Source organism: Saccopteryx bilineata, chromosome 2 (assembly GCF_036850765.1).
Source record: "Saccopteryx bilineata isolate mSacBil1 chromosome 2, mSacBil1_pri_phased_curated, whole genome shotgun sequence".
Classification (NCBI taxonomy): Eukaryota; Metazoa; Chordata; class Mammalia; order Chiroptera; family Emballonuridae; genus Saccopteryx; species Saccopteryx bilineata.
This window is the reverse complement of record NC_089491.1, coordinates 165,161,234-166,256,483: the sequence shown is the minus strand read 5'-3', so window position 1 is coordinate 166,256,483 and position 1,095,250 is coordinate 165,161,234. Positions and strand designations below refer to the sequence as shown.

General features: G+C 39.5%; 5 protein-coding genes, 1 long non-coding RNA gene, 2 other non-coding genes and 3 pseudogenes across 11 annotated transcripts; 7 read left to right on the top strand and 4 right to left on the bottom strand.

Annotated features, from left to right (window-relative positions):
* Positions 1 to 20,113: 20,113 nt before the first annotated feature.
* On the bottom strand, positions 20,114 to 20,189 carry TRNAS-GCU (transfer RNA serine (anticodon GCU)). Its single transcript has one exon. It is a non-coding gene; the product is annotated as a tRNA-Ser (tRNA).
* A 1,950-nt stretch (positions 20,190 to 22,139) lies between these two features.
* On the top strand, positions 22,140 to 77,525 carry GMPS (guanine monophosphate synthase). The gene is made up of 16 exons (XM_066258330.1): positions 22,140 to 22,568; positions 42,221 to 42,402; positions 48,394 to 48,508; positions 54,863 to 54,960; positions 56,169 to 56,272; positions 56,901 to 57,094; positions 57,312 to 57,477; positions 59,907 to 60,058; positions 61,246 to 61,419; positions 62,902 to 63,007; positions 65,224 to 65,339; positions 68,085 to 68,210; positions 70,806 to 70,921; positions 72,378 to 72,508; positions 73,650 to 73,822; positions 74,878 to 77,525. Exons 1-16 carry the CDS (start codon positions 22,542 to 22,544, stop codon positions 74,977 to 74,979), a joined length of 2,082 nt encoding a protein of 693 aa, XP_066114427.1. The 5' UTR covers positions 22,140 to 22,541; the 3' UTR covers positions 74,980 to 77,525.
* Positions 77,526 to 98,617: 21,092 nt separating this feature from the next.
* Positions 98,618 to 99,855, top strand: LOC136323029 (DNA excision repair protein ERCC-8 pseudogene; annotated as a pseudogene).
* Positions 99,856 to 108,162: 8,307 nt separating this feature from the next.
* LOC136322369 (uncharacterized) lies at positions 108,163 to 108,666 on the bottom strand. Its single transcript, XM_066254410.1, has one exon. The coding sequence runs from the start codon at positions 108,664 to 108,666 to the stop codon at positions 108,163 to 108,165; it is 504 nt and encodes a 167-aa protein (XP_066110507.1).
* A 198,837-nt stretch (positions 108,667 to 307,503) lies between these two features.
* Positions 307,504 to 797,513, top strand: KCNAB1 (potassium voltage-gated channel subfamily A regulatory beta subunit 1). 4 transcript variants are annotated; one of them, XM_066258332.1, is made up of 14 exons: positions 307,504 to 307,745; positions 636,408 to 636,451; positions 675,329 to 675,366; positions 687,817 to 687,896; positions 690,201 to 690,245; positions 694,405 to 694,449; positions 696,232 to 696,275; positions 715,186 to 715,272; positions 766,903 to 766,988; positions 769,758 to 769,878; positions 770,924 to 771,018; positions 776,376 to 776,496; positions 790,778 to 790,866; positions 795,790 to 797,513. In XM_066258332.1, exons 1-14 carry the CDS (start codon positions 307,504 to 307,506, stop codon positions 795,877 to 795,879), a joined length of 1,227 nt encoding a protein of 408 aa, XP_066114429.1. In that variant the 3' UTR covers positions 795,880 to 797,513. The 4 variants fall into 4 exon arrangements, 3 of the variants coding, with proteins under 3 accessions (XP_066114429.1, XP_066114428.1, XP_066114430.1); XR_010729157.1 differs by lacking the exons at positions 307,504 to 307,745; positions 795,790 to 797,513 and adding exons at positions 470,787 to 471,746; positions 793,170 to 795,432 and having other exon boundaries at positions 790,778 to 792,702; XM_066258333.1 differs by lacking the exon at positions 307,504 to 307,745 and adding an exon at positions 470,791 to 471,746 and having other exon boundaries at positions 795,790 to 797,510.
* TRNAD-AUC (transfer RNA aspartic acid (anticodon AUC)) lies at positions 556,610 to 556,685 on the top strand. Its single transcript has one exon. It is a non-coding gene; the product is annotated as a tRNA-Asp (tRNA).
* A 2,608-nt stretch (positions 797,514 to 800,121) lies between the features above and the next one.
* SSR3 (signal sequence receptor subunit 3) lies at positions 800,122 to 814,535 on the bottom strand. The gene is made up of 5 exons (XM_066258334.1): positions 814,326 to 814,535; positions 813,036 to 813,162; positions 809,479 to 809,577; positions 804,041 to 804,172; positions 800,122 to 802,740 (listed from the first exon to the last, which is right to left on the bottom strand). Exons 1-5 carry the CDS (start codon positions 814,456 to 814,458, stop codon positions 802,674 to 802,676), a joined length of 558 nt encoding a protein of 185 aa, XP_066114431.1. The 5' UTR covers positions 814,459 to 814,535; the 3' UTR covers positions 800,122 to 802,673.
* A 79,414-nt stretch (positions 814,536 to 893,949) lies between these two features.
* Positions 893,950 to 894,502, top strand: LOC136323028 (high mobility group protein B1 pseudogene; annotated as a pseudogene).
* A 30,392-nt stretch (positions 894,503 to 924,894) lies between these two features.
* TIPARP (TCDD inducible poly(ADP-ribose) polymerase) lies at positions 924,895 to 963,646 on the top strand. The gene is made up of 6 exons (XM_066258328.1): positions 924,895 to 925,102; positions 927,854 to 928,812; positions 946,569 to 946,737; positions 949,132 to 949,292; positions 960,707 to 960,985; positions 961,673 to 963,646. Exons 2-6 carry the CDS (start codon positions 927,896 to 927,898, stop codon positions 962,118 to 962,120), a joined length of 1,974 nt encoding a protein of 657 aa, XP_066114425.1. The 5' UTR covers positions 924,895 to 925,102; positions 927,854 to 927,895; the 3' UTR covers positions 962,121 to 963,646.
* LOC136323751 (large ribosomal subunit protein eL34-like) lies at positions 948,086 to 948,446 on the top strand (annotated as a pseudogene).
* A 115,170-nt stretch (positions 963,647 to 1,078,816) lies between the features above and the next one.
* LOC136323027 (uncharacterized) lies at positions 1,078,817 to 1,091,029 on the bottom strand. Its single transcript, XR_010728900.1, has 2 exons — positions 1,090,894 to 1,091,029; positions 1,078,817 to 1,079,021 (listed from the first exon to the last, which is right to left on the bottom strand). It is a non-coding gene; the product is annotated as an uncharacterized lncRNA (long non-coding RNA).
* Between the last annotated feature and the right edge of the window lie 4,221 nt (positions 1,091,030 to 1,095,250).

Here is a 1,095,250-nt window from a genome sequence, read left to right as displayed (position 1 = left end):
ACAGTTTAAATTTGGTTTTATTGTGTTCTTCTTGGAGCTTTTATTTGTGGCTCTATTTTTTTTTTGTTCTTTGTATCTGATTGGAGAACCCCCTTTAGTAATTCCTGGAGTGGGGGTTTTCTGATGATAAATTCCCTCATCTTTTCTGTATCTGTGAATGTTTTTATTTCTCCTTCATATTTGAAGGATAGCTTTGATGGGTATAGTATTCGTGGCTGAAAGTTCCTCTCTTTCAGGACTTTAAATATTGGGGTCCACTCTCTTCTAGCTTGTAGAGTTTCTGCTGAGAAATCTGATGATAATCTAATGGGCCTTCCTTTATATGTTGTATTCTTCTTTTCCCTGGCTGCCTTGAGAATTTTTTCTTTGCTGTTGGTTTGTGTCAATTTCATTATGATATGCCTTGGAGTAGGTTTGTTGGGGTTAAGAAAACTCGGAGTTCTGTTTGCTTCTTAAATTTGAGGCTTTAGTTCTTTCCACAGGCTTGGAAAGTTCTCATCTATTATTTGTTTGAGTATGTTCTCCATTCCATTTTCTCTCTCTTCTCCCTCTGATATACCTATTATTCTTATGTTATTCTTTTTGATGGAGTCAGATAATTCTTGTAGGGCTATCTCATTTTTTTAAATTTTTGAGTCTCTTTCTTCTTCTCTCTGTTGTGCCTCAAGTTGCTTGTCTTCTATTTCAGTAATCCTCTCTTCTATCTGACCTGTTCTATTAGCTAAGCTTGTTACTTCATTTTTCAGCTCGTGAATTGAGTTTTTCATCTCTGTTTGATTTGTTTTTATAGTTTCAATTTCTTTGGATATATATTCTTTGTGTTCATTGAGTTGTTTTCTGAGCTCCCTAAATTGCCTTTCTGTGTTTTCTTGTATATCTCGGAGGATTTTTAGGATTTCTATCTTGAATTCTCTGTCATTTAGCTCCAAGGTTTCCAATATATTAAATTTTTTCTCCATAGATTTTTCCTCATCTAGCTGTGTTACCTCTCTTTCTTTTGTATCCATGATATTCGATTTTCTCTTCTTTAATGGCATCTGAGGGTGGTTTTGTTGATAGAATTAATGAGATTTAATAAAGAATAAAAAGTTAAAAAAATAAAAAATCGAAAAGAGTTGTTTATTTTAAAAAAAATTAATAATGAAATAAAGAAAAATAAATTAAAATAAAAATTTTTTAAAAAAGGAAATTATTCCTCCCCTCCTTTTTCCCTCTCCTCTCCCCTTTTTCTTGAGAAAATCTTGTGGTGAACTGTGAATTATAACAAACAATGCCTGTGATGGAGGGCCTGAATTGGGGAAAAGTAATAAAGCGGCAAAAAAAGGGGGGGTATGGACCCACAAAAAGCAAATAAGGAAAAAATTTGGGTCAAGAATAAAATGATTTGCTTTTAGGTGTTGGTTGTCTAAGAGTTATGATGAGAGGAATAAGAGGAAAACAGAAAAATGGAGGGACAAATTTAAAAAATACTATTGTATTTAGTGGAACAAGAACTAGATAAAATGGAGAGCCAGGGATGGGAGCACTGCTAGTGAGTTAAAAAGGTGAAGTAAAAACCCCCAAAATGCCACAAACATAAGTTTGAGTCCCAAATAAGATAATTTGTTTGTTATTGAGGTTTGAATGAGAGGAGATGTAAAGGAGAAAGGAAGAAACTAATATAGAGGGAGAAAAGAAAGTGAGAGAGAGAAAAAAAGAGGGAATCACTACAAGAAGAAAAAAGAAAGGAGAGAGAGAGAGAGAGTTAAGGGTTTTGGAGTGCAACCCTCATAGAGAGAAAGGAGGAGGAGAAAAAAGATAAAGGGAGATGTAACACTTATGGATAGTGTAGTTCAAGGAGAGGAGAGAGTAAGACCAGCAGAGAGTTAATCGGCCAAATTGGAGGAGGAAAAAAAGTATCAAAAACGAAGATAAGAGAAACAAACGAACAAATATAATAAAATGGGATAGGTTATAAAGTCTGCAGATTATTCTTGATTTTGAGAGGTTATCTTCTTGCTTTTTCTTTTCTCTCCCTCTTCCTGGTTGGTGCCTCTGTACCCCAGGTTCTGCCCCTTTGGCACGCTCAGGTAGAGGTTTGCAGTTGATAAGTCTCTATGGCAATGTCATGTATTGTGCTTTAGTCTCGTTGGCAGTCGAGGCTCATTAGCATTTATAGGCTCCGACAGTGAGAGAGTCCGTGTTCCTGGAGCCTTTCTCCTAGTCTTTCCTTCCTCAATTAGTAGCCTGATAATCCAGCTATGGGGTTGCTGCTGCCTCTGCCTGGATAGTAAGAGGCTCAAAGAGCTGGCAACTCCCCACTCTATTCCCACTCAGCACAGGGCTCTGGGTAAGGCTCAGTCAGTCAGAGCTGCTAGCATAATCAGGCGGGCTTTCCACCCACTCAAAGACCTCTGGCTCTGCCACTCTGTCCGGTAACACAGGCAGGCGCCCACTTCCGGGGCACTTGGAGGAAACTCTCATTCACTATCTGCATGCGCAGACCAGGATATCCGGCCAGCAGTCTCATGCTCTGAGTGAAACCCCCAACCGCATGGAAAAGTTGCAGCGTTGGAATTCGCTCTCACTCCATCCCCGTGCGCGGCTTTTGCAAGGCGCTGGGGCGGCCCAAGATTCCGCTTTTGCCCACACAAAGGCCCCTGACTCTGCCCCTCTGTGCGATAACACGGGCGCGCACTGCCGAGGCACTCGGAGGAATCGCTCACTTCCTATCTGCGCGTGCAAACCAGGATATGAGGCCGGCCGCGTTTCCCTCTGAGTGAAACCCTCACCAGCACGGAAAATTTCCACTGTTGGAATTAGTTCTCGCTCCCTCCCGTGCGCGGCTTTCCCAAGGTGCTGGGGCTGCCCAGAGACTCTGCCCTCGGCCCACAGAAAGGCCTCTGACCCTGCCTCTCTGTGGGGTAACACAGACACCCACTTCCGGGGCTTAGGAAGAAATCTCTCTCCCACTAACTGCGCACCAACCAGGAGAACGGGTAAAATGGCTGCTCCGCTTGTCTTTCTTTGTTTGGGTTTGGCGCGAGTGTTAGCTTGTATTGCCCAGCTTGCCACAGGATCAGTTTTTCCTCGGCTAGGATCTCCGTGCCACAGCCTGGTTCGGCCGTTTGTGCCGCGGCCTGGATCTATTCACCCCCTTTGCCCACCTCAGTTTCTATATTCACAGTTACCAGAGAAAGCCGCCCTGTTTAGGTTAGTGAGGAAGGCAGAGCATTTCTTACTCCCTATTTCCTTCAGGGTTTGGTTATATATTTAGCCAATTTTTCACTCGACCATACCTTTGGGTGTATTGCGAAGCATCTGGAGGCTCCAAGTATAGGTTTTTCTGTTTCTGGTTGAAGATCTTGTTGAGTTTTGGGGGAGATTTATCGGTATCGCTTCCTACTCCGCCATTACTCTGACATCATCTAAGATCGATGAACCTTTAACTAGACTCACCAAGAAAAAAAAAAGAGAGGACTCAAATAAATAAAATTAGAAATAAGAGTGGAGAAATAACAACTGACACAACAGAAATACAAAATATTGTAAGAAAATACTATGAAGAACTGTATGCAAAATACCTTGACAACCTAGATAAAATGGAGAAATTCCTTGAAATATACAATCTTCCAAAAATCAATCTGGAAGAATCAGAAAACCTAAACAAACCGATTATACCAAATAAGATCAAAACAGTTATCAAAAAAAACTCCCAACAAAGAAAAATCCGGGACCTGATGGCTTCACAACTGAATTCTACCAAATATTCAAAGAAGAACTAACTCCTATCCTCCTCAAGCTATTTCAAAAAATTCAAGAGGAAGAAAGACTTCCAAGCTCCTTTTATGAGGCGAGCATAATTCTGATTCCAAAACCAGGCAAAGACAACACAAAGAAAGAAAATTATAGACCAATATCCATGATGAATTTAGATGCTAAAGTTCTCAACAAAATATTAGCAAACTGGATCCAACAATATATGGAAAAAATTATACACCATGATCAAGTGGGATTTATTTTGGAGAGGCAAGGCTGGTACAATATTCGCAAATTAATCAATGTTATTCATCACATAAATAAAAGGAAGGAGGAAAACCACATGATAATTTCAATAGATGCAGAAAAAGCATTTGATAAAATCCAGCACCCATTCATGATCAAAACTCTCAGGAAAATGCGAATACAGGGAACATACCTCAACATGACAAAAGCCATCTATGACAAACCCACAGCCAACATCATACTCAATGGGCAAAAATTAAAAGCTATTCCCTTAAGATCAGGAACAAGGCAGGGGTGCCCCCTTTCACCACTCTTATTCAACATAGTTCTGGAAGTTCTAGCCACAGCAATCAGACAAGAAGAAGAAATAAAAGGCAGTCAAGTTGGAAAAGAAGAAGTAAAACTATCATTATTTGCAGATGATATAATATTGTATATAGAAAATCCCAAAGTCTAAGTCAAAAAAAACTACTGGACCTGATAAATTAATTCAGCAACGTGGCAGGATATAAAATTAATACTCAGAAATCAGAGTCATTTTTATACGCCAACAATGAATAGTCAGAAAGAGTAATTAAGGAACCAATCCCTTTCATTTTTACAACCAAAAAAATAAAGTATCTAGGAGTACATTTAACCAAGGAGACTAAAGACTTGTACTCAGAAAATTATAGAACATTGATAAAAGAAATCAAGGAAGATACAAACAAGTGGGAGCATATACCATGCTCATGGTTAGAAAGAATAAACATCATTAAAATGTCTATATTACCCAAAGCAATCTATGAATTCAATTCAATATCAATGACATACTTCAAAGATATAGATCACATATTCCAAAAATTTATATGGAACCAAAAAAGAACATGAATAGCCTCAGCAATCTTAAAAAAGAAGAATAATGTGGGAGGTATCACACTTGCTGATATCAAGTTATACTACAAGTCCATTGTACTCAAAACAGCCTGGTACTGGCATAGGACAGGCCTATAGATCAATGGGACAGAACAGAGAATCCAGAAATAAACGCACAGCTCTATAGACAACTGATATTTGGCAAAGGAGGTAAGAGCATGCAATGGAGTAAAGACAGCCTCTTTAATAAATGGTGTTGGGAAAATTGGACAGCTACCTGCAAAAAAATGAAATTAGACCACCAACTTACACCATTCACAAAAATAAACTCAAAATGGGTAAAAGTCTTAAATGTAAGCCATGAAACCATAAGCATCTTAGAAGAAAACATAGGCAGTAAGCTCTCCGAGCTCTCTCGCAGCGGTATATTTGCCGATTTATCTCCACAGGGAAGTGAAATAAAAGACAGGATAAACAAATGGGACTTTATCAAACTAAAAAGCTTTTTTTTTTAGGTCAAACTAATAAGCTTTTGCACAGCTAAAGACAATAAGTACAGAATAAAAAGACAAACTACACAGTGGGAGAACATATTTGACAATACATCTGGTAAGTGGTTAATAACCAAAATTTATAAAGAACTTGTAAAACTCAACACCAGGAAGACAATCCAATCAAAAATTGGGAAAAAGAAATGAATAGACACTTCTCCAAAGAGGACATACAGAAGGCCAATAGGCATATGAAAAAATGCTCAACATCACTAATCATTAGAGAAATGCAAATTAAAACCACAATGAGATATCACCTCACACCAGTCTGAATGGCGCTCATCAACAAAATAACACAGAATAAGTGCTGGCGAGGATGTGGAGAAAAGGGAACCCTCCTGCATTGCTGGTGTGAATGCAGACTGGTGCAGCCTCTGTGGAAAACAGTATGGAAATTCCTCAAAAAATTGAAAATTCAACTGCCTTTTGACCCAGATATCCTACTTTTAGGAATATACTGCAAGAACACCATAGAATTGCTCCAAAGGAGCACCCCCATGTTTGTGGCAGCAATATTCACAATAGCGAAGATCTGGAAACAATCCAAGTGTCCGTCAGAGGACGAGTGGATTAAAAGCTTTGGCACATATATACTATGGAATACTACTCAGCCATACAAAATGATAACATTGGATCATTTACAATAACATGGATGGACCTTGATAACATTATATGGAGTGAAATAAGTAAATCAGAAAAAACTAAGAACTATATGAATCCATACATAAATGGGACATAAAAATGAGACTCAGAGACATGGACAAGAAGGTGATGGTAACGGAGGAGGGGGGGAGGGGGGGAGGAAGGAGAGAGAGAGGGTGGGAGGAGGGGAGGGGCACAAAGTAAACCAGATAGAAGATGAGGGAAGACAATTTGACTTTGGGTGAGGGGTATGCAGTATAATCAAATGTCAAAATAATCTGGAGAAGTTTTCTCTCAACATATGTACCCTGATTTATCGATGTCACTGCATTAAATTTAAAAATAATAAAAAAATTATTGTCTACCCAAAATATATTTAAGGAAAGGAAAAAAAATGGGGGAAAAAAGAGATCAAATCCCTTTTGGTCAAATCCTCTTCTTTAGGAGCTGACTTTTGACTGACAGGAGCTTGAAGGCAAAGGTTTGAGTTAGGAAATTCTGATGTAGAATATGGTGTGATCTTAGTTTAACTAAGGTGTAGGTAGCAATGTAATGTGATGCCAAATATTACACATGATAATTCAACTAGTCATACATAGTGTATACTGCACATCTAAACTCTCTAAGTGTTTAGAGGACCCATAAAAAATTGAAATTGTTTTCCCTGAACCTGATGACTATTTTAACACATAGCTTCCAAATTCTTTATCACTCTTCTTGCTTGGAGAGGTGTGGGCAGTGTCCCTTCCCTTGAATCTAACTCTATGACTGACCAATAGAATACAGCTGAGGTGATGCTGGACTAATATACCGGTGCAGATCTTAAAAAACTAGCCACCTGTCTGTTGAGAAAGTCACTCTTGGTACTGAGTTCCATGTATTAAAGGAAAGGAACTAAGGCCTGTGACTCTTAACATGGTCTGACCTCCTAGTCAGCAGCACCAGCCACATGTGCACTAGCTTGTAAGTGCATTTCCCAGCCCCATACTGAACTACCCTTGCTGATACCACATGGAGCAGAGATAAGTTTTCACCATTAGTGAGCCATGACCAAATTGCTGTTTCCTCCTCCGAAGACCTCATGGTAGTCTTCTTCCATGTGGGATATACTGAGACATTTCTTTACAAATCTGGGAATACTCCCCCACCAGGCACTTAGTGCATTTCAGTAAGTTTGGAATTACTGCCACTACCACTATGAAAACAAGACTGATACTGTGGGAATTTCAACCAGTACCTTCATGAGCAGCTGTTCTTTTTGCATACTTAGTGCCCCTTACTCACGTCTGTTAATATCATTCTCCCTTTCCTTTGGTAAACTATTCTTCCCTAATTGATGTGCTCTGATGAAGCCGGTGAAAATGCCAAACAAAAAACTCTTCTGGAGGTAGACATGATCCCTTCCTGCTTTCAATTGTCCCACCCTATACATTGCCCATCTTCCATGTCTATGACTGAATAAGGGTGAACACAAGATCCTGGCCTATGAGAGTCTGTTAAATGGATTTGCTAAAATTTACCAACTAATTTATTACTGATGGTACTGATGACCATTCTCTCTAGTTTGAAGGTTTTCCCAACATATCCCCGACACACACAAACACACCCACACACACACACAGTTTAGAAGTAAATTTTTGTATAAATATGTATATTTTATATGATATTGCCAAGTAGCTTTCCAAAAAGTTTTGTACCAATTTACACTGTTTATTTGCATCATCAACCCTTTGTATTCTAAACTTGTCAGTTTACACTAATATGACAAGTATAAAACTATATTATTTTAATTTGTATTTTTATGATAAAAGCACATGTTCATGTTTATGATATATATTATATTAGTTATTTAATATCAACAATTCAAGTTTTATTCCTTTGCCAGTATCATGTTTTTCCATTTGTAAGCTTGTGGAATTTTCCTTTATTCTTGGTGTTTAAAATTTTCACCAGGATGTGTGAAGGGATGTGTATGTATGTTTTTCTGTTAATCTTACAAATCTTTCTTGAATTTAGGGAAATTTTCTTCTATATTTAATTTTTTCTTTTTTCCCCCTTCATTAATTCTTCTTGTAAATTGGTTTTTTTTTTAGCATGAGAGAGAGAGACCCAGAAAGACAGACAGACAGGAAGAGAGAGAGATGAGAAGCATCAACTCATAGTTGTGGCACTTTAATTGTTCATTCATTGCTTTCTCATATATGCCTTGACCAGGGGGCTCCACTGAGCCAGTGATTTCTTGCTTAAGTCAGAGACGTTGAGATCAAGTCAACTACCACAGGATCATCGCTATGATCCCATGCTCAAGCTGGTGACCCTGTGTTCAAGCTGGTGAGCCCACACTCAAGCCAGATGAGCTTGCACTCATGTTGGTGACCTTGGGGTTTCGAACCTGGGTCCTCAGCATCCCAGGCAGATACTCTATCCATTGTGCCACCTCCTAGTCAGATACTCCTGCAAATTCTAATAAACTTTTAGTTTGTTTACAGGATTTGTCTATTAAATTTTCTCTCCTAACTTTCCTTTTTAAAAAGACTTTTTAAATTCATTTTAGATATGGGAGAGAGAGAGAAAGAGAGAGAGAGAGAGAAAGGGAGGAGGAGCAGGAAGCATCAACTCCCACATGTGCCTTGATAGGGCAATCCCAGGGTTTCGAACAGGTGACCTCAGCATTCCAGGTCAATACTTTATCCACTGAGTCACCACAAGTCAGGCTCTCCTAACTTTCCTTTTTGTTTTTGATCTATGCTATTGGAAACTTCCAAACCAGGTCCTTCATAAAAAAATGGAATTGTATAGTTAAAATCTGTGCATTTCTCCAGGGGTTAGGGAGAGGGAAGGATGAGCCTAGAAGATGATTAAGGGAGAGAAACTACTCTGTATGATGCTATAATGACCGTAATGGCAATTACACTGGACATGCCATTTTATATCAGCAACAATAGTCAACCCTAATGTAGACTACAAACTTTGGGTAATGATGTGTCAATGTAGGTTCATCAATTGTCATAAATGTACCACTATGTGGGGGATGCTGATAGAGAGGCTATGTATGAGTGGAGATGGAAGGTTGTTAATATCAGAAATTTCTGTACTTTCTACTCAATTATTCTTGTGAACCTAAAACTTCTTTTTTTTTTTTAAATATATAAATTTTATCTCATTAAAAAAGAACTGTAAAAAACTATTTGAATTGATGCAAATGGTTTTCTGGTGTGTTCTGGTGAAGGTTTGATACATTAAGAATGGCAGATTATTACCTGACCTGTGGTTGCGCAGCAGATAGGGCACCGACCTGGAACGCTGAGGAATGCTTAGGAACACTGAGGAACCATGAAGAACAGTGAGAAACCCTGAGGTCGCCAGTTCAAAACCCTGGGTTTGCCTGGTCAAGGCACATATGGGAGTTGATGCTTCCTGATCCTCCCCCCCTTCTCTCTCTCTCTCTCTTTCTCCTCTCTCAAATGAATAAATAAAGTCTTTAAAAAATTTTTTTTGCTGATATTGGGTGTTCATTATACCATTCTATTTATTTGAAAGTTTTAAAAAATTATTGATATTAGAGGAAAGGAGGAGAAAGTGAAAGAGAGACATTGATTTGTTGTTTCACTTATTTATGCATTCACTGGATGATTTTCATAGATGCCCTGACTAGGAATTGAACCTACAACCTTGTTGTATTGGGATGATGCTCTAACCAACTTAGCTACCCAGCCAGGGCCATCCTGTTTCTCTTGTACATGTTCAAAATTCTCTGTAATGAAAAGAAGAAAATCAAAGCAAACAAAAAAAAAATAATTGGTTAACAATCATTTCTAGTTCTGCTATTCAGTCTGTTTAGGAAAACAAAAACAAAAACAAATGTGAGAGATAGAGAATTTTACTAGAAAGATATTGATGGCCTCCCAGAATCAGTGGAAGGCTGGGAGACCTGTCTCTTAGCAAAATCACAGAAACCAGTGCACCTCAGGCCTGACAGCAGGAGTTACAGCTATGATTTGCAGGAAAACTTTCCCCAAGGTGCTCCACTGCCAGGCCTATGATCTTTGAATGGCAAGATTTTCCCTGGGCTCTATTATAAAAATTACTACCACTGTCTAGTGGCCCTTTCCTAAACATATGTGTGGTTGCAGATTTATTGAATGGTTTTTCAGTTCACTATTATCTGAATTATATCTTTTAATATCCCTCAGAATTTATCATTTTTTAGTATAATTTACATAATACAATAAATTTTAGTGTACATTTCTGTGAGTTTTTGACCAATAAAGACCATTTTGACAATAGGTGTATAACTACCACGACAATAAAGATATGGAACAGTTTCATCATTCCAAAAATTTCCCTTGTCCTCATTTGAAGTCAGCCTCTCCACCTATCTCCCAGACCCTGGCAACCACTGATCTGTTTTTCTCTCCCTCTAGTTTTGTCTTTTCCAAATTGTCATATAAATGAAATCATACACTATGTAGCCTTTTGAGTCTGGCTTTTTTCAGTGAGCATAATACATTGATATTTATCTCTGTTGCCATCTGTATTGTTAATTCTCCCACCCCACACTGCTTTTTTTTTTTTTTTTTTTTTTTTTTGGCCTAGTAGGATTTTATTATATGGATGTACCAACATGTTTTTTTTCCATTCATCAGTGGAAGGGCATTTCAATTGTTTTCAGCTTTTTGCTATTATGAAAAAGTCACTATAAACACGTGTCTACAGGTTTTTGTGTAAACATATAAGTTTTCATTAGTCTTGGGCAATAACCTAGGATAGGACTGCTGAATCGTACAGAATGCGCATACTTAACTTTGTAAGAAATGGCCAAACTGCCAAACATTTTCTAAAGTGGTTGTGCCATTTTGAACTCCTACCAGGCAACATTTGTCTCTGCTTATGACATCCTACCTGATTTTCCTATATTGCCATACTTTTGAATTTAAAAGCTTTTCTTCTGTCATTTTATGGGATTTCAGAAGTTTGAGAAAATGACACCAAGTATTTTAAGTACCAGATCATGTCTATTTGTACTATTAATTATTTGTATTATTTTATTTGTCAATTTATTTCCCCTTACTTAATTGGGGTATTGATATTTTTTGTTCTTAATTTATTATAATATTCTTCATATATTCCAGAGACTAACATACTTCTTTTGTTGTGAAAATATTAATTGAGGCCCTGGTGAGGTAGCTTAGTCGGTTAGAGTGACGTCCCAATATGACAAGGCTGTGGATATGATTTCCAGTCAGGGCCCATACAATAATCAACCAATGAATGCATAAATAAGTGGAACAACAAACTGATGTTTAGCTCTCTCTCTCTTTCTCTCTCTAAAATCAATAAATTAAAAGAAATTATTTAAATGTTACTTGAATATCCTGCAGCTGTTATATTGATATATAACAAAATATACATATCATATATAATGATAATATTCTATTCAGCCAGAAAAGGGGAAGGAAATCCTGTCATATGCTACAGTTTAGGTGAACCATGAACACATTATGCTAAGTGAAATAAACCAGTCACACAAAGACAAATACTATATGTTTTCACTTTTGTATCTAAAGTAGTCACAATAATAGAAACAAAAAATGAAATGGTGGTAACCATAGGCTGAGAGGAGAGGGAATGGGGAGCTGTTTTTCAATGGGTATAATTTCATTGTTACAAAAGGAAAAGTTATGAAAATATGTTGCACAACAATGTGAACGTACTTAGCACTATTAAACTGTACACTTCAAAATAGTTAGGATGGTAAATTTTATGTTACATGTTCTTACCACAAATATATATATATTTCCAGTGAATCTGTGGCATGAATTTTGTTAAGAATAACCAACTCAAAAAGTTTTCAAAATCATATCACTGCAAACAGATGGAAGAAACAGTGGTAATGGGGCCATTACTCTGCTTTAAAATGTTCCCAGTGATATTTCTGACTTTAAAGATTGTTTGCTAAAGTACATTTTGAATGTTTAATAAACAATAAAAAGGCTAGAAACAGTTGGCCTGGCTTGAATCTCAGTTCTGTGGTTTGGTGGCTGTATAACCTTATGTCAAAAAAGGGCCACAAAGGGATAATAACAATACCCATTCCACAGGCCTATTGTGAGGATTAAGTGAGTTAATATATGCAAAGAATTTAGAATGTGCCTTTACACATAAAGTGCTATATAAGGTTTATTTGGACTACCACCACCCCTAGCACCACCACTACTATTATTTTTAAAGGGTTTTTGGTCACCAGTTTTAGAAACTTTTCAAAGGAAAGATACCAAAAGATGTAATCCTCTTTTTCTTAGAGATGGAAAGGGACAGGATTTGGCTACATAAGTGCTCACCGGGAAGATTTCAGTTCAGCTCTAAGGAAAGGTGACCGAAATTTGAGAACATAGTTGGGACAGAGGGCATAGAAGGGTAATCGATAAAAATATAATAATGATAATAACATTCACTGGTTTTCTGCTTTAATAAAACATGATATTCAAAAATATTAATATATCATCTAAGGAATTTGGGTGGTTATTTTTATTACACAATATATTGTTTTATGAAAGGGTTAATTGTAAGTTTTTTTTAAACCATGAGCTTTAGGGTACACTTTTTCTTTTTTAATTTTGAAGTAATTTCAAACTTAGAAAAGTTGCAGTAAGAGTACAAAGAGTTCCATATACCCTTTGCTTTGAGAGAGCATTCATGTTTTGTCAGTTGTTGCAATTATATCCTTAATAACCCGAAGGTTTCAATCCAGGAGCATGGATTTCACTCAGTTGTCATGTGTCTTTATTCTCCTTCAATCTAGAAGTTCCTCAGTGTTAGAATCCATCAGAGTCCGAAAAGACCAGGTAACAGGCTTTACTGAAAGGAAGAAAGGAATCCTGCCGGGCTGACTCATAAGGGAGAGTCGCACGCCAGGCACAGCCTGGGACCAGGCTTTAAGGGTTTTGGGGAGGGGGTTAGAAAGGGTCGTGGGGCATTTAGCCCATTGGCTGCTGGACCAAGGATGGTCTTTTATGGAAGTTTGCCAGGACTTCTCGGCTTGTGACGTCAGACATTCCTTTGTGGTTGGTCATCTGCTGCAAGCCCTGAAACAAGATTTATTAGCAGAAGAAATGAAACCTAAGACTCAGCCCTCTCTTGATTTTCGTTTCTAAAGATTACTGTGGCTGATGGTATTTTCCAAGTATTACACCACATTTCCAGTTCCACATACTCTTCAAGAATCCTTTCCTTGAATCTAGATGGGCCTGTGATTCAATGAATAGAACGCAGAGAAATAAACGTGTGGCTTCCAGGGCTGGATTAGAAAGGCCATATGACTTCTACCTTACTTGCTTATGCTTTCTGTCTGTCTCTCTCTGTCTTTCCCTTGTATACAGTCCTGAGCTGACATACAGGAATCCTGTAGCCCTGAAGCTGTGATGATGAAGAGACCAAGACCACACAGAGGCAGAGATGCCAGATGGGCCACAGCTATTGCAATCCTTAGCTTTTTGAGTCTCCCAGTTCAGGTGTCAGAGAAGTGAGTAGGAAAGGCTCAGGTGATTCTTGCTCCCAGCCTTTGAGCCATTGTAGCTGAAGCCTAGTGGAACCAGGCTCTGGGCTGTAGTGCATCTGCATTAGGTCAGAGAAGAGCTGCTTTGGCTGAACCTTGTCCAAAATGCTGTAAAGTAAAAAGTGCTATTTTAAGCCACTAAGTTTTAGCGTATTTGCTACAAAGCAGTAGATAACTGGAACAATTACAAATCCATTATTTTGTGGAATGTGCCTAAAGTTTATTTACAATTAGATTATACATTTTAGGCAAGACACCACTGAAGTAACACTGTGCTCTACTCAATGTATTCATCAGATGACACATGATGTTGATTTGTTCCACTACTGTTGATGTTAACTTTGATCACTAGAATAAGGAGGTATCTTCAGGTTTCTCCACTGTGAAGTTGCTCTTTTTTTCTTGCATAATTTATAACTTTTGTTGGGAGAGACTTTGAGACAATGTAAATAAAACCTGTTCATATCCATTTTCATTCACATATTTTATATCCATTCTCTTTGTCTGAATTTATTATTTCTGTAATGATTGCAAAAATGATTTTTTTTAGTAAGAGACAGAAAGACAGAGACAGAGACAGAGAGGAAGGGTGAGATATGAGAAGCATAAACTTGTAGTTGCGGAACTTTAGTTGTTCATTCATTGCTTTCTCATATATGCCTTGACTGGTGGACTCCAGCCAAGCCAGTGGTGACCCCTTGCTCAAGCCAGAAACCTTGAGCTCAAGCTAGTGACCTTGGGCTTCAAGCCAGCAACCTTTGTGCTCAAGCCAGTGACCATAGAATCATGTCTACGATCCCACACTCAAACCACTCAAGCCAGCAACCTCGCGCTCAAGCTGGTAAGCTTGTGCTCAAGCCAGATGAGTCAATGCTCAAGCCAGCAACCTCAGGGTTTTGAACCTAGGTCCTCAGCATCCCTGTTCAACATTCTATCCACTGTGCCACCACTCGGTCAGGCAAAAAATGATTAATTTTTTAATTCAATTATTCCTTTGACCTTTATTAGTTGACAGTTGGCCCAGTAGATAGAGTGTCGGCCTGGTGTATGGATTTTCCAGGTTTAATTCCTGATCAGGGCACACAAGAGAAGCTACTGTCTGCTTGTCTCCCCTTTCCCCTTCCCTTCTTTCCTGCTTCCCCTCCCATAGTCAGTGGCATGACTGGTTTGAGCACTGGCCCTGGGTGCTGAGGATGGCTTGGTTGGTTTGAGCACAGCAGCCTCAGGTACTAAAAATAGCTCGATTGATTCAAGTATCAGCCCAAGATGGAGTTGCTGGGTGGATTCTGGTCCGGGGCACATGTGGTAGTCTATCTCACTATCTCCTCTCCTATAAGTTAGAAAAAAAGAAAAGGAAAAAAGAAAAAAGGGTTTCTATCCATTTAATCATTAATTTATTTATGCAGTCATATAATGATAGATTTCTAACTTAATCAACAGATATAACCATTATATCATTGTTATTTATTTTGATATCCTGTCCCATATTTAGCCAGTAAAAGTCCTCTCAGACTGACTCCTGTGTCCCTCTGACATGGCCCCATTATTTTCTGAGCACTTCCTTACTTTCTGGCACAAAAACATGTTCCTGGTCACCTTGTCCTTGCCTTGGTCTTGAAATGAGCCATTTCTCCACAAAGCCCTGGTTCCTCTTGCTGGAGAATTTAGACACTATTTAGAACTAAGTGAAAATGATATATAAGAATTTCTGGGATATCACTAAAACAATACTTATGGGGAAATTCACAGAGGTAAATATCTATAGTAGAAAAAAATGTCTCGAATCAATGATCTCAGATTCCAACTTAAACTAGAAAAAGAAGCAAATTAAACACTAAGCAAGCAGAAGAAAAAAAAAAGATCAAAGTTGAAATTAATGTAATAAAGAGCAGAAAAACAATAGAGAAAATGAAACTAAGAGCATTTTTTTGTGTGTGACAGAGACAGAGAGAGACAGAGAGAGGGACAGATATGGACAGACAGGAACGGAGATGAGAAGCATCAATTCTTTGTTTTGGCACCTTAGTTGTTCATTGATTGCTTTATCATATGTACCTTGACCAGGGGGCTACAGCAGAGTGAGTGACCCCTTGCTCAAGCCAGCAATCTTGGGCTCAAGCTGGTGAGCCTTGCTCAAACCAGATGAGCCCGTGCTCAAGCCTGAGACCTTGGGGTTTCAAACCTGGATCCTCCACATCCCAATCCGACGCTCTATCCACTGTGCAACTGCCTGGTCAGGCTAACAGCATTTTTTAGGAGGATCCATAAAACTGGTAATCTTATAGGCTGATGAGAAAAAATAGAGAAAACAGAAATTACCAATATTAGAAATGAGAAGGTTGATATCACTGCCGATCCTATATATTAAAAGAATAATAAGATATTATAAATAATATTATGAATAACATTATGCCTATAATTTGACAACTTAGATGAAACTGACAAATTCCTTGAAAAACTCAAATTGCCTACGTTCACTCAAAAAATAATAGAAAAGACAACCTAAAGAGTCATATTTAAAAAGAGCCCTATGTCTATTTTTACAAATAAAATTTGCATCAGATGATGTATTTATAGAATGGTACACCTGAAACCTACATAATGTTATTAACCAATGTCACCCCAATAAATTCAATTTAAAAAAATAAAATAAATATAGCTCTAAAAAATAAAATTTTTAGTTCAAAAGCTTATTACAAAGAAAACGTCAGGCTCAGATGCTTTGTTGGTGAATTCTACCCAAAAGTTAAGAAATAAATAAAACCAATTCTATACCAACTCCTTAAGAAATAATTCTGCACAAAATCTCCACTTTATTCTTTGAGGCCAGCATTACCCTGATACTAAAACCAGTCAGAGACATTACAATAAAACTACAAACTGATATTCATCATGAACAGAGATGCAAAAATTTAGAATAAAAATGTTAGCAAATCCAATTGAATATATAAAAAGAAAAACATGTCATAATTACTTTATTTTTTATTTACCAATTTTAGAGAGAGAAGAAGGGAGACAGAGAGAGAGATATAGGAACATCGTTGGGGATTGAACCAGCAACCTCTGCACTTCAGGACAAATCTCTAACTAATCAAGCTATCTAGCCAGGGCTACCTCATGATTACTTTAAATTTATCCCAAGAATGCAGGGTTGGTTTAACATTTCAAAATCGATTAATGTGATTTACCACATTAATAAACTGAAAAAAGCAACACTATATAGTCATTGCAATAGACACAGAAAAGCATTCAACAATATCCATTCATGATAAAAATTCTCAGCAAAATAGGAATATAAGTGTGGGTCAGCTGCATTAGGCTTGCTCTCTAGTTTACTGGCTGTAAGCCCTTTGCTTGATTGGGATATGTGTGGCTATGCCACGTGTGTGTGGCCTATATAAGGCTGTGGGTACTTGTGCTCAGGGGATTGTGGATGGCAGATTGCCTGCCCAGCACTGTGAAGGGCCATTTTTGCTGTTCGTTTGCCTGAGAAGAGGTTTTCCCCTGCCTGTGTGCTTGTCTGCCATTGTGAGACTTTATTAGATGGAATGGCCCAATGCTTTTCAGCTCCACAATTTCTCTACTATCTGCCCAAATCCAATGTGGATCTGCCTAGCCTTGGCCACCAGCATTACATCTGGTATAGTGGACAAGATTTGGAACAGATTGGTATGGAGCCACCGACACCCCTGAAGGGTGGAATAGAGGAGTGGCTGTTCCCAGTGGCTCTCTTGTTGGGGACTGTGAGCTGGATGTTTTTTATAATCCTGCGAGAAGAAACCAAGAGCTCTGTGTGTGAGGCTGTGTGAGGTTGAAAGCTCCAGAATGAGCTGCAGACTGAGTGGCAATAATGTCATAAACTGGAGTGAGTGCTGGAGAAGGAGGCTGACCAGGTTCGAAAGCTGCAGTGTGAGATGCAGGCTGAGTGCCAATGGTGCCTGGAACTGGAACGGTCTCTGGAGAAGGAATGGCAGTTTCCCGAGTTGCAGTTTGCCCTGGAAGCAGAACGTTGGGACTGGCAGCTGTTGGAGAGACAAATGCAGGTTTGAGAGCTTGAGTTTCAGCTTCAGGCCAAGAGCTGGCACCCACAGGAGCCAAAACAGGCGTGGAATATGGAGCTGAATTCCTGCCAGTGGATTGGCTCTGAGTCAGCAGGAGCAGGCGTTTCTAACTCCTCTTCTGAAGGGGAGGCTCAGGCTGCAACTCCTCTTCTGCAGGCTCAGAGCCCAGCTGGTGGTCACCCAAAGGGTAAAATCCCAGCAGCAAAGAGTCCCTCAGGGGCAGGCACAACCCCCTCCCCAGGTAGTGGAGCACTCTATGGTCCGACCCTACACCCAGGCAGAACTGATGAAGTTGGGGGTGCAATTCAGGCAGGAGCCCACTGAGCCCCTAGCAGCCTGCTTGCTGCAGTTGTAGGACATAGAGGTGGAAAGCATCATGGTCTCTGGAACAGAGATGGACTGTAAGGCTGTGAGGGCTGCTGCCTGTTGTAACCCTCCAACAAGCAAGAGAAATGGGCCTGTGAAAGTTACCCAAACACAGATGTGGGTAGATTTGATTGCAGCCAGGGCAGATAAGAAGAAATTAGATTGTAAGCCTAATAAAGTCTTGTTGGAGCTTTGGTGGCAGCTTGAATAAGAACAGAGGTTCTGCTGAAGTAAGGGAAGCAGGTGGCCCCAGCATCTGCCAGGAAAATGGCTGGTGTTCAGGTTGCAGGATCCCCAAGACCAGTTGTTCCAGTTTGACTAGGGGGAAGGTCGAGGGACCTATCCAACAAAGACAGGAAGGGGGCTGAAGAGCCTATTTGTGAAATTCACAAATCTACTTCTAATGTGCAGAGCTTGGTAATTTGCACAGACAGCTGGGCTGTCTATCATGGACTGATCATTAAGTGGTATAATGGACTCTTGGACTGAAATCAGAGGGATGTACTGACTCCCTTGATGGATGGACACATTGCTTGTGAACAGTACTATGAGAGACCCTGATAGGGTGGGGGGGCCCACGGCACCTCTGGAGGCCCTCTTGCACCGGGAAGCTGATATCATCCAGTTGCAGAGATGCACCAAGGACACTTTACGGTTTCTATGGACACATCCCTGGACTATACAGGCCTTCCCACCAGAGGCAGATTTAACAGCAGGCATACCTGGCGTGTGCCCTGGGCTCCAACTTCTGAAAGGTCCTGCAAAACCCCAACTTTACATTTTTTTCTAATGTAAGGGGCCCAATATTTTCTTCTGCGCCCGGGGCCTCAACTGACCTTAATCCACCTCTGCCTCCCACCTACCATCGAGTAGGGAGTTAGATGTGGGACTATTCCCTGGGCAAAGTGCTCAGGGAAACATTGTGAAGGGCACCTTTGTAATTATTGTGTAACTTTTGCTATTGCTGTAGTGTCTGTTTCCTGTCATGTGGAATGTGAGGCAGCTGTGTTAGGTTTGCTCTCTGGTTTACCAGCTGCAAGCACTTTGATTGGTGCCTGAGCCTGTGGCTGTGCTATGTGTGTATGGCCCATGTAAGGCTATGGGTGCTTGCGCTTGGGGGATTGCGGATGGCGGATTGCCTGCCCGCCACTGTAAGGGGCCATTTTTGCTGTTCATTTGCCTGAGAAGAGGTTTTCCCCTGCCTGTGTGCTTGTCTGCCATTGTGAGACTTTATTAAACAGAAAGGCCCAACACTTTCCGGCTCCGCAGTATCTCTAGTCTGCCCAAATTCAACATGGATCTGCCTGGCTTAGCCACTGGCTTCACAATAAGGAAACTTCCCCAGTTTATCATGAACAGCATCTATGGAAAACCTACAGCTGATGGGTGAAAGACTGAATATTTCTTTCTAATATCACAATGCCAATGAGATTGAGCACAGAAATTTGGGAACTTCTGTTTCAGATTTGATGACTTTGGGGCCCAGTATCCCCACTAAACAATTAACTGGGGAGTGCAGAGTTAATATGGATCTAGAGCTCAGAAGAGAGCTGTCAAAACACGGAGCCTATTAGGGGTATTTTTTTAAAGATTTTATTTATTGATTTTAGAGAAAGGAGGGAGAGAGAAAGGCGGGGCAGAGGTTGGGGGCAGACAGGAAGCATCAACTCATAGTTGCTTCTAACATGTGCCTTGACCAGGCAAGCCCAGAACCCCGAACTAGCAACCTCAGCATTTCAGGCCAATGCCCATCCACTGTGCCACCACAGGTCAGGCTTAGGGGTATTTTTTTTAAATCTTTTTAAAAAAATGAAAAAAATTTTTTTTTTATTTTTCCAAGTTGGAAACGGGGAGGCAGACTCTCGCATGCATCCCACCAGGATCCACCCGGCACGCCCACCAGGGGGCGATGCTCTGCCCATCTTGGGGCGTCTCTCTCTCACAATCAGAGCCATTCTAGTGCCTGAGGCAGAGGCCACAGAGCCATCCTCAGCGCCCGGGCAAACTTTGCTCCAATGGGAGGCTGTGGGAGGGGAAGAGAGAGACAGAGAGGAAGGAGAGGGGGAGGGGTGGAGAAGCAGATGGGCGCTTCTCCTGTGTGCCCTGCCTGGGAATCGAACCCGGGACTCCTGCACAGCAGGCTGACGCTCTACCACTGAGCCACCTGGCCAGGGCCCGGCTTAGGGGTATTTTAAAGCAAGTCTGTATCTTTAAACAAGTGCCCCAGAGCAACACAGGTGAAGAGAAAGATGATAAAAGGGTTAGGAATGGAAATCCTAAAACAAAACAAACAAAGCCTCCTTCTGTAGGAAAGAAAAGGTAACCAAGAACAATTCTAGAGGTAAAAAGGTAGTTCTATGGTGTATTGTAAGGAAAATTCAATCTCAAGAAAGAGGGAGGGGTCAACAGTCAAAAGTTGCAGAAGAATATATGATATAAAGATTGTGGTACAATGCTGATATTCATAGCCATATACATAAGTGACCACTAGAATGTTGAAACTAGGCCTTATCTAACACAGATGGTATTTAGCTGATTCTTAATGCTGACTGGCACATCACATTTCTTTCCATTCTGGGTGAATGTTGATGCAAGTTGAGGCTCTTCTATTGGTACCTACACTGTTTTCTTGATTGTTCATGCAGACCTACTGTAATGTTGCTGGTCAAGGATAGGCAGGTTCATATTGGATTTGGGCAGATGGTAGAGGAACTATGGAGCCAGAAAGCATCCAGCCGTTACCTGTTTATTGGAGGCTCGAAGAGAGGAGATGTGAGAGCAAATAAGCAAAGGAAAATTGCACCTCACCCTGGAGAGTGATCTGATAGAATCACCTGGAGGGAAAGCAGCCCTAGCTTTTCAAACACACACACACACACACACACACACACACACACACACACACACACTTGGTTTTCTGCCACATGCTGATGCACTAATCATGCAAAGTACTTGCAGCTGGGAAATCAGCGAGCAAGCCTAACAGCTATTTTCTCCACACTTACCAAGAGAATTCAGTATCTGTGACTTTAGAAAGTTCAAGCATCCAATTCTCAGCTAAAAAGTGGGTTAAGTGAAATGCTTTTGTTGAGCCAGAGGCCCATTAGAGCCTTAGGCCTTTTGGGCCTGTAAATATTGTACTATTAAAGATTTGAGATCAGAGACCCATTACCCTATACTGAGAGTGGAGAGGTACATTATCTCACTGAGCCTCAATTTCCTCATTAGTTAAAAAGTGGATCAGAACCTCAATCCTATTGCACTAATTTCATGGGGCTCGGTAGGATAAAATGAGTTTTTGGAAGTCAGGGTTGGCTCACTTTGGCTCTTTAATACCCACATTAGAACCTGACACAGCCTGAGCTCAGCAAATTTGGCTCTCTGCAACTGAGTATTTGTTCAAAAGCTTTGCTAGCTGGAAGCTGTTCCAAGTGTTTTTATTCCCCAGCCCCAAGTTAGTCCCTCAGGTGACCAAATTCAAAGCAATACCTCGTCTTATCAGGTGCCAAAAAGTAGATGAAAGGTCTGCAACCCATCCTTCAGCAAACAATCCAAATAAAATCATTGTGCAAAATTAGCTTCAAGGCTAGGCCTCTGGCCCAGCTTCCCACCTGATTGCCTCTCTCAATTCTCTTCCTTTTGGTAGTTCTGCACCCGTTGGGGAACCTTTGAGGGACCTAAGTGATCAGAGCTCACTCCGATATGTCTTGAGACCTCACTACCACTCTTCAAAGCAGTCTTGGCCTTCTCCAGGTTCCCCAAACCTGAGATGAGGCCGCGCACTGGCTAACAGTTCCCCTCGGGGCCCAGCTCTCTAAAGGCTCCAACTCTGCTGAGTCAGCCTTTTCTCCCCTCGATCCGGGGCTGCAAGTAGGCGAGAGGACAGCACCTTGGCCGCGGCTTAGGTTTTCCTCGGGGGCGGGCCTTACCGGTGGGGATGGGGCGGGGCGCCACGGACCCCGCCCCCTAGAGCCGGCCGCCGCCCTGCGCGGGAGCGGGGGAGCCTTCCGGGCGCCGCGGGCCCCTCCTCCCAGGGGCAGCCCGGACGTTGGCAGGGACGCGGCCAGTTACTTTCCTAGGGGCGGGGCCTGGAGAAGGCGGGGCTTGGAGGGCGGTGAGGACACTCGTCGCGGTCCCGCCTCCCGTGGGCGGGCAGGGTTTCCTTTCCCCGGAGCTGCCTCAGCCTCCGCGGCAGGGCGGACCCGGAGGGAGGGCCTTAGCACTGAAGTCCCGCCTCCTGAAACGGACTGGCTGAGCCGCGGCAGCGAGCGGGGATTGCCGAGGCTGCCCCGGGACCTGACGGGCTCTGGCTCCTCCCAGCAGCCGGTCTGCGGAAGCAGGAAGCGCGCTGCGTGTGCGCCGCTGGGCTCCTCTCCCCGGCGCTGCGGCCCGCGCTCCGCCGCTGCTGCTGGATCCGGCCCTCCGCTGGCGGCCGGCTTATCTCAGCTCCGGCCCGCTCCCAACCAGGCCTGTTCTCAGTCGCGGCCCGCGGCGTCGGCCCGGCCAGCCCTCTCCCGCCTCGGCCTGATGGCTCTGTGCAATGGAGACTCCAAGGTCAGTTTCTGGGGTCCCTGCCTCACCGCCTCCGGACGAAGGCCAGGTTCTGGGGCCCTTCCCCGCCCCCTCCCCCGAATCCGCACAGACTGGGGCCCGGGCAGCGGCGCATGGGGGCACCGGCCGGGGCCTGCGGCGTGTCTGCTCCCCGAGGGCGGCAGGTGCTTTGTTGATTCTGTCCTCGTGCGGGGTTCTTGCGCCCGCCGAGCGTAGGACGACGGGGAAGGCGGCAGTTCCTGCGGCTCCGCCGCCGGTCGTTGCCTCTCCCGCGGGGCTGTGGGAAGCCGAGCCCGCGCCGCGCACACGGCCCGAAGGTGGGGGCAGGGATGTGGGCGGGTGTGTGGGAGGGGGCTTCGTCTGGAGGCTGGGTTTCCGCCGAAGGCAGGGCATGATCCGGGCCTCGCGTGGGGAGATGGAGTTGGGCTATGCCGCTGCCCTCGGCGGGGCCCGCCTCGTCTGCCCACGCCAGCTTCGAGGTCGCCAGCCTCGAGGTCCCGCGCGGCCAGGCGGGGCCTCGGCGGGGCCTCGGCGAGGCCGCGTGACTGCAGCGCCCCCCCCCCCCCCCCCCCCGACCCCGGGTCAGGACCGGTAGCCCAAGGGCTGTTCCCTCTGTTTCCCTCCCCCATTCTCGGAAGGAAGGAGCGTTTCCAACCCCGCCCTCACCAGCTCTTTATTTCTTACGTTTGTTTGCGACTCCCGGCGGGGGGTGGGAGGCCATCTCCGGTGCGCTGGTGACTGCTGCCACGTCGAAGAGTGGGGAAGTCGGGAGTCCCGGGATGCTGGGAAGTTGCTAACCCGATGTGCCGAGCGGGAGAGCTTGTTTGGGCCTCTGCGGGGCTTCACCCACCTCTAGCTCACTTTTTCTTTAGACCTTTCATCTCGCTGCTGAATTAAGCACCTTTGCTTTCATTTCCGTAGTACAATTTAAGTTGGCCCGGAATTCTTTAAGACCCTCACTTAAGTCAGTTTCATCAGCGGGAAATGGCGCTGTTTTGAATTGCGATTTGTTTGAGCAAGAGGTACCTCCTATACACTGCTTAGGGTCTGACTTTAAGAACTTCATTAAACTTCTTTAAATTCTAAACGTCAGATGGTGTTGTAAGTCAGGTAGTCCCGTCTTATTTAGGCAGTATTCTGTTACAAAGGTGGTGCCTAAATGTCACATTTTAGTGGGTCCTCTTCATGAATGCTTGCATAGTATATAGTAAACATTCAGATAGTGTTTGTTGAATATGTGAATGACGATTGTAAGGTAGCTGATACTTACTCTTAAACCCAGGAAACTGATTCTCAAACTCGTTGGAATTTTTTGTCAGGATTAAATAGGTGAATTAAGATGCTGAAACCTTTAGTTTCTGACCACAGAATGTAAACCTAATGGTACAGCTCTTTCTGTACACAAGTTAACAGAACATTTATCTCTTAATGATTGATTGCTATATTGATTGGTTCAGAGAGTGAATAAGAGAAACATCGGTTTGTTGCCCCCTTATTTGTGCATTCATTTTATGTTCTCTGACCTGGATGGACCCAGCAACTTTGACGTTTTGGGAAGATGCTCTAACCAACTGAGCTACCAGGTCATGACCTCTTCTCTTTATTTTGAACTTACAATGTAAACATTCAGCTTTGTCCTGGAAGAAGAAATAACTATTATTAGAAGGACTCAAACCTGATTTTGCCAAGTGTGTGGTGATTCAAGAAGAATATTTTCACAAAATGAAGTAGCAGAAGAAAGTTTAAGATAAGAGATCCACCTGGAAATTTTCCATAGCTTACCACTGAACCACCTTTTCCTCTGGAGGGAAATACAAATACTAGACCTAAGCTTAATTTTGTACATCTATTGTGCCTCAGACAGTTGTGTGAAAATCCTAGTTCATAAAGTGAGGAAAGAACTGATTTTGATTCCTATTCTGGTACATTTCAGTTTTTATCAGAAGTTTCTAGAGTGAGTTTTGTTTTTATTTTAAACAATACAAATCTGGCCTGACCAGGCAATGGCACAGTGGATAGAGCATGGGACTGGGATGCAGAGGACCCAGGTTTGAGCTCTGAGGTCGCCAACTTGAGCATAGGGTCACTGGCTTGAGCGTGGGCTGTAGGCATAACCCCATGATCGTTGGCTTGGGCCCAAAGGTTGCTGTCTTGAATCCCAAGATCACTGGCTTGAGCCCAAGGTCGCTGGCTTGAGCCCAGGTCACTCAGTCTCTTATAGTCTCCCCCCATCAAGGCACATGTGAGAAAGCAATCAATGAACAACTAAGGTACTTCAAAGAATTGATGCTTCTCATCTCTCTTCCTGTCTGTGCCTATCTGTCCCCTGTCTGTCTCTCTCTCAAAAAAAAAAAAAAAAAAAAAGAGATTTGAGAGAGACTTAATCTGTAAAAGCATTTGGGCTGTTTTCATTAATTTTATCCATCTAGCATCATTTTAGAGCCAGAAAGACCTTTATGTGTTCCAGCTTCCTATACTGAAAAAACATAGCTTTAGTTAGAACCTAGTTTTTTCTTTTCTTCAGGGCTACTTTGGTTAACCATCCAAGGCAAATGTTTTTGTTTCCTTAGTTATGGAGCTGATACAATGTCATTTAGTTAAAATCTTAATATAAACAAGAGCATGGGCAGATATTCTTTCACAATATTTTTGGGCTGTTGGTCAAGTTTCCCATGTTGTGGCCTTATCCAAGCTTCAGACTTGCTTGGTTGGAGGAGTGGCACTTGCCTCACCTTCACTGAAATATTAAGTGGGGTATATCATAGTTGGATTAAAGTTGTTTTATAGATACTTATTGATGTTAGAAATTTAAATTTGGCATTTTTAAGGATAAGTTTTTGTATTGAATGGAATGAGGTTTCTAGCTGGTATGCGCTGAGAGTTAACTCTTTTTTATAATCCTATAGTATAGCGGTAGAGCGTCGGCCTAGCGTGCGGAGGACCCGGGTTCGATTCCCGGCCAGGGCACATAGGAGAAGCGCCCATTTGCTTCTCCACCCCTCCGCCGCGCTTTCCTCTCTGTCTCTCTCTTCCCCTCCCGCAGCCAAGGCTCCATTGGAGCAAAGATGGCCCGGGCGCTGGGCATGGCTCTGTGGCCTCTGCCTCAGGCGCTAGAGTGGCTCTGGTCGCAATATGGCGACGCCCAGGATGGGCAGAGCATCGCCCCCTGGGGGGCAGAGCACCGCCCCTGGTGGGCGTGCCGGGTGGATCCCGGTCGGGCGCATGCGGGAGTCTGACTGTCTCTCCCTGTTTCCAGCTTCAGAAAAATGAAAAAAAAAAAAAAAAAAAAAAATAATCCTATAGTATATTTTTTTCAAAGGTCAAAGATAGTTCTGTTTTTGCTTCAAATTTTGTTCTATATTAAGATTTCATCTAGAATGGAAGAGTTATTACAGACAAATGGAATGTTTCTTATTATCTCTTCTTAGATTTGAGAGGTTTTGAAATTTCTGTAGGAACTTCTGATGATCTAGCTTTCAGTGTGGGCCAACTTGTTGCTTAAGGAAAATAATGGTCTTTTAAGAATTTTAAGAAAAATATAGACTTGTCCTATGATTGTTGAAAGTGTTTGGTATGATTTTTTAAGGCCATTTAATGAATTATATTACAAAGATCCTCTTTGATATAGTGAATAATTATTTGCTATCCACAGTAATTAAAAATTTGCTTCATTATGCTACTTAAACTATTTTCATGACTCATACTAACCTAAACTCGGTTTAGATGCTCAAAGTTAATTAAATCCTCAAGGTTAATACATAATTCTGAAGCACTTGGTGAATCAATGAAAAAGTAATTGTTTCATTGACTTTTAACCTTTGTGTAGTATATATAGTTCTGGATTGTGTTGAATATTCTTTTCTCTATGCTTATTGTGGAATAGAGATGTTTCTGTATTTGCTCAAGAATCACAGTGGTTCAAAAAATAGTTTTACTTTAATAATAATGTGATATTAGTTGTTTTGCTTTGTTGGTGGACCTTTGCCATGGCTTTGGGTTCATGGTTTTGAGGACCCAGAAGATGCTTTATATAGTTATGTCTGCATACTCCCTAATATTATAAGGTATACTTATTATAGTAAGATGAACATATATTCTCTTAATCTAGAGTATTTAATTTGTAAAAGAAGGTGCTAAAATAACTTAAATTTCTAATTGCTGTAAAATAAAGTTTCCAAACAAAATAAATTGTGGATTTACACAATACAGTAAATAAATAAAAGCAAAACTCTCAAAGCATGAGTGCTCAGATTACTCTTTGTTCAGAAACACATGGTGTCTCTTTTCTGCATATACTTTCCTAATACTTTATTCACATTTCCCATTGACTCATATGATGGCAGGCAGCCTTACATGCTCAGGAATGGCTGTAACTCTAATGGCAGGTACACCAAATGACTGGCGGGGGTAGCAACTTCAAACATTTCTCCTGTTAGCATCCAGGATTGGATAGAGGTAGTACCCCTAGTTGCCAGTGTGCAAGTGATACTTGGTTTTATCAGGAAAGAGTGATATGTTATCAAGGGTTGGCTTCAGATTGAACCAGAAGTTAAAGTGAGAACTCTGTTTACTGTACCTGCATTCCAGAGTACTAGACAAAGGATGGCAGAAGGTAGAAATATAGAGTGAAACTATAACAAATCTATCTTACTTTGATGCTGTTATTAATAATAATATGTTAAAAAGTAAAAGCACATGAGATGTTCAGCTGGGTAAGATCTGGGAATAGCAGTTGTAAGTTAGGACAGCACTGGGAAAACTGTGCCCCATTGCCACTCCAACTACAGAGTACAAGTCCTGATTTTGGGTCTGGATTTCTCTATTAACATGTATTTACAATTTGGCTAAAATTCAAGCCTAATGTGTATACACTAGTATAATTGTTTTTCTGAGTTAATGACTGTGCTAAGAGAGTTATCCTAAAATTCACATTACTTGTTTTCTAAAAGTTGAGAGCCAGCAATGTTGAAACTAACTGAAAGGAAAAATAATTTGCTCTAAACTGCCATAAAATTTGCAGAGGATATTTCCAAACCTTTAAAGTTGCCTGGGTGTTTAAACTTTTAAAGCTGCCTGGGCGTTTAAAATTTTGTCAGTTACTCCCGTTTGTCATTTGTAGTGGGGAGAACAGAACCCTTCCTATCTCTTTGATTATAGCCATCATAGTGTGTATGAAGTAGTATCTGATTGTGGTTTATATTTGTGTTTCTCTAATTACTGATGTTGAACATCTTTTCATGTGCTGTTGGCCATTTGTATGCTTTCTTTTGAGAAATATCCTCAGATCTTTCTGCCCATTGTGAAGATGGGTTATTTGTCTTTTTACTGAGTCTTAAAGTTCTTTATTCTAGTAACAAGTCTCTTACGTCAAGTAAGATTTGCAGATATATTCTGCCATTCTGTGGGTTTTTTCACTTTCTTAATGGTGATCTCTGATGCATAAATGCTTTAAATTTTGATGCAGTTCATCTGTTTTTTCTTTTGCCATTTGTGTTTTTGGCATTATATCTAAAACATTGTCTAATTCAAGATTATGAAGATTTGTGTAATTGCCTATATTTTCTTCTAAAAGTTTTATACTTTTAGCTCTTACATTTAGATCTTTAATCTGTTTTGAGCTATGTTTTGTATGTGTTATATGGTAAGGTACCACTATTATTCTTTTGTTTGTGGCTATCTAGTTGTCCCAGTACCAGTTTTTGGAAAAGACTATTATTTGTTTCTTTGTTGGAAATCAAATGGAAATCAATTCCTGGTCAGGGCACACAGGAGAAGCAACCATCTGCTTCTTCCCTCCCCATCTCTCTCTCTCTTTCTCTTTCTCTCTCTCTCTCTCCCTCCTCCTCCCACAGCCATGGCTCGAATGGTTTGAGCAGAGTTGGCCCTGGCCACTGAGAGTGGCTCCATGGCCTTGCCTGAGGTGCTAAAAATAGCTCAGTTGCCAAGCAATGGAGCAGTGGCCCCAGACCAGCAGAGCATTGCCTGGTAGGGGCCTCCCCATTTCTCACTTAATAAAAAATATAATAAATGAATAAACTTTATATCAGTGGAATTATACAATGATTCTGCCTTTGTCAAAGCATAATCTTTTTGAGATTTAGCTATGTGTTATATCAATAGTTCATTCCTTGTTATTTTTGCATAGTGTATCTCATTATATGGATATATTAGATTTTATCCTTTCACATACTGTTGATGGCCATTTGGATTATTTCTAGTTTTTTGGATATAGGTGTTCTTTTCTTTTGGATGAATATCTAGGAGTAGAATTGCTGGGTCAAAGGATAGTTCCTGCAAGAGATAAACCTTGGTTTATTACAACAAACTTGAAAAATGTTTTTATTAGAATATTTTATAATTTATAGTAACGCTTAAGAATATTTTAAAAGCACCTGTTCAGCTGTATTTTAAGGGAACTAATATGTGGTTTGTGGTCAAACAGGTAATTTTAGATTGGCTTTATAAATATAAAAACATGTACCAGTAGAAATGAAACACTTTATTTGATAGTAGCAATCTGAATTTTAAAATCAAAAGTAATGTGACAATAAAACTGATGAAAATAAATAGAATTGGAAGTGCTCTGGGTTAAACAAGGTAAGATTTTTTTTATTGTTTTTAATGCAACCTTGTATTGGTGCAGTACTTTCATATAAAACTATTTTTAGGTATTTGATAAGAACACTTCTATCAATTGTCTATGAGGTTTAGTATCCTGTCTGGTATGGTGTATCTTGGGCTCACCAGGCCTAGCTGTTTCGGGGGTCTCCAAACTTTTTACACAGGGGGCCAGTTCACTGTCCCTCAGACCATTGGAGGACTGCCAAATACAGTGGTCCTCTCACTGACCACCAATGAAAGAGGTGCCCCTTCCAGAAGTGCAGTAGGGGCTGGATAAATGGCCTCAGGGGGCCGCAGTTTGGGGACGCCTGGAGACTTTAGAGGTAATTACTGGTACCTCTAGTTTTTCTTCCCAGATGTCTTTCTTTATTAGTCACCTTTCAAAAAAAGGTAAGTATGCATTTATATTTTAATCTCCAAAACTAAGGAGTCACTGTAATCTCCCTCTTAAAGAGAAGGTAACAGCTTAGCATAACAGCCATTTTGTACAATTTTATCGTACATTCTTATATATACAGTGTGTCCGTAAAGTCATGGTGCACTTTTGACTGGTCACAGGAAAGCAACAAAAGACGATAGAAATGTGAAATTTGCACCAAATAAAAGGAAAACCCTCCCAGTTTCTGTAGGATGAAGTGGCAGCATGTGCGAATGTGCAGATGATGACGTAACACTCGTGTACACAGCGGAGCAGCCCACGGTCATGCCAGTCGAGATGTAGACGGTACAGAGGAAAGTTCAGTGTGTTCTGTGGCTCGCTAAATTAGAATCCGTGACCAAAGTGCAACGTGAATATTGGCACATTTATAACGAAGCGCCTCCACAAAGGAATAACATTACTCGGAATAAGCAGTTGAAGGAAGCCGGCAGTTTGGTGGAGAAATCCTGTTCTGGTAGGCCATCAGTCAGTGACGAGTCTGTAGAGGCTATATGAGATAGCTACCTAAGGAGCCCTAAAAAATCTGTGCGTGAGCTCACATTGAACTGCACTGAATAGGTATGAAACTGGGAGAGTTTTCCTTTTATTTGGTGCAGATTTCACATTTCTGTCGTCTTTTGTTGCTTTCCTGTGACTGGTCAAAAGTGCACCATGACTTTACGGACACACTGTCTTTATGTAATCTATGGTCAAGGAAAGAAGAATTATAACATTTTATTAATTCAGAGCCTGCCGTGGATACAGTATTTAAAAATTTTCACTTTAGATGGTATAAGAAGCATTTTGAGAAAGACATGTGATGCTAATTCCTTGCTCATGAGTTTATGGGTCAGTTCAGCATCCACAGCATTCCATTACTCTTATCTTTCTCTTGGGACCAATAGGCTCGTGATGATGGAAGAAGCACAGGAGACAAATGAAAACATTCAGTGGCACGCTGTCACATCTGCCTTCATTACATTTGCCAAAGCAAATCTCATGGTGGAGCCAATATCAGGAGTGCAGAAATATATTCTATCTGTAATAGGACAAACTATAAAATCACATGACTAAAGACAGGAAATAGGAATTTAGGGCCAATCATGTAGTGGGTTACATATGGAAAATTAAAAACATGTAAAGGTAAAGCAAAGAGTACAATGTCTGAGTCATCAGCTCATCAGTTATAAACACGTGGTCTAGTTTTTTTTCATATATTTACTTAGTACCTCACAGTCCTCATCTCTATTTTTGTATGTTGAGATTGATCAGTTGATTCAGATATCGCCAACTTATCCATTATCAAGGCACCAGCCTTTCATCTAGTGCCATGGCCAGCAAACTGCGGCTCGCGAGCCACATGCAGCTCTTTGGCCCCTTGAGTGTGGCTCTTCCACAAAATAGCACGAGCGGGCACTACCTCGATAAGGAATGTACCTACCTATATAGTTTAAGTTTAAAAAATTTGACTCTCAAAAGAAATTTCAATCGTTATAGTGTTGATATTTGGCTCTGTTGACTAATGAGTTTTCAGACCACTGATCTAGTGATTTTAATAGCATCTACTAGAGTGCTTCTCACAGGTCTGCAGTAAAAAACTATTTAAAAATTTTGTAATTGACAAATGCTATCTTTGTAAAATAAAATAAATTATCAGATAAGTGAAATTTAAAAAATCAAAGACAAAACATAAAAGTCCTAAATCTTTATTGTAGATTCAACAGAAATAAAATTACTTGTAATACAAGTTTATGAATATACTCACAAAAATTAGGGAATATTTTATAGCTTCATATTCATTTTCAAATATGTATCCCTTAATTTTTATAAGCAGTAAAATGTATGCACCTTTTTTTACTATGAACTGGTAATGAACAGTTTGCAGAACCAGCATTGGTCCTTTTGTGGACCACTGCAGTTGAGGTTCGTTACTTTACTAGGGATTGCAAAATGGTGATATTCTAATTCTAGTCTTTTCTGAAATTTGTTTATAAAGATTTTTTTCTTGTTAACTGCATGATTACTTGTGGTAGAGTTCCTACTAGAAAGACAGTGCATGCTTGATTCCTTCCTATTAGTTTCACTAATTTTATTCATAGTTTTTCAGCTATTAACATTATTAGTTCATTATTTTCAACAAAGTGTAGTTGCTATAGCAATAGGAAGGGCTACATGTAGAAAGGTGACTATGAAGTAGTAGCATCTTGAAAAATGGACCATGTTCTAAATATCTGTGAGATTGTAGCATTCTACACTTAAACTTTACAGTACTTTTAAAGAAAAAAGTATGTAGTGCTTGCTTCAACAGCATATGTATTAAAATTGGAATGATACAGAGAAGGTTAACGTGACCTTGGCACAATGTTCCATAATTAAAAAAGAAAGAAAAGAAGGCCATATGGGTTTCTTCTAAGCTAAAATTACTTCTTAAAAGTATTTTAGAATAGTGATTATATGAGAGGCAAAATTTTGTTTGTTTACAAACTCACTAGTGTATTTAGGAAGAGGTTGCTCTTTGATTATATTCCATCTCTGCATGAAAGATGTCATCTTTTTTTTTTTTTTTTTTTCATTTTTCTGAAGCTGGAAACAGGGAGAGACAGTCAGACAGACCCCCGCATGCGCCCGACCGGGATCCACCCGGCACGCCCACCAGGGGGCGATGCTCTGCCCATCCTGGGCATCGCCATGTTGCGACCAGAGCCACTCTAGCGCCTGGGGCAGAGGCCACAGAGCCATCCCCAGCGCCCGGGCCATCTTTGCTCCAATGGATCCTCGGCTGCGGGAGGGGGAGAGAGAGACAGAGAGGAAAGCGCGGCGGAGGGGTGGAGAAGCAAATGGGCGCTTCTCCTGTGTGCCCTGGCCGGGAATCGAACCCGGGTCCTCCTCACGCTAGGCTGACGCTCTACCGCTGAGCCAACCGGCCAGGGCGAAAGATGTCATCTGTAATATACTGATAATATGGAGGGTTGAATGAAGAGAGGCTGTGAAATTTGGGGATAAATCTGTATCATGTCTATTATTTTGTTCGCTGCTTTGCCAAAAGCCTTTGGTCCTTTTTCATTTTAACAAGCCACACGTGTATACATTTGAAGTCACCTTCAAAAGAAATATTTTTTGTTAAAATAATGGATCTCAGTTAAAATAGGAATACAGAGTCAGTTGAGAAAATTAAAGGGCAATATAAGAAAAAAACCTGTGAGGCAGGGGTCAGGAACCTTTTTGGCTGAGAGAGCCTTGAACGCCACATATTTTAAAAAGTAATTCCCTGAAAGCCATATAACGATCCGTATATGTTACACATTATCCAGTAAAAATTTGATGTTGTCCCAGAGGACAGCTGTGATTGGCTCCAGCTACCTGCAACCATGAACATGAGCAGTAGGAAATGAATGGATTGTAATACATGAGAACGTTTTATATTTTTAACGTTATTATTTTTTTAATTAAAGATTTGTCTGTGAGTCAGATGGCAGCCATCAAAAGAGCCACATTTGGCTCGTGAGCCATAGGTTCCCGACCCCTGCTGTGAGGTAATTGAACAGAGGTGATCAGGCCTAATGTAGTTCAGAACTTTTCCTTCCAGTGTTTTAATAGTATGACAACAGTTGTTACTAAGTGTTGTCTCTTTGTGTTTGTGTATACTGGCAGCTTTTAGAGATAAGTAAGTTGATTTGGGCAGATTGATAGTGATTTAGATTTAAAAAGAAAAGATTTCTTCTTTTTCCAAGTGAGAGGAAGGGAGATAGACTCCTGCATGTGCCCCAACCAGGATCCAATTAGTAACCCCAGTCTGGGGCAGATGCTTTGCTTATCTGGGGCCATGCTTGCAACTGAGCTATTTTTAGTGCCTGAGGCAGAGGCTCCAAAAGCTGTCCTCAGCGCCCAACCAATGCTTGGGAACTAATGGAGCCATGGCTGCAGGAGGGGAAGAGAGAGGTTGGTGGTGGTGGAGAAGCAGATGGCTGCTTCTCCTGTGTGCCCTAATTGGAACTGAATCTGGGACATCTACACTCTGGGCTGATGCTTTACCACTGAGCCAACTGTCCAGGGCCTGATAATGATTTAGATTTATCTTGAAATAACCTTGTTATTCAGTTGGCTAATGCTCACCATTGAATGGAAAAACTACTATAGTAAAACTTCTAAGGATTTAAAAATTATGAGGTAAGGAGTAGTATACTTAGATTTTAATCAACAGTGCCAAATTTTCTTAGTTATTTAATTTAGAACCAGCTCCATAAGCTTAGTTTGTCAACCAAATCATTGCCATAACTTTCTGGCAAGACCTTTTTAAGAATAATCGAAATCTCGGGGTAAGCTAAGTGTTGACTTATAAAGATTTAATTTTGGTATTAGAAATTGAGACACTGGACTGAATTTTTCCCCCCTCAAGTTAGAAGGGAAAAATAAGGCAGTTGTGTTTTTATTTTCTTACCCAGTGTTCATATGTAGAAATTAAATCCATTAGAATTGTATTCAGTTTATCTGATTAGGGTTTGCACATGGGGGTTTGGCTGTATTTAAGTGGGAGTTAGAAGTAGTATTCAAGTCTAAGCAAAACTGCTTTTTAAGTCATTAATTGAGTAAATTTAGACTGTTTCATTATTCTTTGTATTGGTACCCACTTGAACTTTGAAAGGGTAGAAAAGGATTTCAAATGACTTTGAAGAATCAAGAGATATAATTGGTTACTCAAAAGAAAATCAGGCCTGACCTGTGGTGGCGCAGTGGATAAAGCGTCGACCTGGAAATGCTGAGGTTGCCAGTTCGAAACCCTGGGCTTGCCTGGTCAAGGCACATATGGGAGTTGATGCTTCCAGCTCCTCCCCCACTTCTCTCTCTCTGTCTCTCCTCTCTCTCTCTGTCTGTTTCCCCCTCTCCTCTCTAAAATGAATTTAAAAAAATTAAAAAAAAAGAAAAAAAAAGAAAAAAGAAAATCAAGTTCTAATCAGAAGCACAGATTGGTTCAGGAAAGGAGAACAAATCCTTGAGTTAGAAACAATATGGAGATGATAGTGCATTGGTTCCATTTAACATACAGAAACAAAGTAGGCGTGATGGATACCTAACTAGCTTGAAATCTCATTTGGGAAGGAATTTTCTCAGTGTAAGAACTCAACAAACTAAGAGCAGTAAAAGGCTGACAACACTATATGTCTCTGTGGACTTGTATTTCCCAAACCTATAGAACACTAAAAAAAATAATAATAAACCAGTGATTTATTGAAGGAATTCCAGTAGAAACCTATAGGCTGCATGTTCAGATGGAAGGAGATACAGAAAAGTAAACTCAGATGAATTTAGTAATTAAAATTTTTGTTTATAATGTTAATATCCACAACTGTGTTGAAGTTATAAGACAAATGAAAAACCAGTGATCATAATTTAGGCAACATGTTGATGATTGGGAAACATTGCTTATCCAACTAAATGTATATCCTATATTGTGTATTACTGCATTGAGAATGTCTCATGACTTTTAGATTTTTCTTAGGTACAGCACCATTTCTTACAGGCGTAAAGTGAACAACTGCATAATGTCACCTATATTTAGTAATTGCACCTAGAATTACATACATATATATATATATATAGTAAGAGACTTATTTAGACAGACTTTTTAGTATCACATACACCACTTATTCACAGATAGATAAAGGATATCTATCTATGATATATATGAAATAAATTAGTTGTGATATTTCTAAACTTTTTTTATGGTTGATCTGACTCTTCAAAATTACTTTTTGACTTGAATTGTCCAGGTTCTATTTTTCTATACATCTTTTTATGCCACCAAGAAATTTGATGATTCAGCATTTCTTGAGAGTGCCCAGTTACTTCTGGGATTTTTTTCCCAGGCTGTTGACAACACATTCTGCAAGTTGAGAAACTAACACTTCCTTGATTTTTCTAGATGTCAGTGGAAGTGTTTCAGGTAATAACCAGAACTCAGTCCTTATTCAGATGGTTTTTAAATGTTTTCCTGACTGAAATAAATGTCAAGAGGTTTCGTTTTTCTAGTCCTCCTACTACGAATGACAAGCCACTACATCCAGGGAGCTTACTTAAGTGTTCATAGAACACATAGAGGAATGACATAGGTGATTAGTTACATAAAGTTCCACCATGTCTGTTCTAAATAACTTTCAGCCAAATTCACCTGTTTCTTTCTGTGAACTAGGGGCTCATCGTTATTCAAAGGAACATTTCCTGAGAGATTCTGGAAATCTCTTTTCCTTAAGGGATTTTATGTCAAATTGTACATAATTGACCATGGCTATGACAGTTGTGTTGTTGGGACTACTGGAAAATTTAAGATAACAGTGTGATTTAAGAGATGTCTGTTGTTCAGATGACATGTTTGAGATCGATTCATCCATGTTGGGATTTTTATGCCAGAGAGGACTGCATACCACTCTCGCACCATGAAGATTAAAGAGCAGTTGGGCAGAGCAGTAGGCCAGGGCCTCATAGGGCTTAGAAAGTATTTGGACTTAATTGAATTTTATTAAAATGGGAAGTAGCTATAGGCTGTTAAGCAAGGGACTGAATTGAATTAGATTTTTTTTTTTTAAGCACACAGGCATGTTAACCAAGCAATCAAGTCAGTATCACTAGTAGTGGAACAAAATAACATTTTCCCTTGCCATTGTATCTCATCAGAAAGAAGCATGATAACATCAATATAAAATTGTTGCCAAAAACATTTCTCTGGAATCTAATCATGAGACAACATACAAATCCTGGTTGTGGGACATTCTACAAAAAGCCAAACTTTGAAACAATTTTAATGTCCTTAAAGACTCCAAAAAAAATGAGGGGTAAATAGTTCTAGATTAAAAGAAAGTGACATGACAGTATGTGTGCAAAGTGTGTGGTTCTTGATATAATCCTGGAATTTTGTAAAAAAGACATAAAGGACGTTATTTGTAAAGTAACATTTTGGGAAATGATTGTAGATGCTACCAGTATTAAATTTCTTGGGTGTGGTAATGGTATCGTAGATATGTGTGAGAATGTCCCTGTTTGTAGGAGGTGCATGCTAAAAAGTTTTGGGCAATGAAATATTTAAGTTTACTTTCCAGTAGTTCAGGCGTTGGGGGAGGAAGTACACACACGCGCGCACACACACACACAGATAGAAAAAAAATATGACAAAATGTACCATACTTTGAAATTTTATGTAGGTTTAAAAATTTTCAAAATAAGAAAGTGGAGGGTAAACCAAGCATATGGGTATAAGTCATAACTCTTTGATTTAACCTGTACTTGCAGGCTCAAACGTCATTCAGTATTGTATGTGAGATGTTCTCTTATGAAAAACCTTTCATAACGTTGACATTTCTAAAGAATCTGAGGTTTCAGATAATTCTGTGAAGAAAATGTTTACTTTTTATCCAAAATATTCGAGGACTCTTTTTCTTTAAAGACCAATAATTTTGTTTTGGGATTAGTTATTGTGGGTTAGTTATTGTGGGTTCATAGTCTAATTTTGATTCATATTCTTTCATGCTTGTATATCTTTTATTTTTTTTTAAGATTTTTATTTATTGATTATACAGAGAAGAGGGGAGTGTGATAAATGAGAAGTGTCAACTCATAGTTGCTTCATTCCAGTTCATTGATTAGTTGTTTTATGTGCCTTGACTGGGCAAGCCCAAGGTTTTGAACCGGTGACCTCAGCATTCCAGGTCCACACTTCATCTACTGTGCCATCACAGGCCAGGCATGCCTTACATATCTTTTAGCTCTTTTAGTTTTTTTTGTCTGTCTGTATGTCTGTCTTGCTCTCTTCTAGAGCTGTTACTCTATTCCTTATTCTCTTTTTTACTTTTAGTAACTTTGTGTGGGATTTAACTTCTATATATTTTGTTTCTTTTTTATGTGAACTTAATATTCCTGAATTTTTAGAAGGAATCTTGGTTCAAATAACTTTTATAACTTTATAGAGCTCCTCTGTTAACATAATGTGACAGCCTGTGTTCTGAGGATTCCTGGCTCTGATGCCTCTCCTTCCACTTTAGTCTGACCCTTCTGTTTTCCTTCTCCCTGGTCCTGCCAATTTTGATTCTGCTCCCAGCAGTTTCTCCTCAGTGTGAGTTCTGTCGTGGAAGGAAGCCCTGGACTGTTAGTTTTGAAGGTTCATGGTATTGCATCTCTTGGCATCTGTGCACCATTGGAATAGGCATACCCCATCTTAGTGTGGCAGCTATTCTGTGTTGGCTCCTTTCTAGCTAGTTCCCATTGGCAGTTTTGGAATTTTCCTGTTCTCCAGTTTTTACTGGGGCCAGGTTGCTTCCAACACAGATGCTGCAATACCAGGGTTTGTGACTGTGGTAGTTTGTTACCATCAGGTTGAACTTTGAGGTTCTTGGGAATAACTTGTCATTTAATTTAGTTAGATGGTAATTGTTTTAGATTTTTGGTTTTGCAGTCTGGTTGTTCAGTGGTAGGTAGGGATTCAAGAATATCCAAAAATGATGCTATCTTTATCTTTTCAGAAGCTGCCAGATTCTTTTGCCTTATTCTTAAATAGGGTGCTGAATATGATTTTGTTTTTTCCTTAATAGTGATGTTTTGATATCTTAAAAAGATATATATATATATATTTACAGAGACAGAGAGAGGGATAGACAGGGACAGACAGACAGGAACGGAGAGAGATGAGAAGCATCAATCATTAGTTTTTCGTTGCACATTGCAACACCTTAGTTGTTCATTGATTGCTTTCTCATATGTGCCTTGACCACGGGCCTTCAGCAGACCAAGTAACTCCTTGCTTGATCCAGCAACCTTGGGCTCAAGCTGGTGAGCTTTTGCTCAAACCAGATGAGCCCGCATTCAAGCTGGCGACCTTGGGGTCTCGAACCTGGGGTCTTCCGCATCCCAGTCCGACGCTTTATCCACTGCACCACCGCCTGGTCAGGCTTAAAAAGATATTTTTATGAACATCATTTATTTTATTGGGATGAGCTCAGTTGAGATGGATGCAACCTTCAGCCTTTAGGCTTTTGTCTTTCTTTTAATAAATTTTTATAAATAAATGTAATAGATTTTCCTATTGTGAGGTTGAATTTCATGTCTTTACTGTTGATGTGAATAACAGTTTCTTTTCTCAATAGGTTGCTTTTTCTAACCTGTTGAGGATTTGGAAATCTAAATATCAAACTTTACAACTCTGTGAAATAGAAGTGAAGAGTCAAGGTTTTGAGAGAAACGAGCTTTTACTTTTATTACTGGTGTCCTTTTTGCTTTTTTCCGAGTTGTTAAAGGTGTGTGCTGAATAGGCTAGTTGGTAGCTGAGATAGAAAGAAGTGAGACAAGAATTCAGTGTTTCCTCAGTGACCTCTGGTTAAAGGTGATTAAACATTTTTAAAAATGCTAAGAAAACAGTATAAAGTTTCTTTTTAAAATATACTTAAAGTAAAAATTAGTTGATTTAAAGAAATACAGACAGATCTCTGCACAATAGTAAAATGACCATAATAATGATCACAGAAGCTGAAACTGCAAAATAATATTAATCATCAGTGGGAAACTTACAGTAGTTATGTGACCTTTAAAAATTCTTGTTAAAACATTAACTCTACAATTAATTATAAGAACATAGTGAAATAAAATAATAAAACTACTCTTTAGAATAGTGTAACTGAAAACATAGAAAAATTGAAAATTGTTTTCTTTGTAAAAAAAATTATTAAGAGTAAACAGTGCTTCCCTTCACATCTTTTCTACATCTTAATGGCTTTCAACGTTATGCTTTGCACTTTGAATATCATGAAATATCTCAAAAGAGTTACTTTAGTTGGAAGTATTTTCCTGTAGTCACTTTTTCTGGGATATCCTTTTCACCTCAGTGACTTTCCTCATTGATGTTGATGTTTGCTTTCACCAAGTTCTTCTGGCTGCACTTTCTACAGATGCTCAAATTGCAGCAACCTCAACATTGCTATGGCCATCGCTCCATTTACATTAGATTCGGATTTCACTTCCAGCATATCACTTTTCTTCGTTGCACTGTCATCTTTTTTTTTTTTAAGACTGTTCATTTTAGAGAGAGAGAGAGGGAGGAACAGGAAGCATCAACTCCCATAAGTGCCTTGACCAGGGAAGTCCAGGGTTTCAAATCAGCCACCTTAGCATTCCAGGTTGACTCTATTCACTGTGTCACCACAGGTCAGACACTTTAGTCTTTGTTGGTAAATTTCCTCTTTGGATTATCTGTATGTGTAAAATTTCATATGGATTTATCACTGGGTGTCAAGGAGGTAACAGCTTGTACTCTTGTCTTTTTGTAGTACAGTGACCAGTCATCAATAGATTTTGAGAGAAGGGATGTGATTAATCACTGATCATGATGTTCATCTGTTTATGTTATGATTTGTGGACAGAAGAACTGGCATTAAACTTTGTACTTTATATGATCTTAGTTAATATGTGAAATTTGAGCCATGTTTTGAGGGTCTAGTCTTAGATAACTAAACCTTGGTATAAACCATAGGGACTTAAATTTGTATAAATCAGAATCATGCAAAGTGAGAATTCTGCCTGTAATGTAAAAAACAAAAACAGATTGAGCTTGGATTTGGTAAAAATTGTGAAGGTGATAAAGGGACTGAATGACAGTGGTCTTTCAAAAATATTTTTTTTTCAAAAAAGATTAAAAGGAAGTAATTTTAGATATATTCCTTAAAGGGTATTGTTTATGTGTGTGCATGTGTGCACACATGTGTGTACATTAATTAAGAATAAGGACAAAGGTCTGAAAGAAGAAAGTTTTAGCATTTCTTGCACTAATATATTCTGTAAACTGCTTCTTTCTGTGACCTGATTTTGTACACTGTTCAATATTGCTGTGATTAACACCTTCATATTTGTGATTTGAGTAATTCAGCCTGTGGTTGGCCCTTTTGCAAATCCTCCTGTGTAGATAGTTGTGATTGTTGCTATTTTTCATTTCTGTAGCAGAAGGGTTAGGGTGTTGTGAGGTCTGCATTAGTTTTTTCACATGAATGGAAAGAGAGTGATAGAAAGGGTTGCACAAGTACCTAAAAGACTGACTTAAGCATGCACATTTTAAAAGCTTTTTCATATGTAAAATATTCAAAACATCTTGGAGAGGAGACTGAAATGAAACAGTGTACCTATGGCCCATCTTGAATGATTTCCCTACAAAAGCAGTCGTGTTTTATCCATGCCCACTTACACTTGGCATTATTTTGAAGCCCATTCCAAGTAAATATTTCAGCACACATACTTAACTTGACATGTTGCCAGGTCACTTTCCAGAAAAGTGTCAGTGTGCTACACAGAGATAAGATTTAAAAAACTTTAAAAAATTTTAGTGTTATGGGTTAGATGCGTTATATATTGTTTTCCTCAGGTAATGTAAAGGATCCTAATAGTGTGAATTTGGGCGTGCTTATACTCTGGCAGCAAACTTTACAGTTTCTCATCACTATATTCATCGTAGGAAAGCTGTGAGTACTAGAGAGGATGGCCATATAATTTATTGTCCAATTGGGATGCTTTTTTTTATTTTTTGTATTTTTCTGAAGTTGGAAACGGGGAGGCAGTCCGACAGATTCCCACATGCGCCTGATCAGGATCCACCCAGCATGCCCACCAGGGGGCGATGCTCTGCCCATCTGGGGCATTGCTCCATTGCTACCAGAGCCATTCTAGAGCCTGAGGCAGAGGCCATGGAGCCATCCCCAATGCCCGGGCCAACTTTGCTCCAACGGAGCCTTGGCTGCGGGAGGGGAAGAGAGAGACAGAGAGGAAGGAGAGGAGGAGGGGTGGAGAAGCAGATGGGTGCTTCTCCTGTGTGCCCTAGCCGGAAATTGAACCCGGGACTTCTGCACGCCAGGCCGATGCTCTACCACTGAGCCAACCAGCCAGGGCCAAGGGATGCTTTTTTTTTTTTTTAATTGTATTTATTTATTTTTTACAGAAACAGAGTGAGTCAAAGAGGGATAGACAGGGACAGACAGACAGGAACGGATAGAGATGAGAAGCATCAATCATTAGTTTTTCATTGTGTGTTACAACACCTTAGTTGTTCATTGATTGCTTTCTCATATGTGCCTTGACTGCGGGCCTTCAGACTGAGCTCAGCTGGAGCCAGCAACCTTGGGTTCAAGTTGGGCTTTTGCTCAAACCAGATGAGCTCAAGCTGGCGACCTCGGGGTCTCGAACCTGGGTCCTCTGCATCCCAGTCCAGCGCTCTTATCTACTACGCCACCGCCTGGTCACGCTGCTTTTGAGTTTTGAAAGATACATTATTAATAATAATGCCAGTATAACAGATATAAATCAGGACTTTATTTTGGCATAGCTGGCTTGTATGCTTACTATATTATTAGATAATACATATAAGATGCATTATACATAAAGTGACTATATCATGTTGTCAATAAATGGTAGCTTTTATTAAAGTGTTTTTGTATTCTGGTATATGGATATGCATAAAAATTTTCACTTTAAAATTGAAGTGTTTTGAATTGGTAACTTAGTCTTAAGTTAACAGTTTTTGTTTTTGTGTTTTTTGAGTTCTTTTTAGAAATAGCTATAATTTTCATAATTAAGACATTTGTATTAATATTTGCAGCTGGAGAATGCTGGAGGAGACATTAAAGATGGCTGTCCCCACTATGAAGGAGCTGTGGTCATTCTGGATGCTGGTGCTCAGTATGGGAAAGTCATAGACCGAAGAGTGAGGGAACTGTTCGTGCAGTCTGAAATCTTCCCCTTGGAAACACCAGCATTTGCTATAAGAGAACAAGGATTCTGGTAGACTTTTCACGTTTGTTTTTCTGAGGCGATTGAGCTTACGTTGTAGGATATTTCATTATTAATTAGCTTGGGCACTGCATATGTGTGTGTGTGTGTGTGTTACCAGTACACACACACACACACATACATACACATATATATACATATACATACACACACAGTGGTACCTTGAGATACGAGTTTAATTCGTTCTGTAACCAAGCTTGTAAGTCAAATTACAAATTTCTCTCATTTAAAATAACTGAAATAGATTTAATCCGTTCCAGCCCTGTGAAACATCCCCAAACTATCCTAAATTATGAAAAAAGACATGTTTTTAATTAAGAAACACACATGTATACTTTACCAATGCATAACAAAATGTATGAAATAAAAGAAAAAAGTGTTATTTAGTACTGTAATGTATTCTTACCTTGGAGACAGATGAGTGCGGCTAAGGAAGGTGAATGGTGGAGGAGGGAGGGAGGAAGGGATGCAGGCACTGTGGACATGGAAACTAAAACTACACTTTCTTAACACTAAATGTAAACTAAAACTGCATTTTCTTTGAACAAAACTAAAACTGCACTTAAAATGAAACCACGAAAACCTAATTGTAAAAAATGCACTTTCTTAACTTTAAACTTAACCTAAGCTTAACATTATGTATTTTTCATTTAATCATCACCTGTTTTTGCCTTTTTGTCTGCACTTTTGGCACTTTCACTTGCAGGATTTTTGAATAAAAATCTATCCAAAGAGGTTTGCTTTTGCCTGCCTTTTAAAATGTTATGGAAATGTGACAAACAGTGTCATTAAAAAGTGCTGAAGCACGACCAGTTGAAACTTTTTCTGGGTGTTTCTTTTCAGTGAAACTTGAAAGCTTCTCTCACATTGCCAGCATGTCTATAATTCCACTTGAAGAAATCACTTCCTCTGACTCTACCTCCTCCTCACTACTAATCTCTTGCAGAAGCTCCGTATGTTGCATCATCTATAGCTCCTTCAACTCCTCAGTTGAGAGTTCCTCCTCATGTTCCTTGACGAGCTCGTTTATGTCACCTTCATCTACCTCCAGCCCCATTGATTTTCCAAGGGACACAATCTCCTCCAATGCTTCTACCTTGGTCTCGGTCTCTGGTTTGAATCTTTTGAAGTTCCTGTCTGCAACAACATCAGGCCGTAACTATTCCCATGCCGAGTTCAAGGTTGTTCTTGTAATCTCTTGCCATACCAAATCAATAATGTGTAAACATATCACGATGTTGTAGTGATCTTTCCAAAACTCTCGAAGGGTCATGTTTGTATTCTCAGTCACCTCAAAGCAGCGGTGGAACAAGTGCTTTGTGTAAAGCTTTTTAAAGTTGGAAATGACCTGCTGATCCATAGTTTGCAAGATTGAAGTCATGTTGGGTGGGAGGTAGAGGACTCACGAATTTGAACTAATCGAGAATGTCATCTTCAAGAACAGGTGGGTGGGCTGGACCATTTTCAAGGATTAGTAATGATTTCATCGGGAGATTATTTTCTTGAAGATACTTCTTCACTGCAGGACCAAAGATGAGATTTACCCATTCAATAAAAACTGCCATGTAACCCATGCCGTAGCATTGGCATGCCACATAACCTGCAGTTTTTCTTTAAGAATCTTGTGAGTCTTAAAGGCTCAAGGATTTCTGGAATGATACACTAGCAGTGGCTTTACTTTATAGTCACCGCTAGCATTTGCATACAATGCAAGGGTCAGAGGACCCTTCATGGGTTTATGGCCTGGCAGCTTCTTCTCCTCTGTGGTGATAAAAGTCCTCCAGGGCATTTTTTTCCAAATCAATTCTGTTTTCTCACAGTTGAACACTTGTTGGGGGATGTAGCTTTCCTTTGTGATAAGCGCATCAAAGTGTGCGATGTACTCCTCAGCTGCCTTAACATCAGCACTCGCAGCTTCACCATGCCTCACCAGCACTTGCAGCTTCACCATGCCTCAACACCCAGTGGATGCCAGATCTGTTCTTGAAATTTTCAAACCAGCTGTGACTTGCCTTAACCATATCTTCTGCTGCCTCTTTTGAGGTTGATGGTTCTTTGTTCTTCAAGTCACAGTAAATAATATGTGCCTTTTCACATATTACAGTCTCTGTCACTGTATCTCCTGCCAGCTCTTTCTCTTTCACTTACACCAGCAGAAGCTTCTCCATTTCTTCATGGATACTTGTCTCTAATTGGGACAGAATTGTAGTTCCTTTCGCTGGATTTGCACTTTTGATGGCATCCTTTTGTTTAAGGATGGTTCAAATTGTAGATGTATTGCGGTTGTACAGCCTTGTCAGTTCAATCACTCGTACACCATGCTCATGTTTTTCTATTATTTCTTGCTTTACTTCTATCGACATCATTCTCTTCTTCTTCTCACCACTGTCCTTTACACTCACTTTCTTCGGCCCCATGATAGCACACAAAAAAAGTAAAAAATGCAAAAATGATGTAAGAACGAGTACAGCGCATGAGATTTGACTTGATTAACTGCGGGTAACACGTGAGAAAGAGTGGGATGCTGATGTTGTGCTGCCGATACCGGACCCATGCGCCAACACGCCAACTAGCGGCAGCTTCCGGAATCATGACTCGTATCTTGGAATTTTGCTCAGATCTCAAACAAAAATATGGACAAAGTCGTAATTCGTATCTTAAGAAATTTGTATGTTATTCTGCTCGGATCTCAAGGTACCACTGTATATGTTTTTTTAATGAATATAAGATATGGAATGGATTTATAAGAAATTTTCCATGGCTCTGATTCTTTAAGAAAAAGAAAAAAATTGAAGTTTGAAGTGAAAAAAGATTACCTTAATTTTAATTCCTTAGTTACAAGGACTTATATTTGAATATTTTATGTTTTGTAGGATTTCTGGGTCCAACTTAAATATGGCAGTTGTGGTCATTCATTCATTCATTCGTCCCAGAACATTTGATCAAAGGATTTATACAGTGGCTAGAATACTTAAATGAGAATAATTCTATGCATAGAACTTTATTTTCTATACCAAGAAACTAATTTCTAAAATGATAAAAGGGCTAATTCCATAGCTGGTACTCTTAGAATTAGTTCAAACAACAGCGAACTTCTGTATAGTTTCTTCCTTCTACAGCTCTTTATGACTTTTCTCGTGAAACTAATGTTCTTTGTTATCCACAAGTAAGCAACTGCAGCTTATATCTTTAATTGGCTTTTACATGTTAGTACTATATTTCTTCCAAAATATAGTGTATAATTTTTCTTAAAATGTCACCATTTTTCTCAGGGCAAAAAAATAACTTTTAAAGGTATAGGGGTGATAAGTGGTGATGGACAAGTACTTAACTTGAGGTGGTGAACACACAATGCAGTGTACAGAGATGTATTATAGAATTGGGCACCTGAAATCTGTATGATTATGTTAACGAGTGTCACCCCCAAAAAATTAAAAAAAAAAATATATATCATAAAATAATAGCAGGATAGAAATAGATAATTCAGAATAAGTGATTAGTGCCTGACCAGGTGGTGGCGCAGTACATACAACGTCATACTGGGATGCAGAAGACCCAGGTTTGAAACCACAAGGCCACTGGATTGAGTGTATGGACTCATCCAGCTTGAATGCGGGCTTATCAGCTTGAGCGTGGGATCATAGACATGACCCTGTTGTCGCTGGCTTGAGCAAAGGGTCACTCGCTCTGCTGTGACTCCTTTCTTAGATGTGCCCCCCTCAATCAAGGCACATGAGAAAGCAATCAGTGAAAATTAAAATGCCAAAACAAAGAACTGATGCTTCTCATCTCCATTCCTTCTGTCTATCCCTATGTGTCCCTCTCTTTGTGTCACACAAAAGAAAACAAGTGATTAGATTTTCTCAAGACTGACTTACTGAGATGAGAGTTTTCATAATTGGTTTAAGTACTGCTTGAGATTTTATCCTTGACTAAGACAATTGCCTTTTCAAATATGAAGACTCTTAGAGCCTTGAGTTGTTATCAGATTAATGAGGGATTCTGAGCAGTCCCCGTGATGGCTATTCTATATGAAACTAAATGTATTGAAATTACAGAAGTTGTGACTATTAAATAATGTTTTATAGAATTGTAGCTTCTGCATTTTTAGGGAGATAGGATACCTATCTACCCTTAGGGCTAACTCTGCTCCCCTGTAAAATTGTTATCTTAAAGATGTTATGAGCAGGTTGTCTTCATTTTCTTTTTGAAAAAGATAGGGTAACGATTTATAACGTAGTTCATGTTACAAGTGCAGAGGTCAAAGAATGGGGTTTTTGAGCTCACTTAAATTATTGTTATATAAATTTTTTAAATGCCTGGGGTGTAGGGGGAAGATGAAGAGAGTTAAGGGGGTCAAATTTATGGTGACAGAGACTAGACTTTGGGTGGTGAGCACACAGTGTAATGTGCAGATGATATACTATAAGATTATACACTTGAAATTTATATAATGTTACTAACCACTGTTACTCCAATAAACTTAATAAATAGAAATATAAATTCTCTAATTTGCTGAGTAATTTTTATGAATTTGACTTGTTAGTTTTATGTTTTTATATGGCAGCCAGTCATTAATTATAAAGTTAATTGTAATCTAGATTTGTTTATAAATAGATTTTAGTTAGATCTCAGAATGCATTTTCCCTTAGAAATATAGATAAATCAGGATTCTTGAAACTCAAACTTGAGTCTGAGAATACCTTAAATTGAGTAAAGTGTGCCTATACTATATAAGTGGGCATGTGTGATAAACTAGACAGTACATGGAGTGTGACAGTGCAGGTCTCCATGGTTCTAGTTATTTGTAGCCATGTGAGAGTGAAGGCCTTGTTTTGTGTGTGTGTGTGTGTGTGTGTGTGCGCGCGCGCACAAGAGAAAGAGTGAGGGACAGATAGGGACAGACAGGCAAGGAGAGAGATGAGAAACATCAGTTCTTTATTATGGCACCTTAGGTGTTTATTGACTGCTCTCTCATATGTGCTTGACTGGGGGACTACAGCAGAGTGAGTGACCTCTTGCTCAAGCCAGTGACCCCACACTCAAGGCGGCAACCTCGGGGTTTTAAACCTGGGTCCTCTGCAGCCCAATCTGATGCTCTATCCGCTGCGCCACTGCCTGTTCAGGCTCCCTTCTTTTTTAAAAAATAAAATCCAGAAAACAGAATTTTTATGTTAAAATTTATAATAGTATTAAAATGTTCTAATTTTTTTTGAGTGAATACTAAGGGCCAAATTTGATGTATCAGTGATCTGGGGAGAAACAGGCCTAAATTTGTAGCTTCTGTTATACTAATAGTTTGTTTCTCAAGTTAACCCGTGGAAAGCTCTGTGAATTATAGCGTAGCCAAGTTACAATACTGACTTCGGTTCTGGGAGCAGGGCATATGTGGCAAAAGTGGTGTTAGCTCCCTTTCCTGGGTCTCCAGTAAAATGGTTGGAAGTGTTGGACAAGTTTTAAACAGGCTAAGTTAGGTAGTTCTTCACATTCTGCCATCCTTCATTGTAGAATATTAGGCTCTCGGTCATCCAGGGCCTTATAATAGCTTTAGTCATCCTTTTGTGACCTGCTTTACTCCTTGTCTCCCAGAAGGACCTATATTTTTCCTTCATCTCCTTTTGGAATTCTCATTTACTTCCTCCATTGATGAGAAAAACAAAACAAATTTATGCCACCTTCATAGATAGAAACATTGGTATTTATATATTTGGAAGGTTTTGCCTTTTAACAAGTGAATGTTGAATTGAAGTTACTACACATTGCAATAGAGTAAATAAAATTTAGCTGGCGGGATAGCTTGGTTGGTTAGAGCATTGTCCTGAAGCACAGAGGTTCCCAGTTTGGTCCCATGTCAGGGCACATACCGGAACAGATTGATGTTCCTATCTCTCACTCTCTTCCTTCTTCTCTTTAAAATTAATAAAATAAATATTAAAAAAAATAGCAGTTAGAGATTCTTCACTCTCTTCTTTAAATCCATAGTGCTATTATCATCTCTGGAGGACCTAATTCTGTGTATGCAGAAGATGCTCCCTGGTTTGATCCAGCAATATTCACCATTGGCAAGCCTGTTCTTGGAATTTGCTATGGCATGCAGGTACAGTACATCTGAATTTGCTTTAATAGTTGACTTAATTTTATTCTGTTTGAGACTCTTATTAGTATTTTCTGTCCTTAGATTATTTAGGATATTTAGTTGTATGACATAATTTGTGTATATGACAACTGTTTATGAATTGTTTATGCATGGCAGAACTGACCTGAATGGGAATCTATTTTCAGAAAGGTAACTATATTGCTGCATACAACAAAATACTATCCATTACAAATAAAAACAACTTAGACATTCCAATTTACAGAAAAGTAGCAGAAATAGTACACACAGTTCCTGTATACTTTTTTTTTTGTGGCAGAGATAGAGAAAATCAGAGAGAGGGACAGATAGGGACAGACAGACAGGAAGGGAGAGAGATGAGAAACATCAGTTCTTCATTGCAGTTCCTTAGTTGTTCATTGATTGCTTTCTCATATGTGCCTTGACCGTAGGCCTTCAGCAGATTGAGTGACCCCTTGCTCGAGCCAGCGACCTTGGGTCCAAGCTGGTGAGCCTTGCTCAAACCAGTTAGCCCTCGCTCAAGCTAGTGACCTTGGGGTCTTGAACCTGGGTCCTCCACATCCCAGTCCAACACTCTATCCACTTCGCCACAGCCTGGTCAGGCCCAGTTCCTGTATACTTTTGCACAGTTCCCCAAATGTTGACATTTTTAATCATTTCAGAGTAAATTGTAGACATGGTGTCCTTTACTTGGTGTCCTTTACTTGTATTTCCTAAGTACCAAGACTCTCTTCTACATAACCACAGTACAACTATAAAAATCAGAAGTTAACGCTGATCCAGTGTTAGCATCTATTCCAGACCTCATTCACATTGCACTGTTTTTCTCATTAATGTCCCTCATAAGTCCTGGATCCAGTCCAGGACTCTTGCATTTAAGTTGTAATTACTTTTTAGACTCCTTTAGTTTGGACCCCTTCCTTAGTCTTTCCTTCTTTCATGATCTAGTCCTAGACAGTGATTTTTTTAAGTTACCATACTTTTCAGAATATCCCTCAACTTTGGTTTGTTTGATGTTTCTTCATTGTTAATTTAGGCCATATATTTTTGGCAGGATTAACGCAAAGGTGATGTTATAGTCTTCCTAGAGCATATCGTTAGGAGGAGATAGACAATACTGATTTGTGCCATGACACGTGATGTAGATTTTGATTATTGTAGTTATGATGGTCTCTGGCAGGTGTCTCCACTATAATATTAGTAATTGTTTGTACCTTGGAGCTTACAAAAGCAGGACTAAATAGGAACTAATTGAGATCCCAAGATAAACCATTCTCCTAATGAGTTAAATGTTTAGAAATCTATTTTGGCTCTTTTAGAACCATTTTTTCTCTCTATTTTTAAGTAGTATAGGCTTACCAGACAAGTAGAATGTGATTATTTAATAACGTGATAGAAAAATAATACTTTTCCGGTAACATGCTAAATTCTCACTTATCAAGGAATGATTTATTCAGAAAGATTACTAAGTTGGTGGAAATATAAATAAATACATTTAAGAAAAGTTATCCCTATGATTATAAGCAAAATGATTTTTTATTTGAGAAAAATTTTAACACTATAGTTTATTTAACCAGATTATCTGAAAATTGAATTAGCTGGGAAAGTATTCCCTGAATAATACAATGTTATTAACTGACATTAGAATATTTTGCCTTTTCTAGTGTCAGAAGCAATATACCTCTTTTTAACTCGTTTCTGCCATGATAAGAATAGCAGAATAAATATAGTTTCTGTGGATTCACTTGTTTATGAATTATTTTGACCACCTTTCAGCTTAGAAAGGGAGAATAGGATCAGAATACAAGTGGAATTAATCTAATTATGAGAACCTAATGGAGCAAAATGGAATTGGTATTAATTAAAATACCAGCCTTTTAACTTCCTCATGATGTTCTGGTCCTCCTTAATTGATTATTGAGAGTTATCTGTTAATTTTTAGTTTCTTGTATATATGGCTTAATAAAGACATTGTGTTCTTTCTCCCAGTGACTGAGTTGTTTTAAGTCTTTGGGTTGAACATAATTTAAGTTTTAGTAAGTGGGCAAAACAGACATTTTTTTAAAAAAAGGCTGGTTGAAAATATTGTGTTTTAATGTGAATATTGCACAGAGGGAAGCTGTTTAAAAGGTAGAAAGTGAACAGACCAATATATTTTCTTCTGACTCTAGAGTGAAGAAAAGAAGTATAAATAAATGTTCACATAAGAATGTGAGTATTTTGTCTGACCAGGCAGTGGGACAGTGGCTAGAGCATCGGACTGGAACACAGAAGACAGAAGACCCAGGTTCAAAACCCAAGGTCACCACTTTGAGCACGAACGTGGGCTCATCTGGTTTGATCAAGTCTCACCAGCTTGAGCCCAAGGTCACTGGCTTGAGCAAGGGGTTACTTGGTCTGCTGTGGCACCCTCCCCCCCCCCCCCCCCCCCAGTGAAGGCACATATGAGAAAGAAATCAATGAGAAGAAACTATGGCAGTGGTTCTCAAAGTTTGCGCCAGGGTGCACGTGTGCGCCCTAGAAGATTTCTAGGTGTGCCCTATGGTATTTCAGAGAAATATGTGCCTTTTGGGGATCAGAAAACCAACAGGGTTTTTGGAGTTTAGATTTTTGGGGAACAGAGGTGTGGGGAATTGGCTGTAAGCTGACAGTCTGTCCAACCCCCCACCTCACTTGCCTGATGAGGTTGCAAATGGCTGTTAAGCTGTAGTGCTGGATTGTTTACACTACCCCCCATGTTCCCTGGAAAGACTGGAGGCAAGTTTCTTCTATCCTTTGTTTGGTGTAAAGTTAAGATGATATGTATGGTGGGTGTTTTCTGTACTCAACACAAGAGTAAAAAGAGAGGAATTTTTCAATGTATTGACGAGGAAATGAGAGTTTGCCTTTCAAATATATGCCCAAAGATTGAAGAAATCGCTAGGACACATCAGGCTCATGTTTCTCATGAACACAAGAATGAAAAAACTTAACATATTTGGACTGGGACCTGCCGAATTTACTAAGTCTTACTAAGAATGTAAGATTTATAAAAAGATAATATATAAAAAGATAACTTTTATTTATTTATTTATTTATTTATTTATTTATTTATTTATTTTTTTTTTTTTCACTTTTCTGAAGCTGGAAACGGAGAGACAGTCAGACAGACTCCCGCATGCGCCCGACCGGGATCCACCCGGCACGCCCACCAGGGGCGACGCTCTGCCCACCAGGGGCGATGCTCTGTCTGCCCATCCTGGGTGTCGCCATGTTGCGACCAGAGCCACTCTAGCGCCTGAGGCAGAGGCCACAGAGCCATCCCCAGCGCCCGGGCCATCTTTGCTCCAATGGAGCCTTGGCTGCGGGAGGGGAAGAGAGAGACAGAGAGGAAAGCGCGGCGGAGTGGTGGAGAAGCAAATGGGCGCTTCTCCTGTGTGCCCTGGCCGGGAATCGAACCCGGGTCCTCCGCACGCTAGGCCGACGCTCTACCGCTGAGCCAACCGGCCAGGGCAACTTTTATATATTTAAAAAGATAACTTTATAAAAAGATAACTTTTTTGTCGTTTTTTTTATTTTTAATTTCTCTTTTTTACGAATTCTAAAAAGCATAACAAAAAATGTAACATAAAAGTGTTTTTTAATGTCAGAATACATTTAATTTTGTCATATTTATTTCATTTACTTACCATAAAAGCACACTTGAACGAACTTTATAAATTTTTTTTTAATATTTGACTTAATTATTATAACATATTTCTCAGAAATTTGTATATAGTGCGCCTACAATTATTTGTAGGATTTTAAATGTGCCCGACTTCAAAAGTTTTAGAACCACTGAACTAAGGTGTCGCAACAAAGAATTGATGCTGCTTATCTCTCTCCCTTCCAGTCTATCCCTGTCTGTCCCTCTTTCTGTCACCAAAATAAAAAAGTTAATATTTTTCTATTTTTGATGCAAGAGTAGGATATTAAGTATCACTGGTCTGAAACACAGCTTTACCAGACTTTATATCTTGCTAATTGTTATGGCTATTCACTTTGATGTAGAGGAAATACTGATCATTAAAATTGTGTAGCCTGACCTGGTGGTAGCACAGTGGATGGAGCCAGGTTCGAATCCCCGAAGTTGCCAGCTTCAGCGCGGGCTCATCTGGTTTGAGCAAAGCTCACCAGCTTGAGCCCAAGGTTGCTGGATTGAGCAAAGGGTCTTCAGTCTGCTGTAGCCCCCTGGTCGGGGCACGTATGAGAGATCAATCAGTGGACAGCTAGGGTGCCACAAAAAAGAATTGATGCTTCTCATCTCTGTCCCTGTCTGTTCCTCTCTTTCTCTCTCTGTCCCTGTCACAAAACAAAACAAAAATGTGTAAAGTAAACAGTTTACAACAATAGATACTTCTATAGGCAAACAAGCATTGCATAGTACAAGGCTTGTTTTTCTCTGTTAATGTTCTCTGAAAAGCCAAATGGTAATTATGAATTTGACTTGGATAACAACTTTTTAGATTTTTTCACGTAATATTTTAACAAATACACATATTTTAGAAGAGCCTGCATCGCGATTGCATTGAACATTGAAATTGGCTGACTTATTTTTAAAGTATACTTTTGCCCTAGGATATAATTTAATGATTACTTGTAGTTGCAGTACTTTAGTTATTTGGTGATTGTTTCTCATATGTGCCTTGACCGGGTTGGCACAGGGTGGGGGGCAGGGGTCCTAGCTGAGTGAGCCACCTTGGGCTCAAGCCAGCAACCATGGGATCATGTTGAATGTCCCACGCTCAAGCCTGTGACCTTGGGGTTTTGAACCTGGGACCTCAGCCAGATCAATCAGTGCTTTATTTACTGTGCCATCATCGATCAGGTCCTGTTTTTTGTTTTATGTTCTGCAGGCTAAGAATGGTTTTTATGTTTTTAAATGGTTGGAAATTTTTTTTAAGCAAATTATATTTTATGACATGAAAAATGAAATTCAAATTTCAGTGTCTATAAATAAAGTTTTATTTGAACACAGCGACATTTCTTACTTTCAGTATTGTCTATAGATGCTTTTGTGCTACAATGGCAAGAGTTTGAATAATTGCTTCAGAGACAGGACCTGCAAAGGCTATAAAATACTCTCTGGCCATTTATAGGAAAAATTTACCAGTCCTTGCTATAAATGCTAAAGAGCCATTGAAGAATTCAGTCATGGACTAACATGATTTATATGTCAGTAGCTAATTTATATTTATATTTTAGTAACTAATATTGCTACAGCTGTGTCTCACAGATATCACAGGTTTAGTTCCAGGCCACCACAATAAATGAGTCATAATCTTTTGCTGCCTTCAATTTCTTAAAAAAGGGGGGAGGGGCAACATCTGTGAGCAATAAAGTGAGTGTAGTAAAAACGAGGTATGTCTGTATTGGGTTAAACAAGGTTTGGCAAATTTTTTTCTTGATAGGCTTAACCCAAACCTTTACTGTAGGAAGGTTATTGTGATGTCTAAGAGGAGAATGTAGAGCAGGGGTTGTCAACCTTTTTATACCTACCGCCCACTTTTGTATTTCTGTTAGTAGTAAAATTTTCTAACCGCCCACTGGTTCCACAGTAATGGTGATTTATAAAGTAGGGAAGTAACTTTATTTTATAAAATTTATAAAGCAGAGTTACAGCAAGTTAAAGCATATAATAATAATTATTTACCAAGTACTTTATGTCAGATTCTTGCTAAGTTTGGCAGAATAAGTCTCTGTAAAACAACTTACTATAGTTAAATCTATCTTTCTATTTATACTTTGGTTTCTCCACTACCACCCACCATGAAAGCTGGAACACCCACTAGTGGGCCGTAGGGACCAGGTTGACTATCACTGATGTAGAGGGTAGCATTTTGGTGATGGTTTTGAAGAATAGGTTTTAGACTATTCCTCTGGGGCTACAGATTAAACAGCTTGGAAGAATTTATCCCTGTCTAGTTTTAATGCCATGCCTCTTCTTGTTGTTTAGTCTTCTCTAAGCTCAGATTACCTTTTAAAATGCTTTTAAATTGAATTCAGATTAAAGCGTTAAATCTATTTTTAACATGAATTAATTAAAGTACAGTAAATGAGAAACCTGCCAGTGCTTAATTGAAATTAACCTCAGGTCAGATTTTTAGTGTAGTTTTGTTTTATGTCTCTTAAATAACTGTATAATTATATATATCAATAATAATGCCAAGTTATCTACATTTATCAAACTTCCTTTATTTTTTTGGGCACAAACACTAGATCCTGAAAATGAGGACTCTAAGTTATTAAATTAGCATAATAAAATGGGTAATTTTCTTTTGATTTATGTTTATATTAATTTATTTTCTCTTTGAATAGATGATGAATAAAGTGTTTGGAGGTACTGTGCACAAAAAAAGTATTAGAGAAGATGGAGTCTTCAGTATTAGTGTGGATAACTCATGCTCACTATTCAGGTATTAGATTTTTTAGATGAATAAGAATGATAGTAGATTGAAGTTGGTATTGTTACACTTTAGAGTTGGACACAATCAAGGCCACAGTGGTGGCTAATAATAGTATTTGTCCTCTAGTTGTGTGTCAAGATGGCCAAGGAGGTAGTGATGCCAACTCAGAATAAGGAAAGCACTTAACTGCATAATTTAAAAGCACCTCTGCGGTCTTGAACACCTATTTGGAGTGACATTTTGTGACGCTAACTAACATTTGTAGTTCTTTCTTTTTACTCCTTGGTGCGGAGTGTGATTCTAAACATGGAAGCTAGATGTTGCGAATGGATACTGTTTTAAACTGTCCTTCATCTGGCATTTTTTTGCTGGATACTTCTTTAGCAAGCCCCCCATTTGTTGGGTTCATTACTTCATATGTGCTTTGTCTCTCCTTTATGAACATGAACATAACTGTACCTGCTACACTATTTTTTTAATACAGTGAATATATTAATTGATTTTATTGCTACATAATAATATGTTAGGTATATAGCTTTGATCTATTTAAAATTGATGAATGAACTGTTCACTAGCTTCCTAGAATTATTTATCTTCTGCCTTTAAAAAAAAAGTCACTGCGTTTTCATTCAGTTTTATAAAAGACCAGAAAACTTAAGTTTTAGTCACTTTCTTTTTTGGGTTTTTTCCATGTTTGGGGTAAAACCCATTTTGATGGACTATTTGGTTACTTATTTGCTTCTTTTTTGACCTATATTTGATATTCTTTTATTGGCTTTATTTATAATGGATAGAATAAATTTAAATTCCAGCAGTGCTGCGCTATTACATATTTATTTCTATTTTCTTGATCTATACATATGGCAAACCAGTACTTCTAACACAAAAAAACAAACTTCAAGATGAATAAGTTCTGGGGAGCGAAGGTACAGCATTGTGACTACAGGTAACAACACTGTATTGTATGCTTGAAGAGAGTAGATTTTAAATGTTCTCACCATACACGAAAAATGGTTACTATGTGAAGTGATGGATGTGGTAACTAACCTTACTGTGGTTAACATTTCACTATATATAATTACATTGTACACCCTAAACTTACACAGTGTTATTTGTCAATGATATTTCAATAAAGCTGGAAAAAATCAAAGCAAAAGAACCCATAAATTATGTCTTTAAGATATTTATACATTGTGTTTTACTTTTTGTATGTTTAGGGGCCTTCAGAAGGAAGAAATTGTTTTGCTTACCCATGGAGATAGTGTAGACAAAGTAGCTGATGGATTCAAGGTTGTGGCACGTTCTGGGAACATTGTGGCAGGTGAAATTCTAAAACTTTTGTAGATTTTATTTTTCAAAATTTGTCTAAAGTGAGGTTATTGTGAAATCTCTGTAGAACTTATTTTACTGTCACTAACTGCTACATAAGGAGGAAGACTTTTATAAAGATTATGATACTAGAATTTTTATGTTGATTAGTTTTTTTTCCTATTGCTAAAAATCTAAGTAATTCATATCAATTTTTATGTTTATAGAGGAAAAAATTATGAGGAATTACTGTGGGTGCTAGTTGAGTCTTATTTTTTTTTTTTGAAGAGATAGTAAAACAGACTCCCATATGCACCCTGATCGGAATCCACCTGGCAGCTCCTGTCTGGGGGCTGATGCTTGAATCAATCAAGTTATTTTTTGCACCTAAGGCTAATGCTTGGACCCTCTGAGCTATCATCAGTGCCCGGGGCCGATGCTTGAACCAATAGAGCCACTGGCTATGGGAGGAGAAGAGAGAGAAGGGGAGAGAGAGAAGCGGATGGTCACTTCTATGTGCCCTGACCGGAGATTGAATTTGAGACCTCCACATGCTGGGCCAAGCTAACCGACCAGGGCCTAGTTGAGTCTTTTCAATATGAAAAAGTTTTAATTTGTGATTTATTTTTTCCTGTGTAAAGGTATAGCAAATGAATCTAAAAAATTATATGGAGCACAGTTCCACCCTGAAGTTGGCCTTACAGAAAATGGGAAAGTAATACTGAAGAACTTCCTCTATGATATTGCCGGGTGCAGTGGGACCTTCACTGTGCAGAACAGAGAACTTGAGTGCATTCGAGAGATCAAAGAGAGAGTAGGCACATCAAAAGTTTTGGTAAGCAAATTTATGTCACTAATCCTAGAACTCAGAGCTGGCTTCCTTGGCATCTAGCCCTTCAGTGATGACTGAGGATCCTGTGCTCTGTGAGCTTTTGCAGTTACCATACATTCCTTTGATACAGTGTTTTTAGGTAATATTTGAAGCTGATAGTTTTTATTTTCTTTTTGCTTATAGTACTGAATTTGATTTTTCTCTTGATTTCGCCCTCTAGGTTTTGCTCAGTGGTGGAGTAGACTCAACAGTTTGTACAGCTTTGCTGAATCGTGCTTTGAACCAAGATCAAGTCATTGCTGTGCACATTGATAATGGCTTTATGAGAAAAAGGGAAAGCCAGTCTGTAGAAGAGGCCCTCAAAAAACTTGGAATTCAGGTCAAAGGTATTAATGAATTCCAGAAAAGTTAATTTGCATATCAAGACTTGTTTATTCAAATCTAACCCTATGGTTTTAAGTAAGCACATTGCCTTAACCAAGTACGGTTTTCCCAATCTCATGATTGGAAATATTTGTTATTTTTATATTATAATTATTTCTGGTTCAGGAGGGGTCCCAGGATAAACTTAGAAACTGAATTATTCCTAAGGTTCTATATGGATGAGTAGGTTACCATTCTCCAGCTCTCCTTGTACTCTTCTACTCATTCTCTTTCTTTTGTTGTCTTTTCCCACCCATACTATTTGTGCATGAGAATACCCAAGCCGACCTACAACAGGTATAAATATACACATTATTTTACAAACAAAGGCTTTTAGGGAGAAGAGGACTGAAAAATCTAAAGTCACTTTTTTTTAGACCACTGATAACTTCTTAGGTCATAACTGCATTTACATTTGTGGAAATCTTTTTTTTAAAACAAAGTATAATCAGTAGTTAGAGTAAAATTGAGTCAATAGTTTAATGATACAAAACATATATATTACTGAATTAATTAAAATTGATGCCAAGAGGTTGAATATAAATAAAATGAAGACATAGTTAAATATGAAACGAAGACAAATCTATTTCTCCTTTTGAAGTTTCGCTATAATGACATGGACATGAAACAAGTGTAATGCCACAGGACAAGAATAGAGGGGTGGGGCTAGGACTAATGGTTTCACCAAAATGCTGGAAAGGAGAAAGCAGATGGATAAAGTAGATTATCGCTAAAGCTAATGAAGTTCAAGTTTCTCAAGCCCTCCCAAACCAAACCTTTCCAAACTCCTGGGAGGGACTTTAGTATTCACACAGTCATATATTTCTATGAAATTTGCAAGTGAGATATTTTAATAATTTGTAGTTAATTAAGTTGACTTTGTTTTCTCACTCTAACTTACTCTCTATTGGGTGGTATTTGAATGGCCATGGGCATTTTGGGATTAGATTTGGGGCGGTGAACGCAAAGCTTACAGATGATGTGTTGTAGAATTGTGCACCTGAAACCTGTATAATTTTGTTACCAGTGCCCCCCGATAACTTCAATTAAAAAAAGTTTAAAAGGTGAGTTAAGTGTACATTTCATTTGGGTCTAGTAGCACAGGCATGCCTGAGAGAGGCTGAGCTCCATTCCAGACCATGTAGCAAAGTGAGGTACATATTCTGCTGGTGGAGGGTCTTGTTTTCAATTTGTAGAAATGTAACATCTGTGAGCTGCAGTGAAGCAGAGTGCAGTGAAACGAGGTATGCCTGTATACATGTGACATGTAGGTGTTTCTATGTATAGTTAAGTTCATCTTAGCCATCCTAGCATTAACCTGCGGTGTTTTAAATACTTGATTTGTTATTCTTTTCCTTGAAAGGGGCCTCCAAACTGTAAAAATTTTTAGCCCCACAAAAACCTGCATCTGTCCTAATAACTGACAGTAGAATGTAGGACTCTGAAACATTGGGTGGGGGTAAGAGAAGGAAGCCAGTAAAATGCAAGGTTTCTGGGAGGCACAGGAATTGGAAGTCTTGGCTTTCTTGTGGGATATTGTTCTGGGGTTGAGCCAAAAGGAAATTGGTTGGAAATCTGGGAAGCAGATTCTTTTCCATAACACAGGAACAAATTGCTGCTATCCCTCTCCATCAGAAGATGAGATTTATTCTCCAAAGAGGCTAAACAGGAGAGGCTTTGGACTTGGACATATCAATACCAGGCATAATTGAAGGGGGATTATACATGAAAACAGTAGGATTAAGTAGAAATTTATATACTGAATGGTGACTCCCTCCGCCACCACTTCCTTGTTCTACTATTGATAGGCAGGAAATTGGAGGTGTCTTCTCTGGAATAATTGAGGAGCTTAAGAGAAAAGACCCACAAATTCTCTGGCAGTTCCCCAATGAAATAGCCAACTGCCTCGTCATCTTACAGTGAAGCCCACCAGTTGTTTAGCCTTATTACCAAATGGAGAGCTCAGTCAGTATTTGAATACTAAACATATGATGTCATGAACATAGTTTTTCAAGAGACAAGTTAATTTGTAGTTCTCAGAAGTTGAGAACTTCCTGTGTATGAACCATTCTTTTAACTCCTGTAGGACCATGTATTTTGCTGTCACTTTTGCTTGTTGCAATTGTGGAACACTGAATAGAAGAAAACCAACCAGCATAATTTAAGATATCATGAACCTAGATCATTAAATGTCATAGGACTCACTAAAGAATAAAATTTAAAGAGTGCCTGTGTAGACTTTATTATTAATCATGGTTTATTGGTAGTCCTGGTTATATGCAGACAAATTATTGGGAGACTAAAGGATCTATGTTTTTTTTCTATAGTTTGATTTGTTAGTATAATTTTTAAAACCTTTTTGATTAAAACATGTTTCTGCTCTCTTTCCCAGTGATAAATGCTGCTCATTCTTTCTACAATGGAACAACAACTCTACCAATATCAGATGAAGACAGAACTCCACGAAAAAGAATTAGTAAAACATTAAATATGACTACAAGTCCTGAGGAGAAAAGAAAAATCATTGGGGATACTTTTGTTAAGGTACCTTTTTTAATATTCACAACGTGTAGTATTTTTTATATGAATTTAAGTGTTTGTTTTTCCTTGTCATATCAAATAACCAGGTTTGCTGATTAATTTTGATTTTTTGTTTAGCTAAGAGTTTTGCTGTATTATATAGACTAGTAAAACTTTTATATTTAAAAAATGTGTATACTTAGGTTGTGCTATTGTTTTAACTAAGAATAGATATTTTCAGTTGATTCTAGACTTTCTGTATTTCAGTTGTTAGTGTTTAGCTTTTGGAGGAAAAGTCTACACATGTTTTTGAATCATATTAAAGCATGTTCTTTTTTATTTTTTTGTGACTCAGAGACAGAGAGAAGGACAGATAGGGACAGACAGACAGGAAGGGAGAGAGATGAGAAGCATCCATTCTTTGTTGCAGCTGCCTAGTTGTTCAGTGATTGCTTTCTCATATGTGCCTTGACCGGGGGGCTTCAGCAGACTGAGTGACCCCTTGCTCAAGCCAGCGACCTTGGGTTCAAGCTGGTGAGCTGTGCTTAAATCAGATGAGCCCGCACTCAAGCTGGCAACCTAGGGGTTTTGAACTTGGGTCCTCTGTGTCTCAGTCCGACGCTCTATCCATTGCACCACTTCCTGGTCAGGCTAAAGCATGTTTTTTAAAGAACATATATTCTTTTGTTTGTTTTTGTATTTTTCTGAAGTGAGAAGCAGGGAGGTTTAGAGACAGACTCCTGCATGCGCCCAACCTTGATCCACCGGGCATGCCCACTGGGGGCAATGCTCTGCCCATCTGTGGCTCTTGCTCCGCTGCAATCTGTGCCATGTTAGTGCCTGAGGTGGAGGCCATGGAACCATCCTTAGCTTCCGGGCCAGCTTTGCTCCAATGGAGGCTTGGCTGCAGGAGGGGAAGAGAGAGACAGAGAGAAAGGAGAGGGGGGAGGGGTGGAGAAGCAGATGGGCGCTTCTCCTGTGTGCCCTGGTCAGGAATCAAACCCGGGACTTCCACAGTCCAGGCTGACGGTGTACTGCTGAGCCAAACTAACCCAGGGACAACATGTTTTTAAAGGGATTTATTTTGGGAGTTGGTGGATTTTATCTAGTCAGTATTGCACAGGACTATAAAAAATTTAGCTGAAAATATAATATTTTGCTGTCAAAAAGATTCACCTTTTAAAAGGCTGTTTTACTCCTGTTGGTTATAGATTGCCAATGAAGTTATTGGAGAAATGAACCTAAAACCTGAGGAGGTTTTCCTTGCACAAGGTACTTTACGGCCTGATCTAATTGAAAGTGCATCTCTTGTTGCAAGTGACAAAGCTGAACTCATCAAAACCCATCACAATGACACAGAGCTTATCAGAAAGTTGAGAGAAGAGGTAAAAACTTATGTGAATTTTCCTATAAAGCCTCTTTCCTCCCTTAACCATTTAAGTGTATAGTTTGATAGTGTGAGTTGTATTTGCATTGTTGTGAAACGGGTTTCCATAGCTTTCTTCTTGTAAAACTGAAACTCTATACCACTAAACAACAGCCACCTTTTTCTCCTAATTCTTTTGTGTGTATATACATATTTTGTTTATTCATTTACCTGTTAGTAGACATTTGATTGCTTCCACCTTTGGCTATTGTGAATTGTTCTTTGAATGTGGATTTGCAAATATTTCTTGCAGACCCAGCTTTCAATTCTTTTGGATATATACCAAAAAGTGGGATTTTTGAAGCTTCCTTAAATTTTTTATATTATTTCCATATTATATTCCCATCAACAATGCCAAGTTTCTAATTTTTACACACTTTGACAACACTTGTTATTTTTTGTTGTTTTAGTAGTAGCTATCATAATGTCTGTGAATGATCTATCTGTCACTATTTTGGGCATCTTAGTGAATGTATAGTGGTATCTCATTATGGTTTTGATTTGCATTTCCTCAGTCACTAATGATGTTAAGTATCTTTCCATGTGCTAGTTGGCTGTTTCTGTATCTTCTTGGGGAAATATCAGTTCAGATCTTTTGCTTTTGTTTAAATTGGTTTATCTTTTATTGAATTGTAAGTGTTCTTTTTATGTTCTAATTATATATCCTTTGTAAGATATGTGATCTGCTTTCTGTGGGTGGTCTTTTCATTCTCTTGATGGTATCATTTGGAGACTTTTATGAAACACTAGTATATTTTCAACTTACCTTGTATTCTAATGAGAACTATATTAGTTGGTGGGTAGGTTTGCCTTGATTTATTTGTATTTAAAAGGTTTATGTTTAAAAATGTGTCTCAGATTAAGATAAACTCACTAACATGTTTCTCTAATGCCTATAAAAACACAGGAAAAAATGAAGTTTCAAAAAGTGATTTTTAAATCTAAGTTAAAAGACAACAGTGAAAGCCAGTAATATGTTACTCTTTGTTTTCTATGTCATTTTGGTTACTAGTTGTTTTTTTTTTGTATTTTTCTGAAGCTGGAAATGGGGAGAGACAGACAGACTCCCGCATGCGCCCGACCGGGATCCACCCGGCACGCCCACCAGGGGCGAAGCTCTGCCCACCAGGGGGCGATGCTCTGCCCCTCCGGGGCGTCGCTCTGCCGCGACCAGAGCCACTCTAGCGCCTGGGGCCAAGGCCAAGGAGCCATCCCCAGTGCCCGGGCCATCTTTGCTCCAATGGAGCCTTGGCTGCGGGAGGGGAACAGAGAGACAGAGAGAAAGGAGGGGGTGGGGGTGGAGAAGCAAATGGGCGCTTCTCCTATGTGCCCTGGCCAGGAATCGAACCCGGGTCCCCCGCACACCAGGCCAACGCTCTACCGCTGAGCCAACCGGCCAGGGCCTTGGTTACTAATTTGTATTTGCCTTTTTCCCCTGTAGGGAAAAGTGATAGAACCTCTGAAGGATTTTCATAAAGATGAAGTAAGAATTTTAGGCAGACAACTTGGACTTCCAGAAGAGTTAGTTTCCAGGCATCCATTTCCAGGTAAATTTAAATATTGAATTCTGTTTGATTTGTTCTTAGACCTTTATGATGAAGAAAAACCAATTGAAACAATGTTGAAATAATTTGATATCATGAAATATATGTAACGAGAGAAAGAAAAGGGTGAGTAGGGATTAAACCTTCTTTTCAGTATCTAGTGTATATACTTTATTTTGTTAAATACAGGGGGTCCTCGGGTTACAATATAGTTTTCGTTCCTATGACAGTGACGTAACCCAAATTTTGGTGTAAATTGAAACACAGCCTAGCCTAAGTCACTTACCTATCCAAACACAGTTGTAAAATTGTAACCTGGAACATAAAAACACAACTAAGCCACAGAAAAAGGAAAAGAACATAAATATACTGTACTGTAGTAACAGAAGAAATGACAAAAAATGAGTAAAACAAAGGACAACTGTAATGGCATAAACTGAAACACTCATGTCTCAAATTTTTAAGTTTTTATGGGAGAGATCATTGTAAATTCAAAGCGTTGTATGTTGAGACTGTTGTAATGTACTTCTTTTTTCCACTATATTTATGTTTAAATATTATACCATCCCTGTAAGTCTGGCATGCAGTGTTGCCTTCAGATGAGAAAACTAAGGCATAGAGATATTTTAATAACATTGCCGCACAATTCTTGGTGTCAGAGCTGGGATTTGTATGTTTTTTCTATAATACCATGATGGAAGACAGGGTTAAAACTTGGTTCTCTGAAATCCTTATACCATGGCTCACTTTTTTTTTTTTTTTTTTACAGAGACAGAGTCAGAGAGAGGGATAGATAGGTCCAGACAGACAGGAACGGAGAGAGATGAGAACCATCAATCATCAGTTTTTCGTTGCGACACCTTAGTTATTCATTGATTGCTTTCTCATATATGCCTTGACTGTGGGCCTTCAGCAGACTGAGTAACCCCTTTCTTGAGCCAGCGACCTTGGGTCCAAGCTGGTGAGCTTTGTTCAAACCAGATGAGCCTGTGCTCAAGCTGGCGACCTTGGGGTCTTGATCCTGGGTCCTTCACATTCCAGTCCGACGCTCTTATCCACTGCGCCACCGCCTGGTCAGGCATGGCTCACTTTTTGTATAAGTACCGTGGCGCCAACCGATTGCACCACTGGAGCTCCCGGCTCACTTTTTGAATGGCTGAACCACTTCTTTGCACCGGTTGTGTGTAACTGATTCATGAACAAATAAAAAATAGCTTAAATAGTCATTTACTGTCATATGGAAAAATAATTAGAGGTGATTACTTGTTTAAAGTTAAAACCAAGAATCTTAACCTGTTTTTATTATGAATTCTTGAGTTTGAGCATGTCTTCTTTCTTAATTTCTAACTCTCATCATTTGGTGATGAATTGAGAGAATAGTCTAATTAAATTAAAAAACAGTAATAGTTCGGCCCTGGCCAGTTGGCTCAGCGGTAGAGCATCAGCCTGGTGTGTAGGGGACCCGGGTTCGATTCCCGGCCAGGGCACATGGGAGAAGCGCCCATTTGCTTCTCCACTCCCCACCCTCCTCCTTCCTCTCTGTCTCTCTCTTCCCCTCCCGCAGCCAAGGCTCCATTGGAGCAAGGATGGCCCGGGCGCTGGGGATGGCTCTGTGGCCTCTGCCCCAGGTGCTAAAGTGGCTCTGGTCGCCCAGGATGGGCAGAGCATCGCCCCCTGGTGGGCAGAGCTTCGCCCCTGGTGGGCGTGCCGGGTGGATCCTGGTCGGGCGCATGTGGGAGTCTGTCTGACTGTCTCTCCTCGTTTCCAGCTTCAGAAAGAATTTAAAAAACAAAACAAAACAAAAACAAAAACAAAAAAACTAATAGTTCAACTGTATTTTAGTAAAATCTAGAATATACAAAAGTGACATATGGAGAAAAATATGGAACCTTTTATTCAAACATGTCAAATGAAACAATACTAGAAATAGAAAGTTTAATTCAAATTATATTTTGAAACTGAAAAAATAGTAATAGTTCACATTTCTTGAGTTCTGGTGTGTGCTAGGCATTCTGCTAAATATTTTGCACACATTGTTTTATTTGACCCTCACGATACAATGTACTTGCAGTGGTGATATGCCAATTATATCTCAGTGAAATTGGGAAAAAACAAAGTGGCACATAGGTTTTAATTTTTGGAAGGATTTTATATTTTGGAATAGTGACATTTTTATATAAAATTTTCATATTAAATACCACTGTTACTCTTCTATTTAGGTCCTGGCCTGGCAATCAGAGTAATATGTGCTGAAGAACCTTATATTTGTAAGGACTTTCCTGAAACCAACAATATTTTGAAAATAGTAGCTGATTTCTCTGCAAGTGTTAAAAAGGTAATAATTTATATTAAATTTATATATTGTGGGAACTCTAAACAGACAGCTAACCAGTACAAGGAATTAAATGTATTGTTATTGTACTGCAGAATTTACAGTGACTATTAGAATTTAATTATTTGTATATTCATAGTAATTTAATCTTTGAGATGACTATGAAGAAAATATTCTACAGAGACACCTAAATACAGACTTTCATTTCTAGTCATACAGCAGATTGGATATTCTGAATCCTTAAAAATGTTAGCTATGAAAAGGTGTATTAAAATATTATATGTGTTGCAAGAAAGCTAGGAGAATTATTTTAGCTTCAAATTGAGGAGGAATAGAAAAGTCTTTAATCCTTCTGTAAATTTGGTGCCTAAATTTATAATCTGTGTGGTTTGAAAAACTGCCAGAATTCAATTCTAATTTAAAGTGAACCTTGTTTGGTGGTGCTTCCAGGTGTAGGGCAAGAAGCAGTGTAAATAAATGGACTCTTTGGAGTATCTTCAATTGGGATTCAAAGAATTCCCATACATACAGTTCCAACAAATAAGAGCTTACAGTAAAAAATTACAAAGTATAGAAGAAGCAAGGTATCATGAATGAGAGGTAGTAGAAACTAGCAAAACCCCTCAAATACTTCAAATACTAGAATTAGCAGATAGATAATGTAAAGTACATAAAATTGAAAGAAGCAATTTATAATAAGGTATATGCTAAGAGGCTATCAAAAATGGATAGTTTTTAAAAAATTAAGTTCTAGAAATGAAAATAACAAATTAAAAACAGCTAAAGAAAGACATTAAATTGTGTAGAAATTAGAATAAAGCATCAAAGGGAAAATAGGGGTGGAAGAAATTAAGGTAGGATAAAGCCTGACCAGGCAGTGGCGCAGTGGATAGAGTGTCGGACTGGGATTCGGAGGACCCAGGTTCGTAACCCTGAGGTCACTGGCTTGAGCACGGGCTCATCAGCTTGAGCGTGGCGTCACTGGCTTGAGTCTGGGATCATAGCCATGACCCCATGTTCACTAACTTGAGCCCAAAGGTTGCTGGCTTGAGCCCAAGGTCTCTGGCTTGAGCAAGGGGTCACTCGCTCTGCTGTAACCCTTCCATAAAGGTACATATGAGAAAGCAATCGGTGAACAACTAAGGAGCTGCAACCAAGAATTGATGCTTCTCATCTCTCTTCCTTCCTGTCTGTCTGTCTCTGTCTCTCTCCATCTCTGTCAAAAAAAAAAAAAAAAAGATAAGATGGAAAGGTCAACCTTAACATATTTTCAGAAGGAGATAATAGACACATGTATTTGAATGCCTCCATTCTGGTTAAAGACCATGTCTCAGGATTCAGCAAAACATAATCTATCTCTGTCAGAATAAAGGAAAGGAGTTTGACACTGTGTTTGCATACCTAGCAAAACTGCACACTGCCAAAGACAAAGCAGCCGCAAAGAAAAGATTAATTTACCTAACAAAGGGAAGACCGTTATACAGAAAACAATGGTAAAAGCAAGGAGAAGTCAAGGTCCTAAGAGAAAATAATTGTTCACAATAGTGGACAGATATATTATCTTCTAATATCAGATAAACAGAAATTACCACCAACAGTCTATTGCTTAAGGAACTCAATAAAGGAGGTGGTTTTTAATCCTGGTTATGTATTGGAATCTGGGGAAGCTTTTGAAGTATACTGTGATTGGTCCCCTTCTTCCTAGTGTCCTACTTACCCTGGGATGGAACCTGATCATACTGTGAAATTTGAGTGTGCAGTTAGGCTTGAGAACCACTGTTTAAAAGACTGATTGTAGAAGTGAAAGGATCCCTGGAGAAAGATCTGAGCTATGAGGGAAAAAATGGTCAACACAGAAAATGGTAAATGGGTAAAATTCAAGCGAACATGGAATATAAAATGAAAATAATGATCTATAATTTTTGGTGTTTATTTAAAAACTGTTATAATGATATATAGCTAAAGTTGCATGTGAACCACAAGGGGATTGATTGGAATTAAAGCATTTAAAGATGTTCGCATTGTTTGCCAGGAGGTCAGAGAGATTTATTTTCTTTAGTCAGATATGAACACTAACATTTAACGGGAACTATTAAAAGAATAAAAATAGAGGGTTTAACTTTAAAACTAGGAAAGGGGTAATAAATGATCTGGGAGAAATCTCAGTTCAGAATGTACGAAAGAAAAAAGAAACAGAAAGAGTGGGACAAATAGAAACCACTGAATAAAACGGTAGAATGAAATCTGGTCATATTGTTAACCCACAATTAATTAAAAAGAATAGCATCTATAGGTAAGACATAGATTGTAAAACTAGATTGAAAAGTAAAATCTAACTATATAGTCTCCTTACCTGTGGATAGAAGGGGTGAGAGTAAAAGAATGGAAAAACATATACCAGACAAATAAACCAAAAAAGAAGAGGGAGGATTAATTTCAGACAAAATTGACTGTATGGCAAAACATTTTATTAGAGATTAGGAGATTTATGAGGCATGTCAAGAGGATTTAAACCTAGATGTATATAAATTTAATATGTATTTCTTACCTTGATACTTAATATCTCATTCCAGTAGCCCTCAGGAATGAAATTCTAATATACTGCACGGCACACACAAGTCAAAGAGAAATACCCAAAATATATATTGCTATAAAGCAGTAACTGTAGATATGTAAGATAGTAATAGATACAAAATAATGAGTACCTTATTTCTGGAAACCGTTAAGAAATATCTCTGGTTTTCTCAGCCACATACACTATTACAAAGAGTCAAAGCCTGCACAACAGAAGAGGACCAGGAGAAGCTGATGCAAATCACAAGTCTGCATTCGCTGAATGCCTTCCTGCTGCCCGTTAAAACTGTAGGAGTGCAGGTAAGTTGTGTGAATTCACTGACCTGTGACATAATCTTTCTGCAGATACCTTTTCCACTAATAATGAAATAGGATGGCTTAGGAAAATGAAATATGAAAAAATATATAACAAATACAGAAATATAAAAAGGGAGTGTTTTATATAATGTTTATGGAATGAACAAGGTTATAGGATTTGGTAGTTTTGGAACATCTGTCACCTCTAACTAAAAGTAAAAATTCAAAGAAAGCCTGACCAGGCAGTGGCACAGTGGATAGAGCGTTGGACTGGGATGTGGAGGACCCAGGTTCGAGACCTCGAGCTCACCAGCTTGAGCCCACGGTCTCTGGCTAGAGCAAGGGGTTATCGGTCTGCTGTAGCTCCCCCGGTAAAGGTACATATGAGAAATCAATCAATGAACAACTAAGAAACTGCAACGAAGAATTGATGTTTCTCATCTCTCTCCCTTCCTGTCTGTCTGTCTCTATCTGTCCCTCTCTCTGACTCTCTCTGTCTCTCCCACAAGAAAAAAAAAATCAAAGAAAGATTTGCTATAGGGTTAGTGTACTTTCTTCTGCCTTGAAGGAAAGTCACCAGGAGGTCATGTTGTCATTTATCCTTCTTGGTCTAACTGCAGGAAGGCGGCCTCCAGGTGAACATCCTACATCTTTTAGGTCTTGTTCTCAGCCAGGGTACTTCTTAAACCAGTATTCTCTATATCTGTCACATCTTTTAGCTGTGATGATGTCCAGATAACATCTTTTCTATTTATTGTTCTGTCTTTCCAATGGTAGAAGCATGTGAGGATAATAGTTTTTACTTTTAAAATGCTATTCATGAAATGCTATTTATAATTAGATTATATTAAGTTCAGAGTCTGTAATAAAATGAAAACTAGAAAAGGTGTTCAGTAATTTAGCTTGAAATGGTATGAGTGTCAGCTATTGGGTTAATGACTTCATAGAGATAGAATTATATGTTGGAAGACATGAACCGTTTTAGAAATTATTCACCTAAAGCTGTAAACATACTCTTTCCTGAATTTGTTGGATGAGTAACTTTTTAAAAATGAAGCGTATTCAGGCTCTACTACTTTTCCCATCAAAATTAGTTTCTTTTGTTATTAGATATTTAGCTTCATTTTAATCTCTTAGGCCTTTGGGGAGCCTTGAAGGCCAGTAAAAATTTTATTCATGATTAGTATATTTTATTCATGATTAGTATAGCAGTGAACTTTATTTTCTAAATACCAAAGTAAACCATACTGGTAAAAAAATAGGCAATACATTAAAAGTAATTTTTTCTATTCTTGCTCTTTAGTTGTGTAGTATGTGTTCTTCCAAATTTATTTAAAATATAAAGGGAATTATAGACACACGTAGTTTGTCAACTTTTTTTTTAATTAAACACCATGAATTTATTATCTTTTCATGCCCTTAAAAGTAGCTTATTCTTAACTGCTGCCTATGTTTCATATACAGTTATGCCATATTTTAATCATTCCACTACCTGTAAACCATTTTTAGTATTTCACCGTTATAGGCATTTCAGCTAGTAATGTTTTATTTCTTTAAGCAGTTACTCATGTGCTTCTGTAAGATAATTTCCTGGATTAAAAGTATGTACATTTAAAATTTTGATAGTCATTGTCAAATTAGCATTCATATAGTCTGAATTCTTGTTTTCTTAGGTAGTTAGATGATTCTTTTAAAATTGCTTTTTAGTTTAATTTGATTTTATTTTAAAAACAAATTACTAGATGAAACAGGACAAAGAAAAAGAAAATCATTATTACCAGTTATATTCACTTGTTTTTAAATGAACTTTTTCAGCTTATTTTAAAAGAAATTGATAAGTGAATGTTTATGAAATTATTTTTTATCTCTGACTTAAGAACCCTTTATTCACCTAATCAGCATGGGCAGATGGTGTCTGCCAAATTTAGTGTGCTGGCTGGCAGAGTGTGCTAGCTGTCTGCCATTGGTCAGTTGCTTGGAATGAAATTCCAGTGGGCCTCTGGCATGTTGAATATATTCTTGAAATAGACACTATGTCTGAATTGATTTAGATAGAATTTTTTTCTTTTTATTTTAAAGAGAGGCAGGGAGACAGAGAGAGACAGGAATATTGAGCTGTTCCTCTTATGTTCCCTGGCCAGGAAATCAAATTGGCAACCTCCATGCTCTAGGATGATGCTCCAGCCAACCAACCTATCTGGCCAGGGATTAATTTTCGTTGATTTTTAAAGAGACAGACAGAGGAAGGGAGAGAGAGGGAGGGGAAAGGGAAGCATGTGTTGTTCCACTCAGTCGTGCATTTTTTGGTTGCGTTCCATGTGTGCCCTGACTGGGGATTGAACCCGCAATCTTGTTGTTTCAGGATGACATTCTTAACCACCTGAGCTAACCGGCCGGGCCTGATTTAGGTAGAACTCAATAGATTTTTAATTTAGAATTCACTTACATTATTAGGGAAGTATCTATATGTACTTTCATAAACAAGTTTTTGTTCAAAAAAATTTACTATTAATGGTATCACTATGCATGAAATGGTTTCAGTCCATATTTTGACTTCTATAAAATCATTAAAATTTTTTATTGTGCTTTTACTTTCAGGGTGATTGTCGTTCCTACAGTTATGTGTGTGGAATCTCCAGTAAAGATGAACCTGACTGGGAATCTCTTATATTCCTGGCGAGGCTTATACCTCGCATGTGTCACAACATTAACAGGTGTGTTCTACAGTGGGAACCAGGGGGAGGGGGGAGGTGTAATGGAAGGATATCCTTTTTTTTTAAAGCTTTTTCACTATTGAAAGACCAATAGGCTCAAATGTACATGTAAGTATACACTTAGGTCACAACTGAGCAGATATTTAATTAGATCTTGTGTTTTGTTCCTTCAACACAGTATAATCATCTGCTTACTTAAAAAAATTATTTTGTTTAAAGGAAAAAAATGAAAGGATTTTTATTTTAGTATAAAATATTTTAAAGGCAGTTCTAAAACTTGTCTTTCAAACTAGCAACTTAACCTATCGATTTTATAATAACAGGTCCTATTCAAAGGAGAACATTGACCTGGGACACTGAATACCTAGGTTCAAAACCCCAAAGTTGCTGGCTTGAGTGTGTGCTCATCCTGCTTGAGCTTGGGATTATAGACATGATTCCATGGTCACTGACTTGAGCCCAAGGTTGCTGGCTTGAGCAAGGGGTCACTGACTAGGCTGGAACCCCCTGGTCAAAGCACATATGAGAAAGCAATCAATGAATAACTAAAGTGATGCAATTACAAGTTGATTTTCATCTCCTTTCCTGTCTGTCCCTGTCTTTCTCCCACTAAAACAAACAAACAACAACAACAACAAAAAATCAAAAGAGCCTGACCTGTGGTGGTGCAGTGGATAAAGCGTCAACCTGGAAACGCTGAGGTTGCCGGTTCAAAACCCTGGGCTTGCCTGGTCAAGGCACATATGGGAGTTGATGCTTCCTGTTCCTCCCCCCTTCCCTCTCTCTCTTTCTCTCTCTCCCCTCTCTATAATGAATAAATAAAATCTTAAAAAAAAAAAAAATCAAGAGAAATTACTTTCTCAGAATGCTGGAGGCTAGAAGTATGAAATCAAGGTATCACCAAGGCCATGCTCCCTGTGAAGGTTCTAGGGAGGGTCCTTTCTTGCTTCTTCTCAGTTTCTGGTGTTTGCTGGCAGTCCTTGGCATGTGACAGTATAACTAATCTCTGTCTCCATCCTCATGTGGCCTTCTTCTGTCTCTGTGTGTTTGTGTTCCCAAATGCCTGTCTTTTTAGAAAGACACCCAGTCATTGGATTAGCGGCCACCCTTATCTTAAGTTGATTACATCTGCAGAGACCCTATTTCAACCACAGATTCCAGATGAATATGAAGTTTTGGGGACCCTCTTAAACCTAAGACGTTATATGAAAAGAGGATTGTGATAATCACATATATCTTTGCACATTTTTGAGATATTAATATTCCAGAGAATATACTTTGAGGATGGTACATAGAACATAGACCTATTTATAATTTTATATCCTAATTTACCCATTTGGGGATTAGAAGTGGGTAGGAGAGGGGCGTAGAGGTAAATGGAAAAAATGTTATTTTATGTGCCCTGCTTCTCATACTAAATTCTAATTTTCTATAATTTTTTCCTTTCCCTTTCTAGAGTTGTCTATATATTTGGCCCACCAGTTAAAGAGCCTCCTACAGATGTTACTCCCACTTTCTTGACAACAGGGGTGCTCAGTACTTTACGCCAAGCTGATTTTGAGGCTCAGAATATTCTCAGGGAGTCTGGTAAGTTATTTATTTAGTTTATCACTGTGTGCTCTAACTAGAATTTGGAAGTTTGGTGTGGTGGTGATGTCTGATAGAGAATGTAACTTAATTTTTAGGTGCTTTCATTTTTATTATTTATTTCTATGGCTATCGTATTTCCCCATGTATAAGACATACCTTAATTTTGGGGCCCAAAATATGAAAAAAAAAAAATTACGTAAAACGATTGACCTCAGGTTTTATTCATCATAAAATTCATACAACTAACTACTCATCTGCGTGAAAAATGGGAAATGCAAGTAAAAACCTCCACAACCACTGTATAAGATACATCCAGTTTTTAGACCCCATATTTTTCAGAAAAGGGTGCGTCTTATACAAGGGGAAATATGGTATTTTTGTGATAATGCCTTCATATAAAATATATTCACCTTTGGTCATTTGCAGACATGTGCTGAGTGGCAGGGAATTTGAGTTGTTCAATTTGCATGTTCCCAGCTGAGGTTGAACAAGGCAGTACTCTGACTTCTGGTTTCAGCTCTTACACATACAAACAAGTGTCCTTTTTGTAGTCTCTTTAGTACCATATTTTTTGCCTTTTTTGCTTTTTGTTGGTGATTTCACTATTTAAAGTATCCCTCAAGCATAATTCTGAGGTGCTGCCAAGTTTTCTAAGTACAGGAAGGCTGTTTTGTGCCTTTCAGAGAAAATAGGTAGATTAGATAAGGTTTGCTCATGCATGAATTATAGTGCTGTTGGATGTGAATTAATGAATCTACAGTATATATTAAATAAAGTATTTTTAAACAGAAACACACATAAAACAAGGTTATGTACTGATTGGCTGATGAAAATGTGACCAGAGGCTTGCAAGAACCTAAGGAACTATTTCCTGTTGGGGCAGTGGGCAGTGTTTGCTATATAGACCAGAACACCATGAAGAGCAAGAATAGACTTTTTCAAATTATGTTTCCTGTATTTGGGATTAGTTAGTTAAAATGCTGTGAGAGTACCTGAAAACAACACACAGTGATTGTCCTTACTGTGGTATGTGCATGTATATGATTTTAGGGGTTGTCTGGAAGGATTTTATTGAACTGGGTCAGAGTGCTAGTTCGTGGACGGTGATTGACTCTGCACATTGCCTTCCTTTCTCCAGGATATGCTGGAAAAATCAGCCAGATGCCGGTGATTTTGACACCATTACATTTTGATCGGGACCCCCTTCAGAAGCAGCCTTCATGCCAGAGATCTGTGGTTATTCGAACCTTTATTACTAGTGATTTCATGACTGGTATACCAGCAACACCTGGCAATGAGATCCCTGTAGAGGTAATTTACATATTTTCTTCTAATGTTTATTTTGAATACCTCATACATTTTATAGTATGGTGAATGGAATAGACTGACAATGTTGATATTTCTGGGGTTGGTTTTCTATTCATAGGACAGGCTCATTTTATCTCCACATAATTGATTGTGTAGGACACTGGAGTAGTTACTAAGGCCTTACATTTATTATATCCCTCTAGATGTTTGATCACTATGTGGAGAGTAACCAACCAACTCTAATCTGTAATTTTATTTAATTTGGCCGCCCAGCCTCTATAAATAATATTCTCCAAGTAAATAAGAAAACCCTAGGAGTGAAGAGAAGTTTATTAGAAATAAGGATGATAATTGATAGCATTATGACCAGAAACCCATGAATTGCTTATGTTCTGCCTATTAGCAATTTCGTTTTTGATCACCATCTTCCTCTTCTATTATCTTTCCACCGTAGCATTCCAAAGGAGCTGTTTATTTGCTTAGTAGCAGATGAAAATCACAGTGTGCCTTTGTTGGTTAGACTGCTGCTCTAGTACTCTGATGCAAATCTCGGGTTACAGCTGTATTGCTGGGTTGGGAAATGTGCTTACAGTCTGTTTTCCCTTGGGCTCAGACTTACTAAGGTTTTGTGCAGTCAGTGACCAGGCCTTCTCTTGTACACTTGGCAGTGGTTTCTATAGTACATTATGTACCCACCACTTCCAGAGTTGTATGTTTCAGTCACAGGTAATTTATGAAGAATTGCTTAAATAAATAAAATCATATGTTTAGATGCCATAGTAATGCCAAATTGCTATAAATGTTTCTAAACACTTGCTGTGAACCTGTAACAAACACAACGTACAGGCCAGCACCTGTTTGTGAACCATACTTTGAGTTGAAATCACTTAAATCTATTGAGGGAAATAGGTTCACTACATAACATTAGCTACAGACCATCCCATATACATAGAGAACAACAGTAAAAATAGGTCATGATTTCAACTTCCACACTCTCTAGGTCTTTTGCACATGCTGTAGATTCTTGCTCTTCTATTTTAATCTTTGTTTTATAACAGGTGGTGTTAAAGATGGTCACTGAGATTAAGAAGATTCCTGGTATTTCTCGAATTATGTATGACTTAACATCAAAGCCCCCAGGAACTACAGAGTGGGAGTAATAAACTTGTTCTGTAAAGTTCTGTGTGCAGTTTAAATTGAATAGAAACCATTTCCGGTATTGATATGCAGTACTGTGAAGAGGACCAAAGCGGCTACAACCCATCTGAATTCTTCACAGCAAAAATCTGTGGGCCTTTAAGGGCTGAGTTGGGGATAAGTAAAAGGGTGGAAGAGTTTGTACGGGTATAATCAAAGCATTGCCTACACTCAGATTGACACTGCATTTGCCTTTGCCTCACTTGTTCTTTATGTATAAACTCAGTGTTGTCTGATGTCTCTGTCAGTGGAGGTGTATGTATGAAGGTGGGTACATTTGGGGGTAGTGTTGGGCTTCTGTTCCATTGCTGGTTTCTCAGAGCTGTTAGAAAACACCCATTATTCTCCAGTGTGACTTAGTATGTATACTTGTTGGAGAATCTGAGTCTCCATGTAAGTAGCTTATTTTTCTGTAGATTGGAGGAATTGATGAATATGTCAGATAAAGGTATAGCTGAGCTAGTCCAGCCACTTTGCAGTATGCTGATGTTGTAAAATGTAAGCTACCTTAAGATACAAATCACCAGTAATTTGTTGAAGAACTTTAGAAGTTTATGATGTCACAGCCGTGAGAGGAAGAAACTATCAGTCTCAGTTTAAAATGTTTTCAGGTCATGTTTTTTACAGATATCATCTTGCTCACAGTCAACCTTTTCATTAGTAAGGAGCTTTATCTTCCCTGCCTTATATGGCCCACTCCAGCAGCCTTTTAAGAAGTTTCTGTTTTCTCCCTAGAAGAGACTATATGTTGTGGCATAAAATTTGAGTGCTTTGATCTCATTTGGTCAGAGGTGAAGCTCTGAGACCACAAAAACCATCTTGCATGCTGGCAGCTTAAAAATGCATGCCTGAAGCTTACATCATTTAGTAAAGAATTGTAAAATGAACTCTTAGATGTAATTTGTACAGAGGTTTATTACCCGCTTCCCAGAAGACTGTGACTAGTTTTGGCCCATGCAAGCTGTTGCCAAATTCTGTAATCCTACCAGCTGTAAGAGAAAATTCAGGAACTGGTTGGACGTTGCCATTGCTAGCAGTTTCTACCAGATCCTTTATAACATTTATGTAAGCATCTAAACACAGTTTTAGATGTAAGTTCTACAACTGTTTCTCATTCAGTATTTTAGCTGATGTTACTATTTCAGAATGTTACGTTTTTCCTTGTTCATTTTTTGTTGGGGTATGATTGACATATAACATATTCGCTTTCACTGTCCATACTTTTCTTATGCCATTTCCATCTCAGGTTGCTGCCTCTTACTTTCACAATTCTGTATTAGTCAGGCACAAAATTTTGTATGGAATTTAGTGTTAGATAACAATAAAATTATGCGTGGCAGATGTCTTCATTCTGGCTGTCCCAGAGGACAAGAAAATTGTTGCTGGGCCATGAGGGGAAGAGTGAGTCCTGTCTATCGTAAACAGATATCTTTACCTGAGACCAAGGAAGTCACATGACTTCGACCAAACTCGAAAGGTTTATTTTCTTTCCTAACGATGAGTTATTCATAATGGCCTTTTGAAAAGAGGATATGTTAGTGATCTGGCCTTAACAGAATTGGAATCTTGTTGTTTTATAGCTAGAATAGATAACTTAAAAAAAGGTTTACAGACCCTGGCCAGTTGGCTCAGTGGTAGAGCATTGGCCTGGCGTGCGGGGGACCTGGGTTCGGTTTCCGGCCAGGCCACATAGGAGAGGCGCCCATTTGCTTCTCCATCCCCCCCCCCCCCCAATTCCTCTCTGTCTCTCTCTTCCCCTCCCGCAGCCAAGGCTCCATTGGAGCAAAGATGGCCCGGGCGCTGGGGATGGCTCCTTGGCCTCTGCCCCAGGTGCTAGAGTGGCTCTGGTCACGGCAGAGCGACGCCCCGGAGGGGCAGACCCTGGTGGGCGTGCCGGGTGGATCCCGGTCGGGCGCATGCGGGAGTCTGTCTGACTGTCTCTCCCCGTTTCCAGCTTCAGAAAAATACAAAAAAAAAAAAAAAAAAAGTTTACAAACATTTATGTTTAGGTGAAAAACTTTTTCTTCTAGCAAAAGTCTCTTGTTTTGAAGCAAATACTAGGAATCTAGAAAGAATATATAGTAATAGTGTTTTTCCCCCCTAATGTATGTTCTGTGGGGACATTGCTTCACTGAGATGATCCATGTAAAAGTGTTAGGTCATGTAAGTTTGGGAAGTGCTGCCCACTTGTCCTTCCATCTTGGATATCTTGGAGATTTGTGGTATGATATTTAAAGTTCTGAGAAATTTAGAAGTTAAAAATAATTAATTTTTTTTGCCTGACCTGTGGTGGCGCAGTGGATAAAGTGTCGACCTGGAAATGCTGAGGTCGCCGGTTTGAAACCCTGGGCTTGCCTGGTCAAGGCACATATGGGAGTTGATGCTTCTAGCTCCTCCCCCCTTCTCTCTCTCTCTCTCTCTCCTCTCTTTCTGTCTCTCCCTCTCCTCTCTAAAATGAATAAATAAAAAATAAAAATAAATAAATAAAAAGATTAAAAAAAAAAAGAAATGATGGAAATAGCAAAAAATCACCAAAAAAAAAAAAATTAATTTTTTTCAACCTAATGTTTTTCCCATATTTGTTTACTAACCCCCTTCTTACATAGTCCTACTTAATACTGGAAAGATGGTTTCTCCAAAACACACCTTGACATGATAAAGGGAAAAAATGAAAATTTCTGAAATTCAGAAATTCTTTAATACCAGGTCCTTGGGTTATGACACAATTATATTAGCTTTCACTGTCCATGCTTTTCTATTTTCCTATGACAGTGATATAACTCAAATTTTGGTGTAAGTTGAAATACCGTAGCCTAAGTAAGTCACCTATCCTAACACAGTTGTAGAATCACAGTCTAGAACAGAGAAACACATTAAGCTACAGAAAAAGGAAAAGGACAAACATACTGTATGTTACACTGTACTGTAATAACAAAAAAAGGACAAAATGAATGTAAAAAAAAAGTCTTTACCTTTATTCCTGTGGTTGGCTTGCACACTGGAAGGGGCATTGCAAGGTGAGAGAGAGTGAACTATTAGGAGAAGGAAGCTGGAGAGGCAGGAGAACCTGCAGAAGGTGCTGGAGATACTGGGTCAGGTGAATCAGCATTGTCTAAAGCAGTGGTCCCCAACCTTTTTTGGGCCACGAACCAGTTTAATGTCAGAAAATATTTTCACAGACCGGCCTTTAGGGTGGGACGGATAAATGTATCACGTGACCGAGACAAGCATCAAGAGTGAGTCTAGACTGATGTAACAGAGGGAATCTGGTCATTTTTTAAAAATAAAACTTCGTTCAGACAAATTAAATAAAATGGAAATAATGTAAGTTATTTTTTCTCTGCGGACCAGTACCAAATGGCCCACAGACTGCTACTGGTCTGCTGCCCGGTTGGGGCACCACTGGTCTAAGGTACATGCAGGAGATGCTGGAGATGATTTTACCAGCACTACAGGTGTTTTATCTCAAGAAGCAGCTGATGTAGATAGTACAGGATCTGTTGTAGAATAGTTTGCCCATGTAGTCTGTAAATACATTGCTAATGGCGTAAGCAGAGATCTCAATTTTGTTTTTATGAGAGAGCATTGTAAATTCGAAATGCATGTTGAGATTGTTGTATCCCGAGGATCCCCATACTTAGAACTCTCTTCCTTTGCAAAACATTTTTTGTGTCATACAGTATTTTGCTCTACTTTTTACAGTATTTCATTCAAGTATCTGAGAAACGTTAAGATTATAATCTCATTTTATGCTTAAAGAAAGAAGCTTAGTTTAATGGTTACCTAATGAGTTTTGGAATTAAATGTTCTTGGTAGATCATGACTATATTCCCATTATTCACCACCTACCTGGGCCATCTCTCTATTTAAATGTATTTTGTTTTTTTATACCTGTTAGAGGGAGGGCAGCGGAACAGTGAACGCTTCCTTTTTTCCTAAGATTGGCAAACACAAAAGAATTTTTAAGGACTAAATACCTAGTCCCACCTTAATGGTCCCACCTATGATTGTTGGCTGTGTTAGAAATAATATAGCTTGACAGTTTCTGAGAAGAAGTCTTCAAGTATATTTGGGATATAGGTTTATACTGTTTTCCCTTTTTTTTTTTTTGGCTGCCTTCATCCTGAAACAGCTGCATGTGTTTCATCCTAGCCAAACAAGGATCATAAAAGTTTGTTTACTTGCTGTGTTAGGGCTTATCTCCTGATAGCCTGTTTTACCAAAATACTTGAGTCAAATCTCTAGAGAATGAAGGCATTCAGATTAGATAGGTCAGACTGTCTATCTTTAGTGCTTTTGCCCTGCCATTAAAAAACTGCATGAACTTGTTTCTGTTTCTTTATCTGTCAGATGAGGCAGTTGGATAAATTTACAACATCAAATCCATCCCTAAATTCTTATTTGAAAAATTATTGCAGGAGACAAAATGGAGAAATGGAATAATTATTTTTTATTTTAATTTTTTAGTTTATTTAACATCACATATGATCCAGTCAGAAGTAACCATCAAAATACATTGTAAAATCAGATATTAATCACAATCTCCTCCTCCCCTCCCCCCTCTGCTTTTTAAAGCTATGGTATAGATAAGGTTTGAACACTTGAGAATCTTCTGTTGTGGCCATGACACTTAGAAAGTACCCATCAACATGTACTCATTGGCAATCTTTGTTTTTTGGGAAAGTTGACAATATGCATTTGCTTTGAGACTAGAGTTTCTGATGAGCAGTATGGACAGCTAATTGGCAGAAGTGGAGCTAGAGTCTGGACTTCTGGTTCTCTACCTGGTCGTGCTGTACTGCCCCTAAAGGTAAGGCTTAAGAAGTTGTCAGTGTGTAATGAACCATTAGGGATAAATGTACTTCCAAAGTATTAATCATCTCCTACTGACAATTTGTAATTAGTTTCTGGAGATGGTACTGTCTTCCAGAAATTCCTCAGACTTATATGCCCAATGTTAGAACCCTGTTTCTTTGTACCTTTCCACACTATACTGTTATCTACATCCTGCTCCTTTCTTGCCCTCTCAGCCAGTTCTCTTGGGGATGTGATGGAGGCCACACCTCAGTGAATGAATACTCCTTTTATCTGCCAAATTAAGACTAATGGAGTAAACACAAGTTGGATGTCTCCACACCTGGGAAGTGTTCCTTTTGTCCCTACTGAAGCAACTTAGCCACACAGGTGATACATAGGGAGCCCAGGGTGTCTCCCCCCCCCCCCCCCACCGCTGTAGGGCTTTGGTAATAGTAATGTTGCCATTCTTGCCTCTTATGTTCTTCAACATATAATGATGAGATTTGGACTCCCCCCAAAGAGTGCCACAATGCCAGCTCACAGTCCTGATCATACACATATTGAAGAGGCCCAAATATTGTATCTAACTCTGACCTTTTTGTCAGTGGTCCTCACTTTACTACCTGAGGAGTTAAGTCTGTGTAATGCCTATACCCCACAATCAAATGAAATTTGAATTTTGGTGTGGCTCAAGCATTGAATTTTGAATCTGCTGGAATAAATTGTTAATAAGGAACATATTTGACAGACCTAGTTATGATTTAAAATCATAGATAAAACTATAGGTGAGAAGAGAAGGCCACAGATACTGCCTTGTCAAAGATCTCATAGTTAAATTAGTTTAGAACTAGGAACCAGACTGGAAACTGATTTCTACCGATACTATGTTGTATGTAGCTCAGATAAAGGTAATATTGGGTAATACTTAGGGCAGCTGACATAAATGCTGAGGTCTTTGCAACAGCTACACTGGTTTCTCTTTTAATGTATTCCTTTTGCTTTTTCATTGGAGGAGAAATCTACCCCTATGCTGTAGCCACCTCTCCAAATCTGAGTAGCCAGATTGTGGAACTGATCCAGAGCTATTAGTGTACCCACCCAGAAATCTTTCTGTATCTGTATCTGGATAATCTAGAGAGCAAGAGGTTACCTGCCTGTAAGCTAAGTTCCCTGCCTGAGAATCTTGAGCAGTTCCATCTTATCTACCCAGTAGGGTGTTTAATCACTGGTGATTCCTGTGGCAGTTATCAACCTTGTTAAGGGTCCTTTGATTAGCAAAATCATGAAACTGTGGGGGAAGTTTGGCTGTTCCTTGGGTATACTAAAAGTAGTTGGAGTGGACTATATGCTTTTTAAAGAATACAGATGTTTAAGGTAAGTAATTTGCAGTCTTTGAATCTACTATGATCTTAAAATACTAAGTGAATGTAACCTTTGAACAGACATTTCATAAAGAAATATCTTTAATTGGAGAAAGTAGTTGTAGGACCAGTGGTTGTGGCTATCATCATCGTGGCCATGCACATGCAGGTTCTCATTAGATTCGGGCAGACGGTAAAGAAACAGTGGAGCCAAAAAATGGTGGGCCATTCCTTTATTCAAGTGTTGCACCAGCCAATGAGCAACACTCAGAGAAAAAAACACTAACCTTTCACTCAGGCTCCCAAAGCCACTGACACATTCTTTGGTTTTACAACCAGGAGAATCTTCACCAGTTTCTCCTGGAATCAAAGGCCACACGAGTCCCAAAGTTCCTCACCTCTGGTTCCCCATCTGCATATCTCTCTCTCTCTCTCTCTCTCTCCCCCTCCCCCCCCCCCACATGACTTCAGCACTCTGCATCCCCTCTGTTCTCACTTTGCAAACATGGCTTCTTTCTCTGCCTCTTCTCCTTCTCTGCTCTTTTCAAAACTTTCTGGCACTGAAACCTCTCCTTCAGCAAACATTAGAAAAACAAAGGCCCTTCCCAAGCAGGAAGGTAATTTGCAATTTCACAGACCACATATACCTGGTGCTGCCCAGCCCCCAATGCAAACTATAAGCGAGCAAACATGAAAATCACATTTTACAAATTTGACCAACATTCTACCCCTTTTGCTCGCTTTGCAATCCACACTATAGGCATTCCTGTGCAAAGGAATGAGGCACATTATACAAACAAGTTACAGTAACAGTACAAGTCATATAACTTCAACAGTAATAAAGGTGTCCTTCACAATGTCTCCTTGAGCATTTTGCCCAAAGTGCAAAATATCCTTGGTGCTTTTCTCCAACTGAATGAAAAGCTTCCACTGCAGGAGGGCCTCCAGCAGACCTATTCCCCCACCCTCAATCAGTGTCATCCAAAAGTTGCATGTCCAACAAGGGAGCTGGTTTCCCCTCGGTCGTAGTCCAAGAGTCAGTCCATGCACACGAAGCCTCAGGCCTCCCCCCTCATCCCTGCCATCCTGGCAGCTCTGAAAACACTGTCCCAATGAGGAGCACATGGTAATAGTGGCCAACATTTCCACCTTTGCTCCAGAGCCATTCACCCCTATGTCCCACAATTGCAGCAAATCTGCCAGGGGCTTAGTAGGTACTCTGTTGCAGGGCTTCTACCTTCTGGAGTCTGCAGATGGCAGTTTCAGCCCAAGTCTCATTTTCAGAAGAGAAGCTATAAAGGCCTGCTCCCACCAACTCAGAGCCACTCTGTCCTCACGGCTTCATCTTAGGCTCCTTTGGCTGCCGGCTCTTGTGAAGCTGAACCTACAGTTCAGCTTCAGTTGGGCCATTCCTTTATTCAAGTCTCACACCTGCCGAGGAGCAACACACAGGGAAAACACTTCCCTTTCACTCAGGCCTCCCAAAGTCACTGACACATCCTCTGGTTCCACAACCAGGAGAATCTCCAGTTTCTCCTAGAATCAAAGGCACCACCAGTCTCGGCGGAGCTCGCAAAACCCCTCACCTTTGCTTCCCCATCTGCATACCTGCACACACTGGTTTCCTCAGCACTCTGCATTTCAATCTTTGCTCTCTGCAAGCATGGCTTTCTCTGCCTCCTCTTTGCTCTTTTCAAAACTTTCTGGTGCGAAAACCTCTCCTCCAGCAAACATTAGCAAAACAATGGCCTTTCTCAAGCAGTAAGGTAATTTACAATTTCACAGACCACATATACCTGGTGCTGCCCAACCCCCAATGCAAACTATAAGCAAGCATACGTAAAAATCACATTTCACCCACCTATTTGATCAACATAATTGTTCATGGTATATTGAAACATCTTGTATATTGTGATAATGTCATAAAATTGCTTTGCTAACAATGTGAAATGACTAATGCCTTTTGTCTTCCATATACTTCATAAAGGAGGAAACAACTTTTATAATCCGTCATTAAGCTTTGGTGTTCATGAGAAAGAAGCAATAGCAGAAAGAACACTCAGGATATGGAAAATAAGAAGTTGCACATACTATCAGAGCTTTATGGATAATAGACGTAATCTCTTACATATGTGAGGGTGGCAGCATTTTTCCCAGAGTGTTAACGGAGCAGAGTGGACATAAAATACTGGGTAGCTTTTAATTTAAATAATTAGCTTAAAAGGTATGTACTTGTCAAAATTAAAGTTGTACACACTTATTTGACTTGTATATTTATATTTGATCACATTTGGTTTTGGTTTCTTACAACAAATTACCTTTATTAATTTGATGCAAAGGTTGGATCCTTTTTATTGTTTGGAACTATGTTACCAGAGTTGATCTAACCCATAAAAGTAAGTGTTTATATTAGTGAGTTACCAATATGAAGATTAGAAGAAATAACTGTTTAAAACTGAATTTAATAACTTTCAGTAGCTGCATTGCTCTGGTATGTTTCCTTTCACATCAGTGATATGGTCTGCCTTCTGCTATACACGCAGACTGTTGACTTCAACTGTATTTTGAAAAGTCTACTGTTAAACATGGCTCAAAAACAAGACTGCATTTATACATATCTTGAACTCTCAAAAATTCATCATTCTCTTTTAAGAAAAGTATTGCTATGATCAAAAGCTATATTTCATACCATAGCTAAGTAGGGTTTTTTTTGGTAGATATTAGTGGATTATTCTAATGAGTTATATACATAATATACTAGAAAAGCAGCTAGGAATTTCACTTTAACCTTACACAAGTACAATGTTGAGTTGTAATTAAAATACTTTTTTCATGTATCTGAATGCTATTCCATATGTAGTTTTATCGTACAGTTCTTTTAGACAATATGTAACCTGCCAACATATTTTAAAAAAAATACCATAGAAAAAACTATATTTTAAAAATTTTCTTCTGACCTGTGGTGGTACAGTGAATAAAGCATTGACCTGGGATGCTGAGGTTGCCCAGTCAAGGCACGTATGGGAGTTGATGCTTCCTGCTCCTCTCTCTCTCTCTCTCTCTCTCTCTCTCCCCTCTAAAAATGAATAAAATCTAAAAGAAAATCCACTTAATGTGGCTACATTAAATAGTGAAGAACAGATAGCCTTTGTTGAGATGCCTTTGATATTTGCTCTAAATAAGAAAAAAGTTTCAGTGGGCTAAAGGTACTTAGCTAAGTGCAAGAAATTACCATCTGATTTTTCTGTGAAGCAACTTTTACAGTGTGGGTAGTAAGGATGCAATGAGATAATGAACTATTTACAGTGTATTTTTTTAGAAAGAAAAATGCTACAAATTATATATATACTATGACCATTGTGTGTTCAATCTTAAAATTTTTCAAGCTAGCATCCCATCCATGTTTCTAATACTTAAATTCAAAAATTAGTAGTTTTCTTTGATGATTGAATAAATGATGTAGCACATAGTGTGAATTTCCAGAAATTGGTAATAAGTACCCAGAAATATTAAAATAGATGTGGAATATTTTTCTTAAATTATTCAATGTTTTGGCTGCTGTTCTAGCTTATTTCTTGTGAGATTTTTCCTTAAGAATGGGAAACATTTTTGAAACTATTTTTTCTTTTCTGATCAGGCTATTAAAGTACCTGGCATAAATTTATTACAGAGGCTACCAAACTTTCTCCTTTCATAGTTTTGTAATATTTTATAATCACCATTGGCCAAAATAAGTATCTTAATGGCTCTATTTATTAAATGACAGTAATATTCAAACAAAAGGTATTTATGTCCTAACAATGTAGTAGCTGTTTGAAAAAATATTACATAGATTGAGAGAAAAAATATATCATATTCTTAAATAACTAGAATTACTAATGGGACATATGCATGTGTTGAGCATTATACAACTTATCTATGAGATAGATTGAGCACTGCCATTCTTATTGTTCAATGCTGATTTTTGCACAGTACTTTTTATTACTGAAAATCCAGCTTTGCAAAGATACGACATCACTGAAAGGAATGTAGCATGATCCGTTGTTACAACTGACCCATTACAAGCTAATAAGCTCTCTTTGTACCTGTGTCAGTTTGCTGCAGTGGTTTGCCTTAGGAACAGTCTGAGAGCAATGTTGTATGAGTGTTTTGACTTTCCTTCCAGGTTTAGTTGTCTTAACTTCGAAGGATATGTCTAAAATACATGTGCGTCCTTAATAATGAGTTATCTTTCTTGGCTTTGACATTTAAGAGTTGGACTGTTTTGCAAAAATACAGATATTTGAACATCTCAATGTATCTTCCTAGGAGTGGAGAAACAGTTATACAACATATTACATAATATATACTATTGAATGTACCTAGATCCAAGTTTGATATTTGTTTTCATTCACTTTAGAGTTTGCTTTGTCAAATAACTGTTGTTTGTACAGAGGCTTAAAACTATTCTTTGTAAAACAGGGGGAAACTGTCACATCACACACACTTTAAAAAAATCTGTTAAGGAGACAGTGATGGCCATCCCTTGAATGTGCTTTTTGAATTTAGAAGTATAGGCCCTGGCCGGTTGGCTCAGCGGTAGAGCGTCAGCCTGGCGTGTGGGGGACCCAGGTTCAATTCCCGGCCAGGGCACATAGGAGAAGCACCCATTTGCTTCTCCACTCCCCCCCCCCCCCGCCTTCCTCTCTGTCTCTCTCTTCCCCTCCCGCAGCCGAGGCTCCATTGGAGCAAAGATGGCCCGGGTGCTGGGGATGGCTCCTTGGCCTCTGCCCCAGGCGCTAGAGTGGCTCTGGTCGCTGCAGAGCGATGCCCCGGAGGGGCAGAGCATTGCCCCCTGGTGGGTAGAGCGTCGCCCGTGCCGGGTGGATCCTGGTCAAGCGCATGCGGGAGTCTGTCTGACTATCTCTCCTCGTTTCCAGCTTCAGAAAAATACAAAAAAAAAAAAATATATATATATATATTTCGTTAAGGCAGAAAGGGAATCAGCACTGCTCACATTAGTTTGGGAATAAATTGAATTTAAAGCTTATTAAAGGAGCATAGCTATCTTGAATATAGTTTCACCTTTGTGTGACTTCTTTATCCTGTATTTCAGGAGAGAATCAGTGTAGGAAATGTAAAAATTTTCTCTCTGAGAAATAGGAATAAGGATCTATTTTGAAATCAGAGTATTGATGCCATAGAGTATGATTCTTAGTTTAGTTGTTAGGTGTAATTTTGGGAATGTATATTAGAAATAATATTGGTTTCTAATTCTGATAAAACATCCTAAAATCCAGTAAACTTGATTTTTTTCTGTCTCCGTGTTGCTGTGTTACTTTGGGCAAGGCACCATCTGGGCAACAGTGAACTTAAGTGTACTGTAAGACTGATATTGCCTGTGTGGTCATGAAAGAGTATGAAAAATGATTATGTTTTGTATGAGACTATGCTGTATTAGTAAACTGCTAGTGTATTAAAGCATGGTCTGGTATTTAAAACATGGTAATGCAGATAAAGCATGATGTGGGATTAATAATCCCATTGTGCTCAGTCAGCTGGGACAGTTCAGGTAAGTTTACACTCTGCCAGCTCCCCAGATTTTGTGGGTGGGGTGGGGTCACTTGCAATCATGCTACAAGGGCAATATGTGCACCTCATGAAGTTTGTGCCACATTATCTTTAACAGAGGGGACAGAACTCTGCCTCCTATCTCCTAATCTCCAATGTTGTTTGTACTTGAAAAAGTGTCTAGTTTCTTTTGTCTTCATCCTAGTAGTGTGTGCATTAATGAAACATTTGTCCTCTTGTATTTGGAGGAAGAAGTTTGCCACAATAATAGATGTGATAAGTCAGCATGTGAGTACTTACAGAAGTCATCAGGCAGTACTTCCCACAAACCGTTGGAAGGTGAGGGTGAGCAGTGCAAGCACATGTGATGTTCAAGTGCTTTATGCCACCCTTGGGTTGGAGAGGAGTCTTGGTAGGCAGTAGAGGTGGAGAAGTGTGGAATATTCCAGGATGGTGGAGGCCAGAAGGGGCCACAAGTGAGTAAACTAACTACCCTGGGTTGTTTGGGAAGGTAACTGGAGAGTTGGTGCAAAATTGTGGAAGGCTGTGATACAGCCAGGGGACTGCACTGTGTCCAGTTGGGAGTGAGTACTGAGTAAGGTGAATGAGCTGGAGAAGCTTTGCTCTGTGGATCCCTGCTACCCTGTAAAAGTGGCAGCAGCCCTTTTTCATAGCTGTAAACAAAGTTCCTGTGACAGCCACATCAACTTTTCCATACCTTTCAAATGGTTTAAGCGACATGCCTTTAGTAGGGCTTTTAAGACCTACAACAGGTCGGGAACCTTTTAAGCTGAGAGAGCCATGAACACCACATATTTTAAAATGTAATTCCGTGAGAGCCATACAATATGTTTAACACTAAATACAAGTAAATCTGTGCATTTTATGTAAGACCAACACTTTTAAAGTACAATAAGTCTCTGAATTCTTTTTAATAACATTGTTATGCTGTTGCTAACCAATGATGAATAAAGTACTTCTTACCATTAATGCGACTTCTGGTGCATGGTTTTGCTGATGGCTTTGTAGTCTAGTTGATACTTGGTGAAGTTAAGCTTCATGCAGGCGTTGAGACTTCTATCCGTTAAATGCGATCGTCGGTTGGTCTTAACATTCTTTAGATGTGAGAAAGACTGTTCTCATGCATATGTAGAGCCAAACATTGTCAGTACAGCAATACTTACACATTGTAGTGTGTGGTATGTGACAGGAAGTGCGTTCTAAGTTTTGACAATCAGCAAGTCCACGGGTTGAAGTTTTTTCATTTCTCCCCACTTGTGTTTGCTCTCCAACTCTACTTGCTATCGTGCAAGTCTTTCCAAATCTTCCTTCAGTGACTTGAACTTATTCACCCACATGTCTGAGGACTTCAGATCAGCAGCTTGTAGCTCAAAAGCTCTGACAGAGACACCAGGGATGTAACTCAGGTTGGCGCTGTCCACTGCACACTCATGTGGATGGGTGATGAACTTAAAAAGAACAAGTGTGCTCACGAAATTCTCCAAAGCACGCTTTGAATGACTGCAGGAGATTAGATGTGAAGCCCGCTAGCTGCTGGAGATCAAGATGTTGAGCAGGGTCACATGCTGTGCATGCATCTTTAAACTCTCCCAGTTATTCAAAGTAGTAAACGACCTGTTTCAATGTCGGTGATGAAGAGTTCCAGCTTATTTTCAAATGCAAACACTGCTTGTTGAAGGGATAAGACTGTATTTCCAATGCCTTGCATTTTCACATTGAGCTGGTTCAGTTGTTCAGTCATGTCCACGAGATAGTAGAACTTCAGGAGCCACTCAGTGTTAGCTAACTCAGGATGCTCGATGTTTTTCATTTCAAGAAAAGTCCAGATTTTGCTCAGACAAGCCACAAAATGACTAAGCACCTTCCCTCTTGACAACCAACGCACACTGCTCTGCAAAAGCAGACCAGGATAATTATTCCCAACTTCATCCAGCAGTGTTTTAAACTGGCGATCCTTTAAAGCTTGGGCAACAATAAAGTTGACCATGCGAATGACCAGTGACATCACCTCACCAAGCTGCTCACCACACATCTGAGCACAAAGCGCCTCCTGATGTAGGATGCAGTGAAAACTTAGGGTGGGTCTCTTTTCATGTTCACAAACAAGCGTTACAAATCCTGTTTTCCCCCACCATGCATGGAGCACCATCAGTACACACCGAAATAAGTTTATCCATAGGTAGATTTTTTTCTTTAGCAAACTCAGTGAAAGACTTGAATAAATCCTCCCCTCTTGTTGTCTCTTTCATAGGTAAAACAGCAAGACTTTTCTCACGTAGTGTGTCATCGACAGCATACCTTGCAATCATGCTGAACTGGGATAGATGGATTATGTTTGTTGACTCATCCAAAGTGAGAGAAAAGAATGGTGCTGCATTTATGTCCTTCACTTGTGTTGCCTCAATTTGATTTGCCATCATGATGGTATGATCGGGAACAGTTCTTGCCGACAGAGGCATGTCTTTTATTTGTGTGATTATCTTGTCTTTATCCAAAAAGTCTTCAAAAAGTTCATTGGCAACATCAAGCATGAATGTTTTGGCATACTCCCCATCTGTGAATGGCTTTCCATTTCTCACAATTGCTAAAGCACCAGCAAAGCTAGCAGAATTCCAGTCACCTTGTTGGGTCCAAAGACGGAGTTGCTGCTGACTAGCTTGCACTCTGCACAGTAGCTCTTGACATTCTTTCTTCCTGTCCCCCGCTGGATATATCGATGCAAATGTAGTATGGCATGTGTTGAAGTGCCGCTTTATATTTGACTGTTTCATCGATGTATTTTTATCACTGCATATTAGACAGACTGCAGAACCTGCTTTCTCCACAAAGGCAAATTCCTCTGTCCATTACTGCTGAAAAGTACGATACTCATCTTCTTTTCTTTCAGCCATCTTCTTTATCGAAAGGGTTTCTGCAATTAGCTAGCTGACTACTTGATTAAAAGGAGGGAAGTTTACTTACTGACTTCACAATGACTTGTGTACGTTACGCATTATCCAATAAAAATTTGGTGTTGTCCTGGAGGATACCTGTGATTGGCTCCAGCCACCTGCAACCAAGAACATGAGTGGTAGGAAATGAATGGATTGTAATATGTGAGAATGTTTTATATTTTTAACGTTTTTTTTATTATTAAAGATTTGTCTGCGAGCCAGATGCAACCATCAAAAGAGCCACATCTGGCTCGTGAACCATAGGTTCCTGACCCCTGTTCTACAACCTAACTTGGGCCTGTCAGTTTGGCCTAACTTTGCCTCCTGCAGTCAGATTGATCCTGTTGTGGGTCCTCATGCCTTTGGCTGTCTCACTTCTGTTTTCCCTAGTGTTCCCCTGCCTGGAGTGCCAGCCCTCATGCCTCACTCTGCACACATTATGTCAGCTGTCAGTCCATCCTCACGTCTGTAGAATGAAGAATTGCTTTCCAACCTCCCATTGCCTGCTGAGGAATTTCATGCCTATTTGTTTTGTTTATTTCTTATTTCTATTTTACTTGTTTATTTTCTTCAACCAAACTAAACTTTTTGAAGGCAAGGTCAATGATTTATTTTTGTCTTTGACCTCTTAAAGCCAGGTTCATAAAATGTAAAAATGGAATGCCTTTTTTAAAAGACCCGCAGGAAGAGGACAAGGCTTACTTCAAAGGAAAAATGTCCAATAGTAGGACTGCATGTATCAGACACCTAAGTGAGGAAGCTCAGCTTAGGCAGGGAGCTAATCGGCACCCTTGCCTCCACATGGAGTCACCAAATGGGAAACCACTGCCATTTTCCTATGTGCAACTTCAGCCCTTTGTGTGATAGCACTTAGTGCAATGTTGTATATTAAAAAGTTACTATTTTTTAAAACTGGGCATACGGTTCTTAGGCAAATTCTGTTTTAATTGTAAATTAAAATATGAATGATTAGAGAATAGCATGCAATTTTTGGGTATGTGTGTATACTCTTAGTGAGGTTGGGTGGTAAAGGTCCTCCCTGTCGGGGGCAGGGAATCACAGAATTCGAAGTAGTGGGGCAGTGGTCCTGGCTTTGGATGACCCCAGCGATTCCTGTGGTGCCTATGGTCAGAATGTCCAGCTGGCAGTTCAGGTTTCTTTTAGAAACTGTTTCAGTAGTTCTTTGGACATCTTGTAAATACTCTTTTTTCACAAAAATAGAGTTTTAGGAATAAAAGATTATTAAATCTCAATGAGGATTTCAGGTTGCTTTTCAGCTTTTGCTGAAGCAGGGAAACACTAGTTCATCATTCAGACAAGTGAAGAAGAATCATGTCTATCTTAGCTTTATTTTGAGTGCTAATGTCCTGTTGCGTGGCCTAGCAAATGTGAGGTGGCTGTAGGCTCCATTTATTTTGGAGTTGAACAATAGAAGAGCTAGAGAGATTTACTATCCATTGTAACTATTATAAATATTCTGCATTTACTCAGGGCAAGGTATATGTAACTTGACATTATCTTCCAAGAAAATGTGAGTTCCTTTATGGCAGTAGTATTGATGGACCACCTATTCTGTGCCTGGCCCTGTGCTGGAGACTCCAGAGAACAGGCTCCAAGCCTGGAGGAGACGGCCATGTTTGCTTCCTCTGGCTCCCTCACTGTTCTCTACCCTCCACCTGCACATCTGATTTGTTTGAAGTGACTACTCCTTCTATGACGTCTCTTCAGTCTGCTTCCCTCCATCCCCAGCTTGGGCCGCAGTCCAGGCCCTCAGTTGTCTGTTCTTGTCTTACTGCAGTGGCAACAGACAGGTTTTCTCAGCCCCTGGTTTCTTTCCAGGCTAGTATCTCCATTTCAAAATACACATCATGGACCCATAGAAAGTTGTGGTCACCTTATTCATCTGCTCAGAACACAGCAATAACCTCCTATGTCCCTGGAATAATGCCCAGGCTGCTTTACCTGGCATATCATTAATTTTCCAGCTTCATCTTCTAAGACTACATTCTAGCCACTTAAAATTTTAGGCATCTTTCTGTCCCTGTACGTGTGTCCAGACTGAGCCCTGTTTACCCAGGCTGGTGTGACCACCAAATAATATGAAGCCATATCATACTGGTCGGCCTCCCTCAGCCTTCAGGTCAGAGCATTTGCTCTCTTTTCCATTCCTATGCACACATGTATACCTGTCTTACTCCATTTATTTTATTTTGCCTGGCTGTGAAATTGTTTGCTTGCCAGCTCCCATTTTCAGTTGTAAACTTTGTGAGGGGAGAGAATGGGTCTTGATTTTGTGTTCCTTCAACATGTGTAGAAATACCTTTTTTTTTTTTTTTTGCCTGGCCAGGTGGTGGTGCAGTGGATAGAGCATTGGACTGGGACGCAGAGGACCCAGGTTTGAAACTGCAAGGTTGCCGGCTTGCGTGTGGGGTTGCTGGCCTGAGTGTGGGATCATAGACATCGCTGGCTTGAGCCCAAGGCTGCTGGATTGAGCAAGGGGTCACTCACTCTGCTGTAGCCCCCCGGTCAAGGCATATATGAGAGAGCAATCAGTGAACAACTAAGGTGCTGCAACAAAGAATTGATGCTTCACATCTCTCTCCCTTCCTGTCTGTCTGTCCCTCTCTCTATCTGTCTCTGTCACACACACAAAAATACTTGGTTTTTAATGAGTGCTCATCAATTACTTGATCAGTGTTGCATTCTACACTTTCTTTGTTTCTTGTGTGTGTGTGTGTGTGTGTGTGTGTGTGTGTGAGACAGAGACAGAGAGAGAGAGAGAGGGATAGACAGGAATGGAGAGAGATGAGAAGCATCAATCATCAGTTTTTCGTTGCCACACCTTATCTGTTCACTGATTGCTTTCTTATATGTGCCTTGACAGGGGGGGCTACAGCGGACCAAGTGACCCCTGCTCAAGCCAAACACCTTGAGTTTAAGCTGGTGATCTTTGTTCAAACCAGATGAGCCCATGTTCAAACTGGTGACCTCGAGGTTTCAAACCTGGGTCCTCTGAGTACCAGTCTGATGCTCTATCCATTGCGCCACTGCCTGGTCAGGCTATGCTTTATATGTTTTCAATTGCTTGCCTTTTGCCAGCAAACTTAGTTTTCATAAATTACCGGTGGACTGGGCCCTTATCATCCAAACTTACAGGAAGAGCTGGATAAGGAAGGTCAGAGGTAGTTTGTATGTGATGAATGAGTCATGGCAGAGAGAAGTCATGTGGGAGAGAGGATTAGATTTCTTGAGGCTGTTTCTCCAGCTTCATCAGTTACCAGCTGTTTAATCTTGGACAAGTTAAGCTTCCTGAAATTTTTTCCTCACAGTGAGATGGAAATATACCTATCTACTAGGATTGTTGTCAGGACCAAATAAGTTAGATACTTTATTTTGGATGTAGCTTGTGCAATGTCTTCAATGTGATCTCTAGGCACATGGCAGTTTTTCAGCAAATGGTAGTCATGTGCACACATGGTGTGCTCTGCCCACAGCCTCTGCTGCCTCAGTAGACTTGTTTTGTTCTGTGTGACCATACACATTCCTGTAATCTTGCAGTCCTAGCTACAACCGACAGGGCCACCTGTTCATAAACTGGCTGGTGACTGGAGACATGATTGCCTGGCATGAAGGGCCCCTCCTAGTAGAGTTGACTATAATTTCTTTCTCTGGGAGTTTAAATGGGGATACTGAAAGATTGCATTATGTAGGGGTATGGGGATTTAAGGGAAATTAAGAGTGGGGTCCTGAGATGCTGCGTTTGTCCCATGCAAGGTGAGTTGGGCAAGCAGGGAAGGTGGGCAGAGAGAATGGAAGAGATGATCAGAGAGGAGCTGGGATATGCGGGGTTGGAGAAGAAGAGGAAGACGTAGATAGATGGCAGACCCAGTTCTTACTAGTGATGTAGGTTTTTCAGAAGGTATGGATGGCCCTTTGTGTCTTTCCACAGAAGATGGAAGAGGTGGCATCCTGTGGTATGTGGGCTTTGTTTCTCTCACCTGCTCTCCTGGGGCTGTCCCACCAGTCAGGCTGCTCACACAGAGTGGAGTTGAGGCCCATGTACTTCTCCAGATAGCAGTTACCGAGCCACTGTCTGCAAGGTGATCTCTAGGCCCATTTGCCCCTACAACTCAGTCCTTTCCACACTGGAGAGTCATGACAGGAGTGGACTTTGTTCTACCTGGAAGGCTCAATTGTCACTTGGGGCACCAGAGTACAGGGCTGGTAGATCTTGGTCATAACTCCTGTGATGGATAGGAGCTTGGCATCAGGACCCAAAAAAACCAGAAAGGGGTCCACAGATTATACAATTTATAGTTGAAATTAAATGATCAAAATGATGCTGCAAGTGTTGAAAATTTAAGTAGCAAAGGGAAAAAACATTGTTTTTTAGTTTAGTTTTTAGTTTCACTCCAGTGAAACTGGAGTAATAACACCCATCCATCCTGTTCTAATAATTCAGAAACAATAAGAGTCCTCTGCACAACAAGGGTCAAACACTCGCCAAATCTCTGCTCCCTCTCTCCTCTCCACAGCCAGATCGAAGCCCAAAGCTCTTTTCCAGCTTCGTTTCTGATTCCACCAGGAAAAGAGTTCCTATTTTAATTGGTTCCTTTTCCTTTTTATTCTTTAGCCCTTGAAGTCAGTCTTATATGAAACACACTTGCAACCAAACGTCTGAAAAAAAAATGATATAAAGTCAATTTTTCTTTGTTTTAAACAGTTATCACATCCCGCTTCTGGAGACTTAGTTTCTAGGACAAACAAAAATAAGGCATATGAATTGGTGGGTACAGGCTGTTGGAGCTCAGACGGTGTGACTTGGTCTAATTATAATTTAAGTTCAAAATGCTTTTTTTATTTTTTTTATTTTTCTGAAGCTGGAAATGGGGAGAGACAGTCAGACTCCCGCATGCGCCCGACAGGGATCCACCCGGCACGCCCACCAGGGGCGACGCTCTGCCCACCAGGGGGCAGATGCTCTGCCCCTCCGGGGGGTCGCTTTGCGTGACCAGAGCCACTCTAGCGCCTGGGGCAGAGGCCAAGGAGCCATCCCCAGCGCCTGGGCCATCTTTGCTCCAATGGAGCCTTGGCTGCGGGAGGGGAAGAGAGAGACAGAGAGGAAGGAGGGGGTGGGGGGTGGAGAAGCAAATGGGCGCCTCTATGTGCCCTGGCCGGGAATCGAACCCGGGTCCCCCGCACGCCAGGCCGATACTCTACCGCTGAGCCAACTGGCCAGGGCCTCAAAATGCTTTTAATACCTACCCATTCCTCAGCCATGCAAGCCTAATTGTTTATATCTTCTCCCTGTGTTTTTACCATCTGATGTTAGCTATTAAAGTGCTCCTTGTCATCTTCATTATTGAAATGGAAAGAAAAGGGAAAGGCAGGAAACAAAAACTATGTAGTTAATTTTATTTCTTGATGACTTTGGCCTACAAATAAGTTTAGTGGGGAAGAAAACACTATTAGTCTCAAGGTTATTTGAGTCTTATTTCTAGTTTATTCAGATTTCTAGAAGATGAGAACTGGTAAGGACCGGGGAAGGAGTTGTATTTCATCCCAAAGGGTAACTGACGCTCCAGCGGTGGGAAGATTGCACATCTGTTTACAGGTGAAGCTGCTCAGAGATCTCTGGTCCTGTGAGCACTTCTCCCTACCCCAGGCTGTTTCAGCCTCAGATCCTCATGGTCAAAGGTAGATGCCATCCCCTGTTTCTACTAGCGCACCAGAGAGTGAGTGCCTCTTCCCATTAGCCTTGTCTATGTCTTAGGTCACTGAAGTATCATTTGAGAACTCATCAAGTTTAGTTTAAAACTAAGAAACCTATCCTGCTTCCTTCTCCTAAGAACCAGGACTATAGTCCTTTTAGCAGTGAGAGAACCACCACCTGCAAGATCTATCTTTTCCCCTTTTGAGCTACTTGAATTGGATGGTACGAACTGACTTTTTCAATCTAGAGGTCTTTTTGGAAAGCAGAATTTAAATATTTGGAGAAAAGTTCTTTAATGTTTCAAAAGCTAATTCATATAATAATTTATTCAAAACACATTTGAATGCCCACTCCATGCTTAAGTCATCTCATGAAATCTGAACAAAATCATAATATGGTTCTCAGATACTTTGATTCTGCTTTTTAATTTTTATCTAGATAGAGCTATGAAAAAGCTAATGTTTCTTTTTTAATCTCATGCAGCATTTTTGATGAAGACCTTGAGATCTCAGGCCTGGATGAGACAGAGATAATCTTTCAACATGAGGGCTGGGGTGAAGACCCTAACATGGTTTAGGACTACCCAACCCTCAGATGTCCATGAATCCCAGTCTCAGTTTGGGGAAGTGATCCCAGACTGAAGCAGTGCCCATGCAGGACAGGCTTGGACCTGATAAGTAGGGCCACAAGGGAGGCAGGAAGTTCAGTGGTTAAAACATGGAGTTGGTGTCAGACCTGAGCGCGTCACCATGTGCGGCATTGATCATAGCCCAGGAACTAGCACTGAGGCATTACTACGAACTAAAGCCATTTTACTCATATTTCACTGGTTTGTCCCTAAAAACCTTTTTCTGTCCCAGTTCCTATCTAAAATACCACCATTTGTTGTCGTGTCTCCTTAGCTTTCTCATGTCTTTGAGTGCCTGAGACTGTTTGACCACCTTGATGATATTGAGGTGTACTGGTCAGGTATTTTGTTGGGTATGCCTTAGTGTGTTTTATTCTTTATAAGAATGGCTTTAGCATGATAGAATTTACATACCATATAATTACCCACTTAGAGTGTACAACTCAGTGGTTTTGAGTATATTCACAAAGTTGTGCAACCATTTCCACAGTAAATTTTAGCACATTTTTATCTCCCCAAAGAAACGTCATCCCCAATAATAGTCACCCAACACCCCTGCCCTAGGCAACCACTAATCCTTCTATCTGTGTGGATTTGCCTATTCTGGATAATTCATATAAATGGAATTACACTATATAGTCTTTGACGGCATAATGTTTTCAAGATTCACTGATGTAGTATATATAAGGCTGTATAATATTTCTTTAATTAGAATATGTCTGATGTTTTTCTTCTACTTAGAATGGAATTACAGGTTTTTATGAGGAAGCTCACAGAGTTGAAGTGCCTGAGGATAACACATCAAGGAATACATGCTGTCTAGATGACTTTACCATTCATGATATTAACTTTGGGTGCCTAGCCAAGGTAGTGTTTAACAGGATTCTCCACTGCAAGGTTTACTTTCTCCTCAGTTGGAGTGAAGTGTGGGGAGTGGATGTTAGGAGTGTTTACATAAATTATTGGGAGTTCTGTATAATGGATTTGGTCCTTTTCTCCCATTTAATCATTTAATTATATCTGTATATTTATTTTATACTTTGGATATTTCATAGATACTTATTTTATACTTTGGGGCTATGTTATTTATTTTGTTGCCTAAAGTTTTCCAGCTTTGGCTATTGGGAGCTCTTTTAGGTGGGCTCCTGTGTTGTGTGTATTTGATATATGCCCATCTTTTTTTTTTTAAAGCTTTTTTTTTCTCTAGCTCATCTTCTGTATTTCCTGACCCAGCCCTAGAATCATCCATTTCTCCAAGGAGTCTGTTTCTTTCTTTCTTTCTTTCTTTCTTTCTTTCTTTCTTTCTTTCTTTCTTTCTTTCTTTCTTTCTTTCTTTCTTTCTTTCTTCTTTCTTTCTTTCTCTCCTTCTCTCTTTCTTTTTCTTTTTCTCTCTTTTTTTTTTTTTTTGAGAATGGTATTAGATATCAAGATCTGGGTACTGGGTATGCATGTTGCTACTGGGGTGCCAGTTCACTCTTTCTAGGCCCTCTTAGTAGACAAAGCTAGGAAATATATGTACATTAGCTCATGTATATAGATGTCTGTAATTATTTTGGTGTTTACCTGTATCTAATGCTAAATATGACTTTAAGATCATTTTTAACAATTTTTAAAAATTTATTTGTTTTAGAGAGTGAGAGGAAGGAAGAGAGAGAAACACTGATTTATTGTTTCATTTATTTTTGCATTCATCGGTTGATTCCAGTGTGTACCCTGACCGGGGATCAGACCTGCAACTTTGGCATATTGGGATGATACTCTAACTGATTGAGCTACCCGGCCAGGGCATGAGATCACTTTAAGAAATACATTGTGAGCTGGGCAAACAGTGTTTAAACACTATGACTTCTTAGTGGAGGATTGAACAGTTTGTTCCATCAATAGAAACAGTGCCAAAAATCCCCTATCTGAGAGAATTATCTATCCCGCAGTTAGTTAATCACAGATGCATTCTCGCCCTCTGCATCAGAAGACAACTCCCATCACACTGCGGGACTTCCATTCTCAGGGTCACTGGTTATCCATTCCTGCTAGATGTAAGTCCTCAGAGGCTGGTAACCTGAGGATAATAGCATATTGATTAAATGAATTAAAGCACATCCATATTAAAGCACATCCATATGGTCCATATTATCCTCAGGTCTGGTAACCTGAGGATAATAGCATATTGATTAAATGAATTAAAGCACATCCATTAAAATTGATGATACAGAAAACTAATAAAATATTTTTTGTATACAAAAACAACTAAATGAACCGATTTCTACAAATGTCTGCATATGGAAAAATTGTAGAGATATTCACTAAAATATTGGTGTGTTGACCTAGGATTGGAGAGAATTCTAAATCCCTTCCTTTTCATCTGACTTTTCTAAGTTCTCCACAATTAACACATGCTACTTTCATAGTAAGAAAAAAAATCTTCCTTAAAGTAGATATTTCTCTGAGGGGAAGGCTTACCAATATGGTAAGTAGAACATAATTTGCTTAACCATTAGCTGAAAAGAAACTAGGAGCTGGGCTTTTAAATGAAATGAATGGGCCTCTGGGCTCAGTCATGGCAGCGCCCGGGGGTCTCTCCCGGGTAGAGGTGTCGGGATGCTAGGGTTTTTGTCCACGTGACAAGCCGGATTGGACGACCCTCTTTGCCTACGAAGAGCGGAGTCTACTCGAAGGGTTTTGGGACTGGAGTTAAATAAAGACAGAGATGTTGAAAGAATCCATGAAAATGGAGTTAATACCCTGGACATTGAACCTATTGAAGGGAGATACATGTTATCAGGTGGGTTCAGATGGTGTGATTGTACTTGATGATCTTGAGAACTCCAGCAGACAACCTTATTACACATGTGAAGCAGTGTGTTCTGTTGACAGATATCATCCTGATGTTCACAAATATAGTGTGGAGACTGTACAGTGGTATCCTCATGACACTGGCATGTTCACATCAAGCTCATTTGATAAAACTGAAAGTATGGGATACAAATACATTACAAACTGCAGATGTGTTTTATTTTGAAGAAACAGTTTATAGTCATCATATGTCTCCAGGAGCCACCAAGCACTGTTTGGTAGCAGTTGGTACTAGAGGGCCCAAAGTACAACTTTGTGACTTAAAGTCTGGATCCTGTTGCCACATTCTACAGGGTCACAGACAAGAAATATTGGCAGTTTCCTGGTCACCACGTTATGAATACATCTTGGCAACTGCAAGTGCTGACAGTAGAGTAAAATTATGGGATGTACGGAAAGCATCAGGATGTTTGATTACTCTTGATCTGCATAATGGGGAAAAGTCACAAGCTGTTGAATCAGCAAACACTGCTCATAATGGGAAAGTTAATGGCTTATGTTTTACAAGTGATGGGCTTCACCTCCTCACTATTGGTACAGATAATCGAATGAGGCTCTGGAATAGTTCCAATGGCGAAAACACACTAGTCAATTATGGGAAAGTTTGTAATAACAGTAGAAAAGGATTGAAATTCACTGTCTCCTGTGGCTGTAGTTCGGAGTTTGTTTTTGTACCATATGGTAGCACCATTTCTGTTTATACAATTTACTCAGGAGAGCAGATAACTATGCTTAAGGGACATTATAAAAGTGTTGACTGCTGTGTCTTTCAGTCTAATTTTCAGGAACTTTATAGTGGTAGCAGAGACTACAATATTCTTGCTTGGGTACCATCCTTATATGAACCAATTCCTGATAATGATGAGGCTACAACCAAATCACAGTTAAATCCAGCATTTGAAGATGCCTGGAGCAGCAGTGATGACGAAGGATGAATGAATATCAATCCTAAGTACTTTTGTATCTCTACTGATAAAATTTTTTAAATGGGACTTTTTTTTAACTATTCAGTGACAGCTAATTTATCCCTGAATGTGGGTGATTCTTCTCTCTCCATCCCAATGGTTTAAAATGAGATTAATATTTGCCTGAAATCCTAAGGCAGACTTTTTATATAGTTTGTTTAATCAAAACATGTCTCTTGATATTATAGCCCCTGTTGCTATAGTAGGAGGAGACAAGTCATGGCACCACCATGCGGGACCGTGAACAGACTATGTAAACTCTAAGACACTGTCTCTGAGGATGCGCAAGTGGAGGTTAACAGCACTGACTTTCTCCTATTGGCTGTGCCATCAGGCTGCTCATTTTACTTTCAAGGACGATTTTATTGTGGATGATCGTATCAAAAATAATAGTTGAAAAGTTAGAATCAAAAATGTTTTATTCCTTCTTATTCATGTATTCAGTTTTTGTAATGATTTCATTTAGTTGACCATTGTCTAGTTTTGTGTTAAATATTTTGGATTCAGTTCTATCTAAAAAGTGTATCACAGGATTTTTTTTAACTTGGGAAAAAATCCCATGTTTCCTTTATTTTAATGAGTCAGATGGCAGCTTATACTCATACTTGAAATTCCTTTATCTGAATTTTTTTAAGATGTGACCAAGTCCTACTTCATTCATCAATGTAGAAAACTCCCTATTCTGGCTTAATCATAAATGTGGTCATAAAATTTCCATTTTACTGTTTACTCTTTTTGTGTCATAACCCATAAGTTATTATCATGAAGCTGATCTTATATATCCTTTCTTCAGCAGGAGTCTAGTAAAAGAGGTTTTCGTGAGCTTGAATACCAAGTATACAGTTATTGAATTTTAAATGTATAGCTTTAAGCCTCAAATCAGACCTTCCTGGCCAACTTTTTTTTACATACATTTACTTAATAGTTGATTTTCTTAAGCCCTTAATATTTTATTATTACCCCCCAACCCCACGCCATGTTGGTAAGGATGCTTAAGACTTTTGAGAATGCTATAGAAATTGGAAATTATTTTTTTAATTTTAAGGAAAAAGAAGTCCTCCTCTAAACGGCAAATAAGTGTATTGTTTCTTCTCTCTTTTGCATAAATTAACCTATTTATTATATGCAAGCAGTGTTTCAGATTGTGTAGCTCCTAAAGGACTTTCAATTCCTTCAGTCTTCTGGCGGCAGACTTAACCGTGATGGCCAGAGTGGTGGTGTAGGGCCAGGTACCACCAGCTACTGTGTCCATGCAGGAACCACAGCATCAGAACCTTACAGCTCCTCTCTTCATCCTGGTTCTGCCACAGAAGGAGCAAGGGCATTTGGCATGCTGGCTGAGTTCAGTTTTCTTCCCATTTTCCTGAGGGAAGCACCGTAACTGGTCCCGTATTTATGGGCGATTCCAACCTTCTTGTTATGTTTAGTTCAGAATCCAAGAATGATACTACTTCTTTCTAGTTACATAAATACAGTCAGTCCTTCATATTTGTAGATTTCACATCAGCTGATTCAACCAACTGTGGATCAAAAATATTCCCCCCAAAAAACTTACATTGTTGCTAATACGTATTATGTAATTCTGCCTATGATAATCGCATCTATACTGAGCACATACAGAAGTTTGTTTTCTTGTCATTATTCCCTAAATAATTCACTATAAAAACTATTTACCTAGCAAAAAAAATAAAATAAAATGAATGCATTAAAAGTGGTTTTCAGAGCATGGAGGAAGATAGGAAAGGACAAATGTTTATAAACACAAAACTATTTGTACTTGGCAAAGGAACATAAATTTCCTGAAAACCCAAGAAAAGTGATAAAGTTACCGAAAAGCAGTCACCTAACAGGAAACTTCCAGTCTTGTGGTTTAGCCTAATGCCCTTGTTGTACTGGGTCTTTGAAACTAAGAATGCCTAGGGAACCTGGCATCTTGTGTGCATGGCTCCATGCTGTTTAACTTGTTCAAATGTAAATCCACATCTAGAAGCCTCACAACTAGGGGCCTGGATTAGAGAGAGGACCCCTGTGAATCATCTGCCTGTGGGAGACTTAGCAGGTCACTCCATAGAAGGTAAAGATACACATAACATAGAGGCATAATTGTGGGGCTTGTATATAATGACATACTTTAATATCCATTGTTTTATCTTTGGCTTTTATTTTTTGTTTCTTGAATTTTAATATTGAATTTCTGTCACTAATTAACATGTGGTTAATAGTTATCCTAACCAGGGAAGTTTATTTAGAAAAACACAAACTGGTTTATGGTTGATTCAAATCAACTTAAGTCCGGACAGACTCCTTTTATATTCCAAATATTAAATTTTGTTGTCAGATAAGAGATAAAGGGAGGAAGCTTTCACAATTTTTCAGAATTATTTAAAATTTCCCAAGTTTCTTCTTCAGTTAGATTTTATATTTATGGTAAGATTAAAAAATTAAAAAAAATTTTTTTTCTTCTTTTCCAAGTGAGAAGAGGGGAGATCAAGAGACAGACTCCACATGGCACCCCAACTGGGATCCATCTGGCAACCCCCATCTGGGGCTAATGCTCTGCCCATTTGGGACCATTCTTGCAACTGAGCTATTTTTAGTGCCTGAGCCATCCTCAGCACCAGGCTGATGTGCTCGAACTGATCGAACTATGGCTGTGGGAGAGGAAGAGGAAAGAGAGGGGAGAATTCAAGTGGAGTCGAGAAGCAGATGGTCACTTCTCCTGTGTGCTCTGACTGGGAATCGAACCCAGGATATCCACAATGTAGGCCGACGCTCTACCACTGAGCCAACCAAAAAGAAAAAGAAAAACATCAACCTGCTGTTTCACCCATCCATGCATTCATTGGTTGACTCTTATAGGTGCCCTACCTGGGACTGAACCCACAACCTTGGCATTTTGGGATGACCAACTGAGCTACCCAGCCAGGGCTATGATGAGATTTTAAATCAAGATTCAAGCTCATTCGCCCTGGTTGGTGCAGTGGTAGAGCATTGCCTTGGCATGTGGATGTCCTGGGTTCAATTGCCTGTTAGGGCACACAGGAAAAGCGCCCATCTGCTTCTCCACCCCTCCTTCTCTTATCTCTCTCTCTCTCTCTTTTCCCCTCCTGCAGCCAAGGCTGAATTAGAGCGAGTTGGCCTGGGCACTGAGGATGGCTCCATGGCCTCCACCTCAGGTGCTAAAATGCCTCTGGTTGCAATGGAGCCAGGGCCCCAGATGGACAGAGCATTGCCTTCTAGTGGGCTTGCCAGGTGGATCCCAGTTGGGAACATGTGGGAGTCTGTCTCTGCTTCTCTACCTCTCACTAAAAAAAAAAAAAAAAATTTATCTCATTCATTGGGAAAGATGGTTTGATGCTGTCCTGAGTAGCTGCTTAGCTGCTTCAGTTTTATTCATCCAGCAAACATTGAAGATTACCCTACCAAGCGCAGTTCTGGAAGATGATTATGAGATGTGGTACCAGCTCTCAAACACCTCACAGTCCCTTTTCGGAGGACTTTGTCCTTGAAAAGTTGGTTTTCAAGACACACTCCTGTCTTCAGTTCCCAGGTTGCAGCATTTCTCTGTCTACTGGGTTCCAGCCGACCCCAACTCTGTATTTCTCACATGGCTGGGGCAACCTCTAATGAGTTCCCTGGCAGTGGTCCTAATCCCAGCTCCTTTGGAGTTTATTTAGTCTCTTCTGGATTGGTGTTAGATAGGCAATCATTTTTTGTTTCACTGTAAACTTTCCTTTTGTTGTTCTCTGTGTTAGGATAAAAGATTACCACATTATTTTTTATCTCTAGGGAACTCACATATTCTTAAAGAGGTGCTCCAGGGTCCATAGGATAAAGTTCAAGAAAACAATTATGGGATCCTAGGATCTACAGTGATTTCCAAAGTGGGAATTTGGAGGTCACTCAGTCAATCACCAGCTCTACTTAGCCCCACCTTTGAGACCTATTTGCTGTCCACCTCATTTTTTTTTCCCACCCTGTGTGTGAAATTCTACCAACAGCTATGTAAAGTGAGTGGATTCTTTGAAAGGGCACACTTTGTTATTCAAAGCTGTTCTTCTTTATGCTATCTAACTTTGTAATTGGAAAAACAAAGTTTTATAGCATTAAATGAGAAAAGCAAAAATGCAAATTTGTATTTCCTGCGTCATCATGTCTGGATAAAAACGTAGATGCCAGTGGACCGATCCGGAAAGGAATACAGGACTGAGCTGTGCTATATGTGAGGGAGATGGGTTTGTGAGTGATTGTATTGTACAAGTTTTTTGTTTTCTTTTTATGATTGTAATTTTTCATTAATTTATGCAAAACATATATAATACATCAGATCATAAAGTGAAATAAGAGGGAGAAGGAACTGAAACAGAAGGAGGAGATTAGGAGAACTGTTAGATAAGGTCTTATAACCGCAGCAGCTCCAGACCTGAGACCTGGGGCCAGAGCCTGCTGTGGGAAGCAGGAAGCACAGGAGGCCTGTCACAGAGGAAGAGAATTTGATCTTCAGGAAAGCGAGAAGGAAAAAGTAGCCCCTGGAAGGTGGGGACCAACTGCACTCACCACTCTGCTGTGTTCTCCTGTTGAATGTAAACAGTTTCACAAAACATCGATGTCTGACATGGTCATTCTGTGTCTGTGATGGAGGAGGACTAAAACAGGACCATTCTGTCATCATGTCTGAGCACAGACAGAAACAAGAACACTGTACAAAATATGAAAGTACCCAACATCCTCTCACCTGGCTCACACAAGTGACCATTGCTTCTCTGCCAATCACAGCATTAGCCCACCTCTGTTCCTTCTGCCTGTGAGATAAAAACTCTTCAGAAGCCTGAAAGAGGCAGCAAGTAGGATTCTGTGTTTGTTTTTGTTATTGTTAATGCAAACTATTTCTTTTTCAGCTTTTTTCTCTGTTGTATTTGCAGTCCCCACTATTGTTTCTGTGTTCCTTTTTCTTTCCCTCCCCTACTTCCCGCTCCTGTCTGCCCCCCTTCCTTTTCCCCTGTCTGCTTGCAGTGACTCGTTTTTGTTCATGTTGGAGAGTTTCTTTGAGTTATTTGGTGACCTGAGTTAATAACAGTTGGCCTTCAGACAGTTAGCATCTTTATTGGTTTGCTAGGGCTGCTATAACAAAGTACCACAAACTGGGGGCTTAAATATGGAAATTTATTGTTTAATAGTTCTGGAGGCTAGAAGTTCAAATTCAAGAGGTCAGCACGGTAGGTTCAGAGTGCTGTGAGGGAGAATTTGTACAGAAATAAAATTACTAAATGGGCAGGATTAGGAACAGGTTAAGGATAGATAAATTGTATTAACAAAATGGGCAGAGAAAATACAAAGCAGTGAAAGCAAAAAATAAAAAGTTCTGTCTGTTATTCTGACAAGAACCAGAGTGCACAACATCAAAAGTCAGGTCAAGCCCTGGCTGGATAACTCTGTTGAGCTCAAGCTCAGGGTTGCTGGTTTGATCCCCGGTCAGGGCACATACAGGAGCAGATCGATGTTCCTGTCTCTCTATCTTTTCCTTCTTTCTGCTCACTAAAATCAATAACAAAAAAATTAAGAATAAAAAAAAATAAAATGTTAAAAAAAACCACAACAACAGTCAGGTCAAAGTATTAAGGAGATATTTGTGTGACTCAGTGGTCACACCCTGATAGCTCACAGGGTGAGTCTGGGTTTATTTGGGCAACACTATGTTTTAAAAATCAGGTGTTATGTAGAAAGAATCAAGATTTTTGGCTTCTCTTAAAAAATGGAAAGATCTATCAATTTTGACAACATTTCAGGGTGGCAAAGCTGGCTACAGCTGCATTGCTATTGTTTGCTTGGGAAATAGCATGAATACCAGCCTTTCACATGGACTCTAGATGGGTTAAGGAGCTTGACATGAAAAATAAAACTAAAGTTTATGGGAGAAAATGCAGGAGAATATTTTTGGTATGCTGTCTGAGGACAGATTCCTTTAAGACTCCAAATAGTTTATACTCTATGTTAAATATTTATTTTTATCAAAATAAAAAAGTTTTACTCAACAATGTCATCATAGAAAAGCAATCAACAAGCCTGACCAAGCGGTGGTGCAGTGGATAGAGCGTCGAACTGGGACGCGGAGAACCCAGGTTCAAAACCCCGAGGTAGCCAGTTTGAGTGCGGGCTTGTCTGGTTTGAGCAAGGCTAACCAGCTTGAACCCAAGGTCGCTAGCTTGAGCAAGGGGTCACTCGGTCTGCTGTAGCCCCCCCCCCCCCCCCCCGCCCCGTCCAGGCACATATGAGAAAGCAATCACTGAGAAACTAAGGTGCTGCAACAAAGAATTGATGCTTCTCATCTCTCTCCCTTCTAGTCTGTGTGTTCCTCTCTGTCTCTCTCAGTCTCTGTCACAAAAAAAAGCAAAGCAATCAACAGGAAAAAGCCTTTTTCAATGTATGAAACCAACAAGGAATTACTGTCTAGAATATCAAGGAATACTAGAACATAATTTAAAAAACATATATTTTAGCGATGGGGGGCACAGACAGGGACAGACAGGACGGGAGAGAGATAAGCATCAACTGGTAGTTGTTCATTGATTGCGTTCTCATGTGCCTTGACTAAGGGGCTTCAGCTGAGCCAGTGACCCCTTGTTCAAGCCAGCAACCTTGCGTGCAAGATGGTGAACACTCACTCAAGCTGGATTAACATGCTCAAGCTGGCTACCTCTGGGTTTCAAACCTGGGTCCTCTGCATCCCAGGTTGATGCTCTATCCGCTGCACCACTGCCTGGTCAGGCCTAAACATAATTTTAACGTTTAGCAAGAAAAGTCAGAAACATAGTGTATTGGTAAATAATAGAAAGGGAAATTTGTATAATTATGAAATACCTTAAGTGAATATAATCAGAAAATGCAATTTAAAATAAAATGACTTCATTTTTCCATAATCCAGTTGGAAAAAATTAGGAAGTCAGATAACATCAAATAGTGACCAAAGATGTAGGGACAAGAGAATCCCCGTATGTTGCTGGTGGAGGTATGAACAGCTCTTCCAGGGAGCTGTGTTGGCTACACAGAGAGAAATGGGTATGTCTAAACTATGCCTAGAAATCTCATGTCTGTCGTTATGTCAACATCCTCATCTGGCCTGATTTAGGCAACTCCACTGCCCAGCAATAGTCTAGTTGTTATGGTATTCTGTTACCTGAGCCCTTCCTATTTTGCTGTTTTCAATGTGTTCATTAATCTCCACTCTGTAAAGTCCTCCTATGTATAAAACTACCAGCTGCCCTCCTCCAACACTGCCTAAGCAGTGTTTTTCTACCAAGCAGAGGGAAAATTCCTGCAGATTAAACTATTTTAGCACTGCTGGATCTGGAGTGGCAGGTGGTGGCTGAATTTTGCAAGGCCCCTTTGACCTCTTCCTTCATTTTTTGGCCTGTTTGTACATTAATCCTCTCTGCGGCCCTGGCTAAGTGGGTGAAGCACCCTCCCAGGAACTGAGTGAATGATAAGCCAAAATCTAAGTCCCTTTTTGACCTTTGCCATATTTAAGTTTTACTGCAACTGTGATATTTAAAAAGGACACACATGTGGGATGGGGGTGGAGGGAAGGCTTGCCAGTCCTTTCAGCAAAGGGCCTCTCAGCAGGCTGGATTTATTGGATTTAGTTTTTCTTCACCATTTGGATTTCTAAATATTTTTTACTAGTTCAGTCTTTAAAGATGAGAAAATCAGATGATTTGTACTAAAACACTGCAGTCTTAGTCCCTGGGGTCCAAGAACAACTGCTGAATTCTTCCAGCTTGGCTTCGTGGCAACATCTGCTCAAGTTCTCTGTGCTCAGCTGCTCACACAAAGGAACATCACACAGTGCTGGGGTTTTGTGGTTAAAAAGTAAACTAATCAGTGAGTGTATCTTATACCTCAGTTTTTTAAAATAAGTTATGCCCCATGTTAATGTTTCTAGTTTAGGAGTAACAGAAATGATTTTATAATGCTTAACAGAGCAAAATTTGTTGCTTAGTTTTGAGTCATTCATTCATTCATTCATTCATTCATTCATTCATTCATTCATTCATTGCTTTCTAAACACATGTGTCAGATACGTGGCTCTAACTCTTACCAGGTAATTGTTGGGTTATCCTTGTTGATGATGAGATCATGTGTTGTGTTTTTTGAACTTCTCTCCATTTGCTACATAGTTTTGAAATTTTTAAATAGGGAGTTGATGTTCTTGAAAATGGAAGGCAAGGGTATTAATGCCTTCTGAATTTTCACTCAGCAGTGATCTGGACTGTTAGGTGTTAGTAAATATCATCTGATTTTCACACTGTACGGGAGGAGTGAGGCATTTTATAGTGTGGTGTGATATGGTGTGTGGTGTGGTGCGGTACGGTGAGATGTGGTGTGGTGCGGTGAGGTGAGGTGAGGTGCGGTGAGGTAAGGTGCGGTGAGGTGAGGTGCGGTGAGGTGAGGTGCGTTGCGGTGAGGTGTGGTGCGGTGCGGTGAGGTGCGGTGCGGTGAGGTGTGGTGCGTTGAGGTGCGGTGAGGTGAAGTGCGGTGTGGTGAGGTGAGGTGAGGTGCGTTGCGGTGAGGTGTGGTGCGGTGAGGTGAGGTGCGGTGAGGTGAGGTGAGGTGCTGTGAAGTGAGGAGAGGTGAGGTGCGGTGAGGTGAGGTGTGTGGTATGGTATTGTATGGTGTGGTGTGGTATGTATGGTATGGTATATCATAGCATATTACAGTGTATTCACTACAGTGTGGTATAGGGCATACCTCAGATTCACATGATAGCTCAAGCATCAACTTTGCTATGTCTAGTCTTGTGATCTTGGGTAAATGTCTTAAATTTCTTTCCATGCCTTAGTTTACTTAAAATTATAAGAATATTTGTATTCGGAATAACTAAAAAAACTAGATGAGGTACTGTAGGTGCTCAGTACATGGTAGATGCTCATTAAATGTCAGTCTTGGCTGGTTTGCTCAGTGGATAGAGCATCAGCCCAGCATGTGGATCTCCCAGGTTCAATCCCTGGTCAGGATACACATGAGAAGCAACCATCTGCTTCTCTCCTCCTCCCTCTTTCCCTTCTCTATCTCTTTCTTCCCTATTGTAGCCAGTGTCTCGATTGGTTTGAGCATTGGCCCCGGACACTGAGGATAGCTTGATTGACTTTGAGCATCAGCCCCAGACAGAGGTTGCTGGGTGGATCTGGTCAGGACACATGTGGGAGTTGTTTGTCTCTTCCCTCTTCTCACTTAAAAAAAAAAAAAAAAAAAAAGCTCAGACTGTCCTATGGCCTAAGAAGAACATAAAGAGGGTAGAAGGCCCAGGACTAGTTCTCAGGAACTAAGAGTCTAGTTAGGAAGATGAGACATAGCGTCTGTGTCAAATCACCACAAAACATGCCTCTGAGAAGAAACCTAACTAGCATGAATTAACTTACACCTTCTTGCATCAATTCTGGAAATGGAAAATGTAGCTTTCTGAAAAAGTACATTTATACTTTGATGTCCAGAAGTCTTTATATAAACCAACAACCCTTCTTGGGGAAGTGAAATGCTTGAGTTTTAAATTAAGCTCAAACACACACACATGCACGAACACATGCACATGAATTTGATAGTGACTTTGGGTTTCATCAGGACATTCAGCTGAAAGTTGTGCAAATGTTTGATCCATGTGGTGACAGCTCATAGAACATGTTATTTCTTATGTCTGCAAATAACTATCTAAATAGGAATTTGTTTGAAGAGATTCTATTTAACATATATATACTAAAAAGCAATTTCTCTTGCTATATTTTATATTAAAATAATGGAAAACCTTACATTTACATGTCTTTATGCTTTTTGAGGTACAGGCCATGGTAGGAGAACTTGACTGTGTCACTTGATAGTGCTAGGTCAATGTGGGTAAATACTAAGCCATTGATCTCTAGCAGGAACCTCTTCTGAAGAGGTTATTTAAAATCTTCACCGATCTTATGCCAGCAGGTTCAGTGGAAAAAGCAAGAGCTTTGAAGCTAATGAGATTTAGGTTCTAATCCATATGCTGTAGAATGAGGTATTCAAAGTTGCTGGAATGGAAATGGTGACAAAGAGACCTGGGATCAAGCATTGATGCTTTTCTTATGTTAACTGCTATTAAAACATCTCTGATGATCGAAATTGTCCCTAATGGTGAGCATTGTAAGATAGGCCAGTTGGGAGCTCCCCAAAGGACACTTACTAGAAGGTAAACCCCAGCCCCATGCCAGTGCTTCAGTTATTTTGGGGAAGGAGATGGTGCTGGACACAGCCTGTGTCTGAAGTTAGAACTTTAAGGCTTGTTCTTTAGTGGTGAGCTTAACACCACTTTGGCGGCAGTCTTAATGACCAACTAGGGTGTCTGCTGACTGCATCTCACAAAGTTGCTGGTGTCACACATAGAGGCAATGTAGCTGCAGGTCCTTTGATCACCTTTTAAGGTGGTCATGCTATTTTAAAGCCTGGACGTGGCACTTGTGAACTTCAGCTCCATTAATGAAGATGGGGGTAGGATATGGTAGGTGTAGGGTAGGGAATGAGGTGACTCCAGGTGTGGTGACAGTTAAAGAAAAGGACTGATGGAGTGTTTAAAGGAGTCATGGATTGGGAACTCCTAATCACTCCTCCCCTCAGAGAAGTGATTAAGATATAAATCAATAGCAGAGTTGAGACTTGAAGAGGTCTTGTTCTGCCTCCAGTTCTGGTCATCGCTCCAGTCTGACCATCCCTAATGTGATGCTGTATGTATGCATGGACCTAGGGAAATTAGCTCATTTGGCTAGACTTTCCTTTGATGCAGGATTGCCCACTGCTCGGGTGGCAGTAGGCACTATTCCTGCACCCCTGCTCAGCTCATTCAGAGTATCTCTCCAGAGCTCCTGCACCCCTAGTGTATTTTTTGAGGGGATATATATAAACTTCTGGTTCTTTTCTCACCCCCGTGTTGGAGTATTCTCAGAACTGGAGAAGTTAGAGCTCTACATGGCGTTATTCACAACTCCCTGAATGAATGTGCACAAGTCTCAACTTCAGTGGGCGTTAGGGACAAAAATACTTATTTTACTTGCTTTATATGTTTGATGCTAGATTAAAGTGAGAAGAATACAAAGTATATAGAGAAAAGCATTTTTAAGGTTTCCTAGAGTAGCAGAATGAAATTTAATGTGTCCTTGAAGTAAATAAGATATTTCCTGTTAAAGTCCACCAACAAAAGACCATCAGGAAAACACTTACCCTGGCCGGTGCTCAGTTGGTTAGAGTGTTGTCCCCATACTCCAAAGTTGTTGGTTCGATCCCCAGTCAAGGCACATACACGGATCAACCAATGAATGAATAAATAAGTACAACAACAAATCAATGTCTCTCTTCTCTCTCTCTCTCTCAAATTAGTAAATAAAAAATATTTTAAAAATAAAAAGAAATTAGGTTTATTTTTCTTGATGTAACAAGACCACAAGCACTCCACAGGAAACAAGGAACAGGGAGAAGTTTCTTGCAGGATCTAGGTGTATGCTGGGTGATTCAGGGGATGTCTGAGGTTGTGGAGGCTGATTGTAACTCAGACATTTCAGGAAGCAGCAGCGATTTTGTGATTGTGTATCTGAACAGTTTATTAGTGAGGAGGGCCGGTGTGGGATGGGCATGCTTCTTATTAAGGTAAAGGAGCAGCAGTCTCTCTTGTCAAACAGAAGAGGAGGATGTTTCACCACTTTTGTGGTTGCAGAGTGCCTTATCTCTGTCTTATTCCATATATGGTCACGGAATGGCCTTGTTTAGATCTTGTTTCTATTCTGTGAGTGTGGTTTATATTCAACTGAGAACAACACTGCCAAGATGCTAGCAGGGCTGCTGTCTCACCTGATTTTATGTGTATTTCCTTACTCCTTTCCTGGAAGGTAAAGAAGGAAGTCATATTTTAGAAGAGTGCCAAGGCTGGACACCAGGACAGGGTATAACTGAGTTTTGGAGGTTGTATATAAAATGCAAATTAAGTTACAGAACCAAAATAGAGAACATCAACTACCACAAGAACCTCAGGAAGGGAGCATCAGGGAGGGCGAGTGAATGGGGCAGAGTGCAGCTTCTCCGTCAGACCGGTGTCTGCACACATGCCTGTAAGGAGACCACTACCAGTGCAGAATTCGTTTCCTGACTTTAAATCAGGCCACCAGACTCCTCCCAACACCAAGGCAAAGTTTTCCTTTTCCCTCCCTGTTGCCTTCCTGTGGTTCCTTTTCTATATAGTCAGGATCTATACACAATCTTTATTTTAATCTTTATTTTAGCTAGATAAAAATGGGGGAGGTAAATTAGTAACACTGATTACTTCTGGGAAGTGATACCTAAGGGTTTAGGGAGAAGTCATCACTGCTTTATACACATGTATTCTTAACACTTTATGGATTAATGATTTTTAATTAAACTATTTTTTTAAATGAGACAATATAAGAAATGGCAGGGTGGTGAAATGTGTGATTTGCCACTGGAGATGCTCTCTGAAGGGTGATTTTAGAATTAATGTTTCCTTTTTTTAGAAGGGAAATTCAACATTTCCTTTTGTTTTTTGGTAAAGGGCTAGTATAGATGTCTTGGATCTATTTAAATATAATAGTGATAAAAAGCTAAAAATCATGATTCTCATACAAATATAAAATGAAAATTTTTAATGATTTTATTTGATTCATTAATTAATGGGGAACCAGTTAGAGAATTCAAAGAGCAGACACCCATATAGACAACCAGGAATGTTGAAATGAGTTTGCTCAATAAATATAAAACTAGCTTCCTGGAGAAAAGGATATCAGTTTGCACTGACAAAACTCATTTGCCATCTGTGGATGAAAATCATTGCATTGCTGTCAGTTACCTACACTTACAGAGCTGTAGAAAAGTTCAAAGACTATGAAAGGCAGACATAACTCAGAAGGATGCCTTGGACAAGACACTCAGTAATCTTATTGGACCATTTCAAAGATTTTCACATTTTTTTTCCTGCCAGCTTAGAATAACATTTCTTAAAATTCACTGTTTCTGCCTGAGACCTGTGTTTGTACTTATGTGTTTCTAAAAGAGAAAAGGGAGAAAATTTGTCATAACTTTATTTCGATGTTTATATTCTGGGTGACAAATGACCAAACCAAACTGACCATAAAAAAATTCACTGATTTTAAGAATGATAATACTGATGGTGTAATATCAGTGAATTGTTTTAAATTAACTTTCATTTTGTATTTTATCTTTTAGGATGGGACAGAAAGCAAAGTATCTATTATAATAAACCGTATAACACATTTTAAAAACACTCAACTCTTTTTAATGAGGATGTCTTCCTTTATTTCATTGGGCATATTTTTCCGAGAAAAGTTGATATACCACTCACTAAAATAAATTAATATTCCTATTTTACTTGTTTCATTAACCAGAAGAATTTTTTCCTCTAGATACAAAGATCGTCCACATCTGTTTGCTCAGGTTTTTAAGTTATACACACACACACACACACACACACACACACACACTTTCTCTCTTTCTCCCTCTCTCCCCCCCCAATGGAAGAAAGCTAACAATTTTTAATCTATAATTGCAATTAGGGGGGTAAGCTGTGGGAAGGGAAGTAGAACCATTGAGGAGGGGTGAATGGGAAGTAAGTCATAAAACATTGCTTGTATCGACTGATTTCTTTGAATAAAAACTGGTTTTATTTCTCTCACCTGCTTTTCCTGCCCCTACCTTGTCATTTCTTTGCTATATTTTAATTGATTGATTTTAGAGAGAGAGAGGAAGGGAGAGGCAAACAGAGAGAGAGAGAGAGAAAGAGAGAGACACATTCATTGTTGTTCCACTTAGCTGTGCACCCATTGGTCGCTTCTCATATGTGCCCTGGCTGGGGATTGAACCTGCAACCTTGGCATTTTGGGATAACACTAAATGGCTGAGCTAACTGGCCAGGGCCTCTTTGCTATTTTTCATGTCAGTGCAAGGTATACATATTGGGTGCTCTAGTGTTTGCATCTATGATGAAAATTAATGGAGTTTTATTTGGAAAAAAGAGTTAAACATTTGGGAAAGGGATGAGGAAGAGAAGAAAGGTAGAAGAAATTTCATAATTTTTGAATAGAGTTATCATTAGCCAATCTTCTTCACCAAAACAAGCCAAATAAATTTATTACCAAACACAGCTGGGGAAAGGAGCCTCAGAATTTGTCCTGATTATGGAAATGACACATTGGAAGTAGTATTGGTCAGATTCTCCTCTGTATGTATTTGCTGCAGTGGGACAACATCCACATACCCTGGTAGTGGAGGTGCTATGACTCAGGAGGGCAGTAAAGTTTTTATCAAGTCCTCTCTTTTGCTTTGAAAAATTTCCCTTCAAATTTCAGGAAACATATGTTTACTGGGCAGAATATTGTTTATAATTCCTCCAGGGTAGACTCAGCAAAACCCAAAAAGTAAACAGTGACAATTCTGAAGACAGATATCCTTCAGTGGAGTAGCTGAGTCTGGCTGTAAATGCTATAAAGTCTTGTTTATTGGGGCTTAATTCCCTTAAGAATTCCATTCTTAATTCCATAGGTCTTGGTCTAAGGTTTGCTCTGCCATCCTTTCTTCATAGACCGTGGGAATTAATACTATAAATATAAATAAGATAATGATAATGTCTGGGTTGGTAGTAGTGATTTACATTTATAAGAGCAACTGTATTCTAGACAGCTTAGAAATATTATTTAGATAGCTAGATAAATTAAACACATTTATTATCTAGACTGCCAAGTTTTGAGAGGAAAAAATGTTCATTCTGTAGAAGTCAATGAAATTGCAAATCTGGCTTATTTTGATGATCTCTCTCAACCATAATTTGAGTGAATGAACTAATAAACAAAGGAATATTATAGTCCAATTTGAGCTATTATATGTATCTCACAAAATCAAATAAAATTTCTTTAATACCCCAAATCTCTCCATAATGGTAGTTTCTTTTTTTTTTTTTAATTTTTATTTATTTATTTTTAATTTTTCTGAAGCTGGAAACAGGGATAGACAGACAGACTCCCGCATGCGCCCGACCGGGATCCACCCGGCACGCCCACCAGGGGCGACGCTCTGCCCACCAGGGGGCGACGCTCTGCCCATCCTGGGCGTCACCATGTTGGGGCCAGAGCCACTCTAGCGCCTGGGGCAGAGGCCACAGAGCCATCCCCAGCGCCCGGGCCATCTTTGCTCCAATGGAGCCTTGGCTGCGGGAGGGGAAGAGAGAGACAGAGAGGGAAAGCGCGGCGGAGGGGTGGAGAAGCAAATGGGCGCTTCTCCTGTGTGCCCTGGCCGGGAATCGAACCCGGGTCCTCCACACGCTAGGCCGACGCTCTACCGCTGAGCCAACCGGCCAGGGCCATAATGGTAGTTTCTATGCAGTTATTGGTTCAAGGCAGTTGTGTGATAACATTTTGTTATTCAACAAGCTTTGATTGAGAGCATGATTTTGACCCAAGTAAATTTTTTTAGATTTTATTTTTATTCATTTTAGAGAGGGAAGAGAGAAAAAGAGAGAGAGAAGAGGGAGGAGCAGGAAGCATCAACTTCCATGTGTGCCTTGACTAGGCAGGCCCAGGGTTTTGAACTGGCAACCTCAGCATTCCAGATTGACACTTTATCCACTTGTGTCACCACAAGTCAGGGTAGCCAAGTAGATTTATTAGCTTGTTTAACTGAACTGCATTTGAACAACTAGATGAATCATAGCCAGTTTTAAAGTGCTTCTGATTCAATCAGAAGTAACTGACAATTAATTAAGCCACAGTAATCAGATATATTACTGAACACTTGACTGTTGTATACAGGAAACTATGTACAGACAATAGCATTTATTGACATATAAAAATATATATATTATTTTACAAAAATAATATATATATTTTTGTATTTTTCCAAAGTTGGAAACAGGGGAGGCAGTCAGACAGACTCCCGCATGTGCCTGACCAGGATCCACCCAGCATGCCCACCAGGAGCCAATGCTCTGCCCATCCGGGGCGTTGCTCTGTTGGAACAAGAGCCATTCTAGTGCCTGCGGCAGAGGCCATGGAGCCATCCTCAGTGCCCGGGCCAACTTTGTTCCAGTGGAGCCTTGGCTGTAGGAGGGGAAGAGAGAGACAGAGAGGAAGGAGAGGGGGAGGGGTGGAGAAGCAGATGGGCGCTTCTCCTGTGTGCCCTGGCTGGGAATAGAACCTGGGACTCCTGCACGCCAGGCCAATGCTCTACCACTGGGCCAACTGGCCAGGGCTAAAAATATATTTTTCAATGTTACTAAAACATATAATGTTAACTAGATCATTTAAGATATGCAAATACCTTTCTCGTTATATCTTCTGGTTGTGTTTAATATGTATGTGTGTGACAGACCCATTTTAACCTAAGATTTTGTCAGGTTGATTTGAGCTATACCCTTTTCAGAAAGCCATGACCCACTTCATAAGGTCTTAGTAAATTTTATGCAATGTAACATTTCTATCGAGGGTTAGTTAGGTATCTCAGCAATGACATTCTGCAAGGGAATCTGAAACACTGAAGGTGGAATTTTATGGATGTTGTAGGAAAATAAAACAATGTGTATCTTTTGTTTGTTTAGTGATCCTTCTCCACATATGAAATTCAATAACCTGAATAAATGACTACTTTAGTAGCTAGGGGACAAAGAAACACTATTTTTAATGTTAGCAAGGCACTTTATTTTGTGCCAATGTTTATATTGAGTGCTATACATGCTTTTTCACAGTTATGTTTAATCCTCAGAACAAGCATAGTATTGTCTCCATTTTTTACATGTGAGGAAACTGAAGTGTAGAATAGTTAAGTGACTTGCCCACGGTCATACAGTTAATAAGTGGTAGAGCCAGGCTTCCAAATCCTGGAGATACATCATCACAATCCCCACTTTGTAAAGAAACTGTATCTTTAACATAATTTCTAATGTACTTGACTTTTGGTAATTAAAAATTATTTTTTTTCTGTAGTCCTTCTTCCATTAGGGCTAGATCATGACATTTTTCATGCCAAGGAAAGGGAAAGATAACCACTGGTAGGAAAGGAACTCATAGGATTGGTAAGAAGGAAGTTATGACATAGGAGAATTGCTTCCAGAAGGGAAAGTAAGTACAAAGTCCTGGTGCTAGAGGAAGAAGGGGGCTGAGGAAGAGGAGGGCCAGATAAGAGTTTCTGGCTCTCCCAGTCCTCAGGGTTGAACATCTCAATAGGTTTGGGGCTGTCAGAGAGCATCTAGACTAGCTGACTAAGCTGTTTAGGGAAGCCCTAGGTTTTTTATGGCACCTGTTGAACATGGCGCCATTGCATGGGCTCAGTTCAGAAGTGATGTTAGGGAGATGTGTTTCATGGAGGGCCTAAATTGGTGCCTGTTTTTTGTGGTCTGTACCATGGCACACTGGAGTCAAAGTACTTGCTGACTGTGTGCAAGTGGAGAGGAATGTGGATATGGAGAGGACAGATAGACTAGAAGATCTGGAGTCATGAAAAGGAGGTCACAGAGTGAAGGGCCTTAAGAATGGAAGTATGACTAGAGGCCCACAACCTTGTTGATGGGTACTAACATGATAGTCCCAGAATGAGCAAAAGAAATGAGTCCAGCAAGGACCCAGGAGACGGCATAGGGCCAGAGGCTCTTCCCCACCTTGTCATGAACTTTTTCTTCAACTAAGAAGAAAAGAAAATTGGTTAAGATGACTTCTTAAGAGGAAAGAAACCCCTATAATGAAGAGTCAAAAACTGAAATACAGTAGTTACTTACCTAAAGAGAACATTTAAAATGGAAAGAGATGCTATTACTTTTATTCAGCAGAATTAAGTGTTCCTCCCTAACCTCATCCTAACCCTACCTCATTGGCCATTAGGAGAAGTGCAGCCACAGAAAGCTGGAGTGAGATGAGAATATTTATGTAAAATAGTTACATTTAGTACACATTTGGGTCACTGTAAATTCTGATTTTGCCCTATCATATTGCTATATGACATAAATATTGGAAGTGCTTCTGGTAAGTTGAACAGTAACCTACTTCCCTTAAAATACAAAATGAGCCCTTAGGTACTAGAAATTCTCAAACCTTAAACAGCTATCAGTCAGTAATTTCTGGCCACATCTGCCTCCTCACTGGAAATCCCCAGTAGATGGGGTAGAGTTACTGGTAATGCTGGGATATTTGTACACCCATGGGTAGGTCATTGACTAGAAAGTTCTTCAGCATCACTAAGGACCTTTGTAACCTTGAGAATATTGCTCACCTTTTCTGAGCTCCAGCTTCTTTATGTAGAAAGTGGAAATTAATGTAAAATAGTATTTGCTGCATATTGTTTTTGTAAAGGTGGGTGAACAATGAGACAAACATACTGTGGAATGTGACAACTGCTATTGTTAATGCTATTATTACTGTTGTTACTGTGGTTATCAATTGATGTATTTTGAGCTAACAGCTGGGAGACCGGATGTGCATAAATAACCTAAGCACATGCAAAGCTGTGCTAAAAAGCACAGCCTCCTGTGATGATGACATCATATTATCATTCTTCTAAAAATCTAAGCTGTATTTTATTGTATATTGCCTCATTTTCTAAGTATTTTACTTAGTTTTGATGATTTTCACCATCTAAATGTTCATTGCTAGACAGGCATTGTGTCTTGTGCATAAATACCTATTTATGTAAGAAAGCTATAAAATGTGAACTAGAAATTAAAAGTTCTCATTTTTAACCAATTTACAAGATGGAAAAGTTATTGAAAACAATGTTGAATGCATAATACAAAAAAGCTCAATGCATATAAATTAGAAATTAAAAAATCAAATCCAATCAAGCTCTTAAAAAGTTCAAATTTTTGTTTCTTTCATTGCTTAAGCTTATTTTGTTGTCTTTTCTCCCTTATTATTACAGCTTTAGACTCATTGCAGATTAAAAGAGAAGATTACCATGTAGAATACCCATACCCTATGCACTTTAATAACTTGATAGATAGCCTTCCTTCCAGATCACTTTCTTTTTTTAAAAAATTTTTTATTTATGATTTTAATTTGTGTTTACATAAATTCAAGTGTCTCACTGAATATATCTCCCCCTGCCCCTTTATTCCCCCTCACCTCCCCCATACTCCTTCAACCCAGTACCTTCTCCCCCTTCATCCAGGATTTGCTGTCCTGTTCTCTATAATGCTGTGTTATGTATATATAATTTCATTAATCTCTTTCCGTTCTCTGGGTCCCTTTGATCCCACCTCTGCCTCTGTTCCATTGCTCAGTTCACATTGTTCATTGGATTCCTCAAATGAGTGAGGTCATATGGTATTTTTATTTCTCTGCCTGGCTTATTTCACTTAACATAATAGTTTCGAGGTCCATCCATGTTGTTGCAAAAGGTAAGATTTACTTCTTCCTCACGGCTGCATAGTATTCCATTGTGTATATGTACCACTGCTTTATAATCCACTTGTCCACTGAAGGACACTTGGGCTGTTTCCAGATCTTGGCTACTGTAAACAATGCTGCAATAAACATGGGGTGCATTTAGTCTTTTGAATCAGTGATTTGGTATTCTTAGGATATATTCCTAAAAGTGGGAGAGCTGGGTCAAAAGTCAGTTCCATTTTTAATTTTTTGAGGAATCTCCATACTGTTCTCCACAGTGGCTGCACCAGTCCGCATTCCCACCAGCAGTGAAGGAGGGTTCCCTTTTCTCCACACCCTCTCCAGCACTTATGTGTTTTGTTAATGAGCACCATTCTGACTGGTGTGAGGTGGTATCTCGTTGTTGTTTTTTGCATTTCTCTAATGATTAGTGGTGTTGAACATTTTTTCATATGCCTATTGGACATCCATATGTCCTCTTTGGAGAAGTGTCTATTCATTTCTTTTGCTGATTTTTTTTATTGGATTGTTTATCTTACTCATATTGAGTTTTACAAAATTTTTATAAATTTTGGTTATTAACCCCTTATCAGACATGTTGGCGAATATATTCTCCCATTGTGTGGGTTATCCTTTTATTTTGTTAATGGTGTCTTTTGTTGTGCAAAAACTTTTTAGTTTTATATAGTCTGCTTTGTTCATCCTGTCCTTTATTTCACTTGCCTATGGAGATAAATCAGCAAAAATATTGCTATGAGAGATATGGGAGAGTTTACTCTCTATGTTTTCTTCCAAGATGTTTATGATTTTTATGACTTACATTTAAGTCTTTTATCCATTTTGAGTTTACTTTTGTGAATGGTGTAAGTTGGTGATCCAGTTTCATTTTTTTTGCAAGTACCTGTCCAATTTTCCCGACACCATTTGTTAAAGAGACTGTTCCTACTCCACTGTATGCTCTTACCTTCTTTGTCAAATATCAATTGTCCATATAGGTGTGGGTTTATTTCTGGGTTCTCTGTTCTGTTCCATTGATCTGTATACCTGTTCTTATGCCAGTACCAAGCTGTTTTGAGTACAAAGGCCTTGTAGTATAACTTGATGTCAGGAAGTGTGATACCTTCCACTTTATTCTTCTTTCTCAGGATTGCTGAAGATATTCGTGTTCTTTTTTGGTTCCATATAAATTTTTGGAATATTTGTTCTATATTTATGAAATATGTCATTGGTATTTTAAAAGAAACTACATTGAATTTATAGATTGCTTTGCATAATATAGGCATTTTAATGATGTTTATTCTTCCTATCCATGAACACTGTATACGCTTCCACTTGTTTGTATCTTCTTGATTTCCTTTAGCAAGTTTTACAATTTTCCGAGTACAAGTCCTTAACCTCTTTGGTTAAATTTACTCCTAGGTACTTTATTTTTTTGTTGTTGCAATAGTGAAGGGGATTGTTTTCTTATTTCTCTTTCAGAGGTTCATTGTTGGTGTATAAAAATGCCTGTGATTTCTGAATATTGATTTTGTATCCTGCCACCTTGCTGAAATCATTTATCAGGTCCAGTAGTTTTTTGACTGAGACTTTAGGGTTTTCAATGTACAGTATCATATCATCAAGTAATGATAGTTTTACTTCTTCTTTTCCAATTTGGATGCCTTTTATTTCTTTTTCTTGTCTGATTGCTGTGGCTAGGACTTCCAGAACTATGCTGAATAAGAGTGGTGAAAGGGGACACCCCTGCCTTGTTCCTGACCTTAAGGGGATTTCTTTTAATTTTTGCCTATTGATTATGATGTTGGCTGTGGTTTTGTCATAGATGGTCTTTATTATGTTCAGGTATGATCCCTGTATTCCCACTTTGCTGAGAGTTTTGACTATAAATGGGTGCTGCATTTTATAAAATGCTTTTTCTGCATCTATTGATATTATCATGTGATTTTTATCCTTTCTTTTGTTTATGTGCTGAATCACATAGATTGATTTGAGGATATTGTACCAGCCTTGTCTTCCTAGAATAAATACCAACTAATCATGATGTATGATTTTTTTCATGTATTGCTGAATCTGGTTTCTAATATTTTGTTGAGAATTTTAGCATCTAAGTTCATCAGGGATATTACTCTATAGTTTTGTTTTTTTTTTTGAAGTGTCTTTGCCTGGTTTTAGAATCAGCATTATGCTTACCTCATAAAAGGAGTTTGGAAGTCTTCCCTCCTCTTAAATTTTTTGAAATAACTTGAGCAGGATAGGAGTTAGTTCTTCTTTGAATGTTTAGTAAAATACCCGTGTGAAGCCCTCTGGCCCAGGACTTTTGTTTGCTGGGAGATTTTTGATAACTGTTTCAATCTTATTTGAAGAAATCGGTTTGTTTAGGTTTTCTTATTTTTCTGCATTGATTTTTGAAAGATTATATGTTTCAAGGTATTTGTCCATTTCACCCAGGTTGTCTAATTTTATGGCATACAGTTCTTTATAGTATTATCTTACAATCCTTTGTATTTCTGCTGTGTCAGTTGTTACTTTTCCTCTCTCATTTTGAATTTTATTTATTTGAGTCCTCTCTTTTTTTCTTGGTAAGTCTGGTTAAAGGTTTATCAATTTTGTTTACCTTTTCAAAGAACCAGCTCTTGATTTCATTGACCCTCTGTATTGTTTTTTTAGCCTCTATGTCATTTATTTCCTCTCTGATCTTTATTATTTCCTTCCTTCTACTTCTTCTAGGTTTTATTTGCTGTTCTTTTTCTAGTTCTTTTAGATGCAGGGTTAAGTTGTTTATTTAAGCTTTTTATAGCTTCTTAAGATATGCTTCTAGTGCTATGAACTTCCCTCTCAGGACTGCTTTTGCTGTGTCTCATAAATTTTGAGTTGTTATATGTTCATTTTCATTTGTTTCAAGAAAATTTTTGATGTCTTCCTTGATCTCATTGTTAAGCTATTTGTTATTTAATAACATGCTATTTAGTTTCCAAGTGTTTGAGTGTTTTTCAGTTTTTCTATTGTAGTTAATTTCTAGTTTCATGCCATTGTGATCAGAGAAGATGCGTGATATGATTTCAATCATCATAAACTTGTTGAGAGTTGTTTTGTGTCCTAACATGTGGTCTATCCTAGAGAGTGTACCATGAGCACTTGAAGGAATGTATATTCTGCTGCTTTAGGGTGAAAGGTTGTGAAGATATCTATTAAATCCAGTTAATCTAGTGTGTCCTTTAAGTCTGCAGTTTCTTTGTTAATTTTCTTTCTTGAGGATCTATCCAGTGATGTTATTGGGGTATTGAAATCCCCTACTGTTATAGTGTTGCTGTTGATCTTGTCCTTTATGCCCATCAAAATCTGCTTTATGTATTTAGGTGCTCTTATATTAGGTGCATAGATATTTATAATGATTATATCTTCCTGTTGGATTGTTCCATTTGTCATTATATAGTGACTTTCTTTATCCCTTACTAAAGCCTTTGTTTTAAAATTATTTTGTCTGATGTAAGTATTGCTTCCCCAGCTTTTTTTTCATTCCCATTTGCATGAAATACTTTTCCATCCCTTTACTTTCTGCCTATGTGTATCTTTTGTTTTGAGGTGGGTCTCTTGTAGACAGCATATATACGGGTTCTGTTTTCTTATCCACACAGCTACCCTATGTCTTTTGATTGGATCATTTAATCCATTTACATTTAAGGTTATTATTGATATATAGTTGTTTATTGCCATTTTATTCTTTAAATATACATTCCTCTTTTACTAGGTTCCCCCCCTTTGTTATGTTTATAGCAAGCCCCTTAACATTTTTTCTAGCATGGTTTGGTTGTAATGAATTACTTGAGGTTTTTTTTTGTCTGGGAAGTTTTTTATTTCTCTTTCAATTTTAAATGATAGCCTTGGTGGATAGAGAAGTCTTGGTTATAGGCTCTTGTTTTGCGTTACTTTGAATATTTCTTGCCATTTCTTTCTGGACTCTAATGTTTCTGTTGAGAAGTCTTATGTCATTCTTATGGGGGCTCCTCTGTAGGTGATAGGCTGCTTTTCTCTTACAGAGTTTAGTATATTTTCTCTATCTCTTAATTTTTGTATTTTAATTATGATGTGTCTTGGTGTTGGCCTTTTTGGTTTCATTCTTAATGGCACTCTCTGTGCTTCTTGAACTTGTATGACTTTTTTCTTCATCAATTTAGGGAAGTTTTTATTTATGATTTCTTCAATCAGATTCTCTATCCCTTGTTCATTCTATTCTCCTTCAGGAACCCCTATGATGCAGATGTTATTTCTCTTCATGTTGTCACAGAGCTCTCTTAAAGTTTTCTTAGACTTTATGAGCCTTTTTTTTTGTTGTTGCTCTGCTTCCATGCTTTCATTTATTTGTCCTCTAACTTGCTGATTTGATCCTCATCTTCATCCATCCTGCTTTTAATTCCTTTCAATGTGGTCTTCATTCCTGATAATGTATTTGTCATTTGTGACTGATTCTTTTTCATTATTTCTATGTTCTTTTTTATACTTTGTTTAGGTGCTGGTTATGTCCATCCATTGTTGCTCTAAGATCTTTGAACATCCTGACAATCATTATTTTAAACTCTGCATCTGGTAATTTGGTCATTTCTGACTCATTCAAGTCCTTTTCTGAGGATTTCTTTTGATTCATTTGGGTTACATTTCTCTGCCTTCCCATTTTGCCTGTGTATAAGAAGGGTGTGGCCACAGGAGTCTCATGGGTGTGGCCTTTGTGTTCCCTAGGTGTGGTCTGTCTGCAGGCCCACCACCTCCTCTGTCACTGCCTCAGGTGTTTGGGTATGGGCGTTGCGAGTGCCAGCCCGCTGTGGCGTTCACTGTAGTTTTTGCCTCGCCTTCACGTTTTGGACTGTGTTTGCGTGCCCGAGCTGCAAGCCCTGGCTGGCCCTGCCTTTGCCCTGCCCCTGCGGGCGGGACTGCAAACAGAATTGCTCTCCCTTTCCTGGCTCACAGATGCTTTCATGTGCCCCTTCCACAGCCACATCCACCCTCAGCCTTCGTCCTTGCTGAGCAGGACTGCACTTGTGCTGGGCCTCAGTTGTGGCTGGCCCTGGTTTCAGCCCCTGTGGGCAGGACTGTGCTTGTGCCTGGGCTGCTGCTGTGGCCAGTCCCTGGCTTCTGCCCCCACTAATGGGGCTATGCTTTCACATCCTGCCACCTCCAGCCCTCTGGCTAGCACTTAGCAGTGTGGGGTGGCTATGCAGCTCAGACCTTAGCACTCAATATTGTATTTCTGAACGCTCCCTGCTTCTTAGTGACTGTGCTCTGAGTGCAGCAGGAGAGCTTCTGTTTGGCTGGAAACCTGCTTCCCTTTGCTGGTATTGCTGGTTCCAGGAAATATATTCACTTTAGATTTGGGTAGTGACTCAGCCCTCGGGTTAGGGTTGCTGTCCCTCAAAGTGTTTCTCCATGTGCCTCCTAGATTATATTCTCTTCCTGCTACTCCAGTCCTCTCCTCTCTCCCCATCCCCTGGAGCCCTGGGTGAGTGTTTGTGATAGAGGTTTTCTGCGCTGCCCCTTTTAGAAGAATCCTGGGTCTGAGAAATCTGTCTCTTTCTCACATACAGTATCCTGGCTTGTTTCACAGCTATATACTGTTTGTATGCCTCTTCTGGGCTCTGGGGATGCAGGCTGGGGCTTTGGTCCTGGGGTGCAGGACCCTCTCCTCTTCACAAAACTCACTTCCCACTGTGCATGTCCCTCCAGACTGCTGTTTGCTCCCTGGAGCTGGGCAGCCCTCTCTGCATTTTTGCTTTTCCTACCAGTCTCTGTGGCTTCTTCAGTGATCCTTGGTTAAAGAGTTCTCTTATTTAGTCCAAAGATGGTTTTTTCAGATGATTGTTCTTAAAATTAAGTTGTAATCCACTTTGGTTCTGGGAGGTGCAAGTAGGTATGTCCGCCTACTCCATTGCCATCTTGCCGCCCTCCAGATCACTTTTAATACATTTTAAAAAATGATCAAACCACAGCTATTTTTAAAAAAATCATCAGAAGTTATATAACCATCTGTGGACGTTTAGGTTGTTTTCAACTAGTCTCTTTTGTTAGATATTAGGATATTTTCCAACTCATTACTATTGCATTACCTATTGCTTCCATAACATATTACTCATATTTAGTAGCTTAAAACAGTGCAACTTTGTTCTCTTGCAGTTCTGGGGATCAGAAATCTGAAATCAGTTTATTGGGCTAAAATCAAGATGTCTGCAGGGCTGGTTCCCCTGGAGGCTCTGAGGGTAAAATCTATTTTTTTGCAGTCTCCAGTATCTAGAGGCTGCCAGCACTCCAGTCTCTGCTGCTGTCACACTGCCTTCTCTGACATAGTATCTCCTCCATAGTAACTCCTCCTTTTGCCATATAACAAATTTCTGGGTTCTGGGGATTAAGACGTGTACATCTCCAGAGGGCCATTATTCAGCTGATAACAGCCAGTATTAACAATATGAGCAGGTAGGATAGTCTGGTAAAAACACCAAAAAAAAATCCTGAAAATGTTATGAAAAGTTATAAAAAATGTTTAAAGATGTATAAACAGTTGTAAAACTGCCAAAATTTCTAATACTGCCTAAAATAGGGACCAGTGGTGTCACTTTAACCAAGGCATTTCAACCAATTTGAAGTCTTGACCAACTACTTTTTTGTCAAGTAAACTAAAGTACCATGTAAATACAAAGACAGGTAAGTAAGGTGGACTATGGGGGTCAGAATTTGAGTCTCAGAGAAAGTGGACACTAAGCTAAGATATGAAGGAAAAGAAGTGAACCTAGTGATAGAGCATAATGGAGAAAGCTCCTGCCACAGGGAGTGTGGTATGGATGTGAGAAAAGATCTCAAGATAAGAGAGACTGTCATATGTTTAAGGAATGAATGAAGGTTTATACTGCTAGTCACATACTTTGAGTTGGCAGTGGGAGGGAAGTGCTACAAAAAAAGAAAGCTGGTTAATTAATGAAAAGATGTATCAAGATGGACATTTTCCAGCCTGTTGTGCATACATTTTATTTTAAGGCAGAGACAGAGCCCTTGAATATATGAACTTAATATTGTTACTAGAGCAACATTCCCCAAGTTGATTTGTAGATTTAACACAATCCCTGTCAGAGTTGCTGCTGGTCCCCTCCCCCCACCAGAAATTGATGAGCTGATCCTAAAGTTTATATGGAAATGAAAAAACACAGAAATTTTAAAACATTCTTAAAAAAGAAAAACTAAGTTGGAGGACTTAATTTCCTCATTTCAAAAATTCCTACAAACCTACAATAATAAAGATAGAACAGGGTGACATAAGCATAAACCTGTAGACCAAGGGAATAAAAGCCTTTACATTTACCATTTATGGTCAATTGATTTTTGACAAGGGTCTTATGATAATGTAAAGAGAAATTATAGTTTTTTCAATAAATGTGCAATAATAGTTGGTTATTTATAATTAAAAAATAATAACATGAATGTAGACCAGGGGTCCCCAAACTTTTTACACAGGGGGCCAGTTCACTGTCCCTCAGACCGTTGGAGGGCCGGACTATAAAAAAAACTATGAACAAATCCCTATGCACACTGCACATGTCTTATTTTAAAGTAAAAAAACAAAACGGGAACAAATACAATATTTAAAATAAAGAACAAGTAAATTTAAATCAAGAAACTGACCAATATTTCAATGGGAACTATGGGCCTGCTTTTGACTAATGAGATGGTCAATGTGCTCCTTTCATTGACCACCAATGAAAGAGGTGCCCCTTCCGGAAGTGCAGCGGGGGCCGGATAAATGGCCTCAGGGGGCTGCATGTGGCCTGCGGGCCGTAGTTTGGGGACCCCTGATGTAGACCTTACCTTATATTATATACAAAAATCAACCCAAAATGGATCATAAATATACATGTAAGAGTTAAAATTTGAAAATATCTAGAAGAAAACATATAGCTTTCTTTGAATCATTAGTTATTAGCAACATGCAAATTAAGACTACAGTGAAATACCACTTTCCACCACTGGAATATCTATGTTACAAAAGGACTGATGATAACAACCAGTGGCAAGAATGTGGCGGGATTGGAACTATCATACCTTGCTAATGGGAATGGTAAATGGTGCAACCATTTTAGAAAAGAGTTTGGCACTTTCTCAAAATGCTAAGCATATAGTTACTTTAAGACTTAGCAATTCTACTTTTAGGTATCTTCCCAGACAATAAAAACAACTTGTATAAGAATACTGGTAGTAGCACTACTCATACTGAAGATTAGAAATAAGCCAAATGTCCATCACGTGATGAATGGATAAATAAATGTGGTATGTCTGTACAATGGAATATTATTTGGCAATAAAAAGGAATAAAGTACTGATACATACTAAAACTTGGATGAATCTTGAAAAGATTATACTAACTGAAGGAAGGCAGTAAAAATGATCACATATTGTATGATTCCATTTATAAATGTTTAAAGTAGGGAAATGTTTAGCAGCAGAAAAGTAGATTAGTGGTTGTCCAGGGCTAGGGGTGGTGGTGGGAAGAATAGTAGTGGCTGCCAGTGAGTATGGGTTTCTTTTTTGGGTGATGAAATGTCCTAAAAATAGTTTATGGTGATGGTTACACAACTCTGTAAGTATACTGAAAACCCATTGAGCTGTACTTTTAAGTGGGTACATTTTATGTTATATAAATTCTGTCTTAAAAATATTTTTAAAATGAGGTCGAATACATACTACAACATGGATAAACCTCCAAACATTATGCTATCTGAAAGAAGCCAGGCACAAAAGGCCACAGATGGTTTGATTATATTTAAATGAAATGTTCAGAATAGGCAAATTTACAGAGATAGAAACTAGATTAGTAGTTTACTAGGGCTTGAGGTGTGGGAAGAATAGGAAATGAGGTTTCCTTTTGGGATGGTGGAAATGTTTTAAAATCAGATTGTGATAAAACTTATTGAATTGGCCCTGGCCGGTTGGCTCAGCGGTAGAGCATCGGCCTAGTGTGCGGAGGACCCAGGTTCAATTCCCGGCCAGGGCACACAGGAGAAGCGCCCATTTGCTTCTCCACCCCTTCGCTGTGCCTTCCTCTCTGTCTCTCTCTTCCCCTCCTGCAGCCAAGGCTCCATTGGAGCAAAGATGGCCTCTACCTCAGGCGCTAGAGTGGCTCTGGTTGCAACATGGTGATGCCCAGGATAGGCAAAGCATCGCCCCCTGGTGGGCAGAGCGTCGCCCCATGGTGGGTGTGCTGGGTGGATCCTGGTCGGGTGCATGCGGGAGTCTGTCTGAGTGTCTCTCCCTGTTTCCAGCTTCAGGAAAAAAAAAAAACCTTATTGAATTGTGCACTCTAAACAGGTGAATTTTATGGTATATAAATTATATCTCAATAGAGTTGTAAAAATGTTTTTTTAAAATTGCCTTGAAATTGGCATGTTTAATTTTTATCAGTGTTGGAATGGAAGGGACAAGATTGCAACAGGTGCACAGGTCAAATTTTTCAGATGAGAGTTAGAGCTGGCTGGTTTTTCCTAAATTTTATTTTATTAAAAATAAATGTCCATTATCTAAATTATATGTTAATAACATTTCCCAGCTCTAGTCACTTGCTTCTCATTCTCATCATTTGTGTTACAGCCACAGCACACATAGCTATGTAACATGTGATACATGTATGGAGAAAAGATGCTTTAGGTTTCATGAGATTAGCATTTGCTACTTAGCAGGTCAGCTGATTGAGAGGCAGGGGATTGGTCAGCCTGACAGATTGTTTCCCTGAAAGTAGATGTAGCAAAAGTGATAGTGACCTGTGGCTTCCTCAGGTCAGCAAGGCAGCTGTGTAAAATGTTTTATGCTTGCAGTGTCCCAGGGTCTCTCTCCTTGGTTATTGTTGAGGGCTTTCTCTCTTTAGATACACAGGGGCCTCTTCCATAACAAGTGGGAAGTACTGATATATTAAAAAGAAAAACTTAGTTTCTTACATATCCCTTGGCCTCTCAGCAAGAAGTTGCACTTCATATAACAATACCCTCATGAAAATCGATTTAATTTTAGTCTTCATTCTTATGATGAAGATACAGGCAAGCCATAATGTCATGTTACAAAATTCAATGCACGTAGTAAAATTTTAATAGTTGGAGACATATTTTAAAACCATATAAAGTAAAAACCAATTTAAACACATAACTGGGTGTTATATTTGTTTCTCAACTGTTTGGAGGACAGCACTTGCTTAGAATATAAGAAAATGAAGTAGATTAGTGTGTCCATTAATCTAATGGTGTGATACAAGTATTACCTAGGATTCTAAATGATTATAAAGCTGAGAGAATGATGTACAGTAGGGGTCCCCAAACTACAGCCGGCGGGCCGCGTGCGGCCCCCTGAAGCCATTTATCTGGCCCCCGCTGCACTTCTGGAAGGGGCACCTCTTTCATTGGTGGATGCATCCTGTGCTCCTGGAGTACTGTATGCGGTGGCACCGCAAAGCGCGATGTCGCTCACGTACAGTACTACTTCCTGTGACGCGGAAGGCATGTGTCACTGCTCTGGAAGCACGTCATATCACTTGTTACGACTAGCAGTGACAAATATGGAACCGGACATTGACCATCTCATTAGCCAAAAGCAGGCCCATAGTTCCCATTGAAATACTGGTCAGTTTGTTGATTTAAATTTACTTGTTCTTTCTTTTAAATATTATATTTGTCCCCGTATTATTTTTTTACTTTAAAATAAGATATGTGCAGTATGCATAGGGATTTGTTCATAGTTTTTTTTTTTACAGAGACAGAGAGAGAGTCAGAGAGAGAGTCAGAGAGAGGGATAGACAGGAACAGACAGACAGGAACAGAGAGATGAGAAGCATCAATCATTAGTTTTTCGTTGCACATTGCGACACCTTAGTTGTTCATTGATTGCTTTCTCATATGTGCCTTGACCGTGGGCCTTCAGCAGATTGAGTAACCCCTTGCTTGAGTCAGTGACCTTGGGTCCAAGCTGGTGAGCTTTTGCTCAAACCAGATGAGCCCATGCTCAAGCTGGCAACCTCAGGGTCTCGAACCTAGGTCCTCGGCATCCCAGTCCGTTGCTCTATCCACTGTGCCACTGCCTGGTCAGGCCATAGTTTTTTTTATAGTCCGGCCCTCCAATGGTCTGAGGGACAGTGAACTGGCCCTCTGTGTAAAAAGTTTGGGGACCCCTGATATAGAGGAATATAAAGGCCAAGGAATATCTGACAAGCTCTGCCTGAGCAAGAGACTGTAGTTCAGCTGCAAACTTGCTGTCATTGCTGTAAAGTTTGGGTTCTCTGGAGTTATGCAGAAGTGTCCATCTGCAGTTGATAGGGAGTTTGAGCTTTTCTTGTAGACCATGTAACAGCCCTCAAATATTCTTCTAGCCTTTGTTAATAGGATAGTTCTCATACTCATTAGGAGCTCAGGTATTTTTTTTTCTTAAAAGCAGAGACAAATCTGGACAGAATGTGTTATTGTCCTTGGGAGGGAGCCAGACTTTCACCAGGGTCCTGGAAGAACAGCAAGGATCACACTATCTTGGGGGATGGTGTTGAAAACATACAGCTCACAGTTGCAGATCTAGGAGCCTGGGGACCAACACATGAGATTAAATACCAGTGGTAATCTGCATCGCCATTCATCTGGTGTCTTTTGGCCAGACGGTGGTTCTTTAAGTCAGAGACCTGTGAAAATGGTAATTAGGTTTAAAATATTATTGAAGAGACAATCTCACTTTAACAACAGGACAAAATGCTTTCTCCAACTATTATTAAGCTACCATTGAACTTGACCCTTAAAAACTTTATCCAGAACCCATGCTTTAACTGACCCTTTTGGATTCATAGACATCAAAAGAGGCCATTAAGACTAAACTCCCCTGTTCTAGAATAAGGACCTGGTGGTCCAAAGAAATGGAGACAGGGCCAGACAGCAAAGAAACTGGATTTTGGGGTCTACCCTTCTGAATATGTTCTGTGTTTTTTCTACCACAAGGTATCAGAAAGGGCTGACTTTGTAATCTTCACATTAGAACATACTAGCCTTGAGGACTTACATATTTACATTTGAATAGTAAAGAAAATTAGTCATATGTGGTGTTATGAGAACAAGGTGAGATGTTGAGCATTCATAACTGTCAATCTAATAAGACCCCTCTGTATAAAGCCATGAAGTTGTTTTTCTTATTCTCTGCCTCTCTTTGATGAATTCTACTCCATTTGGAGGACAGAATCACTGTGGACCCAGTAAAATACCCTGTCATCCCGGGAATTACAAACATGCTGGAAACCAGAGACTGCCGCACAGGTCAGAAGCCTTATCAGCACTGAATTTAGACCCTGACCTGGAGGAAGAAAAATGTATGTGAAAACAATTCATAAAATGTAAAATGCTGAAAGACAAGATGACAACGGAGTAGGCGGACGTTTTAACTCCCACATCCCAGAACCAAAGTGATTACAACTTAATTTTGAGAACAGTCATCTTGAAAGACCAACTTTGAACTAAACTAAGAGGATTCTACAGCCAAGGACCACCAAAGAACCCACACTGAGACTGGTAAGAAAAGTGGAGATGCGGAAAGGGCTGCCCTGCTCCCAGGAGGAAGTGGCGGCCTGGAGGGACTCTCACGGTAGGGAGGAGTGCCTGGCAAGTTGTGGGTTGTGGAACCCAGCCTAGAGTCCTAGAGCCTGCAAAAGGTGAACAGACTGTATTTGGCTGAGAAAGGAGCCTAGATACTGTTTGAGAAAAGAAGACAGAACTCTTGGGCCCAGGTTCCGTATTAAAGGGACCATATGGAGAGGCTTGCTCACAGCCACCTACCTGGGGCTCTGGGAGTGGGGAGCACTGGGAGGACTGGAGTTGCCAGGGGAGAGTGTGATCACCGAGGCACAGGGGGAGATACTTTGAGGGATGGACACCCTAACCCCAGGACTGAATCATGCCCCAAATCAAAAGTGACCATTTCTTTTTTCAGAGCAGCAAAACCAGCAAAAAGAAATTACCCCACCCACTGGAGAGGCTCTCCTGCTCCAGTCAGAACAAAGAAGTGCTTAGAGGCAGGCAGCACATTAAGGACACAGGTAGTGAGTGCTAGGGTCTGAGCTAAACCTCCCTCCCACACTGCTGAATGCTTGCCAGGGGCAGGTGGGCCGGTGGTGTCAGAGGCCCGGACGACAGCAGAAGCGGTCTGAATGGGCATGCACGAACTGCAAGCGAAGGCAGAAGCTGCGTTGGGCTGCTGCGGAGGTCCGAGCTTGCACACAATCCAGCTTGTGGCATGAATCGAACCTTGGCAGCAGTGGGGCTGGGGTAACATTGGGGGCAGTCTGAGCGATGCACGTGGGCCCATGAGGGCAGTGGAAGCTGCAGCAGCCATGGAGGCGAGACAGCCAAATATCCGAGACAGCAACAATAGTGGCAGAGAAGGGGGTGGGGGGCAGACCACACATTGGGTGCACAGAGGCCACACCTACTGGACTCCTGAGACCACACCCTTCTGAGTGCTGAAAGAGAAGAAAAAAATAAATAAAAATTCTGGAGGCCCTGGCCGGTTGGCTCAGTGGTAGAGCATCGGCCTGGTGTGCGGGGGATGCGGGTTCGATTCCCGGCCAGGGCACATAGGAGAAGTGCCCATTTGCTTCTCCACCCCCCCTTTCCTCTCTCTCTATTCCCCTCCTGCAGCCAAGGCTCCATTGGAGCAAAGATGGCCCGGGCGCTGGGGATGGCTCCTTGGCCTCTGCCCCAGGCGCTAGAGTGGCTCTGGTCATGGCAGAGCAATGCCCCAGAGGGGCAGAGCATCGCCTCCTGGTGGGCAGAGCGTCGCCCCTGGTGGGCGTGCCAGGTGGATCCCAGTTGGGCGCATGCGGGAGTCTGTCTGACTGTCTCTCCCCATTTCCAGCTTCAGAAAAATACAAAAAAAAAAAAATTCTGGGCCCTGGCCGGTTGGCTCAGTGGTAGAGCATTGGCCTGGCGTGAGGGGGACCCGGGTTCGATTCCCGGCCAGGGCACATAGGAGAAGCGCCCATCTGCTTCTCCACTACCTCCCCCTCCTTCCTCTCTGTCTCTCTCTTCCCCTCCTGCAGCCAAGGCTCCATTGGAGCAAAAGATGGCCCGGGCACTGGGGATGGCTCCTTGGCCTCTGCCCCAGGCGCTAGAGTGGCTCTGGTCGCGGCAAAGCGATGCCCCTGGAGGGGCAGAGCATCGCCCCCTGGTGGGCAGAGCGTCGCCCCTGGTGGGCATGCTGGGTGGATCCCGGTCAGGCGCATGTGGGATTCTGTCTGACTGTCTCTCCCCGTTTCCAGCTTCAGAAAAATACAAAAAAAAAATTAAAAAAAAAATTCTGGATAGAAAGACATCTGAGGCTAAGGGGCAAGCCACATCCAATACCGTACCTAATCACTGAATTACAGTACTGAGCCCAACAAGTAGCGAGCAATAAGAGGCAGCAGAAAGTGGATCTCAGTGGAACTTGAACTTTTAAAGGAACTTCCCCAGGCCAAGATGAGATGAAAACTAGCCAAGGAGTGCAGCTGATATTTACAACAGCACCTGGGCCCAGCAGAGGCAGTCACAAAATCTGGATTACTTGTAGCTCCAAAATGGTTGATAAGAGCCAGTCATAGGCAGTGACCCCCACAGATTTGCACCAGGCACCGGCCAGGGAGGTCCAGAGCAGGCACATCCAGAGGCCAGATACGAGAGCATCAGTTCAGGACCTAACAACCCTTGTTAGAGTGGTAGCTTAAGGAAAGGCTCCTCACACCTGAACCAGCTAAGACATAGAAAATGCCAACACAAATAGCAAAAGGAATAGTGATAGCAGATAAGTATTTTACAGCATATTACAAAGAACAGCTGATGCCAACCCAAGAAGACCTAGAAACAACACAACTGAAAATTGGAGGCAGACAATACCAATGCTATACTCAGCTAGCTATACAAACAACACACCCAAAGAACAACACACACACACATAGACAAAATGAAAAGACAAATAAATGCAATCCAAATGAATCAACAATAGAAATCTCCAGAAAAAGAACTGAGTGAGATGGAAATAACCAAATTACTGGATGCAGAGATTAAAATAATGATTGTTAGGATGATCAAAGATCTAGAGCAACAATGGATGGACATAATGAACACCTAAATAAAGAGATAACAAGCATCAAAAAGGACAATGAAATCATAAAAAAAGAACCACACAGAAATGACAAACACAATATCAGAAATAAAGACTGCACTAGAAGAAATTAAATGCAGGCTGTATAAAGCACAGGATCGAATCAATGACTTAGAGGACAAGATAAGCAAAGGCATGGAAGGAGAAAAGCAAAAAGAATAAAGGATCAAAAAATCTGAATAAGCTCTAAGAGAGCTCTGTGACAACATAAAGAGAAACAATATTTGCATAATAGGGGTTCCTGATGGAAAAGAGAAAGAACAAGGTTTAGAGAACCTGATTGAAGAAATTATAGCTGAAATTTTCTCTAAATTGATGCAGAAAATAGTCACACAGGTTCAAGAATCAGAGAGAACCCCATTAAAAAAGAACCTAGAGACCCACACCAAGACACCTTATAATCAAAATACCAAAGCCAAGAGATAAAGAAAAAATACTAAAAGTTGCAAAAAAAAACACCCCAGTCAATTACCGACAAAGGGAGCCCCATATAATGATTTTTCAGCAGAAACATTTGAAGCCAGAAGGAAATGTCAAAAAATATTCAAAGTAATGCAGAACAAGAACCTACAACCAAAACTTCTTTATTCAGCAAGGCTATCATGTAAGATTGAAGGAAAAATTAAAAGCTTCTCAGACAAAAAAACAAACAAACAAAAAACAGCAACTCAAGGAATCCATCACGAGCAAACCAATGCTGCAAGAAATGTTAAGGGAGCTGCTGTGGACAGAAAAATGGGGGAAAAATTTTGTAAAAAGAAATGTAGATTTAAAGGAAAAAATGGCAATAAAAAACTACATATCAATAATAACCTTAAATGTAAATGGATTAAATGCTCCAATCAAAAGATACAGAGTAGCTGAATGAACAAGAAAACAGGACCCATATGTATGCTGTCTACAAGAAACCCACGTTAAAAGACAAAGACTATAGTAAGGGATAAAAAAGGTCACTACATAATGATAAAGGGAACTATCCAACAGAAAGAGAAAACCATTATAAATATCTATGTACCTAATATAGAAGCACCTAAATATATCAAGCAGACTTTGATTGACATAAAGGCCAAGATCAACAGCAATACTATAATAGTAGGGGATTTCAATAACCCAATAATATCACTGGATAGATCCTGATCCTCAAGAAAGAAAATTAGCAAAGAAACAGTAGACTTAGGGACACACTAGATCAATTAGATTTAATAGATATCTTCAGAACCTTTCACCATAAAGCAGCAGAACATACATTCTTTTCAAGAGCACATGGTACGTTCTGTAGGAAAGACCACATATTAGGGCATAAAATGAGTCTCAACAAATTTAAGAAGATTGAAATCATATCAAGCACTTTCTCTAACCACAATGGCATGAAACTACAAATCAACTACAATAGAAAAACTAAAAAACACTCAAACACTTGGAAACTAAAGAGCATGTTATTAAATAACAAATGGGTCAACAATGAGATCAAGAAAAAATTAATTTTTCTTGAAACAAATGAAAATGAGCATAAAACAGCTCAAAATTTATGGAACACAGCAAAAGCAGTCCTGAGAGGGAAGTTCCTAGCATTATAAGCATATCTTAAGAAGATAGAAATAGCTCAAATAAACAACATAACCCTGCACCTAAAAGAATTAGAAAAAGAATAGCAAGTAAAGACTAGAGGAAGTAGAAGGAAGAAAGTAATAAAAATCAGAGTGGAAATAAATGACATAGAGACTAAAAAAACAACAACAAAAAAACACCAGAGAATCAATGAAACCAAGACAAGAGCTGGTTCTTTGAAAAGGTAAACAAGATTGATGGACCCATAGCTACACTCAAAAAAAAAAAAAAAAAAAAAGAGGGAAGACTGAAATAAAATTAGAAATGAGAGTGGAGAAGTAACAACTGACACAGCACAAATACAAAGGATTGTAAGAAAATACTATAAAGAATTGTATGCCAAAAAATTAGACAAAGTAGGTGAAATAAACAAATTTCTTGAAAAATATAATATTTCAAAAATCAACCTAGAAGAATTGGAAAACTAAATAGACCATTTAAAACAAATGAGATTGGCCTGACCAGGTGTTGGCGCAGTGGATAGAGTGTCAGACTGGAATGCAGAGGACCCAAGTTCAAGATTTTGAGGTCACCAGCCTGAGCACGGGCTCATCTGGCTTGAGCAAAAGTTCACCAGCTTGGACCCAAGGTCTCTGGCTTGAACAACGAGTTATTTGGTCTGCTGAAGGCCTGTGGCTAAGGCACTTATGAGAAAGCAATCAATGAACAACTAAGGTGTTGCAATGAGAAACTGATGATTTACGCTTCTCATCTCTCTCCATTCTTGTCTGTCTGTCCCTGTCTATTCCTCTCTCTGATTCTCTCAGTCCCTGTAAAACAAAACAAAATAAAACAAAACAAAAAACAAATGAGAGCGAAGCAGCTATCAAAAAACTCCCAACAAACAAAAGCCCTGGGCCAGATGGTTTCACAGATGCATTCTACCAAACATTCAAAGAAGAACTAACTCTTATCCTTCTCAAGCTATTTCAAAAAATTCAAAAGCAGGAAAACTTCCAAGCTCCTTTTATGAGGTTAGCATAATTTTGATTCCAAAACAAGGCAAAGACAGCGCAAAGAAAGAAAACTATAGGCCAATATCCCTTATGAATTTAGATGCCAAAATTCTCAACAAAATATTAGCAAACTGGATAAAGCAGTACATAAAAAAATTATACACCATGATCAATTGGGATTTATTCTGGGGAGGCAAGGCTGGTACAACATCCACAAAGCAATCAATGTGATTCATAATATAAACAAAAGGAAGGAGAAAAACCACATAATAATATCAATAGATGCAGAAAAAGCATTTGATAAAGTCCAGCACCCATTTATAGTTAAAACTCTCAGCAAAGTAGGAATACAGAAAACATACCTAAACATGAGAGAAATCATCTATGCCAACATCATACTCAATGGGCAATAATTAAAAGCAATCCCCTTAAGATTAGGAACAAGGTAGGGGTGCCCTCTTTCACCACTCTTATTTAACATAGTTCTGGAAGTCCAAGCCACAGCACTTAGACAAGAAAAAGAAATAAAAGGCATCCAAATTGGAAAAGAAGAAGTAGAACTATCATTATTTGCTGATGATATGATGCTGTACATAAAAAATCCTAAAGTCACAGTAAAAAAACTACTAAACCTGATAAATGAATTCAGCAATGTGACAGGATATAAAATTAATACTCAGAAATCAGAGGCATTTTTATACATCAACAATGATTAGTCTGAAAGAAAAAGTAAGAAAAAAGTCCTCTTCACTATTGCAACAACAACAAAAAAATCTAGAAGTAAATTTAACCAAGGAGGTTAAAGACTTATACTCGAAAAATTATAAAACATTGATACAAGAAATCAAATTAGATACAAACAAGTGGAAACATATCGTGTTCATGTTTAGGAAGAATAAACATCATTAAAATGTTCATATTACCAAAAGCGATTTATAAATTCAATGCAATTTCTATGAAAATAACAATGGCATACTTCAAAAATATAGAACAAGTATTTCAGAAATTTATATGGAACCAAAAAAGAACACAAATAGCCTCAGCAATCTTGAAAAAAAAAAAAAAGAATAAAGTGGGTGGTATCACAGTTTTTGATATCAAATTATATTACAATGCCATTGTACTCAAAACAGGTTGATACTGGCATAAGAACAGGCATATAAATCAATGTAACATAACAGAGAACCCAGAAATAAACCCACACCATTATGGACAATTGATATTTGACAACGGAGGTAGGAGCATACAATGGAGTAAAGACAGTGTCTTTATCAAATGGTGTTGGGAAAATTGGACAGCTAGCTGCAAAAAAATGAGACTAGACCACCAACTTACACCATTCACAAAAATAAACTCAAAATGGATAAAATACTTAAATATAAGTAGTGAAACCATAAGCATCCTAGAGGAAAACAGGCAATCATCTCTCTGACATTATTTGCAACAATATATTTGCTGAATTATCTCCACGGGGAAGGGAAATAAAGGACAGGATAAACAAATGGGACTATATCAAAATGCAAAGCTTTTGCACAGCTAAAGACAATATGAATAAAATAAAAAGGGAAACCACACAATGGAGAACCTATTTGATAATACGTCTGATATGGGATTAATAACCAAAATTTATAAAGAACTTGTAAAACTCAACATCAGGAAGATAAAAATTCCAATAAAAAATGGACAAAAGAAATGAATAGACACTTCTCCAAAGAGGACATAGAGATGGCCAATAGGCTGATGAAAAATGTTCAACTCACTTATCATTACAGAAGTGCAAATTAAAACCACAATAGATATCACCTCACATGTCAGAATGGCACTTATTAACAAAACAACATATAATAAGAGCTGGCAAGGATGTGGAGAAAACAGAATCCTCCTGCACTGCTGGTGGGAATGCAGACTGGTGCAGCCACTGTGGAAAAAGGATGGAGATTCTCAAAAAATTAAAAATGGAACTGCCTTTTGACCCAGCCATCTCACTTTTAGAATATTTCCCAAGAACACCACATGAATGATTCAAAAGGAGAACTGCACCTCCATGTTTATGGCAGCATTGTTTACAATAGTCAAGATCTGGAAACAGCCCAAGTGTCCATCAGTGAACAAGTGGATTAAAAAGCTCTGGCACTTATACACAACAGAATATTATGGGGCCATGAAAAAGAAGAAAATCTAACTTATTGTGACAACATGAATGGACCCAAAAACTATTATGTTAAGTAAAATAAGCCAGGTAGAGATAGAAAAATACCATATGACTTCACTTGTTTGAGGAATCCAAGGAACACTGTGAACTGAGGAACAGAATAGAGACAGAAGTGGGATGAAAGGGTCCAGAGGGAAAGGAGATGATAGGATGGGATGAGAGCAGAAAAGCAAAACCAGGACCTGAACATGGCAGCAGAGCAGGCAGATGCACAGACTCCCAGCTCACACCACTGAACTGGATTAGAAACTAATTTATGAACAATCAGTGTGAAAAAACAAATCTGGACTATAAGAACAGCTTTCAAAAATCAAGGAGCAAAGAAGAAGCCACAACAAACCTGGTAGGGAGTGCCTGAATCTCCCCTGCTTACAGGAACAGGGGGGGGGGGGTGAAGCTGGGCTCTCACTCCAAGGAAAAGAGCAGTAACTACTGCTCACAGCCACTTTCCTGGTGACCAGGGAACAAGGTGTGTTGAAAGGGCCTGCTTGTCTTCCAAAAAAGAAAGGAGAGAGAGAGAGAGACAGATGGTTAGGGGGAGAGGAATATAGATGATGACATGAAAAGTTGACTCATTCAGTGCTGGAGTTGGCCATAACTGGGACAGGGGCTGATCCTTCCACAAAGCAAAATACAAAAGTACTTCCAGGTCACAGAGATACAGACATCTCTCCAGCTCCAATCAGTGCAACAAAACACAGCTGAAAACAAGAAGTGGGGAGGAGGGGCAGTAACTCAGGTCTCCATGGAGATCTGAGGTACAACTCCCCCTACTGAAGCTGAGAAAGCAACCCGCCCCCAGAGAGATTAACTGGCAGAGAGAACTTCAGAACCTCAGGTCACACCCACCGCATTCCTGGATACAGTTTCAAATAAGCCCCCTGTTGATATCAGCAAACAAGGCAATCACCTATTAAGAAAACAAACAAATCAAGACTTCAAAGTGGCCCAAATCCTAAAGTGGATTACAAATAATAGCTGATGCCAACCCAAAAAGATCTAGAAACAACACAAGTAAAAACTGGAGGCAGACCACACCAAGCCTAGACTCAACTAGCTCTACAAAGAAAACACCAAAACACCCAGAAACAATGTGAAGATGAGGAAGTGCAATCCAAATGAAACCACAAGAGAAACCTTCAGGATATGAACTGAGTGATACGGAAATAATCAAGCTTCCAAATGCAGAGTTTAAAATTAATAATTGTAAGGATGCTTAGGGATCTTAGAACAACAATGGATGGTCATCACAAACACCTAAATAAATAGCAAGTATAAAAAAGGATATTGAAATATTAAAAAAGAATCAGTTGGAGATGACAAATACAATATCAGAAATGAAGACCACAATGAAAGGAATTAAAAACAGAATGGATAGAGCTGAGGATCGAATCAGCGAGTTGGAAGACAACTGGAATGAAGGAATAAAGCAGAGAAGAAAAAAGAAAAGGTATTCAAAAAGTCTGAGGAAACTCTTAGAGAGCTCTGTGACAACATAAAGAGAAATAACATCCGCATCATAGGGGTTTCTGAAGAAGAAGAGAAAGAACAAGGGACAGAGGCTTTGTTCAATCATATCATAGCTGAAAACTCCCTAAATTAATGCAGGAGAAACTCTCACAAATTCAAGAAGCACAGAAAACTCCACTAAAAAGAAACCCAAAGAAACCTACACCAAGACACATCAAAATTAAAATACCAAAGCTAAGTAATAAAGAGAAAATATTAAAAGCTGCAAGAGAAAAAAGGGCTATAACCTACAAAGGAGCCTCCATAAGGATGACATCAGACTTCTCAACAGAAACACTTGAAGCCAGAAGGGAATGGCAAGAAATATTCAAAGTAATGCAGAACAAGAACCTACAACCAAGACTACTTTATCCAGCAAGGCTATCATTTAAAATTGAAGGAGAAACAAAAAGTTTCCCAGACAAAAAACAACAACAACAACAAAAAAACACAAAAACCTCAAGAAATTCATTACAACCAAACCAATGCTGCAGGAAATGTTAAGGGGCTTGTTGTAAACAGATCAAAGTGGGAAAAGAATATAACAAAAGGGGAATACAGCTTTAAGGAATAAAATGGCAATAAACAACTACATATCAATAATAACCTTAAATGTAAATGGATTAAATGATCCAATCAAAAGACATAGGGTAGCTGCATGGATAAGAAAACAGGACCCGTACATATGCTGTCTACAAGAGACACACATTAAAACAAAAGATGCACATAGTTTGAAGGTAAAAGGATGGAAAAAAACATTTCAAGCAAATGGAAATAATAAAAAAAGCTGGGATAGCAATACTTATATCAGAAAAAAATGGACTTAAAACAAAGAATATAGTAAGGGATAAAGAAGGCCACTACATAATGATAAAGGGAGCAATCCAACAGGAAGATGTAACTATTATAAATATCTACACACCTAATATAGGAGCACCTAAATATATAAAGCAGACTTTGATGGATATAAAGAGCAAGATCAACAGCAACATTATAATATTAGGGGATTTTAATACCCCACTAACATCACTAGATAGATCCTCAGAAAAGAAAATTAACAAAGAAATAGCAGACTTAAAGGACACATGAGATCAACTCAACTTATAGAAATCTACAGAACCTTTCACTCTAAAGCAGCAGAATATACATTGTTTTCAAGTGATCATGGTACATTCTCTAGGATGGACCACATGTTAGGGCACAAACGTGGTCTCAACAAATTTAAGAAGATTGAAATAAAATCAAGCACTTTCTCTGATCACAATGGTATGAAACTAGAAATCAACCACAACAGAAAAGCTCAAAAAATCTCAAACACATGGAAACTAAATAATAGGTTGTTAAATAATGAATGGATTAAGAACGAGATCAAAGAAAAAATAAAAAAATTCCTAGAAACGAATGATAATGAGCATACAACCACTCAAAATTTATGGGACACAGCAAAAGCAGTCCTGAGAGGGAAGTTCATAGCACTACAGGCACAGTTTAAAAAGCTAGAAAAAGCTGAAATAAACAACTTAACCCTGCATCTAAAAGAACTAGAAAAAGAACAGCAAGTAAAGCCTTATGTAGTATAAGGAAGAAAATAATAATAAATAATAAAGATCAGAGCAGAAATAAATGACATAGAGACTAAAGAAACAATACAGAGGTTCAATGAAACTAGGAGCTGGTTTTTTGAAAAGGTAAACAAGATTGATGAACCTTTAACTAGATTCACCAAGAAAAAGAGACAGAGGACTCAAATAAATAAAATTAGAAATGAGAGGGGAAATATAACAACTGACACAACAGAAATACAAAATATTGTAAGAAAATACTATGAAGAACTCTGTCAAAAAACTAGACAACTTAGATCAAATGGAGAAATTCCTTGAAACATACAATCTTCCAAAAATCAATCTGGAAGAATCAGAAAACCTAAACAGACCGATTACACCAAATGAGACAAAAACAGTTATCAAAAACCTCCCAACAAAGGAAAGTCTTCGGCGAGATGGCTTCACAAGTGAATTCTACCAAATATTCAAAGAAGAACTAACTCCTATCCTTCTCAAGCTATTTCAAAAACTTCAAGAGAAAGAAAGACTTCCAAGCTCCTTTTATGAGGCGAGCATAATTCTGATTCCAAAACCAGGCAAAGACAACACAAAGAAAGAAAATGATAGGCCAATATCCCTGATGAATATAGATGCTAAAATCCTCAACAAAATATTAGCAAACCAAATCCAACAATATATGGAAAAAATCATACACCATGATCAAGTGGGATTCATTCTGGGGTGGCAAGGCTGGTACAATATTCACAAATCAATCAATGTGATTCATCACATAAACAAAAGGAAGGAGAAACACCACATGATAATTTCAACAGATGCAGAAAAAGCATTTGATATAATCCAGCACCCATTCGTGATCAAAACTTTCAGCAAAGTGGGAATACAGGGGACATACCTTAACATGATAAAAGCCATCTATGAGAAACCCACAGCCAACATCATACTCAATGGGCAAAAATTAAAAGCAATCCCGTTAAGATCAGGAACAAGGCAGGGGTGCCCCTTTCACCACTCTTATTCAACATAGTTCTGGAAGTCCTAATCAAAGCAATCAGACAAGAAGAGGAGATAAAAGGCATTCAAGTTGGAAAAGAAGAAGTAAAGCTATCATTATTTGCAGATGATATGATATTGTATATAGAAAATCCTAAAGTCTCAGTAAAAAAACTACTGGACCCGATAAATGAATTCAGCAACATGGCAGGATATAAAATTAATACTCAGAAAGCAGAGGCATTTTTATACACCAACAATGAACATTCAGAAAGAGAAATTAAGGAAACAATCCCCTTCACTATTATAACCAAAAAATAACGTACCTAGGAGTACATTTAACCAAGGAGACTAAAGACTTTTACTAGGAAAATTATAAAGCATTGATAATAGAAATCAAGGAAGATACAAACAAGTAGAAGCATATACCATGGTCATGGTTAGGAAGAATAAACATCATTAAAATGTCTATATTACCCAAAGTAATTTATAAATTCAATGCAATACCAATTAAAATACCAATGACATACTTTAAAGATATAGTGTAGATCACATATTCCAAAAATTTATACGGAACCAAAAGAGAACATGAATAGCCTCAGCAATCTTAAAAAAGAAGAATAAAGGGGGAGGTATTATCACACTTCCTGATATCAAGCTATACTACAAGGCCATTGTACTCAAAACAGCTTGGTACTGGCATAAGAGCAGGCTCATAGATCAATGGAATAGAATGGAGAACTCAGAAATAAACCCACAGATCTTTGGACAACTGATGTTTGACAAAGGAGGTAAGGGCATACAATGGAGTAAAGACAGCCACTTCAACAAATGGTGTTGGAAAAATTGGACAGCAACCTGCAAAAAAATGAAACTAGACCACCAACTTACATCATTCACAAAAATAAACTCAAAATGGATAAAAGACTTAAATGTAAGGCACGAAACCATAAGCATCTTAGAAGAAAATGGGCAGTAAGCTCTCCGACATCTCTCGCAGCGATATATTTGCTGATTTATCTCCACGGGCAAGGAAAATAAAAGACAGGATAAACAAATGGGACTATATAAAAATAAAAAGCTTTTGCACAGCCAAAGACAATAAGAACAGAATAAAAAGATAAACTACACAATGGGAGAACATATTTGACAGTATGTCTGATAAGGGGTTAATAACCAAAATTTATAAAGAACTTGTAAATATCAACACAGAAAGACAAACAATCCAATCAAAAAATGGGCAAAAGAAATGAGTAGACACTTCTCCAAAGAGGATATACAGATGGCCAATAGGCTCATGAAAAAATGCTCAACATCACTAATCATTAGAGAAATGCAAATTAAAACTGCCATGAGATATCACCTTACACTGGTCAGAATGGTGCTCATCAACAAAACAACACAGAATAAGCGGTGGCAAGGATGTGGAGAAAAGGGAACCCTTCTACACTACTGGTGCGAATGCAGACTGGTGGAGCCTCTGTGGAAAACAGTATGGAGATTCCTCAAAAAATTGAAAATCGAACTGCCTTTTGACCCAGCCATCCCACTTTTAGGAATATACCTCCAAAACACCATAGAACTGTTCCAGAAGGAAAAATGCACCCCCATGTTTATAGCAGCATTGTTCACAATAGTGAAGATCTGGAAACAGCCCAAGTGTCTGTCAGAGGACGAGTGGATTTAAAATGCTTTGGTAATATATACTATGGAATACTACTCAGCCATAAGAAATGATGACATTGGATCATTTACAATAATATGGATTGACATTGACAACATTATACGGAGTGAAATAAGTAAGTCAGAAAAAACTAAGAATTATATGAACCCATGCATAGATGTGACATAAAAATGAGACTCAGAGACATTGACAAGAATTTGATGGTAACAGGGAGTGGGGTGGAGGTGTGGGGAGTGGGCGAAGAAGGAGAGGGAGGCGGTGGGGGGAGGGTAGGGGCACAAAGAAAACCAGATGGAAGGTGATGGAGGATGATTTGACTTTGTGTGAGGGGTATGCAGCATGATCAAAAGTCAAAATAATCTGGGGATATTTTCTCAGAATATAGGTACCCTGATTTATCAATGTCACTGCATTAAAATTAATAAAAATAAGATTAAAAAATTAAAAATGTTAAATACAAAAAAAAAAGCAAAACCAGGTGGAAGGCGTTGGAGGAAGATGGCAAGGGGGATGTGGTAGGGAGTACAGGGGAGGGTGGGAGGTGTTCTGGAGGACACTAGAATCTATGTACACCCAATAAGTTAAAATAAAATAAAGTTAAAAAAGAAAAAAATGTAAAATGCTGTAGAAATGTAGTTTTTGTTATTATTAATGTAACTTCTCCTAATTTAATAATTTTTTTAATGGTCCATAGCTCAGCTTTTGCCAAGAGGATTAAGAGAATTCAGCTTTGGGGTAAACATATCTTTGTGCAATAGTAGCCCTTGGCAATGAGAGAGGTAATTGCTTAGAACCAGCTGCCTTCTGGTGAGAAAAGGAGAGCAAACAGGAGTGAGAAATAGTTCCAAACTGTTTCAAAAAAGGGCATAGACCAGGATTAGTCAACCTTTTTATACCTGCAACCCACTTTTGTATCTCTGTTAGTAGTAAAATTTTCTAACTGCCCACTGGTTCTACAGTAATGGTGATTTATAAAGTAGGGAAGTAACTTTATAAAATTTATAAAGCAGAGTTACAGCAAGTTAAAGCATATAATAATAATAATTACTTACCAAGTACTTTATGTCGGATTTTCGCTAAGTTTGGCAGAATAAACCTTTATAAAACAACAAAGTATAGTTAAATCTATCTTTAAAAAAATTTATTTTTTATTTTTTAAATAATTTTATTTTTTTAATGTGGCATCATCAATAAAGCAGGATACATATATTCAAAGATAACAAGTCCAGGTTATCTTGTCGTTCACTTATGTTGCATACCCATCATCCAAAGTCAGATTGTCCTCTGTCACCTTCTATCTAGTTTTCTTTCCCTGCCCCTCCCCCTCTCCCTCTCCCTCTCCCTCTACCCCCTCCCCCATAACCACACTCTTATCAATGTCTCTTAGTTTCACTTTTATGTCCCACAGACGTATGGAATAATGCAGTTCCTGTTTTTTTCTGATTTACTTATTTCACTTCGTATAATGTTATCAAGATCCCACCATTTTGCTGTAAATGATCCGATGTCATCATTTTTTATGGCTGAGTAGTATTCCATAGTGTATATGTGCCACATCTTCTTTATCCAGTTATCTATTGACGGGCTTTTTGGTTGTTTCCATGTGTTGGCCACTGTGAACAATGCTGCAATGAACATGGGGCTGCATGTGTCTTTACGTATCAATGTTTCTGAGTTTTGGGGTTATATACCCAGTAGAGGGATTGCTGGGTCATAAGGTAGTTCTATGTTCAGTTTTTTTTTTCTCTTTTTTTATTTTTATTTTTTTTGAAGCTGGAAATGGGAGAGACAGACAGACTCCCACATGCGCCCGACCGGGATCCACCCAGCACGCCCACCAGGGGTGATGCTCTGCCCACCAGGGGGCGATGCTCTGCCCTTCCAGGGCGTCGCTCTGCTGCGACCAGAGCCACTCTAGTGCCTGGGGCAGAGGCCAAGGAACCATCCCCAGCGCCCGGGCCATCTTTGCTCCAATGGAGCCTCGGCTGCGGGAGGGGAAGAGAGAGACAGAGAGGAAGGAGGGGGGCGGGGTGGAGAAGCAAATGGGCGCCTCTCCTGTGTGCCCTGGCCGGGAATCGAACCCGGGTCCCCCGCACGCCAGGCCAACGCTCTACGGCTGAGCCAACCGGCCAGGGCCTCTATGTTCAGTTTTTTGAGGAACCACCATACTTTCTTCCATAATGGTTGTACTACTTTACATTCCCACCAACAGTGGATGACGGTTCCTTTTTCTCCACAGCCTCTGCAACATTTGCTATTACTTCTCTTGTTAATAATAGCTAATCTAACAGGTGTGAGGTGGTATCTCATTGCAGTTTTGATTTGCATTTCTCTAATAGCTAAAGAAGATGAGCATCTTTTCATATATCTGTTGGCCATTTGTATTTCTTCCTGGGAGAAGTGTCTGTTCATGTCCTCTTCCCATTTTTTTATTGGATTGTTTGTTTGTTTGTTGTTGAGTTTTATGAGTTCTTTGTATATTTTGGATATTAGGCCCTTATCTGAGCTATTGTTTGAAAATATCATTTCCCATTTAGTTGGCTTTCTGTATATTTTGTTATCAGTTTCTCTTGCTGAGCAAAAACTTCTTAGTCTGATGTAGTCCCATTCATTAATTTTTGCCTTCACTTCTCTTGCTTATGGAGTCAAATTCATAAAATGCTCTTTAAAACCCAGGTCCATGAGTTGAGTACCTATGTCTTCTTCTATGTACTTTATTGTTTCAGGTCTTATGTTTAGATCTTTGATCCATTTTGACTTAATTTTAGTACAGGGGGACAAACTGTAGTCCAGTTTCATTCTTTTGCATGTGGCTTTCCAGTTTTCCCAGCACCATTTATTGAAGAGGCTTTCTTTTCTCCATTGTATGTTCTTGGCCCCTTTATCAAAAATTATTTGACTATATATATGTGGTTTATTTTTCTGGGTTTTCTATTCTGTTCCATTGGTCTGAGTGTCTATTTTTCTGCCAATACCATGCTGTTTTGATTGTTGCGGCCCTATATAATATAGTTTGAAGTCAGGTATTGTAATGCCCCCAGCTTCATTCTTTTTCTTTAGGATTGCTTTGGCTATTTGGGGTTTTTTATAGTTTCATATAAATCTGATGATTTTTTGCTCCATTTCTTTAAAAAATGTCATTGGAATTTTGATGGGAATTGCATTAAATTTGTATATTGCTTTGGGTAATATGGCCATCTTGATTATATTTATTCTTCCTAACCAAGAACAAGGTATATTCTTCCATCTCATTATATCTTTTTCAATTTCCCTTAACAATGGTTTATAGTTTTCATTATATAAGTCCTTTACATTCTTTGTTATGTTTATTCCTAGGTATTTTATTTTTTTTGTTGCAATCGTGAAGTGGATTATTCTTTTGAGTTCATTCTCAAATGTTTCATTGTTGGCATATAGAAAGGCTATTGACTTCTGTATGTTAATTTTGTATCCTGCGACCTTACTGTATTGGCTTATTGTTTCTAGTAGTCTTTTTGTGGATTCTCTGGGGTTTTTGATGTATAGGATCATATCATCTGCAAAAAGTGGTACCTTTACTTCTTCTTTTCTGATATGGATGCCTTTTATTTCTTTGTCTTGTCTGATTGCTCTGGCTAGAACCTCTAGTACCACATTAAATAAGAGTGGAGAGAGTGGACAACCCTGTCTTGTTCCTGTAAATCTATCTTTTTATTAATACTTTGGTTGCTTCATTACTGCCCACCATGATAGCTGTAATGCCCACTAGTGGGCAGTAGGGACCAGGTTGACTACCACTAGCATAGACTAAACCAAGAGTCCCCAAACTACGGCCCGCGGGCTGAATGCGGCCCCCTGAGGCCATTTATTCGGCCCCCGCCGCACTTCTGGAAGGGGCACCTTTTTCATTGGTGTTCAGTGAGTACTGTATGTGGCGATGCTGCAAAGCACAGTATTGCTCACGTACAGTACTACTTCTGGTGATGCGGGATGCACGCATCATGTCTCTGGAAGCACGTCATATCACTTGTTACAGCTAGTAGTGACAAATATGGAACTGGACATTGATCATCTCATTAGCCAAAAGCAGGCCCATAGTTCCCATAGAAATACTGGTCAATTTGTTGATTTAAATTTACTTGTTCTTTATTTTAAATATTGTATTTGCCCCATTTTGTTTTGTTTTTTACTTTAAAATAAGATATGTGCAGTGTGCATAGGGATTTGTTCATAGTTTTTTTTTATAGTCTGGCCCTCCAGTGGTCTGAGGGACAGTGAACTGGCCCCCTATGTAAAAAGTTTGGGGACCCCTAGACTAAACCTTAACAACTCAAGAGAGTGAATTCAGGCTGCTGGTTTGTGTGGTCTGTCACTCAGAGTGCCATTTTGTTTTGACAAAGCCAGACTCTGAAGCATGTCTGAGAAGAGATTCTCTTGGGAACCTGTCTTTTTCTTTAAGTCTTTTCAATATCCTTGTGAAAGTCTTACAGTGGAAACTGAGGGCCATCCACATATTATTTTTAAAAATATTTATTTATTTATTTATTGTGAGAGACAAAGAGAGAAGAACAGACAGAGAGAGACAGGAAGGGAGAGAGATGAGAAGCATTAAATGATAGTTGTGTCACTTTAGTTGTTCATTGATTGGTTTTTATACATGCCTTGATGGTTGAGTGGGGTGATCCAGCTGAGTCAATGACCCCTTGCTCAAGCCAGTGACCTATAGCTTCAAGCCAGTGACCCATTGCTCAAGCCAGCAACCATGGGGACATATCTTTAATCCCAGGCTCAAGCTGGTAATCCTGTGCTCAAGCCGGATAAACCCACACTCAAACCAGCAAATTTAGAGCTTGAACTGATGTCCTCAGCATCCCAGATAAATATTCCGGCCAGGCCCATCTACATTTTGGAAAACAGATTAGTCAGACATTTGACAGCCTGAGATGTCACTCAGTTAGGAGCCAAGGGTGTGTCACCTGCTAGCTCACTTGTGAAAGTTTAGTTGACTGTCAGGAGACTGAAGCCTCCAGTTTTGCCAGGGAAGTAGTAATGGGAGCCTATGAAGGGAAAGACCCTGCACAAATATGAATGGTAGTTAACTTCAGAGCAGGGGTTACTTGGAGACAACCATAACAGGAGACTGGCCTGGGGTTACTTGAATGCAAGTATGCAGGATTCTTGGAGGAATGCCTTCAAGAACTAGATGTCCTTTATGATTGATAAGCTCTGAGACTCTGACTTTTCTCGTGTCCTTGATGATGAAGAAAACAGTAGACATGCAGGATTAAGGATGATGCAGATGGGAAAAAAGGCTTTTGTAGCATTCTAGTTTTATCTGCTGAACTATGGCTCTTGGGACTCAATAAATATGCAGTAGTGCAGTTTCTCGGGGCTGACTTCACCTTATGAGTTTAGCCCTCTGCTACACTACTTTCATCTGATGTGTCTGATTCCTTGTGAGTCTGAACCATAAAGAAATCGTAACAAGCCTCTCTTGGGTTTCCCCAAGGTCAGGTAGGGATTACACTTAACCAACAATTGTGTACTGAAAGTCCTTCAGTGGGGATGAGGTGGAAAGATGGTGGGGACCAGGTGACTGATAATGCTGATGATATTAGGGTGGGAAATGTGTAGGGGCTCTGTGGTGGGTGGTGTTGGGGTTGAATGTGTGTGGGTGGAGGAGTTGTAAAAAACAAAGGGGGATTTCTTTTTGTAGTAATATTTTTTGTTTATAAAAGAAATAAAAGAATATTGTACAACATGTGGAAAAATATAGAAATATATAAAGAAAAAATTAAAATTACCTGCAATCTATACTACCAATAAGTAATTAGAAATACTTCATGAGTGTCAATCTGGACTGGAACTGAACATGGAAACATGACAACAGTTGGTTTGTTAAAATAGTGGGAAAGGGGATTTCTGTCTCCTATTTCTTCTTTTGAGTTCAGTTTGTAGTGGTTTCTTCATGTGTGTTTAATGGAAATATATGGATGATGGGCTACAAATTTTATAAATTTAGAACACAATTGTATATGCCGTGTTGTTATCTTCACTTTAATCATGCTGTGAGCTTTCCCCTTGTAAGTAAATAATTTTTAAAATATCTATTTAAATGGCTTCTTTATATTCTATCATGTGAATAAATCATAACTGATTCTAGAAATTCTCTATTGTGTACCTTTAATTAGTTTTATTTTTTTACTATTATAAGTAAAAGTGTTCTCAATATCCACACACATCATGTTTATGTGGAACTCTATTGTGTCCTTGAGATAAATACTATAAAGTAAAATCACATGTTCAAAGGGATTTTCATGCTCCTGATACATTCTATGGGATTGTGTCCTGAAAATAGTCCACAGGGAGATGTTTGAGAAGGGGGAAAGCAGGAGCCAGGGAGATTGGGATTCCGGGCATCTGGAGCAGGAAACCAGGAGCTGTCTCTGAGAGGGGTCTGACAGAAACAGCAGGGGAGGGGTTCTAAGGAAAGAACTCAGAAATACTGAGGGATTTGAGCCTGAACTAGTGATAAAGTTAGCAAAGTGAGCTGAGACCAATGCTTTTACTTGAAAAGGTGGTTAAAGAAAATGATATTTATAAAAAATAGTTCCTTGAATGCTTATGGGTTTTGTGAAATTTTTCTAGGGTAAACCTATTAGCATCCCAGTTACTGAGGAGGACCTGACACACAGAAATTAAGTGATGTTCCTGCCGTCACACTAATACAAGTAGCAGAACACAGATTCAAAATGACTTCTTAAAGTCTAAATCCCTTGTGGTTTTTCTCTTGACTTTTTTTATACCCATAAAGAAAGAGCTTGGTTTGATGTCGCCTTTTCTATACTTTCTGATAAAGCAGAATGCCCTTCCTCACCTTGGGGGCAAGAGCAGCTCCCACAAGAGTGGCTGAAATGAGGATGCATGAGGCTGACATACAGTAAACAAGAAATAGACAATTTCTGCTAAAAAATGACTCTATTTTAAACTCAAAACCCACTATATTTTATTATCTATTATTGCTAAGCACAAAAGAAATTTTTAGGAGGCTCTTTTCAAAAGGACTAAGCTCCTGATCCAGATCTACAAATTGCAGGTGTGTGTGAGCTCTGTGACTGTCAAAGGCATGACAATTATGTGTCAAGTAGTGGCAAGCAGAGTCTACCAGGATGTGGCACATACTCACTGAACACTCTTTCAAGGTGGATGGGTGGATTAAAAAGTTGTGGTACATATGATATATACGATGGAATACTATGAGGCCATGAAAAAGAAATATTACCTTTTGTGACAACATGGATGGACCTGGAAACTATTATGTTGAGTGAAATAAGCCAGGCAGAGAAAGAAAAATGGCATATGACCTCACTCATTTGAGGAATCCAAGGAACAGTGAGAACTGAGGACTGGAATTGAGACAGGGAAATGATCAAAGGGACCAGAGGAAAAGAGGACAAAGGGAAAGGGGATGATAGAATGAGATAAACCTGAAGGGAAGGAGGGAGGGTGCTATTGGGAAGGGGGCAAGGGAGATGTTGAGGGGAATATGGGGGGTTGCATTTGGGGTGACCCTAGAATCTATGTAAACACAATTAATTAAATAAAAAAGAAAAAAAAGCTTTAAATACTGTATGTCTCCTAAACTCTTATTTTTATTAAATTATTTATTTATATTATTAATTTTAATGGGGTGGCATTGATAAATTAGGGTACATATGTTCAGAGAAAACATCTTCAGGTTATTTTGACATTTGATTATGTTGCATACCCATCACCTGAAGTCAAATTGTCTTCCATCACCTTCTATCTGGTTTCTTTTGTGCCCCTCCCCTCCCCCACCTCCTCCTTTGCCTTCCCCCCCATAACCACCACACTCTTGTCCATGTCTCTGAGTCTCATTTTTATGTCCCATCCATGTATGGAATCAAAAAGTTCTTAGTTTTTTCTGATTTACTTATTTAACTCAGTATAATGTTATCAAGGTCCATTCATGTTGTTGTAAATGATTCGAAGTCATTTCTTATGGCTGAGTAGTATTCCATAGTATATATGTACCAAAGCTTTTTAATCCATTTGAACACTGACAGACACTTGGGCTGTTTCCAGATCTTTGCTATTGTGAATAATGCTGCCATAAACATGGGGGTGCATTTCTCCTTTTGGAAGAGTGCTATAGTGTTCTTGGGGTATTTTCCTAAAAGTGGGATAGCTGGGTCAAAAGGCAGTTTGATTTTTAATTTTTTGAGAAATCTCCATACTGTTTTCCACAGTGGCTGCACCAGTCTTCATTCCCACCAGCAGTGTAGGAGGGTTCCCTTTTCTCCACATCCTCGCCAGCACTTATTCTGTGTTGTTTTGTTGATGAGCACCATTCTGACTGGTGTGAGGTGATATCTCATTGTGGTTTTAATTTGCATTTCTCTAATAATTAGTGATGTTGAGCATTTTTTCATATGCTGATTGGCCATTTATATGTTCTCTTTGGAAAAGTGTCTATTCATTTTTTTGCCCATTTTTTTGATTGGATATTTTATCTTTCTGGTGTTGAGTTTTACAAGTTCTTTATAAATTTTGGTTATTAACCCCTTATCAGACATATTGAAAAATATGTTCCCCCATTGTGTAGTTTGTCTTTTTATTCTGTTATTATTGTCTTTAGCAGTACAAAAAAGCTTTTTAGTTTGCTATAGTACAATTTGTTTATCCTGTCTTTTATTTCACTCCTGTAATGATAAATCGGCAAATATATTGCTGCGAGAAATGTTGGAGAGCTTACTGCCTATGTTTTCTTCTAAGATGCTTATGGTTTCATGGCTTACATTTAAGTCTTTTATCCATTTTGAGTATATTTTTGTGAATGGTGTAAGTTGGTGGTCTAGTTTCATTTTTTTGTAGGTAGATGTCCAAGTTTTCCAACACCATTTTTTAAGGAGGCTGTCTTTACTCCATTGTATGCTCTTACCTTCTTTGTCAAATATCAGTTGTCCATAATGGTGTGGGTTTATTTCTGGGTCTCTGTTCTGTTCCATTGATCTATATGCCTGTTCTTATGCTGTTTTGAATACAATGGCCTTGTAGTATAACTTGATATCAGAAAGTGTGATACCTCCTGCTTTATTCTTCCTTTTCAAGGTTGCTGAGGCTATCTGTGTTCTTTTTTGGTTCTATATAAATTTTTGAAATATGTGTTCTATGTCTTTGAAGTATGCCATTGGTATTTTAATTGTTATTACATTGAATTTATAAATTGCTTTGGGTAATATAGACATTTTAATGATGTTTTTTCTTCCTAACCATAAGCACGGTATATGCTTCCACTTGTTCGTATGTTTCTTGATTTCTTTTATCAATGTTTTATAATATTCCTAGAACAATTCTTTAATCTCCTTGGTTAAATTTACTCCAGGTACTTTATTTTTTTGGTTGCAATAGTGAAGGGGATTGTTTCCTTAATTTCTCTTTCTGACAGTTCATTGTTGGTGTATGAAAATGCTTCTGATTTCTGAGTATTAATTTTATATCCTGACACCTTGCTGAATTCATTTATCAGGTCCAGTAGTTTTTTGACTGAGACTTTAGGGTTTTCTATATACAATATCATATTATCTGCAAATAATGATAGTTTTACTTTTTTTACTTTCCAATTTGGATGCCTTTTATTTCTTCTTTTTGTCTAATTGCTGTGGCTAGGACTTTCAGAACTATGTTGAATAAGAGTGGTGAAAGGGGGCACCCCTGTTTTGTTCCTGATCTTAAGGGGATTGCTTTTAATTTTTGCCCATTGAGTATGATGTTGGCTGTGGGTTTGTCATAGATCGCTTTTAACGTGTTGGGGTATGTTCTCTGTATTTCCACTTTGTTGAGAGTTTTGATCATGAATGGGTGCTGTATTTTATCAAATGCTTTTTCTGCATCTATTGAAATTATCATGTGGCTTTTCTCCTTCCTTTTGTTTATTTGATGAATCACATTGATCGGTTTGTAAATATTGTAACATCCTTGCCTCCCCAGAATAAATCCCATTTGATCATGGTGTATGATTTTTTTTATATATTGCTGGATTTAGTTTGCTAATATTTTGTTGAGGATTTTAGCATCTATATTCATCAGGGATATTGGCCTATAATTTTCCTTCTTTGTGATGTCTTTGCCTTGTTTTGGAATCAGAATTATGCTTGCCTCATAAAAAGAGTTTGGAAGTCTTTCTTCCTCTTGAATTTTTTGAAATAGCTTGAGAAAAATAGGAGTTAGTTCTTCTTTGAATATTTAGTAGAATTCACTTGTGAAGCCATCAGGCCCAGGGCTTTTCTTTGTTGGGAGTTTTTGATAATGGTTTCGATCTCATTTGTTGTAGTTGGTCTGTTTAGGTTTTCTTATTCTTCCAGATTGATTTTTAGAAGATTGTATATTTCAAGAAATTTGTTCATTTCATCTAGGTTTTCTAGTTTTTTTGGCATATAGTTCTTCATAGTATTTTATTACAATATTTTGTATTTCTGTTGTGTCAGTTGTTATTTCTCCACTCTCATTTCTAATTTTATTTATTTGAGTCAGTTTTTTTCTTTGTGAGTCTAGTTAAAGGTTCATCAATCTTGCTTACCTTTTCAAAGGACCACTCCTGGTTTTACTGATCCTCGGTATTGTACTTCAGCTTCTATGTCATTTATTTTCACTCTGATCTTTATTATTTCCTTTTTTCTACTACCCCTTGCTATTCTTTTACTTGCTATTTGCTATTACTTGCTATTCTTTTTTTAGTTCTTTTAGATGCAGCATTAAGTTGTTTATTTGAGCTTTTTCTAGCTTCTTAAGGTATACTTGTAATGCTATGAACTTCCCTCTTGGGACTTCTTTTGCTGTGTTTCATAAATTTTGAGTAGATATATGCTCATTATCATTCATTACTAGGATTTTTTTTATTTCTTCTTTAATCTCATTGTTAAACCACTCATTATTTAATAACATGCTATTTAGTTTCCAAATGTTTGAGTATTTTTCAGTTTCTCTGTTTTCGTTGATTTTTAGTTTCATGCCATTGTGATCAGGGAAGATGCTTGATATGATTTCAATCTTCTTAAATAGTTGAGACTGCTTTTGTGCCCTATTATGTGGTCTATCCTAGAGAAAGTACCATGAGAACTTGAAAAGAATGTATATTCTACTGCTTTAGGGTGAAAGGTTGTGAAGATATCTATTAAATCAAGTTGATCTAGTGTGTTTTTTAAGTCTGCTGTTTCTTTGTTAATTTTCTTTCTTGAGTATCTATCTAGTGAGGTTAGTAGGGTATTGAAAACCCCTACTATTATAGTATTGCTGTGGATCTCACCCTTTATATCCATCAAAGTCTGCTTTATATATTTAGGTGCTCCTATATTAGGTGCGTAGATATTTATAATGGTTATATCTTCATGTTAGATTGCTGCCTTTATCATTATGTAGTGTCCTTCTTTATCTCTTACTATATCCTTTGTTTTAATGTCTATTTTTTCTGATATAAGTATTGTTACCCCAGCTTTTTATTCATTTCCATTTGCATGAAATATTTTTTCCATCCTTTTACCTTCAGTCTATGGGCATGTTTTGTTTTGAGGTGTGTCTTCTGTAGACAGCATATGTACAGGTCCTGTTTTCTTATCCATGCAGCTACCCTATGTCTTTTGATTGGATATTTTAATCCATCTACATTTAAGTTTATTATTGATGTGTAGTTGTTTATTGCCACTTTATTCTTTAAAGCTGTATTCCTCTTTTGCTATATTCTTTTTCCCCTTTGATCTGTTTACAACAGGCCCCTTAGCATTTTTTGCAGTATTGGTTTGGTTTTAGTGAATTTCTTAAGTTTTTTTTTGTCTGGGAATCTTTTTATTTCTCCTTCAATTTTAAACAATAGCCTTGCTGGATAGAGTAGTCTTGGTTGTAGGTTCTTGTTCTGCATCACTTTGAATATTTCTTGCTATTTCCTTCTGGCCTCAAGTCTTTCTGTTGAGAAGTTTGATGTCATCTTTATGGGGGCTCTTTTGTAGGTGATACTCTTTTTTTCTCTAGCAGCTTTTAATATTTTCTCTTTATCACTTAGCTTTGGTATTTTAATTATGATGTGTCTTGGTGTAGATTTTTTTTGGTTTCTCTTTAATGTCCTGGTGTAGCAGAAATTACAGCCGATGAAAGATAGATATCCAGACAACTTAATAAAGGAAGAGGAATTTATTAGCAGCCGGTGGAATACGTGGGACTAGTAACACCAAAGCACGAGCTCCCGAAGTTAGATCTTTTACATCTTATATACTTTTACAGCTTTAGCTTTCTTGTGACAAGTGTCTGATTTCTTTTACTTCTTTGTTTATAGACCTATGTGACTTTTGTGTCTCTAGGGAGGGGGTAAGAATGATGTGGATTGTCTATCTTTGACTGTTTACTTATCTTATTTTCCTTGCTGGTGCTGCAAGTTTATTTCAGGGAGCTGATAAAGGGCTTCAAAGCTGAGGTGTGTCACTTTCAAACTTTCTCAGCCCTTCTAGTCCTTCCTCCCTCTCTGGTAGACAGAAACAAGGATAGAATGGAGGAGAGAAAGAAGGAAAGTAATGGTGGTGGTGGTGGTGGTATGTGTGTATATATGAGAGAGAGAGAGGTGGGTGAGAGAGGGAGAGGGAAAGATAAGTTAGATCTGAGAAAGCTTGGGTGGGTTTGACTCACACATCTTGTCTCAGGAGAACATGGATGAAAGGGCAGATGAACTCCTTTTCAGAGAATGCTGCGACCCCACTCATGGAAAGTGATGCACTGAATGCTAATTATCTTCATAATTAGTTCCTCTAGCCTGACCAGATGGTGGCACAGTGAATAGAGCATTGGCTTGGGATATTGAGGACCCAGGTTTGAAACCTGGAAGTCACCTACTTGAGTGCCAACTCACCAGCTTGAGCATTGGAGTACTGGCTTGAGCATGGGATCATAGATATGACCCCATGGTTGCTAGCTTGAGCTCAAAGGTTTCTGGCTTGAGCCCAAGGCAGCTGGCTTGAGGCCAAGGTCGCTGGCTTGAGCAAGGGGTCACTGAATCGGCTATAGCCCCCCCATCAAGGCACATATGAGAAAGCAATGAATGAACAACTAAGATGCTGCAATGAAGAATTGTTGCTTCTTATCTATCTCCATTTTTTTCTATCCTTCTCTCACTCTCACTAAAATATATATATATATATATATATATATATATATATATATATATATATATATATATGTGTGTGTGTGTGTTTCCTCTACAGTTCCCACCCACTGAGTAGGGAGGAGTGGAAGTTCGTTTATCTGTGGAAGGAGGTGACAACAAAGGTAGAACAGTTAAGTTCTCTCCCTCACCAATAAAAGTGTTTGGAGATTGTGTAATCTGTAATTGTGCTATTGATTTCTAATAGCTGCATAAATATTTTTATTTTAAGTGGGCTATGCTTCTACCTGCTCAATTCTTAGTGACAAATACCAGTTTCTGTCTTTTCTTCACACAGTATCCACTGTTAAGTTTAGTCAGAGGTCATGGTTAAGCTTATCCAACACTTTATTGGGGTCTGGGTGGCTACTATTTTAGCTGATGATGATTACAGAAATACAAGGTCAATTATTTTAAGGATAAAATTAACAGTGCCAACCTCTGTATTGCATTCTCTGAAACCATCCCCAAAGTCTATTCCAATAAGAAAATGCAAAAAGCTATTGATGCTATAAAAAAATACATTATCAGTCATTGTACTTCATGCACCTGATAATGAACTCAGTCCTTCTGTGCTGGAATGGTTTACCAGAACATATCTGACAGAAAGACCATGAATAGCAAGTGAAGCCTGGATGACCTCAGCTCTCACTGCAAAGCCTGAACATTTCTCACATTTTGGTGGAAGCATTAAATTTGCAATAGCAAGAGCTGACATACCAGGATTAAAAGAATTTTCTTGTGATGTTCCTCCTGGTAAGGATACAAATGATGTTCTGACCACTGAATTCTGTTTTTTTTTTTCTTTTGAGTCCCAGTTTTTTTAATTAAATTTTTTCTAAGTATAGAATCTTAAGTATAATATGTAGATTTTAAACTTTACAAAACAGAACAAAAAACTCCTTTGCACTAGGCCAGGACAGAAGGTCAGCAGGTCCACCCCCGCACCTCCTCATTGTGGTCTCTGTGGGTCGGGGGCCAGTCTGTGCAGGACAATGCTGAGGGCCACCTCTTCTTTCTTCCAGAGCTGTCCCTTGTTTCCCATCCCCATCCCCAGCCCCCAGGCCCTAACCCCAAGCCACTCCTGAACACACATGGAATCAGATTTCCAGTGTTTTGTTCTTTCAAATACCAGTTATTTCATAAAAATGTTATTTGTTTTATATATTTTTTTACACCAGTGTAAGAGAAAGGTGGAAGGAAAGGGAGGAAGACAGTATATTTTATGCCATAAATGTGTGGTGGTGAGGTACAGGGTGGCTGGGCAAACAAAACACAGGGTATTTATGGAAACATCAGGTTCTGATAGCAAAACATGGTGGGAAGCATGCTATCTCCATCTCAAAACATCTTAGAGATGGAGAAGGATGGTCAGTGGCTTTATTCTCAGGGTATGATGGTGCTGTGCAGCTCTGTGATGCTGGTTGTGTGACCTTTTGGGGAGGGAAAAGACAATTCAAGGAAGCAGAAAAAGTTTTCTAAGAAAGGAATCTAGCAGGGCATGGCATGTCAGGTTAGTGTGAAGCAGAGATTTTTAACTTGGCTGCTTTCTATTCAAAGCCTGCACTAGGTTATTCTTAAGAGCTACTTGTTTTGATCTTGTTACTGGAACAAACCAGGATTCATCTTGTCTGATGCCTTTTTTTTTGCCAATTCATGAAAGACAGTAACAGAGTAAGTATAATATCATCTTTAATTCAAATTGCAGCAACTTGAGAAGTCAGGGGACTTCTGTCCAAAAGAACTGCTTAACACTCTCCTGGTACTGGTGGTTTTTATAGGGTTCAGGGGCTGTTAGTGATGGTGTCAGGGGGAAAAAAGTCCATGTAGTCAGTCATGTAACAATGTACAGGAGGTGAGAGTTCAACTGCAGGAACATCTCCTCTGCAAATTTTTCTGATGTAACACAAGCCTAATCAGCACAGTCCTATCTGGTGTCCTTGGTAAATCCTCAAGACATCTGGATCAGGTGTCTCCCAAGAACAGCTGGGACCTGGCACCTCTGGGACAATCTGCTTCTGGGAATTGTCTGTGAAAAGACTCCCTGTTTTCTTAGGATACAATGTAAAGATTTAAGATTGGTGAATTAAGTTTCTAATTAATTTATAGGCCTTAACTTTACACAGTAAATCCTGTGGCTAGCCTTTTACAAACAACTATTATGATTCAAACTCCCTGAATTGTCAAGTTCCTCACCATTGTAAGCTTTCCTGGACATTTCTGCAAAGGTAAACTTTTTTTTTTTTTGTATTTTTCTGAAGTTGGAAATGGGGAGGCAGTCAGACAGACTCCCGCATGTGCCTGGCCGGGATCCACCCAGCATGCCCACCAGGGGGTGATGCTCTGCCCATCTGGGGCATTGCTCTGCTGCAACCAGAGCCATTCTAGTGCCTGAGGCAGAGGCCATGGAGCCATCCTCAGTGCTCGGGCCAACTTTTTGCTGCAATGGAGCCTTGGCTGCGGGAGGGGAAGAGAGTGACAGAGAGGAAGGAGAGGGGGAAGGGTGGAGAAGCAGATGGGCGCTTCTTCTGTGTGCCCTAGCCAGAAATCAAACCCGGGACTCCTGCACGCCAGGCTGACACTCTACCACTGAGCCAACCGGCCAGAGCCTGCAAAGGTAAACTTCTGCCTGCATTTCAAAGGGAATGCCAGGGAACCATTGAAAGAGAGAATAACAAGCAGGTTAACTATTTCTTAGTGCTTACATATCTCCTATTTATTATAGTTAAAAAGCTACTATTACTAAAGCCCAATTTCTAACTTTTGTGCTCCCATATCAATTTGTCTGCAAAAGTGCACAAACATCAGCCCACTGGCAATGTCTGTTGTTTTCCCAAAGTAGACCTCATTCAGACCACTTCTGGTTTTGTTTTCTGTGTCCTCTACCAAGCGCCCATGTTGACTATGTGTTGTGAGCAGTTGCTCCTAGTTTCATCTTTCTCCATCTGTCTGATGAGGCAGCCTTTGAGGTTCTAATTATTTAATTGCAATTGATGCAATATTATATTAGTTTCAAGTACACAACATAATGGTTAGACATTCATAAGCTATTACAATTTTATTTTTTCTCTTTCTATAGCAATAGAAGAGTTTTCTTTAAATTTTTTTAAAATTACAGTTGACATTCAATATTATTTTAAATTAGTTTTGAGTGTTACAGCATAGTGGTTAAAAAATCATATCCTTTATAAAGTGGGCCCCTCCCAATATTTCAAGTGCCTACCTGGTACCATACATAGTTATTATAGTATTATTGACTATATTTCTTATGTTGTACTTTACATCCCCATTTCTATTTTATAACTACTAGTTTGTATTTTTTAATCCCTTCACCTTTTTCATCCCTCTCACAATGCCCCCTCCTTTTTGGCAATCATCAACCTGTTCTTTGTATCTATAAGTATATTTTGTTTGTGCCTTTATTTTGCAACAGGAGATCTTTGATATGTAGTACTGAGAAGTAGTTGGTGGGCTAGAGATGGGGGTCCTCTGGGTACACAATGTAAAGACAATACCCAGAGAAGTGTTGAGGGAAGTTAAGAAGAAACCCCATTGCTAACCAGAAATTAAGAAGAAACCAGACAGCTGAACTTTTTACCCTTAATGAAATATTAGTTGTAGGGGAGTAGGACTATGTGCTTTTGATATTTTAGTTTAGTGTTTATTACAGGGTGACCTGAGGGTTGTAGTAAAATGATAGGGTGGTGGAAAAGTGTTAGCAATTTAATCTTTTACCTGAATCTCAGAATAAAGGAACCAGGAGGAGTGAAAGATAGCTGAAAGTGGGTGTTAGTACCCCCCAGTGTTTTCATTTTGCTGCATACAAACTTTTTTGGAGGAAGTCTTTTTTCATCTTATTTTTTATCTACCTGTATTCCCTCTTCTTGTGTGGCTCTTTTGCCCTGAGGATTGAGATCTCCAGTCTTTAAAATTATGCTGGGAAAATATCTACAAATAAGTGACAAGGAAGTAAAATTCTGAGCTTCTATGCTGGGCCAGACACCTAGCAGGTGTTTTTTTTTTTTAAACTCTTTTAATTTTTTTATTTTCTCTTTACTTTCCATGGGTAACTAAATATATATAAACTTATACACACTCACAAAAGCATATGCCTACATACAGACTAGTTCTTCCTTTTCTTTTCTCACTTTTATGCAGCACTTGTATTCCTTATGACAGTATATAAAAATAAAACCTTTTAAATGTTTGCCACTCTAGTGGCATTTTATTTCTTTGGCCTACACCTGCTCTCTAATACAGTAGCCCCTAGTTACATGTAGCTTTTAAAATTTGAATCAAGATTTTTCTCTTAAGCAAAATGGATATATCTTTGGGCTTCTGGTTTAGTGCAAAAAGAAACTGGCCTGGACCTGAGACTTAAAGGAAATTTAAGTCATAGTCTGGAGGACTAATAATATACAGTGGTACCTTGAGATATGAACAGACCAACATACAAACTTTTAAGATACAAACTGCAACTTGGTCTGTATTTTTGTTCGAGATCTGAGCAAAATTCCAGGATATGAGTTGTGATTTGGGAAGCTGCCACTAGTTGGCACATTGGCGCACAGGTCCAGCATCAGCAGTTTGATATACGAGTTGACTGACTTACAAGCTTGGTTACAGAACCAATTAAATTTGTATCTCAAGGTATCACTGTATAGTACTTCCTGAAGATGGCAGCAGAGTAGGCAGACACACAGACTGCCGCCTTTCATGACCCAACTGGATTACAAATTAATTTAAGAACATTATCATGAAAAACCAACTTTGGACTAAAAGAACAGTACTCAAAAACCAAGGAGCACAGAAGAATCCACACTGATATTGGTATAGAGTGTGGAGGCACAGTCAGGGCTCCCCTACTGAGGGTTCAGAAGGGCTGTTATTGAAATAAGAGAGACCCTGAGAGGTGGGGTCCTCAGTCCCAGGACCAGAGCCACAGCCTAGAAAACCAGGGACTAGATGAGACAGTCTGACAGCATTGAGTGGGGAGAAGAGCAAGATATATGTCTGTGGAAAGTGGCTGGTGAAAGAAAGTGCAGCCTTGAAGGGCCTGTGCAGAAAATATTGCTCACAGCAATGTGCCTGGGGCTCCTGGGGTGAGGAGAGCTGACAGGACTGGTCGTGCATGAGGAGAGTGGGGAGATCGAGGCACAGGGATGCTGAACTCAGCTGAACTGAGTCATTCTCCAGTGCTGAGGTGGCTATAGCTGGGAGAGGGATCGCTCCCTCCACCCTGCACAAGTTTAGTGTGGAACCAGTTGACCCACCTCCAGAAAGCTCTCCAGCTCAAATCAGAACAAAAGGTTGTTGAGAAAGAAGGAAGTAAAGGGGAGCAGCAGTGACTCAGGTTTTCAGGAAAACCTGAGCTACACCTCCCCCTTCATATTGAGAACCTGACCCACCCTTGGAGAGGCACTGGGCAGAACACAACTTCAGATTCTCAGAGGCCACACCTACTGCATTCCTGGATATAATTTCAACTGCCCCCCCCAATCCACAAACAAACAAACCCTTGGGTTTTTTGTTTGTTTGTTTGTTTGTGGATTGGGGGGGCACTTCCCCCCTCCTAAACAGTGAAGCCCCCTGCTGGGATCAGCAAATACAGAAGCTCCCTGATGGAATCAGCAAACAAATGGCAGGGAAATTAAGACTTTTAAGCGGCTCTACTAGTGAGGGAGAACTAAAACCCAAGGAACCAGCAGAGGCTGAGAAATAAAGTCCTGGAGAAGAAGCTGCATTCCATAAACCAACCTTAGACCCACAACTCTAACAAGCTTGCAAACCACACACAGGAAGAATGGGAAGACAGAGGAATGTAAACCATATAAATCAATAAGAAAGATCCCCAGAAAAAGAACTGAATGAGAGAGAAGTAATCAAAATACTGACACAGAGTTTAAAATAATGATTGTTAGGATACTTAAGGATTTAAAAGCTACAATGGATGGTCTTAATGAGCACCTAAATAAAGAAATAGCAAGCATCAAAAAGGACACTGAAATCATGAAAAAGATTGAAATTGTATCCAGGAATGCAGTAGGTGTGGCCTCTGAGAATCTGAAGCTGTGTTCTGCCCAGTGCCTCTCCAAGGGTGGGTCAGGTTCTCAATATGAAGGGGGAGGTGTAGCTCAGGTTTTCCTGAAGACCTAAGTCACTGCTGCTCCCCTTTACTTCAGTCAGAAATAGCAATTACAATATCAGAAATGAAGACTACACTAGAAGGAATCAACAGCAGACTGGATGAAGCAGAGAAACGAATCAGCAAATTAGAGGACAGGATAAATAAAAACACAGAAACAGAGCAGCAAAAAGAAAATAGGCTCAAAAAGTCTGAGAAAACTGTAAGAGAACTCTGTGACAATATGAATAGAAATAATATCCTCATCATAGGGGTTTCTGAAGGAGAAGAGAAAAAACAAGGGATAGAGTACCTGCTTGAAGAAATCATAGCTGAAAACTTTCCTAAATTGATAGAAGAAAAAGTCACACAAGTTCAAGAAGCACAGAGTCCGATATAAAGAAACCCAATGAAGCCTAAATCAAGACACATCATAATTAAAATACCAAAGTTAAGAGATAAAGAAAAAATACTAAAAGCAGCAAGAGAAAGGAAGTCAATTACCTATAAAGGAGCCCCCATAAGGATGTTATCCGACTTTTCAACAGAAACAGTGAGGCCAGAAGGGAATGGCAAGAAATATTTAAAGTAATGCAGAACAAGAGCATACAATCAAGACTTCTTTATCCAGTAAGATTATCATTTAAAATTGAAGGAGAAGTTAAAAGCTTTCCAGACAAAATAAAAAAACAAAAAATCAAAAAAACCCACCAAAAATAAAACTCAAGGAATTCATTACAACCAAACCAGTATTGCAAGAAATGTTAAAGGGCTTGCTGTAGAGAGAGCAAAGGAAAAAAGAAATAGAGAAAAATAGGATTATAGATCTAAAGAATAAAGGGGCAATAAACAACTACATATCAATAATAACCTTAAATGTAAATGCATTAAATGCTCCAATCAAAAGATATAGAGTAGCTGCATGGATAAGAGAATAGGACCTGTATATATGCTGTTTACAAGAGACCCACCACAGAACAAAAGATAAACATAGACTGAGAGTAAAGAGATGGAAAAAAATATTTCATGCAAACAGAAAGGAAAAAAAAACCTGACATAGCAATACTAATATCTGACAAAATATTAGTATTGTTTTAAAGGCTAATAGTAAACAAAGGTTATATAATAAGAGATAAAGGTCACTACATAATGATAAAAGGAGCATTACAACAGGAAGATATAACTATTATAAATATATATGTGCCTAATATAGGAGCACCTAAATATATAAAACAGATTTTGATTGACAAAAAGGGTGAAATCAACAGCAATACTATATCCCACTAACATCAATGGATAGAACCTCCAGATAAAAATTAACAAAGAAATAGCAGCCTTAAATGACACACTAGGTAAACTGGATTTAATACATATATTTAGAACCTTTCACCCCAAAGGAGTAGAATATATATTCTTTTCAAGTGTTAATGGTATATTCTCTAGAATAGACCACATGTTAGGACACAAAACAAGTCTTAATACACTTAAGAAGATTGAAATCATAACAAGCACCTTTACTGACCACAACTAGAAATCATTTACAATAGAAAAACTGGAAAATATTCAAACAGTTGGAGACTAAATAGCATGCTATTAAATAATGAATGGGTTAACAATGATGTCAAGGAAGAAATAAAAAAAATTCCTGAAACAATGAAAATAAACATATTTACACAACAACTCAAAATTTATGGAACACAGCAAAAGCAGTTCTGATAGGGAAGTTCATAGCATTACATTATTCTTAAGAAGCAAGAAAAAGCTCAAATAAACAACTTAACCCTGCATCTAAAAGAACTAGAAAAAGAATAGCAAGTAAAGCCCAGAAGAAGTAAAAGGAAGGAAAATATAAAGATCAGAATGGAAATAAATGACATAGAGCAAAAACAAAACAAAAACAAAAAAACAACAATACAGAAGATCAATGAAACCAAGAACTGGTTTTTTGAAAGGGTAAACAAAATTGATGAACCTTTAACCAGACTCACAAAGAAAAAAGAGAGAGAGCTCTAATATATAAAATTAGAAATGAGGGAGGAGAAGTAACAACTGACACAGCAAAAACTCAAAGGATTGTAAGAAAATACTATGAAGAACTGTATGCTCAAAATGGGACAACCTCGATGAAATGGATAAATTCCTTGAAAAATATAATCATTCAAAATTATTATGGAAGAATCAGAAAACCTAAACAGACTGATTACACCAAAAAAGATTGAAACAATTATCAAAAAACTCCCAACAAACAAAAGTCCTGGGCCTGATGGCTTCACAGGCAAATTTTACCAAATATTCAAAGAAGAACTAACTCTTATCCTTCTCAAGTTATTTCAAAAAATTCAAGAGGAGAAAAAACTTCCAAACATTTTTTATGAAGCAAAAATAATTATTATTCCAAAACCAGGTAAAGACGCTACAAAGAAAGAAAATTATATACCAATATCCCTGATAAACTTAGATGCTAAAATTCTCAACAAAATATTAACAACCCAGATCCAGCAATACATTAAAAAAATTATACATCATGATCAAATGGGATTTATTCTGAGGAGGCAAGGCTGGTACAATATTCACAAGTCAATCAACATGATTCATCACATAAATAAAAGGAAGAATAAAAACCACATGATAATATCAAGAGATGAAGAAAAAGCATTTGATAAAATCCAGCACCTATTTATGGTCAAAACTCTCAGCAAAGTGGAAATACAGAGATCATACCTCAACATGATAAAGGCCATCTATGACAAACTCACAACCAACATCATACTCAATGGGCAAAAATTAAAAGCAATTCTCTTAAAATCAGAAACAAGGTAGGGTTGCCTTTTTTTTTTTTTTTTTGTATTTTTTCGAAGCTGGAAATGGTGAGGCAGTCAGACAGACTCCCGCATGTGCCTGACTGAGATGCACCCGGCATGCCCACCAGGGGGCGATGCTTTGCCCATCTTGGGGCGTTGCTCTGCCACAATCAGAACCATTCTAAGTGCCTGAGGCAGAGGCCACAGAGCCATCCTCATCGCCCGGGCAAACTTTGCAAAAATGGAGCCTTGGCTGCAGGAAAGGAAGAGAGAGACAGAGAGGAAGGAGAGGGGGAGGGGTAGAGAAACAGATCGGCGCTTCTCCTGTGTGCCCTGGCTGGGAATCGAACCTGGGACTCCTACACACCAGGCCGACGCTCTAGCACTGAGCCAACCGGCCAGGGCCGGCAGGGTTGCCTTTTTTCACCACTTTTATTCAACATAGTTTTGGAAGTCATAGCCACAGCAATCAGACAAGAAGAAAAAAAATCCATTTAGAAAAAAAGAAGTAAAACTTTCATTATTTGCTGTTGACTTTATACTGTACATAGAAAACCCTAAAGTCTCAGTCAAAGAACTTCTGGAACTCATAAACGAATTCAGCAATGTGGCAGGATATAAAATCAATATTCAGAAATCATTGGCATTTATATACACTAACAATGAACTGTCCAAAAGAGAAATTAAGAAAACAATCCCCTTCACTATTACAATAAAAAAAATAAAATACCTAGGATTAAATTTAACCAAGGAGATTAAAGACCTGTTCTCGGAAAACTATAAAACATTGATAAAAGAAATCAAGAAAGATACAAATAAGTGGAAGCACATACCATGTTCATGGATAGGAAGAATAAATATCATTAAAATATCTATACTACCCAAAATAATATATAAATTTAATGCACTTATTAAATTACCAATGTCATACTTCAAAGATATAGAACACATATTCCAAAAATTTATATAGAACCAAAAAAGATCATGAATAGCCTCAGCAATCTTGAAAAAGAAAAATAAAGTGGGGGTATCACACTTCCTGATATCAAGTTATACTACAAGGCCATTGTATTAAACAGCTTGGTACTGGCAGAAGAACAGGCATATAGATCAATGGAACAGAACAGAGAACCCAGAAATAAACCCACACCTTTATGGGCAACTGATATTCAACAAAGGAGGTAAGAGCATACAATGGAGTAAAGACAGTCTCTTTAACAAATGGTGTTGGGAAAATTAAACAGCTACCTGCAAAAAAATGAAACTAGACCACCAACTTACACCATTCCCAAAAGTAAACTTAAAATGGATAAAAGACTTGAATGTAAGTTGTGAAAACATAATCATCTTGGAAGAAAACATAGGCAGTAAGCTCTCTGACATCTCTCGCAGCAATATAGTTGCTGATTTAACTCTGTGGGCAAGTGAAATAAAGAATAAGATGAACAGAAGGGACTATATCAAACTAAAAACTTTTTTCTCAGCAAAAGACAACATGAACAAAATAAAAGACAACCCACACAATGAGAGAATATATTCATCAAACATCCTATAATGGGTTAATAACCAAAATCTACAAAGAACTTGTAAAACTCAACACCAGGAAAGTAAACAATCCAATAAAAAATTGGGCAAAAATACTGAATGGACATTTCTCGAAAGAAGACATACAGATGGCCAATGGACAGTTGAAGAAATGTTCAACATCACTAATCATTAGAGAAATGCAAATTAAAACCACAATGAGATACCACTTCACACCAGTCAGAATGGCGCTCATCAACAAAACAACACATAATAAGTGCTGGCGAGGATGTGGAGAAAGGGAACCCTCCTGCACTGCTGGTGGGAATGCAGACTGGTGCAGCCACTGTGGAAAACAGTATGGAGATTCCTCAAAAATTAAAAATAGAACTGCCTTTTGACCCAGCTATCCCAGTTTTAGGAATATATCCTAAGAATAATGAATCACCGATTCTAAAGAAGTAATGCACCCCTATGTTTATGGTAGCATTGTTTACAATAGCCAAGATCTAAAAACAGCCCAGGTGTCCCTCAGTGGATGAGTGGATTAAAAAGCTGTGGTATATATACACAATGGAATACTACATGGCTATGAAAAAGAAGGAAATCTTACCCTTTGCGGCAACATAGATGGACCTGAAGTCTATTATGCTAAGCAAAATAAACCAAGCAGAGAAAGAAAAATATCATATGACTTCACTCATATGAGGAATCCAATGAACAATGAGAACTGAGGAACAAAACAGAGACAGAGAAGGGGTCAAAGAGTCCAGAGGGAAAGGGAAATAGAGGAGGGGATCAAAGAAAGGAAAGACATTAGTGAAAGTATTATATATACACATAACACAGAGATAGAGGGCAGGATAGTAAATTATGGAGGAAAGGGGGAAAGGCAGTGGGGGGAGGGGGCAAAAGGGATATCAAGGAGAACAAGAGGGGCAAGGGAAGGAGATATATTTGGGGGTACACTTGTAACTGTAAACACAACACATTAAAACCAATAAAAAGTCTATAAAAAGCTATCACCAACTGCAAAAAACAATTTGAATTAAGTAAAATGAAATTTAAAATGTAGTTGCTTAGTCCCGTTAGCTGCATTTCAACAGCCATGCGTGACTAAGAACTACCATAGTGGGTAGCACAGATATATCAAACTTCTACACTGCAGAAAGGCAGAGCTGCTCTAGGCCTGGACTAGAAACCATCTCTTGTGACCCAGGGCTCTCTGTTGAATGGAACCTGAGACTTCACTTTAGTATTCTTAGTTCTATGTATTCGGTAGATGCTTAATATACTGTTTTACATAAAAATATATATAGAGATGTTACTGTTTGTATAGACAAAATTTATAAAATGCTCCTATTAAAAATTAATGGAAAAATAATAAAGTGTAGTAATTTTAATTTTTAATATTGCTTCATTAGAGCATAATAATTAACATTTAAAAAAATTGATTTTAGAGAGAGAGAGAGAAAGGGGAGAGAGAGACAGAAACATCAATCTGTTCCTGTGTGTGCCCTGCAAAGGGATCAAACCAGTAACCTCTGTGCTTTGGGATGATGTGTAAACCAAATGAGCTATCCAGCCAGGGCTTGAACATAGTAATTTTAGTTTTCTCATCTTCTTTATTAAAATTGAGGTTATATTTATATAATAAAATTGCTTCAAGTATAGTTGAATACAAATTTACTAAGCATCTCTATGAGTTCAACTCTATATTAAGTGTTGCAGGAAGACACTGTGCTCATAGCACTTATAATTTAATTAATTTATTGTGCAAATATGTACTGTATTGAATATAATATTATACATTTTTGACATTATTCTAGGAACTAGGGTTACAAAATTTTAGGCTTAGCTGGACAAGCCTTGGTTTATAAGGGGATCTTTAGAATAATGGAATTTATTCTCAATAAATCTTGGTGTATAAAGCTTTATTTCTTCTCTTCTTGGTCCTTTCTATTCCTCCCTCCCTCCCAGCTTCCCTTCCTCCCTTGCTCCTTTCCTCTTTCTGCCATAGACAAAAATTTCCTTATTTATAAGTCCTATGCCTCACACTAAATCTTTTCATTTTGTATTTGTGCTCAAACAATTCTCAGCCTCTAGCTGAACTGGGAGAAATTCAAATACAAGGAAGAGAAAATAGAAATGTACATGACATTTTAAAAATTCTTATCAAAGCATAGAGTTAGAGAAGGTTATACTGTACATACAAAAATACTTTTTTTAGTTCAGGTTTATTGAGGTCTAATTTATAGAGTAAAACTTACCCTCCCCTTTTTTTTAGTGAAAGAGAGAGAGAGAGAGAGAGAGAGAGACAGGGACAGACACACAGGAAGAAAGAGAGATGAGAAGCATCAATTCTTCATTGCGGTATCTTAGTTGTTCATTGATTGCTTTCTCATTTCATTGTGCCATGACTGGGGGGAGGTGTCTCCAGCTGATCTAGTGACCCTCGCTCAAGTCAGTGACCATGGGTTCATGTCTACAATCTCATGCTAAAGCTGGCAACCCTGCACTCAACCTGGTAAACCCATGCTCAAGCCCATGACCTTGGGGTTTCAAACCTGCGTTCTCAGCATTCCAGGCCAACACTCTATACCAGGGGTCCCCAAACTTTTTACACAGGGGGCCAGTTCTCTGTCCCTCAGACTGTTGGAGGGCCGGACTATAAAAAAAAACTATGAACAAATCCCTATGAACACTGCACATATCTTATTTTAAAGTAAAAAAACAAAATGGAAACAAATACAATATTTAAAATAAAGAACAAGTAAATTTAAATCAACAAACTGACCAGTATTTCAGTGGAAACTAAAAATAAGACAGCCCTCATCTTTTGGGGGTAAGATTAATATAAGACAGGGTCTTATAATAGGGGAAACATGGTGTGTAGTAATGTGAGGGGAGACTTTTGGGCAAAGGGAGGTTATAGGAGCCATTATGTTGTTGTACATTTGGGGGAGTATGGGGGCCATTGTACTGTGCAGTAATGGTTATAGTGCTTTGCCTTTCTTCCTACTTCTGCTGCTACTTCACACTGCTTCCGGTGATGTGGGGCACCGTAGCCACAGACCGGATGTGTGTCATATGATGCGCTTCCGGAGCCGTGACGTGTGCATCCTGTGTCACTGGAAGTAGTACTGTATGTAAGTGATGCCACGCTTTGTGGCACAGCCACATACAGTACTCCAGGAGCACAAGGTGCAGATGCATCCTATGCTCCTCTCACTGACCACCAATGAAAGAGGTGCCCCTTCCGGAAGTATGGTGGGGGCCAGATAAATGGCCTCAGGGGGCCGCATGCAGCCTGCGGACTGTAGTTTGGGGACCCCTGCTCTATACACTGCGACTGGTCAGGCTAAAGCTTACCCTTTTTAGATAGAGAGTTGACGAGCTTTGTCAAAGGCATATAAAACCTTGTAACCAAGACTACACCAATATATAACATTTTCATCACCCCAAACTCCTCCCTCATGTACCTTTGTGGTCAATTTCTTCCCTCAACTTTCAGCCTTTGGCAGTCATTGTTGTGAATGAGGGGTTTGCCTTTTCTAGAATGTGATATAAATTAAAGTATGTAAAATTTTGAATTAGGCTTCTTTTACTTAGCATAATGCTTTCAAGATTCATCCATGCTGTGTGTCAGTAGTTCAACCTTTTATACTAAGTAGTATTTCAATGTATAAATGTACAATACTTTGTCCTTTTACCACTGATCATTTAGCTTGTTTCTAGTTTTTTTGTGACTATGAACAAAGAAAGCTACTATAAACATTCACATATAGTTCCTTCTGTGGACATTTATTTTCATTTCTCCTGAGTAAATATCTAGAATTGGGACTGTTGGATAGTATAGTTGTGTGGTTAAGTGTAAAGGAGATACTAAAATGTTTTCTAAAGTAGCTGTAGCATTTTTCATTACCACCAGCAATGCATTCGAGTTCTAATTACTCATAGCTACAGTAGCAGTTGATATTGTCAAGGTTTTTTATCTTTATTTCTTTTTCCCTTTTCCTCTCCTCCTTCCCCTTCCCACTCTTCTGTTTTCTTCACCTTCCTTCTCCTCTTCCTCCTCCTCCTTTTTGTTTTTAATCTTAGCCTTTGTAGTAGGTGTATAGTGAGATCTCATTGTGATTCTAATTTGTATTTCTCTAAAGTTTCATGATGTTTAGTATCTTTTTGTGTACTTAGATGCCATTGTAGCTCTTTGGGGAAGCTTCTGTTTAAATCACTTTGCTGACTTTAACAATATTAGGTTGTTTGTTTCTTATTATTAAATTGGATGAGCTTTATATATATTTTGGATATGAGTCTTAAATCACATATGTGTTTTGTGAATATTTTCTTCCAGTTTGTGGTTTGTCTCTTCATTTACTTAGTAGTGTCTTTCAAAGAGCAATAGTTTTAATTTTGACAAAGTCAGCTTACTGGTTGTTTTCTTACACAGCTGAAGTTTTCTGTGTAATATTTAAGAAATATTTGCCTAATTCAAGGTTGCAAATAATTCTCTTCTGTTTTCTTCTAGAAACTTTCTGGTTTTAGGTTTTATATTTAAGTATATGATTCATTTTGTATATGGTATATGCTAAAGTTTATATTTTGCATATCAAAAACCAATTGTTCCAGCATCCTTTATTGAAAAGATTATTCTCCCTCAATTGTGTTACCTTGCTATCTTTGTAAAAGAGCAACTGACCATACATATGTAAGTCTATTTCTGGACTCTTTATTGTGTTGTGTTCATCTGTATGCTTTCCCTTGTGCCAATACTACACTCTCTTGCTTACTATAACTCTACAGGATGTCTTGAAATCAGGTAGTGTGCTTCTCCAACTTGTTTCTCTAAAATTACTGTGGCTATTCTAAGTAAATAGAAGAAGATAGGTACTAAACTCATGGACCTGGGTTTACTGTGGCTATTCTAAGTACATAGAAGAAGACATAGGTACTAAACTCATGATCCATTTTGAGTTAATTTTAGTACAGGGGGACAAAATGTAGTCCAGTTTCATTCTTTTGCATGTGGCTTTCCAGTTTTCCCAGCACCATTTATTGAAGAGGCTTTCTTTTCTCCATTGTGTGTTCTTGGCCCCTTTATCAAAAATTATTTGACTATATAAATGTGGTTTTATTTCTGGACTTTCTATTCTGTTCCATTGGTCTGAGTGTCTATTTTTCTGCCAGTAACGAAAGATGTCTTGAAATCAGGTAATGTGCTTCTCCAACTTGTTTCTCTAAAATTACTGTGGCTATTCTAAGTCCTTTGCTTTTATATATAAATATAAATAGCCAGCTAATTTCTATAAAAAACAAGTTGGAATTTTCTTTTTTTTTTAATTATAATTTTATTTTTTTAATGGGGCGACATCAATAAATCAGGATACATATATTCAAAGATCAACAAGTCCAGGTTATCTTGTTGTTCAATTATGTTGCATACCCATGACCCAAAGTCAGATTGTCCTCTGTCACTTTCCATCTAGTTTTCTTTGTGCCCCTCCCCCTCCCCCTTTCCCTCTCCCTTTCCCCCCTCCCCCCCATAACCACCACACTCTTATCAATGTCTCTTAGTTTCACTTTTATGTCCCACCTACGTATGGAATAATGCAGTTCCTGGTTTTTTCTGATTTACTTATTTCGCTTCGTATCATGTTATCAAAATCCCACCATTTTGCTGTAAATGATCCGATGTCATCATTTCTTATAACTGAGTAGTATTCCATAGTGTATATGTTCCACATCTTCTTTATCCAGTCGTCTATTGACGGACTTTTTGGTTGTTTCCATGTCCTGGCCACTGTGAACAATGCTGCAATAAACATGGGGCTGCATGTGTCTTTACGTAACAATGTTTCTGAGTTTTTGGGATATATACCTAGTAGAGGGATTGCTGGGTCATAAGGTAGTTCTATTTTCAGTTTTTTGAGGAACCACCATACTTTCTTCCATAATGGTTGTACTACTTTACATTCCCACCAGCAGTGGATGACGGTTCCTTTTTCTCCACAGCCTCTCCAACATTTGCTATTACCTGTCTTGCTGATAATAGCTAATCTAACAGGTGTGAGGTGGTATCTCATTGCAGTTTTGATTTGCATTTCTCTAATAGCTAAAGAAGATGAGCATCTTTTCATATATCTGTTGGCCATTTGTATTTCTTCCTGGGAGAAGTGTCTGTTCATGTACTCTTCCCATTTTTTTTATTGGATTGTTTGTTTGTTTGTTGTTGAGTTTTATGAGTTCTTTGTATATTTTGGATGTTAGGCCCTTATCTGAGCTGTTGTTTGAAAATATCATTTCCCATTTAGTTGGCTTTCTGTATATTTTGTTATCAGTTTCTCTCGCTGAGCAAAAACTTCTTAGTCTGATGTAGTCCCATTCATTAATTTTTGCCTTCACTTCTCTTGCCTATGGAGTCAAATTCATAAAATGCTCTTTAAAACCCAGGTCCATGAGTTGAGTACCTATGTCTTCTTCTATGTACTTAATTGTTTCAGGTCTTATGTTTAGATCTTTGATCCGTTTTGAGTTAATTTTAGTACAGGGAGACAAACTGTAGTCCAGTTTCATTCTTTTGCATGTGGCTTTCCAGTTTTCCCAGCACCATTTATTGAAGAGGCTTTCTTTTCTCCATTGTGTGTTGTTGGCCCCTTTATCAAAAATTATTTGACTATATATATGTGGTTTTATTTCTGGAATTTCTATTTTGTTCCATTGGTCTGAGTGTCTATTTTTCTGCCAATACCATGCTGTTTTGATTGTCATGGCCCTATAATATAGTTTGAAGTCAGGTATTGTAATGCCCCCAGCTTCATTCTTTTTCTTTAGGATTGCTTTGGCTATTCGGGGTTTTTTATAGTTCCATATAAATCTGATGATTTTTTGCTCTATTTCTTTAAAAAAATGTCATTGGAAGTTTGATGGGAATTGCATTAAATTTGTATATTGCTTTGGGTAATATAGCCATCTTGATTATATTTATTCTTCCTAACCAAGAACAAGGAATATTCTTCCATCTCATTATATCTTTTTCGATTTCCCTTAACAATGGTTTATAGTTTTCATTATATAAGTCATTTACATTCTTTGTTATGTTTATTTCTAAGTATTTTATTTTTTTTTGTTGCAATCGTGAAGGGGATTATTCTTTTGAGTTTGTTCTCAATTGTTTCATTGTTGTCATATAGAAAGGCTATTGACTTCTGTATGTTAATTTTGTATTCTGCGACCTTACTGTATTGGCTTATTGTTTCTAGTAGTCTCTTTGTGCATTCTTTGGGGTTTTTCATGTATAGGATCATATCATCTGCAAAAAGTGGTACCTTTACTTCTTCTTTTCTGATATGGATGCCTTTTATTTCTTTGTCTTGTCTGATTGCTCTGGCTAGAACCTCTAGTACCACATTAAATAAGAGTGGAGAGAGTGGACAATCCTGTCTTGTTCCTGATTTAAGGGGGAAAGCCTTCAGTTTAGTGCCATTTAATATGATGTTAGCTGATGGTTTATCATATATGGCCTTTGTCATGTTGAGATATTTTCCTTCTATACCCATTTTGTTGAGAGTCTTAAACATAAAATTGTGTTGTATTTTATTGAAAGCCTTTTCTGTGTCTATTGATAAGATCATGTGGTTTTTGTTCTTTGTTTTGTTGATATGGTGTATTACGTTAACCATTTTACGTATGTTGAACCATCCTTGAGATTCTGGGATGAATCCCACTTGATCGTGATGTATTATTTTTTCGATATGTTGTTGTATTCGATTTGATAGTATTTTGTTTAGTATTTTAGCATCTGTATTCATTAGAGATATTGGTCTGTAGTTTTCTTTTTTTGTGCCATCCTTGCCTGGTTTTGGTATGAGGGTTATGTTGGCCTCATAAAATGTGTTTGGAAGTATTGCTTCTTCTTCAATTTTTTGGAAGACTTTGAGTAGAACAGGAACCAAGTCTTCTTTGAAGGTTTGATAAAATTCGCTGGTATAGCCGTCAGGGCCTGGACTTTTATTTTTGGGGAGGTTTTTAATGGTTTTTTCTATTTCTTCTCTACTAATAGGTCTGTTTAGGCTTTCTGCTTCTTCTTGACTCAGTCTAGGAAGGTTGTATTGTACTAGGAATTTATCCATTTCTTCTAGATTGTTGAATTTAGTGGCATAAAGTTTTTCATAGTATTCTACAATAATTCTTTTATATCTACGGTGTCCATGGTGATTTCTCTCTTTCATTTTGGATTTTGTTTATATGAGTTCTTTCTCTTTTTTCCTTGGTGAGTCTTGCCAATTTGTCAATTTTGTTGATCTTTTCAAAGAACTAGCTCCTTGTTCTATTAATTTTTTCTATAGTTTTTCTGTTCTCTAATTCATTTATTTCTGCTTTGATTTTTATTATCTCCTTTCTTCGGCTGGTTTTGGGTTGTCTTTGTTCTTCTTTTTCTAGTTCCTTAAGGTGTGAAGTTAAGTGGTTCACTTGGGCTTTCTCTTGTTTGTTCATATATGTCTGAAGTGATATGAACTTCCCTCTTATCACTGCTTTTGCTGCATCCCATAGATTCTGATATGTCGTATTGTCATTTTCATTAGTCTGTATATATCTTTTGATCTCTGCACTTCTTTCTTCTTTGACCCATTCATTTTTTAAAAGTATGTTGTTTAGTTTCCACATTTTTGTGGGATTTTTTCCCTCTTTTTTGCAGTTGAATTCTAGTTTCAAGGCTTTATGATCAGAAAATATGCTTGGTACAACTTCCATTTTTCGGAATTTGCTGATGTTGTTTTTGTGACCCAACATATGGTCAATTCTTGAGAATGATCCATGTGCACTGAAGAAAAATGTATACTCAGTCACTTTGGGATGAAATGTCCTGTAGATGTCTATCATATCCAGGTGCTCTAGTGTTTTGTTTAAGGCCACTATGTCTTTGTTGATTCTCTGTTTGGATGACCGATCTAGAGCCGTCAGCGGTGTATTGAGGTCTCCAAGTATGATTGTATTTTTGTCAGTTTTTGTTTTAAGGTCAATAAGTAGCTGTCTTATATATTTTGGTGCTCCTTGGTCTGGTGCATATATATTAAGAATTGTTATGTCTTCTTGATTCAGTGTCCCCTTAGCCATTATGAAATGGCCATTTTTGTCTCTGAGTACCTTTCCTGTCTTGTAGTCAGCATTATCAGATATGAGTATTGCTACACCTGCTTTTTTTTTTGATGTTATTTGCTTGGAGTATTGTTTTCCAGCCTTTCACTTTGAATTTGTTTTTATCCTTGTTACTTAGATGAGTTTCCTGTAGGCAGCATACAGTTGGATTTTCTTTTTTAATCAATTCTGCTACTCTGTGTCTTTTTATTGGTGAGTTTAATCTGTTTACATTTAGTGTAAGTATTGACACTTGTGAGTTCCCTATTGCCATTTTATAGATTGCTTTCTGTTAGTTTTGTGTCTTGTTTGATCCTTCTCTTTCGTTTTTCTATCTTTTGTTTTTATTTGGTTGTATTCCATACATCTTTCCTCTGTTGCTATCTTTTTTATCTCATGTGCTTCTGTGGTGATTTTTTCAATAGTGGTTACCTTTAAGTAATGAAAAGCGTTCCTACCCTGTTCATTGTAGCAAACTATTTTGTGAGTACTTTTGCACTCCATCGTCCTTTGCTACTGTTAATCTCCATCTTCTCCCCCCTTTTCTTTTTGTTGTTGTCACAGTTTAAATTTGGTTTTATTGTGTTCTTCTTGGAGCTTTTACTTGTGGCTCTGTTTTTGTTGTTGTTCTTTGTATCTGACTGGAGAACCCCCTTTAGTAATTCCTGGAGTGGGGGTTTTCTGATGATAAATTTCCTCATCTTTTCTGTATCTGTGAATGGTTTTATTTCTCCTTCATATTTGAAGGATAGCTTTGATGGGTATAGTATTTGTGGCTGAAAGTTCCTCTCTTTCAGGACTTTAATTATTGGGGTCCACTGTCTTCTAGCTTGTATAGTTTCTGCTGAGAAATCTGATGATAATATAATGGGCCTTCCTTTATATGTTGTATTCTTTTTTTCCCTGGCTGCCTTGAGAATTTTTTCTTTGCTGTTGGTTTGTGCCAATTTCATCATGATGTTCCTTGGAGTAGGTTTGTTGGGGTTAAGAAAACTCGGAGTTCTATTTGCTTCTTGAACTTGAGGCTTTAGTTCTTTCCACAGGCTTGGGAAGTTCTCATCTATTATTTGTTTGAGTATGTTCTCCATTCCATTTTCTCTCTCTTCTCCCTCTGATATACCTATTATTCCTATGTTATTGTTTTTGATGAAGTCAGATAATTCTTGTAGGGCTATCTCATTTTTTTTTTAATTTTTGAGTCTCTTCTTCTTTCTGTTGTGCCTCAAGTTGCTTGTCTTCTATTTCACTAATCCTCTCTTCTATCTGACCTGTTCTATTTGCTAAGCTTGTTTATTTTTCAGCTCGTGAATTGAGTTTTTCATCTCTGTTTGATTTGTTTTTATAGTTTTTATTTCCTTGGACATATATTCTTTGTGTTCATTAAGTTGTTTTCTGAGCTTCCTAAATTGCTTTTCTGTGTTTTCTTGTATATCTCTGAGTATTTTTAGGATTTGTATCTTGAATTCTCTGTCATTTAGCTCCAAGTTTTCCAATATATTAAATTTTTTCTCCATAGATTTTTCCTCATCTAGCTGTGTTACCTCTCTTTCTTTTGTATCCATGATATTCGATTTTCTCTTTCTTAATGGCATCTGAGGATGGTTTTGTTGATAGTATTAATGAGATTTAATAAGGAATAAAAAGTTAAAAAATAAAAAATCGAAAAGAGATGGGTTTTTAAAAAAAATAATAATGAAATAAAGAAAAATAAAATAAAAGAAAAATTAAAAGAAAGGAAATTATTCTCCCCTCCTTTTTTCCTCTCCTCTCCTCTCCCCTCTTTCTTGAGAAAATCTTGTGGTGAACTGTGAATTATAACAAACAATGCCTGTAATGGAGGGCCTGAATTTGGGAAAAGTAATAAAAGGGCAAAAAATAAAAAAATAAAAAATAAAAAAGGAGGGGGTATGGACCCACAAAAAGCAAATAAGGAAAAATTTTGCGTCAAGAATAAAATGATTTGCTTTTAGGTGTTGGTTGACTAAGAGTTATGATGAGAGGAATAAGAGGGAAACAGAAAAATGGGGGGAAAAATTAAAAAATTACTATTGTATTTAGTGGAACAAGAACTAGATAAAATGGAGAGTCAGGGATGGGAGCATTGTTAGTGAGTTAAAAAGGTGAAGTAAAAACCCCCCAAAATGCCACAAACATAAGTTTGATTCCCAGATAAGATAATTTGTTTGTTATTGAGGTTTGAATGAGAGGAGATGTAAAGGAGAAGGGAAGAAACTAATAAAGAGGGAGAAAAAAAAGAGAGTGAGAGAAAAAAAGAGGGAACCACTAAAAGAAGAAAAAGGAAAAAAGAGGAGAGAGAGAAAGAGAGAGAGTTAAGGGTTTTGGAGTGCAACCCTCATAGAGAGAAAGGAAGAGGAAAGAAAAGATAATGGGAGATGTAACACTTATGGGTAGTGTAGTTCAAGGAGAGGAGAGAGCAAGACCGGCAGAGAGTTAATCGGCCAAATTGGAAGAGGAAAAGAAAATATCAAGAATGAAGATAAGAGAAACAAACGAACAAATATAATAAAATGGGATAGGTTATAGAGTCTGCAGATTATTCTTGATTTTGAGAGGTTATCTTCTTGCTTTTTCTTTTCTCTCCCTCTTCCTGGTCGGTGACTCTGTACCCCAGGTTCTGCCCCTTTGGCACGCTCAGGTAGAGGTTTGTAGTTGATAAGTCTCTATGGCGATGTCATGTATTGTGCTTCAGTCTCGTTGGCAGTTGAGGCTCATTAGCGTTTATAGGCTCCGACAGTGAGAGAGTTCGTGTTCCTGGAGCCTCTCTCCTAGTCTTTCCTTCCTCAATTAGTAGCCTGATAATCCAGCTATGGGGTTGCTGCTGCCTTTGCCTGGATAGTAAGAGGCTCAAAGAGCTGGCAACTCCCCACTCTATTTCCACTGAGCACAGGGCTCTGGGTAAGGCTCAGTCAGTCAGAGCTGCTAGCATAATCAGGCGGGCTTTCCGCCCACTCAAAGACCTCTGGCTCTGCCGCTCTGTTTGGTAATACAGGTGGGCCCCCACTTCCGGGGCGCTTGGAGGAAACTCTCGTTCACTATCTGCACATGCAGACCAGGATATCTGGCCAGCAGTCTCACGCTCTGAGTGAAACCCCCAGCCGCATGGAAAAGTTCTAACGTTGGAATTAGCTCTCGCTCCGTCCCCGTGCGCGGCTTTTGCAAGGCGCTGGGGTGGCCCGAGATTCCGCTTTTACCCACACAAAGGCCCCTGACTCTGCCTTTCTGTGCGATAACACAGGCACGCACTGCCGAGGCACTCGGAGGAATCTCTTGCTATCTGCGCGCGCAAACCAGGATATCAGACCGGCCGCGTTTCCCTCTGAGTGAAATCCCCACCAGCATGGAAAAGTTCCACCATTGGAATTAGTTCTCGCTCCCTTCCATTCGTGGCTTTCCCAAGGCACTGGGGCTGCCCAGAGATTCCACTTTCAGCCCACACAAAGGCCTCTGACTCTGCCTCTCTGTGGGGTAACATGGGCACCCACTCCCGGGGCTTTGGAAGAAATCTCTCGCCCACTATCTGCGCGCGCCGACCAGGATATCGGGTAAAATGGCTGCCCCGCTTGTCTTTCTTTGTCTGGGTTTGGCGCGAGTGTTAGCTTGTATTGTCCGGGTTGCCACAGGAACAGTTTTTCCTTGGCTTGGATCTCCGTGCCACAGCCTGGTTCAGCCGTTTGTTCCGCAGCCTGGATCTATTCACCCCCTTTGCCCGCCTCAGTTTCTATATTCACACATCCCTGAGAAAGCCGCCCTGTTTAGGTTAGTGAGGAAGGCGGAGCATTTCTTACTCCCTAATTCCTTCGGGGTTTGGTTATATATTTAGCCAATTTTTCGCTTGACCATACCTTCGGGTGTATTGCGAAACATCTGGAGGCTCCAAGGATAGGTTTTTCTGTTTCTGGTTGAAGATCTTGTTGAGTTTTGGGGGAGATTTATCGGTATTGCTTCCTACCCCGCCATTACTCTGACGTCATCCTTCTTGTATTTCTTTTGAGAGTTGCCCTCATATATCCTTTGTAATTTTACCCTAATTTCTCTTACGTGATTTGCATATATTTTCAAAGTATTCTAGTTATTAGTCTTGTGTATGTTGCAACTGTTTTTCCCCAGGTTGTTGCTCATCTTAATTCAATATGGTAGGCTTTGTTATGTAGAAGTTTTAAATGTTATGGAGTCAAATGTGTCAAGATATTTTCTTTTATGTTTTCTGAGTTTGTAGCTTGCTTAAAGAGAGCTTTTCTACTCCATAGTAATAGCAATGTTATCTTATAATTTATTTTTACACTTTGTTGTTTTACTTTCAACATTTAACTCTTTTACTCCATCTGTAATTTCTTTCTGTGTGGTGTGTGAGTGATGTCGCTTTATAGTTGTGTAAATGGTTAACTAGTTATTTCAACACCCATTTAATTTAATAGCTTACATTTTCTCTACTCCTTTGAAATGCTATATTTAATCTTTTACTAACTGTTTATGTATCGATGAGTGTCTTTCTGGATTCTGATTTTTCTTGCCTTGTCCTATTTTTCTAAATTTCTGATAGTACCATATGATTTTAATTTCTAGAAACTTTCAAATGTTTACTATCATGTAGGGGGATTTCTACTGTGGCAGGTCCTGTGCAGAGACTCACTCAGCACCCATTTTAAGTCCTGTCCCAAGTGGGAGGGCTAACGGCAGCACTGCACAGATGCTCCTGCACTTCCAGTTCTGTTTGAAATTTAGTATTTAGAAGGTAGAATTTTGGAGGCTGTGCTTTGCCATCTGTTCTGGTGAGCAGAGAGGAGGGCACATTTGGTTTTCTTACACCAATTGCAGCAGAGTTGCCATTGTCTGGCCCTTGCCTTGGTAAAGATTGTGACAAATATGGGGCAGTTCATTGGTCAGTAATTTCCTGACTCTATGAGGAACAGATGCTCTACTGGTGGCCTAATTCTGTATTGAGTCTTTGGGAAGTGTTCCTGGAAACTCAGCTTACATTCTGTTTTCTTCACTTTTCTGATGACTCTAGTACAGTATTTGATATCTAGAACGATTCTCCTGGTGCTAATCAGATGGGGTTTGTTCCTGAAAATGAGCACTGACACAATACAGCTGCCATTGTATTTACAGTGGTCCCTCATCTATTGTGGGGGTTAGGTTCCAGAACCCCTTGCAATAGGCAAAAATCTATGAAGTAGTAACCTTATATTTATTTTATTATTTATATATATATTAAGGCTTTATTAACCCTCCTCAAACTCTTATAAACCTTTATCACATTGTTATTAACTTTTACCACACTCTTATAAACACTTCCTATGCTCTTGAACACTTTCTACACTCAAACCTATGTAATTTTAACAACATAAAAAGTTCTATATGGGTCGTCACCAGTGAATATACTACAACTTGAATGATGAAAATGAGGATGATTTAATATTCTTTTAATATGTTTTAATTAATATTTTATATTGTTTTAAATTTTTTAGGCTAGAAATGCTTATTTTGCTGCAAAAATAATAAAAATAATAAATATATAAAAATACCTATATATTGCAAAATCCAGTGATATAGCAAAAAATCTGTGATTCAAAATTAGATATATACAATTTAAAAATCTGTGATACAGTGAGACTGCAAAAAGTGAACTGTGATATGGCAAGGGATGATTGTATTCTTTATTGGTTGGGAGATAGTGGTGGAAGGAAGACTTAATTATTATGTGCTGTTTTGTCCTTTCTGTCTCCTGTACCAGTGTATGCATTACCTATTTTAATGATGGTGACAATGATGGTGGTGGTGGTGGTGATAATAAAATCCAAGTTCACAAAGCATTTGTGAGTGATGCAAATTTTATTGTAGATTTTTTAGGGAGATGGATTAAACCAGTGTTTGCATACTTCTTGATAAACTTAAGAAAAATCCTTTATAGAGACTTTATTTCTCCTCCCAAAGTTCTTCTCAGCCATGATTTTCTACATTTTCCAATTCTTTCCCTACAGTTCTCTCTTACCTTTTGAATCCTTCGCTTTTTTCTCATTTTATAAATTTACTGTAATATTAAAATATTCAGAATAAACCAACTCAGAGATAGATGTTTTCTTGAAAAAATAAAGAAAATCACACAGGTGCACTGTCTTGAGTAGTTGGTGTTTTGCAATAAAAGGTTTAGAATTCTATGCAGTATTGGAAGGTGTTCTTCCCGTATTTGCATAGAAAGGCTGAGGCCCACACATCTTGTCTTCAGATGAAAGGAAGCCAAGTGATGATGTATCCATGTCAGTTATTAAGACACTGGTTTTAAGATCCAAACCTACCCTTTGCTTTGCAACGTTTTGCAAACTGATGGATGGCAAACCGCCTTTCTGCTTTTCTGGCTGGCTCTCTGTTAGACTCCGTCAATGGGGGGTGCTAGAGGGAGCCTGAAGATTGGAGGAGGAAAAAAGACCTGCTTCCTGCTTGCCTTTTGATTTTGAGTGCCATCCCAGCAATGTGTCTCAACAGGCAGTTCATTCCCTTAGCAACAGTTGAATACAGTTTGCAGTTTTTTTTTCTTTTTCTTTTTTTGCAGTTTTTCTAACACATGTAAAGCCAGCCTCATTGTGTGTCCCCTTAGGACCTCTAGCACCTGGTGGCTGATGCCCCCAGGGTATTGTCCATCCAATTCACTAATGTATCTCCAGAATCTGGAACAATATTTGACTATAGAAGATGCCTAATAAATATTTTATGTATTAATAAATGAATACATTCGAACAGACATGGTGGATTTCAAATGTCAAAAGGAGTTCTTGTCTCATTCCTCCCTAACCCAGATACTATCTCAGAAGCTTTGTATTAATCTTACCAGAGTACACATTAATTGTTCCATTTTTAGATGAAGGAATTGAGACTCAAAGACCTTTAGTAGATTAAATAACCAACTTCACTATCCTTATACACAATAAAGTGGGGTTCAAGCTGTTTTTATCTGAGTCCTAAACCTGCACTTTTTTCCCTCTGCCTACAATCATTGTGATATTTTAAGGCCCATTGGGGAGTCATTGATACAATATAAACATTCTGATGTTACATATGTACACACTAAGAGTGTGTAACTGAGGAGCAAGCATTTATTAGAAATATTAGTATTATAATTTTCATATCTCTAAGGAAAACATGGAAATTGGTATTAAAAGGTGCTTTATAAGCTTGTGAGAGTGATCAGCAGCATACATTCTGAGGAGTCAGGAGACATAGATTATATTTCTGGCTCTGAGGCTAATTAGCTCAATGACCTTGGGTGTGTCCTAGGACCTCCCATGTGTCATTTTTCTCATCTGCAAGATGAGGGAGTCAGTCTCTGGAACTTCTGATGCACATACCATTTAGTCTTATAATTTGGCAATTCTATATATGATACAAAAATGAACTAGCTTATCCTAAGCAGACAATAGGAACCATCCAAATATAATTCAGATAATAAAGGAAAGCATATACCCACTATTCTTCCATTAAAATGTTTGTATTGACACACATAAAAATTCATTGTTACAATTTATGATTTATACTCTAAAAAGAATTTGCAAAAACATTAATGTAATATTTTTCTTTCAATTCCTTTGTTAAAATTTTATTTATTTATTTATTTTAGAGAGAGGGAGAGACAGAGAGGAAGTGGAGGAGCTTCTCATCTGTGCCTTGATCTATAGAGTTTGGGATTTCAAACCAGTGACCTCAGCATTCCAGATGGACACTCCATTCACTGTGCACCAAAAAAGGTAGGCTTTTTTTTCTTTTAAAGCTAGCTTGAAGCTACAATGCTTTTTTAAGATCTGTTTTGTTTAGAAACTGTTTATTCTTCTGATTAAAAATTAAATAGAGGATTCTGTTTTCTGTTATGAGATAATGGAAGATTTTATTGAGAGTTTTATCCAATTAGGTGAATAAAGTAAGGCTTCCTATTTATTTGTCCTTGAATTATTTCTAAAAGAAGGCACTAAAATATTTTGATTAAATCCTCTCCTCTTTGTGGCTTTGTAATTCAGTTATTATTTGGGGGCTGCATCAGAAAGATTTTTAATAAATGACTCAAACAATTAAATAGAATAATTGCATCATAAATTAAATTGAATCAACTCTCTGTCCATTAGTTGAGTATCTGGAGGACCTCTGGCATTCCCACAGGGTTAGGGTCTGGGAAACCTGTGACCACTGTAGTATACAGGTAATAACAATGCTGTCTCCTTTTTGACAAGGTGCTACCCTTTTCTCTTACTTCCAAGAGAGACAATAAAAGAAGGAAGGACAAAATGTCAGTAGAAAGAACCCTGGACTGGGCCTTGGCTGTCATGAGTTCTAGTTTTACCTTGGCCAGGGCTTTGCTGTTACTTTGGGCCAGTGAACCTTTTTCTTTGGGCTTTACCTGTTAAAGGAAGATTGGAACAAAATATCCTGGGAACTCTTTCTGGGTTTATTAGTCTGTGACTTTAAAGTTGAATTTTTGGGTCTATTATTGGTCCAGAGGAGACTGGTTCAACAGAGGGCCATTTGAATAAAGACTGTTGGACATTGAAAGACCAAGGGCTCCCATGGGGGAGTCCTCCCAGTGGCCATGTTCAGATCCCCTGGCAGACAGGCACCTCGCTCAGAGTTGCCTTTTGTTAGTGTTGTGTTCCAGATAGACAAGGATGACTGGGGGCGTTCTAAGGAGGCCTAACTAGGCGTTTCCAGAGGAGTCGGGAATGGCAGTTATCTCGCACAAGCTGTTAGACTAACCGGTTTTGTGCATGTTGTCCTGGGAGTAGCCCAACAAGAACCAGTCCTCCCAGGAGAAGTACTATTTGTTTGAGCAGTTATATTTAATAACCCAAGGTCTCCTGGGACAGAGACTGATACAAGAAAATATTATTTATTTTTCCTTCACAATCCAAAGTGTCACATTCTTCTAGGTCAAAGCTGTATCTTTATTTTTCACCTGATTTTCATGCAGATAATTTGTTTGCTCCATGAATTCTACCTATTAAGGAGAGAGAGAGAGAAAAGAGGACTATAGAAAAAATGTTCGTAGGTTATATGTTTTTAATTTACATCTTCATTTGGGTGTTGATACAAGAAAAGTAAGTGACTAATGGTCCTCTTAATGTGTTTGTTGTATTATACTTAGTCATGTGGAGGAGTCCCGGGCCTAGGGGGACCATCAGAGACAATCTAGTCTGTGGTAGGGTGGTAAACTGGCTCTGTGAAAACAAAGATGCAGATTTGTAGCTTTTCTGATTTCTGTGGTATACATACTCTCACTGTGGTTGATTTCAGAGTATCAACATGACATCACTGAATGTGGAGTCAGGAAGAGATACACATATTGGCTCTTGTGATCTGGTTAAGAGCCCATCTTAGCACATCCATGGACATTCTCAATGCATAGATGTGCTGAGGCATGCAGGGGCAACTTGGGGCATTATTGGAGGGTAGCTAAACAACTGATAAGGTTTAAGGAGTGGGAAGCTTCTCAGGAGAGGACTGCAGGAAAGTAAATGACTTAAATGCAATTGAAGTGAAAGCTGAAAAATGAAGCAAGCAAGACTTCCAGGGCTCAAATCTGTTAGACACTGTCTTAGGCTACTAGGCAGATGAATGGAGCCAGACTGTCCAGAAACAGATGTCAGTACACATAATACATGAATATGTAGACACCATATGATAAAAGTGGTGTTCCAATAAGTAGAAAAAGGGGTATATACATTAATTACATATCACATATATTTATAAGATATATCTACTTTTTCCTTCTTACTTGTCTATCCTGAATAACGTTCCATTTGCACTCAAGAAAAATGTATAAACTGCTGCTTTTGGGTAAAATGTCCTAAAAATATGAATTAAATCTATCTGATCTAATATATCATTTAAGGTCACTATTTATGCATTGATTTTTTTTTTTTTTTTGGTCTGGATGATCTATCCATTGATATCAATGAGTTGTTTTCAAAATGATCGTATATTGCTTTTATAATTGAAAATAGAAGATTCTTAGGGTAAGGGCAGGCAATTGCAGTTTACTTTAGTAATCTTTGAGAAAGCTTCTATAAAATGTCATTTTCTATTAACATCCCAGCCATCAGGCTCTTTGTTTGGTCCCTTGTTAGTAAAAGAAGCTTTATGACCTTTAAACATAAAATAATATAAACTATAAACAACAGTATTTAAAATTACATGGATGAGAGGATTCTGAAAAATGTTAAAAACAGATACTTTTTAGAAGACAGATGTCTTTGACATTTCAAAAAAGGTTGAAATGATTATTAAGCTATCAAGTGACATCGGCTGTTTGTCATATTGAGCAGCATTTGTATTGTGCTTTGCCCTTTACAATGCACACATACAGTCATTGTTTCACTTTTTATTTATTTTTTATTAGTACTTATAACACTCCAGGTCAGGAATAATTATGATTATTTCCAATTTACCACCAGAAAACCAACTTTTGTCTCCTAGATGGTAGAAAAATGATTCAAATCTAGATCTTTTCTGGAGAGATTCCAGGCTCACACCACTCTCCACACAGTTTCTCTATAGTTTTTACATAATTTAGAAGAATCCTGATAACAAAACAGAAATGTGAAATAAATTTTTGTGACAAGACTTTTTAGACTGGAAGCTGTTTTAATTTTTGAGAATGTGATGGCATTTGGAAGTGGGATCCCTGATAAAGCTGAGATAGTGACTCATGATTTTTTTACCCATATATATTGTTTACTAATTTTAGTCTTTCTTCTTCCTGAGAGTTTCTCTACCAGATAGGAGATAGGTGGCAGAAACATTATGATATCTAGGACTGCATTGTACAACTCCAGGAAGCACTATTCATATTCATATCATAGCCTATGTGAACGGCACCTTCTGGAATTGTGCTGTGCCCAGCCTGTGCCACTATACTGAGCTCTGATGACACTGGATGGATCCTGCCTTTTATTACCAATGTTCAGGTAATGTTAGTCCTGAGGATGGTGGTCAGCATAGGATCTAAATCTTTACATCCTAATTTTTTCCCACCTACTATGTCCAAAGCTCCCTGAGTCCCAGGTGATATATGTAGCATAGAGGATGCTACAATAAAATAAATGTTTTGTTATTTGATAAGCTACAGTTCCTTTACTCTAGCTCAGTGGTTCTTAACCCTGGGCACATTGGCAGCATTTGGAGATATTTTTGGTTGTGACAACTGGCTATCTAGTTCTACTAGTATCTAGAGGGTACAGTCCAGGGATATATATCCCATATAGTGCTCTGAAAACCAAGAATTGCCAGACTCAAAGAGTCAATGTGGCAGACCTCTAAATGTACTATGGTCTTGATCAGTTGAGATAATTTATTTGTCAACCTTGAGCATTTTCTTGGCTTGTTCTTGGCTCCATTCAAACCTCTAATAAAAGAAGGCTACAGGCTCTTTTTTTCTAAATCTATATTCTCTGGCTTCCTCTTGGGAATTTTCTATTTTCTTTGTGTAACAGAGGAACAAAAGTCTTTTTTGAGTAATGTTTTCCTGAACAATTTACCCAATGCCCCTTTTCCCTATAAATTTTGGTGCAGCAAGTAGTATGAAATATTTCTTAGGCAGGGAAGAAGTATGATTTTGGAATCCCCTAGAGTACAAGAAGTCATGAACCTTGAGTGTCCCCTGAGAGTTCTCATTGCCTCCACCTTTAAGTGGAGAAGAAAGAATTCACACTTCTTAGGGAATGATGGATCTAGTAAAACAGGCCATTGCTAGATCTTCAAATTCTCTCATTTTATCTTAAAAACATATGTGAATTTTTAATTCTACTCTGTAATAGTCATAATTTTTACAAGATTATTAGATACTTGTCTCATTGTGTTTCTCCAAGTTTTCAAATGAAATTGGAGCCACATGGACATGAATATATTTAACCTGTGGCTCTGCTTATATGACCAAATAGTTTTTCTCTGTTGTCCCTCTTCAGGGGGCATGGCAGGTAACTACCCTCTTTCTGTATTTAGGAAAGAATACCTTTTGGTTGGACCAATGTTAGTAATGTTGAACTGGTTTCCAAGATGTCGATGGAGTAGGCAGATGTTCCAACTTCCATCTCCCAACACCAAATTGGATTACAACTTAATTTAAGAACAATCATCTTGAAAAACCAACTTTGGACTAAATGAAGAAGACCAAGGATCACAGAAGAAGCCACACCGAGACTGGTAGGAAGGGCAGAGATGTGGAAAGTGCTGCCCTGCTCCCAGGAGTGAGGGGCAGCAGAGGGTCCGGAGGGATTCTCACTGTGCGGATGTTTCCCTAAGAGGTGTGGGTGCTCAGCCCCAGGCCCAGAGCCCCATCCTAGAGCCACAGAGCTTAAAAGAGGCACCCAGACAGAACTTGGCAGTGAAAATAGCCATGTTTCTGTCTGCAAGAAAGAGGCAGCTTTCTGAGACGCAGACTCTGTCTTAAAGGGCCTGTGCAGAAAATCTCATTCACAGCCAATTTTATGGGTCTCTGGGGAAGGGAGAACTGAGAGGACTGGAGTTCCATGAGGAAAGTGTAAAGTTGGAGGCCAAGGGAAAGACACTGTCAGGGACAGTCACTGGAACCCCTGTGTTGAGTCATTTTCTAATACTAGAATTGACATCTTTCTTGGGTGGAGCAATCCCCTCTGAGAGGCATCAACCTGGAGAAAAAGCAACTGCTCCACCTTTGGGAGTCTCTCCTGCTCCAGTCGGGGTGAAGCATCATTCTGAGAGGCCAGGAAGCAGGGGGCGCATCAGTGACTCAGTTTTCTGGCGCCGAGGCATGCTCCTGAGTCTAAGACTGGTGCTTCTACCTCACAGGAGACTCAGTTGAAACTGTGGGTGGGCAGGCCACACCTCTAGGTATCAGAAGCCACACCCACTGGACTCCTGGAGCCACACCCTACTGAGGCCTGTGAGAAAACTCTGGACACACACCTGGGGCCAAGGGGTGGAGCCACACCCACCACCTTTTGTAATCTCTGAATTGCTTCAGACTCTAGACTCTAGCAGGGGTTTATTTAGTGGCTAAGATCAACAAGTAGCCAGTAGACAGAGGCTGCAGAAGGACAGACTCAGGGAACCTTGGCCTTTTAAGTGAACTTTCCCCCAGGTCCAGTGTGGATAAAAGCCAGCCTAGGTATGCAGCTGATATTTCCATGTGCACCTGGGCTCAGGGGAGGAAGCCACAAACTCTATATTTCTTGTAGCTCCAAGAAGGTTGCTGAGGGCCAGTCATGGGCAGTGTCTCCCACTGGTCTGTATTGGGTTTCTGCCAGGGAGGCCCAGGGCTGCAACATCCAGTGACCAGCTGTGGAGAGCATCAGGTCAGGACCTAATAACCCTTGCTAGAGTGGTATCCTAAGGAAGGGCCCCACATACCTGGTCCAGCTGAAGTGAGTTTTGCTATCTGTGATCAGCACCAGCACAGCAGCTCTGTGCATTAGATAGGGTAGAGCTTCACAGTCAGCTGGCGTGGGTGCTGGATATCCTACCATGCTGGGATAGACTTCAAAAGGGGAAGGGAGAGAGGTTTGGAGCATGGACATTCAAAGCGTGGGTCCCTGTAAGCCTATTGTTGGATCTGGTTGAGGGGCTTAGCCACTCTCTGGGGGGGCACAGTCAGCCCCAGGAGAGGACTCTCAGTATTTCTCCCTGAGACCAAGGTCTCATTGGCTGTAAGAACTTCTGCAGAGGAAACTGTTGGCCCCACTCAATCTGAACCTGCTGGTCACATTGTTGGGAGAAATAAAATTTGAGTATCCAGCAGTAGCAGAGGGATTAGACTCTGGAGTAGGGACCACAATCCCTGTACTGAGCTACATCCCAAGAGACCCCTGAAGTAGGGGGTCTGACTAATGTATTCCCAACCTCAGCTGCCTTAACCCAAAAAGCTTGAAAACTGTAGAGAAATTGGTTAGGTGAAGCCAGTCTGGGCCCACACTACAGTCTTTCTACAGAAGACTCTGGGAAGAACTGCAAGAGGAGGTGGAGCAGCTAAAAAGTGGAAGAAAATCTTACAGAGATTGGGACTTTTACAGAGCTGCTGTCAACTCTAAGCAGGAGGAAGCTGATCCTTATACACAGGTTGGCCCCTCCCACACTACTCAGGCAGAGAAAATGCTGACACAAACAGCAAAAAGAGCAGTAGCTGCAGACAAGTAGCCCACAGCAGGTTACAAAAAATGGCTGACGCCAAACCTAAGAAGATTTAGAACCAACACAACTGGTAGCTGGTGGCAGACAGCACCAACCCTAGACTCAGCTAGTTACACAAGCAGCATGCCCAAAGGAGGAGTCTATACACAGACAAAATGGGTAGACAAAGAAATGCAACACAAATGAATCAAAATGAAAAATCCCCAGAAATAGAAGTAACCAAACTACCAGATGCAAACTTTAAAATAATTTTTAGGATGCTCAAGGATCTTAGAACAACAATGGATGAACATAATGAGCAACTAAATAAAGAGATAGCAAGCATCAAAAAGGACATTGAAATCATAACAAAGAACCAGTCAGAAATGACAAATACAATATCAGAAATGAAGACTGCACTAGAATAAATCAACAACAGTCTGGATGAAGCAGACAATTGAATCAGCGATTTAGAAGACAAGCTAAAAATAAGCATAGATGTAGAATAGCAAAATAAAAAAAGGCTAAAAAAACTGAGGAAACTGTAAGAGAGCTCTGTGACGCATGAAGAGAAACAACATCGGCATCATAGGGGTTGCTGAAAGAGAAGAGAACAACAAAGGATAGACAACTTGTTTGAAGAAATCATAGCTAAAATTTCCCTGAATTGATGAAGAAAAAAGTCACACAACTTCAAGAAGCATAAAGAGTACCATTAAAGAGGAACCCATGAAGGCCTACACCAAGACACATCATAATTAAAATGCCAAAGTTAAGAGACAAAGAAAGAATACTAAAAGCTGCAAGAGAAAAGCAGTTAATTACCTATAGGGAAGCCCCCAAAAAGATGACATGCAACTTCTCAACAGAAACACTTGAGGCCAGAAAGGATTGGCAAGAAATATTCAAAGTGATACAAAACAAGACCTTCAACCAAGACTACTTTATCCAGCAAGGCTATCATTTAAAATTGATGGAGAAATAAAAAATTTCCTAAACAAAAAAAGACTTAGGGAATTCATTACAACAAAATCAGTGCTTCAAGGAATGTTAAGGGGCCTGCTATAAAAAGAGCAAAGGAAAAAAGAAATCTTGAAAAAGAGGAATGTAGATTTAAAGAATAAAATGGTAATAAATAAGTACATGTCAGTAATAATATGAAATGTATATCAATTAAATGCTCGAATCAAAAGACATAGGGTAGCTGTATGGATAAGAAAACAGGACTCATATGTATGCTGTCTACAAAAGTCCAACCTCAGAAAATAACATACACATAGACTGAAAGTGAAAGGAAGAAAAATGTTTTTAATGCAAATAGAAATGAAAAAAAATAGCTGGGGTAGCAATACTTATATCTGACAAAATAAACTTTAAAACAAAGGCTATAGTAAAAATAAAGAAGGTCACTACATAATGATAAAGGGAGCAATCTAACAGGAAGATATAACCATTGTAAATATTTATGCACCTAATATAGAAGGACTTAAATATATAAAGCAGATTTTGATGGACATAAATGGTGAGGTCAACAGCAATACCATAATAGTAGAGGATTTTCATATCCCACTAACATCAATGGGTAAATCTTCCAGACAGAAAATTAACAAAGAAACAGCAGCCTTAAATGACACACTAGATCAACTGGATTTAATTGATATCTTCAGAATCTTTCACCCCATAACAGCAGGATATATATTCTTTTGAAGTGCTAATGGTACATTCTCTAGGATATAGACCACATGTTAGGAGACAAAACAAATCTCAGTAAGTTTAAGAAGATTGAAATCATATCAGTGTCTTCTCTAATCACAATGGCATGAATCTAGAAATCAACTACAATAGAAAAACTGAAAAGTGTTCAAACACTTGGAGGCTAAATAGCATGTTATTAAATAAATAGGTTAAAAACAAGATCAAGGAAGAAATAAAATTTTTTTGAAAGAAATGAAAATGAACATACAACAACTCAAAATTTATGGGACAGAGCAAAAGCAGTCCTGAGAGGAAAGTTTATATCCACAGGCATACCTTAAGAAGCAAGAAAAAGCTTAAATAAACAACTTAACCCTGCACCTAAAAGAACTAAAAAAAGAACAACAAATAAATACCAGAGGAAGTATATAACAAAGGCAATAATAAAGATCAGAGTGGAAATAAATGACATAGAGGCTAAAAAAAAAATACAAAAGATTAATAAAACTAAGAGCTGGTTCTTTGAAATGGTAAACAAGATTGATGAACCTTTAACTAGACTCATTACAAAAAAAAGAGAGAGAACTCAAATAAAGAAAATTAGAAATGAAAGTAGTGAAGTAATAGTTGACACCACAGAAATATAATGGATTGTAAGAAAATACTATGAAGATCTATATGCTAAAAAATTGGACAACTTGGGTGAAATAGATAAATTTCTAGAAACCTACAATCTTTCAAAACTCAATCTGGAAAAATCAGAAAACCTAAACAGATCAATTATAACAAACGAAATTGAAACAGTTATCAAAAATCTTCCAGCAACCAGAAGTCCTGGATTGGATGGCTTTACAGGCAAATTTTACCAAACATTCAAAGAAGAACTAACTCCTACCTTTCTCAAGCTATTTCAAAAAATTCAAGAGGAGGGAAGACTTCCAAGGTGCTTTTATGAGGAAAACATTATTCTCACTTCAAAACCAGGTAAAGACACTACAAAGAAAGAAAACTACAGGCCATTGTCACTGATGTACTCAGATGCTAAAATTTCCAACAAAATATTAGCAAACCAAATCCAGCAATACATTTATTATTTTTTTTATAAATAAATTTTTATTAATTTTAATAGGGTGACATCAATAAATCAGGATACATATATTCAAAGAAAACATATCCAGGTTATCTTGTCATTCAATTCTGTTGCATACCCATCACCCAAAGTCAGATTGTCCTCCATCACCTTCTATCTAGTTTTCTTTGTGCCCCTCCCTTTCCCCTCCCCCTCTCCCCCCTTCCCTCCCCCCACTTCCCGTAACCACCACTCTCTTGTTCATGTCTCTTAGTCTCATTTTTATGTCCCACCAATGTATGGAATCCTACAGTTCTTGTTTTTTTCTGATTTACTTATTTCACTCCGTATAATGTTATCAAGATCCCACCATTTTGTTGTAAGTGATCCGATGTCATCATTTCTTATGGCTGAGTAGTATATCATGGTGTATATGTGCCACATCTTCTTTATCCAGTCTTCTATTTTTTTTTTACAGTGATTAAAGCCTTTAAGCAAACTCTTGGCCAATACAGCAAGAATCCATAAAAGAGTAGTGTCCTTAACATGTTCTCCAGCAATACATTAAAAAAAATCATACATCATAATGAAATGGGATTCTGGAGAGGCAAGGCTGGCACAATATTTGCAAATCAATCAATGTGATTCATCACATAAGCAAAAGGAAGGATAAAAATCACATGATTATATCAATAGATGCAGAAAAAGCATTTGATAAAATCCAGCTCCCATTTATGATCAAAACTCTCAGCAAAGTGGGAAACAAGGAACATATCTCAACATAATAAAGGCCATCTATGACAAACCAACAGCTAACATCATACTCAATGGGCAAAAATTAAAAGCAATTCCCTTAAAATCAGAAACAAGGCAGGGTTGCCCCCTTTTACCACTCTTATTCAACATAGTTCTGGAAGTCCTAGCCACAGCAATCAGACAAGAAGAAAAAATAAAAGCCATCCTAATTGGAAAAAAAGGAGTAAAATGATCATTATTTGCTGATGACATGATACTGTACATAGGAAACCCTAAAGTCTCAGTAAAAAAAAACTACTAAACCTGATAAATGAATTCAACAAGTTGGCAGAATATAAAATCAATATTCATAAATCAGTGGCATTTTTATACACCAACAATAAACTTAGAAAGAGAAATTAAGAAAACAATTCCCTTCACTATTGCAACAAAAAAATAAAGTACCTAAGAGTAAATTTAATGAAGAAGGTAAAGAAAATTACTCAGAAAATTATAAAACATTGATAAAAAAAATCAAGAAAGATACAAACAAGTAGAACTATATATACCATGTTCATAAATAGAAAGAAACAAATCATTACTCAAAGCAATCTATAAATTCAATGCAATTCCTATTAAAAGACCAATGAATATAGAACAAATATTTCAAAAATTTATATGGAACCTAAAAAGAACATGAATAGCCTCAGCAATCTTGAAAATGAAGAACAAAGTGGGAGGTATCACACTTTCTGATATCAAGTCATACTATAAGGTCATTGGAATCAAAATGGCATGGTACTGGCATAAGAACAGACATACAGATCAAGGGAACAGAACAGAGAACTCAGAAATAAGCTCACACCTATATAGACGATTGATATTTGACAAAGGAGGTAAGAGCATACAATGGAGTAAAGATAGTCTCTTTAATAAATCGTGTTGGGAAAATTGGACTGGTACATGCAAAAAAAAATGAAACTAGACCACCAACTTACACCATTCACAAAAATAAACTCAAAATGGATAAAAGATGTAAATGCAAGTTGCAAAACCATAAACATTTTGGAAGAAAATATAGGCAGCAAACTCACCAATATTTCTTGTAGAATTTTTTTGCGGATTTATCTCCACGGGCAAGTGAAATAAAGGAGAAATAAACAAATAGCACTAGATCAAACTAAAAAGCTTTTGTAGCCTGACCTCTGGTGGCTCAGTGGATAAAACATTGACCCGGAATGCTGAGGTTGCTGGTTCAAATTCCCGGGCTTGCCTGGTCAAGGCACATACAGGAAGCAACTACTACAAGTTGATGCTTCCTGTCTTCTTTCTTTCTCTCTTTCTCTCTCTCCCCCCTCTTTAAAAATTAATAAATAAAAAATAATTAAAAAAATAAAAATAAAAAGCTTTTGTAGAGCAAAAGACACCATTAACAAAATAAAAAGACAACCCACACAATGAGAGAATATATTCACCAATATGTCCGATAAGGGGTTAATTACCAAAATTTAAAAGAACTTCTATAACTCAACACCAAGAAGGAAAACAATCCAATTAAAAAATGGGCAAAAAACCTGAACAGACACTTCTCCAATAGGCATATGAAAAAATGTTCAACATCACTAATCATCAGAGAAATGCAAATTTAAACCACAATGAGATACCACCTCACACTTGTCAGAGTGGCGCTCATTAACAAAACAACACACAATAAGTGCTGACAAGGATGTGGAGAAAAGGGAACCCTCCTGCACTGCTGGTGGGAATGCAGACTGGTGCAGCCACTGTGGAAAACTTTATGGAGATTCCTCAAAAAATTAAAAACCACCTTTTGACCTAGTTATCACACTATTAGAAATATATTGTAAGAATACTAAATCACTGGTTCAAAAGAAGATATGCATCCCCATGTTTATTGTAGCATTGTTTACAATAGCTGAGATCTAGAAACAGCCCAAGTGTCCATCAGCGGACAAGTGGATTAAAAAGCAGTGGTACATATACACAATGGAATACTACACAGCAGTTAATAAGTAGGAAATCTTGCCTTTTGCAATGGCATGGATCACCTGGAGACTATTATGCTAAATGAAATAAGCCAGGCAGAGAAAGACAAATATCATATGATCTCACTTATATGTGGACTCCAAGGAACAAAGTGAACTGAGGACTGAAATAGAGATAGGTACAGGATCACAGGAACCAGAGAGACAGCTGTCAGAGGAAAGGGGGACAAGGGGATGGTATCAGTGAAGGTGAAGGAATTAGTAAAATTATATATACATAACACAGAGATACAGATAATAGGATAGCAAATTTCAGAGGGAAAGGGATGGGAGTTTGGGGGAGGGGGGCAAAAGTGGTATAAATAGGGACATGAGGGAGGGGAGTGAAGGTGTTATATTCAGTGGGGCACCTGAATCCATGTTAACACAATAAATTAAAATTAATAATAATAAATGTTGAATTGTGCTGTGGTCTCCAGCTGTATCTGAACCAAAAGGGATGGTTCATCACAACATCCAAACTCTTAGGAGAAAGGTGTTGAGTACAGTAGTGGATCTGCTATGAATAACAAAGGAGTTCTGAATATCCCTCAAAAGGGGAGGGATAAAGTTTAGATGGTTGCAATCTTGGGACTTGAGTTATAACAATATGGCAAATTAAGTAGAATGGCTTAAGCATTATTAGATCTGGTAAAATCTATTGGGATGCTGATCAGATGGTCTTGAATTTATATAGTAGGACAAGCAATGTGGCCTGTGCTAGATGTTACCAGCTAATGAAACCTAAAGATTTTTAGGGGGGTGAGTGAAAGAAATGTTTAACTCATGTTCTTTTCTTCAACTAATTCCCAACCCTCTTCATTCAGATTCCTCTGACTAGGGTACAGAATGAGAAATAGCTAACTTGTTTACCAATCCTCTAGCCTTCTTGGTCCAGTCATCTGGGTTTTTTTTTCCGACCATTTCTCAAACTCCCTTACCTAGTTAATGATATCCTCCTCTTTCCCCAATTGAAAACGAATAAGATTGGAGCAAGATCCAGCAGCCTTGGGCCTGCATTTGGGATTGTTGGGCAGATAAAATATATTATGCTCACTTTGTTAAAAATAGTGCTACCCACTGTGAGGCTGTTGCCCAGGTGATATTAATGTGTGTTGAGAATCCTTGTAGCCTGGGGCTTGGTTCCTGGGATGATTAGCATGAGAGAACAGAGGGAGCAGAGCAGAGAGCAGAAGGAGGCCACAAGGTGTAGGCCAGGAGAAGCAGCCAAGATGGCAGAGTGCTGAGTGAGATGCCAGTTTGTGCAGAGTTTGTATCTGGGATAAGGAAGGAGATGGGGAACTGAGGAGAATAAGGCTGGTGAGCTAAACACCTTTGATTCTAGAAAACTTGGATAAGTCAGTGGCTTTGTGAGCACTGAATGTGAGTGGGTTTTGGAGCCCAGTGTGTGTTTTTACTTGCCCACCAGGTGCAAGCTAGAATGAAAGAAAATGGACTATCAGTTTTTGGCTCCATTGTTTCTTTACCGACTGTCCGAATCCAATGCGAACCCGCAAGGGCCGGGCTGCGGCTGCTGTGTTGGTGGCACTGGCCCTGGCTTCTGGCTTTACATTTGGCGTAGTCTGTGGCAGGATTCGATACAGATTGGCAAGGAGCCTTTGAGTGGTGGAGTAGAGGACTGGCTAGTGTTAGGGTTCCCCATGGCTGTCCTTTTGGGGATTGTAGGCTGGCTGACTTTTACAGCCATGCACGAGGAAACTGAGAGCTCTGTGGAAGAGGCTGCCTGGGACCTGCAAACTGAGCAGTGGGAAGAGCTGGAACAAATGATCCTGACCCTGGAAATGGAGCAGCTGCTGGAGGAGGATTCACAGGTTCTTGAGTTGCAGATTGCCCTGGATGTGGTGGAGAGCCAGCAGCGGTGGGAGGCCGGGGCTGAGGCTGAGGCTGAGGCTGAGGCTGAGGCCAGGTCTGGAGCTGCAAGGTCTGCGGAGCAGAAGGCTGCGGCAGCCCGGGGCTCGAGACTGGCAACGGGAGCTGGTGTTTTCAGTTCCTCTTTGGAGGATAAGGAGAATCGAGCTGGAGTTGTAATCCGCAGTCTCCAGAAGGTGAAAGCACAGCTGGAAGGAGCACCTACTATGGCCCTGGTAGTTCTGCAATTTTGGGACATAGGGTTGGACACTGTCATGCTCTCTGGAGCAGGGATGAAAATGCTGACTGCCATTGCCATATGCTCCTCTTTGGGACAGTGTAAGACCTGCCAGGATGGCAGGGATGAGGGGGGTGGCTGATGCCCCATGTGCGTGGACTGATTTCCTGGACTACGACCGGAGTGGGCATTGGCTCCTTTGTTGGATGGACTTATGGATTACGGATTTTGGACAATGTGAAATACCTCGAGGGGGGGTGGGGGGGTGGCTTTGCTGGAAGCACTCCCCTGCCCTGGGAAGCTTTTCCCATGGTTAGAAAGAAGGCCGAGGACATTTTGCACTTTGGGCTAAGTGCTGAGAGACTGGTGAAATGTACCCTTGAAATTGTTGAAACTGTATGATTTTTGCTGTTGTAATTTGTGTAATGTTCTAATTTCCTTGCACAGGAATGCCGGTGATGTAGATTGTGGGTAGTAAAGTGAGCATAGGGGTGGATTGTTGGGAAGATAAAATATATTATGCTCACTTTGTTAAAAATAGTGCTGCCCACGTGAGGCCATCGCCCAGGTGATATATATTTTTATAATTTTATTTTTATTTTTTATTTTTTATAAATAAATTTTTATTTTAATGGGGTGACATCAATAAATCAGGGTACATACACTCAAAGAAAACATTTCCAGGTTATCTTGTCATTTAGTTCTGTTGCATACCCATTACCCGAAGAGAGATCATCTTCCACCACTCTCCATCCAGTTCTCTCTGTACTCCTACCCCTCCCCCTCTCCCTCCTTCCCTCCCCCCACCCCCCGTAACCACCACACTCCTGTCCATGCCTCTTAGTCTCACTTTTATGTCCCACCAATGTATGGAATCCTGCAGTTCCTGTTTTTACTGATTCGCTTATTTCACCCCGCACAATGCTACCAAGACTCCACCATTCCTCTGTAAGTGATCCGATGTCATCATTTCTCCTGGCTGAATAGTATACCGTGGTGTATATATGCCCCATCTTCTTCATCCAGTCCTCTATTTTTTTTTACAGTGATTAAAAGCCTTTAAGCAAACTCTTGGCCAATACAGCAAGAATCCATAAAAGAGTAGTGTCCTTAACATGTTCACTAAGTCCAAGTTGACCCCATCACCATGCCAAATCCCTGAAAAATGCAACCCAACCACAGTTCAGTCTGTTAGGAGCTGTCACAGGGAGCAGGAATCCAGGAAAGTTCCCCACAGGAAAAGTCCGCATGGCACTGGAATTGTTGTCACCATCCTATACTTTGCAGCTCATGTCCAAGTCCCAATGACCGCTGCTTCTAGCTGGTAATGATTCAAGTAGACAGGGAAAAGCCATTTGCAGCATGCGTGGATATGGAGCTTCTGTTCTCCTCTGCCTGGAGAGTTGAGACCAGGTTGCTTTTCCCTGGAGCTCTGTGACTGTGGCATGGTAAAGAGAACCTTGGGATACACTAAGCTGGGTGGCAAACGTAAATTCATAATACAAGTTGGCAAAAGGAGGAAAGAGAGCTCTAAATTAGGAGTAGGTCCCAGCCTGAAATATGAGTGGGGCATTGAGGTAGGAGGGATAAAGGGAACACTATATATTAAGCAAAGCAGCAGAAAATAGGACTATCAATACCCACAACAGAGATCTTTGAGGGTAGAATAAAAAACCTGACTATTCAGGCAAAACATAGTTAAGTGGCCCTTGTGCAAATGAGATCAGTTTACCTGCTTCTTGGAAGAAATACCCTAGGCTTGTCCACAGTGTCGTAGATGGGGCTGACGGCCCTGGGCACCTTCAGCCTTCAGTGGCAAACCCCAGCTTTCTGGGCAAGGTTAGGTCATAGGTGGCTGGAGCAGGGCTGGAAGAGACTGAACCCTCCCTTAGAGGAGTGAGGGGGAAGCCCATCTTCCAGTGTCCCTGTTTCCTCACAGCAGATGCGTGTAAGCCTGGCAGGCTTGAGCTCAATGACCTTCCTTTCCACTATTGAAGCAGGATCCAGATGGCATCCTATGAGACCCCTTTGGGGCGTTGGAGCCTTTAAGGATGTATCTTAAAAGCTGGTAGTTCCCCTGATCTCTATTGGGCTTTTTCTGCCTCTAGGTATCTTAAAAGCCCTTCTCAGAAGATCTCGCTGAGGGGTTTGAGGATCCTCATCCGCCTATATACATGTTTTCCATATATCTGGAACTATTTGGAAAAAGGCAAAAACAGTGTTATTATCTAGATCTAATAAAGAAGGTAGTAGTTTGCAGGCGAAAAAGTTTTGGTGTCTCCTGTTCATCAGCATTCAAAAGAAATGTAAATTTTTTTTTTTAAGTAAAAAGCATGATATGGTAGACCCGTCGGAGTCATTGTCCTGGTGTGCAGGATTCCCGGGTTCGATTCCTGGCCAGAGCATACAGGAAAAGCGCCCATCTACCTCTCCACCCCTCCCCCTCTTCTTCCTCTTCATCTCTCTCTTCCCGCCCGCAGCCAAGTCTCCACTGGAGCAAAGCCACCCCGGGCATTAAGGATGGCTCCATGGCCTCAGCCCCAGTTGCTAGAATGGCTCCGGTTGTAACAGAGCAACACCCCAAATGGGCAGAGCATTCCCCCCTGGTAGGCATGCCAGGTGGATCCCAGTCAGGTGCATGCTGGAGTCCGTCTGACTGCCTCCCCATCTCCATCCTCAGAAAAATATAAAAAACAAATAAATAAAATAAAAAATACTAACAATAAAAAAAGGGGGGGCATTCCCTTGTGCTAAAGCTCCAGAGAGCATGGAGTGAACTTGAGTATGTCCTATGAAACATGGAGCTCTATGTTGACATATAAGTCTTTGAAGAAGGAGGAACTGCTGAAATAGTTTATCAGCATTTGTCCATAAGACAGCAGTCTTTATAGTGGGAACACCATACATAAATATTTGCTGTCTGTCTATAGATTAAGGGGGGAATATGGCAAATGCTGAAAAGCCATGATCTTTGTGCCCCTCCCCTCCCCCAACCCCCTCCCTCACCTCCCCCCACCCTGTAATTTCAACACTGTTGTTCATGTCTCTGAGTCTCATCTTTATGTCCCACCTATGTATGGAATCATATAGTTCTTAGTTTTTTCTGATTTACTTCTTTCACTCAATATAATGTTATCAAGGCCCATCCATGTTGTTGTAAAAGATCCTATGTCATCATTTCTTATGGCTGAGTAGTATTCCATAGTATATATATACCAAAGCTTTTTAATCCACTCGTCCTCTGATGGACACTTGGGCTGTTTCCAAATCTTTGCTATTGTGAACAATGCTGCCATAAACATGGGGGTGCATTTCTTCTTTTCAAACAGTGCTATGGTGTTCTTGGGGTATATTCCTAACAGTGGTATAGCTGGGTCAAAAGGCAGTTCGATTTTTAATTTCTTGAGGAATCTCCATACTGTTTTCCACAGTGGCTGCACCAGTCTGCATTCCCACCAGCAGTGCAGGAGGGTTCCCTTTTCTCCACATCCTCGCCAGCACTTATTCTGTGTTGTTTTATTGATGAGCGCCATTCTGACTGGTGTGAGGTGATATCTCATTGTGGTTTTAATTTGCATTTCTCTAATCATTAGTGATGTTGAACATTTTTTCATATGCCTGTTGGCCATCTGAGTGTCCTCTTTGGAGAAGTGTCTATTCATTTCTTTTGCCCATTTTTGGATTGGATTGTTTGTCTTCCTGGTATTAAGTTTTACAAGTTCTTTATAAATTTTGGTTATTAACCCCGTATCAGACGCTATGTCAAATATATTCTCCCATTGTGTAGTTTGTCTTTTTATTCTGTTTTTATTGTCTTTAGCTGTGCAGAAGCTTTTTAGTTTGATAAAGTCCCATTTGTTTATTCTGTCTTTTATTTCACTTGCCTGTGGAGACAAATCAGCAAATATATTGCTGCGACAGATGTCAGAGAGCTTACTGCCTATGTTTTCTTCTAAGATGCTTATGGTTTCACGGCTTACATTCAAGTCTTTTATCCATTTTGAGTTTATTTTTCTGAGTGGTGTAAGTTGGTGGTCTAGTTTCATTTTTTTGCAGGTAGCTGTCCAGTTTTCCCAACACCATTTGTTGAAGAGGCTGTCTTTACTCCATTGTATTGTCTTACCTCCTTTATCAAATATCAGTTGTCCATAGAGCTGTGGGTTTATTTCTGGGTTCTCAGTTCTGTTCCATTGATCTATGTGCCTGTTCTTATGCCAGTACCATGCTGTTTTGAGTACAATGGCCTTATAATATAACGATATCTGGAAATGTGATATCTCCTGCTTTTTTCTTCCTTTTCAAGATTGCTGAGGCTATTCGTGTTCTTTTTTGGTTCCATATAAATTTTTGGAATATGTGTTCTATGTCTTTGAAGTAAGTCATTGGTATTTTAATCGGTATTGCATTCAATTTATAAATTGCTTTGGGTAATATAGACATTTTTTTTTCATTTTTCTGAAGCTGGAAACAGGGAGAAACAGTCAGACAGACTCCCGCATGCGCCCGACCGGGATCCACCCGGCACGCCCACCAGGGGCGACGCTCTGCCCACCAGGGGGCAATGCTCTGCCCATCCTGGGCGTCACCATGTTGTGACCAGAGCCACTCCAGCACCTGAGGCAGAGGCCACAGAGCCATCCCCAGCGCCCGTGTCATCTTTGCTCCAATGGAGCCTTGGCTGCGGGAGGGGAAGAGAGAGACAGAGAGGAAAGCACGGCAGAGGGGTGGAGAAGCAAATGGGTGCCTCCCCCATGTGCCCTGGCCGGGAATCGAACCCGGGTCCTCCGCATGCTAGGCCGACGCTCTACCGCTGAGCCAACTGGCCAGGGCGACATTTTAATGATGTTTATTCTTCCTAACCATGAGTACGGTATATGCCTCCACTTATTCGTATCTTCCCTGATTTCTTTTATCAATGTTTTATAATTTTCCGAGTACAAGTCTTTAATCTCCTTGGTTAGATTTATTCCTAGGTACTTTATTTTTTTGGTTGCAATGGTAAAGGGGATTGATTCCTTGATTTCTCTTTCTGACAGTTCATTATTAGTGTATAAAAATGCCTCTGATTTCTGAGTATTGATTTTATATCCTGCCACCTTGCCAGATTCATTTATCAGGTCTAGTAGTTTTTTGACTGAGACTTTAGGGTTTTCTATATACAATATCATGTCATCTGCAAATAATGATAGTTTTACTTCTTCTTTTCCAATTTGGATGCCTTTTATTTCTTTTTCTTGTCTGATTGCTGTAGCTAGGACTTCCAGAACTATGTTGAATAAGAGTGGTGTAAGGGGGCACCCCTGCCTTTTTCCTGATCTTCAGGGGATTGCTTTTAATTTTTGCCCATTGAGTATGATGTTGGCTGTGGGTTTGTCATAGATGGCCTTTATCATGTTGAGGTATGTTCCCTGTATTCCCACTCTGCTGAGAGTTTTGATCATGAATGGGTACTGGACTTATCAAATGCTTTTTCTGCATCTATTGAAATTATCATGTGGTTTTTCTCCTTTCTTTTGTTTATGTGATGAATCACATTGTTTGGCTTGCGAATATTGTACCAGCCCTGCCTCCCAAGAATAAATCCTACTTGATCATGGTGTATGATTTTTTCCATATATTGCTGGATCCGGTTTGCTAATATTTTGTTGAGGATTTTTGCATCTAAGTTCATCAGGGATATTGGCCTGTAATTTCCTTTTTTTGTGTTGTCTTTGCCTGGTTTTGGAATCAGAATTATGCTTGCCTCATGAAAGGAGTTTGGAAGTCTTCCTTCCTCTTGAATTTTTTGAAATAGCTTGAGAAGCATAGGAGTTAGTTCTTCTTTGAATATTTGGTAGAATTCACTTGTGAAGCCATCAGGCCCAGGACTTTTCTTTTTTGGGAGTTTTTTGATAGCTGTTTCAATCTCATTTGCTGTAATTGGTCTGTTTAGGTTTTCTGATTCTTCCAGATTGATTTTTGGAAGATTATATGATTCAAGGAATTTGTCCATTTCATCTAGGTTTTCTAGTTTTTTGGCATACAGTTATTCATAGTATTTTCTTACAATATTTTGTATTTCTGTTGTGTCAGTTGTTATTTCTCCATTCTCGTTTCTAATTTTATTTGAGTCCTCTCTCTTTTTATCTTGGTGAGTCTCATTAAAGGTTCATCGATCTTGTTTACCTTGTCAAAGAAACAGCTCCTGGTTTCATTGATCCTCTGTATTGTTTCTTTAGCCTCTATGTCATTTATTTCTGCTCTGATCTTTATTATTTCCTTCCTTCTACTAGCTCTGAGCTTTACTTGCTGTTCTTTTTCTAGGTCTTTTAGATGCAGGGTTAAGTTGTTTATTTGAGCTTTTTCTAGCTTCTTGAGGTATGCCTGTAATGCTATAAACTTCCCTCTCAAGACTGCTTTTGCTGTGTCCCATAAATTTTGAGTTGATGTACGCTCATTATCATTCGTTTCTAGGAATTTTTTAATTTCTTCTTTGATCTCAATGTTAACCCATTCATTGTTTAATAACGTGCTATTTAGTTTCCAAGTGTTTGAATGTTTTTCAATTTTTCTATTGTGGTTGATTTCTAGTTTAATGCCATTGTGATCAGAGAAAGTGCTTGATATGATTTCAAACTTCTTAAATTTGTTGAGCCCGCTTTTGTGCCCTATCATGTGGTCTATTCTAGAGAATGTATCATGAGCGCTTGAAAAGAATGTATATTCTGCTGTTTTAGGGTGAAAGGTTCTGAAGATATCTATTAAATCGAGTTGATCTAATATGTCCTTTAAGTCTGCTGTTTCTTTGTTAATTTTCTTTCTTGAGGATCTATCTAATGATGTTAATGGGGTATTGAAATCCCCTACTATTATAGTATTGCTGTTGATCTCACCCTTTTAGTCCATCAAAGTCTGCTTTATATATTTAGGTGCTCCTATATTAGGTGCGTAGATATTTATAATGGTTATATCTTCCTTTTGGATTGCTCCCTTTATCATTATGTAGTGACCTTCTTTATCTCTCAGTATGTTCTTTGTTTTAAAGTCCATTTTGTCTGATATAAGTATCACTACCCCACCTTTTTTTTCATTTCCATTTGCGTGAAATATTTTTTTTCATCCTTTTATCTTCAGTCTATGTACATCTTTTGATTTAAGATGTGTCTCTTGTAGACAGCATATGTATGGGTCCTGTTTTCTTATCCACGCAGTTACTCTATGTCTCTTGATCGGATCATTTAATCCATTAACATTTAAGGTTATTACTGATATGTAATTGTTTATTGCCATTTTTTTCTTTAAAACTGTTTTTCTCTTTTGCTATATTCTTTTTTTCCTTTGATCTGTTTACAGCAGGTCCCTTATTATTTCTTGCAGCCTTAGTTTGGTTGCAGTAAAATCCTTGAGTTTTTTTTTGTCTGTAAAGCTTTTTATTTCTTCTTCAATTTTAAATGATAGCCTTGCTGGATAAAGTAGTCTTGGTTGTAGGTTTTTTTTCTGCATTACTTTGAATATTTCTTGCCATTTTTTTCTGGCCTCAAGTGTTTCTGTTGAGAAGTCAGAAGTCATCCTTATGGGGGCTCCTTTGTAGGTGATAGTCTTTTTTTCTCTAGCAGCTTTTAATATTTTCGCTTTATCATTTAGCTTTGGTAATTTAATTATGATGTGTCTTGGTGTTTGTTTCTTTGGGTTTCTCCTTAATAGAGTTCTCTGTGCTTCCTGTACATGTGAAATATTTTCCTGCCTTAATTGGGGGAAGTTTTCTGCTATAATATGTTTGAACAAAGTCTCTATCCCTTGTTCTTTCTCTTCTTCTTCAGGAACCCCTATGATGTGGATGTTATTTCTCTTCATGTTGTCACAGAGCTCTCTTAGAGTTTCCTCAGACTTTTTGAGTCTCTTTTCTTTTTTTCTGCTCTGCTTCTGTGCCTTTATTTATTGTGTCCTCTAACTCACTGATTCGATTCTCTGCTTCATCCATCCTGCTTTTAATTCCTTCCATTGTATTCTTTATTTCAGATATTGTACTTGTCATTTCTGACTGATTCTTTTTTATTATTTCAATGTCCTTTTTTATATTTGTTATCTCTTTATTTAGGTTTTTGTAATGGCCATCTATGGTTGTTCTAATATCTTTGAGCATCCTAACAATCGTTATTTTAAACTCTGCAACTGGTAATTTGGTTATATCTGATTCACTTAGGTCCTTTTCTGGGGATTTCTCTTGGTTTATTTGTGTTGTATTTCTCTGCCTCTGCATTTTCTCTTCACGGGAGTGGCTGTGATCACGTGCTCAGGTGCACAAGGGTTGGTGGCCTTGGCCTTTGCCCCGCCCCCATGTTTGACGTTATGCTCAGTCCTGAGGGCACTGTCGAGCACCTTTGCTCAGCTGCGGGTCTCTGCCTGTTTCCGAGCTTTTGCCCTGCACTTGCAGGAGGATCCCACTCAAGGAGCAGCTGCTAGCCTTGGCTCTACCCCCGGGCAGGGCTGCGTGCCCAAGCTCAGCTCCGTTGCAGAACTTTGCCTTTTCTGGGCTTTTGGCTCCACCCCCACGGGAGGAGCCGGCTATCAAGTCAGACCGCAAGCGTGGGTTGCACGGGTGGGCAGGGCTGTTTTCCTCTGCCCTTGCTCTGGGGCTGGTTTCCACCCTTTCCGGTCTTCCCGCCCTTCTCCTGAGGGTGGATTACAGGCTTCCGGCAGCTGAGTTTGACCACTTTTGCATGCCCCCTTCTCCCCAGCCAGGCAAGATTGAGCTCATACCTCGGCCCAGTGGTGGCCAGCTGGCTTCCGCCCCTGCCAGCAGAACCGTGCTTTTGTCTCCCACTGCCGCCCTCTCTCCGGTGCGCCCTCAGCTGCGTGTGTGGGGGCGTTGCAGCTCGGACCCTAAGACTCACTACTGTAGACCCAAAAGCTCCCTCCTTCTATTCCACTCTGCTCTGAATGCCACGGGGGAGCTTGTTTGGCTGCTCTCCTGCTTCCCTTTGCTGGTATTGCTGTTTCCGGGGGATATATTCACTTCAGCTTTGGGGAGTGACTCGTCCCAGGGGTTAGGGTGGCTATCTCCCAAAATGTTTCTCCCTATGCCTCCTAGATTACACTCTCTTCCTGTTACTGTGGTCCTCTCCTCTCTCCCCCCGTCCCCAGGAGCCCCAGGTGATTGTTTTTGAGTGAGATGTTCTGCGCGGTCCCTTTAAGAAGGATCCTGGGTCTGCGAAATCAGACTCTCTCACAAACAGTATCCTGACTTGTTTCCAGCTAAATACTGTCCTTACGCCTCTTCTGGGCTCTGGGGCTGCAGGCTGGGGCTTTGTTCCTGGGGCTCAGGACCCTTTCCCCTCTTTAAACTCACTTCCCGCCATGCGAGTCTCTCTCCCTGCTGCCGTTCGCTCCGAGGAGCTGGGCAGCCCTCTCCGCGTTTCCGCGTTTCCCGGTTTCCGCTTTTCCTACCAGTCTCGGTGTGGCTTCTTCAGTGTTCCTTGGTTGAAGAGTCCTTTAGTTTAGTCCAAAGTTGGTTTTTCCAGATGATAGTTCATAAAATTAGTTTGTAATCCACTTTGGTTCTGGGAGGTAGATGCTGGTATGTCTGCCTACTCTAGCGCCATCCAGGTGATATTAATGTGTGTTGAGAATCCTTGTAGCCTGGGGCTTGGTTCCTGGGATGATTAGCATGAGAGAACAGAGGGAGCAGAGCAGAGAGCAGAAGGATGCCACATGGTGTAGTCCAGGAGAAGCAGCCAAGATGGCAGAGTGCTGAGTGAGATGCCAGTTTGTGCAGAGTTTGTATCTGGGATAAGGAAGGAGATGGGGAACTGAGGAGAATAAGGCTGGTGAGCTAAACACCTTTGATTCTAGGAAACTCGGATAAGTCAGTGGCTTTGTGAGCACTGAATGTGAGTGGGTTTTGGAGCCCAGTGTGTGTTTTTACTTGCCCGCCGGGTGCAAGCTAGAATTAAAGAAAATGGACTATCAGTTTTTGGCTCCATTGTTTCTTTACCGACTGTCCGAATCCAATGCAAACCCGCAAGGGCCGGGCTGCGGCTGCTGTGTTGGTGGCACTGGCCCTGGCTTCTGGCTTTACAGGGATAAAAACAGAATTTTCCCTTTCCCCACGTGCTTGCTGGCTGGTTTTCATTAGTGGCAGCACACCCTTTCACAGAAGTTATTTAAGTTGCCTTGCCGAAGTGTTTTGTCTCCATGAGTCTTGCTTAATTCCATCTCTAATAAGGGTGTCCATGAAGGGTAGGAATCTACATACAAATGTGACTAAATTAACCTTTATCTGTCACTAGTCTCTCCTTACATATTTACCTTCCCCCAGTTTGCTGCCCCTAAAAACCAAAACTACTTTTCCTTTGTCTTATGACTTTTCAAATGTATTGTTGGTCATAAGAATGCTCCATAAGCCCAAGTTCTAACCATCTCTCTAACTACTGGGACAGAAGTGAGATAGAAGCCAGAATAGTTCTCTCTCTTTCTCTTTCTTTTTCTCTCATTCCCTGCTTTAGACAGACAGTATCCCCAGACACACACACGCACACACAATCACTAACCATGCGAGGTGATGGATGTACTGATTAGGTTAATTGAGGTACTCATTTAACAATTTATTCACATATCAAAATATCACCTTAAATGTATACAACTTTTATTTGTCACTTATACTTCAATAAAGCTAGAATAAAATAAAAAAACCCCATAAAAATGCTGAGCATAGAAGAACAAGGTTTTTCCAGTACACTGGAGTTTGTGTCAGGGTGCACCTCACCCACAGGCCTGTGCCCCCTCATTGTGGTTATTTCAGCTAAGAAGTAACTTCCAAAAACAAGTTGCTACCCAATCTCATGAACCACAAACTGCAATCTGCCCAGCACTGAAACTTTCTAGGACTGGGGTTCCCAAATTACTTCCCCCAGGCCACATGCAGTCCCCTGAGGCCATTTATCTGGCACCCTCCACACTTCTGGAAGGGGCACCTCTTTCATTGGTGGTCTTTGAGAAGAGTATAGTTCCCATTGAAATACTGGTCAGTTTGTTGATTTAAATTTACTTGTTCTTTATTTTAAATATTGTATTTGTTCCCGTTTTGTTTTTTTACTTTAAAATAAGATATGCACAGTGTGCATAGGGATTTGTTCATAGTTTCTTTTATAGTCCAGCCCTCCAACGGACTGAGGGATGGTGAACTGGCCCCCTGTGTAAAAAGTTTGGGGACCCCTGTTTTAGGATGTAAAATGACTGTTAAGACACTTTTCTCATCATTGGGGAGTAATGCTTCTTTGGTCTTTTCTTGGACATCTCAGTTGGAGACCAAAATTTTGATGACATAGGTTGGTTAGACCCACAACTGTCATTTAAGAAAACGTCTCTATTAGAATCCAGATGACTAGATATTTTTTACCAAAACATCTATTTGGTTTATGTAAAAATGGTTGCATGGTATTCACAATGAAAGCTTAAAATTCTGTATGGGCCAGCAGGCTTCTTTTTTCCTTGTAAAAGTTAGAGAGGAAATGAATTCAGACTTATGTTAAATTTTAAACCAGTTCTGTCCTTATTATAGTCCTGGGTGGTATGTGAACCATTTGCTCACTGGGTTCAATGTAAAATGGCTTTCCAGCAGACACCGAGCAATCACTTCTCTGTAAACCTTCCCATAGTTCTAACAAATGGACAGGCTTTTCTATTCAAACAGCTATCTCTCTTCTAAATACTCAGGATACAGAGAAATCTTTCATCCTTTAATCAATAATATGTCCTTTGATGTTATAATAATGTTTCATTGTACCAGGTGTCAAACCTGGCATAGAGATCATATCTCTAGGAAGTCACATCAGCATTTAATTCAGTTCTTTTTTGCTAAAATTCAGTGTGTAGTGAAGAAAAAAAACCTTATCTGAAATTATAAATGACTGAATACATGAAAAGGGGTAAAGTCAGCCAAGCTCTTTGGAAAAGACCAACAGATAAAATAGTCAAGGATTGTATTAAAATATCAATAAAAAGATTAAACAACTATTATGCTTCTTGTTTTCTTTGTTCTTTTTCAAGTGCTGTGATCCTTTAATGTCTTTTCAGCTTTTGGTGCTCAAGCTTGAAAGAATAGTTTGTTCTGATTTCTTTTGTGTGTGTGTATGTGTGTGTGTGTGTGTGTGTGTGTGTGTGTGTGTAACAGAGTCAGAGAGAGTGACAGAGACAGACAGGAAGGGAGGGAGATGAGAACCATCAATTTTTCTTTGTGGCATCTTAGTTGTTCATTGATTGCTTGTTTATTGATTGCTTTCTCATATGTGCCTTGACCGGGGAAAGGGGTTGGGGGCTACAGCAGACCTAGTGAACCTTGCTCAAGCCAGCAACCTTGGGCTCAAGCTGGTGAGCCGTGCTTAAACCAGATGAGCCTGTGCTCAATCTGGCGACCTTAGGGTTCTGAACCTGGGTTCTCCGCATCGCAGCCTGATGTTCTATCCACTGCACCACCGTCTGGTCAGGCTGTTCTGATTTTCTTGGTAGGCTTTTCTTTAGAGACTTAATTTAGTCTTTCTCTAAAATCACCATATTCCCCCATGTATAAGACACCCTTTTATGAAAAATTTGGGGTCTAAAAGCTGGGTACGTCTTATACAGTGGTTGTAGATTTTTTTATCTTGCATTTCTTGCTTTTTCACACTTGTTTTTCTGCTCATTGTTACAGATTTTCTTACTTGCATTTCCTGTGTTTTTGCACTTGTTGTCTTTTTACTCGTTGTTTTGTACTTGTTACCACTGTATTTTGCCATGTTCTGTCCAGAAACGGCTCAGAAAAGATTTTCCCAAAGTGCTGAATTCAAGTTAAAAGTGATTCAGTTTGCAAAAGTGAATGGAAATCGAGCTGCTGAACGTAAATTTGGTCCTCCTCCAACTGAGAAATCAATCCGAGACTGGCTATGGAAAGCAGAAACCCTACTGAAAATGCCACAGCAGAAGAAGGCCATGAAATGCAAGTCAGCAAAATGGCCTGATTTAGAGAAGAATTGAAGATATGGATTGAAGAGTAAAGAGCATTTGGAATTCCTGTTTCCACAGAGATGGTTCAGCATGAGGCAAGAAGAATTGCTGATGTAAAAGAAGTTACTGATTTCAAAGGAGGACACAATTGGTGCTTCAGGTTAATGAAACAGAATGGGCTAAGCATGAGTACACACACCAGACTTACCCAAAAGATACCTGAAAGCTATGAGCAGAAGGTCCTTGAATTTAATTGTTTTGTCATTCAATGTCGGAAGACACATCAGTTTGAGTTGAGACAGAATGCAAATATGGACTTAGTCCCCCTTCAATTCGATGTCCCAAGTAACAGAACTGTTGATAAGAAGGGGTGAAAACTGTAACTGTGAAGACAAGTGGACAAGAAAAGAGCCATTATACAGTTATTCTATCTTATTGTGCTGATAGAACCAACCTGCCTCCTATGCTGATTTTCAAATGCAAACCAATGTTAAAAGAAGACATTCCTCGAGGAGTGATTGTCCACATTCATGACAAGGGTTGGATGGATCAGGATGGGATAAAGATCTGGTTTCAGAAAGTTTGAAGAAGGCGACCAGGTAGGCTCTTATGTAAACCTACCCTATTGGTGCTTGATTAGTTCAAGGCACACATAACAAAAAACAAAAAAAAGATTGCTGCAGAGCAAAAAACAAAATTTACTGTCATACCTGGAGGCTTGACATCCCAGCTCCAACCACTTGATGTCAGCTTTAACAAATCCTTCAAAGCTGCCATGAAAAATGAATGGAACCAATGAATGAAGTCTTCTGGGGACAATTTGACATCAGCAGGAAGAGAGAAGAAACCAAGTATAGGAGAAGTTTGTACCTGGGTGAAAAATCCTGGGATAATATCAAGATTGAGATTGTTGTCAAGTCATTTAAGAAGTGTGACATTTCAAATGCCATAGATGGAACTGAGGACGAGGCAGTGATTCGTCATCAGACACAGATGAGGACAGGCTAGTGATTGGGAGTTTTGATAGTGATAAGTTCTATGAATTTTATGATGAATAAAATTTGAGTTCAATAACTTTATTTAATACATTATTTTTCAAATTTTGAGCCCCATAGAGTTCCCTGGTGGCCTAGTAGTTAAGATTCAGTGCTCTTTCAAATTTTGAGTCTCAAAATTAAAGTGTGTCTTATACATGGGGAAATATGGTAACCTCCTGTTAATTTGGCCTCCAAAATCTAATACTGGGCTAGGAAATAGGAAGCTTGTAAGAACTGTATACACTTCACAGATGGATGCTTTGTTTTAAAAGTCTTCCCTCTGAAAAGGATTCATAGCTAGCTTCCAAGAGTAACAGTTGCCCAGGTGATAGAGTACAGTGGAGACCAGTTTATAACCACTTTCTCCTGCATTTCCAAATTTGCCTTTCTCTTTCTCTAGACCTGGCCAAGCCATTGCTGTCTTTTCATCTGTAAAGCCAGTAGCCAGGGCCACCATCACAGCAGCCCGGCCCATGCAGGTTCACATTGGATTCGGACAGTTGGTAAAGAAACAAAGGAGCCAAAAACTGGTGGGCCATCATCTTTAATCCTAGCTTGCACTCGATGGGCAAGTAAAAACACACACTGGGCTCCAAAACCCACTCACAAAGCTACTGACTTATCCAAGTTTCCTAGAATCAAGGGTTTCTAGCTGACCAGACTTACTCACCTCTGTTTCCCATCTCCTTCCTTCTCCTTGCACAAACTCTGCACAAACTGGCTTCTCACTCAACACTCCACCATCTTGGCTGCTTCTCCATGGCCTCTTTCTGCTCCCCTGTCTGCTCTCTCCTCTAATGTTAATCTCAGGAACCAAGAGAGCAAGCTCCTATTCTGCCCCTATTTTATAGTGTAGAAATAAAAACCTTTAATCCAATATACAAAATAGGGAAGTCTCTAATACAAAGTCACATATCTGAGTCATGATGGGATTGTACCACCCCACATCAAAAAGAGTGGGAAAGGCTTAGTCCTAAAACCAAGCTCCAGGCTACAAGGATTCTGCCTGCCCACAGCCCACCCCCAACACACATTAATATCACCTGGGCGACAGCTTCCATGTGGGCAGCACCATCTTTAACAAAGTGAGCATAATATATTTTATCTGCCCAATACCATCCAATTTAATTAGCCCTCAATCCCACTTTCTGTGTTATTTTTCTAAATAACAATTGGGTTCAAGTTACTTTTCAGAACAAAAAGGATTCAATTTTTTATACTGCTTGTGGAATAAAGAGTGGACTTCTCAACCTGGCATTGTAGAATCTTTGTGGTTTTGTTCCAGCCCACCTTTGGACTTCTAATACACTATATTTACTTTGTGCTCCAAGAAAAATTTAAGAGGTTTCTTAATTACATCTGGTGCTAAATCATGACAATTTCTACCATTATTTTCCTTTAATTAAAAAATTATCTAGTGCCTGACCAGGCGGTGGTGCAGTGGATAGAGTGTCAGACTGGGATGCCGAGAACCCAGGTTTGAGACCCCAAGGTTGCCAGCTTGAGCACGGGCTCATCTGGTTTGAGCAAACCTCACCAGCTTGGACCCAAGGTCGCTGGCTTAAGCAAGGGGTTACTCGGTCTGCTGAAGGCCCGTGGTCAAGGCACATATGAGAAAGCAATCAATGAACAACTAAGATGTTGCAATGCACAACAAAAAACTAATGATTGATGCTTCTCATCTCTCCGTTCCTGTCTGTCTGTCCCTGTCTATCCCTCTCTCTGACTCTCTCTCTCTGTCTCTATAAAAAAAAAAAAAGAGAAAAGAAAAAAAAGATCTAGTAACACATGTTGATTTTAGAAAACATAGAAAACAGATTGTTGGTCAAATAAGTTTGTAAAATATAATTTTTATGTTTGCTTGCTTATAGATTGCATTGGGGGCTGGGCAGCACCAGGTATATGTGGTCTGTGAAATTGTAAATTACCTTCCTGCTTGGGAAGGGCCATTGTTTTGCTAATGTTTGCTGGAGGAGGTTTTCATGCCAGAAAGTTTTTCAAAGGAAGAAAAGGAGAAGAGGCAGAGAAAGAAGCCATGTTTGCAGTGTGAGAGCAGAGAATGGAGGGTGCTAAGGAAGAAGCCATGTTGGCAGAGAGGGAAGGTGTGCAGATGGGGAACCAGAGGTGAGGGGTTATGGGAGCCCTACTGAGATTGGTGAGGCCTTTGATTCTAGGGGAAACCATAGAAGATGTTCCTGATTGTGGAACCAGATAATGTGTCAGGGCTTTATGAGCTCTGAATGAAGAGGAAAGCATTTTCCCTGTGTGTTTGCTCTTCGGCAGGTGCGAGACTTTAATAAAGGAATGGCCCACCATTTTTTGGCTCCACCGTTTCTTTCCCATCTACTCTAATATAATGGGAACCTTCATGAGAATGGCCATGATAGCAGCAGCCCCTGGCCTTACACAGATGAACAAAATGAGAAATATAAATACCTATAGCAAACTCTCAGAGATAATTACTGCCAACATTTGGTTATATTTTCTTTCAGACTTGTTTCCATGCATATTTATACATACATAAATATATAAAAGCAATTTTATCATGTATACTATTGATAGGGTTGCAGACAGGGCCATGACCCCCTCCTCTCTTATGTGGGTGAAGGGACATTGACAAACTAGATGTTCCAGATCACCTTCTCCCAGGTATCTTGACTGACTCACCGGGGTGTGGAAGGTCCCCTAGCTTATTTATGGTTAATCCTCTTCTCACTCATATAGACTACCAACTCCCACCCTCGAATCCCCTCTTTAACCCTACCTGTTAGAGAACTGGTTGCTGACTTCCTCCTTAGGAGTCATCCTGGCAGATGACCCTCTAATAAACTTTTCTTTACCTGAACTCAGGTGTCCTCTTTCAGCCAACCTTACAACTATAATGTAATTGTTTCAATAAACATAATTTCATAGTTATACTTTCATGCTTTAGCTATCAAATATATGAATTTTTAATTGAATGATCTCCTATATGATCACTTAGGTTGTTTTCAACTCTTTTACCCTACAATTTAAAATAATTTTCTACAAACTTTCTTGTAGTAAACATTTTGTCAAAATTCTTAGTTAATGGGCATATACCCCCAAAACTCAGAAACATTGATACGTAAAGACACATGCAGCCCCATGTTCACTGCAGCATTGTTCACAGTGGCCAGGACATGGAAACAACCAAAAAGCCCATCAATAGATGACTGGATAAAGAAGATGTGGCACATATACACTATGGAATACTACTCAGCCATAAGAAATGATGACATCAGATCATTTACAGCAAAATGGTGGGATCTTGATAACATTATACGAAGTGAAATAAGTAAATCAGAAAAAACCAGGAACTGCATTATTCCATACGTAGGTGGGACATAAAAGTGAAACTAAGAGACATTTATAAGAGTGTGGTGGTTACGGGGGGAGGGGGGAGAGAGAGAGGGAAAGGGGGGGAGGGGCACAAAAAAACTAGATAGAAGGTGACAGAGGACAATCTGACTTTGGGTGATGGATATGCAACATAATTGAACGACAAGATAACCTGGACTTGTTATCTTTGAATATATGTATCCTGATTTATTGATGTCACCCCATTAAAAAATAAAATTATTTAAAAATAATTCTTAGTTAATTCATATAAGTGAAGTTGTTTCTTAAACATCTATCATGTTTTCTTATCATTCCTATTTTCTAAACCTTAATAATTTTTATATATCTTTTTAGGATCCAATTTCACTTCCATTTTTATTAAAGTTGTTTTTTTTGTTATTGGTCTCAGAGAGAAAAAAACACTGATTTGTTGTTCCATTTATCTGTGTATTCATTGGTTGACTCCTGCATGTGATCTGATCAGGAATGGAACCTGCAATCTTGGCGTATGGGGATGATGCTTCAACCAGCTGAGCTACCCGGCCAGGGTTCTTATGAAAGTTTGAAGATTAAACTCAAAACTATTAATCTAATAAAAAGTCTGATCAAATCTTTTAATGTAAAACATCTTCAAAACCTGTAAGAATTTTTAATGAGTTTATTTGAGCCAAACTGTGGACTGAGGAGCCACTGAGCCACTTCATCTGCAGGTGTTGTAAGGTGCCAAAACTACAGAATTAATATTAATATTTTAAGAGGCTTGGAGAACATTTTATTAATTTGGGTTAAGGTGTGCAGAGAAATTGTGAGAATAGTCTCTGTACTGTGTGATTGGCATAACCAGGATGGCCCTTAGCATTGTATTGTAAATGCAAAAGGGAAGAAAACATGGATCCCCAGACATTCCACCACACCTGTGAGGAAAGGGGTGAATGGCTAGGCAGGTGCAGAAAGAGAAAAGCCAAAATAAACCTTTTCTTATAACTATGAGCCATTTGCGGGATTTTGTTCCCATGGAAACTACCTCTCCTATGTAAATGTATGTAGTTAACACGTGTGACTCTGGACAGAGAGATAGCAGATGAACACTAGATAATATGGGAATGCCTTTTAATATGTAAAGAGACATCTTCCTACCATTGTGTTGACTTTTAAATTTTGTTTTCTCCAAAATAATGTATGGCTTGCAAATTGAACGTGTTCCTATCATGTTAAAGGACATATGACTATAACCAATAGTGGTAAGGGGCTCCTAATTACAATTTTTGCTTCTGTACTTCCCACTTACAAAACTATAAAAACTAAGGAGAACAAAGGGCCAGCGACACTCCCTCAGACCACTGTCAGAGTTTGCTGCCGCTTGGCCAAGCTAGACAATAAAGCTTTGGTGTGTAATTGATGGACTTTGTTCATGTCTTCAATGTTTCGGGTCCCTCCAGATTAGGCTTAACATGGACAATTGCTGGGAAGAAAGTTTCAATGAATTGAGAAAATGCTCTGGAAAATGGCAGTTTCACCACTTATTTTATACTTTAGAACCTGTAAGGGGGTTATGTGAAATTGATTGGTAATAGATTAAGGAGACGGGAGAAGGCAAAGTGGAGAAATCTCTGGGACTGGGTAAAAATTAAAAGTGTATATGCTGAAACTTCTTTACACAGGCAGAAACAAAATAGTTAACAGTTAGTGGTTCACATAATAGTAACAATGAGGGGTCTGTTGGCTTCTGCTCTGGGGGGATGTCTGACTTGATGGAAAAAGGAAGATGACCCTCACATTCCAAAGGCATGTTGTCAGGTGCATTATTGTAGATGCAAAAGACAGCAGACAGGCTTGAGTAAAAGCAAGCATTGACCTTTGTAGTTCTTCTCTAGGACATGACTACCCACCATGAACTACTTTTAGTTAAAAGGTTTGATTTAGACCATCCTGTGTTTATCTTAGTTCCCTGAGTTCACAAAGCCATTGTGTAGGCTTTCCCCGAGCTTGTCAGATTCAGTTTGTGACCACATCTTAATTTGTTAAAAACTTTTTTCATTCACAAATCTAAGAACAAGCTAGAGGAGACTTTCTGGCTCTTACACTTCATAGTGCTTATTAACACCAGCCAGAATTACATGAGCTGTTAACATAACAACACTTGCTCTCAAATTGTTTATGTTCATTTGGCCCTTCATTCTGTCATCTCTGATCTAATGGGCAGAGTCACTTCTTGCAATGCTGTTGAACCAGTTGTTTTGTTATTGTGATATAAACTGTAAGTTTAAGTTTGCCTGGCTAGCTGCTAGAGGCTGTGTTTTCAGGAGCACTGGATTTATTGTTCAGGTAATTAACCACTAAATGGTTGTTTATTTTATTCTTTGTTGATCAATTGAAAAAAAAAACATTTACTGAGCCTCTTTGGTGCAAATGGCTCTGTACTAGACTCTGTGGCCCTGTGATGAATAGGACAGTTTCTCTGGGAACTCAAGTTGTAGTAGGGACAGCCAGTATATAAATACCTAGATTTATTCACAGTGACATGTGCAGCAATAGTAGCATGTGCAACATAGAGGAGATAGTAATTCTTTCTGGAGGGGTCAGGAATGACTTCCTAGAACAGGTGACAGCTGAGATGAATTTTGGAGGATAAATAGGGGTTCCACAAATGATTGTGCAGAGGTAAGGTGTAGAACCAGTAGCTGTGACCATAGCTGCCAGGCACATGCAGGTTTCCATTAAATTAGAACAGATGGTAAAGAAACAGTGGAGCCAAAAAATGGTGGGCCATTACTTTATTCAAGTCTCTCACCAGCCAGTGAGCAAACACATGGGGAAAAAACACTTTCCTTTCATTCAGGGCTCCAAAAGCCACTGACACATTCTCTCGTTTCACAACCAGGAGAATCTTTTCCAGTTTCTCCTAGAATCAAAGGCTCCACCAGTCTCAGCAGAGCTCACAAAAGCCCCTCACCTCTTTCCTTTTCCCCATCTCCTTCTTTCCTTTTAAAAGTTTTCTGGTGCGAAAACCTCTCCTGCAGCACACATTAGTATAATAATGGTCATTCCCAAGAAGGAAGGTAATTTGCAATTTCCCAGATCATATATACATGGCGCTGCCCAGTGCCATTTTTAACAATAAAAGTGAGCAAACTCAAAAAACACAAATTTTACAAACTTATTTGCCCAACAGAAAGGTAGGGAAGAAAAAAATCAGCAGTATTGTTAAACACAAAAGAGCCTAAAACAATATTGTGTACTTAAAAAAACCTATGCATGGTGGTATTACTAAAAAATGTGTTATGGGGAGAGGAAAGTGTGCAGATGAGGCTTGAGAGGAAGACAATGGCCAGATAATGCATGACCTTATGCTATCGTGTGCTTGGACATGACTCTGAAGACACTAGTGACTTAATGAGATTGCTGTATTAGAAAAATGTATCAGATAGCAACATGGTACCTGGATTTCAGGTGGGAGGAACTAGAAAGAGCAAGATCAGTTAAGAGACAATTATAATTACATACAAAAGAAATGAAGAATAATGATGGTAGAAAAGGATAGCTGCCCAGGTTCTAGACCAGTGCAGGGGCCTAAGGGATTGTAAGGCTGGGTGCCGTGACCATGCAGATTTGCATTGAATTCAGCCAGAGGATGGTGGGCCATTCCATTTATTGGAGTCTCACAATGGCAGATGACCAAGCAGGTAGGGAAAACTGCTTCTCTCTGTCTCTCAGGACTCATAAACAAAACAAGCCACTGCAAAAACCTCTTCTCCAGCAAACAATGGCCCCTCCCAAGCAGGCAGGCAATCTGCAATTTACAATCTGCCACCCTGAGGGCAAGGACCTGCAGCCTTACATAGATTATACACATGAGGTGCTGCCCATGCTCATGCACCAACCAGGCAAAGTGCAAATGAGCAAACCAAATACACTTGTTTGCTCAACATTCTACTCCTTTATGGTTGTTCACAGTCTACATGACAGGTATTTTCCTGATGGTCCCTATGTGAGGAGTGAGGTACATTACATAAACAAACAGACTACAGTAACAGCACAAATTATACATTTACAATAATTACAAAGGAGCCCTTCACAGTGTCTCCCTGAGCACTTTGCCCAAGGTGCTAACTGGAGGCTCATCTCTAGCCCCTTCCCCACGATAAGTGGGAGGCCTGTGTAGTCCAGGGCTGTGTTCATGGAAACCATAAAATGTCCTTGGGCATTTCTGCCACTGCATGAGAGCAGCTTCCCTGTGCAGGAGGGCATCCACTGGAACTGGGTGCCCCCCATCAGGGTCTCTCAATAGGTCCAAAAGCAGCAAGTCCATCCAAAAAAGGAAGCCACTGCTCCCCTCTGGTTGCAGTCCAAAGTCCATGACACCACCACTCAACGATCAGTCCACAACAGACAGCCCAGCTGTCTGTGAAAATCATCAAGGTAAAGGTCCATTTCAGGCAACTAGGCATATAGCTTGTTATTGTGACATTCAAATAAAGGCCATAAAATATATTAATGGGTTTTGGAAGTAACCTTGAAGGAACTAGTCTAGTAAAAACAACCCATCCCCCGGGCAGCTGTGTCTTTGAGATAAGACAGTCATTAGGCCTCCAGGATGGCTGATGCAACCACATCCTGGAAGATAGAAAAACATGTTTTTTTGAGTCTAAATTTGGGATTTTCCACTGTGTAATCTGTTTGAACCCCTAGTTGTTAAGGCACGTGACTATAATTTTATTTGAAAGAGCCAATTGCTAAATGCTAAATTTGCTTCTGTATGGACCGCTTGCTTGCTACGCTATAAAAACCCCTAGACTGTAGGCGCTCAGTGTGACTCTGGTGACTGCCACCTGAGCTCACCCCTGCGCAGGTCTGCATTTTCTTGGCCATAAAGCTTTGTTTGAACTCTCCAAACGTCTCCAGCGTTTGTTTTACCCGGCGAGCGTAACATTATTAATAGACCTCGGTGACTTTCCATAAGTGCTCTGTCCATTGCCACAAGCCCCATCCAAACCCCTCAGCAAGCCTGCAGGGCCTGGTGGGGTCAAATACACTCAAGGCCTGTGCCACTTGGATAGTTCTCTTATCTGTTGCTGCTGCCACTGCAAAAAACAAAAACAAAACCTATTATCTTCCAATGCCAACACCTGCTGCACATTAGAAGGTGATCAATGGATTGTCAATTTCACATGGGGCCTCAGGCCTCCACACACATCCCTGTTATGCAGGTGTAGGGCCAGGGGCCACTGCCATCGTGGCCATGCAGGTTCTTACTGTTTTGTTAATTATATTGATTTTAATTTATTATGTTTACATAGACTTAAGTATCCCACCGAATATATTTCTCCCCCACACCCCCATGTTCCCCTCGACACCCCCTTACCCCCTCCCCCCAATGCCCTCCTCCTTCCCTCCAGGATTTGCTGTCCTGCTCTCTATAATGCTGTGTTATGTATATATAATTTCATTAATCTCTTTCCCTCCTCTGATCCCATCTTTACTTCTACTTTTCCTCTGACCGCTTTCCCTCTGGTCCCTTTGATCCCACCTCTGCCTCTGTTCCATTCCTCAGTTCACATTGTTCATTGGATTCCTCAAATAAGTGAGGTCATATGATATTTTTCTTTCTCTGCCTGCCTTATTTCACTTAACATAATAGTTTCCAGGTCCATCCATGTTGTTGCAAAAAGTAAGATTTCCTTCTTTTTCACAGCCATGTAGTATTCCATTGAGTATATGTACCACTGCTTTTTAATCCACTCGTCCACTGATGGACACTTGAGCTGTTTTCAGATCCTGCCTATTGTGAACAATGCTGCAATAAACATGGGGGTGCATTTCTTTTTTTGGATCAGTAATTTGGTATTCATTGGATATATTCCTAAAAGTGGGATAGCTGGGTCAAAAGGAAGTTTCATTTTTAATTTTTTGAGGATCTCCATACTGTTTTCAACAGTGGCTGCACCAGTCTGCATTCCCACCAGCAGTGCAGGAGGGTTCCCTTTTCTCCACACCCTCACCAGCACTTATTATGTGTTGTTTTGTTAATGAGCGCCATTCTGACAGGTGTGAGGAGATATTTTATTGTGGTTTTAATTTACATTTCTATAATGATTAGTAATATTAAACATTTTTTTTTATATGTCTATTGGCCATCTGTTTGTCTTCTTCGAAGAAGTGTCTATTTATTTCTTTTGGCCATTTTTTGATTGGATTGTTTACTATCCCAGTGTTGAGTTTTACAAGTTCTTTATAAATTTTGGTTTAACCCATTATCAAATCTATTGTCAAATATGTTCTCCCATGTGTGGTTTGTATTTTTATTTTGTTCATATTGTCTTTAGCTGGGAAAAATATTTTTAGTTTGATATAGTCCCATTTGTTCATCCTGTCCTTTATTTCACTTGCCCACGGAGGTAAATCAGCAAATATATTGCTGTGAGAGATGTCGGAGAGCTTACTGCCTATGTTTCTTCCAAGATGATTATGGTTTCACAACTTACAGTTAAGTCTTTTATCCATTTTGAGTTTACTTTTGTGAATGGTGTAAGTTGGTGGTCTAGTTTCATTTTTTTGCAGGTAGCTGTCCAATTTTCCCAGCACATTTGTTAAAGAGACTATCTTTACTCCATTGTATGCTCTTACCTTCTTTGTTTAATATCAGTTGCCCATAAAGGTGTGAGTTTATTTCTGGGTTCTCTGTTTTGTTCCATTGATATATATGCCTGTTCTTATGTCAGTACCAAGCTGTTTGGGTACAATGGCCTTGTAGTATAACTTGATATCTGAAAGTGTGATACCTCCCACTTTATTCTTCTTTTTCAAGATTGCTGAGGCTATTTGTGTTTTTTTTTGTTTTTTGTTTTTTGTTCCATATACAATTTTGGAATATTTGTTTTATATCTTTGAAGTATGCCATTTGTATTTTAATAGGAATTGCATTAAATTTATAAATTGCTTTGGGTAATATAGACATTTAATTTTTTAAAAAGATTTTATTTATTCATTTTAGAGAGAGGAGACAGAGAGAAAGAGAGAGGAACAGACAGAGAGAGAAGGGAGGGAGGAGCAGAAAGCATCAACTCCCATATGTGCCTTGAGCAGGGAAGCCCAGGGTTTCGAACCAGTGACCTCTGTATTCCAGGTCAACGCTTTTACCCACTGTGCCACTGCAGGCCAGGCTAATATAGACATTTAATAATGTTTATTCTTTCTATCCATGAACACGGTATATCCTTGTACTTGTTTCTATGTTTCTTGATTTTTTTTATCAATGTTTTATTATTTTCCAAGTACAAGTCTTTAATCTCCTTGGTTAAATTTACTCATAGGTACTTTATTTTTTTGTTGTTGTAATTGTGAAGGGGATTGTTTCTATAATTTCTCTTTCAGACAGTTCATTGTTAGTGTATTAAAATGCCTTTGATTTCTGAGTATGAATTTTATATCTTGCCACCATGCTGAATTTATTTATCAGGTTCAGTAGGTTTTTGACTGAGATTTTAGGGTTCTATGTACAGTATCATATCATCAGCAAATAATGATAGTTTTACTTCTTCTTTTCCAATTTGGATGCCTTTTATTTCCTCTTCTTGTCTGATTGCTATGGCTAGGACTTCCCGAACTATGTCTTATAAAAGTGGTGAAAGGAGGCACCCCTGCCTTGTTCCTGATCTTCAGGGGATTGCTTTTAGTTTTTGCCCATTGAGTATAATGTTGGCTGGGGGTTTGTCATAGATGGTCTTTATTATGTTGAGGTATGTTTCCTGCATTCCCACTTTGCTGAGAGTTTTGATCATAAGTGGGTGCTGAATTTTATCAAATGCTTTTTATGTATCTCTTGATATTATCATGTGGTTTTTCTCTTTTCTTTTGTTTATGTAATGAATTACATTGATTGATTTGCAAATATTATACCAGCCTTGCCTCATGGAAGAAATCCCACTTGATCATGATATATGATTTTTTTTTTTTTATGTATTGCTGGATCCGGGTTGCTAATATTTTGTTGAGAATTTTAGCATCTAAATTCACCAGGGATATTGGCCTATAATTTTCTTTCTTTGTAGTGTTTTTGTCTGGTTTTGGAATGAGGATTATGCTCACCTCATAAAAAGAGCTTGGAAGGCTTCTCTTCTCTTGAATGTTTTGAAATAGCTTGAGAAGAATAGGAGTTAATTCTTGAAATATTTGTTAGAATTTGCCTGTGAAGTCATCTGGCCCATGGCTTTTGTTTGTGGGGAGATTTTTGATAACTGTTTCAATCTCATTTGCTGTAATTGGTCAGTTTTAGGTTTTCTGCTTCTTCCAGATTGATTTTTTTTTTAATAAATTTTTATTAATGGTAATGGGATGACATTAATAAATCAGGGTACATATATTCAAAGAAAACATGACTAGGTTATTTTGTCATCAAATTATGTTGCAAACCCCTCGCCCAAAGTCAGATTGTCCTCCGTCACCCTCTATCTAGTTCTCTGTGCCCCTCCCCCTCCCCCTAACTCTCTCCCTCCCTCCCTCCCATGTCCTCCCTCCCCACCCACCCTTGGTAACCACCACACTCATGTCCATGTCTCTTAGTCTCATTTTTATGTTCCACCAATGTATGAAATCATGTAGTTCTTGTTTTTTTCTGATTTGCTTATTTCACTCCTTATAATGTTATCAAGATCCCACCATTTTGCTGTAAATGATCTGATGTCATCATTTCTTATGGCTGAGTAGTATTCCATAGTGTATATGTGCCACATCTTCTTTATCCAGTCTTCTATTGAAGGGCTTTTTGGTTGTTTCCATGTCTTGGCCACTGTGAACAGTGCTGCAATGAACATGGGGTTACATGTGTCTTCACGTATCAATGTTTCTGAGGTTTTGGGGTATATACCCAGTAGAGGGATTGCTGGGTCATAAGGTAGTTCTATTTGCAGTTTTTTGAGGAACCACCATACTTTCCTCCATAATGGTTGTACTACTTTACAGTCCCACCAACAGTGAATGAGGGTTCCTTTTTCTCCACAGCCTCTCCAACATTTGCTATTACCCGTCTTGTTGATAATAGCTAATCTAACAGGAGTGAGGTGGTATCTCATTGTACTTTTGATTTGCATTTCTCTAATAACTAATGAAGCTGAGCATCTTTTCATATATCTGTTGGCCATTTGTATCTCTTCCTGGGAGAAGTGTCTGTTCATGTCCTCTTCCCATTTTTTTATTGGATTGTTTGTTTGTTTGTTGTTGAGTTTTATGAGTTCTTTGTAAATTTTGGATATTAGGCCCTTATCTGAGCTGTCGTTTGAAAATATCAGTTCCCATATAGTTGGCTGTCTGTTTATTTTGATATCAGTTTCTCTTGCTGAGCAAAAACTTTTAATTCTGATGTAGTCCCATTCATTTATCTTTGCCTTCACTTCTCTTGCCATTGGAGTCAAGTTCATAAAATGTTCTTTAAAACCCAGGTCCATGATTTTAGTACCTATGTCTTCTTCTATGTACTTTATTGTTTCAGGTCTTATATTTAGGTCTTTGATCCATTTTGAATTAATTTTAGTACACGGGGACAGGCTGTAGTCGAGTTTCATTCTTTTGCATGTGGCTTTCCAGTTTTCCCAACACCATTTGTTGAAGAGGCTTTCTTTTCTCCATTGTGTGTTGTTGGCCCCTTTATCAAAGATTATTTGACCATATATATGTGGTTTTATTTCTGGGCTTTCTATTCTGTTCCATTGGTCTGAGTGTCTATTTTTCTGCCAATACCATGCTGTTTTGATTATCGTGGCCCTATAATATAGTTTAAAGTCAGGTATTGTAATGCCCCCAGCTTCATTCTTTTTCCTTAGGATTGTTTTGGCTATTCGGGGTTTTTTATAGTTCCATATAAATCTGATGATTTTTTGTTCCATTTCTTTAAAAAATCTCATAGGGATTTTGATGGGAATTGCATTAAATTTGTATATTGCTTTGGGTAATATGGCCATTTTGATTATATTTATTCTTCCTATCCAAGAACAAGGAATATTTTTCCATCTCATTGTATCTTTTTCGATTTCCCTTAACAATGCTTTGTAATTTTCATTATATAGGTCCTTTACATTCTTTGTTATGTTTATTCCTAGGTATTTTATTTTTTTTGTTGCAATCGTGAAGGGGATTATTTTTTTGAGTTCGTTTTCTAATATTTCATTGTTGGCATATAGAAAGGCTATGGACTTTTGTATGTTAATTTTGTATCCTGCGACCTTACTGTATTGGTTTATTGTTTCTAATAATCTTTTTGTGGAGTCCTTCGGGTTTTCGATGTATAGGATCATATCATCAGCAAAAAGTGATAGCTTTACTTCTTCTTTTCCGATATGGATGCCTTTTATTTCTTTGTCTTGTCTGATTGCTCTGGCCAGAACTTCTAGCACCACGTTGAATAAGAGTGGAGAGAGTGGACAACCCTGTCTTGTTCCTGATTTAAGGTAGAAAGTCCTCAGTTTTATGCCGTTTAATAGAATGTTGGCTGATGGTTTATCATATATGGCCTTTATCATGTTGAGATATTTTCCTTCTATACCCATTTTGTTGAGAGTCTTAAACATAAAATTGTGTTGTATTTTATCAAAAGCCTTTTCTGCATCTATTGATAAGATCATGTGGTTTTTGTTCTTTGTTTTGTTGATATGGTGTATTACGTTAACCGTTTTACGTATGTTGAACCATCCTTGAGATTCTGGGATGAATCCCACTTGATCATGATGTATTATTTTTTTAATATGTTGTTGTATTCGGTTTGCCAGTATTTTGTTTAGTATTTAGCATCTGTATTCATTAGAGATATTGGTCTGTAGTTTTCTTTCTTTGTGCCATCCTTGCCAGGTTTTGGTATGAGGGTTATGTTGGCCTCATAAAATGTGTTTGGAAGTATTGCTTCTTCTTCAATTTTTTGGAAGACTTTGAGTAGAAGAGGAACCAAGTCTTCTTTGAATGTTTGATAGAATTCACTAGTATAACCGTCTCGGCCAGGAGTTTTATTTTTGGGGAGATTTTTAATAGTTTTTTCTATTTCCTCCCTGCTGATTGGTCTGTTTAGGCTTTCTGCTTCTTCATGACTCAGTCTAGGAAGGTTGTATTGTTTTAGGAATTTATCCATTTCTTCTAGATTGTTGTATTTGGTGGCATATAATTTTTCATAGTATTCTACAATAATTCTTTGTATTTCTATGATGTCTGTGGTGATCTCTCCTCTTTCATTTTGGATTTTATTTATTTGAGTCCTGTGCCTTTATTCCTTGGTGAGTCTTGCCAAGGGTTTGTCAATTTTGTTGATCTTTTCAAAGAACCAGCTCCTTGTTTTATTGATTTTTTCTATAGTTTTTCTGTTCTCTATTTCATTTATTTCTGCTCTGATTTTTATTATCTCCTTTCTTCGGCTGGTTTTGGGTTGTCTTTGTTCTTCTTTTTCTAGTTCCTTAAGGTGTGAAGTTAAGTGGTTTACTTCGGCTCTCTCTTGTTTGTTCATATAGGCCTGAAGTGATATGAACTTTCCTCTTATTACTGCTTTTGCTGCATCCCAGAGATTCTGATATGTCGTATTTTCATTTTCATTTGTCTGTATATATCTTTTGATTTCTGCGCTTATTTCTTCTTTGACCCATTCATTTTTTAGAAGTATGTTGTTTAGTTTCCACATTTTTGTGGGTTTTTCCCCCTCTTTTTTACAGTTGAATTCTAGTTTCAAGGCTTTATGATCAGAAAATATGCTTGGTACAATTTCAATTTTTCTAAATTTGCTGATATTGTCTTTGTGGCCCAACATATGGTCAATTCTTGAGAATGTTCCATGTACACTAGAGAAAAATGTATACTCTGTCGCTTTGGGATGAAGTGTCCTGTAGATGTCTATCATATCCAGGTGTTTTAGTATTTCGTTTAAGGCCACTATATCTTTATTGATTCTCTGTTTGGATGACCGATCTAGAGCCGTCAGCGTTGTATTGAGGTCTCCAAGTATGATTGCATTTTTGTTAGTTTTTGTTTTAAGGTCAATAAGTAGCTGCCTTATATATTTTGGTGCTCCTTGGTTTGGTGCATATATATTAAGGATTGTTATGTCTTCTTGATTCAACTTCCCCTTAATCATTATGAAATGACCATTTTTGTCTCTGAGTACTTTTTCTGTCTTGTAGTCAGCATTATTAGATATGAGTATTGCTACGCCTGCTTTTTTTTGGGTGTTGTTTGCTTGGAGTATTGTTTTCCAGCCTTTCACTTAGAAGTTGTTTTTATCCTTGTTGCTTAGATGTGTTTCTTGTAGGCAGCATATAGTTGGATTTTCTTTTTTAATCCATTCTGCTACTCTGTGTCTTTTTATTGGTAAGTTTAATCCATTTAGTGTAATTATTGACACTTGTGGGTTCCCTACTGCCATTTTATAAATTGCTTTCTGTTAGTTTTGTATCTAGTTTGATACAAAAGAGAAGACTCTTTTGTTTTTCTATCATTTGTTTTTGTTTGTTTGTGTTCCATACTTCTTTCCTCTGTTGCTACCTTTTTTAAGTCAAGTGTTTTTGTGGTGGTTTTTTTAAGGGTGGTTACCATTAAGTAATGAAAAGGGTACCTACCATATTCATTGTAGTACCCTATCTTATAAGTATTTCTGCACTTCATCATCCTTTGCTACTGTTAATCTCCATCCTCTCCCCCCTTTTTTTCCTTTGTTGTCACAGTTTAAGTTTGGTTTTATTGTGTTCTTGGTGGAGCTGTTACTTGTGGTGTTGTTTTCTTTTGTTCTTTGAATCTGGTTGGAAACCCCCCTTAGTATTTCCTGGAGTGGGGGCTTTCTGTTGATAAATTCTCTCATCTTTTCTGTATTTGTGAATGTTTTTATATCTCCTTCATACTTGAAGGATAGCTTTGATGGGTATAGTATTCTTGGCTGAAAGTTCCTCTCTTTCAGGGCTTTAAATATTGGGGTCCACTCTCTTCTAGCTTGTATAGTTTCTGCTGAGAAATCTGATGATAATCTAATAGGCCTTCCTTTGTATGTTGTACTCTTCTTTTCCCTGGCTGCCTTGAGAATTTTTTCTTTGTCATTGGTTTGTTTCATCTTTATCATGATGTGCCTTGGAGTGGGTTTGTTGGGGTTAAGAAAACTTGGTGTTCTGTTTGCTTCTTGAATTTGAGGCTTTAGTTCCTTCCACAGGCTTGGGAAGTTCTTGTCTATTATTTGTTTGAGTATATTCTCCATTCCATTTTCTTTCTCTTCTCCCTCTGATATACCTATTATTCTTATGTTATTCTTTCTGATGGAGTCAGACAATTCCTGTAGGGCTTTCTCATTTTTTATTATTTTTGAGTCTCTTTCTTCTTCTCTCTGTTGTGCCTCAAGTTGTTTGTCTTCTATTTCACTAATCCTATCTTCAATCTGGGCTGTTCTGTTAGCTAAGCTTGTTACCTCGTTTTTCAGCTCGTGAATTGAGTTTTTCATTTCTGTTTGATTTGTTTTTATAGTTTCAATTTCCTTGGTAATATATTCTTTGTGTTCATTGAGTTGTTTTCTGATCTCCCTATATTGCCTTTCTGTGTTTTCTTGTATATCTCTGAGTATTTTTAAGATTTCTATTTTAAATTCTCTGTCATTTAACTCCAAGGCTTCCAATATGTTAAGTCTTTTCTCCATAGATTTTTCCACATCTATTTGTGTTACCTCTCTTTCTTTTGTATCCATAATATTCGATTTCCTCTTTCTTATCGGCATCTGAGGGTGGTCTTATTGATAGCATTAATTAGAATTAATAAAGAGTAAAAAGAAAAAAAAAAAGGGTAAAACACCCCACAAAATAAAAAGTAATAATTTATTATTTCCCCTTTTTTTCTCTCTTCTCTTTCCCTCCTCTCCCCTCCTCAGGGAAATATCATGCCTATAATGGAGGGCCTGATTTGGGGTGAAGAGTTCAAGGGGCAAAAAAAAGGGAGTAGGGACCTACTAAATGCAAAAAAAAAAAAAAAAAGGAAGAAAATCTTAGACAAGCATAAGATGATTTGCTTGTAAGTGATGGTCAACTAAGAGATATAATGAGAGGGATAAGAGGGAATCAGAGAAAAGGACCAAAAAAGAATAATAAAGAAGAAAAAATAAAAATAATAAGTAAAAATCTGTTGTATTAAGTGGAGCGAAGACTAAATACAATGGAGACCTTGGGTTGGGAGAACCCAAAATGCCACAAAAATAAACAAACAAGAGAAAAAAAATAAAAACAAAAGCAAAAAAGAGAAATAAAGCCAAAAAAAAGCCTTGAGTCCCAAATTAACTAATTTGTTTGTGATTGAGGATTATATGGGAGGAAAGTAAAATGAGAAAAGAAAAAACAAATAGAAAGGAAAAAATAAGAAAAAGAGAAAAACGAAAAAAGAAATAAAATAGGAGGAGAAAAAACCAAAATAAAGCAAGACAAAAAAAAAACAAAAAAAAAAACAAAAGAGGAGAGAGTGAGAGTTAAGTGTTTTGGAGTATAACCTTAAAGGAGGGTGAGGATGAAGAAGAAAAATAAAATGCAACACTCATGGGTCGTGTAGTTCAAGAAAGGGGAAGCATAAGATGGGCAGAGAACAGAAGGACCGAGGTGGAGGAAATAAAGGCAAAAAGATAGAAGAAACAAACAACAACAACAACAACAAAAAAAAATTAGTGGATCAAGTTGTAAAGTCTGTGGGTTTTTCTTGATTTTGAGAGGTTAACTTCTTCCTTTTTCTTTTCTCTCCCTCTTCCTAGTCGGTGACTCTGTACCCCAGGCTCTGCCCCTGTGTCACTCTTAGGTAGGGATTTGCAGTTGATGGGATTCTATGGCAATGTCATATAATTGGCTTTAGTCTTGCTGGACATAAAGGCTTGTTGGCGTTTGCAGGGTCCAACGATGAGAGAGTTTGCTTTCCTAGATTCTCTCTCCTAGTCCCCCCTTTCTGAATTAGCAGCCTGGTGATCCAGCTATAAGGCTGCAACTGCTTCTGCCTGGGGAGTAAGAGGCTCAAAGAGCTGGGAAATCCCCACTCTATCCCCACTCAGTGCAAGGCTTTGGGAAAGGCTCTGAGAGTCAGGGCCTCCAGTGTAATCAGGCGGGGGGTGGGAGTCAATTGTTGTCAAGGTGACTGTTCAGCACCTATCATTTAGTTGGACCTCTCAACCCAGGCTTTCCACACTTTGTAGCCTGTTTTTGCAGGGAAGAAGAGGCACTAGTCTCTGCTTACGACTAGTGTAGTATAGACCTTATTATCTGCCAAGTCCTTCTTGTTAGCGTTTATCCCTGAATATGGAGGCTCTATCAATCAGAAGTTGCCCCCGCCCCTTTAGCGAGAGGCACTAAAAAATATCACGCCTCTTGTCTTGGATCGCTGAACTGAGAGAGATCTTATCAATTAGAACCGAGGGTGCGCAGATTTTATGGGTTAAGCTAATTTCAGTGATTGGGTCGCAGCTGTGCTTCCGAAGGTATTTTAGGCTGCCTGCGCGCGCCCCTCCCCCAACGCTTGATTGTTAGCTTGAATGGCTGGGTGAGGTGCCCCGCCCACGGAGAGAATCTCCCAAGCCTCTCCCACTCACCCCGCCGCTGGCGGCTGGACCGCACCAGGCGCAGGATAATGGAGCCCCCTGGGTGTGCAGGCCAGCAGGGCGCCCTGGGCGCGTGGAATGCCCAAGGCACGCACGCGAATGGGGTGCTCCGGGCACCGGTGGCCGGCGACCCCCACTCGCAGTGTGCGGGCCGCTGGGAACGTCAGCGGTGCTCAACCGAACCGGGCGCGCGCACGGCGGCTCGTGGCGGTTGCTCGCGGTGGCGGTTCGCGGCGGCCGCTCATGGCGGCGGCTCGCAGCGGCAGCTCGCATCGGCCACTCGCGGCGGCTCGCGGTTCCCAAGTATATGGGCTGACTCTCCGCAGGCGCACTCCCTCGCGGCTTGAAGGAGCGTCGCTGCTGCGGTAGCTTCCTCCACACCCTCGTCTCTCAGATTCAAGTGATAACAGTCCTTTTGCTTTCAGTTTGTGTGGAACTCTGGAATGCTCCGAGGATAAATTTTTCTGTTTCTAGTTGATAAATTTGTTGTGATTTAGGGGAGAGCTGTCGGACGTGCTTCTCACGGCGCCATTTCCGTGACGTCACTCTCCCAGATTGATTTTTTTTTTTTTATTTTATAATTTTATTTTTTTAATGGGGTGACATCAATAAATCAGGATACATATATTCAAAGATAACAAGTCCAGGTTATCTTGTCTTTCAATTATGTTGCATACCCACCACCCAAAGTCAGATTGTCCTCTGTCACCTTCTATCTTGTTTTCTTTGTGCCCCTCCCACCCCCTATCCCTCTCCCATTCCCCCCTCCCCCCCGTAACCACCACACTCTTATCAATGTCTCTTAGTTTCACTATTATGTCCCACCTACGTATGGAATAATACAGTTCCTGTTTTTTTCTGATTTACTTATTTCGCTTCGTATCATGTTATCAAGATCCCACCATTTTGCTGTAAATGTTCCAATGTCATCATTTCTTATGGCTGAGTAGTATTCCATAGTGTATATGTGCCACATCTTCTTTATCCAGTCATCTATTGATGGGCTTTTTGGTTGTTTCCATGTCCTGGCCACTGTGAACAATGCTGCAATAAACATGGGGCTGCATGTGTCTTTACTTACCAGTGTTTCTGAGTTTTTGGGGTATATACCCAGAAGAGGGATTGCTGGGTCATAAGGTAGTTCTATTTGCAGTTTTTTGAGGAACCACCATACTTTCTTCCATAATGGTTGTACTACTTTACATTCCCACCAACAGTGTATGAGGGTTCCTTTTTCTCCACAGCCTCTCCAACATTTGCTATTACCTGTCTTGCTAATAACAGCTAATCTAACAGGTGTGAGGTGGTATCTCATTGCCGTTTTGATTTGCATTTCTCTAATAGCTAAAGAAGATGAGCATCTTTTCATATATCTGTTGGCCATTTGTATTTCTTCCTGGGAGAAGTGTCTGTTCATATCCTCTTCCCATTTTTTTATTGGATTGTTTGTTTGTTGTTGAGTTTTATGAGTTCTTTGTATATTTTGAATATTAGGCCCTTATCTGAGCTGTTGTTTGAAAATATCATTTCCCATTTAGTTGGCTTTCTGTTTATTTTGTTATCAGTTTCCCTTGCTGAGCAAAAACTTCTTAGTCTGATATAGTCCCATTCATTAATTTTTGCCTTCACTTCTCTTGCCTATGGAGTCAAATTCATAAAATGCTCTTTAAAACCCAGGTCCATGAGTTGAGTACCTATGTCTTCTTCTATGTACTTAATTGTTTCAGGTCTTATGTTTAGATCTTTGATCCATTTTGAGTTAATTTTTGTACAGGGGGAGAGACTGTAGTCCAGTTTCATTCTTTTGCATGTGGCTTTCCAGTTTTCCCAGCACCATTTATTGAAGAGGCTTTCTTTTCTCCATTGTGTGTTGTTGGCCCCTTTATCAAAAATTATTTGACTATATATATGTGGTTTTATTTCTGGACTTTCTATTCTGTTCCATTGGTCTGAGTGTCTATTTTTCTGCCAATATCATGCTGTTTTGATTGTCGTGGCCCTATAATAGAGTTTGAAGTCAGGTATTGTTATGCCCCCAGCTTCATTCTTTTTCTTTAGGATTGCTTTGGCTATTCGGGGTTTTTTATAGTTCCATATTAATTTGATGATTTTTTGCTCTATTTCTTTAAAAAATGTCATTGGAATTTTGATGGGAATTGCATTAAATTTGTATATTGCTTTGGGTAATATAGCCATCTTGATTATATTTATTCTTCCTAGCCAAGAACAAGGTATATTCTTCCATCTCATTATATTTTTGAAAGATTATATGTTGTAATGAATTTGTCCATTTTGTGCAAGTTGTCTACTTTTTAGGCATACAGTTCTATAGTATTTTCTTACAATCATTTGTATTTCTGCTGTGTCAGTTGTTACTTCTCCACTCTCATTTCTAATTTTATTTATTTAAGTCACCTCTCTTTTTTTCTTGGTGAGTCTGGTTAAAGGTTTATTGTCGGGAGCCGATCCACAACTGCTGGCTGACAAGGTCACAGCAGAAAAAGATCAAAAACTGCTGATTGACAAAGTCACAGCAGAGAAGACCAATGGCTGCAGGTTGACAAAGTCACCCAAAGGAGAGACACAATGATACTTCCCCCTTTGACTTTTGGAATTAATCTGGCCTTATATCCCTTCTTTTCTGGGTGTGTGCTATTATTTATGGCACAGGGATAATAGTACCGTGCATTTCCCTGTGGATTCATAGTGATTTCTTTGGAAATGAGACAGAGGGTGTGAGTTCCACAGAAAAGCCTGTAAGCCCCTAGAGCTGGGCTCATAGACATAAGAGGCTGGCTATGATATCCCTCGGAAAGGGTTAAGGCTGTAGGGGAATTCCTTCTTAATCATATTAGAAAGAATTGATTGTGACTTGTGAATGGGTAGGAGGCAGTGGCTTTGCACAGAGCACCTTTCGGCCTTCACTTAATTCAACATTTTTCCTCCCTAGCCTTTTCATGTGATAGAGTAGAGAAACATTCCTTTCTTCTTGCTTATTTGATCTGCAGATAGTGGTACACTCTGAGAAGAATAGAGTTAGAACTTAACTAGTGTTTAAATATAATAAATAAGTAATATTTGACTAGACAATAGTATCTTAGGTAAGGTATAGTAGAATGGTCCATTGTGTGGCCTAGGATGAGAGTGCAGTCGGCAAAAGAATGTTTTACTAAGTGAATTGTCTTTTGACTAAAGGCAATTGCTAGGCTTTCTCAATGAGATGTTCTCATAAGATTTATATACTTTCCAAAATTCTTTGATAATGAGAGAAATGTAGGGAAATCCACAGAAGTAATAACAGTTAATGTCTTCGGAAATTATGTTGCTACTAGGCTATCTTGCAAGTGCACTATGTATATCTTTGGATGAAAGCTACTCTTAATGTTATGTCAATTTCCTTATAAGCAAGCCTTTTAGAATCTTGTGAGAAAAAGTAGGACACTGCATAAACTCAAGGCCATTTACCTGAGCAAGCGGTGGTCCATTGTTAGTCCTTAATGATTTTATCTGCTAATCTCTCTCTGCGCCTTGACTCACAACAGCAGTAAAGTTAGTTAACTATTAGTACTAATAATACCTTAAAAGCTTTTACCAATGTTGTTATTGCTATTCAAGTTATTTTGTACTTTGAATGATTTGCTACCTGGTTTGTGATTTATAGATATAAATTAACTGTTATCTGAAAACATGTAAACATAGTGAAACAAAAGCAATGATTAATACCATGTAATTGTAACTCAGTGTGTGTGTATAAAAAGGAACCTATACTAGCATTTGGCAGAGATGCCTGGCAGTAAATGCTAAGTAGAGAATAAAGAGAGAGAAAAGAATTCGGCTCTCTCACTCGATTTCGCCGACGCCCTCCTGTGGGACCCCTGGATCCCCCCCGGGGCTGGACCCCGGCAGTTTATCAATCTTGTTTACCTTTTCAAAGAATCAGCTCTTGGTTTCATTAATCTTCTGTATTGTTTTTTTAGCCTTTATATTATTTATTTTCATTCTGATCTTTATTATTTCCTTCTTTCTACTTCTTCTGGGCTTTACTTGCTGTTCTTTTTCTAGTTCTTTTAGATGCAGGGTTAAATTGTTTATTTCAGCTTTTTCTAGCTTCTTCAGGTATGCCTGTAATGCTGTGAACTTCCCTCTCATGACTGCTTTTGCTGTGTTTCATAAATTTTGAGTTGTTGTATGTTTATTTTTATTTCTTTCAAGGAAGTTTTTTATTTCTTCTTTGATTTCATTGTTAACTTATTCATTATGTAATAACATGCTATTTAGTTTTCAAGTGTTTGAATTTTTTAAATTTTTTTCTATTGTAGTTGATGTCTAGTTTCATGCCATTGTGGTCAGAGAAGATGCTTGATGTGATTTCTTAAATTTATTGAGACTTGTTTTGTGTCCTAACATGTGGTCTATTCTAGAGAATGTACCATGAGCAGTTGAAAAGAAAGTATATTCTGCTTCTTTAGGGTGAAAGGTTCTGAAGCTATCCGTTAAATCCAATTGATCTGGTGTGTCCTTTTAGGCTGCTGTTTCATTGTTGATTTTTTTCCTGAGGATGTATCCATTGATATTAGTGGGGTATTAAATTTCTCTACTATTATAGAGTTGCTGTTAATCTTGCCCTTTATGTCCATCAACAATCTATTAATACTTTATATGTTTAGGTGCTCCTATATTAGGTACATAGATATTTATAATAGTTATGTCTTCCTGTTGGATAGATCCCTTTATCATTATGTAGTGACCTTCTTTATGCCTTACTATAGTCCTTGTTTTAAAGTCATTTTGTCAGATATAAGTATTGCTACCCCAGCTTTTTTTCATTTGCATTTGCATAAAATATTTTTTTCCATCCCTTCAGTTTCAGTCTATGTGTATCTTTTGTTTTGAGGTAGGTCTCTTGTAGACAGCATATATATGGGTCCTGTTTTCTCATCCATGGAGCTACCTTGTGTCTTTTGATTGGAGTTTTTAATCCACTTACATTTAAGGTTATTATTGATATGTAGTTGTTTATTGCTATTTTATTCTTTAAATCTACATTCTTCTTTTACTAGATTTCCCCCCCTTTGTTCTGTTTACACCAGGCCCCTTAGCATTTCTTGCAGCATTGTCTTGGTAGTAATGAATTCTTTGAGTTTCTTTTTGGTCTGGGAAGCTTTTTATTTTCTTTTTCAATTTTAAACAATAGCCTTGCTGGATAAAGAAGTCTTGGTTGTAGGCTCTTGTTTTACATTACCTTGAATATTTTTTTTTTCAGAGACAGAGAGAGAGAGAGAGAGAGGGATAGATAGGGACAGACAGACAGGAATGGGAAGAGATGAGAAGCATCAATCATCAGTTTTTTGTTGTGGCATTTAGTTGTTCATTAATTGCTTTCTCATATGTGCCTTGACCGTGGGGCTACAGCAGACTTAGTAACCTCTTGCTCAAGCCAGTGACCTTGGGTCTAAGCTGGTGAGCTTTGATCAAACCTGATGAGCCCATGCTCGACCTCAGGGTCTCGAACCTGGGTCCTCCGCATCCCAGTCTAATGCTCTATCCACTGCGCTACTGCCTGGTCAGGCTACTTTGATTATTGTTTGCAGTTCCATTCTGGCCTCAAGTGTTTCTGTTGAAAAAGTCAAATGTGATCCTTATGTAGGAGATTGACTGCTTTTTTTCTTGCAGCTTTTAGTATTCTTTTTTTTTCTCTTAGCTTTGGTATTTTAATTATGATGTGTCTTGGTTTAGGCCTCTTTGGGTTCCTCTTTAATGGTATTCTCCATTCTTCTTGAACTTGTGTGACTTTTTCCTTCATCAATTTAGGGAAGTTTTTATCTATGATTTCTTCACACAGGTTCTCTATCTCTTGTTCTTTCTCTTCTCTTTCAGGAACCCCTATGAAGCAGGTGTTATTTCTCTTTATGTTGTCACAGAGCTCTCTTAGAGTTTCCTTAGTCTTTTTGATTCTCTCTCTCTTTTTTTTTTGCTGCTCTGTTTCTGTGTTTTCATTTATCTTGTCTTCTAAGTTGCTGATTTGATCCTCTGCTTAATACAGCCTGCTGTTGATTCCTTCTAGTGTAGTCTTTGTTTCTGATATTTTAATTGTCATTTCTGATTTTTTTATTTCAATGTCCTTTTTGATGCTTGCTATTTCTGTATTTAGATGCTCATTATGTCCATCAATTGTAGCTCTAAGATCTTTAAGCATCCTAACAATCATTATTTTCAACTCTGCATCCAGTAATTTGGTTACTTCCATCTCATTCAGTTCTTTTTCTGGGATTTCTCTTGTTGATTCATTTGTATTGCTTGTCTCTGTCTTCCAATATTTTCTGTGTGCTGATTGCAAGCTTGCTGGGTTAGGGCAGCTGAGTTTGGTAAAGGGAAAGCGTCTCCTCTTCCAGGTCTTAATCCTTCATCTTCTGCTGGTTGTTCAGATTTTAATTCTCCCTAACAAGGTGAGCCACATAAAAACTTAATTTCCTTGCTGTATGTTGAGCTAAGCAGGAAACTTTTATAATTAATATGGGGGTAGTGGGTGTATCTTGCTTCTTGGTTCCAGTTGAACCTCTATCCAGGCCTTTTTTTGTTTATGTATGATAAGTCCACAGGAATGTGGTGGATGTAACATCTGAGAACCAGGAGGTGTGGTATGTCCAGCTACTTTCTGGGGGGTAGGATGTGTTCTTATCAGAAGAGAGAGGTGTAGCTCAGGTGTCCCTGGAAACCTGAGTTACTGCTCCTCCCCTTTACTTCTTCCTTTCCAATGACCTTTTACACTGATTGGAGCTGGAGAGATTTTTGGAGGTGGGTCATTGGCCTTATGCTAAGCTCATGCTGGACAAAGGGAGGACCCCTCTCCTGCATATGGCCATGTCAGTATTAGAGAATGACTCAGCACAGGTATTCTCCTCATCATGGTTTGTGTCCCTGTGCCTTGATTCCCCCACTTTCCTCATGCAAGACCAGTCCTCTCAGCTCTTCTCACTCCCAGAGCCACAGGTAAGTGGCTCTGAGTGAGATTTTTGTGCTGGCCCTTTAAGGCTGCATCTACTTCTATGCAAGCTATTTCCTGTAGACAGAAATCTTGCCCTTTTCCCTGCTCAATGCTGTCAGGTTGTCTCTTCTAGTTTCTGGGTTTCTAGGCTGGGGCTTTGGTCCTGGGGCTGAGGACCCCTGCCTCTCAGAGTTTTTCGCACCAGAATGAGAGTTCTTCTGGACCCTCAGCCACCCCTAGCTCCTGGGAGTGGGGAAGCCCCCACTGCTACCCCACACTTCCTACCAGTCTTGGTGTGGTTTCTTCTGTGCTCCTTTTTTCAGTTTAAAGTTGGTATTTCAAGATGATTGTTTTTAAATTACTTTGTAATTCAGTTTGGTCCTGGGAGATGGCAGTTTGTATGTCTGCCTACTCCACTGCCATCTTGGAATCTGCAGGTTCTCATTGAATTCAGACAGATGGTAAAGAAACAGTGGAGCAACAAAGTGGTGGGCCATTTTATTTATTAAAGTCTCACACCAGCTGATGAGCAAATACACAAGGCATTCAGGGCTTGCAAAGCCCTGACACATTCTCCAGTTCCACAACTCAGAGAATCTTCTCTGGTTCCTTCTAGAATCCAAGGCCCCTACCAGTCTCAGTGGGGCTTGAAAAATCCCTCAGCTCTGGTTCTCCACCTGCACACCTTTCTCCTCTCTGCAATACTGCCTTCTTCTTCAGCACTCTGCATTCTCTCTGCTCTCCCTGCATAACTACCTGAGCCCACAAAGACCTCCTCCTCCAGCAAACATTAGCAAAACAATGATCCCTCCCAAGCAGGAAGGTAATTTGCAATTTCATAGACCACATATACCTGGCATTGCCCAGTGTCATTTTTTAACAATAAAAGTGAGCAAACTCAAAATATACAAATTTTCAAACTCATTTATCTAATAGCAGGTGTCTTGGCCTTCACCCTATTCAAATAAGAACAATAAGTTTTGGGGAGGATTTTCCTTTCCCATAGCTATCTCCAACAAGTAATCTTGCAACCATGCAACCTGAACATCAGCCATTTTCTTGGCAGCTGCCTGGGCCTCCCACTGTCCCCAGTTTTTCAGTGACTGGAATTTCTGTTATAACTCAAGCTGCTGCCAAAGCTCCAAAAGAACTTTATTAGACTTGTCATCTAATTTCTCCCTATCTGTACCAGCTTCAATAAAATCTACCCACATCTGTGTTCGGGTAACCTTTATAAGCCCATTTCCCTTGTTAGTCGGTGGTAGTGGTTGGGGGGAGCTGCAGCATGAGCAGCAGCCCTCACTGCTTTATGACTCCAAGCTGCCTCTAGCTCCCACAAATCTGCTACCATCTGTGCAACTGTATTGATGGGTTGCCCACAGAGGGGCCCAAGATAGCCACTAGAGACCCATAAAGGGAAAATTGGGCACTACAAAGAATAAGATCCCTTATCCCTGATGTAAACACTTCCTTATGTGGCCCAACAGGACCTTGGGTTGAAAGCAGCATTCTTCATACGTAGTTCCTGAAGGACCTTTACTAGCTCACTATAGCAATGCCACCTACTCACAGCTCCTGGCAAGTCTCCAGCATTCTACCAAACTGTATGAATGGCGGCCATCACCCATTCTAATAGGGTATGGTTTCCTGGTTTGTCATGGCAGTTCTGAAGATGCTGCCTCAAGGAATGTGCAGTAATGATGGCCAATTTCTCCATTTCTGTTCTGAAGAGCATGATGCCATTCACCCTTATGTCCCACAATCACAGTAACCAGGCTGCTAGAGGCTCAGTGGGTTTCTGCCTGAATTGTGCCCCCAACTCCATTAGCTCTGCCTGGGTATAAGGTCAAACCACAGAGTGCTCCACTACCTGTGCAGGGAGCTGTGATTGCCTCTGAGGGACTCTTTTTTTCTGGATTTTTACCTTCTGGGTGACCACTGGCTGGGCTCTGAGTCTGCGAATGACAGCTTCTGCCCAAACCTCCTTATCCTCAGAGAAGAAGGAGTTGAAAACTGCTGCTCCCACTGACTCAGAGACACTCTGCTGGCCTGAATGCAGCTTTTTTCCCCCACACCTGTTTCAGCTCCTGTAGCAGCTGGCTCTCAGCTAGTAGCTGAAACTCAAACTCTTGAACTTGCAGTTTTTCCAACAGCTGTCAATGGCAGTATGCCAATTCCAGGAGAAAAACTGAAACTTGTGAACTTGTAATTCTTTCCCCAGGACTGTTCCAGTTCCAGGCACCATTGGTGTTCAGCCTGCAGCTAATGAACCTGGTCAGCCTCCTTCTCCAGTGCTTGCTTCAGTTCAAGCCATTGTTGCTCCTTGGTCTGCAGCTCATCCTGGAGCTTTCAGCCTCGGGCAGCTTCTTGCACAGAACTCCTGGTTTACTCTCACAAGGCTATAAAAAAATTCCAGCCCATGGCCCCCAAAAGGACAGCCAAGGGGTACCATATTCTAGAGAACAGCAACCATTCCTCTATCCCACTCTTCAAGGGTGTTTGGTGGCTCCATACAAATCTGATTTGAATCCTGCTGACTATGCCAGATGTAAGGCAGGTGGTTGTGGCCATGCAGGTTTATGATGGACTCAGGCAGATGGTAGAGAAACTGTGGAGTTGGAAGATGGTGGGCCATTCTGTTTATTAGAGTCTTGTAATGGCAGATGAGCAAACAGGCAGGGAAAACCACTTCTCTCTCTCTCTCAGGACTCAAAAGTAAAACAACCCAGGCAAAAGCCCCTTCTCCCACAAACATTAGCAAACAATTGCCCCTCCCAAGCAGGCAAGCAATCCACAATTTACAATCTGCCACCCTGAGGGTAAGGACCTGCACCTTCCATAGATTATACACATGAGGTGCTGACCCATGCTCATGCGTCAACCAGGCAAAATGCAAGTGAGCAAGCCTAACACACTTTTAATATACTTATTTGCCCAAATAAGGCAAAATGGGTGCAACACTGAGACAGAACTTTAAGAAACAGGTCAGTGTTGAGTGACTCAGGAGTATTCAGTGGAGAAACCAAATTTGAGACCCAGTCATGCTAAAAGAGGGCTTAGCAGGACAAGATTTAGCAGGGGGGAAGACCATATGAGATACAACAGGTTGGGTCTGGAAACACCTAGACTATAAAACTGATGGATTTTCTAAGTAGAACACACAAACAACATCAACAGGGGATAATCATAAAATGACCAGAAAATAAAAATTTCCTCCAACCAGAAAATCTATAAAATACCAGAAAAGAGACACTCTTGAGGAAAACATTTGAATTGATTTTTCAGTAATTTTGATTTTGATTTGAAAATCTCACTTAAAATAAAATATTCAAAATCATGGGCATCTCTAATAGACACTCAACATTTCTGTTTTACTGGCTCTGTTTCATCACTGACAAGAGAGAACTTCAGTATACTTACCCCTATCTTTTACTGAGTTTAAAGTGGCAAAAATATGTCACAGATGCTGAAACCACCCCTCTAAGTGCTAACATTTGCCAATATTCCTATATTTTTCTATAGGCAACATTCACTTTTTTTATTTGGGCAATGTTCTAGTTATAAAATACTGTGTAAACAAACCTTTTAAAAACTTAGTGTCTTGGGGGAATCCTAGCTGGCCACAGAGTAGGTGGACGCTCCAACATCCACTTCCCAGAACCAAGGTGGATTACAACTTAAATCTGAGAATACTCATTGTGAAAGACAAACTTGGGACTAAACTAAGAGGATTCTACAACCAAGGATCACCAGACAACCCATACTGAATCTGGTAGGAAGGGAGGAGAGTGGAAAAGGCTGCCCTGCTCCCGAGAGCAAGCGGTGGCTGGGAGAAACTTTCGTGACAGGGAGGGCTATCCAGCAAGTTGTAGGTCCTTATCCCAAAAACAGGAATCCCAGCCTAGAGCCCTAGAGCCTGGAAGGGGCTTACAGACTATATTTTGTTGAGAAAAAAGCCTAGACACAATATGAGAGAAGGAGGCAGGACTCTCAGACCCAGGCTTCATATCGAAAGAACTGCATGAAGAGCCTCGCTCACAGCCACTTTCCTGGAGCTCCAGGAGGACACCCTAACCCAGGGGCCCCCAAACTACTGACCGCGGGCCACATGCGGCCCCCTGAGGCCATTTATATGGCCCCCCCACACTTCCGGAAGGGGCACCTCTTTCATTGGTGGTCAGTGAGATGCAAAGCGCAGCGTCGCTCACATACAGTACTACTTCAGGTGATGTGGGACGCATGTGTCACAGCTCAGAAAGCACATCATATCATTTGTTACGCCTAGCAGTGACAAATATGGAACTGGGCATTCACCATCTCATTAGCCAAAAGCAGGCCCACAGTTCCCATTGAAATACTGGTCAGTTTGTTGATTTAAATTTACTTGTTCTTTATTTTAAATATTGCATTTGTTCCAGTTTTGTTTTTTTACTTTAAAATACGATATGTGCAGTGTGCATAGCGATTTGTTCATAGTTTTTTTTTATATATATATTCTGGCTCTCCAATGGTCTGATGGACAGTGAACTGGCCCCCTGTGTAAAAAGTTTGGGGACCCCTGCCCTAACCCTGGGATGAGTCACTCCCCAAATTTAAAGTGAATATTTTTCCTGAGAACAGCATCAACAGCAAAGAAAATAAAATGCCCTGTCCATCAGAGGCTCCCCTACCCTAGCTAGAACAAAGGTGCTTAGTGCCAGGCACCATGTTAGGGACACAAATAGGGAGTGCAGAAGTCTAAGCTACACCACCCACCACACTGCTGAATGCTCTCCCAGGGCAGGCAGGCCAGAGGCAGTGGGGCGTGGCTGCAGAAGTTTGAGTGAGAATGTGCAAGTCTGCCCGCAGAACTGGGAACTGCTGCTGCCACTGCAGGAAGTCCAGGATCACATATAGTCCAGCTCACTAAGTAGGCATGCCCTTGGTTGGGGCGGAGGCCCAAGCATTGGAGGAGGGGGTACACACGGGTGCACATGAGCCTGCCAGCAGGGCTGCTGCAGCAGGAATTTGGGCTGGTGCACAAACCTGCCCAGGGTGGGGCGTGCCCTTGGTGGTGATTCGAGCCAGTGCGTAGAGCCCCTTCATGGCAGTTACCAAAGTCTGAGTTGATGCACAGACCTCTGGAGACAAAGCAGCCCTGAAAGTGGTCTGAGTGTGTGTGCACAACCCCACCCATGGAGGTTAGGGTAGAGGCAGATGTCCAAGCCTGTGAGCATGGGTGCCCACAGTGCACACTGGCTCCGGGGGCAGCAGAGGCTGGGATGGCCACAAAAGCACTCCAAACAGCCATGTGGGCATGCAGGAGCCCAACCAGGGCAGCAGTGGTCACAGAGGCAGGCTGATGCCAGCAGCGCCTGAACCCAAAAGCCCCGGGCAGCAGCGGTCGTGGTGTCCTGGTAGACAGACCATACAAAGGGAGCACAGGGGCCACACCCACTGGACCACTGAGACTATACCCTACTGAGTGCTACAGTACCTAATCACTGAATTACAGTACTGAGCCCAACAAGTAGCCAGCAATAAGAGGCAACAGAAAGCAGATTTTAGGGGAACTTAAACTTTTAAAGGAACTTCTCCCAGGCCAAGAGTAGATAAAAGCAAGCCTAGGAGTGCAGCTGATATTTACAAAGGCACCTGGAATCAGCAAAGGCAGCCACAATATCTGGATAACCTGTAGCTCCCAAAAGATGGATAAGAACCAATCAAACGCAGTGACCCCAAATGATCTGCCCACGCCACAGCCAGGGAGGTCCAGGGCAACACAGACAAAATAGGAAGACAGAGAAGTGCAATCCAAATGAATCAACAAGAGAAACCCCCAGAAAATGAACTGAGACAGAAATAAGCAAATTACCAGAGGCAGAGTTTAAAATAATGATTATTAGAATGCTGAAAGATCTTAGAACAACAGTGGATTGACACAGTGAGCACATAAATAAAGAGATAACAAGCATCAAAAAGGACATTAAAATAATAAAGAAGAACCAGTCACAAATGACAAACACAATATCAGAAATGAAGACCACACTAGAAGGAATTACAAACAGGCTGAATGAAGCAGATAATTGAATCAGCAATTTAGAAGACAAGATAAACAAAAACATAAAAATGGAGCAGCAATAAGAAAAGAGGCTCAAAAAAATCTGAGAAAACTCTAAGAGAGCTCTGTGACAACCTAAAAAGAAACAACATCCTCATCATAGAAGTTCCTCAAGACAAAGAGAAAGAACAAGGGATAAAGACCTTGTTCAAGCAAATCATAGCTGAAAACTTCCCTAAGTTGATTCACAAAAAAAGTCATACAAGTTCAAGAAATAAAGAGAATTCCATTAAAGAGAAACCCAAAGAAATCTACACCAAGACACATCATAATTAAAATACCAGAGCTAAGAGATAAAGAGAAAATATTAAAAGCTGCTAGAGAAAAAAAGGCTATCACTTACAAAGAAGCCCTCATAAGGATGACATCTGACTTCTCAACAGAAACACTTGAAGCCAGAAGGGAATGGCAAGAAATATTCAAAGTAATGCAGAACAAGAGCCTACACCCAAGACTACTTTATCCAGCAAGGCTATCATTTAAAATTAAAGGAGAAATAAAAAGCTTCCCAGACAAATAAAAGAGGAATATAGCTATAAAGAATAAAATGGCAATGAATAACTACATATCAATAATAACCTTAAATGTAAATGGATTAAATGATAAAATAAAAAAATATAGGGTAGCTGCATGGATAAGAAAACAGGACCCGAACAAATGCTGTTTACAAGAGACACAGCTCAAAACAAAAGAGAAACATAAACTAAAAGTAAAAGGATGGAAAAAAATATTTCATGCAAATGGAAATGAGAAAAAAGCTGGTGTAGCAATACTTATATCAGAAAAAAATAGACTTTAAAACTAAGATAAGAGATAAAGAAGGTCACTACATAATGATAAAGGGAGCAATCCAACATGAAGATATAACCATTATAGATATCTACACATCTAATATAGAAGCACCAAAATATATAAAGCAGACTTTGATGGATATAAATGGTGAGATCAACAGCAATGCTATAATAGTGGGGGATTTCAATACCTCACTAGCATCACTAGATAGATCCTCAAGAAAGAAAATTAACAAAGAAACAGCAGACTTAAAAGACACACTAGATCAACTGAATTTAATAGATATCTTTAGAATCTTTCACCCTAAAGCAGCAGAATATACATTCTTTTCAAGTGCTCATGGTACATTCTCTAGAATAGACCACATGTTAGGGCACAAAAGCAGTATTAACAAATTTAAGAAGATTGAAATAATATCAAGCATTTTCTCTCATCACAATGGCATAAAACTAGAAATCAACCACAACAGAAAAACTGAAAAATACTCAAACACATGAAAACTAAATAGCATGTTATTAAATAATGAATGGGTTAACCATAAGATCAAAATATATATAAAAAGATTTTTAGAAATGAATAATAATGAGCATACAACTACTCAACATTTATGGGACACAGCAAAAGCAGTACTGAGAGGGAAGTTCATGGCACTACAGGCATACCTTAAGAAGCTAGAAAAAACTCAAATAAGCAACTTAACCCTGCCTCTAAAAGAGCTAGAAAAAAAACAGCAAGTAAAGTCCAGAGGTAGTAAAAGGAAGAAAATAATAAAGATCAGAGTGGAAATAAATGACATAGAGGCTAAAGAAACAATACAGAGGATCAATGAAATCAAGAGCTGGTTCTTTGAAAAGTTAAACAAGATTGATAAACCTTTAACCAGACTCACCAATAAAAAAAGAGAGAGGACTCATAAATAAAATTAGAAATGAGAGTGGAGAAATAACAACTGACATAATGGAAATACAAAATATGGTAAGAATATACTATAAAGAATTATATGCTGCCTGACCTGTGGTGGCGCAGTGGATAAAGCATTGACCTGGAACACTGAGGTCACCGGTTCAAAACCCTGGGCTTGCCCAGTCAAGGCATATGTGAAAGTTGATGCTTCCTGCTCTTCCCACCTTTCTCTCTCTCTCTCTCTCTCTCTCTCTCTCTCTCTCTCTCATTCTAACTCTCTCTCTCTCTCTCTCTCTCATTCTAACTCTCTCTAAAAAAATGAATAAATAAATAAAAATAAATTATATGCCAAAAAATTAAACAACCTAGGTAAAATGAACACATTCCTTGAAACATATAATCTTTCAAAAATCAGTCTGAAAGAATCATAAAATCTAAACAGACTGATTACAACAAATGAGATAAAAACAGTTATCAAAAAACCCCCAACAAACAAAAGCCCTGGGCCAGATGGCTTCACTGGTGAATTCTACCAAATATTCAAAGAAGAACTAACTTCTATCCTCAAACTATTTCAAAAACTCAAGAGGAAGAAAAACTTCCAAGCTTCTTTTATGAGGAGAGCATAATTCTGATTCCAAAACTAGGCAAAGACAACACAAAGAATAAAAATTATAGGCCAATATTCCTGATGGATTTATATGTTAAAATACTCTACAAAATATTAGCAAACCAAATCCAGCAATACATGAAAAAAATCATACATCATGATTAAGTGGAATTTATTCTGGGTAGGCAAGGATGGTACAATATTAATAAATCATTCAATGTGATTCTTCACATAAACAAAAAATAGGAGAAAAACCACCACAATTTCAATAGATGCAGACAAAGCATTTTATAAAATCCAGCACCCATTTATGATCAAAAGTCTCTGCAACATAAGAATACAGGGAACATACCTCAACATGTTGAGGCCATCTATGACAAACCCACAGCCAACATAATTAATGGACAAAATTTAAAAGCAATCCCCTTAAGATAAGGAACAATGCAGGGTTCCCCCTTTCACCACTCTTATTCAACATAGTCCTGGAAGTCCTAGCCACAGCAATCAGAGAAGAAGAAGAAATAAAAGGCATCCAAATTGGAAAAGAAGAAGTAAAACTATCATTATTTGCAGATGATATGATACTGTATATAGAAAACCCTAAAGTCTCAGTCAAAAAACTACTGGATGATAAATGAATTCAGCAAAGTGGCAGGGTATAAAATCAATACTCAGAAATCAGAGGCATTTTTATGCACCGACAATGAACTGTCAGTAAGGGAAATTAAGGAAACAATCCCCTTTACTATTGCAACAACAAAAAATAAAGTACCTAGGAGTAAATTAACCAAGCAGGTTAAAGACTTGTACTTGGAAAATTATAAAACATTGGTAAAAGAAATCAAGGACTGACCTGTGGTGGCGCAGTGGATAAAGCGTCGACCTGGAAATGCTGAGGTCGCCAGTTCAAAACCCTGGGCTTGCCTGGTCAAGGCACATATGGGAGTTGATGCTTCCAGCTCCTCCCCCCCTTCTCTTTCTCTGTCTCTCTCCTCTCTAAATAAAAAAAAAAAAAAAAAAAAAAAAAAAGAAATCAAGGAATATACAAACAAGTGGAAGCATATACCATGTTCATGATTAGGAAGAATAAACATCATTAAAATGTCTATATTACCCAAAATAATTTATAAATTCAATGCAATACCAATTAAAATACCAATGACATATTTTAAAGATATAGAAGACATTTTCCAAAAATTTATATGGAACTAAAAAAAAAAAATCCAAAAAAGAATGAATAGCCTCAGCAATCTTGAAAAAGAAGAATAAAGTAGGAGGTATTACACTTTCTGATATCAAGTTATACTACAAGGTCATTGTACACAAAATAGCCTGGTACTGGCATAAGAACAGGCATATAGATCAATGGAACAGAACAGAGAACCCAGAAATAAACCGACACCTTTATGGATAATTGGTATTTGACAAAGGAGGTAAGAGCATACAATGGAGTAAAAACAGTCTCTTTAAAGAATGGTGTTAGGTAAATTAGACAGCTAGCTGCAAAAACATAAAACTAGACCACCAACTTACACCATTCACAATAATAAACTCAAAATAAATAAAAGACTTAAATGTAAGTCGTGAAACCATAAGCATCTTAGAAGAAAACATAGGCAGTAAGCTCACCGACATCTTTTGCAGCAATATATTTGCTGATTTATCTTCACGGGCAAGTGAAATAAAAGACAGGATAAATGAATGGGACTATAGCAAACTAAAAAGCTTATGTACAGCTAAAGACAATATGAATAGAATAAAAAGACAAACCACACAATGGGAGAACATATTTGATAATACATCTGATAAGGGGTTAATAATCAAAATTTATAAAGAACTTATAAAACTCAACACCAGAAAGATAAGAAATCCAATAAAAAAATGGGCTAAAGAAATGCATAGACACTTCTTCAAAGAGGACATACAGATAGATGGCCAATAGGCTGATGAAAAAATGTTCAACATCACTAATCATTAGAGAAATGCAAATTGAAACCACAATGAGATACCACCTCACACCTGTCAGAATTGTGCTCATTAACAAAACAACACATAACAAGTGCTGGCGAGGATGTGGAAAAAAGGGAACCCTCCTGCACTGCTGATGGGAATGCAGACTGGTGCAGCCACTGTGGGAAACAGTATAGAGATTCCTCAAAAAACTGAAAATGAAACTGCCTTTTGACCCAGCCATCCCACTTTTAAGAATATATCCCAAGAACACCATATCACTGACTCAAAAAAAGAAATACACCCCCATGTTTGTGGCAGCATTGTTCACAATAGCGAAGATCTAGAAACAGCCCATGTGTCCCTCAGTGGACAAGTGAATTAAAAAGCAGTGATACATGTATACAATGGAACACTATAGGGCCATGAAAAAGAAGGAAATCTTACCTTTTGCAACAACATGTATGGACCTGGACACTATCATGCTAAGTGAAAAAGCCAGGCAGAGAAAGGAAAATTATCATATGACCTCACTCATTTGAGGAATCCAAGGAACATTGTGAGCTGAGGAATGGAATTAAACCTGAAATGAAGGGGGGAGGGAGCTGTTGGGAGGGCAGAAAAGGAGATGTTGAGGGGAATACAGGGGAGGGTGGGATGCATTTGGGGAGACTCTAGAGTCTATGTAAACACAATAAATAAATAATAAATAAATAAATAAATAAAAATCCACCTAGACATTTATAGAAGGCAAAAAGTTACCTTATTAACAATTCTGAGCATTGGAAGAATTCAAAGAAATATCTTGAATGAATATGACTCTGAAATGCACTATGGTCAAAAGCATACCAGTTTGCATTTCAAATACTATATAATACAATTTAAAATTAACACTGTAATAAGAGATATCGATAATTTCTAAGAATGATTTATATGAGAAAGTATTCTACACTTATAACCATCTCTGTCATCTTCACTGTATGCCAAACAAGGAAACAACACATTTGTAAATTATAGTTTGAACAATTCTGTAGCAAACACTGCTACTATCAGCATGAATTTTTTCCTTTTCCCTTTCAGTAAGGAACCCTCCAAGTTTACTTTAGGCATATGACTATGTAGTTATTAACCATTTCTAGCTTCTTTTGCATATAAGTATGTCATTGACTTAAGCCCATCTTATAGGATGTGCTAGAGAGATGTGTGTAAATTCTGATGATAGTTACACTGAATTTCCTCCATAACATTTCCTGGGGCATGAAAGATAGATGAAGCAATGGGTCCTCTTCACCCATGCAGATAAGAAGACTACTCAGAGGAATGACACCACACAGGAATGCAACCACATTATGGTGACCTAGGCCCTTTAAAGACATTGCTGAGGACCCTAACAGCCTGCATTGCTCAACAACTAACTGCATGTGCAAGAGAATAAGCAATCTGTAAATTGCCATTCAAACAGTTTGGCTGATATTTCATTAATAAAATATTAACTATGAAAAAAAAAACTTAGTGTCTTAAAATAACAACAATATTTTGCTTCAGAATCTGTAACTTAGCCAGAGCTTGGCTTGTCTCCAATCCATTTGATGTCAGCTCTGGCAGTTTACAGACCAAAGCCATGGAATTATCTAAATGCTTCCTACTTTCATGTCTGGTGGCTGACACTGGGGAGACTCAAACAGATGGGGTCTGGAAGCATGGCGTTTCACGGCCATCTCTCACAATTTCTATATGATCTCTCCAATAAGGTGGCTTCAGGGTAGCCAGACTTCTTAGCCAGCCAATATTCACAGGCGGGGAATTAGACTGCACCTACTGTGGGAAGAATGTCAAATAATTAGTTTCAAAATCACCACAGTCTTCAAGAGGGTTGTTTTTGTAGGAGGGGAGAGGAGACCTACCATTGTAGCCATAATTTGGCTGTAGAGCATTTATTTTAGAGAGTCTCACTGTAGACTTACCTCCTATCACATCCTATTTGGGTTACACCTAATCCAATCTTCCCAAATTCCAGTCTCTATAACTTCCAATGTTCCCAAAGCAACATGGTACAGTGAGAAGAGCAGGCAGGGTGTTAGAATCAGAAAGCCTTGTTTAGTAATCTCCTGGTCTCAGGTGTGTTGTTGACTTGCTGTGACTGCCTTGTGACTCAGGCTTCCCATAGTGAGTGGGAGTACTTAGTTTTGCACAAATAGAATGCTTTTCTTTTAGTTAAAAGCAACCATATTATATTTGTGTGGAGCAATTAACAAAGTTCACTGAGCTTTTCTTATGTGAAAAATATGGTGGGCTCTGTGAAAACTACATAGGCTGGCCCTGAGGCAGTAGAGGCTGGTTCAAACAAACAACGTGGGGGGCAGTCTGCGCAGACAGAAGCCAACAGCATTACTGTCCTTAGACCTGGGCCAGTGGGGCTTCCTGTGCCACCCTACCGCTTAGAGACTCAAGGGCTCCTGTGCTTTGAAATATCTTTCTCAAAAATGTTTCAGTGCCTCTGAAGTGCTTAGTTACAGTGAGGACCTGTAGTGCCCTCTGAACAGGGTGCTCTGGGGCCTAAACGTGGTCTGGCATAGGTCCTGGTCTCTCTTTTCCCTTTCAGGGTGCTCTCTGACTCTCCATACTCTCACTCCTGGTGAGTGAGGTCAACCAGATGTCTAGCAGCTTTAGGACTCAGGACTATGGGGTTATTTCAGGGCTCTGTGGCAGGTCTCTGGCTTAGAAGGGCATCAAGGTAAGCATATGGTCTCTATTGGCTAGTATGGTATTTCTCTTGTAAGATGACAGGAGATTGGGCCACCAGAATAGTGTTGACATGCTGATTCTGAGGCCTGAGAATCTGAATTTCTAACAGGTTTTCAGGTGATGTTGATGCTTCTGGCCAGAGAACCACAGAGCTAGTGTGAAACTGTATGCCTTAGGAGCGAAATGTGTTACATTCTTTTTAACCCACTGAGAATTGTTAAAATGTTTCGCTCAAAAGCAATGCAGGTCTAAATTTCTTCATCTAACTAAATACTAGATATACACAATGGTACAGATTCAGGCATCACTTTATAAAGTGCTCCTCTGTGAACGCCCTGCCTGACTGACCCGTGCATTCTTGATGACTGTTCCATCAGTGCGGTGCGTTTTCACCTGTGTGGCTCACGTGACTGTGATATGCAATAGGCCATGTATACTTGGCCCGAAGACCAGAAAGGTTGATCTGCAGTTCTGGGAACGCTTAATTCTTACTGTGCCTGAATGTTACAGGGGTGGGTATGAGTACATCTACCTTTATATATTTCCCAAAATTTTTGGTAAAAATGGGATTTCAAAAAATAAAGTCTAATCAATATTTGCTGGAGAAAGTAGCTCTTCAAAAGAAAATTGTAGCTCTGGCCGGTTGGCTCAGTGGTAGAGCGTCGGCCTGGTGTGTAGGAGTCCCGGTTTCGATTCCCGGCCAGGGCACACAGGAGAGGTGCCCATCTGCTTCTCTACTCCTCCCCCTCTCCTTCCTCTCTGTCTCTCTCTTCCCCTCCTGCCGCTAAGGCTCCATTGGAGCAAAGTTGCCCCGGGCGCTGAGGATAGCTCTGTGGCCTCTGCCTTAGTTGCTAGATAGGCTCTGGTTGCAACAGAGCGACACCCCAGATGGGAAGAGCATCGCCCCCTGGTGGGCGTGCCGGGTAGATCCTGGTCGGGCGCATGTGGGAGTCTGTCTGATTGCCTCCCCGTTTCCAACTTCAGAAAAATACAAAAAAAAAAAAAATTGTAATGGATGTCTGAGGGGCACCATTGCTTTGGGAGTCTGGGTTATAAAGAGGGGCTAAGTTTCTGGCCAAGGATTCCTTAGCAACAGAGACTGAAGTCACCCAAAGGTCAAATGATCCCTTAAGGGATTTAAGACTTTCCAAAAACATCTTTAATCCCTATGATTAAAAACAGCAGATCCTCAACAGTCAACATCCATGAAATAATGTGAGTGCTAGCTCTGCAGCAAGATGTGGGTTCTGCAGAATGTGTAGGCCACCAGGGCTCACGGTGCAGTCCCCACACAGAAGCCACTTGCCCCAGAGAGTTCTGAACAGGTGTCAAGTAGGTGCCACAGAAACCAGAGGAAGGAGGGTGTGTGAAAAAGTGGAATGGAGTGAGGATGCCCATACATGATCTGATTGACCTTCAGGAGGGATTCTTCTTCTTCTTTTAAAAGAGGGGCACCTAGGGTTCAGTGACTTGCCCCAAAGACTGCAGCTAGTCCAGCACAGTCAGGATTTAGATCATCTACACACATGGTATATGAAGAAAGGGATCTTTAGAGCAGGTGATCTAGGCCAAATCACCACTTACCCATCTTAATCTCTCTCTTAATTCGCTCTTACAGAAAACAGGGCTGTTTACATGAATTTAGCTTGCTGTGAGGAAGAGGGACAGGGAACAAAGTGCCTGACAGGGTCCTGGACTCATAGTAGATGGAGAAAGGTTGCTTGTTTCCTTTCTTCCCTTCTCTTCTCTCCCCTTCCAAGGGGCCAAAGGCCATGCTCCACCCTGATTCACCCAGAGGCACAAAACAGAGGTTTTCTGTCAAGCAAGTTGCTGAACCTTTCAAACCTCAGTTTCCTCATTTATAAAATAGAGATAATAGTGCTATCTACTTTATAGAGCAAAAGCATTTAAGTGAGGAAATGTATGTTAAATACTTAGCATAACATGACAGTGCTCAATTATAGGTGTTTATGTCAACTACAGATAATAATAATAGAAATGGAAACATTCAAGTGTCCAGGGTTGTTGGAGTCAGAGAATGAGAGCACTGTGCCTCTTTGATATGTTTCCTGTCCCTGGCACACTCTTTGAGGCTGAGCTGAAGAAGGCGGAGGACCAAGAGAAGGACCTGGAAGCCCCAGGAAGAATTGGGGCTGTTTGAGTCACCATATTTTATTTACTCTGCATGCTATGCAGTGCTCTCCAAGGACATGGCAGGATATTCTTTCAAATAAAACAAAATTTTGCACAGTCCTCTGAAGAAGGATTTTTTTTCTCTCTGTTGCTAGATTAGCTTCCAAAGGGCTTCTTGCCAGAAAGAAGAGAATAAAATGCTTTATTTTTGACTTTTTTGACAACAGCCTCCAGTTTAATAATTAGACATTCCAGGAATAACTGCTTTAGGAGAAATCAGTTACATTTTATTTTAACAGTGAAGGAGTCTATTCTTTTTGTTCCTTTTTATTCTATCATAATGATGGAAGAAGCTATTTATAAACTTGTAGCTTTTGTAACACATTTTACTATTTAAGCCCATGATTTATATGCTAAGATTTTCCATGAAGGTCACAGTGAGAGATAATTTATGGTTGAGATCATGGGAAAAGTCAATTTCCTATATATTCCACCAGTATCTACTTCAGAAATTTTCTAATTAGAGCTATAATACAACTCCTTTTAGATTTTCATTGTATCTTTGTAATAGGAAGTGTGCACTGTGGAGTTTAAGGAAGACTGGGAGGCTTTTGGGTGTGATAAGGTGCCAAGGAACTGTAAAACTTAGCATTAGCAATGTCATTTAAAGAGGAAAAGTCAGGCCTCTTACCCCCTCCTTTCTGTGGAGAAAGGAAAGAGAAGAGTGAAGGAGCTTCCTGGCTTGCAAGGGCAACTGGGTCAGCTAAGTCATAATTTAATTACAGAGCAAGGAAGATGGAACTTATCTGAGAATCCCTTCTTTTTCTTAAAAGTCTTTAGAAAAGAATGTTTATGTACCTGTAAAGCCAGTCTCCAGGGCCACCATCACAGCAGCCTGGCCCATGCAGGTTCGCATTGGATTCGGACAGTCGATAAAGAAATAATGGAGACAAAAACTGATGGGCCATCATCTTTAATTCTAGCTTGCACCCAGCGGGCAAGTAAAAACACACACTGGGCTCCAAAACCCACTCACATTCAGTGCTCACAAAGCTACTGACTTATCCGAGTTTCTTAGAATCAAAGGTTTCTAGCTCACCAGACTTATTCATCTGTTCCCCATCTCCTTCCTTCTCCTTGCACAAACTCTGCACAAACTGGCTTCTCACTCAACACTCCGCCATCTTGGCTGCTTCTCCTGGCCTCCTCCATGTGGCCTTTCTCTGCTCTCCTCTCTGCTCTCTCCTCTAATGTTAATCTCAGGAACCAAGAGAGGAAGCTCCCATTCTGCCCCCATTTTATAGTGTAGATTCAAAACCTTTAATCCAATATACAAAATAGGAAAGTCTCTAATACAGTCACTTATCTGAGGCATGAAGGGATTGTACCACCCCACATCAAAAAGGGTGGGAAAGGCTTAATCCCAAAACCAAACCCCAGGCTACAAGAATTCTGCCTGCCCACAGCCCGCCCCCAACACACTTTAATATCACCTGGGCGACAGTTTCCATGTGGGCAGTGTCATCTTTAACAAAGTGAGCATAATATATTTTATCTGACCAACAGTACCTTAATTAAGAATTCCTACACTCTTACTCACCCTCCCATCCTAAAGTCATGAGAGTGACTTATACCTCTAGAGAAAGGGATCACAAGCCCCTCCTTACCCACTCCAACCAGTGTTTGATTTTGTATAAAAGTAGGCTCAGAACTGTATTAGGCTCTAAATGATTTGAGACTGTGCCCCATGTAGGTAGCCGGCTAATTATCATAATAAACTCCTCAAAATTTCTTCTGTAACCTGCCTTGGTGTCTTTATGTAACCCGCGGATTATAATACTTTACAACAGGGGCAGAGTCTAAGGCATGGGCTCCAGCCCAGCCATTTGCTTACTTGTCTCGTGCAAGTGATTGAAAATTCATCATCCTCAATGTCCTCATATAGAAAATTGTGGTGACAGACCCACGTGGCAGGATGATTTGGAGGATGAGGTAATATAAGTTGTTGGTCAAATAAGTTTGTAAAAATGATGTATATGTTTGCTCACTTTGGGTTTGGGAGACAGGCTGTAAGCAGGCAGTGTCCTTATAGCCTAAGGCTTAGTTTTAAGACTAAGCTTTTCCCTCCCTTCTAATACTAAGGTCTTCTCAAAACTAAGCTTTTCCCCACACCCTTGACTGTTGCATGATAGGAGGTGGTGCACTCTTATGAGGAATCCCATTTATGCCTCAGATAAGTGGCTTTGTATCAGAGACTTCCTTATTTGTATATTGGCTTAAAGTCTTTAATTTTCTACACTATAAAATGAGACAGATGGGGCGAGGGGCTTTCTCTCCTGGTTCTTGCTATCAGCACTGCAGAGGCCTCCCTTATCCCTTGCCCTCTATGATAAAAGCAGGTTTTCATGGCCTGCATGTGAAGGGCCACGATGGCGGCCCCTGGCTATATAAACTAAAGCCCACAGAGTGTTGCATGTGGTCAGGACTCAATACATTTCAGTAACTGTGAAATCCTTTGTCTGGCATCCTCCACTGCTTTATAATTAGACAATCATGGGCAAGTCTCTCAGGCCAGCCTGGTTTCAGTTTACTCAGTAACATTAAAGGACTTGGCTGATTTAAAGGAGGAGAAACCAGAAGAATGCAGAGGAGAGGGGGACTTGCAATATCTAGGGCCTTAAGCTCTAGCCTGTGACCTCAGTGTTCTTGACTGAGGGAATAAGGACAGATAGAAAAGTTTGAAAAATAGCAAACCATGGGTGTGGACCTTGTTTGTTATCAGTTCCTTGAAATGAATTCACAGCTCCAGCAAGAAGAATGAGTGATAAGATTATCAAGGACAGACCCTCCAGCTTCTTCTCCCCTTCCCCTCCCTAAGACATGACAAAGAAGTCATAGAAATCAGGCACTTATCCTGTGAAAGCTAAAGCTGTAAAGGTATATAAGATGTAAAAAATCTAACTTTGGGGAGCATGTGTTTTTGTTGCCTCTGCTGGGGTCACACTGCTCCACCAGCTAACTAAATCCTACTGCCTTCATCAAGTTGTCTGGACATTTTTGTCCTCTTTTGATTCCTGCAATAGGCTAATCACACAACAGTGTTGCTTCGGGTCCAAAAAGTCTAGAGTTCTGTGATTCTTTATGTTGTTATTCAATCCCAAGCTGCTCTGACTGTACTGAATCAGATCCAAGGTGGTAGGTGAGATGACTCTAAGTGGCTGAGTGGCCTATATGGCCTCTGGGGCAAAGACACTTGAGCAAGGCCTGTGGACAGCAGAAGAGAAGAGGGGAGGTGGAAACCTCAGGTGAGCCTCTGAGTGACTCATCATCTGAAAGTTTCTGGGAATACGAAGAATCTAGGGTGTTTAGTCCAACAGCTGCTTGGAGTTCTGAAAGATCAACCAATTCCATGGCTAAGCAAGGCAGTTCTGGCATGTCCAGATTATTGTATTTCAATCTTTTTTTCAAAAGCAACAGAAACCCCATAAAAACCAACTGAAATCCAGTAAAAACCAGCTAAAGGGATTTTATTGTCTTGTGAAAGCAAGAAGTCTCAGGGCCAGATCCATACGTGGCTGGGTGAGAGGCTCAAATGATGCTGTCAGGTCTTTTCCTCCTAACATTTCAAACCTTGTTTTTTGTTTGTTTGTTTATTTGTTTTTTTACAGAGACAGAGAGAGAGTCAGAGAGAGGGATATACAGAAACTGACAGACAGGAACGGAGAGATGAGAAGCATCAATCATTAGTTTTTCATTGCGCATTGCGACACCTTAGTTGTCCATTGATTGCTTTCTCATATGTGCCTTGGCCATGGGGCTAGCTACAGCAGACTGAGTAACCCCTTGCTCCAGGAGGCGACCTTGGGTTCAAGCTGGTGAGTTTTTGCTCAAACCAGATGAGCCCTCACTCAAGCTGGTGACCTCAGGTCTCGAACCTGGGTCCTCAGCATCCCAGTCCGAAGCTCTATCCACTGCGCCACCTCCTGGTCTTTTTAAATGTTGGCCTTTTAGTTTTCTCTACCTGAGAGCCAAGTTGGAGCTTGGCAGATGCAGGCTTACTACCTTTGGCATATAATACAATAAGAATAGACCCCATCTTTCCCCATGTCCATGTATCAAATCCTGTGCCTGGGCTCTGAGAGAATCTTGTTAGTTATGACTCATTTCTTGGATGAACACAGGGTAGAATGTAGATGGTGTGGTGTGGTGCTCACAATACAATAGACCTCAGTGATGTGCCATCAGTATGACCAGGGGCCAGATGGGCCTTTCGATTTATAGTTCAGTGATATCTACATATGTTACAGTAATATAATGTTATAGTAATTAAATATATAGAAATATTGAAAAATATAGGAAATATATAGAAATAAGTTAAGATATAATATTAAAAGCCATTAAGGCAAGTGAATAAAGCTATGCCCTTTGCATAAGAGATAATCTAGTGTGTAGAGATATGATAGGCAGAACCATGCCCTCTGAGCAGGGCCCAGTTAGTGTATTTGTGAAATTATATATAGATAAAAAGAGCTCCCTGTGAGGAACTTCCTAAAAGTGGCTTGATGTGACAATTTCACAGATTAACATAAAAAATAGCTTCCTGTGAGGAACTCCTCAAAAGTGGCTTGATCTAATAATCCCATAGATAAATACCTGTTAGAAGGCATATACCAGAAAAGGAATTTAAGCCGAGGGGCCCCAGCTGCAGTCAGTTGTCCAGACTCCAACATTGAACATGGACTGTCTCCACATCACTCTGACCAAAGACAGCCGAGAGGAGCACGCCAACGGGGCCTCCTTAAACTGTACCCAGGCACGCCATAGGATCTGTGAGTAATAAACTGCCTGTGTGATTCTTGCAAATAATTTGTGTGTCAGTTGTGTCTTTCCTCTAGTGGTGATTGATCTCAGTACCAATAAGTAGAATCTTCATAGCTGCCTCAACAGTAGTCTTGAAGAGGCTGCCAGCCCTGCTAATATGCAGAAGTGTCCCACTGTGCACAGACATTGAATTGGAGACGCCTGATCAACGTAGAGTTCGGGCTCTACTGGGACAATATAGAACAGAGGAATTGCTGTTTACCAACAAAAAAAAAACATGTGCCAGGAAAAAAACAAACAAACAGAACCCAAAGAAATACCCATGACAGGAAGACCAGTGAGAAGAGTTAAATTCCTATGTTGGTCTCAATCTTTGTCCAACCAAAGATGTGCTGACCTTTTAAAGACAGGAAGATAAAGTGTAACCGTGGACCTTGCCTCCAAAAACTTCATCTTCTTTCTTTTTCATCAACAGCTTCCTTTTCCAATTTTTGTCCACAGATCTGACACATCATTATTTTTCATGGATGCTTTTCCAGTCTCTATTTCCTTACCCCCATTTTGCTTCCAACCACCTGCATGCAAAACCCCAACTCTGGGTCAACCAAACCATCCCATTTTTCCATGCATATATGTGAACTTCTGAGAACCCCGGGAGGTGATCACAGGCTTACACTGTGAGAGCCACTGTAAGTTCATGGCCTTTAACATCTAGCAAGCTTGATTCCTAGGCAGCGCTTTGATCCATCCTCCATAGTGGCCATTTTAAATGTTTTCTACTTGCTGGTTATTTGCTGTTTCTCTTGTGGGTGGATTCTCCACCTATGCCTTTTCTGTCCCGTGATAGTCTGATCTCTGCTGCAGACAACATCATCTAGATCCTTGCGCTCTGGCTTTGCACTGGGTTTGGTCAAGGGAGGCACCAATAAAGAATCAGAGGACAGAGAAGTTCTCTATTTTTCTGCTCTTTCTCTGCCTCACTGTGGGCCTGGCAACGGCTGAGTTCCTCTGACTAATGTCTCTGTTGGACAATTCTCCTTTCATGGCTCCAGCTTTCAAAGGCTCCCTTCCCTCTTCTTGCCCACAGTTGCTTGTTCCTGGGTGTTTTCACATTTCCGATTTTCCCCTTAACCCAGCTCAGACCTATTTGACTTACCTTTTCATTAATTCCCTTAGTTAAACTCTTTTGAGTGTACTATCTGTTTCCTGCTGGAAGTGACTGAACACATTCATTCTGCTCACATACATGGCCTCTCCAATGACTCCTTCATCCCCAGGAGTGAAGTGATATCTTCATTCTTATATCACATAGAGGACAGAGGCCACTGAAGGAGGAAACCCTGAACTTCCTTCCATTAAGCGTAAACCCTCTTGCATCTGCATCCATCCTCCTCCCATGACTTCTCCTGTTATATTACCAGATTTCTCATTAACATTATAATGAAATGACATTGTTCCAGGATCTGCTGTACTGGGTAGTCACAGTATAAATCAGCTTTTAGACTTAGAACAAAGTTGGGCTAATGCTTCAGTATGCATTTATTACACTTAAATAAGGCATGGGTGGATGCTTTGACATTTTATAAATACACTCAGTAACTCCATGCTGCTTTCCATAGTGGCTGCACCAGCAGTGCATGGGGGTTCTCATTTCTCTACATTCTTGCCATGAAACTGCCTTATAATTTAGCAATTCCACTTCTGGAAATATATCTAAAGAAACCTGAAACATTAATTTGAAAGAATATATGCACCCCTATGTTCATTGAAGCATTTACAATAGCCAAGATTTAGAAGCAGCCCAAGTGCCCATCAGTAGATGAGTGGATAAAAAAGCTGTGGTACATTTACACAATGGGATACTACTTGGGGGGAGGAGGGAGAGGGAGAGGGAAAGGGGGAGGGGGAGGGGCACAAAGAAAACTAGATAGAAGGTAACAGAGGACAATCTGACTTTGGGTGATGGGTATGCAACATAATTGAATGACAAGATAACCTGGACATGTTATCTTTGAATATATGTATCCTGATTTATTGATGTCGCCCCATTAATAAAATAAAATTATATAAAAATTGTTATAATATTTATCATTTGGAGAAAAATGTAATAAAAATCAAACTAAATGTAAAAATAAATAAATAAATAAATAAATAAATACTCTTTATTGTACCACCTTAAAAAAAAAAAGAAAATATTACCTTTGTGACAGCATAGATAGACCTGGAGATTATTATGCTGCCAGGGTCCAGCCCCGGGGGGAATCCAGGGGTCCCACAGGAAGAGATGGCGTTGGCGCAAATCGAGTGAGAGAGCCGAATTCTTTTCTTTCTATTTCTCTTTATTCTCTAGTTAGCATTTACTGCCAGGCATCTCTCTCAATTGCTGGTCCAGCTTTCCTTTTATGCACACACACTAAGTTACAATCACATGGTATTCAGAATACATTGATTTTATTTTATTTTATTTTATTTTTTTTTAATAAATTTTTATTAATGGTAATGGGATGACATTAATAAATCAGGGTACATATATTCAAAGAAAAGAAAACATGTCTAGGTTATTTTGTCATCAAATTATGTTGCAAACCCCTCGCCCAAAGTCAGATTGGTCACCCTCTATCTAGTTCTCTGTGCCCCTCCCCCTCCCCCTAACTCTCTCCCTCCCTCCCTCCCATGTCCTCCCTCCCCCCCCACCCTTGGTAACCACCACACTCTTGTCCATGTCTCTTAGTCTCATTTTTATGTTCCACCAATGTATGGAATCATGTAGTTCTTGTTTTTTTCTGATTTACTTATTTCACTCCTTATAATGTTATCAAGATCCCACCATTTTGCTGTAAATGATCTGATGTCATCATTTCTTATGGCTGAGTAGTATTCCATAGTGTATATGTGCCACATCTTCTTTATCCAGTCTTCTATTGAAGGGCTTTTTGGTTGTTTCCATGTCTTGGCCACTGTGAACAGTGCTGCAATGAACATGGGGCTACATGTGTCTTCACGTATCAATGTTTCTGAGGTTTTGGGGTATATACCCAGTAGAGGGATTGCTGGGTCATAAGGTAGTTCTATTTGCAGTTTTTTGAGGAACCACCATACTTTCCTCCATAATGGTTGTACTACTTTACAGTCCCACCAACAGTGAATGAGGGTTCCTTTTTCTCCACAGCCTCTCCAACATTTGCTATTACCCGTCTTGTTGATAATAGCTAATCTAACAGGAGTGAGGTGGTATCTCATTGTACTTTTGATTTGCATTTCTCTAATAACTAATGAAGCTGAGCATCTTTTCATATATCTGTTGGCCATTTGTATCTCTTCCTGGGAGAAGTGTCTGTTCATGTCCTCTTCCCATTTTTTTATTGGATTGTTTGTTTGTTTGTTGTTGAGTTTTATGAGTTCTTTGTAAATTTTGGATATTAGGCCCTTATCTGAGCTGTCGTTTGAAAATATCAGTTCCCATATAGTTGGCTGTCTGTTTATTTTGATATCAGTTTCTCTTGCTGAGCAAAAACTTTTAATTCTGATGTAGTCCCATTCATTTATCTTTGCCTTCACTTCTCTTGCCATTGGAGTCAAGTTCATAAAATGTTCTTTAAAACCCAGGTCCATGATTTTAGTACCTATGTCTTCTTCTATGTACTTCATTGTTTCAGGTCTTATATTTAGGTCTTTGATCCATTTTGAATTAATTTTAGTACACGGGGACAGGCTGTAGTCGAGTTTCATTCTTTTGCATGTGGCTTTCCAGTTTTCCCAACACCATTTGTTGAAGAGGCTTTCTTTTCTCCATTGTGTGTTGTTGGCCCCTTTATCAAAGATTATTTGACCATATATATGTGGTTTTATTTCTGGGCTTTCTATTCTGTTCCATTGGTCTGAGTGTCTATTTTTCTGCCAATACCATGCTGTTTTGATTATCGTGGCCCTATAATATAGTTTAAAGTCAGGTATTGTAATGCCCCCAGCTTCATTCTTTTTCCTTAGGATTGTTTTGGCTATTCGGGGTTTTTTATAGTTCCATATAAATCTGATGATTTTTTGTTCCATTTCTTTAAAAAATCTCATAGGGATTTTGATGGGAATTGCATTAAATTTGTATATTGCTTTGGGTAATATGGCCATTTTGATTATATTTATTCTTCCTATCCAAGAACAAGGAATATTTTTCCATCTCATTGTATCTTTTTCGATTTCCCTTAACAATGCTTTGTAATTTTCATTATATAGGTCCTTTACATTCTTTGTTATGTTTATTCCTAGGTATTTTATTTTTTTTGTTGCAATCGTGAAGGGGATTATTTTTTTGAGTTCGTTTTCTAATATTTCATTGTTGGCATATAGAAAGGCTATGGACTTTTGTATGTTAATTTTGTATCCTGCGACCTTACTGTATTGGTTTATTGTTTCTAATAATCTTTTTGTGGAGTCCTTCGGGTTTTCGATGTATAGGATCATATCATCAGCAAAAAGTGATAGCTTTACTTCTTCTTTTCCGATATGGATGCCTTTTATTTCTTTGTCTTGTCTGATTGCTCTGGCCAGAACTTCTAGCACCACGTTGAATAAGAGTGGAGAGAGTGGACAACCCTGTCTTGTTCCTGATTTAAGGTAGAAAGTCCTCAGTTTTATGCCGTTTAATAGAATGTTGGCTGATGGTTTATCATATATGGCCTTTATCATGTTGAGATATTTTCCTTCTATACCCATTTTGTTGAGAGTCTTAAACATAAAATTGTGTTGTATTTTATCAAAAGCCTTTTCTGCATCTATTGATAAGATCATGTGGTTTTTGTTCTTTGTTTTGTTGATATGGTGTATTACGTTAACCGTTTTACGTATGTTGAACCATCCTTGAGATTCTGGGATGAATCCCACTTGATCATGATGTATTATTTTTTTAATATGTTGTTGTATTCGGTTTGCCAGTATTTTGTTTAGTATTTTAGCATCTGTATTCATTAGAGATATTGGTCTGTAGTTTTCTTTCTTTGTGCCATCCTTGCCAGGTTTTGGTATGAGGGTTATGTTGGCCTCATAAAATGTGTTTGGAAGTATTGCTTCTTCTTCAATTTTTTGGAAGACTTTGAGTAGAAGAGGAACCAAGTCTTCTTTGAATGTTTGATAGAATTCACTAGTATAACCGTCTGGGCCAGGAGTTTTATTTTTGGGGAGATTTTTAATAGTTTTTTCTATTTCCTCCCTGCTGATTGGTCTGTTTAGGCTTTCTGCTTCTTCATGACTCAGTCTAGGAAGGTTGTATTGTTCTAGGAATTTATCCATTTCTTCTAGATTGTTGTATTTGGTGGCATATAATTTTTCATAGTATTCTACAATAATTCTTTGTATATCTATGATGTCTGTGGTGATCTCTCCTCTTTCATTTTGGATTTTATTTATTTGAGTCCTGTGTCTTTTTTCCTTGGTGAGTCTTGCCAAGGGTTTGTCGATTTTGTTGATCTTTTCAAAGAACCAGCTCCTTGTTTTATTGATTTTTTCTATAGTTTTTCTGTTCTCTATTTCATTTATTTCTGCTCTGATTTTTATTATCTCCTTTCTTCGGCTGGTTTTGGGTTGTCTTTGTTCTTCTTTTTCTAGTTCCTTAAGGTGTGAAGTTAAGTGGTTTACTTCGGCTCTCTCTTGTTTGTTCATATAGGCCTGAAGTGATATGAACTTTCCTCTTATTACTGCTTTTGCTGCATCCCAGAGATTCTGATATGTCGTATTTTCATTTTCATTTGTCTGTATATATCTTTTGATCTCTGCGCTTATTTTTTCTTTGACCCATTCATTTTTTAGAAGTATGTTGTTTAGTTTCCACATTTTTGTGGGTTTTTCCCCCTCTTTTTTGCAGTTGAATTCTAGTTTCAAGGCTTTATGATCAGAAAATATGCTTGGTACAATTTCAATTTTTCTAAATTTGCTGATATTGTCTTTGTGGCCCAACATATGGTCAATTCTTGAGAATGTTCCATGTACACTAGAGAAAAATGTATACTCTGTCGCTTTGGGATGAAGTGTCCTGTAGATGTCTATCATATCCAGGTGTTCTAGTATTTCGTTTAAGGCCACTATATCTTTATTGATTCTCTGTTTGGATGACCGATCTAGAGCCGTCAGCGTTGTATTGAGGTCTCCAAGTATGATTGTATTTTTGTTAGTTTTTGTTTTAAGGTCAATAAGTAGCTGTCTTATATATTTTGGTGCTCCTTGGTTTGGTGCATATATATTAAGGATTGTTATGTCTTCTTGATTCAACTTCCCCTTAATCATTATGAAATGACCATTTTTGTCTCTGAGTACTTTTTCTGTCTTGTAGTCAGCATTATTAGATATGAGTATTGCTACGCCTGCTTTTTTTTGGGTGTTTTTTGCTTGGAGTATTGTTTTCCAGCCTTTCACTTTGAATTTGTTTTTATCCTTGTTGCTTAGATGTGTTTCTTGTAGGCAGCATATAGTTGGATTTTCTTTTTTAATCCATTCTGCTACTCTGTGTCTTTTTATTGGTAAGTTTAATCCATTTACATTTAGTGTAATTATTGACACTTGTGGGTTCCCTACTGCCATTTTATAAATTGCTTTCTGTTAGTTTTGTATCTAGTTTGATTCTTCTCTTTTGTTTTTCTATCATTTGTTTTTGTTTGTTTGTGTTCCATACTTCTTTCCTCTGTTGCTACCTTTTTTAAGTCAAGTGTTTTTGTGGTGGTTTTTTTAAGGGTGGTTACCATTAAGTAATGAAAAGGGTACCTACCATATTCATTGTAGTACCCTATCTTATAAGTATTTCTGCACTTCATCATCCTTTGCTACTGTTAATCTCCATCCTCTCCCCCCTTTTTTTCCTTTGTTGTCACAGTTTAAGTTTGGTTTTATTGTGTTCTTGGTGGAGCTGTTACTTGTGGTGTTGTTTTCTTTTGTTCTTTGAATCTGGTTGGAAACCGCCTTTAGTATTTCCTGGAGTGGGGGCTTTCTGTTGATAAATTCTCTCATCTTTTCTGTATTTGTGAATGTTTTTATATCTCCTTCATACTTGAAGGATAGCTTTGATGGGTATAGTATTCTTGGCTGAAAGTTCCTCTCTTTCAGGGCTTTAAATATTGGGGTCCACTCTCTTCTAGCTTGTAGAGTAGAATACATTGATTAATCATTGTTTTTGTTTCACTATGGTTACATTTTCTAGGTAACAGTTAATTCATTTCTATAAACTATAAATCAGGTGGTAAGTCATTCAAAGTACAATTATACAATAACTTGAACAGCAATAACAATATTGATACAAACTTCCAAAAGGTCAGTACTGATTAATAACTCTACCTTGTCTAGGATTCTATTGTCTAGTCAAATTTTATTTGTTTACTATATTCATACACTAATTAAGTTCTAACTTTACTTTTCTCAGAGTGTTCCACCACCTGCAGGTCAGGTATGCAAGAAGAATGGAAAGTTTCTTTACTCTACCACATGAAAAGGCTAGGGAGGAAAAGTGATGAATTAAGTGAAGGCTGAAAGGTGCTCTGTGTATAGTTACTGTTTCCTACCTATTCATAAGTCACAATCTATTCTTTCTAACATGATTAATAAGAAGAAATTCTCCTACAAACTTAACCCTTTACGAGGGATATCATAGCTAGACTCTTATGTCTATGAGCTCAGTTCAAGGGGCTTATAGGCTTTTCTGTGGAACTCATACCCTCTTTCTCATTTCCAAAGAAATTACTATGAATCTATAGGAAAAGCATGGTACTATTATCCCTGTGCTATAAATGATAGCACACACCCAGAGAAGGGGGGGATATAAGGCCAGATTAATTCAAAAAGGTCAAAGGGGGAAGTATTGTTGTGCCTTTCCTTTGCAGTGACTTTGTCAACCCGCAGCCATTGGCAGCCATTGGTCTTCACTGCGGTGACTTTGTCAACCAGCAGCCATTGGTCTTCTCTGCTGTGACTTTGTCAATCAGCAGTTTTTGATCTTCTTCTGCTGTGACCTTGTCAGCCAGCAGTTGTGGGTCTTCTCCTGCTGTGACCTTGTCATCCAGCAGTTGTAGATCGGCTCCCGACATTATGCTAAGTGAAATAAGCCAGTCAGAGAAAGATAAGTACCATATAATTTTACTTATATGTGAAATCTAATAAAAAAAACCCAAACAAAATGGAAACAGACTCATAGATACAGAGAACAAAGTGACAGCTGTCAGAAGGAACAGGAGTGGGAAACTGGGTGAAAAGGTAAAAGGATTAAGCAAAATAACCCCAAACCCTCATAGACAGAGACAACAGTAAGGGGAGGTAGAACAAGGTAAAGGGAAGATAAATGGTGCTGGAAGGAGACTTGACTTGGGATGGTGAACACATGATATGTTCACCAGATAATGTATTACAGAATTGTCACCTGAAACTTATATAATTTTATTAACCAATGTCACCCCAATAAATTTAATAAAAAACACACTCAGGGTATTAAAGTGAAATTAATATAGCAACAAATGACATTATGTGGCCCTGGCTGGTTGGCTCAGCGGTAAAGCATCAACCCAGTGTGTGGATTTCCCAGGTTCAATTCCCAGTCAGGGCACAGAGGAGAAGCGCCCATCTGCTTCTCCACCCCTCCCCCTCTCCTTCCTCTCTATTTCTCCCCCCTCCTCCCCGCAGTCAAGGCTTGATTGGTACAAGTTGGCCTTGGGCACTGAGAATGGCTCCATGGCCTCTGCCTCAGACACTAAGAGCTTGGTTGCTGGGCAATGAAACAATGTCCCAGATGGGCAGAGCATCACCTCCTAGTGGGCTTGCTGAGTGGATCCCGGTCAGGGTGCATTTGAGAGTCTGTCCTGCCTCCCCTCCTCTCACTGAATAAAATAAATAAATAAATAAATAAAAGACAAGATATTATCATAATATTGTCTATAGTTGTACTGAGGACTTTCTATGTCCCAAGTACTTTACATTAAATATCTGCAATCCTCATAGAAACACTGTCATCTGTATTTTCTTCTTGGGCTAGTGTGTACACTGGAGCCCAGCTTGGTTAAACAATTCTCCAGGTTCTACAGCTCCTATGTGCAGAGCTAGGATCCACCCACTTACCTGGGTGCCAGCCTGTCAAACCACTTCTGCTTCAACAGGTTTAGGTGATTTCTCAAGCTCTTTTCTTATTATACACTGCTTCCTTAAGTTCACGTCTTGTTTTACTTTGGCCATTTACTTTCTCATTTATAATATTTGTGGATTTTATTAATGAAGCTTCTTCTGGCTTGGGCAATGTGATCATCATATTGGAAAATACAAATAAGAGACATCTTTAAAATATCTACATTATAGTTGAGTTTAGTCTTACACAAAATGGCAGTCCTGAGGATCAGGGCCGAGTGGAAATGGAGTTGCTGTTTCTACCAGGCAGCAGGGCAGTGGGTCTGTGAAGGGTCAGATTATTGCATTAGCAATAAGGCCATTATTTGCTTTTATAATATGGGTTGAAGAAATCTTTCAGATCACACCAAAGCACACAATAGGAGCCTCGATGTATGATTATTATTGTGAATGATTTAATTGGAGTCAGCCCCTAGGATGTGAACCAAGACGATGGGACCTGACAGGAACATGACTAACATCATCAGAGCAGTGACACTCCAATATGGGAGGAGTGACTTAGATACTGGAGCCCCAGAATAGTTTTTTATTAAAAAAAATTGTTTTTATATTAAATAGTTTACATAAAATGCCCTCCATGAGTGGTCTTTCAAGTTCTAAAGAAGTTTGAGTTAATTATAGCAATAAAAAGTGATAGTTGGGACAAACTTATTGTGGTCTTACTGGAAATATTAACCCAAATATTTCTTATGGATTACAAAATGTCATTGATCCTGGTTGCCTGACCATTATCATAACTCATCTACCTTAAAAAAAAAATAATGACCTCCCACTTTGCAAACTCTCTACTTTTTTCAAGAACTTGGGCAGCTTCCTCTTTTCAATTTCCTTTTTTGGAACCATGCTCAGTACTTCTCCATTCAAAAGGCTACTAAAGGCTCGTATAGGATATTATTTTTTTCTTAATATTTCCTTAAAGCAGTGATTGCAGGAATGGCGTGGTCTTCAGCACACATTTCATTGATGGCTTCAGTGGGTTTTCTTTGTTTGCCAAGCACTTAAATCTTTTTAGAGAGATTTGCTCCATGCATTATAAATAGCAATGCTCTAATCTAAAATCTTTCAAGAGAAACTTCATTTTCTTTCAATAATGTTCTAAAAGAAATGTGTAACACATTAAGTAGCAGAAATGTTCTAAGAATACGGTGTACTCACTATACAGTGTAAAGTATTTAAGGGTTAATACTAATTATCAATAGTAATTCATGTTTAACAAATTAACAGAAAAGGAGGAAGTAACCTCGCAAGAACAGATCAAGACAAAAATCCAAGGCTTTAGTGGAGCAAATAACCAGTGTTCTTTTTATTAACGTCATGAAGTAAGAACGACAAGAATCAACCCTTTAAGAAATATTCAGTGCACAGAGATTGTTTCTGGATAGAATTCAGATTATTGATGCTGAAAATGATTGTTCTCCATGTCTCTGGATGGTGGTCCTTGGACTGGGGATTGGGAAAGGGTATGGACTGTGAAACAGTGTATGGCTTTGAGTCTCTCAAAGCGGATCAAGTTACACAACCTCTTACACCTGCATTTCCTCATCTAAAATGGAGAATGAGATGAGAGTACATGTGAGAATGATTAAAATCTCTACCTGTGTGAGTACTAGTTATTATGATAACTATTGTTGTTATTCTGATCTTTAGGAAAAGACTCTTGTTTAAACTTTGCCCCACAGAGACTTGGAGGGTCATATCTTTAGGCTCCTCTCTCTGAGCTCTGCCCTCAGAGCCCTGCTTGTCTGCTGATGTGTGTGTTTCACTTACCTGGGAATGGCTTGATAGGTTCTACCAAATCCTGCCGAGTTCAGAGGAGGCAGGGGGCATTAGACTAAGAAAAGTATCAATAGTCTTAGGATGAGGGTTAAAACAATTTTAAATTTTACACAATCATGGCTGTCAGGAATACAAAAACATCACTCATCCTCAATGTGTAGCTCATGAAATGTTCATTTTCATTTAGAACAGAACAAAAATTCTGCCAGTTCAAGATAAATAGCTATTTTTAAACATAAAGTCAGTTAGTTCCAGATTATGTCCTTGCTTCCTTTCTCCTTGGGGTGATCTAGGGGTGATGCCTAAGGTACTAGGCATCTTACATAGAGTCTTGACCATGCAAAGTGTGTCTGGTGTGGGTCCATCCTTGGTCCTCATTGGTGCAGTTGAAGGCTGCCTGTTGCCCTGGAATGAGACTTCTTTGTTTCACAATACTGTCCATATCAGGGCACTTTTCAATTCCTTGGTTTCAACCCCAGCTTGCATGACAGCAGGCTTCTCTCAGTTATTTCTCTATGGCTTTTGATGGGAGGGACCACTGCTATAGAAACAATTTGGAAGCTGTTCTATATCATGATGAGGGAATGTGTAGGAATATTATACCTTCTGGTTTGGGGGTCATTGCCAGTTTTCACCTGTTGTTTCTATATAATTATTAATAGCATGCACTTCACTCTCAAAAGAGTCCCAGTCTCACAATACATTTTATAACCACCCTGAGGCCCACTCAAGTCCACATGGCAAATGCCTCCCTCAGCCATTGCTTCCCTCCCAGTCCTGCCTCTTGAAAAAGGGTAGATGGGGACCAGGAGCATCTCAACCATAATCAAGTCACTTTAACCTCTCTCATGTTGCCTCAAGTTCCTTTTTGGCTTGAGGAATGGGAGAGGAAGAAAATAATAGTCATGTTATCAACTGTCCTTCTCCACTTCATGACTTTATGCTCTAAGCTTTCTCTCTTACTATTTAAACAGGAGAAGTTTCTAGAAATAAAGAAACACAAGACATTTCTTTTTCATGGCCTTGGTCCTGTTATTGGCAGTCAAGAACCTATGTTGTGGTTGAAGGGAGAGCCAGTGGGTAGGATGCTAAAGGTGTGTATTAAAGATGAGGCCTCAACAAGGGCTGCAAAGAAAAGGGACTAAGGACAGGTGAAAGAGGGCAGTACATACACTAAGGGAAGCAAAATAATTCAAGACAGCAGTCAAGAATTTGTTAGAAAGCCTGTGTAAATAATGTACAGTGGTACCCTGACATACAAACAGACCAAAATATGAATTTTTTTTTTTAAGATACGAGCTGTGATTCAGTCCATATTTTTGTTCAAGATCCAAGCGAAATTCCAAGATACAAGTTATGATTGGGGAAGCTGCTGCTAGTTGGCGCATTGGTGCACGGGTCCAGTATCCACAGTTTGATATACGGGTTGACTGACTTACGAGCTCAGTTACAGAATGAATTAAATTTGTATCTCAAGGTACCACTGTACCTTAAATAGTTCAGACAACAGACATTGAAAGAGCAGTGACCCCTGCAGGCTCTAAGGAGTTAGAGGAGGCCTTAGGACAGCCTGGAATTTCAGTGAGGAAATCGAGACATGGGTAGTAGAAAGTACCATCAACAGAGAGAGAGAGAGAGAGAGAGGAAAGGAGTGATGAAAGGTGGTGGTGTGAAAAAGCAGAAGCTTCAGCCGAACAGTGTAAAGCAATTTAGCTGAAACACATACTTTGTGCAGAGAAGCAGCTGGATAGAAATGGAGAAAGTTGACTGGAGACAGATATTGATTGGCTTTTAAAATCAATTTGATGAGTTTCAACATTGTGCTCAGGTATAAGGGAAATGCTGAATTATTTTGAGCAAAAGAGATATAATTGGCGCACATTTCTCTTTCTTCTCTCTTTATTTTTTTGTTTGTTAAGAGGAATTTATCTGTCAGGTATGTTGACTGTATAAAACCTTGGAATGATTAGAGAGAGAAAGACCAGATAAGGACTGAAATCCTTAAAACCAGCTGTTCTAACTATGATCATCGAGGTTAGGGAAAATATGCTTGCTGTGAATGAAAAGATAAGAAATATCAGAGTAATAAAAATACAGAAAATAACCAGTTGAAAATTTTAGAGATGAATAATAGAAAGATCAGTAAATTATCCAATCTGAAGAAGAGAGAAATTAGAATGAAAAAAGTGAACAAAGCCTCAAAGACACAAAGAACAATATCAAAATATCTGATATACGTGTTATTGGCATCTCAGAGAAGAGGGGAGAGTCTAAAAAATAATGGCCCACACTTTCCCAAATCTGATGAAAGATATTAATTTATAGACTCCAGAAGCTCAGCAAACACTCAGTAGTATAAATATTATACAAAGAAAATCTGGGCACATCATAGTAAAACTGATCAGAACCAAAGATAAAGAGAAAATGTTGAAAGCATCTAGCAACATCTAACAGATTGCATGCAAGGGAAAATGACTTGACTGATCACTAACTTCTCATCAGAAAATATGGAGGCCAGAAAACAATGAAAAAACATCTTGAAAAAAGAAACCCAGAGAAAATGCCCTTAAAGAATGAAGGGGAAATAAAGGTACTTTCAGGTAAAAGAGAATTAGTTGCTAGTAGATCTACATAAATATTCAGGGAAGTTCTTCATACTGAAACGTGGATCCTTGGGAAGAAATCAAGAGCATCAGCAAGGGTGAATATGTGAGTAAAGACAAAAGCAACCCTCTGGTTATATCCACTCCACCTAGCAGACTTGATCTTTCCACATCTTCCTAGTCTCAGCAAGTGGCTCAGGTCAGAATCCTTTTGGTCATTCTTAGCATTTTCATTCTTTTATACTGCTTTCCTGGTCCCAATCCACCAGGAAATTCTGTCCTTTTCACCTTCAAAATATTCAAAATAAGTGTACAAAGTTTGATTACTTTTTTTTTTGTGACAGAGACAGAGAGAGACAGACAGAGAGAGATGGATAGGGACAGACAGACAGGAAAGGAGAAAGATGAGAAGCATCAATTCTTCATTACAGCACCTTAGTTGTTCATTGATTGCTTTCTCATATGTGCCTTGACCTTGGGGCTACAGCAGATCGAGTGACCCCTTGCTCGAGCCAGCGACCTTGGGCTCAAGCTGGTGAGCCTTGCTCAAACTAGATGAGCCCACGCTTAAGCTGGCGACCTCAGGGTCTCGAAACTGAGTCCTCCACATCCCAGTCCAATGCTCTGTCCACTGCGCCACCACCTGGTCAGGCTTGACTACCTTTTTTTTTTTAAACTCTATTGGTCCTGCCCTGGTCTAAGCCACCATCATCTCTCCTAGATTATTGCAGTAACCTTCAGAATGCCCTCCCTTCTGCATCCTTGACCCTTACAGATTGTTCTAGCACAGCAGCCAGAGTGACCTTTATAATACATAAACTTGATCATATCACTCTTCTGTCATCACCTTCTAAAAGCTCTTTTATCTCAGTGTTGTCAGTAGATAAATTATTAATGTCATTTTTAATAACATATCATTGTTATTATATATCTGAGTAGACAGTTAAAGAATTGAAACATTTTACTATAATAATAAAAAAATTCCTTTTCTATGAACTTATCTGTAAGAACAAGGCTTTTCAGAGCATGCGTCTTTAAAAAATGAAAAAACACAAGGGAATATAATTGATGCAAAATCTTGTCTTAGTTTACCAATAAATTATATCATTCTATGGATACATGATATAATTCAGGACAAATAAATTCCAGCTTTATCCATGTCATTAAGAGAGACATTTTCAATAATATTTTATGTTTAAAATGTTAAGCAATAATTTTTCAAAATGTAGAAAATCTAAGTTTGTGATCAATTATGTCCAATAATAATTGTCATGATAACTCAATTCCTGAGACATTTCATAACTCTTAGAATCTTATGGGTATAGAAAAAAATTTAACAATTTTATTTATATTTTTGTTGCAGAGAATTATTTGATAGGAACATTTGTAAAATATTTTAAAGCATATAGATATTTTATATAAGAATAAAATTCTGGGTGTTAAATGAACTGGGAAAACAAGTTCATGTAGAAAAAGGAAGAATGTAAAATTTCCATCTGCTAGAGAGTGTGTTCATAAATATTTTAAATGGTTGATGATAGATATCAAATAGCTATGGGATTTAGATTCCATTGGATACATTTAAGATAGTGATGTAACAACTTTATTTTAAAAACAACAATACTTAAATGTGCTGGACCTGGCATCCTTTGTGATTTTTTACAATGTATAGTATAAATGTTCTCTACCTTAAAATGTTTAAGTTGACAGTTTACCAAATTTTGAAAAAGAATACCTAATTCTAGTGCTGCAATAGTATCTAACCTGGAGAATAAGTATTAATACTTATTAAATGTTAATATAGGTTAGACACTGTTCTAAGTATTTCTCACACCTTCTGTTAAATATTTATAACAAGGTATGAGTAATGTTCTGGTTACTATTGCTACAAAACAAATAAGCCCCAAACTTACTAGTGTTAATAGAGCAACTATTTTATTTAGCTCCAAATTTTGTAGAGTTAGAAATTTGGGAAAGGTTGAGGCTGCTGTCCTAACTTGGGATGTCTCATGCAGTTACAGTCAGACATTGGCTGGGACTTCTGTCATCTGAAGGACAGACAGTGCCCAGATGCTCAAACTGGCTTCCTCCCTAAGTTGGCAGTTGTCTGGGAACCCAGCTGGGGCTACTGATCAGACAAGTACATGTGCCTCAACTACGACAGCCTCAGGGTAGTCGGATCCTGATATAGCAGTGTCTTTTCCAGAATGAACATCCCAAGAGCAGTGGGTGAAAGGCGCATGGCCTTCCTAACAGCTTCCCTTCTACCATGGTTTACTAATAAAAACAGTCAGAAGCACACCCAGCTTCAGGGGAAGGAAAACAAGCCTCACCTGTCAATGAAAGGAGTGTCACAGAATTTGAGAGTTATGTTTTTAAAACTGACACAAGTAGATAATTATATTTATTTTTATAGATGAGGAAACTAAAGCATACTAGGGTTAAGTAATTTGCCAAATATCACAAAACAGGTAAGTGATGGAGTAAGGATTCAAGCCAAACAGTCTGACTCCAGGACAAAGCTTTTAAACACAACACTGCCTCCTGAGAAAAGTAGCCTAAGGAATGTGTCATGGCCCCTGGCTGAATGAACATAGATGCCCCTCCCCAGTTCTAGTGACACATCCCCAACAATATCAAACTGGGAGACTGTTTACAGAGTCTATACTTTGGGGGCCTATTGCTATGAATACCATGTTGTCAGAGTTCTTTAATGACTAAAGGTATGGTGAGCAGAAAGGAGGGTTGGAGAGGCTGCAGCCGCTGGTGCTAAAACTTCCTAAGACCCCACAGCCTGAGGTGGGACAGACCAGGTGCTTGGTGGCAGCTGCCTCCTTGCCCTTTTTTTTTTTTTTTTTCCCCATTTTTCTGAAGCTGGAAACAGGGAGAGACAGTCAGACAGACTCCCGCATGCGCCCGACCGGGATCCACCCGGCACGCCCACCAGGGGCGACGCTCTGCCCACCAGGGGGCGATGCTCTGCCCATCCTGGGCGTCGCCATGTTGCGACCAGAGCCACTCTAGCGCCTGGGGCAGAGGCCACAGAGCCATCCCCAGCGCCCGGGCCATCTTTGCTCCAATGGAGCCTTGGCTGCGGGAGGGGACGAGAGAGACAGAGAGGAAAGCGCGGCGGAGGGGTGGAGAAGCAAATGGGCGCTTCTCCTGTGTGCCCTGGCCGGAAATCGAACCCGGGTCCTCCGCACGCTAGGCCGACGCTCTACCGCTGAGCCAACCGGCCAGGGCTCCTCCTTGCCCTTTAATAAATGTTTCAGGTTGCACAGTGCTTGGTGGTTATAATTCTAATCCTAGACTACCCTGAATACTAGTATGAAACAGCTTTTACCTAAATATGGATGAGTCGACATGGTTTCATTCGCTGTCCTCTTATTTTTGGCTTTGGTTGATTAGCAGCTGTAGAATTCTCCAAAGTCATTTGCATATTTTCCAGAAGAGCTACCTCTTTAAGAAGAGCCTCTTTTTCCTCTTTTCTCTCCTGCCATTCTCAGAGTCTATAAGACCTTACTATACCTCTATAATTTTAATGTATAGTCTTACATGGACAAAGAAATTCACAAACCTTCCCAAGTTCCTTATATGCAGCTAACACAGAGGCAGTCGATTCCAAAGGAACTGAGGAGGTTGATTAGTGGCATGCTGGGGCTTAGAGGGTCACCAAACAACTTTGTGGTAGATACTTATGCGGGCGCTCACATAAATGTCACATGTGCTAAGACACAGGTCAGATTGATGGGCATGTGTGGGTCAGTCCCATACATCTTCACTGAACTTCCTTTCCATCTGCAGAGCTGGTTTTCCTGTGCAGCGGCACACCTGCTCATTTGTGCCCACGCATACTTCCTGTCATCCGACTATGTTTTTCATTTCAACTTCAGCCTCATCCAGTGGTGAGATTCAAATAATTTAACAGCCAGTTCTCTGGCCTAATGACTGTTTTAAATATTAAAAACAATATACTGAAAGGTAGTTTATTATTTCATTCATTTAATACTTAAAGAACAATATAAGATGTAGACAAAACAGATTATAAGAAAAAGTTTTAAAATATTAATGAAAAACATTATATAATACCTGACAAAAAACAATAAAACTGTTATTTAAGATATTTCCAATGACAGCTTGTTACCCCCTGGTTGTTTGGCATTTTTCTCTTTATGTTTTATATTTGTTTACTGAAGTAACAAATGTGAGGGAATTAAAATGTAGTATTTCATCAAAGGTATAATGAGCTTTATGAAATGAACAAATAAATGTTACAAGCATAGTTCTATCAAATTTTTTTCAACCAAAAGACAGAATGAGCATCACTGCAGGTGCTGAGAATACGCTGCTGCACAGATGAATGTTAAAAAAAGAATAAAGAATGTAAATTTGTGATTTCCACATTGGGCAGCTGTCTAATGTGGAACTTTAGAGAGAACCCTAATTACAAGTGCCATTTTAACAACCAGTTCACTAAACTCAACAAAACATTAGGTGTCAGTTCCACCAAACTAGTGTGGACTGGCTAACTCCCACCACTTTCCTCATCCCCTCAATTATAAGATGATTCTCATGCTTCCATCCACGAGAAGTATCAAAAGGGTCAATTACTGAATCAGAATGAATGTTTGACATATGTGGTTCACAGACATTGCAAAAGTTCCCTCTCCCAATGCATTATAAAATCAATTAAAGATATTATTTTAAGGCTGACACAAAAGCACTATCCTCCCCTTGCATTGATATTGTTAAACTTATTTTAGGAAATTCATATTAAAACTTTTAAAACTCTAAAGGGACTTTAATAAAGGATGGTTAATGAGCCTCTAGATGTCCTACTTTTATGACTCCAACGTGATGATCAAATATAATTTACCAAACCCTAAGGTTCAGAGTTATTATTAAATGAAGCAAAGGTCTATACTTTGTAGAAGAAAAGCACAGCAAAACTTTGATATTATAAAGTTGTTAGAGATTGTTTGTAAAATTTCCACGTTCCATGATATCACTGTCCTCAGCTCTTCCTCAGGAAAATGAGAGATACCCTTTCATCCTCAGGCACGGCAGGCTCAGTTACAGCTCTGTGTCCAGATAAGGTTAAGGGATGGTGGAGGACAGGGAAGACAGGGAGACAGAAGAAGGAAAATCAATTCAAATTACTTAGATGACAGTAATTTAGCGTATTCCCTGAAAGACGGACAGGACCCTCCAGGATGCTGTCAGCCCGGATCTTAGAAGAAAACAACAGCAGTAAGATAAGGAAACAGTCTGGGCCCCCTGGAGGGGGCAAAGACAAATCTCCCAAGAAAGCCTCTGAAAATGGCAAAGACAGCAGCTCCAGCCCCTCGGGGCCAACCCAGCTCAGGGCGCGGCAACTGGCGCTGGCGCGGGAAGTGGAGATGAACTGGTATCTAAAACTCTGCAACCTGTCCAGCGAGGGCACCACCGCCCACACCACTGGCATGCCTCACAGGTAAGCCTCCTCCTGTGGTCTTAGGACAGCGGTTTTCAACCTGTGGGTCGCGACCCCTGCGGGGGTCGAACGACCAAAACACAGGGGTCGCCTAAAGCCATCGGAAATACATATTTTATTTAAAAATGTATTGTATAATATTTGAAAGTTAACCAGTGTCACCTTAATAAATACAATAAAATAGGGAAAAAAAACCCCAAAATGAGAGAGGAAGGGCAGAAGGAAGGAAGGAAGGAAGGAAAAAGGAAAGGGAAGGGAAGGGAAGGGAAGGGAAGGGAAGGGAAGGGAAGGGAAGGAAAGGAAAGAGGGAGGAAGGGAGGGAGGGAGGGAGGGAAGGAGGGAGGAGGAAGGAAGGCTCTCTAGAGTGGATCCTTTGGTTTCTTTCCCTGCTGCTGGAGATCTTAGGGGCTCTAATTGCCTTACAGATGATTGACACTTTAGAATGCATAACCAAAAAAAAAAAAGGCAGGAACTCGGTGAAATGGCAAATAATGGTCCCTGGATTGTTATTTAGGAAAGACCCCTTGTAAAAGGCGAAAGATTTATGCGATCTGAAGAGAAACCAGAGTATAGGAAAGACCCCTTGTAAGGAGGCAGTAGACATTCAAGAGCTGACAGGAAAAAGGAGTATAGTATTAAGATTTGTCTTAAGTAAAAATCAGTTCAAAGATTGCAGGAAAATGCCCCCTTCAAGAACAACATAAAAGGCTTTGTTGTCTTTCTGCACTACCTTTACCTTGAAAACGTGGTGATGAGGGAGGGAAACACATTTTGTTTGTTTGAAAGATGTACCAAATACCTAGTGTGAGCTTGTTGAATGGGGGCTTAGGCCTGGCAATGGGGGTGCAGAATAGAATGTACTGACTACCAATAAAAGGGTCTGAGCTCTCTAACAGAATCAACATCAGGAGAAAAAGGCATTTAAAAATGCAATGTAAGACAATTCTCCATAGATTTTCCTCTCTGCACCCCTCCCAGCCTCAGCTTCAAATAATGCAGAGGAAGAACAATTTCACAAATTTCTGTTATAAGGCAAAATGTACTGTGTAAAAGTGTCTGCTTTCCTGAAATTTAAGAATGCTTATTCCCTGTAACTGCTATAAAAATCTCTTAGGAATTAAAAATTACTTTGCAAGTAAAATTATTGTTAATATAAAGCCTAAAATAACTTGTTTCATTAAATTCTAATAAAAATTTATCAGAAATGAAAAATAGTTTCCATGGCTAAAGTATGGAAAACTTATTCTGTAGGGTCTGTGTCATAGTACAGAAATCCTGGGTATAGTCTATTTATAAAAGTATCTCAGTATGCCCTGAGCTGCCCTGTCTTTATATTTCTAATTCCAAAAGGACACTATGGGACAACTTATATAGTGATTGAATTAAGTGATGCCTATAGACTAAAAATTTGTTGGACTTCAAAATGTCTGAACTTCTGTTTTTCTCTTTCCAAGGTGAAAATAAAATAGATCGTTCCAAATCTCAGTCACAATTTTAAAATCAACATTTAAAAGGTAGAATGAGATTAAGTTTCCAGAAATGGTCTGTGAAATATATTTACTGTTTCTGGCCAGAGAGGTTTACCTGAAGCTCCTGTGAGCAGTTGTTTAATGTGCATGGAGGAAGGACTGAAGAAGAACTGTCTCAGTCAAAAAGAGTTTGAACAAACTGTCAGTGTTGGGAGTGCAACTCATACTGGTAAACCTTATAGCTATTACTAAGAAGTTCCTAGATAAAGAATTAAGTGGTAATGGAAAGCCTTAATAATAGTTTGCTTCCATAACACACTTTAGTACTCTAAGCCAGAACTTTTCTGGGAGGAGTCTGACTCAGGACCATATAATTCTTGCTCTATTATCTGACATTGGAATAACATTTATCTTGTCAGAGGGGAATAGTAATTAAGGCATCCAGGTCTAGCCAGCAACTTTTGGAAAAAAACAAATGCTACTTTTTTCTGCTTTACTCAAGCAATAACTTGTATCCAGAATGAATGGTTCCCATTGTAATCAATGGGGTAATGTTATTACTTAGTTCTTTGCAATAGTCTGGTGTATCTCTTGTTTAATGAATGTGCTAAAGAACAATAAAAGTCATTTCTATCTTACATTATCTTTTTGTGTATGACAGAAACAGAAAGAGAGAGACAGAGAGGGACAGATAGGGACAGACAGACAGGAAGGGAGAGAAATGAGAAGCATCAATCTTCATTGTGGCATCTTAGTTGTTCATTGATTGCTTTCTCATATGTGCCTTGACTGGGAGGCTCCAGCAGAGCCAGTGACCCCTTGCTGAAGCCAGTGACCTTGGCTCAAGCCAGTGACCTTGGGCTTCAAGACAGTGACCTTTGGGCTGAAGCCAGAGACCATGGAGTCATGCCTATGATCTCATGCTCAAGCCAACGACCCCACGCTCAAGCTGGTGAACCCATACTCAAGCTGCTGACCTCGTGGCCTCAAACTGGGTTCTCTGTATTCCAGTTCGACACTATCCCCTGAGCCACCATATGATCAGGCTTACATTATTTAAAAAAAATTTTTTTTATTTAAGTAAGAGGAGGGGAGATAGAGAGACAGACTCCCGCATGCACCCCTAATGGGATCTATCCGGCTACCCTCATCTGGGGCCCAAGCTCCCAACTAGTAATTTTTAATGCCTGAGGTGGTGACTCCATGGAGCCATCCTCAGCACCCAGGGCCAACATGCTTGAATCAATCGAGCCATGGCTGTAGGAGAGGAAGAGAGAGTGACAGATAGAGAGAGAAAAAGAGAGGGGTGGAGAACCAGATGGTCGCTTATCCTGTGTGCCCTGACCAGGAATCAAACCCAGGATTTCCACATGCTGAGTTGATGCTCTACCACTGAGCAAATGGGCCAGGGTCTATCTTACATTATCAAACATTGAAAATGTTTCATCCCCTTTTATTTTACAGCATGATTGTTTTCAGGAAGAGCCTAGTGTGTGCAATTGTAACTGAGTTCATTTACAAATTAGCTTCATTGCAGAGGTCTATGTGTACATATCTCAGAAAAAAAGAAAATTTTTCTCATTGCCAGCTCCCTTTTTTTTTTTTTTGCACACAATATTGGAATTACCTACCTTAGTTGAATCCTTGTATTTACTAGAGCAATGGCAATGATGGATGGTGCTATTCCTTCAAATGACAATTTAAGCAATCGGCCAAGCAATTCCCCAGACCACCTGCTTTCTTCTGGTCATAGATGTTGCCTGTGAAGAAGCTACAGAAAGACTTTCTGAACTGCCATTTGTCCTTTCTTCCAACCACAGGCCCAAGAGTGATATCTCTATTAGAGAACTGTACGTAAAAGAAAAATATGATTAATATAAAATATGAACAAATATCCATCTGTGAAACCTTACTTTCAGGATAGAATATAAAACAGATTGAACAGTCCTTGAAACATTGCATATTTGCTATTTGCAAGAATTCTATGGGTCACTGCTTTATGGCTATCAATAGGGCATTGCTAGAGGGCTTTAACTTCAATTTCCTTTCTGAGAAGATAGAATAAAAATATCTTACATCAGGTTAATTCCAGTTTGTGAAGGATTTGAAGATTGTCTTATGCTTAGATTCAGTCATACCTTGTATTTGAAACAAAGGTTATTATTAACTGATTCGAAGATGGTATTAGAGATAGAGGGGTCCAGCAGTCTTGGTCTATTTAAGAAATAAAATTACAGAAAGCAGGGAAGACAACGCACATTGGTCTTGTGATGAATGTTTCTGGGGCTGTATCTACATAAGACTACATATGAAAAAATTTAATTTGCTTCATCCTGATTGGTCTTTTCACAGAGTTGTCTGATGACTCTGTGAGGCTGATGTATTACAAAACCACACGTTCCTCTGCAGTGCAGGAGGGCAGTGCGGGCACCAGAGTTCTAGAATTGGAGGCAAAGGGTTGGCTTTTACTTCCTGTGTAACTGTGGATATGATTTTTTTTTAAAAATTTGCTGTTTTTAAATAACTTTTTCAAGGTTACAAAAGTAGAATCTAAATTTGGTAGAAAAATTTAAAAATAAACATATAAAGAAGTAAAGGCAACCACTGCTGATATTTTGGTGTGCTTCTCCCCAGCCTTTTGAAACTGGAATTATGCTAGATATTCTGTTTCCTTCCCTTTTTCAATAAATATTACATGTGTATTTTATTATTTTTAAAACCCCTTAACAAGTTTAAGAACTATGTCATAACTATATTATTACTTAGCTGGTTTTATTTTTTTTACTATTTATCATCATTATAAATAATATTACAATAAACACCTTTCTATTAGATTTTTAAAAAGTCATATTTCTGGTTATTTTCTTAGGCTTTATTTCTAGAAGGGGAATAAAAATGTGAATATTATGTATATAATTACATATTCATATATGCAGTCATATTTATTATTAATACAGTTGCTGTCTGGAAATATTTTCTCAGTGTACCTTCCCACTGGCAATATTTGAGAGTAGGTATCTCATTGCTTTCTCTATGTCATATAGTGTTAAGTAGAATCTGTAGCATTGAATTTTATAGATAAACAAATTGTTGGGTAAGGTAATTAACTTTTCTGAGTTTCAATTTCTTCGACTGCAAAAGAAGACTAAGAGCATTACAAAGGACCATTGTAAAAATTGAATTAAATTATTTTCAAACTCTCTGAAATAGGGCTTGAGATGTGACCTTGGATTGTGCATGGTGTATTTAAGTGTTATGAACGTAATGAAGGACAGGGTGACTCTTAAAATATCTGGGGAAACTGTACACTTCACCTAGCACCTGACAGCTGAGGATCCTGTTGTGCTCTATTGATATTTATGGGAGACCTGTGTGTTCTCACAGAGGCTTTTTAGGGATTCATACTATCACCATCCTCTTAGGGGAAAGTGACTTGGGATAGAATACAAAGAGCTTTTAAACACTCTCAGTGTCAACATTACAAACCAGAGCTGACTGAACCTATTAATTTGAAATGAATGGATACCTTTAGTAGGACAAATCAACACACGAATAAACATTTAGCTACAGTATTTGAACAGTGATTTCTACCATTTTAATAAACTTTCTTCATAACTGAAAAGTAGTTACACTGAGCCACATTTCTAGTATTTCCTCTTTGCTATTAAAACTTCCTGACTTCCTAGAAATTATTATTATTATTATTTTTTTTTTGTATTTTTCTGAAGCTGGAAACCGGGAGGCAGTCAGACAGACTCCCGCATGCGCCCGACTGGGATCCACCCGGCACGCCCACCAGGGGGTGATGCTCTGTCCATCCGGAGCGACGCTCTGTTGCGACCAGAGCCATTCCAGCGCCTGGGGCAGAGGCCACGGAGCCATCCTCAGTGCCCGGGCCATCTTTTGCTCCAGTGGAGCCTCAGCTGCGGGAGGGGAAGAGAGAGACAGAGAGGAAGGAGAGGGGGAGGGTTGGAGAAGCAGATGGGCGCCTCTCCTGTGTGCCCTGGCCGGGAATCGAACCCGGGACTTCCGCACGCCAGGCCGATGCTCTATCACTGAGCCAACCAGCCAGGGATCCTGGAAATTCTTTATTCCAGAGATCAGATGTGGTTTTGTGTGTGGACAGGCAGCTCTCCAAGGCGAGTTCTGGTGCACTCAGTTCCTGCCAGCAGGGCAGCAGGTAAGCCAAGAGCTCAGCAACCTGATGGAGTTTCTGCAGGAAGACCTGGTGCTGGGAATCAACCTCAGGTCAGCGCAAGAACATTCAACAACCAATGAGTGAGCAGCCTCTTACTCAGCGCCCTGTCATTGACACAAAGATGAATTAGTTCAGAATCCTGCCCTCAAATTAGGTACAGCCTAGGGGAGATAAAACATATACTTATACAAGAAAAGCCATAAAAAAGACATAATAAAGCTGGCAGGAAGGAGTGAGTGCTCCCAGCTGCAGTGGTTGGACTTGGAACATGGGTAGGACTAGACCAAGAGGAGATGGAGGCTGCAGGAGGCAATTTATGTGCAGGGAAGAGTGTGAGCAGAGACGCAGAGTTTGAAAGTATAAAATGCAAATGAGAGCTGCTTCTGTTCATGAGGCCCCTGCAAGCACTCTGGGAAGGTTCTTGCAGGCTGGAGCTGGAGTGTGATCAAGAGCATGGGAGGAGGGAGACCACTCAGAGACTTGAGTGGCAGGCAGAGTCCAGTCATGGAGGACAGGCAGCCATGTGGGCTTTCTCAGGAAGAGGCAATGGAGGGCAAAAAGAGGATGATAGTTGAAGCCTGAAGCAGGGTCGGGGGAATTTTGTAAGAGAAAGCTGATTTGTAGATGTTTTGCAGCAAAAGAGAGGAGTCCAGGGGAGAAAGAAAGTGTATAATACAAATAATGAAGAAAAGTTCTCCAGAAAGAAAAGAAAGGAGTCAAGGGCACCAAATGTGAGTTTTAGATTTGGCAGAGAAAAGTGTTGGTGGAGTCTGATGACGAAGGACACACCTCTGGAGTCCTGTGGTCTGCAGGCTGCATGCCAACAGCACCACATACTAGCTAGATGCTCTGGGCAGGCCCCTTACTTGACAGAGGCAGTTGGCTTAGGGGTTAGGGCCACAGATCATAAAGCCAGGCTTCTGGTTTCAAGCCCTGTCCCTGCCACTAACCAGTGTGAGACTTAGTTTTTTCTGCTACTAAAGGTGGATAATGAGAGTATCAATGCTGTAGAATTATTATGGGAATCAAATGACTTAAGTAAATAAAGCACATAGAACAAGGTCTGGCACATAGTGTGTCATTATATAAAAGTCCTAAACAGAATTCTGAGACATGGTCCTTGCCCCTTATTATTGTTACAAAACTATTACTGGATATACCAAAATTAGGGATGCCTTCCTTTTCTGAAGTCTACTGACTCTAGTCTTATTCTGTAAATGAGTGTAAGAATACCCAGTTCAGAAGGCTACTGTGATGATTCCATGATGATGTGAGTGATTTAAAACATCTGGTATAGATCGGACATGCTATCAGTCTTGATCCTCATCCTCTTCCCTACTGACATAGAACATAGTGGACAGCACCAGTAAAATGGTATCAAGAACAGAGTATAGAGTGATGGAAATGAGTTATAGAATAATTCTAAATTTCTCAGCTAATATTTTTTTCTTAGAAATACTATTGTTAGGATTTTTGCTTATTAAAGAGAAAGATGATGCATACTTCTTAGAGCAGGCATGATTTCTTTCTTTTTTAAAAAAATATTTTTATTTATTGAAAGGATAGAGAAAGAAAGGCAAGGAGGAGAAACAGGAAGCATCAACTTGTAGTAGTGGTTTCTTGTATGTGCCTTGACCAGGCAGGCCCAGGGTTTTGAACTGGTGACCTAGGTTTTGAACTGGTGACAGCATTCCAGGTTGTTGCTTTATCTACTGTGCCACCACAGGTCAGGCATGCTCTCTTTAAGGCTATAACTCTTGGAATATTTATTTGAGAGATCACATATATCTTTCTAGAGATGCTAGAATATGAGAATATTTTTGTGATTTTAGACATTCTAGAAAGATTGCTTCTTAGATCATTGTTCTTTTGTTTTGAATGTTAGTGCAAATCCTAGACTATTGAATGACTAGGTAAGGAATGAGAGGGTGAACATCAATCAAACTGGAATTAAGTAGTTCCTAGAATCCCAGCAGCATCCTCTGGGAAGAGGTGGAGTTGCTCTGGTCTGTAATGGTGATGATGTCTTTTGATTTAAGAACCATGAGGCAGTTGCCCTGTGCAGCCATACCCCCAGGGTGGCAAGTTGGAAGTCGATATCCCTGGATAGGCACACCTATTCCCACAGTAGTAGTCATACACACAGGGACTTGCTTCAGTCTGCATCCCCATGGCTGCTTTTTGGGTTCCTTTGGGAAAACTGGGACAGTTTCTCAACTTAATATTTCTGTTAGTTGGGCCATGTTTGTGTCTGTCCAGTTCCTTCTGAAGGACTATGGATACCATGTGTCTGTGTCTGGGTTCTCTGACTTGCCGACACGGTTCTTTCTGGACTGATGTCAGTGAATTACATAGAACATAGCAGCTCTGGTTCTTCTTTTCCTGAGGTCCTCTGCCTGCCCAGGGCCAGGCAGGAAATGGCAGGAGCACTGGTTGAGGGGCTTAGAGCCATGATTCTAATTTTATTTTTCTCTGTGACTATAGTAAAGGTTTTTGGAGTTCTCCAGGACTCAGTGCTTTGTCAGTATAATAAGAAGACTAGACAAGATGATCTCTTGGGCTCTTTCCAGTTCCGAGCCTGCGTGGTACAATAATATCATGATTGGACAGAGCGTGACCTCCTGCTCATTACCTGTAAGAGATTATGTAGTTGTGTTATCCCTGCAAGATAAAGAAAACGAGTTGATGCATTGTTTTGAAGTTGTAGGATAGTAGAAAAGTCTCTTTGATTTTTAGAGTGTATTATCTTAGAAATTGGTTGACTGTTGACAGATATGTTTGATTTTTAAAAAGAGTTTCCATTAATAGAAGGAGATAGTTACACAAACACCTTTAATTTGTAATGGCCCTGTTTATGAAATGTTTTATGTCATGGGCCTCCTGCAACATAAAGCATGTGTTCACATCCTCTACTTTCCTGTGGGAGAACATACTTCCTGAAGGGGTCTGCCTCTCACCCAGGCCCAGGCCCCAGGGGTCCTGGTCCTTCATCCGGGTTTCTTTACACACTTTTGCTTTATCCCACACTATGGCACATTGGTTGTACCTGAGATGATATTGGAAGGGCATATAGACATTGAATCTCTCAATGGTTTTATGTTTATTTTAATGAGTATAAGGAAGAAATTTATGACTTACACCTCAAACCTATAAATTCATGGCTAATATGGTAGAGGACAAGGCTAAGTTTTAAAGTAAGTGATTCAACTTAATGGAAAATATTTACTAATAGAGGTGGAGCCATATCTGACAAAAATCCCAAAAGCGGGACAGCAAGCAGTTTCTTTCATCTTCTTCCTTCACTTTTATCAAGCACCCGTAAAGTACCATATGCCATCTGCTCAGGGCTTTTTATGTTCATTCTGTTTAATCTATGCAACAGCCCCTGAGACTTCTTACATCCCACATCTTTCAGGAGTATGGCTCTGCTTGTTTGCTTTCTGTCTACTGCTGATGAACGTTTTCTTATTGGCCCTGGTCTGCCTCTCTGTGAATAGATTTAGAATAGGCCAGGTTACTTCCATGAGCCATGGCTATACTACTCCCTGTCCACGGTCAGCCTTTGTAGTTAAGTCTCTATAAAGTGAATGCTCTGCTTCTCCTAGGCTTGGGAGACATCATATTGTAATTTTAAAATTTAACTTCAGTTATACAGCTTAGTTTTATTTTATACATCTTTGAGGTATTTTATACAGCTTAGGTTATTAATTTTTTACATTTACCCTTTAGCTGTTTGTGTATTTCTGGTGTTAGCTATTGAGAGACATTGTATATCTTGCCTTCTTTGTGTTTGGAGCAACCTAGACTGGGGGCAGATTAACATAAATTCTGATCTCAAGCCAATCTACACCTGCATACTTCTGCTATGCACTATACACCATTCTCTACCTATGTGAACTTGGACCTCAGTTTCCTTCTTTGTAGAAAGGGAACAACGATTTTACACATTCATAAAGTTGGGCGGATTAAATAAGATATGTATGAAAGTTTTCAACACATATCTGAGTGCATAGAAAGGTCTTTTTGGCAAATGCTATATTATCATTCCCCTTTAAAGTGCCATCAGCCTTTGTCTGTTATGCTACCTCCATACTCTTCCTTTCACTGGATTCCTTCCATGAGCTCCCTATACCTGGGGCATTTCCCAGACCTAAGAAAGTGGTCTTGACATGCTGCTGCTCCCTTCTTGCTTTACTTAGAACCAGTTCTTTTAAGATTTTCATTTATGCCTCATTTAAAATTCTTTCTGATGAACAAGGAACAAATGTCTCTCTGACACGTCCTCTTTTCATATGGAGAAGATTCATTCATTGTCTCTGGAACACAGAGACCTCGCTTTAAAGTCTGGCCTCGTTGTTGGCTAACTGTATGAATTTAGCAAATCATGTCCCACTTTCGAGCTTTAATTTCTGCATCTATACAGTGGAAATAAAAACATCTGCATTATCTATCTTTTAGGATTTTAAAGATTAGATCCAATAGTGTACGTAAAAATTCACAGTATGCTATAAACCACAATCTATATGTTTGCTGTTATATTATTTTTATTACATTCTGCCCTTAGACATTGGCTCAAATTCAGTCTAGAAAGCACATGAGAGCATGTTGGCCCTTCTGCTTTTCTGGTAGACATGGGGTCCATCAGCCATACTCCTTTCCCAGATCCTGGGCAGGGTTTCTGGGATGCCCTCCAGACACCACAACATCTGCCTTCTTTCTTAATATCAGCAACTCTTTATTGAATACTTGAATACTTATATACACAACACTTTTCTTATATTATTCAATTTTATACTTTCCAATAATCCATGAGAAGGCTATTTCTATTATTTCCACTTTATGGAGGAAATGAAAGCTTAGAAAAGATTGTTCCCATGGTCAGGCTCAGTTAAGTGATAGAAATAATACTTAGCCTAGATGGCTGGGCTGCAGATGTCACCCCTTACCACACAGAATATTTCCTTCCCTAGTTTGTGCTGATTGTAGATTGGTACTGAGATGCAAAGTTAGTGATTTTAACTTTCACTTTCCATCACAGTGTAAGGTTGCTTAATGTGGGCTGTGGGAGTCCCAGCTCTCAGTCCCCATTTGAGGTCCTTGAATTTTACCCTGCACCTGTCTAGCAAAGGACAGCTCAGATGGGGAGAAAGTCCCTCAGATGGAGAGCAAAGGGCTGTGTAGTAGAGTGGGTTGTGAAGTTCAATATTTCTTCAGGCTTTGCTCCTCTGGTAGTTGTTTCCATCAAAAGAGATATGTAAAAACAGAGCTCCCGAAGGCCCCCTATAAGAAGGATTTAATTCCATTTCAGATTGTAGATGTAAGTCAGAGTTCTTAGGCCCTCTCTCTCAGATGGACTCTGAGAAGATATAAAGTTTCCACAGCAAGAGCTGCCCTGGCCTTTCTGAGTTTAGCTTGTAGTTGTCACTAAATAGCATGTGCTAATGTCTTGCCAGAGGTTTGCGGCTGTATTATGAGCTTTTGCTCAATGTGGAAGGAGGAAACAGCGTAGTTCTGAGGGGCACTTGCTCACATTTCTTTGGAGCTGACAGTTGAGGCAATCTTCATTCCCCAACAACTTCCCTAATAATGTGAAATGCCACCAGTTGTCAGTTCCCCAGTTTGGGGGAAACATCTCCTTTTTAGGGCAAAAGAAATGGAGGGGGGGGGTTGTGGGCATTTTTATACATATATAACCTAATTACAAACAGAAACTTGCCAAATATTTATTCCATCACTAGGAAGTTAAGCTGGGCTCCAGACCAGATCTCTGGTTCTGCTTCCCAACCCAGGAAGGGCTCCTGAGTGCTTATCGTGGGTTAGCTTCAGGCAAGTAACCTGACAATTTAAAGTCCATTGATTGTGTTAAGGGTAATCCTAACTGCTAAATCCTGAAACCTCAGTACCTTCACATTATTTTCTATTCATGTGTTATAAAGTAAGTTACTTTAATCTGCAGATTACATAGAGACACCAAGGCAGGATACAGAAGAAATTCTAGGAGGAGATTTATTAATAAGCCAGCTACATATGACTTACTCGGGATATAGCTAACCCAAATCGTGCAGCCTTGATTATAGTCCTGAGGTTGGTTATATAGACATGATCATATCCTGGTTGGGGGGAAAAAGGAGGAGGAGCATGACACAATAGTCATTTACTGATAAGCTTACAACATTTATCTATAGGATCTATTAAAAGGAAAAACATTCCTATACATTAACTACAAGATAACACAGTAGTGATAAATGTTTTACATACCCAACACAGTAGTAGTAAATGTCATTTTACATATCAAAGACATTCCCAAATCTTCCAGGGTTTACATTTATTCTTGTTGCCACAACAGTGAAAAGTTTTACTTTAAGATAAGGAAATTACCTTTGTTAAAAGTGTTGGGGCAAGCTTTAGTTTATAAGTTTTATACATATAAAGAATTTAAAAAGGGATGATTATTAAAAAGCATATAAAATGTTACAGAATGCAGGTTTTTCAAGCAAGGGGAGTTGCCTTGTGATCCCTTAGGTATATGTCACTCTCAGGACTCCAGGAGGGGAGGAAGAGTTAGAATCAGTGTAGGAATTTTTAATTAAGATATGTAAACATTGTTTCCTAAAGGATCTTATTGAAGGAGAAGAGGAAACTTTCAGATAACTTTTATCTTCTTTGCTGTCTAGCAAGTTGCCTTAGTTCTTCCAGAGAACTATAGTTAAACTATGATTAGTTACAAACTTTTGCTCCTTTAATCTATTTCTCTGGGGGTTTTTTCTTTTCAGAAAGGAGGAGTAAGGAAGAGGGCCTGACTCTTCCTTTTAAAATACTAATGTTAACAATTTTTGCAATTCTTGGGCACCTTATCACACATATAAGTCCATACAAGGGGTAAGAAGTTCCACTCAAGGAGAAGGTGGGACCCAGGCTGATAAAAGTTCTGTCATATTCAACTTTTGTTCTAAGGTAGATGGTGGCTGAGTACTGATACTGATCCAGCAAATAGGGCAAGAGACAGTGGAGGATGGTGTGGAGGGTTCTTTATGGACCAGGCCTATAAATGGCACCTGTTGGCAGAAGTGACATTGGCTGGAATTCAGTCACATGATGTTGGTCAAATAAGTTTGTAAATATGATATATATGTTTGCTCGCTTGTGACTTATATTGGGTGTGGGGGACAGGCTATAAGCAGGCCAGGTCGTTGTAGCCTAAGGTTTGGTTTTAGGACTAAGCTTTTCCCCACACCCTTGACTGATTGTATGATCTGGGTGGTGCACTCTCATGAGGAATCCAATTATGCCTTGGATAAGTGACTTTGTATCAGAGACTTCCTTGTTTGTATATTGGATTAAGGGATTTTGGTTTTCTACACTCTAAAGTGGGACAGACCAGGAGCTGGCTCACTCAGTTCCTGCTATTACGATTGCAGGGGCTTCCCTGATCCCTTGCCCTTCATGGGAAAAGCTGGTTTTCTGCTTTTCCCTTGTCTTCTTTTGTGGTTTGCCTGTCTTGGTGAGACACCAATAAATAGGATGGCCCCCCATCCTCTGACTCCGCCATTTCTTTATCGTCTGCCTGAATCCAATGGGAACCTGCATGTGAATGGCCATGATGGCGGCTCCTGGCCTTACACATGACCACACAGAACTGCAAGGGAGACTGGTAATTGTAGGCCAAACGTGAGCCTAGGATGAGAGAAATGGGCATGGTCAGCCTCTGATCAGTTTCTGCCACAGAGTCGTGGTCACAGGGCAATAAAGATGCTGCTGATGGATGGCAACTATTTGCTAGAACAGGGGAGAAGCTAAAACACACCTTTGCCTTCAATGTTACTCTCCTTGTTTAAAGCCTGCTCCACTAATCTGGCCTAAGCCTCATGGTGGGTCAATCTCTTTTGGCTTCTATAGTTGGAACTAATTCCTGTTCCACTGAGAAAGCTGATGGCCCTTCAGAAACCTATAGATGGTGATCTGATATCAGCCTGGCAGGGACTTGGAACACAGCCTTGCTTATGTCAGTCCATGAGTGCTCAGCTCTTATTATGAATGGCTCAGAGTTTTTTTGTATCTCCTAAGAATCATTAGGGGTGGATGAGCCAGGAGCCTCCCTGCAGCTCACATTTTTTTTTTTTTCATTTTTTCTGAAGCTGGAAACAGGGAGAGACAGTCAGACAGACTCCCGCATGCGCCCGACTGGGATCCACCCGGCACGCCCACCAGGGGCGACGCTCTGCCCACCAGGGGGCGATGCTCTGCCCATCCTGGGCGTCGCCATGTTGCGACCAGAGCCACTCTAGCGCCTGGGGCAGAGGCCACAGAGCCATCCCCAGCGCCCGGGCCATCTTTGCTCCAATGGAGCCTCGGCTGCGGGAGGGGAAGAGAGAGACAGAGAGGAAAGCGCGGCGGAGGGGTGGAGAAGCAAATGGGCGCTTCTCCTGTGTGCCCTGGCCGGGAATCGAACCCGGGTCCTCCGCACGCTAGGCCGATGCTCTACCGCTGAGCCACCGGCCAGGGCGCAGCTCACATTTTATTCCATCTCCACTGGGTTGTGAGCGGAGTTGCTGCGGAACCCCAGGTCACCTCTCAGGCTCTGGAGTCACAGATACAGGCTGACAGCCCCTAAGACAGGGTCAGGCACATGGAATAAAAGGTCAGAGGGTACTTGTTGAGAGCCCAGAGAGCTCACTGTTTCAGTCTGCTATTCCAGAAATGGCCAGGTGTTTTTCAGAGGAGCTTTGCTGATATTATGTTTATTCAAATGTTTCTCTAGAATGTACCTATAGGGTTCTTGAAGATGGATAAGCCTCTGTTCCCAGCAGCAGGATACAGCATGGTTTTGAATGTAACATTATTAAATAAAACTGTGTATCAGTTATGATGTCCTGGCATTCCTTCCACAGCTTACTGCCCTCAAAGAAAATACATGTACATTTTTGTGTAAAATGGTGAAGAATTTGAGGAAAAATTGGTTAAGAAAATATGAGTTTGCCTCAAGAGACCTTTTTTTTTTAATTACAATTTCTCCCATTTGAAATACTTCACTTATAAAAAATGAAAGCCCAAAGTGCATTTCATAGCTTAATCTTCATATTGAATTTGATTAGAGCAATGAATATCAAGTATAAAATAAGCTGTCCGAAGGGCTGTTGAATTATCTCACTGGCTCTGGGTAAGCAGGTGAGAACATAAACAATTCCACAAGTAGGGTATGAGAAGGACCAGCTCTTTCTGTCCATAATCAGAATGATGTGACTATCCAAACACCAGTTGCTTGTTGAACAAAATATTAAATGCCTAAATTAGTTTACAGTATTTTATCTTCTAAATGGTCATTTATCTCAAAACAATAGCAAAGAAGTATTAAATTGAAGTGTGATTTTAAAAGGAGTTTCAGTTAAATGAATTTTCAATAAAATCAATATTCAGAATTCAAGGACACTCTTTCATTATCATGTGTATAATGTAAAAAAAAAAAAAAAAGTTTAAGTTGAACTAGAAAATGAAGTAGAAATTCATTCAATAGATTTGATCATCTGTTATGTTCCAGTTCTGGAAATATGGAGATACATAAGACAGGCTTCTTGCCATGAATAATCTTTGGAGTTTTTTTTTCAGGGAAGACAAAAAAGTATGAATAAAATGCTATGAAAATAGAAAAGACAGGGAGAGACAAGGAAGAGATATGTCAGGAAAAAATACACACAAAACTCACCATTTCAACTGGAGTTCTTACAAGGATGTGAAGAGATTGTGGGAATGTGAACCTACAGGGAGCAGGCAGAGGTGGGGGTGGGCTGGGTGGTAGGCAGGGCAGAAATGTGTGGTCTGCAGCTTAACAATCAGGTTGACCCCTTTTCTTTTAAGGCCAGGAATCCACTAAACTGCAAAGTTCTTAGGAATGGGAAAAAGATTGTGATATGAGCAAATACTATATCTAACTGCAGAACATATTTACATTTGGGCCTTGTTCATCTGACATTGTCAGAGTGTGAAAACTTTCACTCAACTGATTTTTCCTTGAAGCTTTCTATTTTAAGTGTCAAGGCTTTATTTTAACTGTTCAAACCCAAAGAAAATGTCAATTGTTGCGCTATGTTAAAATATCCTCAGGGACTATTAAGACATATAGAACAATTTGCCCTGAAATTTAAGAGGTCTTATTTTGCTATTTTATTCTGAAAGCTTGGTTTCTGTTATTTTTCTCTCCCTCCATTACTTTTTCTTTAGACTCACCTTGCTGTAAATTGTTCTTGCTGCTGTCAGTAGGTCTGCCTCTAATAGAATTTTCCATCTAACCCAGCTGAAGAATGGGAAACAGTGTAAGGTATTTTTCCCTGCCGAGAAAGAAGGAACTGGGCTCGGAGCCACAAAGTGTGGAAGAACAAAAGCTTTATTGAATACAGCACATCCCGCCCAACAAGGTACCCTGGCCCCAAAGAAAGAAAGATGGAGGAGATGGAGGCTAGGGAAGCTGCAAGGATTAAACCGCATGGGAGATATTTAAAGGGGTCCCTCTAGGGAAATCGAGCTAATATGACGTGGTGAAATCTCACTGGCTGGCAGACGGTCGCTTTTTTCCAAATGATTCCTGTGCAGCCTCTTTTGGCATGCTTGGTTGTGGGCGGTCCTAGCCAAAATTCACGGGCCTGGCTTCCCCACGTGACCATCCCCCATTATCTAGCGACCTTACAAACAGGAACATCGCACAGCTTGAATTATGAGCAAGAAAGAGTAAATGGTTTATGAATTGAAGTCCTTTCCCAGAAGGCCTGAAACATGGGTCTTGTGATATCTTATTCAAAATTTGTGACCTCTAAAAAATTCAGTTGTTATTTCATTTAAACTAACATTTGAATCTATTTGAGAAAATGCCAGATGCTAAAGTTGCTTCACATTGAAGTTTATCTTGGAATCATCTCTAGAGATGTTAGAAAAACAAACCATGCAGAACATAATTTCTTAAAATGTCGATGGGAAGCTTGTACTCCAGACTTTATAATTTTCCCAGCTGGAAAAGACATTTTATCACGAAGTAAGCAAAGTGAATTTGTCTTCCACGGCAGAAACATGCATTTTCAATAGTATTGTCTTGGAAAATCAGCAAGTGGTTAAACATATATAATTATTATACAGGGAAATGACATTTCAAGAGGCAGTGTTGTATGTTTGGGTTTTTAAAATATATAAACTGACTAAGTTTATCTAACTCTGTGGATGTGGTATTTTTTTATTCATTGTTCTGAGGAAGCAATTAAACACTCAGTAAGTACTCACATCAGTCAGTAGTATACTGTTGGGCAAGGGTTTAAACCCCTTCCTGTCAATCTGACCTCTAAGCCCATGCTCCTGGAAATTTGCACTTTATTTCAGCCCTTACAATAACTGATTCTTAAATTTTGTTAATCATTAGTATTTTTATTTAAAAAATTTATATTGCTTTTTTAAAAACAAATGTATTGGGGTGACATTAGTTAATAAATTTATGTAGGTTTCAAGTATACAATTCTTTTTTTTTTTTTAAGTGAGAGAAGGGGAGATAGACAGACTCCTGCATGTGCCCTGACTGGGATCTACCTGGCAACCCCTGTCTGGGGACGATGCTCAAGTATGACCTATTTTTAGTGCCTTAGACTGATGCCCTCAGACCAACTGAGCTATCCTCAGCACCTGGGACCATGCTTGAACCAAATGAGCCACTGGCTATAGGAAGGGAAAAGGGAGAGAAGGAGGAAAGGGGGGTAGAGAGAAGCAGATGGTCACTTTGCTTATGTACCCTGACTGGGAATCATACCGGAAACATCCATAAGCCGGGCCAACACTCTTATCTACTGAGCCACTGGCCAGGGCATCAACTGTACAATTCTCTGATACATCATTTGTATATTGTAGCAATAACTGACTCAGTGTTGCCAATTTACCTGGATGTTTACTTTCTTATTTGTAAAACAAGAGAATTGACCAGTTGAGTTCTCAGACTTGTTGCAGCTCTAGTTAGAATCCTAGCTTTTTTAGATTCATCGTAAGTGCCTAGAAGATGATAAGATTGGTTCAGATGGGAAGAGCCCAGTAAGATCTCTCAGCTGTGCTTTGAATCACAACACTGAAACTGGACATTTTTTGGCCTGGTTTTTGTAGCTGAGATTTACTTTTCCTGATACCACTCTGTGTCCCAGACCCCCAGCTTTGTCTCTGGCATGTTCCAAATGCCCAAAGAATAATGTGTAGAAGATGGATGAGCTCCGTGGCAGAGCACGAGGAACAATCACTTGGAGGTGTGGGATTCTTTGCAACTTTCAAATCTGCTTTCTGAGTAGACATTTAAGAAGTGATGGAGGGACTTCTTGTCACATGAAGAACAAATAAACTTTATCCAGATAATCCTTTACTTCTCTTTGGAAAGGATAAAGTGATATTTAAAGCCATTCTATCCATTTTGTAGTCATGTGGCTCATAGTATTGACATGCCCTGAAAGTGATTGCATGCTAAGCCTGTCCAGATCTGCCGCATACAGCTAGCTATGCCAGCCAGGCATTGCAGCACTAGGGGGCACCATCCACATGGACTACAATGTCATGACAATCCTTAGAGTTGTGTCATGCAGGAGATATTATAACAATAACCACAACTTGTTGGGCTGTTTGTTCTGTGCCAGGTACATCCAATAAATACCATATTGCCTTTATTCTTTACAACAATCCAATGAGGTAATATGCTGAGGTATATTTTCCAGAGGAAGAAATTGGGATTCAGAAAGGACCCCCTGTCAATTCACTAGTGTGCTGTAGATGTAGAATTCAAACCCAACTCTTCCTGATTGCACAGCCCATGCTGTTTCCACCATACTCCGATCCAGTCCATAAACATTCATCTTAGGCCAGTGCTGACTGGGATAAGATTTCATTTCTCTGGGATAAATACCCAAGAGTACAACTGCTGTGTCATAGGGTGTTTGATATGTTTAGATTTAGAAGAAACTGCCATACTTGGTTGGGGATTGGCAGTACCTTCCTATATTGCCACTAGCAATTTATGGGTGATCCAGTTTCTCTGAATCCTTGCTAGCATTTGGTGTTAATGTCATGTTTAGTTTACCTATTCTGATAGGTGTGTAGTGATTTGATTTACATTTCTCTAATGGCTAATGATGTGACCATCTTTTCATGTGCTATGTGACATCTGTATCTCCTCTTCAGTGAAATGTTTGTTCGTATCTTTTATCCATTGGACAATTGGATTGTTTATGCTTTTTATTGTGTTATGAGACTTTATATGTTCTAGTTATAAGTTTTTTGTGGATATGTGGCTTTCAAATATTTTCTCTCGGTCTCTAATTTGTTGTTTCATCCTCTTTACAAGGTCTTTCACAGAGCAAAAGTTTCTAACGTTTATGAGATCTAATTTATTAATTTTTTTCTCCTATAGTATGTATTTTTTTAAATTAATTTTACTAGGGTGACATCAATAAATCAGGGTACATATGTTCAAAGAAAACATGTCCAGGTTATCTTGTCAATCAATTATGTTGCATACCCATCACCCAAAGTCAGATTGTCCTCCATCACCTTCTATCTAGTTTTCTTTGTGCCCCTTCCACTCCCCTCCCCATCTCCCTCCTTCCCTCCCCCCCAACCACCACACTCTTATCAATGTCTCTTAGTCTCATTTTTATGTTCCACCTACGTATGGAATAATGCAGTTCTTGGTTTTTTCTAATTTACTTATTTCACTTCGTATAATGTTATCAAGATCCCACCATTTTGTTGTAAATGATCCGATGTCATCATTTCTTTTTTTTTATTTATATATATATTTTATTTTATTTTATTTATTCATTTTAGAGAGGAGAGAGAGAGGAGAGACAGGGGGGAGGAGCTGGAAGCATCAACTCCCATATGTGCCTTGACCAGGCAAGCCCAGGGTTTTGAACCGGCAACCTCAGCATTTCCAGGTTGGCGCTTTATCCACCGCGCCACCACAGGTCAGACAATGTCATCATTTCTTATGGCTGAGTTGTATTCCATAGTGTATATATGCCACATCTTCTTTATCCAGTTTTCTATTGAAGGGCTTTTTGGTTGTTTCTATGTCTTGGTCACTGTGAACAATGCTGCAATGAACGTGGGGCTACATATGTCTTTACGTATCAGTTTCTGAGTTTTTGGGATATATACCCAGTAGAGGGATTGCTGGGTCATAAGGTAGTTCTATTTTCAGTTTTTTGAGGAACCACCATACTTTCTTCCATAATGGTTGCACTACTTTACATTCCCACCAACAGTGAGTGAGGGTTTCTTTTTCTCCACAGCTTCTCCAACATTTGCTATTACCTGTCTTGTTGATAATAGCTAATCGAACAGGTGTGAGGTGGTATCTCATTGCAGTTTTGATTTGCATTTCTCTAATAACTAATGAAGATGAGCATCTTTTCATATATCTGTTGGCCATTTGTATTTCTTCCTGAGAGAAGTGTCTGTTCATGTCCTCTTCCCATTTTTTATTGGATTGTTTGTTTGTTGTTGAGTTTTATGAGTTCTTTGTATATTTTGGATATTAGGCCCTTATCTGAGCTGTTGTTTGAAAATATCATTTCCCATTTAGTTGGCTGTCTGTTTATTTTGTTGTCAGTTTCTCTTGCTGAGCAAAAACTTCTTAGTCTGATGTAGTCCCATTCATTAATTTTTGCCTTCACTTCTCTTGCCTTTGGAGTCAAATTCATAAAATGCTCTTTAAACCAAGGTCCATGAGTTTAGAACCTATGTCTCCTTCTATGTACTTTATTGTTTCAGGTCTTATATTTAGGTCTTTGATCCATTTTGAATTAATTTTAGTACAGGGGGACAAACTGTAGTCCAGTTTCATTCTTTTGCATGTGGCTTTTTAGTTTTCCCAGCACCATTTGTTGAAGAGGCTTTCTTTTCTCCATTGTGTGTTGTTGGCCCGTTTATCAAAAATTATTTGACCATATATATGTGGTTTTATATCTGGACTTTCTATTTTGTTCCATTGGTCTGAGTGTCTATTTTTCTTTCAGTACCATGCTGTTTTGATTGTCGTGTCTCTATAATATAGTTTGAAGTCAGATATTGTAATGCCCCCAGCTTCATTCTTTTTCTTTAGGATTGCTTTGGCTATTTGGGAATTTTTATAGTTCCATATAAATGTGATGATTTTTTGTTCCATTTCTTTAAAAAATGTCATTAGAATTTTGATAGGAATTGCATTAAATTTGTATATTGCTTTGGATAATATGGCCATCTTGATTATATTTATTCTTCCTATCCAAGAGCAAGGAATATTCTTCCATCTCATTGTATCTTTTTTGATTTCCCTTAACAATGGTTTGTAGTTTTCATTATATAAGTCCTTTACATTCTTTGTTATGTTTATTTCTAGGTATTTCATTTTTTTTGTTGCAATCGTGAAGGGGATTATTTTTTTTTAGTTTGTTATCAAATGTTTCATTGTTGGCATATAGAAAGGTTATAGACTTTTGTATGTTAATTTTGTATCCTGTGACTTTACTGTATTGGCTTATTGTTTCTAGTAGTCTTTTTGTAGATTCTTTGGGATTTTGATGTATAGGATCATATCATCTGCAAAAAGTGATACCTTTACTTATTCTTTTCTGATATGGATGCTTCTTATTTCTTTGTCTTGTCTGATTGCTCTGGCTAGAACCTCTAACATCACATTAAATAAGAGTGGAGAGAGTGGACAACCCTGTCTTGTTCCTGATTTAAGGGGGAAAGCCTTCAGTTTTGTGCCGTTTAATATGATGTTAGCTGATGGTTTATCATATATGGCCTTTATCATGTTGAGATATTTTCCTTCTATACCCATTTTGTTGAGAGTCTTGAACATAAATTGTGTTGTATTTTATCGAATGCCTTTTCTGCATCTATTGATAAGATCATATGGTTTTTGTTCTTTGTTTTGTTGATATGGTGTATTACGTTAACTGTTTTATGTATGTTGAACCATCCTTGAGATTCTGGGATGAATCCCACTTGATCATGATGTACTATTTTTTTAATATGTTGTTGTATTCGATTTGCTAGTATTTTGTTTAGTATTTTAGCATCTGTACTCATTAGAGATATTGGTCTGTAGTTTTCTTTTTTTATGCTGTCCTTGCCCAGTTTCAGTATGAGGGTTATGTTGGCCTCATAAAATGTGTTTGGAAGTATTGCTTCTTCTACAATTTTTTGGAAGACTTTGAGTAGAATAGGAACCAAGTTTTCTTTGAATGTTTGATAGAATTCCCTAGTATTACCGTCTGGGCCTGGACTTTTATTTTGGGGGAAGTTTTTAATATTTTTTTCTATTTCTTCCTTACTAATTGGTCTGTTTAGGCTTTCCGCTTCTTCTTGACTCAGCCTAGGAAAGTTGTATTGTTCTAGGAATTTATCCATTTCTTCTAGGTTGTTGAATTTAGTGGCATAAAGTTTTTCATAGTATTCTACAATAATTCTTTGTATATCTATGATGTCCGTGGTGATTTCTCCTCTTTCATTTTGGATTTTGTTTATATGAGTTCTTTTTATTTTTTTCTTGGTGAATCTTGCCAAGGGTTTGTCAATTTTGTTGATCTTTTCAAAGAACCAGCTCCTTGTTCTATTAATTTTTTCTATAATTTTTCTGTTCTCTATTTCATTTATTTCTGCTCTGATTTTTATTATCTCCTTTCTTCGGCTGGTTTTGGGTTGTCTTTGTTCTTCTTTTTCCAGTTCCTTAAAGTGTGAAGTTAAGTGGTTCACTTGGGCTGTCTCTTGTTTGTTCATATATGCCTGAAGTGATATGAACTTCCCTCTTATCACTGCTTTTGCTGCATCCCATAGATTCTGATATGTTGTATTGTCATTTTCATTTGTCTGTATATATCTTTTGATCTCTGTGCTTATTTCTTCTTTGACCCATTCATTTTTTAAAAGTATGTTGTTTAGTTTCTACATTTTTGTGTGTTTTTTCCTCTTTTTTGCAGTTGAATTCTAGTTTCAAGACTTTATGATCAGAAAATATGCTTGGTACAACTTCAATTTTTCTGAATTTGCTGATGTTGTTTTTGTGGCCCAACATATGGTCAATTCTTGAGAATGATCCATGTACACTGGAGAAAAATGTATACTCAGTCACTTTGGGATGAAATGTCCTGTAGATGTCTATCATATCCTGGTGCTCTAGTGTTTTGTTTAAGGCCAATATATCTTTATTGGTTCTCTGTTTGGATGACCTATCTAGAGCCGTCAGCGGTGTATTGAGGTCTCCAAGTATGATTGTATTTTTGTCAGTTTTTGTTTTAAGGTCAATAAGTAGCTGTCTTATATATTTTGGTGCTCCTTGGTTTGGTGCATATATATTAAGAATTGTTATGTCTTCTTGATTCAGTGTCCCCTTAGCCATTATGAAATGACCATTTTTGTCTCTGAGTACTTTTCCTGTCTTGTAGTCAGTATTATCAGATACAAGTATTGCTACTCCTGCTTTTTTTTTTGGATGTTATTTGCTTTGAGTATTGTTTTCCAGCCTTTCACTTTGAATTTGTTTTTATCCTTGTTGCTTAGATGAGTTTCTTGTAGGCAACATACAGTTGGATTTTCTTTTTTAATCTATTCTGCTACTCTGTGCCTTTTTATTGGTGAGTTTAATCCGTTTACATTTAGTGTAATTATTGACACTTGTGAGTTTTCTATTGCCATTTTATAGATTGCTTTCTGTTAGTTTTGTGTCTTGTTTGATTCTTCTCTTTCATTTTTCTATCTTTTGTTTTTGTTTGTTTGTATTTCATACATCTTTCCTCTTTTGCTATCTTTTTTTTAATAAATAAATTTTTATTAATTTTAATGGGGTGACATCAATAAATCAGGGTACATATATTCAAAGAAAACATGTCCAGGTTATCTTGTCAATCAATTATGTTGCATACCCACCACCCAAAGTCAGATTGTCCTTCATCACCTTCTATCTAGTTTTCTTTGTGCCCCTTCCCTTCCCCCTCCCCCTCTCCCTCCTTCTTTCCCCCTGCCTCCCATAACCACCACTCTCTTGTCCATATCTCTTAGTCTCGTTTTTATGTCCCACCAATGTATGGAATCCTGCAGTTCTTGTATTTTTTTTCTGATTTCCTTATTTCACTCTGTATAATGTTATCAAGATCCCACCATTTTGTTGTAAGTGATCGGATGTCATCATTTCTTATGGCTGAATAGTATACCATGGTATATATGTGCCACATCTTTTTTATCCAGTCTTCTATTTTTTTATAGTGATTAAATCCTTTAAGGAAACTCTTGACCAATACAGCAAGAATCCATAAAAGAGTAGTGTCCTTAACATGTTCACCAAGTCCAAGTTGGCCCCAACACCATGCCAAATCCCTGAAAAATGCAACCGAACCCTAGTTCAGTCTGTTAGGAGCTGTCACAAGGAGAAGGAGTCCAGAAAAGTCCACCTCCAGAAAAAGTCTGCATGGCACTGGAATTGTTGTCACAATTCTATACTTTGCAGCTCATGTCCAAGTCTCAATGATCACTGCTTCTAGCTGGTAATAATTCAGGTAGACTGGAAAAGCCATCTGCAGCATGTGTGGAGATGGAGCTTCTGTTCTCCTATGCCTGGAGAGATAAGACCAGGTTGCTTTTCCCTGGAGCTCTGCGACTGTGGCTTGGTAAAGAGAACCTTGGGATACACCAAGCTGGGTGGCAAAGGTAGATTCATAATAGAAGTTTGTAAAAGGAGGAAAGAGAGCTCTAAATTAGGAGTAGGTCCCAGCCTGAAATATGAGTGCAGCATTGAGGTAGGAGGAGTAATGGAAACACTATATATTAAACAAAGCAGCAGAAAATAGGACTATCAACACCCACAACAGAGGTCTTCAAGGGAAGAATAAAAAACCTGAGTATTCAGGCAAGACACAGTTAAGTGGCCCTTGTGAAAATGAGATCAGTTTATCTGCTTCTTGGAAGAAATACCCTAGGCTCGTCCACAGTGTCATAGATGGGGCTGACAGCCCTGGACCCCTTTAGCCTTCAATGGCAAGCCCCAGCATTCTGGGTAACGTTAGGTCATAGGTGGCTGGAGCAGGGCTGGAAGAGACTGAACCCTCCCTTAGAGGAGTGAGGGGGAAGCCTACTCTTGCTATCTTTTTAAAATCATGTGCTTCTGTGGTGGTTTTTTCAATGGTGGTTACCATTAAGTAATGAAAAGGGTTCCTACCCTGTTCATTATAGTGCACTATCTTGTGAGTTCTTTTGCACTCCATTGTCCTTTGCTACTGTTAATCTCCGTCCTCTTCCCTTTTTTTTTGTTATTGTTGTCACAGTTTAAATTTGGTTTTATTGTGTTCTTGGTGGAGATTTTACTTGTAGTTTTGTTTTGTTTTGTTCTTATCTGGTTGGAAAACCCCCGTTGGTAATTCCTGGAGTGGGAGTTTTCTGATGATAAATTCCCTCATCTTTTCTGTATCTGTGAATGTTTTTATTTCTCCTTCTTGTTTGAAGGATAGCTTTGATGGGTATAGTATTCATGACTGAAAGTTCCTCTCTTTCAGGACTTTAAATATTGGGGTCCACTCTCTTCTAGCTTGTAGACTTTTTGTTGAGAAAGCTGATGATAATCTAATGGGCCTTCCTTTATATGTTGTATTCTTCTTTTCCCTGGCTGCCTTGAGAATTTTTTCTTTGTCCTTGGTGTGTGCCAATTTTATTATGATGTGCTTTGGAGTTGGTTTGTTGGGGTTAAGAAAACTCGGAGTTCTGTTTGCTTCTTGAATTCGAGGCTTTAGTTCTTTCCACAGGCTTGGGAAGTTCTCATCTATTATTTGTTTGAATATGTTCTCCATTCCATTTTCTCTCTCTTCTCCTTCTGATATACCTATTATTCTCATGTTACTCTTTTTGATGGAGTCAGACAATTCCTGTAGGGCTTTCTCATTTTTTTAAATTTGTGAGTCTCTCTCCTCTTCTCTCTGTTGTGCCTCAAGTTGCCTGTCTTCTATGTCACTAATCCTCTCTTCTATCTGGCCTGTTCTATTAGCTAAGCTTGTTACCTAGTTTTTCAGTTCATTAGTTGAGTTTTTCATCTCTGTTTGATTTGTTTTCATAATTTCAATTTCCTTGGTAATATATTCTTTGTGTTCATTGAATTGTTTTCTGAGCTCCCTAAATTGCCTTTCTGTGTTTTCTTGTATATCTCTGAGTATTTTTAGGATTTCTATTTTAAATTCTCTGTCATTTAACTCCAAGGTTTCCAATATATTATATTTTTTCTTTATAGATTTTTCCTCATCTATCTGTGCTACCTCTCTGTTTTTTGTATCCATGATATTTGATTTCCTTTTCCTTAATGGCATCTGAGGGTGGTTTTGTTGATAGTATTAATGAGAATTAATAAAGAATAAAAAGGTAAAAAATAAAAATAAAAAAGAATAAAAAAAATTATCCCCCCCCCCTTTTTTCCTCTCCTCTCCTCTCCCTTTCTTCTTGAGAAAATCTTGTGGTGAACTGTGAATTATATTGTGCTAAACAGAACAAAAACTACCTATAATGGAGGGCCTGAGTTGGGGAAAAATGATAAAGGGGCAAAAAAGGGGGTATGGACCCACAAAATGCAAAAAAGGGAAAAATTTGGGTCAAGAATAAAATGATTTGCTTTTAGGTGATGGTTGACTAAGAGATATGATGAGAGGAATAAGAGGGAAACCGAAAAAAGGGGAACAAAATTAAAAAATTACTATTATATTTAGTGGAGCAAGAACTAGATAAAATGGAGAGCTGGTGTTTGGAGCACTGCTAGTGAGTTAAAAAAAAGCAAAGTAAAAAACCCCCGAAGTGCCACAAAGAAAAATTTGAGTTCCAGATAAAATAATTTGTTCATGATTGAGGATTGAATGAGAGGAAAAGTAAAGGAGAAAAGAAGAAACTAATATAGAGGGAGAAAAAAAAGAAATAGGAAAATACAAAAAGAAAAAAAAAAGAATAAAAGGAGAGAGAGAGAGAGAGTTAAGGGTTTTGGAGTACAACCTTCATAGAGAGAGAGGAAGAAGAAAGAAAAGATAATGGGAGATGTAACACTTATGGGTAGTGTAGTTCAAGGAGAGGAGAGAGTAAGACTGGCAGAGAATTAAACGACCAAATTGGAAGAGGAAGAAAATAATCAAGACAAGAAGATAAGAGAAACAAATGAACAAATATAATAAAATGGGATAGGTTATAAAGTCTGTGGATTATTCTTGATTTTGAGAGGTTATTTTCTTGCCTTTTCTTTTCTCTCCCTCTTTCTGTACCTTGGTTTCTGCCCCTATGGCACACTTAGGTAGAGGTTTGCAGTTGATAAGTCTCTATGGCGATGTCATATATTGGGCTTCAGCCTCATTGGCAGTCGAGGCTCATTAGCATTTGCAGGCTCTGCCAATGAGAGTCCGTATTCCCGGAGCCTCTCTCCTAGTCTTTCCTTCCTGAATTAGTAGCCTGATGATCCAGCTATGGGGTTGCTGCTGCCTCTGCCTGGAGAGTAAGAGGCTCAAAGAGCTGGCAACTCCCCACTCTATTCCCACTCAGCACAGGGCTCTGGGTAAGGCTCAATCAGTCAGAGCCACTAGTATAATCAGGCGGGACTTCGGCCCACACAAAGACCTCTGACTCTGCTCCTCTGTCCGGGAACACGGGCACCCAATCCCAGGGGAACCGCCTACTATCTGCGCTCGCTGACCAGGAGATCAGGTCGGCAGCCTCTCACTCCGAGTGAGGCGCCCCTCTTGCATGGAAAATTATGAGCGTAGGAAATTTCACTCCCACTCACTCCCGACACGCTGCTTTTCGGGGCACAGGGGCAACCTCAAGACTCCGGTTTTGGCCCACACAAAGGCCTCTGACTCTGCCCTCTGTCCGGTAACACAGGCACCCACTCCCGGGGTTCTAGGAGGAAGCCCTCGCCCACTATCTGCACGTGCCGACCAGGAGATCAGGGCCGATGGCTGTCCCAACTGCCTTTCTTTGTCTGGATTTGGCACGAGAGTTAGCTTGTTTTGACTGGGTTGCCACAAGCACAGTTTTTCCTCAGCTTGGATGTCCATGCCACAGACTGGTTTGGATGTTTGTGCCGCAGTCTGTTTCTATTCACACACTATGCCTGCCTTAGTTCCTATACTCTCAGTTCCCAGTGAAAGCAGTCCTTATTTAAGTTAGTGAGGAAGGCGGAGTGTTTCTTCTTCCTTATTTCCTTAAGGGTTGATTATATATTTAGTCAATTTTTTGCTCTATCATACCTTCGTGTTTAGTGTGGAACTTCTGGAGGCTTCAAGGATAGATTTTTCTGTCTCTGGTTGAAGATCTTGTTGAATTTTTGGGGAGATTTATTGGTATCACTCCTTATGGCGCCATTTCTCTGACGTCACTCTATAGTCCAGCGGTGCTCAACCTGTGGTTCGCGACCCTAGCGGGGGTCAAACGACCAAAACACAGGGGTCGCCTAAAGCCATCGGAAGTACATATTTTATTTCGCGTCCCACAGGTTGAGAACCACTGCTATAGTCTGTATTTTTTGTGAAAAGTCTAAGAGCTGTTCATTTAGCCCCAGGTCCTAAGATTCTCTCTTAAGTTTTTACCTACAAGTTTTATCATTTTACATTTTGCACTGAAGTCTGTGATTTTATTTGAGTTCATTTTAGTATAAATATGAGGTGTAAGTAAAGGGTTCATTTATTGTTGTTTGTTTTGCTTGTTGATGTCTAATAGCTCCAGCACCACTTGCTGAAAAGCTTTTCCTTCTGTTGAATTGCTCTCGCACTTTTGTCAGAATCAGCTGGGCATATTGGTGGGGCCCTTTGTTTCTCACAACCCCCTTGTTGATATGTCCTGTTTGACAGCAGCATCTGAACAAGAAAAAGGTTGATGGACCTGTTGCTCAAATGAACCACGCCACTGGTATAAATGATTTGATTATGAAATATTTGATAATTTAGAGAGGTCTCACTACATACTCATAAATCATTCTCAAGGCCTTACGGTCCTCATGAGAATAGAACATTTGGCTCATATCCTACCAAAATATTCCCTTTACCTAAATAGGCATGTGAAAGAATGCCCACAATTTTTTTCCCAAGGCCAATACTTATTTGCTTAAGTTTGACTTTGTGAACTTTATGGAATGAGAATAGTGATTGGCCTTTATCTGGCTTCTTTCTGTGCAGGCTTCAGCAGAGTTGTGTAGCAAGCAGCTCTGCCAGGAACTCAGGAGCCTGTTTGCATGCAAAACCATAAGGGACATCTAAGGAAAACAATCTGGTCCCTTTTAGGGGCACACCAAAGCCAGATAACTCAAGTTAATCACAGCAAGATATAGCCAGTCTTAGAGCTGAGTACCGTGAAAATAGCATTGCTTCCCCGGGTTTTGAAACATGCATTTGTATAAACCTGCCTGTGCGGATATCCCCAGCCCCAAGCTGGGTTTGCTCAAAGCCAGTGAATCTGCTCTCAAATGTAGCCGGCACATAGCAGTGATCAAGCCTCCACCACAGGCAGCTGGCTGGCCTCTTAGGCCCCGTGGAGCATCTGAACCGAAATACCTGGAGAAGTTTTTATGTGTCCATGGAATTTTGTTGCAAGAAACCACCACGGCAGAGATGGGCATGACTTACAGGTACTTGCTGGTTGTAATGTCATCCAACTAGGGCACTGCACTGAGGTCCAAGGTTGTTGTTATTAAAGATATCAGGATTGAAATAGCAAAACAAACACATATAGAAAAAGGAGCCCTCTTCTTGGGCTGCCTTATTTTGTACTTCCTCTCTGCTGAAAAGGTTACCTGAGAGATAGTCAAGTTTACCTGCGAAGCTCTGACCACGTGCTGCCAGTGGAATTATCTTTGACTTTGGCTAGGCAGGTGATTTAGTGGGTCAACATGAAGAATGGGGAGTCTGTTCTTTTTAAGGGAAATTATCAGTTAAGAGGATGATTATTTTAGCTGTCTGGGCTTTAGCATTGTTATTTCCTTCTAAGCCTGAATCATGTGGACTGTGCATTATAATGGCTACTAAAGTAGTTCATGAAACTGAGCTAGTTCTGGAAATGACAGGACTTTTTATCAGTGTAAATTATCAAGATAAATTACTGGTTATTCTCTAAACTTCCAATCTCATTTATTCTGTGAAAGATTAACAAAATGGAGATTTACCCCCCTGGTCTAAGATTGGATGTGTAATCTTTATAAATTGTTCTGAGATAGGAAGCATCCTTTTTTAGAGCAATTATTAGTCAAACCTCAATAAATGGGCTTGTGGTTAGCGAAATAACCCAGCAAAAATGCTTCCCTGACAAATACATAGAGTTTTGAACATCTGGAAAGCTGAGCCAAAGCAGTTTGGTGTAGAATACTTCAAAAAATAATAGCGTTTATAAAGATCAGTTGTTTTTAGCTCAAGTCAAAACTTCAACTTCACAGAATCAGATTGATTTTGCATGGAGAAGATGGCCTTAATGATTCTGATTTTCTAGACTCCACAGGTCAAGTTTAATGTAGTAGCTAGTACTCTAGTTTACCAGCCAACTTGATTAATAAAACAATTTGCAATGAGATTGCTTCTCTCTGTAGAACAAAATATTTCACACAGACCTTTTGTGTAATGAAGGGCTGGCTCATGCAGAAGAGGAATGAAGTTTTTCTAGGTTTATAGGATATATGAACATAGGACAGCCCACCCCATCATGTTTCAGAAAGAGAGCCTGAGAAGAATCTAATCCCCTTTTCCAGAAAAAACCTTTGGCCTGGTCCTGGTACCCCCGGGGCGGGGGAGGGGGGAGATGCGGCTGTCCCTCCCCCACCTTTCCTGCATCTGTGTCTTACAAGGAGCTGACTCTTCGCTCTGCCGCTCCACTCCTCTCCCCCCACCACTTTATTCTCCATGCTTTCTTTGACCCTCAGTGGCGGCAGTGGTGGATAGACCAAGTGAGGATGAACTGTGTCATTTTTAAAAAAGTAATCTGTCTTTGCATCTTTGTCCTTAGATGAGTGGTATTACCATGGAGTCTTGTATTAACATTCAGAGGGCTAGCCTCTTTCTCTCAAAAGTCCTGGTTTGAATATCAGTTACACATCTTTTATGTGTGCCAATGTTCAGATGAAGATGTGTTCTGGGTTGGTGTGTTTCAAACAGTTGTGAAGCAGAAGAATACTTTCTTCAAACAGGTAAAAGCAAAGGTGTCCCATTTGAAGTTAGGGGCCTGGAGCCCACCTGCTGGAGGGGAGCAGTCATTCCCCAGCCAGGTTTCTGAGATACCATACTTTCCATGGTTTGTGAGAACAGGTCTGAGGTGACTCTTCACAATGCCTTAGAGAGCAAATTTCTATGACCTTGAGGATACCAGGGCCTGCTCAGAGAAACAAACTCTCAGGCTAGCGTACATGTCACTAGATCACTAGTAAAAAATGGGACTTAGGAGACTGCTGTTGTCCAATGAGAATTTGAGGAAAGAAAAGTGTAGTTAAATTGATCGTGGGCCCTAGGAATAACCATGGATTTGAACTATGTTGGACTTGCGGTGCTCTACCACCTCTTCCTAATGCCTTCCTCCGTTCCTTGCACCACCCTCAATTTGAAACATTTTTCTTTTCCTCATATCTCCATAGTACTTTGTCTTTTCTTCTTTCAAGGCACTTTTTAATCAACATCATGTAAAACATCATTCTATAAGCAATAGGGAACATTGTTAGAGAAGAGAATCTGAATACTTTCGGTTTCTCCCAAAAATAGCTTTTGACTTTGACTTCTTGTAAACATCGTTGGGGTTAGGAGGGAAGGTAACTGTCACATTCTAACTTCTTTATCTTGATCTCCACCTTCCCTCCAGACTACTGATTTTATTCAAAGACCAGGTTTAACCTGTGTGTCTATCTTCTTCTTTGGAAGGGAATTATTTCATATGTTGGGAAAAGAGAATGGGTTTTGTCATTAACCAGACCAGAGTTCAAATCCCAGCTCTTCTATTTTATGAACTGTGTGGCATTGGGCCAGCCACAACATCTAAGGATCTAATACATAGTAGGTGCTCACTAAATGTAAGTTCCCTTCCTGCTTATTCTGTAGGGGGCAGGGGATAGACTCTGCCTATAGATGAGACAGAGAAATAGATATGATAGAGTATTCTCAGAAGGAAGAGAAAGAATAAAAAAATTCTCAGCAAGTCACAATCTGTGTAGGTTTTCATGTTGAGCTTTAGAATTCTGCGAGGTCTGGAAGAGCAGGGTAAGCTGCTTTCTCTTCCTAATTTGGTTAGAAGCCTTTGCAGCCTTCAGCCCAATACCAGCTGCTCAGGCCCCTTGATCATCTGTGAGAGAGTATTATGCTGTGTTTCCATGGAGATTTGGTTATATTTCTGACTAAGGGTGACCAGGGGAAAAAACCCCCAGTAAATATGCAAACACATGTGTCAACTGAAAAGAAACTGGAAGAAATTGTTTGAATGTGGCGTGAAAAGTGCCAGGTTGTTATGTGGATTCTTCTGTTGGCTTAGAATTTTCAACAAAAATAGTTTTTATGGACTCATTTTATTAGTGTCTATGAAATAGTCACCCATGAGGGTCTGTCAGTTATTTCTATGTGGCTGAAAGTTAATTGTCTTTATTATATAATATTGAACTCTGAGCCAGACAGTATGCCTGAGCTTGGGTCAAAGTTAAAGTTCACTGAGAGGTAATTTTATAGACAAAGCATAAAAAATAGCTAGACTGAGCAAGGATGCAGCAAACACTGAGCTGTGAAGCAATTTTATAAAACTAACACTAGTCAAGAGGAACTTACACATGTAAAATGAAGGTCTAATGGAAGGGTGAGCAAACTTTTCCTGTGAAAGGCCAGATAGTAAATAGTTTAGGCTCACTGGTCACATCACCTATGTCATAATGCCTGCACTCTGCTGGTTGCATGGTGAGAACAGCCATTGATAATAAGCAAATAAATGGGCGTAACTGCATCCCAATAAACTTTATTTACAGACACTGGAATTTGAATTCCATATAATTTTCTCATATCACAATTCTTCTTTTTTGTTTTTCCTTATCCCAAACCGTTAAAAAGAAAAAAAGAAAAAGTCAGTCTTAGCTAGTGGACTAAAAGCAAGTGGCAGGTTGGATTTGGCCAGCAGGCTAAAGTTTGCTCACCCCTGTTGTTTATTTTTACATACCTCCTGTGTCCAGAGTTATTTAAGGGGTTCAAATGCATGTAACTGAGAAAAATAAAAATAGATATAGAAGAAGAAAAAAATGTGGCCAGGAACAATTAAGAGCAGGAAGGGCAGACGGCCTGGGTAAGGGAGCATGCCACATGACAGCCATACACTTAGACCTGAATTTGGCTCTGTGCTTTCCTGCAGTACCAGTTGTGAAAAGGGAAATGGAGTTTTGACAACAGTCACAGAGTCCTTGAGGTGGAGACGAGCCAGATGTGCTCAGTAATGGCACACCTCTTTCTGATATGGAGATCAAAGAAAAATTTCTCTCCCAGCTCTTCTTCTTAATATAATTGATAACATTCTCAAAAATATCCCTATGGTAAATACAACAGGGAGGTTCTTTCCTATGGAGTCCCTAATATTAATAAGTGGCATTGCATCAAATACCAATTCATTCAAAGCAAGTTGGTGGGTGGTAGAAGAAATACTCGTTTAATAGAAACCACATCCATCAGTTTGAGATTGTTATTCTTAAAAAATTCTCCAATAATAATGACACAGATATTGCTATCTATTATAGTGAAGGGTTTGTTCATATTCATGGAATTAAACAATTGTTTCTCAAAAAAGCAAAACAAAACAAATCTGTTATGCTATTTGCCAACCAAAGATAAAGATTTTTATAGCCTTAAGCGAGGTGGGGAAGGGACAATGAAAGCAGAAAAAGAGAGGCTGGGGGAAGAAGTCTCGAAATTGTTATATGGGACAGACCTCGGAGATAATCTGCTTCCAATTTCCAGTTTAACAACTGAGGAAAATTGAGGTTCAGAGATGTTGGGTGATTAGCCTGAAAGTAAAAAGCAGGGAACCCTGTCCTTTGGATCCCAGCCCAATGCTTGCTGTAGTCTTTCCATATATATTCTTAGCCCCCTAGCCCTTCCACCAACATGCAAACGCTCTCTCTCTCTCTCTCTCTCTCTCTCTCTCTCTCTCTCCCTCCTTCCTCCTGGAGATACTGTCACATTGTCACATTCACCATCCTGCTCTGTTCTTCTTTGCTCTGCCTTAGAAGCTGCTTCAGTCCATGGTGGTGCACAGTGACCTTCCAGTTCTGCCCCAAACATCCAGTCTTACTCATCATTACTTTCCCTATCGCATCCCCCTTGCCTAGGAAAATCCAATCCAGAGTCTTCCCTTCTTTCTTACACCATGATCTGTCTTTGCTTCATATAGAATTTGGATTATTAGTTGTGCACGCACACACATGTGTGTCTGTTATTCTCAAAATTATGCTGTTGACATCTTGAGGATAAAGACTAGAGCCCTGGCCAGATAGCTCAGTTGTTTAGAGCATTGTCCCGAAGCACAGAGGTTGCTGGTTTGATCGCTGGTCAGGGCACATACAGGAACAGGTTGATGGTCCTGTCTTTCTCTCCCTCTTTCTAAAATCAATACAATAAGCATTAAAAAAGAAAAAGACTAGAGCTTATAATATTTTGTAATCTTCCTATGCTTTACACTTAAAAAGTGCTCAATGCATGGGTATTGCTTGATTGGGATACATCCATTCAGAAATTGGGTAACAGAAAGAGAGACACCAAAGAGCAAATAGGAACCTTCTTCTTCTCCTTTAATAGTGTGCTAGCCCATATTTTCTCCTATATCATAGGCATGATGTTTTACTCAAGCTTATTGGACCTTAGTTTCTTCATTTGTAAAATAGGCCTAATTCAACTGACCTTACACTGGCGTTGTAAGAATTAAGTGAAGTCACATGTGAAAGTAATTAGCTTGCTCCCCACCAGAGTGGGAGCCTAACAACCTGAGTTACCTTTCTCCAAACTTCATCATAACCAATTCTAGAAGTCCATCATTCAGTCCTCTTTCAGAGGTTGAAAGAAAATGTGTATAATGATGTAGAGCAGTGTTTCCCAACCTTTTTTGTGCCATGCCCCACCTTAACCTTTCTAAAATTTTTATGTCCCCCCTTATGTAACATACATAATTTTTAACATTAAAAAATTGATTTGTTCACTTAATAAACATAAATGATAGGTTCTAGGAAGAAATCACTATGAAATTGTTAACAAAACACAGTAAGTAAAATTTCAAAACATATAATGAAAAACAGAAATTTAAATTCCAAATAATTTTAATACAGATTTTTCTATATTAATTTATTATTTTAATTTAGTGTGATCCTTGTGCTTGATGCTTGCTGCACAGAGATTTTATATTAGGTTCCAATTTGGTTAGCTTTAGTCTCAAGTCTCCACGTTGTGTTATATCCAGCCAATTTCTTTTTTTTACCAGTAAATCATTTACAGCACTAAATCCACATTCAGCTAAAAATGAAGATGGAAACAGTAGCAATAGTTTTCTTGCACATTTGGTTGAATTTGGGTATTTGATTTCTGTTTCCTCACAAAGCCATGCCATTGCTCCTTTGATATTAAATAAAGCTTTAACTGACTCATCATTTTGCAATTCTGCGAGTTCTTCTTGATACTGCATATTTGATATATCAGACAAATCCACTAACATTGGCTGCATCATCCATGTTGGGAAATCAATTTGTTTTAAATCAGAAAATCTTTCTTTTAAATCAGCCGATAGAATATTCAAATGATTGACAATAACAAGTAAAGCGGTATCAGTTACTTCACATTTTTGGAGCCAATGAAACTGTTTAAAGTTTTTGTTGTTAATATGTTTCTGACATAACTCAATATTGGTAATGAAACCAAATATCTTTGCTTTTGCATCGACAAGAGTTTTATTTGTTCCTTGAAGTTGCTTATTTAATATATTTAGTTTTTCAAAGATATCGGCAAAATAACTCACAAATGCTTTACCATCTATTGTTAACAGATACTTCATTTCAGGTTTGTTGCTTCAAAAATCACTAAGAGTATCAAACAGTTCCATAAATCTTTTCAAACAGTTTCCTTTAGATAGCCATCTTACTTCAGTATGAAGTAAAAGTGTCACATGGTCTTCATTTTGTTCTTCACAAAATAGCTTGAAAAGACGCTCGCATTTGGCACTAGCTTTAATAGCATTAACACACTTTATTACTGTACGTAATACTTCATTCAGAACAGGCGAGATGTTTTTAGCTACCAAGTTTTCCCTATGAATAACACAATGCACAAGAATCATTTCTGGATTTGCATCTTTCATCAATTTTAAGCAGCCATTTTTCTTGCCTATCCTATTGGGAGCACCATCTGCAGAACAAGATGTTATATTTTTCATTGGTATATCATTGACATCTAAGTAGTTTTTTAGCTTATTATATATATCTTTGGAGGTAGTGGTGCTTTCTAATCTTTTACAGAACAACATTTCTTCAGCAAAATGTCCTTTATCAATATATCTTACGTAAGTTATCAATACTGCCTCACTGTCTCTCAAAGTTGATTCATCAATTTGCAAGGAGAATTCTCTTGTTTTCAGCTTTTCAATAAGTTGTTTTTCAATATCCTCACTCATTTCGTCTATTCTTCTGCTAACAGTATTGTCACTGAGTGGCGTAGCTTTTACATCTTTGTCATCTTTTTCAAGAGCCGTTTTAAGAAATGCTGATATTGACGGTTTTATTAAATTCTCTCCTATAGTGTGATTTTCTCCAGTTTTAGTGATGAATAAAGAAATTTGACAACTAGCCTCAAGAACACGATTATTAGTTGAAGTATGAGCAGTAAATAGAGACTTTAATGTTGTTCTTTTTTCAAAATTTTTCTTTAAAGTTTTAAAGTAACTCAAATCTGAATTAATATGAGCACTATGTTTCGCCTTCAACTGTGCCTCAAGACGACCTCGTTTCATTGATTTGTTAGTCAAGCATTGCTGGCATAAAAGACAAAAAGGAATCCGCTCATCGTGAACAGCGGGTATGAACCCAAATTTTAAATATTCCTCTGAATATTGACGAGTTTTTTTCTTGCTTGCACCACTCATTTTACTATGGGCTATGAGAAATAAAAATAAGATCAATTAAAAACTAATATTAAAATATGTGTTAAAATATATTCAATGTGACATAGAGTAAACGTATACTAAAAATTCATATTTATTGATATTTAAAAGTATATAACACATTTACTACACTACCACCGCAAATCAAAAGGTATCTATATTTTTTCCACTTGAAAAAATTTTCTGGAAAGTTATGCTTCTAAAATTAAAATTATCATGCATGCACTATTATAGCCCCAATAATATTTATAAAATATTATTGCTTTCTAGCCCCAATGCAAGAAGTACTTAATAAAGAGTTTAATATTGATAAAAATAAAATCAAGTACTTACCAATTATATCTATACAATATATATATGTATATTTATTAAATCAACGAGCTTTTACAACAGTTTTGACTGACACTTATTTCAAATTAACACCAACTGAATGATGTGAAACACTACAGAAGTTGCGATGGGCCAATTAGGTGAGAATAACTGTGTTGTTTAGCGAGTTTTTAAAACGTCCGGGTTCCCCGTGGCAGACGGCACGCTCCGTGGTGAACCCAGGACAAAGTTTACTTGACGACGCCAATCACCCAGTTGATATTTTGGTCTCGTCAAATGAAACTATACTTGCTTGACCAGGTGGTGGCGCAGTGGATAGAGTGTCAGACTGGGATGCGGAAGACCCAGGTTCGAGACCCTGAGGGCGCCAGCTTGAGTGAGGGCTCATCTAGTTGAGTCCAACATTGCTGGCTCAAGCAAGGGGTTACTTGGTCTGCTGAAGGCCCGCGGTCAAGGCACATAAAAAACAAACAAACAAAAAAAAAACGAAGTTATACTTAATAATTATTTACCGCAATTATTTAAGAATTGCATTTTTTGTTAAATTTGGCACCGATATCTAGCATTGCATTTAAATGGCCCAGGGCGAAAGAGTTAAAGTCGTGTCGAGTCCATTTTCAAATTGCCCCCCTTAACTATCGAATTGCCCCCCTGTGGGGCGTGGGCCCCACGTTGGGAAACACCGATGTAGAGTGAGGGGCAGAAAATAAACACCTACAAATTGAATCTTTCATAATTCTGAGGATATCAACGTTTTCCCCTCACTTGATTTTATACATTTTTTGCTTTTCCTAGTGGAATATATCCATAAGACCTATTGAGAAGGAGGTTTTCTCCCTTTTTACCTTCTACGTGGCCTTTTTTTAAAATTAAAATGGCCTCATGGAGCATTGGAATAAATTATTCTCCAAATGATGTAATATGAGGGTAAAATAATCTTTTATCAATCTGTGTGTTTCCAGTGGCTAGCTTTGTGTCTAGAACATAAATATCTGAGATAGAATGAAAAGAAAGGACTAAGACTCCCACTTGTATCTTACAGTACCTTTCCCATCAGCTTGCTACAGTGTCTGTGAATCTCTGACTAGAGGCAGAAGTTTCTCCTCTTAAAATGAAATCTAAGTTAATCGGTGGCAGACACTGAAGGCAACACGATGCTGGCCAGGCATGACCTGAAAACAGAGAAGGTGGGAGAAGGTTCTAGACTAAATCATGGAGGAAAGCTTGGGTGTCAAGCTGACTGCAGAGACACAGGAGGGAAGGACTAAAGAAGGGATCAGGAAAGCCAGAGAGAACCCTCCTGCACATACCAGCTTTTCTCAGAGGTGCCCACCCAAAGCGCCCTAAAGCATTCACTACCTGATAGAATTTTCACTGGTCTCTTAAGTGAGGATTTTTAAGATAAGCAGAAACCATTTTTCATGCTGAAAACCATTCATTGGGTTTTGTCATAGTGAGACTACAGTGACAGAGCTAAAGGATTTGAAGACCAGTTTCCTCCCTCCTTCTTTCTCTGATTCTCTACTTCCTTTTCTATAAGAGAAAAATAACAAGCCCTTCCTGCTTTCATAATTTCCATCATACAGTGTGGAAGTTGAAACTTATTTTTGTTTGCAAATTAAAACTTGCGGTCATCCTCGAATGATCCCCTTCCCATAGCCCCACCCCCAAGTCTTTTTTTGGATGCATTTTTATGACCTACTTTTATCATGGACTCTTGACACACTCAGACCTGCTTGAGAAGTTGTTATGACCATGACCGTGAAAATCAAAGCCTAGAAAAAAATGCTACCTATGCAGGGGGTTGTATTTCCTACATTTTTTTTTAAAAAGAAAAGCCTACATGATTTATTTTAGACTGGTCTAGTTTTGGTCAGTCGCGGGGCCTGTGCTAGTTTGCTTTGAGCCCTCTGGCTGTGGTTTTCCTGGCATTAACATTCCTGGTGGAACACGGGGGACACCCAGATGGTTCAGGCTCAAAACTTATGTGATTACTTGAAACCTGAATAGGCTGCTGTTAAAGGGCCTAGAAGGCTCTGTGAAAGAGGCCTAGTCAGACCAGTGCAGAATGTTTCTCTCCTATGGACTGGAAGAGAAGCTCTAAAATACATAAATACATTTTTAAAATGTCAATTTAGATAGAAAATGCTCTAGAATGTGAGAGTGAGAGATGAGTGCCACTTGGATTTGAAATATTATTTCCATTCTGTTTTGACATTTCCACTTGTGGTTCTGCAAGGGAGAGTTTGCTTCATGTGTATGGCATAATGAAAGTGGCAACAGTTTAGGGTTCGAACACTGCTCTGGGTTACACGAACCCTCATTTTCTCGTGTAGAAATTGTTGACAGGAGTTTCACAGGAAAACACAGGCATTGGAGACTTGTTTTTTTCTGACTAAGGAGCAGCTATATATAAGTCAAACATGTGTTTTACTCCAGAAAAAACAAAAACAAAAAACTCTTCCTGAATTTTCCTGCAGTGCCTGTGAGTGCCACTAGAATGTGCTATTTCATAAAGAAAATGGAATGCTTTAGTACTGTACTCTGCACTGCAGGGAGCAGAAAGAAATCTTTATCCTAGGCATTTCTAGAGAACTTGAATGTGAATGCATATATTTACCTTGAATGTGAAAGTTTAGAAGTATCTCTTTGATACCACTTGGAAAATTTTCTATAGTGAGAAAGAAAAAAAAGCTATGGCCAGCATACTCTCGGGATTCTGAGAAGCCCTAATCCTATAGCAGGCATGTTGTTACAATCTAATCTATTTAGATATTTGATTGAGCCAATTTTCTTTGTCCATGAGAAGAGAGGATTCTGAACCACACTGCAGACTGGGGGTGGCTGGTGGAGAAAAGAAAGGCAGATGTCTCCCCCACTTGACTTTCCTTCAGAGAATGTTCTGTCAATATCTTTTACTCCATATCAGGTGCAGACACTGTTTTGTTCAGTTAAAGTGGAGCCTATTTAGTCAGAAGCGGATTTAATGGTGGGCGCACTGGGAGCACTCCCTGGGCCCTGACTTCTGAAGGGCCCCGCAAAACCCCAACTTTAAACTTTTTTCTAATGACACCAAATTTGGTTTCATATGAGCATTTTTAACATTAATAGTACATAATACTTTTTATTTATTTAAAAATATGCTTAACATGTATTTTTATTTTCCTTGTCTCTCTCTCTCTCTCTTTTAAGGGGTCCAATATTTTCTTCTGCACCAGGGGCCTCAACCGACCTTAATCTGCCTCCGGATTTAGTGAATCTGGAAGGTGTGTGTTGTCAAGATGGCCTTGGAGAAGGCCGACTCAGAACCCAGGAATGTTCTTAGAACTATGACCCTGCAGGTCTGGCTCAGAGCTGAATTAGGAGGTGGGCAAATGATGCTGCACTCCCTTCCCTGTATCCAGGGCTCCTTTGTCCTTATTATGGGGCATCTCTGCACACCTAGTGCTTTAGCCTCTCATCCAGTGATCCCTTTGCCAGCCCTTACCAGTTAGCAACTAATGCTCCCTAAGATTTCAATTGTATATCTTGTGATGTGAGAGTAAGTTATATATGTAATGATCCTTTACCCATTACTACCTCTGAACTAATGGAAAGCCCCCAGTACAATTACCAATGTCAGTTAAATTTAGGTAGTATAGTTTCATCTGATCTACCGCCTATTCCAATTTTGTCAGCCAACACAATAATGACCTTTATAGATTTTTTTTTACTTTATTAATATTGAATGTAGTTTAGAATCACATATTGTTTTCTTTTTTTATCATGTCTTTTTAGTTTTCTGCAATATATATTTTTTAATTTTTCCACTGTTTTGAGAGAGAGAGAGAAGCATCAATTTTTTGTTCCACTTTTCCATTTAGTTGTATACTCATCGATTGCTTCTCATCTGTGCCCTGCCTGGGGATGGAACCCACGATCTTGGTGAACCGGGACAAGGCTTTTTCCACTGAGCCAGCTGGCCAGGCCCCTTCAGTTTTGAACAGTTCAAGCCAGAATTAATATTAGCGCTGGGAGGTCAACGGGAAAGAGGGCTATGACTATGCAATGTCGTCTTTCAGTTGTGAGGTGGCGCTGTAGTGCCGCACAATTGCCATGCTTGTCCTGAGGTCCCCTGATTCCTGCTACCACTTTTGTGTCCGAGGCTGCTGTACCCAGCAAAGGCCACCACATTTCATCCTGAATTCTAGGTCCAGAGCTGAGGTGGATCTTAGAGACTTGCTGACCTAACTGACCTGCATAAATTCAGCCAACTGTGTCCAGCTGTCTCCACGGAGTCATGTGCACTGGTGGCGGAACAGGAGTGGGGCGTCGACAGGCAGGGTGGGAGGCCGAGCTCAGACTTTCCAGCACAAAGTCAGGTACCCATGGAGCTGGGCTGGGAACCACCTCAATAGGCTGGAGCAGCAGTGAAAGGGAGTGAGGCCTGTTACAAACTGGATCCAGCACAGAAAGGGGTTGATTCTGGCAGTAGGTTCTGACGAGCCGCTGTGGGCAAGGTGGGAGTAGCCGAGATACCCCAGCGATCAGGTAAACACAGGTACTGAGTGGGTTAGATGCAATATTTTTAGGCAAGAGAATTTTGATCCAAATGCCTTTAGTCTATTTTTTTCTTCCATGCTTTTTCTTTTTTTTTTTTTATAATAAATTTTTATTAATGGTAATGGGATGACATTAATAAATCAGGGTACATATATTCAAAGAAAACATGTCTAGGTTATTTTGTCATTAAATTATGTTGCAAACCCCTCGCCCAAAGTCAGATTGTCTTCCGCCACCCTCTATCTAGTTCTCTGTGCCCCTCCCCCTCCCCCTAACTCTCTCCCTCCCTCCCTCCCATGTCCTCCCTCCCCCCACCCTTGGTAACCACCACACTCTTGTCCATGTCTCTTAGTCTCATTTTTATGTTCCACCAATGGTGTTGGGAAAACTGGAAAGCCACATGCAAAAGAATGAAACTCGACTACAGCCTGTCCCCGTGTACTAAAATTAATTCAAAATGGATCAAAGACCTAAATATAAGACCTGAAACAATAAAGTACATAGAAGAAGACATAGGTACTAAAATCATGGACCTGGGTTTTAAAGAACATTTTATGAATTTGACTCCACAGGCAAGAGAAGTGAAGGCAAAGATAAATGAATGGGACTACATCAGAATTAAAAGTTTTTGCTCAGCAAGAGAAACTGATATAAAAATAAACAGACAGCCATGCTTTTTCTTTTAATTTGTTAGGGCAGAATGACATAGAAGCTCTGGGATTATGGAGAGTGGGCATACAATGGGCAGCTCATTAAGTATCCAAGTCCTTGCTTTTGCATTTGAAGGGTTTGTAACAGGTCACTGCTTCACCCTCCTTTTGCAATCTTACAACCTGTGGAACTCAGCACACGAGGACAAAACATGCATTTAGAAGCTAGTTATGGCTTTAAAAAGGAACTGATTGCACCTGACCAGGCAGTGGCGCATAGAGCGTCGGACTGGGATGCAGAGGACCCAGGTTCGAGACCCCGAGGTTGCCAGCTTGAGCACAGGCTCACCTGGTTTGAGCAGAAAGCTCAACCAGCTTGGACCCAAGGTCACTGGCTTGAGCAAGGGGTCAGTCACTCTGTCTGCTGTAGCCCCATGGTCAAGGCACTTATGAGAAAGCAATCAATGAACAACTAAGGAGTCGCAACGAAAAACTGATGATTGATGCTTCTCATCTCTCTCCGTTCCTGTCTATCCCTCTCTCTGACTCTGTCTCTGGGGGGGGGGGGGAAGAAACTGATTGCTTCCTGAGATGGCCAGTGTGTAAGATGGCACCTCTATGAGTAATTTCTCAAAAGATTAATAGTTATTGTAATGTCCTTGTAAGATTCATCCAATTAGCACTCTCTCCTTTACCCCTATGTTTCCTCATAGTACTCTTGTTCATTCCTGCATGGTCTGTCTCTCCCCCGGCCGTACACTTCAGAAGGGCAGGGATTTTATCTGTATGGTTAATTGCTGCATCCCCAGAGCCTGGTGTCAAGTGTAGAACTCAACAAATATTTGCCGAATAAATGAATTATTAAGCAAGAGTATGACAAATAAACCTTCAATGTTCACTGGCTAACAATCTGATGTATTATCAGACACAGGCAAGGTTCTGCCAGGCTCTCTGTCTACTTCCTAACGTTCTCTGTTTACGTAAAGCATCCAAAGTGTCTTCATTGTGACAGGGGTGCTTGGAGACAGCACTGTTCCCACTGGAGATAGGTCTTTCAATCTTGGATTTTAAGATTCTTTGTAGGTGCTATCATATTTGTCATAATATCATATGCTCACTTTATTTTATTCCATTTTATTTTTGTTTCTCCTCAGATATTCATCGTTTTACTTTTCATTCATACATTTACTCACTCTAATTACAGAGTCTGCACTGTACTTTCCTCCAGAAAGTTTCCTGTGATGTCACTGGCTAATTCTATCCATCGTGGGGGCCCTGAGTTATAATGAGGAGGACGAGACACTTGGGGATTTCACTCTTTGCTTATTCCTCACTTTTCTTCAGATGTGGTGCTTAAATTCTCACATCTACCCAGTCATTTTCTATGTCCATTTCATTATAAGAGGGAATCATCTCATTATATTACCTGGTGTCATCTCACAAAAATGAGGGACAAGTCTGGAGAGTCAGCCCTCTTGTTGGGATTCTTGGATGACCCATCATTCTAAATACACTAGAATATTTTCTCTTTACTCAGTAATTGTGGATGATTGTGAGGTCTGATTGGACCTTCTTGTTCTTGGTATGGATCAGACTTTTCCAGGAGTAACCTGGCTGATAGCAAAGGAACTCTTTGGCTGGTGATTAGCAATTGCAGGTTGGTACCTTGGTGGTGTCGTTAGGTCGCTGTGGGGCTTCTCACTTGCATCTGTCCCCATGCTACCTCCTGGGCAAGACACTGACTTGTTCAACTTAGTGTTATTGGGTCTGGGCATGGCCAATAGTAGGTTCATACTTTTCTACTCAGTGGGTTTAATTGCCTGAAGGAGCCTAAGGTAGACTCAATGACAGTGGGCAGTCTATAACTATTTGCTTTTTGTTTCTTTCTCACAACCATTTTCTTTCTAAGGACCTTCCATTTCTGACTCCATGTTCACCAATTCTTGGTTCCTTGATGTCCAATGTGGGTTCAATATTTTCCCTGTTATATCTCATGCCCCCTTTAAACTGTTTGATAATCTAAAACACATTGTCCTAGAAAATGGACAATCAGGTTCATGTGGCCAAATTTACTAATCCTTATTTGAAAATTTATTGGTGGCATTCTTTTTATGAAGTTATTTGTATAACCACTAATCATTCTGCGTTGTTTTTGGTAAATATTTTTGTTGTTGTTGAACTACTTAGCTTATTTCCTCCCTGACAAAAGCAAATTTTATCTTCATTCAAGAGCTATTAAAGTGTTTACCAGGCATTTGGGACACAGCAGTGAGCAAAATAGACTAAGTTGAGATTTCACTCTAGTTGGAGTAAGGTAAATAATACATTAAATAAGTAATGATTTCAAACAAATAAGTTCTCTATATAAAAATAAAGTATGGAAGGGGGATGAGTATATGTGTCAGGGGACAGTTGCAATTTTAAGTGGTATAGCCAGTAAATATCTCACCAAGATGGCAGTTAAATAAATATATGAAGGAAGTAAAAGGGACAATAAAATGCATTTTGAGGTGTGAAGAAAGTACTTCACACAGAAGGTACAGCATGTGTATAGATCTAGAGTGAGAATATATAAGGGAGAAACATGTCAGAAGCCAATGTGACAAGAGGAAGTGATGAGTAGTAGAGTAGCAAGAAATAATATCATGAAGGTAAAGGAGAGTCCTGGAAGTTTAGAAGGTTTCCAAGACCTCCTTCAGGTTCAGTGATTTATTAGAAGGATTCACAGAAATCAACAAAGCCATTGTACTCACAGTTAAGGTTTATTACAAAAAGAAATACAGATTAAAATCAGCATCAGGGAGAGGTGCCTAGGGTAGATTCCAAGAGAACCAAGCACATTACCTTTGGTTGTCCTCTCCCAGTGAAGTCACGTGGAAAACACTTTTATATCAGCAATGATGTGTGACAATATGCACAGAGAGTTGCCAATCAGGAAAGCTTATCAGATATTTGGTGTCCATATTTTTCATTAGAATTTGGCCACATAGACACACTGACCTTGGTTGACCTTGGACTCCAGCTAGTGTGGAGGTTGATCTGATTTTGTGTGGCCCAAGTCTCCAGGTAGACATAAACAGTCCTGTTGGGCATAGTGTTCCAAGTTTACCTCCCAGGAACTGGGGATAAAGGATGAGACCTTTCTTTGGTTAATGTTAATACTTTGCTGAAAAAAGCCCAAAGGATTTATTCAGGTCTTTGAAGCACATTTAAAAGATGTGGGCATCTAGTCTGAATGAGATGGAAGACTTTGGAGAACATTGAGCAGGTGACATGATTTTATTTTATTGTTTTAACATGATTTTTAAAAAACAAGATCATCATGGAATGAACAACAGTATTATTCCAACAGTTAAGTTGGAAAATAGACTGAGAAAAGGTTGAAGTAGGGTAACTGATTACAATACTTTCGTCCAATTACAACCTATATGACTTTTCTGTAATTTTTCTTACATTAATCAATTCTACCTACTCAAATGTGTATGTATGTCATTATTTGAAGAGTATAATTATTGCAACACGCTCTGCCACCTTCTCCTTTTACAGGGACACTACTTGAATCCACACACCTTCCTTTATGGGCCAGCTTGAGACTTTGTTGTCATCTTCCTGTCTCTTTCTGCTAAGCACTTAGGATAATGTTCCACAGGAAAATATGGCTTATTTCATTAGTCACTGTGGCTTGACCATGAACCACTTTGAATATGAATATTGACAAATGCATCTTCAATGTTTAGTTGGCTGATTTAAGTTCTGTATACTTCGAATGACTTGAGTTTGACTGTTGAGGTTATTTTGCTTTGTGAAGAGAGGCTAAATCCAGGTTTTACTTATAGGGTACATAGATTTGGCACCCTGACCTAAACCAAGGTCATCCTCAATAGAAAAGTAATTGGAGAGTCTGGGATAGCCTTAAATGGACACTCCCCCAGACCAAATTCCTTGATCCTCCTGGTTGACTACCAGGATTGTGAGCCAACCAGCCTGCCTCCCCTCCCTCCCTCCCTCCCTCCCTCCCTCCCTCCCTCCCTCCTTCCCTTTCTCTTTCTTTTTCCTCTTTCTCTTTCTTCTTTCTTTCTTTCTTTCTTTCTTTCTTTCTTTCTTTCTTTCTTTCTTTCTTCTTTCTTTTTTCTTTCTTTCTTTCTTTATTTCTTTATTTCTTTCTTTCTTTCTTTCTCTTTTTCTCTCTTTCTTTCTTTTCTTTCTTTTTTGGGTGAGAGGAGGGGAAAGAGTGAGGCAGACTCTTACATGCACTCTGACCAGGATCCACCTGGCAACACCAACTGGGGCCAATACTTGAGTACCAAGCTATTTTTATTTTTAGTGCCTAAGGCTGATGCTCAGACCAACTGAGCTATCCTCAGTACCCAGGGCCAACACTTGAACCAATTGAGCCACTGGCTGTGGGAGCAGATAATTTTCAATATTGAGAAAAAAATAATAGAAAGTTACATTTATGGTTCAGGTAAGAGGTAACAATAGCTTGAACCTGAATGGAAATGGTGAGAAGTAATCTGATTCTGGGTTAATTTTAAGAATAAAGAGCATTTGAAAATAAATTAAGTATACTGTGTGATGAAAGAAATAACCAAAGATGACTCCAAGTGTCTGGCCTGGGCAGTTGGGACAGTCCAGTTGCCCATAAATGAGACAAGTCAGACTGCAGGGGAGCACATCAGGTAAGAGGAAGAGGAAGAGCTTAGTGTTTGAAGCTGTCAACTAGATAAGAGTCTGGAGTTCATGTGAGAGGTCTAGGCTGGAGATTTTTAAAAAATTAAGTTTATTGGGGTGAAATTGGTTAATAACATTATATAAGTTTCAAGTGCACAATTCTATAAAACATTGTGTGCTCATCATCCAAAGTCTGTTCTCCTGTTACCAACATAAATTTGACCCCTTTTACCCTTTTTGTCCTTCCCCTGCTAAACATTCTTCTGTTGTCTGTGTCCATGAGTTTGTTTGTTGGTTGCTTTCTGTTTTATATTTTACATATGAGTGAAGTCATATGATTCTTGTCCTTTCCTATCTGACTTATTTCACTTAGCATTATACTCTTAAGGTGCTTCCACATTGACACTAATGGAAGTATTTCGTCGTTTCTTATGGCTGAGTAGTATTGGGTTGGAAGTTTATATTCAATATGTAAAGATACATTTTAGAGTCACTCTCAGAAGAGTGTAAAACTGTGAGACTAACAAGTGTAGACTTAAAAAAAATGCCCAAATTATACTCCATTCTATCCCATGTTAAAAGTGAGAGAGATGAGGAAGAATCAATACTCAGAAGGTAGGAGAAAAATGAGAGTATGGTGTCAGGAGCCAAGTGAAGGAGACAGGAGAGATTAACTATGTTAAACACTGCTGATAGGTCAAGGAAGGGGAGGACTGAGAGGAGACCATTGGATTTAGGAACATAAACGTCACTGTTAACTTTAGAAAGAGTATATATATATATATATATATGTATATGTATATATATATAGTTTACTTTATACATAGAGATACACTTGACAGAAGAAAACAAAAACCCATGTATATTTGTAGAAACTTTTTAAAGCTAATTTTGAACTCCTAGTTAACAGAACTACTACCATCCATTGAGTAGTCTCTCTGAATTTCCTTGTACTTATGAACATAGAGAAAAATATAAAAAATCATAATTGAAAACTTAAATTGTCCCAACCTCTGACCAGAAAATAGAAGGATTTTCCAATAATAACGATGTTTTATAAAGTCGTATTATTAAAAACAATACTCATGGAGTTATCTATGTTATCTCCTGAAAGAGTCTCTCTGCTTCCTGAATGAGGGCAGAAGGACACTGTGCCCTCCCCTCCCATCTGTTTTTCTGACTTTGGAACTCCATTGGTTTTGACATCTGGAGATTTCCCTTTCTAGATCTTAAAGTTGCATTTAGATTTATTGTTGTATTTTATGCAACAATTCCATTTGTGTGGAATGTGTATGGGTGTGTGTGTGTGGGGGGGGATGTTCTTTATCAATTAAATCTTTCACATTGTCCTAAAGTTCATTTTTAAAATCAAGAAAAATAAATATAATACTTATCAGAATGGGCTCAATTAATCAAAAGGAAAAACAAAAAGCACAGTAAAAAGAAGAGAAGAAAAACAACCAAATAATAGTAGTTGTTATTTAGGTGGTAGAAACAGGGCTTACATTTTCCCCACTTCCTTGATTTCTAATTTCCAAATATGTGTGTATTAATATTATAAAAGGAAGCAAAACTTTGATTCAAATTAGATGTTAAAGAGTTTAAGATACATGCTTTTGAAGTTCTTTTTGAGGTACCACACATCTAAAACTAGTAGTGGGATTGATCAGTCTGATCTGTAGTGAGGTTTATGATAAAGACTATTGTTCTGAATTTAACCTGGGGGAAATTTGGGGTCATTATTTTGATAAGAAATTGAAATGAATTTTACCAAAATATTTCTATTCTATAACCTTGAATAACATAGACCATCTATGCTATTCATAGATATACCATATTCCCCCATGTATAAGACGCACACTTTTCCGAAAAATTTGGGGTCTAAAAACTGGGTATGTCTTATACAGTGGTTGTGACATTTCAAATGCCATAGATGGAACTGAGGACGAGGTCATATATGATAAGACACTGATTTGTCATCAGACACAGATGAGGACAAGCTAATGGATGGAAGTTTTGACAGTGATGAGGAATTGTATGAATTTTATGATAAATAAAACTTGAGTTCAATAACTTTATGTAATATATATATATGTATATTTCAAATTTGGGCCCCCAAATTAAGGTGCACCTTATACACAGGATCATTTTATACATGGGGAAATATGGTAATATAAATATATATATTTCATATGACAAAAAAATGCAAACTAGTCAGTAATAAAGGAAACTTACTGAAGCAGTAAGTACAAGGTCCAGGTGTAGAGAAACTTCAGTAAAGATAGATTTAAGGTACAAACACTGTGGACAGGACCTAGTTTCTCTCTTTCTGCATCTGTGACTTTTTATTGCTAATGGCTCCATATGGTGGTCTGTGGCAGCTTCAAGTTCCTGTTTCTTTGTAATGACTGATCAAAGCTCTCATTCACTTTTAGAAGAAAGAAAAAAAAAGAAGGAAGGAAGGAAGGGAGGGTGGGAGGGAGAAAGGAAGGAAAGAAAGAAGGAAAGAAGGAAGGAAGAGAAAGAAAGAGAAAGAAAAGAAAGAAAGAAACAAAGAAAGAAAGAAACAAAGAAACAAGAAAGAGCGAACTATCTTCTCCCAGAATTTCCATCTTCTTATTGATTCCTTGGTTTTGTCTGGGTATCTTGTTCACTTCTGGGTCACTGCCCAGATTGGCATGATGGGAGAAGGTGCCTTCTATAGCTCAACCCCTCCTGCACTACTGGGCTGAGAATGGAGAGGCAAAATACTTTTGGTACAAGAAGAGGGGAATGGATTATGGTGAGGCCATCTACATATGTCAACCACATTTTTTAATGTTCACATCTGGAGGGGACAAATGTATCATAAGCTGATGTGGCAATAAACTCATAGTAATAAGATTTCAGTTGGTCAATCATCTGGAAATTAGAAATGAGGCTACTCCATCATTCACCAGCTGTGTGCTATCTCTATTCCCCTGCTTTGGACCTGGTTCTTAATTCTCTTCTTGCTCTAGAATTCTCTTTTTATGTGTAGAGAGATATTTTCCTTTTTTTGTCTACATCCTCAGTAGCTTATACTATTTAATCACATGACTAAAATAAGCAGAAATCTCATTTAATTAAAGGTAAGAAGGGAGACATTGGCTTTAAATGCAATTTAATTCAGCATGGAAAGTAATGCATTTTTAATAAGGAACACATTTAAAACTCATAAAGTGGTTTATATATGAGGTGTTTACCTCCCCCCCATTACTTCAATAAACACAGTTAAGTTCCATCAACTATTTGGTAAGTGCAATTATATAAATGCCAGGTTTCATTTTGCATCTGATTATAGTAGTTCTCCCTCCACACACAGTCTGTATACAGAGAGTAAGTGCGTAGAATTTTAGAATCTGTGAAGATAATGTGGATAATATCTCTGTCCTATCTCCCAGTAATTTTACAAATACATTTTCTGAGGCTTGAAGAGATTAAACAATCTGCTAACAGTCATATAGATGGCTTGCTAAATTCTACTTAAGAATTTAAGGCTTTTGATCTACCAGTTTACTCTTTACACAATAGAATTGTTCAAATCAGCAAATACTGACTGACCACCTGGACAGTTTGCCAATCACTGAACTCATAAGAAGGAAGCACATGGTTCTTGGCTTTAAGCAACTCCAAGAGCAGGTCAATTGGTAAGAGAGCCATGTCAATCAGATAATTAGAGTCTGGTTAAATACATGTAATATTGCTGTTTTATTTTATTTTTTATTTTTTTATTTTTTTAAATAAATTTTTATTAATGGTAATGGGATGACATTAATAAATCAGGGTACATATATTCAAAGAAAACATGTCTAGGTTATTTTGTCATCAAATTATGTTGCAAACCCTTCGCCCAAAGTCAGATTGTCCTCCATCACCCTCCATCTAGTTCTCTGTGCCCCTCCCCCTCCCCCTAACTCTCTCCCTCCCTCCCTCCCATGTCCTCCCTCCCCCCCCACCCTTGGTAACCACCACACTCTTGTCCATGTCTCTTAGTCTCATTTTTAATATTGCTGTTTTAAACACAGTTATAATGTAGCAGAGTAAGTAATGAATGCTCACTTGAATCAGGGATGACTTTGAAGAATTGTCAATTCATGCACAGGGTTTTGAAGAATGAATAAGAGTTTTACAATTGGTCCAAGACTGGGAGAGCATTGGTGTAGAGGGAATAGAATGTTTACAGGCCCAGGGGTGCCATTTTCTTGGCAGATGCCGGGGCCACCTGCTTCTTCCACTTTTCAGCAGCCGGAACTTCTGTTCTGACTCAAGCTGCTACCAAAGCTCCAACAAGACTTTATTAGGCTTGTCATCTAATTTCTCTCTATCTGACCTGGTCGCAATCAAATCTAACCACATCTGTGTTTGAGTAACTTTCACAGGCCTATGTCTTTTGTTAGTTGGGGTGGGGGGCAGCACAGGCAGCAGCCCTCATGGTCTTACAGTCCATCTATGTCCTAGAGAGCGTGATGCCATCCACCTCTATGTCCTGCAAGCTGCACCAAGCAGGCGGACAGGGGCTCAGTGGCTTTCTGCCTGAATTTCACCCCCAACTCCATCAGCTCTGCCCAGGTGTAGGGCCAGACCACAGAGTACTCTACTACCTGGGGAGGAGGCTCTGGCTGCCCCTGAGGGACTCTTGGATGCTGGGTCTTTACCTTCTTGGCGACCACTGGCCAGGCTCTGAGTCTGCGGATGACAGTTGCAGCCTGAGCCTCCCCCTCAGAAGAGTTGGAAACACCCGCCCCTGCCGACTCAGAGCCACTGCCGGCATGAATGCAGCTCCATCTTCTGCACCTGCTTCAGCTCCTGTGGCTGCAGGCTCTGCTGTAAGCTGACTCCCAGGCTCCTGAACCTGCAGGTGTTTCTCCAACAGCCATCGCTGCCAACGTTCAGCTTCCAGGGCAAACTGCAACTCGCGAACCCATAACTCTTTGTTCAGAGACCACTCCAGTTCCAGGCGCGTTTGCTCTCAGCCTGCACCTCACACTGCAACTTTTGACCTGGTTGACCTCTCTCTCTAGTGCTTGCTCCAGTTCATGGCATCGCTGGCACTCAGTATGCAGCTCATCCAGAAGCTTTTGACCTTGCTTAATTTCTCACACAGAGCTCTTAGTTTCTTCTTGCAGGATTGCAAAAAACACCAAGCCCATGGTCCCCACCAGGAGAGCCACTGGGAACAGCCACTCCTCTATTCCACCCCTCAAGGGTGTCAGCGGCTCCATACCAATGTGCTCGGATCCCTGTCCACTATGCCAGATGTAATGCCAGTGGTTGAGGCCAGGCAGGTCCACATTGGATTTGGGCAGATGGTAGAGAAACTGCAGAGCTAGAAAGCATTAGGGCCATTCCGTTTAATAAAGTCTCACAATGGAGGACAAGCACACAGGCATGGGGAAACTGCCTCTCAGGCAAACAAACTTCAAAGTGGTGGACAGGCAATCCACCATCCACAATCCCTAATCTCTCATATCTCTTGAGTGCAAGCACCCATAGCCTTATATAGGCTATGCACACGTGTCTCTGCCACGTGCTCACATACTAATTAAGCAAAGTGCTTGCAGCTGGTAAACCCACGAGCAAGCCTAACACAGCTGCCCCACAAGAGGCCCAGATGGAAATAAGTAAAAAAAAATATTGGTAAGGTATTTCTACGTTTATCTGTAAAAATAACTGTGTGCTTTGACTGCCTATATTAAAAAAAAATCACATAGTTTTCTTAGATCTGACATGATTTAGATATTGAAAGCATTCTAAGAATTTGTAAAATCTCAGGGACACACATTGAGAACACTGTGCTGGTGCTACCTGACTTTCAGTGTGGGCCACATAAGAGAAGCCATTAAAAAGCTCGAACTGTAGTGCTTTCATTACTTGAAATCATAAAGTGGCTTTTAAAACATTGCTTGAAGCCAAATTGAAAAAGTACATGCTTGGCATGTATTTATAGTGGATGTTTTAAAGCAAGAAAGACAGAGCAAATAGTAGCAATAGTATTATACCTGTTTATTTTTGTGCACTAGATCAATTTGCTATTTCTTCCAATTTTAAGTCTAACAATTATGCAGCCAATCAACTAATACTTTTGACCACCTACTACTTGCAAAATATTATACTAGATGTTAATTGGGCTCTAACAAGTCTCAAAAAAAAACAAAACCCAAAAAACACACCCCGTCTTCTTTGAATGTTTGATAGAATTCACTAGTATAACCGTCTGGGCCAGGAGTTTTATTTTTGGGGAGATTTTTAATAGTTTTTTCTATTTCCTCCCTGCTGATTGGTCTGTTTAGGCTTTCTGCTTCTTCATGACTCAGTCTAGGAAGGTTGTATTGTTCTAGGAATTTATCCATTTCTTCTAGATTGTTGTATTTGGTGGCATATAATTTTTCATAGTATTCTACAATAATTCTTTGTATTTCTATGATGTCTGTGGTGATCTCTCCTCTTTCATTTTGGATTTTATTTATTTGAGTCCTGTGTCTTTTTTCCTTGGTGAGTCTTGCCAAGGGTTTGTCAATTTTGTTGATCTTTTCAAAGAACCAGCTCCTTGTTTTATTGATTTTTTCTATAGTTTTTCTGTTCTCTATTTCATTTATTTCTGCTCTGATTTTTATTATCTCCTTTCTTCGGCTGGTTTTGGGTTGTCTTTGTTCTTCTTTTTCTAGTTCCTTAAGGTGTGAAGTTAAGTGGTTTACTTCGGCTCTCTCTTGTTTGTTCATATAGGCCTGAAGTGATATGAACTTTCCTCTTATTACTGCTTTTGCTGCATCCCAGAGATTCTGATATGTCGTATTTTCATTTTCATTTGTCTGTATATATCTTTTGATCTCTGCGCTTATTTCTTCTTTGACCCATTCATTTTTTAGAAGTATGTTGTTTAGTTTCCACATTTTTGTGGGTTTTTCCCCCTCTTTTTTGCAGTTGAATTCTAGTTTCAAGGCTTTATGATCAGAAAATATGCTTGGTACAATTTCAATTTTTCTAAATTTGCTGATATTGTCTTTGTGGCCCAACATATGGTCAATTCTTGAGAATGTTCCATGTACACTAGAGAAAAATGTATACTCTGTCGCTTTGGGATGAAGTGTCCTGTAGATGTCTATCATATCCAGATGTTCTAGTATTTCGTTTAAGGCCACTATATCTTTATTGATTCTCTGTTTGGATGACCGATCTAGAGCCGTCAGCGTTGTATTGAGGTCTCCAAGTATGATTGTATTTTTGTTAGTTTTTGTTTTAAGGTCAATAAGTAGCTGTCTTATATATTTTGGTGCTCCTTGGTTTGGTGCATATATATTAAGGATTGTTATGTCTTCTTGATTCAACTTCCCCTTAATCATTATGAAATGACCATTTTTGTCTCTGAGTACTTTTTCTGTCTTGTAGTCAGCATTATTAGATAGGAGTATTGCTACGCCTGCTTTTTTTTGGGTGTTGTTTGCTTGGAGTATTGTTTTCCAGCCTTTCACTTTGAATTTGTTTTTATCCTTGTTGCTTAGATGTGTTTCTTGTAGGCAGCATATAGTTGGATTTTCTTTTTTAATCCATTCTGCTACTCTGTGTCTTTTTATTGGTAAGTTTAATCCATTTACATTTAGTGTAATTATTGACACTTGTGGGTTCCCTACTGCCATTTTATAAATTGCTTTCTGTTAGTTTTGTATCTAGTTTGATTCTTCTCTTTTGTTTTTCTATCATTTGTTTTTGTTTGTTTGTGTTCCATACTTCTTTCCTCTGTTGCTACCTTTTTTAAGTCAAGTGTTTTTGTGGTGGTTTTTTTAAGGGTGGTTACCATTAAGTAATGAAAAGGGTACCTACCATATTCATTGTAGTACCCTATCTTATAAGTATTTCTGCACTTCATCATCCTTTGCTACTGTTAATCTCCATCCTCTCCCCCCCTTTTTTTCCTTTGTTGTCACAGTTTAAGTTTGGTTTTATTGTGTTCTTGGTGGAGCTGTTACTTGTGGTGTTGTTTTCTTTTGTTCTTTGAATCTGGTTGGAAAACCCCCCTTAGTATTTCCTGGAGTGGGGGCTTTCTGTTGATAAATTCTCTCATCTTTTCTGTATTTGTGAATGTTTTTATATCTCCTTCATACTTGAAGGATAGCTTTGATGGGTATAGTATTCTTGGCTGAAAGTTCCTCTCTTTCAGGGCTTTAAATATTGGGGTCCACTCTCTTCTAGCTTGTAGAGTTTCTGCTGAGAAATCTGATGATAATCTAATAGGCCTTCCTTTATATGTTGTACTCTTCTTTTCCCTGGCTGCCTTGAGAATTTTTTCTTTGTCATTGGTTTGTGTCATCTTTATTATGATGTGCCTTGGAGTGGGTTTGTTGGGGTTAAGAAAACTTGGTGTTCTGTTTGCTTCTTGAATTTGAGGCTTTAGTTCCTTCCACAGGCTTGGGAAGTTCTCGTCTATTATTTGTTTGAGTATATTCTCCATTCCATTTTCTTTCTCTTCTCCCTCTGATATACCTATTATTCTTATGTTATTCTTTCTGATGGAGTCAGACAATTCCTGTAGGGCTTTCTCGTTTTTTATTATTTTTGAGTCTCTTTCTTCTTCTCTCTGTTGTGCCTCAAGTTGTTTGTCTTCTATTTCACTAATCCTATCTTCAATCTGGGCTGTTCTGTTAGCTAAGCTTGTTACCTCGTTTTTCAGCTCGTGAATTGAGTTTTTCATTTCTGTTTGATTTGTTTTTATAGTTTCAATTTCCTTGGTAATATATTCTTTGTGTTCATTGAGTTGTTTTCTGATCTCCCTATATTGCCTTTCTGTGTTTTCTTGTATATCTCTGAGTATTTTTAAGATTTCTATTTTAAATTCTCTGTCATTTAGCTCCAAGGCTTCCAATATGTTAAGTCTTTTCTCCATAGATTTTTCCACATCTATTTGTGTTACTTCTCTTTCTTTTGTATCCATAATATTCGATTTCCTCTTTCTTATCGGCATCTGAGGGTGGTCTTATTGATAGCACGCAGGCGCACTCCTTCGCGGCTTGAATGAACGTCGCTGCGGTAGCTTCCTCCACACCCTCGTCTCTCAGATTCAAGTGAAAACAGTCCTTTTGCTTTCAGTTTGTGTGGAACTCCGGAATGCTCCGAGGATAAATTTTTCTGTTTCTAGTTGATAAATTTGTTGTGATTTAGGGGAGAGCTGTCGGACGCGCTTCTCACGGCGCCATTTCCATGACGTCACCCACCATTTCCATGACGTCACCCTCCCTTCTTACCTTTAATTAAAATGAGGTTATTCCATCATTCACCAGCTGTGTGCTATCTCCATTCCCCTGCTTTGGACCTGGTTCTTAGTTCTCCTCTTGCTCTAAAATTCTCTTTTTATGTGTACAGAGATATTTTTCTTTTTTTGTCTACATCCTCAGTAGCTTATACTATTTAATCACATGACTAAAATAAGCAGAAATCTCATGTAGCATTGGTTTGGTTGTAATAAATTTTTTGAGTTGTTCATTGACTGATTTTTCATATGTGCCTTGACCGTGGGCCTTCAGCAGACCGAGTAATCCCTTACTCGAGCCAGTGACCTTGGGTTCAAGCTGGTGAGCTTTTTGCTCAAGTCAGATGAGCCCGTGCTCAAACTGGAGATTTTGGGGTCTCGAACCTGGGTCTTCCGCATCCCAGTCTGACGCTCTATCCACTGCGCCACTGCCTGGTCAGGCGAGATAGGAAAATATTTTAAAAGTATATCATAGAGTCTTTAATATACAGTAATTCTATGAAACACTTTTATGCTATATTACATGAAGCAATTTTACATGATGTATTATTATGCTAAATTGTTCAACTTATTTATAAACTTTTAAATTTCTATATTCATATTTATATTTATATTTGTGTCTCATAGTACCCCAAGACATAAGTCCTTAAAGCAACATTTTGTAGGAATAATACTTCCCTACTGAGGCTCACTCAGAGTCAGAACCTCCAGTGCACCAGACAAGTGACAAATAAAGTTTATTCAGCACCAACATCTTCACCTATGGGAGCTGTGCTCAGAACATTAGGGACATTAGGAATATGGCAAAAGAATTAGTTGAACATGCTCAAATCTACTCTGTATAATAGAAACCACATGCAGTGATTTTAAGCCCAATTATATACAACAAACAATGATATGTCCGCCCTTTAAGAAGGAACTGGCAAAACCCCTAAATCACGGATGACTAAGAAAATAGTTTCTGTTCTTGTTCTGTTTGGATTTCTGTTCTTGAGCTGTTCTTGCCACACTGAGTATTTGAATATTTCTAATTGGCCTTTTCTTTCAGTCTCTGCACAAAGTTGGTGTAAAGCACAGGAACCTGATCAATCACATTGTCAAAGAGGCCTCTCTTCCCTCTACTGGTGAAGGCTGCTCATGCTGAGAATGGCTACTTTCCGGGTTCCCAGGGTCTTGTTCCTCTCAGATCTGAGCACATTGTGTTTGCTGATCAGCTAACTCTCTTCTCCAAACTTGAGTGAAGAAAGGAGTTCCACTCTTGGAGGGTGAATTGGACAAAATGTGGCAGCCAGGATACTTTGAGTCATGGTTCAAAGGTTATGGTGGGTTATCTGCTCTGAGTTTTGAGTTTTGGTACAACCTAATTACATTTTCTTTGCCTTTCTGTAACTTACACTAGGAAAAAATTTGTAGTTGTTGAAATATGTTGCTTAGGGCCATTTCTATCAAATCTGAGCATCAGATCATGGTCAGAAACTTAACACACACACACATACTCACTTAAATTACTTTCCACTTACATCATTTGGCCTATGGCACCCCTTTCAAGCACACTATTATAAGAGTAAGAATAGTTTATATTGGTTTCTCTCCCTTATGAATGTCATTGAATAGTAGCTTTCCTGAAGAATCCCAATCCATATGAGCACATTTTAAACAGAAATGTCTCCCCAGTGGCCCTTTGGCTATGGAGAAATTAGCACAGACTGTAAAGCAGAGTGCTTGGAAGAATTTCCTTGAGGGGAATGCGAGAGCAAGAGGGAAAGAGATTTATAACTTTCATTTAGTGGTAATATTTATTTTCTGCAATTTTATATCATTAGGCCCATTAAAGGACAAGAATGTAAAATATGCCCACACGGAAGGCTGTTTTTAATGTTTGCTTAACATTTTCTGCTTTGAATAAACCAACCAAAGGGAAGACTCCAATCAATGAAGATCTGCTCTAGTGCTCTGAATTTTTATTTCAAGGGCTTTCCACCCCCCCTCCCACCTCATCTTTCCAGGAAGCATAAACACCACAGAGTCTGCCATCCTTAAATACATAACTGATTGTCTTCTCTGACTGTTCATTTCTGAAAATTCCTTTTGAAATCAGTGGTAAAAATCCCCAGTCTATTGGTGGGTTCCATTTTATAAGCCTCCCTCACAAACCACAGCCTGCTCAGGAATCTTAGAATTTATTCAGTCTGACCCTAGTCACTGGAGCTTTCTGGGAATAGAATGTATTTGAGAATATGAGTCTATGCCAAGCTCTTTACATCTTATCACAAACACTTCCCAAATGCATTTCAGCACAACCTAGAGATAGTAGACTGGATTTTGCATTCCTTGGCAATATGCCTGGTACACATAATTTTAAAAAATATATACAAGATTCAAATAAATTTTGAGAAAAAATCCTTGAACTTCAAATAAGGTGAGCATTTGATGCTTAGTGGATTCACACATCAACCTGGCAATTTTCTTGGTATCTTTGATCATCAGAAACTGTTATTAAAGCAGACAGCGAGGGCCTAATTCCCTTTGCTGGAGTGTGACAGGCAGGGAAACAGTGGACTTTCACAGCAGAATTTGTAAGCGTTGCCCTATTTTATAATTCAAACGATATTTTAAAAAGGGAATTAAAAATGGTGACATGGTTGGACACTTGTATCTAGCCTGTAGTCTATGACAAGTTGTACTAAGGGAAGATAGGGGCCTTTCTAAGTAAATTGAGTCAGTCATTGTGAAGCCGTAGGAAGACAAGACAAAGAGATAAGAACCTCAGGCCAAAGCACTGAGGTTGGGTACTGAGAGACCTAAGGGCCCTATCAGAGGCTGGGAATGCTCTCTGAGCCTGGATTTTACCAGCCATGGAAAAGGCAGAGGGCACTGAATGACTTTTAAGAGAGTGGTTCCAACCTGTCTTTGCAGCCCGACATGACTTCACCAATGTTGCTGTTGTTGGGCAGAAACTGGTTTGGGTATTTTGTGAGGTTCGTCAAAATCACCTATCAAGTGCTGTCCACAAAGACTTCTTCTCTAAACGAAAAAAATGCCTGGAAGAAGCTCTGACCATCAGAGGCCTTAGCCCCTGCTGTCAACTTCTAGGAGCAGTCAGGACCTGCTTATAGGGCCTGCCACAAAATCGGTTTGTTCAGTAGTAATGGACTCAGCACTTTTCTTACAACACATCTACTATGTCTTAAGAAATGCATCCCTGGCCCTGGCCGGTTGGCTCAGCAGTAGAGCGTCGGCCTAGCGTGCAGAGGACCCGGGTTCGATTCCCGGCCAGGGCACACAGGAGAAGCGCCCATTTGCTTCTCCACCCCTCCGCCGCGCTTTCCTCTCTGTCTCTCTCTTCCCCTCCCGCAGCCAAGGCTCCATTGGAGCAAAGATGGCCCGGGCGCTGGGGATGGCTCTGTGGCCTCTGCCTCAGGTGCTAGAGTGGCTCTGGTCGCAACATGGCGACGCCCAGGATGGGCAGAGCATCGCCCCCTGGTGGGCAGAGCGTCGCCCCTGGTGGGCGTGCCGGGTGGATCCCGGTCGGGCACATGCGGGAGTCTGTCTGACTGTCTCTCCCTGTTTCCAGCTTCAGAAAAATGAAAAAAAAAAAAAAAGAAATGCATCCCTGGCTTCACAATAGGGCAAACAGCACTGTTATCAAGATGGCTGATGACTTGGCCACATTGTTTCTACAGTGAAAGAATTATAGGGGTCCATAGTCAGCAATGAGGAGAAGAGGAGAAAGAAAGGAAAAAAATTATCCTCTGGAAGTGGGACTCTTCCAAGTTTCAACCACTTAATTAACCAAAGTGGGCGATGAGCTGTTTGGGTAATAAGAACACGTATTATCCAGCAGTTGGGTAGAAAGGAAGTGGCACTGTCTATCTAGGCTTAGTTTCCGTTCTACCATCACTGTTTCTGTGACTGTTAGTCAAATTTCTTAACCTCTCTAGGGACCTCAGCTTCTCCATCTTTAGGTGAGAGCATTAACTCTAAAGTCTCCTCCAGCATTAACACTGGATGTAACCAAAAAACATGCAACTAGTTATAAGTGATGGTTGATTTTATGTGTCATCTTCACAGAGCCAAGGCATGCCCAGATATTCGGTTAAACATTATTTCTGGGTTGTTTCTCTCTTGTGTCCAGAAGAGTTTAACATTTGAATTGGTAAACTGAGAAAGCAAACTGCCCCCCCCCCAAAGTGAGTGGACAACACCCAAACAATAGAGGCAGAGGAGGGGAGAACTTGTCATCTGCTTGATTATTTGCAATGGGATATCCGTCTCTGTCCTTGGGCTAGGACTTACATCATTAGCCTCAGCATTTAGGTCCTCAGGCCTTCAGACTTGAACTAGAACTAAACCCCCAGCTCTCCTGGGTCCCCAGCTTTCAAATGATAGATTGTAGAACTTCTCAGCCTCCATAATCACACAAACTAATTCCTTATAATAAATCTGTCTCTCTGTCTCTCTCCATATCTGTTTTGTTAGTTTTGTTTTTCTGGAGAACCCTAACAACACGTTGTCCATTTGGGGACAAATATATTTCTCAAGTCTAGGCTCCTTGTCTCCAATTTCACTGAAAATAATTTTAGGAACTAAATACCTGGTGTCTATTGTCTTTACTTCCCTTCAAGTAATAAGTCATGGTTCAAAGGTTATGGTGGGTTATCTGCTCCAAGTTCCATTTGACCATATGCTGAACTACACAGTGAGACCTTGACTACACGATGAAATAATCAGGGTGTTAGGGATGAGCCCATCCCATTTCTTATGAAACAAGCCACTCTCGCTGGGAGAAGTTTATTTTCTTATAGATCCTGCTGACTAGTTACCCTTCTGACAGCTGTTCACATGGCTAAAGAGCTTTTCCTGCTGAATTGTCATCAAGGAACTAACTGCAAAAAAGACCTTCTCTTTATAAGCCCTACATATAGCATGCTGTCGACCATGTAGCAGGCGTCCCAAACTATGGCCCATGGGCCACATGCGGCCCCCTGAGGCCATTTATCTGGCCCCCCACCGCACTTCCGGAAGGGGCACCTCTTTCATTGGTGGTCAGTGAGAGGAGCACTATATATGGCAGTTCTCCAACAGTCTGAGGGACAGTGAACTGGCCCCCTGTGTAAAAAGTTTGGGACTCCTGAATTGTAAAGTGTCTAAATCCTACCTAGAAACAAACTACTAAAAACAAACTGCCAAATCCTTCTTTAGGTCTGTTCCTTAAAAGTGGCCAGCTGCCCCTAAATGTCAGGTGCAGGTGAGGTCCAGAAGGGCTGGAAGAGCTGGTATTTAGAAATATGGCTGCTTCTACCGGCTCTCTGAGTCTCACAGTAGCCCAGTGAGCACAGAAGGCATGGAGCCACTGATGCAAGGCTGTAAAGAGGCTGTGGGAAGCCCTGTGGTTTGGGCTTCCAATGTGGGGGCATCTGTCAGAGAGCTCTCATTTCTAGAAGATGGGCCAGCTTCTAGCTAACTCTACCAGATGTCAGTTGTCCAAGTTCTCTTCAAATCTGTGAGTGGAATCTTTCAGGGCAACATGATGCTACCTTGGCATTCATGGAATTTATTATTATTATTATTTAATTACCTATATATATTTGGCCCTGGCAAGGTAGCTCAGTTGGAGCATTGTCCCAAGAGGCCAAGGTTGTGGGTTTGAACCCCAGTCAGGGCACATACAAGAATCAACCAATGAATCCATAAATAAGTGAAACAACAAATTGATGTTTTTTTTTTCTATCTCTAAAATCAATTAAAAAAAAAGAACAAGATAATTACCTATTTACTTGTTTGATGGAGGATGCCACAAGGCTTAGACTGGTCTCAGCCAAATGATTGGTGTGCTCATGAGGCTTCTGATTTGTTGCAGTAGGTTTGAATTTATACCCTTGAGGACTGTTGTTAAAAGAAAACAGGGATGCTTTGGGGTTTTGAGGTCCACCTGTCTCGTATTTTCCTTTGGCTGTGGAGCTGTCCCCACTTCTGGGTGTTTGGGGTGCCTATGGTCCTGCTGTCTCCTCCCCACTCCTTGAGTCTGCGAGCAGCTCCTCCACACTCTCTTGAGGCAAGATGATTACTTTTCCTCCATCTTGTGTGATAATGACTGCATTGTTTCTCTGAGGGCTATTGTACTTGAACAAGGCAAAATTCATTAATACTCAAGTGATTTCAGGCAAAACTTGAGGGATTGCTATAGAGAGAGGTTGTACTGCGTTCTTCAAATGACATGATGTAAGGGTTCTGACTTCCAGTCACACATGGCTGGTCCTGCCTCAGACCCAGACATTTTGTAGGATTGCCTGGGAAATAGTGAATGCAAATTTGAACTTATGACTCTTTATTTTTATTTGGAGGGGAAGTGATGGGTCTTTTTGAGAATTATATTAAGAGTTATGGATCCCTTTTGCAGTTAAATATCTGTATCCACACATACTCACATTTAGTTACCATTCTAAGGGGGCGCCAGACTTCCTGGAGCTCATTTTGGGATTTCAGCGTTAGAGAAAACCTGGTGTTTGGAGTAAAGATACCTGGATTTTCAGTCCCACTGTGATCTTAGGCGAAGTTTGTTCATTCCTGCAGACTCCATCAAAACATTGATCCAATTCGTGGTTTTCAATGTGTGACAGTACTGCAGGCGTATTTTACCCCTCGTACCCATCCAGAATATATCTAATCTGGAGAACAGGCAAATGTTGTTTGGAAAAATATCCTCAGGAGAGCTGATATGTCTCCAATGGGGTTGAGAACCCTGAGGCAAGGGACCTCTAAGATGACCTCTGCTCCCGTGTTCCACCACTCAGGTTTTGTTCCAGAAATTCTACCCCACGAAGTCGAGAGGCCTCTCTGCCAAGAACTAGTGGGGAAAGAAGAGGATGTATCTCATGACAGAGAAGGCTGGAAGTCTGGCTTTCCAGTTCTCACAGCTATGTTCCATTGTTTAATGCAGGAAAGTGGTAGGAAGGGAGTAGAACACTTCCAGAATTCTCTTTTCCTTCAGAGCCTGGTGAATTGGAAGAGGATTTATTTATTCAATCTTGAAAGGATATAGGATCTAATTTATCTTATTTTTTGAAAACCTATATTCTTGGTATATTATAGTATACAGAATGAATGTTTTTTTTTGACTAAATACATTTTTTCTCATTAGTTAATTTTTAACCAATAATGTGATGAACTTCTATTGTTCCATTCTGGTTGAGGAACACCAGTATTGCCTAATGTTCTATTTTACTAAAGTCATTAAATAGATATTAACTAATTAAAATTCAAGAAATATTTATTAAGCTTTTTATTATGTACTTGACACAGTAGAATTTTCAAAATTTTGGATATTTAAGAGTTCATAGTCTTATGCTAATAACAAAAAATATGTAAATATTTAGCACCGAAAAACATTACAGTCCCTTTATGCTTTTCCCCCCATTCCAGAAAGAGGGATATAAACCTTTATAAAATTAAAGACAGGTCTTGGCTTGTTGGCTCAGTGAATAGAATGTCAGCCTGGTGTATGGACATTCTTGGTCAGGGCACACAGGAGAAGCAATCATCTGCTTTCTCCTCCTCCCTCTCCCCCTTCTCTCTCTCTTCTCCTGCAGCCAGTGGCTTGATTGGTTCAAGCATTGACCTTGGGCACTGAGGATAGCTTGGTTGATTAAAGCATTAGCCCCAGACAGAGGTTGCTGGGTGGATCCCGGTTGGGGTGTATGTAGGAGTCTGTCTCACTATCTCACTTAAAATAAATAAATAAAAAATAAAATAAAATACAGATTTTAATATTTATTATTTCCTGGTTTGGAACTCCCTGAGGTTTTTTTTTTTTCTGTTTGACTGCTCTTGTGGCTTCTCGTTGAAGGGCCTAGCCTCACACATGTGCTTCAGGTTGGCAAAGCAGACCATTGCGTACTCATTCAGAAGGTATGTGTCATATTGTTTGAGCCAGTTTCACTGAGAGCTTTATTTCTCTGTCTACTATTGTATGAAATAATTCGGTAATGTAGAGTTCTGGATGCTTAAAGAGACCAGTATTCATGGCCCCTAAAGGCATCAATAGAATAGATAAAATTGATGAGATTACATATTGCTTTGTTAATGCTCCAGCTCAAAATTGGTTTTATTTAAGAGATTAAATTGCTTCAAATACTGAAACTCTCTATTAGAAACTTCACAGTTGACCATGTATAATAAAAGACTACTTTTCCCTCATCATTAAAGTTCTAGTTTTGATGTAAATCCTTCTGGAACAAGTAATAATAATAAAAATACTACTTCCTTACTTACTCTGCATTATACACTTTAGTATTATATTACTAGACATATTTTGAACATTTACTGATTTAGATACCTAATCAAACTTATTAGCTTGAAACTATTATTATAATCATCTTTTTACAGCTTTTAACAAATTCTCAAATTTAGGCTTAGAGCAATTAAATAACTTATCAGAGGTTACTGAGCTGATAAATGGTAGAAAGCTGGGATTCCAATGTAGAATCTTTAATCTTATTTCTAATTCAACCCTCACAGAAAACCTATAAAGTACTTATGGACATTTTGATTTTTCAGATAAGGAGACAGAGCTGGAGAGGTGACTACTGTTATAATGGTCGTAGAGCTAGTCAATGGCAGAACCAGGTGTGGAAACAGATTAGTCTGACACATAAACCAGTGCTTGTTTCATCGTGCTACACTGATGAGCCCTCAGCCTGAAACAGGCTACAGAGTGTAAAAAGGGAGGCACTTAACTACTTAAGCTTTCAAAACAACAGGTGTATATTTTGGTTTGCCTAGTAACTTTCTTTCCTTGGATTTTCAATGTCAGAGGACAATGCTTGGTACCTGGAGAGTGTCTAAAAGTGTACGGCATTTTGTTATTTCTTATAATGACTCATTTTATTCCTTTCTGTTTTTTTTAAAGCAGTAATACCTAAATGCACTATTCTGCAATAGAATTCTTTTTTTTTCTCTATAAGCCAGTATGTACTCCTTAAATACTTCCCATCTGCAAGGCTCTGAGTTTGGCACAATGACAACTCTGGAGATGAATAAAACATAGTCTATTGTGGGGACAGGTAGAATCCCAGACACCACACAGGAGAACAAATAAGCAAATAAACAATAACAAAGTGTCATATGGATCCCAAGGAGACAGAAGAAAAAATGTCACATGGAGAAGCTGAAGACAGAGATGAACCTTAAAGGATGGTGTATTAATTTGATAGGGCAGCTACAATGAAGTGCAACAACAACAACAAAATAACAACAGAAATTCACTTTTTCACAGTTCTGGAGGCTAGAAGTCCAAGATCATGGTGTTGGCAAATTTGGTTTCTTCTAAGGCCTCTCTCCTTGACTTGCAATAGTTGTTTTCTTGCTATGTCCTTACATGGTCTTTTTTCTTGTCTGTGTCATAGTCTTCCTTTCTTATAAGAACATTAGTAATATTGTGTTAAGTCCCACCCATTCGACCTCTTTTTACCTTAATTACCTCTTTAAATTCCCCATCTCCAAATACAGTCACATTCTGAGATACAGGGTGTTAGGAATTCAAGGTACAAAATTTGTGAGGACATAATAGTTCATCCTATAATAAACAGGTAGGTAAACTATCAGAAGAAGGAGAGGCAGAGAGACAAAGTTTAGAAGGGAAAATATATGAAATATGTTTGTTAAAGTAATTTAGTAATCCAGCTTGATGGAAAATATTTAAGAAAATCCTGAAAGCCAAGGTGGAGAGTTGGTATTTACTTTGTTGGGTGGTGGGGTGTCATTAAAAGTCTATAGCAGGAAGACAAGAAGCCGACGGGGTAGGCAGACATACCAACTTCCACCTCCCAGAACCAAAGTGGATTACAAACTAATTATAAGAACCATCATCTGGAAAAACCAACTTTGGACTAAACTAAGAAGACTCTTCAACCAAGGAACACTGAAGAAGGTACACTGAGACTGGTAGGAAAAGTGGAAACGTGGAGAGGGCTGCCCAGCCCCCTGGAGTGAATGGCAGCTGGGAGAGACTCACATGGCGGGATGTGAGTTTAGCAGAGAGGGAGAGTCCTGAGTCCCAGGAACAAAGCCCCAGCCTACAGCCCCAGAGCCTAGAAGAGGCGTATGGACAGTATTTAACTAGAAACAAGACAGGATACTGTTTGTGAGAAAGATACTGATTTCTCAGACCCAGGATCATTCTTAAAGGGACCACACAGAAAATCTCTCTCACAACCAGTCACCTGGGGCTCCAGGGGACAGGGAGAGAGGAGAGAACCAGAGTAGCAGGAAGAGAGTATAATCTAGGAGGCACAGGGAGAAACATCTTGAGAGACAGCCACCCTAACCTCTGGGACGAGTCACTCCCCAAATCTCAAGTAAATATTTCCCCAGGAAACAGCAATACCAGCAAAGGGAAGCAGGATACCAGCCAAACATGCTCTCCCATGGCACTCAGAGTAGAGTCACTTAGAAGGAGGGAGCTTTCAGGACTACAGTAGTGAGTATTAGGGTCTGAGCTGCAGTGCCCCCACCTATACAGCTGAGGGCTCTTCCAAGGGCGAGTGGCGGCGGGACACAGAAGCGCCATTCTGTCGGCAAGGGCAGAAACCGGCTGGCCACCACTGAGGCCCAGGTGTGAGCTCAGTCTTGCCTGGCTGGGGAGGAGGGGATGTACAAAAGTGGTCAAGCCCAGCTGTGGGCTGCCTGAAATCCAGCCTGCAGGGGAAGGGCAAGAGCCCTGGAAGGGGCGAAGACCCACCCTGAGCAAGGGCACAGGAGCACAGCCTTGCCCCACCCACGAAACTGAGGCTTGTGACCTGACTTGGGAGCAGGCTCCTCCTGCAAGGGTGGGACAAAAGCCCGGAATCAGGCAGAGACCCACAACTGAACAAAAGTGCTCACCCCTGCCGTCAGGGCTGAGCATAACACCACTCGCGGGGGCGGGGCAAAGGCCAAGGCCACCGAGGCTTGTACACCTAAGCATGAGATCACAGCTGCTCCCATGAAGAAGTGGAAACCACAGCAACAGCCCCAGTGGGCAGGCACTGGTAAAGCCCTAGGCAGCAACAGCAGGAGGGGTGGTGGGCCTGCAGACAGACCACACCTAGGAAACACAGAGGCCACACCCAGTGGACTCCAGTGGCCAAAACCCTCTTTTACACAGACAAAATGAGACGGCAGAAAAATGCAACAAAAATGAATCAAGAGAAATCCCAGAAAAGGACCTGAATGAGTCAGATATAACCAAATAACCAGATGCAGAGTTTAAAATAACAATTGTGAGGATGCGCAAAGATATAAGAACAACAATAGATGGTCATTACAAACAGCTAAATAAAGAGATAACAAATATAAAAAAGGACATTGAAATAATAAAAAAGAATCAGTCAGAAATGACAAATACAATATCAGAAATGAAGAGCACAATGGAAAGAATTAAAAGCAAGATGGATGAAGCTGAGAATTGAATCAGCGAGTTAGAGGACAAGATAAATAAAGACATGGAAGCAGAGCAGAAAAAAGAAAAGAGACTCAAAAAGTCTGAGAAAACTCTAAGAGAGCTCTGTGACAACATGAAGAGAAATAACATCCGCATCATAGGGGTTCCTGAAGAAGAAGAGAAAGAACAAAGGATAGAGACTTTGTTCAAACATATCATAGCTGAAAACTTCCCTCAATTAAGGCAGGAAAACATCTCACAATGCAAGAAGCACAGAGAACTCCATTAAAGAGAAACCCAAAGAAATCTACACCAAGACATATTATAATTAAAATACCAAAGCTAAGTGATAAAGAAAAGAATATTAAAAGTTGCTAGACAAAAAAGACTATCACCTACAAAGGATCCCCCATAAGGATGACTTCCAATTTCTCAACAGAAACACTTGAGGCCAGAAGGGACTGGCAAAAAATATTCAAAGTAATGCAGAACAAGAGCCAACAACCAAGACTACTTTATCCAGCAAGGCTATTGTTTTAAATTGAAGGAGAAATAAAAAGCTTTCCAGACAAAAAAAACTCAAGGAATTTTCTACAACCAAACCAATTCTGCAAGAAGTGCTAAGGGGTTTGTTGTAAACAGATCAAAGGAGAAAAAGAATATAGCAAAAGAGGAATACAGTTTTAAAGAATAAAATGGCAATAAACAATTACATATCAATAATAACCTTAAATGTAAATGGATTAAATGATCTGATCAAAAGACATAGGGTAGCTGCATGGATAAGAAAACAAGACCCGAACACATGCTATCTACAAGAGACACACCTTAAAACAAAAGATGCACATAGACAGAAGATAAAAGGATGGAAAAAAATATTTCATGCAAATGGGAATGAAAAAAAAGCTGGGGTAGCAATACTTATATCAGACAAAATGGACTTTAGAACAAAAACTATAGTAAGAAGTAAAGAAGGTCACTACATAATGATAAAGGGAGCAATCCAACAGGAAGATATAACCGTTATAAATATCTACGCACCTAATATAGGAGAACCTAAATATATAAAGCACTCTTTGATGGATTTAAAGGGAGAGATCAACAGCAATACTAAAATAGTAGAGGATTTCAATACCCCACTAACATCATTAGATAGATCCTAAAGAAAGAAAATTAACAAAGAAACAGCAGACTTAAAGAACATACTAGCTCAACTCGATTTAATAGATATCTTCAGAATCTTTCACCCTAAAGCAGCAGAATATACATTCTTTTCAAGTGCTCATGGTACATTCTCTAGGATAGACCACATGTTAGGGCACAAAAGTGGTCTCAACAAGTTTAAAAAGATTGAAATCATATCGAGCACTTTCTCTGATCACAATGGCATGAAACTAGAAATCAACCACAACAGAAAAACTGAAAAATACTCAAACACTTGGAAACTAAATAGTATGTTATTAAATAACAAATGGGTTAACAATGAGATCAAAGAGGAAATTAAAAAATTCCTAGAAATGAACGATAATGAGTATACATCAACTCAAAATTTATGGGACACAGCAAAAGCATTCCTGAGAAGAAAGTTCATAGCATTACAGGCATACCTCAAAAGGTAGAAAAAGCTCAAATAAACAACTTGACCCTGCATCTAAAAGAACTAGAAAAAGAACAGCAAGCAAAGCCCAGAGCTAGTAGAAGGAAGGAAATAATAAAGATCAGAACAGAAATAAATGACATAGAGGCTAAAGAAATAATACAGAGGATCAATGAAACCAGGAGCTGGTTCTTTGAAAGGGTAAACAAGATTGATGAACCTTTAACCAGACTCACCAAGAAAAAAAAAAGAGAGAGGACTCAAATAAATAAAACTAGAAATGAGAGTGGAGAAATAACAACTGACACAACAGAAATACAAAATATTGTAAGAAAATACTATGAAGAATTTTATGCCAAAAAACTAGACAACCTCAGTGAAATGGGCTAATTCCTTAAAACATATAATCTCCCAAAAATTAATCTGGAAGAATCAGAAAACCTAAACAGACCAATTACAACAAATGAGACTGAAACAGTTATCAAATTCTCCCCCCCCCCCCAAAAGTCCTGGGCCTGATGGCTTCACAAATGAATTATACCAAATATTCAAAGAAAAAATATCTCCTTTCCTTCTCAAGCCATTTCAAAAAATTTAAGAGAAAGGAAGACTTCCAAGCTCCCTTTATGAGGAGCTTGGAAGTATAACTCTGATTCCAAAACCAGGCAAAGACAACACAAAGAAAGAAAATTATAGGCCAATATCTCTGATGAATTTAGATATTAAAATCCTCTACAAAATATTAGCAAACCAGATCCAGCAATATATGAAATAAATCATACACCATGATCAAGTGGGGTTTATTTTTGGGAGGCAAGGCTGGTACAATATTCACAAATTAATCAATGTGATTCATCATATAAACAAAAGGAAGGACAAAAACTACATGATAATTTCAATAGATGAAGAAAAAGCATTTGATCAAAACTCTCAGCAAAGTGGGAATACAGGGAACATACCTCAACATGATAAAGGTCATCTATGACAGACCCACAGCCAACATCATACTCAATGGGTAAAAATTAAAAGCAATCCCCTTAAGATCAGGAACAAGCCAGAGGTGCCCCCTTTCACCACTATTATTTAACATAGTACTGGAAGTCCTAGCCACAGCAATCAAACAATAAAAAGAAATAAAAGGCATCCAAATTGGAAAAGAATAAAGCTATCGTTATTTACAGATGATATGATATTGTATGTAGAGAACCCTAAAGTCTCAGCCAAAATACTACTAGTCCTGATAAATGAATTCAGCAAGGTGGCAAGATATAAAATTAATACTCAGAAATCAGAGGCATTTTTCTACCAGGGGGGAATACTCTGCCCATCTGGGGTGTTGCTCTGTTACAACCAGAGCCATTCTGGTGACTGGGGCGGAGGCCATGGGGCCATCCTTAGTGCCCGGGGTGGCTTTGCTCCAGTGGAGCCTTGGCTGCAGGAGGGGAGGTGAGAGGCAGAGAGGAGGGAGAGGGGGAGGGGTGGAGAGGTAGATGGGCGCTTCTCCTATGTGCACTGGCCAGGAATCGAACCTGGGAATCCTGCACACCAGGCCAATGACTCCTACGGGTCTACCATATCATGCTTTTTACTTAAAAAAAAAAAAATTACATTTCTTTTGAAGGCTGATGAACAAAAGACACCAAATCTTTCTCACCTGCAAACTACTACCTTCTTTATTAGATCCAGCTACTAACACTCTTTTGTCTTTTTCCAAATAGCACCAGATATATGGAAAAGATTTATATAGGCGGATGGGGATCCTCAAACCCCTCAGCGAGATCTTCTGAGCATGGCTTTTAAGATACCTAGAGGCAGAATAAACCCAATAGAGATCAGGGGAACTACCAGCTTTTAGGATACACCCTTAAAGGCTCCAATGCCCCAAAGGGGTCTCATAGGATGCCATCTGGGTCCTGCTTCAATAGTGGAAAGGAAGGTCATTGAGCTAAGTAAAGCCTGCCAGGCTTACATGCCTCTGCTGTGAGGAAACAGGGACACTGGAAGGTAGGCTTCCCCCTCACTTCTCTAAGGGAGGATTCAGTCTCTTCCAGCCCTGCTCCAGCCACCTATGACCTAACCTTGCCCAGAAAGCTGGGGTTTGTCACTGAAGGCTGAAGGTGCTCAGGGCCATTGGCCCCATCTATGACACTGTGGACGAGCCTAGGCTATTTCTTCCAAGAAGCAGGTAAACTGATCTCATTTGCTCAAGGGCCACTTAACTATGTGTTTTTTTTTTAAATAATTTTATTTTTTTTAATGGGGCAACATCAATAAATCAGGATACATATATTCAAAGATAACAAGTTCAGGTTATCTTGTCGTTCAATTATGATGCATACCCACCACCCAAAGTCAGATTGTCCTCTGTCACCTTCTATCTAGTTTTCTTTGTGCCCCTCCCCCTCCCCCTTTCCCTCCCCCTTTCCCCCCTCTCCCCCGTAACCAGCAAACTCTTATCAATGTCTCTTAGTTTCACTTTTATGTCCCACCTACATATGGAATAATGCAGTTCCTGGTTTTTTCTGATTTACTTATTTCGCTTCATATCATGTTATCAAGATCCCACCATTTTGCTGTAAATGATCCGATGTCATCATTTCTTATAGTATATATGTGCCACATCTTCTTTATCCAGTCATCTATTGATGGGCTTTTTGGTTATTTCCATGTCCTGGCCACTGTGAACAATGCTGCAATAAACATGGGACTGCATGTGTCTTTACGTATCAATGTTTCTGAGTTTTGGGGGTATATACCCAGTAGAGGGATTGCTGGGTCATAAGGTAGTTCTATTTTCAGTTTTTTGAGGAACCACCATACTTTCTTCCATAATGGTTGTACTACTTTACATTTCCACCAACAGTGTATGCGGGTTCCCTTTTCTCCACAGCCTCTCCAACATTTGCTATTATCTGTCTTGTTAATAATAGCTAATCGAACAGGTGCGAGATGGTATCTCATTGCAGTTTTGATTTGCATTTCTCTAATAGCTAAAGAAGATGAGCATCTTTTCATATATCTGTTGGCCATTTGTATTTCTTCCTGGGAGAAGTGTTTATTCATATCCTCTTCCCATTTTGATATTGGATTGTTTGTTTGTTTGTTGTTGAGTTTTATGAGTTCTTTGTATATTTTGGATATTAGGCCCTTATCTGAGCTGTTGTTTGAAAATATCATTTCCCATTTAGTTGGCTGTCTGTTTATTTTGTTATCAGTTTCTCTTGCTGAGCAAAAACTTCTTAGTCTGATGTAGTCCCATTCATTAATTTTTGCCTTCACTTCTCTTGCCATTGAGTCAAATTCTTAAAATGCTCCTTAAAACCCAAGTCCATGAGTTGAGTACCTATGTCTTCTCTATGTACTTTATTGTTTCAGGTCTTATGTTTAGATCTTTGATCCATTTTGAATTAATTTTAGTACAGGGAGACAAACTGTAGTCCAGTTTCATTCTTTTGCATGTGGCTTTCCAGTTTTCCCAGCACCATTTATTGAAGAGGCTTTCTTTTCTCCATTGTGTGTTGTTGGCCCTTTTATCAAAAACTATTTGACTATATATATGTGGTTTTATTTCTGGACTTTCTATCCTGTTCTATTGGTCTGAGTGTCTATTTTTCTGCCAATACCATGCTGTTTTGATTATTGTGGCCCTATAATAGAGTTTGAAGTCAGGTATTGTAATGCCCCCAGCTTTATTCTTTTTCTTTGGGATTGCTTTGGCTATTCAGGGTCTTTTATAGTTCATATAAATCTGATGATTTTTTACTCTATTTCTTTCAAAAATGTCATTGGAATTTTGATGGGAATTGCATTACATTTGTATGTTGCTTTGGGTAATATAGCCATCTTGATTATATTTATTCTTCCTAACCAAGAACAAGGTATATTCTTCCATCTCATTATATCTTTTTCGATTTCCCTTAACAATGGTTTATAGTTTTCATTATATAAGTTCTTCACATTCTTTGTTATGTTTATTCCTAAGTATTTTATTTTTTTTGTTGCAATTGTGAAGGGGATTATTCTTTTGAGTTCATTCTCAATTCTTTTATTGTGGGCATATAGAAAGGCTATTGACTTCTGTATGTTAATTTTGTATCCTGCGACCTTACTGTATTGGCTTATTGTTTCTAGTAGTCTCTTTGTACATTCTTTGGGGTTTTCGATGTATAGGATCATATCATCTGCAAAAAGTGATACCTTTACTTCTTCTTTTCCGATATGGTTGCCTTTTATTTCTTTGTCTTGTCTGATTGCTCTGGCTAGAACCTCTAGTACCACATTAAATAAGAGTGGAGAGAGTGGACAACCCTGTCCTGTTCCTGATTTAAGGGGGAAAGCCTTCAGTTTAGTGCCATTTAATGTGATGTTAGCTGATGGTTTATCATATATGGCCTTTGTCATGTTGAGATATTTTCCTTCTATACCCATTTTGTTGAGAGTCTTAAACATAAAATTGTGTTGTATTTTATCAAAAGCCTTTTCTGCGTCTATTGATAAGATCATGTGGTTTTTGTTCTTTGTTTTGTTGATATGGTGTATTACGTTAACCATTTTAAGTATGTTGAACCATCCTTGAGATTCTGGGATGAATCCCACTTGATCATGATGTATTATTTTTTTAATATGTTGTTGTATTCTATTTGCTAGTATTTTGTTTAGTATTTTAGCATCTGTATTCATTAGAGATATTGGTCTGTAGTTTTCTTTTTTTGTGCCATCCTTGCCTGGTTTTGGTATGAGGGTTATGTTGGCCTCATAAAATGTGTTTGGAAGTATTGCTTCTTCTTCAATTTTTTGGACGACTTTGAGTAGAATAGGAACCAAGTCTTCTTTGAATGTTTGATAAAATTCGCTGGTATAGCCGTCAGGGCCTGGACTTTTATTTTTGGGGAGGTTTTTAATAGTTTTTCTATTTCTTCTCTATTAATAGGTCTGTTTAGGCTTTCTGCTTCTTCTTGACTCAGTCTAGGAAGGTTGTATTTTTCTAGGAATTTATCCATGTTTTCTAGGTTGTTGAATTTAGTGGCATAAAGTTTTTCATAGTATTCTACAATAATTCTTTGTACATCTATGGTGTCCTTGGTGATTTCTCCTCTTTCATTTTGGATTTTGTTTATATGAGTTCTTTCTCTTTTTTCCTTGGTAAGTCTTGCCAAGGGTTTGTCAATTTTGTTGATCTTTTCAAAGAACCAGCTCCTTGTTCTATTAATTTTTTCTATAGTTTTTCTGTTCTCTATTTCACTTATTTCTGCTCTGATTTTTATTATCTCCTTCCTTTGGCTGGTTTTGGGTTGTCTTTGTTCTTCTTTTTCTAGTTCCTTAATGTGTAAAGTTAAGTGGTTCACTTGGGCTCTCTCTTGTTTGTTCATATATGCCTGAAGTGATATGAACTTTCCTCTTATCACTGCTTTTTCTGCATCCCATAGATTCTGATATGTCATATTGTCATTTTCATTAGTCTGTATATATCTTTTGATCTCTGCACTTCATTCTTCTTTGACCCATTCATTTTCTTAAAAGTATGTTGTTTAGTTTCCACATTTTTGTTAGATTTTTTCCTTTTTTTTGCAGTTGAATTCTAGTTTCAATACTTTATGATCAGAAAATATGCTTGGTACAACTTCGATTTTTCTGAATATGCTGATGTTGCTTTTGTGGCCCAACATATGGTCAATTCTTGAGAATGATCCATGTACACTGGTGAAAAAATGTATACTCAGTCACTTTGGGATGAAATGTCCTGTAGATATCTATCATATCCAGGTGCTCTAGTGTTTTGTTGAAGGCCACTATGTCTTTTTTTATTCTCTGTTTGGATGACCGATCTAGAGCCGTCAGCGGTGTATTGAGGTCTCCAAGTATGATTGTATTTTTGTCAGTTTTTGTTTTAAGATCAATAAGTAGCTGTCTTATATATTTTGGTGTTCCTTGGTTTGGTGCATATATATTAATTGTTATGTCTTCTTGATTCAGTGTCCCCTTAGCCATTATGAAATGGCCATTTTTTTCTCTGAGTACTTTCGATGTCTTGTAGTCAGCATTGTCAGATATGAGTATTGTTACGCCTCCTTTTTTTTGGATGTTATGTGCTTGGAGTATTGTTTTCCAGACTTTCACTTTGAATTTGTTTTTATCATTGTTACTTAGATGAGTTTCTTGTAGGCAGCATACAGTTGGATTTTCTTTTTTAATCCATTCTGCTACTCTGTGCCTTTTTATTGGTGAGTTTAATCCGTTTACATTTAGTGTAATTATTGACACTTGTGAGTTCCCTATTGCCATTTTATATCTTGTTTTCTGTTAGCTTTGTGTCTTGTTTGATCCTTCTCTTTTGTTTTTCTATCTTTTGTTTTTATTTGGTGGTATTCCATACATCTTTCCTCTGTTGCTATCTTTTTTTATCTCATGTGCTTCTGTGGTGGTTTTTTCAATGGTGGTTACCTTTAAGTAATGAAAAGGGTTCCTACCCTGTTCATTGTTGCGAACTATTTTGTGAGTACTTTTGCACTCCATCGTCATTTGCTACTGTTAATCTCCGTCTTCTCCCCCCCTTTCTTTTTGTTGTTGTCACAGTTTAAATTTGGTTTTATTGTGTTCTTCTTTGAGCTTTTACTTGTGGCTTTGTTTTTTTTTTGTTCTTTGTATCTGATTGGAGAACCCCCTTTAGTAATTCCTGGAGTGGGGGTTTTCTGATGATAAATTTCCTCATCTTTTCTGTATCTGTGAATGTTTTTATTTCTCCTTCATATTTGAAGGATAGCTTTGATGGGTATAGTATTCATGGCTGAAAGTTCCTCTCTTTCAGGACTTTAAATATTGGGGTCCACTCTCTTCTAGCTTGTAGAGTTTCTGCTGAGAAATCTGATGATAATCTAATGGGCCTTCCTTTATATATTGTATTCTTTTCTCTGGCTGCCTTGAGAATTTTTTCTTTGCTGTTGGTTTGTGCCAATTTTATTATGATATGCTTTGGAGTAGGTTTGTTGGGGTTAAGAAAACTCGGTGTTCTGTTTGCTTCTTGAACTTGAGGCTTTAGTTCTTTCCACAGGCTTGGGAAGTTCTCATCTATTATTTGTTTGAGTATGTTCCCCATTCCATTTTCTCTCTCTTCTCCCTCTTATACCTATTATTCTTATGTTATTCTTTTTGATGCACTCTGATAATTCTTGTAGGGATATCTCATTTTTTTAAATTTTTGAGTCTCTTTCTTCTTCTCTCTGTTGTGCCTCAAGTTGCTTGTCTTCTATTTCACTAATCCTCTCTTTTATCTGACCTGTTCTATTAGCTAAGCTTGTTACTTTGTTTTTCAACTCGTGAATTGAGTTTTTCATCTCTGTTTGATTTGTTTTTATAGTTTTAATTTCCTTGGGAAAATATTCTTTGTGTTCATTGAGTTGTTTTCTGAGCTCCCTAAATTGCCTTTTTGTGTTTTCTTGTATATCTTGGAGGATTTTTAGACTTTCTATCTTAAATTCTCTGTTATTTCACTCCAAGGTTTCCAATATATTAAATTTTTTCTCCATAGATTTTTCCTCATCTAGCTGTGTTATCTCTCTTTCTTTTGTATCCATGATATTCGATATTCTCTTCCCTAATGGCATCTGAGGGTGGTTTTGTTGATAGTATTAATGAGATTTAATAAAGAATAAAAAGTTAAAAAAATAATAAGTGGAAAGAGTTGTTTTTTTTTAAAAAGTGAAATAAAGAATAATAAAATAAAAGAAAAATATAAAAATAGGAAAATTTTCCCCCCTCCTTTTTTCCTCTCCTCTTTTCTCCCCTCTTTCTTGAGAAAATCTTGTGGTGAACTGTCAATTTTAACAAACAATGCCTGTAATGGAGGGCCTGAATTGGGGAAAAGTAATAAAGGGGCAAAAAAAAAAAAAGAAAGAAAAGAGAAGGGGGTATGGACCCACAAATAGCAAATAAGGAAAAAATTTGGGTCAAGAATAAAATGATTTGCTTTTAGGTGTTGGTTGACTAAGAGTTATGATGAGAGGAATAAGAGGGAAACAGGAAAATGGGGGGACAAATTAAAAAATTACTATTGTATTTAGTGGAACAAGAACTAGATAAAATGGAGAGCCAGGGATGGGAGCACTGCTAGTGAGTTAATAAGGTGAAGTAAAAAACCCCCAAATTGCCACAAATATAAGTTTGAGTCCCAGATAAGATAATTTGTTCGTTATTGAGGTTTGAATGAGAGGAGATGTAAAGGAGAAAGGAAGAAACTAATGTGGAGGGAGAAAAGAAAGAGAGATAGAGAAAAAAAGAGGGAACCACTAAAAAGGAAGAAACAGAAAGAAAGAAAGAAAAAAAGGAGAGAGAGAGAGAGAGAGAGTTAAGGGTTTTGGAGTGCAACCTTTATAGAGAGAAAGGAAGAGGAAAGAAAAGATAATGGGATATGTAACACTTATGAGTAGTGTAGTTCAAGGAGAGGAGAGAGTAAGACCGGCAGAGAGTTAATCGGCCAAATTGGAGCAGGAAAAAAAAATCAAGAATGAAGATAAGAGAAACAAACGAACAAATATAATAAAATGGGATAGTTATAAAGTCTGCAGATTATTCTTGATTTTGAGAGGTTATCTTCTTGCTTTTTCTTTTCTCTCCCTCTTCCTGGTCGGTGACTCTGTACCCCAGGTTTTGCCCCTTTGGCATGCTCAGGTAGAGGTTTACAGTTTATAAGTCTCTATGGCGATGTCATATATTGTGCTTTAGTCTCGTTGGCAGTCAAGGCTCATTAGCATTTATAGGCTCTGACAGTGATAGAGTTTGTGTTCCTGGAGCCTTTCTCCTAGTCTTTCCTTCCTCAATTAGTAGCCTGATAATCCAGCTATGGGGTTGATGCTGCCTCTGCCTGGATAATAAGAGGCTCAAAGAGCTGGCAACTCCCCACTCTATTTCCACTGAGCACAGGGCTCTGGGTAAGGCTCAGTCAGTCAGAGCTGCTAGCATAATCAGGTGGGGCTTCCACCCACTCAAAGACCTCTGGCTCTGCCCCTCTGTCCGTTAACACTGGCGGGCACCCACTCCCAGGGCGCTTGGAGGAAACTCTCGCTCACTATCTGTGCACGCAGACCAGGATATCAGGCCGGCAGTCTCACGCTCTGAGTGAAACCCCGAACCGCATGGAAAAGTTCCAGCATTGGTATTGGCTCTCGCTCCGTCCCCGTGCGCGGCTTTTGCAAGGCGCTGGGGCAGCCCGAGATTTCGCTTTGGCCCACACAAAGGCCCCTGACTCTGCCTCTCTGTGGGACAACACGGGTGCCCACTCCCGGGGCTTTGGAAGGAATCTCTTGCCCACTATCTGCGCGTGCTGACCAGGGGATCGGGAAAAATGGCTGCCCTGCTTGTCTTTCTTTGTCTGGGTTTGGCACGAGTATTATCTTGTATTGCCCGGGTTGCCACAGGAACAGCTTTTCCTCGGCTTGGATCTCCGTGCCACAGCCTGGTTTGGCCGTTTGTGCTGCGGCCTGGATCTATTCACCCCCTTTGCCTGCCTCAGTTTCTATATTCACAGTTCTCAGAGAAAGCCGCCCTGTTTAGGTTAGTGAGGAAGGCAGAGCATTTCTTACTGCCTATTTCCTTCGGGGTTTGGTTATATATTTAGCCAATTTTTCACTCGACCATACCTTCGGGTGTATTGCGAAACATCTGGAGGCTCCAAGGATAGGTTTTTCTGTTTCTGGTTGAAGATCTTGTTGAATTTTGGGGGATATTTATCGGTATCGCTTCTTAACCCGCCATTACTCTGATGTCATCTCCACTTATAACTATGTTTTGTCTGAATAGTCAGGTTTTTTATTCTTCCCTCAAAGACCTCTGTTGTGGGTGTTGATAGTCCTATTTTCTGCTGCTTTGCTTAATATATAGTGTTTCCTTTACTCCTCCTACCTCAATGTCCCACTCATATTTCAGGCTGGGACCTACTCCTAATTTAGAGCTCTCTTTCCCCCTTTTGCCAACTTGTATTATGAATTTACCTCTGCCACCCAGCTTACTGTATCCCAAGGTTCTCTTTACCATGCCACAGTCGCAGAGCTCCAGGGAAAAGAAACCTGGTCTCAACTCTCCAGGCAGAGGAGAACGGAAGCTCCATATCCACGCATGCTGCAAAAGGCTTTTCCAGTCTACCTGAATCATTACCAGCTAGAAGCAGCGGTCATTGGGACTTGGACATGAGCTGCAAAGTATAGAATGGTGACAGCAATTCCAGTGCCAGGCGGACTTTTCTTCTGTGGATTTTTCCTGGACTCCTGCTCTCTGTGACAGCTCCTAACAGACTGAACTGTGGTTGGGTTGCATTTTTCTGGGATTTGGCATGGTGATGGGGCCAACTTGGACTTGGTGAACATGTTAAGGACACTACTCTTTTATGGATTCTTGCTATATTGGCCAAAAGTTTGCTTAAAGGTTTTAAATCACTGTAAAAAAATAGAGGACTGGATAAAGAAGATGGGGCACATATACACCATGGTATACTATTCAGCTAGAAGAAATGATGACATCGGATCGCTTACAGCAGAATGGTGGAATCTTGATAACATTATGCGGAGTGAAATAGGTGAATCAGAAAAAGACAACAACTGCAGGATTCCATACATTGGTGGGACATGGAAGCGAGACTAAGAGACATGGACAGGAGTGTGGTGGTTACGGGGCGTTGGGGGGAGGGAAGGAGGGAGAGGAGGAAGGGGAAGGGGAGGGGTACAGAGAAAACTGGATAGAGGATGACAGAGGGCGATCTCTCTTTGGGGGATGGGTATGCAACAGAACTAAATGAAAAGATAACCTGGAGATGTTTTCTTTAAATATGTGTACCCTGATTTGTTGATGTCACCCCATTAAAATAAAAATTTATTTATAAAAAAAAGTCACCAAAAAAAAAAAAAAAGAAATCAGAGGCATTTTTATACACTAACTGTATAAAATGAACTGTCAGAAAGAGAAATTAAGGAAGCAATCCCTTTACCATTGAAACCAAAAAAATAAAGTATCTAGGAATAAATTTAACCAGGGAGATTAAAGATTTGTACTTGGAAAATTATAAAACATTGATAAAAGAAATCAGGGATGATACAAACAAGTGGAAGCATATACTGTACTCATGGTTAGGAAGAATAAACATAATTAAAATGTCTATATTACCCAAAGCAATTTATAAATTCAATGCAATACCGATTAAAATACCAATGACTTACTTCAAAGCTATAGAACACATATTCCAAAAATTTATATGGAACCAAAAGTGAACACGAATAGCCTCAGCAATCTTGAAAAGGAAGAATAAAGTGGGAGGTCACATTTCGGGATATCAAGTTATACTACAAAGCCATTTTACTCAAAACAGCCTGGTACTGGCATAAGAACAGGCATATAGATCAATGGAACAGAACTGAGAACCCAGAAATAAACTCATACTTTTATTGACAACTGATATTTGACAAGGAGGTAAGAGCATACATTGGAGTAAAGACAGCCTGTTCAACAAATGGTTTTGGGAAAATTGGACAGCTACCTTCAAAAAATGAAACTAGACCACCAACTTACACCATTCACAAATTAAACTCAAAATGGATAAAAGACTTAAATGTAAGCCGTAAAACCATAAGCATCTTAGAGGAACGCATAGGCAGTAAGCTCTCTGACATCTCTCACAGCAATATATTTGCCAATTTATCTCCACGGGCAAGTGAAATAAAAGACAGGATAAACAAATGGGACTATCTCAAACTAAAAAGCTTCGGCACAGCTAAAGACAATAAGAACAGAATAAAAAGACAAAGTACAAAGTACACAATGGAAGAGTATATTTGACATTGAGTCTGATATGGGGTTAATAACCAAAATTTATAAAGAACTTATAAAACTCAATACCAGGAAGACAAACAATCCAATCAAAAAATGAGAAAAAGAAATGAGTAGACACTTCTCCAAAGAGGACATACAGATGGCCCATAGGCATATGAAAAAATGCTCAACATCTCTAATCATTAGAGAAATGCAAATTAAAACCACAATGAGATATTACCTCACACCAGTCAGAATGGCGCTCATCAACAAAACAACACAGAATAAGTACAGGAGAGGGTGTGGAAAGGGAACCCACCTGCACTGCTGGTGGAAATGCAGACTGGTGCAGCCACTGTGCAGAACAGTTTGGAGATTCCTCCGGAAATTAAAAATTGAACTGCCTTTTGACCCAGCTATACCACTTTTAGGAATATACCCCAAGAACACCATAGCACTATTTGAAAAGAAAAAATGCACCCTCATGTTTATGGCAGGCTTGTTTGCAATAGCGAAGATCTGGAAACAGCCCAAGTGTCCATCAGTGGACGAGTGGATTAAAAAGCTTTGGTACATATATACTATGAAATACTACTCAGCCAAAAGTAATGATGACATCGGATCATTTACAACAACATGGGTGGACCTTGATACCATTATACTGAGCAAAATAATAAATCAGAAAAAACTAAGAACTATATGATTCCATACATAGGTAGGACATAATAATGAGACTCAGAGACATGGACAAGAGTGTGGGGGTTACAGGGTGGGGGGGAGAGGGAGGGGGTTGGGGAGGGGAGGGGCACAAAGAAAACCAGTTAGTAGATGACAGAAGACAATTAGACTTTGGGTGATGGGAATGCAGCATAATCAAATGTCAAAATAACCTAGAGATGTTTTCTCTGAACATTCATACCCTGATTTATTAGTGTCACTCCATTAAAATAAAAAGAAAGTTTATAGCAATGAAGTGATTTGATAAACTCTACATGAGGACTATCCAAAAAGCAGTAATGTGTTGGGTTGGCTTAGGTCAAGGAAGCCTTCTAGGAAGTCCAGTCAGGAAGAGACAAGGGTATGAATGAGAGAATGAGCCAAGGTGGTAGGTTCACAAACAGTTTCATCAGAAAATACCAGAGGTTTAATTTACTGCACTTGGCTGTGGCAGAAGAAATAGAAGGAGGAGTCAACAATGGTTCTAAGGCTTGATCAGTCAGAAAATGGTCTTGTCATTAACTAGAAGAGGGAAGAGTGGGTAGAGGAAATCGTATTTGAAAGTTAGGATGTTGAACTAAATTTAGGATGTTTAATAGACAAGAATTTGAAAAGATGGGTCTAGAATTTGGGAGACAAATTGGAGTATATGAAAGCTTTTATTAGGAAAGTTATTGGAGAGTTATACATTAAATTGTTAGTAATGGTTGTATCAGGGGTGGGATAAGTTAATTTGTATTTGTTCTTTTTACTTTTTTAGAATTATTCAAAATGTTTGCCCTAAGCAACATTATTAACTTCATAATCATATTATTGTGAGGTAGGCTTTCCACATTCCTTAAGGTCCATACAAGATAGACTCCCTCATTCACTGTAAGTCCAATACTCTCCACAAGGTTTCTAAGAATTTAAGAGCCTCTCAGTAAATGAGCTTAGTTGTGGATCATCTAAAATCCCACGACCACTGCCCTGTTGTGTACCTCATTGTTTCAGATGTTAAACTAGTGTTTTCTTTATTTTGAGGGTTTATAAAAACAGGCTCACACAAGTCCTTTGTTGGGAGCAGTATTTATTGAATATCAGAAAATTGAGGGTTTTACATTTTAGATGTGCAAATAACTTACTATTCATGCAGGTATATCCTCTTTTTAAGGAGTCATCCCACCATTTCTGCCATCTCGGCCTTAGTTCAGACCACTCATCTCTTTTTTTTTTTTTTTTTGAAGCTGGAAACAGGGAGAGACCGTCAGACAGACTCCCGCATGCGCCCGACCGGGATCCACCCGGCACGCCCACCAGGGGCGATGCTCTGCCCACCAGGGGGCGATGCTCTGCCCATCCTGGGCGTCGCCATGTTGCGACCAGAGACACTCTAGCGCCTGAGGCAGAGGCCACAGAGCCATCCCCAGCGCCCGGGCCATCTTTTGCTCCAATGGAGCCTTGGCTGCGGGAGGGGAAGAGAGAGACAGAGAGGAAAGCGCGGCGGAGGGGTGGAGAAGCAAATGGGCACTTCTCCTGTGTGCCCTGGCCGGGAATCGAACCCGGGTCCTCCGCACGCTAGGCCGACACTCTACCGCTGAGCCAACCGGCCAGGGCCAGACCACTCATCTCTTAATTCTTCTCTTGGGAACACCTGTCTTCCACCCTCATCTCCAAAGTCCTCCCATTTTCTTAAGAAAACCAGTTTAGTCCTCCTTATATTCTGTACCCTGTTTCTAGGTTTTGCACTCAGTCTTGTCCTTTTCCACCCAAGTGGCCCAGTAAGGTCTCTTCCCAAGATAGTCTCATTATTATTATTTTTTCAGAGACAGAGAGAGAGGGATAGATAAGGACAGACAGACAGAAACAGCAATGAGAAGCATCAATCATCAGTTTTTCATTATGACACCTTAATTGTTCATTGATTGCTTTCTCATATGTGCCTTGACCGTAGGCCTTCAGCGGACCGAGTGACCCCTTGTTCGAGCCAGTGACCTTGGGTCCAAGCTGGTGAGCTTCGCTCAAACCAGATGAGCCCAAGCTCAAGCTGGCAACCTTGGGGTCTTGAACCTGGGTCCTCCGCATCTCAGTCTGATGCTCTATCCACTGTGCTTACTGCCTGGTCAGGCAAGACAGTCTCATTCTTAAGAATAATTTTAGTTTTAGGCTTTTATCTGATTTTTTAAAATTCTGCAATAATTGATTTAAATAATACTTTTAAAAACTAGTTTGAGCAGGTGGTGGCACAGTGTATAGAGTATTGGACTGGGACACAGAGGACCCAGGTTTGAAACCCTGAGGTTACCAGCTTGAGCACGGGCTCATCTGGCTTGAACATAGACTCATCAGCTTGAGCGTGGGGTCGCTGGCTTGAGCCCAAGGTTGCTGACTTGAAGCCCAAGGTCTCTGGCTTGAGCAAGGTGTCAGTCACTCTGCTGTAACCCCCGGTCAAGGCACATATGAGAAAGCAATCAATGAACTACTAAGGAGACTAAGTAGCTGCAATGAAGAATTGGTGCCTCTCATCTCTCTCCCTTCCTGCCTGTCTGTCCCTATCTGTCCCTTTCTCTGTTTCTGTCACACAAAAAAACAACAGAAAAAAATAACAAAATAAACAAAAGCCAAAAAAACCCCTAAACACTGGGAATCATGAATGAGATGAGACCATCTGAGAATTGTGCATGAAGCTAGAAAAAATGAGGCCTGGAGGAGTGTCTGCAGCAAGGGGGTGGAGTGCAGTGGGGGGAATTAGAGAGCCAAGGTGAGGTAGGAGAGGGTGGCACCTAATTAGGGAGATGAGAGATTTAAGAAGGGGTGGGAGTTAAATCTCAAGGGACAGAGTTCCAGAAGATGAAAATGGCCCTATCACTGGGGCCATAGGATACAGGAAGGTGATGCCTTTAAGGCCCAGGCCCAGAAGCCCTGTTGGAACTGCCACACCCATTGACTGCTGCCTTTTGGAACAGGGACACTCCAGAACTCCCAAATTAAAAACAGTGGTAGTGTATTTGTGTGTAATTACTGGCAGAAAACACCTTAGCATTGGTACTTGGCCGAGTTTGGGCTCAGCAGTTCCAGGGGCCTCACTTAATAGCCAATTCGGCTTTGTGTTCTTCCCAGGTCCCTGCTGTTTGCACATTACAGCCTTGGATGCCAGCTTCCCCCACCTCATTCCTGTTCGCCCGTGGCAAGGATCTATAGTTAGAGAACCCAGATGCCTGCCTCTGACATCTCCTAACTGTGACTTCAGGCAATCATTTCATCTCCCAGACTCAGTTTCCTTATCTGTTAAGTGGTAATGAACATAGTTAAACAAGCCACCTGGACCTTTCAGGGTTTTTATGAGGTTGAAATGAAAAAAAGAGAAAAGGAGATGACGTCAGAGTAATGGCGGGGTAGGAAGCGATACCGATAAATCTCCCCCAAAACTCAACAAGATCTTCAACCAGAAACAGAAAAACCTATACTTGGAGCTTCCAGATGCTTCGCAATACACCCAAAGGTATGATTGAGTGAAAAATTGGCTAAATATATAACCAAACCCCGAAGGAAAAAGGGAGTAAGAAATGCTCCGCCTTCCTCACTAACCTAAACAGGGCGGCTTTCTCTGGTAACTGTGAATATAGAAACTGAGGCAGGCAAAGGGGGTGAATAGATCCAGGCCGCCGCGGCACAAACGGCCGAACCAGGCTGTGGCACACAGATCCAAGCCGAGGAAAATCTGATCCTGTGGCAACCCGGGCAATACAAGCTAACACTCGCGCCAAACCCAAACAAAGAAAGACAAGCGGAGCGGCCATTTTACCCGGTCTCCTGGTCGGTGCGCAGTTAGTGGGCGAGAATTTCTTCCTAGGCCCCGAGAGTGGGTGCCCGTGTTGCCCCACGGAGAGGCAGGGTCAGAGGCTTTTCTGTGGGCCGAGGACAGAGTCTCTGGGCAGCACCAGCGCCCTGGGAAAGCCACGCACGGGAGGGAGTGAGAACTACTTCCAACGGTGGAGATTTTCCGTGCTGGTGAGGGTTTCACTCAGAGGGAACCGCGGCCGGCCTCATATCCTGGTGTGCGTGCGCAGATAAGGAGTGAGCGATTCCTCCAAGTGCCTCCGCAGTGCGCGCCCGTGTTATCGCAGAGAGGGGCAGAGTCAGGGGCCTTTGTGTGGGCCAAAGCGGAATCTCGAGCCGCCCCAGCGCCTTGCAAAAGCCGCGCACGGGGACGGAGCGAGACTCAATTCCAACGCTGCAACTTTTCCCTGCGGTTGGGGGTTTCACTCAGAGCGTGAGACTGCTGGCCGGATATCCTGGTCGCAGACAGTGAGTGAGAGTTTTCTCCAAGCGCCCCCCAGAAGTGGGCGCCCGCTTGTGTTACCGGACAGAGTGGCAGAGCCAGTGGTCTTTGAGTGGGCGGAAAGCCCGCCTGATTATGCTAGCAGCTCTGACTGACTGAGCCTTACCCAGAGCCCTGTGCTGAGTGGAAATAGAGTGGGGAGTTGCCAGCTCTTTGAGCCTCTTACTATCCAGGCAGAGGCAGCAGCAACCCCATAGCTGGATTATCAGGCTACTAATTGAGGAAGGAAAGACTAGGAGAAAGGCTCCAGGAACACGGACTCTCTCACTGTCGGAGCCTATAAATGCTAATGAGCCTCGACTCCCACGAGACTAAAGCACAATACATGACATTGCCATAGAGACTTATCAACTGCAAGCCTCTACCTGAGCGTGCCAAAGGGGCAGAACCCGGGGTACAGAGTCACCGACCAGGAAGAGGGAGAGAAAAGAAAAAGCAAGAAGATAACCTCTCAAAATCAAGAATAATCTGCAGACTTTATAACCTATCACATTTTATTATATTTGTTCGTTTGTTTCTCTTATCTTCATTCTTGATACTTTTTTTTCTTCCTCCAATTTGGCCGATTAACTCTCTACTGGTCTTACTCTCTCCTCTCCTTGAACTACACTACCCATAAGTGTTACATCTCCCATTATCTTTTCTCTTCTCTTCCTTTCTCTCTATGAGGGTTGCACTCCAAAACCCTTAACTCTATCTCTCTCTCCTTTCTTTTTTCTTCTTTTAGTGGTTCCCTCTTTTTTTTCTCTCTCTCTCTTTCTTTTCTCCCTCTATATTAGTTTCTTCCTTTCTCCTTTACATCTCCTCTCATTCAAACCTCAATAACAAACAAATTATCTTATCTGGGACTCAAACCTATGTTTGTGGCATTTTGGGGGGTTTTTACTTCACCTTTTTAACTCACTAGCAGTGCTCCCATCCCTGGCTCTCCATATTATCTAGTTCTTGTTCCACTAAATACAATAGTAAGTTTTTAATTTGTCCCCCCATTTTTCCGTTTTCCTCTTATTCCTCTCATCATAACTCTTAGACAACCAACACCTAAAAGCAAATCATTTTATTCTTGACCCAAATTTTTTCCTTATTTGCTTTTTGTGGGTCCATACGCTCTTTTTTTTTTCTTTTTTTCTTTTTTTCTTTTTTGCCCCTTTATTACTTTTCCCCAATTCAGGCCCTCCATCACAGGCATTGTTTGTTATAACTCACAGTCCACCACAAGATTTTCTCAAGAAAGAGGGGAGAGGAGAGGAGAGGAAAAAAGGAGGGGGGGAATAATTTCCTTTTTTTAAAAATTTTTATTTTATTTTATTTTTCTTTATTTCATTATTAATTTTTTTTAAAAAAACAACTCTTTTCGATTTTTTATTTATTTTTTATTTTTTTAACTTTTTATACTTTATTAAATCTCATTAATACTATCAACAAAACCACCCTCAGATGCCATTAAGGAAGAGAAAATCGAATATCATGGATACAAAAGAAAGAGAGGTAACACAGCTAGATGAGGAAAAATCTATGGAGAAAAAATTTAATATATTGGAAACCTTGGAGCTAAATGACAGAGAATTCAAGATAGAAATCCTAAAAATCCTCCGAGATATACAAGAAAACACAGAAAGGCAATATAGGGAGCTCAGAAAACAACTCAATGAACACAAAGAATATATGTCCAAGGAAATTGAAACTATAAAAACAAATCAAACAGAGATGAAAAACTCAATTAACGAGCTGAAAAATGAAGTAACAAGCTTAGCTAATAGAACAGGTCAGATAGAAGAGAGGATTAGTGAAATAGAAGACAAGCAACTTGAGGCACAACAGAGAGAAGAAGAAAGAGACTCAAAAATTAAAAAAAATGAGATAGCCCTACAAGAATTATCTGACTCCATCAAAAAGAATAACATAAGAATAATAGGTATATCAGAGGGAGAAGAGAGAGAAAATGGAATGGAGAACATACTCAAACAAATAATAGATGAGAACTTCCCAAGCCTGTGGAAAGAACTAAAGCCTCAAGTTCAAGAAGCAAACAGAACTCCAAGTTTTCTTAACCCCAACAAACCTACTCCAAGGCATATCATAATGAAATTGACACAAACCAACAGCAAAGAAAAAATTCTCAAGGCAGCCAGGGAAAAGAAGAATACAACATATAAAGGAAGGCCCATTAGATTATCATCAGATTTCTCAGCAGAAACTATACAAGCTAGAAGAGAGTGGACCCCAATATTTAAAGTCCTGAAAGAGAGGAACTTTCAGCCACGAATACTATACCCATCAAAGCTATCCTTCAAATACGAAGGAGAAATAAAAACATTCACAGATACAGAAAAGATGAGGGAATTTATCATGAGAAAACCCCCACTCCAGGAATTACTAAAGGGGGTTCTCCAATCAGATACAAAGAACAAAAAAAAACAGAGCCACAAGTAAAAGCTCCAAGAAGAACACAATAAAACCAAATTTAAACTGTGACAACAACAAAAAGAAAGAGGGGGAGAAGACGGAGATTAACAGTAGTAAAGGACGATGGAGTGCAAAAGTACTCACAAAATAGTTCGCTACAATGAACAGGGTAGGGACCCTTTTCATTACTCAAAGGTAACCACCATTGAAAAAACCACCACAGAAGCACATGAGATAAAAAAGATAGCAACAGAGGAAAGATGTATGGAATACAACCAAATAAAAACAAAAGATAGAAAAACGAAAGAGAAGGATCAAACAAGACACGAAACTAACAGAAAGCAAGATATAAAATGGCAATAGGGAACTCACAAGTATCACTAATTACACTAAATGTAAATGGATTAAACTCACCAATAAAGGCACAGAGTAGCAGAATGGATTAAAAAAGAAAATCCAACTGTATGCTGCCTACAGGAAACTCATCTAAGTAACAAGGATAAAAACAAATTCAAAGTGAAAGGCTGGAAAACAATACTCCAAGCAAATAACATCCAAAAAAAAGCAGGTGTAGCAATACTCATATCGGATAATGCTGACTACAAGACAGGAAAAGTACTCAGAGACAAAAATGGCCATTTCATAATGGCTAAGGGGACACTGAATCAAGAAGACATAACAATTCTTAATATATATGCACCAAACCAAGGAGCACCAAAATATATAAGACAGCTACTTATTGATCTTAAAACAAAAACTGACAAAAATACAATCATACTTGGAGACCTCAATACACCGCTGACGGCTCTAGATCGGTCATCCAAACAGAGAATCAACAAAGACATAGTGGCCTTAAACAAAACACTAGAGCACCTGGATATGATAGACATCTACAGGACATTTCATCCCAAAGTGACTGAGTATACATTTTTCTCCAGTGTACATGGATCATTCTCAAGAATTGACCATATGTTGGGCCACAAAAACAACATCAGCAAATTCAGAAAAATTGAAGTTGTACCAAGCATATTTTCTGATCATAAAGCCTTGAAACTAGAATTCAACTGCAAAAAAGAGGAAAAAAATCCCACAAAAATGTGGAAACTAAACAACATACTTTTAAAAAATGAATGGGTCAAAGAAGAAATAAGTGCAGAGATCAAAAGATATATACAGACTAATGAAAATGACAATACGACATATCAGAATCTATGGGATGCAGCAAAAGCAGTGGTAAGAGGGAAGTTCATATCGCTTCAGGCATATATGAACAAACAAGAGAGAGCCCAAGTGAACCACTTAACTTCCCACCTTAAGGAACTAGAAAAAGAAGAACAAAGACAACCCAAAACCAGCCGAAGAAAGGAAATAATAAAAATCAGAGCAGAAATAAATGAATTAGAGAACAGAAAAACTATAGAAAAAATTAATAGAACAAGGAGCTGGTTCTTTGAAAAGATCAACAAAATTGACAAACCCTTGGCAAGACTTACCAAGGAAAAAAGAGAAAGAACTCATATAAACAAAATCCAAAATGAAAGAGGAGAAATCACCACGGACACTGTAGATATACAAAGAATTATTGTAGAATACTATGAAAAACTTTATGCCACTAAATTCAACAACCTAGAAGAAATGGATAAATTCCTAGAACAATACAACCTTCCTAGACTGAGTCAAGAAGAAGCAGAAAGTCTAAACAGACCTATCAGTAGAGAAGAAATAGAAAAAACCATTAAAAACCTCCCCAAAAATAAAAGTCCAGGCCCTGACGGCTATACCAGCGAATTTTATCAAACATTCAAAGAAGACTTGGTTCCTATTCTACTCAAAGTCTTCCAAAAAATTGAAGAAGAAGCAATACTTCCAAACACATTTTATGAGGCCAACATAACCCTCATACCAAAACCAGGCAAGGATGGCACAAAAAAAGAAAACTACAGACCAATATCTCTAATGAATACAGATGCTAAAATACTAAACAAAATACTAGCAAATCGAATACAACAACATATTAAAAAAATAATACATCATGATCAAGTGGGATTCATTCCAGAATCTCAAGGATGGTTCAACATACGTAAAACGGTTAATGTAATACACCATATCAACAAAACAAAGAACAAAAACCACATGATCTTATCAATAGATGCAGAAAAGGCTTTCGATAAAATACAACACAATTTTATGTTTAGGACTCTCAACAAAATGGGTATAGAAGGAAAATATCTCAACATGATAAAGGCCATATATGATAAACCATCAGCTAACATCATATTAAATGGCACTAAACTGAAGGCTTTCCCCCTTAAATCAGGAACAAGACAGGGTTGTCCACTCTCTCCACTCTTATTTAATGTGGTACTAGAGGTTCTCGCCACAGCAATCAGACAAGACAAAGAAATAAAAGGCATCCATATCGGAAAAGAAGAAGTAAAGGTATCACTTTTTGCAGATGATATGATCCTATACATCGAAAACCCCAAAGAATCCACAAAAAGACTACTAGAAACAATAAGCCAATACAGTAAGGTCGCAAGATACAAAATTAACATACAGAAGTCAATAGCCTTTCTATATGCCAACAATGAAACAACTGAGAAGGAACTCAAAAGAATAATCCCCTTCACGATTGCAACAAAAAAAATAAAATACTTAGGAATAAACATAACAAAGAATGTAAAGGACTTATATAATGAAAACTATAAACCATTGTTAAGGGAAATCGAAAAAGATATAATGAAATGGAAGAATATACCTTGTTCTTGGCTAGGAAGAATAAATATAATCAAGATGGCTATATTACCCAAAGCAATATACAAATTTAATGCAATTCCCATCAAACTTCCAATGACGTTTTTTAAAGAAATAGAGCAAAAAATCATCAGATTTATATGGAACTATAAAAAACCCCGAATAGCCAAAGCAATCCTAAAGAAAAAGAATGAAGCTGGGGGCATAACAATACCTGACTTCAAACTCTATTATAGGGCCACGACAATCAAAACAGCATGGTATTGGCAGAAAAATAGACACTCAGACCAATGGAACAGAATAGAAAGTCCAGAAATAAAACCACATATATATAGTCAAATAATTTTTGATAAAGGGGCCAACAACACACAATGGAGAAATGAAAGCCTCTTCAATAAATGGTGCTGGGAAAACTGGAAAGCCACATGCAAAAGAATGAAACTGGACTACAGTTTGTCCCCCTGTACTAAAATTAACTCAAAATGGATCAAAGATCTAAACATAAGACCTGAAACAATTAAGTACATAGAAGAAGACATAGGTACTCAACTCATGGACCTGGGTTTTAAAGAGCATTTTATGAATTTGACTCCAATGGCAAGAGAAGTGAAGGCAAAAATTAATGAATGGGACTACATCAGACTAAGAAGTTTTTGCTCAGCAAGAGAAACTGATAACAAAATAAACAGAAAGCCAACTAAATGGGAAATGATATTTTCAAACAACAGCTCAGATAAGGGCCTAATATCCAAAATATACAAAGAACTCATAAAACTCAACAACAAACAAACAAACAATCCAATAAAAAAATGGGAAGAGGATATGAATAGACACTTCTCCCAGGAAGAAATACAAATGGCCAACAGATATATGAAAAGATGCTCATCTTCTTTAGCTATTAGAGAAATGCAAATCAAAACGGCAATGAGATACCACCTCACACCTGTTCGATTAGCTGTTATTAGCAAGTCAGGTAATAGCAAATGTTGGAGAGGCTGTGGACAAAAAGGAACCCTCATCCACTGTTGGTGGGAATGTAAAGTAGTACAACCATTATGGAAGAAAGTATAGTGGTTCCTCAACAAACTGCAAATAGAACTACCTTATGACCCAGCAATCCCTCTACTGGGTATATATCCCCAAAACTCAGAAACATTGATACGTAAAGACACATGCAGCCCCATGTTTATTGCAGCATTGTTCACAGTGGCCAGGACATGGAAACAACCAAAAAGCCCATCAATAGATGACTGGATAAAGAAGATGTGGCACATATACACTATGGAATACTACTCAGCCATAAGAAATGATGACATCGGAACATTTACAGCAAAATGGTGGGATCTTGATAACATGATACGAAGAGAAATAAGTAAATCAGAAAAAACCAGGAACTGTATTATTCCATATGTAGGTGGGACATAATACTGAAACTAAGAGACATTGACAAGAGTGTGGTGGTTACGGGGGGGGAGGGGGGAATGGGAGAGGGATAGGGGGTGGGGAGGGGCACAAAGAAAACAAGATAGAAGGTGACAGGACAATCTGATTTGGGTGGTGGGTATGCAACATAATTGAACGACAAGATAACCTCGACTTGTTATCTTTGAATATATGTATTCTGATTTATTGATGTCACCCCATTAAAAAAATAAAATTATAAAAAAAAAAAAAAAAAAAAAGATAGGTGTAAATGCTCTTTAAAATGCTATTGATCCAGACTTCCTTGATTGGACACCATTTCTACCCCCTTACTAAATAGGTGACTTTGAGCAAGTTAGTTAACTTTTGCACCCCTCAGTTTCCCTGTTAGTAAAATGGGGATAATAATTACACCTAGCTTTTGGGATTGGTACCCTATGGCAAAGGTACCAGTGCTAAGGTGCTTTAAAAAAGGTAATATGTGCATATGTGGGACACAAAATTGAGACTCATGGACGTGGATAAGAGTGCAGTGGTTACCAGGGGGAGGGGAAGGGAGGAAACGGAGCAGTGGGCAGAGGGGAGGGGCATGAAGAAAACCAAATAAAAGGTGACAGAGGATGATTTGACTTTGGGTGAAGGGTATACAACACAATCAAATGTCAAAATGATCTGGAGATGTTTTTTTGCAACTATGTACTTTAATTGATCAATGTCACCCAGTTAAAATTAATTGTCTAAATAAAATTTTTAAAAAAGGTAGTATGTGTAACGAACGTAGAACAAATCATGGCACTTAGTCTTCTGTATGTGTTAGCTATCACACAGGTGGCAATGAGTTTATTTATAAATAACATGTCTTGTCCCCAAAAGAATTAAAGTCATTAGAAGATTTATACAGAACAGAGAGATGACTTAGGAGTAGGTGAGACTATAGTTCCCTATGCTTCTTCCATCCAGAAAGGATTTGATATTCTGCCCAGCTCTGTTCTAGTCCTGAGTGTGGTCCATGAGGAAGTGGAAGAGACCCTCTAGCATTGCAGGCTGTCCAGAGGCCAGAGGGAAGCAGCCAGTGGAGCAGAGATGGGAGATGCTGGCAGGAGACAATGACTGATAGAGTGAGTACCTGGGGCAGGCAGGAGGGCTTGGGTTCAGAGCACAGGTCTCTGAGAACAAAGTTGGCTGGATTTTTTAAACAGTCTTCATCCATCAAGTGAAATAAAGCTGTCTCTCTTTGCAGACTAGTGTGACCAAAAAAATCTCTCAGGGCAGCTCCTCTGTGCCATCATCTAAAGGTAGGAAGGTCAGACTAAAGCAAAAATGCAAAGTCTGTCAAAATATCTGTGTTCTACCAGCCCATGCATCCCCTCACCTTTCTCAGGCCATCTTTGCTCATATCATTGGCCCTCTTGTCCCTGTGCTTATGCCAGACACGCCAGCCTCCAGATGCAATCCATACTGAGGGAGGCTGGCCAAGTGCCAGGAGCTCTCATGCACATTATTCAGTATTCATGGTGTCTCATATAGCTGTTCTCCTAATAAGAGACAAAAACTCAGGGAGTGTGAGGGTCACACAGACAGACTGTGACAGGGATGAAACGGAATCCCAGAATTTCTGATGATAGGTCTGAAAGTCTTCTTACTGCCACTCCCTGATGAGTCCCCACTGATTACCTTCAGGGACCTTCATTGACACTTGACCCACTCTGATGCACTGTTTCCATGACTCATGTGTCTTTTTCAGTCCTTAGGGCTGAGTGACTTCTGATATCCCAGAGCTTCAAGATGCTCCCCTTCACAGTCACCTTTCCCACCTGCATTACTAGCCATGCCCCGCCGCCTCCACAACCATGCTCCCACCCCATCTCTGATGAGCAACAATGTCCTGGGTGCCCCTTTTTTCCCAAACCAGCCAAGCACACATCTCTGCAACCTCTCAGCTAACCTTCCCTATCTTCCTCGCTTGTGGTTCTGACCTTGAAAATCCTAAATTTTAAATTCCCAGCCTTGGAAATATCTAAATAGTCTCTTCTGTGCATCTGCATATGTGCATCAGGTGAGTATCATGGGGGAAAAATCATGTTATCTTGAAAATCTGCAGGCCTTACGTTTCCACTACCTGGTCAACTTCTCCTTGACCCTGCCATTTTGATTTCACTTGCCATCTCAGCATTTTAGTCCACTTTTCAAGCTTCCTTTTTGTGCCCAACTCCCTGACTTTTAATGGATGATCTTGCAATTTTTTTTTTTAAAGATTTTAGTTATTGATTTTACCGAAAGAGGAGAGAGAGAGGTGGGAGACTGAGAAGTATCAACACATAGCTGCTTCACTTTATTTGCTCATTGATTGTTTGTCGTCTGTGCCTTGACCAGACAAGCCTAGGGCTTCGAATCAACGACCTCAGCATTCCAGGTCAAGGCTTTATCCACTGCATCGCCACAGCCAGGTTGATCTTGCCTTTTTTTCTCTACAAAAAAATTGGAGACTATCCTTCAGTATCCGTCTTAAAATTTAGCCTTTTCAAGCTACCACATTATCTATATCAATTCCTGCCCAAACTCTAGACTCTTTCCTCCCCCCACCCCTTGGTATCAGCAAGGTTCTGCTGTCTCTGTGAACATCCCTCTCCCAGGCTGCAGTGTGGACATAACCCTCCAGTGCCTGGTGCTGTCTTCTGTCTCCTTTCTTCTGTATTTCCTTCCTCTGTCTCTGACCTCTGAGAATACAAACCTGCTCAAAATCAAAATGAAAACGCCCTCCTCTGCACTGTAGTCATTCTAACTCTGCTCTTTCTCTTCCTATATGTCCTGCCCCCTTTCAGCTTCTCATTTCCTTCTGGCCTCTCCCCACCTTGCACCCTAACTTCCAACCTTCATCACTCTAGGGTCACTGCCCTCGACAAGGTAATGTGTGCTCTCCCTAAGAGCCAAAATAGAAGTTTTGGGCCTTGTTTCTCTTGGCCTTTGAACTCTCTGTCCCTTTCCTACACCTCTCCTGACTTTTATGATATTGCTTTCCTGACTCATCTCAGTATCTTTGACTCCATCTGTGTAAAATTTAGAAAAGTCCTTCATAATCTGCTCATAATTTTTAAATAGTTTGTGCTATATTCTGTCAGACTTCTCCTTATGCTTCTATTAACTTAAACTTTTAAGTTTGCATTCATGGGATAATATACTTCACACTGTTCTGAAACATTTAAAAAAATGTTTCATAATATATGTTTGAAAATGTAAAAACAAACTTTAATGATGTCTTAGTTGTAATGATCATTTTGCATTTTTCTTTCCTACTATACCCCGAGGCCCTGAAAAACAAGCTGTTTTCCTGCAGGCACATTTAATTATTTTCCAAGCAATTTGGGAGAATACCAGACAGACAGATGTGACCACCTCTCTCCAGGAAACTGCCTGCCCACTGAGGGGGGATGAGCACTCAGGAACATAAGGAGCTGGCCAAACTCTGGCAGGGGTAGGCCTCTGCCAGCTGTGCCCGGGCTGTTCAAACAAGCTCTTCAGCTCTGGAACTCACCTCTCCCAGAATGGGTTCCTCTAATCCCAGACCCCAGGATACATTTTGCTTGCTCTCCCAAAATGCTGGTGGTACCTTCATCCATTGCTGAACAGTCTTGTTTCTTTCTCTGACATAATCTAAGCCTCAGTAACTTCCTAGAAACTGTGACCTTAACATTGCTTGAGTAGGAGTGAAATTGTTAAAGCTCAGCTGAGGGGATCACTGGCAAAAACTCAGGCGCTATCACATTCCTGTGTAGTCCAGTTGGCCTGTTCCATGATGAGAGCCTCCTGCCTAAATTCAGCAGACATCACAGAGACATGAGCTTTCCTTCAGCCCAGAGAGAGAATGCGTGAGTAGGTGGTGATCCACTGGCACTGCCAGAGGAAACGCAGCTGGTGGGTCAGGGGATGCACGCTCCCATATATGAGACAGAACACTGTTGTCTGGCGAGTTATAGCTGTGCCACCTCACTAAGCCCTGTGAATTCTCTAGAGGGTGTTGGGTGATGGGCAAGCTGGGGCTGGTAACTCATGTATTTGGAAATTGTGAAAGTTTTCTTCTTCTAATCTTTTGCATCCCTCTGTCTCCATCTTTTTACCATTTATATATCTAGTACACTCATAAAATGAAGGTGTGCCTAAATAGATATGAGCATGAAATTCAGGGAAAGAACAGCCCATTGTTTCTAGTAGTTGTTAGTTAAAAGTTCACCCTGGTACATGTTTTAAACTTTTTAGAGACAGTCCAGGAAACAACTGTCTTCAAAATGCACAGACAATCTAGGACCCTTTGTGGACCCAGTGGACACATGCTGAGATCACTTTGCTGGGATAATAATGCTTTACTGAAGGAGCCTTTTCATAGACATAGGGTTTGACCAAATATTAAACCAAAAGAAATTATTGAAACAATTAATTTTAAAATGTTATGTATTTCAGGAAAATATGTACAAATATATAAAGAAGCTCAACTACAATTGATATATGAGTTGTGTTGACTCATTAATAAAAAGCTTAGTCCTTGGGACCCCATGAAGTTCACCTTCCTTGCATCTCTGTTGCCGGTATTTTTAGGCCACTTCCTCTAGAATCTGTGAGTCTCTCCTCATCCTGCCTCTTCCCCCACCCCATCTACCCCCGGTTTAGTTACAAATTACTTCCTTTTTTTTAATTCAGAAAGAGAAGAAGAGGCAAAGACAGACTCCCACATGTGCTCTGACTGGGATTGACCCAGCAAGCTCACTAGGAGCAATGATCTGCCCAGCTGGGGCATTGCTTTGTTGCTCAGCAACTGAGCTCTGCTTAGGGCCTGAGGTGGAGGCCATGGAGCCATCCTCAGCTCCTGGAGACAACTTGCTCCATGTGAGCCATGGCTGCAAGAGGGGAGGAGAAAGAAAGAGAGAAAAGCAAGAGGGGGTGGGGTGGAGAAAAAAATGGGCACCTCTCCTGTGTGCCATCGTTGGGAATTAAACCCAGGACATCCACATGCTGGGCCAATGCTCTACCACTGAGCCAACCAGCCAGAGCCTACAAACTACTTCCAATTCCATCCTTTCCCTTTCTTCCACAAGGACCTATAAATTGTGATTTTTCTTCTCATTCTGTGTTAAAAATTAAAAGCTTAGCTTTACATATCACATTATTCTTTATTTACAGATGTTATACATTCTTCATGACAGCACAAAAACATACACTTCAAAAAGTAGATAAAGGAATCAACTTAGGCCATTTCTAAATATACTCACTCATTCATAAAGCACAAACATAAAGAATGAATGCCTGTTATTTGTTAAACAATTAGCTGCCTGCCAGCCAGTTGTGAGACAGAGTGCAAACTGCTCACCTCCCCTGAGACCCTTCCTCATCTGCAAAACGCGCAACAACACTGGCCCTGCTGACATCACAGGGCTGGGTGAGCTCAGGATGAGATGCCCAGGACATAGGAAAGCACTGTGAAAAACTTTTCTGATGATGTCTATAGCTATAGTTCATTTATCCACTCCCCTTTCTCAACTATCAGTTTGTTTTTTAAATCAATGAGTGTGTTTCTCTTTTGTTTATTCATTTATCTTTTTTTTTAATTCAACAATAAGTAAGGTTATATGGTATTTGTCTTTCTCTGACTGACTTAGTTGACTTAGCATAATACCCTCTAGGCCCATTTATGCTATCACAAATCATCTTTTTTTATTGCTGAATAATATTCTATGGCAATATTCCATTACATTTCTATATACCACATCGTCTTTATTCATTTATTGATGGACATTTAGGTTGCTTCCATGTCTTGGCTATTGCTAGTAATGTTGCAATGAACTTAGGTGCACATATATCTTTTTGAATTAGTGTTTTTATTTTTTTCAAATAAATACCCAGAAGTGGAATTCCTGAATCCTACAGCAGCTCTGTTTGTAATATTTTGATGAATCTCTATACCGTTTCCCACAGCAGCTGCACTAATTTACAATCCTACCAGCAGTGCTCGAGGGTAGAATTTTCTCTAAATACCAGTTATAAGAAGTTTGTTGTTACACTATTCAAGTCTATCATTGTTTTTTTTTCTCATTAAACTTTGTCTTATGAGTCTCACTTATTAATATAGCCAGTTCTGCTTTCTTTAGATTAGTAATATAATAGTATATCTTTCTTTAGTTTTGAGTTATTTCTGCCTTTAAGTCAATCTCTTATAGATAATATACATTGCTTTTTATCCAATTTGACAATCTCTGCACTTCTTATTGGATTATTTAGACCATTTGCATTTAATGTGATTGTTAATATAGCTTAATTTAAATTTATTATTACTGTATTTGTTTTCTATTTCTCTCATCTGTTCTATGTTTCTTTTTACTTCTTTTTGGATTGAGCATTTTTATTATTCAATTTTTTTATCCTTTTTTGGTTTATTAGCTATGACTATTATTTTAGTGGTTGTTTTAGGGTTCTAAGTATATATCTTTAATTTATTACAGTCAACCTTCAATTGATAATATACTACTTTACATATAGTACAAATCCTTCTCAGCATTGGCACCATTGTTCTCATATACTTTACTTATATTATAGAACATAATACATCACTTTTATTTTTATTTTAACTAGTCAGTTATCTTTTAAGAAGGCTTAAATACTAAGAAAAATATTCATATTAACCTAAAAACTATGAATGTAGTAATTTCTGATGCCTTTCATTCCTTGGTGTGGAACTAGGTTTCCTCTGTGGACAGACTTTCTTTGCTGCTGTGGTGGCTGAAGGGGCTGGAATTGGGTATTTTTCTTCCTCTGGGTCAGTTATGCTTTAATATTATAAACCCCTAAGTAGGTTAGTTTCTGGTAAAACAGTTCCTTTTGAGGGAGGATCTTGTTGAACAGAGTGCTCAAGCATATTTGAAAATGGTTACGTTTCCCTCCCCAGACAGAAGCACGGAGGAGATTTTTTCTCTGAGCTTCATTAGAAGAATTTTGTAGGGCTTCTGGAGGCAACACTAACAAAAGGATGGATGCCCTTATCAGAGTGGCCTCCTCCTCCAAGATTTTAATTCTCAGATTTGTCCACATGGGGCCTCCAGCATTTCATTGATTATAATTTAAGTTTTCCTACTCCAGCACTGGTACCCGTGGTGGTTTCTGCTTCTGGGATTACAGTCAAGTGAGGTGTGATTCTCTATATTCACCTGTCTGAGTTTGGTGGAGCAGTTTGCCCTGGGCCTTCAGTTCTCTAAGAAGAGTGGTGGTTTTTCAGTGGTTCAGTATTTTACTTTTTGTTGGGACAAAGTGATGGTTTCCAAACTCTTTACATGCCTGACCAGAAACTGAAACTCTTAGTTTTTTTTGTTTTATTTTTTACTTTATTCATATTAGTCCTCATGGCATTAAATCACCTGTAAATTATTATAGTTTTGGCTCCTGCTTTCTCATATGTTTTTTCTGGACATATTACCTCAGCTAGAACTTTTAATTTTTTTTTATTTATTCATTTTAGAGAGGAGCGAGAGAGACAGAGGGAGAGAGAGAGAGGAGAGACAGGGAGAGAGAAGGGGGGAGGAGCTGGAAGCATCAACTCCCATATGTGCCTTGACCAGGCAAGCCCAGGGTTTCAAACCGGCGACCTCAGCATTTCCAAGTCGACGCTTTATCCACTGCGCCACCACAGGTCAGGCTCAGCTAGAACTTTTAGAATAAAAATAAATAACAATGTTAATAATGGCTATCTTTATATCTTATTTTTTATTTTCATGGAGATGTGTTTAGTATTTAAGTCCCTTTTATCGTCAACAAAGTTTTTGAAAAATTAGAAATAAATGTTGAATGCTGAAAAAACTTTCTGAAGTATTAATGTTTTATTTATTTTATTTATTTATATTATGAATTATAATAATAGATTTTTAAAATTTAAACCTTTTTATTGAGTTTACTAAAGTAAACTCTCTTTGGTCATAGTATAATGGTCTTTTACTTGCTACTGATGTCAATTTGCAAAAATTATTTGTAATTTGTATCTCTGTATTCATAAGTGAGATAATTTAAATTTTCTGCATTATTTTTAGCATATTTTGGTATTACTGCTATGATAACTTCACTAAAATTGATTATCTTTTCACTCTAGAATAGAGGTTGGCAAACTACGGCTCACAGGCCAAGTCTGACCCACCACTTGTTTTTGTCGATCAGGTTTTATTGGGAGACATTCATGACCATTCACGAATGCGCTGTCTATGGCTCCTTCCTTACTGCAGTGGCACAGTTGAGTAGTCACAATGGGGATGGTGTGGCCTACAAAGTTGAAAATATTTACTTTCTGGCATTTCGTAGATAAAGGATGCCGATCCCTGGTCTAGAATAAATTAAATAGTACACTAGAAATATTATCTACATTTCTTAGTGATTTAGAGGAGTTCATTCCTAAAATCAGAGCATGGGCTATGATGTAAAATAGCATGAAGTTTAAAACCCATATTACAAATGGCGTGTTTGCTGTTAGGTTGGTAGTATACTTAACCTTCCAATGAACTATTTCTTTAGTGATAAGATGTGGACAATAATAATGATACTACTTGCTTAAAATAAGTCTACTAATGCATGTTCAGAGTACTTGGCAGAATGCTAAGAAGTCATAAATTTTCAATAAATACAGCTTTATTCTTGGGATAGTTTCTTGACACTGTATTGCCTTCAAATCATGGTTTGTTTTCCACAGTGCTCAACAGGCTGGTTGTGGCCAGTGATGTATTATTAAATTCAGCAATTTTATTTTTTATCTGAAAGTATGTTTTTCTAATTCAGAATCTTTCTTTTTATTAAATTAAGTGTATTTTAAGGTCTTACTGAAATTATAAATGAAAGATTTCTCAAGTTTACACTCTGTCTTTTAAGTATGTCTCTTTAATAGGAAAACATGTGCTTTGATTCTTCAGCTCCTCTTCTTTTGAATTTCTCTAATTCCTCTTATGTTCAATAATTGTTTTTTTATTTAGGATTTCAAAGGAGATCTTTTTATTTCACTCATGGCTGATATTGCAAATAGGTCCAAACTGAGCTTATTTAGGTCTTTCTCTAATATGTCAGGTCAGACTAAATGAGGAAAAGAAGAATTTGGACCAGACAGTAAGATGGCAGTGGGACAGCCACTGTTGCTGAGTTCAGACACACTTCCCATCGTCTGAGACTCATAAAAATCTTCCACTTTTCATTGAGTAGAAATAATTGGACAAGTAGGTTAATAACCTTAAAATAAAGGCCAGTTGATTTTTTAGGTTTTTAAATTGTGTATTTAGATATAAGAGAAAATATTTCAATGAAAAAGCCAACTGGGGGGAAAAAGATGGCAGCGGAGTAGGCGGATGCACAGACGCCCAGCTCTCACCAACAAACTGGAATACAAATCAATTTAGGAAAAATCAGCATGAAAAACCAACTCTGAACTGCAAGAACAGCTCTCAAAAACCAAGGAGCAAAGAAGAAACCACAAGAATCCTGGTAGGGAGTGCCTGAACCTCCTCTGCTTACCTGAACGGAGGGGGGTGGGTGAGGCTGAGAGCCCAGAGAGGATCTCAGAGGGAAAAGAGCAGAAACTACTGCTCACAGCCACTTGCCTGGTGACCAAAGAGCGAGGTGTGTTGAAAAGACCAGCTTATCTCCCAAGTGGAAAGGACAGGGAGAGGGACAGACTGTGAGGGGCTAAGGAATGCAAGAAACAAACTAAAGAAGCTGACTCATCTGTGCTGGAGGCGGCCATAGCTGGGGGAGGGACTGAACCTTTCACAAACAGAGCTGAAGTGCTTCCGGATCAGAGATCTCTGGACATCTCTCCAGCTCCAATCAGCGCAACAAGACACAGCTGAAAACAAGAAGTGGAGAGGAGGGGCAGTAACTCAGGTCTCCATGGAGATCTGAGATACACCTCCCCCTACTGAAGCTGAGAAAACACGATGCCCCCAGTGAGATTAGCTGGCTAAAGAGGCCTTCAGAGTCTCAGGTTACACCCATCGCATTCCTGGATACAGTTTCAAGGAAGCCCCCTGCTGAGACCAGTAAACAAGACTATCACCTGTTAAGAAAACAAACAAATCAAGACTTCAAAGCTGCCCAAATACAAAAGTGGATTACAAATAACAGCTGATACCAACCCAAGAGGACCTAGAAATAACACAACTGAAAACTGGAGGCAGACAACACCAAGCCTAGACTCAACCAACTCTACAAATAAAACACCCAATAAAGAGGATGTGAAGACAAAGGAGTGCAATCCAAATGAAACCACAAGAGACACCTTTGAGAGATGAACTGAGTGATATGGAAATAATCAAACTTCCAGATGCGGAGTTCAAAATAATGATTGTAAGGATGCTTAGGGATCTTAGAACAACAATGGATGGTCAGTATGAAAACCTAAATAAAGAAATAGCAAGTATAAAAAAAATCAGTTGGAGATGACAAATACAATATCAGAAATAAAGACCACAATGGAAGGAATTAAAAACAGGATAGATAGAGCAGAGGATCGAATCAGCGAGTTAGAGGACAACTGGAATGAAGGAATGAAAGCAGAGAAGAAAAGAGAAAAGAGACTCAAAAAGTCAGAGGAAACTCTTAGAGAACTCTGTGACAACATGAAGAGAAATAACATCCGCATCATAGGGGTTCCTGAAGAAGAAGAAAAAGAACAAGGGATAGAGACTTTGTTCAATCATATCATAGCTGAAAACTTCCCTAAATTAATGCAAGAGAAACTCTCACAAATCCAAGAAGCACAGAGGACTCCATTAAAGAGAAACTCAAAGAAACCTACACCAAGACACGTCATAATTAAAATACCAAAGCTAAGCAATAAAGAGAAAATATTAAAAGCTGCAAGAGAAAAAAAAGTTATCACCTACAAAGGAGCCCCCATAAGGATGACATCTGACTTCTCAACAGAAACACTTGAGGCCAGAAGGGAATGGCAAGAAATATTCAAAGTAATGCAGAACAAGAACCTACAACCAAGACTACTTTATCCAGCAAGGCTATCATTTAAAATCGAAGGAGAAATAAAAAGCTTCCCAGACAAAAAACAACTCAAGGAATTCATTACAACCAAACCAATGCTGCAGGAAATGTTAAGGGGCCTGTTGTAAAAAGATCAAAGTGGGAAAAGAATATAGCAAAAAAAGGAATGCACCTTTAAAGAAGAAAATGGCAATAAACAACTACTTATCAATAATAACCTTAAATGTAAATGGATTAAATGATCCAATCAAAAGACATAGGGTAGCTGCGTGGATAAGAAAACAGGACCCATACATATGTTGTCTACAAGAGACACACCTTAGAACAAAAGACAAACATAGATTGAAGGTAAAAGGATGGAAAAAAACATTTCATGCAAACAGAAATGAAAAAAAGCTGGGGTAGCAATACTTATATCAGACAAATTGGACTTTAAAACAAAGGATATAGTAAGAGGTAAAAAAAGCCACTACATAATGATAAAGGGAGTAATCCAACAGGAAGATATAACTATTATAAATATCTATGCACCTAATATAGGAGCACCTAAATATATAAAGCAGACTTTGATGGATTTAAAGGGCGAGATCAACAGCAATACTATAATAGTAGGGGATTTCAATACCCCACTAACATCACTAGATAGATCCTCAAGAAAGAAAATTAACAAAGAAACAGCAGACTTATTGGAAACACTAGATCAACTCGATTTAATAGATATCTTCAGAACCTTTCACCCGAAAGCAGCAGAATATACATTCTTTTCAAGTGCTCATGGTACATTCTCTAGGATAGACCACATGTTACAAAAGTGCTCTCAACAAATTTAAGAAGACTGAAATCTTATCAAGCACTTTCTCCAATCACAACAGCATGAAACTAGAAATGAATCACAACAGAAAAGCTCAAAAATTCTCAAACACATGGAAACTAAATAGCAGGTTGTTAAATAATGAACGGATTAAGAATGAGATCAAAGAAGAAATAAAAAAATTCCTAGAAACGAATGACAATGAACATACAACAACTCAAAATTTATGGGACACAGCGAAAGCAGTGCTGAGAGGGAAGTTCATAGCACTACAGGCACACTTTCAGAAGCTAGAAAAAGCTCAAATAAACAACTTAACCCTGCATCTAAAAGAATTAGAAAAAGAACAGCAAGTAAAGCCCAAATGTAGTAGAAGGAAGGAAATAATAAAGATCAGAGCAGAAATAAATGACATAGAGGCTAAAGAAACAATACAGAAGATCAATGAAACTAGGAGCTGGTTCTTTGAAAAGGTAAACAAGATTGATGAACCTTTAACTAGACTCACCAAGAAAAAGAGAGAGAGGATTCAAATAAATAAAATTAGAATGAGAGAGGAGAAATAACAACTGACACAACAGAAATACAAAATATTGTAAGAAAATACTATGAAGAACTGTATGCCAAAAAACTAGACAACCTAGATGAAATGGACAAATTCCTTGAAACAGACAATCTTCCAAAAATCAATCTGGAAGAATCAGAAAACCTAAACAGACCGATTACAACAAAGGAGATCGAAACAGTTATCAAAAAACTCCCAAAAAAGAAAAGTCCAGGGCACGATGGCTACACAACAGAATTCTACCAAATATTCAAAGAAAAACTAACTCCTATTCTTCTCAAACTATTTCAAAAAATTCAAGAGGAAGGAAGATTTCCAAGCTCCTTTTATGAGGCGATCATAATTCTGATTCCAAAACCAGGCAAAGACAACACAAAGAAAGAAAATTATAGGCCAATATCTCTGATGAATATAGATGCTAAAATCTTCAACAAAATATTAGCAAACCGGATCCAACAATATATGGAAAAAATCATACTCCATGATCAAGTGGGATTTATTCTGGGGAGGCAAGGATGGTACAATATTTGTAAATCAATCAATGTGATTCATCACATAAACAAAAAGAAGTAGAAAAACCATATGATAATTTCAATAGATGCAGAAAAAGCATTTAATAAAATCCAGCACCCATTCATGATCAAAACTATCAGCAAAGTGGGAATACAGGGAACATACCTCAACATGATAAAAGCCATCTATGAGAAACCCACAGCCAACATCATACTCAATGGGCAAAAATTAAAAGCAATCCCCTTAAGATCAGGAACAAGGCAGGGGTGCCCCCTTTCACCACTCTTATTTAACATGGTCCTGGAAGTCCTAGCCACAGCAATCAGACAAGAAGAAGAAATAAAAGGCATTCAAGTTGGAAAAGAAGAAGTAAAACTATCATTATTTGCAGATGATATGATATTGTATATAGAAAACCCTAAAGTCTCAGTCAAAAAGCTACTGGACCTGATAAATGAATTCAGCAAAGTGGCAGGATATAAAATCAATACTCAGAAATTAGAGGCATTTTTATACACCAACAATGAACAGTCAGAAAGAGAAGTTAAGGAAACAATCCCCTTCACAATTACAACCAAAAAAATAAAGTACCTAGGAATAAACTTAACCAAGGAGACTAAAGACTTGTACTCGGAAAATTACAAAGCATTGATAAAAGAAATCAGGGAAGATTCAAACAAGTGGAAGCATATACTGTGCTCATGGTTAGGAAGAACAAACATCATTAAAATGTCTATATTACCCAAAGCAATCTATAAATTCAATGCAATACCAATTAAAATACCAATGACATACTTCAAAGATATAGAACACATATTCCAAAAATTTATATGGAACCAAAGAGAACATGAATAGCCTCAGCAATTTTAAAAAAGAAGAATAAAGTGGGAGGTATCACACTTCCTGATATCAAGTTATACTACAAGGCCATTGTACTCAAAACAGCCTGGTACTGGCATAGGAACAGGCTATATATAGATCAATGGAACAGAATAGAGAACCCAGAAATAAACCCACAGTTCTATGGACAACTGATATTTGATAAAGGAGGCAAGGAAATACAATGGAGTAAAGACAACCTCTTTAACAAATGGTGTTGGGAAAATTGGACAGCTACCTGCAAAAAAATGAAACTAGATCACCAGCTTACACCACTCACAAAAATAAACTCAAAATGGATAAAAGAGTTAAATGTAGGCCATGAAACCATAAGCATCTTAGAAGAAAACATAGGCAGTAAGCTCTCTGACATCTCTCGGAGCAATATATTTGCTGATTTATCTCCATGGGGAAGTGAAATAAAAGACAGGATAAACAAATGGGACTATATCAAACTAAAAAGTTTTTGCACAGCTAAAGACAACAAGAACAGAATAAAAAGACAAACTACACAATGGGAGAACATATTTGACAATACGTCTGATAAGGGGTTAATGTCCAAAATTTATAAAGAACTCGTAAATCTCAACACCAGGAAGACAAACAACCCAATCCAAAAATGGGCAAAAGAGATGAATAGACACTTCTCCAAAGAAGACATACAGATGGCCAACAGGCATATGAAAAAATGCTCAACATCACTAATCATTAGAGAAATGCAAATTAAAATCACAATGAGATATCACCTCACACCAGTCAGAATGGTGCTCATCAACAAAACAACACAGAATAAGTGCTGGCCAGGATGTGGAGAAAAGGGAACCCTTCTGTACTGCTGGTGGGAATGCAGACTGGTGCAGCCTTTGTGGAAAACAGTATGGAGATTCCTCAAAAAACTTAAAATCGAACTACCTTTTGACCCATCTATCCCACTTTTAGGAATATACCCCAAGGACACCATAGAAAGGCTCGAAAAGGAAAAATGCACCCCCATGTTTGTGGCAGCATTGTTCACAATAGCGAAGATCTGGAAACAGCCCAAGTGTCCGTCAGAGGACGAGTGGATTAAAAAGCTTTAGTACATATATACTACGGAATACTACTCAGCCATAAGAAATGATGACATCGGATCATTTACAATAACATGGATGGACCTTGATAACATTATACTGAGTGAAATAAGTAAATCAGAAAAAAAACTAAGAAGTGTATGAATCCATACATAGAAGGGACATAAAAATGAGACTCAGAGACATGAACCAGAATGTGATGGCAACAGGGGTGGGGGGTGGGAGGAGGGGGGATGGGGTGAAGAAGGAGAGAGGGGTTGGGGAGGGGAGGGGCACAAAGAAAACCAGATAGAAGGTGACAGAAGACAATTTAACTTTGGGGGAGGGGTATACAGCACAATCAAATGTCAAAATAATCTAGAGATGTTTTCTCTCAACATATGTACCCTGATTTATCAATGTCACTGCATTAAATTTAATAAATAAATTAAAAAAAAGAAAAAGCCAACTGTATAAACAAAAATTAATATCTCTTATATGCTCAGGCAATTGATGATTCCATGTTTAAATAATTGTTGTATATCACTTGAAAAGATAAAAGACTTCTTATTCTTCTTTTTGCCAACTATTGGGTAGAAAACAAAGTCTTAGAACATTTTCAAGGAGAAGGCAAAATTCCAAAGATGATTTCTTGAGCTTTATTGATTTTATATATGTATTCATCATTCAGTTACTGAGATAATATTTTAAAAAGCACAGTTAAAAGTCAATCTTGGTATGAATTTTTGGTTATTTTCATTTTATCCAGGGTATTGTGTGGATTGAATTTTGCCTGAAATCATTTCGTTTTTTCACTTTGCTTTGCATGTGTATATTAAACCACTGGAAGCTTCAACTGTAATGGAAGTCGATGGTGTTAATAAGTGTAAAAATGAGTTTACATGAAACATATGAGAGTGAGTAATAAAAACATCTGGAATGGGATAAAACATTCCTGTCAATAGCCAAGTAAACTTAAGGGCACCCTTACCTCCTCTCCTCCTTATACATTTGCTGTTAAGGCCAGTTGATCATCCAGTCTAATTGAGCTAATGCCTAAATTTTCCCCAATTTCTCTCCTTCCTCCCTAAAGACACTACCTTTTGCCTCTGAATTCAATGGTCCCTGAACAACTCTCTTAACTTTTAGACTTGGCTCTCTCCTATAAGCTGCAACTCCTACATAGTCTCTTATATATTGTTTTTGTAAAATACGAATCTATCATTCCTCTGACTAAATGCTTTAATGCGGGCCCTGGCCAGTTGGCTCAGTGGTAGAGCGTCGGCCTGGCGTGCAGAAGTCCCGGGTTCGATTCCTGGCCAGGGCACACAGGAGAAGCGCACATCTGCTTCTCCACCCCTCCCCTTCTCCTTCCTCTCTGTCTCTCTCTTCCCCTCCCGCAGCCAGGCTCCACTGGAGCAAAGATGGCCCGGGAGCTGGGGATGGCTCCTTGGCCTCTGCCCCAGGCGCTAGAGTGGCTCTGGTCGCAACAGAGCGACGCCCTGGAGGGGCAGAGCATCGCCCCCCTGGTGGGCGTGCCGGGTGGATCCCGGTCGGGCGCATGCAGGAGTCTGTCTGACTGTCTCTCCTCGTTTCCAGCTTCAGAAATATACAAAAAAAAAATGCTTTAATGCTTTTAGGATAGGTCTCAGAAACCTTATCATTGCATAATGTGGTTACAAACATATTTACAGTCTAGAACTGTCCCCAGGCCCTGTGACCCAGCCACACTGGATGCTCCATTGCTCCTGGCACATATCATACTTATTCATGCCTCTGTGCATTTGCACATGTTGTTTTATTTAGAGGACCACATCCCTGTTCACTGTATTAACACATGCCATCTCATCCTGTTCCTCTTTTAAGAATCAGGTGAAATACCATCAGGCCCATTTGGGGTTTGTTACTCCCTTTTTTGCTTTTTATTATCTTCTAGAACATTTTTGCATGTGTCTTTGTTTTGTGATGGTTACTTCTCTGGCATTCAATCCCTATTTTCTTCACCAATAGCCCTCACATTGTCCCTTGGGGATCTGTCCCTCCTCCACTGTCAGGATGTTGGGATTGGACTGGCTCCATACTTAGCCAAAAAGGCGGGTTGTCATTGACTTCAGTTAATCAGAGTATTCATTTTCCTAGCTTCAGTGATTGATTCCGGGTGATTTAAGCCTATCCGTTGAGAGTGAACCCAGAACTTTACTGTGGTTGTGACACACAGATATTGCTTCTCTTCTGGGTTTGGTGGTGTAAAAGTACATGTTTGGATCCCTATAACTGTCCCCTTACCATAAAGAGAAGCTTCCTGAGGATCTAAACAAACACAATGAGAAGGATGAGCTGAGAGAAAGACCCTGGAAACATCAGTGGACCCCAAACCAGATCGATGCTGAAGCTCACCCTATTTTCTGAACTACACTTTGTTTGTGAGTCAAAACCAAACAGAAAGTATCTACTTACCGACCTACCTACCTGCCTTTTTATTATTATTATTATTATTATTATTATTAAACTAACACAGTTAAGGTTCATTTACATTTATCTATGCATCACAATGTATTCAGGGTTTTGGGGGGATAGTAGTTGCTCAATAAATGTTTGTGAAAAGATGGGAAGGGAGGAGAATTGTAGTTCTATCTAATTATTTTCTGCTTGGTCATGTTAACAGCAAAGCTTCACTCTGATATTCTCAGCTTTCAACACTTTGTATTTTTTTTCTTGGCCAAAGGATGAAAAACATGTGTTAACAAAGAGCTCACATAAGGAAAAGCCTTAGGAATTTCTAAATTACATTGATTTTTCAAGGAACATATTAAAAGAAGTTTGGAGGAAATGACATTGTCCCTAAAAGGGGTTGGAAATTAAGAAATTCAAGCAGTAAATTTATAGATGTTTTTGTTGAAAGAAAATATTAAATTTAAATTTTTTAGAACTTCTATTTTGTACCATTTATCTTCTGCTTGCTTCATTGGGCTCACTCTTTCTACTCTTTCACCCAGCTCTCTCAAGTCCCAGGAAGCAGACTTGCTAGACTTATTGGGAGCCTCTGCTGTCTGGATTGGCCAATGGGAGGCCCCAGCAGTAAGGAGGGAGGTGAGGTTTGGGTCCTTTCTCTTTGGGGACCATCTTAGGCTGATTGCATCACTTGACCAGAGGTATTAAGTCCTTAACAATAAACTCATGACAGCCTTCTCTACATGACTTTCTCCAACCAGATTCTGGCAACTGCTCCCTTCTCTCTGCTGCTGCTCACCTTGGGTTACTGCAGTGTCCTGATGATTCTTCTACACCTATGCAAATCAACCTGGTTTGAATTGCCTAATTTGACTGTACCATCTGAGTTCTGTTAAGACCCCAAGTAATATTCATTTCAGAATTAAAAAAAAACTAAGCATAACAATACAAATCTAATGCATTTTGACACTGCCACATGAAATACTATCTTTTAAAGCTAGTGGAAGAATAGAGCTCATTAGCAGAGCCCATGTGAAAATGGCTAAAAAACAAATCAGGGAAGAGAAATGCTTAGAAGGCTTTCTTAGTTTTAGTCAAGCAAGCTTTCCCATCACATCACGCCAGGGATGCCAATCGCACAATGATTTTGGCTAGCTTTAAGAATGTTTATAACCAGAATCATTTCTGCTTTGAAAGAAAAGAATGAAAGCAAATCGAGCAATTTTGGGGAAGGGGTAAAGTGAGATGAAAACTGGTACCAAAAGAGCCACTAAGAGGAGAAATCTCCAAACTTGTTAGCTTCTTTTGGCCTTAAAACTTGCTCCTTTAGTATCAAGTTTATAAAATTACATAGACCAAGAGCTGTATATTGAAGTAAGGAGAGATAGTTGGCTTTGCCTTGCAGGCTCGATTTAGGTTAGTATATAGTGGCCTCTGAGATTTTTATAAAATTCCAGTTGGCAAAATTCCCAGTATCCTTAGACCTGACATCCTAGATCCTTTTCTAGGTCTTTGACAGGTCTGGATTGTTCCCTTCTGTACCCCAAGTTTGGGAAGTGGTTGATCATCATGATTTCCCATTCTTTAGGGTTGCCTCTGGTCCCACTTGATCTTTTTAACAGTTCTGTTCTTTAAGGGTGCTCCAAGCTCATCTCTTGATGCTTCTTTTTTTGACATTCTCTCTTTTTCTCACAACTTACTTCCCAATCCTGTGAACAGGGCTGCACCTCTATCTCTGAAGTGCAGCTGTAACCTTGTGGAGTTAAAAATAACAATGTCTTGAGAGACTAGAGTTGGGTGGGTGTGGGTGTGCAGAGCAGAAAACATGTTCATTAAGAGCTTTTAGATTTTCGAATGACCCTTCTGAGTCATTAACATGCTTGATTAAGAAAATCTCTGACAACTCAGAGAGAGAGATAGTCCTATGTTGTACTTGGAGTATGTTATGAGTGTTTATGTACAGAAGGAGGAGAAAAATACTTACTCAGAAAAAAATGTTAATTCTGGGTAAGTAAGCTGTCTTAGGAGCCTGTGTCTTGACCAACTGTTCTTTTGTCACAATGAACATTAATTAGCCATCACTCATACTATTTAAGGGCTGCTATGCACATAAGGCAAGCCAAAGGTTCTATAGTGAAACCTCACTATTTACATTAATTGGAAGTGACAACGAATGAAACTGGCCAAGAAATATGAGCTATGGTATTCAGGTATGTAGTTTTCAGGAATATATAGTCACAAAAATGCATGATAAGCAGGTATTCTTCCAGCCCTGCCTTCATGGATAAGCGTGCACTCTTATTCATGTAGTCAGTGCTAAAAGAGGAATAGATTCTATAATTTTTGAACTTCATTTTAAGAAAGTCTAGTGGAGAAGTTAATTTTTATACAATTATATTTGAAGGTGATGTGTTATAATTAAAGCGTGTATGGTATTAATGAGACATAGAGAAGACATATTTTAGCTTGGTAGAAAGAGAGAGGCAAGAGCTAGAGATAACTTCTGGAAGGAATGTGGAAGTTGAATTGGAGTTGAATTAGAATAGGCATTTTGTGCAGAGCATATGCAAAGGTAATGTCGCAGGGAAATAGACTGCAGTTATGTTAATGGATGTCTTGTTTAGGATTTTTTCAGAGTGATGGAGAATGCTCTCATTTGAGAAGCAAATATTGTGGGGTTATTGTGTATGCCAATGTTTACACTAGTTAATAAACCAACATCCATAGTATAATAGCTTGCCAAATCTTAGTAAAAGAGCAGACCCTTTGAGAATAGAAAATATTGTGCAAATATTTCCTAAAATATCAATGACAGATGTTATTGTTTTGATATTTTAGACAAAAATATGAACTGCATGCATTTTAGTTCAAGCTGACACAGATGCTTTTTGGAATGTGGATACACAGTTAAAAATAACAACATTCCATACCAGGTCACATATGCAAAGAGAACACAAAAGCTCTGGAAAAATTCATCACAGCACAAAGGCATAAGCAAGCATGTTGAATGGGGAACTAATGAACATGCTCATTATTGGTATGTCAGCAAGCCTGCTGAATTCACTTCCAAGAGTTTTTTCTCTTGTCAAGGTTAAATACATCCAGCATCTTGATCATGCCATTCATTTCATGGTAAACCTTATTTAAGAATGACAGAAAAAAACATAAGTTGTACTTTCAAGCAGGTGATGGAAATAAAAATGACCTAATTTCACACCAGTGGACCCTCTATTCCACATTCTAGGAAATGCCTTAAAAAGATCTTAACAAAGTTACCTTGTTACTTCTTTAAGACTACTAAAATCATCAGGAGACAATGCTGATTTCCCCTTTCCCTGCAGGGCATCAACAATGGTCTGAACTCATCACAAATGCTCACTAAGCAACTGTCAAGTCCTATTGGATTATTGACTTTGAAGGCAATGGCATGCTGAGTCCTGTTGGTGAGCTGAGCTTGGCTGTTCAGGTGTGCAGCTCGCTGACCAGCAATGTCTCTGCTTTCCTTCCCTTTGTTTTGGAATGTGGTCCTTCTCTATAAAGTCAGTTATCCCTGACTTTTATACATTTTATTTTGTACATTTCATTTTGTCTGGAGCTTTGGATCCAAACAATTCAAGCTAAATGTGAATGTTCACAGATTTAATGTTTAGTTTTTTGTACTGTCCTGGATTATAATCCTTCTCCTTTCTCTCCTATGCAGTGAGCAGGGTTGCATTTGTAGTACAGAAAATTTGGACAACTCCTATCACCTCCCTGCTTTCTGGAGGTCAGAAGCTAGAGAATTTGGAGGATCTTTTTCCCCCCCTCAACCTACACTAGAAAAACAAGAGAAAAAAAGGAAATAAAAATAAGAGGCTATAATGTTCAATATTTACTAAACAATCACATCATTTATCCATCCATTCATCTGGCAGTTACTGATCACATTATGTACCAGGCACCATCCTAAGGGCAGTCCAAGGACCATCCCAAGACTACAGGAGTAAGTGGCAGTGCTGAGACCAAAAGCCATGTCTTCTGACTCCAGACCCTGTATTTTTTTCCACTCCCTACAATGCCCAAGTGAGTAGGCTGTGGACTGGCCCTGGGCAGGTGCCTGCTTTTCTTTTGGCTATATGCTGTCCTTCTGGGACACTCCTTTCCATTTTCAAGTTCCTTTTATTTTTTTTTACCTGTTTAGACAAACCGTGGGGTGGAGAATGAGTGGGTAGGTGTCTCAAATATCATTTCCTATAAGGTTTGGTCCAGGAAGCAGCATGAAACAAATGCAAAGCTGAGATGCAAAGATTTTTTAAAAATAAAAGAAAAATTCCCTGGTGATGAGAATGAAATCTGAGCTTTCAGACTGTATTTGATGTCAAACAAGGGGAGAGCTGAGACGGCCTAGTGTGAGTATGGAAGGTGGTGCATGGTGTGCTGAAGACAATCATGTAGACCAGTGGTCCCCAACCCCCGGGCCATGGACCAGTAGCGGTCCGTGGGCCATTTGGTACCGGTCCGCAGAGAAAGAATAAATAACTTACATTATTTCCGTTTTATTTATATTTAAGTCTGAACAATATTTTATTTTTAAAAAATGACCAGATTCCGTCTAAGACTCACTCTTGACGCTTGTCTCAGTCACGTGATACATTTATCTGTCCCACCCTAAAGGCCGGTCTGTGAAAATATTTTCTGACATTAAACTGGTCCGTGGCTCAAAAAAGGTTGGGGACCACTGGTGTAGATTACTCAGGGATAAAAATAAAATTACAGTGACTAAACTGTGCTTTTTAACACCTTATTCTGGGGCTACAAATCAAAAGAGAGAACAGGAAGAGTCACAAAATGAATTTCTCATTGGAAATTGTCTTGATGGTTTGCCTACTGCTTGGTTCTTTCCAGAAAAAGATACTTTATGTGAATCTGCAATGATTAATATTTGTAATATGTAAACATGCACTATTTTTAGACATAGGGTCAATGTAGTGGGTTGGATTTCTGGGTAATCAGTGAACGATTCTTCTGGATCTTGTTAGAAGGTGCAGATAGACGCCTTTCAGTACTAATGTAGTTGACTCAATTCTGAAATCACTCCCTCAGCTTCATTATTCCAGGACCTATGCTAACGCACACATACAGGGTGATCACTATAGCACTATTGTGGGAAAGGCATTCCAAGGGCAGTTTCTCTTTGCTGTCATGTTATTCCCCCATGATGATCACAGTAGGTGATGCAGTAATGGAAAAAATAAGTTGGTTTGCTTACCTAGGCCAAGAAAGTTGCTTACCTCGATGCTTCTCATTATTCTATGTAATTACTCAAAGGAAATGAATGATTCCAAAAAACTCAGGGATACATTGTGGCTGTGTGACAATCCCAGATGGTGTCCAAGCATGTGGCAGGCTGCCCAGTAGAGTAGCAGTGGAGATGTATCAGGCTCAGCAAGAGATGTTCACAGGAAGCTTCTGGGGGTGGGGGCTGGATTCAGAGGAGAAACTGGGCTGTCAGATCCAGACGGGGAAGGCAGTTAAGCCAGAAATGGTGCAGATGAATGTAGCTACACAGGAAGCTTTGTCCTCCGTATTCCCAGGTTCCAGCAATGCTAGTGGGGCTTTTTCTTAAGAGTGAAGAAACAACTTGTAAAAGAACTTCATGACTCCCAACCATGTTATTTTCAAGAAGAATGAAGTATATTTTTGGTTCCGAGTCATGGTGGTGATTTATCCCACCAATGTGAACATAAGTGAGGGAATAGTGTAGAGCAGTGATTTTCAACCTTTTTTGAGCCGCAGCACATTTTTTACATTTACAAAATCTTGGGGTACACCACCTACCAAAATGACACAAAATGATACTCTAACACAGTACATATTATACATATAGTTAATAATATAGTTTCTAAATATATTTATTCTCAGTATGAAACCTGGGCCTGTTTCAATGAACACAAAAGGGATATCCTGGCAGGAATGGTAGAAAGACACACACGAAGCTCTTCCTCAACAGTTCTCAGTCTCTCTGTTTTTAGTTTTTATTGCAGTCAAGCTTGAGAAGCTCAGCTCACATAGATATGTGGTTGAAAACAGGAGCAATGTCAAAATAGCTTTGTTGGCCAGAATGGGGAACTCCTTGGCAACAGATAACCAAAAATTGTCCAAAGGAAGATCAGCAAACTTTAGCTTTAAACCATGATCTTGTTTCAGTTCAATGAGTTCCTCTTGCTCCTTTAAAGTCATGTCCTTTCCAGCAATGGATACTGAGCTGTATGGGTCCCTAACCCAGTCAAGGCATTCTGTGAAGGCTGAAGAGAAATAAAATGACAATATCTTCTCAAGAGATTTCAAATGTCTGCCAATCACCTCGCACATTGCAGCAGTGTTGCCATCATGCTGTTTCTCAGTGAGCAGGAACATCTCAAGGTTGCCACGCTGCACATGTTGCCAAAGCTGCACCATTAAATGGAATCCATTCATTTTATTAGTGCTTGCAAGCAGGTTTTCATTTCGGCCTTGCATCCATGTGTTCAGTTCATTCAGATAATGAAATATATCAGCCAGGTATGCCAGCTTTGCACACCACTCACTACTTGCAAGCAACTTTGAGTAATAGGACCTCTCGTTTGTCAGAAATACTTTAAGTTTCTCTCGCAACTCATACACATGGGCCAGCACTTTGCCGTGCGACAGCCACTGGACCTCTGTGTGGAGCAATAAGATTTTATGTTCCGCTCCCATTTCTTTACACAAAGACGCAAATAAGCGACATCTCAAAGGTCGCGTCTCCACAAAGTTCACTATGCTCACAACATCATTCAATACAGGAGCTAGATCTGCTGGAAAGGTCTTTGCAACAAGGGCCTCACAGTGCAAAAAACAGTGCGTAACAATAACATCTGGCTTGCTTTCTTTGACCCTACTTACAAAGCCTTTGATGGCTCCATCAGTGCAGACACCTGTGCAGTTTTCCCGTGTAAGCCCGCTTTTATCAAGATATTCCGACATGACCCGAAATATTTCCTCTCCTGTTGATTTTTCTGGCAGTGCCTTGCAAAAATAGGAAGTTTTCTCTAATGGCTTCTCCATCCACAAAACGCACATTGGCCAAGAGCTGACAATGTCCACTAATATCCGTCGACTCATCAAGTTGCAAGGCAAATTTCTTACTGATGCGCACCTTTTCCAAAACAACAGTTTCAATGTCCGCAGACATGCCATCAATACGTCTGGCAATTGTGTTATCTGAGAGAGGCACTTTAGCTATCTCTTTGGCCACAGTAGGGCCAAGCATCTCATTTATAATGGCTTTACAAGCTGGCAGTATTAATATTTCTGCCACAGTGTGGGACTTTTTTGATTTAGCTACGAGTTCAGCAACAAGGTAGCTAGCTTTCAGGGCTCTCTCATTTACCTTTGTGGTTTTTCTCAAAAAAGTTGCCTGTTTCTCATTGTTTGTATGTAAGCATACAAAATAGTCCATTGGCTTGTTTTGAATGGAAGGGTGTTTTGTTTGGAGATGGAGTTTAAGCCTGCTTGGCACCATGGTGCTATTAAGCTTCTGACCACACACCAAGCACAGCAGAGTCGGTGCTGTCTCATCCCCAGTGAAAGTAAATCCAAATGAAAGATAGCTTTTGCTGAATTGCCTCAAGCTCACCATCTTGTTTTTTTTCTTTTGTCGATCACTCATAATAGGGCCTTCATCTGGGTCAGAATTTTGTCCAGGGCTCTGTTTGGCATTTGCATTCTCCCTTCTCAAAAACTTTTCCATCACTGTCACTTGCTCATCTTGCTGAGATCCCCAACTGTCACAAGAGTAAAATATGCCTGGCAGAGATCCTTTAAATAAATTACATTTATTAAAAAAAAGTTAAATAAAAAAGGATAACCCCATCATATATACAGTCCCATGCAACATCCCTCATATATACAGTCCCATATAACATCCCTCATATATACAGTCCCATGTAACATCCCCTTATAAATACAGTTCCACGTAACATCCCCCATATACAGTCCCTCGTAACATCCCCTCATATACAGTTCCATGTGACCTCATATATACAGTCCCATGTAACCTCATATATACAGTCCCATGTATCCCCTCATATATACAGTCCCACTAATAGATACTGGAGCTTTCATTAAGGTTGTGGGTTCAAATCAATTTGGCAAATACTCTCTCTATATAGAGACTGGGCAAAATCAATTTTAGAAAATGTTGAGTACTTGTGTAACATCATAAGTCCTCAGAGCATCTCTACTGTCAGATTGAGAAGTTTGCTTTCTAGGTAAGGATTCTGATAAATACTAGAGTTCTCCCTGAGGTTGTGGGTTCAAATCCCATGGTCAGCTGGGTGCAGGGGTCTTGGTTCTGTCTGTTTTGATGGTGTATATAGAGATTTGAGCTCTTTAAGAAGATGACCCTTCAGGAGGCCATATACAATATAGATAACATTGTGATGCATTGTATATCACCCTCTGCGGGGGCCTCTTTTAAAAAGAAAAAGGTCAAATATCTATATACACCATCAGGATAGACATAACCAGCTGAGACTGAGGCTTCATCTAGTGGTGGCAACATTTACCTCCAGTCCTGACCAGGATTAGAAATCGGGACCATAGGGAGGTGTAGCAGCTTCAACTATTCGCCGCGGCCACACAATGACAAGTGCACGACAGCTCGAGCGGGGACCTTCCTGGGTGTGGATGAGAGGCAGCCTACTATTGGTTCATCACTAGTGGTCGGGATAAATCCTAGAAGGTGATTGGTCAGTGAGCGTTCCCTGTGCCTCCACTCTTCCTGTCGCTGATAGCTGGAGGGATTGTGAGGAGAATGTTTATGTTCGGATGGAGGCAGCTGGTGGTGGGCTGGATAAATAGCCTCTGCAGGCCATATCTGGCACACAGGCCATAGTTTGGGGACCCATGTTTAATTTCCCCATGGCACACCTGACCATGTCTCATGGCACACTAGTTGAAAAACACTGGTGTAGAGGACAGGACAGAAGCCGCTGCAGTGCTGTGGAAGAGGCAATACATTCTTCACCTGCACCACTTGTGTGAGAAGAGAAAAACTGTCTTTTTCCCAGGGGCAATTTAATTTTATTGACCTCTCTGGAAGGCTTGAAAAATGAAAGATGGTGTGGTAGAATTTTTTATGAATAAAAATAAAATTCTGTTTCTCCTTCAATCATTCAGCAATTAATAGCTAATCATGAAGCCCCTACTATGCTCAGGCATGAGGCCAAGCTTTAGAGAGAGCTAAGTGCAGCAGAAATAGACTACTACTGTCTGAGGTTTGGCTGGGGTTAAGGTGATGCAATGGGAGACAGAATAAAACAAATGATTGTAAATTTACATCCACCACCAGGTGGCAAAAGGTGATACTCCTTACTCGTAGAGTTTATTGCAAAGCAGTTTGAGCTAATCAGGAAGGACCTGGCAATGATTGGGCTGAGATCTGAAGGGTGAGCACAGATGACAGTGACACTCCAGGCTGGTGGAACAATGCAGGTTCAGCTCTGGGATGAAGTTTGGGGATGGCAAATCTCTGAAAGTGTGGGTCACATGGAGAGAGCAGAGGGATGGTGATGAGAGGGGCCCCACAGTGGTGCACAAGGGCTAGACCACAGGACTTTGCAGATAGTGCAGAGTTGTGAGCAGCAGGGAAGCTATGGAAGGTTTTTAAGAAGTGCAGTGTGATGTTTCAAAATTAAAACCACTCTGACTGCCATTTGGAGGATGGATTTAGTGGGACAAATGACAAAGCAGGGACATTAGGGCCAGATTTCACTTAGTGACTAAAACCAGTGGGATTCTGTGATGGTCTCAGTTTGGGGTAAGGGAGAGAGTGCTTTCTTCCTGAAGTCCTGTGCTTGTATTCTCTTAGTGCTCAAATACAACAGCTCAGTGTTGTATTAGCCTATTTTGCTTTCATAAGCCTCATAGAAATGAGGCTTGGAAGATTGTCAAGGCTATTACATCTCCACATCTCTGCACAGCCTCTGGGGGAAATAAGAGATATTTTACTTTTCTCCTTGCAGGCCAGGGCTCATTGGGGGCAATTCTAGCCACCTGTGTCTTTTGCCTTTGTTGACATATAAGCAGCATCTCTTATCTATTTCCACTCAAGATAAAAAAAATGCAAGCCTAATTAATAAAAATTCTGAAACTCCCCATCATTGTACGCACTGTTGGAAGATGGAGAGATTTTTCTCAACTCAGGATAAGGCATTCATCTAACCACTTCCAGGCCCAACCACAGGCTAAAGAGGCTCCGGGAACCACCCTGCCTTAGTGGTGAGTGGCAGCAGAATGCAATGATTTAACAAGAACTCACAGCTACATTGAAGCCAAACTCTAATTTCTCAAAAGCTCAGATCCAGTTGTATCATCCTAGTGAATGTGAGAAATAAAGGCTTAAACATTTATTCTTGTTCCCTGGGAAGAGTGGGATTGGTATGTTTGTATGAATCAGGCTGCTAACCACCATTAGCAGGAGCTCAAAACTCCAGTCTTTTGGGTGTAAAGGCTCCTTTAAAAATGTCTATTTCTCTGGTGTTACTCTTTCTTTAAATTATCACTGTCAATTTATTGTTTAAGAGGCAATCATAATTATTGTAAGAGTAATACAATCATCCTCGCTCTCATTTCTGAGTGTTTACTTTATGACAGGCATTACCCTAAGCATGTTTCCTATATTACTGGATTTTTTTTCTTAAGTGAGAGGTGGGGAGATAGAGTGACAGACTCACACATGTGCTCTGACCAGGATCCACCCAGCAAGCCTCCTCCAGTGTGATGCTCAGTATCTGATTTAATCTTTATAATAATTCTGAGATGTAGGGGCTATTAGCCTGTCTTTGAGATAAGAAAAGGGAGGTTATAGAAATTAGGTAACTTGGGAATCAGGGGACCCAAGATGGTGATTGAGTAAGTGGATAATACACTTATCTCCTCCTAGGAAAAGTTAGAAAACTTGAAGATTGTAGCTCAGATATTAAATGGCGATGTAAGGGTTAAACAAAACCCATGACCTTACCCTTGACACTGACCAAGGCACAAACCATGGAAAGGCAGGTTGTGGTCCACAATCCACACTCAGTCAGTCACATCTATAATAATTACCACCTACTCTGTGCCAGGCACCGTGCCCAATATAAAAACACAAAATGGATAAATTGAATTACTTCTTGATAATGCTTAAAGTCTTTTAGGACATTAAACCTAGGTGTCCACATAACACAAGACACGTTATATTAAGTGCTGAAGTAGAGGTCAGGTGTAAGTTATGGGAGCACTGAGGTGACAGGTAAATTCTGAGGGGGTGTAGGAGGTGAGGGGTATGGTAGCTAGAAAAAAATTAGGAGATGTACTGTCTTTCCAGTTGCATATTTAAAGACCAGCAAACATCTGACAGGTAGTGGAGTCTTTTGGGAAAGTTCATCTACCCATATGTTGGGAAAGCACATCACTGTCCACTTACCTGTGAACTGGACCAGAGCAATAGGAGGCTCCTTATTCTCTCCCCAGTTCCTAGAATGTTGGTTTTGCCCAGTGCTCTTACACTAGGAGCTGTTTCAAGGATGTAGCCTCAAGAGAATAGTATATTGTTTAGACCATCTGGACTACATACTTGACTGAAGCCAGTTAAGTCCTTAAACTTTTATAATTCTACTCACGTTGCAGCTGCCAAAGACAAGCCTTATATGCAAATTTCTTTGCTTATTAAAACTGCCACCTACCAGTATGCCTCTTTTTCTGGTCTCTCCTGGCCCTCTGTGTTCGGGGACCAGTTTACTAACTGAGAGAGACAGAAAAAGCATTTCACATAAATGCAGCTGCTTGACCAAAGGCCCTGGGGTGAGAGAGTACATGACATGCTTGTGCTTAAGGACCAGCTGCAGCACAAACTACCGGGATCCCTGGGCCTGCCTGGGCAGGGCATGTCCTCAAGCCAATACAGGCTTTAAAGTGCATTCCTGCATTCCTGGCTTTGACTGAGATCACAGGCGCTGTGCACCTAAGTGGGCAGGTACAGGCCTCTGTGTGCTCTGCTGAAGTCGTGGGGGCTAGGCATGCACATGGCTTGCTGCAGGTGACCAGACAGTGCACAAAGGAGAAGCCTGTGGAGATTAGACATGCGAAGCACTGAGATGTACTAGACATGCCCGGGGCCCTTAGAAAGGTGCTTGATCTGCAATTGACTCCCAGCCTGCTGCACACTGAGACATGCTAGACCTGTCTTCTGGCCCTTAGAAAGGCATTAGATCTGCAATCAGCTCCCAGCCTAGCCTAGTCTCGCTGGCACCTCTGGTTGGCACAACCTTCCCGGAACTGTGCTTTGAGCAGTTCTGGAGGAAGGACATGGCTGCTCTTAGAGCCTCTTGCTCTACAAGCAGTGCCTGGGGCACCTTCACAGCTAAGTCCCCAGGCTGCTAGCTCAGGTGGGAAAGACATGGGGAGAGGCACCTGGAAAACTGAGACTCTCATTGTCAGACCCTCCAAGCCCTAACAAGCCCCACTTACCAATGGGTCTGAGGCCTAGCCTACACCATTGCCACAGCGACACAACAGCAAACCTCTGCCCAAGAGCCCCACAAGGGCAAAACATGTAGTAAAGTGCCACTTGATGAAAAAAAGAAGAAGATACCTCTCAAAACCAGAAAAAAAATTACATTTTTATAACTTTTTTTATTTTTATTTTTCTTCCATTTTGGTCATTTTCTTTTCTTTTTATTCTTTCCTTTTCCTTTTGAACTTTATTATCTATAGTTGTTAGATTTTTCATTCTTGTTTTTTATGAAGGTTTCATTTCAAAAACCTTTACTTTTCTTTTTCTTCTTTTTCTCTCATTCAATAGGCATTTATCAACAAACTATTATATTTTGGATTCATATTTTTATTTGTGGCACTTTGCATGTTTTTTACTTCTTTTCTCTCTTTTTCATCTTTTCTCAGTTCCTACTCCTTGTTCTCTGTAGTTTTTGTTCCACTTATCATTATAAAATTTTCATTTTTTCACTGTATCTTTTCAATTTTTATTTTTTAATTATCTCTTATTAGTGTTATTAACAATACTACTCCAAATGTCATCAAGGAAAAAAAATCAAATATCATGGGTACAAAAAACAGAGATGTAGCTCAGATAGATGATGAAAGAGCTCTAAAAAACATTTCAATTGCTTGTAAACCTTGAAGTTAAATGACAGAGAATTAAAAATTGAAGTCCTAAAAATACTTGGGAAATACAAGAAGGCATGGAAAGGCAATTTACAGAGCTCAAAAAACAATTTAATGAACAAAAGGAATACTTCACCAAGGAAATTGAAACTATAAAAAGGAACCAAACAGAGATGAAAAACTCAATACATGACCTGAAATATGAGATAAGAAGCTTAGCTAATAGAACAGGAGAGAGTTAGTGACATAGAAGAAAGGCAACTAGAGATACTACAGAGAGAAGAGGGGAGACATTCAAGAATTAAAAAGAAAATGAGAAAGCCCTACAGGAATTATCTGACTCTATCAGAAAGAACAACATAAGTATAATAGGTATATCAGAAGGAGAAGGAGAGAAAATGGAATGGAGAACATATTCAAACAAATAATCAGTGAAAACTTCCCAAGCCTGTGGTAAGAATTTTTTTTATTTTTTATAAATTTTTATTAATGTTAATGGGATGACATCAATAATTCAGGGTACATATATTCAAAGAAAACATGTCTAGGTTATCTTGTCATTAAATTATGTTGCATACCCCTCGCCCAGAGTAAGATTGTCCTCCGTCACCCTCTGTCTAGTTTTCTCTGTGCCCCTCCCCCTCCCCCTAACTCTCTCCCTCCCTCCCTCCTGTGTCCTCACTCCTCCCACCCCTGGTAACCACCACACTCTTGTCCATGTCTCTTATTCTCGTTTTTATGTTCCACCAATGTATGGAATCATGTAGTTCTTGTTTTTTTCTGATTTACTTATTTCACTCCGTATAATGTTATCAAGATCCCACCATTTTGCTGTAAATGATCTGATGTCATCATTTCTTATGGCTGAGTAGTATTCCATAGTGTATATGTGCCACATCTTCTTTATCCAGTCTTCTATTGAAGGGCTTTTTGGTTGTTTCCATGTCTTGGCCACTGTGAACAGTGCTGCAATGAACATGGGGCTACATGTGTCTTTACGTATCAATGATTCTGAGGTTTTGGGGTATATACCCAGTAGAGGGATTGCTGGGTCATAAGGTAGTTCTATTTGCAGTTTTTTGAGGAACCACCATACTTTCCTCTATAATGGTTGTACTACTTTACATTCCCACCAACAGTGTATGAGGGTTCCTTTTTCTGACTGTGGTAAAAATTAAAACCTTGAATCTAAGAAGCAAACAGAACATCAAGTTACCTTAACCTACAGAGACCTACTCCAAGGCACATTGTACTGAAATTATCACAAACCAATGACAAAAAAAGAATCCTCAAGGCAGCCAGGGAAAAGAAAATTACAACATATAAAGGAAGGTCCATTAGACTATCATCAGATTTATCACCAGAAACTCTATAAGCCAGAAGAGAGTGGACCCCAATATTTAAAGTACTAAAAGAGTGGAACTTCAGCCAAGAATACTGCATCCATCAAAGTTATCCTTCAAATACAAAGGAGAAATAAAAACATTCACAGATATAGAAAAAATGAGGGAATATATCACCAGAAAAACCCCATTCCAGGAAATACTAAGAAGGTTATCCAACTAAATACAAAGAACAAAACAAAATAAAACAAAACAAAATCATAAGTAAAAGCTCCAACAAGATCTAATAAAAACAAGATTAATCTGTGACAACAAAAACAAAAAAGAGGAGAGGACAAATATTAACAGTAGCAAAGGAGGATGGAGCGCAGAAGCACTCATGAGATAATGTACTACAATGAACATGATATATATCCTTTTTATTACCTAATGGTAACCAATCCTGAAAAAACACTGCAGAAATATATGGCTTAAAAAAAGATGAAACAGAGGAAAGAAGTATGGAATAAAACCAAACAAAAACAAATGAGAGAAAAACAAAAGAGAATAACCAAAAAAGATACAGAGCTATCAGAAAGCAATATATATAAGGGCAATAGGAAACCCTCCAGTGTCAATAATTACACTAAATGTAAATGGATTGAACTCACCAATCAAAAGACACAGAGTAGCAGAGTGGATCAAAAAAAGAAAATCCAAGTATATTCTGCCTTCAAGAAACACATCTAAGATACAAGGATACAAATTCAAAGTGAAAGGTTGCAAAATGATTCTCCAAGCAAATAATATCCAAAGAAAAGCAGGTGTAGCCAAACTGATATCTAACAATGCTGACTAAAAGACAGCAAAAGTAATCAGAGACAAAGATGGTCATTTCATAAGGACAAAGAAGACATTGAATGAAGAAGACATAACAACTTTTTTTTTTAATTTTATTTTTTTAATGGGGTGACATCAATAAATCAGGATACATATATTCAAAGATAACAAGTCCAGGTTATCTTGTCATTCAATTATGTTGCATACCCATCACCCAAAGTCAGATTGTCCTCTGTCATCTTCTATCTAGTTTTCTTTGTGACCCTCCCCCTCCCCCTTTCCCTCTCCCTCTCCTCCCTCCCCCCCGTAACCACCACACTCTTATCAATGTCTCTTAGTCTCACTTTTATGTCCCACCTACGTATGGAATAATGCAGTTCCTGGTTTTTTCTGATTTACTTAATTCACTTCGTATAATGTTATCAAGATCCCACCGTTTTGCTGTAAATGATCCGATGTCATCAATGTCATCATTTCTTATGGCTGAGTAGTATTCCATAGTGTATATGTGCCACATCTTCTTTATCCAGTCATATATTGATGAGCTTTTTGGTTGTTTCCATGTCCTGGCCACTGTGAACAATGCTGCAATGAACATGGGGCTGCATGTGTCTTTACGTATCAATGTTTCTGAGTTTTTGGGGTATATACCCAGTAGAGGGATTACTGGGTCATAAGGTAGTTCTATTTTCGGTTTTTTGAGGAACCACCATACTTTCTTCCATAATGGTTGTACTACTTTACTGTCCCACCAACAGTGTATGAGGGCTCCTTTTTCTCCACAGCCTCTCCAACATTTGCTATTACCTCTCTTGTTAATAATAGCTAATCTAACAGGTGTGAGGTGGTATTTCATTGCAGCTTTGATTTGCATTCCTCTAATAACTAATAAAGATGAGCATCTTTTCATATATCTGTTGGCCATTTGTATTTCTTCCTAGGAGAAGTGTCTGTTCATGTCCTCTTCCCATTTTTTTATTGGATTGTTTGTTTGTTTGTTGTTGAATTTTATGAGTTCTTTGTATATTTTGGATATTAGGCCCTGATCTGAGCTGTTGTTTGAAAATATCATTTCCCATTTAGTTGGCTGTCTGTTTATTTTGTTATCAGTTTCTCTTGCTGAGCAAAAACTTCTTAGTCTGATGTAGTGCCATTCATTAATTTTTGCCTTCACTTCTCTTGCCTTTAGAGTCAAATTCATAAAATGCTCTTTAAAACCCAGGTCCATGAGTTTAGTACCTATGTCTTCTTCTATGTACTTTATTGTTTCAGGTCTTATGTTTAGATCTTTGATCCATTTTGAGTTAATTTTAGTACAGGGGGACAAACTGTAGTCCAGTTTCATTCTTTTGCATGTGGCTTTCCAGTTTTCCCAGCACCATTTATTGAAGAGGCTTTCTTTTCTTCATTGTGTGTTGTTGGCCCCTTTATCAAAAATTATTTGACTATATATATGTGCTTTATTTTTCTGGGTTTTCTATTCTGTTCCATTGGTCTGAGTGTCTATTTTGTTGCCAATACCATGTTGTTTTGATTGTCGTGGCCCTATAATATAGTTTGAAGTCAGGTATTGTAATGCCCCCAGCTTCATTCTTTTTCTTTAGGATTGCTTTGGCTATTCAAGGTTTTTTATAGTTCCATATAAATCTGATGATTTTTTGCTCCATTTCTTTAAAAAATGTCATTGGAATTTTGATGGGAATTGCATTAAATTTGTATATTGCTTTGGGTAATATGGCCATCTTGATTATATTTATTCTTCCTAACCAAGAACAAGGAATATTCTTCCATCTCATTATAACTTTTTCGATTTTCCTTAAATGGAATAATGCAGTTTATAGTTTTCATTATATAAGTCCTTTACATTCTTTGTTATGTTTATTCCTAGGTATTTTATTTTATTTTTTGTTGCAATCGTGAAGGGGATTATTCTTTTGAGTTCATTCTCAAATGTTTTATTGTTGGCATATAGAAAGGCTATTGACTTCTGTATGTTAATTTTGTATCCTGCGACCTTACTGTATTGGCTTATTGTTTCTAGTAGTCTTTTTGTGGATTCTTTGGGGTTTTTCATGTATAGGATCATATCATCTGCAGAAAGTGACACCTTTACTTCTTCTTTTCTGATCTGGATGCGTTTTATTTCTTTGTCTTGTCTGATTGCTCTGGCTAGAACCTCTAGTACCACATTAAATAAGAGTGGAGAGAGTGGACAACCCTGTATTTTTTCCTGATTTAAGGGGAAAAGCCTTCAGTTTAGTGCCATTTAATAAGATGTTAGCTGATGGTTTATCATATATGGCCTTTATCATGTTGAGATATTTTCCTTCTATACCCATTTTGTTGAGAGTCTTAAACATAAAATTGTGTTGTATTTTCTCAAAAGCCTTTTCTGCATCTATTGATAAGATCATGTGGTTTTTGTTCTTTGTTTTGTTGATATGGTGTATTACGTTAACAGTTTTACGTATGTTGAACCATCCTTGAGATTCTGGGATGAATCCCACTTGATCATCATGTATTATTTTTTAAATATGTTGTTGTATTCGATTTGCTAGTATTTTGTTTAGTATTTTAGCATCTGTATTCATTAGAGATATTAGTCTGTAGGGTTTTTTTGTGTGTGTGCCATCCTTGCCTGGTTTTGGTATGAGGGTTATGTTGGCCTCATAAAATGTGTTTGGAAGTATTGCTTCTTCTTCAATTTTTTGGAAGACTTTCAGTAGAATAAGAACCAAGTCTTCTTTGAATGTTTGATAAAATCCACTGGTATAGCTGTCAGGGCTTGGACTTTTATTTTTGGGGAGGTTTTTAATGTTTTTTTCTATTTCTTCTCTACTAATAGGTCTGTTTAGACTTTCTGCTTCTTCTTGACTCAGTCTAGGAAGGTTGTATTTTTCTAGGAATTTATACATTTCTTCTAGGTTGTTGAATTTAGTGGCATAAAGTTTTTCATAGTATTCTACAATAATTCTTTGTACATCTATGGTGTCCTTGGTGATTTCTCCTCTTTCATTTTTGATTTTGTTTATATGAGTTCTTTCTCTTTTTTCCTTGGTAAGTCTTGCCAAGGGTTTGTCAATTTTGTTGATCTTTTCAAAGAACCAGATCGTTGTTCTTTTAATTTTTTCTATAGTTTTTCTGTTTTCTATTTCATTTATTTCTGCTCTGATTTTTATTATCTCCTTTCTTCAGCTGGTTTTGGGTTGTCTTCTTTTTTTTCTAGTTCGTTAAGGTGTGAAGTTAAGTGGCTCACTTGGGCTCTCTCTTGTTTGTTCATATATGCCTGAAGTGATATGAACTTCCCTCTTATCACTGCTTTTGCTGCATCCCATAGATTCTGATATGTCGTATTGTCATTTTCATTTGTCTTTATATATCTTTTGATCTCTGCACTTCTTTCTTCTTAGACCAATTCAATTTTAAAAGTATGTTGTTTAGTTTCCACATTTTTGTGGGATTTTTTTCCTCCTCTTTGCAGTTGAATTCTAGTTTCAAGACTTTATGATCAGAAAATATGCTTGGTACAACTTCGATTTTTCTGAATTTACTGATGTTGTTTTTGTGGCCCAACATATGGTCAATTCTTGAGAATGATCCATGTACACTGGAGAAAAATGTATACTCAGTCAGTTTGGGATGAAATGTCCTGTAGATGTCTATCATATCCAGGCGCTCTAGTGTTTTGTTTAAGGCCACTATGTCTTTGTTGATTCTCTGTTTGGATGACCAATCTAGAGCTGTCAGCGGTGTATTGAGGTCTCCAAGTATGATTGTATTTTTGTCAGTTTTTGTTTTAAGGTCAATAAGTAGCTGTCTTATATATTTTGGTGTTCCTTGGTTTGGTGCATATATATTAAGAATTGTTATGTCTTCTTGATTCAGTGTCCCCGTAGCCATTATGAAATGGACATTTTTGTCTCTAAGTACTTTTGCTGTCTTGTAGTCAGCATTATCAGATACAAGAATTGCTATGCCTGCTTTTTTTTTGGATGTTATTTGCTTGGAGTATTGTTTTCCAACCTTTTACTTTGAATTTGTTTTTAACCTTGTTACTAGATGAGTTTCTTGTAGGCAGCATACAGTTGGATTTTCTTTTTTAATCCATTCTGCTACTCTGTGCCTTTTTATTGGTGAGTTTAATCCATTTACATTTAGTGTAATTATTGACACTTGTGAGTTCCTTACTGCCATTTTATATCTTGCTTTCTGTTACTTTTGTGTCTTGTTTGATCATTCTCTTTTTGTTTTTCTATCTTTTGTTTTTATTTGGTGGTATTCCATACATCTTTCCTCTGTTGCTATCTTTTTTCAATAATGTGCTTCTGTGGTGGTTTTTTCAATGGTGGTTACCTTTAAGTAATGAATAGGATTCCTACCCTGTTCATTGTAGTGCACTATTTTGTGAGTACTTTTGCACTCCATCATCCTTTGCTACTGTTAATCTCCATCCTCCCTACCCCCCTTTCTTTTTGTTGTTGTCACAGTTTAAATTTGGTTTTATTGTGTTCTTCTTGGAGCTTTTACTTGTGGCTTTGTTTTTTTTTTTTTTTTTTGTTCTTTGTATCTGATTGGAGAACCCCCTTTAGTAATTCCTGGAGTGGGGTTTTTCTGATGATAAATTCCCTCATCTTTTCTGTATCTGTGAATGTTTTTATTTCTCCTTCATATTTGAAGGATAGCTTTGATGGGTATAGTATTCATAGCTAAAAGTTTCTCTTTTTCAGGACTTTAATATTTGGGTCCACTCTCTTCTAGGTTGTAGAGTTTCTGTTAAGTAATCGGATGATAATCTAATGGGCCTTCCTTTATATATTGTATTCTTCTTTTCCCTGGCCGCCTTGAGAATTTTTTCTTTGCTGTAGGTTTGTGCCAATTTCATTATGATGTGTCTTGGAGTAGGTTTGTTGGGGTAAAAAAACTCAGAGTTCTGTTTGCTTCTTGAATTTGAGGCTTTAGTTCTTTTCACAGGCTTGGGAAGTTCTCATCTATTATTTGTTTGAGTATGTTCTCCATTCCATTTTCTCTCTCTTCTCCCTCTGATATACCTATTATCCTTATGTTGTTCTTTTTGATGGAGTCAGATAAGTCAGATAATTCCTGTAGGGCTATCTCATTTTTTTTTTAATTTTTGAGTCTCTTTCTTCTTCTCTCTGTTGTGCCTCAAGTTGCTTGTCTTCTATTTCACTAATCCTACCTTCTCTCTGGCCTGTTCTATTAGCTAAGCTTGTTACCTTGTTTTTCAGTTCCTGCATTGAGTTTTTCATCTCTGTTTGATTTGTTTTTATAATTTCAATTTCCTTAAAAATATATTCTTTGTGTTCATTGAGTTGTTTTCCAAGTTCCCTAAGTTGCCTTTCTGTGTTTTCTTGTATATCTCTGAGTATTTTTAGGATTTCTATTTTAAATTCTCTGTCATTTAACTCCAAGGTTTCCAATATATTAAATTTTTTCTCCATAGATTTTTTCTTATCTATCTGTGTTACCTCTCTTTCTTTTGTTTCCATGATATTCAATTTTCTCTTCCTTAATGGCATATGAGGGTGGTTTTTTTCATAGTATTAATGAGATTTAATAAAGAATAAAAAGTTAAAAAAATAAAAATAAAAAATAGAAAAGAGTTGCTTTTTTTTAAAAAAATTAATAATTAAATAAAATAAAATAAAATAAAAATTTAAAAAAAGGATATTATTCCCCCCTCTTTTTTTCCTCTTCTCTCCTCTCCCCTCTTTCTTGAGAAAATCTTGTGGTGATCTTTGAATTATATTTTACTAAATAGAACAAACAGTGCCTGTAATGGAGGGCCTGAATTGGGGAGAAGTAATAAAGGGGCAAATACAAAAAACAAACAAACAAACAAAAAAGAAAAAAACAAAAAAAAGGGGGGTATGGATCCACAAAAAGAAAAAAAAAAAAATTTGGTCAAGAGTAAAATTATTTGCTTTTTAGGTGTTGGTTGACTAATAGTTATGATGAGAGGAATAAGAGGGAAACAGGAAAATGGGGGGACAAATTAAAAAGTTACTATTGTATTTAGTGGAACAGGAACTAGATAAAATGGAGAGCCAGGGATGGGAGCACTGTTAGTGAGTTAAAAAGGTGAAGTAAAAACCCCCAAAATGCCACAAATATAAGTTTGAGTCCCAGATAAGATAATTTGTTCATTATTGAGGTTTGAATGAGAGGAGATGTAAAGGAGAAAGGAAGTAACTAATATAGAGGGAGAAAAGAAAGAGAGAAAAAAAGAGGGAACTCCTAAAAGAAGAAAAAAGAAAAAAGAGGAGAGAGAGTTATGGGTTTTGGAGTGCAACCCTCATAGAGAGAAAGGAAGAGGAAAGAAAGATAATGGGAGATGTAACACTTATGGGTAGTGTAGTTCGAGGAGAGGAGAGAGTAAGACTGGCAGGGAGTTAAATGACCAAATTGGAGGAGGAAAAAAAAAATCAAGAATGAAGATAAGAGAAAGAAACAAACAAATATAATAAAATGGGATAGGTTATATAAAGTCTGTGGATTATTCTTGATTTTGAGAGGTTATCTTCTTTCTTTTTCTTTTCTCTCCCTCTTCCTGGTCGGTGACTCTGTAACCCAGGTTCTGCCCCTTTGGCACATTCAGGTAGAGGTTTGCAGTTTATAAGTCTCTATGGCGATGTCATGTATTGTGCTTCAGTCTTGTTGGCAGTTGAGGCTCATTAGCATTTATAGGCTCCAACAGTGAGAGAGTCCGTGTTCCTGGAGCCTCTTTCCTAGTCTTTCCTTCCTCAGTTAGTAGCCGTATAATCCAGCTATGGGGTTGCTGCTGCCTCTGCCTGGATAATAAGAGGCTCAAAGAGCTGGCAACTCCCTACTCTATTCCCACTCAGCACAGGGCTCTGGGTAAAGCTCAGTCAGTCAGAGCTGCTAGCATAATCAGGCGGGGCTTCCACCCACTCAAAGACCTCTGGCTCTGCCACTCTGTCTAGTAACATGGGCGGGCGCCCACTCCTGGGGTGCTTGGAGGAAACTCTGGCTTACTATCTGCATGCACAGACCAGGATATCAGGCTGGCAGTCTTACACTCTGAGAGAAACCTCCTCCCGCACGGAAAAGTAACATCGTTGGAATTGGCTCTCGCTCCCTCCCCATGCGTGGCTTTTTTAGGGTGCAGGGGCGGCCTGGAGATTCCACTTTTGGCCCACAGAAAGGCCCCTGATTCTGCCCCTCTGTGGGATAACACCTGGGCTCACTGCTGAGGCAGTCAGAGGAATCTCTCGCTCACTCTCTGTGCGCGCAGACCAGGATATAAGGTTGGCCATCTCACCCTCTGAGTGAAACCCCCACCCACATGGAAAAGTTCCAGCATTGTAATTGGCTCTCGGTCCCTCTCCGTGCGTGGCTTTTTCAGGGCGCTGGGGCAGCCCGAGATTCCGTTTTTTGGCCCACACAAAGGCCTCTGACTCTGCCCCTCTGTGTGATAACACGGGCACCCACTTCTGAGGTGCTGGGAGGAATCTCTTGCCCACTCTCCGTGTGCACTGACCAGGATATCAGGCCGGCCGCCTCACCCTCTGAGTGAAACCCCCACCCGCACGAAAAAGTTCCAGTGTTGGAATTGGCTTTCGCTACCTCCCCATGTGCAGCTTTTTCAGGGCACTGGGCAGCCCGGAGATTCTGCACACAAAGGCCCCTGACTCTGCCTCTCTGTGGGGTAACACGAGCACCCACTGCTGAGGCACTCGGAGGAATCTCTTGCCCACTATGTGTGCATGCTGACCCGGAGATGGGGAAAATGGCTGCCCCACTTGTCTTTCTTTGTCTGGGTTTGGCGCGAGTGGTAGCTTGTATTGACTGAGTTGCCACAGGAACAGTTTTTCCTCGGCTTTTCATCTCTGTGCCACAGCCTGGTTTGGCCGTTTGTGCCACGGCCTGGATCTATTCATCCCCTTTGCCTGCCTTAGTTTCTATATTCTCAGTTCCCAGTGAAAGCAGCCCTGTTTAGTTAGGTTATTGAGGAAGGTGGAGCATTTCTTACTCCCTACTTCCTTCAGGGTTTGATTATATACTTAGCCAATTTTTCACTCGACCATACCTTCAGGTGTATTGCAAAACATCTGGAGGCTCCAAGGATAGGTTTTTCTGTTTCTGGTTGAAGATCTTTTTGAGTTTTGGGGGAGATTTATCGGTATCGCTTCCTACCGCGCCATTACTCTGACCTACAATCAGTCAATAATTCTTAATATATATGCACTAAACCAAGAAACACCAAAGTATATAAGACATCTACTAACTTATTTAAAAACAAAAACCAACAAAAATACAATCACACTTGGAGACCTCAATACACCGCTGATGGCTCTAGATCATTCATCCTAACAGAAAATCAATAAAGAAATATTGGCCTTAAATAAAATACTAGAACAATTGGATATATAGACATCTACAGGACATGTCATACCAAAATGCCAGAGTATACATTTTTCTCCAGTGTACAAGGAACATTCTCAAGAATTGACCATATGTTGGACCACAAAAATAACATCAACAAATTCAGAAAGATTGAAATTATACCAAGCATATTCTCTGACCACAGAGCTTTGAAACTAGAATTTAACTACAAAAAGAAGTAAATAAACTCACAAAAATGTGGAAATTAAACAACATACTTCTAAAAAATGAGTGGGTCTAAGAGGAAATAAAAGCAGAGATCAAAAGATATATGCAGACAAACAAAAATGATAATACAACATATCAGAATCCCTGGGAAGCAGCAAAAGCAGTAATAAGAAGGAAGTTCATATCACTTGTTTATATGAACAAACAAGAAGAGCCCAAGTAAACAACTAAACATCACATCTTAAGAAACTAGAAAAAGAAAAACAAAGGCAACCCAAAACCAGCAGAGAAATAAAATAATAAAAACCAGAGCAGAAATAAATGAAACAGAGAACAGAAAAACTATAGAAAAATCAATAAAACAAGAAGCTGGTTCTTTGAAAAGATCAACAAAATTAATTAACCCTTGGCAAGACTCACTAAGGAAAAAACAGAAAGGACTCATATAAACAAAATCCAAAATGAAAGAGGAGAAATCACCACAGATATCACAGATATAGAAAGGATTATTGTAGAATACTATAAAAAACTATATGCCACCAAATTTAACAATCTAGAAGAAATAGATAAATTTCTAGAACAATACAATCTTCCTAGACTGAGTCATGAAGAGGTAGATAGCCTAAACAGACCTATAAGTAGAGAGGAAATAGAAACAACTATCAAAAACCTCGCAAAAAATTAAAGTCCAGGGCCAGATGGCTACACTAGTGACTTCTATCAAACATTCAAAGAAGACTTGGTTCCTATGCTACTGAAAGTCTTCCAAAAAATTGAAGAAGCAATACTTTCAAATACATTTTATGAGGCCAACATAAACCTTATTCCAAAACCTGGCAAGGACAACACAAAAATAGAAAACTAAAGACCAATATCTCTAATAAATACAGATGATTAAATCCTAAACAAAATACTAGCAAATTAAATACAACAACACATTAAAAAATAATTCACATGATCAAGTGCGATTCATCCCAGAATCACAAGGATGATTCAACATACGTAAAACAGTTGACGTAATATACCATATCAGCAAAACAAAGAACAAAAACCATATAATCTTACTAATAGATGCAAAAAAGACATTTGATGAAATACATCATTTTATATTTAAAACACTCAACAAAATGGGTATAGAAGAACAATATCTCAACATAATAAATACCATGTATGACAAACTATCAGCTAACATCATATTAAATGGCATAAAACTAAAAACTTTTTCTCTAAAATCAGGAACAAGAGGAGGTTGCTCACTCTTTCCATTCTGATTCAATGTAATGTTGGAAGTTCTGGCCAGAGCAATCAGACGAGAAAGAAATAAAAGGCATTCATATTGGGGAAGAAGAAGTAAAGGTTTCACTTTTTGCAGATGATATGATCCTCTACATAGAAAACCCCAAAGACTACACAAAAAGGTTACTAGAAACAATAAACCAATACAGTAAGGTCACAGGATACAAAATTAATATATAGAAGTCTATTGCCTTCATATATGCCAACAATGAAACCTCAGAAAATGAACTCAAAAAAATAATTCTTTTTACTATTGCAACAAAAAAAAATAAAATACTTAGGAATAAAAAAAACCCCAAAGAATGTAAAGGACCTATATAATGAAAACTACAAAACATTGTTAAGGGAAATTAAAAAAGATACAATGAAATGAAAAAATATTCCCTGTTCTTGGAAAGGAAGAATAAATATAGTTAAAATGACCACATTATCCAAAGCAATATACAAATTTAATGCAATTCCCATCAAAATTCCAATGTCATTTTTTAAAAAAATGGAACAAAAAATCAGCAGGTTTATATGGAAGTATAAAAAACCCCGAATAGCCAAAGTAATCTTTTTTTAAAAATAATTTTATTTTTTTAATGGGGTGACATCAATAAATCAGGATACATATATTCAAAGATAACATGTCCAGGTTATCTTGTCGTTCAATTATGTTGCATACCCATCGCCCAAAGTCAGATTGTCCTTTGTCACCTTCTATCTAGTTTTCTTTGTGCCCCTCCCCCTCCCCCTTTCCCTCTCCTTCTCCTCCCTCCCCCCGTAGCCACCACACTCTTATCAATGTCTCTTAGTCTCACTTTTATGTCCCACCTTCGTATTAGCCAAAGTAATCTTAAGGAAAAAGAATGAAGCTGGGGACAGCCCTAGAAGCTTGGCTCAGCAGTAGAGCATCGCCCTGGCGTGTGGAAGTCCTGGGTTCAATTCCCGGCCAGGGCATACAGGAGAAGTGCCCATTTGCTTCTCCACCCTTCCTTCTCTCCTTTCTATCTCTCTCTTCCCATCTTGCAGCCAAGGCTCCATTGGAGCAAAGTAGACCCGGGCATTGAGGATGGCTCCATGGCCTCTTCCTCAGGCACTAGAATGGCTCTGATTGCAGCAGAGCAATGACCCAGAGGGGCCGAGCATCATCCCCTAGTTAGCATGCTGGGTGGACCCCGGTCGGGTGCATGCAGGAGTCTGTCTGTCTCCTCACCCCCTCAGCTTCTCACTTCGGAAAAATGCAAAAAAAAAAAAGTTACAAAATAATAATAATAAAAAAGAACGGAGCTGGGAGCATTACTATACCTGACTTCAAATTATATTATAGAGCCACGATAATCAAAGCAGCATGATTTTGGCAGAAAAATAGACACTCAGACCAATGGAACAGAATGGAAAGCCCAGAAATAAAACCACATATCAAGTCATCTTTGATAAAGGAGCCAAAAATACACAATGGAGAAAAGAAAGCCTCTTCAATAAATGGTGCTGGGAAAACTGGAGAGCCAGATGTTTTCTTTGAATCTATGTACTCTAATTGATCAATGTCACCCTGTTAAAATGTGCAAAAGAATAAAACTGGACTACAGTTTGTCTCCTTATACCAAAATTATTTCAAAATGAATCAAAGACCTAAATATAAGATCTGAAACAATAAATTACATAGAAGAAAACATAGATATTAAACTCATGGTCCTTGGCCATAAAGAACATTTTATGAATTTGACTCCAAAGGCAAGGGAAGTGAAGGTAAAGATAAATGAATGGGACTACATCAGTCTAAGAAGTTTTTGCTCAGCAAAAGAAACTGACAACAATACAACCAACTAAATGGGAGATGATATTTTCAAACAACAGCTCAGCTAAGGGTCTAATATCCAAAATATACAAAGAACTCACAAAACTCAACAACAAACAAGCAAACAATCCAATAAAAAATAGAAAGAGGACATGAACAGACACTTCTCCTAGGAAGAAATACTAATGGCCAATAGATATATGAAAAGATGCTCATCTTCACTAGCTATTAGAGAAATGCAAATCAAAACTACAATGAGATACCACCTCACACCTGTTAGATTATCTATTATCAACAAGACAGGTAATAGCAAGTGTTGGAGAGGATGTGGAGAAAAAGGAACCCTCATCCACTGTTGGTGGGAATGTAAAGTAGTACAATCATTATGGAAGAAAGTATGGTGGCTCCTCAAAAAATTATGAATAGAACTACCATATGACCCAGCAATCCCTCTACTGGGTATATATCCCCAAAACTGAAAAACACTAGTACATAAAGAAACATGCAGCCCCATGTTCATTGTAGCATTTTCATGGTGTCTAAGACATGGAAAGAACCAAAAAGCCCTTCAATAGATAAAGAAGTTGTAGTACATATATACTATGGAATACTACTCAGCCATAAGAAATGATGACAGAGGATCATTTATGACAACATGGATGGACCTTAATAACATTATACTGAGTGAAATAAGTAAATCGGAAAAAACTAAGAACTGTACGATTCCATACATAGGTGGGACACAAAATTGAGACTCATGAACATGAACAAGAGTGTGGTAGTTACCAGGGGGAGGGGAAGAGAGGAAAGGGAGCAGTGGGGGGAGGGGCATAAAGAAAACCAAATAAAAGGTGACAGAGGACAGTTTGACTTTGGGTGATGGGTATACAACATAATCAAATGTCAAAATGATCTGGAGATGTTTTCTTTGAATCTATGTACTCTAATTGATCAATGTCACCCTGTTAAAATTAATTGTTTAAATAAAATTAAAAAAAAAAGAAAAAAACGAGTTCAATAACTTTATGTAATACATGTTTTTTTTTTTAAATTTCTGGCCCCAAAATTACTAAGTTGCATCTTATAAGAGCATCTTGAACATGGGAAAATACGATATATAAAAATGGTGACAGGCCCTGGCTGGTTGGCTCAGTGGTAGAGTGTCGGCCTGGCATGCAGGGGACCCGGGTTCGACTCCTGGCCAGGGCACATAGGAGAAGCGCCCATTTGCTTCTCCATCTCCTTCCTCTCTGTCTCTCTCTTCCCCTCCCGCAGCCAAGGCTCCATTGGAGCAAAGATGGCCCAGGAGCTGGGGATGGCTCCTTGGCCTCTGCCCCAGGCGCTAGAGTGGCTCTGGTTGCGGCAGAGCGACGCCCCGGAGGGCCAGAGCATCGCCCCCTGGTGGGCAGAGCATCGCCCCTGGTGGGCGTGCCAGGTGGATCCCAGTCGGGCGCATGCGGGAGTCTATCTGACTGTCTCTCCCCGTTTCCAGCTTCAGAAAAATACAAAAAAAAAAAAAATGGTGACATTTGTCCATTTTGACCTACAAAAGTAATAATTTCATATGATTCAACTTAATACATGTTGAAATTTTTGCTTCTGATTCTGGTAAATCCTTTGAATATAGGGTTATTCATGTGGTGTATCCTGTCCTTTGGAGGTCCTTAGACATACTGTTGGAGTCTAGTGATTATTTTCAGGATCTTAGTTTAGCCAATAAGACAGTGAAATAAATTTTTATTTATTTTAAGCTAGAACTTCATTATCTTAGGATGGTAATACTGGCTACTTGATGGAGATCACAGTCTCTGATTGGTTGTTGATGCAGTCATAGAAAGTTTTGGTATCTGTGGGGAAGAGGGTGGATAGGGAATCAAGATTAAAGGCAGTTCTTGATGGTAGGAATTACTGGCTGACACACACTGCTGCTGAGAGCCAGCACAAATGGACATGCCATGTTTCTAAGCAATGTTGGGTGTCCTGGGGCTTGTGCTTGCTTTTCTTCACCTACCAAATGTTTTCTGAGTGCCTGAATGTTTCCTGAATACTTCTGAGTACTGGGCATATGGTTGGATTTAAACCAGGTTTTTTTGTGAATCTGGTTTTTGGTTTTGGGTGTAAAATGAGAATGAATAACTGATTATGTTATTGCTCAGAAAGATTATCTTGTGCTCTCCCTGTTCATGTATATGGCAGAATAGTCTCTCTAAGTGGAGAAGGGGAGGCATATGTGAGAGAGAAACATTTGATGTTGTCTACTTAGTACTAGACACTGGGCTTTCACCTCATTGTCTCCTTTTCACCTTCCTCACCTTTGGGAAAATTAGGTGTTACCTCCTCTTAACAGATGAAGAAACAAACTCTCAGATAAATTGAGCAAATTATTGGGGGTCACCCGATGGGGGGTGGTGGAGCAGGGGTTTTAAGCCCAGCTCTGTTTGTCTTCAAAGCCTGAGCTCTTTCCATCAGCATCCCTTATACAAAGCCATTTTAAGTTTTGTGTGACAAACCTGGAGGGCCAAATGCTTTGTCTAGGGCAGGGGTAGTCAACCTTTTTATACCTACCGCCCACTTTTGTATCTCTGTTAGTAGTAAAATTTTCTAACGGCCCACCAGTTCCATAGTAATGGTGATTTATAAAGTAGGGAAGTAACTTTACTTTATAAAATTTATAAAGCAGAGTTACAGTAAGTTAAAGCATATAATAATAATTACTTATCACTTTATGTAGAATTTTCGCTAAGTTTGGCAGAATAAATCTTTATAAAACAACTTAGTATAGTAAAATCTATCTTTTTATTTATACTTTGGTTGCTCTGCTACCACCCACCATGAAAGCTGGAATGCCCACTAGTGGGTGGTAGGCACCAGGTTGACTACCACTGGTCTAGGGGCTTATTTTCTGTTCATTCAAAATGGAGCCAGAGTTGTACAATGATTACCATTTGTTGACAATGACCATGCAAGTTCTAGAGATAGAATTAGAATTAGAGCATCAGGCCAGGTGGTTGATATCTGCCAAAGGCATGAAAACAGCATTTCAAACCTAAGGTAATGATGTAGCAGCATCCCTGCAAGTTCAGCAGATTCTACAAGGATTTCCATGTTAGATCCAACAGATTCCACAAAGATTTCTTTGTCAAATCTGACAGATTCCACAGGAATTTCAGTGTTAGATTCAACAGATTCTACAATGATTTCTATGTTAAATCCAACAGATTCCACAATGATTTCAATGTTAAGTCAAATAGATTCCACAAGGATTGCTGTTAAGAGAAAAGGGCAAACATATCATTTAGAGTTAGCAAGTGTAACAAGAATTGAGTACCAATTTTGATAATTTTTTTTTTGTATTTTTCTGAAGTGAGAAGTGGGGAGACAGAGAGACAGACTCCCGCATGCACCTGACAGTGATCCACCCGGCATGCCCACCAGGGGGCGATGCTCTGCCCATCTGAGGTGTTGCTCCATTGCAACTGGAGCCATTCTAGCACCTGAGGCAGAGGCCATGGAGCCATCCTCAGTGCCTGGGCCAACTTAGCTCTAATGGCTGCAGGAGGGGGAAAGAGAGATAGAGAGAAAGGAGAGGGGGAATGGCGGAAAAGCAAATGGGTACTTCTTCTGTGGGCCCTAACAGGGAATCAAACCTGGGACTTCCACATGCTGGGCCGATGCTCTACCACTGAGCCAACCAGCCAGGGCTTACAATTTCGATGAATTTGTAAAAGTTGCAACCCAGAGTTTGTGCTATTAATTTGGGTGATATGATTATCATTAGTTTGGCTTCTCTATTCCAAATATATTAATTAAAACAACAGCAACAATGACAACAGAGCTTAAATGGCTTAAAGCTTCATATCACATTATGTCTGGAGATACACAACAGGAAACTGTAGTAAAATATGCAAAGAATTTTATTTTTTTAGTTTAAAAAATGACTTTCTGCTCATTTGAGTAAAACTGCCCCACAAACCAAAACAAAACAAAATAAACAAAAAAAACCCCACAAACTTGTTCTGATGAGTCCATCCATCCTGAAAAGGTTTTTGTTCTTTTTAAAAATCACTTGAATTATCAGGTGGTCACTTTGTAAATTATGTAATTGTCTAACCACTACACTGCAAACCTGAAACTAAGATAAAACGCCAACCCTTCCTTTAGTTGGGTGCCAGGGATGTATAAAATATAGAGCTGATTTTCTTATTTAAAAAATGCATGAGTCCCAGAGCTGCTTTGGTGTTTATTGTAGATATAAAAAAGGAAACTCATCATTTATTATGCCTGCTCCTTCCATGGTATGACAAATCCTTGCTATTCTGAGACACAGTTGTCATAATGTCCCATATGATAGCATTTGTTAGAGAGGGTGTGCCATTGATTGCCTGGAGCAGAGACTCCAGGGCTGTTAGGTGGAAGGCATTGTCTCCAAAAGCTTGTGAACAACTTTCCCTGTTTTGGGGTTGATTCTCTCATCCCTGAATCAGAAAACACCCTGCAGCCAAGCGCTGACTGCTGGTGTTCTTCCTCTTTTGTGTTAGTGATAAGCATCATTAATAGTCCTGTCAGCCTTGATTAATTCTGTGCACAATGATCAAGAGGGTATTTTGACTTTGGTGCAAATGAAACCATGGTGGACTATGTGACACAGACATCGGGATAAACATTTATTAAAAGAGAAAAAAAATAGAGCCTAGAGCTGGCAGGCATTGCATAAAAATAAAAGCGCATAAAGAATGAGTACCAATTAGAGATAAAAACAGCTACATGGATGACCAAAAATTTGGGGTTATTTTGGTCTGTAATTTTTAATGGTTTACAAAATCTGAGTACTGCTTGGTGACAATGTTGTTTAAAAATTATCCATTCAATCTTTGTGTGAACAAGTTCCGACAGTTAATCCACTGACCAGTAGCTTCTGCCAAAAGAAAAAAGTCTTTTTTTTTACAACATGAACTTCCTTTTATTTATGCTGAAATGACTGGCCATATATAAGAATATAACTAATTTTAAGAAAGATGGCAAAGGGTATTGGTTTCAAAGGTATTTAATAGGTCCTTAGAAGTTTGACATATAGGGGGAGAAAAAGTGCTTGAAATATATCCATATCAAGCATGCAGTAACATGTGACAATTCTGAGGAACTGGAAAAGACTTTCTGATTTTGGTAAGAAATGTCTTTTCTCATGATACTCTTGGCCTAGAATATGTAGATATATCCATATCGCTTAGCACATAATTTTGTTTGCTTCAACAATAGGTGATATAGGTAAGATGTACATTATCATCCAGTTTTAGGAAAAGAGAAAAATGGGACCCAGGGAAGTTAGGAGATTTGCTCTTGGTTATGCAGTTAATATACAGAAATACTTGAACACAGCCCTGGTCACTCTGACAACAAATGATTCTTCTTTCTATGTATGAGAGCAGGGCCTCCATTAGCAGGCATGTGGTCAGTTCTCACCCAAACCCTTTAAGGCCACCATCCCCTTTTAAAGCTTTTTCTGCAAGTTAAGGAAGGACCTCCTTGAATAGAGTCTTTCTGCTCAGACATTGCTTTCTCTACGCAGTTCTTTCTATCATGCCATTGGTTCAAGGTTGGAAAGAGACAGCGAGGCACCAACTGCACATTTAGCAGTGGCATCCTAGCGACACGGAAGAGGAGCAGCTAACTGGAAGGAGGACACAATTTTAAACTTACCCTCTTGTGTCATAAATTGAAACCAAACATCAGAAATGTCCTCTCTCTTAAGGTTTTGCACAGTAATTTCTTGTACCAAATTGGTTTGATTCTGCTCCTCTATTTATTCACCTTTTTTCATCTCTTACGTCTTTGAGCACCCACCCATTGGCAGACACTGTGCTGATGAGAAGGCAGACATTGTACAGGCATTAGGGCACGGGGTGGGAATAACGAAGGCAGTGTTTATAGGGAGGTAGTAGGCAGTGAACACCTTGGACCTTGTGAATCACAGGAAGCCGTGCATCTCTTGTCCCCAGTCCCACTATGAGCTTGATCACAACATTTCATGGTTTTCATGCATTTCTGGTCTCCAGTCTTGATGATATTCCCCTTACACATTTCTGAGAACCCCTAAAATGTGTCTCGTGTATGGTCATAAAACAAGTCTAGTCTACAGTCAGCATCTGCTGTCTCTCAGCTTTTCTCTCTAGCCTGTCTCTTCTGGGTCTGTCCTATCTGACTGGAAACCAGCACTGATGTGCTGAGTCAAAAGTCTGGAAGCAGAGAGCAGCTCTCTTTTCTTCATGTTGGCCCCTGTCAGAGGGCCTCCAATGACTTATAAGATCTTTAGTGAAATAGGTCCTTCAGGTTTGGTTCCAGGCTTTTCTTCCCTCACATCTAGGTGGGAATCAATGTGGGATAGGCCAGAAAAGAACCTCAGTGACTTCATTAATGCAACCAGCATAATTGTGCCCTCAGACCTGTCTTCCAGTTCTGATCATCACCCTATCGACTTCCACCTGGATAAATTGTATACAGTGTGTCCGTAAAGTCATGGTGCACTTTTGACCGGTCACAGGAAAGCAACAAAAGATGATAGAAATGTGAAATCTGCACCAAATAAAAGGAAAACCCTTCCAGTTTCTGTAGGGTGATGTGGCAGCATGTGCGCATGTGCAGATGATGACATAATACCATGTATACAGTGGAGCAGTCCACGGCCATGCCAGTCGAGATGTGGACGGTACAGAGCAAAGTTCAGTGTGTTCTGTGGCTCGCTAAATTTGAATCCGTGACCAAAGTGCAACGTGAATATCTGCACGTTTATAACGAAGTGCCACCACATAGGAATAACATTACTCGGTGGGATAAGCAGTTGAAGGAAACCAGCAGTTTGGTGGAGAAACCCCGTTCTGGTAGGCCATCAGTCAGTGACGAGTCTGTAGAGGCTATACGGGACAGCTACCTAAGGAGCCCTAAAAAATCTGTGCATGAGCGCACATTGAACTGCACTGAATAGGTATGAAACTGGGAGAGTTTTCCTTTTATTTGATGCAGATTTCACATTTCTATTGTCTTTTGTTGCTTTCCTGTGACCGGTCAAAAGTGCACCATAACTTTACGGACACACTGTATATTTTTATTTATTTATTTGTTTATTTATTTATTTTTCTTTATTTCCAAGTGAGAGAAGGGGAAAATAGATAGACTCTGCATGTGCTCCAATGGGGATCCACACAGCAAACCACCATCTGGGTCCATGCTCACAACTAAGGTATTTTTAGCACCTGAGGCAGAAGCTCCATGGAGCCATCCTCAGCAGCCGGGGCTGATGCACTTGAAACAACCGAGTCATGGTTGCAGGAGGAGAAAAGAGAGAAAGAAGGGGGAGGGTTGATGAAGCAGATGGTTGCTTCTCCTGTGTGCCCTGACTGGGAATTGAACCTGGGACATCCACACACTGGGCCGATGCTCTACCACTGAACCAAATGGCCAGGGCAGTTGTATGTATAGTTGTCACTCACCATATCACAGTTCACTTTTTGCAGTCTCACTATATTGTGGATTTTTAAATTGTATGTATCTAATTTTGTATTGTGAATTTTTTGCTATATTGTGGGATTTTGCGGTATATAGGTATTTTTGTATATTTATTATTTTAATTAGTTTTGTGGTAAAATAAGCAAAATTAATGTGGGAAAGATTAATAACAGTTTGGGAAAGGTTTATAAGAGTGTAGGGAGGGTTTATAAAGCCTTTATTTATATATATTTATATATATAGTTAATAAAATAAATATAAGGTTGCTACTTTCTGGATTTTTGCCTGTCACAGGGGGGGGGGGGTGGTTCTGGAACTTAACCCCTGTGATAGAGGAGGGGCCACTTTATTCTTTATTCAACATCAAATATGCCTCCAATTGTCAAAATATTCATTCCTATCAGGTGTGCTCTCAATTTCACATTGCTGAAGAGTGATGTCTTGAGTTCCTCTGACCTGGTCCATCCAGGGCCAGCCTCCTGTTTCTTGTGGGACTGGAGATCTAAATATCAGATCACACTTATTTACTTGTGCTATCATATAAAAAATAAAAACAGGACAAAAGGCAAGAAAGAAAATGATTTCTAGCCAGTAGTCTAGTTATAAATACTAGGTTACAGCATGTTAAAATCTGTCAGTGGTATTATTTAGATGTTAATAGTAAACAAAGTTTATTTGCAACTGTGAGATTATACAGATAATTTACATTCTAGCCCCTCTTGTTCAAACTCTTACCCCTGTTAAGTGCAAATGTAAATTTGAATAACACGATGATGAACAGATACAAATGAAGCTTAAAATAGATAAAACCATTCCTAATTCTGGTGTTAATTTACATTTCAACAAAGAAAAACTGAATATTTACTAGTGTTTTTGGATCTCAAAGTCCAGGAAAGCTAGACCTTAAGACTGGATCTTACTCACCTCTATACTAATGCTTTTGTGCCAGGAGGTCAATGGTTTCTTGTTTCTTATCCTACAAAAATAAACACAACTTTTCAACAGTACCTGCACCCATCCTAGAACTCAGGCTTGGTTTAGAAGGCAAAGACATGGCCAAGAAATTCTACAATCAAGGAAAAACCAAAACCCACCTGGAAAGAAGACATAGAATTACTTTTTCTGTCTTTGTGAGTTCCCCAAGAGGCAGAAATGCAAAGCTGATATTTCATTTTGAAGTGAGACTACTATGGTTTTCCAAAGTGTATAGGGATTTTCATCTGGAACTGAGATTTAGAAAAATAAAATCTAAAAATTATCAGTTTTATAAACCATTTGGAGAGAATGAAAGACAAGTAGTAACAGACAAATACTGTAATACCTTATTCACTGTTCAAAAAAGAAAATCACATTATAAAAGTATTTAATTTTCAGAAAAACATAAACACTATAGAGAAAATATCTTCTTTCTTCTTTTTTCTGGCTTACTTTCTGTCTGACTTCCCTTCCTTGAGCTCAGATGCCTCATGGACTGGTAAACCTGTGGAAGGTCCTCTTTTTGAGCTTTGCAGAGTCTGAAATCTCAAGGTTCAACTCTTTTTTTTTAATTTTTTTAAAATTCATTTTAGAGAAGAGAGAGAAAGGGAGAGAGAGAGACAGAGAGGGAGAGAGAGAGGAGAGAGAGAGACAGAGAGAGAAGGTGGGGAGGAGCTGGAAGCATCAACTCCCATATGTGCCTTGACCAGGCAAGCCCAGGGTTTTGAACCGGCGACCTCAGCATTTCCAGGTCGACGTTTTATCCACTGCGCCACCACAGGTCAGGCCAAGGTTCAACTCTTAACAGTCATTTAAACAATAATAGTTATGTAGTAAAATCTGGCAGGTACTGTTTTAGTCACCATTTTGGGCAGAGACAGAAGTGAACAAAACAGTTTTTTGCCTTTGTGGAGCTTATGTGGGTACAAAGAATACAGAAAATAATAATAATAATAATAATAATAATAATAATAATAATAATAATTTAAACATGTACCATATTTGATAGTGGTAAGTGCTGAAGAGGAACATAAAATCAAGGAGGAGGATATGGAAGACGAGGGGGTTGCAGTGGTAACGGCAGTGTCAGGAGGTCTCACTGAGAAGTTATTACCTGAATTGAGACCTGAGGAGATGGGCAGTGAGCCACACAGAGATCTGGGCAGTGGAAACAGCAGAGATAGCCCTGAGCAGGAATGGGACTGGTGAAATGAAGGGCTAGCAAAGAGGCTGGAGAGGCCGGAAAGAGAAGGCAGGTAGGGATAAATATTAAGGAGTGGTAGAGGTGAAATTGTGTAAGGCCTGTAGGTCATTGTAAGGACTGTTGCTTTCTCTCAGAGTGAGATGGGAAGGCACATGTAGAGGAGTGTCTTAGGACCCTGGGTTAAAAGTCAAATGAGGACTGGTAAGAGCAAAAGCAAGGAGAGTTCAAATGCAGGGAGAGTTATTGGGAAACTTTTGCTATTATCCAGATAACGAATGAGGTGGTTTGGGCAGCAACAGCACAGTGGACATAGTAAGGAGTGGCCAGACTTTAGATCTCCTTTGAAGAGAGAGTTTGAAGGGTTTGCTGATTGAATGAGTGTGAGGAGTGAGCCAGAGAGAGGCCTCAAGGACTCAAGAGGCCAATGTCAAAACCCACAACTGCTTTCCCTTGTTAAGCTGGAGCAGAATTTAAACAAGGCCAGACCCACTCCAGCCCCGGTGGTAGCTTTCTGTCCAAATCCTGGTCCTCGGTTCATTGGTTGCAAACTGGATTCACCTTCATCAGAGGGTCTAGCTCAAGGTCATTCCTGGCCACCTCACATTTGAGCATCCCCTCTCTTGCCTTAGACGGCACCTGTTGGCCACGGACTGGAGCATCCACTTGGTTTGGTGATTGCACCACTAGATGTTAATTTCTAGTTTTTAATTTCTTTATGTGAACATAACCATGCCAACAAAATGAGTAAGAACAACAACCTTATATTCATTCCAACATGCTTGTTTTTCAGTAACTGAGCCCACACTCTGGCAAAGTACTTCACTCTCAACCACTAGCCTTGGATGCAAGAGTTGAAGGCATGCCTTAAAAAATCCCATTTGCTGGTAGGAAGTGCAGCTGTTCAGTTCATCAACACCACCATTCCATCTGCCCTGATTCACCGTTGCCTCCTCATATTTTGCATCTTGCCTTCTCCTGTGCTCAGATCCTCAGCTTACACTTTGCCTCCTGCCTATTGTCCTATGTCAACATGGTGCTCTAACTTTGGCTCATGTGGTTCTCCTTTTTGACAGGTCTGCCTAAAGCCTCTGGAAAGCAATGACACCATGACAGATGCCTACCATGGCACACGTATACGCACACACACAAAGATATTAATGTAGTCACTTACTTCTCTACTTTTGAGTGAAAGCTTCCTGAAAAATATGGATCACCATCAACTTGGTGGCATCTACTATATAAGAAACCAAAAATATAATAATTTTTTTCTCAAATTGATCAACCAAAGGAGAGCAGTATTCACATAGTATTTAAAAGCCTGAAGACCTGACCAGGAAGTGAGACAGTGGGTAAAACGTTGGCCTTGGGATGCTGAGGACCCAGGTTTGAAACTTTGAGATTGCCAACTTGAGCATAGGCTTACCAGCTTGAGCTGGTTGTTGGCTTGAGTGTGGGATCATAAACATGACCCCATGGTCACTGGCTTGAAGCCCAAGGTTCCTGGCTTGAGCAAGGGATCACTGGCTTGTCTGGAACACCCCTGTCAAGGTCCATATGAGAAAGCAATTAATGAACAACTAAAGTGCCGCAACTACAGGTTGATGCTTCTCATTTCTCCCCATGTCTGTCTCCCCCAAATAAATACAAACAAATAAATAAATAAATGAAAGCTTCGAGATTCGTAAATGCTGGGAGGAGGAGCTGAAAGTCCAATGTGGCTGTTTCTGAACAGAGGGAGCCCAGAGAATGAAGAGATTGGTCTTTTGATTTTATATTTTGATATCTAAGCCCTTGAATATCATTTGCCTTTTTAACAGTACTCTTATTTTAATTGAATTACTACTAGCATGTACTCTTTTTATGTAATTTAATTAAAAGAAAAGGAAAGAGAAGAAGAGAAAGAAAGTAATGAAGAAAGAAAACAAGAAAAAAAGAGAGAGGAAAGAGAAAGTTTAAAAGGAGAAAAATAAACTAGCTCTCTCAGACATGTCAAAATATTTTATGGTTAAAACTGTCTTTCCTCAGCTGTACTGTGACTCCTTAACATCGAGTCTTGTGATAAATCCAAAGCTAGGCAAATTTATTTTAGAGAACCATGAAGTCATAAGACAGTCTATTGTAGGAAATATGTTTAGATAATGAAATATGTATGCTGTTACTCACTTAAGTTACAAATGGCCTCATTAGTGTGTGTGTTTCTCATTCTCTTTCTCCCCCTCCCCCAACACATTTTTTTTCTGCAGCCATTGTCCTGTAAAAAGTACCTCTGGCTCATGAAGCTTTGTTTTCTCCCCATCATTTCAAAGGCATTCTTATCCCCTTCTAAACAAACAGCCAACATGAGGAGTCAGATGTAAGTCATTGGTTTGGAGTGCAAAGGACACAAAGGTGAACAAGACCCAGTCTTTGCTTTTATGAAACCTACATCCTATGGAGGAGACTGATAAATGAACAAAATTTAAAAAGGTACATACTTACTAATTATGATAAATGCCCATGAAAGTAATGTGAGTAAGAACAAGTTCACAAGAACTCTTAGACAAGGTGCTGAGCCAGGTCTCTCTGAGGATTGCAAATGCCTGTGGAGAACATTCCAGAAGAGGGGTGGTGGTCAGGGAAGGAAATCTAAGGTAGGAGGAGAGAAAAGCAACTTGGGGAGCAAAGGGAAGAGGGCAAGTTAACGAATTTTACAATTTTACTAAAGACTGACTTTACTAGCTGCCTGCTAAGAAGCTCCTGGTAACAACAGCAACAAAATGGATTTTTTAATAGTGACTCAAAAGTGCAAACTGCTACTTTTTTTTATTATAATTTTATTTTTTTAATGGGGTGACATCAATAAATCAGGATACATATATTCAAAGATAACATGTCCAGGTTATCTTGTCGTTCAATTATGTTGCATACCCATCACCCAAAGTCAGATTGTCCTCTGTCACCTTCTATTAGTTTTCTTTGTACCCCTCTCCCTCCCCCTTTCCCTTTCCCTCTCCCCCCTCCCCCCGTAACCACCACACTCTTATCAATGTCTCTTAGTCTCACTTTTATGTCCCACCTACGTATGGCATAATGCAGTTCCTGGTTTTTTCTGATTTACTTATTTCACTTCGTATAATGTTATCAAGATCCCACCATTTTGCTGTAAATGATCCGATGTCATCATTTCTTACGGCTGAGTAGTATTCCATAGTGTATATGTGCCACATCTTCTTTATCCAGTCATCTATTGATGGGCTTTTTGGTTGTTTCCATGTCCTGGCCACTGTGAACAATGCTGCAATGAACATGGGGCTGCATGTATCTTTGCGTATCAATGTTTCTGAGTTTTGGGGTATATACTCAGTAGAGGGATTGCTGGGTCATAAGGTAGTTCTATGTTCAGTTTTTTGAGGAACCACCATACTTTCTTCCATAATGGTTGTACTACTTTACATTCCCACCAACAAAACTGCTACTTTTAAATTCATTCTTTTATCTTTTACATTAAGCTTGAAAGAAAAGGCAAGAAAAAAAAAGCATTTTCCCAACAGGAACAAAATACCCAGGACAGGAAAAGAATGGCTTCATATTTGTGTATAAATATAGTATGTGCTTCTTATGCAATGCAGTGTATACCTTTAACTTCTAGAGAGAACCGAATATTAGATAAAATCCTCCAAGTTTATTATAGTTCTCACAACCAATCTTTGATTAAAATACCTACTTCTCAATTATCTTATCTCTGAAATAGGACTAATGGCCTGCTCTCTCTTTTTTGTACTCCAAAGTGTTAAAACTTAAGGAACCTTTAATTAATATTCTACCTGCATTAAGTAAAGGTCTTATGTGACACGAAAGCAAAGTATTATTGTAGACATTTTTCACAGTAACTTCATTGTCGACTAGCTAGTTTATAGCTTGAACATTCATGCATAATTTTATATCTCAACCTATTATTCATTTTTCATATTATTTCATTTGTCGCAAGCAAGGATATGCCAGTGAGCCAAATCAATGACACAAGTAACAATGCCATTTGGAAAAATTACCCACATGTTTTGAGTGTCAACCACTGGAAATTGATGAGTTACCACAAAAGTTTAGTCTAAACAATTAATCTGAAAGAGGCAACGTGTAACTAAAAATGAGGTTATTCTGCTGAAAAGTCTAAAGTAACCATAGAATCATTGGCATTAGAATGTATCCAGTGAGAGGCACTCTGGGGAGCTGTGAGGAACATGCTACTCATGCTGTCTACCTGGAGGGTGAGGAGCTGCAGTGTTTACATGTGAGCTCCTATCAGAAATCTGTTAAAGGCTGCTCTCCAGGATTGCTAATTCCTCCACACCTGCAGCCTGCTGTGTGCAAAAGCTGCCACTTAGAGGCTGGCCAAGAACCCCAATTATTAGTGCATTATGGTTATGCTTTTATATTTTTTGTTTTTCCTGAAATTAATAATTACCTTTTAAAATTTGCTTAATTTTCATTTTTCTTCCTTTTAAAAAAATTTTTTATTTATTGATTTTAGAGAGAAGTTGGAGAGGGCGAGAGGGAAAGAAAGAGAGAAACAAGGGAAGGAAAGAGAGAGAGAGAGAGAGAGAGAGAGAGAGAAAGATATCAATTTGTTTTTGCACTTATTTATGCATTTGTTGATTGGTTCCTGTATGTGTGCTGCCCAGGGATCAAACCTGCAACCTTGATGTATCGGGATAATACTATAACCAGCTGAGCTACCTGGCCAGGATCTGCTTAGTTTTCTTGATACCTATTGCGAATTCTTCCCATGCCTTCCAACAGTTTCTCAACATACTATTTTACAAAATTAATCACAGTAGGTCATCTGTCAGTTCCAATTTTATCCTTGGAGACATTCTATTCTCTCAGGGTCTTACACACAGAGGATGACTTTGTGGCACTGCCTGTTCTTTCTTCCTGGAAGCCTTTTGAACTGGATTTCCTTGCTTCCTGGTTCACCTATGTTTCTCTCTGTCGGTTTACTTCTTGGTGGAGAACTCTGTTCAGATTAGAAATCCGATTGGTAGAGAACAGTCAGATTAGAAGAGAGCATGTGTCTCCTGAGTCACGCGGCTCCCATGGGCTGCTTGCCCCCTTGCCTCTTCATTGCTGCTCTTCAGCATCTCCCTTCCAATCTCCAGGGAGAGTCTCTTCCATACACTGATGTTACATCTCCTCTACTTGTTTTGGTATTTTCTGTTTTCCTTTTTCTTGGATTACTCCTTCAAGTTAATGAACTAACTTTTCCAGTGTCTTAGAAAAGGAGCCTGAGAATGGGTGGGGGGCAGGAGATGTTAATGTTTAAAACCTTATATCATATATCTTTATTTTCCCCTTGGTTGATGGATTGTCTAGATAAAGAGTTGTATATTGGAAGAAATTTACCTTCAAAATTGTGAAGACATTTTTGTCTAGTCTTTTACCTTCCAATGTGGCCATAAAATATGAAACACTTCTGTTATATAAATCCTTATATTTGGCCTGTTGTTTATGTTAATTTTAAAGCTCTGGATGCTTACAGAATCTCTTCTATGAATGGCTCCAATATTCTGAAACTCTGATGAAGTCACTTGGCAAGGACTGATTTATATCCTGTGTACTCCATAGGCTGGGTCCTTTCAATTGTGAAACTCATGTTCTTAGTTCTGGGAAATGCTTTTAAATTATTTTGTTATTGTTCCCCCCTACATTTTCTATTCTCTTTCTGGTGCTCTTGTTGTTCTGATGATGAGCTTTCTGCTCTGGTTCTCTCATTGTTTTATGTTTTTTTCTCCTTCTTTCCAACTCTTTCTTTTTTAATCTCTTCTAAAGAACTTCCCCAAATTTCACCCCCTCAATTATTTAATTATTTTTCTTTTCTAATAACATGTTTATTTTTTTAATTAAAAATTTAAATTTATTATGTTAACATGGATTCAAGTGTCCCACTTAATATAACGCCTTACCCCCAACCACGTGCTCCCCATTACACACCCTTTACTACTACCCCCTTCCCTCTGGGATTTGCTGTCCTGTTATCTATATCTCTATTATGTATATATAATTTTACTAATCCCTTCATCTCCTCTGATCCTGTCCCCTCCACCCTCTTCTCTCTGACAGCTGTCCCTCTGCTCCCTTTGACCTTGCCTGTGCCTCTATTTCATTCCTCAATTCACCGTGTTCATTAGATTCCACTTATATGTGGAGATTATATGATATTTATCTTTCTCTGCCTGGTTTATTTCACATAGCATAATAATCTCCAGGTCTGTCCATGCCATTGCAAAAGGTAATATTTCTTTCTTTTTCACAGCAACATAGTAATTCGTTGTGTATATATACTACAGCTTTTTTGTCCACTCCTCCACTGCCAAACACTTGGGCTGTTTGCAGATCTTGGTTATTGTAAACAATGTTGCAATAAACATGGGAATGCATATCTTCTTTTGAATCGGTTTTTCAGATTCTTAAGATATATTCCTAAAAGTGGGATAGCTGGGTCAAAAGGCAGTTCCATTTTTAATTTCTTGAGGAAACCCGCATACAGTTCTCCACAGTGGCTGCAAAAGTTTGCATTCCCACCAGCAGTGCAGGAGGGTTCCTTTTTCTTCACACCCTCGCCAGCACTTGTGTGTTGTTTTGTTAATGTGCGCCATTCTGACTGGTGTGAGGTGGTAACTCATTGTGGTTTTAATTTGCATTTTTCTTATGATAAGTGATGTTGAACATTTTTTCATATGCCTATTGGCCATCTGTATGTTCTCTTTGGAGAAGTGTCTATTCAGGTCCTTTGCCCATTTTTTACTTGGATTATTTACTTTCCTGCTGTTGAGTTTTAGAAGTTCTTTATAAATTTTGGCTATTAACCCCTTATCAGATGTATCGGCAAATATTCTCAACCACTGTGTAAGTTGTCTTTTTATTTTGTTCATGGTATCTTTTGCTGTGCAAAAGTTTTTTAGTTTGATATAGTCATATTTATTTTGTCCTTTATTTCACTTGCCTGTGGAGATATATTAGCAAAAATACTGCTACGAGAGATATTGGAGAGTTTACTGGGTATGTTTTCTTCCAAGATGTTTACGGTTTCATGACTTCATTTAAGTCTTTTATCCATTTTGAGTTTATTTTTGTGAATGGTGTAAGTTGGTGGTCTAGTTTCATTTTTTTGCAGGTAGATGTCCAATTTTCCCAACACCATTTGTTAAAGAGGCTGTCTTTAATCCATTGTGTGCTCTTACCTCCTTTGTCAATTATCAGTTGTCCATAGAGCTGTGGGTTTATTTCTGGGTTCTCCATTCTGTTCCATTGATCTATATGCCTGTTCTTATGCCAGTACCAGGCTGTTTTGAATATAATGGCCTTGTAGTATAACTTGATATCAGGAAGTGTGATACCTCCCACTTTATTCTTCTTTTTCAAGATTGCTGAAGCTATTTGTGTTCTTTTTTGGTTCCATACACATTTTTGGAATATTTGTTCTAGATCTGTGAAGTATGCCATCAGTATTTTAATAGGAATTGCATTGAATCTATAGATTGCTTTGGGTAATATAGACATTTTAATGATATTTATTCTTCCTATCCATGAACACGGAATATGCTTCAACTTGTTTGTATCTTCCTTGATTTCCTTTATCAATGTTTTATAATTTTTTGAATACAATTATTTAACCTCATTGGTTAAATTTATTCCTAGGTACTTTTTTTTTTTTTGCAATAGTGAAGGGAATTGTTTTCTTATCTCTCTTTCAGACAGTTCATTGTTGGTGTATAAACATGCCACTGATTTCTGAATATTGATTTTATATCCTGCCACCTTGCTGAATTCATTTATCAGGTCCAGTAGCTTTTTGACTGAGACTTTAGGGTTTTCTATATACAATATCATATCATCAGCAAATAATGATAGTTTTACTTCTTTTCCAATTTGCCTTTTATTTCTTCTTCTTGTCTGATTGCTGTGGCTAGGACTTCCAGAACTATATTGAATAAGAGTGGTGAAAGGGGGCACCCCTGCCTTGTTCCTGATCTTAAGGGCTTTTAATTTTTGCCAATTGGGTATGATGTAGGCTGTGGGTTTATCATAGAAGGCATGCTGAGGTATATTCCTTGTATTTCCACTTTGCTGAGAGTTTTTTTTATCATAAATGGGTGCTGGATTTTATCAAATGCTTTATCTACATCTCTTGATAATATCATATGGTTTTTATTCTTTCTTTTGTTTATGTGTTGCATGATATTGATTGATTTGTAGATATTGTACCAGCCTTACCTCCCTAGAATAAATCCCACCTGATCATGATGTATGATTTTTTCATGTATTGCTGAATCCAGTTTGCTAATATTTTGTTGAGAATTTTAGCATCTAAATTCATCAGAGATATTGGTATATAGTTTTCTTTCTTTGTATTGTCTTTGCCTGGATTTGGAATCAGAATAATGCTTGCCTCATAAAAGGAGTTTGGAAATCTTTCCTCCTCTCGAATTTCTTGAAATAGCTTGAGAAGGATTGGAGTTAGTTCTTTGTATATTTGGTAAAATTCGCCGGTGAAGCCATCTGGCTCAGCACTTTTGTTTGTTGGAAGTTTTTTTTATAACTGTTTCAATCTCATTTGATGAAATCGGTCTGTTTAGGTTTTCTGATTCTTCTATATTAATTTTTGAAAGATTATATGTTTCAAGGTATTTGTCCATTTCACCTAATTGTCTAATTTTATGGCATACAGTTCTTCACAGTATTTTCTTATAATCCTTTGTATTTCTGCTGTGTTAATTGTTACTTCTTCTCTCTCATTACTAATTTTGTTTATTTTAGTCTTCTCTCTTTTTTTCTTGGTGAGTCTGGTAAAAGGTTCATCAATCTTGTATACCTTTTCAGAGAACCAGCTCTTTGTTTCATTGATCCTCTGTATTGTTTTTTTAGACTCTATGTCACTTATTTCTGCTCTGATCTTTATTATTTCCTTCTTTCTACTTCCCCTGGGTTTTACTTGCTGTTCTTTTTCTAGTTCTTTTAGATGCAAGATTAAATTGTTTATCTGAGCTTTTTCTAGCTTCTTAAGATATGCCTGTAGTGCTATGAACTTCCCTCTCAGGACAGCTTTTGCTGTGTCCCATAAATATTGAGTTGTTGTATGTTTATTTTCATTTGTTTCAAGAAAATTTTTGATTTCTTCCTTGATCTCATTGTTAGCCCATTCGTTATTTAATAACATTCTGTTTAGTTTCCAAGCGTTTGAGTGTTTTTCAGTTTTTCTATTGTAGTTGATTTCTAGTTTCATGCCATTGTGATCTGAGAAGATGCTTGATATGATTTCAATCTTCTTAAATTTGTTGAGACTCATTTTGTGTCTTAGCATATGGTCTATCTTAGAGAATGTATTATGAACACTTGAAAAGAATGTATATTCTGCTGCTTTAGGGTGAAAGGTTCTGAAGACATCTATTAAATCCAGTTGATCTAATGTGTCCTTTAAGTCTGCTGTTTCTTTGTTTATTTTCTTTCTTGAGGATCTATTCAGTTATGTTACTGGGGTATTAAAATCCCCTACTATTATAGTATTGCTGTTGATCTTGCCCTTTATGTCCATCAAAATCTGCTTTATGTATTTAGGTGCTCCTATATTAGGTGCATAGATATTTATAATGGTTATATCTTCCTGTTGGATTGTTCCCTTTATCATTATGTAGTGACCTTTTATATTCCTTACTGTAGCCTTTGTTTTAAAGTCTATTTTGTCTGATATAAGTACTGTTACTCCAGCTTTTTTAAATTTCCATTTGCATGGAATAGTTTTTACCATCCCTTTACTTTCAGTCTACTTATATCTTTTGTTTTGAAGTGTGTCTTCTGTAGACAGCATTTGTTCTGGTCTTTTCTTATCCACGCAGCTACCCTATGTCTTTTGATTGGAGCATTTATACCATTTACATTTAGGGTTATTATTGATATGTAGTTGTTTATTGCCATTTTATTCTTTAAATCTACATTCCTTTTGTACTAGACTTTTTTCTCTCTTTTGTTCTGTTTACAACATGCCGCTTAATGTTTCATGTAGCATTGGTTTGGTTGTAATAAATTCCTTGAGTTTTTTTGGTTTGGGAAGCTTTTTATTTCTCCTTCAATTTTATTTTTTTAATTTTTAAATTTTTTATTTATTTTATTTATTTTTTTACAGGGACAGAGAGAGAGTCAGAGAGAAGGTTTGGGAGAGGCACATGACAATCCGTACAGGCCCTGGGAGCCACTCTGGTCACTGTCTGGGACCCCATGTCTCTTGATTTATATTTTTCTGTTCTGATTGGTTTCCTGGTGCTCTGTTCTCTGCTCTCTTTTTGTTGGCACAACAGCTGACTATTGGTTTCAGTCTGTGTGGATCTGGGCTTTCTCTTCAGCACCCGCATGCAACTCCTGTCTTGTTTTGACTCCTTGACATCATGCAGCCTTTTGACCTACTCAAAGCTGAGTCTTGTTCTACCTTCAAACCCAGTGTCATTCCTTAAGCTCAAGCCTCCAACTTGGACAAGTGTACACAAGGGAACCATTTCCAGCTCTAAAAGAGAGTCAGCTAAAATAAATCTTATTCAACCTTTTTTCTTATGGATGTATTTGAATAAACTATTTTTAATGAAATTTGATGCATTTTTAAGTGTCTTTTTTGATAATATTTGTGTGTGTTTGTATGTTGGTTATTTCTGTCTCCCAACTATAAGTGATTAAATTTACATTCTATGTCTAGGCAACAACTAGTCTACTTTCTGTCTTTATAGATTTTTCTACTGTGGGCACTTCATACAAATGGAATCATATACCAAGTGGTCTTTTTAATGAGCTTCTTTCATTTAGCATGTTTTCAAGGTTTATTCATGTTGGAGCATATATAAGTTCTTTTTTATGGCTGAATAAGTTTTATTATATGGAGATACCACATTTACTTAGGTATTCATCAGTTGATGGACAATTGGGTTTTTCTACTTTTTTATTATTGTGGATAATGCTACTATAAACAATCCTGTACAAGTTTTTGTATGGACATATGTTTTAGTCTTCTTGGGTCTATACCCTTATCAGACATATAATTTGCAATTTTTCCCCATTAACAGTTGTTTTTTCACTCTTTTGATATAGTGTCTTTTGATGTATAAAAATTTTTAATTTTGATGAAGCTCAAGTTATTATTTTTTTTGTTACTTATGCTTTTGGTGTCATATCCAAGGAGCCATCACTAGATCCAAGGTCAAAGAAATTTGAACCTATGTTTTCCTCTAAAAGTTTTATAGTTTTAGCTCTTACATTTAAGTCTTTGATCCATTTTGAGTTAATGTTTGTACATGCTTTGAGATATGGGTCCTAATTCATTCTCTTGCATGTAGATGCAAGAGAACCAGATGTCTGAGGACCATTTATTGAAAAGATTATTGTGCCCTCATAAGATTTTTTAGCAACATTGTCAAAATAAAATGACAGTAGGTATAAAAAATACATGCTGTAAAACAATAAAGCAACAGTGGGTTGGGTGGTGGCAACCCCCCTAACTTGCAGTTGTGATTTGCCATATCTGAGTTAAGGTGGTGAAATGTTCTGCTCCATTCTGGCATTTCTTAGAAGAGAAAGGAAGGAAGGAAGAAAGGAAGGAAGGAAAAAAGGAAGGAAGGAAGGAAGGAAGGAAGGAAGGAAGGAAGGAAGGAAGGGAGGGAGGGAGGGAGGGAGGGAGGAAGGAAGGGAGGGAGAAAGGAAGGGAAAAAACCAAAATTCTATGAGTATAGCAATTGTATTGAATATTTGGGCATATATTCTAATACTGGAAGAAATATGAAAATATATTTGTCCCTGGTTAGAATGGTTGTCAGTGTTCCCAATAGTTGGTGGCTTTTGCCCATTTGGCCACATCTTTGTTCCTGGGATAAGTGTTCTCTCCCATGAATGGGTGGTCTTAGAGGATAATGTAGTAAAAGAGATTCCCACCCACTCAGTAGGTCATTTTATATAGATAGAAAATATCTATTCACACATTTTAAAATATAAATGTATAGTCAGATTGCAAGAAAGAGCACCAAATCTCCATAGGTGTGCTCCTTGAGATGAGATATTCTGTGAAATTGAAATTTACACTGCTAACTATATTTTGAACCTGTCTTCAAAGACATAAAATTGACATGATCTAATTATATTGTGGGTAAAACCCTGCTGAGTATCTGTCAAAATCCTTGTTAGTCCAAGACAGCTTGTATTTTTCATGCAGCTCCTAAAATTAAGCTGTGATTTCTGGTCTTAACTGCTCCAAGCACCCGAGCCCTAGCTCACTCTGGTGATCGCTTCAGCTTCTTGATTGCTGGTGGGTTGCACTTTTTTCCTGGACTGTGATGATCCCCAGGAAATGAGGAGGACCTGGCTCCCCTGACGGAGGTCATCTTTGAGCCATACGGTCAAGGAACCTGGCTTTGGGACATTGCTTCAGCATCCTCTATGTGGATGTGTCCAGGCACAGAACAATACACGTGTGGATCTGTCCCTTGGCAAAATGCTTAAAGATGTTTATACTAGAACTAAATCACTGGACAGAAAGTGGTGTCTTGTCTTTTACCACTTATCAGTCTGTTCCCTCCTTGTTTTCCTGGTGGCTGGAAAATAGAGCAGTACTAGATATGGTTGATAAGCCAACAAACACTTCTATTCTTTTGTTGTTTTAAATTCTTCCCAAATCTATAGAAGAAAGACACGGCTAATGGATTGTCTTTGACAGCACTCTATTTCAAGCAGCTGATATGCTTTAGTGAAAGACAAGGCTGCATGATATACAATATATTTTCTCTTCCTTCAAAAAATGGAGTTACTGATCCTGTTTTCGATTTAACTGTTCTCCACAATGGGCTCATAAGTTAGAAATGCTTCTTGACTCATTGAAAATAAATAGGGGGAGTGACGTCACGGAAATGGCGCCGTGAGAAGCGCGTCCGACAGCTCTCCCCTAAATCACAACAAATTTATCAACTAGAAACAGAAAAATTTATCCTCGGAGCATTCCGGAGTTCCACACAAACTGAAAGCAAAAGGACTGTTATCACTTGAATCTGAGAGACGAGGGTGTGGAGGAAGCTACTGCAGCGACGCTCATTCAAGCCGCGAGGGAGTGCGCCTGCGGTGAGTCAGCCCATATACTTGGGAACCGCGAGCCGCCGCGAGCCCCCGCGAGCCGCCGCGCCGCGAACCGCCACCGCGAGCGGCGGCCATGAGCCGCCGCTGCAAGCCGCCGCGAGCAGCCGAGCACGCGCCCGGTCCGGTTGAGCACCGCTGACGTTCCCAGCAGCCCGCACACTGTGAGTGGGGGTTGCCGGCCACTGGTGCCCGGAGCGCCCCATTCGCGCGCATGCCTTGGGCATTCCACGCGCCCAGGGCGCCCTGCTGGCCCGCACACCCAGGGGGCTCCATTATCCTGCGCCTGGTGCGGTCCAGCCGCCAGCGGCAGGGCGAGCGGGAGAGGCTTGGGAGATTCTCTCCGTGGGCGGGGCACCTCACCCAGCCATTCAAGCTAACAATCAAGCGTTGGGGGAGGGGCACGCGCAGGCAGCCTAAAATACCTTCGGAAGCACAGCTGCGACCCAATCACTGAAATTAGCTTAACCCATAAAATCTGCGCACCCTCGGTTCTAATTGATAAGATCTCTCTCAGTTCAGCGATCCAAGACAAGAGGCGTGATATTTTTTAAGTGCCTCTCGCTAAAGGGGCGGGGGCAACTTCTGATTGATAGAGCCTCCATATTCAGGGATAAACGCTAACAAGAAGGACTTGGCAGATAATAAGGTCTATACTACACTAGTCGTAAGCAGAGACTAGTGCCTCTTCTTCCCTGCAAAAACAGGCTACAAAGTGTGGAAAGCCTGGGTTGAGAGGTCCAACTAAATGATAGGCGCTGAACAGTCACCTTGACAACAATTGACTCCCACCCCCGCCTGATTACACTGGAGGCCCTGACTGTCAGAGCCTTTCCCAAAGCCTTGCACTGAGTGGGGATAGAGTGGGGATTTCCCAGCTCTTTGAGCCTCTTACTCCCCAGGCAGAAGCAGTTGCAGCCTTATAGCTGGATCACCAGGCTGCTAATTCAGAAAGGGGGGACTAGGAGAGAGAATCCAGGAAAGCAAACTCTCTCATCGTTGGACCCTGCAAACGCCAACAAGCCTTTACTTCCAGCAAGACTAAAGCCAATTATATGACATTGCCATAGAATCCCATCAACTGCAAATCCCTACCTAAGAGTGACACAGGGGCAGAGCCTGGGGTACAGAGTCACCGACCAGGAAGAGGGAGAGAAAAGAAAAAGGAAGAAGTTAACCTCTCAAAATCAAGAAAAACCCACAGACTTTACAACTTGATCCACTAATTTTTTGTTGTTGTTGTTGTTGTTTGTTTCTTCTATCTTTTTGCCTTTATTTCCTCCACCTCGGTCCTTCTGTTCTCTGCCCATCTTATGCTTCCCCTTTCTTGAACTACACTACCCATGAGTGTTGCATTTTATTTTTCTTCTTCATCCTCACCCTCCTTTAAGGTTATACTCCAAAACACTTAACTCTCACTCTCTCCTCTTTTGTTTTTTTTTGTTTTTGTTTTTTTTTTTTGTCTTGCTTTATTTTGGTTTTTTCTCCTCCTATTTTATTTCTTCCTTCGTTTTTCTCTTTTTCTTATTTTTTCCTTTCTATTCGTTTTTTCTTTTCTCATTTTACTTTCCTCCCATATAATCCTCAATCACGAACAAATTAGTTAATTTGGGACTCAAGGCTTTTTTTTGGCTTTATTTCTCTTTTTTGCTTTTGTTTTTATTTTATTTTTCTCTTGTTTGTTTATTTTTGTGGCATTTTGGGTCCTCCCAACCAAAGGTCTCCATTGTATTTAGTCTTCGCTCCACTTAATACAACAGATTTTTACTTATTATTTTTATTTTTTCTTCTTTATTATTCTTTTTTGGTCCTTTTTTCTGATTCCCTCTTATCCCTCTCATTATATCTCTTAGTTGACCATCACTTACAAGCAAATCATCTTATGCTTGTCTAAGATTTTCTTCCTTTTTTTTTTGCATTTAGTAGGTCCCTACTCCCTTTTTTTTGCCCCTTGAACTCTTCACCCCAAATCAGGCCCTCCATTATAGGCATGATATTTCCCTGAGGAGGGGAGAGGAGGGAAAGAGAAGAGAGAAAAAAAGGGGGAAATAATAAATTATTACTGTTTTTTTTTTTGTGGGGTGTTTTACCCTTTTTTTTTTTCTTTTTACTCTTTATTAATTCTAATTAGTGCTATCAATAAGACCACCCTCAGATGCCAATAAGAAAGAGGAAATCGAATATTATGGATACAAAAGAAAGAGAGGTAACACAAATAGATGTGGAAAAATCTATGGAGAAAAGACTTAACATATTGGAAGCCTTGGAGCTAAATGACAGGGAATTTAAAATAGAAATCTTAAAAATACTCAGAGATATACAAGAAAACACAGAAAGGCAATATAGGGAGATCAGAAAACAACTCAATGAACACAAAGAATATATTACCAAGGAAATTGAAACTATAAAAACAAATCAAACAGAAATGAAAAACTCAATTCACGAGCTGAAAAACGAGGTAACAAGCTTAGCTAACAGAACAGCCCAGATTGAAGATAGGATTAGTGAAATAGAAGACAAACAACTTGAGGCACAACAGAGAGAAGAAGAAAGAGACTCAAAAATAATAAAAAACGAGAAAGCCCTACAGGAATTGTCTGACTCCATCAGAAAGAATAACATAAGAATAATAGGTATATCAGAGGGAGAAGAGAAAGAAAATGGAATGGAGAATATACTCAAACAAATAATAGACGAGAACTTCCCAAGCCTGTGGAAGGAACTAAAGCCTCAAATTCAAGAAGCAAACAGAACACCAAGTTTTCTTAACCCCAACAAACCCACTCCAAGGCACATCATAATAAAGATGACACAAACCAATGACAAAAAAAAAATTCTCAAGGCAGCCAGGGAAAAGAAGAGTACAACATATAAAGGAAGGCCTATTAGATTATCATCAGATTTCTCAGCAGAAACTCTACAAGCTAGAAGAGAGTGGACCCCAATATTTAAAGCCCTGAAAGAGAGGAACTTTCAGCCAAGAATACTATACCCATCAAAGCTATCCTTCAAGTATGAAGGAGATATAAAAACATTCACAAATACAGAAAAGATGAGAGAATTTATCAACAGAAAGCCCCCACTCCAGGAAATACTAAGGGGGGTTTTCCAACCAGATTCAAAGAACAAAAGAAAACAACACCACAAGTAACAGCTCCACCAAGAACACAATAAAACCAAACTTAAACTGTGACAACAAAGGAAAAAAAGGGGGGAGAGGATGGAGATTAACAGTAGCAAAGGATGATGAAGTGCAGAAATACTTATAAGATAGGGTACTACAATGAATATGGTAGGTACCCTTTTCATTACTTAATGGTAACCACCCTTAAAAAAACCACCACAAAAACACTTGACTTAAAAAAGGTAGCAACAGAGGAAAGAAGTATGGAACACAAACAAACAAAAACAAATGATAGAAAAACAAAAGAGAAGAATCAAACTAGATACAAAACTAACAGAAAGCAATTTATAAAATGGCAGTAGGGAACCCACAAGTGTCAATAATTACACTAAATGTAAATGGATTAAACTTACCAATAAAAAGACACAGAGTAGCAGAATGGATTAAAAAAGAAAATCCAACTATATGCTGCCTACAAGAAACACATCTAAGCAACAAGGATAAAAACAAATTCAAAGTGAAAGGCTGGAAAACAATACTCCAAGCAAACAACACCCAAAAAAAAGCAGGCGTAGCAATACTCATATCTAATAATGCTGACTACAAGACAGAAAAAGTACTCAGAGACAAAAATGGTCATTTCATAATGATTAAGGGGAAGTTGAATCAAGAAGACATAACAATCCTTAATATATATGCACCAAACCAAGGAGCACCAAAATATATGACAGCTACTTATTGACCTTAAAACAAAAACTAACAAAAATACAATCATACTTGGAGACCTCAATACAATGCTGACGGCTCTAGATCGGTCATCCAAACAGAGAATCAATAAAGATATAGTGGCCTTAAACGAAATACTAGAACATCTGGATATGATAGACATCTACAGGACACTTCATTCCAAAGCGACAGAGTATACATTTTTCTCTAGTGTACATGGAACATTCTCAAGAATTGACCATATGTTGGGCCACAAAGACAATATCAGCAAATTTAGAAAAATTGAAATTGTACCAAGCATATTTTCTGATCATAAAGCCTTGAAACTAGAATTCAACTGCAAAAAAGAGGGGGAAAAACCCACAAAAATGTGGAAACTAAACAACATACTTCTAAAAAATGAATGGGTCAAAGAAGAAATAAGCGCAGAGATCAAAAGATATATACAGACAAATGAAAATGAAAATACGACATATCAGAATCTCTGGGATGCAGCAAAAGCAGTAATAAGAGGAAAGTTCATATCACTTCAGGCCTATATGAACAAACAAGAGAGAGCCGAAGTAAACCACTTAACTTCACACCTTAAGGAACTAGAAAAAGAAGAACAAAGACAACCCAAAACCAGCCGAAGAAAGGAGATAATAAAAATCAGAGCAGAAATAAATGAAATAGAGAACAGAAAAACTATAGAAAAAATCAATAAAACAAGGAGCTGGTTCTTTGAAAAGATCAACAAAATTGACAAACCCTTGGCAAGACTCACCAAGGAAAAAAGACACAGGACTCAAATAAATAAAATCCAAAATGAAAGAGGAGAGATCACCACAGACATCATAGATATACAAAGAATTATTGTAGAATACTATGAAAAATTATATGCCACCAAATACAACAATCTAGAAGAAATGGATAAATTCCTAGAACAATACAACCTTCCTAGACTGAGTCATGAAGAAGCAGAAAGCCTAAACAGACCAATCAGCAGGGAGGAAATAGAAAAAACTATTAACAACCTCCCCAAAAATAAAAGTCCAGGCCCAGATGGTTATACTAGTGAATTCTATCAAACATTCAAAGAAGACTTGGTTCCTATTCTACTCAAAGTCTTCCAAAAAATTGAAGAAGAAGCAATACTTCCAAACACATTTTATGAGGCCAACATAACCCTCATACCAAAACCTGGCAAGGATGGCACAAAGAAAGAAAACTACAGACCAATATCTCTAATGAATACAGATGCTAAAATACTAAACAAAATACTGGCAAACCGAATACAACAACATATTAAAAAAATAATACATCATGATCAAGTGGGATTCATCCCAGAATCTCAAGGATGGTTCAACATACGCAAAACGGTTAACGTAATACACCATATCAACAAAACAAAGAACAAAAACCACATGATCTTATCAATAGATGCAGAAAAGGCTTTTGATAAAATACAACACAATTTTATGTTTAAGACTCTCAACAAAATGGGTATAGAAGGAAAATATCTCAACATGATAAAGGCCATATATGATAAACCATCAGCCAACATCCTATTAAACGGCATAAAACTGAGGACTTTCTACCTTAAATCAGGAACAAGACAGGGTTGTCCACTCTCTCCACTCTTATTCAACGTGGTGCTAGAAGTTCTGGACAGAGCAATCAGACAAGACAAAGAAATAAAAGGCATCCATATCGGAAAAGAAGAAGTAAAGCTATCACTTTTTGCTGATGATATGATCCTATACATCGAAAACCCAAAGGACTCCACAAAAAGATTATTAGAAACAATAAACCAATACAGTAAGGTCGCAGGATACAAAATTAACATACAAAAGTCCATAGCCTTTCTATATGCCAACAATGAAATATTAGAAAACGAACTCAAAAAAATAATCCCCTTCACGATTGCAACAAAAAAAATAAAATACCTAGGAATAAACATAACAAAGAACGTAAAGGACCTATATAATGAAAATTACAAAGCATTGTTAAGGGAAATCGAAAAAGATACAATGAGATGGAAAAATATTCCTTGTTCTTGGATAGGAAGAATAAATATAATCAAAATGGCCATATTACCCAAAGCAATATACAAATTTAATGCAATTCCCATCAAAATCCCTATGAGATTTCTTAAAGAAATGGAACAAAAAATCATCAGATTTATATGGAACTATAAAAAACCCCGAATAGCCAAAACAATCCTAAGGAAAAAGAATGAAGCTGGGGGCATTACAATACCTGACTTTAAACTATATTATAGGGCCACGATAATCAAAACAGCATGGTATTGGCAAAAAAATAGACACTCAGACCAATGGAACAGAATAGAAAGCCCAGAAATAAAACCACATATATATGGTCAAATAATCTTTGATAAAGGGGCCAACAACACACAATGGAGAAAAGAAAGCCTCTTCAACAAATGGTGTTGGGAAAACTGGAAAGCCACATGCAAAAGAATGAAACTCGACTACAGCCTGTCCCCGTGTACTAAAATTAATTCAAAATGGATCAAAGACCTAAATATAAGATCTGAAACAATAAAGTACATAGAAGAAGACATAGGTACTAAAATCATGGACCTGGGTTTTAAAGAACATTTTATGAACTTGACTCCAATGGCAAGAGAAGTGAAGGCAAAGATAAATGAATGGGACTACATCAGAATTAAAAGTTTTTGCTCAGCAAGAGAAACTGATATCAAAATAAACAGACAGCCAACTATATGGGAACTGATATTTTCAAACGACAGCTCAGATAAGGGCCTAATATCCAAAATTTACAAAGAACTCATAAAACTCAACAACAAACAAACAAACAATCCAATAAAAAAATGGGAAGAGGACATGAACAGACACTTCTCCCAGGAAGAGATACAAATGGCCAACAGATATATGAAAAGATGCTCAGCTTCATTAGTTATTAGAGAAATGCAAATCAAAAGTACAATGAGATACCACCTCACTCCTGTTAGATTAGCTATTATCAACAAGACGGGTAATAGCAAATGTTGGAGAGGCTGTGGAGAAAAAGGAACCCTCATTCACTGTTGGTGGGACTGTAAAGTAGTACAACCATTATGGAGGAAAGTATGGTGGTTCCTCAAAAAACTGCAAATAGAACTACCTTATGACCCAGCAATCCCTCTACTTGGTATATACCCCAAAACCTCATAAACATTGATACGTGAAGACACATGTAGCCCCATGTTCATTGCAGCACTGTTCACAGTGGCCAAGACATGGAAACAACCAAAAAGCCCTTCAATAGAAGACTGGATAAAGAAGATGTGGCACATATACACTATGGAATACTACTCAGCCATAAGAAATGATGACATCAGATCATTTACAGCAAAATGGTGGGATCTTGATAACATTATACGGAGTGAAATAAGTAAATCAGAAAAAAAACAAGAACTACATGATTCCATACATTGGTGGAACATAAAAATGAGACTAAGAGACATGGACAAGAGTGTGGTGGTTACCAAGGGTGGGGGGGGGGGAGGGAGGACATGGGAGGGAGGGAGGGAGAGAGTTAGGGGGAGGGGGAGGGGCACAGAGAACTAGATAGAGGGTGACGGAGGACAATCTGACTTTGGGCGAGGGGTTTGCAACATAATTTGATGACAAAATAACCTAGACATGTTTTCTTTGAATATATGTACCCTGATTTATTAATGTCATCCCATTACCATTAATAAAAATTTATTAAAAAAAAAAAAAAAGATAATAAATAGGGAAAAAAATACCCAGGGTCCTGTTGATAAGATGGCTGTGGACAACTGAGTGACACTTCCCATCCCAATCCCTAGTATTCAGGAAAGGCTCAAGTCTTAGTGCAAGAGTGTGAATAGGGACTTATGGTAGGAGAAAATAAACGGTTCTCTACACACATTGTTCTATAAGCTTTTATGTCCTGTTTACTGGATTACCTGAACTAGAAAACTCACCTATCAGTCACTTCACTCTGCATTTTCTCAAATGACCATAGGCGCTTCTTCCTAACACCCTAAAGCCAATGAAAAACAAAACTGTGCAGGAGGCAGCTAAGGAAAGTCCAAATTAACAGATTATTGAATGGTTCATGTTTTCACAGAGCACTGATTTGGCCCTGCTCAGAGGACAGTTGTAATTAAATACTTGGGCTATTGCACATACACAGGGGACACATACAAGGCAGGTTGTTGCCCCAGAAGGAGGCAGTTCAAAATCACCAGCTGATTTCTTCATTTTTTATCATGTTGTTCCAGGGCATTGTTTGTGAATGGGATGCATAGCCAGTGCTCCTTGCTGGTTACATCGGTAACTGTGCCTTCCATGGGGTCTTCTGGGTGCCATCTGTGCTGATAGGCCATTGACCATGTCCCATATCAGACCTGCCTCAATGCTCACCCTGGATTTATTGGGAGCAGCAGAGTTGAATGCTATTAATCAAGTGAGCAAAAAGCCGGGATCAACACAGACCAAAACAGATCACTTCTTTGTGAAGAGGTTTAGGTTTTAGTGGCTTCCAACCCAGAAGACTCTGGTGGTTGCCATTAAACAGCCACACGCCCAACCTCTGTCTCTCTAAGGGAATCCTGATTTTCTTCCCTTTTCTCCGAGCAGCCATGTTTGTAAGGGATGTTTAGCTTCTTCCCTGACCTATGGGTGAACCTTGATTTGTCTAAGCAACATTCTCAGCGTGTGGGCCCACCACATCAAGCAAGAAACTTGTTAGAAATACAAATTCTTAGGCCTCACTCCAGAGGTTCTGAATCAGAGATTTTGGGAAAGAGTTCCAATGATCCATTTTAATAAGCTTTCTAGGTGGTTCTGATGTCACTCAAGTTTGAGAACGACTGATCTAAGCCGACCATGGAGGCTCATGCCTTGGCCCTGTGACAGTTTAGGTGTGGGCATGTGATGAAGTCCCAGTCAAAGAGATATGAGGGCAAACTGAGGCTTTTTTATTTTAATTTTTCTGTTGATATAAGAAAGAGAAAAAGGAGAAGGGAGAGAAGGAGAAGCATCAACTTGTTTCACTTAGTTGTTCCATTTTGTTGTACACTCTTGAACTGTTTCTTGTACATGCCCTAAGTGGGAGTGAGCCTGTGGCCTCTAGTATGCTGAATGGGGTGGACACTTTATCCACTGAGTCACCAGGCTGGAACTAAGTCTTCTTAAGAAGAAACAAAGGGCAGATACATTCCCCCTTTTCTCTGCCTCTGGACACTGATATGCAGACAGTGAACTGTGGATTTTTATATAGTAAGAGGTGTTTATAAAGAGGTTTGACAAATAACTTTCATTTCTTTAAGAAACATAAAATGTTATAAATAAAAAGGAAGGAGGTGTTAAATGTAATTTGTGTGAAGAATCTATTTGGAATATTCTGCCCGTGGAACCTTACTCTGCTGCTTGCTCTCAGCAGGACCATGCCTCAGTCAGCCCAGAAGTGGACACACAGATGTCACCTCAAGGTCAGGCACTGGCCACGGAGATGGGGGCTGTTCACATAGATCCCTTGCTAAATCCTCTGTCTCCCGAGGGGAGCTTTTTCCCAGGATGGCAGAGGACGGCTGTTTGGATGACTGAGGCAAAGACTGGCTCATCTTGTCTTTGCAGCTGCTCTGTGGCCACTGTTCAAACAGAGAGAAGTGTTTGCAGAGCTCAGCCTCTTCTCCTCAAGGACTGTTTGCAGTTCTTCCCAAGCTTACATGATGTCTAGGTGTGAGCTCTGCACAAGGCCATCCCAATAGTTCATATTTAGTTACAAAGGCTCACTGCTGAAAATATGACTTTTGTTTGGCTCTATGTTTTTAACTGAGCCCTAAAGTGAATGAAGTATTCGTCACTAAGAGCTAGCCTGGGACTTTCATTTCTTTTCCATCTCAGTTAGACAGTGAACTTTGCAATGATAGATCTGATTTTGCACAACCTCCTTGCCATCCTCCAGTCTTCTTTAACATCAAAATCTAAAAGTATTTCCTGATTTGGCCTATGAAAGAAGCAGAATGCTTTTTTTTCTTTTTCTTTTTAATACCAATCACCCTGATAAAAAGGAAACTGCAGTTAGTTACAATGGCAGAATGTTGTGATTAATTCAGGCTCTCTCTTCCCCCCTCCCTCCAGAACTGACTGTGTGGGTGACACATGGGCCCCCTCTCTGTACTCAAGCTGATTTATGGAACATTCAGCAGATTAGTTGGAGGGCCTTTTAGCAACATAGTCTATCTGTCCCAGCATGACTATTTATAGGCTATTTTGTTCCAAGCCACTTTCATTCTAAGCTCCTTCATCCGGTTGGTATTGAACTATTTCCATCATCCACTATAGTGCTGTGAGCCAGCTCTTATTTACAGTGTGAAACCATTAATATCATTTGGTTGAAGTGATTTAATGTGGGACATTAGGGATGACTGCACTAGAGATTTTACTGTCACAAAAACAATTTGGGCACAGACATGAGGCAGTAATACAGAGCTGCTACAGGCCATGATGTTCAAAATAAAATCGTGAAAAATATATGTGACATACATCCCAACAAGCCACCCATCAGAGTCTCTATAGTCTTCTGAAAAAAGTTAACTAAGCTGATCTTTAAGATTCCTTTTTTTTTTTTAATTAAGTGGGAGGCAGGGAGGCAGAGACAGACTCCTGCTAGCACCCTGACTGGGATCCACTAGGCAAGCCCTCTATGGGGCAATGCTCTGCCCTTTGTTGTTCAGAAACCAAGCTATTTTAGCACCTGAGGCGAGGCCATAGAGCCATCCTCAGTGCCTGGGGTCAACTTGCTTGAGCCATTCAAATCATGGCTGTGGGAGGGGTAGAGAGAAAGAAAGAGAGAGAAGGGGGAGGGGGAGTGGTGGAGAAGCATATGGTCGCTTCTTCTGTGTGTCCTGACTGGGAATCAAACCTGGGATTTCCACAAACCAGGCTGATGCCCTACTGCTGAGCCAACTGGCCAGGGCCAGCTGATATTTAAGATTCTTCATAATACAACTCAACACCTTTTTCCTGCTTCATCTCCTTTTTTTTTTCTTTCCAGAAACAGAGAGAGAGTTAGAGAGAGAAGGATAGATAGGGACAGACAGACGGGAATGGAGAAAAATGAGAAGCAACAATCATCAGTTTTTCATTGCAACACCTTAGATGTTCATTGATTGCTTTCTCATATGTGCCTTGACCGTGGGCCTTCAGCAGACCCAGTAACTCCTTGCTCAAGCCAGCGACCTTGGGTCCAAGCTGGTGAGCTTTGCTCAAACCAGATAAGCCTGTGCTCAAGCTGGTGACCTCAGGGTCTCAAACCTGGGTCCTTCGCATCTCAGTCTGACGCTCTATCCACTGTGCCACCACCTGGTCAGGCTGCTTCATCTCCTTCTAACATCCACCTTCACTGCCTCATCTAACTATACCATGTTCCCTCCTCTGGTCTATTTGCCAAACACTTCATGAATCCATGTCTTCTGTTCACACTTGACTCTAACTTGAGGTGTTCTTGTTTTTTCTGTTTAACAATGGGCTCCTATGCCCTCAAGCAATATCCTGTTTATGTTTCAAAGCCCAGAGCCAACACCACCTCCTCCATAAAGCTTTCTCTAATTTTCATACAGTCAAAATGAATCTCTGCTTGGTACTCCCAATGCCCCAACATTATTGAAGTTGCTGCTGCTGCTGTTTCTTCTTTGGTAACTTATTATTTATTCATTTATTTTATTTTAAAATTGCAGTTGACTTTCAAAATTACTTTAGTTCCAGGTATACAGCATAGTGGTTAGATGTTTATACAACTTACAAAGTGATACCCCATTAAGTCTAGTATGTACCTGCCCCCATACATAGTTAATGACAATATAATTTACTGTGCTCTTTATGCCGTCTTTTACATCCCCCTGACTATTCTGTAGCTGCCAATTTGTACTTCTTAATCCCTTCACCTTTTTCACCCAGACACCCAAACTCCTTCCCATCTGGCAATCATCAGTTTGTTCTCTGTATCTATGAGTTTGTTTTAGTTTTGTTTGTTCATTTATTTTGTTTTTTAGATTCCACATATAAATGAAATTATATGGCATTTGTTTTTCTCTGTCTGACTTAGCTTCTTTAGTGTGTATTTCATTCTGTCTTGTATTGTAGGTAGTTATTTTTATGTCTGTCTCTCTTATTAGATTTTAAGCTGCTTATGGAAAAAGGGGTCTTGTTTATCTTGGATGTTCCCACCATTCCCAGTACCTACAACAGTGCCCAGCATGTGGTAGAAGTTTAATAAATATCTGTTTAATAAATGGAAGAGTAATGTGATTTCTCTTGAATATTAGATTCTCTCTAGGAAAAGGTAGGAAAAACTAGCTTTGGTTGGACTGCTGAGTCTGAATAATTTCAGTGAAACTGTTTGCCTTAGGTTTTAGTAGATTAATTTTAAATTTTAAAAATGAAAAGGCATCATGTTTTCAACTCTAATTATATTCCTGTATTTATCTTAAATGCAAGTCAATGCTTCCAGAAACTTATCTTTCTTCTCTATGTATTTTACTTCCTACATTTCAAACACAATATTTCTTTACATTTTGATTAAAATTAGGTATTTTACTGGAAGAATGAAAGTATTTTATTCAACTATCTCTTAGAAAATGTGAAAGATGGTGTGGACCAGGATTGTGGCTAGTGCCACTTTAAATGGGTCACTCCAGACTGTCTGTAAAGGTCACTGTGCATTGGATAAAGGCAGAAGTTTCTCATTTCATGATATCCTCAGGCAGGGCAAACTTACTTCACCAATACGAGTGGATGTTTGCTCCCTGATTGAGCTTCATCTTCTATTCTAAATGTCCCCTAAACAGCATTGGGTCAGCCTACTATAGCAAAGACTTATCAGTGGGCTGATGTATTAAGCCTACTTGAAAGAAAATGTAGCTTAGGTGCTTGCCACCCAATGCATGTTGAATAGTTTTCATTCACCTGTCCAGATATATGCCCTACCCATTTCTATTCTGCTTTATACCCCCATGTGGCTGCTGCATGTTCCTGTGGCCTTTGGCTTTCAGTTGGGTTCAACCAACTGGCAGCAGATGGGGGGATAGTTGGGGTATTTATTTCTTAAACTCCTTCTCCATGGGCTGGCCATATCCCTCCATCAAGGATCACGGTTTTTTTTCAAGTGGTCCTCTTCACTAAGCCCTTCTACCTTCAAATTGTCCCTTTAGGCCTAAGGCTAGTAATAGATCCAGCTATTACTAGGCCTGAGGCACAGTGGCCCCAAAGACATTCTCTTATCAGTAGTCTCCATATTACTTTGTCCTAGGATGGCCCATGAGTATACCATCTTTTTCCTGCTAGGCCAGCCTGAACTACCCTATCATATCAGACAAGCCGCACATGCCCACAAGAGTTTGAGAGTAGTAGTCTGTCCTTCTTGAAATATAGCATGCTCTTATCAAAAGAAGGAGGAGAGACACCAGACACCTCAAAAGAACAAAGCCATTGTAGTTTCTTACCACCTGAAAGAGCCCATTGAATATAGCTACCATCTAGAGAAGTAAACTCTCTCTTTTCTCTATCATGTACTGACATTAGCTCCTGTGGCCACAATTTGCGGACTTCCAGTGACAACAAACTTACCAGATTTCCAGGTGGGCAGCCTGATGTGTGTATGGAACAGCCCACATTGTCAGCAGGTCTTGTGGCCAGTGCCACCTTGCTCCTGTTTCTATCCTATGTAGCCACACTCCCAAATGTCCTCCCTCTACCACATGACTGCCTTTTGAATTTCAGAAGATATTTAATGATTACAGGAAAATTAAAATCAAGTAATCATTTGCTGAAAGAAACATATATTTTTATTTACCTGCATATAATATTAAATAACTCATTTCTAATCAATGAAAAAATAAAGTCCCAAGCCAAAATATTGTGTCCAAATATCCTCTCTTCTTTCCCTCCACATGAAAGCTTTCATCATGAAGAACCATATTCAATAAACAATGTGCAGTGCTGTTGAGTGAATAAGTGCTGAACCTAAATAATGATGTTAGTTATGGAATGGCTACCCTCCCCCCCCTCCAGATATGAAACACAACAGTAGTTTGTACAGCACATCCTATCTGGCTAGCAGGGAAATGAAATGACTGCTTCCAATGGATTTTGTTTAGTGAAACCTCACTTTAAAATGTACTTGAAGAATTATAAATGGGTGAATTGATCTGTAAATGAACCTAGAAACATCAGGGGTATAAGCCAAAGATAGCTCTTGGGATCTAGTGACTTGGTGTGCTCCTTGCAGAAGCAAATTCTTTCAAAGCCTGGGGAGGGCCTTCCAAGTGGTTGTACCATTTGACATTCTCACCAACAATGTATGAGGATTCTAGTTTATTCAGTGTTATGTCTTTTAGTATTAAACCCAAACAGCCTGACCAGGTGGTGGCGCAGTGGATACATCATCAGACTGGGAGGCAAAGGACCCAGGTTCAAAACCCTGAGGTCTCCGGCTTGAGCTGGGCTCACCAGTTTGAGTGCAAGGTCGCTGGCTTGAGCATGGGATCATAGACATGACTCCATGGTCACTGGCTTGAAGTCCAAGATTTCTCGCTTGAGCAAGGGGTCACACGCTCTGCTGTTGCCCCCCCCCCCCCAAGGCATGTATGAGAAGGCAATCAATGAACAGCTAAGGAGATTAAGGAGTCTCAATGATGAATTGATGCTTCTCATCTCTCTCTCTTCTAGTCTGTCTGTCCTTATCTGTCCCTCTCTCTGACTCTCTGTCTCTGTCAAAAAAAAAAAAAAAAAATTAAACCCAAACACTTTTTATTCCCCATAAATGATTATGGGGAATGAAAAATGCTTTTGTGCAATCTTTTCAGAATGATTCTTCCATTTTAGTGGACCAAAGGGTCCACTTTAACCTTTGACCATTCTGCTGAATTGATCCCTGATAACTGTCTTAAATTGTCCAGTTTCCAAGCTTTCTTTTTAATGAGAAATGTTCTGTTCTTTTAAGTTTAATGTCATTCCCTGGTCCTAAACTTCATCATAAGTGTTATGACTCGGATCCTCTGTTCTCATAATTTGAATTTTGAGCTGCTCTAGTATTGGACCACATGATGCTATTACAACTCAATCCCAACAAATACCTCTGATGACATATTCAATAGTTCAAGCTTTTACCTGCCCCCCAATATCTATTAAAGAACTTACAGCTACTCTTGATAAAAAAAAAAAAGGCAAAATAAAAACAGAGCAACCATTTCTTGGAGTTTAATTATTGCCTTGCTGGTTCCTCCCATTGCTTGCATGCCTCATAGCTTCCATTCTACTTGTGTCATTGCTTCTTCTACCTCCCAAGTAGCACATGTGCCATTATCTCACCACCCCTGGGCCAGGGCTCCTTTAAGAAAGGCCATCTGATTTAGTGGGTGATTGCATTCTCACCATGAGTGTGGTGACTGATGATCCTTTCATGTGTAATTTCTGTACCTCAGCCAGTACTGTTGTCTTTTGGCAAAGAACGTCTGGGTGGGCATGGCAGGCCCACCTTCCCTTATTTGACCTATGAAAATTCTTCTTGTTCTCCCCCCCCCCTTTTTTATGCTAGCAAAGGAACTATTCTCAGATGAGAGCTGCTAAAACCTGTGGTCTGGATTAGTTTACATCTTCATATAGTCTTGGGCTGTTTCATTTTATCTTCAGTTTTATTCTCTTGTCATGCTGGAAAGCAAGTCCAGCCCATTGTCTTTTGCTTTCCCCATCTTCCCTGTAACCCATACTTTCTTCAAACTGACTATACCTTTTGGTAGTTCCCAAAAGGTATGTTTATATCCTAATCCCTTATACTGTGAATGTGACCTTATTCAACAAAAGCATCTTTGCAGATGTAATGAAGTTAAAGATCTTGAGGTGAGATCATCCTGGATTACCCAGGCGGGTTTTAAATACAGTGACAAGTGTCTTTATACGTGACATGGAGAAAAAGAACATTTGAAGGTGGAGCCAGAGGCTGGGGTGATGCAGTCACTTCTCTCATTTAATCACTGTGAAACAGGAGTACTGGTAGCCACCAGACAGGGAAGGAGGCAAGGACTTGTAGCCTTTGGAAGGAGCACAGCCCTACTGATAACATGATTTCAGACTTCTGCCCTCCAAAATTGTGAGACAATAAATTTCTGTTTAAGTTTGTGATAATGTGTGACAACAGCCCTAGGAAACCGATACACTGACCTTTCCCCAAACCAACCACCACCTCTCCCCGAAGTTCAGTCTGCAGATTATGTTCAAGTTTTGTGTCTCTTCAAATCTTTTTCTACATTTGATTTTAGCTAAAATTCTTTTCTTTCTCCAGCTCTGTCCTCATTCCTATTTCTTTACTGATATTTTCTAACATCTACACAGAAATACTGTATTGCATACTCCCTTTTTCTCTCTTTTAACCACCGTGAAATGCTAAAAAAAACAAATAGGAGGTAGGGTGAAGGTGAATGAACACTACTGGGACAAGCTACTATTATTAGAGATGGCTCAGAAATTTCAACACAGTGATTAGATTTCTATACAGCAGATTCTCACTCAGTTCTGGCATGTCCAAAAGTTTGGCATTAATTTATCTACTCAGTCAACAGAAATTAACAAAGCACCTCTCTGTACAGCCATGTGATACAATGAGACACGTCTTTGTGTCCTAAGGAACTCAGCGAGCATTAATTTGGTTAACTGTATACTTATATAAGTTCTCTCCTGTTAGTAGAGGCCAGTTTTAAAGAGGGTCAATCAAGCTTAGATTGATAGAGATCATAGCCATTATTACCAAAAATTCCTTTAATATTCTATGTTTAATTGTTGCTGTCCTTAGTGGGTCAGACCACTTTTGGCTTGCCTCCCCAGCAGGAATCCATAGTAGATCTACAGAGAAACATAAACTGTGATATAATTTGTAAAATTCTTCATATCAGTCAGCAAAGCTTAATGGTCACATCCTGGATAATATACTTGTGGATATTTGTTGAAAAGTCAGCTGAGCTGGTTCAGTGACATTTATCTCACAGTACTAGGTTCTGTGAAATAAAAAGAAAAAAGTCACACACAGACTGTTTCAAGCACCATTTCTAGTTTTCTGGGTATCATATTTTTTTTTGTTTCATAATACAAAAATAATATGTACTCGCAGCAGAAAATCATATACTATCAAAATAAAGGAAATAAAAATTACCCAGAGTTCTTTGACTCACAGGTAACTACGGCTAATATTTGGGAATACCAAATATACCCAATGTATTTGCATATATACTTTTGTTTTTATGCAGAAATAGATAATTTTGCTTCTGTCAAAATAGGCTCATACTATACATATTATTTCGTGAGCAGTTTTTTTCAGCTCACAGTGCAATATAGACATTTTCCCATCATCTTTCTATTATAAATGACTGTAAGGACTACCAATCTTCCATCAGCAGGTTTTACCTGATGGTTGGCTGATTCTGGTGGTCTCCTACTGGTTTGCCTGCATTGAGTCTCTTATACCTCCAGGTACTGGCTTCCAAATGGATCTTCCAAAGATGCTGTTTACATTCCTCACTCCAGACCCAGACTTTCATTCTAGGCTGCCTGCAACAGAGTCCAGTCGGTTCATGTACATTTGTTTTGCATAATTTCTTACCTAAACTCTTTTTAAAATAAGGTTCCATATAAAGTGTTTTGCTCATTATTTCACAATAGATCTCTCAGCCTCCCTGTCTTTGCTAAACCTGCTTCCTCTATTGCTATATCCTCCCTCCCCTATTCTCTTTCCTTACCTGAGTTCTTTTCTGTCTCATGCTTATATATTTTCTGATACCAACATATTTTCTCTCACTGGCTCAATCCTCAGTGAGCTTTCCTTCTTTCTCTAGAGTGTCTATCAGCTACACCACTTGCTCTGACATTTAGAATATGCAACTAGCGATTAGTGAAGGTAGATCTGCACACTCCTCATCCAGGAAGGAAGTGCTATAAAAAAGGGCTAAGTTGGCCTGACCTGTGGTGGCGCAGTGGATAAAGTGTCGACCTGGAATGCTGAGGTTGCCTGTTCAAAATCCTAGGCTTGCCTGGTCAAGGCACATATGGGAGTTGATGCTTCCTGCTCCTCCTCCTGTTCTCTCTATTACTTTTCTCTCTCTCTCCAATACAAATGGATAAATAAAATTTAAAAAAATAAATAAATAAAAGTTTGGATGTTGTTCATGTTTGGATCTTTAATTTTAAAAAAAAGGGCTAAGTTTTTCACCTCTTTGCTTCATCAGGGTATAGAACTTGTCAATTCAACAATGAAAAATGCATATTGATGTGGTTATCAGTGCATGGTGATGATAAATAATTGACTTAAGGATAGAAAATGCACAGAAATAAAAAGATAAGTAAACAAGTGTAAAATGATAGCATAAAGCAACTGACGTATACCTTGAAAATTGTTCAACTACCTAAAACAACAACAGCAACATCAGTAACAACAACTATTGAATTAAGCATGGAAAATGAAAACTGAGAAAACCAAGAAGATAAGGACAAAAATGCTAATCATTGAAAGACTGAATCAATGAATGCATGACACTTTTTCTGTCTGGCTTTAGTGAATCTTGCATCTTCTTAGATAAATTTGTGATAAGTTTATAATAGAAAAATAACTTTAAAATTATTTTATTTTATTTCACTTAAAAGAGCAATACATGTGCATTATAAAAACTCTAGACAACACCATCTTTGATAGAGCATAAAATGAGAGCTTGATCCTACATCCCTCAAATGAGTTTTGCTTTAAAGATGACAAAAACCTGAGGGGTTTCCTACATAAACATTCTATGATGTGCCAAAGGGAAGAATTTAAATGAGAAATTTCATAGGATCTGTTCTCTTTATAACACCTTTACTTTGAAAATGAATAGAATAAAGAAATAAGAGAATGCATTGTTTAGAAAAATATATTTAATAGTATGAGGTAGAATGATATGTCCAGTAATGATGCTTCTCACCCAAAGAAGACCAATAAATTTGAACTGAAACACGTAAATTTTAACCACCCAATCAGGTGGTTAAAATTATTTTTCTCCACCCAATCAGGTAAGGATGACTTTGTGTGGAAAGCACTTCCAAAGTCTGATTCAAGTCTGACAATGAATATTTCTGAAACTGAACTTGCAGACTACGTAGTTGAGATCCCATTTTATTTAGGTGCTTAACAAAAGCTGATTATTCTGTCTTCTTTTCATCTGGCATAAAATAATGGATGTAGAAGCCTTTCACACAATGGCTGGTACATAGTAGGTGCTCAAAAAATCTTCCACAGTATTTTAGTTGGCATGAAATAAGAGTTTATAATATGCTATCTTAGAAATCATCATAGTTTAACAATTTTTTAAAGCTCATCTTTCTCCTTTGCTGAAATTGTGATGTAATTCCTAGTTGTTGTTTGGCTCGGTGGCATCACGGTGTGGTTGTCAATGCTTGTGAGTATGCATCACAACTTTGAGAGTGGATGTCAACTGCTTGGAAAAAAAAATTGCAGGGGCAATAGTTTAGCCTTTAAAATTGTTTTCATTTTTATTTTTTTATGCTGCATTACCAACGCAAAGAATGACGGTGTGGACAGATGCGAACTAAGATGATTCTTAGTAAAACATCCAGAGCATCAACTTCTGAGTGTGAACATATTTTGGAAGTACTTTAGGCTATTTATTCCCCTGATGTTTTCCTCTTATGTATGTACAAGAGTAAAAAATTTGGGCTGAAAAGTCAGCCTAAGTCTAAAAAAACTCAATAACTTTAAAATAAAACATTAAAGGGAGAGAAAAGAATTGTGTCATAATTAATTTGCCACAGTTTTTATTTTGGTGATATACAAAATACTGATGAGTCTTCTAGTATCTTAAAATGAATGAAATATGGCAATTCTAATGATCTTTGCAAACAAATTTCTATGAGATAAGCTTTTTAGGAAAATCTTTTGTCTGAAGACATGAAAAATATTTTTTACTAGCTTTTTCTATTATATGGCATTGGCAGAATTTCTTTTTTTTCTTTTTTTTGTGACAGAGACAAAGACAGAGAGAGGGACAATAGGGACAGACAGACAGGAAGGGAAAGAGATGAGAAGCATAAATTCTTTGTTGCGGCACCTTAGTTGTTTATTGATTGCTTTCCCATATGTGCCTTGATCTGGGGGCTACAGCAGACCGATGACCCCTTGCTCAAGCTAATGACCTTGGGCTTAAGCTGATGAGCCTTGCTCAAACCAGATGAGACTGTGCTCAAGCCAGTGACCTCGGAGTTTTGAACCTGGGTCCTCTGCATATTAGTCTGACACTCTATCCACTGTGGCTCCACCTGGTCAGGTAGCAGTGGCAGAAATTATACTAATGTTTAATAATTTAGTATTAAACATAAAATAATTTAATAATAAAAATAATATATTTTTTGTAAACATTTATAAAAAATAAACAGATGATGAGAAAAAGATGGCAGCAGAGTAGGCGGATGCACAGACGCCCAGCTCTCACCACCAAACTGGAATACAAATCAATTTAGGAAAAATCAGCATGAGAAACCAACTCTGAACTGCAAGAACGGCTCTCAAAAACCAAGGAGCAAAGAAGAAACCACAGGAGTCCTGGTAGGGAGCCCCTGAACCTCCTCTGCTTGCTGGAACGGAGAAGGTGGGGTGGGGCTGAGAGCCCAGAGAGGATCTCAGAGGGAGGGGAGCAGAAACTACTGCTCATAGCCACTTGCCTGGCGACCAGGGAGTGAGGTGCATTGAAAGGACCAGTTTATCTCCCAGGTGGAGAGGACAGGAAGAGGGACAGACTGTGAGGGGAATGCAAGAGACGAGCTAAAAGGGCTGACTCATCCATGCTGGAGGTGGCCATAGCTGGGGGAGGGACTGAACCTTTCACAAAACAGAGCTGAAGTGCTTCCGGATCAGAGATCTCCGGACACCTCTCCAGCTCCAATCAGCGCAACAAGACACAGCTGAAAACAAGAAGTGGAGAGGAGGAGCAGTAACTCAGGTCTCCATGGAGATCTGAGATACACCTCCCCCTACTAAAGCTGAGAAAACACCCTGCCCCCAGTGAGATTAGCAGCTAGAGAGGCCTTCAGAGTCTCAGGTTACACCTATCGCATTCCTGGATACAGTTTCAAGGAAGCCCCCTGCTGAGATCAGCAAACAAGACTATCACCTGTTAAGAAAACAAACAAATCAAGACTTCAAAGATGTCCAAATCCGAAAGTGGATTACAGATAACAGCTGATACCAACCCAAGAAGACCTAGAAATAACACAACTGAAAACTGGAGGCAGACAACACCAAGCCTAGACTCAACCAACTCTATAAATAAAACACCCAAAAAAGAGGATGAGAAGACAAAGGAGTGCAATCCAAATGAAACCACAAGAGACACCTTTGAGAGATGAACTGAGTGATATGGAAATAATCAAACTTCCAGATGCGGAGTTCAAAATAATGATTGTAAGGATGCTTAAGGATCTTAGAACAACAATGGAGGGTCAGTATGTAAACCTAAATAAAGAAATAGCAAGTATAAAAAAAATCAGTTGGAGATGACAAATACAATATCAGAAATAAAGACCACAACGGAAAGAATTAAAAACAGGATAGATAGAGCAGAGGATCGAATCAGTGAGTTAGAGGACAACTGGAATGAAGGCATGAAAGCAGAGAAGAAAAGAGAAAAGAGACTCAAAAATTCAGAGGAAACTCTCAGAGAGCTCTGTGACAACATGAAGAGAAATAACATCTGCATCATAGGGGTTCCTGAAGAAGAAGAAAAAGAACAAGGGATAGAGACTTTGTTCAATCATATCATAGCTGAAAACTTCCCTAAATTAATGTAAGAGAAACTCTCACAAATCCAAGAAGCACAGAGGACTCCATTAAAAAGAAACCCAAAGAAACCTACCATCATAATTAAAATACCAAAGCTAAGCGATAAAGAGAAAATATTAAAAGCTGCAAGAGAAAAAAAAGTTATCACCTACAAAGGAGCCCCCATAAGGATGACATCTGACTTCTCAACAGAAACACTTGAGGCCAGAAGGGAATGGCAAGAAATATTCAAAGTAATGCAGAACAAGAACCTACAACCAAGACTACTTTATCCAGCAAGGCTATCATTTAAAATCGAAGGAGAAATAAAAAGCTTCCCAGACAAAAAACAACTCAAGGAATTCATTACAACCAAACCAATGCTGCAGGAAATGTTAAGGGGCCTGTTGTAAACAGATCAAAGTGGGAAAAGAATACAGCAAAAAAAGGAATACACCTTTAAAGAAGAAAATGGCAATAAACAACTACATATCAATAATAACCTTAAATGTAAATGGATCAAATGATCCAATAAAAAGACATAGGGTAGCTGCGTGGATAAAAAAACAGGACCCATACATATGTTGTCTATAAGAGACACACCTTAGAACAAAAGACACACATAGATTGAAGGTAAAAGGATGGAAAAAAACGTTTCATGCAAACGGAAATGAAAAAAAAGCTGGGGTAGCAATACTTATATCAGACAAATTGGACTTTAAAACAAAGGATATAGTAAGAGATAAAGAAGGCCACTACATAATGATAAAGGGAGTAATCCAACAGGAAGATATAAATATTATAAATATCTATGCACCTAATATAGGAGCACCTAAATATATAAAGCAGACTTTGATGGATTTAAAGGGCGAGATGAACAGCAAAACTATAATAGTAGGGGATTTCAATACACCACTAACATCACTAGATAGCTCCTCAAGAAAGAAAATTAACAAAGAAACAGCAGACTTATTGGACACACTAGATCAACTCGATTTAATAGATATCTTCAGAACCTTTCACCCGAAAGCAGCAGAATATACATTCTTTTCAAGTGCTCATGGTACATTCTCTAGGATAGACCACATGTTAGGGCACAAAAGTGCTCTCAACAAATTTAAGAAGACTGAAATTGTATCAAGCACTTTCTCCGATCACAACGGCATGAAACTAGAAATGAATCACAACAGAAAAGCTCAAAAATTCTCAAACACATGGAAACTAAATAGCAGGTTGTTAAATAATGAATGGATTAAGAATGAGATCAAAGAAGAAATAAAAAAATTCCTAGAAACGAATGACAACGAGCATACAACAACTCAAAATTTATGGGACACAGCGAAAGCAGTGCTGAGAGGGAAGTTCATAGCACTACAGGCACACTTTCAGAAGCTAGAAAAAGCTCAAATAAACAACTTAACCCTGCATCTAAAAGAATTAGAAAAAGAACAGCAAGTAAAGCCCAAATGTAGTAGAAGGAAGGAAATAATAAAGATCAGAGCAGAAATAAATGACATAGAGGCTAAAGAAACAATACAGAAGATCAATGAAACTAGGAGCTGGTTCTTTGAAAAGGTAAACAAGATTGATGAACCTTTAACTAGACTCACCAAGAAAAAGAGAGAGAGGATTCAAATAAATAAAATTAGAATGAGAGAGGAGAAATAACAACTGACACAACAGAAATACAAAATATTGTAAGAAAATACTATGAAGAACTGTATGAGAAAAAACTAGACAACCTAGATGAAATGGACAAATTCCTTGAAACAGACAATCTTCCAAAAATCAATCTGGAAGAATCAGAAAACCTAAACAGACCGATTACAACAAAGGAGATCGAAACAGTTATCAAAAAACTCCCAAAAAAGAAAAGTCCAGGGCACGATGGCTACACAACAGAATTCTACCAAATATTCAAAGAAAAACTAACTCCTATTCTTCTCAAACTATTTCAAAAAATTCAAGAGGAAGGAAGATTTCCAAGCTCCTTTTATGAGGCAATCATAATTCTGATTCCAAAACCAGGCAAAGACAACACAAAGAAAGAAAATTATAGGCCAATATCTCTGATGAATATAGATGCTAAAATCTTCAACAAAATATTAGCAAACCGGATCCAACAATATATGGAAAAAATCATACTCCATGATCAAGTGGGATTTATTCTGGGGAGGCAAGGATGGTACAATATTTGTAAATCAATCAATGTGATTCATCACATAAACAAAAAGAAGTAGAAAAACCATATGATAATTTCAATAGATGCAGAAAAAGCATTTGATAAAATCCAGCATCCATTCATGATCAAAACTCTCAGCAAAGTGGGAATACAGGGAACATACCTCAACATGATAAAAGCCATCTATGAGAAACCCACAGCCAACATCATACTCAATGGGCAAAAATTAAAAGCAATCCCCTTAAGATCAGGAACAAGGCAGGGGTGCCCCACTGCACCACTCTTATTTAACATAGTCCTGGAAGTCCTAGCCACAGCTATCAGACAAGAAGAAGAAATAAAAGGAATTCAAGTTGAAAAAGAAGAAGTAAAACTATCATTATTTGCAGATGATATGATATTGTATATAGAAAACCCTAAAGTCTCAGTCAAAAAGCTACTGGACCTGATAAATGAATTCAGCAAAGTGGCAGGATATAAAATCATTACTCAGAAATCAGAGGCATTTTTATACACCAACAATGAACAGTCAGAAAGAGAAATTAAGGAAACAATCCCCTTCACAATTACAACCAAAAAAATAAAGTACCTAGGAATAAACTTAACCAAGGAGACTAAAGACTTGTACTTGGAAAATTACAAAGCATTGATAAAAGAAATCAAGGAAGATACAAACAAGTGGAAGCATATACCGTGCTCATGGTTAGGAAGAATAAACATCATTAAAATGTCTATATTACCCAAAGCAATCTATAAATTCAATGCAATACCAATTAAAATACCAATGACATACTTCAAAGGTATCACACTTCCTGATATCAAGTTATACTACAAGGCTATTGTACTCAAAACAGCCTGGTACTGGCATAAGAACAGGCATATAGATCAATGGAACAGAACAGAGAACCCAGAAATAAACCCACAGTTCTATGGGCAACTGATATTTGACAAAGGAGGCAAGGAAATACAATGGAGTAAAGACAGCCTCTTCAGCAAATGGTGTTGGGAAAATTGGACAGCTACCTGCAAAAAAATGAAACTAGATCACCAGCTTACACCACTCACAAAAATAAACTCAAAATGGATAAAAGAGTTAAATGTAGGCCATGAAACCATAAGCATCTTAGAAGAAAACATAGGCAGTAAACTCTCTGACATCTCTCAGAGCAATATATTTGCTGATTTATCTCCATGGGGAAGTGAAATAAAAGACAGGATAAACAAATGGGACTATATCAAACTAAAAAGCTTTTGCACAGCTAAAGACAACAAGAACAGAATAAAAAGACAAACTACACAATGGGAGAACATATTTGACAATACGTCTGATAAGGGGTTAATAACCAAAATTTATAAAGAACTCGTAAATCTCAACACCAGGAAGACAAACAATCCAATCCAAAAATGGGCAAAAGAGATGAATAGACACTTCTCCAAAGAGGACATACAGATGGCCAACAGGCATATGAAAAAATGTTCAACATCACTAATCATTAGAGAAATGCAAATTAAAACCACAATGAGGTATCACCTCACACCAGTCACAATGGCGCTCATCAACAAAACAACACAGAATAAGTGCTGGCCAGGATGTGGAGAAAAGGGAACCCTCCTGCACTACTGGTGGGAATGCAGACTGGTGCAGCCTCTGTGGAAAACAGTATGGAGTTTCCTCAAAAAACTGAAAATCGAACTGCCTTTTGATCCATCTATCCCACTTTTAGGAATATACCCCAAGGACACCATAGAATGGCTCAAAAAGGAGAAATGCACCCCCATGTTTGTGGCAGCATTGTTCACAATAGCTAAGATCTGGAAACAACCCAAGTGTCTGTCAGAGGACGAGTGGATTAAAAAGCTTTGGTACATATATACTATGGAATACTACTCAGCCATAAGAAATGATGACATCGGATCATTTACAATAACATGGATGGACCTTGATAACATTATACGGAGTGAAATAAGTAAATCAGAAAAAAAACTAAGAACTATATGAATCCATACATAGAAGGGACATAAAAATGAGACTCAGAGACATGAACAAGAATGTGATGGCAACAGGGGTGGTGGGTGGGGGGAGGGGGGATGGGGTGAAGAAGGAGAGAGGGGTTGGGGGAGGGGAGGGGCACAAAGAAAACCAGATAGAAGGTGACAGAAGACAATTTAACTTTGGGGGAGGGGTATACAGCACAATCAAATGTCAAAATAATCTAGAGATGTTTTCTCTCAACATATGTACCCTGATTTATCAGTGTCACTGCATTAAATTTAATAAAAAAAAAAAAAGGAAAAAAAAATAAACAGATGACACATCCCCATTTTCTCCTGGCTTTATGAGCAGGTTTCAGACAAGATTATGAGAAATGATCTGCCATGAATAGGCCTAAACAAAATAATCTGAAATGTGAGTTTCCTATTTCTGCACACTCACCTCCTGTAGCACTATGGCACCTTTCCCTGATTGCATAAAGTGATGTATACCTGTTGGAGATCTTGCTGATACATCTGTTTTTGTCAAAAGTTTTAAATTAAGGAAATATTTATCAATGTCTGTGGGTATACTTTCAGTGTTAATTGAAAAGCTTAACTATCCTTTAATTACATTTTAGTTTTGGACATGCAGCCAGTGCTGTGGTAATACTTATATTAGCTTGTTCTCAGAGTGTCCTGGTATGAATTCTCTGGTGAAAGTTTTCTTCTAGGGAAGCTGAAGAGTAGACACCTGGAAGTTTCTTTTACTCAGCAGAGCCTTGAGTATTTCTAATTTGGCCTCTCAATTTTACTTTTTCTGTTACTCCAAAACATGCTTATGCAAATTCTAGCCCATGCTAATTTTCATGGCTGGTTCAATTTGTCAGAGGATAATAAATTGTTCTCCAAACCTACATGCCTGACAAATTGCAAACTCCCACTCTAACAATTTCTCTTCTAATCACAGATAATAGGCACATAAAGTAGCTTGCCATCTGTACACTTGCATGTCTAAAATTCTTCAGATATTAGCAGATTCCTTTCTGTTTTGAATGAATCTGTGTTTTTCTGGCTGTATAACTGAATGTTTCCTGGCCTTGGCTAACTGTGGCTTCCAGTGAAATATAAACCATACGTTATGTTCTAAGTAGATTCAGCAAAAAGATTTTACTTTATTTGTAAGAAATGGAATTAACCAAAAAATTTCCAGGTAATAGGAAAAAATTTTTTTTCTTGAGCAATGGGAATAAAGTATTATGAAGTATTTAAAAGGTTGACAAAAAGCTACCAAGAATGGTTAATTGTTTTGAAACTTTTAGACTTTTAATATTTAATTTTTTCCCTGATTCATAATAAGAATATGACTTTTCTTAAATTATATTTGTAAATGACACTATTTAAAGCCCTTCTTGCAGCAAAGAGCAGCATGCAGTGTTGGAAGGCAGGCTACGCCCACCCCCCAGGTAAATTCCAGACTTGCAGCTTCCTGACTGTGTCACCTTGGGCATCTTATTTACATGTTCCCTCACCTGTAGGATAGAGTTGATAATATAGCACCTCCTCATGGGTTTTAGAAAGAGTAAATGAGTGAATACATGTAAAGTATTAACTTCTTAAGAGTTCTTAGGCTATAGAAAATGCTGTGTGTTACTGTTATTAGTAATTGTTGATGTCTCCTGGAGAGCTTGTTTGAGAGATTAAAGAGTTCTTAATAGCTCTGCTTTTAATAAATTGAGATGGATACTTAGCTGTTATTAAGTGCCTTCTATGGGCCAAGTGCTGTTTCATGCAATTCCCACAATTATTCAGAGAGGTATGTTTTTGCAGCATTTTTTCCTTGGAGGGTGCTGGGGTACAGGGAAGTTGAGAATACTGCTCAGTGGCTCATGGAAAGAAATGAGAGAGTAGAGTTGGGGTTCACACCCAGCACCTAAGGATCCCACACTCCAGAGTCCTTTCACATTACTGTGAAGACTTTATGATGAAAATAAGAAGATCAGGTGCAAGTTAAGTAGCCTGTGTTCTGCTCCTTACCAACTCTGTCACCGTGACCCAATGACCCTTTTGACATTATTTCCAAAGAATTCCAAATATCAGGTAATGAATAGAGAGCAGCACAGACCAAGGTATAATTGCAGAGTGGTTTCATGTAATCGTGCACCTCTACATCTCTTGGAAAAAGCACTTCATGGAATCTGTAGAACAAGAGAGGATCTTGGGAAAAGTATGTATCACCCTCATATTTCAAGTGAGAGAAAAGAGATAGAGAGCTTAATCACCTGAGGTTACAGGCAAGGTGACATAGTTAAGTTTGGAACCCAGGCCTTGCCTGCTATTGCAGGCCTCTCTCCACTGTCTCACTGACACTTTTGAGTTCTCTGATTCTGATGTCCATTATAAATTAAGCCCTTAAAAGAACAAATTGGCAGAATAAGGAGATTATTAAGAACAAGACAAAGTACCTTAAAAAACACCATTTTTGTATCAATCATCACCATGTAGAAGTTTTATGAGTTTTGGAAAGGAATACATGAGTTGTAATTGGAGCGGGTCTTTAGAGCACATTTGTGGCCCTGGCCAGTTGGCTCAGTGGTACATTTGTAATATTGGTTTAATAGATAAAATAACAAGAAAATAACGTTCATTAAGGTCTAATAATGATGTTTAGGGGCATCTTCTTTAGAGAGCTCTAATAGTTTCACTTGCCCCAAAATAGAGGAATTAAAATAAAAACAAACAATATATTTGTATTAATGTGTTAGGCTACTATAACAAAATACCACAGATTGGGTGGTTGAAATAACAGAAATGGTCTTTTTTTACAATTCTGGAGGTTAGAAGTCCAAGATAAAGGTGTCAACAGTGTTGACTACTTCTGAGGCATCTCTCCTTGGCTGGCAGATAGCCATCTTCTTCCTGTGTTTTCTTCCCTCTGTGCAAGTCTTTGTCCTAGTCTCTTCTTGTAAGAACACCAGTAATGTAGGATTAGGGAACACCCTAATGACCTCATTTTACCTCAGTTACTTTAAAGACCCCACTTTCAATACAGTCACATTCTGAGATATTTACAGGGGGTTAAGACTTCAATATATGAATTGGGGGAGGGCATAGCAATATCTATATCTCTTTCTATCTATGTATCTGAGTCTATGTCTATGTTTATGTCTATGTCTGTATCATCATTTGTGGGTCTTGCTTGACCCTGAAATAATAATAGTGAGCACTCCTTCAAATACTATTGTGTGACAGTGAAAGTATAAATATTCCAAATTTAATTTCCCCAGCTTAATTAGTATGCAGCCTGTTAGCACAAACCTATTAGAAATGGGCATACCTACAGTCAACTATTATCTAATTTCCGTCCCCTGAAACCTGATGCTCCGTGAATGCTGGGAAGGGTGAGCACCATTGGGGTAAGTCACCAAGCTGCTGACTGGCCATCAGAAAGCCCATGTGGTGTCAGGGTTGAAAGATGTACTGTGGGTTGCAAGAAAGAGGCTTGCACTGTGAACATCCTCTGGACTCAGATACTTGGTCCCCTTTGAGGCGCATACTAAAGGCTGGGACACTTGTCAGTTCACAAGAGGTGTGGACATAAGTGTGGGGCGACTATTTAGGTCTTTGAAGAGAGCCGGCTGTGTGAAGCTAGAACATGCAGAATTTTCTATTCTTTTTTTAGGCATCACATTTATTCAAGAATTTGGCATACTTCCATACTTTTCCCTCCCTCCCCCTTTCCTTCCTTTCTTTCCTCATCTCCCTTTCTCAATGATTTATAGAGTGAGGGCCTGCTGTGCACAGAGCACTCTCCTGGTCCTGTGGGGGCTAGAATGACTCAGCGGGCTCTGCTGTGCCTGGTTGGTTCTGATAACCCATTCCTCGTTCTGCTTTTGGTTATGTTTTCAGGCCTTGGCTCTGCTAGTTCTTGGCAAACCTGAAAGCCACTTTGTTGAACTGCATCCAGATCTTCTGAACCCTTGACACTCCCCTCCTCCCTGTAGGATTGACCCCACTCTCGACTCAGCCATTAGTCACTTCCCACACCTCCTCCCCCTCAGCTGCTGGCTCCTGACCCCTTCCCCTTGTGATAATCAGTGCACGTGTCTTGCTTCCCAGGCTGCTTTACTTTTCTGTTTTTATTTTTCCCCCTGAGCTGTTCCTTCTGATTTCCTCCCACTTCTTCCTCTTCTCGCTTTGATTCTTTTCCTGATTGTAAAGCCAGTAGCCACGGCCACCATCACAGCTCCCTGGCCCATGCAGGTTCGCATTAGATTCAGACAGACGGTAATGAAACAACAGAGCCAAGAACTGGTGGGCCATTAGCTTTAATTCTAGCTCACACCTGGCAGGCAAGTAAAAACACACACTTGGCTCCAAAACCCACTAATTCAGTGCTCACAAAGCTACTGGCTTATCCAAGTTTCCTAGAATCAAAGGAAACTTGATTTCTACCTCACCAGCCTTATTCACCTCTGTTCCCATCTCCTCCTCTCTACACAAACTCTGCACAAACTGGCTTCTCCTTCAGCACTCTGCCATCTTGGCTGCTTCTCTGGCCTCTTCCACGTGGCCTTTCTCTGCTCTCCTTTCTCTGCTCTCTCCTCTCATGCTAATCTCAGGAACTGAAAGAGAGCAAGCTCCCAGTCTGCCCCACTTTATAGTGTAGAAACCAAAACCTTTAATCCAATGTACAAACAAGGAAGTCTCTGATACAGAGTCACTCATCTGAGGATTTCTCATGAGAATGCACCACCCCACATCAAAAAGGGTGGGAAAGGCTTAGTCCTAAAACCAAGCCCCAGGCTACAAGGATCTTGCCTGCCCACAGCCCGCCCCCAGCACACATTAATATAATCATGCTCATCCCAAGCAAGAAGGGCAACCAATACCTTCACCTGGGCGACGGGCTTCCACATGGGCAGCACCATCTTTAACAAAGTGAGCATAATATATTTTATCTTCCCAACACTGATTTACATTGATCATTTCCAATGTGCCAGTTTAGTGTGAAAAAATAAAGGTTCTAATGATCTGTTTCCTCTTTACCCACTGTCATTTATTCCATGGAACAAAGATACACTTAAACAACTTCCCTGGAGCTGAGGGTAAAAATAAGTCATCCTAGGCTCATTTGTCCCTTTCTACAGCCCTTACGCCATCCTAAGTTTTTCCTAACCACTGAACATTAGGCAGTATATTTATTTTTTAAAGTAGAAAGTGGGAAGAGCAGGGAGTATAAAGAATGAGTTTCCACAATGTGATTTAAACCTTATCTGCAGGTTATAAAATGCTAAAATTTATATCTGGAATAGAATTCAAAACAGATGCACATTCTACTTGAAAATATAACTTCTACAACTTGACTTGGCTGGGAAATACTGGTTAGACCTGCTATTTTATTTGTTTATCATATAAACACAGCAAAATGCATTTTCCCCACACATACCAAACCCTGGAGTGACAGCCTCCCTCCTTTCCTGCTAATCAAATCCATGCTCCAGGCCAAGTCCCACCCTCTGTGATGGCTGCCTGGGCATCCACAAGCTCCTTGAGGTCCAGACTCTAAGTCATTTTTGTACCCCAATAACAGCCAAGTCAGGTACTATAGAGTCTCATTAATAAATAAATGAGGAACTACCTATGGTGGCACAGTGGATAAAGCATCGACCTGGAAATGCTGAGGTCGCCGGTTCGAAACCCTGGGCTTGCCTGGTCAAGGCACATATGGGAGTTGATGCTTCCAGCTCCTCCCCCTCTTCTCTCTCTCTGTCTTTCCTCTTTCTCTCTCTGTCTCTCCCTCTCCTCTCTAAAAAAATGAATAAAAATAAATAAATGAGGAACTCTCTCCAGCTTCCTGTAATCGCTCCCCCTGCTAAAAACTCCAGTGTATTTAGTGTCTGTACAACTCATTCAAAGATAATGTGCTTCTGACATTCTTAATTAGCTCCTTTAAGACTGAATGCTTTGTCCTTTCCATGGGATTGTTTGTTCTTTAGGTGAAAAAGAGTATTTCATTTTTTCTCCATATTTCTTTCTATTGTCTAGTGCAGAGATAGTGCTCACAAATATTGTTGATTTGAACCTTGTTCCTTTATGCTTGACAGCAGTGTCTGTTGGGAACCATGTTTAGAAAACTGATTTTACAGAACCCACAATTGTATTGTAAATACATCTATACAAGGAGTTATTATTATTATTGGTCAGTTGATGCTTAGTTTGATTCAACCACATTTATCGAGCAGTTTCTCTGCACCTGATACTCAGCTAGGCAATGTTCCTGCCTCTCATCTTGTTGCTCACTGTCTCCTGGTTTGGGGACAGTGTCTGTTCTCACCAGCTGGACATTGTTGACCAGCAGGCACTGTACACACTTCCAGACACCTGGCCTGGGCCTTTCTGGGTAGTGATGTGAACTTCTGCTCACCTAGTGCAGGCTCTTCTGGGTGGTGCGAGCTTGCTGCCTCCTCCCCCATCCTTGGCCCTCTTTGGGCGTCAGAATAGATTTTGTAGCAAGTTAGATGACTTGTCTCCAAAAAATCTGCACTGGTTTTTCAGGACATTTTAAATTTACCTGCCTATGAAATAATGTGCAAGGGGGAAATGAACCCTGGTAAGTTTCAACTGTTGTGCTGCAGCAGGATCTATCTGGTTTGAATCTGGGCAGAGTCCCCCTTATGAGCAGCCCTCCAGATTCTGTTACAGTAATAGTCTGTGAAAGTGATCCTGGTCCTGCCTTGCACACAAAGGCAGGGAGCTCTTTAAGGGAACTGCCTGCTCCTCGGTACAGCTGCAGAGCAGCGCTCCTATGGGCTCAGCCGCCCAAGCTTTTGCTTGAAAATGAATGCGGAGGTCTTGCGGAGCCCCCACCACATCCTGGAGTACGGCAGGGAGGGAGCTGGCAGCCTGAGTAGATGAAGACCAGCGATCTCCCGAGAGAGGCTCTGATTAGCTGTTTCTCCGATGTTCAGCGTGCCAGTTGAGCACTCTGCCTGTGGTCCAGGGCTGGCGCGTCTTGCGGTAAGCCTGCATGGATTTGACCCATCGCTCAGAGGCGAGTCCGCATTCAGACACCGCGGATGGGCTTCCAGCCGGGCTGTGTGCAGTCCGCACGAATGCTGAGTCCTAAGCGTCTGCAAAAGCCTCCAGACTCCATGGATTTGGCTCTTTAATCAGCCGAGATTACTACCCGGCAAGACTGGCGAGCTTGATCCGCGCTCCAGCTGCTGTGACAACTTCGGGGCTGGCTGTTGACTTCTGTCGTGCCCGGGGCTCCGTCAGTCCTGCACTGCAGCCGCTCCTGCCGCTCTCCCGGCTCTGAAGTCGGCCTCGAGGGCTCCTTAGTCGGCATCCCCAGAAAGGGGCGGAGGGTGGCAAGGAGGGGTTAAAAGACGAACGAAAACCCTCCCGACTACTGACCCTCTCGTGACTGTCTGTGTTCTGGGGTTCTGAGAGGGACCGTGCGCTGCCGGGGGAAGCAATGCAAGTCTCCATAGCCTGCACAGAGCACAATTTGAAGAGTCGGAATGGTGAAGACCGACTTCTGAGCAAGCAGAGCTCCACCGCCCCCAATGTGGTGAACGCAGCCAGGGCCAAATTCCGCACGGTTGCTATCATCGCGCGTAGCCTGGGCACGTTCACTCCGCAGCACCACATTTCTCTCAAAGAGTCCACCGCAAAACAGACTGGCATGAAATATAGGTATGGATGTAATTCTGCCCGGGGTTTCCGTGGTCTGTACAGGTGCAGTGGAGACACAGTTCATCAGGTTTAAAAAGTGACTTACTCATTGGTGGGTTGTACAATTTCGACTTCTCAGGTGTCTCTGAACTAGCCCGGTAGGAGGGTGGAAACCCAAGGTGGTTGTGTTGTGTTGTGTGTATAGATTTTTTTTTTTAAATGCAGCCTGTTTTCTATATTCTAAAGTGTTAGGAACACCTTAGGAGCTGTATGCATTCTGATCTGCAGAGAATAACACAACTGCTGTAAACTGGTATTGAGATCAGGGTAATTTTCCAACAGCATATGGTTGTCCTATTTTTTTGGTACAGACTGTAGTTTCTGGGATTATACTATTAAGAATAGCTTCCCATCTATTACTGCATTCTTATTTTTCTTTTGAAAGACCCAGACAACAAATGCTGGGCAAGCTTTTGAGGAACTTTTATTGCAGAAGAGACACTCTAGAACGGCACATTAGATTGAACACCGACGTATTTAATTCTAAATTATTGCTTGAAATAAAGTGTAGAAGTTGTGAAGAATGGAGAAAATGTCAGTTGTTGTAATACTACTAGTTTGCTCATAAAATCTTTAGGTCACCTTTCTTCTGTTGTTTCCCATAGTTGAAAATCTTCATGGTAATGTTGATGCTCCTTAAATAGGAAATGACTTAAGTTTGATGAGTAGAAAATTGCATTATTTAATTATGTGACTTCTACCTCCTCATTATATCTGCTTTATACTAAGCTTTTCTGACTTTATTTCTTCCAAACTAGCATGGATTTAATCTCTGAAAGCGTTTGCAGGTGCAGAGGAGAAACGCTAATGATCCCTCTTTCAAAGGCTTTGGTCAACACTGCTTTGCAGATGTGATTTTGTCAATGACTTACATTGAACTGTCCAGCCTCTTTCTTAGGGACCAGGTTTTAGGATGGGAGAAACTTCAATTCATACCTAAGATTGTTTCCCCTGTGAGATTGTTGAAAATAAGCATTTAAATCAATTTTTACAAAACTTGTCCTCAAAAAAGTTTCTTTGCAGAGTTATAGGAAAGCTTCTTATTGCAAAAAACTTCGAGCCCTGTTGTTTTTCTGTATTTTTGAGGCATTAAGAAAGCAAGCTGTAAGGGGAGGGTTGCCCCAACCTCAGTATAATGCCAGCAGCCTGACTCCAGGCAGCTCCATGTCAGCAATGTGAGCACCTCTGTTCCCCTGGTATTTCCATGATGGAGAGTAGGGCCCCACAGTGAGTCTGCTGAGACTGCAGTCTTGCATGCATTGGTATTGTCTATTGCTGCTTCCATGGCTCACACCCAACCCCTGCCCCGTGGACACAGCACTGCTCTGCATCCAATTCAGCTGCAGAGATGAAGATCTCTCTCTCTCTCTCTCTCTCTCTCTCTCACACACACACACACACACACACACACACACAGCCCCTAGAAACGGGACACTGAGGGTTAAGGCAGATCAGAGAGGTGGTGTGAATTGTGGCCTCCAGCATTTTAACAACACCATGAGCTTTCCTTTTGTAAACCAGAAGAAATAAAAAGTAATCCCTTTTATTTCTTGTGGCAAAGTTTCCCAGTTGCTTGGGGGTCCTTGTATTGGAAGAGTTTGGTCTTATGAGGGCTTTCAGAGGCAGAGGGTTTCCATTAAGGGTTTTCTAATAATACTTATAGCTCAGTTCAGATGAAATAATAATAAGTAAGACTCACACGGGCATCTTTTTTTTATTACTGGCAATTAAGGGCTGATCTTTTCCAACAAAAAGTTAGCTACCTGTGGTCTTCAGTATACTTTGAATTTAATATACTATTTGTTGTTTATTGTGACTGGACAAGATACCTGGTCTCCACTCTCTCTCTTATTCTGAACCTTTCTATCTATGACAGGTGGTTTTGTGTGTGAGTGAGTGTGAATTAACCCCTCTTTCTTTTTCAGATTTTACTCAGAGTGAATTTTGGGAAAGAAATTATGAGATTATGCCAAATGTACACTAAGATTTTCTTAGTGCTGAAGAGACAGAGGTGGGAGGAAAGAGACTAACAATATGCTTTATCAAAAATTATAGGAGTAGTTTTATTAGCCAAGCTATCCTTTTCTTTGACATTGATGTCACTAAAAGATAATGTGCATGTGTGGACTATTGATTAATGATAACAAATAGCAAAAAAATAATAATGCCATAGAGTTAGGAAGGTAATTGGCTTGGGTAAGAGATCAAGAGATTTTCTGAAGGAACTAGAATGGAAAGTCAGTGGCTAGTTGTGTTTATAATGATATTCTCATCCTGAAAAATGATTTCCATAAACAAAGCTTAATCTGGGATCCATAAAACCTATAGAAGATTAAAGTTATTATCTTTGTGTGTTTTTTGGAGGAGAAGGTTCATAGCTTTCATCAAAATATGAAAAGTGTCTACACTCAAAAATTGTCAAAAAGCAGTGTTATGGAATGAAAAGGTAGTCGCTTAGTACACAAATAGTTCTAAGCACCTATTCTGTACCGGGAGCCTATTGGAACTAAGTACACAAAGGTCTAGAGACCAGGCAAGGTTTTGGGCTTGAGTTCAGATGGGGAAACAGACCATGAATGAGAAAACAAATGGATAATAATCTATTGTGAGACATTCTTATGAAGGCTATATTTTGGGTAGTGATAGTCATGCCTGGGGCAGTTTATTCATTTTGCTTTAATTTCAGGATTATAGTTACACTTTGGGGCATGGGTAATTGTGTCTGTTTCTGCCACCTGTTTTTGCCACCCCAGGAACTTCTTTTAGGTTCCAGCCTGCTGTAAGGTGCTACCTGGCCATTGAGTACTAATTTATGATCCTGATAACTGAGTAGAATGCCATCTACTCATATAATGCCTTATGATTTGTAAAGCCCAACTCACTTCATAGTCTGTGATTACCATTCATTAATCAAGAACTCATGAACTTGGGATTTTAGAATACACACTTTTTGAAACATCTGAATTCTGTGAAAAAAAAATGCTCAAAGCCACTATTAGACCCACACTACCATTGTGCAAGAATCTTGTGAAAAATTAGTTATTGTTTTAAGGTTAAGGATGGGGTAAAAATCCACTAGAACAGTTGATACTCTTAAACAACACTGTCAGCTCAAAGAACAAGATTCCCCATGACATTTTTCTTGGGGATGATCTTGTATGTAAATAACAAATATTGCATTACTTACAGTGTTTACATTTGTGCTTTGTTAATGCATCAGAGTTTCTTTATTTTAATTTTGTGTGTTTTTAATCTCATATTTCAAAACTCTGTGTTAGAGTTTGATGTACAATCTGCAACCATACATGGTAGATGTAGACACATACATGAACCTTTCATCCTAAGAAGCCAAGTCACTCAGAACAGAAGTTAAGCCAGATTGGTTTGGTTGTTGCTGTTGTTTTTGTATTATAACTTTTTAGAATGATTCAGCTACTAGTACTGGACATGGTCTCAGAACTTTTGTCATTCAGAGTTGAGCATATTTATACTGATAAGCTACCTCCAGTTCTATAATTGTCACTTTATCTCTAGGGCAATTTAAATATTGATGAACCCAATTTCATTGAGAAAAATTTTATCTTCAACATATACATTCATGTCAATATAGCCTTGTACTGTATAGTTACATAAAACATGCTTTGAAATTCTTTAAGATAATTCTTTACCAGAAGAAATATTGCCTGAGCAATAATCTAAATTCCACTAAAAACTTCTATTTTTCCAATTTTTTAGGTTAACATATTACCACTTTTTGTCATCATTTAAAATTTTTTAAAGTAATTATAGATTTGCAGGAGTACACACACACACAGGCACACACACATGCATACACAATGAATTTCCATGTATCTTTAATCCAGTTTTTCCTATTGGTCACCTCCTGCATACCTATAGTACAATATTAAAACTAGTAAGTTGACATTGGTACAGTCCACAGAATTTATTCAGATTTTACCAGTTACACATATATTCATGTGTGTGTCTGTTTATATGTCTATGCAATTTTATCACATGTAGAAGTTTGTGTAACTACCACCATCATGAAGAAGCAACATTGGTCCTTCATACTACCTTCATAGCCACATCCACATACTTCTCCCCAATCCTAATGCCTTGGCAATCACTAATCTGTGACTCATCTCTATAATTTTGTTGTTTCAAAAACATTATATAGATGGTGCCTGACCAGGTGGCGGCGCAGTGGATAGAGCGTCGGACTGGGATGCGGAAGGCCCAGGTTCGAGACCCCGAGGTCGCCAGCTTGAGCGTGGGCTCATCTGGTTTGAGCAAAAATTCATCAGCGTGGACCCAAGGTCACTGGCTCAAGCAAGGGGTTGCTCGGTCTGCTGAAGGCCCGCGGTCAGGGCACGTATGAGAAAGCAATCAATGAACAACTAAGGTGTCGCAGTGCGCAACGAAAAACTAATGATTGATGCTTCTCATCTCTCCATTCCTGTCTGTCTGTCCCTGTCTATCCCTCTCTCTGACTCTCTCTCGGTCTCTGTAAAAAAAATAAAAATAAAAAAATAACAAAAACATTATATAGATGGAATCATACAGTTTTTAATATTTTGGGATTGGCTTTTTTGCCCCACTTAGTATAACTCCCTTGAGACCAATCCAAATTGTTGTGTGTATGAATAATTCATTTTTTTATTGCTAAATAGCATTCTATGGAATGGATGTTTTAGTGTTTTTTAACCATTCATCCACTGAGAGATAATCTGGTTGTTGTCATCATTATTTTTAGGATGCATTAGATGCTGTCAGATGATAACATAATTGCCAAATTTTTTCAATGCCATTCAGTAGCTCAAACTGCCTAACATGACACCTGAGGTCCTTCATGGTCTGACTTCTTCATGCTTTCTAGTTGCTATTTTTTGTTTTAATCTTACCTCCAACTTCATGCTTTATCAGAAGTACCTACCTGAGAAAGGACTGCTCATGATACTGTAGACTTTCTTGCTTTTTTAGAAAAAGTCTCTGTATCAGTTTTCATGGTGGGCCTTCTGCCCTTGGGTTCTCCCACTCCTTTGATAATTCAGGCAAACTCTTATGCATCCTCCAAGATCCAACTCTAACATAATCTCTATAAAACTTTCCTTGGCTCCCTCCCATCTAGCATTAAATATTTGCTCTCTAATGCCTTCACTGTATCTGGGTCTTACTTCTGTTACAGAAATGATTGGTTGCATAGTGCTGCTATTATACATTTGCATCGGTGTCTTCCCCATTAGATCATGAGCAGCATGAGATCTGGATTTTATTCATCTCTGTAACTCATAGTCTAACCTGGCACCTAGCACATAATAGCTACTTAATAAATACTTGGAAAATGACCACATGACCACACATGCAGGACACTCTGTTAAGTGCTGGAAATACAGAGAGTGAGAGTCCTTTCCTGAGTATTTACAGTTTAGTCTTGACTAGTTTTCTACAGAAAAGGCTGCAAAGTGATACAAAGAATAAGTCTACTGTAGTTTAAGGAGACCTCATTCACCAGGGGCTATAGGGTAGGAGTCAGGGAGAGGTTTCATGAGAAAGGTGAGTAGTGGAGCTTAGTATTGAGAAAGGAGAAATACCAAGACAAGCAGAGAGGAGGAGGACACAGACTTCAGTCGGGGAAACAGCATGTCCCAAAGACTGTGCATGGAGTGGTAAGAAATAATGGAATAGGGCAGAGGGCTTGCGTAGGGACGTGGTGAGAGAGCACACTGGAGAGGTAGAAAGAGTCAGACTTTGGTACCTTGGAGGTCAGAATAAACAATATAAGGTAAATGTCAGCAGTGGTGGGACCATTAATGGAGTCCTGCTACAAAATTCTGTTAAGAAAGTCTTCAGTTGTTCCAAAAAGAAAAATCTAAGAGTTTTGAGTTTAAAATGAGAGAATTTATGCTGGACTTCAAAGCAATCTCTATTTTCATACGTGGAATCAAGACTCCATAGAGAAGAGGCAGAGCAGATGCCTTTCCAAGGCCACTCCTTTCCCAGCCTCTTTAGTAAAGCACATGCCTCATCCATTGTTCCTTACTTCCCACGAATGGTGGGCAGATTTTGAATCAAAGCAATTGAAGTGAGATCAGTCTTGTCAGCTGATTACATAAATGGAACCGTGTGTGTGTGTGTGTGTGTGTGTGTGTGTGTGTGTGTGTGTCTGAGAGAGAGAGAAGGGGGGGGGAGAGAGAGAGAGAGAGAGAGAGAGAGAGAGCAAGCCTCCACAGAGGGAAAAGTGGGAGGAAATAGATGGGCTGAAGGTGGAGAAAGGGGAAGAGCCAGCTCTGTAGCTGTGTTTCACATAGAAATATTTTATTTTAGTCCAGAGGCAAGAGCAGCTTGGTTATTTAAAATGCCAAATTTTTTTGGAGGGGGTGGTAAAGAATATAATTGTCATTCTCACTGACTTCTATCATGGGTGTAGGCTTTCCTCTCTTCCTCAAAGCAAAATGCTGAGAATGGGGAGGAACCTTTCTGAAAATCAGTTGCTAATTCAATCTCATAGAGTTTATTCCACCTCTGCAAAGCACCAATCAGAAGACTGGCATCTATGAGATGGTGAGAAAATGGTAGGAGGGAGGGAGCCTCCTGGAAGTTATGAGGCAAGGGTAGTTCCAGTTCTCTGGCTGTGTGTGTGTGTGTGTGTGTGTGTGTATGTGTACATGTACAAATGAAGGAATCCATCTGAAGTGTTTTCTCATCTTCTAGTTGAAATCTTTAATTGGGTTGTTTCAGATGGAGTCCTAAATCCCGCATCCACTCAACAATCCCCGTTAGAACTGTGCATGTTTTATAGGTCTCCTCTTTAAAATTTCTCTGCAAACATTTCAACTTGTGGTAATTGAGAAATGTTCTGAGAGAAGGAGAAAAAAATAACGTTAGACCCCAAAGGCAAACCAGATTAATCAATGTGACTGATTTTTCAAATTCTTCTCATCAAATTTATTGTCTATTATTATATTAATTCATGACAAGTATGAGGTTTGAATTCAGTGAATCTGATGAAAACATAGGACTCTTGGTTTCTTTGAGTATTATTCAAAAATCCTCTTAGGAGAGAAAAGCCCTTTGTGAGAAGAATTGAATTCACAAGCATTGATTCGTACTTTTCTTACGAGAATCTCAAAGTCATTATGATAGTTATTAGACATTTCAAAATGGTTCAATGTTGCAAATTTATATTGTATGCTTAAAAAATCACTGTCATCAGTTTTCTGTTCTTTTCAGAATTAAAAGAACAGTAATAGAGACTGAGTAATTTAAAACAAAAGTCTTTAAAATTTCTATTTAAGTATTTAGAATAATTAATCCTCTGTGATCACCAGTAATGAATGAGTTAGCAGTGGATGTTAGTAGTGAGAAAACTGTAGATACAATCTAGTTCAATCACTTTTTTTTATATAAAGAATGGCCAGGGACTTGGTCAGAATTACTCAGGGAACTGATCAGAAGGTCAAAGGTCAAGGTGTCTGGACAGCACCAGCAGAATTCCTTGTACCCCTTTAGTTTCTACACTGCAGCTTCTTGGTCATGCCCCATTTTTCAACACAGGAAAGAAGCACAGTGCATTCAATGCTTCTAGAAGGGACAATTCCCTTCTATACAAATGCACAGTTTGCAGTTTAAGCTTTTCTCTCTAGAGAAAGCAAAGCCATTCTGTACACTGAGAGCGCCAGACCAGACTCCTTTTTCCTGGGGAGCTGTGAGGACCCCAAAGGGTCCCACGATAGTGCTCTACTTGCACATGTTCTGAAGCTGGCCTTAAGTTAATTTCCAGATGAGAGTGTGCTGAGCATCACCATTTGTAATGAACTAGTCTGTCAGAAAGAGATCTACAAAACCACAGGCACAGATGACCGGACAGTGCAGTATGTCGGCCCTGGATGGGAAATGCTTATTTGGGCATTCCATGCTGAGCATACTTTACTCTCCTTTACGCTTTAAGAGATCCCTCTGAAATCTTGTTCCTGTGACTTGGGATTAAAATATGTTTAAAAATCTTCATTGCACATTGGTTCATTTATTCAGATTGGAAACCAAAACAGAAGCCCAGCAGTGGTTTGTTTGTTTGTTTATTATTTTGCCCTTGGACTCCACAGCAAGGGAGGACTCTGAGAGCACTTGCACGGGCTATCTGGTCTGGCCCTTATGAGAAATCTGCCTTGTTTTTCCAATTTGCACTGTGCAGCAATTACTTGTAAAGGAGCCTGAAGAAATACCATGTAACCTCTTTCATAGCAATCATGAAAAAAAAGGTTTTTGGCTCTTTTTTCTAATAATTAGAATTATTCATTAAGCTCTGAAATCCTCAGAGAAGGCAATAGATGAAGGTTTTTAGAATTCTCATCTATTGTCTGGACCTTAAAAGTCAGGTCAGTTTGGAAAGTAAAAATGGAAGACTGAGGAGCAAGAAAGCACAGGCACAGCAGTGAAGCAAGGGAGGCAGTCGGTGGCATGCGGAGGGTCCCAAGCCCCTGGGACACCAGGGAGGAACTCCTTCCCATTCTGGTTCTGGCATCTGCTCCCCTGGCCTGACTAGTCCATTGTTGAACCATCCAGAGTGAAAAAACAAAAACACATTTCACTGGGACAAAGTCCTTTGTGCAATCGACTCAACTTGTTTCAAGCTGTATTGAAAGCATTTTGATCCTTGAAATAGAAAATGAGCTGGCTATAATTTCCTGCCTCGCCAGGCTTCTGGTACTTGAAAACCATTACAGTAATATGCCTCAGCCTCTTAACTTCCAGGATGGTTCTCATCTTCTCCTCCCAGATTTCATTTTTTAATTCCCAGCTGTAATTATGACTCCCATTTAAACCCTTTAGAGGATGACTACATCTCCTTGAAGTCCTCCGGAGCTGGATATAATTCCAAGAAAAGTAAAGACTTTTCAACACTGAATGGCAAGATTGCCTTATAACAGAAACATGCTCTGTCCCCTTGTTTGCATTTCATGGTCATGCTTATTGTGTTAGAAGAAAATAATTATTTTTTAATATTTTGAGCCAATCTTTGAAAAAATAACCAAGAAATATTTTTTTAAAAATTCTAACCTATTTATTAGACTCATGGATATAGTAACTCCTATAAGATTACCAGTTCTAAAGGTTATAATGGTCTCAGCTGCAGTCTCTTGGGCTAAAGAATCATGAAAAGGTCAAATTTCATATGTAGGTTTCCGTGGTAGTGGAGTTCCACATAAAAACTAACAATGTATAATGCAATTAATTTGACTTTTGATATATTCTTATAAAGAAAAATTTTTTTTAAATCTAACATGTTTAAATACGAAGGCAACTGTATGTGACTAGTGTTATTAACAAGAAAAATTTTCTGTGTTGGTGATGACCATCTTCCAGGAAAGAGCCCTGGGTGGACTCAGCTACAGGGAATTCCCAGCACAGTATTCTTCACCATGAGTTTGTATCTACTGGAAGGCCCATTTGGTTTAAAAGAACTGTTAAGTATGAAAAGCAAGCTTTTTCTTGTAGAACATATGCTAACAAAGTACCCTCCTCCCATTTCTTTGAAATGAGTTTTTACTTTAAACTTGGATTTTCTGTCACTGGGTTTTGCTGTTAGTATCTTTGGCCTGAGACCAGAGCCACGAGCTTGTTATAAAAATTAATTGCGTAAATAACATGGCTTTAAGGAATGCTACTTCTTTCTCAGCTCAAGAACCAGCAACAGAGTCCTGAGTCTGAGGCATTTGATGTAAATAAATCTTTCAACTCTCTCTTACTCCATTTCTACCTCTATATGCACACGTATTACCAAGTCGTTACATTCACTGAAAAGTCTGAAAATGCTCAGAAGAAACCTTAGTCTGATTCCAGAAGGTTTTCATCTTAATGAAAAACATATAAATTTAGTTTTCATAAGAGAAAAATAAATGAACTGTAAAGGGGCTCAAATAGAAGGTGGGTGTTGGCAAATTCCTGGTCTAACTTCCCACTTCATAATTAATGGCTTATCTTTTATTTCCAAGGAAGAAGGTTAAGGTTTCAGTTCTCAAATATTATTTCTCCAAAAGCAATCTTTTGGATATCAGGAAGCTTGGGTCTCATAGTCCATAAAAGCCAGAATCATTCCTTAACCAGAGAAACAAGCACATCCTTGCCCAAGGACCTTAGACTCCACCAGATATCTCCTGTGGGTTTCAGCAGGACCTTCTGTGGTCCTGTTTCAAAACAAGATGTGATTCAAAAGGGGCTACAGCATGAATCCTTAGTTTCCTCTTGCTGCTGCAACAAACAACCACAAAATTAGTATCTTAAGACCACAAATGTATTACCTTGCAGTTACAGAAGTCTGAAGTCAGAAATCAAGGTGTCGCTGGGGCTCTTCCTTTCTGAGGCCTGCAGCGTAGAAATTCATTTTCTTCCCTTTTCCTGCTTCTAGAGGCCACATGCACTTCATAGCTCTCGGCTCCTTCTTCCATATTCAAAGTATGTTTCTTCAACTTCTGGTTTTGTCTTCATCTCTTTTTCTCATGTTGGTCCCCTTGTCATCCTCTTATAAGAACTGCTGTGATAAAACTGGGCCCACCTCGGCAATCTGGGATAATCTCACCATCTTGCAGTCTTTAACTTAATCACAGCTACAAAGTCCCACTTTCTGTGTAAGGTAATAATATTCACAAGTTTCACAAATTAGGACATAAACATCTTTTTGGGGACATTATACAGCCTACGACACAGATTATGCAAACAGGAGACACATGGAAAGAGAGAGTTCAAGGAGCCCTAAAGTATCAAACATGAAATCCTTATCACTTTCTCTAGCATGTAAGACTAATGCAGGTGAGACACAAGACAGCTAAAGGAGTAATGAGGTCAATGAAGAGGCAGAGTACTCAGAATCTCAGTGTGTGAGGCTACCACATAGGTTTTGAATCAGAGTAAGTTTCTTTTTACACTGTTTAGCTCCAGTGTGAAAGTTTAAACAGTTTTAGCTTGGCATTGGCAATGACCACAGCAGAGCCACCTATTGCCTGAATCTGTTCTGCTCCTTAGACCCCTCCATGCAGCACCTACTAAAAATATCCCTTTTTCTTTTCCTGGTGTTTTATGTTCTTTGTCTGTTCGTTTGTTTTTTTACTTTTAAGACCAAAGGTCTAATTAGAAAATATGGAGGTGGACATTAATAGAAAATTGATAGATAACCATAAAGAGCAACTGTAATTAAAATTACTGTGACTTAACAAGTTATACCTACCTCCAAATTTCATAACTATAAGCAGTGAGATATAGACTCACCCTCCTTCCCAGCACCTGGGGTGGTGGGAGCTGCAGCTGCCACGCACTTGATCCTGATGGGCCCTGTGCGCATCACCTACCAGAATTTTACCCTTCCATAAAATTCCTGCTGTCCCTGCCTCATAGCAGTTGTCATGGCAGTATTGTGGGGGAATAGAGAAGGTATTTCTTGCAAGGATGTAAAATTATTTTTTCTGAACCCTTTATTAAATATTATTCTCTTGAAGCCCTTAGGTTGGCCAGTCATTTTATTTTAATCACAAAAGGCTTTTATTCTTTTCTTTTTTTTTTATTCAGTAAGAAGAGGGGAGGCAAAGAGACTCTCGCATATGCCTGACTGGGATCCACCTGGCAAACCCACTAGGGGGCGATGCTCTGCCTGTTTGGGGAGTTGCTTCGTTGCTCAGCAACCAAGCTCTTAGTGCCTAAGGCAGAGGCCATAGAGCCATCCTTAGCCCCTGGGGCCAACTTGCTCCAATTGGGCCATGGCTGCAAGAGGGGAAGAAAGAGAGAGAGAGAGAGAGAGAGAGAGAGAGAGAGGCAAGAGGGGCAGGAGCAGAGAAGCAACGGGGTGCTTCTCCTGTGTGCTATGACTGGGAATTGAACATGGCACATCCACACACTGGGCTGACACTCTACCGCTGAGCCAATGGGCCAGGGCCAAAAGGTTTTTATTCTTAGTCATAGAATGTGTGCGTATTCTGACACAAATGTTAAAATGTTTTAAATCTGATGCAGTTTCTCCTGTGGAGCTCTGTCTCACTTACCAACAGAGGAAGCTGGTTGTTGCTCAGTTTTTCTATCTCCTTACGAAGACCCACAGCTCTTTACCACTGCTTAGAATGTTGGGCTTTGCAGTCTTGATGCCAAATCATTTAAATTTATACCATCTCTTGGCATGCAAGCAATAAGTACCAGATTGCATCAAATTCAGGGCAAAATATTAATGACTGCAGATCAAAGTACGTTAGAAAAGAAACTTGCTGAGAGCTCAGTAATCAAGGAAGTCAAGAGTTAAGGCTCAGCCTTGGTCTGTAATTCATTCTCTTGTGGTCAGATAATGTTTCCTGGAGGCTGTGAGGAATGCTGTGTTAAAGTGAAGGAATCAAGGGAATGATGCCTTTGGGAACGTGCTGGCCATGGACTGCACTACCACCCTCAACTCTAGAGCTGGGGTGCAATGCTTGGGCAGGAATACAATGGTTGGGGAGTAAGTCTAAAGTAGAAAGGGAAGGTGTTGCTGTGGAATCCCTCACAGGGATGGTCAGTTCCATGTGCATTTTCAACTCTGTCATCATCTTTGTGTTTAGAGCCGACAGGGACACAAGGACCCTCTAGTAGTATATTGAGGGTGAAAGGGGAAGAGCCAGACCTACCCTTGCTGTCCACAAAATTATTACCAACTGGGTCTGTATTCTAACTCAGAGAAGATGTTCTCCCTAGGCTTAATGCAAATTCAGCAATGAAAACATTGGTTAATGTTGACAGCAGAACAGAAAAATAAGAATTGAAAACTGTAGGTTTATTCTACTAATGACCTCTGCATGATTACAGGTCACTGAAGGATACTCATTTAATGAAGCAACTGAAATGTATTTCTTTTTTTTTTTAATAATTTTATTTTTTTAATGGGGCGACATCAATAAATCAGGATACATATATTCAAAGATAACAAGTCCAGGTTATCTTGTCGTTCAATTATGTTGCATACCCATCACCCAAAGTCAGATTGTCCTCTGTCATCTTCTATCTAATTTTCTTTGTGCCCTTCCCCCTCCCCCTTTCCCTCTCCCTTTCCCCTCTCCCCCCCCTAACCACCACACTCTTATCAATGTCTCTTAGTTTCACTTTTATGTCCTACCCAGGTATTGAATAATGCAGTTCCTGGTTTTTTCTGATTTACTTATGAAATGTATTTCAATTTTATTTTTTAGCAGGAAGACAATACTATCACATGACAATTGTCTTGATTAAAGTATTTGACCTTGCTTTAATAATGAATTGTGTTAGAAATAGAAAGATTTGTAAAATGTTAGTTTATAATTGCTCTTATCTGTTATTCCTGCTATGGAGATTAGCCTGGTCTGTACTTATTCTGAGATGGAAACACCTTAGAGACAGTGTTTGACAAGACATCTGTCAAAATGTGTAAATAACATACTTTGCCACTAAAAATCTTCTTTGTGTTGACTGCTTATGTAAGCTTTTAAACCAAGGGATTAAAAGTGCTTAATTGATATTATTTTTATCCTTGAGAAAAATTCTGAAAGGGATAGCAGGTAGTGTTATGCCCATTTTCAGTTACAGCAAATGAGACACAAAACAGAATGTACTGACATCCAAATATTAAACTTTTTGCAATCCAAAATATTAAACTTTTTGTTTCAGCTTCTAGCTTAGTTTTTCTTATGGTGACCAGCATATATTTATGCCAAGAGTGAATGAAGTTGAAAAGAAATCTAACATTGGCAAATGACATTTCTGGACAAGGTTCTGTTTTCCCTTGTTGGAATCAGGCAATGGAATGGTCCAGCTATTCTGTGTTCCTCGTGGTTACTCAGCCCAGAAACCAGGGCAGAGGCAAGACTACAACAGCATAATGGGACCAGAGCTGATCCCAGAATCCATAAGCTGCTGTAAAGTTCAGGAACTGTTATGTTTATCTTTGACAGTTCAGACTATTAGAAATCTGCTTCAAGGCGGAGAGTAAGTGCACCTTCAGGTGTTAATGGGTAAATTTATATATAGATGAAAGAAGTAAGAAGTATACTGAAGGTGATTTTTTGGGCAAGTATTCATCATACATATTTGGTCCAGCAAAGTGTGTGTGTGTGTGTGTGTGTGTGTGTGTGTATACACACGCTGTGTTTAAGGTACAAATAGAGAACACAGAGTTGTAATGGTAAATGGCTCTGTGGGAGCAGGTCTAGTAGCTACGGACACTGTAGCATTCATTTACCTGGCTTTGTCTTCATTAGCAAATGCCTTCTCTGTGCCCCTATGTCTATAAAATGGACCTTGTAATCCTTCATGGGGCTGTTTGGAAGATTGCATGAGATAATATATGTAAAATACTAATTGTTATCCATTATAATAGTTATTAACATCAATCACAAGGAGCAGAAATAATGAAGCTCTGTGAGCATATGGTATGGTCATTGTAATAGGTCTTTTTTTAACTTTATTTTTTTGCTTTAGAATATTAATATTTGAATCATCCCGTCACAGTGTCTGGCATGTTGTAAACATTCAGTATACGTTTTTGGATGGATGAATGGATGCAAGAAGGCCCAGTGTTCATAAATTTCAAAGGCTACCATAAAAATTTACTGCCATGGAATTCTCTTGGCTTCCCGAGCAGGCTTCATTCTCACCAGACTTGTCTTGTTCACATTCATGAGGGTCTTCTTTCCTCTGAAGGGAGGAAACCTGTCTGCTTTTGACCTTGGCTGCTAAAGAGCTGGCATGCTGTCTCCCATGCAGAGGTGGATTTAATGGTGGGTGCACCAGGCACACGCCCTGAGCCCCAACTTCTGAAGGGCCCACAAAACCCCAACGTTACACTTTTTTCTAACAACACCAAATTTGGTTTCATGTGTGCAATTTTAACATGAATAGTACATAATATTTTTTATTTATTTAAAAATATGGTTAACATGTGTTTTTATTTTCCCTGTCTCTCTCTCTTTTTTTAAGAGACCCTATATTTTCTTCTGCACCTGGGGCCTCAACTGACCTTAATCCACCTCTGCTCTCATGGTTTTTGTTATATCACCTCACACCCAGCTTTGTACCAAAAAAGAATGTAGAGTGGTTCCCAAAATCATATAGATTATGACAAGAAAACGGAAAACCATGATGACAGGGTGAAGACAGGGAATAGATGCTTATAACATTTGTCTCGTTCAGACTCTGAAGCATGCACATGTCCTTGAGAACCCAGGCTGTCCACGCACTGTGCTCAGGGTTTTTCAGGGTGGGGGATTGTTCAAGAACTCGAATCTTTGCTTTTGTTGGTGCTCTGCTAAGAATGAGGATCTGCATGAGATGATGATTTCTGAAAATTGTCATTTGCTCCTTTACCAAAAAGGGGACCATGGAAGCAAGGTGTTTTATACAACTATATTCCTGAATTATATACTATATATAGTAAACAGATTAGTCATAAAAAGAAAATACCTGTATGTGAATGATACTTAGGGGGAAAATTTTTATACTGATAAATAATGACAGGTTCATAGTGGTTAATTTAAAAAATGATATAACAATTCTAACACTCCTTCAGTGACTTGGATTTTGAACAAAACGTGATATTCAGACAAAGCTGGTTGAGTATTCTTCTTATGGTCCCTCCAGTCACTCTGGACTTTTCTCAGTGGCTGCAGAAGACTGAGGGTCTGAATTTCCCAAAGGCACAAGCAGCAGGGCCTGTTGAGACCCCTCAAGTCCAGGTTCATTCCTTCCAGCCCACACTGAGTTACAACATTTTCCTCTGAGATTCATGAGCAGAGATCTGCTGTGTTTGAAATGATGGCTGGTGTGTTGAAACCATTTAAAGATATGTATTACATGATGGTTTCTGACTGAATCTCTCCACTTTTTAAAAATAATTTTTATTCAAACAGTTAGCCTTTGCTTTCTTATTTGCAGAAAATGTGGTTTTTGTTTCCAAAATTCTAAAGCCATTGAAGAGGGTCAGGTTTGAGAGAAAAGGCAATTCCCAGATTTAGCTGAGATTCTGCTGGGTAGGCCCTGTGAGACCTGCTCTGTGAGCATCTGAAGACATAAGCGGATCTCAGAGGAAATGGCCCTGTGGATTGGAGAGGCTGGGTCTCCAGCCAGGGGTGTCCAAACCCTCCCAGATCTATGAAGTACCCTAAGTGGCTTCAGAGAGCTGAGGACCATGTGTTCTACCCATCTTGGGTAACAGTGGCCCAGTGACTGGTGATAGGAGGGAATTCTTCATACCTCAGGAGCGTAAGACTCTGAGATATTGGCCCAATGCTAACAGCCTGGAAGGGCGAAGAGGGAGCCAGTATTGTCTGAGAATTAAGTTTCCTGTCAGCTTGGCAGGAGGGGGTCCCTGAGTTGAAATTAAGTTAATTTTGTAGAAAACTTGATCATGTTTTATTTTTTGTACACCTGAGTCTGTGGCCTGAGATTCTTACCTGCTTCAACTGCATTTTGGAAGGTGGATTAGGAGGGCAGGAAGGACAGTGCAGGCATCATTTCAAGATGGGAAACCAGCTAAGAAAGGAAGAGGGATGAGGGAGAGAAATAATGCTTTATTCTGCAGACACACATCTCCAGGCTTAGCCATGCATAGGCTGTAGGGGTTCACTGCAAGACCAACAGAAATTATTTTTATGGAAATAGGAAACTTTTTTATTTGAAATACTTTTTCATCATTTTTTATTCTGCTTTTACAAAACTAGAAATTATTATTTGAAATATTTTTCCATTGTTTTTATTCTGCCTGTACAAAAATAGAAATTATTGATTTGATTAAAAAGTTCTTTTTACTGGGATGCTTATTTCTCAAAAGGGCAATTAAATGGACCCCCATTTAGAACAAGAGAGAACATGATTAAAATTGAAGCTGAGTTCGGTAGCACAGAGCCGAGTACAAAGAGCACATTAAGCACGGTGAGCTGCCCCGGCCAGGCTCTTGCCCTCTGAGGGAGGGTCACCAAGAGCATGGAGGTGTTTCAATCAGGCAGAGCCACACCATCTCACGGAGGCCATGGACTGACCACATTACAGCGAAAATACTGCGCACTGTTCTAACCACAGTAGAGCAGGAGTTACAGGATAGAGATGTCTCATTATTAAACTATTGGCCCTAAAGCTTTTTTTATACTTAATTGTGATTATTCAGAATAAAGTGGGGATTGTACAGAATAAATACTCCTTGTAGAGTATCTTGTTTATACAGTGTATGGATTCTTAATTATTAAGGCTGATATAATTTTGAATAAATGGCTTTACTCAACAAACACTACCTGAGCTCCCATTCTGTGCCCAGCTCTGTTCTGGGTGTTGAGAATAAGGGAATGAACAAAAGAGAGTCTTTGCCTTTAAAAGCTTATATTTTAAATCAGGGAGAAAGAGAAACAAATATTTAGCATATCGGGAGGTGAGACCTGGTTATGAAGCGGAGTCTTGAAGGGCGTTATTTAAGAGGGTAGATGGGGATGTTTCTTGGTAACTTGATTACAAACTAGACTAAGGTGAGGAAGGGAGAGCCTTTGAATATCTGGGGGAAGATCAGTTCAGACAGGTAAAAATAGCAAGTGCAAAGGCCCTGAGAGCACTTGCTGCATCTGAGAACAGTTAAGAGTCTAATCGGGTTGGAATCATCCAGGGAGGGAGAGGGTCCAGTCAGGAGGCAGGCTCGTGGGCCATTGTGCGGACTTTGGATTTACTTCTGAGTGAGATGGAACCGATGCAGGATTTTGAGCTGAGAAGTAACAAGATCTGATATAGGCTTATAGCTCGGGTGTCTCAGTGGTAAATGGACTGTAGAGGTACAAGTGCAAATCAAGAGGCCAGTTGGAAGGATGCTATAGTCATCTTTATGAAAATGAAGGCAGCCTGAACTGAGGAGATAGGGATGGGAGTGATGAGAAACGGTCAGGTCTCAGGTAGACCAGTCCATGATGATAATGATGAGGTCCTCTTATGTATGCAACTTCTAATCTGGGGCTGTTCACAGCAGCACTTAGTCTTGAGCTTCAATTCAGCTCTGTCACATATACTATCTTTGATGTTGAGCTAACTTTTCACCAGCAAAATGTGGAGTATGACAGTATCTGTCTTACAGGTTGTTAAAAGGATTAAATAAAGGAATTAGCACAGCACTGATATTATCATTTCAATGTTCTAATTCTGTTGTGTTGATGCTAGAAACCATTTTACAATCAACATCAAGAATTATTGTGGTCATGTTTCTTTGTTCTGAACAGTTGTTATTAAATGGATGGTACATTTTCAATTGCTGGAATGTTAGAATTTAGGAAATACAGGAAAAAAACTGGAACACACATATTTCCTGAGGATTTATTAGCATTAGCTTTCATATTTTTACTGTTATTTTTCCCTTTTAGTTAGGGATTTATTATTTATTTTTCTCTCCTTCCAAAAAGAAGAACAAAAAAGTCCACCTCCCCTCTGTCAGACATCAAAATTGGAAAACGAACATTTCTTCAGGACTGCTAGCAATATCCTCTCTCTTTGCCTCATCTGATTATTTTTCCCAGCACAATACCCAAGTTGCAAACAATAAATCATTTTTTAAAATAAAATGCAGGTACTCAATCATATGGATGTTTTATTTCCCTGATACTAGGAACCTGGACTTTTTCTCTATTGCTTTGAGTATTTGATGAACAAAATCTATCTTTTTTTTTTTTTTTTTAATAAATTTTTATTAATGGTAATGGGATGACATTAATAAATCAGGGTACATATAGTCAAAGAAAACATGTCTAGGTTATTTTGTCATCAAATTATGTTGCAAACCCCTCGCCCAAAGTCAGATTGTCCTCCGTCACCCTCTATCTAGTTCTCTGTGCCCCTCCCCCTCCCCCTAACTCTCTCCCTCCCTCCCTCCCATGTCCTCCCTCCCCCCCCACCCTTGGTAACCACCACACTCTTGTCCATGTCTCTTAGTCTCATTTTTATGTTCCACCAATGTATGGAATCATGTATTTCTTGTTTTTTTCTGATTTGCTTATTTCACTCCTTATAATGTTATCAAGATCCCACCATTTTGCTGTAAATGATCTGATGTCATCATTTCTTATGGCTGAGTAGTATTCCATAGTGTATATGTGCCACATCTTCTTTATCCAGTCTTCTATTGAAGGGCTTTTTGGTTGTTTCCATGTCTTGGCCACTGTGAACAGTGCTGCAGTGAACATGGGGCTACATGTGTCTTCACGTATCAATGCAAAATCTATCTTGAGTATCAAGTAGACACAGCCTTATAAACATGCAACAAGGTTACAGTCTTCTTTACCATGGAGGTCTCAACCCTCTCTAGTTCTGCGTGGCAGTGGACAGCTACAGTAGATTGCCGCAGCACAGACTCTTGGGTCTATAGCTCCTGTTGTCCCTCCACTTAAATAAACAAATCTTTATTTGGTCCTTATGTACTATGTGCATAGCATCTTTGTAGGGTCTGTACATAAAGCAAAAGAAATACAGAATTCTACTTATTCTTTAAAGAGTGTCTCAGCCTTTACCGTTTTGGGGAGGCAAGATTCACCTCCTTAAATGGCTTGAGAACAATATGAGTAATATAAAACAGACTTCTCAGTAAAATTATAACAATATATCAATTTGAATGTTGTAAACTGTGGACCCCAACTCACCCCATCCTTGTAGTCAGAGAAAGAAGAGATATCAGACCTGTGATCACAAAAAGAGGAACAAGGAGAAGGCTGGCAACCCTCAATCTTTCTGCCACCTTTGTGACTGACCTGCTTATCAAGTGTCACAAGCTGGTGAGTTCAGGGGCAGAAGACTGGGGCTTCATCACTTTAGGATCTAGACAGGAAACTAGGTGCCTAGTGAATGTGTCCCCATTGTTCAGGGAATGAGACTAGTCCTGTACAGATAGCTGCCAAGTACAGTGGCCAACCACTCCCACAGGACTTACCAAGAGGTAGGATTTCAGCAGAACCAGCCCTGACACCATCTCAACCACCCACTCCTCCAAATTCCTACAGAGAGACTACCTGGGACGAGAGCAAGAGGTCTCCTTGTGCAGGAGTGCAACGCTCTTCCTCCTTTCACTAATCACCTACAGGGAAATGTATTTTTCCTCCCACCCCAAAACCAAGAGGAAGATTTCAGAAGAATCACTCATAACTTTTCATAAGCACCCATCATCCTCAAAATCAGAGTTAGTGATGGATGCCATCCTGGTAGTTATCAAGGCACTGGCAACTGCCAGGGTATGGAGGAAGGGTCAGGAGGGGAGATAGCTGGTGTGACACAAGGCCAGGGCATGAGGAAGTTTAAAGAGAAGTCATCCCAGCAGGGCTTGTGAGAGGAGACTGAGGCCAAAGAAATGAGACTATAAGATACAGATTTCTGGGTGGTGGAGGGGAGTACACATCAATGGAGTTGATTAGAAACCCTCAGCTGAGGGTTGATAGGGTTATCTCATAAAGGCCCTTACCTTCTGAGTTCCAAACAACAAGGCAGGGCAGCAGATAGGCCCCAGAATAGAGACCCGAACTTGTCACAAGCAGAGCAACAAGGACACCCCCCCTTCTCTGTTTCCCAACACCAGAAGAAGCATGCAAGGAGGAGAAGGGGAGGTGTCTGAAGAGTGAAAAGACCCACCCTCCTCTGCTGTGGTGCGTGAGTGCATCTTGAGGAGGGTAGGGTTAAGGATGGGAAGAAAGATGTGAATTAAATAGAATGTTGACATTTTGAAAGGAGCAGGGCTGAGTCCTACAAAGTGTTTTAAGAAAAGTGAAAGATGTGGAATTGAGCCAGCATGCCTTAATGAAAGCCATTACACAGTGAAAAGGGAGTAGGGAGTATGGTGGGGCAAGGAGTTCAGTTGAAAGCAGTTAGTGAGAAAAAGAAAACTGACTGATGTTTATAATCCAATGATGTAAGGCAACAGTATGTGTTGTGAGAAGGTTGGGAAGGGGAGGTCAGTTTTGACTAGAGGGTTATCAGGAAGCCTTCAGGGAGGTGAGACTTGAGGCATCCTGTTTAAGGATAGGGTGAGTGGAGCAGGGAGAACAGCTGAACCACATGGGGCAGTGAGGGGCCCAGCTTGGATGGAGTTTAGGCACAAGGAGTGTGGTAAGGCTGCACACGTCCAACTGGCCTGAATCAGAGATACCCAGAGGAGGAAATGGGGCTTGGCCAGAAATATGGCAACCGTATCTTTCAGCGCTGAGCGATGTGGCAGGAGGGGTGCCCTGTGAAGATGACTGGTCTGTGAAGGAGAAGAGGAAAGATGCTCCTTAAGAAGCTAGTCCAATCTTTGTGTGGGGCAAAGGGAATGACAAGCACGCTGTGACTTGTTACACCCACACCTTCACTTAGCTCCATTGGTTGACTATAAATAATGCTGCATGCACTTGAGTCCCTTCCTTTTAAGTATTTAAAGGGCTCCCTGGGTAGAGATCTGGAGACTTGAAACTCTGCAGCCTGATTATAGTTATCCATTTAGAAGCCAAAACTCCCTGTCCTCACACATGCAACAATCAGCTTTGGAGCCCCACCCCCATCACACATTTTGTTTATGCTGCATACTTTCTCCTGTTAGCTATAATTTCAGATTGCTTTATGTTTCTCCCACCACTTGGCAGTGCATTAGGAGTGATAGAGACTGGATGCTATTAGAATGGTCAGAGCTTAGTGACAATGCACAATCGCAGTATTAAGGTGGTTTCTGTGACAGCTGGTGGTATGGTGTCTTCATCGAATAAAGCAGATGGCAAGTGTTGTGACTCCATTTACATAGAACGTCACCTCTGGTAGGAGATGTAGATAGTCAACTTAAAACAGAAAATAGGACTACATCTTTACTTTGAAGACAAGTTTCTGGAGGTTTTAAATAGAATAAAAAGTGAACTATTGGGATTATCAGAAAGGAGACTTTTAATATGCTTTATAAAAATCAAATTTCCAAAGTATGGACGTAAAAAAACTGTGGAAATGTCAACTATCTTGTAATAATGAGCATAGTTCTATAGGTATTTGAATGGCCCAAATTCTACTATGAAGAAATAGGATTATTATTGCTAGCTGCAAAGGTGCAGGTTGACTGCTCATTTGACCATGTCCCCATGGTTAGTGGAAGTTTCTCTCAGGAAGGGAGTGTCAGCCACTGCCTTTTCTGTCAGAAATGGCCACAAGCCTGGCTCTAGCCAGAATGATTCCTGAAGCCTTCGCTCACTTTGTGAACATTACTTCCCTGACCCCTGTGTCTCTTTAACCCCTCATCCCACCCAGTATCTCCAACTGTATCTTTTTTTGCTTTGTGTTTCTCTCTCTTTGGAAATATTGATATGTTTGCACTTCTCCAGCATCAGTAGCAAACAACATTAGCTCAGACCTGTACATTCAGAAGAAACGCAGTAGGAGAACTTTACTTAATTCTGATGAATGGTAGACATAGAATGACAAGGGTATGTGTCTTAATTCACTGACACATTGCTGGGTTCAACATTAAGATAGACTAGAAAAAAATGAGTGTTTGGTAGTCACTTCCTCTGTCCTCTATTTTATATGGCTCCAAAGATATCCACAATTCCTTATTTCTGGAGCCTGTGAATGTTACCTTACATGGAAGAAAAGACTGCAGACGTGATTAGGTTTAAGGATTTGGAGATGGGGAGGTCATCTTGGATTATCTGAGTAGGTCACACCAGCTACTTCCCTCCTGACCCTTCCTCCATACCCTGGCAGTTGCCAGTGCCTTGATAACTACCAGGATACCATCCATTGCTATTCCTGGTTTTGAGGATGGTGGGTGGTTATAGAAAGTTTATGAGTGATTCTTCTGGAGTCTCCCTCTTGGTTTGGGGTGGGAGGAAAAATACCCCATTTCCCTGTAGGCGGTTAGTGAAAGGAGGAAGACCATTGCACTGCTGCACAAGGAGAGCTTGCAAATGGGCAGCAGAGAGATTTGTCCACAGAAGAGTCAGGCAGAATGAAGAGATAACAGAAGCAATGAGAGATTTGAAGATGTTACACACACGGCTGGCTTTAGAGATGGAGGACGAGTTCGAAAGCCAAGGGATGAAAAAGCTATAGAAACTCAAAACGGTGAGGAAATGGCTTCTCTCCTAGGCTTCCAGAAGAAACGAGCCCTGTCTGCATATTGACTTATTTTATTTATTTATTTATTTATTTATTTATTTATTTATTTATAAAATTCTTTTCTTCTTTTCCAAGTCAGGGGAGGGAAGATAGAGAGACAGACTCCCACATGCATCCTGACCAGAATTCACCCCGTGTCCCCTGTCTGGAGCCAATGCTTGCAACTGAGCTATTTTTAGTGCCTGAGGCAGAGGCTCCATGGAGCCATCCTCAGTTTCCCAGCCAGTGCACTCAAACCAATTGAGCCATGGCTGCAGGAGGGTAAGAGAAGGGCTGGTGAGAGGGGGAGGGGTGGAAAAGCAGATGGTCACCTTTTCTCATGTGCCCTGACTGGAAACCAAACCCAGGACATTTACATGCTGGGCTGATGCTCTACCACTGAGCCAACCAGCCAGGGCCTGCATCTTGACTTTAGCTCAGTGAAACTGATTTGGGACAACCAGCCTCCATAACTTTAAGAGAATAAGTTTGTGTTGCATTAAGGCACTACATTTATAATAACTTGTTACAGCAGCAACATATAGGAATTCATAGGAAATGAATACAGCTACCTATTAAACTAAAACCAGGAAAACGGAAGGGAGATGTTCAATGTATGTGTGATCAAAGTGTGAAGTGACTTTTTTGTTTTCCAATTACAGTTTAAGTTCAATATTGTTTTGTGTTCATTTCAAGTGTACAGTATAGTGGTTAGACAATAATCTATACTGCTCACAAAAATTAGGGGATATTTTATAGCTTCATATTCATTTTGAAATATCCTCTAATTTTTATGAGTAGTATAATTTACAAAGTGATCCCTCCAGCCAGCACCATACATAGTTATTGCAATATTATTAACTACATTCTTTATGCTGACTTTACATCCCATGACTATTCTGTAAATTTTCATGTGTACTTGTTAATCTCTTCACCTTTTCACCCACCCTCCCAGAACCCTCCCATCTGGGTACCATCATATCAGTCTGTGTTCTGTGTCTATGTCTATTCAGTTTTGTTTGTTTGTTTGTTATTTAGATTTCACATATTAGTAAAATCATACGGTAGTTGTTTTTCTCTGACTTACTTCACTTAGCATAATACCTTCTAGGTTCATTCATGCTGTGGCAAATAGTAAAATTTCATTCACTTTTATAGTTGAGTAATATTCCGTTGTATATATGTGCCACCATTTTTTATCCACTCATCTATTGATTGGCACTTGGATTGTTTCCATAGCTGGGCCATGGGGGTACATATATTCTTTTGAATTAGTATTTTGGGTTTCTTCAGACATATACCCAGAAGTGGGACCACTGGGTCATAAGGAAGTTCCATTTTTAATTTTTTTAAGAAACTCCATACTGTTTTCCACAGTGGCTGCACCAGTCTGCATTTCCACCAGCAGTGCAGGAGGGTTCCCTTTTCTCTACATTTTCTCCAGCCCTTGGTTGTTGATTTATTGATGATGGCCATTCTGACAGGTGTGCAGTGATACCTCATTGTTGTTTTCATTTGCATTTCTCTGACATTTTATGACATTGAGCATCTTTCATAGGTCTACTGATCATCTGTATGTCCTCTTTGGAGAAGTATTTATTCAGTTCCTCTACTCATTTTTTAAATTGGATTCTTTGTATTTTTGGTATTGAGTTATATGACTTCTTTATCAATTTGGGGTATTAATTCATTATAGGTTGTATCACTGGTAAATATCTTCTATTCAATAGGTTGTCTTTTTGTTTTGTTGATGATTTCCTTTGCTGGGAAAAAACTTTTTAGTTTGATATAGTCCAATTTTTTTTCTTCTGTTTCCCTTTCTGAGGAGATATATCAGAAAAATATTGGAGTGCCACTCTTTTTGAGCATTGCTCACTTGGAGGGGTAATGATTTAAGCTCCATTCCCCTTCTCCATGTAGCCTTCCTTTTCAATTTGAATAGAAGAAGTCTTTCTTACCTCTGCATGTGTAAGTCACATGCTACTTACTTTCAGTCAGGAATAATTACTTGTTATCTAGTGGGTAAATGTCTTATTTGTCAACCTGATAGTAAACCTCTGGAGGGCAGGAACCCCATCTTCTACTTTTACTTTGTTGATTCATTCAACAAAGCACCTGCTATTTATTAGGGACTGTTCAGGGTACTGGAGGGGCAGAGTAGGAGATGGGAATAAAGAAGCAAAAATGTAAGTAAATTTATAGCATATGTTAAGTGCTGTGTCAAAAATGTACAATGGGGAGTTAGCATTCATTGGATTCTTATTATGTATGGGCACATTGCTAAGTGCTTATGTTTATTCTCTTTAAGACTCTCAGCATCCCTGTGAAGCTGGTGTTGTTATAATCATTTTACAGGTGAGCACACTGAGGCTTAGAAAGGAAATCAGTCCAAGGCCACACAACTTGCCTGACCCTGAAGCCCAGTCTCAAATGATCTGCCAAGCTACATAGCAATGTTAGGTGGATCTTCAAGGATGAGCAGTCCCTGTTGTCCTGAGCCAGAATCTTACATATCAAAGATACTAAATGCCAGATGCTTATTGTCGAAATAGAGCTGGTCATTTATTGGGAGCATGTGACAAGTACATATCAATAGATAGCACTAGCTCAAGGTGCAAAGAATTTGTTGTCTTCATCTTTCCATGCCAGCATTTTATTGAGTCTCTAAAAAGTTCTCAGGAATCTTAGGAGCAAGAGGCAAAAAGCTGGTACATACTTTGTTACAGCAAAATTGAGCCATCAAATAATTAAATGATATTCCCAATTTCAGAGAATAAGCCAGCAAAGGTGAGGCTTATCTCAGTGGTGCTGGATGAATGCACATTATTACCTCTGAATGCTGTGGCTGGCCAGCCTTGTCATTGGGGAGGAGCAGGTCACCATTGACATATCTGTAAGCAGAGTGAGCTGGTGACAGGAGCACACTCAGGGGTTCTGGCTTTGCTTTTACCAGAATATGCAACATCAGCCAAATTACTGAGGTTCTCTGGGAGTCTACCTGGCCACCACTTCTATACCAGGGAGCACCTTGCTTACTGAGGTGTCTTGGAATTCCTCACAACCTGAGGCTTTATGGACTCAAGCATTGATTCCCATTCCAAACCAGTGTCCTAGAATATTGTCAAATATCTGCCTACCTCCCAGCTGATATAAAAGAATCCATCTTTTCATTATTTCTTACTTATTGTATTTTTATCTCAATCATAATATGTATTTTGTATCTCAAGTATAGCATAAATGAACATAAATGAAGAAAAAGGTTTCTTTTATTTATGTGGGATAAAGTCATTTTGTAAAATATATCTTCATGTCTATATTATCCTAGTCTCTAAAAGTATAAGTATGTCTTGTTACACAATGCATTATCGATAATGAACAAAATTTTCTTACCTGTTAAAATGGTTGACTATAAATATGGGATCCTAATAGTTAAAATATATACACGTTTGAACTGTAGTTAAGTAGTACCTTAACAAAGGGTTTGTATCATGGGAGAACCCTAAAGAATATTTTAACCTAAAGAATAAACAAGACATGCTATTCTAACATATATGCATGTACACACACATATAAGTATATTAGAAAGATCAGCATCCTAATACTGTTACAATTGTATAACTCAAGGCAAATAATTTATATTTACATAGCTCTCGCATCCTCTTAAGGATCTTTGACACCTATTCTGTCACTTTCATTCTTACAAGAATCTTGAGCAATAAGTGGAGTAAGTACATTTCTCTCGTTTCACCTGATGAAACCAAAGCACAGGGAAGCCAAGAGGCTTCAGAAAACAACATGGCCCAGCTCAGCAGTGATGGTGCAAAACCAGCTCCTCTTCTTGGGCTGGAAATGCAGATCCTCTTCTTGATGTCTTTGCAAGAAACCAATGCCATGCATTCTGTTACAGACCATATATTGTATTGGGTGAGAGCTTGGGCTGAGATCTCAGTTCAAATCTTGACCCTAGTATTTACTAGCTGTGCTATCTTGGACAAGTCACATGACATATCAGAGCCTCACTTTGTTTTTCAATCTATAAATGGGAAAAGATAGTACTATACTATTCAGAATCTGTGCCCAGGGCACAGGTCAGGGTAAAGAAAGATGGAGAGTGGACCTGAAGGGGCAAACAAAGGATAACTTGCCATAACAAATTCTCAGCAAATGTTACTTGTTAAAATTATTTTTATTATTATTCCTATTAATATTTATTTTTTCACCTTCAGGGAGATATTTTTAGAAAGTTGGTTGAAAAGAATCTACTTTGATTCTAGAATAATTATGCTTCTAGGAGATGGGATAGGTATGTCAGACATTCAAAATATAATTCTAGACATATCTATAGGACTAATTTATAAGACTAGAAAGAAACATCACGTGTACATGTTAACATTGTGTCTGGTGACAGTGTAATTAAGATCATGTCTGAGTTTCTATGTGTCTTGCTATTTTCAAGCTTTTATAATTTGGTTATAAAATTTTGCTCTTGCATAAATTTGGCTTACTATAGCTCATCCTTTAGATGAAAATTTTAACAGAGAAAACTTACCTTTTAATTGTCTTTTATTTGAGTAATGGAATAAATGTGTGTGCACCATGGGCGTAGTTAAGTGTATATCTATCCACTAATATGTGTAGTAATAGTTTTGGTGTTCTGTGTTACTTCTTCTCTTATCTTATTAACCCTGCTACTTAATAAGAAAATGACTCAAAAATATGACTCATCTCCAATCCCACCTAAGGAAGAAAGAAGAAAGAGCAAAAAGACAAGAAAAGAATCGTTATGGGACAATGCCAATGATTTTTTCATATCTAACAACTCATGTATTTTCCACAAAGCCCATTCCCATTGGAGTGGGAACACACAGCCGCACTCCATTCCCAGGTGTCTTGGATTCACTGCGAAGGAGAACAATGATGCAATCAGCAAACAGAGGACTTTCTAGAATCTTGTTGAAGTGATAGGCTAATTTCCATCCCACTGCTGAACTAAAATTTTAGACAGGTCATTAAATATTTAGAGTACCTAAAGTATATGCACCCCTGGTTATTTCCAAGGTGAGTCTGCATCATCAGAATGAAAAGCATGCAGGAGAGCAGCAGAGGGAGGAGGGGAACAGGGAGGGAGTGAAGAAGGCCTGTGGAGACCTGTTCTGTGTGGGGTCATGCTTCCCTCTTCCTGGAGGAGTTGGGCCAAGTGAGAGACAGTGGGGCTCAGAGGGACAGAGGGCAGAGGCCATTTCCCTTTCTTTTTTCTTTTCTTTTCCTTTCCTTTCCTTTCCTTTCCTTTCCTTTCCTTTCCTTTCCTTTCCTTTCCTTTCCTTTCCTTTCCTTCCCTTTCCTTTCCTTTTTCTTTCTCCCTCCCCCTTCCTTCCTTTGCATTCAGCCACAGCTCAGCTTATGCAATTTGTAACAGTATTAAGCTGTAGATTTTCTGTAAGAATTGAAAATACTCAGTTTCATTTTATGTTGCATATACTTTTAGAATCATGACTGCTGGGAATGAAGGACTCTCCAGTAGGTCCCTTAAGCATAGCAAACATAGATGCCTCTACAAGCCAGGAAGGTAAAGCAAGCACTGGCTGGGCCTTCTTCCAGCCTGCAGGGGTGGGACCCAATGCCCAGTCAAAGGGTATAGCAACTCCTCAGCTTCTCAGGAATCATGCTGTGTAGAAATATGGGCCCAAGTACTGCCTGATGTTCCACATTTTCAAGAGAAGCTGGAAATCCTCTAAAACATCAACTCCAGAAGGGCATGAACTTTTTGTGTTTTATGTATGTGTAACTGTAAACACTGTGCTTAGGAGTGTATACAGCACACAATAGGCACTCACTGAATATCTGTGGAATAAACACATGTAGGAAAGTAAACAAGCAAGCAGCAAGCTGTATTTTTATGTGAATTATTTTGAATTTTAATGTTGACAAATAGATGTTTATATTGTCATGGTTTAATTAAAAGGGAGGAAACCCACCCGTATGTGGACTGAACAAAACTTATCTCAGGGCTAGGTACAATTTATCATGGGTACTTCTTTGCCTCCTGGGGTCTAATCTAAAGTCCCTGTGCTACAGGCAAGGAAACTGAGGCCCGGAAACATTAATGCCTTGTTCGACGGTCACACAGGTGATTTGTATCTGAGACAGTAAACCAGTAAAACAAACTTCACCTTCTAATTGCCCATCTAAAGCTTTCTCCTCCTTTATTCCTTGCTAGGCCTTCAAAAACAAATACACTGCTCACAAAATTTAGGGGATCAGGGAATGTGCAGATACTCCAGTACTTTCAGCCTTTTGTACAGTGCATTTTCACCAATGAAATAAAGTTGGTTTTGTGTCTCATTTGCATAATTGAACAACTTTCTTTGACTTATCATTTGCTTTTCTGATGTTCTTGTTTAATAAAGAAAACCAAATGCTTCTTTTTATTACTTCATATTCATTTTGAAATATTCCCTAATTTTTGTGAGCAGTATAGAAAAACAACAGCAACAACAAAATATCAAGAAATAAAGTTATGTTTCTTTACAAGAAGTCAAAAGATAGCAAGAGCTTTGAAATGAAAAGATAAATTGCAAGGGGGCAATGAAGTGATTTAGAAAGACACAGGAGGAAACCCTCCAGTGATTCTTCCATGGGCTGCCTGGCCATGTGAAATGCTCTCCTGTCCTACATTTTGTCCATCAGAACCTAAAGTCTAGGTTAAGCTGAAAGGGCAAACAGCCTCCAAATCTCAGTGATTTCAAGCACAGGGTTTAATTCTCCCTCACACTGCATTTCTCTATGTGTCAGCTAGGGGTACTTATTCTGAGACTCAAGCCAACAAGCTGCCTCCTACAGGGCATGGCTCTGTATGACACACTAGTCAAGAGAATGTGTCAAGTGACACAGTGGCACATGGAGCTTCTGCTCAGAAGTGAGGAATGTCACCCCTGCTCACATGTTATTGGCCTTGTTAAGTCACATGGTCACACCTAACTTAGAAGAGCAACAAGTACAATCCTGCCACATGTTTGCAATGCAGGGGCCAGAACCGCTGGTGGACAGTTGCACGACTTGGTAGAGCAAGCTCAGGAGTCCAAGAAAAAGACGTGCCCTTGAGAAGCAATGACTTAGGTCTACATGTTTATTTCTTAGACTTAGGCTAGAAAAGGAAAACTATGTATTCTATTTGTCAACATTGTTTATTGAATATTCTCTCTGGTGCCTTCTCTTTTTTCAAATTGCTCCAAATAGCCTGGTCATGGCATGCTTAACCAGATGGAAGGAAACAGAAAGCTTAGACATACAGCTTAATTGTTAGTGCCATGTGAATATTCTGGATTTCTAAATAAAGTATCATTCTGCTTTGATGAAGTCTATTTTTAATGTTGATCATAAAGCCTCTCCCTAACTCCATGGTGTCCTTGAACATACACATGACCAGCATGCTCACTCTGGGCAAGGGCCAAGCTGGGTCTGCTCTCCAGAGAATGAAAAGTGTATTTAGGGACCCTCTATGTCCTTTCTCTGTAACTTGAGGGATCTCCAGGCCATCAGACAGTGGTGTGCACAGACGGCCAGGGATCCACTCTGCGTAAATTGCAGGCTTAGCTGCTATGCCCCAGCTGCACTGAAAAGAAGAGCTGTGGTTTGTTGACAACTGAAGACAAATAGAAAGACAGAGGAGGAAGCTCTCAGTGATCCCTGCATGGCCATCCTGGCTATGTGAAGTGCTGTCCTGTCCCACATTTCCTGTTCTGAGCGAAGCTGACTGTTTGCTCTCCTTGGCTCACACTGGAAGCTTTTTGAGAGCAGAAAACTTTCCTCAATAAAAAAAAAAAAATTAAAAGTTTTTTTTATCATTTTTTAATATTAAACATGTTTTAACAGCCTTATTATGAACTTGATTTCACATACATTAGAATGATTATACTTAAGATTAACATTAAAAAGTTTAAATATCATATTATATATAGGCACTATCTGAAATTCCAGGAGGTATTCTCAAAATCTAACACAAGATTTATAAGTGAATGAATGAATGGTGCAAGTGACTAGTTGGTATGTGCTTAATTGCCTTGAAAGAGGTCAGGAACTATAATTTTCTTCCCCCAAATATGTTTTACTTAAGGATTCCTTTCTTGAGACTGAGAAAATGGTGAGGGTCCACTGAGGATTCTGGGTGTTATCACTTGTGTACAATCCACAATCTTCTGCCATTATCCACTGAGAACATCTGGGAGATCATGAAGAAGATCCAGAAGGTAGAAAGCCACCCAGTGGGACTATGAGTGGTGTGAACAGCCCAGCCAGAAGGCAGGGTTGAGAGGGGAGACCCAGGAAGTAGCTGGAGCATTTCTGACTTGTCCCTCTGTCCTTCTTGCTCAGGGGCTGCTCTATAAGGACACTTCCATGAGGTTTGTTCAAGGCTTCTGGGAAGTCTGGAGGAAGTTCCTCCCTGACTACCTCATGTCCTTATCTGCCTTCTGCCACAGACACCCTCAAACTGGAGGAAAGCAGAATAGGTACGCACAGTGATTGGCTAGGAAAGAAGTGGGTGTAGGGGCTTGGGGAAGGAACTGTTCCCAGCTCCCTTCCCTTCAACACACCTCTCTCCTTCCTTCCTTTCAAGTTAGATCAAATTTTTATTAGAGAATCTTGTTCTACACTAGGCATGGTTTGGTTCAGATTGCTGAATTCCTCTCTCAAGAATGGCGGGTATTCACAGGACACAGGTGGAAATGCTGTAGTGTGTGAGCAGTTCACACCCAGAGGAACAATTGTCAGAGCAAACAGAGCCCTTCCTTTGTGCAGCGTGCATTGTATAGGATGGTTATATCCTCATACATGCCTCTGAGGAAAATACTCTATTAGCCCCATTTTACAGATGAGCAAACTGAGACACAGGGAAATTAGATTGGTCAAGGCCAAAAGCCAGTGCATGGTTGTATTTGAACACATTCTGGCTTGAGCACTCTTAGCCACTACAATACAGTTCCTTCTCTGTACACATTCCTCCCCTACTTCCTTCTATTTTCTTTCACAACTGTAAATTTCAGAACAAAGATGTATGTAGGCTGTTCTGAGAACCCACACACCTTTTACACTGTTCATAACACTATTTTTATAGCAGAATGCACTCCGAGTTTCAAACAGCCAGCTTGCAAATAAACTTTTGAGCCTCACTCTATTTAAAAGCTGGATATTTTTTGGATGTTATTTTAAATTTCAGGTAGTAAAAACAACATTTTAAAAATAAAAATTTGTAAAGAAACCAGAAATTCTGGTTCCCAAAAGTCAAAGTCCTCTGACATATACTAGAATTAAAAAATAGTGGAGACATAGCTTATATGTCAGTTATGTTCCAAAGTCATTGTGTAAGGAGAAAACCGGGTGTAGACGAAATGAGGAAAATCCTTTTGAAAGGCTCCCTGTGGGAGGCCAATGTACCAGCTCCCAGTCTACTCTTTCCTCCAGTGATATTGAACACAGGTGTGTTTAGGACATGAACTTTAGGATCGCTTCATCACAGTAAGGTGCACACTTGCTGTCGGCCACAAAGGGACTGGGTCCACCAAGGAAGTGGCAAAATCTCTCACCTGGCCATCCCAGAATAGTCCTTAGATGAAAGAAATCACCAACAGAATGGCTTCAATGATTTCTTCTCTCACTTTTCTGACCCAGTAGTGCCTTTTGTTGAATTGGAGTATGTTGAATGAATGTTTGATGTGACTGAACTCAAAATATGTCTACAATAAGGCAAAACCCTAAAAAACTCAGGACCTCAGAATGATCTTAAAAGATGCACACAAGCATTCTCATTCTTATTTCTTCACCCGCCTCTATAGAGTACTTTAGTATTTAACAGAACCACAAATGGTTTCAAAGTTCCCCTGGTCTCACTTACTGAGCCTGCTTTCTCAGCTCACGTCTGGCCTTGGGTTTTATTTATTATTTTTAAAGTTGACATATCCGAGGAGACATTATACTATAAAACTTTATACTATATGCCTGGATTATACGATATCAGCTCTTCTTTTATTAAAGATGATACCACTGATGTGCCCAGAGGGAGTCCACATTTTATTGATTTTTTCCAATAGGTTGAATCTGATCAAGCAGCCATACCTTTTCATGGGCCTCGGTTTGGTCCCTGAATCAACAGGTCCCTCGACCCTCTGGTGAATTTACCCTTCATTGTTTGACTCCTACGTCCTCAATTTGTCATGTTTTGGTACTCATGTAGGAAATGCACCCTCCACCTGCCACCCCCCTCCACATTGCTGTGTGCATATTAGTGACTGGTTTACAAGAAGATTCTTTAGGTAAAATATTTGCTATAAAGAACCAATGACTGGAGTAGCTTGTAAGTGCTTTTCAAAGCAGCATAAAACTGAATGGCTTCTATCCCATTGGTACTGGGGTGCGGAGTGGGGAAATGACACTTGGACTCATTAATCTCCTTTAAGCAGTGGACACAGATTTTTATTTGTTTACATCAATACAGTAGACCTTCAAGTCACTTTAGCCTGTAAAATATGTAATAATCATTTGTGTACTTGGTTCATCTTCCATCTGTCTGTATACCCCCAAGCCCCCCCACACTTTCTAAATCTATACTTCAGCCATTAAAAGTAGCCTTGGAGGAATGTTTTTAAAACAGATCCCTTGATCTTGTGTGAGATCTGTGTCATTCTGAAGAAAGGATTTGAGATGTTGTGTGCTTGAAGGTTAAGTTACCATGGTAATGGCTTATTGTGAAATATTGGGAGAAGTACATTAGGAACTTTGCATGTGGCAACTCCATATTAGGTTCCTGTTATTATAGCCTGGGAAGAACTTGACTTTTTTGGTCCCAAGCAATCTTTCCATACTTTTATAATAATCCAAATTTGTATTTCTAGTCCAAGGCTGCCTTTCCCCTACCTCATGCTGCTTTTAAAACCAAAAAGAGAATCATTAGGGAATTTGTATCAGGTATTACAGAGAAGCAAAGTTCTTGTGATTTTTACAGCATTTTGAATATGTGAATATGTAGAGTGCTTTTTTCTTAACTTCTTTTACTCTGCATTATTACCAGTTCTAAACAATTGGCAAGAACTAGAACAATTTATTTTGAAATTTTTTACATTTCATTTCCTTTTGACAACTCATATGTTATATAAAATAAATAAATAAAGAATTGCATCTGTTTTTGGGGCCTGCTCAGAAATGTGAGTTAGAATTCATCAAAATTAGAAACCATAATCTAGATGCTGCTATGTCAGCATTTTTTTGGACTGAATGGATAGACAAGTATTTTCATTTAAATAATTCAAGTTCATCCTGTCCTTGGCAACTGTTTGGCTCTCTCAAGTTTTTGGTAAGTCAAGCTGTATTTTCTAAAGTGTATTGCAATGCACTCTAATTGGGAAACAGGATGGATAAGAACAAAGTGATTTCATGAAGACCTTATTCTGTAATATCCATTTCTCTCCAGAAATATGTTGCCTATATGTTTCCCATGAATCAGTGACATTTAGTGGTTATGGGTGCACAGGTTTTTCAGTGATGCCTCATTTATTCATGAACTTATTCATTGACTAGATAACATGGAGAACCTATCAATACATTGTGTCGAGGATGATGACTTGATGATACATACTGACCTGGCTGAGAAAGTTCTCAAGTTCAGAGCTGGTTCCAAGTGAGCACCAGTGGTTAACAGTCACTCGTGTCCTGGGCATTGCTGGCTTTGGTGCTTTTCCTCAGACTCTCAGAGTCATAGCCATTTTGCAAGAGCTCTTCATCTCAATATAATTTATTCAACTGGCATTTCTTGGGCCAGAATCTCTACCATGCTCAAGGGATAGAAAGACATTAGTAATCCCTGCCTTACAAGGATTAGTACAGACCCTTCTGGAATCCTGCCCTTGAGAGTATGAGCTCAGGGGAGCTTGTTTTCTTATTGACCACTGCAATCATACTTAGCATTTCTTTAAACTCTTTTTTTACTTTTTTTTTTTTTTTGCATTTTTCTGAAGCTGGAAACAGGGAGAGACAGTCAGACAGACTCCCGCATGTGCTGACCGGGATCCACCCGGCACGCCCACCAGGGGCGACGCTCTGACCACCAGAGGGCGATGCTCTGCCCATCCTGGGCATTGCCATGTTGCGACCAGAGCCACTCTAGCGCTTGGGGCAGAGGCCAAGGAGCCATCCCCAGCACCCGGGCCATCTTTGCTCCAATGGAGCCTTGGCTGCGGGAGGGGAAGAGAGAGACAGAGAGGAAGGCGCGGCGGAGGGGTGGAGAAGCAAATGGGCGCTTCTCCTATGTGCCCTGGCCGGGAATCGAACCCGGGTCCTCCGCACGCTTCTTTAAACTCTTATATCTCTTCATTTCTTCTTCCCTTTCTTCCTCTAAGCAGGTGTCTAAGAAGGTGCAATTCTCAAAATCATGGTGCTGAACTTCATTTGCTGGATGTGCCCAGAGGAAAAGAGACAACAGCTTTCATTTATTGAGATTGCGTTATGTGCTAGGTGTGATGTGAAGCACTTTACATGTATTGTCTTATATCATCCTCACAATAACCATATAAGGCAGACATTACTATTATTCCTGTCTTACAAATGAGGAAACTGAGGCTCAGAATAGCTGCTTTGTCATCTCTTAGGTAGTTAGAAACTTGAGATCTAAATCCAGTTTTGTCTAACTCTAGTGCTCAAACTCTTAAACATTGTGTCCAGCCATAATTTTCCTGTAGCAAGTTATGGGTCTAGTTCTAGTTAGTGTTCATTCTCATTGATAAACTATGAAATTCATGCCTCTATTTTTATTGTTATACTTTATTGAAAAGCATATCTTGTACAAGTCTCTTTCAAAATAAATGTAAATCATAGATCTAGGAAAAAGTAGATATTTTATTTTCAGAAAGATTTAGGAATTAAAGAAAATAACTTATCTTGCTTTCCTCTGAATACTTGTTCCACATTTAAAAAACAAATTTTATATATTAAGAAATGCAAAGTTTGTTTTTAAAAATGTGATATTTCTGCATTAAAGAATTTATGGTTTTAACATAATATAGAAGTCTAAAATATTAGTTATGTGTCATGTGGCTCATTTAAGTTTTTCTCTGTAATATATTTGGTTTTTTGTAGTTTGACTAAAATGTGCCTACAATGGTTTTTTCTTTATTTGTCAAGCTTTGGTTTGCTCACCTGCTTGAATCTGTAAATTAAGGTTTTCACCAAATTAAAATTATAATACTAATAACTAAAGCTGGTAAGGATTGAGCAGAGCCAGATTTTATTAATAACTTTGGCCTAATCAGGTATTTTAAATTATTTAATTTTATTTTGGCATTTTAAAGTTGCATTTAAAAATGTATTTTGGTTTATCGATTGCCTTTTTAGCTATACCACTTTGCATTATTTTTAAAGTAGTTTCTCTAAGGATTAAAATACTGTATAAATTCTTAATTCTTTTTTTAAAAAATTTATTGTGTTTATATAGATTCTAGTGTCGCCCTGAATGCATTTCCCCTCCCCAACATTCCCCTCACCTCTCCCTTGCCCCCCTCCCAACATCTCCCTCCCACCTTCCCTTCAGATTATCCCATCCTATCATCCCCTTTCCTTCTGTCCTCTTTTCCTCTGGTCCCTCTGATCCCGCCTCTGTCTCAATTCTGTTCCTCAGTTCCAATTTTTTCTTGGATTCCTCAAATGAGTGAGGTCATATGATATTTTTCTTTTTCTGCCTGGCTTATTTCACTTAACATAATAGTTTCCAGGTCCATCCATGTTGTCACAAAAGGTAATATTTTCTTCTTTTTCATGGCCCTATAGTATTCCATTGTATATAGTACAATAGCTTTTTAGTCCACTCGGCCACTGATGGACACTTGGGCTGTTTCCAAATCTTTGCTATTGTGAATAATGCTGCCATAAACATGGGGGTGCATTTCTTTTTTCTTTCTTTTTGAGTCAGTGATATGGTGTTCTTGGGATATATTCCTAAAAGTGGGATGGCTGGGTCAAAAGGCAGTTTCATTTTTAATATTTTGAGGAAACTCCATACTATTTTCCACAGTGGCTGCAGCAGTCTGCAATCCCACCAGCAGTGCAGGAGGGTTCCCCTTTCTCCACACCCTCACCAGCACTTATTCTGTGTTGTTTTGTTGATGAGCGCCATTCTGACTGGTGTGAGGTGATATCTCATTGTGGTGTTAATTTGCATTTTTCTAATGATTAGTGATGTTGAACATTTTTTCATCTGTCTATTGGCCATCTGTATGTCCTCTTTGGAGAACTGTCTATTCATTTCTTTTGCCCATTTTTTGATTGGATTGTTTATTTTCCTGGTGTTAAGTTTTACAAGTTATAAATTTTGGTTATTAACCCCTTATCAGATGTATTGTCAAATATGTTCTCCCATTGTGTAGTTTGTTTTTTTATTCTGTTCATATTGTCTTTAGCTGTGCAAAAGCTTTTTAGTTTGATATAGTCCCATTTGTTTAGCCTGTTTTTTATTTCACTTGCTCTTGGAGATAAATCAGCAAATATAAATATATTGCTGCAAGAGATGTCAGTGAGCTTATTGCCTATGTTTTCTTCTAAGATGCTTATGATTTCATGACATACATTTAAGTCTTTTATCCATTTTGAGTTTATTTTTGTGAATGGTGTAAGTTGACGGTCTAGTTTCACTTTTTTGCAGGTAGCTGTTCAATTTTCCCAACACCATTTGTTAAAGTTACTGTCTTTACTCCATTGTATGCTCTTACCTCCTTTGTCAAATGCCAATTGTCCATATAGGTGTGGGTTTATTTCTTGGTTCTCTGTTCTGTTCCATTGATCTGTATGTGTGTTGTTATGATAGTACCAGGCTGTTTTGAGTACAATGACCTTGTAGTATAACTTGATATCAGGAAGTGTGATACCTCCCACTTTATTCTTCTTTTTTAAGATTGCTGAGGCTATTTGAGTTATTTTTGGTTCCATATAAATTTTTGGAATATGTGTTCTATAGCTTTGAAGTAAGCCATTGGTACTTTAATTGGTATTGCATTGAATTTATAGATTGCTTTGGGTAATATAAACATTTTAATAATGTTTATTCTTCCTATCCATGAACACAGTATATGCTTCCACTTGTTTGTATCTTTCTTGATTTCTTATATCAATGTTTTATCATTTTCTGAGTACAAGTCTTTAATCCTCTTGGTTAAATTTACTCCTAGCTACTTTATTTTTATGGTTGCAATAGTGAAGGGGATTGTTTTCTTAATTTCTTTTTCTGACTGTTCATTGTTGGTGTATAAAAATGCCTCTGATTTCTGTGTATTAATTTTATATCCTGCAATCTTGCTAAATTTATTTATCAGGTCCGGTAGTTTTTAGACTGAGACTTTAGGGTTTTCTATCTACAGTATCATGTCATCTGCAAATAATGATAGTTTTACTTCTTCTTTTTCAATTTGGATGCCTTTTATCTCTTCTTCTTGTCTGATTGCTGTGGCTAGGACTTCCAGTACTATGTTAAATAATGGTTGTGAAAGGGGGCACCCCTACGTTGTTCCTAATCTCAAGGAGACTGCTTATAACTTTTGCCCATTGAGTATGATGTTGGCTGTGGGTTTGTCATAGATGGCCTTTATTATGTTGAGGTATGATCCCTTTATTCCCCCTCTGCTGAGAGCTTTGATCATAAATTGGTGCTGGATTTTATCAAATGCTTTTTCTCCAACTATTGAAATTATCATGTGGTTTTTCCCCTTCCTTTTATTTATGTGATGAATCACATTGATTGATTTATGAATATTGTACCAGCCTTGCCTTCCCTGAATAAATCCCACTTGATCATGATGTATGATTTTTTTGATGTATTGCTGCATTCGGTTTGCTAATATTTTGTTGAGGATTTTAACATCTAAATTAATCAGGGATATTAGCCTAAAATTTTCTTTCTTTGTGTTGTCTTTGCCTGGTTTTGATCAGAACTATGCTCGCCTCATAAAAGAATCTTGGAAATCTTCCTTCCTCTTGAATTTTTTGAAACAGCTTGAGAAGGATAGGAGTTAGTTCTTCTTTGAATATTTGGTAGAATTCACCTGTGAAGCCATCTGGATCAGGACTTTTGTTTGATGGGAGTTTATTGATAACAGTTTTGAAATCATTTGTTGTAATTGGTCTGTTTAGATTTTCTGATTCTTCCAGATTGATTTTTGAAAAATTATATTTTTCAAGGAATTTGTCCATTTCACCTAGGTTGTCTAATTTTTTTGGCATAGAGTTCTTCATAGTATTTTATTATAATATTTTGTATTGATGTTATGTCAGTTGTTATTTCTCCACTCTCATTTCTAATTTTATTTATTTGAGTCCTCTCTCTCTTTTTCTTGGTGAGTCTGGTTAAAGGTTTATCAATCTTGTTTACCCTTTCAAAAAAACAGTTCTTAGTTTCATTGATCCTCTGTATTGTTTCTTTAGCCTCTATGTCATTTATTTCCACTCTGATCTTTATTATCTTTCTTCTACTAGCTCTGGGCTTTACTTGCTGTTCTTTTTTTAGTTTTTTAGATGCAGGGTTAAGTTGTTTATTTGAGCTTTTTCTAGCTTCTTAAGGTATGCCTGTATTGCTATGAACTTCCCTCTCAGGACAGCTTTTGCTGTGTTCCATAAATTTTGAGTTGTTGTATGCTCATTATCATTTGTTTCTAGGATTTTTTATTTCTTCTTTGATCTCATTGTTAACTCATTTGTTATTTAATAACATGCTATTTAGTTTCCATGTGTTTGAGTATTTTTCAGTTTTTCTATTGTGGTTGATTTCTAGTTTCATGCCATTGTGATCAGAGAAAGTGCTTGATATGATTTCAATCTTCTTAAATTTGTTAAGACCACGTTTGTGGCCTAACATGTGTTCTAGCCTAGAGAATGTACCATGAACATTTGAAAAGAATGTAAATTCTGCTGTGTTGGGGTGAAAGGTTCTGAAGATATCTATTAAATCCAGTTGATCTAGTGTGTCCATTAAGTCTTCTGTTTCTTTGTTAGTTTTCTTTCTTGAGGATCTATCCAGTGATGTTAGTGGGGTATTAAAATACCTTATTATTATAGTATTGCTGTTGATCTCACTCTTTATATCCAACAGAGTCTGCTTTATATATTTAGGTGCTCCTATATAAGGTGCATAGATATTTATAATGGTTATATTTTCCTGTTGAATTGCTCCTTTATCATTATGTAGTGACCTTCTTTATCTCTTACTATAGCCTTTGCTTTAAAGTCCATTTTGTCAGATATAAGTATTGCTACCCCAGCTTTTTTTTTTCATTTCCATTTGCATGAAATATTTTTATCCATCCTTTTGCCTTCAATCTATGTGTATTTTTTGTTTTAAGGTGTGTGTCTTGTAGACAGCATATGTACGGGTACTGTTTTTTTATCTATGCAGCTACTCTATGTCTTTTGATTAGATCATTTAATCTATTTACCTTTAAGATTATTATTGATATGTAGTTGTTTATTGCCATTTCATTCTTTAAAACTGTATTTTTCTTTTACTATATTCTTTTCTTTTTTTGTTCTGTTTACAACAGGGTGCCTAACGTTTCTTGCAGCATTGGTTTTGTTGTAATGAATTCCTTGAGGGCATTTTTTTTGTCTGGGAATTTTTTATTTCTCCTTCAACTTTAAACAATATCCTTGCTGGATAAAGAAGTCTTGGTTGTAGGCTCTTGTTCTGAATTTCTTTGAATATTTCTTGCCATTCCCTTCTGGCCTTAAGTGTTTCTGTTGAGAAGTTGGATGTCATCTTTATGGGGGCTCCTTTGTAGTAGATAGCCTTTTTTTGTCTAGCAGCTTTTAATTCTTTTTTAATCTTTGGTATTTTAATTTTGATGTTTCTTGGTGTTGATTTCTTTGGGTTTCTCTTTAATGGAGTTCTCTGTGCTTCTTAATCTTGTGTGACTTTTTCCTGCATCAATTTAAGGAAGTTTTCAGCTATGAATTTATTGAACAAGGTCTCTAACCCTTGTTCTTTCACTTCTGCAGGAACCCCTATGATGCGGATGTTGTTTCTCTTTAGGTTGTCACACAGCTCTCTTTGAGTTTCCTCTGATTTTTTCAGCCTCTTTTCTTTTTGCTGCTCTGCATCTGTGTTTTTGTTTATTTTGTCTTCTAAATTGCTGATTCGATCCTCTGCTTCATCCAGCCTCCTTTTAATTGCTTCTAGCGTAGTTTTCATTTTTTCATTTCTGATATTGTATTTATCTTTTCTGACTGGTTTTTCTTTATTATTTCAATGTCCTTTTTGATGCTTGTTATCTCTTTATTTATGTGTTCATTGTGTCCATCCATTGTTGTTCTAAGATCTTTTAGCATTCTAATAATTATTTTAAACTCTGCTTCCAGTAGTTTGCTTATTTCCATTTCACTCAGTTCATTTCCTGGAAATTTCTCTTGTTGGTTCTTTGGATTGCACTTCTCTGTCTTCCTATTTTTTCTGTGTATACCCTCCTCTTTTGGGTGTGTTATTTGTAGAGCTGGCTAAGTTTAGTGTTGGTTTTGTCTGCCTCCCTACATCTTTAACTTTTTTTAGTCCATTTAGAGTTGGCATCTTAACACTGCTTGTAGAATGTAGAAATTTGCAAACCTATACATCTATTTTTGGTTACCTTAAACTTTTAGATTATAAATGTTTTAAACATAACAATGTTATAATATTTACTTTATAAATTCAAAAGTATTTTTTAAGAAATTAAGAAAAAACAATTGTCTTTTGTACTTACCCACGTATTTACCATTTCCATTTCTCTTTATTCCTTCCGGAAGGTTTTCTAGCTGGTATTATTTTCTTTCTAGCTGCAGATCTTCCTTTAGCTTTCCTTATACTAAAGGTCTGCTGGTGGTGAATTTTCTTAGTTTTTTTTTTCTTTAGGTGAGGGGAAGAGAGATAGTAAGGCAGACTCCTTCATATGCCCCAACCAAGATCTACTGGCAATGCCATCTGTGGCCAATGCTTAAGTACCAAACATTTTGGCTGATATGCTTCAATGGAGCCATCCTCATTGCCCAGGGCCACTCTCAAACATCCTCATTACCCAGAGCCACGCTCAAATCAATCAAGACACTGGTTGTGGGAGGGGAAGAAGGAGAGAAGAGAAAGGGTTGAAGAAGCTAAGGTTTTCTTCTTCTGTGTGCTGTGACCAGGGATCGAATTAGAAATGTCCATACTCTGGGCCAATGCTCTATTATCTGAGCCACTGGCTAGTTTTTTAATCTGAAAAAAAATTTTATTTTGTCTTTGTTTTTGCAGGATATAGAATGCTTGTTTGACTCCCCTGTCTTAATAATTTGCAGAGACTCTACATCCAGCCTCCATAGTTTCTACTGAGAAATTTGTTGATTTAAGTCATTATTACTTTGTCAGTGTTTTGTTATGTGTCTTTCACTCCATTCAAATTTTTCTCTATGTCTTTGATTTTCAGAAGTTTGGCTATAATGTGCCTTGAGATTTTTTGTTGTTTTTATTTGTCTTACTTAGAGTTTGCTAACCTTCTTGGATCCATAAATAAAAGTTTTCACCAAATTTGGGAAACTTTTCATCATTATTTTTTAAAGTTTATTTTCTCTCACTTTCAATTACATATATGTGTTAGATCTTTGATTATTATCCCTGAAGTTCTTGAAGGTCTGATGATTTCTTAAAATGTTTTTCTCTCCAATTTTAATTTGGTAATTTTTATTCATCTACCTCTAAATTTGAGTTTTTCCTCTGTTATCTCCAGTCTGATATTAAGTACCTCTAGTGACTGTTTCTTCATATGTTGTATTATTTAATTCTGGAATTTGCATATTTTTAATAAATATATACCTTTTATTTATTAGTTAAAGTGTCCTTTTATTCATTATAAGCATATTTTTCTTTCCATCCTTGAAAAGAGTTGTAATTTCTGCTTTAAAATTCTGTCAGTGAGTTCCAATCCCTTGGTTATTTCAGTGTTATTCTTTGTTGGTAATTATTATCTTGAAAATGGGTTATATTATCCTGTTTCTTTGTATATTAAGTAATTTTGGATTTTATTCTTGACTTTGTATATGTTGTGTTCTAAATGCTGAATATTTCTCTCTGAATGATGTTATATTTCTCCAAAGAATTTTTGTTGTTATCATAGGCAATGAACTTAATAAAATTCAAAGTGCCAATTCTGTCTCTTTGGCAACAATTGTAATCTCATTTCTGAAATTTTAGTTTCTCCTGGGCCATTGAGAGTCTGCCATATAGATGCTTGGTTCAGGGGTCAGCTAGAGATTTGGGAAGAATTAATACACAGAATTTATAGTTCTTTCCTTTGGCTCTCTTATTGCTGTGATTTGTTTCTCACTTTCCAGCAACTGTGTTGTCCCACACTCTGTGCTCTAACTCTTTAAGCCAGAAAAACTGCACACTTTTTATCAGAATCTTAGTCCCCCACATGACATAGACTGAGAATTGCTGTCAGACCAGAAGTCATAAAATTAGGAGTTTCATCCAGTGCCATTCCCTTCTTTCAAATATCAGTTCTGTTCTGTTAGGTCTGGCAGTTGATTTTACCCTACTTAAAAGCCAACAAATAAGTCTGTCACTATTTCATGGGTCATCAACATAGGCTTTATTATTCATGGCACAACAAGCATCATGAGTACCAACATGCTAACATTAATTTCTCTTGTCCCCAAGTCCCACATGGATTGCTCCATGGGCCCAGATGGATGCCTGAACACACAATGGGATTTATATTACAGAAGAGAAACACTGAGCTTAGGGAATCTACCTCTCTTTTAAGTTAGGCAGTTAACCATCCTGTTTTTTGTCCCTCAGGGAGACCTTATATGATCTCTCAAGATAGTTTATTGCAAACTCAATCCTGAATAATGGCACAGGTTATAAGCAGTCAGATTCTTACACCCTAGAATGCCTAGAAAGAATATGCAGGGACATGTATCAGACTGTTTCTCCCAACATTCTCCAGATTGTACCTTCTTTTGGTTGCTCTTCAGTGCCATCAGGATGTTGTTTTTTTGTATTTTGTCCAGTGTTTATAGTTGTTTTCTTCAAGATAATTATTTTGATAGGAGCTTATTTAGCCATTATAGGAGATGAAATTGGCCACTTCTCCAATGTAGAGCACGTTGTGAAAGGTTTGGGGAGAGCCCTACCCAGCATTGATCAGAGCACATACTGCCTTGTGGAGGACAGCACCCTCACCATATAGTAGGTGAGTCATGTTTGGACATAAAGTTAGTCACATATGAAAGGTCAAGTAGAGGACAGGGCCCTGAGGTCCACAGACATGACCTTTCTGTCCCTTTTCTTTCACAATACAGTGAATCAGCAGATCTGACATACTCTTATCTTAGATTTTGGTTTAATAAACTGAGTTCCTAGGAAGGAAAATGCCAGGCAGCTATGATTCTTATAAATTATTTTAACAGGAAAGCTCTAGGCCTGATAAATAGGGGTTTCCATTGACTCAAGCCAATACTACAGATGTGTTAGCTCCTCAAGTAAATCCCAGACCAGAATGCAAAGTGTTAGAAGACAGGTGGAGCTGCCTTATTTGCTGACACCAGCAGATGAGGACTTGCTGTCATCATGGGGCTCATAGGGCAGTCCTCTCAGAGTACAGAAATGTGGGTTGGCAGATTTACTGACCAAAAGGCTTTTTCCACTGCAAAGTGAAGAAAGAAGCTGATGCCTGTTGGCTTCATCAGTCCTACCGTATTCCTTACCATTTACAAGCATGGGTGTTACACTGCTCTCCCTTCCCTACTCTGTTCATTTGTTTCTTTTTGTTTTGTCATCCCAGCAATTAACATGCCTCCCTCCCTGACTTCACTCAGTTCTCTGCTCACATACTGCTTCTTTCTCATGGTCTTGTCTGGGGACATTATTTAAAATAGTAGCTGTTGTCATTCTTACTGCCCTTTATAGCATTTATTACTACTTCTTATAATATATTATGTTTTATTAATTGTTTGTTTTTCTCTCCTCCCAATAGAACATAAGACCGCTAAGGACAGGATGTTGTTCATTCTGTCAGTTGATACATTCTCAGCACCTTGAATAGTGCTTTACGCATAGCAGGCGCTCAATAAGTATTTATAGAATAAATGAATGACTGAAGTGTATTAGCTTTAAGAGTAGAAAAAAAATTTAATTTATAATGTTGCATCTCAGACTCCATGTTCTAAAAAACAAATAGACATGAAGCAATTGACAAGAATGCTGGTCCATGAACCTCTCTGTGTCTAAGTTAGGTATAACACTCTTCAAAGTTTACTCCACCCATATTTTTAAAAATCTGGTAATGGAAAATGTAAGAGCAACAATAAAATATCATATTTCCATTGTAGGGATTCAGCCCACTCATGTAGTCAAGCTTTGAAAGACATTGGAGGATATTGTGTTGAAATCAGGTACTTTATTCATTTCTCAGTAGAAGACCTAAATTCACCCAAGTCAGCTCTAGGTGAGCAAGAATACACATGGCAACAGCATATGATCCAAATTTCTTTAAGCAGATATAACAACTCAGAACATGGATTGAAAAGCAGTTTTTACTTAATAATATAGTTTTTTTATTTTTTATTATTAAATTTAATGTAGTGACATTGATAAATCAGGCTACATATATTGAGAGAAAACATCTCCAGATTATTTTGACATTTGATTGTGCTGTATACCCCTCACCCAAAGTCAAATTGTCTTCTGTCACCTATCTGGTTTTCTTTATGCCCCTCCCCTCCCCCAACCCCCTCCTTTCTCGTCCCATCCCTCCTCCCCCCACTCTCCCACCCCCATCAGATCATATTCTTGTTCATGTCTCTGAGTCTCATTTTTATGTCCGATCTATATATGGATTCATATAATTCTTAGTTTTTTCTGATTTACTTATTTCACTCCATATAATGTTATCAAGGTCCATCTATGTTATTATAAAAGATCCGATATCATCATTTCTTATGGCTGAGTAGTATTCCATAGTATATATGTACCAAAGCTTTTTTAATCCACTCATCCTCTGATGGACACTTGGGCTGTTTTCAGATCTTCGCTATTGTGAACAATGCTGCCACAAACATGGGGGTGCATTTCTCCTTTTGGAGCAGTTCTATGGTGTTCTTGGGGTATATTCCTAAAGTGGGATAGCTGGGTCAAAAGGCTATTCGATTTTCAGTTTTTTGAGGAATCTCCATACTGTTTTCCACAGTGGCTGCACCAGTCTGCATTCCCACCAGCAGTGCAGGAGGGTTCCCATTTCTCCACATCCTGGCCAGCACTTATTCCGTGTTGTTTTGTTGATGAGCGCCATTCTGACTGGTGTGAGGTGATATCTCATTGTGGTTTTAATTTACATTTCTCTAATGATTAGTGATGTTGAGCATTTTTTCATATGCCAATTGGCCACGTATGTCCTCTTTAAAAAAGTGTCTATTCATTTATTTTTCCCATTTACTGATTGGATTGTTTGTCTTCCTGGTGTTGAGATTTACAAGTTCTTTATAAATTTTGGTTGTTAACCCCTTATCAGACGTATTGTCAAATATGTTCTCCCATTGTTTAGTTTGTCTTTTTGTTCTGTTCATATTGTCTTTAGCTGTGCAAAAGCTTTTTAGTTTGATATAGTCCCATTTGTTTATCCTATCTTTTATTTCACTTCCCCGTGGAGATAAATAAGCAAATATATTGCAGCAAGAGATGTCAGAGAGCTTACTGCCTATGTTTTCTTCTAAGATGCTTATGGTTTCACCAGCCTACATTTGTCTTTTATCCATTTTGAGTTTATTTTTGTGAGTGCTGTAAGCTGGTGATCTAGTTTCATTTTTTTGCAGGTAGCTGTCCAATTTTCTCAACACCATTTGTTAAAGAGGCTGTCTTTACACCATTGTATTTCCTTACCTCCTTTGTCAAATATCAGTTGTCCATAGAGCTGTGGGTTCATTTCTGGGTTCTCTGTTCTGTTCCATGGATGTATATGCCTGTTCTTATGCCAGTACCAGGCTGTTTTGAGTACAATGGCCTTGTAGTATAACTTGATATCAGGAAGTGTGATACCTCCCACTTTATTCTTCTTTTTTAAGATTGCTGAGGCTATTCGTGTTCTCTTTTGGTTCCATATAAATTTTTGGAATATGTGTTCTATATCTTTGAAGTATGTCATTGGTATTTTAATTGGTATTGCATTGAATTTATAGATTGCTTTGGGTAATATAGACATTTTAATGATGTTTGTTCTTCCTAACCATGAGCACGGTATATGCTTCCACTTGTTTGTATCTTCCTTGATTTCTTTTATCAATGCTTTGTAATTTTCCGAGTACAAGTCTTTAGTCTCCTTGGTTAAGTTTACTCCTAGATACTTTATTTTTTTGGTTGTAATAGTGAAGGGGATTGTTTTGTTGATTTCTCTTTCTGGCTGTTCATTTTTGGCATATAAAAATGCCTCTGATTTCTGAGTGTTGATTTTATATCCTGCCACTTTGCTGCATTCATTTATCGGGTGCAGTAGTTTTTTTACTGAGACTTCAGGGTTTTCTATATACAATATCATATCATCTGCAAATAATGATAGTTTTACTTCTTCTTTTCCAACTTGAATGCCCTTTATTTCTTTTTCTTGTCTGATTGCTGTGTCTAGGACTTCCAGGACTATGTTAAATAAGAGTGGTGAAAGGGGGCACCCTGCCTTGTTCCTGATCTAAGGGGATTGCTTTTAATTTTTGCCCATTGAGTATGATGTTGGCTGTGGTTTTGTCATAGATGGCTTTTATCATGTTGAGGTATGTTTCCTGTATTCCCACTTTGCTGAGAGTTTTGATCATGAATGGGTGCTGGATTTTATCAAATGCTTTTTCTGCATCTATTGAAATTATCATATGGTTTTTCTCCTTCTTTTTGTTTATGTGATGAATCACATTGATAGATTTACGAATATTTTACCAGCCTTGCCTCCCCAGAATAAATCCCACTTGATCATGGTGTATATTTTTTTCCATATATTGTTGGATCCGGTTTGCAAATATTTTGTTGAGAATTTTAACATCTATATTCATCAGAGATATTGGCCTATAATTTTCTTTCTTTGTGTTGTCTTTGCCTGGTTTTGGAATCAGAATTATGCTCGCCTCATAAAAGGAGCTTGGAAATCTTTCTTCCTCTTGAATTTTTTGAAATAGTTTGAGAAGGATAGGAGTTAGTTCTTCTTTGAACATTTGGTAGAATTCAGTTGTGAAACCATCAGGGCCCGAACTTTTCTTTGTTGGGAGGTTTTGATAACTGTTTTGATCTCATTTGGTATAATCGGTCTGTTTAAGTTTTCTGATTCTTCCATATTGATTTTTGGAAGTTTGTATGTTTCAAGGAATTTGTTCATTTTATCTAGGTTGTCTAATTTTTTTGGCATACCGTTCTTCATAGTATTTTCTTACAATATTTTGTATTTCTGTTGTGTCAGTTGTTATTTCTCCACTCTCATTTCTAATTTTATTTATCTGAGTTCTCTCTCTCTTTTTCTTGGTGAGTCTAGTTAAAGGTTCATCAATCTTGTTTACCTTTTCAAAGAACCAGCTCCTAGTTTCATTGATCCTCTGTATTGTTTCTTTAGCCTCTATGTCATTTATGTCTGCTCTGATCTTTATTATTTCCTTCCTTCTACTACATTTGGGCTTTACTTGCTGTTCTTTTTCTAGTTCTTTTAGATGCATGGTTAGGTTGTTTATTTTAGCTTTTTCCAGCTTCTGAAAGTGTGCCTGTAGTGCTATGAACTTCCCTCTCAGTACTGCTTTTGTTGTGTGCCATAAATTTTGAGTTGTTGTATGCTCATTGTCACTCGTTTCTAGGAATTTTTTTATTTCTTCTTTGATCTCATTCTTAATCCATTTGTTATTTAACAACCTGCTATTTAGTTTTCATGTGTTGAAAAATTTTGAGCTTTTCTGTTGCGGTTCATTTCTAGTTTTATGCCATTGTGATCGGAGAAAGTGCTTGATATGATTTCAGTCTTCTTAAATTTGTTGAGAGCACTTTTGTGCCCTAACATGTGGTCTATCCTAGGGAATGTACCATGAGCACGTGAAAAGAATGTATATTCTGCTGCTTTAGGGTGAGAGGTTCTGAAGATATCTATTAAATCGAATTGATCTAGTGTGTCCAATAAGTCTGCTGTTTCTTTGTTAATTTTCTTTCTTGAGGATCTATCTAGTGATGTTAGTGGTTTATTGAAATCCCCTACTATTATAATGTTGCTGTTGATCTTGCTTTTTAAATCCATGAAAGTCTGCTTTTTATATTTAGATGCTCCTATATTAGGTGCATAGATATTTATAATAGTTATATCTTCCTGTTGGATTACTCCCTTTATCATTATGTAGTGGCCTTCTTTATCTCTTACTATATCCTTTGTTTTAAAGTCCAATTTGTCTGATATAAGTATTGCTACCCCAGCTTTTTTTTCATTTCCATTTGCATGAAATGTTTTTTTCCATCCTTTTACCTTCAATCTATGTGTATCTTTTGTTCTAAGGTGTGTCTCTTGTAGACAGTGTATGTATGGGTCCTGTTTTCTTATCCACGCAACTACCCTGTGTCTTTTGATTGGGTCATTTAATCCATTTACCTTTAAGGTTATTATTGATAAGTAGTTGTTTATTGCCATTTTATTCTTTAAAGCTGTATTCCTTTTTTCCTATATTTTTTCCCACTATGATATGTTTACAACAGGCCCCTTAACATTTCCTGCAGCATTGGTTTGGTTGTAATGAGTTCCTTGAGTTGTTTTTTGTCTGGGAAGCTTTTTATTTCTTCTTCAATTTTAAATGATAGCCTTGCTGGATAAAGTAGTCTTGGTGGTAGGGTCTTGTTCTGCATTACTTTGAATATTTCTTGCCATTCCCTTCTGGCCTGAAGTGTTTCTGTTGAGAAGTCGGATGTCATTCTAATGGGGACTCCTTTGTAGGCGATAGCTTTTTTTTCTCTTGAAGCTTTTAATATTTTCTCTTTATCGCTTAGCTTTGGTATTTTAATTGTGATGTGTCTTGGTGTAGGTTTTTTTGGGTTTCTCTTTAATGGAATCTTCTGTGCTTATTGAACTTGTGAGAGTTTCTCCTGCATTAATTTAGGGAAGTTTTCAGCTATGATATGATTGAACAAAGTCTTTATCCCTTGTTCTTTTTCCTCTTCTTCAGGAACCCCTATGATGTGGATGTTATTTCTCTTCATGTTGTCACAGAGCTCTCTAAGAGTTTTCTCAGACTTTTTGAGTCTCTTTTCTTTTTTCTTCTCTGCTTTCATGCCTTCATTCCAGTTGTCCTCCAACTCACTGATTCAATCCTCAGCTCTATCTATCCTGTTTTTAATTCCTTCCATTGTGGTCTTTATTTCTGATATTGTATCTGTCATCTCCGACTGATTTTTTTTATACTTGCTATCTCTTTATTTAGGTGTTCGTAATGACCATCCATTGTTGTTCTAATATCCCTAAGCATCCTTACAATATTTATTTTGAACTCTGCATCTGGAAGTTTGATTATTTCTGTATCACTCAGTTCATCTCCTGAAGGTTTCATTTGGATTGCCCTTTTTTTTTGTCTTCTCATTGTCTGTGTTTTATTTGTAGAGTTGGTTGAGTCTAGGCTTGGTGTTGTCTGCCTCAGTGTTCAGTTGTGTTATTTCTAGGTCTTCTTGGGTTGGTATCAGCTATTATCTGTAATCCACTTTTGGATTTGGGCAGCTTTGAAGTCTAGATTTGTTTGTTTTCTTAACAGGTGATAGTCTTGTTTACTGATCTCAGCAGGGGGCTTCCTTGAAACTTTATCCAGTAATGTGGTGGGTGTAACCTAAGACTCTGAATGCCTCTTCCACCAACTAATCTCTCTGGGGGCTGGGTGTTTTCTCAGCTTCAGTAGGAGGAGGTGTATCTCAGATCTCCATGGAGACCTGAGTTACTGCCCCTCCTCCCCACTTCTTGTTTTCAACTGTGTCTTGTTGTGCTGATTGGAGCTGGATAGGTGTCTGGAGATCTCTGATCTGGAAGCAATTCAGTACTGTTTTGTGGGGAAGGATCAATCCCTCCCCCAGCTATGGCCATCTCCAGCATGGATGAGTCAGCTTTTTTTAGACCGTTTCCTGCATTCCTTAGCCCCTCACAGTCTGTCCCTCTCTCTTTCCTTTCCACTTGGGAGATAAGCTGGTCTTTTCAACACACCTCGCTCTTTGGTTGCCAGGCAGGTGGCTGTGAGCAGTATTTTCTGCTCTTTTCTCTGGGGTGAGATCCCCTCTGGCTCTCAGCCTCACCCCCACTCCTCCATTCCTGTAAGCAGGGGAGATTCAGGTGGTCCCTACCAGGTTTGTTGTGGCTTCTTCTTTGCTCTTTGGATTTTGATAGCTGTTATTGTAGTCCAGAGTTGGTTTTTCATGCTGATTTTTCCTAAATTGATTTGTATTCCAGTTTAGTGGTGAGAGCTGGGTGTCTGTGCATCCACCTACTCCGCTGTCATCTTTAGGTCCTTAATAATATAGTTTTAAAAAATGACTTTCTCAAAATCGGAGAGATTAAGAAGCACTGATTTCCATATGTTAATATAGCATGATACTTTCAGAAATATGGTTTTCACTAAGATTTAACAAGTTAGAAGTACCATTAATTTATTTTATTAAACATATCATGTGTGTGTGTACATAAATATATATGTAGTGTGTATTGTATGCAAATACTGTAGTTCTGACACAAATACAGTATGAACTAGACCCCTGAGATTACACAGGAAAGTCATGACCCCATCATCAAACAATATTCAATGTAGTATGAGAATTGGAAACATAAAAAATAATTGAAAATCTGGGTGAGCCACATAGAATCTAATAGAGAAATATTCAGGATAGAGTTGCCATAAGGAAGAGGGTGGTCAGCTGTATCTTGGAGTAATGAGAGACATTGAAAATAGAAATCAGAAAGGTTTGGGGAGATGCTTCAAATAAAAAAGTCAAGCTTCTCAAGTAGGTGGCTTCTTCCTTCTTTCTCACTGATCTCTTGCTTCAATTTTTTACTATCTTTGATGTCTCCTTTTAGCACCTTCCCAGCATTTGGGCTTCCCCAATCCTGACAATTTTGATCTTTACCTACTACTTTCCTCTGTGTTCTTATTCTGTCTAGCCCCTCAATCCATGGAATTCTATTCTCCAACACTTACCCCCCATCAAATTCTCCCCATCTACACTTTCCAATACCTTATAGCTAATTTGAAAATTTAGACAAGGATGATCTGGACAAAGAAACAAAGGCACAACAAAAGGCATAGGTTGTGGTTTGGAATGGGGCAGCAGGGAGGAAACAGGAACAAAGGTAAACGAGGCTGGGTGGTTGGAGTAGATTATGATGGGCATGGTACACTATGAAAGAAGAGTTTCAGCTTTTCTGGAAGCAATGAAGAGCTATGACATGCTCCTGAAGAGAAATGATACTACTTGGAGGTCACATTGAAGGAAGATGTAATGTTCTAGAACAAATTATAATGAGAATAATACTTCTTATGAATACTGATCATTTATCAACACAGCCTCAAACCCACTAGATTTCCAAACTCTCATCTCTCACTCTTGGTACATATTACTATGATGGATAAGTCTTCTAGGATATGAATTTTGTGCCCCTTTTATTATTAGCTAGATCACCTCTATCCTGTAGTTATGACATTATTATATTAAATATAACTGCAAGAAGTAATTATTATTGAATTTCCTCAAGTCAGTCTTGGTCTATTTTTGCAGCCAGTGTGCCTTTCCTAGCTGTGGGCCAACTATACATTCAATAATCACATCTTAGCAAAATCATTAATGGAGTTGTTGAACAGAATGCCTGTGTTGCACAGCATTAATGATATCCTGCCAAGGAGAAATTGATCTATAATTTAATAAGCTTCTAACAAGTTGTTCAGCTGACTTCACAGTCCATCTGGTGAGTCTTTGCCTTATCAGAATGAAAGTACTTGAAATGTATATATTTCTCTAATCTAGCAATTTAGTCCTAAATTAAGTGAGAATATAGCTGAGAATGGGAAAGAGAGCTGAAGGATGAAACCATCTCACCTTTGTAGAGGGGACAGGGGAAAAGACAGTGCCATGGACCATCCTTTAGAAGGCCAAACCATGAGTCTTAACAGATGTGGAAATTGCAGCAACTGTTCTTTGATTATCTTCAGTCAATTCTACTTTTCAAGAGGGTACAAAATAAGCTAGATTAAGATGTAAACGTGAATACCTTTCACCATTCAACACTGACATTTGCATAAACCCACAGTTTATGGGGAAATAAGGTGAATAGAGAAAGGAATCTTGAATGAGACAAAGTTTTAATTGCAAAATGACTTTGAAACCATAAAATTTCATTGACTTCTTCAAATATAATTAAATTAAGATTTTTGCAAATGATTGTCTAAGATAGTTCCAGAAAATTTTTTAAAACTTACTTTCTTGTAAAATATTCCATCTGCCACAGTTTCATAGTAAAACAATGGAAAGTGAGAAAATAGAACTCGTTTGTATGACTTACTCATGCTGGTGGCTAATTATAAATGATCACCACTTTCTCAGGGAAGTATACATCACTGTCCAGGAATCAACATCTGACTTATTAATGTAAAGTTTTCAGGGCCCTCTTTTTCCAACCCATTTAAAAAGTCAGAGCAGCATTTGCCTGTCTCTGCCCTTTGGGCATTTCCATTCAACCAAGATTTTTCCCAGACCCTTGATAGGTTGTAGAGTCTGGATCTCTAAGCTTGTTGATGATGACTCAGAAGTCCTCCAGTAGAGCTCTTAAATACAGTCTCAAGAGCTGTTTATTCCTGCCCCCAATGCTGGGTCTCAGTTCCATTTTGAGCCATTGCCTCTGACATTTTCACTTTGAGAACATTGTCCTTAATGGAGAAAGATGAACTCAAAGGAGGGTTGAGAATTTGTGCTTCTAGTTGTTACCAGCCACATTACATCACCTATCCTAAGCAGTGACCCTCATTGGTGGTCCCTGAGCATTTTTAGTGGTCCTTTAGTGCTTATGGTGAATCTTGACTCACCTACTTCTGTCCTCCCAGGGCAGCCCACAGCCTTCTCAAAGCTTCCTGACCTCTCAGGTTTGGGAGCAAACCCCCTGACATTCTTCTCTCTAGCTTACTATTTTGGTGTTTCTCTTTTAGAGTGTGCTCCTTATCTCTTCTTCAAGCTGGTTTTAAAGAAAAGTCCAGGGAGACTGAACTTCCTTCTCTTCTTCTTGAGTACGGCCACCACCTTAGTCCAGGAAGAGGCCAGTGGAAAACGTGGCACTGGTCCCAGCACACTGCTGGGGAGAGGCTGCCCATGCACTGGGACTTGAGCACTGGACATCTGCTCCTAGAAGCCTTGAAGTGATTGACTTAGCTTTGCAAACAAATATTTCCTAGCCTGTTCTTTAGAACAATCTTGAAATTCTTTTATGAACACTTATCCCCATTTGTCCCCTAGATGGTCTAATAAGGGGCAATGCAGTCCTGTGTGGGCGTGGTACTCTGGGTCAGCTAGAAAAAGGTAAAGTTGAAGGAATAGAAGAAATAGGGAGGGAGTTGTGCAGATTAGTAGGACCTGACCATCCAACAGAAGTCCCTAGTGGTTCAGGAAGACTAGTTCTACAGTACATGCAGAATGAGGAAAATTAGAACAACAGAATAAGATGTATTTTATAAGTGAGATTTTTAGTGTAAAAGAATACTCCTTTATCCTTTTTAAGATAATATTTTAACTGTTTTTACATATAGATACACATGCAATTTTATATAAATGAGAGCATATACGTGGTTTGTAAAGTAAAATTTAGAGAGTATTTTTTTCACTTTTTGTAATATTAAAGAGCTTTTCTTAAGTTTGTGAAACCCTGGTGACAATAGATGGTGGGCATTTTGTCTGCATATTTGTTAATGTCTTACCATGGCAAAATAAGAGTTAGCAACCTTATGATCAGTCCCCGAATTCTTTTAGAATGTTTACTTAAAATCTTAACATCTGGAAACCCCTAGTGTTGGTAAATTCCTTATAGTCCAAGTTTTGGCCGTACAGGATCAGATTTTCCTGGGTCTTCTATTCTGAGCCCTTTTGGGATGAGCCAGACAACTACTGAGAGGAGGGGAATCTACATCTCCATAGAAGTCACAGTGATCTGGGAATTCCCCCTGCTCTTGTCAGAACAGGCCTGAGCTCAGTGGTCTAAGGCTGGAACGCAAGAGGACTGCCCTGCAGCCTTTCTCTACCACATGTAAATACACACTCTAACTCAGCATAAGTTTGATCAGTTACATCTCTTAACAATTTGTTTTAAAATCCATAAAGCATATATAAGTTTTATAATTAAAATGAGTTGGTTTAAAAAAGGTTGCTCTGGGCTTTGTGTTTGGATTATTAATCAAAGATTGTGAACATTCCTTTATTTGAATGGTATATGTATTTTAAAATATAAAACACTACTGGAACTTTTATTATATGAGTAAAAGGGTCATGCGTAAGTAGTTTGATACAGTTTTTCTTGCTCTCAGAAGGATACCACTCCTTCACCAGTTTTCACCAAGTTCAGTCATGCAGTTTCTTTTAATTAATTGGAATCCCTTATATCCTGTCTCTAACAAATTCAGTTGTACCATATATATCTGTATAATTGTGCCTTACATTTACAACTGAGATCTGGTCTGTAATAGTATAGCACGCCCCCTAGTGTGTGGGTTAGTTCCAACCATTATTTGTGACAGTCTACAATGTTACTGTATCTACACTGGAGAATGTACTCTCTTTGTCTTAGAAGAAAAAGAACATCCCCAATTGTGGTAGCAACAAGGTCAGAGATCAAGACTCCGAGCCAAGTGAACTAGCTACACCATCAATAAGTAGTTTTTGCTTCTCTGCCAATTCAAATCCTTGGTTTTGACAAATGAATGACATGTTGATAGAATGATGCTTTAACACCAAGACCTGTGGAAGGGCCTTCTTCCTTTAGTTCAGTTGCAACGTGGGTTCAGAGTCCCAAAGAACTGGGAACAAAACTCTGCCTTACTCTTGTGAATTGTGCAGCTTCAGACAAGTTATTTTATCTGAACCTCAGTTTCTGCATCTGTGAAAGTAAGAAAACCAATTCTGACACCTCATAGCTATCATAAGGGTTAAGAGAAAAGAGTTGTGCAATGTTGTCTTGCACAGTACACAGCATCTTAAAGGTGTTCAGTAAATGTTAATTTAACCCTACGTTTCCTTTAGATTTTTTTTTCATTTAATTTTGGATTTATTCTTAATCAAATAGAAGTTAACCTTAGCCAGAAATCATGGTCCCTACCTTCCCATTTTGACCTTCTTCACAAATCAACCCCTGCACCTGTTCTGGGACTATGGACCCACCACCTGCAGCCATCAGAACTCACTGTGGGTCACGTGCCCTTGCATGTGAACTCAGCTTGAACCTCAATTCTGTCTAGATTTCTCCCAAACGTCAGATATCCTTATCTAGGGAATATATCTTTTTTTTTTCATTTTTATTTTTTAATTTTTTTGTTGTTTTTTTTTTATAATAATTTTATTTTTTAATGGGGTGACATCAATAAATCAGGATACATATATTCAAAGATAACAAGTCCAGGTTATCTTGTTGTTCAATTATGTTGCATACCCATCACCCAAAGTCAGATTGTCCTCTGTCACCTTCTATCTTGTTTTCTTTGTGCCCCTCCCCCTCCCCCTTTCCCTCTCCCATTCCCCCCTCCCCCCTGTAACCACCACACTCTTATCAATGTCTCTTAGTTTCACTTTTATGTCCCACCTACGTATGGAATAATGCAGTTCCTGGTTTTTTCTGATTTACTTATTTCGTTTCGTATCATGTTATCAAAATCCCACCATTTTGCTGTAAATGTTCCGATGTCATCATTTCTTATGGCTGAGTAGTATTCCATAGTGTATATGTTCCACATCTTCTTTATCCAGTCATCTATTGACGGGTTTTTTGGTTGTTTCCATGTCCTGGCCACTGTGAAAAATGCTGCAATAAACATGGGGCTGCATGTGTCTTTACGTATCAATGTTTCTGAGTTTTGGGGGTATATACCCAGTAGAGGGATTGCTGGGTCATAAGGTAGTTCTATTTTCAGTTTTTTGAGGAGCCACCATACTTTCTTCCATAATGGTTGTACTACTTTACATTCCCAACAACAGTGGATGAGGGTTCCTTTTTCTCCACAGCCTCTCCAACATTTGCTATTACCTGTCTTGTTAATAATAGCTAATCGAACAGGTGTGAGGTGGTATCTCATTGCAGTTTTGATTTGCATTTCTCTAATAACTAATGAAGATGAGCATCTTTTCATATATCTGTTGGCCATTTGTACTTCCTCCTGGGAGAAGTGTCTGTTCATGTCCTCTTCCCATTTTTTTATTGGATTGTTTGTTTGTTTGTTGTTGAGTTTTATGAGTTCTTTGTATATTTTGGATATTAGGCCCTTATCTGAGCTGTTGTTTGAAAATATCAGTTCCCATTTAGTTGGCTGTCTGTTTATTTTGTTATCAGTTTCTCTTGCTGAGCAAAAACTTCTTAGTCTGATGTAGTGCCATTCATTAATTTTTGCCTTCACTTCTCTTGCCATTGGAGTCAAATTTATAAAATGCTCTTTAAAACCCAGGTCCATGATTTTAGTACCTATGTCTTCTTCTATGTACTTTATTGTTTCAGGTCTTATGTTCAGATCTTTGATCCATTTTGAGTTAATTTTAGTACAGGGGGACAAACTGTAGTCCAGTTTCATTCTTTTGCATGTGGCTTTCCAGTTTTCCCAGCATCATTTATTGAAGAGGCTTTCTTTTCTCCATTGTGTGTTGTTGGCCCCTTTATCAAAAATTATTTGACTATATATATGTGGTTTTATTTCTGGACTTTCTATTCTGTTCCATTGGTCTGAGTGTCTATTTTTCTGCCAATACCATGCTGTTTTGATTGTCATGGCCCTATAATAGAGTTTGAAGTCAGGTATTGTAATGCCCCCAGCTTCATTCTTTTTCTTTAGGATTGCTTTGGCTATTCGGGGTTTTTTATAGTTCCATATAAATCTGATGATTTTTTGCTCTATTTCATTAAAAAATGTCATTGGAAGTTTGATGGGAATTGCATTAAATTTGTATATTGCTTTGGGTAATATAGCCATCTTGATTATATTTATTCTTCCTAACCAAGAACAAGGAATATTCTTCCATCTCATTATATCTTTTTCGATTTCCCTTAACAGTGGTTTATAGTTTTCATTATATAAGTCCTTTACATTCTTTGTTATGTTTATTCCTAAGTATTTTATTTTTTTTGTTGCAATTGTGAAGGGGATTATTCTTTTGAGTTCGTGCTCAATTGTTTCATTGTGGGCATATAGAAAGGCTATTAACTTCTGTATGTTAATTTTGTATCCTGCGACCTTACTGTATTGGCTTATTGTTTCTAGTAGTCTCTTTGTGCATTCTTTGGGGTTTTCGATGTATAGGATCATATCATCTTCAAAAAGTGATACCTTTACTTCTTCTTTTCCGATATGGATGCCTTTTATTTCTTTGTCTTGTCTGATTGCTCTGGCTAGAACCTCTAGTACCACATTAAATAAGAGTGGAGAGAGTGGACAACCCTGTCTTGTTCCTGATTTAAGGGGGAAAGCCTTCAGTTTAGTGCCATTTAATATGATGTTAGCTGATGGTTTATCATATATGGCCTTTATCATGTTGAGATATTTTCCTTCTATACCCATTTTGTTGAGAGTCTTAAACATAAAATTGTGTTGTATTTTATCAAAAGCCTTTTCTGCGTCTATTGATAAGATCATGTGGTTTTTGTTGTTTGTTTTGTTGATATGGTGTATTACGTTAACCGTTTTACGTATGTTGAACCATCCTTGAGGATCTGGAATGAATCCCACTTGATCATAATGTATTATTTTTTTAATATGTTGTTGTATTTGATTTGCTAGTATTTTGTTTAGTATTTTAGCATCTGTATTCATTAGAGATATTGGTCTGCAGTTTTCTTTTTTTGTGCCATCCTTGCCTGGTTTTGGTATGAGGGTTATGTTGGCCTCATAAAATGTGTTTGGAAGTATTGCTTCTTCTTCAATTTTTTGGAAGACTTTGAGTAGAATAGGAACCAAGTCTTCTTTGAATGTTTGATAAAATTTGCTGGTATAGCCATCAGGGCCTGGACTTTTATTTTGGGGGAGGTTTTTAATGGTTTTTTCTATTTCTTCTCTACTAATAGGTCTGTTTAGGCTTTCTGCTTCTTCTTGACTCAGTCTAGGAAGGTTGTATTGTTCTAAAAATTTATCCATTTCTTCTAGGTTGTTGAATTTAGTGGCATAAAGTTTTTCATAGTATTCTACAATAATTCTTTGTATATCTACGGTGTCCGTGGTGATTTCTCCTCTTTCATTTTGGATTTTGTTTATATGAGTTCTTTCTCTTTTTTCCTTGGTAAGTCTTGCCAAGGGTTTGTCAATTTTGTTGATCTTTTCAAAGAACCAGCTCCTTGTTTTATTGATTTTTTCTATAGTTTTTGTTCTCTAATTCATTTATTTCTGCTCTGATTTTTATTATCTCCTTTCTTCGGCTGGTTTTGGGTTTTCTTTGTTCTTCTTTTTCTAGTTCCTTAAGGTGGGAAGTTAAGTGGTTTACTTGGGCTCTCTCTTGTTTGTTCATATATGCCTGAAGTGATATAAACTTTCCTCTTATCACTGCTTTTGCTGCATCCCATAGATTCTGATATGTCGTATTGTCATTTTCATTAGTCTGTATATATCTTTTGATCTCTGCACTTATTCCTTCTTTGACCCATTCATTTTTTAAAAGTATGTTGTTTAGTTTCCACATTTTTGTGGGATTTTTTTCCTCCTCTTTGCAGTTGAATTCTAGTTTCAAGGCTTTATGATCAGAAAATATGCTTGGTACAACTTCGATTTTTCTGAATTTGCTGATGTTATTTTTGTGGCCCAACATATGGTCAATTCTTGAGAATGATCCATGTACACTGGAGAAAAATGTATACTCAGTCACTTTGGGATGAAATGTCCTGTAGATGTCTATCATATCCAGGTGCTCTAGTGTTTTGTTTAAGGTCACTATGTCTTTTTTGATTCTCTGTTTGGATGACCGATCTAGAGCCATCAGCAGTGTATTGAGGTCTCCAAGTATGATTGTATTTTTGTCAGTTTTTGTTTTAAGGTCATTAAGTAGCTGTCTTATATATTTTGGTGCTCCTTGGTTTGGTGCATATATATTGAGAATTGTTATGTCTTCTTGATTCAGTGTCCCCTTAGCCATTATGAAATGGCCATTTTTGTCTCTGAGTACTTTTGCTGTCTTGTAGTCAGCATTATCCGATATGAGTATTGCTACACCTGCTTTTTTTTGGATGTTATTTGCTTGGAGTATTGTTTTCCAGCCTTTCACTTTGAATTTGTTTTTATCCTTGTTACTTAGATGAGTTTCCTGTAGGTAGCATACAGTTGGATTTTCTTTTTTAATTCATTCTGCTACTCTGTGTCTTTTTATTGGTGAGTTTAATCCGTTTACATTTAGTTTAATTATTGACACTTGTGAGTTCCCTATTGCCATTTTATAGATTGCTTTCTGTTAGTTTTGTGTGTTGTTTGATCCTTCTCTTTCGTTTTTCTATCTTTTGTTTTTATTTGGTTGTATTCCATACATCCTTCCTCTGTTGCTATCTTTTTTATCTCATGTGCTTCTGTGGTGGTTTTTTCAATGGTGGTTACCTTTAAGTAATGAAAAGTGTTTCTACCCTGTTCATTGTAGCGAACTATATTGTGAGTACTTTTGCACTCCATCATCTTTCCTACTGTTAATCTCCATCTTCTCCCCTTCTTTCTTTTTGTTGTTGTCACAGTTTAAATTTGGTTTTATTGTGATCTTCTTGGAGCTTTTACTTGTGGCTCTGTTTTTTTTGTTGTTGTTGTTCTTTGTATCTGATTGGAGAACCCCCTTTAGTAATTCCTGGAGTGGGGTTTTTCTGATGATAAATTCCCTCATCTTTTCTGTATCTGTGAATGTTTTTATTTCTCCTTCTTATTTGAAGGATAGCATTGATGGGTATAGTATTTGTGGCTGAAAGTTCCTCTCTTTCAGGACTTTAAACATTGGGGTCCACTTCTAGCTTGTAGAGTTTCTGCTGAGAAATCTGATGATAATCTAATGGGCCTTCCTTTATATGTTGTATTCTTCTTTTCCCTGGCTGCCTTGAGAATTTTTTCTTTGCTGTTGATTTGTGTCAATTTCATTATGATATGCCTTGGAGTAGGTTTGTTGGGGTTAAGAAAACTCGGAGTTCTCTTTGCTTCTTGAACTTGAGGCTTTAGTTCTTTCCACAGGCTTGGGAAGTTCTCATCTATTATTTGTTTGAGTATGTTCTCCATTCCATTTTAGGGAAAATATCTTATCCCTGAATCCAGCCTTGCCCTCTACTCCAAATCTAAGTTAGAGACTGCTAAATTGCAAAACTGCTAATTCTACTTCCAGGAAAAAAGCCAGTCACGTTCCTTTCCTATTTAAGGATAAAGCGAGTGGGTCTGTGAGGCAGACGCAGCTGCTGTAGTTCACTGCTGGGGGGTCTAGAGCCTCCTCTTCCAGTGCTGCTGGAGTCCCTGACACAAAGCTGTCTTCCACACTGCTGTGGATTTTCTTTTACCATTCCTTCAACTCACCCCAGAATGTGCTCTCCCTTATTCTTTCATCACCTGGAAAATTCTTTCCGATTCTTTGAGACCCCACTGCAACTTCCTCCTTCTTTCTATGAGCTTATATATCTGTCCTCTTACCTCCATGATGAATGCCTTTACCTCTGCTTCTATCCAAGGACAGTGTTTTGAGTCACCACTTTATATGTTTATACACATTTACCACATGACCCCTCCATTATCCTTGCACAGTGTTAAATTATTCATACATGTTTCTGGTTTCCCCTAGACTGTAATTTTCTTAAAGTTGAGGCTACAGCTCTATTTACTTCTAGCACAGTGCCTAGTACATAGGACAGTCTCAAAATTATTTTTTAAATGTCCAGACATTATTTGGGTCTCCAGGAACAGAATAATTGAGTTAGGATTTCCAGGCTTTGGAACATGTCACTTTCAGCTAATACCAGGATAACCTCAAATTTCATCTGTTATTTAGTATTTTATAAACTAAGCCTATTATAAAACATTAGCTAATAAATGAGAATTGTACTTATACTTTAAAAAAACAGAGTATGATCTGTCAAATTGGGATGCAATAAAACAATTTGTGGTTTTTGTTTGTTTTGGGTTTTTCTTTTTTGCATTATGCATGTATAAAAATTATAGCTGAACATCCCTTTGGAAAACATTGTGCATCTTATATTTTACTGTCAGATACCATTTTTATGGGACTGCCTTGTGGTTATCCACTTAGGAGTAAAATATCAGAAACATTGGCTATAACCAAGGGACTATAATTATTTGTCTAATTTAATTTTTGTAACCCAGAACATATATAAGAGTAACAATACTGCCAACCATGTGCTAAAATAATCATGGCTGGTGTTGAATTTCTTTCATAATCTATAGGAGCAACAACCAAAATTCTTTAAGCATTTCTACAGACTAAAACTCGGGACAGAAACTGGAAGAGAATTTGGGACTTAATCTGATGTTCCATGGATTTTACATGTTTAGGATGACACAGAGGAAGGAAATGTGGTTGCTGATGTTTATAGTGATGAAAAATTAGGAGACTTTATTTATATATGTGTGATCCTAAACTCTCCAGTAATAAACCAGGAGATGATTTTTGGAGAGTCTAGGAGCAACTGTAGCTTAATCCTCTTCTCTTGGAGATTTTTCTCTTTTGAGCAAGTGCTCTACCTTGGGAAAGAAATACAGGATTGAGAATGAAGGAGGAGACACTCACCTGGGCAGCTCAGTTAGCTGACCCAGTGTGGGTTCAATGAGTTGTTACATCACAGCTCAGTCGAGCCCAGGTCTAGAAGCAAGTTTCATGCAATGGTATCCCGGGTGTGGTGGGGAGAGGAGTTGCTGTTTTGAAGCATAGGAATTTGGTGGCTTTGGAACTGTCTGCCCAGAGAGGCTAGAGCATTTCTTCTTATTGGTGTCAGAGAGCTGAATACTAAGTTTGTCTTGCTTTCACTTTCTTTCTTCCCCACTTTTGTCTCTTGTCATCGTCTTTCTTCTCCTCCACCCTTCCTTTTTCTTACTTCCTCAGCCTTCCTACTGTTTTATTTTCCTACTCCCCCCATTCTTCTCCTTCCTTCTCCTGGGAGCCTAGAAGCACCAGTGGATACTTCCTTCTCCAATAAAGTCCCCTCTGTGGAGTCATAGCTCATCATGCAGTAACGTGTGATGCCCTCTATTGTACTATGTCCTATGGCATGTACATGTCATGCATGCATTGATCATTGGTACATTTCAGCCTATTCTGGAAACTTCTAGGACAGCATGTAAGTATAAAGACAGCCTTGGCATTAGACCGATCTGGGTTCAAACCTTACCCTCTCTATTTAGTACAGGTCACTAGTCACAGTAGTATGTAAGCTACTCAACCTCCTGTGTGAAGGGGGGACAGCAATACTGACCTAAAATGATTCTTGTGAGAATTAAATACAATGGGAGATTTGAGTAGTTCACATAGTGAAGTTGCAGGTATTTGAAAAACACAAGTTTTCTTCCTTGACCTTGTTCCACATTCAAGGTGTTATGTGTCTTTTGTTCCAAACCCTTTCAGTTTGAATTAACAGCAGATCCTTTTCTTAGGAAGCTTCCAATAGTCTGGTCTGAAGACAATGTGTACATCAGCAATGGTGGCTCAAGTCACTAGATGCTATGTGCCAACAGCCTCCAAGATGAGGGAAGGTCCATCTCTCTGGCCCCTCCACTCACTTTCTACCACTAGTGGGGGAGTTACAAAGCTTACTGACAAATAAACTGGGCCAAGTCTGGCATTTGCTCATGGGCAGGATCACCATGTGTTTAAAGGCTTTGCATATGGGCATAGAACTCTGTTTTCCACCTTTCAGGTTAAAAAGCAATAGTCCACTTTCACTTGGGAAGCCAGTCAGCTAATCCTTTTATTGGCATTTTCATTTCATTAAACTTCCCAGTGTGTGGTAAATTTCAGGTTTAAGCTTAAGGAAGAGAAAGCAGACCCTTTAGATCTTTATCCTTGACCATGTCCCAGCTGCCAGTCCCCACAATTCTTTTTTTTTTTTTTTTTTGCATTTTTCTGAAGCTGGAAACAGGGAGAGACAGTCAGACAGACTCCCGCATGCGCCCGACCGGGATCCACCCGGCACGCCCACCAGGGGGCGATGCTCTGCCCACCAGGGGGCGATGCTCTGCCCATCCTGGGTGTCGCCATGTTGCGACCCTCCTGGGTGTCGCCATGTTGCGACCAGAGCCACTCTAGCGCCTGGGGCAGAGGCCACAGAGCCATCCCCAGCGCCCGGGCCATCTTTGCTCCAATGGAGCCTTGGCTGCGGGAGGGGAAGAGAGAGACAGAGAGGAAGGTGCAGCGGAGGGGTGGAGAAGCAAATGGGCGCTTCTCCTATGTGCCCTGGCCGGGAATCGAACCCGGGTCCTCTGCACGCTAGGCCGACGCTCTACCGCTGAGCCAACCGGCCAGGGCTCGTCCCCACAATTCTGCTCTGGATCTGCTAGTGAGCGCCCAGCCTGCAGTAGAGTGAGCAGTTAGCTCTCTGCCCATCTTAGTCCTAACCCTGTGCTATATCTCCCTTGGCACTTCATGGGGCCATGGGGGTGGGTGGGCAGTATGCCACAGGCAGGAGTGGTGACACTCCTGTGTCACCACAACACCACCAAAACTTTACCAACACTTCTGACACATGCCTTTAGGAAGATTTTGACAACATACAGAGAAATGATCAGAAGAGGAAACTTGTGCCCAGTAGGGGCATGATGAAGGGTGGGGAGGGGAGGGAGGAACCTGGCCTAGCCTTGAGGGTCGGGACTGTGACTGACTCAAGGGAGCAGGTCTACACTAGAAGGTTGTGAAGTTTTGCTCAAAAAAGTAAAAACAGGGGCCTGGGTATAAGCATGGGATCTCAATTTTAGCAAATATTTATTAACATTTTATTTATAGCCAGTTTTTTTTGACATCTTGAAGCATAAAGACTATCTTATCTACTTATCCTAATAAAGTCTATAGCAACATGGTTTATTCCAAGTGTAATATGATCTAGTTGGGGCCCAAAATAATACCTATAGTAATAACACCTTCCCCCAAATTATTTAAGCACTTAGTATGTGGAAATTACTGATCTTTACAACAACCTGAATGGTGACCATTAACCCATTTTACAGAGAGGAACTGAGGCTCACAGAGGTGAAGCATCTGCCCAAAGGTAATTAAGTGGCAGATCTATGATTTGACCTTCAGATCTGTGGCTTCAGTGCTTCTGTTACTGTGGCCTCTTCCCACAACTTTGCTGACTTTAATCCAGCAAAAGGCCAGCCAGTTTTAGTTATAGTAAAACTTGTGTTTGTTGTCTAGTGATCATTTACTCAGGCAGGCAGCAGGGTGTGTCCTGTGGGTGCCCCGGTCACTGTTGCAGACTCGCCCCAGTGTAGGTACATTCTCTTGCCTCTGGGCCCCTGAAATCTGCGGGGGGCGTAGAACGCTCACAGGCCAGCTGGGGACTATGAGCCTCACTCTTGTTTCATGATCGCTTGTCCTCACTCTGCATGGTGTTCCAGGAAGAGGAGATGATGGAAGACAGGATAACTGGGTTAATTTGCTGTCTTTTCTGCTACCTAGTGAGATGAGGGAAATGCCTCTGAACTTTCTGTGTCTGTTCTCCCATCTGTGATGGTAGATAGTAATATCTGCTCAACTTTTCAAACATCAAATGTGATCATAAAGGTACAAACAATTTCTGAAGGTAAAGTGCTGTGCATTATCATTGTTTATATTAGTAACAGGCCTTTCTGAGGATCCACAGAAGAATCACACACATTCTGCTGCCTGGATATAGGTGTGATTGTGCGGTGCCCTTCAGTAAGGCCAAGTGGAAAAGTCCATCTTGACTAACATTCAGCTCAAGAAAAAGAAAAAATCCAATGGAAACTGAATTCTGGATAAAAAATTTAAATACCTCAAGTTTTTGGTGTGTGTGTGTCTGTGTGTGTGTGTGTGTTTTGTTTGTTTTTTTACAGAGACAGAGAGAGTCAGAGAGAGGGACAGATAGGGACAGACAGGAAGGGAGAGAGATGAGAAGCATCAATTTGTAGTTGCAGAATCTTTGTTGTTCACTGATTGCTTTCTCATATGTGCCTTGACTGGGGGGCTACAGCAGAGTGCGTTGACCCCTTGTTCAAGCCAGCAACCTTGGGCTCAAGCTGGTGACTGTGGGTCATGTCTATGATCTCACACTCAAGCCAGCAACCCCTTGCTGAAGCGGGTGAGCCCACACTCAAGCCAGATGAGCCAGCCCTCAAGCCAGCAATCTTAGGGTTTCGGACCTGGTCCTCTGCATCCCAATCCATTGCTCTATCCACTGCGTTACTGCCTGGTCAGGCTAAATTCCTCAAGTTCTTAGCAGTGATCCAGGATTTCTTCAGAAAGGGAGAAAAACTGTTCTGTTAAATATCAACCCCCCACAACACCTCTTTCAGAGAATGGGGGGCTTTGAACACCTCCACAGTCCATAATCATCCTCTACAGAAAGCTCCTTTCCTGAGAGTTCCAGGTACCTTCATCCCATTTCCAGCCAGTATGGCACCTCAAACAAGGCTATCTGAAATGAACAACCAAAGCAGTGACCTGCATCTTCAATGGGCCTGAGACAAACTCAACTGATGGCTAACTCAGTGAGTGTGAAGAGAGGAAATAGGTTTTATAATTTGGGTGCCTGCTCAGACCTTTATGCTAGTTCTTTATTGGTCACCTTTTCTGCCAGCACAGAAGTTGCATCTTCCCAGCATGTAGTAGCAGGATATATCACTTTTGTTATTATTTTGTCTTACTGAGAGTGTTAGACACAGTCCATCTCTCCCTCCTCCCCAAATCAAGGTGAGTAGTAGAGAAATCTTGGTTTTATTAAATGGTTAACAATGAAAAGAAACACACCCTTTAGCAATACAGTAGTCTGAAAAATGTAGCTTATTTTATGGTAAATTTAATCATTTGGAAAACACTTCCAAACTCAACATCTGCACGAGCAGTCGATGCAGGTCTTTGTAATGTAAAGTCACTACTTATAGATAGACATGTTAGTTTCTCTTAGAGTGACATACCTACATTCATGGCTAATTCATAGGGGTGAAATCTTGTAGAAAGATTCCTGGCACCCGAAAAATTCCCCTCAATAACTCTTATTCCCAACAAACATGAATTTTTAAAAAAGTATGACTGTGGAGGAAGCCAGATTTCCTTTTACGCCTGTGTTTCCTTTCCCCTCTAATCCACCAACACCACAGGTGATGCTCAAGGCAGACTGCTCTCCAGGACTGGGAGGCCTACATGGACTAAATAAAACATTCAGTGGGAAAAGCTGATGACTGTAGATAGCATTGCCTAGCCTCTTAATCCAAAAAAAAAGCACCAAAAGATGTCCAGCTCTTTATGTGAGGTCCTCTTGTGGGCAGAACTCAGAGTCTGTGTCCTCCTGTTTTCCAGTCTTCTGGACTCCATCGTATCTCTATACTGTGGGCCTCCATCCCCTGTGGTCACCCTAGAAGCACATCTAAATGCCACCTTCCCTCACCCCTGTGACACACTGTTCATTTCCCAATTCTGAGTTAGCCTGGCCTGCACAACTGAGAACTTTTAAAAAATACCTTACCCAGAGCCTCCTACTCAGAGATTCCTATGTAACTGGTCTGCGGTGGGGTGTGGTACTGAAGTTTTTGAGAGCTCCCAGGTGTTTCTGATGAACAGTCAGAGCCCAGCAACACTGAGACTGACTGATGCCAATGTGGGACCTCAGGAGGGGAGTCCAGGGGTCTGGGCACCCAGGTTGGCTCTCTCAAAGAGGCTCTCACCACCCTGAGGTGCACGAGGAGAATTCTCCTTGATCACATGGATGAGAGCTACACAATCAGATGCACAGAGACTTCCCAAAGACAAGTCATGAGTTATTAGACTTGGTGCAATCGACATACACATTAAGGAAGAAAACTCTATCTGCAACATAATCTGCACAGACCCTATATAATTGTAAAGACATGTTAGCTTCCTTACCTCCACTCTGTTACTCAGACTCCTTTCCAGGCTGTGAGCTTAGGTATTCCAGCACAAAATAAGCTTCAAATGCAGAGCGCCCTGCCTGCCACAGTTTTGAAATGTCTTCTTTAAACTTTAATATGCACATGAATCACCCGAGTATTTTGGTAAAATGTAGGTGTTGATTCAGTAGGTCTGGGAAGGGGCCCAGATTCTGCATTCTTAACTAGTTCCTAGTTTTCTATTCTAGTCCATTCCATACCACTTTGTTCTGGTTAAAAATATGGGATGTGACCTTTAAAATAGATTTAATGACAAACGAATGTGTCACAACCATCAATCTAAAAGCTGCTCCCTGGTGCATGTCGGGAAAGGTCTATACCGTGCCCACAGCAGAGCGCCTCCCAGCTGCTCCCCAACCCCACCCTACTCCTGCTCCCAGTGGATCTTGTCTTGCCCTCAGCTTCCCCAAGTATACCACCTGAAATCCCTGGCACCCAATAAATGATCCTGCTGCTGCTGGCCCATCTGTCTATAGATTTTAGATCAGACCAGCTTCTAGCCACAGATCCCTGACATGGTGGCTATGAGCAGGCGAGGATAATGCGGGCATTTATGATGATCCATGAAGCTTATCCAGAGACCTGGGGTCAGAGAGGAGGATGCAGCCAGCTTTTCTCGCTATAGAAAAGCTTCATCCAGCAGATTGGCCTCTCAGGTCAGGGTCCATTTAGCATCCTCGCTGGACAACCATCAGTTGATGTTTGCTCTACCCAAGACCTTCTCTCCTTGGGTCCCCTTGGCTGATTGACTTTGATATTGGTTCTGATGGCATTAAAAGCACTGTGGTTGAGGCACGAACAGTTTTAGTGCTTGGAAAATTTAATAAATCCAGAAAACAATTCATCAGTGAGTATACAAAAAGGCTACTTATTTATAGTAACACCATAATAGTTAATTTACTTAAATATATGAATCAAGAAATACCAAGAAGCCAAAGAAAACAAAGCACTTCTAAGTGGAAAAATGTATACTGCCTCTTTTTACCTGTTTTGACACGTTCAGCTTCTTCATGATGTTTTTTTAACAGTTAATGCCCCAGCTGACATATTACATTATTACTTTCCTACTCAATAATTTGTTAGCACTGTTGTGTCCTGAATTCATCTGATCTTCAATAGTCAGATACCTGTTCTTGGAATGGCCTGAAGATGCCCATCTAAAACTCCCTTTTCTTAAAGGGATCTATATTTCTTAAAGGGATCTATATTTTGTTACTTGAATTTGGCTCTTCTTTTTTTAATTTATGATTTTAGTTTGTGTTTACATAGATTCAACTGTCCCACCAAATATATCTCCCCCCACCCCTTAACCCCCTTGCCCCTCCCCATGCCACTTCCTCCAATGCTTTCCCCCTTCCCTCTAGGATTTGCAGTCCTGTTCTCTATAACGCTGTGTTATGTATATATAATTTCATTAATCTTTTTCCCTTCTCTGATCCCATCTTCTCTTCTACTTTCCTTCTGATTGCTTTCACTCTGGTTCCTTTGATCCCGCCTCTACCTCAATTTCATTCTTCAGTTCACATTGTTCATTAAAAAGTGAGATCATATAATATTTTTTTGTTCTGCCTGGCTTATTTAACCTAGCAAGATAGTTTCCAGCTCTATCCATGTTGTCACGAAAGGTAAGATTTCCTTCTTCCTCACGGCCACGTAGTATTCCATTGTGTATATGTACTGCTACTTTTTAATCCACTCATCCACTGATGGTCACTTGGGCTGTTTGCAGACCTTGGCTACTGTAAACATTGCTGCCATAAACATGGGGGACCATTTTGTCTTTTGAACAAGTGATTTGGTATTCATAGGATATATTCTTAAAAGTGGGATAGCTGGGTCAAAGGGCAGTTCAACTTTTAATATTTTGAGGAATCTTCACACTGTTTTCCACAGTGGCCGCACCAGTCTGCATTCCCAACAGCAGTGCAGAAGGGTTCCTGTTTCTTCGCACCCTCTCCAGCACTTATTATGTGTTGTTTTGTTAATAAGCGCCATTCTGACAGGTGTGAAGTGGTATCTCATTATGGTTTTAATTTGCATTTCTCTAATGATTAGTGATGTTGAACATTTTTTTTCATATGCCTATCGGTATGTCCTCTTTGGAGAAGTATCCATTCATTTCTTTTGCCCATTTTTTGATTGGATTGTTTATCTTCCTGGTGTTGTTTTAAAAGTTCTTTATAAATTTTGGTTATTAAAAACTTATGAGATGTATTGGTGAATATATTCTCCCATTGTGTGGGGTGTCCTTTTATTTTGTTAATGGTGTCTTTTGCTATGCAAAAACTTTTTAGTTTCATATAGTCCCATTTTTTATCTTGTCCTTTATTTCACTTGCCTATGGAAATATATCAGCAAAAATATTGCTACAAGAGATATCAGAGAGTTTACTGCCCATGTTTTCTTCCAAGATGTTTATGGTTTCATGACTTACATTTAAGTTTTTTATCCATTTTGAGTTTACTTTTGTGAATGGTATAAGTTGGTGATCCAGTTTCATTTTTTTGCAAGTACCTGTCCAATTTTCCCAACATCATTTGTTAAAAAGACTGTTTTTACTCCATTGTATGCTCTTACCTCCTTTGTCAAATATCAATTGTCAATATAGGTGTGGGTTTATTTCTGGGTTCTCTGTTTTGTTCCATTGATCTATACGCCTGTTCTTATGCCATTACCAAGCTGTTTTGAGTACAATGGCCTTGTAGTATAACTTGATATCAGGAAGTAGGATACCCCCAACTTTATGGTTCTTTTTCAGGATTGCTGAGGCTAATCATGTTCTTTTTTGGTTCCATATAAATTTTTGGAATATTTGTTCTATATCTTTGAAGTATGTCATTGGTATTTTAATAGAAACTGCATTGAATTTATAAATTGCTTTGGGTAATATAGACATTTTAATGATGGTTTTTTCTCCTATCCATGAACACGGAATATGCTTCCACTTGTTTGTATGTTCCTTGCTTTCTTTTATCAATGTTTTATAATTTTCCAAGTACAAGTCTTTAATCTCCTTGGTTAAATTTAATCCTAGGTACTTTATTTATTTGGTTGTAATAGTGAAGGGGATTGTTTTCTTAATTTCTCTTTTAGAGAGTTTATTGTTGGTGTATAAAAATGCCTCTGATTTCTGAGTATTGATTTTATATCCTGCCACCTTGCTGAATTTAATTATCAAGTCCAGTAGATTTTTAACTGAGACTTTAGGGTTTTCTATGTACAGTATCATATCATCAGCAAATAATGATAGTTTTACTTCTTCTTTTCCAATCTGGATGCCTTTTATCACTTCTTCTTATCTGATTGCTGTGACTAGGATTTCCAGGACTTTGTTGAATAAGAGTGGTGAAAGGGGGCACCCCTGCCTTGTTCCTGACCTTAAGGGGATTGCTTTTAATTTTTGCCCATTGAGTATGATGTTGGCTTTGGGTTTGTCATAGATGGCTTTTTATCATGTTGAGGTATGATCCCTGTATCTTCACTTTGCTGAGAGTTTTGATCATAAATTGGTGCTGGATATTATCAAATGCTTTTTCTGCATCTATTGATATTATCATGTGATTTTTATCCTTTCTTTTGTTTATGTATTGAATCACATTGATTGATTTGCAGATATTGTACCAGCCTTGTCTCCTTAGAATAAATCCCACCTGATCATGATGTAGGATTGTTTTCATGTATTTCTGGGTCTGGTTTGTTGATATTTTGTTGAGAATTTTAGCATCTAAGTCATCAGGGATATTATTCGATAGTTTTCTTTTTTGTAGTGTCTTTGCCTGGTTTTGGAATCGGTATTATGCTCACCTCATAAAAGGAATTTGAAAGTCTTCCCTCCTCTTGAATTTTATGAAATAGCTTGAGAAGGATAGGAGTTAGTTCTTCTTGGAATAGTTGATAAAATTTGCCTGTGAAGACTTCTGGCCCAGGAATTTTGTTTGTTGGGAGTTTTTGATAACTATTTTAATCTCATTTGATGAAATCAGTCTGTTTAAGTTTTCTGATTCTTCTATATTAATTTTTGAAAGATTATATGTTTCAAGGTATTTGTCTATTTCACCTAGGTCGTCTAATTTTATGGCATACAGTTCTTCATAGTATTTTCTTAGAACCCTTTGTATTTCTGCTGTGTCTGTTGTTATTTCTCCTCTCATTTCTAATTTTATTTATTTGAGTCCTCTCTCTTTTTTTCATAGTGCGTCTGGTTAAAGATGCATTTATCTTGTTTACCTTTTTAAAGAACCAATCCTCTGTATTGTTTTTTTAGCCTCTATGTCTTTTATTTCTGCTCTGATCTTTATTATTTCCTTCCTTCTACTATCTCTGGGATTTACTTGCTGTTCATTGTCTAGTTCTTTTAGATGCAGGGTTAAATTGTTTATTTGAGCATTTTCTAGCTTCTTAAGGTATGCCTGTAAAGCTATGAACTTCTCTCTCAGTACTGCTTTTGCTGTGACCCATAAATTTTGAGTTGTTGTATGTTCATTTCCATTTGTTTCAAGAAAATTTGGATTTATTTCTTGATCTCATTGTTAACCCATTCATTATTTAATAATATGCTGTTTAGTTTTGAAATGTTTGGGTATTTTTCAGTTTTTCTATTGTAGTTGATTTCTAATTTCATGCCATTGTGATCCAAGAAGATGTTTGATATGATTTCAATCTTCTTAAATTTGTAGAGACTTGTTTTCTGTCCTCGCATGTGGTCTATCCTAGAGAATGTACCATGAGCACTTGAAAAGAATGTATATTCTGCTGCTGTAGGGTGAAAGTTTATGAAAATATCTATTAAATCCAGTTGATCTAGTGTGTCCTTTAAGTCTGCTGTTTCTTTGTTAATTTTCTTTCTTGAAGATCTATCCAGTGATGTTAGTGGTGTATTAACATTCCCTACTATTATAGCATTACTGTTGATCTTGCTCTTTGTGCCCATCGGAATCTGCTTTATATATTTAGGTGCTCCTATATTAGGTTCATAGATATTTATAATGGTTATATCTTCCTGTTGGATTGCTCCCTTTATCATTATGTAGTGACCTTCTTTATCTTTTACTATAGCCTTTGTTTTAGAGTCTATTTGGTCATATATAAGTATTGCTACCCCAGCTTTTTTTTCCATTTCCATTTGCATAAAATATTTTTTCCATTCCTTCACTTTCAGTGTTTGTGTATCTTTTGTTTTGCGATGGGTCTCTTGTAGACAGCATATGTATGGATCCTGTTTTCTTATCCATGCAGATACATTATGTCTTTTGATTGGAGCATTTATTCCATTTACATTTAAGGTTATTATTGATATGTAGTTGTTTATTGCCATTTTATTCTTTAAAACTACATTCCTCTTTTACTAGATTGTTTTCTCTCCTTTGTTCTGTTACAGCAGGCCCCTTAACATTTCTTATAATATTAGTTTGGTTGTAATTAATTCCTTAATTTTTTTTTTGTCTGAAAAGCTTTTTCTCCTTCCATTTTATTTTTATTTTTTTTATAATTATATTTTTTACTGGGGCGACATCAATAAATCAGGATACATATATTCAAAGATCAACAAGTCCAGGTTATCTTGTCTTTCAATTACGTTGCATACCCATCACCCAAAGTCAGATTGTCCTCTGTCATCTTCTATCTAGTTTTTTTTGTGCCCCTCCACCTCCACCTTTCCCTCTCCCTTTCCCCCCTCCCCCTGTAACCACCACACTCTTATCAATGTCTCTTAGTTTCACTTTTATGTCCCACCTACGTATGGAATAATGCAGTTCCTGGTTTTTTCTGATTTACTTATTTCACTTCGTATCATGTTATCAAGATCCCATCATTTTGCTGTAAATGATCCGATGTCATCATTTCTTATGGCTGAGTAGTATTCCATAGTGTATATGTGCCACATCTTCTTTATCCAGTCATCTATTGACGGGCTTTTTGGTTGTTTCCATGTCCTGGCCACTGTGAAAAATGCTGCAATAAACATGGGGCTGCATGTGTCTTTACGTATCACTGTTTCTGAGATTTGGAGGTATATACCCAGTAGAGGGATTGCTGGGTCATAAGGTAGTTCTATTTTCAGTTTTTTGAGGAACCACCATACTTTCTTCCAAAATGGTTGTACTACTTTACATTCCCACCAACAGTGGATGAGGGTTCCTTTTTCTCCACAGCCTCTCCAACATTTGCTATTGCCTGTCTTGTTAATAATAGCTAATCGAACAGGTGTGAGGTGGTATCTCATTGCAGTTTTGATTTGCATTTCTCTAATAACTAAAGAAGATGAGCATCTTTTCATATATCTGTTGGCCATTTGTACTTCCTCCTGGGAGAAGTGTCTGTTCATGTCCTCTTCCCATTTTTTTATTGGATTGTTTGTTTGTTTGTTGTTGAATTTTATGAGTTCTTTGTATATTTTGGATATTAGGCCCTTATCTGAGCTGTTGTTTGAAAATATCATTTCCCATTTAGTTGGCTGTCTGTTTATTTTGTTATCAGTTTCTCTTGCTGAGCAAAAACTTCTTAGTCTGATGTAGTGCCATTCATTAATTTTTGCCTTCACTTCTCTTGCCATTGGAGTCAAATTTATAAAATGCTCTTTAAAACCCAGGTCCATGAGTTTAGTACCTATGTCTTCTTCTATGTACTTTATTGTTTCAGGTCTTATGTTTAGATCTTTGATCCATTTTGAGTTAATTTTAGTACAGGGGGACAAACTGTAGTCCAGTTTCATTCTTTTGCATGTGGCTTTCCAGTTTTCCCAGCACCATTTATTGAAGAGGCTTTCTTTTCTCCATTGTGTGTTGTTGGCCCCTTTATCAAAAATTATTTGACTATATATATGTGGTTTTATTTCTGGACTTTCTATTCTGTTCCATTGGTCTGAGTGTCTACTTTTCTGCCAATATCATGTTGTTTTGATTGTCGTGGCCCTATAATAGAGTTTGAAGTCAGGTATTGTAATGCCCCCAGCTTCATTCTTTTTCTTTAGGATTGCTTTGGCTATTTGGGTTTTTATATAGTTCCATATAAATCTGATGATTTTTTGCTCTATTTCTTTAAAAAATGTCATTGGAATTTTGATAGGATTGCATTAAATTTCTATATTGCTTTGGGTAATATAGCCATCTTGATTATATTTATTCTTCCTAACCAAGAACAAGGAATATTCTTCCATCTCATTATATCTTTTTCGATTTCCCTTAACAATGGTTTGTAGTTTTCATTATATAAGTCCTTTACATTCTTTGTTATGTTTATTCCTAAGTATTTTATTTTTTTTGTTGCAATTGTGAAGGGGATTATTCTTTTGAGTTCGTTCTCAATTGTTTCATTGTGGGCATATAGAAAGGCTATTGACTTCTGTATGTTAATTTTGTATCCTGCGACCTTACTGTATTGGCTTATTGTTTCTAGTAGTCTTTTTGTGGATTCTTTGGGGTTTTTGATGTATAGAATCATATCATCTGCAAAAAGTGGTACCTTTACTTCTTCTTTTCCAATATGGATGCCTTTTATTTCTTTGTCTTGTCTGATTGCTCTGGCTAGAACCTCTAGTACCACATTAAATAAGAGTGGAGAGAGTGGACAACCCTGTCTTGTTCCTGATTTAAGGAGGAAAGCCTTCAGTTTAGTGCCATTTAATATGATATTAGCTGATGGTTTATCATATATGGCCTTTATCATGTTGAGATATTTTCCTTCTATACCCATTTTGTTGAGAGTCTTAAACATAAAATTGTGTTGTATTTTATCAAAAGCCTTTTCTGCGTCTATTGATAAGATCATGTGGTTTTTGTTGTTTGTTTTGTTGATATGGTGTATTACGTTAACCGTTTTATGTATGTTGAACCATCCTTGAGATTCCGGGATGAATCCCACTTGATCATCATGTATTATTTTTTAAATATGTTGTTGTATTCGATTTGCTAGTATTTTGTTTAGTATTTTAGCATCTGTATTCATTAGAGATATTGGTCTGCAGTTTTCTTTTTTTGTGCCATCCTTGCCTGGTTTTGGTATGAGGGTTATGTTGGCCTCATAAAATGTGTTTGGAAGTATTGCTTCTTCTTCAATTTTTTGGAAGACTTTGAGTAGAATAGGAACCAAGTCTTCTTTGAATGTTTGATAAAATTTGCTGGTATAGCCATCAGGGCCTGGACTTTTATTTTGGGGGAGGTTTTTAATGGTTTTTTCTATTTCTTCTCTACTAATAGGTCTGTTTAGGCTTTCTGCTTCTTCTTGACTCAGTCTTGGAAGGTTGTATTGTTCTAGGAATTTATCCATTTCTTCTAGATTGTTGAGTTTAGTGCCATAAAGTTTTTCATAGTATTCTACAATAATTCTTTGTATATCTACGATGTCTGTGGTGATTTCTTCTCTTTCATTTTGGATTTTGTTTATATGAGTTCTTTTTCTTTTTTCCTTGGTAAGTCTTGCCAAGGGTTTGTCAATTTTGTTGATCTTTTCAAAGAACCAGCTCCTTGTTCTATTAATTTTTTCTATAGTTTTTGTTCTCTAATTCATTTATTTCTGCTCTGATTTTTATTATCTCCTTTCTTCCGCTGGTTTTGGGTTGTCTTTGTTCTTCTTTTTCTAGTTCCTTAAGGTGTCAAGTTAAGTGGTTCACTTGGGCTCTCTCTTGTTTGTTCATATATGCCTGAAGTGATATGTACTTCCCTCTTATCACTGCTTTTGCTGCATCCCATAGATTCTGATATGTCGTATTGTCATTTTCATTAGTCTGTATATATCTTTTGATCTCTGCACTTATTTCTTCTTTGACCCATTCATTTTTTAGAAGTATGTTGTTTAGTTTCCACATTTTTGTGGGATTTTTTTCCTCCTCTTTGCAGTTGAATTCTAGTTTCAAGGCTTTATGATCAGAAAATATGCTTGGTACAACTTCGATTTTTCTGAATTTGCTGATGTTGTTTTTGTGGCCCAACATATGGTCAATTCTTGAGAATGATCCATGTACACTGGAGAAAAATGTATACTCAGTCACTTTGGGATGAAATGTCCTGTAGATGTCTATCATATCCAGGTGCTCTAGTGTTTTGTTTAAGGTCACTATATCTTTGTTGATTCTCTGTTTGGATGACTGATCTAGAGCCGTCAGCGGTGTATTGAGGTCTTCAAGTATGATTGTATTTTTGTCAGTTTTTGTTTTAAGATCAATAAGTAGCTGTCTTATATATTTTGGTGCTCCTTGGTTTGGTGCATATATATTAAGAATTGTTATGTCTTCTTGATTCAGTGTCCCCTTAGCCATTATGAAATGGCCATTTTTGTCTCTGAGTACTTTTGGTTTCTTTTAGTCAGCATTATCAGATACAAGAATTGCTACGCCTGCTTTTTTTTGGATGTTATTTGCTTGGAGTATTGTTTTCCAGCCTTTCACTTTGAATTTGTTTTTATCCTTGTTACTTAGATGAGTTTCCTGTAGGCAGCATACAGTTGGATTTTCTTTTTTAATTCATTCTGCTACTCTGTGTCTTTTTATTGGTGAGTTTAATCCGTTTACATTTAGTGTAATTATTGACACTTGTGAGTTCCCTATTGCCATTTTATAGATTGCTTTCTGTTAGTTTTGTGTCTTGTTTGATCCTTCTCTTTTGTTTTTCTATCTTTTGTTTTTATTTGGTTGTATTCCATACATCTTTTTTCTCTTGCTATCTTTTTTAAATAATGTGCTTCTGTGGTGGTTTTTTCAATGGTGGTTACCTTTAAGTAATGAAAAGAGCTCCTACCCTGTTCATTGTAGCGCACTATTTTGTTAGTACTTTTGCACTCCATCGTTCTTTGCTACTGTTAATCTCCATCCTCTCCCCCCTTTCTTTTTGTTGTCAGAGTTTAAATTTGGTTTTATTGTGTTCTTCTTGGAGCTTTTACTTGCGGCTTTATTTTTTTGTTGTTCTTTGTATCTGATTGGAGAACCCCCTTTAGTAATTCCTGGAGTGGAGTTTTTCTGATGATAAATTCCTTCATCTTTTCTGTATCTGTGAATGTTTTTATTTCTCCTTCATATTTGAAGGATAGCTTTGATGGGTATAGTATTCATGGCTGAAAGTTCCTCTCTTTCAGGACTTTAAATATTGGGGTCTACTCTCTTCTAGCTTGTAGAGTTTCTGCTGAGAAATCTGATGATAATCTAATGGGCCTTCCTTTATATGTTGTATTCTTCTTTTCCCTGGCTGCCTTGAGAATTTTTTCTTTGCCATTGGTTTGTGCCAATTTCATTATGATGTGCCTTGGAGTAGGTTTGTTGGGGTTAAGAAAACTCGGAGTTCTGTTTGCTTTATGAATTTGAGGCTTTAGTTCTTTTCACAGGCTTGGGAAGTTCTCATCTATTATTTGTTTGAGTATCTTCTCCATTCCATTTTCTCTCTCTTCTCCCTCTGATATACCTATTATTCTTACGTTATTTTTCTGATGGAGTCAGATAATTCTTGTAGGGCTATCTCATTTTTTTTTAATTTTTGAGTCTCTTTCTTCTTCTCTCTGTTGTGCCTCAAGTTGCTTGTCTTCTATTTTACTTATCCTCTCTTCTCTCTGGCCTGTTCTATTAGCTAAGCTTGTTACCTTGTTTTTCAGCTCGTGAATTGAGTTTTTCATCTCTGTTTGATTTGTTTTTATAGTTTCAATTTCCTTGGACATATATTCTTTGTGTTCATTGAGTTGTTTTCTGAGCTCCCTAAATTGCCTTTCTGTGTTTTCTTGTATCTCTCTGAGTATTTTTAGGATTTCTATCTTGAATTCTCTGTCATTTAGCTCCAAGGTTTCCAATATATTAAATTTTTTTCCATAGATTTTTTCTCATCTATCTGTATTACCTCTCTTTCTTTTGTATCCATGATATTTGATTTTCTCTTTCTTAATGGCATCTGAGGGTGGTTTTGTTGATAGTACTAATGAGATTTAATAAATAATAAAAAGTTAAAAGAATAAAAAATTGAAAAAAGTTGTATTTTTTTAAATTAATAATGAAATAAAGAAAAATAAAATAAAATAAAAATTAAAAAAAGGAAATTATTCCCCCCTCCTTTTTTCCTGTCCTCTCCTCTCCCCTCTTTCTTGAGAAATCTTGTGGTGAACTGTGAATTATATTGTACTAAATAGAACAAACAATGCCTTTAATGGAGGGTTTGAATTGGGGAAATGTAATAAAGGGGCAAGAAAAAAAATAATAAAAAAATAAAATAATAAATAAAAAGGGGGGTATGCACCCACAAAAAGAAAATAATGAAAAAATTTGGATCAAGAATAAAAGGATTTGCGTTTAGGTGTTGGTTGACTAAGAGTTATGTTGAGAGGAATAAGAGGAATACAGGAAAATGGGGGGACAAATTAAAAAATTACTATTGTATTTAGTGGAACAAGAGCTTGATAAAATGGAGAGCCAGGGATGGGAGCACTGCTAGTGAGTTAAAAAGGTGAAGTAAAACCCCCCAAAATGCCGCAAACATAAGTTTGAGTCCCAGATAAGATAATTTGTTCATTATTGAGGTTTGAATGAGAGGAGACGTAAAGGAGAAAGGAAGAAGCTAATATAGAGGGAGAAAATAAAGAGAGAGAGAAAAAAGAGGGAACCACTAAAAGAAGAAGAAAGAAAAAAGAGGAGAGAGAGAGAGAGAGAGAGAGAGAGTTAAGGGTTTTGGAGTGCAACCCTCATAGAGAGAAAGGAAGAGGAAAGTAAAGATAATGGGAGATTTAATACTTATGGGTAGTGTAGTTCAAGGAGAGGAGAGAGTAAGACCGGTAGAGTTAAATGACCAAATTGGAGGAGGAAAAAAAAATCAAGGATGAAGATAAGAGAAACAAACGAACAAATATAATAAAATGGGATAGGTTATAAAGTCTGCGGATTATTCTTGATTTTGAGAGGTTATCTTCTTGCTTTTTCTTTTCTCTCCCTCTTCTTGGTTGGTGACTCTGTACCCTGGGTTCTGCCCCTTTGGCACGCTTAGGTAGAGGTTTGCAGTTGATAAGTCTCTATGGCGATGTCATGTATTGTGCTTCAGTCTTGTTGGCAGTCGAGGCTCATTAGCATTTATAGGCTCCGACAGTGAGAGAGTCCGTATTCCTGGAGCCTCTCTCCTAGTCTTTCCTTCCTCAATTAGTAGCCTGATAATCCAGCTATGGGGTTGCTGCTGCCTCTGCCTAGATAGTAAGAGGCTCAAACAGCTGGCAACTCCCCACTCTATTCCCACTCAGCACAGGGCTCTGGGTAAGGCTCAGTCAATCAGAGCTGCTAGCATAATCAGGCGGGGCTTCCACCCACTCAAAGACCTCTGGCTGTGCCACTCTGTCCGGTAACACGGGCGGGCACCCACTCCTGGGCTGCTTGGAGTAAATTCTCACTCACTATCTGCGCAAGCAAACCAGGATGTCAGGCCGGAAGTCTTGCCCTCTGAGTGAAACCCCCCGCCCGCACTGAAAAGTTCCAGCGTTGAAATTGGCTCTCACTCCATCCCCGTGTGCGGCTTTATCAAGGCGCTGGGGTGGCCTGAGATTCCGCTTGGCCCACACAAAGGCCCCTGACTCTGCCCTTCTGTGGGATAACACGGGCTCCCACTCCTGAGGTGCTGGGAGGAGTCTCTTGCCCACTCTCCGTGCGCGCAGACCAGGATGTCAGGCCGGAAGTCTTGCCCTCTGAGTGAAACCCCCTGCCCGCACTGAAAAGTTCCAGTGTTAGAATTAGCTCTCGCTCCCTTCCCATGTGCGGCTCCTTCAGGGCACTGGGGCGGCCCGAGATTCCGCTTTTTGGCCCACACAAAGGCCCCTTACTTTGCCCCTCTGTGGGTTAACATGGGCAGGCACTGCCGAGGCACTCGGAGGAATCTCTCGCTCACTATCTGCATGCGCAGACCAGGATATCAGACCTGCGGCCTCACCCTCTGAGTGAAACCCCCGCCCATACAGAAAAGTTCCAACGTTGGAATTAGTTCTCACTCCCTCCCCGTGTGCAGCTCTCCCAGGGCGCTGGGGCGGCTCGGAGGCTTTCAGCCCACACAAAGGCCTCTGACTCTGCCTCTCTGTGGGGTAACATGGGCGCAACCTCCCGAGGCTTTGGAAGAAATCTTTCGCCCACTATCTGCACGCGCCGACCAGGAGATTGGGTAAAATGGCTGCCCCGCTTGTCTTTCTTTGTCTGGGTTTGGCGCGAGTGTTAGCTGTATTGCCCGGGTTGTCACAGAAACAGCTTTTCCTTGGCTTGGATCTCAGTGCCACAGCCTGGTTCGGCCGTTTGTGCCGCAGCCTGGATCTATTCACCCCCTTTGCTTGCCTTAGTTTCTATATTCTCAGTTTTCAGTGAAAGCCGCCCTGTTTAGGTTAGTGAGGAAGGTGAAGCATTTCTTACTTCCTATTTCCTTCTGGGTTTGGTTATATATTTAGCCAATTTTTCGCTCGATCATACCTTTGGGTGTATTGCGAAACATCTGGAGGCTCCAAGGATAGGTTTTTCTGTTTCTGGTTGAAGATCTTGTTGAGTTTTGGGGGAGATTTATCGGTATCGCTTCTTACCCCGCCATTACTCTGATGTCATCTCCTCTCCTTCCATTTTAAATGATAGCCTTACTGGATAGAGAAGTCTTGGTTATAGGCTCTTGATTTGCATTACTTTGAATATTTCTTGCCATTCCCTTCTGGCCTCTAATGTTTCTGTTGAGAAGTCAGATATTATCCTTATTATGGCTTCTGTGAAGGTAACAGTCTGCTTTTCTTTTATAGCTTTTAGTATTCTTTCTTTATTGCTGAATTTTTGTATTTTAATTATGATGTGTCTTGATGTTGACCTTTTTGTGTTCATCCTTAATGAAACTCTTTGTGCTTCTTGAATTTGTTTGACTTTTCCTTGATCAATTTAGGGAAGTTTTCAGCTATGATTTCTTTAATCAGATTCTCTATCCCTTGTTCTTTCTTTTCTCCTTCAGGAACCCTTATGATGCAGATGTTATTTCTCGTCATGTTGTCACAGAGCTCTCTTAGAGTTTTCTCAGACTTTTTGAGCCTCTTCTTCTTTTTGCTGCTCTGCTTCTGTGTTTTTGCTTATCTTGTCCTCTAACTAGCTGATTTGATCCCCAGTTTCATCCATCCCGCTTTTAATTCCTTCTAGTGTTGTCTTTGTTTCTGATATTGTAATTTATTACTGATTTTTTTTATTATTTCAATGTCCTTTTTTATACTTGCCATCTCTTTATTTAGGTGCTTTTTATGTCCATTCATTGTCGCTCTATGATCTTTGAACATCCTAACAGTCATTATTTTAAACTCTGTATCTGGTAATTTGGTTATTTTCATCTCACTCAAATCTTTTTCTAGGGATTTCTCTTGTTTATTCATTTGGGTTGCATTTCTCTGCCTTCCCATTTTGTCTGTGTATAAGAAGGGTGTGGCCACAGGAGTCCAATTGATGTGGCCTTTGTGTTCCCTAGGTGTGGTCTGTCTGCAGGCTCGCCACCCCCTCTGCTGCTGCCTCAGGCATTCAGGCACAGGCACTGCCAGTGCCGGCCTGCTGTGGCAGTTGCTGCAGCTTCCGCCTAGCCTCTGCGGACAGGACTATGTTTGCATGTTCCAGCTGCAATCCTTGGCTGGCCTAGCCTCTGCACTGCTACTGATGTGGGACTGTGCTTATGAGCCTTGGCAGTAAGCGCTGGCCTGCCTTCGCTTGCCCCCACTGGTGGGACTGTGCTCCAGCATCCAGGCTGCAAGACTGTGCTTGCGTGCTGGGTGGATCCCTGTCAGGCCCATGCGGGAGTCTGTCTCTCTGCCTCCCCACTTCTCACTTAAAAAAAAATTAAATTTGTTATATTATTGATATATATGTGTGTGTGTGTGTGTGTGTGTGTGTGTGTGTGTGTGTGTGAAATCTAAAAAGAGCAATATTACAAGAAGTCACAAGCCCTGTGGGCAGGGCTGCACTCCTGTGTCTCAGCCAGTTCCCCGGCTTTCACCTTGCCCTTGTGGGCAGGACTGCAGGCAGGACTGCTCTCATGCACCTGGCCTACAACCATGGGTTGAACTGTTTTCATGCACCCCTTTTGCAGCCACAGCCACCCCTGACCTCCACCCCCACTCAGCGAGACTGTACTCATGCTGGGCCTCAGTTGCAGCTAGACCTGGCTTCTGCCCCTGTGGGCAGGACTGCACTTTCATGTCCCACCACTGCCTGCCTTCTGGCAAGCACTGAGCAGTGTGGGGGTGGCAATGCATCTCAGACCTTAGCACTCAATACTGTATCCCTGATGGCTCCCTGCTTCTAAGTGGTTGTTTGCTCTGAGTGCAGCAGGAGGGCTTCTTTTTGGCTGGTGTCTTGCTTCCCTTTGCTGGTATTGCTGGTTCCAGGAAAAATATTCACTTTAGATTTGGGTAGTGACTCAGCCCAGGGGTTAGGGTTGCTGTTCCTCCAAGTGTTTCTCCCTGTGCCTCCTAGATTACACTCTCTCCTGATACTCTGGTCCATTTAGCTCTCCACATCCCTCGGAGCTCCAGGTGACTGGTTGTGAAAGAGGTTTTCTGCACGGAAACTTTAAGATGAATTCTGGGTCTGAGAAATCTTTCTCTTTCTTGCAAACAGTATCCTGGCTTGTTTCACAGCTAACTACTGTCCATATGCCTCTTTTAGACTCTGGGGATATAGGCTGTGGCTTTGTTCCTAGGGCCCAGGACCCTCCCCTCTCTGCTAAACTTACCTCCTGCCACGGGAGTCCCTCTGGGCTGCCGCTTGCTCCCGGGAGCTGGGCAGCCCTCTCCATGTTTCTGCTTTTCCTACCAAGCTCAGTGTGCCTTCTTCAGTGATCCTTGGTTAAACAGTCCTCTTAGTTTAGTCCAAAGTTGGCTTTTCCAGATGATTGTTCTTAAAATTAAGTTGTAATCCACTTTGGTTTTGGGGGGTGGAAGTTGGTACGTCTGCCTACTCCATTGCCATCTTGCCACCTTGAATTTAACTCTTTTTGGCTGACTTTTTTTTTTTAACAGAGTGAGAAGAACAGAAAGGGACAGACAATAAAGGGTATAGATGAGGATGAGAAGCATCAATTCTTTTTTGCAGCTCCTTAGTTGTTCATTGATTGTTTTCTTATATGTGCCTGATGGGTTGGGGGGCTACAGCAGAGCGAGTGACTCCTTGCTCAAGCCAGCAACCTTGGGCTTCAAGGCAGCAACCTTTGGGCTCAAGCCAGCAACCATGGGGTCATGTCTATGATTCCACGCTCAAGCCAGCGACCCCACGCTCAAGCTGGTGAGCCCACACTCACGCCGGAGGAGCCTGTGCTCAAGCCAGAGACCTCAGGGTTTCGAACCTGGGTCTTCCACATCTCAGTCAGACACTCTTTCCACTGCGTCACTGCCTGGTCAGGCTGACTGACTTCTTAAAGAGATAATCAGAATTTATTTGAACCATAAATAATATTAGGATCAAAAATAAGGCCCTGGCCAGTTGGCTCAGCGGTAGAGCGTCGGCCTATCGTGCAGAGGACCTGGGTTTGATTCCCGGCCAGGGCACACAGGAGAAGCGCCCATTTGCTTCTCCACCCCTCTGCCGCGCTTTTCTCTCTGTCTCTCTCTTCCCCTCCCACAGCCAAGGCTCCATTGGAGCAAAGATGGCCTGGGTGCTGGGGATGGCTCTGTGGCCTCTGCCTCAGGCGCTAGAGTGGCTCTAGTCGCAGCATGGCGACGCCCCGGAGGGGCAGAGCATCGCCCCCTGGTGGGCAGAGCGTCGCCCCTGGTGGGCGTGCCGGGTGGATCCCGGTCGGGCGCATGCGGGAGTCTGTCTGACTGTCTCTCCCTGTTTCCAGCTTCAGAAAAATGAAAAATAAAATAAAATAAAATAAAAAATAAAAAGACCACTTTCTTTAGTAAAATCAAACTCTGCACTCTAAGATTGGAAAGGAAAAGAAATTCACCTTGTAGAAAAGACTGCTCAACTTCCCAGCCCTGATTCTTCTGTTTTCTCCTTCACTGCAAAGAACCACTTTCTTCTTGTGGAAGTTATCACAAGCTGCCACTGACTGACCACCCCACTACCTCCTTAACATTCTTGACTCCCATAGAACCACAGGTATACCTGTAATCGGCTTAACACTACAGTTGAAAAACTGGGAATATTTTAACAAGCCTTTACTAAGACCAGGGCAGTATATATCAATTAGAAGGCTCATTTAATATCGGCTAACAAGGTCTTAATCCCAAAGATTCTGCTTTAGTATACCTGGGACGATTCTGGGTGATTCTTCTTATTTATTTTTCTTAAGTGAAAAGCAGGAGGCAGAGAGACAGACCCCAGCATGTGCCCTGACTAGGAACCACCTGGCAAGCCCCGTATGGGGTGATGCTCTGCCCATCTGGAGCTGTTGCTCCATTGCTTGGCAACCAATCTATTTTAGTGCCTGAGGTGAGGTTATGGAGCAATCCTCAGCACCTGGGGCCAGGTCATGGCTGCTGGTGGGGAAGAGAGAGAAAGGAGAGGAGAAGGGGTGAAGAAGCAGAGGGTCGCTTCTCTTGTGTGCCCTGATCGGAAATTGAGCCCTGACTGAGAATTGAAATTGATACATCCACACACCAGGCCAACGCTCTACCACTAAGCCAACTGGCCAGGGCCAATTCTGGGTGATTCTAATCTTGTCCATGGACTATACTCTGAGAAATACTAGTTTACAGATTAAGATAATAATAAAAATAAAGATTAAAAAAATAAACTGAGAGAATAATATACAATGAAATAGTATCAGGTTACAAATTTATGCTCTGAGTCTCTGAGAACCCATCATATCCTATCTCCAGGTTTGGCTCTCTGTTCTCTTCTAATTCTAAACCTAGAAAGTGAGCTCCAGAAAAAGAGAGATGTGCCACAGGTCATTAAAAGACAAATAAATCTTACCAAGTTCACACAACTATTGAATATTAAACAAAAAGTTTTTTTGTCTGAATTTTTGCTTCTCCCATCTTATTTTGCTGGCTACCCCCAAATATTCTCCCTCCTCCATGATGAAATGAAAAGTCTACCTCTTGGGCATATACTAGCATATGCATGGTACCCCAGAAATATGGACCTTTCCTCCCAGAGGCCACATTCTAAGCAGGCTAAACAAACTAAAATCAAATTGCTCCTAGGCATACTTTTCCATAATAAAAAATAAGCTGCCTAAAATCTTCTCTGGAATGAGAAGTATAAATAAATAAATAGTATAATGTGTTTTATCATTTGTGCTTTAATTGCATGCTGTGTTCAGCAGGCAGTGGATCAGATTCAGAAAGCTTTGCAATTCTCCTTTTCCTAGTGACAAAAGGGGAAAACTAATTATATTAATAATGTTTGCTTGGGGGCTAAAGAAATAGATTGATGTTTTAGAAATAAGTATCCAGTGTTAAAGTTACTTTCTCATTTGGTTACTTTTTATTTTATTATGGTCCTTAATTCTCTAAGTTTATTATATCATTGAGCATGAAATATTCTTTGTTCAAGTCTAATCTTAACACAAGAAAAAAGATGCAAGTTTACTGAAACTCAAGAACCCTGGGATTTGAAATTATGAAACTTGAAAGCAGATTTATGGATGAGCAGCATGGTATTACCATTGTTAAAACATTATATTCTGACCTGCAAAACAAAAATGTTTTAGTCTGAATATGTTCTGTTTGAGATCCTTGGACTCAGGTAATGGAAGTGTTAAAAGCTGTATTATTACATTTTGCTGGAACAAATTCTGTTAGAATCAGGATTGATAAGCTGGCCTTCCTGCTAAATCAAGGCTTTAACCATTAGTTACTAAATAGTGAGGACAGTTGGTTGTGGTTGGGGCATTTGGGGAAAGTTTGAGACAGGAATCCTTTACTAACTGATTTAGAAGTACAGTGTTGGGGTCCTGGTGGTTGGCTCAGTGGATAGAGCATCAGCCTAGCATGTAGATGTCCCAGGCTCGATCCCCAGTCAGAGCACACAAGAGAAGTGGCCATCTGCTTCTTTTCCTCGTTGTCCCCCTTCTCTCTCTTTTCCCCTCCCACAGCCAGTGGCTCCATTGGTTCGAGTGTTGGCTTCCTGCACTGAAGATAGCTCGGTTGATTCGAGCATCAGCCCCATCTGGATCCCTGTTGAGGCATATGCAGGAATCCGTCTCTCTCTCTCCACTCCTCTCATTTAAAAAAAGAACAAAACACAAAAATTACAGTGTTGGAATGTTCTCTACCTACCCTAATTTGAACTAAAAACAAATAGAAGAGAAATGATCAATTCTGGCCTCTACATGAAAGAAGTAAAGGAAAAAATACAAAAAGGAAAATAAGTTGATGAGGATGTCTGTGTGCCTGAACAGAATCTCACACAGAGCTACCTGAATTGAAACAAATCACACTTGATTAAGCCTAATTTTTGGAACCATCTCATTGTTTTGAAGGAACAAATGGGAAGGGTGCAATCTTAAATGTCAAGCATTTATCCTACCTGAGATAACAGCAATGAATTCAGGCCTGCTGTGGTCTGATACGTACATTTTTCATGTTGATATAGCTAATTATATGGTCTGGGGTAATTACTAGGAAAAAGCTCTTATAGCAGACACCCGAACGGAAATCACAGATCAACTATAGTTTAGGCTCTAATTTCACTATTTGTGAACTAGTAGGAGAGAAACTCAGAGAAAATAATGTAATTTGTAGTATCCAAAGTGCTGATATGTATGTGGTCCATGATAAGCCATGATCACATGAAAGTCAATGAAGAAATCAATTAGCAGGAATGTTATCTCTCCAAACAAATAAGGAACAGATACATTTCACTAAGAAGAGTAGGGACTGGTAGAAAAAGACATAGAATTTGTCTTTGACCAAGATTTCAGTTCCAATCATGACATTGTCTCTTAAATGCTTTATAATCAGGAGAAATCATACTAAGCATCAATTTTCTTTCTTAAAAAAACAAAAACAAAACAGGTATAATAAGCCTCAGTGTTGGTGTGAGGAGTCAATGAAATATAATGATATATGTAAATATCTTATTCATGATAAGTGATCAATGCTAGCTATGACATTCACCAAAAATTAAGTAGTCAAATATGGAGTCCAAGAAAAATGCAGAAGTTGATTGATGTTATGAAACATGTTATTTTTTTCAGTTATAGCTCTTATATTAATTTAGCAGATGATTTTTAGACATTTTGCCTACCTGGTTCTGTTCTTATGCCACTGTCTAAAAACTTGTGTGATAGAATAAACTAAGCTCTCTTAATAAGATATTCAAAGAACACACAGAGAGAGAGAGAGGAAGAAGAAGAAAAACTTAAATGATATTTTCTTTTCAGAGTCTATATGGCATAAATATTTTAAAAAATAATAATCCTGAAGTAAGAAACATGTACATTTTACTCATAAGGTTAATAAAAAGTAACATGAATTTTAATGAGTTTAAAAGACAAATAAAAGTTTTTAAAGTTTAACCTCAAGTACTAGGTAAAATGTATGATTTAATATTCGGAATGTGACAAAGGAAACAGTAGAGATGAGAGGAACAGGGCGCCTAGCACTAAAATAGTCCCAGGAGAAATGAGATCTCAGGTCACAATGCACTAAGCTGAAAGTGAATGTTTCCACCCCTGGGAGTCAGGTCTGACAGGTGTGTTGATCTGTCAGTCTGACTGTTCTTGGTTTGAGGAAACCATCATTGTTGTGGGCCTGAGCTCTCTGCAGTCTTCTTAAGACTCTGAAAATCCCACCTCTGTCTTCCATGGATTTGTCATTGATGAGAATCTGATGCATTGGGAGGAGCTAGATAATCAGTAGGTGTGGGTTTCTTTGGTTTCATATTTTAAGAAACTCATTCATCAGTTAGCACATTATGTACAGAAATATAACCTTATAGCATTTATTGACTCTGTGAGGTTAGTTAAAACAGCACTTTTAAAGAATCTGGAAGCATTCAGCCTTAAGAAGCCCTTTTATAGACTCACATAATTAATGAGAGAGATTCTCCATCATTTCTGAATAGTATCTTTCTTGCAAACACGATTTTTTAGCTCTTCAAAATTAAGACCTTTAACTTTTCTCACAAGCTACATCTTTGTATACTTTAAACTACCTTGGTGCTTCTGTGAGATTTCCATGGGAAATTTTCAAAACGTTGTGTAGTGTGGCTCCCACAGGGCAGAAGCAATGAGATAAGAAACAGAGAGATCAGTTAGGAAGATTTTGTTCATTCTTCATTCTTTTTTTTATTCAAGTAGTGTATATGGACCATTTATCTACCTACCAAGGACCAGACGTTGTTTTAGACATCAGGGAGACAGGGAGAATGGGATACACTGGGCCCTGTCCTTGAGGTATAAGCAAACAAAAACAAATAACCACATTAATAAAAGAGTGTTTAGGGAATGATAAGAACTATAAAAGAAAAAAAACCCCAGGGTTGAGATTTTTAAAAAAGTCACAAGAGGAGACCTGTTTTATAAAATATAGTGATTAGGGTGGACTCTTTGAAGTTGTGATATATAAACAGAGAAATAAAAATGAGATAACTAAGAGTGGGTGGAAAAGCATCAAGACAAAGGGAACAGCATATGCAAAAGCCATGAGTTGGTAAAGAACTTGGCTTGGGAGAATGGCTTGGAGGGATGTAGAAGAAGAATCACAGCAGGCAAGGTGCTATTACAGCAGTCCAGGCAAGAATACTAGTGGTCATATTAGGGTGGTGGCAACAGAGATTCAGGGCAGATAGAGTTCAGATATATATTGGAGATGGAACTAACATTTCTTGCTGGTGAACTGGGAATGAGAAATTGAGAAACAATCTCCATGCTTTTTTTTTTTTTTTTTCCTGAAGTTGGAAACGGGGAAGCAGTCAGACAGACTTCCGCATACGCCTGCCCGGGATCCACCCGGCATGCCCACCAGGGGGCGATGCTCTGCCCATCCGGGGCATTGCTCTGTTGCAACCAGAGCCATTCTAGCACCTGAGGCAGAGGCCATAGAGCCATCCCCAGTGCCCGGGCCAACTTTGCTCCAATGGAGCCTTGGCTGCAGGAGGGGAAGAGAGAGACAGAGAGGAAGGAGAGGGGGAGGGGTGGAGAAGCAGATGGGCGCTTCTCCTGTGTGCCCTGGCCGGGAATCAAACCCGGGACTCCTGCATGCCAGGCCGACACTCTACCACTGAGCTAACTGGCCAGGGCCTCCATGCTTTTTGGTTTGAGTCATTGGAAGGATAATAGTATCATTTACAGAGTTGAAGAACAGGCTTTTTTTTGGGGGGGGGGGGGATTAAGTACTTGTTTCATTGTAGATGTGTAAGATTTGTGAAATCTCCATGACAAGTGGAACTATAAGACAGACAGTTATATAGTTATGTCTGAACTCAGAGGAGTGCTCTGATCAGAAGAAATAACTTTGGGAATCATCAACATAAATTCAATATTATTATTGAATCCATGGAAATGGATGTGATTTCCTATGAAGCATGTGTCTAAGATGGAGTCTCCTCTGAGGCTTAAAAATTAGTATTTATGAAGAGTCTTTCCATTCTCCTGGATCTTCCAAACTATCCTTTGGACTGTCAGGACTCTGACTCTGTTATGATTCCCTGACCTGAAGGCAGAATTACTGTTATTAGATGATACTATCAGCTTAGCCTTAGATTGAAGAATATTATGAGAAACCATGCAAAGAACTCTTATTTATTATATCACACCACGGTTATAAACTAGCATCTAATGAAAAGGGATACAGACTTAAGATATATTTTGTTTTGGCCAGCATAGTGATTCTGAATTTTTTAATTGTATTGTTTATGCTAGACAAGCATGCATTTTGTAAGTAGCCACAGTCTCCATCACTCTCTATTGCATATCTGGCTGCCATTCTCATTTTTGTTTCCTGCCTGGCCCCATAGAGGCAGTATTTGAGATTGTATAGCCTGCTTTTGCATAGTATGGTGACAATGATAATGATGTTAATATTGATGACAATATGGTAAAAAAAAATAATGGTGGTAATGAAATTTCTTACATGTACTCCATAGGTCAGACATTGTTCTGAGCACTTTATATCTACTTACTGATTTAAACTTCATAATAACCCAATGACCCTATGAGGGAGCTGATATTTTCCTTATTTTACAGATGAGGAAAAGTAAGTAACTACCGCGTGGTCATGCAGCTCCTGAACTCTTCCACACGTCATTATACTACACCAAATAGTAGAAATGGTAAACAGTTCTAGAGGCTCTACCTAATTTGTTTTTGTGAGATTGTTTGGGGGCAAGTGGAAGAAAACAAAAGTAGACAAGTCTTGAAGGAGCACATTTATGTCATGCTCTAGCTAATGTTGAGACTACAACAGAAAGTGCCTGTCCAGTCTCTGGTTCAGAATCACACTGGATACCGACCTATTAAGAGTACACTATAATCCCACAGGAGGCCAGAGAAAGCTCCTTGTTTGAACACCTTTGATTTCCTTTTAGTGAGGAAAAGAGTAGCACGGAGACAGTTGTTTGTGACCTTATACCCCACTGTGTCTGCTTTAAACTCTCCAGCTTCTTGTCTTTGTTTTTCTTCAATTTTCATTTTCTACTGAGTTCTTTTCTCCTCTCAGTAATTTCTTTGTCTCCCTGTTATAAACTGAGCCCTACTGGTGTTGGCTTAAACAATTTCTAATTTTTTCCTTATCTCAAGCCAAGGATCATTTGGAATTTTGTTCATCTTTATCAAACAATTTTCAAAATGCCAAGCTCAATGTTCTATTTTACATGTACCAACATTTGGGTGCTTATCTTGTTATTTTTACAATATTGTTACCTGTATCTGCCAGCATTTTATTCTGAAAACACTTAGTAGACAGTGCCCATGTTGGGATAGTCAGAGTTTGGTTCAGTGCTGAGCACACCTGAGAGAAAGCAGGGTTTTTGTTTTTTGTTTTAAATAAATAAGATAAAAAAGCTAAATTAATCAAACAGGTATGCATGAGAGGTGATTTTCTTCATGGCAGAAAATTCTTCTTGAGAAAGAATGGTTCTTAATATGTTTAGATTTTTGTTTATAGAACATTTACTTGAGAAAGTTGAGTGAGGAATACTGGAATCTGAATTGCTTCATAGCCATTGCCTCCTGATGAGAACAAGAAAAAAAAGTAAAGCCTTTCTGATATATAGACATAAGACAATGAAGGTGCATGTTTTGATTCATCAAAATTTTCAGGAAAACATTGTGTATGTAGTGCCAGGAACCATGTATCACAAATTCCACTAAAGAATTCAGTACAACTTGGTCGAATAAGAGAATTCCTAGTCCCTGCCCTGCCCCTGGCACTGGGGTCAATGCTGGGGGAAGTGCTGACAGCTGCTGTCTCTGCCATCACCCAGCAGTGGGGGGGGAAGGTGGAGACAGGGACTCAGCAGTTGGGACACTGTGTTAAAGGTTCTGTATGTGATATGTCGGGGTGCCAAAGAAGGCTCTGAGTGAAAGAATAGAATCCAACAAACAAATTCGCAGGTCTTGGGGTGGAGGAACGACATATTTGTAATCACCCTGCATTTAAAGGAAATCAAAATCTGAGCTAATCTGACTCCGAAGAAGAGTCTGAAGTTCTTTAGGAAATCTCAAAGCAGACATAACAGTGCTATTGTTATTCTCTTAGTTGGCAACACTGAGTTTATCTTGTGAGCCGGGTGAGGTAAGCCAAGAAAGCAAACAGGATCCTACGGAAAAGGAGAGTCCGGGCTAAGCAGACAGCTCGGTGAGAAGGGAGGGTTCAACATCCCAGGAGCGCGTGGGCTTCTACGGAAGAGAATGGCGTGATGGAGATGCGCGGGAGCAGATGTCAGCTTTCCACAGGCGCCCATGGTGTGCTGGGCGTCAGCCAGTCTCTCAGCAGCCACCTGACGTTAATCAAACTTCAGTTTAGCTCTAATTTAGCACTTACTGTATCCTATTATTCACTGCAACCTGGTTGCCTTTTACTTTTTAATCCTTTTTTGGGGTTCAACTGGTAGGACAAACATCTGGACTCAGAGAGTTTCTTCCCTCCTGTTTAAAGGTGGAGGGGCCACAGTGGTGGGTTATGGCAGAAGCTCCCCTCACTCTGTAGCTCCCTCACTCTACCCTCCTGCCACATGAGTTCTGACATGGGTAAGAATCTTGCCCCATCCCCTGTGCTGTGCAAGAGCTTCTGCATTCTTTCATCTCTATCTGAGGTTAATTTTATCTATTTTGCTCTTCATTCCAGTGGATGTGTGAAACAATCTTGGGCAATTTAGGGTCTTTCCCTGCCCTTCTTCTGGGCCTGGGCCTCTGTCCTGGGGGAATGTCTCAGCTCCAAGGTGAGTGTGGGTTGGGTGGCCCTCCCTCCCATTCAGCCTAGAGTCCCCATCCAAATAGGTTCCACCCCACACTGTTCCATCGTGCCCCACCACCACCCCCCGGCTGGCTCTGCTCTCTCCAGCCCAGGGCATGTTCTGTGACTCTCAGCGTTGAGCTGGGGCTGCAAGGAACTCTGTGAGGCTGGCTCAGGTTCATCTGCTAGGCTTCCTATTCAGCTTCTTCAGCTCAAGTCCACAGTGAGGCTCAGGGAACCAGGGCTTAGGGGACATTGCTGCCTCCCTGGGCCACACTTCTGTCCTCAGACTCACTGTCCCCTGACCTATCTGGAGTAACCACCAATAACACCTCTTGGGGACTCTTCCCTCCCACTCAGAGTCTATTATTGTCCACAGGCTGGGAGGATGGCACTTTTATTATGAGCCAGGCAGTGTGCTAGGTTCCTAACACACAAGGATGAGTCTGACCATGACCCTGGTCTCAAGGAGCTCACAGACAAGGAATACATTATTATGATAAATGTTGTAGACTATATTAGTTGTCTATTGCTGTGTAGTTTAAATTTAGTAGTTTAAAACCATGTAATGCTGGTGGCCGAGGCCAGGCAGGTCCACAGTGGATTCGGGCAGATGGTAGAGAAGCTGCAGAGCCAGAAAGCATTGGGCCATTCCCGTTTAATAGAGTCTTGCAATGGTGGATGAGCAAACTGGCAGGAGAAAACTGCTTCTCAGGCAAACAAACAGCAAAAACAGACCCTCACAGTGGCAGGCAGGCAGGCAATCCGCCATCCAATCCACCCTGAGAGCAAGTGCCCATAGCCTTACACAGACTATCCACAATGGTGTTGCTATGTGCTCACGCACTAACCAAGCAAAGTGCTTATAGCTGGTAAACAAGCAAGCAAGCCTAACACAGATATTTTCCCAACATTCCACCCCTTTAGGGCTGCTTGCCTCACAATCTATGTGACAGGTATCTTCTGTGATGGTCCCTGTGTGAGGAGTGAGGTACATTACAGAAACAGATTACAGCAACAGCACAAATTATACAATAGTTACAAAGGTGTCCTTCACAATGTATCCCTGAGCACTCTGCCCAGGACATTAACTGGAGGCCTACCTCTATCCCCCTTCCCTATGGTAGATGGAAGGGTCTGTATAGTCCAGGGCCATGTCCACTGAAACAGTACAGTTTCCTTGGTGCATCTCTGCAACTGGGTGAGGGCAGCTTCCCAGTGCAGGAGGGCCTCCACAGTTGCCACGCTTCTCATCAAGGTCTCTGATAGTACTGTCCACAAGCAGCATGTCTATCCAGTAAAGGAGCTGGTGCCCTCCTCTGGTCACATACCAAGAGTCCATTATACCACTAATGATCAGTCCATGATAGACAGCCCAACTGTCTGTGCAAATCACCAAGATAAATGTCCATTTTAGGCAATTAGCTCTTCATTAATGGACCTCAGTGACTTTCCATAAGCACTCTGTTCATTGTCACAAGCCCCATCCAAAACCCTCAGCAAGCTCACAGGTCCTGTTGGAGTCAAACACATTCAAGGCCTGTGTTTCCTTGATAGTTCTCTTAGCTGCTGCTGCTGTAAAAAAAAAAAAGCACCTATTACCTTTCAAGGCCAACACCTGCTGCACATTAGAAGTGGATCGCCAATTTCACATGGGGCCTCTGACCCCCACCTGTCCCTGTTGAATAGGTCCCTCACCCTTCTCCCTATTCAAACTGGGACAATGGGTCTGGGGGGGGTATCTTCCTCTTTCACAGCTGTCTCCAAAAAGTAATCTTGCAATCATGCAACCCAAATGCCAGCCATTTTCTTGGCAGCTGCCAGGGCTGCCCATCTTCCTGCTTTTTTCAGTGGCTGGAACCTCTGTTCCAGCTCAAGCTACTGCCAAAGCACTAACAGAACTTTATTAAGCTTGCCATCTAATTTTTCCCTATCTGCCCCAGCTGCAATAAAATCTACCCACACCTGTGTTCAGGAAACCTTCACAGGTGGCAGCCCTCATAGCCTTATGGTTTATCTTTGTTCCAGAGAGCATGATGCTATCCAACCCTATGTCCCACAACTGCAGAAACCAGGTTGCCAGGGACTCAGTCGGTTTCTGCCTGATTGTGCCCCCAACTCCATCAGCTCTGCCTGGGTGTAGGCCTGGACCACAGGGGGCTGTGTCTGCCCCTGAGGGACTCTTGGTTGCTGGGTTTTTACCTTCTGGGAGATCACTGTCTGAGTCTGAGTTTGCAGGCAGCAGTTGAAGCTCCAATTTCTTCCTTTCAGAAGAGAAGGAGTTGCAAACACCTGCTCCTGCTAATTTAGAGCCACTCTGCTGGCATGAATGCAGCTCTGTCTTGAGCTTTGACTCCTGTGGCTGCTGGCTCTTGGCCTGAAGCTAAACTTGAGCTCTTGAACCCGCAGTTGTTCTCCAACACCTGTCACTGCCAGCATTCCCCTTCCAGGGCAAATTGCAACTTGCAAACCCATAATTCCTTCTCCAGGGGCTGTTCCAGTTCCAGGCGCTATCGGTGCTCAGCCTGCATCTCACACTGCAGCCTTCAAACTCAGTCAGCCTCCTTCTTCAGCACTCACTCCAGTTCATGTTGTCACTGGTTCTCAGCCTGTAGCTTGACCTGCAGTTCTCAGACCTGCAGCTCTTTCTGCAGTGACTGTTTCAGCTCATGCTGTTGTTGCTGCTAGGTCTGCAGCTCACCCTAGAGCTTTCAACTTCAGACAGCTCCTCACACAGAGCTCTCAGCTTCTTCTTCTGGAGCTGTGAAAAACACCCAGCTCGCAGCCCCCAAAAGAACAGCCATAAAGAACATACACTAGGGAACAAGAACCGCTCCTCTACTCCACCCTTCAAGGGTGTCAGCAGCTCCATACCAACCTGATCCAAATCCTGCCCACTACACCAGATGTAATGCTGGTGGCCAAGGCCAGGCAGGTCCACATTGGAGTTGGGCAGACAGTAGAGAAAGTACAGAGCCAAAAAGCATTGGGCCATTCCATTTAATAGAGTCTCGCAATGGCAGATGAGCAAACTGGCAGGGGAAAATCGCTTCTCAGGCAAACGAACAGCAAAAATGGCCCCTCATAGTGGCAGGCAGGCAATCCGCCATCTAATCCATCCTGAGAGCAAGCGCCCATAGCCTTACATAGACTGTCCACACGTGGCACTGCCACATGCTCATGCACTAATGGTAAACCAGTGAGCAAACCTAACACAGCCATTTTCCCAACAAACCATATTTTATGTCAAAGTTCCTTGGGATCAGACATCCAGGTATGGCTCAGCTGGGTCCTCTGGCTCAGGGAACTCATGAGCCGACAGTGCTGGGCTGAGCAGCAGTCCTCTCAAGACTCAGCCTGGGTAAGAGTCACTTCCAAACTCACTCATCTTAATACTCGTAGGCTACAGAATATGATGGTTACTTGCTGGCTATCAGCCAGAGGCCTCCATCAGCACCCTCTAATGGGCCTTTCTGTGGAGCAGCTTATGATATGGAGGCTGGCTTCCATCAGAAAGAACAAGCTAGAGAGCAAGAGAGAGAAGGAGGCAGTTATGGTGGTTTGTTACCTAGTCTTGGAAGTGACATCCCATCACATTCATCATTTTATATTTATTAGAAGTCAGACATTGGGTCCAGCCCATGCTCAAAGGGAGGGAGTCATACAAGGTATAAACACTTGGAAATAAGGATCACTGGGAGATATGAGAAGATGCCTACCATGGGGGTGTTGCCATAATGTCTTTTAAAACATTTAAGCCTCAAATCACCTGGCCCAAAGATAGTAAGTTAAAAAGATCAATTACCCTTAGGAAGCAGTGAGGAAGGCAGGCAAGAACACTTAGGAAGCATTAGAATGAAACCCCAAAGATAGAATAAAGGTAGTTCATTATTTCTATTTCCTGACATTGCCGAATTTTTCATCTCAGTTTCAGACTCCATTCAAGAATTGAGATAACCTCACCAACTCTGTTTAACAGCATATCCTTTTCACTCAATCCCCAAAATGACCAGTGTCAGTGAGGAAAGTAGAGATTATTCAACCAGATACTCAATACTCAGTTTAACATTCATCTCTATTTAGTTCTAGAAAAAAAAAAAAGACACTACAACTTGTGGTGTATTTACTTTGACGCAGTATCTTTTGTATTCAAATTTCCAACAGGTGAAACCTCTGACTTTAAGAATACTAGTTCTCACACGATATCCAAATGAAAGATTTCCATTCAAGAATTGAGCCATGAGTCTGGTTATTATTCATTCATTGTGTCAGAGGAGGGAAAGATTGAAGGCATTCCTAATCAGCTATCTTGGAGTAATGCCTCTGAAAGGATGTCGATTGGTATCTCAGTATCAGTTAGATGTTAGATGTATTTATAGGAGACTCATGTTTCATTCTAAAAGGTTAATAATAGATCGTACAAACAGATTCTGCAGTACAATTTATTTAAGATTTCTAAGACTGTGCCATCATTTTAAAAGAAACATATGCAGAATGGAAAAACTAAATATTTTATACAGAATGCATGATTTATTACCAAAGAATCTATAATTTTTATTCATATAAGTTGCCAGCATTAAAATGAGACCCACATCTTAGATCTAATTCATCAAACAATCATTAATGCAGAGGCACTTGAAAACCCTTTGAGGGGTAGGTCACAGACAATAAAGACTAAGGTGGAGGAGATGTCCGCACTGCCTGGTCAGCTTCCTTATTCATGGTCAATGCTGTACTTGCCTTCTTGCAAAACAATTAGCCCTGCATTTGTTGACCTACCTTAAAAGCCTTTGTTAACTGCAATACTGTAGCAAATTAGATTTTTTAGTAATCATATAAAATAAAGTAAAATCATATTTACTCTATAAACTTAGAATATTTTTGCTAATTTTATCAAAGAGTAAATTTATGACCATAATCAAAATTCAGTTTGGTAGTAATGCACATACATGTCTTTTGATATTCACATGCAATCACATTTGAGAAATTTGACTTTAAACCCTCAGAGCCCCAATTATTATATTATTATTTTATTATTCTAAAATGTTTAAAATTTCATACTACAAAAATTGTTACCCCAAGTTAGAGATCAATGAGGAAGAAAAACACAGGAACCTGTCTTAATACATCACTTATTGAAGGTGAACATGAACATGAAAACTTTCATTCTGCAAAATGAGTATCTGCAGGAAACACATCAGATAAAGCTAAGGTAGTAACCACAAAAAATAACCTAAACTCTGCTTTCATTTAAAAAATATAACAATTTATTCAAGAACTCATTTAAAGTTGTTTGTATAACTCTTTTGACCTCTCCAGGGGCCAGGATTACCTGCCCAGGTTGCTGACAGCACAATGGAATTACAGAGGGACCAGGTGACATCAGCAGTCAGGCACTAATTAAAACTAACTCTTTGATTTTCACTTGCTGCCTTTTGTAATCCCAAGAGGTGCCTCATTTTCAAATTTAGGAAGTAAGCAACTCTTATAGTTCTTCTCTCTTGTGTAAATAACGCAACAAAATGCAGCACAAGTCAAATCTGCAATTAACTTGGGGATTTATCATCCCTGGCCCCATAGAGTACATACATGTTAGGATAGCTGCACAAGTTTCTGCAGAAATGTCTTTTACCAGATTAAAAAATAAGGGCTTAAAGAGTAATATTTTTCTGGATTTTCAAGTAATGATATAATGCTAGAGCTAGGACTAGGATAGAGGGGAACCATGGTATCAGAAGCAAGTCACAAGAAGTATTTTTTTATCTAACAGCTTGGTCTTCTCAAGTTAGAGCAATAGGGAGCTCCTTAAACTGCCTACTCATTTGGCAGAATGCCTGAGGGTGTTATGATGTGATGTAGTGGGTGTTTTATTTGAGACAGCTAAGTAAAAGAAACAAACAAAGTCTCTATGGCCAAAGTCATAAAATACGAGTGTATACATAAACATGTACTCATCTCTCTCTCTCTCTCTCTCTCTCTCACTCACACACACACACACACACACACACACACACACGCAGCGTGCACACCATTGTTCTGAAGACTCTGGGTTCTGCTAGCAGGCTTGTATAAATGCATGCTGCCTCGATAAAAATGTTGAAAGTGCCCACAGGGAATCTTTCAGCTGGTCTGAGAAGAAGCTGGTGCTCCAATGAATGGGAATTTTCAAGTGGAGACCTGAGCAGGAAAGGAAGTCATAGTGTTTGAGCTATAGGGGTAATATTCTTTTCAATGAGACCCTCATGAATTCCATATTTAGTTTTCTGTAGAACAGCGCAATATATTACAACCCTAGTGACTCTCCATTGGGTGTAAAGAACAGATCTTTGCTGTTTTCTCTTTTATGCAATGTCACTTATTAAAACATCATCAAAGCTTACCTGGTGTTCACAGTACTGTCTGATACTTTTTAATTAATAAATTATAAGACATTTTAGAGCAGCACTTTCCAATAAAAATATGTAATTTAAAATATCTTAGTAGCCATGTTAAGAAATGTTAAAAAAAAACAGGTGAAATTCATTTCAATAATATATTTTATTTAATCCTTTATATCCATAATATTATCATTTTTATATATAGTGGATATAGTGATGATCCCCTGTATCCATATTACCATTTGAAATGAAAATAAGTATTAATAAGATTTTTTACATTTTTATACTAAATCTTAAAAATTTGATATTTTAAACTTAAAACACTCAATTGGGATGTTAAATTTTCATCAGAAATACTTAATCTGTATTTAGGTTTCATAAAATTTATCGCTAAAAGATTAGAGTCATATTTACAAGTTGTTCTAGTCATACTTAAAATAATTAAAGTAAATTTTAAAATTTAAATTAATTAAAATGAAATAACTTTAATCAATTGCACTAGTTACAATAGCACATGTGGCAGGTAGCCACCAAATTAGACAGCACAGGCTTAGAACAATGAATTTTTGAACCACCACGCATCTCCTTGGGGATGGGTTTATTTTAAAGGATTAGAACTTTCCGCAAAATGAGATTTGTGAATTTTTCTTGGTTGTTCCACATCATCACTCCACCTAAATCAAACCAACAACAAAGACAAAAAACTAAGGTCCTGACATGATTTTGGTTGGTCTTTTCCCCCTCTATCAACCAGCAGCTGTCCAGAGTGATATAAACTCCATTTCTCTTATGGAGCCTGTATGGTGGGAGGGAGGGAATCAGGTTCTGGGATCTCGCTAAGAGCAGGACAGCAGAGAAGCCAGAGCAGAAGCCCAGTGCAGGAACCCAGAGCAGGAGCCAGGGGAAGCTGACACCCCATTCACCTTACCGTGTCCTCATCTCCCGCCATGCTGTTCCACTCCCCTCTCTCCTTTGCCTCCCAGTCATTGCAAGCCAGTGTGCAGCAGCTTGGACCTCTACAATTTCCTTGGGAGCTCCTTGGGAAAAGCTAGTGGTTTTTCACAAATTAGAAAACACTGCATATGCCTGTGAAAAGAATTATAATCAGTTATTTTTTATGTTTTTTTTTTTCTTTTTTTGAAAAGTGAGCTTGAGCTAAACTGGCCATTGGGTGAGACTTCCAGCCCCCTTTCTTCCAACCTGTGTGGCCTCAGACAAGAAAACACAGCTTAGTTTCCCCATTCAGTAAACATGGTTTTGATGAGGATAAAATGAAATTGTATAAAGTATTTACAGCATCTGTCAGGGAGTGTGGTGGGTGAAAAGTCCTCAAGAAGAAGTAGAGCTTATTGTTATTGTTTTAGACTACAGAGGCATCACATTTATCAACAAACAGTTATATAATCCCTATGTATAACCTATGAGCCTACAGTGTTCAAAAGAAAACATGCCTTGTATGATTTTTCAAAAAAAATATTTATTTTGAAATAAACCTTGGACTGATTTTCTGTGAATGTGTCTGGCAGCAGCACCATTCAGTTTTCTGGGAAGGAGTATACATTACCTTCAGACTTCCTTTTGAAGCTGAATTGTTTGCATCATTTTGTTGGTATGCATTAAAAATGAATGCCCTTCCTATTGCAGAAAAAGAGTACAAATTATGCCAGTAATCACTCATCTGCTTTTCATTATGAACTCATGACTTTTTCCTTACTCTTTCCCAGTTACTCATTTCCTCAGCTCCCTTACCAACACCCTGTTGTATGGCAGGCCTCAGGGCATGGCTCAGAAGGAACATCAGAGGCCAAGCTTTCATGGCTCTAAGAGAATTTGCAATGACCTTACATCTTGTTCATCCTCTCCCATAACCTATTGCTGTTGGATTTTAAGGGATTTCAAAAGGTGAAGAAGCCCCATGAAAAAGCTATGATTTTCTTTTAGCTCACCAGTTTATATCAGTGACCACTGACAGACTCAGGATTAGAAAGGTCAGTGACTTTCAACCAGGAGCCAAGAGAACAAAAATGAGCAAGAACACTAGGAAAAGGACAAATGGTTTTCTTATGTAACATTAAGGAAATGCTCGCCATGGTGTGTATACATCATTATGTGAATTTATGCCACCTGCAAATGATCAGATAAGATAGACGGTGCAGATCCCCATGTCCTGCAGTACTGAGAGTATGTCATTATAGATTCTATTTTTTTATTATTGATTTTAATGAGAGAGGAACTTGGGGGGGAGAGGGAGAGAGAGAGAGAGGGAAAGAGAGAGAGAGAGAGAGAGAGAGAGAGGAACATCAAGCCATTCTTGTATGTGACAGGGGATCAAAACAGCGACCTCTGCGCTTTGGGACAATGCTCCATCCAACCAGGCTACCCAGCCAGGGCTAGATTCTGGTTTTTGAGCAATACTCTGAAATACTTAACCAATATTTAGCTGTAATAAACTTTCTTTAGGTTTGTCATATTTTGAGAAAATTCCAAGTTTGTATCCTATCCTCCCACATGCTGATGGTGACCTTGAGGAAGTCCTAGTACTTCATTAAAGCTTCAGTTTCTTCATTTGTCAATGAGCATCAATATGTGAGGATTAAACAAGATAACAACTATGGTTTTCTAGAGCTATTCTTGTCTTCAAGTATTTGATATTAATTATATATATGTATATATGATATATAATTTTATTTAATCACATGAGAAAATGTTCATAATACATTGCTAAATGGAAAGGGTAGATTATTATTACTCATAAGAAAACCTAAATGCTGTAATTAGATATTCACATCATTGTATCCAGCCTGATTTTCTTTCTTGGGCTCTAGATTTGCACAGTCAATTGCCCATTTGACATCTCCACTTGGATCTCAAACTTTGCATACCCTACACACCAAACTCCTTATCCTCTCACCTCCACCCACCCTGCCTTTCCTCCAGCACTCCCCATCTGTTCAATTACAGTTCATGTCCTCCATCTTTCAGGTCGCAAACACCAAAACATTGTAGTCATTATTGACTCTTCTTTTTTCTCTTCTGCTCCCACATCTAACCTGACAGCAAATTCTATTGTCTCCTCCTTTAAGATAAACCCTAATTTCAACTGTTCCTCACCTTCTCCACTGCTTGCATCCAAGTGAGGCTTTCTTTTCTCCCACGTGGTATTGTCATGGACTCCTACTTGGTCTCACTGTTGCTGCTGCCCTTGAATAGCCTACATGCAACACAGCAGCCAGGGGGCTCCTTTGAAACCCTAAGTCATTTCATGTCACTGCTCTGTGCAGAACTCTCCAATGACTTTCCATCCACTCAGAGTTAAAGCCAAAACCCTTACAATGGTCCAACAAAGCCCTGCATGATCTGACCCCACCACTAACTCCCCCATACTTTCTGATTCTCATCATTCTTCCCATCTCTGTTCACTCTGTTCCTGCCACACGGGCCTCCTAGATGTTCCTCGCACACCCAGCCCACTGCTGCTCCAGAGCCTGTGCACTGGAATCTTCCTGCCTGCTCTTCCCCAGACATCCATATGGCTCCCCTTACCAACTTCAGGTCTCTTTTCAGTGAGGTCCTCCTTAGTCCCTGTCTCACATGGACCCCCCACACACACTCTTCCTTCTTTCCTGCTTCACTTTCCTTCGTGAAGCTCATCAGCATTTGACATTATCACTATTTGATGTGTGTATATGCATGTGTGTACATAATATATATGTATACATATGAACCCAAATATATGTAATTTGCTTGTTTTGTTAGCCATTCCCTACTGGCATAGAAGCTCTATGACAAATATAAGCAGGGATCTCTGTTTATCACTGCTATAACCCCACTGCCCAGAACAGTGCCTGGCACAGAGAAGGCTCTCAATAAATATATGTGGAGTAAGTAAGGGAATTATTTATCTATATTAATTCAACAAATATTATTGACTTCCCACCCTGTGCTAAGCATTGTTTTAGGAACTTGATACCACAGTAAATAAAACAAAGATACTGTTCTCATGGATCCTTATTTATATCTCTATTTATTGATCTGTCTCTAAATCTGTACATACATCTACATATATCTATTTATCTACCTAGCTATCAGAAATTAAAAAGTATTTAGTGATGGAATTATGGGTGATTTTCTGTATCTGTGCTCTTCTGTATTTTCTAAATTGACCTGTGATGACTATTATAATCAGACACAACTGGGTAGGTAGAAAAGAGGAGTGAAGTAACAGTTAAATTCAAAAGGAAACTTGAACATCCATCCTGTGCTCCTGTGAACTCAGTCAAGCATCTGATGAAGTATCACACTGTTATATCCTTGCTGATATAGAGGCAGTGTGGCACTGAATTTATTTAAGAGCAAGACTGCTGAAAACAAATTGCTTGGTTTTAATCTTTACTAGTTATGTGTTCTTAATTAAGCTTTCTTTGTAGCTCAGTTTTCTCATCTAAAAGTTAGAGATAATAATAGTATCTACTTCAAAGGTAGATGTGAGAATTAAGTTAATACGTGTAACATGCTTGAAACAGTGCAGGACACAACTAATAATCAGTGATAAAAACTATTATTGTTTTTATTTGCACTGTAGTTATCTTTCTAAGGGGTGCAGGGGATTTATTCTCCATACCATTTTAATGAATTATGCATCCTGGAAAAATATACTGTTTAGAATTTTACTCTCACACAAATTTCAGTGACTTTATAGTAAGATCTTCTGTTGGTAAATTAATCAGGAATTAAATAACAATTCTGAGAACAGGAGCAGTGTTTCCTGAAAGCTGAGCAGTCTCAGACGTGGTCCATGGAAGCAGATTTTCCGGTCACATAAGTGGGGAGTCAGAATACCTCCTGCACTGCCACAGAAACAACAGGTGACCAGGAATTTGTGCGACTGACACTCCAATGTGAATGCCTGGATGCCTGACGGGAAGGTAATTGTATTAACTAAAGAAACAATTACATTGTCTCAGAAAAATAATTAATTTAGCCACAGATCACATTTAAAATTAATAACACTCTTGTGTATTAGGTAAATATCCATAATTATTTTTTAAAAACTTATTCAAATACCATTGTTTGACATGTGTTATGCTTTATTAAGTTCAACCTAGAAGGTGTTAGTAAAGTGGAGATGATGATAATAAAGGTTGTTGGGATGCTTAATGATGGGTGCCTGGTATATAGATAGTGTCAACATAACTGAGCAGAATAGGAGAGAAATAAGTTCAAGAGGCTCATCTCCTGATCTAAGGAAAATGCTAATTACCACTAAATGTCCCCTAACCCTGAAAAATGTTAGCAACATTATTAAGACATTTTAATTCCCCCAAATTCTCCCTTTACAATAACAAAGTATCACTTAGCTTTGTACCCATTTCCAGTGTTCACTCCTAGGCAATTGTGTTTTGCACAGTTGTAAGCATTGCGACCTCATGCTTTCTTATTTCAGTACTTTCTTTTCATTTTCCTTTGAGTCTAGGTTTCTACTGGGCCATACATTGTGCTCTTCCGTCTGCTGTGATTGGGAGGGCCTTGGACCAGGCCAAATCAAATCATTTCTTCAGGAAGGGCCTGAGATTTTTCATCTTAAATTTTCACTCCAGACCATTATCTTGCAAAACATTTGGTCCCAGCTTGAATCTTTCTAAAATGAATGAAAATATACAAGGTCCAACCCTCTAAAAGTTCACAATTTCATACATTCCAAATGGATGCAGACCAGACAAACAAGTTTTAAAAGTTGCGGGAGTTAAATTGTGCAGACTTGGGAAGTGTAAGTGGTGAACACGTCTAGCTTGGCAAGGTAAGTTCACTGTTCAGAAATGCAAGGACCAGCAGGGAAAATGCTCCTTCTCCCAGCCTTTCGCTTATCTTTCCTGAATATGTAGTATTTTGTTTCATACTTTCCCTCAGACATAAAAGTTAATAAAAGAAGTCATTGACCCACAAATAGTTGATTAAAATTATTATAACCAATGCACACATATTTTCATGAGTACTGAAGATGGAAAATAGTAAACATTTATGGTTTACCATTTCTCTTTTGAGATAAAATGTCTCTCCTCACATCATATTTAAAACAAGTGACAGATGAAAAGAGAACAAACTGAAAAACAGCAGAAACGAAAAGTGTAGGACAATGATAGAGGAAGGTAAAGGGAGAAGATCTGAAATCATGTACTCTTAATGATTTGTTTTCTGTCCCCTCTGCTGAAACATGAGCTCCTTAACAATAGGAACACTGGTGGCCTTGTTCACATTTACTGCTGTACTTCTAAGTGCCTAGAAGAGGGCTGGTCCACAGTAAATGCTCAATATATGTCTGTTTTAAAGAATAAGAAAATAGAGAAGAAAATTCCAACCTCCTGAGGTTGCAAGGTTGGTAAAGTTGGCCATGATGGCCCCACGGGAATGGCAACCATACTCACAGAGCATTCCAGCTCCCAGCAGCCATAACAGCCTCCAAGGTCAGTTGAGGGAGAGCTGCAACTCAGGAACTGAGCTTTCCCAGCATCACATTTCTTACATTAACAGGAGTAACACTCCAGCTTGCAGCAAAGACTCTGCACTGCCACCTGACTCCACGTTTAGAGCTATAATTTGGAATCATTACCTAGTTAGAAGGGAAATCCTTTGTTTCTGCATCTTAATTTTGTTTTAATAAAATTCAAATAGGGAAACTACTTTGCTTACTGTGACCTCTCACGCTGCATATACTACAGTATATCTCATTTTAAAGTCTTATGCACTTAAATTTAAACCACATAGCTCTTAAGAAAAATATATTTTAGCTACTGAGATAAGCATGCTAGAGAAGGAAAAGACCTGGTACTGGAATATTGCAGAAAACCTCAAGAGAAGCAGAAAATCATAATTGTGATGTGAGTAAGCCAATGCCTGGGCAGGTTGATTGGATTTTTGAAATTAAATGGAAAAATTTTAGAGATTTCTATAGTTTATAAAAGTTTTTTGCATGAGTGATTAGTGACTTTAACAATTCTTTTACCCAGTAAATGGCATCTCAGAGTCATGTGATTACCTTAATATAAATCCTTTTTGGAAGAAGCTGTCTGGAGAATATAAAAAAGCAATTCCACCTCCCCACAAAACAATCAATAATTCAAAAATTGTAGCTGGTGCTTCTTTAGTGGCTGACAATTTTGAGCAGACTTTTCATTTTCTATAACAAATTGCTTAGTGGAAATGGCTATAGCAATGACATTGGGAAGGTACAAGAGATGCTGAATGTTTAATTCCTCCTCTCAGCCTAAAAGGCTGCAGAGACCAGAAATGCAAAGAAACTACCGTTAATTCATTTACAAAGTTGAGATCTTCTTTGTTGTTGTTCTTGAACTTGAAACATAAGCAAAAAGAAATGAGACAAAATTTTTGGTGGCAAAAATTTCCTACAGGGTCCCATTCCCTAACCTGAACACCAAGGCTCACAATTCTCCTTTCTTCATTGAAGCTGTTTTCAGGGTTCTGTTTGTACATGTGTTTGGCTTTTTGCAGTTACACCTGATTATGACATGAAAGGTTCTAGGACTAGCAAGTTTCATGAAAAATATGGGATGGGAGAAGGGTAGGGGCCAAATTTAGCAAATAAAAACACAATTTACCAGTTAAACTTGAACCTCAGATAAATCAAGAATAAGTTTTCCAGTGTTATCTTCCATGCAATACATACTTATATTAAAAAATGTATCTGATGTTTATCTGAAATTGGTGATCCACTCAAAGTGGGCCAGAGTATCTTCATATGGAAAAATGATTTTACCCTTGGTTATAGTGGTGGTTGATTGGAAAGAGGTTCACCCTTTGCTTGTTTACCTTTACTTGCAAATAAAGTTTTGCCTAGGAAAGCCACACCACAGAATGGAAGAGGTACCCATTTTGCAGCCAATATGCCCTGGATCAAATTCCAAATCTGACATTCATTCACAGTCTGACTTTAGACTAATTAATCAACATTTGCTACCAGAGATGATAAATACCTGTTTTGCACACCTCCCAGGTTGGAGTGAGAATTAAAAGGGAACATAAAACTACTAACATACTGCCCAGTGTATAACACAGTGCATAATGTGGCCTCATTCTTCACCACAATTTGCTCCTTAACAAAGGAAAACTCTAATTATTATAGCCCCAAACTTCTTGGGAAAGCATTGGTGGGTTGGTTTTCTTGCTACAGATCTTTATTGTTTATTTCTTTATTCAATATAGTTATCTATCTATTGCTTAATGATGGGGATACATTCTTGAGAAGTGCATGGTTAGGTGATTTTGTTGTTATGTGAATAAAGCATGTGTGATGTTCTATAAACATCACAGAAACGTAGTTGGTGATGGATAGTTGTAGCCTACTATACCTATGTGTATGGTACAGCCTATTGCTCCTAGGCTATACTCCTGCATGGTATTATATTATACTAAATAACTTAGGCAGTTGTAATTCCTGCACTATAATGTTATGACATCTCACATGTAACTGAGCAATAGGAATTTTTCAGCTTTATTATAAATTTATGGGACCACCACTGGAAATATGGGATTGCGGTTCACCAAAATGTCATTACACAGCACATGACTATATCTTTATTGATGTATAACTTACATGTGATAAAGAATACAAGTATTCAAACTATAGCTTGATAATTTTTTACATATATATATTTTACATATATATATATACACACACACACACACACACACACACACACACACTCATGGATCACAGGCAGGCCAAAATCTAAAAACACTTTACTCCCCAGAAGGTTCCCTCATACCTTTTCCTGGTCAAGAACACCACTCCAGAAGTAACCATTACTCATTCTGACTTCTATTACTATAGATTAGTTTTCCTATTCTTAAAGTTCATATAAACGAAATCATACAGAGTATTTACTTTGGGTCTGGCTTCTTTCACATAATATTGTATGTTTTAGATGTATCAGTAGTTTGATTTAATTTTCATTCCAGTATAATATCCCATTGAATAAATATATTACAGTTTATTTATCCCTTGGACACTAGGGGTGTTTTCATTTTTGAGTTATCCTTGTACATATCTGCAATGTGTGGGCAGAGAATGGCTGGGCTACAGGACAGCTACATTTTCACTCTCTCCAACTCCAGGTGTATAAATTCATTTTAATCTTGCAAATATGTTTTGTTTTGTTTTATTTTGTTTTTAAAGAGGGAATGAGGGACAAAGGAAGAAAGTAAGAAAGGAAGGAACTGTTAGCCTAGTCCCTTCACCAGACTTCACCACACTTAGATGCACGCTTTAAACCCACATTCAGTGTGGGATAGGGCCTTGAGTTGATGGAGAGAGCTTCTTTAACACAGTTCAGGAAATAGAATTTACAGGAAATCTTGGACCATGAATGATACGGTTTAGTTAGGTTTAAACAAATATCATTTAATTTAAGGAAAAAATGGTTTCTTCTTCAAAAAAATGTATGTTCAAACCTTCATATTCATTTGTCTTACATCAATCCTAACAATATTTTTGTCAATTCTCAAGTTGCTCCAACTGTCATATCATAGCAGATTAACTCTAGGACAAGAAAATGCTTTACAAACAGGTTGGGTTTTAAAGGCCAACGCTATACTAAATGTCAATAAAGTTGTTTCTATTTTAGAAAGAAATAAAATACATGGAATTTTATGAAAAATAAAATTTTCATAAATAAAGACAATATAATGCAAACGTCAGCTCCCGTGAACCGTTTGCACCTCTTGCTGCAATTGCTCAGTCCTGTGTTAGGACGGGGAGTGTCACTCCATCTCTTCATCAGCAAAAGAGGACTTGACCTTGAGCTGGATGATCACCTGCACTCAAAGTGGGACAAGATCAGGGAGAAGAAGTAGAATCCATCAAAACAAGAGGTCTTTCAAAGAAAACTTTAAGAAGTTAAGGATGTGGTTATAAAGTACAGTCATTTGTAAATTGCTGTGAAATTGATTATTCTACCTGAAAATATTTTTTAGCACTGAAATAATAGTAATACCAAAATCCTAGTGCCAGGATTAAAAGATTAAGCATGCGGAAGGCATATTTATAATACCACAGGTCATCATGAAGTTTCTGATGTGGTATTCATTCAAAACCCATGTAGCAAAAACTGGTGTACAAGACTGAACCAGGTCACTAGAAAGGGAGGGAGATGTTATACAAAAGAAGCCAAAGGGTTGGTCCCAGCTTCTAGAATTGAGGAATTAAAGCCCTCCTTGAATTGTGCCTCTCCCACTGAAAATTGGTTAGAAAACAGCATGGTCTTAGGAGGCAGCAGGCTTGGGTTGAAGTCTCAGACTTGCCGCTTACCAGCTCTGCGACTTTATGAATACTAACCTCTTGATCTTTAGTTTTCTTATCTGTAAAAGGTGGGATCAACAGTGGCCACCACAGGATTATTGTGAGGGAAGTTCAACAAACATTGGTACTGACACTCTCCCCCACCATAACCCTCCCCCAACTTATTTTTCTGCTCAGAGACCCTAAGCAGGTCAGTACATCATTTCTTCCTCCCAAGACTATCTTGTATGCTATTTTACTTCCTGAGACACAATTCTACTTAGAGAAAAAATGGGATACTTCAGATTAGGGTCTACACAATTTTTGAAATATTATAGAAATGCAATTTGAAAGGGGAATTCTCAGGGTACATTTTTCTCATGTGACAAAGAAACCAGGTGAATTGGGCTGTACACTAATTACAATGCTGATAAATTTTAGTAAAAAAATAATTAAATCTCCCCTTTAGTTTTCATAGTATTTTGTGGAAAAACACTCAGTATAGTCAATAGGTATTGCAGTGAATTATAATGGTCAGTGTAAGTCTGCATGCAATATAAGCAGAGTCTAAGTTCATTTTCTGCACAAAAACTGTCCTTAGCAACCAGAAAGCAGAGAAACGAGGATAGTGAATCTATAAATCTCGGCTCCTTGGAGAATACTAAAAGTGGTTTCAAACCGATTTCAGTGCAGCAAGTGTTGATGAAACCTTGTGATTTATTTTTTCATTCTTTAAACATATGTTCATTGACCATCTACTCCACACCAGACACTAGGTTTAACATAATTTACTTGCAGCATTTTTGTCCTGGAGGACCTCACTGATTATTTATTATAATAATAGAATGTGAAAAGAGAGATTACAGGTCTGATAAATGATACTGGGGGACACAGAGAAGAGAGCAATTTAGAGGAAATAAATTTCTTCACAGAGGAAAAAAACTCTGAGAAAGTAATACACTGAATAAATAGTAGAATACTGAGTGGGTGAGAGTGTGGCCTTAGGTGAGTTTTTTAACTTTTCCATGCCCCAGTGGACTCAGCTATAAAATGAAAGTAATATTATTTAACCTCAAGATTGTGGTCAGAATTAAATGAGTTAAAATCGTGGTTCTCAAACGTTAGTGTGCATCAGAAGCACCTGGAGTTAAGACTTAAGACAGGTTGCTGTGAATCAGAGTTTCTGATTTAACAGTTCTAGGGTGAGAATCTAGAATTTACCTTTCTAACAAACTTCCAGGTGAAGCTGATGTTGGCAGGCAGGGTGCAACACTTTGAGAACCAGAGTTAATACATAGGAGGAGTTCAGAACAAGTCCTGGAAAATGGCAAATGCTCAGTAAATGTGAGCTTCTAGTTGTGGCATTAGAGTGGGGTTTAAGAGCTTGAGTAGGAGCTTGAGACTGAAAGGGTGTTAGAGAGACCAGTTTGCAGATGTCTATGAGTGCCCCAGAGACTAAATCATGACTCAATGAGCCCTTTATATTATTATATTTTTTTAAGTGAGAGGAGGCAAGATAGACTCCTGTATGAACCCTGACCAGGATCCTCCTGGCAACACCTATCTGGGGCCAATGCTCAAAACAACCAAGCCATCCTCAGAGCCTGGGGCTAACACTCATACTAACTGTGTCACTGGATGTGGGAGGGTAAAAGGGAGAGAAGGATAGGAGAGAGAGAGGGGAAGAGAAGCAGATGGTCACTTCTCATGTGTGCCCTGACCAAGGATCGAACCTGGGACTTATGCATGCCCGACCCACACTCTATCCACTGAGCAAACTAACCAGGGCCAAGCCCCTTGTACAATAATTTCCCCCTCAGATTTTATCTCTTTTATGACTTTGGCTGTTGGAGGGTTATAAAGAGCAGTAGCTGAACAGTTAGCAAATTTCTGACTTGAAAGACACAGGTAGCCCTGAGCTACTTAGGTCAAATGAGAGCAGCAAAGCTGCTGAAAACTGTCTTCTTTCATTATTTCATCCCAAAAGAACAGGGAAAATCTGCAAAGCAATTATATCTTCTGAAAAACAATTATAGCTGGTGGGGGAGGAACACAGGCCTTGGGAATTTCCTGAAAGCCAGGGTATGTGAAATTCAGACAGAATGAATCGCCCTTCTCACAGCCAATCCTTAAGTGAAGGATAATTTGGAAAGGCTTTGGGTGGGAGTCAAGGGAGGCCTCACTATACAATAATAAAAATAAAAATAAAAACAAAAGAAGAAATACAAAATGAAGGTTTAAAAAGCTAAAGTGCTTTAAAATGTTTAAATCTTATAAACTCATCCTTTTAACATAAAATGTAAAGTGTAAAATAATTGTTTTCATGGAAGAATAAAAGAATTTATGTTTAAAGAAGCACACACTCAATTTTGAAGATGTGTTGTCAGGCTTTGTGCTGAAGGTACAGCTTATTTCCACTTTTCTCTGCCTCCCCGAGAGTGCTTGGCCTCAGTAAGAGGAATGCCAAAGGTCTACATACGAGGCCGTAACTCAGTGGCCTTTCCAGCCCCATGTGATAGGCTTTGGCTAGAAAAAGCAAAAGAAATTGGACTTACCTCAGGTATTCATCAGAGTAGGGGGCTAAGGCCTTCTGTCTGGTCAGTACAGGCCAGACCAGAGACGGGCTCCCTGGCTGTGTCTGTCCTGTGTGAAATGGAGTGGGTTATTAAAGATCCAGAAGGAAGTCATTAAGAGGAGCCAAATGTCCTAGGTTAGATTCTTGGCTCTGCCACTACTGAGCAAGTCATCCAACCTCTCTATACTTCAGTTTCTTCATCTGTAAAGTGGGTATGATAATAGTACTTACTTTACAGAGTTTTTGTGAACATTGGATGGATTGGGTCTTAGATGTCACCACTCAGTAAGCAGTAATTAGATGTCCACTAGCTGTGTGGACTGAGAAAACTCACTTAACCTTTCTGGTTCTTCATTTTCTCTAGAAAGGAGGGGGCAAGATGAGTCTGTCATTGAGGACCTTCCTAATCTTCAACTTCAATTCTGTGACTCTGCAGTGAATGTGCTTGCCTTAGTGCAGGCAAACCAATAAAGGGAGGGACAGGGCAGGAGACTGACTATCTCCTCTTCTCACTGATTCAGGTCATAGATTCTGGGGCTACTTCAAATTTTGAATCACACTCAATATTTTATTTGCCTTGGAAAAATGGATTTGTTCATGACAATGTGCATATAGCAAGTGTTCGTCAAATATCACTTTTAAGAAGGTACTCATATATTGAAGTTTAATTTCTAGCACTAGATAATTCCAGTCCAAAAGCTTTATGTAGAAGAAATTGCAGCAGAAATAACAGCTTTTATGGTCAAGTGGCAGAGAACTGAGAGGCAGGATGCCACCCTCAGCAAGCGCTGGGCATTACTGAGCCTTAGGAGTCAGTATCCCCTTGCCCTTCCTACTAGAGACAAGCAGCAGGCAGGGTGCAGTTGTGAATGACACAAACATTGGTCTCATTGAGAAAGATATGGGTGCCACGTCCAGCTCGGTGACTAATAGCTATTTGGCCTTGGCCATGTGACTCAACTTTTTAAAATCTCACTTTTGTTATATATAAAGTAGGGATATTAACAACAACACCTATTTGTAAGTTGCTGTAAAGGTTAGATATTTTTAATGTATGTTATTGAGTGCTTAGTGTGAGGTTCAGAGTAAATACTCAATAAAGTAAGCTCTCATGACAGGCCACATGAAGAAATTAAAAATGTTAAATCAATATCATTCTTGTGATATAAATATACAGGTACTTTATATAATATGTACATCTCCCTTATTCTCCTTTTATAGACCTTTGCAGTGATGTGGTTTTGTGTTTAGAATAGCTTAGTTAAAACAAAATAATAATGAAGTAATAATGTCTAGCATTGTTTCTTCATAATTTACAAAGCATTTTTTTCTGAAATTTATTGGGGTAACATTGGTTAATAACATTATATAAGTTTCAAGCATAAAATTTTGTCACACATCTTTTTTATATTGTATTTTATGCTCACCACCCAAAACAAACTCTAGTTTCTTTCCATCACCGTATATTTGACCCCCTTCACCCTATTTATCCTTACGCATCACCTTCCCTACTGGTAACTACTACACTGTTATCTGTATCTATGAGTTTATTTCTTTGTTTTGTTTGTTCATTTATTGACAGAACAATTTCACATGCATTATTTCCCGTATTCAACAAGTGAAATTTCTTCTAACAAGAAAACCAGTCCAAAGGGCTGGTGAGGAGCAGAGTAGGGAACAGAATGCAGATTCTCTGCCTCTCTGTCCCCTGCAGAAACTATAACCCTTCTTTGTAGAGTTTGCAAAGCTGGGCTGGTGTTATTACCTTCATTGTTAAGTGAGGAAATCGACACTCTAACAAGTTAAATGACTTTCCAAATATCACATGGCTTGTGAAGGGCAGACATAAGACCAAAACCTGCTCATTATCTAGTAATACAAACAGAAATATAAATAAGCAAATCAAAACAATATAATAAATGTTATAACCCTTTTTAAATGAAGTATAAGATGTAAGGTCCTAGAGACAAAAGAAAATAATTGTGTGTGTGTGTTACATGTGAGAAAATATGATGTCCAGAGAAAGTTTCCCAGAGGTAATACTTAAATTAATATTTGAAGAAAAAGTAGGCTTTAAAGCAGGCACTTGAAGGAAAAATAGGTAGTGGGGAAACCTTGTGCAAAAGAACAAAAGCTCAAAATCATTTTGCTGGTAAGGCAGAACATTCTGTGTGCCTTGAGTTCAGTGCCTCACATTCTGAGGTTGCTCTCATTTATTCTTTTAACAGTTCTTTATTAAGCATCTACTATTTGTGGGTCTTTATAAGCTTGAATCCCCATAGTTTTTCTGCAGGATATCCATAAGCAGTCGGAAATACCCAAATGGAACTCAAGCAAGCTAGAAGCAGTATGTGAGCAATAGCAAAAATAGCAGAAGGCAGTGAAGGAGATGAAGTCACATCCAGAAGGAAGGAGCAGTGAGAGACCAAAGAGCTGAGGACAAGCCCTAGAGTCTAACATTTGAGAGGGGGATGGAAGATGCAAGGCTAGCAAAGATTAGAAAGCCAAGGTCAAAGACTACAGAGGACGATCAAGAAAGAGAGGATGAGAATGAGTGTGAGGCCAACACCATTACATAGCATAGAGGAGCTAAGAAAGATGAAGACCAGAAGCAACCACAGGAAAAGACTATTGAGCGTTCACTTCTGGTTTTCATGAACACAGTTTTAATGACATGCAGGGGAAAGAAGCTGGACCAGGCATGGCCAACATATGGCTCGTGGGCTGGATCTGCCCAGTGTAATGAGTTTATGTGGCCCGCGATTAAATTGTTAATAGTCTACTCACAACGCACTGTGGAAATGAAATAAGTGGTACTTTTAAATTGTTATACATAAACTACGATATCTTCAGTAATCTTCAGCTCAACTTATATTTGTGAACAAACTTTTTCTTTAATGAATCTAAATAAAAGTACAACAAGATCAAGATAGAATGACTTACATTTGGAGGCTGTGTTAAGAATAGCTACTACAGGTATAGAGCCAGATATTTAAAAATAATAGGCGATGCAAAGCGCCTCAACACGTCGCATTAGTTTTTTTGTTAATTTGTTGTACTAAAGTACTTACATTTATTCATAAACAAATTACATAATAATATTTTGTTTACTTAAATGAATTTTTTTTGTATTTACCATTTTTTAATTTTAATATTTCGTCTGGCCCCTGAAAAGTTTTCTTTCTAATCTGGCCCCGGGACAAAAACTGTTGGCCATGCCTGAGCCAGACCATTGTTGGTTGAAGAGAAATGAGATGTAGAGAAAGAAAGCCTCTGAGAGTAGATGACATCAGTAAGCTTAGATGGGAAGAAAAGGGAAAATCTTGGGGTGGCAAAGGGCAATGGGTGGGTTGAGTATACAACTGAGGGGTGTTTTTTTCAAAGAATGTAAAAGGCCTGAGGGAAACACAAGGCACTGAAAATGAGAGAAGATAATAGAGTAAGGGACCAAGGAGATAGGAGGAGATGTGATCAAGGACATTGGTGGATAGAAGGAAGGACACCTTGTCCTCAGATGAGAGTAGAAATCTTGCTTTGTTGAAAATAACAACAGAAGCTAATCACTGGGGTCAGCTCAAATAAATAAATATTAAAATAAACCAGGTGTCCACTACCACTTGTGACCAGAAGATGAGGATGCTATGGAGGAGGGGACACTAACGAAGTCCAGGCTGATGACTTGTAGGTGCGAAGGAGGCCTGACTTGGCAATGCTGTGTAAGCTTGGAAGCAGCCTCCACACATCTCAGCCCTTCCACCTACCCACCCCTACTGCTTTTCTCCATTCCTTCAGAAGTGGGGGGGGATGCAAGTTGATAAGGTGAATTAAAAGAAATGCCTGTCAGGAGATGAAAGAGGTCTCATGCAGAGGTGGCAATACCTGCAGGTGGTAGGAGAGGAGGAAGCAAAGAAAGCTCAAAGCATGTCAATCTGAGAAAATAGCTCTTCAAATTTGTTACTTACGGGAAGAAAGACCCAGTGAAGATTCCAGAAGAATAAGCTTATCTCGTAGAAAGTGCTGAGAAAAGCTGGTTTATTCCTGGTGTGTCTTCCTATTTTTATAATGAACCTCAACTCCTCTTCAGGCAGGAGGGTTGGTCCCAGTATTGTTGCATAGAGAGAGCCACTGTCAGTGTAAATACTCATGGGGACATCCTCAGGGAGTGCTATAGAACAGTGGTCCCCAACCTTTTTTGGGCCACAGACTGATTTAATGTCAGAAAATATTTTCACGGGCCGGCCTTTAGGATGAGATGGATAAATGTATCATGTGACCAAGACAAGCGTCAAGAGTGAGTCTTAGATGTATGTAACAGAGGGAATCTGGTCATTTTTTAAAAATAAAACATCGTTCAGACTTAAATGTAAATAAAACAGAAATAATGAAGTTATTTATTCTTTTTCTGCGGACCAGTACCAAATGGCCCATGGACCAGTACCAGTCTGCGGCCTAGGAGTTGGGGACCACTGCTATAGAAGGTGCCAGTGAGCAAGGGGAGTCCTCCTGGCTTCCTGAACAAGGATGATTAATGCACATGTGGACACGCCAAGGCGCTTTGTCCTCAGAACACATTTCAAAAATGAAAACACAAGCAAAGCTTATTAGGGAAAATGACTTTGCTTGGACCAAGTTGTAGGAACAAACCCAGGGGAGAAGTAAAGGCTACAAACTCTTCAGCATCTGAACACCCCGAGCTGAGAAGTAGATACTGCATATTTTGTGTCAGCCAACAAGGGCTGCCCCTGGCTCCAGAGCAAAGGGCAGAGGAGGTAGGAGTGGGAGCCACCATCCCAAGGAGCTGTTCCCACCCCTAGAGTTCACACAGAAAGGGCAGATGCCTCCAGCTCAGAGACTGGGAAACGGCCCTGACCTCACTCACTCCAGAATTCTGCCCCTTGAATTTGAGCATTAAACCTTGAATGTTTGGATATTTCTAGAACACTTGCTCCTTCAGGTTAGCTTGTCTATCTTCTCTCAGCCCTTGTGGGTCAGTTTAAACCCAGCCCCATCCATGGACCCTTCCCTGGGCATCCATATTGCAGGCCCCCTCACCTCCTCTGAACTCCAGTGGTGCATCATTCACTCAGCATTAAATCAGGTCCTGCTTCACTGCTTTCTCTTCCAAGTGCATTCACCTCATGAGGAAGGGACAAAGTTAGAGGCAGGGAACTCTCACAGGGTTATTGCAATGGTTGAGGAGATGGGTGCTGGCAGGAGAGATGGTGAGAAACAGTTCAGTCCTGGATGTATTTTGAATGTAGAGCAGACAAAATTCACTTACTGATGGGTAGGGTGTGGGATGTGAGACAAAGAGATGTGTCAAGACTGATGTTGTCAGTCTGTTCGGACTGCTACAACAAAGTATTACAGTCTGCTTGGCTTATCAACAACAAAAATTCATTCTTCACAGTCCTGGAGGCTGGGAGTCCCCGATCTGGCACCAACATAGCCAGACAAGGGCTTTCCTCTGAGTTGTAGACTTCACATTGGGTTCTCACATTGTGAAAGGGGGCAAGGGCACTCTCTGGGGTTTCTTTTATAAGAGCACTAATCTCATTGGGTCATGAGAACTGATCAAGTCCCATAGGTCCACCTACCAACAGCATCACATTGGGCATTGGAAGAGATGCAAACTCTCAGGTCGTAGCAGATGCCGAGGTTTTAGATTATGCACCTGGAAGGATACGGTTGCTCCAAGTCAACTTTCCAGCAAGTTCCCTTTCTATGCCTTGTGATTCTAGATACGGGGGTTGACACTGCACATGCATCAGCTCTGAAGAGTCACATTGCAGCACAGTGATTTTCTGCTTCCTGATGCCTTCCTGTCAACTGAGGTCTCTGTTTAGAAAGAAGACACCTTGTCTTCTTTCTCCTCATTGCCAGGGAGAGAGCAGGAAACCAAGGCAACGGCTGGTTGTGATTGCAGAGAAATAATGCCATTCTCTTTCTGAGTGACTCGATTTGGTTTGTGAATCATGTATTCTACAATATATGTGGCCAATATTTATTTTTAGAAGTGATGTGCATTCCTTTTGGTCCTGAGCATCCATTTGGGAAGCCCTGAAGGATATTTGAATCTTTTTTATGTAGATTTAAGAAAACTAAGGCCTAAGCCTCCAATGACACAACTAGTTCATGGAAAACAAAAATTTAATCCCAGTCTTTAGGTAAAAAAAATCCCAAAACACTTAAATGAAATCATTACTAAATTGAATGAGGTTGGGAATAAGGTATACATTCAAAGATAAAATAAAATATAGCCTTAGAGTTATTGAAATCTAGGTAGAAAAGTAAATAACTTCCCATTTTTTCTTTTTTTCCACCTTGTTTCTTTACTTCCCTCCTTCTTCGAGAAACATGCATTCAACATCAAATATTACAGGAATTATGCAAGATGCTTGGGAAACAAATATATTGATACAAAATAGATTTGTTCTCTGCTGTTGAGGGGCATAGTCTGCCAAGGGACACATTGGCCTACAAGTTACCTTACACAAGGTGAGGGAAAAGCAATTTTAGAAAAGACCCAGGAATGAAGAGCCCTTAGAACCTAGGAGACAGGAGTATTTGATGCTGAGTTTAGGGACTGGGGAGTTTTGCAGTGCAGTGGTGATACCTAAGCTGTTTGATGACAGAATGGATATTTCAGCCACAGGGGGAAGAACATTTTAGATGAGGGAATGGTGTGATTTACCACAGTGTGTGGCCTACCCTGAGATATAATGGCGCTGAGGAGAGGCAGAGGTGGGCAGGACCTGGCGGTGGAGGGTGAGACAGCTCCAATGCCCGAGAGAACAAGAGCCCTCATCGGCTCCTGCCACTGCGGGTCGTGTCTCCTATGCGCAGGAGTCTTGAGTGGATGCCCTCCAAGGAGACACACACATGGGGAGGGTTATGGTAGGGTTCCCTAACAGGATCCTCAAGGAAATTTAGAAGGGTATTATTAATTTGGCCAGAGACACAAAGTGAGGAAATAACTAAGTGGGGAGGCCCTGGCCGGTTGGCTCAGTGGTAGAGTATCAACCTGGCATGTGGAAGTCCCAGGTTGGATTCCCAGCCAGGGCACACAGAAGTGTCCATCTGCTTCTCCACCCTACCCCCTCTCCTTCCTCTATGTCTCTCTCTTCCCCTCCCACAGCCAAGGCTCCATTGGAGCAAGGTTGGCCCGAGCACTGAGGATGGCTCCATGGCCTCTGCCTCAGGAGCTAGAATGGCTTCCATTGTAACAGAGCAACAGCCCAGATGGACAGAGAATCGCCCCTGGTGGGCATGCTGGGTGGATCCTGGTCAGGCACATGTGGGAGTCTGAGTGCTTCCCCGCTTCTCACTTCAGAAAAATACAAAAAAAAAAAAAAAAAAAAAAAAAAAGAACTAAGTGGGCTAAGTGGGGGAAAGTGAAGTGGCTTCTGCAGGCAGGAAAGCAGGGAACTCTCAGACCCAACAGATTCTCCTACCCTGTTTCTTCTCTGCCGTCCCCAGCACCCTCTTGCCTCTGAAAAGAATGGGGCCTGGGCAAAACTGGGCAAGCCCATGCACTCCTTTGACATGTGAAGAGGTCTGAAGAATTGCACTATTAACCTCAAACAGATGCTTACCGTTTTATTAAAGATTCACTCTAGCTGCAGAAAACAATCTAAAATGCACACTCTTTTGAGGAAGTAGGGTAGCTAAGTGGAAAGAGCACTGGATCAAGAGTCAAGAGACCTGACCATGTTTGACTCTTCACCTAAGTCGCTGTGTGGCCCAGTTTCAACATAACGTCTCATCTCCAATTTCCCAACATGCTGCCCATTCCAAAACCCAAGAGAGTTTTTAAATCTATCTTGATATACAGGTCCCATCAAAATTCACTTAATCTGAAACACCAGAAGCTGGACTCAGAACCTGCAATTTATAGTGAGAAAGAGAGAGAGACAGAAAGAGAGTGAATGTGTGTTTTCTCATTGATGCTATTCACTAACTATTTCCTGTTTAGTTCACTCCTGGGAACTAGGTCAGGTGGCATGTCATGGTCCTCTTGTAGTTAGGTGGGCTGTGGAACTGGTTCTGGCCACTGGTTTGTGAGTGCAGGGGGCCAATGTCTGCTCCTGGGCATTGAATTGAGTGAGACCGTCTCCATTTGTCTTTTCCCTCTGGCACTGTGATCAGCCACTTTGGGATCCCTGAGTGATCACAGTGAGCAGAGCACTCTACCTGCCTGCACTGGACATGTAGCCTGAGTGAAAAGTAACCTGTGTTTTAAGCCACAAAGGTGGGACGCTTGTTTATTAGTGCTAGACCAACAGATAATCATCCTTGGGTTATTCTCACACAGCCAGCCTGATGCTGATCAGGAATCTGAGAACCCCATCTGACCTTTCAGATGCCTTCCAAATCTAGGCTTTCTTTGGTTGTGGAAGCAGTTTATTAGCTATTAATCTCTGTGAAGATGCTAACTGGCCATCCTGAGAGCTTCAGAATGGGGCATGTAGGAGATTCAACTGGCGAAGGGGTGTCTAGGGGAGAGGGTGCAGCAGAGCTCTCAGAGCAGCTGGATGTGGGAGCAAGGCGGTGGCATACTCACCAGACATAGAGGCTGAGAACTAGTGCAGCAGCTGGAATTCTTACTTTTATCATCCCAAGTTTTCCTAGGACTAGAGTTTTTAAATGAATGGATGGATAGATAGTCTACTTTGGGGTTTTTTATCATAGGTGAAGATGGTCCCTTAAAATTCTTCTGCCTGGAATCTCATTTGTGAGTTTGAGGTCTAATTGAAGTCCGTAGCACCATATTTTGGGTCATCTTAACCCATTTTTAGGATAAATAACCATCCTGGTTTTCCTGAAACTGTCCTAGTGTTAGCACTGAAAGTCCCAACTTTGGGAAGCTCCTGGGGGCATACTGAGACTTCAGGTCACCCTACCAGTCACTTTGTTTCTTTCCAATAATGTCACTATGGAGATAAAGTCTTACCACCCCACCCCCATCCCACTCTGATAATTGGGTAATTAGATTTAAAGCTCTGTCATGTGCTTCTAGCTCAAATCAGGGAAAAAAAATAAACCCTCAATAACTTCTGTTCTGCAGAAAGAGGTTTACAGATTTCAATATGCCAGCCAAAAAGAAAAAATATATATTCTCAGCTTGATTCTTTTGCCCGCATGATAGGCAGTAGTAGAGATGAGTGGTTTCCAGCAGAGCTTTTCACCCCAGAACTGGTTTTGAACCTCACAGCTTTGCCACTTGATGGCATCCAGGTTTCTAGACGCTGGCAGGAATGCCACCGTCAGCCATCATCAGGGCTGCTTTTAATTTTTCTGTTCTGACAATTAGACAAGATGTCTTTTTAAAGGGTGTTTAGCCAGACGCTGTGGTGCGTGCCTGTAGTCCCAGCTACTTGGGAGGCTGAGGCAGGAAGATCACTGGAGCCCAGGAGTTCTGGGCTGTGGTGCGCTATGCTGATCGGGGGTCCACATTAAGTTCGGCATCAATATGGTGACCTCTCGGGAGCAGGGGACCACCAAGTTGCCTGAGGAGGAGTGAACCAGCCCAGGTCAGAAGGGTGTTTAATATTTGGTGGTTTGTTTCCAAGACAGACAACATGAAAACCATATAAAATTTAATAAGAAAAGTTATATTGAGTTTTTTTTCATTTATTTTTTTATTTATTCATTCATTTTTAGAGAGGAGAGAGGGTGAGAGACAGAGAGAGAGAGGAGAGAGAGACAGAGAGAGAGAAGGGGGGAGGAGCAGGAAGCATCAACTCCCATATGTGCCTTGACCAGGCAAGCCCAGGGTTTTGAACCGGCGACCTCACTATTTCCAGGTCCATGCTTTATCCACTGCACCACCACAGGTCAGGCTATATTGAGGTTTTTGAAATTTGACATGTATTTTATCACATGTCATGTGGCTAGCAGCTATTGTATTGAACTGTGCAGATCTCAGAGATGCCTATTGCCTGTTTTTCAATTAACCTATTAAAATTCTGCTGCTGCTTTACCCTTGAGCTAGGATGGTGATTAAAGTATAAGCCTAAGTTGCATATGACACTCTGTAGACAAGCAACATTATGACATCTTTCCCCCAATGTATCCACTGTATCTAATTGTTAGTGGTTGTTCTCTTAGATTACTTCAGAATAGTCCATCTGCCAAAACTACTTGAACTTAGTTTTAATAAGACTTTCCTTGTGGTGTCTCTGGTGTGTTTGTACCTTAGATGCATCCTGTTCCTCAGAGCAACCCCATACCCTGTTCATCTTCTCTCTGCACCTTCATTGCCCGGTCCTCTCTCCAGGGATGCCTTCCTTGTCTCCACATAGCAGCTAACTCTTCTGTGGACCTTCCTGTTACTAATCCAGCCTCACTTCTTTCTTCAATGCACCCAGCAACCACACTTCACACTGGAGCATTTCATCCCCCTGGGCTTGCTTTTTTGTAGTAATTACTCCAAGTCCCTATAATGTCAGCCCCTTTGGGTCTACCTTTTGCCATGTGAGGACTAAGCTTCCTGTTCTTGTGTGGTATAATAGAGGACAAGAACTCCCCCAGTAAATACTGGAGTTAAATAATAACAATCCATGTATGACAGAATAAGTGGTGAGGTCTTATTTCTCCCTCCATTCCCTCATTCTAGGGAGCATTAAAGGGATATTTTTTTAAAAAAATAGCTTGATCTAGTTAAGGAATATGTGATCAATCTGTTCATCTCAGCACAAATTAGAGCCTTCGATTGCCAAGCAGAAAATGGTTACTCCAGTAGCACTGGGAAGAAGATGCTAAAGACAAAAGGCTTTTTATTATCTTTAATACCTCTTTGTAACCAGCTGGGAATGACACTATAGCTAAGGGAAAAAGTGTGAGCCCCAGAATTGGATAACTCAGGTTTGAGGCCGGGTCTATTCCTTTGTTTCTTCTCATTGAAGTCAGTTAACCTCTGGAGACATCCCTGAGACAAAAACAATACCTTCCCTGCCTAGTTCAAAGAGAATAATAAACATATGCCTTCAGATGAGACACTGCTGTAGAAGTGCACAGAGAAGAGATTTGGCTTATGCTGGGGAAGAAAACCTGGGAGCAAACACCTCATTTTTATTAGCCTCATTATCACTTTTAAAATCATTCAAAGTGGAGCTCAGCAGTAGGAAGGGAGCCAGGATAAGACAAATGATAATACTGCTGTGTTCTAAAAATGAGCCCACAGCCATCCTGTGGAGGAGAGGTGGAAATGGCAGTGACAGCTTCAGTGAGCAAGCGCCGGCAACACCCATACCTGAACACTGATGAAGCGGCAGAGGGGGAGGTGGGCCTGCAGACAGACCACACCTAGGGAACACAGAGGTCACACCCATTGGACTCCTGTGGCCACACCCTTCTTATACACAGACAAAATAGGAAGGCAGAGAAATACAACCCAAATGAATCAAGAGAAATCCCCAAAAAAGACTTAAATGAGTCAGACATAAACAAATTACTGGATGCAGAGTTTAAAATAATGATAGTTAGGATGCTCAAAGAACATAGAACAATAATAAATGGATATAACCTAAATAAAGAGATAGTAAATATAAAAAAGGACATTGAAATAATAAAAAGAATCAGTCAGAAATGACAAATACATCATCAAAATTGAAGACCACAATGGAAGGAATTAAAAGCAGGATGGATAAAGCTGAGGATCAAATCAGCGAGTTAGAGGACAAGATAAATGAAAACATGGAAACAGAGCAGAACAAGTAAAAGAGACTCAAAAAGTCTGAGGAAACTCTAAGAGAGCTCTGTGACAACATGAAGAGAAATAACATCTGCATCATAGGGGTTCCTGAACAAGAAGAGAAAGAACAAGGAATAGAGACTTCGCTCAATCAAATCATAGCTGAAATTTCCTAAATTGATGCAGGAAAAGTCACACAAGGTCAAGAAGCACAGAGAATTCCATTAAAGGGAAACTCAAAGAACTCTACACCAAGACATATCATAATTAAAATACCAAAGCTAAGAGATAAAGAGAAAATATTAAAAGCTGATAGAGAAAAAAAAGGTTATCACCTACAAAGGAGCCCCCATAAGGATGATATACAACTTCTCAACAGAAACACTTGAGGCCAGAAGGGAATGACAGGAAATATTCAAAGTAATACAGAACAAGAGCCTACAGTCAAGACTCCTTTATCCAGCAAGGCTATCATTTAAAATTGAAGAAATAAAAAAGCTTCTCAGACAAAAAAAAAAAAAATAGGAATTTATTACAAGCAAACCAATGCTGTAAGAAATGTTGAGGGGGCTGTTGTAAACAGATCAAAGGGGGAAAAGAATATAGTGAAAGAGAAATACAGCTTTAAAAAATAAAATGGCAACAACTACACATCAATAATAACCATTTTTAAATGTAAACAGATTAAATGATCTGATCAAAAGACATAGGGTAGGTGCGTGGATAAGAAAACAGGACCCATACATATGTTGTCTACAAGGGACACACCTTAAAACAAAAGATGCACATAGACTGAAGATAAAAGAATGGAAAACAATATTTTATGCAAACGGAATGAAAAATAGCTGCGGTAGCAATACTTATATCAGTAAAATGGACTTTAAAAAAAGGATATAGGGCCCTGGCTGGTTGGCTCAGCGGTGGAGCGTCGGCCTGGCATGCGGGGGATCCGGGTTTGATTCCCAGCCAGGGCACATAGGAGAAGTGCCCATTTGCATCTCTATCCCCCCCTCCTTCCTCTCTGTCTCTCTCTTCCCCTCCCGCAGCCAAGGCTCCATTGGAGCAAAGATGGCCCGGGCGCTGGGGATGGCTCCTTGGTCTCTGCCCCAGGTGCTATAGTGGCTCTGGTCGCGGCAGAGCGACGCCCCGGAGGGGCAGAGCATCGCCCCCTGGTGGGCAGAGCATCGCCCCTGGTGGGCGTGCTGGGTGGATCCCGGTCGGGCGCATTGGGAGTCTGTCTGACTGTCTCTCCCCGTTTCCAGCTTCAGAAAAATACACACACACAAAAAAGGATATAGTAAGAAATAAAAAGGTCACTACATAATGATAAAGGGAGCAATACAACAGGAAGATATAACTATTATAAATATCTACACACCTAACATAGGAGCACCTAAATATATAAAGCACATCATCATGGATATAAAGGATGAGATCAACGGCAATACTATTATAGTAGGGGATTTTTTTTAAAATAAATTTTTATTAATGGTAATGGGATGACATTAATAAATCAGGGTACATATATTCAAAGAAAACATGTCTAGCTTATTTTGTCATTAAATTATGTTGCGTACCCCTCGCCCAAAGTCAGATTGCCCTCCGCCATCCTCTATCTAGTTCTCTGTGCCCCTCCCCCTCCCCCTAACTCTCTCCCTCCCTCCCTCCCTCCCATGTCCTCCCTCCCCCCACCCCTGGTAACCACCACACTCTTGTCCATGTCTCTTAGTCTCATTTTTATGTTCCACCAATGTATGGAATCATGTAGTTCTTGTTTTTTTCTGATTTACTTATTTCACTCCTTATAATGTTATCAAGATCCCACCATTTTGCTGTAAATGATCTGATGTCATCATTTCTTATGGCTGAGTAGTATTCCATAGTGTATATGTGCCACATCTTCTTTATCCAGTCTTCTATTGAAGGGCTTTTTGGTTGTTTCCATGTCTTGGCCACTGTGAACAGTGCTGCAATGAACATGGGGCTACATGTGTCTTCACGTATCAATGTTTCTGAGGTTTTGGGGTATATACCCAGTAGAGGGATTGCTGGGTCATAAGGTAGTTCTATTTGCAGTTTTTTGAGGAACCACCATACTTTCCTCCATAATGCTTGTACTACTTTACAGTCCCACCAACAGTGAATGATGGTTCCTTTTTCTCCACAGCCTCTCCAACATTTGCTATTACCCGACTTCTTGATAATAGCTAATCTAACAGGGGTGAGGTGGTATCTCATTGTACTTTTGATTTGCATTTCTCTAATAACTAATGAAGCTGAGCATCTTTTCATATATCTGTTGGCCATTTGTATCTCTTCCTGGGAGAAGTGTCTGTTCATGTCCTCTTCCCATTTTTTTATGGGATTGTTTGTTTGTTTGTTGTTGAGTTTTATGAGTTCTTTGTAAATTTTGGATATTAGGCCCTTATCTGAGCTGTTGTTTGAAAATATCATTTCCCATTTAGTTGGCTGTCTGTTTATTTTTATATCAGTTTCTCTTGCTGAGCAAAAACTTTTTATTCTGATGTAGTCCCATTCATTTCTCTTTGCCTTCACTTCTCTTGCCATTGGAGTCAAGTTCATAAAATGTTCTCTAAAACCCAGGTCCATGATTTTAGTACCTATGTCTTCTTCTATGTACTTTATTGTTTCAGGTCTTATATTTAGGTCTTTGATCCATTTTGAATTAATTTTAGTACACGGGGACAGGCTATAGTCGAGTTTCATTCTTTTGCATGTGGCTTTCCAGTTTTCCCAACACCATTTGTTGAAGAGGCTTTCTTTTCTCCATTGTATGTTGTTGGCCCCTTTATCAAAGATTATTTGACCATATATATGTGGTTTTATTTCTGGGCTTTCTATTCTGTTCCATTGGTCTGAGTGTCTATTTTTCTGCCAATACCATGCTGTTTTGATTGTCGTGGCCCTATAATATAGTTTAAAGTCAGGTATTGTAATGTCTCCAGCTTCATTCTTTTTCCTTGGGATTGTTTTGGCTATTCGGGGTTTTTTATCGTTCCATATAAATCTGATGATTTTTTGTTCCATTTCTTTAAAAAGTCTCATAGGGATTTTGATGGGAATTGCATTAAATTTGTATATTGCTTTGGGTAATATGGCCAATTTGATTATATTTATTCTTCCTATCCAAGAACAAGGAATATTTTTCCATCTCATTGTATCTTTTTCGATTTCCCTTAACAATGCTTTGTAATTTTCATTATATAGGTCCTTTACATTCTTTGTTATGTTTATTCCTAGGTATTTTATTTTTTTTTGTTGCAATCGTGAAGGGGATTATTTTTTTGAGTTCGTTTTCTAATATTTCATTGTTGGCATATAGAAAGGCTATGGACTTTTGTATGTTAATTTTGTATCCTGCGACCTTACTGTATTGGTTTATTGTTTCTAATAATCTTTTTGTGGAGTCCTTTGGGTTTTCGATGTATAGGATCATATCATCAGCAAAAAGTGATAGCTTTACTTCTTCTTTTCCGATATGGATGCCTTTTATTTCTTTGTCTTGTCTGATTGCTCTGGCCAGAACTTCTAGCACCACGTTAAATAAGAGTGGAGAGAGTGGACAACCCTGTCTTGTTCCTGATTTAAGGTAGAAAGTCCTCAGTTTTATGCCATTTAATATGATGTTAGCTGATGGTTTATCATATATGGCCTTTATCATGTTGAGATATTTTCCTTCTATACCCATTTTGTTGAGAGTCTTAAACATAAAATTGTGTTGTATTTCATCAAAAGCCTTTTCTGCATCTATTGATAAGATCATGTGGTTTTTGTTCTTTGTTTTGTTGATATGGTGTATTACGTTAACCGTTTTGCGTATGTTGAACCATCCTTGAGATTCTGGGATGAATCCCACTTGATCATGATGTATTATTTTTTTAATATGTTGTTGTATTCGGTTTGCCAGTATTTTGTTTAGTATTTTAGCATCTGTATTCATTAGAGATATTGGTCTGTAGTTTTCTTTCTTTGTGCCATCCTTGCCAGGTTTTGGTATGAGGGTTATGTTGGCCTCATAAAATGTGTTTGGAAGTATTGCTTCTTCTTCAATTTTTTGGAAGACTTTGAGTAGAATAGAAACCAAGTCTTCTTTGAATGTTTGATAGAATTCACTAGTATAACCGTCTGGGCCTGGACTTTTATTTTTGGGGAGGTTTTTAATAGTTTTTTCTATTTCCTCCCTGCTGATTGGTCTGTTTAGGCTTTCTGCTTCTTCATGACTCAGTCTAGGAAGGTTGTATTGTTCTAGGAATTTATCCATTTCTTCTAGATTGTTGTATTTGGTGGCATATAATTTTTCATAGTATTCTACAATAATTCTTTGTATATCTATGATGTCTGTGGTGATCTCTCCTCTTTCATTTTGGATTTTATTTATTTGAGTCCTGTGTCTTTTTTCCTTGGTGAGTCTTGCCAAGGGTTTGTCAATTTTGTTGATCTTTTCAAAGAACCAGCTCCTTGTTTTATTGATTTTTTCTATAGTTTTTCTGTTCTCTATTTCATTTATTTCTGCTCTGATTTTTATTATCTCCTTCCTTCGGCTGGTTTTGGGTTGTCTTTGTTCTTCTTTTTCTAGTTCCTTAAGGTGTGAAGTTAAGTGGTTTACTTCGGCTCTCTCTTGTTTGTTCATATAGGCCTGAAGTGATATGAACTTTCCTCTTATTACTGCTTTTGCTGCATCCCAGAGATTCTGATATGTTGTATTTTCATTTTCATTTGTCTGTATATATCTTTTGATCTCTGCGCTTATTTCTTCTTTGACCCATTCATTTTTTAGAAGTATGTTGTTTAGTTTCCACATTTTTGTGGGTTTTTCCCCCTCTTTTTTGCAGTTGAATTCTAGTTTCAAGGCTTTATGATCAGAAAATATGCTTGGTACAATTTCAATTTTTCTAAATTTGCTGATATTGTCTTTGTGGCCCAACATATGGTCAATTCTTGAGAATGTTCCATGTACACTAGAGAAAAATGTATACTCTGTCGCTTTGGGATGAAGTGTCCTGTAGATGTCTATCATATCCAGGTGTTCTAGTATTTCGTTTAAGGCCACTATATCTTTATTGATTCTCTGTTTGGATGACCGATCTAGAGCCGTCAGCGGTGTATTGAGGTCTCCAAGTATGATTGTATTTTTGTTAGTTTTTGTTTTAAGGTCAATAAGTAGCTGTCTTATATATTTTGGTGCTCCTTGGTTTGGTGCATATATATTAAGGATTGTTATGTCTTCTTGATTCAACTTCCCCTTAATCATTATGAAATGACCATTTTTGTCTCTGAGTACTTTTTCTGTCTTGTAGTCAGCATTATTAGATATGAGTATTGCTATGCCTGCTTTATTTTGGGTGTTGTTTGCTTGGAGTATTGTTTTCCAGCCTTTCACTTTGAATTTGTTTTTATCCTTGTTGCTTAGATGTGTTTCTTGTAGGCAGCATATAGTTGGATTTTCTTTTTTAATCCATTCTGCTACTCTGTGTCTTTTTATTGGTAAGTTTAATCCATTTACATTTAGTGTAATTATTGACACTTGTGGGTTCCCTACTGCCATTTTATAAATTGCTTTCTGTTAGTTTTGTATCTAGTTTGATTCTTCTCTTTTGTTTTTCTATCATTTGTTTTTGTTTGTTTGTGTTCCATACTTCTTTCCTCTGTTGCTACCTTTTTTAAGTCAAGTGTTTTTGTGGTGGTTTTTTCAAGGGTGGTTACCATTAAGTAATGAAAAGGGTACCTACCATATTCATTGTAGTACCCTATCTTATAAGTATTTCTGCACTTCATTGTCCTTTGCTACTGTTAATCTCCATCCTCTCCCCCCTTTTTTTCCTTTGTTGTCACAGTTTAAGTTTGGTTTTATTGTTTTCTTGGTGGAGCTGTTACTTGTGGTGTTGCTTTCTTTTGTTCTTTGAATCTGGTTGGAAAACCCCCTTTAGTATTTCCTGGAGTGGGGGCTTTCTGTTGATAAATTCTCTCATCTTTTCTGTATTTGTGAATGTTTTTATATCTACTTCATACTTGAAGGATAGCTTTGATGGGTATAGTATTCTTGGCTGAAAGTTCCTCTCTTTCAGGGCTTTAAATATTGGGGTCCACTCTCTTCTAGCTTGTATAGTTTCTGCTGAGAAATCTGATGATAATCTAATAGGCCTTCCTTTATATGTTGTACTCTTCTTTTCCCTGGCTGCCTTGAGAATTTTTTCTTTGTCATTGGTTTGTGTCATCTTTATTATGATGTGCCTTGGAGTGGGTTTGTTGGGGTTAAGAAAACTCGGTGTTCTGTTTGCTTCTTGAATTTGAGGCTTTAGTTTTTTCCACAGGCTTGGGAAGTTCTCGTCTATTATTTGTTTGAGTATATTCTCCATTCCATTTTCTTTCCCTTCTCCCTCTGATATACCTATTATTCTTATGTTATTCTTTCTGATGGAGTCAGACAATTCCTGTAGGGCTTTCTCGTTTTTTATTATTTTTGAGTCTCTTTCTTCTTCTCTCTGTTGTGCCTCAAGTTGTTTGTCTTCTATTTCACTAATCCTATCCTCAATCTGGGCTGTTCTGTTAGCTAAGCTTGTTACCTCGTTTTTCAGCTCGTGAATTGAGTTTTTCATTTCTTTTGATTTGTTTTAATAGTTTCAATTTCCTTGGTAATATATTCTTTGTGTTCATTGAGTTGTTTTCTGATCTCCCTATATTTCCTTTCTGTGTTTTCTTGTATATCTCTGAGTATTTTTAAGATTTCTATTTTAAATTCTCTGTCATTTAGCTCCAAGGCTTCCAATATGTTAAGTCTTTTCTCCATAGATTTTTTCACATCTATTTGTGTTACCTCTCTTTCTTTTGTATCCATAATATTCGATTTCCTCTTTCTTATTGGCATCTGAGGGTGGTCTTGTTGATAGCACACAGGCGCACTCCCTGGCAGCTTGAATGAATGTCCCTACGGTAGCTTCCTCCACACCCTCGTCTCTCAGATTCAAGTGATAACAGTCCTTTCGCTTTCAGTTTGTGTGGAACTCCAGAATGCTCCGAGGATAAATTTTTCTGTTTCTAGTTGAGAAATTTGTTGTAATTTAGGGGAGATCTGTTGGACACGCTGCTCACGGCGCCATTTCCGTGACGTCACTAATAGTAGGGGATTTTAATACTGCACTAACATCACTCGATACGTCTACAAGAAAGAAAATTAACAAAAAAACTGCAAACATAAAGGACACACCAGATCATACCCTAGACTTAAAGGACATAATAAATATCTTCAGAACCTTTCACCCTAAAGCAGCAGAATATACATTCTTATCAAGTGCTCATTGTACATTCTGTAGGATAGACTACATGCTAGGACACAAAACACTCTCAACAAATTTAAGAAGATTGAAATGATATCGAGCATTTTCTCTGATCACAATGGCATGAAACTATATATCAACCACAATAGAAAAACTGAAAAATACTCAAACACATGGAAACTAAATAGCATGTTATTAAATAACAAATGGGTTAACAATGAGATCAGAGAAGAAATAAAAAAAAAATCCTAGAAACAAATGATAATGAGCATACAACAACTCAATATTTATGAGACACAGCAAAAGCAGTACTGAGAGGGAAGTTTATAGCATTACAGGCATACCTTAAGAAGCTAGAAAATGCTCAAATAAACAACTTGACCCTGCATCTAAAAGAACTAAAAAAAGAACAGCAAGTAAAGCCCAGAGCTAATAGAAGGAAGGAAATAATAAAGATCAGAGAAGAAATAAATGACATAGAGGCTAAAGAAACAATACAGATAATCAATGAAACCAGGGGTTGGTTCTTTGAAAAGGTAAACAAGATTGATGAACCTTTAACCAGACTCAACAGGAAAAGGAGAGGACTCAAATAAATAAAATTAGAAATGAGAGTGGAGAAATAACAGCTGATACAACAGAAATACAAAGGTTGTAAGAAAATACTATGAAGAACTGTAAGCCAAAAAATTAGACAACCTAGGTGAAACGAACAAATTCCTTGAAAAATGTAATTTTAAAAAAATCAATCGGGAAGAATCAGGAAACCTAAACAGACCAATTACAACAAATGAGATCAAAACAGTTATCAAAAAACTACCAACAAACAAAAGCCTGGGGCCTGATGGCTTCACAAGTGAATTCTACCAAACATTCAAAGAACTAACTCCTATCCTTCTCAAGCTATTTCAAAAAATTTAAGAGGAAGGAAGACTTCCAAGCTTCTTTTATGAGGAGAGCATAATTCTGATTCCAAAACCAGGCAAAGAAAAAACAAAAAAGAAAATTATAGGCCAATATCCCTTATAAATTTAGATTCTAAAATCCTCAACAAAATATTAGCAAACTGGATCCAGCAATATATGAAAACAATCATATACCATGATCAAGTGGGATTTATACTGGATAGGCAAGGCTGGTACAATATTTGTAAATCAATCAATGTGACTCATCACATAAACAAAAAGAAGGAGAAAAACCACGTGATAATTTCAATAGATGCACAAAAAGCATTTGATAAAATCCAGAACCCATTTATGATCAAAACTCTCAGCAAAGTGGGAATACAGGGAACATACCTCAACATGATAAAAGCCATCTATGACAAACCCACAGCCAACATCATACTCAATGGGCAAAAATTAAAAGCAATCCTGTTAAGATCAGGAATCAAGGCAAGGGTGCCCGCTGTCACCACTCTTATTCAACATAGTCCTGGAAGTCCTAGCCACAGCAATCAGACAAGAAGAAGAAATAAAAGGCATCCAAATTGGAAAAGAAGAAGTAAAATTATCATTATTTGCAAATGATATGATATTGTATATAGAAAATTCTAAAGTCTCAGTCAAAAAACTACTGCACCTGATGAATGAATTCAGCAAGGTGGCAGGATATAAAATCAATACTCAGAAATCAGAGGCATTTTTATATACCAGCAATGAACTGTCAGAAAGAGAAATTAAAGAAACAATCCCCTTCACTATTGCAACCAAAGAAATAAAGTACCTAGGAGTAAATTTAACCAAGGTGATTAAAGAGTGGTACTCAGAAAATTATAAAACTTTGATAAAAGAAATCAAGGAAGATACAAACAAGCATATACTGTGCTCATGGTTAGGAGAATAAATATTATTAAAATATTTATATTATCCAAGTCAATTTATAAATTCAATACAATACCAATTAAAATACCAATGACATACTTCAAAGATATAGAACACATATTCCAAAAATTTATATGGAACCAAAATAGAACACTAATAGCCTCAGCAATCTTGAAAAGGAAGAATAAAGTAGGGGGTATCAAACTTCCCAATATCAAGTTATACTATAAAGCCAGTATACTCAAAACAGCTTGGTACTGGCATAAGAACAGGAATATAGATCAATGGAACAGAACAAAGAACCCAGAAATAAACCCACACCTTTATGGACAATTGATATTTGACAAAGGAGGTAAGAGCATACAATGGAGTAAGGACAGCCTCTTTAACAAATGGTGTTGGGAAAATTGAATAGCTACCTGCAAAAAGATGGAACTAGACCACCAACTTACACCATTCACAAAAATAAACTCAAAATAGGTAAAAGACTTAAATGTAAGCCATGAAACCGTAAACATCTTAGAAAAACAAACAAACAGTAAGCTCTCTGACATCTCTCGCAGCAATATATTTGCTGATTTATCTCGAAGAGCAAGTGAAATAAAACACAGGATAAACAAATGGGACTATATCAAACTAAAAAGCTTTTGTGCAGCTAAAGACAATAAGAACAGAATAAAAAGACAAACTACACAATGGGAGAACATATTCAACAATACATCTGATGAGGGGTTAATAACCAAAATTTATAAAGAACTTGTAAAACTCAACACCAGGAAGACAAACAATTCAATCAAAAAATGGGCGAGCCTTGGCCAGTTGGCTCAGTGGTAGAGTGTCGGCCTGGCATGCAGGAGTCCCGGGTTCAATTCCCGGCCAGGGCACACAGGAGAAGCTCCCATCTGCTTCTCCATCCCTCCCCCTATCCTTCCTCTGTCTCTCTCTTCCCTTCCTGCAGCCAAGTCTCCATTGGAGCAAAAAGTTGGCCCCGGTGCTGAGGATGGCTCCATGGCCTCTGCCTCAGGTGCTAGAATGGCTCTGGTTGCAACAGAGCAACGCTCCAGATGGGCAGAGCATCGCCCCCTGTAGGGCATGCCGGGTGGATCCCAGTGGGGCACATGTGGGAGTCTGTCTGACTGCCTCCCTGTTTCCAACTTCAGAAAAAAAAAAATGGGTGAAAGAAATGAATAGACACTTCTCCAAAGAGGACATGCAGATGGCCAATATGCATATGAAAAAAAGCTCAACATCACTAATCATTAGAGAAATGCAAATTAAAACCACAATGATATGTCATCTCACACCAGTCAGAATGGTGCTCATCAACAAAACAACATAGAATAAGTGCTGGCAAGAATGTGGAGAAAAAGGAACCCTCCTGCACTGCTGGTGGGAATACAGACTGGTGCAGCCACTGTGGAAAAGAGTATGGAGATTCCTCAAAAAATAAAAAATGAAACTGCCTTTTGACCCAGCTATCCCACTTTTAGGAATATACCCCAGGAACACTATAGCACTGTTTCAAAAGGAGAAATGCACCCCCATGTTTATTGAAGCATTATTCACAATAGCGAAGATCTGGAAACAGCCCAATTGTCCATTAGTGGATGAGTGAATTAAAAAGCGGTTGTACATATATATAATGGAATACTATGGGGCCATGAAAAAGAAGTAAATCTTACCTCTTGCGACAACATGGATGGACCTGGAAACTATTATGTTACGTGATATAAGCTAGACAGAAAAAGAAAAATATCATATGACCTCACTCATTTGAGGAATCCAAGAAACAATGTGAACTGAGGAACGGAATTGAGACAGAGGAGGGATCAAAGGGACCAGAGGAAAAGAAAACAAAGGGAAAGGGGTGATAGGATGGGATAAACCTGAAGGAAAGGGAGGAGGGCACTAGGGGGTTTGGGGCAAGGGAGATGTTGAGGAGAATACGGGGGTTGGGGGATGCATTTGGGGCAACACTAGAATCTATGTAAACACAATAAATTAAAATCAATAAAGAAATAAAAATAAATAAATTAAAAATAAGCCCACATGAATAAAGTCTATTTTCAAAGATAGGGACCAGAAGTGACAGAGGATGTAGAACTAAGGAACAAAAAGCTTCAGAGTAATGTTGGCCCTCCGGCATATCACACCATGTTGATTCTGGGCAGAGGAACAATGAAGAGACACTTCTTGTTCAGCTGACTTGTGCATTGTGCAGGAGAGGAAGTTGCCTCCACAACCTTTTGTCTGCTTCTTACCTTTACTGAACATGCGGAAAACAAGCCCGTGAGGTTAGAAAGAAAAAAAAAATGTTTGAGGCCAAATCTTTGAGACTTGACATGTTTGCCTCCTGTAGATATAGCATTAAGCTGTTTGCCTCTGCAGCACCCTAAGCCCAGTCTCTGTTAATCTTGCAACTACCAATTAATTTCAAGTTTTGTATATTTTTGTTTACGAGCTTTATTCTGTTTCCTTCAAGTTCCAGAAATGCAGTGGGAGTTCCTGCTCCAGCATTCAGGGAAACTTGGAAATGGCCCAGGATATAAATGAACTTAATAATTATATGCCAATCAACTAGTGTTACTGAAAGCTGCTCACTGTAGACATTGAAATACTCTTAAATAACCAAAGATGACAGTTTGTGAGCTGTTTTACATGTGAGTTCATTAGTATTCTGTTATCCTATTTTATATAACATTCACATATAAAGTTGAACTTACCTAACTTAATATTCTTTGTTCAAATGTAGTATTAAACTTGCTCTCTTTAATCCTAAGAGTGCTTATTCTGTCTAGATACAAACAATTGCCTCAGTTCAATTTTTATTTATCAAGACAAATGCTTAGTTTTTCTCCTTATGTATTTAATCAATAAGTTTTCAGATGTATTTGACTTGTCTTGTAGCCAGGTGTTTGGATTTGTGAGGCCCAACAGTTTCAAGCGTTTGCAAAAAGAAGCTGGTGTTGTGATTCTTTTTTCTCCTAAAAAAACAATAGGTTGTGGATTTAAGGTAAACATTCCCAAAGCAGAATGTATCATTTTAGGAAGCTCTCTTTCCAGGTTTAACTATGGCTGTATCCTGCCAATGGTGTGCATGGTCATTTACAAGAGCAGGCAGACAGGGACAGACTAGTGATTGTGAAGAGAAGGAAGTACTCAGAGAAAGCAGCCTTTTTCCTCTCTACTTTATAAACCTTATTGCCGTATGTGGAAAACACCCTCCCAGTTCTGCTCAAGTTTGATGCTTTTAAAGGATGGTCAAACTCAGCTATAAGAAAGGATGAGATACTGCCATTTGTAACAATGTGGATGAACCTTGAGAGTATTATGCTAAATGAAATAAGTCAGATGGAAAAGACCAAGAACCATATGACTTCTCTCATATATGGGATATAAAATAAAAAGTAACAAACAACCAAACAAAACAAACAAACTCATATAGACACAGACAACAGAAGGCTGGTTACCAAACTCATATAGACACAGACAACAGAAGGCTGGTTACAAGAGGAGAAGGTATTGGGGGAAGGATGAGAAGGGTAAAGGGAGTCAGCTTTATGGTGAAGGAGGGAGACTAGACTTTGGGTGGTGACACACAATCACTATACAGATGATGCATTATAGAATTGTACAATTGAAACTTACATAATGTTATTAACCATTGTCACCCCAATAAATTTATTAAATAAAAATATTTTTTAAAAAGATAGTCCAGGGGTAGTCAACCTTTTTATAACTACTGCCCACCTTTGTATCTCTGTTAGTAGTAAAATTTTCTAACTGCCCACTGGTTCCACAGTAATGGTGATTTATAAAGTAGGGAAGTAACTTTACTTTATAAAATTTATAAAGCAGAGTTACAGCAAGTTTAAAGCATATAATAATAATTACTTACCAAGTACTTCATGTCAGATTTTTGCTAATTTTGGCAGAATAAATCTTTGTAAAACAACCTACTATAGCTAAATCTATCTTTTCATTTATACTTTGGTTGCTCCACTACCGCCCACCATGAAAGCTGGAATGCCCACTAGTTGGTGGTAGGAACCAGGTTGACTACCACTGGGATAGTCAAACCAAGCTCAATTATTATTACTATGGGGCTATGAACAAGAAGGAAATATTACCTTTTGCAACAATATGGAGGGACCTGGAAACTATTATGTTGAGTGAAATAAGCCAGGCAGAGAAAGAAAAATATCATATGACCTCACTCATTTGAGGAATCCAAGGAATAATGAGAACTGAGGAATGGAGAGATCAATGGGACCAGAGGAAAAGAGGACAGAGGGAAAGGGGATGATAGGATGGGATAAACCTGAAGGGAAGGGGGGAGGGCGCTGTAGGGAGGGGGGCAAGGGAGATGTTGAGGGGAATAGGGGGGAGGGGGGATGCATTCAGGGTGACCCTAGAATCTATGTAACTCAATTAATTAAATTAAAAAAAATAAAGAAAAAAGAATCCCATACTCACAAGACTAACAGCCTCTACCTCTGAGACCCATCTTGTTACTGAGGAAGAGAGATGCTCTTTGCTCTTCACCTCCATTCTACTCTCTTTCTCTCTCTTTCCTATGTCTGTTCTGACCTTTGAGGACAATGTGTGTGTGTGTGTGTGTGTGTGTGTGTGTGTGTGTACCTGGGGAAAACAACTACTGAATGTGTGTTTATGTATATTTGTATTACTAGCTCCCTAACTAGTAATACAATCCTTCAAAAACAAGACCTTTAATGTAAAGCTGGTTTTTTCCAGAGCAGATACCCCAAACCTCTTCATTGAATCCTGGGAAAACCAGGCACTTCCAGTAAACTAGCATTTATTTTTAAAACATAGCACATACTACTGTGCTAATATTATACTAATCATAAAATATACAAAAATAGACATTTTTGAAAGAAGGGGTTAAAATGCAATATGAATACTTCTAAGTTTTCTTCTCAAATTGCAGTGGGCTGTCTTGTGGACATGGACATGCACTTTGGAAACTGCTGCCCGTACACTGAGGAATGGCTGATTTAAGACCGAACAGTCACACTGGTCACCCAGGACCCAGATGCATGTGCTGGGTTGCTTTAGATTTCCCAGCAGCTCCTGCCCACCTGCTTTCTCTCTTTAATGCCATTCTCTCCCATACACATTGACTCTGTAGGTATCTAAGGGGGCATTTGGGAGACAACTTACACTCATGATTTTCATAATTATTTCCTTCATTGAAAAAGGTGGATCCGCTGCCTGCATTGTCCTCTCTTGCTCACAAATACAAGAAGCCCCCCACAGGCTGTTGGTTTGCAAAAATCTCACAATCTGTTTGTTTATTTATTTATTTTTGTGACAGAGACAGAGAGAGAGAGACTGATAGGGACAGACAGAGAGAAAGGGAGAGAGATGAGAAGCATCAATTCTTCGTTGCAGCTTCTTAGTTGTTCATTGATTGCTTTCTCATATGTGCCTTGACTGAGGGGCTACAGCAAAGCCAGTGACTCCTTGCTCAAGCCAGAGACCTTGGGCTCAAGCCAGTGACCATGGGGTCATGTTTATGATCCCAGACTCAAGTCAGCAACCCTGCACTTAAGCCAGCAACCCCTCGCTCAAGCTGGTGAGCCTGCACTCAAGCCAGCGACCTCGGGGTTTTGGACCTGGGTCTTCTGTGTCCCAGTATGATGCTCTATCCACTGCACCACTGCCTGGTCAGTCACCTGGTGCACGGGTTTTGATCATGTTAGGTGTGCTGTATGGAATGGCTGCCCATGAAAGTTGTGGGAAAATTCTTTGCAGAAGTAATTGGCTTTCTGTTCCAGGTTGCAGATGGAGTAAAGAGGTGTGGATTAGGTGGGGTATGTGTGACAGAGGAACCCAGGTCATCTTGTGAATTTTCAGGGAGTCCACACAGTAGCTCTCTCACTAAACATGTGCTGAGGCTCTGTTATGGCCTGAGAACTCTAAGTTAGGGTTGTCCTTTTCATGGAATTTTCTGTGTCCCTGTGAAGACAAAATATGGACTGGAGGAACTAAATTACACTGTAGTCTGCTGGTAATGACAGGTCGTGGCAAAGTTGTGCAGTGGAAGACCTGGGTGTACTATCCTTGTCCTGCCAACATGCCGATGAGACCGCGGCTGCCCAAAGGAGATGTTCAGATTGATTAGATATGGACACACATACTGAACAGGGTACTGGACACAGCTGTGGTGGTGAGGCCAGAGCCATTGGTGAACAGGATCTGCCTGAAAGGGCAAACCACAGAGCAAAGATTTAGAGGTGGGAAGGTCTTACCACTGGGAGAATTTGTCATCACTAACAGTTGAAAAATAAAAATCATTCCATTGCAAAACAGTCTACAATCCCTTACTTCAGAAGCCCTATCATATTACTGTACACTTCCTCAACCAAAGCCCTTCCTTTGGGCTATCAGCCTCCATCATCCCGCTCAGTTACCAGCACTGTCCACTCTTCCCTACACCCCCCGCCATGCACCTCATGAGCCTGCACCATGAGGGGAGCCCCTCTGTGGCAGCCACAGTTCTAAGCACCTGAGTGTCAAGGTGAAGCCATAATTAATTCTTCACGTGATTCCCAAATGTGATCTTATCCTTTGCTTTCAGTGCCTCTTAGGCAGAAAATATTTATATGTTATCTGTAACTGACATAGGAAGGAAAAGAAAAGATTGATAAAGGTTTGACATGAATTCTAAAAAAAAAAAAAAAAAAAATGTTTAAATTTCCTGAGGTTGTTTCCTGGGTTGGTCTCCCTTCACTCAACAAACGCACCAGCAATGTTTTTAGAGTCTATAAAACTGCAGTCTGCAAAGATAAGAGCTGTCATGCCCCAGGATCCTTATGGACCTCTTGTCACAGACAGCTGCTCTAATTAAGACTGATACTTCCTTCTTTAGACTATCAGAGTCACCTCCTGATTGATCTCCCTCCCTCCAGTCACTGCCATCTCCCTCTATCCTCCACACTGCTGTCAGTACCTTCCTGCAGTGCAAATCGGACAATATTTTATCCTTGCTTAAATACTCTGATAGCTCTATATCACCCCCAGGTTACATTTCAGATTCATTAAACATGGCATTCAAGCCTTCCTCCCTCCAGTCCCAATTGATCTTTCCAGCCATCTCAAGGTCCCCAGCCCCTCTGTTAACTATATACCATTACCTTCTTGTTCAGGTGTGTCTCTCTACTCAAGCTGGCTCCTCTGTTTGGAACACCTTCCCTCACTGTTTTACCTGGTGAACACTTCCTCTCCTCTCAAGTCTTGGCTTACATCCTCCTTTCCTGGGAAGCCTCTTCCAAACACCAGCAAGCAGAGGTCCTCGCTCACCTCTCTGGCCCCTATGTAGCCTTGTGTGCTCACCATTGTCATAGCCTGATCTTTGTCTATATATTGTCGCTCCTTTCTCTATGCCTCCAGAACTGACAGAGTGATACCCCATGGCTACTCAATGGACCCTTCATGAATGCCTGAACAGAAGAAGTTATTGATCTTTAAGGTCTGATAAGGAAATTCCTTTTCTGAGGGGTTTCTATAATTCTTCTTTGTAGGTGGTGTAATCCTAAGGTCTGAATGTGGAGTACCTTGGATTCATTCACCACTTCTCTATAAATATCTTGAATCAAATTATAGGGCACTTGTAAATTGATAGAAAACCTCAAGCTGAAATGGAATATAAAACAGATCATTGCCCTGGGTAGAGCATCCACCTGGCGTGTGGAGGTCCCAGGTTTGATTCCCAGTCAGGGCACACAGGAGAAGCAACCAATCTGCTTCTCCACCCTTCCCCTTCCCTACCCTTCTCTTCTCTCTCTCTCTCTCTCTCTCTCTCTCTCTCTCTCTCTCTCTCATCCCCTCTAGCAGCCATGGCTCAAATGAGCAAGTTGGCCCTGGGTGCTGAAGGTGGCTTCATGGCTTCACCTCAGGTGCTGAAATATCTCAATCGCCGAGCACGGCTCCAGATGGGCAGAGCATCCCCAGGTAGCAGGCTTGCTGGGTGGATCCTGGTCGGTCAGGGTACATGCGGGTGTCTGTCTCTGTCTCCCTGTCTCTCCACCTCTCAATTAATAAAAAAGGAAGGAAGGAAGGAAGGAAGGAAGGAAGGAAGGAAGGAAGGAAGGGAGGAAGGGAGAGAGGGGGGGAGGGAGGGGGAGGGAGGGAGGGAGAAAGAAAGAAAGAAAGGAAGAAAGGAAGAAAGAAAGAAAGAGAAAGAAAGAAAGAAAGAAAGAAAGAAAGAAAGAAAGAAAGAAAAAAGAAAAAGAAAGAAAGAAAAAAAGAAAGAGTATCATTCAGAAAGTATCCTTTATTCCTATCTTCTTCCCTACCACATATATTAGCCACTTTTTAGATGTAGTTCTGCCTTACACATACATGTATATGCAGACCAGGCTAGTCCTGGGTGAGCCAGCTATAAATTGGTTATTACCAGCAGCCCTGCATCTGGTGTTCTATGATTGAATCATCCCTGGACATTGAAAATGTACTTAATGAGTCAATGAATTGGGTCTTCATTACCTTTCCCCCCCTATTTTTATAGGGAGGCAATAAAATCCAAGTTAAGGGTACTTCAGCAAATGGCTGCATCTTGACATTGAAATGAGGCTGCTTTAACCCATCCATGTCCAAGTTCATTCATTTAATCCACAGAAACACCACCAGAGAGGTCTGAGTCCAGATTTCCCTTCTTTTTATCTAATAATTAGAACCACCTTTCCCCTCAGCAAATGATTCCTCACACAAGGGCCATGGCCACTCAGAATCTGCCTTTGTTGCAGAACAGCAAAAAAGGCATACAGCCAGGTTTTGGGGGTTATTTTTTAAATACTTCCTCTGAAATGAGCCAAGTTAAATTTAAATCTCATTCCAAAACATGTTCCTTTCTGCATTTGTAAAAGAATGGCTGCTTAGCAAGGCACTATTAAGAGAAAATGGCAAAGTGTCTCCAAAGATTTTCAACTTTATTTTTTTATACTAGTTAGAAAACAGTTTGGAAAAGCAAACTGTAGTTTGATTTAAAAAAAAAAGAAATAAAGAAAAAGCATTGTGGGTGGGAACATTTGAAGAAATGTAATAATCATACTACTGTATTTCCTAATCCCTAGAGACTTATATTCAGTACTCCCAGACCTAATATATGTAAAAATAAAAATCATGTATTTATAAGTTAATCTAAAAGATATATTTTATATTTTCTGTTTACTTAGAGAAAAATAAGCAATACAAACTCTCTAATAAACATACCATATTTCCCCATGTATAAGATGCACCTTAATTTTGCGGCCAGAAATTTGAAAAAAGAAAAGTATTACATAAAGTTATTGAACTCAAGTTTTATTCATCATAAAATTCATACAACTTCTCATTACTGCCAAAACTCCCATCTACTAGCTTGTCCTCATCTGTATCTGATGACGAATCACTGTCTTCAACAATGAGCGCAAAAACAAGCACGAAAAAGTGGGAAATGCAAGTAAAAAAAACAACAACCTCTGTATAATGCACCCAGTTTTCAGACCCCAAATTTTTCAAAAAAAGGTGCATCTTACATGTGGAGAAATACAGTAACTGCCAATATTTTCATTGAAAATATTTATTTTAGTGAATTTTTACATAATTATCAAACTGCCCAGAGTTAAATAAACAGAGTCTCAATAATTGAATACACATTCTTTCAACACTTGCTATTTTAATGATAAACATAGAGTATATTTTCTCTCTCTTTGCTCACAGAAGAGGCAATAACACATAATTATTGAAAATGTGTCTTGTTCAGCTGGTCAAGACTAGAACACTGGGGCTTCCTTAACTGAGTTAGAACAGCAGAGGCTCTGATCTGTTGGCTCGCTTCTTGCAATCACCTTACAAAATGTCCTAAAGGAAGAGCTCAGTCTTTGTAATAGTGGTGATTGTCTTATGTGGTACCATGAGGAGACAACAGCACTAAGGCACACTCGTTGACAAAGATAATTTTTTTAATTCCTTGGTTGAATTTTCCCCCTCCCTGTTATGATAATTATAGCAGAAAGTATTTTTATATTTCCCCAGGTTTGGTTGTATTTTTTTTTTTTTTTTATGATTTGAAGTTAAAATCTTCATTGAACAAATGGTTATTGGGGGTCTACTCTCCTCTGCCCCTGGCCCTGTGCTGAGCTCTGAGGATAGAAGTGTAGATGGAATGATATTAACCTCCTACTACTTAAATGCGGTGTTGGGGGGAAGAGGGAGACATTTCTCGGTTTCCTGTAACTGATCTTATTTTCCTCTAAGTCTCCATTATCGCTGATGGCAGGTGAGGGAGCACTTAAAACAATCCATTCAAAGGTAAGTCTGTCTCCTCTGATTTCAAGGGTCAAACTTTCCACCAGCATTTCTCCCCTCCTCCTCTTTCTTTCTAAAATAATGTCAGTGAATGGCAGGCTACCATGTTGTCCTGTTCTGCCAGCCATATGAGGTTAGAGTAAAGCTTCTCCTCAGCGCTTGGTATTTTCTTGGTTACCCTGGGGTCCAAAGATTCAGTACTCAGTCTGAGATTCCCAGAAACATCTCTGGCTATTTTTAATCTCTTTTTATCCTCTGGACAGTCTTAAAAAGTGGGTAGGTTGGGGGGAAAATGGGAAGGGGTGAGCCTAGACACTCACTTATGACTTCTTGTTATTTCTGACTCCTGTACAACAGGGTTCTATTTTCCCTTCAGTCTAAGACTCAAGGTCACAATAAATTAGATTAGGTTGACCTAATCTAGCATCCCAAATAGGACTCTTTTGAAAGTAAAAGGAGGTATGGCCCCACACCTGAATAATTGTACACGAAGTAACAGGTATAATCAGAGCCCAACCTAGCTAACCAAGATGTATAGTCTGCGGTTAAGAAGGATCAAAATTCATATATCCCACTCCCAGATTTAGGACTTTCTCTGCTCAATGTGACAATGGTTCTTCCTAAATAACTATGCAAAAGGTGATATAGCAAAAGGTCTCTCAGGAGAATCTTTGTGTATACTGGAGTTCTTAATATGTATACCCAAGAGTCTGGTAACATCAGTAGCTGAATGATGCAATCAGTGGAAGAAGTAACAGCTCTTCCTGGGGCAGCTTCCTTGGGAAGGGAACCTTAGAGCTAGGTCGTGAGTGAGAACATATAGGAAAAGCATTCCCAGCAGATGCACATGCAATGAGCCATTCTTCCTGAGTCCTGGAAATTGTAGGGTGCTGGTCACTCCTTCCCCACCACCAGGCAACACTTGGTCATGTTGGTCATTTATATCTTAGTAAGAGGGAGTTATTCTGACCTTCCTGAGAGCAGAGTTTGATAAAGGGAAAAGAGACAGAGCTGAAAGCTGGAGCTGCTTGAGAACAGAAGGGGTACGAGAGAATGCCATTAGAAAGGAAGGAAGTACAGGAAGGGGAAGCAGGGAACCTGAGGCAGGAACGCTGAGCTGTTACATTGGAAAGGGGGGTTATGCATAGAATACAGGGTGCCCCCCAGAGTTATACAACTCTGCTAAGGAAGAGAGCAGTTAGGCTGGTTGCCAGCAGCCTTCTAAGTCCTGGCTCTTGTCTCTCTGTGTCACCTCATCTCATTCGGTTCCTTCCTCACACACTGACCTTCCCCACACTCACCTCCTATTTGTTCCTCAAGTTTGTCTCACCTCAAGGCCTTGCCTGAAACGTTCTTCCCCAAGGTCTTTTCCAGGCTGCTCCTTCCCATCCTTCACGGCCCTGCCAGGATGAAACCTCCTCCGAGGGGCTGTTCCTGACCAGCTTGTCTGCACTGTCATCCAGCATCATGTTTTTAGAGCACTTCTCACTTGTGGAAGCTCTAATGAACCACTCCACTAAAATGTAAGCCTTCTGAGGTCGGGCACTTGATGCACTTTGTTCACTGCCTTCACCCTAGATCCTGAAGCAGTGCCTGCCTCAACAGTCAGTGCTCAGTGAACACACACTGGTTAAGTCTATAATGCACTCTGGGATATGATTTATTGGAGTGTCTGTTCTTAGCTCCTTGCCCACAGTAGCTTGAAAGTGTTTGTTGGATTGAATTACTCCAAAAATCACTTTGGATCCAACCTTCTTTTTAAGGAAAGACTACCTCAGCTCTTTCAAACTTTCCATTCCTCTTTCCAAACACTTAGCCTCACACCCCACGAACATGTTGTGACTTCATTTTATTTCTTTTTTCAAAAGAAAAAAAAACTATGAAATCAGTTCTGAACAATGTGAATTATACATTTCCTTCTGCCTACTTTTCCCCTGTTGTTTCTGGCTGATGGCTGATTGAGAGAGGAGTGGGATGAGTGGCAGCACACCACCCCCACACTGCCATGGCATCAGTCTCGGAGGGGTGCAGTGTAGGGGTGCATCCAGAAAAGATGTCAAGAGAAGGTGGGGATGCCTAGCAAGAGCCACATAAACTCATTTTCTTTCATCTCTAGGCTTCTAAAATGTACCTAACCTAGGCAGGGACCTCTCTCTGCTTGTCTCTCTTGAAAATAGCTAACTGTTGGGTCATCTCAGATAGGTTGGTCAAGTCAAGGCAGCATGGTACAGTGGAAGGATTATATACTCCCACAGCAGACAGAATTTTACTTCTGACTGCCACGCACTAGATGAGTAGGATCTTGGCCTTTTCCTTAATACCTCTCAGCCTCCATTTCCTTATGAATAAAATAAGCACAAGAGTGTCTACTTAGACTGTGTGCCTTTTTTTTTTGCATTAATTATGTGTAAAAGCACCTAGAACAATGCTGGCATCTAGGTAGTTTCCAGTTTGCAGTGATTATAAATAAAGCTGCAATAAATATTTGCCTGTAGTGGTTTGTGTGAACATAACCTTTTTATTCACTTGAGTAAATACCTAAGAGTGAAATTACTGAGTCAGATAGCATGGGTATGTTTAACTTTATAAGAAATTGTCAAGCCTGATCAGGTGGTGGTGTAGTAAATAGAGCATCAGATTAGGATGTGGAGTACCCCAGTTCAAAACCCTGAAGTCGCCAGTTTGAGCGTGGGCTCACTGGATTGAGTGTGGGGTCACTGGCTTGAGTGTGGGATCACAGGGATGACCCCATGGTCACTGGCTTGAGCCCAAAGGTCGCTGGCTTGAAGCCCAAGGTTGCTGGCTTGAGCCCAAGGTCATTGGCTTGAGTACAGCCTCACTTGTTCTGCTATATCCCCCTGGTCAAGGCACATATGAGAAAGCAATCAATGAACAGCGAAAAATTGATGCTTCTCCTTTCCTATCTGTTCCTCTATCTGACTCTCTCTCTCTGTCTCTGTTAAAAAATAAAGAAAGAAAAAAATTGTCAAAACGTTTTCTAAAGTGGGCTGTACCATTTTGCATTTTCACTGGCAATATATCAAATTCTATTCGTTCTGAATCTTTGCCAATTCTTGGCATTGTGTTTGTTTTGGTTTTGTTTTTCTTTTATCTATTCTAAGTGTGTAGGGGTGTCTCATTACAGTTTAAATTGTACTTCTTTTATATCTAATGATGTTCAGCATTTTTTTCATATGGCTCATTTGCTATCCAACTATTTTCTTTAGTGAAGTGTCTGTTTAGTACTTTGGCCATCTTTTACTGGTTTTTTTTTGCAGGTATTTTCTTTCAATCTGTAACTTGTCTTTTAATTCTCCTGACAGTATCTTTCACAGAGCAAAAGTTTTAAATTTTTATAAATTCCATTTTTTAAGTTTTTAACAAATCATCCTTTTGGTACTATTTCTAAAAATGCCTGCCAAACCTAGTCTCACAGATTTTCTTCTATTTTTTTGTGAAATTTGTATCAAGATTTACTTTTTTACATGTATAGACAATTGTACCATTTGTTTCAGCACCATTTACTAAAAAGACTATTTTGTTCTTTGTTGAATTTTATTTACACCCATGTCACAAAAATCAGTTGACTACACTTGTGTGGAGCATTTCTGGCCTAGCCATTTTGTTCTACTTATTGTCTATTCTGTTCCATTTATATGTGTTTCACTCTTTTTGACAATACCATGCTGCTTTGATTACTTTAGCACTATATTAAATCTTGAAATCAGATAGTATGAGTCATTCTAACTTTGTTCTTTTTCTTCAAATTGTTTTGGAGATTCTGGTTCCTTCACCTTGCCATATAAATTTGAGATCACCTTGATGTCTATGAAACATTGCTAGGATTTGATGTGGGATTATATTTACTCCATAAATCAAAATGAAAGGAACTAATATCTTAACAATGTTGAATCTTACAATCCATGAGCATGGTATGTCTCTCCATTTAATTAGGTCCTCTTTCATTTCTTTCTTTAATGTTTTATAATTTTTAGCATACAGCTACTGCCAAGATGTGGATAGATTTGTAAACAAATATTTTATTTTTAGGGAGTTATTATAAATATTATTTCTTTAAATTTCAAACATCAATTGTTTATTGCTTGAAATATAGTATGACTTTATATGTTAACCTTCATTCTTGCTAAATGCATTTATTAGTTCTAGGAGATTTTCCATAAATCTTTGGGATTTTTCTACATAGTTCATCATTTTGTCTGTAGTGAGAGATAGTTTTATTTATTCTTTTTTAAAAATCTGCATACCTTTGATTTTTTTATGCCTTATTACACTATGATGATAAACAGGACAGTTCAATTTAATAGTCAATCTAAATACAAAAGAATTAAGACTAAAATAATATCTAACTCTGGAAGTTTACATCAAGGAAGTAAGAAAGGTTTCTCAGACTTACTCATCTGAATATTCACTTAGTCAATAAAATGTTTACTTGTACCTTATCGGGCAAATTGTTAAGAAGAAGTCAAATATAAACAAAACATTGATCTTACCATTAAGTTCTTTGCAATTGAGAAAAGGTAATAAGACACAAAAATAGTTACTACATACATAGAAGAAGGTGATAACTTTGCTTAGATAAACGGAAAGATCAGGAGAGAATCTAGAAGCAGAAGAGCAGGTAGGAAGCCATTAATCATAGAAGTCTGACCTGGTTACGACTATGAAGAAGGCAGGATGGGGTCTGGGACGGTACAGAAGTGGATTCTTCAGGATTTGCTGACTGACTGTAGAGGCCAAAGAAGTGGGAGGAGACAAAGAGAACTTTGGACCTAAAATGTATTGTGTTTTTTTTGTCATTTTTTTGTTTGTTTGTTTGTTTTATTGAGGGAGTAGGAGCCATGGATTGGTATTCTAAATTTGAGATGTGCAGTGAATATTCAGATAAAGGGATTGCAGGTGGACTGGCTGGAACTGAAGAGTAAGATCTAAACATAAAAGAAGACCTTGGTCATGATTTCCCCTTTTATCCCAGTCCAAAGCTCTGAGTCTGTAAATTCTAGAGCGCTGGCACTGGCTCTTCTGTTGAAACAGTGACACAGTTAACTAGAGGGCAGAGGCAAAGAGGAAGGTTTTGGGTGGGGATAGAATACATCATGCCAAACAGGTTCCAAAGCTCCAGCCTCTTAAAACATTAGAAGAAGGATCCCTAATGTCTACATTGGTTGAAAGAACAATGAAAGGCCACAATTTTCCTCTATTCATCCATTTAGGGAGAGTATAAAAACTCATTTACAGAAGAGGGAATCTGTAGGAGATGAATGAGATGTCCATGGCTACCAAGAGGTAGCAAAGCTTGGATTCAAAACTATAGCTATCTGATAACAGCTTGCACTTAGCAAGTATAATATTTACCATGTGCCAAGTACTATCTTAAATGCATTCATCCTCACAATCACCCTATGAGGTAGTTTCCACTATTATTCCTACTAACAGATGGAGCACAGATAGGTTCGGTAACTTTCCCAAGGTTTCACTGATAGTGAGGGGTAGAGGCACTTCCACACTCTTTGTACTTCAGCACCATACTGTGCTGGCCAGTGATTTCCAGCAAGCAGCAGAGTCTCCCAAGCCAACAGGAGGGGTAACAAGTGAAGGTCAATGCAGTCTTTATCCACAGCAAAGTGATAGCATTGCAGTACCCACTGTGAGCACTGTTGAACAACTATTATGCACCCAGCACTTTGCTATGTGTTTGGAATAAGCAGACGCATTAGCCCTGCCCTCACAGATCTCAGTCTGAAAGGAGAAACAATCTTGTACACACAATGCATATAATAACATACTCTGAGATATATGGGACTCTGACAGCAGATCTAAAGGATATGGACACAGAGAGAAAAGAGGCATTCATTTCCTGTTCCTCTGTCAAGGGAACTGGAAAGCAAATTAATGTAATGCACTGTGGCTGAAAGCATTTACTTTTGATTAAGTAGATGTTTAAATATCAAATTGCCTCCCAGCTAAGCTCCACCACACTGCTGACTCTGCTTTCTAAAGAGGAGGCAAGAAACTCCTCCACAGTAAATGGAATTGAAAAGGTGTGGAGCATGGAGCTCCCATCACTGATGCTTTCTTATTTGCTTCATTTGCCTTTGAAAACTGCACAGCTCAGTACAGTGCAAACTAATCATTGCTCTCATTACAAAGTTGTCAGATAAGTCAGTCCTGACCTCTGCTTGAGCAAGTCTGCATATGATACGTATGTTGAAAAGTGATCATTCTGTTGTGACCCTGGACAAAACTTGGAAGAGGCAAAGAATATTCTTCCTTTCAGAGACTTGCTTCCTTCATCCTCCCCCATCATTATTCCCCCTTCCATCTCAGTGTTTTAGTGCTTACCTCTTGATTACCTTCAAATCCCTCTACTGACCTAAGAAAAGTGTCCTAAACTCTTTCCCACTCAGCTGTAAGACTTGGTAATCATTTCTAGTCAAGCCTCTTTTTTTTTTTTTTGTAAATGTGTATTTTATTAGTTTATTGATTTTAATTTATTATGTTTACATAGATTGTAGTGTTCCCAAAATGCATCACCTTTTCCCCAAATTCCCCTCAACATCTCCCTTGCCCACCCCCACCCCCAGCACCCTTTCCCCTTCCCTTCAGGTTTAACCCATCCTATCATCCCTTTTCCCTCTGTTCTCTTTTCCTCTGGTCTTTTTTATCTTTCCTCTGTCTCCATTCTGTTTCTCAGTTCACATTGATCATTGGATTCCTCAAATGAGTGAGGTCATACAATATTTTTCTTTCTCTGCCTGGCTTATTTCTCTTAACATAATAGATAGTTTCCAGGTTCATCCATGTTGTCGCAAAAGGTAAAATTTCCTTTCTTTTCATAGCCCCATAGTATTCCATAGTATATATGTACCACTGCTTTATTCCACTCGTCCACTGACAGACACTTGGGCTGTTTCCAGATCTTTGCTATTGTGAACAATGCTGCCATAAACATGGGGGATGCATTTCTCCTTTTCAAACAGTGCTATGGTGTTCTTGGGGTATATTCCTAAAAGTGGGATAGCTGGGTCAAAAGGCAGTTTCATTTTTTATTTTTTGAGGAATCTCCATACTCTTTTCCACAGTGGCTGCACCAGTCTGCATTCCCACCAGCAGTGCAGGAGGGTTCTCTTTTCTTCACATCCTTGCCAGCACTATTTCTGTGTTGTTTTGTTGATGAGCACCATTCTGACTGGTGTGAGTTGATATCTCATTGTGGTTTTAATTTGCATTTCTCTAATGATTAGTGATGTAGAGCATTTTTTCATATGCCTATTGGCCATCTGTATGTCCTCTTTGGAGAAGTGTCTGTTCATTTCTTTTGCCTATTTTTTCATTGAATTGTTTGTCTTCCTGGTGTTGAGTTTTACAAGTTTTTATAAATTTTGGTTATTACCCCTTATCAGATGTATTGTCAAATATGTTCTCCCATTGTGCAGTTTGTCTTTTTATTCTGTTCTTATTGTCTTTAGCTGTGCAAAAGCTTTTTAGTTTGACACAGTCACGTTTATCCTGTCTTTTATTTCACTTGCCCATGGAGATAAATCAGCAAATATATTGCTGCAAGAGATGTCAGAGCGCTTACTGCTTATGTTTTCTTCTGAGATGCTTATGGTTTCACGGCTAATATTTAAGTCTTTTATCCATTTTGAGTTTATTTTTGTGAGTGGTGTAAGTTGGTGGTCTAGTTTCATTTTTTTGCAGGAAGCTGTCCAATTTTCCCAACACCATTTGTTAAAGAGGCTGTCTCTGTCTTTACTCCATTGTATGCTCTTACCTCCCTTGTCAAATATCAATTGTCCATAAAGATGTGAGTTTATTTCTGGGTTCTTTGTTCTGTTCCTTTGATCTATATTCCTGTTCTTATGCCAGTACCAAGCTGTTTTGAGTATGATGGCCTTGTAGTATAACTTGATATCAGGAAGTATCTTGCCTCCCACTTTATTTTTCCTTTTCAAGATTGCTGAGGCTATTTGTGTTCTCTTTTGGTTCCATATAAATTTTTGAAATGTGTTCTCTATCTTTGAAGTATGTCATTGGTATTTTAATTGGTATTGCATTGAATTTATAAATTGCTTTAGGTAATATAAACATTTTAATGATGTTTATTCTTCCTAACCATGAGCACGGTATATACTTCCACTTATTTGTATCTTCCTTGATTTCTTTTATCAGTGTTTTATAATTTTCTGAATACAAGTCTTTAATTTCCTTGGTTGAATTTACTCCTAAGTACTTTATTTTTTTGGTTGTAATAGTGAAGGGGATTGTTTGCTTAATTTCTATTTCTGACAGTTCATTGTTGGTGTATAAAAATGCCTCTGATTTCTGAGTATTGATTTTATATCCTGCCACCTTGCTGAATTCATTTATCAGGTCCAGTAGTTTTTTGACTGAGACTTTAGAATTTTCTATATACAATATCATATCATTTGCAAATAATGATAATTTTACTTCTTCTTTTCCAATTTGGATGCCTTTTATTTCTTCTTCTTGTCTGATTGCTGTGGCTAGGACTTCCAGGACTATGTTGAATAAGAGTGGTGACAGTGGGCACCCTTGCCTTGATTCCTGATCTTAACAGGATTGCTTTTAATTTTTGCCCATTGAGTATGATGTTGGCTGTGGGTTTGTCATAGTTGGCCTTTATCATGTTGAGGTATGTTTCCTGTATTCCCACTTTGCTAAGAGTTTTGATCATAAATGGGTGCTGGATTTTATGAAATGCTTTTTCTGCATCTATTGAAATTATCCTGTGGTTTTTCTCCTTCTTTTTGTTTATGTAATGAATCACATTGTACCAGCCTTGCCTACCCAGAATAAATCCCACTTGATCATGGTGTATGATTTTTTTTCACATATTGCTGGATCCAGCTGGCTAATATTTTGTTGAGAATATTAGCATCCAGGTTCATCAGGGATATTGGTCTACAATTTTTGTGTGTGTGTGTGTGTTGTCTTTGCCTGGTTTTGGAATCAAAATTATGCTTGCCTCATAAAAGGAGCTTGGAAGTCTTCCTTCCTTTTGAATTTTTTGAAATAGCTTGAGAAGGATAAGAGTTAGTTCTTCTTTGAATATTTGGTAGAATTCACTTGTGAAGCCATCAGGCCCTGGGCTTTTGTTTGTTGGTAGTTTTTTGATAACCATTTTGATCTCATTTGTTGTAATTGGACTGTTTATTCTTCCAGATTGATTTTTTAAATATTATATGTTTCAAGAAATTTTTCCATTTCATCTAGGTTGTCTAATTTTTTGGCATAGAGTTTTTCATAGTATTTTCTTATGATTCTTTGTATTTCTGCTGTGTCAATTGTTATTTCTCCACTCTCATTTTTAATTTTAATTATTTGAGTCCTCACTCTTTTTTTCTTGGTGAGTCTGGTTAAAGGTTCATTGATCTTGTTTACCTTTTAAAGAACCAGCTCCTTGTTTCATTGATCCTCTGTATTGTTTTTTAGCCTCTATGTCATTTATTTCTGCTCTGATCTTTATTATTTCCTTCCTTCCTTCATTTGGGCTTTACATGCTGTTCTTTTTCTAGTTCTTTTAGATGTAGAGTTAAGTTGTTTATTTGAGCTTTTTCTAGCTTCTTAAGGTATTTCTGTAATGCTATGAACTTTCCTCTCAGTTCTGCTTTTGCTGTGTCCCATAAATTTTGAGTTGTTGTATGCTCATTGTCATTTGTTTCAAGGAAATTTTTGATTCCTTCCTTGATCTCATTGTTAACCCATTTGTTATTTAATAACATGCTATTTAGTTTCTAAGTGTTTGAGTATTTTTCAGTTTTTCTGTTGTTGATTTCTAGTTTCATGCCATTTTGATCAGAGAAAATGCTTGATATTATTTCAATCTTCTTAAAATTGTTGAGACCACTTTTGTGCCCTAAAATGTGGTTTATCCTAGAGAATGTATCATGAGCACTTGAAAAGAATGTATATTCTGATGCTTTAGGGTGAAAGGTTCTGAATATATCTATTAAATCAAGTTGATCTAGTGTGTCCTTTAAGTCTCTTGTTTCTTTGTTAATTTTTTTTCTTGAAGATCTATCTAGCAATCTTATTGGGGTATTGAAATCCCCTACTATTATGGTATTGCTATTGATCTCACCCTTTATATCCATCAAAGTCTGCTTTATATATTTAGGTGCTCCTATATAAGGTGCATAGGTATTTATAATGGTTATATCTTCCTGTTGGATTGCTCCCTTTATTATTATGTAGTGGCCTTTTTTTTTATCTCTTACTATATTCTTTGTTTTAAAGTCCATTTTGTCTGATATAAGTATTGCTACCCCGGCTTTTTTTTCATTTTCATTTGCATAAAATATTTTCTTTCATCCTTTTACCTTCAATCTATGTGCATCTTTTGTTTTAAGGTGTGTCTCTTGCAGACAGCATATGTATGGGTCCTGTTTTCTTATCCACATAACTACCCTATGTCTTTTGATTGGATCATTTAATTCATTTACATTTAAGGTTATTATTGATATGTAATTGTTTATTGCCATTTTATTCTTTAGAGCTATATTCCTCTTTTTGCAATATTCTTTCCCTCCTTTGTTCTGTTTACAACAGGCCCCTTAGCATTTCTTGCAGAATTGTTTTGGTTGTAGTGAATTCCTTGAGTGTTTTTTTGTTTGTTTGTTTTTGTTTGTTTGGTTTTTTTTTTTTTTTTTTGGTCTGGGATGCTTTTTATTTCTCCTTCAATTTTAAATGATAGCCTTGCTGGATAAAGTAGTCTTGGTTGTAGGCTCTTGTTCTGCATTTTACTTTGAATATTTCTTGCCATTCCCTTCTGGCCTCAAGTGTTTGTGTTGAGAAGTCAGAAGTCATCCTTATGGGGGCTCCTTTGTAGGTGATAGCCTTTTTTTGCTAGCAGCTTTTAAGATTTTCTTTTTATCACTTAGCTTTGGTATTTTAATTATGATGCATCTTGTTGTAGATTTGTTTGGGTTTCTCTTTAATGGAGTCCTCTGTGCTTCTTGAACTTGTGAGATGTTTTTCTGCCTTAATTGAGGGAAGTTTTCAGCTATGATATGATTGAACAAAGTCTCTATCCCTTGTTCTTTCTCTTCTTCTTCAGGAACCCCTATAATATGGATGTTATTTCTCTTCATGTTGTCACAGAGCTCTCTTAGAGTTTCCTCAGACTTTTTGAGTCTCTTTTCTTTTTTCTGCTCTGCTTTCATGCCTTCATTTATCTTGTCCTCTAACTCACTGATTCAATCCTCAGCTTCATTCATCCTGCTTTTAATTCCTTCAATTGTGTTCTTCATTTCTGATACTGTATTTTTAATTCCTTCTATTGTGTTCTTTATTTCTGATACTGTATTTTTCATTTCTAATTAATTCTTTTTTTATTATTTCAATGTCTTTTTTATATTTGCTATCTCTTTATTTAGGTGTTTATAATGACCATCTATTGTTGTCTAAGATCTTTGAGCATCCTAACAATTGTTATTTTAAACTCTGCATCTGGTAATTTGGTTATATGTGACTCATTCAGGTCCTTTTCTGGGGATTTCTTTTGATTCTTTTGGGTTGCATTTCTCTGCCTTCTCATTTTGTCTGTGTATAAGAAGGTTTTGGCCACTGCAGTCCAATTGGTGTGGCCTCTGTGTTCCCTAGGTGTGGTCTGTCTGCAGGCCTGCCACCCCCTATGCCACTGCTGCCAAGGTGTTCTGGTATGGGCATTGCCCATGCCAGCCTAAGGTGGCTGTCGGCTGTTGCTGCGGTTTTCACCTCCACTCCATGGAAGAGGCTATGATAATGTGCCTGTGTCTACAAGCCTCCATGGCCTCGGCCTCCACTCCACCCCTGCAGATGGTGTTATGCGCCACGCCTGGGCCAAAAGGTCAGCCATAAAGGCAGGGGTGAGCATCTTTATTCAGCTGCAGGTCTCTGCCTGTTCTGGGATTTCACCTCACCCCTGTGCGTTGAGCCACAAGCCTCAGTTCTGAAGGCCTGGCAAGGCTGTGAGTCCACATGCTCTTGCTCAGTGTTGGATCTCCACCTCTTCTGGGGCTCCCGCCCTTCCCCCACAGGCAGGATTGCAGGTGGCATGCAGCACGTCCTGGAATGCTTTCACACGTCCCCTCCTCCCCAGCTGGGCAAGACTGAGCTCACACCCTGGCCTCAGTTATGGCCAGCTGGCTTCCGCCCTTGTCAACAGAACTGCGCTTCTGCATTCCACCGCCACCTGCCTCCAGCGAGTCCTCAGCCATGTGGGTGGGGGTGCTGCAGCTCAGACCCTAACTCTCCATACTGTAGTCCCGAAAGCTCCCTCCTTCTAAGCGGCTCTGCTCTGAGTGCTGCCGGAGAGCTTATTTGGCTGGTGTCCTTTGGCTTGTTTGGCTTCTTTCCCTTTGCTGGTATTGCTGTTTCCAGCGGAATTATTTGTTTCAGATTTGGGGAGTGACTCAGCCCAGGGGTTAGGGTGGGTGTCCTTCAAAGTGATTCTCCCTGTGCCTCCTAGATTACACACTCTCTTCTCTCTTCTCCCCCAGAGCCCCGGGTGGGTAGTTGTGAGAAAGGTTTTCTGTGCGGTCCCTTTAAGAAGAATCCTGGGTCTGTGAAATCTGTCTCTTTCTCACAAACAGTATCCTGACTTGTTTTGCAGCTAAATACTGTCCATACGCCTCTTCTAGGCTCTGGGGCTACCGGCTGGGGCTTTGTTCTTGGGGCCCAGGACCTTCCCTCTCCGCTAAACTCACTTCCCGCCAAACAAGTCTCTCCAGGCTGCCATTTGCTCTGGGGAGCTGGGCAGCCCTCTCTACATTTCCGCTTTTTCCTACCAGTCTCAGTGTGCTTTCTTCAGTGTTCCCTGGTTAAAGAGTCCTCTTAGTTTAGTCCAAAGTTGGTTTTTCCAGATGATTGTTCTTAAAATTAAGTTGTAATCCACTTTGGTCTGGCAGGTGGAAGTTGGTATGTCAGCCTACTCCATCGCCATCTTGCTGCCTAGCCAGGCCTCTTAAATGGGGGCTGCAGAGGGTATCCAGGCATACCCATTTAGGCCATGGTACCTAAATGGTACATCTCTAAGATAACAAACTTGCTTGTAGATTTACTAATGAAACACTATTTTATATAAAAACAAATGCAAATATATATCATGGAATATGGAAATGGTTGACTGCATGATTCACTTGGGTTGAACTGTTACAAAAGAAATAGTGGCAAGCCACTTCTTGAAAAACTCCAGAGACTTGAGGTTGGTAAATGCCTTCCTGTGGCCTCTGCCTGTGAGAGGATCCTGGAAATCACCACTTCTGGGGATGGGGAGGAGGCTTTCCATGGGAGACCTAGAGTCTTATATCCAACTAGAGATAACACAAGCAGTGGGCCTGAGTTTGGGATGAAATCCATCAAGGGCCTAAGAAATATTATTTCATTTACTAAAATTAAATAAATAGTAGGGGTATTAAGTACCCACACTATAATTTACATTATACATATTTTTAATAGTTGGAGAGAGAGTTTGCACACTTAAGTTTGCTTTCACACATTTTTTAGGATTGTCTTCCCTCCCATTTGAAAAATGTCCTTGTAAACTCACATTGCTTTGTGGCAGAAGGATGCAACAAGAGGCATTTTTAAAACAACTTTTATTTTCCACCTGCATCCAAGATGCTTGATGCATAGACCCCTCTAGCAATCCATTGAAGTTTCAGAAAAAGAGCTTTCAAATACACAACAAAATATAAAGGATTCCAATGAAATTGAAATACAGTTCAAAAGATTTAAAATCCAAATTAGCAACCTCTTAACACATGCATTTTTTTATTCATGTATTAAATAATGAGCTCTAAAAACAAGTAGAAGACCACGGTTTGCAACTGTGATAAAAAACTACTTATTATTTTGATTGATGGCAAAATCACAGATGATGTGAATATTCCTGTGGTTTCTTGCTTATAGCCATAATTGAAGGAAATACTAAATTTCAATTAAGTTGATGAACCATGAAAATGTGGTTTTTTTCTGTCCCAAGTTCATGAACTGCCAAATCATACAGCCTTGAGGTAAAGCTTCTAGATTCTTCTGACTTAAGACTGAGCTATCGACTTCCAGCTATACTGATGTTTTTGATACTTGAGACAAAAAGCCAACAACTAGACCTAGACACACATTTTTCAACCCCCATCACACCCCTGCAGAACACAAAGTTTATATAAACCCATCCATGCAGCATCAGGTCTGTCTCCCTTCCCCCTCCTGGTGATAGCAGAAGAACCATTCCAAATTCCTCATACCCAAATTAATTCTCCAAACTTTGCCAACAAATTGCCACCTTCTCTTTTGCCTCCTTTATCTATCTTTATTTCCTGCTTCCCACTTTTCTAAGGAGTCTAGAAAAGTGACTCACAGTGTACATATAATAGATTCAGGATGTTTGCAATGTCTAAGCACAAATCCACAAAGTAAGAAGATCCTAAGCTTGGGGAAGTGGGGCTCCGATCAGCTTCAGTATCTGAACCAGGACCCCCACTCCAGATTCAGTGTTTGAGACATTACTTTTCTTAGGAAATAAAAAAGGTTGAAAGTAGTGAGCACTTATTGAACACTAAAATGTGCTGGGACTAGTGCTGCATTTATATTTTCTCAATTAAAAAAATAGTGAGCTATAAGTACTTGCACTTATGCATGAGGAGAGAGGCTTTAAAAGGCTAAGTAACCTGCCCAAGGTCACACACAGCTAGAAAGCAACGTCTCTCCACCTCCCCTCTCAGTCAACCCAGCTGCACTCCTGCTCTCAGCACCACAGAAGTGATGCAGGAGTCAACAGCAGTTCTGTGTGGCAGAACAGTAAGGGCATTTCTCTGTCCTCCCAGAACTGGCTCTCTCTGCCATGTTGAACCATCTCTACCTTGGCATCCACACTGACACTTTCCTGGTGTCCTTCTACATCTCTGCCACTTCTTTTTTCTCAGCTTCCTCTCCACCATCTATGATGCCAGAGTTCCTCAAGGCAGGTTCTTATCCTCTTCTCCAGCTGAGCACTGTCTCCTTTGGCAGTTACCCTAGTTACCCAGAAAGTGCCTCTTCCCACTCAGCTCCAGACCACTAGCTAGGATATCTCATGCATGTTTGCCCACTTGCCCAGAGGTAAGTCAGAACCCTCTGTTTCTCAAAGGAAATTCTCTAGTGAAGTGTACCCCTCCTCCCCAGCTGCCCAAGTCAGAAACCGAAGAATGACCCATTACTCTTCCTCTTTCACCCTCGTATTCAACCAGACACAGAGTTTTACAGATTTTACCTGGTAAGAATATCTGAAATCTTCCCTGTTCTCTTATGTCCACTAAATCTGACTTCAAGGTACCCTTATTTCTCATAAGGACTCCCAAAGTAGCCTTGTAGATCCTCTTTGTGCCTCACTTTAACCCATTTCTGCTGTTTATTTTTTTTCAGTAGTTTTTCTTTATATTAAGACCAAAATTGGTAACAAACTAATCGCTAAGTTCAGTGAGGGCTTACCAGACTCCCCCAGACTCTCCTAGTGCTGTCCTGTCCCACTGTCCTATAAATTTTTTCACTCCTTCAGTTACCCATGCTTCTTTCAACCTCTGAGTCTTTGCACATGCTGTTCACTCTGCTCAGCATGCTTAATCCCCACTCCTTTCATTAAATAATTTCCTACTCCTCCATAGGTTCTCAGATTAAATGCTACCAGAGAAGCTTTTTCTAACCATCATATAATGCCAGCTTCCCCAGCATTCTAATTTTACACTTAGGGCATACTGTCCTTTCATTTAGGATTATAATCAAATAAGGACTTCACTGTTTAATATGTTTCCCTTTCTTTGATGTAAACTCCATGAGAGCAGCAACATTGTGCTACTTAGCCCATTCCAACATCCTAATACAAGGCTTGGTATATACTATAGTTGAAACTTGATACATCTCTGTCAAACTAATTAATTAATTATAAGGAAGTCTCTTTTTGCCATACTTTTCTAGAGCTTTCTAGAATGCTACAGATCCACAGGTGTTTTTATATGTTCAAAGAAAACAAAGAAGAACTTACATTGTTTTGTTGGAATTAACAACTGACAAATGACTTCAACTTGTAAATCAAAGAATCTGAAAGAATCCCATTCTACTTTGTTGCTACTTCAATAAAAGTTATGAAACAAAGTTTCATTGTGCTACTTGTCAATGCCTGTCATCAAAATGCATGGCTTTCTGGTTTCCAAATGAGTCATTACTCAGTTATCAACAGTGATGAATGGTGCCTCATAAGAAAGCATTATTACCATTCGTAGTCACCCACATAGCAGTTAAATGTATGCTCTTGTGCAACCATCAAAAGCAGCTAACAAGTGAACATGACTTATGCTCTGGGTTTTTAAAGAAATGTTCAATGTACATATCTTGTTTTTTAAAAATAATTCCATACCTCAGATTTGACTAGTAACTTACAGGTAACACTCCTCACCACACTCAGGGATCAGGAAGATGTTCAAATAGAATAAGACAGCAGATGATGCAATGATCTGAGCACATGAAAACAGGTCAAATCAAAACTTATTTCTGCCAGCCCTCTGGCCACCAGAGCCCCTCACATGTACTTTCAGTCATCACCGTTGTGCCAACCTTTAAATCAGGAATTTTGTCTCATGCAATATGCATCTTTCTTGGTCAAATGCAAGGTACAATAATAGTTTAGCTACCTACAGTACGCCTCTTTCCCAAGTCATTTACAACTGTGAATAATGTCTAAAATAGATGTACTCAGAAGCAAACAATTTAAAACAGCACATTTGGGCTATTAATCTGCTTTTAGCATCTTTGGTTTATAAAAGCACGGCAAGCATCCAAGTGGCTGGCGATGCCATGCCTAAGTGATGCTTGGTGTCAGTTCTCAACACTGCATTATTGCCTTAAAACCAAAGAGAGCCTGATGGACGCTCCACAAAACAACATTAGGAATTATACTTAATGCCTCTGCCACAGAACTAAACACCATCCTAAAATAAGTTCAGCCAACTATTCACTAAGCAATAAATAGCCTTGTCGTCAGAAAGAAAGAAATACGACTGTTGAGTTCTCAGAAGCTATATTCCTTCTCTAGGTAGCTTTTTACAGAAGTTTTGATTGAAGATTTAGGATTTCTAGAATTTGACTGACAAAGTGCCATGTCACAGGCCCCCACACTGATGTCATTTATTTCTAATATTAGTAGCAGAGCGGCTCAGGTCCACCTGGAAAAAGGAGCTTTTGAGTTAAACAGGAGCAGATACTAAAAAAAACACACTGTGACTTCCTTCTTGTATATCTGACATAGGTAAAATATTTAAATGTGTGCAATGAAAAAATGTTTTGAATCAAATGGGAAAGGAATTTAACTTAATTGAAAATTTGATGTGTGTACAGTATTTTTATGTAGACTCAACTGTGCAAACATTGAGAAATTAAGAAATAAAATAAAAATCTATAAAGCAGTTTGTCTCATAATGTCAGACAAGATCATTCACAAAATTTTCATATGGGTGAGATAAAGAAGTTTCCAGGGCATCTGTTATAGCCCAGCATGATGTGTCAACTTGGCCATTACTTGGTAGTATAGCCACACAAGCAAGCTTTTGGATGGTATATGTTGTACTTGTTAGATCCAATGTACCCAGTATGTGAGCTCTATCCAGCAGAGTTTAAACAGATCAGTGTAGCTGGACAATTGCCACATCTCCAGTTTGTATTGCGCAGACAAAAACACGGGCAGGAGCATGCAGATGCGCCATTTGGAATCACGAAAATTGTGTTGGAATTCCATGCCTTGAATTGGAGGAAGCTAAAGCCTCCTACCTTCTCCGTCTGCATAGAGGTAGCACCATGTGCTGAGACCACTTATGAGGTAGGGATCTCACAATGATATGCAGCCTTGGGCACAGTCAGGGCAATGGGCTTAGAGATCAGAAATGGCGCATGCACAGAAAATGTTTCTCACTTTAAAAAACAATTACCTGAATATAGTGACCATTCCCTAGAGGGTGAAGTTACTTTAAAAAACGAGTTAAAGGAAATAAAAACACCAAGGCTCAACATGGGACTATCACTACTACATTAATATTTGTCTGTAACTGAACTTTTCTTACAGTGCAAAATTTGCTAAGGCTTCCATTCCAAAAAGCTGGCCTGGGTGTTTAAACAGCAGGGGCAGGAAATGGGCCACGTTTAGTATTTGCTACTTTGCAGTTTATTTCTGCTGACGATTCTCAAGTTTCTCAGTTTGGTCCTCCAAAGCCATAGCAGAGTGATCATTATCTTCCTGCGTCACTGTCACAGGAAAATAGGGCAAGTTTCCCCAGCTTGGGCACAGGGAATTATTTAGCTCAGTAAGTGCCCAGTGACATAACCTTGCCCTATTTGACTTCGTGATAAAAATGCCATGCTCTGCATAGTTTTCTGCACCATGTCCCTCCTTCCTGTTGAGCTCAGCATCATTAAAAGATAGTACAAAGGCATGAAATCCTTTACCTAGATTTTTTCCCCGTGACATGCACATAGTTATGCAAACACAAGCCTGAGACAGCATCCTTCTTCCCATGTACTTCCATTAACCCTGCGCCTTGTTCCTCTCTATATGCCCATGACCTAGACACTGCCTGAAATGTGGATGCCACTCCATAAATCTTTGCTGACTCATCGATGTTGAATAACATTACCTGGAAGGCTCATATTCACATTTATATATAAGCTTGTTTTGGTGTAGTCATTTTTTATTCTGCTTATTACATAACTCTTGCTCTTAATTCTTATCTTTAAAATCAGTAGATGTTTAGACTAAAAGAAAGACCTGGTTGCACATCCTGTAGCTTTCTGAGAAACTACTAAAAGAATAATTTTTTGATATACAATGTAATTTAAAAATAAGACATAAAAATAAACAAATAAAAGAACAGTGCCCTGGTTATTCTTCTCTTAATACAGTAGTTCATATTTTTCACACCTACCTTTATGTAAGAGTTTCCTTCCAGGTGGACATATCCAACTCACATGGGAAAGTTTAGCACTATGTCTGTGAGAGGGTAAGCAGAGACAAAAAGCATCAGAAATAAAGATGGCTCGCCTTTGTTTGCTGTGTAACACTTGAGCACACATTATGAGGTCCCAGCCCCACAACAGTGATGCTGAGTGAATGACACAGTCTTTAATATCTCATCCTGCTAATGGAGAGATTGAACTCCGTAGGAAAAGAGTGACTTCTCCTAGGTTGCCTAGCTAGTTGTCACAGTGGAATAGAAACCTGGGTCTTTCAAATCTTTGCAGTGTGATGCCCTTTGGACTATGCTATAAAATGAAATGTGTTGCTTAGATGATTTTATAAACAACAGCAATACGGGGAGGAAAGAAATTGATGCAAAAAATGAGAACAGTAATTACTAACTCTGAAAAAGCAGTGGATGATCAAAGGAGGCTGGAGGAACTAAGCTGTGCTGCAGCTTCAAAGTTTGTGTGTGCTGTTTATCTGGGGGGGGAGCCATATTCTCACCAGAGCATCTTCAGAGAATAAAGGGTGTGCATACTTGAAATATTGGGAGGATCACTTTGTAAAATACATGATTATTTAACCACTATGCTGGGCACCTGAAACTAACACAATATAGCACTGAATGTAAACTATAATTGAAAAGAAAATTAAACAAAAAACAAACAAATGGATGGAATTTTCTACCATGTTTCAGTTATTTAAGCTTTACCTCCTTACACTGGAACCCTAAAAATTCTGGAGGTATTCTCTCTCTGAGAATTGGATTTCTTCTCTGATAGCAGGCAGATAGATGACAGGAAGATAGGGTGGATCTGGGTCTCCATGACAAATACCTTCCAATAAAGACTAGAGTGCTTAGTTCTCTTCCTGTTTAGAGAATAGAAATATATTTCTTTTTCCTGATAATCTTTAAGGGTTGAGAGGCAAAAGTGTTGATGAAGAAAAAAAAGAATCATTTAAAAAGGTCTATCTGGTTACTTCTTGTGGCAGCTCTATGTAGCATTTAATAAAAATAATAATATAATTTAGTTTAAATAAGCCCCTAAGACTATATCTGTTCAAATCCCAATCCACTGATAATAATACTCTGTTTTAGAAGTCAGTTTGTCAGTTACTCAGCCAACAAATATATATTAAGGGTCCACTGTGTATCAAGCTCTGTTGATTAATAATAAAAATAGTGAATGACTGATTGGTGAATAAGATATAGATCTTGTCCTCAAGGAACCCACATTCTAGAAAGAAAGAGAAAGACAATTTGTAAGCTAATTAATAAAAGCTATCCTTCTAGGCTGAAATTCTGGGCTTGGTGGGAACATGGCTCCTATGTGGATGGAGCCTGAGCACTCTCTGAGCTCCACGGTGCCCAGCCCAGGTGAATGGGGGCTCTCTCCCCATGACCGCAGCCTGCATCTGGGGCTCTGCCTCTACCACAACTCTTGCTAAACACAATGTCATCAAAGTGAGATGTCATGCTCATGGTTAAATGTACACAGTATCTCCTGAGGAAACAATGACCACATGTTGCTTTATTTTTATTCCAGGAATCTTGGGAAATCAGGACTCAGAGTTTCTTGCTTGGGTCTTGGTAAGTACTCAGGGTGACATGTAGGGTGGGCCAGCTGGTGGGAGATGGGGGAAGGTAACAGGGAGTGATTGGGGTAAAGGTCAGAACCTGTTTAAGGTGAGAAGGGACTTCCCGACTATTATTGCCCCAGGATCCTTTCCTGCACAGTGCAGCCCCCTCACTCTTGGGCCCACAGAGCCACTGTGTCCATGCTGCCTTATGGGGGCCCATCAGACAGAAAGAAATTTGATAGCAAAGTCCACACTAAAGGAAGACTCACAAGTGACTTCCATTTAGCAAATGGGAAGGATCTTGTGGCATGCATTTGTGTGCTCAATTTACCTGCAGCATCATCTGAACTTTTTCTATCCTTATTTTCTCTTAGCCTTATTTCTTCACTTATTTTTATATATAGTTACGTATTTTAGAATTCAGATATGTTTATAATCTACCCCAAATACTTTGGGGATAAGGTGATATATACATATGAAAGTTGGGAGGAGGATTTCTTGACTCCTATTGAATGGAAGTGTGGAAACCACAAAAGGAATAATAATGAATGAATAAAAAATGGTGGCAGCTAATTTTGCCTCTCTTTACTGTATTTCAAAGATATTAAAGTTATTGAGTTTTTTTTTTATTCTTCCTAATGATCTGATTTGGGAGGTAAGGGTGGTCTTTGTTCACCATAAGTCTAAGGGAATTTGATTTTGCTTAATGTATAGCTCTGATCTTATTACCATTAACTTCTTGTTGAAAGAAGATTCACTATTAGGGATAGTCTAACCTTAGTTTTTGAGAATGTGTCTTACAGTAAATAATTATTCACTATCCACTGTTGAAAGAAACTACCTCTAAATATAAATTCAGAAATGTAACAATTTAATAAAATATAAATTAAAACATGAAGTAAAAGATCATTGACTATTTATCTCATAGAGTCAGTATCTATGGTAAAAAATAATTTAGTCAAAAGTAGATAGAGGGAGACAAGATGGCGATGGAGTAGGCAGACATACCAACTTCCACCTCCAGAACCAAAGTGGATTACAAACTAATTTTAAGAACCATCATCTGGAAAAACCAACTTTGAACTAAACTAAGAGGACTCTTCAACCAAGGAACACTGAAGAAGGCACACTAGGACTGGAGGAAAAGCGGAAACACGGAGAGGGCTGCCCAGCTCCCAAAGCAAATGGCAGCCAGGAGAGACTCGCGTGGCAAGAAGTGAGTTTAGCATAGAGGGGAGGGTCCTGAGTTCCAGGAACAAAGCCCCAGCCTGCAGCCATAGAGCCTAGAAGAGGTGTATGGACAGTATTTAGCTAGAAACAAGAGAGGATACTGTTTGTGAGAAAGAGACTGATTTCTCAAACCCAGGATTCTTCTTAAAGGGACCGTGCAGAAAACCTCTCTCACAACCACTCACCTGGGGCTCTGGGGGACAGGGAGAGAGAAGAGGACTGGTGTAGCAGGAAGAGAGTGTAATCTAGGAGGCATAGGGAGAAACACTTTGAGAGACAGCCACCCTAACCCCTGGGCTGAGTCACTCCCAAAATCTGAAGTGAATATTTCCCCTAGAAACAGCAATATCAGCAAAGGGAAGCAGGACACCAGCCAAACAAGCTCTCCGGCGGCACTCAGAGCAGAGTTGCTTAGAAGGAGGGAGCTTATGGGGCTATAGTAGTGAGTCTTAGGGTCTGAGTTGCAGTGCACCCACCCACATGGCTGAGGGCTTGCCCGAGGGCGGGCAGCGGTGGGAGGCAGAAGCGCGGTTCTGTTAGCAAGGGCAGAAGCCAGCTGAGGCCCAGGTGTGAGCTTAGTCTTGCCCATTTGGGGAGGAGGGGTAGTGCAAAAGTGGTCAAACCCAGCTGTGGATCTGCCTGCAATCCAGCCCACCCTTGAGCTAGGGCACAGGAGCACAGCCCTGCCCTGCCTGCAGAACCAAGGCTTGTGGCCTGACTTGGGAGCCAGCTCCTCCCACGGGAGTGGAGCCAAAAGCCCAGAACAGGCGGAGTCCCTCTACTAAGCTTGGGCATGCAATCCCACCCAGCCTGTGGAGCCAAGGCTTGCAGCCATCCCAGGAATGGGCTCCTCCTGCAAGGGCAGGGCAAAAGCCCAAAATCAGGCGGAGACCTAAAGCTGAGCAAAGGTGCTCACCCCTGCCCTCAGGGCCAAGCATAATGCCATCCACAGGGGCAGGGCAAAGGCCAAGTCCACCAAGGCTTGTATACCCGAGCAGGTGATCACAGCCCCTCCTGTGGAGGAGAGGCAGAAACCACAGCAACAGCCCCAGTGGGCAGGCACCAGCAACGCCCATACCTGAATGCCCTAGGCAGGAAGAGCAGAGGGGGTGGTGGGCCTGCCAACAGACTACATCTAGGGAACACAGAGGCCACACCCAGTGGACTCCAGTGGCCAAGACCTTCTTTTACACAGAGAAGATGAAAAGGCAGAGAAATGCAAAACAAATGAATCAAGAGAAATCCCCAGAAAAGGATCTGAATGAATCAGATATAACCAAATTACCAGATGCAGAGTATAAAATAATGATTGTTAGCATGCACAAAGATATTACAACAACAAGGGATGGTCATTATGAACACCTAAATAAAGAGATAGCAAATAAAAAAAGGACATTGAAATAATAAAAAAGAATCAGTCAGAAATGACAAATACAATATCAGAAATGAAGAACAATGGAAAGAATTAAAAGCAGGATGAATGAAGCTGAGAATCAAATCAGCAAGATAGAGGACAAGATAAACAAAGGCACAGAAGCAGAGTAGAAAAAAGAAAAGAGACTCAAAAAGTCTAAGGAAACTCTAAGAGAGCTCAGTGACAACAAGAAGAGAAATAACATCTGAATCATAGGGGTTCCTGAAGAAGAAGAGAAAGAACAAGGGATAGAGACTTTGTTCAATCATATCATAGGGGAAAACTTCCCTCAATTAAGGCACAAAAACATCTCACAATTTCAAGAAGCACAGAGGACTCCATTAAAGAGAAACCCAAACAAATATACACCAAGATGCATCATAATTAAAATACCAAAGCTAAGTGATAACGAGAAAATGTTAAAAGCTGCCAGAGAAAAAAAGACTATCACCTACAAAGGAGCCCCCATAAGAATGACTTCTGACTTCTCAACAGAAACACTTGAGGCCAGAAGGGAATGGCAAGAAATATTCAAAGTAAAATGCAGAACAAGAGCCTACAACCAAGACTACTTTATCCAGCAAGGCGGCTATCATTTAAAATTGAAGGAGAAATAAAAAGCTTCCCAGACAAAAAAAAAAACCTCAAGGAATTCACTACAACAAAACCAAGACTGCAAGAAATACAAAGGGGCCTATTGTAAACAGATCAAAGGAGAAAAACAATAGAGCAAAAGAGGAATACAGTTTTAAAGAATAAAATGGCAATAAAAAATTACATATCAATAATAACCTTAAATGTAAATGGATTAAATGATCTGATCAAAAGACACAGGGTAGCTGCATGGATAAGAAAACAGGATCCATACATATGCTGTCTAAAAGAGACACATCTTAAAACAAAAGATGCACATAGACTGAAGATAAAAGATCCGAAAAAAATGTGTCACGTAAATGGAAATGAAAAAAAAGCCGAGGTAGCAATACTTATATCAGACAAAATGGACTTTAAAACAAAGAGATAAAGAGATAGTAAGAGATAAAGAAGATCACTACATAATGATAAAGGGAGCAATCCAACAGGAAGATATAACCATTATAATTATCTATGCACCTAACATAGGAGGACCTAAATATATAAAGCAGACTTTGATGGATTTAAAGGGAAAGATCAACAGCAATACTATAATAGTATGGGATTTCAATACCTCACTAACATCACTAGATAGATCCTCAAGAAACAAAATTAACAAAGAAACAGCAGACATAAAGGACATACTAGATCAACTCAATTTAATAGATATCTTCAGAACCTTTCACCCTAAAGCAGCAGAATATACATTTTTTTCAAGTGCTCATAGTACATTCTCTTGGATAGACTACATATTACAGCATAAAAGCAGCCTCAACAAATTTAAGAAGATTGAAATCATATCAAGTACTTTCTCTGATCACAATGGCATGAAACTAGATATCAACCACAACAGAAAAACTGAAACACTTGGAAACTAAATAGCATGTTGTTAAATAACAAATGAGTTAACAATGAGATCAAAGAAGAAATTTAAAAATTCCTAGAAACAAACGATAATGAGTATACATCACTCAAAATTTATAGGACACAGCAAAAGCAGTCCTGAGAGGGAAGTTCATAGCATTACAGGCATACCTTAAGAAGCTAGAAAAAGCTCAAATAAACAACTTGACCCTGCATCTAAAAGAACTAGAAAAAGAACAGCAAGTAAAGCCCAGAGCTAGTACAAGGAAGGAAATAATAAAGATCAGAGCAGAAATAAATGACATAGAGGCTAAAGAATCAATACAGAGGATCAAAGAAACCAGGAGCTGGTTCTTTAAAAAGGTAAACAAGATCAATGAACCTTTAACCAGATTCACCAAGAAAAAAAGAGAGAGGACTCAAATAAATAAAATTAAAAATGAGAGTGGAGAAATAACAACTGACATAACAGAAATACAAAATATTGTAAGAAAATACTATGAAGAAGTGTATGCCAAAAAATTAGACAGCCTAGATGAAATGGACAAATTCCTTGAAACATACAATCTTCCAAAAATTAATCTGGAAGAATCAGAAAACCTAAACAGACCGATTACAACAAATGAAATTGAAAGAGTTATCAAAAAACTCCCAAAAAAGAAAAGTCCTGGGCCTGATATCTTCACAAAGTGAATTCTACCAAATATTCAAAGAACTAACTCCTATACTTCTCAAGCTATTTCAAAAAATTCAAGAGGCATTATGGAAGAAAGTATGGTGGTTCCTCAAAAAACTGAAAATAGAACTACCTTATGACCCAGCAATCCCTCTACTGGGTATATACTCTCAAAACTCAGAAACATTGATACGTAAAGACACATGCAGCCCCATGTTTATTGCAGCATTGTTCACAGTGGCCAGGACATGGAAACAACCAAAAAGCCCGTCAATAGATGACTGGATAAAGAAGATGTGGCACATATACACTATGGAATACTACTCAGCCATAAGAAATGATGACATCGGAACATTTACAGCAAAATGGTGGGATCTTGATAACATGATACGAAGTGAAATAAGTAAATCAGAAAAAACCAGGGACTGCATTATTCCATACGTAGGTGGGACATAAAAGTGAAACTGAGAGACATTGATAAGGGTGTGGTGGTTATGGGGGGGAGGGGGGAATGGAAGAGGGAAAGGGGGAGGGGGAGGGGCACAGAGAGAACAAGATAGAAGGTGACAGAGGACAATCTGACTTTGGGTGATGGGTATGCAACATGATTGAACGACAAGATACCCTGGACTTGTTATCTTTGAATATATGTATCCTGATTTATTGATGTCACCCCATTAAAAAAAATAAAATTATTAAAAAAAAAATTCAAGAGGAAGGATGACTTCCAAGCTCCTTTTATGAGGCAAGTATAATTATGATTCCAAAACCAGGCAAAGACAACACAAAGAAAGAAAATTATAGGCCAATATCCCTGATGAATTTAGATGCTAAAATCCTCAACAAAACATTAGCAAACCAGATTCAGCAATATATGAAAAAGTCATACACCAGGATCAAGTGGGATTTATTCTGGGGAGGCAAGGCTGGTACAATATTCACAACTCAATCAATGTGATTCATCACATAAACAAAAGGAAGGAGAAAAAACACATGATAATTTCAATAGATGCAGAAAAAGCATTTGATAAAATCCAGAGTTTCATGATCAAAACTCTCAGCAAAGTGGGAATACAGGGAACATACCTCAACATGAAAAAGGCCTTCTATGACAAACCCACAGCCAACATCATACTCAATGGGCAAAAATTAAAAGCAATCCCCTCAAGATCAGGAGTAAGGCAGGGGTGCCCCCTTTTACCACTCTTATTCAACATAGTTCTGGAAGTCCTAGACACAGCAATCGGACAAGAAAAAGAAATAAAAGGCAACCAAACTGGAAAAGAAGGAGTAAAACTATCATTATTTGCAGATGATATGATATTGCATATAGAAAACCTTAAAGTCTCAGTCAAAAAAACTACTAGACCTGATGAATGAATTCAGCAAGGTGGCAGAATATAAAATTAATACTCAGAAATCATAGGCATTTTTATACACTAACAATGAACTGTCAGAAAGAGAAATTAAGGAAGCAATCCCCTTTTCTATTGCAACCAGAAAAATAAAGTTCCTAGGAATAAATTTAACCAGGGAGATTAAAGACTTGTACTCAGAAAATTATAAAACATTGATAAAAGAAATCAGGGAAGATACAAACAAGTGGAAGCATATACCGTGCTCATGGTTAGGAAGAATTAACATCATTAAAATGTCTATATTATCTAAAGCAATTTATAAATTCAATGCAATACCAATTAAAATACCAATGACTTACTTCAAAGATATAGAACACATAATCCAAAACTTTATATGGAACCAAAAGAGAACACGAATAGCCTCAGCAATCTTGAAAAGGAAGAACAAAGTGGGAGGTATCACACTTCTGGATATCAAGTTATACTACAAGTCCATTGTACTCAAAACAGCCTGGTACTGGCATAAGAACAGGCATATAGACCAATGGAACAGAATAGAGAACCCAGAAATAAACCCACAGCTCTATGGACAACTGATATTTGACAAAGGAGGTAAGAGCATCAATGGAGTAAAGACAGCCTCTTTAATAAATGGTGTTGGAAAAATTGGACATCTATCTGCAAAAAAAAAAAAAAAAAAAAAGGAACTAGACTACCAACTTACACCATTCACAAAAATAAACTCAAAATGGATAAAAGACTTAAATGTAAGCCATGAAGACATAAGTATCTTAGAAGAAAACATAGGCAGTAAGCTCTCTGACATCTCTTGCAGCAATATCTTTGCCAATTTATCTCCACGGGCAAGTAAAATAAAAGACAGAATAGCCCTGGCCAGTTGGCTCAGCGGTAGAGCGTCGGCCTGGCGTGCAAGGGACCCGGGTTCGATTCCCAGCCAGGGCACATAGGAGAAGCGCCCATTTGCTTCTCCACCCCCGCCCCCTCCTTCCTCTCTGTCTCTCTCTTCCCCTCCCACAGTCAAGGCTCCATTGGAGCAAAGATGGCCCGGCGCTGGGGATGGCTCCTTGGCCTCTGCCCCAGGCGCTAGAGTGGCTCTGGTCGCAGCACAGTGATGCCCCGGATGGGCAGAGCATCGCCCCTGGTGGGCAGAGCGTCACCCCTGGTGGGCGTGCCGGGTGGATCCCGGTCGGGCACATGTGGGAGTCTGTCTGACTGTCTCTCCCCGTTTCCAGCTTCAGAAAAATACAAAAAAAAAAAAAGACAAGATAAACTAATGGGACTATATCAAACTCTAAAAAGCTTCTGCACAGCTAAAGACAATAAGAACAGAATAAAGAGACAAACTACACAATGGTAGAATATATTTGACAATAAGTCTGATAAGGGGTTAATAACCAAAATTTATAAAGAACTTGTAAAACTAAATACCAGGAAGACAAATAATCCAATCAAAAAATGAGAAAAAGAAATGAATAGACATTTCTCCAAAGAGGACATACAGATGGCCAATAGGCATTTGAAAAATGCTCAACATCTCTAATCATTAGAGAAATGCAAATTAAAACCACAATTAGATATCAATTCACACCAGTCAGAATGGCACATATTAACAAAACAACACAGAATAAGTGCTGGCGAGGATGTGGAGAAAAGGGAACCCTCCTGCACTGCTGGTGGGAATGCAGACTGGTACAGCCACCGTGGAAAACAGTATGAAGATTTCTCAATAAATTAAAAATGAAACTGCCTTTTGACCCAGCTATACCACTTTTAGGAATATACCCCAAGAACACTATAGCACTGTTTGAAAAGAAGAAATGCACCCCCATGTTTATTGCAGCATTGTTCACAGTAGCGAAGATCTGGAATCATCCCAAGTGTCTGTCAGTGGACGAGTGGATTAAAAAGCTTTGGTATATATATACTATGGAATACTACTCAGCCATAAGAATTGATGACATTGGATCATTTACAACATGGATGGACCTTGATAATATTATACTGAGTAAAATAAGTAAATCAGAAAAAACTAAGAACTGTATGATTCCATACAGAGGTGGGACATAAAAATAAGACTCGGAGACATGTACTAGAGTGTGGGGGTTACGGGATGGGGGGAAGGAGAGGGAGGGGGTTAGGGGAGGGGAGGGGCACAAAGAAAACCAGTTAGAAGATGACAGAAGACAATTGGACTTTGGGTGATTGGAATTGCAGCATAATCAAATGTCAAAATAACGTAGAGATGTTTTCTCTGAACATATGTACCCTGATTTATCAATGTCACCTTATTAAAATTAATTTTAAAACATGCAAAAAAAGTATATAGAAAATTCAACCAAAGGCTCTTTAGACTTTAAAAAATTTCAGGTTTCATGAAGTACCACATATCAATGAGTCCCCAGAGGGCAGACAGTAGTTTTTAAAAAAATCCCATATGTGGGCTCTAGGAGTAAACTTTGAAACATAAAATTCAGGAACAAAAGTCCTGATTGAGCTTCCAGCTTCTCTGAGAACTTGAACACTTGTAATAAGACTCTGGGTGAACTATAGGAGGAAATAGAAAGTTTATGGGCTGACTGGCTTCATTCAAAAAAGGTAACAAAGCTTGACAGTTTGAATAAGCATTCTCTAAGAACTGTTCTGAGTTACCTTTGTAAGCCAGAGAAGACAAAATTTTTAGAGAAAGGCATAATGCCTTCGATTATTTGTCTGTAGACCCTTGCTGTCAAACCCAGGGGGAGTCTGGTTTACTGCTCTGGACTTGGGATGTCAGCAAAATCACAGCCCATGCTCAACTGAGGCTTTGGAAATGAAGTATTCCATGGTCCAAGCAATCACACAACTATAAATGTTCTTTACTGAAATACTGTAAAGGCCATAGTTAAAGCCAGTGGTGGAATTCAAATAATTTATCAACTAGTTCTCTGCCCTAATGACCATATTAAGTATAAAAAAAATCCAATATACTGAAAGGTAGTTTATTATTTCATGCACTTAATACTTAAATAAAAGCAATAAAAGAGGTACACAAAACTAGACTATGTTATAAGAAAGAGTTTTAAAATTTTAATGAAAAAATATTAAATAATACCTGACAAAAAAATTGGACTCCTAGCTTCCTATTGGTTTTACCATTCAGGGAATACCAGCACACTTGTAATATCTTGGGGGAATTTTGGGTGTAACACAAAGCTGAAACAAATGACAGCCTGTCACCCCCTGGTTGTTTGACACTTTTTCTTTTTACGTTATATGTTTGTTTACTGAAGTAACAAACACGAGGGAATTGAAATGTAGTATTTCATCAAAGGAATAATGAGGTTTTTTTGTTTTTTGGGTTTTTTTTATATTTTTCTGAAGCTGGAAACGGGGAGAGACAGTCAGACAGACTCTCACATGCGCCCGACCGGGATCCACCCAGCACACCCCCAGGACCACGCTCTGCCCACCAGGGGGCGATGCTCTGCCCCTCCGGGGCGTCGCTATGTTGCTACCAGAGCCACTCTCGCACCTTAGGCAGAGGCCACAGAGCCATCCCCAGCGCCCGGGCCATCTTTGCTCCAATGGAGCCTTGGCTGCAGGAGGGGAAGAGAGAGACAGAGAGGAAGGAGAGGGGGAGGGGTGGAGAAGCAGATGGGTGCCTCTCCTGTGTGCCCTGGCCAGGAATCGAACCCAGGACTTCTGCACGCCAGGCCGACGATCTACCACTGAGCCAACCAGCCAGGGCAAAGGTATAATGAGTTTTATGAAATGAATAAACAAATATTATAAGCATAGTTCCATCAAACTTTTTTCACCTATGGATGGCATTCCATCACTACAGGTGCTCAGAATATGCTGTTGTGCAGATGAATGTTAAAAAAGAGTAAGGAATGTAAATTTGTGATTTCCACATTGGGTGGCTGTCCAGGCACCCGCCTTAGAGAGAACCCTGATTACAAGTGCCATTTTAACAACCAGTTCTCTGAACTCAACCAAAAATTAGGTATTGGTTCTGCTAAACCAGTGTGAACAGGCTGAATCCTACCACTTATTAAAGCTAACAATTCTGACTTTCTTCTCCAGCAGAAGACAGGCTGGAACTTCTTACCCTGCCAAGCTATCTTTTTAATAAACTAAGAGCATGTGTAAACAAGAGCAGACAGGTGAAGTAACTCAGGGATGACATGAAAATACATATGAAGGAACACAGTTGTGCCAACAAGAGAAAATGGGGGGTGTGGGGAATTAAGTGGCCAAACCTGTGGGTCGCTCTGGCTGGCCTGATTTAGAAATATACTGACAACTGCTAATACGATTCAAAGTCAAAAAAACTTTGACTGGCCCTGGCCGGTTGGCTCAGCGGTAGAGTGTCGGCCTGGCGTGTGGGGGACCCGGGTTTGATTCCCAGCCAGGGCACATAGGAGAAGTGCCCATTTGCTTCTCCACCCCCCCTCCTTCCCCTCTGTCTCTCGCTTCCCCTCCCGCATCCAAGGCTCCATTGGAGCAAAGATGGCCCGGGCGCTGGGGATGGCTCCTTGGTCTCTGCTCCAGGCGCTAGAGTGGCTCTGGTCGCGGCAGAGCGATGCCCCCTGGTGGGCAGAGCATCGCCCCTGGTGGGCGTGTCGGGTGGATCCCGGTCGGGCGCATGCGGGAGTCTGTCTGTCTCTCCTCGTTTCCAGCTTCAGAAAAATACCAAAAAAAAAAAAAAACCCAAAAAAACTTTGACTTTGGGAAAAGAGTAAATCCACCAAAGAATGACTGAAAATCATCCCAGTCTAGTGGGAGGTGGAATCATCTCAGAAAGGAAGAATAGAATTCATTCATTCATCCATTCTCAGCAAACATTTAGGAAACCAGGCATTGTGCAGGTTATAAGGACACCAAGATGGCCTGCCCAGGCAGTGTCAGAGAGGATAGAGTATTGGACTGGGATGCAGAGGACTCAGGTTAGAAATCCCAAGGTCACCAACTTGTGTGTGGGCTCACCTGGCTTGAGCACGGGCTCGCCGGCTTGAGCATGGGGTCGCTGACTTGAGCATGGGATCATAGACATGACCTTATGGTCACTGGCTTGAGCCCAAAAGTCACTGGCTTGAAGCCCAAGGTCGCTGGCTTGAGCCCAAAGTTGCTGGCTTGAGCAAGGGGTCACTCACTTTGCTGTAGCTCCCCCCCCCCCAGTCAAGGCACATAGGAGGAAGCAATCAATGAACAACTAAGGTACCACAGTGAAAAACTGATGCTTCTTATCTCTCTCCCTCCCTGTCTGTGTCTGTCTGTCCCGATCTGTCCCTCTCTCTGTCTCTCTGTCTCTGTCACAAAAAATAATAATAAAAAATAAAAAAATAAGGATACCAAGATGAAAGCAGCAAGGATCCTGCTCTCAGATTGCTCCCAGTGTAGTAGGAGTCAGGTGTGCAGAAACAGACAGTACTTGATGATGCACTATTAAAAGTCCAGAATGAACCAAGCACAGGAAGGTCTCCTGGAGAATTTGAGACAGCTACACAGCGAAGGTGCTACAGAGTTGAGACTTGAAGGGAGGCATCAAACAGAGAAGGAGGTGGAAAAAGAAGGCAAATAATTCAAAATAGAGGGAACAATACAACCAATGGCCCTGAGGAAGACCTCAGAGCAGGAAGTGTCTGGGCAAACACTAGTGTGTGTGTAGAATATTGTGAATGCAATGTGCTCAGGAACCTTAGAGATGAACTTGGAAGGAAAGTGAGGTCTGATTGGAAAAGCTCTTGTTTGCTCTGCTCAGGCATTCAGCTCTTGTCTTCCAGGTGTCTGGTGTTCCTCCAAGCCAGTGGTGGGATTCAGCCAGTTCACGCCAGTTTGGCAGAACCGATACCTAATTGTTTGTTGAGTTTGGTGAGCCAGTTGTTAAAATAGCACCTGTCATCAGGGTTCTCTCTAAGGAGGGCACCTGGGCAGCTGCCCAATGTGGAAATCACACATTTACATTCCTTGCTCTTTATTAACATTCATTTGTGCAACAGCATATTCTAAGCTCCTGTAGTCATGTTCATTCCTTCCATAGGTGAAAAAAAAAATGCAAGTGAGAATGCCAATTGAGAAACAATATGGAAATAAATAACAGTTTTATTTTTTTGTTAGGTATTATTTAATATTTTTTCATTAATATTTTAAAATTCTTTCTTATAACATAATCTAGTTTTGTGTACCTTTTTTATTGTTCTTATTTAAGTATTAAATGCATGAAATAATAAACTACCTTTTGGTATATCTTTTTTTATACTTAAAATGGCAGAGAATCAGTTGTTAAATTATTTGAATCCCACCACTGCTTCAAGACCTGAGGTCCCAAGGTCTCAGGGAATGCTTGGGGGATGAGAGAAAGATGGGGCTCCACCTCTCTCCACCCTTCCCCTTCCATTGGCACAGCTCCCATAAAAATAACTCTTTTTCTAAATGTAAATACCAATTCTTAATGTAAATTTTAAGTAATAAAAGACTATTTATAGAACACTTTTAGATTCATAGCAGAAAGTTCTCCTTTTTCCACATACACGTAGCATCCCCCACTGTCAACATCCCACACCAGAGTGGCACCTTGGTTACAATTTTACATTGACACGTCATTTGTCATCCAAAGATTATAGTTTGCATTAAGTATATGTATAACTCTAGGTGTTTTACATTCTATAGCTTTGGACAAATGTATAGTGGTGTATATTCATCATTATAATTTCACACAGAGTAGTGCCACTGCCCTAAAAATCCTCTGTGTTCTGTCTGTTCATATCTCTCTTCCCCCTACTTGCTGGCAGCCACTGATCCTTTTACCATCTCTATGATTTTTAATTTTGCAGAATGTCATATAGCTGGCATCATATATTATGTGGCCTTTCCACATTGGCTTCTTTCATTTAGTAATATGCATTTAAGTTTCCTCCACATCTTTTCATGGCTTATTAAATAGTTCATTTTGTTGGGGTCCTTCATATTACATTTTGAAAAGGGGGGATCCTCCTGCCAAACAAACGTTTAGAACTCTGCTCTAGTGTGAGTTTAAAAGGTGAAAAACCCACTTTAAGACTTGGATCAGGTGTAGGATATGATTGAATGTGTTAGACCTGTGTTCTGGCAGTGATAGAGGGCTATAGCAGAGGAGGAAGGGTGAGACCAGAAACAGAGTGGTAATGAAGAGGGACTAGAAGGAGTTGATTATTTTGGAGGAAGAATAAAATGGCCTTGGTGACCTTGGGATACAGAATAAGAGGTCTCCCTGAGCCGCACGTAGGTGGATGAGCTGACATCTCCAGAGAAAACGCAGGAGGGAACAGAAGGAGGGGGGGGCAGAGAGGGGGAGCATTTTGGGGGCTCCGTGATCAGAGAGCTTGTGCACTTCTGCTTCAGATCCCCAGAGGGAGCTCTGGGCTGGAAATAAAGCCTCGGGAACTCCTAACAACGGTGAACCCGGGGTGTCCTTAGGTCTCCAGCATATACAGAGGATTGAGAGATTTGCCCAAGCTTAGGGCACCCACCTTGTAGAGACTTCCAGACTACATGCTCCCAAAGAGCTGAGGCCACCTCTATTTTTTTTACATCTTTATTGTACTTTTAGCAGATCACAGAATCTGGCAAGTCCTAGGTACTCAAAATATTGATTGAATGACTGTGCATAGATGGATCAATTGCTAAGAAATAACAAAAAGCACAGCATACTAGGTATAGAGAAGATCCAGCAGAAGTCAGAAATCATGACTTACTGAGGTCCAGCCAACCCAGTTCTGTGATTTCCTCCAGCAGCCGTTCAAGGCAGAAACAGAGAGGCCACATGGCTGTGGGAGGTCGGGAGTAGAGACAGAGATCAGCTCAGCATCAGAGATTGTTCCCAAAGCAGGTCAGGGACCAGGGGGTCTAATTCATATACCGTGCCATGGAGTCCAGGCTGGGCTGGCTTGGAGCCTTCTCATCAGGGCTCTCCCTCCCGCTGTTAGAAAGAGGCATCATCACACGAGGAGCAAGAGGCCCATGTGATTCCTGCCATAGAAGGGGACACACCACAGTGGGCAGCTGCTCCTAGAAGGGCTTGAAAGGGGCTGACTGTACCCCGCACCATTCACTCTAGGATGTGCATGCTTACCTCTGGATAAGATGCTTGTGAGGAAAAGGGCATGAGATGATTAATTGTATGTGTCAACTTGACTGGGCCAACATACACTTGAATGTGTCTGGAGGGAGTGTTTGGATGGGATTAACATTTGAGTCAGTGGGCTAAGTGAAGCAGCCCTCCCCAGTGTGGGTGAGTGGCCCTCATTCAATCAGCTGAAAGCATAAATGATTTGTAGTTCAAAAAGGCAGACCCTCCCTTAAAAAGGAGGGAACTCTTCCTGCCTGACTGCTCTGGGCTGGAATGTCCGGCTTTTCTGTTCTATGGATTGGAACTGAAATAGCCTCTCTTACCCGGTCTTGAGTTGACCTGCATTTGGATTAGAACTTCTACCATCAGCTCTACTTGGATTGAATCTACTACAGCTTACAGATGGCAGATCTTGGGACTTCTAGCCAATTCCTTACACTAAATCTCTTTGTATACATACACATATTTAGATATCATACATATCTATGTAAATATATTTATATACTTTATAATATATTACCTATTATAGTTACATAAAAATGTATAAGAATAAGATTTTATATGTAAAAAGATATATAATAAGGAATTATTCAGAAATTATAAAGCTCTATCTCTCTGGAGAAACTGAACTAATAAAATCACCCTGCTATTTTTGAAAACATCATACAGGCATATGAGGCAGGCTGACGGTCAGGTATTTCTAGGAAGTGATGCAAGATACAGGAAGAGAGAGCTCAGATGAGGAGATATGTGGTCATGTGCTTACTTTTCACTGAACATGAAATTGAACCTTAAGTAGAATACCATCATCCCAAAAGGAGTTCAGTGCTGTTCATTGGGCATGAAGGGCATTTTGTGCAGTCCTGTCAAACAGCATTTGGTTTGGATCTAAGCAATGAAGAAGAGAAGGAGCACCCATGCCTTCAGGATCCATTTTACACACACCTCCAGGCTGTGTCTCCTAGACAGTGCAAACTAACTCCATGATCATTATGTTCTATGTATGTTCTATTTAGGCTACCTTGAAGGAATGAAGCCATACATAAAGTTATGAAACACATTGGAGAACCTACACTGAGTCTCTCAAGAGGTGTTTCTTCTCAACTCTGGTTGCACATTGGAATTCCCTGCAGTGCTTTTAAAAATGCAAATAACTAGTCCCCACACAGCCCTGGGCAAGTGTTCTTAAAAAGATGCAGAGACAGTGGCAGGGTTGGACCCTCAACAGGTTGCCCTCACCAGATGGAAGGGGATGGAGACATGTGTGAATTGGCATGTGGTAAGCCAGGTGCCTGCAACTATGATTTCTAGTCACTAGATAGCTGTCCCCAGTCCTAGCCTCTGGAGCTGGCCTGAGTCCACCTAAATTGCAGCCTCCAAGAGGGAGATCTGCCTGCTCAGGGGTGGCCTGGGGGTTCTGTGAAGCCGAAGGCCTGGGAAGGATCCTGGGAAGGCAGATCGAGCTCAGTCTCCTTCTGTTCAGCACTTGCCACCTGGGCCCACCTTGCCCCAATCCCATCTCTAACCAAAGGAACCTTCTAGAGCAAAAACAGTGAACCCTAAGAATAAACTGTGAGGCTCAGTTCTAACGTGTTGCATGTATGCAGAATGCATGCGTGCCCATCCCCCTGCGTTAGAGGTCCTCTCCCCGCACTAAATATTTTCACACCAGGAGAACATGACTTTAAATACTTAACAAGAATGGTATTATTTTTGTGACACCCTTCGTGACTGTCATTCTTATTCCTGAGACTGATGCAAACCAGCCACCTCACCTAATATTATAACAACAATAGTATTTATAAAGTGTTTCCAAGACTCTTGAGGAACAACTTAAATTTTAAAAGTGAAATTTCTTCCCTCAGAGAGTTTACCAATTTCTCTGCATGACACAGAGGGAAGTATCTTAATACCAAACTACCCACAAAACTTAAATGGTGCATGAATATTAAGCATATAACGAGAGAATTTTAGGCTCATCACTTTTCCTGGAAAGTCTACCTTGAGCAAATGTCATGGTGCCTACACATTAAAAATGAATGGGCATTTTGTATTTTTACAGAATTGTTTTAAAATATTGCTTCTTTTTTTATATTTTCATGGATAAAATCCTTCAGAATTGCTGACAACCTGGCTGCCTCTGAGTCCCCAGTGACTGCTGCCCACAGCAGTGCGTTTGGCACCCCTGTGGGGTGTATTAGAGACAGCCACTGGGGGCACAGCAGCCTGAGGTCCCACGGCCAGAGCTGGGGCTCAGGGAAGAACCTGAGAGGAGAAAGCAGAGGAGTCTACAGTAACCCCGTGTACGCATGCAGACACGCATGCACCTTCGCCATCACTGCAGTGGTAAAGGGGTGGATGTTCCACTAATGCAGTGGTAAAGGGATTCAAAAAAGAAACAAATGGATGCAGAACATTTCACTGAGTACCTATCAGGGGAGAGAAGGTCCTCCATAGACCCAGAGGTGGGCAATTGGCTGGAACTGATAACCATTTAGAAACATGGTCTCACAGTTATGAGAGGGATTCGTCCTTGCAGTCTCCACTGACTTCACAGATGGCAAAGACAGAGACAGGAAGAAGGGAAATGCCCTTGGCCAGTGGCAGAGACAGTAGAGTCCCCATCTCCCACCCCTGCCCCTCCTCCAGCTCTCTTGTCCCCACCTCCCACTGCCTCCTGCCTCCAAATCCCTATAGCCACTGCCATCATTCACATCACTTCCTCATCCTCCTCTCCAGATGTGAAGGGCTGGACCAGGCATGTAAGTCCCATTCCAGCTCTAACAATCATGAAGTGCACAGTGATTAAATTCCACATGACTCCAGTTGGGCCCTCAGTAAAAGTGCTTTTACATTAAACCTAAAACATATTAGAGCCTGAATGACTCCTGGCATCATTCTCAATAGTTAGGGTAGATAATAACCCATCAAAGCTCCAAAGGCAGAATGGGGGTCGGAATCTGTGTCTCATGGCCCATGACTAGGTGTATTTTCCCTATAAGAGATTTCAAAATAAGAATGCAACTGACTGCAGGCCTTCTGTTCTGTGCGGGTGCCCTTACTGAAGCTCCCAGCTCCTGCCTTTCCCTCCTGTGGACACTGCCCTAAATGCCCCAGAGAGTCCTGCCCTGGCTCCAGCTCCGGAGAAGCAGCATGACCAAGGCGCACCAGTGTACATGCAAGTCTGTTTATATTGTTTCCCCAGAGTTTTCTCTGCACACGCCAGTGATAAGATCCTTTCCCTAAACTCTATGAAAGCATAAAAACCCAAATGAAAGTTTTATAACTTCAATCAACAATTCAGTTGAGTTTCTCTAACAGCAAGGCTAAACCCAAGGTAGGCAGTGGGGGTGTGGTCCTCCTGTGGGGTGGGACTCTGCTTCTAGTGTGCTTGAGTTAAGAGAGGGCAGGGCTGCAGGGGCTGCCTCTGGGAGGGTGGCACACAGGCTGGAGGGGTGACCTGCTGTGGGCCAACGTGCTGAGGGGAAATGCATATCGGGGAAATGCATGGAGATCCATACATGCATTTTAAAAGCCTTAGTTAGAGGAAGTTAGGACTAAAATCTCAGTTCTTTTGAGGTCCATCAAGTGCAGATGGGTCAGAAAACCCAGCTCAAAGCAAAGCAAAAACATCAACTTAAGCACAAAACAAAGTTCTAGGCTCACATAAGGGAATTTCTGGGCTCCCGTGGACTGTGGACTCATAGGACTTGTTCAGAAATCAGACTCTGAGCCCTGCAAACTGGGGGCTGGTTTCATTCTCAGGCTGCCCTTGGAGGGACAAGATGGCTTGTGACAGCTCCAAACCTCCTATCCCATTGGCGCCGATGGCTTAGGATCCTTCCTGAACCAATCACTGAAGGACTTCAGTCAATTAGAAACCTCCCCTGAAGCTGGGGAAGGGTTTAAATCCACTCAACTTCAGAATGCAGATTCCCAAAGGAAATTTAAAGTACAGTACAGCAACCTAAAGAACTCTGAGTTCCTCTGCTCTGCGTTAAGATAAAAAATCTTCCTAGATCTTGAAAGCCCTTCCCCATTTTAGCTTATCTGAGCCTTTTCTATGTCATTGGTAACCAAGGTTGAAAATGAAAATTCTCCCAGCCTTTTCCAAAGCATGAGGCATGCTCAGAGTTTACCTTTCAGCAGTTTGCCTAATCAACAGAATTTCCCTCTGCAGCATAAATATGCAGCTTTGTCTTTTTAATATACTGTCTTTGGTACATTTTTATCATAATCCTGAAGAATCAGTAAGACCTGAGGCTCATTTACAAATAAAGCTTCATCATAACACCTGGATGATGGAAATATGCTAAGGAGGACCTCCCTGAGAGAAAAGGAGAAAATATCATCAATGCACATTTTATAACTGATAAATAATTAAAATGAGACGAGGAAGAAGCTACCTAACATGTAATTAGAGAAAATGGATGATGAGGCATTAAGCAGGCGCTAACTTAGAGCTGACAATCTAACCATGGGGACGTCTTCAGGCTGAAGGAAAGGAAGCAGGGAGATGGAAGGTCCTGGCTTGACTGTGCTGATGTTGATTCAAAAATAAGCTTCCTGCTGGACTTTGTCCTGTTTGTTCTTAGCATCTCCTTCCCCTCCTGTATGTGTGGCACCTCCACCGCCCACTCTACGCTACCCTTCCCTTTTGCCCTTACTAAGCAGAAACTGCAGCCCAGCAGAGCCTAGGTGCCTTTTTTTGTATTTTTCTGAAGTTGGAAACAGGGAGGCAGTCAGACAGACTCCCACATGCGCCTGACCGCAATTCACCCGGCATGCCCACCAGGGGGCGATGCTCTTCCCATCTGGGGCATTGCTCTGTTGCAACCAGAGCCATTCTAGCACCTGAGGCAGAGGCCACAGAGCCATCCTCAGTGCCTGGGCCACCTTTGCTTCAATGGAGCCTTGGGTGCGGGTGGGGAAGAGAGAAACAGAGAGGAAGGAGAGGGGGAGGGGTGGAGAAGCAGATAGGCGCTTCTCCTATGTGCCCTGGCTGGGAATCAAACCCGGGACTCCTGCACGCCAGGCCGACACTCTACCACCAAGCCAACCGGCCAGGGCCAGCCTAGGTGCTTTTGACAATGATACTTACAACTACTGGCTGAGGAAAGGAGACAGGACTGATCTTGAGACATGTTTCTAGAAGCGACCCTTTGTCCAACTTTGTTACCTGTTACACCACTCCCAGGGGAAAGACTGAGGAGCAGAGCAGAGCCCTCCCTTTCAGCTCCTCTCTGGAGGGCTGCCCTGTTGGTGGATTTGCTGCCTTAGAGGCTACCACCATGTTAGTTTGTGAGCTCTTAGAGCGCAGAAACTGCAACTGATTCTCTTTTCTGCAACACATGGAAACCTGCACTCTTCTCTTTCATGCATATGCTCACAGATGGCACAACGGCATCCCAGGTGCTGTGCTCGGGAAATGGGAGAAAAGATGCTCCAGTGCACGGTGGCTGTCCCCACACAGCCTACATAGGCTTTGGGGACAGGGGTGAGACCAGGCTGGAGGAGACCCTAGGCTGTGTGCTCCCAGACGACACCCTGCACTTATATATTTGTTGGTGATAACTCTTTCAGTCTGACTTACTTCCTGCTGGATTATCAGCTCATAACATATGTGAGATTGGAGGAAGTGCTCAGTTATGCTCATTTATGAAAGAATGAGTGAGTGAATGAGTGAATGAATGAATGACAGTGTGACCAGTGCTCTGAGAGAAATATGAGGTGCTATGGAAACACATATAAGGGCTGCCTAAGTTAGAGTTGAGGAGGTCATGGAAGGTTTTCTGAAAGAAAGGCTATCTGAGCTGATTACTAGTAGGGTAGGAAGGAGCTAGTTGAAAGAGTAACAAGCCAAAAAGCAGTTTAACAATAACATGATGGAGGCAGAGAGTCAGAGAGATAGAGGTAAAAGACACAGAAATAACACAGATGAGGGAGTGACGACCTTTACTGGGGAACAGGGCGGGGGAGCTCCTGGAGGCAGCAGAGTTTTTAAGGATGCATAGGAATCTATCAGGTTGACAAGAGAAAGAAATCCACAGGCAGATCTTTTTACTGAATTTCCTGCTCATTCCTCACTCAGATCCAGGCCTGACTGTTGCTTTCCTGACCATCTAAGTCCAGCTACAGGCTTCCTATTTAGTCACAGCCTTTCTTACTAGTATGGAGCCCTTGGGTCCTGTACTGTAATTGACCCCACCATCTTGCATGGTTCTGGGGAAATAACGGGGACTCAATAAACTGATACATAAGTTTTCAGAAGGGAAGCATGGATGTCTAAACTAACATGGCCTGGAAAGGGAACTATATGGAAAGTAAAACAATGAGAGAAGAACTGAAAGATTACAAAGAACATTGGAGGCCTTGGCATGAAGCTTGGAATCTATCAGTTTTGTGATTTGGGTTCTGAAATATTTAACTCCAGGAGTCACTTGGCCAGATTTATTGAAGGAGGCCCATTCTGGTCACCAGTACAGATGGCAAATTGGAAAGGACAGGGAATAGAGGGAAAAAGACAGTCTATATATGACTCAAACACTCTTTTACAGAAGATTAAATGTAACCATCAGTTAATTGCCCACTAACTATGAGCCCAGCATATCATACCCTGAACATTCAGAGACAGTCTCTTCAGACAGAAGACATGCGGGGGCTGTGAGGTAGGTGAGGCTTGACCAAATTAAAGACAGGTAAAGGAAACACAAAATAAAATGTTCTAAAAACATGAAATAAAAGTTGAGGAAAAAATATCTAATATAAGCTCCAAATGAATAAATTACAAAGTTTTAGAATTGGGTGAAAATAAAAGTGCTAGTTCCTAGATATGTATTTTTAAGAAAAAGGACAGAGATAAATGGGAAATAAAGCAATTGGCAAATACAAACCAGACAAGTATGAACAAAGAGGAATTGAAATGGGGGCATAAAATTAATATTAAATAAACAAAGTAGAACCAGACAAAGAAAAGATACAGTAATGAGAAGTGGTAATTGATGGGGTGAGGTCCTGAGAAGGAGAAAATAGGACCCAGTTATCAGTGGAGAAATGGATCTTTAATAGAAGGGACCCGCTTCCACAGCAGTAGGAAAACAGGAAGAAAAGATGGGTGTTGTCCTAGTTTATGTTTCCTTACTTCTGAAGCCAGGGCACACCCACCAGAAGGTTAGCAGGAGTGTTTGCATACCAGAAGAGCTCTCCAGCAGTTGGACACCCTTGGGGAAATGGGTAGGACATCACTCTTACCTGCTATGGGGAGCCTGGTAGATTTGGTAGAAGGAAGTGCAGGGGTTATAGTTTGTTTGCTTTTGTGTTCTTTGCTGAATTCCTCTGTGAAGCAGGAGGTGCAATTATCTGCTGACAGTGAAGGATGAGGAGGTGGGATCTGAGGATGAGAAAAATAGGGCAATTTTGAAATCCAGCAAGCGGAAGAAAATGAGTAGAAAACAAGACTAGCAGGTTCTATGTGCAGTTAGTATAAACCAAGAATTTACAGTGCATGGGTCTCAGACATTGGTGATTTCTTTCAGTACAGCTCTGTGTCTTGGTTATAGGTGATGAGCACAGGCAGTCAAATCCACCCAGGTGTGAATTTTTATCAGTCAGATGCAATGAAGAAAGAGTGAACCAGTAGAGTTGAGAATAGGGCAAGAGAATCTTCTAAATGGTGACCTACGTTATCCAGCCATCTTAACCTTTCTGGTTATGGAAGAAATTGAAGACAGAGACTAGATGGACTGTAAGAAGGTACAGAGTTAGGGGGCAAGGCATGTGAGGAAGGTAATTGCACAAGATCGGTCAAAGTGAGAGATTATAGCCCTTGAGAGTTAATGGCCAGATCTTTAATATATATATTTGGAATATGAATGTGGCCCACCTCCACCTAAGTTTTCTTGTGTGCAAGTTTATTTTTTATGGCATCTTGTGGTCTTCTATTTCCACTCCATCAACATTATTTACTATTCCATCTAATAGTCATCATTTGCCTTACAAACATTTTTTAGTGGTTTATACTTGGGAGTTTACAATATCCAGGGTGTACTAAATGTATGTAATTTCTTTGCCAGTGTAATTTTAAGAAGGGTTGGCATTTTATTCAGATGAATTGGTGGCTGTTGTGTCACTCCTCTAATTGACCCACCCAAGCAATATGAGGGAGATAGCAGATCCTCAATGACTGATGCAAAGAGAGAAAAATAATGACACAGAAAATAAAAATTACATTATATTTGTCTGTGGAATGAATTTTGCATTTCTGTTTGGGTGCCATAGACATGAAAACCTGTTAGTGGAAAATCATAAGCTGTCTCAAGTTAATAAAATATGTACTGTTAAGCTTTTAAACTCCCAGGTTGGATTAATCATTCTACATGGCACCAGTGGGAGAAGTCCCCCCGGACCCCATAAAATTGAAGTGTCTCACTTGTACCCTATTCTGTCAGGATTGGTGGCCCTTATCATCTTGTCCCAGAAAACAAGGTTGCTGATGCTCTCTTTTGTTCTATACTTTTTTTTTATGTCCACCAAGATATTTTTACTACGGACATGTACTGCCACTGGGGTTTTTGCAGAAGTTTAATATACTAATAGAATGAAGGGCAAAGCACCAAAGAGAGAATATTGAAAGAATAGTCTGTAACTCTATATTTGGTCAGGGCTAAAGACCCTACAAGACATTGCAATTTCCAGTTTGGGCAAAGCCGTGTTCAATCTTCTTTGCTTAATTGTTTTTCAATGTTTGGCCCTGAACTTGATGTCTTTCTTCTTATCACTCTGAGCTTCTCATCATTCTGAGAACTTGTAGAGGGATCGAGTCCATTCCAGCAATGCTTTAACTACTGCCTAGACCAATTTCCAGCTCTGGCTACCATAATTATCATATGAGTAGTTTTTAAAAAATACCTGTGCCTGGGCTCTTCCTTGGACTAATGAAACCAGAATCTTGGGTGGGACAGGGCATTAGCTCCTAGGTGGTCATACTAATTGGGTCAGAGCTGAGGATTGCTGGCCTGGACAAGGAGCTCCAAACTCTGCTTCCCAGATTTCCACCTGAGTTAACTTGCTCCTAAGATGGCTCAGTCTACCATGGAAGCTTTGAGCACTCAAGAGATTGTGCTTCCCAGGTATGTAGACACAGCCAGTGACCAGGAGGATGCCATCTTTGATGCCTAGGGAAAGAAGCAAGTGCCCAGGAGTACTTTGTTTTTCATTTAGCTTTGGTTTCCAATTAAAATTAAAATTTAGAATCTTGCAGCATTTTTAAATGTTTTAGTCTATTTATTACTCTCTGTGTATCACTTCAGAACAATCGTAATAAATAAAAAATTTTCCTGTGCTTTGCTAACATGAGTCTATCGTTAGAACTGATGCAGTCTAATGTTGACTCTGGCTTTCACTGTGGTCTCTGGAAAAGTCATTTTTCTTCCTATGGAATTTCTACTGCTTCAAATATTATCTCTTTGAACTATAAGAAGGAAAGTAACATTTAGGGAGTACCTATTATGTATTTAGTACTGTTCTAGACATGACATAGACCATTAAAATCACTAAGATTATGGTTGTAGAATCACACTTACTGGGCTCATGTCTCAGTTCAGCTACTCCCAGAAAGTAAACTCAAATCACAGAATTCTGGTGAATTTTAAATGAGATAATGCTTATAAAGTGTGTAGCACTATGCCTGGCATAATATAAATTCACAAAAGTTGTTGACTGGCATCATCATCATTTCATGCAGTTCTCACAACAATACTGGAGTGGGTATCACTACCCATTTTAGAGATCTTAAAGATGAATCTACTTATCTAGGGACATACTCAGTGTCAGGTGTGTCCAAAAGAAAATGCAAATGCCTACGCTTCAGGGTTGTTGAAAAATAAGAGAAATACTTTTAGAATGCATTGCCTAGAACCTGAGAGATAGTTTACCTGCAAAACTGAGAGCTCTGTTCTGGATGATGGAGGGACAGTGATGAACAAGACAATCCCCATTCTGGTGCAGCATTGGCTAACATTTCCACTCAACCTCCAGGAGCCATGAGGTGTGGTGCACACCAGATCTTTTGGTGGCATATCCTTTCCTAGTTTACAGAAAGTTCTAATTCTTTGTAATAAGTGGTCCCTAAATTACAAAATGATCAAAGATAGAGTGTCACCAGGAGAATATCTTGCTCTTCTGGGAACACTGTCCCTTGTTTCCTGAAACCAAGGCCCCTAGTGCTAGCAGAAGGAGTAACAAGATGCTATTACTGCTTTAACAAATGCAAGTGTTACTCTACCATAATGACTTCCTGGAACCATGTCAATTTCCCAGCCATCCTCCTCTGGAATATTCTCTCATTGTGTACGTTGATGTGGTTGCTGGTAGATACCCAGACCAGTAACTCAAATAAAGGCCACAGATGTATTCATTCAGATTAACTTATTTCCAAGCAATAAATTAATGAAAAGATCAGCAGGTAATAAAAGAGTTTAATGAACATTCCTTCTATGCAAATGATTCTCTGCTGTTCTTGAATTCAGTCATTTTATGAAACACTTAATAAGCCTTTCCTATGTGCCAGCTTTTATATAGCCTCTGAGGATACAGAGATTATCCCAAGATTTTAGTAGTTAAGAAAATGTCTTATAAAGGCCTATCTTCTATGTTTCAAAACAATCCAATATATTGTTGACATAGAAATCTAACTTTTATATTCTTTGATTCTCTGGTTACCTAAATTTCTGGCTAACTTTTCATACAGTGTGATAGGAAATTTCATTCCATCCTTGTAAAATCAGGACTATGTGGCTATACTGCTAAGTCCTCAAAGCCAAAGCCTGGCTGGGAACAGCAGTGTCCAGATTAGGCTGCCAGGAGCTGTTCTGGGCTTCTCCCATGCCATAATTAGTTTTTCAGTATAGTATAAAATATAATTTCAAAGGAGAATGATTCTATGTAGGGTTTTAATTAAGTGGAATCTTCTAAGATTATAGATATATCAATATGGTTTCATGATTTAAGATTGCTCCATTTTCTTCTTTAACATGATAAATTTCCACATATAATTACTGAAGAGAAAAGGTCTCTGTCTCATAGTTAGAAACAGAAAGTCAGTTCATTTAAAAAAATTTCATGCATCGTTCTATGGGAGATGCAAACCTACCCTATCTGTTTGATACAGCTATAAATTTTCCATTAGGAAAAGGACATTGTAGATTAAAAAGAAGAAAAAAAATAATTAACAGTTGGTATCCATCAGGCACAAATAAGCTAATCTCTGATTTTACAGAGATGGATTTAAATTTATAAATCTGCAAGAAAACTGGGTTAATTTGGGAACTTTATAAATCTTTAGGTTTTTTCCTAAATTGTTCCTTCTATAGTTTCTCAGTTTTAATTTCTCTACATTTCAAAAAGTATGTGACCCATTTTGTATTCTTATTTTGAATTATTAGTGGCATTTAATATTATAAGCATCATAAAACTAAACTTATAGCCTAAGAGGAGAGTTTTAAAAGACTATTGTAAAATGTTTTATTCTTTTTTACAGTATATTATTTTGTTGTCACCAAAACTTTCTTTGACTCACCATGGAATAAAAATATATTTCCTTGCATATTTTGATAATCCTGTGAGTATACACTGTGTTTTTTACATACAAATCCATCAGAGTTATTCAAAATTATTACTGTTTGGGAAGAATAACTCACTGAACCATCACAAAATACATCCCTGCACAAAGATAAAGATTTGACGTGAGCTTTTCAGAGATAAACAAAAGTGTAAAGAGGTTATGTTGACTTTTAAACTTTTTGATATCTGTGTCTTTCCAGAGAGTTCTTACTCATAGTAACTTACTGTGGAAAGACAAGAGATAAATCCAAAAAGGAAATAAAACCATATATTTGAGCATATATTATGGTCCAGGCTCTATGCCAGGAGTTTACAGAAAGAAACAGCAATAAGAAAACTCCAATATCAATAATAGATCCCAGGTTTAGCAGAAGATACTGAAAATATTTGAATTTGTTTAAGAAAAAATCCAGAAATAGTCACTTAGCCCTTGTGTCTTATAGCAGGTGTCAGGTTTTGCTCTAACACTGTTATTTCATCTATGTGTACATTTCATATATGAGTTTTTTCGAAGAACAAAATAAATCAGTCACATTAATTGGAGCATGCTTGTTGTAAGGGCTCTGGAAATATCATTGTAAGAAATATTTTTCAGCATGTAAATATCAATAAAAAATATGAGGAATTTTGACCAAGAAACTTAGAGCAAAACACTAATTTTAAAAAACCCTTTGTTTCGGCCCTGGCTGGTTGGCTCAGTGGTAGAGCATCGGCCTGGCGTGCAGAGGTCCTGGGTTCGATTCCCGGCCAGGGCACACAGGAGAAGCGCCCGTTTGCTTCTCCACCCCTCCCCCTCTCATTCCTCTCTCTCTTTTCCCCTCCCGCAGCGAGGCTCCATTGGAGCAAAGATGGCCCGGGCGCTGGGGATGGCTCCTTGACCTCTGCCCCAGGTGCTGGAGTGGCTCTGGTCTCAACAGAGCAACGCCCCAGAAGGGCAGAGCATCGCCCCCTGGTGGGCAGAGCGTCGCCCCCTGGTGGGCATGCCGGGTGGATCCTGGTCGGGCACATGTGGGAGTCTGTCTGACTGTCTCTCTCCATTTCCAGCTTCAGAAAAATACCAAAAAAAAAAAAAAAAACCCCTTTGTTTCTTATTATAAAAGTAATAATATTAATTTTAATATTGTGGGCATAAAATCAAAAAACAGTGAGAAGAAATATTCATCTAAGAATTTCTTGGCTCTATTTCATTTTAAATTTTCACAAAAGGTACAAGTTGCTAAAAATATCAATTCAGGAGTCACACCTACATAAGGAAATTTAAGGAGCTTAAGCCATGGATTTAAATAACTATGTATTATTAATTCTAGTGTCTAAATGTAAGGAGTGAAGAAAAATTTGTTTTCTGGGGAAAGATTTAGGGCATTAAATTTTCATTCCTATCCTATGCTCACAATAACCTCTGTAGAGGAATATCCAACCCCACAATTCTGCATTATAATAGCACAAATCTACCTGTTCTGAACTCCTCCCTATCCTTCATCCTAAATGATTCCAGGAAGATTTTCCCTGAAACAAATCTTAAAACAAAATAGAGCTGGCAGCATCCCTTGGCACGTAAGTACATAAAGCCTTAAATCAAAGAAGGGAAAAACAGTATTAAATATTTGTACATTCTCTACAAGGATCATGAAGAACCTGATGTCAGTTCCAGCCACTTAACTCTTAAAATCTCAAGCCTCCACACAGGCATTAGAAGAAGGTCAGGGGAAAAAAGAAGGGCAGGGTCCAACTCTTCTCTGGTTTTTATGGGAGACTCACCTAACCAGCTCTAGCCCAGCCTTGCCTATTCTAAGACCAGGCTCTCTTTGGCCATTGCCTTGACTGCTGGTTCACTCTGCCCCAGATTCCTTCAATGACAGGTACATCTCACGATGGTCCAGCTCTTAGCCCTGGCTCTGGGGTTCTTAAGAGTTTGAGAGCCTAATGTCCAGGATGGCTGTGCATGAAGTCTCCCAGGAAAACAAACTAAAATCTGTCCTCCAGTTGAATTGGGAGACTCTGGGAACAGGGACATGGTCCAGAGGATTGGGGGTGAGTGTATGCCATTCTTCATCCATGGAAGGGACAGTTTGGGGACAGAAATAGATGTGAAGCTTATCAGAATAAACGTTCAGTGGGGCAGCATGTGGCAAAGGGAAGAACATGGGAAGACTCAAGCAAGCAGGATATTGTTACAAGCACTTAGGGCAAACACTGAGTTACACTATTTGGCTCAAGGGGGTGGGGAGGGGTGGAGGCATCACTACCAAAAAGTAGCATGAGGCTGGGAGAGACCATGGCCTTGGAGACCCTACTTCTAACGAGCTGTTGAAAGTTCTTCTCTACCACTTACTTTCTAATCTGTAAAATGTGTAGCATTCTTCAGACAATGCCAAGTTGCCTGCCAATGGGAATACTATGTACCCTTCACCTGCCTGAGTGCCCGCTTTGATTGCACATGGCCCTCAGCACTTCCTTGCCAAGTTACATTGTGATTTCAAGTCCTTTTATAAAGTACAGGTGTGAAGGCACCCCTTAATCCCCTGAAATTTGAGAGGTATTGAAGTACTGTTGGTACTTGCAAGAAAAGGTAATGAAAGTTAAAATGCTAAGCTGTTATCACATTTGTTAATTCAGGCCAGATGCTCATTAGCAATACACTAGAAGCCAAAAATGAAAGACCAGGCTGCTGCCTGAATCCTAAAAGAAGGGCCAGGCTTTGTGGAAAACATCGACAGATGCAAACCAGACCAAGGAAGAATGTGTTGTCTGTACCATTTGTAAAAGAGCCTTGAGCTGTCTCCCACTTGCCCAGACATAGATCCACATCCAGTTCATCTGTAGTGGCCACAATTAGGTTGTTCAGAACAGTATTTTATCTCCCAATCACTTGGGATGCTTGTTAAATATAAAAATTCTTGCATTCTACCTCACATCTACAGAACCAGAATCACAGAGTGGGGCTCCTAGAAGATCGTTAATGCACACTGAGATGTAGAAACCATTGATCTGAAACTGGAAATTAATGCTCATGTGTGTCAGACACTGTTACACACCTACCAAATTTCACTGAATCCTTCTAGCAACCCTGTAGACTAGTGTAGTTATTATTATATATTATTCACTGTAATGCCTGTGGTTGAGGCCAGGCAGGTTGGCATTGAATTTAAGCAGATGGTAGAGGAACTGCAGAGCAGGAAAGCATTAGGCCATACCTGTTTATTGGAGGTTTGCAAAGACAGGCAAGCAAGTCAACAAAGGAAAACTTGCCTTTCACAGTGAAGGGCAAGGGCTCAGGAAAACTGTACTTCACAGTGGCGGGAGAGCAATCTGGGAAAATCACCTCTAAAGGCAAGCACCTGCAGCCTTATACAGGCCATACACACGTGGTGCTGCCCTGTGCTCATGCAGTAATCAGGCAAAGTGTTTGCAGCTGGTAAACCAGCAAGTAAGCCTAACACAGCTGTTTTTCCCACATTCAACTTCCTCCCTGGGCTAGTGAGTGATGGAGTCAGAATTCCAGTTCAGTGTTACCTGACCTCCCCTACGTGGGCAGCCTCTCACTCTACTGCCTCTCCAGCAGACAGATAGATCCATTTCATGCTCTTCAATTGGTAGAGAACACTAAGGGCAAGAAGCCAATTCTTTACCTCTGTCACCTCTCTGTACAGCCCAAGCCCGTCATCTGAGACTTCCCCTCAGGCCAGGTTTCTTGGTATCTGCTTCCTGTCTGTTTGATTTGGATCCTGCATTAATATGAACATTAAGGTACCTGTTCAACTTATGTATTGTATTGAAAGAACAGTGCTGGCTCCACACCATCCTGTCATTAAGTGTGCAAAGTTGGTTAGGGGATGAGAGGGACTCTGGAATAAGTCTGTTTGGATTTAAATCCCAGCTCCAACTTCACTGCTTACCAGGTACTTGAACGTTGAGCAAGTCACTTAACCTCTGAAAAATGGGAATGGTAGTAACAGCTGAGAAAAATATTGAGAAAGGCAACCAGGGTATAAAGAAAAGGGTAAGAGACTCAAATATCAGTATGAGAAGAGTTTAGAAATGTGGTCCTCAGGCCAGCTGCAATTAGATTTATCTGAGGATCTTTTAAAAAATCTGATGTCAGAGTCTTGTTTCCAGAGAGTCTGATTGAACTGGTTTGGTGAGTAATGAGGTCAGCAGAATTACTGAAACTCTGCAGGAAATCCAAATGTGCAGCCAGAACTGAAAACCAACCATGGCCCTGGCTGGTTTGCTCAGCTATAAAACATTGACTGGCGTGTGAAAGTCCCAGGTTCAATTCCCAGTCAGGGCACACAGGAGAAGTGACCATCTGCTTCTCCATCCATCCCCTTCTCCCTTCTCTCTCTGTTTCTCTCTCTTCATCTCCCGCAGACCTGGCTCAATTGGTTTGGGCGTATTGGCCCCAGGTACTGATGATGGCTCTGTGGAGCCTCTGCCACAGGCAATAAAAATAGATTGGTTGTGAGCATGGCCCCAGATGGGCAGAACCCTAAACAAGGGTTGGGTGGATCCCAGTCAGGGTACATGAGGAGTCTGTCACTCTATCTCCCCTCCTCTCACTTAAAATAAAAGAAAAGATAAAACCAACTATGCTGCACACACTCTCATGTCAGAGATGCTGTCTCACTAGAGCCAGAATCCTCTTGCTCTTAAAAATGTTTTATTTACTGGTTCAACAAATTATTATTAAGCACCTACTATGTACAGGCTCCATTTCAGTGGCTAGAATAAAAAATTCAGACTAAACTTGGTCCCTGTCCTCAGGACAGATACAGTCCAATGGGAAAGTCATTTGCAAAAATAAATTATGTAGTTACAATACAATGTGGTCAGTGTAGTAATAGCAGCTTGTTCAACATGGTAGCAGAAGAGAAAAAAGTTCAACCCCAGAATCATGAAATAAGAGAAAGCTTAAGGTCCTTAATTTTGTGTATGAGGACACTAGAAATCAGGAAAATGAGAAATCATGACTTTCTCAGGGTCACAGAGTTAATAGAACAGAGACCTAAAATACTCATTTTGACTCGCCAGAGAAAGTGTTAAGGCACTGTGTCCAGCACCACTAGACTCTGAGGCTGAAGTTCTAGGTCCTGAAGAATGAGTAGGATTTGGACATGAGGGCATGGGCAGGGTTATGTTCTCAGAAGTCTCCACCCATAGCTCAGAGGGGAGAGTGCACACAGGGTATTGCCCTGGCCCTCGTCTCAGACACTGGCCAACAGTTTGGTGCCCCTCCAAATCAACACTGGTCCTGGGTTTACAGACTGTTTTTTCCTTTTTGCTCAATTTCAGGGTCTGCTCCCCCTTGAGCTCTTCCTCTCTCTAGAAATAATTCCATTCAAATGAGATAGTGAACATGTTAATTTTGCCCAGTGTGTTATCTAAGTTCAGTGAGATCTGGGGTTTGATTTTCTAATCTTAAAATTCTTCAATGATATAACATATTATAATAAATAACTCTAAACATCTCTAGATTAAATAGTTCTCAATCATTTAGTCAACCTTGACTGCATTCACCTGGAATTGACATGTGCTATATTTGCAAAAATTATAATAGGTAAATCCATAGTGAAATGGGTTGAACTGGTTCTCTATTCTCTCCCTTGCTCTGACCTTGATGTTTGTTCTTGAAGTCTCACCTCTCTCACATCCTACATTCTTTTAATCAGCAAATTCTATTGCATCTCTTTCAAAATCTATCAAAAATTCAAGCACTTGTCACAATCCTCACTACCATCACCTTGGACCAAACCACTGTCACATCTCGCCTGGATCATCACAACAGCCTCCTAATTGCTGCTGGTGCTTCAGCCTCAGCCCTGGAGGTGTATCCTCAACACCCAGCATGTGGTCCTATTCAAGGAGTGTCAGATGGCATCACTTCTCTATTCAAAACTCCTCATTGGCCTCTCCAAGGTCCTTTCATTCATTGACCTGATCTCACATGACCTGTTCCCCATGACCGCTGGTACCTCACCTTCTCTTCTCTAGCCTCACTAGCCTTCTTGTTTTTCTTGAGCATTCTAAGCAAGCAGGCCCTCCTCTACATATGTTTCCACCACACACACCCTGGAGCGTCATTCCTCAAGAAAGCAGCATGGCAACCTCCTTCACTTTCTTCGGGTCTTTTCTCCAGTGCGTCTTTCTTTGTGAACCTTACCTGAACAGCCTACCAAAATCTCAGCACCCACCCCTTGACGTTTCAGATACCCTATCCTTATAAAAATGACTCCCTTTAGCACTCACTAATAAACATTATGTATTTTATATTCATATTATATTGATTTTTAAAATTAACATTTATAAACACTATATATTTAACTTCTTTTCCTTTTTTTTCCCTTTTTTTGTTTTTCCCCATAAATCCTCTCCATGAAAGGAGAATAATTACAAGCTTTTCTCACTGTTGTATCCTGATCATTTCAGTACAATGCCCGGCACATGGTAGACTCAGATACTAGCTGAATGAAAAAATGAAGACAAGATAACTGAAGTATAATAAGTATTACAACTGCATTTATATGCACGCAATAGAATTTTGCTGCTCACAGAAATTAGGGGATATTTCAAAATGAATATGAAGCAATAAAAAAAAGAAGCACTTGATTTTTTTTTATTAAATAAGAACATCAGAAAAGTAAATGAGAAGTCAAATAAAGTTGTTGGATTACGCAAACGAGATGCAAAACCAACTTTTATTTCTTTGATGAAAATGCGCTACACAAAAAACTGAAAGTACTGGAGTATTCATTTTGAAATATCCCCTAATGTTTGTGAGCAGTATATATTCTTCCTGATACTTATTTAAAAAAAATTCAAACTGTAAGCAAGTCAAACTTTTATATAGAAAAGGATGTCATCAAATCTACAACTTTATTCAAACCTAAATTGAGGGACATTCTACAAAGTACTACTTGATCTGTACTTTTCAGAAGTGTCAAGGTCACAAAAGACAAAAGATGAGGAACTATCACAGATCAGAGGGGAGACTAAGGAGATATGAACATGAAATGTAGCATTGGGTTCTGCATAGGATCCTGGAACAGAAAAGAAGACAGTGAAACTTGGAAAAGTTCTGTAGTTTAGTTACTAATACTATACAATGTTAATTTCCTGGTTTGATAACTGCACTACATAAGATGTTAAAGGGCCAGGGAGGTAGCCTACATGAACAAACATTACATCTAAATGTATAAAGAGTTTATACTTGAGGAAGGGGGTCATTTAAATGATAAGCATGTTTCCTGAATGAATGGCAAGAAGTAAACTACCAACAATGTAAGTAACCAAGATAGGTGTGTTTGTGTGTGTGTGTGTGTGTGCGCGCGCGCGCGCGCGCGAGTGCCCACAAGCGTGCAGGCAGTTTTTCTTTTCTTTTCCTTTTCCATTTTGTCTATTATTTTTCTGTGCCATGGTAGGAATGTGACAGGGACTCAAACAGAGGGTTTCAATGCATATATTTCTTGGTGCATGAAGGAGTTTCATCAGAAGATAGATAATAATCCGAAGTTCTCTTAATACTCCTTCTGCTTTTAAAAGGTTAGAAATAACAAATAGTTTAGTAAAATTATCTTCTAAATAAGATCTTACTAATTTGAGATTTCACAGTGAAATAATCATATGCCATCCTAGGTCTCAAAAAGATATGCTCTCATTAGAGGCAGAAAAATGATTAAGAAAATTGTCAAAGAGGGTTTTGACAATCACATTAACAAACCACAAATTATTCTTTAACAAATGAATTTCCCCAGAACTCTCTTTTGTCAGGACTAAGGGAACCAAATGAGATATTTATACAAATACTTGTGAATGCCCCTATAGGAAAATATTCAAAAGGTGGAGATGAGTTGTAATGTTAGCAAGAAACTTGGAATTTTGAGCCAGTCTTTGCTGCTAGGTAGAGATAAGACTACTCACTCTGATGACACGAACAGTTTTTTAAAAAATCTTCTTCATCTCAGTACAAGTAAGACAGCAAATTCATCAAGAAGGCACTGATTGGATTCTGCTCCAAGATAGAGAAGAGTGGCCAATTCATGGTATTAATTATTGAATTCATGACTTGTCTCATTTTAGCTTTTTAGCTCCAAAAAACTTCTGATGAATGAGAAAATTAATGGACTTATATACTTCAGTGTTCAGTGCCCCTACAAAATACTGCCATCTAGGAATCTGTTGCTTGACAGGTCCAATATCAAGCAATAATTGACACTGAATAATAATTGACTGATATTCTCAGGGATTCAACTCTTTTCTCTAACAAATATGCTCTTGATTAACCTTTTACTAATAATTGTCCCAATCTTACTGACCATAGCATTCTTAACTTTATTAGAACAAGAAATATTAAGGTACATACTACTATGAAAAGGTACAAATATTGTTGATCCTTATGGACTACTACAACCAATTGCAGATACAGTCAAACTTTTTATTAAAGAGCCCTTGTGACCTCTTACATCTTTGTGAGAGCCCTATCTGCAGTCAACACATAACTTGAAACAGTATGTTCTACACCCACTGGTCTAAGACCTTCCTCATCACAAAATATTTCCTGATGCTTTCCCTTGCAGGACTTCTTGCTCAAAAGGTCTTTGACCCCCTCCAAACTTCTCAAAACATCACAAATTAACATAGCTAGCAGTGTGCTATTATTTATATCTGTGTTCTCTTTTGCTGCAATAGAAAATGCCAACAATAATTTAACTTGTCCTGAAAGTTTTCAACCATACATATTTTTAACATGCTGAGCTACAGTGTTTCTGGTTAGACTAAAATTTGCAAATGCTTGTTTACTCTCTGGACACATAATTTCTGCTGCATTCAAAAGAGAAATTTTTATAAAATCACTAGCTGTACTCAGCCACTCATTGCTGTAGCTCAGTCTGGTTAGATGGAAAAGAAAGAAAAGAGAAAGTGCACGTTTCTAATGTTTAATTTCACAATGCTTGTGGGTATACAATATTTCTGGTTGTTCCATTGTCTCTGCAGATATAGAGATTGTCTGGTTTGCCAACTCTAGAACACGCAACATATAATTGTCCATGTGAGAAGCAATCCGTGTCTAGATCTAAACTGCACAACTCTAAAGATTGGCCCTGAGCTTTATAGATGGTGATGGCAAATGCCAGTGGAATTGGGAATGCCAATCTCTTAAATTGAAATGGCATATCCATTGGAATCATAGGAATGAGAGGAATGAGGACATCTTCACCTTTGAAAGGTCCTGTCAAGATTGTTGCTTCTGCAATGTTGCTCATTAATTTTTTTACTGCAAGCCACGTGCTATTGCAAAGCTTTGGCTTGTTGATATTTCGCAACATGATAATTGGCACGCTGATTTTCAATTGCAGTATGTGCAGTGGCATCCCTGGCAGATCAAGTGAATTCAAAAATTCTGTTAGATAATTAACTGCTTCATCTGTTTCCACAACGTCACATACAAGTGTCCACGGACTTGTATGTGACTGCCTCGCTTTGAATGTTAGACTGAATAATATTGTTAAGTTCATAGACGTCTTTGTTCTTAGCCGCAAGAATAGCTTGTTCACTCAGCCAGTCATGATTCCTATAATTGGTTTGAATATTAGGGAATACTTTTTCAACCTATTCTTCTTTTGACGTCACTAAATTGCAGAAGTAATGAGGCAATGAAATTCATCCTGAGGTCAGATCAACTGGCACCTTTCCATTCCCAATTTCCAGCAACTGAGCTGATCAATTGTTTTGAGCTGGACATTCATATTTGTAGTTACTTTTAATGTCTTTACGTGTCACCACAAACCAGAGTATTTCAGGCAAGCATTTATTTCATCTGCTGGTGTTGATCGAGGAATCACAGGTAATATTTGCCTGAAATCTCCTGCACACAATATTAATGCATTCTCAAATGGTGTGATTTTCCACGCAAATCTTGCAATTATCGATTGAGCCTCAAGCAATTTTTTTGTGTGTGTGCCATTGTGCATTCATCCCAAACAATAAGTTTGCATTTCTGCAATACTTTTCCCATGCCAGATGCTTTGGAAATGTTGCATGTGGGAGTTTCAATGAATTGCATGTTCAATGGCAATTTCAAAGCAGAATGAGCAGTTTTTCCACGTGGTAGCAATGTTGCAGCTATTTGGGAAGACATAAGAGCTAAGGCTATGTCATTTTGGAATCAAATTGCTGCCAGAATCAATCTAATTAGGAACGTTTTCCCAGTTCCTCCTGGTGCATCTAAGATTTCTCCAACCCCTTTATTGACAGTTTGCATTATTTGATCGTAAATGCCTTTTTGCTCAAGTGTTAGCTTAGGAATATTTGATTGCACATATGACAAAAGATCACTGTGTTGTAATTTTGTTCACGATGCAATTCCACATTGAACGAAGCAGCAGCAGATCAATTCGGTGATGGCAGTCCCAATTGATTGAGAACTTTGTTCGTGACTTCTAAGCACAAATCTTCAATCATTATCAATGCTTTGTTGTAGATTTCTGCTGTGAAATCTATGTTCAGATTTGAATTTTCCTTGTGTATCCGACGGAAAATATCTTCAGCCATGTGTGATTTATATTTCTCCCATAACATTAAAATGGAATTGTAAAATATTTAGTATAGCATGTGTTGCTTTTACGTCCAACAGATGGCACTGTTTTTCAAAAAAAGCATGTTTTTACTTGTCACAGGTGTGACATCTATATAATAGTAAATACATAAAAATGCATGTATTTGAATGCAAAGTTGTGTCAAAATTTCAAAGCAATCAGTGAAGAACTTTCGGAGATTTAAGATTTTGAACAAATGAACATTTACATTTTTATTTATATAGATTGTCTATAAAAAGGATTTTGATGCCCCAGTAATTTTTTCACTAAACAGAGAACTGCATTTCACAGGAGATCACTTATTTTACTTTTAATCAAATGCAAACACAGGCATTTCTCCAGTTCATTAGGCTTCTCAGCACATGTCTTTTCTGTACACCTGTCCTGGCTGGTTTTATTATGATGTCTTAAGTTGTCATTTTCTGTGTGAATAGTATTTGTTTTTATGTTCTTCACATCCACACCCCCCCCAAAAAAAAGTACATTTTTTTTAAATCTTCAACTCTGTTTTTAAGGGATGTACTTTATTTTTCTCTTAATTTTACAATAAAAATAGCAATAAACACATGGTAAGAAATAATGACTCATTTGATTTCAGTGTTGGCAATACAAAGCAATGTGTGAGGACCTTGACTAACTGTGGAGGGGTCTCTTCCACAGAGGACATTGCCCCTCAGGTTCAGGTATGTCTGCTTTGTGGGGACACCAACCTTCTGTTGTTAACAGAAGATGGAAATCAAGCATTTTAAGGAAAAAAAACTCTAATTACTTTAATGTTGATAACATTCAAAATCTATTAAAATAGTAAGAGTGTCAATATTGTTCTAACAAGTCTGCAAGTGAGCTTAACCTATGGACTGCCTGTCAGCAACCTCTGAGGGTATAGAGCATAAGAGTCAAATGATTTCTAGCCCACCTTTGTTTTAGTGTCTGGGGACTAAGAGGAAAGGTACAATTACATGAACATCCTATGGAGTATGCGATTTAAGTGCCATAAATAATCCAGAACTATTCTAGAGACAGTGAGAAGCAGTAGAAAGGAGACCTTCTTGAAGTTAGGCTTGCAAGAGGACTCCTGAGTATTTCACTGTTGGTTGGTTGATGTTAGATTCCTCATTTGAAAATAGAAATAACAAAATTCCCTTATAACTTTGTCAAAATGATTAGTGATGAAAGTATGTAAATTTCTCAGTGTACTTTTGGCATTTGGAAGGTGTCCCATAAATAGTTGCCACGACTTATTATGGAATGTGTTGCCAGAAGTGTTTCTGATATGAACTGTGACCTAGCTGCTCTTGCTCCAGACACCCCCTTTCCCTGCATCATGTTTCCTATCGTGGCCCAGTGGCACGATCAGCAACTCTAAACTTTTCTACCTCCTTGCCTCTCACCTGTACCTGAGTACCTGTGCCTTTCTTTTTTGCTCAGTTACCTCCTTTGCAATTCAGCCAAAGTGTCACCCCTTCTAGGAAGTCTTTCCTGAATGCCACATTTCTCCAGTCTAGGTAGAGAACTTCCTCCTGTACTGCCTTGTGTTGCCTCTATGGTAGTATTGTGAACTGTGGTAGAAAGAAACTGGATCAATCACCCCATTGTTCCTAACACCTAGGTGCAATGCTTTTGCCTGGCATGTAATTAGGGCTCAAAAAAATGGATCAAGGAGAGAGGGATGAATGAAGTAATTACAGACTGGAGTGGCAAGAGTCCATGCAGTGTCTGCTTCCCACATGCTTTCCAAAGGCAGACCTGGCTGCTGGCTGTGCCTCTTCCCTTTGCCTTCCCAATCCTCACTCCAGCCCAAAACCAATGGAGATTTCTGTTCCAGAGTGGCAGCTCACAACAGAGAAAATCATTAAGTATCACCTTCTGGGTCTTGAAAGTGGGGACTGAAAAGACATCTGAGAGGGTTCCTTTTGAAAGGTAATAGGGCATACAAAACAGAGGCAATTGTTGGAGACAAACAAGGAAAGGACTGTAACCTAAGGCCAAGAGTGTACCTTCACTCTCAGAACGGGTGACTCTTTAGCTAAGTGAGAGCAAGAATGGGTGTGTATCCAGAATAGGCAGGTAACACCATCTTCTTGCACACTAGCATTCACAGTCCCCTATCAGAAAAGAAAGCATTGTGTAAAACTGGGCTGCACTTAGCATTTATGGTGCCTATGAATAAAGAAAGGTCATCCTTTCCTCCCAGGGAGTGCGGACCCCACTGGACGATTTAGTGAGAGGAGAAGGACAGGCTGGACTTCAGCCCCCAAGTGCCCCTCCTCCAGAGTCTTCATGAACAGCCTATTGAAATAGTCGTGTTGTAAGAAAAAGTGCTTCCTTTCATTATACAAAATATTAGGAAAATGAGTATAAGTAATGTGCAAATACTTATTTCTTTTCTAGGAACATGGGTGACATTTGGAGGTCAAATTTCAGATGAGGTAAGTTACTTTTGTCTTTTATTATGCTGATCTATGAAAATGAAGAGAGAGCTGTACAGTAGAGTCTTCTTCCTGAAAGGCTGGCTTCTTACAAGAATGTTTTAATCACGGGAAACGGTTAAGATTGACTCAAAGATCATCTTCAATTTTATCTTGCTTCTTATATTTTTCACAGTTAGACTATTAAACCTAAAGACCATCAATGTATTATATGTGCAAGCTTGGTAGTTAGAGAAAAAACAAGTTTGGGATGAATATTAGTCACTTTATAGAAATATTTTATTGCTGTTGTTTATTTTAGCTCCACCTAGGGCAGTGGTCGGCAAGCCCATTAGTCAACAGAGCCAAATATCAACAGTACAACAATTGAAATTTCTTTTGATGCCAAATTTTTAAACTTAAACTATATAAGTAGGTACATTCCTTTTCGAGGTAGCGCCCGCATATGGTATTTTGTGGACAAGCCACACTCAAGGGGCCAAAGAGCCGCATGTAGCTCATGGGCCGCAATTTGCCAACCAAGGACTAGGGTGACCAAACCAGTCCCAATTTGCACAGACTTTCTCATTTTGGCATGGGGTAAACTAGGACAGTTGGTCACCCTAGCTTGGGCAAATTAATCCAATCACTCCGAGTCTCAGTTTCTTCCCTGTAATACAGGACAGTAGAGTAGACTTTAAGGGTCTGTAGAAAGAATTAACCATATTATGCCTATCAGTCATTTTATAACCTTTGATTAATAGGTAGCAGACATTCAATAAGTGGCAGCTGTAATAATTATATTTAGCATAAACTTCCTTTAAATTTTCATTTACGCATTCAAAACAGTGCCTATCAAGGTGATACTCTTAACATTGTATTTAAAAAATATCTTCATGTGAAATCTTACCATTTCTTACAGCATGGATGAACTTAGAGGATATTATGCTCTAAAGAAAAATACCAGATGACTTCACTCATATATGGAAGCTAAAGAACAAAATAATAATAATAAAATTGAAACAGACCCATAGATACTAAGAACAGAATGATGGTTGCTGGAGGGAAGGTGGTTAGGGGACTGGGTAAAAAGGGTGAAAGGATTAAGAAGTACAAATTTGTAGTTACAAAATAGTCATGGGGGTATATAAAGTACAGCAAAGGGAATATAGTCCATAATATTGGAAGAACTATGTAGGGTACCAGGCAGGGACTGGAAATATTGGGGAAACAGTTCATAAAGTATGTGATTGTCTAACCACTATGCCAGACACCTGAAGCTAATACAGAATAATATTGACTGTAAACTGTAATTAGAAAATAAAATTTTACAGAAAGAAATCCCTTCATGACATGAGTGAGATAAACTGGCAATCTCTCCTTGCCTGCCTACAGCCCCACTGAGGAGTCAGGAGTGGTGTATCTGAGTAGACACACTCATGGGATTCAGCACCTTCTGTCACTAACTAACTAGATTTTCTAACACTTAAATCTACTAACAACTGTGAGAGCAGTGAAATGCAGATGACAGCCCCTCCTCAACAGGACCACCGGCAGGCGAGATTAATGAAATGAAGTATCTTAAAGTGCTGAGCCTGGTGCCTGGCTCAGAACAAACCCTTTGTAAAGGTAGTTCTTATTATTATTCTTAAGCAGAAGCTTGGGGGATCTGGGTGCTTTCCCACATCTTCTAAGGTCATAGCATTATTTAATAGATCCAGGGGAAGGAGTCTTATCCACATATTTTTATCTGTCTCCAATATTGAGCATAGGTCACCATGGAGAGCTTGTCACACAAGGGATTTCTTTTCTTTTTTTTTTTTTTTTTGTATTTTTCTGAAGCTGGAAATGGGGAGAGACAGTCAGACAGACTCCTGCATGCGCCCGACCGGGATCCACCTGGCACGCCCACCAGGGGGCGATGCTCTGCCCACCAGGGGGCGTCGCTTTGCCGCGACCAGAGCCACTCTAGCGCCTGGGGCAGAGGCCAAGGAGCCATCCCCAGCGCCCGGGCCATCTTTGCTCCAATGGAGCCTTGGCTGCGGGAGGGGAAGAGAGAGACAGAGAGGAAGGAGAGGGGGAGGGGTGGAGAAGCAGATGGGCGCCTCTCCTGTGTGCCCTGGCTGGGAATGGAACCCGGGTCCCCCGCACGCCAGGCTGACGCTCTACCGCTGAGCCAACCGGCGGGGGCCCAGGGGATTTCTTGATAAGCAGATGCTGAGATGGAGATTAGCATGCACAACAGTATTAAGAAGTGATCTCAGAATCAACCCATGGCAAGGAAGGAAACAGAAGTGGGCATCAGTGTAATTGAGCCTTAATGCAGTCTCAACAATGAATTCGCTGACTCCATGGGGAGCTCCAAAGCTGAGGTGGCCATGCAGAATTGCCCCAAATTGGGGCAAAAGGACTGAGCATTTCTATCCCTTGTATAGCCAGTTATGGGACAGAGGCTGCCATGGGAAGCAGCTCTGATGTTGGGGTAGGATGACTATCTCTTTAGCCAAGTGCAGTTTTCACAGAGAACTGATAGCTTAATGGCCAGGATTTCATCAGCTGAGGGATAAGTCCTTCATTCTGCAGTAAGATCTGCAGAGGGTCTGCTACCAGGCCCTCTGACTGGCATCAGGTTAGGTATGCAGAGCCGGCACAGGGCAAGTCCACAGATAGCAAAGCGATGACCACGAACATATATACAAAATAGGTGACAAGTAGGAAAGGAGGTCTACAGTTAATAATCCACTGTATCCAGCATTTGCATAACCTTCTACTGCCTGATGGTGCTTAGAAGGGAAAAAACAAAAATATCTTCCCTTTCGGAGCAAAGGGGCAAACTGTCAGCATGTCAGTTTCCCCTTTATCTTTACTCTGCCCACTATGGTACCTGCCACTCTGCTGCAGTGAGTCCTGCTTGCCCAGGTCAGAGTGTGAAAGGCTGGCCTCTGAAAGGAATCATTTCAAAATTACAGTTCTAAGAGGTGTACATTAAAGTTGTCATGAGTGGCTGGAGCAGCTCTCACCTAAGATACAGGTCAGACAAATAAATAGTGTCCTTCCAGAGAAAGCTGTGGCTTCCTGCCAGGTCTTGCAGAGAGAATGCCAGGATGGAGAAGGACAGAAGACACAGGAAGACCAGTCACACCAGTGGTTGAAAATGCATGTGGCAAAAAACACAAGCCAATAACAACAAATTCACTTCCCCAAATTTTCCTACTTTCTCTCTGGCTGCAGATGAGCTCAGCACAAAGCAAATACAACCATGGGATCCTGAGGTGACCACATGGTAGCATGCTGGGTGATGCAATCACTAGTGCTGCCCTGGGTGACACACATGACTAGGAGAGTTTAACTATGTATTGAATAGCCACTTAACAGGGATATTATCAAAAGGATTCAAACTTAAAACTAGATAACTTTGTGAGGTGCCTTCCAAAGATGATTTGTCTTGATTATAAAATCAAAACAGATGTTACTCATAAGAATAATATTTTTGAGTACAGGTAAGAGTATATTATCATCTTATAGCACAGGGGTCAGGAATCTTTTTGGCTGAGAGAGCCATGAACACCACATATTTTAAAATGTAATTCTGTGAGAGCCATATAATATGTTTAACACTAAATACAAGTAAATGTGTGCATTTTATGTAAGACCAACACTTTTAAAGTACAATAAGTCTCTGAATTCTTTTTAATAATGTTGTTATGCTGTTGCTAACCAGTGATGAATAAGGTACTTCTTACCATTAATGCAACTTCTGGTGCTGCATGGTTTTGCTGATGGCTTTGTAGTCTGGGTGATACGTGGTGAGGCTAAGCTTCATGTAGGTGTTGAGACTTCCATCCATTAAACGTGATCGTAGGTTGGTCTTAACGTTCTTTAGATGTGAGAAAGACTGCTCACATGCATACATAGAGCCAAACATGTCAGTATAGCATTACTCACATGCTGCAGTGTGTGGTATGTGACGGGAAGCATGTTCCAAGTTTTGACAATCGGCCTGTCCACGGGTTGAAGTTTTTTCAGTTCTGCCCACTTGTGTTTGCTTGCCAACTCTGCTTGCTGTCGTGCAAGTCTTTCCAAATCTTATTCAGTGACTTGAACTTATTCACCCACATGTCTGAGGCCTTCAGGTCAGCAGCTTGTAGCTCAAAATCTCTGACGGAGACACTGGGGATGTAACTCAGGTCGGCGCTGTCTACTGCACACCCATATGGATGGGAGATGAACTTAAAAAGATAAGTGCACTCATGAAATTCTCCAAAGCATGCTTTGAATGATTGCAGATTAGATGTGGAGCCCGCTAGCTGCTGGAGATCAAGATGTTGAGCAGGGTCACTTGCTGTGCATGCATCTTTAAACTCTCCCAGTTTTTCAAAGTGTAGTAAATGACCTGTTTCAATGTTGGTGATGAAGAGTTCCAGCTTGCTTTCAAATGCAAACACTGCTTGTTGAAGGGATAAGACTGTATTTCCAACACCTTGCATTTTCACATTGAGCTGGTTCAGTTGTTCAGTCATGTCCACAAGATAGTAGAACTTCAGGAGCCACTCAGTGTTAGCTAAGTCAGGATGCTCAACATTTTTCATTTTAAGAAAAGTCCAGATTTCACTCAGACAAGCCACAAAATAGCTGAGCACCTTCCCTCTTGATAACCAATGCACATTGCTGGGCAAAAGCAGACCAGGACAATTATTCCCAACTTCAGCAGTGTTTTAAACTGGCGATCATTTAAAGCTCGGGCAACAATAAAGTTGACCACCTGAATGACCAGCGACATCACCTCACCAAGCTGCTCGCCACACATCTGAGAACAAAGCGCCTCCTGATGTAGGATGCAGTGAAAACTTAGGATGGATGTCTTCTCATCTTCATGAAGAAGTGCTATGAATCCTATTTTTCCCTACTATGCATGGAGCACCATCAGTAAACACCGAAATAAGTTTATCCATTGGTAGATTTTTTTTCTTTAGCGAACTCAGTGAAAGACTTGAATAAATCCTCCCCTCTTGTTGTCTCTTTCATAGGCAAAACAGCAAGACTTTCCTCACGTAGTGTGTCACCGACAGCATACCTTGCAATCACTCTGAACTGGGATAAATGGTTTACGTCTGTTGACTCATCCAAAGCGAGAGAAAAGAATGGTGCTGCATTTATGTCCTTCATTTTGATTTGCCTCAATTTGATTTGCCATCATGATGGTACGATCATGAACAGTTCTTGCTGACAGAGGCATGTCTTTTATTTGTGTGATTACCTTGTCTTTATCCAAAAAGTTCATTGGCAACATCAAGCATGAATGTTTTGGCATACTCCCTATCTGTGAATGGCTTTCCATTTCTCACAATTGCTAAAGCACCAGCAAAGCTAGCCAAATTTCAGTCACCTTGTTGGGTCCATAGACGGAGTTACTGCTGACTAGCTTGCACTCTGCACAGTAGCTCTTGACATGCTTTCTTCTTGCTGTCCCCCACTGGATATTTTGATACAAATGTAGTATGGTGTGTGTCGAAGTGCTGCTTTATATTTGACCATTTCATCAATGCAATTTCATCATTGCATATTACACACTGCAGAACCTGCTCTCTCCACAAAGGCAAATTCCTCTGTCCATTCCTGCTGTAAAGTACAATACTCCTCATCCTTTTTTCTTCTAGCCATCTTCTTTGTCAAAAGGGTTTCTGCAATTAGCTAGCTGACTACTTGATTAAAAGGAGGGAGGTTTACTTCCTGACCTCACAATGACCCATGTACGTTATGCATTATCCAATAAAAATTTGGTGTTGTCCCAGAGGATAGCTGTGATTGGCTCCAGCCACCTGCAACCATGAACATGAGTGGTAGGAAATGAATGGATTGTAATACATGAGAGTGTTTTATATTTTTAATGTTATTATTTTTTTTATTAAAGATTTGTCTGCGAGCCAGATGCAACCATCAATAGAGCCACATCTGGCTCACAAGCCATAGGTTCCCGACCCCTGTTATAGTACTTAATTTTCAGAGTTCTACTTATATTTTCTCATCAGTAAGATAGGTAGGGTTCCTTCAATTGCAGGGAACAATAAACCTAACTCAAATTGGCTTACCCAATAAGGAACTAAAATTATTTTGACTTTAACACTAGAAGTGTAGACCTAGAACAAGTTTCAGGATTGAGTCAATCAGCGGCCCCTACTCCGTTTCCTAGTGATTGTTTTGGCTCTGTGTTCCTTTGTGTATAAACTTTATTCTCAGGTAGGAAGGAACTTAGAGGCGTTCTAGGCCTCAATTAGAATCATATCTCCAGGAAAAGAAAGGAGGGTGAGCTTTCTCAGGGCCCCTGGGCTCCATGAGAGAGCCAAACAGACTCATCCTCATTTTGCAGATGAAGAAACTGAAATACAGAGAGATCAAATGACTTGCCCAATATTTATCCAGTATGTTGTACATGCAAGACCAAAATCTGGTCTCCTGACTTAGTTCAGTGATTTCATTATTCTAAGTTGAGTTCTTCAAATGCTGTGGTTGGGAAGCATCTCAGTAATCATTTAGTTCAATTCTACATTTAGGACTCTCCATCTTATCTTAAAATGTCTTTCTTTCTATATAAGATTTGTTATGTATGTTTCCCAATAATAATCCACTGGTATATCATGTGACAGAGCACAAGGATAATATTATAAGACAAACACAATAATTTCTCTTTTTTGCAGTTGAATTCTAGTTTCAAGGCTTTATGATCAGAAAATATGCTTGGTACAACTTCGATTTTTCTGAATTTGCTGATGTTGTTTTTGTGGCCCAACATATGGTCAATTCTTGAGAATGATCCATGTACACTGGAGAAAAATGTATACTCAGTCACTTTGGGATGAAATGTCCTGTAGATGTCTATCATATCCAGGTGCTCTAGTGTTTTGTTTAAGGCCACTATATCTTTGTTGATTCTCTGTTTGGATGACCAATCTAGAGCCATCAGCAGTGTATTGAGGTCTCTAAGAATGATTGTATTTTTGTCAGTTTTTGTTTTAAGGTCAATAAGTAGCTGTCTTATATATTTTGGTGCTCCTTGGTTTGGCGCATATATATTAAGAATTGTTATGTCTTCTTGATTCAGTGTCCCCTTAGCCATTATGAAATGGCCATTTTTGTCTCTTGAGTACTTTTGTTGTCTTGTAGTCAGCATTATCAGATATGAGTATTGCTACGCCTGCTTAGTTTTGGATGTTATTTACTTGAAGTATTGTTTTCCAGCCTTTCACTTTGAATTTTTTTTTTTATCCTAGTTACTTAGATGAGTTTCTTGTAGGCAACATACAGTTGGATTTTCTTTTTTAATCCATTCTGCTACTCTGTGCCTTTTTTTTTTTTTTTTTTTTTTTTGTATTTTTCTGAAGCTGGAAATGGGGATAGACAGTCAGACTCCCGCATGTGCCCGACCGGGATCCACCCGGCACGCCCACCAGGGGGCGACGCTCTGCCCACCAGGGGGTGATGCTCTGCCCCTCCGGGGCGTCGCTCTGTCGCAACCAGAGCCACTCTAGTGCCTGGGGCAGAGGCCAAGGAGCCATCCCCAGCGCCCAGGCCATCTTTGCTCCAATGGAGCCTCGCTGCGGGAGGGGAAGAGAGAGACAGAGAGGAAGGAGAGGGGGAGGGGTGGAGAAGCAGATGGGCACTTCTCCTGTGTGCCCTGGCTGGGAATCGAACCCGTGACTTCGAAACGCCAGGCCGACGCTCTACCACTGAGCCAACCGGCCAGGGCTACTCTGTGCCTTTTTATTGGTGAGTTTAATTCGTTTACATTTAGTGTAATTATTGACACTTGTGAGTTCCCTATTGCCATTTATAGATTGCTTTCTGTTTGTTTTATGTCTTGTTTGATCCTTCTCTTTCATTTTTCTATCTTTTGTTTTTATTTGGTTGTATTCCATACATCTTTCCTCTGTTGCTATCTTTTTTAAATAATGTGTTTCTGTGGTGGTTTTTTCAATGGTGGTTACCTTTAAGTAATGAAAAAGGTTCCTACCCTGTACATTGTAGTGCACTATTTTATGAGTACTTTTGCACTCCATCATCGTTTGCTACTGTTACTCTCCATCCTCTCCTCTCCCCTTTCTTTTTGTTGTTGTCACAGTTTAAATTTGGTTTTATTGTGTTCTTCTTGGAGCTTTTACTTGTGGCTTTGTTTTTTTTTTTGTTTGTTTTTGTTCTTTGTATCTGATTGGAGAACCCCCTTTAGTAATTCCTGGAGTGGGCGTTTTCTGATGATAAATTCCCTCATCTTTTCTGTAACTGTGAATGTTTTTATTTCTCCATCATATTTGAAGGATAGCTTTGATGGGTATAGTATTCATGGCTGAAAGTTCCTCTCTTTCAGGACTTTAAATATTGGGGTCCACTCTCTTCTAGCTTGTAGAGTTTCTGTTGAGAAATTGGATGATAATCTAATGGGCCTTCCTTTATATGTTGTATTCTTCTTTTCCCTGGCTGCCTTGAGAATTTTTTCTTTGCCATTGGTCTGTGCCAATTTCATTATGACGTGCCTTGGAGTAAGTTTGTTGGGGTTAAGAAAACTCGGTGTTCTGTTTGCTTCTTGAATTTGAGGCTTTAGTTCTTTCCACAGGCTTGGGAAGTTCTCATCTATTATTTGTTTGAGTATGTTCTCCATTCCATTTTCTCTCTCTTCTCCCTCTGATATACCTATTATTCTTATGTTATTCTTTTTGATGGAGTCAGATAATTCCTGTAGGGTTATCTCATTTTTTTTTAATTTTTGAGTCTCTTTCTTCTTCTCTCTGTTGTGCCTCAAGTTGCTTGTCTTCTATTTAACTAATCCTACCTTCTATCTGGCCTGTTCTATTAGCTAAGCTTGTTACCTCATTTTTCAGCTTGTGAATTGAGTTTTTCATCTCTGTTTGATTTGTTTTTATAGTTTCAATTTCCTTGGAAATATATTTTTTGTGTTCATTGAGTTGTTTTCTGAGCTCCCTAAATTGCCTTTCTGTGTTTTCTTGTATATCTCGAAGTATTTTTAGGATTTCTATTTTAAATTCTCTGTCGTTTAACTCCAAGGTTTCCAATATATTAAATTTTTTCTCCACAGATTTTTCCTCATCTACCTGTGTTACCTCTCTTTTTTTGTATCCATGATATTTGATTTTCTCTTCCTTAATGGCATCTGAGGGTGGTTTTGTTGATAGTATTAATGAGATTTAATAAAGAATAAAAAGTTAAAAACATTAAAAATTGAAAAGAGTTGTTTTTTTAAAAAAAAATTAATAATGAAATAAAGAAAAATAAAATAAAATAAAAATTAAAAAAAGGAAATTATTCCCCCCCCTCCATTTTTCCTCTCCTCTCCTGTCCCCTCTTTCTTGAGAAAATCTTGTGGTGGACTGTGAATTATATTGTACTAAATAGAACAAACAATGCCTGTAATGGAGGGCCTGAACTGGGGAGAAGTAATAAAGGGGCAAAAAAAAAGAAAAGAAAAGAGAAAAACGGGGGTATGGACTCACAAAAAGCAACTAAGGAAAAAATTGGGGTCAAGAATAAAATGATTTGCTTTAAGGTATTGGTTGACTAAGAGTTATGATGAGAGGAATAAGAGGGAAACAGGAAAATGAGGGGACAAATTAAAAAATTACTATTGTATTTAGTGGAACAAGAACTAGATAAAATGGAGTGCCAGGGATGGGAGTACTGCTAGTGAGATAAAAAGGTAAACTAAAAACCACCAAAATGCCACAAACATAAGTTTGAGTCCCAGATAAGATAATTTGTTTGTTATTGAAGTTTGAATGATGTAAAGGAGAAAGGAAGAAACTAATATAGAGGGAGAAAAGAAAGAGAGAGCGAGAAAAAAAAAGAGGGAACCACTAAAAGAAGAAAAAAGAAAAAAGAAGAGAGAGAGAGAGAATTAAGGGTTTTGGAGTGCAACCCTCATAGAGAGAAAGGAAGAGGAAAGAAAAGATAATGGGAGATGTAACACTTATGGGTAGTGTAGTTCAAGGAGAGGAGAGAGTAAGACCGGCAGAGAGTTAAACAACCAAATTGGAGGAGGAAAAAAAAAATCAAGAATGAAGATAAGAGAAACAAACGAACAAATATAATAAAATGGGATAGGTTATAAAGTCTGTGGATTATTCTTGATTTTGAGAGGTTATCTTCTTGCTTTTTCTTTTCTCTCCCTCTTCTTGGTTGGTGACTCTGTACCCCGGGTTCTGCCCCTTTGGCATGCTCAGGTAGAGGTTTGCAGTTGATAAGTCTCTATGGCGATGTCATGTATTGTGCTTCAGTCTCGTTGGCAATCAAGGCTCATTAGCATTTATAGGCTCCAACAGTGAGAGAGTCCGTGTTCCTGGAGCCTCTCTCCTAGTCTTTCCTTCCTCAGTTAGTAGCCTGATAATCCAGCTATGGGGTTACTGCTGCCTCTGCCTGGATAGTAAGAGGCTCAAAGAGCTGGCAACTCCCCACTCTATTCCCACTCAGCACAGGGCTCTGGGTAAGGCTCAGTCAGTCAGAGCTGCTAGCATAATCAGGCGGGACTTCCACCCACTCAAAGACCTCTGGCTCTGCCACTCTGTCCGGTAACACGGGCTGGTGCCCACTCCCGGGGCGCTTGGAGGAAACTCTTGCTCACTATCTGCGTGCGCAGACCAGGATATCAGGCCGGCAGTCTCACACTCTGAGTGAAACCCCCGCCCGCACGGAAAAGTTCCAGCGTTGGAATTGGCTCTTGCTCCCTCCCCGTGCGTGACTTTTTCAGGGCACTGGGGTGGCCTGGAGATTCCACTTTTGGCCCACACAAAGGCCCCTGACTCTGCCCCTCTGTGGGATAACATGGGCGCCCACTGCCGAGGCACTTGGAGGAATCTCTCGCTCACTATCTGCGCGTGCAGACCAGGATATCAGACCAGCTGCCTCACCCTCTGAGTGAAACCCCCACCCGCACAGAAAAGTTTCAGCGTTGGCATTGGCTCTCGCTCCCTCCCCGTGCATGGATTTTTCAGTGTGCTGGGGCGGCCCAGAGATTCTGCTTTCAGCCCACACAAAGGCCTCTGACTCTGCCTCTCTGTGGGATAACATGGGCGCCCACTCCCGGGGCTTTCGAAGGAATCTCTCGCCCACACTCTGCATGCGCGACCAGGAGATCAGGGAAAATGGTTGCCTCATTTGTCTTTCTTTGTCTGGGTTTGGTGCGAGTGTTAGCTTGTATTGCCTGGGTTGCCACAGGAACAGTTTTTCCTCGGCTTGGAGCTCCGTGCCACAGCCTGGTTCGGCCGTTTGTGCCATGGCCTGGATCTATTCACCCCCTTTGCCCACCTTAGTTTTTATATTCTCAGTTCCCAGTGAAAACCCTGTTTAGGTTAGTGAGGAAGGCAGAGCATTTCTTACTCCCTATTTCCTTTGGGGTTTGATTATATATTTAGCCAATTTTTCACTCAACCATACCTTTGGGTGTATTGTGAAACATCTGGAGGCTCCAAGGATAGGTTTTTCTATTTCTGGTTGAAGATCTTGTTGAGTTTTGGGGGAGATTTATCGGTATCGCTTCCTACCACGCCATTATTCTGACGTCATCTCCAATAATTTCTTAAACAAAGAATAGTTGTGATGGAAAAAACTATACTTGTCTTAACTTTTAATCTCTACTTAGGGTAAATGTTATAATGGTACAATATTAAAAGTAGTAATAGCTGCTATTTTTCTAAAGGATTTGCAGGAGCTCCCTAATAGTTTTCTTGGTCAGCCAATTTTAAAAACAGGAAAACAGTTTATGGTGGAAATGCTGATTCAGCAACTTTGGCTCACAATCAAAAAAATTAGTGGAAAACTCTATTTTAATTATCTGTGAGGTGTGTAATTTCTCAACTAATAAATCTAAATGAAAAGATGGCCCCTCTCCACTGCTTTTTATTGCTACTCCTCTATGGCCACCCCTCAAGCACCCTTGCCACTTGCATTCAGCAGCACACAAGGAGGGACAGGAGCCTGGAGGGCAGTTTTCAGGCTGACAGTAAGGAGCTGGATCCCGGTGCCCCACTACTGCTCTGTGTGTCCCATGGGTTTGGTTGACTGGTCACTCTGTGACAGTGTCTGGGTTTTTGCTGAGATATGCACAGTTTTATCTAACCTTTGGTTCATCAAAACAGCCTGCTGAACCTTGAGGAAAAAGGCAATCACTTTCAAGTCACATGTCACCCGGTGGCTTAGAGTCAGAAGAGAAATGAGTCTAATAAGTGATCCTCTCAGAGAGATCACGGTGCAAAAGAGAAGGTTGTCAGACCAGGTTTTCTCAGCAGAGTGAAGGAGACCCTTATCCCATAAATGCTGGCTGACTCTTTTTGTTCTCTTTACTACACCTGAGAAGAACAAGGAGTGGCTAATGAAATCTCAGTGTTCATAAAGACCACTGAAGGACTCAAAATTGCTTCCAAGTTTGGAAAGCATTTGGCTTTTCCCACTGACCTTCACGTCCCCTTGCAGGTCGCCGAGCGACTGATGACTATCGCCTATGAAAGTGGCGTTAATCTTTTTGATACTGCCGAGGTCTACGCCGCTGGAAAGTAAGTTGGTACCTGTTTCGATTTCTTGAGTGGCATTTCTAGAACTGAGAGACTCTGCCCAAGCCATTGCTGACAGGCTGCTGGGCAGGGTCTGCCCTTGCCACAAGTGTCAGTGGCACTGCTTTTCTCCCTCCTTTCACCACTATCACCAGGGTGAGGCATACTGACTATCTCTCCATCTCTGGCCCACTCTGCCCACCCAGACCTCCCCACCTTGGGTCCCTCTATGAAGAATGGACTGGAAGCAGTTGCCTGGTCTACGTGAGGGGCAGAGGTGGCTGGGACCAGAGTGGTGGCAGTGGAGATCAGTAAATGTTAGTTTGATATCTGAGTGAGTTAAATGAGCAAATTCAAATGTCATTGATCCAAAGCTAATATTGTTATTTCAGAACCACATCTCATGGTTGCTCAGCCCCAGAGAGAAACTGGGCAGTCTTCCCTGAAGGGAAGCAGAAACTGATTTTCCTGTTTGCAACCTGGTCCCTCCCCATGGTATTACAGGTAGATCAGAAATTAAAGGAGCTATCCCAGAGATGCCAGGAAATCCAGTATCTTTTATAAGAGGGCACTTCAGACTCCACTCTGAGGATGTAGCAGGCTGCAAAGAGGCCTTACTTCTTTTGCTGCGAAGTCACATCTAGCTACAATTTTCTCATGGACCTGAAAGCACATTTGGGCTCTAGGACAGGGCTCACTGCTAAATCAGAACCCGTGGGCCATGTGCCCTCAGGCAGGCCTCATGACCCGTGTCCTCCAGGTTCCAGCACAAGCACATTTTAGAACAGAACAGGAACAGCTTGGCCTCTTACTGTGAACATGCTCACAGATCTAAGAGCTGAGAGAAATTAAATAGCTCTGCAGTTTTCTAACAGGGCTGTGATGCATGATCACCTACAGGCTTGATTCTACAACACACACACACACACACACACACACCCCGTTGCCACTTCCAGGTGAGAATTACAATCAAAGTGCTGGAGGTGTTGAGTTAGGTTCATCATTGCTTGGTCAAAGTACATTTTCCTTATATGGATTTCCTCCTTTTCAAGGGCAGGTCTATGTTTAAGGACCATCAAGGAGGTTCAGAAGCTACATCCCTGATGTTTTCTTTTGAGTTCAAGGAGAGAAAATAAAATTGATAAGGGCTTGCTCTTTCAACATCATAGCCTTTTTCAGTGTTTTGCTTCTTCTGTTGAATCCTGCTCCATACCAAATGAGGCTAAGGTTGAAAAGAGAGAAGTGATGAATGAATCTGTTAGCATTCTGTTTGTATACCTATTGTGAAGAATGATCAGTCCTGGTTAATTACTGATTGATTGTCAGTGTGTAACTAAGATGTGTTCTCACTGTGAAAAGCAAGGTTGCAAAAAGCAGCCATCAGAGAGACAGAAGGGAGGAAGGAAAGAACACTGTGACATTCAGTGCATGTCTGTCTGGGCGTTACCATAGCTAAGTGCAGTGAGGCTTATGCTGGGTTTTTAAATACACTCCAACAAAGACAGTACTTTCAGTCAAGACAAACAATGATTAGTGATGCGTTCTGTCTATAGGACCCTAATGGACAAAGTGCTAATTCCATTGCTGCCTCCATTCACAAAGCCTCTGAGAGTGCAGCTGCTTCTCATAAGTTGGTCTTACTGGGAGAAACATACAAGAAAATTTTAGTGTCTTCAGCTTGGGTCCCAGTTGGGCTAGGTAGATGGGGTGTCTTCAGTATACTCTACACTACACAGCCTTAGGTGCAGAAAAGACACTTTTCAATACTTCCCTATGTCCTGCTTCTATGACACTGCTTGTCACTAGAACCCAGGACATTGTCTATGTGGGCCACTGCATCTGCAGCCCTGGCATCTGGGACATCTAAACCTACACACAGGTTCTTTTATCCTGCAAGATCTCCTGGGAGTTGATATTGTCTGCCTACACAGTATGAGGTTTCATTATCCTTCCCAGTCACAATTGCAAACCATAGCAAATAGAAGGAAAACTGTGACTTGCCTTGGACATCACCAAGCAGGATCAGTGGTTTCAAAACACCAAACTGCCAAATGACTCCACTGTTTTTTAGTATCAGGGCCGCAGATGGTCTCCTGCCTGCATGTCAGAATTTGGGAGGTGCTTCTGGAATGCTCTGGAGCAGTATTCTGTAGGCACCAGTGGAAACTGCTACTAGCAGAGAGCAGCTTCTATTTTTGGGACACGGAGGCACTGAGAGTTCAAACCAGGAATGACTCTGATGTTTTGTATTGACTCTTGTGTTTCCAGGCCACCGTACCCTAAGACATTATCTTTTTCCCCTTCCAGGGCTGAAGTGATTCTGGGGAGCATCATCAAGAAGAAAGGCTGGAGGTAATGCATCTACCACCACTTTTTACTTGCCTCTAAAAAGACTGCCATTATAAATTGGATGACAACTGACCAAAACGTTGTCCAAAAAAAAGTCAACTCTTAGTATGGAAATGATTTACAGTGGTTTGAAAAGTAAATACCAGCAAGTTTATTACTTGTGCTTCAAAACTTATTGACTAGTCATTAATCACAGTGAGTTACCATGGGGTTGAGCCAAGGAGGAGAGAATGTTCAGAAGGTATTTGAACATAAAAAAGGGGTGGACATCTTCATGGTTTGTGACTGCCATTTATAATAATTTGGTGAAGGACTACAGCTTACAGGAAGCATATTATCTATACACACATATTTATGTTCCTATTCATTTTATTAACAACTCAAAATGCAAAGGAATGATGAAATAAGAAGCCCTTGGGATAAATACTCCAAAGCTTTCTTCTATGCTAGCATGTCTCCAGCATCCAGGGAGCCCTATTATCTGGACATTCAAGAATGTGCTTCATCTGCCATCCTTGAGGGGTCATGTCCCATCCCATCACCTTCTGTAGCCAGAGCCAGTGTAATAATGAATGCCATGATATCTGAGGGAGGGACAACACCCTCCATTTCACTACACATGTCAGCCCGATACCTGCTATTTCCCCAGCATGATTGCAGAGTCAGGAAAACCAACAAAGATCACTGGACAAGTTTGGTATCCTCTTCTGCTCTGGTATAATCTCTGCTCATGGCCAAATAAATAGCAATTCAATAGTATTAGTGAGACAGCTGCATATGAACTTGGCACCATGCATATGCACACAGTTTATGTAAAATTTAGTGTAAGAAGAAGCAAACTTCTCAAAGAGAATGAGTCAAGACTGATTTCATTATGCCTTCCTACAAAGCATTTTAACTTCCTGTGGAGGGAAAACTAGAAGTATGCAAACTCTTAGATGTTTGGTAGGAATAGAAGGCCTTGTGGAAATAGAAAACCAGAAATTTATGGAGCTGTCAACAAATAAAGTTTGGTGACCTATTTTCTACCTCTCACTTCTCTTCCTTCCAACTTCAGGGACTGTAAGGGTGTTGAGAAAGAACTGCATTCAACTTTAAAAATGGAAAAATATTCATATTGCGACCCAGTCTTCCACCTGCCTGCGCTATCTTCCCACACAGTATGTAGGTCCATCCATCACTGCTCCATAAGGACTGTGTCAAATTCCTGGGCCTGCTATAACAAAGTGCCACAAACTGGGTGGCTTAAACCAACAGCAAGTTGTTCTCTCACACTTCTAGAGGCCAAAAGTGCAAAATCAAGGTTTGGGCAGAGCCATGATCACTCTGAAAATCTAAGTAGAATTCTTCCTTGCCTCTTCCAGCTTCTGGTGGCTGCTGGCAGTCGTTGGCATTCCTTGGTGCCCAAACAACCCTTCAGCATCTGCCTCTGTCATCACATGGCATTCTCCCCTGTGTGTGTCTGTGTGCCTTACCATGAGGACACCAGTCACATTGAATTAAGGGCTCACTATTCTCCAATATGACCTCATCTTCATGTAACTAATTTTATGTGTAATGACCCTATGTTCAAATCAGCTGACATTCTGAGGTACTGGAGGTTAGGGCTTTAATAACTTATCTTTTTGAGGGACCCAATTCAACCTGTAATGGAGACCTTGAAGATGAGTCCACTAGGTGTCCAGTGAAATCTTCAGTGAGGGATAGGCTGACAGAGTCACCTGAGGAAGGAGGGGAAGCATCAGTGCAGTGGCTTTCTGCCACTGAACACCCAGAGAACACGGAGCCATCATTCTCCCTAGTTTCCAGAGTCTATTATATACCTACAAGACAGTAGATTAACATGCATGCTTCACAAACTGCCTTCCAGTCTTGCAAATAAAAAGTCAAGCTATCACCAGACCACAGAATATTGACACCCATTCACCACTGCCCCCAGAAAACTAGTGAGAAGATAAATTGTATAATCAGAGTAAGGAATCGATAAAAGCAGTTTCAACGACAGCACACTGGCTTCTTGCTCCAGTGCCACTACTCGCTAGCTGTACTATCCAAGACAAGTTACTTCTCTGAGTCTCAATTTCTTTACCTGGGAAATAGATGGCATAGCTGTTCATAAAGTGTCACACTGATTAGGTGACATAACAGGTGCAGAAGTATTTTGAAAGCTGTGCTAATATCAAAGTAAAACATTCATATTATCCTTCTCCACCCATTTGAAATGCTGCCATGAGGTCACTGATAATTCGCCAGTTTGCTGTCTACTCTTATTGTTTGAACATTACTGTTAGTGTGCACACCTACATAAGCAAAACATTTTACAGAAAGCCTAACTTTGGAAAAATAAGTAAGTCTATGATGGTCATACCTGGATAGAATGTGATTCTTTGGCAGGCCCAAGTGCTCTGAATAATCAAGAGTGCTGCATTCATTTTGTATACTATTCCATTTAGCCTTTTGTTGAAGCTCTGACAATGCTTGCTAAGGAGACGGGGCTCTTCCTAGCTGACCACTATGATACTAGGTCTCCTGACATTGATGGGTCTACCTGGAAAGCCCTTTCAGGGTGTGGAATCTCCAGATGCTTCTGTCTGTAGACCTTCTGTTACAGTGATTCAAATTACTTTTCAGGGAATTAAATTCAGGGGGGTGGGGTTGCTGACATTTTCTACAAATTTTTCTGTTGCAGCCAAGCTGTCAGAATTATCATGATCCTTCTCCACCGATTATCATGAATCACACTAGACTTTTATTCCTGAGGGCCCAGAGGCATCACTGCTTCAGCTGATGAAATTATAAATGCCTATTTCAAATGCTCCTACAGTTTGGTCTTAACCTTTGAATCACAAATGATTTTTTTTCTAGATGAGTTCAACTGAATTACATACCTGGAGAAACTAAATTACACTGAGATCTGCCTCCCAATTTTAAGTTATATGACTATAGTTCTCAAGACATATTTCTTATTCCATGATCATAATAGCATGTCCTCCATTTGGATGTGGTTTTGAGAAAGTAATACGTTTGCTGACAAGATTTCTACATTTTATTCCTTTAAGAGTGTGGTGGTAAAACTTTGCGTTAAGAATTTTTCAACTCCTTCCCTAAAATAACATTTCCATTTAATAAGACACTCATAGAAATTTTATTCCTATTTAGTATTATAATTTACTTTATCATTCATATTTCCATGTAGTCAATTTCTACATGTGAATGTGATGGTTGGAAAGGGTAGTAGTTCAGAGCCACTAAGTCCATGATATTTGTTTTTTGTTTGTTTGTTTGTTTGTTTTTTGTATTTTTCTGAAGCTGGAAACGGGGAGAGACAGTCAGACAGACTCCCGCATGCGCCCGACCGGGATCCACCCAGCACGCCCACCAGGGGGCGACGCTCTGCCTACCAGGGGGTGACGCTCTGCCCTCTGGGGCGTCGCTCTGTTGCGACCAGAGCCATTCTAGCGCCTGGGGCAGAGGCCAAGGAGCCATCCCCAGCGCCCGGGCCATCTTTGCTCCAATGGAGCCTCGGCTGTGGGAGGGGAAGAGAGAGACAGAGAGGAAGGAGAGGGGGAGGGGTGGAGAAGCAGATGGGCGTTTCTCCTGTGTGCCCTGGCCGAGAATCAAACCCGGGACTTCTGCACACCAGGCCGACGCTCTACCACTGAGCCAAACGGCCAGGGCCAAGTCCATGATCTTTGGAGGGTAGACTTACCCCTGGAAAAGTTCACATTCAATCAGGGTTTTGTCAGATGCTAAGTATTAGTTGGTGACTGTTGGTTTAAGGTCCTAATGTAATCCATCCTTTAAGTCCTTTCACTCACCCTCTTCAGGTGCTGTTCCTATCCTTCATGTCTACCACATACCGTCACTTTGCCACCACCCACTCACCTGTTAGCTGTCAGTCCTCAACCCCCTCCAGCCCCTCCTGGTAAAGATCACTTCCCTTCAGCCTCTTCCTCTGGGATCTGACCCCAAAACCCCGTGCACTAGCTTCTCTTTACCTTTACATTTCAATAATAAAAATTAACAAATTTATCTCTTTGCCAATTTTTTAAAATTGAGATACAATAGATTCTTTTTTGGTATTGTAATAACAATATGACTCAGTACACTAACCAGCAATTTATTTAATATTTCTCTGCATATTTTTCTGTTTAACATACAGGAGGTCCAGCCTTGTTATAACAACCAAACTCTACTGGGGTGGAAAGTAAGTTAAATACCTTTTATTTCCCCTATTTGATGGGAAACAACTCATAGTTCATGCTTTTATCTGTTTAGGCAACCATTTTACATCTAATATACTAGAATTAATTGGTTTAGGTGGAGAAAGATGATTGTTTCTCACTTGAAGGAAATAGCAATTAGCCTAAGATTCAGTTCCAGTAAAATGTTCCCAAAGAAACTTAGTGCAAAGCACTTGTTACTAAGTGATTCATAGAGATGTTTCAAATACCAACCTCACACTTAGAACCATTTCTAAAACAGAGCTCAGATTTGGGGAATAGGAAATAAGCACATAGCATTGCAGAAGAAAAGCAACTCAAACCTGCCAAAACTCAGATGCTTCTCCAGAACGCATAGATAAAAATATCTTGTCTGGCCCCATGTGTCAGTCTCTGATCATTTCTGCGAAGAGCTCTGAATGTGCTGGTCGAAAGGGCATCTCATTGGAGAACAAGGCAAAGATTCCGGTATCACTCGCAGTTAGTCTTTATGAAAGAGAAGTTCTGTTTCCGGTGTAGGATGCAGAACAAATGTTGCAGGTTGAATTGACTTCTGATGACTACTGGTATTTGAACTGGTATTTACATTATCCAGCAGAACTTAGAATGCTGGCCTTTAAGACAAACATGTAAGAATAGAGCAAGGCCTTTTTATGGAAATCTCAAAGATTTCTTAACAAAAAACAAAAACAAACAAATAAAACCTTATTTACCTCTCGATAATTGATAGGGAATAAACTTGGACGCAGAAGCCAGCTTTTCAGAAATCTTTTAATCAGAATGTATATGTACACACACATTCCATATTTTATTACTGTTTTTGAGCCTGCTTATGATCAATATAAAGACAGAAAAATGGAATTTAGATTTTTGCTACTATTATAGTCTATATAAAGAGAAAGCCCCATGGCACCCATAAGAAATGTAGATTCACAATATCTATGCTCTGACTCGCGGTGCCATTGCTTGGTGCTTTTGCAGTACTCAAAACCTGGCCTATAATTCAGAAATAATCAGGAAGTAAGACAGTCTGCAAGAACAATATGTAGTAGAGTAATACATACAATATTATCTGATATACTTACAAAAGATAGAAAATCACCAAAGGCAAATGGTAAACTACTATTCTTGCCAAAAGTATTGATGTTGAAGAAACATTTCTTCAATACTATAAAACTCAAGGATCCCATTTCTTTCTGAGTAGTCAGAGCTTGAGAATGGTCTGAAAAGGCCAAAGTCCTGGTTAAAAGTTGGTCTTCTTAGGATACTAGTTTAAGGAAAAGGTGTTTAATAACATTTTAAAAGGCAGTAGTTGTTCATTTCTTTTGAAAATCAAAAGGCACTTTCAAATTTACTTTCTTTTTTGGAAAAGCTAATAACATTAGCAGCCTGACACTCTTATGGAAAAGCTCACAAACTTATATCAAGCCTTTTATTTTATTTCATTAGCTTGGGATTGGTAAGAACAAGGTGGGAAGGCTAAGCCATATGTCAAATTATGTATAAACAGGGTGTGGGTGGCTGAGTTATTATTACCATGGTGTGGTGAGAGTCATGGTTAATTCATCTCCTGGGGTCTCCAAAGAAAAGGACTCAGTGTACTGCCCACCAGCCTGTTCTCCTCAGCCTGCAGTGGTACAGAATTTGCCATGAACAGGGCAAAAAATTAGCAATTCAGTCTAAAATTATTGTTCTTCTCTACTTTTAAAACAGCAATGAAAGAGAGTACACCCTACTGAAAGTCGTTTGCTTCTTTCTCTTGTTAGAGCTGAAACGGAGCGAGGGCTGTCAAGAAAACATATTATTGAAGGTAGGTACTGCTGCCTTGTTTCACTCGCACTGTGGGCTGCTGGTTCAAGGAAGGTATCAGCCAAATAGGTTCAAAGCACATTGGGAGAAGGAACATTCTCTGTAAAAAGAACTACAATCAACCAAGTTTCTTCCTGGGTTGAGTGTTGGGAAAAGAAGAAATACAGAAAAAGGCCAAATTTTCTAGAACTCTTATCCTTGACAGCTATGCTAACCTGAATAAAACACTTCCATAAGACTTTTAAAAGTTTGAGATATAATTTATACATCATAAAAGTTTACCCATTCAAAGAATACAATTCATTGGTTCTGAGTATAGAGTTGTGCAATCATCACCATAATTTCATTTTAAAACATTTTCATTTCCCCAGAAAGAAACCTTGTACCCACTAGTAGACACTTCCATCTCCTTCTTATCATCTCTCTCACAGCCCCAAGCAACTGCTAATCTACTTACATCTCTATAAATTTTCCAGTTCTAGACATTTTATATAAATGTGATCATATAATATGTGATATTTTGTAATGGGCTCTTTGCATACATTAGCATAATGTTCATCCATGTTGTAGCATGTGTCAGTATTTCATTCCTTTCTATTGCCAAATAAAATTTTATTGTATGACTACACCATATTTTGTTTATACATTTATTTGGGTTGTTTTCATATTTTGACTATTACATGAATAATGCTGCTTATAAACATTTGTATACAAGATTTTTGTGTGGCCGTATGTTAAGATGAGTATTAAAAAAATGAGTATTATACATAGAAAAAAATTTGTGACCAACTGCCACTATTGATTGATTTACGGTGCCACTGCTGTTGCGATGGCGCTCAAAACTTTGTATAGCTTAGAAATAAACAGAAACTGAAGCAGTCTGCAAGAATCATCACATAGCAAAGTACTCCTAGTCTACTTCATTGTGACGATTGTGAGAATTGTTAAGAATTTTTATTTATTTATTTCCTGTCTATACATTACAAAATGTTATACCTACACCTTTTGCAATAAAGGAACAAAAATGTTAAAAGGGGCTGCCATGTATTTCCAACACCTTTATACTAGATCATGGACCATTTCATAAAAGTCCAAGATTTTATAACTTTAGATTCATAATTAATGATTGAGACATTACTTTTGTCCTTTTAAAAACTAATTTCATTTATGAAATAACAAAAGTCAACAAAACTATAAAGTATACTCTAATCCCACCACTTCAAAAATAAAAATAAAGAAATGGAGTTCTCTCTTAGCTCACGGCATCTAATTCCATAGTTTGACAATCTAGTGCACATCCTTCCCAACTTTTCCCTATAGTTACACTGACTTATCTATTTATGAAATTTAATTACACAGTAAACACAAAAACATATGTGTTAAACCAATGGAAGTAAGCTATGTATATTAACCTAAACTTTACTTTTTTCTCAATTAAAATAAATTTAGACACAAAACACAAACACACGTACACATGTTTTATGGTTTATTTATCTTTTTAGTATTATAAAGAGTTATGCAAATGACCATTCTTATGTAAATGAGATAGGAACTGAAACTGGATTGGTAAGTCAAAGAATAATGCATATTTTAACATGAAATTATTTTCTAAATAGGGTACCAATCTGATGGATGAGCTAATTTTTTTAAATTTGCTTATTTATACATTTATTTATTAATAAATTTGAGTTTCTTTGAATAATTTAGTGCTTCTTTTTCTGGAAATTAACTCTTTATATTCTTAGGATATTTTTCTTTTGAGTTGTTTGTCGTGGTCTTGTTAATTTGCACGAGCTCTTTGTATATTAATGATATTCAAGCTTTGTTATACATTAATGTTACAAACATTACAAATATTTTCTCCCAGACTGTCATTTCATTGTGAATGTTTTTCTGCTCTGAAAGATAATGTTGAATTTGAAGACATTCATTCCAGTTTGGAAGTTGGAAATCTTTATTGACCTATAACTTCACTCTTTGAAATATCTATGTAGACTATCACTGGAAAAGTAATAGTTCCAGTATTCAATCATTTAATTTAAAATTGAAACTTTTAAATTTGAATCTTGGAATGTGTGTGCATATAGATACACATATGTGTGTGTGTGTGTATATATATATTCACATATACACATAATTTAACAATAATGATTATATTCAACTGTTGTTTTCAAAGTTATTTTTCAGTTTGGTAATCCTCATAAATTGATTTTTAATATATTTGTAAGCATTTAGACTTTGAAATTAGACAAACATTGGTCTGAGTTCCAACTCTGTCACTTATGAGCTGGGGGACATTGTACAAATTACCTGAGTTTCCTCAGCTAAGCCTGAGTTTCCTCAACTATTAAAATGGGCTATCAGTATTCCTACCTTATGGTGTTATTATACATATTTACTTCTTTCCTGTTTATATATTACAAAATTTTATACTTACACCTTTTTCAATAAAGAAAAAAATGTTAAAAAGGGCTGTCATGTACATAGATTGGATTTAAATGAAGCACAGTGTCTGTCATATAATTAGCACTTAATAAGTTCTTTTTGTGGTCATCATCATTATTCTTAATAGTGCAATTGCTTGTCACTGTTCTGTGGATAAGGTCACCCTTTACTAAGTAAGTAACATTCCAAGGCTGTCGCAACAAATGACCTCATTCTAGCACTAGAGGAAGCTTCCAAATTCCCTCATATGAACAAAATCCCTTCTCAAGCCTTGGTGTTCAATTTGATATTGTGAAGTCAAGCCCACCCTGTCTCTCAAAACTGTCACCATTCCTGCTGTACCATTTCCCCCCATGACTTGTGTCATCTAACAAAGTTTGTCAGTAAATAAACCTGTCGGCTGGTAACAATAAGTGGAACGAACACAGCAGCAATGTGCTACCTAAAGAGTTCATGTTTCTCTTTTTACAGTAATTGACTAAAAAAGAAATTCAGAGAATGGTTCATACTTGCAATCAACAAAGAAATATAAAATGGAAATGGAAAAGAGTATTGTGCTCCTGGGGTTTTTACGGAATTTCCATTGCTTTAATATTTACCAGTATCTGTTTGTAATTTCAGAATTCTTTCTCTTTTTTAAAATCAGTTTTCTTAAAGCTTCATACAAATTAATAGAAATACCTTAAATTCTCTCCTTTTAAATGAGTCAGGAATTCTCTTAGGAACTAATCACTCAGGATGGATAAACCAAGTCAGCTAAAATTCAATTCGACCCAGTCTCAAACTTCAACACAAAATTTCAAACATTCAAGATTGAAAAAGAATTGGGATAAATTATTATTATTTGCTATTGTTGCTGTTACATTCAAGTTTATAGCTTCAGTCAAAGACAAAACATGTTAATGAGTTCAAGAGAGTCAGTAAAAAGACTATTTCCAAGCTGGATGAAATTAAGGAATTGAGTGAAATTTGAAGGAAAAAAGAGGGGGACATGAGGTTTCTAGACCCAAAATACAGTTTGAATGATTTATAAATTTATAAATGATTTATAAAATTTGGGTTTCATGGGTACTTGCTCTGTGTTGAAGGTGACCTTATTCAATATTGGAGATTTCTACACACATTAAATTTAAGAATTGCTCTTTTTTAATTTTTATTTTTTATATTTATTCATTTTAGAAAGGAGAGAGAGAGGGAGAGAGAGGAGAGAGACAGAGAGAGAAGGGGAGGAGGAGCACGAAGCATCAACTCCCATATGTACCTTGACCAGGCAGGCCCAGGGTTTTGAACCGGTGACCTCAGCATTTCCAGGTTGATGCTTTATCCACTACGCCACCACAGGTCAGACCAAGAATTGCTCTTAATGGATAAGACAAAAGCCCAATTCATTTAGAGTTCAAGCCATTTGTGTGCTGGGTAACCTTGGCTACTTGAGTTAGTCTGAAAGTGTAAAATGAGCTTGACTTGTAAATAAGGTTGTTTTGAAAAAATTTATATGAAAGACTTTTTCAATGAACCCAAAGTCTTTGACTTAGATCCAGTTAGGAATAACATTCTCCTTGGGTTCACAAGGAGAGGTAATTTAAAGGTTTATTATATCTGTTTAGAATCCCAGGGTCCTCTCACGCTCTGAAACTCTATTGATTCACTTAGCCATTCCACAAACTTTCATTAAACTCAATTGATGTCAGTGTTAAAAATCATCATATCAAGGGAGATGTCAGAGAAATAGCGCTGTGAGGAGTACTCCTGATACCTCTCCCTGAAACTTCAACAAATTCAACAACTAGAGACAGAAAAAAACCTCAGAGCATCTGAAATACACATACATCAAACAAAGGTATGATTGGGCGAAAAGGTGGCTGAATCCACTCTGAAGGAAATAAGATGGAAAACCGGGTATTCCACTTTCCTCACTGACCTGAGCAAGGGCTGCTTTCACTTGGAACTGAGAGAAAGTGAGGGCTGGGGGCACAGAAAAAGCTGGGCTAGGGCAGAGACGTTCAAGCTGAGGAGAGAGTGTGCCCACAGCTCAGCCCACATGGAGCTAACACCAGTGGCAGACCCTGGCAGAGGTGGGTGAGCAACAGTTGCCTTGTTTACTCCCAGTATCCCAGTCAGTGAGTGTGGGCAGTGTGAAAGTGGATCCACCTGGTGCTTCAGGCGTGGGCGCCCGCATTTCCAGATGGAGGGGCTTGGTCGGAGACTATCAGAAGAGGCCCTTTTCATGGGCTGTGACCAGAGTTTCTGAATAATCCCGGCTTCCCAAACAACAGCGTGCAGGAAGTGCATGAAAGCCGGCTTCCCTACACCTGGACCTGTCTGGGCGCAGCACCTCTGCCAGCCACACAACCTAACAAAGCACACTCCTGGGGAAGAGAACTGCAGAAGTGGTAGGGGGAAGGGTGTGCAGGCAGCTTGTAGACAGCCTCTGGAGAGCAGACCTGCGGGGTGCTGAGGCTTAATAGAATGCCTGGAGGCTCATAGAAAAACACCTGAAAGGCAATTGGCTCCCAGCTCTGCCTGATTGTGCTGGTGGCTCTGGCTGGCAAAGCCTTATGCAGAACCCTGTGTTGAGTGGAGATAGAGGGAGGATTTGGCTGCTCTTAGAGCCTCTTGCTCTCCGGGCAGTGGCTGGAGCAACGTCACAACTGGGTCCCCAGGCTGCTGGTTCAGGAAGGAGAGATTTGGGGAGAGGCTCTGGGAAAAAGGACTCTCCCATTGTCAAAGTCTGCAAACACTAACAAACCCCACCTACCAATGGGACTGAGGTCTAGTTTATGTCATCACCATAGTGACACAACAGCAAATCTCTGCCAAAGAGTGCCAGAGGGTCAGAACCTGGGGTACAGTGCCACCAGCCAAAAAGAGAGAGAGGAAAGAAAAAGGGAAAAGATAACTACTCAAAACAAGGAAAAATCCAATCTTTATAACTTTTTCCATTTCTTTCTTGAATTTGTAACCTATTTTTATTTCTTCTACCTTGGTCATTTTATCTTCTTTTCATTTTATTCTTTTCTTTTCATTTTGAACTTTATTACCCATAAGTGTTACATTTTCCTTTTTTTTTCTATGAGTGTTACATTCCAAAAGAATTAACTCAATGTTCTCTCTCTCTTTCTCTTTGTTTTTTCTTTTCTTTTTCACTTTTTCTCTCATTTGAATCCCACCCACAAACAAATTATTTTATTCTGGATTCAAATTTTTACTCTGCGGTATTTTGTGGGCTTTTTACTTCGCTTTTCATTTCTTTAGCAATTCCCCCAACTCCAGCTGTCAATTCCATAGTTTTTGTGCCACTTAATACAATTTTCATTTTTCACAGTATTTTTTTCTTTTTTTCTTATTTTCTTTTCTCTTACACTATTTCTCTCATTTGACTGTCATTTACAAACAAATTATTTTATCCTTGATCCAAATTTTTTTCTTGTGGCATTTTGTGGGTTCCTGCCTCTTTTTCTGCCTCTCTGTCATTTCCTCTTAACCCCATTCTACATATTGTTGTTCCACTTTGCAAAATAGAATTTTCAATTTTTCACTGCATTGTTTAAAAAAAATTTTTATCAACTCTTAGTGTTATTAACAACACCACTTTCAAATGCCATTAAAAAATAAATAGAATGCCTGACCTGTGGTGGCGCAGTGGGATAAAGCGTCGAGCTGAATGCTGAGGTTGCCGGTTTGAAACTTTGGCTTGCTGGGTCAAGGCACATATGGGAGTTGATGCTTCCTGCTCCTCCCCTTTCTCTCTCTCTCTTTCCCCCCTCTAAAAATCAATAAATAAAAATAAGTAAATAAATAAAATCAATAAAAATTTTAAAAAATAGAATATCATGGATACAAAAGATAGAGATGTAGCTCAGATAGATAAGGAAACATCTATAAAAATAAATTTCAATAGCTTAGAAGCCTTGGAATTAAATGACAGAGAATTTAAAATTGAAGTCCTAAAAATACTCAGGAATATACAAGAAAGCACAGAAAGGCAATGTAGGAAGCTCAAAAAACATCGCAATGAACACAAATATATTACCAAGAAAATTGAAACTATGAAAACAAATCAAACAGAGATGAAAAACTCAACTCATGAACTGAAAAACTAGGTAACAAGCTTAGCCAATAAAACAGGCTAAATAGAGGAGTGAATTAGTGACATAGAAGACAAGCAACTAGAGGCACTACAGAGAGAAGAAGAGAGAGACTCATGAATTAAAAAAATAAATGAGATAGCCCTATAGGAACTGTCTGACTCCATCAGAAAGAGCAACATAAGAATAATGGATATATCAGAAGGAGAAGAGAGAGAAAATGGAATGGAGAATATATTCAAACAAATAATAGATGAGAACTTCCCAAGCCTGTGGAAAGAACTAAAGCCTCAAATTCAAGAAGCAAACAGAACACCAAGTTATCTTAACCCTAACTAACCTACTCAAGGTACATCATAATGAAATTGGCACAAACCAATGACAAAGAAAAAATTCTCAAGGCAGCCAGAAAAAAGAATACAACATATAAAGGAAAAGGCCCATTAGATTATCAACAGATTTCTCAGCAGAAATTCTACAACCTAGAAAAGAGTGGACCCCAATATTTAAAGTACTGAAAGAGAGGAAATTCCAGCCAAGAATACTATACCCATCAAAGCTATCCTTCAAATATGAAGAAGAAATAAAAACATTCAGATACAGAAAAGATGAGGAAATTTATCACCAGAAAACCCCCACTTCAGGAAATACTAAATGGGATTTTCTGACCACACACAAAGAAAAAAAAACAAAACAAAACTACAAGTAAAAGCTCCATCAACGGTCATTGGGACTTGGACATGAGCTGCAAAGTATAGAATGGTGACAACAATTCCAGTGCCATGCGGACTTTTCCTGTGGGGAACTTTCCTGGACTCCTGCTCCCTGTGACAGCTCCTAACAGACTGAACTGTGGTTGGGTTGCATTTTTCAGGGATTTGGCATGGTGATGGGGCCATCTTGGACTTGGGGAACATGTTAAGGACACTACTCTTTTAGGGATTCTTGCTGTATGGGCCAAGAGTATGCTTAAAGGCTTTTAATCACTGTAAAAAAAAAAATAGAGGACTGGATGAAGAAGATGGGGCACATATACACCATGGTATATTATTCAGCTAGGAGAAATGGTGACATCGGATCACTTATAGCGGAATGGTGGACTCTTGGTAGCATTGTGTGGGGTGAAATAAGCGAATCAGAAAGAAACAGGAACTGCAGGATTCCATACATTGGGGGGACATAAAAGTGAGACTAGGAGGCATGGACAGGAGTGTGGTGGCTATGGGGGGTGGGGAGAGGGAAGGAGGGAGAGGGGGAGGGGGAGGGGTACAGAGAGAACTGGATGGAGGGTGGCAGAGGATGATCTCTTTTCGGGTGATGGGTATGCAACAGAACTAAATGACAAGATAACCTGGAAATGTTTTCTTTGAATGTATGTACCCTGATTTATTGATGTCACCCCATTAAAATAAAAATTTATTTAAAATGTGAAAAAAAAAATAAAGCTTACTTTCAGGATTTTAAAAACAAAACAAAAAAACAAAAACAAAAACAAAAAAAAAGCTCCATCAAGATCACAATAAAAACAAGATTAATCTGTGACAAAGCAATAAAAAAGGGGAGAGGACAAAGATTAACAGTAGCAAAGGAGGATGGAGTGCAGAAGCACTTGTGAGAAAATGTACTACAATGAACATGATATGTATCCTTTCCATTACTCAATAGTAACCTTCCCTGATAAAACCACCACAGAAGCACATGGCTTGAAAAAGGAGGTAACAGAGGAAAGAAGTATGAAATACAACCAAACAAAAACAAATGATAGAAAAATGAAAGAGAAGAACCAAACAAGATACAAAACTATCAGAAAGCAATATATAAAATGGCAATTGGAAACCCTCAAATATCAATAATTACACTAAATGTAAATGGACTGAACTCACCAATAAAAAGACACAGAGTAGCAGAATGGATTTAAAAAGAAAATCCAACTGTATGCTGCCTAGAAGAAACACAGCTAAGCAACAAGGATAAAAACAAATTCAAAGTGGAAGGTTGGAAAACAATACTCCAAGCAAATAACATCCAAAAAAAAAAAGCCGATGTAGCAATACTCATATCTAACAATGCTGACTACAAGACAGCAAAAATAATCAGAGACAAAAATGGTCATATCATAATGATAAAGGGAACATTGAATCAAGAAAACATAACACTTCTTAATATATATGCACCAAACTAAGGAGCACAAAAATATATGACAGCTACTGACTGACCTAAAAACAAAATCTGACAAAAATACAATCATACTTGGAGACCTCAATACAATGCTGACGGCTCTAGATCATTCATCCAAACAGAAATCAATAAAGAAATATTGGCCTTAAGTAAAACACTAGAACAATTGGAAATGATAGACATCTACAGAACATTTCATCCCAAAGTGCCAGAGTATACATTTTTCTCTAGTGTACATGGAACATTTTCAAGAATTGACCATATGTTGGGCCACAAAAATAACATCAACAAATTCAGAAAGAATGAAGTTATACCAAGCATATTTTCTGATTATAAAGCCTTGAAATTAGAATTAAACTGCAAAGAAGAAGTAAACAAACCCATAAAAATGTGGAAACTAAACAACATACTTTTAAAAAATGAGTGGGTCAAAGAAGAAATAAGTGCGGAGATCAAAAGATACATAGAGACAAACGAAAATAACAATACAACATATCAGAATCTCTGGGATGCAGCAAAAGCAGTAATAAGAGGAAAGTTCATATCAATACAGGCCTATATGAACAAAGAGAGAGCTCAAGTATACCACTTAACTTCACATCTTAAGAAACTAGAAAAAGAAGAACAAAGACAACACAAAACCAGCAGAAAAAAAGAAATAATAAAAATCAGAGCAGAAATAAATGAAATAGGAACAGAAAAACTATAGAAAAAAATAATAAAACAGGAAGCTGGTATTTTGAAAAGATCAAGAAAATTGACAGACCATTGGCAAGACTCACTAAGAAAGAAAGAGAAAGGACTCATATAAACAAAATCCAAAATGAAAGAGGAGAAATCACTACAGATAACATAGATATACAAAGAATTATTGTAGAATACTATGAAAAACTATATGCCACCAAATTTAACAATATAGAAGAAATGAATAAATTCCTAAAACAATACAATCTTCCTAGACTGAGTCTGAAAAAGCAGAAAGCCTAAACAGACCTATAAGCAGGGGGGAAATAGAAACAAATATTAAAAACCTCCCCAAAAATAAAAGTCCAGGGCCACATGACTATACTAGTCAATTCTATCAACATTCAAAGAAGACTTGATTCCTATTCTACTCAAAGTCTTCCAAAAAATTGAAGAAGAAGCAATACTGCCGAACACATTTTATGAGGCCAACATAACCTTCATACCAAAACCTGGCAAGGATGGCACAAAAAAAGAAAACTACAGACCAATATCTCTAATGTATACAGATGCTAAAATACTAAACAAAATACTAGCAAATCGAATACAACAACACATTAAAAAAATAATTTATCATGATCAAGTGGGATTCATCCCAGAATTACAAGGATACGTAAAATGGTTAACGTGATACACATATCAACAAAACAAAGAACAAAAATCATATGATCTTATCAATAGATGCAGAAAAGGCATTCGATAATATACAACATTATTTTATGTATAAAACACTTAACGAAATGGGTATAGAAGGAAAATATCTCAACATAATAAAGACCATCTATGATAAACCATCAGCTAACATCATATTAAATGGCATAAAACTGAGAACTTTTCCTCTAAAATCAGGAACAAGACAAGGTTATCCACTCTCTCCACTCTTATTCAATGTAGTACTGGAAGTTCTAGCCAGAGAAATCAGACAAGAGGACAAAATAAAAGTCATTCATATTGGGAAAGGAAAAGTAAAGATTTCACTCTTTTTTTTTTTTTTCTAAAGCTGGAAACAAGGAGAGACAGTCAGACAGACTCCCGCATGCGCCCGACCGGGATCCACCCGGCACGCCCACCATGGGGCAACGCTCTGCCCACCAGGGGGCGATGCTCTGCCCATCCTGGGCATCGCCATGTTGCGACCAGAGCCACTCTAGAGCCTGAGGCAGAGGCCAAGGAGCCATCCCCAGCGCCTGGGCCATCCTTGCTCCAATGGAGCCTTGGCTGCGGGAGGGGAAGAGAGAGTCAGAGAGGAAAGCGCGGCGGAGGGGTGGAGAAGCAAATGGGTGCTTCTCCTGTGTGCCCTGGCCGGGAATCGAACCCGGGTCCTCCGCACGCCAGGCCGATGCTCTACCGCTGAGCCAACCAGCCAGGGCAAGATTTCACTTTTTTGCAGATGATATGATCCTATACATCAAAAACCCCAAAGACTCCACAAAAAGACTACTAGAAACAATAAACCAATACAGTAAGGTCGCAGGATACAAAATTAATATACAAAAGTCCATTGCCTTCCTATATGCCAACAATAAAACATCAGAAAACAAGCTCAAAAAAACAATCTTCTTAATGGTTGCAACAAATAAAATAAAATACCTAGGAATAAACATAACAAAGAATTTAAAGGACCTATATAATGAAAACTACAAAGCATCGTTAAGGGAAATCAAAAAAAGATACAATGAAATGGAAAAATATCCTTGTTCTTGGATAGGAAGAATAAATATAGTCAAAATGACTATATTACCCAAAGTGATATACAAATTTAATGCAGTTCCCATCAAAATTCCAATGTCATTTTTTAAAGAAATGGAATAAAAAATCATCAGGTCTATATGGAACTATAAAATACCCCAAATAGCCAGAGCAATCCTAAGGAAAAAGAACTAAGCTGGGGGCATTATAATATTTGACTTCAAATTATATTATAGAGCCACAATAATCAAAACAGCATGGTATTGGCAGAAAAATAGACACTCAGACCAATGGAACAGAATAGAAAGTCCAGAAATAAAACCACATACATATGGTCAAATAAGTTTCAATAAAGGGGCCAACAACACACAATGGAGAAAAGAAAGCCTCTTCAACAAATGGTTTTGGGAAAACTGGAAAGCTACATGCAAAAGAATAAAACCCAACTACAGTTTGTCCCCTTGTACTAAAATTAATTCAAAATGGATCAAAGACCTAAATATAAGACCTGAAACAATAAAATACATAGCAGAAAACATAGGTACTAAACTCATAGACCTTGGTTTTAAAGAGCACTTTAATGAATTTGACTCCAAAGGCAAGGGAAGTGAAGGCAAAGATAAATGAATGGGACCACATCAGACTAAGAAGCTTTGCACAGCAAAAGAAACTGACAACAAAACAAACAGACAGCCAACTAAATGGGAGATATTTTCAAACAGCACAGATAAGTGCCTAATATCCAAAATATAGAGATCTCATAAAACTCAACAACAAACAAACAAATAATCCAATAAAAAGAATGGGAAGAGGACATGAACAGACACTTCTCCCAGGAAGAAATACAAATTTTCAACAGATATATGAAAAGATGCTTATCTTCATTAGCTATTAGAGAAATGCAAATTAAAACTACAATGAGATATCACCTCACATCTGTTAGACTAGCTATTATCAACCAGACAGGTAATAACAAGTGTTGGCGAGGCTGTGGAGAAAAAGGAACCCTCATCCACTGTTGGTGGGAATGTAAAGTAGTATAACCATTATGAAAGAAAGTATGGTGGATCCTCAAAAAACTAAAAATAAAACTACCATATGATCCAGAAATTCCTCTATTGGAAATATACCCCCCAAACTAAAAAACACTGGTACGTAAAGACACATGCAGCCCCATGTTCATCGCAGCATTGTTCACAGTGGCCAAGACATGGAAACTACCAAAAAGCCCTTTAATAGATGACTGGATAAAGAAGATGTGGTACGTATATACTATGGCAGGGGTCCCCAAACTACGGCCTGCAGACCGCATGCGGCCCCCTGAGGCCATTTATCCGGCCCCTGACTCACTTCCAGAAGGAGCACTTCTTTCATTGGTGGTCAGTGAGAGGAGCATAGTTCCCATTGAAATACTGGTCAGTTTGTTGATTTAAATTTACTTGTTCTTTATTTTAAATATTGTATTTGTTCCCGTTTTGTTTTTTTACTTTAAAATAAGATATGTGCAGTGTGCATAGGGATTTGTTCATAGTTTTTTTTTTTATAGTCCGGCCCTCCAACAGTCTGAGGGACAGTGAACTGGCCCCCTGTGTAAAAAGTTTGGGGACCCCTGTACTATGGAATGCTACTCAGTCATAAGAAATGATGACTTCGGATCATTTACAACAACATGGATGGATCTTGATAACATTATACTGAATGAGATAAGTAAATCAGAAAAAACTAAGAACTATGATTCCATACATAGGTGGGACATAAAAATGAGACTCAGGGACATGGACAAGAGTGTGGTGGTTACTGGGCTGGAGGGGGTAAGGGGAGAGGAGGGGCACAGAGAAAACTAGATAGAAGGTGACGGAAGACTATATGACTTTGGGTGATGGGTATGCAACATAATCAAATGTCAGAGATGTTTTCTCTGAACCTATGTACACTGATTGATCAATGTCACCCCATTAAAATTAATTTAAAAAATCATCAGATCAAATTTCTTTAGCATCTAACATGAGAGAAGAGAAATGGTTTGGTAAGCTGAACTGTAAGAATAAGTAAACTGTTTGCATGCTTTTATAAGCAAAGTCTGTGTCTAAGTTTATATTTGCCTTCCAAATAAACAACAGTTTCTTATGTGATTCAAAACACAAACCCACTATCATTGTTTTAAGAAGATAAAGGAAATAAGCTGAGAAAACTCTGCTTAAACCTTTAAAATAAATGGCAAATGTTAAACTCCATTATCTAAACTTTTTAAAAAAAAAAATAATTTGTGGTTTTTTAATTAAAAAATACATTTTGTAACAAGTGGATTCACCACAGGATTCTTTCCTAGTGTACCATGTTCACAGTAACTGCAATTATACACCAGGATAACCATGTGTCATAATGGAGATGCAGGCATATATATTATTTTAATACAGTGCAATCTTTATTTAAAAGAAGAAAGCATGTGTGTCTTAAATCAAGACCAAGAAATCTGCCAAGAAGAACCTGGAAAATTATATAAGGGTACCATGTACATTACTTACAGCAACTTTTTTTCAAGCTAGATAGGACATTAAATGTGTGGCAGATGTAAAAAATGACAATATAATCATATTTGACTAGAACCCTTGCAGAATCTCCAAACTACTGATCTCCTTGTTTCTACATAGTTAAACCTACAACACTGAGCACCTTACCCACCTCTATACCAATCTGCTTAATGTCTGGAATGAGACTATGTCTTTAGAAAGCAGGTTTAAACTGGAAAACAGGCTTAAATTGAACTAAGGATCACCTTATGAACAATATAGTTCTTGTTAAAGTCTAGACCCTAAAAGAAAAATGGACTCAGATGTGGGGATTTTTTTTTTACTATAATCCCTTGGAAGTTATTTTCTTTGTATAGCGTAATTTATTATACTGTGCACTTTTGAGGAATTGCCAGTTAATTTCTAGACTTTCCTCAAGGGCAAAGGAGCATTCCCCCTTCTTCTCTTATATTCACTCCCACAAATGCTAGGTTGAAGTCCAGGAACAGGCTGATGTCAGAAGTGCCTTTAGCAAGTGCACTCAACACTGGAGCACTTCCCTCCTTATGTTATGTCTGGCTGTCTGGCTGCCAATGTTAATACATTTTTGTACTTCTACTTAAACTTAAAACAATAACTGGCCTCAAGCCAGTGCTCAACCACATTTGCTAAGAGGAGATAGAACTTGGCTATTTGTTTATTGTAAATAAACCCTAAATGGCTGTCAAGAAGACATTTGTTGAGTATGTCTTTATATGTTGTTATGATTTAGCTATTTCTACTGCAAGATTAAAGCATCCAAACAGGAAAAGGAACAACTACCTGATTTGGTTTGCAATCACATGAGAGATCAAAGAAGATAATTCATCTAGCTCTATTTTATTTTTGGACAAAAGAGAAAATGAAATCCCAGAGATGCTAAGATACATAGGCAAGGTCATTCAGGCCAGCCCAAATCAGTACTCTGCATTCCAGACTGTGTGCCTCACTTACAGGTAGACTTCTGCCTGAATGCCAGGCTAGTCCATCCCATTGCCAAGAGCTCCGTGTAGTGCTTGACTGGTCTGCTGCTCAGACTTACAGCTCCCATCACCACCAGCACCAATCTGCTCTTCCCTCGACTTCCTCATCTAACAGTCACTTCACTTTTCAGGCCAACAATCTAAGAGTCATCCTTGGTTCCTTTACCTCCAAACTCTGTATTCAGCACACCAGCAGGTGCTCTTTTATTTTCGCTTATACAACTTGTCCCCACATTGAACACTATCTACCAACTTAATCCAAGATGGATCTGAGGCACTAGCACCTTAGTGGTCTCCCTTCCCTTCTCAGCCCACTGAGTGATCAGTTCAAATAGAAATATTATTGCCCCTGCTTCTCTCCCATTTTCTTACTTCCCAGTTCCCAACTACTGTTTTTCGAGCTTGTGAAGAGTAAAATCCACAATTTATACCACAGATTACAAGGCCTGAGATTTTCAAAGTGAGCAGATAGTATCTCGTAAGGACACAATCTCCTTTGATTCCACTTCACAGTCAGGGTAGGGGCCAGGTAGATCACTAACAGATGCAACACATCATTTCTGACATTCATACTTGAATATTCTTGAATCTCTGCTTCTCAGAAAAAAAATTTAGAGGTGAGAAGTGACCAAACAAATGACCTTATTATCAAGTTCACACCATTATTTTACAGTACACATTATTGCCTTGGATAATAACCTATGACAATAGATGTTCTCAATATGCAATGTTAGATCTTGGGAATCAATACAATGTCTATACATCTTTATAATCCCAGAGCCCAACATAGTTTCAGAATCAAACAGGGATTTAGAACATGTTTATGGTGTGGAAGGGTAAATGACTTCAGTCATGACTAACCAAACAGCATTACAATAGCTTCTTCTCCTGCTTATTCTCAGGCCACACTGAGCTGTTTAGAAGACAAACAGAGGAGAGGGCCATCCTCACAAAGAAGGACATTGTTACCAGTGCTGGGCATGGGCAAGAATGTCACTCAATGCCTCCCTCCAAAACCAGGGGGTCTAGTGACAATCTCTCCCACTTAGTCTTTGGCATCTCTCATTCTGCACCTTTTCAGATGTGACCACCATTGCAATGACCACATTGCTATTGACTATTGCATTTCCAAAGTACTCGACAACCAGTTATATTTCCTTTATGGAGCAGCAGTTCCAAAGGTAGTATGTACTGTTATCCCCACTGCAGACCAGAGAACTGAGTCACAAAAATGGTAAAATAAGAAAAGTGAGATCACACAGCATGCACAACCTTTTCCAACTTTTCAAATCTTGTAAACACCCTATTTATTTGTTTGCTCCACTATCCTGTCGTCCCTTACCTGCTCCATACATACAATTGCTTCCAAAAAGTGGCCCAGATTATAGTGCTTTTCAGGTAAATTTAATTGCAAGCTGCTCCTTCAGATGATGGGCAATACCCCGAGCTGGAAAGTCACCACAGTTTTTCAAGAACAGGCATAAGACCTTGAAACACCTGCCTGCGCTAATCTCTTCATCAATGCTACTTTTAAAAAACTGCCACCAAAGACAATCCTCTATCGATGAATGAAAAATGTTTCGAGAACTCTATTCAAGTACTCCATTTCCCTGTCAGAAAGGTAATTGTGGCTGGCCAATAAACCAGTTTGAAAAAAATAAAATTTAAATGAGCTTAATTTAAATTAATAAGAGCTTCATTTAACATGTAATTAATTTTATGCCATAATAAAAAGAGAAAAACCTCTGGTCTTCCTGAGGAATTAAATAGGCTGATAAGGAAATGCTGCACCGCATGGCAATGAGATAAAATGACTCTTGAACACTGTAATCCTTTTGATTGCATAATATTATGTGTAATACATTCTATTTCAGGGAAATACAGTGTGTCCGTAAAGTCATGGTGCAGTTTTGACCGGTCACAGGAAAGCAACAAAAGACAACAGAAATGTGAAATCTGCACCAAATAAAAAGGAAAACCCTCCCAGTTTCTGTAGGATGATGTGGGAGCATGTGCGCATGCACAGATGATGACGTAACACCGTGTATACAGTGGAGCAGCCCACGGCCATGCCAGTCCAGATGTGGATGGTACAGAGAAAGTTCAGTGTGTTCTGTGGCTCGCTAAATTTGAATCCGTGACCAAAGTGCAACGTGAATATTGGCATGTTTATAACAAAGCGCCACCACATAGGCATAACATTACTCGGTGGGATAAGCAGTTGAAGGAAGCCAGCAGTTTGGTGGAGAAACCCTGTTCTAGTAGGCCATCAGTCAGTGACGAGTCTGTAGAGGCTATACGGGATAGCTACCTAAGGAGCCCTAAAAAATCTGTGCGTGAACCCACATCGAACTGCACTGCATAGGCATGAAACTGGGAGAGTTTTCCTTTTATTTGGTGCAGATTTCACATTTTTATCATCTTTTGTTGCTTTCCTGTGACCGGACAAAAGTGCACCATGACTTTACAGACACACTGTAGTAGTTTTACTTCATGTTGGGAAAATAAATTTGTAAAATGTGATTTTTATGTTGCTCACTTTTATTGTTAAAAATGTCCACTGCCCACATGAAACTGCTAATTACCTTTCTGCTTGAGAAGGAGCTTTGTTATGCTAATGTGTGCTGGAGGAGGGGGTTTTGCACCAAAAAGTTTTAAAAGAAGAAGAAGGCCTGACCTGTGGTGGTGCAGTGGATAAAGCATCGACCTGGAATCCTGAGGTCACCGGTTCAAAACCCTGGGCTTGCCTGGTCAAGGCACATATGGGTGTTGATGCTTTCTGTTCTCTCTCTATCTCTCCCTCTCTCTCTCTCCCCTCTCTCTCTAATAAAAATGAATAAATAGAAAAATCTAAAAAAAAAAGTGAGCAAACTAAAAACATACATTTAAAAAAAAAAGAAGAGGCCTGACCTGTGGTGGTGCAGTGGTTAAAACGTCAACCTGGAAACGCTGAGGTTGCCGGTTCAAAACCCTGGGCTTGCCTGGTCAAGGCACATATGGGAGTTGATGCTTCCTGCTCCTCCCCCTTCTCTCTCTCTCTCTCTCTCTCTCTCTCTCTCTCTCCCCCTCTCTATAATGAATAAATAAAATCTTTAAAAAAATTAAAAAAAAAAAAAAAAAAGAAGAAGGAGGAGGAAGAAGGAGGCCATATTTTTGCAGAGTGAGATAAGGCAGCCAAGATAGCAGGGTGCTGAAGGAGAAGCCAGTCTGTGCAGAAACGAGGAGGTAGAAAGTGTGCAGATGGGGAACCAGAGGTAACTGAGCTGGTGGAGGCCTTTGATTCTAAGAAAATTCAGAAAAGATTCTCCTGGTTGTGAAACCGGAGAATGTGTCAGTGGGTTTTGGTGCCCCATGTGTTTGTTTTTACTCGCCAGCCAGTTGTGAGGCTAGAATAAAGGAATGGCCCACCAGTTTTTGGCTCCACAGTTTTATTACTGTATGAATCTAATGGGAACCTGCACTGGCCTGGCAGCAACAGCGGCTGTGATGATCATGGCTATTGGGCCTACACTGAAATTAAATAATTTCTTCTGAATGCTCATAGGAATGTGACTAAATGATCAGGGTTGAAACATAGATTGTGGGTTCCGGACTTTATTTTAAACTCTCATTCTGTCCTTTTTATTACTTCTTCAGTCTTTGTAGCTTCTAGTATTTTTGTTTCTCCCCTAAAGAATAAAGAATGATAGAAATGGTAGAGTTGGCTCTATTTGAGGTTCTTTAAGCTTTGTTCCAGTCCATGAGATGTTGAGCAACGTCTCATTTGCCAACCCTTTTATTCCTATTATAACCCATTGTGGGGTTGGTAGTCACTTATTTCTGATTTACATTATGTTTATGTTTTGTTGTGCAATAAATATATCTCCATCCCATTATAAGCCCATTAAGCAATTCAATACATGATGTGAATTTGCGTTTTCCAAGAAGAAACACAGGCTGCTTTTTATTCTAAACTTTGCTTCTGGATACTGCCACACATGAGTCACTGTGCGAGGTTATCACTAAGTACCTATTTTTCAGTGTGGTAGGCATATTAATATCATAGAGAAAATCCTAAGACTTTTCTTTGTTGGGGACAAAATCAGCATTTGAAATAGTTTTACAAGGGGTCAATTAACACATCATTGTATTCAATGCCTTTTTGAAACTAAATCAATGCTTAAAAAATTAAATAAATTCTTAAAAGATAATTAAACTTCAACTTGTTGTGATAGTGCTCTGTTTGGACTTCCCAGGATTGAAAGGCTCCCTCCAGAGGCTGCAGCTTGAGTATGTGGATGTAGTCTTTGCAAATCGACCAGACAGTAACACCCCCATGGAAGGTGAGTAAAGAAATTTAATGAAAGACTCTGAGTTATTGATTTTAACTTGACAACTTATTCCATTCACAGTAGGCAATGAAATATAGTCAGGTTGATTTGACTGAGTATGAAAAAAAAAAACCCTTTACAGTCAATGGTTTTCAGTCTCAATATTTACCCTCAAAGCCAATGCTCAGCATTCTGCATCTTCATTATCTTTTAAAGTAGTTTCAGGCTTTGGTATTGTGGCTCCTGCTGAGTACTGTGCTCACTGTCTACAGGATTATTTCACTTCTGTGATTCCATCAACTAAAAAAATAAAATTAATTGGGAGGGGAGTTTATAACCTAACCATCATTATTTTGAAGTAGTCATCTGAGGGGCTTTCTATTTTATAATGATTCTAGGTCTGATTAGTTTCCAGTGGTAACAAGTGCTGCATGGTGCCCTGCGTGGAGGTCTCATGGAGCCACTATTCAAAATGAGACTTTATTGCAATTTGGTTTTTCATCCTCAAGTAGCTGCACCATTTTATTTCCTTTCTGTTACAACTGTTGAAGACGATAGTTTCAGCATCTCCTGTGGAAGCTTTTAGAACATTCCTAAACACAAGTTTTCTTCCATTTAAATTTATTTATGGAAACTACTGTAAGGTTTGAAGAAGGAGGACACTGGAATTCAGGTTAAGAAAAGTTTATTAGGGGGTCATCTGCCGGGCTGACTCCTAAGGTGGAAGTCAGCAACCGGTTCTCTAACAGGTAAGGTTAAATAGGGGATTTGAGGGTGGAGGCGGATAGTCCTTATGAGGGGGGGAGGAAAATGTAGTTTTCAGTGATCTATGTAAGATTAACCATAAGCAGAGGATTAGAAGGCAGCGGAGTAGGTGGACGCACAGACACCCAGCTCTCACCACCAAACTGGAATACAAATCAATTTAGGAAAAATCTGCATGAAAAACCAACTCTGGACTATATAAGAACAGCTCTCAAAAACCAAGGAGCAAAGAAGCCACAACAAACCTGGTAGAGAGTGCCTGAATCTCCCCTGCTGAGAGCCCAGAGGAGATTTCATCCTAGGGAAAAGAGCAAAAAATACTGCTCACAGCCACTTGCCTGGTGACCAGGGAGCAAAGAGTGTTGGAAATACCAGCTTATCTCCAAAGTGGAAAGGACAGAGAGAGGGACAGACTTTGAGAGGCTAGGAATTCAGGAGATGAACTAAAAAAGCTGACTCATCCGTGCTGGAGGCAGCCATAGCTGGGGGAGGAACTGAAACTTCCAAAAAACAGAAGACTAAATTGCTTCCAGATCAGAGATCTACAGACATCTCTCCAGCTCCAATCAGCTCAACAAGACACAGCTGAAAACAAGAAGTGGGGAGGAGGGGCAGTAACTCAGGTCTCCATGGAGATCTGAGATACACCTCCCCCTAATGAAGCTGAGAAAACACCCTGCCCCCAGAGAGATTAGTTGAAGGAAGAGGCCTTCAGAGTCTCAGGTTACACCCATCACATTCCTGGATACAGTTTCAAGGAAGCCACCTGCTGAGATCAGTTAACAAGCCTATCACCTGTTAAGAAAACAAAAAAATCAAGACTTCAAAGCTGCCCAAATTCGAAAGTGGATTACAAATAATAGCTGATACCAACCCAAGAAGACCTAGAAATAAAACAATGGAAAACTGGAGGCAGACAACACCAAGCTTAAACTCAATCAACTCTACAAATAAAACACCCAAACACAATGAGAAGACAAAAAAGTGCAATCCAAATGAAAACACAAGAGATACCTTCAGGAAATGAACTGAGTAATATGAAAATAATCAAACTTCCAGATGCGAAGTTCAAAATAATGATTGTAAGGATGCTTAGGGATCTTAGAACAACAAAGGATGGTCATTATGAACACCTAAATAAAGAAATAGCAAGTATAAAAAAGAATCAGTCAGAGATGACAAATACAATATCAGAAATAAAGACCACAATGGAAGGAATTAAAAACAGGATAGATAGAGCTGAGGATCAAATCAGCGAGTTGGAGGACAACTGGAATGAAGGCATGAAAGCAGAGAAGAAAAAAGAAAAGAGACTCAAAACTCTAAGGAAACTCTTAGAGAGCTCTGTGACAACATGAAGAGAAATAACATTCGCATCATAGGGGTTCCTGAAGAAGAAGGAAAAGAACAAAGGATACAGACTTTGTTCAATCATATCATAGCTGAAAACTTCCCTAAATTAATGCAGGAGAAACTTTCACAAGTTCAAGAAGCACAGAGGACTCAATTAAAGAGAAACCCAAAGAAACCTACACCAAGACACATTATAATTAAAATACCAAAGCTAAGCAATAAAGAGAAAATATTAAAAGCTGCAAGAGAAAAAAAAGTTATCACCTACAAAGGAGCCCCCATAAGGATGACATCTGACTTCTCAACAGAAACACTTGAGGCCAGAAGGGAATGGCAAGAAATATTCAAAGTAATGCAGAACAAGAACCTACCACCAAGACTACTTTATCCAGCAAGGCTATTGTTTAAAATTGAAGGAGAAATAAAAAGCTTCCTAGACAAAAAACAACTCAAGGAATTCATTAAAACCAAACCAATGCTGCAAGAAATGCTAAGGGGCATGTTGTAAACAGATTAAAGTGGGAAAAGAATATAGCAAAAGAGGAATACAGTTTTAAAGAATAAAATGGCAATAAACAACTACATATCAATAATAACTATAAATGTAAATGGATTAAATGATCGAATCAAAAGATATAGGGTAGCTGTGTGGATAAAAAAACAGAACCCATACATATGCTGTCTACAAGAGACACACCTTAGAACAAAAGATACACATAGATTGAAGGTAAAAGGATGGAAAAAAACATTTCATGCAAATGGAAATGAAAAAAACGCTGGGGTAGCAATACTTATATCAGACAAATTAGACTTTAAAACAAAGGATATAGTAAGAGGTAAAGAAGGCCACTACATAATGATAAAGGGAGTAATCCAACAGGAAGATATAATTATTATAAATATCTATGCACCTAATATAGGAGCACCTAAACATATACAGCAGACTTTGATGGATTTAAAGGGCAAGATCAACAGCAATACTATAATAGTAGGGGATTTCAATACTCTACTAACATAACTAGATAGATCCTCAAGAAAGAAAATTAACAAAGAAACAGCAGACTTATTGAATACACTAGATCAATTCGATTTAATAGATATCTTCAAAACCTTTCACCCTAAAGCAGCAGAATGTACATTCTTTTCAAGTGCCTATGGTACATTCTCTAGGACAGACCACATATTAGAGCACAAAAGTGCTCTCAACAAATTAAAGAAGATTGAAATCATATCAAGCACTTTCTGTAATCACAACGGAATGAAACTAGAAATGAATCACAACAGAAAAGCTCAAAAATTCTCAAACACATGGAAAATAAATAGCAGGTTGTTAAATAACAAATGAATTAAAAATGAGATCAAAGAAGAAATAAAAAAATTCCTAGAGACGAATGACAATGAGCATACAACAACTCAAAATTTATGGGACACAGCAAAAGCAGTACTGAGAGGGAAGTTCATAGCACTATAGGCACACTTTAAGAAGCTAGAAAAAGCTCAAATAAACAACTTAACCCTGCATCTAAAAGAACTAGAAAAAGAACAGCAAGTAAAGCCCAAATGTAGTAGAAGGAAGGAAATAATAAAGACCAGAGCAGAAATAAATGACATAGAGGCTAAAGGAACAATACAGAGGATCAATAAAACTAGGAGCTGGTTCTTTGAAAAGGTAAACAATATTGATGAACTTTTAACTAGACTAACCAAGAAAAAGAGAGAGAGGACTCAAATAAATAAAATTAGAAATGAGAGTGGAGAAGTAACAACTGACACAACAGAAATACAAAATATTGTAAGAAAATACTATGAAGAACTGTATGGCAAAAAACTAGACAACCTAGATGAAATGGACAAATTCCTTGAAACATACAATCTTCCAAAAATTAATCTGAAAGAATCAGAAAACCTAAACAGACTGATTACATCAGGGGTACCCAAACCACTGCCCGCGGGCTGCATGCGGCCCCCTGAGGCCATTTATCTGGCCCCCACTGCACTCTTTCATTGGTGGTCATTGAGAGGAGCACAGTGACCAGCTCATTAGCCAAAAGCAAACCCATAGTTGCCATTGAAATACTGGTCAGTTTGTTGATTTAAATTTACTTGTTCTTTATTTTAAATATTGTATTTGTTCCCGTTTTGTTTTTTTACTTTAAAATAAGATATGTGCAGTGTGCATAGGGATTTGTTCATAGTTTTTTTTATAGTCTGGCCCTCCAATGGTCTGAGGGACAGTGAACTGACCCCCTGTGTAAAAAGTTTGGGGACCCCTGGATTTCACCAAATGAGATCGAAACAGTTATCAAAAAACTCCCAACAAAGAAAAGTCTGGGCCTGGCCTGTGGTGGCGCAGTGGATAAAGCATCAACCTGGAAATGCTGAGGTCACCAGTTTGAAACCCTGGGCTTGCCTGGTCAAGGCACATATGGGAGTTGATGCTTCCAGCTCCTCCCCCTGTCTCTGTTTCCTCTCTCTCTCTCTCTCTCTCTCTCTCTCTCTTCTCTAAAGTGAATAAATAAAATAAAAATTAAAAAAAAAAGAAAAGTCTGGGACCTGATGGCTTCACAAGTGAATTCTACCAAATATTCAAAGAAGAACTAACTCCTATCCTTCTCAAACTATTTCAAAAAATTCAAGAGGAAGGAAGACTTCCAAGCTCCTTTTATGAGGCAAGCATAATTCTGATTCGAAAACCAGGCAAAGACAACACAAAGAAAGAAAATTATAGGCCAATATCTCTGATGAATATAGATGCTAAAATCCTCAACAAAATATTAGCAAACCGGATCCAACAATATATGGAAAAAATCATACACCATAATCAAGTGGGATTTATTCTGGAGAGGCAAGACTGGTACAATATTCATAAATCAATCAATGTGATTCATCACATAAACAAAAAGAAGGAGAAAAACCATATGATAATTTCAATAGATGCAGAAAAAGCATTTGATAAAATCCAGCACCCATTCATGATCAAAACTCTCAGCAAAGTGGGAATACAGGGAACACACCTCAACATGACAAAAGCCATCTATGACAAACCCACAGCCAACATCATACTCAATGGGCAAAAATTAAAAGCAATACCCTTAGATCAGGAACAAGGCAAGGGTGCCCCCTTTCATCACTCTTACTTAACATACTCCTGGAAGTCCTAGCCACAGCAATCAGACAACAAGAAGAAATAAAAGGCATTCAAGTTGGAAAAGAAGAAGTAAAACTATCATTATTTGCAAATGATATGATATTGTATATAGAAACCCCTAAAGTCTCAGTCAAAAAACTACTGGACCTGATAAATGAATTCAGCAAAGTGACAGGATATAAAATCAATACTCAGAAATCAGAGGCATTTTTATATACCACCAATGAACAGTTAGAAAGAGCAATTAAGGAAACAATCCCCTTCACAATTACAACCAAAAAAATAAAGTACCTAGGAGTAAACTTAACCAAGGAGACTAAAGATTTGTACTCAGAATATTACAAAGCATTGATAAAAAAAAATCAAGGAAGATACAAACAAGTGGAAGCATATACCATGCTCATGGTTAGGAAGAATAAACATCATTAAAATGTCTCTATTACCCAAAGCAATCTATAAATTTAATGCAATACCAATTAAAATACCAATGACATACTTCAAAGATATAGAACACATATTACAAAAATTTATATGGAGCCAAAAAAGAACACAAATAGCCTCAGCAATCTTAAAATAGAAGAATAAAGAGGTATCACACTTCCTGATATCAAGCTATACTACAAGGCCATTGTACTCAAAACAGCCTGGTCCTGGCATAAAAACAGGCATATAGATCAATGGAACAGAACAGAGAACCCAGAAATAAACGCACAGTTCTATGGACAACTGATATTTGACAAAAGAGGTAAGGAAATACAATGGAATGGACAGCCTCTTTAACAAATGGTGTTGGGAAAATTGGACAGCTACCTGCAAAAAAATGAAACTAGATCACCAGCTTACACCACTCACAAAAATAAACTCAAAATGGAGAAAATACTTAAATGTAGGCCGTGAAACCATAAGCATCTTAGAACAAAACATAGGCAGTAAGTTCTCCAACATCTCTCGCAGCAATATATTTGCTGGTTTATCTCTATGGGGAAGTGAAATAAAAGACAGGATAAACAAATGGGAGTATATCAAACTAAAAAGCTTTTTTTGCACAGCTAAAGACAACAAAAACAGAATAAAAAGACAAACTACACAATGGGGGAACATATTTGACAATACGTCTGATAAGGGGTTAATAACCAAAATTTATAAAGAACTTGTAAATCTCAACACCAGGAAGATAAACAATCCAATCCAAAAATGTGCAAAAGAAATGAATAGACACTTCTCCAAAGAAGACATACAGATGGCCAATAGGCATATGAAAAAATGCTCAACATCACTAATCATTAGAGAAATGCAAATTAAAACCACAGTGAGATATCACTTCACACCAGCCAGAATGACGGTCATCAACAAAACAACACAGAATAAGTGCTGGCAAGGATGTGGAGAAAAGGGAACCCTCCTGCACTGCTGGTGGGAATGCAGACTGGTGCAGCCACTGTGGAAAACAGTATAGAGATTCCTCAAAAAATTGAAAATCGAACTGCCTTTTGACCCAGCTATCCCACTTTCAGAAATATACCCCAAGAACACTATAGAACGGCTCCAAAAGGAGAAATGCACCCCATGTTTATAGCAGCATTGTTCACAATAGCAACAATCTGGAAACAGCCCAAGTGTCTGTCAGAGGACAAGTGGATTAAAAAGCTTTGGTACATATATACTATGGAATACTACTCAGCCATAAGGAATGATGACATTGGATCATTTACAATAACATGGATGGACCTTGATAACATTATACGGAGTGAAATAAGGAAATCAGAAAAAAACTAAGAACTATATGAATCCATACATAGATGGGACATAAAAATGAGACTCAGAGACATGAACAAGAATGTGATGGTGGCCTGACCTGTGGTGGCACAGTGGATAAAGCGTCGACCTGGAAATGCTGAGGTTGCCGATTCTAAACCCTAGGCTTGCCTGGTCAAGGCACATATGGGAGTTGATGCTTCCTGTTCCTCCCCTTCTCTCTCTCAGTTTCTCTCTCTCTCTCTCTCTCTTTCTCTCTCTCTCCTTTCTAAAATGAATAAATAAAAAAATAAAAAATTAAAATTAGAAAGAAAATAAGAATGTGATGGCAGCTGTGGTGGAGGTGGGGGAGGGGGAGGGGGCAAGGAAGGAGATAGGGGTTGTGGGATGGGAGGGGTGCTGCGGACCAGCGCAGCTTCCAAATAACGGTGCGGAATTAAGGAAACACACTTTGTCAGAACAAAACCGATGGGACCGGGAGGACTCCTCAAACTGCCTGGCAGCATCTGAGTCCCTCACAGCCTCAGTTCGCTTTATTATATGGACCTATGCAAATCAAGGACCCTGATACAAAGTTGCACATCAAAGGCTAAGACAGGAACTCTCCCAAGGCAAAAACAGTATACATTAGTGAATTTTACAAACATCTGAAAACAAAGAGTCAGAGGAAGGGTATGTATATTGCTTCCTGCAACCCAAGGAAGGAAGGGGAGTGGGTGCAAACACAGAGCATCAAAGCCAAATATGGAAGATGGAGGGGGTAGAACTTAAGCCCCCTGCCAAGCCTTGAATCTATAATGGCTTTTTGCCATTACCGGTCCACAACATATCCCCCTTTTCTTTTTAATTTGTGTGCGGAGATTTGCACTCATCTGATTTTCTAATTTGGAGGCAGACGGAGAAAATACAGAATAAACACAAAATTAGTATAGCCAATGCTAACAGATACCCAAAACAAGTATACTAATACATCACAGTAATTAAAGCCTTTAAGCAAACTCTTTAAGCTAATAATACAATAAGAATCTATAAAAGAGTAATGTCCTTAAAGTGTTCACCAAGTCCAAGTTGGCACCAACACCATTCCAAATCTCTGCAAATGCAACCCAACCCCAGTTCAGTCCATCAAAAACTGTCACAGGAGCAGGAGTCCAGGAAAAGTCCACTTTCAGAAGAAGTCCACATGGCACTGGAATTGCTGTCACACTTCCACACTCTGCAGCTAGCATCAAAGTCCCAATGACCGCTGCTTCCCAGCTGGCAATGACCCAGGTAGACTGGAAAAGCCATCTGCAGCACGCATGAAGACGGAGCTTCCGTTTTCTTTAAACTGGAAAGATGAACCCAGGGGTCCTATACTGGAGCTTTACAGCCATGGAGTGGTGAGGAGAACCTTGGGATACACCAAGCTGGGTGGCAGAGGTAATTTTGTAAATTGGCAAAAAAGGAAAAAAGGAGCTCTGAATTAGGAGTAGGTCCTAGCCTAAACTATGAGTGGGGCATTGAGGCAGGAGGAATAAAAGAAAGACTGTATATTAATCAAAGCAGCAGAAAACAGGACTATCAATACCCACAACAGAGATCTTCGAGGGAAGAATAAAAAACCTGAATATTCAGGCAAGACCTAGTTAAATGACCCTTGTGTAAATGAGACCAGTCTACCAGCTACTTGGAAGAAATACCCCAGGCTCGTCCACAGTGTCGTAGATGGGGCTGACGGCCCTGGGCACCTTTTAGCCTTCAGTGGCAAATCCCAGTATTCTGGGCAAGGTTAGGTCACAGGTGGATGGAGCAGGGCTGGAAGAGACTGAACCCTCCCTTAGAGGAGTGAGGGGGAAGCCTACCTTCCAGGGTGTCCCTTCTTCCTCACAGCAAAGGCATGTAAGCCTGGCAGGCTTTGGCTTAAATGACCATCCTTTCCACTATTGAAGCAGGGCCCTGATGAAGTTCCAGTTGGAGCGTTGGAGCCTCTGAGGGCATATGCCAAGAGCTAGTATTTTACCTGATCTCCTTTGGGCTTTTTCAGCCTCTTGGTACCTTAAAAGCCATGCTCAGAAGATCTCGCTGAGGGGCTTGAGGGTCCCTATCTGCCTATATATCTGGAGCTATTCAGAAAAGAACAAAACAGTGTTATTAGCTGGAATCAAATAAAAGTAAAAAAAAGGGTAGTAGTTTGCAGGACAAAAATTTGGGCATCTCTTGTACATCAGCATTCAAGATAAACTGTTTGAAGTAAAAAGCGTAACAGGGTAGACCTGCAGGAGCTCCAGGACATGACTCCCCCCCCTTTCTTTTTATATTATTTACAATTGAATTACACTTTACAATATTTTGACTTCAAATATTGCAAGAAATTCTTGACTTTGTTAACTTTTAACAAAAATAGAGTAAAAGCACCTCCAAACAACATTCCCACACTTATCAAAACACCCCCTTAACATTAATTAACAGGCACTTTAGAGAGTACATATCAAAACTGAAAAATCCCATTGTGATCTTCATTATTCTTCTACAGCAAAAAAATCTTTACACCTTTATTATGTAAATCTATGCTGCTTCAAGACTTTCACTTGTGGCCTGGAGCAGCCTGGCCAAACCAGCAAGTCTTTTGGATCCAGAATGAGTGTGCTCTACTTATTCCAAACAAAATTATATTTATATAGGGAAATGAAATTATTCCCGTTTTGTTTTCAATACTACAGCCGGCACTTCCAAAACTATTATTATCATTACTTTTCATGTAAGGACTTATTCAGGCCTTATAAACAAAAACACTTAGACATTAAACAAAGACTTCACATACAATCACACAAATCAAGAGTGAAACCCGGGGTTTTAGAGATTGAACTATGGCCTGCTTGATCTTAAGTAGGGCTATCTTAATAGGAACGTAATAAGGATATATACTAAACAGAGATCTCTCTCGAAAAATCTCAAGACGGCCGTATGAGATTTCTATTCAGCAATACCCAAATCAGGCCCCCCTTTCGCCCTCTTTTCAAGCAATGGATCAGGAAAATAAAATGATCTAAAACATTAAAAAAAATTAGATAATAATTGAGATAGGGAAAAGAGCATAGTAACTCTTATGCAATTGCTCTTGTGAAGTGAGTCTCTCATCTAGAATCATGGTGTCTCACCAGTCGTTCAGGGATCCACCGAGGAGCTTCAGCAGACCTAGGAAAAACACACACATATCCTCGGCCCCATAAGAGAACAGGGTCTGCCCCTTGCCAGATTCCTGTGAGTGGGTCCCTCCATCGCACTTCAGGGAAGGCTTTCCTTGCAGGGTTCCAGAGTCTCTCTGCTGCTGAATGACCCTGTACATCAGTATTCAAAAAATTTAAAGTGAAAAGAGCATGACAAAGAAGATTTGCAGGAGTTTGAGGGTATAATTCCCCTTTTTTAATTTTTCCAATTGGTTTTTAAGTGTTTGATGTGCACGCTCTACAATGCCTTGACCCTGGGGATTGTAAGGAATTCCCGTCCTTAGGTCAAGTCCAAAAGTCTGACAAAATGTAGTAAATGCTTTTCCTACATATGCAGGAGCATTGTCAGTTTTAATCAGTTTAGGAAGTCCAATAATAGAAAATGCATACAAGCAGTGAGCTATAACATGTTTAGCAGCCTCTCCTGTTCTGGCAGAGGCTACTATAAATCCAGAATAAGTATCTACTGTAACGTGGACAAAGGATTGTTTGCCAAATGAAGGTATATGAGTAACATCCATTTGCCAAAGTTGCCCCGGTAGGAGTCCTCGAGGGTTAATTCCAAACGAAGGGACAGATTGTAATATAGGGCACCTTGGACAAGATTTAACAATCTGCCGTGCTGCTTCCCGAGAAAGTTGAAACTGTTTACGCAGGGCTGCAGCGTTCTGGTGATGGATAGTATGAGACTGAATTGCTTGATCTGTCATGGTTGCTCCAATAATTTTCTTTTGGGTAGCTTGATCAACAAGGGCATTCCCTTGCGCTAAAGCTCCAGGGAGCATGGAGTGAGCTCGAATATGTCCTATAAAACACGGAGCTGTATGTTGACGTACAAGTCTTTGAAGAAGGAGGAACTGCTGAAATAGTTCCTCATCAGCAGTTGTCCCTAAGACAGCAGTCTCTATAGTGGAAACAACCATAAGTAAATATCTGCTGTCTGTATATAAATTAAAGGAGGAGTATGGCAAATGCTGAAAAGCCATGATAATGGCATGTAATTCTACTCTTTGGGCTGATTTTAAGGTGACTGTTTCAGTATAAAGCTGTCCATTGATTATTAAGCCTGCTATTCCTGAGCTGGATCCGTCAGTAAAGATTGTAGGTGCTTCAGGAATGGGCTCATTAACAATTGTCTTAGGAAATATAAAGGTAGTAATTAATGAAAATTGAACTATTTTATCAGCTGGGTAGTGAGCCATTCAATAGGACCTGAAGCTTGCCACAATAGTCCTGTTGGAGTGTAACTTGAGGGACATATTAGTAGGGCAATTGATTCCTCAGGATTTATGCGTTTTAGTTGTGCTTGCTGCAAGGCCTTTTCTACAAGCTTTAAAGCTTGTTGTCCCGCAGGTGTAAGTAGCCGAGGAGAAGCTGGTTCAGCTGAGCCTCTAAGAATATCAAAAAGTGGCTTCAGTTCTCCAGTAGTTAATTTCAAGGAAGGTCTAAGCCAATTAATGTCTCCTAACAGTTTCTGGAAATCGTTTAAAGTTTGCAAATGATCTGTCCTGATTTCTATTTTCTGTGGGCGAATTTGTTGTCCCTCAATAATTTGTCCTAAATAAGAAAAAGGTAAAGATTGCTGTACCTTTTCAGGAGCTATATAAAGTCCTGATTTTTTCAGAGAATATTCTAGTTGTTGCAAAATGGTCAACACAGTGTCTTTATCTGGATGAGCAATAAGAATATCATCCATATAATGAATTATGTATGCCTTAGGGTGTTGCCTTCGTACTGGCGAGATGGCTTGAGCAACATATTTTTGGCACAAGGTAGGACTATTAGCCATACCTTGAGGCAAAACTCTCCACTGGTATCGCTCCATGGGAGCCTGAAAATTAAGTGAAGGAACACTGAATGCAAAACACTTGCAATCATGAGGGCTTAAAGGAATAGTAAAAAAGCAATCCTTCAAATCAACAACTATAAGGTGATAGTTCCATGGAATGGCAGTAGGAGAAGGAAGTCCTAGCTGGAGAGGACCCATAATTTCCATAGTCTTATTTATTGCTCTCAAATCTTGTAATAGCCTCCAGTTTCCTGATTTCTTTTTAATGACAAATATAGGTGTATTCCATGGACTATTAGATGGTTCAATGTGCCCAAGCTGTAGCTGTTCCTGTACCAATTGAGCAGCTGCCCTAAGTTTCTCCTGAGAAAGGGCCATTGGTCTACCCATATAGGATTATCTGATTTCCAAGTAATTGGGTCTGCACAGTGCATTATTGGGGTAGCAGGAGCTACCAAGGCCCCTATGCAAAATTTTGATATCCTAATCCATGCCTTCTGGTATTGGGTGCCACTTCTATGGGGGTGAGAATTCCTCGCTGTTCTTTCCCTAGACCCTTAGTGGGCAAAAATCCCTGATCAAGCATTTGAGTGCTAACTAAACTATTAGGACTGACAAGCAATGCCCCCATATTTTTCAAAACATCTCTACCCCACAAATTAACTGGCAATCCAGGGAGCACATAAGGCTGAAAAAATCCAGAATGACCTTCTTTATCTTCCCATTGTAAAAAACTAGAACTTTGTTGAGGGGATTTACTCTGCCCTATACCTTGTAATTCTGTGGCTGCTGCATGAGTGGGCCAGGAAGGAGGCCAGTGTAGCTTTGCAATAACAGATACATCAGCCCCAGTATCTAAAAGCCCTTTAAATTTACGCCCTTGTATTGTTAGTTCCATTTCAGGGCGTTCCTGACCTATTTTTTGAATCCAATAGGCAGTATCAGTGGAGCCAAATCTTTGATTCTCTTGGGGTCCCTTTAGCAGGGTTTGGCCTTGTCTTAAAAGAGGTAAAAGGATTAATTGAGCAATTTTCATATCAGGGGAGATAGTGACTATATTCCTCAAAGTGTGAGCCATTACTTTAATTTCCCCTGTATAATCAGAGTCTATCACTCCAGGAAGAACAAAGAATTCCCTCATAGTTAAACTACTTTTGCCTAACAAGATTCCTACTGTGTTACTGGGAAGTGGCCCAAAAATTCCAGTGGGTATGGCTTGAGGTCCCATCTCTGGAGTCAATACGAATTGGGAAGTGGGACTGAGGTCCAGTCCTGTACTGCCTGTTGTTGCCTGGGATAGTTGGGCAATGTTTGGCCTACTGGAATCTGAATTTGCTGAGGAAACACTGACATTGCCCCTATTGTTTGATGGGGCCGGGGAGGCCCCCATTGTCCGTTTCCCTGCCCTGCGGTAGTACATTTAGGCCTCCCCTTATTCTTCCAATGTTTCCCATGTCTACAAAGTGGGCAGAGGTCCGGAGCCTTAAGGGCTGGCTGTCCTTGAGGGAGAGGCCAAGACCAATATCCGGGGAAAGCAGGGCAGTTTTTAGCAAAATGCCCCGAACCCCCGCATTGAAAACAGTTTCCACGGGCAAAAGTACTTCCCTGACCTTCCTTCCTTCACTTGTTCTGTCCTTTATCAAAATTTTGTCCTGGAAATCTTGCCTTATTACCTGTGGTAAAGGCAAGACCTTGCATGTATGAAGGCCCAACATCAGCGCAAATTCTAATATAATCCTCTATATCTCCTTTCTTGCGGTGAGGCCGAAGTGCAGCCTGACAAGCAGAATTAGCATTTTCATAGGCTAGTTGTTTTATTAAAACCTTTCCCACATTTTTATCCTTTACTATTCTTTCAACTGCTTGAATTAGCCGTGAGACAAAGTCTTGAAATCGCTCGTCTGCACCCTGCCTAATTTTACCAAATTCTTCTGGTTTGGTCCCTGGAATAGGCAGGCATTTCCATGCCTGTGTGGCTAGCTGATTAATTATATCATAAATAGCTGGTCGATATTCTAATTGAGTTGCCATATGGGCATACTGTCCTTCTCCAGTTAACATATCTACAGTAACAGCAACCTCCTCTTGCTGATTTTTCTCATCCAGCTCTATAGCCTTTTCATGAAAGTTTGACTTCCACAACAAATAATCACCCCCAGAGAGACAAGCACGAGCAATCGCCTTCCAGTCATTTGGGGAAAGAGCCTTTGCACTAATGGTATCTAATAAACCAAGTGTAAAAGGGGCAGTAGGCCCATACTGAGCACAAGCAAGTTTAAGCTCTTTCAGAGTTTTAAAAGGTACAGGTTCATGTTCTTGCACTAGTCTCCCTGTATCATCCTGTCTTTCCACAATAGGAAAACAGGCAAAGCCATCTATTGTTTCCCCTATATTTCGAGCCTGGTCTATAGATTGTTGGAGAGGAGATTTACCAGATTTTGAGCTATAGACTATGGAATCAGCCTGATAAGGGAACGGAGGAGCAGAGGGTTGAATGTAGGAAGGAGCTGAGGGCAGCGGAGGCCCCGCGGCTAAGGCAGCCATAGCCACGGATTTTTCATCCCCCCGTCATCCTCAGACTTCAAGTTATCCTCATATTCACATCCCTCTGTTTCCGGCTTACCCTGATACTCTTCAGACAATGATTTGTCTTCATATGGAAACATTTTTACAAAAAGGTCCCTTACTTTTGACCCTATCTGTCCCATATTCTTTTACTCCCAACTACACTTTCCCCAAAAACTTTCTTTACTCACTGTGTGCACTTCACTTTGGGGAGTTCCGTCACCTTCCTTCAGTTTTAGTTTCCTCGTACTCAAGTCGTCTGTTCGGGCGCCACTTGCCGTGGACCAGCGCAGCTTCCAAATAACGGTGCGGAATTAAGGAAACACACTTTGTCAGAACAAAACCGATGGGACCGGGAGGACTCCTCAAACTGCCTGGCAGCATCTGAGTCCCTCACAGCCTCAGTTCGCTTTATTATATGGACCTATGCAAATCAAGGACCCTGATACAAAGTTGCACATCAAAGGCTAAGACAGGAACTCTCCCAAGGCAAAAACAGTATACATTAGTGAATTTTACAAACATCTGAAAACAAAGAGTCAGAGGAAGGGTATGTATATTGCTTCCTGCAACCCAAGGAAGGAAGGGGAGTGGGTGCAAACACAGAGCATCAAAGCCAAATATGGAGATGGAGGGGGTAGAACTTAAGCCCCCTGCCAAGCCTTGAATCTATAATGGCTTTTTGCCATTACCGGTCCACAACAGAGGGGCACAAAGAAAACCAGATAGAAGGTGACAGAAGACAATTTGACTTTGGGGGATGGGTATATAGCACAATCAAATGTCAAAATAATCTGGTGATGTTTTCTCGCAACATATATACCCTGATCTATCAATGTCACTGCATTAAATTTAATAAATAAATTTTAAAAAAAAGATTAACCCTAAGCAAGTTAGAGGACTTTCCACACCTGGGTGAGTCACCTAGATGCCTGGGGGGAGGTGATTTGGAATTTCCAGTTTGTCAATGTCCCTTCATCCACTTAAAGGAGGAGGGGGTCATGGCCCTGTCTGCAACCCTACCTAGCATTTTTGAAAAAGAAGATAGTTTGGGAGGACAAATTAAATGAATGTTCAGAGTAGTTATGTCAGAGAAATGGTGCCCTGAGGAGCGCTCCTGATACCTCTCCCCAAAATTTCAACAAGTTCTACAGCCAGAGACACATAAAAACGATCCCAGGAGTGTCTGTAAGTCCCACACACTGAAGGTATGATTGGGTGAAAACGTGGCTAAATATATAATCAACCCTGAAGGAAATAAGACAGAGAACGGAGCATTCCGCCTTCCTCACTAACCTGAGCAAGGGCTGCTTGCACTTGGAACTGAGAGTGAGGGCTGGGGGTGTGGAAAGATCTGGGCTGGGGCAGAGACATTCAAGCCAAAGAAAGATTGTGCCCACAGCAGCTCAGCCCACGTGAGCTAACACTGGCTCTGGACACTGGCAAAGGTGGGCGAGGGGTGGCTTCCATTACCCCCAATATCCTGGTCGGCAAGCATGAACAGTGTGCAAGAGGTTCCTCCTAGCGCCTTGGGAGTGGGTGTCCATGTTCCCTGACAGAGGGGCAGGGTCAGAGACTTCTGCATGGGCTGCGACCAGAGTCTCAGTGTAATCCCTGCTCCCTGAACAATGCGTGGGGAGTGTGCGAAAGCAAACTTCCCTACACCTGGACCTCTCCAGGCAGGCGGGGTACCTTCGCCAAGGCTAACAAAACAAAGCACATCCCTGGGGAAAAAAAATACAGAAGTGCTAGGGGGAGGGGTGCGCAGGCAGCTTACAGACTGTCTCTGGAGCAGATCCGCAGATCCAATCACTGAAATTAGCTTAACCCACAGTCTGCTCACTGCCCAACTGGCCTATACCAGCAGCAGGTCTGGCTGACAAGGTCTTTTTTCTCAGGTCAGCAATCTAAGACAAGAGACATGATATTTTTTAGTGCCTCTTGCTCTGCATGTAGTGGTGGGGGCAACTTCCTGTCAGCTGATACAGGGTATAAAACACATTCCTATAGAACAGACCTCAAAGAACACTGCAGAAGTTGGACAGGCTAGGCTGTGTAGGCTTTTTAACAAGGGAGAATCCCATGGAATGCTAAGGCAAATTTAACTAGATATACCTGGAGAACTGAACAAAAGTCAACACATCACCCTACCTGCTTAAGCTGGTGGCTCCGATTAGCAGAACTTTCATACTCAGGGCTGTGTGCTTAAAGGAGGGACTTGGCAGCTTTTAAGACCTCCTGTTCTGTAGGCAGTGACTGAGGCATTTTCCTGCCAGCTAACACTGGTTATAAAGTGCAAAAAGCCTGGGGAGAGTGGTCCCACAGAATGCTGAGGCATACTGGACAGGCCTGGAGGCTCATAGAAAGATACCTTGAGAGAAGTTGGCTCCCAGCCCTGCCTGATTATGCTGGTGGCTCTGACTGACAGAGCCTTACCCAGAACCCTGCGCTGAGTGGGGATAGAGTGGGAATTTGCCAACTCTTTGAGCCTCTTACTCTCCAGGCAGTGGCAGCAGCAACCTCATAGCTGGATTATCAGGCTGCTAATTCAGGAAGGAGAGACTAGGAAAGAGGCTCCAGGAAAATGGACTCTCCCATTGTTGGAGCCTGCAAATGCTAACAAGCCCCGACTACCAACAAGACTGAAGCCTAATATATGACATCACCATAGAGACTCATCAACTGTAAATCTCTACCTAAGCATGACACAGGGGTAGATCCTGGGATACAGAGCCACCGACCAAGAAGAGGGAGAGGAAAGGAAAAGGAAGAAGAGAACCTCTCAAAATAAAAAAATATCCATACACTATAACATTTTCCACTTTTTTTTGTTTCTTTCATTTTCTAATCTTTTTTTTTCTTCCACCTTGATCCTTTTATCCTCTGCTTGTCTTAATCTTTTCTCTTCATCTTGAACTACATTACCCATAGGTGTTACATTTCCCTTTCTTTTCTTTTCTTTTTTTTTCTCTCTATGAGAGTAACACTCCAAAACCCTTAACTCTTTCCTTTTTTTCCTCTTCTTCTTTTTTTTCTCCCTCTCTCTTAGTTTCTTCTTTTCTCTTTCACTTTTCCTCTCATTCGATCCTCACTCACAAATTATTTTATTTTGGATTCAAATTTTTTCTTTGTGGCATTTTGTGTGCTTTTTACTTTGCTTTTTAACTCATTAGCATTCCCCCCAACCCCAGCTCTCCATTCTATGTAGTTTTTATAATACAATAGTATTTTTTTCTTTTTCTTGTTTCCTTCATATCTCTTTCACTATATCTCTCATTCAACCATCATTTACAAGCAAATTATTCTTGATTCAAATTTTTTTCTTTTTTGCATTTTGTGGGTCCCTATATCCTTTTTTGCCCCTTTGCCACTTCTCCCCAACTCAGGCTCTCTGTTATAGGTAGTTTTTGTTTCATTTAGCACAATATAATTCTCAGTTTTTCATGGTATTTTCTCAAAAAAAAGAAAAATAATAATTATTTAAATTATTTTTATTATTGTCTTTTTAAACTTTTTATTCTTAATTCTCATTAGTGTGATTAACAAAACCACCCTCAGATGCCATTAAGGAAAAGGAAATCAAATATCATGGGTACAAAAGACAAAGATGTAGCACAGATAAATGAGAAGAAACCTATAGAAAAAAATTTTAATGCATTTGAAACCTTGGAGTCAAATGACAGAGAATTTAAAATAGAAATTCTAAAAATACTCAAATATATACAAGAAAACACAAAAAAAGGCAATTTAGGGAGCTCAAAAAACAACTCAATCAACACAAAGAATATATTACCAAGGAAATTGAAACTATTAAAACAAATCAAACAGAGAAGAAAAACTCAACTCATGAACTGAAAAACTAAGTAACAAGCTTAGCTAATAGAACAGGCCAGATAGAAGAGAGGATTAGTGACATAGAAGACAGGCAACTTGAGGTACAACAGAGAGAAGAGGAGAGAGACTCACGAATTAAAAAAAAAAAAATGAGAAAGCCCTACAGGAATTGTCTGACTCCATCAAAAAGAGTAACATAAGAATAATAGGTATATCAGAAGGAGAAGAGAGAGAAAATGGAATGGAGAACATATTCAAACAAATAATAGATGAGAACTTCCCAAGCCTGTGGAAAGAACTAAAGCCTCGAATTCAAGAAGCAAACAGAACACCGAGTTATCTTAACCCCAACAAACCTACTCCAAGGCACATCATAATGAAATTGGCACAAACCAGTGACAAAGAAAAAATTCTCAAGGCAGCCAAGGAAAAAAATACAACATAAAAAGGAAGGCCCATTAGATTGTTATCAGATTTCTCAACAGAAACTCTACAAGCTAGAAGTGAGTGGACCCCAATATTTAAAGTTCTGAAATTGGAAATTTTATGCTTAATTACATTCCTTACTGTCTAATATAAGTGAGGCAGCAGTGGTTGTCAAGTGCATATTGCTGACTTTTCCTATATTAAATCTACATATATTGGCACTGTATGTATGTGCCTGGGTATCTGATTGTAGACCCTTAGCATTTGTAGATCACTGTTATTGTTTTCACCCATTCCTGGACAACTCCATGGGGCCACAACACGAGCTAACTGATCATTTTGCTGAGGCCCCTATTTTAAACCATGGGGGCCCTAATGAGAGAGCCAGCTCAGCTTTCTAAGACACATTTTAAACAATTTTGGTTTAAATTTATTAAAATGCCAATCCCACTCATTTAATTTGTACCAGGAAAGGATGTTAATTGGGAATATTTCTAACATAAACCAGGATGAGTCTCATAATATATTGACATTATAGTCAATGAGTCACTGCCTTCCCTTCTTCCTCAGAAAACCAATAGACAACAATGAGTCCTCTGAAAAGAATTCCAAATGTACACTCAGTGGAGAAAGGGGTGGCATTTCACTTGCAATGCAATGAAATGCAATTAGACATTTTACAGCTATGGATGGATGTTCTAGACAACAGAGGGGACATTGTGCACTTTTTCCTATGTCCTTGTTTACTTTACCTCTTTCATCTAGTAGTAAGTCGTTTCTTTTCACAGCATCTGCCATGCCATTGTCTCTGCTACAATATCTGGCATAGATGGTATGTTTTCAAATCCCAGAAAAAGACAGCCCAAATTCTATTTCTTTTCTCTTATGCTGCTGTGTTCTTTCTAGGAGAGTCACGGACAGTTCCTCATGCTCTATGATGCTCATATTCTTAACTCTCTCGTTTCCATAAATCCCCAACATGTATTTTAGTATCTTTTCTTGAGCTCATCCAACAAGAGAAAGTTCATCCCAATAAGTCATGCTGGACAGGTGTAGACGCAGAGCAGTTGTAGTCTGAGGACCTGCACCAGGAGTATTTTTGGCTTGCTTTTTTTTTTTTTTTTTGTCATTCCCAAGTGCCAGGCTAATTTCTTCATCTATTCTCTTCTCATTAGTCCAGGGAGGAAGTGGTTGAGCATGACTGTGGGCATGAAAGGAAGCTATAAACCATGTGCCACTTGTGAATAACAGGGAAAAGAGGAAACCCTTTTTTGTTTATATAGCTTTTAAAAATGAAGGAAGGAAGCTCACTAATTTGTTAATCTGAGAATATGATTTTTAAATTCAGTTTTAATGTATAAAAGCACTTGGAATTGAGCTTTCTTACTTTTATTTAGAACTTCTAAAACTAGTTAATCTAGCAGACTACCCAAGTCATTAGATATTATTCCCAACCTAATTACTGTTCAAATTATTATTTATTTTTTCCATTAGTAGGTCAATGCAGACATAAAGCAACCCAGATGTCTTGTTTCAATTAAGAGAGACAAGATCGCCCTGGCTGGTTGGCTCAGAGGTAGAGCGTCGGCCTGGCGTGCGGGGGACCCGGGTTCGATTCCCGGCCAGGGCACATAGGAGAAACGCCCATTTGCTCCCCCCCCTCCTTCCTGTCTGTCTCTCTCTTCCCCTCCCGCAGCCAAGGCTCCATTGGATGGAGCAAAGATGGCCTGCGCGCTGGGGATGGCTCCTTGGCCTCTGCCCCAGGCGCTAGAGTGGCTCTGGTCGCGGCAGAGCGATGCCCCGGAGGGGCAGAGCATCGCCCCCTGGTGGGCAGAGCGTCGCCCCCTGGTGGGCGTGCCGGGTGGATCCCGGTCGGGCGCATGCGGGAGTCTGTCTGACTGTCTCTCCCCGTTTCCAGCTTCAGAAAAAGAAGAAGAAAGAAAAAAAAAAAAAAAAAAGAGAGACAAGATCAAAGTTAGCTTCACCTAATTCCTGTAATACCACCATGTCAATCAACCCATTCTATGTTTACTTCTTTCTAAGCCACGTGTTTTAGTGTCACCATATGCACGCGGGAATTTATAGATATTTAGGAAATACCAGAAAGTGGCAAACATTGAGCATCCCAATTCCCCTACCTTTTTTTTTATTTCATAACACTGGACCAAGATATTTATCAACTAAATAAAGTATTTGGAACAAAAATTTAATGACCTAAAACCTAGGAATATCATCTGACCACACTGGATCGTCCCTTCTGCTATTCCATTTTATTATCTCCCCTGAAAGTCACCATCAATCTATCCAAGAAAAATCCATAAGAATAGCAGGAAGAAATCTTTTGCAAATAGTCTATAATAGTGCCATCAATAGAAATATTATGCAAACCACATATGTATTTTAAGATTTCTATTAGCTACATTAGAAAACACAAAGAAACAGGTCAAATTAATTATAAAAATATTTTTTAATTTAACCCAAATTTTTAAAATTTTACAACATGTAATTAATATAAAAACTATTATTTTTTGTGTGTGTATTTTTCTGAAGCTGGAAACGGGGAGAGACAGTCAGACAGACTCCCACATGCTCCCAACCGGGAACCACCCGGCACGCCCACCAGGGGGCGACGCTCTGCCCACTAGGGGGCGATGCTCTGCCCTCCGGGGCGTCACTCTGCCACGACCAGAGCCACTCTAGTGCCTGGGGCAGAGACCAAGGAGCCATCCCCAGCGCCCAGGCCATCTTTGCTCCAATGGAGCCTTGGCTGCGGGAGGGGAAGAGAGAGACAGAGAGGAAGGAGGGAGGATGGAGAAGCAAATGGGCGCTTCTCCTATGTGCCCTGGCTGGGAATCGAACCCGGGTCCCCCGCACGCCAGGCCGACACTCTACCGCTGAGCCAACCGGCCAGGGCCAATTTAAAAACTATTAATGAGATATTTTAGATTTTTTTTTCATATTAAGTCTTTGAAATCTGTTATATATTTTACAATTATAACACATCTTAACTTGGACCAGCCACATTTCAACTGCTCAACAGCTACATGGGGTTAGTGGCTACAGTGTTTGACCAACCAGGTCTATAAACTTGATTTCCACTCTAGCAGAGCACCAGACATACAGTAGATCTCAATAAATATTTATTTATAGAAAGATGGATGGATGAATGAGTGTTTACGCTACTAAATAAATGAACCTCTATACTTAAATAGATATAACTTAATTTTTCTCTTCTTGAAAACCTATTTTGGTTTTCTGGTATCTATGAATATCCTGGTCCTTAATTGATTCAATGTATTTCAGGGTGATGTTAAGAAGGATAGGTTGTTGGCAAGCAGCCCCAGAACACTCTTACATCCCTTTTCTCCTCTTCTACAACAGTGGTAGCCTCCAGATGCTGGTTCTCTCCCTAGGAATCTGATTAATATCTAAATGAGCAGAAGTGAATGGAGCATTAATTCTTTGGCAGTTCAGTTGTCCCTAAAGATTACTATATCAAATTAAAATGATCTAACACATTTCATTTATGACTCTGACCAGGAAGCTGCTGGGGGCCTCTGGTGTCCATCTGATCAATTTAACCTCTTGGCTTGAAAGGCTGTGACAGCTGAGTTTTCAACAAATTAATTTAGATAAAATAATTTTTATATTCAAAAGATTCTTTTGGTCTCTGGTGCAGTTTTTTAGAAAAACCCTATGTTTCTATTCATTGTGGGTCTCCCTCTCCTTGGGATAGTATTTCTGCAAAGTGGACTGGGAGGCGTTAGATAGGCATAGTCTCAAATCCTGGCTTTGCATCTATTAAAATGTATACCACAGGCAAGTTTCTATCCTTGCTGAGGCTCCATGTCCTCACCTGAGAATAAAGATAACACATAAAGTGATTTCTGAGTGGGTTAGCAGTATGAATCCAGCACCTCACTCACAGCAGGGGCAACAAGAATAAGCTCTGTTCTAGAATGCCCTGCATAATGGACATGCATAGAAAACATCCCTTTTTTCAGGATCTCTTCTCAGAGGTAATCATAGGAAAAGTCCAAAGCTCTGAAATTATACTATGATGAAAATCAAGGGAAGGCGGCCAAGCTGCAGGACCACCCAGGGTCTGTGGCAATGCCAAGGGGGAATCAAGGTACAGTGCTGTCAATGGAATATTCTTTTAGCCCTTTTTTCTCCTTGGAATTATGTTCTGCAATCCTCCATTCCCTTTTAAAATTAATGTAATCATATATTTTCCAGAGTTAATCTATTCAGTTAAAAGACAATCTTGAGCTTGTGATTTTATTTTCAAATGTGTTTCTAGAAAATAACTCAAAAATAGGATTCACTCATTTAGTCAATTGATATTCATTAACTATCTACTATATGCCTCACACTGGGAGAAGCAGAAGTTAAGAAATCAGGCAATCATCCTGCCCTTATTGAAATTACATTCTTATAGGAGACAGACATTAAGTTAGTAAGTTACATTATTAGATGGTAATAACAGTATGGAGAAAAAAATAAATCCTGAGAGAAGAACAGGAAGTATGGGGGTTAGATTTTGTATAAGGTGTCCAAGGAACATCTAACTGAGAAAGATATGAGGAGAGTAGTTTGGCTGCCCCCCCCAAAATAGGAAGAACATGACTTTGGAGTCAGCTAGACCTTAATTCAAATCATCTTTCTATTTCTTACTAGTTATGTGATCTTAGGTAAGTTATTTAACCCCTCTTACCTTCAGTTTACATAGCTGTAAAATGCAAGTAATAATAGCTACTCTATAGAATTATTAAGATTATTTGAAATAATATTCAAAACATTTAGACTGTTGCTTAGTACATAGTAATTATTCAAAAAGTTTGAACTATCTTTCTTTTACTGTTATTGTTTGTATGGTCCTGCTGTAAATTTGTCATGTGGGAAATGACCTTAATGCAATTGTAGCCTCTGAGTCCATTAGCAGGTAACCCAAGAGGTCCCAAAACAGAAAGCCTCACACAACAAATTAAAATGCAAGAATCACATGGCTTATTCAACCAAGTAAAAATTATAGTGAGAGAGAAGCAAGAAGAGATAAGGGTAAGTAAAAAAATTAGGATAGAGTACAAGCAGGTGGAGGGACACAATGACCTGAATCTTGGGGCTTTTGGTGTTTCTATGATCTATTCTCTTTCTCAGCCACATTGGCCTTTCCTATGGTGGCATGGTTATAATTGTCAGCATTGAAGTTTGAGCAAGAAAGCCCAGCAAACAGAAAGTGCCTGGGTCAATGGTTCACTTGCTGTATTGGAAAACATCAGGAAAACAGATCCAACTGGTTATTAGCTGTAGCTCTCCAGTTAGCCTGATACCCAGCTATGAACTCCCTGCATTGCTTGTGCAGAGAATTTTTGAGGCCAGAATGGATTCCCCCCTGACGGGCCAATTTAAGACCTCATTTGAGCCCTAACATGTTTTGTGTATATTTGGTGTTATACACATATGGATGAATTGTGAACATCACATCTTTAATCCTTTCTTCGCCATGTTCAGCACACACATTTTCTACTTTGTCCACAGTTACCATAACTACTCAAAGGTTACTAATCCACTTCATGTTACCCTACACACTGTGTGAATTCTTCCTGTATCTCACAAGCTAGTTGTTTCTCTACCCAGTTTCATTTATCCTCCTTATATGTTTGTTTCTCTTACTTTCTTGAGCAAAACTGACTCATCTAAAGTAACACAACAAAGACACAGTATAGAGTTTACTACTCTTAGTTGTTGACATGCTGCCTCAGATTTGCAGAGTCTTTTAAGGCCACTGAAAAACTTTTCAGCATTAAAAGAGGGCCCCAACACTCTGAATGTGGAGCACTCTGATATGCATCCATGAAGAACAGAGCTCAGGTTAACAAATATCTTTTTCCATATGGGTTCTTCAGAGAGAATAGGAGCTTTAGAAAAACTACTAGAGCATGCTGAGAAGTTAAGATTCCCAAGGCTGTGGAAAATAAGTACTAAGCTGGATTTAAAGAAAACTATATTCCAAATAACTTGTCATCATCAGTTGCTGTGTTTTGTTTTTCTTTGAAAGTCCAAGATTCCCAACCTCACTCCATAAGGTCTTGGTCTGAAGGATATGCTTATATTCTATGTAATGTAGCTACTTCCTCTATTCTCCACCTTCCCCTTTTTTCCTTTCTTCACATCTTCAGTCAACAGTGAAGGCAGAAGAAGTTCAACCCCTATCATTAGTAACACACCGAAGAAGAAACAACATGGGCCATATGGCTGGGGACCTATATAGGACCTCCTTGCCACAAACCTGTGGCTCTCACCAAGCTCAGAAAAGGTGTTTTTCCCCCCTTAAGTTACTTGTATTAAGAAAAAAGAAACTGAGAGAGAACAAAGATGGCCTCTGCATACCCCAGCTGTCAGGTGGAAACAGAGCTGCTAAGTATTCTAGGGCTGAGGGTTTGTGACTCATGTGAATCTCCTTCTGTGTGAGTTATCATCTCCTCAGAAGATCACTGGAGTTATGACAAGATTTGCCTCTGTATTACGAAGGGATGTTGACTCAGTCTCAGGAGGATTCAGTTTTATACTCATTGTTACAAGCCCCTCATTGTGGTATAGCAGACCTGCAATGACATGGGTGGGTCTGAGAGACTAACTTCACCCAGTGCTCCAGCCCAGGCAGATGCAGGTGGGGTTACAGACAAAAGCAGCATTAAAGGCACCAATGTCACAGAAGATGGGGGTGAGACAGAAACTATAAACAAGGTAGTTATTTTAAAGCTAGACCGAGCTATTAAAGTTCCATGTCCCCATATCTGTAGGCAGGATCCTGATTTTCTCCTCCAATGAAGAAAGCAGAGGTACATTAACGGGAAAAGCTCTATGCTAAGGGATACCAGCCACACAAGATTGTAGAGCCAGGCTTAAAGAAGAAGAAAAAAATATTACGAGCCTCCAGACCTCTCCTCTCACTTACCTCCAGGTCACTAATCATGCGCTTTCTCCATGAAAAGATAAGAGAAAATTTCTCAGGAGAAAATGAACTATCCCAGAAAAAATAATCTAACAGATACTGACCTTGTTGTGAAAGAAAACACCAGTGGGACAAAATGGCAAGTCCCCAAACACTCTCTAGTTGAGAAGTGCCATCCAAGCACAATTTTAGTGCTTTACTCTTAAACATGAATAGAAACCCAAGGATCACCTGACATTCAAAGAAAACTTCAATATGAAAAAAAAATTAAGAGTTCAATGGAAGAAAACAGAGCAATGCAGAAAGATGAAAAATTTAAAAGAAGCTATAATTAATATACTTGGTGAGATGAGAAAATATATTGTATCAATAGAGAAAAAAAAGGGGGGGAGAGAAAGCAAGAGCAACAGAGAACTAGAAAAAATCTTAGAAAGCCCTACCTAGGTAGCTCAGTTGGATAAAACATCATCCTGACACACCAAGGTTGCAGGTTCCATTCCCAGTCAGGGCACATACAAGAATCAACCAATTAATGCATAAATAAGTAGAACCACAAATCAACATTTTTCCTTTCTTTCTCTAAAATCAATCAATCAAAATCAATCAATAAGAGAAATTCTTAGAAATTAAAAAATAGTTTTTAAAGTCAATAAAGCTATTGAATATTAAAGTTGATGATGATTTCAGAGTAGGAAGACAAGATGGCGATGGAGTAGGCAGACGTACCAACTCCCACCTCCCAGACCAAAGTAGATTACAAACTAATTTTAAGAACCATCATCTGGAAAAAGCAACTTTGGACTAAACTAAGAGGACTCTTCAACCAAGGAACACTGAAGAAGCCACACCGAGACTGGTAGAAAAAGCAGAAACATGGAGAGGGCTGCCCAGCTCCCCGGAGTGAATGGCAGCTGGGAGAGACTCACGTGGCGGGAAGTGAGTTTAGCAGAGAGGGGAGGGTCCTGAATCCCAGGAACAAAGCCCCAGCCTGCAGCCCCAGAGCCAAGAAGAGGTGTATGGACAGTATTTAGCTGGAAACAAGACAGGATACTGTTTTTGAGAAAGAGACTAATTTCTCAGACCTAGGATTCTTCTTAAAGGGACTGCACAGAACACCTCTCTCACAACCACTCACCCAGGGTTCTGGGGGTCAGGGAGAGAGGAGAGGACCGGAGTAACAGGAAGAGAGTTTAATCTAGGAGGCACAGGGAGAAACATTTTGGGAGACAGCCACCCTAACCCCTGGAACAAGTCACTCCCCAAATCTGAAGTGAATATTTCCCCTGGAAACAATAATACCAGCAAAGGGAAGCAGGACACCAGCCAAACAGCTCTCCCGTGTTGCTCAGAGCAGAGTCACTTAGACGGAGGGAGCTTCTGGGGCTACAGTAGTGAGTCTTATGGTCTGAGCTGCAGCACTCCCACCCACACGGCTGAGGGCTCGCCCAAGGGCAGGCAGCAGCAGGACGAAAAAGCGTGGTTCTGTCGGCAAGCGTGGAAGCTGGCTGGCCACCACTGAGGCCCAGGTGTGAGCTCAGTCTTGCAATCCAGCCTGCAGAGGAAGGGCAGGAACCCTGGAAGGGGTGGAGACTGGCACTTGAGCAAGGGCGCAGGAGCACAGCCCTGCCCCACCAGCAGAACCAAGGCTTGTGGCCTGACTTGGGAGCCGGCTCCTCCTGCGGGGGTTGAGCAAAAAGCACAGAACAGGCAGAGTCCCACAACTGAGCATGGGCAAGCAGTCCTATTTGGCCTATGGAGCCAAGGCTTGCAGCCATCCCACGAGCGGGCTCCTCCTGCAAGGGCGAGGCAGAAGCCTGGAAACAGGCGGAGACCCGCAGCTGAGCAAAGGTGCTCGCCACTGCCCTCAAGGCCAGGCATAATGCCACCCACGGGGGTGGGGCAAAGGCCAAGGCCACCAAGCCTTGTACACCTGAGCATGTGATCACAGCCACTCCCATGAAAGAGAGGCAGAAACCACAGCAACAGCCCCAGTGGGCAGGAACTGACAATACCCATACCCAAATGACCGAGACAGCAACAGCAGAGTGGGTGGTGGGCCTGCAAACAGACCATACCTAGGGAACAGAGGCCACACCAAGTGGACTCCATTGGCAAAGACCTTCTTTTATACAGAGAAGATGAGAAGGCAGAGAAATGCAACACAAATGAATCAAAAAAAGTCCCCAGAAAAGGACCTGAATGAATCAGATATAACCAAATTACCAGATGCAGAGTTTAAATAACAATTGTTAGGATGCTCAAAGATATTAAAACAACAATAGATGGTCATTATGAACACCTAAATAAAGAGATAGCAAATATTAAGAAGGACATTGAAATAATAAAAAGAATCACTCAGAAATGACAAATACAATATCAGAAATGAAGAACACAATGGAAGAAATTAAAAGCAGGATGGATAAAGCTGAGAATCGAATCAGTGAGTTAGAGGACATGATAAATAAAGGCATCAGAGCAGAAAAAAGAAAAGAGACTCAAAAAGTCTGAGGAAACTCTAAGACAGTTCAGTGACAACAAGAAGAGAAATAACATCTGCATCATAGGGGTTCCTGAAGAAGAAGAGAAAGAACAAGGGATAGAGACTTTGTTCAATCATATTTGCAAAGCTGAAAACTTCTCTCAAATAAGGCAGGAAAACATCTCACATGTTCAGGAAGCACAGAGAAATCATTAAAACCATTAAAGAGAAACCCAAAGAAATCAATACCAAGACACATCATAATTAAAATACCAAAGCTAAGTGATAAAGAGAAAATATTAAAAGCTGCTAGAGAAAAAAAGACTATCACCTACAAAAGAGCCCCCATAAGGAGGACTTCTGACTTCTCAACAGAAACACTTGAAGTCAGAAGGGAATGGCAAGAAATATTCAAAGTAATGCAGAAGAAGAGCCTACAACCAAGACTACTTTATCCAGCAAGGCTATTGTTTAAAATTGAAGGAGAAATAAAAAGCTTTACAGACAAAAAAAAATTCAAGGAATTCACTACAACCAAACCAAGGCTTCAAGAAATGCTAAGGGGCCTGTTGTAAACAGATCAAAGGAGAAAAAGAACATAGCAAAAGAGGAATATAGTTTTAAAGAATAAAATGGCAATAAACAATTACATATCAGTAATAACCTTAAATGTAAATGGATTAAATGATCCGATCAAAAGACATAGGGTAGCTGCGTGGATAAGAAAACAGGACCCATACATATGCTGTCTACAAGAGACACACTTTAAAACAAAAGATGCACATAGATTGAAGATAAAAGGACAGAAAAAAATATTTCATGCAACTGAAAATGGAAAAAAAGCTGGGGTACCAATACTTATATCAGACAAAATGGACTTTAAAACAAAAGACTATATAGTAAGAGATAAAGAAGGTCACTACATAATGCTAAAGGGCACAATCCAACAGGAAGATATAACCATTATAAATATCTATGCACCTAATATAGAAGCACCTAAATATATAAAGCAGACTTCAATGGATTTAAAGGGCGAGATCAACAGCAATACTATAATAGTAGGGGATTTCAATACCCCACTAACATCACTAGATAGATCCTCAAGAAAGAAAATTAACAAAGAAACAGCAGACTTATTGGACACACTAGATCAGTGTTTCCCAACCTTTTTTGTGCCATGCCCCACCTTAACCTTTCTAAAATTTTCATGTCCCCCCCTATGTAACATACATAATTTTTAACATTAAAAAATTGATTTGTTCACTTAATAAACATAAATGATAGGTTCTAGGAAAAAATCACTATGAAATTGTTAACAAAACACAGTAAGTAAAATTTCAAAACATATAATGAAAAACAAAAATTTAAATTCCAAATAATTTTAATACAGATTTTTCTATATTAATTTATTATTTTAATTTAGTGTGATTCTTGTGCTTGATGCTTGCTGCACAGAGATTTTATATTAGGTTCCAATTTGGTTAGCTTTAGTCTCAAGTCTCCACGTTGTTTTATATCCAGCCAATTTCTTTTTTTTACCAGTAAATCATTTACAGCACTAAATCCACATTCAGCTAAAAATGAAGATAGAAATGGTAGCAATAGTTTTCTTGCACATTTGGTTGAATTTGGGTATTTGATTTCTGTTTCCTCACAAAGCCATGCCATCGCTCCTTTGATATTAAATAAAGCTTTAACTGACTCATCATTTTGCAGTTCTGCGAGTTCTTCTTGATACTGCATATTTGATATATCAGACAAACCCACTAACATTGGCTGCATCATCCATGTTGGGAAATCAATTTGTTTTAAATCAGAAAATCTTTCTTTTAAATCAGCCGATAGAATATTCAAATGATTGACAATAACAAGTAAAGCGGTTTCAGTTACTTCACATTTTTGAAGCCAATGAAACTGTTTAAAGTTTTTGTTGTTAATATGTTTCTGACATAACTCAATATTGGTAATGAAACCAAATATCTTTGCTTTTGCATCGACAAGAGTTTTATTTGTTCCTTGAAGTTGCTTATTTAATATATTTAGTTTTTCAAAGATATCAGCTAAATAACTCACAAATGCTTTACCATCTATTGTTAACAGATACTTCATTTCAGGTTTGTCGCTTAAAAAATCACTAAGAGTATCAAACAGTTCCATAAATAATTTCAAACAGTTTCCTTAAGATAGCCATCTTACTTCAGTATGAAGTAAAAGTGTCACATGGTCTTCATTTTGTTCTTCACAAAATAGCTTGAAAAGACGCTCACATTTGGCACTAGCTTTAATAGCATTAACACACTTTATTACTGTACGTAATACTTCATTCAGAACAGGCGAGATGTTTTTAGCTACCAAGTTTTCCCTATGAATAACACAATGCACAAGAATCATTTCTGGATTCGCATCTTTCATCAATTTTAAGCAGCCATTTTTCTTGCCCATCCTATTGGGAGCACCATCTGCAGCACAAGATGTTATATTTTTCATTGGTATATCATTGACATCTAAGTAGTTTTTTAGCTTATTATATATATCTTTGGAGGTAGTGGTGCTTTCTAATCTTTTACAGAAAAACATTTCTTCAGCAAAATGTCCTTTATCAATATATCTTATGTAAGTTGTCAATACTGCCTCACTGTCTGTCAAAGTTGATTCATCCATTTGCAAGGAGAATTTTCTTGTTTTCAGCTTTTCAATAAGTTGTTTTTCAATATCCTTACTCATTTTGTCTATTCTTCTGCTAACAGAATTGTCACTGAGTGCATAGCTTTTACATCTTTGTCATCTTTTTCAAAAACCGTTTTAAGAAATGCTGATATTGACGGTTTTATTAAATTCTCTCCTATAGTGTGATTTTCTCCAGTTTTAGCAATGAATAAAAAAATTTGATAACTAGCCTCAAGAACACGATTATTAGTTGAAGTATGAGCAGTAAATAGAGACTTTAATGTTGTTCTTTTTTCAAAATTTTTCTTTAAAGTTTTAAAATAACTCAAATCTGAATTAATATGAGCACTATGTTTCGCCTTCAACTACGCCTCAAGATGACCTCGTTTCATTGATTCGTTGGTCAAGCATTGCTGGCATAAAAGACAAAAAGGAATCCGCTCATCGTGAACAGTGGATATGATCCCAAATTTTAAATATTCCTCCGAATATTGACGAGTTTTTTTCTTGCTTGCACCACTCATTTTACTATGGGCTATAAGAAATAAAAATAAGATCAATTAAAAACTAATATTAAAATATGTGTTAAAATATATTCAATGTGACATAGAGTAAATGTATACTAAAAATTCATATTTATTTAAATGTATATAACACATTTACTACACTACCACCGCAAATCAAAAGGTATCTATATTTTTTCCACTTGAAAAAATTTTCTGGAAAGTTATGCTTCTAAAATTAAAATTGTCGTGCATGCACTATTATAGCCCCAATAATATTTATAAAATATTATTGCTTTCTAGCCCCGATGCAAGAAGCACTTAATAAAGAGTTTAATATTGATAAAAATAAAATCAAATACTTACCAATTATATCTATTCAATATATATATGTATATTTATTAAATCAACGAGCTTTTACAACAGTTTTGACTGACACTTATTTCAAATGAACACCAACTGAATGATGTGAAACACTACAGAAGTTGCGATGGGCCAATTAGGTGAAAATAACTGCGTTGTTTAGCAACTTTTTAAAACGTCCGGGGTTTCCCGCGGCAGATGGCACGCTCCACCGTGAACCCAGGATGAAGTTTACTTGACAACGCCAATCACCCAGTTGATATTTTGGTCTCGTCAAATGAAATTATACTTAATAATTATTTACCGCAATTATTTAAAAATTGCATTTTTTGTTAAATTTAGCACCGATAACTAGCATTGCATTTAAATGGCCCAGGGCGAAAGAATTAAAGTCATGTCAAGTCCGTTTTCAAATTGCCCCCCTTAACTATCGAATTGCCCCACTGTGGGGCATGGGCTCCACATTGGGAAACACTGCACTAGATCAACTCAATTTAATAGATATCTTCAGAACCTTTCACCCTAAAGCAGCAGAATAATACATTCTTTTCAAGTGCTTATGGTACATTCTCTAGAATAGACCACATGTTAGGGCACAAAAGTGGTCTCAACAAATTTAAGAAGATTGAAATCATATCAAGCACTTTCTCTGATCACAATGACATGAAACTAAAAATCAACCACAACAGAAAAACTGAAAAATACTCAAACACTTGGAAACTAAATAGCACATTATTAAATAACAAATGGGTAATCAATGACATCAAAGAAGAAATTAAAAAATTCCTAGAAATGAATGATAATGAGCATACATCAACTCAAAATTTATGGGACACAGCAAAAGCAGTACTGAGAGGGAAGTTCATAGCATTACAGGCATACCTCAAGAAGCTAGAAAAAGATCAAATAAACAACTTGACCCTACATCTAAAAGAACTACAAAAACAACAGCAAGTAAAGCACAGAGCTAGAAGAAGGAAGGAAATAATAAAGATCAGAGCAGAATTAAATAACATAGAGGCTAAAGAAACAATACAGAGGATCAATGAAACCAGGAGCTGGTTCTTTGAAAAGGTAAACAAGATTAATGAACCTTTAACTAGACTCACCAAGAAAAAAAGAGAGAGGACTCAAATAAATAAAATTAGAAACAAGAGTGGAGAAATAACAACTGACAAAACAGAAATACAAAATATTGTAAGAAAATACTATGAAGAACAGTATGCCAAAAAACTAGACAACCTAGATGAAATGGAAAAATTCCTTGAAACATAATCTTCCAAAAATTAATCTGGAAGAATCAGAAAACCTAAACAGACTGATTACAACAAATGAGATTGAAACAGTTATCAAAAAACTCCCCAAAAAGAAAAGTCCTGGGCCTGATGGCTTCACAAGTGAATTCTATCAAATACTCAAAAAAGAACTAACTTCTATCCTTCTCAAGCTATTTCAAAAAATTCAAGAAGAAGGAAGACTTCCGAGCTCCTTTTATGAGGTGAGTATAATTCTGATTCCAAAACCAGGCAAAGACAACACAAAGAAAGAAAATTATAGGCCAATATCCCTGATGAATTTAGATGCTAAAATTCTCAACAAAATATTAGCAAACTGGATCCAGCAATATATGAAAAAAACCATACACCAGGATCAAGTGGGATTTATTCTGGGGAGGCAAGGCCGGTACAATATTCACAAATCAATCAATGTGATTCATCACATAAACAAAAGGAAGGAGAAAAACCACATGATAATTTCAATAGATGCAGAAAAAGCATTTGATAAAATCCAGCACCCATTCATGATCAAAACTCTCAGCAAAGTGGGAATACAGGGAACATACCTCAACATGATAAAGGCCTTCTATGACAAACCCACAGCCAACATCATACTCAATGGGCAAAAATTAAAAGCAACCCCTTAAGATCAGGAACAAGGCAGGGGTGCCCCCTTTCACCACTCTATTTTAACATACTCCTGGAAGTCCTAGTCACAGCAATCAGACAAGAAGAAGAAATAAAAGACATCCAAATTGGAAAAGAAGAAGTAAAACTATCATTATTTGCAAATGATATGATATTGTATATAGAAAACCCTAAAATCTCAGTAAAAAAACTACTAGACCTGATAAATGAATTCAGCAACATGGCAGGATATAAAATCAATACTCAGAAATCAGAGGCATTTTTATACACTAACAATGAACTCTCAGAAAGAGAAATTAAGGAATCAATCCCCTTTACCATTGCAATCAAAAAAATAAAGTACCTAGGAATAAATTTAACCAGGGAAATTAAAGACTTGTACTCCGAAAATCATAAAACATTGATTAAAAAAAATCAGGGAAGATACAAACAAGTGGAAGCATATACCGTGCTCATGGTTAGGAAGAATTAACATCATTAAAATGTCTCTATTACCCAAAGCAATTTATAAATTGAATGTAATACCAATTAAAATACCAATGACTTACTTCAAAGCTATAGAACACATATTCCAAAACTTTATATGGAACCAAAAGAGAACACAAATAGCCTCAGCAAGCTTGAAATGGAAGAATAAAGTGGGAGGTATCACACTTCCAGATATCAAGTTATACTATAAGGCCATTGTACTTAAAACAGCCTGGTACTGGCATAAGAACAGGCATATAGATCAATGGAACAGAACTGAGAACCCAGAAATAAACCCACACCTTTATGGACAACTGATATTTGGCAAAAGAGCTAACAGCATACAGTGGAGTAAAGACAGCCTTTTTCTTCAACAAATGGTGTTGGGAAAATTGGACAGCTACTTACAAAAAATTGAAACTAGACCACCAACTTACAACATTCACAAAAATAAACTCAAAATGGATAAAAGACTTAAATGTAAGCCGTAAAACCATAGCATCTTAGAAGAACACATAGGTAGTAAGCTCTCTGACATTCCTCGCAGCAATATATTTGCCGATTTGTCTCCACAGGCAAGTGAAATAAAAGACAGGATAAACAAATGGGACTATGTCAAACTAAAAAGCTTCTGCACAGCTAAAGACAATAAGAACAGAATAAAAAGACAAACTATACAATGGGAGAATATATTTGACAATGCATCTGATAAGGGGTTAATAACCAAAATTTATAAAGAACTTGTAAAGCTTAATACCAGGAAAACAAACAATTCAATCCAAAAATGGGCAAAAGAAATGAATAGACACTTCTCCAAAGAGGACATACAGATAGCCAATAGGCATATGAAAAAATGTGCAACATCACTAATCATTAGAGAAATGGAAATTAAAACCACAATGAGATATCACCTCACACCAGCCAGAATGGTGCTCATCAACAAAACAACACAGAATAAGTGCTGGAGAGGATGTGGAGAAAAGGGAACCCTCCTTCATTGCTGGTGGGAATGCAGACTGGTGCAGCCACTGTGGAAAACAGTATGGAGATTCCTCAAAAAATTAAAAATCGAACTGCCTTTTTACCCAGCCATCCCACTGTTAGGAATATACCCCAAGAACACCATAGCACTGTTTGAAAAGGAGAAATGCACCCCAATGTTTATGGCAGCATTGTTCACAATAGCGAAGATCTGGAAACTGTCCAAGTGTCCATCAGAGAATGAGTGAATTAAAAAGCTTTGGTACATATATACTATGGAATACTCAGGCATAAGAAATGATGACATTGGATCATTTACAACAACATGGATGAACCTTGATAACATTATACTGAGTGAAATAAGTAAATCAGAAGAAACTAAGAACTATATGATTCCATACATAGGTGGGACATAAAAATGAGACTCAGAGACATGGACAAGAGTGTGGGGGTTACAGGGCTAGGGGGAAGAGAGGGAAGGGGGTTGGGGGAGGGAAGGGGCACAAAGAAAACCAGATAGAAGGTGACAGAAGACAATTGGACTTTGGGTGATGGGAATGCAGCATAAGCAAATTTCAAAATAACCTAGACCTGTTTTCGCTGTACATATGTACCCTAATTTATCAATGTCACCCCATTAAAGTTAATCAAATAATAATAATAATAATAATAATAATACCTGACAATAAAAACAATAAAACTGTCATTTAAGATATTTCCAATGACAGCTTGTCACCCCCCTGGTTGTTTGGCACTTTTTCTCTTTATATTATATGTTTGTTTATTGAAGTGACAACATGAGGGAATTAAAATGTAGTATTTCATCAAAGGTACAATGAGTTTTATGAAATGAAGAAATAAATATTAAAGCATAAAAAAAATATTTCAGAGTAGAAAAAAATAAGGCTTGGACAATAGGAGTGAAAAGATAAAAGTTATGGTTCGTTCCAAGAAGTGCTATGTCAATTCAACCAAAAGATGTCTAGAACGAAAAGCTAAAATGGAGGAGAGGTAGTTATTGAAGAAATAATACATGAATATCTTCTGATTTGAAAAATATGAGTCTCTAGATTGAAAGTGCCTGCCAAATATCCAGGACTATGAATGAAGACCCACACAAAGAAATATTATAATGAAATTTCATAACTGAAAAGATAAAGAAAAGTATCCTAAGATATTCCAGAGACCAAATAGAGTATACACATAAAGTCTGGAGAATAAAGATTACCCAGGAGTTTTCAAAAGGAAAATTGAAAACCAGAATATCATGGAGCAAGTCTTCGGAATTCTAAGCAAAAAGATGGTTGGCAAGCTATCAACCAAGGATGAAGAAATAACAACATTTTGACTTTTCTATCTCTCAAATACACTTCCTCAGAAGCTACTGGAAAATGTGCTCCACTGAAATGAGAGAATAAAACCACAGGCAGGAAGCCATGGGATTCAACTCATTATAGGGAAGAAGATAGTCCCCAGGATGAAGGGAATGTAAGTTGTGCAGGAGGACGATGAGATCTAGAAGGGGTGTTGCTGGGGGAAGGGGGAGGAAGAGCTGTGTTTCTCGCAAACTGTGTTTGCTCAAAACATGGGAGATTTGGCTATAGCTCCAAGTAAAACTGAGTTAACGAAGTGATTGTCAACTTAAAAAAAAGTTATAGATGGAAGAAAGTATAATCATTGTAAGCTGCTTTGCTAAGTAGTAGACACTAAGTACAGTCATTATAATGACAATACAGAATGTGAATTTCATCCTAAACTAAGATATGAATATACTGGAAAAATCGTGAAGATAGAAGGATGTATGCATGAAGGAGCTAAAACTGCCATATCCACGGGTCAATAGATAACGTCTAAAAAATCTGGATCACAATAGTGATGCCTTAATGTTGAGAAATGTAGAGGTTAATATCAGAAAGAAGAGCTACTACATTGCAAATGGTTTTCTCTGGGGTGCAGGCAGAGTCAAAGGACTACTACTGCTCTTCATTGCAAGCCTTTTCCTTTGGATTCTTTAAACAATGAGTATGTGTTATTGTACTTTTACAAAACTAAAGATTCAAACAATAACTTCACACATACACACACAAATGAGATAAAATAGTAATAATGAGTTGTCAGTGTTAACTATGATCTCATGGCTGTTGAAGTCCAGGCACAGCCCTTGTGGTTTAGAAGCACACAATCAGTGCTAGTTTTCTTCCACTGGAAGCCAACCCATTTCCCACATAGCCCTCCAGGAGCAAGCCAGCACCACAGACCCAGCTGCCATTTTCTAATAGGCTGTGCTGAGCCAGACTCCTTCCCTCAGTGGCCTCCCAAACAGACTGTGACAGTTAATCCATTGCAGAATAAAAAGAAAATATAATTTCCACTTATTTTATATCTTATTATTTTTAAAGAACAATAACATTGAAGCTCCATGCGGACACACACACACACACACACACACTAGGAAGCCACTTGTATGAAGAGTGTGATATCAGAAAACAGAACAGGGTTTCTATCAGTTCTCAAAGGAGCTCTGCAGTGAGCATTTTGTTCCTTTGATGTAACCTGCTGCGCTCCATCGGGCTTCCCAGTCCATTTGGCTGGGCACAAGTCTGTTTGTTTCTAACTTGCTAAAGTGTTCTCTGTGGTTAAGAACAGACTATAGCTAACCTGCTTGCTTTCTAACCCCAGCTCAGACACTTCCTAGCTGCGTTACCTTAAATAATATACTCATCTTAGCTGTGCCTCAATTTCCTCACATGTAAAATACTATAATAATAATAATAGACTTATTTTGTAAGATTGTTGTGAGGACAAAAATAGGTTCTATATGTAAAGTGTTTAGAACAAGGTCAAGCATATTATAAGTGCTAAATTAGTGAGTGCTGTTAATATAATTCTCCAGAAGACAGAAGGTCCTTATATGTATGTGAGGGAGCCTCATAAAATGTGGCATGAAGATAAACAAAAGTCCAAGACATGAAGGGTTAGGTCAAACTACTGTTCTGTCTAAAGGCCACTCCCCGAGTGGAACTATTCATTACACCTTTTCAGTCACACCCGCTCTGTCTACTCCTGGCCTCACAACCAGGCATGCCTGTCCCCAGGAAGACACAGAAACAAACGTGCTCTGTATGGGAAAGGAGGCTGTGGGGGGGAGAGGGCTGGACGAGCCAGTCAACAAGAGGCATTTTCCTTCCATATCAGTGGTACTCAAAGATCTGTTAAGAAAAACATTGTTCTTGTTTTAAAGTAAATACTTTATTATGGTATAGAGTTGAAATTTGCATAACTTTTTGTACCAAAGTCAAAGTTGCCTAATTACATTTTCTGTTATGGTGCATTAGTGGGTCATGTGGTAGAAATATTGAAGAAGCACTCACTATCTTCTAGGAACAACCTTGTTAAATCCTCCCTTAGCAGAAGATTCTAATGAAGAAAATAAGGGAAAGCAGGCATCTTTGAGTGGGGGATGAAGAAGAACCTCAGAAATGGGCAAAAATATTCGAAAGAAAAAGATTATGGGTTCCAGATATAAGCAGACAACACATGGAATAGTAAAATAGAAGGAAAAGAATGTGGAGTATCCCAGAGCAGACCCAATGGCTCTTGCAAGGAATGTTGTTCAGCTATTTCTGGGCCTGCCTCACATTTTAACATACAGAGCAGCAGGTACCTCATATTAAAATATGAGCAGAGTTAGTGTTTCCTCTTTACCTGGCAGTTCACTGCTGAAAAGCATCCACTCCACCATGTCAAATTTACATTATTGCCTTCTGGTCAGTTACCAGACACCTCACAGACATCACTAAGCTCTACAGAGCCAAAATGGATCTGAGGCTGCCAGGAAGCTGCCCCTGCTGCAAGGGTAGTGGTTAATACCAGTCAGATGAAGATCACATCTCCTTCCAGACATCTCCCATGGTAGGACCAGAAAGTAAGGCCAGTCTCTACTTTGAAACAATGACGATTGCTTCCTGGTATAGCCTGAAACTAGATTTGCCAGAAGAAAATTTCATTAGGATGAATTTATTTTCTCTTATCAATCCTCTGTTAAGTTGCCTGCTGTTATCTTTCCTCCTCAAGATAGTATTCCTTTTAAAATAAAGTTAAAAGCCTGTCTAAAGCAGCTGACCTACAGACAGTTGTGTAAATAAAAAGCCTGCAGACAGAATAATAGAATAAGAAGCTATGAGTCAAGATTCCACATCGGCCTGTCTGACCAGTGAGGGTGAGCTTTGCACAATGTTAAAGATCAGAAATTCAAGGCTTGAGTCAGATGTCTATATTGCAATGACAGATGCTCCCAAGTATAAAAATAATTGTTCCATTAATAATGGATAAGAAATGTTAGGTGACATGTAGAATTTATGGGGTTTGGTTAAATTTAATTTTTAGTATCTCAATGAACATTTGAAAAAATGATTTGTTAATGAGTGTTTTGCATAATACACCAAAGGCCTCTTTCCTCAGTTGATAAGAGATATTTTAACCCTCTACATGCTTCAAATAGCAAAATCAAAAGAGTGGGTATGAAATATATAAATACAGATGAAGAAAAAAAGGGAAAGATATGTTGTTTCATTTTTATTTGAACATGGGAGTTGGTGAGGCTGGTTTCAAAGGAAAAGTGGAAACCTGGCTTCAGTCTTTAATCTCTCTGAGCCTGTTTTTTCTTTCATTTAGATGAAAATGTAATAATACCACCTCATCAGTCTGTAGTAAAGCTTAAATGCCATCCTGTTACTAAAATGCCCAGCACAGAGCCCAGCACCCAGTTGGCATGCATAGAGTCGGCTCTCCCTCTCCCTCTGTTGTTGCTGTGCCCAACCAGACCCATCTGAGCACAGAGGAAATTGTTGGTTGTCAGAAGTTACCCTTCCCCTCTCAGGTACCCAGATTTTCATGTGGGTGACCATGCTTCCCCAAGACTGCCAACAGACCCAGAGGAAGGCCACTTCCTCTCCCCTTGATGGGCCTTGGTTCCAAAGGGAGTTTTGGGTTGTGTTAAACCAATCAGCCCATTTTTTCCTCCTTGGCCAGAGTCACTGGTTTATGTGACTGAACAACCCAGAGTGAATGTCAGGAGTCTTGGAATGCTGAGACAAAAGGGCCTTGGACAAGGATGGGCAAGAAAGTAGGTGGCCATAAATTCTACTAATAGTCACACTAATGCTACAATAAAATCTAGCCAGGGGATAGCAGAGCACAGAGTTAGGAAATGAATTGGACAACCAATTCTGAAGCATAAATTATAACCTCTGCACTTTCAGTGACAAAAACCCATAAATCTCTTTTATAATTTAGAGACTGAGTTTTAACTGAATTTTCAATGATTTGTTCCATTAAAAAACCCCAAACCGAATTGATATACCAAGAAGTTTGAGACATCCTCATTTATGACTTAGAAAAACTGTAGCTCAATGCTCTACGATCACAAAATAAAAAGCTAATAATTCTCAAAGATATCAGCTTTAGATCTTTTATATATTACACCTAAATAAAGGGTATTTATAACTTCTATTATATCTTTCTATGTGTTACTGATAGGTTTTATTGTCATATTCCAGAGTATCTTCCACCGTAATTGTTCCTGATATATAAGAAGAGTTTCATTTAGCTATTCTAAAATTAGAATAAATGTGTTCTATCTAATAAACCTGCACAACAGGTTAATTTCCTTGTTTATTTCTGCATACATTTTGTAGATTATTCATCTTGATATATTCACTAAGAAAAATTAGGTTATTCAAAATCAGGTGTTCATGGGAATATCATCTATGGCAAAGATGAATACTTTGTTAACACCTGCTTTGAGAATTTTCTAGGTCATTGCTATAGACTGAATGCATATGTTCCTCCTAAATTCCTATGTTGAAACTTAACTCCAATGTGATACTATTAGGAAGTGGGGCCTTTGGTAAGTGACTAGGTCATGAGTGTGAAGCCCTCATACGTGACATTAATATACTGATAAAGGAGACCCCACAAAGTTCCATCATCTCTTCTCACCAGACACTGAATCTGCCAGCACCTTGATCTTGAACTTCCAGGCAGCTAGACTGTGGAAATTAATGTTTGTTGTTTAAGTCAACTGTGGTATTTTTCTTATATGTCTGATATTTTTGTTATCAAAGTCCAAACAAATGAAAACAGCCATATTCTATGTTATAGTCTGTGGACTCAATTGACAAGAGCAAAACTTAAAAAATTTTAGAAGGAAAGAAAACACTTTTTCAAATATTAATTTCATTTATTCACTTATGTCAGAGATATCCCACATCAGAAGAAGACACAAGTTCAAACTCTTAAAAATCCTTTTTTTTAAAGAATTAACCAATAACATTGTCAAAGGAAACCCCAGGATGCTAACATAGATCCTACGATCTACTGATCATACAACTTTTAGCTTCACAGATGAAGATAGAAGTCAGACATCCAGGAAATTTTCACAACCTTGGAATTTCAGTACACTTAGATTTGTTTATTGATTACATTTTTTTATTTGTTGCCTTGCTCCAGACAAAATTTAAGGCAATAAGGTTTACTTACTCTCATTTTGAATGTCTCTAACTGAATTAGAACTCATTCCATTGTTCATAAATTTTATAGAATTGGCATATGGAAGAATAGCACTGTACACTCACTGTGAATGCTGCCTCCTTTTCATCAGGACAGAAATGGTCTAATTAAATAATTGAATTACTACCATTTAGTATCAACCAAACATAGGAATTATAAACTGATATTCTGGAATCACCAAGTTTTAGTAGGAAATAGTAACAACCACATTTAGATTATGTTGAAGGTCGAGGTGCAATTTTATGATCCACATTTAAAATAATTATTTCTTGGAGTGTCAGAGCAGTTGATCTTGGTGAGCTGCTAGAAAGACTAGATGTGGTGATAAGAGGATTATAAAGAACTAATGAGGATAGAGTAGTACTGAAAGTTAAGAAAACTGTCATTGCCTTAGGCAAGTTGCTTGGCCAGTCTTAGCCAAATGAACAGTTGTTCTCTTGCTAGGATTAAAGATGCCCATCTTGTGGAGAAAGAAATAATATTAAATGTATACAGCATCAGATAATCTCCTCGTCTGTAGGAAGAGCTGAACAAGGAATGAGCAGAGTCCTCAGGACAGCCCGTCTGTTCAGAAGTCATAGCAAGTTCTCGTTCTGACAGGATGCTGTTCTTATTTGCACATCCTGCAAATGGGCTTTTCTGGAGTTTTACTCAGTATAAAATCAGGAGAAGGGTGAAAGTGGTGGGAGGCATCACAGGGTAGGCAGGGAAATGTCACAGACTCACACAATTCCAATTAAATGGTCTGTCAACCCTAACCACCACCCATTTATTCTTTCAAGGTGGGGGTTAGACTAAAGATGGCCAAACCTTCTTGATCAGTCCCACATAGTGTTCTAGAACCTCATTTTGGAACTTAGCAGTATTTACCAACTTCTGTTTTTGTTCAGGGCCTTTGGAGTTTGGGTAAAAGTGAGACTAAAAGTGTCTCATTTAAATAACCTATTCCACATTCCAGAAGAATATTTGGAAATACATCTGAGCAATATCAAAGACTTAGTTCAAATTGAGTAGGGTCAGGGAAAACCATTGTGTGGCAGAACAGAGAGGTAGGGACCGTGTGCCCTTTAGAGAGGGTTCTCTTAGGGTAGCTGCAGGGTGAGGACAGTGCATTGTCCTTGGAGATGTAAAATTCCACATGCATCCCTTTATAGTCTTGAATCTGGGCTGTTCTGATCCAGAATCATTTGGGCCGACACCTTCATCCAGAAAACTATTCCTTGTAAAAGAATATCTTGTAAAGATCACTCTTTCTCTAAGCTTCAACAGCTTCAACAGCAGACACAAGCCCTCTTTCGGCTCTCTTTTGCAAAGAGTCATCAGACTTGACCTCCATTTGAGATTTTCTTCAAGGAAGCAAAAAAGTTCACATCTCTTGTTATTCAAACACAGCATGAACTATAGTCATCAGCACATTAAATGCAGAGGTGAATATAACCACACACAGGGCATCATACATTCACAAATATAAACTGGGATCAATTAAGTCAATACCCTGGTATTATTCTGTTCCCAACCCTCCTTCTACCACAGTATAATATGCACAAAGCCTTGCAAGATAACCAATCACAGAACTTCAGTGCTCAAATAGCCTTATAGACTATCTCCTGAACTTGCCCAAATGACTATCTTTCTGAGCCTCAGCTTCTTCATCAGTAAAATTGGGGTTAAAAAATAACCCACTTAAACTGTTATTATAAAGATCTCTTGCACACTCAATTACTATCCATCTGCTCATTTGTGTTGAAGAAACAGTTTCAGGAAGTTTGAGCAATGTGCCAAAGTTGGTGAAAATGATGGGACAGAAATGCCTCCTAAATCCTGGTGTGTGTTCTGCAAGGTGCATGGAGCCAGGCTTTCCTCAGTCAACATAGGCATCAGTGTCCTTTCCCATGAGGAAGGCTGGACCTTTATCTCCAGATACTCATCTGGGCACCACAGGAGGATTATCCAAGGCAGGAAGATAAAGGATGAAGAAGATATCTCTAAGCCACAAAGAAGTACCATTAAAAACCAGCACCACCACAAACTTCTGAAGTTAAAAAGAAACAAGTCTAGTTAGATAAATAAGAAACAAACAGCTGGTTTGGAGTAAAAACTGTGCCCAGGTCTTGACCTATTTTTTTATCAGTGTTCATAACAACTCTTCTTTTTTTTTTTTTTTTTAAATAAATTTTTATTAATGGTAATGGGATGACATTAATAAATCAGGGTACATATATTCAAAGAAAACATGTCTAGGTTATTTTGTCATTAAATTATGTTGCATACCCCTCACCCAAAGTCAGATTGTCCTCCGCCACCCTCTATCTAGTTCTCTGTGCCCCTCCCCCTCCCCCTAACTCTCTCCCTCCCTCCCTCCCATGTCCTCCCTCCCCCCACCCCTGGTAACCACCACACTCTTGTCCATGTCTCTTAGTCTCGTTTTTATGTTCCACCAATGTATGGAATCATATAGTTCTTGTTTTTTTCTGATTTACTTATTTCACTCCGTATAATGTTATCAAGTTCCCACCATTTTGCTGTAAATGATCTGATGTCATCATTTCTTATGGCTGAGTAGTATTCCATAGTGTATATGTGCCACATCTTCTTTATCCAGTCTTCTATTGAAGGGCTTTTTGGTTGTTTCCATGTCTTGGCCACTGTGAACAGTGCTGCAATGAACATGGGGCTACATGTGTCTTCACGTATCAATGCATAACAACTCTTCTAATGGAGCCAAGCCTTCAAGCTCTACCAGAGTCTCGGTGCCACCGTGCGCCTCTCCTCTTAAAAAGGGAGCTGAAAGTAGTGAGGTTGAACCATGTGAATGACACTGTCAACAGTCAACTATTTTTGACTTTTAGAAATGGCAATTTCATTTGGTTAAACCTAATATTAGGGAATTAACCTATAACATGTTAGTGTTTTAAAGTGATAACTTTGCTTGTTTGGGAAACTTCTTTCTTTTTTAGACTATAAAAGTATGATAACACACAGCTACATAAACTTGGAAAATACAGAACAAAATCACATATTTCCAGTATATAGTACAATTACTATTTTGTATATTTGCTCTCAGCATTTTGTAAGCATATTTGAAATATTTATAATTATTAATAATATTCAAGCTTTTAATTGTGTATTTAAAACAATGAACTCCTAGCCCATATTTCCTCATCTAGAGAAGAAACTGCACTGGAATACCTCTATGTTTCTTTTGTTTTTATTATTTTGTGTGTCTATGGCCAGATGAACTTGAATACATTTTATTTGATCAAACACAAATTTCTATATATTAGTATCGTCAGTTCTTGTGATTTATTGTTCATGCCATATAACCATTTGCTCACAACTTTGAAAGTTATAGAGAACATTTCCCATATACAAAGGTTTAATGTGAGCAACTATTTTTTGCATGAGGGCCAATTAAAACATATTTATCAACAATTTTTTCACTCAAAATAAATAGTTTTATTTGGGTCTTCAACAAAACACACATTTTATTTTATTTTTTAATTTATTGGAGTACAGGTTTCAGGCGTGCAATTCAATAAAACATCATCTGCATCGTGCACCCACTGTCCCCGCAAAGAGACTCCTTCCATTCCCATTTGCCCCATTTGTCTGTCTCCACCGACTTCCCAGCCCTGGTTCCTTCTGGCTGTCACCACACTGTTGTCTATGACTGTGTATTACACACACACACACACACACACACACACACTTTTTTGCTATAAATGACCTACATTACTGAAAGAAAAATGTTACTTTCTTTGGTAACTAAAATGTTAAAATCTGAGCCTATTTGAGAAGATACAACCAGGGCCACATCCTGCTTCCTTATCATTCAGTCTGCATTATTCTTTCAGATTCATAAATTGGTCTACACACATTATCTCATGTCAAGCTTTGAAGGATCCCACAGGATCAATATCACCCTCACTTTACAGATGGGGAAACAGAATCCTTAGAGAACCAAAACTGACTTATAGCATTTACAGAGAGCCAGCTGTGTGCTAAGGATACAGAGAATAAGAGAGAGCTGCCTGTGGTTGCGGGTTCAAGAACAGTTGGGATTATTTCAGCCTGGAAAAGAGTGCACTGGAAAGACTGTTTAACAAAGGTTTTTTTATAGTTTAGAGCAGTGATTTTCAATCTCTTTCATGTCGCAGCACATATAATCTAATTACTAAAATTCTGTGGCACATTAAAAAATTTCTATTTTGCTGATCTGATAAAAAAAATAGGTATAATATTAATTCATTCACACCAAGTAGCTATTGTTGCATTGGTGGTTGTTATTTTCTTATTTGATAACCTAAAGGAAAAGAGATCAGTGCCCCGGACTAAATAGTCAAGTATTGCATGTTTTAAAAATTCCTGTAGCACACCAATTGAATATTGCTGATTTAGACAGTGTGTCTCAAACTTGGAGATTTGAAAGCTTATGAAAATAATGTAAAGGCCCAGGCTCATTGGAGCAGGATAGGAGATTGAACTTCTGCATGTTCATCAAATTCTTCAGGTGATCCTGATTCATACCAAAGTGTGTGTGTGTGTGTGTGTGTGTGTGTGTGTGTGTGTGTGATGGCATGCATGTCATAATGACTATCTGTTTACACTGCTAATAAAGCAAGTAACTAAATTAAAGGTTAAATTCTGGCATGAAACATTCAGGTCAGAGGAGAGAGAAGAAAGGAGATGTGGGAGGCCATTTCTTCCCACTGACAGGCTTATCAGGAACGGTATGAAGCAGTGATTCTCAAACTTTATTCTGCACCAGAATTGTTTGGAGACCTGGCAAAAACACAGACTGCTCAGCATTACCCGGCCCAGATTTTGTAATTCATTTAGTATGGGGTAAGATCCAAGGGTTTGAATCTCTAACTAGTTCCCAGGGGCTGCTGATGCTGCTACATTTGAGGAGCATGCTGCAGATGAGCACAGTGGTTATGAGCCTTGCATGCACACTGTAATCGTCAGGGATGAGTTTTTAAAGTATTGATGCCATGTCTCAATACTTTAAAAACTATTACATCAAAGATACTTTGCAATGCACTAAGTGAGCTTCCTAATGTCCTTCTTCCCACTCAGAATCGATGCTCTGACTAGATGTTTTTTAAATGCATTTTCATGACATACAAGTAAAAACATAGCATTAGACTGTTATTTTTCTTAACAATGCTGCCCTCTAGTGTCCTTAAATAGTAGAACCACATAAAAACCCACCTTAGCCATCAGTATGGCGATTTTCCTCTTAGCTAAACTGTTGGGGGGTTTTCTCTTGATGTTAAAATAATTTTTTTAATGTGTATTAAATTAAATTTTATTTTATGGAAACATGAATCTCCAAATGAGGCTTCTCAGTTCCCTGTTATTTCTCCCTGCATCCTCCTCCATGATAAGAACTCCTGGATTAAAGCTTTACTACAAATAAAACTGAAAATAAGAGCCCTAGTCTTTTTCTCTTTCTAAACATTTTATTCTAAAATAATTTGGGGGGACAATTACAAGGACAAGTCAGTCAATGTGGTTCTAAAGACATGATGAGAAATGCCTTTCTTCATCCAATAAAGGCAAAATAAGAAGGAAAGAGAAAAGCTAGTTTGTTAATTTGGTCCATTTTACAATTTTTGTTGTCTTTTAAATTGCAGTACTGTAATAAATCAAACCCAACTACAAATTTTGCAATACTATTTCCATTATAGATTGTTCTCAAAGATAACCATTTTGCTTCTGACAAACAAAAAAGGACTCCCGGCGTTCTCCTCCTCATATTCCCCAGCTCATCTCCACAGGGTCAGAGAACAAGTCGGGGGAAAAGAACATAGCAGCAACTGAAGTACCAGGGCACTGGGGTGGCCTGCACAGGCTCTTCCATGCCCAGAGCTACATGTTCTCACCTCTCACACCCACCTCATTCTCATCTCACTGATGGGTTATTGAAAACAGATCTCATCAAATGTGAGCTCCTATGCTTTCCCATGATGAGTTCTACAAACTTTCTGGGTCCCACCATCTTGATGGAAGTGTCTTTGCCACACAGATCTGCCCTGCCCCCATCTCACTCTAATAAGTCTCCCTCTCCCTTCTTTTTTTCCCCATTCCCATCCCATAGCATCAATAACTCCTCTTTCTAGATCACTTCCAACAACATACAGGCTTACTCTGAAATTTTCCATCTTTAAATAAAACTGTCCCTTCAGCTACTTGTCCTGTTTCCCTGCTCCACTCAATTCCACACTCTGCCTCTAAAGCCTTGCTGTTCCCATGTTCATACTTCCATCTGCGCCAACCTGGCCTTGGTCCTATCACACCACTGATGCCGACACTGCCATTCTCATGCTCTGCAATGACCTCCCTGTCATGTGGCCAAATCCAGTGGACACTGTTTTGGGCCCTTCTGACCTAAATGCTCACAATGTTCCAGTGAGTTGGTACAGCTCCCTCTTAAAGCATTTTCTGCTCTTGATTCTAAAGCAGCTCCACCTCTGGCTTCCTTTCTGCCCTTCTGGCTGCTAATGACCCCAACCCACTGGGTCCTTTCTCCAACCTCTGGGCTGGCTCTTAGAACTACTTATCTTTTCCCTTGGCAGACTCCCCTTACTTTAATAGTCTCATCTACTTCCATGAATTTAAATACAATTAATAAATAGGTAACTTATAAATATATTACCTCCAGACTATACTGCTTACTACATCATTCATCTGACTATCTCTACATGACATGCCCCCTTTAGTATATCACAAGCATCTTCATTTTATTGCGTGTCCAAAAAGGAACCCTTGATTTGCCCCCAAACCTGTTCTTTCTTTACTCTCCATCATCAATCTAAATGGCCAGACACCTGGGACATTGCCTTGAGTCTTACCTTTCCCTTACTGGCCACATTTGGTCCATCTGCAATCTTGTGGGTTCTGCCTCTAAAATATATTTGAATCCATGTTTCTATTCCCTACCCTATTCCAAGCCATAGTCATCTCCAGCCTGAAATATTGTTATAGCTTCCTAAAGATCTCCTGCTTCCTGCAGCCTTCCCCTATGGTTCTCCATACACAGTCAGAGATAGCATTTTGAAACATAAACACATCCTATTAATCCCTTGCCTAAGAAATGTTAATGTCTTCCCACTAAACTTTGAATAACATACAAATAACATGTTTTGCCTCTGTCGGCTTCATTTTGTACCCCTCTTCTCCTTCCTTACTAGATTCCTGCCACAATGGCTTCCTTTTGATTGCTGGAATTCTCTAAGCTGTGCCTCAGGGCCTTTGCATAAGCTGTTCCAGTTGCCTAGAGAATGTTCTTCCTCTGTTCTTACCATGGCTGGCTCCTTTTTATTTTTTATGCCTAAACATTACTTCTCAGAGAGAACTTCCTTGACCTAATCAAATAGGTCTTTCCTCTCATTCCCTATCTCAGCCCTGTTTGTTTACTTTATAACACTTCGCATTTTGTAATTACTTACTTGTTTGTATACCTCTCCATCTTCTCCACTCAACTCTAAATTTCCTGAGTCCAAGAGCTTTGTATCTGTACTGTTCATAAATGAATCAAGCAATTAGCACAGTGTCTGGCAAATATTATACTTTTAATCCATATGTGTTAAGTAAGGGAATAAAGGTATAGGAAGACTCACAACCTCCACTCTACCTTAACTGCTCTGGTCAAAGCCTGGTGTGGCCAAGCCACAGCCAATACTCTCTGCTCATCTGTTTGACTACAGAGTAGAGACAGGATGGCGTCCTAGATTCAGTTTATTCTCTGTGAACCTCATCAGTGTTTACCAATATGTTTAATTCAGCACTTTATCCCCAGCACCCAGCGTGACAGACATTTAATAAATATTGTTGATTAAATAAACTCCTCAGCTCTGAATGAAACAGGATGGAAAAGGAGAGGGAGCAGTGCATGGGTGGAGATGGCCAAAGAGATAGAACACTTCTGGGGCAGAAAATTTTAAAATGGCTTTCCACTTTCAAAAATGTGCATCATCCCTTTACATACTAAGAGAAAAGAAAATGTTTCCTATAACTTTGCTTATCTAATTTGCTTTATAAAGGGAGAATAAATTTCCTAGTTTCCATTGCTGAGTTAGTTTAGTTTGCTTGTAAACCAAATTCTACCTCTGTTGGGGAGACAATGGTGACTAAAAGCATTCCCATCTTCCAAAGAAAAAAAAAAGGGCAATTTAAAATGGTTTACACTGCCTGACCTGTGGTGGCACAGTGGATAAAGCATCAACCTGGAAAGCTGAGGTTGCCAGTTCAAAACCCTGGGTTTGCCTGGTCAAAGCACATATGGGAGTTGATGCTTTCTGCTCTTTCCTGCCCAAAAATGAATAAATTATATATATATGGCTTACATAAAACAAGCAAGGAAGTTATGACCCTAACTCTGCTATAGTATGTTAAATCCTGTCCCCAATCAATTTAGAGGGTGCTTGTTTGTTGGAAATAAAATAAGAATACATCTACATCAACTTGACATTGAGACCAGGATTTGATTCTTCTGAAGAGCATTTCACCCCCAGGGTTACAGAGAAGCTGAGGTCTGCCACCCCTTGAAGATGTCAACTGACCTAGCATCCTGGGTGACAGGCTGACTTGCTTTGTAGGAGAAATCCAACCGTGCTTGTGACTTCTCACTCACTTGGACCTGAGGCCCTCTATGCTCTCTGGTTCTACATCACATCTGGTGCCAAGAGAGTTAGCCCGGCTCCACCTTCTCTGGGGAAGGGATTCATTGTCCTGTTTAGGAAATGTGATGTCAAGCTGATGAGCACACTGGGTGGGGCCACGCACAGGCCCTTGTGAAATTAATTACGTGGATGTCTTAGAATCAAGTTCAGTTCAAAGTGGTCAAGGACAAGGAGTGCCATTGTGGGCTGGGAGCCATCATGGCTTCAGCTGTTTGTTCAGCATTTAAAATGTTTATCTTTCTACTAAATACACTGTTGTTGAGTCATCTCGGTTACACAGCCTCCCTGTGTGAGGCCCAGATCTGCAAATCCAACACACAAAGACAGGCCTTCTATCCTTGATCACCTTACATTCTACAAAGTCAGAACAAACACTTTCTCTTACTTCTCACTTTAGTGAGCAAAGTACCCCGTTCCGAGGTGCTGCAGACTAGCGTGGCTCTTAATAATGGTGCGGAATTAAGGAAACACACTTATCAAAACAAAAACGATGGGACCGGGAGGACTCTTCAACATGCCTGGCAGTATCCGAGTGCCCCATAGCCCCAGTTTGCTTTATTATATAGCCATATGCAAATCAAGGACCTTTATACAAAGTTGCACATCCAAGGCTAAGACAGGAACTCTCCCAAGGCAAAAACAGGATACATTAGTGAAATCTACCAACATCTGAAACAAACAAAGAGTCAGAGGAAGGGCATGTAAATTGCTTCCAGCAACCCAAGGAAGCAAGTGGAGTGGGTGCAAACACTCAGTATCATAGCCAATATGGAAGTGAAGGGGGGAGAACTTAGCCTTTTGCTAAGCCTCGAATCTAACAATGGCTTTTTGCCATTTACGGACCACAACACCGAGGAAGTTAATCATGTTCTTTTATTGGGTCGGGAATCATGAAGCAAAAAGTAAAGGAAGAACTTCAAGTGCTCATTACATTTTTAATATCATTTAGTATTGTTGCTGCAGATGGAAATGGAAAGGCAATTTACCCGAAAGTGCCATCTGCCTCCACACCATCAATATTTCATAGTGGACTATTATGTTGTCACCCGTGTCAAAGCAATTATATTGTATTAATCAAAAAAATACTTGGATTAAACTTCTAAGCTTCGGGCAGGAAAGAAAAAAGAAAACAAACAAAGACCATTACTATGAAAAGTAGAGAAAATCAAAAAACACTCTTTGTCTGGCCTCCCACAGAAATTGTTCGAGCCATGACACATGTGATAAACCAAGGCATGGCGATGTACTGGGGGACCTCGCGGTGGAGTGCGATGGAGATCATGGTAATGTCATTGCTGTTTTTAAGTGGCCACTGAGTGTCTTATTACAGGTATTATTGGACTCTGCTTTATTGCACTTTACAGATACTGTGCTTTTTACAAACTGAAGGTTTGTGGCAACCCTGCATCGAGCAAGTCTATAGGTGCCATTTTTCCAACATCACTTGCTTGCTCACTTTGTGTCTCTGTGTCATATCATATTTTGGTAATTCTCACAATATTTCAAATGTTTTCATTATTATTGTATGTTACGGTGATCTGGGATCAGTAATCTTCGATGTTACCCTCCACAAACAAAAAGATTACCTCTTGCTGAAGGCTCAGATGATGGCTAGCATTTTTTACAGTATATACAGTATAATGTGAGCATAATTTTTATATGCACTAGGAAGCCAAAACATTTATGTGACTTACTTTGTTGCACTATGTATTCACTTTATTGCAATGTTCTGGAACTAAGCCTGCATTATCTCTGAAGTATGCCCTTATTTTTTCAGATACCATGTGTAAATTGCAAGATGTCTTACAATCTTTCCTCACAAATGCTGGGGCATAGAATTCTATTATCAATTCCATCATTATAGAGATGACTATGTGGGCTGGGCTCCTCAGCTCAGAATACAACCAGAAGGGTGCAGGTCTCTAATATGAATTGTGTTCTAGCATGTTCTTTGGTGGCAAGAGAGTAAATTGAAATTTCTTAGCTAATGAAATATATAAACACAACAGTCTAATTTTCTTTTTTTTGTTTTTGTTTTTTTTTATAAATAAATTTTTATTTTAATGGGATGACATCAATAAATCAGGGTACATACATTCAAAGAAAACATTTCCAGGTTATCTTGTCATTTAGTTCTGTTGCATACCCATCGCCCAAAGAGAGATCGTCCTCCGCCACCCTCCATCCAGTTCTCTCTGTACCCCTCCCCCTCCCCCTCTCCCTCCTTCCCTCCCCCCACCCCCCGTAACCACCACACTCCTGTCCATGCCTCTTAGTTTCGCTTTTATGTCCCACCAATGTATGGAATCCTGCAGTTCCTGTTTTTTTCTGATTCGCTTATTTCACCCCGCACAATGCTACCAAGACTCCACCATTCCGCTGTAAGTGATCCGATGTCATCATTTCTCCTAGCTGAATAATATACCATGGTGTATATGTGCCCCATCTTCTTCATCCAGTCCTCTATTTTTTTTTTTACAGTGATTAAAAGCCTTTAAGCAAACTCTTGGCCAATACAGCAAGAATCCATAAAAGAGTAGTGTCCTTAACATGTTCCCCTAGTCCAAGTTGGCCCCATCACCATGCCAAATCCATGAAAAATGCAACCCAATCACAGTTCAGTCTGTTAGGAGCTGTCACAGGGAGCAGGAGTCCAGGAAAGTTCCCCACAGGAAAAGTCCGCATGGCACTGGAATTGTTGTCACCATTCTATACTTTGCAGCTCATGTCCAAGTCCCAATGACCACTGCTTCTAGCTGGTAATGATTCAGGTAGACTGGAAAAAGCCATTTGCAGCATGTGTGGATATGGAGCTTCTGTTCTCCTCTGCCTGGAGAGTTGAGACCAGGTTGCTTTTCCCTGGAGCTCTGTGACTGTGGCATGGTAAAGAGAACCTTGGGATACACTCAGCTGGGTGGCAAAGGTAAATTCATAATACAAGTTGGCAAAAGGAGGAAAGAGAGCTCTAAATTAGGAGTAGGTCCCAGCCTGAAATATGAGTGGGGCATTGAGGTAGGAGGGATAAAGGAAACACTATATATTAAGCAAAGCAGCAGAAAATAGGACTATCAACACCCACAACAGAGATCTTTGAGGGAAGAATAAAAAACCTGACTATTCAGGCAAAACATAGTTAAGTGGCCCTTGTGCAAATGAGATCAGTTTACCTGCTTCTTGGAAGAAATACCCTAGGCTCATCCACAGTGTCGTAGATGTAGATGGGGCCGATGGCCCTGGGCACCTTCAGCCTTCAGTGGCAAACCCCAGCTTTCTGGGCAAGGTTAGGTCATAGGTGGCTGGGGCAGAGTTGGAAGAGACTGAACCCTCCCTTAGAGGAGCGAGGGGGAAGCCCACCTTCCAATGTCCCTGTTTCCTCACAGCAGAGGCGTGTAAGCCTGGCAGGCTTTAGCTCAATGATCTTCCTTTCCATTATTGAAGCAGGACCCAGATGGCATCCTATGAGACCCCTTTGGGGCATTGGAGCCTTTAAGGGTGTATCCTAAAAGCTGGTAGTTCCCCTGATCTCTATTGGGCTTTTTCTGCCTCTAGGTATCTTAAAAGCCATTCTCAGAAGATCTTGCTGAGGGGTTTGAGGATCCCCATCTGCCTATATAAATCTTTTCCATATATCTGGAGCTATTTGGAAAAAGAAAAAACAGTGTTATTAGCTAGATCTAAAAACTCTATTTAAAAACTATATGGTTTATCACATGCTAATTATAGGTTATCTGTAGGTATTAGTCTAAGTTTTATTTCTTTATAAATCTAAAAACAGTCAAACTGCATTTACTTTATCATAGTGCATAATTCATACTTGGACTAATTTGCCCTGGTATTTACTCAGTCCAAACTTTCCAAAGAATGATAAGGATTTCTTGCATGTAGTATTGCTGTTAGTGAAGCTGGTGTTCATAACTTTGCTTATTATTTATCATCCTACATGTTTCTTGATTTGTTGATTTTACTAAAAGAAAAATTTCTCATGCATATGACCACAGGGCAGTCTTATTTCTCATCAGTATAAATGCAGTTGCCATCTTATTTCTCCCCAGGAAGCCTATTCTGTAGCAAGACAGTTCAATATGATCCCTCCAGTTTGTGAACAAGCTGAGTACCACCTTTTCCAGAGAGAGAAAGTGGAGGTGCAGCTACCAGAGCTCTACCATAAAATAGGTAATCTTCACAATCAAAATTCACTGATTATTTTTAACAGTAGGAGGCCCAGTGATATGGAATAAATGAGTTACTGAAATGTTTTCCTAAATGATTCTCATTAAAAATGCATTCCAAAGACTCTAGAAGAATCAAGTGTTCCTCTATGTAGCTTACAGGGTTACTACTACGCAGAGTCCCAGCTCTGTGTATAAGTGTACTCAGTAGGTATTCAAAAAGAATAAAAGGAAGAAACTGTGAATGAACTCATTTTTCATAGGGTGCTTGCTACAGCCAAAGCATGCATCTTTGAGTGGGTTATGACTACCTTTCCCAAAAAGTATGGATATGTACATCTCTATCTCTCACTCTGTGCCTGGAACTGAGTCAGACAAGGAAGTCAAGAATGAACTCACAAGCCAGGTGTTCCGTTTTTGAATAGGTAGACAAAAGGATTTCAAAGAAGTGGGGGGGGGGCATATACACAACATAGACACAAGAATCTTGGACATCAGAAAAACATGAATAAATAAGCCATATTTTCAGGCTTATTTATCAAAATAAAACAAACAAAAAACAATTTCCAGAGATAACTTTCCTGCTAAGAAACAGAAGTTCACATGAGCAGGAAAATGTTGGGAAGGGAAAAAAAGCATTTAAAGAAATTCAATAGTAACAATTGCTACCATTGCTCCACCTGTCCTGTGCTCGTCATGCACTGGGCATTGCACAGCTGGTAGGTACCAGGCAATGGACAAGCAAATCACTGGATTTCTGTGCAAGTAAAAGTGTTTGTGTCTGAATGTAAAGGGAAATGTGAAGTTTAGACATGAATAAGCCACATTTTCAGGTTTGTTTCTATGGCCCACTTCCTCCAACTATGCATATTTAATTAGTTTATAAAAGTGAAGCACAATCTGTAAACACCTAGATTTTAATAGAAAGATGCCTGCCGGTATTGACTCTTTTTCTCTGCCCAGCTCCCCCCATCACTAACCATGTCCTGCTGAAACACCACACCTCCATCTCAGTTCACAAGAAGCAACTTTTTGTTTTTCTCCTGTAGGAGTTGGAGCAATGACTTGGTCTCCACTTGCCTGTGGAATCATCTCAGGAAAATATGGAAATGGGGTACCCGAAAGCTCCAGGGCTTCTCTGAAGGTATTGCCCCCCATGTCTAGAAAAGTTTGGGGCTGGAAGAGAGGGATGCAGAGAGGGAGGAAGTGATGGAATTGAACAGCTCTGCAGCCACCAGTGGCTTCCGGCCTGTGCAGAGGGGGCCTTGGCCGGAGATATCCTCTGGCAGGCTCCCTTGAGCTCTGAGTCCTGAGCCCAGAACCAGCCACTCTGCTCCTGGCCAAGCATCAGTCAGCCCTTCATAGTCAGCCTGCACAGAAAATTCTCTTTGTAGGACAAAACAAGAAGGAGGTGGAGTGGGGATGGCCAATGACTTGGTTGAACTCCTTGAGCTCAAATCTCTACACTGTTATTTATTCTTATGTTTAAAAAGGCATTTTATTCCTCCTTTGAAACTGATGAAAAGAAAGTCTCTTTACTATATAAGAGGATCTAATTTTACTTTTCTTGACAAAACAAAATTTAAGCCATAGAAATATAATCCATATGGGACAAACCGGTTGTAACTGAGTATGATTTGAGGTTTGTCGACAGTTTTTACTCTATGAGGGCCAGGAGGAGGGGTCAGGAAGCAGAAACACAGCCAGGCCTTTGTCGCTGGGGCTCAAGGCTGGCATTCAGAGATCAACTCTGGCTGCTAACTAAGTCTTGTAGCTTAAGTTCTTTTCTGAAGCATAAAATATTCAAGATCATTGACCTAAAATGACCTCCATTCGAAACATCTTGATGATATTGGAAAGTACTCCAAGCATCTCTCCTTATTAATAACAACATGTCTATTTTTTAAAAACTTGAGAGAATATGTAATAACATGAGAATCAAGAATTACTCTGTAACATCAGGGGAGAGAGAACACAGGCATTTTTTAAATTCAGACAAGCCAAATGGTGCAGTGAGTTTTTATTCATCTCCTTTTACCCTCACAAAGATAAATGGATACAGATGACTTTCAGTCAGTTGTAGGTAAGCATGCCACCTCACATTCTTTCAGAGACTCTGAAAAGCTTGAAGTACTTCCGTATATGTGTCGGATACTTGTTCTCAGACTGTCTCTATGAGAGCTTTCCAGGTGTAGAAACTGAACACAAAGAGTTTAGCTACCAATCCAAGAGCATAAACTCCTGATAGAGGAAGTTGCTATGAGGGCCTAGGCCTCCTGACTCTCAGTTCATCTCTCCCAAACCCAGCTGTTTACAGAAGGAAGAAGCAGCTACTCTGTTTGGAGTATATGACTGGTTGACCTCCATCCCAGTTTGGGAAAGCTTACAGAGAGCTGAAAAAAATTTCACAAATGCACTAACATAAGGAGAAAAAAATACTATAAGTAAATAAAGGAGATAATATATTTGAAGGTGGCTAGGCCTGAAAGGAACTCAGAAATATTTCTACTTTTGACTTTTATAAAGTCAGCTCAACATCTATTTTGAAACATTCTTAACAATAAACATAAGGGCTCTCACCAGGTGAAAAGCAATCAATCATAAGGTGCACTTTGTGAGAGTTTCAAAGACTCTTGAGGCTTCCGAAACCATCAGCTGAGTGTTTTCCAGACTAGCACACATGCACTTAGGAAAGCCACAGGAGTGGAGGAACTGAAGAAGGGGAAGTGGAGGAAGCAAGTGTCAGGCAACCGCAGGAGTAAATAAGAATGCTAATAGTAAAAAAAAAAAAAAAAAAAATTAAAGATAACTAGTAAAGATAAACGAGTTGGCAACTTTCACAAACCTCTCCCCAAAAATAGAAAAAATGGTGTTTCACTCTGGTTGTTGTAAGATATACCAATAAAATAAAGATGCTAGTATTGTGTGTTGTAAATATTAAACTGTATTTGAGGGATAAATTAACCCCATATGAAAAATACCTACGTTTTAGAAAGTAATATTACCTGGGGGCTTTCTGGGAAGCTACCACTGGCCCACCAGTGTCACAATAATTTCTAAATCAGTGTCATCAGCTCTGACTTCACCGCTGAGCTAAACATCACTCCGTCTTTCTGTCTATTCGATATCTTCAAGTGGCTGTCCCATGGGCATCAGTAATGCCTGATGGAATTTGTCCTCAGGCCCCGGAACCTACCTTTTCCTTTGGTTAACAGCCGGCACCCATCCATCTTGCTGTCCAGTCAGAAGCCAAGGCTGACTGTCAGGCTGCCTCCTGTCCTCCCACACTCCTGTCCAATGTGGCAGCCACCCCTCCAGTTCACGTCTTGACCCTCTACAGTCCGTCCCCTGCATAGCCCTTGTTCAGATCTTCATTTCTTACCTGGTTTGCTGTAGTAACCTCTTGTCTGAACTCTGATTTTTTCCCCCTTTTCTCAACTGGTCACAGTGGTGAATATCTTTCTAAAAAATTAATCTGACTGTATGATAATCCTGCTTAAAATCCTTTAAAGACTTCTCAAACATTGCTTAAAGGACAAAATCTAAACCCCACAGAAAAGCATTCAAGGAAATTCCCTTGGGATTTAGTTGGGCTCATTTTTCTCTTATGGTCCCTTCCAAATCGTATTCCTCCTTTTCTCACCCAAATGCACTGGACTTTTGCCTCCCAGAATTTCCCTCCTTGGCATCCTGCTGTGGAAGATCTCCCCATCCTAAAAGACAAAGCTCAGTTGTCCTCATCTCTGTGAAGCCTGTCCTCACTTTATAAAACTCAGTTATTTGCACCTTCTTCTATTATTCCTTAAATACTTCTTACAGGTCCTAGAATTCTCTGGTTTCAAGCAATAGGACTTAATTCAAACCAATTTAATCAAAGAAGGGGAACACATAGACATTCCTTGGGAAGCGTGATTGGAGATAGCCTCAGGGGTGACTTCATCCATAGACTTGAACATTGTCAGGACTTTCTAACTCCTCTATTTCTCTCTGCATTGGGGTGTCATTTTCTTCTACCAATCATGTGTTTATTGTCACAAATGTCCAACTCATCACCCATGACACCAGCTGTGGTCTCCAGGCCACCCTTCCTCCTGGGGGAAGCTGAGATCTCCAGAGCTGAGGCTCAGAAAACCCTTGCTCCCCAAGCAAAGTCTCAAGTCAAGAGCCAGACCATACATCTTTGAAATCTAGGAGACGTGGCCCTGGCTGGTTAGCTCAGTGGTAGAGCATCGGCCTGGCGTGCGGTAGTCCCAGGTTCGATTCCCGGCCAGGGCACACAGGAGAAGCGCCCATCTGCTTCTCCACCCCTCCCCTTCTCCTTCCTCTCTCTCTCTTCCCCTCCCGCAGCCAAGGCTCCATTGGAGCAAAGTTTGCCCGGGCACTGAGGATGGCTCTGTGGCCTCTGCCTCAGGGGCTAGAATGGCTTTGGTTGCAACAGAGCAATGCCCCAGATGAGCAGAGCATCGCCCCCTGGTGGGCATGCCGGGTGGATTCCAGTCGAGCACATGCAGGAGTCTGTCTGAGTGCTTCCCTGTTTCCAACTTCAGAAAAATACAAAAAAAAAAAAAAAAAAAAAAAAAGAAAGAAAGAAATCTAGGAGGCGAACAGACTGGGCTGGCTTGCCTTTCTCTTCTTTACATCTGCAAAGTCATTCTCCAAAATCATAATAAAAATGTCCTTACCATTTTCTTTGGAAATACTGTCTTAGAATTATGGAAAAAATACTTAAAAAACAAAATCTATTGAAATCATGTGGGTGGTGTCTGTGACAACTGCAGAGCTTTCTGCTGCTGCCTTTGGGAAGGTAAAATTCTGTGGTTGCAATTGTGTTGCAAATATATGTGATGTAGAAAGTCCACAGTGTCACACAGTAGAATGGCTTTTTATTATTTTCACAAAACAGGCTAGCAGATTCTTACAAATATTCTCCTCCTTTGGGTGTTGCAACCTAGTGCTAGCTTTGTACAGAGGAGTCTATTGTTTCTGTTCATACATAGCAGGAGCAGAACCTTCTGGAAAGTGGTTCTAAAAGATTTTTAGACTTTGTAAAATTTTTCTCCTTATATTTATACAATTAGGCTCACTTTATAATCTACATAGGTTTTAAAGAATAGTTTCCCATTTTGAGTTTCCTTACCTTCTTAAGTTTCATTATAGAAAGGGTAATACACATTTGGGAAAGTATTTGTCCACTTGAAAAATTTTGAATGTACTTGGTTCCTATCAGTTATACCACATCTACTTCCAGGAAGGAGCAAGCAAGCTAACACTAAAGCCCCATTATAAGTATACAAAACAGGGAGTAAATTGAAGGCAAGAAAAAGAAAGAAAGTTATAACAACAATGTAAGATAATGGCTTCCTCTTCAGAAAGCTTGGCACCCAGCTTTCTTGACAAAAAGTAAACAGGCCCTGGCTGGTTGGCTCAGTGGTAGAGCGTGGGCCTGGCATGTGGAAGTCCCTGGTTCGATTCCTGGCCAGGGCACACAGGAGAAGCGCCCATCTGCTTCTCCACCCTTCCCCTCCCCTTCTCTCTCTCTTTTTCTTTCTCTTTCTCTCTTCACCTCCTGCAGCCTTGGCTTGAATGGTTCGAGCAAGTTGAACCTGGCACTGAGGATGGCTCCTTGGCCTCACCTCAGGTGCTAAAATGGCTTGGTTGCCCAAGCAACAAAGCAGTGGCCCCAGATGGGCAGAGCATCGCCCCACAGGGGGCTTGCTGGTGTATCTTGGTTGGGTCGCATGCAGGAGTTTGTATGTCTGCCTCTTTGCCTCTCAATAAAAAAAATGAAAAAAAACCCTCCTTCCTCTCTGTCTCTCTCTTCCCCTCCCACAGCCAAGGCTCCATTGGAGCAAAGATGGCCCGGGCGCTGGGGATGGCTCCTTGGCCTCTGCCCCAGGCACTAGAGTGGCTCTGGTTGCGGCAGAGCGACGCCCCGGAGGGGCAGAGCATCGCCCCCTGGTGGGCAGAGCGTCACCCCTGGTGGGCATGCTGGGTGGATCCCGGTCGGGTGCATGTGGGAGTCTGTCTGACTGTCTCTCCCCGTTTCCAGCTTCAGAAAAAAAAAAAAAAAAGAAAAAAGAAAAAAAGACACACACACACACACATACAGGAAACATAATAGACCCTGGTGAAATGTAAATGTTTTATTTTTATTTTGCTACATTCTAAAATAGGGCGATCTCAATATGAAACATTATTTCTTCTACTTAGCAAACTGGTATAATTGATTATGTTTGAATTTCAATAACTTTTATGCATGTTGATGGGTTTCAGTGCTGAATATTAGTCATAATTAATGTTTTGAACCAATTAACAAGGAGCGACACCACGAGGAGCATTTCTTTGCATGGAGGTAAAGGCATCCTTGTCATCATGAAACATAAGGTCAGAGTCAAGAAGATGCAGGAATTCTGGATAAGGTTCTTATATTTTATTGAATTAGCAAAAGTTGACTTCAACTCTTACCAGGCATTAACATTTGAATGTTCTTTTTATTCCTAGTGCTACCAGTGGTTGAAAGAAAGAATTGAAAGTGAAGAAGGGAGAAGACAGCAAAACAAACTAAAAGACCTGTCCCCAATCGCTGAGCACCTGGGTTGCACACTCCCTCAACTAGCTGTGGGTAAGACCCTGACTAGGGAGAGAGCTCTGCTGAACACAGGAAATACAGTTTTCTCTGTTTGAGCCACATCCCTACCATAATGTAATCTCTATTATAGGGCAGACTAATGTCTGAAGCATAAATTCCTGGTTAGTACTATCTAAAATGAGGTTTTCAGAACTTCCCAGAATTTTCTATGTGCTAAAAAACTTCCATCCCTAGGTGGGGGGAGGGGGGGGGAATGGGCGACAAAGGGTGTGAAAACTGGTGGAAAGCGACTTTGCGTGGGGTAAGGGGGCCAATGTGATGTGTAGATGGTGTTATATTGAGTGGGACTCTTGAAACCATGTCAACACAATAAATTTAAAATTGTAAATTAAAAAAAAATTTTTTTTAACTTCCATTCCCTCTCCCTTATAACAGTTCAAATAAGACCATGTGAGTAAAAATGCACACATCCTCACAGTGCTGGGGCATGTGCCCTCTCAATGCTGTAGGGACACCCATGTCTTCTGGCTCAATTTTCCATCCCCATTGAAGCTTAGGTAAGGAGGGTGAGAGGCTGAGAAGCAGGGCTGCAACTATGGACTAGGGCCACTGCCACCTGGAAGGTAGAGACTAGAGGAGCAGCTTTACCCTGAACTTCTGAGGGGCCATCAAATTGCTCTTCTACACTATGAGGTCGATGAAAGGTCATGGTCACTGGGAACAACTAAAAACCACATGTACCAGCACTGTCCAGTAGAATTATAATGTGAATCACATATTTCATTTTAAATGTCCTAGTGGCCATATTCAGAGAATAAAAAAGAAATAGGTGAAATTAATTTTACTATGGGATTTTATTTAACCCAAGATAGCCAACATATTACCATTTTAACATGTAATAAATAGAAAAAGTATTGAGATATTTTACATATTTTTCATCCTAAGTCTTCAAAATGTATTTCAGCCTGACCTGTGGTGGTAAAATGGATAAAGCATCAACCTGGAATGCTGAGGTTGCAGGTTTAAAACCCTGCACTTATCTGGTTAAGGCACATATGGGAGTTGATGCTTCCTGCTCCTCCCCCTTCTCCTTCCTCCCCCCTTCTTCTCTAAAATGAATTAAAAATTTTTTTGTTTTAAAAATGTATTTCATACCTACAACACATCTCAATTCAGACCAACCACATCTCTCGTGTTTGAGAGGCACATGTGAATAGTGGCTGAGTGTTGGGCAGAGAAGCATTTAGACTTTCAGTTCCCTTGCAAGGCTCTGTGATAAGACAAAGGCACTTTCTACCATTGTCTTGTCCACTTAATCATTAAGACAATCCTATGAAGTGTATACTATTAGAAGCCTTATCTTACTGTCCTTAATGGAGTATTATCTCCACTTTACCAATGAAGAAACTGAACATAAAAGAATTCATGTGGTGGCTGTTGTTACCAAACTCAATGAGTTCAGTTAAGGTGCTCTATTCAAGAACCAGACATGGTTGTTGCAAGGTAGTGATGTTTACTTGCAGCAAGTAACAGTGATAGGGATTCATAAGCAGCTCTGTCTCCTGGAAGGAAGGCTTAGCCATTGCTTACATATACTATCTGATCAAGTACACATTGGTTTCAATTGGCTACACTTATTGGATTGGATTTCTGTCAAACTTACCCAGTTTACAGCTGGTTTACAAAATAGTGTGTTATGTTTTAACATATCACAAGAATAGCATTAGTAAGTAATAGCATTTAGTAAGATTCTAACACTGTGGGAAAATAATAGAATGGTGTACAGTCTATAAAATAATCCTGAGGATTAAGATATAGCAGGAATTGGGACAAATCAGATACAGTGAGCTAACGAGATTAAAGAAAACCTCAAGGTAAGTTATAGGCAAATAAAATAATGTTATAGAATGTATTTATTACTGGCTTGACTCTTCTGAGGTCAGAAGGCAAGGAAATGGTAGTTTCAGTTAACAGTCGCAGAAAGACGGAGATGGAAGGTGGCTGGGGGTGGGGAGGGGAATACCATTTACCTAAGTATATGTATAACTGTTGCTTTAATCCTTTCTTTCAGACAAACAAATAAAAACCCAAAGAATATATTTAATGTGATTAGTTAGCATCCCTGCAGCTTTAAAGAACACAGTAAAAAGTATTAGCTATTTGACCATCAGCAAGTTGTTTAACTGCTATCAATTTTCTCATCTGTAAAATGGATATAATAATACTTATCTTACAAAGTTGTTAAGGAAAGGAAAATTACATGTCTAAAGCATAGTAGGTGCTCTTTGTAATAGTGGTAATAATAATAATAATGGGGGTGACGATGTTTGTGCAAAGAATTAGACACCCTGCACCTGAAACTCTGTCCACCCTTAGCCATGGTGTGTGGTCAGAATAGTAGGCACAACGAGAAATACCTATTCTTAAAACAGTCATAAAATTAGGTTTTTAGGTAGTAACGTTTTCACGTGAGTATTAAATTTACCTCTGAAAGAAAGGGAACACTGTCTTTCTAAAGAGGAAATCTTTACAAGATTTAGACTTTCACTGGATATCAGATACACACGAAAGACCCTTTCTATAGGGTCTGAGTTCAAGGTAAAACCTGCTTTGTTTCTCCTTTTTCTCCTCTGTGCCCCCAGATGTCTATCTTGCCTGTCATTTTCTTTCTTTTTTTTTTTTTTTTTAATTTATTTTTTACAGAGGCAGAGATAGACAGGGACAGACAGACAGGAACGGAGAGAGATGAGAAGCATCAATCATCAGTTTCTCGTTGCGCGTTGCGACTTCTTAGTTGTTCATTGATTGCTTTCACACATGTGCCTTGACCGCGGGCCTTCAGCAGACCGAGTAACCCCCTGCTGGAGCCAGCCACCTTGGGTCTAAGCTGGTGAGCTCTTTGCTCAAACCAGATGAGCCCGCGCTCAAGCTGGCGACCTCGGGGTCTCGAACCTGGGTCCTTCCGCATCCCAGTCCAACGCTCTATCCACTGCGCCACCACCTGGTCAGGCGCCTGTCATTTTCTTTATCATTCTTTATAAACAAGTAGTTTTGTTCTTAACCACATAACTCTCAAACCAAGAGAGGCATTATTTCTGGGCATATAACCTTTGATCTGTGAGAAGGGGGAGGGGAGGGGAAATCCTCCAGCAGGAGACAAACTTGAACCCAGCTGTGGGCTGGCTCCTCTGTCAGATACCCAACCAAGCCAGTATCTGCACTTCACAGGTGTAGAGGCACTCTCCATTGCCTGCTTGGCGCTTGGTTAGATGCTAATTATATAGAACCTTCTGCACGTGTTTCCTCTGCTGATAGCCAGTTCTGCCTGTGGGTTCTCCTACACCCTGCAGTCAGTATGGAGGGCTGGCTGTTTCTGATACCCAGTAGTTTATGGGCAATGATTTTCCCCATTCTCTGCTTTGCCCTAGGAACTTCCACTAGTGTCAAAAAGAGTTATAAGTGCAAAGCAGGAAATAATACAGCCCAAAAAAGAAAAAGAAAAAGATTTAGCGATTGCCTTAAGAGGTCTGAGCACAATAATAGCTTAAAAGTATTAGTTGACAGCGGGCCTGGAGCAAATGGGGCAGGAGAGATGCTAGAATCCTCCTCCATCCATCAATCATTCATACCTATGTTTATTCAACAAACATATACTAAGCACCTACTATGTGCAGGTATAGGGCTGAGTGCTGAGCATCCAACCATAAATAAAACACATCTCACAGTCTGCTGAGCAAGTTAAGAAAAATAAACAGATCACTAATAGTGATGTAGTAAAATCATTGGGAACGGCCCAGGGTTTTGCAAGTAATGTTTACGGGCACCCAACCCAGCCTTGGATTGGGGAAGGACTTTGGGAGAAGGTAGTTCCCATGGGGAATCTCAAATGATGAGTAGATATTAGTGAGGTGAAGGAAGGGAGGAGGCCAAGGGCCATTCCAGGTCAAAGAGACCACATGAGCCAAGGGGATGGAGAGGGTTTACAAACAGTTCAGCCCTCTTAGAGCACAAAGTTCAAGGCAGAGAATAAGGAGACGGGAAGCTGGAGGGCTGGGCTTGGAAGCAAGGTTCACCAGAGTGAGAAATGAGAACGTTGTCTTATGAACAAAGATTATGTCAGGCACACACTGAAGAATATTTAGCCAAGCAAGTGACACGGTCAGATCTGTATCAAGAGAAACTGCTGCTGGATGTGAAGGCTGTGTGGGGCTGGGGTGGGGGCGGGGGACAACCCACCAAGAGGAAGAAGGGCATTGGCAGGGGATGGTGAGGACCTAAAGGAAAGCAGCAGACAGCTGAGCCAGAGCAGTGATCCTCAACTGTGGTCCCTGCATCCACACAATGCAATGCTATTCAGGAAGAAAAGGAAAGGATATGCTAGTTCATGCTTAACACAGATGAACTGCACAAGTCTGCTCAGTGGAAGAAGTCAGGCACAGACCCATATTGCATAATTCTGTTGAGATGAAGTGTCCAACAACAATAAATCTCTGGGCACAGAGTAGATTAGCAGTGTCCTGGGGCTGGTAGTAGGGATGGGATTAACTTTGTAAATGGGCATTGTAATGCTGGTAGCCGAGGCCAGGAAGGTTCACATTGGACTTGGGCAGAAGGTCCGGAAAGGGTTGGGCCATTCCATTTAATAGAGTCTCACAATGGCAGACAAGCACGCAGGCAGGGGAAACTGCCTTTCTGGCAAACAAACAGTAAAATGGCCCCTCACAGTGGTGGACAGGCAATCTGCACATCTGCAATCACCCTGAGCACAAGCACCCATCGCCTTATGTAGGCCACAAACACAGGGCACAGCCACACACTCACATTCTAATCAGGCAAAGCTGGTAACCCTGAGCAAGCCTAACACAGCTGCCCCACAGGCATGAAGGAGCTCACTGGGGTCATGGCAATGTTCTAAAACTGGATCTAAAATGATGATGGTTGCACATTTGATACATTTACTAAAAATTATTGAGTTATGCATAAAATAGGTAAAATCTTTGGTATTTAAACTTCACAATGGTTGAAAAGAGAGAGAGAGAGAAGAGAGAGAGGGAGAGAGAGAGAAGAGAAAGAGAGAGAGAGAGAGAGAAGAAAGAGGAGATTCCAAGATGGCGACGGAGGAGGCGAACCTCCCAGGAATTAGATTACAACTTAATTTAAGAACAATCATCTTGAAAGATCAACTTTGGACTAAACAAAGAGGCATCTATAACCAAGGATCACAGAAGTCACACCAAGACTGGTGGGAGGGGCAGAGATGCGGAAAGTGCTGCCCCGCTCCCAGGAGCCAGTGGGAAGGAGGGTCCAAAGGGACTCTTACTGTGGGGAAGGATGCCTTAAGAGGTGTAGGTCTTCAGCCCCAGGCCCAGCACCCTAGCCTAGAGCCCCAGAGCCTAGAAGAGGTGCCCACACAGCATTTGGAGGTGAAAGAGTCAGGTTTCTGTCGGCGAGAAAGAGACAGAGCTCTTGAAGACAGAGGCTCTGTCTTAAAGGGCCAGCATAGAAAATCTTGTTCACAGTCACTTACCTGGGGCTTCAGTGGAAGAAAGGCTGGAAGGACTGGAGTCATGTGAGGAGAGTTTAAATTTGGTGGCCCAGGGAGAGACAGTGGGGGACGGCCACCAGAACCACTGTGCTGAGTCATTCTCCAGTACTGCAGTCGCCATCTTTCTTGGGTGGAGCAGACCCCTCTGAGTGGCATCAGCAACTGAGTGGAAAAGCAACTGCTCCGCCCTCAGAAGTCTCTCCTGCTCCAGTCATAGAGACTAAGTCATGCTGAGAAGCCAGGAAACAGGGGACCCATCAGAGACTCACCCATGAAAGGACCAACTACATTCAATACTCACAACAGGAAGAAAAAATATTACCTTTAATAAGCATTCCTAGAGCAAGGAAGACAGGTGGCCTGGAGGTCAGTACCACCGAGCCCATCTTCCTCATGAAGACACAACAAATTGCAAAGTTAGACAGTGCTACCTAATACACAGACAAAATTTGCAAAGAAATATAACCCAAATGAATCAACAAGAGAAATCCCCAGAAAAAAAAACTAAATGAAATGGAAGTAACCAAACAACCAGATGCAGAGTTTAAAATAATGATTTTTAGGATATTCAGGGCTCTTAGAGCAACAATGAATGGTCATGAGAACCTACATAAAGAGATAGCAAGCATAAAAAAGGACAGTGAAATAATAAAAATTAATCAGTCAGAAATGACAAATACAATATCAGAAATGAAGACTGCACTAGAAGGAATCAATAGCAGGCTTGATGAAACAAAGAATCAAATCAGTGATTTAGAGGACAATATAACCAAAACACAAAAGCAGAGCAGCAAAAGAAAAGAGGCTCAAAAAGTCTGAGGAAACTCTAAGAGAGCTCAGTGACATCATGAAGAGAAACAACATCCACAACAAAGAAGCTCCTGAAGGAGAAAAGAATGAACAAGGGATAGAAAACCTGTTTGAAGAAATTTGGGCTGAAAATTTCCCTAAATTTATGAAAGAAAAAGTGTCATAAGTTCAAGAAGCACAGAGAGTCCCATTAAAGAGGAACCTAAGGAGACCTACACCAAGACACATCATAAGTAAAATGCCCAAAGTAAGAGACAAAGAAAGAATACTAAGAGCTGAAAGAGAAAAGCAGTTAATTACCTACAAAGGAGCCCCCATAAGGATGACATCTGACTTCTCACCAGAAACACTTGAGGCCAGAAGGGATTGGCAAGAAATATTCAAAGTGATGCAAAACAAGAACCTACAACCAAGACTACTTTATCCAGCAAAACTATCACTTAAAATTGAAGGAAAAATAAAAAGCTTCCTAGACCAAAAAAAAAACCCACAAAAAAACCAACAACAAAAAACTCAAGGAATTCATTACAACCAAAACAGTACTGGAAGGAATGTTAACAGGCCTGCTGTAAAAAGAACAAAGAAAAAATGAAATTGAGAAAAAGAGAATTGTAGATTTAAAGAATAAACTGGCAATAATTAAGTACATATCAATAATAACCTTAAATGTAAATGGTTTAAATGCTCCAATCAAAAGACATAGGGTAGCTGCATGGATAAGAAAATAGGACCCATACATATGATGTCTACAAGAGACCCACCTAAAAACAAAAGATACACATAGACTGAAGGTAAAGGGATGAAATAAAGCATTTCATGCAAATGGAAACAAAGAAAAAAGCTGGGGTAGCAATACTTTTTTTTTATTTTTTTTTAAATTTTTTATTTATTCATTTTAGAGAGGAGAGGGAGAGACAGAGAGAGAGAGAGAGAGAGAGAGAGAAGGGGGAGGAGCTGGAAGCATCAACTCCCATATGTGCCTTGACCAGGCAAGCCCAGGGTTTTGAACCGGCGACCTCAGCATTTCCAGGTCGACGCTTTATCCACTGCGCCACCACAGGTCAGGCGGTAGCAATACTTATATCTGAAAAAATCACCAATGAAGGTCACTACATAATGGTAAAGGGACAATCCAACAGGAAGAGATAACCATTGTAAGTATTTATGGGGCTAATATAGGAGCACCTAAATATATAAAGATGATTTTGATGGACATAGACGAAGAGATCAACAGCAATACTATAATATAGGGTATTTTAATACCCCACTAACATCAATGGGTAGATCTTCCAGACAGAAAATAACAAAGAAACAGCGACACATTAGATCAACTGGATTTAATTGATATCTGCAGAACCGTTCACTCCAAACCAGCAGAATATACATTCTTTTCAAGTGCTCATGGCACATTCTCTATGATAGACCACATGTTAGGATACAAAAAAAGTCTCAGTAAATTTAAGAAGATTAAAATCATGTCAAGCATCTTCTCTGATCACAATGGCATAAAAGTAAAAATCAACTACAATAGAAAAACTGAAAAACATTCAAACACTTGGAGACTAAATAGCATGCTATTAAATAATGGATGTGTTAACAATGAGATCAAAGAAGTCAAAAATTTCCTTGAAACAAATGAAAATGAACATACAACAAATCAAAATTTATGGGACACAGCAAAAAAAGTCCTGAGAGGGAAGTTCATAGCACTACAGGCATACCTTAAGAAGCAAGAAAAAGCTCAAATAAACAACTTAACCCTGCACCTAAAAGAATTAGAAAAAGAGCAACAAATAAAGCCCAGAGAAAGGACAAGGAAGGAAATAATAAAGATCAGAGCAGAAATAAATGACATAGGGGTTAATAACCAAATCTATAAAGAACTTGTAAAACTCAACACCAGGAAAGTAAACAACTGAATCAAAAAATGGGCAAAAGAAATGAATAGACACTTCTCCAAAGAGGACATACAGATGGCCAATAGGCAGATAAAAAAATGTTCAACATCACTAATCATCAGAGAAATGCAAATTAAAACCACAATGAGATACCACTTCACACTTGTCAGAATGGTGCTCATTAACAAAACAACACATGATAAGCGCTAGTGGAAGGTGTAAAGAAAAGGGAACCCTCCTGCACTGCTGGTGGGAATGCAGACTGGTGCAGCCACTGTGGAAAACAGTATGAAGATTCCTCAAAAAATTAAGAATGGAACTGACTTTTGACCCAGCTATCCCACTTTTAGGAATATATCCTAAGAACACCAAATCACTGATTCAAAAGAAGAAATGCACCCCCACGTTTATTGCATCACTGTTTACAGTAGCCAAGTGTCTATCAGTGGATGCGTGGATTAAAAAGTGGTGGCATATACACACACACACACACACACACACACACACACACATACATACATAATGGAATACTACATGGCCATGAAGAAGATAGAAATCTTACCTTTTGTGACAACATGGATGGACCTGGAGACTATTATGCTAAGTGAAATAAGCCAGGCAGAGAAAGAAAAATATCATATAACCTCACTCATATGAGGAATTTAATGAACAGTGTGAACCGAGGAACGGAACAGAGGCAGAGGCTGGATCAAAGGGATCAGAGGGAAAGTGGACAGTGGGAAAAGGGAGGAGAGGATGGGATCAGAGAAGGGAAAGAGATGGGTGAAATTATATACACATAACAGCATTATAAAGAGCAGGATGGCAAATCCTGAAAGAAAGAGGGAGGTCGTTGGGGGAAGGGGTTAAAGGAGGTATCAAGGGGAACATGGGGGGGAGACATATTCGGTGGGACACTTGAATATATGTAAGCACAATAAATTAAAATCAATAAACATTTTTAAAAGAAAAAAAATTAAATTAAAAAAACAATAGAAAAGATCAATGAAACCTGTGGGAGACTGCAAGCTGACAAATATCCTTGCAGTTTAAGGGTTAAGCCAGAAGCTAAACTCTTCCCCACACCTCCATGTTAGCTGTGATGCTGATTGTTTCTACTGTCCCATCCCCCATATGCCTCTCTTGCTAAAGCCGATTTTCTTTTTACTCTTTGTTTTGTGAAGTTAAGGTGTTATGCAGGTAGGGGGCGGTTCTGCACTGGGAGAATTCTTGATTTACCTCAGAAGTGTGACTTTGTATCTGAGCTCTCTTTGTCTTGCAAAATAACTTTGCTCTGCACTATAAAAATAAAGCTTTTAGGGAGTGCAGGCTGTTCTTGTAAATCATCAGCTTATAGGAGGCCTCCTGAACCCATTCTTTTTATTTCTGTGTTTATTTCCTAATCTCGCACTGTTCCCACTCAAGACCTGCAAAATTACGAGTCATGCTGGTCTGAGGCAGAAACCAAAAGCTGATTCTTTGAAAAAAGTAAACAAGATTGATGAGCCTTTAACCAGACTCATCAAGAAAAAAAGAGAAGACCCAAATAAATAAAATTAGAAATGAAAGTGGAGAAGTAACAATGGACACCACAGAAATACAAAAGATTGTAATAAAAACTATGAAGATCTATATTCCAAAAAATTGAACAACCTAGAAGAAATAGATAAATTTCTAGAAACATACAATCTTCCAAAACTCAATCTGGAAGAATCAAAAAGCCTAAACAGACCAATTACAACAAATGAAATTGAAACAGTTATCAAAAAATTTCCAGCAAACAAAAGTCCTAGACCAGATGGCTTCACAGGTGAATGTTACCAAATATTCAAAGAACTAACACTTATCCTTCTCAAGCTATTTCAAAAAATTCTAGAGGAGGAAAGACTTCCAAGCTCTTATGAGGCAAGCATTATCCTCATTCCAAAACCAGGTAAAGACACTACAAAGAAAGAAAACTATAGGCCCAAATCCCTGATGAATTTAGATGCTAAAATTCTCAACAAAATATTAGCAAACCGGGTCCAGCAATATATGGAAAAAATCATACATCATGATCAAGTGGGATTTATTTTGGGGAGGCAAGGATGGTACAATATTCGCAAATCAATAAATGTAATTCATCACATAAACAAAATAAAGGTTAAAATCACATAATTGTATCAATAGATGCAGAAAAAGCATTTGATAAAATCCAGCACCCATTTATGATCAAAACTCTCAGCAAAGTGGGAATACAGGGAACATACCTCAACATGATAAAGGCCATCTATGACAAACCCACAGCCAACATCATACTCAATGGGAAAAAATTAAAGAAATTTCCTTAAGATCAGGAACAAGGCAGGGGTGCCCCCTTTCACCATTCTTATTCAACATAGTTCTGGAAGTCCTAACCACAGCAATCAGACAAGAAAAAGAAATAAAAGGCATCCAAATTGGAAAAGAAAACCGTAAAGTCTCAGTCAAAAAAACTACTAGACCTGAGAAATGAATTTGGCAAGGTGCCAGGATATAAAATTAATATTCAGAAATCAATGGCATTTTTATACACCAACAATAAACTAACTAAAAAACATATTAAGGAAACAACCCCTTTACTATTGCAACAACAACAAAAAAATAAAGTACCTAGGAGTAAATTTAACCAAGGAGGTAAAAGACTTGTACTTGGAAAATTATAAGACATTGAAAAAAGAAATCAAGAAAGATACAAACAAGTGGAAGCACATACCATGTTCAAGGATAGGAAGAATAAACATCATTAAAATGTCTATATTACCCAAAGCAATCTATAAATTCAATGCAATTACTATTAAAATACCAATAGCACACTTCAAAGATATAGAACAAATATTCTAAAAATTTATATGGAATCAAAAAAGAACAGAAATAGCCTCAGCAATCCTGAAAATGAAGAATAAAGTGGGGGGTATCACACTTCCTGATATCAAGTTATACTACAAGGCCATTGTACTCAAAACAGCCTGGTACTGGCATAAGAACAGGCATACAGATCAATGGAACAGAACAGAGAACTCAGAAATTTACCCACACCTATATGGACAATTGATATTTGACAAGAGATAAGAGCATACAATGGAGTAAAGACAGTCTCTTTAACAAATGGTGTTAGGAAAATTAGACAGGTACATGCAAAAAAATGAAACTAGACCACCAACTTATACCATTCACAAAAATAAACTCAAAATGGATAAAAGACTTAAATGTAAGTCACGAAACCATAAACATCTCAGAAGAAAACATAGGCAAACTCTCCAATATCTCTCATAGCAATATTTTTGCTAATCTATCTCCATAGGCAAGCGACATAAAGGACAAAATAAACAAATAGGACTATATCAAACTAAAAGGCTTTGCACAGCAAAAGACACTATTAACAAAATAAAAAGAGTACCCACACAATGGGAGAACATATTCGCCAATACGTCAGATAAGGGCTTAATAACCAAAATTTATAAAGAACTTCTAAAATTCAACACTAGGAAGATAAACAATCCAATTAAAAATTGGCAAAAGAACTGAATAGACACTTCTCCAAAGAGGACATTCAGATGGCCAATAGGCAGATGAAAAAATGTTCAATATCACTAATCATCAGAGAAATGCAAATTAAAACCACAATGAGATGTCCCCTCACACCTGTCAGAATGGCGCTCATTAACAAAACAACACATAGTAAGTGCTGGAGAAGATGTGGAGAAAGGGAACCCTCCTGCCCTGCTGGTGGGAATGCAGACTGGTGCAGCCACTGTGGAAAACAGTATGGAGATTCCTCAAAAAATTAAAAATCGAACTGCCTTTTGACCCAGCAATCCCACTTTTAGGAATATATCCTAAGAATACCAAATCACTGATTCAAAAGAAGATATGCACCTCCATGTTTATGGCAGCATTGTTTACAATAGCCAAGATCTGGAAACAGCCCAAGTGTCCATCAGTGGACGAGTGGATTAAAACCCATGGTACATATACACAATAGAATGCTATGCAGCTGTGAAAAAGAAGGAAATCTTACCTTTTGTGATGGCATGGATGGACCTGGAGATTATTATGCTAAGTGAAATAAATCAGGCAGAGAAAGACAAAAATCATATTATCTCACTTATATGTGGAATCTAATGAACAAAGTGAACTGAGGAACAGAATTAGAGGCAGAGGCAGGGTCACAGGGAGCAGAGGGTCAGCTCTCAGAGGGAAGGAGGGTGAGGGGGATGGGATAAGAGAAGGTGAAGGGATTAGTGAAACTATGTATACATAACATAGAGATACAGATAACAGGACAGCAAATCCCAGAGGGAAGGGGAGAGGGGGTTAGGGGGAGGAAGGCAGAGGGGGTGTAATGGGGACATGGAATGCGGAGTGAGAGAGTTATATTGAGTGGGACACTTGAATCCATGTTAACACAATAAATTAAAGTTAATAAATAAAATAAAGAGAAAGAAAGAGAGAGAGAGAGAGAGAGGGAGGGAGGGAGGGAGGGAGGGAGGGAGGAAGGAAGGAAGGAAGGAAGGAAGGAAGGAAGGAAGGAAGGAAGGAAGGAAGAAAGGAAAAAGATAACATGGTCCCTGGATCAGCAGTATCAGCATCATGTGGGAGTTCATCAGAAATGCTGGTTCTCAGGCCTGCCCAAACCTTTTGAGTTAGAAACTCTGGGAGTGGCCCCTAATAACTGGGGTTTCACAAGGCCTGTTCACATGGTTCTGATGGACACTAAACTTTGAGAACCACTGAATTAGGAAAATATTTAAACGGCAACTAGAGTTGGCAATTGAAGGGGAATTTGGGATCAGAAAAGGACAATCTCTAAATATAATATATATCCCAGGCTCCTGGATCTGGAGGCCAAGTTGCTGGTGATGCCACCCAGTGAGATTGGGAACACAGGAGGGACATGCTTAATAATTAGTAGCCAGAAGCCTGCAGTGCTTATGGGACACCTGGCAGACACTACAGAATCATTTAGTTACAGGCAGCTCTGAACTGAGAAGTCTACTATAACCACAAGGACGTTCCTGGGGACCCTGACTTCTGACATGGCAAGAAGGGTCCTGGGAGGGAGAGAAGGGGGTCAAGGGAAGTCTAAAATGGCCTTTAAGAAATTTAACAAGGGGAGAAGGGGGGGCTAGGCAAGTACGAAGTCTAAGAAATCTTATTTCAGAATGGGAGAAATTTGAGCACATTTTGTTGATAGGAAAGAAAACAATAGTATAAAGTAAGAAAATCCAGAAGAGAGAGAGAGGGAGAAATGAATCAAATCCAAGAAAGGGCAAAAAGAGAGACCCAGGGCCAAGCTTGGCCTCTGACAAACAGCTCACGTCATCCTCTGAAACTGGAGGGTGTGGATATGCACTGTGTCCGTGGCAAAGTGGGGAGTCGAGGAATTAATTTTTTACATAAAGTGAGAGGCCAGATCATCTACAGAGAGCGAGGGGCAGGGGTCAATAGAAGGTGTAAGGGCGGAGGTTGCAGAGAGGCAGAGGAAGGAGAGGAGTACGGGATTTGAGAGTCGGTGAGATAATCAACACAGGATGAATCCTGTGTTAGGAAGAAAGGGTCCAGAGAGGGTTGATAGGTAGGTAGAAATGAAAGAACTGGACATTCAAAGTCTACAAGGACTCCACCTAACAGATGAGGGAAAAGTGAGAGCAAGAATAAGATGGAAGGGCAGGAGGCTGTGGGCCCACCTGTGAACAGGAATCCAGACGTCTGCATTGAACATTATCAGGTGTTTTCAGGAACAAGAATGCACACCTGGGGCGGGGGGGGGGGGGCAGCTGGATTGGGTGCCCCAGTCATTAGGACAAAGCCTCATGTAGAAAGCAGAGCTCTAAGCCCACAGTCCAAAGGCACAGAGTCTACCAAATCCTCTCCACCACAGGGGTGCTACTGAGGTTTTTAATCCTGGAGTACACTGTCCATCCTCCCCCCAAAAGTTAGTAAATTTTGGTTGCAACAGTGGTAGCTATAGGTGATGTTTATAAGCTAATCAATAATCAAAAGGGCTTGGATATCCTGACCCAGTGTTCTCTCTTCCCAGCATGGTGCCTGAGAAACGAGGGTGTGAGTTCTGTGCTTCTGGGATCATCCACTCCTGAACAACTCATTGAGAACCTTGGTGCCATTCAGGCAAGTACCACAGCCCTTTCAAAAACACTCCAGGGGATCTCAGTCTTTGCAGATGTCCCCAGGCAGTGTCTCGTCTCTCCCCACCACTGCCCTTCCTCCTGTCTCAGCTTCCCAGTTACATGAAAGCCCCTAATAGGCCACTTGTTCCTGGATGGGAGTAGAAGGGAAGTGGAGACAAGGGCACGAAAGGCAACAGAACTGTTACAGCTCACGAATCCAGAAGTACCCCCTTCTTATTAACTGGCAATATTCTCAAACCTCGTTTCTCAGGATAGTTTCTTTGAGACATGGCATTCCAAGACCCAAGCAATGTTACACCTGGTGAATCAGTTCCCAGGCTTGTCCATAAAAGCCTGCCTAATAACCTGCTTGAAATGTAATAGCCACAGGAGAATACACTCATCAGTTCTTTACACAAACATTTACTGCCAACCTACAGTGTGCCAAGTCCTCATAGTGTCCTGTATTCCCTCTTCACATACAATAACATAGCACAATGCTTGTCCCCGTTGGACTGTAGGCTTCCTGAGGTCAGAAACCTGTGTCTCTTTCTTGCTTCTCTGCTGATTACCAGTTGCTAGCATGCAATAAGGTCCTAAGTCAACACTCCAGAAATACCTGTTGAATTGTTTGCCATGTTTTAAAAGGAACAAGATCAAAATCCTAGTTTGAGCCAGGGTCACATCTTCTTGGCAGCAAATTCAGAGATGTCCATCCCCACTCCCTCCCCTGGCTGGATGGCCTGAGGCCCAAGGCACTGGCTGGAGCCTGTGGGTGTTCTCTGGGGAGTCTACAGGGGCAAGTGGGAGAGGTGTTCTCAGGAGTTCTACCTGAGGACAGGGGTGGAGCTTAGCAGCTCTTGGGACCATCTTCCTCCCCCAAAGGCAGTATCTCAGTCCTGAGCCTACAGCACACTCAGCCCTGCTGAGGACCCCAGGAAGGAGCCCACCATAATCACCACCTGCCAAACAGGTGTCTTCCTCTTTCTCACTGGGGAACAGAACTGTCTCACAGCTTCTTTCCTGTCCACCTGGTCCTGAAGCAAGCACTTACCTCACCCAGCTAACTGATCACAAAAGAAACAGATAAAACCCTTTTGAATAGACCAGAATGTGCTGGGGGATAAATGGTGCAGACCTCCTCCCGCATCACCTTACCTTTCCTAGGGCTGTGCAGCCCTGTAATGCTCTCTGCCTCCGGTCCCCTTAACAAGAGCTACCCTGCCATCTCTTTTCACTTCTCTGGGGAAAAGATAAAGCCCACACAGTGATGATGAAGAAATAGGGAACAGTCTGTACACAAAAGGATTGCAATGCCACCCAAAGATTTCAATTCTATTAGTATGTCCTGAACACGTGTTCTACGTCTGGTACCATGCCAGCCACAGGCTACTGAGCTAAGAACAGGTACCTACCCTTAAGAGCCCATGTGCTGGCGGAGCATGAACTGAGAAATCTATCCCTTAGTTCATTGAGCAGACCGCTGAGAGCACTCTATGACCAGTCAGGCTCTGAGGGATAATATCCAGCCTTCAAGCTTACATTCTAATGGGAGAAGCACTAAGGTGTCATTTCACATTGTGAGAAGGGCTGTTAAGTAAGGAGGTGTTGTAATAGAGACACCATAAGAAGTGTGGGGGGGGGGGGCTGCTTTAGTGTCCTTGCCAAGGCGATCTGGGTGATGTGCCTTCTGAGGCTGGAAGATGAGGACACAGCCTGTGAGACCCAGGGAAGAGCATTCCAGACACAAGAAGGAGCAGTGGGAAGGCCCTGGGGTGGGAAGAAACTTAGCTTTTTCCAGGAACTGCCCACTTAGGACCAGTGTGGCCAACATGTGGTGAGAAAAGGGATCGTAGCTACATTGAAGCAGAGAGGCAGGTGAGGGACAGATCTCACACTAGCGGGAACGAATCCTTTGGAAGTTTTTAAGAAGAGGAGGGACATGCTATTATTTGAATTTGTGAAGACTGTCTGGTTGCTGTGTGGGAAGTAAAGTGAAGAAAGGTAAGGGCAGTTGTCCAGGTAGCAGGTGATGGTGGCCTGGACTGGCTAGGAGGGTGGCCATGGAGGTGAAATGGATGGAGTGTAGGTTTTGGAAACAGAGACAGGACTTGCTGCCAGCTTAGCAGGAAGAGGGAGGAACTGAGGATTCCTGTAACGTTAATATCTTGGGAACACTGCCACCCAGGGGGAGTCAGTATGCCCAGCACGATAATGAGAGGTGGCTCCTGGGCTGTGGGACTACTCCAGGTCACTGAGGGTACATTTCAGAGGGAAACTAAGTCAGTCATATTCCCAAACAAGGCTCTGCTGGTAGGAAGATGGGCCACCCATGCTCCTAGGATAAAAGAAAAGGGAAGTTACCAAAGCAGGGGGCCACCTCCCTGGGCACTTAGCAACCACCATCCCCCTCCTACTTCCACCTGCCACCAGCCCAGCCCTGAGGAAGCCGCCTCAGGTGAGCTATGATTGGGCCCTCCATGGGGTGGGCAGGAGGCTGGGTGGCTGGGGTTCTCAGCAGAAGTTGGACTGGGTGCAGGTGGAAGGCTGCAGTGCCAGCAGTTGTAAGGAAGGGAAATTTCTGGTGGGCCCAGCAAGGCAGCTGCTCTCAGGGATAAAGTGTGCTCAAGCTGTGCATAAACTGGAGGCATACATAAACCAAGTCTCAACAGATGGAGACTGGACGAGGAGAAACCACAGCTGCAGGCAGTTCCCCATCATCTGCACAGTGCCCCTTCCTCTCTGCTTCCACCTAAAACATGGAGAGAACTGCCTCTCCCCATCTATGCCCTTCACACCCACGGCTCACCTTCCCTGGAATTCTACTCTCCAGCCATCGTGGACCACTCAACTCCCCAGAGGTAACCGTGGCCCTGCCTGCAAAGTGTCCACCACTCCAGCCTGCCAACATCCTGCCACACACCCCAGGTCTGACTCAACAGTGACCCAGGCCTGGGAGGGCCTTCCCTAATACCTCACCAGGCCCCGCAACACTAGCTAGTCTGCCCCTTGGCCACCAATTATTCCAGTCAGTGTGACACCAAGGTTGCTAAACTGGTGGTTTGCTTATGTAATCTGTAGATTAAAGTGTTTTAAAAAGCTGTCAACATTTTAAAAACAGTGGCGATTTCACATAGAATTCTGGATGTATGGCTTACCTTGAAATTTTATGCCTTGCACCATTATATACATTCTCTTAATGTTTTGTTCAAATATTTTTATATTTTAATTTTTTTTTAATGTTTAGATCTCTAAGTGAAGTTCATTTTGGTGTAATGAATGAAGAGTTTTCTTCCTCTCATACAGCTAATACTATATTTTGGCACAAAACATCCAACAAATCCACATTTAGATTTCGTTCTTATTGTGGCAATTTCACTTTAAGTAACACATTAGTTTAGATCCTGAGAATCCAGAACTGGAGGGAAATCAAACTCTTCCTTTAGCTTTGGATAGAAAAACATTAACCAGAACCAGTTTCCGAGGCTGAGTAGCCCCGCTATTCTGCCAGCCACTAAGGTTTCTGAGGCTAGCTCCTGAGTGAAAACAAGGTCACCCTGGTCAGCAGGATTGCAGCAGAGCAAGGGTGAGGCTGAAACCTCAGAACTGGCTGTCATAATTGTATTTCATCACAGTCTCCACCCAGGGACAGGCTACTCCAGTGAAAAAAGTCTGCTTTGTGCCTGGTTTTATGGTGTAATGGGTGCCCTTGACCCGTTTCTCACAATAAATGCTAGCCCTGGATGATCTCATCCTGTCCCAGAACATAATTAGCATATCCATGCAAATAACTCAGGAATCCTCAACACCAGTCTTCCTGCTGCTAGCAAGCAAGCTCCACAGTGCACTTCTGGCTGCCTGCTCATTTCCAGGCACCATAAATTCAATACATCCGACTCCAAACTTCTGCTGATTCTAATCAATAATCTACATTGGTGTCTTCCTAGTAACACTTTGGAATCACGGTCATCCTCCAATAATGTCTGCGACCACTCCGTTTCTACCCTCCTGCCCCAGTCCCAGTGAAGGCTTAGTATCACTGCCTAGGACAACAATAAATTTCTAATGTCTCTGTCCCCTTTCAACATTCTTCCTTCAAACCAGGAAGTCCTGAGAGTTTGCCCACTGTCTACAGAATAGTCTCAACTCTAAAAAGTTATATTCAAGGCCTTCTACTCTCTTCCCCCAACTTCTCTGACCCCTGTTCGTACCATCCCCGTATCTCCACTGTTCACTTTACACTCGTATCACTGTTTCACAGACGTTTTACTTTTTCATGCTATTCCATCTTCCTGGGATGCCTGTTAACTTCTGGCCATTCTTCACCAAGGTTCTGACCACCATTGGTGAGGAACTCTCCTTAGTCTCTAGACCTGTGCTGTCCAGTACTGGGGCCTCTCACCACATGTGGCTATTTAGTGTATGCAAGGTAGCTAGTCCAAATGTAGTTGTGTAATATGTATGTATTCTAGATTAGAAAAACTTAGAATTTTATAAAAAAATGTAAAGTATATTAAGAATTTTCTATATTGCTTACATGTTGAAATGATGTTTTGGATATAGTAGAGTAAAATCATGTATTAATTTCAGCTTTTTCTTTTCACTTTTATTAATGTGACCACAAAAAAATCTAAAATTACATTGTGGCTCACATTGTATTTCTACTAAGCAGAGCTGCTCTGGGTAGTATATATTTCTATCAGCCTTCATATGGATCTTATGTCTTCATTTATCCAATCAACCAGTAATTATTAGCACTAACTATGGGTCAAGCACTCTTAGAGGCACTAGAGATACAGTGGAAAACAAGACAAGGTCCTGACCTCAAGGAGCTTAGTCTGGTGAGGAGCTTATAGTCCAGGTCTCGTTTATAAACATATACCACAAATATCAAGTACTAACCACTTTGTACTTATGCCCTCAGGTTCTCCCAAAGATGACATCACAGGTGGTAAATGAGATTGATAACATATTACGCAACAAGCCCTACAGCAAAAAGGACTACAGATCATAAGGCAATGCATGAGCCACAGGAGCTGCATGGTTAAAATACTGGTCTGTACCAGTACAGAAAGATGTTACCAGACAGTCTTTTCAATCACTTAGCAACCACTGCTCAACCTCTAGTGTCCCCGGATTCTGAGGTGTCTGCTGTCACTACTACTGTGCACCTGAATTATGAGCATATCTGATAACTCCTAACTAAGGAAACCCATTCTGTTTTCTTATCTTGGAATGGAATCCCCAATTCTTGCACTGCTCTGTATACCTCATGCTAATGCAATGGAAAGTCTATGGGTCAGAAAGACATAACCTCCAGGCATTTAGTAACTTAAAGAAGGCAATATAGATAGATCTATTTTTTCAAATGAATAAAATCCACAGATGCAATGTGGATTACATCAGAAAGAGTAGACTGTTCACTCAGAAGTCTCGTTTGGGAAAATAAGCACCAACAATTTTACATTTCTTTTTCTATTTTCACACGCCTGTTGTTAGTAGGTTGTTTCACTTATTTGCAAAAAAACTACAACTCCTATATATTTGCTTTCATTACCTTTTAAATATTCACTACGCTTGGTCCCAAACTGACCCTGTATAGCAATTTACCCATGATGTCTATTAGAATTCTAACACTGCTATATTCATCTACATGTAGAGATGGTAAAAGGATTAAATACCCCAGTCCCTAACATGAGACATTATGGAAAAGTTATGAAAGGATCACACTACTATGGAAGCTTAGCTTTGAATAAAATGTAATGCATCTGCAATGAAGTATTCATTTTTACATTTTATGAAAACCTGCTTTATATTTTTGACTGCTTGTAGGCACTTCTGCTAGTTTAAATACTTAAGCTTTAAAAATAAATATACACATGCTCGATTTTTGTAAGTAAAACTGTAAAATACCCAGAAAGGTAAATGTCTGCTGTTTAACTAGCACTGGGATTTTGCAATATAATGCTTGTTTTTGAGGAATTAGGAACGTGAAAGCAAACCCTGGGCTTTGTGAAAAATGCCGTCACTACTCGGCACTTGACCAATGAAAAGCCAAGTGAAAGAATTTCCTGATACTGTAATCACATTATGTGCACTAAATATATGCGTGAGAACTCGCTGCATGGACTGAAGGGCCTGGTTTAGTGCACAGAAGCTGAGGTCTATCTAGCCCTGCACTATTGGCTACCTACCCTCATGAATACTCCATCTGAGAGAAAGTCTGAGATTATACTGTGTGCCTGTAAGAGAAAATGTTTCTTTGATGGGGGAGGGAGGAAGTATGTAAGGGGCATGGGTCCTATAACTCATCCGGACACCTGAGCATGTACAAAATTCTAATTTTCTGGCCAGCTGGCCCCTCATATAGAAATCATTTAGGGACTTACAGGATTAAATGCTATTTTCTGCCATCATTTTCAGATATATAGTTCACAGTTAAATTCTAAATTTCAAAATGTTAATGTGAAAATACTAATGTCCTTTATGATTATTACTACCTGTATTAATTAGAGTTTGGCCCTGGCCGGTTGGCTCAGCGGTAGAGCATCGGCCTGGCGTGCGGGGGACCCGGGTTCGATTCCTGGCCAGGGCACATAGGAGAAGCACCCATTTGCTTCTCCACCCCCCACCCCCTCCTTCCTCTCTCTCTCTTCCCCTCCCCCTCCTGCAGCCAAGGCTCCATTGGAGCAGATTGCCCGGGCGCTGGGGATGGCTCCTTGGCCTCTGCCCCAGGCGCTAGAGTGGCTCTGGTCGCGGAAAAGCAACGCCCGGCGAGGCAGAGCATCACCCCCTGGTGGGCAGTGTCGCCCCTGGTGGGCGTGCCAGGTGGATCCCGGTCAGGCGCATGCGGGAGTCTGTCTGTCTCTCCCCGTTTCCAGCTTCAGAAAAATAAAAAAAAATAAAAAATTAGAGTTTGGGTTTTTGCCCCCAAAATATCAGAATGATGATTAAAATGGCCATTTCTGTTGTTCTTATATATTTAATCAATCCAGTGAACTACTGTATGTATAAATGAGCTTAATTAAGTTGTTTATTTCAAACTGCAATTTAACTTACTTGCTTAGAATAATAAAAGCATTTTGTGCATTTAATCTCACAATTTTTATCTGACCTTTCTTTCACTATAAGGCCAGCTCTATAAAACAGGCAGTAAGACACATATAATAAAAATTATGTTGGCAGGTAAGCTGTACTGATATCGAACAGAAATAGCAGTGATCAAGGTTTAATCTGCAATCCACACTTTGTTTCTTAAGGGAATCAATGACTAGCTACTAAAGATATTTCTCATTGGTTTTAGGAGATACTCTGCACTAAGGTTAAAAGCCTCTCAAACTCACTTTGAGAGACTGCAAATTAAACCCAAATACAAACATTATTGCTTAGCCATGGGAACAGCTAGCTTTTTTTATATATACACAAGTCATCTGCCACAGTAAATATACTAAGATCATTTCACAATTATATCCTTAAGAAAAATTTCCATGCACTCTCCTTTTCTTTTCTGAAAAGAATTTCTTGGGAGAGAACATACCATTCCTAAGAGGAACCTGGGTAGCAGCACTGAAATCTCAGCCAGGGGCAGTGAAAACTAGAAACCCTGGGTCTGGCTTCCCATGTTAAGTGTCATTTCATCTTCACTAAGAGTGCACCAAGGGTTACCACATAAATAGCAGAGCTTCAAGGGACCTTGACCATCTTCAAGACCATCCTCCTTGGCAAATGAAACCAAACCTGGAAAGATGAAAGGACTCACCCACACACACTGCTAGGTGACAGCAGAACCAGGCTTAGACTCCCAATCTTTTTGTTCAGTGTTTTTTTATTTTATTTTATTTTTTAGCTTTAAAGCTTTGTGAAAAAGTAACTATGCATGTGAACTTTTAAAAAAATTTATTGATTTTAGAGAGGGCAAGAGAAACATCAGTTTGTTGTTCTACTTATTTATGCATTCATTGGCTGATTCTCGTATGTGTGCTGACTGATGATTGAACCCGCAAGCCCGGTGTATTAAACAACGGTCCAATCAACTGAGCTACCCAGCCAGGGCCTTTGTAAATTTTTAAGTTAAAAAGAGCTTGCATATGAATCCAAATTCAGAATCATAAGAGGGAAGTCAGAGGTACAATTAAAACTTATGAAGGCCAACGTTAAGTTTCTAACCAGCTCCATGAAATTTTAAACCAACCACTTAAAATTACTCCTAATCTTCAATTAATTCCCTTGCGTGGGAGGCCACACAGGTGGAAGATAATCCCCTCCAGCTCAAATACCGTATTTCCTCATGTATAAGATGCACCTTAATTTGGGAGAAAAACATATTACATAAAGTTATTGAACTTGTTTTATCATAAAATTCATGCAACTCATCACTGTCAAAACTCCCATCCATTAGCTTGTCCTCATCTGTGCCTGATAGTGAATCACTGTCTTCATATATTGCCTTGTCCTCAGTTCCATCTATGGCATTTGAAATGCCACACTTCTTAAATGACTTGACAACCTCTATATTAAGATGCACCCAGTTTTTAGACCCTAAATTTTTCAAAATAGGGGTGCGTCTTATTTTTTATTTTATTTTTTGTATTTTTCTGAAGTGAGAAGCAGGGAGGCAGAGACAAGACGCCTGCATGTGCCTAACCAGTATCCATCAGGCATGCCCACCAGGGGGCGTTGCTCCATTGCAACTGGAGCCATTCCAGCACCTAAGATGGAAGCCATGGAGCTGTCCTCAGCACACGGGCCAACTTTGCTCCAGTGAAGCCTTGGCTGCAGGAGGGAAGAGAGAGACAGAAAGTAGAGGGGGAAGGGTGAAGCAAATGGACACTTCTCCTGTGTGCCCTGGCCAGGAACTGAACCCAGGATTTCCACACACCGGGCCGACACTCTACCGCTGAGCTAGCCAGCCAGGGCCAAGGGGTGCATCTTATACATGGGGAAATACGGTATGTGTATCTGTAAACTGGTTCTCTCCATGTGTGTACATGCCTATGTATATACTTCCTTCCTATCTCCAGAACAGTAGTTAACTGGAATACTGAAAACACTGAAATGGGCAGGAGAGCACATCGCACGTTATCAGCAAAAGGCTCTGTCATATAACTGCACTACGCCAGTCACTGCCACACAAACGTCTGACCAGCAGCTAAAAAATGCACATAATGTGTGGGAAATTTAAATGATGGCTAATGTAAAATAATGTAATAAGGATGATGCACTTATTCACATGGTTCTTATAAAGAAGTCTAGAATATAAATTTTAAAAAGCAAAGTTTAATGATACTTAATTGGCAAGCACGTTAGATATGACTCTTAACCTCCATATTTCAGTTAACTTTAAATCTTGTTTCAAATTATTCTTGGAATTATATAGCAAATAAGACAACCAGTACATTTTTACTAGTCAAGAATAATTTCAATCCAAGATTTCTATTAAATTGTAAATAAACCAACTATAGAGAAATGTAAACTGTTTTAATACTTTAAGCCTCTTATCACAAGGAATGTGAAAAAAAATTTAATCGTTTTAAACCCAATCATAACATAACCATTTATTTTACTGGTGTTAGATCTGAGGGTCTTTAGAGATAAAAAATCGAGAGTAAGTTTTTATTAACGAAACCAGATTGAGCACATAATTCTATGTCTCAGATGGTCACTTTTAGATCACGGAGAGAGGACTGAGGAAGAGGGTCTGATTTGCAGGAGCAGAGTACTGATACCCTGCAGAAACTGTGGAACTGAGTACATGCCTTATAAATTTGCACACAGAAATTGATCTAATGTAGGAAGCGCACAGAAATTGATCTAATGTAGGAAGCTAGAATCATGATCAGGATGAAGAGCAGAGTGCTGTAAAAAAAGTCCAGTACCAAAATCAAATTTTTCTTACTTGCTTTTCTACAAATTATTCAGTTTATTAATTCAAGAGAAATTCTTTGAAGAATACTGAGCTGATACTCTAGTTCAGCTACATGGTGTTAATATGAAGAATGGCAGCAAGTCTTCCCCCATTTATACAGGCACTGCCATCTAGTGGCAACTTTTTACCTGCAATTTTAAGACGTGGCCCAGCTCTGGTAAGTAAGAGTAAACCCTAAAGGTTTGTCAAATAGTCATTTTGTAAAGTAAGCAAATGCATTTGGTATACAAATTCTATGCCACTTGTCAAACTCCTGAATGGTTATTTATCAACAACAAAAAAATAAACAGGTTAAAACATAAAAATAAAAATAAACCCTGTGTTACACTACTTTGCAGAGAATCTCTTCTGACTTCCCCCTTCACTCTGTGTTACCCAGCAACAGCACTTGGGTAATAATACACTCAAGAAAAAAAATGCAAACTTCTATAAGCAATGATGAAAAATAATCCTCAGCTGAAAACAACGATGATCTGAGTCACCAGGCAAACATACTCCTCCCTGTCTTCCAAGTTTTCAGATGTGGCCTATCAAAGTGTCTAACAGCAAGGAGTAAATAATGAACTCCTAATGAATATCTTCCTATAAAGTTATAAATAAAGCAGCAAGTATTATTTGCAACATTCATATTAAATTTAGAAGTGGAAATGAAAGATTAAATTTAGGATTAGGAATTAGAAACATGGTACTTCCTTTGAGGTACTGCTGATAGAAATTACTGAATGTGGTTAAAGCTAATAGGATTATGAAACACCACCACCCAGGATTCCATAACCTTTCACGTGGTATATAGATTCAAAAGCTTCCCAAACTTTTTCAAATCATGGCACACACAAGACATGATCTGTACAAGCTGGTTAAAAAAATACAAGGGATTGCTCTCAGCTAGACCCCTCAAGGGCTGAAGAGATCAGTATTTTATTCACAATCAATGAGAACTTGTAGACTAAAGAGTCAAATTTATGGACATCTGAATGGAAGAATGCTGACAAGTACTAAAATCACTTTAATTCCCTGGAATGCTCTTAGAATTCCAGAGCTAAGATCATAAAAATCACTTTGGTCTCTTACTTGTCAATATTCAGGAAAGAGGTCCTATTTCTTACTGAACATTCCTTCAGTGGCTGTGTTTTCTCACTCTAAGAAAACAATAATGCCAGTCTCTCAACAAGTCAAACTAATATAGGAGGGCCAACCCGACCTCCCTGCCTACCCAAGGCCAAAGCTCTACAGAACAGTGTGTACTTTAAGCCCACAGGACAACTCTCATATGCCTGGGTACTATTTTTAGGTTTATTACCTTGGTTGCTTTTCTTCTTTTAAAAAAAAGAAAACTTTTTTACAAGTATCTCTTCCCCATATTGGAGAAACCATGTTTTTAACTTTGAGTTATTTCAAAATCACAAATTCAGAGGCCTGTAAACATGAAGTTCAGTCACACTATCCCAGCCAGGGCAGAAGGGAGGGAAGAGGATTCATCCTGGTATTTCAAAAAAAAAGTTGTAATACAGAACCAACAATTAATTTCTTGCTACTGTTCCAAATAATAATAGTTCAGTCCAGGTTACTGTGACCCCTGACAGATCAAGGTAATAAATTATTTTCTCCTCTTGCGATTATAGCACATTGCGAGACAAATTTTGCCTTTTAATAAATGTCCTGGTACATGAGTTTCCCTTTCAATTCATGTAATTTCAACACTCTAAAAAGAGCAAATAAACAAATAATGAATTACATTATGTTAGGTTTTTCAAACCCTGCAGCTCCAGACTATAAAAAACATCTTCTGCATCTCCCATGATCACCCGACACTTTCCCACACTCCAGGCCACCCACAGATGCAAGGCGGGGTAGGGGGTGAGGTGGAGGTGAAGCCACATGGTCTACTTGGAGCCAGTAGACAGGAGGGCGATGAGGCCTGAGGAAGCACTTATGGACAAAATGTAGTTTCTGTAAGGATTTAATGTTAAGGAAAAATTAAGAACTCCAAATTAGTTTTTCAACAAAAAAAGCGCATCTCTTTGGAATAAACTGTTGCTCTCTTGACACACTGTATGTAATCCCACTGTCTGTAAACACGATTTACAAGACTATTAAGAATAAAGAATATTCACAGGAAATGTGTGTCAATTTTAAAAAGAAAACACTTGAGACAGAAACCTATAACACATGATTCACAAAGAAAACATCTGAATTCCATTTAACCTTCAGGAGAAGAGCTGATCAAAGAATATTGTCTTCCTCCCTTCCCTTAAAAGCAAAGAAAAAGTTTCTCCTATCCATTAGTGTATTGGCTACAGTGGGCCTGTACAAGGGTGGAGGTTTTCAAAGTTCATAGCTACTCTTGGCCTCAGGACCAGTCTGATACAAACCACTCCATAGTCCAGTAGATACAAGTTGAAGGGTGTTTGTTTTTTTTTTTTTGTTTTTTTTTTTTAAACAGAGACAGAGAGAGAGAGTCAGAGAGAGGGATAGACAGGGACAGACAGGAATGGAGAGATGAGAAGCATCAATCATTAGTTTTTCATTGCGTATTGCAACACCTTAGTTGTTCATTGACTGCTTTCTCATATGTGTCTTGACCATGGGCCTTCAGCAGACCGAGTAACCCCTTGCTCAAGCCAGCAACCTTGGGTCCAAGCTGGTGAGCTTTTGCTTAAACCAGATGAACCCGCGCTCAAGCTGGCAACCTCGGGATCTCGAACCTGGGTCTTCCACATCCCAGTCCAACGCTCTATCCACTGCGCCACCGCCTGGTCAGGCTGTTTGATATTTTAATACAACAAAATCTTCAACTGTTAAACATGTGGCTGCATATTCCTGGATAACACCTTTAATAAATTACCTTAACAAGAGAAGAGATTCTTGCCTGAAAGCTCAATTTCAGAGCAGCTTGAAACACTGTTAAGGGATTATGAAATGTGCCCATTTAACGACACTGGCAATCTACCCAACCGCAAAGCCCCAAAATATCAGGAGCTATCAAAGAAAGCAAGTCTGCTTTTGCTCTGTGGAACTCTTTTTATAGGCAGGTAAGCACAGTCACATATGTAAGACTGCTTATGGTTACTTATCATGAGGTCATAACTTATAAACTTGAAAGAATTTTAGATCAAACCAAAAGCCCTATTTTAAATCTTCAGAAACTTCCTAGGGTCACAGTGCTGTTTAACAGACTGACTCCCTGTACAAAACCAAAACAAATGACTGTTTCTAGACTTCTAAAAAAACATAACCTTTAAAAGGATACACAGTGGGGTTGAAGTTCTTCAATATAAAGAAGGATGCAACAATGACCAAGACCAGGAATAGGGTGTTGTTATAGAAGATGGAAAATGTTGTGGCTTCATAATCAGCAACTTCATTCTTCTTCCACAAGATCCTACAGACACAGAAATAAGTCAATCAAGTTTATAAATATGTATTAAAATTGTTAAATACCACATGGCTCTAGTTCAATGGAAGGTAAGTTATCCCTTCAGCATTCTGGACAAAATGTTTTTAATATTAAATTTAATCAGCTCTGTCCCTTTTCCTGCTGAGAAAGGTATCTCACTCGATTAATGATGAAGAAATCAGCTGCTCGGTAAGTTGCCTTTTTACCCAGGCAGTTAGGACTTTGGAGCAGGGAGTGGTTCATTCCAATTGGCTTGGTTTCATCAGCTAAAAAAGGCCTCTTTCTCTAGGTCCCCACCAAAAACTAACTTGATCATGTACAGCCTGCTAGAGCTTCCTTGGCTGTTGGCTGGCTTGAGACTCTCCAGCCAACAGATTTCAGCCTTCAGTGTTACACCTAAATAGTCCCCCAAACAAATCAGCTGTGGTCTCACAAAAGCAGACTTGTGTGTGATTAGCTTTAGTCATCTCTACTTAATTCAAACAAAGAATTTGCTTGATCATCAGGAAAATTTAACTTTTGTGAAACCTATTTACCCTTTATTTAATACAATAGTGGACTCGAAATCAACTGAGTGGATTCAGTGCTCAGGGAAAAGAACAGTGGGTTGAGACCAGCATTTTTTGTTTGCTTTTTAATTTTTAAATTTTAATGACAGTTGACATTCAATATTATATTTTTTTTCAGAAATACAGCATAGTAGTTAGACATTTACATAACATATGAAATGATTCCTCTCTCCTAGTAAGTCTTGCACCCATGTAGTTATTAAAATATTTCTCACCATATTTACTAAACTGTACTTTACCTCCCCAAGACTATGCTGTAACTGCCAATTTATACTTAACCTTTGCTTTTTCTACCAGCCCTCCTACTCTACTCCTTTATCAGTCTGTTTGTCTTATTTTTTTAGATTTCACATGTAACTAAAATCACACAGTATTTGTCTTTCATTGACTTATTTCACTTAGCATAATATACTCTAGGTCTATCCTTGTTCTTGTGAATGGTTCTTGTTTTAGGCCAAGTAATACTTCACTGTATATATGTACCACATCTTCTTTATCCATGTCTTTTGATTGGAACATTTAATCCATTTCCATTTAAAGTAATCAATAGGTATGTAGTTATTGCCATTTTATTGTTTTTTTGTTTGTTTTTGTAGTTCTTCTATGTTCCTTTCTTATTTTCTTGCTCTCTTCTATATAGATGGCTTTTTACGGCATTGTTTGGACTCCTTTATTTTTTGTTTAACTCTCGTGTAGATTAACAGTTTGTAGTCACCACAAACTACATAAATACCAAGCTGTTTATTGCAGTCTCTTTTTAATTTGATGGTCGCTTAAGTTCAAACATATTCCAAAATCACCTTGATTGTTACTCACATCCTCAACATTTATGTCTTTGTCATTGTTTTTTACTTCTTTTGTATGTTTCTGTGTATCCCTTAATTTGTAATTTAACATGATCTTCCTACCTTTGTCTTTCAACCTTTGTACTAGATTTAGTGTTGGTTGATTCACTGCTTTTGTTGTGTTTGCTTTATCAGTGAGATTTTTTTTAAATGATTTATTGATTAGAGAAAGGAAAAGAGAGAGGAGAGAACAAAAGGAACATCAATCTGTTCTGTATGTGGCCTGACTAGGGACTGAACCAGCAAAGTCTGTGCTTCAGAAAAATGCTCTAACCATCTGAGCTATCTAGCCAGGGCAGTAAGATTTTTTCCTTTGCAATATTTTCATATTCATATTTTAAATTTTTTTCTTCATCTTATAGAAGTCCTCTCTAACATTTCTTGTAATACTGTTGGTGGTGATGAACTCCTTCAGTTTTGTCTCATTAAAAAAAAAAAATTCAATAGCAAGAACAGAAAAATATTAAGTGTATCACACACAGTAATTAATGTTCTGTGAAATATTTTGTGTGTATATGAGTGTATTTGGTGAAAGGTAAAATTTATTTTTTACTGTGAGTCATTATCAAAAAGTTGAAAGTCATTGCCATTGATGATTTGACCTCTCCTTCCCCCAGAAATACGCTTCTCTGAGGCCAGATGACACCCTCTATCCATGCTGTGGACACTGTGGCTGTCATCAAAAGCTGTGACGTTTTATTCACCAAATGTTCTAATGCAAAGTCAACAAGCAGGGCTATAAAGGAGTTAAATGAAGAGTATTAGCACCAAGTCTCCATCATAAAAATTTGTAGTCTCTAAGATATATGTTATATTTCCTAAGATATATGTTATATTTCCTAAACTTTATGGATATCATTAATTTAATAAATCTCCAATTTACTGTTAAGTTTGGGAGAAATGAAGGACACTACATTCAATGTGTTCATCAACTATAAACAGCTTCTGATTTCAAGAGTAGTTTAGATGTAAATTTTAAATATATATATGACCTGGAATGGGAGGAGATGAATTATACCATTCTGACACTAACTCATCAAAAAAACACCAGCTGAGAAAGATGCAAAGACACAACATGGTTTCATGCTAGAAAACAAAGAATTATTGCCTCTGTTTTTAAGACTCATACAAAACCCAATGAAGACAGGCTCCTTAAATAGGCTACTAGCATGCTTTTACTGTGGATGATTAAATTATCCCACCCTGCTCAAAGCACTTTTCTAACTCCTTGCCATACCCATGAATCAGAAACATCAAGTAGCTCCATCTTTCTGGTTACCCCAGCTCCCAATATGACCATGCGCTACACTTCAGAGTAAGTAGATAGTTAGGACTGTCTGACAGCTTTCAGAGCTTTTTTTAGTCCATACATATCCTGGTTCATTTTGAAAAAATTTAAGACTTCCCTAGTAGCCTTATCTGCAATTGTTCTGCCAAAGCTTCATTGTTAGGAAATCTAGTTTGGGAGAGCACTTCCCAAGGAGTCATTTTTCCAAGGAGCACTTCCTACAATAAGAGAAAGTTGAGACCAAACTCAACAACTGATATGGACCAAGATAATGGTAAAGGACAGATCACTGGTAAGTCAAGAAGAAGTAACACTCACACCCTGGGGCACATACTAAGGAATCCGATTCTCCTCTGCTAATTTCAACCTTAAATGGATGGCAAAGCAGTTTCAAAGTGCCATGCAGTACATACTCCACATGATTATAGACGGAGCTTTGATAGATATGTATCTCAGCAAAGAGGGGCTGATAAGCCTTCTCTTAAATCAAATCTCACCTTTGAAAAAGAAAAATATTTCATCATAATGGGAGCCTTTGTCTCAGTTTTCAGAGTGAGTCATGAGTTCACACCTGGGTACAACTACATCCAATGTGGCTTTCATGAAATACAAAACAAGTAACAGCACAAATTTCTACTGATAACAACAAAAATTTTATAATCTTCTGACACTCTGCATTTTATGTAACAATGAACATATCTGGTGCCAGCCAATGGTCCAGAGGTTTCACTTTCAGTTGCAACTCTGATCCCTCAGTAGTGACTGACTGAATAGAACGCTGAGAGAAACTCTTAGACACAGCCCAGGATCAAGAACAAGTGTCAGACCAAATCAGGCAAGTCTGCAGTGAGCAGAGGAGACACACTTACTACCTTTGCAATAATTAATCACCTGAACTCTACAAGAGCTACAACAAGAATTTTGAAACTGGATAACTATGATATGTACTCCAGTTTAAGAACTATTATTCTAATAAATATTATAATTCTATAAAAAGATTTTTAAAGTGTTCTAGGCCCTGGACGGTTTGCTCAGCAGTAGAGCATCCGCCCAGAGTGTAGAAATCCTGGGATCGATTCCCAGTAATGGCACACAGGAAAAGCGACTATCTGCTTCTCCATCCCTCTCCCTCCCCTTCTCTGTCTCTCTTGTATCCTCACGCAACCATGGCTTGCATGGTCTGAGCAAGTTGGCCCTGGGCACTGAAGATGGCTCCATTGCCTCCTCAGGTGCTGGAGTGGCTCAGCTGCCAAGCAACAGAGCAGAAGCCCCAGATTGGCAGAGCATCAGCTCCAGGCAGGTGTTGCCAGGTGGGTCCTGGTCAAGGTACATGTGGGAGTCTGTCTCTCTGCCTCTCACTTGATTAAAAAAAAAAAAGTGTTCTAGGTTAGAGAACCTATGCAAAAATTTGCAAACTGAAAGCTATGCAGTCAGATCTCATTCAGGCTGCTCTCAGAAAGAAGGTTTTCATTGTCACGGTTTTAGTACTGTGCCTTCAGTTTTATAAAGGATCCATAGGAGATAAACATTTCAATGTTTTGGTGCCTTTCCAAAACCACTGTAGAAGATATTGTTCACTAAGTTACTCAGTGTCCCTAAAATAAGGATAAAGTTCTTCCAAGAGTCAGTGCTTGGAAAGTTTCTTTTCAGGAGGACTTGCATGCTTCTCATCGGACAATGGGAGCAGTATGACCTCAGATGCTTCCTCTGACACTTGGAAGCTCTGAGCTAAGTTCAGTACTCAACTGCTATGAACTAACAATTCTAAGGTCCTTATTCTTCCACTTTTAAATAAATAGTTTCTGATCTTTTAAAATTGTATTGCTTTGTTTTATATGAACTTTAATACTGCAAGTCTCCACAAAGTCTTTCTGGAGCAAAGTAGGACAATAATTCCATTTCACAAACCACTTGATAGATACTGAAATTTAAGATCCATGAAAACAACCTCGATTCATGACTCTGTTGAACCACCTGGCAACCCTGAAGCACAAGTTTAGTCAATCATACAGAGACTTCTGCTCCTCAGATGTTAGCCTGTCTACTAACCCTTCTATGAGTATTTGATAGGAAAAACTAGGAGTGGGAGCTAGGGCTAACATATGTGGTACAGGACTGTGCAATAGGAGACAAACAGAGCTCTCTTCTTTTCCCAACCAAAGCAAAAAACCCAGACTGGAAGCTCAGTAACAGAAACACCACTACCTACAAATGCAACACAATGTAAATTCTTCAGACTCAGAGGGGTTAGGTGAAAAGATCAAGGTCACACAGCTATGAAGTGACAAAGTTGGCACTGGCCAAACCTCTGCGACAGAACCGTTTTGAGTATAAGATAGGCTGCTTTCCTTCTTACCACACACTAATCTATGGCCTTGGGCAAGTTACTCAGGCTTTCTATACCTCAGTTTCCTGAGGTGTAAAATGGAGACGATTAATACCTACCTCTTAGGGCTCCTTAGAAAAATAAATGAACTGTGTACAGCTCAAAAGACAGTATCTGGTAGTAACAAAAACTCAAAAAGTCAATTATTCTACAAAGTGTCCCCTTTTTTGATCACCACAAACACTATAAGGAAGGAGTCAAACCTTTCATCTTTTTCCTTCCGAGACATCTTTCTATTATCAGCTTCAGAAAGCTTTCGAGTCACTTCTTTGGAGACAGCATCTTCCCTCTTCTGCGCTACTCTGGAAAGAAAAGAAAAACAGTTTCCTTGTGCTCCTGGAGTGAACATTACCCTCTCTCAGAAACACTCTGCACTCATATTTTGTATTGGCAACTGTATAATACTTTACATTTCAAGAAAACAAACTGTACAGAAGGTTTCAAGTTTATTATTTATTACATTGAGCAGCCAAAAGAGAGGGAGTTTAAGAAACTTCCAAGATGTGGTTTATCAGCTATGGGTTTTGATTCCTGCTTAAAATGAATAATTTTCCGAAGTTTATGTATTTAATATAAAAATAGAAGTCAAATGCTATTCGCACAATTTAGTTATGAAACATTATAAATTCCTTTTAGCCTATAATTTAACTGTTCAATAAATAAATCTGACAAGGCATTAGCAAATGATCTATGACTTTAATTTCAGTAACTAACAGGAGAGAAAAGTAGGCTTAAAAAACAAAAGGGAAGCCCTGGCCGGTTTGCTCAGTGGTAGAGCGTTGGCCTGGCGCGCAAGAGTCCCGGGTTCAATTCCCCACCAGGGCACACAGGAGAAGCGCCCATCTGCTTTTCCACCCCTCCCCTTCTTCTTCCTCTCTGTCTCTCTCTTCCCCTCCCACAGCCAACGCTCCATTGGAGCAAAGTTGGCCCAAGCACTGAGGATGGCTCCATGGCCTCTGCCTCAGGCACTAGAATGGCCCTGGTTGCAACAGAGCAACGCCCCAGATGAGCAGAGCATCGGCCCCTGGTGGGGTGCCGGGTGGATCCCTGTCGGGCGCATGCGGGAGTCTGTCTGACTGCTTCCCTGTTTCCAACTTCAGAAAAATACAAAAAACAAACAGAAACAAACAAAAAAACAAAAGGGAATTAACAGCTGTAACACTTTTAACTCCACTCCAAAGGACAATTTAACTAAAAAGAAATAATACCACATGGTCAGGGATTGATCATAGCATGTTAGTTAAATGAAACATTGGTATGAGGGTTGAAATAATATGGACTCAGCCAGAAAAAGCTGGAAGTGATGATATTCAAGATATCAGATCAGGATCTTCAGTGACAAGTCAGATAAATAAAATTAAATGTACACTCATCAAAACAATCCATATAGTGAATTGTATCAGATGGGATAAAATTTAAACTATAATGAAATACAAAGTCTCCCAAAGATTATGACACTTAAATTCAAAATGATATTTTCACAATATAGGAGAAACTTCTATTAGTCATAAATATAAAAGAGCTGATCACAAGCAACATGTAATAATTACCAACAGAGTCCCACTATGAAAACATTTGACAAGATGCTGAGATGTATTAAAATCAACAGGATGTGGAACACAAAGTTCGAAACCTGTTCACTCTGTGTTCAATTAATCAATCCTTGGTAACTATGCTATATTTAGTTCTGGTTAGTGCACCAAGGAAAATTGTGGAGAAATCAGGATGGCTTCCTGAAAAAAAGCCACAGATCATTCAAGGCAATACTTTTCAACCTCTAACCACAGCAGCTTCTAGGACACAAATTAAGCACAAATTCTATCTGATTTTACCTATGTCTCCATCTCTATATCTCATCAAAGAACAAAGTTAGAAACAACACAGTTAAAAAGAAAACCTTTGGTCAGTTTCAACTAACGTATTTTTCCACAAATTGATAACTAGGAGGAAAATCAAATTGCTTAAGAAAAATAGACTAAAGAAAAAGGCAGCTAAGGTGGTAGACTGCTGTCTTTTTAAGAGATAGTTTAGGATATTATGTGCTTCCTCCTCCAAAAATCCATCTGACTCTCATTATGCAAAAGTTTTGCTCCAAAGGGCAGAGACTCTTATCTCTGAACCTCTCTAGCAGATCAGGCACTCAATAAGTGTTTCTGAACTTCACATAAGACCACTTCTTTCTAAGAAAGATCATCGAAAAGAAACGCACATGGCTTACATTAGAAACCTCTCTTAGCTGAACGGAAGGAAAAAAAAAATACCCACACGCATACTCACCACCCCCCAACAGTCAGGACACAGGAATAGTAAAACTATTTTCAAGAGTTGATCATCTCTAAGCACCATTGGGACAAACAGTCTATAATCTGTTCACATAACAAAATCTTCCTTAAGAGTGACAGGATAAAAATGATGGCCCATAAGGATGTTCTTTATTCCATAAATCAATAATAATACCTGCAATTCACATGAATGATGTAAGGATTGTCATGTGCTTTATACCATGTATGGCAGGGAGGGCCCCAAACTTTTTGTTAAAAGACTAGATGGACACTGCTACAGCAATCCAAGCAAAAACAGCATCCAAACTAGTGTGGGAACTATGGAAATGAAAAGACAAAGTGTACATAAAGGACACTGGTACTTTGAGTCTCAACAAAATTCCAATTGCCTTTAAGAAAGTAATTTCATGTACTCGCCTCTGCAGCACATATATTAAAAAAAAAAAAAAGGTAATAATTCCAAAGAAATATAGCACCAAGAAGGCTCCATTAAGGAATCAGAAAAATATCCTGCTTCAAGTATTAAAGTGTGCATGAAAGCAATTAAACATTAATTTATACCTGCTTTCTACAAAGACCATGGCACTCTGAAATAACAAATGCTACCATCTTTCCTTAAGTTCTGTCCTCCTCACATTTTAACCTTTATGAAACCAGAGTATATCATTGCTTATACTTAATGTATAAATTTGTAGTTGTGTGGGTTGGGCTTTTCTTTCCCAAAAGCTATCATTAAAATAATGATATATTGCCTGACCAGGCAGTGGCGCAGTGGATAGAGTGTCGGACTGGGACATGGAGGACCCAGGTTTGAAACCCCGAGGTTGCAGGCTCTGAGCATGGGCTCACCAGCTTGCGTGTGGTATCACAGACATGACCCCATGGTCACTGGCTTGAGCAAGGGGTTACTCACTTTTCTGTAGCCCCCTCCCATCAAGGCACATATGAGAAAGCAATCATTAAACAACTAAGGAGGTGCAACAAAGAACTGATGCTTCTCATCTCTCTCCCTTTCTGTCTGTCCCTATCTGTTTCTCTATCTCTGTCTCTGGCAAAATATAAAAATAAAATAACGATATATTTTATAATATGTATGAACTTAAAATAGAGGAAATATGGTAATCTTTTCTATTTTCATACACTCATAAGAAAAATGTAATTAGCATTAAAAATGTTAGAGTTTAATAACAAGACCAGAATTCCAATTGCTTGTGAAATGTTAATTTACTTGGTGGCTTTTTTTCTGATTAAACCCCCATGCTTAAGTGTTCTAATTCCACTCTCAAAACCTACTTTGATAGCACTGTCTCTGTTTCAAGTTAGTTAGTAACTCTTCATAGCGTTCTGGTGCCTTCCCCCCAAATACAGATACATGTATGTCTCAAATTAATGCTTACTGAAACCAACACAAAGGGTCTTTAAGAAGATACCCTACTATATAAAAATGCATCATACTTTCACTTGAGAAATATACTTACTTGTGCTTGAGAACAAATTTCACATTTTTGTAGGCAAAGGCTACCAGGTAAGTGCTTACTAGGGTCATCACACTATACAGAACAGCAGACTGAATAAGGTCCATATGCCATATTCGCCAGTATAACCCTGAACATAAAAGGGGGCGGGGGTAGGTACAAAAAGAAACAAAACATTACCACCCAGAGTTAAGAAGATCTGCTGAATTAATTATAGGTAAGCCTGGTAAAATACAGTCTAGGTTAGGGAATCCAATATACAATAGTATATGAGGAACTGCAGAAGCAGGCTGTCCGGTAAAATGTCTCAAGATTACCCAATTCAGAACCCTTGGAAAACCTAACATTCCAGATGAGATTTCTGCTTCTTCTAATATGAGAACTCGGGCTCATCAAAGATCACAATCCTGACTTCAAATTTCATTCATCGGGGTAGTGTTAAGCTACAGACAGGCCATTCCAAAACGCCACGTGCGGTGCTAAGCCACAGTTCACGTGCTGACGTGGCTGCGACCTGAACTCAAGGCCTGCTCAGTGCGGCCAGCGAGCCTCCAGGGCCGCACCCCACGTTCACCGCGAGGTGGGTTTTATACCGGGAAAGAGGAAACAAACCCGGACTGAAGCTCCCGAAAACAGTGCGGCAGTGTGAGACGGCAAATGCAAACTAGGAAAACGTGAGCCCTAAACAACTTTGGCCAAGTTTGCAGAGTTTTCATCCAACTCAGAACTGCCCTAAAGGATGGTTAAAAATTTTAAACAAGATCAATCGCTGGCCCTTGGCACTGGTGTAACCTCGCTCATCAAATGAGAATGACGGTCAGCAGTGTGAAGCGGTTGTAATTCAGTGCAGCGTTAATGGGCACCACCCAATCCTACTTCATTAGCTTCTCCAAAGTAAGTGACGGTGTCATTTTAAGGTCTCGTAACAACAAAGGCGAGTTGGAGGTGGGGGTGGGGGTAGACAGAACTGGCTACACGCAGGAGTGTTAACACCAGATGCTAACCAGGGGCTGCCACCCCGATACACGCTGGTGACCATAGTGACCAGTCTCCGCGCCTGCGGCTCGGGAACCAGCGCAAGCTACAAAGCGCCACGAGTGACTTTCCTGGAACCCTGCCCACCCCTGTCCCGGACTAGAACACGGAGCTCTGCAGGGGCCACGCGCTTCCCCGACCTCCGGGCGAGCACAAGCCGAGGCCCCAGCGCTCTCTCGCGCCGGCCGGCCGGGCCCCGCCGCGTCCCCACCCAGCCCGACCTGCCGCGGCCTGCCCGTCCGCCCGCTCCCGGCTCACAGATGGGAATGGCGGACACGATGAAGGCGTTCCCGAAGAAGAGCGCGGAGGACTTGGCCGAGAGGTTGCGGCTGAAATCCTGGAGAAGCAGGTCCTCCTCGGACTGCTGCTTGGAGCCGCCCTTGGGTGCCATGCTGGAGCCAGAGCCGCAGACAAAGTAGGCCCAGCTCGCCGTCTGGCCCGGCAGAGGCTCTGGCTCCGCCCCGCGGCCGCCGTATCCGCTGACGACTCGTTATCACTGCGCACGGGGGCGGGAACAGCGAGGCGCGCAGCAAGCGTGCCTAGGATTGGCTGGCCTAACACCGCCTCCCGGACTTCCCAGCGTAATTGGGCGAGCAGGACAGACCCGTCTTTCTGGCAAGCCACTTGACTTCCAGAGGAAAGCTGGGATTTGTAGTTTAGTGGATGCTTTTTTTTTTTTTTTTTAATTTTAAATTAACAAAACCTATTGATACTCTGTTTCACAGATTCTCACAGACTGAAGGTTTCCAAGTCCGAATTCCAAAGTAAAAACTTCTGGCTTCGTGTCATACAGTCACTCATTCCAACAGTGAATATTAGTACCCTCTCTGTGTACCCCGTCCTTGGGCATAGAAGGAGCATGAGGAAGCTTAATATAGCTAATAGTGTAGAGTTTTTTCTCCTTATTTACCCATTATTTCATTAAACATCCTCAAAAATTCTATGTTAAGCATATCATTGTCCCGTTGTGCAGGTGAAGAACCTGAGATTGGCAGACCAGGAGAGCGGGTCTCCTGGAAGTTGGACTCTTTTCACCATAATTAAAGGGCTACTTTTGTATGAAAAAGAAGGCACTTTTTATTTTAAGAAACTCATGGTCTCCTTAAGATAATATTTAACGTGTGTTTAATACATTTACAAATTACTACTATTTTCTTTTGTTTCAACTAAATCTTTATAGTAGTGTGGTTTACAGAGCCATGCTAAATCAAACAATACTAAGTAAAGGCAACATGTTGGCTGGACAGGCTTATGAAGCTCAGAGAATTGAATATGCTTATTAAAACACTAGATACCATTATTAATTCATTAAATTATTACTTTGTCTTCAAAAAATAACTCATCCGCTTCACTCAGCAAAAGCTTCTTTTTCCTTATTGACATCAGATAAAACCTCTTCAATTTCTAGCTTTCCTATCAGATTTGTATCTTTCTCCACTGCCTTATCCAAATTGTAATCTACCTCCACAGGTTCCATTCTAATGGAATTATCTTCAAGCTTTTTCAGTCTGTTCTCTATGTAGGTACACAGTGAATTTTCCTGAACTATAAACCCATTATCTACAGAAAATATTTCTATATGCCAGAAGTTTTCACCAATTCACTGCAAAATGAAAGAGAAAAATATAGAGTATTAATTTTTTCAGAAAACTAAAAGTATTCATTTTAAAATATCTGCTCTTTGGCCCTGGCCGGTTGGCTCAGTGGTGGAGCGTTGGCCTGGTGTGCAGGGGTCCCAGGTTTGATTCCCGGCCAGGGCACACAGGAGAAGCACCCATCTGCTTCTCCACCCCTCCCCCTCTCCTTCCTCTCTGTCTCTCTCTTACCCTCCTACAGCCAAGGCTCCACTGGAGCAGGGTTGGCCGGCCACTGAAGATGGCTCCATGGCCTCTGCCTCAGGCGCTAGAATGACTATGGTTGCAGCAGAGCAACGCCCCAGATGGGCAGAGCATCGCCCCCTGGTGGGCATGCCGGGTGGATCCCAGTCGGGCGCATGCGGGAGTCTGTCTGACTGCTTCCCCGTTTCCAACTTCAGAAAAATACAAAAAAATAAAATAAATAAATAAAAATATCTGCTCTTTGTGTCCCTTTTTTATGTTAAAATGCTTTTTCTTTTATTATGTGGTAACAGTGATAGTAGAAGAAACACTTATTTTCTCTTCCAACATACTCCTCTGTTAGTTTTCTGTCTTAATAAAGCACTCACTTTATCACCCATTTGTTCTGGTTTCCACACTAATTCTATTGTTTCCCTCTTCAACTATGGCCAATACAGCAGAAAAACTGGCCCTGTCTCTGTAACTAGATTTCCTGGTTGCTATTTGTAAAATAAGTATATAAAAAGAAGATGAAAGATAAAACCATTAAACTATAGGATCAAAAAGAGGAAGGAAATAAACAATAATCATTAAAAAGAATTATACTTGAGAGGGGAAATATACATATATATCAGTGAGAGGAGGGGAGATAGTGAGGCAGACTCCTACATGTTCCCCAATGGGGATCCACTCAGCAACCCAATCTGGAGCCAATGCTCAAGTACCAAGCTACTTTTAGCAACTGAGGCTGACATGCTCAGACAAACAGAGATATCCTCAGTGCTCAGTGCCACTCTGGAACCAATTAAGCCATTGGCTGTGGTAGGGGAAGAGGGAGAGAAGGGAGAAAGAGAGGAGGATTGAAGCAGACAGTTGCTTCTCCTTTGTGCCCTGACTGGGAATCAAACCTGGGACATTCATATGCTGGGCTGACACTCTATCCACTGAGCCATTGGCCAGAGCCCTGAGAAAAATATTTAAACAATAAAATAGTAAAGATAAAGTGTGAAATATTAACTAGGTAAAAATGTTAAAATTGAAGTGATCAAAGGAGCTAGGTGAGGAAAAGCAATGCACTTTGTAAACAAGAATAAAAATCTAACATAATAAGTATAAACAAAAGAGAATCTAAAATAGTCAAAAAAATTTTATAGGGGTAATTTAAAGAAATATGATAACCAATGATATTTATGACAGAGAAGGTTTCATGGTGATAGTTACAGTGAAGATTATGAAGATAGCACACTTGAACTACTGGAGCAGTGTTTTCTTATACCAAATGTTACCTAGTTCTTTTTGAAAAGCGTCAAGATTTAAGGTTGATTTATATATGGCATATATGGCCATGGCATATGGAACAAGCAAAGTAAACAATGTGTTAATAAAACAAAAGGAAGGGTAGACAATAGATTCTACCCAAACAAAGATCTGCAATATATTTTGGCTATTTCAATGTAGAACCAGATGCTGGGCCTGATGGCTTCACATGTGAATTCTACCAAATATACAATGTAGAACCAGATGGATTTGACTACATACCAGCCTGTTTCTAATCTGTGAATTTCAGGCTTAATGTTTCTATTATATCACTTTACACTTATCAGATTAGAGACAGAGAGAGAGAATTAAAAGCAATATTTATTGTTGTCAGAGTTATGAATAACAAATTTCTCTCCTCCACTGTTGGATGGCTTTGTGGGAGAATCTCCAACAAGTTAAAAATTAGTATATCTTTCTGTAGCACTTACAGCAAGTTGCTTAGCCAATAAAGGAAAAAACCACTGCTAGCTTTTCACTGAGACCTTCATAAAGAGTAACAAATGGATCATCCAGGGCTACAGGGTAAGAGGGGTAGCTACTGTTATAAAGCTTATTTGAGCCACAAATCTTATTACAGAAATGAATTTTGTAAGAAAAGATAGAGCACGCTTGACCTGTGATGGCATAGTGGATAAAGTAAAGTGTCGGCCTGGAATGCTGAGGTTACTAGTTCAAATCCCTGGGTTTGCCCGGTCAAGGCACATATAAGAAGCAACTACTATGAGTAGACACTTCCTGCTTCTCCCCCTTTTTCTCTTTCTTTCTCACTCTCTCCATCTCTCCAAAAGTCAATAAAAAAATCTTTAATAAAGAAAAGGAAAGGTAAAACACTTCAATTAGTCTCTAGGTATAATATTTCAAAGTCCCACCTGAAAGACCATTTACTCTATCAAACTACATGTTTCAGGCACTGATGTATGATCAATTCATTGGTTCACAATTCATACAAGTATTTATTGAGACATTACTACCTGAAAGGTACTATGCTAGACCCTTGGAAGAATGTATTTAAATAACAATCATGATAATTACAATTGTAGTAACCAACATTTATTGAGTCTGTTATGTCTAGCTCTATGCTTGGCCTTTCACAAAGAACATCTATAAAATATTATAATTTACTCTTTGCAGCAATACTAAGTGTTATAATTATCCCCCTTTTTTAGATGAAGAAACTGAGGAACAGTTTAGTAAAGTGTCAATAACAGAAAGTTCAAACCTACAAAAAAATTTTATAAGAGTTTATTAGAGTATATTTGAACCAAGCTGAGAACAAGCCCAGAAACAAGATCTCAAAGAATTGAGAAAATGCTTTAGAGAATGGCAGTTCTACAGTTCTCTTTATATATTTAGAGTCAAAGGATAAAATGTAAGGAAGGCAATATGAAATCCATTGGTGGTAGATTAAGAAGCAAGAGAAAAGAAGACGGGAAATTTCTAGAATTGGATAAAAAGTAAAATGGAGAGGTACATCTTTTATTGTGGAGGGTACAGCTAAAGTAGTTAACATTTAATATTATAGTAAATCAAGATGGTACGGTATTCTGGCAACAAGACAGCAATGAGGAATTTTAGGATCATGGAGCTCTAGTTATGCCTACAAGGCATTTGGAAAAGAAGATTGTTCTAGCATTTTAAAAGTATATTATCCTAGATTCATAAGAATGGTGGACAGGGCTGGCTTAAGGTAAATATTAACTCTTTACTAAGGAAGCTATAGGCCTGGGATGTGACTACCCACCATGACCTGCCTAGTTAGGAATTTAAGATCAGGTTACCTTGAGGGGTTACTTTCCAGCATTGAGCTTGTCAGGCCTGCCATGTAGCCAGCCCCTTTTTCATTCATTAGTAACTCATCTAAGATCCCACATTCAGTGAGTAGTAGAGTCAAGTTTGAATTAGAGGCACTATGACTGGGATATATGCTCTTAACTACAGTGTTCTGGACTCCTCTAGGAAGGGGAGACATGAGGGGCTGAAGATTGACTTAATCACCAATAACCAATGATTTCATTAATTATACTTACATAATGCAAGTTCCTTAAAAACCCTAAACAATGGGATTCAGAGAGTCTTTAGGTTGGTGAACACATGGAGGTGCTGGGAGGTTGAGATGTCCAAAGACAGCATGGTAGCTCCATATTCCTTCCCACATACTTTGTCCCATGATGCATCTTTCTCCTTTGGCTGTTCTTGAAACTTGTGTCAATCTAAGAAATGTCCACACATGCAGAAAATTCTTTATGAGTTTATTTGAGTCAAACTGATGATAATGCCAGAAAGCAAGATCTCAAATGCTCTGGAAAACAACAGTTTTGCATTTCTTTTATACATTTGAAATTAAGGAGGGAATATAAGGCAGATTATATGAAAGTGGGAGAAAGCAATGTGGGGATTGGATTACAAAATAGTTACCAAGATTATGTGCTCTCTTCAGGATGATTATGCTTCTGAGGGGTCTGAAAAAGAGACATTTCAAAGGTGAGTAATCCTAGGTGTATAATAGGTAGGACTGTATTAAGGTAAAGATTAACCTTTCAATAAGGAAGCTATAGGTCTAGGACTACCCACCATGACCAGCCTAGTTAGAAATTTATGATAAGATCACCCTGTGAAGTTACGTTCGGTCATTGGATTTGCCAGACTTATGATAGAGCCCCCTTTTTCATGCATAGCTATATCCTTTGTAATAAACCAATAATAGTAAATAAAGTCTTTTCCTGAATTCTGTTAGCTGTTCTTGCAAGCTACCCAAGGAGAGGGTTATGGGAACCCTTGATTTATAGACAATTGGTCTGAAGCACAAATGACAACCTGGGACTTGCAATTGTCATCTGAAGTGGGAGACAGTCTTATGGGATGTGAAATCCAAGTGTAGGTTGTTACCAAACGACTATAAATCGAAGATTCACATGGCCCTGTCTTTGAGTTCAATTAATTTGCTAGAACAGCTCACAGAACTGAGGAAACCGTTCTACTCACTAGATTATCAGTTTATTACAAGGACATTAAAGGATGTGAATGAATGGTCAGGTTAAGAGATACACAGGGCAAGGGTGTGTCCTGGTTCACCAACCTGGAAGCTCTCTTAATCTTTTTTTTTTTTTTTATAGAAACTCAATTACATAAGCATGATTGATTACATCATTGGCCATTAGAGATTCATTCAGCCTTCAGTCCCTCTCCTCTCCTTGAGGGCCAGGGGTGAAACTGAAAGTACCAACCCTCTCTCTAGTTCTGATTGGTGTACCTGGCAAACAGACCCTATTAAGTTACCTAGGTGCTTTCCAAAAGCTGCCTCATTAACATAACAAAAGACACTTTTATGTTCTCAATACCTAGGAAATCCCAAGAGTTTTAGGAGCAGGAAATAGACCAAATGTATAATTCTTATTATAAATCCCTATACCATAGGTGTAATTAAAAAATGCCTTACCATTTCAGCAAGAAATGTGCCCTTTTGCAGAGAGTGCTGCAGAATGTTGGCCCTTAGACTTGGTTAGACCCTCTCTCTCCCCCCACCATTGAGAGAAAATATTTGCCTGCTAGTTTATTTTTTATATTCAATATGAAGTCTTAAGACCTTTACATGAAAACTTTACTGTGGAATTGATTTTTTAACCAAATTAAGCATTAAAACTTTTGAAGAACAATCATGTGTCTTTGAGTTTGAAGCTTACATGTTCCAAGATAAATACTGTTTTCCTTTATAGGAAATAATGATTTGACCCACAATAACCGGGTACTGCTTCTGAAATGGTCAGAAAAGCCTGCTTCCTTTGTGCCCAAGTATATTCATGAAGTCACTTACTTAAGAAAAATATATTACCGTAATAACCACTAATAGAGGCAATAATACTTTTTTTTTTAATAAATTTTTATTAATGGTAATGGGATGATATTAATAAATCAGGGTACATATATAAAAAGAAAACATGTCTAGGTAATTTTGTCATTAAATTATGTTGCGTACCCCACACCCAAAGTCAGATTGTCCTCCGCCACCCTCTATCTAGTTCTCTGTGCCCCTCCCCCTCCCCCTAACTCTCTCCCTTCCTCCCTCCCATGTCCTCCCTCCCCCCACCCCTGGTAACCACCACACTCTTGTCCATGTCTCTTAGTCTCATTTTTATGTTCCACAAATGTATGGAATCATGTAGTTCTTGTTTTTTTCTGATTTACTTATTTCACTCCTTATAATGTTATCAAGATCCCACCATTTTGCTGTAAATGATCTGATGTCATCATTTCTTATGGCTGAGTAGTATTCCATAGTGTATATGTGCCACATCTTCTTTATCCAGTCTTCTATTGAAGGGCTTTTTGGTTGTTTCCATGTCTTGGCCACTGTGAACAGTGCTGCAATGAACATGGGGCTACATGTGTCTTCACGTATCAATGTTTATGAGGTTTTGGGGTATATACCCAGTAGAGGGATTGCTGGGTCATAAGGTAGTTCTATTTGCAGTTTTTTGAGGAACCACCATACTTTCCTCCATAATGCTTGTACTACTTTACAGTCCCACCAACAGTGAATGAGGGTTCCTTTTTCTCCACAGCCTCTCCAACATTTGCTATTACCCGTCTTGTTGATAATAGCTAATCTAACAGGGGTGAGGTGGTATCTCATTGTAGTTTTGATTTGCATTTCTCTAATAACTAATGAAGCTGAGCATCTTTTCATATATCTGTTGGCCATTTGTATCTCTTCCTGGGAGAAGTGTCTGTTCATGTCCTCTTCCCATTTTTTTATGGGATTGTTTGTTTGTTTGTTGTTGAGTTTTATGAGTTCTTTGTAAATTTTGGATATTAGGCCCTTATCTGAGCTGTTGTTTGAAAATATCATTTCCCATTTAGTTGGCTGTCTGTTTATTTTTATATCAGTTTCTCTTGCTGAGCAAAAACTTTTAATTCTGATGTAGTCCCATTCATTTATCTTTGCCTTCACTTCTCTTGCCATTGGAGTCAAGTTCATAAAATGTTCTTTAAAACCCAGGTCCATGATTTTAGTACCTATGTCTTCTTCTATGTACTTTATTGTTTCAGGTCTTATATTTAGGTCTTTGATCCATTTTGAATTAATTTTAGTACACGGGGACAGGCTATAGTCGAGTTTCATTCTTTTGCATGTGGCTTTCCAGTTTTCCCAACACCATTTGTTGAAGAGGCTTTCTTTTCTCCATTGTATGTTGTTGGCCCCTTTATCAAAGATTATTTGACCATATATATGTGGTTTTATTTCTGGGATTTCTATTCTGTTCCATTGGTCTGAGTGTCTATTTTTCTGCCAATACCATGCTGTTTTGATTGTCGTGGCCCTATAATATAGTTTAAAGTCAGGTATTGTAATGCCCCCAGCTTCATTCTTTTTCCTTAGGATTGTTTTGGCTATTCGGGGTTTTTTATAGTTCCATATAAATCTGATGATTTTTTGTTCCATTTCTTTAAAAAAATCTCATAGGGATTTTGATGGGAATTGCATTAAATTTGTATATTGCTTTGGGTAATATGGCCATTTTGATTATATTTATTCTTCCTATCCAAGAACAAGGAATATTTTTCCATCTCATTGTATCTTTTTCGATTTCCCTTAACAATGCTTTGTAATTTTCATTATATAGGTCCTTTACATTCTTTGTTACGTTTATTCCTAGGTATTTTATTTTTTTTGTTGCAATCGTGAAGGGGATTATTTTTTTGAGTTCGTTTTCTAATATTTCATTGTTGGCATATAGAAAGGCTATGGACTTTTGTATGTTAATTTTGTATCCTGCGACCTTACTGTATTGGTTTATTGTTTCTAATAATCTTTTTGTGGAGTCCTTCGGGTTTTCGATGTATAGGATCATATCATCAGCAAAAAGTGATACCTTTAGTTCTTCTTTTCCAATATGGATGCCTTTTATTTCTTTGTCTTGTCTGATTGCTCTGGCCAGAACTTCTAGCACCACGTTAAATAAGAGTGGAGAGAGTGGACAACCCTGTCTTGTTCCTGATTTAAGGTAGAAAGTCCTCAGTTTTTTGCCATTTAATATGATGTTAGCTGATGGTTTATCATATATGGCCTTTATCATGTTGAGATATTTTCCTTCTATACCCATTTTGTTGAGAGTCTTAAACATAAAATTGTGTTGTATTTTATCAAAAGCCTTTTCTGCATCTATTGATAAGATCATGTGGTTTTTGTTCTTTGTTTTGTTGATATGGTGTATTACGTTAACCGTTTTGCGTATGTTGAACCATCCTTGAGATTCTGGGATGAATCCCACTTGATCATGATGTATTATTTTTTTAATATGTTGTTGTATTCGGTTTGCCAGTATTTTGTTTAGTATTTTAGCATCTGTATTCATTAGAGATATTGGTCTGTAGTTTTCTTTCTTTGTGCCATCCTTGCCAGGTTTTGGTATGAGGGTTATGTTGGCCTCATAAAATGTGTTTGGAAGTATTGCTTCTTCTTCAATTTTTTGAAAGACTTTCAGTAGAATAGGAACCAAGTCTTCTTTGAATGTTTGATAGAATTCACTAGTATAACCGTCTGGGCCTGGACTTTTATTTTTGGGGAGGTTTTTAATAGTTTTTTCTATTTCCTCCCTGCTGATTGGTCTGTTTAGGCTTTCTGCTTCTTCATGACTCAGTCTAGGAAGGTTGTATTGTTCTAGGAATTTATCCATTTCTTCTAGATTGTTGTATTTGGTGGCATATAATTTTTCATAGTATTCTACAATAATTCTTTGTATATCTATGATGTCTGTGGTGATCTCTCCTCTTTCATTTTGGATTTTATTTATTTGAGTCCTGTGCCTTTTTTCCTTGGTGAGTCTTGCCAAGGGTTTGTCAATTTTGTTGATCTTTTCAAAGAACCAGCTCCTTGTTTTATTGATTTTTTCTATAGTTTTTCTGTTCTCTATTTCATTTATTTCTGCTCTGATTTTTATTATCTCCTTTCTTCGGCTGGTTTTGGGTTTTCTTTGTTCTTCTTTTTCTAGTTCCTTAAGGTGTGAAGTTAAGTGGTTTACTTCGGCTCTCTCTTGTTTGTTCATATAGGCCTGAAGTGATATGAACTTTCCTCTTATTACTGCTTTTGCTGCATCCCAGAGATTCTGATATGTCGTATTTTCATTTTCATTTGTCTGTATATATCTTTTGATTTCTGCGCTTATTTCTTCTTTGACCCATTCATTTTTTAGAAGTATGTTGTTTAGTTTCCACATTTTTGTGGGTTTTCCCCCTCTTTTTTGCAGTTGAATTCTAGTTTCAAGGCTTTATGATCAGAAAATATGCTTGGTACAATTTCAATTTTTCTAAATTTGCTGATATTGTCTTTGTGGCCCAACATATGGTCAATTCTTGAGAATGTTCCATGTACACTAGAGAAAAATGTATACTCTGTCGCTTTGGGATGAAGTGTCCTGTAGATGTCTATCATATCCAGGTGTTCTAGTATTTCGTTTAAGGCCACTATATCTTTATTGATTCTCTGTTTGGATGACCGATCTAGAGCCGTCAGCGGTGTATTGAGGTCTCCAAGTATGATTGTATTTTTGTCAGTTTTTGTTTTAAGGTCAATAAGTAGCTGTCTTATATATTTTGGTGCTCCTTGGTTTGGTGCATATATATTAAGGATTGTTATGTCTTCTTGATTCAATTTCCCCTTAATCATTATGAAATGACCATTTTTGTCTCTGAGTACTTTTTCTGTCTTGTAGTCAGCATTATTAGATATGAGTATTGCTACGCCTGCTTTTTTTTCGGTGTTGTTTGCTTGGAGTATTGTTTTCCAGCCTTTCACTTTGAATTTGTTTTTATCCTTGTTGCTTAGATGTGTTTCTTGTAGGCAGCATATAGTTGGATTTTCTTTTTTAATCCATTCTGCTACTCTGTGTCTTTTTATTGGTAAGTTTAATCCATTTACATTTAGTGTAATTATTGACACTTGTGGGTTTCCTACTGCCATTTTATAAATTGCTTTCTGTTAGTTTTGTATCTAGTTTGATTCTTCTCTTTTGTTTTTCTATCATTTGTTTTTGTTTGTTTGTGTTCCATACTTCTTTCCTCTGTTGCTACCTTTTTTAAGTCAAGTGTTTTTGTGGTGGTTTTTTCAAGGGTGGTTACCATTAAGTAATGAAAAGGGTACCTACCATATTCATTGTAGCACCCTATCTTATAAGTATTTCTGCAATTCATCGTCCTTTGCTACTGTTAATCTCCATCCTCTCCCCCCTTTTTTTCCTTTGTTGTCACAGTTTAAGTTTGGTTTTATTGTGTTCTTGGTGGAGCTGTTACTTGTGGTGTTGTTTTCTTTTGTTCTTTGAATCTGGTTGGAAAACCCCCTTTAGTATTTCCTGGAGTGGGGGCTTTCTGTTGATAAATTCTCTCATCTTTTCTGTATTTGTGAATGTTTTTATATCTCCTTCATACTTGAAGGATAGCTTTGATGGGTATAGTATTCTTGGCTGAAAGTTCCTCTCTTTCAGGGCTTTAAATATTGGGGTCCACTCTCTTCTAGCTTGTAGAGTTTCTGCTGAGAAATCTGATGATAATGTAATAGGCCTTCCTTTATATGTTGTACTCTTCTTTTCCCTGGCTGCCTTGAGAATTTTTTCTTTGTCATTGGTTTGTGCCATCTTTATTATGATGTGCCTTGGAGTGGGTTTGTTGGGGTTAAGAAAACTTGGTGTTCTGTTTGCTTCTTGAATTTGAGGCTTTAGTTCCTTCCACAGGCTTGGCAAGTTCTCGTCTATTATTTGTTTGAGTATATTCTCCATTCCATTTTCTTTCTCTTCTCCCTCCGATATACCTATTATTCTTATGTTATTCTTTCTGATGGAGTCAGACAATTCCTGTAGGGCTTTCTCGTTTTTTATTATTTTTGAGTCTCTTTCTTCTTCTCTCTGTTGTGCCTCAAGTTGTTTGTCTTCTATTTCACTAATCCTATCTTCAATCTGGGCTGTTCTGTTAGCTAAGCTTGTTACCTCGTTTTTCAGCTCGTGAATTGAGTTTTTCATTTCTGTTTGATTTGTTTTAATAGTTTCAATTTTTTGGTAATATATTCTTTGTGTTCATTGAGTTGTTTTCTGATCTCCCTATACTGCCTTTCTGTGTTTTCTTGTATATCTCTGAGTATTTTTAAGATTTCTATTTTAAATTCTCTGTCATTTAGCTCCAAGGCTTCCAATATGTTAAGTCTTTTCTCCATAGATTTTTCCACATCTATTTGTGTTACCTCTCTTTCTTTTGTATCCATAATATTCGATTTCCTCTTTCTTATTGGCATCTGAGGGTGGTCTTGTTGATAGCACTAATTAGAATTAATAAAGAGTAAAAAGTAAAAAAAAAAAAAAAGGTAAAACACCCCACAAAAAAAAAAAAACAGTAATAATTTATTATTTCCCCCCTTTTTTTTTTTTTTTTTTTTTTTTTTTGCTATTTTCTGAAGCTGTAAACAGGGAGAGACAGTCAGACAGACTCCCGCATGCGCCCGACCGGGATCCACCCGGCACGCCCACCAGGGGCGACGCTCTGCCCACCAGGGGGCGATGCTCTGCCCATCCTGGGCGTCACTATGTTGCGACCAGAGCCACTCTAGCACCTGGGGCAGAGGCCAAGGAGCCATCCCCAGCGCCCGGGCCATCTTTGCTCCAATGGAGCCTTGGCTGCGGGAGGGGAAGAGAGAGACAGAGAGGAAGGCGCGGCGGAGGGGTGGAGAAGCAAATGGGCGCTTCTCCTGTGTGCCCTGGCCGGGAATCGAACCCGGGTCCTCCGCACGCTAGGCCGACGCTCTACCGCTGAGCCAACCGGCCAGGGCTCCCCCTTTTTTTCTTTCTTCTCTTTCCCTCCTCTCCCCTCCTCAGGGAAATATCGTGCCTATAATGGAGGGCCTGATTTGGGGTGAAGAGTTCAAGGGGCAAAAAAAGGGAGTAGGGACCTACTAAATGCAAAAAAAAAAAAAAAGGAAGAAAATTTTAGACAAGCATAAGATGATTTGCTTGTAAGTGATGGTCAACTAAGAGATATAATGAGAGGGATAAGAGGGAATCAGAAAAAAGGACCAAAAAAAGAATAATAAAGAAGAAAAAAATAAAAATAATAAGTAAAAATCTGTTGTATTAAGTGGAGCGAAGACTAAATACAATGGAGACCTTGGGTTGGGAGGACCCAAAATGCCACAAAAATAAACAAACAAGAAAAAAACAAAAACAAAAGCAAAAAAGAAAAATAAAGCCAAAAAAATCCTTGAGTCCCAAATTAACTAATTTGTTCGTGATTGAGGATTAAATGGGAGGAAAGTAAAACAAGAAAAGAAAAAACGAATAGAAAGGAAAAAATAAGAAAAAGAGAAAAACGAAGGAAGAAATAAAAAAGGAAGAGAAAAAAACTAAATAAAGCAAATCAAAAAAAAACAAAAGAGGAGAGAGTGAGAGTTAAGTGTTTTGGAGTATAACCTTAAAGGAGGGTGAGGATGAAGAAGAGAAATAAAATGTAACAGTTATGGGTAGTGTAGTTCAAGAAAAGGGAAGCATAAGATGGGCAGAGAATAGAAGGACCGAGGTGGAGGAAATAAAGGCAATAAGATAGAAGAAACAAACAACAATAAAAAAAAAAATTAGTGGAACAAGTTGTAAAGTCTGTGGATTTTTCTTGATTTTGAGAGGTTAACTTCTTCCTTTTTCTTTTCTCTCCCTCTTCCTGGTCGGTGACTCTGTACCCTGGGCTCTGCCCCTGTGTCACACTTAGGTAGGAATTTGCAGTTGATGGGATTCTATGGCAATGCCATATAATTGGCTTTAGTCTTGCTGGTAGTCAAGGCTTGTTGGCGTTTGCAGGGTCCAACGATGAGAGAGTTTGCTTTCCTGGATTCTCTCTCCTAGTCCCCCCTTCCTGAATTAGCAGCCTGGTGATCCAGCTATAAGGCTGCAACTGCTTCTGCCTGGGGAGTAAGAGGCTCAAAGAGCTGGGAAATCCCCACTCTATCCCCACTCAGTGCAAGGCTTTGGGAAAGGCTCTGGCAGTCAGGGCCTCCAGTGTAATCAGGCGGGGGTGGGAGTCAATTGTTGTCAAGGTGACTGTTCAGCGCCTAGCATTCAGTTGGACCTCTCAACCCAGGCTTTCCACACTTTGTAGCCTGTTTTGGCTGGGAAGAAGAGGCACTAGTCTCTGCTTGCGACTAGTGTAGTATAGATCTTATTATCTGCCAAGTCCCTCTTGTTAGCGTTTATCCCTGAATATGGAGGCTCTATCAATCAGAAGTTGCCCCCACCCCTTTAGTGAGAGGCACTAAAAAATATCACGCCTCTTGTCTTGGGTCGCTGAACTGAGAGAGATCTTATCAAATTAGAACCGAGGGTGCGCAGATTTCATGGGTTAAGCTAATTTCAGTGATTGGGTCGCAGCTGTGCTTCCGAAGGTATTTTAGGCTGCCTGCGCGCGCCCCTCCCCCAACGCTTGATTGTTAGCTTGAATGGCTGGGTGAGGTGCCCCGCCCACGGAGAGAATCTCCCAAGTAGAAGACCACCCTGGTGCCTCTCCCGCTCGCCCTGCCGCTGGCGGCTGGATCGCACCAGGCGCAGGATAATGGGGCACCCTGGGTGTGCGGGCCAGTAGGGTGCTCTGGGCATGTGGAATGCCCAGGGCACGCGCGTGAATGGGGTGCTCCGGGCACCGGTGGCTGGCGACTCTCACTCGCAGTGCGCAGGCCACTGGGAACGTTAGCGGTGCTCGCTCTGCAACCGGACCGGGCGCGTGCCGTTGGCTGCTCGCTGCTCCCGAGTGTGGGCGGTGCTCGCTCTGCAACCGAACTGGGCGCGCGCCCGCGGCTGCTCGCGGCTCCCGAGTGTGGGCGGTGCTCGCTCTGCAACCGGACAGGGCACGCTGGTGGCTGCTCGTGCTCCGGAGTGTGGGCGGTGCTCGCTCTGCAACAGTACCGGGCGCGCGCCCGTAGCTGCTCGCGGCTCCCGAGTGTGGGCTGACTCACCACAGGCGCACTCCCTCGCGGCTTGAATGAACGTCGCTGCTGTAGCTTCCTCCACACCCTTGTCTCTCAGATTCAAGTGATATCAGTCCTTTCGCTTTCAGTTTGTGTGGAACTCCGGAATGCTCCGAGGATAAATTTTTCTGTTTCTAGTTGATAAATTTGTTGTGATTTAGGGGAGATCTGTCGGACGCGCTGCTCACGGCGCCATTTCCGTGACGTCACTCCAATACTTTAATTCTCAAAACTCCCCCTGGAATCATCTAAAGAGAAACTTATCACACATGTATCATCCATGAAGCACTGTAGGGCACAATAAAAATTAAGATTTACACTGAAAATCAATCTTCTTTAGTTTCATATTTAACCTAAGCACTATATCAACAGAATATAAGATAAAGTACACTGGTCATGGATTTCAACTGGAATGGCTTAGAGGATAAGAAAGCTCAGTCGTAATTTGTTGCTTATTCTTTATAAGTCTTTGAAGCTCATCTTTAGAAATTTATTTAAAATTTCTTTTATTTAAAAATTCTTCTATTTCACATGTACTAACAATAACTAAGTAGATAAGACCAAATTCTTAAATAAAATTTATTTAATCTTAGTTTTTATTTCATTTGGTTTGCCAATTACCTAGTAGTGACCATCACCATACATTTCACATATAGACAAGGAAGAAAATCCGAGGTGAAAGGAATAGCTATATGGGTGCAGTCATGCAAAGGTACAGTATATGATCTGAGATCGTTTGGGGGATGATCAAAACTAGACACCATAAAAGGATAAAAAATAGGAATATATGCTTCTATCATTGTAAGGTCAATGAAACCACCAATGGTCTCCTAGGAACCTAATTGGACACCTATCCCAACAGCCAAGGGTATTTTTATCTAGAAAATAAAATGAAATTAATTAGTTATCCCTTCTACACTGTTTTCTAATTCCATCTCCATTTGCCTTTGGAGTAGATATGTCTCTCGGTTTTAATAATTCATATTTTTTATTCCAAATTCAATTACCTCTTCTAGGACCATTGTGTACTAAATATCCTTTCGTTTTCTTCTTGACTTTTAGGCATAGACATTGTAAGACCAGGGGCCTCTGCCATTGTGGAGGCTGGCTCTCATTGGATTTGGGCAGATGATAAAGAAACAATTGAGCCAAAAAATGGTGGGCCATTCCTTTATTTTAGCCTCGCACCGTTAGGTGAGTAAAACACACACAGAAAGAAGCAAAACACTTCTCTTTCACTCAGAGCTCACAAAGCTACTGACACATTTGGTTTTTCCTAGAATCAAAGGCCCCCATCAGTCTCAGTCACCCCTGATTCCCCATCTGCACACCTTCTCCCTTTTCCTCTCTGCACAAACTGGCTTCTCCTTCAGCACCCTGCCATTTTGACTTCCTTCTCCCTTCTTCTTCTTGGCTCTATTCAAAACTTTTTTGGCGCAAAACCCCTCCTCCAGAAAACATTAGCATAACAATGGCCCTTCCCAAGCAGGAAGGTAGTCCACAATTTGCAATCAACTGCCTTGCTCTGAGGGCAAGCACACACGTGACTGTCCAATGCCATTTTTAACAATAAAAGTGAGCAAACTCAAAAAACACAAATTGTATAAACTCATTTGCCCAACATGGATCTCTAGAGTCAGAAAGATATGTCTGTTTTATCTGCCTGAGTAATAGCTGTGTGATCTTCCGAAAATTACTCTCCTTTTCTGAGCCTCACTATTCTCCTAAGGTTGCTGTATGCATTAAATGAAACAAATAATGTGAAGCCCTAGCACTGTGTCTGGAATAGAGTAAGCTCTCAATAATGGTAATTATTCTCTCCTCTTCTCTTTTGATGTCTTGCCTCCTATTCAGTGTATAAACCTGCTCAGCTTTCTCATTCCCAGAGTGCACCTGCATGTGTATACTTTTCCTCAAGTCCATTACATGCTTAAACTTCCCACTTGCCCTTCACTGCCAAAGAAAGAAGAGTTTTCTGGGGCTCACTCAGCTTCTCCCTTCCCACTCATTCCTAACCACCATGCAACATGAATCCTACTCTTGCCTCTCCTCTGAATCTGTTCCAAAAATGGTCTACTAAATTGTCAAATCCAACCATTTTCTCTCAGTTTTTAACCACTTAGCCTGTCTTCAGCATTTAGCACCATTGAACATCTCATCCACTGGAAAGTTTCTCTTCTTTGATCTCCAATGCCACTGGAGGGGCTCCTAGTCTTCCTTCTACCTTCTCTGGCCCTGCACTGACCACTGCCCTTTTCTGGTTCTTCCCATGAGTAGCTTTGCCCATCCATGAGGATACTAAAGAGTCAAGGGGTAAAAGTGTGATGGCTCCAACCAGAGACTTCAAGAAGTAGTGCCACACTGACAATGATTTTGGAAAAATGAAGATAACTTTTTCAGATGTCTTAAACTCAGTGTTGTTTCCTAACCAACAAACACTGAGGTGATCTTTAAATTGCTTCACACCCCAGTTACTCAAACCAAAGTGAGGGGAGGCTGGAAAATGTAGCCATAGCTTTACAGTGAGCACCTCAGAGAACATCCTTCCTTGTCTTCTTTTCCTACACAGATCTATGAAGGAGTTGGTGGGACAAATATCTAAAATGACATAACTGCTCAGCACTGTGTATGTAAATCTGAACTCCAACCAACTACAAGTACGTTAAGCTTTTTTTTTTTCTTTTCTTTTTTTAATTGTATTCATTTTAGAGAGGAGAGAGGGCAGCAGGAAAAGCAGGAAGCATCAACTTCCATATGTGCCTTGACCAGGCAAGCCCAGGGTTTCAAACCGGCAACTTCAGTGTTCCAGGTCAACATTTTATCCACGAATACACCACAGATCAAGCAAGTTGAGCTTTTACTACAATTATATTTTTTAATCCTGGATCCTAAGAAGTTTTTATTCTGTTGTTCATCAGATATGAATCTTACACAAATGAACATCAAGAAATGGTGCAGAATCAGAGCATGAACAAAGAAAACATTTCTGAAACTTTTCCTTTGCTACCCTTTGCAAGGGCTTTATTTATTTTCAATTAAGAGAGCATTAGAGTTAATACAAAACCATAGTGTATATTACCACAGTTTGCCATAAACATATTGATTAACAGCATACTCCCTACAGTAAATCTGACTGGGATCAGGTTCCGCCTCAACCACTTATTGGTTATGTGAAATTGAGTAAGGAATTTCATCTCTCTTTAAAACTCTGTTTTGCTAATCTATTAATCAGGGCAAATGATGATACTTTTTACATAGGGGTTTGAAAAACATTAAATGAGAAAATAGACATAAAGTATTTAGCACAGTACAGGACAAATGATTTGCATTCAAAATATGTTATATAAACATTTTTTTTCTTTTGCTATATTTCCAGATTTACCTCCTCTATTTCTGAGAAATTCTGCTGTAATTATTTGTAAATAAACAAATGTGTTTGTGTGTGTGTGTGTGTGTGTGTGTGTGTGTGTGTGTGTGGTAGCTAAGTTGGGAGATAAAGCTGGGGAACTTGGTTCATGCCCTGCTGAAGATTTTGACAAGGCTTCAGCATTCAGCCCAGAATAGAAGTGGACCCCTGTGTACAGCCTCCTCCAGAAAACACAGAGGGGCATTCAGCCCCTGGTGTTGGGGAAGGAGGAAAGCTGTCACATATCCTGTATCAAAGGGTGGGAATGAGGTAAAATTACTATTTCAAACCTCTTCTCTACCAGAGTAACATTTCACTGTTGTCTTATGATTATAAAAGAATAATTCTTATCCTTAAAGTTGGAAAACACATATAAAGAAGAGAACAAAATTAGCCATGACCTCACAACTCAGAGAGAACTTTCATTAATATTTTGAAGCAATTTCTTTAGTCATTTTTGCATCTATTTGCACATCTATAATTTACATAATTTAGATAAGTGCTGTATATAGTTTTGTCTACCTTCCCCACATTGTTTTGTTATGAACATTTTTCAATGTCACTGAAATGTCTTCAAAACATTCTTTCTAATGACTACAAAATTGTCCTTTGGATGAATGCACTACAATTTATATATTATTTTAATGACTCTTATTATTTTCTAATCACAAAATAGTTGAACGTCCATTTATAAAATTAGAAAGTACAATATATAAATCACTCTTAATTTTATCCTCAGATTATTACCACTGTTTATATTTTTATATATTTCCTTTATGACTAGCTATTCCATATTTAAAATAATTGAAGTCATATATTACAACTAGTGTACCATGTCATTAAAAAATGCTTTCAAAACAATTTTTAAGGCCTGCAAAATGTTAAATGATGTACAGTATGTGTGTTCTCAATCTCTTACTGGTAGGGAGGAAAGAAATTGCTAGTCAATGGGGACAGAAAATGTCCAGAAAGAGGGGAAAGTTTTGTATTATACTATGCCCCCTAAGTCAGGAGGTTGTCTAGAAACAGAGTCCAGACTTGCTTTGCATGCAAAACTAAGTGGTGCCTTACAAAGGCCATATCACCACACTAAGGGAGGGTAACTGTTTGAATTAGAGCTCCTTCAGTTACAAGTGGCAGAGCCCTTTCTCAAACAAGCTTAAGAAAAACTCAACAACAGAAAAAATAAAATAAAAATAGAGATAAGAAAAAAAGAAGGGAAAGAGAAAGAGGAAAAAGAGAGACATTTATTAACTAAGATTTTTTTTAAAAGTTTTATCATTACAGAATCCAGAGGGTCAATGTTGTTAGAACTTCCTCATTTGTCATCTCTTATTCCTTTTCATCTGTGTTGACATCATTCTCTCCAATATGGACAATATGTATATTTTCTTGAAAGAAAGGTGATCATATGATCCTCTGGCTTATAGTTTATTTTAAAAAAAGTGTGTGTGTGTGTGTGTGTGTGTGTGTGTGTGTGTGTAGCAAAACTGGGATATAAAGCTGGGGAACTTGGCTATAAGAAGACATTCACACCCTTGGTGAAGGTTTTGATAAGGCTGCAGTCACTGCCCAGAATAAAAATGACCCTTATTCACTACCCCCTCCAGAAAAGACAGAGGCCACTTTAGCCCCTAACCTGGGGGAAGAAGGAAAGGTATCAAGTATTCTATACTAAAGATATGGGAGTGAGTTAGAGCAGTCTTTTTTACACACAAGTCAGAGGAAGGAACAACACATCCCAGAGAACACTACAAACTCTGCTTTGTGGGAAAGAGGAGGGCTGCAGTGGGGAATGGGTAGAAAGTTCTCCAAATCCTAGAGAAGCCTGGCAGAGCTGGGAATTAGGGACGGAGTCCTGACAGTCATCTACAGCTGAGAAAAGAGCATGGGGGAAAGGAGGGGGTAGAGAGGGACCACTGCATGGACCAGAGTGAGCAGGAGAGATTTTTAGGGGCTGCCATGAATGCTGAGGTTTGAAGGAAAATCTATGGCCAAGGAAGATTTCTGGGATGCTTTTTGTAAGGTGCCTATGTCTAGTCTGACTCTTTAAGAACACCAAGAACAGCCTGACCTGTGGTGGTGCAGTGGATAAAGTGTTGACCTGGAAATGCTGAGGTTGCTGGTTCAAAACACTGGGCTTGCCTGGTCAAGGCACATATGGGAGTTAATGCTTTCTGCTCCTCCCCCCCTTCTCTCTCTCTGTCTCTCTCCCTCCTCTCTCTCTCTCCTTTCTAAAAATGAATAAAATAAAAAAATAAAAATAAAAAAAAAGAACACCAAGAACAAAGATATGCATTGATCTTCAAGGTTTTCAAAGACAAACTCATGTTTCTTTTCAATGTTACTCTGTTCAGAGACTGGGCCATATGACACCTGAAAATAACTTTTAAAAGTAACCAAAATATGAACCACCATATTCTCCTTAGAGAGTGGCATTCACACTGCTTTACACATGATCTGTAAAGTTTATTCATCCCATTTTTCCCCCTCTGGTTCTCCACCCAAATGTTGAATACCTTTTTATTTTGTGAATGGACTAACTCACTATGTAGTTGTGGAAAAGCTATTCTAAATTTTGTGTGGTCTTGCCTCTGCTCTGTAATTTTCTTTCCTCATCTTACCACACTCTTCTCACTGATTATAAGCTATTACTGTGATGAGGTCTTGCTTTACTTGTCCCTGATAGCCCACAACCTTGATCCAGAACTTCACAACTAATGCTGCACCCTTGTTAAATTATACTGAAGGGAAGGAGAAACTTCTCTATATTAAAGAAATCTGCTTTATCTTCATTCATTCATCAAATCAGCAAACATGGACTGAGGATTTAATACAGATAAAACTCATTGTACGAACTTCTTTTTTATTATCCCTCAAGAATTTAACTTTTCACCTGCTGATCATTTTTAAATTGGCAGTAAGCAAAGCATATGGTAGAATGAAGAAGAAAGCAGAGTTTTGTCCTGATAAACCCTTACCTTCTATTGTCAAAGGGTAGAAGCACTCAGTGGTGTTCTCCATTTCCAAAGAACAAAGCATCTTTTTTGTATTGAGATAGTTAAAAAAATATTTTAATTGATTTATTTTTTTCTTAATTTTTTTTCAATTACAGTTGACATGCAATATTATGTTAGTTTCAAGTGTACAATGTAGCAATTAGACATTCATATAATTTAAGAAGTGATTAGTCTAGTATCCATCTGATGCCATACATAGTTGTACAATATTATTGACTGTATTCTCTATGCTGTACTTTACATCCCCATGACTGTTTTTATAACTAGCAATTTGTACATCTTAATTCCTTCCCTTTTTCCACACATCCCCCCAGTCCTTCTCCCATTTAGCAAGAGATGGTTAAAATTCTTTAATCAAGAAGTGCTTTGCCCTGATAATTAAAGTATGTATTTGATTTAGTTTATCTGATCTGAGGATGAAAGAAGAAAAGAAATGTGGTTTGGGAAGGGGGAGACGTCAGGACACCAGCCACAGTACAGACAGAGGTATCTCTGAGCCAAGACAGGCCAGACAGCTTCTTCAAAGGAGCAGTGGTGGTGAAGAGAAACAGACAAGGTTAGGAGTTAACCCTGGGTGGGTGTTTCGCCACACTCCAGTCAGAAGCCAGATGGAGCAGAAGAAAGAAAATAGAAGAGTTGGTGGTTTTCAAATAATTCTTGGTGTCTCCTTTTACCACGTCAACTCTTCCCCTCAGACTTGGCACACAACCCCTTCCTCTGCTGTTCTCTCAGGCCACTTGTCACCAAGGAGGGAATGAGGGGTTGCTGGGGAGAGAGTGGCTGAGGACTAGCCCTGCAGGCTTGCCTAGGACTTTCTAGGTTTTAGTACCTGCATCCTGGGAAATCCCCCAATTCCTTGTCAAACTGGAGGGATGCTTATCCTACTCACCAAACTTGAAGTGGTCATATGGAAAATTCAAGTAAATATTCATGGATTTGCTTAGACATACTTTTTTTTCACAACTTTAAAATGTTCTGATTGGATCCACACAGATAGCATGTGTCTTCATTATAAAACTGGAAAGGCATGAGCATTGGACTGGACTGCCCAGGGGAGTGGGGAGAGTCTCAGTCTCTGGAAGAAATTTGTAAACATCTTATGGCAAATACAGGGAAGGAAGCTCTTGCAACAGTTTTAGGAAGCAAACAATATTTAAAAATATTTTTTACCCATTTAAAATATGTAGATGCTGTTGAGAGTTCTTTATTATTGATATGAGTTTTTATATCAATATAAGTTTTGTTTGTTCACTTGTTTTGGATTTAGAGAATGTAACTATTTACAAGAGATTTCACTGGTTCATGTGTAACCCCACCCTACCCCACTCCAGCCCACCCCACCCCAAACCAGTACTTCCCATGGTCTTAGCTTTTCAACTTGGAGTCCTCCTAACAACATGGTTTGAAGAATGTAAACCTCATGCTTAGGGAAGTACTGTATCACATTTCTTAATGTTCTGCTGTGAACCATCAGCTTCATAGAGTGCTGACACTATAAGTGTGAGGTCTCTAACCTAAACCAGGTGCTCAGCATTGCCAAGTCCTCTGTTCAGGTCCAAACACTCATCTAGGCACCCCCCACCCCTTCTTATCAAGTCACTGACAATGCAGGAGCCTTGGAAGATCCCCTCCTCGCTGTCCGGCCGGCAGAACCTCAACCTTGACTCAATTTACACCTCTCTGTTTCTCCCTTTCTCCTGCATAATAAAAGAAACACTTCTCCATATTTCTAAGTCATATCCTCTACTTTGCTTATTCCATCCTCACTTTCCTCCTAGGAGCCCGGCTGTTAGTAACCGTCATCTCCGCCTCCAGTTATCTGCAGCTGCTCCTTCTCTCTGGCTCAGTTCTTCAGCATTTACACATGTATAATTCACTCCAATTTGTAAAATAAATTATTTTTCTATCCCAATTGTTTTCAGCTCTGGCTACTCATTAGAATCACCTGGGAAACTCTAAAAATCTTATAGTGTCTGGGATGCACACCTCATAAAAATTAAGTCAGAATTGCCAGGTGTGGGGCCTGTAAGGACTAAGAAAAGATCAAAATGTTAGATTCAGGAAAGTGTGCTGGGATTGCCAGAGTGTAGGAGCAGAGACAGGGAGACAATGAGAGGGACCCTGTAAGGCTGAGAACAAAGGAAGACAAACGTTTGCATTCCATTGGTCAGAGACCCTTATCAGAAGTTTATGTTTGAAATTCACCAATGAACTAGACCCAGCCCCTGTTGCTATGCTGTGTGTGACCCCCTTAGCGAATAGATAACTGCCACATCTGCTTCTGTATAATGCTTGCTTACTTAGGATATATAAGGACCTAGCTGTAAGTGCCAGGCGCGATTCCTGTTTGAAGCTCCTTGTGGGTACGGTGTCTCCGGACACCTGGGAATTCGCCCCTGCGCATGTTAAACAGGCCAATAAAGAAACATCTATACTCCTGAAAGTCTCCGACATCTGTTCTCGTACCCGGTGCATGCTACAGCGCCCAGCTGTCAGAATTTTTTCAAGATCCTCAGGTGATTTCGGTGTACCGCCAGGATTAAGAAACACTGCTTTAACCTACCTATCCCTCCGGCTATCCCCACCTGTCCTCATTCTCTGTCAAACTTATCTCACTGCCTCCTTTCTCTGACTCCTAACTCATGTCTCTACCAGTAAAATCCGGCTCCAGTATAATCTATTTTTCACTCGCCTCTGCCCTCCAAGGCCTCAAGGTCACTGAAGATGTGCTCATTGCTAAATCCCACTCTCTGACTCAGCAGTGTTGACCCTGACTACCTCTTCCTTCTTAAAGCCTTCCGTTCCCCTGGTTCCCTACTCTGCAGTCTCCTAGCTTTCTCCTGATGCCCCTTGCCCTCACCTTCTTTATAGGCCTGCTCTCCTTGGCTCCATTCTTATCCTTCTCTCTGTTCAATCTTGTTCAGAAAGTTCATCTATCCTGTTGGTTTTTGTTGTCATCCAAATGCTGATGACTCCCAAGGAGTCCTAAACATATTTCCTGAACACCTCTATATCTGCTGCTTCCTGCACAGCTCTCGTTGGACCTCTCTGTAGCAACCCCAAATCCAGTGCTAACATTGAACTCTTTATTTCACCCAACATTCCCAAACATGTTTTTTCTTCACTGTTTCCTGTTTCAATTTGCATCCAGTTACCCGAGTAAGTCAGAAATTATCTTTGTTCTCACAACCCTTTCAGTCAGTCGATCAAATTCAATTGTTTTATCTCCTGAGTAATTTTAATTAGGTTTCTTTTTTAATGTTATTCCTCTAGGAGTCCTTCCCTGTTCCCTAGACTGGATTTGGCTTTTGGTTACATGCTTTGAGAGTATGCAATGTTTTCCCTAGCACAACACTCATCAAAACCTGTAGTAACTGCTAATGTCTGACATCCCCTGAAAGTAAGGAGCTAGGGACTTGGAGCAGCACCACATTTGCCCATAGAGATCTTAGAATCTAGGAAAAAAAATTGATGATTGCAATAGACAGGAAAGTGCACAGGTATGTGTAAGGCTGTCACCATTCTGTGAAAGGATTGCTTGAGTAGTGACAAACTGTAGATGGCATGAGAGGACAGACAGGCTGAAGTGTGGAGAGTAGGTGGATTCTCTCTGTTTTAGTCTTAGCACCGCATAAAGAAGTAGGTCTGCTGAGCTGACTCCATGTGAATTCTTTTGGGGAGAATAGACTAAATTACATGTATCTTAACTTAGAAATGCTGATTCTAATAGTTAACACTGTATTGTACATTTGAAAGTTGCTAGGAGAGTAGATCTTAAAAGTTCTAGCACAAGAAAAAAAAATTAACTATGTGAGGTGATGAATGTTAACTAGACTTATTGGGGTAATCATTTTGCAAGATATACGACATTATGTTGTATGCCTTATATTAATACAATATATACTGCTCACAAAAATTAGGGGATCAGGGAACAGGCAGATACTCCAGTACTTTCAGATTTTTGTATAGTGCATTTTAGCCATGAAATAAAAAAGTTGGTTTTGCATCTCATTTGCATAATTGAACAACTTTCTTTGACTTGTCATTTGCTTTTCTAATTTGCTTGTTTAATAAAAAGATCAAATGCTTCTTTTTTTTAATCACTTCATATTCATTTTGAAATATCCCTTAATTTTTGTGAGCAGTATATGTTAATTATATTTCGATTTTAAAAAAGAAAGGTAAGGAATAAAAGAAGTGCTGACTAATTATAGAAGTCCTTTAGACCTAAATATGGTCTGAAAAATCTAAGCATTTTAATTCTATAGACTAGTCTGAAATTTAAAATATCTTAATAAAATGGTTTTGCACAACTGTTGCAAGATCCATTATGTATTTATAAATACTATGTGCATATTAAATATTTAAAAATGTATTATAATTTATTGTATAGTACTTGTCCTCCCCAATTCTATTCACTTTCCTTTCCTAAAAAGAACCATACAGCTGTTAGTAAGGAAGCCTACTCTTTGGTTCTTTTGCACTATATTGGCTGAGGACATCGTGGTCCATGTGTGGTGCAAGGGCATGGAGAGAAAGTCAAATTTGGTAATGGTGCTGCTGGTTGAAATTCTGCAACCTTTCAGAGGCATGTTTTCAAAGGGAATGATGAAAAAAAGTAAAGTTTTATAAGCTGTTTTTCTTAGATTTCTATTAAACTACAGTCTCTGAGATTTAAAATAAGTTTCATTACCAGCTCTAAGAAAGGCTATTTTTCCATAAGACTCCTATGTGGGCTTTTTGAAATTCTTGGAGTTAATAATTTTTCTCAGCACCAAACCCCTGGTGTCATTGTCCTTTTCCCATCTGCATACTTTGCATGCATAGGGCTGTTAGTGTGCATGTGTATCCAGGCCTTTGCATGTGAAATGAGGGTGCTTTCAAAAATCAGGCCCATAAAAGTTCTAAAGGAGGCAGTGAGTACTTGGACGGGGTCCAGGCACACGCTGCAGAGGCGCTGCAGTGATGTGGGTTGGGGGGAGATCACAACTCTGATGAAGCTGCCTTTGCTCAGGACCTCTGTGCTCTTGAATAAATGGCGCTGGCTCTGTGCATTTACTACTTATGAGAGGCTTTCATACAACACTAAGTATGAAGTTCACGGAGGAACCCACAAGGCTATTTTCAATGAATGCAGAATAACATCTGCTCTTCTTTGTTTGCAACTTGGAGCAAAAAAAAAAAGAAATTGGTTTTCAGTCACAACATTGCTTGGGGAGACTGCTAGATAAGAAGCGGGAGTGGAAGGGAGTGTTTAAGAAAGAAGAATATTTAAAACATGAAGTTGAGCCCTGGCGGTTGGCTCAGCGGTAGAGTGTCGGCCTGGCGTGTGGAACTCCCAGGTTCAATTCCCGGTCAGGGCACACAGGAGAAGCACCCATCTGCTTTTCTACCCTTCCCCCTCTCCTTTCTCTCTATCTTTTTCTTCCCCTCCCTCAGCCAAGGCTCCATTGGAGCAAAGTTGGCCCAGGCACTGAGGATGGCTCCATGGCCTCTGCCTCAGGCACTACAATGGCTCTGAGTGCAGCGGAGCAATGCCCCAGATGGGTAGAGCATCACCCCCTGGTAGGCATGACAGGTGGATCCTGGTTGGGCGCATGCGGGAGTCTGTCTCTCTGCCTCCCCTCTTCTCACTTCAGAAAAATACAAAATAAACAAACAAAAAAAACAAAACAAAAAAACATGAGGTTGAAATAGCTGGTAAACATATGGAATATCTAATTTTGAATTCACATTTTTTAACATTTAAGTTTGTATTGATAAGTTAAACTTTGCAATAAAGATTGTGATAAAGAACAGAATAACCAGCACCAGCCCCTGATAGGTTTTGATCCTGAGCCGCAGCCACATGGCAGTTGTATTTGGGGCTAGTGGCTGATAGTGCAGGTTGGGTATGAAAGCTAGAGGAAGGGGACAAAATTGTGATTTACTTTTGAAGATTCTTGTTCCACTTATTGTGCACTCCACTGTGCTCAGAGCAGCTCCTAGTGTGTAGTTGGAACTCAAAAATATTTTTTTAAGCTGAAATGATTAGTGACCAAGTTGACAAACACAATAAGGGCAGGGGGTTGGGAATGTGACAATACTCACATTCGCTTATACAGTTGGGAGAGAGTGACCTTAAAGAGATTAGAATGACCTCTGGGGGAGGGGGGAAAAGATCAGCCTTTGTAACAAATCCTTTAATGGGATGAAGACACAAATGCCTTGATTCACAAACAATATGATGAGAATGAAACATGGTCTAACCATTTACAAGGACAAGAAAAGCTTGCTGAGGAAGGACAATTGGGGGTTATCATGTTATCCATTTATATACAAAATCATTCCAGCAGTGGACATACTACTCAGGAGGTGTCACTCTGGTCTCTCACAGAGGCATGGCCAACTGGGAAGCCAGGTAGTGGCTATCCTGCCTGGATTCCTTCTTTAGCATGTGAATTTCTCAAAAGTACTATGGAATTCTCATTGTACTTTAAAGTACTATGTTGACTTGACAGTTGTTAAAACTACTATAAAACAACTTCAGAAGCACATTGAAAGCAAGAGACAATCTATATGTATATCCTAACACTGAAACGTGAGCCATCAGAGAGTCAAGTTGGTGGAAGAGGTGATCAAAGAATAACACATTGATTTAAACACTTGTCTTTGGTAACCATTTCTGAGAGTCATCTGTTATTTAAAAAATAAAGGCTAATGAATACTTTCATATTGAACTTATTTATTAGTTATTAAGTTTCCAGTTTTAGAGGCTATTGGGAGATGACTACTATATAGAGTGTAGTAGGAACTAAAGAGTAGATGAGGTTGACCAGGCAAGAGTTTAAACAGAAAAGCAGAGAGCCTGGGATAGACAAGGTGAGAGTGTATATTTCAGAGAAGTACAGAGTGAAGAGCTGCAGAGGAGACAGAGGTAACAGCCAAAGATGACCCAAGAAAAACCAGGTAGGCCATTACAGACACTAAGCAAAGAGGGTGTTTCCAAAAACAGGGAGTGAGCTTTAACAAATTATAATAATGAAACTTATAGCTTTACCATATGATAATATTTTATTTTCCTATTTAACTACTTCAAACTTCAGAAAGTTCTGTAACCACCTAGATGTTTGTGGGGTTAGTAGATCCAGAAACACAGGTAACCTACCCAGATGCTTCATAAAGACAGATGTTTTAAATAAGTCTACTATGACCATTTTTTTCTAAACAAAATATTGAATCACATGAGCTGACAGTGAGGCAGAATATTTTACATCAGGTTGTACTGGAAAACCGTGAGTAAAAGATAGCTGTGGGTATTCCCTCTCAGCCTTTGCTTTGAAAACTGAGGAATCACATTATATTTTCATCTGAAGACTTTCCATCCCTCAGTAATTTTTACTATCTAAATAAAGATGTTGGCCCTGGTCAGTTGACTCAGTGCACAGAGCATCAGCCCAGTATGGACATCCTGGGTTTGATTCTGGGTCTGGGCACACAGGAGAAGCGACCATCTGCTTCTCTTCCCCTTCCTCCCCCTTCTCTCTCTCTTCTCCCACAGCCAGTGGCTCGGTTGGTCTGAGTGTTGGCCCCTGGTGCTGAGGACAGCTTGCTTAGTCCAACTATTGATCCCAGACAGGGGTTGCCCTGGTAAAGCCTGGTCAAGACACATGTGGGAGTCTGTCTTGCTATCTTCCCTACTCTCACTTAAAAAAATAAAAATAAAATAAATAAAGATATTTATGTCTTTTTGAAAATAAAGTTAATTAAGATTATTTCTACTCTAAAAGTAATATTCATTAGAGAACATTTTTATTATAGAAAAGACAAGAGGCAACTTCTCTGACCCCCGTCTCGCAGACCAGAGAACCTCGTCAGGGATGCACTCTACTAAATAAAGCTTTTGTTATTCCACAAAATAATAATAATAATAAAATAAAAAAAGGAAAGAGAAGAAATTGAAGAAAATCACCCATTATACCAACATCCAATCTCTGTTAACATTTTAAGAGTTTATTTTTTTTCTACACATTAAACACACAATTTACATTTAGGACTACTTTTTATAAATATTTTAACTTTTTCTCCAATACACATGATATAATCAGTAGCCCACTTATTTTAAAGTTCTTATAAAGATTATTTTAATGGTTGTATTATACAATTTAATTAATGAGGTCTCCATGGTCAAATATTTATATTGATTTCTAATTTTCTATGATTGTGAAGAACTCTGGCTTTAACACATTTATTCTAAATGCTTTTACATTTTTCACAGTATTTAACTTAATAGATTAAGAAATATGAATGTTTTGAAGCTATTGATTTGATTTGCTAAATTGCTTTCTAAGTTGGGATCCAGTAGCCTTTGTTCTAAGCACAGGCTTTGTTGTAAGCACAGCTCTGGGTTAAATCCTGGCTCCATGGACTGGAGTAAGACCCTTAGGGGCCCTCACCAATGATAAAGGTATAGAAGATACCCCATGCTCCCCCCAGTAGATAACTCAGATACAACATTCAATTAAAATCTGTTGTAAGGAAGGCTAATGAATAGAGTTTCCCTGTAATGATTACTTTAATGCTTTTTCTTTTTTGAATATCAAATTTCAAACCTTGTTTATTTTTTTGTTTCTTTTTTGGTGTTCCTATTTTACTCGTCTCCTTGACACAAGTGTGGATCACTTACATAGTCATAAGATCCCAAAGAACCGCCCTTTGTGCCTGTGAGAGCTGAGCAGCTCAATGGGTCTCTAAACTTTATCTGTAAACAGGAGAGAACAGTATCTATTTAATTGGGTTGGTTTTAAAGTTAACTCGGTTTGCTTGCTTTGCATAGTGTTTGTAATGTAGTGAGCATTTAATGAATGATTGCTGCTGTTGTTTTTAAATGGCTATCATAGTTTGCAGCCTTAAATACCAGCAAAGCATGACAGCTCTTAACCTGAAAAAATCTCTAATCATGGAGTAGTTTTTCTTAAAATGGAGTCTAATCTTGTTTAATTTACTTTTACTTGCTTACTAGTGAGTTTGAACCTTTTTTTATGTTTGTGTTAGTAGGTTGCAGTCTCATTGACTTCTCCTGCTCACTGGCTCTGCTACAAGGCCTTTGGTGGCAACCATGGAACACCCGATCTAATGGGACTACATAATAAGGAAATGTACTGTTTCTCATATGACAAAGCCCCAAATAAAGCTGCTGCAAAGGGATGAGTACAATTAAGATTCTGGCCTCTGCCCAACGCCTTCCCCAGAAGATGTGTCTCTGTCCCACCTCTAATGATCATGAGATGAGCACATTCACACAAAACTCTAAAAATACAGCTAAATTATCTTTTGATTTCTCATTGGGAAAGAACTTTCTAATCTAAAAAGCAGTGGATATTTATAAAATTTTAATACATTTAACTTCACTAACATTGTTAAATTTTTTAGGATATTTATTGCATTAGGTATTTATTATGTGGGGTGTTTGTTTCTTTTTTGCACTTCTCAGAAAAATGCAAATTAAAATCACAGCAAAATATTATTACACACCAAATAAAATGGCTAAAATACAAAAACAAACAAAATCCCCACCAAAACTGGCAATACCTAGGGCCAACGAAGATGTGGAGCAACTGATTAAATTTTCATAAAATCCTGGTAGGAACACAAAATGGTGGATCAAGAAAAACAAGAAAGGCCCTGGCCGGTTGGCTCAGCGGTAGAGCGTCGGCCTGGCATGCGGGGGACCCGGGTTTGATTCCCGGCAGGGCACATAGGAGAAGCGCCCATTTTGCTTCTCCACCAACCCCCTCCTTCCTCTCTGTCTCTCTCTTCCCCTCCCGCAGCCAAGGCTCCATTGGAGCAAAGATGGCCCGGGCGCTGGGGATGGCTCCTTGGCCTCTGCCCCAGGCGCTAGAGTGGCTCTAGTCGCAGCAGAGCGACGCCCCGGAGGGGCAGAGCATCGCCCCCTGGTGGGCAGAGCGTCGCCCCCTGGTGGGCGTGCCGGGTGAATCCCGGTCGGGCGCATGTGGGAGTCTGTCTGACTGTCTCTCCCCGTTTCCAGCTTCAGAAAAATACAAAAAAAAAAAAAAAAAAAAGAAAGAAAAACAAGAAAGGAACTGTCTGTTTATGAGAGTGAAAAATTATTTCCCTAAATCCAGTGAGGTGATTTCTCCCTCTCATCTGATCAGCTAGAATGTAGTACATGTTCATTTCTAAATCTGATCACTGGCAAGAAGAATTGAACCACACCTTCAATACCTGAGTCTCTTGAGAACTGATCTTCTGGGCCGGGGTGGGAGCAGGCTCTTCAGGCCTAGGGCAGTGAGAGATGAAGGAGTGGCTATCTGAGGAAATCAAGGAGTGATTATGAGCCTGGGTGGGCAGGACTGGAAGGAAACAGATGTCTCATAAGCCCATGTGGCACTTACCCATTTGGCGAGTGCCCAGAGAGGACCACTCACACCTCTCACCCTCAGTTTCTTTCAGCACCAACTGGAATGGCCACCTTAACTGAATATTTGCCAAATATCTGCCACAGACCTGAGTTGGGCTAAGTGCTTAGAAATTGTATTTCTGCTGATCTCAGTTTTTCTATATGTGCATTTTATGTAATTTTTTTTTTTTTTTGTCTCTCACAATGATATAATATTTTTTGTAAGTATATTGAGAATCAGTTACTTGGAGGAGTAAGGCACCTATAGAAATTTGTAATGATTGTCTGGTCAAATGCATTTATCCTTTTTTGTTTTTAATTTCTTCTAACACTTTTAAGTTTAGAAAGTCCCCTCAAACTCCTTTGCACTTCACTCTCTAATAAAAGTATCACGTTTCCTTCTAGATTTTTTTTATGAGATTTGTTACATTCAGTTCTCTCTAATCTGTATTGGATTTAGTATGGTGTTAGATGTAAGAAGAGGATCTCTATTGATTTCTTTCCTAAACATGTAACTAATTGTTTCACTATTACTTGTTAAATAATAATTCCCACATTGTGACTTTTCTATTACAAAAGATTATATTTCTATAAAATTTGGAGCTGGAGACCAGGAATTCTCATTCTTATGTAAAAGAGAGGAGTAGGAAAGAAGCACCCCAACACCAATCCCCTATACACACTGTATGCATGAGTTTAAGAACTAACAGTTGCATAAAATTGAATCTTTCTACCTGGCTAACTGCCTTTCCTCTCAAATCTTCATTTAGCATATTTGGTTGACTTTCTGTAGTTTCCTTCATACCAAGTCTTCACAGTGCTGATTGAGATCATTATAGGTATAATTATTCTTCCTGACATTGTAATTTGCATCTCTAAGAACAACATGCTAGAGTTTCCATGTGGCTTTGCCCACATCAACTTCCTTTTTTAGCAATAAATCTAGCAAAAATTTGCATACTTTTTTTAAAGTTTTAATCTACCCTACCATCAGTACACTAGTAGTAGGACCATTTTTATAGTTATTTCTTTTCCCACTGTTTTCAGCTCTAGACAGACTGGTTCATTCTTAAACAACCTGTTGACTTTCTCACCTCTATGTCTTTTTTGTGCTGTTCCCTACAGCTGGCAAGCACTACACCACTACCTGTCTTCTCATTCTGTCCTGTCAAATTTTATCCATCAATATGTGACATATTGGAAATAAGCTAATAGGTGAAGATATGTAAATTTAATAAAGTATTATGCAATAACCAAAAACAAACATAATGAAGAAGAGAAAGAAAAGGAGGAGGAGGAGGAAGAGGAGAAAAATGTTTACTAATATATATACACAAATTGTCTAAGCAATTTAATTATAAATTGGTGTATTGGTCTGTGTTTTATTATCATGACCAAAGGGCTAAGGAACTAGATCAGCTGAGAAGAGGTCAGAGATCCAAAGATTTGTCCTTGCTAGATCTTGTTCTCTCTCTCTTTCCCCCTCTCTCTATCTCTGCCTCTATTTCTATTTCTCCCCCTCTCATTTCTTTCCCCTTTCACCTCTTATTGTTACTCTGTATGTGTGTGTGTAAGTGACAGAGACAGAGAGAGGGACAGGACATATAGGGATATACAGAAGGAAAGGAGAGAGATGAGAATCATCAGTTCTTCATTGCGGCTCCTTAGTCTCTTTAGTTGTTCATTGATTGCTTTCTCATATATGCCTTCACGGGGGTGGGGGGTAGGAGGGGCTACAGCAGAGTGAGTGATCCCTTCCTCAAGCCAGCGACTTTGGGCTCAAGCTGTGACCTTTGGGCTGAAGCCATGGATCATGGGGTAATGTCTATGATCCCATGCTCAAGCCGGTGACCCTGCACTCAAGCTGGTGACCCCCTGCTCAGGTTGGTGACCTTGGGGCCTGGAACCTGGATCCTCTGCATCCCAGTCCAACGTTCTATTCACTGTGCCACCACCTGGTCAGGCACATTTTTAAATTTTATTTAATTCTTTTCCACCACACATAGACTTTCTTGTTGGGGGTAGAGTTGGAGCAGGGGGTGCAAAATGACTATTAGAATCTACAACTCTGTAAACTAGTTTAAAATTTTTTAAATCCTTGGGAATGACTTTGAAAGGTATGAATGGACTCACAGGCTCACAGTAGACCAATTACCATGGTCATAGGAATGACTACCTTCATGGTCAGACCTGAAATAGACTCTTCCTGTCATTGGGAAGAAGGGCTAGTATGATTGGAAGTCTCATCAAAATCACTTGATTCAAGTGGAGGAGAAATAGCCCCCAAAGGAAAAGTGTGTGCATGGATTGGTGTAGAAGGAAAGGAGGGGAAGATAAGGGGAAGATAAGCAGCCAAGGTATGGAGTAGACAAAAACAAAACAAAACATAACAAGCAAGCAAACAGACATAAATTGGCATGCAAAGTCATTTGTCATTATTTCCCCCTAACATGCTATAGCTTCCTTTTTCATCACGCATACCTCTCATCTTGTGTGCGGGACATTGACCTAATCAGAGATCTACATCAACTTGGCTCTACCTTTGTACATGTTATTTTTTCATCACCTAAGCCCTCCTACTTCTTCTGCCCCTACCTGTTTAATCCCCACTGATACTTCAGCTCATATTGCAGCTGTCACCTATTCTAGAAAGACTACAAGGATTCCACACTTCCCCCCCAATCAGAGTTGGCATCCAATAAGTGCATGGGGCTTACTTCTAGCATAGCACATATCACTATGCTACATATATACAACATGGTTTACAGAATTTCAGGGAAGCTAGGAAGCCATGTTAGGATATTGCTCAGCCTATGAGCAATACAGCCAGGAGAATTGACCAACCACAGGCAGCCACTTCCTGGAATTTAGCCTTTCCAATGCTAAAACCAGGATTTGAGAACCCTTGCAACTACTGTCACTGAAGAACCAAGCATGTCTACCTCCCTTCCTGCCAGAAGGACCTTGTGGTCACCATATCACAATATTTACTTTTATCTGCCAAATCTCTGGTTAGCAGAAGCTTAGTCACATAGAGAATTTAGCTGCAAGGAAAACTGGGCTATATCATTCTTCTCACAATAAACACAGGGTTGGAGAGGTATTGAGTGACAATTTCCAATATCTTCCACAAAAAAGCTGTGCTGTTAAGGGCAAATAAATTTATGGTGGTCACACTGTCTTAGTGAATAGTTTCATAACTTATATAAAATCTTTGTTTCCAGAAGTACTTTTAACATCCATTTTGTCTGATATTAGTATTGCTAAGTCAGCTTTCTTTTGAGTACTAATTTCCTGGTATATTTTTTTCCCATCCCTTTATTTGTAACCATTTTTTTTTCTTTGAGAGCTGTATCTTATAAGCAGTATGGGTAACTGGATTTAAAAAAAAATCTAAGAGTTCTGACTTTTTTGTCTGTTTGTTTTGTTTTAGTGAGAGGAGGGAAGGCAGAGAGACACTCCTACATGCACCCCGGATTCACCTGGCAAGCCCACTAGGGGGTGATGCTCTGCCCATCTGGGACCCTTGCTCCACTGCAACCAGAGCCATTTTTTAGTGCCTGAGGCAGAGGCCATGGAGCCATCCTCAGTGCCTGGGGCCAGCTTGCTCCAATCAAGCCTGGCTGCAGGAAGGGAGGAGAAGAGAGAGAAAGAGAGAGAGAGAGAGAGAGAGAGAGAGAGAGAAATGAGAGAGGGAGAGGTGGAGAAGCAGATGGGCACTTCTCCTGTGTGCCCTGACTGGGATTCGAACCTGGGTCTTCCACACACCACACTGATGCTTTCCTGCTGAGTCAACTGGCCAGGGCCCATAGGTGTAACTTTTTACAACTATCTGAAGATCATATTATGAATTCACAGAACAAATACTTGAATATAATCGCCCTACCATAGCGAGGCATACTGGGGATAAAGAGTAAATAAAATAGACATGGACCCCACATTCGTGTACCTGACATTCTAGAAGAGGAAATCAGGAAATAAATAATAAAATAAAGTAATTTCAAATGCTGATAAGGGCTATGAGGAAAATAAAATGGAGAAATGGATATAAAGGGAATGTTTGAAGGTCAATGTGGCAAAAGCATAACAGGAGCATGAAGTGCAAAATGAGAAAAGGAAGCCCGGTGATAGACCATGAAATCATGTGTAGATTATATTGTACACTCACTGGCGTGTCATTGACTTTCTTACACTGAAATAAATAAAAAATTGTAAGGTGCACAGAAAATGTACAATGTGGTGACAACACATACACACACACACCTCATGAAACAACCACTCAGTTCAACATATAGAATGCTTCCAAACCTCAAAAGTTTTCCTCATGCCACTTCTCAGTCTAACCAGCCCTGGACCCCAGTACCCAAATGTCAATTCTCAGGAACAACTAGCTGGCCTTCTATCACTGCAGGTTAGTTTTGCCTATTCTTGAACTTCTTATGAATATAGTCATACAGAAAAAATTTTTGTCTGACTTTATTTGCCTTCCTGAGAGATTCATCTATGGTGTTTCCTTTTTTCTTACTGCTTGTTATATTTTGTTATATATATATCACCATTTATTTGTTGTACTGTTGACGGACATTTAAATTGTTGCCAATTTTTGTCTATTATAGTAAAGTTGGTATAAATATTCTTAAAGATTTTTTAGTGGACATAGGCACTCATTTATCCTGGGTATATAATTAGGAGCAGAATTGCTAGGTCATAGAATAAGCATACGTTTAGCTTTATTAGCTATTAGCTATTGCCCAACAATTTTTCAAACTTTATATATTCCTTCCACCAGCAGTGTATGAGAATACTACATTCTCAGCAATATTTAATATTGTCAATCTTTTAAATATTTTTAAATATTAGCCAATCCTTCAGATGTGTATTAATATCTCATTGTAGATTTAATTTTACTTCCCCTGATGGTGATGTTGAACATCTTTTCATACTCCAACTATACACTTGGATTTTGTCTATTAATATGTTTTAAACAGGAGATTAACCTGAGTAGTTTAAAAGACACTTCTGGTTTTTCTGTGGAGGACTGACTGTTGGGAGAAGAGTGGAAGTAGAGAGACCATTTAGAAGATTACTCCAGGAGTACAGGCAGGGGATGTGGACAGCTTAGATTAGCAGTGGCAAAGGAGTTAGAGACGAGTGAAAAGATGCAAGATATATTTTGGAAGATTCCTAGCACATGTACCCATAACTGAACATGGGAGAGAAAAGGAGAACTCGAAGATGACCCAAACAATGGAATGGATGGTGGTACATTTCCCACAGTGTGAAAATCTGGAGAGGAATGAGCTCCTTGAGTATTAGAAGGAAAGTTATTGGAGATGAAGGAAGAGACTGAATCACACCACAGCAAACTGTGCCACCCCCCAAATAATCAAATAAAAATTCTGGTCACAAACTGTGCTTTAAGAAACATTCTGTGCAATGACAGGGCTGTGGTGGACTTGGATTTGTTTTCCTGCCTTGCAAATGAGCTCTGTAGCACCATGCAGTGTGAGTTTGCCAGAAAAACTCATATAACTTCATTTATCACTAATGTCATTTTTTTTCTTTTTCTTCTTCCAAGAATAAGTATGTCTCTGCAACGTGAAATAAAAAATAATCCAGAAATTTAAAATTAGATTAGTTTGAAATTACTGGTATTTTTCTTCTTGTGTAAGGTCACTCTGCCCTTGCAGGCCAGTGTTAGAGAAGTGACACATTTCTTTCTCCATCCCACACTTCTGCTTATTTTCATGCAGTAAAAAGCAAACCTTCAACATTTCCAATGCTTACTGCATGTGGCAAATATTTTTATCCTCACTAGAACCTTTAATTTTCAGTATTGCTATGTAAAGGCGGACTGCCAGACCACCAGTGTACTAGGCCATTTCTATGTGGAAAACAAAATTCTCTGCTTGCAGAAATAATAAACTGACTCTTCAAATCTCCGTGGTGTTAGGCTGCCTGCCACTTTGATTTGTGTAGTGCTTTTCAGTTTTTAAACTGGTGACAATACTTCACAAAAGAAGGCTGTCACAGTTAATGGCTTCATATAATGGTCACTATACTAAACACCAATCCTCTGATGTGTGCATTACTATTATCTCCACTTAACATCTGAACAAAACCAACTTCAGTAACTTGGCTGGTAAGAAAGAAGGCCAAGATCAGAATTCAAGTTCATTGAAGTCTAGAACTGGAGCTTCTAATGATTCTCAACCCAGGACAATGTAGAGTGGAAGTTAGGTTTATATATGCCTCTGGGCACCATCATGGAACCTGTCTCATGGGTTATGGTAATAATTAAATAGTTAACATATATCCCACTTATAAAAATTAGGGGATATTTTAAAATGAATATGAAGCTAGATTATGCTATGAGAATGTTAGCTATTACTTGTTTTTAAAAGAATAGTTTATTAAGATATAATTCACATACTATAATCCACATATTTAGAGTGTATAATTTAATGGTTTTTAATATGGTCAGAGTCATAAAACTATCACCACAATAAATTTTTTAACATTTCATCACCTCAAAAAGAAATCTAGCCATGGACAGATAGCTCAGTTGGATAGAGCATTGTCCCAAAGCATAGAGGTTGCAGTTTGGTACCTAGTTAAGGCACATACAGGAGCAGAGTGATGTTTCTGTTTCTCTCTCTCTCCCTCCTTCCATCTCTCTCTAAAATTAATAAATTTTTAAAAAATAACAAGAAATCTAGCACCCATTAACAATCACCTTCCATCCTCATCCCATCACCAGCCATAGGCAACCCTTAGTCTACTTTCTCACCTTATAGATCATAGATCTATAAGAATCTATTGACTATATATTGCCTGTTCTGGACAAGCCGTGTAAATGGAATCATACAATATGTGCCCTTTTGTTTCTGGCTTCTTTCACTTACTGTAGTGTTTCAAGGTTCATACATGTTGTAGCATGTATCTATATTTCATTTCTTTTATTTTTTTATTTTTAGTGAGCAGAAGAGAGGCAGAGACAGATTCCCTCGTGCACCCTGACCAGGATGCACCTGGCAAGCCTACTCAATGCTCTGCCCACCTGGGGCTATTGCTTCATTGCTCAGCAACAGAGCCATTCTTTTTAGCACCTGAGGCAGAGGCCATGCAGCCATCCTCAGTGCCCCGAGGCCAAATCCCTCAAACCAATAGAGTCATAGCTGTGAAAGGGGTAGAGAGAGAGAGAGTGAAGGGCGAAGGGTGGAGAAGCAGATGGGTCGCTTCTCCTGTGTGCCCTGACCAGGAATCGAACCCGGGATATCCACATGCGGGGCCAGGTAGTCTACCACTGAGCCAACCAGCCAGAGCCATTTCATTTCTTTTTACTGCCAAATAATATTGCATTGTATTGATATATCACATCTTATTCATTCATCAATTAATTGATGGACATTTAGGTTATTTCCACTTTTTGGCTAGTATAACTACAAATGTTATAAATACCTGTGTACAAATTTTTGTGTGGACATATGTTTTTATTTCTCTTGTGTATATAACTAGGAATGGAATTGTACCTATCACTTGGCACTCACTCTCTCTCTGTCTATATCTCTGACTATATCACATAATTTTTACATATAAACACATACCTTAGTGTTTTCATTCCAAATGACCTAATGAAGTAAATATCCTCCCTATATCACATCACAGATGAAGAAACTGAGACCCTGAAAGATTTGCCATACTGCTTCTTGGGCTGTGGCTCTGCCCATGATAGAGCCCAGTTTTCAACCTCCTCTCCCATCATCCCCTTGCCAAGACTTTGGGTTTGAGCTGAGACTCTACTTCTTGTCAGGAAGCCTTGCTTAGACTCCATTCTGGGCCAGACACCCTGCTCTGTGCTTCTGTGAAGTCCTGACAAATATTTTACCATTATCCTGGTCACATTTCCATATACTATACGCATTGCAACCTAGGGAAGGGGTACTGTCTTCCTCCACTTTGTCTTCTATGCCAGCACAAGGCCTGGAATGTAATGGTTGCTAAATAAATGTTGATGGAAATTAAGAAAGCAGGGAGGAAGAAATCTAGCCCAGATACATGCTAGAAAGTGGTCTATCACATTAGTAAAATCTCCATCACATCACACAGCCTCAGTTTAAATTAACAAATTAGAAGAAAAATAGAGTCACTATTAAGATTGGAAAAACAGTTTTCCCTTTATTAAATCACCTAGCACAACCTTCTTATAGTGAGTCATATGGGAGAGTGTTGCCCAAAAGAGAGTATGAGTACCATAGGTATATCCAGGATGCTCTAAAGTACATGAAGGTCATTTTTAACATTATACTTAAGTATTTATTTAAAATATATTAGAAATAAATAAAACTAGGCTATCAAGCCTATTATATCATTGTTTAGACAGGGGTTAGGAATCTTTTTGGCTGAGAGAGCCATGAATACCACATATTTAAAAATGGAATTCCGTGAGAGCCATACAACGACCCATGTACATTACACATTATCAAGTAAAAATTTGGTGTTGTCCCGGAGGACAGCTGTGATTGTCTCCAGCCACCCGCAACCATGAACGTGAGTGGTAGGAAATGAATGGATTGTAATACTTGAGAATGTTTTATATTTTTAATATTATTATTTTTTTTAATTTATTTATTAAATTTAGTGCAATGACATTGATAAATTAGGGTACATATGTTGAGAGAAAACATCTCCAGATTATTTTGACATTTGATTGTGCTGTATACCCCTCCCCCAAAATCCAATTGTCTTCTGTCACCTTCTATCTGGTTTTCTTTGTGCCCCTCCCCTCCCCCAACCCCTCTCTCCTTCCTCACCCCTCACCCCTCCCTCCACCCCCACCCACCCCTGTTGCCATCACATTTTGTTCGTGTCTCTGAGTCTCATTTTTATGTCTCATCTATGTATGAATTCATATAGTTCTTATTATTTTTCTTATTTACTTATTTCACTCCATATAATGTTATAAAGGTCCATCCATGTTATTGTAAATGATCCGATGTCATCATTTCTTATGGCTGAGTAGTATTCCATAGTGTATATGTACCAAAGCTTTTTTATCCACTTGTCCTCTGATGGACACTTGGGCTGTTTCCAGATCTTCGCTATTGTGAACAATGCTGCCATAAACATGGGGGTGCATTTCTTCTTTTCATACAGTGCTATGGTGTTCTTGGGGTATATTCCTAACAGTGGGATAGCTGGGTCAAAAGGCAGTTCCATTTTTAATTTTTTGAGGAATCTCCATACTGTTTTCCACAGTGCCTGCACCAGTCTGCATTCCCACCAGCACATCCCTTTTCTCCACATCCTCGCCAGCACTTATTCTGTGTTGTTTTGTTGATGAGCGCCATTCTGACTGGTGTGAGGAGATATCTCATTGTGATTTTGATTTGCATTTCTCTAATCATTAGTGATGTTGAACATTTTTTCATATGCCTATTGGCCATCTGTGTGTCCCCTTTGGAGAAGTGTCTATTCATTTCTTTTGCCCATTTTTGGATTGGATTGTTTGTCTTCCTGGTATTAAGTTTTACAAGTTCTTTATAAATTTTGGTTATTAACCCCTTATCAGACACAATGTCAAATATGTTCTCCCATTGTGTAGTTTGTCTTTTTATTCTGTTCTTATTGTCTTTAGCTGTGCAGAAGCTTTTTATTTTGATAAAGTCCCATTTGTTTATCCTGTCTTTTATTTCACTTGCCTGTGGAGACAAATCAGCAAATATATTGCTGCGACAGATGTCAGAGAGCTTACTGCCTATGTTTTCTTCTAAGATGCTTATGGTTTTACGGCTTACATTTAAGTCTTTTATCCATTTTGAGTTTATTTTTATGAGTGGTGTAAGTTGGTGGTCTAGTTTCATTTTTTTGCAGGTAGCTGTCCAGTTTTCCCAACACCATTTGTTGAAGAGGCTGTCTTTACTCCATTGTATTTTCTTACCTCCTTTGTCAAATATCAGTTGTCCATAGAGCTGTGGGTTTATTTCTGGGTTCTCTGTTCTGTTCCATCGATCTATGTGCCTGTTCTTATGCCAGTACCATGCTGTTTTGAGTACAATGGCCTTATAATATAACTTGATATCTGGAAGTGTGATACCTCCCACTTTATTCTTCCTTTTCAAGATTGCTGAGGCTATTCGTGTTCTCTTTTGGTTCCATATATATTTTTGGAATATGTGTTCTATATCTTTGAAGTAAGTCATTGGTATTTTAATCGGTATTGCAATGAATTTATAAATTGCTTTGGGTAATATAGACATTTTAATGATGTTTATTCTTCCTAACCATGAGCATGGTATATGCCTCCACTTATTCGTATCTTCCCTGATTTCTTTTATCAATGTTTTATAATTTTCCGAGTACAAGTCTTTAATCTCCTTGGTTAGATTTATTCCTAGGTACTTTATTTTTTTGGTTGCAATGGTAAAGGGAATTGATTCCTTGATTTCTCTTTCTGACAGTTCATTATTAGTGTATAAAAATGCCTCTGATTTCTGAGTATTGATTTTATATCCTGCCACCTTGCCGAATTCATTTATCAGGTCTAGTAGTTTTTTGACTGAGACTTTAGGGGTTTCTATATACAATATCATATCATCTGTAAATAATGATAGCTTTACTTCTTCTTTTCCAATTCGGATGCCTTTTATTTCTTTTTCTTGTCTGATTGCTGTGGCTAGGACTTCCAGAACTATGTTGAATAAGAGTGGTGAAAGGGGGCACCCCTGCCTTGTTCCTGATCTTAAGGAAATTGCTTTTAATTTTTGCCCATTGAGTATGATGTTGGCTGTGGCTTTGTCATAGATGGCCTTTATCATGTTGAGGTATGTTCCCTGTATTCCCACTTTGCTGAGAGTTTTGATCATGAAAGGGTGCTGGATTTTATCAAATGCTTTTTCTGCATCTATTGAAATTATCATGTGGTTTTTCTCCTTTCTTTTGTTTATGTGATGAATCACATTGATTGATTTGTGAATATTGTATCAGCCTTGCCTCCCAAGAATAAATCCCATTTGATCATGGGGTATGGTTTTTTTCATATATTGTTGGATCTGGTTTGCTAATATTTTGTTGAGGATTTTTGCATCTAAGTTCGTCAGGGATATTGGCCTATAGTTTTCATTTTTTGTGTTGCCTTTGCCTGGTTTTGGAATCAGAATTATACTTGCCTCATAAAAGGAGTTTGGAAGTCTTCCTTCCTCTTGAATTTTTTGAAATAGCTTGAGAAGGATAGGAGTTAGTTCTTCTTTGAATACTTGGTAGAATTCACTTGTGAAGCCATCAGGCCCAGGACTTTTCCTTTTTGGGAGTTTTTTGATAGCTGTTTCAATCTCATTTGTTGTAATTGGTCTGTTTAGGTTTTCTGATTCTTCCAGATTGATTTTTGGAAGATTATATGATTCAAGGAATTTTTCCATTTCATCTAGGTTGTCTAGTTTTTTGGCGTACAGTTCTTCATAGTATTTTCTTACAATATTTTTTATTTCTGTTGTGTCAGTTGTTATTTCTCCACTCTCGTTTCTAATTTTATTTATTTGAGTCCTCTCTCTTTTTTTCTTGGTGAGTCTCGTTAAAGGTTCATCGATCTTGTTTACCTTTTCAAAGAATCAGCTCCTGGTTTCATTGATCCTCTGTATTGTTTCTTTAGCCACTATGTCATTTATTTCTGCTCTGATCTTTATTATTTCCTTCCTTCTACTAGCTCTGGGCTTTACTTGCTGTTCTTTTTCTAGTTCTTTTAGATGCAGGGTTAAGTTGTTTATTTGAGCTTTTTCTAGCTTCTTGAGGTATGCCTGTAATGCTATAAACTTCCCTATCAGGACTGCTTTTGCTGTGTCCCATAAATTTTGAGTTGATGTATGCTCATTATCATTTGTTTCTAGGAATTTTTAAATTTCTTTTTGATCTCAATGTTAATCCATTCGTTGTTTAATAATGTGCTATTTAGTTTCCAAGTGTTTGAATGTTTTTCAATTTTTCTATTGTGGTTGATTTCTAGTTTAATGCCATTGTGATCAGAGAAAGTGCTCGATATGATTTCAATCTTCTTAAATTTGTTGAGCCCGCTTTTGTGCCCTAACATGTGGTCTATTCTAGAGAATGTACCATGAGCGCTTGAAAAGAATGTATATTCTGCTGTTTTAGGGTGAAAGGTTCTGAAGATATCTATTAAATTGAGTTGATCTAATATATCCTTTAAGTCTGCTGTTTCTTTGTTAAATTTCTTTTTGAGGATCTATCTAATGATGTTAATGGGGTATTGAAATCCCCTACTATTATAGTATTGCTGTTGATCTCACCCTTTAGGTCCATCAAAGTCTGCTTTATATATTTAGGTGCTCCTATATTAGGTGCGTAGATAATTATAATGGTTATATCTTCCTTTTGGATTGCTCCCTTTATCATTATGTAGTGACCTTCTTTATCTCTAACTATGGTCTTTGTTTTAAAGTCCATTTTATCTGATATAAGTATTGCTACCCCAGCTTTTTTTTCATTTCCATTTGCGTGAAATATTTTTTTCCATCCTTTTATCTTCAGTCTGTGTGCATCTTTTGATTTAAGGTGTGTCTCTTGTAGACAGCATATGTATGGGTCCTGTTTTCTTATCCAAGCAGCTACCCTATGTCTCTTGATTGGATCATTTAATCCATTAATATTTAAAGTTATTACTGATATGTAATTGTTTATTGCCTTTTTTTTTCTTTAAAACTGTATTCCTCTTTTGCTATATTCTTTCTTTCCTTTGATCTGTTTACAACAGGTCCCTTAGCATTTCTTGCAGCCTTGGTTTGGTTGCAGTGAAATCCTTGAGGTTTTTTTTTTGTCTGTAAAGCTTTTTATTTCTCCTTCAATTTTAAATGATAGCCTTGCTGGATAAAGTAGTCTTGGTTGTAGGTTCTTGTTCTACATTACTTTGAATATTTCTTGCCATTCCCTCCTGGCCTCAAGTGTTTCTGTTGAGAAGTCAGAAGTCCTCCTAAATGGGGCTCCTTTGTAGGTGATAATCTTTTTTTCTCTAGCAGCTTTTAATATCTTCTCTTTATCATTTAGCTTTGGTATTTTAATTGTGATGTGTCTTGGTGTTGGTTTCTTTGGGTTTCTCCTTAATGGAGTTCTCTGTGCTTCCTGAACATGTGAAATGTTTCCCTGCCTTAATTGGGGGAAGTTTTCCGCTATAATATGTTTGAACAATGTCTCTTTCCCTTGTTCTTTCTCTTCTTCTTCAGGAACCCCTATGATGCGGATGTTATTTCTCTTCATGTTGTCACAGAGCTCTCTTAGAGTTTCCTCAGAATTTTTGAGTCTCTTTTCTTTTTTCTGCTCTGCTTCTGTGCCTTTATTTATCGTGTCCTCTAACTCACTGATTTGAATCTCTGCTTCATCCATCCTGCTTTTAATTCCTTCCATTTTATTCTTTATTTCAGATATTGTATTTGTCATTTCTGACTGATTCTTTTTTATTATTTCAATGTCCTTTTTTATATTTGTTATCTCTTTATTTAGGTTTTCGTAATGGCCATCTATGGTTGTTGTAATATCTTTGAGCATCCTAACATCGTTATTTTAAACTCTGCATCTGGTAATTTGGTTATATCTGATTCACTTAGGTCCTTTTCTGGGGATTTCTCTTGGTTTATTTGTGTTGTGTTTCTCTGCCTCCGCATTTTCTCTTCATGGGAGTGGCTGTGATCACGTGCTTGGGTGCACAAGCGTTGGTGGCCTTGGCCTTTGCCCCGCCCCCGTGTGTAACGTTATGCTAGGTCCTGAGGGTGCTGGCGAGCACCTTTGCTCAGCTGCGGGTCTCTGCCTGTTTCCGGGCTTTCGCCCTGCCCTTGCAGGAGGAGCCCACTAGAGGAACAGCTGCTATCCTTGGCTCTGCTGCTGGGCAGGGCTGCGTGCCCAATCTCAGCTCAGTAGCAGAACTCTGCCTCCTCTGGGCTTTTGGCTCCACCCCCATGGGAGGATCTGGCTACCAAGTCAGACCGCAAGCCTGGGTTGCACAGGTGGGGCAGGGCTGTGCTCCTCTGCCCTTGCTCAGGGGCTGGTCTCCACCCTTTCCAGGGTTCCCGCCCTTCTCCTGCAGGCTGGATTACAGGCTGCTGGCAGCTGAGCTTGACTGCTTTTGCATGCCCCTTCTCCCTAGCCGGGCAAGATTGAGCTCACACCTGAGCCCAGTGGTGGCCAGCTGGCTTCCGCCCCTGCCAGCAGAACTGCACTTTTGTCTCACACTGCTGCCCGCCCTCCGGTGCACCCTCAGCCACGTGGGTGGGGGCGTTGCAGCTCCGATGTACGACTCACTACTGTAGACCCAAAAGCTCCCTCCTTCCATGCGACTCTGCTCTGAATGCCGTGGGGGAGCTTGTTTGGCTGCTCTCCTGCTTCCCTTTGCTGGTATTGCTGTTTCCAGGGGAAATATTCACTTCAGCTTTGGGGAGTGACTCGTCCCAGGGGTTAGGGTGGCTATCTCCCAAAATGTTTCTCCCTGTGCCTCCTAGATTACACTCTCTTCCTGTTACTCTGGTCCTCTCCTCTCTCCCCATCCCCAGGAGCCCCAGGTGAGTGGTTTTGAGAGAGATATTCTGCATGGTCCCTTTAAGAAGGATCCTGGTTCTGAGAAATCAGACTCTTTCTCACAAACAGTATCCTGACTTGTTTCCAGCTAAATACTGTCCTTACGCCTCTTCTGGGCTCTGGGGCTGCAGGCTGGGGCTCTGTTCCTGGGGCTCAGAACCCTTTCCCCTCTGCTAAACTCACTTCCTGCCATGCGAGTCTCTCCTGGCTGCCGTTTGCTCCGGGGAGCTGGGCAGCCCTCTCCTCGTTTCTGCATTTCCGCTTTTCCTACCAGTCTCGGTGTGGCTTCTTCAGTGTTCCTTGGTTGAAGAGTCCTCTTAGTTTAGTCCAAAGTTGCTTTTTCCAGATGATAGTTCATAAAATTAGTTTGTCAAACATAGATGATTTTTAATGTGTCTGAATCATAGCAGCAGGTTCTTTAACCTTTTTAGTACCATTTTAAGCCTTTTTATTTATTAAATAAACATTTTTAATAAGAAAAATGTTTAGGCCTTGGCTGATTAGCTCAGTTAATTAGAGCAGTGGTCCCCAACCGTTTCTGGGCCATGGACCAGTTTAATGTCAGAAAATATTTTCACGGACCAGCCTTTAGGGTGGGATGGATAAATGTATCACGTGACCGAGACAAGTGTCAAGAGTGAGTCTTAGACGGATGTAACAGAGGGAATCTGGTCATTTTTAAAAAATAAAACATTGTTCAGACTTAAAAATAAATAAAACGGAAATAATGGAAGTTATTTATTCTTTCTCTGTGGACCGGTACCAAATGGCCCACGGACCGGTACCAGTCCACAGCCTGGGGGTTGGGAACCACTGGATTAGAGCATTGTCCTGATAAGCCAAGGTTGTGGGTTCGATCCCCAGTCAGGGCAGAGACAAGACTCAACCAATGAATGCATAAATAAGTGGAACAACAAAACAATGTTTCTCTCTTTCACTTTCTCTAAAGTCAATAAATAAAAACTATTTAAAGCATATCTGTTTATGTGCTTTAAATGCATATATATAGCATAGTGCTATGTCAGTAGTTTGGGCTCTTTTCTGATGTGAGCTTCATCAGGTATGATTATTATTTTATCTCAGACATACCAAAGTAGCTTAAACCTGACCAAAGGGGCTCTCACATGAAACCATTAAATAAAAAAGATTTTTAAAAATATGTTTCAGCAAATATAATACTCTAACTTTAAAAAGTGATGCATGTATATGTCAGCATATGTGTATAATATACAAGTACTTAATTTATGAAGGAATTACCTAAAACTTCACATACTCTCAAAACCTTTAGCAATTCAGGAGTATAACCTGTGATCCAGAAATTATACAGCTTGAAAGTAAACTAGAGATCAAGCAACTAAACCTGCCTACTTTACAAATGGAGAGAGCAGCTCTTTCAAGGCTAAGGAACTTGCCTAAGGTCATTCTACTGACTTCAGATTTTTTACAGTGCCTCCTTTCATCTCCAAATCAATTTTCTAAATAGCCTAAGTAAAAATTCATCCTGATCATTTGAAGAGAAGAAGAAAAATAACTATGTATACATGGATATAAGAAAACGACCACCTGTAGTGGGATTCACCTAGCTGTGAGCTGGGAAAGACAGGAAAATAGAGGAACAAGCTGTGAGATTGATCATACCCCTAAGAAGAAAGAAAGCACTGATGGGGACGGGTTGTCAGTTTTGTGCACTAGACTCCAGTTGATGTCAATCTAGGATGACTTGGTCACTGCCAAAATTGATGGGAGTGGGAGGAAGATGAGAAGGCAATTTAGCTATATGGGATCATTATTATTATTATTATTATTAGTATTTTTCCGAAGCTGGAAATGGGGAGACAGTCAGACAGACTCCCGCATGCGCCTGACTGGGATCCACCTGGCACACCCACCAGGGGGCAATGCTCTGCCCACCAGGGGCGATGCTCTGCCCATCCGGGGCATCGATCTGTTGCGACCAGAGCCACTCTAGCACCTGAGGCAGAGGCCATGGAGCCATCCCCAGCGCCCGGGCCATCTTTGCTCCAACGGAGCCTTGGCTGCGGGGGGGGGGGAAGAGAGAGACAGAGAGGAAGGAGAGGGGAAGGGATGGAGAAGAAGATGGGTGCTTCTCCTGTGTGCCCTGGCTGGGAATCAAACCTGGGACTTCTGCACGCCAGGCCGATGTTCTACCACTGAGCCAACTGGCCAGGGCTTGGGATCATTTTTTAAAACCAAATTAATGACAAAAAATCCAGGATAAACAATAAAAAATAAATACAGACAGAATGATGCTGTACTTGCATGATTCTGCCTTACTTGCCATGCCCAAATCCTGGTTCTGGTTCCAAAAAATTTTATGTACAAAAATTTGCAGCTGACCTGTGAGCCATGGTTTGTCAATTAGGTTTTTTAAAACACTGCATTTAAAATATCACTTCCCTTCACTGCTGAGTTTTTTGGCATCCTCTTAAAATTTGTGCCTCTGATGAGTGCCTCACTCACCTTACCTTAGTCCTGGCCCTGAGGTGACACTTGCAAACAGTGTACAGTGGCTACATTGACTGATAAGGTAGCTTGAGTGTAAAACAAAATAAAGTTAAGTAAAATAAACAATATAAAACAAAATGACGTTATGTGTGCATTTGCTCATGTAATTGTTCTTTAGATTTCAGAGAGTACATTTTTATAAATGAGAGAGAGAAGACAGAAAACATGGTATCTCTGGGGCCTTGATGGAGCCGGCCAAAGTACAATGGCTTCCCTGCTAATTGAGCCAAACAGGAGCAAAGCAAAAACACTAAAAGATCCAGGGCTGAAACTAGTGTTTTAGTGATTCACGCACTACTCCAGTGTCTAGTATCCTCTAAAATAATTTTTATATCTCTCCAAGCTTGCTGTGAGAGCCCTTATCGGTTGGGTTTAAGCATGCATTATGGTTCAAAAGAAACTCAGGGTTTCAAATTAAACCACAGTCCAAAGATGAAGGAAGAATTTCTTCAGAATATGAGTGCTGATTTGTTTGTCTTAAGATTCTTATACACCCATTTCCCAATCTCCAGCCTGAAAGAACACATCTGAAATATTACAACTCCTGCAAGAATGTACAGTACAATAAATCCCTGTTCTAGGACATTATATGCTTTAGTGACTCTATCAGACTCTGGATACTCTGTTTTCCTTTTAAGGTATCAACTGAACCATATCACATTTAGGATCAGCATGGCTTTCCTCTAACTGATCAAGTACATACTTAAAGATTTCCTGATGTCCAGATCTGAGAACATCATTACCCATGGAGTCATTATGAAGGTAGGACAGTTGTCTTTAAAACTCTGCTAACAGTTCTCAGAGTGGCTAATGGGATGTTTACATACACCTGCCCTCCAAAAAGCCAAGCTGTTAACTTGATTGTGCTGGAACTCCTTGGGCTCAGACATTTATTTTGGAAGAAGCTCATTTCTTACCATGAGAATTTTAGTAATTTTGTATTATAACTTTTGGACTTTTTTGCTGCCCACTGAGATAATTATATCTATGAAAAAAATTTTTTCTTCTTCCTCTTTTTAAGTTTTTTTTTTATTATTTTGTTATTCTTGTCATGGTTGAGTCCTGGAGCCAAGGTGAGGTTTCTTCCTCTTTATATCCTACCAGCTAAACTATTTGGTGTGTCACAAATAAATAACACATAGCACATACTCTTTCATTAAGGAAGAGTTAAGTCATAATGAATTTCCTGGAGCCAAAGAACACCCCTTAATCTTCCCTCTCAGAGTGTATTTGGGATATAAAGTTAAAACAAACCTGAGGACATGTTGCCATGCATTTCTGTCAAGAAATGCTTTTATTGCCAAGTGCAAGAGGTAAAGTAAGTCTTTTATAAATATCTTAGGGGTACACATTCTACTGGACAACCCCAAAACGACTGTTCTGTACTGGAAAGAACATCATGCTCCTTTCTTTCATTTTCTGGGCCTGCCAGTACACACAGGGCAGCCCAGGTGCCTGGAGCAATAAGCACCAACTGCTCCATAGGCAAGAACAAGCCCAGGGTGCTTCAGTGGTGCTGCCATGGGAATGCTCAACCTGGACATAGACAAGGATGTGCAGGTGCGAGGCCTGAGGAGCCAGCCAGATTGTGGCCAGATGGGGGCCATGCAGAGCAATCTGGCAAGCAGGGCATTCCTGAAATTGAGGGACACCAGGACTACTTTTATTTTTTTAAGGTTTTAGTAGATTAAAAAAAATGCTAAAACATGTGTACAAATTGTGGTATATTTTAAGTGCTTACAACAATGATAAAACTGAACATCCTTTTCTACTCTTGGTATATTTCTGTGGTGGATTTACCTCACTGGTGATTATGTCCAAAGTCCACATTTAAGCCCTTGGTAAATGGTGGGCCCCAGTCAAAGGCCTTCTGGGACTCCACTAGCCACATAGTTCACCCTCACCTTGAACCACACAGCCTGACAAACAAGGCTTGCTCTTTTTTATCCTATACCTGACTGCCTGTGCCCTAAGCAGGCCCTCAATGTTGAATAAATGAATTGATTATTTTTTAAACATAAGAAAATCTATATTTAGCTTCTGTATTACCTATCTGGTATTTACATTGGAATTCCTAATTGCTAATGGAAATACATTATAACATCCACTAAACATAATCGAGAGAGCAAAAACACCTGAATGCATATGACAATTCAGACTTTTTTCCACAAAAAAATTTACTTAATCTGTTTCCTTGCTTTCATTTATCTCACTTCATTGTAAGAAAAAAAAATGGCAACACCAAAGGCACTGAAAATCAAATAAAATCATCCTGGAATCTGCAACTAGTATTAAATGTATTAGTGCTTCAGAGAGACTTTTATTGGTATTGCTCTGCTATTTTATCACTTGGTTTCCCAAGATCCAAGGAAAAAAAATAGGGACGTGTTTTACTTCTGAGGGTTCCTGCTTATCCCAAAGCAGTGGTAAAATAAATAAATAAATAAATAAATAAATAAATAAATAAATAAATACCAGCAAGCAGATCTTTTATCCAATTTCCAAGTCTCACTCCTTACATGGACTCCCTCTTCTCCCAGTGCCCTGCCACTTCTCTGTTCTCATTCATGCTGCTGATGTGGAGGCCGGGCTCGGAGAGGAAAGGGGAGCAGAGGGCTGATGAACCTCAGACCTATTCCAGTACAAGTCCTCCACCACAATGGGAATGAAACGACCCACTTTTTAGCCTTAGCTCTCTAAGAGAAAAATTCCAGGAAGCAAAAATTAGTGGAAAATAATCAAATCATTAAACAATTCAGCAAGCTTCAGACTAAGAAGCCAAATGCCAGGCCTGACTTTGAATACCTGGTCAGTGCCTGAAATTAAGCTGCTACTGAGCTGTTCCTTCTCCCATAATGGACTGTGTTGGTGAAACACTTGGTACACTGTGCTGTGCTCATCGTGTGACAACTGTGAGGCTATTGCAGAAGCAAGGGTATATACAGTGCTCAGGGAGAGCAGGCAAGGAGAGATATTTCCAAATAACTTGAATGGCTTGCTGCTGGGAACCAGTCATTTCACCAGGACATGGAAGAGTGAGCCAGGTTTGTGTGGGCTTAGTTCTGCGGGCTCCATGTGCAGATTGCCTGGCATGCTCATGTTCCAAAGCCGGGCTCTTCATGCTCATGCAGCTCATGGCCCATGCCTTAAAAATAAGCAACAGAAAGGCAGGCTTTGCTCCCCACAATGGCTGAAAAAGGAGAAAGAAAATACAAAACAAAATAACTTTCCAGTCATGGTGCTAAAGGGAGGGGCCAGGCAGAATGCCAAACTCCTAAGGAAAAGCAGGAATGATTCCTCCTGAAATAAGAATTCTGAGTTAGAGGCGAGCCACTAGGGCAGCAACTGGTCTGCAATTTTTATGCCCTCTTAGTTGCTGATTGCTGCTGACTTGATCAGCCCCCCAAAAAAGTCCTCATCCCTAGATATGGAGCCCTTTCTCAGTAGTCAACACACAAACTTTCCAGATTGATTTAAAACTTTTAGGGAAAAAAAATAATCAAAGAGGAAAACATATTTTCCACAATCCCATTATCTACTACTAATTGTTTTTTGTATATACTGTCAGTGATTGCATACAAACATAAATGTATGTTTTTAAATCAGAGCCTACATAGTTATGTAATATTTTTAAAAATTTTTATTTTTTATCATGCTCTCTTTTCATTTTAAGAAATATATAGCTACTTCATAATTTTTAAGGCTGCATACTATTCCAAGTGGATGGTCTACCCAACCAATCCTCTATTATTGGATAGTATAGACGTTTCATTTTTCTAGAACAATGGAACATATTCACACAATATGAAAGCACTCTATCTGTGTAATTGGGTTGTAGAGTTGACAACTCAGACAGGTTTTCTTGAAGCTTTTACCTACCTTCCTTCTACCTTTATTGTTAATAAACCTCCACTTTCACCCCCTTCTAAATGCTACCTTAATTTCTCCTAAAATTTTCATTATAATTCAAATAGATATTACACAGAAATTTAATATTTTTTTCACTGTGGTAAGAAAGCACAGCTGGAAGCCAGGAAGCATGGTGTCCTACTCTGACCTCCAAGATTGTGGTAAGAAAGTCCTGTGTAACCATTAGGACTGAATTCTGTCCTTCACCTCCAAATCCATGTGTTGAAGCCCTAGCTCTCAAACCATCAGAATGGGGCTGTATTTACACAGAGGACCTTTAAAATGGTGATTATGTTAAAATGAGGTTATTAGGGTACACTCTAATCCACTTTCACTGGCATGCTTATAAAAAGAGAATACATGGAGACACAGAAGGTGCACAGAGGAAAGACCATGTGAAGACACACCACAGAGAGAGGCTTCAGAAGAAACAAAACTTGCCAAGACCTTGATTTTGGATTTCCATCCTCCAGAAGTGTGAGAAGATAAGGTTGAAGCCACCCAGTCTGTAGTATTTATTGTGGTAGTCTGAGCAAACTCACATGGCAAACATTAGATTACTTAAACCCTTAAACCTCAGTGTCTTTCAAATAAAATAGGGGTTAATATATGTTATTGATCAGGCCTTATATATGTTATTGATTTTTTTTAATGAGGTTGGCACGCATGAGAACACTGCGATTCACTAGTGTATACAACCGGAAGTCCAGAGGTTGGTTAGACTTGAGGGCTCTTGATTTAGTGGAGTCACCATGTTTACAAGGGTCTGAATTATTATTATTATTTTTGTCTCTTTGCCCTGCATACTACACATGTAACTTTGTCCTAAGCCTAGGTCTCTCTATGGTTATGAGATAAATGGCTGCCAGCAACAATAAAGGCAAAACTGTTCCTTATTCACAATTAGAAGGGGCAGGGAGAGAGGCTGTTACACTTCTCTACTCATGTTTCATTGGCTATTCCCAACTCAGTCACTCACTTAGAATTATAGATACAGTTGTCTTCCCCTTATCCACAGTTGTTTTTCCCACAGTTTCAATTACCTGTGGTCAACCACACAGGGGAGAACATGCAAACTCCACAAAGTTTCCACCAGCTAGGAATCAATTTGTTTTCTCATCAACATTATAACAAAACAAGGTTGAACAAAACAACATTATTCAAGGACCTGCTCTATAGTATGAAGAAATATTTTCAGAGGGAGAACAACCACATTGACATACTTTTATTATACTGTAGTTAAAACTGTTCTATTATTAGTTATTGTTGTCAATCTCTTACTGTGTCTAATTTATAAATTAAACTTTATCATGTGTGTGGACATATAGGAAAAACAGTATAAACAGGGTTTGGTGCTATCTGCGGTTTCAGGCATCCACTGGGGATCTTGAAAGTATTCCTTGCAGACGGTGGGGGGGGGGGCTATATTGTACTGTGAAAGGCATGGAACAATAATCTGGTTGGAAAGAATATGGGGAAGAACTGTAATGTAGACTAAAGCTAGGAGTAAATTGTTTAATTCCTGATTGGCTATAATTTCTGTATAATCACTATACATACTCAGGAAAGTGAGATCATAATTTACAAATGCATTTCAAATATAACACGTTTATAAATACAAAATTTAACAATTAATGTGTTGAATATAAGTATATATTTTATAGACACTGAACTAAATATTTAATAATATTTATATTACCATTTTGCATTTAGACAATTACATTTTTTCAGGTTTCAAATATTTGAGCCCCCGGAAAGCTCTTAGACTCTAAGCATTGCGCACAATGAATGAAAAGGCTCGAAAACGAACTCAAAAGAATAATCCCCTTCACAATTGCAACAACAACAAAAAAAATACTTAGGAATAAACATAACAAAGAATTTAAAGGACTTATATAATGAAAACTATAAACCATTGTTAAAGGAAATCGAAAAAGATATAATGAGATGGAAGAATATACCTTGTTCTTGGTTAGGAAGAATAAATATAATCAAGATGGCCATATTACCCAAAATAATATACAAATTTAATGCAATTCCCATAAAAATTCCAATGACATTTTTTAAAGAAATAGAGTAAAAAATCATCAGATTTATATGGAACTATAAAAAACCCCGAATAGCCAAAGCAATCCTAAAGTAAAAGAATGAAGCTGGGGGCATTACAATACCTGACTTCAAACTCTATTATAGGGCCACGACAATCAAAACAGCATGATATTGGCAGAAAAATAGACACTTAGACCAATGGAACAGAATAGAAAGTCCAGAAATAAAACCACATATATATAGTCAAATAATTTTTGATAAAGGGGCCAACAACACACAATGGAGAAAAGAAAGCCTCTTCAATAAATGGTGCTGGGAAAACTGGAAAGCCACATGCAAAAGAATGAAACTGGACTACAGTTTGTCCCCCTGTACTAAAATTAACTCAAAATGGATCAAAGATCTAAACATAAGACCTGAAACAATTAAGTACATAGAAGAAGACATAGGTACTCAATTCATGGACCTGGGTTTTAAAGAGCATTTTATAAATTTGACTCCAAAGGCAAGAGAAGTGAAGGCAAAAATTAATGAATGGGACTACATCAGACTAAGAAGTTTTTGCTCAGCAAGAGATACTGATAACAAAATAAACAGAAAGCCAACTAAATGGGAAATGATATTTTCAAACAACAGCTCAGATAAGGGCCTAATATCCAAAATATACAAAGAACTCATAAAACTCAACAACAAACAAACAAACAATCCAATAAAAAAATGGGAAGAGGACATGAACAGACACTTCTCCCAGGAAGAAATACAAATGGCCAACAGATATATGAAAAGATGCTCATCTTCTTTAGTTATTAAAGAAATGCAAATCAAAACTGCAATGAGATACCACCTCACCCCTGTTAGATTAGCTATTATTAACAAGACAGGTAATAGCAAATGTTGGAGAGGCTGTGGAGAAAAAGGAACCCTCATCCACTGTTGGTGGGAATTGTAAAGTAGTACAACCATTATGGAAGAAAGTATGGTGGTTCCTCAAAAAACTGAAAATAGAACTACCTTATGACCCAGCAATCTCTCTACTGGGTATATACCCCCAAAACTCAGAAACATTGATAAGTAAAGACACATGCAGCCCCATGTTCATTGCAGCATTGTTCACAGTGGCCAGGACATGGAAACAATAAAAAAACCCGTCAATAGATGACTGGATAAAGAAGATGTGGCACATATACACTATAGAATACTACTCAGCCAGAAGAAATGATGACATCGGATCATTTACAGCAAAATGGTGGGATCTTGATAACATTATACGAAGTGAAATAAGTCAATCAGAAAAAACCAGGAACTGCATTATTCCATACGTACGTGGGACATAAAAGTGAAACTAAGAGACATTGATAAGAGTGTGGTGGTTATGGGGGGAGGGGGGGAAGGGAGAGGGAAAGGGGGAGGGGGAGGGGCACAAAGAAAACTAGATAGAAGGTGACAGAGGACAATCGGACTTTGGGTGATGGGTATGCAACATAATTGAACGACAAGATAACCTGGACTTGTTATCTTTGAATGCATGTATCCTGATTTATTGTTGTTGCTCCATTAAAAAAATAAAATTATTTAATAAAAAATAAATAAAAAAAAAAAAAAGAAAAGGCTCCAGGCAATACTGGAATGTGATGGTAATTAAGAAAATCCAAAATGTGATAAACTATTGTGTTCTTTGCTTGAAGAAAAATTGTTTTTTGGGAAACTTAGTCCCTCTGGCAGCTAGGAAGAGAGGTAAAAATAGTAAAAATTTTCAGTGTGAATCTAGCACCACCCAGGAAATAAATTTTGACCAGTAAAATCAAAGATGTGGGCAGACACTACTAGAATCCCCTTTTTCTTACTAGTATAGCCTTGCAGCAATTTGTCCAGCAACAAAACAGAAGCTAACAAGAATGGAAACAACAGAAAAACCAAAAAGAACTGTATTTTTCTCTCTGTCTTGCAAAAATGGGTTGTCTATTTCATACAATACTAGCAATAAGATACAAGTGCAAGTCTGCTGAAGATTTCTGGAAAAGTTTGCTTTCCTATTATAGATTATCTCCTTTCTCCCTTCTTTCTTTATCTTCTCCCTATATAGAATGCCAATTTATGGCTGGAGGTGAATTAGCTGCCTTGTGACTATAAAGCAACAATGAATAGAGAAGCCCCACACCAAGGAGGGTGAAATAGAAAAGAGGACAGAGCCTAGAAGCAGATGATATTAGGAAGCTGCAACATCAGTCCTGGACTGACCCATCTCTGGACACACGAGAAAGAGACACACTTATTCAATTGAGGTATCTAATGGTGGTTTCTGTTGCATGCAGCTGAAAGGATTCCTACTAATGCAGAAGCTTTACTGATATGATAGCATTTTAGCTTGACCTAAGAATCAATAGGAATGAAATGTGAGTTAAAGTAGAGGAATGTATTGCAACCCGAAGAAATAGCAGAAAAGTGCGGCAGAAAATACCATTGTATCTTACAATGGGAATGAGGGAGAGGTCTGTATTGTTAATTGATATGCAAACATGAGGGAAGATATGAGGCTCAAAGGCTGGATGTAGACAGATTTTAAAGCAGCTATGCCAACAGAAATATAATGTAAGCCATATATGGAACTTAAATTTTTCTAGTAACCACATTGAGAAAGTAAAAGAAAACAGGTAATATGCCCTGGCCGGTTGGTTCAGTGGTAAAGTGTCCGCCTGGCGTGCGGAAGTCCTGGGTTCGATTCCCGGCCAGGGCACACAGGAGAAGCGCCCATCTGCTTTTCCACCCCTCCCCCTCTCCTTCCTCTCTGTCTCTCTCTTCCCCTCCTGCAGCCAAGGCTCCATTGGAGTAAAGATGGCCCGGGCGCTGGGGATGGCTCCATGGCCTCTGCCTTAGGCACTAGAGTGGCTCTGGTCGCAACAGTGCGACGCCCCGGATGGGCAGAGCATCGCCCCTGGTGGGCATGCCGGGTGGATCCCTGTTGGGTGCATGCGGGAGTCTGTCTGACTGCCTCCCCGTTTCCAGCTTCAGAAAAATACAAAAAACAAAACAAAACAACAACAACAAAAAACAGGTAATATAATAAGATCCATTACTCTCCAAAAAATAGATACAGGTAAAATTAACTTTAATATACATTTTATTTAATTTATATTTACATATCTTTCTGGAAAAGTTTGCTTTCCTATTATACATTTATATTTGCATGTATTGACCAGTAAAATCAAAGATGTGGGCAGGCACTACTAGAATCCCCTTTTCCTTACTAGTATAGCCTTGCAGCAATTTGTCCAGCAACAAAACAAAAGCTAACAAGAATGGAAACAACAGCAAAACCAAAAAGAACCGATAATCAGTATAAAAACTACTAACAATATATATTATATATTTTTTATTATTCTTTCAAAATCTGATGTACATTTTACATTTTCAGCAATTAGAACTGGCCACAGTCCACATGCTCAATAGTCACAGGTGGTTAGTGGCTACAGTATTGGACAGTGAAGTCTTAAGAGTCTTGTATCTCATATTTAAGAGTATGAACTTTAGTACCTGGCTTGGTAGTTCAGTTGGTTAGAGCGTTGAACCGAGATGCTGAGGTTGTGAGTTCGATCTCTGGTCAGGGCACACACACACAAGAGTCAAGCAATGACAGCATTAATAAGTGAAACAAAAAATTGATGTTTCTTTTCCTCTCTCTTTAAAAATCAATCAATAAAATTTTTTAATATGAACTTTACAGCGTGATTTATTACAGAATTTTATCCCAGAAACCTATAACATTTATTAACCAATGTCACCCCAATAAATACAATTTTTAAAAAAGTATAAACTTTAACAACAAAAGTATAAATAGAGCTGTATTTTAATTCCTAAGAAAACCTCTAATATACTCCAATATTACCACATTTTATTTTATTTGAAAATGTTATGGCTTATGGAACTTGGAGACAAAACCCCTAAATGTAGACTTTCAAGATAGTATGCTTCTGTGAAACAGTAACACCAGTGATCTGATATCCCAGGTCAGAAGTATCTGTTGATACCCCTAATTTTTGAACATTTCTTTCACAGTAACAATTTTGGGATATTTTAAAGAAAATACAGAAACTAATAAAAAAATAAAAGCACCTACGACAGATAATAATGACCAACATGTTAGCAAATTATCTTCTTGAACTTTTTTACTGGATGAATACTTTTTACACAATTGAGATTATACTATTCTCTATTCTTAATATTATTTCAAACTGTTTTCTGAAATGGGTCTACTACTTGTTATTACTACCAGGATTGTATGAAAATTTTAGTTTCTCTGCATCTTCACCAGTCCTTGGTATTCCCAGTTTTGTTTTGTTTCTTTTGTTTGAAGTGAGGCAAATTAGAACAATTTACTTTTCACAGACTCTTTTACTTTCTAAATTTTCATGGATTTTTAAGTTAATTGTATATACAAATATTTTAATTAAAATAAATTAATTGAAAACAATAAAAATGTGGCTTCTGTTATTATCACTCATGTGAGGAGTCTTAGAAGCTCTCATGCAGAGGCAGTTAGCCAGGGTATCTCAATTCCAGCCAGAGTGAAAAGACAGTTCACCCAAACCTCAGCTTCCTGGCTGCTGCTGAGTCAGGAAGGCCTGGAGCTCCCTCCTGGAAATTGAACTTCAGCCTTAACTGAGAAAGGGTAGGAGAGTTCAGTTGGAGTCCCAGCTGTGTGACCCACTTTGGGAAACAAGGCAAATAACTCACCTACTCTTAGGCTTACTTTCTTCATCTGTGAAATGAGGTTAATAATATCTGTTGGTGGTTTTTTAATGATAGAGAGAGTTTTGGGGAGTGCTCCTTGCACTCCTGATTCAATTAGTTGAAATTTAATCAATATCCATTATGTTAAAGTTTTTTATTTTTAAACCTGCTATTTTTTAAGCCACTAAGCACAATATATAGGTATTATTTTTATACTTTATTTTCTGCCATTATATATTTGATCATATCTTTCTATAAGTCAAATGGAATATCTTCCATTCATTCTTTGATTAATATGCAGGTTATTTATAAATTTAATGAATGAGAATTTAAGTGGCCAATACCTCCTATGTAATTATTCAGATTCCTTTTAAACATTTTAAACCACAATTACAATTATTTTTCTCTCAAATACTTCAAGAACTTAAACATTAGACTTAAAAATATCATAAATAAAATTTTTCTGAAGGTTTAAGTAATTCTTTATCTAATAGATTCGACTTTAAAATTTAATCATTTTTAATTAATCAAAAATTTAAAATCACATATATTAAAAATTATTTTAAAAACTTGCTATTAAACAATTTACCCAAACATATCACTATCACTAACTCAAAGTACAAAAATATTTAAATAATTTTCTGGGGTTTTACTCACCTACCACTGCAGGTCAGTTGAGGTTACTCAATTGAAAATGAATCATATTTTTTACCCTGGTCTTGAGGTTTTATTGCATCCTAGTTTGTTTCATAATTTTATATGTTTATTGACTCTGAAATTATTCCATTTTACTGACTGATGGTTGAATATTGATAATTTATATAAATAGACATTCTTAGCTAGTATTCAGAACAATATAGGCATTCAGTTATTGATGACAGTTTAGAGTTAGAAAGGAAGTAGAGGAAGATTGTGAATCTATGAGCCAATATTGACTCCCAATGTAAGTCCTTCTCTTCCTTATAACAAAACCTGATTTTGCTCTGGACACAATACATTCAGCTAATAGACTACATTTTCCAGGTTCCCTTGCAGCTGGGTATGATCATGTGACTGCTTTCTGGCCAATCAAATGTAAGCAGACAAGATTCAACTGTATAAATTATATGAAGTTTCCTTAAAAGGAATGGGCACACTCTTCAACTTCCTTTCTCTCACATGGGGAGCTCCAGCAGCTATGAAGTGCCACAGACCAAGGATGGCATATACAGAAACCTGAAAGTTCTAGTCCCTGAAGGCCATGGAGCATTATGTTATCCCTAGACTGACCACCTACAGAGTTATTTTAAATAAAAATAAAGTTCTATGTTGTTTAAGCTGCTATTTTTCAAGGTTATTATTCACAGCCAGACCTACTCCTGACACATATTTTATATATCTTATTATCCCATCTTCCTCAATGTTAGAACCCTGCCTTATTAGCTAGAAAACAGTCTCATATGTTAGATAAATAGACACAGATTCTATAAAGTATATATTTTTTAATTGTTGCCAAATTAAGGTCATAGGCTTATAAGTATTTAAATTTTTTAAATTATTTTACTATATGTTAATTCATCTTTTCTAAGTTTAAATTACTTATTTAAAGATTCTTCAAAATATCTCTAGGGAGCATTAAGGAGAAAATTAAAAAACACAAATCAATGCTGTCTATTTTATGCCAGGGTCTTTGTAAGATGTGGGCTCTTCCAGGGTGCATGAGGCAACCCATAAGCCCTCAGCCAAGTTAACTGGAGTCTTGTGGATACAAGCTTGTCACTTGTTAACCTAGGACCTGCTAGCCTTTGGCTCAACCTCTCCCACACCTAACACTGCCAGATTGGCTTTCTTTGTCTACTCCCAAAGAAGCTTTGCAGAGATATAATAAGTTGGACTTTTTCTCTCATTTAGCACTTCAGATATTTGAAATTGCCTGGGATGACTCAATTCCAGGAAACTTCAGGTATCCCATGACACTATTCAGTGAAGTGTTGAAAAAGGCCCACTCTAGGGTTTTATTGAAAGATGTGAGCCAGCCAGCGTGTGGGAGGCAAGGAAAAAATGCAACTTTAGAAGAGTGTCTCTTTCATTCCCAGTGGTTGGTCTTCTTTTTTATCCCACTCCTACCTGGTTTCCTTGAGCCCAGCACTGTGTGCTTGGCTCCAGAAAAGCCCTGCCATTGACTTCCACATAGCAACTGGTTTGCACCCTCCTCCAAATTCTATTTATTAACATGTGCATTTAATTATAAGCTCCTTCAAATCTTTTGAAGGGAATATTTATTCAATGCTTCAATATTAAATATTAAATATTATCTCCCTTATTTATCTTTTCATCAAATTAGACATCGTGAGGTTTATTTCACAGATGAGAAAACAAATTCAGAGGTTAAAGAACTTGCCCAGGGTTGCAAAGTAAGTACATATTAGACCTATTCATTAATCTCAAATTCATGCAGTTTCTCTACTGCCTCCCTGAGCCATGCCAGAAAGAAACTACAGCATTAATGTCACTTGCTACCAGCAAAATAGAAAGATCATAGGCTTTGGAATAAGTCAGACCTGGGTTTAATTCCATTTGGTTATTTCTGAGCTATGTTGACCATAAGCAATCTATTTAAACTTGGTTCTCTCATATGCAAAATGGGAATAATAATACCTACCTAATGGGGTTGTCAAAAGAATGTAAAAAAGAATGGCACACGCTAGATACTGGATGACTAGTAGCAATTATGGCTTTTAAAAATTAACTTAATCTTCAATATAATGGCTAACTGAGCAGCTAGCATATGCCAGGCCCAGGAGTACCAATTGCTCTTTTATTTTATTTTGCTCTTTTTCCAATGGCTTTTAAAATATCATTGAAGAAATAGAAATTCATTCATTCTACAAATGTTTATTGAAAATCTACCCTATGCCTATACTGTTCTAGGGACGGGGGATCCTGGAGCTGACATTCTAGTGAGGTAATGGGGGGAGGAACAGTAAATATAGTAAATAAGTTAATTGTATAGCATGGTAAATGATAATAAGTACTCTAGGAGAAAAAAAAAGCAGAGAAGCGGAGAAACAAGTTGCACTATTATACAGAGAAAGCATGGCAGGCTTCATTGAGAAGGAAGATTAGAACAAACCTTTGAAAGAGGGAGGGAGTCAGCCAAGTAGACATCTGGAAAAACAAAAGGGGTGGATTTACTATAAAGCTAAGGAAGTTTACATTTCAAGTTCCCTAACTTTCAGGGGCCCCTTCAAAAACTTGCTTCTAATTTTGTACTTGTGAATACTTAACAAAAGTCTACAAACTTGCATACATTTTAATATTTACCTGTTGGGCAGATAAAATGTATTATGCTCACTTTGTTAAAGATGGTGCCACTGCCCACGTGGAGGCCGTTGCCCAAGTGATATTAATGTGTGTCTCTGTGGGCAGGCAGGATCATTGTAGCCTGGGGCTTGGTTTTGGGATTAAGCCTTTCCCACCCTTTTTGATGTGGGGTGGTACAATCCAATCATGCCTCAGAGAAGTGACTTTGTATTAGAGACTTCCCTACTTTGTATATTGGATTAGAGGTTGTGAAGCTACAGTATAAAGTGGGGGCAAAACGGGAGTTTGCGCTCTTGGTTCCTGGGATGACTAGAGGAGAGAGCAGAGCAGAAGGAGGCCACGTGGAGTAGGCCAGGAGAAGCAGCCAAGATGACGGAGTGCTGAGTGAGATGCCAGTTTGTACAGAGTTTGTATCTGGGATAAGGAAGGAGATGGGGAACTGAGGAGAATAAGGCTGGTGAGCTAGAAACCTTTGATTCTAGGAAACTCGGATAAGTCAGTGGCTTTGTGAGCACTGAATGTGACTGGGTTTTGGAGCCCAGTGTGTGTTTTTACTTGCCCGCCGGGTGCAAGCTAGGATTAAAGACTATGGCCCACCAGTTTGTGGCTCCGTTGTTTCTTTACCGACTGTCCGAATCCAATGCGAACCTGCATAGGCTGGGCTGCTCTGATAGTAGCCCTGGCCTTGCCTTCTGGCTTTACATTACCCCTGCAGAAAATTATATATTTCCAATGGAAAAAATCAGAACAAAAACTCTCAGGTGAGTAGATCTGCCTTGCTCAAGGAATAGCAAGGAGACCCCTGCATGGTAGGAGCAGAATGAGCAGAAGCGGTAGGAGGAAGGGGATAGGTCATGTAGGGCCTTGGAGGCCTATAAAAACTTTGGCTTTGATGAGAAGACATTGGGGGTTTTGAGCAGAGTTATGACATAGTCTGACTTACCTTTTTTTAAAGTATTTTTTGCCTGGTATGTTAGGCAGAAAGAGGGCGTGGTTGGAGGCTGTGGCAGTTCTTTAGCAGAGAAAGATAATGGCGGTTTGGACCAGCATGAAAGCAATGATAATGAAGAAGTGGCTGGATTCTGGATCTAGCTTGAAGGTCAAGTCAATAGATAGGAGTTATAAAAAAGAGATGGATCGATTGGCAGTTATAAAGAAGAGAGAGGAGTATTTATAGTGAAAGAGCATGAGATCACCAACTAAGGAGCCTAGAGAAAGGAAGATAGCCAAGTTCTGAGGAAGAAGAAATACCAAATCCTCAACAAAAGCGTTTGATTGAAGTAATTCAGAGAAAAGCTGAGATTTAATTTCTTCAACATTCACTTGCAATTGAATTGGATGCTTGTTCAATTAAATTAAATGAAACTAAGGTATGTATGAAGCTAAATTTTTCCTTTCCCACTCTGTGAAATTCAACTGAGAAAATGTATTATATTAGGTCAAAGAAAAAGGCATTAGAATTGAAATTAACAGTCAAGGTTTCTTATCCCAATTCAACAGGTAATGGGAACATGAACAAGTCATTTAAACTTCCAGTCACTGATTTCTGCATCAGTGAGATGAGAGGATTAGAACAAATGTCTGTTCCCCTTTCCACATTTACATTTTTTTTAGAGGAGTCTATAAGAGATAAGATTTCTTGTTTTATTTGTTTTGTTCTTGATATAGTATAAGGAAGATAATCTGAGCAGAGATTACTTGAAGAGATGGTTGTTGTTGTTTTTTATTCTCCCTCGCACCCCTCTCAGTCTGCAAGGGAAGGGCATGGCTTGAACCAAATACTTTGATCAAAACTGAGTTAGAATAGACCTCTCTCTGCAGGATTCCTAGGGGAATGTACTATTCAGTCCCTGCTGAGGAAGGGCTGTTTCATTGGTCTGCCAACCTGTACGTATTTTATTTGATTTTTACCAGTTAGGAGAATACAGGGCCGAAGCCAGAAGCAGCAGCTCTTCCCTGTTTGGGATCATCAAGCCTCCTGAGAATCTGATGCAACAGCTGCTCTGTCAGGTCAACAGAAAAGATAACATCATCACCAGCTATCAGAAATGGAACCCTTGTCCTTTAATAAATGAAGACGCTGAAGACAGAAGTTAAAAAGACTTACCCTAGGCCTTGCTGTTAGTAAGTAGTGACTGCAGCCCTAGAATCTAGGTCTTGACTCTTGGCCAATGTTTTTTCCATTACATGATGTTGCCTTGGTAAATTTCATATTTCCCCTATTTTCCTACAAAGTTAGATTTTTTTATGTTTTATTTGAGGGAGTGCCAAATTTTGTTCTAAACAGCATTTTTGAGATATAATTTGCACACCATAATATTCAACCATTTGAAGTATACTACTTAACAGTCTTTCAAACATTCAGAGAGTTGTGCAACCATCACCACTATCAAATTTAGAACATTTTATCACCCCAAAAGGAAACCTCATACCTCTTAGCAGTCATTCTCATTCCTCCAATCCCCAGCCCAAGGCAACCACTAATCTACTTTCTATCTGTAAAGCCAGAAGCCAGAGCCAGGGCCACTATCACAGCAGCCTTCTGGCCTATGCAGGTTCGCATAAGATTCGGACAGTCAGTAAAGAAACAATGGAGCCACAAACTGATGGGCCATAGTCTTTAATCCTAGCTTGCACCCGGCGGGCAAGTAAAAATACACACTGGGCTCCAAAACCCAGTCACATTCAGTGCTCACAAAGCTACTGACTTATCCAAGTTTCCTAGAATCAAAGGTTTCTAGCTCACCAGCCTTATTCTCCTCAGTTCTCCATCTCCTTCCTTATCCCAGATACAAACTCTACACAAACTGGCATCTCACTCAGCACTCCACCATCTTGGCTGCTTCTCCTGGCCTCCTCCACATGGCCTCCTTCTGCTCTCTGCTCTGCTCTCTCCTCTAATGATAATCTCAGGAACCAAGAGAGCCCCAGCTCCCGTTCTGCCCCTATTTTATAGTGTAGCTTCACAACCTTTAATCCAATATACAAAGTAGGGAAGTCTCTAATACAAAGTCACTTTCTGAGGCATGATAGGATTGTACCGCCCTACATCAAAAAGGGTGGGAAAGGCTTAATCCCAAAACCAAGCCCCAGGCTACAAGGATTCTCAACACACATTAATATCACCTGGGCGATGGCCTCACATGGGCAACGACATCTTTAACAAAGTGAGCATAATATATTTTATCTGCCCAACACTATCTCTGAATTTGTCTAATCTCGATTTGTCGTTTCATACAAGTGGAATTATACAGTGTTTATTTGTGAATGGCTTTTTTCACTTAGGATAATATTTTCAAATTCCATCCATGTTATAGCATGTATCAATACTTCCTGTTTATTGCCAAATAAAAGTACATTGTATGGAATGTTTTGTTTACCCATTTGGTGGATGGACATTTGGGTTATTTCCACTTTGTTGACTATTATGAAAAGGTGCTATGAATACTAGTGTACAAGTTTTGGTGTGGATGTATGTTTTCATTTCTTTTCGTCTATACCTAAGAGAATTGCTAGGTCATGTGATAACTCTATGTTTGACTTTGTGAGGAACTGCCAAACTGTTTTCCAAAGTGGTCACATCACTTTATGTCCCTACCAGCAATGTACAGGTTCTGATTTCTCTACATTCTGGGAAACACTTTTTATTGTCCTTTTTTTTTCAGTTATAGCCTTCCTACTAAGTGTGAAGTGGTGATATATGTGGTTAGTGGTCACCACATTGGACAGAGTAGAACTGAATAGTCAGGGACTAAAATGAATTCAAAGCCAGATTATAAATTCTACCCTCTTTTTTTTTTTTCCAGCCAACATTACTGAACCTTTACTATCTGGCAGTTACTATACTAAGCATTGCTTAGAATATCTCATTTACTTCTCATTATACCACCTACAGTAGGTATGTTAGTGGCCCATTTTATAAATAATGAAACTGGCTTAGAAAGTTAAGTACTAGTGGCTGATAAGTGGCAAGTCCAGGATTTAAATGTAGGTCTCTGTTTATCTTCCAAACTGAAGTCTTTAACCACTACACTATACTGCTAAATAGTTTATTCGGTAGATTCACTTTCCCAGAATGATTCTAATCAATCATTACTTTTACAAAGTTTTACCCTCATCATGCTTCCTTTCTAGCTTCCAGAGATATTTGTATAGTTGTTCTCAAACTTAGGCATCAGAATCACCTACTTTAATATACTTTATTAGCTTGGCAGGTGTTTCTGCTGTACACCAAAATTTGAGAACCACTGAGACTGTTAGAATTAAGTTCAGCTGCAATTAACAAAAACAGTGCCATAAACAAGATAATAAGTTTATTTTTCTTACCCATTAAGAATCCCAGAGATAGTCACCTTAGTGCTGATACCAACCAGGCTTTGTCTACCCTGTTTCTTTGCTTTGTGTGGTTTCTATTTTCCAAGTCATCTTATTGTCCAATGGCTGTTGGAGCTTCATGGGTTAAGTTTGCATTTAAGCTAGCAATAAGGTGAAAGGAGATGATACACACCTTCCCTTTAAGGATTGTCCAGGAATAAGCACACACCACTTCCACTTAACCTCATTGGCCAGAAGAGGCAAAAGGCCATGCTCTGCAAGGAAGGCTAGAAAAGGAAGCCTTTATTTTAGGTGACCATGTACTCAGTGAGCTATCAGAGGTTCTCTTATGATGGAGGAATTCAGTGGGATGAGTATTTAGGACAATAAATCTCTGTTACACCCAGCAAGAGAGAATTTTTTACCTAATTCCTACCTAAACTGTTGACATGAGACCTAATAGAAATTGTTTCTATAAGAGATTTTAGATCCTGTAATGAAGATGTCTGGGGCAGTGGTTCTCAAACTTTGGCACCCTTAGAATCACTCAGGGACCTTAAAAACTACTGATGCCTGACTTCCATACCCATATCTTCCGCAAAGTTTGGGAACAACACTCCTAAAGCTTTGGGATCTTCAATCTAGGATCTATTGAGTGAGGATTTGCTCTATCAATGGCATCCTATTTTTTCCTCTGAACTGAAAGCCCAGCAGTTGTCCTGGTTCACAGCACAGGTAGTAACGTTAGGTGTGACCGGGATAAATTCATCACAAACCCTGCAAAAGATAATTTAGAGGGCATGTCTCTCTGACAATAGCCAGTGACATTTTCAGGTACAGAGAACATTTTTTAATTGTAGCTATATTTAAACACATGTATTATATCTAGGTGGTATGGAAATAGCTACTGTACATGTGTTCATGTAAATGTATAGCAGACTCATATATTGTGGTGTATCATCCTTGAGCACAACATTTACATTTCAAACACAAGAATATATTCAAATGAAAAATTTGGATGGCTCTCATATTTGTCAGTTTGCTTGTCATCTAGAAGCTCAAAATAGCCTTTTTGAGATCCAAACAGTTTGAGCTAGTGGCATGTCAAACTGTTACTAGCTGTCAGATATTTTATCCATTCAAGCAGATAGGTGGGCAAAGGTTATGTTTTATTTGAATGGTTAATGTCTTTTTTTTTTTTTTTTTTTTTTTTTTTTTTACTGAAGCTGGAAACGGGGAGAGACAGTCAGACAGACTCCCACATGCGCCCGACCGGGATCCACCCGGCACGCCCACCAGGGGCGATGCTCTGCCCACCAGGGGGCGATGCTCTGCCCATCCTGGGCGTCGCCATGTTGCGACCAGAGCCACTCTAGCACCTGGGGCAGAGGCCACAGAGCCATCCCCAGCGCCCGGGCCATCTTTGCTCCAATGGAGCCTTGGCTGCGGGAGGGGAAGAGAGAGACAGAGAGGAAAGCGCGGCGGAGGGGTGGAGAAGCAAATGGGCTCTTCTCCTATGTGCCCTGGCCGGGAATCGAACCCGGGTCCTCCGCACGCTAGGCCGATGCTCTACCGCTGAGCCAACCCGGCCAGGGCAAGTTAATGTCTTTTAAGTCAAGATGTGAAATGAGAAGAAAAACAAAGTAGAAACTTTTGAAAGAAGAAATCTAAACAGGTAATTTCATCCACCTCTTCACCTTCAGAAAGAATGACATTAAACTATTCTAAACCAATGAGAATCTATACTATTTTTACAGCTCTTAAATAACAGGACTGTACAACCCCACATTTCCTTGTAACAATTTACAGATAGGTAATTTTTCTTCACATCAAACCCATAGGCTTTGACCAGGTTAATCTTATTTTCTCCTTGCTGGTTCTCTAGTTTAGATAGACAACAGGATTCCTTGTGAATTTTTCACAGACACTTGGAAACTGTAATTAAAAAAAAACTTCATGTTTCTCTTCTCCAATCTGAATAACTTTCCTTCATATCTTCCTCTTACATTGTTTTCAAATGCAGCCGTCTTCATGGCAATTTTCCCTTAACCATGGGGCACCCAAATTGTCTGCACATTGAAATCATCTGAAGAACTTCAAATGTCCTTCCCCCAAGGTTGCAATTTAATTATCTGGGGTATGACCTGAATTTGGGGATTTTGAAATATTTCCAAGTCATTCAAAATTGCAGACAATTTTGGGAACCACTATCTAAATACTGCAGTCCTATCACCTTCTACTCTTTCCTCCTTGTTAATAGATCCTCCATAACACCCCCAGATAAGAAATCATGATTGGCCTAAAAAGTGGTTCCCATCTTTGGCTTGTATTAGAATCATCTGCAAGCTTTGACAATAGGAATGCCTGAACCCCAACAACAAATTAAATCAGAATATTTAAAGGTGGAACCCAGGGAACTTTTACCTTTAAAAATGTTCATAGCATGTTTTTAATGTCACTGGAGTTGGGAGCCATTGGTGGGAAGTCAGTGATTCTCAAAGTGTTTTCCTAAGCCTACAGCATCAGCGCCAACTGGGAACTTTATGTAATAAATACAAGTGTTCAGCTCCTAACTCAGGCCCACTGAATCAGAATGTCTGGGAGTGGAGCCCTCAGCACTCTGTGTTTTGACAAGCCCTCCAAGTGATTCCAATGCTTGCCAAAGTTTGAGTATCATTAGTCTAAGCCCATTATAATAAACCTGGCCCCTGATTTCCTAGCCTCCTTTTCAACAACAGGTGCCATGTGACACAGTTCTGACCAATTAAACCTAGCAGTGGTCTGGAAGAGGTGATTTCTAGGAAGTCTTTTACTTTCTTGATACAAGGAAATAGACAAGGCTGGAAGCACGCTTCTTCTTCCTCCCTCACCATTTAGAGTTTAAGTGATCCCGGAAACCAGAGCTACCATTTGGGGTCTACAAGCCAAATAAACCCAAGGGAAGTCCAAGAAAATAAAAGATATTGACCTAATGTTAGCACTATTCTGACTAATACCAGCAGTAACCCACCTCCAGACTTCTAGTTATGGGAAAAATGAACCCTTACTCATTTAAGCCATGGTTAGTAGGATTTTATGTTGCTTGCTACTCTGATTCAGTGTGCTACTCTAACACACTGAATCAGATCTTCAAGCACTTTTTACATAGAGAAAACTCAGAATTAAACCCAGAATTTATACTTGGAGTTAATCGTGCTAAATTTAAAGGACTGTCACCTTCTAATTATGGTATTCTAAATATACGTCAGTAGTTTCCAAATATGATTACATATCAGGATTACCCAAGGGAGCTTATTTAAAATTATTCCTGAAACTCACCCTGGATGTACTGAATTGGAATCTCCCAGATTTGGACTGGGATACTCTGTAGCTTAACTAGGTAACTATTGTGCCCTCATATGGCCCTGAGACTAGTGTAAAACAAGTGTAGAGCCCAGGATACAAAATTTAAGGAAGTACTCACTATCAGAGTTTCACAAGCATAGGATCAATAGGTGCATGACTCTAACAGTAAGTGCCTCCTTAAATTTTGTTCCCTAGGCACATCATTTGACCTCTTCCTTGCCTCCCTTCTTATCCAGATAAGGTCAATTTAACAGGAGGTGCCTATCATTACTGGAAACCCAGTAAAATAATCTATGCAAAACAATGAAGTCAACTGAATTATTTAATTTTTCAGTGATGGTTCCAGCATCATAAAGACATAATCTATAACTGATGCCACATATAGTTTGATTTCCATTTGTAATATGCACCTAGGTGTCAAATTATATCAATTCCCTTCTGAGTTAAAAACAAAACAAAACACTACAGTTCTGATTGTTTTAGTTACTGTTTACCACATGAAAACAGAAATGTGAGAGAAAAAGTTAATCAGGCAAGTCCATGGCTGTCAGATAGCATGGTGGTGGCAGAATTCAGGACTGAGGTCCTCTTGTAGCTACTAAGTTGACAAGTATTGGTTACTCACATTTAAAGTGGAAACTAGTAGGTGTTCGTAAAAACATGTGTTAAGCTTGGCTATTCCTGTTTCTCGAAAGCATTTTAGGACACATATATGCTGCAGTCTCCCAGAAATAGAAGTGTAGGTAACTTAACCCAAAGCTGTGGTTCCTGTGTCCAGCCTATGTTGGATTGTATGTCAGCAAAATGAATGGTGAAGAATTTCTGTGTATGATATTCTGGCACTTCCTACAAATGCCTCATGTGATCATCAGGGAGATAGGGACACTGGCCAAGTCGACTTAGAGAAGTCCACACATGGCTTTGGTTGAGGCAGTGCCAAAGGTCAGGACAAAAGTTTTAGATGAATGTATTTTACTCCACTTTTCATGACTATGGCTCTTGCTTTTATAGATGTAGTACTGATGGGAGCAGCTGGTGGCATGTATCAGGAGGGCAAGCTCAACCAAGTGAACTATAGAAGGGCCCTATAGTCACACCCTCCCACCTGCTGCAGAGGTGGCATTACAGTATCTCTCATTTTAGTATAGCTGGAGGGCACTCAGCATCAAATAGGCAATTATTTAACTAGTTACTAAAAATAATGACCACCCTTTCCTGCTGACGTGCTCTAGAGATTCCAACTGACTTCTCAATCTGTGATCGTGTCTCGGGTTTATGGCAGCAGGACTATATGTCCTTTATTTTACTGGATTGAAAGAATTATTTCCAGTCTTACCTGTGAGCCAGATTGAGTAATTTATCCTGAAGCTGCTTTGCTACTTCCTTTTCTTTTAAGTAGGCAAGGCTGCACTGAACAGCAACTGGCAAACCAAGACTGAATTAATTCAATCCCTGAATGTGTCAGAGGGTTTGGAGGGAGCCCAAAATGTTTGCCAGCCAGGATGATTGAGAACCCACACATGGTTCCAGAGTGAAACACATCCTGCCAGCACACTGCACTGGGAAGTCTTGCAGGCCCTGCACAGGGACCCCTGCTCTGCCTGCAGTCCCACTTCTTTAGCCACAAGGTCAGGTGCTTTTATGAGATGCATTCTGAAGAATAAAGGGAAGAAATGACATAATGTCTGGGATTTTTAAAAAATATTTAAATCTAAGGGCTTCAGCAATGAATAAAGAAGAAAAATAATAAAAAGGGCTAGTTAGAGCAAGTATGGCAAAATTATGATTATTGTTGAATCTGGACATTGGGTAAATATGGATTTATTATTCTATTCTTTTTAATGTTGTATTTTTGAACAGTTTCATAATTAAATTTTTGTTTGAAAGGTCAAGTTGATCATTAGAAAGCTTGTAAGCCTGACAAGAAGCCATGCATGTCTTTTTAATATTGCCCATTTCTTTTAGGTGACAGTGAGCAACAAGGGGCCAGACCTGTGTAGAATTTGGTTTAGAATGTTCTTCCCACTCAGCCTCACCTACCACCATCTGCTCAGGCTTAGGACCCATTTTGGGGGGGCTCAAATTTGGGTTCAAGTTTGTTCTGTTCACTAACAGTGAGACATTAAATGAGTAATTTGCCTGCTCCACAGTTTCTTTCTGTAAAGCCAGTAGCCACAGCCACCATCACAGCCACTTGGCCAATGCAGGTTCACATTTAATTCGGACAGAGGTAATGAAACAATGGAGCCAAGAACTGGTGGGCTAGTAGCTTAAATCCTAGCTTGCACCCGGCGGGCAAGAAATACACACAGTAGGAAAACACTTCCCTTTCTATTCAGGGCTCCCAAATCACTGACTCATCTGAGTATTCCTAGAATCAAAGGTTTCTACCTCACCAGCCTTATTCACCTCTGTTTCCCATCTCCTTCTCTCTGCACAAACTGGCTTCTCCTTCAGCACTCTGCCATCTTGGCTGCTTTTCCTTGCACTGCTAATTTCAGGAACCGAGAGAGAGCGAGCCCCAGGTCTGCTCCATTTTATAGTGTAGAAATCAAAACCTTTAAGCCAATATACAAATAAGGAAGTCTCTGATACAAAGTTACTTATCTGAGGCATAAATGGGATTCCTTATAAGAGTACACCACCCCACATCATGCAAGAGTCAAGGGTGTGGGGAAAAGCTTAGTGTTGAGAAGATCTTAGTATTAAAAGGGTGGAAAAGGCTTAGTCTTAAAACTATGCCTAACCAGGCATCCCCAAACTATGGCCTCCCTGCTGCTTGTGGCCCCCTGAGGCCATTTATCTGGTCCCCCCACACACTGCACTTCCGGAAGGGGCACCTCTTTCATTGGTGGTTAGTGAGAGGAGCACTGTATGTGGCGGCCCTCCAACAGTCTGAGGGACAGTGAACTGGCCCCCTGTGTAAAAAGTTTGGGGACCCCTGCCTTAGACTATAAGGATCCTGCCTGCTTATACCCTGTACCCCACACCCAATGCAAACTATAAGCGAGCAAACATATACATCATATTTGCAAACTTATTTGACCCACACTTTCCTTCCTGTGTAAACTGGGTATGATCCTGTTATAATACTACCCTCATGGGCTATTGAAGGATCATGTGAATAAGTATCCCATGAAGTGTTAAGGAAGTGTTGTTATTAACACCAGCAACATGACCTTGGACCAGGTGGCCAAGTACATTTTCCTTAAAGTTCTCATTCATAAGACAAGTGAAGAGATTATATCACTATTCCTAAAGCTGTGTGAGAAGCAGCTGGGAGGTATGTTAAAATTTAAATGCTAGGTCCCACCACAGCCTACGGATTCAGGATTTCCAGGGGTGGGGCCCAGGAAAGCTATGCATCTAATTCTTTATTGCAACTGTTGGTCAAATAAGTTTGTAAATATGATATATATGTTTGCTCGCTTGTGACTTATATTGGGTGTGGGGGACAGGCTATAAGCAGGCCAGGTCATTGTAGCCTAAGGTTTGGTTTTAGGACTAAGCTTTTCCCCACACCCTTGACTGATTGTATGATCTGGGTGGTGCACTCTCATGAGGAATCCAATTATGCCTTGGATAAGTGACTTTGTATCAGAGATTTCCTTGTTTGTATATTGGATTAAGGGATTTTGGTTTTCTACACTATAAAGTGGGACAGACCAGGAGCTGGCTCACTCAGTTTCTGCTATCACGATTGCAGGGGCTTCCCTGATCCCTTGCCCTTCATGGGAAAAGCTGGTTTTCTGCTTTTCCCTTGTCTTCTTTTGTGGTTTGCCTGTCTTGGTGAGACACCAATAAATAGGATGGCCCCCCATCCTCTGACTCCGCCATTTCTTTATCGTCTGCCCGAATCCAATGGGAACCTGCATGTGAATGGCCACAATGGCGGCTCCTGGCCTTACAGCAACCTAGTTGGAGGTCAACAGAATTAAGTAATGATAGACGTTTTTGGCACTCTAACAGCTGAAAAAGCTGTTTGGGGAACTGAGAATCTATTGTGGCATGTTATTTTTGATAGTTAGGTGCAGGTCATAAATTTTGGGATGATTTCATGCTGATAAACAGTTAAAGAAAACCAGAATAAATGAGAAGGGTATGGGAATTGGTCTGGTGAACCAGGCCTTTATAGCCAGAGGTAGGCACATAAATTAAGAGAGTAGAGGGGGTCTGCTGTTCTAACTCAACTGCTATGTAAAATGACTGGTAGGAAGGCTTCCTGAAGCCACCTGGAAGAACTTATCAGCCCCTATAAATTCTGCAGTCTAGGGGATCCTCAGGTGGCTGGTCCAGACAGCAGCGTCACATGTGGGAAGGTGACCTGCAGTCCTGGCCCTGAGCCTGTGCCTCCTTCACTGTCAGGCACATGTGATTGGCTGCCCCCATGTCTGTGTCTATCTCATTGGCTGACTGTCCTTCTCCTTTTCCTTCTAGCACCTTCCAACCTTTGGGCATACTTGGTGTACAAGTTGGTCTTCCCACATTCTCATGTCTTTTAGAATTCTTGTTTGTCTCATCTGAAAAGCAATCCAATTCAGTATTTGTTGACTGTTAGGTTCAAGGCTTTATACTATCAACCTGAGATGGTACAAACAAGAGGAAAGGGGAGCATCTGCCCTTAGAGCAACAGACTCATGCAGGGAGGAAGGAAAGTGTTTGGGGAAGAGCAGGAGCAAATGCCCAGAAAGAGAGTAAGGTGAGATGTGCTTGGAGAAAAGCAAGCAGTGCCATTTGGCTGGATCCTGGAATAAGGAGGAAATAAGTAGGACTTTGGTGGAAGTTAGGCCATTTGGAAGAGGTACTCACTTCAACTTGCTGAGTGTGAAGGGTCCTGTGAAGGTTTTTGAGAAAAGGCCTGCTGCAATCCAAGCAGTGTGGGAACACTGACTGAGTGCCAGTGTGCAGCCCAGAGAGCCCGCTAGGGCAAGTTACCTAGTGTGAGTGGTGGTCCTCGGGATGGGCCACATGGGGCCACCCCATGTGGGTACACAAAGTCCAGGAAACCACAGAGTCAAGCTAAAGAGGAGGTGTCATGAGGTGTTATTCTTAAAACTCCAATGAGCCTGAGCTAAGAAGCCCTTTTTCTAGGCCAATACTTGAGGTCTGTCAAGGTCAACATTTTCCTATCAAACAATGAAAATACACATTTCCTCCCCAAGTGAGCCTTCTTTCAACAGATTCATCATCCTCTGATAACAGCTGCCATACCACAGGGCTCTCGAAGGGAAACACAAAGTGGTTGAAATGAAGGCCGGAGCACCCTGCCTTCTCAACAGCCCCTGAGTGTAGATGACCGAATTCTTGCATGCCACAGTTTCCCTCCTCCTTGTGCCCTCAGCTGTGTTGGTCCCCCATCCTCACAGCATCTGCAATGTCTCCCTCTCTGACAGCTCCATCCCTCTAGCATCCTTCTCATACTCCTTCTGCCTCAAATCACCATTTCTCACTTCAGCTATGACAAAAACCTCCCCACCTAACTGCCTGCTTGAGTTAGGTTGATCCGATGGGCCCCTCACACAGGGTGACTACCACAGTCCTTCACATGGCCTATCTGGTCTTTCATGACCTGGTCCATAGCTCTTTTTCCCTGGTTCTTCAGCTACTCTGGTCTCCTTGCTGTTTTCACACCCAGACTTGGGCCTTCCCCTTGCTTTCCCCTCTGCCTAGAATATTCTCCCTCAGATATGTGCATAGCCTACTCTCTCACTTTAGGATTCTGTTTAAATGCCACCTCCTCAGAGAGATCTTTTTGGACCATGCTGTCACTCTCTATCCATTAACCATGCTTCATTTTTCATCGTAGCATTGGTCATAGTCAATAATTGTTTACTAATGGTCTTTTCCAGTAGAATGTGCACTCCATGAGGAGGTCTTTGTTTTGCACACTTCAGTTTGTTCAGGACCCAGATAAAGGCCAGGTTCTCAAATATCTGTCAAAAAAACAAATGAAAATGGAAATCTATTCTCTAGAAAACACTTTCCTTTGGCTCCACTTTTGCTTCTTGGTTCTCATTTGCTTTGGTTGTTCAAGGTTTTGACATAACTGAACACCATGGCCTTGCCCCTTGATTCGCATGGAGCTAAATGTTTCTCTTCCATTTCAGACCACTCCTAATGCTTTCCTGAACTCTCAGACATAAAATACACCCCAAGATTCACTCCTCACTCTCCTTCTCATTCACCCTCTGCATCTCCAATCTCTGTGCAGATGATACTCTAATATTTATTTTTAATCTAGACCTCTCCAAACTCCAGTCCCTTCCATGCCTACTGGTCATCCTGATGGTTCCTCATATTTTATATACTTAAGAATGTCTTCCTCTTTCTCACTTTTTATGTGTGTGAATAGGGTGCTAATTATCTTGACTCCCTAGTTAAAAGTCTTAAAGTTATTTTTTCAGATCCAATTTCCTATTAGTCATCAATTCAATTGAATCTTCCTTCTAAATGGCCCTCACCTCTCTCCAACTTTTTCTATTACTACAGCTACCACCCTGGTTGGGCCTTTACCTGCCTGGCCAGAACCAGCTTGCCCACTTTAGAAATTCCCATTCTGCTTATAAGCCCTATTGAAGGCCCTTCTCTCTGTAGTTCTGCTTCAAAAAATCCCTCTAGGCTCTGAGCCAGTTAGCCCTACCTCTCTGGTGAACATGTTTGTGTTTCTAATCCTCATCTGGCTCCCTGCTTACCCTGCACTGCCCAAGGCTCCCAACACTGCTCTTAACTGAACGTCTAAAAGGCCACACTCACTCATTTCACAGTTTGGGAGGTCCAGCTCCTCGCTACCCAGTCCAGCAAGAAGCCCCAGCCCTCATTTCCCCAGGCAATGAGGTTTAAAGTCACTCCTCACCAGCCTCCTGCCTCCTTCTCCTCCTCTCATTCCCAGCTTTGAATAAAAGTCAGAATCATTTTTGAAATAGTTGCTTCAAACCTTGTTTGCCCTACTAGAAATTACTAATGGCTTTCTATTTCCTACAGAATAAAGACCCAATTCCTTAGCTTAGAACCCAAGTTTGACTGTGATCTACCATTTTAGCCATAGAATTCCTAAAGTAGACCTAAGACTCAAATGCCAAGAGGGGCTGGAGGAGTTATTGAAAGTGAATAATATGGGTCCTGTACAACACAATCAGGAGTGCTGGTGACTGTAGCAAATTGGAGTGCTTCTGTCCGATTTACAGGGGAGAGCCAGCTGTTGCCATAAAAAATTGCAAGAGTTGCCAGATGTTCAGATTGTTCAACAGAAGCTAGAAATCTGGGTTTTAGGCAAGTTTTCTGAATTTTAGAATGCTGGCTCTACATATATCAGTGTGAATCTCATCTGCAAGCTGGATCCAGTCTGGGACTCTGCCCTCTGTATCAACCAAACTAGCCAAGAGCTCTGAGCCTACACCTGTTAAAATAATAGTAATAATACTAGCAATAAGCAAGCATTAGAACAATTCCAAACTGAGACCTCCTCTCTGATATAATCAGAAGGAAAGTATCATCACTATGTGAGCCAAGGGCATTTGGGGAACAATCCACAACCTTCCTAGAGCACCAGCAGCAGTGCCCCATTTATGAAGGCATGGACACTATGCTTCCCACACACATCACGTACACAAGAAACACTTGTAGTACGCAGATGGCATTGCCAAAGGCTGTAGACAACATTTTTTAAAAGGTCTGTGTTCCAAATGTTTGCTTATTGGGGTTTTGCTGTTTTCCAACCTGGAGCACACTGTCCTCAGAAACAATGAGATTTATAGGACCCTAAAAGCAACACTGCAGATTGATTGCTTTACATTTACAATATAAAAAGAGTAGCACAGAAGGCTGTTGCAAATGTATCCAATGTGGCATTTCAGCCCCACAAACTCCCTCTGCCCTAATGACTCCTGACCAGAGACACACTTCTGGCGGGCAGGCCTCTGAGGAAGAGCATAGGCAGAAGGGAGAGGCAGGGCCACTGGGGAGAGTGTCTGACAGAGCACAGGGCTTCTGAAACCCTTTCAGCCACACCTCCTGGACTTGTCATTGGTACTGTCCCAGGACTGGTTCTCCTTTGAGGCTGGAGGCCTTGGTGTCTGGCTGGAAGTAAGGAAGGTAAGAGAAAGAGTGTGGGGAGCAGCCATCCAGCTGCCCTAGTGCGGGAGAGGGCCACAGGACAATACAATTTTCCTTCCTGATTAGGGCACTGTTGCAGTGAGGTTGAGAGTATGAAAAAGGAACATCTGGAAACATGGTCTTCAACTGGTTCGGGTCAGGCATTCCTCTCACCATCCTGCTTCTGCTCCCAGTGCTGGCTCTCCCTGGGAGCGGCTGAAGGCACTTCCTTCACCTAGCATTTCACTCTTCCTCCGTTAGTTCAGTTAAGTGGAGCTGACAGCACTTCAGGGGATGCCTCAGTCTCCAGGGAGATGTCTTCTGAATGAAAGAATCTAAAAAGAAATACACACTCATTTATATATCAATACATGCCTTCCTGTTCTCCCAGGCACCTGAATATTTTCTGCTCTGAGCTCCCACACTCAACAGCCTCATTATCTTCTCTCCTTTGAATTTTCCTCTTCTTCCTCATACCACTGCCTGTGCCACCACCCCCATGTTACATACACACACGCACACAGGATTTCTGCACTGTTACCTCTGAGGGTGAGGAGAGCTACGAACAAAGCTTCATTCACCTCAATGGGTGAATACTAAGAAAGCTGTTTTCAGAAGTATTGGGGTACACAGCTCTTCTCCCCACCCCTGTTCTTTCCTTGCACTCTCACCCCCATCCAGCAGTGAACCCATACTCATTTCCAAGCTTCTATTCAAACCTAGCTTTCCTCAGCCAAAACAGCTACACAAACTTATAGCTTCCCACTTGCTCCACTCATCCACCACCCTTCCATCTGGGAGACTTTGTCTGGTTTTTCTATCCTTGCCATTGACAAGATGCAACACTAAGGGGGAGACACTACAAGGTGTTCAAAACCTCAAATAAGTTTGTTTGTAAAAAACAATATTTTAGTTACATTTCCAAAGTATATGCTGAATGTCTCTCTTCAACATCCATATTGCGGTTCAGATGAATCATCTCTAAATGTAACATAGTGATGATTGCAGTCCACTGAGCTCCACAGAAAAAGTGTCCTGGCCAGTGAGTGCCAGATGGGCACTGTGGGACCCCCGTGCTTGCTGAGGAAATTAAACATGTGCAGAGGAGATCATAAGAATCTGAGAGGCAAAATGTTATGCTTTATGTGTGTGCAAACTTGCCAGGAGGAGCACAAGAAGAAGCACCCAGATGCCTCAATGTCTCAGGGTTTTCTAAACACTCAGAGAAGTGGATGACCATGTTTGCTAAAGAGGAAGGAAAATGTGAACACATGGCAAAAGTGGACAAGGCCTGTTATGAAAGAGAAATGAAAACTTATATCCCTCCTAAAGGGGAAACTAAAAAGAAGTTCAAGGATCCCAGTGCCCCCGAGAGGCCTTCGGCCTTTTCCTTGTTTTGTTCTGAGTATCACCCAAAAAGCAGAGGGGAACATCCGGGCCTGTCCCCTGGGAGAGATGTAGAGTCACAGGCTGCAGGTGACAACAACCTGTTGGAAAGAAGGCTGCTGAGCTGGAGAAACAGGCAAAGGATATTGCTGCAAACTGAGCCAAAGGAAAGCCTGATGCAACAAAAAAGGAGAAGTTGTTAAGACTGAAAGAGGCCAAAAAAGAAGAGGAGAAAGATGAAGATGGAGAAGAAGATGAATAAATTGGTTTTAGCACAGGTTTCTTTCTTGTCTACAAAGTGTTTAACCCTCCAGTACATGACTCACTCCTTTTCAAATAAATGTAAATGCAAGTCTGTGTAAGATTTGTTTCTAACCCGTACATTGTCTTTCTTTGTCTAGTTAATACAGTACTGAATGTGTCTTTGGATAGCCCTGTCCTGGTGGTATTTTTGATAGCCACTAATCTTGCCTGGTACAGTATGAGGGTTGTAAACTGGCATGGAGATTTAAAGCAGGTTCTTGCTGGTGCACAGCACAGATTAGTGATATATGAAGATGGTAGTTTTTTCATCTTCAGTTGTTTCTGATGCAGCTTATACAAAATGATTGTTGTTCTGTTAACTGAATACCACTCTATAATTGCAAAAAAAAAACAACTTGCAGCTGTTTTGTTGACATTCTGAATGCTTCTAAGTAAATACATTTTTTTTTAAATTAAAAAAATGTAATGTAATGACTCTAATTGTTAATCTGGAAAAGTGCAATAAAAATAGTACAGGAGTAGCGAAAAGGTTGGAAACACAGACAATATTGTGTATTTAGTGTACCATCTTCAGAATAACAATCAAATAACAATTTACATGGAGAGATTTCTTATCTGAAATTTCTTAGAAACAAAAACATATTGAACATTTTTTAAATATAAATATCATGCTTTTAAAACTATGCTTTCTGACTTCACCAACACCCCACATAATGCCCTGTAATTTAAACAAACTTCAATGGACAACAGGAGTAGTGTACATTCTCCATTTAGTCTTCCAAGCTAATTGTTTTAATATAAAAGCTATTTATCTACACGTAAACCCTTCCATGAGGATGGCCAATTCAAATTTTGAGTAAGCTTATAATGTATTATTAGAATATACCAAAAATGGGAATAATTTTGAGTTTTGCATTGTAATGAAATCATGGAGCCTCCAATGAGAAGCAGAGTACAAAGGGTCATAGTGTCCTATTTCTCCTTTTCTCTAAAAATAGAATTCTTATTATATAAATACTCTATCTGTGTTACACAATAATCTAAATCAGTGAGAGAGAACTTTTGCTTACCACCTTGTCACCTCCACAGAGCTAATTTTGCATCTACTCCCTTTAGCCCTCATGGATAATCATAATGAGTACATTCCCCCATTGTCAGTTAAGACCATGTCTGATGCATGTCTCATGCTGCTGCATAGTCTGTAATTTCAGTAACTACACTATATTTTTAATTATTCCCCTGCTGTCAGACATTTATTTTATAATATTTCTTATAATAATTAATGTGGCAGCTAATCTTTATTTATTTATTTTTTCCTTATGGATTCTTTCTTCAGAATATTTTCTAGTGGTAGGATTGAAGGTCAAAAGCCTGGATGTAATGAAGTTTCTATTTTTCCCAGTGACCAAGGAGCTTGGAGAGCCCCAACCACAGCTTCCTGTCTTTTCCTTGAGACACAGCCATCAGAGGTTTACCAAATGGCTACTGTGACCAACTTCCACCCCTCCAACCTCCCACAGCCCAGAATGCTGGGACAAGCTTAGAGTCCAACTGGGAAAATATTATGACTTTTAATCTATATATACTTATTATGTGTGGTTACCATGTCATTCTCAACAAGGAGTAACACCAGCACTTTAAGATCATAGCAATGTCACTGAAAGAAAAAAAGTTAAAAAAAAAAAAACCAAAAAGGTCTGTGGCCAATAGTGACATTTAAAGAGTTGTATGTTCATTTAGTAAATGTAAAATGGTCCTCCTTGTTGTTTTAATTTGCATTTTTTAAAATTAGTAAGATTGAATTATTTCCATGTGTTTGTTTGCTAGTTATTTCCTCTTCAAGGAATCATCTATTTCTTTCCCCAGTGTATTTACTTATAAGGATCTAATATTTTTGTATGAGTATTTTATATAGTATGAAATTAAGCCTTTTTAATATATGCTAGTATTTTCTAGTTTATTTTTTTCATATAATTATAAGATTGTTTTAATAAGCTATATCTACCACTAATTCTCATAGAATTGCTTCAGAAAGCTTTGTTAATTGGTTTATCTTCATTCATGTTTCCAGATACAATACAAAATTGTCAATGGTTGGAATTTTACAGCAAGCTAGGTATAAATGATGGAAATACCTTTGGTCAATGTCAAATTTATGTAGTTGACATTGAGTTTTATTTTATTTTATCTTATTTATTTTTACACTGTAGAAATATAATAGTCAATTAAAATAGACTGGTGTTTTGGGGGACCTCAGAGTAGATAATGGTGTTAGGGCCTTTGGAATATGGTGAGGCAGGAGCTGGGCTTATTTGGAATGGCGTGAGATAAGGGCATGCAGTACAAAGTGAACAGATGAGGGGTGGACTGGGAAGAACTCAGATAAGAGAAGTTTCTTCATTTCTCTGGCCTTTTCCATTCTCTTTTCCTTATCCCTTTCTGATCACTAGATCAGATTTCCATAGGAGGTAGTTTGCAATTACTTTTAGTATCTCCCTTTGTTTCTTTTCTCTCTGTTACATTTCTTCCCAAACTCCCCCACTACTTCCTTTTCCTTATCTCTTATGACATATAGCACAATTACACTGGGGTCAAACAAGTTGGGTCCAGGTATCTCTATTTGATTACAGTATTATTCTACCTTATCTGTGTGGGATACACATCAAGACCCCCATACTCCCATTAGATGCCCAAAACCATGGAAAGCACTGTTTTTTCCTATTCATACATACCTTTCACTTAAGGAAAGCATTTTGCAGGTTCTCTTTAGCATATTGAATTGCCAACATCACTACTCGTGCACTTTGAGGCTTAAATCATTAAGTAAAATAAGTATTACTTGAACTCAAGCACCATGATACCCAGACAGTTGATCTGATAACTAAGTTGGCTATTAAATGATAAAACAAGCCAGAAGCATATATGCATGGGTATGCTGGACAAAGGGATGATTCTTGTCTGGGCAGAACTGAGTAGGAGTATACAAGATTTCATCATGCTATTCAGAATGACATGCAATTTAAAACTTATGAATTGGTTATTTCTAGACTTTTTCAATTAATATTTGACCATGTTTGACCACAGGTAACTGGAACTATGGAGAGCAAAACTTCAGATAAGGGGAGACAACTATATTGTTTGATTTTTTTCAGGTTACTCCTTGTGGCTCATATTCTTCATCTATAAAATAGAGATAATAATAGTACCAATTTCTAGAAGGCTACTATGATTAAAGAAGAAGCTGTTTGAATGCTTAGCATAGTGTGGTAAACTATATTACTCACAAATATTTGTGCTCCTTCTTGGGGAAAGATTGGATTCCTTATCCTATTGATGTTAGCCTTGGTCATAAGACTTGATTTATCCAATGAAATATGAATAGAAGTGACATTGGACACTTTGAGGAAACAGATTTAAAGCCAGTACATTGTTTGCTCTGTTCTGTATGTCTGCAATTATGACAAGTAATGTTCTAACAGCAACTGCTCTATCACTCTGAGTCTCAAAAGAAGATGCACAATAGAGTCACAGCCAACATCAGTGGGCATGCAGCATAAGCAAGAATAAAAACATTGTTGTTATAAGCCACCGAGCTTTGGGGGTTGCTTGTTATCACAGCACATCCTAGATTATACTGATTGATATACACAGTATTGTAGGAGATTATATCATGACTGGGAGGTATAAGCCAATTTTCAGTGCTTACATATGCCTGGAAGACCTTTGAGTTTTTTGTTTTTTTTAAGACCTTTGAGTTTTGACTAGCCAGAATGGAGTATCATGGATGATACCTAATAATAGAGCTTCAAAATACATGAAGCAAAAACTAATAGAACTGCAAGGAAAAATAGACAAATCAACAATTATAGTCAGAGATGTCAATACTTATTTTTCAATAAGTGATTTAACAAGTAGGAAAAAATTAATAAAGACATAGAATATTAAGAACCAGGTTGATCTAATTGACATGTTTAGACTATTCTACCTAACAATAGCAGGATACAGACCTTTTCAAGTGCATCAAGATAGACCATATTATGGGCCATCACATAAATCCTAATTGAAACCATTCAGAGGACAGATATTCTCTGACTATAAACAAAATTAATTATAAAAGAAATCTAGAACATATATAAATATTTGAAAATTACACTATACACTTTTAAAACTGTGCATCAAAGAAGAAACACAGGAAAATAAAAAAATATCTTGAATATAATAAAATGAAAGTACAAAATATGAAAATTTGTAGGATGAAGCAAAAGCAGTGCTTAGAGGCAGATTTATACCTTTAAAGGCTTATATTAGAATAAAATAAAGGTACAAAATCAATCAAAGCTTTTAACTTAAGAGGATATACAAAGAAGATTTTAAACCAAAGTCAGCAGAAGGAAAGAAATAGTAAAGATAAGAGCAGAAGTCAATAAAATAGAACACAGAAAAAGAGAAAAATCAAAATAAAGCTGTTTTTAAAAAACATCAATAAAATCAATAGACAAAAGGAAACAAGAAACCAATACAGTATTAGAAACCAAAGAGGGGGCGGCACTTTAGGTTCTATAAATATTAAAAGCATAATAAAATAATATGAACACATATGTCAATGAACTTGACACCTAAGTGAACAAATTCCTTAAAAGACATACATAATCAACATTGATTTTTAAAAAATTAGAAAATCTACTTAACCTTATATCTATTAAAGAAATTAAATTTTAAAAATTGAAGTCCTAATATGGGCCTAACTCTAGACCTAGATGGCTTTATTGGTAACTTTCATCAAATATTTAAGAAAAATAATATCAATTCTACAAAAACTGCTTCACAAAATTGAGGAGGGAGGCATATATCCCAACACATTTATGAAGCCAGCATTACTGATATCAAAACCTGTTAAAGACATTATAAGAAAAGAAAACCATTGACCAATATTCCTTATGAATGTAGATGCATTATATTAGCAAATCAAACCCAACAGTATTTAAAGGATACTATATCATGCATGGTTCAGTGAAGTTTATCTCAAAAAAATAACACTGATTTGAAATTTAAAAATTGATTAATGTAATTCAATGTATTAACAGAATAAAGGGAAATACAGAAAAAGCATTTGATAAATGTTTCATTTATGATAAAATTTCTCAACAAGTCAACTTGAGCGAGGACATTTACAAAATCCTGCAACTAACACCATACTTAATTATAAAAGACTGGATGAGAAAACATGGAAGAAAATCTTTCTGAACCTGAAATAGGCAATAATTTCTAAAAACAAAAATTAGAGCAAATTACTTAATGATAATTAAACTTCATGAAAATGAAAAACAGACAAGCCACAAATTGGAAAAAAAAAATAGCTGCAGAGCCCTGGCCGGTTGGCTCAGCGGTAGAGCGTCGGCCTAGCGTGCGGAGGACCCAGGTTCGATTCCCAGCCAGGGCACATAGGAGAAGCGCCCATTTGCTTCTCCACCCCTCCGCCGCGCCTTCCTCTCTGTCTCTCTCTTCCCCTCCCGCAGCCAAGGCTCTATTGGAGCAAAAGATGGCCCAGGCGCTGGGGATGGCTCTGTGGCCTCTGCCCCAGGCGCTAGAGTGGCTCTGGTCGCAACATGGCGACGCCCAGGATGGGCAGAGCATCGCCCCATGGTGGGCGTGCCGGGTGGATCCCGGTCGGGCACATGCGGGAGTCTGTCTGACTGTCTCTCCCTGTTTCCAGCTTCAGAAAAATAAAAAAAAAAAAAAATAGCTGCAAAAGACACATTTGACAGAAGCCTGGTATCCAGAATATATAAAGAACTCCTACTCAATAGTATGAAGATAAAACAATCCAGTAAAACAAGGGGCAATGCCTGACCTGTGGTGGTGCAGTGTTTAAAGCGTCGACCTGGAATGCTGAGGTCACCGGTTCAAAACCCTGGGCTTGCCTGGTCAAGGCACATATGGGAGTTGATGCTTCCTGCTCCCCCTTCTCTCTCTCTCTTTCTCTTTCTCTTTCACTCTCTCTCCTCTCTAAAAATTAATAAAGAAAAAAACAACAAAAAAACAAGGGGCAAATGGTTTGAACAAACACTTCACAAAAGAAGATATATGAATGACCAGAAAATACCTGAAAAAAAATGCTTCATATTATTAGTATTCGAGGAAGGGCAAAGTAAAACTAGAATGAGTCACCACTACATAACCACTGGACAGGCTGAAATGAAAAAGATTGTAATACCAACTGTTTGCAAGAACAAGAAGTAACTAGAGCTGTCAAACATTGCTAGAGGGAACATAAAATGCTACAACTGCTTTGAAAAATAATTGGGCGGTTTCTTACAAAGCTAAACATACACTTACCATACAACTCACCAATCTCATTCATAGGTATTTATCCAAGACAAATGAAAATATGAATCAGTATAGATCTGTACATGACTGTTTGCAACAGCCTTATTCATACAGCTAAGGCTGCAAACAACCCACATGTTCATCAACAGATGAATTGATGAACAAATGATGGAATACTCACACAATGAAATATTACCCAGGTATTAAAAGGAACAACTAATGTAAGCAACAGTATCAATAATCTCAAACAGTATTTTGAGCAAAAGAAACTCGATGTTAAAAGAGTAAGTATTGTATGATTCTATTTATATGGAATTCTAGAAAGGAAAAATCTAATATAGATATATAGTTACAGAAAGCACATTAGTGGTTGCCTAAGCCTAGAGGTTGTGGTTCAGGGAGCATGAACAGCAAAAGGGTACAAGGGAATATTTCAGGGTGATGAAAATATGCTATTTCTTGACTGTGGTTGTAGTATGGTTGGTATTCACTTGTTAAAACTCATTAAACCAACTAGATAAAGAAGATATGGCACATATACACTATGAAATACTACTCAGCCATAAGAAATGATGACATCGGATCATTTACAACAAAATGGTGGGATCTTGATAACATTATATGGAGTGAATAAGTAAATCAGAAAAAAACAACAACCCCCCCCCAAAAAAAACCCCTCATTAAACCATAATTAAAAATGGGTGCATTGTATTTTATGGAAATTATATCTCAAAATCTATCTGTTAAAAATAGTTGCAGATATTGCTTTAAGGACACATACTCTGAACCTGTCAGCCTGGATTGGAAATCCAGTTTCAACTTTTATTAGCTATGTGACTTTGGACAAATTACTTAATCTCCCTTTGCTTTAGGGTTATTATTACCTGTAGCATCAGGATAATAATCAGACCTGCCTCATAGGGTCATTGTCAGGTTAAATGAATGGTGCATTGGCCACCTGGCCATTTACAGAAAGGCACAAATGTTCAAAAATATATTCGAATAATTTTTTATTCTATTGTCTAATAAGAGTAAACTCTACTGTTTACTCTTGCTCTCCATAGTGGTTCATTGTTCATCTCCAGTACTGAGCACAAGATGATACATATGGTGGTTACTTGAAAAATCTTTTTAGTGGATAAACTGTTTATTTAATAAATAAACACTCATCATGTTGCATAAAATATATATAGTGATACAGAGTTTCTCTTTGGGATGATAGAAAAGTTTTAGTAATAATGCTAATTGTTAGACAATATTGTAGATGTAGTCAATGCCATATTTTGGTTAAATGTTATATTTTATATATATTATTTTATTATACATAACTTTTCTTTTATTGTGGTAAATATATATAGAAATAAAAATTTATAATATAATAAAAACCCAACAGGCTTGGATTCCAGCTCTGCAGAGGTAGCTCAGAAGAGTTACCATGGTTGTTTTTTCTGTGACTAAAATGTAGAGGAAAATGTTCATTTGTAGAGTTCTTTAAGGTTTTAAGATAAATATATTTCTGAACATCTTGACAGGAAAAGTTATAATTTGGATCCATCGTGGGGTACATTAAGAATCAAAAGAGTTTATCTATCAAGCATTTGTCTTCTAAGATAAAAATTTCCACCAACTAAACTACAGCTGGCTTCCCACACAAAAGCTATTAAAAAATAGAAGATTCAGCTCCTGTTAGCAAAATCATGAATTGAAATATCTTGACTTCTGGTGTTAAGTTGCTAAGTTGCTCAATAACTATATGATTAACATTCTTCTTCTTTAGAACTTACATAACATAATTTGCTCGTATATTTTGAACTCCTCTATAGAAACACCAATATTGTTGATAATGATCAGATTTTAGAAAATGTTCTCAAAGTGTGACAGTTTGAAAAGTATTAGCTTATTTCAGATATTTTTAAAGCACGAGTGAGTGTTCATTTTATGGATATAAAACATTTACATGTTCTCCCTTCTCTTGATGGAAATTATTTAAGGTCTCATGGTATCTAAAATGATTAAAATCACATATCAAGTACAAAGAAAAAACAGAGTTTTAGTGCTTGAATTATCTTGGACTAATATGTCATATTACTTCCTATCATAAAAACAGGATAAAAAGATACCTTATAGTTTCATTAAAAGAGAAGTCTTATTCACTTTTTTCCTCTCTGTTTCTTTCTCTACTGCTGCATGACAACACTGGAGAAGAGAGGAGGCATATTAGAGTCCATAAGTGACATCTGCCTTGAGGTAGAGCAATGCTCTGCCATCTGTTAATGTATTTTAGTTCTCTGGTGGGTAATATAAACCTTGATTACCTTATTATCAAAATTCCATTGTAGGCCCTGGCCAGTTGGTTCAGTGGTAGAGCGTAGGCCTGGCATGCAGCAGTCCCAGGTTTGATTCCCAGCCAGGGCACACAGGAGAGGCGCCCATCTGCTTCTCCATCCCTCCCCCTCTCCTTCCTCTCTGTCTCTCTCTTCCCCTCCCGCAGCCAAGGCTCCATTGGAGCAAGGTTTGCCCAGGCGCTGAGGATGGCTCTGTAGCCTCTGCCTCAGGCGCTAGAATGGCTCTAATTGCAGCAGAGTGATGCCCCAAGGTGGGCAGAGCATTGCCCCCTGGTGGGCATGCCGGGTGGATCCCAGTTGGGCACATGCGGGAGCCTGTCTGACTGCCTCCCCATTTCCAACTTCGGAAAAAATACAAAAAAAAAAAAAATTCCATTGTGATAAGAGTTTCTCTCCCCCAAGGAATCCAATTACTTTATTGTTATTAATCAGTGAAGAACCACAAGGAAGCATTTATGAATAAAAAGGACAAATGTACCAAATGTATTATTTTCTCTACAAAACGTATATGCTAAAGCTTTGGATGGAATATCAGGTAGAAGTTTGCAAGATATTTAAAAAGTTAAAAAGCCCAGTGAAAATTCTATTTATACTGAAACAATGCTACCTGGCCCTATTTTTGGCTTGTATTTTTTTCATAGCATGTTGATTAAATGTTCTAATTAGGGATTATATATGTCTAAGAATTTCATAGGGTTGAAAATGAAAAGGTAAATTATTGCATGATAAATATAGTTTGTTTACTAGATAAATGTTCTGTAAAAAATGAGGTCATTGTGGGAAAAGCATAATAAAACAAATCCTTAGTGATGAAATGTTGGGAACCATGAGTCTATAATAATCATTTAGTAATTTATCATCTTTCTATACCGCTGCTGCCTAAGTGAGTAGTTATTATTTATTTGTGATTTATACCCTTCCTGTTTACATGTCTCATGATAGTTAAATATTGTTCTTCCAGTATTTTGGCTATTTTTTTACCTGCCCAATGAGATTGTAGAATCCTTAAGGAAAAGGAACACCAGGAATTTTCTGCATAGAGTGAATGGTTTCCCTTTATCGTATTCACTGACCTGTGGGTTGTTGGTAAATTTTCTGGTCAAATCTATTTGGTTGCTCATTCAGCAAGTACTTACTGAAAGCCTACTATGAGTCAATCACTGTACCTAAAGTCAAGTGTAATTAGGTGAAGGAAATACACATAAAAAGAGTGGGCAGAGAATGTTCAAGGAAAAAGGAACAGTTTGTGCAAAAAACCCAAAAAACCCTGAGGCAGGAAATAGTTGGGCTGGTCCCAGGAACTGAAAGGACACCAGGTTTAAGCTTTGTGGGCAAAGGAAAGAATGGAATGAGTGAATTTGGAGAGATTAGCAAAATCTTTGTCATGCATGGCCTTGGAGGCCATAGTAAGAAGATTTTCAGAGTATATTTTGTTCTGAGTCAAGAGATTGGGGTGAGGGTGAGGGTGGCAAGAGGTGTATCAGAGAAATCAACTTGGAGGCTTTTTCTTAGACCAAAGTGATAGAAGGAGAATAAAGACAAGTACATTTGAGATTTGTGGAGAAAGTAGAAACCATAGAGTTTGTAGATGGATCAGATGCAGGAGATGAGGGAAAGGGAGAGGTACTTGGCTTGAGTAACTGCATGAAATGTAATGCCACTTACTAAATTGGGAAGACAGGGCAAGGACAAGTTAACCTAAGAGGTTTTGAAAGAAAATCAAGAGTTTGGTTGGAGCTATGTTATGTTTGAGATGCCCTAGAGACACAGAGAGACGTCAAGTTAGTAATTATGTTTACAAGCCTACTAGATACATGATGATCAGCATATATTGATGGTATTTTACATTATGTTAAAGGAACTCTGTATTTTGGAGATTGAAGGGGAGAATGTAAGAAGATAGAAAAGGAACAGGGAAAGGAAGTAGAAAGAAAACCAGGATGTATAATGCACCACAGGTCAAGACTGGAGAATAATCAACTGAGAAGCAGGCAGCTTGAATGCTGCTGAGAAGGAAGCATGAAGTAAATAAAGTGATGGAAAAGTAGACACCACCAGGGTCACTGGAGGCCTTACTCAGGCCATTTCAGGAATGTGAAGAATACTGAAGGCAGATTGGAGACTCTGGGAGAGGTGAGCAATTTGAGATAGTACAAGTCTATAAATCTTTTGGGGGGAGTTTAAGAGAGTGTAGAAAAATAAAATTCAAGAGGAAGAGACAGATTTGGGAGAAGGAGATGGGGCTGAGATGAACTAAGTTTTTAGATATTCAGGTAGCTGCAGAGCATCCAAGTGAAATAATTTTACAGAAGACTAATTTATGACTTGAGAGAAAACTTCCAACCATGTATGTAAAGCCATAGCTGGGATGAGACTCTCTAGCCCCGATGCTCTATAAATAGACCCCGTCTCTTCTACAGTCCATGCTTAAGGTCTTAGTGTAAAAGAGGAGAGGTAGCACATAACCTCTTTTCCAGACATAAGTCTTGGACCACCCAGCTCAGCTACTAACCACCAACTCCATCCTTGCTCTAGAATCTATAAGCCACTTTAGTCCTTTACCTGGCCCTTTAAAGAGTTTTTTTTTTAAAGTTTTTATTTTATTTATTAATTTTAGAAAGGAGAGAGACAGAGAGAGAGAAGGGTGGGAGGAGCAGGAAGCATCAACTCCATCTGTGCCTTGACCAGGCAAAGCCCGGGGTTTCGAACTGGCAACCTCAGCATTTCCAGGTCGACGCTTTATCCACTGTGCCACCACAGGTCAGGCTACTTGGCCCTTTAGATTATTTACTATAAGAGAAATTTCTGGAAGTGGCGTTTCTGGACCAGGAGTTATATCTTAATCTGAGGTGTCAGAAACAGCTGCGCACCCTCTTAGGAACTGTGGGAGGTTGGAAAAGCTGAATGAGCTATGCCGTGTCTCTCTCTTCCTGCTCTGAGTAGCACTTTACTGTTTGGTTTCTGTAGCCTTCGCTAAATAAATCAGGAACTTAATTTTTCCTGGGTCAATTAATGTGGTTCCTTGGGCCATTCCATGGCCCATGACTTTCTTCCCATATTGAGATGAGAATAGCTATGAAAATTAGAAGATATGGAAGGATTTTTGAAGGTGAAACCCATTATGTATGACTTTGAAGACTTTTAAGATTTCTCATGGGAGTGCTTTCTTGTGAGAGTAGCATGCAGGCTCTTTTCCTATTTTTTTTTCAAAATAAGTTTAACTTACACCTACTCAAATAAGGTACCAGTCTTGATTGAACTGACTCATTTGTCAATAATAAGTCCAAATGCTAGTATGGGGGCCGACTACTCCATCAAGAATACAAAGCATTTCAGCTTAAGCATGTCAAGAAGCAGTGAACTTTTTCTCATTGTTCTAACAGCACCCACTGACTTACACATGGTTTCTTTGTGTTCTGAGAGAGACTGTAGGTTCAGTGCAAAGGGGCAGGGACACAGTATGGGCAGGATATAAAAAAGATGATTTATTGTATACCATGAAGAGAATATCTCATCATATCAGTTATTTCATTCTATTACGGCTGTCATTGTTTCCTAGGGATATCATGAGAAAGTACCACAAACTGGGTGGTTTAAAACAACATAAATGGGCCCTGGCCAGTTGGCTCAGTGGTAAAGTGTCGGCCTGGCATGCAGAAATCCCGGGTTCGATTCCCGGCCAGGGCACACAGGAGAAGTGCCCATTTGCTTCTCCACCCCTCCCCCTCTCCTTCCTCTCTGTCTCTCTCTTCCCCTCCCGCAGCCGAGGCTCCATTTGGAGCAAAGATGGCCCGGGTGCTGGGGATGGCTCCTTGGCCTCTGCCCCAGGCGCTAGAGTGGCTCTGGTTGCAACAGAGCGATACCCTGGAGGGGCAGAGCATCGCCCCCTGGTGGGCAGAGCGTCAGCCCCTGGTGGGCGTGCCAGGTGGATCCCGGTCGGGCGCATGCGGGAGTCTGTCTGACTGTCTCTCCCCGTTTCCAGCTTCAGAAAAATAAAAAAATAAAATAAATAAAAAAAAGTAAAACAACATAAATGTATTGTCTCCTAGTTCTGAAGTCTAAGAGTTCAAAATGAAGATGTCAGTAGGACAAGGCTTCATCTGAAACCTTTAGGAGAATTCTTCTTTGCCTTTTTTTTTAGCATTCAGCAAGCTTTGCTGTTCTTTTGTTTACAGCCAGATCTCTAATCTCTGCCTTCATCAATACTTGCACTCCCTGTCTCTGCACATTGCCATCTTCTTTAAGGACACCAATTGTGTTGGATTAGAGACCCACTTTACTTTGGTATAATCTCATTTGAATCACATCTATTTCCAAATTTTTGTGATTCTAATTCCAAATAAGTTCACATTCTAAGGTACTAAGAATTAGGACTTCAACTTTTTTTTTTTCTGAGGAGACATAATTCATAACACTCATTTACACAAAAATAAAAAAGAAAAGTAAATGTAGTAGCAATGGATATTGGGTTAAAAGTCTAGTTTTCTCTATTACTGTTTACAGATCACTACTTTCCAACCTTCTGATAGTAAAAAAATTGTTTCCCAGAGGTCTTTTCTTTTTTGCTAAGCTACCTTCCCTTCTTCCTTCTTTCTGATAGATATTGTTCTGCACCAACTAGTCAGTTACTTCTCTCCTCTGTTGGGCAGTGGTTCTCACTTTGTTGTAAATTCCAGATCAGTAGGGAATTTGGTAAAAATACATAGAAGTTCAGGCAGGCCCTTTTCTACTTCAACAGGCCTGTTTCTGTATCTTCTAATGGTTTTCTAGGTGATTCAAATAAACTAAAGTTTGAGAACCATTGGCCTTGGGCACATGGCTTGCAGTCTTTCCACTTCAGCCTTTGTCAGCATTGTGGAAGACTCTATCATCCACAAGATGGCACAACTTATACGTATCTCTCATATCTTGACTGCCTCACTCAGTGACCTTCTACTCTAGCCCATCGGAACCAACCATTCACACAGCCACTCTGGACCTTGTCATTATTAGTTTACTAATTTGGAGTAACCACTATTACAATGAATGAGCTGTACTCTACAGGATTATAAGGTAATTTTTTCTCTCAATTGCCTTTTTCAACTCCCAAACTAGTTTTTGTTTTGTTTTCCTTGTCCCTAGGGTAGATCACTAACTTTTCTGGCCACTTTTAGGTCATAAAAATTCTCTTGGTAACTCTTAGTAACAAGAATAGTCTCAGTTCAATCATTTAAATGTTCAAAAAATTTGAACCACATTCAAAACTAAAGCTCTTCTCACTCACCTTGTTACTGCCACAGGCTGGAAAGGAGTATGGATGGAAACTTCTATTTTTACCATTGCACCCCCAGTTTGGCTACCTCTGTTTGTATTAGAAAGAGAGAGAAGAGGCGGTCAAAGTTTCACTTTATGACACAAATTCACCATAACAGCCTCTGGGATGATAGAATCCTATTGCTCACTCTTTTCTTCAGTGGGTGTTTTTGTGAATTTTGAAGTCATACTCTCTTCTTGGAACACTCCAGTAAGTTCCCATGATGGAGTCGATGTCACTTGCCTCTTTATGGCTTAATACAATTTCTTCCTTTGTCCCTGGCCAACTGGTAGCCACTCTCTCCAGCCAGTCATGGAATCTAAGATAGTTCCAGAGTGGCTGTTTCTACCCTTGCTGCACTGCTGATGGATATGTAGCTTGCTCCCAATGCAGTCTTGATTTCCACCACCACCACCACCACCCCCTAATTTGGTCAGCTTCTATTACCAGTCCTTATACTCTTCAAATTCAAGGAGGTACAGCCGAAGCTCTTCAAGTAGTTCCCTTGAAGATTGGTTCAGGGAGAGAGGAGCACCATTCCCTTTATCTAGATAGTGATTTTCAACCTTTTTCATCTCATGGCACACATAAACTAATTACTAAAATTCTGTGACACATCAAAAATACATATTTTTTGCCAATATGACAAAAAAAGTAGGTACAATTTTGATTTATTCACACCAGATGGCTATTGTTATGTTGGCTATTGTCATGTTTTTATTTAACAATCTAAGGGAAAAGAGCTCAGTGCTCCTGACAAAATAGCCAGGTATTACATGTTTTAAAATTCTTGCAGCATACCAGCTGAAAATCACTGAATTAGAATAAAGGGGAGAAAAGCTAAGGCACCCCAACAATTCTCCAAAGAAAGCTTTTCTACCAATTTTCAATTCCAATTTTTTTTAAGTGAGAGGAGGGGAAGTAGAGACTGAGTCCTGCATGCACCCTGATTGGTATCTACCCAGCAAGCCCCCTACTCAGCGATGTTCTGCCTATCTGGGGCTGCTGCTCTGTTGTTTGGCTACCAGGCTATTTTAGCACCTGGCAGAAGGCCATAGAGCCATCCTCAGTGCCTAGGGTCAACTTGCTCAAACCATTCAAGCCATGGTTGTGGGAGAGGAAGGGAGGTCATAGAGAAGCAGATAGTCACTTCTCCTGTGTGCCCTGACCAGGAATGGAACCTGGGACTTCCACATGCCAGGCCAACACTCTACTGCTGAGCCTACCAGCCAGGGCCAATTTCAGTTCTTGTACACACTCCAGGTGGGTGATGGTCAACATTAGTGGCCCTCTCTTTGCAAGTTCTGTATTAGGTAATAGAGCCTCTCATTATAGCACCTGCTGTTTACTTCTTGGGCTTCAGCCAAACTAAAACAGAAAGAGCCCCAATTGAACATCCTGTTTACACAGACCACTGCTCCTTACTTAGGAAATGACTAGTTTGTGTATTAATTCTCACTAGAACCATTACTTGACCTCAAGAGGACCTGTTCCCTATTCAAGGTCCCTTTTACTTTCTACCACCACTTGTCTTTTCTTGCCTCCTTCCCTCCCAGGTTAAAGTTCATGGTCCATACTTTTCAGTATTCCTTGTGCCAATATCATAAATTCTCTTGTCTCTTTATCTTTTCCTCATATCAATCTGGAAAAACCTCAATCTTGGATCAACTCAACAGCCCACATCCTCCATGTCTGAACCCAGACAGCTGCGCACCACAACTGAGAAACACAAAAGGGAAAGCTAATATGACTATAATTTTAAGGTCACCACTTCTGAGCCCTCAACACTGCCAACAATCCAGTTCCATTTCTTTGGTCAGTTGGCTCTCTGGCACTCTGTAAGGGCCATTTCAAGTCTTCCTTTCTCTTCTTAACCTCCAATCCCTCACTTTATGCTACTCACTCTCAGAAAATGCCTGGCCTTTTATTTCTTGGAGAATACAGACGTTATTATACTCTAACACCTTCTTCTAGCAAATTGACCACCCAATCAGCACCTGCACCTATCCTGTTCTCTTCCACTCTTGTTACAATAGAAAGATTCCTCATTTAGTCTAGGACCAATGCCTCTGTTTCTTCCTTGGATCCCCCCCTCCCTACTTCTTTGGTACCATAGACCATTAATTATCCATTCTAACTTCAACCTCTCTCTTTTGGGTTTTTATCAGACTCTAAACATATTAAAGTTTCCCTTATCTTAACAAAACTGTAACAGCTTCTAAAGTAATTACTGTGTACCTTATTGTTCTAAGTAGTTCATATTTAATCATTGTATTACCCTATGAAGTAGGTGTTATTTTCATCTCCATTTTTTAAGAGAAAACATATTCAGAGAGATTACATGACTTACTAAAGACCACACAGCTGATGAGAAAAGTGGGGTTCAAACCCAGGCAGTCTGGTTCCATCACCTTTTCTATTCCCTGGATTCCCTGTTGGTCTGTTTTTGTTTGTTTGTTTTTTAGTTTGTGATACAATCAATGTGATCTTTATTTCAGTGCTCATATTGGTGCTTTCAACATGTTACAAAAGGAGAAATAGCTGTAAGTAGACTTTATGGATTTTCAGTACAATTAATCAACAAAATACCATAGTTGATCTTCACCTTTTATATCTTTTGGTCTGTTTTTATTAGCTACTGTTTCTCTAGCTTTTTTATTGCATTGTTTTTCTCCTCATGACTTGCTTCTCCACTCTTATTATGATAAATTTGAAATTTAAAGAAAAGCTGCAAAAATAGTACAATGGACACGCATTATATACCCTTTATTTAGATTAACACATATATCTACACACACACACACACACACACACACACAGTTACATAATGATATGATTCAATTTCAATGACCATGGTATATTAATTGTAATTGCAAAAAGTACAAACTTCACTGCCAGAGCTTCAGTCTTTAAAGTACCACATAATTAACAGATGCCCATCATGATCAGTGACAGTGACCAACTACAACACTTCTCTCCAAATCTGTCAGTGATTGATCACAGCACATCTGTTCATGCACAGACAGCAAAGTGTGTGACTGTGTTGCCTTCTTGTCTCCCAGAGATAAACTTACATAACATTTTATAAAAATGGGTATTTGAAAAATGAATTTGGCCTGAAAAGATGAAGGTGCAGGAAAAATATTAAAAGTGATAGCTCTGAAAATGAAATTAGAATGAAACAAATGGAGTTATAGAAGAGATAAGTGGGCGTATTAACACTGACACCATTACAAATACTCTAGCTATGCAGCCAGAGGAATTTGTGAAGACAAACTTACCAAGATTAATGAGGAAAGTGATTGTGATGGAAAAAAATGATGTCTTAGAGGAAATGACATTGACAAAAACTTCACCTTAAAGAAAATTTTGGAGATATGCTGAGACATTATAAGTGCAAATGATAAAATAATACAAATTGATTCAAACTTAGAAAGGAGTAGAACAATTTTCAAAGGCATAGAGAAGATGCTTCATCTATATAATTAGTGATACAACCAGAAGAATTGTTCAAACTATCCTTTAAGTTTTTTAAAAAGAAATAAAATACTTTAATCCTCAATGTTTCTAGTGTTTTAAATTATAGTATACTAAATAAAAAATTGCTTTACTATAGGTAGTTTTTCATTATCCTGCATTTCTAACTAACCATAAAAGAGTTCATAATGTTTTGACAAAAATGTTTAAAGGTCATGGAACTGTAGTAATTTTCCCCACTGATTATTAAACTCATGTTGCACAGTATTAATTTACATAGTATTACATTACCATGCAAAGTGAAGGCTGCTTTTATGTATACATATTTTCTTTCTTTTTTTTAATAAATAAATTTTTATTAATTTTAATGGGGTGACATCAATAAATCAGGGTACATATATTCAAAGAAAACATGTCCAGGAAATCTTGTCATTCAATTATGTTGCATACCCATCACCCAAAGTTAGATCGTCCTCCGTCACCTTCTATCTAGTTTTCTTTGTGCCTCTCCCCCTCCCCCTCCCTCTCTCCCTCCTTCCCGCCCCTTGCCCCCCATAACCACCACACTCCTGTCCATGTCTCTCAGTCTCATTTTTATGTCCCACCAAAGTGTGGAATCCTGCAGTTCTTGTTTTTTTCCGATTTACCCATTTCACTCCATATAATGTTATCAAGATCCCACCATTTTGTTGTAAGTGATCCGATGTCATCATTTCTTATGGCTGAATAGTATACCATGGTGTATATGTGCCACATCTTTTTTATCCAGTCTTCTATTTTTTTTTACAGTGATTAAAGCCTTTTAGCAAACTCTTGGCGAATACAGCAAGAACCCATTAAAGAGTAGTGTCCTTAACAAGTTCACCAAGTCCAAGTTGGCCCCAACACCATGCCAAGTCCCTGATAAATGCAACCCAACCCCAGTTCTGTTAGGAGCAGGAGTCCAGGAAAAGTCCACATCCAGGAAAAGTCCGCATGGCACTGGAATTGTTGACACAATTCTATACTTTGCAGCTCACGTCCAAGTCCCAATGACCGCTGCTTCTAGCTGGTAATGATTCAGGTAGACTGGAAAAGCCATCTGCAGCATGTGTGGAGATGGAGCTTCTGTTCTCCTCTACCAGTCTCGGTGTGGCTTCTTCAGTGTTCCTTGGTTGAAGAGTCCTCTTAGTTTAGTCCAAAGTTGGTTTTTCCAGATGATAGTTCTTAAAATTATTTTGTAATCCACTTTGGTTCTGGGAGGTGGATGTTGGTACGTCCGCCTACTCCAGTGCCATCTTGTCTTCTCTCCTTAATTTCTTGCTGTAGTGCTACATATTCTTTTCTAAGTCATTTGTAAATACTCTACAGATATTATGATACATCACTTCCTAAAGATTTCAATAGATATTTCTACCCTTTAAGAACAGAAATATTCTCCTCTATGGTCACAATTCTTCTCTTATCACTCTCAGGAAATTTAACGTTGATACTATATTTAATATTTTGTATTATTCAAATTTTCTCAATTATCTAAGTAATATTCTTTATAGCATTTTTTAATGTCCAGTGTCTACACAAAGATCAGGCCTAACCTTTTTTTTTTTTTTTTTTTTTGGTAACAGAGACAGAAAGAGAGACAGCGAGAGGGACAGACAGGAACAGACAGACAGGAAGGGAGAGAGATGAGAAGCATCAGTTCTTCATTGTGGCACCTTAGTTGTTCATTGATTGCTTTCTCATATGTGCCTTGACAGGGAGCTACAACAGAGCAAGTGACCCCTTGCTCAAGCCAGTGACCTTGGGCTCAATCAAGCCAGCAACCTTGGGATTCAAGCCAGTGACCTTTGGGCTCAAGCCAGTGACTATGGAGTCATGTCTGTGATTCCACGCTCAAGCCAGCGATGCCACACTCAAGCTGGTGAGCCTGTGCTCAAACCAGCCACCTCAGTTTCGAACCTGGGTCCTCCGCATCCCAGTCTGATGCTCTATACCCTGTGCTACCACCTGGTCAGGTCTTACCTGGTTATTTTTAGTTGAGCACCCTATATTGCATTTAGATCACTATAAAAATAGTTTGAGGTCTAGAATAATATCATCTTTTTTTTTTTTTACGGAGACAGAGAGAGGGTCAGAGAGAGGGATAGACGGACAGACAGGAACGGAGAGATGAGAAGCATCAATCATTAGTTTTTTGTTGTGCATTGCGACACCTTGGTTGTTCATTGATTGCTTTCTCATATGTACCTTGACCATGGGCCTTCACCAGACCAAGTAAACCCTTGCTCAAGCCAGCGACCTTAGGTCCAAGCTGGTGAGCTTTTGCTCAAACCAGAGGAGCTCGCGCTCAAGCTGGTGACCTTGGGGTCTCGAACCTGGGTCCTCCACCTCCCAGTACAATGCTCTATCCACTGCGCCACCACCTGGTCAGGCAATATATCATCTTTCTTCAAGGTGGATTTACATTTGCTTCTGGCAGAGGTTAAGGCTACTAGCAATTTTAAGTCACCTTAATCCAATTGGAAGACCTGCAAAGATTTAAAGCTGGGAGAGCAGGCCTATTTCTGGTTTATCCTTACTCCCAATGCAGTTCTTTGGGTCCCAATCCAAAGCCTGGAGTTACTCCCCTTGACCTTTCTTGAACTTTAATTTTATACCCCTATTCCTATTAAGCTGCCAAAAGTTCTGTTGAGCTTCCCAGCCACCTCTTTGAGAAAAGCAGCTTTCAATGTTCTGCTCACTTCTCTGTGTTTTCTTTTCTCAGATCTTGTTATCTGTAACAAGATAACAATAATTCTTCATTGTTATGTTAGCTCTCACAGTGATTTTTAAAATATTTTGTCCAACTTCTGTTGGGTTTCTCTATAAAAGTGTTAGCATGAATTACTTAACTTACTACTGGAAGTGAAAGTCCCCCTTACCCCAGAGTTGACTTTTAAAAATAAAAACATGGTTATGTCATGTTCCTAATTAAAACACTTCAATGACTTTCTATTTTTCTTCAGAATCCTTTATTAGGCTTGAAGGTCTACATACTTAAATCATCTCCAGCCACTCCTCTCATTTCTACTGTCCAGACACACTGGCTCTTTTGTGTGCCACACCTTCAGAATCCTGGCTTTACAGTTGTGACTGCCATCTCCTTACGACTGTTAACTGCTCCCACCCATCTCCCTCTGACCTAGTTAGTGCTTACTAATTGTCACAGGGCAGTCCAGCGTTCAGCAAGGAGGACTTCCCTGACTCTCCCAGCTTAGCTAGGTCTTAGTCATGGCCCCCCGTTTTTCTTGAAAGCGCTTATAAAGTTTGCAATTACATGTTAATTTGAATCATAATTTGAATACTATCTGTCTTCTTCCAAACACTATACAAAGGCAGGATTCTATCTGTTTTGCTCACCATTGCATGCCCAAGACCTACTTGTAACAGGTATTCAATAAAATAGAGGAAAGAATAAAAAATGATTGTTAACCAAAAATCTTTCTAGACCACTTATCTATGCAATTAGCCCATTTATTTCCACCAACAGTTTTGCACCTAGGGTTTTGTAGTTGCAGCTGAAATTTCCTGGTTTTTAACTTTGAAGTCTGATTTAAAAACAAAACAAAACAGTTTTGGTTTCCATTTCTCTTAGGGTCACACTGATTTTATGTAAATAGAGCCGTTATTTTTAACCAAAGAAATGTGGCATTTTGGTGACTTTGTAAAGCTTTGGAACAAACCAAATGGTTACTTGTTTCATTGTAAATACACTGATCATTGAGAAAAGGCCATTCAGATCCTTGTTTTCCAATTTGGCTAACTCCTCAGAAAGTGAAAACAATAGACAGAGTCTCAGTCAGGTAATAAAGTCAAAATAATACAGCAAATAATGTTGCAGATAATGCTCTTTTGCTAAATATAGATTTCCCTGGTAGAGTACATTTCCATCTGTTTTACATTTGAAAATAAAAGACAGCTGCTTCTTTAAAGTTTGTAGATAAAAAGTCAATACATAATGAAAACTCTAATTAATACTATAGATTTTTGTTTTAAAACCAGATTTAGGCTTACATGATTAGAAACTTGTATAAGCCTGTACCAATTTTGTATTTTCTGTTTTAATATGTTTGTTGTGAAATTGAGTATTTTTCTTTCTCTAGGCATATAAAACACACAAACAACAACTATTTCACTTCTTTAGCCTCAAAGTAATTTCTTATTCAGTCAGCCTTCCTTAATGGGGTCTTCACTGACAAAGTTGGGTAATAATGGTAACTGCAAGTGAGCTTAGATTATAGGGATTACAGTTTACCTCTACTGGAGAAATATGAAATGAGTGGACATACCACTGGGCAACACCTCACTTCCAGGCTTTGTAAAACTAAATATTCATCTGTAAATACAGAATACAGAATACAGCTCACTACTCTTTTAAAAAGACACACATTTATGCCCTCCTAATTAACCTTCATGCCAAATGGAGGAACCAATATATTTGCTACGTAGGTTTAGAAATGGGGATATTCTTAGATACGGTAGCAAGCAGTTCTGACTTTTCCCCTAGATCAGTGATTCTCAACCTTTCTAATGCCGTGACCCCACAATACAGTTCCTCATGTTGCGGTGACCCCAAACCAAAAAATAATTTTGGTGGCTACTTCATAACTGTAATTTTGCTACAGTTATGATTCGAAATGTAAATACCTGATATGCATTATGTATTTTCCGATGGCTTTAGGCGACCCCGCTGGGGTTGCGACCCACAGGTTGAGAACCGCTGCCCAAAATTCTTGTCTTCGTTATCCAACTGCCTACTAACCATCTCCACTTGGATAGTTATTTCAATTTTAACATGTCTAAAACTACACTCGTATTTTCCCTTGTTCCCAAAAGCCTGTTTCCCACAACCATCATCATCTCAATAAATGAAAATTTCATTCTTCTAACAGTTCAGGCAACTGGGGGAGTCATCCCTGGCTCTTCCACATATCCCATTCACCAGCAAATCCTCTCAGTTCTACCTTTAGCATCTAACCACATCTCACCACTGCCACTGTAACTCCCCTAATCCAAGCCACCATAATCTCTTGCCTAGGCTTTTAACTTTCTTGCTTTCACTCCTTACCATCCTACACACAGCAGCCAAAGTTACCCTTTCAAAATGTATATCATATAGATATTTGTCTCAAGGTAGAATCCAAAGTCCTTATCATGGGCCTATAAGATATGAAATATGGCGTCTGGCCACCCCTTCGACCTCTTGGGCAGAACTTCGTTTAGTTCATTCTACTCTAATCAACTGGATTCTGTGATTTTCCTCTACCATGCCAATCTTGCTCCTACACAGAATCTTTGAATATGCTATTCATTTACCTGGAATGCCCCTCCTCTAATATCTTCATGGCTAGCTCCTTAATGTTCCCCAGTCTTCTGCTTAAATGTTTCCATTCAGAAAATGACTTTCCTGAACAGCACACACACAAAAAAAAATCTCATCCCCTTACTCACAGGACTCATTAATGCCTTACCTAGAGTAAGGTTTATCCAGAGTAGTCCTGGATTCATCTATATTGTCTTGACATAATTATAAATAATTACATTCAAAATGTCCTTGTTTAATAAATTGCGTTGTTGTACACTCTTACCATGTTTTATTTTTATAGCTTTCATCACTACCTGATACCACCTGTCTGTCTCTCCCCACTTGAATGTTAGTAAGAGTTGACCATTTGTTTTATTTTCTGCTGTATCCCTATAACTAAGAAGTTCTTACAACACAAAGACATAATAAATATGTGCTGAGGCCCTGGCCAGTTGGTTCAGTGGTAGAGCATCGGCCCAGCATGTGAAAGTCCTGGGTTCAATTCCTGGTCAGGGCACACAGGAGAAGCGACCACCTGCTTGTCCACCCCACCCCTTCTCTCTTTCTCTCTCTCTCTTCCTCTCCTGTAGCCATGGCTAGAATGGTTCAACAAGTTGGACCCAGGTGCTGAGGATGGTTCCATGGCCTCGCCTCAGGCACTAAAATAGCTCTGTTGCTGAGCAACAGGACAGTGGCCCAGATGGGCAGATCATCTCCCAGTAGAGGGTTTGTGGGGTGGATCCCGGTTGGGGTACATGCAGGAGCCTGTCTGCCTCCCTGCTTCTCACTTAATAAATAAATAAATATATGTTGAATGAATGGGGTGCATTGCTCTCTTGGGAACCAGGGAGGAAAAGATAAATAAGATACCTTATTCAATATACAAGCCCACCTGAGAGATTCTGGTTTGATAGATTTTTTTTTTTTAACAGAGACAGAGACAGAGAGAGTCAGAGAAAGGGATAAATAGGGAAAATAGGAATGGAGAGAGATGAAAAGCATCAATTTTTCGTTGTGGCACTTCAGTTGTTCATTGATTGCTCTCTCACATGTGCCTTGACTGGGGGGCTACAGCAGACCGAGTGACCCCTTGCTCAAGCCAGCAACCTTGGGCTCAAGCTGGTGAGCCTTGCTCAAACCAGATGAGCCCGCGCTCAAGCTGGCAACCTCAAGGTCTCAAACCTGGGTCCTCCACATCCCAGTTCAATGCTCTATCCATTGCACCACCACCTGGTCAGGCTGATAGCTCTGACATAGAGACTGGAAACATATTTTCAAACAGGTCAGGTTGAAAATCTATGGTCTAAGAGCTTTCTGCCTAGTGAAGGAGTCAGAGATGAAAGGCAGATGGACATCAGAACATCTCTCCTCAGGGAATGCTAGGATGCTCAAACTGGCAAAATCACCATATTGAGTATGCTATATACATAATCCTGCCCAGTGCGGCTAGTCAGGGCTAATGACAAATTATATTTCTAAATTCTATGCTTGTCACTGTAAAAAGGCTTTTTACTATAGAGTATTGGCTTTGCAGAGCCTATGCAGTAAAAATGGGAAGTAGTTATGGCCCAAAATGTCTCATGACTATATAAGAAGTGGGGACAGGGAAGTTGTTTTAGAAAGAACTGAGTTTGTGACTTGATCAAAATGAGCACTTGGACATGAATGATTTGCTGCAGGGAATAGCTTTGTAACCAAACTTGTGCACATAACCCTAATTATATCCTCAGAATAAATCCACACAAGTTAAAAATACTATCAACTCAAATGATCTCTGCACAATGTCCAAGATTATCTTTAACTACTTGCAAATTCACTTTTTAAAAAAATAAACTTTTTATTCCTACTAAATTTAGGTGTACTCCCAGTAGAAACAATTGACTTTCTTAACATTGTAAGAAATGACAATTCTAGATATTTCCCGAAATCTGCTGCATAATTCTCTTCTCTGACAATTTAGAGTTAGACTTAATTCTTCCTCTCTACACTATACTGTATTCTTAGCACCTTACAGGTATGCTTCTATTATATCACTTACCACAACATAGTGTATTTATTTGTTTTCCTATTTGGGCACCCTCCAAGTCTCCTTTCCCTCCCAGTCCACCCCCAAAGGTTTTAAAAGACTGTGAACTCTCAAAGCAGCAGTGCCTAGGAATATCTTCAAAGTGCAGAATGCCTGCCCTCTCAGATTTTGATCATAAATTCTAGGGTGGAGCTAGGAGTTCTGAAGCAGACTTTCCCGAGTGGCCTGGGTGGTCAGTTCATCGACTTCACTATAAGAAAATGACAGAGAGTAGGGACTATTTGAGTTGTCATTGCATAACTAGTGGCCAGCACATACAGACCCAATAAATGTGTGTTGAATTAACTGAATGAATGATCTGGAAAATATCTGGGGACTTCTCTAAGAATCATTTTATATAGAACCAAAACCAGTTAGATCAGATAGCACTTTGCTTATATGCTGTAGGAATTACTCAACAACAGATCCAACACTAAAGAGGTTTAAAGAGCACACTCAGCTGTGAAGATAAGAACAGTTCAACACACAGAGAATGCATTCAGATTTTTTTTTTTTTAAAAAATAGACCTCAGAAAGGAAATATTGACAAGATACCTGATATGCTAAGTATAAGGAATTTTTTAAAAAACCCACAGCAAACAAACAAAAAGATAAGAACAGTCCAGGAGATGGTTAGGCAGTTGACAAATGCAAATCTTAGATAAACAGAATAGAGAGGGTCCTAATTTATGATGGTTTGACTTACAATTTTTCAAACTTAACAATGATAAAAATGTTATATGCATTCAGTAAAGGCTGTACTTCAAATTTTGAATTTCGATCTTTTCCTAGGCTAGTGATATGTGGTACAATACTCCCTCATGGTGCTGGGCATTAGTAGCGAGATAATTTTGCCCAACTGTAGGCTAACATAAGTGTTCTGAGCATGTTTAAGGTGGGCTAGGATAAGCTGTGATGTTTGCTAGGTTAGGTGTATTAAGTGCCCTTTCAATTTACAATTTTTCAGCTTATGACGGGTTTATCAGGACATAACCCTATCACAAGTCAAGAAGCGTCTTTAGTTTGTGATGTGGCATAAACATTTTAGAACTCATATTTTATCTGTTTCATTTTCTTTTCTTTTTTTTTGTTTTTTTTTGTATTTTTCTGAAGCTGGAAACGGGGATAGATAGTCAGATAGACTCCCGCATGTGCCCGACCGGGATCCACCTGGCATGCCCACCAGGGGGGACGCTCTGCCCCTCCAGGGCGTCGCTCTGTCGCGACCAGAGCCACTCTAGCGCCTGGGGCAGAGGCCAAGGAACCATCCCCAGCGCCCAGGCCATCTTTGCTCCAATGGAGCCTTGCTGCGGAAGGGGAAGAGAGAGACAGAGAGGAAGGAGAGGGGGAGGGGTGGAAAAGCAGATGGGCGCTTCTCCTGTGTGCCCTGGCCAGGAATCGAACCCGGGACTTCTGCATGCCAGGCCGATGCTCTACCACTGAGCCAACCAGCCAGGGCCCTCTGTTTTCATTTTCTACTAGGCCTTGAACACTATTAACCTTTTCCAGACAGAGGCACCTTGTTGCTTCATCAGAGGTAGAGAGAAACAATTTCAAGAAAGAGATTGTAACTGAGAAATGTTTTTAAAACTCAGAAATGGTCTGCAAAGTAAATATTCTATCACTTTATAAAAACAGAAATCTTAACTTTACATTTATGGAAGCATGTTCATATCAGGCTCTGAACCAACCCACCTCTGAGCATTTAATTAATTCATCCTTAATTCATGTTGATTAAATGCTCTATGTTTTGTTGCTCTGACAGATTCTCTAATGGCATTTTCCAATCTTCTCCCATAAACACTATATTTAAAACTCACTTGCGGTGAATAAATTCAGCCAAAATCTTTTCTTGCTTTAGAATCCCAAAAGTACAGAACTCCCTCTCTGGGAAATAGGAAATCTTCATTTAGTTAAGTTCCCAGAGTTGACCCAATAGTAACAGCATCAAGACAAAATTTTCAATAATAGATTTTATATGTTTAAAAACAAGTTACTAAGTTGCCTACGTAATTACAGTTGGACTTTACTTTGTATATATTAGATACATGCAGACATGAACTTCTTTTGAATTAAAGAATAAGTTGTCCTTATGCATAGTCAAAGAACATTATAGCTTGGACTTGGTACTTACAGATAAAGTGGTCAGTCTACCACTTATGCAACTTGGCAGCATTCTCCATGTAATCTCAGTAAAGCATTGCTAAGAGCCAAGGCCTCTGTTTTCAAATCTCAGGTCTTCTACTGTGCTCTCTGAGTCACTGTTTCCTTCTTGATGAAGTAACCAGAAACGATTATCTTCCCACCAGAAGGATGTTGGGGAAATAACTATTACTAATAGTTATGAAAACTGAAAGCAACAGATATTGATACTTGTACTTTATAGCATGTGCTCTGTTAAATGAACATGAAAACAGGAGGTCCTGAGTCACTTGAAATTTCAAGTAAGTTGTCTTGGCTTTTACATTAATAAGTTGTTCATTAAGAGTACTCTACTGAACCGATCAATAATGCTAAGGCAAATTCAGCAGACAAGGAAAACAGAAATAGCAAAGAAAGAAATATGTGCAAAGCAAATTAGAACAGTTCAATTTCATAAGCATATTTTAATAGAATTAAATGGCTTAGGGCCATATATAGAAAGTATTTATATATACCTGCATATACTATATATGTTGCATGTATATATTTGTACCTTTTGAGTTTCAAAGAGCATTCAGAAAGGAACCACTTATTCATATATGAGTACTTAAAACATTTTATCTAGTGACTTAAATGTATTAGATACTCAGTGAATAAGTGATTTTTTAAAAAGTAAATTGATAAGTTCGATGACAAGGAACCAGTTAAGTAAAACTTTTATATTTATTTGGATTAGTCAATAGCAACTTGTTTTTTTTCTTTTTAATTTTTATTTTTAGTGAGAGGAGGGCAGACAGACTCCCACATGTGCCCCAATCAGGATCCACCCAGCAAGCCCACTAGGGGGCGATGCTCTGCCCATCTGGGGCGCTTACTCCCTTGTAACTTGAGCCATTCTAGTGCCTGAGGCGGGGGCCATGGAGCCATCTTCAGCACCCAAAGGCAACTCGCTCCAACCAATTGAGTTATGGCTGTGGGAGGAGAAGAGAGAGAGAAAAAGAAAGAAGGGGGAGAGGTAGAGAAGCAGATGGTCGCTTCTCCTGTGTGCCCTGACCAGGAATCAAACCTGGGACATCCACATACCAGGCCGACACTCTACCACTGAGCCAACCAGCCAGGGCCAGTCAACAGCTACTTGTTTAAAAGACCGTGTTAACATTGAAAGCTGCTTATAATATATTGTTAAATATGAATACAGTGGTGTTACAACAATAGAAAAAGTCTATGAATAAAATAAGACAGAACATAACTATAGCAAAATATTAAATGTGACTTTAGAAGTATTCTTATGTCTCCTCTCTACTTTCTATTTTTAACTTAATAAACACATTTCTTAATCATATCATTTAGAATAAATGTGGAATTGGCAAGAAATGCTTTAGGAGTGGATATATTGCTTTGTTATAGCTCTTGTATCTCTGACATACTAGTCATATTGCTATCCAATTGGTAGAGTCTGCAAGCAGAAAGAGTAGTTAAAAGATAACTTGTGATAGTTTGTGTATTAGCCAAGAAAATGCTTAGCTACACATTACAGAAAACCATATTAGGATTTGTCAGACATAACAGTAAGTCTAGGATTGCTGCAGCTTCAAAATGTCAAGAATGACCCAGACTCCTTCCATCTTTCTGCTTCAGCATCCCTAGTTTATGGATTCCATCTTCATATTTTTCCAAATCATGTTCATTTTCATTTTTGTTATGAGGCTCCATCTCCATCCTCATGTTAGTACTCTAAGAGAAAGGGGAAAAGAAATGAAGAAATAGAAGGGATGTCCCTATATTAGTAAAATAAATGTTTTCCTAGAAATCTTCACCATATGTCTAGAATTATATCCCATGGCCACCCATAACTGTATGGGATCTAATGAATTTTTTAGCTGGGTTCATTGCCAGCCCTCCTCCCCTCCCCCAAAAGTATTAGAATATTTTGGATAGGGGCAACAAGCAGTGTCTGCCCTTTCTTTTCTTATAATGAATACACTCATCCCCTGTCTAAGAGCAACATTCTCAAAGTCTCAACCAGTTACTGCAATGAGCTCAGGTCCAGAATCTAGAAGTTCTGAGGATGTGGGGTACTTCTCACCAAGACTGTGGATCCTCTCCTCATTCTCTGGCAATATTTATAATAAATAAAAGTTATCTGCCTTGATACTCCTAATAAGTAATGGTGTGTAGACAAGGTACAGAACGTGGGTAAACCTTCTATGCAGAAAAGAAGAAAATGGAAAAAACAGTAATCTCTGGCCCATAGAAATCTTAAATCCTGTTGGATAATTATAGCAAGGAATCCTCTGTATCCTGTACATATAATTTCCACCTTAGTGTAAGGCCCTGCCTTGATGCAATTTTAAATAAGCCTACTGGGGAGAGGCTACCTTTAATCTATTCTTTACTGAATAGATTTAGAATACGAGTTAGTTGTCACCCAGTCTGGTTTGTTGTTTGTTTTTAGAGAGAGGAAGGGGGAGAGAGGGGAAAGTTTGTTGTTCTACTTACCTATTCATTCATTGGTTGAATCTTGTATATGCCCTGACCCTGGATGGAACACACATCCTTGGCATATTGAGACAGTGCTCTAACTAACTGAGCTACTCTGGCAGGGCTTACACAGTTTGGTTAGAAGAGTTTTAAAAAGGATTGGAACCATGTATCTATTATTAACAAATTATGTGAGTAAGCGGTGCCCTGCATGCTCCATGGTGGACGTCTGGGCTGCTAAGCCTAGTACACGCCTGCCACACAGCAGGCGCTCGACAAGTACTGACTGAGTCATTAAGTCACTACGGTGTCTGTGGGCTTTAAAAAACATATCTATTGGCGCTTTTATCATCAAACCCCCCAAAGCTAAGTTTCCCCCAAAAGAAGAATGCCTGCGACCTCTCTGGGCAGGATACCAACCCCGGTGAGCCGGCCCCTTCGGTACAGGGCGGGCGACCCCGTCTGGCCAGAACGGCGGTAGCAGCCTTTTGCCTCCTTTAGGGGTTCGGCGACGTCAGGGGCAGGAGGCGTCTTCTGAGGAGACAAAGCCAACCGCACGGAAACGGGTCGTTCCATTTCACATCCTCCTTCGGATGCCTGGGTTTTCTCGGAACAGAGTGACCCTCCATCAACCCGCAGGCAGATGGAGCCCGCCCCAAGGGGAGCGAAACTCCTCACAGCCGCGCGGTCCCTGACCGGGCAGACTGAGACCCTCCCAGCCCCCGCGGCCGGTAAGAGGACACGCCCCCTCGCGGAAGCCGTGCCCGCCGCCCGCACAACCCGCGCGCTTCCTCGTGAGCGCGCACGCGGGGCGGGGCTGCTCTTTGGCAGCCAGTGAGTTCCCGGTCCTCTCGCCCCGCCCCGCCCCCTCCGCCTAGGCTCCGCCCCCGCGGGGGCTGCTGAGTGCCTCCGACCGGAAGCCGCTTTAAAGCAGAGCTCGAGGTGACAGGCGAGCGACCTGGGTGGTAGCGTTGTCGCGGTTTTCTGCGCTCGCGGCGGCGGAATGGCCCGTGCGCCGTTCACCGCGTCGAGAGCCTGCGACCCCTAGAAGCCGAGCCTGCCCTCCGTGCGACCCCCTCGCGGTCGCTGCCCACTAGTCTGCAGCGCCGCCACTCGGCTCGCGTGGTCGCTTCTCTCAGGCTCAGGTAAAGGGCGCCGGGCGAGCTCTGAGGAGCCGGTAGGAACCCTCGCGGGGACGGCGGGCGAGGAGGGGGCGCCGGCCTCGCAGCGACTCTTACTGATCTGGGGTGACTGGTGTTTGGACTGTGCTTGTACCGAGCTCATTCGGGTCCCGGGAACGCCAGGATGGACTTGCTGCCCGACCCCGTCACCGCGGGCCTTTGGCAGGTGGACACCTCGGGGGGCGTCCCCGCGGGGTCTCGTCGGGGTCTCCGGCGGTGCCCCCTCCCCCTCGGGCCGGACGGACGCTGGGGGGCGTCCGCGCGGCCTTCCCCGTGGGATCCCTTTGCGGGTGGAGGCGGAGGCGCGGTGGCCAGGGAGCCGCCGGCCGCCCGGCGTTCGGCCGCAGCCCAGAAGTTTGCGGGCTGTTTCCAGATGAACTTTGAAGGCGCAGCAGTCTCCGCCTCCCTCCCAGAGCAGCGCCGGCCGCGTCTCCCGGCGCTCCTCCGGCACTCGCAGCGCGGTCCTCGGAAGGTCTGCTGAGGAGGCGCCGCGGGGATCCGGAGAGGGAGGCGCTGGCCTGGAGGCGGCTGCACTGGGCTGTGCGGGCGCCCTGCTCGCTGTCCCAGGGCGAACTGGCCGAGCCCTCGGCGCCGCGGTGGCTGGCGTCAGCGGGCCGTCCGGAGTCCTGAACTCAGAGCCGGGAGGGCGGGAGAAGCCGGGCGTCCCGAGGGGAGGGGTGCAGCGCCAGGTCGCCTGCCGCGGGGGGCCGGAGGAACTATCTTTCAACCTTTCTTTTTTGTTATGCAAACTAATTAGGGAACTGGGTTCTATTGACTTCCCCACTGCAACCTCTCTCCAGGTCTCTGCCTCGTCCTCACTTTTATTTCCAAGCGTGACAGAGGGCAGCAATGCAAAGTTGTAGAGTGCGCCAGCGAGGTTGATGTCGGGTCTGTGTTGCCTCGATGGGGTTTGATAGGAGTGATGAGTGTGTGTGTGCGTGCGCGCGTGGAGGATGACACGGGCCGGTTTGGTGTGGTGGAGAGGGAATACCACAATCTGTGCCAATTGTGCCTTGAGGCAAGAGCACTGAATGATGAATAATAACGCCTTGCTTGGCTGCTTTCCAGTTGATTTATGTCTTCTGTCAAGTCCCTCCTTGAAGCTTTTCCTAACAATGGCAGCTCACACTGAACTCTTTCTACCTTTTCCTTTTGTACTGACCATGGAGGCTAACATCTTGTGGGTTTGTTTTCTGAGCGTGATCGTTACGCACTTTTTACACACGCAGATTCAAGAATCTCTCCCAATTAGATCTTTAATACTCAATTTTTTTCTGGCGACCCTGTTATTTTGTTGTTATTGCTGACCCATAAAAACTAATAGACTAGCACTCAATAGGTTATTTTTCTTCAGTAATTCAGCCAAAAAAGGTCGTATAGTTCTCACTGTTTGCATTGTGCTAGCCACTGTAATAGGCACAGGGGATGCATTCTTAATGAAGTCATGGGCCCTTGCATCAAATCTCTGTTGGACAAGAGAGAAGAGAATTAGTTGCTCATCACTAACCTTTTTCCACCTGGCACAATGCTCAGTAAATATTTTCAGAATTAGTTAATGAGTGCTCGGTTATAGACCAGAAACCATTTGTCATTTTACAGAGTTTCTTTTGCTTTATACTTTGTTCCAGTTTTTTTTCAAGGGGTCTGATGCCTTGAAAAAAGCACTTTTATTCTCTTTCAGTAATTCATGAGGAATTTGAAATGTGGTTTGTGTGTTATATTGTTGTGTTGTTTTCTATAATATGCCTTCATTTGCCTATAAAAATACATATGTGTAACTTTTCTGAAGACAAGGATAAGGAGGCTCTTTCTATATTGTTGTGTTTGGTTTTTAAAACAGTGTGTGCTGTGGTTGTTGCTGATGTAGCTTCTGTTGCTAAATAATCCCTAATATTCCTCCACCAGCAGTGGTAATGTTTTTGGGGGTTGCAAAAGTAGACCCTTAACATCTTTGAATACATTGGAACTTTCTGAATACAACCAGTCATCAAAAATGTCATTTTGTTGTATGAGTTTAATTCCTGTTTATAACAATTAGCCTATGGTAACAGGTTTTGTTATTGTTGTTTTCCCTAAAGTCATAGATGACCTTACATGAGGATTTAACTGAATAGAAATGCTTCAGCAGGCTTATGGCATTCTCCCATATAACATTTTCTTTGAGAACTCCTATTTTCTGAGTATTATATGTCCTCACACCCGAAATTCACTCACTCTGTAACTTTGAAGTTTATCCTTCATTTGATTAACTTTATTTACAAAGAAACAGTTTTTGTAGGCTCATGAGAAAGGTGATACATAAACAACTGAAGAGAACCACAAGCAGTGAAGATGTGGTTTTCCGTGCTGTCATGAGTTAGGTGCACTTATTTCTACTCCTCACCCCTCACTCCACCCTAGACTTAGAGTAAAAGTTCATGCCCCAGCAGAAGTACAAATCATTGTATATTAAGTCCACAAATAAATTTCAAGAGTGTGTTTGTTTTTTTTTTGTTTTTTTTTTTTGCCTTTGCCTGTGGTGGGCTTTTGAATAACCTTGGCTGCTTTGGAACTTTGATTTCTCAATAAAATTTAAAACTGATCTGTAAATATGAAATACAATGTAAGAGGAGTGATTTCAGGGACTTAGCTGCAGATGAAAACAAAATATTTTGATGAATAAATGGGATCCAGTTGTCAGCTTCTAAGTGATCATCTCCTTTCCTTTCCTGGTAGGATTTTTAGACTCTTGAGGAGCAATTGGAGCTAATTCACATTATGGAAATGGAAGCCACTGAACCTGAGCCTGACTGTGTAGTGCAACCACCTTCTCCTTCTGATGACTTTCCATGCCAAATGAGACTCTCTGAAAAGATCACTCCATTGAAGACTTGTTTTAAGAAAAAGGACCAGAAACGATTGGGAACTGGAACCCTGAGGTCCTTGAGACCAATATTAAACACTTTGCTAGAATCTGGCTCACTTGGTGGGGTTTTTAGATCTAGAAACCAGAATGCAAATGAGAGCAGCATACATGAACCTATAGTGAAAAAATCCCTGGAAATCAATACATCATGTCCACCAGCAGAAAACAATATGTCTGTTCTGATTCCCGAGGGGACAAATGTTGGGGACCAAATACCAGAAGCTCGTCCTTCCACTGATGCTCCAGAACAAGTGGTTCCAATCCAGGATCACAGTTTTCCACCTGAAACCATCAGTGGGACAGTAGCAGATTCTACAGCAGGACACTTTCAGACTACCCTTTTGCACCCAGTTTCAAGTGATGTTCCTGTTAGTCCTGACTGCATAGACAAAGTCATGGATTATGTTCCAGGGGTTTTCCAAGACAACCGTTTTACAATCCAGTACATTTTGGACACCAGTGATAAGTTGAGTACCGAGCTCTTTCAGGACAAAAGTGAGGAGGCTTCGCTTGACCTTGTATTTGAGTTGGTGAACCAGCTACAGTACCACACTCACCAAGAAAATGAAATTGAAATTTGCATGGACTTTCTACAAGGCGCGTGTATTTATGGCAGGGATTGTTTGAAGCACCACACGGTCTTGCCCTATCATTGGCAGATCAAGCAGACAACTACCCAAAAGTGGCAGAGTGTATCCAATGATTCCCAGGAGCACTTGGAAAGATTTTATTGTAACCCAGAAAATGATAGGATGAGAATGAAGTATGGGTATGTATTTATAACTTCTTTAAAGCTGTTGAGAGAATGTAAAGAGGTTAGCTTAGTAGAATGGTTTCTTTTAGTGGTAGCCTAACAGCTTTTATTATTTTTTCCATTGTTATTCTTTTGGCTATGTGCTATACTGATTTTTCATAGTGGTTGAATGCAGGCTATTTACTTAATCAGAATGCAGGCTATATACTTAATCAGACAATGAAGTTTTCATGATTTGAACAATTCAAATGTCACTGTGCAATATGTATATGACTGAGAAGTTACATATACATTGAATGATGTAAATCAAATACAATTTTATTTACACAGGAGAACTTGATTTTGAAAGAAAATCCATGGTGAATCTTATAAATAATGAATACCTAATATATCTCATTTTAAGTTTTGCATATTGAGTACTTGCTATATTTGAAAGGAAAATTGGTATTGTTTGGAGATTTTTGTAGATTTCTTGATTCTGAATGGTACAAATAATCTTTCTGTGATGATTCAGAAGTTTCTCCCAAACTTAATGAATCATGTACAAGCACGTTAAATCTTTCTTTTAAGTTTCCTTAAAGCTTTTTACCATTGTTTATTCTATTTATCTTATAGACAAAATAATTTTCCACAATTTGAGGTATTTTTTTAAACCTGAGTTTTTAAACAATGAGTGAAAGTAGCTTTATGTTAATGGATATATTTATCATTTTACACACAAGAAAACAGTTATCCTCATGTTTTTGTATGCAAGGCATGTATATAAAGAATTTGGTTCTTTAGGATGAATGTCTAAGCAATTTTCACTGATAGGGAACTGAAATTTCCACATCTGAATTCTTCTTTAATTAAACTTGGGAAGAAGAAAATGGTAGTTGCCACACGCCAAGTTGCTAGTGCAAAAAATGGCTGTATAATAACATTAATCTTTATATTTCTAAGTTGTTTCTCCTGGGTGTGATGTTAATAGTTACTTTTGTGTAACCAAAAGTATTAAAATTACTTGAGGGGAGAAGAGCACTTCTATTCATGCTACCTGGTTTGGGAGACTGTGAGGGTATCCTGATTACTTCACAGATAATGAATGGTCTGATGTATATAGTACCAAGAGGCATGACCCATAAGGAGGAAAACTACCCTAAGTATCCTAACCCAGAAGTACAGGAGAAAAATTTCCTTGAGAATCATATTTGTTCACAAATCAATTGGGTTACTCTATTCAAGTGTCTGAAGAGACAACAAGCAAATGGTAGCAGTAAACCATTTCCAAGTTTGTTAGTTTTGTGTGTGTGTGTGTGTGTGTGTGTGTGTGTAAGGGAGAGAGAGAGAGAGAGAGAGAGAGAGAGAGAAACAGACAGAGAGAGGGACAGACAAGAAGGGAGAGAGATGAGAAACATCAATTCTTTGTTCATTGATTGCTTTCTCTCCTGTGCCTTGGTGGGGGTTTACAGCAGAGCGAATTATGCCTTCCTTGCTCAAGCCAGTGACCATGGGATCATGTCTGTGATCCCACGTTTAAGCCAGCGACCTCAAGGTGTTGAGCCTGGGTCCTCTGCGTCCTAGTCCAATGCTCTATCCACTGTGCCACCGCCTGGTTGAGCTAATTCTGTTAGTCTTAATGTTCACCTTCTGTGTTCTAACGGTGCTAAAGCATCATTGGCATTGGAGAAAACTGGTACTTTCTTTTTTTTAAACTTCTTGTTTTGATTTAGTATTAGATAAGTGGTTTCTTTTTAATATTTCAATATTTTAGTTATATACTACAGATCTGTTGGGTTTTTTTTAGCAACTCATTTGTGAGTCTAGAACTTTGCATCTTCTAAGTTAAAGTATTGTTGGATCAGTTATAAAGTAGTTGCAGTGAGTGCTTGATTTCCAAATCAGTTTTACTGAAGTAATGTTTATTTGATACTTGAGAGGTATGAGTGAATTATTGTAATGGGACATCTAAAGTAATGTATGGAACAAATTGAGAAACAATATAAGGCTCAAGTTTAAAGGTATTATTCTATAGAGGACTCCTTGGAATAAAAGTAGGATTATATCAGGATGTAGTTTTCCTGATCATAAATGTATTATCTTGATAAAAGAATGCATCCAAGATTCTGTCTTGCTTGGATAGTGAAATTCTTAGATCCTGTAATAAAAGCTAAGTACTTTTAACTTATTTTTAAAAGCCAACATTGGAAAACGTTTTTCATTTTCTTAAAACTTTCCAAAATCTGTTGCCCATGAGTTAGCAATTCTAATTAGTATCTCAAGGATAATTAATTATATGTACTCTCAAAGCCACTCTAATTCTTCCATCTCCAGACTGCAAAACTGCAGAATAGTAGTGTCCCACTTCACTCTTATGAAACACATTTCCTGTCTGCTGAGTACTTTAGCATCTTGGTACATTAAGTTTTATCTGTTTGAATTGTTCAGGATTATCCAACACATTATGTTCTGTTATCATGAGCATGGCAAGGTGGGTATTTTGATCAAGAAAATCCAGAAACTCTTAGGTCAGCAGCATATTGGGTATTTTTTCCTTTGGTAAAATTACTTTGCTGAAGAATAGACATAGATATAGCATTGTTGGGTTAGTTATAAAGTAGTTGCAGTGAGTGCTTGATTTCCAAATCAGTTTTACTGGAGTAATGTTTATTTGACACTTGAGAGGTATGAATGAATTATTATTGTAATTACTATTGCTGCTGATACATTGTTAATGGTAGTAAGTTGTCCTGCCCTGATAAAAAATAGCAAAATAATAAGTTAATTACTAGTAAAGTGAAGGCCATGGTCTACAGCAAGAAATCTTATAAGATTATAGATAGCTAAGTGTCAAAAATTAGTCTTTTGAGAAGTTGACCTGTGGTCATTACAACTCCAAAGCGATTTTGTGTTTCCTGGCAACAAGATGCAGATAACGGCATGTTGAGCCTTGCTGAGAGATTCACAAATAAGCTGGAGCAGCCCAGGTTCACATGGTTACCACATTATTTGGCTAAAGCTATTAATCTCTGTGGTCAGGCCTGTAAAGCTGGTCTGTCTGTGCAAATTGCACATAACCAGGAAGTGTGTGTTCAGCTGTGTATATGTCCAAGTCAGATCCAGCAGTTTTTGGACTCTGAAATTAATGAATGACAGTTGTTTATCCCACTTGGGTGCAATATTTTATATGACTTGGTAGATTATTATTATGTACTCTATCCATAATACTTCATTGTGTAGAACTTGGGGAAAGTTCATAGTTCTGGGTCTGCTGTAGAGATTAAATTCTTTATTTTGCAAATATATTAGATTTAACATCTAAATCCAAATTAGATTTGCAGGGTTCATTTTATTCTCAATAATGAAATTGGAAAAGAAGTTGAGTTAGATTAGTTCACAGATCCCTTCCACCTCTTTAGTTGAGATGCTTAGATACAAAAAACATCTAGAAAAGAGAATTTCAATAATAAATGCTTATTTGGTTCATTACAATGAAATTATTTTCCAATTTTGCCTTCACCTCAAATTAGTATACAATCCAAATTTTCCTCCACATTTTGCTTTTGTACATCAGCAGATGTTCATTGCCAACATCAACTGAAAACTAGTTGTATGTATGAACTCCTTGTATTTAAATGCTGAGGCTTCTTTTGCACTTAGGATGGGCTTTGGAGAATTTCCACATTCCAAATATGAAGTTAAGAAACGACATTGAATATTATGTTTTTAATTAAGAAAACATAGTCTCTGACAATTTAGGCACTCATCCTTATTAATAGAAGTGATGGGAAATGGCAGGTCTAAGCAGTTTTATAAGTCTCAGTAACTGTAGGATACTGTTGTGGATAATTGGAATTGTGGAGGATGTGTAAATCTCCTATTAGCAACTACATTGCCATTGTTTTTTACATTATATCCATTTTATAGTGTGCCAGAAGTCTTACAGTTATTATCAGCTATAAAGAAGAGGCACTTTACAAACCTTAAAGTGAAGTTAATCTATAGGTGAATATATGATCAGGGATTATTTCTAATTCTGAACTTTCTAAAAGAGAGTGGGAAGGTAAAGTAGAAACACATTGCAAACCCTGACTTCAGGGTTAATTTTTCTCAGAGAACAGTGTTCTTTTCTCCTCTTTTGGAATTAAAGCATATTGATAAAAGGGAGTTTAACTTTGGTATTGTCATAGTCTTAGTTTTGAGTGATTTCCATTGCTAATTGCTCTTAAAAAAAGGTGTTTGTTAGTTTGTTTATTTTAACCTAAAGGGTGGGACCATAGGAGCTTTGTAAAAGACACAGGAGAATTGCTAATAATGATAATAAAGAGCATATGCTGTTCTTTTCAATGTGACTTGTAGAGTAGATTGTCTAAAATAGAGCAAGCTCCTGACTGAACTCTGCTGGAATAGCAATTAGCAAAGTTAGCTCTGGCCTGCACAGCTGTGATGATGTATGAACTAACTCATTATGTTATTGATAACACTGGAGAGATGAGAACAGCTGAAACTTACTATGCCTTGTGAACTTTTTGGTAGTTCTTGAATATACACAGCTGGATGAGATTGAATTTATTTTAAAAATACTTGCCTAAGGCCCTGGCCGGTTGGCTCAGCGGTAGAGCGTGGGCCGTCGGCCTGGCGTGCGGGGGGACCCAGTTTCGATTCCCAGCCAGGGCACATAGGAGAAGCGCCCATTTGCTTCTCCACCCCCCTTCCTTCCTCTCTGTCTCTCTCTTCCCCTCCCGCAGCCAAGGCTCCATTGGAGCCAAGATGGCCCGGGTGCTGGGGATGGCTCCTTGGCCTCTGCCCCAGGCGCTAGAGTGGCTCTGGTCACGGCAGAGCGACGCCCCTTGGTGGGCGTGTCGGGTGGATCCCGGTCCGGCGCATGCGGGAGTCTGTCTGACTGTCTCTCCCCGTTTCCAGCTTCAGAAAAAAAAAAAAAAATACAAAAAAAAAAAAATTCCTGCCTAAGAGAAAGAGAGCTCCATAAGCAATAACTGCATTTGAAGTGACTTTCAAAATGTGTGGTTTGTGCTTTAGGGTAAAGCAATGCAATGAATTATTTTTTTTGTACCTATAATTATGGTGCTGTTTACATATGAAATAAAACTAATTGACTTCTTTCTTTACTAATCCAGAGGAGTTACTGGCTATGTAGAGCTCTCATGGGAATCAATAGCTATCATTCATTTACTTATTTTCTGGTTTTTTTTTTTTTTTTTTTTATCAATAAGCCCATACGACTTTTTTGAAGCAACTGTCACCTGGTTTCAGGTTGGGGTCAGTTTGTTCTTAATGTATTTATGGTAATGAAAATGAACTTTGTTGCTGACCTGTGGTGGCACAGTGGATAAAGCATTAATATGGAGCACTGAAGTTGCTGGTGTGAAACCCCTTGCTTGCCTGGTCAAGGCACATAAAAGAAGTAACTACTATGGTTTGATGCTTCCTCCTTCTCCTCATTTCTCTTACCTCTCTCTAAAATCAATAAATAAAATCTTTAAAAGAAAAGAAAATGAACTTTGCAAAAAGCAAAGGCAGTTAGTTGGAGAAAGTAGTTTATAAGGTTATCTGGCAATCCCTAAAAATATATATTATGCATTTTTTAAGTGAGTTGATTCTAAACTTTTACTTTTTATTGAAAATATATGGGGAAAAGTAAGTAAGTCCATTCAACATATAAAACTTTATTCTGTAGGCTGGCTGGTTGACTCAGTGGTAGAGCATCAGCCTGGTGTGTGGATGTCCTGGATTTGATTCCTGACCAGGGCACACAGGAGAAGCAACCATCTGCTTCTCCACCCTTCCCCTTCTTCTTTTCCCTCCCTCCCCCACTCTTCCTCTCTCCCTCTCCCTTCCTCTCCCTCTCATACTCTCTCTCCATCCTTCCCTCCCTCCCTCCCTCCCCGTAGTCATGGCTCAATTAGTTCAAGCACATTGGCCCTGAGCACTGAGGATGGCTCTGATGAGCCTCCACCTTAGGTGCTAAAAATATATAGCTTAAGTTATAATTATAAGCATGGCCCCAGATAGGCAGAGCATTGGCCCCAGACAGGGGTTGCTGGGTGGATCCCGATTGGGGCACGTGTGAGAGCTCTCTATCTTCCCTCCCCTCACTTGGAAAAGACTAAAAATAAATAAATAAATAAAACTTTATTCTGCATATATGGACATGCAAAAAATGCAACTATTGACTGATTAACTCTACTGTGTCCCTGTAAGTCTACTTCATACCGTTAGAGTAGAATTTCTAGATTCTAGATTTGCATTCTACCATAAAACAAAGGTAAATCCATAAATTCTATCTCTGCATCTCTGGTTTTAGTAACTGATTCTTAGTTTTATATTGAGTTTGGGGGCTATTTCTAAAGGATAAAGCAGTATGTAGACCATATAAACCTTGACTGCGTAAGGAATGCTAAAATCCAGCCGTTTGAGAGTGTAACTGTTTTCCTATGTCCTTTTCCATCCTATGATTTGAGACCACCATATTCTGCATCCTTTGTCTGATGGTAGTAATTTTGATCACATTTAATATAGGACCTAAGGTCCTCTTAATTTAGGTGAGCAACCTTTAATAATTACCAGTGTTATGTTTGTGAGTCGCAGTTGCCATTTTGTGGAAAGAAAACTTAACTACAGTGTGTCCTTAAAGTCATGGTGCACTTTTGGCCGGTCACAGGAAAGCAACAAAAGACAATAGAAGTGTGAAATCTGCACTAAATAAAAGGAAAACTCTCCCAATTTCATACCTATTCAGTGCAGTTCGATGTGGTCTCACACACTGATTTTTTAGGGCTCCTTAGGTAGCTATCCTGTATAGCGTTTACAGACTCATCACTGACTGATGGCCTACCAGAATGGGGTTTCTCCACCAAACTGCTGGTTTCCTTCAACTGCTTATCCCACTGAGTAATGTTATTCCTATGTGGTGGCGCTTCATTATAAATGCGCCGATATTCATGTTGCACTTTGGTCATGGATTCGAATTTAGAGAGCCACAGAACACACTGAACTTTCCTCAGTACCATCCACATCTGGACTGGCATGGCTGTGGGCTGCTCCGCTGTATACACGGTGTTACGTCATCCTCTGCGCATGTGGACATGCTGCCACATCATCCTACAGAAACTAGGAGGGTTTTCCTTTTATTTGGTGCAGAATTCACATTTCTGTCATCTTTTGTTGCTTTCCTGTGACTGGTCAAAAGTGCACCATGGCTTTACGGACACACTGTATATGTGTATGTCATTTTTGCAAAGGAAAAAACAAATACATTTTGAGTTACAAGATCACTCTTGATTATTCTGGCACAACTATGAAGCTGTTAAGTTTTGCAAGAAATGCTCTTTGTTAAAAGCAGTAGAGTTTCTTTTCTAAAATAAATCTGGGAGTCTTAAACTAAAGTGAAGTGAATATGTGAGTAATTTGGTATCATTGGAAGACACCAGAGTGCTGAGGGTTGAGCCATTTTCTGTTTCATTTGGGTTTGATGTTGTTAGATAATAGCTTGAGATCTGAGATTGAACTGTACTTTGTAATACCATAAACACAAATTGTACAAAGTAGTAAAATACTTCTATAGCTCACCATTTCTAGGAACGAACAAGTCACATTTTATATATGAAGGAACTTTAACAAAAACAAAATGTTATTTTTATATTTATAAGTTATTTAATATAGGGACCAGGAATTATACTACAGAGACTACTTCTATTTAAAATTCCTGTGTTAAAACTAATCCAGCCCAATCCCTGACACATTAACTGAAAGTTTTGAATTTCCAGTATAAATTTCTTGTTAATATAGGAATTTGAAATTATAAGTTGTAGGTTCTGAGAAACATTTTGAATTCTTTGAAAATAAAGGACTTTATGTAAAATAAAGTCTACTTATTCAACTTCGTAGTTTGTAAAGATTTATAGTTGATGTATGCAAAAGACGATATTGCAGTTTTGTGCTAAATATAAACAATTCTGTGATCAGGAACTCAAAATTTTAGAAGTTGATGATATTAATAACTTTCTAATTTTGAAATTTCCAATTTTTTGTGCTTACCTAGTCAGTTACTGTTGCTAAGACAAGGGTAGAAGGGAGTTAACTAAGCATTCCTATTTGCAGTGTTCATACAATCAAATCTGTCTCCTTAGTCTTTCTCTGCTATGTGCTGTTTACTTACTTACTGGCAACACCCACGTGACCAGTAAAGAACCTTTGCATGCTATTCACAATGAAAGTGTAAGTTCATATGAGAGTGAGAATGTTAGAGTGACTGTTTCCTTTTATATTATACAGAAATCAGTGATTTATGAGCATGTGTGCCACAAAATGTTGTATAAGGAGTGTGTTAGAATCCACCATGACTAAGTTCTCATGTCTGAGAAAGATTTGTTAGGAAATTTGTATACTTTATGCAAATGGTGTCTTTTGTTTTAGTGCTGTTTTTTCTGAGCATAAGGAAGGGTTTTTGAATAGTCTTCATGTTGAAACATAGCACTTCTCACAATGATTGGAAAATGTTTCACTTAGGCCACACTTACTGGAATTTTTATTACATTAAATTATTTTCTTTTTGGATTAAGAGATTCTTAAACTGTCCTTTTTAATTTGACATAGCCGCCTAACCAGGTAGTGGTGCAGTGGATAGAGCTTCAGACTGGAAAACGGAGGACCCAGGTTCGAAACCCCAAGGTTTCAGGCTTGAGCGTGGGCTCATCTGGTTTGAGCAAGGCTCACTAACTTGAGCCCAAGATCCTTGGCTTGAGCCAAGGCTCTGCTGTAGCCCCCCGGTCAAGGCATATATGAGAAAGCAATCAATGAACAACTAAGGTGCCGCGATGAAGAATTGATGCTTCTCATTTCTCTCCCTTCCTGTCTGTTTGTTCCTATCTGTCTCTGTCACAAAAAATGAATGAATGAATAATTTGACATAGCGATCGGGTTTGGGTGAATTTTACTAGCACTGAATAGTAAGTGAAGAATGGCAATGATAGGGGCCGAAGAATGAACTTGGCTTGCAGTAGTGTATGTGCTTTCAGAATCTTGCCTGCACCCTGTGATCACAGCTCCTGCCGCTGATCAGGTCAAAGAGAAGGCAAATGGCAAAAAAATACTCTAAATAATTTCCTGCTGTGGTTGGTTTTTGGTTTCTGACTATCACCTGGCTTCTCTCTTTCATTTCCAGGCATTGCAAAAATAAAAATAAGTACAGGAGAAATACTAAGTTTGCCTTCCAAGTTAATAAAAAAATAAATAAAAGACATCCTTGAATGGGGGTAGAATATATGAAATAGAAGAAACTTTGCTTGCTTGCTTTCTTAGGTTTGGATTGTCCATATGTTGCTGCATCTCAGAAGCATTAAGTATTCTACAATTAATTTGCTACTAAAATAATGTCAACTCTTTTAAGTAATTGATAAAATTGAATTAGAGAAAGTTGGCTCTGTAGAATCCCTATCCTCTAGGAAAAAGTGATTGACTTAAGACCCTGTTGAAAGGTGTTGTGGTTGTAGTTTACAGAACCTGTACAATAAAAAAAAAATCTCTAGTAATATGTTTTCTATAGGACGTTTGTTTGTTTCTTCCTTTCAGAAATTTGCTTTTAAAATGCTCAAGGTGTGATGTATTTGCTATATACTTGTTACTTTGTATGTATACATTCAGATTTCCAGTGCTGAAAGAATTTCTTACTCTGGGTTCTCATAATAAGCTATCAGTGATTATATTTTTAATTAGTTTATCTATACTAGTTGGGGAAAAAGACAAGGCTAAATTGAGAAAGTTCTGAATAAAAACCTCTTTAAAGGAGTTTGTAATTTTAAAAATTAGCACAGAAATAAGCTAATAATTGTATCTTAGTGGGAGTTATTAGAGAATATTTTCTGATAATTATTTATAATTAGTATTTAATTTATGTATAAGTGAGTTCTGAATTGTTTGAGCTTATTTGAAAACAATTATTTTAAGTAATTTTAGCATTTTATACACCCGATTTTATAATGTATGTAAAAAAAGTTTTATAAACAAACATATTTCAGCTCTCTATAAATGTTATATCCACAGAATTGAATTAATCAGTATTTGTATTTTGAGTACATGGCAGACATTTTTGAGGTAAAATAGATAGTCTCTTAGTTTAACACTATTTCACTTAACAGAGGGGATATTTACTCATCTTTATAAAAAGCAACAATTGTATAATTTAAGGTAATATTAGGCATGATACACATTATTTTAACCTATTATGTGCTTTCTATCTCAGCTTTTTGCAAAAATTAAGTTTCACTTCCTCTTGAAGCCATGGTTGAGAAGTATGTCTCACTTAAATTACCTTCTGGGAGTCTCAGGACTTGGATTTGGATAAAATTTAAGGTTATATGACATTTCTGATGTCTTCAGGGTGCAAAATTTGATCCCATGCCTCTGTAAATAGATAGCAGTGAGATCTTCTGAATTCTTAAGTATAATTTTTAATCATGAAAGATTTTAGGCTTATCTATATCTTATTACAAAGTCCTTTTGAATTCTTTGCTTTGATCTGATAGTTTTGTAGTAAAAAACATGAAAAGCCCAACAACAGTATTTTAGCAGGTTTTTTTTCCTCGAGTGGATGAAGGGGAACTTCAGTATATGATATTCTTTCCTAGGGACTTAGGAAATGTGTAGATGTTCTTAAATGTCTGCGTCTCAGTACAGTTTTTTGATAATAAACTGCTAGGTGTTTGTTTAGTTCCCCACATTCTTTTGGAGACCATAGATTTACAAAAGCTTAAGAACAGGGTATCCTTTCATTTAGGAAACCTACTAGCCTTCCATTTTTCTACTCTCTCTTATCTTTTCATTATTATTTCAGTGTTCACTTCTAGAATCACTTTAAGACCACTGATTAGATGTCTAACAAGACATGGGGTTTAACACACAAATAAATGTGCTTTTAGGCAGCATTTCACTCACTGGCTGCCTTCTCATTCACCTATTTCCAAGATGTCTCGGGAGGGACCAAAGGAGCAGCATACAGAGTCAGAATTTTGCCCTTTTTTTAAAAAAAATTTGACCTATTGAAGATCCCTTCTTAAGAGTTGTTTCATTAAATGAGGAATATTTTTACCTACCCACAAATCTTTTGAGGCCTTTAGAACTATTAAGATAAATCCATGATTCTAGATTGATATTAATTGTTTTTACAGAGTAATCTAAGCCTCAGCAATCCTGCTCTGATAAGTCAGTCTTCTTAGATATGGGCAAATTTAATTGAGAGAGTCAACATTTGATTCATAGCCTACTCATAACTACTGAAGGTCATATGCATAATATGTAAACTCCAAATTTTGATTTGTAGGTATATCTGTGTCTCCAGCTATTCTGGATATAAAGGAGAAAACCCAGTAGTTACAAATATCCAATGTCATAGTTTAGATGTATAGAATTTTAACTTCTGATAAATATTGAAAGATGTTTCTTTGTATGTAAGCATTTATAGGTCATTTTCATTGCCCCTGTAGCTCTGTGCTATTTATTTGAGTCAGTGTTAGCAAAAAATCTTAATTAGTAACAGAATAAATGACAATTACTATGCTTCTAAAGCAGAAAAGTAGGAGTACATATCCAGTCCTCTGAAGTTTAATAATTATACTGCTTTTACAAAATATGTTGGATTATATATGCCATGGCTTTGATTCTCATCACCTTATAACATATTTGAAGGGATATATTAACTGCCAGATATTCCAGCATTGCTAAATGAGTTCCTGGAAACATCAAAGCCAAGTATCAAAAGCCAGCTATATTTTGTGTTCCTGTGAAATTTCTTTAGCAGCCACAAACATACCCCATCTGTCATGCCTGTCTCAAGTCTATAGCAGAAGAGCCTTAAACACTCTCTTCATACTGACTGCATTTGATCTTTGTTCTTCTATTAGTATGACCCACCTTTTTATTTTACACTGTAGTAATAAAATAAGAGGACCTATTAATTGTGTCTAGATAGTACAGCTGATTAGGACAGGTGTTATTGAGATCACAAGCTTGTCCTTGTAGAAACCAGTTAACTTATAGGCAGGAAGCCAAAGTCTAACCTATCTGGTTAAAACGGTACAGAGTGGGATCCAGAAAACTTTATACTTGACCTCTGCTAAAATCTGATTTCTATATTTTATTTATTTATCATCTTCCTCCTTAAATATGTTCTACCTCCTGCAGTTCCTGTCTCATTTAATGGCACTGTTATCCAGTTACTTAAACCAGAAACATAAGACACATCCTGGACTTTTTCTACTGCCTTCAGCCCCACATATAATCATTCTCCATGCAGTTAGGTTTTAATTCTTAAATATCCTTCAGAGCATCCCTTGCCTCCTCCATTTTCTGCCATCATTTTCTCATGTGCAATGCTAATAGTTGTAGATGGCTAAGTATACAATATTAATATTAAAGTAAATAAGTGTCTGTCTCCACCCTTCCCCCAGCTTTCCCCACCCTACCAAAACTAAACAAATCATTTCTCTATATTATTACTGCAGGAGTGACCTTTATAAAAGGCAAGTCTGAGCCTTGTTGAAAATCCACCAGTGATTTCTACTGCTCACAGAATTGAGCCCTAACCTCTTAACCCAGAATACAAAGTTCTTCATTATCTGGTCCCAGCCAACCTATCCAGTCCAGTCATATCTCTTATCCTCCTCACACATACATACACCCTGACCTCCCACATGAACTGCAGGTGCTGCATGCTATTGGGTCTCCTGCCTAGCTTGGTTAGCTTCTACACGTCAGTCACTCTGCATGTGATGATGCCCTGCCTCCCATTGTCTGCCTAGTGGCTGGCCATATTTGGTTCTCATTTCGTCCACTCTGAGATATCTCCCTTGACCACATTTCCCAGCCCCTTTTTCAGCATATGTAGGCCTTTTCTCTGAATTGTTCACAAACCACATTTGTGTCATATTTAATATTATGCCACACAGTTTGTCTTTTCTGTCTCTTTCCTTACTGACTCTTTGGCATTTTGCCTTTTTCATCTTATCTCCAATATATAACCTCATGCCTAATTAATGTGTCTATATAAGCTTATTTTATATTGTTTCTTTGATACTTTTTTTCTTGATCTCAATTTATAGAGAAATTACCCCAAATGATTATACTCTTTACTGAGCTCCCAAATGCATAATCCCAAGAACTATTTATCTAACAAAGAAATCATGTTCTTACTAATTTCTGTTTCAAATTGTTTCTTTAATAGTTTCAGTTTATATTCATTATAGCTGTTTATCATTTACTGTTGTAGGCCCTTGTTACTTTATTTTTAGTACCTGAAATATACATAGAAGAAATGATGGTGTGTAGGGCATATTTTCTGACTTAGTATGGGTGTTCGTATTGCTAATATATGTTGGGAAAAGTTGGTTTAATTGGTATGTCAAGGTATTTGTTGAGGAGAACCATTGTTATAAAGAGTCTAGATTATGAGAATGAGTGTCCTTTTAAAAATTTTAAGTTTTGTATATGGATCTTATATTGGTATGTGTGGTGGTGTGTTTGTTGGCAAAGTATATGGAAACAGAACTGTTAATATTTCAGCACTTCAAGTTCATTTTTTCCTTTATAGCAAAGATTAGTGATCTGTTCACAAGTTTTTTTTTCCCCCCTGATTCATCATGATAGGGTTATATCTTGGGTAAATTAATACTGATTGATTTAGCCATGTGGTGTGTTTAGCAAATTCTAAATCATACTACACAGTGGCTGTCTCACATACTCATTCTTTCTGGCCATCTCTCAATAGAGGTCCCTTGGGCCAGATAGGGTTCTCAGCCAGCAGGATTATTGCACCCTGCTTTTACTAAGCCCCCCTCCCAATCTCGAACACTGTGTTTCTCAGTTTTCACACATCTTTTATTTACTTCTTCAACCCTTTATCACCATCTGCTCAAGACTCTTAAAATTCCTACTCTTATTTAAGGTTCTGAGACCTTGGACTTACCTCATCAGCTAATGGCCTGCCTGTTATGCTCTGGTTTTTACATTTCCTCATCTCTTCTGTACCCGTTTAGAAGGTTTCCTTTTCCAACTATCTATACTACTTCTGTCCTTACCCCCCTTCCAAGAAGCAAAGTGCTTGAAAAATCCTTTTGTTGTTGTTCTTTTTCTTCCACACAACCCTTACTGGTAATATTTTCTATTACTTAAATTGTCCCTAGCATTTTTTCTTTTACAGAAAGTTATCTTAGATGATAAAGTAGAGCCTCTTACTTTTCCTGACCCTTGTTCATCTTGGATGCCAGTAACCTCCTCCTTTCTCACACTGGTGTATACCTATTCTTTGTCCTCACATTTTGGATTGCACTTGCCACTGATGAATTTAAACAGGCAAGTGCACTGCTTTTTTGGTTTTACGTTTGGTGTTTCATTTCTATCTTAAAGCCCTTGGAAGCCAGGGACTACATCTGTTTAGTTCTTTGTATATTGCCCAATACAGCCAACCATTACTATTACCGCACATATGACTTATAACTGCTTTCTGATAATAGAAAACAATGGTTTGATAAAAGTGGTAGATGTTGAACATTTGACATTTGTATTTTATGCATTTATATTGATACAGATTGAAGAGGAATATTTCTTGGCTTTGAAGTTTTTAAGCATTGCTTGTTTATAAGAGAGCAGGTGGTAAAATTAATCTTTTTTTTATTTTATTTTATTTTTTTTTTTGCATTTTTCTGAAGCTGGAAACAGGGAGAGACAGTCAGACAGATTCCCGCATGTGCCCGACCGGGATCCACCCGGCACGCCCACCATGGGGCGACGCTCTGCCCACCAGGGGGCAATGCTCTGCCCATCCTGGGCGTCGCCATGTTGCGACCAGAGCCACTCTAGCGCCTGGGGCAGAGGCCATAGAGCCATCCCCAGCGCCCGGGCCATCTTTTGCTCCAATGGAGCCTTGGCTGTGGGAGGGGAAGAGAGAGACAGAGAGGAAGGCGCGGCGGAGGGGTGGAGAAGCAAATGGATGCTTCTCCTATGTGCCCTGGCCGGGAATCGAACCCGGGTCCTCCGCACGCTAGGCCGATGCTCTACCGCTGAGCCAACCGGCCAGGGCCAAAATTAATCTTATAAAAAGATAATTTAATGTTTTTCAGGTTTGTCCCTGTCAAGTCTAGAAAAACATATTGAAAATCAAATAGAGCTAAAACAGTACTTTGATACATCAATTCAAAGAACATTTGATTGTAGTAAATTAGGATTTGTCATAGAAATTTCTTAATGTCCAAAGGACTGACATGCACAAGAATGTAGCAAAAGCTGTAGTTTTAGGATGTCTTTCTCACGCAAGTCATTATCTTTGAAATCTTAATAATATAGGCTTAAACAAAATTGCTAAAGTGATGTCCAGAATAAAATCTAATATTTTAATAGAAAACGTTGACTGCTTATATTATAATGCATGTTAACATAACTGCTATTCTAAGAATTCCTTAAAGAAAATATTGAGGATTTATTAACTTATAATTGGGAAGTTATTTGAAAAAAACATAAGACAGGGAAATCTGTTTAGAAACTGGAAATGATCTTAAGAGGCAGAAAGAGGTCATTACCTCTTGGCTGTGTGATAACATCAAATTCTAAAGTTAAGTGAAAATTGTTTATAGCAAATTGGTTTGAAGTTTAGGTATAGGAGTTTGTTTTCAGTGGTATTTTTTTCTTTTATTTTCCTTAAGGATTTCCGAGTACTATTTTTTTTTTAATTGAATATTCCTATTTACCATATCATTTTAAACAAAGCAGTGTCCAAATGTGATTTTAAACTATACTTTATTGTCTTATTCCCATTTTACAATTAAAATTATATGTTCTTTTTAAGAACTACTAGTTAGTACTCTTTCTGAGCAAGAAATTTGGGGTTTGGGAAGCTCTAGAAATTCTTAAAGACCATACTGTTTTTTATAACTTTGTGCTTCATGGCACTATCAGTTGGGTTTATGACTTGAGGGTTTTTGTTTTTAATAAAAGCCGATTAACAAATTATATACATTGGAATGATGGGTGGAAAATAGATTTTTCAGGGCTGTTTATTGAGAGATGTTAACAGGTATTTATGGGAAAAAGGGAGAGCATTGTCATAGATTTGGAAGGATACTTTATAGCCCTCATCATGGTACTTCAGTGTCTATCATAGCATATTAAAGTGACTGAGGTAAGGTGGCCACAGGAAGTAAATTGTTTAATCTTGTGTAACCAAGTTTTTTCAAACATTTGACTGCAGAATGCTTTTTGCACAGACTACCGATTAACAGTCCTTGAAAATGTTTTCTAAGAGCAGAGTTTTGAAAGTATTGCACTAATCAACAAAACCCATATGTCAAAATTAATACCCTCGACAAAATCCTAATTTACAAGGAAATAATTATTGGGAATATCTGTACTGACATCTTGATTTCACATGAACCAGTCATCCTGAGTGTCACTGGATCTGGGTATCCTGTGTGTTGTAGACTTAGAAATCTGTGGTGGAATGGTAGAAAGTGTATCTATGATGTTATTTTATGATATATTTAACCCTTTGTTTTCTTGGGTAAATTTTGAAACATAACACACACAAAAAGCAATGAACAGTTTGTCAGTTACTTAAAGGTTCAGATGAAGTTCCATTAGAAAAGAAACAAAAGTTTTGATTGGACCACCCTTTATAAATTAATTTCTTGAATTGTTCTGTTTCATACAGTGGGATTTTTCCCTCAGCAGTATTCAGATGTTTTATAAAGTGCTGATTTAGCAACAGCAAAGCAGATAACAAAAATGACAAAAATAATCTCATAGCTAAACTTCATAATAAAGCTATTTTTCCTCTTCATAGTTTGCCAACTCTTTTTTCACCCACAGGATATAAGATAATGTTGATGGTGGGTAGATTAGCAGTACTGGCCTCCTGCAGTCATTTTATTTTTCCATTCCTTCCCCCCCCCCATCTTTAATCAGACAGTATTGGGTATTTCTGTATTGGCTTAAGTAAACTGATGCATCTGGGGGGGGGGGGGGGAAGACAAGCTTCAAAAGAAGCTTCTTTTGTTTCTGTCTGCTTTTTATTTTGTTTCTTTGTCTGAATTGTTATTGTCATCCTAAATCTGACTCCCTGATTGGCTGACCCCAGGGTTTGGCTCATGCCACTACGTTGAGATGGGTGGGGTTCTGTTGATTGGTTTAGGACAGTGGTAGTCAACCTGGTCCCTACTGCCCACTAGTGGGCATTCTAGCTTTCATGGTGGGCGGTAGCAGAGCAACCAAAGTATAAATAAAAAGATTTAACTATAGTAAGTTGTTTTATAAAGATTTATTCTGCCAAAGTTAGCAAAAAATCCAACATAAAGTACTTGGTAAGTAGTTATTATATGCTTTAACTTGCTGTAACTCTGCTTTATAAATTTTATAAAGTAAAGTTACTTCCCTACTTTGTAAATTACCATTACTGTGGAACCGGTGGGCGGTTAGGAAATTTTACTACTAATAGAGATACAAAAGTTGGTGGTAGGTATAAAAAGGTTGACTACCCCTGGTTTATGACAGTGAAGCTGTGGGATAGAATCATATCTACTATAACTTCATGGCCAGGAGATTTGGGTTTTTTTTTAAGAAAAAGCATGTAGGAAATGTGAAATTGATCAGTAATGTCCTTTTACTCCAAATAAAACCAGTTTCTAAAATCCTACAACATGCTATACCAGATATTTTTAATATTCAGTGAGGTCTTCTCTTTTGTAAATGTATTAATATTAACAAGTGATTTTTTTCTTGGGTCTTTTCAGAGGACAAGAATTTTGGGCAGATTTGAATGCCATGAATGTGTATGAAACAACCGAATTTGACCAGCTACGAAGGCTATCCACACCACCTTCTAACAATGTCAATGCTATTTACCATACAGTCTGGAAATTCTTCTGTAGGGACCACTTTGGATGGAGAGAGTATCCTGAGGTATTTACAGGTTTCTTTTTCCTCAAGTGTACTTCTAAAATTTTTTGTCTTTCACTATTCTTTCTTTTCAGCAATGACTAGACAGAACTATAAATCAAAGAGCTTATGGATGTAAGATTGAGTCTTATAGGCCCTGGCCAGTTGCTCAGTGGATAGAGCATGGGCCCAGGGTTGATTCCTGATCATGGCACACGAGAGAAGTGACCATCTGCTTCTCTCCCCCTCCCTTTTCCCCTCTTGTGGCCAGTGGCTCTGTTGGTTCAAGCATTGGTGATGAGGATAGCTTGGGTAATCTGAGTGCGTCAGCCTCAGGCACTAAGCAATAATTCAGTTGATTCTAGCATCAGCCCCAGACAGGTTGCTGGTTGGATTCCAGTCAGGGCACATGCAGGGAGTCTATCCTTCTATCTCATACCCTTCTCTTATTTAAAAAAAAAAAAAAATGAGTCTTGTTGATACAACTTACAGTTTCTGCCTTGATTTTTCTGAAAATGTTTTTTTTTTTTCATTAAACTCCTAGAATCTGTAAGTAAAATACCACTGTTGTTAGAGAGATAAAATGCTTTCCAAGTATCTTATATTATGTAAAGAAAATATTTACAGTTGTAAGTACCCAGACTCAGCACTGTTTCTGAAGTAATTTTAATGAGATGAGCACTGGTGTAACTTTTGGTTGTATCTGGCTCCTGGGCTCATGGTGATTAGATCATGTGTTGCAGTTAGCATTTCAGAAGTCTAGTGGGAAACAATCTTAGGCCCCTGGAGGAAGTACTTGAAAATGGTCAATTACGTTAGTCATTACAATTCTGTCAAATATATGCATATGCCTCTTTAGTCTAAGGTGGTAAGAATAGCTTATCAGTCACAAAGCAAGGTTTTAAAATGATGATGGTTTATTTGCCTCTAAATGAGAATGCTGCATCAAGTTTAAACACCCTGAAATGGACCTTGGAGATTAATTTTACATTCCAAAAATTTAATTTCAATTTGATCAAATTTCCAGCATTACAAAAATGGGGGACTAACTTATCTACCTTATATATTTTTTAAGGCAATAACAGAAGAAAATGACATAGTATGTTAATTGTTTTAAAATATTTGATTAAAAATTTTAACTTTCTTTTAAGTAATCACTAGTATCTAATACCTCCCAAAGAAAACCAGAGACTATTTAAAATGTGTTCTCAGAATACTTTGTCCCTTTGTTTTTTCTCTGAGATGTTTTTTAGGTTTGGAATATAATTGATTTATTGGAACACTACCATCTTTAATCCTCTTTTGAAAATTTCTTTAAGAAATATAAAAAATTGCTTTTCTCTTTCAGGGGTGGTGTCTTCAGGTATTCAGAATGGTTCAGTATTTGACATACCATTGGAGGCTATCCTACAATACAGCCTCTAACAAAACTAGGCTGTTCTGAACCCCTGGTATTTATTTACCTTTATACCAAGAAAGTTGGGAAAGTACCAGAATCTGCAAGTGGTTTATGTTCAGGCTGACTTTGAAGAGTTTGTGCTGTGATACCTAAAGTTCTAATGAGGTTGTCTAAACAAAAGAAAAATGTCAGCAGGGCCCATGGTGGATCCGTGTATGTTAAATGTGTCAGTGACAGAATTAAGCATGCTTTCTTTAATACTGAGGAGCAAAAAATTGTTGTGAAAGTGTTGGAAGGCACAAGCATAGTCAGAAAGCTAAATTTAAAAAAATGAAGTTGGCCCTGGCCAGCTGGCTCAGTGGATAGAATGTTGGCCCAGCGTGCGGACATGTCCCAGGTTTGATCCCTGGTTAAGGGTACACATGAGAAGCGACCATCTGCTTGCTTCTCTTTTCTCCCTTCGCACAGCCAGTAGCTTGATTGGTTTGAGTGTTGGCCCTGGACTCTGGACGCTGAGGATGGCTTGGTTGATTCGACATCCGCCCCAGATGGGGTAGGGGTAGGGGTACCCAGGTGGACCCTGGTCAGCATGTGGAATTCTGTCTCTATCTCCTCTCCTCTCCTCTCTCACTTAAGAAAAATTTTAATTAAGCTTTTTGAGAAATAAAAACAACTAAAAGGCTAATATATATAAGTTAATATCTGGGACATTGGTAAGACCTCAAAATAGAATAGAGTGTAGTTCCCTGGGCCTCACATGTCTCTTAAGGTGGAAATCTGTACTCTTTTGAACAGGTAGCATCTTTCTACTCTTCATATTTGCCCCCAAAAAGGAAAAGGAAAAAAGAAAACCTTTGTATAAAAAGAATTTGACTCAGTGTACTTTATGGAAGCTTTTCTGATGTTAACAGCAAGGTTAACTATTTGTGGCTTTAGCAACATTAACATTTTTTATATTTCATAGTGATTGTTTACTAACGTGCTTTTTCCCCCTTTACCTTCTGTTTACTACTCCATAGACTGTTATTCGATTGATAGAAGAAGCCAACTCTCGGGGTCTGAAAGAGGTCCGATTTATGATGTGGAATAACCACTACATTCTCCACAACTCATTTTTTAGGAGAGAAATAAAAAGGAGACCCCTCTTCCGCTCTTGTTTTATACTGCTTCCATATTTACAGTAAGTGTCCAATGGGAAGTCTCTTTACTCTGAATTCACATAAATGTACAACTGAATGCCAAAAAGAAAAAAATTTTAAATTAAAAGACTAAAATTCGGTTATCATCTCTAGAATGTGAAATTCTGTTATTCTTTGGGTTTAATTCTTCAATAAAGTAGAATTCAGATAAGCTACAATTAACCCAACACTAAAGAGTGAGTAGCATTAGATTTTTTTTTTTTTTTTTTTACTGAAAAGCACAGTGGAGTTAACAATTTTTCACAACTAAAAGTAATTATACCTGGAATGGGGCCAAATTTTTATTTGTTTCCTTCATGGAAAATTGAGTTTTCTGATGATACCCTTCTGTTTTATGGGACTACTTCCCAGGCCAGGTCAAGCAAGGAGTGTTCATTGAGTGTTCTGCAGTCTTCTTTCTTGCATGGAAACAATGGACCTTTTCAAATAATTTATATTTTCATTTGCTAAGTAAAGCCCATTTTCCTGTTATACTCACTAAAATTATCTGTAGCACTTTTAGGTTGAGACTAAACTCATTCTTCTGAATTATAAGTGAGCCCTTTCATTTTCCCAGTGCCATTTCTTTTTTCCCTCTCTACATAGTCCACTGCCACATCTTTGTAGATGTGAACAGGTGGGACACATTGTCATTATTAGCATGGCCATCTTTGAAGTTAGTATCTCTAGGGGAATCATATACTCTAGTCAGATATATTGTATTTAGAACCTGATTTTTAAAATGATACTAGGGGATGGAAAGATGGCAGCAGAGTAGGCAGACGCACAGACGCCCAGCTCTCACCACCAAACTGGAATACAAGTCAATTTAGGAAAAATCAGCATGAAACCAACTCTGGACTACAAGAACAGCTCTCAAAAACCAAGGAGCAAAGAAGAAGCCACAACAAACCCGGTAGAGAGCGCCTGAATCTCCTCTGCTTACAGGAACGGAGGGGAGTGGGAGGCTGAGAGCCCAGAGGGGATCTCACCCAAGGGAAAGAGCATAAAATACTGCTCACAGCAACTTGCCTGGTGACCAGGGAGTGAGGTGTGTTGAAAAGACCAGTTTATATCCCAAGTGGAAAGGACAGGGAGAGGGACAGACTGTGAGGGGCTAGGAATGCAGGAAACGAACTAAAAAAGCTGACTCATCCGTGCTGGAGGCGGCCATAGCTGGGGGAGGGACTGAACCTTCCAAAAAACAGTACTGAATTGCTTCCGGATCAGAGATCTCCAGACATCTCTCCAGCTCCAATCAGCACAACGAGACACAGCAGAAAACAAGAAGTGGGAGGAGGGGCAGTAACTCAGGTCTCCATGGAGATCTGAGATATACCTCCTCCTACTGAAGCTGAGAAAACACCCTGCCCCCAGAGAGATTAGTTGGCTGAAGAGGCCTTCAGAGTCTCAGGTTACACCCATTGCATTCCTGGGTACACTTTCAAGGAAGCCCCCAGCTGAGATCAATAAACAAGACTATCACCTGTTAAGAAAACAAACAAATCAAGACTTCAAAGCTGCCCAAATCCAAAAGTGGATTACAAATAATAGCTGATGCCAACCCAAGAAGACCTAGAAATAACACACCTAAAAACTGGAGGCAGACAACACCAAGCCTAGACTCAAACAACTCTACAAATAAAACACCCAAACACAATGAGAAGACAAAAAAGTGAAACCACAAGAGATACCTTCAGGAGATGAACTGAGTGATATGGAAATAATCAAACTTCCAGATGCGGAGTTCAAAATAATGATTGTAAGGATGCTTAGGGATCTTAGAACAACAATGGATGGTCATTATGAACACCTAAATAAAGAAATAGCAAGTATAAAAAAGAATCAGTCGAGATGACAAATACAATATCAGAAATAAAGACCACAATGGAAGGAATTAAAAACAGGATAGAGCTGAGGATCGAATCAGCGAGTTGGAGGACAACTGGAATGAAGGCATGAAAACAGAGAAGAAAAAAGAAAAGAGACTCAAAAAGGCTTAGGAAACTCTTAGCTCTGTGACAAGACAACATAAAGAGAAATAATATCCGCATCATAGGGGTTCCTGAAGAAGAAGAAAAAGAACAAGGGATAGAGACTTTGTTCAATCATATCATAGCTGAAAACTTCCCTAAATTAATGCAGGAGCAACTCTCACAAGTTCAAGAAGCACAGAGGACTCCATTAAAGAGAATCCCAAAGAAACCTACACCAGACACATCATAATTAAAATACCAAAGCTAAGCAATAAAGAGAAAATATTAAAAGCTGCAAGAGAAAAAAAAAAGCTATCACCTACAAAGGAGCCCCCATAAGGATGACATCCAACTTCTACACAGAACACTTGAGGCCAGAAGGGAATGGCAAGAAATATTCAAAGTAATGCAGAACAAGAACCTACAACCAAGACTACTATATCCAAAAAGGCTATCGTTTAAAATTGAAGGAGAAATAAAAAGCTTTCCAGACAAAAAGCAACTCAAGGAATTCATTACAACCAAACCAATGCTGCAGGAAATGTTAAGGGGCCTGTTATAAATAGATCAAAGTGGGAAAAGAATATAGCAAAAAAGGAATACAGCTTTAAAGAATAAAATGGCAATAAACAACTACATATCAATAATAACCATAAATGTAAATGGATTAAATGATCCAATCAAAAGACATAGGGTAGCTGCGTGGATAAGAAAACAGGACCTGTACATATGCTGTCTACAAGAGACACACCTTAGAACAAAAGATACACATAGATTGAAGGTAAAAGGATGGAAAAAAACATTTCATGCAAATGGAAATGAAAAGCTGGGTTAGCAATACTTATATCAGACAAACTGGACTTTAAAACAAAGGATATATAGTAAGAGATAAAGAAGGCCACTACATAATGATAAAGGGAGTAATCCAACAGGAAGATATAACTATTCTAAATATCTATGCACCTAATATAGGAGCACCTAAATATATAAAGCAGGCTTTGGTGGATTTAAGGGCGAGATCAACAGCAATACTATAATAATAGGGGATTTCAATACCCCACTAACATCACCAGATAGATCCTCAAGAAAGAAAATTAACAGAGAAACAGCAGACTTATTGGACACACTAGAACAACTCGATTTCATAGATATCTTCAGAACCTTTCACCCTAAAGCAGCAGAATATACATTCTTTTCAAGTGCTCGTGGTACATTTTCTAGGATAGACCACATGTTAGGGCACAAAAGTGCTCTCCACAAATTTAAGAAGATTGAAATCATATCAAGCACTTTCTACGATCACAACGGCATGAAACTAGAACCACAACAGAACAGCTCAAAAATTCTCAAACACATGGAAAATAAATAGCAGGTTGTTAAATAACGAATGGATTAAAAATGAGATCAAAGAGGAAATAAAAAAATTCCTGGAAACGAATGACAATGAGCATACAACAACTCAAAATTTATGGGACACAGCAAAAGCAGTACTGAGAGGGAAATTCATAGCACTACAGGCACACTTTAAGAAACTAGAAAAAGTTCAGATAAACAACTTAACCCTGCATCTAAAAGAACTAGAAAAAGAACAGCAAGTAAAGCCCAAATGTAGTAGAAGGAAGGAAATAATAAAGATCAGAGCAGAAATAAATGACATAGAGGCTAAAGAAACAATACAGAGGATCAATGAAACTAGGAGCTGGTTCTTTGAAAAGGTAAAGAAGATTGATGAACCTTTAGACTCACCAAGAAAAAGAGAGAGAGGACTCAAATAAATAAAATTATAAATGAGAGAGGAGAAATAACAACTGACACAACAGAAATGCCAAATATTGTAAGAAAATACTATGAAGAACTGTGTGCCAAAAAACTAGACAACCTAGATGAAATGGACAAATTCCTTGAAACATACAATCTTCCAAAAATCAATCTGGAAGAATCTGAAAACCTAAACAGACCAATTACACCAAATGAGATCGAAACAGTTATCAAAAAACTCCCAAAAAAGAAAAGTCTGGGGCCTGATGGCTTCACAACTAAATTCTACCAAATATTCAAAGAAGAACTAACTCTTATCCTTCTCAAACTATTTCAAAAAATTCAAGAGGAAGGAAGACTTCCAAGCTCCTTTTATGAGGCAAGCATAATTCTGATTACAAAACCAGGCAAAGACAACACAAAGAAAGAAAATTACAGGCCAATATCTCTGATGAATATAGATGCTAAAATCCTCAACAAAATATTAGCAAACCGGATCCAACAATATATGGAAAAATCATACGCCATGATCAAGTGGGATTTATTCTGGGCAGGCAAGGCTGATACAATATTCGTAAATCAATGTGATTCATCACATAAACAAAAGAAAGGAGAAAAACCACATGATAATTTCAATAGATGCAGAAAAAGCATTTGATAAAATCCAGCACCCTTTCATGATCAAAACTCTCAGCAAAGTGGGAATACAGGGAACATACCTCAACATGATAAAGGCCATCTATGAGAAACCCACAGTCAACATCATACTCAATGGGCAAAAATTAAAAGCAATCCCCTTAAGATCAGGAACAAGGCAGGGGTGCCCCCTTTCACCACTCTTATTTAACATAATCCTGGAAGTCCTAGCCACAGCAATCAGACAAGAAGAAGAAATAAAAGGCATTCAAGTTGGAAAAGAAATAAAACTATCATTATTTGCAGATGACATGATATTGTATATGGAAAACCCTAAAGTCACAGTCAAAAAACTACTGGACCTGATAAATGAATTCAGCAAAGTGGCAGGATATAGGATCAATACTCAGAAATCAGAGGCATTTTTATATGCCAACAATGAACAGTCAGAGAAATTAAGGAAACAATCCCCTTCACAATTACAACCAAAAAAATAAAGTACCTAGGAGTAAACTTAACCAAGGAGACTAAAGACTTGTACTTGGAAAATTACAAAGCATTGATAAGAGAAATCAAGGAAGATACAAACAAGTGGAAGCATATACCGTGCTCATGGTTAGGAAGAATAAACATCATTAAAATATCTATATTACCCAAAGCAACATATAAATTCAATGCAATACCAATTAAAATACCAATGATATACTTCAAAGATATAGATCACATATTCCAAAAATATTTATGGAACCAAAAAAGAACACGGATAGCCTCAGCAATCTTGGAAAAGAAGAATAAAGTTGGAGGTATCATACTTCCTGATATTGAGTTATACTACAAGGCCATTGTACTCAAAACAGCCTGGTCCTGTCATAAAAACAGGCATATAGATCAATGGAACAGAACAGAGAACCCTGAAATAAACCCACAGTTTTATGGACAACTGATATTTGACAAAGGAGGTAAGGAAATACAATGGAGTAAAGACAGCCTCTTTAACAAATGGTTTTGGGAAAATTGGACAGCTACCTGCAAAAAAATGAAACTGGATCACCAGCTTACACCACTCACAAAAATAAACTCAAAATGGATAAAAGACTTAAATGTAAGCCTTAAAACTATAGGCATATTAGAAGAAAACACAGGCAGTAAGCTCTCTGATATCTCTTGCAGCAATATATTTGCTGATTTATCTCCGTGGGGAAGTGAAATAAAAGACAGGATAAACAAATGAGACTATATCAATCTTAAAAGCTTTTGCACAGCTAAAGACAAGAACAGAATAAAAAGACAAACTACACAATGTTAGAACATATTTGACAATACGTCTGATAAGGGTATCGTTAATAACCAAAATTTATAAAGAACTTGTAAAACTTAATACCAGGAAGACAATCCAATCCAAAAATGGACAAAAGAAATGAAAAGACACTTCTCCAAAGAGGACATACAGATGACCAATAGGCATATGAAAAAATGCTCAACATCACTAATCATTAGAGAAATGCAAATAAAACCATAATGAGATATCACCTCACACAGGTCAGAGTGTCGCTCATGAACAAAACAACACAGAATAAGTGCTGGTGAGGATGTGGAGAAAAGGGAACCCTCCTGCACTGCTGGTGGGAATGCAGACTGGTGCAGCCACTGTGGAAAACAGTATGGAGATTCCTCAAAAAATTAAAAATCAAACTGCCTTTTGACCCAGCTATCCCACTGTTAGGAATATGCCCCAAGAACACCATAGCACTGTATGAAAAGGAGAAATGCACCCCCATGTTTATGGCAGCATTGTTCACAATAGCGAAGATCTGGAAACACCCCAAGTGTCAGTCAGAGGACGAGTGGATAAAAAAGCTTGCTACATATTTACTATGGAATACTACTGTCTCCATAAGAAAGTATGACATCGGATCATTTACAATAAAATGGATGGACCTTGATAACATTATACGGAGTAAAATAAGTAAATCAGAAAAAAACTAAGAACTATATGAATCCATACATAGATGGGACATAAAAATGAGACTCAGAGACATGAACAAGAATGCGATGGCAATGGGGGGTGGGGGGTGGGGGTAGGGGCGAGGAAGGAGAAAGGGGTTGGGGCAGGGGAGGGGCACAAAGAAAACCAGATAGAAGGTGACAAGACAATTTGACTGGGAGGGAGGGTATACAGCACAATCAAATGTCAAAATAATCTGGAGATGTTTTCTTTCAACATGTACCCTGATTTATCAATGTCACTGCATTAAATTTAATAAATATATAAAAAAATGATACTAGGTTTACTTGGTTTTATGAACTTGGGAGGCCTGGATATTGGTTGGTATCTTCTGCTGGTCTTTGAGGTGAAGATGCTCTTTTTATAGTAGTAATAGTATTTTTGTTTCAAGCCCAAACTGTTTTTCCCAGATTATTTCAAGCCTCAACTGTTTTTCCCAGATCCCTTTCCCAGATCACAAAGGGACTATTTGAAACAAAATACAAACAAACAAAAATCTCTGAAATTCTCAGTATCCCAAAGTACTGTGTGTAATAAGACCAATTTTAGAAATAATATTGGCTAGGGGTAAACGTGTGCTTTCCTTCTAGTCCAAATGTGAAAAATTTTACCTTGTAGGGGTTTTTTATTAGACACTAATAAAAATGCCATTTCTGTGACTTCATTAGCACAGCTGGAGATAGTGTCAGAGTCCAGAATTTAAGAACATATTGTCCTCCTAGTCACACGGTGGAACTCATTAGAGAGAACAGCATCTTGGCATGCTGAGCCAATCAAGTGAGATGTTGTAGCTTCTATGTGAGAGTGAGAATGCTCATTGGAGTGCTACGTTGTTGAGGGACTTTTATAGAATGGTGAAAACTGATTTGTTTCAATTCTAAAATAGATAATTATGGAATGTTCCCCCTACCCCGGCATTTTTTAAACTTAGGCTTGCTTTGTTAAAGCGTGAACTATAAAAATATTAGCAGTAGTAGAATTAATGCCACAAATATGGCCTTACTATTTATAACTTAAGGCTTAAAGAGAACAAAATTCTTCCATTTTCTTTTTTAACTTTTCTATTTTAGTATTCTTGTGTGGAACAGTGATAATCAGCTATTAAGTAAGAGCTTAGCAAATCAAAGAGATTGTGCAGACACTTCAGTGAGAAAGGAGGAGAGAAGCAAGTTCACTAGGGCAGATATAGCCCTTCAACTCCTTTCTGCCTGAGTCTGGGCACTCAGACTGGCCTAATAGGGAGAAAGAGGAGTGGAGTTAAGTTCTAAAAAGCAGATTTCAGAATTAATTTCCTACAGATTCAGCTGTTTAAATGAGGGTTTCCCTGCTCCTTTTTTTTCTACCAGTTTTATTGAGATATAACTGACAAACAACACTGTGTAAGTTTAAGGTATATAACACCATGACCTGATGTATATATTGGAAAATTACTACCATAAATTTAGTTAACATCTATCACTTCATAGTTACAGAAAAATGTTTTTTCTTATGCTTGCTATTTTTTTATTGGGGCTGATAAAAAGGAGCTTAATCTTTAATATTTTTTAACTACTTAAGCAAATGAATCTCAGATTTACAGGTTTGGGAGTTCATTTCAGCTGAAAGGACATCTATCACATGCAATCACTTCATGGTCATAAGAAGGCCTGATACGGTTCCTTTGGCTTGTCCCCAAAAGGATAAAATGAATTAGTTTTTGCTTTTTTACTGAAGTTGGGTTAGGAAACATCTTTGAGAAGACAAGGGGGGAGAAAAGGTGAGTGATAAAAGGTGACCTTGGTTTCTGAAAATCCATTCTTCAGAGGTCTTTGAGTATAAGCTGTTTACCCTTCAACTTTTCCTCCCTAAAGGAGGCTGTACAGCCAGCCCTGTAAAGCACACAGTATATCTTTAGAATACTTATGAGTTGAATACAAGTTAAGCGTTCTCAGAAAATAAAACCACATTTCTAACTGTGCTTGGAATGTATATTTTTAACCAATGGCAACTAGAGTGCATAAGTCCATTAGACATGTCTATATGTATATATTTTTGTGTTGTACCCAATTAGGATGTTGGATGTTGGCTTGTTCAAAGCAAGCACCTATTGGTAGGAATGGGTGCTAACTGTAATATATATATAAAAATTTAATAACTTAGGATAGATAAGATTTATTTATACAGGCTCATCTTCAAGCATGTGTGAGTAAATAATAATAAACCCTTATCTCTCCTGAAAAAGGAAAAAATACAGTTGAAGATTTCATTTTATGAGACTCCTTTTTAGGCATTTTATCAGAAAGAAAAGGAGCAGAATCTCTTCTATTGTTTGTGCCAGGTTTTCAGTACAGTTGTGACAGCCTAAACCCTGTTTTGGGCAGAGTGCTTGGGGAAAATCTTACCTTGTTCCCTCAACTCAGAAGCCTCTGTTGTTTAATTTCAACACTTGGTAATACTGGAAAACTGTTGAGCTGGAATTTACTCTCTTTCCAGAGCAGGGTTACAGGGGACAGCTAAAAATGAGGAGTTTATATTCTGTGTTTTCTACCATCCATCATAATAGCGATGGCTTTAAGGAGTTTCAGAATCAGATTAAAACAGTGGGGACTCTTCTCCAGAAACATGTACCAGAGAACAAAGGTTCTGGAGGAATCTATCAGGGCTTCATGAAAATACCCCAGAAGACAAAAGTGTTGTCCCTTCTGTCAGGAAAGTTGGAGAACTAGCACCCCTTTAAATCTGCCCCTGAACTTCTAAGCACCTGAGGGATTCTGTGAGCCTTGGTTCCCACCCGGAACTTCATCTCTATCTCTTACAGGCACTTCGAGGCAGGATAAATCCTTCAATAGGCATATGAAGGGGTGGGGATTAGAGAAGGCAGTTGTGCTTCTATAATTCTTAGCTTCCTATCAAGCCATTTCTTTTTTAAATTTTTTAAATGTATTAAAAAAAATTTTTTTTAATTAAGTGTGAGGAGGGGAGGCAGAGAGATAGACTCCCACATGCACCCAGACTGAGATCCACCTGTCAATCCCCCTGTGGGACGATGCTCTGCTCATGTGGGGCCATTACTTCATTGCTCAGCAACCAAGTATTTCTAGCACCTGAGGCAGAGGCCACAGAGCCATCATCAGTGCTAAGGCCAGTCATTTGACCCAGTCGAGCCATGGTTGCCGGAAAGGGAGATAGAGAGAGAGAGAGGAGGGGGAGGAGTAGAGAAGCAGATGATCGCTTACTTCTGTGTGCCCTGATCGGGAATCACACCTGAGACATCCACGTGCCAGACCTATACTCTGTCACTGAACCAACTGGGCAGGCCCTCAAGCCATTTCTTAAAAGTCAAAAGACTATGTAAGATGGTGGTGGTGTTAGTGGGAGCCAGGCAAATCTAAGTTGCAGTCCTGGTATTCATCACTTTCACACCTTGATTTTTTTTTATAGAGAGAGGGTAAATGGAAAATTATATACCTGGATTGAGATGCTGTCTCTGGTCTTGGCTAGCTATGCTAGCAATTTTTTTTAATTTGAAAAGTGGGGATTAATTAAGCCATCTTGCAGGGTAGTTATGACAGTTGTAACACTATGTGTAAAATGTGTAGTCTGTAGTGTGTGCTTAGTATGAGGTGGCAATGATTATGAGGAGGAGGATAATGGGATATGCTCTTTGAGATTAGATGTACATTCACCCACAGTTACCCACTCTGTGTCACAAAGTTCTTGAAAATTTCCCTTTCTTAATCCATGTGGCAGACTTGTTGCTTTCTTGTCATCACTACAGGCTGATGGTGTTACAGTACCCTGACCCTGAATCTGGGTCAAGATTTCCCTTTTCTCTGCTTCTTCCTTTTTGTTCTGTTTTGAATGGTCAAGAAATATGATTTGAATTTAAGTATTTATCAGTCAGGAATAAGTAACTGAGCAAAGTTGCTGTTTATCTAAACTCATCCTTCAAAGTCAAAGTAACAGGCATGAATTTAAAGGTTCAAGGATATACAGTTTGGGGTCTAGAGCTTAAAGTAATTAGCACTTAAAATTGTAAAATTTTAATAGCATTGGTGGTTGTTTTGGGCATGATACTGAAAAATGAAGCAAATACCAAATGTCAGCGTTCAATGCCTATGCCATGCTTTTTGTTTCTTTTTATATAATATTATAAGTTTAAACCTTAATATTTTGTGTCTTCTCTCTACAAGTTCCCTCTTTTTTACCTGCCTCACTTTATTCTTCATTCTTCTCCCTATCCCACATAGACTTTAGTAATGATATGTTTTCTATTTAGTACAACAAAGTTTAAAGGAACACCTATATATTATCATTGTTGACTTGAACCAAGGTTCTTTGCTCTATAGGCAGAAGGGCCCAGGATTCAAAAAGTAGATATTTATAAATTTTCTCTTGTTTATTTGCTTACCTTGCAGCAGTATATTCTATAGTTTTTCACAAGGAGGCCAGGAGGAAGCAAATAGTATCTGTGTACAGGCAGTTTTTGTCTTAAGATTATTTTTCTTTAATAGATAGCATTTTATATACTGGTATTTTATTTTGTTTTGTTTTGTTTTATTTACTTATTTATTTTTTCAAAGTGAGAAGCAGGGGGCAGCAGACAGACAGACTCCCACATGTGCCTGACCAGGATCCACCCGTCATGCCCACCATGGGGCAATGCTCTGCCCATCTGGGGCGTTTGCTCTGTTAAGGCCAGAGCCATTCTAGCACCTGAGGCAGAGGCCATGGAGCCATCCTCAGCACCCAGGCCAACTTTGCTCCCATGGAGCCTTGGCTACGGGAGAGGAAGAGAGAGAGAGAGAGAGAGAGAAAGGAGAGGGAGAAGGGTGGAAAAGAAGATGGAAAATTCTCCTGTGTTCCCTGGCTGGGAATGAAACCTGGGATTTCCACATGCCAGACTGACTCTGTACTGCTGAGCCAACTGGCCAGAGCCTGTATACTGTTTTTTAAACAAGTTTTTAAGCTATATAAATTATAATATTAGGTATTATTGTAGAACACTATAATGTGAAATGTTCTGAGTGGTTTACATTGACATTTCTTCCTCTCCCTTTAGGACACTTGGTGGTGTTCCCACACAGAGTCCTTCACCTCTCGAAGCAACCTCATCATCTCAAATCATCTGCCCAGATGGGGTCACTTCCGCAAACTTTTACCCTGAAACTTGGGTTTATATGCATCCATCTCAGGACTTTATCCAAGTGCCTGTTTCAGCAGAGGACAAAAGTTACCGAATCATTTATAATCTTTTTCATAAGACTGTGCCTGAGTTTAAATACAGAATTTTGCAAATATTGAGAGTTCAAAACCAGTTTCTGTGGGAGAAATATAAGAGGTGAGTCAGTAGTAAGAAAAGTTTAAGAGAGCTTTTCTTAATATAGCTAAGGACAAGTACAGAACCTAGTCAAGACTTGCATAGAATTTAATATATGTATTTTTTTATATGTTAACTCACATATAATCCTTACCACAGACGTATAAGTAGAGTACTACAGTCTACATTTTACAGAGGGGAAACTGAATCACAGAGAAGTTTGGTAATTTGCTATAGGATATACAGCTAATAAGATAAGATGCTGGAATTTGAAATCAGGCAGTCTAGCACCAGATGTCTTGCTCTTAATTTATGAGGCTGCCTCTCAAGTCACCAAACAAATTAATGTAGCACCAAAGGAATATATTTATGTTTGAGGAATTGCAGAATTAAGAAACACTTAGATTGGTAAAATTAGACCAAAAAAAGGCATTCTGAGAAGGTAAAATGTGGGAACTAGTTTTGAAGTGGAAGAGAAATCGTGAACAGTTTGTGGAGGGAAAAAAGGGCATTTTTTTGTCTTCAGTGGAGAAAATTTAAGTTTAAACTTTTAATACGATCTTTGATGGCATTCTGCTCTTGATAATAGTTACTTTAACATTTCCTCCCCATTGAAACCATAAAGAGAAGTCTGTGACTACATCGTGTCTATTAAATTGATCCATATACCTTCTTTCTTCTGAATTCCCTATCCACTCTTTGCATTAGGAAAAAGGAATATATGAACAGGAAAATGTGTGGCCGTGACAAAATAATAAATGAGAGACATTTATTTCATGGAACATCCCAGGATGTGGTAGATGGAATCTGCAAGCACAACTTTGACCCTCGAGTCTGTGGGAAACATGCTACAATGTTTGGACAAGGCAGTTATTTTGCAAAGAAGGCAAGCTACTCTCATAACTTTTCTAAGAAGTCCTCCAAAGGAGTCCATTTCATGTTTCTGGCCAAAGTGCTAACTGGCAGATACACAATGGGTAGTCATGGCATGAGAAGACCTCCTCCCATCAATCCTGGCATTGTCACCAGTGACCTTTATGACTCTTGTGTGGATAATTTCTTTGAGCCTCAGATTTTTGTCATTTTTAATGATGACCAGAGTTACCCTTATTTTGTTATCCAATATGAAGAAGTCAATAACACTGTTTCCATTTAAAAAATCTTGGTACTGCTAAATTATTTGCTATGAACTCAATCCAGCATTTGTAGCAGGTTTTAGATGGTTGGGCAGAGTGGAAACAGCATTGGACATTAATAGGGCACTTTTTTAAATGCTAGAAAGTGAAAAAATTTTTACAGTTTTAAAATGACCACTTATTCTTTAATTACTTAAAATTGTTATTGTTAGTGTACTCAGTGTGAAAAAGGCTACAGATTACATACTCTCATTCACACTTGTACATACAGGCAGCAATGTTATTAGAAGCATTTTTTGCTTATTTGTTTTTTAAAAAGACAAAGAAAGCCTAACTAATTAAATGTGACTGCTTAAGCTTGGTAGAAGTTTGGCCAAATGAATGGAAGCTGTGAAACAAAATGAGAACTCAGTATATTTATTTACAAGGATAAAACTGACTGGAACTAGTACTATCATCCATACTCCTTATCCAGTGCAGAAAGAAAGGTTTCTATCAGCAAGACTGAAATGTATCACCCAACCGAAGAGTATCAATGACTTTAACTTTTGAAGAGTTTGCCTGAGAATTCAGAGTTCTGTTTAGAGGAAGTTTTAAAAAAAAACGGAACTATTTGAAAAAATTTTGTCATCAGAAAAATTTTTCACTAAGTACTTAAATGTTATTCTTGTGTTGTTAAACTTCAGCATGGGAAAACTCAGTCTTTTCCATCATTATCCAGTCAATTTGAAGAGGTTGGTTTGCTAATTTGGTTAAAGCCAGTCCTTGAAGATTAGAAGAATTACTTTATTTTAGGGTTCCAGACCTAGGCCCTGAGTGAAGGTTTTAGAGAAAGGAAGTACATCTGTATCCAAATTAATAGGGCTTATTACTGTGCTTTGCACAAAGTAGACTCTCAAAAGTATTTACTGACTTGGGAATATTGTTAAAGTTGATAATCCCACCCCTATGCCTGCTTTGCCAGATGCAGCTGGGTTCCCTGGCTGGCTCTGTATTTTACACTACTTAATAGAAACACAAACTTGGAAATTGTGCTACTGGCCCAGCTGGAGCAGTGTTAGGTGAATATGCTGACTCAGAGAGTTAGCAGCTTGGTATACTTTGCTTTAAGCAAAACAAATATATGGATTTACAAAAGTGGAAGTAGCTGTTCATAAAAAAAATTCATAGAATTCCTTCAGATACCTAGCTTTCCTAGTATCTTTGTGGATATTTCATTTACATAAAACTTATCAGGAATTTCTGTGTTGTTTAAAGCAAAATATATCTATACTGATGTCTCAGTGGATCAGTCTGAGCTTCCACACAGTTATTTATTTTGCCCTAGTTGATCTTGTTTATGGCCATTGGCATGAAGCAGCCAGCTGTGGCTGTTACTGTCGGTGTTTCACTCAATTAAACTTGTAAACCTGTGATTCCCAGTCTTTTCAAGTTAAGACACCTTCCCATTGCTTATTTGATTTTATGAAACTTTCCTTTTTTTCTCCCTAAAGGAAAAAAAAAGCTTTATATTTATTTTTTTAATAAAACTAAACAAAAATAAAAGTTCTGGTAATTCTTTAAAACTGTTTTAGTTCCATTTATGATAACTGAATTCAACACATAGTAGATGATGTGTAAATGCTGGTTGGTTCATGGAATGAATGAATGAATGATTGAATGACTGAATGAACAGAACTAACCAGAACCTACTGCTTTCCAATATTTGTGCACTGAGAATTAGCAGAAAGTATTATTTTCTAGTCAACTGTTAAATCATAATAGAAAAGTGAATATTTTATTTTGCAGGTAAGTATTTGGGGTAAAGGGATATGTTTTATATCAGCAAACATCTGTATTGTAAAATATGAGCAGGTTGTCTCTTTCAACAGGTGCTGAAGGATATATAAAAAGGAATTAAAGAAGTACCTTAGCTTTCAGCTTAGTCATCTGATTGGTAAACATGAGCATTTGACAGTACTTAACCTCCAGTGTAATAATTTTGAAATTCCTATGTAAAGTTGGAATTTAATCTTTTTTTTTTTTTTTTTTGACAGAGACAGAGAGGGACAGATAGGTTCAGACAGACGGGAAGGGAGATGAGAAGCATCAATTTTTTTCGTTGCGGCACTTTAGTTCACTGATTGCTTTCTCGTATCTGCCTTGATCGGGGGGCTACAGCAGATGGAATAACCCCTTGCTCAAGCCAGTGACCTTGGGCCCAAGCTGGTGAGCTTTGCTCAAACCCACCCGATGAACCTGCTCTCAAGTTGGCAATCTCAGGGTCTCGAACCTGGGTCCTCCGCGTCCCATTCCGACGTTCATTCCACTGCGCCACCACCTGATCAGGCGGAATTTAATCTTAATTAAACTGTGGTTAAGATTTCTAGGGAGAGTCTGCAAACTCTCTAGATATTTCAGTGTCATACAGTCCTATATACAGAAATACTTTTTTATGTGTGTAAGATTTATAAATATTGGATCTTTTATGATAACTTCTAAAGCTCTACTCTGCCTTTTGCTAGAAACTTATTTTTTCAAGTAAATTATTAATTTAGGGGGTTTTTTTCCAAGTGAGAGGAAGGGGGAGATAGCTCCCCTACCGGGATCCACTTGGCAGCCCCCTTCTGGGGATGATGCTTTTGCCCATCTGTGGCCATGCTCACAACCAAGCTATTCTTAAAGCCTGAGGCAGAGGCTCCATGAAGCCATACTCGGCACCTGGGGCTGACTCACTTGAACCAATTGAGCCATGGCTGTGGGTGGATAAGAGGGAGGGGGGTGCAGGGGTGGAGAAGCAGATGGTCGCTTTTCCTGTATGTGCTAACCAAGAATCGAACCTGAGACTTCCACCTGCTGGGTCGATGTTCTACCACTGAGCAAACGGGCCAGGGCCTAGTAAATTATTTAGATATAAAAATAATAATTGAGGCCTGAAATACTGATATTTAAAGAGGCATTTTTGTTATACTAAGTCTGCAAATAACTAAAAGAATATAGTCAACACTCAAACTACCAGTCAATTTAAATAAGAGGGTTTTTTCCTTCTTTTAAGGAAGGATAAGATGACCACAAAGTGTTTCTAGTTTTTTTTAACTGGAATCAAATAGTCAAAATGCATTTAGAAAATTCTGTATGGTATTTTTCGAATACCTAATTAATCCACATTACTTATGTTGTAATTATGTGATTTTTTTTTTAATAAAGGAGTTTTTTTTCTCTTTTGAAAGTCTACAAATGATAAGAATGTTCCAACTCTGGGACCCTACAATTCAAGTTTCTTGTAAAGGACTATAAAACTGATAGCATTTATTTACAAATTAAAAGCCATTTTCCTTAGAAAAGATAGTGTTGGGTTCTAAAAACAGACCCATCTATTGTAGTTACTTGCTTTAGGTACTCCTTACAGTCAAGTTAAAGAAAGGAAATAAAACTATTTTTACCTTCTTCAGCTTGCTATACTTATCCTGTGATTGTAGAAAGAAAAAGGTGCATTTGAAAGGTTTCATCAGCATTTACTAGTCTTAATTTATTGCTCAACTCACTCGTCAGCATCTTTTGGGAGACTCACTCCTGAAGAAAACTGTCAGATGATAGCTCTTTTAAAGCTTTAATCTTAGTGAATGGAAGTGTTTATAAGAAGTGAACACTGCTGAATTCTCCAAGCTAGAGAAGAGGTGCCCGGTTTTAGGATGTCAATTTCATGGGCTTAATTGTACTTAAGTGTCTAATGATTAATAAAATGCAAAATGACCAAAAGATTTTATGAATTCAAGCAAATTTGTATTATCACAACCATGTCAACATTTCATTTGTAGAATATGGTCTACAAACAACATTTGGTGCTCAAACGGACTAATGGGCCCCTTCAAGCAAGTCCCACATGTTGCTAACTAAAGTTACAGCCAACAGGCTGGAAATTACTGGGATAGCCTATATGTGTATTCAGATTTTTTTTTAGCTATCTTCTTAATTATACTTACTGTATCTCCCCATGTATAAGACGCACATTTTTTGAAAAATTTGGGGTCTAAAAACTGGGTGCGTCTTTTACAGTAGTTGTAGTTTTTCTTAAGTTTACCGTATTTTTTGCGCTTGTTTTTGCACTCGTGAAGACAGTGTCCTCAGACTCAGATGAGGACAAGCTAATGGATGAGAGTTTTGACAGTGATGAGGAGTTATATGGATTTTATGATGAATAAGAAAGTTCAATAACTATGTAATACATTTGTTTTTCAAATTTCAGGCCCCAAAATTAAGGTGCGTCTTATACATGGGAGTGTCTTATATGTGGGGAAATACGGTAATTGTAAAATAGCCTTAACTCAGCTAGCTAAGAGGCTCAACCAGTGTTTGTTTCTAACGCTCTTCATACTTGGGAAATCATAGGTGCCAGATCGTCATTTGGGCCCTATGTTTAGATGTATCAGCTGCACTTCAGAGTGTTTTACAGTACATTAAGGACTGCATTTAACAGATTTGAGTGGCAAGAGTACCATAAACATGCTATGTAACTGCATGATAATATGAGACTCTTCAATGCTGACATTCTTGTGCAACCATCAGTTCATAAATTGGGTTTGAGCAGCAGTGATGGGTTTAGGACATTAAACCACACTTCTCTGACAAAGGTCCTACTTAAGGTTTGCATTTCAGAGCATCTTGGTGTGAAGGGTTTAAGACAAGTTTCTTAAGCTGAGTACAATGCACTGTTCCACTTAGGGAGTATCAGTCATAAACCTAATTAGCGTTGGTCTCAGTGACCTAAGCCAGTGGTTCTCAAAGTGCGCTCCAGGGCACACTGGTGCGCCCTAGAAGATTTCCAGGTGTGCCCTATGGTATTCCAGAGAAATATATTCCTATTGAGGACCAAAAAACCAACAGGGTTTTTGGAGTTTAGATTTTCAGAGGACAAAGGTGGGGGAATTGGCTGTAGGCTGACAGTCTGCCCAACCCCCCACCTCACTTGCCTGATTAGGTTGTAAAAGGCTATTAAGCTGTGGTGTTGGATTGTTTACACTACCCCCCATGTTCCCTGGAAAAACTGGAGGCAAGTTTCTTCTATCCTTTGGTGTAAAGTTAAGATGATATGTATGGTGGGGGTTTTCTGCACTCAACACAAGAGTAAAAAGAGAGGAATTCTTCAATGTATTGACAAGGAAATGAGAGTTTGCCTTTCAAATATATGCCCAACGATTGAAGAAATCGCTAGGACACATCAGGCTCATGTTTTTCATGAACACAAGAATGAAAAAACTTAACATATTCGTGCCGGGACCTGCTGAATTTACTAAATCTTACTAAGAATGTATCTATATATATATATAAAAAGATAACTTTTTTGTTGTTTTTTTTATTTTTAACCCCTCTTTTTTATGAATTCTAAAAACCATAACAAAAAATGTGACATAATTTTTTAATGTTAGAATAAATTTAATTTTGTATTTTGTTTAATTACCATAAAAGCACACTTAGACTTTATATTTTTTAATATTTGACTTAATTATTATAACATATTTCTCAGAAATTTGTATATAGTGGGCCTACAATTATTTGTAGGATTTTAAATGTGCCCCGACTTCAAAAAGTTTGAGAACCACTGATCTAAGCTAACTGAACCCAGTAACTATAAGTTGTAGTTCCAACCACTCAGATATAACTGAACTTCTACATTTAAATTTCTCCCCATACGACATTTTTCTAAAAATACAAGTTTGTAATATTAACTTGTCATATACAAGTCAGTGCTAGATAGGCATAGGAATGCAGTTTTGTATCACTGTTACTCAATTTTGTGAATTACTGTCATTACCAGCAATGGTTTAGTCACAAGCCTGCCTGAGAAAATTACACAATTTTAATGTGGCTTATGGACTAATTGAGATAAAGAATGTAAGAAGTTAGCATAATGGCTGACAAACTTTTGCTAATAGTAATAATAGAAGTAGCAGTATGGTGGGCTGAATAAAGATATCCTATTTCAAATAAAGATTTGGTATGCCCGTAAAATATCCAAATCCAAATCCCAGAAATTTGTGAATATGTTACTGTATAAGGCAAAGGAAGGTTTGCAAGCATGATTAAATTAAGGGTCTTGAGATGGGGGAAATTATCCTGGGGAGCTCAATACAATCAAGAGTTCTTTATCACAAGAGGGAGGCAGAAGGTCAGAAACAGCCTCTAGGAGCTAGAAAAGGTAAGGAAACATTCTACCATAGAGCCTTCAGAAGGAACACAGTCATGCTGTAACCTTGATATTAGTACTTCTGACCATGAGATAGTAAATTTGTGTTGTTTTAAACCACTAAGTTTGTGGTGATTTGTAACACCAATAGGAAGCTAATACAAGAGGTATGTAGAAATTTTATTGAAGAATCTTCAGGAAGCTGTTATTTATTCATTCATTCATTCATTCATTCATTCATTCATTTTAGAGGAAAGAGAGAGAGAGAAGGCGGGAGGAACAAGGAGCTTCAACTCCCATATGTGCCTTGACCAGGCAACCTCAGCATTCCAGGTTGACGCTTTATCTACTGCGCCACCACAGGTCAGGCTAGGAAGCTGTTTTAATGTAAATTAATAAAAAGAGCACTACAGATATGAAAAATTCAAAATTACTGTAAATTTTAAAATGTTATATGAAATTCCAAGAAAATAAATTGCCAATGGCTTTCCAAGGGTGTGTGTGTATGCTAAATACAAACATAATTTAAAATAAGGCTTCTTTGAAGAGGCACTTAAATACTGAACAAGCATTATACTTAGTAGATAGTCCAGTCCTTATGAAATACAGAGAAAGCAAATTGCTTTAGAAAACTTTAGCATTTGAGGTTATTTACTATAGTGGGTTTACTTGGTATATTCAAACCTCCTTAGAGTGATCTCTTTCTCTTAAAAAAAAAAGTTGACTAATTTCTAAAACCCCTGAAATTCCTCCTTGAAAGAGCACTGTAGGGGGTGGGGTGTAGATTGTGGCAATTTAGGGCACTGGTCAGGGAGAGTAAGACTGTGGCAACTCCCAGCCTGGGTGTGGGTGGAAAAGAAAGGTCAGTCACTGTGCTCCAGGATATAAAGTAACTTCCTTAAACTTAAGGTTTAGGGTTTTCTTCAGCTCTGGTAAGGAATATTAGATATGCCTGTATTTTGTAGAGACCTTGTTAAAGTCTCAAACCTTATTTAGAATAACTCCACTCCTCACCAGCTTCTTACTTTTTTATAATCAGGAACTTCTTAGTAGAAGATCTCATTTGAAGCTTTTCTTTGAACTAAAGGGACATCTACTTAACTTTGCTTTTCTCTATTGTACCTTATTCTAAAGAGTCTTATAAAGATGGTCACCATAATCAGATTGTTTTGGTAAATAAAGGTGTCAAATGAATATAATGAATTCTTTATCTCTCATAACAGACATTGAGAACAGTTTATTCCAACACTGATTGCTTTAAAGGTACAACATTTCCAAAGATTTTGTGTGATTCTTTTGGTTCTCCACTTATGATTACAAGATTGTCTGGTAATCTGGTCTGGCCCCAAATTCTACATCTCATTTGCAACATCCAAAAGTAGAAAGAGATGATCTTAATCTAGTGATTTTTCTTTCTTTCAAGAGTTAGAAATACTTTACAAAAGCACCCCAGAGGACTGATTGTATTATGTGACCATACCTAAACCAATCCCTGGCAAGAAAGAACTAATCTATGAATGATTTGGACTAACCAATATTCACCTTCTAGAGCAGGGGGGTGGATCCATTAAGCAAGTTAAGCCATCAACTGGTTTAGGAGTTAAGTCACCTGAATGAGATTGGGGTTAAGAAAAAGGAAAATGGCTGTTGGGGAGAAAAACCAGCTATTACCTGCCACACATGTTGTTTTTCAAGGTTAAATCAAGGCACTGCATAAAAGGGCAGTTCCTGGGGCAGTTTTTCGATCTATTTTCACAAAGATCCCAAGTATCCATTTACTTAAAGACCAAATGGTTTTGGAAGTAAAAATGGTGTTTCAGAAAGCCTATAAACTGACAACTACATTTATTACTGTCTGGTTTATGAAACTTCCAGATTCTAAGTGAAGTTGTTTCTCATGTGAAACTTTGACCTTCCTATGTAGCATGGGGTAGGGAGGGGGGCTGCAACAAAGACTGGTTAGATTACTTGAGTTAGAATCCTAGGATCATTATCTCCATGTTGGATAACTTGAGCTGGTTACCATCTCTAAGACTCAGTTTCCTTATAATAAATATACTCATGGGCCATACAAGGATTAAAGTAGAATTCATGTAAAACATTTAGCACAATAATAATGCTGATTTTTTATTACTTGAGTCCAAGGACTCAAATGAGACCAAATCAAAAATTGATATTTGGGAATTGGGATAAACCCTTCAAAGTTAAATCATCCAATTTCCTTGGTTTTGAATCAAAACCTCCTACTTCTCAGTCACAATTTAAAATTTTATAAACTACAAAGATAATAAAATACAGCTAAGCACTATATAATGAAAACAAAATGTTAACTTTGTCTGCCACATCTCTTAGCATCAAAGCCAACCTCCCAGCTTCACGGAACTGCAATGAAGGGCTAGTTCTCACTCAGAATTGGGGAGGAGAGGTGAGATTGGCAATGAGCAGCATCAGAAGTGGACTTTCATCCCTCAGTGTGCTCAATTGGGCAGGCCTTTAGCTTGGGGCAGTGAAACAAGCCTACTTGAAGATGGTGAAGTTAAATCATCTCATTACCAGCAAGCAAACTCAGTTTTCTCCATTAATGCAAACCCAACATCTGATGTAATTAGGGTGTTACAAGTTAGGATTCTGTCTGAGAAACCCAGGAATACCTAATTCTGCATTGGATCAGTCACTCACATCCCCACATGGTCTCTGAGGAGGTATTTGCCCAAAGGAAGCAAAGCAAAGGGTCTTGGCTCTAATCTCAAACAAAGTAAACTGAATTGAAGATTGGAAGGCTACTTTTCCTATTATTGGTTAGGGCCAAATTCTATTCCCTACTTCTAATGCCTTCACAGGGCATCAGCCTTTACTTTTATGATAAAAAGAAAGACTGGTACAACTTACGTCAGGGGTCCCCAAACTACAGCCCGCGGGCCACATGCGGCCCCCTGAGGCCGTTTATCCGGCCCCCGCCGCACTTCCGGAAGGGGCACCTCTTTCATTGGTGGTCAGTGAGAGGAGTCTAGTTCCCATGGAAATACTGGTCAGTTTGTTAATTTAAATTTACTTGTTCTTTATTTTAAATATTGTATTTGTTCCCGTTTTGTTTTTTTACTTTAAAATAAGTTTAAAATAAGATATGTGCAGAGTGCATAGGGATTTGTCCATAGTTTTTTTTATAGTCCGGCCCTCCAACGGTCTGAGGGACAGTGAACTGGCCCCCTGGGTAAAAAGTTTGAGGACCCCTGACTTACGTTGTTGCCAGTTTCAGGAAGAGAAATGTATTTGTTATTTAGACCAAGATTTAACAAACATTTTCTAAAAAGAGCCTGAGAGTAAATACAGTGTGTTCTTAAAGTCATGGTACACTTTTGACTGGTCACAGGAAAGCAAAAAAAGACGATAGAAATGTGAAACCTGCACCAAATAAAAGGAAAACCCTCCTAGTTTCTGTAGGATGATGTGGCAGCATGTACGCGTGCACAGATGATGATGTAACACCGTGTATACAGTGGAGCAGCCCACAGCCATGCCAGTCGAGATGTGGATAGTACAGAGAAAAGTTCAGTGTGTTCTGTGGCTCACTAAATTTGAATCCGTGACCAAAGTGCAACGTGAATATCGGCGCGTTTATAACAAAGCGCCACCACATAGGAATAACATTACTTGGTGGGATAAGCAGTTGAAGGAAACTGGCAGTTTGGTGGAGAAACCCTGTTCTGGTAGGCCATCAGTCAGTGACGAGTCTGTAGAGGCTATACGGGATAGGTACCTAAGGATCCCTAAAAAATCTGTGCATGAGCCCACATTGAACTGCACTGAATACGTATGAAACTGGGAGAGTTTTCCTTTTATTTGGTGCAGATTTCACATTTCTATCATCTTTTGTTGCTTTCCTGTGACCGGTCAAAAGTGCACCATGACTTTACGGACACACTGTATTTTAGACTTGAATCTCACGGCTACTCAACTCTGACATTATAGCACAAAAGTAGCCATAGACAATGTGTGAGTGAATGAGCCAGCTCTGTTTCAATAAAACTTTACTTCTAGCCTGCCGCCACCTATGCTGTACTTTTATTCAGTCTAAATAACTGAGCCAACATTAGTTTATTTCTTATTTGATGTCCAGGTATTAAATTTTGCTTCTTGCTCTTACTATATAGCTGCACTCCTAATCACAGGGAAAGCATTATTACTTTTTATATCTAATTTTGTTTCCCTCCCTGTACCATAATAGACCATATTCAAGTCAAAAAGAAAATGGAAAGCCTTCAGAAAGGCTATGCTTTTGTGTCTTTTTATTTTTGAAGGCATACTTATAGTCTCGACTCTGGGGCCATGAGGGATTGTGAGGCCACTTTGAGAAGACCTCCACCCTTGCTTCGGTACACCCACCAGTTGAAAAGCCATCCCATCCCTGATGTTTTGGTTCAACAGAAATTTCACATCAGAGGGCCGAGTAGATGAGAAAGCAACCGACTCCAATGGTGGCAGACAGTCTTTTAGTGGAGTCCCATGTGGATGGAAAATGGTTATAACATTGGGGTTTTCTGTCATAGGATAGCTGAGGGCTTAAAGAAACCCCTAAAAATGAACTGTTGCTGTCCCACTCTGGGATTATGATAAAGTTATTCCGATCAAGAAAATGTAGCCAGTAAGTAGCAGGGCCCTATTTTAAACTTGTTTGCTAAATTCCAAATTCACACTCAAAATTAGTGGTCTCCAAACATTGTGATGATACATTCTTATTTTTAAAAATTTAGGGTGGCATGCATCCCAATGTATGTATATTTGTCAATTCATAAATTATATCCATCTTCTCCACTCATAAATTACACTGGGGAACAAAATTTTTGTTACATCCACAAAAACACTTGTTCTTACCTAATTTGAGTGTGCTGATCTCAAATCTGACATTAATTTTTCTCTGCAAACTACAGTTTTTTTTGCAATTCAAGATTTTAGGTTTTCATCTTATTGTAAAATTTTCAACATTTAGTTTAACATAATGAAGTAGAATGTTTTCTTGGGCATCATCTTTGTGAAAATATAATAATTGATATAATGCAGTAAATACACTAATACACTAAAAGATATGATTGCATCAGAATTTGTCTAAAATTTCCAAATAGAACATATTAAAACACTTATTTTAATCATAAAATTTGCGCAAAACTTATTTAAATTCTATTCAGGCAAAAATTTGCGTTTGTAGCTTTTGCATATTTGTACTTATTGAGTACAATCTTGTTTGATGCTCCAGCAGTAGTCTGCTTATCACTAACAGCCCCAAGATTTTCGAGAAACTTATCAAGGTGACTGTTCAGGAAGTGAATCTTATTGCTCATGTTACATCCAATGTCACGGAAAGCCAACAGCATCCTTTGAACCAGAAGTTCATAGTTTTCTGCTTTTTTTGTTGCCAAGGAAGTTCTTTGTAACTGTCACAAAAGAATGCCATGCTGCTTTCTCCTTCTTATTCATCTTCCTGGCAAATCCTTCGTCACATATGATGGTTCAACTTTGAGGTCTATCGAATACATCTGCTTTTATCTTCTTGAAAGACAAGGCAGGAAAAGCAGAAATAATATGTTGAAAGCATTCACTTTCTCTATACAAAGCCTGAACAAACTGCTTCATTAAGCCAAGTTTGTTGTGAAGTGGGGGAAAAATGATCCTGTCTCGGTTAACTACAGGTTCATTCACAATATTTTGTATCCCTACTTCCAGATCTTCAAGTTTCAGCCACTTCTTCTGTGTCCAGAGTTTCTCCTGAGCTCAGCTGTCCCAGAAACACAGAAAGCAAGGATACTTCATGAAACCTCTCTGCTGTCCTAGCAGGAAATTTACCATTTTAAGATCCACACAAATGATCCGGTTATGCTCCTCATACTTCAGAAAGTTGAGGACAAATTTTTATTTTTTTTTATTTTTATTTTTATTTTTTTTACAGAGACAGAGAGAGAGTCAGAGAGAGGGATAGATAGGGACAGACAGACAGGAACGGAGAGATGAGAAGCATCAATCATTAGTTTTCTGTTGCGCGTTGCAACACCTTAGTTGTTCATTGATTGCTTTCTCATATGTGCCTTGACCGCGGGCCTTCAGCAGACTGAGTAGCCCCTTGCTTGAGCCAGCAACCTTGGGTCCAAGCTGGTGAGCTTTTGCTCAAACCAGATGAGCCCGCACTCAAGCTGGTGAGCTTGGGGTCTCGAACCTGGGTCCTCGGCATCCCAGTCTGATGCTCTATCCACTGTGCCACCGCCTGGTCAGGCAGTTGAGGACAATTTTTATGTCATTATAATCTTCTCGCAGATGAGTTGAATAACCAATTGGAACCACTGCATAAACATTACCGTTGTGTAGGAGAACACATTTCAGACTCCAGTTAGAGCTGTCAAGAAATAGCCGCCATTCTGATGGACTGTAAGTGGTAACACCTAGCTGGTTGAGAAGACTACTGATATCACGACAGTAAACAAAGTGTTTATCTTCGGAAAAAAAGTCCACAAAAATTTGTTCATGCTTCCTGAAATGGGATACTTTAGCTAACCAGTAAAGAACATTCTTTTCTTGAAGTCTGGAGGCTAATAACTCAGCTGCTTTCTTTGATAGGCCCAAATCTCTTACTAAGTTATTCAATTCGGGTTGGCTAAACTGCTGAGGGGTTAATGACTGCTTGGCATCAGAAGAAGACCCTTCAGATTCTACAACCATTTCCTCATGCATTTTATCAAAATACACTTGGTCACCATGTTCACTTTCTTCATCCTTAGAAGAAATAAAACCATTGAAAACTGGAACTGGGAGTGTCTCAGAGTGTGGGATAGGTTGTATTGCTGAAGGAATATTAGGATATACGATCATATACCATTTTTTCTTGCCGATGCCCTTTGTATGGATCAGACAGAAATAACAGTCACTGCTGTGGACTTTAGGTTCACGCCAAACCATGGGAATACCAAAACGCATTCCTTTGTATTTTCTTTTTGTGACACACAATATGAGGAGCCCAATTCTTATCTTGATCACCAAGGGGAACTTGAAAATAGGCAATATATTCACGTGTCACAAATGATGAAATATTGCGCCTTTGACGTTCAAGTGTGTAACAGCCACATATATAATAGAAGGTGTCTGGACTATTCTTACATTTACACTTATTCAAAGAAGCTATGATTCAATCTTAAAAGAAAATAAGAGGGTGTTTTTATCAGATAATTTTTTACATTTAAAAACAACTACAATTGGCCCTGGCCGGTTTGCTCAGTGGTAGAGTGTCGGCCTGGCGTGCAGAAGTCCTGGGTTCGATTCCCGGCCAAGGCACACAGGGGAAGTGCCCATCTGCTTCTCCACCCCTCCCCCTCTCCTTCCTCTCTGTCTCTCTCTTCCCCTCCCGCAGCGAGGCTCCATTGGAGCAAAGATGGCCCGGGCACTGGGGATGGCTCCTTGGCCTCTGCCCCAGGCACTGGAGTGGCTCTGGTCGCAACAGAGCGATGCCCCAGAGGGGCAGAGCGTTGCCCCCTGGTGGGCGTGCGGGGTGGATCCCGGTCGGGTGCATGTGGGAGTCTGTCTGACTGTCTCTCCCCATTTCCAGCTTCAGAAAAATACAAAAAAAAAAACCACAACCCTACAATTATGTAAAAGTGATGTTTGTAAAACATTAATTACCTTGTGGTTATGTTCAATCCAAGAGTCATTGCCCTTTAACTCCAATTTAAAAACCAATGCAAGGCCCTGGCCAGTTGGCTCAGCGGTAGAGTGTCGGCCTAGTGTGCATGAGTCCCGGGTTCGATTCCTGGCCAGGGCACACAGGAGAGGCACCATTTGCTTCTCCACCCCTCCCCCTCTCTTTCCTCTCTGTCTCTCTCTTCCCCTCCTGCAGCAATGCTCCATTGGAGCAAAGATGGCCCGGGCGCTGGGGATGGCTCTGTGGCCTCTACCTCAGGTGCTAGAATGGCTCTGGACACAACAGAGGGGCAAAACATCGCCCCCTGGTGGGCATGCCAGGTGGATCCTGGTCAGGCGCATGCAGGAGTCTGTCTGACTGCCTCCCCATTTCCAGCTTCAAAAAAATAAAAAAAATAAATAAAAATAAAAATAAAATAAAAACCAATGCATGCCATTAACTATAACAAAAAGAAATTAAAATTGCATAAAAACTAGAGCATGCACCAAAAACCAGATTTCAGATTTGGAATCAGCAATGCAGAAATATATAGAAACAGTTCTAAAACCTCATGCAACAGAAAATGAAAAAAAAAAATTGGTCCCCAATATGTTATAAAACTGACACAAAATAGTTAAGAAAAAGATGAAGTAAATAATAATACATTTATAAATAATATAAAATAAACTACTATTAGAAATTGTTTAAACAAGAAATGTAGTGCTTTTATATTTATTAAATGTACACAAATTTTTTTTACTAAAAAAATAATAATAGCTGGAAAAGTGTATCACAATGACACATATGTAAATGGAAAAAGAGAAAGCCACCACTGACTGAACTTACTAAATCACAAAGAGGACATACAAATGGCCAATAGGCATATGAAAAAATGCTCAACATCACTAATCATTAGAGAAATGCAAATCAAAACCACAATGAGATATCACCTCACACTAGTTAGAATGGTGCTCATCAACAAAACAACACAGTATAAGTGCTGGCGAGGATGTGGAGAAAAGGGAACCCTCTTGCACTGCTGGTGGGAATGCAGACTGGTGCAGCCACTGTGGAAAACAGTATGGAGATTCCTCAAAAAATTAAAAATCAAACTGCCTTTTGACCCAGCTATCCCACTTTTAGGAATATACCCCAAGAACACCATAGCACTGTTCCAAAATGAGAAATGCACCCCCATGTTTATGGCAGCATTGTTCACAATAGCGAAGATCTGGAAACAGCCCAAGTGTCCGTCAGTGGATGAGTGGATTAAAAAGCTTTGGTACATGTATACTATGGAATACTACTCAGCCATAAGAAATGATGACATCGGATCACTTACAATAACATTGATGGACCTTGATAACATTATACGGAGTGAAATAAGTAAATCAGAAAAAACTAAGAACTATATGAATCCATACATAAATGGGACATAAAAATGAGACTCAGAGACATGGACAAGAATGTGATGGTAACAGGGGGTTGGGGTGGGGGTGTGGGGAGGGGGCGAGGAAGGAGAGAGAGGGGGTGAAAGGATGGGAGGGGCACAAAGAAAACTAGATAGAAGGTGACGAAAGACAATTTGACTTTGGGTGAGGGGTATGCAACATAATCAAATGTCAAAATAATCTGGTGATGTTTTCTCTGAACATATGTACCCTAGTTTATCAATGTCACTGCATTAAAATTAATAAAAACAAGATAAAAAAATCACAATGCTCATTTTTTCATTGTTAACCGCCTATTTCTGTTGAAATTCAGCTAGTAAATATTCATGTTTCCAGATGTCAATCAGTCATTCTTGCAAATCAGTAGAAACATGTTTGTTTTTATATTTTTAACATATGACTTCAAATTGTATTGAAACTCTTCATTTAGAAGGCTTTTAAACAGAAAAATTCTGCTTCCAGGTGTCTCTAAGAATACATGTGAACATTTTTATTTGAGAGGCTTACTTTTTTTTTTATGAACAGAATCACATAAAGTAGAAGCACTCAAAATATTCTTCTTCAAAATGTTCTCTCTCTAGGTTTGTTGTGAAATACATAATCATTTCTCACACATTGTTCCAAAGTGAAAAGACAAGTTTCACTTAAAATGAGTTCAAATAGGTAACTGTTTTTTGCTTTGCGCTTTTTTCAAAACTATCTTCTTGATCACTAGAATCAACTACCTCTAATCAGAAAAAAAGGCCAGCAACTTTGAAATATTAATGTTTTCATAAAATAAAAACATATAATTCATCTTTAATTCTACCTTCCTTTTAAGAACTTTGTCATGAGATAATCAGTGAACCTACATGTGATATAAAGGTTTTCATGGCCACTATTATCTCTTCTCATTTTATAAAACTTCAAAAATTGAACAATTTAGGGCAGGGCTTGGCCAATGTTTTCTGTAAAAGGCTTGATAGTAAATGTTCAGGTTTTTCAGGCCATACAGTCTCTGTTGCAATTACTGTCCCTTACCCCTTTAGCTCTTCTGGCTGGTTGAATACTTCAAATGACATACAACAGATTAACAGGAGAAAATCAAGTTTTAATGAGTGCACATGAGGAATCAGTTCACATAACCATGAAAATTTGAAAGATGTTGAGGCAAAAGGAAATATATATGTCATTTTGGAGAGAGGAGTTGGAAAAGCACAGAACTCACAGATAGATGAGAAAAAGAGTAAACATTTGCAGGCCACCCGAAACAATGGGACACTAAGGGTATCTAGCAAACAGTTTTGCTTGGATCCTGTCACACTGAGTTCATATGTGCCAAAAAAATATGTACTAAGGTGATTATGCTAAGGTTCCCTTCCTGAAGCAGGTTCTTTTATCTAAATCTCTTTAGGCAAGAAAGAGAGAGTTAAAAAAAAAAAAAAACCTCTCCCTGAGATTCTTTGGTTTTAATTATTTTCAGCTCAAAATAATCTGCATGCCGGGGTGGCACCTGCCAAGAGACTGAGTGCTGACCATCCCCACCCCTTCCCACCAATGCTCAACTCTGCCATTGCTGTCTGAAAGTGGCCACAGACAACACGTAACCCAATGAGCATGGCTGTGTAAATAAAACTGTATTTACAAAAATAGGCATGAGGCTGAATTTGGCCACGGTCATGGTTTGCCAACCCTAGATTTAGGATGATATAATTTTTAAATCCATTCAACCAAGCACAGGTAACCTGCAGTATGTTCCAATACTCTGAGGGAGAAAAAAGTGCAGCTGCCTCCCTGTGCTCTGAAGACCGCTCACTTTCTCCTGAGAGCACCATGCCTACTAAACATACATGCAGGATGTATGCTCATCCAACAGACAGGCCTGAGGAGGGTGCCCATCTCATGAAAGTCAAAATTTGGGGAAATTTAAGATGTTTCTTAAAACATTTTAGATAAAAATAAATGCAAATGATGTCCCAATATTTTTGCCATTCAACTTAATTGATTATTTACACCCCCCTTTATTTTCCATACCCCTTTATTAACTGAAAGTTTCTGCAATCTGACTGTAAAAGGAGGTGATTGGGCTAAAAGTGGCAGATGGAATGAAGGAGAGGGCTTGTTGGACCTTTACTGTGTCTAACAGTAGCCAGCTTTCAGATGAAATATCAATGGGATGGCTGCCTTCAAGAATGAAGGTCAAGGGGTACAGAGATGAACTAATGGAAGAAGAAGCAGAACAGGGCTTGTGGCTCTTGGACAGACTTTCTAATCACCACCCAGACAAAGTCTGTCTTACCATATTATGCAGTCATTCTTTATTTAAAGCTATGTCTTCACCTCTAGACTGTGACTTCCTTGAGGGTACCTTTGTATCTTCTGTACCTTTGTGTCATGAACATTCAATACATAATGTTTGTTGAGTGAGTGCAGAGTTGCAGAAGATTTGGGATCCATTCTTAAGGAATCAGGTTAATTTCAGATTAGCTACAAAAGACAGGCATATAAAAATATAAGGTAGTGTATGTCCCCAAAGTGTCACTATGCATCACAAACCTACCCAAGTGACAGAGGGAGGAAATTACTGTGATTCAGCAGAATGGGACATTTCACCATCCTCAGATGTGTTACATGGAGAGATGGCAGGTAAGGCCCCAGGATTTTGTGTTTTTCACAGATAGCCAGAGTGGCAATAATTGATTTGATCAACATACACTGCCAGACTGAAAAAAATCTGGTAACACACAATCTACTTAATGCCAAATGTTGTGGTTTGTTTGAATTTATTTAACTGGAAAATGCCAAACCCCTTTTCACTTGGCACCGCATGAATATTACCTGCAATGATCAAGTGCAGAATCCCAGGTCATATCAAGATATCAGCCAATTGACATTGGATTGCCCTTAAGCAGGTATGGCTTCCCCTGAAGACAAAGGTTAATTTTATTTTCTGTATTTCATAGGTTTTCATAGGGTCAGTTTATAATGTCTCAAGTGTTGTTAAATCTGGATAGCGTTTGTTGATCAAGATTACTGTGGTCACATTAAGCTCTGTGGGCCCTTATGGGTAGGTTTGCATTCTTGATCTCTCTCCCTTCCTTCCCCTTCCCCTTTCTTTCTCCCCCTCTTTTTCCCTCTTTCTTTCTCAGCTCAGCTCTCTGAAAATCCCTGCTAAACCAACATATTCACTTCTCTTTGGGACAGGGAAATGAACCACACAATTTGAAACAGAGTGAATAAACAGTGGTGTGAGTAGAATGAAAAAGTAGGAAATTAATGTTACTTTTCAAGTAGCAGAGGACTCTGCTTCGTGAGAAAAACTTGAAATTCTTTTTTTTAAAAAAACAAAAACAAAAACACAGCTTTTCTGATAGTTTTATCCAAGTTCCCTAACCCTTCTAGGCCTCAACATCCTCATCTGTAAAATGAGTGAGTCAGAACTCTTCAGCCCCTTCCAAGACAAAGTATATATGAAGTAACCATTAGTACTGAACACCTTCACCTCAGAGACAGAGTGTGCTTTGTAAAGAAAGCCATCTAGTCCTGGCTGGTTGGCTCAGTGGTAGAGTGTTGGTCAGGCCAAGTGTGTGGATGTCCCAGGTTCGATTCCTGGTTAGGGCACACAGGAGAAGCACTTAACTGCTTCTCTACCCTTCCCCCTCTCCTTCCTCTCTGTCTCTCTCTTCCCCTCCCACAACCATGATTCAACTGATTTGTGCATGATGGCCCTGGGTGCTGAGGATGGCTCTGTGGAGTCTCCACTTCAGATGCTAAAAATAGCTTGGTTGTGAGCATGGTCCCAGATGAGCAGAGCATCAGCCCCAGACAGCGGTTACCAGGTAGATCCTGGTTGGAGTGCATGAGGGAGTCTATCTCCCTTCCTCTCACTTGGAAAAGAAAAAAAAAATTTTTTAAATGAAGAAAAAGAAATTCATCTGATTCTAGGCTGAGGGACTCCAAATAAAGATCTCAAAAATAGAAGTTGGAGGCCCTGGCTGGCTGATTCAACAGTAGAGGGTAGGCCCGGTGTGTGGAAGTTCCAGGTTCAATTCCCCATCAGGGTACACAGGAGAATCCCCCATCTGCTTCTCCACCCTTCCCCCTCTCCTTTCTCTCTGTCTCTCTCTTCCCCTCCCACAGCCAAGGCTCCATTGGAGCAAAGTTGGCCTGGGCACTGAGGATGGCTCCATGGCCTCCGTCTCAGGCACTAACATGGCTCCAGTTGCAACAGAGCAACATCCCAGATGGGCAGAGCATCACCCCCTGGTGGGCATACTGGGTGGATCCCAGTCGGGCGCATGTGGGAGTCTGTCTCTTTGCCTCCCTGCTTCTAACTTCGGAAAAATACAAAAAAAAAGAAGGTGGAAAATACAAGTCAAAATCCAGGATTATTTACACTTGTCATGCCGATCTGCACAAGACTCTGAGAAGTATTTGCTGCCTGTACTGGAGTAGCTCCTCCCTGGGACAGAACCACTTCCAGTTGTGATTGCTAGAGTGCTGTTTGAATTATTCTCCGTCTTGCTCGGGTTTCTCTGTCCACCTCCAGGAGTCAGTGACCACACCACAATCCTTTCCCTCCCTTCTCCAAGAATACCAAAGGGTGTGTATGCCACAAAAGCCTTCCCTGAAACCTGATCTCCAAGACAAGGGACCCTGATCCAAAGTTAGCCCAGCCCTCTTCTGTGACCCACTTTTTTAATAACTTCCTCCCCTGCCATCAGGTTCTGTCTGTCTGCACAGATAACAAGCCAGCTGCCTAGAAAGGCTCCTGGGACACTGATTCTGGCTTTCTCCCCTGGGGCTCACACTGTGGGTGCAAGACCAGCAACAACATCCTGCTGGTGAGTGTTCTGAAACCCCTTTCATCTGTGCCCAGCTTCATGGAGGAGCAGACTCTGCCAAAAATGGATGAAATCATTTCTCAAATAGAGCTTTCAAAGCTGCTCTCCGTGCACTGATGGTGAGCAGTTTTTGTCTTCTTCACTCCTTCCTGGTTAGGTTGTGCTCTCTGATTCAGCTTCGTATGCAGCTGTGCTCTGGGGTGTGACCAAGGCTTTTTTCTAATGAGCCATTTCTCCTTCCTGCAGCTCTACTGGCACTCAGACCGCAGGCCACTTCCCCAGGCTCTGCTCCTGCATGGATTCTCACATCCACCTTGAAGATGATGGAAATTTTGCCTGCAAGCAAATTAATTCATTGTGACTCTACTAGATACATATTTAATGAATTTTAAAAATAAGAGACTGAATGTCATTTCCACAGCTATTTCAGATTATTGACAGCAATTTTTCTTTTAAATAAAACTTTTATATGCATAAATGACTTATTTAACATGGGGCAGATTTTATTCCCAGGAGTGGTAAGTATTATTTTCTGTCCTTCCCTGGAACAGAGTTGTAGGAAACCACAGAAACTGGACTCAGAGTAACGGACATCTGAAAGAGATTTGATTTCCATTGTATTTCTTAAAATTTTACTGGTAGCTGAAGACTCTTATCAGTTTATAATCATAAATGGACCAGAACACGAAAGACCTGGGAGAGCTTAGAAAAACACTGCTGCTGGAACAAGTTTGTTCTTAGAAACCAAGTCTGGTTCTAACTCAGAAGAAAGAATATTATAAATCGTATACACACTGGAATGTATTTTTCAAGAAAAGTCACCTTTTCCCAATTCTCTTGCTGAACACTGGTCAGGTTAGTCATTCATAGCTTTATTTATTTATTTATTTATTTTTAATTAAGTGAGAGCAGGGAAGGTAGAGAGGCAGACTCCTGCATGTGCATGGCCTGGGATCCACCTGGCAGGCCTCCTGTGGGGTTATGCTCTGCCCATCTGGGGCTATTGCTTTGTTGCTCCACAACTAAGCTATTTTTAGTGCCTAAGGTGGAGGCTATGAAGCCATCCCAGCACCAGGGGCCAACTCACTCCTGAACCATGGCTGCAGGAGAGGGAGAGAGAGACAGAGAGAGAAAGAAAGACGAGGGGTCGAGAAGCGGATGGTCGCTTCTCCTGTGTGCCCTGACTGGGAATCAAACCCAGACATACACACCCCAGACTGAAGCTCTACCACTGAGCCAACTAGCCAGGGTTCATTCAGATCTTTAAATGGATTAGAAATGAGTACATTGTTTTCCAAAAAGCATGTTCATCCTAAGAGAAAATGCCTTTTCTAAAACATTTCCTAAGCTTATCCTACAGAGACCCCCCCAAACTCTAGCTGGGAAATGCTCACATGTGGAAATAGCCAAGGTGACTGCTTCTAGGACCTTTTCATTTTTAACATTTAAAATTTATTTCAGCTGGGACTGTGATGTACACAGTACACATGAAGAGAATTTCGTATGAAAATTACATACATAAGTATTTACATTGCAATGCTTTACTCTTTTTTTCTTTTTTTAAAGACTTTATTTATTCATTTTAGAGAGAAGAGAGAAGATGGGAGGAACAGCATCAACTCCCATATTTGCTTTGACCAGGCAAGTCCAGGGTTTCGAACCAGCGACCTCAGCGTTCCAGGCCAATGCTTTATCCACTGTGCCACCACAGGTCAGATGCCTTACTTTTCAAAACATGTTTGTTAAATAGCTAAGACATATAAAAGGTAAAAAGTGAAAACATTACAAAAGAATATACCCCCTATTCTCCCCCAACTCCTGCTGAGGCAAAAACTGTTATCAGTTTCTTATAATCCTTCCCAAAGATGTATGTGTATATATATTTTTTTCAAAGATGATAGCATATTGAACACAGTTCCTGCACCTTGCTTTTTCTCACTTAATTTATCTTGGAGTTCAACCTCATTCTTTTTAATGACTGCCAAGTCCTCTCAGATGGATGTTCCATAATTTACTCAGCTAGTGCCCTAGTGACAAACTTTTACATTGTTTGCAGTCTTTTGCTATTACAAGTTATGTTGTGGCAAATACCCTTATATCATCTTCATGTAGATGTGCCACTTTTTCCATAGATTAAGTTACTAGAAGGGTGGTTGTTGGGTCTAAGGATAGTGCATTTTTAATTTTGATAGATATTGCAATGTTGACCTCCTTAGAGACTGAACCAATTTATAAGATTGTACCTAGCATACAAGTCTCCACTCAAAAAAAAAAAGTGTGTGTGTGTGTGTATATATATATATATATATATATATATATATATATATATATATATCAGAATATAACACAATTAACAATGTCATCATTCTGGTCTCAATTCAAATGTTATTCCCTCAACAAAGTTCTCTGACCACCCAGCATACACATCCCCAGTCACTCTCTAAGCCATTATCCTTTGTGTTGTCTTATTGTCACTTGTCACTATTAGAAATTATTTTGTTTTTTTAGCCTGACCAGGCACTGGTGCAGTTGATAGAGCATCGGACTGGGATATGGAGGACCCAGGTTCGAGACCCCGAGGTCGCCAGCTTGAGTGCGGGCTCATCTGGTTTGAGCAAAGCTCACCAGCTTGGACCCAAGGTCGCTGACTCGAGCAAGGGGTTACTCAGTCTGCTGTAGCCCCACGGTCAAGGCACATATGAGAAAGCAATCAATGAACATCTAAGGTGTCGCAACAAAAAACTGATGATTGATGCTTCTCATCTCTCTCTGTTCCTGTCTGTCTGTCCCTATCTATCCCTCTCTCTGACTCTCTGGCTCTCTGTCTTTGTAAAAAGAAAAAAAAAGCTAAAAAAAATTATTTTGTTTTTTTATTTGTTTATTGTCTGCCTCTACCCTTCCACATCCACTACAGCCATGGGGCCTACGTGTTCCTCTAGCACCTGAAACAATACCTGCCACAGAATTGGCACTCAGTACAGGTGTATTGAATAAAACTCTTAGTCCAGAGGTACCTTTGGTCTCCAAGGATGTCGGTTTGCTCTGGAAAAACTTTCCAGAGCCCTCCAGAAAGGCAGGAGAGTGAAGGGCTCAGAGGAGTGTCTAACCAATTCTGGGAATATGGTACAAGCTTTGGAGAAAAAACAAGGCTCACAACAATTTTAAGGAAAAAATAAATGGGGCTGGTAGAAACTATCCAGTCCTTTGTTTGGGAATGGAAGAAAAGTACATTGCCTAATCCTTGGTCTGAGCAAACTGTGGAATAGAAATTAATATTTGAAAAGTGGTTTGAAGAATGTCAAGCACCATGGCTATGCTTATTAAGAGAATAGAGAGAGATTCTGTGATGAAAAATAAAGCAGAGGTCTTTGACTTTTTTGTTTATAAAGCACCCTGTTTTGGGAAAGTTCTGTCAGATGGTATTTCCTGTAAAGATGACCCATGACCCAGTGAATACAGGTAGTAATAAATGGGGGTTTGTCGAAAGGGTGTTTCCAAATCCTTTAAGGGTTATTCGGCTGGGCCCCGGGAGTGGCTAAGTTTGGCTAGGCCTAATTAATTAGATTCAGCTGTGTGAGAAACTTTAATAATGACTATTGGTATTAACATTTCTTCCCACCCATCACTGACTTGGCACTAGGAAGATGTGAAAATGTCATTTGAGCTTTTATGGTGTTATACATATATTTTGGGAGATACAGGGGGTATCGGTGTATTTTCCCACTGGAAAATATTTCTCGGTTTTGATTACTTAAGTACATGAAGTAGGTTCATCTTAATTGCCAAAGAATGCGCATTTCTCAGGATGCTTAAAGAAGTTTGCTACTCAGTTTCTTATTAAGAAATTACATCTAGTCTTTCATGCATCAGTGCCATGCCAAGGGGTGGCTTTCATAATTTAGATCTGCCCCTCATTCCTGTTCATCATCTTCCCAGCTCTTTAAATGAACAATTAATGTTTTCTCATGCTTAAAGTGCCATGAAGATGCAGCCTCAAAGACAAGTCTTCTAGCTGGCCTCCACTTCCAGCTGGACGGTAGTCCCTGAGCACCCCCAGAGGGCAATCCTCAAATCCTCCCGCAGCATGGCCCTCCCAATCTGAAGATGCCAGAAAAAGCAGTCTTGCAGGGCTCTCTGTCCAAAGACAGCCTCATCTGTCAGCTCTCTACTTCTTCCCTGTCCGACATACCGCCTCTAGGGACATCATCCTTAGACGCCTTTCACAGAGCTCCCTGCTCTGACCCCAGCGAGCCCCAGGACCTCCGTGAACTTCCAGCTGGGGTGGAAGACAGTGTGGGATGGACCAGTGGCACCAGGTCCAGGAGGACTTTTCTGAGTCTGCCAAATGGTTTCTTCTCAGGCCCAGGCTCTACGAGTGGAAACTTCCAATCACAACACTTAGCAAAAGGACTCTCACTCTAAGGACTGTGCAAAGCCCTCACCTCTGTAGTCTGGGGCACGAGTGGCCTCTCACAGCGGGAAGAAAGAGCAATGTTGCACTGGGGGCAACTAGAGCATTCAGAATTTGTCTGCATTACATGATTTCTATGATGTCAAAGTAAAAATTGATTGGAATGGTTCAAGACGCTTCTCCCTTCACAGCATATACTTTCTAGACCTTTTGTAAAATCCTCTCTGAGAAAAATGAACTACATAGTTGTGTCTAAGAAATGTACAAGATTTTGAAAAGAAGTAATGTTAGACTTCTGCCCCACTTAAGATTCTGCAATATCTCTATTTTTCCTTACGGGTTATGAAACACGCATTTGCCTGCCTTAGATTTTGCCAAGGGAATAAGACTTTTCCACAAGTAAGTGAAGTTGCCTGGGGGATGGGAGGAATTATAGAGAAACACATGCTTCCTAGCATGTGGAGTGAGGAGTGATGCTATAATTCCTATTCAAATGACCCAGGGCCAGTGTTTCTGCAACAAGATGCCCCTTAATTAAGACAGTCCTTAGGAAAGCTCATTCTGCTAAGCCTAGTTTAGAGTTTTAACGATGTCTGTCCCTCAGCTGAATATCTAACAAAACCTCTGTATCAACTCCGTTTTCCAGAGCTAAGGGAACAAGACTGAGGACATGGCTTTTTCTGTAGTTACTAGAAACCTCTATATAACTGTCCTACCCAGGACCTGTGAACAGGGTGACCAGTGCTGCTGCTGTTGTGACTGTAGCCTAAGCCTAGGCAAAGTTGAAGCCATGTGAGACATTGTCTTAGCTTGGGTTGACATGACAAAATACCATAGACTGGGTGACTTAAACAACAGAAATTTGTTTTCTCACTGTTCTGAAGGCTGGAAGTCCAAGATCAGGGTGCCAGCATGGCCCTCTTTTTGGTTTACAGGTGGCCATCTCCTCACTGTGTCAGAATAAGAGAGAGAACATGAGGGCCCCACCCAAAGGCCCCACTCCAAATAACATCCTCTGAGGATTAGGGCTTAAAAATATGAATGGGGGAGGGGAACACAGTTCAAGTCAGAGCAGGCATTACATCAGGATAACTGAGGTCTGGTCCCAGCTGAGGAAGCTGGAACAAATCATTTTACCTCAAATATTTGTGCATCCTCATCTGTAGTACAGAGACTATCCTAGATACCATCTTCTGTGACTTCTTCAGAGAGGCTCCACAAAACGCCTAATCCTAAGGCTTTTATCACCTAGTTGGGTAAGGAGCGCGGGGCTCACAAGGCACTGATAGCGGACAGAATGCAATCGCGATTCAGTCACTATTCACCTAGTATTTTCTGAGCCCCTGCTGTGAGCCAAATGTAGGTCTGGGCACTGGGGACACAACAGCCAAGAAAACATCCACCCTTGCTGCCCTCTGAAGTTTCCATTTACACGTTGTACCAATAGGCTGGCCAGAGCTAGATGCTTTGAAAAGCTAAGCTGTGAGCGCCTAATCAGTACTGCATCTTTAAAAGTACATTGTTTAATGTTTTATCCCTTTGTCAAGTTTTGAAATACCCCCAAGAGTGCATGCTGTTCAGAGAAGGTGGAACTGCCCAGAGTGGGACCTGAGGAACATGAGCCTTGCCCCACAAGTACTGCCAGGCTGTATGGTTGGCATGCTCGCTGCATGGTCCTGGACTGCCTGTCAGCTTCTACCTTGTTCTCATTTTTTCATTGACAAAGTGGGGGTGATACTATCTGCCTTTTTCCTAAGGATGTGTGTGACTCACCCACCTGTCATTATTTGGAAAGTCCACTTCGAGGTAAGAACAAGTAAATGAAGTGAGCTCTGCTGCTTGCCGCAGCCCAGCTAGCCTGCTGCTTGCCTTTCAGGAGTTCTGTGTGTAACCACCTGATGTCAATGCCAGCTGTGCAAAGAGGCTAAGGAAGCCAGGTGGCCCAGGAAAGAGACACTTAGGCAGGCTTTGGCTGAGAAGGAGCCCTTTTCTCTGGTTTCTTATTCAAATCCCTTCAAAAGAGGAATGACTTACCCAATGTGTGCAAACAGTTTCCAGAACTGATGAGTTTCATTTACAGAGAAGAGAACAAAAAGTTACCCCTGGGAGGCATTTATTTTCTGAGAAGCCATGGGCAGCCAGCCACTGTGGGCACTTGGCCAGATACTTCAGGTGGAACCTGCCATTACCTGAATTACCCCCCAACAAACTCTGACATGGTGATGTCCGCAGGGCTGAGGAGGCCTGGAAATGCCCAGTGGTCCTGTGGCTGCTGACAGAGTCAGGGGGAGGGTGGACATTAACAATTCAAGTTCTAGTCCCCCATTCTGTTCAATTTTCTTCTTCACTTAGTGAAATGATAAGATATTGTGATGAGGTGATTTATAACAAATAAAGCAACTTTAAACTGGAAGGTGTGAGAGAAAGCTGTGTTGTCATTTAGGTAACAAAAAATATGCAAAGGTAAACTCAGTCCATGAAAAGCTCATTCCAAGGAAAGTAAGCTGCCCTAGCAAAGGAAATGTTTTTGCTCTAAACTATACAAATTGGGAGCTGGCCCCCTCGCTAACCTGTGACTAGAGGCCAACTGCCCACCCTTCTCTCTTGCCTTCTTCTCTTTCTTTCTTTTCACTCCCTTCTCCTCCTCCCTGTTCTTAACCATCATTCATTGGTTTTTTAAGTAAAATGTGATAGCTTTTTGACCTCTCCTCTGAAGTGTTCCACGTGCATCACACACCCTGTGTGACTGAAAAGTGACAAGTCAGAGTTCTAAGTCTGGCTCTGGGAGAGAGGTCTGGTCACTTTATAGTCCCAGCGCATTGTTTTGGGGTTATCAGCACCCAGAAAGGCAGCAGCAGGGGGACATGGATCTGGAGGCCACTGCTCTGTGATGGGCTCTGGGCTAAGTTCACAGCAGGCCACGCTGGAAAAGCCAGGGGACCTGCATAGTCAGCTGTGGGTTGGGTGCTTTGCAGCCTTCTTAGGACAAGGTGCCTGACTGATTGTGGGAAGTTTTCTCAGTGGTTCCCTGGCAAATTCCTAAGGTGAGCAGAGCAAGAACGAAACAAAAACAAATTTGGTGGCTGTTACTTTGAGACTCTGTGCTCACTCTTTCTGGACCTTCCTTGGTGACTTCAGTGGGTGCCTCAGAGCTGCATCTTTATGGCAGCCAAGCCCCAGGAGCTGTCTTTCATCCCAGAGTCATAGAATAAGAATTAGATGATGTTGAATTCAGATTTCTATTCTGAACAGTCAGCCGAACTGAGTTCTAAACTATACTGGATTTTTTTTTCTATTTATATTTTGTTTGTTTGGGCCAGGGTCATTCTTTAAAAAGCAGATCTGCTTTCAGCTCAATGATTAACTTATGCATAAAAAGCATTAGAAGCAGTGAGTTCTCTCTGGGGGTTTTGGGACATCCGGCTGATGATTCAAGAACAAAGAGCCTTAGCTGCTGATGACCGGGACCACAGGTCCCCTTGTAAACCTGCTAACGTCACAGGTCCCAGGGAAGGAAGGAGCCATGAATGTCTTCTGCACTCTTGAATAGCCCAGTGTACCCAGCCCAGGATTTCAGCCTCAGCAGGGCTTTCCTCACCCTGAGAGGAGAGGGGCTACTCTGATACACGGTGTTCTGCATAAAATGTGTAGTCCGGCTGGAGGCATGGGCTGGACATGAATGCTCCTTATGGTGATCCCATAGCACCCTCTTCCTGTGCTCAGGCTGGCAAGTCCCTCTGTGCTTTTTGAAAACACTTCTGTCTTAGCTGGAGTTACCTCTACAATGTCACCATTAGAACTGACTAGGGGTCAGGCAGGCAGTGGAACATACCTTGAAAGCCTGGGTGCCAGAGTTATGATGATAAAGCTTCTAAGGTCAGCACATTGTCTGGAAAGAATCCTATTGTTTATCTGTCATCAGGGTGCTGACTCACACTGGGTTTTTCAGTCTGTCTTTTCTCCTTTCCAAAAAAGGTAGCATTAGCTCTCAGAAGATTTTAAAAATTTCAAACATAGGGATCATTACATTTCTTTCTCTTTTTTTTACAACTTTATTTATTGATTTTTAGAGAGAGAGAGAGAGAGAGAGATAGGAAGGGAGATATAGAGAGAAAGACCTACCTGTTGTTCCAGTCATTCATGTGTCCATTGCTTGACTCCTGCATGGGCTCTGACCAGGATGATGCTCTACCTGGCCAGGGCCATTGCATTTATTATCAGTTAAAATATTAAACAAAATTACAAGAAGGCAGGGCAATATTTTGATCTTTATAAAAGCTAGGTAATAGGTACAGGAAACATTATTATACTTTTTTTTATATTTTAAAATGCTGTGAAAGCATTTAAATAAATTTTTAAAAAGTGACTGAATATCCATTTGAAATAACACAAAGACATTTCACATTTGCAATTTTTACTTAACTAATGTTAGTTAAGAACTAACAATAACTGACTACTTAGCCAGGCCTTCACATGCATGATTTCAGAGCCTCACAACAATCTGCAAAAACAGGATAAATTAACCCAATTTACTCATGCAGGCTAAGTGATTAGCTCAGCCATCTGTCAAGTAACAGAATCAAGAATCAAACACGAGTACAAACAACACACCCAAACACACAGACATAATGAGAAGACAGAGAAGTGCAATCCATATGAAACCACAAGAGAAATCTCCAGAAAAGTAAATGAGTGATATGAAAATAACCAAACTACTGGATGCAGAGTTAAGAATAATGATTGGTAAGATGATTAGGGATCTTAGAACAACAATAGATGGTCATTATGAACACCTAAATAAAAAGATAGCAAGTATAAAAAAGGATATTGAAATATTAAAAAAGAAACAGTCGGAGGTGACAAATACAAATACAATATCAGAAATGAAGACCACAGTGGAAGGAATTAAAAGCAGGATGGATGAAACTGAGGATCGAATCAGCGAGTTGGAGGACAAGATGAACAAAGGCATGAAAGCAGAACAGAAAAAAGAAAAGACACTCAAAAAGTCTGAGGAAACTCTGGGAGAGTTCTGTGACAACATGAAGAGAAATAACATCTGCATCATAGGGGTTCCTGAAGAAGAAGAGAAAGAACAAGGGATAGAAATTTTATTCAATCAAATCATAGCTGAAAACTTTCCTTAATTGATGCAAGGAAGGGTCTCACAAGTTCAAGAAGCACAGACAACTCCATTAAAGAGAAACCCAAAAGACCTACATCAAGACACATCATAATTAAAATAACAAAGTTAAGCGATAAAGAGAAAATATTAAAAGTTACTAGAGAAAAGAAGGCTATCACCTACAAAGGAGCCCCCATAAGGATGACATCCGAGTTCTCAACAGAAACACTTGAGGCCAGAAGGGAATGGCAAGAAATATTCAAGGTAATGCAGAACAAGAGCCTACAACAAGACTACATTATACAGCAAGGCTATCATTTAAAATCAAAGGAGAAATAGAAAGCTTCCCAGACCCCCCCCCAAAAAAAAAAAACTCAAGAAATTTATTACAACCAAATAAATGCTGCAGGAAATGTTAAGGGAACTGTTGTAAACAGATCAAAGTGAAAAAAGAATATAGCAAAAGAGGAATACAGCTTTAAAGAATAAAATGACAATAAACAACTACATATCAATACTAACCTTAAATGTAAATGGATTAAATGATTCAATAAAAAGACATAGGGTAGCTGCTTGGATAAGAAAACAGGACCTGTACATATGCTGTCTACAAGAGATACACCTTAAAACAAAAGATGCACATAAACTGAAGGTAAAAGGATGGAAAAATATATTTCATGCAAATGAAAATTAAAAAAAGCTGCGGTAGCAATACTTATATCAGACAAAATGGACTTTAAAACAAAAACTATAGTAAGAGATAAATAAGGCCACTACATAATGATAAAGGGAGCAATCCAACAGGAAGATATAACCATCATAAATATCGATGCACCTAATATAGGAGCACCTAAATATATAAAGCAGACTTTGATGAATATAAAGGGCGAGATCAACAGCAATGCTAAAATAGTAGGGGATTTTAATACCCCACTAACATCACTAGATAGATCCTTAAGAATGAAAATTAACAAAGAAACAGCAGACTTAAAGGACATACTAGATCAACTCGATTTAATATATATCTTTAGAACCTTTCACCCTAAGGCAGCAGAATATACAATTTTTTCAAGTGCTCATGGTACATTCTCTAAGATAGACCACATGTTAGGACACAAAAGCAGTCTCAACAAATTTAAGAAGATTGAAATCATATCGAGCATTTTCTCTGATCACAAAGGCATGAAACTAGAAAATCAATCACTACAGAAAAACTGAAAAATACTGAAACACATGGAAACTAAATAGCATGTTATTAAATAACAAATGGGTTAACAATGAAATCAAAGAAGAAATTAAAAAATTCCTAGAAACAAATGATAATGAGCAAACAACAACTCAAAATTTATGGGACACAGCAAAACAGTCCTGAGAAGGAAGTTTATAGCACTACAGGCATTCCTTAAGAAGCTTGCAAAAGCTCAAATAAACAACCTGAATTCATCTAAAAGAACTAGAAAAAGAACAGCAAGTAAGGCCCAGAGGTAGTAGAAGGAAGAAAATAATAAAGATCAGAGTGGAAATAAGTGACATAGAAGCTAAAGAAACAATACAGAGAATCAAGGAAACCAAGAGCTGGTTCTTTGAAAGCATAAACAAGATCGATGAACCTTTAAGAAGACTCACCAAGAAAAGAAGAGAGAGGACTCAAATAAATAAAATTAGAAATGAGAGTGGAGAAATAACAACTGACACAACAGAAATAAAAATATTGTAAGAAAATACTATGAAGAACTGTATGCCAAAAGATTAAACAACCTAGGTGAAATGGACAAATTCCTTGAAACATATAATCTCCCAAAAATCAATCTGGAAGAATCAGAAAACCTAAACAGACTGATTACAACAAAAGAGATCAAAACAGTTATCAAAAAGCTCCCCCAAAAGAAAACTCCTGGGCCCAATAGCTTTACTGGTGAATTCTACCAAATATTCAAAGAAGAACTAACTCCTATCCTTTTCAAGCTATTTTAAAAAATTCATGAGGAAGGAACACTTCTAAGTTCCTTTTATGAGGCAAGCATAATTCTGATTCCAAAACCAGGCAAAGACAACACAAAGAAAGAAAATTATAGGCCAATATCCCTGATGAATTTAGATGCTAAAATCCTCAACAAAATATTAGTAAACTGGATCCAGCAATACAAGAAAAAAATCATACATCATGATCATTTGGGATTTATTCTGGGGAGGCAAGGATGTTATAACATTTGTAAATCAATTAATGTGATTCACCACATAAACCAAAGGAAGGAGAAAAACCACATGATACTTTCAATAGATACAGAAAAAGCATTTGATAAAATCCAGCACCCATTTATGATCAAAACTCTTAGCAAAGTGGGAATATAGGGGACATAGCTCAACATGATAAATGCCATCTATGACAAACCTACAGCCAACATTATAATTAATGGACAAAAATTAAAAGCAATTTTCCTAAAATCAGGAACAAGACAGGGGGTGCCCCCTTTCACCACTCTTATTCAACATATTACTGGAAGTCCTAGCTACAGCAATCAGACAAGAAGATGAAATAAAAGGCATTCAAATTGGAAAAGAAGAAGTAAAACTATCATTATTTGTAGATGATATGATACTGTATATAGGAAACCCTAAAGTCTTAGTAAAAAAACTACTGGACCTAACGAATTCAGTAAGGTGGCAGGATATAAAATTAATACACAAAAGTCAGAGGTATTTTTATACATGAACAATGAACTTTCAGAAAGAGAAATTAAGGAAACAATCCCCTTCACTATTACAACAACAAAAAAATGAAGTACCTAGGACTAAATTTAACCAAGGAGATTAGACTTGTACTCAGAAAATTATAAAACATTGATAAAAGAAATCAAGAAAGATACAAACAAGTGGAAGCATACACTGTACTCATGGTTAGGAAGAATAAACATCATTAAAATGTCTATATTACCCAAAGCAATTTATAAATTCAATGCAATACCAATTAAAATACCAATGACATACTTCAAAGATATAGAACATATATTCAAAAAATTTATATGGAACCAAAAAAGAACACGAATAGCCTCAGCAATCTTGAAAAAGAAGAACAAAGTGGGAGGTGTCACACTTCCTGATATCAAGTTATACTACAAGGCCATTGTACTCAAAACAGCTTGGAACTGGCATAAAAACAGGCATATAGATCAATGGAACAGAACAGAGAACCCTGAAATAAACCCACATCTTTATGGACAATTGATATTTGACAAAGGAGGTAAGAGCATACATTGGAGTAAAGACAGTGTCTTTTACAAATGTTGTTGGGAAAATTGGACAGCTACCTGCAAAAAAATGAAACTGGATCACCAGCTTACACCACTCACAAAAATAAACTCAAAATGGATAAAAGACTTAAATGTAAACCTTAAAACTATAGGCATATTAGAAGAAAACACAGGCAGTAAGCTCTCTGACATCTCTTGGAGCAATATATTTGCTGATTTATCTCCATGGGGAAGTGAGATAAAAGACAGGATAAACAAGTGAGACTATATCAATCTAAAAGCTTTTGCACAGCTAAAGACAATATGAACAGGATAGAAAGACAAACCATACAATGGGAGAACATATTTGACAATACGTCTGATAAGGAATTAATAACCAAAATTTATAAAGAACTTGTAAAACTCAACACCAGGAAGACAAACAATCTAATCAAAAATTGGCACAAGAAATGAATAGACACTTCTCCAAAGAGGACATACAGATGGCCAATAGACAAATGAAAAAATGTTCAACATCACTAATCATTAGAGAAATGCAAATTAAAACCACAATGAGATACCACCTTACACCTATCATAATGGCGCTCATTGACAAAACAACACAGAATAAGTGCTGGAGAGGATGTGGAGAAAAGGGAACCCTCCTGCACTGCTGGTGGAATGCAGAGTGGTGCAGCCACTGTGAAAAACAGTATGGAGATTCCTCAAAATTTAAAAATGGAACTGCCCTTTGACCCAGCCATCCCACTTATAGTAATATATCCCAAGGACACCATATCACCAACTGAAAAAAAGAAATGCACCCCCATGTTTATGGCAGCATTGTTCACAATAGAGAAGATCTGGAAACAGCCCAAGTGTTTATCAGTGGACGAGTTGATTAAAATGCGGTGGTACATATATACTATGGGGCTATGAAAAAGAAGGAAATATTACCTTTTGCAACAATATGGAGGGACCTGGCAACTATTATGTTGAGTGAAATAAGCCAGGCAGAGAAAGAAAAATATCATATGACCTCACTCATTTGAGGAACCCAAGGAATAATGAGAACTGAGGAATGGAATAGAGAAAGAGGCGGGATCAAAGGGACCAGAGGTAAAGAGGACAGAGGGAAAGGGGATGATAGGATGGAATAAAACTGAAGGGAAGGGGGGAGGGTGCTGTAAGGAGGGGGGCTAGGGAGATATTGAGGGGAATAGGGGGAGGGGGGATGCATTCGGGGTGATCCTAGAATCTATGTAAACACAATTAATTTAATAAAAATTAAAAAAAAGAATCGAACACAAATCTGTCTTTCCTTAAGAAACACAACTTTCTGCAAGTCCATCTGACCTTCAGCATTGTTTGGGAGTGGATTGCATGATTCCCTACTAGACCAAGGGTTCTCAAGCTTTAGTGGTCACAAGAGTGGCCTGGGACACAGAGAGGTCTCTCTCCTAGAGGACCCACATTGGAGTAAAGCTGAGGAAGGCTGGGGTTTATCCCCAGGTGATTCCCCTGGGGAGGAAAATTGAGGAAATTCAGTTCTCCTTGATTTGATGGCTGTTGGATTCTTTTCTCTCAAAAGTAACTTGTTCCTCCAAAGTGCCTCCCATCTTGAGAGGTTGTCTTTTAAAACATATTGTTTCTGGGCTGACATAAAACATTATATCACATTCCAAATTCATTCCCTTTGAATTAATTTATTAAAAAGCTTTGTTTTATTCCTGTTGGAAGAGAATGTCCTAAAACCAGGGAAATCTGGGGTCAGGGAATCATTAAGAGGTGGTAAAATGTTGCAAAAAAGGAAGGTGGGGAAACAAGTGTCCTTTCCTTCACAGCCGTCCAGCATCAGCCAACATGACACCCTTACAAGTATACCGGTATATTTCATCTTTATATATTGTCAAGTCTGCAGATACCTTTGAAACAGAACATCACACCCTCAGTTCCTGCAGAGGATTTGAATCTAGTAATCAATTCTATTTTTCAAAGTCCAATTTTGATATCTAGATTTTCTTTCTCTATGCCTCTTCCTTACTCAGTGCAATAAGTGTTTGTTGAATGGATGCAAGGACCAATTCCCAGCCAGAAAGAACAATGGGCATATTAGAATTGCCAAGGGTCAGAAACTGAATCACTTTACGGCCTAAGTCTGAGTTCCAGGAAACCATGTTATTTCTGAGCCCTTTGGAGTTAATGGCATTCAAAGAGGCATGGATGATTTCAGCTTCATTTTAGGCCTTGGGGGACAGCATTGGGTTGTGAAAATCTGCAAGAACATTTACACACATATACCTTACCTATGGAAACTACATAATCTCAGTGACTCCTCACAGTGTTGACAATTTTTATCCTTTCCAATAGCATATCCACTCCCACTGAGGAAGACACACACACACACACACACACACACACACACACACACTGGAAACCCCTGACCTACCTCCTGTCTATTTGCTTATTAAGGCTAAGAAAACTTTCAAGCTCATGGCTACTTTTTTCAACCAGCTGAACCAAGGACAGGGAGAGAATGAGAGCAGGAGTGTATGGCCAGGAGCCACAGCCACCATCACAGCCACCTGGCCCGTGCAGGTTCACATTTCATTCGTACAGACAGTAATGAAACAACGGAGCCAAGAACTGGTGGGCCATTAGCTTTAATCCTAGCTTGCACCCTGTGAGCAAGAAATACACACAGTGGGAAAACACTTCCCTTTCCATTCAGGGCTCCCAAAGCCACTGACTTATCCGAGTTTCCTAGAATCAAAGGTTTCTAGCTCACCAGCCTTATTCACCTCTGTTCCCCATCTTCTTCTCTCTGCACGAACTCTGCACAAACTGGCTTCTCCTTCAGCATTCTGCCATTTTGGCTGCTTCTCCTCTCCTCCACATGGTCTTTCTCTGCTCTCTCCTCAAATGCTAATCTCAGGAACTGAGAGAGCAAGCTCCCAGTCTTCCCCATTTTATAGTGTAGAAATCAAAACCTTTAATCCAATAAACAAACAAGGAAATCTCTGATACAAAGTCACTTAGGGTGGGAAAGGCTTAGTCTTAAAACTAAGCCTTAGGCTATAACGACCTTGCCTGCTTACAGCCTGTCCCCCATACCCAATGCAAACTATAAGCGAGCAAACATATATATCATATTTACAAACTTGTTTGACCAACAGGGAGCCTCAGTAATTTCTGCATCTAACCTCAAGTCCAAAGATGATGACTTTCTTCAAAGAAAGAACTCTTTGACTGTGTCTGTATAAGCTGGAGACTGAAATGAGAATAGCTGAGGCCTGTGGGACTCAAATTAGGAGGATCTGTGTCCTTTCAGCGAAGATGCTGGGTGGGCCAGTGTAAGGCCAGGGGCAATCACCACCATGGCCATGCAGGTTCTCATTGGATTCAGGCAGATGGTAAAGGAACTGTGGAGCCAGAAAATGGTGAGCCATTCTGTTTATTAAAGTTTAGTGATGGCAGATGAACAAACAGGCAGGGAAGACTGCTTCTCTTTCTCTCAGGGCTCCCAAGCCCCAACTAGGTCTCCGGTCCCACACCACAGACTCTTTCTCTGGACTCACCCTCCAGATTCCTAGGCCCCCACAAGCCTCAGCAAGGCTCTCTCTCTCTCTCTCTCTCCATTCTCCATGGGGGAAAAACCCCTTCTCCAGTGAATAATAGCAAACAATGGCCCCTCCCAAGCAGGAAGGCAATCCAAGATTTGCAATCTGCTGCCCTGAGGGCAAGCACACTTCCATAGACTATACACACATGGCTCTGCCCCAATACAAGCAGCAAACTTAAAAAACAGTTGTTTACCCAACAGACAGAGAAATGCAGTTGTAGGAATCACTATGGAGATGGGGGGGGCATTATCAGAAATCATTGAGGAGAGACTGTGTAAAGCCAGTAGGCAGGGCCAGGGCCACTATCACAGCAGCCTGGCCCATGCAGGTTCGCATTGGATTCGGACAGTCGGTAAAGAAACAGCGGAGCCAAGAACTGATGGGTCTTCATCTTTAATCCTAGCTTGCACCCCGCGGGCAAGTAAAAACATACACTGGGCTCCAAAACTCAATCACATTCAATGCTCACAAAGCTACTGATTTATCCGAGTTTCCTAGAATCAAAGGTTTCTAGCTCACCAGACTTATTCACCTCTGTTCCCCATCTCCTTCCTTATCTCAGATACAAACTCTACACAAACTGGCATCTCACTCAGCACTCCGCCATCTTGGCTGCTTTTCCTGGCCTCCTCCACATGGTCTCCTTCCGCTGTTGGCTCTACTCTCTCCGCTCTCTCATGCTAATCATCCCAGGAACCAAGAGCCACAAACTCCCGCTCTGTTCCCATTTTATAGTGTAGAAATCCAAAACCTTAATCCAATATACATAATAGGGAAGTCTCTAATACAAAGTCACTTCTCTGAGGCATGATAGGATTGTACCACCTCACACCAAAAAGGGTGGGACAGGCTTAATCCCAAAACCAAGCCTCAGGCTACAACAATTCTCAACACACATTAATATCACCTGGGCAACGGCCTCTTTAACAAAGTGAGCATAATACATTTTATCTGCCCAACAGACTGCATGGTCAACCACTGGCCCAGACCTAGACTTCCTGTTCTGGGCCCTGACAGGGGACACTGGAGGCATTGTTGCAAGAGAGCAAAACCTCAGAGGATTGACACTCAGATAACTTATAAGAGGAAAAAGAGAATTTATTAAGGCTGCGGAGCACGCAGGACTATAGCTCAAAAGACACGTGCTCCCTGAAATTAGATTTCTTACATCTTATATAACCTTTACAGAACACAAGGTCTCGTGATTCCTTTGTCCTCAATTACGTGATTTCAGGATGGGAAGGAGCTTACAGGATACCAGAGGATAATCATTTGTAAATTGCCCATTAAGGAGAAACAAAGGGAAGAGGAAAGGGCTACTCAGGTCTCCCTCCCCCCCTACATTCCTGGCTGTTCTATCTTGTTTCACTCAGGTGTGGAGAAGGGAGGGGGTCCAAGCCTCCTTTCTCCTTCTATTCAAAACCTTCTAAGTATGAAAACCTCTTTATCTACATTATAACAGCCCTTCCTAAGGAGGAATATTATCGGCCATCTTGAGATTTTGTAAATTACACAAAAAATCATATTTACAAAATCTCTCTGAATGCTTGGCCTAAATAATAAAATATTCTTGAAGCCTCTTATTTCAAGGGTGTTCTCCTTCCTCAGCATGTCATAGAAACATTGGTAGTTCTAATAGACAACCTCTTCAGAACCATTTATAAAGTTCTTTGATCTTAGATGCTCAAGTCTCCAAGAATCTCAGGCCTAGAAAGCATCCCAGATCCAGGTCATTGTGCCTGGTCATGAGATAAAAGAGGTCTTGTAAGCAAACATTTTACTTATCTGTTTAAGCCCTAAGAAGTCTCTGGTAAGCTACTTTTGAAGCATTTCTAAAAGATGCTATCTACCCACCTGTTTTATTAGACAGGTGCTAATGAACATACAACCTTTTCTTGATAATTTGACATCACCCTTAAGCTTCTGTTTTCCCATCTGTAAAATGGGAAATAGGCTTTGATAGATAAGTGAATTCCAAACTGCCCTCTTGCTGTTCTGCTTATCTGTCAGACCTCACCCTTACTGGACTATCACCCCTGAGACAAAGGAATTCCAAAAAGTTGACAACCCGCCCCAAGGAAGGGCTCCAGACACACCAGGACTTTTGATTCAACACCCACATGCTCGAAGCCCCCCAAGGAAGAGCATTCCAGACATACCAGGACTTTTGCCTCAGTATTCCCTCAGGCTCTCCCAAACACTATATAACTCGCCCCTAGTCTGTAACCGGTGCTCTTCTCCCCCAGGAGAAGTGCCCGGCAGGGTTCCTATCTTCCTTTCAATAAAGCCTGTTACTCTGGTCTTTTGGACTCCCATGGATTCCAACATTTGGTGCCAAAACCCAGGACAGGGTACTAACTGCCTGGACGATCCCTCTTTGCCGTTCAAACTTACAACCAGGGAAGCAATGGGCAGCGGCAGCTCATCCCAGGCTTACTCCCTGATTCTGTTTGGACGTGTAATTGTGGGTTGATTGGCCGGCAGTCTAACCCTGTCCTGAACCCCTGCTGGACCAGAAGGTAAGGAGTTTCTCCCTTTCCCTTCCCCGGTTGGCCTCTAAATTTCTCTCTAAAAACACCCCTTTCTGGTCGGATGGTTTTCTCTGACACGCCTCACGTTTTGAGGGGTTTGACTTTCAGTCTCAGTGGACTGCACGGAAGACTAGGCGCCTAGCCAAACCTCTCCACTCTCTTGGACTTCTCATCCTTGGAACTCCCTGACAGGTGGTGACGACCTCTATCAGGGAAGACTCCCCCACACAGAGATTCTCTCCTCTTGGGACAGTGACAAAAGGTGGGGACGCCCCCTCTTGCTCACCTGTCTCCACTTTGGGCTCTTCAGGGTCTAAGCCTTCCGACCAGACCCCTCTAGGATGTCTCATAAAAATCCTCGCCAAATTCGGTCTCTCAGACCTCAAACCAAAGAAATTAACCTTCTTCTATAACATGACATGGCCTCAGTACAGACTAGACAATGACTCCCATTGGCCTGAAAACAGGACATTCGATTATAATATCCTAAGAGATCTTGACAATTTCTGCCACCGGACAGGGAGGGCAACAGAAATTCCTTACGTGCAGGTTTTCTTCTCCTTTCTCTCCTGTCCTTAATTTCTGTACTTTCTGTTCTACGCGCAGGCTGGTTTTGGCCAAAGAAACCTCACCTAAAACCTCTGCTCCTAATCTTTTCTTCTCCGCGGACTCCCAAACTCTCTCCTTCTCCTGCCTGACCCCCGGGGCACCCCTCTCTCGGGACCCCTCTCTAGTCTCTCAGCAAATCTTTTTTGCTGGAGTCTCTTCCCTCCAGAAAGCCTCTTCCCTTCACTAAATCCTGTTTTCTCATTTCACCAGTCTCTCTTTCTCCTCCCCTGCTGGCCAGGGGCCTCTCCCTTCTCCACTGTGTTCTTCGTCCTCTCCCCCCTCCTTAGAAGCTGTGCCTGTCTCATCTCTGACCTCTCTTCCCTCCTTACAAACTGCAGTTCTGTCTCCTCTCTGACCCCTCCTCCTTCCTTATAAACTGTGACTGTGCCTCTTTCCTCCTTGTCCTCTCCTCTCTCCTCAGAGCTCTAAATCTTTTTGACTCCTCTGACCATGTGGCACCACACCAATACTTTAACCTCCTTCTCTCCTCCTGCAGATTTTGACCCTCCTTCTTTCCATCCAGCTGCTCACACTGTCCATCTGTCTGCTTTCTTTCTTCCTCCCCTCTTTGCTGGCAACTCCCTGCCATCTTGAAAAACTTAAAAAACAGAATTGTATATTAAGCTATGTGAGTAAGTAATCTGTCTTGTCTCATTGTTTGTCAGAAAATATTTCTAGTGAATTGAAACAAGTAAAGCGCACTCATTTAAATTTCTTAATTCATAATATGTGAAGTCTTTGTTTAATGTGTAACTGTGTCTGTTTCTAAGGCCTTAAACCAGTAATTACCCACCTCATAAACCAGGTTTACTCATCCCCATGGAATCTCCCTGCAATACCCCCATCTTTCCTGTTCGAAAACCTTCAGGAGCTTATCACCTCATACAAGCCTTATACCTAATCAATGAGGCAGTAATTCCCCTCCATCCAGTAGTCCCTAATCTCTGTAAATTACTGTCACACATTTTCTCAAACACCACTCACTTCATGGTCCTAGACCTCAAGAATGCCTTCTTTACCATTCCTCTACACCCTGACTCTTACTTTCTGTTTGCCTTTACCCAGACACTAATGCAGCCCAGCAACTTACATGGACTATTTTACCCCAGGGGATCAAAAACAGCCCACACCTGTTTTGGCAGGCACTAGCTCAGGATTTAGCAGCATGCAATCTCAAAACTACTACTTTCTTACAATATGTAGATGACCTACTCCTCTGCAGCCCCTCCCTGCCTGCCTCAAGGAGACTCACCACCACCCTTCTTAACTTCCTCACTATGAAGTGTTATCCTGTCTTCTCTGCTAAGGCTCAATTTTATTCTCAGTCCCTAGTCTATCTAGGCATTACTTTAACCCCCACCACCTGAAGTCTCACCCTAGATCAAACTCAGACCCTCCACAGTCTCCAACCATCTATCACAACAGATCAAATCTTTTCTTTCCTCAGTCTAATAGGCTTCTTTAAACACTGAATTCCCAATTTTGCTCTCTTAGTCAAGCCCCTCAGTGAGATCTTCTGAGCATGGCTTTTAAGGTCTATAATGACCAAGGAAGTAACAGAAAAGGTAAATAAGGCCCAAAAGAAGTCAGGAAATACCAACTTTTGGCTCCAGCACCCTAAGGGGTTTCATAGCATTCTATCAAGGCCCTGCTCCAGAGTGGAAAGAAAGGTCATTGAACTGAAGCCTTCCAGGCTTCCCGGCCCCACCGGTGACACACCTGTGCTGTGGAAAAAGGGACATGAGAAGGTAAGCTGCCCCCTTGCTCCATGGAGGGAGGGTTCAGTCTCTTCTAGCCCTGCTCCAGCTACCTGTGACCTGACCTTGACCAGTGTGCTGGGAATTGCCACTGAAGGCCCAAGGACATCGTTCACAAGCCTAAGGTATTTCTTCCAAGTAGCAGATAAACTGATCTCATTTTTTGTAAACACAAGGGCCATCTACTATGTCTTGCCTGAATATTTAAGTTTTATTTATCCCTCAAAGATCTCTACTGTGGGTATTGACAGTCTGATTTTATTGCTTTCTTTAATGTTTAGTATCTCCTTTGTTCCTCTTATCTCAATGCCCCATGCCTATTATAGGCTGGGACCTGCTGCTAATTCCAGCTAGAAGCAGTGGTCACTAGGACTTAAACTCTAACTGCAAAGTGTAGAAATGTAACACCCTTTCCCTAAGTACTTGCAGGTTTTATAGGTCACTCAGCAAACTGTTCAAACACTGTCCAAGAAGCACTTCCAGCATTACATCACCCAAGGACTGACTTTCACATGGACAGGTCCACACACCATGATCCTGACAACTCCCACTGCTGCTAAAATAGAAAAACGGAATGCCTTACTCCAATCACAAACCTGAAGCTGGTTGGTCTATGTATGGCAAATATATGAAAAAACTAAGGACTCTTTTAGTCAGGCTTTGGGAAAAGGGAAACTAGGATAAAAAGAAAGTCAACTTGATTGTCACTAGAGGTTAAAATTTTTTTAAATCAAGAATTCTGACTAGAAAGGAATTGTATGGTTTTGATAATAGAAGGTATAAGGTATGGAAATACTTTTGAAAGAAAAAGGAAAAGCAAGTTGTTATGAAGGCCAGTTATTTCTGGATAAGAAAGTGCATGAAAGTTGAAGGTTTATGTAAGTTGTAGAAGGTTTGTGCAGGTTGTAGGAGATTTGTACCGAGAAAAAAGAATTTGTACAGTCAGAAAACTGGTTTTCAAAGAATGTTTAATCAGTCACCCTAGCTAACAATCCTCTACCCTCCCCACTTATTAGGATGACTCTTTCCTTTACCCTGACCATCTGGACCTCAGAAACAGAGAAACAAAACCGACCCCTTGTCCTTCTATTCTCTATTCACCTCTCAACCTACCTCATCAAATCAGGAACTTTCTACTCGTGTGGGACCAACACCTATCTACATCTCCATACTAATTAGACAAAAACCTGTACCCTAATCTATCTCACCCTAAATATCAACCTAATCCCACCCCATGAGCCTCTTCCAGTTCCTAATACACTATCCATCAATGTAAGGACCAAACAAGCTATACAGGTAATTTCTCTTCTTATTGCTTTAGATATCTCTACAAAAGTAGATCTAGGGGCAGGGGAACTGGCCACTTCCCTGTCTTATTCCTACTTTCTCTCTCTCTGAAGCCCAGCAGATTTGTATACATGGAATCAGTGGTTCTGTGCAACCTGTGCATCTTACTATTGCCTTTCATTAGTTCACTCACTCTCCTATTTACTTTTCTAACTTTTAAACCCTGCCTCTTACATTTGTGTACTAGTTTCTTACAGAACTGCATGCAGACCTTCACCAATCAGACCACTGGAAAAATCTACCTAACCCTACATATCAACCCTGAAACCTGCCCTCATGAAACAGAAAAATCTGAAACCCTGTATCAGCAAACCTCCTAAATTCTATCTTTCAACCTTGCTAATCTCCAAATACCTTCCTCTTTCTTTATTAAGTTCCTACAGGCCGGGATGAGAGAAATGTCTAGGATTACCTACAATCAAATGCTCCTACACTCCTATTCCCCAGTACCCCAAGGAGAACTTCACGAGGGAAATATCAAATAGGTAGGGATGACAGCAGGAAGAAGCCGCCCCTCAGCCTGAGAAGTTCCCTCCTGAATGTTCTCCAAACCCTCTTCCTCTTTACCACACATATTCAATCCTTCTAAAAATCTTACACCAACAGGTTTCCTGTATTTTAAAATCTCCACATGTCCTCCCACTTGAAGGGAACCAGTCCAGCACGTCTCATGAGGCTCATCCAGGAGACCATGTATCACCATGTCACTCACAGCAAGCAACTAACAATTATTACCTTGCAAAATTTTTTTACTTCCTCACTCAGGTTTTCAAAGACATCACCTGGTTCAGACCTTACAGCATGGAAATTGATGATCTCCTTAACTGGATGAGGGACTTGGCTTGGCAAGATTCCCTTCTTGAGTTCTCTCCAGAGGAAGAAATAATTTTCCAATTGTTTCTCCTCTTTCTCCTCATCACCCCTTACCATATATTATAAAATTAATAACTACCTTTCTTTTATATGTAACCACAGAGTCGAGAAATGATAGATACGTGAATTCCAAACTGCCCTCTTGCTGTTCCGCTTATCTGTCAGACCTCACCCTTACTGGACAAAGGAATTCCAAAAAGTTGACAACCCACCCCAAGGAGGGGCTCCAGACACACTAGGACTTTTGATTCAACACCCACATGCTCGAAGCCCCCCAAGGAGGAGCATTCCAGACATACCAGGACTTTTGCCTCAGTATTCCCTCAGGCTCTCCCAAACACTATATAACTCGCCCCTAGTCTGTAACCGGTGCTCTTCTCCCCCAGGAGAAGTGCCCAGCAGGGTTCCTTTCTTCCTTTCAATAAAGCCTGTTACTCTGGTCTTTCAGACTCCCATGGATTCCAACAGACTTGACCTTTTAGAGTTGTCAGAATTGAAGGAGACACAACATGTAAAGTGCTTAACACAGCACCTGTCAGTGTTAAATAAATAACAGTAAGAACACAGTCTTAACAACTCAAACCATTAGGCATCTTCTTTGCTGACAACACAGTGACTGTCTCCAGCAACTCCCTGTCCTACCCCATTCAGTTTGTTGTCTATTATCTACTGTGAAGTAGGGAGAATCAACCATATCCAGAACTATATGTTTATATGCTCAGTTAGAATCAATAAATCTCCAAATGAGTATATAAATGTACAATTGTGTGAATGCATTATCTGATCTGCAGAAACTTTCCCCTACCCAGGAAAAGAGACAGTGTTGTTGTTGTTGTTATTTTTAAATTTTATTTAGAAAATGAACTTTAACAGGTCTGTGTTTTGAAGAGTTGAATATATGATATTATAAACCAGCCCTCCAGGGTGTAGATGAGCAAACTGTTACTGTATTTATTATTCCCTACATATACTAGATTATATTTTTCTTTAATAAAGAAGTTTTAGTTCCTGGCTGATTGGCTCAGTAGCAGAGCATCAGCCCAGCATGTGGAAGTTCCAGATTTGATTCCTGGTCAGGGCACACAGAAGAAGCTGTGTGTCTCCACCACTCCCTTTCCACTTTCTCTTTCTCTCTCTCTCTCTCCTCCTCCCACAGTCATGGCTTGAATGGCTCAAACAAGTTGGTCCTGGGTGCTGAGGATGGCTCCATAGCCTTGCCTCAGGCACTGAAATAGCTTTGTTGCCAAGCAATGGAGCAGCGGCCCCAAGTGGGCAGAGCATTGCCTTGTAGGTGGTTTGCTGGGTGGATCCTAGTTAAGGCTCATGTGAGAGTCTCCCTCTTTGCCTCCCTGCCTCCCTGCCTCCCCACCTCTCACTTAAAAAAAAAGTTTTAATCACACATTATAAAGCCAGTAGCCACGGCCACCATCATAGCCACCTGACCCATAAAGGTTTGCATTAGATTTGGACAGACAGTAATGGAACAATGGAGCCAATAACTGGTGGGCCATCATTTTTAATCCTAGCTTGCACCTGGCGGGCAAGTAAAAACACACACTGGGCTCCAAAACCCACTCACATTCAGTGCTCACAAAGCTACTGACTTATCCGAGTTTCCTGGAATTTAAGGTTTCTAGCTCACCAGACTTATTCACCTCTGTTTCCCATCTCCTTCTCTCTGCACAAACTGGCTTCTCCTTCAGCTCCCCGCCATCTTGGCTGCTTCTCCTCTCCTCCACATGGCCTTTCTCTGCTCTCTCCTCTAATGCTAATCTCAGGACCCGAGAGAGCAAGCTCCCGGTCTGCCCCCATTTTATAGTATAGAAATCAAAACCTTTAATCCACTTTACAAACAAGGAAGTCTCTGATACAAAGTCACTTATCTGAAGCATAATGGGATTCCTCATGAAAGTGTACCACCCTACATCATGTAACAGTCAAGGGTGTGGGCAAAAGCTTAATTTTAAAACTAAGCCTTAGGCTATAATAACTTTGCCAGCTTACAGCCTGTCTCCCATACACAATGCAAACTATAAGCAAGCAAACATATATATCATATTTACAAACTTATTTGACGAACACACACATCTTTAAGGTCTTGTTGGGAAGTTACTCTTTCTATCCCCTGGGAGAGACACACTAGAGATGCATTGTGACCATGGCTCCTTGGAGAACCATCCAGATTTAGAAATATTAGATGCTTTTCACCCGGGAGAGATCTCTAGTCTTGGCTGTACAAAACAAATCTCACAGAAGAGTGTCTACCTCTGGCTCTGTAAGAAGAGTCAAAGAAAACAATGATGTGTTTCTGGGTTGAAAGTTTGACATTGTCAGTCCTCATCCTAAAAGGTTGGGGAGTGCAATATGATGTAATTTTTTGTTATGAAAACAGACAGATACAGATATGCCTTTGTAGTTGATTTTGCCAACACAGCACCATTCATTCATTCTTCTTAAAAATTTTTTTTTTCTTTTTGCAACAGAGACAGAGAGAAGGACAGATAGGGACAGACTGACAGGAAAGGAGAGAGATGAGAAGCATCAATTCTTCATTGCAGCACCTTAGTTTCTCATTGATTGCTTTCTCATATGTGCCTTGAATGAGGGGCTACAGCAGACTGAGTGACCCCTTGCTCAAGCCAGCCACCTTGGGCTCAAGCTGGTGAGACTTGCTCAAAGCAGATTAGCCTGCGCTCAAACTGGTGACCTCGGGGTTTCAAAACTGGGTCCTCTGCGTCCCAGTCCAACGCTCCATCCACTGCGTCACCACCCAGTGAGGCCATTCTTCTTTTGATAATAGCACTCCAGTCCATGGATGGGTGTGCAACATAAGCATGGCCAATCAGAGCACCATATCTGTAAAGTATCACAGTGATTGGTTCAGAGATAAATGTTCTAGCCACTGGAAGCCCCAGTTGAAGCCCCACTGGGATTTTTGTTGGTGTTAACAGGAAGGACGCAGTCTCTTTGTTTTAAATTGAAGATGTTAGGCTGAAGTTAATGGTAGCCATGTTGCTGATCTGAGAATGAGACAGAACTCTAGGGACATCGTTTAAGTATATCAAGACTTTTCAGTTATATGTTTAGTAGATGCATTTTCTTTTATTTGGTATTTGGTTTGTTTGGTTTTTTTGAGACAATTTGAGTTATATTTTGGTTACTTTCAATTGTCAGATTTCTGATATGCAGCTGTGGTTCTGTGTGACCTCATGGTGGTCAGCCTCTAAGATGGCCCCCAAAGAACTTTGTCTTATAGTATTTGCATCCTTTAGTAGCACTCCCTCCTATACTGAATTAGAGCAGGTCTGTGTGACCATAAAATACAGCAGAAGTAATGGTTTATGACTTCAAAGGCTAGGTTAAAAAATGCATTGCAGCCTGACCTGTGGTGGCGCAGTGGATGGAGCGTCGACCTGGAAATGCTGAGGTCGCCGGTTCGAAACCCTGGGCTTGCGTGGTCAAGGCACATATGGGAGTTGATGCTTCCTGCTCCTCCCCCCTTCTCTCTCTCTCTCTCTCTTTCTCTCTCTCCTCTAAAATGAATAAATAAATAAAAGTAATTAAAAAAAAAAAATGCATTGCAGCTTCTGTCTTGGCTCCTTGAATTTCTCATTCTGGGGGAAGCCAGCTACATTGTTGTAAGAACTTGCAGTGAGCCCATGTATAGAAGTCCACGTTGAGAGCACTAAGGCCTCCTACTAAGAGCCAGCACCAATCAGCTGGTTGTGTGAATGAGCCACCTTGAAGGTGGATCCTTCAGCCCTGTAAAGCCAAGAGCCACAGCCAGAGCCACCATCACAGCAGCTCGGCCCATGCAGGTTCGCATTGGATTCGGACAGTCAGTAAAGAAACAACGGAGCCACAAACTGGTGGGCCATAGCCTTTAATCTAGCTTGCACCCGGCGGGCAAGTAAAAATACACACTGGGCTCCAAAACCCAGTCACACTCAGTGCTCACAAAGCTACTGACTTATCAGAGTTTCCTAGAATCAAAGGTTTCTAGCTCACCAGACTTATTCTCCTCTGTTCCCCCTCTCCTTCCTTATCCCAGATACAAACTCTACACAAACTGGCATCTCACTCAGCACTCCGCCATCTTGGCTGCCTTTCCTGGCCTTCTCCACGTGGCCTCCTCCCGCTGCTGGCTCTATTCTCTCTGCTCTCTCATGCTAACCTCAGGAACCAAGAGCCCAAACTCTCATTCCATCCCCATTTTATAGTGTAGAAATCCAAACCCTTAATCCAATATACAAAACAGGGAAGTCTCTAATACAAAGTCAGCCTCTGAGGCATGATAGGATTGTACCGCCCTACATCAAAAAGGGTAGGAAAGGCTTAATCCCAAAACCAAGCTCCAGGCTAAAGGATTCTGCCTGCCTTTAGCCCACCCAAACACACATTAATATCACCTGGGTGACGACCTCCTCCTGTTATCTTTAACAAAGTGAGCATAATACATTTTATCTGCCCAACAAGCCCCAATCAAGCCTTCAGATGACTGCAGCTCAGCCACCATCTTGACTGTGACCTCCTGGGAGAACTTGAGCTAGAGCTACCCTACCAACTAGATCCCAAATTTCTGACCCACAGTGGGAAACTGTGAAAGATAATCAATAATTATTGCTGTGCTAGTGTTGGGCAGATAAAATATATTATGTTCACTTTGTTAAAGATGGTGCTGCCCATGTGGAAGCCATCACCAGGTGATATTAATGTGTGTTGGGGGTGGGCTGTGGGCAGGCAGGATTCTTGTAGCCTGGGGCTTGGTTTTAGGACTAAGCCTTTCCCACCCTTTTTGATGTGGGGTGGTGCAATCCCATCATGCCTCAGATAAGTGACTTTGTATTAGAGACTTCCCTATTTTGTATATTGGATTAAAGGTTTTGATCTCTACACTGTAAAATGGGGGCAGACCAAGAGCTTGCTCTCTCGGTTCCTGAGATTAGCATTAGAAGAGAGAGCAGAGAGGAGAGCAGAGAAAGGCCACATGGAGGAGGCCAGGAGAAGCAGCCAAGATGGCAGAGTGCTGAAGGAAAAGCCACTTTGTGCAGAGTTTGTACAGGGAGAAGGAAGGAGATGGGGAACAGAGGTGAATAAGTCTGGTGAGCTAGAAACCTTTGATTCTAGGAAACTCAGATAAGTCAGTAGCTTTGTGAGCACTGAATGAGTGGGCTTTGGAGCCTAGTGTGTGTTTTTACTTGCCCACTGGGTGCAAACTAAGATTAAAAATGATGGCCCATCAGCTTTTGGCTTCATTGTTTCTTAACTGACTGTCCGAATCCAATGTGAACCTGCATGTGAATAGCCACAATGGCAGCTCCTGGCTTTACAGCTAGGCCACTAAGTTTTGGAGTTGTTAATTACACAACATTAGAAACTAACAGACCTGCTACTAGTGTCCTGCCCCTGGTGAGAATAATAGAATATTGTCGTGTGTATGTCACAGACTTTAGTCCCTCAAAGTGTCACTCAGTTTCTGAGAGTTCCGAGAAGGGCACTGTTGGGTAGATAAAATATATTATGCTCACTTTGTTAAAGATGGCACTGCCCACATGGAAGCCGTTGCCCAGGTGTAGTTAATGTGTGTTGGGTGCAGGCTGTGGGCAGGCAGGATCCTTGTAGCCTGGGGCTTGGTTTTGGGATTAAGCCTTTCCCACCCTTTTTGATGTGGGGTGGTACAATCCCATCATGTCCCAGATAAGTGACTTTGTATTAGAGACGTCTCTATTTTATATATTGGATTAAAGGTTTTGATTTCTACACTATAAAATGGGGGCAGAATGGGAGCTTGCTCTCTTAGTTCCTGAGATTAGCATTAGAGGAGACAGTAGAGAGCAGAGAAAGGCCACATGGAGGAGGCCAGGAGAAACAGCCAAGATGGCGGAGTGCTGAGTGAGAAGCCAGTTTGTGCAGAGTTTGTGCAGGGAGAAGGAAGGAGATGGGGAACAGAGGTGAATAAGTCTGGTGAGCTAAAAACCTTTGATTCTAGGAAACTCTGATAAGTCAGTAGCTTTGTGAGCACCGAATGTGAGTGGGTTTTGGAGCCCAGTGTGTGTTTTTACTTGCGTGCTGGGTGCAAGCTAGGATTAAAGATGATGGCCCATCAGTTTTTGGCTCCATTGTTTCTTTACCGACTGTCCGAATTCAATGCAAACCTGCATGGGCCAGGCAGCTGTGATAGTGGCTGTCGCTTCTGGCTTTACAGGCACTAACTGTCCTAGTGGAATCCCTCCCACCATGCACTTGTGCCTTCCCTGACTACCACTGTCACCTCTGCAAGGTGCTACTATCACTTCCCTAAGGCCTCTTGCCCTGGCCAAGTGACTGGGCTGTGGCTGGTCCTGAGGACTCCTTCATAGCAGACTTCAAGTTCCCAAAGCAGAAGTCAGGCCTTATGGACTTTTGTGAGCTCAGGGCTCATCATGTCTCTTGCAATAAGTAGGCTGCTTCTTGCCCTGTCTCTGTTAGGTCACTTTAACCCTTGACTTGCCCATGAAGTTTGAAATGGTAATTTTGTATATACCAGAAGTCCAATTTGGCCCTTTTCTCTTCCATCATTAGAACAAATAACTTTTACTTTGAAGCAGAGCAGCCTAATAGATATTTTCTTTTTGCAAAGATGGAAATGTTCTATATTCTCACCATTAAATATGGTAGCTGCTAGCCACATGTGATTACTGAGTACTTGATATGTGACTAGTGTGACATAAGTATTGGATTTTTAATTATATTCAAATACAGTGGTCCCTCATCTATCATGGGGGTTAGGTTCCAGAACTCCCTGTGATAGGCAATAACCACGAAGTAGTGACCTTATATTTATTTTATTATTTATATATATTTAAGACTTTATAAACCCTCCCCACACTCTTATAAACCTTTCCACACTGTTATTAACCTTTCGCACACTTATTTTGCTTATCATAAAAATAATTAAAATAATAAATATATAAAAATACCTACATATCACAAAATCCCAAGATATAGCAAAAAATCCGCAATACAAAATAAGATATATACAATTTTAAAATCTGCGGTACAATAAGACCGTGAAAAGTGAACCACGATATGGCAAAGGATGACTGTAGTCACATATGATTAGTGGCTTTTGTATTGGAAAATATAGCAGTTGTTGCCAAACTAAAGATCTTTAATTTGAGCAGAGCGTTTGCACTAAGATAAGTGTGACTTTGGAGCCATGGTTTAATTCCAAGGTCTTGCCCAATTTTAATGGAAGTGACTTTCAGGTTTTACAGGCAGCACCTCCTCCTCCCATTTCCCCCTCAGGACTCAGACTAGAGCCTGGGACTGACTAAGCCCATCTTCCTCCAGACACAACTGAATCCCAGAAGTGGGCGAGGCCCTCTTTCAAATGGATATCCTGCTGCAATCAAATCTGGCCTCTTAGGCGGGGAGAGGATCTGGAGGTTTATCTGGCATGAACTTTCATAGACCCCTCACTGCTTATGATTACATAACTTCACTGAGCAGCCCAACTCAGTGGAGTGTTACCACAAAATGTTTTTAATTTTTCCAATCACTACTTTCAAATTTGATTTACTCCTAACCAAAATAATGGATAAAATGAGAAAAGCTTTTCCCTTAACACATCTTGGACACATTCCATTACTCTCTTGTCACCTTCAGCCCAATTAAAAATCTCATTCTCATCTCTAATTCAGACTTCTATGCAGCACCCTGCTCTTACTCAGTATTGAGATCATCCAGGCTGTTGGGGTGGGAAGGGTTGGGAAGTAGGGGACACAGCATTCCCTGATGTGGGAATCTTGCTCCTGAGGCTTCTTCTGCCACCCCCCAGCTATGCCCTGGTGGCATGTGGCAGAGCTTCTCCTGGCTGGGCTCCTCTGCCAATAGGCAGCCCTCTGGGGTGGATCCTGTCCTCATAGCTCAAGACCAACTATTTCCCCAGAACAAACCCTGGCCACCATCTCCTACTCAGATAGGCAGAGGGGTAGATTTGAAAGTCCCAGCCCAAGAAGATGTCCACCTGGGGAATGAAAGGCTACGTTCCCTTCTTGCAGCCCTCCCCCATTTCTGTTGCCTCAGGGCAGAAGTGGACAGTGGAGCACAGGGAGCGAGGGAATCACTTCTTACTATGAAACTTGCCCAAAGAAAACCTAGATGACTCATTCCAGCTCCTCCTCATATAAAAGGAGTAGTGAGGTGATGGGTATGGACTATGGACGCCTAATCTGTCACCTTTTATGGGGGTTGGGGGGGCTTCTGGTTTCTAATAACTATCTTTTGAATGTGAGGCATTTAGCACCTCTTCTTTCCAGCTAGGACTCTAAAGGCCAGTTCTAGAATAACAGGAACTCTCTCATTCCACCCTCTGGGTCCCTGTTTTGGTTGGGTTAGGTTGCCCTGAGCAGGAAGTGTGGGTCCCCATGGATCCTGGTGAGCTTCTTGGCAGCCTTGGGTGAGTGCTGGCAGAATTGCTGAGACAGAGCTGGACTTGGGGGGTCATGACTGACACTCAGAAGTTGGACAGAGATCCCAGCACCAGGCAGTAGCTCCCTGGCTTTTCAGGCACTGTCACCCCAGTTCTGGTGGCCTCACAGTGGTCAGGAGCTGTCCCGCCTCCAGCAAGGTCAGGCAGAGGGACTCCCAACAGAGTGGCCCAGGTTGAAGGGTTAAGCTCTTCGCTAGTCTCTGTGGACTCACAGGTGTGTAGTGGCAGAAGCTCTAACCTCAGTGATTGAGTCGTTTGGGGTCAAAATGCCACTTTGGGAACACGGAGAGGTTCAGGGAACTGTGCCAGTTGAATCTCCCTAGCGAAGCAATTCCTGAAGGGTGGGTCTGGGGTGGGTAGAGTGGCAGATCAGAGGATGGCGCTAGTCCAGGGGTCGGGAAACTTTTTGGCTGAGAGAGTCATGAATGCCACATATTTAAAAATGTAATTCCGTGAGAGCCATACAATGACCTGTATACATTACGCATTATCCAATAAAATTTTGGTGTTGTCCCAGAGGACAGCTGTGATTAGCTCCAGCCACCCACAACCATGAACATGAGTGGTAGGAAATGAATGGATTGTAATACATGAGAATGTTTTATATTTTAACGTTATTATTATTTTTTTTATTAAAGATTTGTCTCTGAGCCAGATGCAGCTATCAAAAGAGCCATAGGTTTCTGACCCCTGGCTAGTCAGTTCACAGTGTTTTGGGGTGTGGACAATCCTCCAGTGTCACACTCAGTCTCCTGGCAACCTGCACACATTATCAGGCTGAACATTGAGCCATAGACATTCTTAATGACCTGCACACAGACACCTGTGGAGCCGAGGCTGGTAGGGATGGCTTAGGACTGGTGCCAGCATGGGCCTGCCTCCTCTCAGCCAGAACCACCATCCTGCCCCTGATAGTGAGCCCTGCACCCACCCTACCCAGGACAAAACAGTCCTCTGCCTTTCTTTTCATTTCTCTCTGGTTCTTTTCTTTTTAAAACACAAGATAGTAGGGATTCCACACCTACTATTCTCAGGGAGGCTTGCTGCATTGATTCCAAGATAGTTTTCTGGTCTAGTTTATATTCTGAAGTATCTGGTACTTCTCTCACTAATGAACAGAAAAGGAAAAAAAAAAAAAAAGAAATCTCCAGGACATAGCTTTGACAGAGAACCTGCTCCCTATGTACATTAGGGTAAGAGAAAAGCAAATACACCATCGCTCTTAGAAGGTTACCTTCAAGCTAGCTGGCTTTTGGCAGTCCTTTTGCAACCTGAATATGTCTCTGTCCTCAGTGCCATCTGTTCTCATGCACCTGTGATCTTTAAATAAGCCAAATATTCCTGTGACAAGTAGAAGGAACAATTTCTATAAGCAAAATTCCCTAAAAAGGAAATGTGGTTTCTTTATACTCACTGGATTCTGAAACTTATTTATAATGAATAGTGAAACAAGCCAAATGAATTCTTAGTAAAAGATATCGAACATGATTGCCTTGTCTCTGAATTAAAAAGAGGATATGGAGATGAAAGCTTGGTCAGCTGTTTTTTGTTCTCTTTGAACTGAACTGCTTTTCCCTGTGGTTTGGCTAACTCAGGGAAAACTTTTTTTTTTTCCAAAAAAAATAATAAAAGTATTCTACTGGCTCTTAAAGATGAGAAAGTTTCACTCTCCATACCCAAGGTTACATTTTAATTAGAATTATGGTGGCATTTTAGGTTGTTCATACTCTTGCCACGGAGCCATGAAACAGTATTGTCCCATTTTATTTGTAGGAACACTGAGGCCTGGAAATTTAGGAACATTTCTCCATGGTTATATAATGACTGACTCGAGATTTTATGTCATCACGCTGTCCCAGGTATCTAAGCAATGACGCCACTGCTGACTTTCTGACTGGCTGAAATTTTTTTCCTTCAATTCTTGATGCCAACTCCTTGACCAATACGATCATTTTCTTTAACTTCTCTTGCAGTAGGTTTGGATGGGTAAGTACATTAACTTGAAGTGGCTTGATTTTTTTTATTTTTTTTATTTTTTCTGAAGCTGGAAACAGGGAGAGACAGTCAGACAGACTCCCGTATGCGCCCGACCGGGATCCACCCGGCACGCCCACCAGGGGCGATGCTCTGCCCATCCTGGGCGTCGCCATGTTGCGACCAGAGCCACTCTAGCGCCTGGGGCAGAGGCCACAGAGCCATCCCCAGCGCCCGGGCCATCTTTGCTCCAATGGAGCCTTGGCTGCGGGAGGGGAAGAGAGAGACAGAGAGGAAAGCGCGGCGGAGGGGTGGAGAAGCAAATGGGCGCTTCTCCTGTGTGCCCTGGCCGGGAATCGAACCCAGGTCCTCCGCATGCTAGGCCGACGCTCTACCGCTGAGCCAACCGGCCAGGGCTGGCTTGATTTTTTTAAAACAGTGACTTAAGAAAATATATAAGTAAAATATAGTCAGAGTTTTGTCTCAGTGGTTAATATATTGTTTCAGTATTTATCTTCCTGTATGTATGTATGTATGTATGTATGTATGTATGTATTTATTTTCTTTCTTTATTTCTTCTTTCTTTATTTTTAACATTTACTTTATTGAGTGTAAAGAGAGAGGAAAGGCGAGAAAGAGAAAGACAGGAATATCAATCTATTCCACGCATGTGCTCTGACTGGGATCAAATCAACAACCCCTGCACTTTGGGACGATGTTTCAAACAACTGAGCTATCCAGCCAGGGCCAGAATCCCTGTCTTAATTTTTACCTTTAAATGAATGGATCTTCTTTTTTGTTGTGTTTTCATGTATATTGTTAGCACTTTCCCGTGTGTTCTTGAATTCTTTTCTATTTGGTTGTCTTTGTTTCCCCTAAAGCCCCCTGATTTTCTCTTTTCCCTCTTTTTCTATAGATGCATAGTCAACTGGCACATGCAGTATCTTTCTCTCTTCTTTGTCTCTGTCTTGGTTTATTTATTATTATATATTTTTTACTTCTTTTTCTTTCAGTTGTAGTGTGTGCTTTATAACAAGGATCAAAGGATTTAGGAAAGTGCATCTTTGTCCTTGGTCACAGCGTCACAACACTACACTTCCAGAGAATGAATGGTTGTGCTCCCTGGCTGCTCCAAGTTCTCAGACATCCCACCTGCAGTGTAGGTGGGAGCTTGTCATTCTTGGTCACAGGAGTAGACAGCTGAGTTGGTCCTTGGTGCCTGTGTGTGGGGCGGGGCCCCTCCAAGCAGCACTGGTGGACCATCTGCTCCTCTGGAAACTGGCAGGAATCTTTTCTGTTCTTCCAGAAGCCTCTTTGTGAGGCTACTGGGACATAGCACCTAAGAATGAGGGCTTCTCCTCGCTTTATTTGCTGTCCTTTGAGTGAACCTGCAAGGGCTTGCTACCACCTGACTTCCATGAGCCTCCATTTTACCCTTCTAAATTAAGGAGATCATTTTAAAATTATTGAATTGCCATCTCTTTTAGGCCATGGAAGGTCTGGACTACAGCCTGGAGAGATAGGGAGCAGCCTGAAACCACCTGTGGACCGCCTGAAAGAAAGAGACGCTTTCATGAGTTCAGTGGAAGTTAATGAGGAAGGGGTGGGAGGAGAGACTTGGCATTTGGAAGAAGAGAGAGCAAAAAACAAATATTAGGATTGACAAGAATCTAGAACCCATCAAGTCCAGCAGTCCTAAAAGCTTGTCTCAGCATTGGAGAGACACAGCTGTCTTCAAATGACCAACAAAAGGAGGTAGTGGAAAGAGGTCCTTGAAAAAAATGTATTTCTGGTCTCCAGGTTTATGAACTACTAAAAATTTGACCCTCTCCCATGCCCTAGTTTCCAGGTACAGCCTGGAACAGGGATGTGACTTTTTCATGTCTATGACCGTGTAGTGGAAGAACTCAAACACACATTTCCCTGACTTATTGTTCCATTTCTCCTTCTAGTACAATGCAGAATAATTTCCTGTAACTTTGGCTGGGGGTGGGGGTAAGCATTATGTCAACATAATAATAACAACTAAAGTACCAAGTAAAGACTCACTGTACCAGTTATGGGGGCTAAAAAATAATTTTTCTCCCAATATCTAAGTTCTAGCTGGGCTAATAATTAAATAAACAAAGTCAGATTAACAGGAGAACATGTTCAAAGTTTATTATATGATGCACATTTGGGGGTGTCATAAGAATGAGACCTGAAATGCATTGAGCAATTGAGGCTTGAATGCCATTTTGGACGAAGGAGAAAAGCTAGCAGGAGTCTAGGATTCTGAAGGAGAAATAGGCAGTTTACAGGGAGTCCAGGCAGAGCAGAATGGGTAGTAAACAGATTTCTGCTAGGAATACTGGGTAATCTAGCTAACCAGCCCCTGCTTGGAGCCTTCTTATCTAAAGTTAAGGTAAATATGCTAAGATTCTCTGCCTGGAGCAGGTCCTTCCATCTTAAATGCTTAGGCAGGAAATGGGGAAAGCCAAAGGTTCTTTCTTAGTCTTTTGTTTCTTAACAACCAGCCTAAAATTAATAGCCCCAAAGGCACAATTTTAGGGTGGCAAAACTTCTGTTCCCTTCACAGTAAAAGGCCAGTGGAGATGGGGAGTGCAAGGAGGGTAACTGGGATGCTGTTTTTATTTGAACTCTAGAGCATACAGAGGGCAGGCACGTTGCACAGACAAGAGTAGCTTGAGCTGGATATGGAAAATTATTGCACTCATTATAACCCCTCTTCCTCCTTTCTTCCATGGCTTTGGGCTGGTCCTGATGTGCAGAGGTGATGTGGATTTGCTGGAAAGATGGAAAGACCTAGAGCCAAGAAGGTCATTCCAACTCTTGTGTCCCTAACACATAAGTGAGAATAGAATATGTGATGCCATTGTTTTTTGTATTGAAGGAGGAAAAAAAGGTCCAGGAGACCCCGAAAGAGAGAAATATTAGGAAAAAACTTGCTAAAACTCAGAGCTATTTTTCTGATGAACCAGGAGCTACCTTTCTGCCATATTTTTTTCACAGCTGTATAGCAAGGCAGACACTACCATGCTGCAGAACAAATTCAGGTCAGTCTTTTGGGTTGTCTGTCTTGCTTCTGTGCTTTAAGAAGTTCATTCAGTGAATGTAGCAGCTCAGCACATGACTGGCCTTTTCCCCAGTTTGAGTCAGCCCCAAACATCACTGCTAATAAGGAACAGGATCCTTTTTTAACCCTTCAGATGGTGCCAAAGCAGATTCCTAAGTGTAGTCATGAGTCAAGGGACAGTATCTCTGACATGCAGACAACTAGCAGGCTGGAATTTCTGGATGGCTTTTCCCACTGGAGGGCTTCAAGTAAACCATTGTCAGTCTTTCTTCCCTAGCAGGAGAAAGGAAAACTCCAGCCCTTAGAGCATTAGTTCTGGCTCAAGAACATGGGTTTTCTTTCCTGGAATCGGGGACTGGCTCAGTGAGACAGCCACAGAGTAGTTGTGCTTTGTGTTTCCAAGATGCCTGCCCCTAGCAAGCTGTGGGGGAAAGTGACTGCTTGAGAGAGGGAGTCTTGAATGCAGAATGGTACAAAACCTCCATTATTAAATAGTTATTCAGCATCAGAAAAATTTTATCCCAAGGAAAAAACTTAGACAATTTTACTAATAGGAGTATTTTAAGAATTATAAACAGAAATTAGATCATGTTAAACAGTGCATTACTAAGCCCAGTACAAGTTAAATTGCCTAAAAGGCTGAATAGAGAAACAAAAAAGTTGGTTGTGATTATGTCTGTAACTGGTAGCACAATGGACTGGTAGAGCCAATTCCCTGTGCCCTCCAGCCCAAGGCCTCACAAGTGCCCCAGCACCTGGCCACTCCTAAGACTCTTCTGTTAAGGACTCCATGAATTGGCAACAACCAAGGCAATAGTAACACTGACTCAAATGCAGGGGCCAAACCATGCTGGGACACAGAACTTAGTTTCTTGCAGACCCTTGCAATAATTATTTTGTAACTATAACATCTCTTAAGAGATTTCATTATCAAATGATAGCATTTCTCCAAGTGTGGTCTGTGGGCCCTTGGGGAGCCCAAAACCATTTCAGAGGGCCCGTGAAGGTCAAAACTATTTTCATGATAATATTAATATGCCATTAACCTTTCTCATTGTATTGACATTTACACCAGTGATGCAAAAGTAATGGTCAAGAAAACCACTGGTACCTTACCCAAATCAAGGTAGCAGTACCTAACTGTACTAGGAGTCATTGGATTCTTTACTACCACACACTCACTGTAGCAAAACACCCTACCAGTCTTGTTTAAGAAAGACCTCCTCTGGCTGGGTAGGTTACATGTTTAGAGTGTGGTTCTTGTATGCCAAGGTTGTGGATTCGATCCCCCATCAGGGCACATACAAGAATTAACCAATGAATGCATAAGTAAGTGGAACAACTAAACAATGTTTCTCTCTCTCTCTCTCTCTCTCTCTCTCCCTTTTCCCCTCTCCTTCTAAAGTCAATAAATACATTTAAAAATAATTTTTAAAAAAATAAAGTCTTTGATGAAACCATTAAAATGATTCATTTCATTATATCTCAACTTTTAAGTACATGTCTTTTTAATATTGTGTTGTGAAATGGGAAATGTGCATAAAGAATGTCTACTGCATAGAGTGTCACATTTGTTCCCAAGACAAATACCCGGGCCGTTTCAGTCACAGCTAAGCTAACTGCTTTTATCATGAAAGAACAGCTGAGAGTGACAAATTACACATATTCAAACTTGGGTATTTGGAGGCACTTACTTAAAAATAAACAAGTAAGACTGTCACTTCAAAGAAAATAACTGACACTGTTTGTTGCCAATGGTAAAAATTGAATATTCAAGCAAAAATTAGAATTTGGTAAACTTGTATCAGCCCCATGAGCTTCACAGCTTACTAATATTTAAAGATTTTACTGATAATATCAATGATGATATTGATAAATATAATTTTTGATAATCTATGATATAATGTGTCAACATTTGGAAGATTTACATAACTCATTGAATCAACATCTTCTAAATGACCAAAGCCTGATGTTTCAAAATCATGCACAGGTGAAAGATCACTTTAAAGTTCAAGATAGACTGAAGTACTTTGTATAACAGAGATGAAAAAATCATTCATTTGGTGTCAGGTTCCACATTGCAACTAACCTTTAAGAAATTACCACTTATGCAGTTTGGTATAGCATCAAAGCATATATACAATTATCTGAAAAGGCTTGTAAAATGCTCCCCACTTTTCCAGTGACATATCTGTGTGAAGTCAGATTTTCTTTGTATACTTCAACTAAAACAATACATCACAGCAGATTGAATGCAGAAGCAAATAGAATCCAGCTGTCTTCTATTAAGCCAGATGTTAAAAAGATTAGCAAAAATATAAAACAATGTCACTCTTCTCATTATTTTGTTTTGCTTTGGAAAATGTAGTTATTCTTTCTGAAAATATATTCTTTTCATTAGCATTACTCAGGTTAATCAATGCTTTTTTTTTTTTTTGTAACAGAGACAGAGAGAGAGAGACAGATAGGGACAGACAGACAGGAAGGGAGAGAGATGAGAAGCGTCAATTCTTCATTTTGGCTCCATAGTTGTTCATTGATTGATTGCTCATATGTCCCTTGACTGGGGGGCTACAGCAGACCAAGTGACTCCTTGCTCAAGCCAGTGACGTTGGGCTTTAAACCAGCGACCTTTGGGCTCAAGCCAGCAACCATGGGGTCATATCTATGATCCCACACTCAAGCCAGTGACCCCGCACTCAAGCTGGTGAGCCCGCATTCAAGTCAGATGAGCCTGCTCTCAAGTCAGCAACCCCGGGTTTCGAACCTGGGTCCTCTGCATCCCAGTCTGACAATCTATTCACTGTGCCACTGCCTGGTCAGGCAATGCTATTTTTAAAAAATGAATTAAATAAACACCTTAAATTTTTTAGTTTTTTTAATAAATAAATTTTTATTAATTTTAATGGGGTGACATCAATAAATCAGGGTACATATATTCAAAGAAAACATGTCCAGGTTATCTTGCCATTCAATTATGTTGCATACCTATCACCCAAAGTCAGATTGTCCTCCGTCACCTTCTATCTAGTTTTCTTTGTGCCTCTCCTCCTCCCCTTCCCCTCTCCCTCCTTCCCCCCTCCCCCATAACCATCACACTCTTGTCCATGTCTCTTAGTCTCATTTTTATGTCCCACCAATGTATGGAATCATGCAGTTCTTGTTTTTTTCTGATTTACTTATTTCACTCCGTATAATGTTATCAAGGTTCCACCATTTTGTTGTAAATGATCCGATGTCATCATTTCTATGGCTGAGTAGTATACCTTAGTGTATATGTGCCACATCTTCTTTATCCAGTCTTCTATATATTTTTTTACAGTGATTAAAGCCTTTAAGCAAACTCTTGGCCAATACAACAACAATCCATCAAAAAGTAGTGTCCTTAACATGTTCACCAAGTCCAAGTTGGCACCAACACCATTCCAAATCCCTGCGAATGCAACCCAACCCCAGTTCAGTTCGTTAGAAGCGATCACAAGGAGCAGGAGTCCAGAAAAAGTTCCCATCCAGGAAAAGTCCGCATGGCACTGGAATTGTCACAATTTTATACTTTGCATCTCATGTCCAAGTCCCAATGACCACTGCTTCTAGCTGGTAATGATTCAGGTAGACTGGAAAAGCCATCTGCAGCATGTATGGAGATGGAGACTCTGTTCTTCTCTGTCTGGAGAGATGAGACCAGGGTGCTTTTCCCTGGAGCTCTGCAACTGTGGCATGGTAAAGAGAACCTTGGGATACACTAAGCTGAGTGGTAAAGGTAAATTCACAATAGAAGTTGGCAAAAGGGGGAGAGAGAGCTCTAAATTAGGAGTAGGTCCCAGCCTGAAATATGAGTGGGCATTGATGTAGGAGGAATAAAGGAAACACTATATATTAAACAAAGCAGCAGAAAATAGGACTATCAACACCCACAACAGAGATCTTTGAGGGAAGAATGAAAAACCTGACTATTCAGGCAAGACATAGGTAAGTGGCCCTTGTGCAAATGAGATCAGTTTACCTGCTTCTTGGAAGAAATACCCTAGGCTCGTCCACAGTGTCATAGATGGGGCCGACGGCCCTGTGCACCTTCAGCCTTCAGTGGTTAACCCCAGCATTCTGGGCAAGGTTAGGTCATAGGTGGCTGGAGCAGGGCTGGAAGAGACTGAACCCTCCCTTAGAGGAGCGAGGGGGAAGCCTACCTTCCAGTGTCCCTGTTTCCTCACAGCAGAGGCGTGTAAGCCTGGCAGGCTTTAGCTCAATGACCTTCCTTTCCACTATTGAAGCAGGATCTAGATGGCATCCTATGAGACCCCTTTGGGGCATTGGAGCCTTTAAGGGTGTATCCTAAAAGCTGGTAGTTCCCCTGATCTCTATTGGGCTTTTTCTACCTCTAGGTATCTTAAAAGCCATGCTCAGAAGATCTCGCTGAGGGGTTTGAGGATCCCCATCTGCCTATATAAATCTTTTCCATATATCTGGAGCTATTTGGAAAAAGACAAAACAGTGTTATTAGCTGGATCTAATAAAGAAGGTAGTAGTTTGCAGAAGAAGAAAATTTGGCATATCCTGTTCATCAGCATTCAAAAGAAATTTTAAAAATTTTAAGTAAAAAGCATGATATGGTAGACTCATAGGAGTTCCGGGATATGACTCCCCCTTTTTAAATATTTTAAATTGACCTTAAAATATTTGCTGGGTATGCTTTAATAATACCTTGACTTTAAAGATTATAAGAAATACCCATAATTTGAAAGGTTTAACAAAATACAGTAAATGCTTTTGCTACTTATGCCGGAGCATTGTCAGTTTTAACCAGTTTAGGAAATCCAATAATAGAAAAATGCATACAGACAATGAGCTATAAACTGCTTAGCAGCCTCTCCTGTTCTGGCAGAGGTTACTATGTATATAAATCCAGAATAAGTATCCACTGTAACATGGACATAGGGCTGTTTGCCAAATGAAGGTATATGAGTAACATCCATTTGCCAAAGTTGTCCTGGTAGGAGTCCTTGAGGGTTAACTCCAAATGAAGGGACAGATTGTAGTATAGGACCCCTTGTACAGGATTTACCAATCTGCCATGCTGCTTCCCGAGAAAGTTGAAGCTGTTTACACAGGGCTGCAGCATTCTGGTGATGAATAGTATGAGACTGAATTGCTCGATCTGTCATGGTTGCTCCAAATAATTTTCTTTTGGGTAGCTTGATCAACAAGGGCATTCCCTTGTGCTAAAGCTCCAGGGAGCATGTAGTGAGCTCAAGTATGTCCTATAAAACATGGAGCTCTATGTTGACATACAAGTCTTTGAAGAAGGAAGAACTGCTGAAATAGTTCATCCGCAGTTGTCCCTAAGACAGTAGTCTTTATAGTGGAAACAACCATAAGTAAATATTTGCTGTCTGTATATAGATTAAAGAAGGAATATGGCAAATGCTGAAAAGCCATGATAATGGCATATAATTCTAGTCTTTGAGCTGATTTTAAGTTGATTGTTTCAGTATAAAGTTGTCTATTGATATGCAAAAGCGATTTGACATTTAGTGGAAGTTTCCCAGAGCCATTGCTGTTGATCCTTTGAAAAAAGGAACAACAATAATTTTGAGGCTCAAAACCTATAAGCTGTAAGGGTCGTCTATGCCCCTTGATAATTAAAGAGGTGACAATATCAAAATATGGAAGTGTATTCCATGGGCTATTAGAAGGTTCAATGTGCCCAATCTGTAGCTGCTCTTGTACCAATCAAGCAGCTGCCCTAAGTTTCTCCTGAGAAAGGGGCCATTGGTCTACCCATACAGGAATATCTGATTTCCAAGTAATTGGGTCTGCACTATGCATTATTGGTGTAGCAGGGGCTACCAAGGCCCCTATGCTAAATTTTGATATCCTAATGCACACCTTCTGGTATTGAGTGCATTTCTATGGGGGTGAGAATTCCTCGCTGTTCTTTCCCTAGTCCCTAGGTAGGCAAAATTCCCCGATCAAGCATCTGTGTACTGACTAAACCATTAGGACTGAAAAGCAATGCTCCTGTATTTTTCAAAACATCTCTACCCCACAAATTAACTGGCCATCCAGGGAGCGCATAAGGCTTAAAAAAAATCCAGAATGACCTTCTTAAATCTTCCTAATGTAAAAAACTAGAACTTTGTTGAGGGGATTTACTCTGCCCTATACCTTGTAATTCTGTGGCTGCAGCATGAGTGGGCCAGGAAAGAAGCCAATGTAGCTTAGCAATAACAGATACATCAGCTCCAGTATCTAAAAGACTTTTAAATTTATGCCCTTGTATTGTTAGTTCCATTTCACGGCGTTCCTGACCTATTTTTTTAAAACCAATTGGCAAAATCAGAGGAGCCAAATCGCCAATTTTCTGGGGGCCCCTTTTGAAGAACGTGGCCTGAGAAGCAGAATTAGCATCCTTATACTATTCTTCTAACTGCCTGAATTAACTGTGAGACAAATTCTTTTTTTCTGTGTGATTAATTTTAATGGGGTGATATTGATAAAATTGTCTTCTGTCACCTTCTAACTGGTTTTCTTTGTGCCCCCCAACCCTGTAACCCCAACACTGTTGTCCATGTCTCTGAGTCTCATTTTTATGTCCCACTTATGTATGGAATCATATAGTTTTTAGTTTTTTCTGATTTACTTATTTTGCTCAGTATAATGTTATCAAGGTCCATCCATGTTGTTGTAAAAGATCCAATGTAATCATTTCTTATGGCTGAGTAGTATCCCATAGTATATATATGCCAAAGCTTTTTAATCCACTCATCTTCTGATGGACACTTGGGGTGTTTCCAGATCTTTGCTATTGTGAACAGTGCTGCCATAAACATGGGGATCCTTTTCTTCTTTTCAAACGGTGCTATGGTGTCCTTGCGATATATTCCTAACAGTGGTATAGCTGGGTCAAAAGGCAGTTCGATTTTTAATTTCTTGAGGAATCTCCATACTGTTTTCCACAGTGGATGTACCAGTCTGCATTCCCACCAGCAGTGCAGGAGGGTTCCCTTTTCTCCACATCCTCGCCAGCACTTATTCTGTGTTGTTTTATTGATGAGCACCATTCTGACTGGTGTGAGGTGATATCTCATTGTGGTTTTGATTTGCATTTCTCTAATGATTAGGAATGTTGAGCATTTTTTCATATGCCTATTGGTCATCTGTATGTCCTCTTTGGAGAAGTGTCTATTCATTTCTTTTGCCCATTTTTGGATTGGATTGTTTGTCTTCCTGGTATTAAGTTTAACAAGTTCTTTATAAATTTTGGTTATTAACCCCTTATCAGACACAATGTCAAATATGTTCTCCCATTGTGTAGTTTGTCTTTTTATTCTGTTCTTATTGTCTTTAGCTGTGCAGAAGCTTTTTAGTTTGATAAAGTCCCATTTGTTTATCCTGTCTTTTATTTCACTTGCCTGTGAAGACAAATCGGCAAATATATTGTTTCGAGAAATGTCAGAGAGCTTACTGCCTATATTTTCTTCTAAGATGCTTATGGTTTTACAGCTTACATTTAAGTCTTTTATCCATTTTAAGTTTATTTTTGTGAATGGTGTAAATTGATGGTCTAGTTTCATTTTTTTGCAGGTAGCTGTCCAATTTTTTCAACACCATTTGTTGAAAAGGCTGTCTTTATTCCAATGTATGCTCTTACCTTCTTTGACAAATATCAGTTTTCCATAAAAGTGTGGGTTTATTTCAGGGTTCTCCGTTCTGTTCCATTGATTTATATGCCTGTTCTTATGCCAGTACCAGGCTTTTTTGTGTACAATGGCCTTATAATATAACTTGATATCCAGAAGTGTTATACCTCCCGCTTTATTCTTTCTTTTCAAGATTGCTGAGGCTATTCGTGTTCTCTTTTGGTTCCATATAAATTTTTGGAATATGTGTTCTATATCCTTGAAGTAAGTCATTGGTATTTTAATTGGTATTGCATTGAATTTATAGATTGCTTTGGGTAATATAGACATTTTAATGATGTTTGTTCTTCCTAACCATAAGCATGGTATATGCCTCCACTTGTCTGTATCTTCCCTGATTTCTTTTATCAATGTTTTATAATTTTCTGGGTACAAGTCTTTAATCTCCTTGGTTAAGTTTTGTCCTAGGTACTTTATTTTTTTGGTTGCAATGGTAAAGGAGATTGTTTCTTTAATTTATTTTTCTGACTGTTCATTGTTAGTGTATAAAAATGCCTCTGATTTCTGGGTATTGATTTTATATCCTAACACCATGCTGAATTCATTTATCTGGTCTAGTAGTTTTTTGACTGTGACTTTAGGGTTTTCTATATACAATATCATATCATCTACAAATAATGATAGTTTTATTTCTTCTTTTCCAATTTGGATGCCTTCTTTTTCTTGTCTGATTGCTGTGGCTAGGACTTCCAGAACTATGTTGAATAAGAGTGGTGAAAGGGGGCACCCCTGCCTCATTCCTGATTTTAAAAGAATTGCTTTTAATTTTTGCTCATTAAGTATGATATTGACTATGGGTTTGTCACAGATGTTCTTTATCATATTGAGGTATGTTCCCTGTATTCCCACTTTGCTGAGAGTTTTGATCATGAATGGGTGCTGGATTTTATCAAACGCTTTTTCTGCATCTATTGAAATTATCATGTGGTTTTTATCCTTCCTTTTGTTCATGTGATGAATCACATTGTTTGATTTGTGAATATTGTACCAGCCTTGCCTCCCAAGAATAAATCCCACTTGATCATGGTGTATAATTTTTTCATATATTGCTGGATCCGGTTTGCTAATATTTTTTTGAGGATTTTAGCATCTAAATTCATCAGGGATATTGGCCTATAATTTTCTTTCTTTGTGTTGTCTTTGCCTGGCTTTGGAATCAGAATTATGCTCGCCTCATAAAAGGAGCTTGGAAGTCTTCCTTCCTCTTGAATTTTTTGAAATACCTTGAGAAGGATAGGAGTTATTTCTGCTTTGAATATTTGGTAGAATTCCGTTGTGAAGCCATCAGGCCCAGGACTGTTCTTTTTTGGGCGTTTTTTGATAACTGTTTTGACCTCATTTGGTGTAATCGGTCTGTTTAAGTTTTCTGATTTTTCCAGATTAATTTTTTGAAGATTATATATTTCAAGGAATTTTTCCATTTCATCTAGGTTCTCTAGTTTTTTGGCATACAGTTCTTCATAGTATTTTCTTACAATATTTTGTATTTTTGTTGTTTCAGTTGTTATTTCTCCACTCTCAATTCTAATTTTATTCATTTGAGTCCTCTCTCTTTTTTTCTTGGTGAATCTGGTTAAAGGTTCATCGATCTTGTTTACCTTTTCAAAGAACCAGATCCTGGTTTCATTTAACCTCTGTATTATTTCTTTAGCCTCTATGTCATTTATTTCTGCTCTGATCTTTATTATTTTATTCCTTGTACTAGCTCGGGGCTTTACTTGCTGTTCTTTTTTTATTTCTTTTAGATGTAGGATCAAGTTGATTATTTGGGCTTTTTCTAGCTTCTTGAAGTATGCCTGTAATGCTATGAACTTCACTCTCAGGACTGCTTTTGCTGGGTCCCATAAATTTTGAATTGTTGTATGCTCATTATCGTTTGTTTCTAGAAATTTTTAAATTTCTTCTTTGATCTCGTTTACCCATTCGTTATTTAATAACATGCTATTTAGTTTCCAAGTGTTTGCATATTTTTCAGTTTTTTTGTTGTGGTTGATTTCTAGTTTAATGCCATTGTGATCATAGAAAGTGCTCGATATGATTTCAATCTTCTTAAATTTGTTGAGAGCACTTTTTTGCCCTAACATGTGTTCTATTCTAAAGAATGTACCATGAGCACTTGAAAAGAATGTATATTCTGCTGTTTTAGGGTTAAAGGTTTTGAAGATATCTATTAAATCGAGTTGACCTAATATGTCCTTTAAGTCTGCTGTTTCTTTGTTAATTTTCTTTTTTGAGTATCTATCTAATGATGTTAATAGGGTATTAAAATCCCCTACTATTATCATATTGCTGTTGATTTCGCCCTTTAAATCCATCAAAGTCTGCTTTATATATTTAGGTGGTCCTATATTAGGTGTGTAGATATTTATAAATGTTATATCTTCCTGTTGGATTGCTCCCTTTATCATTATGTAGTGACCTTCTTTATCTCTAACTATAGTCTTTGTTTAAAGTCCATTTTTTCTGATATAAGTATTGCTACCCCAGCTTTTTTTTTTAATTTCCATTTGCGTGTAATATTTTTTTCCATCCTTTTTTCTTTAGTCTATGTGCATCTTTTGGTTTAAGGTGTGTCTCTTGTAGACAGCATAGGTATGGGTCCTGTTTTCTTATCCAAGCAACTACGCTATGTCTTTTGATTGGATCATTTAATTCATTTACATTTAACATTATTGATATGTAATTTTTTATTGCCATTTTATTTTTTAAAACTGTATTTCTCTTTTGCTATATTCTTTTTCTCCTTTGATCTTTTTACAACAGGTCCCTTAGCATTTCTTGCAGCCTTGGTTTGGTTGTAGTGAATTCCTTGAGTTTTTTTTGTCTGTAAAGCTTTTTATTTCTCCTTCAATTTTAAATGGTAGCCTTGTTGGATAAAGTAGTCTTTGTTGTAGGCTCTTGTTCTTCATTACTTTGAATATTTCTTGCTATTCCCTATTGGCTTCAAGTGTTTCTGTTGAGAAATCAGAAGTCATCCTTTTGGGGGTGATAGTCTTTTTTTCTCTAGCAGCTTTTAATATTTTCTCTTTATCACTTAGCTTTGGTATTTTAATTATGATGTGTCTTGGTGTTGATTTCTTTGGGTTTCTCCTTAATGGAGTTCTCTGTGCTTCCTGAACATGTGAGATGTTTTCCTGCCTTAATTGAGGGAAGTTTTCAGCTATGATATGCTTGAACAAAGTCTCTATCCCTTGTTTTTTCTCTTCTTCAGGAATTCCTATTATGTGGATATTATTTCTCTTTATATTGTCACAGAGCTCTCTGAGAGTTTCTGTGCCTTTATTTATCGTGTCCTCTAACTCGCTGATTTGATTCTCTGCTTCATCCATCCTGCTTTTAATTCCTTCCATTGTGTTCTTTATTTCAGATATTGTATTTGTCATTTCTGACTGATTTTTTTTATTATATCAATGTCCTTTTTTATATTTGCTATCTCTTTATTTAGGTGTTCATAATGACCATCTATTGTTGTTTTAATTTCTTTGAGCATCTTAACCATCGTTATTTTAAACTCTGCATCTGGTAATTTGGTTATTTCTGATTCATTTAGGTCCTTTTCTGGGGATTTCTCTTGGTTCATGTTGCATTTCTCTGCCTTCTCATTTTCTCTGTGTAAAGAAAGGTTTTGGCCACTGGAGTCCACTAGGTATGGCCTCTGTTATTAGGTATGCAGGCCCGCCATCCCCTCTGCTGTTGCTGCCTAGGGCTTTTGGGTTTGGGCGTTGCCAGTGCCTGCCCCCTGGGGCTGTTGCTGTGGTTTCCACCTCTCCTTAATGGGAGTGGCTGTGATCACATGCTCAGGTGCACAAGCATTGGTGTCCTTGGCCTCTGCCCTGCCCACATGTTTGGCATTATGCTTGGCCCTAAGGACAGTGGCGAGCACCTTTGCTCAGCTGTGGGTCTCTGCCTCTTTTTCCGGGCTTTCGCCCTGCCCTTGCAGAAAGAGCCTACTCAGGGAATGGCTGCTAGCCTTGGCTCTACTGGCCGAGCAGGACTGCATGCCCACGTTCAGCTCAGTAGCGGAACTCCGCCTGTTCTGGGCTTTTGGCTCTACCCCTGTGGGAGGAGACAGCTCCCAAGTCAGGCCACAAGCCTCAGTTCCACGGGCGGGGCAAGGCTTTGCTCCGGCACCCTTGCTCAAGGGCTGGTCTCCACCCCTTCCGGGGTTCCTGCCCTTCTTCCACAGGCTGGATTACCGGCTGCCCACAGCTGGGCTTGACCACTTTTGCACACCTATTCTTCCCCAGCTAGGCAAGACTGAACTCACACTTGAGCCCAGTGGCAGCCAGCAGGCTTCTGCCCTGGCTGACAGAACCACGCCTCTGCCTCCCGTTGCTGCCTGCCCTCTGGTGAGCCCTCAGCTGTGTGGGGTGTGGGAGCTGCAGCTGAAACCCTAACACTCACTACTGTAGACCTGAAAGCTCCCTCCTTCTAAGCAACTCTGCTCTGAGTGCCAGGGGAGAGCTTGTTTGGCTGGTGTCCTGCTTTCCTTTGCTTGTAGTGCTGTTTCCTGTGGAAATATTCACTTCAGATTTGGGGAGTGACTTTTCCCAGGGGTTAGAGTGGCTGTCTCCCCAAATGTTTCTCCCTGCGCCTCCTAGATTATACTCTCTTCCTGCTACTCTGGTCCTCTACTCTCTCCCCATCCCCTGGAGCCCCAGGTGAGTAGTTGTGAGAGAGGTGTTCTGCGCAGTCCTTTTAAGAAGAATCCTAGGTCTGAGAAATCAGTCTCTTTCTCATAAACAGTATCCTGACTTGTTTCCAGCTAAATACTGTCCATACACCTCTTTTAGGCTCTGGGGCTGCAGACTGGGGCTTTGTTTCTGGGGCTCAGGAATCTCCCCTCTCTGCTAAATTCACTTCCCGCCATGCGAGTCTCTCCTGGCTGCCATTTGCTCTGGGGAGCTGGGCAGCCCTCTCTCTGTTTTTGCTTTTCCTACCAGTCTCGCTGTGTCTTCTTCAGTGTTCCTGGTTAAAGAGTCCTCTTAATTTAGTCCAAAGTTGGTTTTTCCAGATGATAGTTCTTAAAATTAGTTTGTAATCAACTTTGGTTCTGGGAGGTGGATGTTGGTATGTCTGCCTACTCCAGCGCCATCTTGTCTTCTTGGGTATGCAACGTAATTCAGGTGCATAGATATTTATAATTGTTATATCTTCCTGTTGGATTGCTCCCTTTATTATTATGTAGTGACCTTCTTTATCTCTTACTATAGTCTTTGTTTTAAAGTCCATTTTGTCTGATATAAGTATTGCTACCCCAGATTTTTTTTCATTTCCATTTGCTTGAAATATTTTTTTCCATTCTTTTGCCTTCAGTCTATGTGCATCTTTTGTTTTAAGGTGTGTCTCTTGTAGACAACATATGTATGGGTGCTGTTTTCTTATCCACGCAGCTACCCTATGTCTTTTGATTGGATCATTAAATCCATTTACATTTAAGGTTATTATTGATATGTAATTGTTTATTGCCATTTTATTCTTTAAAACTGTATTTCTCTTTTGCTATATTCTTTTTCTCCTTTGATCTCTTTACAACAGGCCCCTTAGCATTTCTGGCAGCCTTGGTTTGGTTGTAGTGAATTCCTTGAGTTGCTTTTTGTCTGGAAAGCTTTTTATTTCTCTTTCAATTTTAAATGATAGCCTTGCTGTATAAAGTAGTCTTGGTTGTGGGCTCTTGTTCTGCATTACTTTGAATATTTCTTGCCATTCCCTTCTGGCCTCAAGTGTTTCTGTTGAGAAGTCGGAAGTCATTCTTATGGGGACTCCTTTGTAGGTGATAGTCTTTTTTTCTCTAGTAGCTTTTAATATTTTCTCTTTATCACTTAGCTTTGGTATTTTAATTATGATGTGTCTTGGTGTTGAATTCCTTGGGTTTCTGTTTAATGGAGTTCTCTGTGCTTCCTGAACATGTGAGATGTTTTCCTGCTTAATTGAGGGAAGTTTTCAGCTATGATATGCTTGAACAAAGTCTCTATCCCTTGTTCTTTCTCTTCTTCTTCAGGAACCCCTATGATGCGGATGTTACTTCTTTTTATGTTGTCACAGAGCTCTCTTAGAGTTTCCTCAGACTTTTTGAGTCTCTTTTTTTTTCTGCTCTGCTTCTGTGCCTTTATTTATCGTGTCCTCTAACTTGCTGATTCGATTCTTAGCTTCATCCATTCTGCTTTTAATTCCTTCCATTGTGTTCTTCATTTCTGATATTGTATTTGTCATTTCTGACTGATTTTTTTTATTATTTCAATATTTTTTTATATTTGCTATCTCTTTATTTAGTTGTTTATAATGACCATCTATTGTTGTTCTAATATCTTTGAGCATGCTAACAATCATTATTTTACACTCTGCATCTGGTAATTTGGTTATATCTGATTCATTCAGGTTCTTTTCCGGGAATTTCTCTTGATTCATTTGTTTTGCATTTCTCTGCCTTTTCATCTTCTCTGTGTAAAAGAAGGTCTTGGCCACTGGAGTCCACTTGGTGTGGCCTCTGTTATTAGATATGGTCTGTCTGCAGGCCCACCACCCCTCTGCTGTTGCTGCCTAGGGTGTTTGGGTATGGGCATTTCTGGTGCCTGCCCACTGGGGCTGTTCCTGTGGTTTCCACCTCTCCTTCATGGGAGTGGCTGTGATCACGTGCTCGGGTGTACAAGCCTTGGTGGCCTTGGCTTTTGCCCTGCCCCCATGGTTGGCATCATGCTTGGCCCTGAGGGCTGTGGCGAGCACCTTTGCTCAGCTGCAGGTCTCTGCCTGTTTCCAGGCTTCTGCCTTGCCCTTGCAGGAGAAGCCTGCTTGTGGACGGCTGCAAGCCTTGGCTCCACAGGCCAGGTGGGACTTCGTGCCCATGCTCAGTAGCAGGACTCTGCCCTTTCTGGATTTTTGGCTACACCCTTGTGGGAGGAGCTGGCTCCTGAGTCAGGCCTCAAGCCTCAGTTCCACAGGTTGGGCAAGGCTGTGTTCCTGTGCCCTTGCTCAAGGGCTGGTCTCCACACCTTTAGGGTTCCTGCTCTTCCCCTGCAGGCTGAATTACAGGCATCCTGCAGCTGGGCTTGACCAATTTTGCACGCCCCCTCCTCCCCAGCCAAGCAAGACTGAGCTCACACCTGGGCCCAGTGGTGGCCATCCAGCTTCTGCCCTTGCCGACAGAACCGCGCTTCAGCATCCCACTGCCCCCTGCCCTCAGGTGAGCCCTCAGCCTTGTGGTTGGGGATACTGCAGCTCAGACCCTAATACTCACTATTGCAGCCCTGAAAGCTCCCTCCTTCTTAGCGACTCTGCTCTGAGTGCCAGGGGAGAGCTTGTTTGGCTGGTGTCCTGCTTTCCTTTGCTTGTATTGCTGTTTCTAGGGGAAATATTCACTTCAGATTTGGGGAGTGACTCATCCCAGGGGTTAGGATGGCTGTCTCTCAAAATGTTTCTCCCTGTGCTTCCTAGATTTTACTCTCTTCCTGCTCCTCTTGTACTCTCCTCTCTTTCTGTCCCCCAGAGTCCTGGGTGAGTGGTTGTGAGAGAGGTTTTCTGCGTGGTCCCTTTAAGAAGAATCCTGGGTCTGAGAAATCAGTCTCTTTCTCACAAACAGTATCCTGTCTTGTTTCCAGCTAAATACTGTCCATACACCTCTTCTAGGCTCGGGGACTGCAGGCTGGGGCTTTGTTCCTGGGATTCAGGACCCTCCCCTCTCTGCTAAACTCACTTCCTGCCACGCGAGTCTCTCCTGGCTGCCGTTCACTCCGGGGAGCTGGGCAGCCCTCTTCATGTTTTTGCTTTTCCTACCAGTCTCGGTGTGGCTTCTTCAGTTTTCAAATTTTTTAGTTTTAATGTTTTATTTATTTCTTTTTTGGAGAGAGGAAGAGAAAAGGAAAGCAAGAGAGAAATAAAAGCATCGACCTGCTCCTCCACCCATTTATGCTTCATTGGTTCCTGTTGCATGTGCCCTCTCTAGGGATTGAACCCTCAACCCTGGAGCTTCAGAAGGACACTCCAACCATCTAAGCTACTCAGCCAGGGTGCTTAGTTTTACTTTTTTATTTTTTTATTTAATGTTATAAATAAAAAATTCTCTAAATCCTCAGTAAGTTTTAAGAAGTTTTAGAGTCCTGACTTAATGAAACTGCACATAATAAAGTTTTCTGAACTAAGAAGCAAAACAGAATGCATAAAACATGTGCTTTAGAGTCAGATAGGCCTGGGTTCAAATTCTAGCTTTACCAGGTACTATTTTAGTTAATAATTCACTTAATGTCTAAGTTTCAGTTTCCTCATTTATAAATGAGAATAATAATACCTAACTTACAGATTGCTGCAGGGTTAGGGGTAATACTTATAATGAAGTTAGCATACTGACTCATAATAGGTACTCAAATATTTATGGGTTGAATAACTATAGTAAGATGTTCAGTATATCAATGAGTACTTTTGGTTGAAAGGATCAGAAAGACTTAAATGGTTAAAAAACAACAAACAAACAAACAAACAAGAAGTCAAAACCAAAAAACTTTAGCCTGATAAGGTGGTGGTGTGGCAAGGTATCAAAAAATGAAAAAATTAATATTAATATTTTAGGAAGAGAAGTCAGGTGTCTTGTTCTCTCCTTTCTGTAGGGAGTGAGAGGAGAGAAATGTGAAAGTTTCCTGACTTGTAGAGACATACTGTGTAGAAATCCCCCCTTTACTAGGAAGCTTAATGGGCATTTTATAATTTGGGCTAAGCATACAGAGAGATTTTGTAAATATAATTTCTATACTTGTGTGTGATCTGCACCAACTCAGGATGGATGACAGCATTATGTTATAAATAGACTTTGTGCTGAGTTTTGAGTGGAAGTGAAGAGGAAACTTGAATTCCCTCCTTTTCCCTGCACCTGTGAGGAAGAGGATAAATACCTAGCCAGGTGTGAGGGAAGGGAAGAAAGATTAAGCAAGCCCTTTTCCTCTCCTTTCTTTCCTTCTTTAATGGGCCATTCACAAATGTGACCTGGCACCATGTAGGCTCCCCCTCCTATCCTGAAGGCATATAGTTGATGTATATACCTCTAGACAAAGGGATAGCAGATAAACACTAAATCATTTGGGAATGTCTTTTAATATGTAAAATAACATTAATCGCTATTGTGTTACCTTATAAGTTTTAATATGTAGGAATATTTTTATAAATCCTATCGACAAATGTTATAAGCTTGCTAATGATTATGTCATTTCCCCCTCCTCTTTCTTTTCCTGCCAATATGTGTGTGATTAAAGGCATATAAACTGCCTCAGGGCTGTATTCTGCACAGCATGTTTTGGGTCAGCTTTGTCCCATGTTAGTCATATGCAGCCAGCATATTAATAAATCTCCTTAAAAATTTATTTGGACTTGATGTCTCTACATAAACCCAGTGGAATGTTACTTTACAACATTTGGGGGCTTGTCCAGGATCCAGTGTTCTACATCACTGGGTAGAGACACCCCGAATCGGCTGTTCTCTCCGGAGGACTGCCCAACCCTGCTGGAATCTTGAGGAAAGGTGTCACCTGAGACATTTCCCCATTTTCCTTTGGGGTTCTGACAGGTCTTCTGCAGACACTCCTGATTCCCAAATTCAACGATTTGGACAATTTGGCAGAAAGATTGAGGAGTGTAAGATTCTGACCTCCGGACATGTGTAGGTAAGGCAGATCTTCTGTTTTGTTGTTTGTGACTCCAGAGGTGTGTAGATAAGGCAAATCTTTTGCTTTGCTGTTTGTGACTGGTCAATTTGGACTATTGTATGAGGATTTGACACAGTCTTACTCGTGCAATATGTTCTCCAAGACCGAGACATCAGTGGAGAGTTTTGGGTCCTACCTCAGGCTTTTCTGGGATGCATCTTGTTGTACTCTGGAAGGACAATTAGTAGGGACTGAGTTAACCAGGTTAATCAGTCCTGCCCCAGACTTCCAAGGACATCTAATTGTGCTCTCAGAAGAAGACCTGAGTGGGGACATTTGGTGGTGCCACATTTGGTGGTGCTCTCAGGAAGAGACCTGAGTAGAGACTGAGTTAATAGTCCTGTCTTGGACTTCCAGGGACACCTTTGTGTTTGCTGAGATCTCAGTCTTTATTTTTAATGTTTCTGTCTAAAACCCCTAAGTGATTGGTGTGTGAGTGGGGATCTCTGGTGCCAGAGCCTAAATTCCAGGAACGTAGCTGAGCAAGCACCTGAGAGGACCCTGGTGGGGAAACCCCTTCCTTTGTCTATTGAGCTCTGTGCTTAAATAGGAAATGATCTGTTTTGTCTCTTTGTTTGTCAGAAAAATTTTTGGTATAATTTTAATTGAATAAGTAAAGCATGCTCATTTAAATTTCTTAATTTGTGATTTGTGCATATAAAGTCTTTGTTTAATGTCTAAATGTGTTTGTTTTTAAGGCCTGAATTAAGTTCTTGCTTGCAAAAATTGGAAGTTTCTAGCTTAAAACCAGAGGGCAAAAGTGAAGGGAAATTTATAAATTTCATATGGGTTAGTGGCTGTCTGCCAGAGCCCGCAAATTATAAAACTAGCAAAATTCATAGAAGCATTAAAAATTATTAAATATTGAATTGTCTGTACTGTAAATTCTCTTTGTTCATTCAAGAAATCTCTCATGACATTTTGTGGCATGGGTCTTTTCCCTGGACCCACTAAAATCTCTTTTCTTGGATCCAAGACCTCTGGCTTCAGGGTACTCTGTCTGACTTCTTCCCTGAAGAAACTATTCTCTTCTGTTGGCTCCTACCTCTTGACTTGTGTAATAATTGACACCTCTATAGTAAACATCCTTTATTCTGAGTACTAATTATTATCTGTCTTATCTTTCTTGCCTTTATTGGTGTGCTAATTCCTGCATTTTCTCAGACAGTTTCAATTTTGTAAATCAGTGGCCAAATATTAAATATGAGAGGAGGGCCCAAAACACAAAAGACCCCCTTAAGTTGTCTCCTAAAGCACTTTCAAGAAGCCTACGGAGACAATCGAGGGTATGGAATTAAATGGTCAAAAAGAAGACTCTACACACTCTGTAAATTAGAATGGCCCACCTTCGAAGTTGGATGGCCATCAGCTAGGACTTTAAATCCCCAGCTGGTAAGGGCAGTCTGGAATATTGTGACTGAGGATCCAGGCCACCCTGATTGGTTCCTCTGCATTGATTAATGGCTAAATTTAACAATGAACCCGCCACAGTGGCTAAAGGCATGCTCAATACAGAAAAGGCGCTATGTCTTCCTAGTCCGGCCAGATTTACACCTAGGACAAAAAGGGGATTCGAGAAAAAGAATTAAGACTCCACTAGGAAAGAATCAGTGTGCATATTGTAAAAAAGGAGAGGGCTGAGAAATACGCCCCAGGAAGTGTTTCTCCAGCCTCTGGGGAGAAAGAGCAGCAAGTGAGTGATTTGGGTGAGAGAAAAGTAAAAGCCAAGCTGGGACATGCAGTGTGTGGAACAATGGGGTAGGGGCACAGCCGTGGAGAGACAAGCACAGGCCTGCTCCTCCCCGGCCCCCCCACCATGCTCCTGCCTCCACTGACACGGGCACACCTGAGCAGGAGGAGGACAGAAGGCAGCCAGCCGAGCACCGAGATCCAAGTCCCACCACCACCGCCCCCTAGTGCTTGGCCAGGCTGGGGTTCAGCCCGCCTCAGGTTGTGCAAAAAGGGCCAGGTAGAAATGTTTAGAAAATAACAAACCACAGGTGTAGACCTTGTTAATTATCAGTTCCTTGAAATGAATTTCAGCTCTACAATGGAAAATGAGTAATAGAATTATAAGACATAGAATTGTAAGGGACAAGCCCTCCAGTTGCCTCTCCCCTTCCCCTTCCTTAAGACTTAAAAGTCACATAAGCCCTCCATAGGAGTCCTGGTCGGCAAACTGTGGCTCGCGAGCCATATGCAGCTCTTTGGCCCCTTGAGTGTGGCTCTTCCACAAAATACCATATGCGGGCAATACCTCGATAAGGAATGTACCTACCTATATAGTTTAAGTTTAAAAATTTAGCTCTCAAAAGAAATTTCAATCGCTGTACTGTTAATATTTGGCTCTGTTAACTAATGAGTTTGCCAACCATTGGGTTAGGAATAGTAGCTTATTGTCCTCCACTGGTGTGTGAAAAGTTATGAGAAAAAAATATATATATATTTGTATTTTTCTAAAGCCAGAAACAGGGAGGCAGTCAGACAGACTCCCACATGTGCCCCATCAGGATCCACCTGGCACATCCACCAAGGGGCGATGCTCTGCCCATCCAGGGCATTGCTCTGCTGAGACCAGAGCCACTATAGCACCTGAGGCAGAGGCCACAGAGCCATCCTCAGAGCCCGGGCCAACTTTGCTCCAATGGAGCCTTGGCTGCGGGAGGGGAAGAGAGAGACAGAGAGGAAGGAGAGGGGGAGGGGTGGAGAAGCAGATGGATGCTTCTCCTGTGCGCCCTGGCCGGGAATCAAACCTGAGACTCCTGCACACCAGGCCAATGCTCTACCACTGAGCCAACTGGCCAGGGCCGAGAAAATATTTTATTTATTTTTTATTTTTTATTTTTTTGAATTTTCTGAAGCTAGAAACAGGGAGAGACAGTCAGACAGACTCCTGCATGCGCCCCACCGGAATCCACCTGGCACGCCCACCAGGGGTGACGCTCTGCCCACCAGGGGGCGATGCTCTGCCCTTCCGGGGCGTCACTCTGCCACAACCAGAGCCACTCTAGCACCTTGGGCAGAGGCCAAGGAGCCATCCCTAGCGCCCAGGCCATCTTTGCTCCAATGGAGCCTTGGCCGTGGAAGGGGAAGAGAGAGACAGAGAGGAAGGAGGGGGGGTGCAGAAGCAAATGGGAGCTTCTCCTATGTGCCCTGGCTGGGAATCGAACCCGGGTCCCCGGCACGCCAGGCCGACGCTCTACCACTGAGCCAACCGGCCAGGGCGAGAAAATATTTTCTATGTTAAAAATGTATGTGCTATTTCAAAGGTCTTAATTCTTTTTATTTGCTATTTCATAGCCCTACAATGTTGAAATATTGGTTTAAATATTAGGGAATATGTAATGACTGTTAATAATGTCTTTTTATGTTTAGTTTAGTTTGTCATTTTTAAAGCAGATTGTTCAATGTTAGGTCACCAAACCCAGAGTGACAAATATTACTAGTGATTGGCTTAACAATAAAATTCTCAACATAATAAATAATAAAAAAAAATAGAAAATAAATAACTAATTGTAGTAGTTAAAAAAAACATTTAGGCCCTGGCCGGTTGGCTCAGTGGTAGAGCGTCGGCCTAGCGTGCGGAAGTCCCGGGTTCGATTCCCAGCCAGGGCACACAGGAGAGGCGCCCATCTGCTTTTCCACCCCTCTCCCTCTCCTTCCTCTCTGTCTTTCTCTTCCCCTCCTGCAGCTGAGGCTCCACTGGAGAAAAGATGGTCTGGGCACTGGGGATGGCTCCTTGGCCTCTGCCCCAGGCTCTAGAGTGGCTCTGGTCGCTACAGAGCGATGCCCCGGATGGGCAGAGCATTGCCCCTGGTGGGCAGAGCATCGCCCCCTGGTGGGCGTGCCAGGCGGATCCTGGTTGGGTGCATGCGGGAGTCTGTCTGACTGTCTCTCCCCATTTCTGGCTTCAGAAAAATACAGGGAAAAAAAAAATTTAAATTTTAAGCCTAGATTAAAAGTCTAAAGAGTATGAACAAAAATCTGTTCTCTTAAGCTTGTTAGACATCATCTGCTAAAGTGCATAAAATTACAGCATAAATAAAGGGTATTTTCTTAGAATATAAAAAACTTGTAATTAAGTAAAATATAAAATTTGTTAGTCATTTTAGTTAATAATTGTAACTAAATCATTAAAATGTAAGACATAAATGTAATAGAAAATAGTTTAAATCCTTTTTCCCAAGTGACCTATAGAATTAGAAAGCTCAGAATTCCCTTTATCAAGGATGACTCAAACCCTAACAGGACTATTAGGCAATCAAGACCATCTCAAGAAAATGTTTCTAGTTGCTTAGTTTAAGTAGAATTCTAACAACCAAGCAAGTGAGGAAGGTTTGGACACTTTCCACCAGTTTCTGTTAGCCAGGATTAGAAAAAATACTGAGGCAGTCAACTTAGCCTTTACATAGCAATCAGCTCTAAAAATTAAAAAGGAAATGTATTATAAATTTTAAAAAAGTAACATCATCAGCTGCTAAAAATAAATACATGAATAAAATTAAGCATTTCGTAAGGGACATTGCTCCTCCCTCATCACATAACTCTGCCTGGCTCCTAAGATGGCTGGTTAGTCAATGACGAGTAAGATCTCTAAATGCAGAGATGACCTAAGACAGGCACAGTTGAAGAGAGGCCATAAAGAGAAGGCTAAAAACTAACAAAGATGAAGCTCTAACCCTCACCCCAACAATGCAGGAGCCTGCTCCCCTGAAATAGTGGCTTTCATTTACTGACTAGGTCACCAAAAGACAGGAGACTCCCTAGAAACTCAAGAAAAACCAAACAGCTGAGGATGCTACCTAAAACAAGTGGGGTTTTTAGAAAATTTTAATAACTTTACTAAAATCCTTGTTGCTTAAAGTTTATTTGCAACCAATTAGAAAAAGGATTTTGCCAGCAAGAAAGGGATAATTAGAAAAGCCAGACTTAGAATCTATTGCAGAAGGCATAATGTCCGAGTGTTTAGTCTGTGCCCAAATAAATACTAAGCAAAGTAGAGAAATTATAAAAGAAACAGGGAAAAAGAAACTTTCCCAGATAAACATTTAGAAATAAATTTTACTTAAGTAATTGACAAGTAGGTAGAAGTTTTTCCTACTAAAAATAAAACCACAATAACAGTTAAGAAATTGCTATATAATTTTTTTTTCAAATTTAGCTTACCCATTCTAAGAATGGGCCCCCATGTTCATTGCAGCATTGTTCACAGTGGCCAGGACATGGAAACAACCAAAAAGCCCATCAATAGATGACTGGATAAAGAAGATGTGGCACATATACACTATGGAATACTACTCAGCCATAAGAAATGATGACATCGGATCATTTATAGCAAAATGGTGGGATCTTGACAACATTATACGGAGTGAAATAAGTAAATCAGAAAAAACCAGGAACTGCATTTTTCCATACGTAGATGGGACATAAAACTGAGACCAAGAGACATTGACAAGAGTGTGGTGGTTACGGGGGGAGGGGGGAGAGGGAGAGGGAAGGGGGAGGGGGAGGGGCACAAAGAGAACTAGATAGAGGGTGACAGGACAATCTGACTTTGGGTGATGGGTATGCAACATAATTGAACTTTAAGATAACCTGGACATATTACCTTTGAATATATGTATCTTGATTTACTGATGTCACCCCATTAAAAATAAATAAATAAATAAATAAATAAATAAATAAATAAAGAATGGGCCTACATTTGTATCCAAAATCTCACAGCTAGTAGGAAAAGAACTCAATATTAATCAGAAACTAATCTGAAATTACATTGTGTCTATAGGCCCCAAAGGTTCAGGGCAGGTAGAACGCATGTATCAAATCATAAAGGAAATTTTAGCCAAATTTGTTTTTGAAACCTGTGAGAAGTAGCCCTCCTTAGGACGAGGTGCACCCCCTCTTACCCCTCCAGTGCCAACAGCAGTCTTCTCTTTGATACTGCCTTCCCTTCGATCTGTCACGGAAGCAGGACCTTGGAGTATTCCTGACTGACAGACCCAGCGGCGGCAATGACCAGAATCCGGTTGGTCATACAGAGCTTGGCCCTCTTTTGCTTACTGAGTACAGGGCAAGGTGAGGCTTTTGCAGAAGTGCGGTTGCAGGAGCTCGACGTGCTGCGTGGTGACCAAGCACAAGCTAGTCAACCACAGATGCCCCTGTCATAATCACACCCCAGCGTCAGGTCCAGTGTGAGGCAGCGGGGATGGCTCTGAACCCAAAGCCTGCTAGTAGGCCTCCCTCAGCATTTGCAATAATGAGTGAGGGTCACTCCTTCCCCCCTGTGACTGTGACCTGGCCCAAGCTTGCCGCTTCCTGCAAACCTCGGCCTCCATGTACATCTGTGTTGTCAACCTGGCACTGCTGGTGATGCTGCCCATGATGCTGGCTATCCAGCTCATCCACAGGAAACACAAGAGCCTCTCTGCCTGCCAGCCAGGAGCCAGAGCACCTACCATGCCTGCCTGATGCTGCTCTTTGGGACCAGCATGGTGGAACCTGGTGTGGTCTATGGACTGTTCTGCGTGCCCCTGGCCTGGGCTTACTGACTGTCACAGCAGGCCTCCTTCCCACAGAAGCAGCAGCGGCCCAACCCCAGAGGGCTGCACCTCATCCTGGGTATTGTGCTACTCTTCTGGGCATGCTCTATTCCCTTCTGGATATAGCAGCTGCTGGCCCAGAACTTTGGTGTCCAGCCACTCACACCCTGTGGCAGAAGCACCAGTGGGTGCATGGGCACCTAAGACTTCTGGCAGTGCCACCCCCACTCCCAGCATGCCTTTGGTTGTCACTAAAGGTTAAACTTTTTTAAAATTAAAAATTCTGACTAAAAGTAAATTGTTATAAAAGCCAGTTAATTTTATATAAGTTGCAGAAAATTTGTACAGTTTATAAGAACTTAATCAATAACATTTGTTTCTTCAATGGACTGTATTACTATTAATGAAAGCATTAAGTCTGTCTGTTAAATATCTGTTACATGTTATAGGCTAATATTTCTACTCAACAGCCTCATGCACCTCATTAAATTAAGTCAAAAAGTTGACTCAGGATATAAAACGAGTGGGGAATGTGGAAAGGTACCAAAGAATAGAAAAATTAATATTAATATTTTAGGAAGAGAAGTCAGGTGTCTTTTCCTCTCTTTTCTGTAGGGAGTGAGAGGAGAGAAATGTGAAAGTTTCCTGACTTGTAGAGACATACTGTGTAGAAATCCCCCCTTTACTAGGAAGCTTAAAGGGCATTTTATAATTTGGGCTAAGCATACAGAGAGATTTTGTAAATATGATTTTTTATACTTGTGTATCATCTGCACCAACTCAGGGTGGATGACAGCATTATGTTATAAATAAATTTTGTGCTGAGTTTTGAGTGGAAGTGAAGAGGAAACTTGGATTCCCTCCTTTTCCCTGCACCTGTGAGGAAGAGGATAAATACCTAGCCAGGTGTGAGGGAAGGGAAGAAAGATTAAGCAAGCCCTTTTCCTCTCCTTTCTTTCCTTCTTTAATGAGCCATTCACAAATGCTTATGACCTGGCACCATGTAGGCTCCCCCTCCCATCCTGAAGGCATATAGTTGATGTATATACCTCTAGACAAAGAGATAGCAGATGAACACTAAATGTTTTGGGAATGTCTTTTAATATGTAAAACAACATTAATCACTATTGTGTTACCTTATAAGTTTTAATATATAAAAATATTTTTATAAATCCTATAAACAAAAATTATAAGCTTGCTAATGATTGTGTCATCTTCCCCTCCTTCTTTTCCCGCCAACCTGTGTGTGATCAAAGGTACATAACCTGCCTCAGGGCTGTATTCTACATGGCATGATTTGGGTAAGCTTTGCCCCATGTTAGTCATATACAGCCAGCATATTAATAAATCTCCTTTTAATAAAACTCCTTAAAAATTTATTTAGACTTAGTGTCTACATAAACCCGGCAGAATGGTTACTTTACAACAGTGGTGCCGTGGATAGAGCATTGGACTGGGATGCAGAGGACCCAGGTTTGAAACCCTGAGGTCACTGGCTTGAGCACGGGCTCATCCAGCTTCAGTGCAGGGTCACTGGCTTGAGCATGGGATCATAGACATGATACCATGGTGACTGGCTTGAGCCTAAAGGTTGCTGACTTGAAGCCCACAGTTGCTGGCTTGAGCCCAAGGTCACTGGCTTGAGCAAGGAGTCACTTTGCTGTAGGCCTCCCTTTCCCCCCTCATCAAGGCCCATATGAGAAAGCGATCAATGAACAACTAAGACTAAGGAGCCACAACAAAGAATTGATGCTTCTCATCTCTCTCCCTTCCTCTGTGTCTCTATCTGTCCCTTTCTCTGTCTCTCTTTATTTTTTTGTCACACACACACAAAAAAAAGAAGAAAAGAAAAGAAAGAAAAAAACTTTACCTTACCTAACAAGAATTTCAGAGACTGATGAGCCCAACAATGTCATATGACCCAGGTTCTTACTGCCTTTTGTTCTGATCCCTCAGGGTTGCCTTTCCATTTTAGGCAGGTAACAAGGGAGCAGCAGTGGTTCAAAGGCATCACATCTAAACTGTACAATGTCCTGAAGAAGAGATATTTTTTCTCTCTCTCTCCATTTATGGCCTCATCTTAAGAAAGAGAAAACCTTTTCTAGATTGCCTCCCATCTACTTATCTTCATATTCCACTGACCTGAACTTGGTCAAATGTCCATTCCTGGGCCAATTCCTGGCCATAGCAAAGGGATTTGATCAATCAGGTCCAATGCTGAGACTGGAGTGAAGTCAACCTTCCTTGGGGCAAAAGATTGGGGGATGGAAGGGCTGATACCCGAACAAAATTAGGGCTTTGTTAAGAATGGAAAAGGAACAAGTAGGCAATCACACAGAGTTTGCTACATTCAGTAAATGGAAATCTTCAATAGTGAACCCCAAATGCTGGTTGGCAGACTGGCTACTCAGGAATCACCTGGGAGCTTGCTAAAACACACAGCTCAAACTGCACAGGAATTACTCTGGGATCTTTTTAAAATGCAAATTCTGCATTTGTAATTTGTTTTTGGATAATGTAGGCACTGCTAGTCTATGACCCCCATTTAGAGTAGCAAAGATATAGATCTCCCACCTCCAAATTACTAAGTCAGAGTCTGTTTACCAGACCCTGGTTTGAGAACTGGATTCAATGGGATGGAACATGACAATGTATAAAAATGGCATTCATTCACTCATTTATTCATTCAATAAGCATTTATAGAAACCTATACTCTGTTTATTGCTAAAACTACAGTACACACTCTTTTGGGGAGAGGGAGCAGGTATACCTTAAGCAGATGTCTTTTGTGTAACATAAGAAATACTCTAATAAAGCTATGAACAAAGTGTTCTGTGACCAAAGGGAAAAGAGTGACTCACTGGTGAAGATGGAGTGACAGTCAGGCAAGGCTGCACAGGGGACATTTGAACTGGGCTTTCTTTGGTGCCCATAATGAGACAATGTGTGTGCATGAAAGCACAGAAATACAAATGAACAAAGTACATTTAGGGCACAGGAAGAAGGTCTCTGTGACTTATGTACATGCTGAGATGGAAATGGAAAAAGAAAAGGTTAAAAAATTTGCTGGGAATGTTGGAGAGGCTGTGGAGAAAAAGGAACCCTCATCCACTGTTGGTGGGAATGTAAAGTAGTACAACCATTATGGAAGAAAATATGGTGGTTCCTCAAAAAACTGAAAATAGAACTACCTTATGACCCAGCAATCCCTCTACTGGGTATATACCCCAAAAACTCAGAAACATTGATACGTAAAGACACATGCAGCCCCATGTTCATTGCAGCATTGTTCACAGTGGCCAGGACATGGAAACAACCAAAAAGCCCGTCAATAGATGACTGGATAAAGAAGATGTGGCACATATACACTATGGAATATTACCCAGCCATAAGAAATGATGACATCGAAACATTTACAGCAAAATGGTGGGATCTTGATAACATGATACGAAGCGAAATAAGTAAATCAGAGAAAACCAGGAACTGCATTATTCCATACGTAGGTGGGATATAAAAGTGAAACTAAGAGACATTGATAAGAGTGTGGTGGTTACAGGGGGGGGAGGGGGAAATGGGAGAGGGAAAGGGGGAGGGAGAGGGGCACAAAGAAAACAAGATAGAAGGTGACAGAGGACAATCTAACTTTGGGTGATGGGTATGCAACATAATTGAACGACAAGATAACCTGGACTTGTTATCTTTGAATATATGTATCCTGATTTATTGATGTCACCCCATTAAAAAAATAAAATTATTAAAAAAAATTTGCTGGGGCAGGATTATGAGAGACCTCAAATGCTGTATTTAATCATTCTACACTTGTTCCCAAGTTTTCACATGACAATCACTTGGAGAGCTTTTTAAAATCCCAAAGCTCAGGCTACTGAAGGGGACCAATATTTTGCCACCCCAAAATGTGCCTTTTGGAATATTGATTTTAAGCTGGTTGTTAAGGAACAAAAGACTCAGAAATAACCTTTGACACTTCTCCCCCTTTCCTGCCTAAAGGAATTCAGATAGAAGAACCTGCTTGAAGAAGGGAATTATATTGACTTTACCATATTGGCCTTGGCAAATGCAAACTAGCCTGTATGAATTTAGTATGGCAGACAGGGAAGATTCCAGCAAAGATCTGTTTGCTAGTTTCCCCTCTCTGCCCATTATTTTTGAGTTGCCCAGAAAAAATTTATTTGCTAAATGTTGTACTCCTTTGAATTATCTGCTTTCCCTTTGAAATCCCAGATTCCTGCTCCCCTTCTCCATTGTCCAAAATGGCAGATATACCTCAACTGCCCAATGTGTTTTGGGGCCTCATATCTTATGGTGCCTCGGAATGTACATTTGTGATAAATTTTAGACATGTTAAAAAACAAAATTTAACCAAGTAAATTTAAAGATGTCATTGACTTTATTAAGTGATTGATGAATAAGGCAGCATCCACCTAGCAATGAGAAGGGGATTCAAGGGGTCATACAAAATGGAAGATTTTTAGAGAAAGCCCAGTGGGGCAAGTGAAGGAAAGGAAAAAATTATTTTGGGGACCAGACATCATTTCTTTGGAGGAAGAGAAGAGAAAGGTGGTGTGTGTGTGTGTGTGTGTGTGTGTGTGTGTGTGTGTTATCACTAGATTGCCTTCTCTTTCTGTGAAGGGATAGTGAGGATGTGTTTGAGAGATTACCTTACTGGTGCTTGATCAAAAAATTTCAGACTGGTTAATTAACATTGTGTTTTTGAGAGAGGTTGCAACTGCAATTAGATCAGGTATTAAATCTAGGTTGGGTAATGTGTACCCAGAGAAGAAAGATTCATTTGATGTGTACACTGAGAAGTAATTTATCTGCTGAAGTGGATTCCCTAGGGTCAACCAAGGGAATTCTATAAATAATTCTATAAATAATAAGAGTCTAGTTTGCTGACAGGGGTTCCTCCCATATTCTGTATACTGGGAGGAACCTTAGACTGAACTCTTGGCTTCCTGCACTATGCCCTGTTTATTTAAGCTCTCAGAGTCAGTGAGTGCAAGAAAGCCCTGGCTTTGTTTTCCACCAATGGAATGAGACTTGCCCCATTCAATCAGTGTTGCACAATTTAGACACCTCACTTACATAAATGGACCTCACTGAGAAATTGGGTGGGAACTTTTACTATGAAGGGCAGCCACATGAATATTTCTGGGAAGTGTTTATTTATGTTGTTGCTTGAATCTCTGTCTACTGGGCTGCAGCTCTTTTTGCTCAAATAAATGCTTATTATTTTTTAACGTAATCCAAACTCAATTTTGGTTTACAGTATCATAGACTTATAGCCTGAGTGGTACCATGTGGGGCCTATAATTTTTTTCTTGAACAATTCTCCCCTTTTGATCATCCTCTTAATTTAACTGAGAGATGATGTGATGAAAATCAAGGCATTGGTGTCACTCTCAGCTACCATTTTATAGCTCTGTTGATCCTTGGTGTAGCATTAAGTTTCTGCTTAATCTCTGTGACATTCACAGTTCCAGGGTCCAGGTTTATAATCTGTAAATTGTTCATTGTCTTCATTCCCTCTTTGACATTACAGTTTTAGGGAGATTATTTCCTTGGTGGTTAGCAGCTGTGAACATGAATTTAAAGCTTTTGAGAGAATATAACAGCAGGAAGATTATTGTGGTAATCCTAAACAGGATAACTCTCAATGTTTGCAGCACCCGTCTAGTTTCCAGATGGGTTGCCACCTTATTCATGGACTGCTTATAATATAGCCAATTAGATCCTCAAATTTACTCAGTTGAATTTTGTGTTTTAACAGACATTTTCTTCTGTGAATCTGTCTCATATTAATTTGATTAGCCCAGCTATAAGAACTTAAAATGTGGAAGTTTATTTTTTGTGCCCCACACCACATGCCAGATCAATTAAATCATACTCTTTGTAAGGTATTTTTTCCCACAGAGAAGGAAGGAAGGGGCTGAAGCCACAAAGTGTGGAATAACAAAAGGCTTTATTGAGTACAGAGCATGTATCCCACCTGGCAAGGTTCCCTGGCCCCGAGGAAAGATGGAGGCCAGGGAAGTCGCAAGTGGTGACCCATGTGGGAGATATTTAAAGGGTCTCTAGGGTGGTCAAGCTAATATGATGTGGTGAAATCTCACTGGCTGGCAGATGGTCGCTTTTTTCCAAAGGGCTCCTGGGAAGTTTCTTTTGGTGTGCTTGGTTGTGGGTGGTCCTAGCCATGTGACCATCCCCCATTACCCACTGACCTTACCCTCTTTTGAGAAGGTGTGGGGAGATAGTACCAGTACGCTGTAAAGTAAGTGATACAATGTGCAGCCAAGTTGAGAACCACGGTCCACAAGAGTCAGGGCCTGCCCAACCTGTTTGCATAAGACATGCTCTTCAATGTGGACAGAGCTCAACCTTCCAAAATACACTTTTCATTTGTATTGGATATTCAAAATCAGAATTATTAAAAGGCTTTTACACCACAGAGACCATGTGTTGGGCAAATGAGTTTTTTGTATTTTTTGAGTTTACTCACTTTTAGTGTTGAAAAAATGGCGCTGGGCAATGCCAGGTATGTGATTTGTTAAATTGCAAATTACTTTCCTGCTTGGGAAAAGTCATTGTCTTGCTGATGTTTGCTGGAGGAGAGAGGTTTTGGCACCAGAAAGTTTTGGAGAGAAGAAGGAGAGAGAAGCCAAGTGGGCAGATGGGAAACCAGAGGTGATGGGCTTTAGTGAGCTCCACTGAGACTGGTGGGTGATAGATATGTGTATTCCAAACTGCCTTCTTGATGTTCCACTTATCTGTCAGACCTCACCCTTACTGGACTATCACCCCCTGAGACAGAGAAATTCCAAGAAGCTGACAAGCCACCCCAAGGAGGGGCTCCGGACACACCAGGACTTTTGATTCAACACCCACATGCTCAAAGCCCCCCAAGGGGGAGCATTCTGGACATACCAGGACTTTTGCCTCAGTATCCCCTCAGGCTCTCCCAAACACTATATAACTTGCCCCTAGTCTGTAACTGGTGCTCTTCTCCCCAAGAGAAGTGCCCGGCAGGGTTCCTTTCTTCCTTTCAATAAAGGCTTTTATTCTGGTCTTTCAGACTCCCATGGATTCCAACATTTGGTGCTGAAACTCAGGACAGGGTATTAACTACCTGGACGATCCCTCTTTGCCATCCAAACTTACAACTAGGGAAGCAATGGGCAGTGGCAGCTCAGCCCGGGCTTACTCTCTGATTCTGTTTGGACGTGTAATTGTAGGTCGATTGGCTGGCAGTGTCTAACCCTGTCCTGAACCCCTGCTGGACCAGAAAGGTAAGGAGTTTCTCCCTTCTCCTTCCCTGGTTGGCCTCCAAATTTCTCTCTAAAAACACCCCTTCCTGGTCGGACAGTTTTCTCTGACACGCCTCACGTTTTGAGGGGTTTGACTTTCAGTCTCAGTGGACTGCATGGAAGACTAGGCGCCTAGCCAAACCTCTCCACTCTCTCGGACTTCTCGTCCTCGGAACTCCCTGACAGGTGGTGACGACCTCTATCAGGGATGACTCCCCCACATGGAGATTCTCTCCTCTTGGGACAGTGACAAAAGGTGGGGATGCCCCCTCTTCCTCACCTGTCTCCACTATGGGCTTTTCAGAGTCTAAGCCTTTCGACCAGACCCCTCTAGGATGTTTCATAAAGAACCTCACCAAACTCGGTCTCTCAGACCTCAAACTGAAGAAATTAATCTTCTTCTGTAACACAGCATGGCCTCAGTACAGATTAGACAATGACTCCAATGGTGGCCTGAAAATGGGACATTTGATTACAATATCCTAAGAGATCTTGACAATTTCTGCCACCGGATGGGGAAGGCATCAGAAATTCCTTCTCCCTTCTCTCCTGTCCTTAATTTCTGTGCCTTCTGTTCTACACGCAGGCCATTTTTGGCCAAAGAAACCTCACCTCATTCACCTGCAATACCACACTCTCTCTTTCTCCTCTCCTGCTGGCCAGAGGCCCCTCCCTTCTCCACAGTGTTCTTAAACCCCTCCACCCTCCTTACAGATGGACAGCTCTGTCCCTTTTTCTTCTTTGACCCATTCCCCCACCCCACCAGCTTTCGCTGTACTTTTTTTCTTCTTCAACTCATCCTTACACCTCCTCAGAGACTGACTCTGACTTCCAATACCCCTCATCCTCTCCCCTCTCCTCAGAACTCTAAATCCTTTTGACTCCTCTGACCACGTGGCACCACACCAATACTTTAATCTCCTCCTCCTCCTGCAGATTCTGAACCTCCTTCTTTCCATCCAGCTGCTCACATTGTCCATCCGTCTGCTTTCTCTCTTCCTCCCCTCTATGCTGGCAACTCCCTGCCATCTTGAAAAGCTTAAAAAAACAAAATAGTCTATTGAACTGTGTGAGTGAATAATCCATCTTGTCTCATTGTTTGTCAGAAAATATCTCAAGTATAATTTGAATTAAAACAAGTAAAGCGTGCTCATTTAAATTTCTTAATTCATAATATATGAAGTCTTTATTTAATGTGTAACAATGTCTGTTTCTAAGGCCTTAAACCAATAATTACCTACCTCTTAAACCAGGTTTACTCATCCCCATGGACTCTCTCTGCAATACCCCCATCCTTCCTGTTCAAAACCTTCAGGGGCTTATCACCTCGTACAAGCCTTACACCTAATTAATGAGGCAGTAATTTCCCTCCATCCAGTAGTCCCTAATCTCTACAAGTTACTGTCACACATTTCCTCAAACACCACTCACTTCATGGTCCTAGACCTAAAGAATTCCTTCTTTATCATTCCTCTACACCCTGACTCTTACTTTCTGTTTGCCTTTACCCAGACACTAATGCAGCCTAACAATTTACCTGGATTGTCTTACCCCAGGAAATCAGAAACAGCCCATACCTGTTTTGGCAGGCACTAGCTCAGGATTTAACAGCATGCAATCTCAAAACTAGAACTCTCTTACAATATGTAGATGATCTACTCCTCTGCAGCCCCTCACAGCCTGCCTCAAGGAGACACATTACCACCCTTCTTAACTTCCTTGCTATGAAGTGATATCATGTCTTCTCTGCTAAGACTCAATTTTATTCTCAGTCCCTAGTCTATCTAGGCATCATCTTAACCCCCACCACCTGAAGTCTCACCCTAAATCAAACTCAGACCCTCCACAGTCTCCAAACACCTACCACCACATATCAAATATTTTCTTTCCTTGGTCTAATAGGCTTCTTTAAACACTGAATTCCCAATTTTGCTCTTAGTCAAGCCCTTCAGTGAGATCTTCTGAGCATGGCTTTTAAGGTCTATAATGACCAAGGAAGTATCAGAAAAGGCAAATAAGGCCCAAAAGAAGTCAGGAAATACCAGCTTTTGCCTCCAGCTCCCTAAAGGGCTTCATAGAATTCCATCAGGGCTGTACTTCAAGAGTGGAAAAAAGGTCATTGAACTAAAGCCTACCAGGCTTCCTGGCCCCATCAAGGGACACATCTCTGCTGTGGAAAGAGAGACATGAGAAGGTAAGCTGCCCCCTTGCTCTGTGGAGGGAGGGTTCAGTCTCTTCTAGCCCTGCTCCAGCTACCTGTGACCTGACCTTGCCCAGCATGCTGGAAATTGCCACTGAAGGCCCAAGGACATCATTCAGGAGCCTAAGATATTTCTTCCAAATAGCAGATAATCTAATCTCATGTCTTGTAAACACAAGGGCCATCTACCATGCCTCCCTTGAATATTTAAGTTTTATTTATCCCTCAAAGATCTCTAGTGTGGGTATTGACAGTCTGAATTTGTTACTTTATTTAATGTATAGCATCTCCTTTGTTCCTCTTATCTCAATGCCCCATGCCTATTCCAGCTAGAAGCAGTAGTCACTAGGACTTAAACTCTAACTGCAAAGTGTAGAAATGTAACCACCCTTTCCCTAAGTACTTGCAGAATTTAAAGATTACTCAGCAAACTGTAATTACATCACCCAAGGACTGACTTTCACATGGACAGTTCTACACACCATGATCCTGAAAACTCCCACTGTTGCTAAAGTAGAAAAACAGCGTGCCTTACTCCAATCACAAACCTGAAGCTGGTTGGTCTACATATGGCAAATATATGAAAAAACTAAGGACTCTTTTAGTCGGGCTTTGGGAAAAGGGAAACTAGGATAAAAAGTAAGTTAACTTAATTATCACTAAAGGTTAAAGATTTTTAAATCAAGAGTTCTGACTAGAAAGGAATTGTATGGTTTTGATTATAGAAGATATAAGGTATGGAAATACTTTTGAAAAAAAAAAAAGAAAAAGCAAGTTGTCATGAAGGCCAGTTATTTCTGGATAAGAAAGTGCATAAAAGCTGAAGGTTTAAGTAAGTCTTAGAAGGTTTGTGCAGGTTGTAGGAGATTTGTACCAAGAAAAAAAGTTGTACAGTCAGAAAACTGGTTTTCAAAGAATGTTTAATCAGTCACCCTAGCTAACAATGCTCTACTCTTCCCACTTATTGGGATGACTTGTTCCTCTACTCTGACCCTCTGGAGCTCAGAAACAGAGAAACAAAACCAACCCCTTGTCCTTCCAGTCTCTATTCACCTCTCAACTTGCCTTAACCAATCAGGTGCTTTCTACTCATGTGGGGCCACAAGTATATGTATCTCCTTACTAGCTGTACAGAAACCTGTACCCTAATCTGTCTCACCCCAAATATCAACCTAATCCCACCCCATGAGCCTCTTCCAGTTCCTAATACACTATTCATCAATTTAAGGACCAAACGAGCTATGCAGGTAATTTCTCTTCTTGTTGCTTTAAAAATTTCTATAAAAGTAGGTCTAGGGGCAGGGGGACTGGCTACTTCCCTGTCTTATTTCTATTCTCTCTCTCTCTCTCTCTCTCTGAAGCCCATCGAATTTATAAACATGGAATCAGTGGTTTCACACAAACTGATGTCTTTCCAGTGGACTATTGTCTTTCATTAGTCCACTCACTCTCTGATTTACTTTTCTTTTTTTTTTTTTTTTTTTTTTTTTTTTAAATAAATTTTTATTAATGGTAATGGGATGACATTAATAAATCAGGGTACATATATTCAAAGAAAACATGTCTAGGTTATTTTGTCATCAAATTATGTTGCACACCCCTCGCCCAAAGTCAGATTGTCCTCCGTCACCCTCTATCTAGTTCTCTGTGCCCCTCCCCCTCCCCCTAACTCTCTCCCTCCCTCCCTCCCATGTCCTCCCTCCCCCCCCCACCCTTGGTAACCACCACACTTTTGTCCATGTCTCTTAGTCTCGTTTTTATGTTCCACCAATGTATGGAATCATGTAGTTCTTGTTTTTTTCTGATTTGCTTATTTCACTCCTTATAATGTTATCAAGATCCCACCATTTTGCTGTAAATGATCTGATGTCATCATTTCTTATGGCTGAGTAGTATTCCATAGTGTATATGTGCCACATCTTCTTTATCCAGTCTTCTATTGAAGGGCTTTTTGGTTGTTTCCATGTCTTGGCCACTGTGAACAGTGCTGCAATGAACATGGGGCTACATGTGTCTTCACGTATCAATGTTTCTGAGTTTTGGGGTATATACCCAGTAGAGGGATTGCTGGGTCATAAGGTAGTTCTATTTGCAGTTTTTTGAGGAACCACCATACTTTCCTCCATAATGGTTGTACTACTTTACAGTCCCACCAACAGTGAATGAGGGTTCCTTTTTCTCCACAGCCTCTCCAACATTTGCTATTACCCGTCTTGTTGATAATAGCTAATCTAACAGGAGTGAGGTGGTATCTCATTGTAGTTTTGATTTGCATTTCTCTAATAACTAATGAAGCTGAGCATCTTTTCATATATCTGTTGGCCATTTGTATCTCTTCCTGGGAGAAGTGTCTGTTCATGTCCTCTTCCCATTTATTTATTGGATTGCTTGTTTGTTTGTTGTTGAGTTTTATGAGTTCTTTGTAAATTTTGGATATTAGGCCCTTATCTGAGCTGTCGTTTGAAAATATCAGTTCCCATATAGTTGGCTGTCTGTTTATTTTGATATCAGTTTCTCTTGCTGAGCAAAAACTTTTAATTCTGATGTAGTCCCATTCATTTATCTTTGCCTTCACTTCTCTTGCCATTGGAGTCAAGTTCATAAAATGTTCTTTAAAACCCAGGTCCATGATTTTAGTACCTATGTCTTCTTCTATGTACTTTATTGTTTCAGGTCTTATATTTAGGTCTTTGATCCATTTTGAATTAATTTTAGTACACGGGGACAGGCTGTAGTCGAGTTTCATTCTTTTGCATGTGGCTTTCCAGTTTTCCCAACACCATTTGTTGAAGAGGCTTTCTTTTCTCCATTGTGTGTTGTTGGCCCCTTTATCAAAGATTATTTGACCATATATATGTGGTTTTATTTCTGGGCTTTCTATTCTGTTCCATTGGTCTGAGTGTCTATTTTTTTGCCAATACCATGCTGTTTTGATTATCGTGGCCCTATAATATAGTTTAAAGTCAGGTATTGTAATGCCCCCAGCTTCATTCTTTTTCCTTAGGATTGTTTTGGCTATTCGGGGTTTTTTATAGTTCCATATAAATCTGATGATTTTTTGTTCCATTTCTTTAAAAAATCTCATAGGGATTTTGATGGGAATTGCATTAAATTTGTATATTGCTTTGGGTAATATGGCCATTTTGATTATATTTATTCTTCCTATCCAGGAACAAGGAATATTTTTCCATCTCATTGTATCTTTTTCGATTTCCCTTAACAATGCTTTGTAATTTTCATTATATAGGTCCTTTACATTCTTTGTTATGTTTATTCCTAGGTATTTTATTTTTTTTGTTGCAATCGTGAAGGGGATTATTTTTTTGAGTTCGTTTTCTAATATTTCATTGTTGGCATATAGAAAGGCTATGGACTTTTGTATGTTAATTTTGTATCCTGCGACCTTACTGTATTGGTTTATTGTTTCTAATAATCTTTTTGTGGAGTCCTTCGGGTTGTCGATGTATAGGATCATATCATCAGCAAAAAGTGATACCTTTACTTCTTCTTTTCCGATATGGATGCCTTTTATTTCTTTGTCTTGTCTGATTGCTCTGGCCAGAACTTCTAGCACCACGTTGAATAAGAGTGGAGAGAGTGGACAACCCTGTCTTGTTCCTGATTTAAGATAGAAAGTCCTCAGTTTTATGCCGTTTAATAGGATGTTGGCTGATGGTTTATCATATATGGCCTTTATCATGTTGAGATATTTTCCTTCTATACCCATTTTGTTGAGAGTCTTAAACATAAAATTGTGTTGTATTTTATCAAAAGCCTTTTCTGCATCTATTGATAAGATCATGTGGTTTTTGTTCTTTGTTTTGTTGATATGGTGTATTACATTAACCGTTTTGCGTATGTTGAACCATCCTTGAGATTCTGGGATGAATCCCACTTGATCATGATGTATTATTTTTTTAATATGTTGTTGTAATCGGTTTGCCAGTATTTTGTTTAGTATTTTAGCATCTGTATTCATTAGAGATATTGGTCTGTAGTTTTCTTTCTTTGTGCCATCCTTGCCAGGTTTTGGTATGAGGGTTATGTTGGCTTCATAAAATGTGTTTGGAAGTATTGCTTCTTCTTCAATTTTTTGGAAGACTTTGAGTAGAATAGGAACCAAGTCTTCTTTGAATGTTTGATAGAATTCACTAGTATAACCGTCTGGGCCTGGACTTTTATTTTTGGGGAGGTTTTTAATAGTTTTTTCTATTTCCTCCCTGCTGATTGGTCTGTTTAGGCTTTCTGCTTCTTCATGACTCAGTCTAGGAAGGTTGTATTGTTCTAGGAATTTATCCATTTCTTCTAGATTGTTGTATTTGGTGGCATATAATTTTTCATAGTATTCTACAATAATTCTTTGTATTTCTATGATGTCTGTGGTGATCTCTCCTCTTTCATTTTGGATTTTATTTATTTGAGTCCTGTGTCTTTTTTCCTTGGTGAGTCTTGCTAAGGGTTTGTCAATTTTGTTGATCTTTTCAAAGAACCAGCTCCTTGTTTTATTGATTTTTTCTATAGTTTTTCTGTTCTCTATTTCATTTATTTCTGCTCTGATTTTTATTATCTCCTTTCTTCGGCTGATTTTGGGTTGTCTTTGTTCTTCTTTTTCTAGTTCCTTAAGGTGTGAAGTTAAGTGGTTTACTTCGGCTCTCTCTTGTTTGTTCATATAGGCCTGAAGTGATATGAACTTTCCTCTTATTACTGCTTTTGCTGCGTCCCAGAGATTCTGATATGTCGTATTTTCATTTTCATTTGTCTGTATATATCTTTTGATTTCTGCACTTATTTCTTCTTTGACCCATTCATTTTTTAGAAGTATGTTGTTTAGTTTCCACATTTTTGTGGGTTTTTCCCCCTCTTTTTTGCAGTTGAATTCTAGTTTCAAGGCTTTATGATCAGAAAATATGCTTGGTACAATTTCAATTTTTCTAAATTTGCTGATATTGTCTTTGTGGCCCAACATATGGTCAATTCTTGAGAATGTTCCATGTACACTAGAGAAAAATGTATACTCTGTCGCTTTGGGATGAAGTGTCCTGTAGATGTCTATCATATCCAGGTGTTCTAGTATTTCGTTTAAGGCCACTATATCTTTATTGATTCTCTGTTTGGATGACCGATCTAGAGCCGTCAGTGGTGTATTGAGGTCTCCAAGTATGATTGTATTTTTGTTAGTTTTTGTTTTAAGGTCAATAAGTAGCTGTCTTATATATTTTGGTGCTCCTTGGTTTGGTGCATATATATTAAGGATTGTTATGTCTTCTTGATTCAACTTCCCCTTAATCATTATGAAATGACCATTTTTGTCTCTGAGTACTTTTTCTGTCTTGTAGTCAGCATTATTAGATATGAGTATTGCTACACCTGCTTTTTTTTGGGTGTTGTTTGCTTGGAGTATTGTTTTCCAGCCTTTCACTTTGAATTTGTTTTTATCCTTGTTGCTTAGATGTGTTTCTTGTAGGCAGCATATAGTTGGATTTTCTTTTTTAATCCATTCTGCTACTCTGTGTCTTTTTATTGGTAAGTTTAATCCATTTACATTTAGTGTAATTATTGATACTTGTGGGTTCCCTACTGCCATTTTATAAATTGCTTTCTGTTAGTTTTGTATCTAGTTTGATTCTTCTCTTTTGTTTTTCTATCATTTGTTTTTGTTTGTTTGTGTTCCATACTTCTTTCCTCTGTTGCTACCTTTTTTAAGTCAAGTGTTTTTGTGGTGGTTTTTTTAAGGGTGGTTACCATTAAGTAATGAAAAGGGTACCTACCATATTCATTGTAGTACCCTATCTTATAAGTATTTCTGCACTTCATCGTCCTTTGCTACTGTTAATCTCCATCCTCTCCCCCCTTTTTTTCCTTTGTTGTCACAGTTTAAGTTTGGTTTTATTGTGTTCTTGGTGGAGCTGTTACTTGTGGTGTTGTTTTCTTTTGTTCTTTGAATCTGGTTGGAAAACCCCCTTTAGTATTTCCTGGAGTGGGGGCTTTCTGTTGATAAATTCTCTCATCTTTTCTGTATTTGTGAATGTTTTTATATCTCCTTCATACTTGAAGGATAGCTTTGATGGGTATAGTATTCTTGGCTGAAAGTTCCTCTCTTTCAGGGCTTTAAATATTGGGGTCCACTCTCTTCTAGCTTGTAGAGTTTCTGCTGAGAAATCTGATGATAATCTAATAGGCCTTCCTTTATATGTTGTACTCTTCTTTTCCCTGGCTGCCTTGAGAATTTTTTCTTTGTCATTGGTTTGTGTCATCTTTATTATGATGTGCCTTGGAGTGGGTTTGTTGGGGTTAAGAAAACTTGGTGTTCTGTTTGCTTCTTGAATTTGAGGCTTTAGTTCCTTCCACAGGCTTGGGAAGTTCTCGTCTATTATTTGTTTGAGTATATTCTCCATTCCATTTTCTTTCTCTTCTCCCTCTGATATACCTATTATTCTTATGTTATTCTTTCTGATGGAGTCAGACAATTCCTGTAGGGCTTTCTCATTTTTTATTATTCTTGAGTCTCTTTCTTCTTCTCTCTGTTGTGCCTCAAGTTGTTTGTCTTCTACTTCACTAATCCTATCTTCAATCTGTGCTGTTCTGTTAGCTAAGCTTGTTAGCTCGTTTTTCAGCTCGTGAATTGAGTTTTTCATTTCTGTTTGATTTGTTTTTATAGTTTCAATTTCCTTGGTAATATATTCTTTGTGTTCATTGAGTTGTTTTCTGATCTCCCTATATTGCCTTTCTGTGTTTTCTTGTATATCTCTGAGTATTTTTAAGATTTCTAGTTTAAATTCTCTGTCATTTAGCTCCAAGGCTTCCAATATGTTAAGTCTTTTCTCCATAGATTTTTCCACATCTATTTGTGTTACTTCTCTTTCTTTTGTATCCATAATATTCGATTTCCTCTTTCTTATCGGCATCTGAGGGTGGTCTTATTGATAGCACTAATTAGAATTAATAAAGAGTAAAAAGAAAAAAAAAAAAAGGGTAAAACACCCCACAAAAAAAAAAAAACAGTAATAATTTATTATTTCCCCCTTTTTTCTCTCTTCTCTTTCCCTCCTCTACCCTCCTCAGGGAAATATCGTGCCTATAATGGAGGGCCTGATTTGGGGTGAAGAGTTCAAGGGGCAAAAAAAGGGAGTAGGGACCTACTAAATGCAAAAAAAAAAAAAAAAAAAAAAAAAGGAAGAAAATCTTAGACAAGCATAAGATGATTTGCTTGTAAGTGATGGTCAACTAAGAGATATAATGAGAGGGATAAGAGGGAACCAGAAAAAAGGACCAAAAAAGAATAATAAAGAAGAAAAATAAAAATAATAAGTAAAAATCTGTTGTATTAAGTGGAGCGAAGACTAAATACAATGGAGACCTTGGGTTGGGAGGACCCAAAATGCCACAAAAATAAACAAACAAGAGAAAAAAAAATAAAAACAAAAGCAAAAAAGAGAAATAAATCCAAAAAAAAGCCTTGAGTCCCAAATTAACTAATTTGTTCGTGATTGAGGATTATATGGGAGGAAAGTAAAATGAGAAAAGAAAAAACGAATAGAAAGGAAAAAATAAGAAAAAGAGAAAAACGAAGGAAGAAATAAAATAGGAGGAGAAAAAAAACAAAATAAAGCAAGACAAAAAAAAAACAAAAGAAGAGAGAGTGAGAGTTAAGTGTTTTGGAGTATAACCTTAAAGGAGGGTGAGGATGAAGAAGAAAAATAAAATGCAACACTCATGGGTAGTGTAGTTCAAGAAAGGGGAAGCATAAGATGGGAAGAGAATAGAAGGACCGAGGTGGAGGAAATAAAGGCAAAAAGATAGAAGAAACAGACAACAACAACAACAACAAAAAAAAATTAGTGGATCAAGTTGTAAAGTCTGTGGGTTTTTCTTGATTTTGAGAGGTTAACTTCTTCCTTTTTCTTTTCTCTCCCTCTTCCTAGTCGGTGACTCTGTACCCCAGGCTCTGCCCCTGTGTCACTCTTAGGTAGGGATTTGCAGTTGATGGGATTCTATGGCTATGTCATATAATTGGCTTTAGTCTTGCTGGAAGTAAAGGCTTGTTGGTGTTTGCAGGGTCCAACGATGAGAGAGTTTGCTTTCCTGGATTCTCTCTCCTAGTCCCCCCTTTCTGAATTAGCAGCCTGGTGATCCAGCTATAAGGCTGCAACTGCTTCTGCCTGGGGAGTAAGAGGCTCAAAGAGCTGGGAAATCCCCACTCTATCCCCACTCAGTGCAAGGCTTTGGGAAAGGCTCTGACAGTCAGGGCCTCCAGTGTAATCAGGCGGGGGTGGGAGTCAATTGTTGTCAAGGTGACTGTTCAGCGCCTATCATTTAGTTGGACCTCTCAACCCAGGCTTTCCACACTTTGTAGACTGTTTTTGCAGGGAAGAAGAGGCACTAGTCTCTGCTTATGACTAGTGTAGTATAGACCTTATTATCTGCCAAGTCCTTCTTGTTAGCGTTTATCCCTGAATATGGAGGCTCTATCAATCAGAAGTTGCCCCCGCCCCTTTAGCGAGAGGCACTAAAAAATATCACGCCTCTTGTCTTGGATCGCTGAACTGAGAGAGATCTTATCAATTAGAACCGAGGGTGCGCAGATTTTATGGGTTAAGCTAATTTCAGTGATTGGGTCGCAGCTGTGTTTCTGAAGGTGTTTTAGGCTGCCTGCGCGCGCCCCTCCCCCAACGCTTGATTGTTAGCTTGAATGGCTGGGTGAGGTGCCCCGCCCACGGAGAGAATCTCCCAAGCCTCTCCCGCTCGCCCCGCCGCTGGCGGCTGGACCGCACCAGGCGCAGGATAATGGAGCCCCCTGGGTGTGCGGGCCAGCAGGGTGCCCTGGGCGCGTGGAATGCCCAAGGCACGCGCGCGAATGTGGCGCTCCGGGCACCGGTGGCCGGCGACCCCCACTCGCAGTGTGCGGGCCGCTGGGAACGTCAGCGGTGCTCAACCGGACCGGGTGCGCGCGCGCGGCGGGTCGTGGCGGCCGCTCGCGGTGCCGGTGGCGGTTCGCGGGGGTTCTCGGGGGTTCGCGGCAGCTCGAGGTCGGCGGCTCGCGGCGGCTTGCGGTTCCCAAGTATATGGGCTGACTCACCGCAGGCGCACTCCCTGGCGGCTTGAATGAGCGTCGCTGTGGTAGATTCCTCCACACCCTCGTCTCTCAGATTCAAGTGATAACAGTCCTTTTGCTTTCAGTTTGTGTGGAACTCCGGAATGCTCCGAGGATAAATTTTTCTGTTTCTAGTTGATAAATTTGTTGTGATTTAGGGGAGAGCTGTCGGACGCGCTTCTCACGGCGCCATTTCCGTCCTGATTTACTTTTCTAACTTTTAAACACTGCCTCTTACATTTGTTCACTAGTTTTTTTACAGAACTGCATGCAGACCCTTCACCAGTCAGAAAATTGGAAAAGTCTACCTAATCCTACACACCAACCCTGAAACCTGCCCTTGCGAAACAGAAAAATCTGAAACCCTAATCAGCAAAACTCCTAAATTCTATCTTTCAACCCCTATAGGTCCCCTAACCTTAAAGCTCTCCAATATCTCTGAAGAACTAGGAGAATGAATAGCATTCACCTCTTAATGCTTCTCAGTTTTTTTACCCTTCACATAGTAAGGGGACAAGATCGTTGGGTCTTCTTGGCCAAAGAAGAGCCTACAAATGGACATGAAACATTTCTTTTAGTTCAAGCTAACTGCTCTCTCCAGTGCTGCCAGAAAAAATATCTCTAACGCTTTACCATGGAAAAACTTTCACCCCTGCTATACAACCCTCCTTATCTCTGCATTCCTAATCTCCAAATACTTGCCCCCTTATTTATCAAGTTCCTACAGGCCTGGATGAGAGAAGTCTCTAGGATTACTTACAATAAAATGTTCCTACACTCCTATTCCCCAATACCCCAAGGAGAACTTCACGGGGGAAATATCAAATTGGTAGGGATGACAGCAGGAAGAAGCCACTCCTCAGCTTGAGAAGTTCCCTCCTGAATTTTCTCAAAACCCCCTTCCTTTTAATATTCAGTCCTTCTAAAAACTTACACCAACAGGTTTCCTGTTTCTACAAATCTCCACATGTCCTCCCATTTGAGAGGAACCAGACCAGCATGTCCCATGAGGCTCAACCAGGAGACCATGTATCACCATGTCACTGTGTCCAGTTGGCACTCGCAGCAAGCAACTAACAATTATTACCTCATGTAAAGCCAGTAGCCACGGCCACTATCACAGCAGCCTGGCCCATGCAGGTTCGCATTGGATTCGGACAGTCGGTAAAGAAACAATGGAGCCAAAAACTGATGGGCCATCATTTTTAATCCTAGCTTGCACCTGGTGGGCAAGTAAAAACACACACTGGGTTCCAAAACCCACTCACATTCAGTGCTCACAAAGCTACTGACTTATCAGAGTTTCCTAGAATCAAAGGTTTCTAGCTCACCAGAATTATTCACCTCTGTTCTCCATCTCCTTCCTACTCTCTGCACAAACTCTGCACAAACTGGCTTCTCACTCAACACTTCGCCATCTTGGCTGCTTCTCCTGCTCTCTATTGCTAATCTCAGGAACCAAGAGCGCAAGCTCCCATTCTGCCCCCATTTTATAGTGTAGAAATCAAAACCTTTAATCCAATATACAAAATAGAGAAGTCTCTAATACAAAGTCACTTATCTGGGGCATGATGGGATTGTACCACCCCATATCAAAACCAAGCCCACAGCCCACAGACACACACATTAATATTATCTGGGCAACGGCCTCCAGCGCCATCTTTAACAAAGTGAGCATAATATTTTATCTGCCCAACACCTTGCAAATTTTTTTTTACTTCCTCACTCAGTTTTTCGGAGACATCGCTTGGTAGAGACCTTACAGCATGGAAATTGATGACCTCCTTAACTGGATGAGGGACATGGCTTGGCAAGATTCCCTTCTTGAGTTCTCTCCAGAAGAAGCAGTAATTTTCCAATTTTTCCTCCTCTTTCTCCTCATCACCCCTCACCATATATTATAAAATTAATAACTGCCTTTCTTTTATATGTAACCATAGAGTTGAGAAATGATAGGTATGTAAATTCCAAACTGCCCTCTTCATGTTCCGCTTATCTGTCAGACCTCACCCTTAGTGGACTATTGCCCCCTGAGACAGAGAAATTCCAAGAAGCTGACAAGCCACCCCAAGGAGTGGCTCTGGACATACTAGGACTTTTGATTCAACACCCACATGCTCGAAGCCCCCCAAGGAGGAGCATTCCGGACATACTAGAACTTTTGCCTCAGTATCCCCTCAGGCTTTCCCAAACACTATATAATTTGCCCCTAGTCTGTAACCCATGCTCTTCTCCCCAGGAGAAGTGCCGGCAGGGTTCTTTTCTTCCTTTCAATAAAGCCTTTTATTCTGGTATTTTGGACTACGATGGATTCCAACAGCGGGGCCTTTGATTCTAGAAAAAAAACCAGAGAAAATTCTCGTGCTTCTGGAACCAGAGAATGTGTCAGTGGCTTTGGGAGTCCTGTGTGTTTGTTCAATGGCTAGTGTGAGACTTGAATAAAGAAATGGCCCACCATTTTTTGTCTCCACTGTTTCTTTACCTTCTATATGAATCTAATGGGAACCTGCATGTGCATGGCCATGATGGCTGCGACTGCTGGCTATACACCATGTGATGGACATTGGAATAGATCTAGCCCAGCACAGGAGCCTGTGGGGTGCAGCCAATAAAACCTGTCCTTTGTTCTCCTGCTGGAGATCTGTGAAAGCTGATCCCTGTGAGTGGAGCTGGGCAGAGGACACCCGTTTCTCACTCTCACCCTAGACCATGGAGATCTTTGACTAGATAATTCTGCAGAGTGTTTGCCAAAAGAGAACACATCGCCCCCTTTTACTAACTGAATACCTGTTTGGGATTTGGGGCATAATTTTACTTGATAAGATGAAAAGATGGACTCCCCACATTGTGAAAGCTGACAGAAGAATGTTTTTGTAGGTATTTCACAATATGAATTTGAAGTGCCTGCTCATGGTTTTGATCTCTGTACCCAGTTGCTAAAATGTCTCTTCTCATTTTTCACCATTAAAGTACTGGGAATAATCTTTAAAGTGTCCAAATGTTGCTATGAACCTTTTGTAGCTGTTGTTCCCTCAAGCTGCAGAATTTCTGGAGTGGCTTGAATTAAAAAGAAAAATTTAAACGATGCCATGTATAAAACAGAAGCACAACTAAAATACAGCCCTCCAAACTTGTTTACTATTTGGCTCAATCCCCCAGTTTTTAGTCAATAAAATATACAGCCACCTTTAATAGGATGAAACAAGTTCTTCCTCTGGGAGACAATGCAGACTGATATGTCAATGTCCTGGCCCAGCAGGACCCTGGGAATGCACACCTGGCTTTGGGTTGACTTCCCTTTGGCCTTAACGACTATTTTTTACATTTTTTACAATTCCCTGTTTTAAAGTTCCACACCCAGCACACAGAGGTTAAGTGCTGCTTTATTTTTCAAACCACACTGTCTTCCTGGAAGCCTTCTGAGGTCCCCTTGGTTGTTCCTCAGCGAGGCCTCCAGATGAGAAAGATACGCACGCTGTCACTCCTCCACAGCGATTTGCAGGTCTTTGCTGCATACTTTTCAAATAATTCATCCAGCCTCTTCTCTCCTTGATAGCTCAGGCTTTTCCCACAACCAAATAATGTGTAATCACCTTGAAAAGAAAAATAAAACAAACATTTATCTGCAGCTCTGAGTCAAAAAACTGGGTACTATGAAAATTACAGGCTTTCATTCTGGCTGAATCCATGCCTTAGCTAACGTGGAAAGAGAGCTGGCCTCCCTGTACAGACCTTCCAGTGTGTGGGTGGCCCGGGTGCTGCCAGCCCCTCCAGGATTGGCCTTAGCTGGGTTTGCATCCCTGAGCAGGAAGCCCGACTGATGCCTGACTGCTTACAGGGAAAATATGTAAGTAGTAAAAAAAAAACCTAGCAGCCCCTATGCCTGACCCTGCATTCCCACAGCCTCACTTGTGCAGTGATCTCCCATTCCTGTGGCTGTGGCCACGCCCACCAAATTCTGGCTTTCCCAAGGCCCCACTTGGACACTAACAAGTTGGCCTTTGATGACAAGGGAGTGGAGTCTTAATCTTGGTTCAGGGTACATTACCTCCCTTTTGTGGATCGGCAATTGCTTTCAAAATACCAGGAATTATTATTTTGCTGTACAGGGTTGTTGTATGCTGTGATGAATTTAGTTCAGGCTCTTAGAAAACAGTAAATGCTGAATGGCCATTTTAAAGAGCACTTTAACATCTCCAGGCAGCAGCTCTGATGAAAAGTGCTGCTTGCGGCCACCCTCATGTACACTCTTTCTGAACTGATTCTCAGAAGGCCTTTTAGTGATGAAAATGCATGGGTTCCAAATGAATTAAATCAAAATTAAACAAGGATGTAAATTTATCTTTAAAGAAATTAACTCCGGTTTCTAATGAAGTAAAAAGGATACATCATTTCATGTCCCTAAAAAGGAGACACACATCCTATATTTTGAAGAGAGATAGAGGACAAAGGTTTGAATTTAAAGTTTAATTACAAATGTCTGCCTAAAAGGAATACCCCATTTGAAGCTTGCTCACAGCCTGGGGCTTCTGATTCAAGCTATTTTATCTCTTCTCTTCCATTCCCCCTTTCCTTCCTCATTCTCTCTCAGTCCCTCTCAACGAGGAATAGCATAGCTGAAGGGTGTCTTTACAAGACCCATTAGTACATCTTGGGTGGTGCAAAAAGGCAGGGGTTACAAATGGGTTGGCAGCAGAATGTGCCTTGCCCAGCTCTGGATTTCACCCTACTTCTCCCCAACCTCCAGGAGTTTGGGTTCCCTGAAGTCAGGAGGCAGCAGGTACCCTGGGAGCTGAAGGGTTTTCTGGAAATCTGTCCAAGTTGTACCTGTCGCTGAGGGTACAGTCCATTTGAGGATGTTAATTTTTATTTAATAAAAGAGTAAATGCTTTGTAATTAAAGATGTGTTGGTGATTAAAATCAGTTTATAGATGGCTAACAAATACAAGTAAAAGCTGATATAAATCTTAATGAGCTCCAAGAGCCCCACAGCTGCTTGTCAACAATCCCCCCTTTCCCAACCATGTTTCTCTGAAACAGAACATCTCTCAGTTACCTCCCACTTTGTTTTGGTCTAGTAGTTCTATCCTGCTTTCACAACTGCTCATCTTTTATCCTTCTGTTTTGGATTTTTTTTAATAAACTGGTATTTATTTTAAATGTAGTTATTGGCCAATTAAATAGAAATTAATGACATTTAGAGACTGAGTTCCTAATTATTGGATTATTGCTTCTTCCTTTGGCAAACAATCATTCTCCTTCAGGCTGTTCCAAGAGCAGAAATCCCAAAGGCAAAGTGTAGCATCTTTTGCCAAGGGACCCTTAGGGCAACTACCTGCTACCCCCAGAATTGCAGGAAGTAGTCATGAGATGCTCTGTTCACCCATTAGGATACGGAGCAAACTGGGCTGTAACCAGAGCTGTTTCCTGCTGTGATTTGTTTAAAGTTTAACCATTTCTGATTCAAGACAGACTCTCCTACCAGAAGGTCAGTTTTGTTTCACTGAAGAGGGAAAATACTCATCTTTTCTTTGTTTTTGTTTTGTTTTTAGGACAGCTGGAAAACATCTTCCTTTCCATGCAAACACTGAACACTGTTCAGGGTCCAGAGCTGAGTCTCCCCGGGATGTGCCACCCTGGCATGCAGATAGATTATTTTTAGTTGGAAACAATTAAGACCCAATAAACTCAAGAAGAGATTTTTACCTCCCTCTTTCCTGCCTTAAGATATTCAGATATACAAACCTGCTTTTGAAAAAAAGCCTTAACATAATCATCTTAGCATACTCACTTGAGCACATATGAATTAAATATGGTAGACAAGAAGAACCCAAGCAAAAATATATTCTCTAGATTCCCCTTCAGAGTTGGAATTGCTTATTTCCTCTTGGACATTCCAGACCTCACTTCTTCTTTACTCCTTGTCCAAAATGACATTTATACCTCATTTTGCCTCACTGTCTTTAGAATTTTCATGCTTATGTGAATTCCCCATAGGCATGTATTAAAATTTGATTTTCTCCTGCTTATTTGCTATATGTTGTTTTAATTATTCAACCACTCAGAAGAACAAAAAGGGTAAGGAAAAAAAAAAGAGTAAGGAGATTGTCTCCTTGACCCTGGCCCTTCTTGATCTGGGTGGAGCACATGGGTTCAATTAATGGGCTTTAAGAACAGCCAAGCTGTAAGCACCTGCTTTCAAATCAAACTCTTTGTGCTAATCCCCTAGACAATTTGATATGGGTATCATTTATTCTAAAACAAAAACAAGAAACACATTGTTGGGCAGATAAAATATATTATGCTCACTTTGTTAAAGATGGCATTGCCCACGTGGAAGCCCCTCTCCCAAGTGATGATATTAGTTGCCCTTATGTTTGGGATGGGCGTGGTTATATTAATGTGTGTTGGGGGTGGGCTATGGGCAGGCAGGATCCTTGTAGCCTGGGGCTTGGTTCTAGGACTAAGCCTTTCCCACCTTTTTTGATGTGGAGTGGACATTGTATCAGAGACTTCCTTATTTGTATATTGGATTAAAAGGTTTTGATTTCTACACTATAAAGTGGGTAGACCGGGAGCTTGCTCTCTCAGTTCCTGAGATTAGCATTAGAGAGGAGAGCAGAGAAAGGCCACATGGAGGAGGCCAGGAGAAGCAGCCAAGATGGTGCAGTGCTGAATGAGAAGCCAGTTTGTGCAGAGTTTGTGCAGGGAGAAGGAAGGAGATGAGGAACAGAGGTGAATAAGTCTGGTGAGCTAGAAACCTTTGATTCTAGGAAACTCGGATAAGTCAGTAGCTTTGTGAGCACTGAATAAGTGGGTTTTGGAGCCCAGTGTGTGTTTTTACTTGCCCACCAGGTGCAAGCTAGAATTAAAGATGATGGCCCACCAGTTCTTGGCTTCATTGTTTTATTACTGTCTGTCTGAATCCAATGAAAACCTGCATGGGCCAGGCTGCTGTGATGGTGGCCGTGTACAATGGCTTTACACATATCTATGACAGAATTAATTAGTTCAACACTTCTTGTCTTGATACATGCTTCTGTAGATTGTGTAGTTGTATATAGGTATATTCTATATGGATGTGATTCAGTATACATAACCTCTTCATCAGAAAATGTCTTCTCCTGTTTTTGCCTAACAAAGCAACCCATCCTTCAGGGTTCAGGTCAAGACCATTCTTTTTTTATGAAGACTTTACTGAAGGCATTGAGTCAAGCCTTAGGTCTGTCACTTAATAGCTCTGTGCCTCTTGGTTAAATTCTTGCAGTCCTCTAGTTCTCATTTTCCTAGTAAGGAAAATAGGAAATTATTAAGACCAAAAGGTTTAATGAGCATAAGGAATAGTATTAACTTCTGCACAAATGTGAGGCACCATTATAATTCTATTATGACTCCTTGTCATTATTGCATCCCAGAATGCTCTTGTGGGCATTCATTTTATTCTACCTTACATTTTTAATTGTTCAGATATGCCTGCTTGTTCTTGCCCATTAGGTTATAAATAACTAGAAAGTAAATAATCAAAGATAGATTTACCTATAAGGGTCATTCAACCTTGTTTATAATAACAAAAAATAATTGCCTAAAGGTACAACTTGAAGGGATTGAGATTTGTAGGGCCAGCAGCCACAGCTGTCATAGCCATGCACATGCAGGTTCCCATTAGATTCAGACAGATGGTAAAGAAACAGTGAAGCCAAAAATGGTGGGCCATTCTTTTTTTCAAGTCTCATACCGGCCGACAAGAAACACACAGGGAAAAACACTTCCCTTTCACTCAGAGATCACAAAGCTACTGACATATTATCTGGTTCCACAACCAGGAGAATCTTCTCCAGTTCCTCCTAGAATCAAAGGCCTCACCAATCCCAAAGACCCTCACATGGTTTCTGTACAAATGGCCTGCTTTCTCTTTGCCTGCATCTTGGCTCCGTTTTCCCTCTTCTCCTTCTTCCCCTGCTCCTTTCTTTTAAAACTTTTTGGAGCAAAACCCTCTTCATTAGCATAAAATTAGCATAACAATGGCCCTTCCCAAGCAGGAAGGTAATTAGTAATTTCACAGACCACATAGGTGGTGTTGCCCAGTGCCATTTTTTAACACTGAAAGTGAGCAATCTCACTTTCACAAACTCATTTGCCCAACAAGATTGGTTAAAAAAAAGTAGATTACATATCCATTTAACAGAATACAGTATTTCCACTAAAATGAAAGGAAAGATATAAAGAGCTAGAGGAGCATAACTCTTACCCTTACAATTAAAGTAACTAGATTAACTTCAAATTCAACAAGTTTTTAAAAACCAACTGTAGATTTGAAATTGAAGAGCAAAATCAGGCCCCAGATTAAGGAGGGATAATATCTTCAGAAAGAAAAGGAATGCAAAGTACTTCCTTGGGGTAAATGCTACCAGACACCAGTAAGAAGAGTTCAAGTAAAATAGTCAATAAATTGATAAAGACTAAATACAGGCTGACAGGCAAGTGTAAAACCCCTAGGGCCACCAAATTTTGGGGAGTTTATACTTCTTTAAGGCTTTTTCTCCACAACCCCAATGTTGCATTCACCGGGTATGAGAACAAACGTCGGAACTTTCAGGAGTTTAGATGTTACTTTATTGGCCAGTTTAACCTGCGCAGGGGCAAACTCCCAAGATGTCCAGAGACACCGTGCTCACAAGGAGCTGCAAATGGGAGCCGTGCCTGGCGCTTACAGCCAGGTCCTTATATATCCTAAGTGAGAAGCATTAAACAGAAGCAGATGTGGCAGTTAGCTATTTGCTAGGGAGGTCGCATGCAGCATAGCAACAGGGGCCGGTTTTAGCTTAGTGGCGAATTTCAAACATAAACTTCTGATAAGGGTCTCTGACCTTCTTTGTTCTCAGCATCACAGGGGCCCTATCAGCACTCCCTGTTCCTTCAATAGTTACACTCTTGGCAGCTCCAGCATATCAGCACTCCCTGAATCTAACATTCCCCCATCTCTTTTGGGCATAAATCAAACCCTTGATTTTTCATCAGTGGGGAGTCTGGTGTAAGGTTGGGACAGAACCATTAACTTTACTACATCCATCCTCTCCTTTATGAATGCAAAGAGCTTATTAAGGATTATTGGTCCAAAGGTAAGAGCCAATAATAATAATAGGAGGGGTCCAGCAATTGCGGATATGAGGGTAGTTAACCAAGGAGAAGTCTTGAACATAGAGGCATACCAGCTAGGGCTGTTTTCTTCTAGGTTCCTATTCTTTAATCTGATTGCAAGTATCTTGATATTCTCTCTAATTACTCCAGAGTGGTTAGCGTAAAAACAACATTCTTCTCTTAAAGCAGCAGTCCCCCTTGCTCAAGGAGGAGGAGGTGTAGCCCTCTCCTATTTTGAAGGGCTACCTCGGCTAGGAAGTCTATTTGCTTCTCGAGGTATATTACCTGGTTTAGGTGGACTCCTTTGAAATTCACTGACTAGGGTCTCACAACCCTACTTTTTACAAAAATAATCTGAGTGAGACCCGCATATGCGACGCCGTCCGGAAGGGGGTTCTGGGCAAGCATAGTGTGGAGTATACCATAAAGCCCTATTTTTCACATTGGGGTTACACCTATTACCTAAGGTGTATGAGCTAGGCAAATCATCAGCGAGAGGGCTCCTGGCTGAACCAAGCTGCTGGTGAATCACAGAACTTGTCTTCAAAGAACTTTGATAAGTCAGCTTGGAGAGTTATGGGGTTGTTATTATCCCAGTTGTTATTCTATGCTATAACTGTGCCATCTGCTGTCCTGATTAAAACCTATTCCTGCAACTCTAGTCCCTTGCTGGGTAAACAATAAAAAGTCATTCGTCCTAAGTGGAGGAGAAGGTGAGCTTTAGAGGCTCTCTAGGGATCCACTTGACTTGCCATCTCCAAGATACTTCGTTGGGTGGTTGGGCCAGCTTCATGTGGGAGAGGTGGATCCAGTAGGGCTTTTCAGCTACCTTAATAGCTGTGGGTGTACTCAGGATCACCTGGAATGGTCTATTCTACCGCAGCTCAAGGTTGCCCCATCTGTGGTTGAGAATCCATACCCACTGTTCAGGCTCCGGTGGCTCCAGTAGTCGTGAGCTGTGTTTTGCATTCAATTGGGTTGATCTCTGGAGGGCCTGCACCTCACTTCTGATGTGTTGCAGGGCCTGTAAGGACTTGAGGAAATTATGATTAGAAATCTCTAGTTCCCCTATGGTCAATCGAGGTACAAGGGGCACAGGTTGCCCAAATAAGATTTCATAAGGTGTCTATTTATTGAGATAGGGGGTACATCTGGTTCTAAAAAGGGCAAAAGAGAGGAGCTCAACCTAGTTTTCACCGGTCTCCTCTCTCAGCTTAATTATAGTTTCCTTCAGTGTCTTGTTCATTCTTTTTACCTGTCCTGAACTTTGGGGCCTATAAATGCAATGCAATTTCTAATTAATATCTAACTTAGTGGCTAATTCTTGCGATATCCTGGATATGCATTGTCTGATCCTAGGGCTAGGGGAATGCCATATCTAGGTAGGATTTCCCTTAATAAGCCTTTGCAGACTGTGGAAGCAGCCTCTCCTTGCATGGGGAATGCTTCCACCTATCCTGAGAAGATGTTTAATATTACTAATAGATACTTATAACCTGACTTCCCAGGGGTCATCTCTGTGAAATCTATTTCCCACAGTTCTCCCGGAGCTTTCCCCTGATACCTCACAAAGGGGGGTAGCTTCTTATTCTGTGCATTTACTCTGGCACAGATGCTGCACCTCGAGACAGTGGAGTGGACAATATCCCTGATGTTGGGCCCTACATAATACTTCCTGATAAGTTGTTCTAGCTTGTTTTGTCCTAGATGGGTACTAGTATGAATATCTCCTACTATTTCTCTTACTATTTCTCTTTACTATTCCCGGTAAATAGAGCCAGGAGTTAGGAAGCTCTATCTATCCCTGCTGACTTTTCTTCCCTTTAAACTGCATCTCTTCCTGCTCTTCTTCTGGGGAATATCTAGGATCCAGAGGTAGCGTTGGCTTAGGCAGCAATGGCAGAAGGCTTTCTTGTGGCCTAGTGGCTGCCTCTCTTGCAGCTGAGTCTGCTAGGTTGTTACCCTTTACAATAGGTGAGTCCCCTCTCTGGTGTCCTTTGTAGTGGATGATGGCAACTTTGGTAGGTAGCCAAATGGCGTTTAGGAGGGCAAGAATTTTATTGTGATTTTTAATGTCTTTCCCCCCTGCTGTCAGTAAGCCTCTCTCCTTGTATATGGCTCTGTGGACATGGGCAGTGGCGAATGCATACCGGCTGTCAGTATAGATGTTGGCAAATTTTCCCTCTGCTATCTGTAAGGCTTGGGTTAGTCTTATTATCTCTGCCCTTTGTGCAGATGTTCCTGCAGGCAGTGCTTTCTGCCACAGGGCCTTATTTTCTGTGGCCCCTGCTGCCCCTGCATGTCACTGTCCATCCTTAATAAAACTGCTCCCGTCTGTAAAGAGGGTCAGGTCTGCCTTCCCATATGCTTGATCCCTTAAGTCCGGGCGAAAGCCAGTCACTGTGTCAAGGATTTGTTTGCAACTGTGGACCAAAGTGGAGTCTGGTATTGGCAACAGGGTCACTGGGTTCAGGGCAGCAGTTTTGAGGAACTGAACCCCTAAAGCTACCCCTCCCTTTTCTGCTATAAATAGCTGAAAAGGCTTGGCCAGATCTGGCAGGACCAAAGCTGGGGCAGTCACCAGGGCCTCTTTATGTGCTTGGAATGCTTGCTTCTCCCTATCTGTCCATGTGAACTGCTCTTCCTTACCCCTGGTTAGTTCATGCAGGGGTTTAGCTAGTTCTGCAAAGCCTAATATCCACAGTTGGCAGTATCCTACTGCACCCAGGAATTCTCATACCTGACTCTTGTTAGTAGGCTCAGGGATCTGCAAGACCATCTGAATTCGCTGGCTGGACAATGTCCTTTGCCCTCCCTGTAAGTTTTACCCCAAATAACTTACAGTTTTTGTCACAATCTGGGCCTTCTTGGCAGAGACTCAATACCCCATTCACCCGAGATCATGTAGCAGGTCCGAGGTAGCTTCCTCACACTCTCCTTTGTCCTTGGCAGCTATGAGGATGTCATCCACATACTGGAGCAGTACGATCGACAGATGGGAGGAGTGGAAAGCCTGCAGATCTTTGCTGAGGGCTTCATTAAAAATGGTGGGAAAATTCTTAAACCCTTGTGGTAGTCTGGTCCAAGTGAACTGCCCCACCAGTCTATTATCTGGGTCATTCCATTCAAAGGCAAAGATCCCTTGGCTCTGAGGTGCCAGGGGAATACAAAAGAAGGCATCCTTCAAATCTAGGACAGAATAATAGGTATGGGTTGGGGGCAATGAGCTCAGTAAGGTATATGGATTGGGCACCGTGGAATGAATAGTCTCTACCTGTGCATTCACCTCCCGCAAGTCCTGGACCGGACAATAGTCTTCGCTCCCCGGTTTCTGGACGGGAAGCAGCAGGGTGTTCCAGGCTGATTGGCACCTTCAAAGGATGCCTGCCTCCATCAGTCATTGCAAGTGCCGGGCAATTCCCTGTCTAGCTCAGGCTGGGACTGGGTACTGCCTGATACTAACTGGTCTAGCAGTGCTAAGCAGTTGCACCAGGACAGGCAGTTGGTGAGCGGCCAAACCTGGGGGGTTGGTTTCCGCCCAAACCTCAGGTACCCGGGCACACAGGGCATCTGGAACCCCTTCCTTGGCCTCCTTACCTAGGACGGTGGCAAGTAAGTGTTCTTCAGACAGTGGGACAGTTACTTCCATGCTGACCTCTGCCTCTTTGTTCCCCATAGGGCTTTCTTCTTGTTGGAAGGTTATGGTGGCCTGAAGTTTCTGCAATAAGTCTCTTCCAAGCAGTGGGTAAGGGCAGTCTGGAATGACTAGGAAAGAGTGGGTGATGGTGCCTCGACCTAAGTCAGTAATTCTTGCGGTGGCCCATGGGTAGGCTTCTGCTTTGCCCATTGCCCCTATTATCTTAGTAGTTGTCTTCTGCATCTGGCCCTGTGGTTTCTTTAGGACTGAGTAGGTGGCTCCCGTGTCAACTAAGAAGTCTATTGGCTTTCCTTCGACTGTTAAGGTGTCCATGGGCTCCTGGGAGCTGACGGAAATGGAGCCCTGGCCCTTCAGTCTAAGGTTTGAAGCAAGACCTCTGGGCCCTGTCTTGGCCCTTGGCTGTAGGCCTTCAACCTTGGACACTCTCTTTTCCAGTGCCCTTTCTCCTTACAATAGGCACATTAATCTTTGGCTATTCACTGTCGTTGGCCCTTTTGCTATCCCCCTTTCCCTTTTGGAGGAAGTTTCTGGGCAGCAATCAGAATTTTGGCAACTTCCTTTGCCCTGCCAACCTCCGGATCATCCCTATTGACATACACCTTCTGGGCTATCTCTAATAGCTTGCTTCTATTCTCTCCCTTGAACCCCTCAATCTTCTGAAGCTTTTTCCTAATATCTGAAGTGGCCTGAGTCACAAAGGCTATATTTACTAGACTCTTGTTTTCTTCTGCCTCAGGATCTAGAGGGGTATATACTCTATAAGCCTCCATGAGTCTTTCTAGAAAGGCTGCTGGGGATTCCTCTCTTTCCTGAATGACTTCACTAACCTTACTAAAGTTGGTTGGCTTTCTAGCTGCTGCCTTGAGCCCCCTCAACAGAGCCCGGCAATACTGGAGGAGTGCGTCCCTTCCCCAGCGGTATTAGGGTCCCAGGTAGGAGGTTGAGATGGGAGAACATCTTCTATTTTCCTTCTTCCCTCCTGAGTTTCCCTTTCTTCTCCTAATACTGCCTTAGCAGCTTCTCTCATTATTCTGTCTCTTTCTTCAGAAGTGAAGAAGGTTTGTAAAATCTGCTGACAATCATCCCATGTGGGCTGATGAGTCCTAAAAATGGTCTCAAGGAGAGATATTAGTCCCTGAGGTTTCTCGGAAAATGGGGGATTCTGATGTTTCTAATTGTAAAAATCACTAGTGGAAAAAGGCACATAGATGAGGCGAGGAGGTGACCGTGGGCCAGCATCTGGTTCCAGCAGTGCCTCCCAGAGAGGCAAAATGGCTGTGCCTCCAGGAAGAGGAGGCAAAATGGCTGCATCTCTCAGAGGAAGAGGAGGCAAAATGGCTGCACCTCCTGGAGGAGGAGGCAAAATGGCTATATCTATCCACACATCCATATACAGGTATTGGTCTGGGTGGGGAGCCCTATAGACCGTGGCTCTGACAGCAAACAAAGTTGGAAGGTCAAAAGTGCCCTCTGTGGGCTATCCCACATTAAATGCAGGCCATTCCAGCTGGCTCAAGGTCCGGAGGAAACCTGAACTCGTCTGCGGACCTCCGTACCCCTGAGCCCTCTTCTGGAAATCAGAAAAATTCTTCAACAGGCACTCAAGCGGGGATCCCGACACAGACTCCTGTTGTCCCATCCTAGATGACTCAGAAATAATGAGAAAGGGTAGGATACAGGCAACACACACTATTAACACAAGGAACACACTTGTCTCTCTCACACTCAACTCATTCATTTGAGCTCAGACAAAACGCAGCACAGTGCAAAAAGGATTCCTAATGTGACCGGTCACTCCTAAAGTTAACAAATCCAAATATCCAAATTTCAGAGAGTGGCATCCCACTTCTGAAAGCCTTGGGTAGGTTACTGGCAGTGTCCCACCTACTACCTCAAGATTGTGTGCTCCGGAGCCCAAAAGCCAAACCAAATGAGGATCCTCCATGAATACTTACTCAGCTCGAGCTGTCCTTCCAGTCTTTGATCCAAAACTCCGCCGAGGGAGAATCCCGGAGGAGCCCCCAAAATGTTGCATCCACCGGGTATGACAACAAACGTCAGAAACTTTCAGGAGTTTAGATGTTACTTTATTTTCCAGTTTAACCTGCGCAGGGGCAAACTCCCAAGATGTCCAGAGACACCGTGCTCACCAGGAGCTGCAAATGGGAGCCGTGCCTGGCGCTTACAGCCAGGTCCTTATATATCCTAAGTGAGAAGCATTAAACAGAAGCAGATGTGGCAGTTAGCTATTTGCTAGGGAGGTCGCATGCAGCATAGCAACAGGGGCCGGCATAGCAACAGGGGCCGGTTTTAGCTTAGTGGCGAATTTCAAACATAAACAACTCTTTTTTTTATTATTAAATTTTTATTAATGGTAATGGGATGACATTAATAAATCAGGGTACATATATTCAAAGAAAACATGTCTAGGTTATTTTGTCATTAAATTATGTTGCAAACCCCTCGCCCAAAGTCAGATTGTCCTCCATCACCCTCTATCTAGTTCTCTGTGCCCCTCCCCCTCCCCCTAACTCTCTCCCTCCCTCCCTCCCATGTCCTCCCTCCCCCCACCCCTGGTAACCACCACACTCTTGTCCATGTCTCTTAGTCTCATTTTTATGTTCCACCAATGTATGGAATCATGTAGTTCTTGTTTTTTTCTGATTTACTTATTTCACTCCTTATAATGTTATCAAGATCCCACCATTTTGCTGTAAATGATCTGATGTCATCATTTCTTATGGCTGAGTAGTATTCCATAGTGTATATGTGCCACACCTTCTTTATCCAGTCTTCTATTGAAGGGCTTTTTGGTTGTTTCCATGTCTTGGCCACTGTGAACAGTGCTGCAATGAACATGGGGCTACATGTGTCTTCACGTATCAATGTTTCTGAGGTTTTGGGGTATATATCCAGTAGAGGGATTGCTGGGTCATAAGGTAGTTCTATTTGCAGTTTTTTGAGGAACCACCATACTTTCCTCCATAATGGTTGTACTACTTTACAGTCCCACCAACAGTGAATGAGGATTCCTTTTTCTCCACAGCCTCTCCAACATTTGCTATTACCCGTCTTGTTGATAATAGCTAATCTAACAGGAGTGAGGTGGTATCTCATTGTAGTTTTGATTTGCATTTCTCTAATAACTAATGAAGCTGAGCATCTTTTCATATATCTGTTGGCCATTTGTATCTCTTCCTGGGAGAAGTGTCTGTTCAAAACATAAACTTCTGATAAGGGTCTCTGACCTTCTTTGTTCTTAGCCTCACAGGGGCACTATTAGCACTCCCTGTTCCTTCAATAGTTACACTCTTGGAAGCCCCAGCATATCAGCACTCCCTGAATCTAACACCCAACAGGTGCTCACAGAAAATATTGGAAAGAGCCCTAAATTAGGTCCATCATGCTTCAAAACCTAGCAGCAGTTTTGTGGGAGGGGCAAAACACATCTGGATTTATCCAGTTAATCTTCCATAGAGAAACAAAGTCTCAATCTTTAGAGGGTAAATGCACCAAGCACTACTGCCCTTAGGGCATTGGTGAAAACTTGTTGCAAAGGAATCAAGGAGAAGAAATCAAAGGATAGAATCACATGCTGAGCCCACAAATCCAGCTGACTCCCACTTTATCCCTTGCTCACTACAAGCTAATAAGCTTTGAATAACAACTAACAATAGATTTCTGGGAGAAGGATGAGAGAGAAACAAGAGCAAGCAAAAACACTCTTTCTGAGATACAATACCAAGAGAACACCTAAAATTCATAATAAAAAATTGTTCTAGTAAATTTACTTCCACCCTGAACACAAGTACCTGTATAAGAATTTGAAGCCTATGATGCTTTGAGGATAAGCAAAGCACTCCCAACCTGGATTAATTAAAGCCATTACATTAAAAGGACTAACAGAAAAAAAGTACCCACATATTAAGGCTAAAAAAAAATTTACTCCAGTGCCTACTAACCTACACAAGATGACAAGCTTTCAACAAAAAAATTACAAGGCATATGAAAAGGCAAGAAAAAAAAAAACTCCAAAGAGACAAAGCAATCATTAGAACCAGATATGGATATGATACAGATTTTTGAATTACCCTATATAGAAATTTTAAATAACTATGATTAATATGTTAACAGCCTTAATGAAAAAAGTGCATAACATTAAGATAGATGAATAATTTTATTATTTGCTTAATTTTTTTAATTATTGATTTTAAGGAGAGAGAAATATCAATTTGGTGTTCCATGTATTCATTGGTTGATTCTTCTTCTTCTTTTTGTATTTTTCTGAAGTGAGAAGAAGGGAGGCAGACAGTCTGCTGCATGCACCTGGCAAGCCCACTAGGGGACGATGCTCTGCCTGTCTGGGGTGTTGCTCCTTTGCAACCAGAGTCATTCTAGCACCTGAGGTGGAGGCCATGGAGCCATCCTCAGTGCCCAGGCCAACTGTGCTCCAATGGAACCTTGCTGTGGGAGTGGGAGAGAGATAAAAAGAAAAGAGGGAGGGGTGGAGAAGCAGATGGGCACTTCTTCTGTGTGCCCTGGTTGGGAATTGAACCTGGGACTTCCACATGCCAGGCCAACGCTCTACTGCTGAGCCAACCAACCAGGGCACATTGGTTGATTCTTGTATGTGCTCTGACTAGGGATCAAACCCACAACTTAACATATTGGGATGATGTTCTAACCAACTGAGCTACCCAGCCACAGCCTAGATGGTTAATTTTAGCAGAGAGAAAAAAACTATAAGATAAAAATATTTGAATTGAAACACACAATATCATTGAAGAATTCCCCAGACAGTTTCATCAATAGACACAGGTAGATAAGGCAAGAATTCTGAACTTGAAGGTAGGGTTTCAGTATAAATTACCAAAATTGAAACACAAAATCCAGAAGTTGCATGACATTATTAAAATTCTAACATTTGCATAATTTGAATCCTAGAAATAGAAGGAGAGAAAGGGACAGAGAAAAAAAGAAATATTACATACTGAAGAACAAAGAGAAGAATTGCAACAAATTTCTTAGAAATAATGCCAACAGAAGGCAGTGAAAATGAAGAAAAAACTACCAACCTAGAATCCTATGCCTAGTAAAATAGCTTTTAAAAAGGAAAAATAAAGCTTTTATGAGACTTACAGATATGTAAGGAATACATTACTAGAATAAAGAAATGTTAAAAGAAGTTCTTCCTGCAGAAAGAATATGATATCAGACTGAAACTTAGATCTACACAGAAAAATAAAGACCTTGGAAATGAAATGAGTAAACAAAAAAAGTTAAAGTGAAATTTATTTCTTTTCTTAGTTTTGATTGCTCTAAAAAATAACTTTTCACCACTGAAAACAGTAACAGTGAAAATGTATTTTATGTTCATAACACATGTAACTGTGAAAGGTATTAAAACAATAGCACAGAGAATGAAAGAGAAGAATTGAGAATATACTGCTGTTAGGTCACTGTGCAACACACAGAAGGGTATTTAATGGCGGGCATGTCGAGCACATGCCCACTCTGAGCCCCAACTTCTGAAAGGCCCCATAAAACCAAGTTCATACTTTTTTCTAATGACACCAAGTTTGGTTTCATATGTGCAATTTTAAAATTAATAGTACATAATATTTTTTATTTAAAAATATGGTTAACATGTATTTTTATTTTCCCAGCTTCTCTCTTTTTTCTTTTTTTTCTTTATTCTTTTTTTTTGTTTGTTTTTATGTTTTTTCTTTTCTTGTAATAATTTTATTTTTTTAATGGGGTGACGTCAAAAAATCAGGATACATATATTCAAAGATAACAAGTCCAGGTTATCTTGTCGTTCAATTATGTTGCATACCCATCACCCAAAGTCAGATTGTACTCTGTCACCTTCTATCTTGTTTTCTTTGTGCCCCTCCTCCTCCCCCTTTCCCTCTCCCATTCCCCCCTCCCCCCCGTAACCACCACACTCTTATCAATGTCTCTTAGTTTCACTTTTATGTCCCACCTACGTATGGAATCATGCAGTTCCTGTGTTTTTCTGATTTACTTATTTCGCTTCGTATCATGTTATCAAGATCCCTCCATTTTGCTGTAAATGTTCTGATGTCATCATTTCTTATGGCTGAGTAGTATTCCATAGTGTATATGTGCCACATCTTCTTTATCCAGTCATCTATTGAAGGGCTTTTTGGTTGTTTCCATGTCCTGGCCACTGTGAACAATGCTGCAATAAACATGGGGCTGCATGTGTCTTTACGTATCAATGTTTCTGAGTTTTGGGGGTATATACCCAGTAGAGGGATTGCTGGGTCATAAGGTAGTTCTATTTGCAGTTTTCTGAGGAACCACCATACTTTCTTCCATAATGGTTGTACTACTTTACAATTCCCACCAACAGTGTATGAGGGTTCCTTTTTCCCCACAGCCTCTCCAACATTTGCTATTACCTGTCTTGCTAATAATAGCTAATCGAACAGGTGTGAGGTGGTATCTCATTGCAGTTTTGATTTGTATTTCTCTAATAACTAGAGAAGACGAGCATCTTTTCATATATCTGTTGGCCATTTGTATTACTTCCTGGGAGAAGTGTCTGTTCATATCCTCTTCCCATTTTTTTATTGGATTGTTTGTTTGTTTGTTGTTGAGTTTTATGAGTTCTTTGTATATTTTGGATATTAGGCACTTATCTGAGCTGTTGTTTGAAAATATCATTTCACATTTAGTTGGCTTTCGGTTTATTTTGTTATCAGTATCTCTTGCTGAGCAAAAAATTCTTACTCTGATGTACTCCCATTCATTAATTTTTGCCTTCACTTCTCTTGCCATTGGAGTGAAATTCATAAAATGCTCTTTAAAACCCAGGTCCATGAGTTGAGTACCTATGTCTTCTTCTATGTACTTAATTGTTTCAGGTCTTATGTTTAGATCTTTGATCCATTTTGAGTTAATTTTTGTACAGGGGGAGAGACTGTAGTCCAGGTTCATTCTTTTGCATGTGGCTTTCCAGTTTTCCCAGCACCATTTATTGAAGAGGCTTTCTTTTCTCCATTGTGTGTTGTTGGCCCCTTTATCAAAGATTATTTGACTATATATATGTGGTTTTATTTCTGGACTTTCTATTATGTTCCATTGCTCTGACTGTCTATTTTTCTGCCAATACCATGCTGTTTTGATTGTCATGGCCCTATAATAGAGTTTGAAGTCAGGTATTGTAATGCCCCCAGCTTCATTCTTTTTCTTTAGGATTGCTTTGGCTATTCGGGGTTTTTTATACTTCCATATAAATCTGATTATTTTTTGCTCTATTTCTTTAAAAAATGTCATTGGAATTTTGATGGGAATTGCATTAAATTTGTATATTGCTTTGGGTAATATAGCCATCTTGATTATATTTATTCTTCCTAACCAAGAACAAAAAATATTCTTCCATCTCATTATATCTTTCTCGATTTCTCTTAACAATGGTTTATAGTTTTCATTATATAAGTCCTTTACATTCTTTGTTATGTTTATTTCTAAGTATTTTATTTTTTGTGTTGCAATTGTGAAGGGGATTATTCTTTTGAGTTCGTTCTCAGTTGTTTCATTGTTGGCATATAGAAAGGCTATTGACTTCTGTATGTTAATTTTGTATCCTGCAACCTTACTGTATTGGCTTATTGTTTCTAGTAGTCTTTTTGTGGATTCTTTGGGGTTTTCCATGTATAGGATCATATCACCTGCAAAAAGTGATACCTTTACTTCTTCTTTTCCTATATGAATGCCTTTTATTTCTTTGTCTTGTCTGATTGCTCTGGCTAGAACCTCTAGTACCACATTAAATAAGAGTGGAGAGAGTGGACAACCCTGTCTTGTTCCTGATTTAAGGGGGAAAGCATTCAGTTTAGTGCCATTTAATATGATGTTAGCTGATGGTTTATCATATATGGCCTTTATCATGTTGAGATATTTTCCTTCTATACCCATTTTGTTGAGAGTCTTAAACATAAAATTGTGTTGTATTTTATCAAAAGCCTTTTCTGCATCTATTGATAAGATCATGTGGTTTTTGTTCTTTGTTTTGTTGATATGGTGTATTACGTTAACCGTTTTACATATGTTGAACCATCCTTGAGATTCTGGGATGAATCCCACTTGATCGTGATGTATTATTTTTTTAATATGTTGTTGTATTCGATTTGCTAGTATTTTGTTTAGTATTTTAGCATCTGTATTCATTAGAGATATTGGTCTGTAGTTTTCTTTTTTTGTGCCATCCTTGCCTGGTTTTGGTATGAGGGTTATGTTGGCCTCATAAAATGTGTTTGGAAGTATTGCTTTTTCTTCAATTTTTTGGAAGACTTTGAGTAGAATAGGAACCAAGTCTTCTTTGAATGTTTGATAAAATTCGCTGGTATAGCCGTCTGGGCCTGGACTTTTATTTTTGGGGAGGTTTTTAATGTTTTTTTCTATTTCTTCTCTACTAATAGGTCTGTTTAGGCTTTCTGCTTCTTCTTGACTCAGTCTAGAAAGGTTGTATTGTTCTAGGAATTTATCCATTTCTTCTAGGTTGTTGAATTTAGTGGCATAGAATTTTTCATAGTATTCTACAATAATTCATTGTATATCTACGGTGTCCGTGGTAATTTCTCCTCTTTCATTTTGGATTTTGTTTATATGAGTTCTTTCTCTTTTTTCCTTCGTAAGTCTTGCCAAGGGTTTGTCAATTTTGTTGATCTTTTCAAAGAACCAGCTCCTTGTTCTATTAATTTTTTCTATAGTTTTTCTGTTCTCTAATTCTTTTATTTCTGCTCTGATTTTTATTATCTCCTTTCTTTGGCTGGTTTTGGGTTTTCTTTGTTCTTCTTTTTCTAGTTCCTTAAGGTGGGAAGTTAAGTGGTTCACTTGGGCTCTCTCTTGTTTGTTCATATATGCCTGAAGCGATATGAACTTCCCTCTTATCACTGCTTTTGCTGCATCCCATAGATTCTGATATGTCGTATTGTCATTTTCATTAGTCTGTATATATCTTTTGATTTCTGCACTTATTTCTTCTTTGACCCATTCATTTTTTAAAAGTATGTTGTTTAGTTTCCACATTTTTGTGGGATTTTTTTCCTCTTTTTTGCAGTTGAATTCTAGTTTCAAGGCTTTATGATCAGAAAATATGCTTGGTACAACTTCAATTTTTCTGAATTTGCTGATGTTGTTTTTGTGGCCAAACATATGGTCAATTGTTGAGAATGATCCATGTACACTAGAGAAAAATGTATACTCAGTCACTTTGGGATGAAATGTCCTGTAGATGTCTATCATATCCAAGTGCTCTAGTGTTTTGTTGAAGGCCACTATGTCTTTGTTGATTCTCTGTTTGGATGACCAATCTAGAGCCATCAGCAGTGTATTGAGGTCTCCAAGTATGATTGTATTTTTGTCAGTTTTTGTTTTAAGATCAATAAGTAGCTGTCTTATATATTTTGGTGCTCCTTGGTTTGGTGCATATATATTAAGAATTGTTATGTCTTCTTGATTCAGTGTCCCCTTAGCCATTATGAAATGGACATTTTTGTCTCTGAGTACTTTTGTTGTCTTGTAGTCAGCATTATCCGATATGAGTATTGCTACACCTGCTTTTTTTTGGATGTTATTTGCTTGGAGTATTGTTTTCCAGCCTTTCACTTTGAATTTGTTTTTATCCTTGTTACTTAGATGAGTTTCCTGTAGGCAGCATACAGTTGAATTTTCTTTTTTAATCCATTCTGCTACTCTGTGCCTTTTTATTGGTGAGTTTAATCCGTTTATATTTAGTGTAATTATTGACACTTGTGAGTTTCTTATTGCCATTTTATAGATTGCTTTCTGTTAGTTTTGTGTCTTGTTTGATCCTTCTCTTTCGTTTTTCTATCTTTTGTTTTTATTTGGTTGTATTCCATACATCTTTCCTCTGTTGCTATCTTTTTTATCTCATGTGCTTCTGTCGTGGTTTTTTCAATGGTGGTTACTTTGAGTAATGAAAAGGGTCTCTACCCTGTTCATTGTAGCGAACTATTTTGTGAGTACTTTTGCACTCTATTGTCCTTTGCTACTGTTAATCTCCATCTTCTCCCCCCCCTTTCTTTTTGTTGTTCTCACAGTTTAAATTTGGTTTTATTGTGTTCTTCTTGGAGCTTTTACCTATGGCTTTGTTTTTTTTTGTTTTTTGTATCTGATTGGAGAACCCCCTTTAGTAATTACTGGAGTGGGGGTTTTCTGAAGATAAATTCCCTCATCTTTTCTGTATCTGTGAATGTTTTTATTTCTCCTTTATATTTGAAGGATAGCTTTGATCGGTATAGTATTCGTGGCTGAAAGTTCCTCTCTTTCAGGACTTTAAATATTGGGGTCCACTCTCTTCTAGCTTGTAGATTTCCTGCTGAATAATCTGATGATAATCTAATGGGCCTTCCTTTATATGTTGTATTCTTCTTTTTCCTGGCTGCCTTGAGAATTTTTTCTTTGCTGTTGGTTTGTGTCAATTTCATTATGATTTGCCTTGGAGTAGGTTTGTTGGGGTTCAGAAAACTCAAGTTCTTCTTGAACTTGAGGCTTTAGTTCTTTCCACAGGCTTGGGAAGTTCTCATCTATTATTTGTTTGAGTATGTTCTCCATTCCATTTTCTCTCTCTTCTCCCTCTGATATACCTGTTATTCTTATGTTATTCTTTTTGATGGAGTCAGATAATTCTTGTAGGGCTATCTCAGTTTTTTTAAATTTTTGAGTCTCTTTCTTCTTCTCTCTGTTGTGCCTCAAGTTGTTTGTCTTCTATTTCACTAATCCTCTTTTCTATCTGACCTGTTCTATTAGCTTAGCTTGTTACTTTGTTTTTCAGCTCGTGAATTGAGTTTTTCATCTCTGTTTGATTTGTTTTTATAGTTTCAATTTCCTTGGACATATATTCTTTGTGTTCATTGAGTTGTTTTCTGAGCTCCCTAAATGGCCTTTCTGTGTTTTCTTGTATATCTCTGAGTATTTTAGGATTTCTATCTTGAATTCTCTGTCATTTAGCTCCAAGGTTTCCAATATATTAAATTTTTTCTTTATAGATTTTTCCTCATCTAGTTGTGTTACCTCTCTTTCTTTTGTATCCATGATATTCGATTTTTTCTTCCTTAATGGCATCTGAGGGTGGTTTTGTTGATAGTATTAATGAGATTTAATAAAGAAAAGTTAAAAAAATAAAAAATTAAAGAGTTGTTTTTTTTAAAAAATAATAATGAAATAAAGAAAAATGAAATAAAATAAAAATTTTAAAAAAAGAAAATTATTCCCCCCCTCCTTTTTTTCTCTCCTTTCCTCTTCCCTCTTTCTTGAGAAAATCTTGTGGTGAACTGTGAATTATAACAAACAATGCCTGTAATGGAGGGCCTGAATTGGGGAAAAGTAATAAAGGGGGAAAAAAAAAAGAAGGGGGTATGGACCCACAAAAAGCAAATAAGGAAAAAATTTGGGTCAAGAATAAAATGATTTGCTTTTAAGTGTTGGTTGAGTAAGAGTTATGATGCGAGGAATAAGAGAAAAACAGAAAAATGGGGGTACAAATTAAAAAATTACTATTGTATTTAGTGGAACAAGAACTAGATAAAATGGAGAGCCAGGGACGGGAGCACTGCTAGTGAGTTAAAAGGGTGATGCAAAAAACCCCCAAAATGCCACAAACATAAGTTTGAGTCCCAGATAAGATAATTTGTTTGTTATTGAGGTTTGAATGAGAGGAGATGTAAAGGAGAAAGGAAGAAACTAATATAGAGGGAGAAAAGAAAGAGAGAGAAAGAAAAAACGAAGGAACAACTAAAAGAAGAAAAAAGAGGAGAGAGAGAGAGAGAGAGTTAAGGGTTTTGGAGTGCAACCCTCAGAGAGAGAAAGGAACAGGAGAGAAAAGATAATGGGAGATGTAACACTTATGGGTAGTGTAGTTCAAGGAGAGGAGAGAGTAAGACCGGCAGAGAGTTAATCGGCCAAATTGGAGGAGGAAAAAAATATCAAGAATGAAGATAAGAGAAACAAACGAACAAATATAATAAAATGGGATAGGTTATAAAGTCTGCAGATTATTCTTGATTTTGAGAGGTTATCTTCTTGCTTTTTCTTTTCTCTCCCTCTTCCTTGTTGGTGACTCTGTACCCCGGGTTCTGCCCCTTTGGCACGCTCAGGTAGAGGTTTGCAGTTGATAAGTCTCTATGGCGATGTCATGTATTGTGCTTTAGTCTCGTTGGCAGTCGAGGCTCATTAGCATTTATAGGTTCCGACAGTGAGAGAGTCCGTGTTCCTGGAGCCTTTCTCCTAGTCTTTCCTTCCTCAATTAGTAGCCTGATAATCCAGATATGGGGTTGCTGCTGCCTCTGCCTGGATAGTAAGAGGCTCAAAGAGCTGGCAACTCCCCACTCTATTTCCACTCAGCACAGGGCTCTGGGTAAATCTCAGTCAGTCAGAGCTCCTAGCATAATCAGGTGGGGTTTCCGCCCACTCAAAGACCTCTGGCTCTGCCACTCTGATCGGTAACACAGGCAGGCACCCACTTCCGGGGCACTTGGAGGAAACTCTTGCTCGCTATCTGCACGCGCGCAGACCAGGATATCCGGCCAGCAGTCTCACGCTCTGAGTGAAACCCCCAGCCGCATGGAAAAGTTGCAGCATTGGAATTGGGTCTCACTCCGTCCCCGTGCGTGGCTTTTGCAAGGTGCTGGGGCGGCCTGAGATTTTGCTTTGGCCCACACAAAGGCACCTGACTCTGCCCCTCTGTGCGATAACACGGGCGCGCACTGCCGAGGCACTAGGAGGAATCTCTCGCTAACTATCTGCACGCGCAGACCAGGATATGAGGCCGGCCGCGTTTCCCTCTGAGTTATTCCCTACCAGCACGGAATAGTTCCACCGTTGGAATTAGTTTTCTCTCCCTCCCGTGCGTGGTTTTCCCAGGGCGCTGGGGCTGCCCAGATATTCCGCTTTTGGTCCACAGAAAGGCCTCTGTCTCTGCCTCTCTGTGGGGTAACACGGACACCCACTCCCGGGGCTTAGGAAGAAATCTCTCGCCCACTATCTTCGTGCGCCGACCAGGAGATCAAGTAAAATGGCTACCCCGCTTGTCTGTCTTTGTTTGGGTTTGGCGCGAGTGTTAGCTTGTATTGCCCGGGTTGCCACAGGATCAGTTTTTCCTCGGCTTGGATCTCCGTGCCACAGCCTGGTTCGGCCGTTTGTGCCACGGCCTGGATCTATTCACCCCCTTTGCCCGCCTCAGTTTCTATATTCACGGATCCCAGAGAAAGCCGCCCTGTTTAGGTTAGTGAGGAAGGCGGAGCATTTCTTACTCCCTATTTCCTTCGGGGTTTGGTTATATATTTAGCCAATTTTTCGCTTGACCATACCTTCGGGTGTATTGCAAAACATCTGGAGGCTCCAAGGATAGGTTTTTCTGTTTCTGGTTGAAGATCTTGTTGAGTTTTGGGGGAGATTTATTGGTATCGCTTCCTACCCTGCCATTACTCTTCTTTTTTTATTTTTTATTTTATTGTTTTTGTATTTTTCTGAAGTTGGAAATGGGGAGGGAGTCAGACAGAATCCTGCATGTGCCCGACCGGGATCCACCTGGCACGTCCACCAGGAGGCGATGCTCTGCCCATCTGGGGCATCACTCTGTTGCAACCAGAGCCATCCTAGCACCTGAGGCAGAGACCACAGAGCCAGCCTCGGCTGTGGGAGGAGAAGAGAGAGACAGAGAAGAATGAGAGGGGGAGGGGTGGAGAAGCAGATGGGTGCCTCTCCTGTGTGCCCTGTCCGGGAATTGAACCCAGGACTCCTGCACACCAGCCTGATGCTGTACCACTGAGCCAACTGGCCAGGGCCTTCTCTCTCTTTTTTTAAGGGGCTCAATATTTTCTTCTGAACTTGGGGCCTCAACCGACCTTAATCTGTCTATGACAACACACAAAGACATATAATATTTGAAAGAAGACTTGTTAATTAAAGATGTACATTGTAGCCTTGGCCAGATAACTCTGTTAGTTTGATTAGATCATCATCTCAATAACACAAAGGTTGTGGTTTTGATCCTTGGTCAGGGCACATACAGAAACAGATCAGCCCTGGCCGGTTGGCTCAGTGTTAGAGCATTGGCCTGGGGTGCAGAAGTCCCGGGTTCAATTCCCAGCCAGAGCACACAGGAAAAGCGCCCATCTGCTTCTCCACCCCTCCCCCTCTCCTTCCTCTCTGTCTCTCTCTTCCCCTCCTGCAGCCGAGGCTCCATTGGAGCAAAGATGGCCCAGGCACTGGGGATGGCTCCTTGGCCTCTGCCCCAGGCGCTAGAGTGGCTCTGGTCATGACAGAGTGACGCCCCAGAGGGGCAGAGCATAGCCCCCTGGTGGGCAGAGTGTCGCCCCCTGGTGGTCGTGCCAGGTGGATCCCGGTCGGGTGCATGCGGGAGTCTGTCTGACTGTCTCTCCCCATTTCTAGCTTCAGAAAAATACAAAAAAAAGAAAAAGAAACAGATCAATATTTCTGTCTGTCTGTCTCTCTGTCTCTGTCTAAAATTAGTCAATAATTTTTTTTAAAAGTTGTACATTGTAAACCTTACAGAAACTACTGAAAATACTTTCAAAAGAAAAATGAATAGTAAAGCATAATAGATATAAAATGTAATAATAAAAAATTCTCAAGTAACGCAAGAAAAAGCAGAAAAAGGTAAAGTAAAGGACAGATGAAACAAGTGAACTCAACTTAATTACAAAGAGATTGGTTAAAAGTAAAAGGAGAGAGAAAAATATATCATAAAAATATAAAGCTGAAGTAGCCATGTTATCAAAGTAAACTTCAAAACAAGGAATATTATTAGAGATAGAAGTATAATAATGATAGAGGATTTATTTTTCTTTTGTATTTTCTTATTTATTTTTATTTTTTCATTTTAGAGAGAGGAAAGAGAGAGAGAGAAAGACACAGAAGGGGCAAGCAGCAGGAAGCATCAACTCATATATGTACCTTGACCAGGCAAGCCAGGGTTTTGAACTGGTGACCTCAGTATTCCAGGTCAACACTTTACCCACTGTGCCACCACAGGTCAGATGCCTATAGTTTTCTAAGAAGACATAACCAACCAAACTGCAAATGCACCTAATAGCAGGGTTTCAATAGACATGAGGCAAAAAGAGATGGAACCAAATGGAGAATACTACAATTATCTCTCAGTAATTAACAAAAGAAACACAGATAATTATTAGATTATTATCAGAAATAAAAGCCCTGAACAACACAATCAACAACTAAACCTAGTTGAGGTAATATACCACTCCATCCAATACAGCAGAATACACTTTCCTGTCTAATACACATGGAACATTCACCAATGGATACTATATTCTGTGAAATAAAACAAACTTAAAAGACTAGAAAACATTTAAAGTATGTTCTCAGACCATAATGAAATTAAACTACAAATCAATAACAGAACTAATTATATCTGGAAAATTCCCAAATATTAGAAATTTTAAAAAACCTTTCTAATAATTTATGGACCAAAGAGAAAATTTCAAGGGAAACTTAAAAAAAAAAAACTTGATTGAAGGAAAATGAAAGTACATTTCAAGTTTTTTTGCAATACAATTAAAATACTTCTAAGAGAGAAACTGAGGAATTAAACACTTAGATGAGAGGTCACATCAATGACCTAAGCTTCCATATTTAGATATTAGAAAAGTAAAAGCAAATTTTACTTTACTCATACATAATCCAAAGAAAGAGAAATAATAAAACAGTAATCAATGAAATCAAAAGCAGGCCCTAGCCTGACCAGGCAGTGGCGCAGTGCATAAAGCATCGAACTGGGATGCAGAGACCCAGGTTCGGGAACCTGAGGTCGCCAGCTTGAGTGTGGGCTCATCTGGTTTGAGCAAAGCTCACCAGCTTGGATCCAAGGTCGCTGGCTCAAGCAAGGGGTTACTGTTGTAGCCCCATGGTCAAGGCACATATGAGAAAGTAATCAATGAATAACTAAGATGTCACAACAAAAAACTAATGATTGATGCTTCTCATCTCTCTCTGTTCCTGTCTGTCTGTCCCTATCTATCCCTCTTTCTGACTCTCTCTCTGTCTCTGTAAAAAAAAAAAAGCAGGCCCTGGCTGGTTGGCTTGGCTCAGTGGTAGAGCGTCAGCCCATAGGCCCAGCATGTGGAAATCCTGAGACCAATTTTCAGTCAGGACACACAGGAGAAGCAATCATCTGCTTTTCCACCACTCCCCTTTTTCGTTCCCTCTCTCGATTTCTCTCTCTCTCTCTCTCCCCCTCCCACAGCCATGGCTCAGTTGAGCAAGTTGGCCTCGGGCACTGAGGATGGCACCATGGCATCACCTCAGACTTTAGGAAGAGCTTGTTTGCTAAGCAATGGAGCAACGCCTCAGATGGGCAGAGCATCGTCCACTGGTGGGCTTGCTGGGTGGATCTCTGTCCTGGCACATGTGGAGTCTGTCTCCCTGCCTCCCTTCCTCTCACTTAATAAAAAAGATAAAAGAAATTAAAATCAGAAAACAACGGAGAAATACTAATAAAATCAAAAGCTGATTCTCTAAGAAGATTAATAAAATTGATAAATGTCTAGCCAAGCTGACCAAACAAAAAAGAAAATAGATATAAATTACCAAAGACAACAGATGGGATATCACTACAGATCCCAAAAACATTAACAAAATTTTAATAGTGTGAATAAGGCCCACCGGGGGTGAGAACAATGGAGATGCAGAGACCCAACTCTGGGGACCAGGTTCAGTGATACAGATCCACTTTATTCAGGAAGTAAACTAGCTTATATATACAGGTTCAGCCTATAGGATGTTACAGCGTGTCCTTCACAGCCAATGGCTCAAAAGATCAGGGAGCTGCCTGGTTAGCGCTGAGTCACTTCTTTATAGTGGGTGAGCTCCCTCCTGGGTGTGGCTAGGAGGGTTTCAGGTGCTGGAGTGTTCTCACAGCATTGCGTCAGCCACAGCTGCTAGGTAAATGCTCTGCACTCTACCTATATAATAGTACATTATGAACAACTCTATGCCCAGAAATTTGACAACTTATCTGAAATGGACTCTTTGAAAGACAAATTACTAAGGCTCAGTCAAGAAGAAATAGATAAATTGATGGTCTATATTTATTAAGTAAATTAAATTAGTACTTTAAAAACTTTCCAAAAATTAATCTCCGGACCCAAATGATTTCATTGTTGAATTCTATCAAACATACAAGAAATAAATAATATTAATTCAACACATTTTTTTTCCAGAAAATAGAGGAGGAGGAAATGCTTCCCAACTTATTTTATGACACCAGCATTACCCTAATTATGGGAGAAGGTAGCTACAGAGCAATAACCCTCATGAATATAGCTTTAAAAATCCTTAGCAAAATATTTGCAAATTTGAAAACATTTAAAAATCAATCAACATAAGTACAATAATACCAGGCTAAAAGATAAAATAGATGCAAGAAAAAGCATTTGATACAATTCTACTCCGATTCATAATTAAAACTCTCAGAAAACTAGTAATAGGAACTTCTTTTATAATAAAATGCATCTACAAAAATTCTACAGCTAAAATAATAATTAATGGCAAAAGACTGAATACTTTTCCCCTAAGATAGGGAAGCAGCAAAGATATCCTCTTCCACTACTCCTACTAACCACCACACTGGTAATCTAGCCATTACACTAAAATAAGGTACAGAAAGGAAAGATATATCACCACAATTCATAGATAACATAGTTTTCCATGTAGATATTTCTAAAGGCTCTACATAAAAGCTCTTAGAACTAATAAGTGAATTTAATAAAGTATCAGGATACAAAGTCATTGCACACAAATCAATGTCATTTCTAAATACTAGCACTGAACAATTGCAATTCAAAATTAAAATGATACTATTTACAATAGCACCAAAAACCCTAATTAGTAATAAATCTTTTTTAAAATTATCAAAGACAAAACACTAAAGAAAGAAATTAAACAAGATGCAAATAAATGCAGAAATAGACCATTTTCATGAATTAGAAGATTCAGAATGATTGAGATAAGTTTCCCCAATTTATTATGTAGAGTCAATGCAAATTGAATCAAAATTCCAGCAAGCTTGTACATATAAAGATATTGACACAATGGTTTAAAAATTTATATGGAAAGGCAAAGGAACTAGAATTGCCAAACAATTTTGAAAATGAATAAAAGAAATTAGAGGATTCACACTACCTGATTTCAAGAGTTACTGTGAAGCTACAGTAATCGAGACAGTGAGGAATTAGAGAAAGGATAAACACATAGATCAATGGAACAGACGATACCAACCAGAAATAAATCCACATGAATACAGTAAACTGATTTTTTATAGTGATGCAAACAGGGTAGGGCAAGATGTAGGTTTATAGTTGTTTGTATGGAAAATATTATAATAATAAATAATAATACAAGAATGAACTCTGTTTCACATATTCACAACTGTAAACCTACTTTTGCACCACCCATGCTGTACACTTCAATGAAGATAGGTTCTCCAAACAGCTGGAGCTAGAACAACTGAATATGCTGAATATGCATATGCAAAAATGAAAACAAACTTCTTAAAGAAAACACAGGAGAAAATAATATGCATGACTTTGGGTTAGGTCAGTGATTCTGAATGAAGTCATCTTTATAACCTCAGGGGAAATTGGTGATATCTGGAACTTTCTTTGTGTGTGTGACAGAGACAGAGAGATAGAGAGAGAGACAGATAGGGACAGACAGACAGGAAGGGAGAGAGATGAGTATCAATTCTTTGTTGCGGCTCCTTAGTTGCTTATTGATTGCTTTCTCATATGTGCCTTGATGGGGGTGGGAGCACAGCAGAGTGAGTGACCCCTTGCTCAAGCCAGCAATCTTGAGGTTTAGATCCTGGGTTCTCTGCATCCCAGTCTGATGCTCTATCCATTGTGTCACCGCCTGGTCAGGCATGACTGTAAACATTTTTGGAACTGAGCCATGAAGAGAGTGGAGTTGGGGGGCAGTGGGGGTGCTATAGACATCTAGTGGGTAGAGGCCAGGTATGCTGTTGGATTCTCTATAATTGCACAGGACAGCCTCTCCCACAACAAAGAAGTATACAATCCAAAATGTCAATAGTGCCACCATCCAACCCTAAGTTAGGCAAAGAGTTTTTAGACATGACAAAATTATAATCCATGACAGGAAAAACTGATAAATTGGACTGTATTAAAATAAAAATTTTGCTCCGTAAAAACTTCCACTTTTTGATTAGGAGAATAAAAAGACAAGCCACAAACTAATACTTTAATATTACATCTGACAAAAGACTTGATTCCAGAATCCATAAAGAACTCATAAAACTCAACAACTAGCCTGACTAGATAGCTTGGTTACTTAGAACATCGTTCCAAAATGTAAAGGGTGTGGATTTGATCCCTGATCAGGGCACATAGAAGAACAGATTGATGTTTCTGTCTCACTCTGTAAAGTCAATCAATCAATCAATCAATCAATACTTAATCAGAAGACAACCTAATCTTTAAAAATGGGCAAAAGACCTAAACGGATACTTTACCAAAGAACATAATCAGATGCAAAATAAGCATAAGAAATATGTTCAATATCATTAGTTAAGAGGAAATTATAAATTAAAACCAAAATAAGATACTACAATATGCCTATTTGGATATTTAAAATGTAAAAACCTGACAATATGAAGTGCTGGTGAGGTTGCAGAGCAATAGGAACTCTCATACATTGCTTGCTAGTAGAAATGCAAAATAATAAAAATATAAAGTGATATAGCCACTTTGGGAAACAGTTTGGCTGGTTTTTTTCCTCCTTTTTCCAAGTGAGAAGAGGGGAGATAGAGACAGACTTCCACATGAGCCCTGACCAGGATCCACATGGCAACCCACATTTGGGGCCGATGCTCTGCCCATCTAGGACTATGCTTGCAACCAAGCTCTTTGTAGTGCCTGAGTTGGAGGTTCCATGGAGCCATCCTCAGTGCCCCCGGCCAAAACACTCAAATCAATTGAGCCATGGATGTGGGTGGGGAAAGAGGAAGTTGGAGAAGGAAGGAGAAGCAGATGGCTGCTTCTCCTGTGTGCCCTGACTGGGAATCAAACCCAGGAATATCCACATGCCAGGTGACACTCTACCACTGAGCAAACTGGCCAGGAGCTGGCTATTTGTTATAAAGGTTAACATATACCTACCATGTGATTGACCCAGCATTCCTAGAAATGGATCCAAAAGAAAAGAAAATATGTTTACATAAAAACCTATAAACAAATATTCATAGCTGCTTTAAAAATTGGAAACAACCTAGATGTACTACAAATATAGTGTATCTATCTATATAATACAGTGTGTTTGTAAAGTCATGGTGCACTTTTGACCGGTCACAGGAAAGCAATAAAAGATGATAGAAATGTGAAATCTTCACCAAATAAAAGGAAAACCCTTCCAGTTTCTGTAGAATGATATGGCAGCATGTACGCATGCGCAGATGATGACATAACACCATGTATACAGAGGAGCAGCCTACGGCCATGCCAGTCAAGATGTGGACGGTACAGAGAAAAGTTCAGTGTGTTCTGTGGCTCACTAAATTCAAATTTGTGACCAAAGTGCAACGTGAATATCGGCATGTTTATAATGAAGCGCCACGACATTAATCATCACTTAAAATAGAAAAT

What these genes read in the sequence shown, in the direction of transcription:
- GMPS (XM_066258330.1), top strand. Translation starts at nt 22,542, where the DNA reads ATGGCTCTGTGCAATGGAGACTCCAAG. An exon ending in ATGTGTCACAACATTAACAG is followed by an intron (nt 70,922 to 72,377) that starts GTGTGTTCTACA and finishes TTCCCTTTCTAG; the next exon opens with AGTTGTCTATATATTTGGCC. An exon ending in GCAATGAGATCCCTGTAGAG is followed by an intron (nt 73,823 to 74,877) that starts GTAATTTACATA and finishes GTTTTATAACAG; the next exon opens with GTGGTGTTAAAGATGGTCAC.
- LOC136322369 (XM_066254410.1), bottom strand. Translation starts at nt 108,666, where the DNA reads ATGGAAAGAAATTTAAGACATTTACCCAAGATCACAAGACTAGACATA.
- KCNAB1 (XM_066258331.1), top strand. Translation starts at nt 471,526, where the DNA reads ATGCAAGTCTCCATAGCCTGCACAGAGCACAATTTGAAGAGTCGGAAT. An exon ending in AAACTCTACTGGGGTGGAAA is followed by an intron (nt 694,450 to 696,231) that starts GTAAGTTAAATA and finishes TTCTCTTGTTAG; the next exon opens with AGCTGAAACGGAGCGAGGGC. An exon ending in AGAGCTCTACCATAAAATAG is followed by an intron (nt 769,879 to 770,923) that starts GTAATCTTCACA and finishes TTTCTCCTGTAG; the next exon opens with GAGTTGGAGCAATGACTTGG.
- SSR3 (XM_066258334.1), bottom strand. Translation starts at nt 814,458, where the DNA reads ATGGCACCCAAGGGCGGCTCCAAGCAGCAGTCCGAGGAGGACCTGCTT. An exon ending in CGGAAGGAAAAAGATGAAAG is followed by an intron (nt 804,173 to 809,478) that starts GTTTGACTCCTT and finishes CTGTGTCTGTAG; the next exon opens with GATCTTGTGGAAGAAGAATG. An exon ending in AAGAACTTCAACCCCACTGT is followed by an intron (nt 802,741 to 804,040) that starts GTATCCTTTTAA and finishes AAATCCTTACAG; the next exon opens with AAACTACATTTTGTCCATAA.
- TIPARP (XM_066258328.1), top strand. Translation starts at nt 927,896, where the DNA reads ATGGAAATGGAAGCCACTGAACCTGAGCCTGACTGTGTAGTGCAACCA. An exon ending in GATGGAGAGAGTATCCTGAG is followed by an intron (nt 946,738 to 949,131) that starts GTATTTACAGGT and finishes ACTACTCCATAG; the next exon opens with ACTGTTATTCGATTGATAGA. An exon ending in ATACTGCTTCCATATTTACA is followed by an intron (nt 949,293 to 960,706) that starts GTAAGTGTCCAA and finishes CTCTCCCTTTAG; the next exon opens with GACACTTGGTGGTGTTCCCA.